At 38.8% G+C, this 1,118,268-nt stretch overlaps 32 protein-coding genes and 8 long non-coding RNA genes across 76 annotated transcripts; 15 read left to right on the forward strand and 25 right to left on the reverse strand.

Annotated features, from left to right (window-relative positions):
• Positions 1–110,505: 110,505 nt before the first annotated feature.
• Positions 110,506–206,271, reverse strand: LOC132909732 (protein pangolin, isoforms A/H/I/S-like). Its single transcript, XM_060964734.1, has 4 exons — positions 204,568–206,271; positions 204,239–204,317; positions 169,974–170,077; positions 110,506–110,691 (listed from the first exon to the last, which is right to left on the reverse strand). Exons 1-4 carry the CDS (start codon positions 204,715–204,717, stop codon positions 110,521–110,523), a joined length of 504 nt encoding a protein of 167 aa, XP_060820717.1. The 5' UTR covers positions 204,718–206,271; the 3' UTR covers positions 110,506–110,520.
• Positions 206,272–209,409: 3,138 nt separating this feature from the next.
• Positions 209,410–214,835, reverse strand: LOC132909729 (transient receptor potential channel pyrexia-like). 2 transcript variants are annotated; one of them, XM_060964718.1, is made up of 9 exons: positions 213,915–214,835; positions 213,340–213,592; positions 213,019–213,221; positions 212,711–212,932; positions 212,296–212,624; positions 211,690–211,963; positions 210,774–211,064; positions 209,756–210,015; positions 209,410–209,623 (listed from the first exon to the last, which is right to left on the reverse strand). In XM_060964718.1, exons 1-9 carry the CDS (start codon positions 214,293–214,295, stop codon positions 209,467–209,469), a joined length of 2,370 nt encoding a protein of 789 aa, XP_060820701.1. In that variant the 5' UTR covers positions 214,296–214,835; the 3' UTR covers positions 209,410–209,466. The 2 variants fall into 2 exon arrangements, with proteins under 2 accessions (XP_060820701.1, XP_060820700.1); XM_060964717.1 differs by having other exon boundaries at positions 209,410–209,626.
• A 523-nt stretch (positions 214,836–215,358) lies between these two features.
• On the reverse strand, positions 215,359–216,813 carry LOC132909737 (uncharacterized). The gene is made up of 3 exons (XR_009658596.1): positions 216,305–216,813; positions 215,895–216,214; positions 215,359–215,502 (listed from the first exon to the last, which is right to left on the reverse strand). It is a non-coding gene; the product is annotated as an uncharacterized LOC132909737 (long non-coding RNA).
• Positions 215,903–224,353, forward strand: LOC132909733 (cysteine-rich protein 1-like). The gene is made up of 3 exons (XM_060964735.1): positions 215,903–216,035; positions 223,372–223,524; positions 224,019–224,353. Exons 1-3 carry the CDS (start codon positions 215,996–215,998, stop codon positions 224,060–224,062), a joined length of 237 nt encoding a protein of 78 aa, XP_060820718.1. The 5' UTR covers positions 215,903–215,995; the 3' UTR covers positions 224,063–224,353.
• Positions 217,050–219,038, forward strand: LOC132909736 (uncharacterized). The gene is made up of 2 exons (XR_009658595.1): positions 217,050–218,132; positions 218,229–219,038. It is a non-coding gene; the product is annotated as an uncharacterized LOC132909736 (long non-coding RNA).
• An 822-nt stretch (positions 224,354–225,175) lies between the features above and the next one.
• Positions 225,176–421,834, reverse strand: LOC132909730 (paired box protein Pax-8-like). 6 transcript variants are annotated; one of them, XM_060964720.1, is made up of 12 exons: positions 420,509–421,834; positions 370,697–371,002; positions 360,628–360,657; positions 262,042–262,207; positions 256,206–256,403; positions 239,177–239,433; positions 233,555–233,640; positions 233,028–233,343; positions 231,335–231,433; positions 230,405–230,632; positions 229,939–230,034; positions 225,176–228,947 (listed from the first exon to the last, which is right to left on the reverse strand). In XM_060964720.1, exons 2-12 carry the CDS (start codon positions 370,896–370,898, stop codon positions 228,718–228,720), a joined length of 1,908 nt encoding a protein of 635 aa, XP_060820703.1. In that variant the 5' UTR covers positions 370,899–371,002; positions 420,509–421,834; the 3' UTR covers positions 225,176–228,717. The 6 variants fall into 6 exon arrangements, with proteins under 6 accessions (XP_060820703.1, XP_060820702.1, XP_060820705.1 ...); XM_060964719.1 differs by having other exon boundaries at positions 230,405–230,635; XM_060964724.1 differs by having other exon boundaries at positions 228,847–228,947; positions 229,928–230,034; positions 230,405–230,635.
• On the forward strand, positions 258,873–457,015 carry LOC132909738 (uncharacterized). The gene is made up of 4 exons (XR_009658597.1): positions 258,873–258,930; positions 319,443–319,498; positions 371,584–371,677; positions 456,883–457,015. It is a non-coding gene; the product is annotated as an uncharacterized LOC132909738 (long non-coding RNA).
• Positions 457,016–478,270: 21,255 nt separating this feature from the next.
• Positions 478,271–481,948, reverse strand: LOC132909456 (maternal embryonic leucine zipper kinase-like). Its single transcript, XM_060964308.1, has 13 exons — positions 481,651–481,948; positions 481,414–481,564; positions 481,207–481,316; positions 480,979–481,132; positions 480,801–480,907; positions 480,572–480,739; positions 480,301–480,495; positions 480,110–480,227; positions 479,959–480,036; positions 479,395–479,467; positions 479,175–479,325; positions 479,001–479,104; positions 478,271–478,940 (listed from the first exon to the last, which is right to left on the reverse strand). The coding sequence occupies exons 1-13, from the start codon at positions 481,792–481,794 to the stop codon at positions 478,673–478,675; spliced, it is 1,821 nt and encodes a 606-aa protein (XP_060820291.1). The 5' UTR covers positions 481,795–481,948; the 3' UTR covers positions 478,271–478,672.
• A 547-nt stretch (positions 481,949–482,495) lies between these two features.
• Positions 482,496–486,166, reverse strand: LOC132909853 (uncharacterized). 3 transcript variants are annotated; one of them, XM_060964978.1, is made up of 9 exons: positions 486,022–486,166; positions 485,432–485,735; positions 485,266–485,353; positions 484,485–484,514; positions 484,259–484,404; positions 484,087–484,180; positions 483,775–484,027; positions 483,542–483,637; positions 482,496–483,478 (listed from the first exon to the last, which is right to left on the reverse strand). In XM_060964978.1, exons 2-9 carry the CDS (start codon positions 485,712–485,714, stop codon positions 482,771–482,773), a joined length of 1,698 nt encoding a protein of 565 aa, XP_060820961.1. In that variant the 5' UTR covers positions 485,715–485,735; positions 486,022–486,166; the 3' UTR covers positions 482,496–482,770. The 3 variants fall into 3 exon arrangements, with proteins under 3 accessions (XP_060820961.1, XP_060820960.1, XP_060820962.1); XM_060964977.1 differs by having other exon boundaries at positions 485,918–486,164; XM_060964979.1 differs by lacking the exons at positions 485,432–485,735; positions 486,022–486,166 and having other exon boundaries at positions 484,485–484,618; positions 485,266–485,359.
• Positions 486,167–486,533: 367 nt separating this feature from the next.
• On the forward strand, positions 486,534–488,893 carry LOC132909854 (motile sperm domain-containing protein 1-like). 4 transcript variants are annotated; one of them, XM_060964981.1, is made up of 8 exons: positions 486,536–486,676; positions 486,757–486,809; positions 487,362–487,538; positions 487,606–487,769; positions 487,869–488,028; positions 488,147–488,257; positions 488,578–488,721; positions 488,786–488,893. In XM_060964981.1, exons 3-8 carry the CDS (start codon positions 487,394–487,396, stop codon positions 488,815–488,817), a joined length of 756 nt encoding a protein of 251 aa, XP_060820964.1. In that variant the 5' UTR covers positions 486,536–486,676; positions 486,757–486,809; positions 487,362–487,393; the 3' UTR covers positions 488,818–488,893. The 4 variants fall into 4 exon arrangements, with proteins under 4 accessions (XP_060820965.1, XP_060820964.1, XP_060820963.1 ...); XM_060964982.1 differs by lacking the exon at positions 486,757–486,809 and having other exon boundaries at positions 486,534–486,676; XM_060964980.1 differs by having other exon boundaries at positions 486,652–486,809.
• A 546-nt stretch (positions 488,894–489,439) lies between these two features.
• Positions 489,440–491,258, reverse strand: LOC132909856 (eukaryotic translation initiation factor 4E type 2). 3 transcript variants are annotated; one of them, XM_060964986.1, is made up of 6 exons: positions 491,102–491,258; positions 490,534–490,609; positions 490,218–490,460; positions 489,983–490,135; positions 489,698–489,901; positions 489,440–489,609 (listed from the first exon to the last, which is right to left on the reverse strand). In XM_060964986.1, exons 1-5 carry the CDS (start codon positions 491,119–491,121, stop codon positions 489,746–489,748), a joined length of 648 nt encoding a protein of 215 aa, XP_060820969.1. In that variant the 5' UTR covers positions 491,122–491,258; the 3' UTR covers positions 489,440–489,609; positions 489,698–489,745. The 3 variants fall into 3 exon arrangements, with proteins under 3 accessions (XP_060820969.1, XP_060820968.1, XP_060820967.1); XM_060964985.1 differs by having other exon boundaries at positions 490,534–490,618; XM_060964984.1 differs by having other exon boundaries at positions 490,534–490,621.
• A 241-nt stretch (positions 491,259–491,499) lies between these two features.
• LOC132909857 (uncharacterized) lies at positions 491,500–492,787 on the reverse strand. The gene is made up of 4 exons (XM_060964987.1): positions 492,471–492,787; positions 492,071–492,269; positions 491,807–492,000; positions 491,500–491,688 (listed from the first exon to the last, which is right to left on the reverse strand). The coding sequence occupies exons 2-4, from the start codon at positions 492,265–492,267 to the stop codon at positions 491,510–491,512; spliced, it is 570 nt and encodes a 189-aa protein (XP_060820970.1). The 5' UTR covers positions 492,268–492,269; positions 492,471–492,787; the 3' UTR covers positions 491,500–491,509.
• Positions 492,788–493,308: 521 nt separating this feature from the next.
• LOC132909852 (uncharacterized) lies at positions 493,309–500,209 on the reverse strand. The gene is made up of 21 exons (XM_060964976.1): positions 499,401–500,209; positions 497,961–499,328; positions 497,684–497,901; positions 497,498–497,611; positions 497,275–497,427; positions 497,037–497,203; positions 496,874–496,964; positions 496,609–496,791; positions 496,389–496,527; positions 496,223–496,319; positions 495,938–496,140; positions 495,652–495,850; positions 495,330–495,584; positions 495,138–495,257; positions 494,916–495,058; positions 494,641–494,827; positions 494,484–494,571; positions 494,285–494,413; positions 494,043–494,198; positions 493,880–493,969; positions 493,309–493,807 (listed from the first exon to the last, which is right to left on the reverse strand). Exons 1-21 carry the CDS (start codon positions 499,552–499,554, stop codon positions 493,628–493,630), a joined length of 4,434 nt encoding a protein of 1,477 aa, XP_060820959.1. The 5' UTR covers positions 499,555–500,209; the 3' UTR covers positions 493,309–493,627.
• A 293-nt stretch (positions 500,210–500,502) lies between these two features.
• Positions 500,503–502,423, reverse strand: LOC132909681 (large ribosomal subunit protein uL30). Its single transcript, XM_060964629.1, has 6 exons — positions 502,398–502,423; positions 501,805–501,943; positions 501,543–501,718; positions 501,218–501,465; positions 500,864–500,961; positions 500,503–500,658 (listed from the first exon to the last, which is right to left on the reverse strand). Exons 1-6 carry the CDS (start codon positions 502,406–502,408, stop codon positions 500,548–500,550), a joined length of 783 nt encoding a protein of 260 aa, XP_060820612.1. The 5' UTR covers positions 502,409–502,423; the 3' UTR covers positions 500,503–500,547.
• Positions 502,424–502,909: 486 nt separating this feature from the next.
• Positions 502,910–547,403, reverse strand: LOC132909676 (uncharacterized). Of its 4 annotated transcripts, XM_060964621.1 has the most exons (28): positions 546,849–547,403; positions 531,983–532,165; positions 528,713–528,853; positions 527,179–527,214; positions 525,913–526,095; positions 525,429–525,572; positions 524,864–525,046; positions 524,629–524,760; positions 523,824–524,138; positions 523,534–523,716; positions 523,003–523,134; positions 522,570–522,884; positions 521,820–522,149; positions 521,144–521,464; positions 520,501–520,683; positions 510,411–510,542; positions 509,280–509,603; positions 508,546–508,734; positions 508,329–508,466; positions 506,946–507,050; positions 506,060–506,157; positions 505,800–505,884; positions 505,591–505,722; positions 505,298–505,480; positions 505,072–505,212; positions 504,680–505,003; positions 504,403–504,585; positions 502,910–504,314 (listed from the first exon to the last, which is right to left on the reverse strand). In XM_060964621.1, exons 1-28 carry the CDS (start codon positions 547,279–547,281, stop codon positions 504,127–504,129), a joined length of 5,436 nt encoding a protein of 1,811 aa, XP_060820604.1. In that variant the 5' UTR covers positions 547,282–547,403; the 3' UTR covers positions 502,910–504,126. The 4 variants fall into 4 exon arrangements, with proteins under 4 accessions (XP_060820604.1, XP_060820605.1, XP_060820606.1 ...); XM_060964622.1 differs by lacking the exon at positions 527,179–527,214; XM_060964623.1 differs by lacking the exon at positions 506,946–507,050 and having other exon boundaries at positions 546,849–547,402.
• LOC132909682 (uncharacterized) lies at positions 511,034–546,066 on the forward strand. The gene is made up of 3 exons (XM_060964630.1): positions 511,034–511,215; positions 544,622–544,726; positions 544,913–546,066. The coding sequence occupies exons 1-3, from the start codon at positions 511,130–511,132 to the stop codon at positions 545,256–545,258; spliced, it is 537 nt and encodes a 178-aa protein (XP_060820613.1). The 5' UTR covers positions 511,034–511,129; the 3' UTR covers positions 545,259–546,066.
• Positions 547,404–549,383: 1,980 nt separating the features above from the next.
• LOC132909678 (kynurenine 3-monooxygenase) lies at positions 549,384–554,533 on the forward strand. Its single transcript, XM_060964625.1, has 11 exons — positions 549,384–549,564; positions 549,689–549,758; positions 550,174–550,364; positions 550,477–550,525; positions 551,844–551,931; positions 552,001–552,172; positions 552,454–552,705; positions 553,355–553,441; positions 553,577–553,717; positions 554,056–554,217; positions 554,302–554,533. The coding sequence occupies exons 1-11, from the start codon at positions 549,514–549,516 to the stop codon at positions 554,398–554,400; spliced, it is 1,362 nt and encodes a 453-aa protein (XP_060820608.1). The 5' UTR covers positions 549,384–549,513; the 3' UTR covers positions 554,401–554,533.
• Positions 554,534–555,074: 541 nt separating this feature from the next.
• On the reverse strand, positions 555,075–559,178 carry LOC132909680 (2-acylglycerol O-acyltransferase 1-like). Its single transcript, XM_060964628.1, has 6 exons — positions 559,019–559,178; positions 557,865–558,156; positions 557,092–557,366; positions 555,853–556,039; positions 555,411–555,610; positions 555,075–555,245 (listed from the first exon to the last, which is right to left on the reverse strand). Exons 2-6 carry the CDS (start codon positions 558,089–558,091, stop codon positions 555,088–555,090), a joined length of 1,047 nt encoding a protein of 348 aa, XP_060820611.1. The 5' UTR covers positions 558,092–558,156; positions 559,019–559,178; the 3' UTR covers positions 555,075–555,087.
• A 1,468-nt stretch (positions 559,179–560,646) lies between these two features.
• On the reverse strand, positions 560,647–570,431 carry LOC132909679 (2-acylglycerol O-acyltransferase 1-like). Its single transcript, XM_060964626.1, has 6 exons — positions 570,040–570,431; positions 564,600–564,891; positions 563,715–563,989; positions 563,140–563,326; positions 562,271–562,470; positions 560,647–562,112 (listed from the first exon to the last, which is right to left on the reverse strand). The coding sequence occupies exons 2-6, from the start codon at positions 564,824–564,826 to the stop codon at positions 561,955–561,957; spliced, it is 1,047 nt and encodes a 348-aa protein (XP_060820609.1). The 5' UTR covers positions 564,827–564,891; positions 570,040–570,431; the 3' UTR covers positions 560,647–561,954.
• Positions 570,432–570,957: 526 nt separating this feature from the next.
• On the reverse strand, positions 570,958–638,838 carry LOC132909683 (protein GDAP2 homolog). 3 transcript variants are annotated; one of them, XM_060964631.1, is made up of 12 exons: positions 638,531–638,838; positions 602,338–602,526; positions 602,123–602,265; positions 601,919–602,051; positions 601,729–601,838; positions 601,414–601,653; positions 601,172–601,340; positions 589,072–589,225; positions 577,763–577,902; positions 576,988–577,042; positions 576,220–576,363; positions 570,958–575,607 (listed from the first exon to the last, which is right to left on the reverse strand). In XM_060964631.1, exons 2-12 carry the CDS (start codon positions 602,520–602,522, stop codon positions 575,545–575,547), a joined length of 1,536 nt encoding a protein of 511 aa, XP_060820614.1. In that variant the 5' UTR covers positions 602,523–602,526; positions 638,531–638,838; the 3' UTR covers positions 570,958–575,544. The 3 variants fall into 3 exon arrangements, with proteins under 3 accessions (XP_060820614.1, XP_060820616.1, XP_060820615.1); XM_060964633.1 differs by lacking the exon at positions 638,531–638,838 and adding an exon at positions 616,992–617,459; XM_060964632.1 differs by lacking the exon at positions 638,531–638,838 and adding an exon at positions 602,586–602,731.
• Positions 638,839–640,534: 1,696 nt separating this feature from the next.
• LOC132909488 (uncharacterized) lies at positions 640,535–644,594 on the forward strand. The gene is made up of 9 exons (XM_060964345.1): positions 640,535–640,657; positions 641,440–641,571; positions 641,661–641,867; positions 642,313–642,528; positions 642,854–643,027; positions 643,141–643,340; positions 643,401–643,666; positions 643,756–643,915; positions 644,457–644,594. The coding sequence occupies exons 1-9, from the start codon at positions 640,535–640,537 to the stop codon at positions 644,461–644,463; spliced, it is 1,485 nt and encodes a 494-aa protein (XP_060820328.1). The 3' UTR covers positions 644,464–644,594.
• Positions 644,595–644,656: 62 nt separating this feature from the next.
• LOC132909687 (uncharacterized) lies at positions 644,657–646,284 on the reverse strand. Its single transcript, XR_009658587.1, has 2 exons — positions 646,059–646,284; positions 644,657–645,994 (listed from the first exon to the last, which is right to left on the reverse strand). It is a non-coding gene; the product is annotated as an uncharacterized LOC132909687 (long non-coding RNA).
• On the forward strand, positions 645,146–659,576 carry LOC132909684 (flagellar attachment zone protein 1). 4 transcript variants are annotated; one of them, XM_060964636.1, is made up of 16 exons: positions 646,286–646,394; positions 648,210–648,488; positions 648,615–648,716; positions 651,075–651,920; positions 652,286–652,679; positions 653,190–653,542; positions 654,374–654,805; positions 655,172–655,345; positions 655,448–655,654; positions 656,001–656,252; positions 656,327–656,613; positions 656,839–656,941; positions 657,089–657,277; positions 657,365–657,689; positions 657,885–658,408; positions 658,955–659,576. In XM_060964636.1, the coding sequence occupies exons 2-16, from the start codon at positions 648,309–648,311 to the stop codon at positions 659,054–659,056; spliced, it is 4,470 nt and encodes a 1,489-aa protein (XP_060820619.1). In that variant the 5' UTR covers positions 646,286–646,394; positions 648,210–648,308; the 3' UTR covers positions 659,057–659,576. The 4 variants fall into 4 exon arrangements, with proteins under 4 accessions (XP_060820618.1, XP_060820617.1, XP_060820619.1 ...); XM_060964635.1 differs by lacking the exon at positions 646,286–646,394 and adding an exon at positions 645,146–645,224 and having other exon boundaries at positions 657,365–658,408; XM_060964634.1 differs by having other exon boundaries at positions 646,285–646,394; positions 657,365–658,408.
• A 123-nt stretch (positions 659,577–659,699) lies between these two features.
• On the reverse strand, positions 659,700–806,681 carry LOC132909686 (transcriptional activator cubitus interruptus-like). The gene is made up of 12 exons (XM_060964638.1): positions 805,221–806,681; positions 684,016–684,284; positions 683,042–683,131; positions 677,907–678,104; positions 669,288–669,556; positions 665,359–665,613; positions 664,855–665,019; positions 664,608–664,772; positions 663,945–664,367; positions 663,182–663,718; positions 662,821–663,078; positions 659,700–662,590 (listed from the first exon to the last, which is right to left on the reverse strand). Exons 1-12 carry the CDS (start codon positions 805,475–805,477, stop codon positions 661,124–661,126), a joined length of 4,353 nt encoding a protein of 1,450 aa, XP_060820621.1. The 5' UTR covers positions 805,478–806,681; the 3' UTR covers positions 659,700–661,123.
• Positions 701,215–703,086, forward strand: LOC132909600 (uncharacterized). Its single transcript, XR_009658567.1, has 3 exons — positions 701,215–701,794; positions 702,391–702,664; positions 702,796–703,086. It is a non-coding gene; the product is annotated as an uncharacterized LOC132909600 (long non-coding RNA).
• Positions 806,682–829,675: 22,994 nt separating the features above from the next.
• Positions 829,676–923,984, reverse strand: LOC132909741 (uncharacterized). The gene is made up of 22 exons (XM_060964738.1): positions 923,264–923,984; positions 860,316–860,369; positions 847,670–850,279; positions 846,312–846,586; positions 845,363–845,710; positions 844,600–844,920; positions 843,854–844,201; positions 843,398–843,704; positions 842,350–842,990; positions 841,638–842,015; positions 840,654–841,490; positions 838,346–840,334; positions 837,828–838,114; positions 836,894–837,440; positions 836,026–836,310; positions 835,661–835,901; positions 835,140–835,483; positions 834,772–835,063; positions 834,095–834,409; positions 833,391–833,668; positions 832,463–832,870; positions 829,676–832,110 (listed from the first exon to the last, which is right to left on the reverse strand). The coding sequence occupies exons 1-22, from the start codon at positions 923,355–923,357 to the stop codon at positions 832,075–832,077; spliced, it is 11,235 nt and encodes a 3,744-aa protein (XP_060820721.1). The 5' UTR covers positions 923,358–923,984; the 3' UTR covers positions 829,676–832,074.
• A 10,234-nt stretch (positions 923,985–934,218) lies between these two features.
• On the reverse strand, positions 934,219–935,375 carry LOC132910164 (translation machinery-associated protein 16). Of its 2 annotated transcripts, XM_060965670.1 has the most exons (5): positions 935,227–935,375; positions 935,055–935,146; positions 934,797–934,937; positions 934,560–934,708; positions 934,219–934,493 (listed from the first exon to the last, which is right to left on the reverse strand). In XM_060965670.1, exons 1-5 carry the CDS (start codon positions 935,227–935,229, stop codon positions 934,231–934,233), a joined length of 648 nt encoding a protein of 215 aa, XP_060821653.1. In that variant the 5' UTR covers positions 935,230–935,375; the 3' UTR covers positions 934,219–934,230. The 2 variants fall into 2 exon arrangements, with proteins under 2 accessions (XP_060821653.1, XP_060821654.1); XM_060965671.1 differs by lacking the exon at positions 935,055–935,146 and having other exon boundaries at positions 935,227–935,344.
• A 9-nt stretch (positions 935,376–935,384) lies between these two features.
• Positions 935,385–937,294, forward strand: LOC132910165 (uncharacterized). The gene is made up of 3 exons (XM_060965672.1): positions 935,385–935,880; positions 936,822–936,928; positions 937,096–937,294. The coding sequence occupies exons 1-3, from the start codon at positions 935,593–935,595 to the stop codon at positions 937,292–937,294; spliced, it is 594 nt and encodes a 197-aa protein (XP_060821655.1). The 5' UTR covers positions 935,385–935,592.
• Positions 937,295–938,033: 739 nt separating this feature from the next.
• On the reverse strand, positions 938,034–949,384 carry LOC132910166 (uncharacterized). The gene is made up of 9 exons (XM_060965673.1): positions 949,234–949,384; positions 948,754–948,938; positions 947,516–947,700; positions 945,525–945,914; positions 941,942–942,109; positions 940,685–940,911; positions 939,899–940,101; positions 939,553–939,818; positions 938,034–939,101 (listed from the first exon to the last, which is right to left on the reverse strand). Exons 1-9 carry the CDS (start codon positions 949,382–949,384, stop codon positions 938,453–938,455), a joined length of 2,424 nt encoding a protein of 807 aa, XP_060821656.1. The 3' UTR covers positions 938,034–938,452.
• A 5,191-nt stretch (positions 949,385–954,575) lies between these two features.
• LOC132909745 (acyl-CoA Delta-9 desaturase-like) lies at positions 954,576–975,455 on the forward strand. Of its 3 annotated transcripts, none has more exons than XM_060964754.1 (6): positions 954,576–954,809; positions 971,947–972,170; positions 973,460–973,590; positions 974,037–974,242; positions 974,540–974,725; positions 974,909–975,455. In XM_060964754.1, exons 2-6 carry the CDS (start codon positions 971,960–971,962, stop codon positions 975,228–975,230), a joined length of 1,056 nt encoding a protein of 351 aa, XP_060820737.1. In that variant the 5' UTR covers positions 954,576–954,809; positions 971,947–971,959; the 3' UTR covers positions 975,231–975,455. The 3 variants fall into 3 exon arrangements, with proteins under 3 accessions (XP_060820737.1, XP_060820736.1, XP_060820735.1); XM_060964753.1 differs by lacking the exon at positions 954,576–954,809 and adding an exon at positions 961,519–961,543; XM_060964752.1 differs by lacking the exon at positions 954,576–954,809 and adding an exon at positions 970,383–970,407.
• Positions 956,900–965,493, reverse strand: LOC132909746 (uncharacterized). Of its 2 annotated transcripts, none has more exons than XR_009658600.1 (2): positions 965,113–965,493; positions 956,900–957,294 (listed from the first exon to the last, which is right to left on the reverse strand). It is a non-coding gene; the product is annotated as an uncharacterized LOC132909746 (long non-coding RNA). The 2 variants fall into 2 exon arrangements; XR_009658599.1 differs by lacking the exon at positions 965,113–965,493 and adding an exon at positions 959,736–960,608.
• Positions 975,456–977,732: 2,277 nt separating the features above from the next.
• On the reverse strand, positions 977,733–981,717 carry LOC132909744 (acyl-CoA Delta-9 desaturase). The gene is made up of 6 exons (XM_060964751.1): positions 981,573–981,717; positions 981,067–981,209; positions 980,670–980,800; positions 980,354–980,559; positions 979,845–980,027; positions 977,733–979,297 (listed from the first exon to the last, which is right to left on the reverse strand). The coding sequence occupies exons 1-6, from the start codon at positions 981,680–981,682 to the stop codon at positions 978,988–978,990; spliced, it is 1,083 nt and encodes a 360-aa protein (XP_060820734.1). The 5' UTR covers positions 981,683–981,717; the 3' UTR covers positions 977,733–978,987.
• A 1,313-nt stretch (positions 981,718–983,030) lies between these two features.
• LOC132909743 (acyl-CoA Delta-9 desaturase-like) lies at positions 983,031–997,754 on the reverse strand. Of its 6 annotated transcripts, none has more exons than XM_060964747.1 (7): positions 996,889–997,754; positions 996,552–996,762; positions 988,741–989,150; positions 985,712–985,842; positions 985,232–985,437; positions 984,938–985,123; positions 983,031–984,421 (listed from the first exon to the last, which is right to left on the reverse strand). In XM_060964747.1, the coding sequence occupies exons 3-7, from the start codon at positions 989,006–989,008 to the stop codon at positions 984,106–984,108; spliced, it is 1,107 nt and encodes a 368-aa protein (XP_060820730.1). In that variant the 5' UTR covers positions 989,009–989,150; positions 996,552–996,762; positions 996,889–997,754; the 3' UTR covers positions 983,031–984,105. The 6 variants fall into 6 exon arrangements, with proteins under 6 accessions (XP_060820730.1, XP_060820729.1, XP_060820732.1 ...); XM_060964746.1 differs by lacking the exons at positions 996,552–996,762; positions 996,889–997,754 and adding exons at positions 995,744–995,971; positions 996,083–996,302; XM_060964749.1 differs by lacking the exon at positions 996,552–996,762 and having other exon boundaries at positions 997,605–997,754.
• Positions 997,755–1,003,595: 5,841 nt separating this feature from the next.
• LOC132909742 (acyl-CoA Delta-9 desaturase-like) lies at positions 1,003,596–1,030,933 on the forward strand. 5 transcript variants are annotated; one of them, XM_060964740.1, is made up of 8 exons: positions 1,003,598–1,003,720; positions 1,017,751–1,017,896; positions 1,022,617–1,022,882; positions 1,024,647–1,024,777; positions 1,025,182–1,025,387; positions 1,025,990–1,026,172; positions 1,026,567–1,026,803; positions 1,027,149–1,030,933. In XM_060964740.1, the coding sequence occupies exons 2-8, from the start codon at positions 1,017,832–1,017,834 to the stop codon at positions 1,027,267–1,027,269; spliced, it is 1,209 nt and encodes a 402-aa protein (XP_060820723.1). In that variant the 5' UTR covers positions 1,003,598–1,003,720; positions 1,017,751–1,017,831; the 3' UTR covers positions 1,027,270–1,030,933. The 5 variants fall into 5 exon arrangements, with proteins under 5 accessions (XP_060820725.1, XP_060820723.1, XP_060820722.1 ...); XM_060964739.1 differs by lacking the exon at positions 1,003,598–1,003,720 and adding an exon at positions 1,003,772–1,004,208; XM_060964742.1 differs by lacking the exon at positions 1,017,751–1,017,896 and having other exon boundaries at positions 1,003,596–1,003,720.
• A 1,844-nt stretch (positions 1,030,934–1,032,777) lies between these two features.
• LOC132910160 (uncharacterized) lies at positions 1,032,778–1,036,522 on the forward strand. Of its 2 annotated transcripts, none has more exons than XR_009658703.1 (7): positions 1,032,778–1,032,871; positions 1,032,963–1,033,089; positions 1,033,178–1,033,384; positions 1,033,517–1,033,615; positions 1,033,715–1,033,881; positions 1,034,005–1,034,130; positions 1,034,371–1,036,522. It is a non-coding gene; the product is annotated as an uncharacterized LOC132910160 (long non-coding RNA). The 2 variants fall into 2 exon arrangements; XR_009658702.1 differs by having other exon boundaries at positions 1,033,517–1,033,611.
• Positions 1,036,523–1,057,878: 21,356 nt separating this feature from the next.
• On the forward strand, positions 1,057,879–1,085,506 carry LOC132909644 (pyrokinin-1 receptor-like). The gene is made up of 5 exons (XM_060964580.1): positions 1,057,879–1,058,492; positions 1,061,383–1,061,789; positions 1,082,360–1,082,574; positions 1,083,200–1,083,605; positions 1,084,118–1,085,506. The coding sequence occupies exons 1-5, from the start codon at positions 1,058,008–1,058,010 to the stop codon at positions 1,084,360–1,084,362; spliced, it is 1,758 nt and encodes a 585-aa protein (XP_060820563.1). The 5' UTR covers positions 1,057,879–1,058,007; the 3' UTR covers positions 1,084,363–1,085,506.
• Positions 1,085,166–1,089,092, reverse strand: LOC132909651 (glutathione S-transferase-like). Of its 2 annotated transcripts, none has more exons than XM_060964588.1 (5): positions 1,088,938–1,089,092; positions 1,086,772–1,086,907; positions 1,086,183–1,086,350; positions 1,085,859–1,085,995; positions 1,085,166–1,085,536 (listed from the first exon to the last, which is right to left on the reverse strand). In XM_060964588.1, exons 2-5 carry the CDS (start codon positions 1,086,902–1,086,904, stop codon positions 1,085,369–1,085,371), a joined length of 606 nt encoding a protein of 201 aa, XP_060820571.1. In that variant the 5' UTR covers positions 1,086,905–1,086,907; positions 1,088,938–1,089,092; the 3' UTR covers positions 1,085,166–1,085,368. The 2 variants fall into 2 exon arrangements, with proteins under 2 accessions (XP_060820571.1, XP_060820570.1); XM_060964587.1 differs by lacking the exon at positions 1,088,938–1,089,092 and adding an exon at positions 1,088,384–1,088,422.
• Positions 1,089,093–1,091,522: 2,430 nt separating this feature from the next.
• Positions 1,091,523–1,094,010, reverse strand: LOC132909653 (glutathione S-transferase-like). The gene is made up of 4 exons (XM_060964591.1): positions 1,093,876–1,094,010; positions 1,092,965–1,093,101; positions 1,092,392–1,092,559; positions 1,091,523–1,092,135 (listed from the first exon to the last, which is right to left on the reverse strand). Exons 2-4 carry the CDS (start codon positions 1,093,095–1,093,097, stop codon positions 1,091,828–1,091,830), a joined length of 609 nt encoding a protein of 202 aa, XP_060820574.1. The 5' UTR covers positions 1,093,098–1,093,101; positions 1,093,876–1,094,010; the 3' UTR covers positions 1,091,523–1,091,827.
• An 814-nt stretch (positions 1,094,011–1,094,824) lies between these two features.
• LOC132909652 (glutathione S-transferase-like) lies at positions 1,094,825–1,115,126 on the reverse strand. The gene is made up of 5 exons (XM_060964589.1): positions 1,114,970–1,115,126; positions 1,100,551–1,100,712; positions 1,099,273–1,099,440; positions 1,097,082–1,097,224; positions 1,094,825–1,095,974 (listed from the first exon to the last, which is right to left on the reverse strand). Exons 2-5 carry the CDS (start codon positions 1,100,693–1,100,695, stop codon positions 1,095,807–1,095,809), a joined length of 624 nt encoding a protein of 207 aa, XP_060820572.1. The 5' UTR covers positions 1,100,696–1,100,712; positions 1,114,970–1,115,126; the 3' UTR covers positions 1,094,825–1,095,806.
• LOC132909657 (uncharacterized) lies at positions 1,097,218–1,099,031 on the forward strand. Its single transcript, XR_009658582.1, has 2 exons — positions 1,097,218–1,097,787; positions 1,097,906–1,099,031. It is a non-coding gene; the product is annotated as an uncharacterized LOC132909657 (long non-coding RNA).
• Positions 1,115,127–1,118,268: the final 3,142 nt, after the last annotated feature.

Below are 1,118,268 nucleotides of genomic sequence, written 5' to 3' on the forward strand. Positions count from 1 at the left end.
GAAAACGAGAGAGAAACGGAAAAGAGAAGGCGGGGAGATTCGCAAATTTCCTCGACGAGGAAAAACTTGATTACGAAATTTAGAAGCGAGCGTTAAAAGGATCGACCCCTTGGAAAGGAGGGGTGGCGGCAGATTGTTATACGGCACGGCTGGAAATGAGGCGCGAACGAAACGTGACATCATCAAGAGAAGTTAATTGCAAACGACGAGATAGTAGATTATAGCGCAAACTAGCTCCGGCACTTTGTGCGGCCCCCGATACGCCGGAGCGCCTCTTTTCTCTTTGCTCTCGTCTCCGCGGTCTTTATCCAGCCGAGGCAACAAGAAGGAGAGAGCCTATTTTCGTGTTCATTTTCTTCTTCAGACGACCGAAAGAAACGGCCGTGAAACACGGAAGAGGGGCTGGAGAACGGAAAGCGTGATCGGTGGAAGATTCTCTTACGGATCGTTGTTTCTAACACGGACTTCATCTTTTCCATATTCTAAATATTTTCTAGATGATGAAGACATAGGAAAATTACAGAGGAAAAAAGATATACGAAGATATAAACAGTTTAAAATAAAAAGTTTGAAGAAATACATAATACCATTCTATTATTCTATGCTATTATATTGAAAATATTTTAATTTAAATAAGAAAAGAAATCTACCATACATCAAAGCTTCCAGAGCCAACCTGAATAGGTCCCATCCTCCTAAATAATCGTTTGCATCTAAAAAAAAAAAGAAAAAAAGGAACGAAATCATATTCTCAGCTGAGCTCGCACGATCAACGATCACTGATCGAACGCTGAATCAGTGACAGCATCCAACAGCGTGGTTCACGATCTACTAAATTGTGCCTGGCAATATAACAACCAGGGGATTTTTATCGCAAGCTCGATCAGAGCGGCGGCGTTTCTGGGCCACCTGGCGCACCGTCCATCGGCCCGTTATTACCCGTTTAATAACATGTCATAATAATATGTAATTTCCTACGGATTACCCGGGCCGACCCACCCCTGCCGGACGCGCCTCCATCACGAGCACACCAGCCTCCGTAAACACGTATAAAACGCAGCATGTATATAGAGCTGGGTCTCTGCAAAGCGACAGGGGAACCAAAACACGGATGAATGGACGAAGAAACGGAACGCAGAAGCAGGGGTTGCGCAGGAGGGGTTGCAACGAGATCGACAGCAGGCCCGATGCTATCGCCACTCTTTGTGATGAGATCCAGCACAATGATACAGAGAGAACCCGTGTCTTTCTTTCTCTCGCGTGTATAGCAAGCGCAATACCCCAGAAGAGAGATCTCTCCCTGTATTTTTTTTTTTTTTATTTCCAAGGACCCTGGTTGGAGAGAGCCACCCCAGCCCATTTCGCTAATAAGGCGTTTCCCGATCTACGCGCGTTATGAATCGACACGGGGTCAAGCGGAAGAATCGTTGGATTATGATCGAAACTGTGGCAGTGATTCGCTTCCGGGTCCCTACTGGCTGATTAATAGAGTGCTCGACTACGCGCTCGCGTTATGAGTTTTCATTTCTTCCCCAGCCTCCCTTTAGCTCTTTCTCCTTTTGCGTGCGTTCATTTCCTTCTCTGCGTTTTTTGTGATTGCGATTGGTTTGACCTTTGACCGGTAATGGGGTGGCAGAGCTTTTTTCCAGGGGCAAGCATTATCAGCGGAGGATGATGTTCGTTCGGTGATTTAGAGGAAAGTTCAGTGACTTTGGTTGTGATCGTATGGGATTGTTTGGATGAGATGGTTTATGGTAATTCGAAGGTAGAAACAAAGTTGCGCGTCGATGTTGGGACAGGATTAACAGCGTCTGAGTTGTTTCTATCGAATGCTGCCGCAAAATCGAAATGATCGGATTTAACTTGAAGTTACCGCTGCAGTTCCATTTATAAACTTTACTCGTTCCTTCGGTCGGAGTTATTGAACTGCTATTTGAATACGCAAAGTCTGATTCTGCTAATTGAAATTCCTGAAACTCCATGTCTTATCAAGCTGGTTATAAGCACGAGCCTCTTTATCCTTCCACCACAATTACCTGCTACTTAGTAGTTACTTAAATGATCATTAATTATTCATTGTTCGATACTCGTGTCTGATGCAAATTTATTTAATCGTTATCTCATAATCCGAAGATTTGCAACTAAAGTTAGAACTGCAACTAAACTCTGTTACGAATGCAATCTATATTTGTCGGAACGTAAAGTGCTATGAGTACAATACGATGTTAAAAGCCAAGATGTTAATTAAACCGCACACGATTTCATGTTGAATTTACATAGCCAAGTACGATGTATCATTTATAACCTACTATCATAGTCAGAAAATCGATGATTCTAATTCCTCATATAACATAGAATCCTCGCTTCCTTCAGCTATACAACCAGAAATCCTTGAAAAATCTCCCGAAATCCAGTAACCCTCGTGAACCTGTACAAACACCAAATTCGTCGACAGTTCTCTATCAACGACGTTATCCCCTCGTTGATCATTCTCGTTGCAAAGATCCCCGTCATCCTATACATATATCTGTCGTATTATCCACGTCCCGTGGGCCGGTTGCGTGTTGCTAGCTCTGGGGCCAGAGAACGTTCCAGGATAGAGAGACGAGACGACGGACGCTCTAGCCCCGGCGTAGCATTCGTTCTTTAGTCAAACCTCCGCCCCTTTTCAATCGAGACTTCAAACGGTGGAGCGTGGAATCATGATTGGAAGCGGCCGGCTGCTAAGCAAGGGGCTGCTGCTGCTGCTGCCGGCTCTGGCCCCGTTAGTTCGTACAGAGAGAGCCGCTGGTGTCCGCTGGCCTCGGGATCGGCCGGGGCTATAGGAACCCCGGGGGCGGTTCTCCGCCGACGGCGGCGTATCTCTCCCCCGCGATTCCTCTCTCTGGTCGTCGGTTCGCTCCGCCGACGTCGTACCCCGCCACCGCCGCCGTCTCCACGACTCAACTCATGATGAAATTCCTAGCATTCAATCGCAGCACCGGCCGCAACTACCCACATAAAGCAGAGAGAGGGTCACGACGGGGAGAGAAGAGGAGAGTTGGAGAGCAATGGTGGTCTGAGGGCTGAGGGGGTGAGAAAGAGGAAGAGAGGAGACGGTATCGCGAGGCTCAAGATACTGGAGAGATGGACCGTATATATGTATATATATCGCATATATTTTGTGTGTGTATATGTGTGTATATATATATATATATATATATATATATATATATATATATATATATATATATATATATATATATATATATATATATATATATATATACAAGAGAGGGAGAGAGAGAGAGAGAGAGAGAGAGAGAGAGAGGATGTTGGTGTTGGTGTTGGTGCACAAGCTATCGGAGGAACCAGGTCTGACACACCATGGCCACCGATATATCCTCTCCTCTTCGGCCACCCCTAGGATGAGAGAACGGTACACAGGGCCGTGAGCTAACCAGCTGCTGCTTCTATGCTCTATGCGCCGCGCGCGTCCGAGCTACGCGCTGGAATTCAAATACAGTCGTTGGGGTAGTGAGGCGCGGGGGAGGCTGTGTGCTTGCTGCTTGTTGCCGGGCTTTCCGGGCTAGATAGGTTTCCGCCGAGATTGGAAAATACGATCGATCCACCACCGTTCCTCCACTCACCCCCTCCCCTCTTCCTGCCCCCGCGACTTCCCTTTTCTTTTCGCTCTTATCCCCGGATACCTTCTATCGCGTTTCGCCGGTTTGATAGAGGAGTTCTTGACGGTTCGACGATGGCGATTCCCGGCGATTTACGTAACTCAGCCCAACCCTGATCTAGATAGAATGGTGCTGGCTCGATGATATGTTGCGTACTAATGATGGGCAGAATTACATGCGGTTGGACGTTTAAGGTGAATCGGTGATCGGTTACTCGGAGATTGATTGCGTTGTTACTTGGAAGTGGAAGGGAAGAAGAGTGTATTCATAGGAGGTTCTTTTACGATGTTCTTGCGAGGATGATGTCATGCTTGATCGATAAGGGAGAGTATTTTAGTTGCGGAGGAACAAGTATATTTAAGTTTACTCCTTTTGTCGAGTAAAAAAGTAGCTGATGCGAAGTCTTTCAAGAAAGTCTTCGAAGAGGGATAACATAATATGGAGAAGTTATAAAGAAGACATCGAAGGTATAAAGTAACTAAGTGCCTTTTTAACACTTCGATTGTTGTACGTGCATATCACGCGTTTACGTATGGTATAATAAGACGCTTGATTAAAATTATACCTTAAAATTGCCACAAATATCACACCTGTAGCCTATTTATCGATTTAGAATTCAAAATTTCGATCTTCTATTAACCGAGAATATCATTATCTCTACAGTTTGTTCTTATCGTAAAATATCCGTCTTACAATAACCGGCGTCAACAAGTTAAACAAAATGACAAATTTATCGACGTATCATGAAATATTAAATTCCCTATCAAAACAGTCTCCATTATTCAACAAATAATCTGTAACTCTTTTGATGCTACGTAAACATAGACGTCGGTTCTTAAAACGTTCTTCAAAACGCAAGACCTCGGAAACGGTTAAATCTAACTGTCCAGAATAAATTTCCACAGCCAGCGTATCCTTAAAATCGTCACTTCGATTTCAACCCTCACACCATCGCGTGATCCGGAGCGCGTTAAGACGCCCGTGTCCCGGAGCTAAGAGCACACAGGTCCGGATCGTTAGGCGACAACCTTAAACATTTACCATGCAGGTTGTCGCGACACGTCGGCTTACCTCGCCGTGATTCGTGTGTGTACAAACCTCGCCAGCCCGGAGAAGGAGGCAGCGTATTCCTGGGACAGGTATACACACGCGATGTGGCCCACGGACGGGCCACGCGAAGTAAAATAACCAGACTTGCGCCGTAGTTCAAACACACGTATACATACAACAACACAGAGAGCATCAGAAGGAGAGAAAAGGGATGGTCCGCGAGATTGTAAAATCGGATCGATCCTCATGTTTCCCTCTCCCAATCTGGTACCGTGTTTTCCATTGTATTTCGTCGAGCTTCGAGCTCCTGATATACCCTTCTACTCTGTGACCGGTATAAATACCTTGCTATCATTCTGGAGTGAGGTCGATATGACAACGCGTCAGTCTGATGTGGCCAGGAACTTGCTATATGTCGCGTGGCCACCGATATATGGTTTTGTCATTGAAAAGGAATTTCCTGCTTCTCTTTTTTCCGCCCTTCCACAAGCAACGATGTGTCGTCGTGCTCTCTGACAGCCGGCGACCGGTTCTCTCCCTTTGCCCGGTGGATCCATTTGCGGTGATTTCAATCCATGGCAAACGGCGTTCCGGTTTAAGGACGGACCGAGCAGCAAGCACCACCACCAACCCTCGAGCTTTCTCTCTCTCTGTCTCTCTCTCTCTCTCTCTTTCTCGATGGTTCGCGGCCGCTCGTTCGAGGAGGATGATGTGATTACATGACGTACGATGCTTCGTTGCTTGCTGGTGCAGAGAAAGACACACGTATTTTATGCGTACACGTGTTAGACGGGAAATAGTAGGACCGTGAAGGAGAAATTGGTGCCGATGTAAGAGCCTTAGGAGAGTTTCGGATTTTAACGGATGAAAGCTTTCGCGAATTACCGTTCGCACGCGAACTACCCCTCCCGCCCCACGTGTCCCAGTAGTAATTCGACAGAGTGGAAGAGAGAAGCGACGTGGCGCGATTTCAATTCGACAGGACTGGCTGCTGCCTCTTCGAGGAACTCGAAATGGGGTAGAAAGATGTACGACGGGAAGAATTGGTTTTCTTTTTAGAAAGAAGTCACGGAAAATAAGAGAAATGCGTAGCGTTTCGATGCGAGGCTGACTTCGGATATCGGCGATGGTAGTAAGTTTTGATTATTGAAATTACGTCACATCAGGATTTAGATCATGCGTGTAACTCTGTTAGAAATCTACAACAAGTTTGTTCTTCGCGGTCGAATCTATTTATCCGAATGAAAGTTTCTATTATATGGACGAAACTATAACCATAGTAAATAAAAACCAGTTGGATTTACGTAAAGTAATACAATATACTATTCATAGATGCAGAAATTCGTAGATCCAACAGTTTATTTAACAAACAGTGTCCCTTCCATTCTAATTCAAACGTACAATATTCGCGAACGTTCACCTCCCTACGCCTAAGAATTGCCATTATCCACACGTGAATTTCCACTTTCTGGTACGGTCATCGAGGGATTTGGCTGGGTTTCGAAGTGGTCAGGGTGGTTTACGGAGAAATGTATTCGCACAACGCAGTGAAGTTGTATTATGGCTGGCACTAGAGAGTCGAGAGAGAGTCGAGCGTCGGTTGGAAGTTGAGAAGTCTTTGGTGTCAGCAACAGAGCAGCACACCACCCGCCTTGTACTCACTCCCCTCGACCCCTTCTCATTCCTCTTTCGTCCCTTTCCTCGCCAATGAACTCGCTCAGTTGTTCACCGTTGTAGGATCAGGTAATTAGTTACGTAGCCGTGAGCCTTGTACCGCGGTACAAGCCCAGGGCAGCCTAAACCTCTCCGTGTAGCAGTAGCAACAACAACAACAACAACAATAACAACAACAACAGCAGCAGCATCAACGGTAACTACAACCAGCGGCGTCATTCTCGGACCAGCCAGAGCGAGCGACGAACGAGCTGCCAACAGCCACCGGTTTCCATTTGTCACGTCCGCGGACTCGGTCGCCACAAAGCGTTGCCCGTCCACGAAATTTCCACTGGCCCACCCATTACACACCCCTCGCCAATCCGGGAAACGTCCTCCACCCCCGCTGTTCTCTATAGTTGGCTCGAAGATCACGACAATTTAATCCAGAATATTCCTGAAATCTGTGAACGCTTCTGAAGCTTTGCCTTATGTGGTTTTAGCGAAGCTTTGGTTCGTTTAAGATGTCACTGGAAGATAGTACAAGTTATTGGATAGGTCAGTTTCATGGATTGAGTGGGAAACATCAATACGAGTATTTCAGACGAACGAAGAATATGACGAAGATGGTTTAGGATACTTGATCGTTGTCGAAGACTCTCAGGCAAGAGTGTCTAAGATGTTTCATACTTTAGATAATAACCTCAAGGTGTTTTGAAGTATTTCAAGAGATTCATAGTTGTAGTAAATTCGGCTTTTAAGCGATAATTTTCTTAATTTTCCTATTTTCTACCAACAAGATCAATTCTCCATTCTATTATCCGTCATTCGTAATGTAACCAAACAGGTGGCGAGTGAGCGTAGGAGAATTTACGTTCTAGCGTAGATCGAATAAAAGAACTGCAGCGTCGAATTAGATAGAATCAGTCGTCTCTTCTTTGGAAATCTACCACTCATGAAAAGATAGCAGTCTGTGTAACGATATCCTCAATTATACGATAGTACGTTAATCTAGGCATTAGAAAACACGCAGAGAGTCCTCGTACCAAATTTTTTCAGCTAATATTGCACTCGTTGGTGGGCTTATGTGATCCTAGCGAGCCCTCGTTAATTATTCAATCCGATTCCCCATAAATTTAACGACTCGATTGTCAAAGTGGCACAACCTGCATCGAGATGCGAGAATCATCGAGCCCCGTTGGTGTCGCGGATCATGCGCCGCGGTGACGCTCGTTAATTAATTCCTCCTCGTATCATCCCCGCGTCTTCGTTTCAATCATCGTTAACCCCCTAGAACTCGAAATACGTTTCTCGCCTAACGACAACAAATCGTTTTGCCACACCGTTTGCACGAAGAAACGAAGATCATCCCATATTTTCGCCCTTCGCCTGTAATCCGGGATTTGCGTATTTTCAGGGATGCTCGAGGGTTCCAACTCGTCCCTCACCCTCTGAAAGAGGACTGCTGCTGTTGCTGCTTCCTTTCCAGGCAAGATGAAAACCTTACAAATATTAAGAATAACCCCTCGACGACGTCCACCCCTAGGCCTCGATTCCCGGAAACCCGGCTAAAGCCGATTTGTTTTGATCTCTTTCCTTCGAGCCTTAAGACGTCTCCTTCTCGCGGAAAACACAGGACTCGCTCTTCAAAGCTAACCACCGATCGTCGAAGTAACGAAAATTTAATTAAACGTGCTGCTGAATCCTCGACCTGGAATGGCGATCGTTTCGATTTGAAACGTGGCAGATTTTTACAAATTTTAAATACAAAAAAATTTTTTTTAAATTCCTCTGTAACGAAGGTGAATGAATTTCGATATTTTTGAACGTTTGAAGACTCTCCGATGTAATGGATAAAAGACACAAGGGTTTTAACTAGAATAATATGCGTTAGTAGGAAAAAGAAAACGATTCTTAAAATAACTAAAACAACAGTTCTAAAACCTAATGAATTGGTCGAGTTATCTAGATACAATGTACGAACTTTCTATCATCTATTTTCTTTTCTATACAAACTTTCTATCATCACCTAAGGAAATAAAAAGCTAGAACCAGCTTCTTTCTTTCGACGAAGAATGAGTACAGTTGCGCGAGAACAAATCGGCCATATAGTCGTCATTCTCGTCAGTAACCGACATGGCACGTAATGGCCGCGTTGTTATTTCGCGCGTTTCGTTCGAATACAAATTAGTGGGCAACAGTCAATGACGTTGACGTGTTGCGAGTCGGTTGTGCAGCTACTTTAATTGCTGGTACAATGGCCGCTTTATACCTTCCCACCCCTCGCTGTATTCCTCTTTTCCGCGTTTGCTATTCACAAATCTTTTAATATAACGAGTCAACGCGGGCCGACGACGTTTCTCGTTGCCTATTGAATCGCTCCTCGAGCAAGTGCTGCTTTTATGCGAAAGCCACGGCGTGCCTGCCGCGTTCGTTTGTGACGTTGGCACGTTTGATATGCCCTGGCAATTAAGTTGCCGCACTTCCTGCCCGCCATCAACCGTCATCGCACCACTTTCAGCTCGCTGGAAGAACGAAGGAAAGAGAAAAATAAAAAAGAAAACGAAGATAAAGATGGAGAAGAGTTGGAAGAAGGAAGAATAAGGAAGGGGGAGAGAAGATTAAGGAACGTTTTCACGGACGAGGGCACTTGCATGGAAAAACAGGGGCGTTCGAGTTTTCCGTTGAAACGATCAATAACACGGCGACCCGCTAAGGGCTCGTTCAATTAGTTCGGTAATTATCGATTCCAGCCGTAATTGACTTACTTAATGCAGAATTCGTCCTCCGTCAAACGAAACGTTCCACTAGCCGCGAACGATGCATATTTCGCGGCGCGTTTCACCTCTTCCCGCCCTCTACCCTCGCGAAGTAGTGCTTCGCGATTCTTCAAAGGAAATCCAGGCATGTTTGCCCGGGTCGACCGATGGGACGCATCATCGATGCCATATTTAATTCCGCCGGTAATGAAACGACTCTCCCTCCTCTGTCCCCACCCTTGCTGTTTGCCTCGAAGAGTGATTGGGTCGTTAACCCTACCTTTCTACGTATTTAAATACACACCCGACAAGATTTCGGTCGATTTCTTCTGGATCGGTCTGATTTCTATTGTAAGATCTGACGTGTATTCTAATTCGTAATTTCTCGATGAATGAATTTTTAGAACGTGTTATGGGAATAGATTCAAGTACTGGCATATCTTTGGCGATTATACCAGTTTAGAGTAATTTGAGTTAAAACATTGATCTTAGTTTCTATTCTAATTTTTATTCGTCCAAACTTCATCGATCGTATTTATCATGCAAAATGTGTAAAAAAGTCGACCGAAGAAACCTCAATAACTAGAATATTATTAGAAATTTGAACAAAATAAATATAAATTTATAATAAATGTGTCTTGCGCAGATTGTGTTCAAACAATTCATTCGATAAATCTCTAAGTCCGACAGATAAAACTAGAGATGTCACGCGTTATCAACGACACTTCATAGCCCAATTTTCCATTTCGTGCATACGAAACTGATTCCATTTCGAAACCGAATCGTCGCGGGAGGAAGGAATTTTGGAATGGGTCCGAGCAGCAAGAGGAAGCTTGGATCGGCCGTGTATACCGGATCAGCTTGGTCACGGGAATCGCTAGTAACGTTGCCAGTTGAAGGGGATGGAAGGGGGCGCGGCACAGCGTCGCTGTGTCGCCGCTAATGAGCGAGACTTCCAGACACCCCCTTGAATTCAACCACCGTGCCTCCCACGACCCAACTCTCTCTCGCTCTCTCCACAGCAAGCACAACCTTTGGAATATGAAACCACCTGGTCGACCATTTGCATTTGCCAGAGGATTCGGGTTTCGCTAATTCGGCAAACGCTCGCTTTCTGCACCGACGTTCAGCTCAGGCCGACGTTGATTGGGGATTAAGGCGGCTAGAGAACCGTAGAGCACACAGAACCGGTCAACGTTCCAGAGGTTGCCTCGTGTTTCACGGAAAAAAGCTTGGAACACGCCTTTTAGACACTGGACGGAACGTTCGAATACTCGTCAGTCCGATTATGCTCAAAGATTTTATTTGTTCGTTTTTCACTTGTTGAATTTTACTTGTTGCGAGTATGATGCGTTTTCGTTAGTTGAACAAAGTACACGCAGCTTGTCCAGGTCTCGTTCCGAGTTCTTTCTTCATGCAAGCTGAGTTGCATGTGTATGTACGGCCGTGGATTAGGATACGTCGCCGTATGCTACTACTCGTTACGCGACCGCGCCTCTCGTTAAGTCCTGCAAATCCGCTCGGCCCGCTCTTTTCCCCGGGATTTTTCTGAATAATTGATACGACTACGCTGTGTGTTTGCATTCTGCGACCGTTTCCCAGCGCACGTTGTAATCGAGGCAGAATAGTAACTTGCAATTCGAAATCTATATTATTAGAGATATGTTATCGCTTAGATATTGATAGCGTCTTATGGAAGAGGAAAATCATCCGTGAAAGTAGATTGTGGGTTTTTATGAATGGAATTAAAACATAGAATATAAGTGAAGATTTGTTTCACGTTCTACAAATTCTTAGTAATACTTTGAAGAAGAAACGAATTAAGAAAGCAACTATTGAGTCATATATTTCAAATCAGTTAATTAATTAAGTAACAAACAAATTTATTCTTAAAAGTTTTCTCGACTTTTGACGTACTAGGCGTATGTTTTTTCCAAAACTATTTAAAATTTGTCTTTTCTTAATGACTAACAAAATACAACTTATCTTATAGACAAGTTTTCTCACAGGTTGAAAGTTATTTGCATATTGGAATAAAGAATTAATACGATTGTGCTTTTTACAAAACTGTTTAAAATGTGTCTTTTCTCAATGACTAACAAAACACAACGTATCTTATAGACAAGTTTTCTCACAGGCTGAAAGTTATTTGCATATTGATATGATTGAATTAATATGATTGCAAAATCCAGTTGTTATGATTCCTTAATGTGTACTTAACAATTTTCATTATTCTCGAGATGAGACTCTAAGAGGAGACTTTGATGTTCGAATTTATCCACGTAGCAAATTCGAAGGAGTCGATAGAGTAATCGCAGGACGAGGGGGCGTATGGGGCTGCGCGAGCAAGCATCAACCCCTAACGCGCTTGTCGAAGGAGGGAGGAAAAAGAAAAGCGGAGACGTACATGCTCGCCGAAAAATAAAATGGCGGTTCCTCTGACATTACCATTAATCGGCAATATTTTCTTCTTTTTTTCCTAAATTAATGTCAATTGATCTTATTTAGATTTCGACGATTTTACTCGTCGTTTTTGTACGGTTACGACGATTTGCTGTAAAGTAGAGGGAACGTACATCGTGAACGAGACTCGTGCGTGCTACCGAATCGTGTGTCACGGTGAATTTAACCTGAGCAAAGTTGGGGAGGTGTTCTCGAAGCACCCCGTAAGTTCGTTCAAACGTCGTATGAATGAGGAAAGATATAGGAAAGGGACGCTTCTTCCTATTACGACCCTTTCATCTACAAGTTTTCATTTAGACGCATAATTAATGTTTGTATTTCACCGCTATTTATCTATCGCTATATTATTTTTATTCTCATCTAGCAGCAACTTATTACAAAAAATTTTGTAATTTGGATATCTATACGTTCCTAATAAAAACGAGGAAACATTCAGATGCATGAACGTTTACGATGAAAATTTGCTGATTTCAAACTTACGGTATCGGTCGTCATAATTATTCACCACTGTAAACCTTTCCTCCTGTGCCAAGTTTACACATTCCACGTCCCACATTGATGTAATTGCGCAATGTGACAATTCCAGCAATCATAGCAAATAGACCAAGCGCGACTCTAACTACATTCTCTTGAATACGAACTATAAACAGCATCATTTGCAATACGATCACGAGATTCGACCACATCGTATCCTGATACATTTGTTGCAGTAATATGTTTACTGAAAATCCGCTGTATCACTATATCCATCAAATGAACAAGCTTCGTCTGCTGAATTGTCACGAATTTTCTTCCATCATTCCAAAATCAATACGTATACGTATCTAAAAGATCAAGTAAGAATACGATCGAAGAGTGTTTGTAGAAGATGCTAAAATTGAAAAACTTTGATTTTTCTTATTGAAAAATATTCTACGTATTTACTATGGTATGAAATTTAGGTGCAATTCCCTAAAATTTCCTAAATAGTTATTAATAATGCTAGGAGACGGTATCACAACATCTTCTCCACAGAGAAAAATATAAATGCCAATGAAATAATTAATTAATTGTTTCTTCACTTTTCTCTATTCCATATACCTAAATGAATGAAACATTCAAGTTTTCTTCAGAATTAAGATGTGACACAAGATTTTCTATAGATACACTTTTCTTTTTTATGAATTTCGACTACGTTACTGCACAAATTTTCTTTTCCTCGTGAAAAGCTTGTTTCTTGCCACTCGCAGTATTTTCTACGAGCGCTCCTCAATTTTCGTAAGATTTTCATTACTGATCAACAACGTACTGGCTTTTAAAATTTCTTCTCTGTAAAAGATAGGAAACGTGACCTATCAGATTCTTTCCCTGCAGTCCTCAATTATTATTGTTCAAACTAAGCCCATGTTCCCCGATTATCTCTGCTCGGATCCGACGAGGATACCGGAACGGTCGTAAGAAAACGTCTGTACGTAGCTGGATTCGCCGATAACCGGATGGAGCGGCATAACCGCAGCCAGAAATTAGTCTATCCCGAGGATGTTCGTTACAGTAAGCGGGGCGGACGAGAGAATCAAAGCGGTTAAGCCGTCTAACGATTTCCCCGGTCTTCCATTGTGCGATCTCATTCTCCCCCGCTCCTTATTTCGCTCTCCTCATTTTCCAGCCGCGCGTTCGCCAGCGCACAACGTGCATTAAAAAGAGGCCTTAATATACCGCGGGGAAACGCGCGCATCATTGTTGAAACGCGGACGACGTTCAACATTGTTCGTGGTGGTCGTTCTACGTCCTTCTTTCTCGATGTGACGTAAAGCGGCACATACACATATAAAAGAGGATGCGGCACTTAAACGTCGCGGATTTTAGATCCATAAGACGCTCTTCCCGCGACCGACTGTCCCCGCGTCCGCTTATGAAAGCCATAAACCGTGGATTTCCGCTACGTCGGCTGGTTTGCCCATTGGGGCTTCGGTTGACAATCCTCCCTTCGATTTTGCCTGCTTCGACGAACCTCGAGCATATAATCGACTGTCGTTCTTTTCTTTCTCCTCTTTCGCCCCTTTTCTTTAAGGGGATGATGGTTTTTAGTTGGTGATTTCGTGGATGAGAGGTAGATCGCGTGTTACGTTTTTTAAGGTATTGGAAGATTATTGGACTGGTGAAGTGTTAATACGTTTCAGGTTACGCGTTTTATCAAAGATATGGTGGGAAAACGTTCTTTCTAATTAATCCGTGCATGAAGTGGTTTACGATAGATCTTTTCATACTTCATCCATCCATTCTATTAGATCTATCGATTCTAAGCAATTTCCTCGTTTTCATTTATTTGATCGATGCGATAGGACTGTTCACAGTAGCAAGCACAGTAGCAATTGTTTCGACCGATATATTCATGAGCGTTGAGCTATCGGCATGGAAACAGATATTGTATGGAAGTATGAAACGAAAGATAAAGCATCGAAGATGACGATGTATATTGCAACAATAAGAATTTGTTGAATTTCAAGGACGACTATTAGAAATTCTCTGCTACACCTTTTCGACAAGGATATCTGTGATCGACCCGAAAATCCATCCACTCGTTCAATGAAACAAACCCGTAAAACGGATCAACCGATTCGATCAACGCCCTGGTAACCAGGAATAACTTCAATCTGTAAACCGTCGTACAAACAACACAGCCCGACGGAATACTTTTTTACAAGCCATTCGGTCAACACTATTACACCCTGGATACACCGATGAAGCGCGCGCGCGTTTCACGGTTATAGAAAATCGTCGTGCAGCGTTACAAGCGCGTTTAAAAAAAAATATCGTCCGCAGTTACAGATATTTCGCGATAACGCTGCCGTGTCCGCGTTACCATCAACATTTCAACGAGGCACAAAACGGGAAAAAAAAGAATGGAAAAAATATAAAAAATATATGGAAGAGAAAGAGGGAGGGAGGGAGATAGAGAGAGAGAGAGAGAGAGACGAGAGAAGCGTAGGAAGCTCCGACAGGAAAATTGCAATGCGTAAAGCAAAAGCCTTTGCCAGGATCACTCGTTTGGGGGGATGGCCGAGGGGGTGGTGGAATACGCGCACTTTCTCCTCTCTTTCTCCTATTTTACGGCTCTGTTTCTCTCCCTCAGGCGTGCACACCACATCCCAGCAAACCGAAGTGTCCTTCCTTCTCTCATCTGGTCTCTTTTCACTTGCCGCTTTACTAAGTGTTCGCATTTCAAACAATACCCAGGCTACTCTTGCGCCCTTGTTCGCCGCCCCTCGCGCGCGCACACGCGCTCAGATATGAACACACCGCCAAAACCCCCTGCTCCTCTTCGTCCTACACCACCTTTCCTCCCCCTACACCCCATAGTAGCCGGAGAGCTCGTTCACTGCCACCGCCTATCTACCTTTTCGTATCAACCAGCCATCCCTTCGCGGGCGTTTTTCATTACTGCATCTCTGCCGCCGTAACCGTTGTTCTGCCGGAGACCGAAGGGGCCAAGAGTTTTCTTTCGACACGCCGCGGATATTGGCTCGAGCAGCGTGAGCAGCCAAGACCTATCCTCTTCGTGTGCTTTGTATTTGTGGCTATTGGCAGGTATTAAGACAGATATATCTTCCCTTCTTTTTTCCTATGATTTTTCGAAAATCCAGCGATACGAATTTTTCCACAGGTGTGTTTGGTCGGTGTTGCGACAGATAGATTTTTTATTTAGGTAGGAATTTTAGGTAAGCGTGATAGATAATTCCTTCATTCATAAAGCTTGAAGAACTTTGCTGTGGAGATTGTTGAGAATCGCGGATCTTAATTGCCGAAATAAAAGTAAAGGGACACTAAGGTTACACTTAGAATTCCTATTAAAATAGTTTTAGATTTATTTAATAAATGATTTCTAGGATCTTCGTAGATACACATTTGCACGCGTCCCAGCACTCTCTTTGTCTCACCATCTTCCATACCACACTGCCAACAGAACAGTTACATTCATGTGTTTTTCGAGACGCCGCGCACACACATGCTTCCATACACTCATATTCACACACATGTGTCACTACTACGCAGCCAATCTAGTCTAGCACACAAAATTATACATATCTCAATAGAGATATTACATTTATTAGCGTGGGAAACATTTACATATTTGCAATGTATGACTTATAACGCATGATGTAGTCAGCAATTTAGCACGAGATTTGAAATTGTATTAGAATATTAGAGTTATGGTTATAACACCGTATTTTAGACTATTCAAGACGATATTTAAAGAGTATCAGGAAGGCTATTTCACCGAATAGAAAGGCGAATTTTTTTAAACGATACATTGTGATCAACGTCAAGTGGCAATGAACGGTTCGAATATGGATCGAAAGTCGCGGTTCGACGGATGAAAACAGTACGGGAACACGACACTCTGCGGAGATTACTTTGGGGATTTACAGCTTGCTGCGGTTTCGTTATCGTACGCAGGATTCTTTTTATAGGGGGTTGTAATGCATATACCCTGCCTCCTCGGCCATTTAAGTGGCTCGCAAACGGAAAGTCTCCCCCCATCTGGATGAAAAAGCCCTCGTGTGCTGGCTTTTGTGATATTTCACTTCACCGGTTCGTTCGTTACGTACACGTGTAATGCCTTCAATGCTTCTCCCCGCGGCCAGCTAAATGATTCTTTTCTCCTTGCTTCTCGCGACGTGTGGATGGCAGTTTAAGGAAATTGAAGACGAAACGCGAGCACGGAATAAAATCTTGATAGTGTTTGAAAATAGCGAAGAAAAGAGGCAGTGAAGCTATGTGAAAAAATTGTAAAATTCTGAAATAATTTCGAATCTATAAATATTTTTACGATTGATTTTTGTTCGACGTCTGCATTTAGCAATACCAGAACAAACAAATATCTTGGTAATGTTTAAAACATGCATAGCGAAAAAACGAAGGAGGATTTGCGAAATTTGTTGATTCTGAATTTATAAATATTCTTATAATTAGCGATCGTTTGATGCGTCCGTTTAGAGGCGCGACAACGAAAATCCTGATAATCGTCGAAAAATTTAAAGTGATAAAGAGGATGAATTTCTGAACGATATGAATTTAAAACGTAAAATGTTAAAAAAATTCGTGCAACTGTGAAGTAATTTTGAAACGATTTGTTGAATATTGCTTTAGGGTGTTCGCAAAGTTTACAAAGTCCCGTTAAGGGGTTTTGTTTAATTGGCTTTTACAATAACACGAAGTTACTCACGTGATTGTTTATTTGAAAAGCCGACTCGATACTACGAAGTGTGCCAGCTTTGTTGCAACACTTGCTTCACTCAGCGATATCACGAAGTCGGCTCACGACCCGAAAATGTTCATTCACACTCGCTGGTGCAACTTTGCTTACAGTTAGTTTCATAAGTCGTTGATAAAACACTTGGAGAAGCTTAATTTCAAAGTCCCCAAACTATTACTAAGTACAGTTACAGTTTTCATCATACTTCATAGATCGCTTTCATATCTCCTGCAATTGCAAGCTCCAAAATTTCTCTTGTATCCCTAAATTTTACGATTGTCCTCGCTCGCCTTGCTCGATTTAACAGAAAGTCTTATCTCAAAAATCTCCCATTTCACATTTCCACTCCTAAAATTCCACTCATTCCCCCTATTCCCCTTCGCAAAACATTTTCACCTGCAAATCAAAAGTCTCTCGAGCAGACAGAATCAGCGATTTAGCGGAGTGGCCAGTAATTTAGTAACTTACCATGCGTGAACGTTAAAATTTCTGTAAAATTTCAAATCTGTAACTCAACTATGCTAACACCAGACACCGTCTATGCACTAAACCAGCGATTCTTAACCTTCCGTTTACCACGGACCTCGTTTAAAAAATTCCTCGTCGCGTGTGTATTCAAAAAACCCATCAACCGTTTGTCTTCAAATTTAGAGAGCACTTTTTATCCGAATAATACGATCACAACTCGCGTGTACGCCTACTTCGTAGCCTGGCGTGGGTTCGCGGACCACAGGTTAAGAACTGCTGCAGCAAATTATATTGTGGCTACTCGACTAAATTACTTAACGTGTCCGTACGAGCTTCGAGAATCGTTAAGAACGAGGTTAAGAACGGTACGCAATCCAGCGTGAAACTGACTCGGCGAGCGGTCTAGTCTCGAAAATCGTCGAAGCGTAGCTGGATGTCAAGGTCGCGCGACTTTTGGTACACAAACGGCCAGGTGGCCGGCAGGCGGACCTCTGCGCGCACGATGACAAATAAACTGCGAGCCGTGCGCCGACGGTTTAATCCATTTATCCTGCCGTTATAAACGATTGAGCAGGAGTAATTTCATTCTGCGGTTTTGGCTTTCGCACCCGGACAGCTTCGAGCCTGACCGATCTCTCTCTTTCTCTTTCACCCAGCTGGCTATCGTTCTATCTATCCTTCTCTATACGGTGAAAACCATGTCCACGGTTCTTTCTCTGTTCGTTGTTCGTCGTCGCGTTCTCGCCTATGTCCCTTGCCCCGTGAAAATTGCAGGGCGAACTTCTGAAAACCGCATATCGAATTTTACGTAGCGTCGTTTTTGTTCCCCTAGCGTTTTTCGAGCAAAGGAACCGAAAGAGGATGAGCAGGGAAATAAAGAGAGCAAGGCTTTCGTTATTCACAGTTGGATGCTGCGAAAACGCTGCGCGTATTGGCCAACGTACTTTTGCCGAAATCGGCGCAGGTTTGCGTGAAAATCGGTTCTGGATTTAGGATCTCGTGCTTTTTAATTGAAAAGTCTGAAATTTGTAAACTCAAAGCATAGGAATTCTCTTCTCCCTTTGACTCGTTAAGGTTAAAACGTAGAATATATAATGTCAGAATCTTTGAGCTTCCCCTCGTCAAGGGATAAATTTTGAAATACGAAGATAGAAATAATGCAGCGGCTACAGAAATTGAGGATAAATGTACGTAAGAGTAAAAGTTTGTATGAACGACGAGTGAGTGAAAATCAAATAAAAATTTGTACAGAATCTCGCTATAAAACCGTATGTAATAGACATAATAATAGAATATATTATAAAACTACTTAAATGACTTGTTGAACATGTTTCCAATTCTATCGGAAGATTCTGATATAATACAAATATTAAATAAACTGTATTCTACGTTTATTTTACGTCTCGCATTTTATTTCATATTTTTTATCACCCTCTGCTCTGTGTACAATCGCAACAAATTCTCTCATTATTTTTTCGCTACGATAGAAACTACAAATCTAACACAGAACGACTTCAAAAAGCATTGGAAGATATAGATTACAGTGAAGAATTTGATAAATCAAGCCGCATATTTCATATTTCGCGAGGGAATTTTTGCCAAAGATCCACGCGAACGAATCGAGGGTGGGTACAACCGGATCACGGGAAAAGAAAGCGTAATTTACTTGGCCAACTTCTCGTAGACGATCTACGGTCGTTGGAACGTTGCGAAGGGAGGCACAGCACACTGCTCCTCTCTCATCCACTTTTGCAAGGCTTCCCATTCTATCCAATCTCGTTGCTCTATCAGTTTCCCATACCCGATTCCATCTCAGGGACTATCCTCTAATCGATTTAAGTCCGCCTTTGCCGCCCGCGCTGTTATTCCGTATCGCTGTTCCGTATCCCCTGTTGCCCGCCCCGTTGGCCTTCGTAAGGATCGAGGAAGACTCCCGAATCGGGACCAAAGAAAATTCTGCGCTTGTCGAATTAAATTTAATAGTTTTTCAGCTTTTTAAACGAAAGTGTTCCGTCGAATCTGATTCGTTCTAGGCTCTATGATTATTCTTTGTATTTTATCGTGCGATGTAATTCACGTGGTTATTTTCATTCACAGTCTACGTACGTGTGAATCTTCCATTTCATTCGTGGATCGTGCGATGGAAATTTAATCGTCAAAGCAATCTTTGCTATTTAATTATGCGTCGAGTTATGTAAACGCAGGTAGTTCCTCCGTAAACTATCGTCAGACCAGAAGATTTTCAATTTGACTTGGAGATGTAAATCCGAATCACTTGACACACCCAATGTCTTGTTCCATCTTTCTTTATTGCGCTACTCAAAAACGTCTGATCTTTCGCGAAACGATTGGTACGTAGGTAACTTTACATCCTGAAAATCGTGAATAATATCTCAGCGAAGAATCTGCCGATATTTGCGTGGGGATAACATAACATAAACAAGATTCGTCTGCTTTAAGAAATTTCAACAAACAAATCAATCCTAACCGCGCAATTACCACAACCATGTACCATAGTTCAATCTGAACGCTGCACGTCACTATCTCATCAGATTTTATAGGACTTCAATTCACACAATCCAAGAAATCGTCCGAGCAGGAGTCCAGGAACGTTAGGATTGGTAGCTGGAGGGTCCAGAGTGTCCCTGACAGAATTAAGGAAGCCAAGAGCAGCCGACTATCTCATCAGATTAAAAAGTTTCAGAAACGTAAATAAATGGGCTCCGCCGTGCACAATGAGCAGACATTCTACGAGCGCAGAGAGAAAGAAAGGGGAAAAAAAGAATGAAAAGAAAGGAAGAAGGAAGAAAGAGAGGAGCAAGAGTAAGGCAGCAGCAACAATGGTGCTGGAGGCAGCACCAGCGACAGGCGGCAAGCAACAACAACCACGTTGAACAGCGGGGTACTGGCCGTCGACTGTGGGTTTGCGGATCCGCTCTTAGTATATTGGAACCAGTCTCTCTTCAGCGTCCGTACCGTGTTCCCTGTCGTCTCCACCCTTCGTTGTGTCCTTCTTCTTCTTCTCGATTCCTTCTTCTTGTTAATCTCGAAGGGACGACTCGGTTCTCCTTCTCTAGAAAGGACACCAAACTGGTACCTCCACTGGACCTCTCCGGGCGTATATCTCTCCCTAGTCATTTTTTTACTTTCTTCGACTTTGTTTGGAATTTGTATCTTGTTTTTTGTTGGTTCTCTTTTGTAGATGATATCACGGTTTCTTGAATAAAGTATCGCTTTTCCGGTTATTTTATTTATTACCCTGCGAAATCCTCTGATAATGCAATTTCACTGATAATGGGCTGGATTAATTAATTGTTCGGTATTACGCTTGCTGGTTTGGGTTTGACGAACATTGTTAGCGGAGAGGATACTTTAATTATGGTCGTAAACACGCGGATGTAAAGCATCGAAAGAAAATATGCCACAATATTTGGAAGATCATATGCTGGTTCATGTCTGCATGTCTGTGCCTACATTCGCAGACTACTTATCGATATAAGTAGACTATGCTCGTATATATCAGCCTTTCAGAAGCCTAATTGATCAACTTCGTTCTTCATTGCTTTCTTAATTTCTTAATATTCTTAATTTTAATTTAAGTACACCGAATGATATTTCCCCCCGTTACAGAAACTTTCCAAATTCCAAGCGAAGAATAACCATGAGTAACCAAAAAATTCCCCTCTCTGCGTTCTAACTTCCACCGAAGACTTCAAATTCCAAAACCAAAAGCGATACGGCGTGTTGTCTTCTACGAAAATATAAAGTTTCCAGAAGCCTAAACCAATCGTCATAAGAATCCAAAAATGCTGCTTTAGCCAACCTAATTTTCATCAAACTCTCGATCCCACCCCATACCCGTCGTATCCTTTCCTTTCAACTCGCAACAAAATTAAAGTAGCTGTTCGTACGAGAACAATTTCAACGGGATGAGGCGGTACACTCTTGGCGAGAAGAGTTATTCGCTCCCTTCTGGAGGCGGCGCCGCGTCCCATAGAATTCCATGGGCATCAGGGGATATATTGGCGAGCATACCTAATCCGGCGTGATCCAAGATTCGCAAAGTTTGCCAATAGAGCTCGCACACGGTGGCACGGACATCGTCGTGAGTTTCTACGGCGCACATAGAGGCGATCAACGGGGGTTGAGGATCACGGGACCAGAAGAGCGAGGAGGGAGAAGGGGATGGTCTGGGGGCTATCTCGTATCTCGTATAATAAAAGCAGGAGACCCGTTGGGCTTTGTGTACGTGGCCGAGGGTCCTGGCGGGGGTGGAACGTAGAAAGGAGAGAAAAGAGAGAAGAAAAAGGGGCGGAGAGGAAAGCGAGGAGAAAGAGGAAGAGAATCGTGGAAGCGGAGGCAGAGTGGAGAACAGAGAAATTAAAGCGGGCGAGGAGGAAAAAAAAAATAATGAAAAATAGCGAAGCAGGAGAGGAGGGGCGAGGGAACGTGGAGAATAGATTGGAATGGAGAGCAAGGAGTGGTAGGTGGATTAAGGAGAGTAGAGACACTGCGTTTGGTGGATAATTTGTTTCTGGTAGTTGTTCTCTGGAGTGTTTCGTTTCACGTTTCAAATTTTTCATTCGCGCGGGCCGGATTATTCGGACTTGGACAACGTTTTTTTTTTAGATCCTGTACTCGTCGCCGAAGTGTGCAACCAGGCTATTTGCTTTTTAGTTCTATCCTTCTGCCGCGAATAACTGAATACGAAGGTAATCAATTCGTTGGAAAAGATACGGTAGAACGTTATATTAAAAACTGTATCAAGTATATCGGACAAAATATCAAACTTTGTCGATAAAAGACTGTTTTGAAATTCTCTTTCTTTTTTCAAATTACTAGCACCGTATTTGTTTCAAATAGAAATTTCGAAAATCAAATTCTTTGTCAACACATTTGATGTCATTAACAAGTACTCGATTCTCACGGGTGATAACGTTTCTAAAAGTACTTATGATAAGAAATTGTTTCCATTGAATGCCCAAACATCTCGATTTTATTTGTTTGTTCTCACACCTCGCTGCACGCAATGCTACTCAACTTCTCGCGCTCTTTCGTTTCTCTTTCACTATAACAGACGGTTTTATTCGTTTGCAGGCAGCAGGGTGACTGGAATCGCGCCAACAATCGCGAATCGATTCGATTGGCACGAGACAGTTCGGTCAGCTGTCCTCTGGACAGTTTGGTCTTTCATCGATGTTTCAGAGGCGCCTCTTTCGACGTTTCCACGTTACAAATGACTATGAGATCGATACTATTCGAATGTAACTCTCGATTCTTTAACGGCAATCTTGATAATAGTTACCTTTTTATATTTATCCCGCTAATCCCGTATATCTTTGAGAGAGGTACAATTACGTTTGAAGCGATTCTCTGCGAAATTTTTGTATATAATTTTCTGCTTAACGTGTTATTAATATTTCGCGACTAGATTTAATTTATTATTTCAGATTCTTCATAATTCTTTGACGATACGCGCGAATGTTTCTATCGAAATTGTCCTATATTTTCCGTATAAGCAGAAAGTGCCGGAAGTGCAGATAATGGTAAAGGGAAACGTAAACAAACAAACTGAAAACGTAAACGAATGTATTGGAATGTAAATGAACAAATTAGAAACGTAAATAGATAAGCAAAGGGAGATGCAAACAAACAATCTGCGAATATAAATAAACAAATCTGAAGTACATTTCTGTTTAAACCGTAGATTATAATTTTCTTCCTCATTCGTCTACCTTAATAAAGAGACACATTTGCGATCTTGATTTACACCAACAGATATCAAATTCTAAATTATAAACCACTTGTTTATCATATTCATTCACAATTCTCAGAGCTATCTATCTAAAATCGTGTCGTAAATCTCGAACATTTATAAATATATTTTTTAAGAACATTCGTAAATTATAAAACACCCTATTTTTTCGTACTTCTGTTTCGTACTCACGTCCTGTTTCCAAACCATCTGTTCAGGATTTTATTCCAAATCTTGAAATTTTATTTCCACGAAGAACGTTGCTTTTCATTCTTCGTCATAAGAATGAAAACCTAAATTAAGTAACGTTCGTGTACTTTTTTACAATCTATCCAAAATCTTGTCTCCAATCTCAAAGATAATGCAATAATCTCGTCAAACGTTTGTCAGTCATTCGTAACTGGTTCTGGGCAATGCGTCTCGATTGATCGTTCGCTGGGAATGGAAGCGTTTCGCGAATTTCGCCCGGTGAATCGTGGAGAACTGCGGCGAAGTTGCTGGGAGGAACGTCGTAACAATGCCGGGCCAGTCGGTCGGTCGGTATGATGTGGGAAATTCCGTGGAAGTTGCAGCCCCGAAACTCAAACTAGCGGGCGAAGTTATGAACTATTTCAATGAGTTTACCGGAGTTACTCGTTGGCGGTTAGTTGATTACCCTGGCCCTCTCCAATTTGCGAATTTACATTAAACACGAGTAGCCCCGGTCGACTATCGCGTGAAAACTCCCACGAACCGTTAAAACGCGCGCGCCAGTTGCCAATGCAAGACTCGAGCTAAGGCGCCCAAAACCAACTATTTCTTTTTGTCCATCTGTTTTCTTTCAGTCGTTTAAACCTCTTTCGATTTCTTGCTTCTTGATGCGATGAGTGTTTACTACAAACTAGGTGCAATCTCTAAGAGAGACAAATTGGAATTTAACGACGCCCGCAATACGAAGTTTATATTGTACTAATAAAGTAAAAATAACATACATACAGTAAAATGTGTAACGCAATGGAGAAGAATAAGCATTCGTTCGTATGCTTTGCTTATATTTTCAAATTCCACGATTATCTCCCTTTCATTGGAACAAAACACAAGCCCTCGTTCGTACTTACGAACACTCGAACAAATTTCCAAAAAAGTACCGTAGTAAACCTGCAAAATCTCCGTTAAAAATTTAGAAAGCTTTCGAATATTCTATTCCGGCGATAATAAGTTTCGAACATTAATAACAGGCAGAATAATGAGAAAGTCGACTGATCGTTTTATAACGATCCAAAACTCTTCTCTAACTAACCTAACTGAAAAATCATTCCACCAGTAGGTAGCGATCAGAGGCATGCCAGAATTCGACAGAGCGAAAGCCCAAAGAAAATTAGTTCGAATACGAGGATCCCGCTCGACAATGGTCATCCAGCGCGACTTTTCGTAGAATCCCGCGAGGTACTCAGTTTCCTCTGCAGTCGATTCGTCGTCCGTGGCCGTGGAAACCGACACAATCGACTTCCTGTTGAAGAGGATGGGCACACAGAAATATAGAAGGAGAGGGAAAGACGCGAACTTGCGCGAGTTGCTCGACGACGTCCTGGTCTCCTCGTCATGGCGTGGTTGTTGAACGGATAGGAGAAAGAGGAAGATGAGAGAGAAAGAGAGAGAGAGAGAGAGTCACAGTCAGTTGGAGAAGACAGATGCTGGCCCCTGCAGGCTTGCTTTAATTCGCTGATTAGGCGGGAACGACAAGGAGCGGAAAATAATCGGGCTTTCAGTCGCGGCACTTTTCAATCCTCTTCCTCCGCGCGGCGAGTTGTTCCTTTCAGCAGCGGGTCCCGGTTTCTGGGAGGGATGGTAGTTCGAAGGAAGGATCCTGAAGAAGTCGCCTCCCTCCCTCTCGTTCCGCCGCTTTTCCTGCTCCCATCGACGTCGTCGACGTCGTAGCTCCCTGTCAATGTCGTTGTCCCTCTTTCTTTTTCTTCCTCGTCTTTTCTCTTTTTTATTTTTCGAGACCCTTGCATACGCGCTCCTCTTTCTGTCGTCAGTTCCTAGCTCCTTGGGCGAGAGAGCGTCGTGGCAACCTCGTTATCGTACGCTCACGCGGAGCCCTGTCCCTTCGCTCTCATAATGCCATTCAACCTGAAATATGAATGTGCTTTTCTAACTAAAGTTTCCGAGCATTCGACGTGCTAATAATGCGAGCACCCGACCGCGCCTCCTCCTCGCGCGCCTCTTTTTTTCTTTCTTTCTTTCTTTCTTCTTTCTGTCCGTTTCCTGCGTTCGTTCGTTTCACTTCCTTCTCGTATTCAGGCGTCTTCCATTTCTCTAACATGCTTATTTCTATCCTTCCTTTCCATCTGCTGCGTCGTTCCATGTTCTTATTTCGTGTATCGTTGTTGGAGACCAGTGCGAATTTGAAAACGAGCACGCGTGGAAGTTGGCAGACGTACGTAGTAATACGGACGTGGATCTTGCGGAGTTTCTTCGTTTTTACGTGTTTTCTATAGAGCTGGAGAGTTGCGGTTGGAGAGTCGAACAAATGGCAAGACATCTACCTCCTTTTGATGTTCCGCGGAGTTTATGAATGGTGAACGAGTCGATGAACCTCCCTCGCGTTGGAAAATATGGATGGTAAGAAAGAACGAAAGTCTGAAGGTGTAACGCGTATTAAGTCGTGATTTGTTTTTCCTGTACTTGTCGCATCCCATGCAGATCAACCTGGGTAATTACGCATGTGCAACGTGTAACGAAATTAACGAGCGTACTATGAGAACCAGGAATTCCGAGGAGGTACTTTCCTGCTGGCTCAACCTCCCCCTTATTCAATCTCAGTGAGAACTCTTTCAAAACCGATGAAATTAAAATTCTTTGCGATTTTCTCTTTCGTCAGATGCCATTGCTAAAAATGGGAAAATTGTTACGTTTGATGAAGTGAAGGACTTGTGAAATATAAAATGCTAGAAGATAAATATACATTGTGGACATTGTGGACCTAAACTCTTCGTAACGTAGTAAAACGACGAAGAAGACGAGAAATCCAATCTTGAAGAAAATAGAAAAGGAATAAAGAACGATCGAAATATAAAACGTTCCATCAGGGAACCGTTTTCGGCCGATTTATTAACATAATTCACGAAGGCCAAGAAGACAACTGGTCGAGGTGTGAGGCGGTAACAAGAAGGGGCCCGCTGGTGTCTGGGTAATTGGCGTCAGCGGGAGGAGCAGCGTCACGCGTGTGCTCGCGCCGCGCTTAATTCGAGCTGGTCTGGTTCCGGAGGGCGCGAGGGGCAAGAAATTATGAACGCGGTTGCACGCACGTAGCCGCTCTTTCGGCGTTCACAGACTTAGCGCGCTGCACAGCCAGCGCGTACGTGTACGCGCGTACACGTAATGGCTGCAAAAGCCGTAATTTTTTCATTATAACCGACGGCGGAACAAATACCCGCGCGCCCCGGTAGCGGTTTCTACTTGAAGCTCGTCCTCTCTCTTGTCAGGCTCCTCTTTCGTCCCAGCAGCGGAATTTACGCGTATAAACTGGCCATGATGCGGGTGTGTGCGTTTTCCTGTCCTTTTCTTTTTTTCTCCCCATCCACTCCCTGCCGCTTTCTTTCTCCCCCGAAGCAGAGAGAACCCCCTTTTCTACCTCGCTTTTACCTTTCAATCGTAAACCCCTTCTCTACCTTTTCTTCTCTGTGTGTATTCTATCCTCTTCTTTATACGTGTGTTTCACCAACCGAGTTTCTTTGCGTGTATATGTATCGAACAACCTTCTCTCTCACTCATGCTGAGCGTTCCTTGAACGCGCGTAGCTCGCGCGCGGTCAGGTACAATGAGGGAAGCCAGAGGCCTCGGCACGGCCCATTAAAAACTTGCAATTAGCATTTAAAATATAAACCTTCGGAAAGCCAGGGAGAAAGAGACAAAGTGAGATGTCTAATGAAAGGGGAGGCCTTTTGGATTGGCTAAATGCCTTTCAGCCGCGGCTGAGCACCCTGAGCGCGGTTTAAATGGAACTCACCCCTGATTGGCCGCCACCACCACCACCGACGCCGACGCCGCCGCTCGAGCACATTGCCAACACAACACAACCATCGCACACGCCCGGCACACCATTAGCTCGAAACCAGCGTGGAAACGGGCGCCTATGCCTAGCTGCCTGCAGCCGCTTCCCCGGCTAGTTTTCCTACTTCGCATTCCTTCGTCTTCCCAACGCCATTCACTCGTTTCCGTGGAAGAGTCGGTGTCCGGGGTAACCAACGAGTAGAGAGGGTGCAAGGGTGGAGGGGGTGAACAAGGGGTCAGAAGGATTCTGCACTTGGATTTGTGCCGCGAGAAAGAGAACCAACCCCGAACGTTTCTATCTTTCCTCTCTTTCATCGTTTATGCTCTCCTCTTTTCCTCTGTTTCTTCTTCGCCTCTATCGTCCCTTTCTATCCGCTAGGACTTTCTCTTTTTCCATCGTATCCATTGGCTTCTCTCTCGACGTTGATCCATGGATAAACAAAGCGGGCACAGACCATTCGACTGGCAAGTATCGAGAACGAACCAAGCTCTCTTCCTCCCTCTTCGGTATTCTCGCCAAAGCTCGCGGTTTACTTCTTTCTCTTTTTCCTCTCCTTTTTGCACGTTCTTTCTCTCGTCTCCTTTTCTTTTTTATTTTACCGGTTCTCTCGATTCGACCAGCCCACGCGATCGTCTTTTCAACGAATTCGCGTGCATTCAAGATCAGTTCCGATTTCCGCCGGATTGCTGCACCAAACCAGCCAAAGTTTCCAGGTCTTCCGAGTCTTTGCATTGATATCGTTGCCCCCAAAAGCGCGATTTTGTACCTCCGTATCGTCGGTCATTCTCTTCTCCCTTTTTTTTATTACTGTTTCGGGTGATGTAAATTTAGGTGGAATTTTTGATATTTTTTTATCGAAGATCTTTCTCTAAAAATTCTTTAGAAGTAGTATGTTAGGAGCGATGAATCGTTAGATCGAAATTTCTGATAGAAAAATTATCGAGAAGAAGTAGCGTAGGTGTCAGAATTTAATTTATACTGGCGTGTCTGACTAGAGTCGACCTCTATTCTACTGAAACGCGAGACAAGCTCGTGTTACTCGTTAAGCGTTTAGAGGCTTTCCCTCAGATAGGTGTAACAGTCTATGATTTGTGATATTTCTTTGTAAATAGAAGAATGCTTTCCGAATGTTTGTTATATTACCTTTTGTATTATTTAATTCTACATACAATTATTAAAATGATTCTCTATATGATTTCAAATATCGACTATTGTAAAGTACCTCGAAGTTCTATGTTCATGTAAGAAAAAAAGAAAAATAACTGTTTAACCAAGCCACATTCTATCAAACCCTATTTTCCGCGATTAATTCCAAAACTTAAATCTCCGCCTAACCTACTTCCAAAAACCTCTCAAATTCTAAAGAAATCAAAGTTACTTCCAAATCTTGGCTACCTCGAATCCTTTACAACTCTCAACCATACATAATTAACACAAAAAAAAAAAATAAAAATACAACCCAAGGAAAAAAGAATTCTATCCATTGCAAGGAAACTGAGCCCAACTGGAGACCCGAGGAATTATACAACGTCCCTCGGGAGAACCCTTCGTCATTCAGAACCTTCGAACTTGTCTCCATTTTCCAGCGGGCGAGCAGGTGGGCCAACGAGATTTTCTCGAGGCAGCGCAGCCTCGTGGTAGAACAGGAAGCCTGCGGAAGAGGGCTGTGCGCGCCAGAAGGAACCGGGAAGCTCGGTGCAAAGGATGAACGGAGAAACGAAGACGCAGAGTGCGAGTGAGACATAGAGAGGGGGGGGGGGGCGCGTTAATAATTTGCACTCGGACGAGTCCATTGTCCTGCGGCAGGCGCACGCGACCGTTCCAATTATGGCACTCCGGCTTGTCGACGCTCCAACAACCGGGTTGCGTCCTCTCTCTCTCCTTTTCTCATCCCCCTTAGGAGAAGAGCCTCGACATCGTCGCTCTTATATATATATATACATCTATATCTATATACATATATCTATATATATATTCTTTCCACCCCACGGTTGCTCTTCTTTCCTCCTCTCTTGCTCATTTCTGCGCGGATACCGACCGGCTGCAGGCTCCTTTTCACCCCGAGAATTTTAATTACAATCGCAATTATCCCCCCAAGAAAGTTTTGCCTGAATGCCCGCGGACTAACAATCCGACGACACGTAGCGTCGCTGATCATCCTTCCAACAACGACAAATGGAGGAACGACGACAACGACGACGACGACGACGACGATGGCTGGTGTTCGTTGGATTCAGCTGGATTCAGAGACGAGGAAGAAACGTCGCGAGTCGTCTAATCTGACGTTCGTCGTTCGTAGAACGTCGCCACTATCCATCTCTTCTTACTGTTTGTTTTCATGGTCTTCCCGGGGAGTTCTTTTTAAAACCTCATTACCGACGCGAAGGAAAAACACGACGAAGGACCAAGAAGAGAAAAGAGGGAGATGCATGGAGGAAGTTGCACGGCCCGGATCACGAGCCAGTGCTATTCCTCCATTTCGCGTCTGTCGACTTCTGGCGAAGCCTGAAAAGACTGCAGTCTTGGCTCCGCCTTTACGCTCGATGGAGATCAAGTGCCGCTGCTTTCTGCGGACAGTTCCCTTTTATTTTTGTTTGGATTCTTGAGTTTGGCAAGAGATGGACGAATTAAGGAGATGTAGAAAGTGGAGTCGAAGCTGGAGATGTCAATTCGATATTGCTGATTGGTATATTTAATAGACGATGATCTTTAGTTATCGTTATGTAATGAAAGAGCTCGTATAGCAGAATAAATGTATTTTAATTATTTTGCCATTTTTGAAGATAATATATTCCTGCTGTTAGTTGCCTTTTATCAAAAGATTGAATTATTTTTACTAATAGACCAGGAAAATTTGCTCGATGTATGGTTTATGATTAATTGACCACACTTGCTCGTATCTCTATAGCATATTTATTATGTAACTTTCAATAAATATCTCTTGCGTGACGAGTTTGAAAATAGAAATTATATAAAAGTACGCATCGTTAACTAAAGGAATATTCATTTTCACAACCCATGATGCAGCTCTTTTTAGAAATCATCGAATACATTTGACAGTGGAGGAATATTAATTTAATGAACGGTATGTAACGAACCAGAATTTTTATAAATAGTTTCATCGTATTGAAAAGTATCTTTTCACTCGAATCTCTTCTGTATCTGTCTGTACTATGATCGATAATATTTCTTAATTCAACGTAACTACTGTGAAAGTCAAAAAGAGAGACGAAGAACAAAATTGAAAGACATATTCCAATTTAGATAACGAAAACATAAAGCTTTCATAGAAAAAGAATTATGTTAAATAAAGAACCGAATTCGTTAACGTATTGGAAGATCCCGGGGCAAGTTACAGTAATCCGGGCTGGATTTTATGAATGAATCGCGTGCGTGCCAACTGGCCTATTAGCGGCGGGCCTCGACGAGAACGGTAGCCAAGACGTGGTCGAACACGAGAACGTTTCTCAATTACTCCGCGAACGCTCGCGATACAGCCACCGTCGTGATTATTACCGAACCGTGACGTGCCTGCTCGCCAGCGAGCCTTCACGAAGGTCTCGGCCAAGCCATCACGACCTGCTTAACGCCTCTAGCGAAGATTCCGTCATTCCTCCTATCCTTTCCATCTCCGCGCTTTTCTTCTGCCAACGTTTCGTCGTTCTTTCTGTTATCTACGCTTGGAATTATTTTCAAACAATTCTTCTATCGTTGCTACGATTTGCATTTTATGCGATAAAATATCAGGATGGTCGACTTCGTTAGATTTATTAGAACGTTTGAAATTATTCTTAGTTTTCGAAAGATTACATCTTTTTCAGCCTCCTAAAGACGTGAGTGAATTTGTTGAATTTTGATTTGTCTTACTTAATTCTTGCTCGCTTCTTGCGAACATAAGCAGAAATTAGAAGATCATAGATGATATATTGTATGAAAAGTGTATGTATTTAATTCTCAATGAATTGCAGACCAGAGGTTCCCGAGAGAATTTAAATTTTCATTCCTTTACTACAATTTATCATAGTAGTATCACGTAGTATTCAAGTAATTTTTAATCGTAAAGAATCTTAACAAATTCGATAACGTTCTTGGTAGGAGCAATCATTGGAATTAACCGAATTAACGGAGCCTCAATGGAAATTCCTCAATAGAAAGAAGGCTCAAGATCATTTAATTTAACTCAGTCGATTTATCCAATCTCGATATCATCTCAATTAACCGAATTAATTAAACCAAGATTTAAAGATACGTTTAGAAAGCAATCAGAAATCTCAGTATAAAAATAAAACACCCTCTGGAATCACAGATCCTAGGATAGCATCCATATTTACGATTGTACACCTTTTAAAGTGACGCATGACCCGTTCCATAGAGCGACAAGGTAATCGAATTCCCTTCCGAGCACCCGAGACATTCCATTCTATTCAAATCAGCTTTCTAAAAACGTCATTCGATCGCATTCCGTGGCGATCGAGCCGTGCCTTCGATAACCAGGAAGCTCGAACGCTCTCCGTGATCGGGTTCGGTCAACCGGGACACTCTCTGCTTGTTCGCGATTAGATTCGTGGAACGATCAGAGGTTAGGTTTGCACGGGTACACCTTTATGGCTGGAGAGCTATGTATTAGAAGGCGTAGAGATTATAGGGAGAAAAATATTCGGCCGATCGGGTGTGTTCCTGGACCAACATTTGAACCCGGATCTTCCGCTTGTCTATGGGTGATTTCACAATTAAGCTACTCAGGTCGTCGAAGATCGTTTCTTCTGAAACTCCTAAAATCTCAAATGACTACAAGATAGAAAACTAATTGAAAAGGAAGATAAAAGTAGATAATTGATAGAATTGGATTAGGCAAATGACCACGCAACTGTGGAACGGATATTAAATTAATACTAACCTTGTTGAAAGTGAACAAAAGAAATAACGACGAATATACAATTTTAAATTCAATTTTGAAACCAGTCTCTGGAGCTTGAAAGCTTCGCTCATCACACGTTTCCAAATTATTTTCAAACCTTTCTGTCTATCATATGTCCCAAACTTCCCAGAAACAAACCTCCTTCAGTAGCTTCATCACCAAATTTACGGATCTTGCCAATCCTCCACTAACACAGTCCCAAACTCCCTTCAACAAATTTGTCATCTTAAAGAATTCGTCGGCAATTAATTTCCATTGAATCTACCAAAAAAGACTAAGAACTATTGCAGCTTTTTTTGGTCTTCCAAAAATAATCTTCAACATCCTTCAAACTTTAAACCATTCCACAATCTGCACGATCTCACAGCTAGGAGAACTGAATGGAAAGCGAGAAAGAGCAACGTCGGCGATCTTACTAAGTGGTGCACGACCACTTTATAAGCGATGTGCTAACGAAGTGTGTAACAGGCGGTAAATAAGGAACCTATAATTACGGGCAGCATGCAGCGGACGTGGACCAGGGGCCACCCACGAGCGGCGGCCCGCTTCTCTCTCGTCACGTGAGACGAGGTGAAAAGCAAGCCTGAACTGGACACGCCGCGTTCTTCCGTCCTGGATGGGAACATCTGGGTCAAAGACTCTGACTATGACTGGTCTCCGAGAGTAAAAACCACGCTGAGTGACGCGTATGGCGAATCTGGCTTCTTGCCGCGGAGAACTTCCTACCCTTTTCGCATCTTCGTTCAATGGTATGCATATTCTTGTTTTAAAGTGTTAGCACACTTGTTATAATGAGAATCTGACTAAATTTTAAGTTGGATTTGTGGGATCGTATATGATATACACGAATACAACTAATAGAATTAATCATAAGAATAGGAATAGTTATTATTTAACGAATGAGAGTACTATAATCGAGAAGAAAATTTCACTTTAGCAAATAAAATAACGCTAAAATAAATAGTCCGTCTTAAGTTCTGGATATTTCTTCGGATTTTGCTAAACGTAAATCTATAAATAATATTTAATCTGTAAATTAATCTGTAAAATGTAAAGATCGACTGAAATTGGATCAGAAATTAAATTACCCTTTACACGATTAATTCATTTCTCAAAATCTCCAAATACAAAATCTTCGAATTAATGGAAGAAAAATAGCAATAAGAAGATCGTAATCGAAGCACGCACTTAAACTCGAACAATTTTCCTCAAACGCGAATCTATTCGAATCGCTGACTGCAGGAAGCGATTAATCCACTTTCAGCTGGTTTCTACGATACGAGTCGAACTGATCGCTCGATACGAAGTGCGAACGCAAAGGTGCCCGTTTCTGGCATTAGCCTAGTCTTACAATTTAAGCGTGGCTGAGTGTGGCGAACTTGGCCAGCGAGAGATTGTGAAAAGGGGTAGGTTTTTTATAGCGATGCCAATCGGTAGACTCGAGGGAGCCATAAAATTTCTTTCCATCGTCCCGTTCAGGCTTGTTCTCACGCAACTCGAGCGCGAGCTTCTTGCCTCCCGGTGATCACGAAGAACGGAAACGTTCGTGGCCGTAGAACAACGCTTTTTACCCGATAAACGAGTATACTTCTACGGTATGTCACGCGTTACACGCCTCGAACGAGCGCCGAGAGACATCGTGCAATAGATTGTTTCTATCTTCGTTTCCAGAAACTTAAAATGCATATTATAATTCTAACTTAATTCAGTGACTTGGAACCTATGTATTCGTATCTTTTAAATTCTCATTTCGTTGTTTTGGAATATTTCGTTAATAGATTGTCGAGTTCTATGCAATTTTACTACAAATAGACATTTGTTTCGCTTTGAATATGTAATTGTTAACCCTTTACACATTTCCATTAAACGTACGAACATGCAAAGTATATTTATTAATAATAATTATACCGAAGACAATAATAATTATTCTGAAGACAAATTGAAAGAGATATTTTCATAGCATAATTATTATTCGTCAAATTTTTAATTAAAATAAAAGCTCTATAATTATAATTCTAATTCTAGACAAATTAATATATCATATTCCTTGCTTCTTGAAAGTCGACAAAACTATAATTCCAAAGAAATATTCTAATATTTCAGGAAACTTTCTAATTCCGCGAATCTATGAAATTTTTCAACCGCCAGAGGAACGTTGATACCGCGAAGTATCGGGGAACTATCATTACTAGTAATCGTGAAACTGCACGATAACACGAATTAGCAATTCTTTAAGCTCGGTTAAATGGCGCAAAGCGGACGGTAACCCGCGACCTTGCAAACCCCGAAGATAATTGCCGGAAGCACGCGTGTAGTCTGAGCCAGCCAGTCTCTGCTCTTTAGCTCGTCATACGGTTTTAGCGCACTGCTATCACCTAACATAACTGTCGTTTTTTTTCTCTAGCCACCATTAAAACGCTCCTCCTTCTTTCATGTAGCCACTTTTATTCTCGAGTATCGAGCATCCGGGACACTTTTCTTGCCGCTGAAACGTCTTAACGGAACATGGTTAGCGACAAAATATCGTGTGATCCTAATCTCTTCACGATCCTTTCTATTCCTTCGCCATAATTTCTCTTCCTGTTTTCTTAGAATCTCATCCTTGTATTTTCCATATTCTTTTCCATTGCTTGACTTTCTCCAAATCAATACATCCTCTGTTAGATTTAATTTTAAGCTACCAGATAAATTAATATATAAACAATTAAACAATAATCGAGCATTTATAGTTTACAATATAGGTAAGAAAACACAATCTAAAATGGACATTATACGAATATACGATAAATTACAGTATAGCCTACCATTCGTAAAAGAAGAATTATTTTCATATCAAATATGCACACTTCTAATAAGCTTTGCTATTTCCCTTTCAAATCGTTTCCTTTCGTTTTGCCAAATATTTACTCAAACGTAATTACAGTTCCAAAGTCGATCTATCTTTTATCTTCTAATTAAACTTCTAATGAAAGTTTACTCGTACGAAACTCTCACTTGCAAAATTATTCACTTTTCTTTATGTATATATATGTGTCACACAGTTATCAGGAAAAAAAAATCGAATTCCGTCGTAAATGAAAAGGCCGAAAGACGAAGTGTTGGAAAACAAACCGGAGCAAGGATAATTAACCAGATAACTATAGACTCGAAGACGACTATGAATAATGAGAAAAAAGGACGTCGTCACGTTAACTTGAAAGCAGTCTCTAGCGGCGTCCTTGCACGCTGAAAATTACGGCGCCGCGGAGCGCCAGACACCGCTCATTAGCTCATTATCGTGCTGCCAGCAGCTACTAGTGCCTCATCCACTCTCACTGTCTCTCTTTTGCACGCGCACGTCCTGCCTTCCTCCTGCTCCGCCCCCGTGGTTTCACGCAGGCGTCGCATAGGTGTATCGGTTACTGCGTGCCGGCGTACGTGAACGAAATAGCGCCACGTGGATTGTCGGCAATATCCACCGGACGTGGACGCGCTACCGACCCTGACAAAACCGTGCCGTCGTTCCGAAATCAGGACGAGTATGATTACGTGATAAAAACGATGACGACAAATTTTGTTTTGAAGTGGACTTACCAAGTACCGAAGATGGAGGATGGAAAAGATGCTTTCTATTACGTTGAGTTACAGTTGATCGCTCCATCTTTTACTACAGTCTATATCTAATAATAATAATAATAAAATAATATATATTATTATTATTATTTTGAAGAATGACTTTGAAAATTGTTTGAAAGCTACAAAAATATGGGCATCTGAATTTTTTGAGGAACAACGCGATATTTACTGAGATACGTGGTAAGTAAATTATTTGTGGAACAACAATATTCAACGTACACTCCTAAGAGCTTAACGATCTTCATAGTGTGAATCATTTTACGTTGCTAAAAATTTGAAGTTACGATTTGTTTAGATTACACATTTAGATATACGAAGACTTTTGTTCTTTTGTTAGAACAGTGATTTATTTGAGAGATCCCAGGAACTGATGTTCTTTTCAAGGAATTGGCCATCCTTACGGGCATAATTCAGACGGTCCACTTCTGAATGAAATCGAGATTATTAGGTTCGAGAAAGCGAGGGGAAGTTGATGATTTTTAGTTTCGATGGATATAATTTTCTGCCAGTCCTTTTTGGGAAACACGACATAATGAAAGTTACCGCCTACGAACGAACCTCTTCTAAGACTCGTTTTCGTGAAACGACTTATGAATGAAACCCGAATTATCAGGTGTTCGTTGGTGTTTCAGAAACTGGTATTTCCCGGTTCGGATCTTTCTCTCCTTTTTGTCTAATAGAGTACAAATTGCCATGGGACCCTTCACGAATTTACCACCATAATTTGTTTCTACTTTCAGAAATCACTCGTGAGTGATACCATCCATCGCGGTTCTTCAACTCATTCCAATTCACCGTTTCCTCTTCAACAAGATTAATCACGTTTATAAGAATTCTATCAAAAATTCGAATTATTCATAAAACGTGGAATATATCGTTACAAATTAACAATTCCATTTGAATCTGGAATACAAATAAATCGAACGTTTCCGAGAAATTGTAAAGTAAAATTGGCTACCTCGCTGCCAGGCTAATTTAATTTAATTTACTGCAATGAGATACATCGCGGGTTCTTACACGCTTTTACAAAATACACAAAACTGTATAAAATATCCATAGAGTATTCGTCATTACTTTTAGTAAGCAATAAAAATAATAAAAATAAAAATTCACAATCCGTTAATAACAAATCGAATACCGAATACCCAAACACATATGTGGTTTTCAGTAGCATCTACTTCAAATTTCAGCCTAACTATTCCAGAAACGTTAGCTTTCTGTCGGAAAGCTCGAAATGCTAGAGGTTTCGCCGCAAAATCCAAACTCGATCGACATCGCTAGGCTCGCGGCTGAATTAGCTTAATAGTAGACACGCCGCATGAAAGTCGACGTGTTAATCCGGTTGCTTTGAGTCTCGCCGCATAGTTCTGCATCTAGATAACTAGCGCGGCCTCGACGACGTTAATCGCGATTCCGCCATTCAACGAACGGTATACCCGCTCGAAAATCGTGCGTACCAGCCGCGACTCCCTGGCCAGAGACGGATTTATGAGCTCATGGCGCGAGTCAATCCGCGGAAGAGCTGCTGATACCGCGTTTCACGGCTTCCTGTCCTCGCTAATAGAACTAGTTCGTCGACCGGACGCCGCTGAATAGCGTGTGCTTTCGAATAATTACTTACGCGAACTGTATGGCTATACACGCTTCGGCTTCGTTAAGATAACACGTTGACTCACCTGAAAGCAGACGCGAAGAGGTATTAAAACATGCGCCGGTATTAATATCATATGGGGTACGAATGGAGTGCATGGGCTTGTCTGATAAGGACTGCAGGCCTTGTATGTTGTATTTTTCTTAGATCGTTGGAATTTAACGTTCACGATGACGAATAATTTAATGGGAGTGTAATGGGAGCGATTAAAAGTTGCGACGCGATAGTGGCTGTCTCAGTGAAAAATTCAGGAGAATTGGTTTTAATCTAGGAAAGTCTTGCAGCTTTTGCCATCCCTTTTTTCTCTTGTTGTTTTGCCAGTGAATTACATTCCTTGGTTTAATTAGTTTTTACAGTAGACCAATACATCAATGCAAATATATTAATTAGGGGATTGTGCTTATCGTAAGCTTTATCGCAAGGAAATATGTTTATCAATAAATGTATAGCTTAATTATAAATCGCCTCTGAAACAGAACCAAAGAAAACTGATATATAACGCTGTAAATAACGAAAGTTCAATTAACGATGAATCCATTAGAGGAAAAAGCAAGCAAGAGTCTCATCTACTCTCACCTCTTCCCCTCATGGCCAACTTATAAAATCAATGAACGATAAGGAGAAAGAAAACAAAAACGTCATTAATATAATAGAATATATAACGATAAACACGTATCCAATCCGATAAAAATAACGTCCTACGATAACTACCCTACAATATCTAGAAACAGAACGCGGCTGGTCCTACGTCATCATCTGACCTGCTACCAGCAGACAAGAGGATGGCTGGAACACGGTAGGAAGGTAACCCTGACTCTCTCACTCTCCTTCTCTGTCCCTCTTCCTCTGGAGATACTCAAAGGGGAGCGATCGTACACGATGTCTCTCGCGTGCTTAGCCTTACATAATGCACGCGTTCGAGTTTCACGCAGCCAAGAGGGGGGGAGGGGATGTTCCGAACGATGAGGAGGGTGATAGTGAGGAGGGAGGGGGAGAGTTGCAATTATTTGCTCGGCTGCAATACTATCTATATCCGTCCCGATCCGTGTTTGCCGTTCCCATGTTGACAAGCGTTCTACGCTCGGACTAAGCACGATGAACCGTTTATATTTGCCCACCGTGGGCCGGTTTACACTCTGCTACGGGGGCGACGCGCAGCCGCGTGTATCCATGAAGCTGTCGCACGCCCCCGTGCTACGCGTGGAAAACAAAATCGCCGAGTAAAACGTTTAATTGGCCGGCTTATTACCGGTGAATCGACCGATCGACCAATATTACTGCAGAAAATAGCCTGCGACTGGGTATTTTTGTGAAAGAGGGAGAGAAGGTGCGAACATAGAGGGGTGAGATTTGTTAGAGCGAAGATAGGCTCCTGAAGAAGCTCGGTTTATGGACTCAGATCACGTTGCAATGTTTGTTGTAGGGAGATGTATGATAAGTTTTTAGATAAGTGTTTAACGTGGAAGTTTGAGGGTGGGGGTTTTGTTTTAGAGTCGGAGAAATTGTTCCTTTTTTGCTGTTCAGTTGCTCGTATTGTGGCTATCACGGTTATAGGGAAACGTGGTTAAATAGAATTTTATTTGTTACACGGTTTTATAAATATTTTATTTGATACAGGTATTTAGCGTAGATTGCTGTTTTACGAGTTGGACAAATTATTCTTTTCCATAGATAAGTAATGTCATTGTCAATATCATGATTATTATAAGTATCCCAAGATTGAAGTGTCACGGTACATCATATTTAGAGGTAGTAGGTCTGTCAATGGCATCATATCTGGTATACTTACCCCACGAAAGAACCACGAGGGTTTAACGAAGTAAACCGTGTAATTAGACTTCACTTTCATCCGTTCAACTCGTCTAATCGTAAACCTATCATAAATAATATGTCACCTGTATTCGTTTAACCAAACATTTTACGTAGAAAATATCTATATCTCTGAATTTACACGAACATAGTAATTACTCATTTGTAAATTTCATCCCTTCCAATACTAAATACGAATTATCATTTTCACTATGATAGAAACACCTGGAAATATCGATCGGATCTCGATTTGAAACGACAAACACCCAACGTGACGCACAATATTTGCATCAACAGAGTCAAACGGAAATACAGGGACGGGGAGACGCACGATTAACTAATCGGAAGCATCTCGATGGTCCGGCAGGCGATCGACCGGTGCGATCGACGTTTCCCCGTGGACGAGCGGCTCGATAACCCGCGGTCTACGACGATATATGGGAGGCACGCGCGCGTCTCGCATGTCGGCCCTATTACACGCCGCATTACCACTGTCAACATACGCGCGCACGCACAATAACGGTTATTAGATATGGCCGGACCCGGTTACGGGGTTTGCCCTACGCATTACCGGTGTCACCCATAGAATCGAGCGTCTGGAACAGATACCTTCATGGTTGACGATTCTTCTACGTGGAAAATACGTGTTTTTCTATGGAATAAAGATATGGAAGATCGATTGGATTTAGATAACGTGATAACGATTTATTGTCTCGCGAACGCTGGGTAGTTTTGATTATAAATATTAGTAGTATAGTACTATACTATATATAGCGTTTTGTACTTTGTGTAGTTTTTGAATTGGGTTTTTTAGACTTTATTTAAATCTCAGATTTTTAATTTTAAAAAATTTTAAAGTTTTAAAATTATTAATTTACGTAAAATCTATTACGATATGTCTAGGTGAAATTTGCATCATCATTGTTTGATGTGTATCAAGTGATTTCGGGTTTATTTATTTATTTTTGTAAACTAATGGAAATGTGAAATGTACATGTTCTATGTGTCATGCAGGATATGATATCGCATATTTTTATTGTTAATATCTGTTTGGCTGCGGCTTCTGAATTTGGACTTTTATCAACTACCCTTGTTGGATACATACGATAAACGATGGTTGTCAATTTGATCGTAAAATTACAGATGTATATTGTTATAAAAGAATTGTTAATAACAGATTTCACACTATAGTTCACATTCTCGGATATGACACACAGGTAAATTATATCCTTATGACCAAAGGTCTTCCTTTGGTAAGCTGTGGCTCTAACATATCTGTAACCTAATATCCTTAGACAAGCGGTCACGAAACACTTGACCAGTCGTGAAGATCAATATGCAACTTAGTAAAATAAGTAATAGAATAAACGACCTATTTTCAAAAGGAATTCTTTAAAGGAATTTTAATACGTTCGATTTTAGTGTCCCCGATGTTTAGTCATGTTTAAATAGATAATTGGATATTACAGTGATTTAGTAGTTGACTGCTACGAAAAACGAACCAGACGACGTTGAAAGAGTTTTTTAGAAGCATTACGTTGACTACGAAGAATATGGGAACTGTTTGAATTTAAAGTGGCTTTGAGAGGAACAAGAGAGGAAGTTTGGGCCACTGTGTATATGGGTCGTGAGCAACTGGTGATTTTCAAAAGAAAGAAGCATCAATTATAAATACATTCGAAAAAATTAACATTGATCTGATAACTCACTTAAAGAATCGAATCATCTTGTAAAATACAAAAAATTTGTTACGTTTTTATTCGACACAGAAGAACATCGAACGCTATAAACGTCACAATTTCGAGTTTTCCAGAACGATACGAAGGAAAACTTGGAAACTCTAAACATTATATTAACTGAACGTTAATTTCAGGCTCGATGATCGTTGTGCTCCTCGGAAGAAAGAGGAGAACTCGGTAGCAAAGAGATACGGAGAAAGTTGACTGACTGACGTTGTTATCAAACTATTCGCACTCAGGGCGAACTGAAATTTTATTTGGAACTTGGAACAAAGTAACTGCTTCAGCTCGAATTCCTTTGCTGCTCAATTATGCACACTTAGAGGCACGCTCCTTTCGCGCGACGCCTGTCGTGCCTCGTTGGTAATCCTTTCGCTTTCATTCTAAATGAAACGAACTTCTCCTTATAAATAACCTTTACAACCACTCGTGTATCAAATCTTACTTAAAGAAGAAGTATAAAGAAACTTTCTTCTATCGTACATTTCCAAAAACGAGGAACAGATAATACAAAATTTCAGAATAGATCTGAATCGATATTTATTGAAAACTACAAAAGTACAAGCCAACACTAAACAACTATATCTATATCTTAATGCTCGCATATTTCCCCCTCTTCTATTTTACAATTTCTTTCATCAGTTAGAATATCCAACGATGTCCATTCAATCGTACATTTCCCCTTCACTTTTCCTCTCTTTCCAATTTCAAACATACGATTCTTCTACTCGAAAGGATTCCTAGCTCTGAAAGTTCCCATTCGATACAAAATAATAAAGGAATTAAGAAATTGCCTCGTAAAATTGTCACCTCTACGCAGAACGATGAAATTGAAAGGTTTCCTAGTAAAATCGTCATCATTTTCCATACACCTTCATCAGTCAACTACATCGCTGCAACCCCTCTGCTGGCCCTGAGCGCCGTTTAAGTACATTTCGTCAACCTAATAGGGCAATCCCGTCTCCAACCCCAATGCACCACCCTATGAACGCGTATGTCGCAGTGACCATGGCAAACAAAGCTGAGAACATCATATGCAGGTAGGATTATAGCCGGCGATCCCTTTTTTTCGGTTTAGCAGGATGATGAGCCACCCCAATTCGGGCCGATGAACTTCTGCCAGTCTCTCCGACCTACCATCTTTCTCTTTCTATCACAGATCACTGCTCCATCCATACGATCGTCGAACACGCGTATCAAGGGGTGGATTGCTCGGTCCTGACCGTGAAGAGACAAGAGGACGCACTATTGGGGGAGGATTGTATGTGGGACAGTACACGGATGTTAAATGCACAAAAGTGTAACTGCATTGTCGGACGGAAAAATCCCCCCCGGGACGTCGATGACACAATAATGGGACCGATTATAATCTTGTCTACCCCCTAGGGCTGGCCTTTCTCTCCCGGTAGCTCCGTGTCATCGTCTGTGTCCTGAACCTCGTGTCTCTGGCTCACCTTGCTCTCTCACCCTATCTCTTCTCCTCTGTGTACACGATTACACGGGGTGTATCTTGTTCGGACTATTGACTGACAGGGTGGCTCTCTCTTTTCCTCGATGTCTCTTTTTTTTCGTAATGTCTCTGGGACAGAGGTGGAGGGTTACTTAATACCTCGTACGCGTCGTGCTCTAATTAAGCGCGCATAATGGACGCGACAGTTGGGCACGCGTATTGAAAATCGATGCAGAATGTCCCCTAGATAGGTTTTGGGATGTTTGAGGAAGACTAAGAGCTTCGAACGGGAGGTGAGTTTGGATAAGTTGACTTTGAGGTTAATTCCTTCAGTTTTGGCTATCGATAACGTCATAATTTTCTTTCAAGTTTGGAATATTTCGAATTAAATTTTTAACACAGCGAAGGAAATTTTGGATCATGGATGGCTCTGTTTGATGAGAAAATACGAATCTTCGGTTTTTCGTTTATAGGAAACTTTGAGTAGCAATCCTCGGTAGCAGGAAACTTCCAATTTTGATTTCCAATATTTTCTTCCCATCTTCATTTTCTATTTCTTGTAGGTTTCTCACGGCAATTTACTACGAAATCTAAACTACCTCCATCTCATGCCTTTCCCAACTTACAATTTTTCTTCGTTCTCTGTAAATTTCAACTTTGAATTCTCATTCTCTGTCTCCTAGCTATTCCCTAGTTTTCTATCATTTTCTAATATCACGTATTATACTTTAATCTTCCATTGATTTTCTAGTTCTATGTTCTGATTTTCTATAATTTGCTTATTATCCTCTTTCTACCCGTAAAATCCTAACCTTGTATCAACTTTAGAGATCCTACGGCCGATAAATATTTCAAAAATTCCTCATCCCACTCACATCCAATTATCGCTTTTCAACACTCATCCTACATCAGTTTAACCTACACCATGCACGCCAGAATCCTGCACATCCACGTGTGTCCATATATGTCCACGTCAGAGGCGGTTATCGGGCGACGAGTTTTCCTCGGCGCGTTACAAGTCGCTATCTTCGCGACGAGCGACCGACAACTTGTCCATGTGTATCCAACAACCAAGAGGACGTCAGCCTGTTGTCAGTGCAACTCGCGACTTTCCTCAGGCGTTATCTGTTCACGGGATCTACGATCGATCTTTATTCGCGTCTGGCCGAGACGAAGAACGCGACACCAACGGGATCGTTTCGAGAACGAAGAGGAAGCAGTTGTAATGTATGCGCGGTTAGCTGTCTGAAACCAGTTTAACACCGAGCTGGCTCATTAAATATACCTTTAGCTCGCGGATGATCGCTTCATTCGCAGCGGTATCCACATGCAACTTGTAATAAGCAGATCGAACCGTTTAATGAGTCGGCCAACGCGTTTCTGACGCCGAAGAATCCTTGACGTTCCTGTCGCAACTGAGCTGGTTAATGGAAAGATCGTGTATTGACAGGTATTGTGTATTGATTATGTAGAAATTTACATTTGTAAAAAATATACAAAATATCTCAAGCGTTCCTTATAATACCTAAATTTAGTAGAAGGCTGATGAAACCTGTGCATAATATCTAGCAATATTAAAAAAAATTTTATATAAATATTATATAAATATTATACATATGTAATATTTAAAGAGTATTCAAATAGAAAATTATTAATTACTCGATCGTTTAGCTATGAAATATGAGGTACTGCACTTAACAATATTTGGAAAAAGAAATAAATTTTCTATAGTTGTGTTCCTACGAATATAAATATTCCTTCTAATTCTCATAATTCTCATTGGTAGGCAAAAAGGAGGCAGACTTTCCATTACGACTATGAAATGTGAGTATTCCGAAATAACGCGTCATGAGTTATGCCTGATGAACTTCCGTGCTTGGCTGAAGCATAGCAATTTGAACGAAGTTTAGTCGCGTTTTAGTTAACCATTTGGAGCATCTGGTTCGTAAATTTTGATATAGCAGAAGAGTACTTTGTTGTAGATGAATAAAGGGTTATTTAACTTAGAATTGCTCTAAAACGGTGTATTTATAATACTGACAATAGTATTGCCACTGGTTCCTACTTCTTTCTACAAAAAAATAACGATACGATATTTTTCTAAATACAACAACGTATACGTGCGCTACGAAAAATGTCTATTTAATGCAACTTTTCCTATCATCCACACGGTGCAAGCACAAATTATAAACTTCCTTTAGTCCATCTCTATATATAGCCACCAACACACACTATATTAAAATAAAAAATTATACGTATTATCATGTATAATTCTCTTTCACCGCAACTTGGTTAAGCCAACGTTGAAGAGAAAATTCCTAACCTCAGCTTACTTCATAGATTGCACGACAATTAAATCCGAAACCCCGTCAAATCGACCCCCTTAAATGCAAAAGAAAGCCATCGACGTTCAGCAAAACTCTGAGGGCATCGAGAAGGGGATGGCGGCTCGAGGGGAAGGAAGAGCGTCGAGTGTAGGAGGACGAAGCGGAAGGGGGCGGAGGGGCGGCAGGGTTTCCAGCTCGACGGAGCCAATTCAGACCCGGAATTTATCCTATCAATTTCTGCTCGGTGGAGTGGCAAAGAGCTCGCCAGTTCGGCTCGGCGTTCGCTATATTAACGCTACAGAATTCTGCCGGCCACGAAGAGGCCGCGCGCGTTTCCACGCTTCTCGCGAATCCCACCGCCATCATCGTCGACCATCCAGCCCGGTCTAACCTCTCCTCCCCTACTAACGCCATTTCTCTCTCTATCTGGCTGTGCTCAGAGAGCAGCCCTTCCATCGGCATCGTCTGCGTTCGTTCCACAGAGATTTCGTCGTCTTCTTGTTCGAGTGTACCCCGATTACGTGGCCGAATACACTTCCGGCAGAGTTTTTGCGCCTGCTAGCCGACCTTCCTTTCATCGTCGAGTATCTTTTCGGCTGGTTAATTACGCCTGTACCTCCCCTCTTTTCGAAACACAACTTGTGCGACGTTATTAGTTGATGGATAAGGTGGGGGAGGGGGAAGGGTGGAAAAGGTGGAACGACAAGACTGATCGATGGATAATTGGTTCGACCGACGTCTTTACGATGACGGTTATATCGGTGGTGATAGAGCTCGGCAGGATATTTCGGGTGATCTGTAGCGAATCTCGCTTCGCCATCTGGTTCCCAAACTCCATCACCTTCGTATAATCATCGTGAGCAAAATAACATTGTCCTTGGCCAAAGGCAAGGTTCATCGTTTACATTTGTTCTTGGATGGATAGTAGCGGCGACGATGAAAGTTTCATCGACTTTGGAAAGAAATTAAAAAGATAGCAGTTTTAAACATAGAATCTCATCTTGCGAGATAACTCGAATCTCACGCGAAGATCACCCTCGTTCGATGCACCATCCTCCAGCTCTATTCTCCGTTTCCCTCTATCTTGCAGGTTATCAAAACAACCTCTGTACAAAACCAGGAAAGAAAAGAGCACGTAAACACGAGAAACGCTAATTACTCCTAAAAATGCTAGAGCAACATGCTGTTGTCGATGTAGCTACGCCTATCTATTATTTCTCTGGCCAGATCGTGCTAATCGGCGAGACGAGAGGAACGCTGGCGTGTAAAGAAAGAAAAAAAAAAAAAAAGGAGGAAAAAAGAGGAGAGCGATGAGGAAAAACAGGAGACTGCGTTCGAACGAGCAAAGAACGCGAGACAGAACGGAAACCGGGAGCCGAGACAGAGAGACAACGAGAGACAAGAAGTAGCGGGAGAGGCAGGAGGAACAAACCCTGGATAGGATGAACCTCTTTAGGTTTAGCGAAGCAAATAATGCAGCAGGGAGAGGCTTTCCATGCGGAAGACCAGCGAACCGATCACACTGATCTTTGCCAAAAACAATAGCCTGCCCGCCTTTGAATTCCGCTGGCAAAATACGGGCGCTAGCTGAGTCACTGTTCGCAACCGCGCGCATACATGCAAGTAAAGAGAGACAGAGAGGGGGAGAAAGGAAAGGGGGGCGTGTACTCTCGACGACGACCACCGAGACGAGCCCTTACACGCACCCTTGCCGTTATCTAAATACGCGACCACGCAGCTGTGGCTGATCCGAGAACGCAACGCTTCGGGATTCTGCAACCGGTTCTTTGCATAGCGAGCTTCCGCCGCGTTCTTTCGTTCGACAAAATATTTGGACTGTGTCGTTTTGAACTAGGCGGGAGAGTTTGGGTGGGAACGAGGATTGCTGGTGTTGATTAGAGTGTTTGGAATTTTGAGCATTGACATGTTTTAATTGACCAACGCAGCAATTTCTTTGGTAAATTAAAGCAAGAAATGGAAGACAGGTTTCAGATTACAAATATTCAGGCTACCTCGTTTCATCTTCAACTTAATTTTATTAATTTAAAAAAAAAGAAAATAGTACAGTTATTGGTTTGATAAGCACACGCGGGGGAAACAAACGAAACGAAAGAGACGATGATTCACAATTACGACACTTTACAGAGCGATGAACGTGATGTGAAATAAATGAAAATGAGGGTCTGAGGAACTAGGAATTACTTTCCTTGGTGAAGGTTTAGGCTCAAATGAAGGCAGATTGGGTTAAGTTTGAGATAAATTCTAAGATCGGGCAATTATAATACAGTAAATGTAATATTTTTCAGTGTAATGCAGAGATGTGGATTTCCAATTTTTATGAATTTTTCTTATGTAATTTAATCAATGTCTCGTTTTAATTCAAAATCTAATTGGAAGCTTTATGTACGAAGTAATATATAAAATAAAATGAATCTAAATCGAAGAAGAATTGTGATTTGGATCTGAACTCGATTGAAAAACTCTTCCAATAGCTTTTCGTTTCTATTACGTGTATATCATATTATGATCAAAAAGAAATGTACACCTATTCCAAATATGAAGAATACAGGGGCATTAAAATCAGTAACGAAGCAAAGCAGCCCTTCGCTTTTATACCAGATGTTATCGATACGACACGCGTGAAGCGTGTCGAGATTAGGATCTGGAAAACCGAGAGAATTGGTGCTATTTGCTTGATGCGTTTATCCAGGCAAATTTATCAGTAAATCGTGAAAAATGAAGGGAAATCGACAGCACTCGTCGAACGATTCGAAATCTGATCTTGTTTGGTGAACAATTGTCACGTTTTGTTCAATGGTCATTGATTGAGTTCAAAAAGGTGATCACACTTATGAGGCTGAGCTTGTATTTAACAGGTAACAAAATAACAAGCTTTTTTTTTAAATCTCTACATAACAATTTGTTAAACCTTTTTGAATCTTTATTTCAAAAGCTGTACTTTGGAAATCTCAATACTCAATATATCACTGCTAGATATGCATTTACAAAAAGATATAAAGATAGAATTCACTCGAAACGTATAACGCTAAAAAATACATGAAATATTCAAAGTGTTACACTTTGTTGCAATATTTAACGAATAAACTAGATTTCACTTTGCATTCATAAAGCTATGAATTTGCATAAAGATACGAGGTCTATACATCACATTCTTCTACGATAACGTCAGATATCTGAGAAGCATTAATCGCGTGCACACAACAACCATATTTCACAAAAAGAAAAGAACAAAGAGCAAAGATCTCTGGGCTGTTATCACGATACATCGATTGAAAATCATCCACAAAACGCGGCAGGGGTGAGAGAGTCATTTTTCAATCTAGGTTCTCGAGCCACCGGCGTCACCGAACCCTTTGACACGCACACGGAACGTGCATAATAAACGGACACGTACGCGCGTATAAATCTCCGCGACGTGGACGCGGCTCGAATAAAAAGCCAGTTAGCGATTTCACGGCCAGCCAAGCTCCAAGCGAAAAAACAAGTTGCGATTCCTCGACAAAATAAATTCGACAACCTCGGGTCGTCCAATTTCCGTGTCCCTTTTCGATACCCTTTTTTTCCCGCCAAAGAATCGCGGAAGCGAGAAGAGTCGCATGCTCGTTCACGTTGCAGAGAAAAAAAAAAAGAAGAAACGCAGGGAAAAAGAGGGGAAAAAGATTGATAATGGATTAATAACTACAGCCTGGTCGATGGCGTTAATTATTTTCAACCGGAAAAATGCCATGGAAGATTGACAGTCGGGATGGATAAGGGACGACGTCAACACATGTACACTTCTGTGAAACACATGGAAGGGTTGGTCTAGTGAAAAAAAAAAGAGCGGTCAATTTTCGAAAAACGAGTTTTCGAGCGCGTGTTTCTGCACCGTACCTATCCACGATCCGCGTGCTTTTTCCCCGCGTAAAAGTCGAATTAATTCAGTTAACTCGCTTCACGACTGTGCGTGCGTTGGTTAGTTCATTTTTATTTTTCATTAATTCTTTTAACTATTTTGGAAACGTAAATATGGTGCTTCTATTGGTAATTGTAGTGATGAAATATTCCTCTTTAAATAAAATGAAAAATTCATTTGTATCAGTTCTATCATTTTAAAGGTTCTACGGCAACTGCAAATAGTATAGCGCGTCAATAAACTCATAGACCACCATAACCATTCACATATTCTATTTACAAGCGCACGACCCTCGACTGATCAATGGAACCAAAATCACTGAACGTTTTGTCCATACCACGTAACTAGATATTTGTTCCTTGTTTCGCTTACTAAATCCTACAACCAATACTTTGCTTTCCATATTTTACTATTACCAAACATTATGTGCATTCCATACGTCTCAACATCCTAAACTTTGTCATAGATTCATGAAGGTCAAAATCTCGGAAACAATCTATTCCTCGATCACGATTCACGCAAAGAATACCAATGGCACCCCCCCCCAAATGGTTCATCGCTAACGACGAAAAAAGCATAAAATAAGTAACACGAGAAAAAGATAGAAATCAGAACAAAAATTCGTATAATAATTCATGGCCGTCATGGGAGGAGGGCGAGGGTGGTGGAAATGGCTGAAAGGGGGTGGTGGAAGCACGCGAACGAGAGGAAAGCGGCGGAGAGAAACGTAGAAAAAGGGGGTGGACGCACGAAAAACCCGGTTGCTCCGACGGCGGAGTCCCTTTTTTTTATGAATATTCGAACACGCGCCAATAAATTCGAATGTGCACGACGGAAGGGTCGCCAGACGTGAAGTGGTAGTCCGTTTGCCGTCGATAGGTTCGCCCGTTGGCCTGGCAGGGTTTTTGCCAAAAGGGTGGATGTGCACGCGTTACCCCCGTGGCCGTGGCTCGGGTGCGCGTGTGCGTCACTCGAGTTCGAAGGTGAAGAGGGGCAGGTACGGTTGTGGCTGCCGTACGTCGAGGAACCATCGAAAACCGGTTGCTCAGCCCCTACCGGATCCACCCCTGTGTGTCGTCGACTCCGGGGCTCCTTCTTGCCCGACGCAGAGCAACGATTCTTCAACCCCCCTCGTAGAATATTGGAATGTTCGCCCTGGTTCGGGTGACTGTTCGGGTTATTCGATCTCCAATCTCTGCCCGAATCCGAGTACTTGTATGAACGACAAGGCGAAAGGGTTTAAAGGCGGTTTATCGAAAGTATTTTTGGATCGTTTCTAACATGAAATCGATGGTGGTAGGAGAGCGTTAATTAAGGGGTGTTTTGCGATGCTGTTGGGTTTATGTCGAATTAGAATCAAATGATGAGAGGTACTGGTTTTAATTAGAGAGTGATACGAGAGTGATGTAAGACGTAATTTTAAATAGAAAATAATAATATTTAATTATATAGATAGAAGGTATATGGTATTCTATAGAATTTTACGTAGAAAGCGGTAGACTTTGGTTATTGCAAAGCACAGTTGTAAGTAGAAAGTGGTAGTCTTCGCAAGGCACGACAATAGACAAGTAGAAAGCGATGGTCCGTATAAAGCACGATAGAAAGTGATAGTGGCGGCTAGGCACGTTTTTAAGTAGAAGGTGGTGACTTTTAATTATAAGCATTATTTTAAGTAGAGGGTAACTTAGATTTTTGTCTGTAAGATGTGATTTTCAATGGAGAGTGATTGTAAGTAAAGGATGGCGTTTCTTGAATGGAAGACAAGATTTTGAGTACAGGGATTACCAAGGAAAACACCATTAGGTGCTTCCTTGGTAGGGTATGATTTTAAATAAAGGTCTGATCGTTTTTGACTATAAGACACGATTTTAAGTACAAACCGATGTCCTCTGACTGCCAGATGATATGAAATAGAAAATGATAGTGTTTAACAGCCCTCTATGAGGATACAGTTAGACGTCTCTTTCTCCATTATAACATAATTCATTCTTTAAAAGAATGAAGAGAAATGAAGAGAAATGAAGAATTATAAGAATGAAGAATGTCAAATAAAGAATTAAATTCGCCACGATTAATCATCGTTCTAAAAGCTTTAGATCAAATCCAAAATTCTCGCACGCAATAGTAGATAGATTCCAATCTTCCATCAAGAAATGCTCAAACATTTATCCTAAAAATCCTCCAAAAAACTGAGTACGGTAAGAAAAAAAAAAGAAGAAGAGTCACAAAAGACTGTTTAACCACCCATACCCCCACCAGCTATTCCAAAGAACCAACACCGTCGAGAATCCATCAGCGGCCAAGTCGGTTACGCCATTCGCGCTTCTTGAGCGGTCCGCTCACGCGTTGCACACGCGGGAATCCTACTCTCTGTAAGAATACAAGGGGTTGGAGAGGGAAGAAGCGAAAAATGGGGCGGGAAGCGGGGGGTGGCTGAAGAGAGGGGACAGGGGGACGCTGTATGGAAAGTGAAAGAGACACACACAAGCGCCTCTCGCTGGCTAATGCAGCGCGGTGAAATATTCATCAGTCTGCCTGCCTGGCTCGGTGGCGCGGGCCAGCCCACCCTTTATATTTCGTAATTACCCTCCCAGCCCCGTTCTTCCACCTCGAGCCAGTCTCCCTTGCCGCCTCCATCTCTTCCAGTCGCCAGCTACCACCTTCAACCTTGCCTGGTCCCCTCTTTTCGTCATCGTCGTCGACGTCGTCGTCATCGTCGTCGTCGTCGAACTGCTCTCGTCTCTGGACTCTCTAACCATCCCCTTACCCTGCATACGTCTCTCCACGAGCCACCCTCGAATCTACAGCAGTGTTGGTTCGTTTTCTGGCACCACGGTGGCAACCGGCATTTCCAATCCCCGCTTACTGCTTTTCTCTCACCTCCCCAGTGAACGACGCGAGAAAGTGGAACGCCGACAGCACGGAGCCAGCTTATTTCTCAACCACGAGCAAAGGTGGATTTTTGGGAGGTTGGATTCTGATGGTTTACAGATGGTGTTTGAAGATCGAAAGGAACTTGCGGAATTGTGGTTTGAGGTTACGGTGGGCAGAGTTTAGTGTGTCAGGAGTATGATATTACCAGCTGTATAAAGACGTTGCCATCATGAATTTTTAAGTAAAGTTCAGAAATTATCGTAAAATAGAAAATGACCAATTCGCGGATCAAAGTTTCCTAATTTTTAACAATGCACCGTTAACCAATGATCGATAAACGATGATTATTCTCAGAGCAATACTTGTAATCTTCTCTTTACGCTATGATTAACAATACAAAACTCGAAACTTACATTTGCACCAATTTAATCAGTGCATATAATGGACGAAAATTTCTCAACCCATAAATTATTCTCTAACCAGTAATATTAATCTACCGCAAGTACCGCAGTTCAACTCTCTTCAGTTCTGAAATCCAAAACTCAGCAATGGAATCCACGTTTGAAAATGATATCAGACCGACGGCGCCAGGGAGTCGCGTCAAACAGGCTGACCCGGCGCAAGCAGGGCTACCAACCGGCAAGAAGAAAGTCAAACGCGGCCCCTCGAAAACGGCGATCAGGCAAAGGCGTTCGACAAAGGCACGATATCGCGCGTTGGGTGAAAGTCGATCGAGAGACGGCCTGGGTGCAGCAACGAGCAGCAGGTCTAAATATTTATACGCTAATGCCTATGCGTCGGTTCGAACATCAAAGACGAGCCAGCGTTGGCGTCACGATCCCTCGCTGCATACTTCGTAAAAATAAATTCCCGTCGATCCGCGCGTTCGCTACCCCAACGACATTATTCGACGACTTCTTTCTCTCTCTCTCTCTCTCTCTCTCTCTCTGATTCTGTTCTGTGGTAGCGTCGAGGGATTCGAAAACCGAGGGGGTGCACAACACGGGGCTAAAAACTGGAGGTTCCGCGCGTCTCAGCGCGCGCGGGAACACAAGTTGTGTGCCCTTAGCAAACACTAGATGAACGGCAGTAGGGGAAAGGCGAAAAGAGAAGTCGAGGAGGAAACGAAGGAACCGCCGCGACGTTAAAGCAAACATGGAGTCACACATGCAACCACAGGTTCGGGGGTGACTTTGGATCTTCGTGGTGTCTTCTTGATCGCCAGAGTTTTCCCTATCTGGCGTTATGTTCTGGCCCGCATGGATAACGAAAATGTTTTCGCAAGGAGAATTCAGGTGAACCGGAGTGTGCGTAATATATGGTAACCGAGAAACATCTATTCGACTGTACATTGGTATTATTAGAACATTTCTATACTTGGAAAATCATGGACAAATTTTTGAGGATGTATAATTTGAGAATGACAAAATGACAGCGTGTCCTATTTTACACTGGAATTTTTGCATCGGCACACAGAATTACATAACATGTCAGGAGTTTCCTTCCCACCATATATAACATGATCTTGCAATGCTTCTCTTAATTCGACTCAAGAAATTAGGAGGCAACTTTTACAAAGTCATGCTAATATTCAATATATTATGCGATCCGAAGAGAGAAGAAGAAAAATCCACTGAAGTCAAACAAATCAAACTTGGCTGAACATTTCGAATTCCGCCTAAACCCTCGACTTCTCGAACAGGTGGCACTTGTTATTTGCCCGCGAGAAACCGGTCAAAGCACAGGCCTCCTCGAGAGTCTACCACACCGAGCAAAACCTAGAAAGAAACACGGTTGATTAGTCCCGGGAGAGGATCGAACGCGCGAGGACCTCAGGACCATGGCGCCATTGAATCGAGAAATCTCTCGATCCGACCACGCATCGTTGCTTCTTCATGGCAGCCATACAATACCGTGACGACGCTTCTCTTCTCCTTTCGTTCTTTCACGGTGGTTGGGAAAATGTCGAACGGGTCAGAATTCGTCTTTTTCACACGACTGTGCGGTTTATAAATTGCAGGAGTCCTGCACACAATGGAAACCGGGGCTAACTCTGTTATCGCGGTCCGCTAAGCGACTGGACACTGTCCTGCAAACCCATTCTCTCTCTTTCTTCGACGTTCCAACCTGCAACCTTCTTTTTTTTGATACTCAAGGCGATGGACATGTCCAAATATTTGCTCGAAATCCATATCCCCGTTGAAACCCTCCGTCTTGTCAAAAGATCCTTACGGGTCGCCTTTATTATTCCGGAATAACCGTGGCTCGCCTCGTCGGTCGTGTATTTAGGGTGAAGGTTTTTCTTGTCACTGAATTGGGTCGCTCGATGTGGTCATACGTATAATGCACAAATTTGGTCTGTATTGTTGGTGATCAATTTTCGTTGGATTTGTTTGGTTGGTATAGAAAGAAGGTCTGAGATTGTATTAGGAAACTTTAAGTCACCAAAAGTCACCCATTTTAAGGTGAATGAACAACGAATAGGAAAGTAAAGGCTTACAGATTGTACGAAGAAATTTGGAATTTGTTAATTTCCCTCGTTTGTGATTACATAGGATTGTAACCCTTCGCAGTTTTACTTGACACACTTTGATTGAATGGACTTTTGCTCGTCAAGCTACTTTCGAACGATATTCACAATTTGTTTATGGCTCTTTATTTTTATCATCAATAATGTAATATACAAGTGCGTCAAATTCAACGAATTTTGAAAATTCATATTTATATATGTGTATCGGTGTCTTTATTTGTTTAATAATTTTTCACTTTCACAATTAACAATACATTTACGTAGATATATGTATATCAGATTGAACAAAGTTTAATATGATTAGCCAAGATAGAATGCAATATGTATGAATGCTGACACAAAGAAAAGAAATACAATGTTATTTAACGTTGACTCCAATTCAATGAAGAATCGTAAACGATTAATGGACATTGATAAGTTGGGAAAGATAGACAGAAATTTGATAGCATAGAATCAACGTAAATACGATGCCAATACAAAAGAAGTAGAACGAAGAAATATGATGCTATTTGATATTGACTCCAATTCGATGTAGAATCGTAAAGAATTAATGGTCATTGACAACTTCGGAAATTAATTTCCCCGGGGTTTAATGTATTGAATAATTGAAAATGATTTTCTGATAGTCGTATAAAGGTATATGTATCGATATCTCAATCGTGATCGCTAGAATTTTAATGACTCTTACTCCCCGTAATTTACGTACGCGAAGCTTGTAGAACTATATTTGTGAAACTTCTTTTCGAGGCAAAGATGTCACGCACTCGCACAGTAGGTTATAAAGCATAGGTTGTAAAGTACCTGTTATAAAACATTATTTTTTAATCTCGCGCAACCACGCAAAAGGAGGTACATGATTTTTACGACACTTTTGAACCCTCTTAAACCGAAATAGCCCATTATTATCACTCCAAGAACCGATCGCTTTCAACCTACTAAATAATGTCGCAAGCTTCGCTCTTTACTTTGCATTCGTTGTATCATCTGCTTTATTTCATCAATGATACTTTATCCTATAATTAAACGTAGTAAATACAGTACAAAATTAAATAACCATAATTTTTCGAGCAATTTACAGATATGTAAATTATAAATTAAACACGATGCAACCAACCTAAATTTTGCCCAAACCTAATTGGAATCTAACCAGAGATTTGGATCTAATTAAACGTAAGAAAATAGTCAATCTTCGCAACGTTCTGCTCGATACATAGAAAGAAGAAGCTAAACATGGTGAAATCGATTGAAACATAGCTCAAACGTCTCCTTTCTCTTTCATTCCTTCATCATTTACTCGTTATTTTCTCAACGGTATGAACACGTTGCACTGACAACATGATCCAAAACGGTAGTTTAATGCAAATCTAATCTAACCCCAATCCAACTTATCAATCGGATACGATAAATGTAATAAGAACGTAGATTTTTTAGAGAACTTTTGTTCTCGCAATTTTTTCAAAAATCCAAACGAAAGTAACGACAAATATAGCCAAAACAAAATCGTCCCAATCACAGCATGCTGGCGTTGTTCAACCGATGCACTGCAATTACGTCGAAAGGAAAATATTTTGTAGCGATTTTTTCGAGAGTCGTACACAAATTCGAGATATTGTACTAGCGTGAACGACACGCAAAGGCCCGCCTATACATCATTTCTCGTTGAAATGTGCAAATGCCGGTCATTCGCCCTTGATACGTGGCATTTCGCAAATTGCAGCCTCGTCACGCATGAAATAGACGTCGGTGCCGCATAATCTTGTAGGTGGGATACGCGTCGTGGCACGCTGACACGGCCCTATCAAGTATTCATCGATAGGGACGGGGAACACGGGTTTCGTTGTCAACGGGGATTCTCGCGGTGACACGCAAGCAGGAAGCACGAGGCCCTGGCGTCGTCGAACATTCGCGAGGAATAAGAAAACGGTCAACGATAAGAAATCGCGGGCGACGATCCTAATGGGACCTGGTATGGGACCAGTAATCGATGGATCTCTCGTACCTGACTGGAGATCGATGCAGCTCCGATTGGAGATACGTGATGGTATTCTAACACTTTTCTTTGGCTTAGGTGCGATCTATAGGCGTGAAGATACTTCTTTGATGAAGTTTCTGTTTTCTGCGTGAGAATAGCGTTCGAAGGTGATAAGAATCGAAGAGTTCGTAACGTTTAGGATGCACGGAATGCACATAACAGAAATATCTAACCAACGAAAGGGATTTCTGTTTGGGATTTATTTCTTTAAATTCTGTTCATACAGTTTGAAACTCGTTGAGTTTCTGATGTTCATGTCGTTTAATGGCTAGAGGAGTCTATCGCAACGTGACGAAGATGGAACAGGGAATTATCTGAAAGATCTAGAAATGCGAGTCATTTGATTGAATCTTGATATTATTAGATTTTATAGAAATATTGAGTCGTAATACTATTACAACTGTTTGAGTTAGATTTATACCGAGGATTTCTATATAAGATTCTGTTATTCTTTTTATAGAACACGCTATCATGATTCGTCATCGTGATATTTATTGTGTACCGAAAATTGGTTCAAACGTAGCGACTATGATAATCGATGCGAAAATGGTGTAGGAATGGCGATAACGCTCAACGTGAAGATAAGTGAAGATAGTTTTGGTCGTAGCACGTGGCAGTGTGTTCAATGATCAAGATTAGTCTTTTGCTATTTGATCAAATTTTTACAATCAAGTAGGAGTTAGATAAGTTGAAGAAGTTTAAGAAGTAGAACATTCCATTGGAGTTAACGATTATCGACAGAAGATTCTGATCTTCTACTTACAAAAAATTGTAGATGTTGTGATTTGCTTTGCTATTGTCAGCCACACTTACCTGAAACACATAAGAGAATAAAATAATTAATACACGTTAACCTGTAACTATTTTATTTAAAATATTATGTAAAATTGTGAATATACGATACTATATATTATGGGTAAAATGAATAAAATGTAGAAATTAATTCAACAAAAATTCAGAAAATAAAGAAGAAAAAATCCAAGTCACTATACTGCACAACTTTCAGAAGATTGCCTGATTAAGTGCACTTTTTATCTGTATACGTGATTAATATTGTAATATTATATTTCTGAAGAAAAAAATCCATTTATTCGTACGGATTTACTTATTGCCAAGGATGATGTAAATAATTATAAATTTTTATACTGTATATCATCCTGCTATTTTCCTACTTTTCTTAAATGATCTTAATCTTTTCAATTTCCAATTCTGTTATTTTCCAAAGACAATACCTATACTAAATTCAGTAGAATAAACTTTTCCTAGAGGCTTTCGATATTTCCATCCTTGGAAATTTATTACCAACGATCGTTTCTGAATCTCGACGAAAGAAACCACCCTTTCCAACGCACCATTGCAATTCGAAATTTCTTCTGAAACCCGCTCCTATTCTTCGTATTATCCACCCCTTCGAGTGACGAAGCGACGCATCTTCAGAAATATTGACGTCCAACAATGGGGCGCGTATGGGGTGGCCCTTTCACCGTGGCCGCGCGACAGAGTCACCGATATTGCGAGTATTTACGAAAAAGCGAAAGCTCTTTGTCAGTCAGATTAATAAAGCCAGCTCATCCTCGGAGCAAAGCTCGGTCCGCCGTGAATTCACCGATTTCCGCTGATCTGGCGGAAAGCAGATCGTATTGCGAATACTATCGTTCTCCCCGCAAAAAAACGCCCTTGTAATTCCCGTGGATCACGCCATTGATCATCGACGATTAAACGGTGCGTGCCGTTTACGCTCTGTGTTTCTTCGAGTGTTGCGGATTAAGACATTTTTTTTTCTCTTTTCATCGAAGAAGCGCTTAGTATAATAAATATTAGGTTGTCCGGAAAGTGTGTTTCTTTCGCAAAGAACTGTTTTTTACAACAGTACATCTTCGTATAAACGTGAAACCAAGTCTGAGAAATGTCACGCTGTTTATCTGAACAGAACAGAATGGATCGTACGTAATTGGACAAAATAATATAAAACAAAAAACGTTGTGCGTTTATTATTCCCTCATAAAACGAAAGAAACTTTTCGGACAACCTAATAAGAATGTGCATGCATTTATTTATTTATTACAACCTGATGATCCAAAAATTCAACATTATGAACGCGAATATCTATGGTAACATGAATTATATGTATTCTTTGATTATGCCTCTTCTCGTTTATCTCTTTAATACTAAATACTTTATATTTATATGAACATTCTCACCAATACACTTCATTCAATTCGCTATTCATTACTTATATACCATTTATACTTGTACTTTAGTTCTCAATAATTCCATTTTTCTTCAACCGTGTGTTCCGCTTCTACTCCTCTCTGTGTTCTTTTCTTGTTCTCCTCTTTCTACCTTCCTATTCTTCGCAACCAGCTTATTGCTTTCACATTTCCATTTCTATCCAGGATTTCCTCGACGCTCAAATTCATTCTGTCTATCGTTTCTTCCTCCCAACGCTTCAACGAGCCTTCCCTTTCTCCGTGCAACGTACATTTCTTCTTCTCCTCTTTTGACCAGAATTTCTTTGCCTCTGCTTATTACAGAAGTAGAATACACCTCAAACATACATGCATTCAAATTTCCTAATAATTCGGAGTAAGAAGATGCGAATTCTTTTCTTGTATCTTAACTGTACGCGCTTATCGAATTTTCTAATAATTTCCGATTAAAAATTCTACTCCGTTTTTGCTTTCTTCTCTTAAACGATAATATTTGACTTTTTATAAATATCAATTTTTTATAAAATCTATTAGTTTATGAATCGTGTGATACATACATTCACCTGTCTGAAAATAAAAATGCAGAAATGGATTTCTATCGCAGAATTTTTGCTATATTCGTAGCAATTTCAAATTTAAAATATGAAAGTTAATTCCTGCGTCGGAATTTGCGAAATTCTAAAGCTAGAAACATAGAAACTAATTTCTAGTTAATTCCGTTGACCAATAATCCAGCGAGCGCAGTTACCCGAAAGTAAAACAAAACTGAATTCGCTTTGATTTCACGTTGTCTCTCGGCTGGTTTTCCCGGCGGAGAACGATCGAGGAAATTAAAAGACGTTTACCGGAAGACGCCCTCCTAATGTCTTCGGCTAAATCGATTGGTTATTCGCTCAGGCGAAATCGCATCACGACTCGTCATTCAATAAAAACAAGACAGCCCGGGGAGCGATAAACCACTTAAGGCCACTCGATATCCCGACCCCCAGGAGCCAAGCTTCGAAAGAAAGGGAAAAGAAGAAGGTTGCAGGAATGAAGCGTGACGATGCACACCTACTTGCTGATACTCTTTACCGAAGCCCCGTGTGTGAGTGGGAATCTTTGCAACAGCCAAAGAGAAGCAAGATACGAGCAACATCTATTGGGTTGACAACTAAGTGATCGGATTTTGTCATTAGGTGGTTTTGACAAAATCAGCAATCACTTAGTTTTCAACCCAATATTTTGAAAAATGAGAAAAGGATAAAAACTATGAAGACTGTGGAAGAATTCTTGAAGAGATCACGAAAAATAACGTTTCAAAAATTATCGTGAAAGAAGAATTTTTGTAAATCAAACGAGCCGATCTAATTTTTAATCTCTGTCGATTGGAGTTTTCGTGTGACATAATCTGTCTGATTTCCATTTTATAGACAAAATAAGAGAAAACGGTAGAAATATATAGCAAAGCTTGCAAACGTGTAAATCGTGTAAATAAAAGTTCACAGATATTTATAATCTTTTTCTTTTTCAGCTTTGCAAAGAAGCTCCACTGCGAAAGAGTATTAAAATTGTTAGAATTATTGACACTGTCGGTACCGTAAAAAATATTTGATATTCGAAAGGCTTAACAATTCTTCTCTGCGATTTTAATATTTTTATATGCTCAAAAATGTGCATAAAACTTTGTAAAAAAAAAGTAATGAAAGTGTTCTCTTTGCAACTTTTTGTACGATCTACTTGATAGGTTTTATAAGAAAATTCTATAAATGGAAGATAAAGGCACTTGAGAACTAGAAAATATTATTTGTCAAAATTTTCGTAACATGTCTAAAAGGAAATATAAAACGCTGTATGAACATAGAGATTAGATTAGATGTATCAGAACGATCGAATCGTACTTTCTAATTCTCAGATTTGTTACGGATCATTCCTTTTATCAATCGAGATAGCCCGACATTACGTGCTTTTTGTCAATGACGTAAACTCGTAATTGCCGGCGATTAACAGCGATACCATTCTTATCGCAAAGGAATCTTTCCTTCTTCGCACCTTTACGTGTAATGGGTACCCTTTACAAATCCCGTCGTTTTCTAGAAATTACGAAACCGCGCTTCGTAACATAGATCCATTACAATTTCGAGGAATTCCAGGTGATAATGTCGACTAATCAAACGAGATTAAACTTTACTTGGAACACCGTACAATTAGCCAACGAATAACAGAATCTTCCTCTTCTACTAAACAGAGTTCAATAAAAATTCTGTCCTACTTCCCGCAAACTTAAGAAATATCCGGTTAAAAATAATCCAAGAGAATCAAAAGAAGAAATTCTACTCAATCACGATGTTCTTGGAATAAAGATAAATTGTATCAACTTGTCCAAAAAGTGTCTTTCTTTCACAGACACGTCTTTTACAACAACGCATCTTTATACAAACATGAAACCTAGTCTGTCGAACGTTTTAATCTTTATTTTGATAGAACAAAATGGATCATACGTAATTCGATAAAATAATATAAAACGAAAAATACTGTGCATCCATTATTTCCTTACAAAACGAAAGAAACTTTTCGGACGACCTAGTAGCTATAGACAGTTACATAATCACTGGACTGTGGATATTTACATAAATTCATATTTTTATAAAAGTAGATAAAGAAATAGAACCTACACAAAAAATGTCCCTTACTTACAAAATAGACGCCTCTTTTATTTATAATAAATGCTAAACTTTGTACATTTTATATATCTGTATGCCTCTGCGTATTACGCGCATTCCATGTATTTTTGCGCTATTAAATCTCCACGTTTCGAGGAATTTAAAAATACGACAAATCCTCACGATTAAAAATCCTAATAATCGTCTCTCTAATTAACCCACTCGGCGAGGGCATTCAACAACCACTATTTTTCCCTGTTTCTAATCGGCTACCGAAGCTGTTTCTACTGTTACGCGTGGAGCAGCATCCACCAGGACAGGCGGCGTCATTGGCCGCTTTATTTCCTCTTCTGGGTCGTGGTGTGCTCTTCAGCCACGATGAAACAGAGAGAGAGAGCAAGGTTTTCTATCCGTCTTCTCTTCGTCTTCTTCCCTCTACTTCCGTCGTTTCGTTAAGTCCGTGCGCGCGCGGTCACACTCACACACGTTCAAGAGCCACGTGCACAAACACGCAGTAATAAGACAGTGGAGTAGGTAGGTGAGCTATTAAATATGCATCTCGCGTCATTTGGGGGACGCGGGTCATTATTCCATCCGTTGTCTGTCGTGCTGCTAACTTAAGTCCATCCGCAACGATGCCGTGTCTTTGTTGCAACCGTACACGCTCTCCCTTTTCTATGAATCGATGGATGATCCGATGGAACACAAACGCGAGACAGGTGGTGAAATCATCGACAAGGTCATCTGGAACCTTTGTGGGGGTGATACGATGGCTTGTTGAGGGAACGAGTTAGTTTTACATTTAATTTGATCAAGTTTGCGAATTTTCTTGGTTAAAGGGAAATTATGATTGTCAAGCACGGTACTTACAGTATTAACTGTTATATTATTTTCTACGTTTCTCCATTGCGTTAAGGATTATCATTAGGATCGAACATTTAACCATTTTGGTCGCCATCACACGATTGTATTTTTAATAGCGTCTAGTTTAAATACTAACTCTGGCTTCAACCTTGTGGTCACGATGTTGCAACGGTGATGGAGTAAGGATTGTTTAAATAATTATTAGAACAATCGCAAAGCAAAGGGTTAAATGTTATATACTGTTGAGATAGTCAATAGATTTTAATCCTAGGAAGCTTGCTCATCTAGAATTTTGTTCCCAATACTGTGTTGGAGAAATGTTGTACAGTCGTAGATTTTGTACGATGTATTATCATAAGATCAATAAATTAATAAGAATACGAAGATGTTAAAACGACTTTGCAAGAAACGTGAAAATATAAAGCTCGTTGATAGCCGTTGTGTGCGATCACGTGCGAAGAATACGAACGTACTCGTGAAAGTTTTTCCTCTGTAACGAAGATTCAGTCACTCCACGAACATCTCCAGTCACATTATCAGACACTTGGGAACTTCGTCCTAAACGTCCACTTGACTAGATCGTTCCCGAAACAGGCCAATCTCCGCCCATTACAAAGCTCATCGATCACTTTTAAAGCCACCCAAACTGCTTCATTCTTCCAGCCAGCAAGGACCCACCTCCCATTAACCAAATCTTCCATCCCGCCCTCACAGACTGCAAACTGAACCACCTGACTAGAAAACAACCTTCTATATCTGCATACACATCCACACATTCCCACAACAATCACAAAAAACAGAGCAAAAAACGTGGGCAACCACTCTGGAACGCAGTCCCCGAAAAATCCCAGTTTCCCCGGTAATCGCGGTGATTTATCCTCGAATCGTGGAGGGAAAAAACGTGGAACCTTTCGTTCCGGTCCGCTCTTCCCGGCCATTCGAACGAAATGATGCGCAGGTAAGAGGGTCTCTCCTTTTTCTACTCTCGATTCACCAGAATACGGTGCATTCGATCGTGTGTACGCGACGAAAGAGGTGAACATCCCCTATTCTACGGTACACTCTCGTCCATAAGTCACGAGAATGAATAGTCGCGTACTTTTGGCGTAACGATTCTTACATCTGCCAAAATCTACGTGTCTAAATTGGATTTTATTATTTATCCACGAATCACTGGACGTTCGATTAAATTGAGATACGGACGACTTTGTAGTATGAAATAGCCTGTATCGTGCTTTGCAAGTTAAGAATTATTTGGAGAATATAATCTTCAACGTTTTCCTTATGAAAGTCTTAAGAGCACTTTGACGCTGAATAGAAATAAGAGTGAAACAGCGACAACTTCTTCGACTTTCCTATATAACTCGTCTAAAGTTCTTTTCGTAGAATTCAGAGTAGGAGACTGTGAAGCATCATTATCATAATACAATTGTGGTCCTTCCAAATAGTCTTAATTAATATATATAATATATAATAAGTAAATAACAGTCTTAATAGTCTTGTACGAACAACAAAGTCCGATCGGTGAATTAAGTACGTTAGATCGATCCTCGAGTTTCCCATGAAACCGGTAACGATCATTTTGAAGCAAATGTCCGGCGACTTATGGACAGGACTGTACGTATCACGAATAAGTCGATGTCCAGAAAGAATGTGGAAGAAGGTCGAAGGTAGGTTGAGAAGCGGCGTCGCGAGGCACGGCGTCGTAATAATCGCTGGATCGAGGCGAAACGGGAGCCGATCATTAAATTGTTCCGGCCCCGGTTAACACTAGGAAGAGGCGATCAGAGAGAAAGAGAGAGGAGACTATGGCTCGGTGTGGGTGGCGAGCTTCCCGCGATTGGTCAATTAACAAGTGCATTAGAAAATAATGAGGCTTCTCGTGTCGCGGAGCGCACGGTCACCTCTAACCTTGCACCCACGTATAACCGCCATGTGCATCGCGCGAGCGTTTGTGTGTGCGTGTGTGTGGATGACACAGCGTAGGCACGCGTGTGCAGCCGTTTCGTAGCGCTAATTGAAGAGGATTCGTCGCGAAAGTAATTCGCAACGCTTCATGGAGAAGCACACTGTGTCGAGCTTCGTAAGAGGAGACACGTTGAAGCCAGGCACCGGGGAGAGAGTTTGTTGTGAAATTTCTTGTTGGGTGGTTGGAGAAAAATTTTTCTTTAGTGAGAGAATAGTAATTGGTATAACTATAAATTGGTAGATAAATTGGTAGAACTCCATGTATTTGTGATATGTGCAAATATGGGCTATACGGAAGAAGAGTGAATCAACTCCGTTGAAACTCATCGTTGCATTCTTCAATTTTCATAAAACAAATTATTCAACTCTATTGGAACATGATCATTAGCAATAGAATATTATTATTGTTAATAAAAAACACTCTTTCGCTTAAAAATACATTCCAAACTGATCAAATAATTAATGTCCTTGTACACGATGTACACAAATAACAATTAATATTTTTATTTTCTAATATAGCGCAGCTTTCCATTTCGTACCATTCAACAAGTTCACACAAGTTAACATAATAGCATAATCTACCGCAAGGTAATTGGTACATTCCAAATTGTCATTACATCAAAAACATAGTATTACCAACATTCTCCACTGTTCGACCGATCGTACAACAAAAAGGTGACCTGAACGAGGATGGAACGATGGACGAAAGAAGAAGGAGATTCGCGCATTTCCACCTGCTTACACCGGTTGCTTATTGCCGACGATGTATACCTGAGCGGCAAAACTAGTTGTCTAATTGCGAGACGCTCCCTACGGCGCGGCGGTGGTCATCCGTTTTTATCCTCCTCCGAGAGCTCACGGTCCGCTGACGACGGTCAACGAGACCGTGCACTCCGTGTCGACTTACACGCGCGACTAACGAGCGAAAACTGCACCCTTTCGTTGAATTTTCTGCTCGAGAAATTGCAATTTTGCGATTTCGCATGATAACGAAGTTGGAGGAAGTGAGCGGTAACTTTTTATACAGAAAACAAAAGCATAATTCCATTGGAAATTATTTTTTCATTGTAACGACCGATGATGGAAAACTGAGAGATTGATTCGAAACGCTCGTGACGTACTAACGAACGACAAAATAAAAGAAGGAAAGGACGATTCGCGAATATCTTCTACGTTGTTCTATTCAAGTTGCGAGTGAATTACGAGTTCACGATTAAGCCTGAACTCTAATTAAACTTCCTCTTTTCCCAATGGCGCGGCGTTTCGCGCAAAATAACTTGTACAATTCTACGAAGCTATTAATTGTGGCTCGAGCGAGATCCACGTCTTTCTATAAAGTAAACAGGAATATTCGACAAACGAGGAAAGGAGAAAAAGTAAACAGGGAAAACCCGAGTTCTCGGAATGAACTTAATCGAACAGCGGATTTTCTATAGAAGACTTTATTTTCAACTCCTTATCGCTATTCGCCGACTCGATTTCTCAGCGTCGAAAGCGGAAATCAAGAAACAGCTTGACTCGATCAGCTTCCCGCTAGATTAACGCGTAAAACCGGTAAGTCGGTGTTCTGGTCCCGTATAATCCGCTCGTTTCTTTCTGTCCGCGCTTCCTGCGCCCGGATCGCGCCGTGAGAATGCGAAGCCGCGCGCACACCTTCGGGAGAAGCTCGACTTTTTCCCGGGACTCGGGTTTCTTGGATCGACGCGCGCGAGCCGCTCGAGAGCCGCATGCTAATGCGATCGATGATCGCGCGTCTCGCTGGGCATTCCGCGCGATGCATTAACGATGCCCGTCGATAAATAACCGGCAGGAACGGCGCGTAATCGGCCTCTGACTATTTTTAACCGCTCGTACGTAACACGCCCCCGCGAGCCTCGATTAACCCTTTCACCAGCTTCGAGTCTTTCCAATCATTCTTTTAGGCTTTGCAAAATTATCTTTCATCGATTTTTAACAGTAGAGACGTAGATCTTTTACCGATATCTCGTCAAGAATGAAATCTTGCACTCAAACGTAAGATTATTTGTTTACGAGTAAAGTTGAACGTGAGAGATTAACACGCTGACTGCGGAGCCGAAGTGCTGTGGTGGTTACGTGAGAATGAGTTTTCTCTTCTCTTAACACGATGAGTTTTGATGACGGCAGCGCGGCGATGCTCGCCTTTGCGAACAACCAAATTATGACGCCACATTAATCCGTAATCATCCGTGATCAACGTGTTATGGGATAATCGTTTGTATTGCTTATTCGATTGCCGAAAAATTGTTTAAATGCTACTTGCTGTTCGTATTTACTATGCCAAAATCGGGCAATTTTATAAACGAAATTCATTCCGCTTCTAAAATCCAACGTCTTCAAACTTTCAAATACGAAAAGCAAATTACGAAGGAAAAAAAGAAATCGAGAATTAACCAGTCATAATATCAGCAGTCGCATACGGTTGCGCACATCGGTCAACAGAATTAAATGAATTTATACGGACAGCGTAATTGCATTATGGAACACCGTGGCGAATTATCGTCGCTGGGTTGGGATTAATCCGGCATAAAATAAACCCGATACCGGGCGAAAAACTCGAAAAGCCGCGAATATAAATATCGCTCCGAGCACTGACCAAGCGCAACTCGTCATCCCTTTCTCTCTCCCTCTACTCTCTACAGAGAGGGGTTGCACAAAAGTTTTCGCAACACGCGCCACCCCTTTCTGCCTCGTTTTATACCCTCTCCTTTCTCTTCCTGCGTCCTATAATGGCGCAAAAATAGCGGCATCCGTGCAAATAATTATGCAGCCACGATTACGATACGCTAAGGTATATACGTAGGGCTATTTGCGTTATCGCCAAGTTCCTTCTTTAAATACAATCTCGAATATTTCACGCAGTAAGCAAACTCGTGCAGTATGAGACATCGTTGGTTTTTGAAATAACAACGAAAGAGTGAGAAAATATCGCATACTTTGGATCGAGCAATAGAGAATATAAAAAACGAAAAATGTGTCGAATATGATAGAACTATCCGAGAGAGCGAGGAGATATATTGCGCTGGCAACTGATTGAGGATTATGTCGATAGATGATATTGACAAAATACGCAATCACTTAGTTGCCAACCCAATACAAGAATGAATGAAATGCAGGACAAAATAACTTGCAGAAATAGAATAATACACGCTACTAAATTATCGTAATTGCAACCGAGAATATTGACGCTATTGGTATAAATTTCCAGTAGACAATTATAGCCGTCAAGTGTTCGATGTAAGCGCATGATATATTTGGCTATTTATCACGCCACTAATAACCAGTTAAACAGTCTGTTTTCAGACGTATATAGATCGTTTAAAAATTGTTCATCAGAGAAATTGACAAATTACGAGACAAATCACCCAGCTCGGCTGAAATATCCTTCTGACTGAAATAACTCTATTCGTTGGATCCGAATGGAGGACGATCCTCGAGCGTACGCGCGAGTACGCGTGGACACGCGCGGCCGATCGTTATTAATATTCCAAGAACGCCGCTCCCAGCCATTCCTCCGCGTGTCAGCGCGCGAGGAGACCGACTGTATTTCCCTGGCTCTGCTTCTTTCACGACCTTATACGAATTCCACGTAGAACGCCTCGACGATTTCCAGAAAAGCTTGCCTCTCGCCTCGACCTCGAGCCCTTCTTCTTCTTCTTCTTCTTCTTCTCCGATGCTTTTTCTTTCTCGTTTCTTTCCAAAGCTTCTCTTCGTCGGTAAACGTTTGCAGTGGATCGAGTGGCGATCGAGGAAGTCGATAGCCGTGTCGTAAATCACCATGATCTTTGTAACTGTTTCTTTTGTCCGTTTTTGTTTTAAGAAGAGCGTAGGTAGCGAAAATTCGTCGTTTGCATGCCGTTGAGGATTTCGACGCTCGCCGAAATGGTTTGATAATGCATGGCGTAAAATATTGATTACGTGAGACTTTGACTTGGTCGGATTTAGCTTGAGGAGGTTTTCATGCCGAAGTGCTAGGGAGGGAGGAACGTTGTTGGAAATGGGGTTGGAAAGTTGAGAGCGTTTGGCTGATTGTAAGGCAGGCTGGTGTTAGTCTTCTCTGCTTTTATGCGACTTTTAACCTAATATTAGAACGAATATCGTGCCTGATTAGCGATGTGAATGCAGAATGATGTAGCTATTGTCATAATCTTAAAGGGAAAGTATTAAATTTCCATATTTCGAAGACTTCGTTTTCATAATGATAAATTCGGTTCAATGGTGATAGGATCTATAGATTTTAATAATCGTTAAAAAACAGACAGTCGTGCTCAAACTACAAATGTTTACGCATTAGTTCAGCTGACCGAGTCCATGAAGATACCATCGTTCAATTTCTAAACAGTTAAACACCAATTCCACTTTGTGGTACATGGACGAAGAAACTTATGAGAAACACTATCATGTACTTAATACTAACGATCTGACAATCCTCGTTATATCGATCAATCGTAAACGAACGATTGATCAGCAACGTGAAAAGATCATTAGAATGTCGGAGAACTTGCACCGCAAACAATCGCAAACAATATCCATGCAACCCACCTGCAGCCCACGAGCCATCCTGCTGACACGTTGATAGCGTCAAAACTCACTTGGACGAGACTGAAGTCTCTGACAAACCCGACGCCTCGTTGTCGCGCCTCTGACAGACTAAACTGTGGAAAGATCGAGTTCCAACGGTGTCAGAAAAGAATGACGTCGACCGGTTACGGTAACGTAACGAGCCAGCGCAAAAGGCGGACACAAAGCGGACGCGAAACACCGAGGGCCGAATTCCTAAACGAACCCACCCCCAGAAAAACAGAGAGAAAGAGTGTGAGAGAGAAAGAGAGAGAGAAAGATCGATGTTCGATATCTCGCGCTATTATCAAACTCTCTCCTACCTCGTCTACTACCGAGCTTGCTGTTCTCCTCGAGCGATTTTTTCCTTCCTCTCTCTTTTTTCTTTCTGTTCACGCTCGACACACCGGAGGCAGCATCGATCAACCCCAGAGGACAGTTTGCTTCGACGGCCAAGAGAGACCCCCGACACCGGGGCGATCGTATACAATGGCCTCGGAGAGATCCGTGAATAACGGATCGTTCCCCATCAAAAATTCCGTTTGTGCACTAGCGCGCTGCTACGCACGCTCCTCCGCTTCATCCCTCTTCTACACCGGAACATCCCTCGGTCCCTGTTTTACCTTCTCCTCGTGTCCTTTCTATTTCTGTCTTTGTCGCGTTCCAACCCCTCCGTATGGTGCACCGCTCGAACACGTTCGAGTCGATTTTCCTTAAAGCGCAGTGCAATTTTCCCTTGCACGTTCGAGTGTTCAGTGACTTCTTCCGGGAGGTACGTGCATGTTGTTGTTGAGATATTGGAGTTCTTTAGAAGGTGTGCGGAGCATGGAGTGCGTTTAGGGTTGATTATTGAAGTTTCAGTATTGGAGATGGTAATACGGACAAGTTTCATGCTCTTGACGTGTAATTTTACATGTAAACTATAGAAGAATTTTTAAGCTCCGACGTGTGGCCAAATGTGTGTAACGGCTAATGGTATTAGGTTGTCCGAAAAGAGTCTTGCTTTTACAGACACGTCTTTTACAACGATGCATCTTTATGCAAACATAAAACCTAATCTGTCAAACGTTGTGATCTTTATTTTGATCATACGTAATTCGATGAAATAGTATGAAACGAAAAATTGTTGTGCATCCATTATTTCTTTATAAAACGAAAGAAACTTTTCGAACGACCTAATAGAAGTAACACCTTTGTTACGAGGAAAGGGAAATATCTTTGTTGCGAAATAGCGGGCATTTATTACGCCTGATATAAGAATACGTAAACTCTTAGAGTATTTTAAAAAATATCTAATATCGTTCCATGTTGTTCAGGGTTATTTGTACAATCAATCTGTTCGCAATTATTTTTCGTAGCCACTGTGGGCCTCTACCTGAGTACTACGTATATTTCTAAATCTCGAATATCTCTAGAACCTGAAAAAAACAGCATTATTCTTCCCAAACGAACAATACCATTCCAGAGAAGCAAAAAGAGAAAAAAAGACACAACTCCGTCACTTTTGACCTTCGCTATCGATCGAACCGCCTCTCCGATCGCTCCACAAGAAATCGCAGCACCTGGTGTCACTGAATCAGAGACCCGAAGACGAAGAACCTTCGTGTTGGGATTAAAAATCGATTTGGAACGTCGCCGATCAAATAATGTTCGCGAGGTGGATCAAGGGGTCGCGCAATAAAAAGGGTGGTTCCTAACGTGGCGAGAGATTATACGGCAGGAATCGTGCACGACATATGGAAACGCGTCGAAGGTAAGAACCGTGAAGAACGGTCTCGTCGTCGAACAGCAGAGAGGGAAAAGAAATGACTTGTCGTGGATGGCAGGTCCGAGCAAAAGACAGAGTCGCGCGCGGAATTAAAGGTGAACGACGAAGGTGTGCCTATGTATGTTTAATCGCGATCGAGTATTCCGTTTGGAGGACACACGCCAGGGCCAACGTGGTGGACAGGGGACGCGTGGCAAAGGGGTGGGAAAGGCAAGTCGAGGGCGGGAACGAAGCCAGGGAGTTCTCGATATGTAATTTTCCCTCTTGCGCCCTTATCTCGCTCTGCGTGAAGAGAGGAGGACGTACTCCTGTAAAACGTTGTCCACACCCACCGTGGAATAGGTACGTACGCGTTTACGAGGCCGTGTGAGATGCAGAAACAACGACGCTTCAAAGTTGTGTAAGCTGGTTCGAAATACATATATGAACTACTATTGGGTTGTCCGAGAAGTTTCTTTCATTTCATAAGGTGATAACAGATTGTTGAGAATTTTGGATCTTAATAGCCGAAATAATGGTGCATGAACACTAAATTTACGCTTGGAATTTACATTAGGATAGTTATATATTTATTTTAGAAATGATATTCATCGATACTCACTTGTACGCGTCTCAACACTTTCTTCCATACCCGGCTGTTAACCGACTGAACAGTTTACATTCGTTTGTTTTCGAGACGCTACGCACACACATTCTTCTACACACTGATATTTACATACAAGTATTACGCATTTAACCTAATCTAGCACATAAAATTATACATACCTGAATATAGATGAACAACAATTTCTGTTTTATATTATTTTATTGAATTAGGTATGATCCATTTCGTTATATTTCTGTTATTATGTTCGTGCATAATTCAATAAGCTAATATAAAACAAAAAACATTGTGCGTCAATTATTTCCTTATAAAACGGACAACCTAATATCAGATCAAAATCGGTGTGTTTTTGTATTTGAAGATCGCACAGGAAGAATATGATAAGTCCATTTTTGTTGATTTTTTTGTTTTGATATTATTTGGTGGTTGAATAGAAGTTCAGTGGTTTAGTGGTTGAAAATTGTTCAAGGAACAATTCGATAGATTCGAAGATACAAGCTTCTTGAAAATAAATGATAAATGCAAAGTGGATTTTACGAAGCTACGTCAACTGGAGCCTTTCAGAAGTCAAGCTGATCAACTCTACCTTTTATTAATTTTTTAATTTCATTACATAGGTACACGATTAATATTCTACGCAATCTTCCTTTTTCCTCTTCTTCCTTATCCTTTCTTTTAATTTTCTTACTCCTCTTATTTAATCCTTTGTTTTCTCTTTCGTCTCCTCCACCTCCACTCTGCCCTTGCCTTTCTTATTCTCTCCTCTTTCCTCTCTTGCCGCGCTTTACTCGTCTCTGACTTGAAACTCGTCCCTATACCTTCGTAATTGCAAATTCCCATATATTCAATAGCTTCTTCTTTTCCCATTATATTTATCGTCTCCAATAATAAAACCCTCGTAAACTCACTTTCTCGATGCCAGGTATTAAAATGTCGCTGACAGCAATAACATTTTCATTTCTTCGATAGGAGCATCGTTTTGTTAGAACCGAAAATTCCATGAAATAACTGGTAACCGTATCGACATACCTCACAGAGGCAACGCGACGATCGCGTCGCTGACAACTGAAAAATCCTCGCTTTCGACGATTAATTTCGCGGTCGAATTTCAAACGGCACCACGCAGCCAACTGGCGTCGCGGAATAATTTTACGGCCGGTTACTTTGTAACTGGCATTAACAAAACGCGCGGCCGGGTTTGCGGTCGGATTCAATTTCCAAGTTACATAATTAATGTCAAAGCATGCGCGTCGTTTAATTACTAACGAAACAAGCCGCGGTTCGCGTTAGGATACGATTAACGTCGTGTCTCGTTCGACGACGAACACGTCGACTAACGATACGAGAATCCACCTAGATATCTTTTTTTTTTTTTAAACCTTCTGACCAGTCATCATTTACCAAAAAATAACTAAAAAGATTTGGGATCTGCGTTAATAGAGAATTAGCTGCTCGTTCTTGCTTAACTTGTCTAGACAGTAACACACGCACGCTGATATTTTTCGATGAAAAAAGAAAACGAAAAAAAGTGAAATAGTGATAATTGAGTGAGAATCAGAAAGGATTTCGATTAATTAGCATCGAGATTCTCGGGAGAGCGGCAATTTACTGATCTTTCATGTTAAACTGTTCGAGGCCCGCCGGCTCCGGCAAAACTGGTAATTGCTCGTCGCGTCAGAAGCGTGTAATTGAAGAAGCTGCTACCTGATCGCTGGTTGCTCGGTTAAGCTTGATAAAAAAAAAAAAAAGAAAAAAAAGGCACGCAGAAGCAGTGGGATTGTATTTATCATGATTGGTGCGTGGAGTATAATTTTCGGTGAAATTTTGAGCGCGGATGTAGAAATTGAAGTAGGATCGAGTAAAGCTCGTTATGAATCACTTTTAATAATAACATGTTATTCAAATTACTTGTTATGCTTATTTTCTGACGGAATTAAGTTTAGTATGAATGAATTATATTATTAAATGTAGTATTAAGTATACCAGCAATATTATATCATTGACCACTTTCCACGGTATAAAACAATTACAAATTTCCTTCAAATTAATTGAAATTTACTGTCGCTATTAAAAATCCTTAATCGCTAGAAACAACAGCCGAAAGACAAAAGAAAAAGAGGATCACAATTATCCTCATGGATACTTATTCAAATTAAATTACTATAGAATCAAATACATGTAAATATGTATAAATATCCATAATATTCCTCATTTACCTAAGTAAGATTTTAACCCTCGTGTAAAGTAGAAAAAAATCATAATTTCCATAAAACAAGAAACGTCGTAAAATAAAGAAAAAGAAAGTTCAACTAAACAGCGAAAAGGAATTCACTGACAAACATTAACTACTGCTGATAGTGTTAAAAACCAATAATATATATAACACATAAACCTAAAATGACACCATGAATCTGCACTCTTACAAAAATAAATCTACCCCACGAAAAAAAGACGTCAAACGTCGTGCAGCAAGAGGGTAGATCAGAAATCAAAGAAATCACGGTGGTTCGTGACGTGCGAAAGGCAACGGAGTTGCAAGGGGTGGCGGTCAGCTTTTAGGGAGGCACGGCCAGATTCGGGCAAGCCAAGTGCACACGGGCCAAGGATAATGCCTGTTTAGTTGTCGCGTTGTCCACCGCACAAAGTCGTCCCCTGCGCGCGATGCAACATTAATGTTCCTGGCCCGGATTACACGCCGCATCGAGGATGTGTCGCACGTACTAACCTCCACGGAACTAACACGACCATCGTAGTATACACGCACGCAAGTCTATGCACACGTACAAATGCGCGTGCAAACATCGAGCAACGTAGACGTACGGGAATAAAAGACGACGAAACCTACTCTCCACCTGCGGCGTGGAATCCCTCGGGGTAATCCACCACCCACAATCAATCACCGTTGCTGCGCCGGGATTTCGGCGCGTCGGAGGAACAACTGTACCCTGAGAAATATGTTCCATACGGCGGAAAAGTGAGTTAACTGGGATACTTCGTTTTCGGGGTGGCTTGCAAGGTTTCTTACGGCTTCGGATTTGCCGAGGATTAGTCCTGTGATTTCTCGTAGCTGGATTGCGGAGTTTTCAGCGAATTTGCAGTTTCGTGAATACAAGTAAAATGGTAGAAGTTAGGGAGATCCCGGAAACTTGTTTCGTCGGTCGATTATCGGAATGGGTCATTGGGTTTGGATATTTTGCATATTTTTGCACATGTAAATATTTCGTGTATGAACATGCGCAATTTACAAGTGGTTACGTGCGTAAATGTAAAAACGTAACGTAGAATATGTAGAAACGTAATTGTTGCGTCTCGGAGAAAGAAGAAATTCGTACGTATTTTGAAGACCCATTTGTAAAATTCAAATTTTCAAAATATTCTAACGTCGATTCTGCCGACGCTTTAGAATTCCCAACATTTTCCACGCTCTCCTTCAGTTCTTCAGAAAAGACCCAAATATCGCACTGACCTTCCAACTACCACACCCTCTTCCACCCTTCTCATATTCAACGTATAAACAAATTTCCTGAAGCCCGTCCACACATCGTGCACGATCTCGAGGCTCGTGAAGACCGCTTCCTTTATGCGTCAATTGTTATCTTTATTTACAGCAGGCTTGCCGGAAGCGGCAGGGGTGCCAACGAAAACACGGAGAGCCCGGGTTGAACCGGGTGACGTTGTACAGGGTGGCGATAGGGGTTCTCCTTCAGCGAGCCAAATTGCCCGCTGAATAATTCACGGGCGAAGGTTGTGCACGGCTGTGGTCCGCGGGAAATCCGTCTAAAGCGACCGCTTCGAGCGATTTGCCAAGCCTAGAAACAGGAAGAGTCGCGCCACGAATCGGATGATTCTCTCGATCTCGAATTTTCAAGATTTAAAAACACGGAGACGGAAAAGAAGAGAAACTGTAGTCGATAATGGATAGAACGTTAGGAAAGAAGGCAATGAATGTTCGAAGCCGTAAGAGGGGTTGAATGTTTAAAGGCACAGCGGCGGAGAATGCAAGTTGCTTCGATTCAGCATCCATTATTCAGGTGAACCGATCAAGGGAAATTTTTTTCACCGCTGAAAAGTCATGTGCTTTTCCGCCCCCTCGTCAAATCGTCGCGTTTCCTTCCAGAGAACGATCGTTCCATAATAAATGGCAGAAGACAGACTTGTCCTTTTATTTTTATTTCAATTCCAGCCTCTTTGCATCCACGCAAATTGTGGAGCCACACAAGATCGTGCGATGGTTGGTTCGACAGAGGATGCGAGTTTCTTCTTCTTTTTCCTCTTCCAGTTCCTTTTCCTGTTACGCGGTAGTAAGCTCTTAGCCGGGGACAATAGGGGCGCGATAAGAAATTCACGAGGCACACAAGCCGCGCACCGGCTCGAGGGCAAGGGCAGGTCAGGGAACAATGCCTTCTTCGAAGTGTGCCGCCCGCTCGGGGACTACCTCAATGGGGGTTGCAACCAGGAGAACCAGGGTTAACGGTGTTACGTACTGTTCTTTATCACGGGGAAGCTTCCTCCTTCCTTTTTGACCTTTTACGCGGTTACTGGACGCGTCGTATGGGTTACTTGTCCAGGAAAATCTTCCAAGGCTAATTGACGATGGCTTAACGTAGCAACATGCGGAGATCGATAATTTTAAACTTTCATAAATAGCTTGAGTTTACGTAATTGAAAGAATTTTAAAATTCAAGCAACATCTAACAAGAATTATTTGTGAATTAATTTGATAGAGAGTTGAACATAATGTACGACCACAGTATAGAATGTCAAGTCCTAGTGATAATTTCTAGAACTTTTACTAATCTCCCTTGTGCGTATAATTTATACTGGAAATGATACGTGGAACTGTCAATAATACCTATTAAACATATAGACATCTCGATTTAATGATTATTGCAAAGATATCGTGATCATCTGCCTACGAGGACTATCGGAGATCCCTCAAAAATTACGAGGAGTTAGATCCAAAAATATTTTCTTAGACGCAGATACGAATATATATGTAAATATATGTTTGAAGCGTGCTCGTCGAATGTAGTTTGTTTTAGCAAGAGATATGAAGATAGCGATGATAAAGAGGCGAGAAGGGCAGGTTAAAACCGGCAGTTCAAGGCTGGCGGAACTTCGCCCGGAAGTTAAGGATCGCTGTTTAAACGCGCAAGTTCAAGGCTAGGGAAACTTGCGTCAAAGAAGCCAAAGTTTGAACCTAGATGCTCCATCAAGCAGGCAGGCTTCTGTAAAAAGCTCCAGTAAACCAGGAACACTCATTTCCCTAGTATACTCTCGAAATGATTAACACTAAAACTAAACGACAGAAGCTTGTGCCGAAGATATGAAAATGTAAGGTGTATAACTTGGAATGGAATTGTTCCAAATATTTCAATCGAAGCATAACCATATTAACGTAAGACCACGTATTAGGTTGTCCGAAAAGTTCCTTTCGTTTTATACGGAAATAATAGACGCACAATGTTTTTTGTTTTATATTAACATATTGAATTATACACGAACATAATACAAGAAATATAACGAAATGGATCATACGTAATTCAATAAAATAATATAAAAGAGAAATTGTTGTTCATCTATTATCACCTTATGAAACGAAAGAAACTTTTCGGACAGCCTAATATTTAAAAGAACAAATTCCTACTTACCATTTTATTTTACATTGTTTTCTTTTTAATTTCCACCATTTTAATTATCGTAAATTGTGAATTTTACATTAATTCCTATCCAAAAATGCAACACTACGGAGCTACAAAGGTTTTATGAGAAGTTACCATTCTATTCGTCGATCTGGTAATTCTACTATTTGAATCTCGCTTCTTTCAAATCCCACTTTTTGCACTCTATACGTACGCATCGAGTGAATCTGACAAAAAAGATGAACCGAGCATCTCCCCTTTTTTTCAATCCGTGAATTCAATCGCGATTCAATTATCGTGGCCCACGAGGGGGTCTCGGGCGATTATCTCGCGGCACGATCGCTCGTAATCCCGCCAATTTTGGATTTCGTAATTTGTTCCTATCATCCGCGACGCCCCCGAGAGCCGCTCTCTTCTCTCTCTCTCTTTTTCTCTTTTTCTGTCTTTCTTTCTGCTTTGCTCGGCTATCAGCGAAACGAGGCAAGAAGACGCATTAATAATACGATCTCGTCGGTCGTTTCACCGAGACGGACGGACGGGACGGGACGGGACGGTGTTAGGAACCACATTTTTCAAGTCATGCCTGTTAATGCGGCGAACAAGCGGCTGGGGAAGAGTGTACCAGGGCCCGTCTCAATGGCGTACGCGTCGAGGGACCTTGACGGACGGCCGACAGCAGGCGAAAGAAAAAAGAAAAAAAGAAAAATTAATTACGCCCACCACTCTCCGTAATTCCTGATAATCGATGATTGACACCTCGATGGTGAGACTTTTTAACCCGCTGATGGACTGCTTGTCTAGATCGAGGGGGAAGGGATAGACTTTATCGTCGAATGTCGATGATTGGAAGTAGGAGAATATGGTGTTTGAGAAGATCGAAAAATGTTCAAATATTGCAGTGCATATTGAAAATGTTTATCGAGCCTGGCTACGTCTATGGTAGTACCATATCGATGTTTCCTTATTCTTGACGAATTTCTTAAATTTTAGAAACATATGGAGGAATCTTTCTCGATGTGCGATACTTCTTGTTTAAAATTTTTATCAAAACGCTCGTCCTTTCGTTCGTTAAAACAGAAGAAATACTGGGATATAACAATTAGAGGATAATATTTGATACTTTCTCGATTTGTACACAAGTTTCAACGATATTGCGACTTGATTTTTCTGCCGTGCTTCGAAGAAAACAAAGGAACATGTTCTCCCTTCGTTAATATCTCAGCAAAATCTATCGATTCACGAGGAACAAAGCAGAATCCATGGAGCAGACAGAAAACGAGCGTTCGCTTTCTAGCTGGTGCATGGATCCCATTACCTACCCTCTCGCAATCTTTTCGAGCAACATCTGTCGCAGTTTGCTGACCATGCTGTCAGTTTTCGACACAAGGTCGCGAACGAGACCGATCCTCAACGCTATCGCAACGAGTAAATCAGTTAAAATGAAATTAGTATCCTACAGTAATTCGTGAAATACCTGAAACTTCATTTCTCCAATGATAGAAGACATTTGCACCAATTGCACCTTTCGAAAAAACCATCAAATCTGAATAGCTTCACGCAGAATGAGCACGTAAGAGCGATCAAATTTGAAACGCTTCGATAAACACACTTCTCATGAAACCACAGAAATACCGCGAACTAGGTTACCGATACTGTATCTCGTTCCGGCCGAGTCCATATCTTTAACGAGCGCGAGACCGATCCTTAATTACGAGGAAAGGTCAAAGAGCGACGGCGACGTTGCGTAAAAGAAACGTGCGGATCGTTGCTGGTCCGGCGCGAAGACAGATGAGAAGTATTAAGTGGCACGGTCGTGATGATCTACGGCCAACGAGATCCCACGCGAAGCATTGTTTCGACGTGGACGATGATCCTGGCGCGTAGAATAGCCGGCCGTGAAATACAAGATGTTTCAGAAAGCTGGTGTCGAACCTCAGGGGCGTGTAATATTCGACGAAACACGCAGAAAGCTCTCGATAAACATGGATCGAGATATCGTTAGTAGACTGCGGATATTCGTGCAAAAACGTACAGAATGCGCATAATACGCAAGAGTACATAAAGTATGTAAAGTAAGGCGAACAGTATAACGCGTGATATTCAGTAAGTGGAAGGAAATTCTATATAAATTCCAGTTGTTTAGCTACTACCACAAAAATGTGAAAATGAATAAAACTCCGTAGTCTAATCATTAGTTTCAAAGTCGTAAGACGTTTTTATCAGTGAGATATTATCAGGAACATTGCATATACGGACTGCGAATATTTATACAAATTCGTGATTTTACGAATGTGCAAGTAAAGATAGCGAGACCTAAGCGAAGAAGATTATATTTTGATTTGTTTAAATATTTCTATGAATATCGTAATCTGCGTAATAATTCTTCGCTTAGACATTTACGTTTGTTTTCGTGAGCACTACGTACTCTTCGAATTTGACATCAACTATCTGAAGCACCCTGTATACAGGAAGAAAGAAAGAGAGAGGGGAAAGAAAATCGTGGCCCACACGTCACGCGTTCGCCGAGAATCTTTGGGTGCCGCGCCTCGAAATGGAGATCAAGAGGAACTCGATGTGTAGATCGTTCCCCTCTATACTCGTTTTTCTCGACTCGACGACGACCTCGGTGTTATTGTCCCTGGACAAGGTCTACCGCGAGAACGTAGAGGCCACCGAAGCTCCTCGTGCATCCAACGTAATCGATCGTGGATCAGCCACGGGAAACAATGCCGCCGCGATCCACGAGAGACCGTTTAAACCGCTTCCTCGTTGCCGCGCGATATGCATCGTAAATCATCGGCCCCGCGGTGCACCGATCCCTAAGATATACCCGCTGATGGTGGCGGGTTCGTTTGCAGAAGAGTTATGGGGTTGTGGCGATTAATCGCGATCACGTGAAGTCATAGGGATGGAGGTTGATGTTTAGGAGTTTGAGGTTCTAACGACGCTAGAAATTTCATCATTTTCCTTCTCTACTATTTATCTTAAGTATATTCCTCTTGCACCTTGACCTCTTTATTTACTGCTCGTACAATACGCTCGAAATTGTCGATATGCTAATTACAGACTAATACGATGCCATCAAAAAGTTCATCAGCTTTATTTTTAATATTCGACGATGAAATCCTCATATTTCTAAATCGTGCCAGAATTTTGAAAAAAATCAGCATCACGACACGAATGTATATATATATATGTATATATGTAGAACACATTTATCCATCTAACTTTACGTTCACAATAAATATACGGTTGCTGCTTTTCAATATAACGTAGCAGCTTCCACGTTGTGCATATAAATTATAGCCTTTTTGAAGACAACATCGCAGCTAGCTCCATCATCCAATACACATACTGTATATCAGCCCGATTTTCATTAGTATGAAACAATTCCTCGAATCCTCAAATTCTCTGGATCGAAGAATTTCGAAAAACCATAAACTTTAAGCATTCGTTCCATTATCAGGTTCGAAGAAAGAGGTTCGAAACACTTGGAGAAGCAACCCTTGTGGATCATCTTGGCAAACGACGATTACGAAGAGCCGTCCCCCGCGGAAGGCGGAGCGAGTCTTCTCTTAACGCGGCCGTTAATCCACGTTAATGACGTCGTCGACAAAATTCATGATTACAAAACGGAGACGAGATGAGATGAGATAGCGAGGAGGAGAGAGAGAGAAGAAACGGGGGAGGAGAGGGAGCTTGTCGCGAATAAAGTGGCAAACCGCTCGTTCGCTCGAATCTCTTTTTCTCAACAGCCCTTTCTCCCTGTCAGCGTGTTTCTTTTGCCCTCCTGCAGCGAGACGCGCTCCTCAGGCGCTGATCCTTTGAAAATGAAATATTCCCTCGTTAATTTCCGGGCCGCGAGAAAAGCGTCGTGGGGGAAAACGCGTGAAATACAAGGACACATGGAAAGAGAGGGGGGGAGAGAGAGAGAGAGAGCGTGGCGAGCAAGTAGAGAACACGCGTGTCCTTCCGAGCCTCGTCAAACGCGGGAATCCGTTTCTGCTTTCAGCCGGCAATTTTTCACGCGCGAGCACGCCCCCGTCAGCGACTTGAGACCGCCTTCGTTAACGACGCATCGTCTTCGCAGAAGCGTTCGCGATCTTTCGAGTTCGATGATCGAAAATCATCGTAGGCGTACGATGAGTACAGCAGAACTTAATTTAGAAATTCCGTCATATTCAAAGGTAAATACGTACATAGCTAGGAATTTCTTAACGAATACGTAATTTGAAGATCGTTAAAAAATATAATCCGTTTAATGAGTAATCGAATAACGCAGGAATCAAACTGATATTCTCGTAGTAAAATTAAAAACTATTTCCAACCACGAAAGCCACAAATTTCTAAATCGTAGCACAATTTTGAAAAACCAATACCACGAACGTTTAATATAATATAACATCGAGAAAATTCGTATCACCTTCCCTGATTCATTTTGTAAATTATTGCCGAGATATTCGTTCGAACCCAGTACCGAGTTAGACAAAACTGAAATTCTGCCTCACTACTTCTCTTCATCAAAATCAGGATTCTACTCGCCGATCCAATCCCTTCCACCAAAACCGACTATCCACCGAAAGACCTTTCACCCACACCGTGGAAAAAACGATGGAAATAAAAGGAATACGAGAAACTGTCGGGGGGCGATAACTCTTGCAGGAGGCGTCGGTCGAAACACGATCCACGTGGCGCCGACGTCGCACAGAGGCCTCGAGTATCCCGCGTCCCGATCGACGTGCGATTTACATTTGAATCACGCGCGCGTCTCCTGCGTCCGTGTATCTCCACGAAAAACCCAGGGCCCCGTCGTAAATCGTCCGGCTACGTAGCGGGCCGCAATTTTCGGGTGACACACACGCCCGTTTCGTTCCGGCTACGCCACTGGCAGCGAGGCCACACCATGGCCCGCTATGGCGTGGTGGTAGTTCGTCTGGGTGATTACGCTGTCGCTCGAGGCCCCATCCCCACCCTAAGGCCCAGCCATCCCCACCATCCAGTCTCCAAACCTGAGAGAGATTCGCGTACAAACGAGCACGAGGTGAATATACACGAACGTAGACGATGAACCGACTGGACCACCTTATGTCCTCAAACCGTGAAGAGGAACCGGTGAAGTGGTTTGGTGGAGGGCAGGTGAAAGGAGGGAAGCGAGCAAAGACGGAACGAGAAGGGGGCAGGCTCATCTCGCAACGATCGCTTTGGTCACGCCAACGCTACCCCTCTCTCCGACTTTAATCAGGTGTTAAATACGAGCATCGTTGCACACCTCGAGTGTTCCCACCACCATTGCGGTTTCAGAGGTCTCCGTACTTCTTTCTCCCTCTCTCTTTTCCTTCGGCTTTTTCTCTGTTCGTTGTATGAAGTTGCGGTTCACTGGTTCGGAGACTGCAGTCTGGGCGATGGGGTTTACACGATGCCAGTCGGCTTGGAGAATTTGGCGTGCTCTCTGCTGGGTAAGGGTAAGAGCGAGAGGAAGAGGATACTTAGGCTGAGCCCACACTGGACGACAGGTGCACCCAGAGCATCGTTAAGGGTTACGGATTCGGGGAACTGATCCGGATTGGCGGATGGGGTGTGGAGGAAAATGAGACACAGTGGCGGATTCGAATGCGTTTCTTTATGGCATTGCTTGTTTCGAGATGGTCTAAGGATTTTTAGGCGGATGGGGTAAGTAGATGGGGTTTCGTTTCGGAGAAGCTTTCGATGATTATAATGATAGGATTGCTTGAGAAGATGAAGGACGAAATTTATTACAGAGGAGACATATTAGGTTGCCCGAAAAGTTTCTTTCGCTTCATAAGGTGATAGTAGATGAACAATAATTTATGTTTTATATTATTTTATTGAATTAGCTATGATAAATTTCGTTCTATTTCTATTATTATGTTCGTACATAATTCAATAAACTAATATAACACAGAAAACATTGTGCGTCTATTATTTCCTTATAAAATGAAAAAAACTTTTCGGGTAACCTAATACATATTTGTTAGTCTTACGAAGATCGTGACGTTAATGATGATTATTCGTACGTATATGGAGCGGTTTTAATTTCTCCACTTGTGGTAGTTTCTTAGTCAAAATAGTTGAGATCACTTTCTAGGAAACATCTCCTGTAATTTGCAATGAACCTACAATATTCTTACAATTAATAAACTGAAGAATTCCCGATCAGACTCCTAAATATAAACTTGCTTAGCCCCAATTGTATTAAAATCTTCCCTTGCCCAACCACCCTAACCTCATCCTTCATTGATCAAACAAGATATCCAACAAGCTGGACAAGTAAAATTTCAGCGGATTCTCCGGCGGTGAAATGCGCCGTGGGCTGTGAAGCGAATCCAAAGTCGAAGTCGAGGAGAAGAACGAAACGAAGGGACGAAAGAAAGAGAAGAGAAAAACAAGCCCCCTTCCCGTGAAGCTGGCTCGTTCTGAAAGGAGTCGCGATGAAAAGGCCGACGACGACGGTGTGTAGCAACACGCCGAACACCCGTAATTATCGTGAGCCGCGAACACAGCGTCGGTGGTGCGGCCGGTTCGATCGGAGCCCGACCAACGACTGATTAGCCTCGAGTGGCGCGGTTACGCGACACGCGAGGTCACGAGCCGCACTTATGGAAAAGGTGGTGAGTAGCGAGAAGTCGAAGGCGCCCCTTGTCGAGGCGAAGAGGGAGGAACACGCCCCGCGGCGTTCTCCTCTCTCGTCCGAGTTCGATCATCGGGAAAGCATGTGTTCCTCTTCTGGTATCCAGAAGTGTGCGAGTACGAAAGAGAAGACGGAGGAAGAATGGAAGGAGAGGAAAAGATGGGGGAACCCGTCGATGAATAAAAAAAAAAAGAAAGAAAGAAAGGAAGAGGTAGTAAGTAAGGTAGAGAAACTGAGGAAAGAAGAAGGAGAAGAAGAAGAAGACGAAGAAGAAGGAATCAGTCAGGCAGCCAGGCCGCCAGTCAACCAGCCAGTCCGTCAGTCAAGCCGTCGCGGCTCGTTCTCCGTCACTCGTTCGCTCACTTACTCGCTCGCTACTCGGTGTGTTAATTAGTTAAGGTTGTTGGTCGGGGACTAAATTACACCTCCGGAGCTACTCAAAGGAAGCAATTACTGGTGGCGCAACCCGGAGGGGGACTCGTGAGTATCGCTAGGGAAAGAGCGAGAGCGAAATGCAGCTACGCATCTACCATTGAGAGGAGGGAGAGGAGGATGTATAGTATACAGAGAAGAGGGAATGTGAGAAAGAGAGAAGTTAACGGCAAGCACAAGCAAGTAAGCAAGTAAGCAAGCAAGCAAGCAAGCAAGTAAACCAGCCAGTCAGTCAACCAACCAGTCAGCCAGCCAACCGGCTGCTGGCTTAGCTTGGCTTCGTGCACCACCTATGCTCTTCGAGGCTGCTGGTGCACCAACAGCAGCCAACAACTCCGCTTCTGTTACACCACTGCCAGCTCTAACACCGGCCACGGTTTTCCTGTCGATCCGTCTCAATGCGCTCGCTGTGCTACACGTGACTCGCTCTGTGCCCACTTTTATGTTCAACGACCTACCACCCTTTCCTTCTTCTCTCTCGTCCCTCCTGACCCAGCCTCCCGCCATTGGTGCACGTTCTCGTTCGAGTACCCCGTCTCCGATATATACAGCGCGTGCCACACACAACCACCCTCTTCTTTCTTCCTCTCTTTCTCTCTCACCCCTTTCTTTCTCGCTGTTCGCGCGCCCACCCCTCGGTGCCACCTTTCTTTTCCTACGTTATTTCACGGGCCTGTGTGCGCTCGTTACACCATATCGCCGGTTCGGAGGCGGAGGGTGGCATTGATTTTCAAACTGGGAGCGCTGTCGGCGGTAGTTTGCCAAAATACCAGGCTCCCGCTGTACAGAGCACCGGCTCTATGCCTGGTCCGTTCTCTCCTACTACTATTTTCCCTCTTTTATTTTTTGCATTTTTCCCCTTTTCTTCGCTACCTTCCGTTTATTCTTTCGACTCGCTCTGTTTAGCGTAGATCTCGCTCGTTCTCGCTCCCGATGCCCGTCGATCAAAGGTAAATGAGATGGAAAAGCGGCGGGGCACGTTGTCGCGCGCCAACCCGGGCATTATTTTTCAAGAACGAGCCTGTGTCTGTGTAGTACTCAGGTTGCGTAGAATACATTGGTGAATGTATTGAGAATTCTTAAGAACCTCCTAGCCCCACGCAGTTGTACAAAAATTGACTAAATTTCATATAATATGCGTAAGACTATGGTTACTGCAACTTATAAACGTTGCGATCTTCAAACATTTCATTAGTCGGAAGACGCATTTATAACACAAACGATTGACTTCAGCATGAAATTATGTAAAACAGCGAAATTATTCAAAAGGACACGAAACCGGATGTCCAACTGACCAAGCTAAGGTCAAAGAATTTTCATGGTAGAGCTAACCCCCATTTTTTTCACCGTTACCCGTTCCTCTGACCTCGTTTAGCGAATAGAAATCGTGTTTCTTTTCCACCCCTGGTGAAGTCCTCGAGGAAGGTTGCTCTGTGATTAATAAGAGGGCCTCGTCTCTTCTACGAGGCTCGAAGGAGGAGACAGCTATAATCTTCAATCAACGACGGTAGACCGTGCAATTATGAATTAAGGATGAATCGCGACAAACAGAGAAAAGTAGGCAGGCGGAGCTCGAGAATTCTCCCTGGCAAGGGTTCCCGTTTCTTCTCTTTCCTTTTCTTTTTTTTTTTTTTTTTTTTTTTTTTTTTTTTAATATCTCTATCCTGTTCTAGCGAGCAATATCACGTTGGTACGACGCGTATCATCCGTGTGTGGAAAGACTTTTATTGTCGAGGTTCGTGTATGAGTGAGCCGTGCACCCTCGATCGTGATGGAGCAGCGAGGAGACTGATTGGGCATCACCTTGCGTGGCTTCAATCCGCTCTCTCTTTCTCTCTCTTTCTCTCGTCTGCTCTGCTCCCTATAATAAATCTCCGGAAATTTCTCATCTCTTTGCTTCGTAGACCGGCTCTTTCTCTCTGCCTCGTGACGCCGGCTGGCTATTATCCGCCACGTGAAAGGGAAACGAAAAAAATCAAGAAAATAAAAAATGTCAGGGGTAGCGCGGGGGGACGGGACGAATTTTAAATAAATCTTTCTAATCTGCATCGCATATTTCCCGGGCTTCTTTTAATGGGATAATAACCGGCGAAGAAGAGAGAGGTATATTCCGTGTAACGTTGAACGCTTTGAGGGGTGGAATGATTCGTGTGTGACGCAAATCGCACAGAGTCATTAATATAATGGACAATTTATCTACTCTTTAAACACTTTTGTAATCTCTGCGAGAAACGCAATTGTACTATATATATAACTTGCAATTTCTCTATATATCTTTTAATTTGTTTTAAACTCCGACGAATTTCATAACAGTGCTAATGTGATTTCAAAGTGTTCCGTAAAATTCGAATAGTTTCGCGAATCTGCGTAAAAATGCTTCAAAGCCTGCAGTTTGTTTTTACTCTCATCGAATAAATGTAAAATTTTGATCGCCTGTGTAGGGACTAACGTCAAGATTTCTCTGGTTCAATTCGATAGTCTCTCCAGATATTTTCTGGCATACGTTGAAAAAACCCCATGTGGTAGCCTGGCACAAAATGGCAAACGACTCCTTAGCGAAGACGTCGTTTCGAGTCTGAATGTAACCTCGCAGTTCCTAGAAGTCCCGAACCTTCTCGGGTTCTTCCCGTTCCTCCGCAGCCAGGACACACAATGCATACCGGTACCCTGCACCCCCCATAGGTCCATCGTCGAGCACGGTGGCCACTCCCCCACCGTTTACTAAAGTCCTTCGTCCTACGCATTTTTTATGGGACAGTTAGGCAAAGTTGGCTTTCTACCAGTCGAAGTATCCGACGTTATCGGACGTACTCGAAGTTTTTTCGAGAGTTTCCTAACGTTTCGATGGATCGCTCAGATTGCTTGAGATTTCTACAGCGATTGTTCAAGAAGACTCTTATTCCAGCTTATGTTACTTCGTAGGGAATACTGCCGATTGTTACGGTATCGCGTATAATTTTTAGAGTTCGATAAAAAATAAATTATTCTTCCTCTGTAATATGTAAAATAATAATTTTCGATTTTATAAGAGGAAGAAATTCGTGGATTCACAAATGCGAGGATGGCTTAAAAAAAGTACCTGTTCCATGTATTTTTGATTAGTTCTCTACATTCTCTACGTTTCATTTCTTCAATTTTTAAAACAATATTTCACACATATATAGAATTATTCAAATATCCAGCAAAGTGTTCCAAATTCTAGCGATTCCTAAATTTCTCTTTTCATATTCCTATTGTTTTATCCATCCACAGCTAACTTCCATATTTCTACTTTTCGTTCTCTGTACCTTTTTATTATTATTAAATATTCCAAATATTCCAAAATATATTCAGAAAGTAATAAGAGAAGAAAACGAAATTAATATTCGCCGCGAATAACTTTCCACTAACTGAACGTGTTGAAAAGCAGTCAATGAACATTCTAACGCGTATACTTCGAAATGCGTTTGCTTCAACCCCGAAATAGGTTTCACGTGTTACGTTGCAGGCGTGGCGTTATCGGTGAAAGACTCGCGTTTCAGCGTCCATTTGCTTGCATTAGCAGCGGAGAATGTTGTTCTCGGGTACAGTGCTGGCCTTATACGGTCGCCTCTTCCGCACAGAGAAATCTTCAGAGAGTTGTCGTGGGATTCTAGACAGAATGGCAATTAGCTGCCGTGGAAAGGACACGCATTACGAGTTCCGCTCGGTTCTGTCGCTTTGCCCTGTCAGCTTGACCAGTGGACAACGCGAGAGCAGACTGACAGGTTCGATTGACGCTGACGAACAGTCCCTGATGAGTTCTGCTCGTGATGCTTCGTTCTACGAACCAGCCACAACGTCTCTAAAAGGATCACTATAGCTGAGAGCTTCGTGGACGAATATGTTTCTAAACGTACGACAATTCGTTTGATCTTAATAAAAATAGATAATAGGATTTCTTATGGACATTATTATACATATTTTTCTTGGTTGATTCTGATAGTTTCTATTGGGAATTTCATTCGTAGAATAGTAACAGAGGTAGTTTTGAATGTACTTCCCCAGTTCAATGCGTAGGTGAATGTGCGACAACTGGTTTGATCCTCGATAATAAAAATTCGTATAACAGTTTTTGAATGATTCTGATGATTTCTTTAAGAACTCGAGTAGGTATTATATCATACAAGTTAACAGATCCAGGTTCAATTTCGTCGACACGCCGGTTAGATTTTCGATAACGGATACAACGATGAGTACTTTTGGTCAATTTTTATACCTCGACCATTGAAGTTCGAAGTTCGTTCGAAGATTCAGAGAACGACGTGCAAAGATCGTCAAGTATAATCAAAAATACAAAAGCTGCATCGCTTTTCGCACAAAGCAAGCTGTCTTCTACTACAAAAAAGCTACACGATCCGCGAAATTTTATAAACCAATCGCTTCAAAACGCCTCCTCGAGCAACCCAAACCCTGCAACGCCGTAACCCATCTCGAAGAAGGGCGAGCTGTGCGAAATTCCTCGTCTCCGCTCGGTTGACAGCGTCCCTCGCGCCGTTCGCGCCAATCGTCGCGGAATAGTTAAAAAAAAAAAAAAAGGAAAAAAAGAAAGGGCGAGAGAGGAAACGAAAAAAAAGAGAAGAGAGAAAGAGAAAAAAGGAAAGCTGGCTCGGGGGCTGAGAACAATGAAGCGGCTTGATTTGTTCTAGCGCCTCGCCGCGCGACGTTCCGGATTATGCCCGGAAGTCTTCTCTTTATCTGGCCGGCCTGTATTCGTGTGTCCTCGGTGTGTCTCTGATTCTCCGCGACGCACACACCCGCAGGAGGATACCCGGGCGCATCGGTAGCCGGGAAACGCCTGTGTAGATAGCAAAAGTGAGATGGAGAACGAGCGAGAAAGAGGAACACGTGTAAGGAGGACGACACGCGCGTACAGCCCTGGTGGTTATCACGGCAGCCTGGAGCGAGCAACCGGGACACACCGAGATCCTCACGCACATCAGCTCACAGCCATCACTGGAGGGCCGGCGTCAGCATCAGCAACAGCCTTCTCCGTCGTCAGCGTCCGCCTCGTCACCGTCATGGACCGATGCATTGTGCGAGGACGACGTGTCTGTTGCCGTGGCTCGCGCCTATCCTTCCCCTCTCCCCTTCCTGCTCTATACTCTATCTGTACGTTCTTTCGTTCCTCGTTCTCTGTTTTCCACACTTTCCGTATATATGGTCTCGCTTCTTTCACTCTGTGTGTGTGTATCCGTTTGTATGTTGGCAGCAATGGTTCTGGTGTGGCTCCGCCGGTGAATCCTTGTGAATGACAGCGGCGCAAACATCGCCCAGGGGAATATTAAAAACGTTCCGTGGGACAGCGTCGGCCTGGAAGAAGTATGGAGCCAGAAGAGATGCTGGCATCCGCCGCCACCGACTCTGCCACGTAACACGTAAGCATGACGAATAACAAGCCCCCAGGTTCTGTGTCATCGTCATCGGCCGATGGTGGTCCCACTCAACCGCGGAGACGCGAGACCAACACCGAGACGGAGGTCTCTTCTTTCTTCTTCGAGTCCCGGATTTTATTTGGAAGGACGCGTGTCGAGAGTCTCGTTTAGGACTAGCGGATGGAGATCAGAAGCGTATCGGGTATTTTAAACAGATCGAAGAGTTTAGATATCATAGTGGGGAGAAGTATAATTAGACCAGTTAATTTGGTATCGTTATAAGATAGAGTATCGAAGATATGAGACAGTGTGAGAGAGTAATTAAAGATACGTTTTGTAAGAAATAAACTCTTCGTTACAAACCACAGACAATATTCCGACGTTACACCCAGCTCTCTATGCTGTTTCGATGGCTAAATATATCTTATTGTACCTTTTCTATAAGATCACGCGAATTCCTAGAACTTGCGTCAATAACTAAACTTCGAATTGTTGGAAAATTCCAAATCTACGAAGCAAATTCCAATTCGACGCACCCTGACACAATCTAACTTGTGCAGATCACGAACCCTTTAACTTCGCACGGTCCTATCCCCGAAATTTCCGTTGGCAGCTACAAAACCGATCGCTTGACAGCGTGCACGCATCGATAAAACCGGTGGCACGCAGAGAACCGAGTTCAGAATCGGGGGAAAGGGATGCCACGGAGGCAGCGCGTTCTAATATTCACCGGGAGAATTCCACCGCGTCTCTGGTTCAAAGGGCTGGTTCGCCCCCGAAAACGCTTCCGATCGTTCGTATGCGGGGAACTGGTGGATCTCGTGGAATCCTGGTATGTCCTTGAAGGCCGATCAGACCGAATCTACCGAAGGTTCGCGGACCACAGGGGTACGTTGTATACGAGTCAGCGAAAGCAGGCAGAAGAGACGGGAAGAATGAGGAACGAAGCGGAAGGGGCAGAAGAAGAAACGAGAATGGAAAGCGAAGAAGAGAGAAACGGCAGGAAGAGAAGGAAGGGACGAAACGTAGGCAAAGCAGCCGTAATAATGGACGAGAAAACGAGACGTGGACGAGTCGAGGCGAGCCAGGGCAAGAGCAACACGATGGAACCGAGTCGAGAGTCGGGACCAGAGAGAAGAGAGAACGAGAAGAAGAGAATCGAGTCGTCGTACTGGTGAGAGAAGGTGAAGGAAGAGGCTTGAAGTAGAAGAAGACGGAGAAGGACGTTGCGATGTATATCAATGAGAAAGAAAGAGAGGGAAACTCTCGCGAAGGAACAGGGAGACGACGAAGAGAAGTTACGCGAACCTGGTCGAGCGAGAGAGCGTAGCCGTTGCGGAGGCGACGTGGCTCGGTCGTGTTTTATTTACTTAAGACCAGTAGCGAGCTCGGCGCAGGTAGAATTCCACAGCTGGAATCTTAATAAGGGTGGCCAGGGGTTCTCCCCCGCTTCTTCTTCTCTCTCGCCTCTCTACCCCCGTCTCTACACACCGACGTGTCCTTAACTCCCTTCTTCTTCTTTCGGGACTCGTATCTCGCCAGGGACTACCGTCGCCCTCACCAAACTCGATCCTCTTCGTAGTCGTCGTCTTCTTCTTTTTCTTTCTTCCATGTATTCTTCCTTTTTCCCTTTCTCCCGCGAACACGTCCAAGCCAGATGAAGATTATCAAGCGGAAGTTTTGCCTCGTATATGACCAAATGTCCGCAGCTGCCGCGCACCTCCTCCGCGCGTTCATTCCGATTTATTTTTGGACGCGCTCCTCTTGCACACCCTCGCGAACGAGCACAGCGAATATTTTTCTCTTCCTACACGAACGAAAATCGAGTATCTGTTGTGGTCGATGAAATTTAGTAAAACGAGCTATCTTCTTCCGTTTTATCGGATACGAATGTTAAACACCAGACCTCTTTCACATGCAGATACATTGTTGGCCACAAGTATCTATAGAGAAGGGGCCAAGAAGTATATATACAGATCGACAAAAGAAAACCTTTGTATCGATTGAAATTCAATTTAAAAAATCGATACGTATCATCTGTTAAACTGTGTACACGTATTAATGAATATTTGCACTCCCTCTGCGTATCAGGCCATTTGCTGATATTTACTACTCCCACAAGTAAAACAGCTACGTGTACCATCGATATCGATCATATAGTAATACGATGATATCGTATCTCCCATACACGTATTATTTGCCTACAGAATTAGCCTAACAAAAATCCAACGACAACCCTGTGGAAACCACGAAGACTCGTTAATTCTTGATAACGACTGAACTTTTCAGCGATTACGGTTATCAACGTTTATATTTATCAAGATTGTAGCACAGATCGCGTTCCAGCTGGCGCGTGGAGAGCGTGTCACACGATAGAAACGAATACTGGGAATAAAGGGATTCGCGGAACACCCTTGGAAACGTAGCTCGGTTCTCCATACTCTCTTCCATGGAACAGAGACGGATCATAAAGCATGGAACGCTAAAAAGAGAGAGGGAGATAGAGATTGGCTAGTGGGTGCTGGCAAAATTATTGTGTCCGCCTAACTAATCCATACCGCAACGTATGCAACCCTCAACCCCTGCGTGCATGGAGTGCGTGCTACAGTCAAGTGCGCCACTGCACGGAGCTCATGTACCGGGTGACTCTAAAGGATCGTTAAAACAACGCGCGTTAGACGGCCGGATGATCATCGAGATTTTTTGTTGCGCGTGCTGCGCCCACTGCGACCGCGACAGTCGATGATGCTTCTCGTCCCGCCGATTCGTCACACGAGGCTTGCGTTACCCTTCCCCCACGCCCCGTTAGTGCATACACAGCAGAGGGGAACGGGGGTGGTCCACCTCCGTTTCTCGTCCCCCGGTTTAATTTGCCATTGGTAAATGGAGGATCCACGCTCTCGCGTTGAAACGCGCGACTATGAAGCCGGGAGCGCGCGATTTTTCCCGCGTGATTCGCACGCACTCGGCACCAGTGACGATTGGTCACGTTCAATTAACGCAGTGTCGGATTGTCGAGTTTCCACCGGATGGAAAGAGTAGATGCTTTTGGAGATTGTTTTTTTTTTTTTTTTTTTTTTTTTTTTTTGGAAGTCGCGGGGATTTGGCAAAGGTTTTTGAGCATTGAGGTTGAATATTTGCGATTTGATAGGGTTTGCATGTGTTTAGGGGCTACTGAACTCGAGATATGTGATCTTTCTATAATTACACAGATCATGGACGCATTATCGTATAAATATTTCACGTTTTTTTATTCACAGTTGAAAGAATCTACATGGAATGAACTTTCCTTCTATACGGCGTGGAATGTGATGCTCTTTCGCCTTTTAATATTCTATGGAACTCGTCCTACGGATTATAGATCAAAGGTGAAAAACACGTGTCATACTCCTAGTGCGTATTACAAGCTACAATGAACAAATACGAATCGAGCTTGCGGCTCATTTATAGATCCAGTGTACAGCTGAATGACTGTTTATCTTAGCGCATAAAAGACTTTGTCGTGTATTATGTCAAACGACCAGAAATTAAATCGCGAAGGGGTTGAATTTCTAAAATTATCGCAACGTTTCTCTATCTCCAGAGTAAATCTTAGAGGATAATTCAAAACGCGCCTCTGATACGTACAGAAATTTTGTACATCTATTTTTCAAAAGTTACATTATTTCTAAAATTATTGGCAGATTTTAAGAATTAAATTTTCCAGATAAAATTCTATACATTACTAGAATTATTTAATTCATCGACGATTCGCAAAAGTCGAGGCCTATGCAGGGATAGAAATCCAAAATGGCCCCAGGATCGCGCCAATTAAAACGATCGGGACTTGGCGCGCGCGTGCGTGCACGTGTGCACTGTTGCACGCACGTGCTAAATCATGGGGTCGGCTTTTCTTCGAGGAAACCGGAAACGCGACAATAATGACCGCGTCGAGAACACGTCGTCATTGAAAACCTTCGGGGGTGGCGTCCGCTTCGCATAATTTACTAGAATTGAACGGAAGCCCTTACACTCGCTGCGCGTGTTTCCGGCGTAATCGTTAAGTCAATCTTGACGATTTTCTTAAGAACTAAATTTTAATTACACGCGCAATTCTATCTATAATTTCTACACTGTTTCTCGAAATCCTCTTTGGAAGATTTTGATAAATTATTTCAATTCGATCCTCACGATTTTGTGGCTTTACGATACTTGAATTTTGGAAAATTGCTTAACCATAAAATCTGTAAAAATTATCTAGCTGCATGTTATTTTCAACGTTAACGGTAACAATTTTACTCTGCTGAGTATTTTACGGTTTAAGATTGAAATATTACAATTTTTCGAATCACCGATCCATTCTATACTCAAGTTTAAAGACATAATAAATTGATTGGCTTGGTGTGTACACGTTTCAAGAAGAAAATATTTGTCTAAAAACCAGATTTTGAAGAATTGAAACGAAAGAAACTAAACGGCGCGAAATTCCTTATTTCACTTCGCTTTAAAGCAGTTCGAGGAGAGATTTTTGTAGCGATTTGTCTCACGCTTGTCTCGAACAGTTTTTTCTTTCCAGTTAATCCTGCTATGTTCATCAGTTTGCAGTCGTGAGAGTTTTACCTGACCAACTGGTAAGTTTCCATAGCTGGTTGCTTTACCGTTAACCGTGGAAAATATGCGCCTGCCGTCCAGCTTTTCTCTCAATCTCCCCACCCCCCAAGCGTAGAATTACTACCTAGATGTCTAAATATTTTATTAAGCTACAGCTTCTTCTGTTCAGATGGTAATTGGACCTGAAGTCTCCATTATTCCGAGAACATAAATCGATTCGGAATATATCTTAAAATAATGCCGATGATCTATCTCTAGATCTGATCTATCTCTATTACCTATTATTTTCTTAGTTTCGTTACGTATGCACATACTTAATATTTGAGAAAGAAAAGATCTACTGTGGTGGGTTTATTTGTCGCAACGAAACGACATAAATAACCGTAGATCCTAAAGATAAATTTAAAGAACAACGTTCGTAAACATCGCTTCTCTATGCTTTTCGATTTATGAAGTCGAACGAACGATACGTCATTCGAATATGTTACACAATACGAACTACAGAAATCCAACTGTCTCGAGAGATTACTGCAAGACCAACCACGAAAACGCGATGATATCAAAGACACAAACCCCACAACTCTTCGACCAATAACCTCAGCTGCCGATCCGTGTAAAAAAGAGCCTGAAATACGCCCAACCGATCATCCAATAAATCCATCACCATACAGTGCGGATGAAGCAAAGAACACAACAAGTGAATTGGGGCCCCGGCTGCGAGCATCCCGGAAGCGGAAAGCCGAGGGCCTGCGCGTTTCTCGAGGGTAGCCGGTTACGCAGAAACGATTACCCGATACAGTTGTAACCCTCGACGGTTCATCGATATATAAAACGCGCGGCGGAGCACTAGGCCAGAGGGGGTTGCGCGTTCGCAGGATCAGGGCACCAGGGGCGGCATGGAAAATAGAGGGAGCGGGAGGGGGTTAACTTAGCCAGGACCTGGTATAATGTGCGTGTAACACACCCTACTCATCACGCGCCACTTGCTCCCCTCTCTCTGTCTCTTTCTCTGGTTTATACTCTCCCCTTCGATGGCTGGGATCGACCCCAGAAAATCAACCCGGCTGCACGCTCGTCTCCCTGCGGTGTAACTGCGTCTCGCTTCATCGTACACCACCCGGTACCCGGCTCGCTCGCACGTTGCCTCGCTGGCTCGCACATGCGAGTTATGTTTATATTATGATATTAATAGAGGATAATACGCGACCTCCATCGTCGGTGTCGGTAGTAGCAGGTTGTTTGTCGGCTTCGAGAGGACGGCCAGGGATGTGCACCGTGTTACACGCACCCTGGTCTACTACAGTCAGGTATCAGGCAAAACTGGAACGACGATTAACGGGACAGGGCCGACAGGCAAATAATCTCTACATGTTGTCTTATTTGCAGTGCTTATCTTTGAGATTGTGTCGAGTCTATCAGAAATAATCAATCGGATCCAACAGATTCCTTGACCTAATCATTCTCTCAGCTCTTCATTGGATTTAGCTGTCTAAGAGTTATCTATAAGAGTTACGAGTACGAGATAGGATCAAAATGAGACACGTTCAATCGTAGATTGGATAATTATAATATGAGATTTCTAAGGTCCTAGCTAATTCCGTTTATGAGGCAAAGTAGCGGGGAATATTTTGGTTGAACGCGTTATGAGCAGATTATAGAAATGGTGTATTTTTGCACGATCAAACGACGAGTTAAACGAAAGAAATAGATAGACGCATTGAAGCAATGGTAGGGAAAGCTATGGCCAGTTAACAAGGTGGAACTTGAGCCAATTAGCAAGATAGTAGTGTACTTCCTTTTATAAGAATAGAATAGCACTGGATCTTCCAACTTGTATTCTATATAAGTCTGTTGTAGCCCATGGAAATGGGAGGTTCTCCACAAGGAAGAACGTAGAATGCAAGTTGGAATATCGAGTACTATCGCTTCGGAAGATACAGTATAGAACTGGAAAGTTGATACGAAATAGTTGGTGGGACTCAGCTATACCTCCGTCCATCTTCGATACTCCCAAAGTCTTGTCTTTTGTATTCTTCATAGTATACTCTGTCATAGTATTAGAATGGATTTTGTTTCGTAATTCTTATGTTATATTAATGGTTGGCGCGTGATTGGCACGTATTCGTCACGTCTCCTCGTTGTCCGACATCGTAATAAAAATTCGTGCGTTCGCAGGGATCATGAGAGAAAAACCAAATTTCCTTCTTTCTACCTGACATTCTACTTCTACGCTCTAAAACCACAAACTACCATTGTAAATTCAGTGAGTATCAAAAGGCACGGTTGTAAGAATTAATCGCGAGAGTAGCTACAGGAAGCTAGCACCCCGACCAGAATACCAAAGAATCTCCGGAGTCACATCACAATATGTACATTCTATTTACAGTCACGCATCAGGGAACGCGTCGTCCATCTCCGGGACTTGACAAAACCCATGCGGGTGTTTCCACATACCCACAAGCATCCATCCAAAGTGCACGTAAACCAACGTAAGAATATCAACCGGAATATCAAAGCACGGTGAACACTTCTGAAAGATCACGCGGTTCTGACGAATCGACGTGGATCTACCGCAGTTCTGGCAGGTCCCGAAAACGGTCGTGACAGGCAGCATTAATTGTGCGTTTTAGAGATGGAGGCACGAGCTCGCTCTCGAAGAAGGAAGAGGAACCTAAGGAGCTTAGGAACGGTTGCTCCGATGGAGGGGTCGTCTTCCGCTATAAATTACACGGCTACGAGGATCTCGTGGGCAGGCTTGACCTGGTCGATGGCGTCTCCTCGCGCAGCCTGTGATTTCAGCCAGGCCGAAATGCGAATTTTTGGCGGCCAACAAAAAAACACGCGCCAACGGAACAAGGATATCGCTTAAGTGGTCGAGGAGAAAAAGACGTAGGAGGTCGTCCTCCCGTTTCTGGTTCAGTTAATGTCGTGGTTAGGAAGGAGAAGTAGAACGAAAGAGAGAGAGATAGAGGATACCAGGAACTGTTAGGGCTGCTGACTGGCCTTCCTCCTTCCGTCTCTCGACTGGCTGGCATCTAATTCGAAAAGGGCAACCCCCTCGGGACCCGCATCTCGTTACGCGGAACATCGTGTAATTAGCACGTCGTTGCGATCCCGTCTCCAGACGAGCGCATGCAGGCGCGCCAGCCACTGTCTATACGTGATGCTGCATCCTATATACGATATAGTACGAGCATAGAGAGGTCTACGTTCTCGCGAACCTATCTTAAACAAGTATTCACGTAGAAACGAGATATCAGCGAATTTTTAGCGTTTTTCTCTTGGAAGAAGGAAAAGACGCAGGATCGACGTAGGAATTGAAGGGTTGACGGTTGGGGTTGCTAGCGACTTCCAATTGGAAGAGATTTCGTGGGTGCGAAGAATGAAGGTGAATTACGAGTCGCGTCGCGACTAATTCGCAACGCCACGCGTGGAATACGCGAAGGTTCCACAGGAAGGGATTCGCGTGTATCAGATGGAAAGAGGGCTACGAGAATCGAGGCATCGCAGTGTACCAGGGATTTTTCTCGGGGATTTTTCCATCCATTCAGCGCGGTTATCGCGCGACCCCGTTTAGCGCGGGGGCGCGGCATTCTCGTACTCATTAGTCAAGAATTATTAACGTACGACGGGATCGAACAATTGGCAGGGCTCGGTCTTTAAATGAATACCGCTCGCTGAAACACGGTATTTTTAACGACGTGCTGCGAGGAGAAATAGAAGGAAAGAGAGGAAGCAGCGAGAGTTGCGCGAGTACACGGTCATAGATGCGTGCGAAAAAGTGTACTCCCGCGGCGGCCCTACCACCCTCCGTTACGTAGTTCGCGCGCGCCTGGCCGCGCGAGCGCACGCTCTCCCTGAAAGCGAGAAAACTTTCAGCCAGTAAAAGAGCCGATTCATGCGGCAGAATGTGTACGCCCATTCATTCCGCCGGCGGAACGCGGTGAATACATCAACTAGAGAATCGACGGGAATAGAATCCGGCCTGGGCCGCGCGCGGGATGAATAAATACAAACGCGTAACTATTTTATTCTCCATTTTGTAGGAAAACGATTCTATGCCTGGTGCTGGTACGCCGCGCGCGAGCTAACCATCTCTCCTCTTCTCTTCGCCTGTTTCCTCCATCGACCTTCTCTCGCTCACGGATCCCTTCGTAATCATTTAGCTTTAAAATTCAGCCTCTTCAACCTACACGCCACTCTACAACCCACTCCCGCCCCTTTTCTCCTCCTCCTCCTCCCTCCATCTCCACCCAGCCACCCTCATCACGCAGCAGCAGCAGCAGCGAGTTCGTTCGCTTCATTTTCACCCCCTTTTCCAGCCGCCGCGAATTCTACCGAGTTCCCCGAGTGCCGGCAGTTTCACCCGAAATTAATCCAGCGATTACGCTCTGCGTCCGACCACCACCACCACCACCATCGTCATCAACGGATTCTGCCGTCGATTTTATGCCTCCAGGAACCTGCTGCAGCTCGATCTCTAATTAACGATGAACCCGTAGAATTCAGCGGCTATGTCGATCGAACGCATCCTTCAGAGATTTCCGCGGCGAAATAGAGAGAATACGGGGTTGTAGAGAGTAGATTTACTTTTCTGGAGAAATTGATAGAAAAATACGAAGGGACATGTATCAGAGGCGTGTTTCAACTGTTCCATGTTCGGTCGTTGTTTAACGATATTGAATTACCAGCTGTGCACCACGCGTGCAACGCGATCAAACTTTTCGCATCTCGTGGCAGATCGCTCACGCTCCACCCACGATGGGTGAAACACCACCCTCCACCCCCCTCTCGCTCTCTCTTTCACCATCCCCGCGCGATCCTTTTCATTCGAGCCTTTTCCCTTTGTGTTGCGTCAAATTCGATATCGAGTTGTTTTTCACCGTGATTACATTAACTAGCCGGCGACGCAGGCGCGATCGCTGTAACGCCGTTCCAATGGTGGCAAGAGGTGTTTGTATTTTCGAGATTCTAACGCGATTACAGGGCTGCACGCGCCGCACGATACTCGTCGCTCCTCTCTGTCGCGATTTTCCTTCGCATCTTTCGCCTTATCGGCGCGTGACTGCGTGGAGAATGAAATTGGCGTGGAATTTTTGGTACTCCGAAGAGATTATTCGATATCAGGAGTTTCATTTTGCCCGGGAATCTATTGGATTGACAATTAAATGATTGCAGATTTTATCAATACCACCTAATGATAAAATCCGCAATCTCTTAGTTGTCAACCCAATAATTATCGCATTGTTAATAGAAGAAATTCGTATTTTCGTTCGCAACTTAGCTGAACTTTCTCGGCAAACGATAAAAGAGCGTCGATTCTTACCAATATCTAACGTGTTGATTAAATATCGAATGAAGATCGAGACGACTATCTCAAAGATATCTTACACACTCGTAGCGATATCATAACTGAAACGACACGATCGATAAAGATATTCGATTCCCTGATATTACCATTATTTTGAACCCTCTAATCTTTCCAAGAAATTTAATGATAATCTCATTGCAATCCTCCAACGATCAGAAAACTAGCCAGCGATCAAAGATCGCGTAAAAGCATAGATCACCTCCTCCTCCCCTCTTCTGCGCTGAAAAAAAAACACTTTACCCTGAATGTCGACAGCATCGAAGGGACAAACACGGTGTCAACGGACGCGCAAAGATTAACAGACAAAAAGCGAGCGCGGCCGGCGGGCGGAGAGTGATTTAAAACGTTGATTTTCAATTTCATGGCCGGTCGGACGTTTTTGTAGTTTTTGTTTTCCCGACCGCGCACGCGGCCGGTTTAATCATTTTTGTGGCGCAGGTGTAAATGAATTTTTCTCCGGGATTGACGAATCGAATTACCGATTTGTCCACGGAACAGGTTGAAAAAGCCGAAGTTCGGCCAATGTTCTATCTAACCCGTGCGCTATTACCCACGCGTTCCCATGTGTTTCGCGTGTGTATACGGTGGCTTGCGAAAATATTGAAACATTTGTAGGAATTTTTATGGGTAACGGGCTTGTATCATTATAACGTTAATGAAATTCCAAAATATTTTACCGTAACGCGCAACATCATAGAAACGTTCTACGTTCCATTACTTTCGTGAGCGTGTGCACGTAGGAAAACCACAGACAAAACACATGATGTGCAGCTTTAAAATTGATTAATCAATTTCATATTACCAAAAGTGTCCCTTTATTTGGTTGTGACATTATTGGACATTCCGATGATGATACTTTACTCGACTGTTTAAAATTGTATCGATCGCTCGCCTGTTTTTAACGAAAGTGAACTAACAAGCTGCTCGAAATCAAGAAATTAAACAAAAAGAGACTTTCAAAGCAGAGAAAAAACGATAGACGTGGTATTTCGAACTCTATTACAATTTGATATTATTTATCCCATCTTCGTGTGATAAATGAACTCGGAGAAGCAATTTGTTCTTTGAGAAGCGAATATTAATCGTATACCTTTGTAATAAAAGATAGAGTTGATCAATTTGATCTCTGAGAGACTCATTTTTCTTACACGTGTGTTCGAAATGATTGGGAAGCTGTCGTCGAAACGCGACGATCGCGACGCGTTCTGCTCGATTATTTCGAATAATTTCGCGTTAATTTCCAACTTACGCAACCACCACCGCCGATTACGTGTATGCACACGTTGGAAGCAATCTGCGTAAACAGTGGCAGTACGTGCATTACAACCCTATTATCCGCTAATCCAACAGCGATGCCGAGCTAATTCCCGTTGAAATTCACGCACCGTTTAATCGTATCGGTGGTATAATAATCGCGATGGATGTGCGCGGTCGTCGTGAAAAATGCGCGGTTTTTGACGCGTCGTTTGCGAATGTTCCATGTTGGTTCGAATGCTCGTTTCACAATAAGCACGCGTACGATGGACCTACAGCGTCTCATCCTTACAATCTTTAGAAATTTCGTAGCATCGAATTTCGGAACTATATAATTCCTCTTAGGATTCTTAGAATCTCATAGTGGTACCTTACTGCAAATCCGTATAACTCTTAAATCTATCGAATATCAGAACCGTAGGATTTAAGAATCGTAGAATCGCGCAATCTTAAGTTCAAGAATCACGGAATTCGAAAACCATAGATTCCATTAAATTTGATCGTTGTAGCTCTGGAACGTTGAACCTTAAAAATCCGAAACATACGAAATTTCATAAACATCTCAGAATCTTAAACTTACAACTTTAACAATTCAAACACCGATACTATAGAATTGCAGAAGATACTCGTGAAATCTACAAAACAACCATGAAGCGTGCAACCGTTTCCCAATAAAATTCCACGAGAGCAAACGAACGAGCCGACCGAACATCCTAAACGACCAATTCTCTAATTTCATCCCTGCATCTCTTATTCGCCATAGATCTCTGGATACTTGGACACGGTCGTTAGGCCAATGGCATCGTCCATTTAGTCGCAATTCTGTCCCTCTTTAACTCTCCAAACGACATATAACATTCATATCGGTAACATAGCGCCCCCCGCAGAAGTCGTCGTCGAGAGAGCAGTGGCATCGTCGCCGCCACCGACGTTGTCGTCAGCGCTGCTACCACCCATCGTCATCATCCGCTGCGCCCAAGCTATCTCGGTGACGATGGGCCGGTTCCCCAAGCGAAGCGGCGTTGATGCTAAGCTAAGCGAAGGTTCGCTCTTTGATCTTCTGCTTCCTATATATAAACACGAGTGCAGCCGCGAGAAAGAAAGAGACAGAGTACCCGAGGAGTGTAGGAGGAGAGAGAAGCGACAAGGAGGAGATGGAGGGTGAAGAGATGGCCTCCATTCCGTCGTATCTCCTGCGTGGGGTCTTTATACGTCCGACTGTATTCCCCCACATCCATTATCTGCATACATATACCGGGGATACATCATGCGAGCGTAACGTGCCCGCGACTTCGTTCTTCCTCGTATCCTAAACCCTCTCCTTCTAGCTCTCTTCTTCTTGTACAGTCGAATCTCGATAACTCGAACCTTTATAACTTGAAACTGCCTGTGAGACTACAATTTTCTTCGCTTTCACGCCACTCTGTATATATCGAAATATACAGAAAAATAAGAATTCCAGAGCTTGCCAAGCACGAAGTTCAAGTCTACAACTCGAGATAATTCGCTCTGATCCTTGTCTCTTAATCGCTATCGTTGAACCACTGTGAACCACGATATAGGATTGGAATCTAATCGATTTTGGAATTTTTGATACACTTGAAATTCGTCGCCGAGTTTCTACCACGGAGACCGTAAATTTTAATAATCTAACAAGTTATCATAGTCCTCGGTAATTCAACGATCTTATTTGAGAATCAAGTCATATTTGTCTGGTAAAGCTCTGTTGCATGAACAATTCGATCGGACGAAACTTTCGTAACTCGAAGATTTGAACTGCTCCCTCGAGTTATCGAGGTTCGACTGTATCTTCTCCCGCTCTACACAGCCGCCGCGTTTTGTCTTTGTCTCCAGCGTAGTCATCCACTTTCTAGGATCGACCGTGTCTCCAGTGGTCATCGTAAACGTCGCCAAAGATATAAACCGAGGCCCTGGTAGCTCGGATACCAGCAACCTCTGGACACATCCGCGGCAAACGATAAATTATAGCGAACGAACGAGCCCGATTGTTGCGCGAACACCGAGCATCGTACTACTTCCATTCGGCGAAGATATTGAAATCAGTGGGTCGATTAAACACGTCACAGGTGGAAATAAGCGTGCAGAGACGGCTGAGGAAGTAAATGTGAACGTAAGACGCATTGATATCGAGAAACTGGGCGTGACGCGAGAGAATGAGGAGCCCGATACGCTCGTTAGAGGAACCGAGGACACAGGTGATTCATAGTGAGAGATCGTCTATGTAGTTTACAGGATATCGGTATTCCGAGGATTTTGAGGCTGGAATTTTGGAATTCTGATATCTTGGAGTCTCGGAATTCGAATATCTAGGAATCTTGGAACAGTAGAAACTTGGAAGGTCGAAGCGTTGAAATCCATCAATGAAATTTTCGAATGTCTGACCCTGCAATTTTAAGGTTCATAAATTTTAGAAAGCTGAAATTTCGAAACTGTAAAGTCATCGAAACTTTAAAATTTTGAACTTTCGAATCTTAGAACATCAAACAACCTCACGAAAAACTAATGAATTCCAGATCCTTCGCCATTCTACCGATAACAACCAATATTTAAGCCAATTAGAACCAATCAAAAGAAAATAACGGAGAAGCAGTCGCGAGACAAAAGCGTGCCAACGTGTTCCTCCCAACAAATTGACTTTCTAATGAGCAGCATCAAGTGCCACGACCACCGACACGGCGCACCTCGAATGCTGTCAAACGGAAAACAATAACTCGATCAGGAGACTAGAAGAACCGAGACACTGAGAGTTACTTGGAAGGTTCACAGAGGCGGATAAGACGTTGCTGCCGCGAGTAAAAATAGCAGAACGAGCTTCCGCGGCAGCGCGACGCGGATATATTTCGTAATTGGACGGGGGCCGCGGTCGAAGATGAAAGAAGGAATAATCGGAAGGATGTAAATTGGTTCCAGTTTAGAGGCGTGCTCGTTTCACGAGGTCGGTGCAGCTTGATTCGAGCAAGCCTCGTTTCCAAGCCGACGTCTACGAGTTGATTTAAAACAGTCGTGCTCCCTCCACTAAGATGATAATTGATGTCGAGCCATCGATACTGTATAAAACTTTCAAAAACGTAATATTTATGGTGGTGGGCTTTCTAAAAGAAAATTTTTTCTGCCAAAGATTTATCTGATTATACAGGATAATATTTGTCGAATCATCGATAGTAAAACACTGAAAAACATAATATTTCTGATTCCTGAAGATTCCTGAGAGAGAGATTCTTTTTGCCAAAGATTTATTAGCTCTTGGTGTGCACGATGTTGCAGGAAAAATATCTGTTTTTAAGATTGTGTTTTTCGAAAGAAGAAAGAGACGTCGAGTTTAAACTTAGAACGGTACTGTAATTTATGGAACATTTAATACCCAAAGCAAAGTATTCTGCAGAATATTAGCAAGGCGAGATAAATTACTGTTCAGCCTTACGCTTCTATAACCGTGTTCATAAAAATGCATAAGACTTGTGCATAAAACTATCAGCAGTCTACTAATGACAGACGCGATTTCCAATTCTCAAGCAGCTTAAAAAAATCACACGTTTCGAAAATCTTGAAAGGAAGAAAGAAATTAAGTAGAAAGTACTGGCTTTAAAGTGGTCGATCAAAAATCACTGTCGCCACTCTTCTTGATTTATAATTTCACGCAAACAAAAAAAAAAAAAAAAAACGGCGAAAGAAAAAAGAAAGGGAACATTACGCTATGGAAGCAACGTCGAAACGTGTCATCAGCGAAAGCACGTTGTGTCCCGGGTCGTTAGGAACGGTTGACGCGAGCTTTACTTTGTAGATTAACGTTAAATTGATTATTTATTGGACACCGTTGACAATAGCCACAATGATTACATGCTCCCATCCCGCTCATTTGTCCGTACGCATATCTCTGTCGTTGCATCCTATTATCTCTTTTTCCCACCAATCCTTCCATCTTCCTCTCTCTCTCTCTCCCCCTTCCTCACCGTTGCAACCTGGTACACGGGGACGCGACTGTTTTTATTTGCTTCGTTCTTTGTGCAAGAGAGGCGGTCAGCGAACACAACGTGGACAAAAAGGAAGAGAAAAAAAAGTACAGAGAGGAGAGGGGAAAAAAATCAGTGGAAAGCGAAACGCACCGGTGATTACCGGACGATAATTAACTTAATGACGTTGCTTTGCTGCAACACGCCCGAAATTTTCTGGGCTGAATTATTCAAGTGTTTACAACATAAACGCGTCGCCGGATATACCGCGTCTGCCACCCGCTTGTCACCCTCGGCCAACACCGACACCCGCGCCCCTGCCGCTTGTATGAATTTTACAGGGATTTATCGAGCGTGAAGTATGCCGTACCAATAAGCTTTGTCTTCGCTAATGAGCTTTCCGATCGAAGGATAGCAAACGCGAGACAATTGCCGGGAAATTTGACGTTGCATGCCGACTGGATTTTTCAAACTCGCGGGAAACAGAACCAAACGCTCGAACGTGGAGGACTGAAATCCTGGCGAAAGAGGTACGCGTTTTCTTTGAAATGATGTCCCTTTGGGAATTTTTAGGTGCGTTCGTTACAATGTTTAGAGAGCGGCTGGAATTTTCGGTAGAAACTGTTGAGACATCTAGGATATTTCGTCAGCGATAAATATTAAATACGAATGGGGAGAAGTTCGCAATAAGGGAGATTAATATTCTGTAGAATTTCTATCCGGTAGAAGCTACAGACTATTTTGTCAAAGATAGACTATGCTTTCTACACAACGAAATATCCCATTTTGACAATTTTCATAATTCCCGTTAGAATTTTTAAACAATTGCGGATATTTCCAAGAAAAGTTAAACGTTAATGTACGAAGAATAAACAAAAATTTCTAACGCATAAATTGCATTCTGTAGAATTCCAAAGGTACTATCAATTAAGGTTATCTTTCTATAATAATAATACTTAGACGCTAAACAAGTATCATTTACAGCTAATGAAACTCACAATTATCAATTCAACGCAAATATTATTGTACTAAAAATACGACAACACAAGTAAATACAATGATTTAAAAAAAAAGTATATAATAGCTCCCTTAAAGACTTCTTTCACAACAACATCAATCAGCCTACCCTGGCATGCATCAAGAGTTAATTCAGAAGATCTGGATAGATAATAGCTGTTCCTACAAAATGATACCTCTCCTCTCGATTACAACAGGACAAGAACCCAAGAACGTTGTACCTGCGCACGACACCATGTAATAGCTCGAAGAATCAGAAACAAGACACGAAACCTTCGCATTTACTCGTGTTCCTCGCGAGATTCCTGTTCTCTGGCAGAATGTCAGATCAGAAAGACTAAGCTTCGCCGCTCTTACAGTAAAAAAGAAAAAAGAAAAAAAATGTGAAAAGACAGAAGGGGTGATATTATTGCGTGGCCGGATATCTATCCAGCGGCGGGCGAAACCGAGAAAAATCTCGAGTTATGATTGTCGAGCGGCAAAAAAAGGATCGCCACGATGGTAAGACTGGAATTGCGGTAAGTGGTCTTCTCGAAAGATAGAGGGAAGGAATAAACGACGAAAAGAAAACGGGCACGAGGAAGGGCGCAAAAGATTCTTTAGCCGGGCTGGCCGCAACGCTGATTCCTCGCGAGTACGCGCGACCGCAAACTCGTGCCGATGCTCTTTCGCTGACTATCGTCGCTGCGTTCCATTCGTTACCGTTTCGCCGACCCACAGCTTTGAGAAACCTCGGCAAAAGCGGAGAGCAGAGATCGCAGATCGATGAATCGTGAAGAAACAGTGGACAACGTGACGCCATCGAACGCAAGAAACTAAGAAGTGATCGTAGAGAAAATGGTACACTGGGTTTTGCTGCTAACTGTGTAATTTTGTAGATGGAAACAGCGCTTCGGATCTATATTTATGGAAATGTATTAGTGCGTGCCGTTATTCTAGCTGTTTTTACTCTTGCGAGTATCGCTTTGCTTTTGTATGAAGATGTTTTTAAATGTTGGCAACTCTCGAGGATCGTAAAAATACATGCAGCAAGTCTTCATTAAATGAATACTCTTAGAAATAGGTGAAATAAAAATGCGCCACTACGCTGCGAATATGTACGTATTTCAGAGCTGAAAATATTCTACGAAAATTCCATCATTTGGGAACTAAAAAATCGGAAAATTAGAAATATATCGATTCTCTTCGAAAAACACAATAGGGAAAATAACTTCTTAAAATGATCTTATAAGAGAAGATAATTGAAGAGAAGAAGGGAAATACTTCGTTCCGTTATAGTAGCCGAGAAAATGATGATTAAAAATGTCACAGCATTTCCCTGAGGAAAGAACAACGCCAAAACCGATTGAAAAATCTTCGATGAAAAGAAAATGAGAGAGGAAGAAGGTAGAAGGGAGAATTAGCGGATCAGAGTTTAGCCCCTGGCGCCGATTAGGCCGCAATTAGGTCGACCATTGTTATGTTAATGGCAGACAGCCAAGGGGGATAATATTAGGGTGTGCCGTGGGGGAATGATGTTATAATATTTCAACACCAGTACCCCGGGGTTGCCGGTGCTCAATTGATAAATCATTTCGTAAGTGGCGGGGTGCGATATCATATTCATATTCGGCAATAGAGAGACGAAAGAGGGGAATATGAGGGGAAAACCCGCGGAGTGGCAAGCCGGTGGATCACCCTGGTACACCGTATTTACCGAGACTCCCATTCACGGATCATGGATCACGAATCACCGAGAATAATCGTCACGCCCGTCGAATGGGCCAGCTACGACACACAACGACGATTTCCGCCCTGATGATTTGGGTGTTCCGCTCGGATAGGGCGGACCATTAGCTTTACAGGCAAGAATCGAGGGGAAAATTACAAGTGTCTTATTTTATGGCTTGTTGTTTGGTTGCCTTGTCTCTTTTGTCGTGCAATTGACAGTGTCAATAGGTTGCAATATGCTTTGTAATTGTCGCAACGATTGCCAGAATAGCACGAGTTTGTGACTTGATGAGTTTTCTTAGAAGATTGGGTTAAAACGATGAACAGAGTGGGTTACGGTAAATAGAAAAAATATTTCTTACACCGTTGTGTTTATTACAGCATTCGCATATTAATTAATTAAAACCACGTTCATCAAATTACGTATCGTTTGTCAGTACTTTTAGGGGACTGCAAAAATGTATACGTACTACGATACTATGGACGATGCAATCTACGAACTCATTTAAAAAACGCTTCGTTATATACAAACGTATATGCAAATATTTTTTCTAGCCGTACTGCATATCTCCATATCTGCTGCATTATGCAACGTTTCATTAAGTCGAACGTTAGAAACTTTCTCCGGTAGAAGAGCAAATTTAGAGGGAAGGAATTTTAGATCGTCGATGGCCGAATTTGTCTGTGAAGGATTAAAGTCAAACGACCCTTCGACTCTTACTACGTTCCTCTAGAATCGACAAATCTCGAAACAATTTCCACAGATTTCTAGAATTCTAGAGACTTCGAAAAGATTTCTAAAGATAGTGGATAGAAAAGAGCCCCAACCCCTATTTCTCCGAACGTAGGGGTCGTTAAATCGAAGAAATCCGACGAGTGTCCTGGAAAAGGTTGATCCGTCAATTGATTCCATCCCACGGTTTCCACGAACGTCGTCCACCAGGCAGTTTGTACTAATCTGTACAAATCATCCTCGTGGCCCCCTCCGGGGTTTATTCGACCGACTATGAGAAGTATGTATCGTGTTCACCCCAACTGGCGTGAAAACGGCCCACTTTGGCCGGCCACAATAGGGCCGTATCGTCCTCCATTGGGGAAGAAGAGGGTACCCGATGAACAGCCCAGCAGAAATAATAACTCGTGTAATAGTCGCGGCCGGTCGGAACCCCCTCGAGCTGGCCGCGTATTAAATAAATATAACACCCGCGTAATATGACTGTTAGAAGAGGCCATCGGGCGCGGTCGACCCCGTTTGCACCCCATCAATTGCACGCGGTTGTCTATCACCCCCCTCCTTTACGCTCTCGCCGCAATATAAACCACTATCCGCACGAGGCACACTCTCTTCTCTCTCTCTCTCTCTTTGCCTATACATAGGGATGGATCGAAGTTTCACTACCCAATGATTCTAGTTTAACGCTGAAATAGTGGCGAACAAGTGCCAGTTGTTTATAACTAGACTGGCAATTTTTCTGTATTTATGAGATGCGAATTTGAAGATGCGATGTTACGGTAGAATGCACGTGGTACGTAAAAAAGTATGTATAATTTAAAGCACAATGTTTGCTATAATATTTGGTAGGAGAAATATTTCTCTAAGAAGGTTCTGTTTTTTTCTTTCATTATATTTTGAAAAATATGAATTTGCATAAGATCTACTTGTGACTGTGGTATCTACTGGATCACGGAAGTGTCTTAAAATGTTTCGTGTAAGGTACGTATAATATACGCATAAAAGATTCGTACTAGTATTTGAATACCGGACTGCGTACGTGCAATGGAGTAGTTTTCAGATTGCGTGGATGTTAGTAGTTTCCAGGATGAAGTTACTGGGGGGTTGTAGCAGCGAAGATAAGTTTTAATTAAGTCGTTAATCTAACTGCGATGTAGGAATGTATGCATATTTTGTTATATCGTACATGATCATATTATTGCAGAGTATAGTAAATTGTCGTGTAAAATTTCTGAGAATTATAACGATATCGTTCTACGATCCTGTCGTCTCTTTTACCATTACCACGAATTGAAATTGGGAACAATCATCGTATGTTCCATGTTCTTGTAATGTAATTGTACTACCGCAGCACGTAGTAACTTGTCTCTTGGGATCCGTGGCGAATTATCATTACATCGACTATGGCTGCCACTGACGTTTTACTATTCCCTCAAACTAATCAATAGAAAATAAACGATATTTATCATCCTCATCGATCGTGAATTATACCATTTAAAAAAATTCCGTATCTAACCCATCTTCCGCAGAAAATAAAATAGCAAACATACTTTAAAACGGAAAAGCCAAAAGATCCAAATGGGTGCGTCTCTTAGACCCTGTTAATGGCCGATTAATGTCCGAGATCCGCGTGCCGGAAGCGAATTCTCGCGAGTCTCGCGCGTACTTGAGCAAGAACATACCGCTGGCCGAGTTTATGCAAATCGTCGAACTGGCAAGAGAAACAGCGAGGAAAGAGAGAAACGAAACGGAGCTCGTAACTGCGGCACGTTACATTTAACGGCCGTTACAGGCGCGCCGCAGAAAACTACCGTTCATGCTGACCACCCACGAAGGTAGACGTTACGGATAGATGCTGATTGATTCGGTAGGGTGAATACGATACTCTTCTCACAGTCGACGAGGATCGTCGGATTAGGCTAATGCACCCTTCCCGACCTACGCTCTGTTTCTCTCTCTCCTGCTCTATTACGCTCTGACGAACCTATATCGGAACTAAGTAAGAGTCCATCGACTCTTCGACAAAGCCCCCACGGCCGTATTACTCGGGATGGCCTGCTGCTCCAGTTATAGTTAATATCCTCCACATGGGCTACTCTTCAGTATAATCTCTATCTTTCTCGTTTCGTAAGATCGGCTGATTCTCGAGGTACCTAGATTTTCAGAATGATTTTTTAAATAAAGGACCACGTGCTACTGAAAACTCGAAACCCGAAGAATCGCAAACTTTGTCGTCTAAGAATAATCTTGAGAATTTGGAAAATTCTCCTTTGAGAAAACTCCTTTGAGAAAAGGATTGTTTTTTGGAGAAGATTGCATCTTACCAGTTAACCCGATCAGTCTCGTCTATTATTAATTTTTCAAGTTGATAAGAACGTATAATACATGATCGACATTCAATTTGTAAGAAACAAATATTTAAAAAATAATATTCGCAATATCATTACTTTTCTGCACTTTATGTATATCATTGCTCTGTTTCTCATTTATGGAGTTAATTTCTGAGGTTAATTTATGAAGTTGATCGATACGACCTCTGAGCTGTTCAAATTCAGCTTGACATTTTTAGAGGGGATTTGCTAACATTTTTTGAAGCTCCGTTTTCAGCGAATAAATTAGTCCATTAAAGGTGTACGAAGTTAAGTATAAAACAGTTCACGTTATGCTGTCGAAAATTGCTGTTAATTATATTAGTTAATTAGGTAATTATTATTATATATACAAGTGATGGAAAGTACTTGTTTGTTCGTGTGTTGCGAGAAAAGAAAGTGCTTTTCATTGCGCTAATTATATATAAAATATTTCCTGATAAGACACTCGTTTCATGATACACTGGAATGCCATACATACGAATAGACAGATATTAACAAGCATATAGCCCTAAAAATCCAAGTATTCAAACTTGTCATGTCGGTATAATAATTTCCCACTCGTAAATAACAGGTTATCAACTGAATATCCACTTTAATTATATCTTACGCATCCGCATTCGCGTGTCTATCCTACAAAAGGTCCCCAATCAACGATTCATCCATCTTTTCAACAAAACCCGCCTCAAACAAAATTACCTTTTACATAACGCTTACAAGTACAAGCTGTCCTGTAACGCGTCTACCATCTTCCAATCTCACCTATCCAGAAGCATAACACGATCCGAGTTGCAACCGGAATCCACGGATCAACGATCGATTATGAGTTTCGCGGATCTTGATCGTGGTGAAACGCGTTCGTAGTTGATCGCGTTACGCTTCCAGACGACGTAAATGCATACAACCTTCTGGCGGATATCGTTGCCGCGCGTGGACCAACAAAGGGGGAAGAAGAAGAACGTTGTCTCTCGAATACTTACCTGGAACAGAAAAGAAAAAAAAAGAAGAATGAGAACGGTTAAACAGCAAGAAACGACGAAAATTCCAACGAAACAATGGGATAGGACCAAACAATGGACTAAACAGAGAGAAGAGAGAAGGCAACACGAGGGGGACACACGGGTTGCACGGACCCTCTTTTCGACGCTTTTGCTACTTTCGTTAGCTCCAGGGAGGCTGTGGCGCGTCAGGTGAGGCTAGGGCCGAGAAACTGTGCAAGGCACGTCATATTTTATCGCCGTCATTACCGGGCCCCCTTTTCAAGTCTGAATGGGGCGTCCCTTTGAGATGCAGGGCACCAACGTGACGAGGCGCTGGGACTCATTACACGATATAATAAAATGCGCCAAAAAGCCAGTTAGTCGACGGCTCTCGATAAAAGCCAGTGGCGTAGGCGCGGAGAGAAAAAGAGAGAGAGAGATGGAGGAAAATCTGCCCGCGCGCGTGCATAGGTGAGGAAGGAGAGAGAGAGAGATAGAAAGGGAGAGAGACAGACAGACAGACTGACAGGCAGCAGGGTGCTTTTTAACCGGGGAACGAGCGTAGCGTGGAATTCGTTTATTCACGTTTGAAAAATTATGCAAACAGAATTTTAAAATAATGCAGTGTCGCGCGAGCGCGAGTCCGTGTGCCTTTGGCCTGCGCCCGGACCCCGATGGAAATGACGACGATACGAGGTTAATTAATTATCCGCGGCGCAGATTTAAATGGCGGCCGCCCCCAAAGGGCGGTCCTTTTGAGCGCGAAAAAACTTTTTTCCTTCCAATTAATCCCAATTATCGCCTATCGAGGAGCTCGCCAAGAGCCCCAAGTATCGACATATATAAAATCGGCAAATGGCGAACAGCCGCATTTTTTCCCACCCGATTTCGAAGAAACCGTCGAAACGAAGAACCAAATTAAGGTACCGTCCCGTTGTTAAACTGGGTTGATGGCATTATATGGTCAGTTATGGAGGAAGGTATAAACTGTTGGCCACAAGTATTAAGACACCTGCTACGGTACAAATTACATGCTTTTCACTGCTTTCGTTACCTGGTTATTTTACCGTAAACCTGATTTGCAATGTAAGAACCCAAGTAAAAGGAAGTTTGTTGGTCTCACGATAGACGCTTCTCTTTTTTTACATAATTTTTGTTCTATACCGTGTCCTAATATTTATGCTAGACTGTGAATGTACATGCAAATTCACATTCTTATGAATATAACGACGAAGGAGATAGGATCTAAATAAATATTCACAGTCTACTTATAGCTTATAACAGCCAGCAGTATAGTTGCAGAAAATCCTCTCTTCTGCATAAAGTGTAAAACCCGCTCTGTCCACGAAGCGTCGCTTCATAGAAGCGTCTATTAAACATTGCGATACGTCTACGCCGGTGGTCAGTCTACGAAGCGTGCAGTAAGATGTATTTTGTCTTACTATTAAAACATCGAGCGACGAGGAAGACCTACACCATCCTACACCACTACACTCGTTTATAGCTGCAACGTACGCCTCGCTACTGGCGGCTATGTTAACGCCAATCGTCATGAGGAAAACACGTAGCGACGAAAACAGTTTGCTGCTGTTTCGTGGGCAGGTGCGCGTGGCTTTACAATGACCGCTGCATGGAATCATTGCAATAAATCACTGTTAGCATTAATAGGTCTATTACGCGTCTATGAAGCCTCATTTTACAATATTACAGATTCTACGAAGTTAATTTTCCAAAAACTAGTAACGATAACGCTGGTCAACTCAACTCGAGTTAACGAATCTCGATCAACGGGATTCTATTCTGTCATTGCAAAAGCTAGACGTTTCCAAAGTAAAGATTTTCCCTATCGGTGAACACTCGTTCGAAACGCGAAATAACGCAATAACGACGTGGTAAGAGCGGCTAGGAGCATCCAGCAAACGCGACGCGACGGGGCAATCGAATCGGCCACGCTCGGCAGAGCAACGCGCGGTGGATAACGCGAGGCCAGATAACTGTGGCACGCCACGGTAACACGTCGAACACGTTGGGCACGATTAATGATAAAAGGGTGTAGAGAATTCCTTATCGGCGGTCGAGACTTTCCACCAGCCTTGTTAGAACCACTGTCTACGTCCCACGAGCCACGAACCGCGTTTAACGTGCCAGTAAATAAGAGAAGGAAAACGAGACATAGTCTAGAGGCGAAAATCAAACCAGAGGTGCCAGAATCTAGGTAGGTCGACATGGGTTGTATATTGTTCATAAATTAAGTACATAAAACCGTCGCGTTGTGTCGGTCTCTTTGATGCTGGATAGGCGGCGAACGCGTTTCTTCTATTTACAAGGCTGCCTCGCCAGGCAATAGACAGACACGACCAGGAGAAGTAGAGAAAGAGAGTTGTAGAGTAGAGAGGGGGAAGCGAGGGCGAGAGTCTCGCGTTCGCGATAAGGTGCACTGATTAAGCATTAAGAATTAAACAGGGCTGCGCCATAGATTTTGCTCTTGTCGGTGCCTGGCTGCAGCCAGAGAACGCTTCGACTCTGCACGCGCATACCGCGTCGCCGGTATTACCTCGCTGCAAGATTTATGCGTCTCGCATATGTAATATTCGCGACCTCGCGCGAGCTCGCTCTCCCTGATACACGCTGGTTGCCTGGAGACATATTATCGGCATCGTTGACGCTCGCTAAATGGAAAACGCCGCGTCGATCGGTTCCCGTTCAGCCGGTTGAGACATCGGAACAAATAAATATGACGCAGGTACCGAAGGAAATTGTACTCCGAGTAGAATTTCGCTATCTCCTTCGAGGGTGTCTTTTCCGTGAATTTTGTTTCGTTTCTGGTGATTTTCGAAACAGTATGTATAGATCAGATTAGAAAACTAAATCCAAGCGTAACTCAAATCCAAGTTATCGTGCGAATGACTTATAACTCAAACAACATCAACCGATAGTTAACAAACTTCTAAAACAAACGATATTTGTATTTACAATTTGGTTTTCGTATACCTAAACTAATCCAACCCGGATCCAATTCCAAAGAATCCTGAATCGCTTAAGAAATCTTCAAAACGATGTTCCACAACTCACATCTTACGACATCTGTCAAAAGATGTCGCAGCCTTTAGAATAAACCACGCTCGTCCAACGTTCTTCTTGCGGCTTCCGTCAAAAAACCTCTTAGGCTCTGCAATTCCTGCAGACTTCGCATAGTCATGCGATTTATTCGTCGCGTGTCACGGAACCTCCCCGAAGATCTGTAGCATAAACTATCGCGCGTGTCGCCAACCTCCCATGAGGCCGGTCACCGCGGCTCGATATCCGCGTGTCGCGAGAGGCGGCTTGCACGCCCGCGCCCATATAATATGTCGAAAAAGCGGCAATTTGCCGGGCCGCCGCCAATTATCGACGAGACCACGCCGGCCACGTGGAATCCTGGTCGTTAGGGTAGTTAACGAGTTCGCCGGCACGTGACACCGAGTGAGGCGGCCTCCACCTCCTCGTCTCCTCGTGCTTCCACGACACGATTCCATATACACAGTGGGGAAAAGGAAACCTTAGCAGGGCGACGAGGAGCCGATTGAGAACCACTGAACGGTACGTCCGGTGGGGACTCAACTCGACGAAGCAGGGACGAAGGAGACGTCCGTGGAGGCGAAGAGAGGGATCGAACGGCGGGAAAAGGGAGGCGAGCGTGAGGGACGAAGGACGGAGGCTAAAGGGGAAGGGCAACGCGAGAGGAAGAGCACAGGGCCGTGCTTCAATTCCTACGTGCCCTCCTCTAGACAGATTAGAACCGTGAAACCGCATAGATATGCAATATTGGAAGATATTTGCCTTCCAATATGTGAGGAAATAGGAAGGAACTTGCTGCTTCTGTTTAATCCTTTTAGAGATTCTTTTTTACGTTGTAGAGAGAATTTTATTTTATCAGTTATTTTCTGACCTTTTTGCGAAGAGGAGATAATTTAATACTGAATTTTAAGATCAGTTTTATAGGCGAGGAATATGTACGAGCCTCTAGGAAACTCTAATTTAGAAACACAGTGCATGAAACTTAAAGGGACAGTACTTTTTTAAAACAGAACTCATTCCGAGTAACCAAACAATGGAAAGACTAGAAGGCATTAGATAATCTGAAGAATATTAGTCTCTTGCCAGTAGTATATATGTAAGTGTACATACTTAAATCAGATAACACCATGTTAGATGCAAAATATTGAAATACTACGCGTAATCCGTAATTAATAATTCCGTGTCTGAAGAATTAAGACTAAAATCAGACTGTCGCAAAAGCAATTTTCCTTTGTCATACTCCATCCACAAGTACGACTGGAATAAGGTATTGTAATGTAAGGAACTAAATAAATTTAATTGCAATACTAAATATTCATCTCCATCAAAGAAAAGCTGTAATACGACTCGGCTGCACTTTTCCATGGTATCCATACTTTTTCAACCCATTCTTAACATACAATCGCTTTGCAATTAGCACTTATCTCCGCGCTACAATTTAAAAGATTAATAATCATCATCCAAGCATAAGATAATAAGGAACACGGTTTTTTCCACTGTCGACGCGAAATTGAAACAGAAGACCGTTCCTGGAAGTAAATTGGATTCTACGTTTATCGTAGGCCAACGAGAGAAGCCAGCGACGATTCTCGTCCAGAAAGTTCGGCCGTTGCTTCGGCGAAAACGCCATGGAGGATGAGACAGTTTTTATTTCGGGACGCGAGCTCGCCTTTTTCGCGCTGTTTGCAATTGACCCAGTGCTCTGAATCCATCGTGGCTCCCAGAGAAGGATAACCGATACCAGGAACACAACATTGGGTCATCAGCCTTTTGACTTCGTAATACTTCACAATAGCCAATAATCCGAGTAGAATACATCTAACGATACGACCAAACGAGAAACTCAAATTCTCCTAACATATCGAAACCTTGCTTGATCCTTACTCAGCTCCCGAAACGAATAATCAAAGCCAAGTCTTGGCAGTCGCGGGTAACCCCGAAGAATGGCACTCGTCGAGTCCAATTACCACTTTTCAGGGCGAGAGCTCCGTGGTTAGCCGGGAACCGAAAAAATCTCGAAGCGGAGGGAGCTTATCAAGCTCTCTCTCTCCCTATTCTCAAGCCAAGAAGAGGCATGTAAGTGTGTGTGCGTGCGTATGTGCGCGATGCGGCTTCAGAGAGTGCAGAAAAGAGGATGGCGAGAAGCAGCACGGTGCGGCGGCCGCCGCCGCCGCCGGGAGCGGCGAACGAGTGCGCAAGAAAGAGGACAAAGAGTGTGCAGCGAAGAGGGAGAGACGAGTAGTTGTAGAAAAGGCTGATAGATCATGTCGTGGGGGCTGGCGGAGGGCGTCCAGCAACTGCGTCGGTAACGAGGAACGGCAGCGACGTCGGCGGCAGCAGAGGCGACACCCACTACGTGTGTGCACACATTCGCGCGCGCGAGTCCATCCGCGTGTCTTCTCTCGGTGTTCTCTTCTATCTCGTTTCTCCATTCGTTCTATTCTGCAAACTTGGCCCATCGAAAGTATATCGCGAGATCTGACCATATTTTTCGTACAAATCTCGCCATCGTCTGGTTTCGTTTCTCGTTTCCTCGCTTCCGTTCCGTTCGCGAAATTTGCTTAACTATCTGTTGTTTGCGTTATATGTATATGCACAAGTTGTAGCAGAGTTTTCGTTTGGTGTAGTCTTCTCCGGAAGCCTGTCTCTTTCTCCTTCTCTCGTTTACTGGTCTCTCTATACTCTCTCCATGCCGTCGTCGCCCTATCTCTCGCGCGCGAGAGACCGGCCGATACTCTCTCTGTGTGCTCGTTTACAATGTTGCCGCGTCTGGTGCGCGGCACCGCCGCGGCCAACTCAGGGGCGTACGCAGCCCGCGCGCAGCCCGTTAGAGCCACTTCACGGATTCGTCGCGTGCTTTGCGATTTGCAACGCCTGCGCTCGCGCGGCTAATTGAATCGCTCCGCTCCGCTCGACGGACGCTGCAGCGTCCCGAGGCCGCTTCGAGCCTTCCACCGGCCCGTCACTTCGTGGAGCCTATCACCGCGCGTATAACCATCTCGCACGTGCAACATTTAGGGGCAGGACTTATGGCTTTATCGATAGACAAGTATTCTTGTAAATGTGATTATCTGGCAATAAACGTTGATTTAAGTATATTTGTCTAGATTTATCGGAGAGCAGATCTTACTAAAACCGAACGATTCTTTCATGATATTCTCATTTGTTTATCTTAATCTTATATTGACATTATTGAGATATAGGCAGTCACGATAGTTGAGATTGGGTTTCCATTAGGTTATTTAATTTGCGCTTGAATTCTGTGTCTTAGGTGATGAATGTTACTAATGATTATTATCGGAGTAGTTGAGATAAGGTTTGAGTCACGATACTCAATTTTAGGCTATTTAGTTCGCATTTGTATTCCGTACCTTACATGACAAATGTCATCGATGATCTATATCGGTTGGAGGCTATAATAATAGGAAGCAGAGTGCTTTGCTCGAGGCTTGCCGATGGAGACACGAACGAACTAGACTCGTGTTGTAGACAGTGAGATAGAGGAGATCGGATGAGAGGATGTAATTGCAAACTGAACCGGTTAACGAACGCTATTAGAAGAATCGTATATGTTGTTCATAAGTAGGAAACTCGACATAATTACACGAAGCGTGGAATATAAATGAGAATGAAATATTTCAAATTAACGTGTACTAAAATATATGTACCAACATACGTTAGAAGATGAAAATAAACACATATTTTGTATCTCAATATGTCGGTATTAATTATACCAATAGCTTTTGTGTACTTTCATCAACTGCACAAACAGGATATCTATGTAAATGTGATATATCTGATTAACGCAAATCTAACCTAACCTAACCCTATTATTAACCCTAACCTTTGTATCATTCATGAACCAACAACACCAATTAACCTTTAATAACTGAAAAAGCCTATTATACTCGTACTTACCAATCACCCAACCCCTAAACACCATCAAACTGACAAAGTACAGCGCAGAGTCAACCGGCAAACCGCGAGCGTTTGATCGGTTTCCGAGGCGGAACTCGGCGGACTCGTGGGCGAACGGATAACGGTTAAAGTTCATTTACATTTTCCAGCGACAATGTGGCCGCTGCTCTTGACACACCGCGCGAGTTGCCGCGAGCGAATAAGATTAAGCAAGAAACGCGTCCGAACGGTAGTTCCCGGTAACCAAACAGGAGAGGAGAGACGCGCACTGAGCTCTGTTTCGTTCGCTTCACGGATCTCTTCATGTTCTTTTTCTCTTTCTCTCTCGGTTCGATTCTTGGCGTAAGCACGAGCTCGACGTGGGCGTCGCCACTTCGTAACAGTTTATCGGAACACGAAACCACGTTACTCGACTCGATAAATAAATCTGAGGTTTATTCGGGCTTGTCGATAAAACGGTCGAAACGCGTCCAAGAGGGCGCACGTGCACCTTGCATCGTTACGAACGCGCCGGTACTTGGGGAAACAATGGACCACGCCTGCACGAATCCGCGAGGAACACGACGGGTAACCGATATATACGATCCGATGCAATGAACGAAACTCCATAATTCATCGGCGATGTCGGTGAACTGATTGGATCAAGCGAACCTTCGTCCACTCGTTAAATTCCTTTTTCGGGGGGCTCCGTGAGGTTGGAACGGGTTCCTGTTTAGTTTCGAGTATTTATTCGAGGATGCTGCTTTTTACCGTGCGAGGGTTCGAGAGATAGACCAGCTTCTGAGCATTGTAAATGACTGAGTTCTGTCTATTTATGGAGTTCCCTCGATTTTCATGGTTTCGAGTTTTAGAGCCTCCGCGCGAAGCTTGTTAGTAGAGGTAACGTCATCCCTCTAGAGAAACGTATTCCTATCTATATTTCAGAAATATTATTCGGGGCTTATATCCGTTGTAATCAAGAGATTTAATCTCCTAAAGAATGGTACGATCGCATAACGATAACAACTTTGAATGAAATTTTAGAAGTTGGTTTTACAAATAACAGGCAACTACCTGTTTGACATCTTAAGTGGGAAGATCGTAATCTACTGTTTCCGACTAGATTCCATACAGAGACGACAGTGCCAATCCCGAATCAAGTCTCTGACGTAAATTTCCGATCAATCAAATTTAATCGACAGTCTAACCCTCTACCCTTATGAACGGAATAGCACCAGAAGCATTTAATCTCAATGGCAGATCACTATCACCTCGGATCGTTGCCACCTCAGCAAACTCGATTACATAATCGACTCGCATCACGAAATCCCGTGCACAAAATCTCGACACCTACGCGAGATGACAACCATCTCCTTCCAATCGGAGAATAAGCCATAGAACTGTAGGTAAGCGACAACGTAACCAAACTTCTGTTTCTAACAAGTGACTGGAGTTGGGAAAAACAAGCCGCTATCCGTTCGCCCGGCCTCGATTCTTCTCGCAATCGGTTGATACGCGAACGTGGGCGCTTCTGAGCGCCAGCGGGGCGGAGAGAGCGCCGGGGCGCGTTCCTCTCGCGTTGAATGCGCTCGCCTCGTGCCGGATATCCCTCGCGGGACTCGCCGGAGCACTGAAAGCGGAGCAGCAGCTAAATGAGTGCTTTCCACGCTACTGGATGATGGATGAATGCCTACACGTTTGCCGCCGTCTCTAGATAAGGAGACGAATGATTGCTATACGCGGCTGGTTTGCTCTAAACGCGCGCCTGGGGAATTGCTGCTCTCTCGAAGAACTCGCGGACGCGTTGTTGTTGCAGCTGCGCCAGCAGCAGCCTTAGCAACCATCCGTACGGCGAGAGAGCGAAAGAGGAAGAAGAAGAAAGGAAGCGTACGTGTGTATTATTCTTCGTGGGCTGCATACGACCGATGTCTCGCAGCGGTGGTAGCCGGTGTCGTTGTTACCACTTATCGCAAAAACTGATCCGACGCGGTGTGCCGAGCCACGCGAGTTGGCCCGTGGAATATGTTAGCGCGGCCGTTTAAGGGAGCCCGCCAACCGGTCACGGGGATGTTCCTCTTCTTGGATCTGAGACGACTGGCGAACGCAGCGCCGTCTGTTGCCGCTTTATCGGACGCACCACCGGAGATAGAGGGAACACGACGTCCGATGGAAGGTTCGAAAAAGTGTGTATCGCTGAGTTATTGAGTGCCGTTGTGGTCAAGATTGGGTCGAACACGGACGACACGTCGTAAATTCCAATTAATCGCGTAGATGGGCCAGAGTTTCGGATCGAGAAGAAGTCGCGAATATAGATACTACTAGCGGCTCGAAGTGGGACGAGAGGATGCTGTTCCAGGAAATCAGGAAACGGGTAGAAAAATCTACCGCGCGATGATCGAGAACGGAAGTAGTTAAGGAGAACCGTGGCCTGGATTTAGAGTAGAAGGATTTAGAGCCGAGGATGGCAAGGCTCGACGACGAGGGAAATACAATATTTATGTTGATGCTGCGCGCCGGCCGGGCCTCGGTGTTTAAGTTGTGTAAATCCAATATAAACGCCAAACCTGTAATAAATAACCTCTCGGCTAGTCGAGAAAGGAAGAGGAGAAGAGGAGCCGGACACCACCGAAGAAAGAGAGGAGCCTCGCGTTACGGGAAAGAAGAGCCGAAACGCGCTGGAAGAACCAACTGCGAGCAACAAGGAGGCACGAGACGAAGGTGGAGGTTATATTATACCTGCGCCTTTGGGCCTTCGGGCTTTGCCTTCGAGAACGAGATGAGAAAGTATCGTCTGCTCTCTCCCCGCGTTCCGTTCAACAGAACGAGAGGCAACGATCCAAGTAGGAGGAACGAAAGGTATCCTCGAAAAAAGAGGGCGGAGGAGTTTTGACCCTTCGCTAACGGGACCCTTCCTCGCTTCTTTCTCGCTTATAACGCGAATCCCTCGACCCTCGGCCCAAATAATAGTGTTCGACCGGTGAGGCCCACATGGAAACGAGACACCTACGCTACTCTCTCCACCTCGACTCTCGCGCGCCGCATAGCCTCTCTATAAGTCTCTCGGTCCTGCTTCCAACCCCCGTTGTACTTCCGCCCCCGACGCGCCGCGTGTCGACGACTACTCCAGTTTCTCTGTTACGCAATGTGAAATCGCGCGGGGCAGGTGCCATTCCTAGACAAGGTCAACGTCAGTCGGAATAACTCGAGGGGAGGCTGCTCGTAGAAAATTCGAACGGTACCTACTACAGCCATGAACTTACGTAATTCCAAAGAAGATTACGATATGAATGGTGGATATTGGATTGGCTTACCTCTTTGAGGCGCAGATTTTTGTAGCAGAAAGTCTCCAAATTTTATTTTGTTATAGTATGTAAAAATAGGATTACTTGTGTAACAAGCAGTAGATATATACATTTAAGGAAACAGCAATTCGATCATTTCTATGAAAATATTGTATATACCGAAGCTAAACTCGCTTCTAAATTTTTAAGCATACAAAGGAAGGAATTATGCGACAATGCAAAGTACATGAGTCTAGGTAAACTACGCATTTGTACCGAGAAGCGTAAAACAATATTTTTCCTCCTCGGCTGATCTAACATTTGCCGGGAATGTTCCTAACTAAACAAACTGAGTGCGACACAACACGAACCTCTGTATTTCCAGTTATTCTAATTTCTCAAGGTGAGTTGCAACATATCCTACTATGCATATCAAGATGTTCAAAAGGGTATTTTTTAACTCTCTACGTCCCAAAGATTAAAACGTTTACTATCGAATTACGTTGGATATAAGGAAATGTATGAATTAATACGAGAAGGTATAATTTTAGCGCCTTATGGTCTAATATCGAGTTACATTTCTTAACATTTGATTAGGGCCTCGTTTCGAGAAAGAAGCTTGGATCTTCAACAAAATTTGGCTTAGTATAATTTCACGTTCGATTATAATATTCCAATATTGGTATCCAATAAGCAAGGAACTATAGCAAGCTCCCGACGATCTTCAGACTCTCCCAGACTTTCCCGTGAACTCGTTTAATTCCAAATAAATAATTCTCCACAAAAAAATCTCCCTTCTAATAAAGAATTTCTCCAAACAGAAAAACTCCTCTCTTCAACGTAGAACATTAATTAAAAAATCTTCCAGACCACAGTACAGTACAGAGGATCCCGTGTCCACACAAGACACTCGACCCAGCCCGTAACTCATTCGCCATACCGTTAGGTGTTTCAATAAAGTCGTACGACACGGACAAAAGCTAACAATTGCCAGTATTTCCTTGTGTTGGTTTCTAACTCTGCTCTATCTGTCTCTGGAAATCTGCTTTCTTTTGGAGCGCACGATTCTTGGCATCGATCGAGAGCGCAACCTTGACTCCGGAGGCGCAGAACACACGCGGTTCTGCTCGTTGCTAGCCTTGGTTTCGGTGTTCGCGAGCCGATTTCGCAATTCCGCGTCACGAACGATCCAGTTTGCTGGTAGCGAGCAACGGCTGCGATCCACGAGGCTGATCGCGCCGGAGACCGAGCCCTACATACATATTACCATTAGGCGAGTCGAGGTCGGGAACCGGAGGGGCGGGGTGTGGCCGGCGAAATGCAATTACGCGAAAGCGTACCCAACGACGACGTCGACGACAGTGGACCGTACCCTGTGTCGAGACACAAGCTCCTTTGGAGCCATCAACGACGACAGAATGACAATGCTTCCATAATTAACGAGCCATTTTTCGAGTGGCATGTTCCACGTAATCGCTCGCTGTTGGCTGAAATTTTTCCTCAGCCAGGTCACGAACAGTGACGTTTTCGAGCGGTAGGTTTGATTCGATCGTTAACGAATATAACGCAAAGAGAATTTTTTTGACTGCGGTATGGAAAGCGACAATAACTTTAAGTATAAGTAGAATTTTTTAAGGAACATGATAAAAACTACTATAATGTTGCTACGTTTGTGTTATTACGATGACAGGATTCGTAAAAAATTTCTCGTAGGTAAACCACGGAAATAAAAATGTCGATGGATAGGAAGTGGACCACTCGAAACTTAACGATCCTCCGATTTTCAGAGACGAAAGCTGGAATGACGCTCGAGTAGACGTGATATAATGAATCCCGGTCGTAAAGAGTGTCTCTTTGTTACCGCGGGATAGATCCGGCCGCTTTTTCTTGTCTCCATTATCGATACGTACCCGCGGCCGGTTGCAGTTCGTTTTTATTCCATGTTTAGAGATAGTCGCGCGCGCGCACGCTGCTTTTCATCCGGCATGATCTGCATCGAAAGGCGGCACTCGATCAAAGATAATGAGGAAAGCCAGAGAGAGAAAGAGAAATATGGAGTCCACTTCGTTAAAGCGGGATTTATCGCAGCGGACACCGCGAATCTGCGTATTTTCTCCGTTTCAATCGTCGATTTAACGGAACTGAATAGAGTAACGAGACCTCTTCTGCATATACCATAATCGATTTACCCGTACAAACCACCGCAGACAGCTCCATTTACAACTAGATTACAAATTCTTTATGATCTAGGGTTATGATTAATCCAGATGGAGCATCAGATTTCCCCGTTTTAAAATTAAATCGACAATATTATGATTGTCTTATTGGACTACGATCAAAGCAGTGTATGCGAATGTATCTATGCTTTGAAGGATTAAAGATTATCATTAATACTGTTGGATATTTAAATGCTCAAATACTTTCACCGATACTTATGCTACCCCATATCTTATTATAAGTTAATTCTTTATGAGCAGATTGAGTTATTAATAATACAAGTGAAACTCCTCCCTCAAATTACTCTCCGCGTAATCTATCTACACATAGCGAAACGAGTGTCCTCTTCGACTTATCAATTGTAATTTGTCCACTTTTAAATAACGAACATCTATAAATACCAAATTCGATAAACAACAATCACGACGAGAAATCTAGTTTTTCATAATAATTGTATGATGTAATAGAGAGATATCGAGAAGTATTTCAGATAATAAATTCCAGGTAGTAAATACTAAACATTCAAACATAAGCGAAAATGAAGTATTTATAACATGTATCTTTTCTTTAAGGACAACTAAAAAGATAAAGTTTAACAAGTGCTCTGATTATTCTATTAGGTTGTTCGAAATGTTTCTTTCGTTTTATAAGGAAATAATAGACGCACGGTGTTTTTTGGTTTATATTAGTTTATTGAATTATGCACGAACATGACAAGAGAAATAGAACGAAATGTATCATACTTAATTCAATAAAATAATAAAAAACAAATTATTGTTCGTCTATTATCACCTTATGAAATGAAAGAAAGTTTTCCGACAACCTAATATATATCTTTTTACACATCTGCATGTTCAAATTCCCCGTAAATGCGTACGAATTCTAATTCTGACAAACTATCGCTTGGTTCCTAATAGGTTAAACCCAGAAGACTTTCCCGTGTGACGACGAAATGAATGGCAGTAGGCAAGGCAAGGTTAACGGGGTAAAAGCAGCATCGTTTCTGGCAAACTAGCAGCGAACAACAACAATGGCCGTAGCACGACTATCGAAGCGTCCCTCCAGCGTCTTTGCACCGCTGATATACAAGCTAGGCACTAGCATAGGGACTACTGGCCTGTTGGTAATTACCCATCGTAAATCGTGCCGTTCACCGAGGTCGCTCCCTCGAGTAACAAGGCGGCCAACTTTGAAGACGAGAACTCGCCGCGGCAGCAGCACCCGTTGAAATAAGAAGCGCGACCACGGGAAACCGCTTCCAGCCGTATACACATACAGGAAGAGAATAAATTTTCGATATATATCCTGCTCGTGAGTTTATCTTAGTTCCGAGTCTTCGATAGGATAGTCGTTCTCAAAGGGTTCGGGTTAAGACATGGTTTGCACTTTGCAGCAGAACGAGAAAGTCTTTAATCGTTGGTGGATCGACGACAAGTTGTTGGGGAACCTAGGAGAGATAAATCACGACGGTAATTCGATTCGCGGGATAACGCGTTCGACGACGATGCAACGGCGTGAAATTGATTTTTAATTGGCAGATAGGAAGAGAGAGACGAACGGTCTTTTTTCAGAGGAGAATTATTTATAGCTCGGATATTAAGTGATTTGTGCGATTTTAATGTGCAACGTGATCCTCTTCCAGGCTTCTTGGATCTTCTAGTATTGCTAGTCTATATCAGTCCGATATCGATATCGAACTATTTATAGGCAATTTCATAAATTACGATCAGTTATTAGCTGAGCTAAGTTTCTTTCGTTTCATAAGGTGATAATAGACGAACAACAATTTCTGTTTTTTATTATTTTATTGAATTAAGTATGATCCATTTCGTTCTATTTCTTTTGTCATGTTCGAGCTTCGAATAATTATATCATCGTGTGATAAAATTTGAAGATCAGTTACGTATTACGCGTTAATTACTCGATGTGAGTTATCCAACAAGAGCGTAAATAAGTTTGAAACTCTTCAAATGGCTCTCGATGCTCTTATATTTTTATACAGATTCCCACCTCTCCTTCGATGTAGCAATAATCCACATTTCTCGCGCCATAACCATCACACGATTCCATCGAACTTACTAAAAATTCCTTTAGAAAAACCGACCGCAACGAATACAGGCTAAATAAAAAATAAAGAAGCCTATACCTGCCATTTTCCACTCGATAACATTCTTCCTCGCCAAACTCTCTCTCTGTCTCCCTCTCCGTGCCCTAAAATACGAACTCGAACCCAATAATTAGCCGAAATTCCGTCGATAAAACAAACATCGTCGACAATCGACTACCGAGATCTTCGGACGGTTATTTTGGCCGCGTGGAAAGCGGCGTAACGGCGATATATCGCGACGACATCTTGCCAGGCCGTGTGGCGCGCAGCAACACACAGCTGCTGGCTGCATTTCGCTGCGATGTTTCGGCGCGATTACGCCTGTTAATGGCGCGGCGTTATGGCGTCACACGGCTTCTCTCCCCCCCGCGAAAGTCCGCCGAAGAGAGGAGAGAGGCTGCTGCTGCTGCCGCCGCCGCATAACGAAAAGTGCGAAGGCACCGAAGTTACAAGAGGATAAAAGGATGCACGCCTCGAGCTTTTATGGACGGCCGATGCTCGAAGCAGAGTCGGAACAGAGACGGGACGAAGGGCCCCGAGAAGAACAACCGGAGAGAAAAAGAGAGAGAGAGAGAGAGGAGACGCACGCATTATCTAAATGCGCGACACTCTGCGAGAGCTGGTACGCTCGCGCTCTCGTGCTACCACCCTCCCTCCTCCCGCTTCGTCCGCTTCGCCAACGTCACACAAGCTACCAGATTTTCTCCTTTTTTTCATCGTACCCTCCGCCTCTTACACCGCCACCGCTCTCTAAGTACCGCATGTCCCGAGTGCTGTCCGACCATCGTCAAGTGGACAATCTCTTCGGGAGTCGTCCTCCTGTTCGGCAGAAACCTACTGCTATGGTGTATTCGTCAGCCTTGTTTGTTGCACGTGTGCTGGCTCGCGTGAAACAATCAGACTCATACGGAGTTTTCTAATAGGACGTGAATATGGAACGTTGGCACTATGAGCGAATGTAGCATGGTGGTATACACGTATGTTTGAAAGTTTTGATCAGGCGTGTGGTAAAATTTAACTTTTCCACTTTGGGTTTACTGTGTGCACGGTGGAGGATTTGATTGTGGACAATGTACTGCTAAAATTTGTTCTTCTTCGTTGTCAGGACTGGTGGTATGTGGTAGTATGTAGCAGACAAGTTGAGAAAGACTCCTTTATGATGAAGTTAAAGAATTTTCCTTTTTTCTTTAAATAGACGCTTTAAGAATTGTCAAGAGAATAGTTGTAATAATAAGCCTTCTTCGTGATAGTAATCCTTTCGACTCGATTATGTATTTGTCAGGACATTTAGCTTGCATCGTAACTTCGATTGAGAATTACAAAATATAAATTATAATTTGTAAGAAAAATATGCTTCTTAAATATATAAATATTTGTTATGAAGACTATCTTCATAGCAACGATAATTGAAGAATCGTTTCACCAGCTCATTCTACGATGTACGAACTGTGTATTGTATTCGTAAGAGAGACGGTGAAAAGCGCCTGCCTCGAACGCCAACCGAATGTTGTACAGTATAACCATGAACGAATCTGTAACAAGAAATCCTAACTAACGAGGTTAATTAAGATTCCTTTGATTAGATTAACCTTGATTATCGGCGCTAAACAAGTGTAACTGACGAAGTGCACAGGAGCTTCAAAGAGAAACCAGAATTAGAAACGAGGACCAATTCGTCTCGAGCTTCCTGCGAATTTAGTAGCCATCGAGACTTTAACTCTCCACGATCTCAACAATTATTCTTCTTCGACCAACCCCGCCTCTTTTCTTCTTTCTTTCTATACAAATCTGACCGCACCAGCCAATTTCGCTTAATTTTTCTATAAATCCTGTTATTAATGCAATACTAATCATCCAGAAACAAACCGAACAACGTTATTTTTTCTAAATTATTTCAATTTTAATACCATAGGATTTCGATATGAGACTAAATGATCATCGATATTGTTACTAACGGCAAGATATGGTTTTCTTCTTTCATTTGACTCTCTGAATTTTTTTATCATATACGTAAGACGAAAAACTCAATAATTTACGTCGCTACTTTTTGCTTAAAGTCCATCAACCAGCTTTTAAATAATTAATTGGACACGCCATATGCGATAGTAGAAGGAGACGTATTAATCAGGCCAGCCTCTACGTATCTCAATTAACTCATCAACTCATATCGATCGGTCTGTATCAATTTCAACAACATTCGCGAAACATATCGTGCAATCGACAGCACTGAAAAATCCGCCCTCGAAGCGGAAGATCGCGTCTACCAGCTGTCTTCGGCGACACCTGTCCCCACTTGGCACAGAAATCGAAGAATCTGCGTGATTCGGATCTGTACACCTCGAGCTGACCAATCGAAACAGGATAAGAGGGGAAAGAAAGCTGTCCCCCGGGAGAACTGGTAATTAGGTACGTCGATGAACGGACAAATTAGTCGACTGACATCTGCTGCCACGAGCGAGTCAGGCGTTAAGGCCTTCATCATCGTCTTCGGTTTGAATTCTCGTCCCTTCTTTAGCTTCTGTCGTAAACTTCAGTTCAGATGCAACGATACGAGTTCGTCCGGCATCGTGGGCCCATTTCTCTGACTCGAAACGATGCACGAGGACTTGGAAGGCGCGTCCACGATCCCCGAAAGGTGTCGAAATCGGCGAACGTGCGATATACGACGCCGTGTTGCAGCTGCAGCTCCGCGAGAGAAGGCCGTGGCCCCGCGAGGCAAAATATCATCGGGGAATTCGACGAACGATCGCTCGTAAATTACTGTGGCCGGCCTCGCGCGCGTGTACGTGCACAAGTACGCCGAAAAACGCGGCTCAAGAATTCCTCCCGAGTCCCTGTGCAACGAACGTTACGGACGATTTCTTTTGGATCGTTAATTCGCGAATTTCATTAGATAGGGACGGTTCTAACGCGATTAAACGTACGCTGCAGCTTGAAACAAGAGGAAAATTATTTTATGGCTTGACATAAATAAGGGCGGAACGAAGAAGAATTACATCGGACGTCCGGCTTCTGAGAAGTTGGAGTTTGGAACAATAAGAGAAAAATGCGACACAAAATTGAGAAAATCGGATTTGAAAATTCACCGAACACGTTATAGGACACGGTAATCGCATAATGGTAATCGTAGGATGATACTATGTTTCCACATCTCATTCTAAAATGATAAACAAAAATTTTTTTTTTATTTTGGTTATTTTACAATTTGTCCTTGTGGACATTTGGTAAAGTGTTATATCTTGTTGGTGAAGAAAAAAAAAATAAATAAAAAATAAATATAGCATGTGGGCGGCTACCCCCAGCGGGGTGCCAGCTTCGTTTTTTCTAAGTTATATCTTTTATGAGATAAACAAAAATGACGAAAATTACTCTATATAGTGAAAGATCGCTTGTAAACTACAACAGCTACATTCAGAAATACATTTCAACTGCAAAAAAACAACTCTCTTATTCGTACCTTCTTCTGAAACTTAAGCACAACGAGCACGTAAGAGTTACAATAAGTTTTTTACTCCGTCGCACGGAGGATACAGCAATTTCTTGAACGCGTTTCGCGAGCACCCAGAGGATGTTCGCAGCATACTTTGTTAGTATTCGAAAAAAAAGCACACAAAAAAGTGTAGAAAGAGAAGGAGGAAGAGGGAGAATGGGAATTCAGCGTCGAAACACCGGGCGAACAGTCGTAAATGACTACTCGACGTTTTCGCGATAATGACGTAACAACGTTCGTCGACGACTAATTGGGATGTTTCAGCGCGCGCGGCGTTCGACGAACACAGGAAGCGCAATTGACGCGAAACGATACCGCCGCCCCATAGAGGGACAAAGACAGAGCAAACAGAGTGTGAGGGGGCGCGGGAGGAGGATCGATTCGCTTATCCGGCCGCGAATATCCACGCGAATATACTTAATTGAGGCAGCACTCGATTCAAGGACCCGATAACACGGGTCGAATCAAACGGCCGAATGCAATCGAACGGAAATCAAAAACCTGCATCGGTCGCGCTCTCTTTGCGAACCGACAGGGAAAACGCGGCTGAAGATTATTGATTCACCACCTACTCCATTATACGTTGTGCTTCCTCTCTCTCTTTCTCTCTCTCTCCCCCTCTCTGTACTTTATATCACTGATTAGACCGCGGCCTGGAATCAGACGCCGGTAGTGCTCGTCTTCGACGTCGATAGCACTTTACAGACTGGGCTCGTCGAGATCTTTAAAACGAACTCTCCACAGATTCCTACCGACTTTTGCTACCGGCTCGTTACCGATATTGCCTGTATTTTATATCTGATTTGCAACGGTAACAGCTTTTCCGCGAATAATCGGTGGAGGATGCAGCGAGGTCGTTATATCGATAAGGAATCCGAGTTTTCGTGTTTCAGTAGATGAAAGGACGAATTGATGGAAATCTGCGGAGAAGACATTAAATGGCAGATAAACAAGGAATAAATAAAGAATTACTGGATGAGGAGTTTGCCTGGTGATTAGATAGACACGCATTGAAAGAGCAGCAAAGACGACTAGTGAAAAGCGCAACGTTCTGCAAGAAAAATTGAAGAATATATGGAGAAAGATAGAGGAAGTGTCTGTCAGCGATTTAACCCGGCTATACTATGTAAGCGGTAACCTTGTTTCAAACTCTACCGAAGTTCTTGATTTGATTGTATCAACGTTGCTATTGCAGTCTTGATTGTCGTCAGACTATAGACAGTGATATACCTAAAAACCTTCTTACTACCTCGGCTCACGTAACAAAAAACTCGATAATCGATGGACTTGCGGCAATAACGAGACAGCAGTAACATTTAAACTGTACCTGTTAGAACAGGTAGCAAAGTAAAAGTCCCATATTAAAAAATGCAAAAGTTTATTGCTACAAATATTAATGAAGAAACAAATTTATATATATCCAACAAAATCTCATACTGCGATATTCATCTTTAACTACGAAGATCGTCATTCCACTCTACAAAGTCCAACATACGATATAAAATCCTTCGAAGAGCCATAAAAATAGCCTAGTCCGACAACCAGCAACTTTTCCAAGCAAACGAAACAGCCGACGTCCCAACGAGAAGTCGATCGTGGAGCTGCTTCCAGGAAGCAGTGGCCATCCGAATCGCGTGGAGGCGATCGGAGCGCGAGTAGTGCTCCAAAGCTCGAGAGAAGAGGCTCGACGACGGGCGCTCGAACGAGCAGAGGAGGCCAGTTAAGGACGGAGGGACGAAGATCCGCAACGAACAGAGAGGGGAACTCGGCAGCGAGACACACGGTGTGCAGAGAGGCCGGGAGAAGATCGAGGGACCGAGAGACAATGACACGCATACCGCGCGCGCGGTGGCCGCCTCTATAGGGGAATGCAAATAACAGGAGGCGGCGATGTTTTCGAGTCGGCTAGTAAGGTTGGTAGGGGGAGCGAGAGCAGCGAGAGAGCGTGTTTCACCGATGGTTAGCGTCAAATATTTGGTGCGTGTGCGAGGTATGGCAACGCTGCGCACTCCGAGGGCCTCCGTCTCCTCCTCCTAGTCCGCAGCCAGCTTCTCCACCGCCGCCTCCGCCTCCTCCGCCTCCCAGCGACGAGCCGCCGCCGCCGCCGCCGCCGCGATACACGCCGCGCGCGATAGCGTCACGCCACGCAAACTAATTAATTAGTTGCTTTTCTAACGCCGAGGCTAACCACCGAGAGAGCGGACCTCCCCGTCATGCGACTTTTCACGCGTGTTACCGCCGATTTATCGATGCTTAAGAGCTCTCCTACACGATGATACGAGACTCACGATACGCGTATGATGGATACCGATCGTATATTATCGCCTATAAAAGCATTTAGATTGAGATATAGTATCGCGATACGGATTTTCGTTATCTTTCACCGCTGGCGATTTTTAACGAACGTGCGAAGGCGACAAAACAAACAACGATCGATCGTTTCACGCGCTCGAAACATACAGCGTCGTTAAGTTTGTTGCATCCTCTTTCTCGGTTTCTTAGCTAAGAAATAAACGCTTCGATACCTAGCTACCCGCCTATTAGCCGGATACTGCTTGCACGAGTATCTTACTGTTGGTGCAGGTCTCGCGGTGTGAAAAATTAGGTTACGGGATGTACATCCTTGTTCGAAAGTTTTCGGACAGTTATATTTGCTTCGAAAATAGAGAAAATTAAGTAACCGATAGAAAAATCCAGAGAATAGCGAGCAAGAAAGTATACGACGATGGAATGTCAAAAGCTTTACTAAAAAAAAAAAAAAAAAACTAGAACTGTAGACTCATAATCTGCATGTACTGCAAAGTATCTTTAGACCAGAAGGGAGTTAAAAGGCAACTTTAATCCAAATTCGAAGAATCAGTAAAGATTACTTAAAAACGAAGCAATTCTTATTCCAAGCACGCGGAGCAAGCATCAAGATCCGACGAGAGAAAAAAAAAATAGAACGAAGTGAAGCGGAAACGCGGAATAAAACGCCGATATTTCTCCCTGGAACTGTATTTGATACAATCTGACGTAATAAAAGTTTAAACGGACGAGAGAGCACGGTGAACGTTGCGCATGCATATCATCGTGAAAAAATGCGGGAACCGAGCAGGACGAAGATTCCGTGGATAGATTTCAAGGATCCCCGCGTGGTCCCGGCGTTTCTCTCGTCCGACTGCATTTGTATGCGTTACGGTTCGCAAAAAGTTCTGCTGGAAGTGGCGAGTTCCTTTGTAGCCGGTGGACTCTTTAGGATTCCTGCCCCTCCTTAGACAATTTGCCGGCCGCCTCCATAAACGGACGCCGTAGTTCGTTCGCATAGTCAACCCGTTTCCTGTCATTAACGCATTGAAGGTTCACCGACGACGCCAGAGCCACCTATATATCGCTTTAGTATCGAGATCTAGCAGCCTGATCTTGTCAGGAAATTGAAAAACGTATGAAAGATTTATTATATGTTTATTATGTATATCAGGAATTTATTACGCACGCACTTTACACTATGCAAGGGTTAACTTCGTTTCAAGTCCTAGTCCAGTTCTCGATTTGATTGTATCAATTGATGCCACTACGTAGTATCTATGATCTTACATATGTACATATAAAAACATAACTCCCATTCACGACATGCATATAATAATAGCAACATTGTATTACAATGCGGTTCAACTCCATTTATGCGGACTCTATTTACTTACAATTACTGGCTGATTAAATGAATTCTTACCAGTTGAATCTTATTTGCACGTGAACTCCTATTACACGAATGGAAAAAGTCTCGCCGAGTGCGTTAGTATGTACAAGCCTGATTTTATCGGGACGAATTGTTCCTAATTTCAGGAATCAGAGGATCTATGTAGATCTCTCTTGAGATTTCATGACCCCCGATACACGAAGAACAGACATGTGTCTTCCGTTGAGAAAATTAAAGGTTAGAACGAGTATCTCAAGATCTGATGATAGACTGTTTTGTATGGGGATAAAAGTGTAATTCGACTGTAATTGGAGTGTAATGTGAGTTGATTCCTGCGATGAGAACGATATTGAAACTTTACTCTAATAAAAATTGATCTTTTCTCTCTTATTCTACATCTATCTCTCACATTTAACGCTATTACAACTACCAATTAGGTACAGCGTATACTTAAACTCACCATATGCAGATATTTGAAACGAGCATAAATAGATAAGTACGATGAAACGTTAGAATTAATTTCGCTGAAAGCGCACGAATAAGAAAATCCAAAAATACAAAGTATCCGTATCAACGTCCTAGTCGATGACCCTGTCGCACGAGGATAATTGCAACGTATCCCCAAAGAGAATCCGCGCTTATTAGCATTTAACGTGGGTCCACCGTGTAAAACGAAGGTTTTTCTGGGTCCGGTGGCCATCCGTCTGGCGATGTGACGCGCCGGTTTCGACCGCGCGTAACCACGTGCCGAGCGGAATCGGCAAAAACCGGAGAAAAGTACGCGCGAAGCGCACCGGGGAATACCAAGGGACCAGCGATACCGAACAAATTGCGAGAAGCACCGATGCCATTAAAGGAGCGAAAGCGGCAAAAATGCAGCGGATCGTCTCCTCTCCCTTTAGCCTCTCTGCACACGGGTGGTTCCCTGTGCTCTTGGCTTGAACCCTCCTCACCTTTCACAATTTGTTTCCCGTCTTGTCCTGCTCGCGATACACCGGCAACAACACGAGTAATGACACGCGGGATCCACCCGGTAACGTAATCTTCCATCGTATCATCTGTTTAGGGAAACGCGTACAGAGGGATGAAGAAGTGGCGATCGTTATCGCGACTTCGCAAGCTGTTCGAGTCAGCGCTCGTTTATCGGCATGCGTACAAGGGGAGGAAAAGTGAAACGTAATTTTCGTTGCTTCGAAGCGGTATGACGGAGATCGTGATTGCTGCAATGCCGGATAAGTCAAGTATAAGTTACGAGGGATAGTATTTAATTTCAACTTTTTATTGTCGAGCAATCGAGTAGATTTTTATTTACGACCGGAGAAATCATGGAAATTAACTGACCATCATAAGTCAATGGATATTTGCGAGTTTTAAGATGATGTTTATTAAGAAAGGTATTTCATGAAAACAGGTATTAACCTTTTCAGAAACGAGTTTATTACGACCAGAAGTAGGTAATTATATTTTATTATTATGAGAAAAATGATATATATATATTCTCGTGATTATTAATTGCAGACTGGTTATATATACCACAGTGGTCAATTCTCAAGTTGGAAAGTAAAGAAAGATGATAATTTATAGCAGCGTTATTTTGAACATTTATCTGGAAATTTGTCATTATTACTTGTCCCATCTGCTTGTGATAGACAAACCTATAACTAAATAAATCATTTATCTTTCTTAAATTTAATCAATTTGACTCATGAAAGGTTGTTTTCCGAAAACGCTAATTGCTTTACGGCTCGTAATCGCTTTGTATCAAGTAGCTATACCGGTAATATTTAAAAAGCTTAAAAACCTAAATCTAAAAGCAAACGGAAACCTTAAACCTAACGAATCCACAAACATCCGGAACAGGTATCTCTACCGAACCTACGACAACAAATGCGTCCAATCTGCATTATCTCACATATACGTACAATCTCGTGCAGCGAATGAGATCGTGCGAAGGGACCAGAGGCATCGGAGGAACGATTCTGACGATAGTTTGCAAAGCGAGGGTCCGGCCACGGATCACGGAAGCTTGGCGCCGACGCACGAAGGGCGGGACAAGGGCGCGGCCAGCGGTCGTTCTCCCAATTTCGCGGGGTGCGCCTCGAAACGAGGTGCCGTTGCAGCGCAAGGACCCCCTCAATTATCGGACGCCGGTGATTTAAGGCGAAACCTTAGCGTAGGAGGGCGAGGAACGCTTTTCGCGAGAGGAACGCACCAGCGTCAGACGCCAGGCAACCAACGCAATGGGCAGCCTAACGGCGGTAATCAACGCGTCCAAGATTAACGAGATGCTAAAACGAACCGTGTCTGTATACACACGCAACACATGCAACGTATGTACGTGTGTACGTATATGTGGTTTGGTTATGAATAAATCAATATCGATAAACCGCGTAAGCCGCGTTACGTATTTGTAATAAGCTTCGGAGGATTTATGTGGCGACGGCGACGGTTCACGGTTACCTTCCTATTTCTTTTTCTTATTTTCTCCTTTCCTTCTCTTTTCTCCGCTCCGCAGTGTTCTCTCTCTCTCCCTCTCTCTCTCTTTCTCTCTTTAGTCTTCTTCGACTTCCTGCTGGCAACGCGTCGACCGATCAATTTATTTCACCACTCGTACCGGTATCGCGCGTTTACGCGTCGCTCAACGATGGAAATTAATGCGTCCAGGTGACCGCGGCATTTCGTAATTACAATTACTCGCGGCTACAGAGTCGGGCCTAATTACGCTCGCCGCTTAACAGGTTCGCGCGGACGCATTAAAGTCTCGTATTTCAATTCGTTACGGGACCATCACGGGGATAGGGTTGTTCCTTCCGGGCGGTGCCTCGAAAGTTTATCGCGCTCTTCCTTTTTCGTAATGGTGGATTTAGAGGGTGCCGGTATTAAAGTGCAAATGAAAGTATCTGTACGAGAGATCTGAGAGTAGTATTCGCGGTGCATAGGAGAATCGCAGCGGAAAATTGCAGGATGTTTCGGATTAGGGAGGCAAGCTTAGAAATAGAAATAAATATTCCGTTTTCCACAGATACAACAACTTGCAGTTATTACACGAATTATGGTAGACGTTTATGGTTTACAGTCACTTATAGTTACTCGTATAAGTAGATTTTGAATATTTATGTGCTTACGAGCTTGAAGCAAAGTAATGTACACATAATGCATAAGATACATTCCATGGAAATATACATAAGAAAATGCGTAATAAAAACACTTGTACATAATAAAACCATAAAAATTCATAATTTAGATTTACAATTTAATCAAATTATTTTCCTAGCCCTGTAAATTAATTGAGAAAAATTTCACAACGCCCTTTATTTGTACCGTCAAACTAACTCTTTTTCCATCCCACGCAATTAATTCCACATTTCCGATTGAAATCTCGTATTTTACACATACCTCGCGCATTAAAATTACAAAGACGTTAATTCCTTCTTAAAGAAAACAAGATATCAACACATCACTCGGTTGCCTTTTCCCAGCTCATAATTCTCTTCTCTTTTTTCACGCCCTTCTGAAACTCCCACGACTGAAGCAGTCGTAACTAAGGGAAGTACGAGCCACGCCAGCCAACGAAAACGGCAATTCAAACTAATTAGCGTGGCATCAGGATAGACGTCTTCACTGTCGGCCACTGTCGGGCCTTATTATCGAACTGACTCTACCTGGACGATTCTCTCGTTTGTCAGACGTCGCTGGATTAACACGCGTGCAACGTGTAAACGATTATCTCTGTCGGGAAGCAAAGGCAAACAACGCTTCGATATCAGCTAGTCGAGCAGCCGAACATGTGCGAGGAAGAAATTGCTCGACGACGACGTTCGAACGTTCGAGACATAGAAAAAGAACTCGTTCGAGTCGACTTTATCCAGTAGGAGGCACGTTGGCCCGTGAATGGGTAATAAATCGACGTGGTACCGTCGCGAATTCAATGACTGCAGAACTAACGGACCAGCTACGCGTCGTTCGACACGCTGAGGTTCCTTGTCGATAGAATGGAATAAAAAAAATCACGGCCCAAGGACTGTAAGAGAAATTATAAGCTTGCGTGATATGTTGGTTCGCTCTGTGACGTTGGATTTTCAAGAATATCGTAAAATTCGCTTGTGTTAGTCGCGTGGAATGGATAAATATACGACGAGCAGTATTCACGAACATATACTGGGTCATTTAATAAGAACAATACGTGAAAAGGAAGAACATTAGGAGTCTTTAGTAAAGCAGTTGTTTGTCTATTAAATAGCAGATCAGATTTAAAAATAGTGCGTGAATTGTCAATTAGTCAGTATCCTAAACCTCCGCGTTCGAAGGTAGATCGTCTAAAAATTAAGGAATAATCAGTAAGGGAAGTATGCTACAAGAAATTATGGTAAATAGCCAGTGAGTTTAATTGAAAAAGATAAAGCTCTCCCCCGTTGGTAATTAGGTATGATTAATATTCATTTATAATGAAAGTACATTGATGTGATCTAAGGAGTAAAGTCAAGAACGAAATGTAGAACTCTCTATCTCGCTCTTTCTTTGTAAGATTTAACTGGGCCGTAAAAAGTGATGGCATCGCGTCTTACCTTGTCTGCCCCTTTCGTTACTTTCCACCTTATCGTATTACATACCGCGATGCCAATCGATAATTAACAAATACTCCCCGGTGATTATCTTGGTCTAATTACTGGTATTATTAATATCGTTTATTCCACGCAAAACCGTAAAAAAATACGCGAACGATAATGAACGATGGCAAAGGGCGAGACACACACTGTGATCCGGCTGTTATTAAGCAAGATTAACCCGTGTTAGCAGTCACGGTAGCGTGAGGATTCTTCACGCTACCTCGACTCGTTCCACCATCTACCGGGTGTCCATGAACAAACAATCGACGAACCGTGTGGCCCTGCTGCTCGTCCTTTCGTGTCTCAAATAGTGATAGGAGAAGAAAGGAAGAGATTGCTTATGAACGTTCCTGTATAGTACGAGATAAGACCGTCACAGTTTCGTACCACCGCACCACCACGATAACACGCAAGATATGCGTAAACAGTAGCGTTAGTATTCGATAACGACCAGACGTATAGTCACGACGAGGTATACAGCTCTACTGACGAATAAGCAAGCAAGAAACATGGGTTCTCGCTAGTAATCGCAAACAGGTCGTTGTCTGTGTGGGTATCGAGCGTGACATGTCCGTGGAAGATAGTTTTGTGAAGCGTCTACACCAAAGCTCTTTTTTTAAATTTACATATTACATAAATACACCAGTGTTACATAGGTGAGCTTCCAACTTTCGAATGCATCTCTTAGTCCATCTTCGTTACTATGGCGTTTCCCTAATTCAAACTTATAAATCTTCTACTTGGTAAATAACAGAAAAAAATATTGATATATATTTCTATGAAAAAGAAAAGAAATTCATTTTTATGACGATGGATTTAGAACATTTTATGACGAGGATATATTCTGCAATAGCCCCTCTACTACTTTTTACATGTATCTAAACGTACGTATTCTTAACCTGACGTATTCTACTATAGGATAGACTACTGTAGTTCTTTAACTATATGTATATGTATATATAGATATACAAAATTTTCTGATAAAAGGAATTGTTTATCAACGAGATATAATATCCATGACAAAATTTGGTCGCTACTAGTACACAGAATATTTTTATTCTATTCCGGGAGTTATTCTTGAACTGACAAGGTTTGCCACAAGTGGTATTCACGAAGAAATTGTACAATAGAATTACCATAAGTCGTTTGTGAACATTTTGCAAGTAAGAGACACTGTTCACGAACGCGTTTCTTAGTGAGTATATAGCTGAACACAAGCAACGAAGCTGCATCGTTGCGTGTGCTTTCTGCTCGCAGCCTAAGAACAGGGGACGAGTGTGAAACCAGACGAATCACCAGGTGTTTCGTCGACATTCAATTACGATATTGAAAGCGGCGGCTTCGGAGAGTGTAGGCCACGTATTATGATATCAACCGGCTGACAGTAATTCGTGTCTTTCGACGCGTTTAGCGTCAGGCAAAATGGGAATAAAATGGCTACTTGTTTCGGTTTTGACGAATATCGGAATCGAACGCGAACCTCTGTGATCTGTCTGTCACAAAAGCCGGTAATCATGTAATAAAACGTTTAAGCTCGATAACATCTACAAGAACGTAGTTAGAACACACGCTAGTGACGCTGGCAATAGATCGCTAATTACAAAACCAATAACGAATTAAATTGCACCTCTGTCACGGAAATCTCGTTAGATTTATCGCCTGGATCATAGCAAACAAATTAGAACCCTCTGACGCCTGGCTTGCTATTATGCTACTGCTGTACACGATATTGATTTGCGTTTCTATATTCCTGTAAAATTCGATCGTTTAATTACGTGTTTCTTATCTTATACGAGGAATTCGCAATGTCATGAATAATCTTAACATTTCTGTATCTTCTCTCTTTTTTTTTTTTCTTCTTTTTTTAACGAGCTACTTTATTTCCGACAGTTGCTTTCTTCCTTATCTTATTAATTCTTATATAACACTTTCTCGCTCCATCATCATTTTTTTCATCCACCATCGAATCATTTTCTCGTTATTGATATTTATATTTACTTCCCCAATTTCTTGGTTATTACGTTAATCCCCGTAGTGGGTATAGCGTATCCTGTGCAAAGTTCAAGATGGAATTTTAAGCATAGGTAACTCGAGCAATCCTATCCTAGCCTATCGTAGTGAACCAACAGAGTCACCGATTCGTGGCTAATAAAACAATGGGTCCATCGTTGGGGCGGTGGATTTCGTCGAAAACCAACAAGGACCCCCAGAGTCCGCGATCCAAACCTAGTCTGGGACACGTTTCTTCTTTTTTTTTTTTTTTTTTTTTTTTTTTAAGCTCCCTTTCCCTCGTGGAACCCGAGAAACAATAACCGAAACCTGCCGACCGGTCCTCGGTTCACTGAATGAATAAACCAACGTGTCCTGAGAAAGAAAGAGAGAGAGAGAGAGATCTGTGTTGGAGAACGAGAGAAAAAGGAAGAAAGAATGGAAGAAAAGAGAGGATAGAACGCGTTGGGGCCTGGAGGCCATGTGGACTCGGTCGAAAGGGCGTTTCGACCCGATGGGACGGAAAAGGGAAGAGGAAGGGCGACGAGCCAGGGCCCCGGTTGCCAAGGGCTATAATAATAACTAACCTGAGAGGTTGCGTTAAATGCCACATTAGTCACATCCGATAATGATAAAGTCTTGGCGGCTAGTTCGCCGGCCGCCGATATAAACAGACCACCGCGTGCACACGCGTGCGTGCCTCCCTTGACAATTTTGTACGGTTGTTACCTGGCCTAGGTGGGCAGAGTTCGCGCGCACCGGCGTCAAACGTTGAAAGTCGTACGCACACGCGGCATCTATTAATGAAACTAGGGATTCTTTCATTGATCTCAAACCTTTCGGTGAAATAATATAGCTGAGTTAATTATCGCGTTCAGCTTGAACGATGTGTCGCCAGGATGAAACACTGTCGGAACGAAAATTTATCCGACAGACTTGTGGAAAATAAGTGTATCGCTTTAATAATGAGACGAGCAACTACGAGAAGGTTATGAGCTTCTAAGTTGTCGCGAATATAGCTGTATTTTCCGTATACAACTTAGATTTTTGTGAAGAAACAATAATTTTGACACGAAGCAGGCGATACGAGGGTAAAGCTTTAATACTACCGACTTTTCTTACAGAAACGCTTTCAAAAATAAATCGAAGTTTCTTAGAGAACAAAACGAAAGATCAGAGACCAGTAAAAGCTTCCTATCGTAAACTTTCGACTTTACGATATTCCCTTCCGGGAAACTTAATTATTACGAAACCCGTGCTCTTTTCTCGAATAAGTAGATATTTTTGCAATTAACAGATTTTTCCAGGAACTGGCAGAGAACTGGAGATCGCTCCAAAAAAGGAAAAAGAACGCAACGAGTATTCGGAACCGGGTAAAAATCCGGCCTCGATTCCGGCCCGAGTTCACTAGCACGGCTAATCGACAAAGAGGCGACTGTGTAGCACCAGCCACGGTTAACCATGAAGGGCTCCGTCGGTCTCTCTGGTCGGGGCGATTCCAGGCTGTGGGCGTTTCAACGCTGCTCCATGTGCGACGGCCAGAGGGCACGCGTCCTACGTGCCCGATAACAACGATATCGTTGTCTTGGCCCTGACTCTACCAGAAAGCCTGCACCGTTCACGTTTATCACCGGATTTAGATGGAAATTGCAACAAAACGACAGAGGAAACGACTCGCAAACTACACTACGAGAATAGGCTCTTGAACGAGCCACGATAGCGGAACGAATAGTTAACAACCGTTGACAAAGAGAAAGAGAGAGAGAGAGAGAGAGAGGGTGAGAGACCTGTCTGCTAACTGTTATTCCGTAACTTGTAAATTATAGGGCAATTAATGTCGTCTAATGTGAAAGTTGTTTAATTAATATCGAAACTAATATTATGTATTTGGAACGTATATAGAACGTATTAAGTTTTATGGAATAATAAATTTAACGAAATGGGTTTAATACATACAGTAGGCCACGTCGTTATACCTTTTTATAAGAGATTATATTATTTGAAAAAAATGGTCGTATATTTTATTTAGTATTTCAGCTATTAAGTATTACAACAGGTACTACTATTCCGAAGAATATTTTATGTATCTTTGTATATTATTGATATTCTGTGTAGTTTTTCTATTAATTATAGTATACTACTTGTAAAATTTCCAATCGATTATTGAATATGAAGATTTATCGTTTACTGACTCTACAAAAAGGTATCAAATACCATTTCGATTTAATTTATTCGATTCATTAATTTACCGTTGACTCGTATTCTTTGGTGAAAGCTATTGTTACTGAAAATCACTCGTGACCATCGACTCAAATCACGAGACAAAAAATATATACAAGAAAGATCCTTCGTAAAGATCGAGTGAAACGCATGCAAGCAACGAAGCGAGCAAAAAGAATCACGCACAGACGGGCTGAAAGGCGTAATAACGAAGGTGGTAGGTAGACGCTCGATCGAATGAAACGATAGACGGAGAGCGCAGAAGCGGCGAGATCTCATTTTGGCGGAACTATAAAGTCGTCCGGTAGGTGATTCTTAATTAGAGCCATCAGTTGACCGTTCTTGGCAATTAGAAATGGGGTCGGCGAAAAGTGGGAAAACATCGAAGTAAGATATAAAAACCGTGGTTGCCACTCCACCGTGTAATTGACCAGCGTACGACGTGGTAATTACGTAATTACATAATTCGCCACGGCAATTACCAAAGTTTTAATTGCCGTAAGCCGTAAGCGGCTCCGCAATAATATCATTATTCTCGGTCACTCGCGACCAAAAGAGAGAAAAAGATTATAAGAGACGAGTGGTCTCGCGAAGAACATGAATACCACTCACGGACGAAAAAAATATTAGCATCCGAATTAACGACGAATTTACAGCCTGCGTATCGTAACGAGAGAACATACCTAACAAATATCTCCGGGCGCAAAAACCGGAACCAAGCACCGGGTAGTTTATCGTGTTCTGGCCGGTTCTCGTTGTCGCTGTACCGCGAATTTCGGCGAAAAGAAAGAAAAAAAGAAACGCGGAGATCGAGAGTAGAGGAGGATGGAAGAAGAAGCAACGAAAGAAAAAAAGAGGAGCAGCGGAGCCTTTTTAAACGGTCTCTCTTCTCTCTCTCTTGAACGCGTCCATTTATGAATATGTATCCGAAGCGTGGAAAGGCAGGTGCGAAGTTTCGCGGAGGCCTTCTTCCTGCTACGCAATTCGCCCCTTAATGGCCACTCTCTCACTATTATCTACGCCCCAAAAAGCCCTACACGCTCTCCTCCAACCCCCGTTCCAGGGCTACGAGCTCGCCTCATCCTCCGTTTCACTTGGACACCGGAGATGGGCCGTAGGTATAGTGCTTCTGAGCACCGGAGACTAATAGCGACCATATCGGTTGCCCATCGGAACACAGAGCTTCGAAAGACCTGTTCGGCAGAGAGATGCGCCTCGTGTACTACCCAGTAAACCCTTTCTGCGCTTCGTGTGCACCATCACAGAAAGGCAGAGGAAGAGAGGGAGAGACAGAGAGAGAAAGGGAGAGAGCCCAGCAGAATATTGCTAAATTTCAGCAATAGCTCTTATCGCCTCCGACCTCCACCATTGCCCCGAAGAGCTCGATCATCTCTCCCTTTCGACCATGTATTGGTTCCGAAAAAACCATCGAATCCCTCGAGGTACGGCTTTAGCATCGATAAACAATCTTAAATGAAGGGTTCCTCGGCAGATTTTTCTCAGGAGGCGTTTAAACTCGCGTTATTATATATATATATATATATATATATATATACGTATATACATATATATATAAAACGTTGAATACGTGGATGATGCTCGAAAACACGGCTGTTCGATTTCAATATTCCAGCAAGCTGGAACGCATAGAGAGAATGGATAGAGGGAGAGAGAGAGAGAGAGAGAGAGAGAGAGAGAGAGAGAGAGAGAGAGAGAGAGAGAGAGAGAGAGAGAGAGTAACGGTGGGGGTATATTAAGACGCCACACGGTCGTATTGTCACTCCCTTTTAATTAAGCCGTGAACGATGGGAATGTAATCACATGGACGGCGGCGCGTAATGACTCCACGACGTGCAAACGAATATTACCGCGGCGATAATTACAACCGTCGGGAATAATAACGATCGACCGGGTATTAATACCGAAAACCCGATTAAACGTGAATTTATAATGGAACCGCGTGCCGTGTTACGAGGGCTCGTCTCGTAACTGTTTTAACCGGCGGATACGATGTACACGCCTGTGAAATCCTGTCGTGTATAACGAGTTGGGTTCTTTTCCCAGATTAAACCGACTGACAAAGAATACTAATAAGTACGAATTGCCGCTCGATTGTATATTCGCGAAACTCGAAAGGGATTTTAGCACTTTGCGGTTCGAGATGCGTTTTATCGATACTGGTTCTGGTATTGAATAGCTTGGATTCAAAAGCTGCTTGCGATTTGACTGTAGTTACCAATTTTCGTAGCTAATAACGCGTTTATGTTGATGTATCTCCCTTAACTCTTGCACGTACGAATGATAGCTTTACACATCGCTGAAACGTTTCATTTCTCTTTCTGTAACATATCTAGGACGATCTTAAACGATTTACTACTTTTACTTTTAAAAAATTACTTGAAATTACGATATAACTTCATATTTAATGTTCAACTGAACACTGTCAGTGTCTACAAAAATATTCATTTTTGAGTAGAGAACGCGAGGAAGCTCTTACAAGTATCTGCAACTGATTACCCGTCCAAGGGTTAACTCGAGTTTTCGATTACTTGAGGGAAAAGTTATTTTTACGAAAGCAAGGGGAAGTACAATGTCAAGTTGATATGGCACCTCGAAATTAATCCCAGTTATTAGATGAAGAGGATAGTCCATAGGAAGAACGGTTTGTAGAATCAGCGAGGAAGTCGAGTAGTTTGTTGAATTTCGTTCGAATTCCACGAAGGGGGTGGCTGTCACGTGACACGAGAGAACAGGTAGAACAAGTCAGCTGGAGAGAGCCGCCGCGAAATAGAGGTTCGAGTCACGCGACCACGAAACCAACCCCTCGAGACGTACCCCCTTCCCCTTATAGAGGCCGGGCTTCACCGAGTTAAGACGGTCATTAATTAAAGACAGCCGAGTTGTCATCTTCGCGTCACGCCGCGGACAACTATATATCACGGTTTCGGGTTTATGCCATCGGGAAGTTGCGAGCTGCCGGGGAATTTCCTCGCAAGTTTAGGGAGGGGCTTTTCGTATAGAGACTTTTGCAAAGAGCTTGCAGAAGTCTGGTAGATTTATTCGCAAACTTGATGTTGAAAGGATCCGAGTTCTACGATATTTGGTCACAGCGAAAGCAGAATTTAAATCGACTTTGACCTTGTAATGGTAGAGTAGAAATTTGATACTGCTGGTGATGGAATATAAGTTTTGATTGATCACTGTAGCGGTAGAATTCGAATTTAGCTTGACTTTTTTAATTTACTTTTATTTTTCTAGTAGAACTAATTCCGCTCTCATCTTGACGATGGTAGAATCTAATTTTAATCTCTTTCTTTCTCTGACCTTCTTTTAGTAGAACCTAAGTCCATCTTAATCATGGTCATAGTAGGATGCGAATTTACTGGATCCTAAATTCGTTTTGACCTTGCCAATGATAAGATATAAATCCAATTTAATCTTGATAATACACCTTTTCTCCTTAGTAGAACCTAAATTTGCTTTGACCAACGCAATGAATCTAAGGCTGATCTAACCTTAGTAGTGTTGGAATCTAAATTCTAATTGAGCATGACAGTACCATAAATCTAATTTGACCTTAACGACGATGGGATTCATTTCGAGCGTCACTTGAGATTCGATACAGGTACAATTTAAATGCTGATTCATTATTAATGAGGTTTTACATACTTTGTGGGAGTAGAATTTACAATCTACATTCAATTCTACCATTTACGGCTATAGACTCCAAGCTTAACTTCTCCTGTCCCTTAATTATGAAAATCTAGGTGTAGTATAAGACAATTGGAATTCATTTCTATTGTCCTAGTCGTCGTAGAATTGAACCGCACCTACCTTCGTAACAGCTCAGAAGGTGATTACAGGTCACCTTTCAGGAATGCGCGCTGCATAATTTTTTTTCTCTGTCAAATTCTTTACAGTGATTTTTCTTATTTCTGTATCTACCATTAGGTCAAGAATGCACCTATATTCGTTATTTAAATAATCATTGTTATTTTTGAACACAAAACGTCGGTGTCATAATATTCATATTATTTTACGAGACAATTTTTATAAAGTTTTTCTTCCCATATATAAATTTATACCACATAAAACATATTCGTAGCCCTTTAACGCGCGGAAAATAAAAACTTTCCCATCTCTATTGTTTTTCTTGCTATTTTCAGTCAATATCGATCGTTTCTCTTCTTTTTTTTTTCTTCTTCCTCTATCTCGGACATCTCTTTTTTCTAGACTTTTTTTTCCATAGCTGTGCTCCATTTTTTCTTTATTCCGCCCTTTTTCAACACCCTTTTTTTCTCTTCTTTTTTTCTTTTTCATGAAACCAAATACTTAATTCTTCTTCATTTTCTTCTCCATTTAACAGCGAGTAAAATCCAACCCTTTCATTTCCTTTCCTATATCTCTTCCTCCATTCTTAAATCATTTACAACCTGTCCATTCTCTCCTTTTTCCTTCTCCCTTCGCGTTTAACACCGCGCCACTTACGTATTTACGCATAGCCGCGTAAGAAAATCTTCCCGCCTTCGCGTTCCCGGTCGTTTCATTTGTCAACGACCTGTATAATGGAATACCGGCGATGCACCGCGCAACCACGCTAAGAGAATCTTCCAACGAATTTAAGCATCCTGTACATCCTTTAGAAAAAGAATTTAAAGGTCAACTCCGTGTATATATACACAAGCTACAGATCAAAAATTTCCAATCGATTTCCGAATTGTATATCGGATACTGGATATACACTGGATCAAGTACGAATTATAGTGCTACGAATAAGTTCTTAAGAAGTAATCCACTTCTGGCAATTTCTCAATTTCATTTTACTTTAGTTGGTATTTCACGTCATAACGAACGAGGTGACAGATCGAAGATAAGATAAATGAAACGTAGCCAATTTGTATGAAATAACAGCAGGTGTCTCGATACTTATGATCAGTATACCTATTTACCCCGTTTCTGGGCATTGAAATCTCCGAAATACCAAACGTCATCGATCCGTCACAAGCCCGACATAAAGTGCAATGATCAATCTATAAATACAGTCTGGTTGGAAACGTGTTTCCAGATCGTAGCCCAGTTCGATGCACGTCGTCGTAACGATGCTATACGTGACACAGAATTTCTTCGACGGAGGAATTTCTTCACGCAACGATAACGTTCGAAATAAAATTACTTCGTCGACTACTACTGGTCGCTTTTCCACGAAGCGTAAAAATATCCGGCTCCGTTGAAGGGTTAAACCCCCTAAAGATTCACGGCGCATCGCACGACGGCGGCGCGCTTATGCTTCTTTACCCTGCTCCGCAATCTACGTGCACGCGGACGCACACCAACTAGAACCTATACACATACAGGACACGTGCGTCGACGTGCACAGAGGCTGATCGATTTTTCGCACATTCAGTTTTAATGGATCCGCCACAGGCCGCGTTTTCTTTTTCCCTTGCCCGCGCGCGCTGTGTAAAGAAGCGTACAGAGGATTTATATTCTCATAGCGTGGCACATATTGTCGCGAGGTTTTTCGAAAGAAAGGGGGACACGACGCGCACAGCGGCTGAAGAGCGAGCGAGCGAGCGAGCGAACGACCCGAGGAACGCGACGCAGAATCGCCGTGACGAGGTGCTCTATAAATATTAATTCCTCGGCTCGGCCTCTCCTCGTGATTTTCTTCAGCGAACACAGAGTCGAGAAACGCGCCACGGTCCTCGAAGAAACCGGCTAATTTCTAGTCCCTCTTCGGTTACAACGTTTTAGAAAGCTCATGTGGGCGAGATCTCGCGTCTGGGGATCCGACGTAAATTAAAAGGATACCCAGGCGTGGTCCTGTCCCCGTGATCTTCCACAAAAAAAAAAAAAGAAAAAAGAAAAAGAAAAGAAAAAGGAAGAAAAAAAAAAAGAAAAAGAAACTTTTACGAGCCGCATAACAAGGTTTTTAGAGGTTTCTTGGAATTCCAGAAAATTTTATACGTGGAGTGGTAATATATTGGAGAATGTTAGAGTCTATATACTATCGTAATGATTATTACGATGGAAGTATAATGATACGAGGTACGCTGACGAGAATGAACGTCGAGCGACGTTGAAGACATTGATCGGATACTACATGGGTTTACACGGTTAAGAGGCATAGCTTAACCTTTTAACGCTCAAACTTTTTCACATATACGAGGAATTGATATGTGCGAATAATGTTGACGAGATAGTTTATACGTGCGCCCTAGAATAAAATATCACAGCGTGTATTCAATAATAATAGTAACAATCAAATTAAATAAATCATCAATATTATGAACTTATATAAATCGGACGTTTCTATCATAATTATGGGACACTTCGTATTAAGAATTTAATTCTGATTCTCACGTGGATTTCTGTGAGACGGAAACATTTAGATGTGCGGATTAAGATGTTTGAATCTTGGATTCAGAAGCTTATTGTCATCTGTTTTCCATAAATGCACTGTCATGCGGTATTCTCGGTGCGTGTCAACACAGCTTCAATGAGGTTAAAAATTCTCTTTGTATATAAATCTGGACAATGTTTGTTAACATAAACAAACACATGTGTAACCATTTAGGCACCTCGTATAATTAATTAAAGCGCTAGACGTGCAAATGGGAATAGGAACGTCCTTTCCAACGGGGAACATGTGTATAACATGTGAGTCACTCAGAAAGCAGACGTATTAATTCCAGCGAGATTAATCGTTCCTTCCGATACAAAAATGGAGGAGCTGTCAGAACATGGAATCGATCGGTGATAAAAAAAATTTTCTTATTAGAATAGAATCGATGTCATAAAAAAATTCGCAATTTAAATTGGAAATGCTTGACTGACGAAGTATTATAGCCCAATATCGTCACGTGCTGCGATATTTTCAACGCAATTGTTTCCTTTCTGCATCCTCGTTACCACATGTTCCAATACCAGAACATTTCCAGAAAAGTTGATCGTTAAATTAAAAATAAGGGACAAGAGAACGTATCGCAGCCGAATATTACTGCCAGCGTATTTTCACGCAATCATTTACCCTAGCTTCTTTCGTTTATATCGTAATCTTTACGATGGTCCTCGTTCCCTTTCTCTTCTAACCCATCAAGCCAAACCTTCGCCCTCTTTCTCTTCGTTAAACCTGGCTGGTCCCTTTCGTGTTCCCCGTTGAAAAATCCATAAACCGCGTGTCCGTGTTTTGTCTGCGTGCACGATGCAGGGAGATACGTATTTATCGGGCCATTAAGCGTACGACGTTGCGGGGAAAGCGTCTGCGACGCTCGTGTAATCCGCGGGAAAAGCTATAATCGTGCGCGAGGTCGTGTCACCGGCGAGGTGTGGGTATAAGGCGCGTGTGTTAGCCGGGGCTAAAGAGGTGAAAGAGAGCAAAAGACCGGAGGGATGGAGAGGGAGAGAAGAGAGAAATGTATTAGCGTGGTGGTGAACGATGAGAGGGGCGTGCCAGCCGCGGTAATAGCTGGTAAGCTGTGCTATTATGAGCAGCCTGCAAAAAAGTGACGTCATGCTAGGCCACTCCTGTGGTTGACCAAAAGAAAAAAAAAATGTGGAAAAAGGAGGAAAGAGAAGAAAAAAGAACGACGATGAAGAGAAACGAGAAAGAAATCGCATTACGATTCGTCGCTACTTATTGTTTCATCGCAATTGATCACTGTCTTTCTACCCCCCTCCTGCCCCCTCAGCCCGTGCCCTGTCATCGTTTTAGCGAGTCCCTAGCATTTTCCGCCGCTTCATTATACCGCTTTGTCTCGCCGAGGCTGTGAGCTTTCGTCATGCTGTTTAATATTTATTCCTTAACGGTGCATGTTCCCGGACAATTTCCTGGTGCACCGACGACCATACAGAATATTATAGAATATATAGACCGATCATCGCGACCGTTCTTTCCCTCTTATCGGCACGGTGCATCTGATTCCTCGAAAATTCCGCTGCCAATTGCCGTCGTAGGGAGAGTTGGATCGCGAATTCACGAGGGAACACGAATTACAACGATTAACTCGTGTCTGGTTGATGCGGAAGATAAGCTATCGGGCCTAATTGGCGTGAAAGGCATTTTTGACGGTCGGTAAATGCTGTTTCACGCTGATTCCTAATTGGTGAAATGGATAATAGGAGGAAGAATCGGTTTCGTTCGCGCCTTAGGCTATGCGGGACGAGTTTTTTCATTTTATCGCCAGCGTTTTGCCAGTCCATTGGATTACGTAGAGAAATTTACTCGCGATGATATCATGCCGATAAAAATTAACTGATAAAATTACATATATTTGTATAGATTGTATTTTGTTATCCATCTGACAGTCACAGTGTGGAACGTCAAAGCCAACGTGTATTGCGGTAGATGTATACGATCAATCAAGCGCAAGAATACCATGTATGAGGTAATTACGTGCCACTTTATAGGTCCTAAGTGCGGAAATCTAACTAAGTATCGTCGATGAATCTTTGACTGTCTAGATCTACCGATGCATACGTTATATCCGATAGATTGGGTCAAATCTATGTTTAGTTCCATTGAATATTCATTACCATCGTATGTTCAGACTTAGGAGAATAATGATACAGCACTGTGATAATTACTCGCTCATTTTTTACAATTGTTTGGTGGATGGGATGATTGATAAGAAAGCTAGATCGAAACATATTTCTAAAGGGAAGAAAATGAAATTCTAATGGCAGAGAAAGACGAAGAAACAAGAATGCGAGATTCTTTAAAATATCGCATGATACACGCCATGTCTGCGCGTTCTTCAACCGTGGAAATTAAACGCGAGTGATCGAAATGTAATTCGAGAAATTCGGCGCAGCCGCGGAATCGCGCGCGTGTCGGAATAGTTTCATTCGGGGCGATTTAGTTTTCCGCGAGCGGCGTGTAAAAACAGCTCCGGTAGAACGCACGTATCGAGGGCCGTTTAACCGGATTGATGCCACTCGGCCGATTGCTCGTCCGTCCCGCGACACTGAATATAATTTTACTAGTATCGCGCGTAGCTTTTGTCGCTTTTTGCCCGGCCCCGCTCTGATACCGTGCAATTTTCAATGGAACCAAAAAAAAAAAAAAAAAAAAAGAAAAAAAAAAAGAAAAAAAACGAGCACCACAACAGAGAAAGAAACGGGGAAAATCTACAAAAAAAAAAGAGAGAGAGGAAAAAGGGGGAAATATGGGAAAGAAAAGAGAGGAAGGGAGAAAATCAACGTGCGCGCAATTTCACAGTTATTAAGCAAGTAGTTACGTGACTAATGACTTAAACTTTAAACGACTGCTCGGATAATCCAGCCGCTAGTTAGGGAAATTTCTTTCCACCCGCTTGTATTTTCACCCCTTCCACTATTTTCTCCCTCTTCTCTTATCTAGTTTCTTCTCTCTCCTCTTCTACACCGTTCCATGTCTTTCTTTTTCCTCTTTTCGTTTCCTCCTCTGATCTTGAAACACGTTGCACAGCAACAACCCCCCTAGGTTAGAGGAAAAAGACGAGAAACGCAGAGAAAGACGGGAGCACGCTGCGAGGGAAAACTTGTTCGGTAGTTAGAGACCGCGAGGCAACGCGCGATTCTTTTTTTCGTTACACCGCTACGAAACTTCTCTCCTTCCCCTGTTACGTTACTCTTTCTATATTCTCCACTTCTCTCTCTAGTGGCAACAAAAAGAATCTGCTGTTGCGTGGAAGCGAAACACGGCTGCGGTAATGCCGTGTACCAGCGTTTTCACCGTCGCGTCGCGACCCTTTCCAGAAAAGGAGTTTAAAGCCACCAGGCAGAATATTTTAATTGGAAGATCGTCCCGATTGCGTTACCGGCCGCTTACATAATTCCACGCAGCGTCTCGGTATCTGCGATCCGTACAAACAAAGTGGACAGCGCCGCGTGCACGGCCCCTTTTTTTTTTTTTTTTTTTTTTGCACCCTCGCACACCCACCGATGACGACGGCCAACCACCAACCACCATGCGGATACGCGAAACGCTGTTATTTTCCGGATAACAATAATCTCACGCTACGAACCTGCGTGCATGCTGGGCTCATAGTGTGAGAAAGCTCGTTTCCTTCTTTTTTTTTTTCTTTTCTTCATCCGGGGCGACGAAATTACTCGAGCGGTATCAAACGTCGCGACCTTTATCTCGACTTACAAAGAGAGCAAACGAGCACGGATTCCTTGAAAAATAAATCGCCGCAAAGCAACGCGACCTTTTGACGCGGGCTACCACGATCGAAATTATTTCTGCCCTGACGGGATCGAAGGGACGCGACTCACCGTGAATCTGGAATCTTTAGGTAAGGACTCTGTTTGTCTTTCTTTTTCTTTTTCATAATGATGTGCAACTTGAGATATTTTAATGTGTATTGCGAACGAATGATAGTAATTGGTTTAGGTATTTTGATAAGATTGTTTGACAATTTGGAGAATAAATATGTCGAGTAAATACGTATGAATTTGCTGAGATATTATGAACAATGGATCGTAACTGATTCAGAGAATCTTCTGGTGAAATTGTTTAATGTTTGTCGGGATGAATAAGAATTATTTTGACGTGAACTTTGAATGTTTACATAGGGGGAGGTGAGTTTATCTCGTATTGACTCACGGCGATTTTGAACGAATTCAACGAACAAGGTGTTGGGATGAATAAAAACGCAATAGCATGGTGTTAAAGGAATAAACGAGTCGGCGAGTAGGGAGTATGCTATTTCTATTCGTGGAACGAATTGCTCGCAGAAAGCCTATGACCCCGAAGACAAAGTGCAGTACGCGGTTTTTCATTGTTCACGTATCCTGAATACGATTTCTGAGTCGGATACCTTTCACAGGTTGAGAAACAGCCAGTATTGCGTGATGTGTTATATTCTACTGCTTCGCTACATTAGACTTTTCGAAACATTATATGTATACTATTATAGGTACACCAATAAATCTCTCTGGCACCATATGTAAATCTACGCTTATGAGGAAATGTCCAGATACAAAGACATTGATTTAAACAGTATATGCAATCTACATTTTGTCCATTATAATAATTAGACAAAATGTACAATTCTCAACGAGAGTCCAACTAAAAGGAACATTCTTACGAATATATATATGTCGGAGATGAAGGAACACCTTTTTTCGGAATATTTAGGAAGATCCCCAATACTTTAGTCCAGACTTTTTATTATAGTCGTGCTTAAACAATAAAACTGAGAAATAGCTGTTTATGAGTTAAGTGAATTATGATTATCCGAGATTTATAACAGTGGGCTTGGGCTCGAAGTGACATAATGGGTCACTGAACGTAGCCACGGTCACGGGAGGGACGTGTACCTAACAGAGGTATAAAATAATTAAATAACTCTCCTTAAAAACAGGGATTGATACGAGGAATACGGAGAGGAATATATAAGGGTAGTTTCACTTGGATTGAGGTGCAATCCGATAAGTTCGATTAGCCCAGTGAACACGTACATCGAGTTCCTAATCACAATCGTCATCCCGTTGACCGTGTATTCGCTATCGAACCTAAATTCATCGTCATAGACATCTCGATCACTCGATCATCGATATCACTTGTTAACTTTTGTAATACATTCCCATAAACAAACATCACCTGGTATAAGACAACTATGGACAACTCGCAGCAAGACTCATCACACGCCCCGTTTTCCAAAGATGATCCGACATATATATATATATTACTAATAGTATTCTTAAGAAAAATCTTGAACATACTTTTAGTCAGATTAATTTATACAATAGATTGATCGATTAATGTATGGACTAGACAGAGTAATAATTTCTCTCGACAAGATATATAAATCAAAGAATCAACAGGCAAAACTGTGTGCCTAACCAATTCCTTCTACGTAGACGAGGATCTTGAAGAAAAGGTCAAAAGACAAAAATGAAAACCACAGGAGAAAATTTCTGTGATCTTCACGGTCATCGACACGAGGATCTAGGGTCCATTGCAACGAGTGCGTTTGTAAAAGCTGTTGATCTTCAATTACCCATTAAATTCGACGTATATTCCATAAGCGTGGAGAGAAAACAAGCCAAAGGACGAGTAACGTGGACGCGGCTGCGTTTCCAACCGCACAATAAATTCCTTCAAACGTAATCCGCGGTACGCGACACACAAGGCTCTCTGCCGTACTATATTCACTTCTCAAGGTGAATGATGCAAATGCCAATGCGGTCGACGGTCTCTTTCAGCGGTGTGCAGCTCGTTGCATCCGTTCACTTCTCTCCCTGGTGAACCCAATAAACAAACGACAAACACTATTTTTACCTAATCGCTTGTCGAAGCGACTGATGCTCTCTTCCTCTTTCTTTCTCTCTCTTAATTTGTTTTGTGTGTCGTGTTCTGCCTATATCGTGTATCATGTATCACATACACCCATAACTCCAGCGATAAAATTCATGAATTTCATCGAGAAACTCATGACGGATCCATCATAGCGCGTGGAAGACTCTCGTCGTCTCATTAGCTCACCTTTCTAATGACTTAATCTTCATCCTAAAGATAAGAGGAACGCGTAGTTTCCATTTACTATTCAACCCCTTCCAGACCTTTCCACCTCGCCTAATCACGATACAATGTCGTTTCTATGCTGAACCCAACTCTCGTTCGAATATACAAGGTGTTTTCTATTTTCAGGATTGAAGTGTAGAGCCCTAACGTATGAATGGAATTCAGAGGAAAAATTTGCAGGAAGTTTTTATTTTGACACAAGCATAAGAAACTGTTAAACCTAGCGTGAAACATGTGCATAGCAGTGAATTTGTCATTACAGATTACGTTCAATATTTCTTGTAAAGTTACAAGCTATTATACAGCTGTAATAAAGCGTTTACAACAAAGCATCGTACAATGTTTCTCTTCTGGCAATTACGCTTCTACATTTTGAAAAATGAAGAACACGGAAAGAAGATGACAAGTGCGTTTCTCTTGATCTTCTCTTATCCTATTCTCTCATAGTTAGTGACTAAGATAGTTGGAAAGAAAACAACACGTCCTACGATCAAAGATATTAACCTTCTAAGAATAGACGGTAATAGATGGGGGAATTTTGTGAACGATAAAGATACATCAAACATCGTGACAATTGGAATGTTTGATAAAATATAATTTTACATAGATCTTCGAATGGAAACACCCTGTATGTATACGTACACGAGCAGCTTTCCCGAAGCCCTTTTCTCGCGGACAGAGAGTGATCGATCATGCTCCCCGACAGCTGCGCTATCGCCTCGAAATTCCTGAGGTCGCGACAGCCCCTTAAACCGCGCGCGAGCACGAACCGCTTCTGTGCGCAAGCGGCGCGTAGTCGAAACGGGCTGTCGGGAGTTCGCGCTGTAATAACCGAGCCCCGTCGAGAACGTTTCCATTGCAAAACGCCGGGAAAAAGAAGGAGAAAACGGCCGGTACAGCCAACCCCTTCTCTCTCTCACTCACTTTTACCCTCTCTTTCTCTTCCTTACACAATCTGTACTGTGTTTAGGTGTATTTGTGTGCACTTGGCGAGTAACATTTCCACCGGCAAGACCGCTCCGGTTTTTTGTCCGCTGGAGGAATGAAAAAGCGACCGGCATGCGCTTGTTTTGTACCCACGAAAGGTATCGACGGTCGGCCGACGATTTAAAGAAGGCAAAATGCCAAACTCTCGCGCAAATCTCCCTTCCAACTGCCACCCTCTCTTCGTGTGGTTCCGATGAAACGGTCCATCAGGTCTCGTCCAGGCCTGATTCCAACGACAACCACCACCCATTGCCACCACCTTGCTGCTTTTCATCTGCCTCCAGTCGTAAAAACTGTGCTTTACGATTTCTCGAAACTGACCGGTCTCTTCTTTTCCCTTCGTGCACCGTGCAAGAAGTCTATGGGTAGCTTGAGATGCAAGTATGCCGAGGTTTACAAGGATCTTGACGAACCGTGACGAGATAGAACGAAACTGGGATGTTGGAACGATATTGTGGCCGACAATGAGACAGGACGATGAAGCGTACTTCGAAAGATCTTTTCGATGGCTACAATTTCAGGCTACACAGGTGATTAAAAGGACAGTTCTTGGGAATTTCGCGCAATCTTCTGTTTCTTGGGCATTTGTAAAAGAGCTTATTGCATAGCGTGAATGTAAGGTGGAGGATAGCGAGAGAAACCGATGAATTCCTATCACACGAATGCCAATTGTGTGAACTGTTTGTTCGGTCGACGAGTTCAGATAAATGGAATTTTACTATATTTAGAAATGTCACGATGACAAAAGTTGCAAAATCATGGAAGCCAACGAACAGTGAATGGTCCAAAATAGAAAAGTTCGAACGGGACCGATTACGATTCTCGCGAACGACGTGTGTCTTCTATTTGAAGAACGCTCACTCCGTTCGTGTCTTTTCAAAGGGAGAAGTGGTACCGCCTCTTCGTGCCCAAAACCGTGCGCCACGCTATAAACTTCCTGCGGTAAGGAGCTTAAAATAACCACGTGGAGAAATAAGAAGCAGAAAGGGCGAGGCAGATCGTTCTTGTACTTCGATTAAAGGATTCCCATTCTCTGCGAAACAGAGTCAAGTTCTGTTGCTCGGTTACGTGCAACCGTGTCCAATCATCGGATCATCGTTTTTCCTTTCATTTCTGCTTTCTTCGATTCTTATTTCGAAACGATTCATTTATCTTGCTTTTTTTCAAGACTCGTTCCCGTTCGACGAGTCAGATTGATCGTTAACAAAGACACGACACGAGGATTCCGTGATTCAGGTTCGTTCAACCTCGACCACGGGCACGACGATCCTCGCCTCTCTCTACGAGGAGCGAGGAGCTACGAAAGCCGAAAAAATTCCACAGAGACGCCTGCAGTTCAATTTGTTCGCGGTTCACGCTTCGTTATTGGCTTTAAATCACGAACGGCAGTTTCGATCTGCGGGTGGTACCAACTTCTGTAAACAGGTTTGCCTCTCTCCCCGTGGGTTTCGAGCGTTTCGAACGTTTCTTCGATGCAACGCCAAGGCAAATTGAATTTTCTGTTAAAACAAAAGTCGACGGCAAGGTGTAAATTTTCTTACCTACCCGTCCACCACCTGCCAGCATCTTCCATGATCACGCACCTCCTAACAGCATCTAGGAGAATCTATGTAGATATTAATTTCAATTTACTCCTACGTGACAATCGACCGACGACTCCGCTGTACCTTAGCTGAGGAAGCTTTCCTCGATAATTCGATATCAATTTACACGAGTAAGGTTTGATAAGAGTAATTGTATATAATAAAGTTTTTCTATTTTTCTGTTCTAATAACATATAACTTATGTAAGATCATTGTGTCATCACACGATTTTTCTTCGTATCCTTTGTTCCTGATTGTTACACCTATATCTTGCCACAAAATGCATTTGTCCTATGTCAATTATAATTAAGTATACCTAATTCCTCTCCATTATCACGACAAAACTCCAAAAACACGTCACATTCAAAACACATAAATCTCAAAATTAAAGCTCAAAAAACAAGAATTTTTAGCAACAGTCGATCGCTGCCAACTCACGTTGCGTCCGCATATAATATAATAAAGATAGCCACATTACTATTACTATTATTACAAACTGGCATCACCGAACGTACACAGCTGTCAAGAGCGGATTATCTGCGATCCGCTAGTCGGTGTCACGTGGTTGAGAAGTCCCATAGCCGGCGTCCCACACGACGGACGTGACCCACTTGATCCTGTCCGTAACCCGTGTCCGGCAAGCGGTAGCCGTCGATCTGTCGATCGATCGATCGATCGATTAATAAATATACGGTTGGGCGAGGATCGCGCGGACAGGCCTCGAAGGCACACGAGAGTGCATTCCCGACGTCGGAGCTGCCGCTAGAATTACGGTCGACATTGTCCCAGATTCTCAGACGGTGGCATACGGCCGAGCTACGGATTCCCTTCTCTTATAGCAGCATGCGCGCGCGCTAGTTCGCAACAATACGATTTATTTACGTTGGTGCTCACCTGGAACGGGTATAGAGAGGTTTTTCGCGTGCCACACGGGCCTACGGTAAGTCACCGTTAACGAGGCGTGAACGTGCCGCTGAATTACGATTGTTTTCCATTTAGAAACGCGAAACACACCACCGCCGCCGGTGACAACGTTACGTATAATACGCGCGTATCAGTCGAGCAATAATGGCGAGGCTACTTTGAAGCACGCCGGTACACACGAATATAGTGGGTTGTACAAGGAGAGAGAGAGAGAGAGAGTAGCGTGTGCGATGCTTTACATGATCGACTAATATGCATGCGTTGCATCGTCGACGATCGACGAACGACGATGACGACGACGAAGAGGACCATCGTACACACATGCGTTATAAGAGAGACAAGGAAAGACGTGTGTGCCACTGCATCGTATACCGTTGCTATCTCTGGTGTACCATGGTAATTTTTCATCGTACGTTGAATTATTAATCAGAAAACGGCAAAAGAGCGCGAACGTGTCCCCGCGAGATTAAAGAAGTCGCGCGGAAAGATCGGCCGAAGAAGAACGAGGCGAGCGCGCGAAATTGAAACCCGTATTACCCGCGCCGCCACCTCCCTTATAAATATTCCGTGTAACGATGCCTCGCGCTAGATTGATTTCCCAATTAAATGTAAATGAACTCGTAGCCTGGCGAAGGGCGGAGAGGGGAGGGCAGCCGCGGAACGAGTTTTATAATGTTCAGTTGCGCGCGCCAAGGAGGTGCGGGCTTGAAAATCGTAGGCTAAGCACAGCGTGGCTCTGGTCAATAAATTAATTATTCGTCGAGGGCATGGAGAAACAGAGGGAGAGGAAAAAAGAGAGGAACATAGAAGAAGCCTGGCACCATCTTCTTCGACGCTGTCCCTTTCACCCCGATCCTGGTCAGCCCTCTCACCCTTCTCGATATTTATGATTCTCCTCGGTATTTATTTTGGCTCATTTGTCCATCGAAAACTGCCGCGTCATCGGGCCAGACTTTCAACTTCTTCTTCTTCTTCTTCTTCTTCTACTACTTCTTCCACTTCTTCTTTTTCTCCTTTTTTCTTTTCTTTTTTTCGAACCTCTGCTACCTCGGAGAACCCTTTCGAAGTCTGGTTGGCTGGTGAAAACCGAGGTAGACCCTTCTTCTCCTAACGATTTCTCTCGTAACTAGCGAGGGACATTGGTGATAGATGTTGTCTAACATTGAGTCATCTTGCGATTCGGAAGATTTTAACAGCGGTCGAAGGAACCGATAGAAGTTGTTACCAGCGCTATTATTTACAAGCTTTTATCTCTAAAGAAAAATGAGTGTGTTTTTGGTCTGGTTTGTTCAAAATAATAGCAGAGTAGCTTGTGGCGTTTATTTTTACGATAGAAAAAGAGGAATACTAAAAGAAGGAGAGATGTAACTATTTGCGATGAAATGACATGTCATGCACGTCGATTGTCTCAAAGGTAACCGTAACGTAAGTCCAAGCACGTCGCTTGATCTCGCTGTTTAGAAGTGGCTCTTAACATATAAGGGTACACAACGAAATGGAAAGCGATAACGAAACTATATATGTACATACTTTACTATGATATTTAACCATATTAGCACTACATGTACATAAATACCAAAGAAACTGAAATGCGATGAAGGAAACAAGCCTTTCTCCAAATACATTGGACGGACACGTAAGCCCATAAAATTTCTATAAAAATTACAAATTGACCACTTCGATCACCCTGATATTTTCGGTGTGTTTAAAACAGCAAGTAACTTTCAATGGCTTTGATTGCATTCGTCACACGCGTCTATCGGTCACCATCGGCGAGTGGTTTAAAGCCATTCCTATAGCTGCTCCTTACAAAACATTCTCGTGGAAGAATTTGCCACGCGTGATCTGGTCTCCCCCGCAATTGTCGCGAATCATTTGAAGAGGCTCGTTCCGAAGGGGACGTAATCTTCAGTCGGATCTGAAGAGAAGCTGTCGAGCTGAAAACGCGAACGATCTGTTTGCGGAGATAGCGAATGGCTATTTACAAAGAAGTCACCGGGATGATCGTGTTTTGTCCCGTTGGAGAAGCGCGATACCGTGTTTCCCATTGGCCATCGCAAACATTTCGGCTTCCGTTTTCAGGGTGGTTAACTCTGGACATTCTCCGATATTCACGGGGCCCACCCCGGGTATTTATTCTGGCTCATTTGTCCCTCAGGAACCGCCGCGTCATTCGAAGCAACCTCGAGCCGCAGGGAGACCTTTTTTCTTTTTCTCTTTCTCGTGCACCAAGGATCGTCCCTTCAAGAAGGTCTCAGGTGTTAACTAAAAACGAGTAGTGAAGCGGCTTAAACACGAGACGCCTGGAATTCGTTCATCCACGAAATTCCAACACGAGTCGAGGAAGAAAAGGAAAGCTTTAAAGGAAATCAAGGAAATTCTTTTCGAGGTAGATTACCATTCGTCCTGTCATCCCTCTAGGAAAAAGCCCCTAACAACGATTTACAAAACCCATTAATACGTCAACGATGAGCTCGACGTTGTTTCCACGAACACGTTCGAGATACCGATTTTGTATGGACGTTATTTCGCATACTGGCGATCGTAAGAGGGAACGTACAACTTCTGCAAGACGAGACGCGTCGTTTTCTTTTTTCGTTTTCTTTCTTCCCTGTGTTCCTCCTTCTCTTTATTTCTTCGTTCAAATCGTGTCATCCCCTTCGCGTTCTAACGCCCGACTGCCGCCCGTCAAAAGGAGAACACGTCAAAGAGCAACGACGGCACACGGCCCGGTAGGAGCGTCGCTCGAGAGATCGAGAAACTCGTTCAAAAGTAATAGCCAGGTCGTTTCAGCTAGATGAACGATCAGCCACCAAGACGGAAGGATCGCGACGAGGCACGTAAGACTTGCGTAATATCGTCGGGTAAACGAGATTCCTGAAATCCAGCTCGACCGATTATGTCAAATGACGAAAAGAGAGAGAGAGAGAGAATTCTCTCTGGTTTTCTCTCTTTTCCCCGAAGGATGGACGATCGTCCAACGCGAACGCGGGAAGGAAATAAATTCTGCCGGTTGAGTATTCTCGGTGACGCATGCTCGTCGAATTGCTGCCCGTAATGAGCGGCAGAGGATTTGTCGAGCTGTGCGCGATTCGTACGAAACGCGGCGAGTCCCGTCTCGGCAAAAATAACTCCTGGCTCGCCAAAAACTTCGTCGTAAGCACGAAATTGTATTTAAAAAACGACAGAAACAGAAACTCTCTATGTATTTGTTCCTTTTTCGATGCATGAGACCTCTTTTTTAAATAGAAACTATAAGCGAGGTTATAAAGAAGGATTAGAGGTAACGAAATAAAATTAAACAACACTTGTTAGGAGATTTGTAAGGAATATTAAACAAGAACAAATTGTCTCGGCATAGTCAACCGGGAAGACGACTTAACTCTAGCTTATCAGTATCTTGGACGTGCTGGCAATTCTTTACTTACGCACGTGCTTTTTCATTTTTATTAAAAATAAATTGTATCATACTCAGATCTGTAATTAGTACAACTGACTAAAGTGGAATGAATTCTCATCCTGCGGTCGATTCTCTTCGAGTCTACATGAACCTAAATTGATGTTACATTTCGATGACTATTAATTAATATATAAATCATTTTTAAACGTTTGATTTTAGTATTAGATAAAATTTTATTGTCCTTCGCGTGTACCACGCTTTTTACTAGTAAAGTATTCCAAAGAAAAAGACGATATCTGAAAAGATAAAACACGAAGAAGAAACGCGGAAATAGAAAGATTTGTTTATTTCGAAGAATTTAGCGATCCGGAGGTGTGGAGTCTGGGGGGCCGATTTTCGGCGGATGATTCGTATCTGTGACCGCGCATCTTGCAAATGTTCCCACGTTAAATGAACGGACAGGACAACAATTAGCAGGGTTCCAGGGACACGGGGCTAGAGAAGGGCAGAAAGCGTACGTAATGGAGTCGCGTATCGCACAGCCATCTTGGCATTAACAACCCATGTGGTATTATCCCTTGAAAAAGGACAATCCCCGGGAGTTTCTCTCTATGCCCCCGTATAACAGAGGAGGAACGGCTGAGAAGGTCGGTCAGGTACTTAAACACAAAAGTACTTAACCACGAACACCGAAACTAATGGCGCCTTCGCACCAGGTAAAATTTGCGGTCGTAGGATATCGGGGGAGGGTCTGTTTTCTATCTCGTGCTCCATCATCGTCGATGGAGCCACAATTCAAAAGATGACGACCTTCGGCCAGACTCTAGAATTCTTCACAATTCTTCTTTTTCTTTTTGTTTTCATCTTGCTTCTTCTTTATTTACGACGAGTTTACGAATAACGAGATCACGAATGGAACTCGAAATTCCTGAGCCCGATGTACTCGGTGGAATTTAATGGCCCCTCGAAAATCCAATCGACCAGCATGACGAGATACTATAAAGAATGTCTGAACGATGAATTTTCTGTTTCTAGAACCACGCGATTCACTGCGTCATCCTCGCTATTCACTGTCTAATCAAGGAAGAGAATTGCCTCGTTTCTGGTTGTGACGAGTGAAAGAGGGACTCGTACGGGTCCCTGGTCGGAAGCTGTTGGTCAAGGTCGCGCATTCTCAGCATAAAGAGAATATATAGCTCGGTGTAAAAATGAATCGACACGTGAATGCTAGGTTCACGAGGTGCCTGTTCGCTAGTCTCTTTGGCTGTCCAGGAATTCTATCTGACAAAGATCCTGTCAGAGATGAAAAAAGAAAATTCCATCGGCGAAGACAGAGGGGGGATAGAGAGAAAGAGTGAGCGATAGAGAGAGGAAGAAACGGCGGAGAAAAACAGATGGAAAAAGAGAAAAACTCTTCCCACGAATTGAATGCAGCTAGGAAGTACTACTCCAGGCAACCCTATTACCTATCGAATAAAAGCTGGAGATCCAAGAACGAAGGGATAGAGGAGAAAAACGCGGAAAAAGCCGGACAAAGGGGAAACGTAATTTCACAGATCAAGATATAGACCGTGCACCGTTCGACTGGATCTAAATCGCAGGACCGTGACCAATGGAGAAGACGGTACACCACTAGGATAGAGAGTTCGCGTATTTCCAGAGGAAATCTCGAGCAGCCACGAAGCTCACGGATATAATGCAATGGGTTCTTCTCTTTGAAGGGAAGTTCCTCTCTCCGTCTTTAGGCTCGAGAATGGCATAGTCGATTCCGGAGCAGAAAACATGCTGCCCAATATGGCGAAGAAAAGCCAGCAGACTCTCTTCCCACGAGCTAGACTCGCCGGACTGATTGGCAAACAATTAGCAAGGAGGACGGTGCTCACGGTGCGAGAAGGGCACGATGAAGTACTAAACGCGGGATAGGCATGTATCACGCGGGCATCTTTGCTCGTGCATAGTGCGTACCAGCGAGCCCTCTCACACCCCTTCGCGTCCTTCTCTCTGCCGCTCGTGTCTCGAAACAATGAGAACAATGCCGCTGGTCTTCCGCCGGAGCGGACAGACAAAGCCCAGTTCCACGACAAAACCATCGTCACCATCGTCACCATCGTCGTCGTAGTCGTCTGCTTCCTCGTCGTCGGACGTCGTAGTGACGCGTCGGTCTCCGGGCTTGGTTAAGGAACCAGAACAACGCTTGACAACGGGACCAGAGAGAAAGCTTACCAGGGAGCTAGACACTGAGGCATGGAAACAGCGCCGCTTCGCTATTTTCAACGTCTGTACACGCTTTATGTGCATGCTGCTAATAGAACATGAGTATTGCCTCCAATTTTAACGACAATTCTGTCAATTGTTTCATTTTGTAAAGCTTGTTGGAATTATCGCAACCTGGAAAATTCTCTGTACAAAATTGGCCAATTTTATCTTCGTCGTCTTGTCATCTCGCTACTTAAAATCTTGATCACGTTGCTTGATATAGCAATGAATTCTTTCTCTGACTCACAAAAAGCTCGTAAATCTGTCGTAACTAATCTGACTTATAAAATCTTCTACAGTTACATTCCCAAACTTCGAATTAAACCTGGTACCTCATCTTTCATTAAATACAGTACACTACACGCGTATGTATACCAAAAACCGGTGAAAAATGGGAGTAAGGAAAAGAAGAAACAGAGAGAGAGAGAGAGAGAGAGAGAAGAGCAAGAGGGAAGCAACAACAGCTATGTTGCTGCGTCCATTATATTGTTTTGAATTAAGCGCGCCGTGGCTGGTTGGCTGGGCTGTGTTTTAATATAAGGGTTTTGGATTTCACGTGCATCCACCGACCCCAAACCTACGCTCCCTTCGCGACCCCCGCGCGCCAGTTTCAACCCCCCCACAGAGCAGGTCGTCATGTTCCGTAGTTCTCCACGCAACGTAGAGCCCTTCTGTGTGTCCTCTCTCGTTCTCTATCTCCGTCACCCGTTACCCTCCACGTTTCCCTTCCTTCCGCCCTTCCTTCTCACGCGCCCTTCCTCCTCGCATCTCTCTCTCACCCTTTCTCTCGCGAAACTGCACTCCGATACGCCCGTTATTTTCAGCAACCCCGTCGAATCGAGTTCTTTTTAATTGGTGGGACGTTTGCGCGTTTCCGTGCGCGTACACGTACATTCTTTCTCTTTCTCTCTTACGTATTTTAGCCTTCTTTCTCTGCCGTTCATTTCTTTTTTTTTTCTCTCGTTCCGTCTTTTTTTTTTTACCTCTCTTTCGCGTTCGTTTCCTCCCTGTGCCGCTGCTACCACACGACGTTTCTTTCTCTACCAACACACGACAGTTTCACGTTTTCTCTCTTTCACGACCGTTGTTTTTCGACGGCTGCACGAATTCTAGGCGTCGCGACAAAGGAACGACGAAACGGTGGCGGACCACATTTCCCTAGCATTAGTCGATGTCGCCTAGTTCGAAGCAACAGACAGCCAAGGTTCCGGAATGTTAGCGCGCTAATGGCGAACGCGGCCCTCGCGACGACGCGCGGTCCATCCGCCGCCGCCTATCGATCGTTTCAGGCCCGTGTTTTTATTCCGGCCGCGATCATCGCGTCAAAGAATCCCCTGCAAAAAGGCCTCGACAACCCGCTGAACAACGTTTCACTCGCTAACGCCTACCTTCCTTCCGGGAACGATAGGAATTTCGTATGTTTCGATGCATTTCCCAGAAACTCGCGTCGTCCTGAAATAACGATCGTATTGCAAGCTGGAACTTATGTGTTGCGACGGTTAAAATATTCTTCTGTAAGAAGTGCACTATCAATTTAGAATCTTATACAAACTACTTAGGCTGTAACTCTTTACAACATGAGAGTACCTGTAGTATATTTTGAATAAATGGCTGTAGTTTAAAAATACAGTTTGTTAATTTCGAAAGAAGGTACGAATTTCACATGGTCGTTGGTTTGCTGTTACTACGTGAGGCGAACACTCGTATACAATACATGGAATAAATGATCAAAGGGTTCGTCAATCTCATGGTGTTTCATTGAAGAATTTTACGATCAACTACTGCGCTATTTTTAAAATATTCCAAATTCGCAACACAAAACACGATAGCGACACGTCCAATAAAAAGAAACAAAACTCCTAACTTCGAATCCCAATAAAGACAAATTTTCACCTATAAATCGCTAAGGAAAAATTTCGATCGGAAGGGGAAGCAAATGACCCTGACAACAACTCGAGGAAGGTCGAACATAACCCAATGCGCGGATTATGAAACTATTCAGGGCGTGAGAAGTAGAAGGAGAACAAGAGCGTAAAAAATGCTCACGGTAAAAGAATGCAGTCCAATTTGCACGCGACTTCCTAAGAATCTGCCAGCGGATTCCTGGTCACCTAATTGCCATTTTACGCGCGGCCTTTTATCGTGAAAGCCCCGGCCACGAAAGCCCCGGTTGGTGCCACCTCTCAAAGGCGTTGCCAAGGCACTTTGTATTCCGCAAAGAGCGCCGCTCACGGAACACGCGTTGTTTAGCAAATTGTCGCCACCGCGGTGCTTAATCAGCAGAAGATCGCACCTGCAAACCCCGAACACAAACCAGCTACTTGATAGTCCCTCGGGAACGGTTTGATCTCGTGACGCTGGCGGCGCACGTGGGCTCCGAGATAGCGCATGTCCCAACATTCCTTAGGAAATGCGTTCTAAATCGTTGGCATCGTGTCGTTAACGCGTTTTCTAATCGGCTCACGAACACCTTGGGAAACCGAACGTTTTTTACGAGACCAGAATTTCTCATTCCGGCCTCCGGTGGTTTAAAACTGTCGCACCAACCGGGACGAAAATAGAATGAGAATCGTGGAATGAAGCGGAGTAACTCGTTCGTTCTCTGGATTCGATCAACCGTATATACAGGGTGTTCCAGGGATAAATCAATCAAGGATCAAATTGTGAAATAGTATGTATGTTATTGGTTATCGCTATAGTTTCCAGTGTTACGATAAAGTAAGTTGGTTTGTCAAGATAATTTGATAGAGGAAAAAAAAGAAAAAGGATAGAACTTGTTACAAGTGAGATTTAAAAGTGTAGCTGAAAAGAGATGAATAAATTTCTTCGAAACCAATTGGTATCGCTTTAATTTTCTATGTGTATAAATTTTGATTGTGATTCGATAAAGCTATCAATTCGTTTGACCAGTGAGTTAAACAAAAAATTAGTCCTTAATAGGTTAATGCGGATGCTCGTTGCATCGATTAAACCGTCCATAGGTAATCGGAAAACAACAAATTCGACGCAACGATAACAAATACTTCTATCCATATATAATATAAAATCAAAATATAATATACTGCATATGCCACTGATCACAAACCACAATTACTCCAGACAAATATTCACGATTTTTCAATAAATCACACTGCTAAGCACTTAGACAAATACCCATCCACTTGCTGAAAGAAATCGCTAGCGCCCGGTTTCCGGTCAATTATTCGAAACAGCATATCGCTGCGCTTCCGACGATTACGGCTAAAGAAACTAATGACCAAGTGGTGGTAGAACAATAGAACCAGTCAGCGAGCCAAGAGGCAGCTACCCGACCGTCTCTTCCATAGCATCGTACGTTCTCTATACGTCTATAGTCTGTACGTATACATTAAAAAAAAAAAAAAACCGAGAGAAGAGGAAAAAAAAAGGAAGAAAAACAGAGCGAAATAATCAGACTGGGAGCGTCCATTGACAGATTGTCCACGGTCCCGTGGCTCCTGTTCCGAAAGATCGACCGCGACAGCGATTCATTCAAGAGCCGCGTGTTTGCAGTCGGATTTCGGGCGAAACTGCTTTCGCGCCCATTTTTGTTGGAGGTAAGCGTACGAGGGTTCGTCGAGACACGCTCGTTGTCGGAAATAACGACATAATGACATGGTAGAAGATGAGTGCCCGAGGTAGGTAAATCCGAGACAAGGTACGGGCCAAGGGTGCGAGCAGGACGGTGAAAGGGAGAGAGAAACCAGACTGGGTGCTTGGCTCTGGTAGGGATATCCAGTAAGGAAGAAGAAGGACGGACGTAATAAGAGAAAAAGATGGACGGTTGAGTTGTGTGCGCACCGACTTCGAGTCGGAAGCGTTGCTGACCATCGCTGGGTAGGCCGGTGGTTCATCAAGTCCCGACCAGTTGAAGAGAGCTCAATAGGCACTCTTCGAAGTTCTTGGCTACGTCACGCAACCCTTTATCGCATCGACTCGGTCTAATTTTATTTACGGTTGATCGCCGGTCCGTAGACGGGCGTGATTCCATTAGAAAATTCACGGGAAGTGCATTGAGCGCCGCGTTTACGGAATACGATGCACGAACGAGTTTCTGTGGTAATTATCCGGGGCAACTAGACTCCGCTAGAAATGTGGAACGATATCAGCACCGTCTTAAGTACTTAAGTACTCTGTACTCTGGCGGGCGATGACTGGTCTAGTTGGCTGATGTCTGACGCCTGTAGGTTTCCAGATTTCATTAGCTTATCTTATCTTTCTCTTCGCGTTACAACCGTGGTGTAAAAATAAAATTAAAAAAGAAAAAACGCACATTGTTAGGATCCATACGTCACGCATTAACAAGCATACTTCGCCGAAAAAGGAGAAGAGAGAAAAAGAGGACGTATTCCGAGTCTGAACGTTGAACAACCATTACCACCATCACTTCGTCACCCGTTCTCGACGACCGTCGACGTTAAGCATGATCGATACGAGGCGAATCGCGGAAAATTAATGTCCGTCTCGCGGCGGCGGTGCTTCATCGACCGTGAAGAATCGACGAGGAGGAAGAACGGGTTCGCGGAGGATCCTGTACTACTACTGGTTTCGCGAGCAAACGCAACAGCTCGAAGCACGTGAGATAGAAAGATTCGGTATAGGATCGTCCTTCGTTCGCAAGTATTAAGATGCCTGCTGACCTTGTAAAGAACGTCATAGTAGATTCAAATTGTTGGGATCAGCGAATAAAGTCAATCGATTAAAATATCGTGTATAAATTAGTAACTCGTAGCGTATGGAAAATTATGAAAATCGTTTGTAGAAATTTTAGAACGAAATAACAATTATACGAGCCTTTCGGTAATCACGTCGATCAACTCCGTAAATTGAAAAGTAGAGAAAATTGATTATCTGAAATACAAAGTCTTCGACGTTTTTATCCATCGTGTCGCGATTGTATCTGGTTTCGGTTGTATCACGAATTTAGAATCACGTTATATAGAACGAGAAAGAGAGAAAGGGATCGAGAGACACAGAGGAATATGGGATCAACGATGCTGAACGCGGCACGCTCTCTTTAACACCGAATCGGCCCAATTTTGCCCACTATTTAGCGACGCCATGCTTCACCGCAGTCAAATTAGCCGTCTGTCCAAGCACGCCGCTGCACTCGTATACACTCACGTATACATACACACGCAGAGATAAACGCAAACGGACCCGCGAATCCACTCGGCGCAACAATGCTATTCGCTCGCGTGTACACGTGAATCTGCAAATTTCATTCATCTCGACGGTTCACGGGAAGAGGACAAGGGGGTGGAGAGGGCAGGCTCTCTCGATTTTAGCCGGCTTTTTTAACCCGTCCCCGACAACGAGCGTCGACATCCGTGTGGCACACCTATAGCGTGTCTCGTTTCCCCCTTTTCCGATTTCACGCCGATCCTCGTTAAATCGCTATTGTCACGTACTTTCGATGTAAATCATTCGCGAAACAAGTTCTCTCGAGCACGACCGATTTCCCGTGTCCGATAAACCGAGCCAAGTACAAAGTGACGAAAGCTCCTACAATGGAGTGCAAAAATCTTCGTTCTCGTACATTTTCTTAATTTTTCTTCTATCGTTACATAGACATTTTCTATTTGGATATTATCATATTATTATTGGAAAGTTTCTGTTATTGAATGGGACGATAATTTGAATAATCCTTCAAGAATACATAAACGCTACTGAATCGTATTAAATTTAAAGACTGTAGAAGAAACGCGTAAGTATATATTCTACCATTTTCTTTAGGACGTTTTACGACGTTGACCTTTTATGAAATGCCATTTGCTTTATAAGTTACATCCTATATAGTTTATCGTATTGTCTGTTATCTAAAAGCGTTATACCCATAAAACCAATAGAGTATCACTTTTCAATCGCAATCGTATTCAAATATTCTCTTTCAATCAGTAAATAACAGGATTCTATAAATAGACGATAAATAGCTTTCATTCTGAAATCTTCATTCGTAAACTTGCATCTCGATACAAACTAGATCGTTCTAATCAAGTAAAATGTATCCTAGTCTTTCTGTATGACATAACAAAAACATTCAGATTCGCGAAATAACGCGCAGTTGGTAAAAATCAAAGTTGGTTCTCGGTAATCCGTCGCGTTGCTTATAATTCAATATTCGTTAAAATTCCTGAAATCCTCGCTCACGGAAGAAAAATCTTTCCGAGCGAATAGCTCTCGACGCCACTGTACGCACAACACAGTTGACGCACACACGATTTTAACGCGGAACGAATTCCATTCGCGTAATCGCTAATGCAGCTAATTGCGCGCGGCTGACACGATGCGATACCCTTTTACTTTCCCTTAGATATTTGCGGCACTAACGCGGCTCTTTCCTCTCGGAGAGCAGAGATAAACTAATGGAGAACGCGCGCATTGAACCGCGCCGCGAGTTTCTCTGGAGCGTAAAAAGAAGTCACCAGAATGTTCTCCCGTTTGGTTACGATTAATCGTTTTAAAGACGTCGCGGAAAGAGAAACAATCCTAAGCGCCGTTTCCAGGCGGCACTTTATCATCGGGACCGAGCAGACGCGCGAACGTTCGCTCGTAAATAAATCGTGAATCCAATTTGTGGCCGCCATAAATCAATACGGGAATCATGATTCTCAAAGGGCACGAAGAACGCTTCGAACTTCGACTGTCTGACGAACCGAGACTGGCGACGCGTTCGAGTTTTTCGCGATTAAAACCTTTAATTGCCTTGAAAACGTCCGTTTTCTGGATCCAAGAAAATAATCCACGAAACCATTAAGTCCGATCCGGAAGGGCAACGCTATACGACATCTTTGTAATTTTTTAACGGTGATGCTGTGCAACTTGTTTATTTATATTTACGTTTTGTTTCATCGAAACGTTCACATTCGTCGATTTTAATCGTCGCGGACGAAATTATTGGACATGTAAACTATCGAATAATTCCTGAAGGTATCGTATAGGGAAAGTCAGAGGTTTCGAAATTGCGGTCGTGTCTTGTACGGACCGACACTTTGTCCTTGAGCTCTTTTCTCCAACAGGTAAAACGATACGAAAAACAATAAAATGATGAACACTCACCATAGACACAGGAATGGGTCCTCCGGCGCCATTGGGGTAGGGGTACGGCGAGACGAGGTAGCCCATGTTGAACGACGAGGTATGTGGCGTCGGATCCACCTTACCTGTTTCACAAATCAAGAGAAAAACAACAGGTGAGCAAGACAGCTTGAATATTATTAAGAATTATCAAGAAACAGATCTCGAACGTGCATTCGTTGACCAGAATTATTCTTAATCCTTCGAAGGCTGACTTTTTCCTTCGAACTACTAGCTTCGGAGAAAAAATATTTTCAACGCTTGATTTTTAAATATCCGTTCATCTATATTCGTTCGTTTTTTCATTTTCTTTTATCTTGCGAATTCATTCGTCCGAACCTTAGATCCGAAGACCTGATTTTTAAACAGCCTACGCAAGCAACAGCTATTTTCGATTTAATTTCGATAAAAATAAAACAAAATGCTACTTGCTCGGATTGTATATTTCGCCTCATTTTTATCTCTAATATGATAACGGTACGTCGCAGCTGCGGTTAAATTAAAAACGCGCTAAAAGGCGAGACACTCGGCTACAGGCGTGAAACACCCAACGAACCAACAGCATTTATCTTTTCACGCTTATCCGGCGTAAATAGTCTCCGAATAATTACATCCTCTGATTTTTCCTTGCCAATTAAACGCAGCTACTCGCACGCAACTTACACGTACGATTCCAGGCATTCCTCTAACCATCTTCCGCTGGTACGTCTACATTAAACCAGTTCCATTTAATGGACTTAATTCGCGCTCATCTAGTAGATGCCACCTCGACAAGTCGTTCGAGGGACACCGAAACGATGCGTATCGCCACATCCGCCCCATGCGCAGTTTACAATTCTCTCCTAGAAACCAACCGGTAGTCTGGACCCTTTAAGCACAGTTCGAGAATGGATCACGATACCGGAGAAACCTTTCGAGTTTATCCGTTCCGCGAAACTGGATCGCGGCGAGCAACAAGAATCCGTCGGCGAGCGACGGAGGACTCTCCTCGCCAAGTGATACCGATCGTCTCTTTGGTCCCGGGGCCTCTCTTCTCCCGATCCGTTGAAGGCGTATCCTGTCCCGCTCGAGAAGCCAACAGACACGGTCCCCGTTCTGCGAAACTCGATCGTTTCGAGAGGTAGAAACCTGCTTTCAGGATTCGAACTGATAACTATCGTCCTTTCTTCTCTTCTTTTCTGCCCTCTCGATCTGTTGCTCGTAGTCGCGCACGAGGGCTGCATGGTGAAATCAGGATCGCATCCCCTCGGGTCTAAGATCGTTATCAGAGGCGAGCGACGAGTATCTTTAGGTGATCGGCAACGCCATTATTTTATGGAGAGAAAGTATCACCCGTCGGTGGTTAGGGCTGCGCGGTAGCGGCCGCTATTAAGTCGGCCACGATGGATCGCGAACGCCGCCATAAACCTCTCGCCGCCGATGGAGTAATATAACAACCGGAGCCATAAAGAACGGTTGGAAGATTCGCGGCCGAAAAATCCTGACAACGAGCTCTGGACATGCAGTACGGTGCGAGTATCGGCAACGATAACAGCCAAATGATCTCGGTGATCGACGTAACTGCCTGAGTATTATCCTTCCGTGACACCCGATCCGCGATCGAGTGAGGAAACATAACGTACAGCCTGCGAAGGTTGAATAGAAGGTGAGAAATAAGATATTGATATGAAATCAATTGTATGTTGGTACGCTTATTGGTATGTGTGTATGTATTTACGTAGTATATTAATGCGATTAGTTGGATAATATGTAAGAATAGTTTCCCAGATCAACGCTACCTTTTTTATGGTAGATCTGTTTACGTATAGTTGGCATTTATTGACTTTCCTCGTTATCAATGATTTCTTATTCAACCAATACATGTTCAAATGACTTTCTTTAATCAAATATCAGATATAATTAGAATATGACTGCGACTAAAATTTCTTTATTTATGGACCACCTATTTCTTTAAATTAAAAATTATGTCGTATTTATAATCGCAAAAATTAAAATCGACCCACTCGAAACTAATGTAATTTTATTCGCCAACCATATTGTTATTAGAAATAAAGCAAAGGAACAAAGTTTGGTTAATAGATAAGCCGCTCAGTTAGTAACTTTGAGACATCCAGTATGTCAATATCAAAACCATCGAAGTACGAATGCTCGTTTTACGACGGAGATTCATAGTCGCGAATTTTGACCCAAGTCACGGAGCTCGAGTCTAGCCCGCCATGGCGACCGAACGATTTAATATGTTCTGGCAGTACGCGGCGCGATGCTTCGTCTCGCGTTCTCTGGAAAAGGTCAATGGTCCCGGCGTGCTCGAGGGACGATCGAGATCATCTCTCCGCGGGCCTCGAACGAAGAATTAACTCTTTCATGGTCGTCGCGAGTCTCGCCGCGCGTGTTTCACGCGGCTGCTGCAACCGCTCCTTGCCGAAGTATTAATTAACCGCGTGGTTCTCGGCCGCGCGACTGATTTATCGCCGTTTACCGCTAGCCATCCGGTCGCATTGCTCTCGTTGCGAATTGTCGCGACGCCGTTACGACCCATTTTCACGGGCGTCGATGAGAAATCGACTACGAGGGAACATCTACTCGCGTTGTAATTTCCGATTCATGGCTAATCTTCCTAGAACTGATGGCCCTTGTGAAGGCTACTATGTATTAGTTAATAGAGGCACAGTCTACGATGATTCACAGAGTCACAGATCGTGGATGCTATAATATATTTCTCTGCGGAGATCAATTCTTTCGTGCTTGTTTTGCAATGATCGAAAATAAACGTGGAAAATTAATATTTAATCACTTTTAAGACGTTATATGAATCGTTCTATATATCTATGTTCCTGCATTTACATCCCCTAGCTCGAGTGAATTGTCGAGCGAATTGACAGTTGAATCATGTGAATACGAGAAGATATGGTATATAACAATTAAGTAAATGACAACTGCAATATGTATGTAAGTACACGATCGTCCACGTATCTAGTAATAATTTGAACAAACCAAGAATACTATTCCATTTATCTGACATGCTTAATATGTGCATATATAATGTATTGCGACTATAAAAATGACATCTCTGAGTATAATAATAAAGTATCGTTTAATTTCATCGAATCGCGGTGTAATATACAGAAGAGCAAAACAACAAACCGCGTACACGAGCGGTTAAGATGAAGGAAAAGGAAAAAGACACAGCCTGAACTTATTAAGACGCGAACAGGCGCGAAGACCGTGCCGCATCGGCGCAATTCACACGGACTGCGGACGATTAAATTGTCAGCTACGCGGCTCTATAAATAACGCGACACGCAGCCACTCGACTGGCTCACGCACGCGACATACCGGCCGCGAGGAATCGCGTCGAAGGATCCTCGTTTTACCGCCGCGCGATGAAAATCGTATTTCGTTCCGTGCTGATCGCCAACGGAGCAAATAGACTTCGCTTTTAACGAAAGTTTTATCCGAACCGTGGCTCCGAGCGTCGCGATAAAATTGTCGCTAAATCTTCCGCGAATTTGTCCCGGTTTACTCGTGCGTCGTAAAGCTTCCGTTTTATTGGAGCACGCTTCCTGCGCAGAGTGAATCGCGGTCGCCATTTTGCAGGCTGATAAATCGGAACAGCTGAGGACAACTGTTGAACGAGAGTGGCGACGATTCTTCGAATTCTTTGGAAAAATTTCAGAATATATCCCGATTATCATATACCATTGGTGATCCTGTTAATACTTTGCGCTTGAAACACGAGATGTTGGCAGCGTTCAAATGGCTATTCTGTTGGAAGTGAATGTATTTAGGGATGAACATGTTCCTTATCGAAGTTATATTTCTTACGGTATTTACACTTTTAGGAATAAATTTATTACAACCGATTATTATTCGTACGTCAGTTTAAGACACGTACAATTTCTAACTACACAATAACGAAATAAAAAATATGAGGTGGTTTATTATACGTGTTGGTTGATTTGTTAAAGAGACGAATGAGGAATTCGTAATTGTTAGTTACTTTAAAATCACTTTAAGTACAAGTACAGAGAGAGTGTATAACGTTCGTAATCGTCGCTCGCTCAATGCTACTGTTCAACTCTACGCTCGCTATTCGACTGTCTGACTCGCTAGAATAATTGTCCCAGAGAGCACGTTAGTCTATTTGTATCGACCGGTGTTATTATAAAAGGTTCAAATGTAACTCCGATTGACAATTACAAATAAGAAGGATAATATTTTGTTCGGAGTTCGTTTACCTTTGAACCTAGCAAACCAAAACAACGTTGGTATTCCAAGATACAATATGAATCTCTCCCGATTCAAATCTTCCGTTGGCTCATGGGCCGCTACAAATGTGTTCGTTGTTTCGGTAAAGAACCGTACGTACACGTATACGGCCATAATAGAAACTATTATCGAACAAAAAATTATATATCGCCAAAATTTGCGAGAAAATAAAAATCGCTAACAACTAAGCATCAACGCGTGATTCCATGAATTTATGAAATATTCTATACCAGATTTATTACGGGAAATATCCGGCTTGGCGAGAAAATCCAGCGTGAAGCGTACGCTCATGTATTAATACCAAATTGATTTTATTTTACGGAGTTTTTACAGCAAAAATTAAACGGATACCTCCCGCTTGCTAACTACGCGAAAATAATTCGAAACTATAAAATATCAACAAGATTCGTACGCTCGAATTTTTCTCTAACCACGAGGCTTGAAAAATTCACCACTGGATAGATAGAAAGGTAGATTTTCAAAGCTGTCAGAGACTCGTTAAACTGGAGAATAATTCGAAATTATAAAATATCAACGAGATCCACGCTCTTCAATTTTTATATTACCGAGAAGGTTGAAAAATTCTTACTCGACAGGAAAAGAGACAGATTCGTTTTCTCTGTTCACAACTGCGAGTTCCGCTCGTCTCTTTCCGAATGCATATCCTGAGTGCACATGTGCGCCACACTCCTCGCGCCAAAGTTTATTGCCAGCCCGTCCCCCGCGGCCCCCCTGGTTCCCGCCACATCCTTTCCATCACGATCAGCGATGCCTCCTCCACCACGCTCGTCCTACTGCGTTCCATCGGCCTTCCATGCTGCACCGACTCTCCAACACTTCGTGATCATGTTCTCTCGCTCTCGCCCCTTTTAAGCCTACTGCCTCCTCGTTCCTCTCCCGCGGCTTTGTTTACCTCGCAGTCTTGTTGGAATAATACTTCGGCTCGGTAATTATAGATGAACCGGCGCTACGCGACCCCGTCGTCCACCAAAGTTCCTCTTCGGACGATTAAAGTATGGAGCATTGAAAATTTTCAGCGAACACGTGTGAATGGATGCGGAAGGAGAATTGTTTGGCCACTAGAAGAGTGGTTTGATTGATTTTTAAGAGAAATAGAATATCGATATTCCATTCCAGAAGAAATTAGATTCTTTATAGCGTGCTATCGTTTCGAAAAATCTGAAGATATTCTGAGATTGACACCAGCGTTGTTGTTACATTACACAAGCAGTTAAAAAGCCAAGCGGTGGAAGGTTCTTCGCACAAAAATAAAAATTTGAAAGGAAAGAAATTCAAGCAGGAAATTTCGCTTGCATCTTTAATCTCTCGAGTTTACGTACGAAAACTTATACGAAGCTACAGCGATCGAACTTAGGATGTTCGTGAAAATACTGACACAGTTTACAAATTGCACGACATTCTTTAGAAGAAGGACGAAGACAAGAAACGGCAAAATATGAGAGGAGAAGAAGAAAAAGGAAGGAGGATAATGTTCTAAATCGAAATAAAAGTTAGAAAAAGAAAGTGCACGGGGATACAATTTTCAAAGTACGCGCTTCCATACGGTTGGACCGGTAGCGGTCTGACGTAGAGATCGCGGTGCATTCCCTACAGAGAGGCGATGCACGGGTTCTTAAACAATATCCGCGGGTTTCCCCGCAGAGTAACCCGTGAGTTCTGCATCAACGATCCCTGGAAAGGCGCCATTGCAACAGAGAGGAGGCAAAGAGCGGAAGCCGCGAAGAGATTATTATGGATTCGCATGTTCTGAGTGCCCTCGATTTCGAGCCGAGTGTTCTCGCGGGCATTGTCTGCGCCGGGGATCATTTTCGTTTGATGAAAACGGGAAAAACGATGAGTCGAGCCGTGTCGCTCCGTTCTCTCTATTACAAACGATAAATCTATCCGTTCCCTCGCTTTTTCCCCTCCATACCATTCTCTTTTTTTTTCTCTCCTTTTTTTTCTACCTCTACAATTTCGTGACGAGAGGGGCTGCAATGATCATCACGGTGTTCGGTAACGAGGCGCGGGTGGCTGATATAGACTTCGTTTGTACCCGACGATGACTCGACGGATAAAAGAACGAATGTCCCGTGTGTCTCGAAAATATTCGAGCGGAACGACACGCACGAGGTATTCCGAGTTACAGCTCCTCGTGGAATGTCTGAATAGCAAAGTTCGAGAAAATGAATCGTTTGTAACCGCGTACAGAAGATGGAAGATAGATCCATGAAATTCGAAGATAGGATTTCTTATACACTGGACATGCAATTTATTAGAACTCACTCGGAAGACAAACAGCTCGTGCAAATAGATTTTCCCCATTATCTTCGTAATATAAATTTACATTGGAGTAACTGAATTCAACAGACAGAAGTTCAATTAACTTTTCTATATATTTTCGACTCTATATGAAATGAGAATGTTATATTTCAACAGACATTATTAAAATATAGATAGTTTCAAAATACTTGATATTAGTATTCAATATAATTTGATGATCTATGAATGAAATATACTAAAAAGAAGATACCTGAAGAGATACAGATACAAAGAAGCGAGAAGAACAGTAGAATTAACGGGCGTCGACCAAAATTTCGTTGGAAATTTAGTTCAGATTAGTAGAATTCTATCGTAAGCATCGGACACGTATCTACGTTTAACGCTAATAAGAAATCCCACGCTAACGGAGAAAAGCGAATGGCGTGAAAGCTCGTAAAGCGTTCGGTGGAATTCGAGGCTCGAATCGGGGCTGGATTCCGGTTAAAAAGGACACGGGAGCGAAAGAGCGTGCCGTTAATGCCATTATAGGGCAAGCTTGTGTGTACAGCTTGTTGTCGGCTGGTAAATTACTATAATTGTGAAGTTCCGGCGATTTTTAGATTAGCTCTGGTCCATCAACGCTATATGCCTACCTACCGACCTGCCGACACTGCACTACCACGGCCCGACGGTTCTCAAATTCATGGCCAGTCGAACTTGCCCATTCTTTTAGACCTCTCTGATACCGAGAATTTGTATCCTAACACGACCAGAAACATTTAAACGCTAGAATTGTTCTATCGTTATATATCTTTTAGAAATGTTCGATTCATCTTCCAAGGACGCGACAATATTTCATCTTGTATCACTGTATCACATCTGAATGTACATATTTTAGTTTCTTTCCAGAAAAAAGCGAGTCGAATGCTTTTTTCTTTGATTAAAAGTATCTGTAAAATATATGGATAATTCGGTTATTTTACCTTCAATCGCAAATTTCTATAATCTATTTGTCGTAACAATACGGAGATAGTGGAAAGGAACTTTCACTCAAAAGGACGGAAAATCAGCAAGAAACCCGAGGAAATATAAGAAAGACGATATTGTAACTAACAATACGAAGCATCTCAGGAACATTTTCTAAAATTGACAGGAAATTTCCAAAAAGAAGAAGAAAATATTACATCCGTTACGCGTGACGCGAACAATATCGATCCACGAATCAGGATTTTCATTTCCCTCAATACCAACAACTCCGAGGTTCGTGGAGAAACTTACCGCGGTAGGGAAATTAATTCCGTGAGTCGATTCGTGCCAGGAATACGATTTCATCTGAGCAGAATTCTCGCAGATTTATCACAGGTTCTTCCGTCTTCCAAGGGAGAAAATACGATGGTAATAGAGAGAGGAGAAAAAAAAAGGAGCCACGGATTACAGAGCCCCTTCACCAGTTTGGAAGCGACGTCCAAAAAGGACTGTACAAATTCCTGTGGAGCCAGCAGGCCAGACCCTATTGACCTGTGTCAATAGAAATCCGTACTTGTGCCTCTCGTTCACGAACGTTTCGTGACCTCTCGACACAGGGGGCCTCCTGTTCGATTTGGTAGACGAGGAAGGAAATCGCAGGGGAAAAAGAAGCAAGATGCTAGAGGCAAAAATTTTCAGCACCCGATACTTTTTATGCAACAAGTGCCTGGTCCTAGCCGCAGATGCCGCATATTTTCGTGAAACAATTTTCTTGGAGAGTTGTCCCGTGAAACTTGTAACACTGCCTCTTACAATTAGTCACGGAGCCTTTGATGAAGGACCATGACGTATTTAGTTACCAGGGGAAAATATTGAGTTTTGGTTATACGGAATGAGACGTTACAGAACTAAATGTTGAGAGAGCTTTGTGTATTCTTTTACAAAAACTAAAATAATTGTTTCAAGTAATCGTCTTTATCGTAGATCTGGCAATCAGAATTTCTAGAAGAGATTTACTGAACGATATGGCCTTTGTTATTCCGTTAAGTAAATCGTTAAAGGCGATTTATTACTGATAAAGATGAGAACCGAAAAGGAAAGAAAGGAACCGCACAACCTCTCAAACAACGCAATGACAAGTTACAACCCTCCATTGGAATTGTTCTCGAACAATACATACTGTGTACTAATTCTAAGTCTCGTCCTAAAAGTGTAACAACGTACGAACGTAATAAAATAATTACTCAAGGATCTTGTAAAAATGGTGTCCAACTTCCAAAGAAACGGAAGAGATGGTTTTAATTTCATTACCAAGTAAAAGTTCTAGTGAAAGTCCAGAAGGTGTTTTACGTATTGGCGAATCAAGCACGTTTACGAAGAATCGTGGCAAGAATTTTTGCCAAGATATCTGGTGGATCAGAAGGGACGCCCTCGCCTGACGGTGAATGGCTCCAAGAAATCCAGCAGGAGTCAGGTTTCTAGCATGGAAAGGACCGAGCTTTCGGTAAAACGTCGAAATGGGAATGCATGACAGCGTGTAACCTGGTGACCCTCGACGCGGGAGGTCCGTGTACAAGGAATTAGACAGCAGAAGGACGAGAGGGGAGAGAGACTAACTGAAAGGGCACCGAGAAATTTCGTCTCCAGACACACGCTTTTGTGCAACAAGTGCCGTGTCGTAGTCACCGCGTGCTTCTTGACTCTGATGAATTTCCTCGGAAATCTGTGTCCCCCTTTGTCAGCCGAATCACCGGAACTGGACATTTCATGGGGTCTTACTATCGCGTGTAAATACGATAGTATTTACCACGAGCCGACAATGAGACACCTAACTGCGACGCGTGATTGAATAGAATTGCGTTTTCTAGCTACTTTCAAGTCCCAACGTCTGTAACTTTCGTGATAATCAAGTAACTTGCGATCCCTGTATGCGATTTTAAATAAAACAAAAACACGAAAAAACAAGCATTGTATGTAAAAACATAATTGCTCAAAATTTTCAATTAGAAATAATCGTGACGATCGATAGAATTTTCTTTGCGACACTATTGGATGTTCACAGGTTGCAACACGAACGATGAGAGATCGTTCGTGACCGCGGTACGATTTTCGCCGGGATAGGCCTGATTTTCATTAGAGAAAGCTACGCGATTATTTATCACCGAGGCGAGGACGGAATCTCATTATCGTGCACCGCGGTATTTGCATAATATAAAGGCGGACAGGAGAGAGGGCGAAACTAGTTCTATGGTGTCTGCTGCAATGAAAGACGACGCTCGGAAAAGCGCACGTGCGAGGAGACGTTGGATCATCCGAAGACAACGAAACGGGTTTTCGCCGTGTAAAAGATCAGCAAGTAGGCGCACCCTCGTAATGGGACCCGGAGATTCCTGACAGGCCTCGAGGCCAGACCCACTGTCACGTACACGGGGCCTGCGACGTGCTAGGCTGGTTAGAATCCAAGAGCGACTGCGAGGCCATCGAGCAAACGGACCGATCGAGCCGATCGGAAAGGCTGCTGTACGTCCATTTTAGACGTCCATCGAATTTTAGAAATTTCTTGCTTCGTATATCTGATCGCGTACATGTCACATTGACTACGAATAGCTCATCGTGGTCACTACAAGTATTGTAAGACTTTAATTAATCCGTTTATCGGATCATCCCTTAACCAGAAGCTTCAATAATCATAAAACTGTAAGATAACAAAGATAAATCAATTTCAACTAGGTGGGTTTTAATTCTTCCAAATATAAACATGATATAACTTGCTTTTAGTAGAAATAACAAGTTGCATTGAAATACACGAGTTCTATAACGAGGTAAAAAAGTATTAATAATAGTACTGTTCTAATAAAACGGGTAAAAAATCAAAGATCTGTGTCCCTCTAATTCAAAGACATTCAGGTGAAACTCCTTAAAGCAAGAAGAAGCTCTATAAGTTGGAATACGTAATTTTTAACATAGAACTTCCAGAGCCTATCTATCAGAGTCTATCAAAAAACACGAATCCATGGTATTCCCAAGAAATTACAACAACGCACATTCTCCATTTCCATGGTTCAACATGGATGAATTCTCGAACCTAAATATCCGTGCATCCAGCGAATCCTCTCTCCAAACATGAATTTTCTGGGACCAAAAAGGATGCAGGTTCTCGAGAATTTTCAACAGTTCTGTCATCGATTCGGGCGAGAGGGAACCGCGTACGAAAACCCGACTTGACCGGAGGTCAATGTGGGCCCAGTCTGAGCCTCGTTGCAATCTACAACGACGAAGAGGGCACCAACGTTGGTGAAAACGAGACGGGATAAGGAGGAAGGAGAAAGAGGAAGAAAGAGAAGGGAGAAAGATCGTCGTTGAAGAGAAGAGAAGAGGGCAGAGGCCTCGAGGCAACAGACCTACTGCCGGGGGCCTCGCCAAGCATATAGGTGGTTTTGACTCGGCACGGTCCCCGGCATGGCAAGACCCGCGCGAAGGAAAGCAACAAAAGAAAGAGAAGACGAGCACACCACGGGACGAACGAAGAGAAACAGAAGGAAAAGAACGAGGAGGAAAGAGCCAGGGTCTGCCTGTTTGACCGCCGCCTGGCTGGCTCTCTCTGCTCTCTCGACTCTGCCATCTTCTGTCTTCTTTACACTCGGAGAGGTCTTTCGCTCTTGGCTCCTCCGGTGGATGTACCTCTCTGTCCCTCTGACTGGCTCGTCTCGTCTCGTAACAAGAGACGGCGCGGACAATGGGTGCCGTGCCAGCGCCTTCGGCCAAGGCTGCTTTGGCCAGTCCGCACAGCTTCGAAACACCATTTACGATTGCCGGAATCACCGAATTCCCGCCGAGTGAGAGCGTCCTCTTCTGCATGCCGGTCCTCTCGCGTCGTCTCGCGCCATCCGATCGACCGGAGTGGATTGTACGGATTTTTCGTTGCGCGGAAAATTGCCAATTACAATCATCCTCGATCGCATTGCCGGGTTTCGTTAATTGTGAGAACAGCTTTATTTTCCAAGTTGGTTACCAACCACTTGTCTTATAACATTAAGGGAGAATATCTTAGAAGCCAAACCGATCAACTCCGCTATCTACTAATTTCTTGATTTCAGTACGCAAGTACACGATTAATGTTCGATTCTTAAAAAACGGATCGATTACTTCGTGCGAGGATAAATATCATAAAATCTACAAAGTCAAGACTGTTACTATTCCAGTTACGGTAAAACCTGATCCAAACCACTTCACCGGAAACTATTCTTGAAAAATATCCAAATTTCGGCCACCGAGACGAACATCCTGCCCGATACACCAAACGTAAACCTAACTGAAAACTATAAACGCAGTCGCGTGTTCTCCAAAGGGTGTTTCTGCTCCTGAAACCCGACGAAGTCCGCGGCGCGAATTCAAATCTCGTTTACCGGCTCTCGTTTCGCATAGTTTACGAGTATTCCGCGCAAGCAGATCAAGATAGAAGCAGAATACGAGAGGAACGCGGTAATAACACGAGAAAACGTAGCGCGCTCGCTTTCGCGTCCATGGCCGAGGGTTTTACGATGGTAATGGGGCGAGATAAAAACGAGATAACCGGGGGACGCCTTGAGAAGAAAGCGAGAGCGTGACGCGTCTACGATAACGGTTAAAAAAGGAAAGTAACCGGCCGGTTATTGCTCGCCAATGAGTTTTTAATCGACCGCGATCTCTTTCGACAGTCGACCGATCAAAGAAGAAGAGAAGGTCAATAACTTTAGCTTCGCTATTTTTCTTATTTTCCAGTCATCCTTCCGTTTAACTCTCAGAATACGCGACAGTTCAATGATTAATTCGATCTTCCATTCTTCTCTCTTCTTCCTTATTTGCCAGTGGACGTAGATGATGATACGATATTTAATAATTCCAGTCTTCAGGCATTAAGCGATAAAAGAATAACGTTAAACATTGTGTCTGTATGTAGATTTTCTCTAAATGTACCGTGAAGACATCTAAGAATCTGTTCTTTGTTGCTTACAGCATCGCTGCTATTATACAAATCGAATGCTAAACTAATCATGTCAGCTTTGCCCACCGGAAGAGCGATCTATTAGATCAATTCCGAGCGATCTATTATCTTTGAAACATTCGTCGCAACGTATGCTATGATAGTATATCCTTCGCTTGTTCATATATATGTGTTTTTCCGCTACGTGACGTAGAAAATAAATAAATAAATAATTTCACCGCGACTAAAAAGTAAGAAGAACAGAGTCGATCGAAACAGAAAAGGTTTTGTTCGAGATTCATCAGGCATTGAAAGCGATGGCGAGCTACACGAATCTGAGATGTTCGTGACGACGTTTAAAACCAGGCCTCGTCGATCACGAGCGTGTGACGAGACTCGCTATCGGCGAGATCCGTGTCATTCGAGTCACAATAAGCTTCATCTGACGGAGCACTTTCTTCGTGGGTTTTTACAGCAGGTAGCAGCATCAAAAACCCAACGTTGTTTTCAAACACGAAATTTTAACAGGGTCGAGCAACGATTTCTACGGTCCCGATCGCCCAGTTTGTCGCCAAACTGAATCGAACTGTGTTCCCTGTGGGCGTACTATGGCGAAGTACAAAAGGAAAGCAACGAGAAGAAACAAAAAGAGGAGCAAGGGTGGCGAGCACGGTCGTCTTCTGTTTAGTCGAACGATTTTAGTCGACACAGAAATGCGACCAGCGGTAATTTCCAGAAAGAAATAAACTAACCGGAGGAATTCCTCGACTCGTGCACAAGCGTGATATTTTCGGTCCGACGACCTTCCGTCCGGAAAGGAGCGATCCTGCCAACATCCGCTGCTCTCAGCGACAGCGGAATCGGATTCTCGACGCGTGGACCACGACACGTTCGGTCGTTCAACGTGTATACGAATTTACGAGCCGGTTCCCGGTAAGCTCGTGACCAGGCGAGAGATTGAAATAAGAAAATGCTGAGAAATCAGCGGTTGTGGTCTACGCGTCGATCGCCGAGTCCGGAGGTCTCGTTCGATCCCAAAATTGACAAAACAGGCTGTAACGCGATAATGTTTTCTCTAGGCGGGTCACGAATAGATTCGGAAGCGGACTCGTTTTGACGCGGAGACTGACGTCCGAGAGGGCATGGCAAACACGTAGAATTCAACGGAAACACGGGTGGTCGGGAGAATCTAAGGTGGCAATCTCCATTACGAGTTAACGAGCACACAAATACACCTGCTGGCGCGCGCAGCTGTGTGCCAGGGAGCGGATCTCGTGACAACGATCCGTCGTCCTCCATAAATTTCGCGATGGTTGCTACAACGCGCGTGCTCCCTCGTCCGAGAAAACTGGTCGAATCGAGGCAAGAAAAGCGAGCACGAAGAGAAGGGTGCTGTGTGATGTTGTGTCGCTTCGACATGGAGCGAGATGGACAGAGAACGTGTACAAGAGAAGCCAGAACAGACCACTGTAATAGCCACTGTAATCGTGTGCAAGGAGAATCCCTTCTCTCCTCTGTCTTCCTCTCTCTCTCTCTTCGTTCTTTAAAATCAATTCTCCCGCGCTCGAAACGGGCCGCGTGCGTGTGTGTATAATACGTGACACGTCGAAACGGCTCTCGTACGGGCACGCAGAGCGGTAATTTATGCGAAACCGGGGCCCCCTCTCGTCGAAACGAGAGTGCGAGGAGAGCACGAGTGATCGAAAGAGGACTCGGCAACACCGCAAAGGCTACGAGTAGCCGACGGTACCGAGGTTGGGGCCTACGGCCCTGCGTTCTTGGCCTCGGGCTGCCTGAGGAAAGAAGAGGAGAAGGGGAAGGGGCCCCACTGGGTCCGAGTGTCCACGGAGAGGGGGCAAGGAGACACACGGGCACCCACTCCTCTACCATCCTATATATACATACATACATACATATATATGTATATATATAAATATGTGTATATATATATATACTTCCCTCGCCTCCCTCTTCACTTCATCGTTTTCTCCCTTGTCGCATCCTCTTTCCTCTTCGATTTCTCTCTTTTTCTCATTCCCTCTTTCCTTTTCTTGTTCTTGTCTCTCCCCTTTCCACCGATTTCTCCCCGTCTCCGTCATACGCGCGCGTCCAACGCGTCGTACGCCATATCGATGCATTCTCCGGGACCAGAGAGCTCGCCTTCTCTTGACCATCGACGAAAAGGTGGCGAGCACAGTGACACCGGGACACCGAGAGCTCGGTCGTCAGCATCGTAAGGTGCAAGGATAACAAGACGATAAAGTCCCAAATTAGGGGCCTGCTCTTCTATACGGCCGCCGCGAAACTCCTCTCGCCCCCTTTGGTGCCATCGCGTCCGCGCCTCGAGAGTCTCGCTCGAGCACCGTTCGAGAATGGGCGTATTAGAATTTAACCAGTTTCAAGGAGCAGTTCCCCGGGGCACTGATTCCGTCTCGTCGAGGCCGAGCGCACGCGTGTTCCGTTACCCGGTGCATGTAAATAAGCGATCTCTAAGATGGAATTTTCGCAAAAACCTCCAACAACTCCAATCGGATCGGATCGGGTCGTTGAGATAGTGATGCAACTCACGAGAATCAGAAAAATTGCGTTTCTATAATATTTAATCAGTCGGTAGTGAAACAATGTAATAGAAGAGTTCTAATCCGTTAAGAAACCTAAATGTTAAGAGTATAATAAGATGGAAACTTTAATAATTTAAGAGTTCCGCGTGAAGTATAGAATATCCAAATGTAGAAAGAGTAGTACATTGGTAGTTTCATTAGAAGAGAAAGAGTCGTTGAAAGAAATAATTATTACCCATATTAGACTTAAAACATTAGAACACCATAAATGCAGCGCTCTAATCGAACCTAAATGATAGATATTAAAAATAACCGTGACACTATATTCATGTTGAAATGGTTAATATCAAAGAGTCCTGCTTTAAAATGACACAGTCGCTATTCTATCGAAGATGTTATAGTCACAGGTTGAAATGTCGCAATTGGGAGGCATAGAAGCTAGAAAAGAGGATGGTCACGCGTGGCACGGGACACGCGGACGCGTGACTTCCGGTGTGCCGCTCTATCTACTCGGAAAAGGGTTTCCATTGAATAAATTAAACGTATGTAGCTATTGAGTTCGCCCTCGGAATCAACGTTTTTACTGCTGAAACGAGGACAGGCTGTTAAAGAGCGGACGATCGCCAGCCGCGATTTTATCGGTTTACGAACGGCACAACGCTATCTTGGTTCCGATAAGATTAGCGAATCCACGAGTGTGAACTCATCGGATAAAGAGGGAGGGAGGGAGAAGGAGCGAGAAAAAGAACGAGACCGTACAAAAGGACCTTCGAGGCGGCGTGAACTCGCCGGACAAGCCGTGACTAATAATCTCCGGGAGGCTCCTTCGTGCACGATAATTAATTTCCCAGATCGTTGATCAACGATCGAGGGGGCAAGGCTTTCCTTTTTCCCGCGTGAGCTATCTTTCTTTTTTACTCGCCTATCGCTGTATCGGCCGCGTGGGAGTAAAGGGTGCAGCGATCCGCATCGCGGAAACTTTTTAATTCCATTAAAATACGCTGGACACACGAGGAATTTCGTGTTGCCGGAAAATACGATTCTGTGAAATTTCTGTCTTTTTCTTCTTTTTTCTCTTTTTTTTTTCCTTTAACGAAAAGTAGTAACGAAGCAACATGGCATTTCAGCATACGACCGAGAACATGACTAATTTGAACTATTTTTTATTTATGCGATTTACCATTTTTTATGAACAAAAGTATTATTTTAAAAAGATTCGACGATACTCTTGACCATTTACTGTCCAATATTCACGAATTAATAAACTACGAATATTGCGTACACAATATTCTACAACTATCCGTGGAACAGGACAGTCAGGTGGCTTGTAATTCATAGAATTCTCAAACAACTTTACTTATTTTATTATGAAACTTAGTACTCTTAACGTAACACGTTACTGTAACACGTAACGTATAAAATTTCCCAACGATATTATTCCAATTAAATTCACTGCAAGCCTCCGTCCGTACATTCGTAAAAAATCATCTGAGAAGCGATTGAAACGCCAAAAGCAACCTCCATCAACCTCAGCCTGCTCGACTGAGTAGGAAAACAAACACGACTGGATAAAAGCACGTTAGAACGAAACGAAGCCGCGACTGCCAGCGTCCCCTCATCGAAGCGATAAAATCTAGCGAATATAATTAGCCGCTCGTCCAGATATCGCTGGTTAATTTGCATGACTGAAGTTAATCCTTTGATACAACGTCAACCAGAGGGACAGACCACCATTAACAACGTACCCTTCGACGGCCACCACCTCGTGCCACGTGTGCACAACCGCGGCTATACTCGCAGGTTATGTTTCTACTGGAAGGAAAGGAAAAGGACGAGAAGGAGGTGGTGTGGTTGTAGCGAATGGTGGTGGTTGGTAAAGGAGAGGAACGAGAGGGAAGAGTGGCGGCCGCTATGCGCCGTCGTGTATCGAAGTAGCAAGTGTCGGCCCCGTCGGCTACGCCCATATAAATCCTCGGTTACCTAGTCGCTTTACGAGATACAATTATTTACCGAGACCGACCAGGCTACCTTATTTAGTCCTAGTTAACTCACCGCCGGATGGCAGAGGATCCGATTGATCAGCCCCTCTCCCTCTTCATCGCTTCGCCCCCGCCTTTGTCTCCACGCCGTATCACCTTTTTCGCGCGCCCATCCCCCACCGATCCCATTTATTATACCATTCCGCTACTTCCTGCCATTCCACTCCTGCTTTCGTGGATACACATAGTTGAGGAGTCTCTTTACAGTATCTATCGACACGAGCCTCTCGGCAGACGAAATGGTCAACTTTGCTTTTTATGTGTTCCACAAATTCATCGTTTGTATGTATGATCATTTATTAATGTTCAAAAAAGATGGTATACAAGTAGTAAATAAATTCGAAGACACATTTTGAAAATTAGGGTAACGTCATCGCTTTCTCTGTATTCCACTTTTGGAGTTGGCCAATGTGACTTCGGAATAGAGCAGTATAGGAAAGTATAAATATAAGAGAGAGAGAGAGAGATTTTATTTTACAAGAGTATACTTCACCGACTTTTACCTCAACGATAGAATAGAATTTCTATAACGAGAATAATAAAAGTACCGTTAAAGAACGTAAAACATATTATTAAAATTGGTAGAGCTACGCTATCCACAAATCTCAAGTTTTACGATAAATTCATCAGGTAAATAAACCACGTATCACGTTAAGACTCCAAAAATAATAAAGTCCAATTGTAGTTCCACAATATTCGTCAGCCTGATCCACGAATCCATAGCTTTATCGCCACCAAATACACACTATTCCTCTTATCGCCAGAACGTACCGAAATGATTCATGCCACGAACTAACAAGCGCAATCGTTCCTATCGTACAGGGCAGAGATATCAACGAAACATCGAGGAATCAATTGGCTACAGCGTCCCAAGAATACCACCCGTGAAACACATCGCGCCACTCGAAAATCGAGCAAATTGAACAGCATCGACAAGTGATCCCGCGAATCAAGCTGACTTCGCGTTTCGACCGTAACGAATACATCCGGAAGCCAGTGTCGGTAAGGCATAAATTATTTTAACGCGTCGAGGTGGAAGAGCGAGCGAGCGAACGAGCGAGCAAGCCCGAGCGATCGAGAGGGAGAGAGAGAACGTCCACGCGACGTGTCTCGCGCGTTTAACCTATCGACGCGGCGTATCTAGCGGACGTTAATTGCGCCCGAGCAATAACGTTGTTATAACGAGTATCGCGCGCGCTGGGTACCGGTGTGCGAGAGAGCGTTCGAAAGCGCGCTCGCGAGCGAGCGAGCGAGTTGCACGCGCGCGCGCGCGCGCCAGAGAGCCACACGGTGTAACGTTGCCGGTTCGCTCCAACTCGCCGCTTGTAAATCATTCTCGCCGCTTAACCTGACATTAGCGTGACAGGGTGTTATCCGGGCTCAGTCATTTTAGCATATGGTTAGCAGATGCCACTGGACGGAGCGGTTTCTTTTCCTCCTTTTTAATGGACCGGCGCGGAGTCGTCGATAATTTTCACGTGTAAACGCGCCCTTCGCGTCTCTCCGCGGACCGATCGCTCACGCGTCCGTCTACCAACTGGATATCGTTCTATCGCGACCGAGAAACGGAGTTTGACTTCGTGTGACGATCTAAGGCAGTTGCATTTTAAAATTGAAATTACATATTGGATGTTAAAACAGAAAGTTACGCATTGCCAAGGCGGAACGTTGACATGGCGATTCTTGATAGATACGACAGAGGTGTACGTCCTGTTAATGGAACGAACGTGAAATTTTCTTGTTCCTGTTTCAACACCTTTTTTATCTAGTTATTGAAAAGACAATGTTTCGATCTTATTCACTTTTACAAAGATGCTTCAGGCCGGAATATGTTCTTAATTGCTATCTTAATTACTTCAGGGATCCTGGAGTACTTGAAACGTCGTAAACACTAGTCCTCAATTAGGTTGAGACTTATAATTATAAGCTTTGCCAAGTCGAGATTCGAATTTTTATTGAGATAGCTCGAAATCTCATCGGAAAATAAGCACAGGTATTTCTATTTAACGATGAAGCAAGGAACGAATGATCGGCATCCAACGAGCAGTATTAGGCGAATATCACGCGAGTAGCTTTCTATGTATATTTTATTTCGGGACACGTATCCAATACAAAAATCGCGATAAACGTATCGCCATATGAAACTCGTCTAAAAGGTTATTCAGAAGTAGAATTCGACGGAAAGAATCGGTTACACTGGCGTTATTGTCGATGGATAAATGGTCGATCTCTACCAGAGCAGAAGGGCAGAGTTTCGAAAGCCGGAGACTAGCTGCTCTAAACAAAGAGCTTTACAGCCATATTTATAGTTGTCGTAAAACACTACGCAGATTGCTAACCTTCGTTCAACGGGCGGTTGTGCTCTCCCTTCTCTCTGTACCTCGTTTCCCGTCCTCCTTCTTTATTCCTTTCTCGTTACTCCCTGCTCTTCCCTTCTCATTCCCCCTGGACCACGATGTATCTCCACAGCTCTTGGTTCCCTCGTTCCTTTCCTTCCTTCGTTCGCGCTTCGTTCTATGCGATCATCCGCCAGCTTTCTCTCGCTCTTTATTACAACTCCACCTCCTTTCCTCTTTCTCCTCCGCTGACTCGCGTTCACCAAAGCTCTGTCCCTCTTGTTTTCGACCACGTTCCCTTCATCACCCCTTTCACGCTCTGCGTTTTTCAATCTCCGTGTCGTTCTTCCCGTTCCTCGACCTCACGCCGACCATTTTGGTACCGAAGCATTTTCGACGTTTCATTCTTTCGTCCGCCGACCGAAATTTTAGATCGGGTTATAAATTATGCTCTTTTAGTCTTCTATAAATTATCTTGGAATTTCTGCAGGGATACTCGGTCGAATTTAATTATCGCTGACATCGTTATTACACTCGTGAATCTCTTTCACATTCGATTCTTCGTCCATCGAATGAAAGTTCAGGTGAAATTTTTGACGTTCTCCACCTATTAACAGTCTGTTAAATCGTCCTCAAATTTCTCCAGAGACTTTCAGTCAAGTTCTGTGGTCTCTGCCATGGTTATTGCACTCGTGAACCGTTGGAAATGCTGCAATTAGCGGTCGAGGATTGATTGGAACACGGGCGTTCCCTTCTCTTCCCGTAACCGGGGCTTTTTGCCCCGCTCGATCGGTCCTTAGAAATTTCTTGTTTCTCGGGAGAAGCTCCGTGGAGTTGTACACTCGGTTCTTTCTCTTTCCACCGAGACAAGAGTTCGACGACGGTCTTCTGGCGTTAATTGACTGGAGAGCCGTACGGTCGAGCGACTTTGTTTGACGAAAATCGTTTCGACAGAGTCTCGGAAACAGGCAGGACAAACCTGAATCGTAACCACGGGCCCGAGAAGGAAACCGGTATTTTTGGTGGGCATGCCTTATTATCATACGCGCCTTTTGCTTTTTCATTCTTTCGCGGTGGCGCGATTTCTTCTTTTTCTTTTTCTTTCTCCCTTCGTGTTCTTTTCTTTTCCTTCGTTTCTTTTCTTTTCTTCTTTTTTGCTTTATTCTTATTCATCCTCGGCACGTCGAATAAAAACACGCGTCGTAATACGTTAATGCGTTTATTAGGGTACTATAGGCGGCAATTAGACGATCCGCGATATTATAAAAGCGTAAAGAGTGTCGTCGCGCGCCTTTACAAATGGAATTTTACGACGAAGTGAAGTTTATAGTCGGAGAATTCTCTTCCTGCTTATAACGATTCCAATTTATTGCGAATGAAGCACTCGTGATATCGCGGCTAAATGGACCTACTAATTTCCTATAAGGTTTTATAGGACGTGGTCAGCACCGTTTTCTTAATTAATTTTCGTCTTAACCAGGTATATTTGCCATGGATTCGAAACTATCATTAAATAACAAACGAGCTCGATGGTATAAAATTCCTCGTTTCTGTCCCTGTTGATGTTCTGTACATTAGTAACATTTTCTTTGATGAAACTATTTTTCACGATCCTACTTATCTCTAACTTAGAAATAATCGAAAGAATGAAAAAAAAAAAGAAAAACAGGCAATCTGAGAATATAAATGTAAACCAGATATTCGTAAAAAATTTAGGCTTTCATTGATTGCGAATTATCGTGCTACCCATTTATAAAAGGGCAGATTAAATAAAAAGAATCGATGAAATTCAAAGAGATAAGATATAGATACAGTGTAAGTAGATTAAGATAATATTGTAGTACCGCAAAATCCCATTTATTCACAAGCTATAATATAATATTATGATGAAGCTAGAATCGCAGTATGATATAAAACTAAAAAGTTTAACGACATTTAAAATAAAAATCTTCGTTGACATTTAATACAAATTTTCACGAAGAAAAATGTACATATACCTGCTATTTTCGCTAGGTACACCTATAACGTATTCTATAAATGAATTTCCAAAATTATCTTACACCGTTCTAAAATTATTTTTAATAGTCAATTTCTCAAATGTCGCTCCATCCACCTAACAAATTTTCCGATCAAATATAACATTCGTCTCGACCTGTGTAACATCATCCCCTAGCGTATACGAGTTCACGCTGGAAGACACGTGCTCGACCGAACCAGGAAACGCGGTCGCGGAGCCACGGTGTGTACACAATGAATGAATCTCTTCCTTTAAATAGCGTTAATGTTTATCTATGATGCAACTAGGCGTGCGTCGCAGTCGCGCACGCTCGTAATAAGTTATTCAATTCCGGCTATTATTAATCTTGTCAAGGAACACCGTTCTCGTGTAAACAGCGCGCGTGCCGTGCGTCGTCGTGCGATAATAGTCGCGATCCTGCTACGCGACACTGTTAAACGACCATCTTCAGTTTCCTTCGCGCGAAACCCATCTACCAACTTCTTGCGTACGCACCCCTCTGCATTTATCATCCCCCCCACCGGTTTTTCACATGTACAATAGTTTCATATTCACTTCATGCATATGCATCGATCAGTGAATTAGTCGTTTACATCGTAATTATTGCGGAATAAATTCTGAGAATGCATCGCGAAGTGTTTTTTGGAGAGGCGCATCACTGCGCCAATGTTTAATGTTTGCTTATTATAATACGACTAAAATGCCACATTGAATAAATTAATAAATTGCCATATTCTATTAAAATTGTTTCTTTTTTTTTTTTTAATATGAGTAAGTGTCATATCTTACGTATTCTGTTATCATGAAAAGGTTGAGAAACATTGATTTAGATTATATCGAAGTCGAGATACTGAGAAGGGAAACTAGGGAATCGGGAAATGAAAAAAATAATGAAACTTCGCGTGCAAGTACAGCGAGTCGTCAACCGTAACACCCATTTTTGTTGCTACCATAACTCGATTTTGAACCACCTGCTCGAAGAAGATGCAGAATGTTGAAATAACGGAAGTGGTGAATCTGGACTCTCCGAATTTATTCCAAGCTGCTATACTGAAACTTAAGCGACACTTGCCATATAAAACACATTTCCATTCGTGGAAAGTGATAAAATCAGGAAGAAATGCCGCGAGATTCCAAAGATCAGCGCGTGAGATCGTTGGATGATCGAGATGATGGCCTGAACGTCCATAAATCCGGAGCAATCGGGAATATCATGTCCGTACGTGACCTCAGTGAGGAAAGACACGATCCCCAGAGAGAAGATCGACCGACGATATACCGAGGAGGTGCGCGTCGTGCGAACGTAGTCGAGCTTATCTTGTTATCAGCGTTGATTGGATCACGCGATTACGCTGCTAGCTCGCGTCTACGCGTGGATTAGCGGCCGTGCAACACGGCTCGCGTTACTCGCGACGTCTCATTCGAATTTTCGCTACGATCCGCGACGATTGCAAGGATTCCACGGCGCGTGGACCGTCTCTGTGTATGTATAGCTCGATCTGCGGCGGCGGAAATGTTTGTTCACGCGATATCGCAACGCGCTTATCGCGGTACGCGAATGTTCAACATGTTTGTCGACGCACTCTGGCCCCGATGATAAGTCTGTTGACCGACTGCCTCTCGATATAGGTGAGAACGATGTGTGAATTCGTTTATCGTTGCGTATGTATAGGGCTAATTGTTGGAGAGTTCGCCAACTCTTTCTCTGCAGTAAAATATGTAGTAAGCACACATCGGAGGAAAGAGTGAAATATTTCTTGATATTGCCACTGAGAGATTAGAATCGAGCAGCTTTCTGGGAAAGCAGTTCATACGACAAAAACGAATGTGTATCGAGCAAATTGTGTCGAAAGTTTAAATTCCAATTTTGTAATATCAACTGCGTTTGCATGGATAACTATGACGACTTTTAAAAGACGTTGCCTTTTTTACTTGCGAAATGAAGACAAATTTCGTAACAATTCAACTCTTTGATTGATATTTTTTTAAGATCTTTTTTCAGAGAGCTTATGAAGTATCTTTCTAGTATCGGGTATCTACAAAAAAATATGACTTTTCAACTTTTCGTAGGAAACAGATGTCAATAATCACGTTATGCGTGTACAAATCTTCCAGACACTACCCTGCAAAAGGGTTAAAACAGGTGATGTACTGGTAGAAAAAGGACTTCATTCCTCTCCGCCAATTTAGATATGGCAAATTACTTATTCCAAATTGATCAAATATCGCGTCTCTGTTGCGTGACACATTGTGTGACAACGCGAATCAAAAGACCCACGTGGTCAGCACGTGTCGCAGGTCAGGGACCGGATCTTTCGGCCTCCATCGAAAGCGGAAACCGTTCGAGGCAACTCGTGCTTATCGATCCTAACGAGAAGTCGACCGCGACGATCGAGATTCTACGGAATCGACAAGAAACTACGAGAGTCCCCTTTCTTTTCTCGAGCAACAGGAACTTTGTTCTCATTCGTTTGAAGTAACAAACTCAGGCAACTTGGAATCCTAAACCATGTTTGATAAAAGATAGTTTATCGTGAAACACGAAAACTTCATTTTATAATTTTTAATACAAAATGTAATAAGTTGCATATGTATTTAACACATATTATTCTTCTACGCTTATAACTTCACGTAATAAAGACGTAAATAAATTAAGTTGGACAACTTGTCTTGTCAGGATATGAAAAGAAATTTTCCTAATGTGAAACGATATATACACAAAAATATTTACTTATGTAATTTAAAGAAAAGATAGTTGACCGTAGTGCTAAGAATTTTCCAATTTTCTGTAATCCAGATAAAAAAAGATATACCGACGAGACAATATTAACCATATTCTTGGAATTTCTTTTCCTAACTACTGTTGAAAAATAAAACTCTGTAACATAAATCGATTGAGAAGAATTCGCAATTATATAAATAAAAAAAAATAAATCCTGAATATACTAAATGTCTCTGACCTATGAACAATAGCGCCCGTTCAAAAACTACAGCGTATCGTAGTCAACGAATAAAAATACAACGAATAACCGAAAAAAAGGAAAAAGAAAAAGGGGACACCACGATAGAACATCGAGAACGCTCGGCGTCGATACATCGAATTTATGTTTCGCTATAAAATTTTTCAAAGTCCCTGGCATCTCGCGCACTATCCCATAGACACGTTAAGCAAGATCAAACGTATTTTCTCTCGGATCCTATCTCCGTTTCTTTCCCCCTGTCTCGCTCCGATTTTCTAGGAAAGCCTGGTTTTTAAGGGAAATTTGTTTAACCGTTTATAAAAGACGTAGGTGCAAGCACCACCGCGGGGTGTAGTTGGCCGAATCCATGGGGATGGGGCCCTCTCTTCTTGGGCAACCTCTTCGAATGCAAGAAGTCCGGCAGGTAGGCTCGTTAGCGAGCAGGTAGGTAGGTAGAGGCGAGTCAGGGTAGGTGTATAATGCTGACTGTAGTCGGTGTGTCTGTATTCATGTACCGGGTGTTCTGTCAGTTTCTGTCACAATGGAATCTCATCTTGATCCGTGAAGGGAGCTTGGAACCGTGAGGCTGATGTTTGACTTGGAAATAGTATATGTTTTGTGTAGACAGATCGGTGCACTGGGTCTCGGTTTCCTTTATTTGTTTGTTTTATCGAAATATTCGGAGAGAGTAGAATATTCTGGTCTTGGGTTGCTTTTATATTTATACCGTCGAATAACGGATACGCGATTGCTTTCTACGCTGTCGTATCGCGTGGCATATTATGCCAATATATCGTACTTTATAGTAATTCGATTGCATTGTACGCCCAGAGTTATTGAAATCGAATTTCCTTCGCCACGAAATTAAAATTCTTGAACGTAATAAGACAGGAATAAGTCGAATAAGACAGGAATTTCGCAATTTTCTCGAACGTGTTAGAAAACCCATGGCGAGTCTATTTCGAGCGGATTCCTGGTAAGAACGTGAAATCACGGATCGTCCAGGTTCCCTCTCCCTTCGTTCGGTAACAGGCCGATAGAGGATGACCGCCAATAATGCCGCTTCTCCTCTTACATTACAGCGGAAGTTAGCGTCGCCCTTTTAGGCTATCTATATCCTCGAATATTACGCCGACACCCGGTATACGTTGCAGAGCGTAAGAAATGGGTGGGTTAACTCCGAGAGGAGGCGAAGTAAGAAGAGAAAAGGAAGCAGGCTGAAAGGGCGAGCGAGATTCGTGCGAGCGAACGAACGAGCGGGATAGTGGAGGAGGCAAGGAGAATCGAACAGAGATAGAGAGGCAGGCGTGAAGAGGATGGTAGGAGAGAAAGAGAGAGAGGAGAGAGAACTCGCTTGGGTGCCATGTGCATTGGTGAGCGGATACACACCGTCGCGTCGTAAGGTTCGGAGGGAAGGTATTCGGGCAAGTTCAGGGTGATGCAGCTCCTTTCCTCTCTCCCTTCTTCACATTCTCCTCCTCTCTTTTTCTCTCGCGTTCGTTCACTCACTAATTCTCTATCGCGCGCATATATTCGCCTCTCGTTCTGGTACACGGTTACTCTAACCCACTCTCAATTTCTGTCCTCCTCCTCTCTTTCTCTTCCTCACTAACCGACTCTTCTGTCAATTTCTGGTCCTCTCTCTCTCTCTCTCTCGTACTCTCAAGCCCTTTCTCTCTCGTCTCGTTTCCTCTCTTCTCGCGTGTACACGCGTGTGTAACCGTATACAAGCGCATATGTACGCACGTGTATAAAGAGCGTGTGTCTGTATGCGACCCGCGCGAAACCACCTCCTCCTCTGCCCTTTCCGCCTCTCAGCTCCGCGGCCGGTATCAGGGCTGCTCGTTTCGTCTCGTTTCGTTTCGTTTTTCGTCTCTGAGGATAAGCCTACGGTACGCTCGAGGCGATCTAGGCGCCCAACCGCCTACACGCGAACTCGTCAATTACTTCGCACAACGAGACACATCGTTTATGGTTCTCCCCTCGGTCCTTCTCGCTCCCGCCGCCTTTCTCCCTCCCTCTGGTTCACACGTTCGCGCTCTGTCTCACCCTCCTTCTCACGTTCGTTCACGCTTTCTCTCGTTCTGTCGCGCGCGCGACCGGCTTGCATACGATATTTGCAGCGAGGTGCAATCCGGAGGCGGAGGCAGTTTCCAAGTAGCGACAAAGTGTATATCGCGGTGGCGCGCGAGCGCTCTTTTCCGACCACGGAGAACGGCTGTGTCTCCGAACCGGCGGAAAATCGAGACCTGCAGGAAATCGAGAACCCGCTTCGTACCACTTGTGACGTGATTATTCCAGTTTTCTCATTTTTATTTCCTCTCTTTCCAATGTGATCGTAGATTACTGCGTGTGTTATTATTACGCGCAAATTGCTCCATTAATAGGGCGAAGTATACAGTGCGTTAGACTAGAGTATAGGAAAGCAGTAACGTGGTTAAAAGTCATTGCCATTTATCTGCATGTAGCGTAGCGTGAACAATCAGGCTACGCCTTCTATCAGAGTTCAGCAATAAGGCGGCGAAGAACGAGAGATAAAGTTCTACGCACGCATCGTATAAAGCTTTACGCTATCTTGCTAAAGTAAATATTATTCTTACATGAAAGTAGTCGACTGTGTGAACTGTGTAACGCAAAATCTAATTGTCGAGAATGTTCATTTGTTACTGCGATATGAATGTATATTATGCTTCATTTATTTAATCATCTTCATAAACATACGAATTTACGTAAACGTCTAATAAAACCTATAGACATAGAGCGTCAGTTCATTAATATTCTTAACTCATGAATTATTATGCAAAGCTGTTTAGCCGATTGAATCAGCATTTTCTAATCTCGTCTTACTAAGATTAGAACTGAACAATTTCCTTTACTACGATTCAAACTTTTATTTCACGATACGCGTACTAGAAATTTTCTGATCATGTAAATTTAAGAAATTCAGAATCGAAATAATGCGAGGCACCGGATATTTGACAACGGTTCGTGCAATGCTCCAATATTTGTTTTTAGTCGCAACGTCGACGCAGATAACGCGACTCGCGGAATTTCCTCTCGCTCGACGCTCTTTCGTAATTCTTGGACAAGCCCGATGACGATTTTCTCCCACGATAACCGTCCGATTTCGACGACAGCCCGCGCGGCGCGGCGCGTCACGTCGCGCGATAATACACCGTATAAATATACTTAGTCATTGTTATGTCCAACGAGCCGTGCTTGATAATTAGCGGTAGTTAGGCTGTTGCACCGAACGAGCAACGAGCAGCGAGCCAAGCAATCCGACGAATCTGCGTAATCGCTAGTCGAGATAACGCCCGGAAGATTTGTCAAGTCAATGTCCCGCGCATGGAACAGTCACGCGAATCTGAGAAAGCTGCAACGAGTTGATGAAAGTCGTATACAGGATGATTCTCAAAGCGGAGATCTCGAACGAGGAAGCCGTTGATTGAACATTGTTTCATTGGGTTGGTAACTAAGTGATTGCGGATTATGTCAATACCACCTAATGACAAAATCCGCAATCGCTTAGTTATCAACCCAATACCTATGTTTTGTACACGTGACTCTATTAAAATCGTTCACATGGAACGCTCGGTCGAAACAATTTTTATAATCTTTAAAATTATATATAATTTGCATAAATTTCTAAAAAACATTTAGATATCTAAATCTCTATTACATATTGCGAATATTATGAATTGATTGTTTTGCTACTGTTTTACTACTCTGATAGTTCTAGTAATTTGCACGGTCAGTCGAAAGTTTATAAAAACAAGTGGGCAAAACTTGGAAAAATGTGTTTAGTATGAATGCATTCTAATAGAAGAATTTTTACTCTGATATTCTTAATGCTAATTTTGGAATGAGTGATGGAATTAAAAGCGATAGTAAACTTTTGGTCGGTAGTGTACAAACAATGCAAGCGAAATGAAATTTTTCATAGGAAATTTCGAGCATTTACATTGAAATAACTGCGAGCAAGAAATAAAATAAAGCATTTAAAAATTCGGCTGGCAGAAATGAATAAAAAATGCAACGTTTCGCGCTGTTTCGATCACGTTGTTATACGACACAAACCCGTCGTGTGAAATGTAATTAAAGAATGGCATAAAATTCGGCAGAAATAATGCTGATAAAATATCCGTGTATATATTAAAGTAGACATTGCCTGTTGCGTAGAAACGTCGATTTGTAATTTTAATTTGAAAGGAGGACGAAAAAGAAGAAGAGGCGGAGAGAGAATAATAAAAAGCCTCGGAGAATCCTACTAGCGAAAAGCAGCCAATCTTCGTATTGATATTGAGATGTTTGCATTAAAATTCCGTGTAACCTGTGTACCGTGCCCGTTTTCTGGTATTTTTATTTGTGTACAATAATTTTCAAGCCATAGTTATCACGTCGATCCGCACACCGCCGAAAGACGCAATTTTAAACGCGTTCGTGCATTTGGAAATTAGCGGAGGATCGGTAGCACGCACCGGCGACGCGTCGAGAATGAGAAAGACGAAGAATAGGGCGAAACGAGAGAGGATGGGAGAAGAAAGAGCACAACATTCTTCTTTACATTTACTGCTATTATACTGATACACATCGTTAGTGTACCTCGAGGTTCGAGCTCACGCGACCTTAGAAAATTATAGCCAAAAATTTGGACCTTCCAATTGTTCTTCGTTAAAAGAGAAAAACGAAAGAAAGGAATGAAATAACGAGGAAAAAATTGTAAACAGGTTGTAGTGCTCGTTACACAAACCTAAGTAAATTCAATGGAAGAAACGAGACACGAGTGGCGCATATTTCGAGAAATATCCTTTGATATAAACCAAGACAAGTTCAACGGCCGATCCTTTGTAGAGCAAAACGCGTCTTAACGAGCGTACAAAAATACTCGCAGACCTTCGGCGGAGGAAAGATCGTACGAGTGTACAACGACGTTTAATGAATGGGGAAAAAATATCTGACGCATCACGCACCATTCAGTAGCGTGAACATCCTGTAGGAAAACTAGTTTCAGTGAGCGTAAGAAAAGAAAGCAAAAATGAAAAGGAGAAAGGGAAAATAAAGGAGTAAAAAGGAACGAGAACACGAAAGAAGGAAGGGGTCCAGAGTGAAGTAATTGATGCCAAGATTAATCCCACCTCGGCCTCCTCTAGCCTTCCTCGAAGCACCATAATTAACCACTTAAGCGATTACGACGGATCCCGACGTAATATTTTGCACGTTCCCCCCTACGTTCCACGTTCGTCCATCGCGGGTGCAACGAATTCTGATCCGGCCGCGTTATTTGCACGTAATTGTACGTCACAGAAAGTGATTTTCGTGTCGTGCCACAAGGCTCGCCGCGCGTCGCTACCGTTCAGACAAGATAAATTACAATAATTTAACACTCCACGGATTCGTTTACACTCGTACGCGACCAACTCTCATTTTCTCTCTTTGTTCGTGCATGGATCTTCGACCACTTTGTTAAGGGGAAAATAAACAGGTATAGTTTTTATGACGACAACAAGTACACGAGGTTTAAAACAATTAGGGTTATCTTTTTAAGAATGTGAAATATATAGGTTCGAACGTTAAGGAAGAAAAAGCCCATGTAACCTCTACTTAACGATCGGAAAAGACGTATTTGCTTAACGTTTGATGTATCACGTATTTCATCGAGCGATAAATTCAATCTGTGCTTTTATTGCAACAATTTATACACCGTTCCAAGTAATTAGACTTTATTACTCGGTAGGGCAACCGCGGCGTGTAAATCAGCACGCGATTAAAATATTATTACGTTCTACGAGTAGAGGCACAATCTCTCTTTTTCTTTCCAAAGCAATATCCGATTTGACAGCGAGTAATTTTCGCGAAAACTATCGCCACGTCGATACATCGGGACGGTTCAAACCGCCGCCACAATAAATTATCTTTCTTCGGTACAACTGCATTCGCCTGGCGTATAACAAACAAACGATTAACAAGATCTACGATAACTCGTCTTAAAGTGACAAGTGACCATCGATAAAGCCGCGATCAATATAATCGCAGTCTCCTTCGATTACCTCTTATCGCGTCAAGATTATCTGAAACCTCGAACGTCTGCCCGTGCAAATTCAATCGAGGGAAAAGGAAAAACTATTTCTTCTAATCATTTCTAATCAACTTGATTTGTCGAGTAATCGAGTTTATAAGAGAATGAAAATTCTACTTGAAAACGTACTTACGAAAATTTAACTTGCACGTACGACTTGGATTTTACCAGCTTATGCATTTAATAACTATGAAATGGCAACGACAAATGAAACAAAACTCGACATAATTTTAAACGGAATAAAAATTGTATCTTTTCCTTGTACGAACGATTTGAATTTTGATAGTCGTGATTTCGTAACTATCGAAAGAACACGACGCCTTCTCCAAAAGCAGAAATATTTGAAAAAGAAGAATTTCAAATATTCAACGACGAGCTTCTTCTAAATCCTTTGATCGCATACTCTAGGTGCCTAGGTTGGATATTAGAGGTAAGTCGTCGGAATCACAGTAACTCGTTAAAGTGTTTTGGCAACAAGGTGACAGCGTGTACGGCGTCACACGACATCGATTTGTCAGTGACAAAGTCCAGCCGGGGGGAGGACAGTACCAAGAGAGAGAGAGGATGTGTGTGTGTCTATGAGAGAAGAAGAGAGAGAGAGATTCCGGCGCGTTTCATTGTATATACCCGTTGCGCTAACGAGTTACAATTTGTTTCAAACCTGTCGCGAGAATAATAGCGTTCCGTAAACTTCGGTCAATTTCCCCCGGCAAATTGGGATTAACTTTGCCCGCGGTTTCTCGCCGAAAACCCTTTTCGCTTTTAACCAACGCCAATTCGATTTCGCTCATCCTCCGGCCCCACCCTTCACCCCTCGTGTTCGCCTGCCGATTACTTTCTGTTCTTGCGATTACTCTTCCCTCTGGCCGTGTGATGTAACGCGAAATTCCAACAACAAAGAATGGAGAATATTGTACGTGATAATAAAAGAAACATCAAAAAGTAAAATACTGAAAAATTATCTACTCTATATGGTTAAAAGATTCTAAATATCGCTTTGAAACTCAAGAAAATCTTTTTCCATCTTTGTATTTTTTTTTCTCGCTCGTTGAATTAAAAATATTTAATCATTATTTAACACGTTATCATTAAACACGTGAAACTTCAAATGTTTCAACATACCATGAAAAATTAAACGATGCTACATAGGACATTTTGACTAAGGGAAGGCGTACATTATGGTTACATAGAATTGTAGACGATGAAATGTTTCACTATGACGGCATGTGAAAAATTTTATGTACATTTCGATTTATTTATCGTAGCTATACTCGTCGTGATAGTATCCACCGATAGGAAATGTCAACAATTACACGAGGTTTCAAGATCTGAAGTATTTATTTGCAGTTCAATTTAATCGTATTAATATTTGCTATTCTAGTAGCTTTTAAGCTTGAAATGCGCATAAATTGCGGCTAACATCCTTTGTTTCTAACTTGTGAAAATTTCCTTCATTTATTCTTCCTTAAAATATTATACACAGCTATGGAATCGTAACGGTCAAGAGATAAAATAAGAGTTTCGATTGGGAATTTCTAGAGAAACAAATTTCTACAAATCATCGACAGTGTATCAAAACTAAAGCCACCGAGAGTTTCGATAATTATTCTGGACGAGCGAAAATTACGAAGTAGAGGATCGAGAGACGACAAAGTTTCAAGCGTGTCGGAACGTTTCTCCCGAGAGTTCCAAACCAAAGGGGAACAAAAGAGAGCGTTGTGTCTGAAATTGGTCGATAAATGGCTTCGAAATTTTCAGTGCGCGATACGAAGCGAGAGCGCACGATGTTTATTGCCGTTTCCGCGAACCCGAACGTCATCTTACTTGAAAGCAGCGGAAAGAAAACAGTATCGTATGCCCTTGTAAAAACAGCAACAGAACCGCGGGCTCGAGTTACTCTTTCTCGGAAACGATCGACCTCCGACAAAAAAAAACCGAACGTTATCACACGAAACTCTTACGTTTGGGTAATTCGCAAGGTACAAGAATGAGTTCGCAAACACAACGCAACTGTCTGCCATAAAAACTATGAATGAAAGGACGACGCGCAAGGTTGGGATACAACAACGGATAAAGAAACTTGAGAAACTGACTCGCGAGATTCATTCATGCGTTTCGACGCACGTGTCGTGTATATAATTCGGAACATCCATCCAAGAAACTACATATTTTATTCTCTTTATGGATAAAGCGACGTCCGTTTAATCTGTCGGCTGAATTCTTTTCTGAACGCTGCGCTCTTCCTTTTGCGCGTACCAAATATTTTCAGATTACCGTCGAAGTGTAACGCGATACATGTACGTATATCATGAGAAATTAATGCTGCTTTGAAAGAGCATAAATTACGAACAAAGTATTATTAATCTCTCCGACACTTCCTTCCAAAATGTTTACTATTTTTTATGTTTGCACAGACTGCGAAAGCCGTATATTCGTCGAGTTTGATTTTTTATGTATCTCTCTGTTATTATTATTACTACTCTACTATTCATGGCAATAAACGATAATCGATCTAAAATTTATGAAACTTCAACGCTTACGTCTTTGTACGGATTTTCGCTGTTTATTGAAAAATCGCGTCAGAGTTTGCGGTGTCACGAAATTTCTCGCGTCGAACGCGTGCAGATGATGCGTGCGTGCGCGTTGTTTCCGCTGGGAGCGCGCCAAAACGGAAATGAGAAATACGCGGGCGTTTTGGTTTTTAGTGAACCGGCTACAATAAACGATAATACGTAGCAGGCTCGTTAATCTCGTTCAACGATCGGAACACGACTAGATTGTTAATCGCCTAGCTAGAGTTTAGAGAAACGGCGCGGCAAGAATGCTTCTCCGACAATTTCAGCCGTCTGTTACGGCGGCGGGACCAGACTAAAGGCGTCTAAATTATCATTAGGACGTAAAAGCGATTTGCCACAAGTAGATTACGTTACCAGATCGTAAGATAACCACCTACAATGACGTTAATTTATATGAATCAGGGCCCTGCCCCTGCGACACGCATAAAATATCATAACGCGTTATCAGATTTCATAGGCGAGTGAAACTGGGCGCGATAAACGTCCGACGGGACGAATAACGTCCGACGACATTCGACCGTGTCGTATTGTCGATCAATCTTCCTTTGTTTCTAATTCGTTCTTCGTGACTTCGTGACAATTCTCCATTTTTGTACATGCAACATGTGTACGCAACGATTTCATAGATTAAATTACATGTTAAATTGTACGGCGTTATGTGTACGTATATAATATAGCGAATGTATTCATCCAGTAAATTTCATTCATTTACAGTTCAACGTATACATATACTAATTTAAAGTAAATTATAGCGTTTACAATGAGATTTAAACGTTTGTTAGTAGAAACAGAATATATAGATTTATTAGAAATAATAGTCACTTTATATTTGCCAACTTCTGTCTCTGTTTCGCATTGACTAAATTTTCTTAACCAAATTGACGACTCGATCATAATCGCGACTAAAAGTCAGCGCGCATATTCTCTAGACTTTTCTCTCACCGCGACATGTGCGCTTTGTAATCTCCTACTTTTCTAACAACAAACGAGTAACTGCGTTTATCCTAAACTTCGCTCGTTAAAAGTTACACGGAAAACGCTTAGTCACGATACAATTTCAAAAGTTATCATAGCGTTCTTGTATCACGATCCGGTATCTCGTATCGCTGAATATTTATCTGATACTAGCGCGAAACAATTGTAACGGAAGGGGAAGATGATCGTCGTAGTTGCTTAGCGTAAACAGACAAGAAAGAAAGATAGAATAAATGAGACTCACCGAAAACGGGGCTGAGGTCGGATCTCGCTGACGTCTTGCCCGTCGTCGCGTAACTTCCACCGGCGAGCGAGCCCTTTTCCTGTAAACACACGCATGCACTTAATGGCGACGTCCTTATGTTGTCACGATCGAGTGGGTGGATCAAAGAAGAAGATACGTTGTACACGACGATCAAACAGAAAGAGAAAGAGAGAGAGAGAGAAGGAGGGAAGAACGACACGTTGTGTTATGCAGAGGTAAAACTTTATCGCAACGACAACACGATATCTGTTGTACGATAAAGTATAAGAAAAAAAGAGGGAGAATTTTTGAATGTCATCGACACGCACCTCAGACTCCGTGAGGTCGATGAGGGAACTTTTCTCCTCCGTGAGGTTCTCGGAGGACCTCTTCTCGTCCTCGCCCTCATCCTTGAAGACCTTGACCTCGTCTTCGCTGCCGAGATCGTCGCCGCCGCCGCTGCTGCTCACGTGCGGCATTATTGCTGGCCGAGCGACGGCCACCGTCTTTCCTGTCTTCGTCGTTCGGCGACTTAACACAAGAGGTGTGTCCGCCTCGAGTAGCGGACCAAGGAGAGGTTAGGCAGCCGATACGGCCGACGCGGGAATTTCGAAAGCCGGTGTTCGACGTGCCGGCTGCGAATCGTTCAACACACGACGTTCAGAATAGCACACTAAGCGACGAGCGAACAACTAGCGGAAACAAAACTCGACGAGAAGACGATGGTCCGAGAGAGGAGAAGACGACGCACAGCGACAGGCAGATTCTTCTCTCTTCTCAACAAGGCTGCTACAATCCGTCGGAACGGCGCTGCGCTGCCTCTCTTTCTATCACGGACTGCGTGCTCCTCTGTCACGCGCGCACGAGACTACGCGACTAAAGAACGCCACCGACGCGACAGACACTTCCTCCCTTCGGTACTTCTCTGTGTCACTAGTGCCGCACAACAACGAACAATACGATACGAATGACGCAAGGACGACAGCACAGAGCACACAGAGAACGGTTCACCGTCACCGTCACCTTAGCCTCCACCACCGTCGCCACCGTCGTCGACGGAGGAGGTTAGGCTTCTATATATTTGAACGCACACTTTTCTTTTCTTTTGCTTGATTTTTCCTTTCCTTGTTTTCCCCTTCGACGTGAGGGGCACAAAACGAGAACGTAGCACCGTAAGTATAAAAAAAAGAAGGCCGCGGTGATACGAGATCGGAACACGACTAAAAACGCACCACCAGTCAAAACACAAAGACGCGAGGATACGATAGTAATCTCGATGAAACGAATATCACCGATGATCATCGACGAGACACGAAAAAGAGAGAGAGAGAGAAAGAGATGTATATCACCGTGAACGACAAACGCGGGCCGGCAACGAGCCGAAGGTTTAACGGCCGACGCGCGTTTACTCGCGTATTAACCGAAACGTAATCTCGGCGAAGATACGAGGACCGCGTGGGAAGGCCGGCGCACACAAGGGAGGAGAGAAGGAGGTGCGATATACACACGGCGGATGGAAACGAGGGGACAAGGAAGAGGTAACGATGGAACGTGTGTGATGTAGGTTGAGTCGTGTGTAGAGTGGTCCCTGGACCCCGTGGTGTGTGTCGTATTTAGCGCGCGCGCTGCCAGCAACTTTCCGTGCGTTGTCGTCGTGTACGTATACGTGTTGTAGGTTTTTCCTCTCTTTTTCTTTCGTTTATTGCGTGCACCAGGCGCATAGTCCGCGCGCCACGTATCCGCACGATGGTGGCCACGATGCTTTAGCGAGCGCGCGATCCTGCTGCTGCTCTTGCTTCGATTCCGTATGCAGGTAAGTACGAAGAACACGCGCGACGACGAGTACGGCACCACGACGACGGTGACGACGTTGCTGCTGTTCTTGCTGTTGTTGTTGACGGTGCACGCGCCGGACGGCCATCGTGCCCGTGGTTAGGTCCCGAGGTGCGTGTTTGCGTATCTCGCCCCGACTCCGATGGCTCGATGTGCTCTGCCTGGATGCTCGGTGCCGACTGCCGGTCACAGTGAGCTCGGGCGGGCGGCTCTCCCACGCGACGACCAATCACGACGCCGGATTCACCGCCGCGGCTTCCCTCACCGACGCGCCACCTCACCCCCACCCTCACCCCCCGCGAGGCCACGACCGGCCAGTCATGGCAGGCAAGGCGGCGAACCGACTCCACCCGAACTCGTCCGAATTTGCCCGAACTTCTAGTACCGTCTTCGTCGTGATCGTCGTCGTCTTCGTGATCGTCGTCTTCGTGATCGTCGCCGTCGTCGCCGTCGCTGTCGTCGCTGCCGCCACCATCGTCGCTGCTACCGCCACCGCCACCGTCACCGCCACCGCCACCGCCACCGCCACCACCGCCGCCACCACCGCCGCCGCCACGGCTGTTGCTGCCACCGCCGCCACCACCACCGCTGCTGCTGCTGCTCCCACCGCCAGTGCCACCACCGCCACCACCGCTACCGTAACTCCTGCGTGCCGTTTTCGTCGTGCGAGAGGACCAGCTACGATCCTCCTATCTCCCCACCCTACTACACGCAAAGACTTATATTCTAACAAACAATAAGCAAAACGTTTATCTTCTATTAAGTTCCACTTATGGCCGTCCGATTTGTCGTCCAGCTTTTTTCTCCTATTCGTACTATGCCATTTCTTTTCACCGACGGCTATTTTGCGGTTGTTTTTTAGTGGACGTACGATCCGTTGGTTTCCTCTTCTATTTAATTATTAAGGTTTTATTATCGACCATGTAGACACGAATTCCGATCGTATCTACGAAGAATTTCTTGTTGCTTAATTAATCTGGAAGAAAAAGAAACGCACGTTGATATGCCGCATGAGCCAGTACTACCAACTTTGGAAACCGTAATTTATTATAATTGAAGACGAACATAAGCGAGTTTCCGATACCGTCGATGGTGAATGACTTTACGCGAGGTGCAAATTCTCCTATGTTATTCGTTCTACCTAGAAATCTTTCCTCCGGTCGGGGAAACTCGTTTGTGAATTTTTCTCCGATCCCGGTTGCGCGTTTCAAAGTCAACCCTATAAATTATGCGTCCTGTTAAAGTAACCTTTTTATTCTGTTCGGTGACGCCTCTTTCTCCTTTCTTTCTCTTTCGAGGCGAGCGTGGAATTTCAAGAAACGATTCCACGCGTAATGTCGTTTTTCGTGAAAATAAAAGTATGGCGTCAAAGCAGTCGCGAAATACGTCCAGTTCTGTTACAACCGTTAAGGCAGGTGCACGTTTGATTTCTTTACAGCCGCGGGTGAACGACAATTTATGGTAATGTATGCGCTGGCCACTGTCCTATCCGATTTCCGTATTTAATTAAAATCTGAACGAATACACGGGTCCCCTTATTAGCCGCTAACAAAGCTGATTTTCGTGTCATCTCTAGGAATGACAAAGGGAACGAGTCACGTGAGTGCGTGTGATCGTTTGCGTACGATCCGCTGTCATTCGCCTTATATCGAAATAAGCGAGATAAATTTCAGACAGATCGGATGACGTGTCCTCGGCTTAATCACCTGGACGAACAATACAACACATTATATTCCGTTGAAATAACGCGTTCGTTCGATCGTACTTCATTATTTGCACGCAAACATTATACCCGTATTAATAACCTCAAATGTCAGAATCACTGCACGTACCTTTGTTAAGAAACCTTCGCGTTAATTATTCCTGGGACAACCAACACGACTCGCGTTCACGTGTGCCTGGATTAACGTTTTTGTAAATTTTCTGCCAACTACATAAATCTTATCGATAAATTGCAATTATCTTGCCTGCACGAAACTCTTCGGTACTTTCAGGTATATCGCATGAATCACGTTCCGTGCCATACATTCTTGGAAAGTTATGAACTAATTTAGAGAAAAAAGGTAGAAAAATGGAAAAAGCGACATTGAAGAAAAGGGGAAGGAAAGAAGACTTACTAAACTTCGAATATCCAGAATATTCCTCGATGCGAAGAAATTACAGCCATTCTTTGAAAGTCATTGTTTCCTGCATTTCCCGCCAATTTTGGTAGCACAGCGATCGTATAAGTATTTGATTGGTTGGTTAACAATGTAAGTACTACATATCTGTTGGCGTGATCTGTAACATTTTGAAAGCTATTTATCAATATTCTTGTCGAAATAATGAATTGTGTTTGAAAAATATATACGACGATAAATTTATCGCATTACCATATATGTTGGATTACTGATGAGGGTGACAGGTATGGTATCAAACATACATTCATTAAAATCCTATTTAATTATCGTTTCAATTGAAATATAATGAGGAATCTGCATGCTATCATAAATGTAATTATTTGTAAAATGTAATTGCATAAATTGCGTTTGTTGTTCGTAAAATTATTCGTGACTGTAGTCACTTGAGAATTATTGAGGATAGCACGAAAATTTAAGCAAATAGGATAAAGATTGAATGGATAACAAAAAATCCTGAATTATACAATAACTAAAAGGCTACTATTTGAAATATGTTACATATTTTAAGGTATAAATTTAATAAATATGTTTACCTACAACTTACAACATTCGATGATCCTGCTAAGAAACGATCAACGTGCCATGACAATTTCGTACGTTACAACTTTAAAAATCTAAAATGGTATCGCAGAGACATCTATGCTCAGATCGATATCTAATGAAATCTTCGCTAGGTTACGTCGATAACACTATTCCTCTACTATACCGACCTTTAGCAATGCGTATCTGTAATTTAGAGCTAAACTGATATAACTCAAGCCACTGACGAGATACACTTTTTTTGTTATTTTTCAACAGAGCACAATTATGGTAATTATCACATACACATTTCTGTAATATCCTTAATCCGGCTACTATCATTTTCAATAATTAAAGGTATGCGAATAGCAGTTAGGTAAAGATAAAAAATAACAAAACTTCTCACTGAGTGCTATATATTTAGACATAAATAGAAACGTAACTAATACCTCTCTTTTTACTAGTGATTCCAAAGTTCCAATAGAGGTTATACGCCATACTTCTACCTATTATTTGATTAAATCTGGGTAAGTCTTCACGTAATATTCATCTTCTAAATATTTTTTTGCAATTAAGCAAAATTATCATAAATTAAAGATATTTCCGTAGGATACGTAATAAATAAATAAATATATATCATAGAGTTTATCGATATTGTAATAAAAACATAAGAAAAAGATACACATATATATTTCTTCACAGGTTAGTAATCTTCCTCAGCCCCGTTCGTGCATTACAAGGTACTGAAAAGTTTCTCATGGCGGACGGATAATAAGGTACCCTTAATTGCAGCAACACTTCCTCCAACAGCGCCTTTAATTCCACGTTATCGTCCCCGTTGTTATTTTCACGCCTGCTGGGAAAATAACGTTTTCTTTAAGACGGCTTCAACTTTGGGTCGTTATGGATGAAATTATTAATTAAAGCGTAAAATGACGGTGATCGACCGAACTTTTACTCGTTCGTCGCACGACAAGTTGCCCACCTTTCGGTGTCGCGCGAGTTTCCCAAGGCGAGCAGAAACAACGCCTCCCTCAGCCTCGCTGGCACGCCGAGGGATGATTCATGGAAATAACGTTCGTGATAACAGAACGTAATTTTTGTGGGAATGCCTCGCCTCGAGTCTAGCAGCCTGGCTAACCGAGGATGTAGCCAATTGCGGCGAAAGATTCGATGTGATGTCAGCACTAGTCTTTCTAAATGAGCCACAAACTCGGCCTGCTTCAACAATTGGCGAATGTGTCCCTGAATTCACGCAATATTCATTCTTATACGGGTAGCTGCACACTTTAATTAATTTAATTAACTTCTAATTAAATTGGATATTCAATTAGAAACGAAGACTACAGGGAAAGATCATGATGACCTATATTTTTCTCCCTTGGTAGCACAGTTTAAAATTTAATGCGCTGTCTGCCACTAATATATTAGTAGAACTGTCTTTTTAATGGACTTTGGAATTAAATGTACGATATCACTTTCCTAAATAGTTCAAAGATATGGGATGTTTATGTAAATTCATATTTCTCTGAGCATTACTAATCGAGGCTGGATAATTTATTTTATTTACTAGATATTATAACATATACTTTAAATTGCATCATCTACATATTTTTGCAACTATATAAACATCCGCAATTGACTCATAACATTGATGGTACTATATATATTCTATTTAAGAAATACTCAGTGATATATGATTTATTTTCAAAAGACACGTATCTTTGAACTTGACAGGTTATTTTCTATTTCAACTATGATATATCGAAGTACTTCCGTTTAGTTTGTCAAGAAGCGTAAAAATTATAAAATCAACGAAAGTAAGCTTATTATATTTGTCCCATTTGATTTTCAGATATAATCATTGAACGTCAATATATTACTGATTCATTGCTATTTTCGATATTACTATGGAATTATTCATCCAGCATTCCGCAATACCAAGGAAACGTTTACGTAATGAATATCGAAGGTAGGTGAGTAAGAGTATCGACGGACCGTACCTCCTTCTCGAGGCCTTGGATGTCATTGACCGCGAGGCCGATCATCAGGTTCATCAGGACGATACTAGCGAGCATGACGAAAGCGAGGAACACGACCCTGCTCGTGGCTGGTAGGAAGGAACTCCCATTCTTCTCGTCCGAGAACAGAGCCCCGTACTCGTACTCACCCATCATCATTACCACGGTCTTCACGACGGCCCTCCAGGAATTGCGAAACTGGTCGTTCCCGTGGAACAAAACGGCGAAGCTGAACGCGAATCCGACAATCAGGCAGACGAACGCTAGGAGAACCTGAAAGGAAATAAAAAGCCCCAGATGCACGTTGTTATAATCGCGAAGTAGAAAGGGTGGTAGGGCTGCGCGAAGTAGGGGTAGGCAAGTGGGTCCTGATGGGAGCCATATCACCGACCAGACATTTAGAACCTTGCTTCTTCCTTCTTCCCCCTTTGGCTTTTCATTTCTAACGATATTCGCCGAAGGGAAGAGCCTCGTCGCTCTCTTGTACCTTTCGTTTCGGCTAAATGCAGGATCTTTCGCCATACAGACGGAATTAAAAAAAAAAAGAAAAAAAAAGAAAAGGAGAAAGAGAAAGCAAAGGAAAAAGATACAAGAAAAAAAGCCTCCCCCGGCACATTAAATCAGGGTTAACGTTGCTCCTGTTGAAACGACTCTCTTCGGTGAAAAACGGTGTTCTTGCGGTGTCGGACGTAGCTGCTTTTTATTCGCGCCCGTTTAACCGCGACTCGACGCGCTTTAACGAGGAAAATTGGGAGTTCTTCCTTCAACGGGGGATTCCTCGTTACTTTTTCCTTTCCCCAAGTTCGATCCTGACGAGCGAATAGGGCGAGGAACAGGCGATTATTACACAGCGCACCGGGAATCAAACGCATGTCGGTTGATTACGTCTACTACTGACCTTCAGAATATTCTTCAGCACCGTGGAGAACATGAGCGCGTAATATCCGCACATTGGAAGACGGCCGATTAACAGCATCATTTGCATCCAGGCAAGCAGGATTGCCAGGCTGATGGAATGCAACATCCATTGAGGGGGTTGTCGAGCACCGTGTAATTCCTTTTCCCCTGATGAAGCCGTAATCTCGCTTCTATAAGCGCTACCCATTGAAATCGTCAGAGATATCGCCGCGCAGGCGAACGATAGCCACGTTTCGTACTGTCTCAGATAATGTCTAAAATATATAGGTTTTCCGAGTAATTGTAAGAATAAATAAAGTGAAGATGCTGATGAAAAGACGCGACAGATATACAAGACAAGGTGAAAATTATTTTTATTATATGAAATTGTATGGGTACCTTGTGAATCTACGTTTCAAATGAAATGATAAGTTTTACAGGTTTGACGATTTTCTGATCATATTAACTGTTGTTGGTTCTCGTGAGTGTCCCGATACTTACGAACAAGAGTGTGGGTATCTGATGTTTATAAGAAATTTATCCACGTTAAAATTCTAAGAGAAATGACGAAGGAACAAACTTAATTTTATTTTTATTTTAGACGAACCTAGGTACCATCAGCACCTGAACGACATTGTGAAGGAAGAGGACGCAAGAACAGGAAGAGAGAATCCTCCGCAACAGGGTGTAATCAGTCTCGTATCGCAATATCGTTATGGAATAACCAGACAGGGAAAAGACCAGCAGGGCGTGGACGAAGACGAGACTAAAGAAGAATACTCTCAACTTGGACCACTTCAACCAGAGGAACGTTTCCACCAGCGGATGTTGTAGTATCGTCAATTGTTCCACGTTCGAGGCTGCTGCAATAAGGGACGTAACTACTCCCATTTGCAGCTCTTCTTTTGGCGCTAGCACGTTGAAGTCAATGGTGATCTTGAACAGAAAACAATAAAATACAGAAAACAGTAAAAGGGTGGAACGACATCTTTAGAACGAGTAAATCACGCTGTTTCTATTACCTGGGAATTTTCCACAGAACTTTCAACGGAACTCATTTTAACGCGGGAAGACAGAATATCGTTTAGAAATAAGATTGGTGTTGGTATGTGAGCAAATATGGCATCGATGACAGTAATTCCGGTGTTCGTTTCTGCGCTTAAATTGCCACCGTGATCGATTAGTATTCGAACGCACTCGTGATGACCTTGGTAAGCTGCTCTATGCAATGGTGTTCGATTGATCTGGATATCAAAGAAAGGAAACGGGACAATTAAGTGATTATTATGTTAAATTTAGCAGATACATAGAAGGTTAAATAAAGACTCACGTTATCTCGAATGTCGATATCACAAAAAGGTATGTTCTCTAGAAGGATCGAAAGCGCCTCTGGGTTACCCGTGCTGGCAGCGAGATGAAGAGGAGTACTTCCTGTGCCTTTGCATTGATAAAGAGGCCACGCACCACCGTTCAGTAACCTTCTCGTCGCCGAACAACTTCCTAGTAAGGTCGCAGTATGCAATACGGTAGTACCTGTAAGTTTATAAAAAGGACTAATTAGGATCAAACACAACACAGAACACGGTACACAGAGAAGCTTAATAATTTTCATTATTGATGACCTCTACATAATATAATAACTATATAATACCTGTATTAGGATCGATGACGTTAGGTGAAGCTTTCGCTGCTACGAGGATCTCGACGATGTCATTAAATTTGGAAATTTCGTTGCAATTCTCTTTTGCGACTGCGGTCCCTGCTAGTAGCAATGGTGTGATTCCACGTTCGTCTTTCACGTTCACATCAGCACCAGCTTCCACCAGGATCTTGACTACAGCAGCGTGATTGTTCTTCACAGCTTGGTGCATGGGTGTCCTTCCCCAACACTCTGGTGTAGGTAACTAAAATTCAAATCGATTAGTACTTTCATTTGGAAGATGATAAGTAAGCTAGAAATATTTATAAAAATTTATATTTTCACGAACACGAGTAAAGAAACAGAACCTACGCGAAGGTTTGCTTCACTCGTTAGATAATATAATACTACAAGTATTATATTTTGAATATTTAAATATTTCTGTTTATTACGTGTACTCCGTACATTTTTTAAACTCCTAAAATATTTCATAAACATTGCAGTCTACCGTTAAATGTATCCAAGAAACTTTAAAATTACTAATGAGTAGCACAGAAATTAAATTTTATTTAATTCACGGTACTTACGTTTCGACCAATAAAACACAGGTTCGAAGGTGAACGAGTATTCTTGTAACAAGAATCAACTCCGACTCTATTTTCCGTGAAAGCTCCATGTTCCAACAACCAATTCACCACTTCGCAGTTTCCATGATGCGCCGCGTGAAAAAGCGCACATCTGCCAATTTTGTCCGTGGCATTGATATCAGCTCCATTTTCATACAACAGTTGCAATAATTCAATATTCCCTCGCCAAGCAGCCAACTGAACGATAGTCACGCGCAGTACTCCAACAGGCTGTAAGAATTTTTTATCGAATCTCGTGGTGCAGATCTCTATTGCCGTTCCCACATCGTCGTTTTCAATAGAGGTGATCAATTTTAATTGATCGTTATCATACGAATTCATTTCGGTTGATAATCTCTCTTATACACCCTGTTCTATGAAGTATGTTTCAATTTCGCGTGCTTGCTTTTCACTGACGTCGAATCAACAACAGTGCAGATAGATATATATTACAATTAATCAGAGGATGTGGTCAGTTATAAGATCTACGTACCCCATGTGTTTTTATCGCCTGCCTAAAAATATATTGCCCCGTTATTTACTGACGATAACAACCACTCAGAGGTAGTCCAGTTTTATTTACGTTTTCGACATACCGCGGCTATTGGCTCGAGCAAGTGAGCAGCCAAGACATATCTCCTCGTGTGTCTACTATTTGGCTATTGGCAGGTATCAAGATGTATATATCGTGTCTTACGTTTTGGTACGATTTTTCGAAAATTGAGTGATACGAATTTCTCTAGAAATGTGTTCGATCGTTATTTTCTCTGTAAAACAATCAGTATTTGTATCTACCTTCATTTTAAACGCTTGAATTCAAAATAATTTCTTAGAATCTGTAAAGCTCTATTGTTTACAAAATCTATAAAGCACGCGTCAAATGACGATAATTAACCCTTTTATGCTCGATATTTGATATACGTATCAACTATGCAAGTTATTAATTAATGAGATGCTGAATGTACAAGTACAATCAAATTTTAGCGTTATATATCTTCCTTACGAAATCGTTCTAAATAATGATTTCTATTATATATTATAACGATCAATGACGGCATATTGGCTTAGTGCGAGTCTCGTGGCCAAATTTTGGAAACGAAATATTTCAAATAATTCTATCTCTCTACGCATACAATGTAACTGAAATTAGAGGATCGCGATAACAAAGAAAATGTCCAAAAGGTTACTACTAAAATGACTCGTTACGAGGATTCGATGCTATAAATGAGTCAAGATTGTTTACTTCTTTCAAACCCGTTTCAATGCACGTTAATATCTTTCACCAAGCTCGAACTCGCTCTTTCGTCAACTTACTCCTCTCTCTTCTTATTTCATCAACCACGCTATCCACGGCCTTAGCCCAATTCCTCTTCTCGAGCCTCTACATACATACATCCGCTCCATCCTCAACAATCTCGTTCGGTTGCATTCCTATTGTTTCTATCCGCCCCGTTATTTACGTATACACGCTAGTATACCGATCGACTCCGACCATCTCTGAATACTCATGAACAGCCCTGTACTTGGCTATGCGTTTTCGATAACGAATCTGTCAACAATGGATAACGGGATCGGTCGGTCCGAAGAGCGATTCATCGGTCGAAGAAGTCGAACCTCTCGAGTAAAGCGACCGTTAGCGGTTACGAGCGCACTTACCTGGTACACGCACACAATCGCGTCGATGACACTCTAGTGCCGCCGCAAGTTCAGGTGCACGCACACTCGATGTACATTTATGTAAAGACATGCATGTGTGTGTATGAATGTGTGTGCGTGTGCGTGCGTGCATGGACACATACACACACACGTACATAGACGGGATACCAGTTTCGAAGTCGAACCGAGGCGACCTTAACACGGGTTTCTCGCACGCGCACACACATGTACGACCGACGTTAACACACGTTCGTACGCTCAATCAACTAGAGAGAATCGCGTTACCTTGCAGAACGCGCGGGCCCAGTACGCGCTTGACCACGCTGCTGAGTGGAGCCTGTTCGACGCTTCCGTAGTTGTTCCAACAAGAACCAAACTGTTCCATCATGCCCAACTGTCCGAAGTGCGACAAGCCAGTCTATTTCGGTGAGTGCTTGCTTCTTCTTCAAGCGTAATTTTCATCGAAAAGCATTTCTCAGCAGATTCTGGCCTTTGTTGAACGTAATCCTATTGTAGATTTTCCGAAAGATTCCAAAATACTGATATTTTATGCGCTAACTTTTGTAGAGGACACTTTTTACGTTGTAAATTCATCAGACCCCAATCTCTCGCGGTATTCTATACAGTGAGGAGCAGAAAGAGGTTTAAAATAGCTATTTACGTGTTTAAGTATCGGTAGCTTCTGCAGTAGACACCTTGTATACTTATTGTATTATATTTACTTGATGATCAAGTTATGTTGTTTCTCGTACTGCTTATCCTTTGCTATCTCTTTTCCGCCATCGTATATATAGAGAAACTGTTCAATCTGTTGCGATTATTGCTTGAATTGAATATTCATATCGCTATCTATGTAGGAAGTCTCGTACCTACTAAAAAAAGATTAGAAGTGTCTGTGTATCGGATTTCGAATAGAACCAAGTTTCAGTGTGTAAAACCGCAATATTCATAACTATACTCGCAATCCGCTTAGTATTCCAAATAATTTACATTTTTTTTCCGTATACGATGTCACAACGACAGCTTCGTAAGAAACGGATTGTCTAATCGATAATTATAAACGTTGCCCAATCTCGTGCAAATCGTTGACGCATAATCCGGCTATAACGACCCATTCTACACTCACAGTGTCCACGAAATTACTCGCCTGTGTACGATTGCGTACATCCTGCTGCAGGAAATTCGCGTCACGAGTGCTACGCTATCCACGCAATAGTGTGCGTGAAATGACGACAGGAATGATATCATTGTACGTCCTCGCGATTCACCTTGACAAATATTATGTCAACCTCGTTCCGTTGTGTACGAGTAAATACGCAATGGGAATTTCGAGTAATACGAGTTATTGGGAAGGAAATTTTATGTAATGAAATGCGAATATCATGCGTCTTCCTACGTGTCATCAGTCGTGTCGTCGATGTGCAAAGCTGGTTTTCAATTGTAATACTTCGTACGATCCTTTGAACCTTTTTTACTCTTAAAAGACTAATTGAGAGGGAGAGAAAGTTGGTGTATTTTGATGTATATGAGATCGTTGGTAAATACTGATTTATATAATTTGGAACATATGTACTTTGATCCACGATAATATGATAATGATTGGTTATCAAGAACATACATATATTTTCATCGTGATGGATACCATTGGAAGAACCTGAAGTTATGAGTTGTCCTCGATATTTATGATAATGCCTCATTCATTAGTATTATCTACAGAATTATTACGATACTAACGCACGCTGCTGTCACTATCGTTGAGGTAATTTTCTGTCGCGAATATCGCGCAAAATGTTTTGCTGGAATTCACTTTGGTAGTATAATGTACGTAGAAATAATGCTCAATTTTATTCCGGAATGTTCGACAATTCTTTCCACCATCGTTCTTCGCAATTTCTTGACAACTATTCCTTGTCATTATTTAAAATTCGCAAAATTCCAATTCTAAGCTCAGCTTATAATTTTCTATTAACCATCGACTTATACCATGCGTTCAATAATTTTTCGATAACCGACAATCGTCGCAATTATCGAACATTTCCAAAATTCTGTCTCTCGAATAAACTCGTACACACGTTCCCGTTGGTCGACAAATTCCAGCTATCGAAAATACCATCGCTACGTTTAACGTTCTAAAGTCCACGCGATTAGCCTGAAAGCCACAGTAGAATGTTCTTCAAATTTTCCACGATAATTCACCCACATTTCCACGATTGTCGGACTGAAAACAAACCAATTCAAACATACGACGCCAAATGAACACCCACGACGACAGTGGCGTTCGACCTTGAGGCGCTCGATTCCGCTTATCGCGGTCGTTTTTCGCGAGGGGTCCTCGCGTTCAGCGAACCTCGTCGCGATAACCTTATCGTCGTCCAATCAGCAGGCTCGCGCTTCCCCTTGGACGCTTAGATAAACGTTGCACCGTGGTGGCTGCAGAACGATAGCTCGCTTTCGTTCCCTTCGGGCGGCCGATGTTGCTCGCGCCAGCTCGCGCGCTCGCCCAGAGCCATCGTATTCAGGGAGGTAGGCTTTTAATTGCACGCTTCCTCTTTCGAGCGGCCTTTTAGACGGCCCCGTTAAAGCACTATTAGCGCTGAAAGCGGATTTTTTTGAATACAGTAGAGCCGCTGCCGACGGCTACGTATATGGGCTTTCAGATCGGGCCAAGTAGGCGTGCGAGGAATGGATGCCGTGGCAACGGGCGAATTAGAGGGACGACACTCTTTTTCCGTGTATCGCGAGAGGAAGAGGATGATAGTTTCAAAGGGGTTCAGAGAAAGAGAAAGAGAGAGAGAGAGAGGGTCATTGGCCTCCAAATCGAAGACTCGCGAGCGCGTTTTTAGTTTGTCACCGCAGACCCACGACTAGCCGCCAGGATTTGCGCGAGAAACACCGTTTAGTGGACGCGTCGAGAGATTACGCTTCTCTTTAATTAGTAGCTGCTTCAGCGAACGAGCCACTCAGCTTGGAATTTTGATAATTTCTTGGTTCTCGGCTCTTGATTAACTGTGCATTTATACGAGTGTATCGCTGTCGAGGGATTTAAAGGGCGAATTCGGCCATTATGGCTGTGTCTTGGACGAGGATGAGGATTTTGCGAGTATCGTATGGATTTCGTGGTGTGTTCAAACGTAGGAAAAGATTTTCAAGAAGTTTCGTAAACGATCGTTTGCGTTACGAGGATCGATGTTGGATCGTGAGAAAGATATTATAAAGGATTGTATATCTACCCAAGCAATTGGTAACGTGCTAATTATTTTAGCAAATGGAACGTCCATCACTAGCTAGCTATTGACCCGAGAAATGCAAGATTTACGTTTGCCGCTCGATATCCACCGCGATATCTTCGCAACGAGTCGACCTCGACCGCTCCATAAATTATTGCTAAATACGAATATGTACATCTACGTTTTTACGAATACCAAGCAACTTCCAATAAATCAATGATTAATTCTTAACCTCAACCTTACATAACGAGCTCTCCAAAGAGTATTGGTACATTAAACGTGTTCCAAGCGCCTTACACTTTTCGATCGCATTTTATTTTAAACTTACAATTAACCATGGGAAAAGGATGTGGACCTTTGAACCGTTGATCTTTGTATTCAATTAATCGCTGACACGCTGCATCGTGTTACATTCTCGAGCAAAGTAACTTTTGAAGTTTCAGCCTTCTTCCTCTTGATCCGCGTAGGCGGCAAGCGCAGAAAGCGAACTCGCGGTGAAGCCACTCGCAGCTTTCTACTCGCATTTTCTTTGTTTCGAGCGAGCATTCTACGGGTAACGTGCACCCGCAAAAGGTAGAAGCTTTTTTCGAGCCCGGTCGCAACAGAGATCCTTTGAAAAACCAAGATCCGCCTTCAAATAAAACTACATTCGAACGATCTCGTGGCATTTGACAAACGACTCGTGTTATCCTCTGTCGTTTTTCTTTTTACGAATATTTAATGAATCTTCTTAACGAATCGTGGTTCACCCTTTTACGTCGACACATGACTGATTTTCAGGGAATTGCTGACTATTCGACGAACAAAGATTTCCTGGTTTTTCGCCGGATTTTATGAGCCGTTGGTTATTAGGAAAAGTAGAAACGCTCGACATCGAGATTCTACGAAATGTTATACAATAAGCATCCTTTTTAGTAACTGATGCTTCATGAATCAGCAATGAATGCCATCACTGTGAAAGTTTTAGGGTTTCAAAGCCTCCTTGTCTCTGAGATATCTCTATTCGATATTTTAACGTGCCTACGGCTCTCGCACGCTGCGTAAAAATACGCAAAATACAATAGTAACAATAGTAAGACGGTAAAAATAGGAATAAGATTCCGCTACGTAAGAATCTTTGAATGTAATTAAAAATATGCCTAGAGAAGTACAATTTCACTGTCTTTAGATTTTGATTCGTTTCAACTTTCATAATAACCCTGTAAAGATTTCTTTAATTACTCGTCTCTTCATACGCTTTGAATTTTTGTGTCAAAAGCGAAAATACACAAAGAACGTTAAGAAACAGTTCTTTTAGATTTAGAAAGCGATGGATACGAACGGCTTCCGCGCAAAAATTCTTCGTTAATTCATTTCGTACACGGAAGGATGTCTTAAAGGGAGATTCGTAGACGGTAACAAGCCACGCAACGGAAGAAAAACTTCAAGACCAGGGTGAACGCGCGTTCGCGGCGAGCGAGCTTGAAAATCGCGGATAGGAGAAGCGGACGAGGAAACCGAGTCATGTTGCATGGAGAGCAACGACAATAAAGTGTCCAGCGGCGAGGAGAGCGACAACGGGACAGGCTTCGGGAAGCAGTATCGAGTAATAATAAGAAGAACAGAGGAGGAAACAGGTTTGGAGAAGAATAGCCGGGTCGTGGTGGTGAAGAACGACGCCAAGAGGAGAGAGGAGGATACGGGCGAAAGGAAGAAGAGAAGAAAGAAAAGAAGGGAATAGCTGCTTCCTTTTCCCTCCTCCTTTCAACCCTCGCGTTTACGATGTCACGGTGGGGGAGGTAGAGTTACTACGACGAGAAGTTTTTCACGGCCTTTCCTGGCGAGTTGGGCGAGGGCGGAGATGATGGAGGCGGCGGATCGGCAGTTTGAAAGACGCAGCAAGAAACGTGGTAGTGGGAAAGAGGATTGGTGTGGGGTGGGTGGGCGGTCTGGGTGGGGTGCAAGAGGTGGAGAATGGTCTACCGAGGAAATAAAGAGAAAGAAGAAAAGAGAGAAGCAGGGAAAGACAGCGGGGGATGATGTTCCAAGCCTATGCAATCAGCAGCCGCCGATTGTTTGGCGCCCGGGCGCAACGATCCGTGCACAGCGCTGTCTGCCTTTTCGCGCTGCCACTGCACACCAGCAATGCTTGACGATTATGCACTCGCTTCTCCGCCGCCAGATAATTAGGAGTTAATTAACTAATGGCCCTTTATGCGTACCCTTCTTGCTCCACAGCCTCTCTTTCCTTCATCCGTGTACCATTCTGCGAACAAGCTGCCCGTTCCTCCGTCTTCCTCGCTCCTCCTCGCTGCTACTCGCTCTTCGTCCTTCTCCTCCAACGCAACCTTCCCCCATTTCTCTCGCTCTTTCGCCTCTTCCGCCCTCTCTCTCTCTCTCTCTCTCTCTCTCTCTCTCTCCTCGTCTACATCGCGGCCTGTCCTACCCCCCTCGCACCCCCTTTACGAACCCTCCCCCCCTTTTACCTACGTTGGTTCCCGACGTCGACCCCTTTAGACCCGTTCCCGTGTCTCTCCGCTCCTCGTCATTTTCCAATTCCCCTCGCTGGCACCACCGTCCTTTGTGCTCCTCCTTAGACGCGGAGGAACGTTTGAATGCCAACCACCGGGCCGCCACCGGTCCGTGGCTTTTTTGTCTTCCCCGCGAGGTTTGATATGTCGTAATGGTATGACGCAGCGCGGTGCACCCAAGGAAAAAAAGGCTACACTCGCTCCTCTGATTTCGCGGCCTTTTGTCAACCGAGATCCGAACCGCGTACGAGCGTCAAACACACGCAAGAACCACGCCAGCCGGATAGAAAATGCACGCTGCTTTCTTTATCCGTGTTTCGAGAGGTTCGGCTGACGCGATACTTCGTCGTTACAAGGTATTGTTGATGCTACCAGTCAGCTTCATCCTTGTTACGTTCGCTCGTATTCGTCTCGATACTTGATCGCCACGCAACCGTACGCATGATCGACGCGATCATGCACATCGTGAAAGCTGCACAGCGACACTTCGGAAAGAAAATCGTGCCACTCGAAGTCTTTCTCAATCCTGTCGGATAATAAACGTATTTCCTCCTCTTCTTTCTCTCGGCTCGTGGGATCGACGCTCTTTTCGATTAATCAGCCGCGTTTCTGCGCGATGACGCGCCACAAAAGCGCTTGGCCGTGTCGCTGACTCCTTGTTTGCGTCGTCGACACCACCTTTAGCCATTAGTCGCGCGACGTCGCCCCTTGCGCTCCAAGAGAAATCCTGCAAAGGCGTATAATTCGCGCGCACTCGCTCGCACGTGGGAATTCGTCGCGCGACAATGCAGCGCGGATATTTTGTAAAGCGGCGTGGCTGTCGCGCTTTATCACAGCGAAGGTGCACAGGACGCCTCGAGTTCGCGCCTTCGCTGAATGGAACGCGTTCACCGAACGTCCCCGCCGGGAATTAGCCATTCAATTTTATAATTACGAAATTGCTAATGGAGCAGTCGGCGGCGAAGCTCGCGACGACTCGGGTCCCGCCTGGGGATAATTCTGTGTTCCGATCGTCGAGGGAAAGCGCGTTAGCGGATTCCAAACGGAGTGTGCAGCTTATTGTACGTTTGGATCGATCGCGTCTCTTCTAAACGACGCGCTCGTGAAGTTACTCGACGCTTTCGCTTCTGAGTGAATGGTTGATGATCAGGATTTTGAAGGTTTCTCCAAGGTTTCCTCCGTATTCATAAATACTTTGAATATTTCTCGGTTTCGTTTGGTTCGTAAGTCTAGAATGTTTTTGTTTCTCGGTCTATGCCACTTTTGCACAATGATATAATAATGGGACGTTTAAAGAACACGTGCTTTGATAACAGAAGCTTTACTGTACGCTAAAAATTATGTGGGACCTTCAGGTTGCTTCGATAATCGTTCGAAACTTTGAAATTTTTCCACAAGCCAGTCGACACACTGCCACTCTTATACAAATTTTTCACAACATTGAAATTACTTCACAACGTACCTGTTTGATTGTTTGAAATGTCACAAGTTATTAGACATGTTTCCAACGTTCAATCTTTTAAATTTAGAAATAAGAATTCCTTTGAAATGCTTTGGAACTAAGAACGTTGAGATACAAAATAATTTCAAACGTTTCGTGTATAATACAAATCGTAAATGTTTGAGGTTTTGCATTACGCAACGATGGATCGGTGGTAAGCGGCAATTTCGCGACACGTGGTGCGACAATCGTTATCCAATTCCGCCGCTTATTATTATGCAATGCCACGCGTTTGCCGGCAATCACCACCGTTTGCACCGGCTTACTTATTGTCAGTCAGGGGGTTGATAAAACTTCGTTCAGGCTTCTTTATCGGGAACGCAGCCGTACATGGCTTTAGCGAAGTGGATTGAGGCCACGCGAATAGACCTGATCGAACGTAATAATTTCCCCGTTTTCATTTCACCCGGTGAATCATTCGTGGATCGGTGACATCGAAAGCGGACAATCGACTTATACGGCACGAAACGTGAATATCAAATTAAACGAAGCTTATACGAACGCGATTTTTCTGTTTGTTACAGCTGAAAGGAAAACGTCGTTGGGAAAGGACTGGCATGGTTCCTGTTTACGATGCGAAAAGTGTAATAAAACTTTGACACCTGGTAGCCATTCGGAACACGAAGGCAAACCTTACTGTAATCATCCGTGTTATTCTGCTCTGTTTGGTCCTGGAGGTGAGTGACGAGTGAACATTCGATGGAAGAATTTGTGTTTACTCAGAACTACTAGAAGTCTTATTCGATTTATTTGTTGGAATAATTCTGCTTTGGATCTTGTGAATTCTATTCTCTTTTGATCGATTCGATTTATACGCGAACGTCGATGGATGTTCTAAAACTCATGGTTTCCATAATGGTCGATAGAAAGTAATTTTTAGATTTCCTTTTATTTTTTTATACTTTGACTGTTCTGTATCGATCTCTTAGAATCACGTTAACACAATTTATTTAACGTCGCGTCTCTTGGTACAATTTGCATTTCGATGATTTAGAGCTCGATGGATGATGGTGATCTTAATTTCAAATGGTATTTCTTAGTACTCATAGAGAATTATACGTGAATCTGTTTAGGACAGTTCAGTAAAATTAAAGGATTTTTCTTGGTCCTTCTTTTTACTTGCTGCAATCTCGATGGACTCTGCTGAAACATTTATTCTTGCGCATTGCAGGTTTCGGTCGAGGCGGCGCCGAGAGTTACATTTACAAAAAATGAAAAACCCGAGGACTTCATGACGATGTAATACATAATGTTAATCTAATCGCGTTACCTGTACCGTAGTAATTATATTTAATGGATAATGAACATATAGATTGCCTAAGCGTGAATTATGTACAATATTTTCGTAACGATTATGAAATGTGTGGTTGCAAAGTATGGTATACTTAAGATAATTAATTTTTTATAAGGTTGTATATTGCATAATGTATATCTGTTTACTACATATGTAGTTATAACATGGAATAAAACTTTAACGATGCCAGTTTGAAATCCAATGTAATGAAACTTGTGTCTACGTTTTTCATGATGGGTAAGGAAGATATCTGTATCACCTTTTGATGATCCGTTACCTATTATATCGACGAGCAGCTATGCAGAGCTCATTTCTACCCCATAATGGTGCTTTCGGAAAGTAGTCAAATAAAGGTAGGTGGCAGCTTGTGCTACGTGCATGCTTTGCATAATTGAACGGGTTATTTTAATTCATTGTAACATCCGAATTATTTTTCAATATTCTAAAACTCTTTCGCTAACTTTCTTAGTCACTATAATATGATATAAAACGAAATTTTGTGGAAGAATTTTGCTTTTAACCATTACCGTAGGTAGGAAAAATGTCCTTTAATTGCAGAGAAACAGTTGCAACAAAATTTTATATACGTATTGTCGTTTAATAAAAGTTTCTTTATTCGCTAGAAGACAACACGAGACGAATTTCATATAAACCTCATATTTATTTAAAAAGGATGTACAGAGTTTTGTTTGCAAGTATCAACAGCGAGACTCGGCAAGAGCGGCGCACAGAACAAGAATATCACACGGGACGAAATGACAGCGAAATGAAGGGGAAAAAAATAAAATAATAAAGAAAAGAGATAAAACTGCTTGTTATTCGGATAAAAAGTCCACGGGACGCAGCATCCAAACCGAAATCTCGATTTCACAAGTATTTTGCTATTGAGGGTACATCCTCTTCGTTTGAACGCTGCGCGAAAATGATTCTTCTCGTGACGCAACGGTTTTCTTTTCTCTTTTTTTTTATTGTTCCTCTTCTATTTACGATTCGACGTTAACATATCGTGTGCTTTCCTCTTTTTACATCTCCCATTTTCTTTTTTTTTTTTTTGTTTTCTAAAACGCTTCCATTCGATGGAAGCTACTCTTTTGAAACGTTACCGCGATATTGCTCTATCCCTCTTTCTCTCTCTCATTCGACGGATTTCTTTGGCAAAACTTATTACACATAGGTCGTCGATACTAATTAATAAATAGTAAAAGGCATTAAATAATCGTATAATAATAGTGATGATAATAGTATAATAATAATAATTAGAATAATAATAATAATAATAATAATAATAATAATAATAATAAATCATGAGAATAATGGGGGGAAAAAGTAGCGATAATAGCAGATAGAATAAAAAATAATAATAATAAAAAAGAAAATTCATAATCATCTCATCGTTATAATAATAATAATAGATTAACAATGTCAAGTCCGCATTAATCAATTATAATCCCGACAAATTATAAAAATCGCAATAAATGTCAGATCAAATTCACCTGGCCGATCTTCGACCCTGCGATTGTGTGCTGTGTACAGGAAGTATCTTTAAAACGCTAAACGTGAAACGACACTTCGGATAAACGAAAGAAAGTTTGTTTCCCTCTGTTGGCAGGCATATCGCGATTTATGAAACAATGTAATACTCGAATTTGTTGCAGCTTCGAAACACTAACGGTATCGCAATTTCTTTCTCCTTCTCTCTTTCCATCTCGTTCTATTTCTCTTTCACCTTCACCTCGACTTGCCGATTTCGATATACCCATGGTTCTTCCTGTACACAATTTTAGGACACGCAATGCTACGATACGACAATTTATAAATAGCAATTATTCAGCAATCAGAGATCGTATTTACAAATCCTTCGTCCTTATGACAAACGCGGCGGAACATAAACTCACAGGCGTGTTGTGCACCTAAAAAACGCAAATAGCAAGAAAAGAAGAAATATCGATTTTTGAAATCACGGTGGATTTGTCATTTTTTACCTTTAGTTTGAATGATCGACAGAATAAAGTGACCAAGTCGAACGAGATAAATCGAATAAGTTGTTCGTCCGACGCTCGGATCGATGAACGATCTGACAATTGGTTGCGAGCACGCTTGGGATCGACATTGCCATTTCGATCATTTCGTTACGATTTTATAAACTGTATACGTATAACGACACCACGCGAACATAAAAGTAACGATGGAAAAGGTGAAAGACCGTACGAATCGTTTTTAAACGTTAATAAATATATCGTAATAAAATGGAATTTAAAAAATGTTGATAAAAAATAATAAATATAACAAGAAATTCCGAAGTTATCGAATTCGTATCGTTCGTGCGAAATACACTCGAGAAATTCTAATTCGTCAATTATGAGATAACTGTGAGGCGAACTGAATTGTGCTATGAAACCAATTTCATGGTGGATTTCTCAAGCGAGACGCTACATTTTAATTAACAATCGCCTCTATATATTCGGATAACATTTTATGCGAATAATTAAAATATTTTGTCATGTTGATTGCACTACTTCCAATTTCCATGAAATGGAAGGGACAACGTATAATTATCTTCGTAGACGGATAAAAATTGTTTGTATAATCCCGGAATTAAAACGAAGAGAATGTAGAGTATTAAATAAGTAACGTTCGAATTATAGCGCGCATCACGTGTGCGCTTCTAAGCTTATTGCGCAGGCTCGGGCCATATCGTATGCGTGGATCGAAATGCGCTGGAAATGCGCGCGTAAATTTTCTTATTAAGGTTGCGAATTAACATTTTTGCCCGTTAATCATAATGAAATTGCAATGCACGTAACTTCTCATTAAAGTCCGATGGCCAGACGTTAATTACGGTTCCGTGATTGTGTTTTTTCTTCTCTTTTCGAAACGTTCCGCTCGAAGCGATGCCGGAAGCAACTTGATTTCCGTAGTGGTGCGCGAGAATGGTGAAGCCGTTGGACGGAACGCGGGAATAATTGTGATCAACCGGCCGTCACGGAAGTGTCCGTCGTTTCGTTTAGAAAGAAAAAGATTCGTGCCGCGAAAAGAAATTCGTTACACGCACGTGAAAGCTTATGGACGATTTATAATCGACGTAGGATGGCAGTTTCAATCAAGAGGTAACCTTTTCTTTTGCATCCTATTCTTATTAAGCGTTACTCTCGTGGTGGCGAGAAAATCAACCGCGATGACGAGGAACGTTGCACGACTTCGTTTCGCCTTTCACGCTTTCCCGATTTCACGATTTGCATTCCCCTCATTGTTTTGTACATTTACGTCGACCCTGTACGTCGCTCGCAAACTCGCGTATTCGTTTACAATTTACAAGTCGCTTTCGAACCGCCATAAAACTCTGCCTCAGCCACTAACTACGCGATTCGCACGCATTTCTTGTTTTTCGGCAATCCGTCTGTGGTCTTTGGTTTCTACAAAAAATATATATAATATCCTTAACAGTAATGATCGTTACGTCGATTCCTGATTTAAAAATCTCAATAAACTTATCCGTTATATCTACTATATTACTTATATCGTTTGTTGATAGGGGGTGGGGGAAGGTCGTCGTGCTTATTAGAAGAAAGAACGTGCCGTGTTAGTCAGTTGACTTTGTCTGTCTTACACGGTTAATATATATATATATAAATTTTTTCCTTCACTTTATATATATGTACACGTTCTAATGCCGTCGGTAACAAATGTGCCCAACTACATTCGTGTGACGCGATGATCGTTAACAACGCGTACGATATCCTTGTCGGCAATGCACGGGCACATTTGGAGGGACGACCGATCGCGGGCATTGTGTAGAAATTATACTAACTGAGGATCGTTAAATTAAACTACCTACGATTATGCGCACTCTACATGAGTACCGATACTGTCGGTAACGCATGCGGGCGAATCTGTAATCCCGACCGCGTAACTAGACAGCATCGTCTTTTAGTGTCGCTGGACCAGACACTCGTTGAGTCGTTGCTGTCCGTTGGGAATCGTAAATAATATCAGTGATATCGGCATCGAAGCTACAGTTTTTAACTCCGTGATGAAGGTTTTGCTAACAATGATTTCTAGCCACAATTATTATCATCGATCGATGAATCGTAACAGCGTTCGATGTTTGATCGTTTTGTTCTATTGAGCGCTGTCATACATTGTAAGCTTATTGTACACGCAAGATGGTTTCTGATGTTTTATCGATTATCGTCTATTGTGTTCGTAGCGAATTTTAAAAAGTCTCTATCTCTCTCGCGACGCTCGTATCGATCGATACGAGATCCTCAAGCGTGACACGCGACTCGATCGTGAATAATGTCATAGTGCATTGACGTGAACGCGTATCTGGTCACAGTTTGCCCATCTTTCCATACTTCCTCCTGTTCTTAACGAGAATTCGCCATGGTTATCGGGTGTTAACGATTTTATTCGACAATAATGGTTCCTAGTTGTTCATTCTTGAACCAGTTAGTTAAAGAGATCATTGCTTAATTTCAGCGTGGTTTCTCGTGATATGGCGTCTGGACTCGTTGGTCGCTCCTCCCACCCCAGGAAAACATTCTGCCCGGAGTCGATCTCCTGTACCATCGTTTAATCAGGCCAAATAAAGATCCGTCGGTGTGGAATTGTGATCCGGCTTGGTGCATGCACTTCCGGTCGGTGAAGCGGCACTCGCACCGCTGCTTGCTCTGGTAGCCGCCAAAGGCGAGCGACTAGCCACGTCCGTGCTGTTCTCTGGCCCTGTGTTGTTACATCCGCCGCCCTGCTGCGAATTGGTGTGGGAAGACGCCAGCGTATCCCCGTTACAGTAGTAATACGTCGAGTCTGCAAAGTAAGATATCATTTATTTTCCAATACCATCGAGCCATCTGCCACCACGGCTCTTACTTTTGCATGCTATGATACTTTGCGTATTATTCTTTGACCAAAATTAATTTCCTCCATGTCACTCTTCGAATTGCAAATATAAATACTATAAGTGAGACTGTGGTTAGAGTCATACATATAGAGAAATACATATACCGTTAAGAATCTACAATGACTATGAAAATTATTTGCACGCTAGTTAGATACAAGTATGTTCAATTTCGTAAGATTATAATTGAGATTACGTTTAACAACTTCGAGTTAATTCATTTTGGACAAAGAACGGGAACCTAAAATACAACTGGACGTTGTTGGCTGGCACGAAGCGCGAGCGAATTTCCATTCTTCACGGGATAACCATTTTAGGTTAGTTACGAGCGCGACGAAATTGCGAAATAACGTTCTAGAAAGGGGAAAAGTCGAGAGGTACGCGAAACTTCGATTCTACGGTGTCGAATGCAGCGCACGTGTTACATCACGTACTAGAAACGAACTAGGAACGTATCGCATGTCCGATAAAAAATTGTTTATTATTCCAACCATTCTTATGCACCGAATATGCATAGTCAGGCATTTCACTCAGAGTTATATATCGCGATCTATGAAGTGCCAGCAATCGTCCGTTATGAAAGGCGAGCATTGAGTCGTGGCTACTTTGAAACCGGCCTGTCCACGATTCCGCGAGCTTTTTGCAGCCTGATCTTATCCGCGATATCTTGGAACGTAATAAAATAACGGTGGGTTTCTTCAGTTTTAGAAAGTTAGATCCGATTGTGCCAGACCGTTTTTCTTCCATAATGCACGCAAAATATGTACGACAGGCATTCGCGTAGTTATTCGAATAGTCCGTTTCATCGACACCGAATCCGATATAGCCTGTCAATGAGTTAGTACTTTGACATTTCGTTGACCCTAATCTAATCGGTACTCATACTCACTGTTTACTTACTGAGCAACCCGCTTGTCGCTGCTCCATAACCGTAGCCGCTATATGGTGCGCTCGAGTATTGGGAGTATGCTGCGCTGTATGCATAGTCACCACCACCTAAACAAATATCGATTGCAATCACGTTAGACGGTAACTTAAACCCCTATCGACCAAACAAAAAGAATTCTTTATTCTTAACTCTAATCGTAGGATAAGCGATTTACATTCTCGATTCCATTTGCGTTTCCTCGCTTAGTTCGTAAAGGGGAAAGTATCCAAAGAGTAAATTAATACACGTTGGCAATGATTGGCCATTTATCCGCCTAGTTGTCTAATCTTAACTGCGAGGTCGATAAGTCAGGGCGCTATAAGGGCGAACCCTAACTTACCTTCCGCATGGATACGAACGTTTTTGTTTCTTTTTTTACCGTCGATAACGAAAACGAGAGCAAAGGATGAGAGAAGGTGGTTTGTGTTCGGTACTCACCGGTGGCGTAGTGTCCGAAACTGGGAAGCATCGTTGAGTAGGGCGGTATCGCAGATGCTACCTGGGGTTGAGAAACTGGCGGCTGCAAGACCGTCAGTCCGGGATCCCCTCCAGGGGTGTTGGGGGCCGCGGGGGTGGCGTTTGTCTCGTTCTGCAACGAAATCGGAGGACTCTGCTCGCCCCCGCCGGCCCCCACCCCTACATACGACACTGCGACGGTACTGCTCTCTGCTATGGCCATGCACAACACAACACGACATTCGAGTCAAGCACTAGCTAACGATCAGCGCCTTACGTCTAAAGCTTAATTAAATTGTCTCTGTAGTAAGTAATAGGTCTAGAGAAGGTGGGGATGATGAGCGGTCATGGGACACGATGGTGAATCGTGGTTACATGGAAATTATTCCGGCAAAACGGACCAACGTACACAGCACGAACACTTTCTTATAGAGAGTGGTGGCTCGGACGAGGCCGTAATTGTCTACATGCGATTTCTTGACAAGGGAAAATGGGTGCAATTATGTTCTGTACATTATGGATCTTCTCGACTTTCTCGGAACGTTTCTACGTAAGGAAACGTCCGGTTACAAAGAGCAAGGGGAACGCGAAGAATGTTCTTTGGATATTTAGCGTAGGAGTTTTGTTTAAAATTCCGAAGGATCCAAAGGATAGGATAATTAAGGACGAATATCTTTTTAGTTGAATCAATGTTCACGATTCCATATACACTCGACAAGAAAAAAAAAAAAAAAAAAAAAAAATAGGAAAGAGAACAAAAAAGAGAATGACATATGTAGTATATTATTAGTCGAGAGACACGAATATTTCCGAAACGATTTAAATTCATTTAAATCGCACGTTTTTCGAGTGACTCACAAGGTGTGACACCGGAGTAGAACCGTAAGAAAACTAAAGAGGTGGCGAACTCACCGGTAGTGTGGTAAGGAGACATGTTAGCCCCGTCCAATGTTTGGCTCAATTTTAGTTCTTGCATCGTCAGTGGCGCGAGCGGCGTCAAAGTACCACCTGCTATTAAGGGATCCCCATTTTTCCGTTATTTGCGATTTTCGTATCGTTGGCTGGCGATCAAGGCGGAACGACGAATATCACGCGTGATTTTCGTGAAAGCATCCTCTAATATAAATTCTCGATCTCGTTCTGTACTTAGTTTCGTCGAAACTTTACAGTCGGTCGGTGTGTATACAACGTGCAACGAATGAACGTTTAGGTTTCCAGTGAAATTATCGTAACGAGACACTAAACGATTTAGATGGTCGTTGTCACGCCCTCCAAACACGCTTTCGAACAGTCGAGTCGAGGGGCGAGAGCCGGTTTCCGCGAACTCCAGATCAAGAGATCTGGTACCATCGATACGTCCGGCTCGTACATATTAACGGCGAGAGCCAGCAAGCCGTGCAATCGACTTGGCCCGGTCGCGTCGTCCTTCAAAAATTCTTCGATCTCCGCGGCAAAGATCCTCGATTGAATTTCATGAGATGAAGCGGCCGTTACACGGCTCGCTTCGTCCATTCCGAAAAGCACCGACCGAAAGAGTTCCGCGGCCGGCGTGACCGAGTTGCTCGCAACACGTGCCACCCAGAGAAAGTTCGTTTCGTCTCTACCGTATGTGTATACACGTACGTGTGCAACTCGTTTAATATTGGCGCGTACAGAGAAGGAGAGAGAGAGAGAGAGAGAGAGAACATCGTCGATGGTTGCTTTTCAATAGCGTTTCGAAGCAGTACGCTCCGCCGTTGATCGACCGCCGTTAAACGGCGCAAGGAAGACAGAAACGAGAGAAAAGGAGCACAGAGCGAGAGAGACTAGACGAAAGGACGGTTAAAGAGTCCGACGATCAGGTGTCTCGAACTCGATAGACCAGCGGCGTCTAGTTTCGACAGATTCAAAAGAAGAAAAAAATACAAGAAACTGAAGAAAAGAGAAGGTACGAACAGGATTCCCTGTCACCAGCCTACGCGGTGTAGTTGCAGGTGTCGCAAGCGAAAGTGGTTCGAAAAGAGTCGAAAGAGACGAGATTAGGTGGATAGTGAGTGTGGTAAGAGAGACCTAGAGATATACCCTTAAGCCGAGATAACATTAAGGAGAGAAAGAGAGAGATCACCGAATGGATCGTTCTGCCACCTCTTCTAGCACCGTAGCCGCTGCTCAGCACAGCTCATGCATTATTAAAGCCATGTATTTAGGCGATATGGGTATGCAAAGCAAGACGTAAGCCGCAATAATAAGCGTAAAGGGAAGAGAGGGATGTAAAGGGACGTAAAGGGAGGTTGGAGGATGAGGAAGGTATGGAAGAGGTGGGCAAATGGAGAGAAGGAATATCGTCGAAGAAGGAGGAGGGAGGAGAGACAGAAAGAGAGAGAGAGAAAGATAAAGAGAGAGAGAGAGAGAGAGGAGAATGAGAGGCTAGCGAACGATGAAGGAAGGGACGATGATGGTGGTTTGCTAGGTCGACTAGGAAAGGGGCTTGGTACACGGGGGTATTATATACAAGAGGTTGTGGTACACACACTGTCCGGGATTTTGTGCGAAAAGGTGGAGAGAGGGGTGAGAGAAGAAAGGAGGGTGTGCAGGATGTTGAACAGAGAAAGAACGAGTCGCTCACCTATGGTGCCCCCTATGGGCGGGGTGTAGAGATGGGGCGTTTGCGCTTGCGTCATCGTGCTGATCGTGCCCAGGGAGTCGTACAGCTCGGCGGAGGTGGCAATCGCGTTCCCGGGGAATCCTCCGTGTTCGTAGTAACCTCCACCACCGCCACCTCCGCCTCCACCGCTACTACCTCCGCTACCACCTCCGCCGCCGCCACCTCCGCCGGTTCCAGTGCCGTTCGTACCGCCGCCGCTCGCACCGCCGCCTCCGCCGCCTCCGAGCTCACTCAAGAGCTTGTGTTCGTCCTTGATGCTCCATTTACTCGACCATAGCTGCAACAGAAGCCGGATGCTCCAGGCAAAGTTCGAGTGTCGAGGAGAACGGGCTACTTGTTCGCAAGAAACGCGAGGGATTGACGTAGGTGTTAAGCTACCTTCCTGATTCTTTCTTGCCCGATGCTTCTAGATAGTTTGCTGGTTTAATGGACACAGAGAAAGAAAGAAAGAAGGAAAGGATAGCAGATATGGAATTAAAGATACGTACGTTCGAGTATAGTTGGTCGCCGTTATAATTGGTTCTCTGTCTCTTCAGGTCATCTTCGGGATGATCACTCAGGTCTCGGTTGTCGTCTGTAATCAAAACCGAAAACCATCTGCATTGCGGTCTCTGTGTTCAACCATCCTCGTCATGGATGCTACGTATCGTAGCACGCGATACTATCGCTATAACGAAATCATAGAAGCTAGCCGTGTGGTTGTCGTATTCGCAATGGGACGCGATAATCGGGCCAGCGAACGAATACTCTACATTAGCCTCTGCATCTACCAACGCCATCCCATTGGGCTATCTACGTCAGGGAGCATATGTGGTCCGCGTATTACCCACGAATCAAGACACAAATTAAACGTGGCCACGCGAAACTAAATTGAATCTGTCGGACGGGTTGAACGGTGGCGCATAGAGACGGTGTATGGCATTGATAGATAGAGAAACAATTTCGATTCCATTATATGTCTTTATTATCTCCCGGCCATCCCGTCGGTTTAATATAGAAACAAGCACGTGGGACGAGTGCCGGTACATCGGTGGGTGGATTGGCGAAGGGGTGGTCGGACATATACCGTTATACCCTTTTAGTGTTGGACCGCGGGGGTGGCGGACATGGAAGGAGGATGAAACTAACCAACGATTTCAGCCTGTGTAGAAGGGGAGGGAAAACAGACGAGGTATACGGTTGGTGGGGGTAGATGGTCCAACGTTCGGGTATCTCGAATAATTAAATGACCATCCGAGGGTAGATGGGTGGAGTACGTAGCATAGGGCTCGTTAAACCTCCCTGTCAAGTTGTGATTGTCCGGCCGGCCGACGGTCCCGACCATTCGACCGGCAGGGTTTGTTCCTGGACCGCTATAAAACCCCCGTTTCAAACACGGCACACCGGTACCGTGGGCTTCCATGAACTTGCTTGAATTTTACGATTCGATCGGCCGAGTTAATCGTCTGCCATTTCTCTCTCTTTCTACCACTACGTTCTATCCTCTCGCCGCGGACCCTGGTTTTCGTGTAACGTTGCCGTTTCTGGATTTCATTAGAGTTTAGGGTAGACGTGTTCGGGAATTCGTTTAAAATAGATCTCGGTTATTCGCTGGAACGTAAGAACGAAATGGGCAAAGGGAATAATAACGAACAAATCCGTCGATAGAGCGTCTTTAACGAGTATTTAACGCTCGATGAATCCAGCGTTCTTAAATTTCTAAATATTTACGAAGAGAATAGCAAATCTTGGAGCGGTTTAGGTTCTATCGGGCTGATGCCATAAATTCATCGATAGCTACGCCCGCCGGCCGGTTATGCTGTCTAATGCAAATTCTTGTAACTTCTGCAAAATTACGGTCACTGGTCCTTGACAGATTTGACAGTGGTTGAGTTATGGCGGAAGGAAGGTCAGCGTTTCTCCCCCCGAAAAGAGCAGTAAATCGAATAATTCGATTGATGCCCGTGGAGGGCAAAAGCGTACGCGCGAGCGAGAGACCAGGGCCGCGTTATTCGAAAGCAATTGAGTCAATGTTAAGCAATACAATACACGGGTAATAATGGACTCTGGGGTGAATCTGGTCCCGGTGTGCTGTCCCCTACACCACGAATATAGGGTGGGACAACGACGGCCTTTTGGATTTCTGTATGGGGCAAAAGCGCGCAGATGTAACGCGACAACAAACAGCCCCGATAGATTGCAATGCTTCCCTCGAGAGGTTGTTTCGTAAATTCGTAATAAGCCCCCGGGATTCTTCGATTCGAGTACACGTCTTAGCTACTCTATCGAACGCATAAATAACTCTGTCGATACATGATCAAGCTGATCGCGGGACCTTCGATTCGAAATTCGGTTTCTAACATTTCTCTAATACGTCTAGAATGGTAATTCGAAATTAACATATCGTTGAGTGGTTGTCTTATAGTATAACGTAGCGTAGCTACGAGATATCTTCAAGAGTGAATAAATATCACCATTTGCATATTACGTGGGTTTAAATATTTCAATAATTAGATAATTGCAGATTAATGTATCTTCAAATATGCGAGTATTCTCGTAACCACTCGATGGTGTATTAAAGGTTAATAATATTCTAGTCACAGATTTGAATAGAGTTTCTCGTAAATCGAATCTCGAGATCATGCAAAAAGAACTTTATTCCTTTCGGAAAAACAATTACAAATTCTACCATAGAATTATCGAAGGTAACGAATTGTTAATACTTGTAAATAGTTTGAAAAACAGCAAGAACGACGCAACGATTTTATCACATTTATTACACTCATTTTCCCTCCTCGATCTTCCACAGCATCTGACAAGTATCCGTCAAAAGACGGAAGTCTCCGCATTCCACGTATAATACACGTGTACCGAAACGGTTAAATTGGAATCAGAGAATTCCAGTTCGCTTGAAACACGAAGATTCCTTTCATACCGTTCGTATCACCGTATCAGGCACGTCTTGTACAAATAAACGTAGAATGTCCACAAATTGAGCCTACCGATACCATCGATTTACTTGACGCAAAAAGGAATACAAATTTGTGGTTTACCGATGCTTTAGCAAGAAAAAAACCTAAACGCCGATTTACTCCACATGTCGCGACTGATATTTCTTAGCTTAGTTCTAACGACATAGCCCTTTTTGTTATACGCTGAGACACAAAACGTATCGCGCACGAGGATTCACCGCAGATCGCGGCAATGCTCGTTGAAATTCCAGCCGGTTAAGAGGCGCAAGCTCGCGAGAATAACGCCGATGATCTCCCCGGAGGACAGGGAGACTAATGTGTCGTTGCCTAGGGATAGAAGCCGCTGTGGTCTGTGAAGTTTATAATCTAATACGCGTACCCTCGGCCGGCCACAAAACACTGAGTGCTCTCACCGCGGATGCGACCACTTTTGCGACCGCATATCGCTGCTCTCATAATCCGATTATATCAAATTACTCGCGTACCATCGGCATCCCTGCGCGAGCCTCGCGATGTACGAATCGATACGTCTATCTCTATATACGCCGTGTGAAACGCGTTCACGCGATTTTTCATCGAGGAAACGTCAATGTTTTCTCGTAGCCCTTTTTTGTTTTTATTTTTGTCACTCTTACTTTTCGGAAAAATTAGATAAATATTTGTGCAGGTTGAAGGTTGGTTCGATCCCAATGCGTGGAATTTTGGCTTTAACCCTTCATAGGTAATTTAAATCTTTTTTGGCCTCGACTATATTTCACGCACGAATTTTTATCATACCGACAAAAGATTGTTGTCATTTGACATAAAAGCTAATTGTACAACGTAGCAAAGTTTTCCATAAGTGTTCTATAATTTCCCTAGATTTCTTGAAAATCTTGAAACGAAATAATTCGCGCACGCAGTTGAAAACCTCGCTGGAGGTTTGCTTCATTCGCTAAATATTATTATAAAAAGTACTATATTTCCAATGTGTATTGTGTATGTTCTGTGCATTGCTGCACCTTCGAAACTTTCACAAATGCATAAAGGTCCACGGTCTAGCCATAACTTCCCCCAAATGTACTCGACATCTTCCAAAAGTTGTAAAACGCCTAAAACCTGACTTCCACTTTCAAAATACGAGTCTACATTTTGTAAAGAACACGATGCAACGATGATTAGTGACGGATCATGAGAAACAACGAAGGGGTGGGACGATTTAAAGGGATTGGGATGATTCGATTCGGACTGGAAAAGAAGTGGACCGCTAGCGGCGACTTCTGTTCGCACCTCTCCGAGCAACGAGCAGCGAATTGCACCGGGATTAGTGTACGCGTACAAAACTCGGGTTCGGAGTTAGTCTTCGGGCTGAAGCCACGTCGGCCACGTGTCGAGTGGCACGTGTCGAGAATATTTCGGGACGCGTTATTCACGCAATGACAGCAGAATGAATCGCAGCACGTGCTGCTCGACGTTTGACTGATACTCCCCATGTGTGAGTATGTGTGTGCGTTTGTGTAGCTAATCTTGGTCGGGTCGCGGCGACACTCGAAATCGTTCGATCGTTGACTGTATCTAGTTTGATTAAGGTCGGAATATGTTTGGATATGTTTGTAACTGGTCGTCGACATTAGATTCGAGATCGAAGATTTAGATTCGAAGATTAAATTGGGAGATAGATTGTTATTAGTTCGATAGGAAAGTATTTAATCGATCATACAGATTCTATTGTCTTTAAGATCGAGATTCTTATTTAAAATCCAAAAGAGTAAATTAATAATTTGATCTACGATTAGTTTGTCGAGTTAAATTAAAACGAAACGCGAAAGTTTTACGAAATATTCAGATCCTCGATTGGGAAACGGATTAATAGCATTTTCACAGAAAAATGATTCTTACTTGGATCAAATAAATGCCGCATATTTGTCTCTCTAAAAAATCTAGATGAAAATAAAAAGATGTTTCAACCTGAATTTATCGTGAACAATAACGCACAAGCCATTTTAAATTATATGTTATTGAATCAGATAATCATGATATCAGATGATGAATATTAGATTACATCCGTTTGATATTTTAAGACTATGATAAAATCTGCGACTATTTAGCAAAATAAAAAATAAATTGTACTCGATTCGAGAAGAGAACTCAAAAGTTTCCATTATATTCGTCCCTGTTGCCGTTGCAAACTTGTAGAAGACGACGGTCTACAAACCCTTTTGCATGATACCAAATAAGGTGACGAAAATTCGAGTTTTGCGGGGAGTGCAGACAATGGGAGCTTACAAATTGAGCGGGACAAGCGATGTAACGTCACTGCGGTATCATCGTCTTCGCGAAGCACACCGACTTCTCCATTGTTCGGTGTTCCGAGGGGCTCCGGCGAAACTCGTGCCGATTTACTCGGCTGTAACGTCGATCTAAGCGATATCTCCTTTCTTGCTCGGCCTTATATAACCTCCTGGGCAACAGTCGCGAGTGAAATGTAGCCGCGACGCCTTCTGCGATTCGATCTGACGTTTACATAAGCTCGTCCACCGTTTCTTTTTCTCCCCGGGTACCGTCACTACGATTATTCTTCTGTTTTTCGAATACTATGCCAGGTTTGATTCATACGATAGGTACATTTCTGTTTATAAATACTACGGCAACTGTTGATCTTACATAGAACGTGATAATTCGAATAATTGTTATATTTGTTATACATCAACCATAACTCAGATTATTAGAGAGACGATTAAGACAGGATCAAAGTTTGTATTCGTACGAGATAGATAAAAATAATAGATAGGTAAATACTATTTGCAAGAGTCATAGGATTAATGACATCGCGTTTTCTATTTGGTGAACATCTGATGAGACTGTGATTTAAGTTTTCTAATCTCTGATGATTTAAGTAAACATTATTTACACCTTGTGTGAAATATTGTGTGGTATGTAATAAATTATAGTAGAAATAGTATATTTAATAGATTATCTGAATCTAAATATTACCTAAACAAACGTAGGTAATCATTTTACAAATTTACCTAACTATTGCCTAAATGCTGAAATACTCATGAATAGAGGCGTAATGGGATTGGCTTTCGAATTACTTGGATCGCGAGAATGATCGCGGTGGTATCGTAAGTGTAATCGCGGGTCGAGGGATCATCGACATCGAAGAATTCAATGACTCACCGTCGTCGGTACGTTTTCTCTTGATGCTGTTGCCATTGGGGTCCTGATGGTGCGTCGGGATTCCCAGGATGCCACTGATGCTGTAAGCGTTGGGAGCGGTTGCCGCTGGATGACCTGCTGCAGTGGCAGGTGCATGGGCTATCACCGACACGGAACCACCTGATCCTGGCTGACCTTGCTGCTGACCTTGCTGCTGCTGCGCCTGCTGTTGTTGATGCGCGTGCTTCGCCTTCTCCGCCGCTTTGTTCCTCACGATTCTGCGGACAATGGAGTCCAGCATAGTGTATAGAGTTACACTTGTTCATTAAAATAACCGCGATCAACTTGGTCTTCGCGGTTTTAACTACGTTGTACCGAGTAATGGAAACGGGTATTAGGCGTGACTTGGTCGGTTTAGATTCGACGAATCGAATTCTCCGAATCTTTTGGAGTAAGAGAGCGGTTACATTGAAAGGGGTGAGATCTTTTTGTATTGAATATTCTCTGGGATTTTTCTATTAAATGTTTGGGAATTAATTCATCGGATACTCTGTATCTGTAGTTACTTATAGAAGAAGAGTATCTCCTTCGTAGATTTCTCGATACGGTTATTTTTATTCGAATAAAATGGTACAAAATTTCATTGCAAAGTTAATGCAGTCTGAAGGTCTTAAGAAAAGATCTTAATATCTTAAAAAGTAAAAATATATGTGCGATTAAGGTATATAAGCTTTATTTAAATAAACATGGTCGCTTTATTTCGGTTGGTTTCTGATGAAAATTATTTGTCAGCATATGAGTACACGTTACGATACAAGTAGTCGCAACATGTTTCAAAAAACTACATATCGAATATTTGAATACAAGAATGTAAGAATTAAGGTACCGATACACGTTACATAGGTACCGTTCTATCAGAATAGGAAAATGATAAATCGAGGTTCCGAGCGATAGCGTGCATCTCACATTTTTTCGTGTGCACATTTTCCCTCGTATAACTAGAAACTAACAGATATTGGTCTTCCTAGCTCACAGTTGCGGATGATTAATTACGATTACGCGGGTCACTTCGCGCACGATCATTCTCTCTACCTACCGCGATCGCTCGAACGCGCATCAGCACTCGCTTCTACGATACACGTCTCTGTCATTCCACCATTCTACGTTGGTATTCGTGAACCAACACACAACAACGGAAGTAACGCGTGTCGTTCGCCATTGTTCCGGACAGGCATGTCAGAGCGCCTCCACCTTCGATATAGAATAGCTACGTGACTCTGCGGAACGGTCGCGTATCATAATCGCATCAAGGAGTCCGTAGACATCAGACAGAGCTATAACGAAGTCCCGTGCCTCCTCCCCAACTCCTCTTCCCGCCCTTGCGACCCATCATCCTGCCGTGCACCGACTGCTTATTATCCATGATATATTATGCGTCCGGTTTCAATGGTCAGCTAGTCCTACGACGTCGGTATCAATTATCCTGGCGAATATTCACGGCGTAACGTTGTTAATCTCGCCGCGTGTCGGTTGTACCTAGGTAGTCCGGTTCACGGAAGAAGCTGCCGCAAAGAAGTTACAGGCGCTGATCGTTCAACGACTACGCCCTCTCAGGCTTCACCATGTTCACGACGAACGGAAGTGATCGGGTACCAAACCGCTTTGGAAGCTGGTAGAAGCTTCTCTATGACGATCAAGTAAGGGTGGTCGAGCTTGGGAAGTTTTGTTCGGCGACGGTTGATCGGCTGATAAGCTTCTTGCTCGTTTTAGTTGATTTTTGATAATGGTTAGAAAGTGTGGTTATTTTATTGATTTAATTGTTTAAGCAATACCGTTTAGATTTTGTGTGGGTTTGTATAGATTTACTTAGGTTTGGAAGCTGCAAGAGGTGTCAATGATGATTTTAAAGTCAGAAGATTAGTTTGGGGAAGCCTAGTTACGGTGATCTTCGTATAAGTAAAGTTGATCGGCATAAACGGGACTGGGGAATCGAAAAATATAGTTATCATCCCTTTGAAGGCGTAACAAGCATATGTCGATTGATTCACGATCGTGCTGGTGTCGAATAGGAGTAATATTAGTCGAAAGGTTTTCGCGTATAATAGGTCAGCGGTTTCGCGCGGTAATGGGCGAGCGCGTAATGGATCGACATTAAGTCGTTCGTTTCTGGCGTGGATGTGTTTGTGGGCTAGGTAATCGTGGGGGTGCGAGCTACGGCGATCAATCAGATGACACCTGTTGCCCGATCTCCCTGGTTCGTTCGCCACCTTCGCCAATTCGCAACAATTAGCAACGATCCTTATCAGGGCTAGACTCTGGGGTGACGCCGGGAGCAACGATCCTAAATCGTTCCAACGGTGATATCTCTATACCAAATTTGTACAAAAGCTTCGGTCCATATTGTGATTCATCTTATCATACCAATATCTGTATAGTAAATTTGTTGATTTGATATCGAACATTAAAAGTACCTATTTAAGGACTACGGTACAAGATTTATGGCAAATTAAGATCGTTTTACGATTATTTTATTCGTCGAATAATTCGAGGAATGTCGCAATTAAAATCACCAGAAATAAATCAATCTTCTCTAAGTTCAATTTTCTTCAGTTTACTAATACGATTAGGGCTTTTGTAATGTTTGTTTGATTAATTGCTGGAAATGGGCATATGTTGTTTTAATTGGATGTGTTCTGATCGATAGACGTATGAATATGTCTGCGAAGATGTACTTATGATGGCGAAGATAAGGAAATAGAAAGTGTATATTTTATAAAATTTCCCAATGATCACAGATTTGGGTTATTCCCGTTCGGTTGATTGCCAGCTGTTCGAATCTTAAAATGTCTAACGTGCGTTCGGTTACAAAAAATCTGGTTGCCAGAATCAAGTTGGTCCCGAGTTATTAGGATATAATTTATACTAGCCAACAATTTAACAATTGCTAAAATATTGCGTAAAAGAGCCTTGATACCTTCATCTACTTTTACCATGCTCTTTCTCTTCTCTTTCCGCTCTTTTCCACCAAACACCGTATTATAAAAGGAACAATAGCCGCATTGCAACAGAACGTTAATAGTCGGTTCGTGTTTTAATTACCAGAGATTCGAGGGGCTTTGATTTAGCCAGAAACGAAACGACCGATGCAAGGAACGATGGAAATCGTGGATCGTGTGTGTTCCGTGAAACGCGGCAAAACACAACGAGAGGGCCGGTGGTATAATGAGCGCGATCGACGATCTAATAAGTGCTACGACGCCGAAGCGTCCGTACAACAGGTGCAGATTTTATCGGCGTACAGATGGTGCGAACCGTTGCCACACGCTGCGTTTCGAGAGCCAAATAAACGGCAGCTCTTTGAGCTGAAACTCACAGGCGTGCACGAGCCGCTTCCTATCTTCTAATTAGCATCGCGTTCGCTACGGTTTTGTTCGCTATCGATGCATTTATAAGTATCAACGACCGTTAACGATTGCCTACAGACGCAGCTTGTATGATTTATATAACTCCACGAAATTTATTCGAAATTTACCCCGAGCACACGGATTGTTTAACCGTTTTTCTTCGTTTAAATTACGATTTTTCGTCGATTTTTCAGCGAAAATTCTATTTCTCGGTTCTTCGTGAGCTACGGGGAAGAGAAAATTGTTTAAAAGGAGCAAGAGCGTATTGATTCGATAGGGAAACAGGGAGAATGGTTGAAGCTGGCCGACAGTCCTTTATGGTTGGATGTCGACGGGCAAATCGAACAGCGGATGGGAATAAAGTTCGTACGAAACCCCAACGTTCTGTCGTTAGGACAATGTCTTTCCCTTTTTAGTCTTTTCTCTCTTCGTCTTTCGGTTTACTCTTCTTCCGGATTTTTCGTAGTTCGTTTAATCATTCAACTTTCTTTCCTATTCTATGAAACAAAAATCATTACCGTCTTACGTGGTCTTTCATTTTGTTTTATGCTCTTGATCGATTGACATTTAACTGGATAGTATTGTTGAAAGATCTGTAAGATCTTGATAAAAGATTTTCCTTTCAGGAAGATTTTCGTAGAATCGTACACGTGCTAATTGATTCATTTTCTGTCTCGATGTAATATATAGGTCGATCCAATCAGATATTCTTTTATCAAATTCCGAATAACGTTTTCTCATTCTTCGTCCCGGAAAATTTCGATCAACCTTTACTCTTCCAATAGTACATTTCTAATTCGATACATTTTGCGTATCTTCGAAATCCTCTTGCGTATCTCAACATAAGTTGTAGGTCGATTAATCCAATCAGATATTTTCTCGGTTTATGAATAACTTCTCTTCGAAGTGACTTTGTAGTCCCACCATGGATGTAAGAAAGAGGGTAAAACTGTCGTTGCTGGAAAATCACATGGCGGTTTCCATTCACGAGGGGGAATGGGTATAGAAGCTTGCCAATCCTTCGCGGTGGCGAACAAGGAGCGAATTCACTCCGTCCCTCTGGCTTCCCCACGATGTTCCTCGTTGCTCTTACGACTACGACGCCTTGGAGAAGCCAGAGGTGGCGCCTGGAGGAAGGCCGAGCAGAATTATGAGGGTAGAGCGTGTCGAGGGTGCCACGTGGGAAGAAGCTATGCCTCCCCTGGCGCCATCAGATCGTTCCCCAACGGCCACTCCTGAACTAAACTGCTCGACTATCTACCCCGAAGTGCCACCAATCGCCTCTGTGAATTCAACTTTTCATAGCTTTCGTTTCAAGTTTCTGGATATCATTCGAATGTCGTCTAAATTGCGTTTAAACAAATAAACGGATAGTTAAGTGATTCATCTGATATTGAAATTGCAATTGATGCTTAAATTAGTTATTTATAATCGTATTGGATATTACGAGTATACAAGGTGTAATTAGTGGTAGAAAATTCCTCTGAAATGTTTACCTGCTAAGTGTTAATTTCTCCAGAAACTAATATTTCTGTATTATGCTTCTACCTAATTGGAAACTCGCTACCTATTTGTACCATCAATTACACTCCATATATATATATGCAATATACTCGATACGATAAGGAATCGTAAATTTTAACAAACAAATATTTCAAGTTGATTTGCTCGTATAAAAAAATTCCATCCTATATTTTCCATTTATCTCTTCATATAAAATTATTTCCTTCCTTCTGCAGATACTTGACCACGTCGATTTCAGGATACTCTGTATACATTCCAAGAAATTAATTCGCCGCTATAATATCCAGGATTGTTTACTTTGACGTTAGAATCACATAAAACAGATCATCCTCCGGATCCTAGAGGGGATGAAGTCTATAACAGACGATCGCGAGCCATGACGTATGATGCATAACGGCTGGTAGCAGCGTAGGTCGATACTTTAAGACGTTCCCCGGTCGCCTACCTTCTCGGGACCAACGTAAAATCGCAGAGACGTTCCGAGAGTAGTAGCAGCATAGTTCGGTGGCAGAGGATGAGGTTCAGCCGTGCCACGGCTCTGGAACCACAAACTTTAATGTTGGCATTACTTTTATGCGCGACTTTATGCCAAGTATCCCATCAAATATATGACCCAAGATCTTGCACGCTTCCCGGGGGGCGAGCACCTCTGCAACCTTCCTACTACCTTCCCTTTCCAACCCTCTCTCTCTCTTCTATATTCCACCAACCCCGGTTTCCACGCGCGGCTAAATTATTGCGAATAAAACTTTATACTCAAATTACCTCTACGCCAACTTTATCGCATTTCACCGGTACCAGCGCCATTCCTCCGCCACCCTCTGACAGTTCTCTCCCTTCGTCGTCGTCGCTGGATGGACTAGAATTTTCTCCGACGAACAGGAGTTAATCTCTATGGATTAAATACCAGTTCTTATCGCTTCGATTTTACTATGGAGCTTTTCTTCATGTCCTCATTATCATCCCTTATGATCCATAATTTGTGACAGATCGAAGAACAAGATGATCGATACTGGTTTGTAAGTCAGTCCAATGGAAATTCTTCGTTTGTGGAAGAATTATTGAGCAGAGGAAAGAGTGTAATTACAGCATTGGATTCCATGTTGGACGTGGGTCAAGATCGAATTCAAGTGGAATGTAGAAGAGAATATATATCAGGAATCCTGCTTTTGAATAAAACGGGTAGTTTGTTAGATACATTTCGTTACAATCCCATGGAGACAATTTCGAAACATAATAGGGATAGCGATGGCCAACTCACGTAACGTTTCTATACAATGCACTACGCAAACTTTCAACCTTTGATACTCATTAGTTGCGAAGGAAAGTCACTAAACGGAATATACATATTATCATTGAAAATATCATGACTATGGTTTTATTCTTAGTAAAGACACAATAGCCTGTTCGCTGAACCACTTGCTCGATTATAGTTCGTCGATAGAAACGAATTCACACCACTAATGCAGGGTTAAGAAGTTATTACGTGCTATTATATACATCTTCACAAGGATTGCGGGGGATTTCGGGTGGCTTTCGAGGATTTACCAGTCTCTTTCGGGGGCAGATGCTTCGAGCGTGCAACATCGGAACGGAACTCCCCTTTCTCTTTAACCCGAGGAGTCAAGGAAAGAGAGAGAGAGGAGAGAGAGAGAGAGAGGATGGCGAAACGGTGTGGCAGGGTAAGGATAGAGATGGAAAAGAGAGAAAGAAGATCGGAGAACGCGGATGTTGGAAAGGGAGGGAGAATCGCAGGGAACTATTTCGTTGAGCTGTAGACACAATACGGGACTCGCTCCACGGCCATTGTACGCCCTTCAGAGGAGCACAATGGCTGGAAAAGGTGTATCCTGATATTCCACCACCTCTCGAGAGGCTGTAATATACCCCGGGACCGTGCTGTACTTGCCGCTTCTCGGTGTAGTACGGTGTGATTCTTGAACAAAAGCTACGGAGGAGGAAGCGGGGTTTACCGTTTCTCTCGCCAGTGTTATCTTTCACGGCGGGCTTAATTATTTTTTTCTGCTTTCTTACCGCGATCATGATCCCCGCTCGTACCAATCGACGCAGTTTACCTCGTCATTTACCTCGTCGAAATTTTCCCTCTCTGGCTCTTTCTTTCTCTCCGCTTCCTCCTCTGTATCTCCTCAACGAAGACGAATCGTTTCTCGAGCGAATAATAACGAGAGGAGCGTTCGACGTCTAGAAGTAATTCGTTGCAAATTCGCGCTTCGCCGTGTCGCAAGAAATACGCTTCCTTCTATGACGAATAATCGCAGGAATATTCGATTTCTACGAGTAATTTCCTGTTTCATCTTTCATCGTGTCGAAAGAAAGGAACGTTTCTTCTCCGAAGAATAATCGGAAGAAGAATCAACATTCGAGGAACAGTACAATGTAATTGAAGAAGGGTTTGAAGAATAATTGGAACTGAATGATTGTCAATGAAAACATTATTACGTATTTCTCTTTTAGAAAAGAGATAACCCGAAGATGAACTTTACGCGGACGAAAAACTGCATCTACGTTCCACCCTTACGAAAGAAACAAACGTTTCTCTTCTGACGAATAATCGATGAAATAACCAATGGATCTCGACTTCCAGCGCTAACTCGATGTAAACGAAGAAATAATACTCTCATCTGTTACGTATATCCCAGAGTCGATTCTTCAGAATCGTATGAATGATAGTAAAGCCTTTCTGAATCTGCAAGGGTGTGTCGAGAGCTGTCTTCACGGTAGGAAGTCAGGTATAGGTTAGATTAAAGCAGAGCACCGTGGTACGGTACCCTAGTACCGCATCGTAGTCAGTTTGATGAAGTGTTCCCTTGGTCGGTACCAGGGACAAGTATATTATTATATCTGGGGACGTAGTTCGCATTGTCAAACAGCAGCTGCCCGTTTCGTACACACAACTATATTAACTGTGACACCCTACAACCACCGTGAAACTACTCACTTGTATTCTACGTGTCTCCGCGTACGTGTTAACGCGTATACACATAGCTAGCCAAAAGCGTGTTTGCGTGTTTGTTTGCGATGGCTGGCGTACTAGCAACAAAAGCCGCTCTTCCAACAATGATACCGGCGAGTCAACAGTCACGAGGATCCTCTAAGCACAATGTAACACACGATTTATAATATATCGTCTCGAAACGACACCTCTCACCCCTCGACACGCAGCGAAGAGGACACAGTTCTATCTACAAGCCATTATGCGTTTCGAGGGCATCTAGATTTATGCGAGAGTCGTCGAATCCTATAGAGTTGTCGATCCTTCAAATTCTTCCGGTATTTGGTCCCGGTCATTTGCATTTCGATGCAAATTTTAAGGTTCGCGTTACGCCACGATGATCTTCACGACACTGAAAAGCCTCGGATGGCTTTTCGCTGTCGGTTAAGTCTTTTCGTCAACAATGATGTCAAGTGGGACACTGTAATCCCCATTTTTCTAGTTATTAGACCCCATTTACATTCATTTTCTGATGGAAATTTGCGTTGGTTGGATCGTGGTTGCTGTTACGAAACGATGCGATTCCTATTATCGTGCGAATAATACGTTCCGTGCTTTCTTTTTTCCATAGACGAGCATTCTTAGTCTATGTTTATAAGTTTCGTTCGGTTTATCAGTCATCTAGATTTTACATTTACGTAAGATGCTACAGTGTTTCGGAATTACTAAATATTTAGTATGAATTCATTTTAATGAATGAACCATGGAATAAAAAGAAACATACGTGAGAGGTATGGATGATGTCAATGTCGTGGAGATGTCAATAAGACGTAGGAGTCAGAAGAAATATAAAGCGTACAATGTATCATTGAAACATCTATTATTTTAACGAGCGAGACATTGAAAAAGTAGATAAAAAAAGCTACTTGAAAAATTACATAAAAGATCGTCTTTTATCTTCAGAGAGATTGATTTATTGAAGTGCATTGATTACGTTACGAAACGACTGATATTACGTTAATAAATAAATAAATAATTTTTAATAAGAAGAAAAATATCTATTGCTAAGCAATATAAATACTTTGGTCTAGACTATCTGGTTTGTAAGAGATCATAGATGGCAAAATCTAAGTTGAAGCATGCGAATCGTAGTAGAGTGAGTTGCCATTTTGTTCCACGCTCGATCACGAGGCATATTACGCCGCGCGCAATAATATTCGATTAAACTTCTCCGTGATTACTTCATTGGAGATAGCCGATTAATCTTCGAATATTCGATGGTTCATTAACTGTCAATCATCGGGCGTCATCGGGTTATTAAACGGCTATGTCGGCGAGTCATCGTCGGTCAACGCGTAAATGCCGTCCTTTCCTCGTTAGCGATATCGCAGCGTTGTAATAGTTTTCGTGTTAGTCATGATGGCATTGTTCCATCGCAATGAAATCCAACCGAATGTTTTCACCGTGGGATATTAAATCGATGTAGTGAGCTCCGTTGACGGTTTCCTTAATTACTCGCGTAATAAAAGTTTCTTTAACTTCGTCCATTCCGCTTTCCATTTCACCTTCGCGTGTCCGCCTTTATCCATTGGAGATACGATCGTTCGTACAGAGAGGCAACTGTCAATTAAGCAACCGAAATAGGATTTCGAAACATTCGGACGCAGACTCGAGGCATAGAGCATTCAGTCCTCAAGTAAAAATGTACGATTTGATCGTTTGTCTATTAGCCTGGTTCATTTTGATCTAATGCTATTGTAATAGTTAATTGGTAGCATCCTGTACTTGGTTTTTATTGTTTTTATCGTTTTAATATAAACAATCGTATTGTATAGTTTATCATATGAAAGTAAAGTTTGAAATAATAATATAATTTTGCTTATATAAACTTGTTAGGGGATGAACGATTTATACGACTAAAGTTCCTAACATCTATAAATGTTGGTTCATACAATGGAAGTTTACGTTCAAACAAACAGATGCAATCGACAGAAGCTAATTTAATAAGACACTAAGTACAATTTCCTTCAAGTATATGAATTCCTGTAAACGAAATTCTATCGCATAACAAAACTGTAACACGACACTGGATCATTTTCGATCTTCGAGGATTAAACAACAGAAGCATGACTCATTTCATTGTAAATTCTACAAATCAAGTTTCTACTGGAATTTCGTCACAAATTCCATATCAATTATGTTTCTGCAAAGAAAAAGTGAAATTATTGGATAAATCCTACATGTTCTTCGTGTAAAATCTTGTAATCCGTGGCGATTCACGTGCAAGCGTGGGCGATTGCGGCATGGCAATGACGATAGTCGTCCGGTAGGAGGATTTTGACGGTACAGTGGCCGAATAACTTTAGTATTCCAGCTCTCGGCCAAGAACAAAAGGGGACGAAGCATTATGGGCTGGCAGAGTAGGCGGCCATCCGGTTTCATTGCGGTTCCGTCTGTCCTCTGACGTTTCCACGGCAACCTGGATTGCGTATCTCGGCCGGCGGCCTGGTCCTCTTCGTCGTTGTCTTCGTTGTTGTGGTCGTGGCCGCCGTCGTCGACGTTCAACCCCTGAATTCGTCTTTCTCTCTCTATTTCTCTTTCTCTATGCTACGCAGCATCGTTTCCCTTGGTTCGACGCCGGGGACACGAAGGATACCGTAATTGTAACTTCATTTGAGGCTAATTTCGACCGAGGGGGGCTATGATGAAACGCGGTAATAATTGCGTTATCCAGACAAAGGACGGTTATGGATACGCGCCGCCGCCACCGCCGCAGCTCTCAACGTGGAGCATCATCCCCGGATCCTCCGACCAACCCCGAGGGTGCTCCCGCTTTACGTAGGAGGGGTCTATCCGCGCTCTGTCGCTCGTTCTGCAAATATGGCTGCTTCAACGAAACTTCACCGCGCCACGGTGCACCATATTGTTTCCTTCCGACCGCGTGTGCCGCGCTTAATCGTCATATCACACGAGATTTCACCTTTGACTCGGTGCCAATTTTAATTCCCAGTAGTTGTAATTTTTCTCTTAATTTTTACTTTGATATCAAAGTCAACCAAATATTATTTTAATTCTAATCTCCTTGGAAAAGTAAAGAATCGACACAGACAGCGATAGTGAGATCTTCTGATTTTATCAATTTTGCCTGTGCATCAAAGTCAATCACAAATCTAACTTTTCCGAAAAGTAAAAAATTCATAGAAAAAGCCATATATCCCGGTGTCGTGAGAAAAGGGTCCAAAGGAAAGATGCTTCGCTTCCTTACCGAAATCCTATAGTGTGCGGCGACTCGTCTGCTACAAAGAGGGAAGACGATTCCTCCCGCGGAGTCGATGGAATGGTAAATAAGGCAGTCGGTGGGCAGGCGTTATTTATGGCGATGTAATTTAATAAGCGAAAGATGAACAAGGGAGATACCGGTGACGCGGAGCGGAAAGTCGAAAGTGGCATGAAAGTAGCAGCCATCCTATTGGCCACCCTTGTCTCTGGAGTCGCGGAGTATAGCCGGCCATATGGCTCCGCGGCGTTGGTTGCTTCTGCGCCAAGCTGCGAGGTTTCCGGGGGTGCGAAATGATATGGAAGTAATGGAGAGCAAGGCGCAGAGCCTGGTGCCTCCTCCACGGGAGATTGACCCGGCACGATAGGAGAAAAAGGAGAGCGCTTGCTACACGTTCGCGATGACAGATTGATACAATTCCATCGAGAGATTCCGAACGACAGATTTCCTACCAACTGTTGTTGCCTATGCTGGTCATTACGTCGAATTAAAGTTACGGAGGTGGGGAATGATGAATCGACCCTGGCGATCAACGATTCCGATTTCGTTTCAAAATTTATACTTCAACCTGTTAACTCGTGTGTTAATAACGAAGCCATTAAATTCGATTTTAGATTTGGAATTTAGTAATAAGTTTAAGTAAAATAAAATAATTTTGATGTGAAATTAGTTGATGAGACGTTCAGTCTCAAAATTGTTCTGCTACAAAAGACAGAAATTATTTTGTTTTCCAACATATAGCCTTCGCGTGTTTCTGTTATTATAGCCACATATTCTATTATTATATCAATAGATATTTGTTCTGCAGCTCGGACAACTTGGCACCAGAAGGTTTAAGATACGTCAATGCATTTGAAAAACGTAGAATCCCAGCTAAATATACAGTCACGTGTAGAAACGTGACGAATGAAGTCGTCATTGGCTAACAGGTTAAGAGATAGGTTCGATGAAAGTAATGTTCACGAATGAAATAACAGGAAGTCGAGGGAATCATCCTCCCTTAGGCCGATACTATCGACTCTGTGGAAGCCGCAAGAAAGGGCGAACGCGCGAGGCACACGCGAGACCGTGACGTCTCGGGGGTTGCGTCGAGGAAACGAGAAGAAGGAGGCTGTGAAGCCGGCGTAAAGCTCTCGGGCGAACCTCGCTCCTTATCGATCTGCCCCTGAGACTTCCTCCGCGGCCGAAAGGAGGAAGGCGTTCGGGGAGAAACGTAAAGAGAAACGCGAGAGATAGAGAAGCAGAGAGTCGAGCCTCTACACGTTCGGTTTCGTGTACGTGTGTGTTAGATAGACCTCAACTGAGAGCCGGCTACTCGAGCGTGACTCCGCAGCCGAAGCCGAGCCTATCAATATTTCCTCCCGAAATCCGCCGTTGTACCATCGCAGCAATTTCTCTTTTCTTACTTCCCATTCAATCCAACCCTTCGTGATATTTTTCTTCTTACAATGTTTATTACAAAACGAATTGCTCTTCGTGTTTCTTTGCTACCAATTTACTAGGAGTTTCATTCGTGTAAGAACTTTCATTAACACTAGAACTACTTAGTCGTGGGTTTTCTATGTTCGTAATTATTAAGATCACGCAGGTGCTTTTCACAAAATTAATATTGTTTCTTGTGAAGGTGGAAATATGATTATTTTTTATTTTTATTGCACAACCTTAATCGTAATAATTTACGTAGGGAATAATTCGGTACACATTAAGCATCGATGGGTGTAGTGTCAAAGAAAATAGAGTCGATATAAATTCGACAAGTAAAGGATGGTACTAGGTCGAGAATACAATGGATAAATAGAAGGGAAGAAGAAAAATTGTCCGATTTATTCAGAGTTGTTGAACGAGTAAACGTTGACAACTCGTAGTTTGAAACGATTAGAGAACCATTGTCATTTTCATTTGTGTCACTCCTTGTAAGCCTGTTTTTGCCTTAGAATGGAAATATTAGATGATACCATAGAACCATTCATAATATTAATTTACTTAATACATTTATACAAACATAATACAAACTGAAGAAATCCAATATATTAATTTCGATAAAACCAGTGATTTAATTCACGTATATCTCTTTGAGGAAGATAGTGTCGTTAGTAGAAATTGGAAAATTAAAGAGTAACAGGGTGGCGAATAAAGGAAAGAATGAAAAGAAAAGAGGGAAGGTTGTTCGGTCTATTCAGCAAAGTAGAAACAAGGCTCGAACTGTTACCGTCCAATCTTGGCCGCGTTTTTCGTCTGTTTTTCCGCGCCCCTCGATCCCGGGTTGATACTCAGGATATATATCTGTTATTTTTCGCGAAAGCCACTCCATTATTTCGCTCTCCTCGGCCGTTGGTTTTTTACCGCGGTGGCCAACGTCCCGGTTCCTTTCTCTTCGTTTCTCCGTGTCTCCCGTTCGCGGCCGGTCTCATTCCGAAGTGCCTCGGCAAAAGCAGGACAATACATTATATTAGCCGTATCATTATTTCTCCGTACGAAAGCTAGCTCGAAGCTAGAAAAACCGAGACACGGTCATAATGGGAGAAATCCCAGCGTTACTCGCTACCCTCATATTCCCCTGTTTTCTGCTTTCGACCAGAGAAATCTTGCTTTGGAACCGTTTGTGTGTTTCACCCGTTTTGACTTTTTCTAAACGAATTCTTCCGGAACATCCTCCATCGATGTGTCTTATCATTTTTCTGGTCATTCCTCTATAATATCGAAACATTCAGAATAGTAAAAGAGAAAAAAAAAAAAAGAAGAATTTGCAGGCTCTTATGGAACTTTTGGAAATTTACCGCGATGCGTTTTTGGGGTTGTACATTTCATTCTGATCGCTTTGGTACAAGTTTCATATTTACAGCGTTAATTGCTCAATTTTTTCGCCTTATAAAGAAACTGCAATTCCTAGCCATCTACTTTTCTATAATACCAAGAGTCTCTGAATTAAATATCCATAAAAAGTCAAAGTTAATTTTAAGAAATTAACATTCCTACGCTACTGAATCAAATAAGCAAGTATTTCTCGACATTGGAATTAGCCGAGTTTTTATAGCTTCCTAGAATTTCTTCACAGAAACCCTTTCACGGGAAAAACATTTCTTCTCGTACAAATCCCCATAATTTTGCAAAATGCTTAAAAGTCATTAACGTTCGTTTCTACGTATGAAAATCGATTTCTCTGTCGATCGTCGCGCGCGATCAATCGGCGTAAACAATCACTTAAGGGCATCCGTGGAGCACGTTTTCCGTTCCGTGCATTTCAGGTAGCGAAGCATCGGGCGCGTTTCTATCCATTGCTCGGCGAGCGGAAATACATTTACCTACACGTAGACACCGGCGGAAGGTTGCGGGCTCGGTGTACGTGAGTTGGTGAAGGTAGGTTAGATAGGTGCATATAGATAGCGAAAGGTGGGTAGGTAAGTATCCGCGGGGTAAGTTTTTCCAGGCGATCTGCTCTCCGGATTCAGATCAATACCCGCCATCTGGGCCTTGGGTCGGGGATACGAACAAGGAGGAAAAGGAGAAGTTTCGATGGAGAGAAGACGGAGTGTTAGACAGAGATAGAACGAGGAGTGGAGAAGGTGGAGGAGTCACTCGAGCAACAAGCCACCGCGCCGCACCCTCCGTTGCAATCCTAGACACATCGAAAACCTCGGCCAGAAAGCAATTCCTGTACCTACATACGCCCACGTTTCACGCTATCGTGGCTATCACGACACCATCCACGTCCTCTTCGTCGGAAGAATGGGAAATATACGCGCGCGACCAAACTTCCCTTTGCAGATGATACTTAGCTTGAAATTCTTGTAAATTGGCTGTCGAAAGAATGTGGCGGAAAATTATCGTATTTTAGAAACTTTAGCGTTTGATTTTGCGATCCTACGTACAACTGCTTGTTCGCTTCTTGTTTTACATTATTCGCAAATATGACGAATCTACTGATTATTCGAGAACATTCGTACGTGGTAATGAATTTTCTAGAGTTTATCTTCGAGAATTGTAAATATACAGTATACAGTTAGTCATAAAAGTCTTCTAAAATCGTCATTCTATAGAGAGGCTATCTTCATTGAAATAGGATGGTACAGAATTTTCGTTGCAAAATTAACCTGTTTTTATCAAAACGATTAATCGTAAGGGTTGCTTTATCATTTCCTTGTCTGTTAAGAAATTAATATGATGTTATGCGATGCTATGTACTTGTTCTTTCCAAATAACGTGTGTATACTACTCGAGATGTACAGTACAGTGCATGAAGACTTTTGCGAATACAATGTCTCTTAACAGAGGTGTAAATGCTGATGAATATTAGATATAGGTACAAGGCAAAGTTTCGAACAAGATGGATCAAATCAAAATTCCTCTTCTGGAGGAATTGAAACTGGAAATCAAGATTCCCCAACCTGACCAAAGTCTCCTAAGTTCAACTCCGTCGTCAGCAGACATCTAAATATCTCTGAGTACCATTTCCGCCTAATACGGGCCAACTAATTTGCGTGCGTTTCCATTAACGCTGGTGGCTGCCGGAAATCGCGTTAGTGGATTTCACTTGCGCCAACCAATTCGATCCGCATTACGCTCGATTACATTATCAGACCGGCGGCGTGCTCGAAAGTGGCGCAGGGTGAAGAAACGATGAAGTAGTAGATGCGTACAGGGGGCGTCGGATGAAGCGGGAGATAAGGTCTTAAGTAGCGACTGATTAAATCTCGGGACATATGTGTGCCGATCAATGGTACCCCAGTGGTCTCTCTTCGTTCGCTTTCTCTCTCTTTCTTTTCCCCGTGCTTCATCGCGTTGGCTTTTCTGTTGCTCGAAAAGGGGATCCACTCGTTCAGTTTGCGCGGTGCTGATACGCTGTAATGCCGTCTCATGGGAGCTCACTCCCCGTTCCATAGGGCATCCCTGTACTCGTGGATACTCGTGTTCCTAGCCATGCCACCTCTCCCCACCCCCTGCTTGCTCGATCTATTGGGCGACGTAAAAACACTTGAATTAATCGGCCCCATTCCCGAAGGAACCTGCGAAAGGTCAATAGGATCGGGGTGGCGGACCGACTCTCTGCACACGCTTATCTCGATGCACGGGACGTGGGGATGATTCTTCCTCGTCTCCAAGGATAACTAATCGCTCCCATTGCCGCTCGCGTCAAGCATATGCTCTGTTCGCACGCCCTTCTCGCTTTCTTCAATCGTTTTCCACGATGAATTTCGTGTCTCGACGAGTATCCGTTCATCGATTTCAAGATGACGAAGAATCGGTTTGATCTTGCTTCGGGAGGGTGCTTCGGACGAACTTTGTTTGTGAACGATGAAAGGAGAATCTTTGTCCCCATTTTTGCGAGTATCATAGAAGAAATCTATTTAATTTTGCAAAGACTCGATTCTCGCGCTAATGTGTAAGTATATTACGTAGATTATAGAATTTTTGTGCGAATTTATAGATTTATGAAACGTCTCTTATTAAATGTTATAACAAGTAGCTACTATATTTTCGATATGCTATATATCTTTGCATCTTTGAATTCTCCATGAACGAATGAACGTTCCAGTCTATTTATAAGGGACGTATGATCCAAAAAGTTATTTGCTCGTTCGTTGTTTTGAAATAATTAGCGACACTTAATACGTTATTACGTTTCCCCATGATTAATAAAGTAAGTTTCTGCAGGTCAATTATTAACAACTTCGAGGAGAGGAAAATTTCTTATATCTATTTCAATTAGAATAATAACTCATAAGACGCAATCATATTTGAAATCGAACTCTTCAACTTTTTATTAAATAGTCTTATAGTCTTATAATTAACCGAAAGCTTGTAGTTTTATAGTTTCTCAGATCTGGGTCAGATTACTGGATTTTGCTTTAATTGGTCAGTTTTGATTAATCTAATGGGAAAATTTGGACTCACCGATTGATCGAGGAGACGGATGGCACGTTGTCTTGCGAGCAAATGCCTTCAGCAAGCAATCGATCCCTGATCTCCCACGCGAACATCGTCGGATTGTCCCTCTTGTAGTTGGCGATCGCTTCGACCACCGGTGGAGTTGCAACCTTCGGTTTCGAGCCGCCTATTACACCAGCCTTGAAGCTGCCGGTTTCATAATACCTGCGAACAAAAAGAAAAAGAAACCAACTCAATGGATCTATGTCGCGATTCTATTACATTCCTACGTCCACGTGACTTTTCAAAATCGTTAACGCTAACCGTCTACTATTTCCATCACCTTTAGAAATCTCCATAACCAAGCAGAAATTCGATCCTACTACACTTCCAGAAACTATTGTAAGAATGTCAGGTTGCGAGCAGGCTTTTTAAGAACAGAAAATAAAAAGAATATTTATAAGCAACATAGTAAGTAAACTGCGGATTCTTATGCAATCTTACATCTTTTTGAACATAACCAAAGTAATGGAATTCAAATAGGAACTTGTTTTATTCACCAAATATTTGTGTTATAAATATTATAACAAATACTTTAACGAATTAAATATTACATACAAGCTGCAGATTTTTGGATTTTAAATTTCCCATAATTGCGTAAGCATTCACGGTCTAATAATGAAGAATGATTTTTACTTGGTTGTCTTTGAACTCTCGCTCTTGACCTCTCTATAAGAAATTCTTTTTTTCTTTAAATTCTCTTGATTCTTCAACGACTAACACAAAACTCTCACTCTTCTCGATCATGCTCGTTTAAAGATTTTATACGCATGACACAGATCCTTACCTTGTACGGTTACATTTTTATAGGACACCGTACGTTCTAATTTACTTGTACGCTAATTTTCCAAAATTAGCACAAATATTCACCAACTTCCCAGTACGTATCCTTCGTCATTCACACAAATTCTCACTGTCACGTAATCTTCCAACCACGATACCAAAAGAGACTGCACCCCTTCCCAATTTTTTCCGATCGAATGGAATCAAAGGGAGCGAGAATGGAGAAAGAGAGAAACGGCTGGTTTTTCCCGCGACGTGCGGTCAATGCCGGAATAACGAATCGCCGTCCAGCGGCGCGTCAACGACCGGCTGTTTTAAAACAAACGGCTTCTGCCTCCACCCTGTGTTTCTCCCTCTTCTTTCCCTCCATTGAGCCCTCCCGGCGCGTGTATGCGCGTGCGATGGCCAATCGCGATTGGCCCGCCGTGAACGCGCCCTTTGTGCCTAATTAGTTAAATAATATCTTCGCTGGTGCTTAAATTCAATTACGGGAGAAAGCCCGCAATAATGGTCCGCTTGTGGGCCGCCTTGATGGATGTGGGTCCGCCGCCGGCGTCGACTCATGCTCGTTCAAACTGTCGGCCAATTTTGTGCCTCTCTCATTCTCCCTTCGTCTCTTTCTACCTTTTTCCTCTTCCATCGCTCGTTTTAAAAATAAAAAAAAAAAAAAAAGAAAAAATCTGGAAATAAAAAAATAAAGAAACATTGACCGGTGAAATTCAACGGTGTCGTTGTCAATTTTCAATGTGTTTCTTTTGAGCGTGATACATTTGAGCTCGAGCATGGTGTCGGTTGACGTACACGCGGTTCGTTAAAGCGTGAGAAGTTGATTCGAACTGACTCGATCGACGCGACAACTGTCGCTGTCAATTCCACGGAGGAATTAGCGATTCACAAGGAAACCGGTGTTGTCTGGTAGCGATGTCAGTTATGGAGTATGTGATAGTCGAAGAGAAAGCGGTCATAATCGGTCGAGGGAAAGCTCGAAATCGATCCGCCACTGTTGGCAGATTATCGGGGATCGTTGCTTCGATCGAGATTCGTTACGGGGAAATAACGAAATGATAGATTCTGTATATTATTTTGTACGTATCGGCTTGTACAATAATATCGTTCACGTTTCTTTAAGAGAAAGGAATCTCTTATGTGTATAAGGTCTGTTTAATCAACGATGTACACATTGTCTTGATGTATCATCCCTTGCAAATGGATTGACTATCTTCCTAGCGTATATTCTGCACATTTGGAATGAATACAGTTCTCTAAATATTCACGTATCAACACTATTTATTTATCTATCTATACATTCCTCTATATACGTAATGTGTACAGATTTAAATGATACAATTATAAGCAATGTTTATTCATGTCACTTGTCATATGTTTATTTACTGTCAACGCAAGTAAGTTTTCTTTAATATTTCTCGAAAGATAATGGTAAGAGACGAACAAACTTACAATCACATTCGATTCTATAATATTCGATAGGGGTAACCACTTGTATCGCACGATAAATCGTGTCACGATAGTTCAACAATGTATCATTCGGCAATATTCACCCCGAACAAAAAATGATCGCGAACCTGTTACAGTCGAAAGCGTCGGAGGGGTCTTTTAAACGACCATGTCGCCCCGTTTCGAAATTATTACGATTATATCTGGCGTAAAACCCCATTCCAGGTCCACATGGCGATGCTCACTCATCCCTACCGTCAAATACCCATTACGTTGCGCAATTACAATTTTTTAAATTGACCTTTCACCCTATTCGCATTAATTTTGGTTTTCAGTTTAATGCTAAAACTTTGATAGTTCAATCGACAATTTCACTTTTTTTTTTTTAGATCTCTTTCGTGTAACACTATCAGGTTGTGGTTGTTGAAGAGAAGATTGTGTCAGAGATGTTTGGGTAAGTTTAACCTCCCAGAAATTTTTAAAATTTCCACGTATTACGAGCTTTATGTAGACTAAAGTCAATTAATTTTTTTATCTTAGTAAACTATATTCGGAAGAACATAGCATTTTGGTTACGTTTAATTTCCTATTAATCGTAGTTTAGAAAATTTAAAGAAATACATTATTACAAATTATACATGCTATAAGAAATTCGTGTTTTTATAACCAGCTAAAATTGACTGAATAAAATTAACTGCGGAGAAGTTGGTCATTATTGAAGAAACGTTTCTCAAAAATGTTTTAAGAATCCACTTTATGCATCCGTTATGATAGACGTTTCTCCGTCAAACGAGGGTTGGCGCGAACTTTTCAACGCCGTCTCCGTGAACCATCACCTAGCCAGGAACCGGCGTTTCCGTTTCGTTTGTACATGTGCGTCGAAATTGTCGCGATTCCGCGAAAATCCGGGACACACGATGTCGCGACGTATCAGTGGCGCGTGACTGCGTAAAGCTTCGGTGTTAACAGCGTCTCGTCGCCGAGGTCTACGACCGTTTTCACCGCAGTTTCGCTAGAAAAAGTGACTATAAACTTTGCACCTTGTAAAGTTACAAGCGTACGAATAGTAGAAATAGGAAGTCCAAGTTAGACGTCGTTTGAAACGTGACGTTCGTGTGTTTGGAAATGTAGAAGAAATATTTGGAAATATTTAGAATTATCGAATCTATTACAATAAGGAATTTAGATATAACGTTTCACAAAGTTATAAATATCTCATCGTTGAAAAATAGAAAAATATTAAAATGATTTTTATTCTTTTACTTTCTCTAGACAATTATTTTCAATGCCTTTCACGTGGATTAGAAACTTTAGCGTTAATCGTAACTTCTTTATTCCTGACGAAACACAGCCAGAAAAATAGGAATTTCAGCTGCGGTTTCTAAATTTTAATTTACCAGGCGTAGATTCAGAAAAAGTGAGAAGTGCCAGCGAAAAAGTAGCAATTGCTCCATCCTGGTTGACTTAATTTATTCTTACTTGGTGTTTTTGAATAAGCGATTAGGAAATCGATTGTGAAACAACGGCCGTTGAACCGCGTTTTCTTTTCAAGTTTGATTCACACGTCGTTCGCCACCGCGACTTATCGATCTGATCGGCTGTAAATCCATTGAAAAATAAGTGCACTACTCGACGTTAATATAGCTGTTAATTTCTGTTCATAACACATTGCCGTTAATACGGTTGCGCAATAAATCGTTTCGACATCGCGCGTTTGATTAAAATCGGCCTGGATTTACGATTAATCGCGGACCCACAGGCAATTTCGTCTGAATGAATTTCGCTAATTTTCTGCGTCGAACTCGGCCACATGGGAAAATTTCTCTAATGATCCTGTCGGTGTTCCAGGAACGAACATTTTCACGTTTACTTATGGTTTATAAAAGCGCGAACCGCGACCAACTTTTAAGTAGAATGGGTTTCTAGTGGTCAGACGACAGACTTCACTGATGATCACGAACTCTGACGTGTAAAATATTTGAAAAATTTACAACGCAAATATCATACGAATATATCTGTTCCAAAAAATAAGATAAACGCAGGTTTGTTATAAATGTTTAACCTTTTACAGATAATTATAGCAAAAACATAGAAATCTTTCTATGAAAATGTAAGTTTGCCTACAGTTTTTTCAGCTCAAGGATTGCATACTGCGAAATTCTTGTTTATTATTTCCTCGATAGAAATTTCCTTACTCAGAACGCTTCTAAAATTCATCGGACGTTATTCTAAAGATCCCTTTCGCCCCAAAAGATACCTATCAACACAAGTGATTTCGCATTTCCGAACTCATCGAGGGTAATAAACTGTTCAAATTCGCTTCGCATGAAATCCAAAGAAAAAAGATAGGAAAATCCAGGGGATGGTAACTTGAGAAGCAATAAAGTAGTAAATAATCCAGCCGGCCTATTACACATATACAGGGTATATACGTGAAAGAGCTGGCTATATGCGACAATGATATTCTACCGGCGGGGACGTATGACATTCGGGCCATCAAAACGGCACGAGGCCACCCGTTATGTAACGCGGGGCGGAGGGTGGAAAAAACATGGAAACCGCATATCGTCGCACCCGCTGGCACCCCCCACCGCGGCCGGAACAGGGGTGGTTCCTTCCTTCCGGCGTCGCAGTTTTCGTCCCTGGGTTCGTTCGCCTCGAGCTTCTAACAGCGTCTTTAATTAAATCACTCCCGAACCAGTATTGGTCTACCTTTTTTTCCTCGCCTCCTCGTGCACCCAATTCTCTCCTTTCTGTCTTTCCCTCGACCATCGCATCTTTTTCTTCGTTTCGGGTATCCTTGGCCACTTCGAACGCATGGGAACTACAGCGTTACGTTTGCCATGGAAAATTTGATCCTCCATTAAATCATTTGCGCCATCGCGTCTCCAGTCTTTCGTCTCGAATTAAAGAATTAGACATCCATCCAGTTGGTACGGTCTCCTCTTTCTTCTTTGCAGAGAATCTTTATGATGATTTTTAATCAAAGTCTAGCTATTGACGCTGCCTGATTATTTGATCTGCTGTTAGTTCCGTTTCTCCGAAGAGAAACTTCTTTCGAAGAATCGATAGTAATCAACGATATATAAATGAAATCTGTCGCTAACAATATCCTAACCCAAAGAATTTCAGAAAATTGTTATCTAGACATTTGTTCGACAAGATTGCGAGAAAACGTAAATGGATTCCTATCCAATTATTGCAATTCTACGAAACATTAGATCTCCCTCCAACAACAAAAAGTTCTAATCAATTTGCAACATACGTATTCAGAATCTAACTCGTCGAACAAGCTGTGAAGAAACCAATCTTCCGTCAACTGCCACTCAAACTTGTCATTCGTACTTTCAACACGTAGTTCTTCATTCATCAACCAGTCGATCGTAGAAGAATCATGCATCGATGCAGTGACAGGAGGATGGACGAATCGATGGAGGAAATCGCCGAAGCGCCAAACGACGGTAGAGCAAAAAGCAAGTCTGTTGCCGTCGGGACACCACGGGGGTTGCGGTTGTAACGGATACGACGGAGGTCTGGATGGCGCCGGAACGGTGTCGGTACTCACCTCGACAGTATCTTGGATACACAGCCGTGAGATACCCTGAGTTGTCTGGAAATGTCGCACGGTCGGACGCCGCTGTGCGCTAGCTCGACGATCCTCTGCCTGACTACATCCGGTAGGGGCCTTCCGTTCACGAAGACGCCGCCGAGCTGGTTAACTCCGCCGTGGCCTGGAAAATGGAAATCGATAATGCATTAGCTCGAGAGGATACCGTTTTACGAAACGTCCAGGTCGAACTTCCGCGATTGGAGAGAGATCGCGACCGATCTTAGCATTAAAGATCGATTTTACTTTTACACTTTGGATTGCTAACTGTTTCCTTCTTACGATTTGGGCTTCTTCTTAGTTGTTCTTAAAATTTCTTCTAGCGTTGGATCGGAGGTGATATAAATTCATCGTGCAACGAAATATTTGTAGCTTTATGATCTAAAAATCACTTGTTACTTCATGGATCAATAGAATAACTCCTAATGTGTGTGAAATTGATAGTGTAGAGATAGCGTTAAAATATGATTTCTGTGTGCGTACGACGATGGAATCTCATAGAATATTGTTAATAGGCTCCATTTAGTTTTATCGATTTTGAATATATTGAAACGAACCGTTTTTGCTCTTGACTTATTTACACCGTGCTTTATTAACAGACTCGCATATATCGATCAAATATTTCTCGCTACTTTTAATAAACGCTATACGTACATTTATATACTCTGTTCGATACTCTGATCGAATCATTCTACATAGGGACAAACACTAGACACAATATATACTAAAACCTCGTAATTCAGTGACCCATTCTTGTATGAAAACATTTTCTCTTCCCCAATTCCCCTTCGAACGAGTGCATTTGCTAATAATGGAAGCAACGTGTGCCAGAACATTCGATTTTCCATCCCACACGCTACTGTTCGTTCTCTTCGCGAGACGACTTTATTTTCGCGCATTACGGTCTCCTAACGCGTTAACTTCGATCTAATATCGTAATGGAGGGTCCTGGACCGCGACATATGTCCCCGTGTACGTGCCAGTGCACCGATGATTCGATGATCAGCACTGTTTCTAACCCCTAACATCGACAAACCAGGCCTGTTCGGTTATAGTGCGCGACGGGACCGCGCGATTCGTCCCCTTGCTTATGCTACTTCTTTTTGCCCGGTCAATCGACTTCCTCTGGCAAACATGTTGATGCAGATCAGACTGAATTGTCAGGGGAAAGAAAGAGTCGTGATAATGGCCGACATTCGATTTAACGTGCTCCAGTAACGCAGTAGAGTATAACAAGTCTGATACGAATCTTCTTGTTGTCGTGTCCGTGCGCGACTGGACTATTCTACTGGAAAATTAATTCTAGATTTGCCCGATCGTCCAACTTTCACGAGACACGGAAGATTGAAGTTTTTCGAATTCTTATGTACGTATTCGTATATTTGAAAGTTAACTTTTTAATCGGTTTAATTACTTAAATTCAGTTTTTCACTATTATGTTTTTTTACGTGAAAGTTAATCTTTAGGTTGTGTCGAAAAGTAATACGGATTACGGAATTAGTTAAAGAAATTGTAAAATATGGAGGGGCGCATATTTTTAGCTACGTTGCGTGTAATAAATTAGCTTGATACACGGAGTGTCAGCTCTACCATTAACACTGTCATTTCAATTTGTACATTTTGTCGAGAATGCCTAAGTGCTATCGCTTATTTTAGCATACCACGTTGTTATTTACAAATGTAATACATAGTTTCTAAAAAACAAAATTCCCTAAATACGTTTAGCACTTCACACTTTTATTACGACAGTAGACAAAAACATCCAAAATTGTGCGAATGTAACTGCTTGACCGCTTGAAATGTTATAATCAATCGACAGTCAATTTGCTAATAGCTTCAGAAACCTCGAGATCTATGAATTCCAGAAACTCTATCGAATCCTAAATCGTCAACTTCCCGATCCTCAGCCGTGCTCGTTAAAGCCAACAAAATTACCATTTTCACTTTCATACGAATTAAAACTCCATCGAAACTCTCCATTATAAATTCCTCGCAAAGTAGACAAGACTAAAACCTCTGCAAAACGAAGTCTCTGTTTCCTCATACCAAGGACCACGCGTTGCACGTAGCCAAACAATCGCGGCTAATTACCGCGATGATCCGGCCATTCCGATGAGAAGCATCATTGTTGGCGAAACGAGGCGATCCGCGACGCGTGAACCACCGATTCTCCTTTTTTCCTCCATTCCCCCATAACTGATACGATCACGACGCAGCAAGACAATGAAGGGATCCGCGATCATTACTAGAAACGATACGCGCTTTCCGGTCGCAAATCAATTCGCTTTCGCGTTTATGGTCGCATCCCCGCGGCGTGGCCGGTAGTCAGGGGGATAGTCGCGCTTGGAATGATGGTGGCGCGGGGCAAAAGCACCATGACCACCCTACGCGGCGCACACACGCCGTCACGCCTGCTGACCACAACTATACGAGGGCCCTGGATTCGAGAGCCGTGGACCACCCCCGGAGGTCAAATCCAGGGCTACCAGTGCTACGAATTGTCGTGCCGTTGCTCTCTCGCAGCAACCGCGTCAGCGACGCTTATTATTGTCCCCAAGCTGCGTTCCTATCCTGAATCTCCGTCTATGCGCTACCGTGCTGTCTCGTTTCGTTAACTCTACTAGCATGCTTGTTAACTTCGGATTTCTTCTTTGTACTTTTCTCTTTTGGACGTTTAAGCGAAAGAAATGTATGAGAATTTGTCTTCTTTCGATCATTCTCGACTCAATGATATTTTTCTAATGTTGCAAAATGTCTTCACAGTTTGAACAGTTCTGTGATAGTGTGATGAGTTATGATTTTTTGTTTCAATTTTATGTTAGACATACTCTTAAGACATTAGAAATGCTTTTTGTTCGTTAATGCGAGAACAGGATCTTTTTGCATAATGATCTAACTTTTCTGTTTCAACAAGCGAGAAGTTTTACGATATTTTGAGAAAGGATTTAACGAAAGATTGGAAGAAAAATTCACGCGTATCAATGATTCGCAAAGAAACGTTAAAAGCAAATTAACCAGGTTTCGAGCGGCACTTTTTACCGTTAATGACGGTATACTATTGCAATATCGTTTCATCCAATCCAAAAGACCCGTCAAACTTTCCCACAGTAACGACACGGTTCTTCAACAAGCTTCTCAGTTGGCGAATTAATCGGATGTTCATCGGTATTTCGACTCGGTACCAGAGAAAGCTGGTCAGCTTCCTAATTCCATAGCGATTCTATCTGACTGCAAGAACGACGATGCAAAATGAGTTGACCTGGCTGCCTGGCCAACTGATACGAACCACTTCCGGGCCGCCACGCTTCTCATTCGCGATCTATTAACACGTCCGCCATTCTGATTTCATGGAACAAGCATGAAGCATATCGTTACATCTTCACGGTTTATCCTAATCGACGGTATAAAAGCTTTGTAGCTACGTTTAGTGCAAAGATTATGAAAATACTTTTAGCAGTCAATTAGTTTAAATTGTCCAATAATCAGCCCATCTTAAAATCGTTCTTTTCGTTGCATACTAACTTCTTTGTAAACATATGGTTGCAGTAAATGCCTTGTAACTTTTATGTACGTTTTTGGATCGCTTTCGAACTTTACCAATTTAATCGTCACAATCTCGTTACAGCGATAATGCGATTTCGAAATAAATTTATAGAAACCTTCTATGCCAAATGTTCAAATACTTTCGTGAATATATCGGACTCTACGTATCAAGATACGATGGCTATCGACAATTAGATACCTTTGACGATTGGTTAATCGCGTCGTTGGAGCGGAACGCGCGAAACTAACGAATTCGACGACGATGTCGGCTCTGGTTTGGAAAAAGGTATTGCGACAACGAAAAGAAGGAAAAGAGCGATGGACACGGCACGATAGGTGCGCGAGCGAGCATCAACGAAGAATTCTATACGATATAGATTCCCGACTCGGTCACACGATATTTCTCCAGCAGCTTTGTTCCTGTATTACATTACGGTCTGGCGTTACGTATTGCCGGCTGCGCGTTGGAAACACGCTACACTTTATTACTCGCTCGCTTGAAAAATACACGGAAAAGCAGGGGCCGCTGGTCTTATTTTTCAGAAATTCCTAGCTCGATCGGTCGTATGTCTAATTTAATAGTGGAAGTATCGGAGCGAACAAAATGATGCATTCGTAATTTTTTTTCGAAGGAATTTTTGAAGATTTACAATGCTGTTTTTTTGGAGAGTTTTTTTTATAGGTACACTGTGGATGTTTCTGGGAATTCAGATTTTTAAACATGTTCTTGAAGGAATGGAATTTAAATGGAGATTTGTTTCATCTTCTAGCATTTCCTTTTAGTATAGAGTACTATGTATTGAATCTCCTGCACGTTCTTGTACATCGTGTGAATTCTTCTCTTTGATTTTCTTCGGTAATTCTCAGTTTGAACACGTAAAACATGTTCTTTTGTTTTATAAATTTATTAGAAATACGTCGAGTTAGAGATATATCATTGCTCATAAATATATGGAAATAGATCATAGTAACGAGCAGATCTTAAGCATACCTTATCGAATACACGAATAATAGTTGAATCGAGACACCAAATGTTTCTCAGACTGCAGAGAATTAAATTTTCCACAACTGCACGAACATCTGCAATCTATTTACATTCTCTTTATATTTTCCATTTGCCATTTTATACTCTAATCTCGATTATTTCAGTGCCTATAACATCGATATCATCGAAAGTCGGTTCGATATATCAGAGAAAGTCAATTTTATATTCTTCTAATCTCACGTAAATCGTAAAAATGTTTCCAATATAGAACGATACAAAATTACAAATAGAATCGTTGATTTGTTTCACCTGCCTCTGTACCAGATATCGACGATAATTTTTCTGGTCTTGAAACGTTCAGCAAATTCCGCTGCAATTACACGGATAATTTTGCCTGTTCAATGAAAGGGATTGGCTGACTGGTCGCGGAACGATTCAGCTGCGATGCACTCGCGTTGACCGCGCCGTTCTTGTTAATGTTTCATAATTATTATCATGCCATTAGTTCGAACGGAACCGGCGGACGGTCGCGGCCACGCCGCTTGGAAACGACGACCGTGGCCACCTAATTAATACGTTTCCACCTGTAATTAGACGAAATCGCGATCGAAAGACCTTTCCTTTTTTCTTTTTTTTTCCTTTTCTTTCACACAATGATCAGTGTATCGTATGATTTTAACACATTTACGACATAATAAAGTGTAATTATTTCTCTGCAAAAACTATATATGTTTTTATCTCACAATTTTCTAATAATATTTGCTGTAACTCTCTCTTTACTATTTAGTATTTTATTTGTATTTTAAAATATTTCTATTAGCACGTTCACTGCGTACGAGTTGGATTCGAGGAGACACATATTTTGAAGAAAATTAAATATATATCGAAAAGTAGAAAATTGTGAAGAAATATTTCATAAAAATTCATGTCAAATACATACGGAGAGCTGAGAATTATAGTGGAGTACGTAACACGGTCCACTGCCGGTTTTCATAAAATAGAGTCCCAAGTTTATTATTAGAAAAAATTGATTACATCTTTTCGACTCATGTAAACGTAGATACAATTACCAATTTAATTATGAAATTAAAGGGACGATACCTTTAAAAGTTTAAATACGTAACTAAATGTAAGTTCTTCAAACTTGAAACTGACTTGAACCATTATGACGCAAAGTTTTACAATATACAAACAGATATAGTACGATATTTATTAGCTTACATCATCGTAGACAGCGAATACTGAATCTGCGATAAACATGTTAACCACGTTGCTTACAATTTTATTCGTCTCTCTAAAAATATTTCTATTAAAACACATAGAAATAAAATCTCAACGTCTCCGATTGTTACTCACAATAGGAGTGCATTAACTAAATTCCAAATAATTAAGAGGACGGATTCTATGCATCGATATCAACGAATGTGTTAAGCGTTCACCGAGTCAACACATTTTTCTCCGTTTTCTTCACACTTTTCTCTGTTCACGCGCGATTACGCCGGACACGCTTCCAAAGTCGCGTTCTCGCTTTCGATCGCTGCTTACCGCGCACAGTGCGGAAGCGTGTGCAACACGGTTCCACGATTCGGTCCGGTTTAACCCCCTTTTTCTCCTCGAATTTGCCGGATCGGTTCAGAGCGATGTGAATTTCTCCGGAATATAGCAAGACCGACTTTTTATTCGGCGGGGGAAAGAAAGTGAGAGAAAACGAAAGTACGAGAAGATTCTGTGGCCAAGTTTTTTCTTTCTTTCGCAAATTAGAAGAGATTTTCGTTTCGAGCGTTCGCTACGCCGATTCGGAAGCTTTCACTGAGGATTTAGGGAAGCGAAGAGGAACAACTTGATAGGAGGTAGCCGAATGGTTCCGCGAAAGGTTCCTACGCGGATCAGAGACTGCAACGACGTGCGGTTTTGCTTTTTCATCGACCATTGTACCGCTACGAATCGAACGGATCGAACGAAGGTCGTTGGATTTCTCGTTTTCGCACTCTCGTTTGCTCGACGACGATGCGAATTTGTCGCCAAGCGGACCGTCCGCTCGACTTTCCTCGTTCTATTCCACGGACCGCTTGATCGGACAGAAAATACCGGGAGAAATCGATTTTTACGCTAACAAGTTCGCTCTCACGATCCAGGGAAGAGAGTTGATTGTTTTCTGCTTTTTCGGTGTTTAAGTTATCTCGTGTAAAAACGAGCGGTGTCTTGCCGCTTCCTAGAATGTCGTTTCCTATTCCACGGTTATTAAAACACAAGAACAGAATCTTCTAACTTAGTTCGGGTCAAGCGATAACCTAAGCAAATCTTAAGTATTCTTCGTATCACGAGTTTGAAATATTTTTTAATTGATTTAATTCGTTTTTCTGATTGTCAGATTCTCTTAGATATAGTAATTCGTCTATTTAGGAATTTCCCACTTCTCACGTGGCAAGTTTTAAGTAAGTGAGATCGATTTTTGCACTAGCTGAAATTGATTTGTTCTTACTAATTGTTAATTGATAACGTAAAGCTCCTAGTTATATAGGGGAAAATTTTTATCAATAGGCTAACTCTGTATAGTTTTTAACGTTTGTTTACTTAACTAGCTACGTTTAATGAAACAAAATTGTTTAACGATGTAAGAAAATTCTGGTTAGAAAGACCCAAAGAACGCAGCAAGGTTAAAAGCAGTAATTTCGTCGATGATGACGAACGTAATAAAAATTAATCAAACAACTGTCGCCTGTCAACTATGCAAAAATAATTCGAGGCCGAGACGCAAATTCGAATCTTGTTTACTCCAACAGTGTTGAGTATAAATCAACCAGAATAAATCTACGAGTAAATCGGAATCATCTGCTCTTGGCCCATGATATCACGAAAGATGCAACCCAATTAAAACAAAGATAAGGAAAAATATGCAATCAAGGATTCCTAACAAACGGAAAAAATCACAAGGAAGTAGAAAAATAGAAAAATAAGTCCGGAGGACCGCGCATATTGTCAGCTTACAGGTGTAGTATTCCATCATATTCTGATTGTAACGATAGGCGGTGCTGAGGTCCATCGTGGCCCCTCAGTAGCCGACGGCCGTCGGCTGTGGGAATCCAGGTGGTTCCTCTCTTGATGTCGCGTATAATATGTGAAACGCGTCCAAAGGACGGTCGGTCCTATTGACCACCGACGATGACGTTTCTCGCAAGTTTCCAGAGGTGATGGTTCTCGTCTCTTTTTTAACCGTAGCCTCCGAGACTAGTCTATGGCGTAGCGGTACAATGACCGTCATCAGGAGCGTCTTTGTGCCGGACGACGGGTGGCTTCGACGAGCACCCGGTCGACCGTCGCTTCATCTTCATGAATCGAGAGCTGAATCCGTCCTCGTCTGCTAGAACTTTATCTATGGGACACTTACGGCCTCTCAAATCTCTTCTCACAGCACTCGCGACATCACTGAACTCCACTCTCGCACGATGTCCACAATGATACTCTGATCGAATTCTCGAAAGGGTTTTTGACTCTCTTCATCGTTGGATTGGTAAAATGAGACAATTTCTCAAACTAGTTTCTGGATATTGGAATTTTAACGACGTGGATTTTAATGGTTCTTGGCCTTACGATTACTTCGAAAGGTTTTAAGGGACGACGGATCTTGAAATTGAGATTCCAATGGCTTCCGAATATTTTGGACGCTGCTTTTAGAAGATTATCGACGAGTTTTGGACGATTATTTGCGCGACGATTAGCTTGCTGTTAGTCACTGTACACTGTTCTTCGCTGACAACACAGTTCACTTCATCGTATCCAAAGGATCACTTGAGATTTCATTTATATTCACTTATCAACTATACTTCGATCGTACCAATCATCCCTTTCTTTCTCCATATAAAGACACACAGAGTCCATCGTTAGAAACAATTCAAAATAATCCAAGAATGTCGTTCACACGAATCGTCTACGGAAGAACCATCTCTGTCCCGTCCATATTTGTCACCAAGGAATCCGAGCGAAGAGCAATCCAACCATGAAGAAGTATTCACGAGCAAAGAACCGATGAAAAACAATCCTGGATACTCGTCGGACACTTTGAAGCGACTGTGCCTGGTAACTCGTCAGTTCGTGTCGTTGGGTCCCGTGGCCGAAATAGGCAAAAAGGTTCTCGGTCACGTCCGACTCTCGTTATCGTTATCAGCCGCGGTGACACGGTGGCTGGACCCCAAAAAGCGGCACGGTCGTGCGGGTAACAACGACGTGAAAGCACGAACGAGGCTTCTGGCGACGAGCACACGTGACTTCGCCAAGCTTTTCGACCCCCGCCTCTATCGTCGAGCTTTCATCCCCACGCGGGCTGCAACCCCGCCTTTTGCATCCCTCGATCAGCATCCAGCCACGAGATTCCGCGCACACCATTGGCTGGATCGTGATCACGTGTAGCCGAGGTGGGGCGGCTCTGTGACGCGGGGTTTCTACGGAAACGGCTTGAGCGTCGCGCGGGATAACGTCGTTATTGGCATCCACCGCGGTGCGACGGAGAGAGCGAGGCCGGCTGCGGGAGCAAGAGGCAGAATCCGGGATGGAAGAGGCAAAGGTTGCGAAATAAACGTTCGCCGGCTGGTCTACCGCCAACAGTCCCACGCGAAATCACGCGGCGCACACCCCCGTGAGCACTGCTTATTCATGAGCTTGTCCCTCTCCGGGAGGTTCTACCTTGCTCTCCTTGGATACGATGTCTCGCCTTATCGATTTTATTTATTTAAGAGTTTCCCTTTGTCGCTCCACTTCTTCCGAAACACTCGCCTCCTCCCCAACCTCACTGCTCGACCACTTCGTCTCGATGCTCTTTTACCCCCGGTCGACGATCGAAGAATGTTTCGATTACCTTAGTTCGCTCGTTATTGGAAACGATTATTACCAAAGAGTGTCGCTACAGTACAGGATATCACTCTTAGCTTTATTTATAGATTAGAATATCTTTCGATACACTTTCCACGAACACCGGCAATCTGCATGATAGTTCCACTTGGTCTCTCCATCATCGTTTCTGGTGGTATATTATTGTATTGTAATAATGTCACTTTTCTTTGTCACTTTTCTTATTGTCTCTTCCTATACCTATACCTTTATATTTTCTCTTCGTTCTAAGTTTCACAATGTACCTTTTCTACCTTCCTTCGTACTTTTTCCTACCTTTTTAGGAAAGCCAAAATCCTTCTAAATTTGTATATCGTTCATTCCGCACTCTTCGTCACATTATCACACAATCAGAGGGTTAAACGATTCACGATCACGAAAGATGAATCAATTTAGATCAGCGCACGATACAGGGAGCACAAGGCGTATCAGACTCTGACGCGGCTAATTACGAGACTGATTACGTCGCGGGACAAAATATGGTGGACACTGTCTATAGTCCGTGGAGGATGGTAAAAGGTGGATGAGGGAGGAAAGGGCTAGGACTTCGCAAGTTACGCGTGTCACGTGGGGTGTGTGGGGAGGGGAACAGGAGGTGGGGGACGATATACTGGTTTACAAACTGCGGCGCGCTCACCGCTAGGATACTTTTCCTTGGGAACTTTGTGTATATGTATACCGTGCGGTGTGGTATAACATTTACGGTAATCTATAGATGCTTATTCGCCGGAAGAGACTTATCACTTTTATGCAGGCTATAACTCGAAAGTTAGGCAATGCACGATGCATTCCAATTACCCTTCAGCGGGTCCGAATTACTCATCCCTGGCCCCCGGCCGATTTTTATCCGCCGCCGCCGAGTTATTGCGAGTCGCGAGTACGTGGCCAAACTTTCAGCAACGATTTATGGAAAGGGTTTGACCGCGATCCAGATCCAGCGAAAAAATCTCTGTCGTTACGAGCAAGTTGCTCACGAGAGAAGCGTTCTATGTTTTAGTGAAAACACTTAGGCGATTTCGACATCTTTTTCCGCTTAACCCTTTTTCCGAAGTATCGAAGTATCAAATTGGCGTCGTATCTGAAGATCACAGGAGATAATACGGAATTTTACTTTTGTCAGCCTTTTATTCTGGTTACCCGCTGAACGAGATACGATATTTGAAGTTCAAGATGACGACACCTTTGTGAGACAGTATTTCAGAAACGTAGCGGTGGATTGAAGAAGTTCTGTCGCAGAACAGGAGTTCAAATAATATTGCGACGATCGATATTTATATTAAATATTCTGGAGGATAATACAAATACATATTTAATTTTTCTCTTGGCAGAACCAAGAGAAAAACCTGCATTTGATATAAAAATTGTTTCCGTAAAAAGGCGCGTGATTTAATTCGCCATACTCTTACGCCATACTCTTCATTAACAACAAAGTTTAATCTCAACCTCAACTACACAGCCTCCCTTTCTAATTCCAAAAGTACTACCAAGCGTATAAATTGCATATATCTAACACATCGCGTCTCTCCCATCTAACACCATGTTAAAACAAAACCAAGAACTCATATTCCAGGAATGTGGCAAGCGAAATAGGGAGCCCTTAGGTGGCATTAAAATCCAAAAAAGCCTATCGTCTTCGTAAATGGTGCATGAAACGGACACAATTTGCAGCCGGATACAAAAAAGCGTATCGAGATCCGTGGAAAGAAGCTCCGGGGTTCGATCGAGCATCGAAGAAAAGGTAGTCTGCGAGGGGGCCCCCCACCTATCTAAAATGTTAGCGCTCTGGGAAGGTCTGGTGTTCGGAGCGACTCGGATCAGCCGGAAGGTGCGGTCAGCCATCGGCGTCGGTGGGACCGCCGCTGGGCCGCGAATCTCACAAGGGTCCGGTTTACATTCGAGTGCGTTCTTTCATGACTCCTTTCTTCGTTTCATTCCTACGTTCCGACTGGGGGCCACCTCGTTCGTTCCTCCTCCGCGTTTCGTCCACCTCGTCGCGTCTGTCTCGCTCGCAGAAACAGAGACGCACAGAGGCCTCCTCCATTGACATTAGATACGTGAGATCGGGAAACGCGCCTCTTGTCGAACGCGATGTTCGTTGCGTAACCGGCTTGCGTATCCGACACTCGACGTAGCCGCCGGGGATCCCGTAATTTCCTAGCCGGCCGATTCTGCGTTTTCGATTGTCCGACGAGACTTGGATCGATTGCACGCCGACACCGCATCCTGTTACCACGGCTGCTTTTTAACCTTCGACGACGCAACATTGTCGCTCCGCGGAGGATTGGATTCATCTTAGTGTCTTTTGGACGTGTGAGCGAGTGTGCGCTCGCTTTCTTGAATCGCAGTTGCGATGTTGGCGTAGATTAGAATCCATCGATGATTCCTCGTGTTCTTTGGATGCTCGGGCGAGCTGCTTCCAGCGTGTGAAAGATGCGTTTCCTGGGTCGTAGTTGGACGTCGGAGTATGAGTTTCGATTAAGGGGTGGTTTCGATGGAGCGGCAGCTTGGAAGTTGTAAATTATTCTGCTCGAGGATTGGGTTGTCCAGATTTGAAGTGGGATTTGTTAATCGAAATGTAGAGAGGAGTTTCTTGTTTCTGGCAAAGAATAGTGAATACGAGCTACTTGGTATTGTTTTAATATTGTAAGAGATTATTAAGGTAGTTTGAGAGTACTTCGATAGGCATTCTGAAGATAATTACATTTCGATCGAAACTTTGTTTCTAAGTATTTGGTTCTCCTAGATTCTCTCTAAATGTTAAAATATATCAAACCTTCTGAGAAAGACTTTTCAAAACAGATCCCCAAAATTGTTTAATAAAATACAGACTTCGCGTTAATCTGTCACCATAACGTTCAAATAAACAGGAAATCATTAGCACTACCGAAAATCTTACTCCCCTTACCGCCAATTACAAAAAAATCCCTGCTAAATCCCACCGAAAATCCCTTGAAACCAGAACTAAACCAGTTCTTGGTGTGCTTCCCCATATCACGCAGTCGATTCTTCCCCTGACAACAAACCCTCGAAAGAATTCTTGGTTCACCTGGCTCGTGATCCCGGGGAACAAAGAGCAGGCCGCGGCAACGGGGATCCATTCGTCATTATCGCGTCGGCCGACCTAATCTCTGGAGGATCTCTCGAGATTACACTTTGGCATATCATTTGCCTGAACGAACGAGCGGCTCGGTTCGCGTTGACGGGCAATATGTCCTCTACATGAGTGCACCGGCACTCGACGTGAGATACATTCGCAGTCGAATTTAGGGGAAACACGCACTTGGAACCCGTAGCTTTGAGCTTGGATAGTAGTATTCGAAGTGTGCAAGCGATACAGTGGTCGTGCAGCGCTGTCGCAGGGCAGATGCAGATGAGCTCGTTGCTCCGGGTGCATCGATCATTGGGGTAACGTGACTGCGTCGTGCTCTTGGATGGCTAATCTGTAGCTTGGAGGTTCACTGTCCTTCCTAATCCGTCGGATAACCGCTGTATTAATCTGATTTATCATTGGCAAGACGTAGGAGTTACGTAGGATCTGCGATATGCATGATCTTTGTCATCTGTAGGTAGAATATTGCAGTAATTTGTTCGTTTATTAGAAGAGTTCTAAAAATTGGCGATAACTGCGAAACTTAATACGAAATCTATGATTTCGATGATCTTCGTTTTGTTAATGGAATATCAGATTGAGTAATAGGCTCGTTCACCTTTTCGAAAAATGTCGTATAAATTGCTTGAAGAATGTAAAGGTACACGTGTATTTTTTTTTGTATTTATGGAGAAATTAGATAAATATGTTACTCCTTAATTACATAGATTTTATATAAATGTAACAACGTTTGGTGTTTTTTCAATTTATCACTCAATTTGATATAACGGTTAAAGTTGTTTTTAATATCTGAGTTATGTATTTTTTTTCTATATGTATATTAATATAATAAACTACGAAAGGTTTAGTATGTGGAAGGTTAACCAATAATATGCAAAACTTATGTTGGAAGAAAATTCTTCGTAAGAATTATCAAACTAGAAACCTGTCCACAATTCAGATAACAGTTCTGGTTATATAACAATTAATAATCATCACGCGCAACAATGAGTAATCTCGGTCTCCTCTATGTACAATCACGAACAACCCTCTAAATCTCGGGAAACACCTTAAATCGTTGTTAGAATTCTGCCCGTAGCTGGAATTTCATTAGCTGCTTCAATTAGAGTTCCCGAAACGTCGTGGTGGTTTCGCGAGAATTATTTTTCTGTTTGCCGTCGCGCGACCGAGGATAATGGGTCTCCGATGAGAATCTCGTTCACGGCAAAAAACGGTCCGTCCGAACGATCAAAAAAAGAAGAAAAAAGAAAAGAAGCAGAAAAACAGAGGAAAAAGCACCGGACGAATTTATCCCCCTGTTGGCTTGCCGCTCTCGAAACCGCAAAAACCCGGAGTGCTCGTTGCGAGAGCATCCCACGGAATTCGGTGACTATTCCGTAAAAGATTAACCCCTAACCGTATTACCGTACCCGTGACATAGTAAGAAGAAAAGGGAAAGAAAGATATAGCGGTGGCGGTGGGCGATAACTTACGAGATTTGATGTAAATAGCACACTTACTTATTCGCCAGTGTCGCGCGGCACAAGTTAAAAATACGAAGGGCAAGGCGAGGGATGCCGAGAGATGGAGAGCGAAAAAGTAGATGGCGAAGAAAAGGAAGGATAGATAGGGCAGGAGGGAGAGAAAGAGGGAGACAGGGAGGAAGTGACTTTTTTGCGTAATGAAAGCAATCAATTCAAGTCCCTGGCTGCAGCGTTCTCTCCTCTGGTAAGAGAGAATCGTGATCCAGCTTCGTTCCTTCTCTATCGTTTCCTCTTTCTCCTTTTATCCCCGATTCTGCGTCTAAGGGCGGAAAAAAAGCTTGGTAGGGGTAGCAACTGAGTCTCGCCTTGCTCGTGCCACCCTCTTTCTCGCCGCCCTAACAGTGGCCGAACCACTTTTGTAGTCATCATAAAATGCCCTGCTTTCAAGTTCCGACGATTGCTACTTTTTTGTTCGCTTCTCTTTCTCTTTTTCCCTTTCTCCGTCTGTTTCACCCTGAACCTCCTATTCGAGGGTAGTGCGGCGGTAGGAAATAACGAAGTGGTGAGTTCAGGAGGAGACGAGGGTTTAGGAGGGTGGTGGAACAGGTTAATCCTAAGTATTTTCTTCGGGGGGTTGCAACTACCAGAGGTAGGAGAAAGTCCCGGAGGTTGCCGGGGGTGGTGGGTGCCTCTTTAAAACAGCACTAAAGTATCGTTAATCTTGAAAAGAGAGGCTCTTACTTTCGCCCGGACAAACTAGTTAGACACATCCGCCTGATACAAAAATAAATTGCGATCCGCGACGATAAGTCTTGTCCGTTTGCTACAGGCCGTACACTGCGATCTCTTCTTGTGGTTATTACGCGATCGTCTTTTTTAAGAAACGAAGTTTTGCGTTAAAAAGCGAGGACATTAAGTTTCACGAGTAATTATAGCATTGTTTTCTTCGTTGACAGGAGTTTTATCTCGAAATTCTTTAATTTTTAATTTTTTAATTTGGAAGCTAAATTAAGATTTTTCTAGACTGGTAGAAACTTCTGAAGTTAGTGTAAACATTTCGAACAGCACATCGTAAAATATATCACTACCATGTTTTTTGATAAAACATTGAAATTTGCAGTTTACATTTTACAGTTTACAGAAGTATATCTTCGTTCTATAAAAATGCGTATGGCAATTTCTAATTACTAATTCGTCGTTAATTTCTACGTTTTCAAATAATGTTACTACAGGGTGTTCGAACATTATCGTAGCGTACGCGTTAAAAGGATAGCGCAATTTCAGATTTTGACGAAAGATGAAATCGCTTAAATTTCTATGAGAAATGGCGAAAAAGTTATCTGGTAAATGTTACGACAATGGAATCTCTCGATGGTAAAAACGTAGTCTCGAGCTTCCCGTGGGAAATGCTAAATATCAAACACACGACTCTCCCCCATCCCCAGGAGAGCTAAAGGCCACAACATCATAATATGATTACGCGTTGTCCGTCATCCCCTTGTTTAGAAGCGATTATTACGCGGTGCGTACGGATTTACGACTGGTCTGACGACAAACAATTATTCGAATCTCCTTTGGCCTTGTCTCTGTGACGAGAAGCGTTGCTTCACGGGCGTAATTTAATTAAACGAGTAATTAACCACGGCAAATGTACATTAAGTTATAACATACGAGTTCATATTTTACTGGATAAACATTTTGTATATCTAGATATTAAGAAATTAATTTTAAAATAATACTTTATTAATAAATGAATAAAGTAACCTTATTAAAATCATCGATGACCGGACTAAACATATCGAGGGAAAAGACTATGGTTACTCGATAATCGAAAGAAGCAGAACAATCCTGTGTCTATCCGATTAAAAAGAATTCGCATAATAAATTTCTCTGATTTTTCCGACGATTTAGGCGATTATTTATATATTATATTATTTATTTAACATTACGTAAATAAATAAGAGACAAATAAACTTACTATAAAATAAGATTGGCCATATAGTTTCCTGTTTGCCCTCTTTTGGTGGAATTTCACAATAACTATTCCATATTTCGGTCACATTTACCACTTTAGGCATCGTCGGTTTTCATTCAATAAATTTGTTCATTTTTGATAGAGAATAATCGTTTGTATACAAGTAGTTCATTATCTTCTCTCTCTTTTTTTATCTTTTAAAACGAAACAATACATGATTGTCCATGTCTGCTTCTAACGTCGCTTAATTTGCGAACCCTACTAACTGATTATTCAATGGATCGTCGTATCTCACGGTTTAATGATAATATTTATCATTTACGTATGTGCCTTTCGATCGACCGAAATTCTTACGACGTACACACGGAAATTACGACGACTTGAGTTTGATGTTGGTAGTAGTTGTGTTGATCAATACGGACGTAGAGGCAGTTACAATACTTCCAGAATTAAAATTGTACGTATATTTGTAATTCGTGTAATTTTTACTTTTATCGGATTGTATTAGGTCGTCCGAAAAGTTTCTTTCGTTTTATAAGGAAATAATGGATGCGCAACATTCTCCGCTCTATATTATTTTATCGAATTACGTATGATTCATTTTGTTCTATCAAAATAAAGATCGCAACGTTCAACAGATCAAGTTTCATGTTTGTATAAAGATGCGTTATTGTAAAAGACGTGTATGTAAAAGAAAGACACTTTTCGGACAATCTAATATTCTTAATAAAAATTCTCAATTTCAGTAAAAGTGAAACAAAGGCTCCTTAAAAGAAAGATATTAATACTTCGTTGGCCATATTTTTATAACCACATTCCGAGACGAATTTCTTTTTAATACATCGATCGATAATTGTGATAAGTTGCAAAAGTATACCTATGCGATACTATAATATATCATACTAATAATATTATAATATTGGATAACCAAAACAATCTTTTCTTCACTGGTACTGCTACAACAATATTCTCGTATTATCAGTGTCAAAGAATTTCTCGATAATGCTCGAATCCAACTTTTGGAAAATATTTTCTGGTGCCCAACGACATCTCGACTTTCTCTGTTTAAGGATAAATCCCGGAGATCCGTTGTATTAAGCATGAATAGCGTCACGGTAATGGTTGGAAGAAGGGTTATGCCACATACGCGTTCAAGGGGGATCCACTCGAGTGGTTTGTCGTTTGTGGTGGGTGGAAAGCTCATGAAGTTCACCCTAAGTGCACAGGCACGTGGTGGGCCAAAGGGGGTGGGGTCAGAGGGGCAGAGACCGAGAGAAAGAGAGAGAGAGAGAGAGGGAGAGAGAGAGAGAAAAGCGGTCGCTGGGAGCACGTGCTGTCGCGTGTCGGCGAGCCCTTGTGATCTATGTGCCGTCACTGCACCACCTACGTGTATATATGCATGGAAATTATTGCTACATCGGCCAAATATATCCCTCCTAATGTTCTATCGCGATACTCCTCTATTCGGGGTTGACCACCTCGATTTGCCAAAACATTTTAAAAGCTATCGATCCCTGTTCGTCCGTTGATAGTCGTTTCTTGAAGAATTAAAGTGTTTTTATGGGCCAGTGGACAAGCTGTTAAATCAGAGCATCTCGTGGACTCTCGCGTTTCTCGAGAGATTTGTAAAGTTCGTTTTGATGCTTATAATGATTAATATTTTTTGTTTATGTTATTATCAATAAACCAAGAGAAAGAATTTGTTTCCAGATTATAAAAATTACCGAATCAGTCTAAATGTCTGGTTACAGATTTCCTATTTCTGAAGTTACTGAAACTGTACACGTGTTTTGACAATATTAACGTTTAACTTTTATTGAGACAGAAACATGATTACGCATGCCTATTTATTTTCATCGTATCACCATAATCCTATTTAACTATTTGTGAAACGTTTATACAATTTAGTGTCAGTGAAATGCACAGACAACGTAAAGAAGATCGAAGAGAATTATTCCATTGCATCTTAATATATTCACGAATTATTCGCAAATAAACCCAATACATTAATTACGATCAAGACACCCTCGCGTAAGATTGATATTCGAATCGAGTCAAGGGGACAGAATTGTGGACCAGCAGCCCTCGACAGGAGAGGAGACCCTGCAAGCATCTCTTTTTGCGTCCGGAGGTGGTGATGCGGCGGTGAATAAGGGTGGGCGGCGTGCCTCCAGGGGGTTTAACCCGGGGGTTGGTGCATATTTCACGGTCGGTGGTCCCATCTCGCGGAGACAATCTGAACCAGCGCGGATACATCATCGCGTGACGCCACGTAATAACCTCTTGGGCCACGGCGACCGCCTTTCAAAACCCTCTTATTTATTCATCTCACCTCGTGCTCGCTCTGTCACGCCAGCCCCCTCTCAGAACACTGCCGTTTCTTCCATCCTCGCGATTACGCGAAGCTTCGAAGGTGCGACGAGATTCTGATAGATCCACCCTTCAGCGACGTGATCGATAGATCGCGGTTGTTTATACAAATTGATGTTCTTATGAGTAGAACCAAAGGAATGAAATGCAAATAGAAATGTGTTATCCTTCAATTGTTTTAGTGGATGGGAATTTTGTACGTCAAATGTTTGCGCACTTACATTTCCTATAAATGAACAAACATTTGTTTCAAAATTTTTATTTTATTTAATTGGAATTCAGTACATTGGATTAATGAAGCTTCGTTTCCATATACATTTCATACAGTGTTTAGCTTGGTACATTCTCAAGCTTAGTTAATTCTCCATACAGTTTCATTGATAAGTATTTTCACATTTTTATTATACACAGATATCAATCGTTTAAAGTTTGGTAAATATTTGGCAACTTGGAAAATACGAATACTTCTTTGATATATATATAGTAGGCGTAATGCTAGTAGCAAATGACTAAGTGCAAGTCCTGTCGAATGAACGAGCGAAGATTGTCCTTTCTTTCAATTCTAATTTTTTCTTTTTCTCGGGATGATCTTAAGTAACTTCTGTACTCGGTGTTGCGTGAAATTCCCGCAATCCCCGCCGCGATATTTCAACGTTTCGCAAATTACGCTTGTTATTTCGCGAGAATGCAAACAACGGCGATTCTCGCGTTGTTGGCACGAATAATTACCAGCCGAGGGAGCTGCTTGAACGAAGAAATCATCGATCAGCCGGAGGCTGACTAGCGAGCCCAGGCATTCCTCGAATAGCGTCTAATCCATCAGCGAATTCACGTATCGCTTACCAGTGTCGTTTCTTCCGTTTTTTATTTTTTGGACGAACGACGTCCTAGTGATACTTCGTCGCCAGATGTTACCGCGTATATAAGTACGTCGACGAAGGATCTCGCGGCGAAAACGAACAGCGAAAAGCCGAACAGCCTACTTTTCACCCTGGACGATGTCGCGCCATCCTAATGTCATGCTTCCCAGAACTCCTCTAATGCGATTTCTCGCGAATATTTTGTCTCCTTTTTTATTGTCAGCGTTAAATGTTCCTCTGAATTAGCCAAGAATTAGAGCAAGATGGTATTCGATAAAGATATGACGAACTGAAAATCACAGTGGTGCTAGTCAAGATTTTAAGAAGTTGTATTTAATCGTTTGTTTTAAACATATCATCGAATTAGTTTTATAATTAATTAAACAACTCGATTCTCCATCATGACACAGTTTTACGATCTGAAAGAAGACAATAAATTTTTATATGATAGTAAACTTAGAATGCTATTTTCCGAAAATTGGGAATCCACTGGCTTATACCACTAAGCTTCTTAACTCTTTGTGTGCAGAGGAGGAAGTAAGGTGTAATACTTGAGCATTTGATCTGCTAGGTCTTCTTAGAATAAATATTAAAGATTAGAAGCGTTTTTCAAGTTTACACGCAGATATTTTATTAGCCGATAATCTGACTGAGTATCAAGAGTGATAGAATTGTAGGAAATTCTCAACAATTTTTTATTAAGCTTAATTGACCTACGATATCCTTTAATTGTATTATAATTCGAAATCTATCGATAGTTTTAACACACCGTAAAATAAAACTTGTACAAGACTACCGCTCGAAAGTAGATTCTTTTTGCTATTCGATATTTCGTTTGAATTCCTCGAAACCTTTCGTTTTTCTCTCACTGACTTCAATAACAAGTAACAACAATTCGACGGACAATTCAAAGCTTCAAGACGCGTCGAAATTAATGGCTAGGAAAGAAGAGGTATTTCTGTGCCGGGCGAGAAATATCGTCGGAGCGGACCGCGAGCGGCCCTGGCCGTTAAGATAATAATAATCTTACGAGCGCGAATCCTTCCGCCACGAGACGACGCCTGGGACACGCGTATATACGCGTGCGGCCCGTTGTCGACACACGTACTTGACTCTTCTCGTGTAACGCGGCCGGCAGAAAGGCTATTTGTCGGATGACAAACGAGCGGCGGGCTACGTGGGTGGCTTCGCCTCGCGCGGCAAATGGTGAGCACCGCTCCGTGTCGCCGCGCGCGCTCTCGTGTCGTTCGGTTTTCAGAATCTAGCCGCGAATCCTCGTTCAACCTTCCATCGAGTCGTTTCGTGCGATCGAAGAGGATGCGAGCCTGGAAATCCCGATTTATTTTGATTTATATCGCGAATGCTTCCTCGGTGTACGTTCCTCTTCATAAGTATCAGCACATTTATCGCTGTATTAGGAGAAACAAGGTGAACCAGACAAATTATTGGAAAACTACGTACCTTCCAACCGCGGACGACGCGACGTCGAAATCGCATTCTATTTACGCTGTTAACGCGTTAAGAATATCTAGAAAAGTATGTAAAATTCGCGTGGCGGTTAACGTGTCAATTTCGCCGGGGTATGCTATTATCGCGTTGCGCTTTTTATGTCACATCAAATGTCTCCTATGCTATTTGTACAAGAAAATTTGATTGTAGTCCATAGATGTGATTTAGAGTTGTGAAGTATTTAATCCTTTTACATCTGAATCGCCAAAATAAAAAAATAGAAGAATTCTACAGGGATAAAAAGAAGTGAAAAACAAAGATTCTTAACAAGTATGATAGAATAGATATCATAACATAGATTCGTTTATGTAACGAAAAGAAGACAATTTATTTCTCAATCGCATTCTGTACGAGACTAACAAATATCCTAATACTCTTGAAAGGCTGTTCAAAACGAACGAATTCGACGATTTGTAGGCACGAGTTCCGATAGGAAACAAGACCATGGATCGATCCATTGGATAAAGAGGAAGTCGAACGATTTCGATTTGCTTGCGAGATAATGATTTTTTGAATCGACGCTTAGCTCGTTTGAGAGAGAATCGAGAGGAAGTCGAAGGAACAACGTTTTGCCTTGTTTAATCTGAGATCTCTTTTTCCCTATGCAAAGGAACATGAGTGATAGATAGCTAGGGTAGATTGGAATCGTCTCGGACAGGTATTTCTGGCCGAGTTAATTCGTGACCACGGAGTCATTAAATGGAAGTTGAAGCAGCGATTCGTAGATTTAAGTGGACGATTACTCTACTGCGTCTTAGCGTCGGTGTATTTTAGAAGCGACTCGATACGAGGTTTATTGGGATTCGCTAGCAATATCTCAAAGATAGTTGCTGTATCTTGATAAAAGAAATAGTTTTCAAAAACAAAACACGACAAGAAAAATAGATAACTGGGAATTGATTTACTGTATGAATCATGGCGACGTCCTTCTCTGCTTCCCGCCTTTCTTCAACTTGTCGAGGAGAAAAGAAGTTAAACAGACAAGGAGAATTCGAAGCTAAAAATTTGTTTTGTACACGAGTCCTGATGGTTTCTCTTTCTACTATTATCTTCCTTATAACGAGAGGTTACTAAAATGTTAACCAAATACAAATTCGACAAGAAATTAGAAAATTAACTCGCAGTTAAAAATTGATTTAATAAATTTAATTTCTAAATCAATGCATTTCACCAACGGTTAACGGTCCTTGAAAAGTTCAGAAACCGATAGACTTGGCATAAGAGTCCAACTTAATCTCCCAATAATCCGATTTATAAATATAAAACACAACGCGGATTTATCAAATACGTTGGGAACCTTTCCATTTCCAATGGAAACCAAAAAATCAACTTCGCAAACAACGCAAGTATCATCTATCTTAGCACCGGCAGCTAATTTGCAATCTGTCAGAAACGACGTCCTACCAATACCATAGTCGTTCCACCATCGAATGGAAGAAGCGAATCACCTCGTGGTCGCCGTTAAAGACGCGAGGCAGCGCAAATTCGGATTCGTTGCAACGGCGTCGTGGTCAGTGCTGTAGATCAGCACCGGTATCATAGCTCAGGATCTACGTACAGAGAGAGTGGATGCATTTCGGTGGCCGGCAATGGTAACGCTTCGCTCGCGCACACACGCTCGCCGCGGCGCCTACGTGAGCGCTACGTAAGTGCGTGTACGTGTGGCTGGGAGGCACATAATGTCTAATGGGGGTGATTGTGCTCGCGCTCCGTGACGGATCAATCTGCCACCCCCTTCATCCCGCCCGTTCTCTGCTCTTCGAAGAGTGAGACCAAGGGATGCGAGCGAAAGGGAGAAGGAACGAACAGAGACGGGGTTAACCCTTGGTCTGGACGTAGCCAAAAGCCAGGCACGAACTCGCGTGGATAACGCGCCTATTCGTCATACCTACCGAAGGGCTGGGATTAGAAACGTTATTAATCGACTCGCGTCCGCAGTCGTATCGCGTCCTTAGAGCCGACCGTGGAATTTGCCTTCATGCAGTTAACCAATACGCGGTGGTTGGAGGATGGAGGGGAGCAAGACCGTGAAAATCTTTTTGGAGGGTGGTGTTGCGGTAATTAATCCTCATGCTGGGAACCGTCTATCCATTTCTAATTTTACCTTGATAATTTGTTATTTTCTGGTGGAGGATATCGTAGGATCAGTCTGGGAGGATCGTAGGATCACTGATTTCTCGTCGCTTCTATGTAGATTCATCTTTGTGATGTTCTTTTGGTTTTGGTCCTCTTGTTCGTTGGTAATAAGCAACTACAGGTAGAATAGGAATCGTTGTAGTTGGTTGTACCATTGTAAAATTTTCTTACTCATTCTCGTTCATTCATATTTACTGTGTTAGTTGGAATAAAAGAATGATACAATAAGTATGAAATGTCTATAGTAAGATACTGTTACTACGAATGGAATAAAGTATCGGGATACCTATGAACGACGGTGTACGATCTAAAAATCTAAACACTGGAAGGGTTAAACCCCGTTACGGTGCGTTTCTCCTTAGCAAAGCGCATAATGTCAACGCGAACAGATAACCCGCGGTATCTTTCGAATTTTTCCACCGGATGATAGAGTATTTCTTCTGCAAGAGATTCGATCTCTTCTCTCGAAGAGATTTGACGCGGAAAGCGATCGGGGACCGTAGATACCAGCGTGTACCGTATGTTCGAGCACGCTATAAATAGTCGGTCGGTTATCGGCTTTGAAATACACACCGCCCGCGGGAAAAGCAATTTTAATTACCGGGCTGGACGCGGCCAATTCGCCGGTCGGCGACTTTCCGGAGCCCCGATATCTCGGACACCCAACTAGTCGACCAGGAAACGTAATATTTCAGAACGCACTCAGAAACATTTATAAGCGTATCTGCGTAACCTGTTTCGCTGTACGGTTTCCAGGCTCAGTTCTGGAAGCGGGTTATACGGTGGAAGGTAACGAGGCGATCTCTCATATCGCGCCGCCCACGTGCGCCACGTTGACACAAACACGACCATACGGTGTACAACCGATTCGCTTGGAAAAAAATGCGACGATCGCGGGACCATCGGAACGCAAAAGATCTCTCGATCGTTTAATCTCTCGCGTTTTGTTCTCGTTGGATCGTGTATGGTGTGGACACTTGCCAGGTCATTTAGCGATATGGAATCCAATAGGAATGACTCTTTCGTGGACTTCGGTTAGACGGAAGAATTGTATAGCTGTGTTTGCTTCGTGAAAATGCATTTTGTTACTTCTTTCTTGTTTAATGGTTTATCTAGTTACCGTGACTTGGTGTATACGTTACTTTGAATTATTATTAGCGAAACACGAATGACTGTATAGGTACTAAGCTTTTAGACGTATGATTTGGTTTGACGATGTTTCATCATATAGTAAAGTTCCTTTTCTGTTTAAGTTAGTACTTGAGGCCTATTACAAACTTTTATGCTAACCTATTACAAACAATTTATAACAAATACGCAACTGCACTTATGAATATTAATAAAACGTTAATAAAATGTAATAATAATATACTGCAATAGATATGAAGGTATGGTACATATACCTAAGGCTGTCATTACGAACTTCAATTCCAGTCTTAAATGAGAGTTGTTATCTTAGAGATTCTTATCATATATTTTCCACTATTACTCTCTTATCCTATCCTTCCAGGGGATCGTAAGAAGCGTGCTTTCCATATGGATAATCGACATCATCTTTTTCCACGAATTTTTTACGTTAACAATAAACGAGCGTTACTTGCACGAATACTTAATAACCACTCAAATACAAAACAAGGCATAAGATCATAACAGAAAATATAATTGCCAAGGTTTGACCATTTAAATTGCTACAGTGAGCTCCTGAAATGAAATAGAGCGCAATTCAAAGTAATAAATGAAAGATCTTTAACCGTTCGATTTCCTGCCCTTTAAAACACATGTAGCTCCAGGTATGACGCAAACCGATTCGTATCCTACAACGTATCTAATTATGCTATTCCCATGTGATTTAACACTACAAACATTTTACAATCCTTACATCATACACAGTGCCAGGTATTCGCAGTTCAGACTCGTATGTCGTATATGTCGATATTAGTACCGTATTATAAATAAACTAAATATCGTAACAGGCCGATTCTAAATCTCCAATTTGACGCCATATCTAAATCTGCTTCACCTTTAACTTTACCATTGCTTATAACCCAGATACCGCTGCTTGCCTACCATTTCTAATTGGCAATATTTATCCAACATCCAAGTGCACCCGCGTTGCATATCTATACATCTAATACCACATTCTTTCCCAGTTTACGCATAACTTTCTAAGCGATCAGTGAAAGGACAGGATCGTTTACCATTGAAAAACCATACTGTGTAGAAGGTTAAATAGCGATTGATCGGCTACGATTATAATTCGAACGATATTGCCCGGAAGAAAGATCTTCCATGTCTCGATAATCGACGAGTTATTATAATGAACATTCCTACATACCAATTTATTCGTCTTTTATTTTCATCGTGCAATTTTTGTTTATTTCTGATACGTCTTGCGTGATTATCGATGAATATTAATTGCTAAGATGATCGAGGATTTGGAATTTCGAATCGAGTGGGAAGATCGGCGCGGAGGATGGACTTCCGGAACACGCTCGGTTTCGTTCTTACCCACCGAGGCTGCAGCGACGAAAGGTACCAAAGTATCGAGGCACAGATGGCAGCAGAAGGTTCACGCGAAGATGGGTGAAATTCTCGATCTGTGATCAAGGGTGCAATTTTTATCTCTTAAGAGAATAGCTCAATTATTCTTCGATATTGTTTTGCAATTTTCCATTAATTTTTGGGCAATGCATATTACGCATATTTAGTATTCGATAGCTGTTAGAATTTTATTTACATAGAACGAACGTAAATTTCGTACTTAGGGGATGCTGGATGATCCCATGGAAATGGATATCGAACGAATGCTACGCTAAACGTTACTTTATTTACGGTATTTTGTTTCGCGATGATAAACGTAGGAACAAGGTTGCTCGAGACTCTTGATAAATTTATGATTTGAAAAATTACTGTAGCTCGAACGTTACTCGATTGTCCTTGTTTTTTAGTTCATCTACATGGATAGTACAACGTAGAACCGGTGAACTAATACCAAAGATTAGTTATCTTGACTCGTGATCTTAATAGACGGTATCAGTTCAGTATATAAGCGTCGATCAGCGAATCTAGGGCGTGTATTATCTGTTCTTCGATTTGAAATAACTTACATGGCTGGTTGTTATAAAGATTTCTCAGACAGTAATGTCCTCATATTTGTCATCGATGACAAAATCCGTTGATTACTGACTGTTTAGTTGAAATTGTAGACATAAGAACGAACCTAGAAATCGTTCGTTTTTTCTCAATTCCTCCAAGGATAGCGTCGGAGACAAGAAAAATCTAGGTCGAGTTTCGTTGATTACGAAGGTCGCGATAGCGTCATAGAAACATCGTATTTTAGCACGTTCAGCCATTAAGTTTGTCAAGACCGATTCTTTGAAGCACGATAATTGCGTGCACAGATTGCTTTGACTTTTTGTCGATCCTACAAACAATAATCGACATAATCTACTTTATGTGAGTGTATATCTCAAGTAAAGAATGTAAGAGCAATCCGATGAATTCGAGGTTTCATTGAACGAATGAGTTATTTACAATATCGATCCGTAGTAACTCGACTTAACATCTTTATACGAATATAAAGCGATTACCTTTCAGCCTACTTATCCAAAACTCATTCACACTGTCAATAAATCTCCAAAACACTTCGCATCCCAAAATTAATCAGCCCAACTGGTCTCACTCTGATTCAAGCTCGCAATCATTCTAATCACACCAAAACCAAATGAAACCAAAGCAAACCGAATCAATCGAAGACACCATCGATTGCTGCACAGGACCAACTCAGAACAAGAAGACGTGTTTTTCAAAGTATCTAAAAATCGATACATCGTTCTGCGGTCCGTTTTTCACCGTGCTCGTTCGTGCACGTGCGTTATAATCACGCGAAGCGCATCAAAGATTTTTTGTCGATTTGGCCCGACGACTCGAATCATTCTCACCAAATCCCCGGTGTGCAACTCTCCCTCAACCTGGTGCGGTGTGTTTTTGCGGAACGTTGAAAAGTCGTTGGATCGCGCGTTCGAAATCAGGCCGATATCGCGTCGCGTCGCGTATCGGGAGTTTCTGCGGTCGTGTCCGACGATAATTGACCCCTGCACGGCGGTTCGTCCACGCCGCGTACATTATAAATGCGTGGCGCGGTGCTACCAAGCAGGTATCCGGCGTATCGTGAGCCGCGGTGGGTAGTTAAGAAGTGGCTGCAGCTTCGACGTGACGTGTTATGGCTTTAACCGCAACAACGCGCCTCCGACCGCAGGAACCCTTTACTTTGCTCTTTACTCCTTGTGGCCCTCGTGCTACGCGAGCCTCCCGCTTATTCTCCGTCTCTGTTCCCCCTTTCCAATGTTTTCTTCGTTCCTCGAACAGCCTCGCCCATAATTACTCGCAGCGATGATACCAATGGTATCGATCATCATCCGGCTACCCTTCTCTCTTTCGCCCGATTCCTCCACGACCGGTCGTAATCCCCATTAGCCGCCGTAATTACCCCGCTGGTATTATGTACCGATGCAACGCCGACGTTTCTACGAACGTCTCCCCTCCATGGACTATATTTTTCTTTTAGTTTATCGTTCTTCTTTCGATTTTTTTTCGGATGGGGGTGCATGAAAATGAAAGGGGACATCGAAGATGGAAGACTTTCTTTTGGAGAGATTTTTTCGATTTCCTTTGGAGCGAAGAGAGAGAGAGTTAATCGGAATGTGCTATTTGTTAGAATTGAATCTAAAACAACGATACTAGTATATACTAAGAGATTTATAGAAGAGGAACAGGAATCTTGATAGAAAGATGATCGTAGAAATTGAAAGAAACCATTACTGTTAATTATCAAGCAGTTGCTACACGTATGGAATAATCCCTATTACGTATGATCTATAAATAGACCCGCGAATATTGAAAATTTAAATAAACAATAAGCCATTCGGCAGAATACAATCTTTTGCTAAAACAATAGTAAGAAAATATACTATTGAGTACAAATCATCTCGATTGTTAAAGCACATTCCTCGAAGAACAATCACATTATCATCCAATAGAGCACTATACTTTATTAAACTTCAGAATCTTACTTAACCTCTGCTCTATCGTTAAAATACATTCCTCGCGGAACAAGCGCATTATCATCCAATGGAACACTATACTTTATCAAACGTCAGCAACTTTACTCTAACCCTACCGTATTTTCATCCACCGATAGAGAACGTTAAAATGTTGATAGAAAAATCTGGTTCCGGAGTAATACGTTCTTATCAAAGCAACAGCCTTTCGATGGAGGAATGTTACGCGAAAGCCGCGGCGCCCTCGTTGTAAATCACGCACGCACCGGAGGCGTGGATTTATTTTAGAGACCATTTCGTGGCATCGGCTCACAGAGGATGAGTCATGGTGGTATTGTTCGGCCGGACGAGGAGATACAACACAAATCATTTCCTGCCGTATCCCTATCTATCTGCCTTCGCGTTTACGCGGCGCCGCTCGTGTGCGTGCGGCACGTTGCACGCGTGTGGTTCCGCGCTCCCGCGTCCGTGCAACCGCGCACAACCACGCATCTCACGCTCGAGTGCGTGCGTCGTCTAGCGTCGAACGCGTGCACGCGACGCCTCGCGAGTAACGCTCTCGCGCCAAAGCCAACTCCTTCTTTCCCGCTCTTTTCTTCGATTCAAAAAAATCGTGGCCACGCGCCACGAACACCTGCGACTCTTTGAAGCGAGGACTTTTTATTAGAAAGAGCTTAACCTGTTGATTCTGTCGTTTATTAATCGGAACCTGGATGATGATGGAATTAAGAGGACGGATATATTCGAAATAAATTCGAATTATTAGGTTTCCCGAAAAGTATCTGTCTTTTACAACAACGCATTTTATACAAACATGAAACCTAATCTGTCGAACGTTATGATCTTCATTTTGATAGAACAAAATGGATCATACGTAACTGAATAAAATAATATAAAACGGAAGGTGTTTTTCGGACGACCTAATATAATTACTTTTATTGAAAACTTCCTTATGAATATAGGAATTAGTTGTCATTTATTTAATCGCCCACTCGTATATATATCAATGATGATTGAATACTTATTGTCAGAGTTGATTGGAGTGTCCTAGTTTTTAGCCTGAAACAATAGTCTGACTAGTTCTATCGTCATTCTACTGTATGGCTTAAATATATGATGCGAATTGTCCGAAGAAGCTTTCCTATATTCTAGCAGTATGTGTGGTAGAAGAAGATTTTTCGTAAAGTATTTATGCGAGTGAATTTTACCATTATATAAAGTATGCCGCGTAAATAAATTCTACTGTAACTTTACACCCAACTGAAACACATGGAATCGTCGACCGAAGCCCAATTCAACACAAAATACATTACACTCAGCGTCTGTGTTCCCCCCACAATCGCAACGTTTCATAGCAAAAAATAAATCATACAGCCAATCCAAAGTACTTTTACAGAAGCAACGGTCGTCAACGATACAAAAAAGCAAAATATAGATACAGCAACGAGAAGATTAGCCGTGGCCACTGGCAGAGGATAAAACGCGGCAGCAGTCGGTTTAATAGATGCCGGCGATCTATGGAACAGGGCCCATAGGCTGACTATAATATTTCCCTCGCGTCGGAACGAATGTTCGCGCTTCTTCATCCAGCGTATCGGAAGCTGGATCTGTCGACGTTAATTTGTCGTGGTCGCGGCGGCGGATTCCGCGCTGCGGACGCGATGGCCGAACGAACGGTCACGCTGGGCCGCCGATATATCTCGCGAGCACGGTCGTGTCTCAATTCTATTGATTCAATTATATCGAGGAAGCGGCGGCGCGCGATAACGGGGACCCAATAACGAATCGTTTCCTCCGCGAGCGATCGTTCTCCCGATCGAAACATTAATTACATGGACGCGATCGTAGACCTGTCGTTGCTATCGGTCTATTTGTTCATGAGGCCTCGAGGAATGCCAGTTTTCCACAGCCGACACGCTACGTTTCGTCTCTCATTTTTCTCATTGATTCGACTTGCGTCTATTTCGCATTCCATCGTTTCTAGACGCGACGGTACGCGTAAAAGAGCGATCGTTTCGACCGGTAGACGACTGCAGCACGCTTCATTGCTCCCCTTTATGAAGTTATAAAATGTTCCGGTCTTTTTAACAGTCCGTTGCACGATCCTCCTTCCGTTTGCTCTCATTCCTTGTACGCTGATCACGAAATCGATGGAATTTATGAAATCCTTGCTGGTCGTATATAAATGCGGGAACGAGCGGTGGACGCCTCTTAATCGGCTCCGCGTAGAAACACTCGCCTTAGCTTCTTCAGATTGCGCCCAACGGAAATGGTTATCCCACTTTTCCAACCAGAGCCACTCTTTACTGTGATAATGACGTTCTTAGGAAAATCTCGCGGTCGTCTGTTTGACTTTACTCGTCAAAATCTAACTCTGTTATTATTCAGTGGACAAACGGATAAAAGGGGAGAACAAATAGATAGTAACCGTTAAGATGCGGACCGTTATACCGATCGAGGGTCAATTCGTCTGCACAGAAACGTCTCTACAATTTAAATTCAGAAGAATTTAAATTCAATATCGATCGAATTCAATACAATTTCTACAATCAACCAATATCCTACTATCAAGTAGAAATCACTGAACGAATAACAGAATGTTACAATGTCTTCAAATTACACTCGTAAATGGGGAATTCGAAGAAAGAGGCGGTACAAGCAACAAAATCTTCAACTCCAGGAAGCTATGCGACGTTGTATCTTAATAGAGATATTTGTATACTTTCCAATATCCAGGCGTTTCTAATTCACAAAAATTTTAAATGTTAACGACAAAATCCTCTAGATAGATATATCTCGTTGCCTATCATTTAAAAAAAAAGATGCATTGCTACGACTGTTGCTGCATCGCAGCGGAAGAAATCAACGTGTCGAGTACAAATAATTCGCTACCAATTCCAGAAGATCTCACGTACGCAGTAAAAATAAAGCCAACCAAGGGATGCGTAAAATGAATCACAATAACCAGATCGATGCTCGTTACGCGTTCTCGCGAGACCTCCTTCCAAGGAAACGTTCGACCACGAGAATCCACGCTGGTCGGAGACATCGGGTGTCGGAGCATCACGGTGTCCCATATAAATAACTAGCGGCGGATCGGTGTCTAGCACAGCGAGAGTTCCCCTCCCCGAGACGATACACTGTAATGACATGATTGCATACCTTCCACACACTCTGCTTCCATGTTTTCCTTAGCTCGACTCTGCATACGCTGCTCCGTACGCGTACATGTAGGGTGAAGGAGAAGGACAACGTGTGTGGAGGGTGGACGGGGTAGCAAGGGAGAGACAGTTCGTAGGGGCCTTTCCCTAATAAGATACTGGCACGTACCGCCGCTTCAGGTACACACATCCTACCCTACACAGATCGTACACACATGATGTTCTACACACGTGGTGTTCCACACATCGTGTAGTCTACACATCGGTTGCACACGCGAACGTGCACGATCACACAGTATCGCAACTGGCTAGGCAGCGCGGCTGGGAGTAGGCATACCAATACAGAACTTTGTGCCCGGTATAACCGCGAATAAATCCTCTAATCTAATTGATACGGCCGGCGGTATGCAGGCTCGCGTAGCTACACGCTAAAACGGTCGTTGTTAAGTAGCCTAGGCCGGGGTAGATAGGGCTGCCCGGTTGCCGTGCCGTGGCTGAAGGAAAAACGATGCCGAGGTGGGATCGTTGGACCGCATTAGAAGCGAGGAAGAACAAGAAGCAGAAGCAGAAGAAGAAGAAGAAGAAGAAGAAATGTCTCCCGTGGTGGCTGTAACTCCTCGGATGAGGAATGTTTCCAATAAGATGTCGAGAAATAATTTGTTTATATTATTATGCGAGTCTTTGAGAAGCGAAACTGATCGAATTTATCTCGTACGAAGTTTTGAATATAGTTGGTCAGGTACGCGATTAATATTCAGTGTATTGTAAAAAGAACAACTTAGTTTCGTGAATTTATCTACGAGATAGCGTAGACGATTGCGAATTTTAAGGTGAATTTTGGAAAAATAATTTTTACAATTGTCATTTTCTTCTGTGCTTGAATCGAGACAGGAATCGATCCGCATGCTTTCTGAGCGCTTCGGATGAGAAAACTAAATATCGTGTACATTTATACCTGATAGACGTTCACTGTATTTTCAAGAAACTTCGATAGCGAAGTTCTTGGATTCTGCAGATACATTTACTCCATAACGCCAATAACATTTTGACAAACTCTTTTATATTCTCATATGCAGAAACTAAATTACTTAAGAAATTCGCATCTGGTAAATATTTTCTGCATTTTCAAGTAGCTCTGATAGTAAAGTTATCTAATTCCATAAATACATATTATTCCATCTCCTAACGTCGAAAACGATGGTGGGTTCGCTGTGCCGCATTAGAACGGAGGAGAAACGAGAACAAGAAGTAGAAGAAGAAGAAAACGAAGGAGAAGAAGAAGAAGAAGAAGAAGGAGACGAAGAAGAAGAAGAAGAAGAAACGTCTCCCGTGGTCGTCGCTGCCGGGATGAGGAATGTTTTCCTCGCGGGTCGAAGACGCTCGCGGGGAGAGATTGTACGTGCGTTCTCTCATGGTGGACATAGACGGGTGGATCGGTTTTTGAAGTGCTTCCGCTGGGAGTGCCTGGTCGGTATCTCGATCGTTGATAGACCCATTAAATGTCTTCATCACGGATCGCGCCTCGTGCATGCTCGCAACATATAGAAGAGAACGGGATCGCGCATTTTAACGCGAAGAAATTTCACCAATTAATTTTGTATTCTCATTTTTTTTTCCTTTTTCTTTACCGATTTTGGTTAGTTTCTTTGGCACGTTTATCTCGTTGGAGAAATTGTGGCAAACTAGGAGAAATGGTCGGAGGATTTGTCTTTAGGTTTTTCAACGCGACTGACGATAAATTAACCTCGAGAGGAGTCGCCAGTCGTGGAATATTGAATAGCATCGGCACGGAGAACCGGTTCGCGTCCTGTAAAACGATTCGCGTTCTGTCCCGCTGCTGATATCGTCTCTTCAGCCAGGTATCACCACCAGACGCAATATCTGTAACTGTTGCGTAACATCGCGCGTTACGTATGCACAAATGGCAGGTTATCTTTACGTCTGTGCAGCGCTCGCGATCTTATATAGTTTCAGCATTTCTTCATCTGTCACGTTTCGATCTCGTTTGTCCACCTCGTGTCTGTCCAATTTTATTTTACATATTATATTTGCCAAAGTAGCTTTTAAATCTTCGGAAGAATATCTCGCAAGCGTCCTGAACGAGTACCGAGACTTCGAACTATGTTTGTTAGGCAACGGGAATGCTTTTCATTCTGGATCGTTCTTGTCGTATTAAACACGCGTACAATTTATTATGTTGCAAATTCTACGTTGAGCGATTTTAAATATCAGCTACATTAACTGTCAAAAGCTTGGATGCACGTGTAATGATATTCTTAATCCTACTCTTTTATTGTAATACGTATTAACGCTCCGTTTACGATAGGCGAGTGTGCGTATGAGAAATATTCGTACGATTAAAGATATAAGAACTAAACTACCGTTACACGATATTAGATTAGAAGCTATAATTTCTGTTCAAGTCTCTCATAGCATAGCACAAGAGAGAACATAGTGCTATAAATTTCACGCCTTGAATGTTATGATACTGTACTGTGCAAACATGTTAGAATATTTACTAAACGGAAGTGTTTCAGTTTTAGGAGCAGGCAAAACGCTACTTTATGTTATTTTAATTCTGTCATCGGTTCTTTTCTATGATACGCGATAAAAATAGGACTAAAACGAAATATTAAGATACAAAGAGTATAGAAATATAAAATAGGAATCGCCTACAAACTTTTAAGCGTCAGTGTATGTCGTTTTCTTTGACGTACCTGCACGTACTCAGCGGATTGAATGGAACGGTCCGATCTAATGGCGAGCGAAGAGAAGCGATCGGGGGAATCGAATGGCTGGTCGCTAATGATCTTCCTGGCCCTGCAGCCACGTTGCACGATGTCGACAGCGATAGAGCTGTTTTACGGTGAGCTTCGTTCGTTTGTCGAAATCGAACGGAACAGAAAAAGGATCGGGGCCTGAATCGAGCTTAAACCAGGAGAATCGTCCTTTCCGGTGAAATTATTCGTCGGGTATACCGGCGGAAGTACAAGACGTGGTTCGAGGAAATATCGTAAACGGTTTCATTAACAGCGAACGAAATAAGAGAAGGGATGAAGCACGATATCTCGCAACAAATTTTCGAGGTAACGTTTATACCCGGCGTAGCCGAGTAATTATCCCTTCCACCATCTCTGGTGAACGACGAGCAATACCTTGGAGAGGAATCCGGCGTGGCCTTCGTGTTACATCAGTGAGAGCATCGTCGTGCGATCGGCCTCACCCTTCTAGATTGAGCTATCGAGAAACTCTTGAAAACCTTCTTGAAATCGAACCATCTTTGTCCGTTGTTTAGACGGAGATCGCTGCGATTTAAGCGTCATGTAGAACTAGAAAGACTTTTTTTGGGAGGAACGTAAACTCGATTGATTATTTCTGATAGGTAGATCTAATACAATGATGATATTACCGATTTTACGTATATGGAAATAGACGGACACCTACAAATAAAATTACGACAGTGAGTGAGAGAGAAAAGTATTATCATTAATGCTATGCTATCTTAAGAGGCTTCTTTCCAGTAGTATACATTATTAATTATAGTAATTAGCAAGCGTTAATACGGTAACTGCAGAAGAGCATCAAGCAGCTCCAACGAAACATTCTTCGGTAGATTCTATACATTTCTTTCTCATAGTATCAAATCTTTGTAGTCATACGAAGGAATTACCAGTAAATCACACAGAATTTAACATACTTGGATCTGATTAATTGGTATGTAAATGCTAGTGTAGCGTGTAGGTACGTAGCAACTGTAAATAGAGCTATTACTCTTTTATCTCCGTGTCATCTCGCTAGTCTCCTTTACAGTTTTGTGTAATACAAATAATTGTCTAGTAGAATAGTCCTGTCCCGCACAGACGCGATAGCAAGAAGACTCGTACCAAAACTCTTATTTTCGTTCGTTCGTTGTTAAAACGAATAGCACTGTGATCCAAGTACCCTGTTCTTATATTCTCGCTAAATTTGTAGATTCTCACTGAAACTTCTAAATTGTGGAAGATCGAGGGGATGAAGGACTATAAAGACAGTTCGATAAACCTTTCTGCCTCTATATTTAACATCTGCGAATCTATGCTATCGCTGTTCTATAGTATCGTTATGGAGAAAACTTCGTTCCAAGTCAAAAAAGGGGTAAGAGAGAGTAAAGTCTCGGCGAGAGAGCCGGAGGAAAGTGGAAGGAAGGGCCCCCCACGAGCCACGAGCAGGCCCGGCTCTCCGTGTGGTCTCCGCTACGCCTCGCGGCGACCTCATCCCTTCTGCTCACCACGACCATCCTCTTTCTCCTCCTTCTCCATAGTATCCTTCTTCTTCTTCTTCTTTCTCTTCTCGCCGCGGCTCACTCTCCTCTCCTCGGCGGACATAAATCTCGGTAGGTTGCATTTATACTTAATGTTGCCAATATCCCGCTTGATCCCCTCCCCTCCCTCCACCGCACCCTTCACCCTTCCATCCTCGCTATCGTTCTCTTTCTCGCTTGCACTTCGCTTTCTTTATTAGCCGAGAAGACCCACCACCCGGCGGAATCGAGAAGAGTACGACACGCTGCTCTTCAGGTTCACCCGGTCAACCCTGGCGAGGGTGAATTTATCGTCCCCCTGGTAATGGATAGCCACGACGCCGTACGTCATCGACGTCTCGTGTAAGATAGTTGAGCTGTGCGCCTAAGATTCCTCGGGGATCAAGATCCTGCTACGCGGACAGGTTCCTATTTCTGGGATCGAGGTCGATCGGAGGTGCAGGTCTTTCGTTGACGATATCTGTGCGCGTAATTTTAATAACAATAATAATATTTGTTTGTAATTAACGGGAAAGGGGATTCTTTGGTACATGTTGTGGCATGTTACAGAGTACTGCAGAAGATGGAGTTAGGATAAGAATTAAGATATAGATAATACTACGTAACGAATGGTATAGGTAAATGAGAAAGAAGAAAAAGAAAATAGTAATAGTTTGAAAGAACCTGAAAATCTACAAAAAAAGTCGATGGTATTACAAAATTGGTTAGCAATTACTTTTATATGTATAAGCGGTTAAGAGAATTGTAATTGTTCGTAATTAGTTTGATGAGATTCAGGTTTGAAAAGAGTAGAATTTCTATGGAGACTAGTAGGAATTGTCGTATATTATCATTTGTTAAAAAGCAAAAATATTGACGCATTTGGTAGATATATTAATAAACGACGTATGATTATGCTTTTATTAATTGTAATTTTTTTAAATCTCTGTATTAATTGTAATGTTCTGTTAGAAGATCGTGAAGTTTTGTAGTCTATTTAACAAGTAGATCAAGACGTAATGTAACTTTCTTGAGACGAACCTTTCTTTTAATAACGAATGCGATAATATAATAAGACGAACTATATTGCATTTACATTTGAAAAAGATTAATTAAATTAACGGGGTTCTACGTTCCAATATTTTTCAGTGATGCCAGAAAATTTATAACCCTGCGATCGTAGAAATTTTATTTAATAAATACTACGATGCTTTTGTGTTAATAACGATTCTGAACACTGACAGCCTCGAAAATTTCTGACAAAAATCAAATTTGAAATTTCCAAAGAATAATTAACCAATTATTTCCATCAATAAATAATACTTATTAAATTTCTTACCGAATATATTGTATTAGAAATTCTACAAATATTTAAGTCACTTTCACACGAACGAAACAGAAACCTATTACACGAAAGAACCATCTACGATCGACTTATACGTAATATTCCATGAACGATCTCCATTAGCGATCATCCGAGTGCTTATTCATCGAAAATCACTGGAACGTTTTCCCACGAATAACTACCGCTTGAATTCCATAGAACTCGGCGGTATTCGCCGGAGGAGTGTCCCTCGGCCCGGAAAAAATTAATTATCGCGATCTCGACGAACGTACTGAGCTTCCTCTCGGATTAACGCGTGACCGTTAAATCGCCGCGATGATTTAGAGAGTGCAACGCGCAACGTCTCATCTCGGAGGTGTGACGTACACGGTGATAATGTTGGATGCAACGTCCGTACGATGGACTCTTAAGAGAGCGAGAGGGTTGAATCGCGTTGCTTGGCAGTCAACCGTTTAGGTTAGGTTAGAGGATCAAGTATGGAGATCACCTAAAGTGGACGAGCACGATCCACGTGAAGGATGAAACTACATCACTGTCCAAGTCTCGGCACGAATAATACACGGCACATCGGCAGTCGGCATGTTCGGTTTGCCTGTGACCTTGAACGACCCTACAACCACCACGAAGGATTTACTTATCGAACTTCCTCTCGCTATGCTTGCACGGTTCCTGGTCTAGAAATAGCCGTGCACCTGTTCGTGGATCGGTCAATGATGCTGATTGATCGTTTGCAGACTGTTCGTGGTTGTAACACTAACGAACGACTTTACTAGACCAACTAAAATTTTCCTTTTTTACAGAGGATATATTTTTTTTCTAAGGGAATTTAAATCTGAGAATGATATAGTTTGTCATTAAATTATGAAGCATAAGTTTCGTTGATGTAAGAGATTCTTGGTGTTTGGTTGTAAGCTGAGTTGACTAGGTACAGTCATACACTGCATCAAACGTGCAATTTCTAGCAACCTGACGAACCAGGCATTCTTATAAATTACTTAACTATTCTTGATTTATCTTTGCTATCGTTTTCCTCTTTCCTGCATTATTTAACATCGTCCGAGTTTGAAGATCTTTTGCAAAGCTCGCTTTGTCTTCTTACAAACACGAGTATCCGATCTGGCTCAAATTTGTTAACCTTTCTTTCTATTTTCTTCGTTTAAGTAATTATCCAATCACGAAGTTATTTGTTGTACATCGTAGCTACAGCACTGGAAAATCATTTTGTAACATGAAAACACTCATCGCACATACATATCTGAACGTTTATCTCCTAACGTAAAAACATCTGAATCACACCGCGTGTGCAAAAATACAATGACTTAAAAGGCAATCTATTCAGTCAATCATCACACACCATCTCAATTGACAAAACGTTCTCACGCCATTAAATTACCGCCAATTCAGTTGGAAATTCGCAAGATCACTGAATACAAAAAATTCAATGCAAATTACCGAGTCCGACGCTTGGTACATATCTCTGCGTACCATCGTCAATTTCACCCACACCAAAAGTACACACCAAGTCCAAGTCCAATCTAAAAAATTCTTACGAAACCCTACAAGAAAACCTGTTAAAACTTCAAGGGAACCGTATCTCTCTGTTCTCCCTAAAAGCAGAAAATGGAGTCTCGAAGGGGTTGGTTCTCACGTGTGCTATGGCGATGGTCTGAAATGGGGTTTATCGTGCGGGGCCGGCCGCGTTCGCTATCTACGAGCACTCCGGGGCCGTTTTTCTGTCAATCTCCGCGTGATCCCTGTAATTTCCTGTCTAGAAAACCACGCCGTGGCTTTAATGCTCCATTGTCTCAGCCGGTCGTTCCCTCCCCGCCCCTTCTGCGCTCTGGACTGTACACTGTACTACTCCCAGTTTACTCCCACTATTTTAGCTATGAGCCTCACAGAGGCTCTCATCCTTCTTACTGGTTCATCGAGAACGCGTCCAAGGTGCAAAGGACGAAGGGAGAAAACGGATGGCGGGAGAAAAACGAGCGAGTAGTAACCCTGGTCGTCCATTTGCACTCTAATTACACGAATATCGGGCAAATTGCACGGCGCGTTAACCGGCTGGACGATCGTTCTCTCGGCTGATACGCGCGTTATATGCTCTCTCTGCTCGAACCTCGAACACAGCTCGCCTTTTTTTGCACGCGTCGACCTCGTTTCTCTGATGATCCTATCTTCATTTACTACGCAGTACGTTCCAGGAAACACTTTACGACGCGGCAGCAAACGGCTCCCCGCTAGATAATGCCCATGCCCGTTTGTTAATTGGAGAGACACGAGTTTCAAGCCCGTGATCCACGACAGGACGGTTCGATTTGCCACTCTCAACGAACTGCTCGCGTTATACACGTTGATGAGTAATCGCTGCAAATTGTTCTTCTTGGTGATACGTTCGACGATACGAAGTGGTAGTTTGGTCGTCAGGCTTGCGGCCGTTTAATAAGGAATTCTGATTTGGGTCCGCGTGAGGATTAAGAGGAGCATGGAGGTTTTATTCTACACCACTGCTATTACTACTGACTTATCACATGCTGGTTTAGCTCACCGATATTTCAAATTTCTTGCAGAAGCTTTATCTAATTTGCAGGCTATTCTTATAATTAATTGATCGAGAGATTAACTGTACTACCTAACCGTTTACTAGCTTAATCCTCGATTGCCATCGTTAGATCACAGATGACGTAGGTAATCATTTTTAGAATATCTCACATTAATTAGTATTCCGTGTTTTATGGCATAAAGATCATCAATGGAATCTATCATTTGGACGGATTAAAATTAAGTAATCTAACTGAAAGCGAATCCAAACTATGACGATCATAGTTACTTATTACTTACTTATTATCATATTTCGCGTTCAAAGAAAAGTAAAGGAAACCGCAGAAATTACACGTACAGGGATGTTTAATTGAAGAAAAATCCTGATACTTTGATTTTTATTTCCATGTACCTTACTTGAGTAATGTTGCAAAGATTAGTCTCGATATTCTAACTGACATTTATTTTTTTTGTCAGTTATTCCGTTAACTATGTACGAGGGAGGTAGGCAACGAAGAAAATATGCCATTCGAAAATAAAATTCAATATTAAAAATGCGATATCAATTCGAAATGGAAACCAAAAGCCACTTGTTTCGAAAATCATTTGGTGTCGAGATGAGGACATTCTATGCAGGGTTGCGTTCAGAAACAGACATAAGGTGGCTTGGTTGGTGCTTGACGGAGGGTCGACGAGGGAAGGAGCACGAGGAAAGGGGCAGGGGCATTGTGATGTGCAGAGATCGGTCACACGATAGACCCGGTCAAGGACGTGCTCCGTGTCGGGTTCCCAAGCGAGCTGCACACCACAATGTGTATACACGCGTGTGTCTGAACGCCTCCTCTTTTCTCTTCGCTTTTCTTTCCGCCTGTCTACCTGCGACTGTGCGTGTAAGAGTCACTCGTGGAATCCGGGCGCCATAACGTGGAAAAAGACGTAAATTAGTTCGTTAGGCTAATGAAAAGCGAAGTGGAAGCATAGTCAGGGGATTGTTTTAATAATCGCCACGGTTAGAATGCCAGATCTCGTAAGTGTGCCTCGTTCGTTACGCACGTGGTGCATTTTCCTTTTTCTAGGACACTGGAACTCGAGCAATGGCGGCTCTAAAAGTATGTCTATGGTTTTGGTTCTGTGATCTTGTACAGTGATCGTGTGTAACTTTTATTCGGACCTGTAGAGCTTGATTTTCGATAGAATTACGCTTTGTCAAGATTTTTCGAAGAATTTTTTTTAGAATAGACGTACAACGTAAACAAAGAAACGAAGGGTAGGAAGCATTGACAAAAGGAGAAAAGGAATGGAATAGGAAGGAAGAAAATACTGGAGAAGCAGGAACAGAAAGAAAATCATTAGGAGTACCACTTGAGTAATAAATGATTTTCGTAGGTGTGTTAAGAAAAAGTGTACAATATTCAGAGGTCCGAAAATCAAACAACTCTATGCAACAATCGTTATCCACTGGTTGCACTCTATACATTGGATTCAGAAATTTGACAGTCAGCGAGTTGTTACTTTTATTGACCTAACATGTTTGTCTCTTATTAGGCTTATTGTGGTATCGAAAATCGTGGTTGGATAGTGTCTGAAAATGGCTTGGATTCGAATCGGAAGCCGTGCGCTGTTTGCGAAATCGACGAGATCCTATCGTCATCGAAGTCTGGTAAATCGGTGTCATTCTAACCGTAGCTGCCATTCGCGCTGGCTAATGCAATTAGATAGCTAGTGGTGGTAGCACGCGCTCCGTAATCCATGGCGCGGTTAGGGCGGCCGTGTTATGTACACTTTCGCTACACCGCGCCAGCAACCTCATCTGACCTCCCCCACTCGTCCTCGTGCCCCTCTTCCCTTCCTTCCTAGCCACGGCCAGTCGATCGTGTTCTCGATTTGCCTTTGTATCGATTCTGATGCATTGCTCCACTGGGAGCACCGTGTTTGTCGAATATGAAACCGACGATCGTTCCCTTACATACGATTTGTCTAGATTCAATTTTAAACGTAGCTGGAAATTTCGAATCCCTTTGGGATCAAGTAGCAACGAGAGATTTCTAAAGCTATAAGACACAATTTTTCGTTTTTTTAAATAGCGTGTTTAGTCCTTTTTTATGTCGGAGTTTGGTCCTTTTTTCATTGGTGTGTGTATATATTTAATTAATATCGTGTAACTTTCATTACACACGTTTGTAAAGACGTGAAATTAACCGCGTGAAACATTTTGTTTAAAGTTATTAAAATGCTGTTTCAAGTGCGCTTCAAATACATTTCCTATGTCTCTGATTCGGAGATTTTTAGTTCATTTCTCAACCTTTCAGAATTTTCAGAATATATGTACAAACATACTGGAATTAGTAAGTACTCATGTAGATACTCTACTGATACCACAAGCATCAAAGGCATTCGTCAATACATGATTAATATACAATTTCCAACAATCAACCAGGAACAAAAATTACTCTCGAGCCATCATCTACAACCAACCAACAATATTCTAAGCCTATCCATTAGTATCCAGCATCTTCATCAAAATTTTCCCATCTACAATAGTATCGCTACAATAGTATTCAACACTGTACACCTTACACTATTTCCAAAGTTTATTCATTCGCGAATCTCGTTTCCAGAGCTGACCGAATGTCGGCAACGGGATAAAGCTGGCCAATTTCAGAACGTACAAGGTCCGCGAAGGCGCGTGCAACGTCGTAGCTCGTTAAGTCGCTGGAACGATGTCGTTTGTCACAATTTTACGTCGGATGGAATAAAGGGCGGTGGGGCCGGTCGGAGACCCGCCAGAAAAATCCCTCGCTCACGAACTGCTCCCGGAAGTCTCGCGTTCCTCCCGGTCAGCTCACGAGGTCGAGCCAGGCCCTGGAGTCGAAGCGGCGCTCGGTTGCAGGTGCACAGGTGCATCCTCCGTCGAGCGTTTGGTGCTCGTTTCATTGTATACATACATACGTAGTACAGTTCAAGCGTACTTGTTCCCCACGGTCCGAGAAGCGGCGCCGTCGAACCGATCTGACCTCTCGCTTCCTGCAATTTGGCGTTCTTGAAAATCAATGTGCGGACGGCTATCTCGCGGTTCCCATCGCCGTACAGTTCGCTCTGGCTGGTCCCCCCATGAGAAACTTCGAGGTCGTCACTTAGGGGAGCGCCCGAGATGGAAAGGGGAAGCCGCGGCATTGAACCTCATTTACGCCGCTGGCTTGTTTGACCGAACGTGTTCCGGTCGAAATTCTGGTTGTTATATGTGTGGTGAGCTAGGCAATTTTCAAGTAGGTTCGTTGGTTAGGAAGTAGGTCGAAGGTTGGGATCGAGGGAGGTTTTTATGGAAATTAAATTTTGAGGAATTTTGGAACTATGAAATTAAAAGGTGAAATGTAGGGCTAGCGTTAATAATTTGAATTAAGATTTAGAATTGACAATGGAATTAGGAGCTGAGTCAGGATCAAAGGAAATTTTGAAGAGGTTGCCTTGTGATTTATGTTGTTTCAGCAAAGATGATGAAATGAAGAGGATAAAAGGAACGATTTAACGAATTTTTACTTGTTATTTCTCGATTTCTTTGAATTATTGGAGGGTAGCAGATAAGTACTAATAATTTCAACACTGATAGTATTACTAATTTGTAATAAATAATAAACAACTGCGGTTACTAATCGCATCATACGTAATTCAATTTGATAGAAGAAATATCTAGCCTCATACTAGATGTTTCATAAATTTTTCCAATAAATACTACTACATAGAAGAATCAATTGCCACATAAGACATTACTCGAATCAATTTATAAATCCCTTGCCTGCATCAACAGAATTTCCATGACACAATTAACGCAAACGATCGCCCACATTAAACATCATTTTTGGCATTCTCGACTGTTCAAATAATTTCAACCTCGGCTACTTTCCCAACTTAGACGAACGACTGAATACATACGCCGTAATCATTGGTCATTAACGATCCCGACTGTGTCAGTCATCGTTAATCGTCCACTTTTAATTTTCGCTAGCCTATGTTTTTTTTCCTAACGTTTCGCCGGGCGTTGTTGAATCATCACTTCCTTTTTCGAGCGATCCACTCGAAACAATTGCGAAAAGTAGGCGCGCGATTGCGCCTCTCCTTGGGAACGCCTTGCGAAATCGATGTCGCGCGATAGCGTCCGCGATACACCTGCATATGATGATTATAATGGCGATTACTCGTGACCGGGTTTTCGTTTCAGATGCGCGCACGCACCAGGGAAAATCGTTATGAGAATCCCTTTTGTGTGCGCCACGTCTCGTGAATTCTTTGCTAATGATCCACGCCACGGTTACTCACTTAAAATAAACCTGCTTACGATTTCACGTTGGCACGAGGTATATGTTGTTGGAAGACGTAAGTTCTCAGTTTGATCATTTAGGCATTTTATGACTTTGGAATCGCGTATGGCAATCTTTATGATTAATTAGAAATTAAAAGATCGAGCGAGTTTGATATACTACAGTATTTTCATAATAATTTAATCATAGTTAAGGTATACTTTGTTTTATAGATACAATGCAATTGTAAAAACAGGCAAAAATAGGAAAAAATAGGCAAATAGAATCATATACCATCGCGTGACGATGTGTGAGCAAAGTAGCTACTCTTTTTGCTCCTGTGTCATTTGAAATGCCATTTTCTGAGGAATAAATGATACCTAATTAAGGACTAATTGAAGTTCAAGGAGAAAAAGAAACAAAACAGAAACGTTAAAAGGGAACGGATGAGAATAATATGTATATAGAGTTTTCACACGCAAAATTTGGTATAGTGAGTTAAATTACTATATCAAAGTTCCTGTACGTGTTTGGAGCAAAATTTATCTACAGCGAGTGGTTTTAACGAACCTATCCGTCGTCAATTGTTAAATAGACATTGATTTCCAAGGGCCATTGTCCCGGCGTTGAGCAAGCCGCAGAAGATAAATCGAACTGGACGTTGCGTCTGCCCTGACCAATAAATCCATCTGGCTTACGCAACAGGTGGATATCCTCTTCGCGTCGGAGTTTCCATTTCTTTCAACAGACCTCCGGTCTCGACGTTGCACAACCCCTGTACAACTAATTAAATTCGCCCAACTATTCTTCTTAGACGTACGACGTGTTGGTATTTTGCTGTTCGAATGAAAAGCCTTTTCTTCCATTACATCGTACCAAAATATCGAATCACAAAATATCTTCAATTTTGATATTAATTGTATGTAAATTTTCAAATATTCAATTTTTCAAATATTTAAAGGCTCGAATGTTTTGATTTTTATTGGTTTAGAGTAGAAAAATAGACCATGGTCTAGCAGTAGACAATTTATGGCAGGGCGGGATAAAATAGTCCACGATAACTTTCGTATTAAATTACTACCCAAAATAAAGATTTTTCTGTGGAAAAAAAATGGAGAAAGATGTAGACGAGGGATATATTTTAATAGAACGCGTTAACCGCGCATTCGTATCGCGATGCTTTTCCCTCTTGCGCGATCGAGCTTCAAAGATAAGCCCTGTTCAGGGGAGAAATGGCATAATGAGATCGGTACGTGGCCGTAACACGCGTTGCTCGTATAGTGACGTCGGGGAAACACGGGATGACGACGACGTGGGATCGTCCTTGCGCTCGCTCCCGCGGCCCCCATTGTTCCCCTCGAATGGCGGCTCGTTTTGCTCGCAGTGGGTCGTGCGATCATCGAAAGTGCCTCATTTTTCCTTCAGGATTGTTTAATCGTTCGACTACGTCTGGTGGTATTATTCACGCCTAAATTATTTAATTCTTGACTTTTGCTTTTAACACTTTCTTTGTGAGCCACTGTATTTTTCATTTTTCTATTCATCGATGAATTACGATTCTATATACAACACACCTGTGGGAAATTTAAAAATACGAAAGTACACGATTCTTCAGTTTTGTTTGCATCCTCGTTCAAAGGCAATGAAACCAAAGAAGATTAATATTTTAAAATATATACGATGAATTGTATTGGAACATCATAATTACACTTTGTATGCTTAATCAACAGTATTATCATTTTCATATAATCGTATGAAAACTCTGAAGAACTTTGTCATTGTAACATCTTGAGAAACACGTTTTCCGAGCTCTATTACTTCTAGGGCAGCAGTGTTACGTATCTAGCATTTGCCTTTTTTAATATAATTTTAGTATGATTCACCACAATATTTTCGTGTCGTAACAAATCAAAGTATTAACTTGAACACCTCAGAAGTGAATTTCCTTCCACTTGGAAACAAGAAGAGGAAAAATCTATTCCTGAAAGTCCTATTCCTAAACAATTCGTATTCCTAGCATTCGTTTTAACAGAGGCTGCGTATCCAGCATTCCTACGCGAGAAATAATTGTTTGAAAACGATCTTAATTGTGTAACAAGGCTACACGTCCACGTTACTATGCGAAAACTGGCAATTGAACGACAAAGACATCCGTTGCGTCCTTCGAGCAGCCAGAATGCGTATATCAAGCGTCGAGTAATCCAATGCAGATTAAATGCAAAGTAGAGGAATCGTAACGCGTACGGAATCGAAGCGTGTATCGAGTTCGATTTGGCGAGCCTTGAATGAACTGGGCCGATTCTGGCTGCCCTTTCTCCGACTGTGCTCACACTTTGATCCCATAAACTATTTATGCTAATGACAATGCTAATCGTGTGAAGTCAACGCCTAAGACACCATCGTTGTCTCGAAGCCGGTGCACGAGATCTCGCTGGGCGTTTCAGAGTAGGAGAAGAAAGAAAAAAAAAAGGATAAAAATAGAAGCAGTCAACGAGCTGCCGCTATGCTAATGTGCTCGTGGCATTAAATGGCGTGAAATTCGATTCGAAAAATGCCTCGTACATTATCGTGTCTGTCTGTCTGGTGCAACTGAGTTTCTCTACTACGGTGCATACGGAAATTGCTTAGAAAACTGTTCGACTTTACATATGTTGTTTGACGTTCAATATCGACGGTTGCATAGCTCCTTTTCGTCTACTTCAATCTGCACCTGTTATGTTCCACACTTGCGAATCAGAATAAATTTCGTTACTTAATTTAACCCTGAAAGAATTTTCCTTTTCAAGACGCGGAATATCTCGAAATTCATTATTCATCGATCGTTCGTTTGTAGCTTAATTAGAATCTATACAACTATATCACAATCTGGATACAAAATTGACAATTAACAGGTTCACGTTACATTGGAAGAGGTCGTTATAATGATCATACCACAAATTATACAATTCGTCCTGTACAAGTAACTGTAGAATAATACAGTGAAAATATAGAGAAATTAGATATCGAAAACGGACAAAAGATACTACTCTTACTGCTAGATAGGATCTCGTTGAAATATCGAATAAATTGAAACAACAAAGATCTTATCGATGTTTGTCGAATGGAATTATCGATCAATGAAAGAATATCCTTTCGCGAAATTCCACATGCGTACATTAAGGAATTTTATCGTCCCTGTAATAAACCGTTTCATCGTATCTTCATAATGTGTAATTTAATAAATAACATTCCTATCGATATTTAATCGAGTATGAATTTAGAAAGGAAACGGACCTCAAGATTAGTCATTAAATATAATATTTCGCTTCAGAATCAAGCATCGAGAATGTACTTCACCGAACCAGCTGCGACGAGAACAAGGGTCTCTCGAGGAGTAATTTCAGATGGTTTTTGCCAGGTTCTTCTATCCGATTGGTCGTTTTTCCACGCAACTGAAAGCGGTATCCTTCATCATTAGTCGTTCCCTGCTCCGCTAGATTGGACAAGCTAGTCGGATTCAGGCTCGCACGGATCGCCGCTCGCGCCTCGCGATCCCGCCCAATCGCGGGCAAAAAGCGGATGAATTCAGCGCGTAACAACGTAACGACAACGATCCTGGCTAATGGTCGTCTCTCCGCGCACCACGCTATTTCATGGATATACTCGAGAGGTGTTGCCATTAAGCGTTCACCGTCGGTAGCCAAGCAACCTTAATGCGACGATTAATTTTTCCTTCAGTGGTTTCGTTGCTCGTATTCATCGAATGATCGATAGCTTTCGATTCCTTCGTCAGCCTTTATTCTTTATTTTCCAGCTGCTTGATCGAATAATTTAATAATTATGCTCTACATTTTCAGACGGGTTTTTGTAGTTACATGTATACATTTGAAGATAATTTTTATTTAAATGAGCATTAGCTGTGCTCCATGCTGCGAGAACCTATCGGTGAAATAATATTGAAACATTGTACGTAATTTATATTTTGTAATTGAAAATTGCATTAAATTACATTCTTAATTTTATCACTAGGATATAGTGCCTAAGTTAGTATAGAAAGTAAATGGCTGTCGTCGATAAAATGAATTAGCTTGACTTCCACGTGGCTCAATATTCAGCTTGAAATTACAGTTCAAATCGAACTTCCTTACAAATATATCCTGTTTTTCTTGAAATTCCAACTGTTAGCCCCATCATTGGTACGATGATTATACAAATACATTTGCAATTTTTCTACTTGCAAATTGTCGAGTACTCGCCCGAGGCGATCAAAAGATTGAAAGCTTAAAGCTCAATATTTCTCAATTAATTCAAATGCTCATTAACGTATCGATTTTACTATATCACGTTAAAAATTCCAATCTCTCTCGACACTTTGCCCCTCAACTTCGCTCAAAATGTCATCCCACGTTCAATCGTCACAGCTGCGATTAGAATTACTGACGACAGCGCATATATTGCGTCGTATCGAACGTTCCACCATCCAGGGAAGCAACGGAACAGGGAGTAGGATCCAATTTGCCGTGATCGTCGCTCGTAAATCTCACGATTCGCATAAGTGCGCGCAGCGACTGGCAATTTCAGATAGAGACGTTCGCGTTTCCACGAAGTAGCGCACAGGATCGAACGTTTCCACGGAATCGAGTAGCTTCTTTCATTGAGAAGTCGCAAGTTGGAAGCGTCCACGCGTCCAGGTGACTCGTCGCCTCGCCTCTTATAGCGGTGCTGATCCGAGAAACGATTTCTCGGTTCGCGGAGCCGCTGCGGCGGCCAGAAAAGTCATACGGTCGGCGATCGGTAGGCTGCACGACTTTGCGCCGCTCGCCTTGCATCCCATTCCGAATAAATTATCGATACGTATACACGTCGACCGTCCTCGGTGCACGCTCGCGACCGGGGAACTTGTCGCCGGCGAAGTGCAACAAGCTGGCCCGCCCAATGAGACGGAAGCTGACTTCCGTGACGAACGTGACCGAGCTCTCTCGAAAAACGTCCCTCGGATATAATATCTGCGTAACGATTTAATAGTCTGTTTCTCGGTCTTTTTAGTTGCAGTTGCTTTTTCATTTAATTCACGTTACCCAATTTTGTTTTTCTGTTTTAAACACCGTAGCTAAGAGAATTCCAAGAATTCGTTCACTATTTTTCTCGTCAGTATTTATTCGTTTAGATTGTACAATTTTCTCAAATTTACAGAAATCGAGATATTTGTAACGTTACGACAAACTATTTTTATTCGTTATTGGAGTGAACTTTTCAGTATTAACAAAGCCAACAAGAAACGAAGACATTACGATATCTAAGAGATCGACAATTCGATCGACGAATCAACCGACCAGGTGCCCGTTTAACAAGTTAAAAACCAAATAAAAAATCGATCAAACTCTCCCTAATCCTTGACACACGATCGATCACGAGTCGTGGCAAAAGGTTAAACTCTGGTTCCGCCAACGACTACGTTCAAGTGACGACATTACAATTATCCCACGGTGTTGCAGACCGGAACGATCGTTTAAACCCTTGGAATCGCGATCAACGTCCGATATCCAAGTGTCGATTTTCGATCGCGAGACTCGGTCAACTTCGTTTGCCCTTGCGAATGAGGAGAGAGGAAAAAAACTATTAGAACCACTTCCTGAAGCCGTTTCTTCTCTTGTCTTCTTGCGCCTGTCCGCGAGAGAGGCCTCTCCCCCTTTCGGACGATGCTGTTTTCACTGTGTATTTACGGAAATTGCCGAGCCCGTGGGCTGCTACTTTTCTGCCGACAGTGATTCGTATACTGCAACGGCCGCCGGGGCAAACGATTACAGTTCTCTTGCACTTCTCGGAACCGTTGTCCTTAAGACCCATGGCAAAACTTGGGCCGGTCTTCGCCTCCTTCCTCTTCTTATCTCGGTGTTCGCGAGCCGCTTGCACGACTTCCTCAAAACACGATAGGAAACGACGCCGAGGATGCAAGAGACACTCGAACATCCTCGAGGCAGCTTGGTACCGTTCCATCCGGAGAGAAATTGCCCGCTCGTAAATTCATCTACTTTGTTAGCTTCATCATCCGACCAGTAATGATGCACTCGATTGCTCCGACGGTTATATCGTGCGATTTCTACGGAGATACGCGGACGAAGAGGGTCTTTTATTAAGAGGGACTTGGTGGCTAGAAAGAATCGATAGATTGCTTTCGTTCGGTTATTACGTCACTGTGGGGGTAATCTTGGGTGAAATTTTTGTTCGAGACATGTTAAAGAACGAAGAGACATTGTGGTGAGGAAGAATCTACTAAATGCTATCATTTAATGAATTTTCCTCGTATAAATGGCGAACTCGATGAACGTAAAGGATAAATCAGTTTGATTCGATTGATGTCAGCTTGTAGAGATCTGGATTGAAAGATTCCTTGTGACTCATTGAAATTTCATCAAACGGTACATTCTCACTTTCTTTCAAGTAAAATATAATCCATAGAAACATAACCAAATAGTTTAATTCTTTTCTTCGTCTCAGCTTCGAGAAATCATTTTGTTTATAGATTATAAAAAATCAGAAATCGTTCGGAACCCTATAGTTATGTGAAATTTGATAAATGCTGGGATATAATACACGACTTTCCCATAGACAGAAAGTATCTCACTAGCAACAGAGTTCGATCGAGTAGCAAACTTAAACTGCGGGCAAGTTTCTCGCAGAAGCAAGCCGAAAACGCGCGAAACAAGTCCCGTAACTATCCAGACCGAGTTGAATTAAAATCATGGAACACCGTAAACGGCCAATGTCCTTAAATAGCTGAACAGGATTATGGGTCGCGCGAGAAATTCTGGATTGTCAGCTCGTTAGGCGAATCTTACCTGGCCGTTTCCTCGATTTTCACTGCCGACGCGGCATTTCATTACTGCCAACCGGAGTTCTCTCCCCGGTCCGCACGGAACGACGCTAATAACCGCTCGAACAGCTTATTTACATGATATATCGGGCCAGTGGTGACTTCGAAAGCTCGCCGTTAACCGCGTTCCAGTCAGTGCTGTATACTTGTCTCTTCGTTTCGAACGTCCTACACCACTTATCAGTTAGCGGGTTTAATTGCTAATTAAACAGAACAAAGAGGATGTTTATAGGAAGTTATAAATTGAGACACTAGAATGTTCTGGAATGTGACAAGAGAGAAAGCGCGGGAAACTTGGAAAGCAAGAAAATAGAAATTTGGAAAATTTCTGGGGAAATGAGGAAAAAGAACTTGGAAAAGAGAGAAAGTCAAGATTTGAGTAATTTCGAGAAAAGTAAAGAAGTAAAGAAACAGAAAGATGAGAAATAGAAATTGTTATTATTCCTAATTACAAGCGTTCAACTTTCTAGAAATTAAAAATTCGACTCTCGGAATGTCGAGTATTTAAAATTCCTTCCGTGCCTTTCTTAAATCCTGCATTTTTTCAAAGTCTCGCGTGCAATAAAATCGAAACATAGACTCGTATCACGTTCAAAGACACCAGATACTATGTATCATCCTGAAACCTCTTCTCGAACGAATGTCATCGTCGAGCAACAAAACCAAACTGGATTGCACTCATAACGGCACCAAAGGCACCGTCTCTGCAAATGTCAGAACCCTTTTCACCATAGCGTCGTCGGACAAATAGTAATTAACAGTCCCGTTAGAAACAACCTCCCCGCTTATCAGGCGTTAGGCGAGTCCGAGGCAATGATCACGAGATAACAAGCTCGGAAGCGGCACGATGGAATACGTTAGTATATACGTTAGCCTGTGCGTGTGCCGAGGGCGGAGTATCGAACATCTTCTAAGCGGATCGCGCGTTTATCGCGCAGACGATTCGATCGTCTGGCCGATCGTCGACAGGTAGGCAGGATCAGAGATCGGTCGGTGGAATTTCAGTTCGGTCGCGCGATAAGGGTCACAGATTGCATATCTCCAGCCGCTCTCAGAGCATATGCTACCGCTCGAAAGTAAGTACGTGTGCATGTTTGCTTAGATTTGATAAAATGTTTAGTCTAAAAAATTGCAGAGGGTAGAGAGACGACCAAAATGAATCTATTTTCTATGAAAACTATCGTAACACGATAGAATTTACTTTTCAAGGTTTACGTGTAACAAAGATACTGATTTTCGTACGTGTCAAGTATTATGAATTAGTCTTGTTGTTCAACGAGTGAAAAGCTATCGGCTTTTATTGTGCAAATTAATAAAGCGTTAAACTTTTTATTGTCATTTGGTATTAAATGAAAAGAAAGGATACATATGTTTTGCAGTGATTGCAAAGTGGTTTATACGATTAATTTTATACGATTAACCAAGGCGACGATATTTAATCTCGTTTAACGCTTCGAAGTATTTAATTGTAATGCATCGTCGATACAATTTTAAATAAACAATTTTCATATCACATATTATACATCTATCGATTTTGCAAGAAGATAATAACCGTTGCTTTTGATCGCTAGTTTCCTATGAATTCATACATTTCAATATCATTCACGTATTGTTAATACAAATAGACCAAACTGTCCGCTTATATGACTTATGTATATTTATGAGTGGTAGTGTAGGTATATACAGGAGGCAACGTTCACTCAGGCAACGGAGCAGCAACTGGACTCTCTCTGAGCAGGGAGAAACGGGAACGAGCCGCATCCGCTACATAAAGGCGCGGCAGCAGGCCTTAAAGCCCGGAAGAAGGTTCGTCGGAGCTTCGAGCATGTATATACGGCCGGTTGAGAGGCGGTATTCAATAGCATCGATAATAAAATCATGGCAGCGGCGTGTTCGCGCGTGTTCGCGGCTCGAGCGTGTGCCCGCGATCTGTACGTGGGGGCCAGTCAGAGTGCAGCTGCGCGCATCATCGTCATTAGGCCGTTCGCCTCGGGCTAATGACTGTATTGGACCCACCGGGCTCTGTCGTTAGATCGATGGGATCTTTGTTTTCCTCTTCGACCGTGTCTTTAACGTTGCGTTCCTTTTAAGCCAGTTTTCAATGCTTTAGTTTTATAAAAACGGAGTTAATACGTTAGTTGTAGTTGTAGCTCAATGCGTAGTCACACGTATACTTGTTACTTTTAGTATAAGTTCAGAATTACGATATTTGTTTCTTATTGTAGCTGTAAAAGATTGAGAAGATTTCCGCTATACTCGAAAGCACCATTCACATCTTCTTAGATGTAAAAAATCTATCTTACTTAGGACTGAATCTACTTAAAGATCAGACGATAGAACAGAGTCGGTTTTTGATTCTTCATTGAATTTCTCATTCGATGTGACGGTCTGTAATATCCAGAATCAACTATAGCAAAGACGATCATTTTCCACTTTGTCTTTAATTCCAAATTATACGGTAGTGAATTACTGTGTATAATTGCTTCAGACATAATATTAAGACGGTAAGAAACATAGAATCGTTAAGGTTGACGTAAATACCCGTAGAAAGAACCACCATAAGGCGAGAGATCGAACATCGCAACGAATCTATCAAATTTTCCTTTGTATACTGAAATTCACACTATACTTTTTCCATGCCGCTGAAACAAAGAAAAGCTAAAAACGATTCAACATACCATTTACAGTAGGAATCACAGTAAAGTATTCTCGAGATGTTCTAGTCAGATTTGAATTTATTCTTCGACATACTCGATCAAATCTCGGCTCAAGGAACGGAAGAGATAAAAAGGATCGGTTTTCTTTCCGTGAAACTTCCTCGATGAAAACCGGGAAGCCATCAGCTCGGAAAGAAGCCGCTTCCGAGACGTATAGCATGGCCTCCATTGGCACAAGATAGAAGAAATAATATCGAGCTTGCAACATCGGCTATTAAGTCGCTCCTCCGTGCATTGTTATGCCCGTTCTGCAGGCCACGGGGCATTATTAGTCGTGCGCACGTGTAATTTCAACAAATCCCCCCTAGCACGGCTCGAAATTGTATCGTCATCACAAGCCAGAGACTCGCCTGCCATGCTAATTAGATCCGATCTTGGCAATTATCTGCTTTCTTCATCGTGCGTCTTTCGCGGCTAGCCGTTGTTGAATCGATAAGAAGGAGGAGAAGAGGAACCTCATAGCCAGGCAAATTATACCCGGTTCGAAGCGGACCAGGCCCACTAAAACGCTCAATTGTAGCTCCCGGGCCCAACCATGACCTGGCCTCACCAGCAGCACTCTCCCTTTCGATCTTCTCAGCGGTTGATGCACCTGCGACCCGTTGGACCCGTTCTTTGGTCGGACATGAGCCTCGTACGTCACTTTCCTTGAAATTCCTCCATGCTTCCGGGTAATTAGAAAGGTTCTAGGCTCAATGATTTTACACGAGAATATTTGTATTTGGCGTTAGATGGTTTTGAGAAAATTATAACGATATTGTTTAAATCGGGTTTTCAAGCTTGGAGATAGTGGATTATTTCTAAGATCGAGGAATTCTCACGAATTATTGAACTTTACGGTGTTGCAGTAAAATTTAAATTGTGACAGCTACTTTCAGTAAAATGCTTCCATTTGTATTAAGTTTTGAGGATTAGAAATTTCGTCGACTCGTCCCTTTTATGCGAAATCGAGTCAATGGGTTAGTTTTGAGATTAGGAAATTTCCACAACTTGATATGCGCTAACTCGACGTAGCTGATATTTTAATAAAAACTTTACGGTACTTTTAATCTTGAAAAGTCATAAATTTTCGATTTTTATAAAACGGACACGACGACCAAAAACGGGGACTAAAAAAGTTTCATCGTCATCCCTAAACGTAATTCACGATAAGCCCGAACCACGCCAATTCATGGCCACTAAAAAACAATCACAAACTACAAAAGATTGATAGAAAGGCTGCCTCAAATCGGAATGAAAGTGGCGAGACCACCCACGAGACGGCGCATCCCTGGCAAGCTTGGTGACCGGAGGCAACGATGGATATAAAATTTCTCCTATCTGCTCGGAAGGATCAGGGCTATAGAGGCGTGCTCGAGGTGGCGTTTAAGAGGTCAGTCGCTAGTTCCGGAGGGTCTGCGCGTTCCTGTCCCCAGAGGCAAGGACGCCTACAGTTCCCTCACCTTCGTCTTCGCCATCTGGTCGATCGTGTTGTTCGCTGTGTAGCACCTGAAGCCAGCGCCACGGCAGCCTGTTGCTTTCCAAAGAATTCGCGCATTCCGCTATCCGAGCGGCATTACCAGCAACAAGAGCAACTCGATCGAACGACTAATGCTACCTACGCGATCCCCTTACCCCACACCCTACCTTCACATCGTAAGAGCTACAGCACGCTTTCCTTTGGTATAGCTTGAGCTACTCGACGACGGACACGCCGGCGGAATTACGAGTAACGCGATATGACCCCTCGTATATACCGCGAGGCCCGTTGCTCGAGAGCGGCTATACGAGGAAATACGTTGCAGTAGAAATGGCCCGTCGGGGTCAGACGGTTCGCGTGATGGAACCTCGTCTTCGGACTTTGTCTTCGCACGTGAGTCTTCCGCCGCTATAGACGATGGGCGTGGATCGGTATTAATCCGTTGAGTATAAGTACACTTTCATAAATTGTTTCATGCAAGCGTAAGAAGATAGCAAAGCTGAGTAGAATATCATATTATAAATACAATACGTGTGGATAAATGAACATAATTTTGAGATATAATCTTCTATGAACTTTTACACACGAATATACATGCTCATACATAGTATAATATTTTATATTTATTAATTTTATTTTATTAATATTTTATATCTCGCAGCATGTAGAAGTGCGTCGATGATTGTATTTCAATTCAGGGCTTCTAGATGATCATTTTCACTGTAAGCGGTATCGTATAATTTCTTTGATCATCGTACTTATGCGTATTATCTATGCGGTAAACATTCTTCATTTTTAATAATACGTAAGAGTGGCAATTTTAAGATTCCAGTCATCCAGAGAGACCGCTACAGTTTCCTTGTTTTCTTCATCTACTTGTAGAGTTATGAAGATGTATTTATTTCACGGAAAGACAAGATATTATTAGAACAAGTATAAATATGGTTTCGACTGTCCTTGCGGAGAAAGGTGTATATGACCGCCCGAGCTCGGTCGCCGAGTTATGGAAATGGCTCGACGTTTCTATTCGCATTGCGCAATCCATTGTCGAGGATAATAGGATTACCGCGGGAGGAGCATGGTATACCGTTCTGGTGACCTTCTCCATAATGTTGCACGGTGCTCCGGGTGAAACACATGCCGGTTTACCCTACAGTGAGTCAACATATTAGCACAAAAGCTCGAGAGTTAACGTAATATAGGTTGCAATGAAACATAGATCAAGCTACAAGTTGCAACTTTCATCGCCATTCTACTTCGTATCTGCCATTGTACCTTGAAATTTTCCTAGAAACGAACGTACTAATTTTCCCAACTGAAATATCACGCGTGTAAATTAATTCGCTGCTTTTACATTTACTTGTTGCTAATATACCGTTTTAAACTCAAATAATTGCCTATATAATAACAATTTCTAATATTCTACAAAATAGAAAATATTATTTCAGTGATTAAATTAATATTCCATGAAACATAAATAAACGTTGGATTTTGCACGAAAAGGCATCGATTTCATTTATAAAGCTAATCAATTCGCAATAGTTTGTCGTAGTTTCCTTATCTCTCGATAGTTAGGAAAGATAAGATACACGATCCAGTGAATAAAATCGAGAACGACATTTTAGAAAGTTTCGACGATATTTTATCATGCTGTGTGTTCCACGAGGAAAAGGTATATTTCCCAACAGCCTTCTCGAAGTGCGGATATATCACGTTACTTGTAATTTCCCGAGTGTCCGGCCGATATGGGCTGCTTGAGATCGATCGGGTGAGGTCAAGGAAATATCGTAACTATGCTAGATCCCGATTGTTTCACTTGTAATTCAACTTTTACGAGTGCAATTAATACGAGCCGATTTTATTACTCGACGTAAATTAGCGCCTCGATCTCTCAAACACGTGGTATAGCTTAGCGGTAATTTACATTTCAGACACGTAGTACGGATGTTTCCACGTTGAAATTGTAAAAACGCTCTCAGTACCAGTTACCATTTACTGCGTCCTTAGATAATAAAAAATAATAAAGGAAGCGACGATTTAAACGATCAAAAATATGAATCGTAACAATTCCAGTAGCAACGAATAAGAGTGTCGTTATTCCTGAACGGCGAAACCGATCTTGCTCTCTAACCAAGGCTCCGTGAACGTCAATTAACGAAACGAGCGAGCGAATATCGGCTCACGGTTTACCCGTGGCACGCATCGTTGCGCTCGATCACTCGATCATGGCACTGGCCAGCCAGTAGCCGCGTCGAAATTATCTGCAATTTCAAGTAGTCGACGAGGCCGCGTTGCAAACGATTTATCCGCCGTCCGTGTATTAGCATAAACGGTTTATTTTAGATGGCCGTTGCCTTCTGGGGAAAGAGGTTGGATGAATTCGCGCTCCACTGATCTTACCGCTCAATCAACACCCCGTTCACGCCTCCACCAAGTCACTCACGGTTGAATCTTATGTCACGACATCGTATAAACGTTGGCTCCGACAGATCTACGCGCGTCTACTTGAATAAACGACCGAGTCAGCTGCATCCTTTTGTCGAACGTGACTGACGCTCGTTGAATTTCGTAACTCTCTCTCTCTTTCTCTTCTTCTTCTTTTCCATCTTCTTTCTTCGATTGCATCAATCGATAAATGTTGCGTTTGAGTCGAAAGGTTTGATATATTTGATACAGGAAAAATTGAATAATTTTGAACGAACGATACAAAATTGTATAGTTTTTACGAAAATGACGAATGTACTGTGTATTAATTATTATAATGGTCATTATCTTTCAATGATCTAAGAGAAATATTATATGTTTTTTTTTTTAGGAGACTGGATAATCCTCGGAAAGGAGATGCGTTAATCACTGGCTAGGCGTTTCAAGGTCAGAGAAATAATTATTCTTTATTGTTCCGAGGAACATGATATACATTATACATCTACGTATATATTATTCATCGTTGGTCATTAACATATTTATGATCGATGACCTTTTATCTGTCTTTTGCAATCATGCTTGCTTCGAAGAAGACTTAAAATTTTTGGATTTTTCATTGGTCTTTCGCTATCATAATTAAAAATCTTTTTCGTTTCTTCTCGAATAAGACTATCGCTTATATAATAGTACACGACAGTATTAATGTCGATGAATTTGGATTTACACGTGGATCGCGATGCCTGCAGGCAGAAACTGTTATCGAGGTTGCATTAATCTAAAACGCGAATCGATTAGTCGCGGAGATAGTTTTACGAGCCGCAGCAGGAAGTGAAAGCGCGCTAATGAAGCCGAAAGGACACGTGCTAATTGAAAAATCGACCGATGCGAGTGGTTCGCTATGACAATTATCAGAGAAACATGTTACAATCCTAACGTAGCGAGAAACCAAAAGAAGTCTACTTATTATTGTTCCAGTCTTTGAATTTTTATATTTCAAACAGACAAAAAGAGGATATTCATACTTGGATCGCTCAGAAACCAAGATCGTTGAATTTATTTGAAAAAATCTCTCAATTCTAGTACCACAGTGTCTAATTAAACTCTTTCGAGAATCACACAGTTCGATACGTGATTTAAATCTGCGGAAAGCAAACGATCAACCTTAATGACGACGATGATACAGCATAATTAACGATCCTTTCATATTCTCGTTAAACGAAAGAAATCGTCTCAACGATAGAAAAATACCATTGATCCGCAAATGAATGGAAGTATGTAGCAAAGTTAAATGAATCGTACAACTTACTTTTACTGACTGACATTTACCAACAGAGCTGGCATTTGCAACCTGCTAATCTCAATATTACAGTAGTAAACTCTTAAAAATTGTAATTCATGCAAGAGAAGCCTACCTAAACGACCTATAAAACCTAACTGCAACCCGCTAACCTACGTAAACCGATGTAAACTTGTAAAAATAATGTAAAACACTGTGTATAACGTGAAACATCGTCGGTGTTATCAGCTCGTTCGCGCCTCGTCTTCTTCGAAATCGGCTTTGCTTCGCTCGATCCCGTGTACCAACCGGCGGTAATTAATGGATCCACGCGGCACGTTTTCCTCCACCTGCTCGGCTTGGTCGTTTAGCATAAAAGTCTTCATTTGCGGTGTCGTGATCGCGGCCGAGACAACACGACACCGAGTCCAGCCTGGCAATAAATTAACCGTGAGAGGGCCGCGGCCGATCGATGAGGACCCCCTCCCGACTCTCCTTTAACTGTACAGGCCAATTAATCGAGGTACCAGGAACCTGGGTAATAGCATATCTCTCGTTACTGTTCGTCCTCGTGCTAGTCCACCGCCAGCGTGCTCCTCCCTTCCCCGCCTGGCTTTCTCGCCTCGTTCCTTCGGACAAATTCCCATCGACGCGGATCGACAGCTTCGAGGAAGTCCTTGGTCTCCGGGGAACTTCTGTCGATCGTTCTTCTACAGCTAAGTTTCGCGTGAACGTTGGTAACTTGGTATCTACTAGCTCGGTGTCTTCGGTTTGTGCTTGAAGTATCGTGGATGCATACAAATAATTGACATTCTTTTCTTTGTTTTTGCGATTTCTCTAATTCTTACGTAGATATTCACCAATTCTCTTCTCTATGATGTTTTCCAAAATGATGTTATTCTTTCTCCGTGTTTGCAATTTGAATCGAATTAAATTTTTGAACGAATATATACGTATTATCCATTTATTATTCCAAGAAATTCTTTGAGATCGAAAGAAAGGATTAATATTAAACGTGAAAAACGTCGTGAAAGATTGCAATCGTTGAAAGAACGATAAGCATATTTAGATTAATATAGAATTGTATGTGTTGAAGTGATCATCACTTCTAACAAAACTCTACATCTGGTCTTTAGTTTTCTCAAGCATTGAAGCAATCGACAGTGCATAGACAAAAGATTGCATCGAAGGCAAACCATAAACGGTACAATGCAACGTTGGCTTCAGGGTTTTTCAGTCATAGGGTAACGCTGCTAGCGTGCAGATCTGGATCAGCTCAATTATATTCCGAACTTTGTACTTATACTTTGCATTTAAAATATATATTTTCTACCTTACAATTTATCCACGCGTTCCTTTGTATCTACATACGTCTAATAACCTCAACAGTATATTACGAGGAAATTGTACTGACAGAAAATAATGACATTTTTGTAACAGTAATTAGTAACTATTTCTCCTTTCGATATAAGTTAAATGTTCACAATCAGCGAGAGTGTCCGAACGACGAAGAGTAACTGCCATTAAATTCGACGGTTGCAGAAGGTAAGGAAGCTGAGGCAATTGCGACCGCGGAACATTTTAAGATTCCGAGAAAGTGGCGACAGCTTGGAATCCACCTACCGGTTCCGTTGTCGCTGCTACTAGTCTGGGTTACGTAAATCCGGTTACGCGATTGGCGTTTAAATTTTTACGCTCAAATAATCCTGATATGGGAACGTTGCTATATTCGTTCCTTACACGAAATATCTAGTACCAGTTCTTGTGTCGTAATTTTAATTTCTACCCAGAAATTTGAACTTTTTATTGAGAAGATTAATACAAATACAAAAACGAGTGGCTGTAAAAGTACTAAATTAATTTAGACGCTAACGTATGGATAAAATAACGTCATCTTAAAGAAACTGTAACAGTACACTAATGAATCATTCGTGAATTATTTTTCGCGTGACTTCTAACAACTGCAACGATACACCTGAACTTCACGGCACACTTTTTCGTCCTTGTAACAAGAAATTCTTTCCCCTACCGTAAAACAGTCACTACCAACGAGTATATCTAACTCTTCCTGTTAGAGACAGCCTGTAACACGGCCCCAATTAGACTTCCATCTAATCATGTAATTACTACATTAGAATCGAGGAAGTAACGCGCAAACGAGGAACGGATAAGTGGTTCGGCGATGATTATTAAATCGTTGAGAGCTGCTAAAAGGCGAGCACGTAGGCGCAGAAAGAACGAGCGGTCGCGCGCCACAGCGTGAAAATGATATGCGGAAGCGAGCGTGCGGACGTTCGAGGATATTGTGCAGAGAACTTTAAGGTTGCGCAGGAGGAGGACCACCACCGCCTCCGGACTCGTTTTAATGCGATGCGCTGTGTAGTCGCGGCTACATGCGAGATCCAATGCGATCTCATGTTTAACAACGCTGTATCCTCGCTCACTACGCTACGATACTGTTACGCTTACAAATTCTATGACCGAGTCGAACAACTCGCTTTTGCATTGTTGTACGCAGCAAGGAGAGCCTTGATCGATCGACCGCGCCCGTGAAATCCATGAAAGAACAAGTGGTCAATTTATTGAATTTAATACCAGTTTTTGTAAAGGAGTCAATTGTACTCGAGTAATGGTACGTAACGTATCGTCAGGTCCGTGTTTTAAAAATCATACAAAATTTCTTGGTAAATGAGTACTTAGTCTTATCGAATCACACTTTTGCGAATACACGCCCTAACTATACTATAGATGTCAGTAATTAATCTCAATTCTTGAAACTATCAACGATATTACACTAATATTTAGGCACCAGATATGATACTTTAAAAGTGAAACCTAAGATCAACAGGCGGAGAAAATTATAAAACACAAAATTAATTCTCCATCTTATAATTTCCAGGTTCTCGATATCATTAATTATATCATAATACACAAACTAATAATTGTAGGAACTATTAAGTAGTCTTCCAAATTAGATACATAGAGTATCACCGAGATTTGCCAATTATGACGTTCAAAAAGTGAATTCTAACCACTCTACATCCAATAATAAAAGTGACCTTGAAACAACAAATTAATATCCATCGTATCGTTTAATTCAATCCCAAGCCCTTTAGAAAAGACAGAAAAAAAGAAAAGAAAAAAGAGGAAACAGAAGCTATAGACCATATCCTTCGGTACAAAAATCGAATCACTACAAGGTTCGGTCATTCATGTTCGAATCTGGTCTCGCTGTGGCCGGGGATCGTTTAAGTGGATCGCGGCGCGTAATCCAGGAGGGTAGCTGGCCCGGAGGCGCATGTCGTATTTTCGAAACGATCTGCTCGTAGGAGCCGCTGTTCGTCCACGTTTCCGGCGCGGTTCGCCGTCGGTGATGGCTGATAAACACGGACAGGTCCCGTCGTGTACCTACGTGTCGGCTGTTCGAACGTAGTCACGCGAGGAGCTGCAAAGTTCTTCTTTATTTTTATCCCATTCTCCATTTCTTTCTTCGTTTTTCTGTTGCATCCCTCCTCTGCGGTTCGACCAGTCGGTCGGTCGTTGGTCTCTTCCGCGTGTCGATTTAGACGTCTCCGCTATTCGATTCCGATCTAAAGGAGATCCGGCGAGAGCGAGTCTCGCGATACTCTTCCATTGATAGGTTGCTTTGTGCATTAGATATGATACACTAACTTTAATAGGTTAATCGAGCGTCTTGATAGCGGATATCGTTCTGAGATGGACTAAATTTGTTAATTTCACATTGTGTCTAGGGGAATTTTGAGATTTGATGGAAAAAAAGGAGAATAGAAGTGAGTTGTAGATGAGATTTGTCAATAAAGAAAATTTACATCAATAAGGCGTTTCTTTTAAACGAGGGTTATTTCTTAGACAATTTTTATAAAAGTAATACACAGAAGATAATGCATAATGTATTCTTGAAGGTAGTGAAAGAAAAAAGAAATCTGGACATAAGACGTTTAGGTCTTTTTTGCAAAATTATTATCATTTCTAGTTTAAATCTCTGCTATTAAACCTCGTAGAGTACCACAATTAGTTTTAACAGGACTTCTCTTACAGGATTCACTTGCCTGTCAAATTTCTTCAATTAAATCACAATTATTTTTAAAAGAAGAGAACACTTCTCCTAGAACTCTAGAAGAACCCACATTTTATACACTTTGCTTACCAGCAAAAAGTTAATCCCCCATTATCTTCTCATAAATCCTCTTTTACTATCCTCTCTAAACATCAACGCACATTTACCCTCCAGTCCTTTGCAGTACCAACTCAATTAAAAAAGTTAGAAAATTACTTTCAGCATCAGGTCGTCAAACGAAATTTTATCGAAGGCGTACCGAAGAAAAACATCGTAACGTTGTGTTAATTTGTCGACGAATGAACTCAGTGATCCGAGAAGTTTCTTTTAGATCTACATCCTTCGTATCAGCCTGCAGGGATCAGAACCCTGAAAAGAGGATTAGGAACGACGAGTGCCTGGCTAATAAACACGGAAATGATTCGAGCGGCTTTGACTGGTTCCCATGAGGAACAGGGGAGAACAGTTCCGCGCAATAACCAATAATCGTCGACTGTGACCGCAGAAAATGTCCATCTTGAGATGAAAGAGGAGGAAAGGGAGTACGAAGGACCTGGAGGGCAAAATTCTCCCTTCTTCTTTCTTCTTCGTTCGCCTCCCTCCTCCTCTTTTCACTGATTCTTCGATTTCCTAGGATCGATTCTCACAGCGTGAGATCTCGAGCGTCGGCGCTGTTTGTACGGCGATAATCACGAAAACGATCATGCTGCTCGATCGCACCGATTATCCCGGCTCGCTCGATCAACGCGCGAAACGCCGGTTTGATAAATCGATGGGATGATAAGTCTGATTTCCGTTTGAATTGAAACGACGTGTTTGCGTTAACTGTTCGATTGGCGTAGTCAACTTGTATTATTTAAACGATGCTATTTAAAATCAGCGGATGGTGAATTATTTGAATAATTTACACGAACTGTATACTTGTGGAAAAATTTCAAAATTTCAAAATACGGATTAATTTCGATCAAAGATACGGTACAATTTTATTTATTTGTACTTGTGAGAAGACAAGTAGTATAACTAAATACAATCGATTCAAGACAACTCATATGCACCGATTTTTCCCATTATGCATGATTTATCGTATAAACATCTAGTAGCGTTTTACAAGCATACAAATGCATTCAGTCGACAAGATTTCATTTAATTAATCGCTGACTAAAATTTAATAAATGAACTTCTATGATGATCGATGATCTAGTCGATGTATAAACTGCAATCAAATACGAAAGTTATAAACAACACCAATTCACCGCGTATCAAGTTCATCGCTGGATTCAATAAAACATCTAGGAATACGATCACCCATAAAACGCAAAATCGTATCATAAAACCGTAAACACCTCGCAGAACCTAAAATACTCGCAGCGTTAGACCTCTAAACCGTTTAGAATTTCTCGAACTAGGAGTTTCCTTCTCCAGCAGAGCATCCGCTAGATACCCTGAAAGAATCCACTCTCCACCTGTTACGACACGGAGGATCGGTGTAAGGTCGGCAAATTGCGTATTTACTCGGCCGTATCCCCATCGAAGGGTAAACCGACGATCTAAGCCGGTCGTGCGCCTGCGTGTTCAATAAAATAACATTGATATTTCCCTACACGCTTACCGTACCTACGACGCCTCGTTAGAACGCTTGTTTATCGTCGTTATTATTACCTAGCTCACGAACTTATGCCCGCGCACGGTCTGATTATATACGTATAATGCACAGGTGGTTGCAAAATCATCGTTTTCCATTGGATGTACCATTGGCACGAAGAAACTAAGGCTTCCATGGAATCAGTCAAGTCACACGAATTCTAGTTAAGCTTTTTGATTTGACTTGATTTCGAATAGATATTCAAAGAATCGCGTGTACGTAAAGTGTTATTATGCGAATATACAGTAGAACTAATTTATTGGGAATTTTAATCAACGCCTGATTAATCGAATCCTTGCCGATTCAATCCAGTAATCCGAACGTGATTATTGGAAATTATGGGATTATTATGCGAACGAATAGAATACCAGGTAGTGGAGAATATTATAAACTTCTTTTATACGAACTTACGTAAGCTATTTGACCACAAGTAGTCGGATAAACGGAATTCTACTGCAAAAGGTATTATCTGTACGAAGACTTATGGCTGACTGTAATGAGAACGCTATCGGTAGAAATTTTAAGACAAATTTAAATAATCGAGAAACAAACCGTAATGAAGAACTCAGAGAAACGCAACAGTGAGGAATAGTTATAAAAAAATAGATTTGTCCATCGACGCGTCGTTAAGTAAATTCGTTGTGACAAAAATCGTTCGATCGAGGGATCCGAATCGATCGAATCGAGCCACCGTTCATTTGCCAACGGGTGTCGACGTTTCACTTCATTGACCAGAGAATCGTCGATCTGATGGAAGAAAACGGCGATTCCCGGCACGTCGCACATCATCCTTGCCTGCTATCATCACCGGCTGTTTCTCGCGACAGCAAAGATCGTAGGAGCGTGCGAGTGCTAGATCGTGGGCGGATAAAGGCTTCGCTCGACAAGCTTGGATTTAACCGTAGATCCGGTCGATGCGGCTGATCTACGGGACGTCGATGCTTCTTAGGCTACCACTACGGCTTCCTACTATCCCATAGGAAAGAAGAAAACATAGAGGACAAGGTACGAAGATAAGGGAAGAGAAGGTAGATCGCTCCTAAACGTCGGTTACGATCGATCGTTCGATCTATGGTTGTATCGTGAAATTCATACGCGTTGAAAATCCAGCTAGCACGTATCATCCACGAGCTCGTCTTCTTTCAGCCTCGTTCAGATTAATTCAAACAACTCGACGCTCTGTTAGTTACTTCGCTATTATTTACTCGGCTTGAAACGTTCCTTCTAATTTCTACTTTCGTCCATACGAAATGGTCAATTTGAGATAAAGATATCTTGGAGTTTCCATATCCATATACCAGAAGAGTACAAATTTACTAACTAATAATTCACTAAACTAAACGATAGCCTCGGGTTCTCTTTTTCCTTCGATCTTTTTCAAAGATCAGACAATTCTATTGTAAATTGTTCACAGACTACGGAGAAGTATTAAGCACCACTTTCCCACTGCGAAAAAGAAAGTTCTACGGGGCTTAGCGGTACTCGACCGTAATCTCTGATCGATTCCATCGGTGAGCGGAACGTGCATAGTAAATTACACGAAAATAGCGCGTAATAAAAGGAATCGATCGCTACGCGATCGCCTTATTTTCGAACGCTGTGTGGAACTTTCATGGTTAACCTGTGTACGAAGTCAATAATAAAGAGCGCAATAAAACGAGCGAATTGCTGGTTAAACATTGGCCGAATCGTAGCCTGCCTTGACAAAAGGTTCCTCTCGCGTAACTCCATTAATTTCAGCCCTGAATCCACGATCTTCGCATGATCTCGTTTCTCAAGGGTACGTGGTGCCTCGTAAATCATCGTCCTCGCGATTTTCACAATATTGTTCCAATTTTTATTAGTCGAGTGTACGCGTTACGTCGTAACGCCGAGCAGAGAGCATTTTGCGAAGCGATTCCTCTTGGAATTACGGAGATAGCGGTGGCAAACGCTATCCTTTGGCTACGTCGCCCTCTTTCTCGCAGTTATTGTCGCAGCCGCGGCTCGTAAACATAATTACGAGCCGGTTTTTATTTGCACCGCTTCTTTTTTCTTTATGTTCGCCCCGTTCCCGCTGCCTTTTACGATCCTGGCCTTTTCTCTCTGTCAAGGTGTGTGACGTTATTAGGCCGGCTTCTCTTCTTCGCTTCTCTTCCCTTCCTTTCGTATACTTTCTACCAGAGATGCGACATTTACGACGACGATGACGCAACATGGCAACCTGGTGGACGAACAGGAAACGAGGGATGCTCGGGAAGAAGAGATCAACGTATAGGTATTTAATTTTGCGTTATCTTTTAGAAATTCTTTCCATTTTATGCGAAATTTTATTCGATCCGGCTGATGTCCAACTTTCGATTTCATATAAAATTATATCTTTAATTTCCCCATTAACCAAACTTTTGCCTCTGAAGAAAGAAATTCCAGGCTATTATCGCTTCTTATTTCTTACTTTCTCAACGACGAACAAATAAAATGAGAATTAAAATAAGCTTCAGATCGCGTGTCGTTATAAAGAGCGAAGGCATTGAATTCTTAAGTTAATTCACTTATTTCAATCGCGCAAGCAGAGAAGTTTGATTTTTCGCTTGTTAAGAATCTTTCGATGCGATCATGGACTGTATGGTGATTTACGAGGCTGCCCACAGATCTAGCCTTAAGGTTCTCGTAACTCTTCCCAAGCACGTCATGACGCGGTTTCGATAACGTTCTACCGTTTGCGTGTCGTAAATTCGACAACTTGTATCACAACTGACGTCTTCATTAAATGTTCTATGTTCTCCTGCTTAGCTATTAACCAACACACGTGCTATCGCGTGATAACTTCAAGTTTCCAAAGTAAAAATCGCTAGCTATAAACATTTTTAAATTTTCATTGTATAATAATTAATAGAACGTTTTGTAATATATCTCAATTATTAGATATTTAAATATAATGCAAGAAAAATTGATAAGGTAGGAAGTTTAGCCGAGTATACCAATTTAATCCTAGTTCTCGATTTCGCGCGAACGTTCAACGCTCATTCAACCGGCAGGCATGAAGTTATTATCGTATTATAGGTAAAGTATATTCCTTGTGAAATATAGTTTACGCTGATCGGCTGGCTAGGTCCACCAAGAGGCGCTTACCACGTAATGAGCTATAAAACCTACGTGGCCGCTGTTTTACGCTACGCGTTCGACAACCACGATTTTTCCCTTGTGCAAGAGCTTAATGAAGGCTTTTTAATCTACGACCGGTGCTACGAGACGATATTACGGTTTAGCGATATCCCAGTCGTTATGATTGTAACTTTGTATATTTTATTGGAAAGAAATAGAAGCCAGGGCAACGTATGCATTCGATTGAGAATATTGGTAGAAATTAATTATCCTTTAATACTCTATCGAAAGTTGAAATTTCCGAGTTATAATTTTCAGATTTTGTAGGGAAGAAATATCAACGTAGATAGCTAGAAATATCAGTGGAAATAGAGCTCTCGATTTCTAGCATTTAATAGGAGAGTAATTTTAAAATTCAATTCAACAGACAAACAATTCTACATAGAAACTATATTTCCATTTGATTTTGGAATTAAACGTTAGATATTTTAGATACATTAATAATATTACTTATGCGAAATAATATTTACGAAGTTGAAACTAACACGACAATTAAATTAATATCATTCGTATTTTAAAAACTTTGTAAGTTTGTCATCTGTTTTATATTCGGAAGTCTTACACAATAGCGTAAATGGCGGGAGGTTTCTATAGATATTTGACCTCGTTTACGAGTTATAGCGAGTTTCATATTGGAATAATTCAATAAATAAATCGTCATAAATGAATAAATTGAGATAATACATATCGGGATAAATAAGCAGTTGAACTAATTTCATCTGCCTATTTGGAAACAGAATTTAATATTTAACGAGCAATACCTTGAGAAGTGGAAAGAGTAAGACTTCAAGTTCAGCTGCAAATTCATTTTGGACATCTTTTGTGGGAATATGCAGACACAATTTTTTTTTATCATTTTCGAAACTACGTTCCTCGATTTTACGAAACGCCCTGTATATATTCTACATCTTATCCTCGAATTTCTCAGGTTATCCTCTTTTCAAATCATGCCATATTCAAAACATTTCGTTGAAGGCATTCCAGCTACCAACTGACATAAAAACCAAAGGATCAACAATCGCTATCGTATCTTTATAGTTTTCGTTCGTCTTTGCATTTCGTTTTTCCTTATGATTCCATCTTCAAGAATTTCTTAAGAATCCTATGTCAGCACAGAGTATCTTACCCTCTAGTTACTCGACTCCAAACTACCACCCACGAGCGCAGGTGTCACTTGGCGCGCCATAAAGCGGCAGATAATAACGCGCGGCATAATGACGATCGGTGGACCATTGTTGGCGGCTGTTAAGGAGCCGTGAATGCGCTGTGTTCGCGTGGACTCAACGAGCCATGGCGAGAAGCGCATGCTCCGCGCTTCTGGCCAACCTTAACAATCGGGATTGTTAGTAGTGGCATCCTCGAAACGCCAACCATTCGTCTACTGTTGCTGGCGCGCGCCCTAACGAACCGCTAAATTCATTACATGCTCGATATTTTTTAGCCAAATGAAATCGGGTAATTTCAATTGCAGCATTGAAAAAAGTTTCACATTGTACATTTAAATTACGAGACTGAGAGAGGTTCGTCATTTTGGATAAAAAAAGAAGCGTTAACAAGAGCTCGTGATATCATTATTTCGAGTAGAATAATAATGGGACGATTGTCTGGAAACACGTGTCCAACACAAATGTAACGAGCCATATGATGATTGTCCATTCTCAGTGTGTTTTTTGTCTGTGATATTAGAGTTTTCTCGTTAAAGATACGTAGCCATTTACAGTAGAACTACCGAGTTGTAATACATGTATTTCAATATATATATATATATATATATATATATATATATATATATATATATATATATATATATATATATATATATATATATATATATATATAATTATAATTAAAGTAGTCTGATAAATGTATAATGGTGGGTAAAAAGTGCCGGACAGATGGATTATTCATTTCATATTTCAAGAGACGTTCTAAATTTCAACTAATATTATATGACTACATAACAGTTTTTGTCCGTTCTACCGATTTCTAATTTTAATTGCCGCAAATTAAAAAAGAAGGAGACCTCGATATATTTCCGTCCAAATCGTCGTCACGACCGCATCGAGTCGTTCCACAAAGAATCAACTCCGTTTTCGACGAGAAACGAACCAGAGCGCGTCGAGATTGTCGCAAATTGTTCGAAAACGCGGTATCCGTAAAGTAGAAAGCATGGCGGTAGACGAGCATCCGATACTCGACTGTATTTCCTCTTTAACGAACGTATCGCCGCCTCATCGACTTATTGTTAGCTCGTGTCCAATCAAACACAGTTTGAAGGTCGATGCTGTCGAAGAAAAAAAAATTCATCGTAGAACGCGAATTGTTATTTGTCCGCGTTTCCCGCTAAGCAAACAAAGTTGAGACCGCAACAAGCAGAAGAAATATCCCGTGAAAGTTTCATACACGCCCGGTGAGCACCACCTCGAACGGCATACATTGTTCTTTCCTCCTTGTTTCGTGGACAGATTGTGCAAAAGAATCGCTCATTAGTATATCTTGCTTGGAAACGAATTTTTATATAATGGATGTAACGAAACATATAGAATATTATCTAACAAGTTAGAATTTTTAGGTTGCTATTTTAGATGTAGGTTTGAGATTGCATTACGAAACCTTTAGCAACATTAAACTTTGGAAGCATTTAGCAACTTTTCATGGAAAAGAATTCTTATACAATGGGAGACCATTTATTAGTTTAGAAAGTTTCATTTCGAGAAGTATCTCACTCTTAACTCTTCTTGCAATATTTTTTAAGAAAATGTCATTTTTTCGTTGTTTGGCGAACATCGAAATTGAGTGTATTCGTTAAGATTCGTATCATCGTTCGCTAATTTAAAATATTGTGCATCCTTTTAAACGGATATAGGAAAGAATATATTGGGTTGGCAAGTAAGTGATTGCGGATTTTGTCATTAGGTGGTATTGACAAAATCCGCAATCACTTAGTTGCCAACCCAATAGATAACGCTATTCAATATTTCTTCCAATTTTAATACGATAAATAACAAATTACCGAAATTTAAGCTTACATAGATCTATCAACATAAAAATAGTCCATTTCTTGAAACACAATTTATTCTTGAATTTTACGCTCGACACATTAAGAGTTCAGATATTATTTATCAAGAAACGAATTGTATATTAAATATGGAATTTTTGTTACGACCTAACGTGGTAAGGAAATTAACAGGAATATGAACGCGAGATTTTCGACTAGTTTCCCTTCGAATTCGGAGGATGGGGAAACGGTACAGCTTCCACCGAAAATCATTTGCAACGCGGCGTGACAGCCTATCATCCTGAAACCGCAATCCCGGTTATTGTACACCCGCGTACCAGTACGGATGGGTTCGGTGGACTCGGCTCTGTGGCCACGCCAGCCATTATCCACGTCCGGTCAAGTGTTTCTAAACTACGATCACCAACCCCGTGTCCAATTGGCGCGGAACACCGTGAACATTTAAATTCGACGCCTTCGTAATTGCTTCTGGATCGCCCTCGAAGATTGAACATGCCGCGGCTATTCTTCCCTATCGTATAAATCAATTCTACACATATAAATGTAAGATTTTACATCTGTTGTTTTATTCCTATACCATAGCGTATACAAAAAAAAAAAAAAAAATTTTAATTGGTAATTTTCCAAAATCAGTGTACAATTTCTAATGAAATTGAAAGCTCAGGTGATTAAAGTTTCGTTTAACAGTTAGTCTTTATCAGATTTACAATCTACGTATAAGAATATAAATTTTCGTTATTAATTTTACATTTCTTGAAATATATTTTCAAAATTAGTCTCGGATTTCTGAAATCTCGAGAAACTACCTCGGAAGATTCACTTCGAAATTAATCCGTTCGATCCTTACAAGATCGACATTTGTCTTACGCAAAATAAAGTTGAAAAAGAATGAAACTACAAATCTTAACGTTTATATTTGCATAATGCTAACAAGATCTCGGATCGCGAAAGAAAGAACCAGTTAAAGAAGCGGTGTCGATGGTACAGTATTTCCATAATGTCGATGTATGATCTATTACGCTTCATTAGTTGTTGCGTAATATCGCGTGTATATGATTGAGGCACGGAGCACCTTCCAGCTGTTCGTTACACTTTACACAGGCTAATTGCGTGAATTATTTAACGTCTTCGAAGCGAACGCACAATCACAGCTGCGCCGAAGGAAAGAAAAATCAGCGGCGATGGACGACGATCGATTTCCGGCATGCAGCGCGGCCGACCGTAATCGTCTAATTATTAATCCCCTTGCGGAGACGCGATGGAATTTATAGGGACAATTAATGCCAGTCGAGGTTTTATGATAAGCAGCACATGCTGTCCCAGAGGGGATTCTCGCGAAATTGCATCATGACAATCTTTTCATCGTTGTGAAATGAGAAGAACAAACGAGCGTAGAGGCGGAAGAACGAATTTGAAAATAACGTGGAGGGTAAATGACATTGGAATATTTAGACAAATTTAGAATGGCAAACAAATGCGAAACGTTTGACTAAAATACGAATACAAAATATCTAATGGCGGCAAATTAACGGAACAATTGTCGAACAACGATTACTGGAACGTGGATAAATGGAAAATTTGAAGGATGCTAGAGAGACTAGAAAATAAAAGTAGAAACTGAAAGGAATCGTTACATTTTTACTGGAGAGTCCTGGTTTCTATTTAATATTCATTTTTATAAAGTATTTCAAAATAAGTATTTGTCGTCGTGGGTGAACGAAGTTATTCGATTATTCGCACAGAGTACGTCACGATTAGTTTGAATAAATTTCTACCGTGATACATCGTTTTGCATTTTCATTAGTCAAAATGCGATTTGGTTGTGTTTTGCATTTTGCCGGTAACGTATTAAAAGATGTGTATCTCTGGCTAAAAGAATTCTTTGGCGTTTGAAGTATATTGCTCAGTGATCCATGATCATTGGTGTGTGACAAGTACGTCAGTTTGTTCTTCGAACCTTCTTTCATTAGCTCCCTCGTGAGTATTGGAAGCGACAAGAACTTGTTTTCGCGTACTCTGTATCTGAAAACAGTAAGGGTACTCTTTTTACTCGGTTTGTGTATCTTGGAACAGTAAGATGGTTTTCTCCTGTCCCATTTGTGTCTTACAGTAGCTGTTTATGACGTTCTTTATCTCCATTCATATCTTACAGACAAATAGAAGAATTTCACGTTACATAATTTGTGTCTAACAGGATCGTTTCTTTCTACTTCAATTCTGCAACAAAATAGTATAATGGTATTCTATCGTTCGATGTATACTTTTTACCATTGTAAGACTGCTTTACCACTTTTTTACAAGAATTCAATGTTAACTGAAATTCACATATATTTTTATCATTAGACATTTTCATCGCTTCAAAATACAAAACACCGGACAAAATAAAATACTGCGAAACTAAGTATTTTCTAATGCAACAATACCAGATGAGGGCTAAGAATATCGAAGAAGAAATTAGCTGAGAAAGATATCAAAGCTAACCGTATCGATGTCGAATTCTATGGTCACATAAGAAGCACAAGTGCTGAAATACCCGTTAGGAGAGGTTTCTCCGACGAAAGAAGCATCGTCGAGTGTACAAGCAGCGGCGGTCCGTAATTACACGCTGTTTACATCGTCAGCAATTGCAATTTATTCGCGTGGCCATTAACACCAATCTATATGGAAATTCATGTGAATGGAGCACGCGGTGAAAAGTCCACTTGTTCCACGTTAATCAGCTAACTTCGACACTTACATAAAAGAGCACGGTCATGAAACCAAGTCATCGCGCGTCTAATGAAAACATTCGAAACACCTTAACTCGAATGAAGAAGACATTAGAGTTAAGACATTAAGAAAAAAAGGAAAAATGAGACAAACGTGAAGAGAAAGAATTTGTTGTGCAACGTGAGCTCCAATTGAAATTTCTACTAAGAAAATTAATAACGTTTAAGTTTAAAGAATATTACTAACTCGTTTATTGGTCAATAAAACGGCGGATGATTTGTTAGATTTACAGTCCAGTTTGCTATTCGTCAGCAAATTGACTAGAAATCGATGTCAACGAACGAGAAGCAAAAGATCTGTTATTTGCACATCCTTCGTACAGTTCGGTCATCTTGTTTATGGTCTTTAAATGCTTAGCCGATCTCGGTCGAGTTGAGACAAATGGCATTTTCCGGGATGTCGTGCGTTATTCGTTACAATCGATTCGAATCTGCTTCACGTTCCAGCGCCAACAGTTCATTAATAAATTTGCGATCGTTCGGGTACTGTTGTCAACTGGAAATAACGGTAGTTACCGAGCGGATCGTTGATAAAAAATCTGATAAGATATTCGCCTCGTTGTTAAAGACGGCGTTATTAATCGAGTGTAGTCACTGTATTCTATCGTATATCGCGACGTTTCTGTTTCTTACTGTTTTCTATAATAATTAATCGCGATGACTGGAATATAAGATACTAGAATTTATAAATTAGAATTCAAAAAGAAGAAAAATATAAGAACTAACGTTACTTACGCAAATCATCAAAGTACACTCTACTAGTAAGTCAATTAAAAGTTAGTCAGCTTTGATAACGAAAAATATCTTTCTCACGTATATTTAATAAATAGAGTGTGAACATATTTATGCAAAATTCATATTTTTATGAATGCATCTTAAAAAATGAAATCTGGGCAAAAACTTACCTACCAAGTGCCATAACAAATACTTCGCTTTGGATATTTCGTATACTTCTGCATATTATACGCATTCTGTTGATTTTTCCATTTAAAAATTCCTTACAAATACATAAAGATCCGTAGCCTATTGATAATCAACCCTTGCACGAGGATTCAGCATCCCTCAACAGAAATTCTCTACAATTTTGCAACATTTTACCTTTTGAACCAGCTTTTTCCTCGATAGGAAGGATGATAAATCGTAAAATGGAAGTAGCCAGTATGGGAAAGATGGCGAACACCCGGGCTGTTTCTGCGAATTCCGTTCGTCTACCCAGTCAAAGGATGAACCGACTCTCCAGGAGCTTCTTCCTCGGCGGAATAGAAGAGATCAGGTTATCGGGAACGAGGAAAAGGGAAAAGAGAAGGGTTAAGAGGCTCGAATGGTATTCCGGATCAATTAACCGAACGGCGCCGAGGTTAACGCGGATATGAAAAGGGACGACGGCGTTAGCCAAACCAGCTGAACCAAGCCTTTGGTATGCGTGCACGCGGATGCTTGGCTAGATCGTAGCCAGCTCGTATGGATCGCTCGTGATAGCGTGTGAACGTGCAATGGAGCCCCATAGGCAGAACCTAGAGTTTGATTGGTTGTAGCTATGTTTTGAGAAATTAATTTTGATTCGACAGTCTGTTGTATTTTGATATTTTGATTTCGTGATTTTTCTTGCAATATTATTCGTTCGTGCGATCAGAATCGTCGAAGTATGGTAGGTTTTAATTTATTGAATTAAAATCGAAGATCTATATTATCGTGATTAACTGAAAATGATGTAAATGTGCTTTAATGTATCCATTTTCCCAATCTTTGCTTTCATAAATATCTTTATCCCTGTAAGGAGTTTTCCTTGTCAGGGGAGAAATATTTATCGACGTTTGACTTTAGGTCCGGTAGTAAAAATATCCGTATTGGAATCCTGGTTCAGCACCTTGGTCGGTCGTTACTTTCCTCCTGACATCATTCGTCAATAGATCGTGTTTATCAGATTATCAGACCACAACTTGATCCATTGTTTTTCAATACCAATAAATATTTAAATAATCCGCATAAAATTCAACGAAATCTTTTTGTCCTTCTAAAGCATCGGCAGAAAAGCGAAATTACTTTCTGTGAATAGCATATTATACAAGAAAACATTGTGGATAGTATAAATTCTTGTAGGAGACTTGTATTGCACGCGAAGAAAAGGCGCGAAATCTCAGTATTGCAAGTAGCAATCTCTGGTGAACGGTCATAAGATACGTACGTCAGAGGTCCGTGGCACAGGCGAAGCGGCGTTTATCATGTGAACACAAACAAGATTGTCACCTGCACACGCGTAAGCACGCGCCTTCGTACTCGCCACGTTTCGTTCCTACATCAGGTGTCGACCTTCGCAGGATCTTACCTCGATTCTTATCTGTTGACCTGTCGAAAGTGGAGTTTGCGATTTCACGATCGAGATATACCACGATGCAATGCGATTCACTTCCTGTGAATTTTTTTCTGTCATATAGAAGAACAGATGCAGTTCGTGCCACTGTAAATACAATTTTCACTTACATGTACTCAATGTCAAGTAATTTGATTTATACGAACGCAAACTCAAAGTCAGACGACTTGACTTACGTGTCACTGTTATATGATTTAACATACAGAACACAAATTTGTACGAACAAATATTCAAATTCTAATTACGCGACTTAAATAAACATGAAGTCAAACTAAAGTCAGACAAACTGAATACGCTAGAATAAAAGCGACACTACATCTTCCTATCCGAACTTTCCTCCATTCAATTCCATTCAATTTTCTCGTTCAACATCTACAAATGCGACACTATGATAAACCCAAAGATCAGCCAGACTGCATCGCCTTCCCACAGCGAATTATTCCGATTCTCATGGATACACGATCGAACCGTGCACACAATTCCGTCACCCGGTACATATGTAACAGGCTGGCTCGCGGATGCATTTGCTAAGCGGATGCATTCTCGCTTGGTGCGTTCTCCATATACGCGGTCGGTTGCCACTTGCCGCCTAGTCCACCTATCACCTACCAGGCGAAACACAGTGGTCATTGTTTACGAGATTGTTTGTTAATACGACGCAACAGAGCCGACATTGGCGACTTAAAACCCACGTTAACACCATCGCGGTTTGCATCAAAGGGAAATCGTAAACCAACGATGCTAAAAGTTTCCCATTTCGACGGAACTGTAACTCGATGATCCTCCCATCGATTCCTCTCCCCATTTGGAACCAGTTTCACAGCGTACACTTCTCGAATCGTACGTTTATGTGCAGTGAAATTACGGCGATATAATCCGCGAATTATCAAAGTGGACTAATAAGCTTGACTTGGCTGTTTGCCCTAATTATGAATGAGTTTAATTATCTAGCAGGGCAATTGCTTGTCTATAATTTGTTATCTACCGCGTGTGATTTGTGTTCTGCGCGGTGAGATAGCGAGAATACATAGACCAGTTAATGGAATTTTCCTTCGAAATTGTTGAAATAGTATAAAAGTAAGATTTGAAGGTTTAGTGGAATTAAGTGGATATTACAGGTCGAAGGAAAGGGATATTTGTGAATTATGAATGGTCGCGATTTCTCTGTTATTTTACGAAACTTATGTACAACACACATAGCTCTGATAAGCTGTAATAAGTTGTAATTTGCGTCCTTAATCTTTAGATTTGTGTGATCTCAGCATTCTCGAAGCACAGTGAATATTCATTTATCTGTATTCTGTTTATTCGAACGAAATTGCGGTTAGTGTACGATTAATCGAACTGCTAGCGAGTGAGTTGACTTATCCCATATTGAACTTCCATCATTTGATTGAAGAACCAGTGAACTTCTATTGTATGAACACCATTTCTTTTTCTCTTTTATCGAACCTTTCGAATCTCGAGGAAGATTCATTCGATGTGCATAAACTATATTTCCTATCGAGTTCAGATGAAAGTAATTTTAACGTAGATGGAATTTTGTAAATGATTCAAGTCGACAGCCTAAAAATCACCGATCTGTTTGAAACATCGTAATGAAAATTTGTATAAATCTTTCACAAGATGAACACATCGATCGATCTTACGATATCACAGCCACTAATTTCTAACTTCTTTCACAAAGTATACATATTGAAATATGTAACAAAAGGTGAATTCAAACTGCTGAACAGAATCGTTACCTCTAATTCGACTTCGCGAGGCACGAGCACCACGGCCATATGTTTAAAGCGGGACTGGTTGGCAGAGGCGTTCGCCAGAAGGGTCTTACGGTAAGGCCCAGCCACGCCATGAATGTTTTCTCTATAAAAAGAATACAGGTGGAAGATGGAGAAAGAGAATGAACCCGGTCAGCGATCGAAGAGGGCAGAAGAGTAACAGAGTAAGATAGAGAAAGAGGGAGAGAGAGGCCTATTTGCATAACCGCCCCGACTCACAAAAGTCTATGATAAGTTGGCCCGATAAAGACGACCACTTGTAATCCTTGGCTTCCGCGCTCGCGGGACCGTGTACGTGGAATATATCACAATCCTACGAGCTCGTGGCCGTTCCTAGCTTTATTTCGATTAAGCATTCGACATCAGTAAATTTCGTCCATTCTTGGATCGAGCCTTTTTGGAAATCATGGCAAATCATCGTGCGTCCAAGAGCTTTCGTCTCGAAAATACGACTTGGGAATTTGCTACTTTATTTTTCTTTCATTACGATGAATGCTAGAAGATGCACCGATTTGCGAAAATATTGCAACAATATTATAGTTATAGACAAATTTTATGTATTACTATGTCACGCGAGATATTTGGAAATTTTATTAACGCTATAACGAAACATGACTGTCATGATCATAGTGGTCAAGTTTAAGACAAATCTGAAAACAGGTATAGAAGCTATGTAAGATATGTAACGAATGTATCATGTAGAGATCATAACAGTTTCCTATGAGTGTTCTATGAGTATTCAAAGAGAATTCAAACGAGTGAGCCATTATATCTAGCGTTAAAGTTTCTGCTTTTCACCTGCCTACAGGAATATCAATATTACGCTCTACTCTGTCTATCGCTCTAACACCAATTGAAAAATATCTGGTCGAAGGCAACTTTCGTTTACCATGGTATTATTGTTACTTGCCATTGACGCTTCCATAGAAAGTTGCTAACGGATCGATCGGATTTTTCCAAGGCACACTGATGCACGCCTACAGAGTACATACACCGGAGCACGGGATCGCTCGATTGCTCCCGGCTTCTAGGGAAATCAGCCGCATTATCCGCGAGCACGACGAGATTATGATAATTCCCGGTGGCCATGCGCAGGGTGGACGAACGATTTTTTCTCCAATCGCCTCGAACCGATATATCAACGCGGCGAACCAAGGCCTAGCTCGATGGACGGCATCGATAAGAGGATCGACGGAAATCTGCGACGATCTCGAGCGAAAATCTCGCGTACCAGTTTCTTAATAGACGTCATCCCACTCGTTCCCCGTGGCGAAATTTTCTAGTCTCTTCTAATCTTCCATAGGTTTGAAAAAAATGTATTCGAATTATTTACACGCGAGACGCTCCTAAATTTTGAAATATACGAACGAATGCAGCCGACGTGGAACGATAAGAAGTAAAACGTTTCGTTAATTGCCCCTCGCCAAGACCAGAAAATAAATTCACGTTAAAGTATAGTCGATTACTGCGAAATTCCACGAAACGGACAGACTTGATACTACTTGGTATCCTGCTCGAATTTTATATTCAGATTATGGTCTCGACGTGTTTTCCTTTGGTCGGTTACGACTGTCGCCTTCGTCCTGTTTTATCGTTTTATCGATTCCAGGAGAAAATATTCGCGTGATAAAATATATCGAGCCATGACGAAAAACGTCCAAGGATATATGAAATGTTGTTAGTCTTTTGATCGATTTTGATACGAACTTACGAATACTTGACAAGACTTTTACGATGTGATCACGCGTTGATTATATCAAGATTATATTAAGACAGATTTATGACGAAATGGTTGTCTAAGTTGTCAAGCTGGTTAATGACATTTATATATGAGTTGCATCCGCGATTGTAGTTATTTGCTTACTGGATTTACTTAATGTACTATAAAATCTTCATGGGATTGCGTCAGTCACACTGTGGCTTGCTTTAGATATATTTACATATAATTTAGATATACTCGGTTCCGTTAGTAAGTCGAAGAAATCGATTGGGTTGCCTTTTCGTGATTTAGATTCATTCGTTGAGAATTTTCATTATGTTTCCTGGCTTATGTTCTTACGTTATTGAATGTCACAACATCACCGCAGTCAAACTATTGGGCAACATCAACAACATTATCTGTAGTCGGTAGAAAAGTTAGCAAAACGTGAAGGAAATCAACACGAATTGTGTATAAATCTTATTATCGCTCTAAATAAGCCCAGTGAAAGCTTAAGCTTTTTTCTTCCCACTAAGCACCATCCACGTAACAATCACGTGCGATCTATTATCCCAAACGATTAAACCCTCGCAGCACAATTTTTTTCATAAATTAAAAGGTTCTCATAATATCAATTACCTTTTATTTATATGCAAGAAAAGAAGTAAACCCGAACCTATAAGAATTAATTGAAAATTAAATCTAAATTCTCACTCACTGCTACTTACTTACTATTTTTCATATTTAGATCGCAAGCTAACGAAACAAACAGCAGATTAAAAATTATAATTCAAAATATCGACGATCGTACATTATCCAACATCAGGTTACTTAAATCCTAAGCAAAGGAACGAAACACACCAGTATGGCGCTCGAACCAGCCGGAGGAAACGAAACAAGTATACCGAAGCAGAAGAAAGAAATCGCGATACGATCTTTAATTGTTCGCGCTGGTCGTGCAAAAATCGTGAACTAAATCAGGGAGACCCACACGGTGGGTCCGGACACGCTTTTACCAGTCGACAGCCGGCCCATGGCGCTCACCATGGAGAAAGGTCACCATAGAAGCTAAGGAGCTACCACCGTGCTCCACGACTGCCGGACCGAGTTTCATTTCGCAATAATCGGCTACGATTACGACGCTCGACGGCTCTGTATGCAAAAGTTAGTAAGTACGTGCACGTTGGTAAGAGTGTAAGAACGTGTGTCGGTTGGTCGATCGTGTGACGGCGCACGGCGAATTGCGGGCACGCACGGTCTGTCGAGCGCCACGATCGATCGATCGATCGCTTTGTCGATCGCTGGACTTCGATTGAAACGTTCTTTCTTGACGCTGGTAAAAGTGGCGCGGCCTGGTAACGCCTGTCCAGTTGATTCGACCACACTTCTTGGCTGGTTAGAGCCATTACCTTTGAGAAAAGATATCTCTGAGACTTTTTTCGGTTAATTTAAGATTCTGTCGTGTTTTTGCTGGAATTGTCGAGTGTGGGAATTTTTTCATCCGTTTGAAGTGTGGGTTTTGTAAGATGGCTAGAGCCATTACCTTTGGAAAAGATATTCGTGGTACTTTTTTTTTAGAATAATTTAAGATTCTTCGATGTTTTGTTAAATTTGTGCTGATTTTTTAATTTATTCGAAATGTGGCTTTCGTAGCATGATTAGAGTCGTTGGCTTTAGGATAGGACTTCTGTGCGGATTTTTACTATAATTTTCGATCCTTTGATGCGTGTTAGAACTAGAGAGGAAAGAGATTTGTGCTTCAACCTATAACAGTAAACTTTATCAGAACCAGGTTTGTCAGGTCTATGGTTTCCAAGTCATCGATCGATCGCCGGTAGAACAAGGAAACGAAAATCTGCATTGTCCCGCGGACATAAAATCTGACTAAAAGCGTAACGGAGTTACCGATCGCGATTAAATTCTATTTATAGGCAGAACGTTGAAGCTTATCCACCAAAAAATCTGGCTATCGTGCCATCTTTTTAGCTATTAGGTCCATTAGAGCAACCGATAAAACGCGTAAGACCGCGAGATAACTATGTATACAGTTAGTCGCTCGATGGAACGTGTATAAAGCACGGACCACACGCCCAATGAGGATTTCCATTCCGAGTCTTGTCACAGATTGACGCTATTATAATCGTATCATCGCTTTAGAATCAGCTTCGAATAAATAAAACTAAATAAATTCTCATTATCTGCTTATCCTCTTCTTCCTCTTTCATCCTCGTCCTACTTATAGAGTCATATCACTATACATTCAGAAGTATTTGCACTTTCATGCAAAAATTTATATTTTTATGATATATCCAAAATCGTAGGACGTGACTGAAAATAATACACTTTTAATAGTTTCAAGATCCCAACATCGAACAAACATAGTCTTGAAATACTTATAATATAATTTATAGCATAGTTTATTAGTAATACGAGCCATTGAACACAAATGTCCATGGAAGACAAATTTTCATTCAATTTCAGTTATCGTTCCTTTATCTGTACTAATTAATATCAACTATTGTCCATTAATATCTACCGAGACAAAGTTAGAAATGAAAATTATATTAGGCAGAGCTTTATTAAAAAATGTTTATTTTATATATCCGACAATAATCTCGAAGAGTTCAAATGTTTCTAATGATAGTATATTCACAGATTCATCGGAAGAAATCGTTGAGAACTTGTCCCCGAGTTTTTCCTCTTGTCTTTCCTCCATAGAATCGACTAGGAGTCGAGCAGCAGAGATCAGGTGCAAAGTATCGTAATTGGATTTCACCGGAAATTACAAGGATCGCCGTGACCAGAGGTGGAAGCAGCGGCCTACTTGGAGCCGCCTCTGGCGTCCAAAAAAAAAAAAAAAAGAAAAAAAAACTGTAAAAGCAACGCCGTGGATATTGCGTGGGCTAGACATGGACTTTATCGTGTCCCTCATCGCCTGTTGGACAAGCTTGGGGAAGCTAGCGATCGCTACTAAAAAAGAAGACCTGGACTTTCTCCTCGAGCGAGCTTACGTTCGATCGTGGAATAAACGATACATACCACGAATCCTTTTCTCGATCGTCCTCGTCGCGACCTCGTCCCGTGGGCGTGCTTCCACCTGCTGCACCGATCGAAGACGATAGATCGTTTGGTCAGAATTCGCGGATCGATTCCGTAACAACGAGCCTTCCGTGATTTCAAGTAGTTTCTCGTGGTGAACCGTTATGTTAGTCAGGCGGATCGGAAATTTCGAGCTTGCTCGCTCGGTTTTCCGGTTTGTAGGTCGGTTGATGATAGGGGAATGTGTAGATGATTGTAGACAGGTGTTTTTGCGATCACAGAAGTCGGCCTTTCGAAAGGATGGCGTGAGTGAAACTGCGCGAGGAATTAAGGTTCTTCGGTTGATTTTTGGTATTTAATGTGGTGTTTTAAATTGCGAAATTTATGGCAGTCGGTGAATGAGACTCACCTGTATGAGAACGGATTAAGGTTTCAGAGTTTTGAGAATGTTTGTGGAATCTTAAGTATAAACGTGAATGGCATGAAACTACTTAGAGGCTAATATATAGACAGGTAATGTAATTTGAAGGTTTTGGAATCATTTATGGAAAATTAAGTTTGAGTGTTAATGGCACGTATTTACTTACAGACTAATATAAATAAGAGGTTTACAATGTCGGGATATCGGATCGAATAGGTAGTATAGCACCATAGTATAGCATTCTAGATCTGACTATGAATGGTATTAATCTTCTTTAGGTCGAATTTCACATTCACAACTCGTTCAAGTTTCTATTGCTCGTTTCATCTTAACCAGTCTACCAGATTGACTGCTAATTAGAAACTTCTGTAATCAGCAAGTTAAAAACTAATAAAAATAATGCAGATCGATTTCATACTGCGTAAATGTGAAAGTAATTTATTTTTAATAGAAACGAGACGATGTTTTAATGGAAACAGGATTATCGTTCACAGACAAACCACTATGTCCAAGATAGACGCCCAACATACTGGTCATCAGAACACTGAGTTAATCGGTTTGCATTAGTAATCCGAAGTTTCTAATCTAGATTAGATTTAGATTAGGACGTTTACAAACATTTCATATTTTCTTCTACATTTAATTCTCCAATTAAATGATTTTCCAATTTTCTCCAATTTTTCAGAACTTGAGTCAGGAAGCTTTAAGTTTAGGGATTCGGAAATCTCCAAAATATTCTACGTTTTTCAGTTTTCGATAGAGTTTCAAGATTTGCAAATGTCCAACTTCCTCCTCAATTTACATATCAGGGTCAAAGTTTCCTGAAATTTTGTTCAAGTTCAAGTGAAAACCTATCGAAACATCCAACGCCTCTTGCTTCAGCTTACATGTTTTTAGACCAAGTTACACTCAACTTTGCGTTAGATTCGAATCAGAACCTTTCGGAACACCCAACATCTTCCTCCTCAGGTTACGTCCAGGTCAAACATCTGAAAACGATCGATGCCAATATTACCGCAATCGGTCCACACCAAGATCGATATTCAGACCAGGAAGAGGCAACAACGAACAGACACAAAAGGACCCTTTTGCAAGATCCATAGAAACCTAAGATCATGCTGGTCTCCGTTTCACCTTGCCGGCTCCTTCGGGATCGGTGGTTTCGCGTCTCTGACAATACTCGTTTCATATTCGCTGAACTATGTAATGCAGGAACAGAGATTAATAATTTGCAGTTCCCACCCCGGCATTATCGGGGCACGAGGCAGGCGGATTGCGAACATGATGCGCCGGGAGAGCGAGGCGGTGTGTTCAGCAGCCGCGGCTGCAGGGTCGACCGGTCACGATGGCTTGGGTAATGATAGCCTGCCCTCGCCTCATAATCAGTCCCCCATCTTAATTTATGTTTGCCCCCGCCCGTATAGACCGGCGCGGTGTACCGACTTCTCTCTTCGATGTAGGTACCTGCTGCTCACCGCTTCGCCTCTTTACTCCCGCTAATTTACCGTAATTCGACCGCGAGACAGCCAACGTACTTTTGATTCTGTCGCTGATTTGTTACGAGCACGTAGAATGACCCGGCTGACCCGTGAACAGCCGCGCGGGATTCCTGCTTCCGGTCGAGTCGATCTCATCGAGACCAGAGATTCGGTCTCACGAACGTTTCACATCGATTCAGACGAGTTTCGTCCATTGTGAGAATATTCGTGGTTAATCGGCGATAATGGGAATGATCATTGCTTGTATTTTTATTTTTTTTTTCGCGGAAAATAATTATCGATGTATTAAATATTTGGTTGATTGTATTGTCCGATGTTTGTTCTGATATGGTAATAGAATACTTTTTTATTGGCACGTGTTTCTTTAAGAAGATTCATATTTTTCATTTACTAAGAATTTCAGATATTCAGTATTGATTAGCAATTTCCGATTGGGTAAAATAGAGAAGACTGTTTTTATGGTGTAATATTTCTTACGCAAATTTCACATTTGATTTACTAGCAGTAGCCGTCTGACATTAACTACCAACTTCTAAGCAAACTGAATAAAGAACTCGGTACATTATTTATACATTTTTAATTTATATTTACTAGCAGTTTCAAATATTCACCGTCAACTTCTATAAGTAAATAGAATAAAACATTGCAGCTTATATCTACGTTCCTACGAAGATACTTTTATTTATCGTACGTCGATCCCTTTTCACAACTTTTTACCATACATTCGATAAAAAACTTCTTGAAGAAACCAAACTGCCAATTTTCTCAATCTTTCTACCGCTATGCTCCAACCAGCCATTTCCTTCTTCTCATCTACTTTTCCCACCTTTAATCCATAAAATTGAAAACAGAATCTTTTCTAATGATAAGGAAGCGAAGCACGCGCAACGTTTAAACGTATTAGAATCGTAGCAAATTTCCACACACAGCCTACGCAGTTTTTCCAAGGAACCGGTACGGATGGAATCCGTGAAATCGATCGCATTAATGAATTCAATTGCGCGGTTAAACGATGCCCGAGCCTGGAATTAAGAGTCCGTCGTATCGCTATGGCGCGTTGCGTGCGGATGATAGCTGACAGGTACACGCAGTTTGTTGACCCTGGCTTCGCTCGCCTCGCCAGAACTATTTGCTAGCTTAACTCGACAATTCCACGCTCCGAACAAGTTGCAAAGGTCTACTCGTAAAACCTTAAAGGCCACTCTCGGCTCTCTTAACCTCGGGATCGCTTCTGAGATCCGAAGACTGACCCCGAGCCTTTCTGTGTTGCTCGCCAACTTACAATTAGTCGCTTTTTCTCTTCGACGTTCGGCGCTTAATACTGTGTGTTTTAGTGCAGTATATGCGATAATTTGTTTATAGCTTATTATTTAGCGATTTACTTTAATCGTAGCTTAACCGTTAGGGATTCTTTATTTAGCGTTGTTAATTTTTCCGAACATGATATTTTATCCGATGTGAATTCGCACGGTCTAAGATAGAGAAAATTTAGCGGAGAGGGTGGCTTGTTAGAATTTTTGTAGACAAAAGAAAATTCGATATTTTATCCTGTATTTTATGTTATTCTTACTCTGTTATTCCAGTTTTATTAGATTCATTTAACGTTCGACAACATATCGTTTAATGTTCATTAGGCAAAATCTAAATTCCTAAAATATCAAGCAATAGAAACTATAAGACCAGAAAAGAATTGCTAACGAGTAGCAGATATCGTACTAAAATTAAGGAACAAATTCATTCGAAACACGCGCGACGTGTACACGTGAAATTGCATACGCGTAAAGCACGAGAAGATGCAGATCAAGGCGATCGTTTCGCCGCGACATCGTAAATCGCACACGCGTCCCGATCCCGTCGTATTTTCGCCATGCACGAGCACGTTTCACGTGCCTCACCATTGATTTGCATACGATCGATCGTCGATTCTGATGGTCGCGTGGCGAATCGCAATGCGATCCGCACACCGGGCCAATTATGATGTTCCTCGGCACTGTTATCAGATTATTCGCCCGTCATTTCTTCGTATCCCCTGTCGTTTCCTTGCGCTAATGATTCCCCCTGAACGCAATTTGCGCGTTGATACGTGTGCAAACACTCTTCCGGCACCGACAATGTCGTTGAAATTGCAGCCGCCTCGTCGGTGTCCTGATCGTTAACGATTTAACTACGTGTTGGAAATTATTCTTATTTCTTTCCTCGTAAATCGTTGCTTTGAAACTGTATAAAATATATTTTATGAATATCTTCGTCTACCTATAGAATATTCCATGCATATTTGAGTATCACTTAATACAATTCGTGGTATTAATATCCTTTGTTAATTTAATGTGATGTCCTTACTAATGTAACATCGACATACAACGTTCAGATTTTCAATATTTTTTAAGAACTTGTAATATTTCAATACGATACAATCTTTTATTTTCGTTTGATGATCTGTACGTATACCGCGTACGAACTTGGCCGTAAGTAGATCGATGTCGTCCATAGTCAGACCTAATCTCCTCCAGACGTATCATTCACTACGCTGCATTTCTCCTTTTGTTCCTCTTAGATACAACGATTTAACAATCGCGTTTTCATACAACTCTAAGTAGATTGATATGGTTCGTAATCAGACATATAATTTCATCGATATCTTCGAAAGAAAATCGAAGACCTACCACTGTCTTCCACTTATCGAGGCCAAACGCACACATAGATTATCCATATATATATATATATACATCATGAATTCCACCAGACTCGAAACTTCATTACACTTGCAATTCCATTTCTTGCACTACACATCATATCCTTCTGTTTGCATAATAATATCTCGAACGATTAATTTTCGTTTTTCTCGTTCATCTCGAATCCTTTTTTTTTTTTTTTTTTTTATTCCTTTCACTCGTATTAAGTCCTATCGCGCGATTGGTGTTCGCCAACGCAAAATCGGAGGAAATTTCGAACGAAAATTGGGAATTGACGTCACCGTGACGCGGACCGACACAACACCGCGTCCGTTCGTGTCGATCGAGTGCGTTAATCTGAGAGCGGACGAAACAACCGAACTGCGGAAGAAACGCGTCGGCCATTAATCGAACGGTTCGATGGTCAAGAACCAGTTCGCAATCAGTTGAAGCGGAAAACTAGGGCGGGGGAGCCGTGCGCTGTTTCACGTGGTGCGTACACGTGCGTGTACACGAACGTAAACATGCCGGCTGGAAAAAACCAACGCGAAACGCGTCGCATCGAAGTACATAGCCCCGGAAACTTTATTGCATCGCGCTGCACAGGATTTAACGTTCTCATCGATCTTTCTCGCTCTTCCAGTAACTCTTCCACAATTTTCATTCGACCGTTGTAAACTGTAAATACTGAATTTTTCGAAGAACTTTGATTTTAAATTCCTTTAGCTTCCGATCTACGGGTTTCAGCGTCACGATTTCTGACCTTAACTTTCTTTCGATTTACGATACATTAAAAAATCTTAACGCACGTTTAGTGTGTCTCGTTATTCGTATATGCACGAAAATATACTTTTCGTTCTGTTCCAAAGTTTTTAGACTTCTTATGACAATCGATTTTTAACGAAAGGGTTTGCTGAAGTAACAAAATTCTAAACTGAATTTCTATCGAATTGTTAGATTCTATGCGGTAATTCCAAACTTTTGACCTGCCATTAACGTGTTAGTATAGTTGTGTACAATTTTTAGTGAATAATATATCTCGATGGGGTTTATATCTAAATTTTGGACAATGTAGAGGAGAGGTAAAGACGTAAGAACATATAACAACATAAAGTGGTTCGAGAAATGTGTCCTTGGGGTGGGGTAGAATTGCGAGATCGGCTGACTGAACGTAGGTCTAGGTCTAGGAGTTCATTGCGAGCCTAAGCACTCGGGGCTGATATAGTCGAGTGCTCGCGAGGGTGCAACGTGTGGCCTCGTTACGTTAATGGCGTCATGCTCTGACGCCCTACAGACTGCTCCATGGACCAATCGGCTCAACAACCGGCGAGTCAATGAAATCCTTTCGATTGTTGCAATTTAACGTTGTTCTTTAACACAAATTTATACCCCAATGCAATATGAAGAAATATCAAACGAGAAGTTACGAATCTGAATTCTCCTCTATGTTATAATTTAATTTAATAACAATGTTTCAACGTGCATTTCAACTTGTAATTACATTCTTACTTTTACATTGATTATCAACGCTCTTAACATTAACGTTGTGTACTTTTAAACAGTTAATTACCCATATTATTCAACGATACCTAAAAGCATCATACTTCGGTGTGATTTGATTCCTCGCCTGTACAAATTTTACCAAAATTCCCAATGGTGTGATTTATCCTCCCTATCATATAAATTTTATTTAATTTTCGCCGTTTTATTTTATTAAATTTTATCAAATCTCCGACTATCTCTAATATTATTCTGTGCTATCTTTTCCAAAGTTGACTGGTCTGAACAAAGGAGTGAATAAATCTCAGTAAATACACTGCATCTCAGAGTCATAAATAACAAACAAAGGACAATCCTTAAACGCGTTAGCGTTTGATCACACTCACCGTAAGAAGAATTTACTTGATCGTCGCCGGAAGATTAAGACGTCGAGTTTTCTCTAATTGTTTCGCAAAAACAATCACCAAGGATGATACAACTCTCCGCCTTTAGCTACATCACGTTTCGCCATGGCTACGTGTTATTTATAGGGGACGGGAATCCGAACGATTCGCCGATTAATCGGCGTTTATCTCTGTGAAACTGGAACGCGACTGGTCGCTAGGCGAGACGACGATGCATCGCGAAGAAGAATTTAAATAAGCACGATACGAAGGGGCGAGAGATCGATAACGGACTACGGGCCGACTAATAATACAGATCTACGAGGCAACTGTAGGTGAAAGTAGCCAAGGAGTCTAGAAGAAGGTGCTCGTCTATGCTAAGACGTTATATTATCCGTTAACGATCGCGATTCCATAGCAGGAACGGAAGAATCGACGCGAAGTTGATCGTATAAGCCAGATATGGAAGCTTCAATTAAGGGTTGAACTTTATATTTGCTCTGCGAAAGTGACTCTGGAGTTTCAGCTTTTCTTTTATGTCGAAGATGACATCTAACATACTGTCGCTTATAAATGTTAAATATTGCAATTGGAAGATAAGGTCGACAGTTATTAATAACGTGTACTATAAGAGGAACTAAGGATTTCGTTGTAAATTTACTTCAACGAATTTTATCGTATTATTATCGAAATTATACGTGTGAAACAAAGTCTGCTTTATTAATCTTCTGCAATTTGAACGCTACTTGACTCTTTCATACTTGATTACTTACTTGTAGAAGTGGTGTTGATAATTTAGATACGCGATACAACATTAAAAATTGATATTTATCCGCAGAATTTTAAATTAAATTATACTATATAATTATATTTAAATTATATTATATAAAATTTAATAGAAATTATAAGCTATAGGAGTTAGGAAATTTGTATAAAAATTCTATATACAGTGGAAAAAGGATACATCTTAGAGCAGCAAGAAGTAACTGATTTCGCTTTTTGCACCGTTTAAAGGAGGACGAGCTTCTTTCAAATAAAATCAACGTAACGTATGTTGGTCAAGATGCAAAGAAGAATATTTCAACTTTACATCGAACATTTAAGCGGCTTAACTATTCACATCGGTCTTCTATAAGTCCCATCTCGGAATTGTATTGCTACATAAAATCGAATGAATCATCCGAGTAAGATCAAGCTAATAGTAAATTAAGCAGTGAGTTCGCATTACTGTCTGACTGGAGAGGTGCGCAAGAAAATAGCACTAACTTAGCACTCGACTTCCGTCGTCTCGATTTATTAATGGTAATAAGCTACTTCGAAAACGGCGGGAAAAAAAGGGCGCACATGTACGAGCATCATATAATTAGCACGGAGACAAGAAGAAAACACGATTATGCGTATGCCAGTCAGTCTGGCCGACGACACGTCGTGTGTCATCGATTTCCATCGAGTTCTCATGTATTACTCATACTACTATGAATTCAGTTATACGTATTTATACTAACGGGATGCGATGCATTCAAGGCGAGCCAGATCTATGGCAACGATGCTCTCTTCATTGAAAATTCACTTGTCCGCCATTTTATTTAATTAGTTAAGGTAACAGGCCCTCGGTTCTTATCTTAACACTAATCTTCCTTCGGTCAACTTTTCCATACGAACCGTGTAAAGAGATTAAAGTGATGGAACAGAGATCAGAAGCTCGGTAAAATCTGTGCTGTTATTCGTGTGGTGATCTTTGTGAGGATTTGATACGAAGATGAGGAGGAGGAAGGTTTCTCTCGTATCTACTACACGCCTTGACTGTCGTAATACTCATGAAGCTAGTTACAGCGTCAAAATAACTTTCTTGCCCACAGAAATGTATCAATGATAATGATGGATAAATAAGTTCACAGCGTACAATTCACCGAAACATAAGAGTCCGTATAATGATCTTAATGTAGAATATAGAAAGATTTCCTTCGAAATATGAATTAATTGTCACGTTTCGTATGAAACTAACGCAGATTTCCAAATACGTATAAGTAGGAATGTATCTATCCGTGTATTTAGAATGGCTTTTACTTCGTTATACCAAACAACGCACATTCCTTCGCATTACAACAGGCAACTGCACTTGCTTCGCAGCTTGCGCAGATACGCAAGGTACATACCTGTACCTGTGGCTACGAAAAGTATTTATACACCATTGCATGAATATTATACCAAGCAATTAGATCCAACTGTGATAAATATCGTTTAGTAGTACCTTCGTATGATTAGAAAAATTTCAATTTATCGAAATGAAATGTACAACCTAATTAAAAAAAACTGTTCATTGGAAGATAATGGTATGCGCAGTATTTCTCGTAGCTACCGTAGCTAGTTGTTCGCATGGCGTCGGCAGAAAATCAGGTACCTTCTCGAGTGTAACAACGCGCTTATTCTCGCGACTAAACAAACGGCCACGAGACGTTCGAACTTTGAATTAAGTAGGACTCGCGTGTGGGTGGCGATCGTGACTTTTCGAGAGTGTGGCCTCTGGCCGCGCGAATTTATGACGAGTAACTTTGTCGAGGAAAGCGCGGCGCAAGCCAGTCGATTGCCCCGCGAAATTAATGGCACGGTAATTAGCGTGGCGGTGGTTGTTGCCTGATTGCTTTCGGGAGAGTCGTACACCGCGGTTGTTCGGTCATTTTGAGAAATGAGTCGAGAGCGGCTGTGGTTCAGGAAGTTTTTGTTGTTAATTAAATGGCGGCTTCGCGTTGAATAGATTGTGCTACGTACGCTTGATGTAAGCGGGGAGTGTTGGATTAGACGATTAGATTGATAAATCGGTGGTCAGTCGGGATTCTGTGAACGAGAATTTCTTCGATGGAATGTCAAGATTCTGTCATAACTGTATGATTTAAATCTTCCTGGCGATATTACCGGGAGCTCGCTGTTTCTGTATATTACAATATCGTTAACTTTATAAATTAGTTTCTGAATAAACGATGAATTTTTCCATGAAATAACAAGATTCCGTCATAATCGAGTATTATAAATCTTAATACGTGATCTCTTAATATTATTCGGAACTTTTAGTTTTTAATTAATATCCACCCAGTTAAATGCACAGATCAAGGGACGTGTAACTTTTTGGACGATCGAACAACATCGATATTCTACATCCTTCGTTACTCAAATCAGACAACGAATGAAATTCTTGTACGAAGTCTGTAAACATCATTCGGACGATATATTCTCACGATGGCTGATTTTGCATAGAGTCACAATGAAAAATCTTCGATATTAGACTTCAGATTTTCCTTCGATTAAATTCCTAGTTACGTTTGTGATTCGATATGTTCGGCGAAAGCCTAAAACTCCACGTTAGTCAAATGTCTAAATCAAAGCACTCATCAAGTATTTAAATCGATACACTCGTGAAATGCGTAAATCTCGAACACAGCAAAATCGTTTATCGTCCGTCCCAAAATCTAACGAGCAACCAAAAGTGTTTGCAAGTTCGTTTTCGATGACCGGTATGCACCAACGATGATACCGTTGCGAAGCAAAGAGCCACACCCTTGCCCGGTGCACACATGTATCCGTGTGCACTGTGCACACGCGATGGAAGTCAGCGGCAGATACACGTGACTATGTGTACACCGCTTCACGAGTTGTACCGATTGTATCTAGGCGTCGGGACGCAGCAAGATCCACGCTGGAAAAGGGAAGAGACTGGATGGAATTCGAGGCGAAACCGCCGATTCCTGCATCGATCTTCAAGTTCTCCGTTCTCCATTCGCCGTTCGTCAGATATACGAATTCCACGACCATTCCTTTCTCCCCCTTAACGTTCCTTCAGAGAAATCCTCTGAATCGCGGATCAAAGGAAAATCGAACTATGGTAGAACCTGGTTTAAACGAACGAGAAGTTGATGCCCGGTCTCTGTTATCCGACCCACGGTTGTAATTTCAATTATACAATACAATTATACGGTACGAACGCGTGCTCTTATAATCAGAGCGCGGATTTTTACGCATTTGTGGCACATACGAAGGTGCAAACATGCGCACGGCGTAACATACAAAAATATATAAAATACCTAAAGTGAGATAATTATCGTAGTATCTAGTAGATTTAACAAAGTTCCGTTTAAATTCCATCTCCTTGATTATATCCGTAAAAGTATATAAAGAATGTATGGAAATCCGTTGTCTACTTGGCACGAATATTCGGATAAACGGCGGCTGTTCGATTACAGGGGCACAGAAGTGGCAAATCGTTGGAAAATTGGAAATTATTCGAAAATTGTTGCAGAAATTGGAAATTATTCGAAACTATTCGAGGCGCAGAGCGCGATGGATGTGTTGAGCGAGGTAAAGATTCCGCGTTCGTTCGATCGTTTCTCTGCTGTCCGGCGTGGAATAATTTACGGGCTCGTGACGCTCGAGAAAATCGAACGGCGGAACAGAAATTACGCGGTTATCCCGTCGAAATTGGCACGACTACGGTCCGTGGCTCTTGAACGCGTGCACACACGAGTATACGCGAGCGTGTCGTCGAACGACTCCCTCCACGACGCGTGTCATTAAACCAGTATCCTAGACAACTGGCGCTGATTATTTAGCAATACAAATCATTCCGCGTGCGAGAGCTCTATCTTTCGCTCTTTCGTTTTATCCTTCTTCTACGCGTTTCCATTTGATAGTAGTTTCTTCTTCGTTCAACTCGCCTTACAAGCGAGTTTTCGCGTGCGCGGGCGTGGTACGTACCACTTACGCGCCGACGGAGAAGGAAACACACGCGGCCGTGCAGGTACACGGCGAACGTAGCCCCGTGTAAGTACGTGTGCATCAGATAGCCGAGCGGAGAAACAGTTTCGTTGATTAGCGAGCTCGTTGAACCGGCCGTATTATGTACTTTGTCGAATCGCAGAAACGCTTCGTCGAGAGACTTATGGCGGTCACAGGGCTTAAATATCCTTGCTCCGTGTCGAGAACGTCCAAACGTTGCTCCTGCACGGAAGACGGGGACCTGATTCAAGTATAAGTGGGAATTTGTTGCCAATTCCAAGCGATCGTGCAATGCGATTGCTAAAATGAATGTTACTTTCTTGCAGTTTTCACGGTAGTTCTTTGTTCTTGGAATTTACATTTCATTCTGAGACGGATTTTGGTGATGACTTTATTACTCGAATGATATCTTTCACGCAAAATTGAATATAAGTTAGTTGTATCTATGTCACTTGGTTAATTCCAACGAAGTTTTAGAATCTAAAAAGACTAAAATATGACCTCGTTATCTACTCAACAAGTACACCGTTCGTTGTGCGTGTTTTTCGATCCATTCAAACCAAATAAACAACAGCCTAAACTTTTGTTAAATTCGAAGAAATTTTTTCAGAGAATCTCGACTAATCCAAAGGAGACTTTATGATGATTCAACGAGATGTATAGAATCTTCTTTCGAACTAATTGCTGAATAATTACGAGTCTTCCTGACACGCTTGAGCCAAGCTACTCGATCAACGCTCCAAAACGAATCATTTTCATCACATTGCATGAACATTTTCTTGAAACCAATAAACCGCGAAAACCTTTGACTCTCATAGGAAAAGCGTAATGAGCTAAGAATATCGAAACATCCAACAGGCGTACTGTCGAACATCTGAATTTCCGCGTGCATGACGATGATAGCTTCCAATAGAAACGCTGTTGGAGCATCAAGCTACTCGCAATACTCGTTCGATGAGTCATCTCGCGGGCAGAGAGATCGCTGGATATCGCGTTATCGCAAGGGTCGTCGGCCAGATCGATGTTATCATCGTACTAATCAGCGCGAGGGCATCCGTAGAATGAGACGAAGAAACTTTGCTTCTTCGGATGAAGCTTCCTGAATCGTTGCAGGACGTCGTCTGACAACGATAGACGAGCATCTACGATATCTTCGTCGTGAAATGGTTAACTCTCGCGATTCAATATGGCTAGATCATCTTAGACTCAGATGGTTTTAAAATAATTGGCAGGAAAATTATTTAGATTGCTTATGACTTTGACCATTAGAGAATAATTTTTTAGAAACATGTTTCACGTACAGTAGAAGGAAAAAATGACATAAGTAGCAATAGAAAAAGCATGGAAAGTATCCTAGATGCTATATATGCGTTGGAAATGATAATAAATATCACGCAACACTTGATAATTGTAATAAAAATAAATACTGCGTAATATCTGTGCTGACCCAAATACGCGTTAAATACAAATTGCTTATTAATATTTTAAAAATATTTATTTATAATTTCCAAATCTATTACTCTATTTTTCATTCTTTATGTAGCAATAAAGTGTTCACGAGCGGAAATTAGATAAATTTCAATCTGCTGATACGGGTCCTCCTGACTTTGACCAGTTTACTTCGGTCTGCACTCCGGTGATTAATTCGAAGGTGAAATCAAGCATGAACCGATGGAGATATCAAGCATGTAGATACCACGGTGGACCGTGGCTTTTCGACGGCTGACCCGGAATACGTGCTCGAAATAATCGTCGGCCATTAGTTTCTTCGCGCGGTCATCATTTACACGGGACCGCTATCACCGTCGACGTCCGGTGGAGTCGATCTTTCATGCTCAACGTCTTTCTCGCACTGAACGATATTTCCTTGGCACCGGCTCATTTGTATTTATTAGCCGAATCGCGTGGATGTTTGCCTTTGCTCGTATGGCACTATGTTTATGTATGTAAAAGATGGAATGTTGAATAAAACGAGGACGCGTTGTCAAGTTATCTCCAAACTGATAAGAGAGACGAAGTTTGTTTCATAAATTGAAAAGATCAGGTTGATAGATCGCACTCTTCTTTTGCCACAGTCATTAATTTCATAAAATTAGAATTTTCCGCAAAGTTAAGCTGTACACGTAACCTCGATTCTTTCACAACCATCCTCGCTATTTGTGACGTAAATTCATCTGGTAAATTCACGCGGTATACGCATAAAAACAGAACAACGCTACATCTCTGTTCTACATCTCTATGTTTCAAAAACCCTGTCACACTTTCTTTTTGCTACAACAATTCCTTCCACAAAGCGTCATTAATCGACGCATACATCCGCCATTCCCCTTATCCTTGTTTCCTCGGGGAACCTGAACAGCGCGATTGCCGGTTCGACTTAATCGAACGCGGGATCTCGCGGTATCGTCTGGAGGATTTTTCGCTGCGTCGTCGACCGACTCGTCGTATCCGATGTCATTATCCTAGGAGTAGAGATAATGGCGGCGTGGCCGCGCGAATACATGGATCGGCAGGCGAGGCATGCAGGAGCCTGGAGCCGCATTATCGCGGGATTACGTAAGCGCGGCATACGGTACGCTTGTGTGTTACGCTATAATTAGGACCGGCCTGGCATAACCGCGAGCCGCCGCCGTCCAGCGCAAATACGCCCGCCGTGTAATCCGCGTCCGTACTAGCGGCCAACGATAAACCTTAACGGGGGATGAATCCTCCGCCGTCGAGGTACGAACAAAAACCAACCAGCCACCTTCGATAGATAACTAGAGAGAAAGAGAGAGAATGAGAGAGAGAGAGTGACGGGGACGGTGAAAGGGTTTTGCTTTGACGAAACGTTGTAGACAGTGTGGTGAGTCTTGGTGAGTACATATAGCGATATAGTGTAACAAATTTTTTCCTACGATTTAAGATACTGTATTTTAGTGGGAGCGGTTAGCGTTTGCTTTATGAACTGACACGTCCCTCAACTACTTGATCGGAGTATATGAAATGTCGTTTTTTAAAAGTAGAACTTCAGGTGCGTGTAGTTTATTCGAAATATCGTATCTTCGATTAGAAGAATTTATAGCAAACGATCGACAAATGCATGAACGAATTTTCATTTGTTTCATCATCGCGAATGCTTCGTAGAATTTGTCCAATCTGTATCTATCGATATTTTGTAAGTTCTCCAACAATTTCTAAACAATGTCCACTTCTCAGAAATTCGTTAATTGTCATTAATTCCACCGACATTGCCGTAACATTCCAGTCTGCCCTCTAAACGCCACAAATCGAGTCGCGAACCAATTGAAAAAGATGTACGTACACACGCAGTCCGGCTACAACACAATCGTAACGCCATAAATCAAAGCGATGCGAGAGGCCCTAACCAGGCGTCTCCAATAAATTAATAACCTGGTGCGGACCTCGGGGTTATGTCGAGGTTCCGCGAGTTGGCCGCGCGCGCCTGCAAGTGGCGAAAATCAAGATCTCGCGGTTCTCGTTCCCGACGTACGCTTGATTAATACCCAGATGTAATTACTGGCCGGGAGGAAGGGTGCACGCGAGCCAAAGAGAAAAGGGCAGGCTCACGCCAACGACGTCCGAACGTCCTAACACACAGAGAGGAACATCTTCGAGTGCAACGAAGACGAAGTGATACGATCTAGCAAAAGTGACCAAAGAGGAAAGACGAGGAAGAAAAGGAGGAGGTAGGAGGGCGGAGAAGGTGGAGGCTGTTAAGCTGCCGAGGCAACGAAATCCTGACAGATTTCATCGTGGGCTGACGTAAACAATTTGCGAATGTAAATACCTGTTGAATATTGAGCGCGCCGGCTCCAAGAGAGAGAGCTCGAGGGGCCTCACACCTTACGGCCCGTTTACCCTTTAAACTTGTGATTACCTCCACCATCTTCCACCTACCGCGGCTTGCACACTACTTGCTGCGACGTACGTGTGTGCAGCGTACGTAGGAACATGGAATCGTTTCCACATCATCGGCATAAATTATACGCGAACATTGTGCTGCCACGCCGGATCCGCGGCGCTCGACGTGGATCGCGAACCTATCCGTCCGCATCGCGCGATTCGCAGGCGCGATCGAGTGCCTCGATAAACAAGCGAGAACCCTTGTTCGAAAAGAAACGACGACGGTGGGACCGGCGGCGTTGGGCTCCGGATCGTTTCGTGAAATTACGTGCTGCATGATCACTCGGTGGGTTCTGACGTTTTTGTGCTGGCAGTTTCCGCGCTTTCCCAGTGATTGGTTTCTGCTCTCTTTTAGCCAGAGGAATTTTGCTGCTCGGGTGTATGTATTCGAGTGGGAATTGTAATTTTGATTGCGAAATTTTCAGACATTTTTGAATGATGACTTAGATTTGGGAAGAAGCACTGTATGTCGATCAAGTATATAAACGAATTTCTATTATTTTGTTTCCTCGAATTGACTGTAGGCTTAGTTACTTTTAACGAAAGCGTAGAGACAGTATTCGAACGAAACTTCATCTTTGTGGATGAAATACCTTCGTTTCTTGATATACGTCAGTTTTAAGTTTCTCTTTTTAGAAGGCAATATCTGTATGTGGAATTTTATATCTTTCGGTTTCTACTAATTTCGCTTCCAGTTTCTATATTCACTTGGGATGTTTCTGAAAGAATGCGACATAATCGACTATCTCTAATTTCAATTCTAATCTGCGTGTGTGTTAAAAATAAACCAAGCTCGCATTAATCTGTTCCAATAATAATCCAGTCCGGTATCCATCCCATTCCATAGTTGTTTCAATTTGAAAACGCAACGTTATACTGATTTCTGTGCGCGATATGCTCGTGACAAATGAGGTTATATCAATTCAGTAGCAAGCACACGAGCACGAATGTGTAAAAATCGGGGGAAAAATAATTAATTCAAGACGCGCGATTAATAACTCAGTCACCGAACTCGGTTCATCCCGTCGAAACGAGTCGCAGCCGTAATTTATCGATACTGAAATTAAGGCTGTTTGCCAATTAGATCGCGGTCACGGAAGTTACGCGTTTCATTTGATAAGGACGCGTGTGAAGATAATTGCTTATTTCTGTAGATCGATCGCCAACCCGATAGAGTAGCAGACGCGTCCGATAAGCGATTCACCGCGCATTTAATTATAACGGGACCGGTGATAACGGTACGGGCGTGTCAACGCCGAACTTAGGCGCTGATTGGATAGACAGGGTGTTGATTTTATATTGTTCATCGTGATTTAGGAGTCTAAGATAGGAGAGATTATTTTTCAGCAGCATTCTTCTCTACATAATTTTCAGCGATTTGCGTATACGAAATGTTGTATAGATACCGACTTTATGATCCAGCGTTGCTGCATGATAGCGTATTTAGAGAGCACTTACGATCGAAGATATTGTGTTTTAATTTATGTGTCAGTATTTAAAATCCAGTTCATCGTCGTTCTCCGCAATTAGATTTATCAACTAGATCCTATTGTCGTTGTTGACAATTTGTATATTTAAAAAGAAGTAGGAAGATATTATGTTTCGACTCACCGTCCTGGTTCATCCCGTGACCGCCGTCATCTGTTCGAAAAAAAGAAAACAAAAGAATTACATCACTAGAATGTAGAACCGGTGCCAGTGGGGGTCTTAATTCGTTCTTTTTCAGTGGGTCTTGTCAAGTTCTGCGTACATGGGTCTTTACTTTAAAACGTGCACCATAGAAAGGCAGACAAAGTCGTAAAATTACCTTCAACCAGCGATCGATTGAATTTCTCTCCATTCTTTCGTCATGCAAATTCATACTTTTCACATTCTGTGTAGCGCTCTACGTTCAAAAATTTCAATTACTGCAAGTGTATTAACTTCTGCAGTTTAATCGTGAAAATATAGCAAATACATTGCACAATTTATATTTCAATTACTCTAAATTTGTAAACATTTTATAACTCGTGTACGTGTACACAGTACACGAACATTTTAATCATGACGGTATACCAAGCGCATAATTAACACTATAAATCTCAACTACCAGTCGAGTGTTCCAAAAAAGACAATTCTTCCTGTCGAGAATCTAAAACATTCGCCTAGTTGATACAGCGATTCAAGGTTGTCTCGAAGTTCGACGCGAGTACCTAGGAAAAAAGAGAGATACTTCTAAGGTTGCACGTTGCAGATCACGAGAACTTGCAACGATAGCAGACTGCAGAGTCGAGCTGCAACCTATTTGTACTGGCGGCTGGTATCGCGGCATCGCGCTGTGTTCCTTTATTTAACCCCATAAATAACCGGCCGCTATCTCAACCCCGAACGTTTCCTCCGCTAAATACGAACACAGACGCGGCTGGCGAAATATTACGTGCTGCCAGTCACTCCGTTACGGGGTTGCCACGATGGGAATCCCCGCGAGGGCATCTCACCAGCCAAAGAATTCCTCGCCATACCTCCCTTTTTCCTTTTTTCTTATTCACGGTGTTAGAAGAGCATCGTCCCTTCCAATAAAATCACTCGAGACGTTCCTTCTTCGTATGAGTTGAAGCGTTTAAAAGAGAGATAGATATTACATCTTCGCTGAGATAAATCTTGATTAGGAGTTATGGTTGGAGTTGTGGAAAGTGTTGAATTGGAACGAGTTTATTAGATTAATACACGTGAGATGTCGTCTCCTCGGAATAGCTCGATAGATTTCTCTTTTATTGGCAATTATCAACCACGTTAACGAAGATGAAATTTGCTCTATCATATCTATACACCGACGTTAAGGAAATTTAAAATAAACATTTTTTTTTATTAAAATTGATATCGAAATCGAAATTTCAATATAATCCATTAAGGTTCTACGTCAATTACCACTTTGAGGAAGCAGAAATTTTTCACAGGTTACGTATATTTAATATGCTCGGAAGATTTGTAATAAAAAAGCCAAAACCTTAATATCGTTCATTGAAGTTCTACGTTAATTATCAGCTACTTTAAGGAAGGAGGAATTTTTCACAGGTTACGTATATTTAATATACTCGGAAGATTTGTAATAAAAATACCAAAACCTCAATATCATTCATTAAAGTTCTACATCAATTATCAGCCACTTTGAGGAAGCAGGAATTTTTCACAGGTTACGTATATTTAATATGCTCGGAAAATTTGTAATAAGAAAACCAAAACCTCAATATCGTTCATTAAAGTTCTACGTTAATTATCGATCACTGAGGAAGCAGGAATTTTTCACAGGTTACGTATATTTAATATACTCGGGAGATTTGTAATAAAAATACCAAAACCTCAATATCGTTCATTAAAGTTCTACGTTAATTATCAGCCACTTTAAGGAAGGAGGAATTTTCCACAGGTTACGTATATTTAATATACTCGGGAGATTTGTAATAAAAATATCAAAATTTCAATATCACCTAGATTAGACAAAGGTCCAGATCAATTATCAACTACTCTAAAGAAGACATTTTCCGATGGTTCACGTATATTCAATATTCAGTAGATCAAACAGTATCAAAACCTCGTTATTTGTCGCTAGGAATAAGTAGAATAAGAAAATTTCATCCCTTACCATTAACACCTACCCCTTATAAGGAAAGTAGTATGAAAGTAATATTCCAAACGAACCAATTTAACTTTCCAAGTGTAACATTCTATAGCAAACAAATGAACAAATAAGGTGGATCGTAAATGGGGAAAAATTTGCAGCTGTACTTCCACATTGCGTTACGTCCCTCATAACTCGCCGATGGTTTCCCGTTTCGAGCAACAAAACACCATGAACTGTGTACGCTTCCTTAAGCGCGAGTTATGAAATGAACTTGTTAATTTCAGGGGGCGTTGAGTACCAGGGGCAGGTTCTACAACGTTGCGTGCATCGTCGTGTTCCTTCAAAGAGGCGGACAGTTTCGATGCATATGAAATTAATGTTCGAACGTAGGATTTAATATCTCATGGCGGGCGTCGGGTGTCTCCACACTTGGCGACATGTTACGCTGCTTTCGAACGCTATTCCAACGAACTAGCGCTGGATAATGCAGTAGCGGAGATATTTTTCTGTGCCAGGCATGAATTTTATTCAAAATGAACTGTTTTCTTTGCAAGCTTATATGTATGAAGAAACGTGTGGTAAGTAAGGGTGAATGTGTATAACGGTGAGCAGCTTTAGGTGAGTGAGAGTTTCGCGTTTTTAAAGAGCAGAGCGGGTAGAGCTTGTTTCTAACGAGTCCCGAGAGAACGAGTTTCGGCGGAGAGAGAAACTAAGCTTGCTTGAAAAAAATCGAATTTTTGTTAATCGCCGTGCATTAATTACGCTTACGTAATAGCTGTTTCAAGTATCTTCTATGATAACATTAATACTATGATTGTTATTCTTTAATTACGCACTTATTGCCTTTTTTTACATAAATATTTTCTATAGAATAGGAATTTCTAAAATCACACGCAAATATTTTTTTCCGATTTTCCCGTCGTTATCTTACAAATACTTCTTAGCAAATGGAAACACCTCTTCACTCAACTAGTTAAGACTATCTTTTCACTATCTTTATTATTTATTTTATGTTCCATAAGAAAACAGTTCATAAAAGAGCAACTATTACACTTTCTCTGTATTTTAACTACATAAATATATACCGTAAAGATCTCTCTCTTGAATCTGTGGTGGATGGTGTAGAGGAAACGAAAGATTGCTGTTGCAACCCGTCAAATATATTTGAAATAAATTAAATAAATTCATAAATTAAATAAATATAAATACTGTTGAGAGACGCTCGTACAACATATTTACAAAGACAGTGTATGATCGCTCGCGGATAACTCGATAACTCGTATAACTCGTGAAACTGTTAATAACTGATTCGCTCGCGATCGCGTCCGCTTATTTATACTGGTTGGGAAAGAGTCGGAAAATTCGAATTCGTCTTTGATCGACGGTTACACGTAGCAGCGATATTGTTTTGCCAGAGTTTATTTATCGTTACGTTTCATGCTTCAAGACGTTATGAATGTCCCGAGACAAAACAACAACATGAGTCGCTCTCGATTCGCATCATCTTCTGACCCATGTGCCGCTACAAATCTATAAAGAAATCATCAAATGATTACAACTTCCATACGACCAAAATTTAAAGGAAACAAATCACAAAAGTGTCACTTTTCAGTTTTACCTCCGTTACATATTAACCACGTGTTAATCGGCATAAAAATTTCTCTCTCGAATTCATAATCGAATCGCCAGGTAATGACAATTTTGCAACCACGAACGCACGATCGATCGATAGATTACAAAGTCGCGGGCAGGACGATAGGATCTCGTCCTTAAAGTATATAATCCCATGCGGTGGTCACCGCGTACCTACGCTCTGGTATTAATTACAAATTAATGCAACTAGATAACCGCAAAGCCATTAGAGATAATCGAAGTCGGATCGGTGCTGCGGCCGGTCGATTCGCAATTAAAACATTGTCGCGGCGGTGGTCGACGCGAGAGAATCGTGAAACGAACGAAAAATTCACGGTGAGGCACGGGAACCCAATTTATGCTCCGCGGCGAGCCACGATTTTTCCGCGCACGGCTAATTAAGCGCGGTGTCCGCTCGTTAAGGATGTACTTCGAGTATGCTGCCCCTATCGATACTAATTGCTTGCAGGGGAAATGTACAGATGGAAAATTCTACCTGCATCTTTCTTTTTACCTTTCGATTCCGGCGTTTTAAGCAAGTCTAAAATATTACACATATATTATCTTTTAATCGAGTAGGTGCCTAAGTGGAGCGATATACTTGTAGTTGATAGTTCAGAGTTTCGTCTTTTTCTTTTGTGGAAGAAATATTAATATCAATTTATCGATAAAAATTTTATTTCATTATACTTAATCATGATTTATTAATTTATTAAGAAATTATATTATTATTAATGAAAATATTACTTCGTAATTCAGTAAGTCAAGTGATATACTTGGTTTAGATAATTTTACGAGCTTTTTTCCTTTTTCTGGAAGAAGAACTTTATTTTCTAATTCACTAAGAGGAACGATACCACTTGGTTTAGATAATTTAAAGGATAATTTGAAGGAATTCTTCAAGACGCTACAATCTCTATGAAAAATAAATAGATTAGTTCTCTTCGGTTTTCAATTGTTAATATGACGTTCGTTTTTGTCTTCCAAACTTTATTTCATTAATCCTGCTGACTCTAACGAGTCAAAACGAACTTTCGTCTGATCGAATTATTCATTTCGTCATAGGAACTGTGGGAAGGAATAGACAAAATAAGGAAATCGGTGGATTCCCGATCGAGACATTGAATTATGGTCTTTGTCCGTCACTATCGAGACGATCTTCCAACATGGCGCTCATCATTGGCCGCAAAGACGAACGATATCGATCTCCGACGATCGAGATATAGGTACAATGGCCCGAGGTGGTCCCGCATGATCAATTTAATTCGAATAGCTGAGACGTCGCTCAGCGTGAGACGACAAATATTTAGAATTACATCAACAATGTTTTCGAGCTTTGATTAACGTTAACGTCAGCGAATGCAATTAGTATAAGCCGCGATACGATTGCCTGATAAATCGATTCGCTGATGAGAACGGATCACGAGCGGCGATTATTGTCGTTTAAACACATAAGCGATCGATCACACCGCTACAACATCCAGAGCAACTGATGTTACAGCTTAGACGTTATTAAAATTCATTTAACCATTTTATTTCCTACCGTCTATGTAAATCTTCCTATTTCAACAAAGTAATTGCGACTCGTAATATTAAATCGATGAAATGAGAAACGGTATATGTAAAAAAATTACGTTAATGAATCATGCTGTTCACGCTTGAATACATAAAATGTGGAATAGCAGCGAAGTTATGTTTCCTTGTAACCAACAAGAATATCAAGGTGACAATTACAATTCTAAAAGAGAAAGATAAAATGAAATAGTCGTTCCAAAGACATCTTCAAATTAACATACTCCAATAGGATCACGAATCTCGACGAATCTCTAGAAACAGAAATCTTTCTCAAATCTTTTTCACAAAGTCCTAAATAAACTCTCTCACGATCAACAAGAAGACTAATAGTCCAAACACTCGAATGCCATATCAACGCGACAATTATATCGGCGCAAGAAAAGAACACGGAAACGATGATTGGGAAATAGGAACAAAGTTGATGGCGAGTAGACTCGCGAGTGCCACACGCGCGTGTGGTCTCCGAACTGATCCCGGCCCTCTCTGTCAAATACTTGATATCATTAGATTTAACGACCCCTCCTGGATGCCTCTTTTCCTCCGTTCCCTCCCTCGTACAGGGCCGTTCACCACGGGCCATGCCGCGTTAGCGGCTGCTGCCACGGCGGCAGCCTTTCATCTTCCTTAACCAGCGCCACTCTCTTCAGCGTCCGGAACGACTATATACGTGTACGCGACTCGACCACGACGAGAGTCCACCAAGCGACGGCTGGTTCCGGAGAACTACTGCTTCACCGTGCTCTTTGTGAGCGCATTTGCGCGTCTATACAGGGTGGTTTCGTCGAATTCGTCATTTTACATCAAAGAGATCCTCTTTCGTCGTTAACGATAGAAGCAACCACGGGTCGTTATTCTTTTTCGATATGTTCGGTGAGATTGGAACTATCAAAGTGGTTGAAAGTATTCGTGATTTTTCGTGGTTATTTTATAGATTTATAATAATACGATCTTCCGGAGGTTCGTATCGCGTATCTTTTCGTGTAATTTTTTATTTGATGTCTGTGTTACAGGATTTATGTTCTACTTGATAGTAGATAATTCTCTTTTTATGTGTTAGAAATAGCCATTTGAATTCTTAAAGAAGCGTGTGTAATTTATTTTAAGCAAAGTAGAAATAACAATATCTCCTTTTAAGTGAATAATTGAGGATAATAATACTTGTCAGTGGAAATAATAACTTTGACTGATTCATTAATGATAGAACGATTCGCCAGGACTTTTTACGCCTGAAAATTTGTCGAGAATTCTTGGAAGAATGACAATTATAGAAGAAGGATAATAGAATGGTAATTAGTGGTATTTCATGGTTACACGTCGATTCGGCTGGGAAGAAAATGTGGAAGAGCCAACAGTACGTAGTACTTTGTCGCGTCATATTTAACATACAGAGTCTATTTCATAAATTAAAAACGTTGAAAACAAAATACAGGGAAAATCGTAATAGGACAAACTAATAAGACTAAAAAGTAGCAATAATAAAATAGCAAATGTAGGTGAAAATAATTCAACGTGCTATCTGTCATTAATGGAATTGCCCAAGTGTTGGCAACGTATCCAAAAAACAAACTAAATGTTAAAGAACAAAGAAAGCCATGTATATGACCATTCACAAGAATCAATGATCCCATTTTACTCGTCCGAATTGCCAACAGCTGCGAGACAGCTTCTCAATGACTATTCCCATGAGTCACGCGTTATCGAACGAATTTTTCATGGCGAAGTAGGTGAACCAGACGCGACAAGCACACCGTGTATACGTATACGTGTGCTCGAAAAGATCGTTGCCGTGGAACTCGGAGCAACTTCAGCTAACTCGATTGTTCCGTTCGGAACAAGGAGGCCTTTCACGCGGCTCTTGTTCTGGCGGTCTTTGATGAAGGATCGGCACGTATCGCCCGGGCTCGATGTCCCGCGAGGATAAGATTCAATTAAGTCGATATCGATGCGAGGATAAGCAACCCCGGATAACAGGCTCCTTTACGTACCAACGTGTCATTACGTTTTAATGAAGAGATTTTAGAGGAATCGCTGTTTCTGCTCGAGAAAACGACAGATCTTTTACTATAATTGTAGATGACGATGGATGAGGAAAAGGAGATCAGATATCTTGAGGAGATTTATTTCAAATTTAGTTTGTGGAAAATTTCCACTTTTCCTTTCTATCAGCCATGGAATTATCGTACAGTAATAAAAAGAAAAAAATGTAGCTATTAGTGATGGCTACATAGGATACGATTAGGTTGAAAAATTGGATTTTGTCGCAGGAGATCTTTCAAGAAGGAAATTTATTTAATATATATTTTTTATACATATTGTTTGTAATTATTGAGAGACTGTTTCTAGGATTTGATGATTTGTAAAGCGAATGAAAGAGAGTTTCGAATTGGTAATTGTACATGGGCCATTTAAAAATTATATCGATCCTTTCCACCTCTGAAATAATTTGCTATTATATATGACGTGTCCTCGCAGTAAATACGCTTACGGAAGTCTTCTGTGTTTTAAGAATTGAATGTTAGTATTGTGCTTGTATAAATAATTGTCACGTTTCTCTACTTATCGATTCAGATAATCCATCGACACAAGTTTCGAGCGACTCGTCGAAAAGAAACTGCCAGGGACGCGCAAAGTCTCCGTGAATTTTACATAGATTTAGCACGAATGAGAACAGAAACATTTGTTAGCCGAAAATTACGAGTCCTACCGGGAAGATTACAGGGCTTCGCCGAACAGAAAACTTAAATCTCAGAAGGAAGAAAAAAAGAAACGCGTATCAAAACCGTCCCTTTGCCAGTCGCGAAATTAATAAATCCATAAACCTGAACGCGGCAATTTTCCTCGACAGACGATCAGCCTCTATCGAACGGGACAATTGCGCCGTAAATCATCTCTGGTATCGGGCTAATTGACAAATAAATCGCGTCCGAAAGTGGATCCATTCGTCTTCCACGAAGACGTATAACGTCGATCGTAAAATCTCCTCCTCTTATACCGCTCGGAGAGCGCCGTGCACAGAGACTCGTCCACGTAAACTGGGAACAAGGTCGATTTTCTGCGGGGAAAGAGTTATTCCCGCGGCACACGATCGAACGTATTCCTGAATTCCAAGTTGACTCAGCGAACACGGTGCACCGTCATCGCGAAAGATCGTGCTGGAAGAGCAACGTGGACGAAGATTTATCGTGGCTTTCCGCGAAGCACGTGCCCCCAGCTTTTTGCCTACTACAACATTCCTATTGACTTGGAATCAAGCGAAAAATATGACCGCGTTATTAGCTGTCGCTACGTCGCGATCGAAAGTAAAAAGCTTGAAAGTGCCTATTCGATCGAATAGCGCTGTTGACCCGTGCCCGCGAATTATTGTATGACGTTTCTTACATACTATGTTCCTGTCTGCTTTTTATCGTACATGATCACACAGCATCGAATAAAGTTTTTATTGTCTCTTTATCGTCTTTTACGTGAATGTCAGAAACATTTGTTAGCCCAAAATTACGAGTTCTCCGAAATGATTACAGAGCTTTGCCGAACAGAGATCTTAAATCTCATCGTGACTTTTTATTTGTTGTATAGTATTCTGAAGAAATTTTAATTAGGCAATAATATCTATCTATAATAATTTCCTTTATATTTCCAATGTCGAATGATGATTTTTGATTATTTTATGATCCTAAAAGTTATACGACTTGACGTTATTTTATTCATAAGTATCCGTAACCAGTCTCGTAGTTTTCCCTGTAACAAGAGTAATCTTACTCCTTCCAAACTATAAGACACGGTTTTTGCACGATTTTGAATTATAGCGTCAATACATTCTCAAATTTGGAAAGTTTCTCAATGGGATAGCATTTTGAGAGAAGTTGGTAAGTTCGAGAAATAAACTTCCCCTTACGCGAAACCGTTGGAACATCGAAGGATAAAATGCAATAGGATTGGGAAAAACGTATTACAAAATGAAATTATACGTCTTCGTTATCAGAACACAAATTTCTACGATAAAGTTATCCTCGTATTTATGAGATTCAAGTTAGAGGAAAGTGCATATACGTACATGTATACCGAACGTTTAAGTCGATCTTAAATATAAATTTACCTGCGTATGGAAAAATGCTTGGATAAAATAGTGGAAGTTGTGGCATAGAGCAGAAGAAATTTAGATTGCAACGTAGTAGAAGAAAGAACAAGTTGTAGGGAAAGGAATGTGAGGAATGTCCAGAAGTGTGTTGATACACAGAGGCAGGCGAAGAACCAGTATACAAGTGTCGGCATCACCCGTGGCTCGTTTTTATAGGGTGGACGTCGACTCGACAACGCGGACAAGAAGAAGACCAATTACCGTGATGAAACATTAACCTGGCGACTTGCACGTCGTACCCAAACTCGTTTGTCCCGCTAATCGACGAATGAAATTGTCATGAACTCATCTATATCGATTTCATTGAAAGACTAATGCTCAATAAGAAGAAATTTATTCGTACAAGTCCTATCAGAGTCCCAAAAAATGTGACAGATTCATGAGCCATACGTATATTAAATTATATTTAAAATTAATGAGAAGTAAAATCGCAAGAAACTATCTTCGTCTTATGAAATTCTGTTTCGTGAATTCTATAAAAAAAATTATAATATATATAAGAAAAATGTTTTATAATAAAAAAAATGTTTGACACAGAGAATAATTGAATATACTTACAATTAATTATAACTAGAATCGCAGGAAAGTGTCTTTATCTAATAGTAACATTCTATGAAGAAAAGATTGAATATTTTTAAGATAACGTTTTTGAGTTTGAAATCAAGTTGAACACTTTCTTACGTTATTTTTATAGTAAATAAAAAATGGGGGACATGGATTCGAAAGAAGAAACATACGTTTTTTCTTGGAGTCCTCGTGCATACCTCCGGGTGTTGCAGCTCCGTGATTATGGTGGTGGAGGGCCAGGGGATCCTGAGGATGCGGATGAATGGCGGTCAGAGCACTTCCGGCTGGGTCACCTGGGTTGACCCCGACCCCGACCCCCAGGTGAAGAGCACCATGCTGCGTCGTATGTGCCGGAAGCTCCATGCTGATCATAGCACGCCACCCTCCTTCCGACCCTCGTCTTCCGCCACCCTCCTCCGCCTCGGACAACACCCCGTCGATTTGGACGAGGCGTCTGTTCAACCCCTCGTCTCCTTCTATAACATATTCAACATCCAATTACGTTAAACTTCCCATTTGTATAAAATAGAATTAATTAATGAAAGGGGAATTACAAAAATATTATATTTAATAAAATTTATAATCTAATCCATTTTTAATTGAAAATTTTAAGCACGTAAAGTAAGGTAAATAGTAAATAGCGTTTATTAACTATATAAAGAATTGTTTTTTTATGTTAGTATACGGCGAAAATAGAGAATTAATAAATTGCATGGTCGAAATGAATTTTTATTAAGAGTGTTATACAGTAAAAGATTTTTTAACTCGATAATTTTGGAAATAATTTGCGCTTAATAGAGTAACGAAGTGGCTTTTTTTCGAATTGCTGCGCAAGGAGAGTTGTGAATCAATAACATACACATTCGAAACATAATATACTTGTATTTTGAATTTCGAAACACGTAAACACAACCTTCGATATCCTTCTACGTAGTGTGCCTGCCCCACCCCAAAAATTTTCGAACGACAAGGGCAGTCACGCTCGAGCTCGCGTACACGAAGCTTCGTGTCTGTAAATGTTAACTGCGCGATTCTGATTAAGTAATTTTTGATTCAGTGATGTGTTCCAAAGAAGATATGGGAGTGGATGCTGACGCTACGACCTTGGAAGAAACATCCAACGTCACGATGACGGGTAGTTTTCTACACTGGTGAGTTCTTCTATTAATATTTATTATTCTTGCGATTTTTGCCATCTCTGTGACTCCATATGGTCACTCGATCCTTTTATAATACTGCGTAGTCACCGTTTCATTGCGTATTTTTAAACTTTACTTTCGATATTCACAAATTATCAGTGCAATAATCATTAAGAAATCCCCTTTAATACTATAAATTAGTTATTAATTTCATTATCACGGGCAGGATTTAGCTCGAAATAATTTACAACGACATCGCTTTATTGTTTGCAATTATGTCCTCTTCGTCATATTTCCTTATAATCCTTGAATACAATTTCCCTTACATAAATACATTACAAAGTTTCGAAGTAACCATACGCATAAGCGAATTAACAAATTACGTAAATCCAAAAATCCTCGTGTAAATACAATATACGTAGAGCAATAGCAGAAGTTAAATAAATACATAAACGATTCTACGAAAAGGATGCAAAATGGACACAACGTGTTATTCTAAAAATTCAAAACCTTAAGTTAGCTCTCGTTGGAAACCTCCGATAGGATCTTCATCGATCCACGTTTTAGCTGCTCAGCCAACATGCTTCGTCCGTTCAGCCATTCAAATGACGAGCAACAAAACAAATTCCCGACGAACAAAGACTTCTCGAACGCGAACGCAAGAAGCTTCTCCCCCATGAAAAATCAACTCCCTACCGCGTTTTCTTTCCGCCGTGTCGGTTAGTCGCGCCACAGGTGCACGGAGCTCCCCCCGCCACCCTCCTTTCAAGAAAATGGTAACACAGTTTCGATCCGAAGGTAGTTCTCGCGTCTTTTCCCGCGCAAGAATACCGTAGACAATGGCGGGCCGTGTCTAGCATCGTCGCGGGCGTTGCAGAGAGGGAGAGGAGAGTGGCAGAAAAATGAAGCGGCGGCGGTCGAGCCGCGCTCGAATCGCCTTTGCCACGCTTTTTACGCCCGCGGTCGACGATTTCCTCGCTCTTCTCCGCGTAATGGCCCGGCAGGCCTCTGCTTTTTTGCTTATTACGGGCCCGAGAAGGCCGCCGCCTGCGAGGGCTTAAGCCACCGCTGATTCCCCGGATGAATGAAAGGATGAATGGAGGTGTCCGTTTCGGCCGATACTCTGGCCGGATCGCCGACCTAGATGCCAAGCAGTGGACGCTTAGCCGCTCCGTATTTCGGTTCCACCGTGGTAGAATTGCTTTTCTTGCGACCTCCGTGCTCGGAGGAAGTTGAGATGATTCGATTGTTTCAGGGTGTAAATTGAATTTTTGGTTCGTTGGTGGCCGTTCGATTGGCCAACGAAATCCGATTTTTCGTTAAAAATTACTACTTGTTCGTGACGAGGTTTTTAATATTCCAGGGAATGGAAATTTTATGGAATTTTAGTTTTTAGGCTATCGATCGAAATGTTTTGTTTCGTTCGTATTTGCGGTCGTTGGTTTCACTATGAACATTTTATATTCCCCTAGACGTTCTTTAATTGTAACTACGTTTCTAGCATTTGAGGAAAGGGAAAGTTTGTGCGAGATGAGTTACAGACGGTACTCGTATTCTATCGTGACGACTAATCATCACAGATATCTTCTATATTGTCCAGGGAAAATTTGAAATCGCCGTATCTTCCATAGAGTCTCAAGACTACGAACGTTTACGCAGATTTATATTTTTGTACATTTGTCAAGTTCTATAAATTGTATCTCCAGTTGAAGACTGTTTCTTCTAGAATTTTATCTTTGAATTTCTCAAATGACAACCAAGAAGGCGATCGAGTCAATCAAAAAGAAATCGTCATTACGTTAAAACAACTAGAATGTACTTTTCATTTCAATGGTATTCTAGATCATTTTCATTGTCCAGCTAAATTATCGTAATCGCGTTGGTGTTTCGACGATACAACAGTGAAAGGCAGCGTTTATTTACTCTACTTTTCTAGGCCATTGCAAACACTATTCTAAAACTTCGTCAGAGTCAAGTTACGTGGTGAACAGAGAAGTATCCGCTTATAACAGAAAATAATTCCCGTATTTGCTTTAGAACCGATTCGTGGAACTCGAGGATTCTCGGGGCAGCGATACTCTGGCGGCGTATTAATAAACGTACGGTAGAATCAGTAGCTATAAAGACGAGAATATCTCTCGTTCCCGCGGTTAGAATTGCTCCGAAGAATCGCGTAAAATCTTCCCGAGCTGGCTACGTTGGACTAGCCAATTGTCATTGGTTGTTCGCCGGTCATCCGTGAAATTCCAAACAGCACCCGTGTTCCGCAATTTTCGCAAGGTATCCGTGAATCTTTTTGTGCGTGGGAGTAAGATCTGAGAATCGTTTGAAGTATCAAATTTTCATCGTTTGTTTTTTATTTGTAATTGAACAATCGAATATTGAACTGTTACGGACGCTTGCCAGGTGGAAATTTTTATTTAATTCTGTTTTCAACGATAGAGAATGGAGAGAGGAAGACCGCTGAACGTGATAAGAATGAGGAGACACGTTCATATATGTTTATAATCCTCTTTTTTGAAGCAGAATTTTTAATTTCAAAAAGCTTTTCGAATTGCAAAGAATTGGTTAAAATTTGGAATACTTTTTCGTATCCCACGACAGATATAGTTTTAATTAATATCTCGAGTAATATTTTGTTTTAAATGATTAACATCAGCATCTTGATATTTGAGATGTTTAAGGAGATATTTAAAGTATCCTATAAATAAACTATCCGCGAAAACTTTGTCCTGTTTGATACAGAATTCCTCGTAAAGAGAAACCTAAAATTCCCTAAAAGAGCCCTTAAATATTCTAAATAGAATCACAAATCTTTAACAACGTACAACATCACAAAGATATAGATATTATGGGCAATATATGAACAATTTCGTATCAAATCCAATCCCATTGAAATCCCACTCAAAATAGCGACAAAAAAGAGCGCACCCAACACCTATTCGAATCTCAGGTAACCAGAGAAACTCGCCTAGTCCTATGGTTGTCTAAACCTGAGAAAACCGACTATCATCTCGTCGTTTCCGCGCCGAAAAAACTATCGGACGGCTAACGCCGGAACGACAGGGCTTCCCGCCGTTGAGCAAAGAAACTGCAACGTTTGCACCGGGGGTAAGCAAAAAAGGCAGGAACTTATCGGAAATGAGGACGGGTGAGAGGGGAAGGATGATTGTTTAGCTGGTAGGCAATCGGGATAACCTTCTGGTCCGCGGCGTGGTTTCGAACAAGGGGGGCTCGTGCTGGTCGCCTAATGGACGCTGGAATGTAGCTAGAACGCCGAGTAAACGTCGGGTAAAAGCCCAGACGATCGTTGAGAGGGAAAGAGAGAGAGGAAGTCTCCACGGTCAGAAACGGCCTTAACTAAAGCCAAAGTGGGTGAACGTCGGACGGGCAAAGTGCGCGTAAAGACCAGGCTCGTTCGTTGGAGGAGACGTTCCCGTTTTCCCTGTTGCGAGAACCGTGGGAGTCCGGCTGTGTGTACGCACTCGCTAAAACCATTGTTTATGGCAGCCCCGAACGGCCGCGCACCTCGCTAACTAGCCCCTCTCTTTAGACAGCGAGCCTCTAACTGTCGGAACTCGCCGGGACTGCTACGAGTCAACAACCAGAGAATCGTGTTTGCGTAGGAAAAGAAGCCTCGCGTGCGGTCACTATCTAGAAGAAGGTTGTAGAAGGTTTCTAGGATGCATTTCGCAAATGGGTTATTCCGTGAAAGAATTTGGTCGCATACTATAATAGGACTGCAATCAGCCAACGACAGGAGAATCTTGCGAGAGCGTTTGCATAGAGAAAGAAGCTTCGCGTGTGGTCACTATCGAAGGCAAGGTTGTGAAAGATTCCTGCACTGGGTTTCGTAGATGGGTTCTTCCGTGAAAAGATTACGTTCTACTAGGACTGCTAAGATTGCCAAGACTGCTATATGCCAATAACCGAGCGTGTTTGCATAGAGCAAGAAGCTTCGCGTGTGGTCACTGTCTAGGAGAAGATTGTACGACATTTCTTGACTGGGTTTCGCAGATGGGTTATTCTGTGAAAGAATTCGGTCGCATACTAACGTACATAGAACCGCAACCGACAAACAACGAAAGAATCGCGTCTGCGCAAGGCAGGAAACTTTGCGTGTGGTTGTTATTTACAAGGAAGTTGTAGGAGGTTTCTAAGATGGTTTGTCCAAGTAAAGGTTTGGATACGTTAATCGATTTTCTAGGAAGAATTGCACGTTTCTAATGAGCTTTGTAACGAAGGATGAGTAGTTAGGATTACTCGCGGAACTGTGTTTGGTTACTGTTAGGTTACAGGATAAGTTTGGGTTAATGGAATAGTTAAATGAGGATTCCAGAGTTTCATAGCTGGAATGGACATCGGAAACGTATTGTTAGTTAAACAAGCATACTCATATTTAACGAAGAATGTAGTATGAATGAAACAGTTAAATGATATTTATGGTAGTAGACACGAGAAAATTTACTTGTATAAATGAAATGGTTAAATGAATACTTTTGAGGATTGTATTGTATAGAGCCACCATAGATGTGTACGTATAAAAAGGAATAGTTTTCATTGAATTCCCGGTATAGTCTAGTTTATTATGAATTAAAAATTTACATAGTTATAGATATCGAAACACTTAATCGTATTACAAATTTCACCTGATCGTACCGATTAGAAACCAGCTTCATCTCACAGCGCCTCGTAAAGCGAAAGAATTTCTCATATAGAGCCTCGGACATTCAGCGTACTTAATAAACCCTCGAATTCCACGGTAAGAAACAAGAAGCAGCACATACCAACCAGGCCTATCCAACCTATACGAACAACTAACTAGAACCTGTAACGCTTAATATTCCACCATAAACAATATTAAAAACAGATCGACCTGGCCGGACCGGTAGAGGAAAAGATGGCCATATTAACCGACGCCCGATTTCCGGCTTTACGATCGAACTGGCTAACGTGAGAAAGAATGCAACACGGAAGTTACAGAATCCTCGTTGAACGCTTCGCCATATAGATCATCGCTGGAATACCAGAGATTCCACCGGCCGATTCGAATAAATTAATAAACATGACCGACGAACCATAGTACAAGGGAAAAGAAAATAATCCAGGCATCGATATAGAGTCTACCGAACCTCGAAATCCCATGGGATACGTTCCAGAAGCGATGAATACTTTCCAGAATCCCATTTTCGATCCCAAACGTCGAACGTTCTTTTATGGGTTCCACTGGTTGCATAATGTATAGGCGTTTTCGCGTGAGACTCGCCACAGTTCTCCCTTTCGACTCTTCAGCTTTTGCTTTGCAATCGGTTCAGAACGTGCTTCTACGTTGGTGTACCGCGAACAGGCAAGGTATGGATCCATTGTGAAACGTTCAGAGTACTCGGGCAATTTCTTGATGCATATTGTCACGCGTTGTTAAGCGCCGAGAGCACCGCCATTACCGCCAGTCAAGGAGGATCGAGCTGCCGGCGAAGAAAGATGAGCAGGAAGAAAGGTAGCGTTCAGACGACTACTACCGGTGGCTAAGGCTATCCAGTGGCTGACTAGTTAAGCTGCCAACATCGCCTTCCACTATTTACTGTTTACGTAAGCGCGCGATCATCGCCGCTGTTCTCCTGGAAATTCGAGAGATACTCCCTTGCTTCCTTTACGTTCTCTGGCTCTCTTCGACGTTAGGAAGGATGAAGGTGGAGCGATTGAGAGATTTTGAAAGCTAGAAGGTTATTTTTGCACGAAGAGTGGACGAATAAAAAATATTAGCTTCCTCTTTATCATGTGAGTGATGCACGTAACCCTTTCGAACGATAACTTCGTTATCAGTACAGTTAGAGGAAATGATCGACGGTAGAAGATGAATAGCTCAAAGAGTATCACATTTGTAGAACCATACTTTTTAATATCTACAACGTTACATGTACTTCCAACAACTACATTTTTTTCTTTTTCTTTATAGAAATGCTTCTTTTGCATAAATCAAATCCTCTCGTTATTCTACGTATCTCACCTCTACATTTTACTCATGCGAAGGAATAATGAAATTAATGCATCAAGAGATATTTTAACTTCAACTCGCGTATTACTCGGATAAAACTCAAGGAACTTCATAATTTCTCAACTGCAGCTTTATGAAGCTTTAACCTGCGGATGAACAGGTCTACCACGATTATTTGCACTAACGATGGGTAGCGAATTACGATCGAAGAATTGAATAATTCATAAAGATCGAAGAATTCACGAACTCGTTCGTCCTTATCATCAATGTTCGCTAGTTGAGACGATGGTCGTGGGCATATCGAGGCGACGATGATCGCGCGACACTCGATGGCCCGCATGAATATTCAGTCGAGGCGTAGTCTGCTCGTCGACGTAATCTACGAGCGTGCGAGGGATTAGCATCGGCGTTCGGTCGAGCTTTCATCAAACAAAAAGATCACTGTGGTTGCTCATTAGCCTCATTACCCGTACTTGGCCACAGCGACGACGCACGTGGTGCAAGTACACTAGCAATTCACAAACGCATATATCTACATTAATAGCGAGGTACAGTGGCCAACGTGAACCGAACACGAATCTATAGCTGCCGATCGTTCTTCGAGATTGAAAGTTTGAGAATTTATGTAGTTATAACATAACCGTTAAATTACACAAGTTTCTGGGAACTTGCTTTACAGTCTTGAATTGCGATTGGATTATTATGAGACTGCATAATGTGTAAAAACAAAATAGATGAAACGAGGTACTTCATTTAGATTCTATTTCCTTAGATGTGCTCATAAAACGTGAACTTACATGAATATTATCAATTCAATATCGTGATTAATTATTGATAGATCTAATGTATTTCATACTAGTTAGAAGTTCAATATTTCTTTTTAAGTCTAGTAACACTTTTAAGATTAAATGTGTAGGTTTTGAAAAACCATTGGCAGGTAGGATTTTTGTCTATACTTTGTTAAAATTGCAGTAGTTGTTAGAAAATGTTTGCTATTATAGTAATTGCATTGGAATAACATATCCATCGCAGCATAGTTTCCATTAATTGTTACCACTGCCTTCGCGCATACTAAATCTAATCTCTTAATCGCGCAATGCCTACAATGCGCAACTGTGGAAAAAGGCAATAAATGCAAAAACGTGTAAAGACTGTGTTCCTTTCTAAGAATCCAAACAAGTGTAAAACGAATAATTTCTTTGAATAGTTGCAACTACTTAACTAACATTACATTTGAATAAGATATAAATTCTGCTAAAGTTGCTAGATATACTTACCACCCTTGAACAAATTATAATAATCATAGCAAGAAAATTAGTAAACTGTCAACGTTAAAAATGCTAATAGCTAAATCTATGAAAATTGATGAACCACGAATTGATTATTTTACAAATACTGCCTCCTTCACAACCGATACACCTAAACACCCCAAATCAGTTAACCTTCGCAAGCTAATCCCTCCAAATCTACACGATGTCCCATCGAAGCTGGAACAACTGCTGCAACTGCACGCTCCACCTTCGAACTCTAACACCAGGAAACGCTATAAACCATCGGTCCATCGTGGAAGTGATACATCGCGGACGAATCGAGCAGTTTCACGGTTTATCAGGAATCGGCTCGTAAATCCCAGGAATTGTTATCGCGCGCTGTACGTCGATACTGGCTCGACCTGGTCGACAATCCGGTGGCGCGTGGTGTCCTGTTAATGAACAAAAATCCACGAGCCTACTGGAGCATGGCGAGAGAGGCGGCAGCCCACGTGACAGATACGTAATGTATGTAAGTGCGTTGCGTCGTCTGTCGCGACGTGGCACCGTTCGAGCTTCGATTCCGGTTTCACAGCTTCCTGTCCAGCCGGTGGACCAGCTAAAAGGGAAAAGACGCGCCTGGTTTCGCGAATCACCGGTTCCGGATGAACCAGCCGTGGCACGTGCCGTTCACGGCCGTTCTTGCACGATCGGGTCCCCCGAGACTTCCATCGAGAATCTCGTGCCTCGTTCTACCGATGCAACGGCCAGATAGCGTGCGGTGTAGAGGCGTTGTTTCACGTTGTAATGTTATATTGAAGGTGTTCTGAATTTTAGGGAGGGGAGTCTGTAGATTGCTTACGGATTAAGTTGTTTTAGGATGCAGAAATTTGTTGATTTCTTGAATTATTCTTTTGACAATTGATGCGGATTGTTTTAAATCTGAGAAATTTGGAAATGGTTTGAATTCTTCGATGATTATTCTGGATATTCTGAGTTTGATAAGGAGAATTCACTGGAATTTCGTTATGGAATAATTTCTTCAACTGATAATTTTACAAATCGTGTTACTTGGAGCAGAATATAAGACAGAATCTTTCGAACTAGAATTTATGATAGAATTCTTTAATTAATCTGTTATTTAGCTTGACTGCAACCCTTTTAAAGTAATATCTACTTTTGGAAAAATTAACCTTACGTGCGTCTTTGTGAAATCCGCGGTATCTTATATCAGGAAAGACCACGTTATCTGCTGCCACACAATTCAATTTTTATCTACTCAATACCAAACGAAAGATACCGTACAACTTCCTGACATTATAGATTTCTAACAACCGAGCAATATGAAATTAGAGCTACTATAAAGTGTTTAAAGACACAGATGTTACTGTTACAAGCTTCTCCGCCAAAATAATAAACTTTCGAGTCTATTATACAACCAACCTAAAAGAACATCGCATCGAACGATATACGGAACTTTCAATCACACCACCGTATGTATCTCTGTTCGATAAAGCAACTGTAACTCCTGTTCAATTCTTCAGAATTTAACAGTCAACTCTTCTCAGCCTTTGCTCTGTGCTCTGATTCCGGTTTTCTGCTACTGAAAGACCATGACAAATATCACTTTCAGATATTCACTATCTCTTTCACTGATATACGCGTGCCATAAACTAACAGCACACCGCTTATTACACGTAACGTATGAGATTTCATTGGCCGGTATACAAAGTCACATTTCAAGGGACGATCGGCGGCATTAAACTCGTAAGGATCGTAAAGCACACTGCACGATTAATCGCGTGAATCTCGACAGCAGCGTCAACCTTATCACCTTAGTATCTGATTAGCAATCTGCAAAGATAGGTACTTTGCACGTGCAACGAGAATTAACGATCATTTCGTGGATCGTTTGGCTCGGAACGCGATCGTGGTTCGTCGACCGACTCGCAAACTCGCGATTGCATACCGCTTAATTAGGTTTCCCGTCGATTTTTCGATTACGTAAAAACGCGAACCTTGCAGGGAACCTGTTTATACCGACGCCCATTTCTTGGTGTTTTTTCTGGAATTCTAATGGTTTGCACGCTTCGAAGTAAGAAGCAATGAATTTTCTGCGAGAAAGGGTAAATTGGATCAAACGATTTTTCCACTGGCCCCTCTTTTTTGGCTCGTTTGAGCGGATCGACTTACGAGATCTCGATCGTGAGCCGATCGATTTACTTTTTTGCATCACAGGGGCCCACATGTCTATGAGTCAGAAAAGAGCCGGCTCAAGTAACGTTCCATCGATTGCCAATTTTATAAATACCGTTACAAAGTAGAGTTTGCTTATTGCAGCGAAATTTTCATTGGAGTTCCATTAAATAGATTTCCCCACTTATCCGGACGTCAACTCTTATTAGTCGAATGAAACATTCTACACAGAGGAGAGATATAATAAACATAGACGATATCCTGTTACGGGAACTGTTCGTCGTCTAACATTTCTTCGTCGCTAACCGAAGAACTCAAGAAACGAGTGATCCCTAATTTTCCTCGATGTTACTGCAAACTTCCAAAAATTATCGAAACATCCATTCTTTAACTCTTTGTAGATATATTTTTCTACTGTCACTACCAACTACTACTGTCGAAGCGATACGTAAATATTCACCACAGTCACACACTGGCTGTGTCATTCGACATCGAAAACAAAGTTCAAGCGTCTTCTCCATGGTGGTCCAACGATAAAGGATTAATCTTCCTGACCGATACCTGTCAATTTTTCTCGTTGAAAACGCACGCCACGAAGGATAGAGACGCGTGCGAGGGAGTGACTCGAAGAAGGAGGCGGATAAGTGAGTTTTAAAGAGCCACCTGTAGAAGTAGTGGCACGTGGCACGCTCTAATCCCATGAGTGGTTTCGTTCTCATCCCCCATCGTGCAACGTTAGGTAGCAGGTAACAGGTACCAAGCTGCATCCCACCAACGTTGGCAAGGATCAACATCTGGCCTCTCGATTGCCAAAGAAAGAGAAAGAGAGAGATACAGAACCTGGGTTGCGTTCGAGAGAGTCTCCTCTGTTTCGAATGCTGCGAGCCCGGTGATTACATCTACATTCTATATAAACGCCGGTTCCGTGATTATCTGCTGGTTCATCTGCCGATTCCTTGACCCCGAACGTTTCTATCTTCATCGAGAACTCGGCTCTGCTTGATCTTTTTCTTAGTGGACAGAGGCAAGTGGAGATCCACGGTAGCTAGAGGATCACGGATAGGGATCTACCGTTGGATCGGTTGAATTTGCCGGACGGCTTGGAATTTCTTGAGTAATGGCTTTCTAAGTACACGGAAGGGTGGAGACTGGTCGAACTCGTTGAGATTGTACGCATCGTTTTTGGATTTTAAACGTTGTGCTAGACAAGATTCTTCCTGGTGAAAATATCAGAAGATTTATGTTCTCATGCAAGTAATGTAGGTATCACACTTCGTCCGTCGTTTGTCATCGGTGACACGCGCAATGATTCCGAATATGTTACTCAATCGATTATTGTGAATTATTGTTAGTAGTTTTATTGTGTAGAAAATCTATTATTTTTTATATTCGAGAGATAATTCGGCTTCTTTTATATTTTCTTCCTGATTATTTGATAAATTACAAGAAACTGTATATTCTGATTTTATATTAAGAAATAATTTGCCTTCTCCTTGTTTCATTAGCGTATAGATAAATAATAGTATAATTTTCACAATAATAATCTTAAATTGCTTTTATAAAAGCTAACTTGTTTGTCTTCGTTCCTTTACTATTTGGTAGAACAATCCATGAAACGATTTTCGTAACTTCGTTTTAAAATAACGATAACGGTAGGGGAAAGATTCGAAAGTTATCTTAAATATCTGTTTCCCTGAATGTTAGAATTCAGTGGTAACGCGAGCGCGCCGGTGCAATCACAGCGGACTAATAACCCGTTAAACAGGCACGTAACACGGGTGCGAGCGAAAGTCAAATTAGCAAAACCAACGTCGTTCCTGACATGTCACTTATCGTTTCGGAGAGCAAACGCTTGCTTGGAGAACGAGTTCCGTCTAATGGAACAATAACTAATGCAACTTGATACGCTCGATTAGTCGTTCGATCTCGATACCTCACCCTCCCACTTTCGATCGAAGTCACAATTATTTTCAAGCTGTACTGTACTTGCCGATCTCCATCTTCCAACAGATATATTATTGGTTACGAAAACGTTTACGAAAACTCTTGCGATAAAATATCAAATGCTGTTTATGCTACAAAAGGATTAATTAATCGATAACGGTATTTCTGCTCAAGAAACTTCCATCTGGAAGTCAATTTCCTTTCAAACCATACTGTACTCTCAAACACTTAACGTCCAGCGATCTCAATCTTTTAAACCAAATCTCCAACAAGAAATCCCACGGATATCCATCTCGAACTAGTTCAAACCTCGTAAAACAAGAAAAACGGTATCAAAGGCTGGATAGTAAATCGATCAGGCGATCTAAATAATTACAAAGTCGATCGTAGATCGAACCAGCGATCTCGTTCAGTAATGGCCGGTCCAGTCACCCATTTATCGAACAGAGGAGGGACGAGGCGAGTCGTTTACGAGGCGTTCGTGACCGGAGGTGGAACTATGACAAATCCATCAGAGCTACCGGAAATTAATATTGACTTTTTGCTCACTGAACCAGAGTAGACGTCTCTCGAAACCGCGAGAGGCGTCACGGAACAAGCTTCGGCCGCGAATTTCTACCTTTTCACGGGCTCAAGGTGAACCGAAACGCGTATAAAAGGAGCGCAGAAAAAATTAGGATCGAGTATAACAAATAAAATAAAAATCACTCGGAACGATTTTCTTAGGTTAATTACAGATGAGTGCATCGTTGGTATAAAAAGATAAAATGGCAACCATAGTATGCTATCGGCTATAAATACATTAGGACACCTACTATTGAATATTTTTCTCAAAGCGACTGTGTTTTATTTCTGTCGAATGATGATGTGTTTTCATTGTGTAGGTCATTTTTCGTTACGTGAATAAAATTTCGAATATAAAATCAAATTGCCATTTAAAAAGCAAGGAGCTACAAACAATGAACTTATACGATACTTTGACGATTTAAAACGATGGATTCCTAAGAAATGCTATTGGAAAAATGAACCATAGCTTCTACTAATTGTAAGATGGAAAAATGATTTGTCTATTCATTTCTCTTGCTTCTATTATTATTATCTACGTATTATATGTGATAGTTCCAGCGCTAAAAACTTTCGTTTTTAATATAAGTCGTACGTATCGACATCTTTTATCTGAAAAACAATATCTGCTATACAGTCGTGTAATAAAATCGTGTCAGCCTTCACAATACCACCGTAAAATTCCTATAGTGTGTTTTATCGTTGAAAAATCGTATTGATATTCATAGAAACAGCCTCCGCTGCGTGATCACTTCTCGACACCTGGTACGTAGATACACTTTCCATTCTTTTTTCTTTCTTTTTTTTTTCATCCAAGGAACGATATCTGTGGCCGTTATGAAAATTACTAAATAGCACACGGCATAGCCCACGCGTTTACAGCCGCGCGATATGAGTAACGCGGAACGTTCGATACAGATTGGAATACATATTCTAATGCGGTCCGCGCCAGACCGTTTCTGCACGCAACGAATCGCGACCCGTTTCCCGAGCCCCTCGACCAGCTATGCAACTTTTCTATCTTCAAGCACGATCGTCGCATCTATGCGCTTGTCTCGTGGAACCGACGCGACGGGGCCACGTATCTGCCACGAAGAGAAATGAAAGAGCCGGGGCGACGCGATTCGTTTCGATACCTGCCGCCAAATCGCGCTTTCCGCTCTGCAGTTCGTACACGTACGAGCGAGTTTCCCTTCCGCGAACCTTCAGCTGAAAATCACAGTGGCGTAGGTCAAGATTTTTAGCATTTCAAGCTTGTCTCTGCGTTTCAACTCTGTAAAAGTATCGTTCTGTTAATTTCATATACGCTAAAACTTTATTTATGGTAGTTTATACCGACATGTTAATGTCGAGTAAATTAGCCGAACTACGATCAAACGTAATTTTTCAATACGTGTACCTTTTCTTTTTATACAAATTAATTTATGTGTCAAAAAAGGAGAATGCAATTGTAACGCTCGTATTTGAACTAATAAAAAGAATTGCGGAGTATAGTTATCCGAGAAATCTGTGTTATCGAAACTGCCTTGTGTCCAAACCTGTTCGGATACACGAGGTTCTACTGTATAACGTACAATTTCATACTATACGTTTTCATGCTTGGAAAAATTTTTCATGATAACGAACGCAGGACACTGTTTTACGATCGCATTGTATATTGTGATATATCGTGTACGTGATAATTGCAGAAACACTCAGGTACACAGGAAACAATACAGATTTCTATGCTAATGGAGGCGTACGCCAGATTTCAAGGCCACCCTCATATCTTTTAATGGAACGGTACAGTTTTTCATCGTCGGCCGCACGGTGATCGTTTAGAGGATTTTAACGATCAGTAATGAAAGGTCGTCCAAGGCAAACTCGTGCAACTCCACGTTGTAACCTACTCGTTGTCATTTCATGCAATTATACGATCTTTCTGTATCTTCTGTAAACTTTAAACAAACTATAGTACACGCGTTCAACGTAATACGACTATCCCTGAAGTGCTGTAAAAAGTATCTCAACGTAAAATTAACTATGAAAAAGTCAGGCTAACGACAACCTGGCATTATCCTCGTTCTACTCGTTAAATTGTTTCGTGCATCCAATCGAATATTCTTTGCACACAGTTCTAGCAAACGAGGAATTCAAAGGCGTAAATTAAAAATCCTCTGCTCGATTCTTTTTATTCTCCTGTTATAGCTATTATTCAATTATTGCGCATCTTTATATCATCCACTGATTAACCAGTTTATGAAACAAAAAAGACTTTCGTTTACCCTCGTCATCGAGAATGAAGAAGAAACCTTAATTGCATACGTATGTGTAATACATGTCGCGTTCCTGTTAACGTTTACGGAAAACATCGTCTCAGACGACTTTGTTTCCATTGAAACGATTTCGTCATTAGTATATCCGGATTACAATTGTTCATCTTACCGAAAATATCTAGAAGCATTGTATGTTTTTTGTTGTTATTTCTGTATTCAAAGGTAGGATCACAATAGCTATTATTTTATTCTTTGGATAAATCTATCGCACCGTTCTGGGCCGAAAAACCTTTATTGCACTTTCTTATATGGACTAGGAATAAAACCAAAGGAACATCTTAAACCTATCGATTAAATCTCTCGATTGTATCTGGAACTATCTTCTAGTTACTATTTACTGTAGTTAGCGCATCTGTATATGGATGGCGAGCGCGAACTCACGTTGTCATTTTCAACATTTTTTTACTTCTATGTACAGTCGAAAACAATTTTACTCCGACAAGGAAACATTCTATATGTTTCGATCTGTTCGAATTTTCAATGATTATTATACCCAGTAGAAATGAATACGACGTATAGTTGACAAAGTAGAATGCCATAGACTTGTGTCAAGAATCTGAAAGATCTTCGAAAATATCGAAACAATCTCGTTTTAACGTAATTAACGCAAATAGATAATTGTTAAGAAAAGGCAATCGTTAAACGTGTTTTAAAATATAAGAAATATACGAATTTTGAAACTTTAGCATCGTTATTGCGTTGCTTCGTGAAGATCGCAGAGGCAAAATTTTCCAAAGTGAAAACACGATATTTTTACAAGAAATGGTGTTTTTTTATTTTGGATTAAAGATTATTGTACGTAGAATATCTGCTACTGTTTCCTGGTCACGGTGAAGCGGACATCGTGACATGGATTTTTGCCATGTTTGTTTTTTATCGATTCGTGTGCATTAACGGTAAGGCTACGAAACAGAAATTCATTGTAGTCGACGAGATTTCGACCGATAGAATACAATGGTCCGATCGCTTGGGATCAGGTGGATAATCGGTAGATTATACACGTGGCTAACTGTAATATCGCGGACTTCCTACTGAGTTTTTCCCGCCTAGAAAAAGGACCGGTTGCGTCTGTTTCTTCGTCCTCTATTTTCCATCCCGTCCACTTTGAATACCAGTTTCTCGCCAGCGAAAAGACATTCGATGCATGCAACATTCTCATTCCGTTCGGTTAGATAGAGGATTCTAAATGAGAATCGACTGCTCTTAATTTTGTCTAATTAAGTCACCGTACATCGATTCATTCGTCTTTAGCTTAGAGCAGGCGGTAGATTTTATCTCTTTAGTTTGAGCAAGAGATTAATATACCATCTTGATAATTAATCACCACGGCACTTAAATATACACTTATTAATATATTCTTCCTATATCCTATTCGTAAAAAAAGGCAGTTACCATAATATATTTCTACTGATCGTCACACCATTTCTCTTACTCTTCATATCCGACGATACACAGAATTATGTCCACCTTTCTCAGAACTCATGAAGCTTCGAGTAAAATCAGTATAAAATTGCAATCTCCAATTTTTTTCTAGAACTAAAATCGCAGTCTAGACGTGTACCAAATTCGCAAATTTCCATCACAATTCATAAGGTCACAATTAAAGCACTAAGCTTCAAGATATTTCCAATCGTGCTGCTTCTAAACCGTTCTAACTTCATCTCTCAAACAAACGCAATTAATCGATCCACATACATTTCATAAGTATAAAGAATACAAATGCGTAACAATACAATTCTGCTTAGAAAGTTCTTCGACAAACATTCAATTCTTTTAGTTCCTCCGCGCAATAATATCGAACTTCGTCAATTTCAAACTCAGCTTTCTCAGTCTACAAAGTAGTGCAGATGCAACAGTTTCAACTTAGACTCCACCAAATCAAATCACCAACCTTTAACGGAATGAATTGCAAAATCCTTTCAACACTCCAAGATCAACCTCGAAACGCGAAACTCGAAAATTTTCAGCAAACCTCAATCGTTAAAATCGGAATATGATCGCCGGGCCACGATCAGGTGACAATTGGCGCAACGATCGATCGCAGGAAACAGTTTCTCCGTTGGTTGCGTGGCGCCTGAAGGAATCGGAACCCGTTGTATCTCGCTAGTCCAGTTCAGTTCAGTCGCCTTGGTCGTTGCTAGTCCGCCCACCGTGCCGCTTGCACAGGCAGTGAAGGTCCAGGCCGCGTGCCACCTTGCATTTTTATCGATGCCTGGCCGATAAACGGCACGCGGTGGATCTGCAACGCAGTTTCTTACACTTTCACGATCTTCCAGGCTAGGAAACGACGGGTTCGGCCGTATACTGACTTGGCATACGAAACACTTTCGATTGGCACGCTTCTCTTGACCTTCCTGGATCGCGATCGTAATCCATGATTAGAAAAATGGACTGTGCTGTCGATGATGCAAGGGAACGCAATATTGCATTGGGAGTCGTTCTTTCTTATTTTTGCAGTAGAACACACAGAGAATTTCTCAGTGAGGATTTCTTCTTTGGTTGGAACGGTGATGAGTGCGGAGTTTTACGGTTGGCATAGGCCGAGACGTCGGTAGAGGTTCTATTCGGTTGATCATGCGAAGATAAGTTTTGGGTTTGGGTTTCCGTTATTTTTGCAATATTTTGTGTTATTTTGTGATTTTTTGATAGAGGATTGCCGTAGATTTCGATTTTGGTCGAAAGATATTAGCGAAAGAAAAGCGTAGGCTATGATTAATGGGTCAAATAAAAATTGAGAGGATTTTGGAGGAGGTTGAAACATTTTTTATTTCTTTTTCAAGAATTGAAATTACAATTTTGAAATATAATGTACAAGTTTGTTACAAGTTCGTGGGAAGTAAAAAAACTGTTCGTTTTTCCATAGTGCACCTTGTAAAGTATCCCCAGTTGGGTAAGAAAATATCGAAGCAAAGGATACATTATAGGAATTTCCCTGAGCCTCGCAAATCTCTACTCCGCAAGGTCACGTTTTGAAAGCATTAAAACACCTGTGCCTACGCATCAAGATCCTTTCGTTTCCACCGGCGACTCTCGTTTCATCCACCCACGCCCAACATTGTTGCACCCAGCTCAGAAACAGAAAGCCACTATATAATTCACAAGCAGTTACTTCCTACCATCGCAGCATCGTGTTTTAAAGTACATAACTCGTACTAAAATCTTCTCGCATCCGCGAAAATTCCTTACGCCAGCTCTGACAATAACCGACGACGATCAAAAACAAAGGATTCGTTCGCTTGACGTTTCGATGGAAGGAGCCGCGAGAAAAAGATGAAAAAAAGTTAGGAAATCGAGGTGGAGGGGGAAAGAAGAAGGAGACCGGCGTGTACAATTGATTGGTCCTGGCACATCCTGCCCCGCGTCCTCCACCCTGAGCTTCATAGGAAAGTCGTCCACCGCAGACCTCTGCTACTTTTTGTGCTCGTCCACCTCTCCTCTCCATTCAAAGGTTTTCTCACCTTCCATTCCTCTCCCCTCGTCCCTTCTTCACGATCGTCCCCGCCTTGTGAATTGGAAGCTAATATCGATCGATCGATTCAAGGTACCGTTCCATTTACGCGAAATCGTTTGGAAGAGATCGATTAGGGAACGAAGTAATGACTCAGAAATTATATTGATCCGGCCCCATGCCTTGAGGAATATAAAAATGCCACGATGTTATAAATATTATCTTTCGAGTTTATTTTCAGATTTATCGTTATTTATTTATTCGATGGTTTTATCATGAAAACGGATCGAAGTTCGGGACGAGAAAAACAGCGAACTGTATTGAATCGTGAGGAGAGAAATTTAAAAATGGAGCAAATTAGGCAAGCGTGTAAGACACGATTAGAAACGAACTGGAATAGGCTGCGAATTTCTTTTCTTGCACAGAGAAATAGTCGATATAGAAGTGGAATAACAGTACCTGTCACAGATAAATCCTAAAAACTTCTTTCCCATGAAATTACCACATCTCTGCGTGACGATTAACAAGCAAATCACGTCAGACCGTGACTAAACCTACGCGATCCAATATAAAATCCTAGCCTGCGATAATTCCAAATAAGCTACATTCAAATCGATTATATTATAACAGATCAGTGGAACGTAGATCTCACTTCCGTGAGAACATTTTCCACTCGACGATTCCTGCACATCGTAAACGAACCTTCGCGGACCGAATTTGCTACAAGCAAATTTCCATTTCCCGAGGAACAAAGAGTATCTTAAACTCGTTCGTGATCCTCGAGTCTCTGATATACGTGTTTAATCTCGATGCGGTTTGAAATTTTGACCGGGAAGAAAGCTTCTAACTCTTTCAAGAAAATCCTTGGCATACGATTAAAACGAGAAATATTGTATAATTTTTCCCTGAATTTCAGACGTCTTCTCAGAAACATACGATTCTGTCGAAGTGATCTAAAAAGTTGAACATCATTCTGCGTTATGTAGTCCATAGAATCGACGCAAAATTACACAGAAAAATCTTGTGAACCAAAAATATCATACATCTTCGCAAACTAAATTTCTCACGATCCGCCCTAATCTAAATAAGATAAAATAAAATACATAAAAATAAGAAAATAAAAGAAAACGAGTACAATTGTAAACAGTTGAAATTTAGGTATCAAAGGATACCGACAGTCATAGAAGGGATACATAAAAAAAGGTATCGGAGGCGACCAGGTGTGCACGCAGGTGAAGCCTTCACGAATGCGTCTAAACGCAGGAAAGACCGATATATCGACGGATCGGTTATGCCCGACGGAGACGAATCGATTGGTGGCCGGCGCGCGAGAAGTAACTGGATTCGCCGGCGATGATGACCGACTTCGAGAGCAGACCGACGGCCCGCGATCGTTTCCTGCGGCACCAGGAAGGATATCGACTCCGCTCTATCGACTGTTTCTATTATTCTGGGATTTATTGGATCGCCGGATGCTGTGTCGCTCATGGGAACGGGAACGCCGCTCTGTGCGTTTCTCTCTGTCCCCGGGCTCCGTTCTTACTTAATCGAATTGCGGCGGAATGGCTGCTACGTGAAGTAATCGGTGAATCAATCGACACGTTGATTGCCATCCGAATTTTACATATTCTACCCTGGTAACCACGATAGATTGAAATATACTTCATCGTGACATTTAATGTTTGCGAAATATTGGACTGAATTTGCGCACTTTCTCCCGACAATGTTACTTAAATCGCTCATTGAAAGAGGTCTCGAATATTTGGCTCAACGAAAAATTGTTTCATGCAACGAAGACATCTTGAGAAGAAGAAGAATATATAAAATATAATATAAGGATTTTTTTTTAACTATAGAAGGCTAAAAAGGTTTCGAGGTTTTCAGAATAATTAATTAGTATAATAAATAGCCTAAAGTCTAAACCAGTAATCTAAATCATTACATGAAATATAGAATTGAATTTCTAGAATCCTCTGCCAGGATTCGAACCGAGTGACGAGAAGGATATAATATCGCAGATTGGAAGAAGAAAGATCATTTGTATGCCGCAATCTACAAAATATTCTTCCACTGGTATTTTAACGTCTGACATGAAACGGTTCCGCGATTACGTTGATTCAGTGCTCGACAAATTAGAAAACAGGCCGCGAATGATGTAACAACGACGCGCTAGCGTTGATGATCGCGACTTGGAAACTCGCGCGAATCGCGCAGGCCTTCGGACTTCTGAAGAGAAGTTTATAAAGACAACGACGAATCTAACAAAGGTGTCGAGTTTCCAAGCAAGCTGCCGTGGAGCTTGGACGCGGCAGAAATACGTGCAGTTAGGCAGCCATTCCGACGCATTATATGTCTCTCGTAAATTTATCACGCGAGAAGAAAGCTGTCACTGTGCCTATTTTTGCCCCACCAGAGCTGCGATTGTTCCGCATAGGTGTTGCATAGATCGTGGCTATCTATCTATCTGATCGAGATTTCTTTCCACAGCTTCTTTTCTTTTTCTTCCTTTTCATTCTTTAGCTACTGTTCGCCTCGAATTCCTTTCTACTTTGAACGCCACCGAACGCAGCGTAATGATAAATTTCTATCGATCATCGAGTCTCTTCTAACGATGACGATAGTCGAAGAGAAGAACTTTTAATGAATGCTACGGTGAAAAGTATTCTTTTTTAGGTCCCCTTCGGTATTTCTTCTTTTCTTTTTTTTTATGGAGAATCTATATAACGTTTCCAATGAGAATTTTGCACATATATCTATACGTGTTTCGGTAATGTTCAGAAATATCTGTTTTTAAAGAGAAGCAATCGAAATCATCGGTGAAAACCACTGAACGTACTAGTTGGTTAAAAATGAAGAAATCTTCGCGCGGCTTCCATCAATTTCATTTCAAAAGGGATGAGATTGGCTAGAAAGCTGGTAGAAAGAGATAAAGAGAAACGTCAATAATTTAAAATATGACTACATCTTGCTATACTATGACTACCCATCTTCTATATTTTCCGTATCCTCAGCTAAATTTTATTACCGGCGATTTTTCAGAACATTCGTTTCATGAGAAGCTTCGCCTCTAAAAACTTTCCTACAGCTTATTCCTTTCGACCTCTTAGGAAACATACTCGTAACACAAATATTTCAAAACGGATAAAATAACTCAATAAATATAGAATCCTATAAAATACAGTGATAAAATACACAAAGAGCGGCAACCTCAAAGCTTCTCTTTCGAACGACAAATATCCAAATTTCCTGATCGCCAGCAAGCCAATAAATTTCCAGAATTTATTATTCCAATTTTCTCCAAATTCATCAAAAGTATCTTCTGCAAAAGTAACACGCGTTGCGTATACGCGCTGAACGGGACCGCCAGGCAGGCGGTGACCGCCCTCGCAACGGATAGAAACACTTATTTTACTTACGAGCCGAGCTCCAGGCTGTCAGGTACAGTACGAAGAAACGAAGCTCGATGGAATGAAGCAGACGATAGAAGAGGAAGAGGACGAAGGCGGAGGTGGTGTGTCCGGCGCACCAGGTTGGAACTAGGCTTCGGGTTGAGTGAACGGACGGGCGGATGGATCACAAAACATCCATTATTTTTACGCTTTAACGCAATCGACCGCGTCTTGTCTTGCGCGAGATTCCGATCCAGGGACGTGTCTGTGCGACCACGTACGAAATCTTTGATTTTACACACCTTTTCCGCTGTAATTAATCGCATCGCAGCTTTCTCATGCATCCGACGGTCCTTTTATTTGCTGTATTTTATTAAAAACGTCCATCTTTCCTACTTTCGGGTTCCTTCTTTTTTTTAAATACACTTTCGGAAATATATGCGCAACGTTCGACTTCCAAAATTATGGAAATTATTTATAGGAAAACCAGTGATTGAGAGAGGATTTTTTTAAAACTATGTTTTTTTTAAATAGTTTCTACAATATTTCACGATCTTTTTTTCTTATTTTTTGAAATTTCCATAAATCCTACGTCTTTTCGTTAACTATACAGAATAGAAAAATATAGACTCGATGAGAGATCGTCATCAATCTTCCGCGTAAAATATCCTTACGTCAGCTTCCTTGCTTCATATCTGAACCGCCTATCACTCATTCCCCCTAATCGTTCGACTAAAACGAAGTAACATACGCATCGTCGTAACTTTTCCTCGCTGATGATCATTCAACCACGTAATGAACACGTGCGACGCGGTAAAAAGACGCAAAAGGATCGATTTTATACGACGATATTATACTCTGCGAACAGGTAGTTTCGTTCGGCGATTCCCCAATCGCGAGGCTCGGTTCAATAGATCGATATCTTAATTCCACGACACGCGGACGACCAGTCGTTTACCAACCGATGAGATTCATCGATTCGCCCATTACGAGATTCAATTCCTTCATCCTGCACGTTAATTCTACATGGAGCAGTATTTTCTTTGTTGATTACGAGCTTCGACTCGTCCGATCGATATCTTTAGCCTGATTTGCGCTTATACAAACGAAAAGCACAGCAGAAGAACGCGATAAATATATATTTTTATTTTAATGTTATTTCATGGTTAAACCGGACGATTCTTCTATGACGTAATTGAAAGGAAGAAGAATCTGTCGAATGACGTAGGTCTTCTAAAAATGATTTATACGTTGACAGAGATTTAAGATAATTAGAAGATCAAAGATGTAATTAGAAAGACAAGAAATATCTTAATATTGCGGGAAATATCTTGAAAATTTTGGAAAGTATGGAAAAGTTGGTATTTCGACCGAAAACCAAATAAAGAGACAATTTTGATAACGTGCGATTAATTTTAAAATTAGTTCTCTGTGAAAAGTAGGACATTTAATTTATCGTGTTCTTCTGCTATAGTTTTCGGATAAAATTATAAATGGTCGAAACTCGTTAGAGAATAAATAAATTTCGAAATTTGTATACTTTCTACATATTTATTTATCGTTACACTTATCTCTTTTATTACCTATTTTATTATTTTTATTATTTATGTATATCGAGTACGGTATTGATTGCTCGAGTTATTATATATTATATAAGAAAACCTAGCGGTTGTTAAGTAGAGCTACTTGAGCAAGTACATATCCGCGTGCAAAGTGCATCGACTTGGATGATTAAGCAGAAACTGGTGTGTTGCGTTGTGAATATTATTGAACAACGTTACACAACGTTTACGCGATATTGTAACCTCGAATACATTGATCGGCTAATTTATTGATTAGAAACAGAATTACATTTTGCAATGGCTATTAACTATCAAAGCAAGTATCTACGATACATCGGTTTTCGATCAGCTTCATCGAAATGGAAAGCAAGGAGGAACCAGAATTACAAGCATAGTTCTTAGTTTCTCAGTCAGTTACCTTTCTTCTTCATGCATTGCTATTCTTGTTTTCTTACCTTTACGTTTACTCAACGTGTCAACTCATGCCGTTCCTTCCATCAAGCATATACAAATCAAACACGTACAATAATCGACACTTAATAATTCTAAATGAATAACATGGTGTCAAAATAAATCATATCCTTCGTTTATATATTATATCAAACGAATCGTTCATTTCAAGCCACTAAAATATTTTCTTTGAATAATCGATAAAATCGTCTTCTTTTTACGAAATATTTGTAACACTTTCTAATGACAAGTAATTTGCGAGTCAATAAATTCTCTACCTCAAAACTCATCTTTTTGATCCAATGCGAATACTCGTACGTGTGAAATTGGTCAAAAATTTGTAGCGCTTTAAAAAAATGTTCAATGTCCGGAGAAATAGATAATTGATAAAAAAAATTGTTAGTAACTGGAATTTAATTTTATCTCGTGTCTGCTTAACCATCTAATGAACACGTGCAGCACATGAAACAACCGATCTATACATATTCGAAGCTAGAAAGAACGACGACGACCCGTCACTCAGGAAACTCCTCTCTTTATCAATTCACCAATTACGATATATACATGTGTAACTGCTATACGTATACTATAACATATACGATAGTATAAATAGACGCAAGCACGCACGCACGAGCAGGTTAATGCACACGTGGAAGGACACGGATGCACGTAAGGTATCGGTAACACACGTGTGCCACGATCGGCCACGCCACCGATCCGCTCCGCGTACGTACGCGTTAACGCGCGTTCTCGTGGCCTGTACGCCTGTGGCGGTCGCCGCTCGATACCAGGAAGAGTTCTGGCCATCGATACCGGAGATCTCGTCTCGTCTTCCTGACAATACGACCGGCTGTTACTTCGTGCGATTACCGTTCGTCCCGCTGGCAATTACTATTCCATTACGCTCGCACGGTCGCGTGCAGTTGTCGCGACCCAACGGGACAACGTGCTCTGCGATCAGATTCTAACGAGGATCTTTTCTTTATTTTTCTATTTTTCGCGAGTTTGTGTTCGTAGAAGATAACTGGAAAATTGTACAATTCAGAGATTTAGAAAATTAACAGACATCGGAGTTCGGTGACTTAGAAAAATTCGCAGCGTTGAGAGTTTAAAGCTGTAGGAACTCGGAATTTCGTGAATTTGGAGATTTAGGAAATTTAAGGTCTTCAGAGTTGAGTTTAGGAACTCGGAGTTATGAAAATTTAGATATTTAGAAAATTAACAGACATCGGAGTTCGGTGACTTAGAAAAATTCGCAACTTTGAGAGTTTAAAGCTGTAGGAACTCGGAATTTCGTGAATTTAGAGATTTAGGAAATTTAAGGTCTTGAGAGTTGAGTTTAGGAACTCGGAGTTTTGAAAATTTAGAAATTTAGAAAATTAACAAACATCGACGTTCGTTGACTTAGAAAAATTCGCAACGTTGAGAGTTTAAAGCTGTAGGAACTCGGAATTTCGTGAATTTAGAGATTTAGGAAATTTAAGGTCTTCAGAGTTGAGTTTAGGAACTCGGAGTTTTGAAAATTTAGAGATTTAGAAAATTAACAAACATCGAAGTTCGTTGACTTAGAAAAATTCGCAACGTTGAGAGTTTAAAGCTGTAGGAACTCGAAATTTCGTGAATTTGGAGATGTAGGAAATTTAAGGCTTTCAAAGTTGAGTGATCTAGGAATTGGGAGGCTTGCGAATTTAATTTAGGAACTCGGAGTTTTGAAAATTTAAAGATTTATGAAATTAAGAATTTCTGAGTGATTTAGGAATTCAGAGGTTTGAGAATTTTAAGTTGTAGGGACTGAAAATTTTGAAAATTTGAGGGTTTAAGAACTGTAGGAAATTAAGGTCTTTGAACTTCAATGATTTTACAATGCAGAGATCTGAAGATTTAAGAATACGAAAATTATAGCGTTGAGGGATTCAGTTTAACTCAAAGTTTAGTTGACTAAACAGTAACAGAAAATTTGGAAAATTAGACTAAGGTGAGATTTGTGAAAGGGTTTCTTCAAAATTTTTATTTTTGATCGAGATAGTTTCTATTCAAAGGAGGAGTTTCATAAAATTATGGCGATTTATGTGAAAATACGAGGAATTGTATTACGGGGATGGAACATGTGGGGAATTAGATTAAAGTGGAAAATTTTGAAACGATAGTTTGAGTCTTCATATTTATAATTGGAAGTAGTTTCGAAGTAGGAAACGTTTTTGTGGAATTATAGCGACTTGAGTGCAGCTACGAGAAATTAGGAATTATCAATTATATTATAAAAAACGTTCATATCCTGAAGAGGTAAAAATTCTAGCTTATAAATTTCCAAAAAAAAAAAAAAAAAAAAAAAAAATGGCAGCAGTCTTAAAAGCCGTCGTAGTAAATTTAATGTAATAGACGACTAGAATTTGCCGAGCTCTCTAATTAAATATCTCCTGTGTTAAACTGGATGCCAGAATCTTGGCCAAAGGAAAGAAGAGCTAAAACTATTAATGTGTGCAACTTTTCATTGCACAATCTCGACTTATAATTCCAGAAGAGTTATCCTCGAGAAAACAAACTCTGCTTTCAGCTGGACGAGCGTATTATCACGCTGCTCTGTAACACCTTTATGATCAATTATTACCGTAAGTTCCTTGCCACAGTACTGCCTTAGGACGTTGTAATTACTAGAAGAACAGCTCGATGCAACGTAAATGGCATGACTCAACAGTCAAGTATTTTCAGGTGAAAAGTTACTCTCAACTCGAGTGTAACTAATAATAATAATAATAATAATAATAATAATAATGATAATAATAATAATAAGATAGGGACGATCGTTTCAATGATAATGACAAGAATGGCTTTTTGAAATAAAAGATTTCGCTCGATCGAATACCATGGAATTTAGACGGGGAGGGAGATGCTTGAAAATCGAGGAATTTGCTTTGCTTAGTGAAATTTGAAGATTTGAAAATGCGAAGTCTTGAAAATTCAGAACTCCGGGAAATTAAGGATTTGAAAATGCAGTGATTTAAGAATTCGGAACTTTGAGAATTTAAAGCTACAGAGATTCAGAACATTGAAAATTTTGAGACTTAGGAGATTAAAATGTTCGGAGTTCAAAATGGTCTAGGAATGTAAAATTTTTAAAAAATTTTCAATTCGGAGATTATAGCGTTTGGGGATTCGAGAATTTACAGTTTAGAGAATTTGGTGGTTAAGAGTTTGGAGATTTGAGATTGTAAAATTATTCTGCACTCGAGTCTAAATGACAATAAGTAAGACGGTGAAGATCGTTGGAAAATGGAGTTAAAAATCATTGCTTGAAACAGGTGATTTTGTTGGGTCGAATTCTATGGGATCTAGACGATGAGAAGTTCTTTCATTTACATCGAAGAGAAACGATTCCCTTTGGGTGGCCTTGGCAGGTTGATTAGCCCGTAAGATAGGAGTATCTGACACGTAATAAGGCGACCTTGCTTGAAGGCGGGTGGCACAGGAAGTCGACAAGGTTTTTATCGTGTCCGGTACTCGTTGATGCTTCGACTAAATGGCTAAGTCGGCGAACGAATTCTCCTAGATTTATTTTGGCCTTCAAAATTATTATATTATTCGGCTGAAAAATATTCCGAATTTTTCAATTTCCTAACGTGTTTCTATTCGTATTAGTTTTATGTAGTAGTAAAATATTATTCTTGATAAACAACATTTAAATATATATAGTATCATTAAATTTTATTTAAAATTTACTTGCTTTCAGCAGAAGGTAAAACATTTGGTAAATTATTTAGCGAAATGTTTTTCAAATTTACGTGTGATGAAATGGATTTGATATAATTACAGCAAGAAATTATAATAGTTCGTGGTAATATCTAATGGATAATTGAGATACGAAGGTTGCAATTAGACAGTCCGATCAAGGGCATGCTTTCCAGTATATGAATGCCTCCCATGCATCACCATACAAGTACAAACTATGTGTAATCCTACACAACTGAATCTTACAAACTTCTGATCCATTGAAATTATTTCATCCTCATTATTTGTGTTCGTATTTGTATCTAACCGCTATCAATTTTAACTCAGATCCCCTAGATAATATAGCGAAACCCATCATCATGGTTTCTTTTAAAAAATTACGGGGAATGACGGATACAGCGAATAACTTCCAAATTACCACAGAGATAAAAATTCCCAGAGCTTAGCTGCTAATAACTATGTCAATTATAACGTAGGAAAATACTAAAGCTTAAATCAAGCTTATTCGGTTCGTAAGGAATACATAAATCGATTTCAAAGTTAAATTCGATCGTGCATCGCTCAAGCCTTTCCCTTTCGCTCTCGAGTACGATTGCGTCACGGGTTCCCCGCGCCGGATGCACCGAGCGGACGTCAAATTCCTTCTTTTTTTCATTCGACATCCGGTCGGCGTCACGGCGTAATTGAGTGAAAATCAGGTCGCTTTGACGGTTTCGTTCGTCGCTGTCTGTTTCGTCCACGACGACGACGGTCAGAATGTCGATACTGGACGAAGGTCGTCGCATAAACGAGACCTCGCTACGTTTTCACCGACTTTTGTGACTTTCAGCGTGTTTTGGAAAATTTTTTAGAAAAATGGTACAAGGAATTTTTAAGAAGTATCCAAAGCTTGAGAAGACTTCTGCAGAGACAGTGGAAGCTTCGGTTTAGGTTGAGGATCTTCCAGATTTGGAAAAGAAATTCAGCAATTAGAAAGTCTCTCGCATTTCGAAGCGAATTTGAAATTTAGTACTTGGAATCTACGTAGGAATGAAATATTTATTTCGAGTATTTAAGAGAAAGATAGAATCTCTCGCAAGTAGAATAATTCAACGTTCGTAAAATCCTCCTATTTATAAATAATTAACCAACTAACTTTTCCTACGTCACATTTTCATCAAAAATCTAAGGACTCGTTGTCATTTGTATCTCGACAACAATCTTACGGAAAATCCCTCATACAGGATTGTAGTTTTCCAAAAGAAATCTCATCCCTTCGATCCTACAATCTCGCAGCTATCATAAAATTTATTTAAATTCATCGAAAATTGCTTCGATATAAAAAATTGTCTCCGCTAAGCCATCGAGCAAACCAGAGTGTACCGTTATAAAGCAGGGAATCGCATCCGAAAAGCGAGGTGTAGGGTGGTTTATGTGGGGGCGATCTCTCAGAACCGTGGCTGTCGTCCATGAGAATCGATCGCGGGGAGGAACACAATACGGTCGAATCGAGCCGCAAAGAGATTCGATCTGATCTGTCCCCGATACCGGTGTGTCGGATCGTAACGGGTATCTCGCAAATAATGATTGTTAAACAAGCGGCTGGTTATATAGGGGGCCGTTTGGCGCAATGGTGCGTGCCACGAGCGCTAAACTCGCGTAGCGCGGCACCTCGTTAAGAGCACTACAGAATTTCCAAGTGGAGATATACAACCCCCGTGGCGGCTGTAAGTTGCCCTCTCCCACTACAGACTTCTTCCCATAGCGAAATCTAACAAGGGAAATATCTTCCTTTCCCCGTACGTTCTTCTTTGTTCCTCTCGCTCTTTCTTCTTTTTTTTTCTTTTTTTATTTAAACAATGGTTTAATTCGAACGATATATTCGAAGTTTGAACTTCAAACTCTGGACATTTTTTTAATTAACCCCGCTGTTCACACTTCTTCTTCGCGTTTGTATCTCTTCAGATATCCGCTTTCTTGTGAACTATTTTACCCGTACAAAGCGAAATACACGATAGAATGACGTCTGTTAGTGAATAAAAATATTTAAAAACTATCTATATTTTAGTAACGTCTGTTGAAATAAAACTTAATTCATTTTGGGTTATGTAGATCCGAGGACACCAGGCTTACGACGCGGTGATGCTGATTTTATGACGCTATATCGTTTCAATCTAATATTATATATATTAACGAGATAGTAATTAGACACTTGTGTAAGTTGATTTAAGATGGAAATGGCGCTAAAAATTTCTATTGCTACAAAAAAGAACTCGCGTTTATGGGACTGATAACGGACGAGAAAGTTTTGGAGAGAAAGTCGAAGGAAAGTAAAATTCGGATATCTTCCGCTTCGCTTACTACGTTACTGATCGACGTCTGAAAGTTACAAATTACAAACACACATTTATCCAAACAAATTGACCCTCAACCTACGTAACATCCCGCAAAATACCAGAAATAATTCTTATAATAAAATCGAGTTTATTTACGGAAGACGAGAGCCACGGTCCCGTTCCATCAAACCGTTAGAAACGAGTAGCTACCGAGGTGAAAAGAAAAAAAAAAGGAAAGAAGTGGACAACGGAAGTCTGATCGTCGGTTTCTCGGCAGAAGCCGCGAGAGGAAGTTCCTCGTTGGAAATTACATTATGTGTGCCAAGGGGACCTGCATTGATAACGAAATACTCGATCGTGCGCCACGGTGTACTTCTTATGATCGAGAGACACCTGGAAATGCTGAAACGACCGAGGCAAGAAAGAAAGAAAAAAAAAAAGAGGAAAATGAGCGCGACGAGTTGCAAAACGAGTTACCTTCTAATGATGGCAACCGTGGCGGAGGTTGTATCTCGCGAGGATTGCCAAGACGGCCATAGTTTGCATGCACGAGCACCGGTATGTGCAGCGAGCACTAAATTTCCTTTCAACCTTGTTAAGACCGCGCCTCGTTAGAGCCCCTTCAGAAAATCCGCTATGGGGTAAAGAAAGATCACCCACGCGTCCAACGAATTATAGAAATCTTAATAACACCGTGATGAATGGTGCAACGCATGGTCGAAACAATCTTTGTCACGTGGTTTGCGATAATAGTTTCGGTCCTTTCAGAGAGCTTTAATTAAGAAACGAGTTGTTTAAAGTGTTTGAAGGTTGAGTTTATGGTATGTTCTCCGCACTTGAAACGTGCTACTATGTGTTCGTTTTAATCGGTTCTTGGTGATTCCAGAAGAACTTGGAATTTCTTTCTTGCCGAGAGATGTTGAATATTCGCGTGATATCGAGAGCGAAGGTATAAATTCGCAAGAATATGTCTCTGGGAAATTAAAAGGTCTTTTATTCTTTATTTTAATACGTATACTGTATACTGATTTTAGTTTACTGATTTTACTGTATATATTAAATATAAAGTTGTAGAAATATATTAATTCGATCGAACAATGAATGTAAAACGTATAGATTTATGGGAATGCCCCAATTTCAAATAATGAGTGTTATTCTAGAAGGTCGTGTGAATAAAATGTTACAAATATTTCAGTTACAAAATTCTACGAATATATGAATTTTAACTGGCGATGGGTATAAAATTCTACGATACAATTCTAAAGTACCAATTATAATTAATAATCAACATGAAATGTATAAAACTGTACAAAATCACATTCATTGGACGAATGTGTCTCAACTCTCATCAAATCGTGACTTTAACCTTCTCTACTTTAAACCACTCTCACACATAGCCTCAATTCAGAACACTCTTCACCGATCAATCTCGATATTTCCAAGCTAAAAAAAAGTCTCGCAGAGCACGAACAAAGGATCCTAATTAATATAGTAACGAAAGATAAGGTCATACTCAATGCCCCTTGTCAAACCACGGCTGTTCTCAATCTGGTAAAGGACGTCGTAACAGATCGAATCGAGCGTCTCTGCAACTCGAGGTTCCGTGAGTCATTGTTGGAACCTTTATTCGAGGCCCGTGCCTCTATCGATCGATCGTATTGTCGCGGCGTGCACTTCCAATTAGCCACTCTTAAACCGCCGTGAGAAATTTTCATCACCTATCACCACTGTTTCGTCACGATACTTCGAACTTTTTTCACTCTCTAGCTAGCTTTGTAAATTCGAAACTTTAAGAATTCAGTACGTGGAGAACTTGTAACCTAGAGAATTCAAAATTTTTCGGAATTCAGTTTGTTGGGAGTTCGGAGCTTTAAAGATTGAATGCGAGCTTTAGGAATTCAAAGCGCTAAAAACTTGAAATTTCGAAAATTCAAAGCTTTCAGTACTCGATAAGCTTATAATTCGAAGCTTTTGGAATTCAATGCGTAGAAAATTCGGAGCTTTAGGAATCCAAGGCGTTAAGAATTCAGAGCTTTGGGAATTCGATGCGTTGAGAACTCGATGCTTCGAAAATTCCATGTACTGAGAATTCGCAGCTGTAGGAATATAATGCGTTAAGAATTCGATGCGTTGAGAACTCGAAGCTTCGAAAATTCCATGCACTGAGAATTCGCAGCTGTAGGAATACAATGCGTTAAGAATTCAGAGCTTTGGGAATTCGATGCGTTGAGAACTCGAAGCTTAGAAAATTCCATGCACTGAGAATTCGCAGCTGTAGGAATACAATGCGTTAAGAATTCAGAGCTTTGGGAACTCGATGCGTTGAGAACTCGAAGCTTCGAAAATTCCATGTATTAGGAATTCAGAGCTTTAGGAATTCGATTTGTCGAGCTTGGAACTTTGAAAACGCAATGCATCGAGAACTCGAAACTGTAGAAATTCAACGCATTGCGGTTTCGAAACTTCAAAAATTCAGTTCATACTCTGAAAATATTTCCTCTCTAGTTTCTATTTTTAAATACATCAATTTACATTCTTCTAAGGTTTCTAATAAATATTAATGCTTTTACCATAGATATACTGTATCTGCTACACTTAATCGTGCTGGATGTGTTTGAATATTTATAAAATTTTACCAAAGGACTTTATTGAACCAACGAAGAGTTAAATGCGTGTAGAAAGATTGTTACCGTTTCAAGGATGGTAATTAAACAGGCTGTCGCGAGCTATTTTAGTTAGAAAATGTTCCCACGTGTACACACGGGGCTTCTGACTTCGCGACGGGATCCTGGGGTCGTTTAATTGCACAGTTCTTACTTGCACTTTCGTTCGAGACGATCCTAGAATGTGTTTGCGCGGACGCGAGTTATTGCTCGAGTTATTGCCCGTTCTAGAAAATCGTTGGAACGCCAGTTGGTTCGAACAATCCTGCTAATAGCAGGCCGGTTTTATTGATTGTTTGCTCTTCTTACACGCTACGGAATAATTATACTCGTAAAAATGGTACATAATTTAACAGAAATATATAGGAAGATTTAAATAAAAGATTGAAACTCAAAGCTGTAGATTAACTCGTAACCACTCGTACGTTGTCTATTTCAAGCATTACTTTCAAAATTACAGAAGTTGTTAATCCGTGGGCTCCAGTATCTAGGAATACCATCTCGAATAACTAACAAATCTGGAATTTAAAATCTATACCTACGAACATTTTATCACATTCCATCTGCAAAATCAACAGTCGTTTAAAAAGCAAGACGAGGTGTAGAATTTTCTGAAACTGCAACGATTTCTAATTCTGTCGATTTGGTATTGGAAAATGCACATTTCTAAAGCAGAATTAAAAATTTCTTCAAAATTGGTACGTTGGAAACTTACAAAAATTTTGTCTACTTCGATCAATTCAGTATTCAAAAATTCGTATCTCGAATAACTAATAGAAATCTAGAATCTCTTCACCAATTGCTCAATGCTCGATCTCCAAAATCAGCAATTTAAGGAAAAGGAACACGCGATATCGAATAGAAGGAGGGTAGCTGTTGCAACGGCTGGAAACTTTTGCCACATATGGTACGTGCGAGCAACAGGAGGTTATTTGCTAGATAAATCTTGACCCGCCTCCTTGCATGCCGCGCGATACCCGATCGACGTTCGACCGATCGTGTATACGTTCGAGAGAATAGACCTCATTCACGTGCCCGGCCGGAGCAACGGCTGCGTTCACCGTGTGCGCCTATCCTACGCCCTGCACCTGATACCGGCCACGAGAGTGTCGATGCATCGAACCATTCTCTCGCTCGTTCTCTCCTTCACCTCGCTTTGCTTTAACGCCCGATCATCGTTTCCGCGCTTCGCCCTTATCGGGACCCCCTTGCGTTTCCAACTGCTAATACTGTTACGCTGATAATTACGAGCAAGATAGTAGCCTGCAGCCGCTTCTACGATCTTACGGTATCGGACGGTATATTTCTAAATACTTGTTGGTTTTCCTTGATTTCACTGTGATTTATACGTGATAAGGTTCGCCAGGTTATATTAGGGAAGTTTTATTTTTCGGAAGATTTTTAGATTTCTTTTCAACGTACTGAAACTGCGGAAAATGAGAAGTCAGGACTAGAAGAAGTTGAAATTTTGGTAACATGGAACTGAAAATTCGAAAGTTGGGGATCTTTGGGATTTGAACGTTCGAGGACTCGAGCATTCAGAGCGCAGAAAATTGAAGGAAGAATTTATAGAACAGAGAGTTCGAAGATTCGAAGCTTTGAAAAATTAAGTTTGAAAATTCGAAACATTAAGAACTAAATAAATCGAGAATTCGAAACTTTGAGACTTGAAGGTCTTGAAAAATTCACCTTCGGTAATTCAACACATTAAACGCTTGCAATTAGAATATAAAAGATACGAAACTTCCAACTATAGGAACATCCAGTACAATAAATACCAAATACCTTTCATCTTTATATAATTTCTTCAAATAATTTCATACGAATCGCCCCTTTCGTTCCCCGTTTCATTTGCGTAACCGCAACGAAACGCAAGAGGTATCCTCCCTGGCTTATTCGAATCGAGTCTCAGTCACGTGCTAAGCCGATCCTCTAACGGCCGCGTTCAACGTACCATACTCGTCCAATGGTGCATGCACCTGATACCTACGAGTCGCACTTGTTGCACGACCTGCCATTATATCGCACTAATTCGTACTGTGACCGTTTCATACGCTACGGTGACGCACGTACCGACACGGAAAATATCCGGTCATTTATGGGGGTGAGCGCTACACCTGCTGCCAGCCAACAAATAGGGGTTTCAGACGGTGACGCGCGACCAGGAATGTAAATTGTCACTTCCTCCCAACGAATAATTACGTCCTTTCCCCCTTTCAGCCGTTCCCTTTTCTCATTCCCTTCGTTTCCCTCTCCTTCCTTTCTTTTCTTCTTTTTTTTTCTTCTTTTTTTTTGGTGTCAATGAGGGACGGTTCGTTGGCTGAAATCTGACGAGGGTAATTGAATCGAGCGACGGTTGTTACCTTTTGAACTCGGCGCTTCCTCTTAACGATACAGTTGCGAGTTATATCTGCTGCATTTAAACTCCTTTGTAGGTTCAGAAAGAATAGGGTTCATTTACGATTTCGTAAAAGTCGAGACTTTATGATAACATGGGATTCAGGAACACGGTGTACGATCTTTAATGCCAACGTAGTACACGTTGCTTCGAATACGTTCATTTTTCAGTTATTTCAAGTCTGAACTTCCTACAAGCGAATTTGAATATCTCAAACATGTTCGATTCGAGGATTTCAAAGGACATTACAAGTTTCAACTTGGATTTTTCTAACGTGTAATTACTTCTCCCGATGAGGCAATTAGAAATCAATATTTTAGCGAGTTTGACAGGAATACAAGAGCTCTGCGAGTACAGAATCTTACTCTGAATATTTGGAAGGTATCTTGAAACATTTATATAATGTTCAGACATCTTGAAAACGCCCGTAAGACGTTCTTATCGTTATTTATGAAGAACAAAAGTCTTGGAATAATTGTAAAAAAGAACTTACTCAGAGACTATGGAGAGAGAGGAGGTATGGAGCGAGAATGTTTTTAGAAAGTACCACGGTACGATTATAAGTATTTGAGACGAAGTATGCTTGTTCTTCGAGACAGAAATCAACGAAGAAACGTTTACTAAGTGCAGGACCATGTCAGGGGATACGCCTAGCCGGCGTGCACACCCGATACTGGTTGCTTGTTACGCGCACGTCGCCACACTCTCAGGCAGAATACGCGCAGTTTCCCACGGAAATTTCCGGCAATTTGCGAAACGTTCCGACGCGCGTCTCCGCGCCGTGCCAAGGTCGCGCCACACAGCACGCCGTAACACTTTCTCGAAACGCGCCGCTTCTCTCAAAGTTCCTTCTAACAAGCCATCAAAGTGTCTGCACGAACTGCATACAAAGTTTAAAGGAAAGAAAAGAAGTAGAAATATTTTTATATCCAGAATATCTTACAACGAGGAACTTTACGTCAAAGTGGAGACTGATTTACGTAGACGCAGTCTCAGATTGATTTTTTATTGCAGTCAGGATAAAATGATTTTATTCGGTGGAACACGTAAGAAACTTTATTGCATTATATACGTAACTAGAGAGATTAGATGAAATGTTTGTATCCACTGAACAAGGTAAAGTTAGAAAAGTACGAAAAGTACAAATAACAAAGGACTATTTTCTAAAGATCGTTAAAACAACCATCGAAAAATGTAATATCTATTATGGTATCTTATCTTAATCTTCAAACGTTCAACAGAAAGTTCAATTGTAGAATTTATATAACTTTTGAGACCACAAATATTCACATACATCGCTTAGAGAGAAAAAGATTTGAAATATAAGTAGCGAAAATGTGGAGAATCAGAGTGGAGACAGTCGGCTTCTCGGTGACTTGAACGCGTGGATAGGAGAGTAACGTGTTCATTATCGGGCGGCGCGGCGCGCGATTCGAACGGCGTATTCGCGCAATAGGAAGTCGATTCTATCTCGCGCAGCGTGATTGACACGCTTTTATGATCCCTAATGGATCGACGGATCGACGCCGGTGCAACGACATAGCGCGCAACGAAGGAGGCCACGCTATCTCGTCGCTGTAAACAGTTTTAGATCGAAACATCGGGAATATATCACGTTTGACACGCACGCATTCCACGCCGCACCGCGTGAAGCATCGCATGCCGCGATCCATCGGTCGGCTTTTTAAAACAGGACATTAATTAAAATCGACCGCACTGAAATTAACGCGATTTTCGCGTCTCGTGCGCGCACGACAGACATTTCTGACGCGCTTCATCGGATTTCAAGGGAAATTTCGATGTGCTTGATGGACGTTCGATATATACGATACGATAATCAAGATTGCAAAGTTAAAGTAGATCGAAGGCAAATTGTGATAGATATTTATTTTGAAAATTGTTAAAAAGGTATGTAGTTTTAGAAATGTGAGATTGTTTATAAATTATATTTGCAATGAAAATTGGAAAGATTCGGAAAATTTTACAGTGACTATCAACGAACAAATTGAAAGAGTACAGGTTCTGGATTCAACAATTTTCTACGTAAAAGAACTGAAGATTTTTTTAATTTATATACGTAGGTACGTATGTAATGGACAAAAGAAACATCAAATATAATACAAAGAATGTCAGAAGGAATAATTTTACAAACAGATTTATATTCGATGAGAACAATGAACAGAAATAATAAATATTCCAGAACAAATAATTATTACCAATATCGTAAAAATGTATATTACTTGTTAAACTTTCTTTCCGTCGCTGTATATTTAATATAAATGAAAATATTATATTTAAAAAATATTCAACTCTATCTACAAAGTCTATTCATAACGCAATTCTACATTCACAATTTTATACCATAAAATATTCAATCTCCTGTTGCAAGCAGAATTTGTTCAAAATTATTGCCCATTACAATCCAAAAAGATATTCAGAATAATCTTGAACAACTACATCCAAGATCATCAAACGGCGATTCCTCTTCCCAAAAGCGTGCACAAAGAGGCACACCATGGGAGCTGCTTAGCGGCACGAGAACACGTCTCTCGCCTCTCATTACCGTAACAGCGCATTAAGTCATCCTCGCTTTCATAACGTCTGCCCGAGTGATTTACGAGATTCAATTGGCCGTGGTACTCGCTTAGCGGCCGCGTGAGCGCGCAAATAAAATCGACGTCTAAAAGCGAATATTTACGCTCGTCTCATACAGTGGCAGCACTGACTTCGCGCAGTGCTTCCATTTAATTTCGCAAATACGTGCGCTTAAAACTTGCAATCGCGAAACCAACGACCAGAATTTTCCCGCTAATTTTTCGTTATAATTTCCTGGTGAGAGGACAGATTAAATGATTTTGAAATGTCAGGAAAACACACGTCGATTGCTCGTTCGTAGATCTATTACAGATACACCTATATGGATAACCAGAACCCCCTTCTTGTTACCACTCAATGAGCCGTGTCTAATTAAATCCGCAAGAAATTGGTGGCAGATTTACAATCGTCGTTTCGTTCTATCGATCTATGGTCTCGTTGATCGTTGCGTGATATCGCCGTACCGTGATTACTCGTAATTTTATTACTCAATTACTAGCGTTAGATTCGACGATACAATCGTTGACATAAAGACGATCTAACGATTGCCGGATAAAGACGTATTATTTTGCTAGAGCGAAGAAGCTTCGTTTTTCACAGTTAACGCAGAGAATATCGCAATTAGAGAAAAGAATGGTGGATTAGTAGTTGAGTAGGATAATAACTGTATAAGAAGAGTAAAAATTCAAGGGCAACCAGTGAATCTTTGTAGATGACCGAGAATCAAAAACCGAAGAGCAATATTAATTCCAATAGATTTTCTTCCGACTACTAAAAATCATCCTCCCTCGAAACTTCATTTTTATTTATTAATCTCTGGCATCTATTAACCTGGATCTCTCAACTAGAGTCACTCGGTCATAACTAACACTATCAATTCGAGTTAGATTCAACTTACCTGTACTTCCCAAAATTTTATTTTCATTCGTTGCTCTCCGACATGCTTCGACTGTCCATCGCTACCATTCGAACGAACTAACGTCACCAATGTGAATAACATGTAACCGAGATTAGAAGCACGAAGAATAAAGCGCTGCATCGGAACGAAGAACCTCTACTATATTTAACTGGGATTAAAAACTGCAAGAATAAAGCGTTGTACCCCAACCAAGAACACCAAGACACCTCTACATAAACCTGAGCCTGCAACGGGGCGAATCGTCGCCTCGTTTCCCGAGTTTATTTATTGCCCGGCCACTTTTTCCCTCGCGAAGGAATTACGAGCGCCATCCTGCGAAAAAATCGGGGGTATCGACGTCGTGGTGGAGGCGCGGCTTATTTACGAAGCGAATCGCGGACCCGCGCTCGTGGCTAATAATTCAATAACGCGACGCCGGGCAATAATTATTCCACTTGTCCGATGCAATCGAGCCTGATTGGAGTTAACTGCGCGCCGTGTGCGTGCCCGTGGAACACGCGGCGCAAGAAAGTGTATAGCGGCTTGGTACCGGCTCCCTGATTGATACAGATGACTACATCCGACTGATGTGTGGGTCCCGCGGAAGGAGGCACCCGAGAACAGGTTCGCGCATCCCCGTGGATGCCTGTTGAACACCGCGGAAAAACGGCTCCTCCGCGCCATTAATGCTACTCATACGGCTGTCACGGAGCCTCGAACGTTTCTACGTTCTCCTAACCGTCGCAAAACGCACCTCCGTTTCGTGTATGGCAGTGTCGTGATACCGTGAAACGTGATAGCGTCGACAGAGACCCTACGTGGAATTGATTTTCTATGGGAATTATATGTATAGGGGAGGATGAATGTGGTTTATGGAGTAGCCTGACAGTGAGTCGAGGAGTTAATTTTGTAGGGAACAGGTCGATCAATGTGACGTTAATAGGGATCGTGAAGCGTTGTAATGGTGTATTCTGATAATTTCCTCGTTCTTCGCGTTCCTTGGATTCCGCTTGTGTTTGGGGGTGATGGATGAGTACCATCGTCGTGGAAAGCTGAAGAGATTGGAGCTTTATATAATGTGTGCGTTATTAGAATATTCAGTGGACGAAGAAAATTGCACGAATAGGTCGAAGACAATTTTGTCCTGTTGTATGAATCTATTGTACGTAAACGTCGTATTAAAGGAATTTTTAATGAATTCTCGGAAAGCTCTTTAAATTTCAAAAGCTACAACTGCGTTCGTCAAACCTACGACGTTAAACCTTCGTAATACTTGGTAATAGCTTCCAAGCAGCAACTGATAAATCGTAATTACTCAGAAATTACTTGGTGTGCAGAGTTTATCGGTTCATCGGCTTCAACAGATTAGTATCATCGGCTTTAGCAGATTAGTATCATCGGCAAAGGCGACGACTGTTTATCAGCTTTCCCGATATATCGCTTCTGAAAACCATTTCTACCGTAGCGGAGGCGGAGAACGCGACAGGTGGCTTTTAAACAGATCGAATTTTTTCACTCGACACTTTTCGTTGCGCAGGCTAATATCGCGACATTATAGATCATGAATCTTTATTGCACCGGTTTCGAGTGCCGGCCGAGAAGCCGTCTTTTTCCGCGGCGGAACTCGTTTTACCCTGAAAACAGTGACCGGTCTGGTTGCAAGCGGCCACCTGCGCAGTATGTAAATGCACGACAGCTAATTTCTAATTCGCGACCGAATGGATTGCGAGTATACCGACGTTCCGGCCCTCTCGCCTCTCTTGCCTTACGCTTCTACGATAAAACTGTCTCTGAAGTATTCGTATGCTACGACTTTCCGCGTTTTCTTACATTGTTGCGACTCTTTACTATTACAATTGTATTTCACGTATTACGTTGTCCATATTATCAATCGTTTTAACTTTGCGGATTTTGAATCGAATCCCAAGTTGTATTAAAAGTAGTCTAAATTGATAGAACATCGGTATCTGGTATATTGGCATTTAGTACATTCAACTACATTTTATGTAGCAAGGAAATTGAAAGTTTCAGTAAAGCCACAAAGTATATCGATATAGAAACTGTTTAACTTATTTATGAAGTTAACTTGGTAGAAAATTGGCATCTGTGGATTTAGCACACTCGTGATACATAACTTGAGGAGGAAATTGAAAATTTCGTTAGAACTTTGAGAAAATGTCGATAAACTATGATCGATAATACTGCATTTGCGCAACTTTCGTTATTTCACTGCTCATTCATTAATGGACTACAAAAATATCTCTGCACGACATTCATCAAGCAAAACCACTCGACCACATTTTCTGGCAAGAAGAAGAAGCTTTCGCTTTTCTGAATGAACAGGTCGCCGTGCATCAATTCGTTTCCCGCGGTGCTAGGACGAAACAAGAGCGATCACTCAAAGGGACGATAGCCACCGGTTCGAAAGGCATCGGAACACGTCTGTTCTACAGAGAGATGAAGTCTTAGAAACGGCGGCGGGCCCGGCCAGTCGGAGGCGAGAGCAATAACCACGCGGTGATCCGAATGACCGGCGGGGCGCCATTAAAACCTCATGATTCGTCCATCAAGCGGCATTTATCTCGCTCTTGGAACGGTAAGAACAGTAATTCCGCTGAAAACGCGTGTTCCCTGCCAGAAAAAGCCGTCTGGGCAAACAGCTAGAGCTAGAGGAATGCATAAGAAACGCGAGTCGGCCGAACGTCTAATTAGACGCGAGCAAAACGACCGGAACGCCCGGTAAGAAGCCGTCTTTCGGTTTAAAACGATCGAAGCGAAAACAAGACCGAACCGCCAGTTTTCGGGCGGAAAGTATACAGATTTGGAATTTCGTGAAAGAAAGTGCAGATAAGGAAAGAATCTTATTGGTCGCGGTGTATTCAGTAATGTGTCTTTATTAGATTTCAGACACTCGTAGATCATAGAACTAAAAACATTCGTTAGGAATGTCCCCAGTCTGCATTAGAATATAAATAAATAAAAGATCAACCCATAGCAATCGCTATAGCAATGAATAACGATAAAGCAATAGATAAAAACATTAAGTAATCAGTGAAATAAATAAGAAGGAAAAATAAAGTTTAAATATCACTTGGAACTTCAACTACCAGGTTAACATTGACGGGGTATTAAAAATACATTGAGGCGAACGAAAAGAGTAAAAACGTTGTGAATCTTCCTAGACGCGATAACGTTACTATTACTATTGATTATAGTACATAGCAAAGACTATATATACAAGAATATACAAGACTACATCAAAATGAACAAATATAATATTTCCAGTTGTATGTAATGTTCGTTCCTAGTTGCACGCGATATTAATTTCTGCACACGTACACGTGGACATATTACAAAAAACATACCAATGTCCGCCAGTTTAAGATACCATTTTCAGATATCATTGAACTGTCGCTGACAAGTAGAGGTTAACGAGAGGAGGGAGTAATTTAAAGGTATCCCGCGTCATGGAGCAACAGTAAAACCGATTGTAGCCCGTAGTAAATCCATCTGGCGAGTCTAGCCGCGTCTTAGATACCGCGAGTAGCTGGCGAGTACGCGGTCAGATATACTAGCCAGCAGCAGGCCGGCCGAACGAGCGCATAGTTGAGGAGGTTTGCAAGTGGAATAGATATATAGGTGGGACGCAATCGGGGCCAGGTGTGGCTCGGCCTGATGCTGGAAGCTGGAGAGCCAAGATAAAGCGGAGCGTTTGTTGGTTCTGTTCGATCGGAAGGTATTTACTTTCTTCTTGCAGCATTTTTGCAGCAGCCGGCGCTCATGTAGCGGAAGATGAGATTAGGGCTAGCTATATTGATGTACGAAGATTGGAATTTTCGTAGTACTTACGTTCTGCAGCTAGTTAGAATTCTTAACAGACGACGGTGATTTTGTATAGCATGCTGTTTCTATAAATAAAGTAGATACCCGTGATATTCAGCTTGAGTATTATGCATCATAAGCATGTTTATCGATATATTTCAGCGTGGCATTTACATTTTCATGTGTGACTGTAATGGAGCATTTACACCTTCCAATTAGAAAATGAAGTAGGTGTTACGAGTTAAACACCTACCAGCGATAACTTGCTGGTAGCAAATCTACCATTTCCATGAACAAAGTGGTTGCCGATTATATCTACTGCTTCTATCATAAAATCGATATGAATCGTAAATATGTTCGCCAGAATACAATGATACACGTAATTAGAGAACGAACGGGAAACTATAGCGATGACAAAGTCGATTCTAAATAATAATACTCCCCTTGCATTCTGACCATCGCCAACGAAGAAAACAAAAACTATCGACCCTCTGAACCACCCCATTTCAACGGAATCAGCCGCAAACTTTCATCCAAAATCGATTCTAAATAACGAAATTTTCCTACCACATAAATAAACACCATCAAAACCCCCTAATCAATTCTGTCCAAAAATATCATTTGAAAATTACGATCTCACGTTCTTCGCGACAAAACCACTCTAAAATGTTCCATGGAACGATCGGAGGACCATAAAAGGATCCCTTAAAAATACACGAACAACTAAAATTCCAAAAATCGCAGAAATCCGCGAACGGTCAAGATTGAAAACGGCAAGATCGACGAGCGTGTATGTACCAGCGGCGACTATAAATAGCCTCGAGCTACCTGTGGACGCTCTCGGCCCGGTAGAGTCGCGGGCAGGGCGACGATGTAGCGTGCCACATGCGGCGAGCACACGCGGTTAACTGTATAACCGCACGACGCCGCGCGAGCCGCCGCAATTAACCAGCGGACAACTGGCCGGTCGAGCGGCTAATAAACGAAATAAGAGAAGCAGGAGCGAAGAAGCACCCGCGCCGTATCCTTGACATGGCCGCGATCGAATCGGCCACCACCTAGACCGCATTCCTGCTCCACGGTGACAACCGATGAACACTCTCCGACGGTTCGCGATTTGACGCTTCTCTGCTGCCGATTTCGTTATTGCAAGGGAATGATTTTGAGATGGAATGGAACGAGTTTGAAAGTGTTTGGGAGCGATTAAGGACATTGGGCGGGGTTTGAAGAACTTTTTCTTGTAGGGTTGCTTCAAGTTCGAGTGAGTTGAATTGGATGGGATTTTGGTAGAAATTTAGAAATATTTGGGATCTTTGTTTGAAAATTTCTCCAAGTTTGAGTGAGACGTTGGGACAAGTTGATGTTGGTTTGCACGAAGTAAGGAACAACTATAGCGAAAGAGTTATAGAATGTTTCTACCAGTTTTTCATTGAGATTTTTATTGTTGGCTAATTATGATTTAATATATGTTAGGATAACGTTTAGATAAGAGCTAAACTATTTACCGTAGAAATAATGCTAATTACCAGAATAACCGCTGTCGTTAAATCTACAGTCGGACAAAAAATATAGAAAGAAACAAGTTTGTAATTTTAAATAGGTATGTATATTTAAGATTGATCAAGATTAATGTCTCATAAGCAAAACTTAAAGAAACGATATAAAGGGAGCGTAACATCTCAAGTATCTATTCTTTGCATCCCTACTATCGTCTCGTTCAACCCTAGTATCGTATCATCGCGAAGATTAGAAATACTTACATCTCTATAGACCAAACAAGATAAACTAAAGCACTTTCAAATTATCTACAAACTCGATAGCTACTGAGAAAAATCACCGATATCTGCCGAGTATCCATAAACTTAAAGAGCAACTTCATCACCTTGAACCCTATTAAAACAGCAATCTTAGTGATCCTAGCTGAATGCTCGGATGATCGCGTTTCAGTCTCACCGATATCAGAGAGATGGCAAAATCTCGAGAAATGGCGGTCGTTGTTCGACGTGATCGCTTCCTTAGCCGCATACCAGGAATACCGCTAATATCACTTTGTAGCCGATGAATGAGTCTATGGAACGGTCTGATGGACGTCAGATTAGATCAGTCGAAGTTTTCGAGACGGTTTTACCGGCGGGACCGCATTCCGGTTCCCGTGCATGACACGTAATAGGTGCGTAATACCACGGTTCGCCATCCCGTGTAATTTCTCGTGCGGCGAGAGAGGATTTTCAGGAAGAAGGCCTTGCATGAAGCCGAGCTCGACGCGCTAGAATCGTTAAGCCGCTAGACGCACGTAAATTTTCCAATAACGATCGCGTCGCTCGAGAAACCGACGCATTAAAGTTGCATGGGCCTTGGCTATCGGAAGCGTCTATCGAAAAATCGTGCGATTAGCCTCGACCATTGATTATCCGTATTGATCGGGCCACGTTACGCCATCGTTCTAACCTTTCAAACAATTTTTCACGATATTCTTTCTTGGGAAAATTTGCGTAGATACGCGAAGCGGAACAAAATATTATAATATCTTTCTCAAATGTTAGTAAATGAGAGGCAGGAAGATTTAGAGAATAGCGAAACACACGTTTTGCTGAACAGTTAAGCGAGGATGGTATTCCATTAGAAAGAAAAGTCCAAGTGGGAAGAAACTCGTCCACGCAACCTATACCTGTCATTAATAACCGAGCAGTTTTTTAGAGAACTTGCAATGTTCTTATCGGTCAGCCGTGTATTTAAAATTAATAGATAGAAAGTTAGGAACTGCGCGTATTTTGTATCTTTTCTTAAGTGGAATCTTTGGAATCTATCATGGTTGTGGCTTAATCTTTCTTACGTTAGGTGTAAATGTATGCGTGTACATGTAACGTGTGTAAGCACAACGATAGCTTGGTAATGGATAGAGAAGCACACGGGAATAAAAATCATTGTGAAATCTAATTACACGATCGGGTCGCGGGAAGATAAACAGGTGCGACCCTCGATCGATCGATTACGAGCGGGTTTGACGGATTGCACGGTGTCGCGGACTCGCAACGAGAGGAATTGTATAGTTCGATGCGAAATGACAGTACAGAATTACTCGGATGTCCAGCTGAGATAATGGTCTTCAAGTCAGGCGAACGTTTGCCGTGTGATTGGTTAAAGTTTCCAGCGACTTGCCGCGCACCACCGTGCTGACGGGCATTATTTATTACGAGCGTTGAACGCTTACGAAGCGAGACAAACGGAATAATCGGTAATCCGAAATTCCACAACTTCGAGTTTCAATTTTTCATTTACGAGATGAAGAAAATTGCTAAAAACTTGCGCTATCGGTTCATTTTCGTTGGAATTTCTTCGTTTCTTTAGAAAATTTTTCTGATTTATCGGATAATCGATTGTTGGAACTTTATCATCAAGGTTTTTTCTTTCAAAGAGAAAGAAAATCCCTAGAACCCTGCTCTGTTTCTTATACATATCTTGATTTTCATTGAAATCTCTTTGTTCTTTTTTTTCAATTTTATAAAAATCTACTCAGAAGATGAATAAAAGTGACACGAGTTTTCGTCTCCTTTTGTCTTTTCTTTGGATTTTTATCGAACGATCGATAGTTTGAAATACATTCTCCGGAAATTAAGAATTTCTTTTAAAACGAAAAGATATAGATAGCTCGAAATTTATATCTCATTTTCTTCGATTTTATTTTGCAATTCTTTGTCTTCTTTGTTCAAATTCCCACATACAAAATATTGCAGTATTGCTTTTCATTGCGAAAGTATTTATATAGAAGAAGAATATCGTTACGTTAGAGTAAAATAAAGTTTCGTTGGAGTAAAAGGAAGAAACGGAAAGTAACGCGGAACGGTGCGTTAGGTAGGCATCGATTGGAAAATCGAGATTATGTGGCGCAGGTTCCGAGGAAAAGGTATACAGCAAAATGAATATCGTTGGCGCGTTAAAAAATCCAAACGGTGGAATTGTAAGTATCGTTAAGCGATGTAACGCACGATGACGCTGTACGATCGATGCAACCTATTAATCCTAAGGTGCAGCAGCGATCGATAAGACCATTAACAGCCCGAAGAGAGGAACTGAATAAGATAGAATTAATAAAGGATCATGAAAGATCAGCAAATTCGATTGGATCTTTGTAACCGAACTTTGTATGCAGAACTAAACGTTATCCAGACGTTTCTTGTTCGATATAATGAAAAATTATAACAACGAATGCACATCGAGTCGAATTGAGTAATACGATGAGAAATTGCAATCCGATATTTCAGTTGCATGTTAAGTCATGTAACAAAGTTACTCGTAAAGAATACAATAAAGCAACAAACCTACGACGACTAGGAACAAAGTGAAATAACTCAAATGAGTCAACAAAGTGGTTCTTCAATAATGTGGTGAAAAATTGCAGTGACCCTATAATAATCCATCAGGTGCGCATAAAGTCAAGCTGAATAATACCGTGAACGATTGCAACGATTCTTTGACAATTCAACATTTTAGTTACGCGTGATATCAAATGGCAAAGTCGCCTTTGAATAATACAGCGAAGAATTGCAGTAACTATGGCAACTAATAATAAAGTCACTTTTCAGCGATACAATATAAATTGTAAGAATCCTCTATGTTTGAAAATTTCCGTAACTCATTCGGTTCACGATATATTCTTCTAAAGCTATAGGAATTTTGCAATACCATTGATTAACAAATTATCCATATTATACGATCCTAATACCAATATGACACCTAATGCCCTAATACCAAACAATATTATTACAACATCCATTAGAAGGAACATATGAAAACCTACAAAAACTCCTACACTCATCTGCAAAATTTAACAAACAAAATCACTGCGTTACGCTTAAATTTTCTAACATAATACGAGTTTCGTAATATCAGAAATATAGCAAATGTAGCAAAACGACCTACCGCTGCTTGCAACATCCCAACTTTACAAGATCTCCAAGTGTCGTTATAACAAAACATCACGACACAATATAGTACATCGGTCATTCCCCTCGTAGACTAATCATTTTAATCGCTCGCCCTAATGTCTGTTATCAATTCTAACGGAAGCCAGGGCACCGAAGACTCCGGGAACCCTTGAGAACCCTATCGTCTGTCAACCCTTGTTCCCTTAAACGCGAACAACGTCCGTCTTTAACGACCACCACCTGACGCAACAACTGCCTTACTCGGAGATGGCAGTTGCCTTGGAAAGCGTGGGCCTGGTAAGGGTGGAAAAAGGACAGATGCCCCGGGTGGCTCGCGATTAGAAACGAATTTCTCGAGAATAATGGGAACCGGTTGAAGGAAACCGGCCACCTCACCTCGCGATCGTTATCCGTTTTGTCTGATCGCGTTCGAATTTTCGATGACGCGCCGAGATACAGTCTAGTCGGCGAGGACGCAGGAAGTGGAGGATGTTGCCGGTGAGCATTGGTAAGAGCAGTTTCTTGCAAGTATACGTATCTCGCGCTCGGTTACATGAATATTCATTTGATAAATCGACGATTGGAGAGGATCGTTAGAGGCCAGTGTACACGGTATCTATAGATTGAATCCGGTATACTTATCGTCGGAAAAGCTCGCAGAACCGATGAGCAGTGCAATTAATTTTGTTTCGTGTAATTTCATCGGTGAATAATTCTGTGGAGGAGAAGGCCGAAAAGTTTAACTATTTCGTGACTATTCGGAGAAGGAAGATTAACGTGAAAATCGTGCTAAGATCTTTTAATTCGATGCAATGATAAAATTTTACTCATTGGTGTGCGTCAATTTCAGGGTAGATTAGAAATAATTTTTATATCTATTGTATAATTTTCTAGTTGGATCGTAGATTAATAATAATCGATGATACAAAAATTCAATCCGTGTTTCAGATAGGAGAAAAGTGACATTGTTTGAAAAGTAAAGAAATCCAAAAATATACGAGTTAGATATCTTTTTAAAAGTGGACATTCGTGGAAAATTCCTTTGCGAAGAAGATTCAACCTGTGTGTTTTCCTCTAGCAATTTCAATAATGGAATCTTCGTTGAGAAATTTCATCTCGAAGGTTTCTCGCCTTAGAAAGATGAAACGTGCAACGCGTTGGAATAAAAGCGTACGTTCGTTATTGATCAATTTATTCTCCTCGACAGTTTCAGTAATCGAATCTCAGTAACGGAATTTCATTTTGAAAATGCGCCGTCTTAAAAGTATGAAACGCCCAACAAATTAAAACGGAAGCCATAGACCGTGTGTTTTGCTAATTCAGCAGGTTGTAAAACCGTTTGAATAGCCTGTGTCTCGCGGGACAGGATCGTTGGGCGTTTATTATAACGCCTGAATCTCGAAGTTTCTGCCGTAATGCGCTCAAAAACGTTGTCAACGAAGCTGTTCTTGATACTTATTATCGCGCTGAATATGCTACTGTCGAGATAAACTAAAACGAGAAGTTCGCACCAAGTGATTCAGTGACGACACCTGAAAATTTATAGACCCATTTCACATATCCAGATTACGAAAAAAAGGTCTTAACAAACATGAATTCGCGGACCTCGCGTTTTTGCACTTTAAAACAGTTATTGCGTTGGAAATGGCTACTGTTGGTAACTGTACATCGGATATAAATGAATTCCACTTCGTATTACGACTCCAAATTTTCTAGTATTCATTTAATACTCAGGCTTGGTGATTCATTTTTGATAATAAAGAAAAATTTCCTTCAAAGAGAGAAAATCATTACACGTATATCTTTGGAGTAACGTTTTCAATACCATCGATGGTAACTTGAATCTCATTTCAGCATCTGTTTCTCGAAAATCGTCCTTACCACTTGTCAAAGCTTGTCAGTCATTAACCGCGTCCACAGATCTATCATTATTACGTAGGCGAGCAGTTGCCTATAATCGGCGAATGTAAACATAGAGTGTGCCAGCCTATGTGTGCCCGTTTATGCGTGTGAATTGCGTGCATGCAACTATCGTTGCCCCATTCAGCGTATTCTTAAACATGCAAATATATTGTGTTTCTATGTTTAATAGAATTCCGAGATTTTAACGTTAAACTAACTTCAAGCATCCTAAATCTCATTTAAAATATACGTACATCGTCTTATTCCAACTAGTCTTTGACTTAAACTTATCAGAAAATTCAGTCAGCTATCGTATCGAGTTGAAGAGCAGAAGAGATGCTCATAAAGAAAATATTATTCGTCGTGTCGAATCGAATCGAGACTCTCTCTAATTTAATTAACTACCTTAAAACTTGGAAATATCAATAAGGAATTAACAAGGTGTCTAGAATGAGGAATTTGAGCGGGAGAAAATGACAAACTCACCCGAATTCGAACCGCTTCGTCGTCGTGGTCGTGTTCGCCGTCTGCCTGTATCCCTCGGTTACCTTCTGACCGCGCGTCGAAGTCTCTGAATATTCACTGAACACCGCGGCAACACTTCACCGTTCGCGCGGCCCGTCGCACCGTTCACAGTCGTCTGTCATACCCGCACAGATTCTCCTGGTCACAAGAACAAAATCTCGCCTTTTTATTTTACCTATTTTTATCTAGCAAGTTCTTGGTTGATCATTCGCATTCAAGTTTCTAACCAACAAAAGCACCGTTCTTCGCAATTAAACAAATCTAACAAACTCAACTCGATCTCTTTCTACCTTATCCACAATGCAAGATACGATCTTATCCAAATTTGTACAACTGCCCTGTTAATTATGCAGATCCTGGAGTCTTCTTTGGTTCACCAATTATTTTAACCGATGAACCACGGCTTAGTGGATTTCCTCGGGAAAAATTGGACAAATTCCATACATCGCATCCGTCGGTGAACGTCGATGAAGGACGACACCGGTGACGCTTCGTAGACACATCCAAACGAGAGAGATGTTCAATCACCGTGGATCAGATGTTCATTAAGAGTGACCGGCTCGTTGGTCACCGTTGCGCGAAACCTTCCGGATCGCTGGTCCCGGTGATCGCGTGGCTGGACGCGTGTGATGTCAGGGGTGGGGGCGGTGGTGGTTAGAAAGAGGAAGCGTTCAGCGATGATCGCCGTCGGGGATGGCGATAAAATCCACTGACAGGATCGATCACGGTTCTTCGGCTAAGAAACGCGCGAACAGCTGACAAGTGTGAGAATTGTATCGCCAAAATTAAACCGTATTGTTCTCCAAACTGATTCGACGAACTCGAACGAACCCCTTTACAACTCGATATCAACGCCAAAACTCGAAACTGGAATTCACAAGAACAGTCCACAGATCAACATACTCGGAATAATCCCGCGACACCCGAACCAAGTTCACGAAGCATGTTGAGCCACGAAGAAATAATCAACTGCACGAGGTGATAATCGACGTGGACCAGAGAGATCCTGCTTCTTTATCCAGACTTCCCTTATCTAGATTTATTCAATGATTTGTCGAGACTTAATAAGAGTCGACGACACCAAGGATCGAATGAGTGACGACGATCGATGAAGAAGGACCCAGTTGACAAATGATCCCAGAGGATGTCTGTTCGTGGTTATCCTGGCGAAGGGAGACCAGCCAGCGTGGTAGCACAGGATCGGGTCGCCTGGTCCCGCGCTTACGTCCTACGTGTTCGTGTCTACGTTCGCCGTTCTACCTCGTGGAGCGTGCAGCAGGAGGCGTGCTGTCCCGGACTGGACTAGCCTGGGCCCCTGGAGTAGAGAGGGCCGGTCGCGCTTCACCTCCGCTTCACCGGCCTCCCTCCACTTGGACGCGAGCTCTCCTGCCTCTCTTCCTCTCTCTCTCTTGCTCTCTTTCTCCTGGCGACCGGCTGGCTTCGTTCGCGTAAGCCTTCGAACGGAGCACCGAGGCTTACCTGTCTCTCTGTCTCCCCTTCTACCGCGACCTCTCTGCGATATCAGTGGGCCGACAGGGAAAGAGAGCCCGCAACGGGGGAGAGAGCAACAAGGAGAGAGAAAGATAGGATAGTCGAGGGGCAGAGGGAGAAGGTAATGATGAAAACGACCCCTCTCTTGCAACTTTCTTGAAGTCCTTTGGTGGACGCTCGTACCACGACGCCCCCACACGCCGTCGCGCGAGGTGTGGAGAGCTTGGTCTATTCTCGACGCGGTTTGGACACTCTGGAGCTGGTCTGCTGACGCCACAACGAAGTATACGGATAATCGAAGAACGAAACGGAGGATTGTCCCGCTTTTTAATTTTGTGCATGATAGTTGGTAGGTTTCGCTTCCTGCTCTTCTCTCGCCGCGGTTTCCACACTTTGGAACTGGTTTGCTGAATTGGAGTGATCGGTTGTGTAGCTTTGTCTTCAGGATCATTCAATAGCACTCGTGATAGGAATTGATTGGAAAATGTTTTTGGAATGTTTGATGCTGTTTAAGACGCTAGACTTTGATATTGAATTGTGATGAGCCTTATTAGTAGGCATATAGATATTAGGTATTATAATAGGCATATAGATATAGGTAGGTAGATATTTCATTGAATTGGAAAAAGTATTAGATATATTTTATTGCAAGAAGTTTGTGATCCGTGAATATGCAGTTAACTGCGTGATAAAATGACTCAGATCCAGAAATCGAATCTTATGTTCTTTATCGAGGCATAACATCAAAGGACCAACTGCCGTCACTCTATTAAAAAAATTCATTAAGACTAATCGTAAACTCTGTCGTGTAAAATATCCTTCTGCATTCCCTCGCCATAGAAATGTATTTGTTCAACCTAAAAATCGTAGAAAATATAATTGTTAGACATAGGAAGGTTACCGAAGATCGAACGAATAAGACTAAAAAAGGGACGTTTGACCGTTCGAAGTTTGCATCAAAGACGTTCGTGTGTCCAAAATTCGACGTCGATCAGGAGGTCCACTCGGAGTTGTTCACACCGTCACCGTTATGGGCGGAACAGAGCGGAACCACGCTCTGTGCACAGTACAAAACTTCCCTCCCTTCACGGTTTAAATTGGACTTTGGCCAAAGTCGCTGCTTCTCGTTTATATTCCTGCGTCGCTGCTTATAAATCAACGCGCTCGTCCATCGAGCCTAACGAAGCGCGTGGGCGTGTGAAACGGATCGAACGGAAGGCCATTGAATTTTTGTATAAATTTCTCCGGCAAACTGTCGAGACGCGCAGGATATGACCGGTGGCAGTTCGATTGCGGAAACGCGATATCCCGACGATATCCTGCCGCCGATGTTTTCTGTTCTCCACTCGTGATGTCCATGGAATGTTTTAATTTAAAAACAGCGTGCAGAATTTATCGCTGAAATTAGGTTCCGATTAATTATTCTATATGCGTGCATTTTACAAATACAAACGATAAAGGAGCTGTGAATAATTAAAAGTTATGTTGCCAATTTTGTTTCATCGAAATTGTTCTTTTATTTAACTTAAATTTTAAACATGTATCTTCTTTCACTCGTTTTATAAACTTTTTAAAATTTCGCAACAAAGTATGTAGTCATTTAAGCAGTAATTAACTGATTTTTAAAATAGCTCCTTGTCAAATGCTATACATATTTCTCAATTTCAGGTTTCAAATTAAAGTATATTACATATACAACCTGTCTTTGTTGAGTAGAAATCATAATTCATATTACAACTAGACTGTGACGCGATATTATAAAGAGATGTTAATTTTCAGAAAGAAAACTCTTCGAACCACATATTTAAATCTATATTCTTCTCTAATAAAATCAAATTAAAGAAAAATTCATTAAAGAAAGAGCACAATGAAATCTTTCAGTTATCTTAAAAGAAGAAAACGCAAGAGAACGATAATATACGAAGAAACTCAAACGTCAAGCAAAAGAAAGCTCTTGATTCATACAATTCTGCACTCTTAAATCGTTGCAGAAAATATAAAAAAAATCTTGCCAGAATACTTTCCATAAAAAATATTCCATAAATATACGGAGAACAGAAAATATTCCATGAATATTCTTAAATATTCCATAAACATCCATAATGTGCTACGATCTATAAAGACGAGACTTACTTGGAACATAACATATCCGTAATTAATTCTTAACGTATTCGAGGAAACATTAGCCTCGTTTTGCCCCCGAAACTCGATGGCAGACAGGCCTCGTAGAATATTAAAACGTCTCGGCCGGCTATTTAACGATGTGCGTACCAGATGAAAAGTCGAGCACACGCATCCTGTCCGGCTGGTTCAACGGTCGCCGGTGTAAAAAGGTATATGCTCGCAACACCTCGGATAGTTATGCACCCCTTTTGGTCGAGACGGCCAGCCTGCAACAGTTCTAATAGCGGCCGCCGCGTTCTATCCTCCGCTGTTCGTTGCACTTGCTGAAACAGCTGTGGCACCTGTTCCTCCTGGCTGGTGGCGGCGGTGTAAGGTGCAACGTTCCCTCGTCGCGTTTCCACTCGTTCGACCCTGTAATATCCGGAATAGACGATTGGTCCCGCGTTAATGCTAACCTCTGCTCGTTTCCTTTCCTCCGACTCTAATAGCTTTTTACTAGCTTCAGACGCATTCGTCGAATGGTGTGAAGAAATTGAAGATATTTGGAGAATTCAACTTAGATTCGAACGATCATTGGACTATTTCAGATGAGATGTGGTTAGGCTTGATTGATCGCTGTGTAAGAATTCAGTGATATACATTCGCAGATGTATTTTCGCTTCTTTACTCGCCAGGTTTCTTTGTCGCGAGTTATCAAACGTCATTAGCCATGGGATTCGAGAATTCCTCGAATATTGCTTTCGTTGTGCCTTCGACAAGAAATAGGTCACGCATCAAAAGATTCTATAGATAATAATCAGTCAGGTTTCCTCAGCCTGGATTCATAGAATCGCTCCAATTTAAGGTTTTTGAGCATATTCCACAATATCAGCACGTTCTTTGACTCCTGAAGAAGCTACCTGTGATATATTAACGAAACATTGGCGATATAATTTCTATTAGATATAACTCATACTTGGCAGCGATCAATTCTAGAAACATGGCTGCTTTACGCCAATTTCCCTGCCACGTTAAGAACATTTATCTTTTTCGTCTCCTACGGAATCTTACCTGCTAGAAATAAATAAGAGCGGTCAAACCTGTACGTACAAAATATCCATAAAGAACGCTTCCACTACGAAGTTACAGTTACAAGTATCCCCAACACCGCAGTCTCTTGTAGAACATGAACGACCTAACTTAACTTCTAACCCTCGCTAATAAACCCTCTGTCCATCGACTTAAAATTATTCAGAAAGAAAACAGGAACAAAAAAGGAAGAATCGTCCATTAGAGGCGATCGTAAAGTTTCCGGGGGTAGAAGCGCGGGAAACACATGGTCGAAAGTACCATAGGGAGGAACACGTGGATCAGCTGGTGTTCGCCGTGAACTATCGAGACATTTTCGACCGTTAAACGCCCTTCACCATTCGCGAAGGTGAGCACATGGCTCGTACGACGACGAAGGGCTCCTTCGAAGACACGCACGTTCCTTCTTCCCCGGTGTGTGCTCTTATTAACGGCATGCGTTATTACGGGGATGGATAGTAACGGCCGCGTCAACGGTCCCGGGCACCTGACGCCTTGTAACGAGTTGGGCCAGGCCAGGGGCGGGGCCCTTTTCGTCCCTTTTCGTCACGATCACGTCGCCGGCTCGTTCCACGCAACACCGGTAGCCACGGCCTTTTCTTGTCCGATGGTTCTTTCTCTTTCTTATCGGACGGTTCTTTCTGTTTCTCGAGTCAGATATGGAGAAGATAAAGGGACAAGGACCGTTCACGAGCGAAAGGACGCGTTTAAGTAGGTCTTTAGGAATACATTTATCTAGATATAATAAATATTTCTGTATGAATGTATCTAGGATCTAAGAAGGGGCAATCTAATAGGAAATGGATCGATGGTTCTAGATGAGTGAATAGCGAGAGGATATTTGAATAGACTGCGAATAGTTGGCGCAAAGTCTGATGCAAAGATGTGTAAGAATACAAATGAAATGTAAAAGTATATAAAATGTGAGGAATTAGTTATGATACTTGGAGAGTAAATACCTCTCTAGTTATGTTGATAAAATTATGAAATTGCATAGATACCCGCAGTCTGGTAACGAGTTCTTTGGAATTCGATAAAAATTGCACTTTTTAGGTGCCTGTAATATGTTTAATGTTTTTCTCTTCGAAAATGTTTTACCAAATATGTGAATTTTTTATTTAATTTGGAAAGATCGTCAGCCGAAGTTCAGGATCAACGATACTATCTTTATACGAGCTTCCTTATCGTCAAGTTTTCTTTGTTAATCGAAAATGTAACTACTTTATGGAAAATACTTAATGGAAAAAGAATTCCTTATGTGTGTCATCGCGATTAATTAATACATAAGAATATACCGCGATATCTTTCCGATCCATCATAGCGTGTTCGATTTCCGACAACCCGTAAATCTTCTCGAACGGTCCGTAATGGATCGAATCCTCACCGTCTAGCAAATTAGGCAGTTGGACGCGGCTATTAAGCATCGGAACACGGGGATAATTCGCAGGGAGGAGATAATTCCGTTGGCTCGAGCAGGAGGATAGAGATCGTTTATAGGCTGAGGATCGAAATAGACGCTCGAGGCGAGATGTGAACGCGTGAATTGCCACCTGAGAGGATGAGGGGTCCTGCAACTGGACGAGATAAACGCATCACGTTCGATGAGACAGGGGAAATGACGCTCGCAGGGGTGTGCAACGTGTTGTTTCGCCCCTGAACGTGCCAATTGCCCTGTTGATAGTGTAAATGAAGTGGTCAGCAAAACAGAGAATGAAAAATGCTGACAACAAGTATCGATTCTGATTGCTAGCGTGTCAGTAGAGATAAGAGAAACGTTTTCTGGGTTTGTGAAGGGGCGTGAACCGGTGGACGATGTGCCCTGTGGACGCCGATTATGTTCGTAGCGGTAGTGGTCGGTGAGGAGTAGAAAATAGAAATTGGAAGTACCTGTTGGAGTGAAAGCAGGCCATTTCGTTTGCGGTGGAATGGAAGTTTTAACGCGTCGATGTGAATCGTTGGATCGTCGAAAGGACAGAATCCCTGGTGTTTGATATAAACAAAAAGTTAATATGAAAATTAATAGATTAGGAAGGAAATTTCAAACGTTAATTAAGCTTTGAAAATTCGAATTTCAAGGCTAGTTCGCACATCTTTAAACCTTCCTTTCAAAAACCCCTGTCCATTCTTCTCAAACTAATTACATTAACTGCCTCGTACCCTCGACTCTAATTCCGAATCCACCAATTACAACCACTCTTCTTAACAGTGGTCAATTTCCGATATAGAAACTATTGTTTCTTTCGAACACAACTCTGAATACTGACAATTTCAACTAACATTCTCGGTATGTAACAGTAAATAACAGTACACCAGAACTTTTATTTCATCGAACAAAATTCCTCTAGGCTCCACCAGCCATTATAACCTTATCCAACACAGTCAAATCAATCCCTCGAAGAAGGATCTCTCGCGAGCGAGCCGCCATTCTGCCCGGCATAACTTAAACAGCATCAAGATGTCTGATATTCGCGTTGCTCACGACGATAGAACAGCACGAAACGGTGTCGAATTACGTGAAAACTCTCGATCGCAGATTAGCAGAAAATGGATCGTCGCGAGCCAGAGTAAGCCGCTTAGATCGATATCTGACCGGGAAAACGATTCCTGGAGCAAATGTCGATGTAATCGTAGGTCAGCAAATGTAGCATCGCCAGCAGGTGCACCTTTCTTTCTTTCTTTCTTTCTTTCGTTTTTTTTTCCTTCTTTCTTTCTTTCAGCCCTGCCGGACGTAGGGTAGGTAATGTCTTTCAAGCCAGCCTCGTGTATCCAACCACGTTCCCTTTTTTTACTCGTTCTTTCTTCCTTTCGCGTTCCCTTCCCTCCTCCTTCTCCATTTTTTTCTCTCTTTTTTTTTTTTTACTCCTCTTACCTCGTACGTGAATTCATTATAGTCTAGCAGCTCGCGAGAATTCTTATCCCCGGATCTGCGAGCCCGGTTTATTAATTATACTTGTTCCGCGGCGTAATGTGGTTAGCTACCGATAATTGGTGACTGATAGGGGAATGTAAATTCATGGGACAGAGCTTAATTGAGTGGCCATTTATATACAGACTACGGATATCGAATTAGGACCTCGAAAAATTTGCAGTGTTTATTTGTTTTAGTAAAATCGAGAAGCGTAAGCTATCATTATATTTTAATAGCGAAGATTATTATACGTAGTTCCTGTTAAAATTAAAGGTGCAGTGTACACATACATCGTCGTTCAAAGGTATTAGGGCACCTGCTACTTTCGTATGAAGTAGCAATAATCGATTTAAATTATCAAGAAAAGTATTCGAGCAAAATAACAGGTCAAGATGTGCGATAAAAGTTGACGGAAACTGTACCCAAGAATTGACAACGAATTGACGATTGCGCTTTGAACCCACGATCTTCGAACCCAAATATTGGACAGTCTTGGAATCAAAAAGTTGAAGAGAAATGTTGGAATTATTTTTAACGAGATCTATAAACCATCAAAGAAATTAATTGATGTTGAAGACGTATATACCATTGAGAATATTTGGATAGAATATTAATAATTTGTGAAACTGGTCTATTGACAAAATTGATTTATCTGTTCACCGATAGGTAAGCGTAATGAGTAGTTGGTTCGATGAGAAAGTACCGGAGAGAAGATCGGTGAATTCAGAGCGTAGAATAACAGTTTCGCTACGAAATCACTGAGCCACGCGATGCAGTATGATCGGGACAACGAGAAAACAATTTCCTACGAACGGGAATTGAATCGATTAGATTCCATTATCTCCTTTTTGTGGCTTACCTGGTTCAACCGAGAAAGTAGTAGAAAAACCGTGTCGTCACTGTCGAGCACATCGTTGAGACAACTAGAATCTGTTATAGATAACATTGTGAACAGTCACCTTTACAGATCTAAAACATGAGATCTTAGTTTTGAAAAACTTTTACAAAAATTAAGTACAAACTGAACGATCCATTGCAAATTCTCCTTTCATTATCAATTATTATTCTTTATTTACAAGATATATATACATGTACTCCGAATTATATGAACATTAAGGATTAATTAATGATCTTTTAAACGGCTGGAGATTTCAGAAACAACTGGTCTCTGTAATCCCATAAATTTTTCCATTTATACGTAATTATTAGTCATAATTTTACAAAAACGCAGTAAAAGTTTTGTTAAAATATTTTGTATCGGCCTCCAGTGTATTAATACGATTTCTTAATTTTTACTGTGAACTGAAAGGAGATCGAGCGAGGGTGAGTTCGCACGATTTGAGGATGTGAATGTAGTGATCCAATAATTATAGAGAAAAATATAAAATTTTCTATAAAAATGCGCCAATCTTCGATGTATTAAACCAATTTCTTAATTCTTAGCGTAAAATAATAAAGTATCTACTGATGAACTCGGACGATGAAAGTGTGAATAATCGTAATTGCATAGTTGTAGAAAAAGTTACAAAGATTCGTATAAAAATACATCGATCTCTAATGTGTTACATCAATTTCTTAATTTCTAACGCGAAGTGATAAAGAATCGACTAAATACGAATTCAGGTGATGAAGGTGCGAAGATCGCGACTCCATAATTATACAGAAATATTGAAAAATTTTTGTAAAAAATACATCGGTCTCGAATATGTTAAAACAATCCCGTCATTTTTATCGTGAAATAATAAAGAATCGACTAAGGACGAGTTCACGTTGTGATGAAAGTGTGAATACGGTGGTCCTGTTTCACGTTTTGGTCCGACGGTACGCTACTTATCGTTTCAACGCCTTCATCGGTATCTTTTGGCACCGGATTACGCAGCCGCTGGCAACATCCCATCTTCGTCGTTGCTTCAGTGTAATGAGAAAATAACACGAAATTACACACCCCGATCGAGCGTGGCACCAACCGGTCCGCCACGTTCGGTCCTCGGATTTTGAAGCGGCATGGCGCGGCGAACAGGAAGTTGAGGAAGGTCTCGGCGTTCGTTAGCAGCTGCGTGAAATTTATTCGAAATTCCAGAATTTTTAATTGATCGCCCGGTAAACGGGCTGCCCAACTTTCAGGAAATATTCTTTTTAAGAGCCCATTGCATTTCATAATTATATGTTAGGCGAAAATTAAGACCGTCTACAAGGATAGAAAGGTAGAAATTGAATAGAAATGGCACAGATGCTTGGGGATACTAATTGGCTAACTTTTTATTAGATAACTCCTGCAAAATATTTAAGCTCTAGATGAGTCTTCGATTCTTTTCAAATATTCCAAATATTTATAAATAAACGGATAAGAAACGAGACAGCCTCGTGAATGTATAAAGTGGAATGATGCAGTGCACGCGAGATCATCTTGATTCTTAAGTGGTTAAGCTTCAAGATTTAAAGAAGTTTCGTAATATTTTACAATAAAAATTGATTGCTACCGAAGCAAAAGAAAATTGTGAATAGGAAATTACAAATTAATTAGCTCAGTTACATGACGATCGTAGATTGAATTTCATAAATCGTCTGGATTTCTTCTCCGTCGTAAATAAGAAGGAACAGGAACAGCGTTTCGCCAATGAATAAATCCTGAATAACGAGCAGCTTGTACATTTCTTCTGGGTAAAGTGTCAAACGTAAAGACGTTGTTAGCCTCCTAACGACCTCTTAACCAACCTGTCTCTCCTATCAATCGACCAAACACTTGAGTGTTTCTCGCTCGCGGCTACATTTATAGTGGACGCTGATCCCAGGTGTTGCACAAGACGACATGACGTAAACGAGCACGCGTATGTCTCTTCAGGTGTAATATCAGTGATCGTTTTTTGATACGCATATATCAAATCCTCGGTAACTAACGACATATATGAATAAGTATTTAACAGGGTTTTATCGAGAGTTGTTTTAAATGTATCGTCCTGATGTATATTATTACGCTTCTTTATAATCTTTATGATATGGTATTAAGTTTTAGATTTACGATTTACTTCAATTAATATCAATAACTACATTATTAAACGTTCCCTCAGTTTTCACCAAGCACCAACCCTCGATCATCATCTAAAAGCCACTCCATACTTCCAAGCAATATCATGGCAATTCCTGTTGTTTCATAATACAACTTTAAAACAATCTTACACGGTTTTATGCAACAGTCTTATACGACTCTCCAAAATAACCACCACGGCATCGTACAAATATCTAAAAATTACTATCATTCTCAACCTTCAAAAATTTACCGATCTATAACCATCGCTCAAAGGACTTCTCAAACTTCTGCTACAATTTTACAACCAATGTTATTCCAATAATTCTAATCGTCTCACAATACCACTGTAAACCAATCCTTACCAAAATACTTATCCTCCGCACACATCTAAAGACCACGTCAAGCAATTAGTTAAATACTTAGTTAAAAACCAATATCCTTTCAATTCTACTTGTTTCACAAATCCACTATAAAACAATTCTATGCAAAGCCCAATATAATCGTTGCAATCGTTCCATGAACATTCCACGACCCCATTTATGAAGGACCCACTACTAGAAGCTGCCGAACTCTAAAACTACCCTATGCAAATCTCCAATATAATCATTGCAAGGGTTCCACGAACAATCTACGATCCCATTAATAATCAACAATGAAAGACCCATTGTCTTGGCAGAAGCTGCCGAACTCTAAAACTACCCTATGCAAATGTCCAAAGGTTCCACAATCATTCCAATATAATCATTCCAAAGATTTCACGAACATTTTACAACCCCTCTCACAACCATAAATGAAGGAACCGCTATAGGAACCTGCCGAACCATCATTTTAATCGAAGGATAAAGTAGAAGCCGCGATCAAAGTTCGCGACCTGGTCGGTGACCGTCGTGGCTACGTAAGCTCTTCGGGGTCCGTGGTGGGGTCACTCTCGTGTCGTGTTCGTGGAGGGAGCTGAAGGGGCCCGAACCACGGGCGGAGGGAGAGGGAAGAGGGCCCGGAGGGGCCAGAGAGCAACGGCGAACACGGCCGCGGGTGATTACGTCGCCTGTCGGCGCGGAACTGTCTCCTCCTACCCGCGGCGCCCACCGTGCTCCGATTGGCCAGGCTCCCTGCCGAGGAAACGTACACCTCGCTTCTCCTCGTCGTTCTCTCTTTCTCTCCTTCCCCCTTTTTCTTCTCCTCTTTCGTCTCATCCGGGGCCCGATTCGCCGTCTCGCTTTTTCGAATCGCGTTCCCCCATTTCTTTTTTTTTTTTTTTTGCCTCGTAGTCCTCGTAGTCGCTGCCCCCGAGAACCCTTCCTCGTAAGTTGGTCCCCCTCGTTGCCTGGCGGCGACGTTCTTCGTTCTCTCTGTTTCTCCGAGACGCAGCTTTTTCTGCTTTCTTTACGTTTCGTTCACCTTGGCTCCCTTTCGTCACCGGGCCCGGCCGCCGCCACCATGGCCGCTTCCGCTTTCAGAAACGACGCAGATCCGGGGATGGAGTTCGGATGGATCTCCTCGAGGTTGAACACGTTACCGAGGGGAGCGGTTAAGGAGATAAAGGATGTGACCACTCGAAATCTGTTCGGTCTGATTTGAACGAGTTTTTTTAGGCGGATCTTTCGTGCACCTGTTCGGCACCGTATCTTTTGCCATTTACTGCGTTGAACGGTCTTTTAGGTGGAAGCAAATGGGGCTTTCAGGCGGACCCCTCGGTTGCTTGTTCTTCGGTCTTCATGTTGTTGAGTTTAGTGAGTTTTTAGACTGATTTGAAAAAACGTTTCTTGGATACGAAAATAATGGCAGTATCTAATTACCTGCTTGATCGAGCACACCTTAGTTGTTATACAGATCGTTGTAGGTACTCAGAGTTTTAGTCTTAATATCAAAATTTAATGATAAGCAGACTTCAATTTGGAATTTCTTCCATCTTCTTCGAATCGTCCTCAAGTTTAATGGATAATGTTTAAGGCAGTTCCAAGTAACTTTCCCAGTTATTTGAATTAATAAAGAAATCTTGCCTGTCATAGATATGTTAAATTAATCTAAAATATTTTAATTACTTCGTTGATGGATTCTTCATTTCTAATCCCAAACTTAATAATTCCAGGAGTCAATTAATTTATATAGAAGACCATCGAGAAAAATATGATTTTTTCTATTAGAATATTCCATCATTTTCCGCAATACAGTTTCGTAAACGTAATGTCTACAAACATGTCGAATGATCAAGCCTCCCATTCGAGAACTATAACATTAAATCATACTTCATGACACCATTCTATCTTCAAGATACCATAAAATTAAATCTCTGATGGACTGAATCTATACGCTTTGCACTCTCTATCATGCAAATCGTATAAAACCAACTTGCCCAAAATATAAAATTTCGAATGCCACAATTTTTCAAACGTCGTCAATCCTTGGCAAACATCGTCAACACGAAGGATTCGATTTATCGGATTTATTTACGGAGAACGTACGACGAGGAAGGGAAAGATTGAAGACGTTCCAACGTGAAATTACGTCCGGTCAGAAGACTCGCGTGCGCCAGTGTTGCGGCGCACATGCGCGAGTCGTCCGAAGCGAATTTATCGGGTCGCATCGCGACCGTTTGCACGCGATTCCGCGCGGAATAGCGCGGCGCATGCAAAAGAAATTTCACTCCCGTAACGAAGTGAAAATTGTGCTCGGCCACCTCCGTTTTCTGTATAAATGATAGCCCAGCGTTAGACGCATCATCCTACTTTCGTTTCAGGCGGATGCTACGAGCCAATGAGAACATTCGACAGCCAACATAGTTAGTAAAGTCCCTTTTCTGCTTTTAATTCTTCTCTTCATACTCTCGCCAATGACATCTAAATTTTATAACACCCTGAACATAACAATTTATTCATCCAAAAATTTATCCTTCCGCTATCGCGTATATTCTTTCATTTTTGTAAAAAAGTAAGTTACCTCAATCTCACGTTAAGACCAGGTAACTATCTTTACGTTACTCTCACGTTGGAACTAGCTGATGTGAAACTAAAATCAATTTCGAACTGTTAATCCTTAATTTCGTGATTAATAAAATGATCGATTACAAAGCGATTGAATTAAGAAATTTAGGAAAGTCATAAGGTTTCGAATAGAATCGTAATTAAATTAAACTTGGTCGATGGAGATGAAAAATTTGTCAAGAGTCTGAAACACGATGGACTTTGTTTTCATCGATTTTGTCAAGCGTTAAACGTTTTCTTGGCCAAGTGACCGTGACACACCTCGCAGACCCGGTGGTACGCGTCGCGGGATCGATTTACCCGAAGCGATTCTTCTCGTGGTGATCCAGATCGAACGACTCTCCCACGGCGAGGATCTTAGCGAATTGTGATTCTTCCTAACGGATGATGACCACGACAAACGGGCAAACAACGATGCAAAACCAACCGAGAAGCATCGGTCGTACTGGGAAGCGCTCAGTTGTCATCGACGTTATTACCGTGTCGAAAGAAAATTACCTAACGCTTAAACTTACTGCCAACGAAGACTCCACGGCGATCATCTTATTACACGAAGGAATTTGTGAGAATCAGAACGATGATAATAGGAAATGTCGATACTTAATGTCCCTTGGTCGTACTCTTCTTAATTAGTAAATCAGGATTCTTAGAAGATTTCTTCTCCTAGGTAATAATCATGAAATGTAATAAAAAGTTAAGTTAAATCAGTTAAATTGTACTCGCTATTTATATAATTACTAATTTCTATATTTTATTGTACAGTAAAATGTAGTGTACTTTACACAGATTATTCTCTGTTTTTTTAAATCAAACATAGTGCGTGGTATTTATTTATCTACTTGCACGTTCTTTAAATTATTTATTATTTTATTTAAAAAATCATATTTTATCAATCCTCGGTACAGAAATTCGATACTAGCCTATTTGCAATGTATCAAAGTATTAAACAAATATCGATCTCCTAAGGAAATCAGTAAACTACGAATGTTTACGCATTTATGTGACATTTAACCATGGAAAAATGGAAAAATATTTAAGTCCAGGATAAGATACTTATCGTGATAACTAAACCATGAAGCATATCTTTATATTCATAAGAATACCAATTCTCAGAAACATCTCATAAATGTAATACGAAACACTATCTAATCTATCAAAAGCACATTTTCTATTAACAAATAAATATCTCGTAAATTTCAAAAAAGAATTTTTAATAATTTAAAACTAATGAAATTAATATCTATAATCAAATATCATTCGAAAAATCACACGCGTGTCGGTTGGCCAATAATTGGCAGCCAATAAACCCAGGCGAACGATCACGTTGGAAGATCGTGTGATCGTTAACAACAGGCTCGACAAATCCAACGCCTCGTCATCGACTTTACGAGTTGTGAATTCCGGCAGGCGACATCTATCTGTAGGGATCGCGACACGACCAGATACACGAACAAGTTATTGCAACAAATTCAGATAGGAATCGGTCTGATCGCATTCGCTCCCGTTTCAACCGGTCCCGGGACAGCCTGATAAAGTTTAGGAGCTCGTAGTCGGCACGCTTCTGAAAACAACTTTGCACCTGGTCGCACCTGTCCATCGATAGGATCGTCGGCGACGCGTGTCCACGATCCACGACCCACGATGTGCGAGGAGAAAGCAAATTTACCGGATGTTGAAGGTATTTGTTTAGCGATATGTAAGATATCGTCGCCGAATTCGATGATTTAGATGAGCGGAAGCGAAGGTTAGCTGCGTCGGTGGCGCCCATTATGTGGAGATTTTGTGGTATCGTATCGTAGATCGCCGAAGATTATTTAATTCTTGCTTTTCTCGAGATTTCTTAATTTTGTTTTATTAATAAATTTTTTCAAACGCGAACTCCAGTATCGTACGATGACTTTAATATTGTTTTCACTGGCGCATCTTTTGGATTAGAAAATTCACACACAAGTGGACTATGTTTTATGAGATGTTCTAAAACGGAGAGTTTAATACTGTGCGATATTGTTATTTGAAAAAATCTTAGACGCTAGCTCGATTATGTAACTGAATTATTATAAAGTGTAGGAAAGATATGCATAAATATACCAAAATTTTATTTTATTTATATATACCATAATTTTAAAAAAATATTTGCCTACGAGGAATTAGATCTAATGGAAACCACCGGCTTAACCAACGATACCACTTAAGAATTGTACAAAAAAAGAATCGACCCATGGCAACAAACACTGAAAAAGGAAGAGCCGATCGTGAAGAAGCATCTCAGTCAACGATCTTCAGCCGCAAACTACAAACACATTTTTGCTCCAACATATCCGACTCGTTCTTCTCGACTCATCCTCTGCAACAAAGTTGCAATTCACCAGACCGTAAGCAAAAAGAAGAAGTACTCTCTCTCCAACGAGTTCACCAGAAAAGACATCTCAACAGGTTGTCTGAGATCACGAGGCGAGCATGATCCACAGGAAATCGATGGAAAAGGGCAGCGATTGTCCGCAGGTGGCAACGATAGAGTATCGTTTCCAGTGGCACGAAGCAGCGATAAAGGCTGAAACGAGGGTGTTCAGTCGCACCTGTCTCACGTCGGCTCGACAAAGTCTGTTCAGTTTGCTGGCGCGAGAGCCGAGGGTTGCGGTCTCTGGACCGTGACGAACAGCTCTCTGCATGCTTCTAGGTAAACGTCGTCGACGTCCCGTGATTCCACCCTGCGATCGATCGCATAGATTCGATCGTTCTTGCTTCTCCACAGTCGGTGAACAATGAACGTTTGTGATATCGTTTAACTCGACAGCCGGACGAAGTGTTTAGCGTTGCAATTTTGAAAACGTTGATGAACGTTGATAAAGATAACAAGGTTTACTTCTGTTAGAGTTTATAGATAATAGATTTTATCTTAGCTGGAATTTGTTTTTAGCGGATTTTATTTTTTGATCTATGTTTTTTTTTTTATAGAAGTTTTAAATTTAATGGTTCGTGTAACAATTAATTATTATTCCCTTTGTAATACATTCACTAACATATATACTAGGTTAAATAATTAGAATAATTTGCATTACATTTACCAAGCATATTACATTAATAGGAAAAATGTTAATTTTGGATCGTTGCCCTTATTTCAGGTGTTTTATGAAATCTTAACTTGAGTTTTTGAAAGATTCAAGAACTTACAGTCGGCCAATTTTACTGCAATTGATCTGTGGACGCAGTCGAAAGGGAACGGCATCGACTTTCGTCGATCTTGGTGCCCTTGCTTTATTCTCGGCGATTACTCATTAAAGTCTCTATGTTACCGTGAAATTATCTGAAAATCCCACGGCCCTTCTGTCTGTTCAGCTAGAAAACGATTTTAAACGTCTTGGGGGTAATTAAAGAATCGAAACGCCTCGATTTCCATTTTTCTAACCGTAATACGCACCTGAAGCGAAGCAAAGTGTTCCTTCCCGAAGAATAACTGGAACTCGTAGTGTATTCCTCGATGAACTCGAGAAGAAACTCCCATTGTCGGCTACCGCTGGCCTCGTCCAAAAACAAGCGTTGAACACGATGGCGATGCGACTTCACGGAGCGTGACACGGCGCGCAATTTTTCGCGCGGACAATTCGGTCCGCCCCGATAAGAAACGTGGTTGAGCATGAACAGCACGAAGAATCATGGCTGTGACACAAGATCGTTTAATCACCAGCTGGCCAATCACCGGTGTGTCAAAGCGATTCCTTTGATCGTCGCTTTAATTATCGACCACCGATTTACTATACCTTTTACGAGGTCGGCTCGCTCGGACACGGCCAGAAGCAGAAAGCTTCGTCGACGCTACGATCGATTACCGGGCTTGAAACACCTGTTGAACCGACCACGATCCTCTCCTCTCTCATTAAAACGATCTATTCAATAAAACTTTCGATCTCGTCTCGCTACAAAGAGGACGGTGTATCGGATAAAACATACAAAACGAAATAATCGTCCGCGAATTCGACTTACTATGGTTTGTCGTACGTTTAAATAGAGTTTGTAGTGTTGGCAGAGTGTATCTTCTTATTTCGATGTTCGTATGCTGGTAGTTAGTCCTGTGAATTTTCATGAACCTTAGAAACGTTACATGGGTTTTACTCATTTTTTTTAGTGGAAGATGCGAGTCGTGTTTTCCCGTGACCACGACTACGTTCGGCGACTAGTTGTCGCCTTGAGCCCAAGCTCATCATCGCAAATCTCGGACAATTATAATCGGGTTGCTTATAAGATTAAAGTGTTACGGATATTCCTAAGAATTCCGAAGGGAAGGCCCTGGAGGGAGATGAAAGGACATCGTGGCCTTCCTTTTGGAATGTTTGGGAAGGTCCCCAATACTTTAATCAACAACAATGAAATTTAATAAACAATAAAACTGAGAAATAGCTGTTTATGAGTTAAGTCAATTATGTTTGCCCGAGATTTATGACAGTGGGCTTGGGCTCGAAATGACATATCGGGTCGCTGAACGTAGCCACGGTCACGTGAGGTACGTGTACCTAACAGAGGTATGAAGTAATTAAATAGCTTTCCTTAAAAACAAAGATTGACCTGAGGGATACAGAGAGGTACGGAGAGGAGTATATAAGGACAATTCCACTTGAACTGTCTCTCAATCCGATAAGTTTGACTAGTCCAGTGAACACGTACGTCAAGTTCCTAATCGCAATCGTCAACCCGTTGACCGTGTATTCGTTATCGAACCTAAACTCATCGTTATCGACATCTCACTCACCGATATCACTTGTTAACCTTTGTAATACATTAGCTTCAATAAATATCATCTGGTATACAACAACGGTGGCCAACTCGCAAAAAAATTCATTACACGCCCCGAATTCCAACGATAACCCGATATATATATAATTGTCTGACACAATTCAATTTTTTTTAATTAACATTTTGTTACCTTATTCTTTAAGATTAATTCTACCTTATTCTTAAAGATTAATCAAAAGTGGTAGAAGTATGTTATACGTATTTGTTTAACACAGTTCAATTCCTTTCTAATTTTTATCTGTTTCTTAGTGACGACGTAACGATTTGATAAGGGTACAAAGTAGCACAAGCACCAAATGGTAAAAAAAGAAAACGATCACATGCCGAGGATCGTAATATATTATACTATTTATTCGTTATTGCTACATGCTCCGCTTGAACGAACAATTAATTTTACAGTTACGACGCAATCAATTACAGCTACCACACCTTCAGCCGAGTAACTCCTCGTGGACGTCAGTTTTTACTACGTGCCATTGCCTCGTTGGTTGCTTTTGACAATAATAATTCAGTTTTGTAAAATCTGTATCCTTAAAATATCTTCTTCGTTTCATCGTTGAAACTTCCATTCTGTCCACCACTGTATGTCACGGTTCTCAAGACACATTGTACTACCGAGGCCAAGCCAGGGTCTTTCGTCCATTCAGCGAGTTTCTTCTCTTATGAATGAACCCAGTGATCCGTCATTAGCATAGTCACGATCCACGGCGACATCGCGCGTCCTCCCTAACCCGTTATTCTCGTTGCCTTGCCACCGGCTAAATAGCTTCCCGATGCAAATTGCCCCGCTTCAGATTGCATAATCATCTTTAACGGGCCGCGTTCGATCGTATAGAAAATCTCCACTCGATTCTTATCTCTGCCTAAAATACCAAATATAAAAAATACGCAAAGCTTCTTCACGAAAGTTACGATATTCGTTTCCTCGTCCACGCGAATTCCTATTTTCTTTGCTATTGCTGCAACAAAAGTTTCGATATTCAACGTTGACATTTGTTTAAAAATAACATAAAAGAATATGTCTGGAATCTTCGATATCGAAGATTCGAGCAGATAAACCAGTTTCTTCGCAAAAAATAACCAGAACGGTGGAAGAAAAAGACGAAAGGGTGCAACGGGTGGTCGAAAAGGGAAGGCTGATCGAATCACGAATCACACGGGAGTAACCGAAAGTGATTTCAGGTGTGAGATCTTGATCGATCTTCGAACGGGGGCATAATTCGGGGCGCTACTATGAACCCGTTGTATTATAATATCGATATTAGCATTCCCTCTGCTGTATTATTTACACGTGTAGACGGAACAGAGCTGCGGTTGTGAGCTGCAGCAGTGGTAATCGCCACTGGTCGGGACCCCGGATAGATTAAATTGGGACAGGTAGCAAGCTGAGGTGAAGCGAAGAGTATCGAAGTCACGTGCGGCCTCCGCGCGACCGGAAACATGGTATAAAGGATCCAGGGATTCTAACAGCCGCAACACCGATAGCAGCTTCTTCTCGTGGCTTCTGATTTAACGATGTTTCGCGAAGATGAAATACCCGATTATAAGTTGTAGATTCTAAGAACGTCATGGAAGTAAACCGTATTTTTTCGAAACGTTTCGAAGGCCATGTTACCCGAAAAAAAGATTTAGTACGTAGATATAGTGTTGCAAACAAAATTATATTTGATAATTGCAAGGAATAAATGTGTAGATGTTGAAAATCCTGAAGAAAAATCAAACGATATAAACGTTATACTTATACGAAGAATTTGTATCAAATTTAATTATTTATTGAAAATCAACCAATACGTATTTTTGACTGATATTGGAAATAGAAATTTTAATTTACATTTATATAGACTTCGCAATATTCTTGCGAAAAAATGGAAAATTAAAGCGTCAGATTTCTACATCGATAATCTACATCATAAGATATTTAAATATTAGGTTTACAAATTAATTCGATGACTTTACATTGAATAGGTCACAAAATCACTTTAAACGTTATTTTTTTATTATTTTGGAATCTTAAGATCTCTGAACCGGGAAAACATTAAGAAATAAGATCTTTCCGTCCTTCGATCAAAAGCAAGAACGCTAAGATTAACACAAAGGCAAAGTAGGTAGGTAAATGATGAAATGGTGAAAATCCAACAATTCTTTCGACATAATAGTGGCATAGACTGACAGGACGGTGGACAGGTTGTTAGACTTGGTTTTACCGATCAGAGCGACGATCACCGCGTGCTCGCGCTGAGCGGAATGCACGCAAGAAAGTGGCGGGATGAAAGACGAGGACGCCTGATTCCGATGGCCACAGGAAGAACCTCGGCCACGGGATTACGTGGATGTTGGTACGACCGTGGTGTTTCTCCGCCGGCGGAAAAATTAACCGGATTCCAAAGAAATTATCGGGACAGCTTCTTGCGGAAGTTTCGAGGGCGTCGCGAGCAAACAACAGGGACGGAATTGAAAAAGCTACGAGCTTTTTTACCAGCGCCACTTCCTGTCCGTTTCTCGACTCGTTTCGCGATAGCTCGACGTTTGGTATTTCAATATTCGTTTCCGGTATTAAATTCAGATGCATAGAGATCTTGGTGAAGCTTGTAAATTTCTTCTGAATGAAGAGAAAAAGAAATATCTTCGTAGTTTTTGTACATAGAGGTAATGTTCTATTCCTTCCCGTGTTTCTCAAATATCGTATAATTCTTAATTCTTTAATTCTCGTAATTAGGATTTCTTATCGCTTTTCCTATCATATTCGTGGGATTTTTATTTAAATATCTTCTTTTTAGATGAAGCTTAGATCAGGTACGTTATCCATTAAAGTTTCTCGTTCGTTTTTTACACCCTTTAATTTTATTGATTCTATTTGAAATCAAGTATGCACTTAGTCTTTGAATATGTTGATAAAATAACCGGATGTATCAACCTACGCATCAAAGTTATAGTTACATCGGACAGAAAACAGGATCCAATCCAGTTCCTCTTTTTTATTCTTCCTTTCCTTCTCAAACATCGCGATGTTCTATTTCCGACAGAAACTAGTATTATACAATTTTTTTTTTCACTGCAACTTTCCACCTATGTTCATAATCGGTTTATACCTTAGCAATATTTATTTCAACTTTATCCGCGTGAAATGTCTCGCGTTACTTCCGGCTGTTAGTTTATCTACATCGACTCGAGCTTATATTATATCTTGATTTCCTGGATGTAATTATTCGTTGCAATGGTGTTTTCCATGCGAAATAGCGTTACGTTAATTGACAAAACGCCGATATTTATCGCGTTAACAAGATCATCGATGTTTAGCAAGAAGTTACTCGTAGTGAACTCGCCGTGATTTACAACCTACCAGGTAAAAAACTTGCCACTGTTTACGATCTTATTAGTGAACTCGAGATGTTACACGCTTATGGAAAGTTTAAGGATGCAAAAATCAACGGCGTTTTTACAAATTACTTTTGTACGTGTAATCACCTCCATTCTGGTCGTAATCACGATTACGAAGACATCTTGCATTTCTCACGTTTCATACTTCATATTCCTTTCTCATTTCCCAATTTTAATATTCTGCAATCTACACATTTCTTCATTGCTCATATTCGCTCATCCTTTCTTCTGTATATCACATTCCCTTTTCAACATTTTAGTTCAATAATTCCACCTTTCCAGAAGAAACTCGGAATACTCGCAAGAAGTATTTCCCCCCATAAAACGCAAAACACAGCCCACGAACAATCTACGAGAAATTGTCACATTCCACAAACTAAATTTACTGTCCCGCAAAAATGAGATTTGTTTTAAATAAATTTCCCAAAAAAAGGTCACCATACGCGTCATACCAAATTCGCTATCCGACAAAGTAAAATTCGTTTGCCACAAATTTCTCACAAGAAATCACCATATCCCGCACGCTAAATTCGCTACTCCACAAAATGAGATTTATTTCGCAGAAATTTCTCACAAGAAATCACCATCGCACAAAATGCAATTTGCTTTCAACAAATTTCTCACAAGAAGGCATCACAGCCACGAACCAAACTTATTATCCTAAATATACAGAATGAAATTCGTTTCTTAATAAATCAACCGCGAGTTTCTCGAAAGGCGAAACACCAAAACGAAAATTGGCTCAGCAGCTACATGTATCAATGGCCGGTCGATCGACTCTTACTTTCGACACGTTTCGCGTGTCGCCGACTGGAAATGCGACATTTCTATGGTCGCGCCCTTATCACCACGCTTTGTATCATAAATTAAGAGAAAGTATCGCAGCCTCCCGCTGGCCCACTGCACCGTAAACCACGGCGAATCAGAGCTGAACTATCGGCCTGTATCAATGCTCGAGAACTTCGAGTTGACACGGATTGTTGGCCCTGGACGAGGTTCGTGTCATTTGTGCTTTCTTTATGGCACACGTTCGAACTTAAAGTGTTGAGGCACAAGACGAAGAAGAGACAAAGGAAACGTGAAGTTTCTTGCGAACAATAAAGTTCAAAATATGAGAGTTGGTTCGATAAAGAAGGGAAGTAGAATGTCTAGAGGAAAGGAAAATTGCGATTGAGTTTATGGGGCAATGAAACTGAGAAGTAGTATAGTGGCGCAGCATGGCAATAGTTGTCTCTGCTTCTTAGGCTTTCTGTGTGGGTATTCTACTATAGTATAACTATGCTTTACTTTATTTTAGCTTCGCACTGCGACGTTCGACCACAGTCTAATTCTACTGTGTACGTGTTCACTGGAAGTTTCAATTTCAGATCAATCGCTGTTAAATTCACCGGCTGATTCTTTGAGCTGAAAATCGTAGGATTTTTTGCTTTTAAAATTGAAGGTGTTGAAAAACAGTTAAAGAAATTAAATAACCAATATAAGGGTAAAAGGAAGTTAGGTAATGTTTCAGAAATATTTTAGACGTTCTTTACGGCCACTCTATTTCATAGGTTTCTTAAATCTTTAGAGTAATTAAAAATACTTCCGGAATGTTTCAACGAGCTTTGAGCTTCTCTATACCACTGATTTTTATGAATTTGTATCACATTAAAAAATACAAAATTACACAGAATGTACGTAGCGTGGAAAAAATGTACAAAATATCCAAAATACAGTGCTTTTTATAACTTTGAATAGGAGCAAATTTCTATCGAGGCTCTATCTTTCCGATTATATCGTCCAAAACGTAACTCTGCATAAAAATCCGCGGTCTGGTTATCTCGTTCTCGGAATACTTTGTTCCTTTCACAATGTAGTTGGCACGAAAATACACGTAAGCGACAGGCAGTCAGAAACAGACTGTCACAAACAATACAAATTAATCTACAACAAATACGAGCGAAGTATCAAAGGAGCGAGTAATAATCCTGATCATTCTTTGCGCATACGATAATGACAGGAACGTGTCTGCATAACAGAAGGGAAACAGCTGCAGTAAAGTATCGGCGACAAGCGTTAAGGTGTCGTAAAGGCGATAATTCAACGGGTTTATCAAGCGCGGCCGAACACGGTCGCGCACTGTCTTTACGACTGATCGATATTAATGCCCATTGTTAAAAACGACCGGTGGATACCGATCGACCAGCTTGAACGCAAATTGCCAGGGCACGAGAGCCATTCCCGCGTTTCAATTCGTATTAATACAGAAGTTATAGTCGAACGTTGGTTCCATGGTTTTCACGAACGAATCTCATTTCGATTCTCCTTCTCCTCTTCTCTGTTTCTACCTTCCTGTCCGTCTTTATTTCGCCATCTGTGAATTCAGGCTACTGGCCAATATCTGTCGCGATGACTTTTCCAATACCTTTACCCTTTTGCTTTCATGGTACGTAGCGATTTCGCGGTTGAATTGCCAGGAAACGACCAATGATTTGATTATTCAGATTTCCGTGCTGAGTTGTTTGTCCATAGTGTTTTATGGCGTTTACAGGTAGGATATTTTTCATCTGGATGATGGAGCGTGGTCGTCATTCGAGATAAGAGATATTTAAAAACGTTGTTGTTTGGTCAAATGCACGAGAATAAAGACAAAATAGAAAGAATGTAACATTGATAGAATTGAATGGTAGCATTTGCAGATAGCATCCTTTGTTTGTGATTTGCAGTGGTCGTCCGTTTATCACTTGGACAGCATCTCTGCCTTTTTTCCGGAAATCTGAATTATCTACGTCCCTAAACTGTAAACTTTTTATGATGCTGACCTCATTAAGAGGCTAAAAATCACCTTAAGTGCCCGATAGGTCAGGGTAAAGGTAAACAATTGGCAATAAACAATTTGGAACAATAAACGATGGAAAACCCGGAGACGGAATGTTAGTATATAAGGACGAGACGAAGCTTCGGAGGAGAGTAGCAACAACATCCTACGACAGTCTTCATCAGAGCGTCATACTACATCGTATTCAGTCTCACAGTCGTGATCAGAACGTGAAACTCTTCGTGTATACTAAAAGTGCAAATAAAGTACCGACGATATATTTAATTTACTTCCACCTTGAGCGTTAACTCATTCAAGGTTCGCGATAGCAACCGATCGGTTGAATCTGACCGATCGCTATTTACTTGAGAATTCGTAACATCCCTCGTTACATTGTCGTATCGAATCTCATTCCAAAACATTGAGACAGGTTAATAAGAAATGCGTGATTTTCTACGATATAAGCGTGGAAACAGCTATCTCTTAGTCATCATCAATATATTCGCACATGTTATCACACAAGACTGTAAAATAAAATTACCAGAAAATCAGGAAACATATATATCGTATAATCAAAGAACAAAGCTATACAGTGAGTAAAGAAGTATAAATAAGAGTAAGTAAAAGTAAAGAAAAGTGTACGATAAGATTCGTACAAAATCAGAAAAATATCCGTAAAATCAAAGAACGAACATCTCTCGGTAAACGAAACTCTAAAACAGAATTCGCACACGCGAAAACAGAGAAACGTTAACAGAATCAAAGAACAAAGGCATCTCTTACTATAGGAAACTCTCGTATAATAAAATTACTAGGAAATCAGAAAAATACGCGTACACAAAATCGAAGAACATACAGGACACAAACCCATCTCTCTATCGTTCGCTCTAACTTTTCTTTCCCCGCTTTTCAGGTCGATCGCGGTTAGAGGCTAATAACTCGATGTCCGCCCCCTCTGATCAGCAAAGCAGTGAAAGCTAGGTGTGGAACAAGAGGCGTGACAAATCGTAGAATCGGGTCGATCAATGTACGAGCTGCGTAAGTGCGTGGTGGCTCGAAATTGCACGGTCGTGTCTACCTCCTTGGGCCGTGTCCACGCGTGTAAATCGCGCGTGTAGGTGCAGGGAAGCGTGTCTGTGTCGCGTGTATCTCGCAGTCCAGTGATTAATCCCCTCACACACGCCCATAATTCGCCCCTGAATCGGCTCGTATACGCTGAGACCCGAACCGACCGGATTAAATAAGAGCTTTTCAATACAGCTTCTGGTCTTATCTATCCCCGATTCCGCGTTATTAGCCCTGACATAAATCGATGTATAAGCGTCCTCGAATCGACTGGTTTACCGGTCGTTGTATTTTTCACGTTGGATTTCCCTGAAATCTTTTTTATTCCTTTTTTTTCGCCTCTTCTTTTTGTCTATGGTTGTTGCGGTTTGTTTTATCGTAAGAAGGAAGTGGATGAAGGTTTAAGACATTCTACATCGGTCGCGTCTTGTTATGCTCCTGTCATTGACATTCAGTGGTTGATCTTTTATACTTTGAAGATTATAAGATTTTAGTCCATACTTTTTAACTTCCTTGTTTTATTTTGGAATTTTTTTTACGCGCAATCCAAAGTGTTTATTCCTAGTGTCTCGTAATTTTAAGGGAACAGTTGGCAAATTGACAAATAAATCGTAATATTTTATAAATCGAAAACAAAGTTTGTCTGTATAATTATCCTGTATATATTTAAAATAAATTGCCAAACAAAAAGTATCTTAATTCTTTAAATTATTTAATTCGTAATCGGAATAGTTTTAAAAGAGACCCAAGATCTCTAAAATCTCAATTCAGTGCTTGTTAAAAAAAGGGCCACGATCAGAATGAAATAGAGCAGCGTCATTAAAGATCATTCGTTTGTACGCGATTCAACGTGCAACGTAATGCGTATATACGTGTGATTTGTCGACTGGTACGTTCGTAAAAACGCGACTTTACCCTGAAAAGGCATTTCAACCGCGACTATACGATAGCTTGCACCAGTGGCGCATTGTGGCGCACATCATAGACAAAGCCGGATTATTTTTCACGGTTGCAAAGGAAGCGTGCAGTGGTATTGTGGACGGGAGACGGTAACAGGAACTAGTAACAATGGTTGTACTTTTTGCCTTCGTTCTTCGTGTTACACTGGTTTGACTGGACTTCTAGAGGAACAGCCCGTACGCGAGATGAAGAATGGCCGTGGACGATGCAGCTGTCGTATTAAGCAAATTTACGTAACTTCATCGTTTGTTCGTCTTGCTCTTCATCAACTTGCATTTATAAATCTCTCTATTAGTGAATCATTTATTTTTTTTTTTTTTTTTTTTTTTTTTTTTTGAGGAATATATTCCAATATATCTTTCCAATCGTTCTGGTTAAAAAAGCAGTTCAGTTTCAGAAATTCTGAAAGACAAATTTTAATCACTATAATGGAATTCAAATTTTCCGTGAACCATATGAAAAAAATATAACGATTTTCTTATTTTTATATCATTGGAGGATTAAAAGAGAGTATGTTAATTCGACTTAATTGAAAACAAATTTTTTTTAATTTTGTATAAAAGCAGCAGAGAGAAATTAATACTGCGACTATCAGTACCAGACATCAGTAATAACTATCTGTCTATGTCAATATTTAAGAATTATTTCGTAATTCATCGTTCAACCATCCCATTCCTCTTCGTTCTCTTCTCATCCTCGAAATTCATTAATTCGATGACTTCCGAATTTCATCAGCATAATTAACGAAAATAGAGAAGGACGATACCCGTAACGAATGCTCATTGATGTGCATCGACGTACGCGAGAAAGACGAGACCACACTCGCAGGTCCATGCGACTTTATTAATTCGTTCGTGACGGGTGAAGATGCAAACGCCATAATCCATCGAGAACGAACCGCCCCAACGCCATTAAGCCACGCTAACGAATGCTCCCTTGGGCGATGGTGAACAGGTATTTAATTTCGTTTCATAAGCAAACGAACCTCTTTAAAGAACATTCAGTTCCTTGGGTAGCCTTTCACCACGAGCATGGCGATATTGAAACCAATTCTTCTTGTTTTTATCTCTCAGAAAATTTATTATTCCAATTTAACTTGTTGTTTAGTGGATGATTTTAAGTAGTCGACGAGCAAACGCTGGAATTGAAAATCCATAAACCTTGCTTCTCTAGTATTATATACGTGTATTGTTATTAATCGAGAAACCAAATTGATCAACTCTACTTGTTGTCAATGTCTCGAGAAATACACGATTAATTAAATAAATAGATATTCGATTCTCAGGAAACAAATGACTTACTCCCATAAGTTTACTTGTTGCGAAATTGAATAGTAAAATTTTACAAATAGTTGAATAACATGTGAATTCTAAGATATATTTAAAAACCTTTTTCTGCTTATCAACCTATTCTTTAAGAACCTGATAATCAGTGTGGCTACTGAACAGCTGGATTTACAATTGGAATTCGAATGAACCTTGGCCTTACTTGCTAAAACGATTAATAATCGTTAAAGACAAGAGAAAGACATAAAATCTTGAAATTTATTCTGTATTAAAATACTTTCGAAAAATATAAATTCTTTGACAAAAATTTGGTAGAGGATCGATATTTCTTACGAACCAGCTGCAATTTGCCCGCTCGAGCTGCACGGCTAATTATAGGATGAGCATTTTGGCGGGCAATTTAATTTCGCAAATGATCCGTCCACCATTAATATTCATAGTTTGCGCACGTTGGATAACTGGTTATACAATATATGTTACATAACAATATACAGTCGTGCACAGAGAGAAAGAGTAAAATAGAGAAGTGAAAGGGAGGCATTAGAACGGCACTGCGTTGCAGGGCTGACAGAAACGGGATTTTGCTGAGTTAATTCGAAATAGTGGGACAGGAAGACGAAATTCGGCATGGGTTTCAACGATACTGGGTTAATCGTAACAAAAAAACCACCAGGACCTCCCACTGGAAAAAGGAGCCATGAAATTTGTAAAATTATTTCACCGCTGCCCACCTATGGTGGTTTGGTGATTGTTCGCTAAATAGCGATATTTTTGAAACTTCTACGAAACTGATATCTCCGTGGTAATCGATCTTTCACTTATTCCATTCAATATTTTGAAATTGACGAAATTGCACAATCGAACGACCATTGTCAGGTTTCTTAAGCTTTTAAATTATAATGCATTACGTATAGTAATCGGGAGCTAGAATCGCAACATGATGGGATCCTTGTCGTAAAAAATCTACATTCAGATTTATTTTGAAATTTGAAAATTAACCGGTTCTATAAAAACTTTGATCACGACATCCACGAGTTGTTAATTTATTGCAATTACATGTAAATCTTGCGCCACACAATTACAGATACGCGTATAAAAATTATGATAAATATCTTGTTTAGAAAAATTTCGAACGTATTCGGTAATTAAAGATGCAAGAGAGATATTTTATTTTTCTGGAAAAAAGTGAGCAATTATTCTCCGTTATTGTTCTTCTCAATTATTCCCTATTTATTTATATACTTGTATGGAAATTATTAACAAAGTTTCTGCTGTTGTGTGCAATTTAAATATTGATTTGTAATTGACGTAATTACTGCAAAACATTGTCAGAAGGATTTCTCGGCCGATGTAAGGATAATATAGAAAATAGATTTGAGAGGCAGGTGGACGAAACCGTAGGATTAAGTCCAGCGATCGATTTGTCGCCTGATTTCTCTTTACAGAGCTGAGTCACTGGCCTTTTTGCTCGCTTCACGGTGAATCGAAAGCAGCTGGGATTACCTAGATATAGAAATCTTTGTTCTCTCACAGAACGAGACCGAACTGCCGGCGTCTGATCATTATCGACCAAAATCAGAGACGCGACTCAATTAATTAACTCGAAAAAAACTTAACCAACATTCTCAGATTCCACAAACCTGATACCCAAAGTCACTAAGGAATAAAAAACGACTCTCACAGAAAAGAAAATAAAGGTAGAGAACGAATCCTCTGTACAAGATGCTACGATCGTCGAGAGCCTGCAATTCCGGCACCCAATCTACTTCGACTTTCCCAAAATTCCAACACCAAAATCATCTTTCACGATCCAACTAATTATCAGCGATATTTTACAAGTCACGAGTCAATCAAGTTACCTGTGTCAATAAATTCCTCTTTATTCCAGTAACAAGTTTGGTAACCAAATAACAATTTATGATCGAATTTTGCAAATTATACAAATTGATCGTTCTATTTTACGTGAAATTGTAAAATTTATAAACAACTGTCTATGCAACAGAAATCTATAACGCACTGTATGTTTGAAAATCACAGGGGAAAAATACGATCGGTACATTTCTGTTAATCTTCCCATTTACACGTCACTTTATGACTAAAGAGGAATATTTTCATATAAAAAGACCATAAGCGAGAAGAAACCGTTGGATTCGAATATATAGACGACAAAGTTTGATAGCAATCAAAGCTGCGACTATTGGAACAAACAATATTTTAATGGAATCACACGTATCTAATAAGTGTCAAAACCAAAATGAGTAAAATAACCGGAAGAACAATTTTGACAACACAGAACTACTTGCTACTGTATATTTTATAATTTCTCCCCCATAAAGAAATGGGAAATGTGTCATATTCCTCCTCTACGTTCTTTGTCACTTGTCGATTCACCGATATTACTAGCTGTTAAATTATTATACGAGAAAAGCCAGACGAGGCCAGAATCAGTAAAATCCTCGATTTCTCCAGCCGAAACCGAACAAACGAAATATCGATCTCTCGTACCATCGATCACGATCTTATCAGCGACACCCCCGTTGCAAGACTCGGGATGACGCTCTTTGGAGAATACTCTGTCGATGTTCCAGGTCCTCACGATACACTCGCAAGAGTACACACGTACGAAGATACAAAAATGGGAAGGAGAAGAAGCACGAGAGTAAAGGAGAAACGAGGCCGAAAAGATCGAGACTCTTTATTCTCGTATCAGCAACGGGGAACGATGGAAACGACGTGGCCTATTATGAGCCGATCGTGTGAGACACAATGATCAATGCCAATCGGGCTGTGTGGAGAGCCGCTGAATGGACGCCGCTTCTCGGTGCGGGATTATGGCACCGGAGAGGGCCACCGAAGATCGACAGGGCCGATTACGTCCGCGATGACTTTAAGCCCCGTTTAAACGCTGCCATTCTTTTCCACCGAAGTCGGCTTGACCCCGTCTATCGAGGAACTCGTGCGCCGATTTTCTCATTCCCCCTTCCTTCGCTACTTCTTTTTCTTTTTCTTCGTTGCTTTCTTTCTTTCTTTGTTAGACCCCTTTCTTCCTCGGTCTGCTCCTCGAGAAACGAGAGTTCGGTGCGTGAGACACGAAGTGGATCGGGTCCCGGAAGTAGAGTTTCTCAAGGATCGTGGTATTTCTTTATGGACCAGACGATTTGTATTTTTATTTTATTCGTCTTTGAGAGATATTCTTCTTCTTCTTAGACGGAGATGTATATCTTCATGTAAGTAAATATATTACTCTTTTGGAAACAAATTCATTGTACGATATAGAATAACGTGTAACTTTTACAAACTGTAAGTGGAAAATGTTTATAAACCGAGATATATTCCATTGTCAGGAATTGAAAAATACTGCGAACATCGGACAGCATAGATTGAGCTTTCTGTTTCTCACGAAACTTCAACCTAAAACCAATAAATTCTACTTTCTTAACTCGTTAGAGTTCTAAATCAATTGCGGTGTACATCGAGCGAAACTTCGACAAATAATCATAAACTAAACCGTGTTTCGTCGAAGAAATATTGTGAAATACGTCAAGCGTGGCAGAAAATAAATAAAGTTTCCAAACTTTCTATCTTCGATAAAGCTTCAAACGTAAAATCGACTAAAATCTAAATCGGAAATCGACCGTAGATGTCCAAACAAAATCCCGACGACTCTTCACAAACCAAATTGTACATCGATCTATAAAAATTCTAAAATACATGGAACATCTCACAATATAAAAAAAGATATCGAACCTCCTGTCTTAAAATCGATAAGAATCTGATCTAACGTAAAATCGGCTAAAAGTCTAAATCAGAAATCGACTGTAGATGTCTAAACAAACTCCTGGCGATTTTTCACCAACCAAATTGTACCTCAACCCATACATCTCTCAATATAAAAAAGGATATCGAACCTCCTGTCTTAAAATCGATAAAACTCTGATCCAACGTAAAATCGGCTAAAAGACTAAATCGAAAATCGACCAAAGAAAATCCCGGCGACTTTTCACAAATCAAGTTGTACCTCGATCTATAAAAATTCTAAAATACATCTGACAATATAAAAAAAGATATCGAACCTCTTGTCTTAAAATCGATAACACTCTGATCTAACGTAAAATCGACTAAAAGTCTAAATCGAAGATCGACCAAAGTAAATCCCGGCGACTTTTCACAAACAAAATTATACCTCAACCCATACATCTGACAATATAAAAAAGGATATCGAACCTCCTGTCTTAAAATCGATAAAACTCTGATCCAACGTAAAATCGGCTAAAAGACTAAATCGAAAATCGACCAAAGAAAATTCCGGCGACTTTTCACAAACCAAATTGTACCTCGATCTATAAAAATTCTAGAATACATGAAACATCTCACAATATAAAAAAGGATATCGAACCTCCTGTCTTAAAATCGATAAAACTCTGATCCAACGTAAAATCGGCTAAAAGACTAAATCGAAAATCGACCAAAGAAAATTCCGGCGACTTTTCACAAACCAAATTGTACCTCGATCTATAAAAATTCTAAAATACATGAAACATCTCACAATATAAAAAAAAGATATCGAACCTCCTGTCTTAAAACCGATAAGAATCTGATGTAACGTAAAATCGGCTAAAAGTGTAAATCGAAGATAGAGCGTAGGTATTCGACAGATTTCAGTGAGCGAGTGCATCCCCCATGGCGATCAAACGTAGGAGTCTTCAACACGCGAATGTGGGATGAATGGAAATACGGGTACTTGAGTAAGCTTAAATTACATTTCATTCATGCAGGAAAAGCAGACACGCGGGAGTCGGCCTTCCGGCTCGGCGTTGCGCACGTAGAAAGAGCCAGGGAGCTCCTGCGTAATAATGGCCGGCCTATAATGTGTATTATCCCGACATCCTGCGGCGTCTCCTTTCGCGTGCAGCTTTTCCTAGCCGAGACATTGCGACAGCAAACGCTAATCGGACACTGTATCGCGTTTTCCCAGCCGCGGACACTCTTGTGTCTCGTACGAGGAGGCGAGTCTCGTTGCGCAAACCGAGTCGAAAAGTTGGAAATTACAAGGCAAACGCGGTGAAATCAACGTTTCGATGCCTTTATCGAGGAAAATGATCGTGCAAATTGCGTTTCTTCGCTCGGCCTTCCACGTGCAATCTCTTTTTTTTTCCTCTATGGCGGTATTTTTTATGCTCGTGTGGTAAATCTTTCGGATGCAATTGATTCTTCGAATGGTAGCCAATAGTATTACGGAACTGGTCGATAATTGCATACAAACGGATTAAATTACATCCTTAGATTAAATTTTTACTGCACTCGCTGTAATTTCTCTGCCGTAAGTTCAATGAGAATTTCTAGGGAAACGTGAAGTGGATTTGTTAAAGCAAATACAGATTCGATTTGTCATTTCGGTAGATGTTACCAATAGTAGTGCACTTCGGATACTTTCGATACTTTTGTATGTCACGTGCATTTTCTATGTCCCTGTACGTTTCAATTTTCTGAATCTGACACAAGTACAGAAATATCCGCAGTCATCTCCAAGTTACTTAACATTTCTATCACACGTCTTGTATTAGGTTGTCCGAAAAGTGTCTTTCTTTCGCAAACATGTTTTTTACAACAGTGCACCTTCGTACAATCGTGAAACCAAGTCTGTGAAATTTCACGGTGTTCATCTCAACAAAACAAAATGGATCGTACGTAATTCGACAAAATAATATAAAACAGAAAAACGTTGTGCGTCTATTATTTCCTCATAAAACGGAAGAAACTTTTCGGACAAACTAATATTATAGAAATAATTAGATCACATAGGTATACATCGTACACGAACAGATACCACGATCTATCTAAATTGCTGTCAAATGAAAAGCACAATATTCATTGAAATCGTTATATAAAAAACAGATACGCCATAGAGTTTGTGAAATTATTGTTCAATAAAAATCTAGCCGAAAATTTCCTAACTTTCTCGGAAGAATCTTCAAACGTTTCAAACGTTGTCAAACGATATTTCAAATTTACAATTGAAATATTCTATAACAAATCTGAAGAAACGCGTAATTTCAACCATGCAGTGGCAATTACAAAACAGATAAATCAAAGTATATAAGATGGTTTTGGGTATAGTCCATAGTTTATCGTCGTTGGTGAAAGTGATCGTCCTTTGCGAAACGAATTCTGGAAACCACTGCAGACTTTAATCGCGAGCCATCGAGCCGCCGTTTCAATGGGGGAGTATGGTATACAGGGGACAGGAAGGGGGTAAAAATCGGTGAAGAGGAATCATGGCTGGATGCACTCCCTCCCTATGTTCACGCACTTTTACCGCCGGCTAGCATCGGCACTGGTTCTGCGTTTTTCGAGGGGAAACCGACGACCTGTTGAGCCCGTTGTCCTAACCGAGGAAAGTCGCCTGAATCGTTCGAAATATCGTAGAATCTTCACACAATAACATTATACAAAAATAACTTGACACAAATTTCATGTCGCAATTTTTGAAGGAAGAAATCTAAAATAAAATATGACAGAAGGAAAGTTGGCTGAATCGTTAAAAACTTCATAAAAATTTTGCCCAATTTTATTTCCCAATTTGAAAGAGGAAAACTAAAACGAGATATTACAGGAGGTTGCAGTAAGAAACGCGATGGAATTTAAAGCCACCATTTCGCTTTTAATTTTCAGCTCGGAGATCAACGAATCTGGAGTCCGTCGTTTTGATGAGTCTGGTAATTCTAGTATTAAATTCTGATTCAGATTATTTCGCTGGGTTTACTTGAATGACACAATAGAGTAAGATTATTCTTTGTTTTGTAAAGTTGTTCGCAATTCTTTTGTTCGAAAATTGTTTCTGCATCTTTAATCTTTATTTAGAATTACATTATTAAAATAATATTCTATCTAAATTGTATCGAAGATCGCTTCATTTTAATTAGTAAAAAAAATTGTAATATTATTAAAAATTATAGTTTAACAAATCTAACAATCCTAAATTACAATCCTTAGCCACAGATGTAAAAAGAATTTCAACTCAAAGGCAAAGCGTTATTCTCATTAAAATTTATAAATATCAGTCTCAATTAAATTCTCATTAAAATTCAATTCGTAGCATCCAAAACGTATAGCAATTTCGACGAAAACGTGCCGTAGACTCTTGCAAACCGCTTTGGCGCTTTCACGTGGCTGCAATTTTCCCCAGTACAGTAGCTTCTTCTCCCTCCATGGATCACCATGAAAATCAAAGTAAACCGCGAAACAATATACTTTCCTACGTCACGTTGCTCCACTTTCCCTTCTGTCTTTTCCTTTTAATGACACTCATCGGGATCGTTCGTAATAATCGGTTCCGACAACGAACGAGAAATTACAATTTACATCACACGACGATGCACACGAACCACAACGTAGCTGGCTGTAAGTATAAAAAGAGAAAATCGAATGTCGTACGACCCGCAGTTTCGACCGATGGAACGTTCAAGGATGGCAAAGCTCGCAACGATCACGATCGTTCTTGCAACTTGCAGCGTACCGCGATCCAGCGGGATTGATCCACGTGGATCGATCGAGGGCAAGGTAGCGGCACCAGGTGAACGAAATATTCTTTCTTAAAGATTCTTTCGTAAAGTTAACGATAAGAGAAATTTCGCTGATTTGTAAAGGTTTTTCGATTCTTTTTCTATTGTATATATTTGGAATATATTGGGAATTTTTGGAAGGTTAACTATTTAGAGGTGTCTTCTTAATGTGTTTTTAAAGAAATAAAAATTGTTTTCTAAAATTAAGAGTAAAATATTGGTAGAGTAGTATTAAGATTGACAGAGAAATTAAAATTGTACGATATTAAAATTCTTGGATGTTAAAATCGTGAAGTATTACATTTCTACTGAAGGAGTTTCAAATGGTTTCGAATGAGGGAAAAGTTGCAATAGTTATTTCTTTGTCAGAGAATTTCTACAATGAACTTTTCGGTATTTTTGAAAAGAAAGTGCCATCAATATTTTATATACATTATCAACTAAAAAATATCTGTTGTAATTTCCTCGATTCTAGTGAAATATGTACTACATGTATAAATAGACGTGTTCTTTACTTTGCTAGATTTTTAATTAAAATCGTAAAGTGACTTTGTCAGATTCTGCGAAGTAATGATTCAAAAATAGACTGTGCAGATTTGTTCAAAATCTTTTGATCAGTAGAGTATACAGTGTATAGCTTTCACTAATTTTGTAGGTTGAATCTCATTAGAATTAATTTATTCAAGGTTGAATACCAAATATTTCAAGAAACGATAAAATATGAAATTGGCAGAAGTTCCTTCTTGCCAGATTTTCTAAACAGTAAATCAAAGTAGTAACTTGAGAAGAATAAAGCGAGAGAATCAAAGGTTACTTGGACGAATTTTAAAGCTGCACGAGGGAGATCAATACAAAGGAAAATCGAATCATTCGTTGTTTCAAGAAGCTTTTTATTTCAGATATAGCGGACGAGGCCATCAGACAGATTTTTCATATTATTTCCACGGAGACGTCGAGCAAGAAGGACGACGAGCAGCTAGTGAAGCTCATCAAAGAGGAAATCGTAAGGACAGCGCACAGCATCAAAACGCCGTCAGGTTCGATCGAAGCCGCCGCCAAAAGAGCACAAAGATTGGTCACCGAATTGACAGTCGCTTATACCACTGCCATTTACAAATCGAAATCCTCGGAGGAAGCCAAAGTAAACTTCGCCAGGTTCCAGAACACCGTGCAGAAGATCGTAGACTTTATAAAAAATGGTCAATTTATTATTTAGATACAATTTTCCATCGTAGGAGTATAAAGGTTGTTAAAAATGTTATGCATGAATTTATTTTTATAAAAAGAATTAATTCCTTGGTATGAGCAAGTTGTAAAATAAACTCGATTAAAACTGACGAGGAAATAACTACGAAGTAATAAAAAGAATTAAACAAAAAGAGATTTAAAAATGTTAAAAAACGAGAGAAAGTAGAAAGGATAATTCATAGATGAATTTCAATTGATCTGATTAAATATACATAATTCCGAGGTTCTAAATAAAATTAACCCTAACACAATTTACCACGGAAGAATATCGATTTGCGAAAATATCTTTAGACCATCCAACAGACGGATACATACGCAGATATTAAATAAATGAAATTTCCAATAATCAAATCGAAGTTTCGAAACATCTACAAATTTCAAAAATCCTTGGCACGTGTAGCTCGTTCCTCGATACATCATTAAAAGAAACGGCTGATGAAAATATCTAAACGATCAAGTGGAAAAAAATTCCAACGAACCTAGTGAAACGCTTAAAACCCATCGAAAAGTCCAAAATATAAACACCGTCTTCCTCGATCGTTAACCACGAAGAAACTCAAAAGTCTAAACGCAAGACAATTAATAATTGAATTTAACGAAAGAACCGTGAATCGTCAATTCGTAAAAATATCGAAAAATGTTTATAAAAAATCCAACGATCTATCCTCGATCGCACAACGAAGCCACAGAAAGCTTCTTTCTTACATCAATCATCGAAGACACTCCGTGAATCTATCGGGAGCATCGAGAACACGTGCCAGGAACTTTTACTCGAGTAGGAGAGATCGTACGATATATATTCTGCTTTTTTCTTTTTAGCTCCGTCGACAACGACATTGCCTGGGTTACACGTGTGTATACGCGTATGGCAACGAAATTATTCTGGCTGACGTATGAGTCAGGGCAGACGATCCATTGTAAAAGCGGCATGGGCTCATAATCTGGCGATGTAGGATCTCCAGGCCGAGCTGACCGGAACTGCGCCTATGCTCTCTCGCCGGAAGTGCCGCTGCCACATGTAGTAATATAAATTATAATGCCCTTACGGTTTTTCCTTTCGCGGATTTGCATTTAAAACACCGGAATGGCATTGTCGTCGGGATCGGCGCGAGCGATTTTCATGGAAATAAGAAAACCGCGGGGGCCGACGCTCCTATCCTGCGTTTCTATTCTCTTGACTCTTCTGCTACCTGGTTGTATTTTTTTTCTTCTTTTTTCTCTTTTTTCTTTTTTTTTTTTTTTTTTTTTTCTCGCGATGTGACGAGATAAAATGGCATAGAGGAGAGGGAACACGCGCGTTGATATCCATCGAATCGTGCCAAGGCTAATCGGAGATCAAATCTGGAAACGGTTCGCTTTCACCAGCTCGGACAATGGCCACTAAAGCTTTTCTAATTCGTTTTGTTTCCTTGCCTGTCTCTATTTTCCTTCGACGTTTCGTTTTTCTTTCCTCGTTTCTTTATCTTCCGGAGGACTCGCGGCCAGTTAGGATGCGTGAGATATAGGAGAGTTTCCTTAATTAATTAGCTGCCATGCTAAACGCGAAAACACGAACGTGCAAACCGGCTAATTAGAAATTATTTATTAACTATTTATCATGGGCGATGGTAATTGTTGATTGTAAGAAGCCCGTGTTGTTGCGAATTTTAAAATAGATACGATGGAAATCTTTGCTTGCAACGTAGTTTTCTTGCTATCTTTGTAACTTCTGCGAGGATTACGTGTCTGAAAAAATCAATCTTCGCGATTGCGACAATGTCAGTTGTGAAAAATCGCATATTTACGGATTGATTGTAAGGAAATGATTGTGAAAAGTTGCACGTAAGGTGTTTTCGATATTTAATTTTTCATTAATTCAACTATGATCGCAAGAGATACAATGAACGTTATTGCGAATGTGCATTGCCGAATGAATTAATTAACGTGCAAAGACCACATAAACGAACATTATCTTCTTCAAATGAAACGAATGGTAATTTTCCTCAATAAATCCTTAACTAAACATTTTTCTAATCTAACGTATAACGATTCCACGCTTTCAACCATACGATATATTTTACTGGCAACTATACATATATTTTATTATAAAACATCGTAGCTTAAATTCTTGAAATCCAGCGGCTAAAATAATTAAATTCATAAATAAAACGTCTCAATAACATCGCCAGGATATCATAAACACTTTCGAAACATAAAACGAAGACTAAACGAAGTCCAAACGCTGTTGAACAATTTTCAAGGCACATCCTCAGGCTAACAAAGACACTCCACGGCGTATCTGGATTTTCCACGTAATCCTACGAAGTCCACTTGGTGCTGAACGAGCACCAAGGACACCCTGAAGGAGCAGAGCAGACTCTCGTCGTGGCCAGTTCGAAGTTACGACGGAGTCCGTGGCATCTCAGGTGGATTTTATATGGGAAACTGATTCGACCACGAACCGGAGGATAATATAACACCGAGGGCATTTTGTTTTGTTGCGCAAGAGGATAATAAACATCGTTCGGGCCCGCTACCGTGCCGACTAGATAGCTACGACGATGAAACAATGCGGCATTGTCCCGGCAGGCTGAACCGCCAAAGCACAGCCGAACCCAAGCACCGTGTTAAGTCATGAACGGCGTTGCACGCGGCCTTAGAAACGTCCAAGCCACGTAGCTTCGATAGAACCAGGGACCTGACCCCGGTCAAGCATGCTCCTTCACGGAAAAATCACGGCAATGGCCTCTGTGTTCGCCGGAAACGGAAGATCGACTTTATGCTCGCGCGAGATTCCCAAACCACTCGACAGAAAAAGGAAAATATTCTGCAAGCACCGCTGTTGATTTCTTCTCAGCGTACTTCTTGACGAAAGAAACATCGGTGTATGACGATAAGCAGAATAGGAGGAGTTTGCAAGTATCGTACTTTTATCGTATTATCTGCTAAAAATTCGAATGGGAAGTTATAGTTTTTGGTGGTATTAGGTCGTCCGGTTAGGTTCGTTCTATAAGGAAATCATGGATGCGCAACATTTTTCGTTTTATATTATTTTATCGAATTACGTATGATCCATTTTGTTCTATCAAAATAAAGATCACAGCGTTCGACAGATTAGGTTTCATGTCCGTATAAAGATGCATCGTTGTAAAAGACGGGTCTGTAAAAGAAAGACACTTTTCGGACAACCTAATAGTTGAATAATCGTCGAATATATAAATTTATATAAGATATATTGAGAATTCATTTTGAGGATATTTTTAGTAACAGAAAAGAGCGATTTACAACGACGGAAAGGATTGCTCTCGAAGTTGTACCTTTGAAGGCATTCGAATAGGAAAGTTACTTTTCACAGGTAATTTGTATTGAGAGTTGATTTGCACTGCAGATTGGACGATGCAAAGTGACGCATTGGAACAGTTTTACGTGGGAGACATTGAGAATTTTTTTTAAAGTACTTGCAACGGAAGAAGAAAGTGGCTTACGAGGGCAAATGGAAAGGGTCAATCCCAATATTGCTATAATTCCAATCCCATTGCATAATATCCAAGACAAACTCTGAAACAAAACTCAAGGCAGAAGCAAAACGCATTTTATCGTGTTATTCCTTCTGTATCCGAAGCACGTTCGCGTGCACCATTCTCCGGGAGAAAGAAGAAGAAGAGCGTTCTGTGCGCCGCTTTACAAATAATTCGAAACGGGCTGGCTCGAAGGACGATTCCTTCGGGAAGGAGATTTTTCCGGTAGGGCAAGCGGCTCTCCTCGATTGTTCGCGTTGTTCACGGCGCAATGAAAGCTCGATGGTACGAACAAAAAGCCGTGAGGTAGACATAAATAAATAGGTGGTGGGTGTGGTTGGTAGGCCGCACACATGGCGTCGTGACCCGTCTCTTCTCTTCGTGAGCTCAGGGCTCGCTTAAGTTATGCCCTGCGGAATGCTGCTGCTCCCGCTTCTTTCGGTGTCGTAGCTAAACGCAGTTTCACCGTGCCCTGGCTCAGTTTCGCCTCCTTTTTGCTCCTCACGTTCGATTCTCCTCTTGCCTCCTAATGTTTATTTAGATACAGATTAATCCTTCAACTGGATACGTGATGTTATATCGATACAATGTTCTAACTGTCACGCGATTTTTATACTTCTTGACCTGGAAGCCGCGATAGATTGAAATATACCACACCATAGCATTTCGTTTTTGCAAGATACCATATCGCATTTGCGCGTCTTTTTCTCGCGATGTCATCTAAATTATTCACACCGTCCAGCTTCATTTGGTCCATGAAATTTATCTTGCTTCGGTCGATGTAAAAAATCTATTAGCGTGGGCTACCGGCGACCACCGTCGTAGTGAACCTGTTACAGCGTTGTTTGATCAAATATTTTCATTTTGCAGTGACTTATACCTTTTTAAATAGTTTTTATCTCGAAGATGATAATGTACGATCGAAAAAACGAAAATTAACAATTCCGTTTCTCTTTCTCGGTTAATCGTAATTTTAATCGTCTTCGTAATGGGAATTTTTCGCTAGTCTTTGGAAAGAAACTGAACCGTAAAAATGCATCGCACGCGTCGCGTCCGTCGGAATCGTGAGGACGATGTCGACCAGATAAGACCTTCCTTTTGCAGATAGTAACGCGGAAGTCGTGAACGCGGAAATATTCCCTTTGATGGTACGACGATCTGGATCCAGAATATTCGTTTACTCTTATCTTCGTGGGAAGCCTTTCTCCTGAACGATCTTAATTGAGACTAATATTACAGATAAATTTTAAGTTATAACTCCGAAGGAAGCCGCCATACAGCGAGGTAGGATTATTTGAGTAAATAATTTGCCTGATAATTCCCAAATTCGGTTCTCAACAATTTTTAAGCGATCTACGCTCGGAGTAACTTGTTCTTATCCAGAAGCAAATTTCTTCGGTCGATGTTAATATCCTCGGTCGTAATTAATTATCACGATTCGATCGTCGTGTATATATTATTTTATTTCGAAAAATTATTTCGTCGTTTATCTTATTAATTTTGATATAATGCTTTCTGGTTGACTCGAATAATATTTTTGATGATTCTTAATGAATAAAACAATTTTCTACTTAAATTCCATTCTTTCAATTACGTCTATAAAAATACAAATTTGCATAAATATCCACGATCTACTTGTCGCACTGCGAACAAGACGAATGATTGATGATCCAATAGAAATTTTCATTATTGCTGACCATTAATCCAGAGCTCGTTTCGAAGTTGAGACGAGGAGAGAGTCGAAAGAAACGTTCGCCAAAGGCGAGGAAAAGCTGGCTAATATTCTGGATGAAGCAACGGTAAAACGGCCGGCCGTTATATTATAAATTAGAGTCGAATGGAAGATTCGCTTCACAAACTGCGTGAATAATTTATGCGAGGCATATGTTAGCGAACAGCGAAGATTCAATGGAGTGTCGAGTAACGTTGAAGATATCGATTACGAAGATTCTTAAGGGACCACTTCCAGTTATTAACAGCCAGTTGATACGCCCTATTCGTATTCGATTTTTACATTCATTGATTGTTTTAACGTCACTGAGCAATTAAATCGTAGAAAAAATCTCTTGCAAGTTTGACGAGGAAATTGACACGGAGGCCCATTTTTACAATCAACAATTTACCATTTTTACGTTCGTTGATTGTTTCGACGTCACTGAGCAATTAAATCGTAGAAAAGGATCTCTTGGAAGTTTGACAAGGAAATTGACACAGAGGCCAATTCGATTAGATGAGATACGAATTTCAAAGATGACCAAAGTCGTTAGGATGTCGTGGTGGACGTTGCTCGCTAATCCAACGCGGGTAGGTGGAGGAAAACGTAGGAAGGAAAACGTGGTTGACCCGAGACGATGTGCAGCGTTTAATTATCACCCACCCTAGAATTTGCTCGGCCGTTTACCGTTAGAGGCGGCGCTCCGTGTATACACAAATATAGCACGGCTCGTGATTCGCGGCAAACCGTTAATAACGCGCGAAGTGTCTAAAAGCTGCAACATTCGTAACGCTGTGGCAACCGTCGCGTTCCAACCGGACCATAAAATCACGAACATCCCGGCCGTCGAGTAAATTCTGCCTCTTTCTGACGCGAACGGATAGATATTAAATATGGACGACTTGGTTTCTACAATGTTGCATAGAAATGCATTAATGTCGTCAAATAGCGTTAAATGATATTCTTCGACTGTAAGAAATGTGAAACGGATATAATAGATGGAAGTCGCAGACGAAGAAGCAATCGAATATGTTACGTTTCCCGTCTTCTGTGAAAGAACAATTTTAGAATTTAATACGTTACCGATCAATCCTACGTCGGAAACTATCTTTTCTTTTTAATTTTATATTAACGGCGTTTTTCGTCACCCTAATAGCGGTCGAGTTAAAATAATGCAACAACTGAAGTAACATTATACATTTTCTAAAAAACGTTGCGAGCTTATTATCTCTTTTCAAAATGGTTATTCCTTCGAATTTATCAGGTTACTCGTTTCTTCCACTATGTCGTATTATAATATTCTTAGTGGCATTAAATTCCATCTTCGCTCCATCTTAGTAACGAGGCGAAGATTCAGAAATATTAGAAACCTAACAAACAATTGTACCAACGAAGACGCTTAAGAAACGTTTCAAGTAGCACGACGATTCGATGAATACTGTTAACGACGAAAAAGAAAGAAATAAATAAATCGAGGGTCGCCGTAGAAGAGACTCGCGCGATTTAACGAGCGGTCTGGCTCGCGCGTGTCCGCGGACGAAAAGGCCGCAACCCCCTCGGTACACAATCTCCGTCAATTTATCTACCGCGGCGCATTTAATTCCCCAATTACGGGAAACTTTCATTGCACATGATAATTGCGATCCCGCTTGCTAATTAAACCCCATTAATCTCTTATTACGGAGCTACCGTTGAATCATCCCCGTGTTATACAACAGGCTAGACGAACAAGCGGACGATAGAAAGAAAACGGAGAAGCGAGAATAAAAAAGGCAACAAATTAATACAAAAAGTCACGTCCTTATCTGGTATTCTTGAACGACCGACAATCGAGAGAGCCGACTGTGTTCGTTTTAAAACCTCCAAACCGGAACAGTGGCCTGACTGGATGGATAGTGGAAAAAAGCAACGACCGAGGAGGATGGAGGATGGACAAAGGAAGATGGCGGAGGAAAACAAAAAGGAAAGAAACTGGCTGAAACTGTCTAGAGTAACGCGACAGACTTACGATCGTACAACGAAGGCGCACGACCATACGCGGTCAATTTTCTTCTTTTATTTTTTACCCTGCCTCGTTCCCTCTTTTCTTTCGATCTTCGCTTCTTCTCTACCCCTTCCTTTTAACTATCGTCTCGATTAACTCGCGTTGGCGCGCGAGCACTCGCGTCCTTATATCGCGGCTCGATCGCCGCGGAGGAGGCGGCAGCGCTTTTTAAATAACTATAATGAGGGCAATTATCGTGTGCGCCGGCAAGCAGAGTGTGACGAGTCGTTGTTACACATTACGGCACGGAGGATGATCGCTCGAGCTAGATGAAGGAATGGCACGGAGAACGGGGAGGAAGAATTGCGGGAATCATAAAGAGTAGGGGACTTCGAGAAGAGAGAAAAAGACAGCGTAGAAGATTCGTGGCGAACGACGAAATGCTGTATTTCTATCAATTGGATAGAAATTTGGAACGATTCTATGTAGAAGATTTTTACAATCGGTAGTTATAGTTGACGTGTATAATTATTAGAACTATTGTATTACTTATGTTATATATATTATATGTTATGTTATAATTAATCTAACGTTTGATAATTTACTTCATTTCTGTTATAGAAGCTGAGGAGAGATTCATCGCTACTGTTGGTCCTCGTACATACGATCCTTTATTTGAAGGAACTTGCTTGATGTAAAATTCAAGTGTAATTAAGATTTACCGCTATTATTAATACATTCTTTATTGGGAAGATGAACACTGTTTTCATTGCATTGTTGATTAGAGATTGTACCGTGTTTTATATTTGAATTATCTAAGCCGTGACTGTCGATTCTTCGAGTCATTCAAATATGGAGAACGCAAGAAAGGAAAACATCGTGAAGACGTTCAAGAAATAGGATAAGACGGTCTAACGCGGGCAAAAAGAAAATGGAAGATCAACGTTTTCTATCAACGATGAATAATCGAGAAGCGTAAAAAAGGAGGAAAAATATATTGAAAAGAGTGGAGCGAAAAGTGGAAGAAAGTTTTCTGTCGACGATAAAGGATTTAAATAAAAGAGCCAAAGACATAAATGTATATTAGAACGAGTGTATAAAATTTGGATCGAGGAGGGAGGAGGAAGTGACGAGGTGGAGGAGAAGCGGAGAAGCGCATCAGAAAAGAGAGGAGAGACAGGTAGCGCGTGGCAGCAGGCCTCTCCCCCTGTCGACCCTCTCCTCCTCCGGTAACTAATGCCTCGATCCGTGCAACCACCTCCGCCAGTCGAGGCCTTAACTACTTTCTTATTCGCTCGTTTCAGGCCAGCCTTACGGGCCCGTGCATAATGCCACACAGCGCTCCTTACGCATGCTGAACGACGAACACGCTCCTTCCTCCGCTTCTCCTCCCGCGCCATCTTTCTCCGTCGTCCTTCTCCTCCACCTCTTCATCGCGATGCTCGTCCACCTCCGCCTCCCCGGAACACTGTACCTCAGAGAGGAACTGCGGGTCAGAGACTGCGAGGCATATTCGACGCAGACTCGTGGCTCGTGCCTAGATCCATTGGCGTCTGACTCTACTGAATTCTGCTCACCGGAATATTCTACTTCGGAAAGACAGCTTACTACATTTATATTAACCAAACATTGGGTCCTGGGCATTTTTAAATATTTAATAATAATGCTTTTATATAACTAACTCGAGCTGTTATATAAAAATAGTTTTATGTAAAGATACTTGAAATGTTATTGGAATTATGTTACTGGAAGCATCGAATATTAGGCGTTTTTACGTAAATATGTTTCTGTACCACAGCTCAACTTAGTTACATGAAAATATTTCAAAGTCAATGTTTCGGTAATGTAAGTAGAATAGACTATCCTACCGGATAAAGTAGAATTAGACGCTATTAGACTGTAACGTATAAAATATCTGATTACAATTTAACGTTAACGAGATTTGATCGAGTTGATTAGTTTGGTTTCTAAACGGCTCTATATACACCTAATTAATTGTTATACTATTTCGCAGAGAATATCACGTATGAACGAATATTATAAATTATCGCACCGGAATCATAAAGACGTCCTAAAGAATATCAGACACGTATACGAGTAAACATATAATAAAATATTACCCAGCTACTATCAACACAAAATCTTAATTAAGGACTTGTAGTTTCGTAAAAAACATTCAACCATTTCCAACTGTCCCCAGAAAATTAAAAATCTTCGATCTTACACAATTAAACTAAAGAAGACAGGAGCAAGAACTATTTCAAAAACTATAGAGAAGAAGAATGAGAAAAAACTTGGTGAACTGGATGGAAGAAGATGATTCGAGGATGATTCGTTGGCTTTAGTCGGGCGACGCCGATGCGCTAATATAACAAGAAACGTGGCGGCTGTTGCGCCGAGCGTACGGGAGCGAAGTAGCCTAGCTTATGGTCCGGTGGTGCCCGAGGAGCATAACAGTTCGCGGAGCATAACGCCACGAGCCATCATATCCTCCTTCCAGAAACCCTCTCCGGAGGTGTTCCACCTCCGCCTCCTCGTCTACCCCTCGTCCACGATGAAATCGGTGCTCCCCCCGGTCGTCGCAAGAGAGCACGAGTCCTCCTGGCGAGTGTACGCGTCACGCGTGTCCGTAGCCGCGTGGGGATGCACGCTCTAGGAAGTGGAAGAGACGCATGCAAACCTGACCACCTGGGACGAGTCTCCGACCAACCAGACAGGTGATTTTTCCAACAGGTTTCATCGAGATTTTTCCAATTTTTTGGTAGCTTTGAAATTTCCTTAATCCTTAACGAGTATCGTTGGATCTGGATCGACGATTGTGAGAATAGTTGATCAGGTTTGGATTGGGTGCTGGATTTTGAATATTGTTGGACTACTAGTAATCGTGAAAGTTATTTAGGGTTAGATACTGAATTTTTTGTTATTAAATCCAATGAAACTAACTAGAATTTTAGGACAAGTTTCTTCACAATTTTTTAAAACTTTGGAATTTGTTTTTACACATAATTGGTATCGCTGGATCATTAATTACGTATCAGCCTGTGCGATATTTTAGGTATTTGAGTTAAGGATGTCCGATTTTATTTCGTACTTCGTATTTTATGAATCATCGATGATCTCTGTTAAGATAGAACGCAAACTAAAAGTGGAATCAGGAAAATTATCCTGATCGACTATGAAACATTCAACTATGGAAAGTTGAAGTTCGTAGATCAGTGAAAGCGTTAAGGGTTGCGTTTTAATAGAACTGGAGTTTCTATACGATATTTGTAACACACCTCATCTATAATAATTAAAAATAAAAGCTGAAACATCGAAATTCCTAGACGACGATAGAAATTCGAACGAGCAAAAATCAGCGTTTCCGTGGAACGCACGCGAATCGAAGGGGACAGGAAGGAGAGGAAAGAAAGAATAGTGGAGCGCATGCACACACGTACACTGTGCTTATGGTCACGTATTGCGTATGTAGTGGAGAAGGTTTGAGCGCGTGCACGTACCAACATACGTACCTACATACGTTTATGCACAGGTATCGCCGGCTTCCGCGAACTAGATCGGCCGAGCAGATATTAGGAGCGCGTCTGCCCCGTTGCCATTGCGGCAAGTGCTGGTCATTGTCCACCCGGCAGGCACAGGAAGTCGACGCCGACCGACGACGCACACAAACGAGAGAAGGAGATTTTTCGGTAGGATAATCATGGAGAAACTACGACGAGGTGCAAGATTATCGTCGCCCCGCTTTTGCGAAAACAACACACGATCCTATAATTAAGGGTGCGTTTTGCGTTGCGAGAGATGGGGTTGAAAAGGGCCGTTAATGTGCAAAGTTTTATAGCTGTTCTAGAGCCTCTCTCTCTGTTCGAGGGAGAGGTTGAAATATTTAGGTGGATGAAGTTTGTTCGAGGGTTGAGCGGGTTAAGTTCAGGCTACGCTAAGTTCAGATTAATTAGAAAAATTAATAGCGTGAGTATTTTAAACGCAGAATGTAAAATTCGGGTGGAATATTTACAAAATAGCTAAATATGAAGGACTTAAAGAATATTGAAAAGTGGTTGGATACAGTAAACTCGCTGGTATATGTAAGATATATGACAGAAAAGTAAAGTCGAAATAGCTATATGGATAAAGTTTGTTGGAAAATTAATTAAAGGTAAATCGTGCACCTGTTGGAGTAAGTTTGAAATAATAAGATATACAGAAAATACGGAAATGGCTAGGCATAGAAATTAAAACGTCAATGGCAAAAGGATTCGTAAGAAGCAGAAATGAAACTTAATAATTGGAGTTAATAGAATTAATCGATCGTATTTGAAATTCAGGATAGCTAAAATAACGAAAATTCAACATTATCTAGTGACGAATGTTAAACTGTATCTGCCTGTTCGTTCTTCTATAAAAAGAAACCGTTTCAATCTAAACATTCAGCACGTCTGGTAAACGGCGATCACCAGGATGGAAAGCTGTCATTCCTTCGACTAATTTTCCGTTTTCCTTCCTCTCTGGCAGAATTTACGGTGCTGTTGCGACAAATAATCGTTGTCCGTCGCAGGCAGGAAGCTGACGAGGAGTTGGTTGGCCAGTGAGAGATTTTCGGTACGATAATCGTAGGGAAACTCCGGACGCCCATTGTGACAATGGCCTCCCGAGGCAGCGCGATAATTACGCCGGTAATAACCTGGTAAATAGAAAGAAACGTTCGGTATCTTCTTTTCTGATGCGAACTGTCGGATATTACTGACCAGCGAAATTCGTTTGTTTCCTGCTATCCATCATTCTCGATTCACAACACACTGAAAATCAGAAATAAAATCTGAATCTAACACAGAGGCTATTTAATTCATTGTTCCAAGATTTTCGAGTGATTAGGAATGTTAAAGTGTGCTCAGATAATATTACTTACCACTAATACGTACATACTCTTGATAAAAGGAATCAAAACGACGAGTACACGAAAAAATATTTAACAAAAAGTCATCAGAATACCCAAAAATGCAGCAATTTGCAAATTTATAGAATTCCGATGAAAAATTTAAATTTCTAAAATCGATTATTTTGACTCTGTAAACATCGTCTTTTCTGTTTTTTCTCTTCTCTTTTTTTTTTTTTTTTTTCTTTTTCGTCTCGCGATCTCGATTTAGAAAGGATTAACTTCCTGTTTTCCTCTGCGTGCACTCTATTTTCCTTCTTACGACGAGGAGGACGATTCAAGAGGAAGAGATCGAGGGGAAGGCAAAGGAAGGAGGGTAAAAGTAAGTGAATGAGTGGATCTAAATGGAAGTTGGAAGGAGAAGGATCGTCAGGGCGGCACCTGACCGGAAAGCGTCACAGTCACCGCATTCAGCCTCGTTCTTTCCTTTCCCTTCCCTGACTGGCTTCGCCTCTTTCGCCAGCCTTCTTCCTCCTCCACCACCTCCTTCGATGAAGGGTTGCTCGCTCGTCCCTTCTTGCTTGACGATCTACAAACCGGAGGAATCCTCGTACCTCCTGACCATATCATGTAGTATGAATGAACTGAGACTCGGATATAATAATCGCTTTTTAGCAATTTCTTTCCGAGTACCCTTCCTACGGTCCTTTCACGAGATTCTTTTCGAAATCTCGTTACAATAAATTTTCTAACGACCTTCTTCCCACAAAAATGTTTCCTTCAAATTCTGTTCTAAAAAGTTCCTTTCCAATCCTTACGAATGTAAATTTCCTATACAGCGATTTTCTTCCTTTAGAAATTCTTCGAAGCTTATTTCTATATTTTCTTCCTCAATTTCTATTAAATTAAATCTTCCGTATATTTCCAATATAAAACCTTCTTCTACGTTTCTTTTCGAATCTCTACCAAATGAAATATTTTAAGAATTCTTCCCCAAATCTTTTCTCCTTTCTAAGATTCTTTCCGTACCTTGATCTCAAGTTAAACTATCTGGCTATCGTCTCCTACAAATCTCTGGAAATATTTTTCGCAAACTTACTTTCGAATCCTTAAATCTTCTGACCATCTCCTCCATAAATTTATATAACAAATGACCACATATCTGATAAGTAAACTGAAAAATAACGATTCGCGATAACAGTGAGAGCTAATTTAGCCGGATTTTTCAGCGAGAATCCAAGTTAATACAGGAAAGAGGCAACGATGCTCATCGATATGCGCATAAACTCGAGCATCGAACGAACGCCAATCTATAAAAGCGTATGACGGTAGCAGAAGGTGGCTCGACGAAGGGAGGAGGCGAAGTAGACGATAGCGAAGCGGAGGAGGAAAGACGTGGAGGAGGGAGGAGCAGTAGGTAAGGACACATAATAGCAGGATGTTACAACGCCCGTGTCCGGTACATAAGTATCTGGTTTCATAAATGAAAGTGTCTTCATTCATAGATACATATTTCCATACAATTGCCGCTATTGGTTCGTATCTTATGATATCGCCATTATGTGTGGGCCGGCGCATTACATATGTACATAGCACCATTATATACAAATTCCTAGTAATGCGCCGCTACTGCTGCATTAATGATAAACTTGTTTAGATATCGCGATATTGCGAGCAAGCTTATGTGGAAAAATAATAATAAGAAAAAGAAAAGCAAGAAAAGATTGCGTGTAAGACGTCATGACCAGTGGACGCGTTATGCGGACGATGATATGAAATACGTGTTATGGAACGTGTCATCGACGAGTGCGTACAGGCATTAGTAGCGCGGTCTGAAACGGATCGTCTGATTCTACTGTTAGATGTGCTGAGAGGATGTTGATCTTCTGGTTAATCTACTTCGTACAATGTATGTTCTATATTTTGGTCAGATTTGATTGGTACAAGCGTTCAAGTTACTTATGATTGGAGAAATTGAGATTGTATTCTGATTGAATATATTGGATAGCATTCCAGAATACTTTATGAGGTATATCTGTACTATCTGTAAAGTTACCATCAGATAAGTGAGACTAATAAAAGAATAGTAGTAAATTTGAAGATCTCCAGTTCCTTGGTTTCCAATTTATACAGACTTACTGTATAATTTATACAGAGCTCGTGTTGTATAACATTTTCTGCTTCATAAAAATGAGTAATACGAAGGTTAAAAATAATGTTTCTTTTTCTATGTCTGTTCAACAATAAGTACAAGATAAAATTCAGAAATTGGAATCACAGAACCATTCATGGAATATCGTACGTAACGGAAGATCTCTGATTATTCGTAAAACATTCCATCAAAAATACCAGGTATCTCAAAGTATTTGTAATAATTTCATCGCTCTCCTTCTCCATAGATATCTACGAAGTTCGAGATCTACGAGCTTCGCAAAACCTACGAACGGACATACGTACGAACAAACGTACGCGCAATGTACTTCGTGCTAAATCAAAAGATAGTCCAATCAAGAATCATGGCAGGAAGTTGAAATCGAAATGGAAAGAAGTAACGCTGGATCGCGTGCGTTGCAAGAATAAGATGAGCCAGCGCGAGAATTCTTGTTACGCGTTCCCTCCTTGTATCGAATAAATCTAGCTCGATGACGCCAGCGTGCAGCGATGGACGCGCCCTGTACGCTAGGTAGGAAGTCATCCTTCCTAGCATCCAGAGTCCGCACAGGAAATCTCGGACGCACCCACCGAAACAGCCCGCCCCCTCCGTCGGAGTCGATTTAATGTTTCGTTTCCTCTGCGACGATAAGGGGCTACAATTTTATAGAAGCGGCCGCCCCTCCGCCGCAAACTCTCCACGAAAACGAAAGGAAGACGCCAGTGTACCAACCGATCCGCAATTAAACCCTCGTCAAAGTTCCCGCCACGACTGGACACGGAGAGGTCGATCGAACGTTAGTTTGAACGATTGCGAAGGTATTAAAAGTACGTCATGGTGTGAAAATGAGCATAAATGGTATATTTAATTGGAGAAGTTTCACGCAGAACAAAGTGAAAGATTCTACAGGGTTGGAGCTGGAAAATTATATTATTATACAAAGTTTTTTTTATTTTTATTTTGGTTTTTTTTACAATTTGTCCTGAAGGACATTTGGTAAAGTGTTATATCTTATTGGTGAGAAAAAAAATAAAATAAAAATAAATATAGCATGTGGGTGGCTACCCCCAGCGGGGTGCCAGCTTCGTTTTTTCTAAGTTATATCTTTTATGATTATTATACAAGTGTTACGAAAAAACGTCGTGTCTGAAACAATTCGGAAAATGAAATTTTTTTAAGAAACAAATATGATACAAAATGTCCGAAGTATCACCTGCCATATGACAAAATCGTGAATGAGCAGATTTTTACTTTCTTGCTGCATTAGAGTGGACTATTGTTTCTTTCTTTTCTTCTTATCTAATATTAATTGAGACAGACGATGAGGATGGCATAACAAGTATTATACTATATTAATCGTATAACATCATAAGAATTTTGATCGATGATTTTTTCGCGTTTACAATAAATATAAAATTGTAAAAATCCAAGGGATGCATATGATATAGAAAAATATATAAAATGTCCGAAGCACACTCCTCGTAATTTCTATTATTTTTATTAAGCAAAGAGAATTACTATATACATCTCACGTCTTTCGTTCTCTTCGCAAAGATAGAAAATCCGTAGTCCAATGACGAGGCAATAAAAAATTCCTGCTAAAAAAGAAAGTGAAACAATACGAGAAGCAACGTGCACCGAAAGCTTTCTTCAGCTTTGGCGTGCATTCGCAAGGAATTACGAGCGCTCGAAACCATCCAAAGTCGAGCGTCGTTATGCAGCTTGCACACGGAAGGAAGGAAGGAAGTCGAGGAGTGCTAATCATCCGGTTTACCCGGCTTTTTTCGGGTCAGCCTCGGTTGTTTGTTCGGTCGCGGGCCGCGTACACGGGGTATAACGCTGGCAGGAAAAATGAAGGGCAGAAAGCTCGATTCGCCGAGGCGTGACCAACGGAGTCGAGCAGAAGCTCATACATATGTAGACGACTCAGGCCGGACACCGGGAACCGTGGGGAAGACCCTCCGGAAAAATGAATATGCAGCCCCATAGAGGGTATTATTTTATAAAATTTACTATCCCGGCCAGGTATTATGTACTTTTCTGTCGTCCATTCTCTACCGCGAACCGAGCGCACGTTAACAAGCCCACCTCGACAGATGTGGTCCCTGCGACCAACCACATTTTCCACGGTAAGAATCGACGTAAAGCGAAACACGAGGAGAACACGATTTCAAGTCGACTTGATAGTAGAAAGATTCGTTGACCTTTTGACGATATAATCAAGTGTCAAAGAATTCACGACATACGATTCAGAGAATAATTATTTCTTTGTCGTCGAGAATTCTTGGATTTCTTCACCAGATATAAAAACACGTACCTTTAGCTATTTATAGGAAATAAACATTAACGATTTTGTTAAAACTTACTCGAGAATCTCCTGCGCTATACATATCGTAGAAGGGGGTGGGACTCTGTTCTGTATCATTGATCGGAAGGAAGTTTGCTATCTTTGATTAATTTTTTCCAATCACTCGATCTTTATTTCTATGAATAGATTTTGTGGTTTTTGACACGATTTTTATGCCTACATACGTCTGCGTTATTGATTTTCATTAAAGAAAATTGAGACCGAACGAAGCACAAGTTGTTTCGAAATACGTGTGAAATATTTTTTTTCCACACTTCGTTATTGTAGTAAAGAATAACAACGAAACCAAAGACCGTGTCAACGCTACTATAAATTAACACACTGAAATTGATATTAAAATAAAGTCATTAGCGTGCATATTAGAACCCATAAGCCAGCGATTTGGTTATGCTGTCAAACGAATAAAAGGGAGCACCTGTTGGTGCTTATGAGAATCGGAGGGTTAGCGCACATGGTCAACGTGTACGTAGATATAAAAGAATTTACAACAGTGCTAAACTAAGTGGGGATAGGAATTGACAAAATTCTGCAAATCATCAACGTAACAAGATTGGAATATTTCTGAAAAACTTCTATACCATTACTCAACATCGTGACGAATACAGGATTAAAATTGAAACGAGAAACTTTCTACGATATTTCTCAATATCTACGCGTATTCCTCGGTTATTAGCGATATTGTAATCTAAGTATTCAGCTGTAGATCGATATCAGAGGCACAGTTATCCGTCGCAATTAAAAAGAAGGAAGAGAGGCACCGAGAGTTTTCTCAAAACTAGAACCATGTTCCAAACAAAGCGTAACGAAAAGTCCGGGGGCCGGCATAAATCTCGCATATTCTGCTTCTTACAGCCGTCTAGGACGGCGGTCAGTTTCCCTCGGCGTCTAAGAAAAGCAACGCGCTCGCTCGCTCGCTCGCTCGCTTGCATTAAAGAGCAATTAGCCGCGGCTCGCGAGCACGCTGATGCCCGGAAGCGATAGAAGCGGGCCGCGCGTGCCACCCTTACCTTTTCTTCGTCTATGAACGTACCTGTTCGTGTCCGCACACATCCACGCCGATCTCGTCCAGTCGTTTTGCCTGCAGGCTCGCTTCGCGGCTATCCACGAGGTTCCCCTCTTTCCTGCTAGAATTACTCACCTAACTCTCCTGCTTCAGGAACACACGTATTCAGATAAAGAAAAGACGATTAGTCTAGGCTGCTACAAAGGTGAATTATAAATAAGAGGATTTAATTTGACGATACACCAACTTGGAATTAGTGCTTGCTACGTAGAAGAGAACAAAAGGCTAAAAGAGAATGTAACTTGGAATTTAAATGCTTTAGGGAAATCTTTAGACGAAGACTTGTTACAGCGAAACAAATATTTATCATAATATTGTTAGCTTTGAATTATCATTGGAAGCATCGAAGAAAGTACTAAAGTACTAAAGTATTAGAGAGTTGAGTAATGTAAAACAGAAGATCAACGTAGAATCTTTTTTATCTTTCTTCGCCTGGATATTCTCCATATGTTTAGGGGTCAAATGAATTTGGACTACAAAACGGACAACGTTAAAGGGAAAATATCAAATGATTATATATCTCAAATATAAAAGTATATTTATTCAAATATATATATATAAATTATTTATAACAACTATAGAATCATTTTTACATTTCTATATTTTTTTTGTTTTCAGTTATTTTGGACCGTCCTTATATTCAAACTAAAAAGAAGAAAACTTCGAAATTTTCTTCTTCAGGATCTTCCAAAAACAAGATATCAGAGGTTTTCTGCTTCTTTATTCTCGACGTTCTATGGTGTCTCGGTTTGCTGGCGTAACAGCTCGCTCAATTACCGTCGCAGATAATCATTATCACGGAAACTGCATCGCTGGGCCTCATTGCCCCAATCCTTAATTAACCGGCGGCCAGACGGTAATTGGTACGAGCCGGTGTACGACACCCGATCCATTGGCGAGAACGAAGGGCACGTGGTGAATAACGCACGTCCATCAACTACAGACTGCCTGACTCGCGTCCTTCTTTTCCCTGCGAACAACCGTAACGATCGAACGTGAAGTAATTCGACGGACAGATAAGAAAACGGTGATATTTATTTGCGTGCGTCCAGTTTATATTATAATTTGTAATAACCTGTAGATGCGGTATCAACGACGTCATCGAAGAAATATTGATATTCTGATTAGGAGATTTAAGTTTCTATTTTTTATTTTCTTGTTGGAAGATGGTAAAACCAGTTCCATACATTGGAGAATTAATTGGACAATAGAATTTATTAGAAATAAGAGTAAATAATTAAAAAATAAAAGCAGTGAAAAATAATTGGCTGTTCGAATGGATGGTATATATTAAACATTATTTTCAAAATCTAAAGTTTAATTCCTTAAGAAATCATTGAATTTTAGAAAAAGATAAAACACACATTGTTGCTTCATTATTTCCATTTATCAGGAACCATCTTCTTCCGAGAAATCATTTACCGTTATATTTATGACGGAAAATGAAATACATCAGACTCGCCTAGTTGCATGACATCACGAAAATAGAATTTTCAACTAATACACTGCGAACATAATTTCACCTTCAAAAAGTTAATATTCTTCGTACGTCTAAGAACGATTTCTTACTGAAACGTTATTTTACAATTATCCAATCAATGTCATTAATTCACCGCCGGATAAAAAAAAGGCCAAACGAATGGAATCCATTTATAACGATCGTATACATGTATATTCTGTGAAATAACGCGAGCAGTTGTCAAAGACTGGTTTCTAATTTTTTGTCTAATTCGCTCGAAATATCGATATCGTAAATCGATCGTTTCGAAATTTTCCTTTCTCAGAAATTATACGTTACTCGAGGGCTACCGTATGATATGCAAATGCCGTCGTAATAATCGTTAGACAGCTTAATTATTAGCCTGGAAACATCTTTGATTGGATCAGACGAAAAAACTTACAGGAGGTATAACCACCGATGGCGTTCCTCCTCTAACGCGATGCTCTTCGCCACGTCCCGATAAAATGCAGGATGAATTTAATACCGTAAGTTGCACGTGCGTGCGCTCACGCGAACGCGCACGCATGCTACGGTTAATTGTAATTTATGCCCAGAGACGACTTAGGTCCGCGTCTCGAACGGTTGCTTCATTTATACCGTCCACGGTTTTTGTCTCCGTACCGTCTGATTAATTTCGCGAAATAAACCGTTTAATTAATCGGCAACAACTCATAAAACACGCACCCCACCGAGATATTATTCAACGCGAAGGGACACGTCTGGCGAAGCCTATAGGATCGAGGCTGCTGCCGTACTCGTAACTTTCTCGTGGTGAAAAATCGATCGATTCCGCTGAAAATCATTTAAATAATCTCGTAGCGATTCGACGATTCCAATGGTAGATTTAAACGTAAAAATTTCCGCAATAAGATGCTTGCGATCTAATGCGGTCAATTTGTTGCATTTGTTGACCGTTTACGATACTGTGAGGTGAATGAAAGTAGAAAAGAAAATGTAGATATTTTAAATATTACTCTTTTCTGAACGAAAAAGTAACTGCAGTATATTGCGACTTACGAACAAGGTTTTCGAAATCTTCTGTTAGAATTTCATGGGATCGCCGACAACTACGTAATATCAATCTAAAATTAATTTTAGACGTATTATATGAATGGAATTCTGTAAAAATGTCTGCGATATAAATATCGAATTTACTATCTTCAAAGCTTGTACTGTCGTTCCAGCAATTTGTAGTGTCAAAAGCGTGATCATAATGCCTTTATTCCCGCGTTTACGTCTTTCTTTCGGTAGAACTCGATTTTCTGCGGATCTCGCTTTGTTTCGATCGATGTTTAAGGGAGAAAAAAAAGAGCGTGCCAATCGAACCTCGGCGGAATAGAGCTTGGCAAGACTGCCTACGAACAAGTACCGACGATTATTGAGCGGGCAAAGATAAAAGGTCGGTTTGACTGCCATAAAGCAAAGTGTACGCGGCTCCACTTTATGCTGATCGATTTGTGGTGATTTTATAACTTTGCCTGTCCATAGCAGTTCCCGTGCGGATGCCGCGGTTCAAACGAGCCGCGATACTTTATATCTGCAGCGTGAACTCAAAATGGAGCTTTACATATTCCGCTGCAAGTGGCCGAGGTTCGTAGTTTTCTTTTAAGACATTTCTTTGTGCTACGATCGGAGATGAAATCGCCGTTCGTGTTGCTAACTTGAGTCTAGTAAGAACTATGCCGCTTTATTCTTAGTATTTTATACAGCCGCTTTGATTAAATTAATATGAATAGTTGTCATTTGTAGAAATATATATATTTTCCCTTTTATTGTCTGATTATTTTTATACAGTTAATAATACATGATATACTCTTAATGTTTAAAAGTTACTTTTAACGTTACTTTATTCCTATTGGACCGTTCTAAATGAAAAATCGTAAGAAATAGAATCTCTTTGTAATTCTCTTATACTGTATAAACAATATTACACAATTGATGATTGTAATAATCACTGAGACTTTAAGTTCATTATATCGCTCGAAGACCGGCGAAATATTTACTACAGATTTTATATTTTTCGTAATATTTCTCCCGTTTCTTCTCAGAAGAAACTATGTTCTAAGACACGCACAATGCAGATATACTTGTAGTTACCAAAGATGCCATAAACAATATCTGCCGAAATTATAGATACAAACGTTCATATTCTTTACATCTGCCTTATTTTTTAAATCTATTTAATATAATTAGTGGAGATCAGAGTATAGACGAATAGTCTCATTGACTTTTCGTGATGTATTATTTTAAATATATATTTATATTATGAAGGTTATGATTATTAGGAAGACTTTATATAGGACATTTTGATTCTGTCGAACCTTCTGGTTCCGCAGAAAGATCTTCAGCTGCCAGAGCGAGAACTTCTTCGCACACCCGTTTATAAACCCATGCATCACCCTTTAAACGTTTTCTTCGAATACCGACTAATTTCTCATTTGAAACACCCTCTAATAAACAAACTTCTAATTCGAAAGAACAAGCATTCCGCGATGAGAATGGTCGCATCGTGTCTTTATAATCTTCTGTACAATCTTCCGTTTCTCCTTGTAGAATAAACCTATATAGGAATATTTTTATAGTAAAAATATTAAACGTTATTAACATTTCTAGACATTACCCTTTTTGATGACACATAATTCCTTTACGACGAAGAGCACGACGTAATTGTGAAAGAACATATTTAGGGTCATCACTGGACGTTGACGATACATTACAAAGACCCTTATGAAAGAACGTTATCATAATAAATTTAATTCAGAATTATTGGTTATATAAGGAATTAGGTATGTACCTTTCCGGAAAGTACATTAGGTTGATCAGGATCAGTACTTTCGTTCTTCACGCGTCTCTTTGGCGTAAGGACGCATCGTACACGATTCAAACCACGTTCCAAGCCCATAATTACTTTTCTTGCACTTCCCGGTGTAGACGACTGTGACCCCCTAAATATTTTTTTCTCAATATTTTCCTTAGCTATTACTTTGCTGTTATAATTACTATGACACAAATACCTTGAGTCCAACACTGGAGTATTAGTAGGAGTAGAAAGAAGCCTATCTTTTTCTGCAATTCTCTTTGCTGGAACTGTAATCAATTTTTTATTAATCGTTATGTAAGTTGCACGAAAAATTTGAATCATATAAAAAGCATGGATAATTAGAAATTGGGAGGAACCGAAGAAAAGAAATAAGGAATAGTAAAGAAGGTATTATATCTTGTAGAAAGGAATGGGATAAAGAGTTCTTACATATAGCTATTTGTAACTCCAAATTGTGTTTGTTCACAAGTCGTTGCTCTCCTCTAATTATCTGCTTTTCACACAACTACAGCAATTTATGGCACTTGGAAACTTTAATTAAAGTTTCTAATTAGGTGGCTAGCATCACCTAATTAGAAGTAAACTTTAGAAAACATATAAAACTAGGCAATATGGCTATAATAAAACACAAAAACTTCTGAAAGTTCTTTAATGAAAAGAGATGGATATTATAAATCAAATTTTTCGTAATAAATAGGAGTTCAGAATAAAAAATGTATCGGTAATGAAAAAATAAATGTAATTCTATGAAACATACCAGGAGAATATACATCATCTCCTTCCTTACTTCGAAGTCGTTTTCTACCAGGCAAATGTGGTTCCATAAAATCGTTAGCTATATAAAAAACAATACAATAACACTTACATAATATATCAATCTGAAACATACGAAAACAAATGTATCTTACTAGTCTCTGGCGTTTTTGGCAAACTTTTGAAAATAGTATCTGTTACTGGTGATCTAACAGATTTGCTTCTTGGAGAGCAATCAAGTTTAGTTATAATACCATTACTTTCTTCCTCGCACTACAAATGATAAAAAAAACATGAAGCAATTCTTGCTAACTTTTAAAGATATATTTAAACCATAATACATTACCTCAGATTTAAGATGAGATTTTGCAGAAGATGATATTCGAAGTGATAGTCCACGAAGTTTCCTATCCAAAAGTAAGAGATATGTTGCAGTTTTATAATCAGTTCTATCACTTTTTGTAAGTTTTCTCCATATATCTGAAGGATGTTCACCACATATTGCAGACATAGTACTTAGTACATCATCATCTTTTTCAAACTACAAATGTATTTGCTTATTGAAATTAAAATTAATATTACATACAGGTACATTATTTTACTGTAAAAATATATACATTAGTTTTATGAACAAATGAAACGGGATTAAGGAATCCTGCTGTAACCCATGGGTGATTGCACAGTTCTTGAATAGTAATTCTTTTTTTTGGATCTGTTTGTAGCATTGCTCGTATCAATCTCCTACTACTGTTTGATAACCAGCATGGTTCGTCATATTTACCACTCTAAAATTATTTATTATCAATCACTTTTTCTGCAATATTAATGAAAACTGAAAAGTCTTACAAGGATCTTCCTGTATAAACTCTCTATACTGTTATCATCAAAAGGCAAAAAGCCACAAAGTAGTGCATAAAGAAGAACTCCCATACTCCATATATCTACTTCTGAACCTATAAAGCAAACATTAACTTCATTTTCAATATAACATTGTCAAATTAAAGCTTGAATAATAAAGTGGTACCTAAATATTTCTTTCCTAATATAAGTTCTGGTGCTGCATACGTTGGAGAGCCACAGGATGTTTGTAAATGTGAATCAATCCCATTTTTTGGTTTTGCACATAATCCAAAATCTATGAGCTTTAAATTCTCTTCTCTATCTAACAAGACATTCTCCTGGATACATAATAATGTTTGCCACTTATACAGATATTGAATTGAATAATAAAAAAGAAAGGAGTATAACTTACTGGTTTCAAGTCACGATGAGCATATCCTAAACTATGCAAATACGCTACTGCAGATACAATTTGACGAAAAAATTTTCTCGATTCTGTTTCAGAAAGCCTATTTTTTTCAACTGTAAATAAAAACAAAATTATAATTTTTATGGTACTATTAATTTTAGGTAACAAAGTGATAAAAAAGTAAAAAGTTAAATTAATATATAATATTACCAATATGATCAAATAATTCTCCTCCTGAACAGTATTCTATTATCATAAAATAATGACTTTCTGTCTCTATAACTTGATACAATCGACAAATGTGTTGATGTAATAAAGTTTTTAATGCCTGGACTTCTAGTTTAACCCTTGGTAAGTCGTCCTAGGAATATAAAAGATTTATTGCAACTTCATTAGACTTTATTATTGCGCTTTTCATAAATGTATACTATTTTAAAAGTCACTTACACCCAATGACGTTTTGTCCATTATTTTGATAGCAACTTTTTCGCCGGTTGCAATATGCGTAGCAAGTTTAACTTTAGCAAAACCTCCGCTACCGATGGTCTTTTCCAAATCGTACAAGCCTTTAAGTGCAGCATATCGTACCATCTTAATAAGTTTATGAAAAGTTCACTGATGAGTACTAATTATTCGCTGTCAATCACATCACTTTTGAACTCACAAATTTTAACGTAAACAAGATTTGAAAGCCAATCAAAACGTATCAACATATAAAGCTACCTTCAGAGTATTAATAGTACCAATATAAAAGTATAGTTAGAAATTTGTAGGGATGTCTTATACACTACGTTGGAGACTTTTATTTCATATACACATAATTTGTATTGACAACTGAATTAGTGATAACAGTGATAAATTAAGAATAATCTTTTAAATATAGGATATAATACCTCTTCTTTATTTTGAATAATGATTGTAAAATATATTAATATATTCGTTTAAATCATATGCAAATGGTAATAATAATTATTCAATAATTATTTATATTTTCATCATTTTATCGAAATTTCGTAACTTGCTAAAAATAGCTTTACCAAGTAAAATATATGAACTTCCATTTGTAAGATTAGATATTTTCTAAGATTACATACAAAAAATATTGAAAATGCATAGGATATTCATTTGTAAAAAACATTCTCAAATTTAACTTATAAGTATATATTAAACACTAACTACAAAAGTATTTTTAATTTACAATATGATGCTATATAAATAGAAGATGTACTTGATATTAAATATTTCATCTTTATATTCGTTTGAAATACATATAGAAGTAAAGAATCAAACAATTATAGCTTTCAACACATTGTATTCATCTTCGCAGAAGTACAAAAATTATACTAATTATTTTAATTATGAGAAAATTAAAATTTACATTTAAACACCATAACCAATATTATGATTTAATTATTACAAATTTAAATCAGTGTCTCCTATACATAAATTCATAGATCCTATAATGAAACAAATTCTAACAAAAAATTTGAAAACATATTTGAAATTCGCTTCATAAATTATATTTTTGTCTGTATTATGCAGTCAAAATAATAAGGAAATATTCAATTTATTCTTTGGAGTGCTGACTACTAGAACTAGTTGAACGTGAGCGGCGTTTAAATTTTGGTTGATTGTTAGAGTCTGATGTATTATCACTTTTTCTTCGATTTTTATCATAACGGGATGAATTCATATCCGTATCGTAGTTAGAATTAGAATTGTTTGTTCTTCTATAATCATTGCGTCTATCGTAATATCTATAATTATCTCTGCCAGGCCTGTTAATCCTATATGAATCTCGTCTTCGAGGATAATAGTTTCTTCTATTTCTTCTGTCACGACTATTTCTACGGTCATAATCTCTATCTCGAGATCTTCGTCGATCTCGCGATCTGGACCGACCACTTCCACGCCTTTTGCTTCTATCGCGCGATTCTCGCCGTGACGATCTATCACCGTACGATCGATGTAAGTCGCGTTTAATTATCTTTTCATTTTTATGTTTCCCATCTACTTTCTCTTTTGTGATAGCGTCGTTAACATCTATACTAGCATTTAAGTTATCTTGATCCTGGTCCGCGTTTTTACTGGCACTCTTTTTTTCATCTGACTGATCATTTTCTTTATTTTCTAATTCTTCAGATATATGTGCTTCGACATCAAATTTGTCCACTACTTGGTTATCTTCATCAGGATTTTCAGTAAATTTTTTAATTCTATCGGCTTCACGTTTCTTTAATTCCTCCTCTTTCTTTAAGCGTTCTTTCTCTAATTTCTGTAATATAAATTAGAATATACAAAAATATAATTATGATTTAATTAAATATACTACACATACCTGAAATTCATGTAACTTAATGGTACGATTTTGAGCTTGTTTCCAATGAGGTGGTGTGACACTTCTCGAACGGCTACGTGAAGGCGTATGATATCGCTAAAAATATATTTATTTATTCATTTACTTTACCTTAACTTTAAAAAGTTTTAAAAGCAAGAAGTGGTTTATCATAATGAAATTCATTCACAAAATTTATACATACCATATGTTGTATTTTGCATACAAATACTTACAAATATTCCTCTTCCTTTAAAAATGCGACCAGTTTTTCTATGTGATCGTACCCGGTCTCTCCCGTAGTGTTGCCTAAATTCTTTTTGATTTGCATTATTGGTAGGTCCTGCTCTATATAAAAATTTGTTTGCTGGTACTTCAGGAATTTCATCAGGATCGATTTTTGTAACCGAAACAAGAGGATGAGGTTGTCCAAGATCATCTTCATTTGAATCATGAATTTCACCATCTTCTGATTTTGCTCTTTTTTTACTGTAACAAAAACAATATTCTTAATATTTATTTAATTATAGGGTTTGAATGCACTTTACTTTTTCTTCGCCTTTTTCTTCTTCTTAGGTTTCTCTGCATATGAATCAGAATCAGAATCGGACGAACTGCTATCCTTTGTTTCACGTTTCTTTGCTGTAAACATAAATATAGTTAATTTTAACTATCTCATTAATTCTGTTAATATAACAATTTATAGCAACTGAAACATACTTTTATTTTTGACTTTCAATACAAGTTCTCCACAATTTACAACCTTCGCATCTTGTAACGGACGAGACATGCGGTCTACTGGAAGTCCCTCAATATGTGTAACAATTTCCTGGCCCGATACTACTTCTCCAAAAACCACATGGACACTAGAAATTTAACGTTTAAATATTGAAAGCAGTGTTTAAGAACCTTTTTAATAATCAAAACATTATTTATTGTTACTTACTTGTCGAGGTGAGGCGCTGGTTGTGTTGTACTACAACAACAAAATATGATTAAGGGGATGAGAGATGAACAGAAAGAGCCAGCTTTCATTGGTCATTGTGTTGTAGTAGTGGTGTGCAGACCCTTCCCTCACGACTACACAGAAATATAGCTAAGTTATTCATTCCTTCAAAGATATTCTTACTTCTATACTTTTCAATATTCACCGGAAAAATTAAGTGTTTCATATAATTTATTAAATACGAAACAACTTTACAATGACATGATTAACATCAAGAGGTGATAGAAAATAATCAAATTCTTTGCTAAAATTAACAAACCCAATTATCCTTTTATTTAATTATATCACCTGTTATTTAGTTGGGATACATTTGAAAATATATTAACATGGAAAAATGTTGAGATATGAAAATAAATGTATATTAAATTCCTATTACCTTTACCTTTGAGGTTGACAAAGTATACATCTGTCAGCAGAGAAACATAATTTTAAGCCAGTAGAAATATTAAAAAATAAAATTCATACACAAACGAAAGTTCTCTTTGCGAGTATAAGTATTAACCTTTAAGCTGATCATTTTTGTTAATAGTACATGCAAAATAAATGTTTAGTAAAACAATATAATGCATTAATATCTTATAACTTTTAAAGACATATATTACACCATCCTGCACTTTTCTTTTATTATAAATCTAATCAATTATTTTATGCTATTTAAGAAATACATTTTTATATTATTTTATTAAAGTTTGTAAATACTTATTTTTTCATAAATACTCACATAAAAAATTGTGAACCATTTGTGTCTCTACCACGATTTGCCATAGATAATAAAAATGATTTATTATGTCTTATAACAAAATTTTCATCTGAAAAATATTATTATAAATAAACCATATTTATTTTTAATTATAATAGCTAAAATATATCTGTTTATGTAAATATACCTGCAAATGTTCCACCATAAATTGACTCTCCTCCAGTTCCATTACCTACTGAAAAATCACCACCTTGAATCATAAAATCTTTAACTACTCTATGAAAAACAATTCCTTTATAATGCAATTGTTTGCCAGTTGTTTTTCCAATTCCTTTCTCTCCAGTACATAGGGCACGAAAATTTTCACATGTCATCGGACAAATGTCTGCAAAGAGTTCAAATACCACTCGACCCATTGGGAGACCGCCCACCTCTATATCAAAGAACACTCTGGGATTAACATTAACCATGGTTTCTTCTTTTGTATACTCCTGAAAATGTAAAAGAAAATAAAATCCATGCTTGTTATAAATATCATACAAAACATAACAAAAGTTATTAATTCATTGGAAGATTACAAATGTTTTTTTAGAAATGTGTTAATCAAATTTGGAAGTGATTATTCACAATAATATAATGTTTAAATATATTTATGGGAAAAATAGATTGTTACCGTGATGTTGAAAAATAAAAACACTGATGAAATTCAGAAACCGAAAGTTCCGGAAAAAGGTTAGAATCGTTTTGCGCAATTACTTCTGATACTTAGTACACTACCTATTTATTAAAATCTACGTAGTATGTCAATCATTTTTTTATACGTTAGCACAACGTTATTATAGGAATACGATAATATCAACATTCGATCAACGTAAGCACGGATGTAATTACTTATAAACCCGATCACCCGATGCCATATTGTTGAAATCAAGGGAGCATTGTCAATATATTACTTACTCACGGTTGCCAACAAAACGTACTAGTATTTTTTCCCCTATGTCAGCACACGATTGATTTATCGCCGAATTTTGTATAGGCAATGTGTTGTTATTAAGAAAATTTTTATTTTAGGAAATTTACTGAAATCTGTCATGAATTCTATCTTCAGATGAAATCCTTTATCTTAAGTAAAACGAAAACTGGGCAATAATAGGTCGTTTTTAATATTATCATTAATTTTCATCAGGTAAATTTCTAAACGATATTCAAAACATTTATAACCAGATAACGTATTAAAATCTTTAAGTATGTATTTGCATTTCCTTATTGCTAAATCGATTAATTTGAATAGAAATGACGTATGAATGATAAAGTGATTTTTGATACCATCTAAATCCTTTAACAAGACTGATAAAATTAATCAACTGATTCGTAATGATAAGCTAGGGAAAGACGAGAAAATCACACAACCAGCTTGTTCACACGCACAATAGTAAGTGTTGGTGATGAAAATGAAAAGTGATGTATAACGAGTGACGAATACCATAATACTATGAATAATTGTTTCACTAGGAAGATCAACAGTGCACTATTCAACCAAATGGACCTATAATGCTAACAAGCTTGTAAATATTGTACTTCACAGAAGTTGTTATACAACTAATTAAGTGTTTAACACAACTCATTAAGTCATTCAAGTCATTTGTCAAAATAACTAAATATCTTTTTTAAACGAAACACGATTGGACATTTACATAGTTATCAGTGTAGTTATTATAATAGAAATTATCAGTTTTTAAAAGTTTTTTTTAAATACGCTCTAATATATATCTCTATTTTTATTCATTTTGAACAATTGTTATTATTAATTCCGAAAATTTGGTGGTACATAAGTTTTAGTTTAATTTCAATAATCCACAAAGTACTTAATTTTTTTAGGTAAGTCATATTAAGCATTTAACTATAACTATCTATCTATTACGAATTTTCTAATATTGAAATATAACAAATCAAGCACACATTAAAAACAGTTTGTGCTATTAAATCAAATTAAAATATATGAAGTAAATGTTTAGAATGTTTTAAAATAATGAAGTTTGTATATATATATATATATTATAACATAAACTTAAGCAATAAATTTAGACATCTGTGTAATGACAAATATAATTCTATAGGTGCATGGACGACACAAAATTAAACAAATATAATGCAGCCCCAATTAGTTACAACTCCACGAAAACTACCAGTGTTTGTATTTCCTCAAAGTATCACTTTTTTTTTAGACGATCAGTCTACTCACAAACAAGTCTTAACTTTGTATAACCCATATGATTTTCCAATAAGATTTAAAGGTATATATTGTTATTATGTGAGATAATAGTTAAATAAAAGTTTCAACATAATTCGTTATAATTACAGTATTATGTACTGCACCAAATAAATATAAAGTTGTTGAGCCTGAAGGAACAATAAAAGCAAGATATTGTATTGATATTGTTGTCAGACATACAGCTCTTGTGTTTAGTAATTGTAATGTTGTTGATAAATTTAGAATACAAATGCAAGAACATCCAACTAAACAGGTAATTAAACATGTAATAAAATGATTATGTTTAAATGTAAGAGTAAATATAATTCCATTAGCAAAATAGTATAATCTTATATTTTTTGGAAATTAATAGGCCATAGGACAAAGAGATGTTGAAGCTAAATTACTTCCTGGTACAACAGAAGCAGCTGGAAGATCTACACCAGATCCTGAAATGTTTCAACAGCTTCCCATAAATGAAACCAGACAGCAACAATCATATGCTCTTATAGCTCAAAATAAAGCCATTGATAGTAAGTCAAAAATATCTATAAATAGTTACTTATTATACATTATTATAATATACATCATTTCTTTATGAGCAGCATGATACATTTTTTTGAATGGCAAAATTATTATTTACAATTACAGAATACACACTGAAACCACCAAGATCAAAACATGATTTATTTCGTGGAAATATTCAAAATAAGAACACAGAAATTTACTTATCTTCAGATATGAATTATGTTATGGATAAAGGTTAATAAGTTAGTATTTAAAATTAGTTTTTGGATTTAAATACTATTTAATACTAGTTTATTTAATATCACCTTAATATTTAGTTACTTAGTTTGAGGTCACATAATACTTTATATTTTTAATGCCATTCAATTTTAATACATGTGATAAGAATAAATTTCTTTAGCATATCTATTTCAATTAAAAAATTCTTTTATATGCAAATTTGCATACTACTCCTAGTAAGCTATAAGTACGAAAATAAATACCCTTAAAATAAAAAATTAAATATTTTAAATAAAAAATAAAGTATTTTAATAAGTACTTCCAATAACTTTTAGGGGGGACAAATTATGTAGCACTGATTGCTGGAATCATTTGCATAGTTGGATTGCTCTTACCTACAGAAGGAGAGCAGAATAATAGAGTGCCTGATTATCTTCATCTCTCCATAAACTTTAAATTAATATTTTCATTTGTATTGGGTAAGTATTCATTATTTATATTTTGGTTAAGAAAACATAAACAGTATTTTTTCATTTATTACAGGTATGGTTACAATTATTATTTTAAGGTTGTAATTTCTGTCTTTATATATACAAAAAAAAAGCTTTATATAATAACTAGAATCATGAAATAGAAGCACAATTAGTGTTAGGTTTTCTTGGCATTGGGCCTCATTTTTTTTTATTGAATATATCTGATTCTAGTCTAAACACAACAAATCATGACGATATACTGTGGCTAACGCAAATATTTATTGACATATATAAAATCTTTTATTCTTTTAATGTTTGTGATGATAAATCTCCTTGTCCAAGTTTGTGCTTCATTGCCTCAAGCGTATAAAAGAAATTTGTATATATATATATTCAAATTTTAACAAAATCACAGTCTTTTTATATATTTCAAGTTGAAATATAAAAATACATTAATTTTTATATCGGAATTAATATTTATATTTCGATTAAAATGCTTTGTGTATGAAAGCATTATGTACAAAATACATTAATAATTATGCATATATTCTAAAGAATCACGAACTCGTGTAAAAATGTATAAATATCCTATGTAAAATGGGCTCCAAATTTTAAGTACTCTTAAATAAAAGTATTTGGCATATAGAAATGATTGTTTATTGTTATAATTATAACATAATCCAACTATATATAGTAAAAACTATAATTATAAAAATTTCACATATACATTTTGTAAATAAGATTATTTTTTTATTATCAACATGTATTTATTATTTACATAAGTTACAATGGGACACTTGTGAATCAAATGTGTTATCAAATAAGATGGCCATTTAAATTTTGTAATTGTAAAATATTTTCCACCTAAATGTCCTTTTCACAAGTATCTATGAGCTAAATATAGAAATACACAAAGAGTGCTGTTTTATAAACACACATTTTTTCATAGTGATTTTCTTTATTATAGTAGAATATAATTTACCTGAAAGTTGACAAAGATCTTGAATCTTTGAGTTAGCGTCACAAGATTTTAGAGCCGATGAACATTCTTCAAACTTTCATTATGAGTTTTATATTCCATTGAGGCACTTGCTGGAAGATGTAAGACCCTCCTTAATGTATCTCTAATACGTGCTGTTGTCGCATAATCAGATGCAGTCTTATTCCATACACATATTATGTCTTCCTGTTAAAGATGAGAATATCTAATGACTTGCAATATACATATATATAGATTAATATTTTCAGATAATAAAAATTACTATACCTGAAACCTTATAGATACAACAGCTCCACATATCTCTTCTCCAACCATAAATTGTTCTCCTAACATAGCTAATACAAGATTTTCCCAACATCTAGAAACTAAACCCTTTCTTAACCGTACTATCCATTTACCACCTTTCTGATTTGCCTCATCCTGGGAAAAGATCATTTGTTAAAATACAATTACTCAATAAGAATAAATTTTTTATACAGTATAAGAGGCACTAAACACATACTTCCCACATTGGTTTTATGCCAACTTTGAAAAGATGAAAATCTGTAGATGTTGTTAACTCTGATGGCCGGATTAAATGACTGTAAAGACTCCAAAACTGCTCCACGCTTGCAAACCTACCAACCAATTTTAAATTTTGGTCGTAACTTTGTATACTTGATTGTTTACCAGGACTGCGCCGACTATACCATAACGCATATGCATATTGTAATTTATGCTCATTTGGACTAATTTCTATAGAAGGCTATAATAAATATGTGCTATTTAATTAGAGCATATCAATAGAATGAAAAGAAAGTACAACACTATTTACTTACTAGTAAATCTTTTTCTGTTTTTTTATTATCTTTTGATTGTATTTCATCATTCCCATTGTCTTCATTAGCTTTTAACCTGCAAGTACTACTATAATTTACAACATGAGTTTCACAAATACTGTTATTAAATCATCTTTATAATATTTTATGTAATTTTTTATTCAGAAAACAATATGCTACAAACTTATACATTTGTTTCTTATAGATTATAACATATGATTATTGATTTTATATAGTCGTATACAGAAAAATGAATTTAATTATTATTTGGTAATTGATCAAAATGTCAAAAATAAATAATAAAAATAACAATCGAAAATTCAACAGACGTAGGTGTATTTAGGTTCTGACAAATGTCAAGGTATATCACGTGTTTTGTTATTTTGAACTAGTTAAACAATACTGTGCGCAAGCTAGCAATTAACCCATTAAATGTATTAAAAAAGCACGCTGTGGGCGTTAAACAAGACAGTATATCAATGAATTTTGATTTCTATTTAAAACAGATCTAACCTCTAACTAGCCTAAACAAAAAGGCACGACGAATAAGAACGCTAGTTTCACTTACGCCTCAAATTTATTAGACATGTTTCACGCTGTAATATAAATCTATTATTTAAAGGCTATGAATGATATATATTTCAATAAATACAAATAAAAATAGAAAGACTTTTCAATGTCTGTTTCCTTTTCACAGGTTCTCTCATGTGTATGTTTTCGATAAATTGTTGATCTCCCCCTCTATTTTCTTTTTTGTCACTTTGTTATCAGAGATTTTACATTTTGATGTTGGTCATACTAAATATATATAAACTAATAGCGCGATATATAAAATATTGTATAAAAATCGTTATAAAAATTATTATTTTTATATAAAATATATTAGAAGTATATTGTGAATTTAAAAACAGCGTAAAATATATATTTTAACTTTCTTAAGGTCAAAAAAGTAGATCTATGACAATATTAACTGTTTTTAATTTTTAGCCTCTGAGAATTTTAATTTCAATCTTTTCATAATTTCTTCTCGTTGATACATAACTTCTCTGTAACATAACGGTGAAAATGCAATTGGACATTCATATTGTACGGTTTCGATACACTTTGTATCTGTTGCACCATCTCGATCAAATCTGAATTGCGAGATCGACTCCACTGAAACGAAAATCAGAATTTAAGATTAAAATCATTTGAAAGTCTCATTTGGTGTCGGTACTGGTCTTTAATTTCATCAGGAACTTCTTTTTTTTCCCCAATAGAAATGATCACTCACAGCATCCAAATTTGGGGAAGAAACACGTTTGATGTTTCGAAGTAATCAAGTAACCATTATTATCTTCACGTATGGCGTAATGTCCATGCGCTATGTTTCGTATAATTGGTATATGACTCAAATGTTCAGTATATTCGACAGAATATTTCCAATGATCGTAATTGCCGCTTTCTGCGATAATATTAAAATCTTCTCTGTAAATATTAACAAAAGTTAAAAAGAAAAGAGAAAGAAAAAGACTGTGGTGTGTAACGTTTTACATACATTGTTGGATTTAATTTTTTCATATTACTAAAATCCGCTACAAATTCCCATACATGTATAGGATTTGAATTTTTTATTATTCCTTCGAACAGTACATGATGTTTTTTCTTATATACAAAGAGTACATAAAAGATAAAAAGTGTTAAAATAGTATACAGTACATTTCTGGTTTTCCACTTCATTGGATTGATACCCATCTCTAAAAGAATAATTTTGTAGCATGATAATAATTTTATGAAATTTTTTTTACGTACGATATAGAAGTAAAACTATACTTGCTGACACATACAATTATCATACTCGTGTTGTTAATATAAACATTCGAAACGAATAAAGAATGTCTCATATTGTACATTACAACTTTTTTAAAAACTAGAAAAAGAAGGTATTCCTCACTTACTTGCACCAAATATTTAAAATGAAATAAAGACGGTTTCCTTTTTATTAAAAATGAAACAAAAGCAGTTTTCAAGTAAATTATATTTTTTATTACTATACGAACTGAATTTGTATCTATGTATTTGATATTGTGAACTTCCGCCAGCGAGATAAACTAAATATGTAATGATACTGCCTTCGTTTCAAATATCAAAGGAAGAATGTTGAAGTAGTTACTGCTTCACAATTCGCTACAAAATGTTCTATTTCCCTCCGCTACTTTAGCTCTGGCCACGATGTTTTCCGTCATTTGATTGTATATACATGCGATCCCTACTACCTTCTCTAGTGGTCTGGTGTAGCCCCACCTCTTTACCAAACTAATGTGCATGCGTATGTACACGATAGTGGTATATACGTATATACGAAACCTAACTGTACCAAATGATGTGATTAATGGCGCGAAATGGAGCATAACATTTTAAAACTCGATAGAACATTTAACAAATATTTTAAGTATGTAATAATATTTTATAATGTTTTATCCACCTTTCTACATCGTTTAAAAGTCTTAAAACTTCTGTGGTTGGATTGAAAAATATCGATAACCGAATTTAAAAAATTTGGAATAATGAATGCAGGTAATGTTTCAATTTTAAAGGACGATTCTTCGAGTTCCGACAGTTATTTGGTATGTAACAAATCATCTAAATTATTTTAATTACTAAAATATTTTTCGTTACTAATATGCCAAAAGAGTAATATATTAATATTATATAAAACTATCACATACTTTAGAGTGAGCGTAAAAAAATAACATAAACTGAGGTTGCTTGTATTAACAACTATTCAAGGTTGTAAAAAAATCCTGTTTATTAACATAATTTAATCAGAAGTTTTACATTTTAAATATTACAAATTACAAAACGTGCAGATATACATATTATACAAAACGCGTTACCTTCTCAAGTGAACTAAGATAAATATATTCAATGAATTTTACATAGTTTGTTTAATATATACATACCAATAAATGTTGTACAAGCATTGACGTGCCAGTCTTTATAAAATTAGCTTATAAAATTGTAAAAAATAATTTGCTACGCATTAACAACGAGTAGGCATTCGCCATTAATTTCATAATACTTGATTTTATTATAAAAGACTGCTTTTTCTGCGTTAACAACGTTCTTCTGTTGTAATTTTTGCTTTATGAAGCATAGACTTTACATATTGAGGTAATAACATTTTTAGTTCGCGCGACACAGACATATATCTGAAGTTTAATAATCTTACTAAACCATTCTGGTAACCAACCACCATCCATAAGTAACTCCATGCATTCGGATTCCAAGACATCTAGAATTTATTATCTAATTTCAGTATCGGATAAAAATATCAATTAAATGAAAACAGTTGTGATACACGTACTCTGTTTACAGACATGAATGGATATTGTTCAAGCGGAACTTCTGGTAGTTCCTCCTCATTTGGTTGTTTCTGCTCATGATGTTCAACGCTCTTTAAATATAATAGAATAAAATAGTAATTTGAAAATAAAAAATAAAATACATTATGCAGTGAGACTACTTACATTTAATTTATCACAAAAGACAATACCGAATCGATCCTGGCACTGATCATAAGTTCCTGGCATGTAACAATAATCTTTCGAATCTTTTTTGTGCGTTTTATCATCTTTGCTATCTTCTTTTTCTGAGAAGTCCACTATTTTAACAAATGAACTCACCTAGAAGAATTATTTATATTTAGCTTTGTAAGAAATGGTTTAAATTATCAACAATATTTAAGCACGTTAAACACAAAAAGAAATACCATTTTTTTCTTCGTTAAAGCTTTCTCAATATCTCTATTATATATAAGTCCATGTGCGAAGATTGTTTGTATTTCTCCTGCTAGTGTGCCATGTGCAATGCTATTTGCATAGTCAGAAGTGGCTACAGCCTATAAAATTTTTAAATAAAAAAGGTTACTTTTTAATAATATCTAAAATATGCTTTCTAAAATTACTTACATATGTGGTAGAATTTGTTTGTAAAATAGGGTAGTATTTGTATTCGTGTTCTCTTAATGAAATCAAATAAGTATAAGTATGGTTGTACCTATAATAGAATAATATAATATTAAAAAATAGATTTCATCAATTGAAAATATTCTTTTATGGTCCTTACCCCAGTGCATCATCAAAAGTAACAACAGCACATGGCCAGTGTGTCATCCATGCACCATTTACTATAATAGATTTTTGCATACTAATTTGAGGACTATTTATGTCTTCTAAATTCCAAAATTTGTATGATCTATCTAAACTGCCAGAAGCTAGAAATCTTTCTTTATTATACGGAATTAACTCTAGCACTACAAAAATGATACTCTTGTTGAATTTGTTATTTTATTTTATATTACTTTGCAAAAAAGAAAGAAATATATATATGTATATACTTACTACTCACAGCATTACCATGAGCATAAAAATGCTGAAATGCATTTATGAAATATGTGTTTTTCCTTTTTTGCATTGATAATGGTGATTTATATGTTAAATCCCATAAAGCTATATAGCCATTTGAAAATCCTGCAGCGATTGTACTGCAAAAACGAAAGAAATTGTATAAATCAGTTATTATAAAATTAGGAAACGGATAAGAATATAGAGAAAGAACTGTACTTATGGCCGTGTTCTTTCGTCCATGATAACTTGGTACATTGCCAATTTTGATCGTTGTTATCATACATTGAAATATTTACAACTAATGTTATTACTGGATCAGTGAAATATATAGGCCATCTACAATAACATATATTCATAATAGCAACACACACACAAGAATTTATCCATTTGAATGAATTTGTTATTTACCCATTGTCTGTAGTCTTCTTAAATTTAAGCTCTTCCGGAAAAGGTAATGAATAAACATTTATATTTCCGTTCGAGCAAGCTGCTGCAAGCATACCCATTCGCTTAAGATTACTGGGTATTTTGTTTTCATTCTTATAATTATTCAAACTTTCATCTTGATAACATCCGGAAGGACACCATTCTAAACACCATATGGTACCACTGTCATGTACAATAGCATATGACAAAGTAGGAGATTCTATTTTACTATCAATCCTAAAAGAAAAGAGAAATTTACTTTGAAGAAATTTAATACTAGCATATTCTACTTTTTGTTACTAACTCGTGATTCAAAGACCCGACATTCCAAATTTGTATTATATTAGGCTCAGAGTGTGATTTTCCTACAGTATATTCACTTGTCATTTTTGGATGAGTACTAATCGCGATATATTGACAAGGTTCCTTAGAATACATTGGTGATGGAATAGGTAACCAAGCTAATGACCACACTGGTCCACCAGTAAAAAATATTGGAGTGCCTGAAAAATTATTTTAAATTTAATATATCGAACTTTATGAAACAATCGTATATAAGTAATTACTTGTTTTTATCACTAGGTAATTACCTTCATCCAAACCACCTTCAAATCGTTTCCATTGTTTCCATGTATCTTCTGTATTACACAGTGTTTTAGACACACTTTCTTTTTTTGTTCGCATGGAAATTTCAAGCTCTGGCAAATATTTAAGAATATCGGAATTGTTTAATAAAGTAAACTGATTTGGAAAATAGTCATTAAATAGACAAAGTTCATAATTTGTTTGTTCGCTGTTAAAGAAAATAATATGGATTATTACTCAAACATATTAAAGAATTATATATTTTAACTATAAAAGATATAGATACTTACAATTCCATAGACCATTGCACACCGAGCATATACGGTTCTTTCCATTTGATTTTACGAAATTTTTCCTTGTACAAAAATTTCATTGTAGAAGATGTTTCTAGAAATAAAAATCGTGTGTGAAACTTAACAATCTAACTTCTTATTTTATAATAAAATTTATCCTTACTTTCATCCGAACTACAATCTTCCTCTTCAAAATCTGAATATTTATCAACTTCGTCTGTCATTGCATGCTCTTTTAGTATGTGCTTCTTTATATCTTCATCAGAGGTAGTTGAAAATTTACATTTTCTACATATATAACTCTGCAATAAAATTAAATATGTGCTAAAGCTAGCATTTTAGATATGCCATAGAAATAAAATTAGTATTATTGTAATATACACCTCTTCAGGAGTGAAGTTACACTTAGAAACATGTTCACACATATCTTCAAGAGAGGAACATGTATAAGTACAGCCTACTTGACGACAATTTATTGTTCCCCCTGAAGATAATACTTTCTTCCATATGCCTTTCCACACAGATGGTACAGGTCTTTTAGATTCAGGCATTTTGATCAAACTTTTCTGTAATGTTAGTTTTATATAGTTATTCATTTTGTAAATTAGGTTTTTTTTACGAAAAGGTATTTTTAAAGAAGTAATGTACCAGCAAAGAAGAGTCAGGCTTCATTTTCTTTTCAGGTGGTAAATTGCTGTCTTTGACAATCTCAGTAAATTCAGAAATTTTTGAAATTGCTCTGTAATTATAATGCTATATGAATATTTTTTTTAATTTAAATTTTAATAAAATTCCAATTTATAAAACTTACTGTTCTGCAGCTTTACGTTTTGTTCTTTCATTAGTAGCAGCATTTAATAGCAATTCATTTATTTTACTTTGTTCTGCTTGCCTATGTACCCTTTCATGCATTTCCATAGAAGATGGCATCATAACAGCACCACAGATAGAGCAACTTACCATCAAAGCTTGCCTTTCCTGGTAAAAAAATTATTGTATGTATAGTTACATTGCATTATGTTTCAAATTCTAATTGAAAAATTGCATACTTCTTCTGATTTTCCACAAAACTGCATATGAGATATAAAACCGTTTGCACTACGCTTTATAGCACCGCATTTTTCGCAGGTCAATTGACCCCTTTTTTTTTGAATAGCCATCATTAATACTTTTCTCCATAGTTTAATATTATTTTCGAAGTCCTGAAAACAAAATTCTTTAATAAATAGGATAATAAGTTTACAAATTTATTTATATTAATCTTATATTTACAATAGGTTCATCGCCCTTTTTCCAACTCATATTATTATGGATGCGCAGATTGTGTGAATCCCAATTGACTTTTAATACATCTACTTCACATTTGGCACAAGTCACAAAATTTACCTGAAATAGGAAAACATATATTTATGTAATTTGAGAATGACATATAGTTCCAATATTTTATACAAAACTTACTTCTGATGCACAAGTTACAGTACTACTTTCACCTGAGTTTTCTTCTATAGTAATTGGTCCGTTTGAATTTTCTATATACTCAGTGTCTAATGCAGAATAAGATGAGCCTCTACCCCTGCCTCTTCCTCTGCCTCTACCTCTGCCTCTACCTCTACCTCTACCTCTACCTCTTCCTCTTCCTCTTCCTCCTTCTTTACTTGTAGATGTATCTGGATTACCTGCAGATGTATCTTATGGTCTATCACTTTTTTAATAGTAATTGAATTAGGAATGTTACCTTCAGTACTGTTATTATCACCTATGTCATCGTTACTACTATAATTATATGATTGTTCACTATGTCTGTTACTCTGAACAAGCGTTCCTTCAATAGAGATATCATTCATTTTTTGTAAAACCCCTAAGTTTTCTTGTGATTCCTTATTTGAAATGTCTGCAGTGTTTTGCACTGTAAGCAGGGTTTTTCTAGGTCTTCCTCTTTTTCTTACTACTGGTTTAACCATCAAAGTTTGATTGCTATTATTTTGACATATTGAATTTGTGTTTAAAGTTTCTTGATTTAATGAAGTATATGATGTTATAAGCAATGAATTGATTCTATCTTCATTAACACTTGTATTTTTAACATTTAGATTTTCACCTCCTAATTTTCTAGATCCTTCATTTTCAAATTCAAGCACAGAGGTACTCATTGATTTCATTTGTACTTCATTATTCTTATGATTCAACCCTACACTTTCTAAATTTTTACATTCCAAATTTTTATTATTTATTTCATTTTTATAATCCTCCTTCATTATTCCTTCACTATTTATAACATTAGAATAATTTTCAAAAGTATTAGTGGAATTCAAAGGCAATGAACTTTTTGTCACAACTGGTGTAACAGAAGTAAAAGATTTATGTGAATCAAGTATAATTATATTTCTTTCACCAGCTTCATTTTCAAGCTCTTGTTTTTTACATTTAATGTGATGAACAACATCAGTTGCTTCAGTTTTATTTGATAAAGTATTAGAAATTACTGCTTGTTTTGATTCACAAGTATTCATTCTTCTTTTGTCTGGAAGTTCTTTTTTATATATTGTAATATAATCATCACATTTAGTTTGTTTATAAACATCTTCAGGTTTATTAAGTAACTTTGCATCAATTTCATATTTAGCTTTTGTCTCCTTATTCTCTTCTAAACTTTTACTTAAATATCCTTTACTAGTACTTTGTTCAGATCTTATGTCATCTCTCTGAAACTTTGGTACATCAGTTGAGGTAGTTTGATTATTTTCTAAGATTTTAGCAGTACACTTTAGTTCTTGCGATCTTCTCTGATTTCTTGAAATATTTATGAAGTTACTTATTTCTGTGCTACCCTTCTCTTTCCTTCTATTATTATTAAGATTCTGCATTTTCTTTGTGTAATTTGATTTTGGTTCTAATTTTTCTTCATTTGTATTAATTTTAGGCACTTCTGTTGTATTTTTTAAACTTTCGTTATCTGCATTATTTATTGGATTATTTTTATTAATTTTTATGACAGTGATTGGTTTTATCACAATGTTTGAGTTTGAATATCCAGTGGGTGTGGAAATCTCAAAATCTTTATGTTCTTCCTTTATAAGTTCTGATTCAGACATTATGTTTCCATCTGCAACAGAACATTAAATCATAAATAAAAAGATACTTATTTTATTCTAAATTATGATAATGATTAACTTACTTTTTCCTATAGAATCACTGAGACAAATATTTTGTAATATATTAGGAAAAACCATTAACTTCCTTGTATTATCAGTTAATGAATGATTAGACTTAGTAATAGCTGAATTCATATCATCAGATGAAGTGTCAGAATCCACAGTCTTTTTGCTCATTATTAATTATATGATCTAACTGAATATTAAAAATATAAAAAATATTGAAAATATTATGTAATTTTAAATATTATACAGTATAGGACTAAGAGGGTATTAGATCAATAAATTTTTCTATATTCTTCTACAACTCTATATTTAAAATTCTACATATTTTTTTGTTATTATTTTAGAACATTTTACAATATGAAAAAAATATCTATGATTTATTAACATAAAATTGATATGGGCAGGATTCGAACATAGAAGGTGCGACGGTGAAATGCGCTTTCTATAATCTAGTCCAAAAACCCGTAAAAACTGTCATTTCCTCGAGACACATACGTGGGACAGACTTGTTAGTTTCATATGAAATGTTGATTGTAATGCTATAAAAATTTATTCTTTTATTATTAATCATACCCTTTTATTAATGATAAGATAAGGTTAGGCGTTTAATGCTATATGCGAGAAAGTTTGTCATTTAACTGTAACATTCAATGATTTTTCAATCTTTCTGTAACGCACTTACCAGTATTTATTAAAGAACTTTTTTCTACATTGAAAGTGATATTCTATTGGAAAATAAAATATTTTATCCAAAATCTCTGGAACAAGATTCGAACCAGTGGACTTCGCCTTGACAAACCATTCTCACATTATACCAAAGTATGAGTACGGAGCCATCTCTGATAGAGCATCACAGATTATTCAATATATTTCAGCGCATGCGTTTATGTTTCAACGTTCTTAAAGAGAAAACTTTCCGATTGTAGCAATAAATAATAACCACATTTATATATTTACATATTATGGAATTTTCTGTACTAACGCGTTATTTCATATAATTTAAAAATCATCAGATAAGAAATAATTAATGGGTAATGAGTACATATACCTATAATTGTATTAGTACATTACACAAATAAGTTTACAAAAAGGGGACAATAGGTAAAATATGACACGATATAACACGTTTTATTTAAACTTTTATTTATCAAGATCTTTATAAATTTAAATCATTCTTCTGAGGAGTTCATTGATTTTGTCTTCACGATTACCAAAATCGCCACCTTCAACATAATGGTTAGTCTTCTTACGCCATCCACCATTAGGTGTGTTGAGCTAAAGGCAAGAAGGTTGAGATTAATAATGTAACATAGAACATCATTAAATGAAATGTTTGAATTTGACTAAGGAACGCAAAATTACATGTGTTCCATAAAGAGAAATTCGTATTATTTTACGACATAGCAGGAGGTTAATAGAATAATGAATATTTCCACAACCATGCCTATGTCGACATTTGAGCAGTCAAAAATGTATATACCTTAAATGGCCATAAGAAATTGCTTGCAAACTTGAATTTTGGTCCAACCATGAATATTTCATGGATTAAATCTTCTATACAAATAATACTAGAGCGACCTGTAATTCAATTTCCTATATTACTATCGCAGTAAATATTGAAAAAAAGAATTGTTTAATGTGATTATAAAATGTGTGAATCGTCGCAAACCTAAACGTAAAATATACGAAAAAGTTTTTCAAAGATTCTATTACTTTTTGACAAGATGGAAGGGAGCAATAGAGTAAGAAATACAACTCCCATGGACTTGTCAAATGTAATGAATTAATTTTAACTAACTTTCTAATGACAACAATAAATTAGACTAATACTAACCAAGTTTTTTTTCAATGATTGAATTGCTTGTAATTGGAATTCGTTGCCTGTTTACTTTGGCAAATCCTCTTTTATAGATCAATTCTCTAACTGATTTTAGATTTGGATATCCCCATGTGATATAAGGTTCAACGATGCGAAGCATGTTAATTGTTGCCTTGTTTAGTTTCACAAATACGCCATTATTGATCTGTTTCAGACGGAACAACTGAAGTACTTTACGTACTTTAGGAGAAACTTGATTCACACTAAAATAATATAAAATGATTACTATACTATACTTAAATTTTAATAATAACTTCAGTGTTCTAGGAACTATATTTACCCCCGAATACGGATGACAAATGCCAAACGTGCTTCGTTAAAGATGTAATAGTTGCCTTTAGACTTAGCTTGTCTTGCCAATCTGATTTGGTCTCTTTCTTTCATTCTGTATTCCTTCACATATTTTTCAGCATTCTTAAAGATTAGTTTCCTTTTCAGATATCGACTCGCGCGTTGCTAAAATTAAACATTTATTTAATCATTTCCACTAATTTGAAGTATTCATTTAATAAAAAAATATAAAGTACAGTTCCAAAAGCTACCTTAATCGATGTTTGAACACGTGCAGCTCGTACTGCTTCACGAACTTTCCTTCTTCTAAGGACTGATTCTGGCACTGCCGGCAGCTTTTTAGCTGCTGCCGGCAGCTTTTTAGCTGCTGCGGGCTCAGTTTCTTTTTTCCTATGTACAAAATTATTAACCAAAGTTAAAAATTACATATTTTGTTCACATAAATTTCAATAAATCGCATGGTATACAGAGCTTAGGATATAAGTTAGGTTAAGGTATAAGGTAATATAGGTTATGCTATTAAGAAATATAACTATCATTATACTATTATTATAATTATAATAGATACTTAATTTGATGCAAGATAACAATTCATGTTTTATTAAAGAATTAATATAACTTTTAATATGTATGATGAAATATGAATTGTTTTGTATTGATCAATGGTATAACTTGTCAGCTTCGAGTAACAATTTTTCATTGTTGTGCAAAAAAAAAACAAAAACTATAATATAAATATAACAAAAAAATTCAAAAGGATGATTAATAACATATTTCGTAAATATTAGGATAGTATTAATTATCGATGCTTTTAGATTTCATTACGACTTTGAACAGCACTTACGCATCCGACATCCTTCCACAGTGTAAAGAAATTCTCAATCGTTGCTCATTTCACAACTGTCGAACAGTTCAGCTTGAAGTTGACCGCAATTCTTGTTACTTAATGCACAGGCGGGAAATTTGAAATTTGAATTTACCTTGAAAGCGCTTTGCTTTTCGTACTATTAACAGTAACTATGTTGTAATAATTGACATGAATGGCGTAACTAATTATAGGGCAATTAATTTACGCAATAACACAATTAATGTGATCCCTGTTGTATTTAAAAAATTCAATTTTTCTCAAAGATATATATGCCTTAATTACAGAAGTTTCTAATTCAAAGATATATTAAAAAAAATTAATTTCCAGAAATTAATTAATCTTAAAACTCTCTTAGATCAAAATCCATAAGTTAGAAACAGAAAAATATGTAACTTTAAGATCAAGGAGTTTCAAGATTAATAAGATGCAGATTTTTATGAACAGAAAAAAGAACAAGAGCACAAAAAAGAAGAAAATGAAACATAAAATAAAAGGAAAAGAGTCGTCGTATTCTTTTTTTATATAATGCGTCGTTCACACTATTATATTATGTACAATTGGCAGACAGAAGTAGCACTTTAAGCAGTTTGGAATTGGTCCAAGGATTTGCTCTTTATTCCTGATGATCGTGTTAACAACGTTTGCCTTCCCTTCACTATATGAGCATCGATAGGCAATATTCACTCGTCTCGTGTACATCTTTATCCTTTCGTTTTATTCAGAAGATATCGACGGCGATCCATCGTCGAAAGGACGTACGGATTATCGATGATCATCTTCGCGAACAATTAATTACACGTGGACCAAAGGTGATTACTCGAGACAAAGAACAAGACCACTGTCAATATTAATCGACGGTGACAGTTAACGTTACAAGAACACGTACGAAAAAAGAAAAAGAAAGAAATAAAAGAAACCACAGATTGCTTGTCGATCGAATTGGCTAGCAACATTCCATGAACATCAGCAAAATAACAGTGTACACATGTGTCGATCAGTTTTATTCACTCTAAAAACGCAGCAAAAAATCATCGAGTCAGCAAAAGTTAATACAAAGTGAAATGGAATACGATACAATATAATATCTCTATCGTTACAAAGCAATACAATAAAAGAATATCAAACAACGTTGTCGCCGTACGGTAATTTGCACGCGAACTAAGAGACATTATGGCAAACGTATACGTATAATGTATAACTGTATATAGCTTATACGCTAACATAATTGGTAATTCTCTTGGAATATTATAGTCGAGTAAACTCCCGCGAAACGTTGCCTCGTGTACGCTCGCAACACGTTCGCGCCTTCTTCAATTTGACAGAGGTCTAAAATCTCCTATAGAAAATCGATGGATTTGGTCCACGTTGAGCAAGCATACCACGCGCTCACGGAATTCACGGACAACTTGAACCCATTACGGTGCAAAGTATACGTTATTTATTTTATTTATTTATTTCTTTGAAATTGTTCGTTCATCGTCTAAGCAAAAAGAGAAGTACATAGACAGGTTTCATCGTCATCCCCCGTAGAATCGTCGAGCTTTGGTACGAGTCGTTCGTTCCGGACGAACGGCCGCTAATCAATCTTACGTAAAGCGAGTCGGATCAACAACAACAACAACGCACATTCGCGCAGCAGCAACAATTCATGAGTCTCAACTCTTTCGTTCCTTTCTTTCTTTTCCAATCACGTTCTTTTTTTTTATCACGCTTGTTTCGGATGCGGTGTGGGCGCCGCTGGTTCTGACCGGAAACAGGACAACAAGAAGCCGGTGTACATGGCAAAAAGGACTGTGATCGCGATCAGCATATACATGTAGATGTTCAGCTCCGGTTGACGGTACCTGTTCTTGCGCAGCCAATCCAACACGTCTTGTTCCTTGTGTAGATCACCTGGTGAGAGGAAAATTGTTTAGGAAAGCTGCGATTGGAAATTGAAAATATTCATAGTTTCTTTTTGATATAGAAAGAAGAGTTTTACCTCGATAGATACTGGGGAATCTTTTGCGGAAATAAACGATGGCAGGAAGCTTGGTAACACCCCATTTCCTGGCGTATCTTGGATCAGCCATTTTGACGAATGTGATGTCCAAATTGTCCGTTTCTCCGTCGATGTTCTCTAACTTCTCGTTCACTTCTTCGCTCTCTTTACTATTGTGTTCATCTAGAATAATTAATATGATTTTTTTTTTATCTAGAAGTCAAATTGGGAACATTAAGAACATCGTCTAATACAAGGATGTTCCTCCTCTACTTACAGAAAAAGACAGTAAGGAACTCGTTCTCGTCTAACAGTTTGTCCAGCATCTTCTTGTTAACTTCTTCGATTTCATTTTTAATTTCGAACACATCTTGAGAAGTTAGCCATTGTAGAATCTTGTCTTCTTGAGTGAGATCGCCATCGTAGATGAGGGGCGTCTTTTTGCGGAAATAAACCAGAGATGGAACGTTCAGAATTCCAAATTTCTCTGCAGCTTCCGTACTAAGAACCTTCACGAAATCAATACCGAATAAGTCCGCTTCACCATCGATTTTCTCCAAAGCTTCCATAATTTCGTCACACTCGGGGCAGTCTTCGTCGTCTGATTAAATTAATCGATTTAAGTGAAATTTAGCTTCGTCAAAACTTACCAAATTCTGTGATACTTACAAAAGAAAACAGCTAAGAATGGTGATTCATCGAGAAGTCTTTCCAGCATCCTCTCGTTCACAGATTCAATTTCGTCCGCTAGTTCTCGGTTATCGTCATCGATCAGCCATTCGAGAACTGATTCCTCGTTTTGTAAATCACCTGGTAAATGCAATAGTAAATTCTTAAAGATGCAAGCGATTTTATTTAATTGAACTGATAATGTTGCAAGGAAAATTTTAGAAACCTTCGAACAAAAGAGGATTGCCATTTCTGAAGTAAACTAAGGCAGGGAAGGTTTTGATGGAATACCGTTTGGCCAGCTGAGGATCCTGAATTTTTACTAACTGAATACCAAATACATCGCATTCATCGTCGATCTTTTCTAATCCTTCCAAAATCTCCTCGCATATATGGCAGTTTACTTTATCTACAACGTAACATTGTAATTTCGTTTTCGCTCTATATGAATATTACATTAATTTTATGTACTGTATCGTACATTATTTAAACGTTTGTACAAAATATTCTAGAACTTACAGAAATAGACCGCGAGATATTGAGTCTCTTCAACAGACGTCTCTAACATTACTCTGGTAATTAATTCTATTCGATCCTCTGTTTTCTGGGTAATCAACCACTGCAGAACCTCTTCTTCCACTTTTAAATCACCTTTACAAACGAATATCTCAAATAATATGATATAATACAAAGAAACGTAGTATTGTATCAACAAGAAAGTAGCGAACCTTCGAACACATTTGGTATTTGATTTTCGAAATATACCAATACTGGGAATTCCGTGACACCATAATCTTCTGCCACCTTGTAATCCTACAAAAAGGCCATAAAAATTTCCCATTTATATCTCGACTGGAAGTTCAAATTTTTCAAGTATTTCATATATTTCATGTATATATATTTCCAATATAAATTCTTCTATATTTTCTATACCAACGAAATATTTTATGTATCCAGAAATAAATTATTCAGTCACTTTTATACTCACTTGCGTCTTCACGAACGTGATACCGTGTCTGTCGCAATCATCGTCGATGTTCTCCAATTCTTCGAGAATCCCCATGCATTGCTCGCAGTCTTCGGCATCTAAAGGGAGACTATATCGTTATAAAATTCACGAACAGATCGAAGAGATATCTACTCGAAGTACAGCGATCTATGATGATAAGATGAATCGATCGATTGGACTGATTGGATCGTCTAAAAAAGCGTTCTCCCGGCCTTATCTATGGGAGGGAAACTAGCTCTAACGAAAAAATAACAACGATGAACAGATACGTATGGTTTCAGTTTGCGATCTGATATAACTTATACTAAATCTAGTAAAACTTGGACAAACAAAATGGTTAGCATGCTGGTCGTCTCTAGATGATAACTATGGATGGTGGTTTCTGCCTCCTGTTTCTATAATGTTCTCATGCTATCTAATCGTGCAGGTACACCTGTGTGACAGTGTGAACGTGTAATAAAATGTAGGGAAAAAATTGGCCTGGAAAAATTGTGACGTTGATGAAAGTTCGTACATACACGTGTACGTTTAAAACGAAAGGCAGTGGTTAGATTATTTGGCGATTAAACGAATTAAAATTTTGTTGCGAATAAAAAATACCGCAGTGGCCATCTGAAAAAATCATGCACTTTAAAAAAGAAATCAGATAAAAATGTACGGTGTTGTATTTCACTGGTAAAATTGTATTTGCAAAAATATGGACAAAAATGTATGTGAATGGTGCTGGAGTTCTGGGTAGTGCACACGGAACATGAATATCTTGGATGAACTATCTGCAACATATTCTAAATCGGTAGAACGGTAAAGAAAAAAGAAATCGGGTCGGCAACTCAATTGTTCTCTTTGTCTGTCTTCACGTGTGTACCATCGAGTTCTTCGGCTGCTTCGTGTTCGACGATCCTGCGCTCCCTGTGGCGGCTCTGCTTCCGCTGATATTTTGCCTGACACAAGTCACAAAGCGTTCTGTTCCCTGCGGCATTAGTAGACAACGTGTACAGCGTATGGACGGACAAGAAGATGAATAAAAAAGAGAAAGACAGGCCAAGTAGCAATGATCGTGACGAAACGTATAATCAAACGAAAGATCAAAAAACAAGGACAACGGACAACTTAGAATAATAAAAACGAAATCTGGTTAATCGTTGCGACACATTAAGCATAAACCGTAGACAAGTACAAAGTAACAAAAGTTCGCGGTAATGTATGTATGTATATATGTACATAGTATAGTTTCGAGTCGCGTTTCATCTGAATTGAACGAGAATTTGTTGCTTTGAAATTCTGGGCTGTTGCTACCAGAGCAGGAATTAATATAACGCAGACAAGTTGCTGGCTGCGGTCAGTTGTTATTCTCTTTAGCGAAGAAATATGATCAATAGCGTGGCGTGAAGGGAAGAGGAGAATAGGATAACAGGAAATCCGCTCGATGTGTAGTAGTATACTTGTTGTGGTATTAACACTAGAACTACCAAAGATATTTTATAATAAATATAACACACATAGATAATCACAGATCACAGGAAAACACGATAAGTGCGTTTATGTTGATTTTTTGATTTTAATATCACATTGTGGCTAAAAAGGAATATTTTAATATAAAGTAGCCGAAAATGGGAAGAACCTGTTGGGTCCAGCCAAAGGTGTATATATACATATATGTTAAGACAAATAATATTTTAATAATACGCCAAACGAATTTTTTGAGTTATGAATAGGATGCAAAAAATACATGTTTAGCTGTAGAATTAAATGAGAACACAATCTCGACAGCATGAGGTTAATTGATAATTAATTAACATTAACCATTAAATTGACATTAATTGTATTGAATTTTAAAACTGCTGTCTATTAAAAAAAAGAAGAAGAAAAACAGAAAAATCAACATCAATCCTGTTAAGAGCACTTGCATATTTTTAATAATTGTGAAAATAGAACATTTAAAACTCATCATCATTGAATCAATCATGTTTGGTAGTTCTAGTGTTAATGGTCAAGTTGAAGTGACTAAAGAATTCTACTGAGATGATCCTCGACTTTATCGATTATTATCGATGAAGAAAAATGTGGATACGTATATCTGAATATCCGAATGATAATATTTACAATATTTACAATCAAATATAGAAGAAGAGCGGTATAGAGTATAAAAGAAGTATAAAGATATTAGAAATATAGTAGAGCCACGCAACAGGCTAGAGATACATTCCTGCTTGGCAGTTGGCCGTAGCTGAAGGACTGTCAGACTTACAGAAGTACACTGCTAACGATTCCGATTCTCTTATCAAATGCAGAAGTTCTTCACCCTCCAAATCCTCGATTACCTCTCCGGATGGATCTTTCTGTGTTAATAACCATTGCAGTATCTGATCTTCGTCGTACAGATCGCCTTTGGTCCAAGATAAAATTTAATTAATTATAGACTTCGGATTCATTTTATTTGCGAGCTAATTTAATTTATAATATACCTGCATAAATGACTGGTTCTTTCGAGGACATTTTAAAGAACAATATAGCGGGTAATGCGAAGACGCCATACTGCTTGGCCAGTTGCTTGTCGTCGATCTTCACGAACTTTATTCCCGCGTTGTCTGCTTCGTCATCGATGTGTTCGATTTCCACCAATACCCTGCCACACTGTTTGCAGTCGTTGCTGTCTAAACATACGCGCGCCATCGCGTTCGATATGCTCGAAAGTCTCGTTTTTTTTTAATAATAATCGTACCTATTTTGCCGGATTTTTAATTTCTCCATTCTCATACTGTATTAACCCGTAATGTGGGCAACCTTCTAACAATTTTCCATTTTCCAGTAAAAATATCACAAAACCGTTCTGCATCCCCTATTCTTTGCATATATTTACGTAGAAATTTATACAAACGTTTTAAATGTTAAAGCTTGGAACGTGCTCCTCAATTTATTGGATAACATTCTGGTTGCTCACACGAGGGTTGAAATAAAAAGAAATAAAATAGAAACTTTCCAAATAGGTTGAAATTTCTTTTACGATGTCAAACTTAAATATCATCGAAGTATTAAAATGTATTAAAATGTTCTCGTCTTCATCTGAACCGAATAAACATCGTAATTCCAATTTTACATACATTCGATCCGACTTATAATTCTTGTTCTAACAGTTTATTATTATCATATATGATTTAAAAGATATTCTTCGAACTTTCTTCTTAAATTCGATACTCACAGAAGAACACAGCCAAATAATCAGTGGTCTGTCGTATCTTGTGAAACATCTTCTTATTGATTCTCTCGATATGATCGGTGAGCTCCATGTTCTCCGGATTGGTTAGCCAATCAAGGATTTCCTCTTCGTCGTCGATGTCCCCGTCGTAATTAATGTTCTTGCCCTTGCGGAAGTACGTGATACCGGGTGGATTCCGGTAGCCATACTTCTTCGCCATCAATCGATCCTTCATCCTTACGATCTTTATACCGTACTCAGCAGCTTCGTCGTCGATCAACTCGACGTGCCTGAGCACCCTAGGACTCTCTGGATCTTCCTCCTTGTCTACGGGAGCGAGATGTTTCTTTTTTCGTTTCGAGGCGACGTAATATCAACCCCTTAACATTCTTATGGGAGAAATTTACGAGCAAACTGGACATGTTTATGGAAATTTATCTTTGCGAATATAATTAAAGAAGTGGAACTTAAATAGAAATTCGTTTTAAACGCTAAATATCGCGGTCAGTAATTTTCTATATTTTTGCATACTACATGCATTTTGTAAATTTTCATATTTACTTTTAAACTGTACACTAAATGCATGTTTATTCAAATTCATATTTTTAGAAATAAGGAAATGAAATTTCAGTAAAGATTTAAATACTATGACGTGTATTTACTTTACTGTGAATATTTTGTATATTTTCATGTCACGCGATTTCTATATATTTTTGCACATTTGAATTATCTATATGTAGATGCATAAACACGCATAATTTACTCGTAAGATTTCTAAATTTGAAATGTTATGTGGTCGATAAGAGAAGAGACGATGCGAAGTTGTTACTCGATCACTTAAAAGATGGATTTAACTTTCGAAACGTGTCAAGTTATGATTTTAATAGAATTTGAGGGATGAATAATTAAGAAACGAATATAAAAAAATTTTTCTTGTGTTTTTTACGGTGTTAGACCGATTTTAGATCGTTCGATTGGCCATTTAATTTTACCGACTATACGATAATTCTTACTTACCCCATATAACGATTAAATTCGAAACGAACAATTCGCCTTACGAATTATGTAACTTACTGCGAACAATCTACGACTTTGCACATATTCGCAATCTTTTTGGTAGAAAAAATATCTTACAGAAAACGACAGCCAAGAATTCTTTCGTTTCGATATATTTGCTCAGGGTGTCACGATCGATCTCTTCGATGCTCTCGTCTGTCTTCTGCTTCACCATCCAATCAAGCACTTCGTTCTCGTCTAGCAGATTACCTAAGTTATCATAAGGTTGCTCGAATGTACTATCATCTTTTATCGAACTTTTATTCATCATTATCAAACGTAATTAATTAAAAAATTAGTCAAAGAAACTACCAACTCTCAGATTTTTATAGATTTCATTTTATTCAAGATCTGGAATGGCTATTCTCTTCGTTTTTAAATAAATTCTGGAGATTTCTAGATGTTCAAGGAAACTTACCCTTCGTGTACAAGTCGTTACATAGTTCATCGATCGATGTCGGAATTAAAAGAGAATGTTTACTGATAAATCTCAGATCGCTCGCTTTACGATTCAGATATGATAAGGACTCTACGATTCTTTCCTCCATTATTGACGATAATTTTTCAACTTTGATAAACACATTTTAAGTGTGTGATGCATTTTTATCTGGCACTTATTTTTGTGAAGGATGACGTTGAAAATCCTCGATGAGTATTTGATGACCGTGTGGCTGGAGTATCGTGAATTGTGTTCTTCGAGTGCAAGCTTTTAGTTCATCATATACATATATACTCTGATAAGCTTCTAAATAGAAACAAACGGGACAACGTGAGAAACTATTATACAAGTATCACATATGAAACAGTGTAGTTTCATTTATTCGTTGGACGTTCACGAGACACGTTTTCTATTTTTAATAATCTATTTCTGGAGAAATTACAGGTAAGGGAGGAATTCTACGTCTATCATTAGCAGTAGTAACGGGCAAAGCAAATACAAAAGGATACTAATTGGTACTAGGAAACATATTTATTATCGAGTTTTATTATTGTACATGTTGCTCTTATGCGATTAACGAGGATGCCGTACGGCAGAAAGTGCGCAAAAACGTTTTACGAGCAGTGAAATAATTTCATGCCTTGATAATCACGATCACAGACGCAGCGCGATGATTAAAATATTCAAATAATTCCTCTCTGTTGACTAAATTTCTCGTGTGAAATTGATTAATATATTTGATCTCTGTTGCTCGAATTTTTATTTATATATCCTACATATATATATATATATTTTTATTCGTTTCTATTCCTCATACTTTTATCTATGTTCTTAATTCTCGGGTTATAAATTCACTTTGTAAATTATCATTTACTGATTAATTATCGCGCTCGAGGATCGGTGACCGCGATAAAAGTACAGTGTCTACGCGATGTTACTTCTGTATCAACGTAGATTTTGTACAGATTATTATCGGCATTTTCGACTTGACGTTCGATGAGAACCACAGTGAATACAGAACTCAACAAATAAGACATTCGTATAAATAAATAAATAAATAAATAAGGTGAGCATGTTTTTTTTCGATTTTTCCTTTTCCTAACTTTCGTTCGGGACCATCGGTGAACCGTTCGAAAGGGGAGAAAAAGAACAAGAATTCTCGATGTGTTCCTTTTTTTTCGATTTTTCTTTTACTATCGTTTATTTTATTTTATATCCTTTTTTTTGTGATTTTGATATTGTTTAGTGCTGGCTCGTGCGGCCCAGTAAGCGATTAAAGCGATTAGTGATAGCTGGCGTAACAAGAAACGCACGTGTTCCTCGACGTTTTACTGTTGAGGAATATTTCAAAGAAGGTATGTTTATGTCGCAGCCACGATCATGGTAGCACTAAGGATAAGAACAGCATCGTGTATCAATGTACTATTAGGTATATGAAAGCCACAGGTGAAAAACATGACAAGTTAAACTCTTAAACAATTATTCTTTTATCGAAGAACGATCATAAAATTCAATATGTTATCAGTCAATGAAAAATCTCCAAAAATAAACTTATCATGTTTTTCCCTCGTGATTTCCATATATTCTATGATATGATAATAAAATTTATGATACGTATGTACAAACTTGAGATATCGTATCGCGCGTGTATGTACGAGTGTAAATTATAAGAAAGAAAAAGAACGAGAATGAAAGGAAAATAGGGGATGCGACCTCAAAAAAGAAAAAGCAAAATCATGAATATTTTGTAAATTCGATTGGCAGACCCTAACTGCGTAGGTTCGCGTAGGCGCAGAATCTGAAACGAAATAAGAAGTAAGCTTAATTTCGAGTCTCTGAAATGAGACTAAGAAAAATCGAATGGTGGATCAAGCAGTCGTTTATTCCAGATCAATATACGATTGTCATGATCATCAAGTTGCTACAAACCTATATCGCTCGCGTTGCACTTGACATAAACATACTCTTGAGAGATCTGCTGAATGATTAAGGAATTATATAATTAAGAATAATTCGTTTTAATCCTGGAATCGAACCACGACGTCTTCAAAGCAGATTGTACGATGGATTTTCATCCATTAACGCGAATCATGAAAGGATTAAATGAAGATTGAACGATAACTGTATTAGCAATAACATTAATTAATAATCGCTATAGCGTCTTCAGGTTCCAGGATTAAAACCAACGAGAGAAGATAATAAACGAAACGAGAAAGTGTTCGTCGCTACAACCTATACCGCGAGATCTAGGTAGAACACTACGAAACGTTCGGCAAGAGCGAACAGCCACATCTTCCATTCGATCGTCGACGATCGTTCGTTCGATCGATCGTTTCGCGACCAAGAAAAAAGAAGTCCTACCCCGTTCTTCCGCGAGCGTTACCGATCAAAAATGCAATGGGACAGCGGTATCGTGTCGTCGCGACGATATAACAATAGAACAATGATACGCAAGACTAATTTATGGCAGGACGATCGAAGTGTATGGCCGATTTCGGCCATTATTTGATTAGAACGCATTCTTTGATTCACGCGCACGCGGGCATCGAGATTTTCTCTGTTCGCGCGAGAAATGCATGTGGATTTCTTATTTATATATGTATATTATATATACACATAAATCCTTCCTTCTTTCTTTTTAAAAATCGACTACTAAAAATCGCCTCGTAGACTGAACAAGTCTTATGTTTCTCGAGAATCGTGTGCGCTTTGTTGTTGAGTTTTTTGATATGATTTAAGAACGCTTATTATCAAGAATTGAGCGTGACGATGATGTTGTTCGAGTTCGCTGATTTATATTCGCAGTTCTTTTCCCTTTCGTTTTTACGAAAAGTTTAGTTATGAAAAATTTACACGTGAGTGCTTGGCTATATCTTTTTGTGAAAAATATAGGAGGGTGTCTCGGGGGTTACAGATATGTTAAATGAAGGTAAGGGCGCATGATTTTTTCGATGATCGATGCCGATTTATAGGTACGCGACGAGATTTTAAAATATTTTGTTCGTGACGATGAGCGTAGGGGAGGCAGATGATTACGTCGATGATGATGATACTTCGATATATCGATGACGAATCAAAATGACGATAGACATGTTTCAGGAACAAGTTTGTTCAACGAACGAAACATTCGTTTCTTTTTTACAATCTATATTTCTTCAACCGTATCTTCGTTTCTTCTTCTCTTCTAGTTTTTCTTCTTCCCTTCTTCTCCCTTTTTATCTTCCTTTTCCCTTCGATTCATCGGTTACTGTCTCTTACTCTCTGATCCAATTTCGTCCTTCATCTCCACCTCGTGCTTCCTTCTGCTCGTTCTTTAGACTTTCATGATGTACGGAAGCCCGGCCACAACTGCAACAGGCCACAACCCCCGACCCAACTCTCAGTGAGACGTAGAAAAACTGTATCCTCACGATCCTTTCTCATCGTGACATATTTTTCCCGTACAATTTCGTTTATAGATTACCTAGTTTAGTTACATTCTTCATTACCGGTACATTTACTTTTTCTTTTTTTTTTTCTTTTCATTTTTGTCTCTTCAAAGCCGACTATGTATATATACAGTTCGGCGAGTCGCGACGTGTGAACAAGCCTTATTTATTCCTATTATTACGGATTCGATCAACGATTACAAGGTTCTTGGACAGACACACACAATGTAGTAGGAAGCAGGAAAGGATCTGGTAGATATTTCGACGGAGCTATAATTGTAATTCTCAAATCATCTCGGTAAAATTCAAACGTATCTGACATCTCAAACAAATTTAATCAAAAAATATTTCTCAATGATCCATTTGTAAATTAAACACGTTACAGAATAAACTTCTAGAAAATCCTTCTAGGATCATCCTCTAAAAATTAATTGTAAATTATAGCTCCGTCGCGGTTGAATCGTTTTAATAGTTACGTATATTATATCCGGTGCGCGGACGCTCTAGAACGTTTACAAGATGTTCGATCGAACTTGTGTTAGAAGGCTAGAGACTCTCGCGAAACTGTTATCCCGACGATTCGAGGAATCCGAGGAGCCAGCCCACCGGCTTTCCTAGGCACGTTTCTTGGATCGTCTTGCTTGTCCAGAACTTGCGGCTCGTGATTCTCTTCATGGACCGCGCGACACACCTGTATTCCAGATACGAAGACGTTTCGTCAGCCGGCCCTTTTCTCACTCAACGTTTCTTTCCAGCCCCCGTCTTCACACAGATCGGCTGTCACTTCGTTTTTCTATCATCTAATACCCTCTACTATGTGTTTCCTACGTTGCCAATTAAATCACTGCCCACTCTTCACGTGGACACTGATTCCCTTTAGCTTCGTAGTTCACTCATAATACGAATTACGTACACAGGGTGTTCCACACAACTGGACCAATCTTGTAGCTTTGAGGAATAGAAGGTAGAAAAATATCCATGAGGTAAAATTAAATAATTTAGGGTGATGCACGACCAGAACTGTCTATTTGTAGGTACAGTAATTTACTAGCTGATAACGTTAGTAAACTGATCAGTTGCGGTTTATAAACTTGTCTTTTACGATTTCGTAATTTTTTGTCCAATAAGATGATCAAATAGTTCACAATTTGTAAAATTTTTCTGCGTAGCTTCATTTGCTTCATTATCAAACTTAGTTGTTTTATTAACAAATTGAAAATATAAAATCCTAAGTAACTTAATATTTTTTTACAGGGAACAAAAATTCACGTGGTATATAAAATAATATGCAGTTCAATTAAAAAAAAAAAAGAAAATAGGAGTAACTTTGAAGTTCTTGAAACGCCTCTACATTCAGATTGGATATACTTCGTCTTGCATTATGAAATGTATCTCTATCTTCTACCTTTCTTAGAAAACTAGCTTTGTCCAATTACGTGGAACACCCTATGTTCCTTTTCTTCCTCAAAATAATTCCTCATGGATTATCATCTTTATTAAATCAAAATCTGATCTTCCGTGAAGAACGTTGATTCGATTTGAGTCACTTTGAATCAGATTCTGGATGTGTATGGGCAATGATTTAACTCCGCGATTACCACAGCCAGTTGAGATATTTACCGCTTCCGAAGAATCCCTTCTTGGCCTTGTGGTCGCTCGATTTGCTAACCCCCGATGACACCGTGGCAGTTTTTCTGCTGTCCTTTGCGGTGAGCTTGTTAATCGGCTTCAGGCCGGGCAGCCCCAGCTTTTCGGACCTCTCATGCACTTTGCCCTTGTCCTTGGTCACCGGGCCGACTTTTGTGGCTTTGGCGACTTTTGTGCCGTGGGCGACCTTGGCAGGACAGCACTGGTAGGGCTGATAGGAGGGAATCTTGGGTTTCGCGCTTTTACCTCCCATGCCGATGTAGAAACAGCCGTCGCCTGCAGTAAGCAAATATACAACGAGTCAGATACAGAGAGATTGATTCCAGACAAAGATGTGTGGCAAAAAAAAAAGAGAGCAAAAGTTGGTAAGAAAATTGGCTAGCCTACGGCTGATTGATTCGTCTCTTCACGAGTTAATACGGATGGGGTGGGTTGAAAAATGAAAGAAAAAAAAAGAAGAAGATGTGAAGAGAAAATAAAGAGAGAGAAACAAAGAGATTAGTGACTAGTGCAAAGAGAACGTGTCACTCCAACCCCAATTGCGCAGCAAAAGCCAAACGTGCATGTTTCTCACAGACGAAAATATCTCGCGGCGAGTCGACGACTCTTTTATGGCAGCCATTTTAGCGTGAACCAGCCTCCACTTAAATCTTTATCGAATTATAAAAAAGAATAAAATCCTAAATGGGAAGAGAAGATGATTTTTACATACTTTGATATGATTCTCGTATAATTTTCAAATTATTTGAATTTTAATCATATTGAGTTTATTGAATCGTATCGCCAAATACTTTTTTTTTTATAAATTTTAAATTACTCGTATAAAGTTTCTATGTTGAGTTTCCAACTAGTCTATGCATGTTTTTAATCCGATTCCTAAGTATCTACACGTGCGAATCGGAGTTTTTCTGCTTTTGAAGTTACTGAAATCCCGCGAGTAATGGAATTATTGGCATGCTTCACCGCCGATATTTATCGGTCGTGAGATATTCCGAATGAACCCCTTCCGCGTTATTTTTTATTTCCCCGCTCTTTCAAGCGGAGGCCAGTCCGAATCTCTTCGACTCGGAGCTCGCTGCAGACGACAGCTGTCAACTACAACAGGAACCATCGGCTCGCTTTGGAGAAATTTGTTGTTATTTCATTTGTTGGGTTGTAAAAGTGCGATCGAGGTCTTCTGGAGCTACGGTACCATCATTCTAACAACCAACGACAACAACTTTACTTACCTCTATAAAAAAAAAAAAGAAGAAAATGAAACATAGATAAATAAAATCTAAGTTTGATACCAACGAAGAAAGCCGTATCGATAAGTGCGTGTAATCTATCTACTAATTACAAACGAATATACGAACGAAACAGTGAGTTACAGTAGTCGTACGATAAGAATTTTCAAAATGGCCATTGTGTTTGGTCACGTAGCTCCATCGACAAAAGGGATGTCACAAGGGTGGCATGCAAATGAGGGAAATTCAAGACTTCTAGACGGTGGAGAGCAGAAAATAAGAGGGAGAAGGGATTCAGGATGATATAGTTAAGGGAACGAAAGAATTAAAAAAAATTTATAAAGAAATAGAAGAATTTTAATTTCCATGCAGGTACGCCCTACGGCCTCTGGCTCGACCGTAAACGGCGAGCAGACGGCCACGTCTTCAATTAATTAAATCTTTCATTTTAGATTATTTGTTACGGCCAACTCGAATCGCTCTAGATGGCAAATGTATACATGTATCTCTACGTTCTGTTTTCTGCAGGGATATCATTGTATATGGTATATTATTTGCTTTTTTATTTTGTGATTCTTTATATCGCGCAGCGCAAAGCCCGTCACACTTTAATCTCTCACGTGAAATCCTCTTCGGTCTCCTCGGTTGACGTCCTACCTTTACCTTTGTCCAAGATTTTCTTCAGAGCTTTGTTTAATTTTTTATTTTTCTCTTCATCTTCGTTATCATCATCTTCATCATCGTCGTTATCGTCATCGTCGTCGTCGTCGTCTTCGTCTTCGTCTTCATCGTCATCGTCGTCATCATCATCATCACCATCATCATCGTCGTCGTCGTCGTCGTCATCTTCATCATCATCGTCATCATCATCATCGTCGTCGTCATCATCATCGTCATCATCATTATCATCATCATCATCATCATCATCATCATCATCACTATCATCATCATCATCATTATCATCATCATCATCATCACCTGCGTATTAACAGGGCCATCGATAATATTCTGCGCGGCCGGAAATGAGAGCGTGTACCTACGTTTTTTGTGATCGATACGGCCTCTCGGTCCAAGGGATTGCATGCGTTTAACGACTTAAAATGAATCACGTTATTTACGTGTGTATTATGACAACGAACACGTACGAATTTGTTATCGATATCGTTTCCGACATGGATGATCGCGACATAACATACATTTAGTAGCAATATACTTCGTACAAACGAAGGCAACGATCTGCATGTCGCGTGTATCATTGTGTGCATTCATGAAAGTTCCTTCGATTTTTCTTTCCTTTTCTTCTTACACTGTTTCGTCGCTAGCGATCTTTTTCTTTAAATTAGAGGTTAATATCGCATCAATTATCGAAAGAAAATAAAATAAAAGATTGATTTTCTCTCGGAAATGTCTTTACATTTACGTAGTTACGAAAGTGCAAAGCGAATGTTACTATTCAGCTTTCGAAATTTTCTCAGATTTTTATTGATCGATTAACGACAAAACAGTTCAATGGAAACGCGGTGAAAGAAAGATCTTGCATCACAAAACGGTTAGATATCGCGTGTTCGTAAGTTTTTAAAGAAAAAAGAGCTTGATCAATTCTCATTTCTTCTGAATATTACATATTATATATTATATATTATATTATATATTATAATACTGAATATTACATATTAATAGTAGCTATACGCTCTGTTCCCATCTTTTCATCGAAAAAGTTGCGCTCTCACCGAGACAGATGTCTAAATTGCTGTGGAGCGTATGTGTATAAATTGCTGTATGCTGGTTACGTGATAGAGGGAGTGGTAATGGAGAATAGTGACGAATAAAATAAATAAATAAACGAGTCATAAAAACAGATACTTAAGATAATCATTAAGATAGAAAAAGAGACAGAGAGTAAAAAGTGGAGGCAAGAGAAAAAGTGGAAGTTCGCATTGTACGGGTGTGGCTTTTAAATGCATTGTGAACGGGTCAGTTGGTCAGAGCGATCTTGCGCGCGCGTTAGAAGCTATATCATGAATCGACATTTTAAAAAAATCTTTTTCACCGAGCTTTGTGAGATCTTTCTTTTTTCGTTCTTGTTCTTCTCAAAACCGAGCAATCAATTTTTGTTTCATTGTCCATACACCGCCGATCCTCTTCCAATCTTTTAAGCCCTTATCGCTTAAAGAACAACTCATCAATTAAATTTAATTAAACCTCAAATATCTCTATATAATAATTATTAGTTCGTATGTAACGACTAATAAGTTTTAATTTTTTATCAATAAATAACTCCTATTTTCCTTGATCGAAATAATATCGATCGATTTAAAAGAAAAAAATCGAAAAAACCATACACTTTAAGCACTTTAAGCGTTATTATTACACGTAGAAAGAAACTGCAAACGTAAATTATCATAGTTGTTCTTTCTGAACACGCGGTTATGGGGATTGTGATTGTGGCAGAGTGATCGGGGTGATCACCACGGCGCGAGTATTGTACTCGTAGCCCGGTGGTATGGTCACGACCGAGATTAACGTCACAAAGAACAGTACACCAGTAATAATAATCATCATCCTAGAAATCTCCTTACTTTTCTGTTCGATTAGCCATTCCAGAACTCTCTCCTCGTTCTTAAGATTACCTACAAAAGGCACACACGCATATCAGGATCAGCTCAGTCACTTGGTGTACCGAGATTTCATTTGTTCGGTTGCAGGGGGTTAAAATAGTTTCGAAGGGGTCGCCAGGTTTTTGGTCGCGGGGTACCTTGTGGGATGGATAGAGTCAGTTGTTCTTCCTTTTACTTTTCGTAATTTAACGTGATCTTTATCGAAAGTGTATGTTTTGTATCATTGCAAATATTACTTTGAAAGATGCTCGAGTACCAAAAAAAATTCATTATTATTTTCTCCGTTTTTAATTTTATGTCCAAGTGATGATAACGAATATTCTAATTTAATTAATAATTAAGGATAACTATTCAAGGCAAAAGATGTACAAATTTTAGAAAATATCATTATACTATTTATCTTTTTCTGATATTCAAGCGTTTGGTAATTTGTTTCAAATGAAAACAATATTTACTGTGCGATGAATCAATTTCCTTAGAATTGATTTACCGGGTTTTCACGATCTAGTTTCTCAACCTTAGCCACGAATAAAATCTGAAACTGACTTTTCATCATGTGATCCAATTACAATTGATTGAAATTTTTTTGAGAGTTCAATGAAAGAACAACAATGCAGATCAAAGAGGAATTGTCTACGAGGAATGTAAAGCATTCGTGTCTTTGTTTCAACGATATTAACAAACAAAAAGAAATATAAAAAATAACCACTAAAGAGAACAAAAAAAAGAAAAAACAAAGACGATCGAACTAAGGGAGTGCGGGTCTTGATCGCGATTGAACAAGCCAAGGATTAAGCAATCGAGACTTACCGTCGTACATGATGGGCACCCCAGTTTCGTAATAAACGAGCGCCGGAAACGAGAAGACGCCAATTTCGGCAGCTAATTTCGCGTCGTTCGACTTAACAAATTGTATACCGTGCTTGTCAGTGTCATCATCGATGGTCTCTAGTTCTGCGAGTATTTCCGGGCACATTTCGCATTTATCATCGTCTGTTTAAAAGAAATATCTTATTTTCTAAGAGATACTTTACTTTAGGAAATATAACTTCTTAGATTACTGTTATCTACAATCTGTTAATTTTATTTAATTAACCATCAACTAGTATTGTTTGGTCATAACAATTTGAATTATAATTTTTAATTTTAGAATGTTATGAATTATAGTTTTATTTGGCCTTCTATATTTTATAATATATAGTTATAAATGCTGTTATTAACAAATATGAAAATTTATTCACGTTATTAATAAATCCGAGTATAAAACATAGAATACTAAAAAAAACTAAATGCGAATTATTTTAGTAAATAAAAAGTATGGAATGAAAATAAATAATCCTAATGAAAGTAAGGTGTTCTAACTTGACGATATCAGTTGAGATTTAAAAAATTTATAGAGAAAGATCTGTTGAAAATGTATAGAATATAAAAGTATTCATTATAACAGACTTACAAAAGAATACAGCGAGATGTTCAACGTCGTTGATCAGCACCTGTAGCGTCTTCCGATCGACGTTCTCGATCACATCCGGTGCCTGACTTCGAAGTTCCAATATCCACTCTAAAATCGCTTCTTCGTGCATCATATCACCTGAATAAACCTGACGGAATTTGTGTCTGTAGAACGCCAATGCTGGTAAACCAGGAAGATCGTATTCCTTTTCAATGCCTTCGTCTGAGATCTTTACAAAGTCGATGTCCTTCTCTTCGCACTCGTCGTCGATATTCTCGAGCTCTTGGAGGATCTTCTGACTCTTCTTGTCTCCTTCCTTATCTGGAATGGAAAACATTAGTGTAGACAAGATATTTTTTATTTGGTCGTTCAGAAGCTATATTAGTTAACTCCATAAATTAAAGAATAGAGATAACTGATCTAAATATTTTTAAACATTTATCTTGAATTATTTATTAAGTATTTCCCTGATTATTTGCGCCATCTGATTACGATCAATGAAGATATAAAAATTAATTTCTAATCACAGTAATAATCACATGCCTAGTGAAATCGAAAAAGTGGAATCGTTCAATTTGAATTCCGAGAAATTATTTAATAATTTTCTGGTTTACCGATTGCTAAATATAATATTAAATATTATATTTATTAATTCTCAAACAGTAATAATACTAACAAAAGAAAACAACGATATAATCGTTCTCCTCAAGAATATTCTCCAACATCTTGGCATTCACTTCTTCAATCTTCCCTGGGATTTCAAGAGTATCTTCATCGGTGATCCACGAAAGAACCTCGTCCTCATCCTCGATATCGCCCTTATAGATCAAAGGCTCCTTGTTCCTGAAAAAAGCCAGTGTAGGGAAATGCTTGATTCCTTGTTTTTTCGCGAATCCTGTGTCTTCTGTAGTGACGAAGATGATTCCAGTTTCATCCAGCTCGTCGTCGATATTTTCGAGCTCTTTGAGAATTTTCTCACACTCGTCACCATCCTCGCAATCCCCACCTAATAAAAGAATTTGAAAGAATTTTTATTATTAGACGTTGCACAGGTACTTTAGATATCAAAATAAGATTTAAAAAATAAAGATACATATATTGAAAATAATTCATAACATGCGAATTTACCATTCTTTTTATTCACTTCACATTTTCTTTTATTCTATTTGTAATATAATGAAAAGGAATTCTATACGATAGTTGATAATTTTCGAAACAAAGATAAGATATTTGTGACAACTCGAGACAAACTCGAGAAAAGATACATTTATACTTTTTCGTAACAAAGTCGAAGAAATATATTTAAGACCTATATTATGAAAATTATATATATTTAACTTAATTATATTCAACTTATACTTCACTTAAAACTTGAACTGTGTTTTCGTGACAAACATAAACTAACGAAGTGAAGAAGTATACTTACTAAAGAATGCGACGACGTATTCGTGTTCTTCGATCAAATCGACCAGTATTTCATCAGTGACTTCCTCGATGGTAGCAGTGTTCTTTTGTTCGATCAGCCATTCAAGAACTTCGTCCTCGTTCAATAAATCTCCTTCGTAGAGAGCCGGGATCTTGTTCTCGAAGTAGACCAGAGTCGGAAGGTGATCGATACCGTACTCCTTCGCCTCAGCATCGTTGTCCATACGAATGATCACGATTCCTTCCTTCTCCAACTCGTCGTCGATGTTCTCCAACTCGTTCAGGATACGTATGTCCTGCTTGTCGTCTTTATCGTCTACGGAAAGGAATCAATTCGTGTCTCGTTTTCGCTCGCGATCGGCCAACAGCACCTACCTAACCGGTAACAGTGGAAGAATGTTAAAAGGAGGTAGAAAGACGAATCGATCGCTTACAAAACAGGACTGCCAAGTACGGCGAGGTCTCAATCAGCTTCTCCATCATCTCGTCGGTCACCTCCGGTATCTCCGAGTGCTTCTTTTGATGTAGTAGCCATCCGAGCAGCTGATCCTCGTTCATCAGATCGCCTGCAAAATTCAAATACCATTTATTGCAATTTTTTCTTTATCTAATCTACAGTATGAGAATGCCTATGTTTATAAATGAGAGTGCTTCAAGGAGCTTCGTATGTGTAATTTTTATTTCATCTGACATGTTATATATTATACAGTGCTTTTTTTTTACGAGGGACATAATTTTTATTTGAAAGACGCGCTAGGTTTTTAAGTTTATTTTTATTCCTTTCTTTGAAACTTCACGAAGCTTCTATCTCTCTTCTTATTCGCTTTTTCGAATCTCCCAAAGATGATAAGGAATTTTTTACTATACAAAGCTGCGAGAATTTTTACAAAGGACGCGATAACTTTTACTTCAACTTGTATAAAATTTAGAAAATTTTAGGAAACGTATAAAAACTTTCAAAGTACCTTCGTACACGTGTGGTATTCTTTTCTCAAAGAATACCAGTGTAGGCAGAGACTCGATGCCGTATTCCTTAGCTTCGTCCAGATCAGAAATTTTCACGAACGCTATGTTGTGCTGATCACAGTCATCATCGATGTTCTCCAATTCACCAAGGATTTTCTGGCTCTTCTTCTGATCCTTGTCATCTGTTAAAGGAATAAATTCAATGCATAAAATGATATTTCATATGAATGTCTATTTTATATAATGCGCGTAAATAAATCTTCAAATAAAAAAGAAATTAATCACTGACAAAAGAGGACGGCTACGTGAGGCATCTTCTCGATGATCATATCGAGCACTTCATCTGTGATGTCTTCGATTTGATCGGTTTTTTGTTGATTCTCCAACCACTTTAGAACCTTCTCTTCATCCTCTAGATTTCCTTCGTACAACGTTGGTATTCCCTTTTCGAAGTACAACAGGCTGGGAATTTTTTCGATACCGTACTCCTTTGCTTCCTCTAGGTTGTCGATCTTCACGAAGATCACCCCAATCTGATCACACTCGTCGTCGATGTTCTCCAGTTCATTGAGAATCTTTTGGGATTTCCGGTCGTTGTTGTCGTCTAAGGATAATTTGCAATTTGTAAAACGTCGTTGTTTGATTTATTATAGAGAAAATTAATTTTATAAATTAGTTAATCTTATTCTAATTCTATTGTAAACAAAATTGATCTTCAAGAAAAAGATACGCAAGAGTATTATTAAGTTCTGCTATGAAATAATTAATTATTAATCAATTAAAAATTTATTCCAGATATTTAAATCATTTTTTACAATTTAATTCTGCTATAGTCCTAGAATTTTTGTTTTCTCAATTTTACTTTTGCTTTAACAAACGAAACTTATGATTTCAACCGAGTCTGTGATAACTTACTATAGTGGTTCATGCAATTGTGAATAATTAATTAAAAAGGAAGACCTGCAATGCTTTGAGAGGCATTTTATAAAACATCTAAACTGTAGAAAAGTTGAAAAATACAATTGAATAAGAAAATTAATTTGAGACATGTAGCAGAATTAATCAATGGATTCTGTGCGAATGAAAAATCTTACAGAACAGCACGGCAAGGGTTTTTCCATCCTTGATCAGACGATCCAACATTTCGTCGGTGACATCCTCGATCTCGTCCTTCTCCAATTGCGACAGCAACCACTCCAGAATTTCATCTTCATTCTCGACATCCCCTACGATCATTTAATTTCATTTCATTTCATTTCTAATCATACATCCACTTCTCTTCTCTTTTGTTCTCGTCGGTTTGCCCAATTGCTCCACCCACCTACCCACCATCGTAAAGATTCGGGATTTGCTTTTCGAAATACACGATCGCTGGAAGAGAATCGATGCCAAAATCCTTCGCAGCCTTGTCGTCGTCAATTTTCACGAACTGGATCCCGTGCTTATCGCAATCGTCGTCGATCTTCTCCAGTTCGTTCAGCACTTGCATCGAATCTTCGTCACCGTGGTCGTCTAAAAAATTTACAGGATAACAGATAGTATCGGTGTAATAAAAAGAAATGATTACTAGATAAGAGATCTTTATGCATTTGTGAGAAATTCGAAGATACAACGCATACGATAATACACAGAATGCACATATGAACATACGTGTAAGATTGTACAAATGTATAAAAGGCAAAAGCATGTAAAAATATATAAAATATCTATATCTAAATTAAAAGTACATATGCGTCTGTAATATTTAATAGGTGAAATAAATCTTTGCTGAAATTTAATTTCTTTAGTTGCATTTACAATAATATGAATTTGCATAAATAGTTGTAGTTTAGAACTGATATTACTGTACATTATTATAGCATGGAGTATAAAAGACGAATAAAAAGTTACATACAGAATACAACGACTAGGTTATCGATATTTCCGATCAAGGTTTGCAGAGTCTTCGCAGTTACATCCTCGATTACGTCCTCTTCGTCTCCTGTGCTTTTGTTCGCCACCAGCCACTCCAACACGTCTTCTTCTTTGCTAAGTTCGTCTGTACAAATTTTTGATTAATATCATGGCAAATAAATTATCGAGATTTATCTTTCTCAGTTACATATATGATAGCATCGATCGTCCTAATATTAGTAAAGTTATATTATAATATATTCTTTGTATTATACAAGAAAATGTAATTAAAAAGAATTTTCCAACTCAATCAAATTTAACTTGATCTAGAAATTCTGATATGCAAATTATTTTTATAATTTCAGTATCGTATTATTCAAGGTAAGAAAATGATTAAAATACGTTTTTTCAATTGTTTAGAAATTCAAACGTTTCATAAATATTTTTAATTTACTTTTGTTTGTTTTAAAATCGTCAATGCTTACGCTCGTAAATTATAGGAATCTGGTGCCTGTAGTAGACCAGAACCGGAAGAGGACCTAAATTATACTCGTCGGCGAGCTGTTCGTCCGCGATCTTCACGAAACCGATCCCCAACTGATCGGCCTCGTCGTCGATATTCTCCAACTCTTGAAGGGCCTTGAGACACTTTTTGCAGTCAGGCTTGTCTGTCCCATTTGAAATAAAGGACAATGTTATTCAGGTTTCGTGGTTCTTCCAGCTATTACATATGGAAGATAGAGTCGGGTAGTTTCTGGGTCAAATCGGGTTAAATCAGGTTTCCTCTTACATTTCCTTGTTTCGAATTTAATAGAAACTTGAAAAAAGTCAAAAGATAATTTATATTTTGTAATTCTTAAGAATAACAATTATTCTATGTCATGTACTTTTCCATAACGCAAGGATTTTGTGGGGGAATTAGTATACAAGATTTCTCTTAGTCATCATACGCATTCCTTCTATTCTAAGGGGGCAGGAGGGATGCAAAATGATACACATTCTAACATCCTAATCATGACCATTTTTAAGTGCACAAATTAGTAAACTGAACATATATTTCATTTGATTTTTAATCTAGGAAGTATAGTTTTTCGAATTTAGGAAATATATCTACATTCTTCATCACGTTATCGTCTTTACTCGTGCTTCTTTGTCACCATTTTTTCTCTAGGCTTTCAATTCTTCTTATTAAAGTGAATAGATAGTCAAATAACCGCTGAAAGTAATACAGTTGTTCTTCGGTGTTACTTGAAAGTTGGTTAAGTATGTATATTGGAGGAATGAAAACGTATATGGGAACATATAGTCAAGCTTTAGTGACGAACCAATACGTTTAAGAAGAATACAAAGTGTTTACTTCATAACACAGAATACGCTTTATTATTATATTTATTATACAAAAACCTTGACCCTTAAGAGCCTTAAGAGGAAAAAGAATTTCACTGTAGGAATATCACACTTACCTACAGTGAAAAGAATAATCTCTTAGATAAATTTAGCACAATATTCTGCATTATATTGTATTAAATCATTCTACCATCATCCATCGATCAAAAGTATTAGTATTTATACAAATGTTTGAAACTTAATTTTAAATGAATTGATGTTAAATCGTCAATCATTAAGAATCAAAGAAGATATTTCTTTCCTTCTCAAACGTTTTAATTGATTCATCACGGTGTGTGTACAAGCATTCGAAAAGAAGGCTGTGCGACATCCATAGCAGTGATTTCATTGAAATGTGTACTTACTAGAACCGGCGCCAGCACATCGTTGCGTATCCGGACCTATCGATATCAACACACACAAGAACGTTTCACATATATGTATTATTTACAAGTATGTTGTAAGTGATCGGATCGCAAAGTGGAACGAATTGTCGGAAAGCCTCATCAAAGTATAGCTTCATAAAAGTACAAAGTTGCGTCCCATCCTCTACGTTTCTTGCATTTGAAATCCAATTAATCCATCCATCTTTGCGATGCGTTTAATTATACCACAATGGACAAAGTTTTACAGACGAATAGGAGAAAGACGAATACTGACAAAGGATCGGTAGTATCGGTAGTAGTCGATAGTATAAAAGGACAATTTTCGCTGCGCTCTTTCCAACGAAGAAAAATTTTCTTTGAACGAATAAAAGATCGTAATTGTGCATTTTTTCAATGTTTCGAGGAAAAAGAGATTGTTATTCGACACGTAAGATATTTTTCTTCGCAATGCAATAAAAGAGGAACGTTCATACAATGCACTCTTCAAGGAAAATTTTAATGGCGATGTTCTGCAGAATTTTAAGAAAACAAAACCATTACTCGGTACATGAAAATTTTTCGATGAAATAAACAGAGAACAGCTACGAAGTTCATCTGAACAAATAACAATTTTACAATGTTTCGGAATGATTATGCGATACGTGAAATATTTTTCTTTGTTGAAAAAAAGGAGAAACAAAGGAAGAACATTCATAGCGCTCTTTTGGGCGAAGAAACATTTTTATCGCGCATTTGTACAACGTTCCAAGAGAACGTAAAAATATTTATATAGAGAGGAATTTGTATAGTTTTTTTACTAAACTTCGAAGAAAGGTTTGTTATACGATATGTAAAAAATTCTTCTTCGTATTAAAAGCTAAAGAGAGCGTTAAGGCGGGAGAGGAAATGTACGGTGGTCCGCAACATCGTGATGAGGTAAAAAACGTATCTACAAAGTAACGCTGTAATGATATTTCAATATCACGAAACGGTGTCATTGCATTGAAAAAAAATCTCGCTCCTCGTTAATATCAGTGAAAATAAAACCAAAGAAATCGGCTTGAGACGTGACATGTTAATGCGACCGAGCTTCTCAGCTGCTTGGACACTGATGAAAGCTCTGTTAATCGTAATCATACACTGACAGAGCGTCTGCGCAGATGTATTAGTCAGACAATAAAATAATAATAAGAAAAAATATTGCATATTATGTACACGAGTTGTTTATATCGATATACACATATTTACATATATATTTGAGCACGTAATTCGATAATGAATTATTTACAGGGCTGAAATCAAAATATTTCCGGTGATATTTTTATTATTTTTGTACAGAAGAGTGTGTTTATGCAGACTGAAAAAATATATTTGATTCGTTTTACCTTCGAGATGATTTTATGATTCCTCTACATTCTTCCTGATGAAAGGGAAATATATGCAAACTTGCTTTCAAGGGAGACAGAAAGAGAGAGAGAGAGATGATTTTTTTGACATAAGATCATGTTGGAGTTACGAGGGAAAGAGAACTCACAGAATAGGACTGCCACAAAGTCCGTTTCCTCGACGATCTTCTCTAAGATCATTGCGTTCACTTCCTCGATACGATCGGGTAGATCCATCGCCTCTAGGCTCGTTAAGAAATCTAACACATTTTCTTCGTCCATCAAGTCACCTGAAAAAGTGGAACGAATGACGAAGGAAATTTGTGTAAACTTATAATGTAGAAAATTTATTTTGTATTCTTTGCAATCGTCAATGATCTACATAGAATGTATACTTTCTTTTAAGAGAGAAAATTTATTTTTGATTCCAATCATTTTTAGTTGTCAGTAATTTTCACTTACTAAGATCTCTAACATAGAAGAATTATTTCTTTTATCGCTTCCAAATTACTTTCAAAGATTTAAATAGCAAAATGAAATCTCTAGTACAGAAAAATTCTCTTTTATCACTTTCAATTATTAAGATTCTAAATGGAGGACTCTCTGGTGCAAAAAGTTCATCTCTGTAGAGGTTTCGCATCCTTAAAGACTCTAAATAAAAAGCTTACAATTAGATCTAGAAAATTACTTTTCCATCTCGGATAGTTTCGAATCGTAAATAGAATTCTATGCGATAATATTTCAAAAGGACAGGTTTAAATAACGTGATTGATTTATTGCAAAATCAGTTCCACAGCTATACATTTCATTAGCAAAACAAAAGAGTTACTTAAGACGTCCGTTGCACAAATCAATTGACATTGTACCAATTCTACGCGGCTTCTACGCGTAGAATAAATCGGTTCATAACATGTATCTTCGATCGTGACTTCCTGTCGCTTCTATTTACCATCTGGTAACGTCGAAAATAGTATCTGTTGCATTAGCCACAATGGAAATAGATGCAACTTGTCGTTACATCATCGAAGGTAAAATCAAGCCGAAACGGTTCCGGGTGAAAGCTAATTCTATCGAGGTTCTCTTTTTTTCCCCAATCTTGTTTTATTTCGAAGAGGATGGCCGAGTTATATTTCGCGCATCTACTTAATAAATCTACAAGGTTGCGTTGCCAAATGCGGGTTTTGTTGATCACAATGTAGCACGATTGATGATCACACCTGTCCTTTGGTCCGCTTTCGCGTTTCTTGTCCAACCGCGTTCAATTTCCGAGCTTCTTCCTCCGATTTCATTAATGTGACCCATTTCATTCTCACCTCTGACGAATTTTTTGTCGAATAATTTAGTTTCGGTCTTTTTCATCGATTGGATGTCTCGTGTAGTCGCAGAATATTGAGTTTCAAGCAGATAGTTGTTCGACTTTTAAGTTCCTTCCTGACCTCGGATGAATATCGTCTCTTTTAGACTTATTCGTATTATTTCTAGTCGATGGAAATTTTGTTACTTTTTTACATTTGTGTTTGTAGTGATTCGTAAGAATGTATGATCATGCATGTGAAAACTGTGTTGGCTAATCAAACGTATTATACAAATGTATCAACGAGTATCAACTCTGTTATAGAATAGAGAATATCGTCCAGTGAAGAACATAATATTATTCTATAGAAGAAAAAATTACATAAAATAAAGAATATTATACTGCACAAGTTACAGTTCCGCCTATCTACTGTAACATAGTAGAACAACAGCTATTTATTTCTATCCTAAATGTACCGAGTGCTTGAAGATTTATAGATTACAGCATACATATGCAATTATAATAACAACTCACTGAATGTATAATATATGCATTGCACAATGTATAACTCATAACACACGACATTACAAGAAATATACAAAAGTGTTAAAAAAAAATTTCGCTGGAAGTCTCTAATAAAAATCATCAACATCATCCCCGGCAACTAAACTCTTCAATTACCATAAAAATTAACATAAGACCCTACAATCCGCGTATCCTTGAAAAATCTATTTTACATCAAAGATATAACGTTCGTATCATCCCCTAATATTTTCAGAATTATCCTGTGCGACAAAATTTCCTGATACAATTATGATCGTGTCGTTGGAACAGATTTCTCGCTTCTATTCGATCCGAATCCTTAGCAATGTCTCCAGAAGAGAATCATATCCTGCGACAAATTTCGACACAATTGACCAATTTGTAATCACGTTTGAACCGATTTCGAGATAGCGAGCGGCTCAATGAAACGGCGAGTCACAGTATGCGCCGACGTTTTAATCGGGTTGGTTACATAACACGCGCATTCCTTGTTGTATCCTATTAATTTCTCTTAGCCGGCTGTTCTCGTGTCACCGGCCAGCCGGAATCGCGTTCCCAGCCGGCGATCTCCGCGAACCAACATCAGCGGTTTTCGCATCGTGTAGGGGGTGGTTATGTCGAACAAACGTCGAGCACACGGCCGTCGCCGTTCTACAAAGTCTAACCTCACCAAATACCAACGCGTGGGATTAGTGCCAGATCACGAAGGTGGTCTGACCAGTGCAACGTTTCACTACTCGACTTCGCGAAAATCTGATTCATTGCGAACTTAATGCAACTGCGATCGTTATTTCTTGGTTCCTATTTCTAGTTTATTGTTACAGAATTCTGATATTATTGCAGAGGTGTGATTGTGGAAATGTGGAAATATAGTTCGCATAGAATTGTATATATATAGCATCATACATGATATTTTAGTATTATAAATGTTACACTTAAGAGGTTACTATAGTATTTAGTATATTTTAATATTATAGCATGAGGAATTGTTGTCTAGAACTGGTAGAAATTTAGATTAAAAGAGCAAGAGGATAAAAATAGCAGAATGAGCGCTTTCTGCTTTTCTTTATATCTTCGTAGTACTTTTCATATGAATTTTTTTGGAAGTAGCATTATATTAGTAATTCTTTGTATTTATTGGAATATTATTATAATAACAATAAAGAATTATGAGCTAGAATTGGTAGAAATCTAAATTTAAAGCGAAGAGGGAGTAGGCAGTAAAATAGGACGTCGACGTCTGACTATAGCGGGTTTGTTCTACTGGAACCACACAGAATGTTAAAATCGCGAAAATTCGAGAACCCCGACGATTGTTCTGCGGATTCTGGGTCAAGTACTATACTGCGGCGAGTCTCGAACCTTGTTTCTCATACCTGGCAAGGTTACCGAGATCGCGGCCGGATTCCAATAAAAGTTTGGCGAACTTTCAGCCATTAGGAATCATTACTATCCGCTTTTGTTCGTCGTACGCGTGAACATCTTGTAAAAGGAGCTTCCGTTTTTTATTTTCTTTTACTTTTTCTTAAATAATTTAATGTTTTATGTGGAAAACGTATAAATTGTTGATGAAAGATCTAACCTTCATAGATGATCGGTTCTCTCTCGCGGAAATATGTGAGGGCTGGGAAGTTTTTGATGCCATACTGCTTGGCCAGTCGTTTATCGTTGATCTTGACGAAGTCTACCCCGAAGTGGTCGGTGTCGTCGTCGATCTTCTCCAGCTCGGCCAGCACCTTGTCGCATGTTAAGCAACTTCTCGCATCTGAAAGACAATTGTATCTACTTATTCTTAATTCGACTGGTATTTAGAAGGCTACACTCGAAGATCCTTCGTTTATCGTAAAACTTAATATTTATTTTCACACGAAGAATCTTTTCTCCGAGAGATAAACAATTAAGATATGGGTCTTTGAATGGAAAGTTGAGACATTAGACTTGCAATTTGAAGATCGCTCGAAGGTTCAATATTTACATTGAATAATGTACTTTTTATCATATTTACTTAAAAACACCTGTATCGTATCTTCCTATAAATGAAGGGTCATCGAAATCTTTATTAGAAAGTTCAGAGGTCACCCGAATGGTTAGATTTCTAGTTTGCAAAGATCGAATATTTATGAACTTCTTTCATAGTAAGATACATTTAAACATCTCAAATAGCATTGAAGTCGTCCGATTCACCACCTGCAAAGAAATCAGCTTGGCGAAACGTGTACCATTTTACTCTCCTCGCAGCAACGTCGACAGTCGAAATAATTTCACCAAAAAATCGTCTCGACAATGTTCGAATGGCGTCAGAAGTGGGTTGGCAGGAGGCAGGTGTTCGGAAGGTTAACGATCATTTCCCTGCGGACGGTACGAGTCCTTGGGTAGTGGCCTTGTGTTACAGAAGAAAGAAAATTAATCCTTCGCGCGCGAGTTTTATGCTTATCGCCGTGCGTTGGCTTGCCAGTTCCAAGCGTTCTTGGCCGGCTCTGATTCGTTCTGCTCGTCGTCGCAGCGACCAACTTACGCGAGTGTTGGGTTACAATCATTGGATATGGACACCAAGGTATCCCATCGCATGGTTTCTCCATCCATTCTCACCGATCTTGACGCTTAAGGAGATCAAGATCTCGATTTAAACTCGTCCAGACAAAAAGGATCACGAGAAACATGAAAGAAGGAAGCGAACGAACAGGTGGACGTCGCCATTTTTGGCGACCACGTCCTCAGAATAGAGCCACAAAGGTGAGGTGTGAGAGGTAGATTCGACTCTCTTCTTCATTCTTTCTCTTTCTTTGCTCTGGCTGCTTCTTCTCACGCGGCTTGAATACGCTCTACTGTGTTCTCGTGTTCGATTCTATTTTTGCGGTGGCTAGCAGGGCTTATCTAAAGCAACGGCAGAAACAAAGTTACCTTTGTCTTTCTCGGTCGATTCACCCTCGTTTGTCTGCTTCTATTTATTCTCGTTTGTTTTATTTACTTTTGTCCTTTTACGTTTCCTTCTCGTTGGGACGTTAGACCCATGTCATTAAGATGAGCAGATTTAAAGGCTGGTTGCAGACACCCCCGCGTGCAAGGCTGGCAGAATGCAGTCTGAGAGAGAGATAGAGAGAAGGAAAGAGCAGCCGAGACGTTGAAGTACATGTGCCAATTAAATTGGACTTATTCCACTCGCTTCGCCTCTGCATTGGTGGAAAGTTGGGAGAAATTGTGCGGTAACAGTTACGACGATGGTTACATGAGAGAATTTCTTGCTGCTTAGTCAGCGTATTAAATTTGTTGAAATAAATGTTGAATAGAAATAAATTGAATTGCTTAGAACTTTTACATGCAATCTGAAACTTTTAAAGATTAACTCGTCGTATTAAATTCTTATTTGATTTTTGTATTAATTAAATAATAGTGAATGCGAAAGAAGAGGTCAATAATGGTTATAGTGAATTATGTTTTGCCTTTGGATAAATCGTTTGGTTGGATTATAATGCAGAGTTACGATAATCTTCGCAGATTCGAACTGATCTTCCCGGTGAAGCAGAGACTTGCAAACAAATATAAATAGAGCGACACAAAACAATTCTATTTTTATTTCCTATCGTGTCCACCCACTCGTCCCACTCTTAAACGGATCGTCGAATCGAGAACGAAAAATAAGCGATATGCTAGAATTCGATTTCACGCTCACCGTATCGATGATCGCGGTTCGCTCATCATGAATCATCGGTACTACTGGCCTGGAAATTCTAGCACATTTTCCTTTATCTAATTTCTTCTACGACAAAGACAAATAATCATACATTAATATTCAATTATTTCATTTATTTATTCAACGCAATTTGTATGTAATTTATATCTATGTAATTAATATTAAATGTAATTGAACGAACGATGTTAATCGTAAATTCCATATACTAGATATTATCTAATCTCTTTTTTATCGCATTATTCAGCACTTTTGGAAATTCTTTGATTAATACTCAGTTGCCTATTCTCTTCTCTATTCTAGTTCTCTGTAATTCTTCAACTTCCAATCTTCCGTGGTTTCTCGAAATTCTAAATTATCAGATTTCTATAACGTAAGTTTTTACTATTCCCGCAAATGCAATTGTTGTTCGCCCCAATTTTCTATTAATTCCTTGCCACTTTCTGACTCTGAATTTTCTACCATATTTGTGCCGCCCCCATACGACACTCATCCTCTTTTCTGCTCCAGATTTCCTTCTCACGTTTCACCCATCAATTTTCTTCCCATTTACACCCCAAGGCGAGAAGTGTTCGCGAAAAGACGTCCACAGACGAAATGTAAAGTAAAACGTTGCGATGGACGGCGAGGCCGTTCGTTCTTGTATTTTTAGTGGCTCGTAAACTAGGCACTGGCCGCCGTTCGATCTAGTCGTCTCTGTTTCTCGCTGTAGCAGAGGTTATCTTTTCTTGCGTGCGAAAAAGCGCGCGAGCGCGTGCGCTTGCTTAAGTGTCTCCACGATTTCGCCACCTTGAAACGTCGAAGAACGATGGCACGTGGACCAGACGCGATTACATCGGAGAAATTTCCATTCGAATAAAGATCGAGTGTTGTAATGCTGATATGTAAAAGTATTTTCAGGGTAGGGATACGTGTTTTTGATGGAGTACAAAAGTATGTGGACACTTGCGATATAAAATAATTTGAAATTTCATTGCACTATAAAGAATAGACTGTGGATTTTTATGCATTTATGGGAAATCTTATGGTGCAACAATGCACAGAATATAAAACAATATGCGAAACATCGAAAGTATAGCACTGGTTGTAATTTTTAGCGAGCAAAACGATTCTCTACTTAGGTTCAATTTTTAAAAATATATTTATAAAAATATGATTTTGCATAAATATCTCTGTGTCTAGTAACGAAATACGATCGTCATGATAATATTGAAAACATTTGAAACCAGTCTGAGAATGTACATAGAAGCTACAAGATATTTATTGACAACATATATTTAACAAAAAATTAATATGCAGTATGAATGGCTCGCTAAATATTGTGGCTTACCAATACAGTGAATAATTGATTGTTTAAATTACTTTTCTGATCTCTGTGATATATACGTACTACTCTGTGATTATATTTATACTAAATATCTCGTAGCCTCTATGTATGTTTTTACATTTGTTTCAACCTTTGTCGCTATGATTGTGATAGCCAGACTTTATCATAATGTGTTTGTTCTTTAGCGAGTAATTGTGTGCAGATCGACGTGCTTCGGCCAAATGCTTGTTCTCAACGATTAGGCGAGATTGATTACGATGGACAACCGCTGCGATTCGTACGAGTGCCTCGTTACGGAAGAGAGAGACTTTAAACTGGAGATTAGGTTAATTTTAAGTTACCATGTGTTTTGTACTGTTTCGAAGCAGGTTTTCATGGCTTTTATTTCTGGAGTTTAGTAGATACTCTATGAAACGCGATGGTGATCCTTTTAGTTTCGTGGTAGATGGTGGGGAAAGTTAAGGACTAACATGATAGATGGATCGTTAAAAATTACGAGATGGTGGGAATTGCAAGCTTGAAACTTGCAGAAAATTCCAAATTGGTGAAAAGTCGTAGAACGTTAAATGAATTAAAATTTAAAAAAAGGGCAAGAAATAAATAGAAAATTTAGAGTGGAGAAAAGTGGAACTTTGGAAAATATTAGAAGATGAAATTATAGAAGTCTGATAACTCGAAATTGTAAAATTATAGAATATTAAAATCGAAGAGATAATAAATAACTAGAAGCTTCTGGGAAATTTTCAAAAGCGAGTAACGTGATTTACAGAAGAATTAAATAATTTTCAATCTAGCATGAATGAATTGGAAATACCTATATGATATTTTATTGTATAAAATTATAAATTACATATATAACCATTTTTTAAGAGAAGAAATACGTAAAAATACTAAAGGGAAGAGTTGATATGGAGAAAAGTATATAGAAAATTTAAAGATCCTTTCGATAATGATTTTAGTCGAGCAAAGGGGAAAGGAGCGTGTAGTCGATGGTTTTATTTATACCGGAAGAAGCATTCGAAGCATATCTTCAGGGTCCCAGTCCGGTTCTAAAGATAGCTACTCAATCGGCCGTATTTCTTGTCTCGCGTAGACGCGTGGGTCGCGATTGTGTTGGTATTGGTGAGCTTTTGATGAACCAACGATTTGGGACATCGCGTGGGTGCTTCGAGTTTGCGCCGCAGAACAGTTAAACCCATGCACGATCCTCGAGTATCCACCATTGGGGCTATTCCAGCACGTGCCGCGATTATTTTCTTTTGATACCGTGGTATACATGTGTAAAATCATTCGCTTAATTTTTTTTTTTTCTCCGAGATAAAATCGAGAATGGATCGAGATTCTAATTGGGGAGCTGTTTACGTTGTATTTGAATTGGAACAAGGTCGAGTTGTGAATGTTTTGAAAGAGTTAGGCTAAATGCCTCTATAGTTGATATTTTATCTATTTTACTTAGTGAACAAGTAATTTACGAAGAAGCACAAGTGCGTTAAAAAATTTTATTTTTAAATTAAGAGACTTTGATTTATATAGAAACGGATCTTTTTGTAAACTCTGAAGTAGGATAAGACGAGGATTTTAAAAAACTCCAACTACCATTTTTACTTTTTTATGAAATTTTACGAAGTTAGAGCTTTAATATATATATATGGAGAAAGAAAACAGAGATTTATTTGTAACTAGTATTTAAAAACTAAATTCTATAAATGAAAGTGTGCTCTTAATATCTTTCTGCATTTTTAAATTGTTGTACGATTTTAGTGGAACTGCAATTAAAAAAAGATTCTAAAAAACTGGAGTACGAATCAATGGAAAATTTCGTGGTCATGTTCTATAATAATCAGGTGCAGTGACCTGTACAAGTAATATGGTCCCTAACCAGCGCAAAGAAATAATGTTACCCAACAATTCTTTTTACGACTGTCTCGCTATATTTTATAGTCGAGTTTGGCACATTTCTGTTTTTTTTACCAATTTCTGTCTGTTTTCCTTCGTAGCATGTGGTTTCGAATGAATCTTTTGCATGCCTGCGATCGTTTTATTACCAACTTGTACTTCTAGACATTAAATAATCTCGGAGAACCATAAACGAGCCGGATAAACATGGAATTACCTGTTACAAAGCAACATTTTCATCAAGACCATAAATTTCATAGTTCTCCTATATAGCGAAATATTTTCTCTTCCTTTTCATTTCGAAGCCTCCAAGCGTGTCTTGAAGTATCCAGATTACGTTTCCCTTTCTATCCTTCCTTTAATTTAAGAATCCCTTGAATTATACATTTCTTTTCATTTTTCCATCCTTTTAAGCATCCCTTAAGGTATTCGATTATGGTGTACATCTTTTTCAATTCTACTTTTACCACGCCGAATCTCCCACACATCGGAACGGTGATTCGAGAGGAATAGTTTTGGACAAAATGATTGAGTGGAATTATTTTTAAATGAGGTTTCAAGGCAACAACGCGGAGGAGAACGCGGTCGTTCTTCGAGAGTAGACTATAAAGGTATTACAGGGAAAACGTAACTGTGCGGTAAGTCTATGATTAAAGTAGCGACGACATGCTCAAGCAAACATACCACCGACTATCTATACTCCTGAATAAACAACCTATAGTATCGCATGTATATGTATATATATATATATCCGAGCAACGCGAATAGTTGGCAAAGGATCAGCGGTGCTTATCATTGAATTAGCAATTTTCTCATTCTCACTTTTTCCTGGCAGCTCGATAATTAAATTAACCCGCAGAACAGGTGGCCAACTATTCGATACCTTCAGATGATCAAAATCTAACTTATAATTCTCTTCACTACTGTTTTATTTATTTCATAGGGGTGAGAAGCAATGGGCTGTCCAATTATCTATACGAATGTCGATTAAATGTGCTTTCCTTTGGGGGATGATTAATTTTTTACCTTTAGATCTCTCACTTTTTCAACTTTAGATGTTTAGCTAGATTTATTTCATGATATTTTGTATCGTTTCCCCAAATAAAAAGTATCGGAATTTTTAACTAACTTAGATTACACAATTTTGTTTTCTTCTCTCTCGCCAGAGAGAAGTAATTTTCCGGTTACTTCTCTCTTTATCCACCGCGGAATTAAAAAAATGTTACACGATAATATCTACATCTTGAATAAATATGTTCCTCGAATACAATATTCTAGTAAATTCCTGCCACTTTATTTCCTATTTTCACGAAAGAGAGGATAGTCGTACAGGTGAAAATATTACTTCAACCGTCTCGCGCTGCCAAATGACGCGGAAGAGGGAAATCATCGAAGCACCGTCATGTGAAACAATTTTAGATCCTAGTCGAATCTTCGAAAGATGCTCCACGTTCCTTCCTAGCGATCTTTGCGCGATATTCGGCCTTGAAAACGATGACCTAGCCTCAGCGGCTGTAAATCGCGCGGAGATACAATTCTCACGTTTCTCTTAATCGTAAATCCATTAAACTAACAGAACGTTACTACGAACGAAAATTTCCAGATTCCTCGTGCAATTTCGAGGTTAATGAGAGTGAAATTCGAGACGACAGTCGAATCGGTTGCACGCGGCTGAGAAAACAGAATAGTTTATTAGTGGAACGAAAGCTATAGCAAAGCCATTTTCTTCAGCAAACAGTGTTTCTAAGCCAATGTTACCTGTTTCTAGTCCGACCTTTCCTTCTCCATTCGATGGATTCCTACTAAATTATCGATGAATCGCCAGATTTCATACCATTTGTACATAAATCACGATTTACGTGGTTGTAACGTTTATTTATAAAATGGTACCTTGTCGAGGGGTTTCGGAGGAGGGTCAAAGGGTAATTGTTCCGTGTTAATGACGCAAAAAGAAACGATCGACATGATTGGACAAGGAATCTTCTCCTTAATTGACGGGGCGGAAAGAGCTCGTCTTTCAGGAAGCTCGAAACGAGGCAGTGCGGCTGGAAATATCTTTTCCAGTGCCCTTGTCTTCTGGCACGCGTCTGATCTTTCATAATCGTTTCTACTCGTCTCGAAATCCTCTTCGCTTGTTGGATACATCCGTTGGTAAAAATCGCGTATTTTTAATACAATCTTTTCATCTTACGCGAAATAACTTCTTTATTAGATTATTATTATTAGATTATATGGCGCTTATTTGTTAGCATCACTCGATCATAGAGTACTTCATCAAAGTACTCGTAACAACCTCTACCAAAGAACCTAAACAATTCTCCTACATTAAACACCAAAAAGTAAACGTAATAAACAAGATCCGGGTGAAATCTGCGCAGAAAGGATAGAAAATAACGATATCTTGTACAAGAATAAATCAGAAGTATCGTTTTGCAACGGAGTGCAAAAGAAAGTTTAGCAGGCAAGAGTGGCACGTAAACCTTATGATTTTATGAAACGTAATTATGTTTGACACGAGCAACGAATAGAATACCGACTTAATAGACTGTGCAAAAAAACAACTATAAATAGACAACTATGATTACATCGTGAATGTTTATGCGAATCGATATTTTTACGTGCTTCTATTTTAGAGAAGTAAATTCTAATCAGCGATTTGTTTTATCTGTTACATGCAACAACGTACATTCTACAATACTTGAGACATTTTGTATATTTTTACACATTTTTACATCATCGCAACGTTTCAATCTCCTATAAATGTATAAAAATGCACAGTGAACCTGTAACCCAAATCAACTCCGTCGAAGCAAAACTCGAAAAACAGAAACAGAATTCGAAAATTCAGTTTTCTATCGAAAAATCTCAAAATACGATCTCTCGCTCTGCCTGTTTTCTTTATCTTGTCAAACTTAACGAAATAACCAGAAGAAAAAGCTGCGTGCACGTGGCAAAGAAGCCGCGAGAATACGGCGGCTGGAAATAGGCCCGCATCTCGAGCTCGTCGTCCGGGTCTTCACGGCGACTCTGTTAAAAAAGTCTCGCCCCTTATCCCCCATCCTAACCGTGTTATCCCTCGAACCAATTAAGATTTTCGTCTACCTGGAGGTGGTTCCAGTTGCACGATCTCAACACTGTTGACTCGAGGACGATCTCGATTGTAGGGTGGTCGAGGACAGTATGTTTTCAGCCGAGACGATAGTGATAGGCTTGGCGGCAAGCGCTAAAATAACTCGAACGTGTGCTAAAAGTGGCGGCTACCGGAGCGCCGGCCTTGCTACGGTAAGCTTCGGGAGAGGTGTCGCTCTTCCTTCCCTACCGATCGACCAGAACCCCGGCCAATGGAGTTTTCTATAAAAGTTCACCGAATAAATAATTACGCGTGCACGTCACGAGAAATATGAAGAAAAAAGAAAGAAAAAAGAAGAGGAAGAGTGCGGGAGAGATTTTGTGATGTTCGAGAGACTATTTTTACAGGAGGCTAACAGAGGCGAGGATGAGCCGCAACGAAACGTTCCTCCTCGACTTCGCGCCGGTGTATTTTCAGAGTAACTCCGTTACGTCACGAAAACGACGTCGAAGATAGTCGAGGAAAAAGCCAAAGAAGCCCCGTTTTTCAGATGGAAAAGAAATAATCGGGTTTAGGCTTGGATTCTTTCGGTTGTATTTCTTTTTCTACTTAATTGGCGGAATTTGGTTTCTGGTTGGGGTATATCTTGCTGCGTTTCTCATAGTTGCGGTTTGGTCGAATTTGATAAAGCAAAGGGGTCAATACAATTGTTATGATATTCTTCAAAATGAAATGCTTTTTCACTTATCAAAATTTTCTGTCATTTCGAATATTTTTCAGATATAGCCTGTCCTAGTTGCATGGGACTCTTTGTATATATCTTTCCTAGTAAACGAGCTGATAAATCCTATTCATTAAGTTGTATATTTTATTATAGTTCTACAATTAAAAACTGCTGTTTTATCCGATTTCGTATGATCATTCGCTGTTGGCAAAGAGCGATAGCAATCGTCCGAGATATTTCGACGTGAATCGTTGCTGTTGGTTATTTTGTTCGTCTTTTAGCGTGTTAGCTATTACGTCAGGAGGTATTATGAAAACGTGATTCAGGGGAGAGTCTCGAGAAGAACGCGACATACGTGAGAGACGTGACACACGAGTATACACTAAGAACAGGTTGTCAAGAGACGAAGAGGAGGATAACCAGTGACCTCCTGCCTTCGAAAGGCTTTAACCCTTGTTAGACCAGGTGACAGTTTATCTTTACATGTGCTACTTCGTCATGCTCCATTTTGCCATTTTACCAGCCAGTGCTTTTCAATCTTTGTCTCTTTTCATCTAATGTTCTTCGTCTGAGCTTCTCGATCTTGAATGTGAAAATAGCGATAAAAAATAAAGCAGGATGACTCGAGGTAAATTACTAAAATTAATTTAATTTAAATTAAATTAATTTAAATTAATTTAACTGGGAGCTTCTTTAGAACGTCGATCTTGTATAGCTGTTATATCAAATCATGGGACCCGTGATGTTACCGGTGTATTAATTACATTTTAGTTCCTAATTTGTTGGATTTATTTTTTAAGAAATGTATAATATTTCAGAAAATTTAGTTTTCTCTTTATAAGAAATTACAATCTGTTCCTCAGGTAAACGAACAAAGTTCCATTTATAGCGGGTAGATTAAGCTTATGGGGCGAAGAATACTTGTCCTGAATTTATAACGAGAGCTTTGATTTATAATTTGACTGATTAATCATTTCTAATTACTCGATTTCTTCAGAGAGATGAATAATTCTCTAAACTTAAACTCAACGTTTACGCATCTTCTTTAAATATCTCGTCTGTCAATGTTAATTAAATTGTCATACTCCATGTTACAACAAATTATCTTGCAATTACATACGTGAAAAAGCTTCTTGACCCGACGATTTTCATCGTCTCGTCGTTGAATTATGAGCACGATGTACGCGAGTTCTATCGATTGAATTAAACGAACGGCTGGCAGCACATCTTGATATGTCACGATCGCCACCCGTTCACATTTGTGTGCGTCACGACACTGTGAGTCAGTGGCCGGCGTATTTCTTGCATTGGAGAAACAAAATCACAGCCAGACCAACTTCATAAACTCCCATCGGTTTTCGCCTCAGCTCTAACACTATCCTTCACTCAATTTCTCGTACAAGGTTAATCCATTTACCATTCACTTCCGCTTTTGCGCCATAACTGTTTAACAAGCGATGGTTAATAGATATTTATTTCCATCTTTCCATTTTGCAGTTAATTAATCACACATTATGTCATCAGGTACCTTATCATATTTGCTATAAAGTTCTTCCTGTTTTCAAAATTATTCTAACATGTGTATACCTATATGGATGTAATATTCTCCTTGAAACATCATAAAGCAACTCTATCAAATACTTTTCTGTTTTCAGAATTATCATAATATACATAGGAGTATAGTATTCTCTTTAGAACGTTATAAAATTTTATGGTCATCCACGTAATGTGCCAGCTATTTTCACATGCTCTGTTTATATCCCACGTTTCAATGCTTCGATATAGGCTTCACGTATTGTACGTATTGTAACCCTGGCTTCTATATTTACGCGTTTAACTACGATTTTAAATGATTCTGTGATTAATGCATTCGTTAAACTTCCATTGCACCGAGCCACCTTGCGAGCGTCTAAATTTACGTTCTCGTACTGCGGACGGAGTATCAATGAAAGATTCTGCGGTTGTCCTCGAACCAAGCGTCAAAATCGATACGTTCATCGTCTAATCGTTACACCAGTTTCATCCACGTGAAAAGATGCACTGGATGCTGTATTGGAAATTTTATGTAAACGTTTCACCTTGCGTTTCGTGTTACATAGAAAGTGCAAACGATTTTGTTTGTTCATGTTCTGATAAACGTTCTATTGTGCCAGCTTCTGTTCCCAGCTTCTATATTTACATGCTGTATCCAAAAATTTTGTAGGATCAACAATTCGTTCGGCGCCTGTTGGGTACATTTTATCCTCAGAGATAAATAAGTCAGCGCGTGAAGTCAAAATTATTTGCATAGCAGACGATATAACGAAGATCTATGAAATCATAGGATGAGAAGAATTTTTCGATACTTTAAATTTAGAAATATATATAGAGAGTCAAGATTCTGAGATAACAGAATAGTAAGTGTTTGTAAATTTATATTTTTTACACATTTTCACAGGATTAGAAAATAATTGGCAAAAAATTCGCAAAAGAGCAAGCATTTACAACATAAAAATTGTGTCCTATCAAATATTCTTTTTACTGTGCTAAGAATTTTTGAAAATACATGAGATAACCTTCTGATGTCAAAACAAGCGAAGAATTATAATTCGTTTTTCTACTATTATAAGTCGTAATTCTTCAAGACTCTACGATTTTATTATTTTTAGGACCTTGGCGATTTATAAATAAAAAATATATATATTACTAGATAGAAAAATATTAGAAAATTCGTTCCTGTCTCATTGTCTCATAAATTCACAGATTCACAGCAAAAATTCTTCCGTTGTTTTGATATTTGGTTTGTTAAAAATAACAAAGAATGACGTAATCACGAAACAGCGAATGATAGAAAAACAATAACGTACAGTTCGATAGAGAATTATTATTAAAGTCGCATTATTTCAATTACAGACGCAGACGCTTGCGAAGATTCGCGTTTACCTCGAGACGGCTTGTCCTACTGAGTCGACTCCACTTGGCAAAGGGAGAGAATTTAATACTTGTTAATTGTCATGCGAATGCAATCCGTGTGAATAACGTGTATATTACCTCCTATATATAATTGTACACTCCATCAACGTCGTTCTCTCAAATTGAAATTCGAGACCAAAAGAAAACATCGAATTTATCTATTACTTCCTTGAAAATCTATCTATCACCGAATTTATGAAAGATCTCCTTGAAAAGAAACCACTGAATTTATGTACAATCGTCTTCTTCGAAAATCTATTTCATCCATTGTTAACCCCTTGCGAAGAATTTTACGTAAAAATAGTATTAAACGAAACGTTAATGTTACTTTGCAAATCACTTATTACGACAAACTGATTTTTTAAATATTGATTTTCATTACGTCGAATACTATGATCTATCAACAACCCCAACGCACTTGCACGGCGAAGTCGAAAGCCTGAAACGAAGACTTTTCATTCGGAAACAAACAAGAGTATAAATATTTCCAAATTTATTTGTACAATAATGTTCCTCAATTTTCTGTTTTTTATCGGTAAAAATAACGCAAGAAACAATTTGCAGATTATTAACGTCACTGCAATGGAGTCAGCAAAATGGACTTAGCAACGAGTTGGATCGTCAGGAATGGCATGATCGTTCGTTCTGGAGATTTGTCGAGGACAAAAGGTAAAGAAGATGGTCGAGACCAACGATTTCAACGAGAAACAGAGGCGTCAATCTCCTGCCGAGAAATTTATTTATAACGCGTGAACGCGCGTCCCCGCCTTGGTACATTAAACCGTGCACGTATTGACGTCTCACTTGTCGTCTTTTGCACGCAAAACGATCTCAATGACGAATCGCGTGCTGCAGTTCTGGCTTTCATCGACACCCACTACGGCACCGCTATGGATTATGTAATTCGAAGAAGAAGAAGAATAAGAAGAATAAGAAGAAGAAGAAGATGAAGAGGACGAAGAACGTGGAAGGGTGGAACAGGCGTCTTGCAGCCAAGAAAATTTTACAAATATTCGTGCGATGGTCTGATAAATTCCATCAATCTTTAAAAATACACTGTTGGTCAAGTATCTGGCATTTAAATGTAATAATTGATAGAGCAAGTCAGTTTAGAATTTTGATATGTTATAGATGTCTTCAAATAATAATCTACGAAAGTAAAGGAAATTTCTATCGATTGACTGTACTGTCTAATTCATAAGTCAGTTGAAAATACATAGAAGATGATTCCAAATTATATTCATTGAATTTCAAAATATTATTATCAATATAGAGCAATTATTTGTATGTCACGTGATTTCACTGTCACGTTAAATGTCTTGGGCATTTCTAACCCAATTTCTGACAATAAAATATCTACGTTAAGCGTGCAGTTTCTTAATTTAGTATAATCTTTCCTCGAAGAATTTGGATTCTAACCCAGATTTCTTTTAGAGGAGCGAAAAAGTTGGAAGGCGATGGAGGAGGATCGAGAGCCAGCTTCGCCTTAGAGTCGCTGAACCGAGAGGAATGCAAGAGTGAAAATGGAGAGTGAAATAGAGAAGGGAAGGGAAAGAGGGATGGAGCACACAGCACGAGGTACCCCGAAGAATCTGCAGGCTGTACCAGAAGCAAAAGGGCTGAGGCTATAAACGGGTTATGTAAGATTGAGTAGCTGCCACGTGTCGGCGGACGTCGCATTGCTTCTGCACTTCCTGAATTCACTTTCGCAATCGACAGACCTAATGCCTTTCCAAAAGTCTGGAACATCGAAATCTTTCAATTTTCGAAGTCTGTGATCCGTCATTCTTCTTTAAATAGTCTTTGAAAATGAATGGAACATTGTTGAAAATATTGTTCACTGACAACAATGATCTTCGAGGATTACATAGCCAGTAGAAATCTTTTCAATGTTAATTAATCTGGTGATATTTCACCTATATTCTATATTAATTAAAAGAGATTAAATGACTATAGTTTAGGAACTAAATGATGAAGTTGATCAGTTTAGCCTGCATGTGACTAAAGTAATAGAGTGGATGATGTTATAGCACGATAAGATACTTCAGGATTAAGTTTGAAGTAGTATATTATTCTTATTAATTCTGTTGTGCCTGTTCATGAATTATTGATAGTGTGTATGAGATGACACGTGTTTATACTGAAATATGTTCTAGTCCACATTATGTTTGAAATACTTTTTTAAACGTCTCTCTAACAATGCAACATTCGATATGATCGTGAAATATAGAATCTAAGATACCGTATTATCAAAGCCAGGATTATACAAATATTTCTTCCCACAAATGTTTACATCCACAAATGTATGAATCACAAATAGAGAACCGAAACTATAGAATTTAAATATCAGCCTAAAATACCGGACCTAAAAGACAGGACCTAAATACAAGATATTAACCATCGATCTAAAATTCTACTTGAAGAGAACTACATGTTCTCAAAACTCCAACGAACACCCTTCAATTATCGAAGTCAGAACTATTAAAACTTCCGCAAAATCTCAACAAGCATCTACAAGACAAATCCTCAGAATCAATTACTTTACGAATTCAGAAACTAAGAAAACAGCGCTAGAACGAAGGAGGGACAGCAACCATCGTCATCGTCTTGCTCCACCCTCTTGCCAAAGCAGAGAATCCAAGTCGCTCCACGAAACTTCTGCCGTTGGAAAAGGGCAATTCAAATTAAATTGGAACCAAATTAGAATGAAATTGGCACGAAATTTCTCATTAGGAAAGAATACCAATCAAAACGAAAACATCCACAGTCCCAGGATGAGAGGAACACTTACACCAATACACGGCAACAAAGTCCTTCTCGTTGAGGAGTCGCTCGAGCTGTTTGGCATTAACTTCCTCGATGACAGGCTCGGCGTCCTTGTGGCCACCCTTGGACCGAGGCTCGTCCGGTTTCGTCCTCGCAACGGCATCCACGGTGCCTAGGAAGGCGCATAACACCGCGAAAACACCGAGAAGGACGATCGTCTTCGCGTATCCCGTCGGCATCGTCGTTGGCCCGTAGGTAGTATTCCTCCTTCGTCTCCGCCAGCACCACCACCACCGGCCGAACCGTACCGTCGAAACGTCGTTCGCCGTCGACATCGCCGCACTGACTGGCACACCGGCTATTTTTGATTTTTCGGACAGCGCCGCAGAGCAAACCGACGACGACGACGACGACGACGACGACGGGCACGCCACGTTCGTCGCCGTTTTCAGCTTCATCGCGCTACCCCCTGGCGCGACCGGCCAGGAGCACCTCGAATCTCTGCTATGAGCCAGCGAGTATCTTTTTCGCGCGTCTATTCCTTTATTATGATTTACGTTTCTCTTTGAGCTTTGGACTTGTTTCGTTTCGCTGGGTGAGGGTTTTCCCTTTTTATTCTTCGCGTTGAGATGGTCTTTTAAGGATTTTTCTTTTCTTCTGCATTCAGGTAGTTTAGTAGTGTGGCAAGAACTTTTATTCGTACAGTTTTATGTACAATTATGTGCAAGTGATACAAGGTTAGATTATGCGAGACTTGGCCGGCGGGTGTGGACCGAGTGAGACTATGCACGGAACTCGGGTTGACCATTGGCCTATCCTCGGAGTCTCTGTTCACTTGGTCCACAAGGGAGCGCATCGAAGCAGAGAACTTTTCCGTCCGGTTAGCTGGCCACGCAAAGGAGCGGCTGGTTAGAGCAGAAAACAAAAGGAATAGGGGTAATCGTGAAGGAAAAGATTGGTCAAAGTGGATTTGCGCTTCCACTTATACCGATTCTTACGTATGCGTTTTAGTTTATGAGTAAGTTTATGTCTATTGTTCTCATGTAATATGTATGCGTTTTTGATTATGTATAAGTTCTGTGATTATTGTTAAGGTTATTCTGTGTATGTGGAATTAAAGAAATGCGTGGGTAAATTGTAAGGTATTGAAAGTATATATATTGTGAATAATAAAGTACAAAATGGGAAATACAATATAAGCTGATCCAGATCCTCTCGCTAGCAATGTTACCCTGAGACTAAAAGAACCGCCGAAACAAACGTCGCACGTGTACCGCTTATGGTCTGTCATCGACGTATTCTTTTGTCTACGCGCTATCGATGACCTTAGCACTTGAGAAACCGAAGACCAGATGTAGAGTTTTCTCTAGAAGTGGTTATCACTTCAACAGTTATTATTCTATCTTATAGTGTAAATGGAAATCAACGTAAAGTCAGAATGCAAGCAGAAATAAAAAGTTCGCATCAATCAGCGAGTGGGTATTTTCAAGGGAATTGTGACCTGCGATGAATCGTCATGGACAGCGCACTCGATCAAAGCTTACGTTATTATCACTACGCTATACCGTATACTATATAAAATGTAGCGCACTATAGCAGGACTTATCTTCCTTCTTGCATTTCGGGTAATTTCTTTGGATTTTTCTTTTACCTTGCGTTGGAATAATTTCTTAAGATTCTTAAGAATTTTCTTTTTTCTGGGATGATTTTTTAGAATTCTTCTATTTAGAATAATTTCTTATTCTTCTTTTTTCGGTTTTATAGGAAATTGTTGGGTGGGTTGTTGGTCTTCTTGAGTTGAGTGATGATTCTTGTTTCCTTTTGCGTTCGGAGCTCCTACGATGATCTCGCTTATCTTCTTCATCGAATAAGTCTCCGTTTCTTTCCATTTTCTCTTGCGTTGTGAGATTCTGTGAAAGATTTTAGAACAACATTTGAGAATTTCTGTGTTTCGTGATTTAATTCCGCTACGTATATAAACCCGTAGTATCGCGGTTGAATAGATACGCGAAGGTCAGATTGAACCAACTAGTTTCCACTGAGAACGGTGTCAGAATTCAAGTCGTATTAAAATATGATCTCCGGATAATCCGTTAATACCTCTCAATGCATTTAACGACGAGAAAGAGGAGACAATCTATAAAATAATTTATACGATAAATGTACACAATTTATAATCTTGGAATAATGATAATTATGAAATACAAGACAATAAGACCTTTAAATTTCAAAGGTATCGCAAGAGAAAGGTATTAGAACGATATAAATATCGACGTAAAGATATCTTCAGATATACACACCTGCTTTTAATCGTACCGTCGCAAAATACGCGCTTGAGGATCAAAAGTTTCTTCTATCTTATCTCTTCCAAAGATACACTTTAAGATATTATTTTTCCACTAGCAAATTATTTTAAATTCAAATATTTTCCAAAATTCAGAATCTTAAAAATTGTTTCTGATAAAAATCTACCTTGATCCATGGTAAGTCTACTCGATCCTTGCATCTTTTACACCTCCGAAAAAAAAGTTGCGTTTCTCCCAAAATTCTTGGAATCGTCGAAAAATCACAATGATATCTGAGATTAGTATTACGTAGCTCGCCATATACGCTAGTAAACATGTACGGTAAGACGAGGATCTTGCTAGGACAGGTAGTTGGTTAGCGGCTTCGGTGCAGAACGGTATACCATGGCGGCCACCAATCGAAAGTCGCAAATCGCCATCGTCGGGGGTGGTTTGGTACGTGTTTTGACGTTTGAAAATAATTTTTTTGCGAAAGAAATAATATTTCGAAAAGCTTTTACTAGAAATTTTAAAGATAGTTCGTGCGGAAAATTGATATAGTGAGTCTTCGATCTTTTAGGTTGGTTCTCTGGCAGCTTGCTATTTCGCAAAAAGAGGCCATTCTGTGAACATTTACGAATATCGCGCAGGTGAACTTCTTAAGAATTTTCACTATTTATATATATATTCTGTTGTTTTGTTTCTATATGTTTGTGTATTTTGTTGTTCTTCTTAATTTTAAATTAGCATATAGCTTGCTTTCTTATATATTTAAGATAATTTCCGATTCTCTTTTACTTCACAAGGATTGTTTAATAACTTTGAATTCTAAACATATATTTCCCACAATTACGATGCTTTTGAGAAGCTTTTTGTATTTTCTTGTTTGTTATTCAATGTTCAGTTGCTGCGATAGAAGTGACTTCGGAGCATTAAAATCCCTTCATATTCTTCCATACGCGTATTCACTTTTACGATAAGTAAATATCGTGTGTTTGCCATTTTTTTGTTTTTTTAGAAAGATAACAGAGATGTAAAGATTAAAATTCGTTTATTACCATTTAGACATCAGAGTGGAATATTCTCGAGGTCAGAGCATTGACTTGGCTGTGTCGGTCAGAGGGCGGGAAGCTTTAAGGGGAGTTGGTCTTGAAGAGGCAGTGATCGATGGTCATGGCATTGCTATGCATGGTAGAATGATCCACAATAAAGATGGTACCCTGAACGACATACCTTACGATATTGTAAACGGAAATGTGAGCAATTTTTTAGAACTTTTACTCTTCTATGAAAGTTTCTATATATTTAAAAGGCAATAGTCACTTTTGAATGTTTCTGGCACCTTCTCTTTTTCTCTCTCCTTTGCAGTGCATTTACTCAATCAGCAGACGACGCTTAAACATAGTTCTATTAAATGGTAAGTAAATACTTAGAAATGCATTGACGTACATCGTTCTCCCTCAAGTAATTGGATAAAAATAATAATTAACATTTATTGAAACAATCTAGATAAGTACCAATTAGTTAGGAATTTTGGTCGTTATATCTCAATTTTATGATAAGAAAAAGTCGCTTAAAACAAAAAACAAGACGTAATAAGATAAGTATAACAGAAAATGTGAAAAAGTTTTCGCTTTCGTTTCGTAATATTATACAATCATAAAGATGGCTTTACAACGGTATTTGAAAATGATCGTCACAGATTACTAGTCAGCCGATGTGTCGAGTTCTTGAGAATCAATTAATCGGACAATCGGCTAATCAATCAAAACTCTAATCTAAATTTAACCAAAAGATTTTGTAGGATCGTTCATTTTGATAAAAATCAGATCTTGATTTAAAAGAATCGCGAACGAACATTAGATGCTCTTATGTTGAAAGAAAAATGACTGGATATCCGATAACGCGGTGGTGCGTGAAGCCACAAGAATTCGAGCGTGTCGAGTTTCTTGCTACTACTAGCTCGTGCTTCTTACGATCTTCTGCGTGAAACGCCCCAGTGCCATTTTAATCTGATATGTACATGAATATGTATGAAACTTTTCATACAAGATAATGTCTACACGTTCTATTCTTTAATCCATACAGCTTTAAATTAATCGATGAGGCATTAGGCTTTTTTTTATTCTTCATTTTTATCTTATTATGGTATGCACAAGTACCTTTAAATCTTCTACCATCTGTTGTCAAAGATCTTGTAGATTTACGTAGCCTCGTGAATGCTTTTTCAAAAGACATGCCTTTTTTAAACAATATTTTCTACTAATATTTAGAGCAGGCAGGATTTTGAAGTATTTAATTTCTTGTGTTTTCTAAAAGTTAAAAGAAATTATAATGAAATGATAGAGCAAATTTCTGAACGAGCCGAATTGAGTCGGACATTCGAGCATTTTTTACTGGATTTTCATTAAAATGTTAAGATCTAATGTTTTCATCGATAAATGATACCTTTTCTATTTACTAATCTTGTATCAATTCACTAATCTAAAACCTGTTAGAAGTAGTATTTATCAAACACTATTTTGCAAATAGAGGGAGATAGTAGAATATATATCGCTACGAATTTTTCGAATTTAATAAACACGATAAGAATTCTTTTTATTCAATTTGATAAAGAATAGAACATAATGTTAAATTTTTTACAAATCAAACATTTCAAAACTCGATACTTAATTATCCTTTATTTATTCTTTCTTCATTTTTTTTATTTTTTTTTTATTTTACTCATCGAACAGCTGCCGATAAATACCCAGAAGTGAATCTTTTCTTCAACAAGAAAGTGTTGGATGCGGATTTAGATAATGGGAAGCTGAAGATACTAGAGTAAGAATATCTTCATAAAATAATTTAGAAAATTATTTTGCGTTACGTATAGCTCGTTGAATTTTGTAGCACGAAGACTCAAAGAACAGAAGAGGTAAAAGCAGATTTGATAATCGGCGCCGATGGTGCTTACTCGACTATCAGAAGAGTAATGGCGAAGAGGCCGCTGTTCAACTTTAGTCAAACATACATTGAACATGGTTACATCGAATTATTCGTCCCCATTGGAAAAAATAACGAGGTAACTGCAATTTTTCTACTCCACAATTTTTTTTACACATCTCAATTAATTTCCTCTATATGCGATTTTACTTAATTGGATTTAAATTGGAAAACGGATTTTCAGTCCTAAAGAGGATTGAAAAATATTGCTTGGAAATTTCCATATTATTAGATTTCTAACTTTCGATCCCATGTACAATAATTTAAAAAAGAAAAGAAACGAATAAATGGGATAGATACGAATCATTTGACATTGTTCACGAAACCTTGAAAATATGAAAACCTCGCTTGGATTGCAAGTTTGCGATGAGTGGTCAGCATTTTCATATTTGGCCACGGGGACAATTCATGATGATAGCTTTGCCTAATGTCGACCACACATTCACCGGTGACATATTCGCCCCTTTCTCGACGTTGGACAAGTTGAAGACGCCGCAGGATCTCTTGAAGTTCTTCGAAGAGCAATTTCCAGACCTACTGGAATTAATTGGAAGGGAGAAGATAGTTAAGGATTATTTCGAAAAGGAACCAAAGACATTGATTACTATTAAGGTGAGTCCGAGTGGATTTATCGTTAATTGGAAAGGAGACGTTAATTGTAGATGATTTTTATCTCATTAAGATACGTTTAAAAGCTTTGGATTGTTTCGTTATGTTTAAGATATTGAAATGACAAATTACGCAAGATTATATATCTTTAATACTCCAGTTCCAATAATTTGTCCAGTCTCTTTTTTGTGATTCGAACTAGTCATTTGGACTATTTCAGACAAATTCGGAATAAATAAAATAAATTAATGGAATTGATTAAATAATAATAATCTAGTGTGTGTATGGAATAGTATTCCATTCGAGTATCGTTGCTGTTAGATTGGAAACGTTTATTCATTTATATCTATGATAAGTATGAAATTAATAAATAAATAATAAATATGACAAGGTATATAAAGATGAGCAAAGATATAAAAATTATGAAGGGTAAAATATGTATCACCACATTTTGAAGATAAGATATATTTTTATCCAAGTTAAATACGCATGAGATAGAAATATTCTGTAGTCGAATTATGACTAATCCAGTACATATGTACTTGGAATGATAACCATCTATTTAATCTTTAATCTTTAATAAAATTTATTTAATTCTTTTAATCTTAATTAAATTTATCTTATCTTTCTATTTTTTGTAAATACGCTGTAGTGCAAACCATATCACGTTGGAAAAACGCTTCTCGTTGGGGATGCTGCTCACGCCATGGTGCCTTTCTACGCCCAAGGAATGAACACGGTTAGTTTCATTCGATTTCACGTCTATTTAGCTTCATAAAAGATATCTTCCATAATCTTGGTCCTGTTACTTAAATAACCATCGTTATTAATGGTCTCACGAGTCTTTTTATAAATTATTTTCTTACTTTGCCAGGGTTTCGAGGATATTTTATTACTGGATGAGTTAATGGAACGCTACGACTCAGATTTTAGTTTGATTCTTCCAAAGTTCACGGAACTTCGATGCGAGGACGCACACGCTAGTTGCGATCTTGCCATATACAATTATATCGAGGTATTTTTCTCGTATTGAAATGCTATCGAAGTGAAAAATAATTTTTATATTCTACAGTGATTCTCTTTTTTCTGAAATTCTTAAATATCATACGAATATTTATTTCATGCAGACTTTCATAGAGACTTAATGAAGGAAATACGATTTTTTAATCGATTAAGGTCGATTTTAATAATGCAAAATGCATTTATTTTTTAGTTTTGAATAATGTCATAATTACGGTAGAAGTAGCGAGATTTGAAGGATTTAACGGAGGAAAGGAAATTTGTTAATTGATTAAAGTTGATTTGAACGATGTCAAATATTATAAAGATTAAGTACAGGTGTAAAATTTTCAGATGAGGGATCTGGTAACGAGGAAATCGTTCCTCCTTCGAAAAAGATTAGACACGTTCCTCTATAGACAAATTCCAAATACATGGATACCACTTTATAATACGGTTCACTTTTCAAGGATGAAGTTTCGCGACTGCGTCGCCAACAAGGAATGGCAAGACAAGGTGAAATATTAATAAAAATATCAGATGTACAGTTGTAAATATTGTTAAAAATATATATGCGAAGAAAGAATTATATTTTTATAGATAGTACGAAGGGCTGGTTGGTGTACATTGTTCTTGATTTTTGGAATACTGGCGGCCCCTTTAGTTGACACATTTGGAAGAAAAATCATTTCCTATTGAATATAAATATATAAAGTATACCATTACCTGGATATACAAGCGTGTGCATTGTTTCTGCAATAAGATACTATCGTTTAATATTATGGCGATACTTTCAAAAGGATCCTTAGAAAATTAATTATACGTTTAAGTTGCATATTTTTAATTCTTCTGCTATCTTTTTTATTACTGAGGATTAATTAATTATTTATATATTTGGTATACTTGTAAATGTTTATTTGTAAATTTGGTTTAACATTTTCACTTATTACTATTCTGTACTAATAAATATTAATTATGAAATACATCAGCTAAAAATGACACATACAATACTCCCGAATCAAATACTTTGTACAATTCTTCACTAAAATTTCTACAAAATATTTCATAGCTAATATTATTAAACCAATAAATATCCCCATAACAGTATCTCCAAGTTCCAACCACATTCAAAGTATCACAAAATACTTAAAATATTATATAATTTTTCCCTTAAATAGTATAAATATCTTCAGCGATAAAATAATTGTACTCCATACCTTGCCCTACTTTCCTTTCTTCATGTCTTCATTGGAAACAGAAAATTCTCCATCTCGTGAGCCGAAAGGTGAAACATCAATATACGTTTAAGCAATTGAGCAACTTTTTGGACCTTCGAGAAATCAATAACGCGGATCCGTTATAAATTGTCACTATTTCGTGATATCACTATACGAACTCAAGATGCACCGAATCCGCGTTCTCGATGTACTTGTGTTTCTCGTTCTCGAAAAGGTTCACCAGGTGCTTGACGAATTTCTTGTGATATTCCTCGACTTGTTCTCTCGTTGGTTCTTCTATCTTCGGTAACTCCATAGGACTACCGACTGAGAAAAAAAATTACGTAGCGCTAAAGAAGCTTGAAATTTCCTCTATGAGAAAATAACAATTTTCAAACGTATTCCAAACACCAAAGTCTCTTCCGTAAAGTTATATTTCTCGAAAGATTATAGTATTATATTGCTAGATATTTCTCAGCTTTGAACACTTACCAACGACAGTAATCGGCTTCCGTCGAGGGATAAGACCGAAACTGTATTGAAAGAATCCTCGACCAACTAGTAGAATCGGCGGTACACCGATTTTCTTACGAATGAATTCCTGTAGTCTCTTCACGTATGAGCCATCTGGCCAGGTTAATTGATCGTAAACGTCCGTTTCTCCGAATGAACAGACAGGAACCAGAGGGTTTCTGAAACAAACGAATTCCGCAAGTGTCACTTTGGTTTTTGAGTGACAGATGCTCTTGATAAAACCGCTGATTTTTGTGCCTCTATATGGAAGTAAGAATCCAATCATGTACAAGTCACTATACTTCATGCACGCTACATTAGATTTGTGTACAGGCACAAGGTTCAAAGAGACAAGGTTTCTACTGTTTTAAGTTCTCATGGGATTAAGATTCGAGTGAACGAAAAGAAAGATTATACTGACCCATTTTGCAGCGCGAGCTTTACGAAGCCTTTTCTTCTTTTTATCAGGACGCGATAAGTGCCCGGCTTACATTCGAATACTTCTGCCGCACCACCGGGGATCAGAATCGTCGCCCTTCCGGTGTACGGTGGCGAAGGTCTCGTCGATAGTTGTTGTTTTATACATTCTGCAGTACTCGGAAAACAGCCTATTTATTTGCCGATTTCAAATGAGTCATAATTAAATGGTTGAATCATAATAGTTATTTGGTAGAAAAATAGCAGAGATGTAAGATTAGAGAAGTCAACAAGTAAAAAGAAATCGTTGAAAAGTTGGTATGACGATCTAAGAAATGTTAGAACCTTGTACTTTGTGTTTTATGACTTTGTCATTTCCTTAATAGAAATCATGTAACAATGATGTATGCGCATTAACAATTGTATAGTAGGTACATTGTACAAATAGTTCAAAGTATTTCACTTATAAAATATGTCTCTTACGCTGGAGCCAATTTATACCGGTAACGATCACTTTTTTGCACGAACAAGTTCGAAAAAATACACATCGCATTAAACAATGATCGTCATTAACAAACATCAAATATTTACATGTCTCAGGAGAGATGTATTTGCAAAATATGGTGCAATGATTTTACTCTTCGTATTAAAGGATATTAAGATTCGATTTAAGATGCAACATCCAATAGTAAAATTAACGTTAGAAATCATTAAAACATGTAAAAACGATATTGTTACTTGGCAAGCTTCTTCTTTCCGGATTCTTTAATTTCTGAATTGTAAATCAGACGAAAAAGTTTCTTCTAAATTGATAGATAGGTTGTGAATGTAAATTCAAGCAAATCCAAGCAAATTTAAACAGTAGAGCTATGCAGTATAGCGTAGATATGTATAACAAATAGAAAATATATGTGTATATTACCACGTAAAATAAATTTTTCATCTGTTTACTCCAAAAAGAGGTATTTATATGTAAATGTAAATGTAGCAAATATGTATCATATATAACAAATAGTAAGAAACAGTATTGCCATGTTTCTCAATTTTTCATGAAAATTTCTAATGAATTCATTCTATAAAAGATAACGAATACTGCTTGCCGAATTATTAATTGATTATCCTCATACGCTGTGGTGAAATTCAAATACTGTACTAGTGAAATAAAGTGTCCCAATGCATATGAATAATAGCGTAAGCGTACATGCACTGTGTGGTCCAATAAAAAGTAATAAATAATACGTACAGTTGGAGCGCATATACTCGCGGTAAAGCGGCGACTTATAGAATTGATCAAGTACGACGACTCTAAATTCGAGACCCGGGAAAAGTTCTCTACAGCCGATGATGTCTGTTCCGAATGCGCCATAAACTCCTGTCGACAGGACCCCATGCGGGATGATACAGAATAAATACAACTTGTTCGGATCCAAATCAGCGGTTTTCACTAATTTTATAGGAAAGTAGTTACAAAAGTATCGATTCCACGCGCAGTTTCTAGTCCACTGCATGAATTTTCTCCTGTAGTACAGAAATCCAACTCGTTAAGTCACATCTCCGCTGATGATTGTATAAATAAATGGCTTCAGTATCCTAATGAAACTTTGTTGTTGACTTGCATAAATTTTTTCTATAATTCTCGACCAACGTACGTATCAAATCGCGTTTCACTCCTTGTTTACTCTTTTATATAACGGGAAGGAATATTATCGATTCGTTATCTGAATCACATTTATCAAATGGTAAGATCTTCATATTAATATTCTTATTTCTACCAGATGACGCAGACATGTAATGATATTCGTAGCCAACACAAATTTTCCTTTGGTTCTTTCTACATGATCATCGACAAGATTTGCAGTACTGTAACTCTTAACAAGTTATTATATTATATTATTTTCCGTATTTATACCTTTACTTCTACGTTTAAAAATGTAGTTCCTTTTGTTCATTTTGCAACATAGGACTGAAGCTTGCAAATAAAATAAATAAATAAATAAATGAATATTTTCAACTCACCTTATTTTGCCTATCTCGCACTTGTTCCAATCGTAATACATCCAGACGAAGTAAAGCAATACGAAGTAGCGCATGGTTTGAGTGAAGAAAAGAAAATAGGCGGTGAGAATATATCCCGCGAAGTTTCCAAATGCGAAAATTAGGATCCAAAGCGCGGCTGACAGCGTTTCTAATCTCCGATTTAATGGAACGTTTAACGGAGCGAATTTCACTCCCAGAATCTCCATCGTATTTCTCTGAGTTCCTCCTCTTATTACAGTAGCATCAATTCAGCGATTCTCCTTTGGACCCGCTAATAATAAACCAATTCGTAATATCGTTATTATAAATCGTCATATCAAGTCATTATCAAATTGTATAACAAATATAAGCTAAGTGATTGAAAACGAAAGAACTGGAGATGAAAACAAGTAAAAACGAACGATGATTAAAAATTTGAAAGAGAATCATGAATACATATATCCAACTGATAAAATATTGAAACAGATCATTATCTCAAATGAATTACCAGAGGTCTGAAATAAGTGGGATAATCCTGTCAAACTCTATATTTCGTCATTGTTATCACAAATACCAAAAACTTTAGTTCCGGAAATTTGTAACGACAGATCAGAGGCATTGCTTTGAGGAGAATGTTTTACTTTATTTGAATCACGTTCCTTCTGCGATGATATAGTGGATTGAATTGCTAGCTAATGCACCCGGTCATCTATGCACCTCTTTTTTTGTAATGTCTTTGAAAATCCATCGTCAATCATCCGAATGTCTTGAATATCGCCATAACGTTTCTCTTGCGTTATTACATAAATTCGTAACGCCATAAAATGATAACACGGTGCTAAGTCTGGCGAACAGCATGGGCGATGCAAGGTTTTATTCTTTCTTTTTTTTTTGGTTTTCAAGAAAAGCAGCTACAGCCGCACCAATGTATTTTAATGTGTACTAGTTACCAAGGTATTTTAATACTTAGAAATATCCGAATTCCTTTAAGTTAATGTTCAAAGTTACTCGCAGTTTCTTTAAATGAAAAAATCTCTTCCACTGTCTTGAGTCACATTTTGTCTGAATCTATTTGAAAAAGTTAATGAACCGGCAAGATGATGTAAGGCTCTCCGTTCCACCGAATCCAAAAACTAGACTATGAAGGAACGTACCTGAGTGTCGTCTTCTAGCACGGTTTATCAGTGACTGCCAAATAGCCTCCGTCTATTTGCGAAGTCGGCGATTTCCGTTTACGACACTGTTACAATGAGTTATGATACTGGAGACGGACTCTCACCGCGAGATCACGGTTGAAATAACGATCACAGGACAGGAAGGAAAGAAGATATATGCTCGCGACAAAATACGCGGCTGGGCGTCACACTGTGTACTCTGAGCGGCGTGTGCAAGTGTTCGAGAATGCAATCACGTGTTTCATGATAGCCAAGCAGCATTTCTGCAAAAGGGGTGAATTAATGACGAGAAAGGAGAATGCTCCGTCTTTCTTTCTCTGTGGGAATGAGATATCGAAAATTGATGCCAGCTAGTCTGATGCAGTTTAGTCCTGGGAGATCCGTTTGATAGATAATCCGTTGATACAGCTGATCGAACGACTGGACGGTGGTAGTTGCGAAGGATGAATAATGGGCGTCTGCAACACGCTATGGACGGAAGAATTAGGAAAAGAATTTTGACAATTACTAGATTTAGCTTTCATATTTATGATAAGTGGACCAACGATTTGTATGCATTTATCGGAAGTTTTGGATGGAATAGTGCACGCAATGTTTATGTACGTGATAGAGAAAAATGTAGGATGTATTAAAAGCGTAATACCTATAATGATAATTAGTAGGCACAGTAATTTTCTGCAAAGTGTGAACATTTATGGGTGGTTGGATTTTTCAAAAAAGAAATACAAAAAGAAGCGGTATCAATTTTTGCATTAGCGACATCATGAATTTTTTAATCAAATTAAGAAGAGGAAAGAAAATAGGAAATGTTAAACAGGTTGAGTTAAGAAGGAATACGTACAAGGATTACGATCTTTAGACATTCCACTTTCTGACGAATGGATACTTCCAAGCTTCATTTGTACTGTAGTGTTGTTACTCATACTTGTTATTGTAGCAGTCTGGTAAAATCTCCTCAATGTTCCATAAAATTCTCCATGCAAATTTCTGCACAATATTTAAGAGGAAATATTTTTCCATTAGTAATTGCCGCATAAGAGTGTCTTGCAACGTCATATTCCTACGGCATAATTATTCAAAGACACTAATTAAATAAAAATAATTGTTTATTAGTAAAGCACCAATTTTAGGCTTCAGTAGAATAAAAGTATCTTTAGCAATAAGATAATAGTACTTTTTTTTTCCTTCCATATATTCATTGAAACGGACGAACTCCTCGTTGCGTGTACCATGAGCGTATCAAACAATTCTTCTATTGAGGCAATTTGTTTATTGCACGGTCGATATATATATATCTGGTGGATAGGCCGTGATAGTTGTGTGTTTCTAGTGTAGATATCACTACTGTGATACTGCTGCTTTTTCTTCTCACTTTAGACGCCGCGGAAGAAAAATCGGTCTCCGGTCGCCGGGATTTATTCCCGGGTTCCGAACGTTCGTAACTTAAGGCGCTAATTACTGCGCTGCGGTCATCCGACGCTGGTTGGTGTCGTCCGGTGGTATTTGCTATCGAGTGCCACCACATATATATATGTATAAGGAGAAACTGATGAAAGGGAAAGGTGTGCATCTATTAGAGTTCACCGATACCAAAAGAAAAATATGCCTCGATTAATTATTCGTATTTACTGTTATTATTATCGGGACAACTTCAATTAATTTAACCACTGAATCAAGGACGTGCACATACTATAACGCATTGTAGTGCGTAACAATTTGTATGGATCTATTTAACAATTTCTAACAATAGATATTTTATAAAAAAAGACTCAGTTATGTTTGCAACGAAGGTTGCTATATATACAAAAAATGTTCTATTTCATTTTATCAACAAATATGTTTGTACATATGTTTGTACATATGTTTGTCAGCTATACCGCGAAAGATCTGTCATTTTTCGCTTACTGACAAATACGAGGATTTTATGCTACGCATGTGATTATTTATCACCTCGCGTAAACGTATATCTTTATTGCATTTAGGTATATCTTCCTAGAAGCCCAAAGAAATAGGGCATTTTAGAGGTCACGTAAGATTCTATGAAAATTACAAAAAGGTAGATACTACAGCCTTATCACCAAACCGCATGCACGGAGTATATAATAACTATTGTACAATTTACATTCTCTGTTATCTGCTTTATGCATATGTACAGTTATTGTAGTATCAACAATTCTTAAAATCCCTGATTTCGTACAAGCAATCGTCGAAGAGAAGCGCTCGCTAAGAACGTATTTAATAACTTCTGATTTGAACTTCAAATCCTAACAGAGTGGAAAAATGCGTGACAAGTAGATCGATTTATGTTGCTTACATCTAACTAGAATATTCTGCTTCGGCAGCGCGAGATCCTAAAAATTCTTAACGACCGCATCTCATGAAATATACATGTTTCTATGTAAAAACATAATTACATATGGAAAAAGTATAATTATATATGGAATATGTTCAGTTTAAATACATACGTTTGAATGCTAATATTTCTTCAACTATTAAAAATGCAAACGTACTCTTTGTATAAAAGTTATTTCATTCGATGATGAATTAAATGATGGATTTAATAAAATTGATGATACAAAATTCCTAACCTTCATACAAAAGTTTATTCATATTTCTAACAATTAGAGATATGATAACGTGCGTACATTTAAACTGGACATACCGTATAGCTCTTCGGTCCTTATTCGTGATATTATAACTCTATTGACTCTTTTCTATGCAAAGTTCTTGAAACACGTAATTATCGAATTGACTACATCGCCTAACGATTGTCCATACACTGTTAAATTCTTTCACATCTTAAAACTTCTTTAATACATAAATACACGTTATTGGTTATAATTGAGCAATTTCTTGGTCCTTCGAGCAATCAATAACGCGGATCCGTTATAAATTGTCACTATTTCGTGATATCACTATACGAACTCAAGATGCACCGAATCCGCGTTCTCGATGTACTTGTGTTTCTCGTTCTCGAAAAAGTTCACCAGGTGCTTGACGAACTTCTCGTGATATTCCTCGACTTGTTCTCTCGTTGGTTCTTCTATCTTTGGTAACTCCATCGGACTACCGACTGAGAAAAAAAATTACGTAGCGCTAAAGAAATTTCCTCTATGAGAAAATAACAATTTTCAAACGTATTCCAAACACCAAAGTCTCTTCCGTAAAGTTATATTCTTAGAAAGATTATAGTAATATATTTCTAGATATTTCGCAGCTTTGAACACTTACCAACGACAGTAATTGGCTTCCGTCGAGGGATAAGACCGAAACTGTACTGGAAGAATCCTCGACCAACTAGTACAATTGGTGCAATACCGATTTTCTTACGAATGTACTCCTGTAGTCTCTTCATGAACGAGCCATCTGGCCAGGTCAATTGATCGTAAATGTTCGTTTCCCCGAATGAACAGACAGGAACCAGAGGGTTTCTGAAACAAACGAATTTCATTAGTTTCGACGATATTGTAATTGCAATACCGTGTTTAATCCTCAAACGCTCAGTTGACTGTTGAGTCATAGTGTTTATCATTGTACTGCAGATTTCTATGCGTTCAGAGAAAATTTAAGGTTGTAAAAATGTGCAGCGTCACACAATGTACAAAAATGTACAAAATACCGAAAACATAACATACAGTGAATGAAATAAATTTCTATGTAGTTGTTTCATTAGATTTATAAAAATAGGAATGTGCATAAAAATCGGCAGTTTAACGGTCAGAAAATTGGAATCGTGATGGACAATTGTGCAGTGGATTTTATTGAGTCTTTATCGTTTATCTTCTACTTTATGCGATAAAGTTCGTTAATGACATTTATCACGTGAACCATAGAATATAAAGTAAAATTATCTATTTTAATCCACAGATGTCAGCTAAGGGTTAATTTCATTGTGCATTAGCGATTCGTTTCGTCGAGACTCAATTAATTTATGCATATTGATAAAAATGTTAATAAGTTAAAGGTTAAAGGTGAGTATACTGTATGCAGGGGAAATCACATTTGCGTAGGGTTTCAAGATTTAAAGAGACAAGGTTTCTATTGTTTCATGTTCTCATGAGCTTATGATTCGAATCAACGAAAACAATGATAATTCTAACCCATTTTTCAGCGCGAGCTTTACGAAGCCTTTCCTCCTTTTTATTAGGATGCGATAAGTGCCCGGCTTACATTCGAATGCTTCTGCCGCTCCACCGACGATCAGAACTGTCGCCTTTCCTGTGTATGGTGGCGAAGGTTTTGTTGATAGTTGATGTGTCAAGGTTTCTGAACTGCTTCCAATAGCGCCTGCATTTTAATTGAACCATAGTAAATCGTTGATGGCGAAGTAACAAAAATATAAAATTACAGAAGCCGGATATATTCAAAAAGAAATCTACCACATTTCGTGGAATGACAATTTAAGAAATGTTTCTGGAGATAAAGAAAGAATATCGGTGTTATATATTATTGCTTGCTACAGTGATTTAATACTATGTTATTTAACAAATAAAAATTTTCCGGCAATAGTATATGCTTATATTAATATTTGTATACTAGGTACATCATAAAAACAGTCTAAAATATTTCATTTATGAAGTATCGTTTATCCTACGTCTTTTTGCCACATGAGATATGTAACTGCACCAGCTATTTATATATGATGACCAAATAAAAAGTAATAAATGATACGTACAGTTGGCGCGACAATACTCGCGGAAAAGCGGCGCTTTAAAGTGTTGGTTCAGTACGACGACTCTAAATTCGAGACCCGGGAAAAGTTCTCTACAGCCGATGATGTCTGTTCCGAATGCGCCATAAATTCCTGACGATAGGATTCCATGCGGAAAACTACAGAATAAATACAACTTGTTCGGATCCAAATCAGTGGTTTTCACTAATTTTATAGGAAAGTAGTTACAGAAGTATCGGCTCCACGCGCAGCTTCTAATCCACCGCAGGAATTTTCGCCTGTAGTACAGAAATCCAACTCGTTAAGTCACACCTCCGCCGATGATTATATAAATTAACGAGTTCAATATTCAAATGAAATTTTCATTGCATACAGTTTGCTCGAAACAGCATATATTATTGATCAAACTTATTAATATGAATCTCCAATATAAATAACGTTTTATCCAATCAAAGAAATAAAATGCTGATCATTCCATATAACTGAATCGAATTAATTTTTTGTATGACTCTTACTCAACGCGCTTATCAAGTCGCGCTTCACTCCTTATTTATTCGTTTATGTAAGCCGAAGGTATATTATCGATTCGTTATCTAAGTCATATTTATCAAAGGATAAGATCAATTTTTCTAAAAGATATCGCATACACGTAATGGTATTTTTAGTCAACTCAAATTCTTCGTTGGTTCTTTGTATGTGATTATCAACAAGGTTTGCAGTAATGTAACTTTTAACAGGTTATTATATTACATTATTTTCTGTATTTATTCCTTTACTTCTAGGTTGAAAAATGTAGTTCCTTTTGTTCATTTTGTAACATACGGCTGAAGCTTGCAAATAAAATAAATAAATAAATAAATAAATAAGCAAATGAATGGTCGAACTTACCGTATTTCGCCTACATCGAACTTGTTCCAATCGTAATACATCCAGATGAAGTAAAGTAATATGAAGTAACGCATGGTTTGGCTGAAGAAAAGAAAATAGGCGGTGAGAATATATCCCGCGAAGTTTCCAAATGCGAAAATTAGGATCCAAAGTGCGGCTGACAGCGTTTCTAATCTCCGATTTAATGGAACGTTTAACGGAGCGAATTTCACTCCCAGAATCTCCATCGTATTTCTCTGAGTTCCTCCTCTTATTACAGTAGCATCAATTCAGCGATTCTCCTTTGGACCCGCTAATAATAAACCAATTCGTAATATCGTTATTATAAATCGTCATATCAAGTCATTATCAAATTGTATAACAAATATAAGCTAAGTGATTGAAAACGAAAGAATTGGAGATGAAAACAAGTAAAAATGAACTATGATTAAAAATTTTAAAGAGAATCATATTCGTAAAATGAATAGAAACGAATACATGCATGTATATCCAAATGATAAAATAATGAATGATCAAAAGTGTAAAATAAGCGGGATAACGCATCAAATTCTACATTTCATCATTGCTATTATTAATAAGAAAATCTTTAATTCGGATAAGCTGTGTTTGAATGTCAAGGTTAACCAAAAATTCTGTTTGTTTTGAAACACTTAATGAAATTCAATGTCAGATGGTTGTTGCAACACTCTAGAAATAGAAATTCAGTACACGATAGACATAATCGTGCATAAGTAATATTAACGTAATTTCCGACATAGAGACATATTTAGGAAGTCATTGACCTTGAGTTCCTGTGGCAAGCCAGCATCATCATCAAATTTTACGCCCGAAACCATTCTCCTCCGCCTGTTTCGTAGCCGACGTGGGCTCTAACGATACTTAAGCGAGTAAACTTTACGCTAGACACCAGAAAAATTACGGGAATATGTATCCTGGTCGAAATGACCGCACATTATTAGCGTGCCCTTCGAGCAATGCAATCGGATTATTTATAAAAGCTACGCACGAGAAAAGAAATAGAATCGACTCGTTGGAGTGGAGTAAGTGTGTCTCGTTTCATTGTTTCGAAGTAGGTCGATTCTATAGTGTGAATGACTTATAACTCAAACAAATTGTATCTTTTCTTTCACTGAAGTTAAATAAGAATGTTTAGGAGGGGGGAATAATTGATATATGGACATATTTCTTTTTTATAATTTCAATTTTTTCGTAAGTGCAACGATGTAAATATAAAATGAATTATCAAGTTATTTGGAATATTCTGCAAAAAGAAAAATATGGAAAATAGAGGCTATCGATTGTCTAAAGCCGATTAGTTTAAAAAATATTTCGACTTTAGTTTCGTTAATGTTAGCTTGTAAAAGTTAAGGAGCATAGAAACAGCAGAAACTTCCTGCGGTTGCACGAATCGTTCGCTACAGTTGGAGCATTATTTTTTACTTTCTAAATGTTCCGATTACTTTATAGAACGTAAAATCAATTGAAGTTCATTTAAAGTTTGGTTTGTAAGGAATCGAGCATAAGATCGATTATAATAATATCGATTACAAAATGTGAGGTAATAGCTTCTGGATAATTTTCAATCGCAAACATAAATGACAGGATAGCCTTCGCATAATTTTAACTAACTAAACACATTCAGAAGTAAGAATATCTTATTCTATCTCGAAGCATTGTATTAAAACACAGCTAATTAAGTTCATTCTCATAACTTATTTCTCCATTCCATTATAAAATCGACACATTATTCATTTATAGTACTGCCATTATGTAATTCGTATTAAATTATATATTTATTACAATGTAATGGCATATGATATAACGTAGTCATTATCATGTTTTCAATATTCTTCTTTTTATCGATTAGAATTACTCATTTTCTTTGACGAAGTCAGTTAAGTGGTTATTACTAGAATATAGATATTACGGAATTATCGTGCTGCTCATGTGTTCTTTCACGATAGATTTCTCTTTAATAGCGAACGCAATATACATACGAATATAAATACGTAATTGAAAAGTTAAACATTGTCCCAGATTTCTACAAGTATCTTGCTTTCTTTGAAGGAATTTAACATTTAAAGTTTTCTATAATACAAATAACATTATAATATGAAATTTTTAGCTTGGTGCTCGCAATGCAGAACAGACGATACAAGCATTTAAAGAACAAAGTTCGTTAGAATTAACTAAATCCAAAGGATATACGATACATATGTCACGTGCAGTCTAATAATGCTAATCGACAAATAATTTTGCTTCCCTATAAAAAAGGTGACAGGTGAGCTGTTCAAAGCGCAGTTCAACTTCATAACTTACAAAGTTAGAAAAATGACGATATTATAAATGTTAGTCTTTCAAATTCACGTTGGAGTTTCGGTGCGCTATTCAGCTTCCGTGGTTTATATATTTCCTGACAAGTTCTAGTTAGTAACTACGTTCCTGGCTAATGGAATTGGGAAATAGACAAAAATAGAATCAATCACTTTGGTTTCGTGACTTCTCAGAGACTCATACGCGTTTTCTTCCGGAAATCATTATACCGATACGAAAGAATCTACATAATATATGAAAATTCTTTCTTTTGAAGCGCATGGAATTACCACGATCAGGTTACGTTTAATCTTTGATCGATCTTAATATATTAATGTTCATCGACTAAGGGTCGTTAATTATCGATTTCCTCTTCAATGTCAATGGCAATTGACGTCGTTTAAAAATTATATTTAATTCAATTATGATCACCTGACGATTCCCCACTGATAATGATACGGCTGAATTAGTTTTCTCAATACCGTGAATAGTAGTATAATAATAAGTAGCATTGAACAGTTTGAACCAGTGTCTAACTCCGTTGTGTCGAGCACAGAATGCGTGACCTGTTTGGTAAGATGAATGGATCAGGGCAGCGATTTGTAATCTTTTCTTTGTCACGGATCCTCTTTAAATAATCCCAGCACTTAACTTAAAATTGAAATCCTTCACGTGCCAAAGTATGTAGCTATATTTAAAAAGATCATCGATTGTCCATTAACAACTCTCAAATTTGGAGGTGAGAATCTCATTATAAATAAATGCAGGAATGAAATATAATCACGACAAAAGTGCAGAGTCTAGGAATTGACGATGTCCATACCGATGACGATGTCGATGTCGAAGCTGCGACGCAATGCTTCAGTTCCTAGCAAAGACGACTCTATGTATGTGTGCGAGTGGATCATGCGATTAACGAAAAAACGAAAGGCCTGTGAGAAGAACATACGTGTTGAACTATTTCTTTCTATTTTATTATATAATTTTCAAATCTTCTCTGAGCATTTCTTACATTTCCTACATAAGTAAATACAAACACTAAATATTATTTATTCAGATGATACAAAACGTTACGTGTCTAAGGATTTCGTGGAATTGAGAATCACTGAATTACAGAATAGCAAGAATTACATAAGAATACCTTGTTATAGACCTTTGTTCATTTCCCTCTCATACACGATTAGATTATAGAACGATGATCATTGAAAATGATTCGATAAGGTTTCCTTTTTTTACTGTCGTGATGTGACAAATATGTAATTTCTAGCCATCACAAACTAATTTTCTTAGACCATTTCGTCATATTTTTTATAAATATCCGTCTCATCTTAGAGTTTCTATATCTTTAGATCGGTGCTACTATAATAATCTTCGGATGATCAATTCAAGAGATAAAAGTTCCTACTTGGAACACCAGTACTTTTTGTTTACGCACTCGGGTATCAGAAATTAAATGGAACCAGGGCGATGGTCTTCTAAATATTTTCATGCCACTCGTATATTCTATCAAACGTCAACATTCGCTCGTTTGAAATTCAAATAGAGTTTAACTTCCGAGGATTGCCGGTTAAGCGATATTTATTGGTTCGAAGAGAAATTGGAAGAACTCATTACTCAGACTCGCTTCCTACTTCTTAAAGAATGATCAACATGTTCGCAACTTGTCTAGAGTCCAGTTGATTGACTGTACGATTCATCGAGCAAAGAACAGAGCTGAGATAATGAGGAATACATCGAATAGAGAATGGAATTGTACAAAAAGAGGCAGAGGTATTTACCAGTATAATCACTCGGTCGTGTATCTAAGAAATTAACAAGATTTCCTCAGCTATTTTGTCTCAAAAGTTTCCTGAATGTTAAAATGCATATAAATGCGGGAAGAAACAACTAATGTTTAACGAGGTGTATTAGACATATACTAGATACTTCACAACAGCAGATAGTTTCTAAATTGTTAAATTTGAAGAAATTGTCAAGTATTTGTGTATGTGTAGATTAAGAGACATACAGAAAGCAAAGAAATTAAGATAACTTGACAAAATATATAATTACACGTTAGAAATCATATTTTTTTAAATGACATAAATTCGCATCAACGATATGAATGTAGTATGAGATGGTGAATTAAATTTTCTGGAAAGAACAACTTTAAGAGCGAGAAATTTTATTTACAGATATTTGTTTTGACAAGTGGGCACAGAGAATTTTATAGAATTCTCGTGCAGTAATTTTCTTGATGCTCAACTATCCTTTATACCTATCCACACGGCAATGAGGATGTAATCAAAATCATTAACAAACGGCGACGTGAAATCTCCAACAAATGACACGACCTAGTCTCATGCTAGCTCGCTTGAAAAGTTGTTGCACTCATCAAAAGCACTTCTGTCGACGTTAAAACTAATCAAAAGTATCCACTGTTCATTTTAAATTACCTCCACTAATCAATTTCAGAACACTATCACCATTCTCTGATACAATCAGAATGTATTACATTACAAAAGTCTCGTAGTTCATCATTCATGCCCACTTATGTACTTCATATACAATTCAAAAAATTAACCAAGTTGAAAGAAGACTCTCAATAGACTTGATTAATCATTGATACATTGATACTCAAAAGTATCAACTTCAGATTCTAACTTTTCTCCAATAACTAATTTTCCAACACTATCGCCATTCACTAAAATAAAAATAATATATATTCGTCAAATATAAAACTTGCCATTGAATTCTTTACTACTCATAAATCAAACGTCCCGTATATGACACGCTCATTGGAAATGTAAACAATTCATCAATCGTCCTATCAAGATCCATATGACGATAGGAAACCATGAATGACACCGGTTATTCAAATATTCTATCATAAATTTCCGGACCCGTATGACAACATACACCGATCTATTTGTATCTTTAGAAGCATCCTGATTCTACTCTATTAAACTTCAAAATCACTCGCAGTTTTTTAAATAAAAAGCTCTGTATCGATCACTCTCGCTCTCTGTCAATCGTATCTTTTCTCAACCTTTTCGCTATTGAAACAGAAAAAAATCAATAAATCTGAAAGAAGACGTAAAATCCTTCGTCTCACTGAATCATAAAAATAGACAACCAAAAGACGTACGTGAGAGTCGTTTCCTACTAAGATCTAACAGTGACCGCCAAACAGCCTCTCTCTATTTGCGGAGCCGGTGATTTCCTGTATTGGCACAGTCTCGTCGCACTCTGATTTCGTTTGACAGTGTTCGTTTTGTGTCGAAACTTTCACAACGAGAGCACAGTTAAGATGAGCTGAGCAGGACGAATGTAAGAAGGTGAATGCACGCGACGAAATGCTCGGCTCGGCGTCACGCTGTTCACTGGCTGAGCACCGCGAGTGTAAACGCACGTCCCTCGGTAGCCACACAGGCATCCTAGCAGTGGAATCAATGACGAGAAAGGAGAAGGGTCTGTCGTTCTTTCTCTCTAGGAACGCGCTATTCAGAGTTGATGCTGTCTCGTCTGATGTGGTTTGGTACTGACCTTCTGTGGATCGATAATCCGTGGATCTAGCTGAGGGGACAGCTGGACGGTGCAGGTAGTGAAAATGAATAATGGGCGTCTACAACAAACTATGGAGGGAAGAATTAGGAGAAGAATTTTAACATTTGCTAGATTTAGCTTTCATATTTATGATAAGTGGGCCAAGGATGTTTATGTATTTGTGAGAAATTTTGAATGGGACAGTGCACATGATGTTTATATACACGATAGATAAAAATGTAAGAAGTATTAAAAGTGTAATACTTATGATGATAATTTGTAGGTGAGGCAATTTCCTGCAAGATGTGATCATCATCAAAGAAATACAAAGTTGTCGTTCAATGTTATACTCCAATGTTCCAAATTATTCTAAATTAAGGCACTAATTTTCAACTTGTGCACTATAAATATCTTCAGCGATAAGATAATAGTACTCCATATCTTCCCCTTCTTTGTCCTTTTGCACGTCCACTAAAAAAGATAAATTCCTCGTCACGTGGTCTGGAAGTGAATTAAACAGTTCTTCTGTTGAAACAATACGTTTATTGCTCGATCTATAAAAAAACAGACGAAAGGGCAAGGTGTGCACCTGTTACAGGCCGTGCATCGGCACCGAGAGAAAAATATACCTCGATTAATTAGAATCTATTACCATCGCGACAACAATTACAATTAGTTTAACCGGTATATCGTAATGCGTACGATGTATACACACAATAATGCACGTGTAGTTTCCGAAGCTTCCGATCTTGTTTCTTACCGGGTTGATCTTCGTTTCTTGTAAAAAACTTCCGCCTAAAAAACATAAAGTTTGTGTTTTCATTCTCCTTCGTCGACGATATTTCGTTCTCCGAAAGGAAGAACAACAGCCAAGTAGAAATTCGCATGAAATTGCGTGTAAATCGATTGACGTTATAATTTATCTTCTTTTCTTCTTTTTTTTTTTTTCAGGAAAGAATACATCTGTTAAACGATCGACAATCTTAATATATATTTTCCCTCATATAAAATTCACCTTTAATAACGCTGACTGCGTTCAACGATTAATTTTATAATTACCGTTTAATTAATCAAATTTGCGATTAGTGAAACGCAGTTAACAATGAATTTCAGCACGATTGATAGAACAATATCTCTTCTAAGTTATCTCGATGATCCACGTGGCGATCTTATCGTAGACTTTTTGATTCTGTGAAAAAACCAGATCGAAAACATGAAGATTATTTTTTTTCTTTATTATTCGCGTTAATCTTTCAAGAAAATATCATTGTGAGCCCATTTCCTTTTTTAACAATTTTATAACAGATTTTTAATCAAGAACCTTAGTTTCCTTTTTAACGAAGGTTCCTATACATATATAGAAAAAATTCTCCATTTCATACTTTCAACGTGTATTTTTAGACAGGTATCAATCAGTTACTATCTTTTTAATTTACTCTGAGCTTCATTTGGTTAATGACTCACAATCGAGTGTGTTCGAGCCATCGATCACAATGCTTTGTGGTTGTGCATAACCAGAAAAGTTCGGAAAGTAAACGTGAATCTCGGAATTCTAAGGTGTACAGCAGCACCGATCGAAAACGCCTATGGCCACACATAGTTTTACAAGCTCTTCTCGTTCGGTCTGATCGTTTCCATTTCGCAGCCCCTAAAAGCGAGGGAACAGCGGCTTCGATTTAGTTTCTTTATTTTTTTCTTTTTTTCTTTTTTCCAAGCCGTAGATTATCTTCTAAGCGTAAAGCCTAATGCTCGGATGTCTCTTTTAAAGTCCTATTACAGTCGATCAGAGAAGCAAAAATCTATGATTCAATGTTCATTTGTATTCTCGTCTTTTCTTTTCAAGAAATTTTTTTAAAGAAATTCTTGACGATCGTGATCGAGATTTCAAGGTCATTTCCGATTATCGTTTTTTTAGCATCCATCCTAGGTAGAAAATTTAAATGTTCACTACGGTAGTTTACGCACATCGTTTGCAAATTATCTTTGGTATTAAAATCCACTTAAATTACTGAATTAAGTGTGCACCAAGGTGTAAAGTTAATATGTTTCAATATTTCCATTGGTTTAGTCTCTAATCGTACTTGACCTCGATATTTGACTAGATTAGGACTTTAAAGAGCTTCGGATAGAATCTCAGCCTCCGCTAAGCACGCAGTAATTGCATATTGTCACGAATCTTCGCCTTATCTACGACATCAACGTACGAATCAATTCTCTGCTTCAACATGTTTACATGGCCGTAACAAGAGCAACGTCTGATCGTCCAAACCGTACTCAACAATCGATAAGTATCTCTCTTTTTCAAAAACAACAAATGGCAACGAGGATGTTTGGACGACACGTTGCGCGACGCTTGGCTACTTACTATAAACGATTGTCAGGGACGGACAGTGAGGTCGTTCAACGTAAATCGTCGAAAAGAATCGTCACGTGACACGGTCGATCGACCAAACGAATGACTTAAGATTTCACGTCACGTTTAAGTCCACTCGTGTCCCGTGTACGTAATTTTTAAACCGAAAAAGCTCGGAACAGAGACACGAACCGAATATCATGAAAATGTACGTAAATCGTAGAAATTATTGTGGAAACTTCAGGAATTATTTTTCGAGAAGATAAGATATGGACTCTTTAATGACCGTAACAAATATCTCATGTTTTATAGATAAAAAAAAAGAAGGTGGATGAAGGCTTATGAAGTATTTAAATTAATCATAAAAGAGCTACAAAGCAGTTAAATCCTTGCAGAATGTTCGTGGAAGATTTTAGAAAGAGCTGATTACATGATACGGTTCCTTGAAGCGAAATTATTTATAGAAGAGTATTAAGACGTTCAGAGAAGTTACGTCAATAGCATGTTGTGCATACTGTACAGGAAATTCATATATGCAAACCTATCAAAATATTTTTATCAACGCAAATGAATCGTGATATGCTTGTAATGTAATAAAATAATGTAAAGAAATAGAAAAAAATTCAAGTACGTGTCTCTTGTTCGATAATATTGAAATAAAAAGCTTGGATAATGTGAAATGAGTTTTTGAAAACACCATTTTCGTCGCAGAATAACGAGCAAGTAAACTGATCTTTTATTGGGATGAATGGATACTCTCATTCCACGTTTGTTTCAATGAAACTCTATTCTAACGCTATTCTAACGTCAACGAACATCACCAACACAATAAAAAGTAATAAAAAGATATCTCAACGATCAAGCATCCTTGAACTATATTTGGAGTTAATAATAATAAAATTAGAACATATACACACATCTCTGACTCGGAGGTACGGTCAATTATAACCCATTATTCTTAGTTCGTTCATTCACTACGAGCCAATAATTGTTCTTTTTTATTTTAGGGGGTTGATGAATGATTCTGATTCGACTAAACTCTTAGGAGAGTGAAACGGCGCGAGAAAAATGGGCTAATCGACGTGATCTACGAACGCGATATCGTCAACATTTTGTTTCGCCACTTCGAGCTTCTAAAAATGCTTAACAACGAGTATAACGATCCTGTCTCACGAAATATATACATATGTGTATAAAGTACATCCGATTTATATATATATATATATATATGCTATTAATTTTTCAACTGTTAAAAAATGTGAACAAATTTTTTAGATGAAAGTTATTCGATTTAACGTAGAACACTGAATAAAATTTGAAAAATTCGGAAGATGATTCAAGTTTCAAATTATATTTCTCCCGTCAAATCAACTTTCATATGAAAAATTTGTTTATAGATTTTAATAATTAGATGTAAAATAGTGTATTTATATTTGAACTGAACACGCTATACATATGTATATAGGTCGCGAGAAAGCTTTTAAAGTTTATTGCTTCATCTAATCTAGAATTGAACCGCGAGTACGACCTCGGTGCTCAGCCATTGAATTTTTTTGGCATTCTCATTCACGTCGAATATGAATCGATTAGGCGTCATTGGGGTTCGTTTCATTTCATTACAAGATTACAATATGGAAATGAACGATCTTAAGACGACACTAAATTGACCCATCGTGGACAAACCCGAAGTTCGTACTGAACGAGCACTTAACGTTAATCAGTCCCACACGTTGGTTTAAACGATCCACGCTAAAGAACCGAAGCCGTAGCGCCACGGGAGGAACCTGTCGTTCTTTACATCCTGTCAGCCGAGAAGTTGCAACATTATATATCATTCTCTTCATAATTTTCTTTTTCTACATATATCGAAAATACCGCGTGCCAGCGGCCCGCGAATCATTCACCAACGACGTGACATAATAAAATACGATGTACAATAATCGAATAGACACTTTTTGCTGTACAACGACGGATAAGAAAATAACAAAAAAGCGATCGACAGTTTTTATATTAAGCCGTCATTTAATTCTACGGTTCGTCGTCGACGCCCTTTTCCTCATATATCCACCAACAACGCTCCTTTTCTGATTCTAAAACCGTACAATAGCTACCTATATATAAGAACAACAAGATCCCACGTTCCATCGTAACAACGACGACGAGAATACTGATTATTGGTGTTTTGGCAGCCGATATCCGCGCAGCACGCGAATTGCAATTTCCTGATTCTCCTACTCCCTCGATCTTCGATTTCATTGATTTCTTGGTGTTTCTCGAGTGTTATTTTTTTCGATATAGTCCAGCATCGGTCAATGTACGGCCAAACGTTCTTCACAGGAAATCTAAAGAGCCGGAAGAAATCTCTTTTCTTCTAGCAAAGAGCATGCGACTCGTAACGAGAAACAGACAGATGGGCAGTGGTTTCTTGATTCTTCAGCGACCAATCGGGAAATAACTGTCGCGCGAAGCACCGACCATTCTTCATCTTCCAAGGTCTTCGACGTTTCCCGTCCATCGCTAGGCACTTTTGCCGCTTTTGAGGAACCGACTGTCTTTGATCGATCAGCAACTCGCCTCCTTTGGCAGATTTCCTTAGAACGTGATCGTGCCGAACTGGCGGAAGCGATATACGGTGGTCGGTACACGAGGGAACACGCGTGTGTCATTACGGACACCATACTATCGAGCGGAACGGTCGATCCGACAGCTTCGTTCTGTCCAGTGCTTCGCTGGCTGGGAGGCCGGGTCGGAGAGTTACGTGGACGTCGAGGGTGACGACGAGATTGGATCTGGCTGGTAGTACCTCATGCCGTTTATCTGCAATATTTCATATTAGGTGTAATTGGGAATTATCTTCTTAATATGTATTTTTTTCATAGAAAAAATTGCAGTCCATGGTGATCTTTAATTGTAAAATTTAATGCAATATTTAATTCAATTTAATTTGGTAATTTCTTTCCACTCAATGTTTTACTTCAATTCAATTCTTTTCACATGATTAATATTTTCTTCTACATTGTTTTCCATCTGGATCTTTCCATTCTATGAGATCTCCGAAACAATTTAATGTAACGTCTGTTCTTTTAACATTGTGAATATCAAAAATAATTCAAAGAATTTTGTTAATATTTTTGTTATTCTAACACATCTTCTTTCACATCTAAATCTTTCAGTCTTGTGAAGTTTGAAGAAATTGATATATGTTTAGCACTATGATAAACTATTCTTTTTTTCTTAATTATGAGATTTTTTTATATCTGTGATATATGTACTGAACTTCTAGAAATATCTACTATTTCAATACATTTTTCTATTATTTTACTACTTTATACAATATGCCGGTTATTTTTACTTTATTCAGAATCTAGTTTTTAGAACCTTGCGTATCTCCTTGTTAATACCATAAAAGGAACTGTAAAGAGACCGTACCGTCATGTCGTATTCCGTGATATACGCAGGAATCTCCAATTGCTCGGGAGACATCACGTCATAAAGATACTCTACTCCAGGTAGATTGTGAACCTTCTGTTTGATGGCTGGAGCCATGAACGTCGTGAACCACCACGTCACCATCTGCAATAGATAACAATGGAATTACTACATTTACATTCGCAAGTTCGATATTATCACATTTTCACACTTATTCAAATCAACGAGATATTTCAGTTTATCGATTAAATCATATTAGAACGATCTATACACTATCATTATTCTTAAACACAAGACAAGGAGAAAGAAAAACGGAGAGGTCCAATTATTTTCCTCCGCTTCATCGACATCGTCGTTTGTCTTATTTCGCGGTTCCTTTGAGAACATTTTGTCTCACTAACAATGCAAGATCCAGTTCACAAGATACGGATTGGTCTCGCGGAGGGTCAAGGATGTGTTTGCATGAATTTGCAAATCGCAAGCGCGAAAATGCGTTTGTTAAATGGCTACCGGAAAAGCAGGAAGTTCGATACGATCGTGTGATTAACATGGAACACAAATGTGGGAAATACAATAATAGAAGACGTTATTACGCCTTAAAACTTGGACTTTATCGACACTCCTTATCGATTCTTATTCAAATTTATTATACTGAATTATGATAGTGTTTCTGAATGTGTAAAAATTTTCCACTAAAATTGATATATCGATAGACATCAATAGGGAAAATTGATACATTTTCGAGTAGTTCATTGGTTTCGTGTTTACCTTAGTCCAGAAAGTCGGGTGGATAATGTAGAAGTGTTTCAGGTTCTTCTTATACCTGCAATAAGAACATTTTAATATTAATGTATATTGATATATATTTAACGTGTATAACTCATTGACATGCATTTGATTAAAAATGTTAACAGATATATAACACGTTGAATAAATTTTTCATTTAGAATAGAAAATTTTTTTTCACAAGAACTAGTTTTGTCGATAGAAATCCTTGTCTACGTTGCATCACTTTTGTTCATCTAATACGTCAATTTACTTTTCATGATCATAACGTTGAATTATGCATAAAATTACGTATCATTTAAATTACTGCTATATACGACTAATTGCTACGATCAGTATATAGCACGATGAAATGATAAATAAGTGTCCCTGAAATAGGTATATTTTAAAATTTAATTTCTAAAGTAAAGTTCTAATTCAGAAAATGAAATGGGCTGTTGTATTCTATAGATATTAGTATTAGATCATACATATTTACGTATTCAAAATAACTTTAGTATTATATACTTGGTCTTATATATAATTGATATAATATTGTAATATATATATAATATGTATAATTATATATAATATTATATAATGGCCTTAAATATACCATATATCAAATTAAAATTATCTTTATATATAATAAACGTTAATTAATCCACGTCTTCTTAAATTTGATTTTAAAGTTTTGATCTTAGCTTAGTAGAAGCAAGCTCATTTGCAACGAAAATATAATTATTAAAAAGATAGAGTTACAGGAAAAGAGACTCACTTGTAAGGAAGCACGTTGTACACTTCGCGCAACCAATGTAAACTGGGATAGTTGTTGCTAGTTGTTAATGTGTGGAAATAAGCGATAACATAATCGCCTTTAACAATTGGATCCAACAGCTGTATCAGGTACAGAAGTGCCTGAAACAAAAATAAGAAATTCTTCGTTAGTAAATTTTTAATAAAAATTTGAACTGCCGAATTATTTACACGTTAGATTAACCATATAAATTATCTTTTAATTTCTACGAACTTTTCTCTGAATAGATTCATGTATATTACACACTAATAAAAGCTTAATGAAATTTATGACACAACGTAGCTTAAGCAAACCGAGTTGCGCAATTGCAACCAGTCATATCTCTTTCTCGCATGTATATAAAAAAATTGTAACTTAAGAACACAAGTGACAAATGTGGTAGTGCAAACCCGTATTATGGTAATACAGGGCATTATAATTTTTTGCAGCAAAAACAGTTGATTATCTTTATTCATAATTCTCTGCTTGAAAAAGATTCTAAATTCAGGTTAAAAAAAATAATAATACAATAAAAATTACTTGTCTTTTCCTCGCATCTTTTTATGTGTCTATTTTTTTTAAACAGATCTTTAAATAAAAACTACCCCTCGAAAGAAATAATTAATTCATGTCGTCTATTCTCTAAAATTCTCATTAATTCTCAACCCTCGACTTTAATTTAATAAACTTAAACACTCCTATGCGTGTGTTACAATTCTCCAAGATGATATAAATCACCTAACCATATAAATCATCTAGCTCATAAAAAATTCTTCAAGATCAAGACATAAGTTACATTCGATGATAACACATTTCATCATTGAATCCACAATCTATTCCCGAAGAAATATTTCCAAAAGATGTTAGTTTGTGTATTGCACAACTCTTTTCTTTTTCATTATTTTATTAAATAATATATGATCCATTTTGTTTTATTAAAAAAAATGTTGTGCATCTATTATTTCCTTATAAAACGAAAGAAACTTTTGCGATAACCTAATATATTCTTTTCGCAGAAAATCTTTATAAATGTCCAAATCAGTCACTGTATAGAGAAGGTTCGACGAGTGCTTTGCTCTTTTCGGTGGCAAGGCCTCTGACCTAATTTCCACGACCCCCGTGACTGGGGCGAGGAACCGGAGTACTAATTCGAGTTGTGGCGGTGCGATCGATTAAAACGTGATAACGAGTGCGCTTCGCCGAGATCAAAGACTCCCGTTTGCGAGCATCTTGTGTACCTCGTAACGTTTGACCGATTTCATGGCGCAGTTCAACGAGAGTAATTTCGATTTTCGGAACCAGACGGAAGGACGTGTGTTCCATTAGTGGAAACACGAATAAATTTACCAAGGGACTGCTACTTCGACGAGTCGGGTTGCTATTGTAAATAGATCAGATGGTGTTCGTCTGGCGAAATGATAAAACGGAGATGCCTTTGATGTCAGAGAATTTTTGGAGAATAAATATCGATGAGGGGCGATAAAATAGAGGTAATTCTGATTTTATTTACAGAACTTTTGAGAAGTTAAACGACAACGTGCGTGTTACACGAAACATTTTGAAATTTCATTAACATTGTATCGAGACACGACTAGCGTGATTATATTAGTAACATTTATAACGAATCCGAGAATGTATGTACGTAGAAATTACAATATAAGATATTTATTGCAAGTGTAGGTTTCGCAAAAATCAATTATCGATTGCCTCAGTAATCTACGATATTTAGTGAGATCAACCTTATCATTAATTTCTATTAAACCGCTATTCACGTTGTATATCAATCTTTTATGAAGAATATATTTGCAATAAATGTCTTGTAACTTCTATTATACATTATCGGATTGCTTTCAAGTTTTATCAATATACTCTGAGAGCTTCAATTTTATGACACATCGGAGTAACTGCTAAGGATTATAGACATTGATTAAAAAAAAAAGCACTAAATTATCATGCTATGAATGTCCCACAATAGATCAATAAAGTATTATGTTATGAAGCATAATTGAAAGTTAGGCTTACCTAAGCAGAAACTTCTACATGTACGTATAAATTCTATGCGACGCGCAGAAATGCAAAACCGCATTAAACGCACTTAACTAAATTTTTTGTTTTTGCAAAAATGATTATTTTAATAGACGTTATCTAAATTGTAAATGCATTTCATAAAACTAGCACAGATACCTACGTGCGTAGGTTCTAGCTGCAGTTAGATCAATTTATGACCCTACTTAACGCTTTACTCTATGACGTCATTCATATCGTTTCCACCAAGTACTACACACATATACGAAAAGTTTGCGGTTGAGAAAGGGAGGAAGAGAAAGTCGGTCGTTTCCTCCCGTCAGATATCGTTCCAACTGGAATGGGTGGTAGCGTCGGTTTCGAAGATTCGCCAACCCTCTGATATGTTTCTTCCCTTTCGTTCCTCGACGTCGTCGTCGGTGACGTCAAGAGGTCTGCGCGGGTCAAACGTGTATTTTAATCCGATATCACGGCCGACGTCGTACACATGTGGGTCGAGCGATATTGTGATATTAAATTCTGCGTTCTAGTAAATTGGGACGTTCGAGGAAGATAGGGAATGTAATGTAGATTCCTTTTATAGATAGGTTGTTTCAGGGATTTACTTTTATTCAGATTGGTCGAAGGTGCGATGAGTGTACGTATTTTTAATATCATTCATATTCTTCATTTCACGATATATTTTCTACTCTTTCTTTTTCAATCGATGAGATTCGAGAAAGGGATGGAAAATAGGTTTAAAATGCGAAATGAAACAAAGATTCGATAAGGAGGTATATACATGATCATCGGTATCGGTGTTTTAATATCTATTTACCTGTTGTTGAAATATAAATTGAAAACATCAGCGACTCATATCGCAGATATTTCTTAAGACTCAATTTGCGTCAAGAGTTTGATCCTAAGCAAATTGAAACGTCACGAGACGTCGTATTTTATACGCAATCTTTTCACAAATAAAAAAAGGTAAATTGTATACTTTTTTACGTTCGTCAGAATGGATTTGTAGATTCGCTTTGATTAAACAATTCTTGCTGATTTCCATAAATATTTTCCCTGCCTCTTTCACTCCGCAGAAATATCCTTTAAGAGAGGAAAAGTTCGTAACGAAAGAATCTTTTCAAGCATCACGTATGAACAGAATTTCACGAATGAAAGAAATTATCGCGCTTCGTGGATTCTAAATTTTGACCGAAATTAATCTATTCAACGTTTAAAATCATCTTCATTACTCTTTCTACGTGCACGAGAGATTACGAGATAAACAAGGAAATCGGAAACGAGATATTAGCGAGTTGAAGGCTCGATCGATATTCTTAGACTTTGGTTTAATCATCTTTGTAAATACCGAGCTTGATATAATTAAATAGCTGAATAATCGCGAACCGTCGACTCCAGTCGCTCGTTAATATTAAAACGTCGTTTATATTTGACTTTATGTGTAATAACATGCATTATAATTTACGTCGCAATATGCGAGAAGTGTTACAATTTGTCACTCGAGAAGAAAATATGATAGAACAAAAGAAGGTAAGAAATTTTGTTCTAGATAATCGAACGTAGAAGTTCGCAAGGAGTTTTGAACGATATAAATGTATTCAATCGAGCTCGAGTTTACTTGCATTGCATTGTCAGCATGAGATCTATTGGATTGGCAACTAAGTGATTGCGGACTTTGTCATTACGTGGTATTGACAAAATCCGCAATCACTTAGTTGCCAACATAATATATAACTGAAGTTCTCTGCTAAATATATAGGAATTACGCATATGTTCGTGGACGAGGCTGATATCGTCGAATGAATGGACGTTCGTTAATAGAAATCGAAGGTACAGGCGGAAAGAGTAAAGCGTGGCCTTTGTATATTCTTGGAATATTCGAAGTACTCTTGCACGATGACTCATCGTGATTTTGCTTTAAAAAAATGCGAATATCGCCAACCTCGTGATTCGACGTATCGCGTATGATGACGCAATGACCGTGTTCGGTCTCAGAAGTGTACCTGTGCCTGTCGCTTCCAATTGGAAAATTGAGAAATCATTGAATCACCTTGCTTTAGTATCAAATTGCTTATCTCATCGACCAAAGGTGTACGAAAGTTTGGAGGTATAAAAGTTAGAAAACTTGGGGATAGAGGAGTTGAAAAATTTGAAATTTGAAATTTGTGGAAAGATTCGATAATTGAAAAATTGGAATATTTGAAAATTCAGAAATGTATAGACAAGGAAATCTGAAAAAACACGTGGAGCCTGAAATTCGGAGATTCAAAAATTTGGAGATCCACGAATCGGAATATGCAAAAATTCAGGATTCAAAGTTCGAAAATTTGAAAATTGAAAAATTTAAAAACTGCAAAGTTCAGATGCGAAATCTAAAAAATTCAGAAACATTCCATTTTAAAGTCAGTTTCCTTTTTATATTGAACGCTAACTAAAGTAAAATCCTTTCTAAGATATAAGATAAAAACAAAGGTACTCAAAAATTCCCTCAACACGAATCTTTGATAAAGCCAACAAAAGAACAAAACAAAATGGAATATCCAACACCTACTCGACTACGAAAGGTTCAATAACTCCTGCATCAAAGATGGAATATTAATAAATATAGGCTACGATATTCTATGTAATCAAAGAAGAAGGTATTCTGAAATATCGATGATTTAACGATGGCGTAAAATTAAGCTCTGCGACAAGCTTCAAGAGAGCTATCTGTATCACGACCCTGAAATCTTATTATCTCGGCAACACGTTTAATTAGCGTATACCGGTTGAACGTTTCGACTCTCTCTTTCTCTGCGCTTCTCGATTATGTACAACGTTCGAAAAAGTCTAAGTAGAACGAGAAACGATTTTTGGAGAACCTCTTCTTCGACGTATTTATCATACATAGTGCGTGTATATATATAACCATAGACTAAGATTATTTTTGGCAGCAGCCTTCTACGACGCTGTTGTAATTTTTATCCTGTTTCGTTCCAAGGCGGCCGAAAATAAAATTAGTCGCACGTCGAGGAAATAAATAATAAGTATAGAGCCATTTAGTATTCCTTGCGTTTCGCATCCCCAAAGAGTCCTTTGTCTACACGGAAGCGCGTATCGTGGAAATTGAAAATTTGCATACAATTCTGGGTATCGCTTACCGTTCCAATAAAATTAATACGATCGTGCTTGAAATTGTGTTATTTGATTAGTGGAAATTTTCCTTAGCGTTGTTTGTTTGACAGTTTAATCTCAGATGTAATCAGATTAATGAAGATTTTTGTTTAAGATAGATGAAATTAAATAGATTAATGAATTTCTGTAAGAACGATCGGGGTACTCCAATTTCAATTTACCAACTACAATAAACAATGAAGGTCGATTGTTGACGTCAACTACAACTCTATGAAGTCTGACACGTATAATGTCATTTAAAAAAACTGAAGGTGATCTTGATTTTTTATTGAAAACACTGTTTTCCTATATCCTACATAGCCTACAACTTGACGGACACGAATCGATCGGGTCTTGTAAACGTAACAACGTTTTTAAGTTTGCAAAGGCATAAACAAACATACATACACATGTTAAGGCTAAACACAATAGTCTCTTCGTAACATGGTGGGTTAATATAATTTAGTAAACTACGTATTCAAATTGCAGCTGTGATTGTATCAAAGGATAAATTAGAAACGGAACAATTGTATATTATTCACTTCGTTAATAATAACAATATTCATGCACCAATAATGTTTGATTATATCATGTATAATGTATATGATGATGTGTACGATTTAAATTTAGCGACTGATTTTTGCGAAATTGTTCATGCAATATGTCTCATTTAAACACCTACATAATTCTTTGTGAATTTTCCTCTTAACGATTTGTAAGACAAACGTGAAAAGCTCAGAAGAATAACAATATATGATTAACACTTCTATTATTATAATTTAATAAAATATATATTGAATAAAATTACGGTCAATAAGAATATCTAACACTAATAGACAATTTTTATATAAATTCATTAAAAACGTTGAAACATTTAACCAGATCTCTAACGTAATTTCATTTGATGAAAATTTAATTGCTTATTAATGATGTAATTTTTTCTTCATTTTTCTCAACCCCTTCTATATATAATGGTTTCTCGTAAATTCAACTAATTATATTATAAAATTATTTCCTATTCTTTTTCCATAATATAAAATTCTATTTCCAAACAGTATAATATAGAGCTAATATATAAATATAGAGCAGCTTCCAAATTTTAAATTCGAGCAATAATCACAAAGCAAATTATGTGAAATTTGATATAAATTCTTTCCGTTATATCTAAAATCCACTGAAACTCAGCTATTTCAATTTCCAAAGTGACAAGATCAAGCAATATATTCTTCTTTCAACGTGTTTTGAAGGAAAGTAAAGAAACAGATCAGTTCTAGAAAAAGAAGGCGAACGACTGGGAAATCAAATTTTCTGCAGAAAATATCGTGGATAGGTTGTCGATACCTTAAACGTCAGGACCGTAAGGATATTGAATAGACCGGGTGATCGTAACGACGTGGATGCCAGGCGAGAGCATATCCTTTCGTCGTAGTTTTTCACGAGCCGATAAATGTGTGACCTGAAATTGCTCTCGCGAGGTCAGGGGGAGAATGATCGAGTGCGTCCTTGAATCTCGGACAGCGACCTACATCGAAGCAGGAGGAACCGGAGCCGCGACTTCTTTTGCCTTGTCCTTTCGACAGCATCCTATATATATTTTTTTTTTTACTGCCTGATCTGTCACTCTGGGGATGGAATGTTACTGTGTCCTCAATCTTCGCGCAATTTCCTTCAAGACCACGTACGTTCATTCCATGTCAGTTGGCGTTCCATTGCATATAATTTCGACGATTCACGGTCGCTTACAGAGTTTCATGAATCTTGGAAAATCGGGAAGAATGAATTATCGTTGATACGATTTTTACATTAATGGACGAGTGAGAAAACAAATTAATGAAAAGAAGGATAAGTAAAGGAATGAAAAGTAGAAGGACGGGGTAAATTGAAAGAACGTTAAACGAGCAATATCGAACACTGAGCCGTGAAACAGGACAAACCTCTATCAGCTATTCAATTGTACGATCATACTTATTCACCAGTATATCGATCAATATAATTCAAGTGTAAATGAATTTGACATTAAGTAACAACTGCAAGCAGATTACTTGATCGACCGTTGCCACCTAATAAAAGGTACCTGATTCCTAGTACACTCGGCAAAATCCACTAGAAACACAACTGCAAACCTCTTCTTACCATTTCAATTCACTAAAACCATCTCTAACTTCGATTACCTCGATATGTATATTACGAATAGAAAGGAACAAACGAACAGAGAAGAGAAACGATATTAGAAGAAGACAGAGATTTTTGTTAACGCAAAAAAAGGTGGACAGAGGCTCGTTAGCATGATAATTCTTTCGGTCCATCGATTACGATCGACGTCAGTCGTGAGCCATGGGAAAAATGAGTTGATCAGTGCGTGATCGGGGCGAGGTCGTGCAGATGTTTCCGTTTCGATCGGCCGCCGGTTATTTCCGGCGTTGTCGACTTTTCCTCAAAGGAAATAACGCTACGCACCACGCAGAAGAGGGTCACGTGTAGGGACCAGAACAAAGTTTTTCCCAGGGCGGATCCACCGGCACGACGTTGCAGAGGAGCTGGTGCGCCCTCGGCTTGGGAGTTGTTCCGTGGTCGGTCTATTTCTGGACGTGTAAATATCGATTCGCCTGGCGGTACTGCGCTCGTCGCCACTCCACTGGGATGAGGACAGAGCCGAGAGGACGAGAGCAACGAGCAAAGATGATATTGATACACGCAGGAGTAATGAGATCCTCGCGAGTGCGACTGACGCGATGCTTCGAGAACGTATTGTGTATCGAATCAATGGAAAGTTGTACTCGACAGTGGCAGGACGCGTCTTTCGTATTTCCTTGGTTGGGATAGATGACAGCTTGGAAGAGATAGCGAGGTGAAATGCGAAAATGATAGCAAATTATGGTAGTTTGTTTGAGGTAATCTGGAGGAAGAGTTGACTAATGTCGAGATTGACTGTCGTGTTTTTCTTGGAAGTTTCTCTGTCGATAAAAACTTTGTTTTTCTCTAGATTTGATATTATAGAAAATTAGAAGTTTGTCTAAGTATGCGGAAGCAGTTGTGTGGAATAAAGTAAGAGAAATGCGGAAGAGATTTGTTTAGATTATTTTATATGAAAGACGAAGCTTCTTTTTGAGCTGAAGCAGAATAGACTTTTAAATTTCACGAAAAGTATAAGTACGAGTCGCTTAGAAGTCACGCTGATTAATTTCACAAATTAAAACGCACAGAGCTATTAAAAACTATTGATTAAAAAACTAATTATTTTTGTTAATTCCCTTTAAAATTTACAATTCTTTATACCATCTTCTTATGATAAATAAATTTATGAAAACGAGCTTTCGTCTCCTGAGACGCATTAATTATATACCTTGACAACGTAAAATCGATATTTTCGTACATAGCGGAATTGATCAGTTTGATCTTTAAAAGGCTCATATGTATATCCGAAAAATCTGTAATTTGATTATTCACATAATTAATTATCCAACAACTGAATGTAACGTTCGTGAATAATTTATGCGACAATGCATGGACATAATTTCTACCACGAAACATCGATGCGCGTATTGGAAGATTTCACGAACGGAAGTTGAACTTTCGCATATCACGTTCAACTTTGAATCTCGCCAGTCTGGCTATTGAGAGGCAGCGTCAGTGATGCAAGATGATTCACTTAAAGGGCTGTCCGTTCAACATGCTAACCTATGGTCAAAGCTATCAAACGACGATCGTATCAGTGACACGTCGCGTCGCGAAGGATTTGGTAGGATCATCGAATAAGCACCGTTCTGAATAAACATTCGATCTGGCCAATGAATAATTCTCAATCGTTTCCGGTCCTTGCTATTGTCGCGTCTCTCTGCTGAATAAACAATTTGCTAATTCCTTTTACCAACGTTTGCTCCACGTTTTATCATATATTGTTCACTATTTTTCGAAGAGAACATTCTAAAATTAAATTCAAAGAATCGAACGTCCTTTGCGAACGATTTCCAACTCCGTTTGAATATTTATAAACGTCCTCTCGTTAATTCTCGATGCCGATATTCGATGAAATACCGCCACCGTATATCCTATACGCCGACACTTTCATTTATTGTGAATTTCAACATATATTCATTGGCAGATTTAATCTGTGGTAGAAGAAATCATTTAAATCCCTAAAAAAGAAGATTCTTATAAAAAATTACCATCACATTGTTTGTGTCAATCTCCTTTTGATTATTGCATATATATATACGTTACAACCCAAAAAATTAAAAAGTCTGTTTATGTGTAATCTGGAAAAAGTGAAAAAGAAAGTTTTTACAAACTTAATTAGGAAAATATAACCAGACTTCTACTTCACCTACTAAATGTTATACTTTAGGTATATTTGTGTAGTATCTCTGTAATATATTTGTGTTACGTATATTTGTATAATGCGAAATTTTAAGCTTCCCATAAATACATAAACATCGCAAATCCATTAATGAAATTCCATTATAGCATATTGTGGATTCTATGTTCTACTACTAGAAAGTATAATAATCTAGAAAATCGAAAAGATCCTGTCGGTAGTGGTTTTTATTACGAATGGCCCTCAATTTCCTTTTAATGTGAAGATATGTTAAACGAATCGATCTGCTTGTAAAGAACCGCAAAACACGCTAGGCCCATAATAAAAGAGGCGAGGTTAGCCCCCTACAGCGCAGTGTATTGATTTCAAGCTCTCACCAAGCTTTCCTCTCGCCACTATGTTTCATTACGCGTTCTTTTCTACGTTTTTGAATCACGAGACGATCACTGCCTGTTCACGTGTTCATGGTACGTTCGTGGATGGTTAAGAATAGGGCCGGATCAAAGGTGAAAATTTTAAACGCCGATTGTACGTAAACCAGGGTTGATTGTTCTTAGGAGAAATCTACTCGATTTATTCAGCAGTGTTTGCGCGTTACGATCAACGATTGTAGTGCTTTTAATAACTATAGCATACCTTTGTTTACGATTCCTTGAGAGATTTAATGCGTTGGAAAATACACAAAGCGTATTTTTATACACAGATCGTCGTAATTCGTGAAATTTCCGAGGAACTACGTTTTTCAGTTCACCGAAGGATAAAAAATATATTTTTGGAGTGTTTGATTGCAGAAATGTGATAATAAATTAAGATTCGAACAATATTCAATGTTCGTACTGAAAAAATGAAAATAACAAGTTGGATATAAGACACTGCAGAGAGTTTGTATTATATCGACGTACTGCAACGAAAAACACATAGTCTTGTACGAGTAGAATGCTGGAACATTCGCACGAGTATGTTTGGAGCACGAACGTAATCTTTTGGGGTGTTTGTGAGTAAACACTATCTGCGATTTCCTGCATTTTGTATCTTTACGACGGAATGGTGCTAATCTCACGAGCAGACATGTTAATTCAAAATATCATACAATTATATGTACGGTAAAGCTAGAATTCGTTATCTCTCGAGTAACTGTTTTACAATGCGTATTCGGTAAGCAAAGAAAAATAACAGAGTCGCAAGAGAATAAAGAAACAAGTAGTCGAATAACTTTTCGAATACTAGCATTGAAAATTATCGACCTAAAGTGGCTCGTGAAAGTATTTCAACGCTTACAGTGAAATTTTATGAGTATGATTCTCTTACGTTATCTAAGTTTGATTTAGAAAAGAATGAATTCATCCACTTTTGTATGGTAAATATAGGATAAATTAATGTTATTAGAATAAATTAAATGATATAGATCTATGTTTAAAAAAAGATATGGCTTATTCTCTTTTGTCCTCAATGCCTTAATTACACGTTCTCTCGAACAGAGTATCCATTATTCATTCAATAATTATACGCATTCGTTTACTAACTATACTCTATACTAATTTTTTGCTAAAGACATGACCGCAATGAACAACTCATAACCTACATTTACAGATTTCCAGATTAATTCCAAAGTTCAGCAACATATTTATGATAGTCATGTTTCGTCATAGTTGGAACGAAATTTCAAAAAGTTTCGTATAACGCACGTAATATTTTGATAAAAATTCCCTCTGCTAAGTTCGAATACTTTCGCGTGACACTATGGATTCGACCTAGCGGTCGAAGTTCGTGTTCGAGGCTCGATAAATTTCGATCTTACCTTGTCTAGATTGACTTTAGTGGCGGGGAACCATTTGCCGACGAACACGACGACCGGTCGACCCTGACGATCGACACCACTTTGATAGAGGCAGCCAATTCCTGAAACTTCCGACAGATCCTCCGTTTTCGCTCTCCTGAGGAGCCTCTCGTATCTGAAACAATGGAACAAGAGCCACTTCGATGATTGTTCTCGGAATATTATGGACTATATATAGGCTGTAGACTGACAGTTGATAAAGTATTACTTGAAATATTGACAGAAGCCTTATGTTGCCTTATGCCGTTTAGTTTCAGTGTGTTTTTTCTTCGACTGAAACATTCAGGAAACTAATTTGTTATTCAACGAGTCTGCAATTAATCACGTATCAGAGTTAATTGTTTTCACACTTTCAGCCTTTTTAACATTTCAGGAAATTTTTAGATGTTTGAACCTTTAATCAATGTTACTCATATATATATATTTATATATGACACCATAATCATAATTATTTTTTCACATAGTATATAGCCAGATTATGAGATTGAAGATAAAAATGATATTTTCTATAAAAACACCGATTTATCGATAGGAAAATGTCAAGACACTGGAAAGTATAACTAAACAGCATATTACAGCAATAGAACTGCATTCTCGGAAATACAATCTTCAATTAAAATTTCCCTCGAATGAATTTTCATTCATTGTATCAATTATGGCTTACGTTTCTCTTCTTTTCTACGATTAATAAGACCTTCTCGTATATTTGTGCATACGTTATAAATGCATTTTTCAATTGTATTTTAAATGAGATGGAGATCGCCTAATCTCATTTGCACAGAGAACAGTCGGAACGATTGATATTTGAGCAAAGAAGTCTTGTTTACAAATCGCGTATAACGTAACTATATGGACCACGTCACTCTCGTAACCGACTGAATCAATAAATCGTCCGACATTTTCTAACAAGCCCGACATCCGATGTTTATTCGATGCATCATAAGTTATAATTATATTGCAAACAATTACGACTACAACATCGAGGCAGGTAACGTTTGTTCGTCTAGTTTGTCTCCAGAGGCAATAATCTTGCTGTCAGCAATGAATTTCAAACAAAGGATCCAGTTGAACATAATTTAGCAAATGACGATACGCGAAGTAGCTCGTTTAAATTCGAAGGTTGGAATTTTGAAACTTACATTTCTCTTTGAGAATCGAATATTCATGTTGCTAGCGATGTAAGTTTCACCCTGCAATCGCCGGTCAGAATCTCAACGGTGCGGAATCGCACCGAAAATTCCAGCCGGTGGCGTAACTTCATCGCTAATTTCATTCGTTACGGATTGTTCGTGAACAAGAAACATAAAACTGGTCGACTCGTGTCTGGAATATCGACGCCGTATCACGTAGCGTTAATCGCGGTGACGAGGTGAGCGTGCGGTTTTGCGAAAACATGCGACCCATTGGATAGCAATCTCGCAGCACGAACTCGTATAATCGTCTAAATATGTATCTCATAATTACAATGTTATAATACTGACCCTGGGAATATAAACTATGCCTATGTTTACGATGGAAATTTTATTGTACCGGTGTCGTAATTTGTTGTTTACCATGTGGAACTCGTCTATAATAGAGAACGTAAAGTGTGAATTTCACAATACGATACTCGGAGTGATGAAGTTGAGAATACGTGGCTCATAATACGAGGCTCTTAATATAAATTTTTCTAAACGAAGATCGCGACACGGATGGACGTATAATTTGTGATACAAAGATTAGAGCAAGAACATTGCGATACAAGCCTAATTACACGAATCTTATTATATAAAATTATAAAATTCGTCTTACAGAAACTCGTTGCATGAAAAGTTCGCTATACATCGTGTCTCATAAAACCATCCTATAAAATGTTCGATATTCATATTAGATACGAGGTAGAATATTAAAAGTACACAAAATAGGAGAGTTAAATTTATAAAAGATGTTACAATTTCGTTTTACCATATCCTGAGTTCAATTTTTATATAATAAAATATTTTGTCACGCCCGTGTTAGCAATATCAAACAAGAATCACATAGTTTTTCATTTTACCAATATAATATGTCCTTTTTAACAAGATAGATTGTTTGCAATACGATTTGAAAATATATCAAGCACCTCTCCTTACCATATCGATATATCAAAATTGGAATATTTGGAGTAATTTTATAGTTACGAAACATAGCGTACAATCTTACCAATACAAACGTCACGATATGTGTATAATTATACAAAACAAAACGATATGGTTTTCCGGTTACAATCCTCCAATTACCTCAAACGCACCCAATAATCAATTACACATTTCGTGTTACAGGTATCAGGGTGGTAGCCTTAATGCGTCCAGAAAATTCAAGAGGAATTTCATTTTCGTGAAATATCGTACGTGCGCATTTTTCCTCCGACAATATTATCTAAGTGATTCACATTGTTGACAACAAATTATTAGCCTATGGAATTTATCTTATTTTAATGATCCTAAGAAATGTAGTAACGTGCGTCAGCGACGACTAACGCGGCAGTCAATGTGTTAATCGACCCCTTGAATCGAGCAGCGCCATTTCGCCGACACGCGACAGTGCCGTTTTGTCGCGTAGCGTCGCGCGTGGACGCGTCCATGAATATTCCATTCGACTAAAATCAATGAGCACGTTTCACGTGCGCTCCGTGAATCATTTCACCTAACGTCGTTAATCGAGTTAAACTACGGTTAAACGGGGTTCATCCAAAGAAGCAGAATTTCCCCTCTCGCTGACACTAAGTTCCACCGCGTCGCTATCGACCTTCCTCGTCGCAATTTTTAACTTTTTTTTTCTCCCCCTACAAAGCTAGTTTCAAGGCCGCAACACAGACCACACACACACACACACACACATATACGACTGATACGAATTCGATGAAACCGCGAGCAAAACCTTATTTACAGTGATTCGCGAAACTATGCGAACACCTATCATAGGAAACTTTTATATACCTACACGTATGTTGCGTGTTACAGAAAATATTTTGAAATTTCGCTAGCTTGTATCGAGATGACGACTGCCATGGTTATATTGGTGAAATTTGAGACCAAGTTGAAAGTTACAAGATATTTATCGAAAACATATGTAAAGAATTAGTATACAACATGATTAGTCATCTTAAACATATAATAAGAGTTAAAGATATAAACTCTTTAAACATTGAGAACTCATTAAATATTGAAGATTATTAAGGACATAATGTACTACATATTTTGTAACTTCTATATACTACGTATATGTTCAGATTTATTTCAAACTTTGTCAATATAATTATGTCATTCGAGTCTCATTACATGATAAAATTTAAATATATTCGTTAGAGGCTCTTAGAAGTGTTCGAATACTTGTGCGAGCAACTGTATGTTTCGATGGAACACAAAGCATACCAGCAACAGCATCAGCTGATTTTCACGATGACAATTCGTGTCTGACAATGGACTGTCGTATACTACTGGCGGAGTGCGACTGTTTCTTTAATTGTTACGTCTCCCATTGTCCTTCCAATGATGTCTGCTCGCAGAACGCGTTCCAACTATTGTTCCCCTTGTTCCCCGAGAAAAGTAGAGAGTGAGATGAGCGTTTTCGCGAGTTGAACGTGTAATCATCTTCGTATGCTTTCTTGAGTTAGCATCGTTAGCGCGATCAATGTTGTATATAATTTAATTAGAAAAATTTTGATAAGAGATTAAAAAATTCGATTAGATAAACCTATCTGCTCGGTTTATTTCAATTTATGATGGAAGATTGCACGTATTTATGCAAATTTATATAAGAAACTGTGGCTGTGAGACGCTCGCGACGTTTCTAATGTGTTTTATTAAATTTTGCCTACCGGATACAAAACGAGTTTGATTGGTTAATCTCAATATACTTTAGATTTATGCAAATTCATATTTTTATGAATATACTTAAAGAAATACAACGCAAACAGATATTTGTTTTTTTAAATGTTACAACAAATGTTCCACACATTATAAAAATTACAGATTCACAAATAAATAAAGAGAAACAAAGTACGATTCGATAAGAGAACGTCTCATTGAATGAATCGAATTACGAAATGGTTCACGGTCCAATTAAACATTTTTCACGGTTATTGGGTCATCGTGAGCGATCATGATTGTACGTTGATCGTTCAAGATTCCGGCTCTATTGTTATTCTCTCAACGGTCGATACGATTTTCCTCCCATGATCGTGGATTACGTCCATGAAAGGCTTACGATGCGTAAATATACTAACAATAAGCTCGCGTCATCCTAAGCTCCTCGTTTCTAAGTTGAAACCGTCGAAGAAACTCATGCGTACACAAAAAATACAATAAAATATAATCAAATCAAAGTATAGTACCAGTATCATTACTAAATAGTTGAAGTATAATATTTTTCTTCAAGTAGCAAAACCTGTAAAAGCTATGCTACTTATGGAGAAATCAGTTTGTTGGATCATTACCAAAAGCAACGAAGGGCGCAAAACAAAACTGGGCGTTGGACCAAAAATAATATTCCCGCGTATTGGAAAACGATTAAAGCTCGGCTCGGAAATCCTCGTTATATACGTGAAAGCTCCAGCGTTTTCCACCCCCTCTGTCACCCTTTTCGCAACCAGTCGCAACATCGGCAAATGTCCAACAGCGAAATTCTCCAAATTAAACGAAGCTGAGCGCACGAACGTCTCTCGCGACGTCAAAGATCAACGCGTCAGATGCGGTACATTTACGTAACACGGAAACACACGATTCAACGGGGAGGGCGGGTTACGACGAATTACCGATGAAAATTAGTACATAACGAAGAAAGCAATTTTCTAATACGCACCGGTCCTCGTCTTCGATCACGTCCACCATGTCAATCATGACCATTCTGACAATGTGCACACTGTGTTATCGAAAATGTATCTGCCTCGTGTATCTCGAGCAGACACTCTTCCTCCAATTGCAAAATGGAATCTTCACAAGTTTTACCAGTAAAACTATAATTCTCTTCGCCACTGATGAAAGTTTATATTTCTACTTCGCTCTATATATCATTAAGAGAGAGAGTCTTGATAGTGTCATCGGTCCAGATGCTAACTTGCAGACGATTTTTACTCTATTTTGTCCCGAATTTAACCTACTCCCGACTCGTAAATTTATACTCGATTATCGGATGCGAAGTCTCGAGAGTTCAATCGACGAAAGAAAGTTTTGTTTTTCACGAGAACGAAAGTTGATAGAATTCACGAATGTGTGGATAAGGTTTGATACGAACGCACGTCTGAATTTGTCGATGGACACGACAAGCCTCCGCGACGAGTCGCAACGCACTGAGCTGCCTGAACGAGGAAGACGGGACTATGAGGCGAGAAACGACGTCGGGACGCCGCGTCTTCGTTGGGTTTGTGGGCGCGCGCCTTCGCTGGCTGCGTCACGGCGCCTGCTCAGCTTAGACTATTGCGTGTTCGATGAGTAAAAAGCCGGCAGAATAGGGGCGCGATCCACGGCTCTGTTATTACGTTCGATTCGTGAGGCGTTGACTAATTACTTAGATGTTATTCTTATAACTACTAATTTCTTTTCAGGCCTTATCGCTTCGATTGTCAACGGTGTTGTCAAACGCAAGCGTCCTACTTCAACTGACAAGGATTAAGAATGATGAGGGTCAACTTCAAATAGAAACTAATAATATAAGTAGACAATTTTTAAACAAATTTCAGAATTCATGTTCTTCTATTAGTGGCATACGTCCGTGATAACTTAATTAGTTATATTATACCTTTAAGCAACTTTCATATTACGACAAAAATTATATTTTTAAGGATATTTGTAAAGATTCTACGTTTATCGAAATCTTTCTGTACAAAATTCTGATTCGAAATTTAATAACGAAGTTGAACGTATCTGTCTAATAATATAATGTAATAACATGATTTAGAGTAAAGAATTATTTGCTATGCGTAACCAGATGAAAAATAATTACGACATTTAAAAACAAAGTTTTCCACGAATACGAGTCGAACTTCTATAAATAGTATTTTATGCTATAATTTTAACTTCGTTTCTCAGAAACTCAGCCAAATTGTCGATAAATAAATTTCATACGATTTTCCACTTGGAGAACGATTTTTTCGTTACTGCGGATTAATTGAAAACACCTGTATTTAACATTATGGATACCATTAATTATATAGACAGTATATACGTTAATTCTAAGTGCAGAATTCCCTGAATCAGTGACACTGTGATGCATGGCACGCACGTATCACTGGAATATGCGAAATTGGGAGCGTTCCCAAACAGAAAGCTGTCGCTTTTCATCTAGCCCTATTGACTGATTACGCGAATAACGTTTGGCTAACGTAGCAGGATCGATGCGTTATATTTTCCATTACCTAACGTGAATTTTTAGACGTGGGTTCACGTAGGAATGCGTGATGCACGCGTTTTGTACAAGAGTATTTATAGCTGCTTCTATTTTCCAATGCGATTCTTTCGGCTGATTCTTATACGTCGACTAATTCCGACTATGTCAGCCAATGACCATAAAAGTACAGATCTAATACGGTTTTTAATTGCAATAAACTGTTTGGAAATTGTTTCAGTATGTTTCGAAATTCTAGGATTATCTTGCGTGACTTCGTTAACTACTAATATCGATAAATTGATAAATTCTATTGCAGAAACAATTTTTATAATTTCACTTTTTAACATCAAGTGACATAAATACTTATCCAAAATAAAATAGCTTAAAATAAAATTGACAAATTCCATTGCAGAAACAATTTTTATAATTTCACTTTTTAACATTAAATGAGATAAATACACGTCCAAAATAAAATAGCTTGTAATTTGTAAGATAAACACACAAGATTTTGCTCATTTTATCATCACTGTCCTTGTTGAAATATTAGCAGCGAAGGTCTACGGCAAATGTTTGATTTGCATAATACACATACGAATGCAATTTGTAAAGAACATTCTAATTTGAAGTACAACTGTGATAATATTAATTCTGATAACGATACGGCACAAATTAAACGTAGAAAAATTACTATTATAAGCGTTAATATCAAGTCATTTAGAAATGTTACTTGAACAATTTCACGGAATTACGATGATACATTCTGCTTTCCCCCCCTATAAATTCGTGCAATTATCAGAAGTTTGGAATTCGAGTTGACTATTTTGTTTCGCAATTGGTTAATTCTATGGCGGGTATTGTTGTATTGATAGCTCGACCCGAAATTGCGTTACGCTTTCACATTTCTGGGTCGATTGGTTCTAATCTAATAAAATGCGGCGTTCGTTTGGTGGAAACCAGCTGCTGCTGCTGCTGCTGCTGCTACTGTTCGATCGTTACCCTCGATTATCGTCTCAGACAGTGGGATTGAAACTGTCAAGATACAAAGCAGAAGATTGAAATCAATGTCTCCTTAACGTTCCGTTATTCCACGTTATTCTAAACCCCTTTGCCATGAGTATACGTCCCAACGATCCCTAATAGTCGATTTCTTCCACATGATTTTCGATTAAAAGTATTATGGCCGTTTCTCAACGAATCAACGAGAAATACCAAGTATTCCAACAATTATGGTACAATCGAAAAGAGAGCGATTCTGTGTGAAGAAATAAGTGAAGAATATAAAATACAATATTTGGATATGAGGTTTTGAATATATTTTGCCTATGCGCGCATTTAATCTCATTGAAGTTCCTGTATTTATATATACTTTGTATGCCCGAATCTTATCCTTGTTTAAACAAACAAAGAAATTGTTAAGGTTTTAAGAAAAATCATAGTAGCATTGGAATAACAATTCTCTTATATTTTTCCTAAAATTAAGAATTTCTTTTGACGATAGAAAAAAAGGATTGTGTTAAAACTGATCCTGTTTCATGGTCGAACGAATCGTCGATAGATTAGAAAAACTCACACCTGAAGGTAAAACACATAATTGGAAAATGAAATCGAATAATTCCCTTAATCAGATAAGGCGATAAATCAAGCTTAGAGTACAATCATCACTGTTATACTATGTTTGTTAAATACATTCATTGCTTTAATCTATGTAGTAAAACGCAAAAGGAAAAGATATCGTGTCCTTTTCCTTACTAAGAAAAACAGATATTTGCACATTCATAGTTTTGTCACAAGGGAATGATACGTCGTTTACAAATAACGTTGATATCTTACTTATCAGTCTTTGTATCGTACTATCTATCTCTGTATACTCACAATGAGTTTGCAAATGAAAATAAGGTATAATTTCTAAGATTCATTTTACTAATGCAGAAATTGTTCAAAACACATGATGTTGCATACGACGACTCTCCTTGAATTAAATCATTATACACGGTTCTCAATTATTTTACATTGTTTATGTTTTACGTATTATTTATCTTCAATTTTTCTAACATCAAAATAATCTTCACTATCAATTGTCAAAGGAAAATATTCAGAATCTTCTTTTCTTTACTTATCTTCCCTTGTAGGATCATCCTCTTTCGACATTCATTTTTATAATGATTGCACACCTTGTATATACGATTTCTCCTCCATTCATTCTCATTGTAATTATTTCAACACCATGCTTTTAACGAAATGAAAATAGAACGTCGTTCGATTTTCCGGTATGCGTCGTTGTTTTAAAGCTCCCTGAAGGCTACAGGAAGATTCATCATCGATATACACGCTACGCGATAAATCGAGCCTTTCCTCGAACTGGAAAACAGAAAGCAAACGATTTTCGAGGTCCTGCGGAAGTCGGAAACATAATTTTGCCAATATCACGCCATTATCTTGGATTATAATAAACATTGCTAGTGTTCCTGAAATACTTCGTAATCCATGCCTGTGCTATTATTGTGAATTTCAGTGAATTTCAGTGAATTTCAGTGAACATAATGAGAATATATAAAAAATCAGGTGCGATTTATGTCCAATGATCGCGATTCATAAAATAGATAATTTTCACAATTTGTAATCTATTATAAGATATGGAATAACTATAGTTACACATTTCAAAAATTCACAATTAGCTACGAATTTTATTGAACATAGCAAAACCGTATAAAAAAAAAAAAAAATAAATATTGGAAAGAAACAACTACTTTTTACGATAGATTTCTCATTTAGGTTGGAACAAATGAGTTTGTAGCTTCATAGAAAAGATAATGATCACGACGACTCAGGACGATTTCTCAATCGATTGTGTTCACGATTTCGCGACCGTGGCCTCGATTAAAATGGATCCAAGGTGCTCCATCAACGAAATGACCGATTCGAGACACTCCCTCGTCGAGAACGTGCTTTTAAGACACACCTTGAATTAGCACAGAAGGTAATAAAAAATCGACGTTTCCCGGAATTTACATTTACTTAATCTGAAAACCAAGAAATTGGTTGTTCACGTGGTGGAACGTAGAAAGTACTGAACGTTTCTGTCTATTCGATATACACGGTAATAAAGGAACGGTTGAATTGTTAATGGTGTGGCAATGTTGCTGTAAGTGGGGCAATTTTCACTCGCAAAATACATATACGGAAGATCATCGTTAATGGAGCCAGATGTTTCAATGTTTACGGCGTCGTTGAAATCACGCAAAATAAACTACGTACATCCTGCATGAGAAGCGTGTGAACATTTTGAAAAACATGAGATACTTCTGAGTGACTAAGGACATGAAGATTTGTACTATTATTCAGCATTTGTTCAGCTTGCAAGAAGTTGACAAAGAAACCGAAGCTACTGATCTTGTAAGAAATTTATACAAAAAATTAGCATTGTCGACCTTACAAACAATTAACACAACAAGTACAAAATTTATTATAGCAAGGTTTATTTTATACGAAAGTTTCTAACGATGTTATAAATTTTCATCTTCTTTTATTAAAATGAAAAATTAAATTTTCAACATCGAAAGATGAACAAAAATGGTGCAGGGAATCTGCAAGGTTCACATCTTCTACTTGTATATCTTCTTATGCTTGCAGCGAATAATTTATTTTCATCAATATTGTAAGGTATTAAATTAAATGGAAAATTTGAAATATTTAAGTGATTTTGATAAAGCGATTTTAATAATGCGCGCCAGTAAAACTGTGTTGTTGTGAAGTGCCCTTAACCCTTTCACTACAAGGGTCATATATACCTGCAAGTATCGAGTAATAATTTCCTAACACACATACAGCACGTGTATTCATTTTTTATAACGTAGACTCATATTTCTTTCCCTGTATGTGCACTATACTATGATTGACATACTTAAATCTTCACGCTTGTAATTTTTCCATGTTATTTAAAGACTCTTTAACTCAGGGTATTTTTAGAATTTTGAAATTATTGAATTCGTTATCCAGGGTTATATCTGAAAATATTTTCTTTCTGCAAACTGAAGTTTAACATTTTGATTTTATACCTGGAAAGTCATGTTGTTAAGAATAACACCAGCTCAAGAGAGGGTACTATGTCTTTGATTACTATTACAAAGACTGCTACAAGATCTCTGTAGCAATATAGCAGATTTTAGGAAATTGTATATTTGAAATTACTTAAAAAGACTGTGTATACATATTTGAATGATTGCTGAAGTCATCGATCCTACAAGAGTAATAGCAAAAGGAGAACATATTCTATACCAATGATGTAATCTTCCATTATTAAGAGAAATTGCAGAAGATTGGAGTTAAATTATAGAAATATATTTTTGTCAAGGTGCAAAACTGCAGATTGTCAACCTGGTTCTATCGTTAGTGCAAGATACGATAAAACAGCGTCAGGATTCTTCAGTGAATTTCATACTTATCTTGTTTAATGAATCATCATGATTGGACACATAATTTATCTTGATGGCGTGAATACAAAGACATTATAGTCGTGTAATAAAGTGGCGACTATGGGCAACGAACTTTCGTAGAAAATGGGATGAACTGTATTTTTCGAGTGGTTTAGTTATCAAATATTCTTATACCTGACTCTGCTATTTCTAGTAAACGAGTTTGTAGACATGGAAAGGTTACGAGGCCGTTTCCATCGATGATATTATTGATAGCAGCTGTCTATATAAAGATAGACAGTTTTTCCTTTGTAATGAGTAGAGAAGGATTCCATTGACCGACAGGAAATCGATGTTTACATTTCGATCAATATGGATATACGTATAATAAATAATATGGTGTGAGATCGCTTAAGAGAAGACAGAAATATCAATCTACAGAATTACGAATATAATTGTAAATATTATATTGTAATAAAACAATATTATGTAATGAATAGAATAATTAATTGGTCGAATAACAAATTGTTCAAATTGTAGGAATATTTTAGTGGAATTATATAATCATGTGAAGTTAAAAAACCCGAAGGAAACTAATATCAAATATGAATATACAAAACGTAGTACGTGTTACTACACAAATAGTACCGGCATTAAAATATTGATTTTTTTTTTATCAATAATGAATTTATTCATTGAGTGAAATATTCGCGTAACAAAGGTTGGTATTAAAAAAACCTGTATTTAGTAAGTGAGAAAGTATGTTTTTTGAAGTATCTTATCAATATATCAGTAGATAAAAAATTTAATCGTACGTAAAATATAGAAACAGAAACAGGGCAATTCCATTTCCTTCCTTATCGACTTACGATGCATATACAAATTATGAAATATTGATAAGTAAGGATTTTTTTCATTGAGATGATGCATACATCACATACGTATTGCCATGCAAGATAGCGGCTTGTTGCTAAATAGTTAAAATAGCATTATGACACGCAAAACCGATGTTGATTTTGTATAGAGTTACATACGTAATATCGCGCGAATAAAATACTATGTTTATTAGCATCCTGACAAAAATAAGTGGACAACACTTCTCTGAATGAACAAACAACGTATTGCAATATTGCAACAATGCATTATTAAAGTTGACTATTTTGCAATACTTTGATATTCTATATTTAAACATTTTACAATACCAAGCGCGCAGATACAGAATTTCGTCAAATTTACCATATTAAAGTAATAGAGTAAACCAAACGAAAAACATTGATCTAAAAATATGTTTCAAACATTCATACCTTTCTTTCTGTTGCATTTGCTTCAGCATGATATCCGCAAGTGGATCAGCCGGTGGCCTTTCCCCGAGGAGTCTTTGTCTATCTAAATCACCCTGCATTTGTGCAAACGCGTGTTCACCAATATTAACGGATGTTTCTAATTGCGCAGATAGTTCTATACTTTCATCGCCTATAATAAACAGAAGATTTCAATAAATAACTGCACCAATATACACATTTTTAATATCGATTTATATTATTACCATGTAAAGCATGTTGAGGATTGTCGATGATTCTAATTTGTCGATCAGGAAGTAATGGTTCACCATCCATCCCACCTATATCGTTTGGTAACTGCCAACACGCATTATCTTGCTCTGCTAAATTTCTTGGGAAATAAAGAGGAAGAAGAACTTCGTATATTCCAAGATCGCATGGTTCCAACACAAATACAATACACGTAATAGAATCACCATATTGCTCCAAAAATCTCCTTATTGTTCCTATTACAAGGGAATGTATGGACTTATACTCATTAAAATTAGAAATTTATAATAATTTACATAATTCATACTTACTAAGTGCAATATGCGCTCCAGCATCAGGAGGATAATTTCTTCGCACAGTATTAATTACCGGTAGCGCAATCGTGCGTAAACCAAGCTCTCGTGCCTTTTGTAAAACATTTCTATAAGAAAAGACAAGTATTATTTTATGCTATTTATCTAAATATCGTAAATATATTTGTTTTAGATGAATAAAATTTACCTATAGCAGCAGTGCAACGTATTTTGAGCTGCTGTTTGGTACTTCACGTTGTACACTGGTCCAACGGTATGAATAATAAAACGTGCAGGTAACCCATGGGCTTGTGTTACTCTTACTTCACCTGTTTTGCACTCTGTAAACATAGTCATTCATATTGTATGCTTACAAGCGATCTAATTATTTCTTATTTTACAAACTATGTACCTTTGATTTCATTAAATATTTCCATCTTAAGCGCCGAACCAGCCCGAGCAAATATTCTTTGGCACATAGGACTATTATCATCCATTGTTTCATTGGTAGAATTCACCACTGCATCTACTTGTAAAACAGAAATATCTCCAGCCCTGAAATACAATATTATGTATAATCCTTCATAGATAAATTAAATTTATTCTTCATATTGATTACAACTTTACCATAGCGCAAGTTTGTTGTTAAGCGCTGGTTGACACGGAAAAGGACTGATAGTATGATGCGTAGGTTCTCCAATGGAACTGGAGTAATCGGTGAACCGGTGCTGGACAGGGAAGTCGGACCATTTTTTCAATGCGCCCGTCTCCACCATATCCGGGGCAACACCCAAGGGTTCCATGAGCCTCATTCAGCTGAAATAAACAAATTATCATTAAAATCAACGAATCGCTTGTATTGACCTTAGTCTAACCTCAATCTTCTGTCAACTAAAGCTAAAAATAATCCGATGTAAATTCCTCATGTGTTGCCCGAGACATTTACAAATCCCTCCATCTCCTATTTTACCATTCTTCCACATCATTCATTCACGAATATCGAATTCTCTTTGTTATACTCCTCCGCAAAATGTCACGCTGACGACAAAAGAGCATGCGCAGCGTGGCGCTCGAGTTGACGCGAAATTCAAATCGCATCGAACGCCACGTGTTCTATCGTTTCAATGAAATAAGACACAATATAAGATACCGACACACGTCGAAGGAAATAACAAAATTAGATCACACGGCGAAATTGTATAGATATACACGCAGGAATACAATATAGGGGAAGACTTTATCGAATTTAATAGGGTCATAAAACGCTATAGGGAGGCAAGGTCGGGAAAGTTACCCCAAGCCGAAGATGAAATAGTTGCTGACGCGCGGACCATCTCCGATATTGTGGAAACCTAAAAATAAACAGTGCTATCGATGAAAATCTGGGGCACACCCCGGGCTAACGGGAGCAGCGGGCGTCCAAGGACGTAACCCCGATCGGGAGTTTCGAAAAACAACTTAATTCGTGGAGGACCCGTGTCGTCCTGTGCGCATGCAATCACGTGCTGCGCGTTAAAGCCTGTCTGTGTGAGATCTCCCTCCACGGAAACGATGAAACGTGCGTCCGTGTTGGACACAGAATGTAGGCTTCCCTAATGGCAAGGAGACAGAGGCTGGCGCCGTCTGTCCTGCTGCGGAACTTATATCCCGACAACCCCATAAAGAACAGGATCATCGACCTTTTTGCGTTACTAGGTCCCTGCTATCCTTTCTAACCGTTTCACAACCATGGACGAGATATCTCACGACACAATATTGTTTGTACGATGCTACGGACATAGTAAAAGTTACTAAACCTCTACTAAACAGAACAAAACAGAAAACATACCAAACAAGATTTTACAATAAATGTCGGTACATCAGAGATAAACACCAACTAAATACAATACGATACAAGAACAATAATCCTAAAAATTTCAATTACAACATCGTGTAATTACATATATGTACCTTCTAGTTATTAATTTATGGTGAAATTCCTGTTCGCCTTCGAGATAATTAAATATAAAAATTACAAAGGTACTATTTTAGACTAAAACAGAAGAACATGGTATACTGTTAAATTGTGACAATTGTTTAGTATAAAAGTAACTAATTTTACCACATTGGTATCAGTGATCTAGTCTGGGATATATACCAGATCTTAATCATAACCCTTGATAAATATAATTTTATTTTGTAAAATTAACTGCCTTTTTCTTATTTTATAAATCAATTATCTCTCCATCCATTGTAAATGTCAGAAACGAATATTTCTAATAGCAAGCAAAAACATATTCCATTTATTTTATCATTTAACGACTAATTTATTCAACCACCTCAGGTGGTTCCAAGCGCTAGAGATGAGCAAAAGTGAGAATTATGTTGATTAACCTAATCTATTATATTCTCAAAAAATATCAGTCCTTCCTTTAGAGCAAAAGTTAGTTGAAGATCTTTATTTGATAAATATTTATTGTTCAATTAGAACAGAACTTTTGAATTCTAATATTTTTGTAGAAAACAAAGAGGGAAAGAGAAGACTTTTTATAAGAGACAAACAGTTTCTAGTGTACATCAATGTAGTTCATTTTCTAGGTATAACATATTGTTAAATGTTGGAAACACAGAGGATCTGAAATGCGTATTCAGAATGCGTCATTCGCGAAGATCCACTTCTCATCGATCGGACCCTACTCTTCTTCCATCAAATTCCTGAAAACTCCTCTCTATCGCGCAAGAAACTCTAGATATTATTTGCATAAAACCATTTGTCAATTTGTTTTAGAGAAACTATCGATGAAAATGGAGAAGGTGTAGGAAGAAGAAAATGGAACTATGAAAACGTGACATTCCATCCATAATTTTTGCTAGTTCGCGTCAATAGAGACGCGAGAAACCGCAAATTGTTTGTCGGTAGAAAATTCTTATCAGTGGAACATTCGAGTAGCTGAAGTAACAATGCACAATGGAATAAATTAGCATTTTTATGGCAGCGCCGTGTACGAACGGTTAAAACCTTGACGAATGTGGAGCAAGATGCTCCATCGATCGTATAAATGAATTCTGATGTTTACCCTGCAAAGTTCTTGGTACGAGTGCGCGCGTTAAGAACACATCCGGTTTAATCGATTTTAAAGGGAAACATTGTCTGCCAAGATCGAACTAAAGCTACGTGGGGGGTCATGGCCACGTATTCTAGATATTCGCCGGCGATAACATGCAATTTCAATGTTTCTTTTCATAAGAAAATTAACCCATGTAATTCTACGTTGAACTTCGTTGGATATTCTTTTTCATCAATGTTGATACGATCACTGAATTTTTTATTTCTAATATTGTTCTTGTTTCGAATAACAATAAGAGCTAGTAATGTTTGAATAAAAACTTTAGCATAAAATTAAAACTTTTTAATCGCCTAGAAGATATGAAAATAAATCCAAATTATAAAGTTTCTACGACTATAGTGTTAAACACGTACGAGTTGAGAAAAATCACAAGAAACATAAGAAATTGTGTTGATAACAAAATCTTCTTTTTAATAAATACCGACGTTCATCCCAGTAGTTTTATCACTTTATTACTCCCATTATTATTTCACGATCGTCGATGCACTTGCCAAGAGCGAGAACTTTGAAACGCATACGCCCCCGGAGTGACACCTGTATAATAGACGAGTGTTGTGACATTCTATTTTGTCTAAAGTTTTTAATTAAATTTAATCTCGCTGGCGCGAGCAAAAGGTTAGTCACGTCAACGTGCAGCATCTTTAATTAAATCAAACTATCAAACATGCTGTGCACGTATCGTACATACATTGGATCTGAAAACCTAAGTCGGTTCGCAGATACAAGAAATTCTATTGCAATTCTAAAATAGTTGGAAACAATTTTCAGAATGATAGAAACACAGAGGTACGATAGTGACGCTTTTGAAAGATCACTTCAACCTCGACTTACCACGAAAGGGTTAATGTTTCAATCTATTCCAAGCACAAAGGCAAACGCCGACAAGCTAATCGGCCGTAAAGGGCCCTCCACTTTTACCACCATCATCCTTGAACATGCATTCGAAATCGAGCCTCATACTCCACCTCCAAAGAACTCTTTCCACCTTATCTCTCGTCCTTATTCCCAACAAACTTCCAGCCCATCAATCATTCAAAGGAAACTTCCAAGATAAGTGAAGAGAAAGGAAGAGACAGCTCGAGATTTCATTTGCTTTCCACTCGTATATACTACATGCAACTGTCGCAAAGTTTTCGTATGCTTCAATTTCTTTTTTCCACAATTTCCAGCTCGATATCGAGCGATCGAACTTTGAAATGTGTCGTGCGCTCGGCTGTCTAGAAGAGTTCCTGTTTCTCCGAGGGAAAACTTCCTTTTGTCCCTTCTTTCCCCTCGGGAACCACTATTTCTACGGTTTCGACTATCCTGGAGGGAAGATAAAGATATCTCCTGCTATGACCTAGATTAAACGATTACCAATAAAGGCTTTTTTCTTTTTCTATCTCTCAAAAGCTCACCTATGACGTCTCGTGTGATCTTTATTACCCCCTTATAATTGCAATTCCACGATGCAAGTGGTTGTTAGTAGCTTGCGTGACTGTGCTTTTTACGGCTAAGCTCGATACGTTTGCTGCTGCTTAACGCCACCGGAAATCTCGATTCTGTGATATTTGGCTTAAGTCGAGATCTTGTCACGTTTCTTCCTTAATCTTCGCGATTACAATAATCTGTCTATTTCGTTAATTATCTTCTTATCGATATTTAATTGGAGACTATTCGTCGTTAAGGAAGATCTAATTTTTATTTCATTATTGTAACCTATGTTGTCTGGTAAAAAATCTTCACAAATAAATATTCAGCGTTTGTAGTATATTTTTAATTGTAAAAGGTCTTTAAGAAACAAAAATTTAATGTTCGAAGATTTTCAATTGTTAAAGATCTTAGCAAACAAGTACGCATCTTTGGATAATATAATTATATTGGATTAACCTTTATAACGTAGTGATCTAGAAATAAAACCGCCAACTAATCTGAGATTTATTAACATGTGTGACAATGGGTCTCCACATAAAGGTTAGTCCGTATATTTATAATAATCTTTTTATTTTATTAACGATCATCTTATAAATCACTGAGTTTAATATACATTTCACTCAATCGTGATAAATCTAGTTTACGAACATTTGTTGGAAATATGATACGGCTAGTCGTGTGTTTAATTAGAGTAAGATATCGTGTCAGATTGGAAATAACATAGATTTCCTGCGTCCACGCAAGACGAGCACTGAACAAGTTGTTCTTCGATTTAATAATTTTATTCTCTCGGGGTGAGTTTCCATTGCACGTGAAACGGGGTAAAACGAATCCACTGTTTCGAATAATTCCGGAAAAATTAATTAACCTCGAAGCTAGATTTTCCTCTCGGTCTTAACTGCATCAGCTCAAACGAGTTACTGGAAATTGCCACTACTCAACGAGGTACCCAGGACAGTATACCTGTCGAAGAATCGATCGGAAACAATAAACGCAAATTGAGTTCGAAGAACACTCAAACCATACTTTCCACCTCAAATACTCTCGATTTTCTCCATTCTATAATTGTGTTCACTTTAAGCGAACCACTCTAGAGAATTTATTAAAAAAATTCTCTTCTGAAGCACGGTTTGATTTAGTTTTTCAAGTATCGATCGAATAATTTGCCTAATTAATGAATTAAATCACCGCGCGAACTGCGATGCAATTCATTTTTTCAAAAATATGGGTCTTTTAATATTAAAATTATTAGAATGACTAAATCACAGTTTCTCATAGAAATTTTATTTCTTTTTTTTTTTGTAAAATGTATGAGAGACACTTTTTCTTCGTTTTCATCTCTTTGATGCAAGTTTTATACTTTAATCATCGGTACAGGACGCGTCTATCGTGCAGGCAAATATTGTTAGATACTTTACTAAATATACAGCATATTCTGAAGAAGTTTGTTTAAATTTCATTACAATATTATATAAAAGTAAACGAAGAAATTAATCTTTAAACAAATACACGAATAAGACAGTATTCTCATTAAAAGTTCCTAGGAATACTGAGAAATGTAATTTGAAACTATAAAATCCCGTACAAAATATTATAAACGAACGTTCCTTTCCGATAAAAATACTTGTACCAAACAATCTGGACTATGCAAGAGTCGGTCTGATTAAATTCGTCGGATTAACGCTATCCAACCCATCGAAAGCAAGCTTTCATTTCTTCAAAATCCAAATACGAGCGCAATCGAATTTAATTAAATTTAACGAACTGATACCATTAACACCGTGGCTTTTATCTATTCCTCGATTAGGTACATCTGCCTCGAACGAATTCTGCGTTGTATCAATCCCTCGCTTTACTTTGCTAAAACGTGGTTTTCTTGATCGAAAATATGGAGAAATAAATTCAACCGGACGAATTAATGTTCGAAGTTATGCTGACTGTTCCCGTACCGCTGGGCGATCACGATTACGCCGGGTCGTAATTGGCCCTGTTTCCCAGCGAGTCAAAAGGGAAACCAACCACGAAAGCCACCCCAAGGCTCGAACGAGAGAGTGTACGACTTTCATTCGCCGCATGTCGCCAGGGTCGTGCTTTCAGACGAGCTTTGTTTCCCATCCGCCGTCGCCCACCCGGAGACCCACAGCCGCCTTTCTATTAAACAACAAACGACCTAACACACACGGCTCACCGGTCAATCGATGTTCCACATTCGAAGCAAGGTGAACATTTGCGAGCTACTTCGTGTCTCGCTTCTCACCCCGCGGGGCTTCTCGTTCAAAATGCCTCGCCAACCAGAGAGGAAACCGAATGCATCCCTTCACCCGCCCCAGGCCAAACAGACTGATCATTCTGCGTCAGAGTATATCGATGCTATTCTTGCAGAGGAATTTTTGGTAGTTAGTGCCGAAATAGAAAGAATTTTTCGAAATTATTGAGATGTTAAAAATTTTAATAGTAGTGATAATAAAGTTCAATGGTAACTTAAATGTCTAAGGTAAGAAATGGTGATGTTTAAGTTTACCTTAAGTTGAATAAATAAAACTGTATCTATTGAAATAATGATTGGGGTTTGATGTTAATTCAAGGTATGTAGAGCACGGTTTTAGATTCAAAGGTTAAGCTTGATACGAGAATTATACTGATCAAAATCGAACGCTACGTTGTAATTCAGCTATTTATCAACGCTGATGTGCCATAGTCACTTAATAAAATTAGTTTTAGTAAAATAAGGCTTTAAAAGTAGGTCTCCCTCCAATAGCAAAGTAATAGAATATTTTGCTAGAAAGTGTTTAACCTAGGAACCTAGAGACTATTAAATAAATTGTAAAACATGAAAGATTCTATGACTTTGTAAAAAGTGTACTACGATATAATTTTATATACTAGAAACGTGAAGTGCCATATTTTCTCTACTAAAAGAATTTATTAATTGCGGTATCGTGCGCCAAAATTTAATCGCACCTCTAAATCAGCAAGCGAATAAACATGAGCATCGAAACACCGGGATAACGAGAAATCGCGAATGCATGTTTATCCCAATTCCATCCGGCACGATATGCATACTCGTTCCCCATTAATATTCCCCGATGAACGCGCGCTCAACAAATCTGTCCGTGCCTCCACCTGTACAGATTTACATACGTAAACACGCGGTTTTCATCGTCGAAACAAATTCCTTGAATAACATAATTGCTCCTGGCTATGTGCCTAATCACGTAAATGTTTCATTCCTAAGAAGAATCATAATCTTTTGGTTTTTCCTTACGCTATTTGCTTTCTTATTACATGACTATGCTTGATGAAATCATTTATTCATGATGCTAAAGAGAATTTTTATTCAAATATTTTATTCGGGGTAATACACGTCAAACATCAAAACTGCGAATCGTTGGAAAAATTATAAGACGAATATTTTTTAACTCTGATTGTTCGAATTTATATATCTCACGTTTTATATTTTTCTTAAATTAAAAAAAAACTATTTGATATTTTGAAAGATACCATTTGGCCAGAAATAGCCCGAAGAAAGCGGCGTTTGAGAGGTAATTTGCTAAATCAGCTGATTGCAGGGTCGACAGAAGGAATTACAAAGAATGCCTTGACTAAATAATTTATGCTGCTGAATATCATTAGAGATGTCGTCAACTATTAATAAACCACGTCGACTAACGATAGTACGAAGAATCCAAAGAATAACGAACGTATCATTAATAACCCACAATGAAATACGTAGATAACGAAAACATTGATGTTCCCTATTAAGTCGTGTGTATCTCCTTTACAATTAATTCAATTTAACTCCAACACTAACACAAAGAATTTCGAATAACAGAGATAGATAGATTAAAAATTCCTGTTACTTATAATCACGAAACAATTTACCATCACTGTGGCGAGTCATTGAAGTCGTTCGAGGTAATTCATTATGACGAGGTATAAAAATAGCCACGAGCTCGATAAACGTTAGATAAAGAAAAAGAATAATAGACTCATGGGTAATTTCCACAATTAGAGTACAATGAATTACGTATAAGGAATATTTTTTCTAGATATTTTCCCAATTTTATAGATTCACATATTTTCGATATTTTACCCTGGGAGCCGCGATAGATCGAAATATATATCACCATAACATTTAATTCTTGCAATATTATACTATGCTTGGCCACTTTTTCTCTGACGATGTTATCAACACCATTCACGCTGTTGTCTATTTGTTAGTGCATAAAATCTATTTTATTTAAAATTCATTCTGAAAAATTTAATAAAACATGGGTCACCGATAGCATTCAACGTGTTAACGAAACGAAGAAAAGATAGCATGATCGAATGCGTAGTCGTAACAGGCTACGATTAAACGTGACAGCACGGTGACCCATTGGTTACTCGCGAAAGGAGTGATGGAATGTGTTAACCGTGGCAGACGAATGCACCGAAGAAGCCTTTTCGATATTACGCCGTTCTGTAACGCGGGGCTTCCAAACAAATCCTTTATGACCGGCTGTTCCCGCCGATGAAGCTGAAAACAGCTGGCTCGGAAAAAAAATATCAAGGGAAAAGAGGATCTCCAGATTCCGCTCCACTCGACCCATTAATTGCGTTATGGAGAATTGGCTGAAGTAATATCGCCAAGTTCTCTAGTTGATCCAATGGATCGAGGAAAGTGTAGATCGAAATATGAAATTTATCAGGCCTGCTGAAAGTTTCTACATGAAGTATGAAATTTGTTGTGTCGTTAAAAGAAACAATGGATTCTTTCAAGTATCGTTGTATAGTGTATTGTTGTATTGGGATGAATAGTTATATTATTAGAATTAAGTTGCTGGGATGGTTGTTGTGGACTGCGAAATTTAGAATGCAGATCGTAATTACATAAGGTAATTAATCTCTTGAGATATACATTGTCGATAAGTATTCGTGAATGTATGAAATTATCTCATGAGTAATGAAACTTGTAAGGCTCAACGGTTGTACATATTATTCTTCTCAGAGAAGTGAGAAATAATTATTCTTTTCTGATCTTCACTAATTTGTTCCTTGAGAAATTAAGTAATTAAATGAATCTAAAATACAATGATTACGAAAAATATTTAAACATACTCTTATTTTTCAGTGAACCGTCTTTTCGTCTTCTACATTTCTTGACCTAATTAATCTTCCACAAACTCTCCAAGTTCTCCACTAATTAATTAATATGTAAATACTATAACGAGTACAATGGTGCACAAGTAATTTTTGCAGCCGTTGTATAACGAATATTTAATAAACAAGATAGAAATATATGTATCAAAAAGCGTATACGTGTACGTTAAACAGGTGGAAGAGGCTGGCCATACATATAATTATTAATTTCAGTCTAAAGCTACTTCGAAAGAGTTTCATATATAAGAATCATAATTTGCAAGAAACTTTCCGCTATATTGAAAGTCAGGATCCCGTTACTAGACAATCTTTGATTGACAAAAAGATTATAAGATCTTAGTATCCCTAGTTGTTTGCTCTAATTTCAAATCGATACGAATTTTAATGCTGATGTATTTTAATCTTGCTTTTCATTTCTAATGAATCAGCATTCGCGTGCTAATGAATATTAACCTTTTCCCAATGTACCTAGACCTGTTAACATTTTTATACTCCTTTTAATCCAATGATACGCCCATTTTAGTTTCTCTCTTGACAGAAGTATCAAATTTCGTATTGAGATTGTTTTTCTCTAAATTGCAAGATACCAAGCGAGCCTACATTGTCGTTCTTTTGTCGTGGCATGTATATCCAGTACTACGTACATCTTGAACGAAAATCGAGACGTGTTGGCATGTTCTTTCGCGAGCCAAAGCAAAGAGCTCTTGACACGGTCCTTTCGCGCGTCTTTTGTCGAGAGTGGAACGCCTTATCTGTTCAGTGCCTTAGATTGTTAGACGCGATTCCAATGAATTTGCGATTGATAATTCGATATAACACAGAAACGAGGATATTGTAGCTTCCACGATATATAAAGCTAAAGATCGGTGAAAAAGTCATGTATATGGTACACACACGTACATTCTGGAAACATACGAAAGGGTGAATAGGCGGATAGCTGAGAAGATGGAGATTCCAAGTTACAGCGTGAAAAAGACTACGGAAAATACGGTATGTACTATTGAATGTGTATAGTTCACGTATATCGTGTTGTATTTTCACATCGGTAACTTTCTAGTTCAATATCGCGGCATACTTGAAGCTACCATTCTCCCATTTTTGATATATACCCTTAAGGGAATACTAGGAATTTTTAGAATATTCCAGGAATCTTTAGATTTCTATTTAGATAGGTCGTTTTTATTTCTGGGAATCTCGTAGTTTTTCTACTGTGTTTCTTTCTAAGGAGATTCTTTCTTATGTATTTATGTTTGTCATTTTTAATTATATTTCGCCTTGCGTTGTTTTCTTTCTGTAGTTGGAATTTTATCTTGGCGTCTTCGCTTCAGTTTTTCTTATTGCCCCAACCCATCTTTGTTTTGTCTCATTGACTTATCTTTCTTATTGTTGGTATTTCTTATTTTAGTGTTCGAGTTGACTATTCTTTAATAAAATAAGTACATTCAACAGGAAAGTTCTTGTTAGCTGTAAGTACTAGACTTTGTGTATACAATATGCACTAGTCTAGTGTAACTGGTGTAATATCCTGTGTTTCTAATATTAACAAAATGATTAATAAACTAACAAATGAATCATGATGAATGATAAATCACTCAGACGTCAAAGTCAACAGAATCTATCTCTGGAACGTAGCAATCTATGAACACGTTGCACTATGAACATGTTGACCCAATTAATTATCGAAACGACGTTCTAGTTCGTGCTAACACGTTTCACGAGCTACCAGCAGCTCGCCAAAGTCGGTACAAGCAAAACAGAAATTCTGCACTTCGAATTTGAACAAGGTAAATTCAACGAGAGACTGAAATATCAGAAATTCAATCCACGCGCCATTTTCCTCTAATGAAACATTTCAAAGTAACTTTTATTTGAAGCTTCTCCTAAAACACTTTTCACAACACAACTTGTTCGCACCTTACAAGTCTCGTAGGTCTTGAAAGCTCCTTTAACTTTAATCTCACTGTTCGACTAATTTCACAAAATAAGATTGACTGAATTTGGAAAGAAAACAAGTTCACTTTCTCTTCAAGAAATATTTCCACCTTTCGATTACACCTTTACGGGCGATGGAAATTTCCCGAAACTAGTCAAAAGGTGACAAGCGGCGATATCGACGTCGGCTTATCTGACGAGAGGAGCGACGGTACGCGACGGTTAACGATCGTTGATCGCTTGATTCCATGTCGTTTGCACCGCGATAAAAGGAGAGATCACCGTTTTCTTCGTCACGTTTCACCGATACGTGGACGAGGGAAAGAAGGTGTAGTACGCGTGGTTTTATTGGCCCCAACGGGGATATTGTTCTCGACGAATGGAGCCCCGCTTTCCAGGTCACCGTTTTCCATACCGTGGAATAAGCAGCCGTGGAATTTGCATAGAGGAAAAATCTCGTGGGACAGCTTCATCCAGCAGTGGCATTAATCGTCGGTGAAATTAACAGTTACGAGAGAAACCGAGGGCGAGAGAAAACACCGTTTTTAATTGATCCTCCGGCGAAGATACGTCGATCGAAAGAGAAATTGCGGGGAAACGAATCGTCGCAGATAAAAATATCCCTCCAACCTTTTTTTCTTTCTTTCTTCTTGTTCTTTTTTCGATGGTAATTAACGCGCTTGCGCGAAAACGTCGACGATTGTAAATGAATTATCACGGTTACGTTCGCGTGGGATCTGCTGCGTTTCGTTTCGCGTAATTCGTGAAATCGAAAAGACTTGCGAATATTCGATGGTATACACATTTTTGGAAAATTATACTAACGCTGCAAGTATCAAAGAGTTTCCTGGTTTTTAATATTTTAATAACATCTCTTATAATAATAATATATAATAATATCTCATTCGTGGAAAAGATCCAGATGTTACACTTCTTTATCGAATGCCATATTTTTCAATGATCATACAGATTTAAAATCGATGGAGTGGATCCTATTCCACGATTTTTGTATCTACAATAAATCAATTGTTTTACCTCCAAAGTTTTCCATTGATGATATAAAATGATTATAATTTGTTTTAAAATCAATGAAAGTAAACTTTATTCCACGTAGTAGTTTGATCATATTTAGTGTATAAACTTAAAAAGGCCTTATGTTCGTGAAGATTTAGCTGACATATGATACTTCTTCAAACTGTGTCGCTTTTGTAACAAAATTACCACATCTTCTGTAAAATACCCACGTTTCCAACGATTCTAAAGTAATCGTGTCGTCTCGAATAATGGTACAATCGATCAGAAAATTCGCCCGGAGCAATTCGAGCAGCGATCCGAGCAACGATCATGCTTCGACAAATCGCTGATGAGTCAGTGAGCAACATAGAACGAGGATCTGGTCTTGAGATTGCGCTAGCAGTTGCCAGATCGATTATCGGTCAAATATTAGCCAATTCCATGGCGTTATCAGTGTGCAAACGATGTGTCGACGAATGGTTTCTAGCATCGATAACATTCTTTCTAAGCAATCATCCAACATCTAGATGATTTCTCCAGCCCTGTTTGTTGGTTGTTCGACAGAGTCACGCGAAGATATAAAAGATTCTGCTAATTTTTCTTAGGTCACATTTGATTATTTCTTGCATAAACTTTCGTTTGACACGCAATCGAAATGCTGTTTCAACTGCAAATGATTCGAGAATGAATATCGTGAGATAACGAGTCTATCAGAAGTCAATTAGATAAACTCGATTAGCGAAAAATTTCTTGATTTTGGTGAAAAGTATAAGTAACACGAGGATTATTTAACCAGTTAAAACGACTAATATCAGATTTTTTATCTTTGTAATAAATTGACGTTACGATCAGGTAAAAGATCGAATCATCAAACGACGCTCATAATTTGTGGTTGAAGTCACACTTGCAATTAATTTGATAGAAGATTAAGATTGTTTATATAGAAGGGTAATTTCGAGAAGTCTAAAACTGGCACACAATGAACACATAGCGTCGATTTCCCAGTACGATCAATTCTATCACGTGTTAGAATATTGTATAACACGATCTTTTAAAGCGATTATCTACTCGTAATAGGACCTAGCGCTAACGAACGCAAACAAATTTTTATTAGTAAAAAAGTTGAGCGAAAGATGAAAGAAATATGAATATTTTAATATAAATATTACGAATTATATTCAAACAATAAATGTAGCAACAAATATTCTCCTTTTTGCATTAATTTGCTTGACCATCACTTACGGATGACGGTATATAACAATATACAGTGTTTCATACATGTAAGCCAATCCAAAGCTTTAAAATAATACAAGATAAAAAAGAAAAGTTTCATGTTGTAAGATGGCAACGAATGGCGTACCACCTGTGATTCGTGCGTCTGTTTTCAAAGTGGAGACGTTTCGAATATCTGAAAGTTGCCCCTCTCTTTTTAAATCGAACTACACTCAAAATAATTAAAGGACCACTATCACGAAGAATTCTATTACAGCAATAGGGCAAATAGAAATACTCTGGGATCCACAGATTGATTAGAATTTATTGATACGCTATTCATGACACTGTGGCAAATAGACTGCTGGTATTTATACATTCATGGGAAATTTGAAGATGTAGAAATGCATAGAGTGCATATAATATGCATATAATATGCAAAACTATATGTAATATTCAAAGTAGAATACTTCTAGCAATTTTTAATAATTCCTTCTTTCAGTTGCATTCAAAAATACAAATTTATATTTTCAAAAATACAAGAATACGCGATCTAGTGAGAAAAATTGACTTTGATATAATAATTCAAAAAACGTACACACGTAGACAATGGACGTAAAAATCAAAGTGATGCGGAGGACAATTTTATAATTATTTTCAGCAGCGTAGATAATTTACTTTTTTCCTATTTTTTATATCCTTTCGTATACATGAAATATTATCTATCTATTATTTTTAAATGTTATAAATGCTTCTAAAATATTTCGATGCTCAAAATACGTAGGAAAAGCGGCAAAAATATTTGCATCGTTTAATTCTAATAAATAATCTCGTTGGAAATCGGTCGGACAACACTTTTGAGCCAGGCAAACGAATCCATGGAATAAATGCGTATAATACTTAGGAATGTATTGGTTTCTCCTCGTCTTGTGAGCAACTGGGATTTTCAAAGTGGAGCCGTATCGCGCGAAGTGTAGGGAATATAATAGGATTACACGCGGGATTCAGATAAAACTTTTGATAAGATTATACCATCGAACGACACTTTGCACGGTGCACATTTTCGAACTCGTTTTGTCGCGACACAGTTATTTATTAATCTTTTTGACATATTTTTCTACGACAGAGCGCTACTTCGAACTGGTAAGAATATAATTAAAATAAATTAGAATTATCGCGAACTGACCACGAGTCACTTGTGTATTCTTGTTAATCTTGGAATTAGTCTAAGAAAATTGCAATTTTTTTCATTCACGATTTGTACATTTATTTATTTTCTTTTAATTATTTTAATACGAAGTCTTGAAGTTATTATAAATTAGTTACTGCAAGAAATGTTTACAGTTATTATAAAAATATCATGATATTCTTATTAACCATCATGTCCTAATTTTATATAAAATTCATATAGCTCGCGGTATACAGTATCATAAATTAGTAGCATTATAAAAATCATTGTACCATTTTTCACTTATGAATGTTCTGTTTTCGTACTCTCTTAATCTTTGAAGCAGCCTAAAACAATCGCTGCAATCTACTCGCAACTGTCCCATTTTGATAATTTATACCTTGCGATCTAAAATTACAAAAAAATGATAGTTCTCTTCGAATAGATATATCTTCCAGTTCATAACTCACGCTTTACGACTCGTTGCTACGAAAAATTACAATTCTAGCTCATAATTTATTCTTCTGCGATTCCAATCGCACAAAAGGATTACAATTATTTCCCATTCATCATTGTCTTTCCACTTCGTAATTTATATTTTACGATTCGATGCTGTAACGCGTGAGAAAGGTACAAATTTTGCGAAACGAAAACCGATCGCGACACAATTGCGGAATATTCGGTAACATTGATAATTAAATGTCGATAGAGCTTACAGCTCGAACGAACGAATATTGTCGAACGTGGAACGAGCCATCGTGTTCGATTCAGTTCCTTCGCGATCCACCGCAGGAACTGCGACTCGGAGCTACTTAACGTCGTCGTAAATTATTTTCGACCTTTCGTCGGGACGTACCAATCGTCGAGATGCTATATAAGAATAATGGTTCCTGCGCGTGACGCAATCGTTTGAATATTCTCGATTATGTCCTTTAATGCAGCCAGACGGTCCAATTTGCATGGTCTCCTTTCCTCGTAAAGGAGCCAGCAAAGTGCTGTGCTAAAAATTCCCAGAATTCGCTACCTTTTACTATCCATTTGTAGCAAGCGACGAAACGAGTACAATTGATGAAAGAGATTCGATGATGTCGTAAAATCGGTCAGTAGTTGAAACTGATACGCTTGAAGGGTTGAAATAAGTAATTTAACCTTCGAATAGCGGTAAAGGGTGAAATGAGTAATCTAACTCCCTTGACAGCGATGAGACGAAGAATGAAGAATCCAGATTTGGCAAATAACTATTTCTGTATTTAAGATTTCTTTCGTTTCTGGCATCAATCGAAAAAGATATGTATTTTTAACAGTTATCGGGAATGAATTAATTAATAATCCCAATAATAATCGATAACGAAGTTAGACGTAATAAAATTTTTAATAGAAAGGTATATTGTCTCTGGGTGGAAATAATGAAATTTCAGTAGCAGCGAGAGCGTCAATTGTTAAAATTTACTGAAAGTTTTTCATGGAAGATTTGTGGTAATGAAGGATTTGTGCAATGTAACATTCAAAGAGCCTTCGTATGACGTGTATGAGCCTAGATACGTACAGATACATCAATGGATGTTGCCATACAAAGTTTCAGTTTACGAACTCGCTATATCGGTTCTATCAATACCAAGGGCACGAATGGTATTCTCCGTCGAATACTATTATACACATAGCACGAATATCTCACAAAATCTTCGTTATCTGTGTCAAAATTGCTCATAGCAGTTTCGAGCATCGAAATTTCGCACCAGCTCAAATTGGAAAATTTCTGGAAGAATCTTACTCACGTGCAAATAGGATAGACAGAAACAACGTTCTGTCGATGTTTCCACATCATATACATATATATAAAAAATGTACTAGAATGTTTCGAGGACAGTTTTTAATCGCGAGGAGAAGCGAGGCGACGATGAAGCGTCTTCGTGGAGTATCGACCTTTCGAACCGATATATCTGCACGTGTGTTACGTATAAAATGCAATGTTTAGACACGTCGCCTTCTTAAAAATATTCCAGTCGGCATCGAATATTGAATATGTTGAAATTTTTTCCTCGTATGTTATCTTTCTTGAAAATATGGTTGTTGCATACAACTTGCAATTTTAATGTATGGTATTGTCAAGTTCAGATCTCAAAATAACCATATTTTATAATATATGTGCACTAAGCTAACATTACTTTATCACTGGACTGCGAATAATTATGCATATACATATTTTTATTACCGCAATTAGAGAATATTTTACTTTGCGTATATTTTATATTTTTGTATATTACACGCATTCATTTACGTTATTCATTCCCAGAATTAAGTGTCAAAACATCGTGCTATAATTGTTATAACATCTAATGGATAATACATATTTCTGTCTCCATACCTTCGGTTGTCTTTATAAAGTAATTAATTTACATAAACATTCACAGTCCATTTATCTCTGTATCTAAACAAAGCCAATGTTTTATCTCATTTCTTGCGCTGTACGTAAGGTGTACACATCTTCTTAAAATTGGCGATCGAAACAAGCGTGCAACGACAATGACTACACGTGACGTAAGTATTCGATATCCGTGCACACGGGTCATTGAAAATGCCGTTACCGCGACGTTACGTCACTGGTGGAACTCCCAGTTGTACAGATTTCATTGTACATTCAATGGCTCATGAAAATATTTCGACACTTACCACAAAATATTTTTGTACATGTACATATAGCCTTTATTGTATGTGTTACGTAGAACATTTTGAAATTTCATTAGTACCGCAACAAGGCACGATTACCATAATTGGTTAAATTTGAAACGAAACTAAAACTGTATATTAAACATTCAAGGTATTTACTGTAAAAATATATTTATTAAAAAATTAGTATAGAGCATGAATAAAAATCTTGGACGTATAATACATGTTAAAGATGGTCTTACTGAATATTGATGCTTATTAATACAATAGATAATCTACTGTCTAAACACTTTAATGATCTCTGTGAATTCTATGCGTGCATTAAATATCTTGTAGTTACTATGTAGATTTTCAGATTTGTTTCATACTTTACCAACGTAACCACGATAGTATAGTCTCATTACAGTGTTAATTATACTTCAAAACGTCTTGTGCAACACATATAATGTATATTCATAAAAAGTGTATTCATTTGTACAAGTGTTGAAATACTTTTGCGAGTTACCGTACGTTTGGAACGCAAAATCGAGCGGAAAGAACCGCGCAACGACGCGTTCTTCTTGTTAATTCGCGCGACTCTCCTTGGGAAAACATTCAGGGATTACCGTCTGGTATTTCTTGCCAATAACAACTTCTGATTCCCGTGCAAACAACCAGCTACACGAACGACTGAATAAGATTTGTTGTTTCGAATTTAGAATACGTTGGTCACAATAAGGAAAGGAATAAAAAAAATAAAAAAAGCAAGAAGCGTTCTCGTGAATCTTAGTCGTGAACGACATCCAGCGAGCTAATTAACAAATGATTCATTCCTCGTTGCGCGACAGTCAAGGGAAAACAGTATAATTGAGACACATATGTGCCTCCAGATTATACTTCGCGTTGACGCGTTCTTTGTAACTTGAATTGTCAATGATTCATGATTAAAGTATGAATGGTTAAGTAAATTTATATTTTATACGAATAGAATTGAGAAAATATAATTTAATTAGAGATTTATTCCTTCCACCAAATATCAGAGCGAGTATTAAAGTTTCAATGTGTCATATATTTCTGCAGCTTTAAATTTTCCATAAATGCGCAAACATCTGCAATCTAACTATCGCTTATTTTGAAATCTAATGGAATCTCAATTATATAGGTTTCAATACTAATAGATTTCTAATATATTTTTAATAGCTTTGTAATTAGGTCACGTTAATCTACATATTTCCTTTCACAAGATTGTAACAAAAATAGAAAATCCACAAAAATCGACTTATACATTTCTCTATGGTCTTTTATTCAATGATAATTTCAACAAAAATTCTACAGAATTTCGTCCGTTGCTAAAGTTTCATCGATTAAACGATTCCTACATATTCCTAGGAAACTATATAATAAATTTCTTAAAAAAGAATAATACATGACACCTGTATCTTTTACATCACGTATATCTTCCTTAAAACTTATTTTATTACTTTTAAATATTAATAAACATCTGCCTCTGGTTTTGAAATGATAATTTTTCTGCTCTTTGCTCTTTGCATATTGCTACGCAACATTGCTCGAGAAACTGTAGAAAAACGTATTGCAATCGTGAGAAGGTAGACGTAGAGAGCTGTGTTTATCTCGCCACGAAACCTGTGAACTATTCAACGCGTGTACGACATGAATCAGCCAGAGGAAATGTAAGAATCGTTTTGTTTTATTAGATTAGCGGTACAGTGAACTGCGTCGCAATAGCACAATGAAACACTGTTCCTTTTCACAGAACACGTGTTTCACGATACCAAACTTTTGGCGCAAGTTTCTGTATTTGAATAATACGCGGGTAATTCGAAGTGTTTTAGAGGAATTTAAGCATATTGACAGAGCTTCAGATCTTAGCACAAAGGCTCACGTTATATAAGTTAATTATCCAATTTTGATACCTCACTATCTGAATTGCGTAACATTCTTTTTTTTAAATAAAAATATGTTGTATTTATCATAGCATTTACGTACTAATTACTTAGATACAAGTATATTAAATTTTGTAAATTTTTATACGACTGTAAAAATTCGACGTCATGAAAATGAAATAAGAAATCTATTAAAAATCTTGCGTTAAAAAATAATGATACGTGTAAACATTTATTAGAAAATTAACGATACTAGACATTTTTTCTGGAACGTAGAAGAATAATTGATATAATTGCTGCAGTTTAATGTAATCATGAGAAACAAACGTCAGCACTATCCTTTTAGTTGTTAAATGGATGATTAACGTAATGGTATGTATATTGTCCAATTATAATCTATTTCGCTATAAGAAATTTCAAAAAAGGAAGTCATCGTTATTGGATTTCTATGAATTTAAATTCTTAATATCCTATTATATTTAAATACTTATTTTCTCTGCAGTATTTTCTTACTATAAAACTTAAAAAGCTAAGGTTAACAACTAGCAAGGTTTCTGCGAAAAATATTATCTCGGGCATGAGGCAAGTTACATGGACCAGTTGGCGTGAAAAATTCACACGTGGAGTCGCTCGAGCTTTGAACAATTTTCCATTCTGAGAACGAACGGGTTACACGGCACCGGTCACCTGAAAAATTCAGGCGTCGAGCTTCCCCTACGTATCGTGTGCGAATCCGTATGAAAAACGCGGGAGTAATACACAGAAAGTGGCATCGTGACGCCAAACGAAAATATCTGAAGAAAGATCTACGAAATTCGATTTACTTGCTAATAAGATAGTTGCAACATGGGAACGGCTGCTGTGTAAAATTTGTATCAAAGAAAGTAAAACGAGATATGTAGAGTCGGGGCGAATAACATATAAAAGTGGACGCGTGATTCCTCGTGAAAAAATACGAAAAAAATATAGAATGACATTTTTTCATTTTCGGCTTAGTTTTCAAGATAATCCAATTTGAATGTTTATCAAGTATACTTGAACATGGCTGAACAGGACTAAATAATCGATAAAAGGTGGCTATACGCGTGCAAATATGTCGAAAATGTATAATAAAATCACTGCGATAATTCTAATACATAATATATAATTCTAATCATATCTTAGTAGGACAATAATCGACGATTAATTTTATAAATCACAATCACATTGTCTTATCTACATTATCTTTATTGTCGTTCGTTCGAGTCGATTTCCGGGATTTTGAATTTAAATTTCTTCCAGAGGCAACAACGAAATTCCAATAAAAAGAATCGGCGTTTTGAGAAAATCGAAAAAATTTGAATAAATTACTGCAGAAAGTTTGGAAGCATATGCATATCAGCATAAAGTGGGAGAAAGAAACTTTTATAAAGCGGAGAATTTCTGACAAAAATCGATTTTGAAAAAGTACCTGGTATTCGTCGAACTCCGCGTTAACTTTTCCATTAATTTTATTCTGTGTTTAAATGGAAAGTCCTTGTAAATTAATTGAAACATAATAACAATAATAAATAGGTACAAGCCTAAGTTTCAAGAGATTGTAGAAAGTGTTCTCGGCTTCCTACATAGATATGGTGTGAAATACATTGCATCATTTATGTAGAATGCAGTGAAGTATAAGTAGATAAATCCGATCATTATCAAACAATTCATACGTTACAGGTTACAGTCTATTAATATTTAGTACATGAAATAAATGTTCACATCGGTTTCATCTCTTTAATTAATCAGCTCTACGTGTATTATGTTTCTAGAATCCAATTAAGTTTTCGTAAGTAGATATGGCTGATCATAATCAGACATTCCATACGCTACAACTTATTAATATTAAGTACATGAAACAGATCTCTATTTCGGGTCCATTTTTGTGGTTAATTAGTTACGTTTATAAAAGTATGAATTTACCAAAACATTGTTGGTATATTTGCATAAATATTTTTCATTTATTAAATATTTGCGATAAATATTGTAACTTATATAAAATCAGATGAATCTCAAATTTAACCAATACAATCATAACCCTCGTGTCTCATTACAGTGCTAATGAAATTCCGAAGTGTTTTATACGACACATACAATATACAACATAGACGTAAGAGTTTTCTATGATAAACACACAGATACTTTCGTGAACCAATGATATATGAAACCTTGATTGATGTCGTACAAACAAATTTTTATTATAAATTTAAACATCCATGTTTAAATTGCAATTTCTCCATTGCGTTTCTCAATAACGTTATTATAAATCCTACACATTCTCGACTTGAACCGAGACAATGGCGGACGATCGCGAGAAAGTACGATCGAACAGAGGAACCGAAACGTGATCGAAGCTGAAGCGTTTGAATAGAATAAAATTTGAAGAAGGCACGTGGCACGTGACGTCGCTGATTTTCCTGCTACTTGTACTCTATTTCATCCTGGCCCGTTCCACCATCGTCTCCTTGTTACTCTTTACTCGTGCAAATTCCGCTCGTTTCACCTTTTATTCCGGAGGCGACGCGTGTCCCGAATGTCGCGCAACGAGGATCACCAGCTGAGACGAATTCATTCTGATCGATACGAGAGCGTCCGTGAAAAACACTGAATATTTTACGTGGAAACGTAGGCAGAAAGCTAACGCCCACGACGCGTTCAAATCGAAAGTGACGCCAAGAGAATCGAATAGAAATTATGAGATCCTCACCGGAGACGGAATTTTCTTTTCAGACATTGTAGTACCAATTGAATTTAATGGTTCGATTAAGATGAGAAATAGCAGACGAGATAGTGTCTTGGTGTTTGGCGAAGGGTATTTGGGAAATCGAGGTTAGAACGAAGAACATTCTTGGAATGGAATAATGTAGATGTCGTATATGAATAGAGATACCAATTGTAACAGAGCTTAGTTTGTATAATTTTTACATGTACAGTTTTCACATGATACTTGTATATGATATGATACATGTATGATACATGTATATGTCACTAAACCTGTTTAGAAATAACGCATGTATGTGCACAGAGAAATCAATCTAAGTGTATAATAAACTTCGGACAGTAAAATTTTTAGATGTAAAGCAAATGGTCGTGGTTGGGTGTAAATCTTATTAAACATATAAATTATAAAAGCTTACTGTTGAATATAAATGAATAGAAAGAGCGAATGTTCTGCAATATCGTAATAAAAATCCAAAACGACTACAAGTACTCTGAAAGTGTACTTCACTCTCGAATTAGTATCACCGATAAAATGTAAGTAAAATCCAAGATCAAGTGAAACAGAAAAAAAGACTATCGCCTTCACGAACCTCTTTGGCGAACTCGAGAAGTCGTAAATCGACGAACAAATAAGTAAACAAGTCAATTAAAAGCTCCGCTTCGAGACTTTCTCTCTTTCCATTCGACATTCTTGTCGTTTAACACGCTACGACATAACTATCGACGACAAGAGTATAAAACTTTGGTTTCAAAGGAATCAAATTGAAAGGGATATGCAAAATTTCATCGACGATTTAACTCTGATTAATAATTGATATTGCTTTTCCGAGGACAATCGTGTAGCTGTTGCCTCTGCACTTTGCGCTTGCAATTTGTTTCAGGTGTATTCTGACCAAGTAGATTGCAACGTCTACGAAATGAAGATGGCCCAAAACACAAGTGCAAAGTGCAAGTGCAACAGCTACACGATTGTCCCCGAAAAACCAATATCATGACCTCTCACAGTCGTGAAAGTTTGAAATCTAGGACAGCGATTCAATCGTACAAAAGAGCTACAGTCATTTCGAGCGTTAAATTAACCCAAAATTCAAATGAACCGCAAGTAAGTCATTGAGCGTGTTCGATAAATACGCTCCATTCGAATCCACCCACATCTTGAAAATATTTCAAACTCGTGCAAACGGAGGCATATTTTTGCCTATCCACAGGGACGAAACTCGATGATAATTAAAATATTCAATTTTCCGTGCTAACGCCGCGCATCCTGAAATTCCACGAGCGAGAAACGAAGGGGAACGAGGAAAAAGGGGTGGACGATTCTTTCTGTGTGCTCGTCCCCGTTCAGTGGCAGGTGCTCGAGAGAGCTCGAGCACCGCTTTCGAGAATCCTCTCGAGCAGCGAGGAAAAACGTCGTGAAAAACGGGAGGTCCGCTAATTGGAGAACAATCCGCGAGATGCCCTCGCCTGGAATGCCCTCGCGTTTGCTAAATTTTCGAAACCTTAGGAGATTTATGAACAGCCGTGAAATCAGGGATTACGCTAAGGCGATTTTATAGAACTTTTCTCTTGTAAGAAGATTTTTATCTTTTTGTTGTTTGCGGATCTAGAGTAGAGTAGTTTTTGAAATTCTTTCTAAAGTGCTAAAATAAGAGAGGATGGTAAAAAAAGCAATTATTTTTTAACGAATTACGACGTGAGTTATGTAAAGTGTTATAAAGTCCTTCGAAACTGTCACAGAGAGAGAGAAAGAGAAAAAAACTGAGAATAGCTCTGTTTTTAACCAAATTATATATGTATGTTACGAAAGCGCGTTGTATTCCTATTCTTTGAATTTTTCCACCAAAATTCATAATAAAGTTAACGAAGTTAATTATTATAAGGAATGTAAATGTTCTTTTACTTTTGAGTATTTTTTTAGCACCGATAAATTGGACGCCGCTAAAGAACACGTAAAATTCAAAAACGATATTTCCCAAGTTTTTCTTTGAGGTTAACAAGAAAATGTGTTCCGGGTCACTAATGAGTTTTGCAAAGCTGAAATAAAACAATTTCGAGGAATCCTCTTCCCCGCACAAATCCTCAGTTTTTGTCTATTTACTCTTTCAGAGAAGCACCCTTAGAACCCGTAATGAGTTCCACAAGAGACCGCAAAGATAAAAACTATTTGATAATCCTCTATTTTGAGGATCTTCCTCAACTTCTATCGGTAAATCCAAAAATACCTTCGACATTGCAAAATATTAGAATTTCCGCTTAGTTTGAAATTCCTTTCTTTTCTTTAGAAAAATCTCGCTTCAGATAGCCGTAGCACGCGAACGTTCTCTATGCGTTCAATATTTAACGAGTACATGGTAGCTCGTGTCTATCAAAAAACGTAAAACAAGCACAATCTATGGCTGCCTTTCGAAAGAACACGTATCCACAAGATATGTATTTAACGAAAAAAAAAAAAAAGAAAGAAAAAGAATGAGAAACAAAAAATAGTCGGACAACAGCGGTCATTTTATGGCTTCGTGATGCTGCAACTGGTTTCAACTGTGACTTTTCGAAACAAGGATGAAGCGGTTGAAAAGTATCATCATCAAAATTGCATTGAGAAAATCAAAAAGGGGAAAATACAGTGGCTGGCGAAGGTATTCGAACACCTGTAGTCATTTTTTATGAAACATTTTGAAATTTAATTAGCATTGTAACGGGGCACAATTGTCATAATTATATTGGTAAAGGTTGAAACAAGCTTGAAAATGATTATACCATATGTTTCAGATTGTTCCATGTTGTATACTAATCTTTTACTAAACATATATATGTATGTACGTTCGCAGTAAATATGCTGTAACTTCTATAGATATTTTCAGACTAGTTTCAAATTTTAGCAATATACCTAATAGCAGACGTGTCTCGTGATAATGCTAATGAAATTTCAAAACGCTTTACATAACACGTACAATATTTACGTGAATGTCTTCTATACTATACGTTCAAATATCTTTTTAAACCATTGCATGTTACAAAGGATTCAATGAAAACCAATATTTTTCTTTCTCTATAGTTTTATTGTTTTCATCAAAATATAACAAAAAAAGGGAATATCACGAATTAGAAAAGAATATTTTCTGTTTTTTCTTTTTTTTTTTTAAGACACGTGGCACTTTCTGTTTCGCGTTCGCATAAGGTACGCTCGTAAAGAAAATCGTATTTCAAGGTGTTGCTCGTAAAACTAAACTATTCTGAGAGTCGTGAAATGCTTATCCCATAAATAATGCTTCACTATCCCCACACATGCGAACATACTTTTTTTTTTATCTATTAAAGTCATGCGAATTTCAACAACTCGATCGAATCCCAATTTGACACGCGTCACATCCTCTGGTGAAATCAAGTTACTGCAAACTCTATCAAAATCATCTATTACATCGATCGTAATCTCGCGAACTTGGAAACTCCTGCAGCGTTTACCAGCAAATCAATTACAAATCATGTAACTCGGTTACAGTCACAAGGATAATCAGAACAGTATCAGATCGCCATTTAAACGTCCCTGATGTGACGAGACGTCTATGTCATTGGTATAGCATGATATAACGAGGTCATAAACTAAACTATCAAATAGTAATGTATGTAGAATGTAGTATAGAATATATATAGAATATATATATATGATACATATGTGTAGCGAGGATTTGTAATCATCGATAATTTTGCGATTAAGAAAATTATTGATAAAAATTCTACAACAGAATAGAATTCTACAAATTCTAAAAATTCTTCTTAACAATGTGTTAATTGAGCTAGCATTTCTAAAGTATCAACTCCTTTCTGTTGATATCAAATTAAATGACTTTTCTAAACCTACAAAAATATTCCAATTCTTTATTCAAACAACAAATTCTGATTCTCTCAAGATCAAATATCATATTCTGTTTTGACACTAAATTTATTCATCAAAACATGAAACTCGTATTAAAGAAGTCACGATGAAAAATATATGAAAAAATACATAAAACGAAGAATAAAAATTACTCAAATTCTGGAAGATGCACCGTTATGAATCTATGAAATTTCTATGAAAAATTACGAATTGATCATATCGATCATTCTGGTAGTACCAGTATTATGATCTTTGTATGTACAATGTTATCATTTGTCTATATACATCTGTACTTTGCTAATGCAATAGACACGTAACATATAAACCGTTATGTTATGTTGAATATACTCATACATAAAAGTACAAAGTATCGGTGTAAGCGAATAAATAAAGCGTCTATTCACAAATAAATTACTTCCTGTTTCATTATAATCGTATGCTATAGCTTGAACGTCGCATTGTCAATGTTAACCGTAGTTCTTCCCTCCCTTTATATTTAGAATGCTGCTACATTTGATACATTTGATACAACCAACAAGGTTAACAGTTTATTGTATTCCCGCGATAATTACTATCACACAAGTAACAAAACTTTTTCAAATGGTAGCACATGAAATGTTTTATCATATCCGAAAAATAATACGCGTAAGTGTTGAGCACAATAAGAAGAATAATTTATAACTAACAGTATTTCTTTCATACGGAAGAGAACTACAAATATTAATAACTATATTAAGAATTGGAAAACCAGGAAGAGAAAGTGATTGAGAGATACGTATTTTTATAGTTATATACACATATATTAGATGCTAACTATAAAAATACGTATCTCTCAATATAAAATATACTAACATATTAAAAGTCTTTACAAATCATATATAACATCTATAGAAATATTTATTTTCCAATATATAACGTAAAGCACATTGACTTCGTATAAAAAATTTCTTCAAACCTTTCCAACCAAAATCTCAACCCCTCGCGTTCCCATATTTCTCCTAATTTCTTTCTGCGCGTAAATCATGGTTTGTCCGACTATCAATTTTATAACTTGACTCTATTGTGACTGTAATAGTACCACAGATAATCGGCAATATTCGTTGCAGTATCAACTCTCATCCATTCAAATTTCAATTAGCCACGTTCACAACCCCCCGGAGTCTCGACTTTATCGAGCTCTTCTCCCGTCGCAGTTCTTCGTCGATTTAAGGATTCTTAATGGACTCGAGAGGATACTCGTTGCATTGCGAGGCCATCAGTTAATACAAGAAATAATGCGCGACCTAAATCGCACGTGAAAGATGTCCTGGTCCCGAAGACGGTTTTAAGGATTCGACGCGATCCAACGCGCCATGCCAAATGATCGCGCGAATGAAGCGCAAGTTGGCATAGAAAGGTCGAGTGGCAGACCGCATGGAAGCGTAACGTCAGAACGTTGACCCGACATTTCCCGAGGAATGTTATCAAACCGGTATCGATTACATGCTGGAAAACCCCTCAATATGCTCGGCTCGGCTCGGCTCGGCTCGCGGTCATTCCACGGCTTCGAAAGCTCCTTAGATCGTCTGGTTGTCTCGTGTGTTAACGGAACGATGGTTTTACAGGTGCACCGCTTTTCTTTCTATAGGTTAGAAGTTAGAGGCTCTACGTTTGTTGTCTGAGCGAAGTATGTATGTACAGTACCGGTTAAAAGTTTGCAATCACTTTTTCAGGTGTATTTATATTGTATATCTTGTTGATTTTGTTATTAATGTATCAAATAAAATTTGTTTTAGGAAAAAATCGTCTAGTGTGCTAATAGAATTTTAGAGTGACCCCCTTTTTTTCATGCTTTTAGACTCAATGAAACGCGCAGTGATCTCAAAGTTTTGATTTTTGTATAATAGACTTTTCTGGGAGTTTGGTGAGACAACGCTAATTTTATAGGGAGCTATGTAAGCCACATTTTATATTTTAATTGAATATGATATAATATTTATAAAGTTTTATCAAAACAACTCTTAGTTTGTTAATGATTAATACTTGGGTTCGAGCATTTATATTTTACGTGAATTTCTTGTTTGAGCAGAATGTGATGGATTTTTAGAGGCTTGATGGAATAATTTGATTTGAGTTAAATTAATTAAATCTAGAATATTTCATTTTAACTTATTTTATATACATATAGATCATCAATAGAATATTCTAAATAACCTAAAATAATATCAAATCTATTCGAATATTGTGGTTATCAACAAACCAACAATGCGAACCCAGGATTTATCATTTTGGTGCACAATTGCGGTCGAAACGAAGGAGCTGTTATCGTGGAGCACAGTTATTAAGTTGTATTCAACACGCCAACTCTGATAACTGTGTAGTATACTTTGATAGCTAATATAATGTACAAAATCATATTACACTGTTTTATCCGCCTTTTTGTAATCAAATGACATATACCGTCAGAGATAACGCCCAAATACTCCTAATCAATAATATAATACATGTACGTATAGTATATATGTACGTAAAGTATGTACTTAGTTATTTCTTTTTCTCTTTTTCTTTTTTAAACATCATCTGCATCACGTGACAGAAGTGGTCTCCACTACGTTACTACGCAATTCGTCGTGACATTCGTTTATACACCACACCCACGCAATAAAGCCTCCGTCATCGAAAGCATAGTAATCTAATCATAATCCTTTCCACTCCAAAATTTCTTACGATATCAACCACAGTGACTTTAATATATTTTTACAGTGGAATGTTTTTAATCTTTTAAGTATTGAAGGAGCTGCTGCGATAAAGACTCAGCTCCGTATTCTAGTAATCTGAGTAAACCTAATCCAAAGCAATATCAAAGCAAGCAATACCAAAGCAATCCAAAAAATCAGTCAAATTAATTTTTTCAAAATTAATTCTATTACATATTTATAGTCAATTAATATTCGTAACGATAAATTTCTTCACTTTTGGATATGAAACTTATACCTCTCTTTCTCTTCCAATAAACACGATTTAAATATCGTAGCTGTGTCTCCTTATTGCTACAAACCTTCCAACTTCGATTTCAATTGAAAAAGATTATAGATAGATACCTGTAAAAATATTTGCCCTCTGTTCTTCGTTTCTTATTATCAGAAATAACGTGAAATATCAATTGTCACAGTATCAACGCCACCGTAGCACAAAAGCTTAACAGAACCTATTATCCCATCGTCGCATTGTAACGAACCAAATTACCCCATTTGGCGGAAAATTTCTCGAATTCTCTCGAAAAGCCCGCTGCCTGGTGAACCTGGTATCAAGAGATATCGATCCACTGTCAGTGACAATGTCGATTCGCCATAACCAGAATAGCCAACGGAAAGCCCTATCTACCATTTCAAAACATCCGTGAAAATATGGAGTTTCGTAATTTTTTCTCCCATTTTTGTTTTTCTTCAATTTGGAAAATCTGATCATCATTTCATAACAAGATACTATGCATACGTATATAGTCAGACGTAATTATTATACATCTCGAATAACGACAGTAATTTGAAACGTATATCGAGTTCCGAGAAACCTACTTTGAAGAAATACACGATGTTTTAAAGAAAAGACATTTCCAGTAAAATTACACGAAAAGTAATTAAATCAGATAAATTAAAAACACGGGTTCTCGAAATATTTCAACATACGTACCTCGAAGGAATGACGATATTTTTAGCTAGATCCTAGCGATTTTAATCAAAAAGAGGGCAGAATAATACTATACATCGAACAATGCTCGATAGTTGCGTATAATAACGGGCTCGAAGTGAACGAAGAGAGGAAGAAAGAGATACGCATGACCTGAATTACGAAATCGTGGCCGAGCAACGGGGAATCGAGCTCGCCTTCGACAGAGCTTCCGTGCGTTCGTTGCATTCGATACACGCGGGTCCGCTTAAATAACTAATGGCTGGAGAAGGGTGGAAACCGGTGCACGCTTCCGTCGTGGAATCCGACACAGCGGATATCCGAGAACGACACGCGAACCGCGTTCGATATGGAAACGTGATCGAAAGAATCGAAACGCCACTGCGACATGCAAATTCGCGAACAAAGACGTCCCATAGCGCAGCTTGGATCGAAGTGGATGCAAGATTGGATGTACTCCAATGGCTGAATCGTTTAACGGGGCATTTGATAGCCTTAAAGGATGTAAAGCTAGAATAGAATTGAATATATCGTGAGTGTTCGGGTAGGATTAAATTTTTTAAAGCTTAACAGCTAGGTAGATTTGAAATATTGCGTCGTATCGGTGTATCGGGTGTCTGTTGAATTTTTCTGAGTCGATAAACTATATTAAGAGGATTAATTCGTTAACTGGTTCGTCGTCTAACGACGAGTTTCTATAATAATGTAACTGAAGGTTAGGTTGCGAGTTAGGTATGCTTTAGTACTGGTAAATGTAAGTTGACTCTCCAACAGAATAAAGTTAACTTCAACGAAACTATGCTCCGTTTGTATAAAATAATTCTAGGAAATTCGTAATATAATAGAAATATGTAAAACCGAACAAAAGTTGAAACAAATAACACGTGATTTTCTGTAGCGCGTTTCACGAGATCAAAGTTTCATCAGAACCAACCTCGACGCTTCCAACAGCCAGATTATACCAAATTACGGATAATGTTACAATTTGCTATCGGAGCCATAGAATCTTTATTTTAATCACGAACAGTCGAGTAATTTTGGGTATTTCGTTGATACAGTTATACGCATATCATATACACGTATAGTGATACGCTATTGAAGATGCAACATGGTGGAACGATGAAATTTGTTAATTAATGCCACGTCAAACTACGATGTATATTGGTACGACTCGAGTGGAGCGACTGATAAAGAGGGTCGATGTAAAGGCGATGTAAAGCGTGCTTGGCCGAAAATGCATGACCCAAATTATCAACGCGCGACCCCTATATCGCGTCGGATCGACTGGCGCAGATGGTTAACCCGCAGCATCTTGAGAATGAACCGCGGACATTTAATTTCTACCGGTTGGCTCGTTTAACGCGAACCCTTAATTATCACAGTGTGGAAACACGTCTATCTACACAGCCGATCGGGTCGACCCTTTGGCAAACGAGCGAACTTCCTTTGATAACGAAGGACACCTTCTTTCACGAGAAGTTGTGTAGCGTACAAGTGAAAGTATCGTTAATTAATGAGATAAGCGAAGGACACGAGAGAATGATGAAAGCCGAAGTTAGAATGCAGAGAAGTTTGCAGATACTAGATATTTAGATAGTGTTTATAATTCTTTTCGAATTGCAATTCCCTTTTGTAATAGTCAAATAACTCGTAGTTCTTCCTTTCATTTTTATTTTAAAAAATGTCTTCACTATGGTAAAGAACACACATTAAAAGTATATTTTTTAAAATATAACTCGATATTTAACCAATATTTTTCTCAGGTTACAATTTTGATATATATATGACATTCAATTAACTCCTTCCATTAACTTATTTTCAAAGTTTCATATTATTATAATTGTATTCTTTATTCCTGATTACCGTGGTTTCATTCCATTGCTATTCCAATGCTATCTTATATAGTATAGTAATATCTAATGATGTGATAAATTGATTTACAAAAAGTAACGTGTAATAATAACTTTAGTCAATGTTTAACTTTGTAGAATAAATCTGTATCTCAATGAGATCGAACATACTAGATGAATTTAGTAATCTTTTTAAATACTATCTCAAATGTTATCATTATGCTCAAAATGATTGTAAAAACGTATTTGCATTTATAACAAAATATTCCACAGAAATAATCACAATTAAATGAACTGCACCACCTTTAGAAAAAAACATTTTGCAATTGCTTTAGTGTTCAACTCGTAGATTAAAAATCTAAGGTTTGGAAATTTCAGTGAAATATTTGCCCAATTAACGTTTCAGCAGGTTTATCAGGAAATTCACGAATTCGCAAAGAAAGTAGTTTCTAATCAGAAATTCTGGAGCAAGGTTACGTAATGAAGGATAGGACAGTTCATATGTTTAGGATTCTTTAATAAAGAATTTCGTAACTTCCGTTTAGACAGACAGCTCACGAGACACAAGATTTAATTTATTCGGGAACCGTCACGAAATTAGAGTTCTCTGTGACGCAGTTGAATATAATCTTACGCGACGTACAGAAAGAAGCTTCGTTCGCTTCGAATTACCGCGAACTCGTCGAGACTTCCGTTATAGAACCAAAAGCAAGTTTCACTGGCACGTACTTTGTATACTTATTAAACTGACTCTTCACAATGTTACTCCATTACCATAAATACTATAGGAAACTTATGACTCGCCTTTATACTCGACTACAACGAAATTCTGAAACTTCCAATAAATTTCAATAATAAAACCTTTTACTAAAATATACGAGGGGCTCAGTAGTAACATGATTCGAGCATATATGCTTTTGCAAAAGCGAAATAAATACGTATTTATCTTGTAAAATATCTTGTTATGAATTTCCAAACTTGTGAATAATAAATCTGACATTTTGATAATATACAAACTTTTTATTAAAGCATCACCTCATAACGCCTCGTACAACGTATATAATTTGTCAGGAAAGTACATACTTAACCAAGATACATATGTAGAACATTCAATCTAAAGCATTTAGGCAGTAAAAGAGAAAGTTTAAAAGGAGGCTATTTTTCTACAGACTATTTATTATTCTATTCCGCAATGATGATCCAATAATTTGAAAATAAATTAGATTCTATTAAACATGATACTTTAAGAGTTGGATACAAATTGCTTGTTATTACTAGATACTTTTATAACCGGTTGTATGTTACGTACATCTAGTTTGTGCTAAAGAGATTTGTAATTCTGCTTTGTCATTGATTACTATATTACATCCATCTGTATATCATCTTCAAGTCATTATGCAAATGTCTATTGCATGATATTACGTAGAATTTTCTTAAATTCTCTTTATTTCTGTGTACTTAATGTCGCGCCAAATTCTTGTGTTTTCGTAATTCAAGTGTTAAAAGATCAACTTCATGCACGATTTTCTTCACTGAAAGTTTTCATTACTTGAATCATTTTTCCTCCGGTCTTTTTTACATACAGTATTTTAAAATTACAGCATGTACCATACCAAGAAATATCCACTTCGTTTTAAATTATGAAGAAAATCATGAAATTTTCAACGACTTACGACAAAAAAGGAAAGAAAAAATGAATTTCCATTGATTGGATTACTCGAGTTCTTTCATGTGACTTACAAAACGTAACGCTTCAGTATTGAATGGCTTCAACGACAGAAATAGCTGGAAATAGCTCGTCAGGATCCGGTTTTACGACTTTTTATCTTGGTTTCGCGGCTAAAAGCCCAAGGTCTGAAACGACGTCGGAATAATTTACGTTAACTTCCTAAATCTGGAACCGGCCTCATGGAACCGTGTAATTGAATGGTTCGATCTGCACCCTGTCATGCTCCGATTATCGTTCATTGTGTCCCGATTGACTCTGGGATATCGAGCTTCGCGATACACGTCCACGCTTTTTAACTCCTTCGCGCTCGATTCCATTATCAGCCGATATGTGACAGAGGTGTTTTAGCGATCGGATTATCAAACAGGCGACATGACGTCGGTTATCACTTTGAAACGTGAAAAGGCTATAAAAAGAAAGAAGAAAAAAAAATGGGAAAGAAAAATGGAGCTCGTAACGTCGTTTGATAGATACTTTTCGAAAGAAAGATTTTAATTTAGTTGATAGTAAAAGGTCTTTGAGTCGCGTGACGTGAAAATGTTCAACGAAAAAGCTGCTAGATTATTGTTTTATCGGAGCAACGGTCTTTTTAGATAACTGCTGTGATTAGAGATAGAATGGAAAAGATTTATACGAGATTCGAAAAAAAAGGTCACAGAATATTATTGCACTATTATAGAATTCTTTGATAAAAAGGAAAAAAGAATTATGAATCTTCCGAATATTTCATAGAATATAAATTTCACGGTACAATAGTTGTCTCTCTAAAATATCAATTTCTAAAAGACTTTCTAGGAATATTTCTTATATGTATTTAATTCTTCTTAAAGAAGAAAATAAATGTTACAAAAGCTTTTCTTCGCTGAGTGCAACGATATAGTCTACATTTTCGATTCTGTTGATTGTGATTCTAAAAATTTCACGATCAAAGCTAATTATCGATAGAATATCATTTTTTCGAATTAATAGTTTGTATTAATCATAGTGTTTCCACAAGCTTTAGGTGTATTACAGGCTATTACAACAGCAACGTCGCTTTTGTTCGATTCATGCAGCGTACAATGGTGAATACTCTTTGCCAGGCTCCATTGTAAGACTTTCTGAAAACCTTAATACATGAATGTAGTCCATCGAACTTTTGAAATGGAACAAGAGGGAGACCTCGAAGTTTACCTAGGTAAATGTGCAACTAATTGACCCGATTACCGTTATTCCTACGTTCTATTCTTTCATTGGTATATCGTGGGATGATCTGGTATCTGATTCTTTTAAAATTACTTCCAGGTTACGATATATCGAAATATAAGACTTGAAAATTTATGAAATATTCAAAGTATTCGATCAGGTATCTGATTGCTATCATCAGAAGGTAATATAATTTCTTCGCCGTTAATTAAAGCGAGTTTTAAAAACCGCTAATGGAAATACCACGTCTTAATTCTGAAAATAACACGTCCCACGTGCAGTAGTTGAAAGAATTTTGTCTTTCACATGAAATATTCATGTAACTTTAAAGCTGATTAGTTATAACAAAAAACTTAAACTTGAAAGTATTTCGACGTGTTTTTAACTAAACGCATGTTCCAACCAAATATTCTCCGTACGATTTAATCTCCTAAATCATAGTACAATTCGTAAATATTTTCTATTTAACAAAAGGAATTACATCAAATTATTCATAATTTCAATAGTAAAACCAGCCATTTGAACCATGCGTTTTTCCATCTTTTTTAAAATAATGTATTTGAGTTAAATGACTTTAACTTTCTTATACATTCTGAATGTAATCTAATCTTTTAAGCCACAACAAACCTCTAATTACTAAACGGAAAAATACGGCTTTTCATTTCATTACATAATCATATTTAACATAACCTGATCAAAAATATATCCGATACAATGTAATCTAATTGTAGGTCATAATATCAAAATCTTAATTATTAAATAGTGAAAATTTCGATCTCTTATTCGATTAGAAATAGATTTACTTTTAAGTTACATTAAATAATTCGAAACTTTAATTTCAAAAGCATTTATTTAAAACATATCTATCACTCCATTCTTTTCACATTTTCTAACAAAGTTTTCTAACAAACTTTATTTTATAAGACACATACGGTCCCAGTGAACTAATGGATTTATGATAAAACAACTAAAAAATAAAAGTAGTGAAAAGCATTTAATCTATACGAAATATGCACGAAATCCTACTATTTATAATGCAATTCTATTTATTACGTAACAAACGTAAAAATATAACCTATAACCAACAGCCAAAAATCGAAGAATTCTTCAGAATGATCTTTCAAACGATGTTTCTCGAAATTCTCTCGTTCGACCTATCTTAACCTAGTTTCTTCTGACTGAATCAGCTGACGCCTATCGGTAAAACTCTTTTCACATTCGACAGTTGATCGTGAAGGAGCACGTTGTAAACAGGGATCGGTGCACAGCTGAGAGGGGAACGAGCGGATTGGCGCGAAGACGACGAATACGAGACGGAGAATGCACGACAGGAATTATCGACGCGCGCGGCTCGAGTATACCGCTATACCAACTGTACGATCAAGGTCGCGAGCGAGGGTCTTCCGCTGTGTACATTTAGGCAGTCGATGGAAATGCTTAAAGATACCGTTATTCCGCACTAATTTCGAAAATCACTCTTCTATTCTAATCAATAAAAGAATACCTTACAACAGGCTCCAGCGAGGAGGAGACACTCAAATTTATTGAACACTCGAAAGCATCGACGTTGCTCTTATCTAGATTTCGATCACCTCTTATACAATCATTTTTAACACTCAAACTATAGAATTTGTTATGTATACTTACATGTTCTATACAGATAATTGTAATTAGAACGGTACAATGAAAATAGATAGTTATTTGAACAAGAGACAAAATTAATTTGGTTAAAAATATCTATGTGTTTTTACTAAATATACATTAAAGAAATCTGATACTTGTAACATTGATAGGTTTGATACTCTAGTGTTAAAGAATAGTAACGGAAGGGACACGCGTATTTGGAAAGTCTGTCAGGAAAGGGCAGCATCGATAACGATCCGCGTCTCGAGCAGCGCGCCTCTGATAATCGAGTTTCTGTCAGTCTGCTGTCAAATATTCGTCGGTCAGTTGGAGTAGCAAATATCACGCAATATCCTAACCGTGAATTTTCGGATAAGTTTATACGACATATACAGTGTAAGGTGCTAGTTAACCTAAAATAAGGAAGGAAGGAATCAAGGATTGTTTGTAAAGAGTAAGTAGTTCATGCTCAATCGACACGTAGAACGTAAGATTTGTGAATGTGTGACGGGGAATTTTTCATGAAATTCTGTGAACGTGATGAGGGCACGAGAGAAAGCGAGATGGAGGAACCGCGTGCTTAGTCGCGCCGACGCATCGTTTACAGCTCACTCACCTACGAATCGTCCGCCTATCAGTGCGGCCAAAGTTGGACTAAAATGCTGTCTCAGGTGCTCGACAGGTTCTCCGTGCCACTTGGTTGGTGTCTCTCGTACTTAAGTCCGTCGATGCCTGCCGATCGTCTCGAGTTAACGTTCACTGTCTCCTCTTCGTAGAAACGTCACCTCCGTTTCTTTGTCGAGCTGGTCTCGTGAGCGCAGCTCCGAGCGAAAACCCGCCAAGAGGTTCGGGTATTTCGTCGCATTCGTGCACGAACAGTAACTGACGGCCTTGTCATCGAAGCGATCAGTACGGCACCTGAGCGCGCGTACGCTCCAGCAAGCCGACTCGTGCGTTGACCAATGAGAGCGCGATGTGAAGAATATCGCGCATGCGCGCGATACTCACAGAATGGCGGCAGCTTTCGAACTTGTGGTTTATTGAATGTTCATGTTTAACCATTCGAACTTATTGCAAAAAGAAATTATATCAATATTATCATGGGTGGAAGTTCATAAATGCTTGTTATTTAAATTTTGTATTATTATTTTTATTGTTAGATGAAAATTGTTTAGTTAAATAATAGGATGGTATGTAGTGCTAATTTGGAAGATGTTGATAATCATTGATAAGGATAATGAGATATAGTTCTAGTAAATTAGTTAGTAGGTTTTCGTGTTTCTCTTTCATGGAAATTGATTATTTAATATTTAGAGGAAGTCATGGGTGGAAATTTACTGCAATATACCTTTTTTAAATTGAAATATTGATAAAATTAAACAAATGAAATTATGCATTTTATTAATATTCAATCATTATTAAAAAATTCGCTTGAGATGAAATTTCATCTATGATAGCCTTCAAGCATTAATTTGTGCAATAACAATTTTCGACAGTTTATCGATAATCCTCGTTTTTTGCGTTTAATTTAATTACAATATGTACGTATCTCTATAAATAATCTCCCTTGGTATAAAGTATAGGTTATTATAAATGTACGTATTTAAATTTGTAACATTTGTTTTTAATGACATATTCTGTATATATGTTTAATTGTTATATTGCATAGCAATGCAAATTATTTGAATAAAGGAATGAATTTCAAGAATAAATGTGTTTTAATACCAATATATATATTGTATATTTATGATATTTATTTATAATTAATAACGCAGCAGATTGCAGTTAGAGAATAATTTGCATGTAATAAGTTTATTAATTCCTCCCTCATGAGCACAGATAAAATATATCATAGATCTAAAACCCAATGTATTTTTGCTGCATGATCTCAGAACTTGAGAACCATATTACCACTCTTCTATCATTTCCAACGTTATCAATTCAGCATAGAAAGAGATGCCAACGCTACCAATGGTTAGAACTGAAATCAAACATGGAAAAGCTACTTGTGCATCAAAATATACTACCCACAACACAACATCCCTTATTCTATAAATCTAGCAACAGATTCTTTTACGTTTATTAAATTTATCATTTCTGGCAGTTATGTTAAATATAATCTGTAAATTTATAATTACAAATTATAGGAAACATAACAAAATTGATGACCTTTTCACGCTTATTTTAAATTTCGCGTAATGAAAAATGGTATATCAGATACGCTCTATTTCGTTCATGATGTAAATTTTGACGACTACTCGTACTTCGCAGCCAGATGGCAGTTGCTGTCTGTCTTATTCTTTCTAATTGACCATGATATAAATTACGATTATACGATATGTATAAAAAAATGTTGTACATTGTATCTATTTTAACAAGATATAGAATATAAAATCTATTTCTAAATATCCATTCACTGAATTGAATTTATATTCATTATTAATTTAAATTACAACGTCAATTAACTGGACCGCAATTCTTTTGTTTGTTATTTTCCCACCTCAATGATGGTTTGATCATCTCATACGAAGTAATGAGTACATTTTCAATTCAACTGTTTCCAAAGCGATCTGTTAATCTCTCCTTTGGACCTGTCTTTCTGTCGTAAATATTCATGAAAATGTATTGCTGTGTACGTGGCACGTTTCACTGTCAGTATATCAATGGAGTTCAGTTTAATAAATTAAAAACGAAATATAGAACTGACGAGGATATAGTCGTATATTACACGATACAAGATAGAGTGAGTGAAGGCTTATCGATCGTTTGCACGGGCAATTAATTTCTCGCTACATAGTGCATTATTACGGTAATCAAATTTTTAAGATTCATACCTCAACACGTGATTGGATCGGAATTTTTCCAAGAGGATGGAGCAATCTACAACAATACCTTACCTTCGAATACATAATTCTATCACCTAAGACGGCGACCTTGACCAACCGCAGTGTCATGTTTTTACATACTTTTCATCGAGAGGTTATTAAATATTGCAAATAAGAATACTGGTAGAAATTCAATAATTCTCATTATTTTAACATAATTTGAAAAATAAGGACATATTTACATCTATATTAATTAGTAGGTTACGTGGATATTTATGCAAATTCAAATTTTTGTTTCGACTTCTAAATTTTATAATGATTGCTTTTTCTTGTATATTTATGCGCATTGTGTGCAACTGTACATTTTTATACATTTAAATTTCCTATAAATATGTAAATATCCATAGTCTGCTAATTGGAAAATGCAAAGGTATGGTAACTCGCTAGAAATCTTAAGAAATTATTCCAAATTATCCTTAACATCCATATTTTGATAAAAATAATTTTAGTAACAAATAAACTTTCGACTTATCCTTATTTACTTTTGATTTAATAAACATTGCTACCTTAATAATCGTTAATTTGCTAAATCTTTAAATTAATTAAATCCTTGTAATTTACATTTTATTAATACCATCCTAATAATTCATACTCTTATCAATTCTCCATTTTTGCTGACTTTATTTAAAATTCTACGCAGGCATTGCCAAACGTCGATTACCAGTTCGTTTACGTGAGCAAAGAAATAGAAATTCTGGGTACCAGCTCATATTTCCGTTTCATCGTCATCCCGAATCTTCGTGCCATCGATCGAAACTTAAATACGCCGAATGTAAGTCGCACGCTGTAATAGCAAATTCGTAATATTCGCTCGGTTGATGAAGACGTATCCCATTGCTAAGAATCGAACGGAATTTTCAGCGTGGCGTCGACAACGTTCACGACGCGCATGATGGTCATCCGGCATTGATCGTGTCACCGACAACAAGCAACGTGGGGAAAATACTTAGATCTAGCAAATCGATCGACAACTTCGTCGAATCTCATCGAACGTGTCGGTCGTTTGCCGAACACAGCCAGAGAACGTGTCGATTCTGTTCGAAATCGGTGTCATTTACAACAAATAGGGTGAGACAATGGTCATTGTTTATACCTTTATTTCTGACATATTTTCATTTAGTATTTTTATTTCGTTAAATTCCCGTTATTCAAGAGAAATAGGGCGAGACAATGATTACACATTAAACCTTCGTTTCTCAAATTCTTTTATTTGGTATTTTTATTCTGTTAAATTCGTATCATTAACAATGATCGTATTTTGAACGTTCGTTTCTTAAATTCTCCTATTTAGCAATTTTATTTTATTACCTATACTTGGTACGTAATTTCATCAAAATATAACGCGTCTCGAGGTTTAGTTTCGTTGGGAATTATACAAATATACACCGAGAGTTATACAACTAGAAATACCGAAACAATTCGGTATAGGAAATTGAAATTTTGACAAGGTTTCGATTCTCGAAACTAAGTTAATGGAGTCGCAATTGTCAGAACAATGTTTCGACATTGCCAGGTTCAGTTTCTGATGTTGCATAATGAGCAGCTAGTAGCAAGGATGGGCCGTCTGACACGCGATTTGGAGTTAACGGAAGCGGCTGTAAAAAGTGAAAAAATGGCACAGACAGTGTTGACAAGGAGGTTGCAGGCTTACGAGACGTTCGTCGCGGATATGTTCAAGTGCTTAAATCTAAGAGGAACCGTGAAGATTCTGGATAAAACGGGGCAAGAGGTGTTAATCTAATTCTTAATCCTTTTTCATTTTGTATTAATTTTTTCATTGCTTCTATTCCGATTCGATTAATCGAAAATGATATGTTAAAGCAATTGAACATGCAAATATAATTTAATATCGAATAACGCGACGGTGACTGGCGCCATTAATCTCATTTCTTCTTCATTAGAATGTAAAACAGATTAAATGATAAACCGTGTAGGGTTCTATCAAGTGGAGAATGTTAAACTATTGGTGCAGTTAATACAGCTAAATCATTTGCGAGCAAACTTTCATTCTTCTTCTTATTAAAATGGACAAATAATGGTTATTATCGATTCAGATCATCGTACAAAAAGTAAAACCAAAGAACTTACCACCGATGCGTGACGAGACAGGTGACAAGCCTGTCCCTATTCTGGAAGTCTCAATGTTGAATCAATCTTCCGAACTTAAAGAGTGCAACGATGGATCAACGACGAATATAAATGAGATGGAGAAAGTTCCTCGAGTATCGGTAAGATTTATTTCACACAAAATATTGTTACAAAATTACGAGAAATTAATATGAAAAATTCTTAACGATAGAATCAGAAAATAATTATACATATAAAATAATAATTTTCGTAGAATTTCTGCGAAACAGAGGATAACGAAGAACGCGTAGCTCTCAAATATTTCAAAGACGATGGATTCTCTGTGAAAAAAGAGCAGAATGAGAACAAGAAAAATTTTGAAATTACTTTATCCGTAGAAGAGGGACAGTCTCGGTTCAATAAGGAAATCTTGATATCGGAGGCATCGATTAAGAAGGATCGTGAGGAACAATGGTAAGGAAAGGGTTGAACCGCAGATTGCAAATCCAGCAGCGTGTTGTTTAATAATTCCAGCGATTCTTACGTAACGAAAGAGGCCACGGGCACAACAAACCAACGAGGAGATGAAATATGCACAGTCAACAGTAAGATCGAACAGCCTAACGGTGTCGAGGACGAATCGGAAGACGGTAAAAACATTGTCTATGACGATAAAAAAATCGTGAAAGAGCTCGATTCCTTGATAACCGGAGATTCTTCAAAATGCTGCTGCGACTGTCATTTAAACATGTCGAAAACGTGTAGCTCCAACAAGAGGTTTGATAACGGTAACGTAAATGGTACGGTATATGAGTAACGTTTATTATACGTATGTATATTGACAATGATATTGTATGAATCTTCATTTTATTGATTTGTCTTTTTAAAGAATGGGCGCTTCAATGTGAATGTGACTTGAAAGTGTCGGATGGGATGTATCAGATGATTGATAATTACGCGGAGAACCAGTGCACTACGAGGGAAGCGACGAAGGGTGGTTTGTCCGCGATTCTGATTAAGGGTAGAAATACGAAATTTGCTGTTATCAAGTAATGACTGTTTTCATATTAATTAACATGCGAATCTTTCAATTGCTGAAATTCAAGTGCCAAGCTTCAAGTTTAAAATTTCTGTCTCAAATTTTCACAGGGTGGTCCACCTAACTTTACTATTTGCAATATCTTGCTTGTTCTTAATAATGTTAAAAGTTGTTTGAGGTATAAGTCGAATGATTTAAAGGTTTAAAAATGGTTCAAAAAATTAATATTGTCAAAAACAAAGGAGATATTCTAGGTGATAAGAGTAGGTGGGCTACCCTGTATAAACGAATTCTTACGAATTATTTCTTAGTGATTTTTAAATACGAAATTAAAAATTTGACGTATTATGCTATAAGATAAATAGGAAAATTTTTAAAATTACTTTTCAATGAATTTCAAATTTTATATAAATATTATACCATAAGGTACATAAACGAATTCCCAAAATATTTTTCAGTGGACTTACACCAACACACGAGAAAAAAGCCCCTATATTATAAGAAAACAAACGCATCATAGCATGAATCACAGCCGTAAATACATGTTGCAGGTATTAACGTACAAAATCAAATGGATTCTCAACAGCGAGATCACTCTTGCGATATCTATCATCGTTGTCGTCTTAATTTGCCTTGCTTCAAGCAATGATTTAGCTGGCGCTATCGATGTAAATAATAAAACGTGTAATCCTGAGGATGATCGTCATTAATTGTTACATTCATATCAAATTAAGTAAAAGACTACATCTACTTTCTGTAATGTTTTGTATTATACTCTATATAATAAATCTGTTCTAACGAAACCGTATTACTTAAACACAAATCTTTATAATTCACCTTGAAAACGTTCTTATGCATTTGCATTACTTTCCAATGTATCGTACTTCAAACCATTTTTAGATAAAACGCTTATTACAAAAAAAAAAAAAAAAAAAAATACGATAAACATTCGTAAAGTTAAACAAGATAACAATTCGAAGCTAGTACTCTATTTCGTAATCTTCTAACGCTAATGTTTTCGTTGAAATTGCCAATGAAACGAGTTTAATATATTTCAGAATTATTTGCAGCGTGATTCTTTCACAGTATCTCAACGCTAATGTGACAGGAAAATGTGCAGGAAGTTGAGGCGCTTCTGTCCGCGAGCACGTGTACCTCTACGTCGAAACGTTTGAAAAACTGACTAAATATAGAATAGCAGCGGCGCTATTGTTAGGTTCAACACGTTTTCGTATCTTCGAGTTTCTCCTTCGACTCCGCTCTCGTACGGTCGTCGTGGGACTTTCAGTGGATTTACGACGCCAGGAAATTCGCCAAACGTAAGTACCACCAAGCTTATTGTAATACGCATTTCCGTATTTTCAGTAAAATTAGAAATAATTTTGTTTGGCATTCATTATTTTGTTTATTTCTTCGACAGCTGTTTACATAAACGATTATCGACGTCACACAGGAACTGAAGTGAGCAAAATATTGAATAATAATTGTTTATATGGCTTTCTGGATGGTTAAGATGATGTAATTTATAATATAACATTGATAACTTTTGTTCATTGGTTTGAACATTAAATTACAGAAATCTTTACATAAATATAGACATTTGTTAACAATATATTAATAAGCGACTACAAATGATTTTGACGTAGACAGAACGACATAATTTCTAGTAGATATTTCTAGTCTCGTAGACAATTTCTTTTCACGGGTTTCAGTACTGAACGATAAAAACCTGATATTTATATTAATATTTGATATATTCCGGTACATAATTGAAACTTCACATAAATATCAAAGTATACTCTCAACGACGAATCTTCGCTATTAATATACCAATGCGCAATTACTAACAATTTTGGAAACGTTAATATATCAATCAGGAAGCTACCACTACTTACAAAATTCTTATCGGTTTCTTATCAAAACATACTCACAAAGAACGAATCTCTACTAAAAAGCAACTATGTACCGATTTTTCCGCTCATCGTAAGCGATACATTAGCAGCTACCAAACTGGAAAAAGTTTAAACAACTAATTAAATATATCAACAAGAAAGCAACAGCCACTTCTGAAATCCACATTTCCGTCTCACTGAAAAAGAAAGAAAAAAAAAAAAAAGAAAAAAGAGAATACAAAAACCTATCCTAACAAATACCTCATTTCTACGAAACACCGTTCTTCGAGACCAGATGGGCCATCTAAGCGAATTTAATGGCGTTCTACGGGCCAAAAAACCGATCACCTCAGAGATCCAGGAAGTTTACTGAAGCTAAAGCTTTCTAGATCAGAAGACTAGCGTCACACGGAAGTGGCAATCGCGCGTGCGCGACAACCGAAGCGAACGCTTGGACGTTCTCGCGCACGCGGTCTTTCGAAACAGTATTTTTAGAGAAGTGAGTCGCTGGCCGCAAGCGGCGACGGTAGTCAAGTGTCGCCGTTGACCCTAAGGAAATCGAACCCTGCGAACCATCCACGATTCGGATGACCACCGGTGAGTCCACTCGTGACAACCTAAATCATCCTAAAAATCGTCCAATCTGCGGAAGCTACAACCGAGTGACATGTTCGTCTCGCGTCCGCCATTTGAATTTCCTCTCGATACTATTTCACGTTTCGCAATTTCCTTTGACTTTCACGCAACACTCCCTCGTGATTGTACCATGTAAACGCGTGGACGTTTTTAAATTATACTCGATAGATTGGAAGAGGTACGTCGGACCGTTCTTATGGATCTAAATTTGGATCGCGTGCCGAACCGCTCCGTACATCTATTTATGATGTATTTATGGCATCGGACTTGCGACTCGTGTTCACGTTTGTTTCGACCCGTGTTCTGTCTCTGTTGATCGTTTCTGCGGCAATTGCACCGGATTGTCTGTGATTTGTTCTCTTTTTCCTACTAATTTCTTGGCAGAATCGAATAATTTGAGAAATATGATAACATTTTGAACAAAGTGGACTTGGCTTCCTTCTGGTTTTAAAAGCAACTTTTCCGATGAGTTGGATATTTGATGTGGCCAGAGTAAATTTGTTTGACAATAGTACTATCGAATCGTTTTATTCGCTCAAGCGTTAATATTGGAAGCTTTGAAGAATTGGATTGGCGCAGTTGGTTCCTCGTTTCTGTTCTTCGTTTGTTATATTCGTATACGTTTTCATTGCGCATCCCTTTAATTACAATAATCTACGTGTAACATATTTATTGTAGTATATTATAAGCTAATAGCTGTGTAATGGAGGAAAGTTGAAAAAATTAGATTGGTTGCCTCTTTGTTTTCGTTAGTTCCGTTGGGAAATGCGCGGCGCTTTTCGATCGTAGATCGAGTTATATTTAAGTCATATTTACATCGCGCCTCGTATCGCGAGGAAAGACTCGGCGGCACGCGAGTCATAAAGCTTGTTCGAGGATTCGCTGCCGTAAAAGATGTAGCTTTGATCTCCAGCAGGAAGGAAAAAATGGAATCTCGAGCATCGAAAGAAACAAGAGAGAAATTCCGTTCTCTGATTCATTTATTTTTATTCGTAATAACTACATTTTTACAAATTTCCTTCTCTTCGTGGTTCGTTGTTGCTCGTTTTGTTAAAGAAGACTAACGGTAGATTTTAAAATAAAAGATCTAGACAGATATGTCTTCTAAAAATACGAGCTGACCCGGTCTGACTTTTTTCTTCTGTGCCAACTCGTTCACTCTACGGAGCTAATCGAGAGTTGGTATATTAGTGGCAACTAAAAGAATAGATTCGTTTATCTTCATATAGTTCTCGTATTTCGTAACTCCACGGGGAGTAAAACTGATAACGTTATCGGAAAATTAGCGTCATTTATAGTAATTGATGATAACGAGGTCTCGCGTGTGTTCAGGTGATATTCATATCTCGATTTCGTGAAAGTTTAGTAATTTTTATTGGAAACAGCTTTCACAGAAACAGAATGTTAAAATTTAGAATTATTAACTGAAAAAGGTTATCTAAAACAGTAAAGAGAAGCATTAAAAAGTTCTCATTTGGAAAATTACGGAATCGTGGACAGAACAAGTAGAATCCCTCTTTCGCGAAAATCCAGAATTCTCAACAATTACAAGCACCCAAAGACGTCGAGAAAATAATGAAAAAATTCTACGGCAAATAATATTTAGGATTCTATCGACTTAAAACTCTATAAACTACATGCCGTCATTCAAAGACCCTAGAATAATAAAGATTGAAAAATCATAGGATCAATCAATGGAATTAATAAACGAAGATAAGACTACAATTAATAAAATGTACAAACCTTTGATTTGTATGATTTGAAATATTCTTGCAGACACCTCGCAGCTTCTATTTCGAAACAGATCAAACGAAGCTCTTGTAAATCGCGACGTCAACGAAGAGATTAGCGTTTGCTAAGTAGAATAAGTACAGTATGGGTGCGGCTGGCAGTAGTAGCAGCGCACCGTTCTCGTCGGCAGCTTTGAGGAGACAAAGCGAGGAGACGTTTGTCTACGGGACTGAGGAATCCTGCTGTCCGGAATACGCGAACGAAAATATACGACAAAGGACGAGGACCAGCGCGTTCGACGTGGGTGAAGAACCTCGATCGCAGGTTAAATATAAAACGAATATTTATCGTGTTAGCTTCCGAGGAACGTCGAGACGAGACAAGCCACGAGAAAATGCTTTAAACACTGTTATATATCGGATTTTATTTTAATTCCGTGGAATTTTGCAGGGTCCAAGTCCTTACGCGACCTTCAGAGGCGAAGAACGTTCCAGTCAAAGACCATCAGCACCGAGTTTGTCGAACTTGCGATCCCCACGACGTGAAACTTTGGTAAGCGAAGCTTTTATCTTAGGTTGCAGTTAAACAGAATAGCTGTAGACAGTTGGCTCGCGAAAATATATCGTCGTCCATGATGAATCTTTGTGGATTCGGTACACCGGAAATCCCAGGACCCAACGGAAGATAGATATCGTAAGTAGAAAGTAGAACGTAAACAAGTTCATAAATAAGATACTTAGGAGAATCCCATTTGCGTCGGAGTAGAATTAAAAGAGAAGTACAAAAGAAGTTTGGAATTTGTCCAGGATGGAGACAATGGTTGTTCGTGCATTTTCAGTTCACTAATTTTCTAATAGATCACCTAATTCATTCCTTGGAAGACTGTATGATCGATATACACGTACGTATATGGATATTTTTGGTTGCAAATGTAATATTAAGGAAGATACTTGGTCGAAAGAATTTGTGATTTTCTATTTGTGAATTCGAAAGTGTAGTTCAATGGAGAAATGTACACACCACCTTTACGTCTCGTATTTCTTTTATTTCCAGTACTTATCTTCTCTTTATGACTCAACTTTCATCTTCGGCAGCATGATTCACAGGTTCCGATTGTCTCGACGTGAAAGAAGATCTTTGAGATACAGTAATACTTCTTACATCACTTCCTATTAAAAACACCAATAAAACCAGTCTATAGGCCCACTCAGACCATTTTGCACATATTCCTAGAAACAAAATTCCTCGATCTTGGTCGCATCTCGAGAATTAAAGCCGAAGCGTTTCAAAAGTATCTTCACTGATTCGTCGGCCAATTTTCTTATTGACATTGGAACTACCGACGAATGAAACGTAAAGCTTGTACCAAAGAAATTGAAATGAAAGATACATGAAAAAATACACATAAACCTATGAAAAATTAGAAATTGATCATTTTCATTGCTTTGGCAGATCTGCCGTCACTTCGAGATAATAAATCTAACGTTTAAAGACTTCTCTAAACTAACAAAGTTCTAAATCAACTTCCTCTTTTAAACTGTAAATTCTACGAATCACGTAACAATTTCAAACATCCGATCAGCAGTGTACTTTCATTCTGACTTCGTCAAATTACTTTGCTTTCGATGATCAATATCTAAAATCATCTTCACGGTAGGAAAATCCGAAGTTAACTTTCTGCCTGAAATTCTGCGAAATTTTCGAAATCTCCTTTAAAATTCTCCTTCTAAATTATACAGTTCTGTAACGTTCAAAGTCTTCTCGAAAATGGTGAAATTCTGAAGTGCACAGTCAATTCGAACATTAGCCAATAGCGTACACGTTCCGAATAATCGGAAAACGCAATAGAAAAATGCGAAAGCTGTTGTTCAGAGCTCATCGGCGACGTAGATGTCGGCAAGAGATTTTCCCAGGCGCGCTCTTTTGTTTCGTGGGAAATCTGGCCAGTCTCCAAAAAGCTCGTGGCTCCTCATGATTTTGGGAGAACACGCTGAGTCACGGCCACCGTGGCACGTCGAGTTCGCAGGCATCGATCGCGATCACGTGCCCCTCGTGTCTCGAGCTTCTTCGGCGAACGTCCTAAGCCTCGTGCCAGTACATTTTCGTAGATCGTTCGACGTGGATCGAGCTTGCAGAAGCTCGTCGACGATCCGTCGTAAGAACCATCTTTTTTGTAACGATTGCATGGATACGCGAACCTCAAGGAGCTGCAGAATTTTAATCAGACTCAAGAAAGGCTAAGAATATATAACCGAATTCTCTTGGCATCCGCTGCTACTGTTTACGCGTAAGTTCTTGTACAGCGTAGAATCTGTTGCTCCTCTTGATCGCCAAGATTTATTGGTATCGAGTATTCGTTTTGCAGAGGATTTAAAGGAAATGATTAATAGCGTTTGAACTAGGGTTACAGTGGCTGCCGGCATTTTGATATTTACGAAATGTCAATGGTATTGTAACCAGGCACATTGATTATCATCATTGCGCTGGAAAAGTTTGAAACAGATTTGAGAATGTACATAGAAGCTATGAGATGTTTAACGCGAGTATGTACATATTTCGCAACAATCACAAAGATGCTTAAGCAATCAATTATACGTCATATTAGTAAACTTGGATATTCAGTGGAATCATCTTTAACATTTATCGTACCTTTAAGATGACTGTTCACGCGTTCAAGATTTGTTTAATTTATTTTTTCAAAATTTACCTAATTCCTAGTTTCTGTCGTTCCTATCTTTCCCTTCGTTTACCATTGAAACGGACGTAATATCATGACGCAAGTCTGTAGAACGCAATGCAAAGAAAGCAACAGGCTGGTCCGCGTAACCATTCCTTGAACCAGAATTCCGATCGTCGATCGGCTCGGTTCAATTAACGTCTCTGAAATTAGTCCACTTATTTATATTGCAGTTGACGTACGCCGCGCAGATGACAGGTTGGCAGACGGCCGAGGAGCATAGCCCTTCGTTCTCTCAGCAGAACCAAAAGGCTATGGAGGTGATCTCGCAGCTTGCTATGGCCAATCAGCAGCTGGCTTCCGCGAACACGGCGACTCTAGCCAATTTGGAGGCACTGTACATAGAGTTATCGAGAGAAAGGGAACTGAGAAGACGAGTGGTTTCTTCAGAAGCGCTGGACGAAGCTTTGAAGAAGAGACTGACGATGGACGAGGAAAGAGATGACGAAGATGAAGATGAAAGGCATAGGATGGAGATTAGGATCGAGAGATTGGAAAACCTCTTAAGGAAGATTCGTTCGAGGATAGAAAGGCTGGAGACGGTGGTGAAGACTCGAGGATTCGATAGAGAAGACGAAAGACAAAGTTCTACGAGTATCTGTGATTCAAAGGAGATTCAAGACTCGAATTGTCGACAGACAATCGATGATCTGTGTGATAGGCTTCCAAATAGCATCGAAGTACCTGAACACGAATTTAAAACGCAAGTGGACGAGGCTCGAGCAAAGACTGTTTCTAGAGTAAGCGTCGCGTACGTTGAGGAAGATGTTAGAAGCTCCAAGTGGAACGATGATGATCGTTCGAATTTGCATTTAAAGAAGTCGAAGGTTGAAGCTAGAGAAGGTAGATTAGAGGATGAAGTGGAACAGGGTGTGGATAAGAAAGAAGTGACGAGGTTGCTGAAGGAAGTCGAAAGACTGATGGCTGAGCGATCAGAGTATCAATGTGAGAACGAGAGGCTGGTGAAAGAGCTGACGGAGGAGAAGGCGATAGTGAGGAAGCTGACGAAGGCTTACAAGGTGAGTTTGCTCGTGTTTCTTCATTTTTAGAGACTCGATCGAATTTTTTAAATTTAATTTGTTTAAAATACTTGCTAAAATATTTCATCTCATTTTTGTAGTTTATGTAGTTTGTGTGTTGCAATATATTTCTAGAAACCGTATTCTAGAAAGATTAAAACGAACCATACATTTTATAATTTTCCGAATGGATCATTCTCCATTTAATGTTCTCGTTCTTTGCTTAATGTTCTCATTCTCCATTTAATGTTCTCGCACTCCATTAAACTCTTCCATTTAGAAGATATAGTCTTCGTAATCTTTTCTATAATTCAGCCTTTTATTCATCGAATTTATCGAAAATAAGAGCGATGATTATTTTATAGGAAGCAAACACGCGACACGAGGAAGTGGAATCTAGGTTGGAAGAGCGCAGACAAGAGTACGAAAATTTAATGACGAAGTTCGACGTCGCTACGAAGGAAACGGAGAGATTGTTGAAGGAAATCGATAACTTTAACGTGTTAAAGGGCACTGCCGAAGCGAAGATCTCCAGTCTCGAGCAAGATCTGCAGAAGTCGCTGCTGGAAAAGGAGGAAATCATAAATATCGAGAGCCAGAGGTCTTCGGAATTAAAAGCACAGCTGTCGGAGGAGATATCCGATAAGAAGAAGCAGATAAAGGCTCTCGAGGACGCTTTGGACGAGATTCAAAGACTGAAGGAGACTATCAAGACTGAGAGAAAGGGCGAGGATGATGACGATCTGAAGGAAGACGTTGGTACGTTCAGCTAGTGAGATTAAAATTACAATTAATATCAACTACGATGTTGGCAGGGATAAAACTTTTTTTTGTACAAAGTAGATATGTCCTAGGAATATGGTAAAATAGATGTAAGAGGAATCATTATATCTTCGCAACTAAACCTTCCAAAGGATAAAATTTTGTTTAGGTCGTATGGAAACATCATTTTTGCCAATTATTGGTAACAGAAATACATTTTTTTTAATATTTTTGTAAAAAGACATGTGATGCACTAGGCTCTAACAATAATTTTTTCAGAAATAAATAAATACGCAATAGAAAAGTTATTATCTTCGTTAATACACATAATATATATATTTAATTTTAAAGAGAAATTCGTGTGCTTTTTTATTCAAAATAATAATAGATTGATAAACTTTGCTCGATCGCTCTGACGACATAAAAATTCTCTTGATAAAGAGACGAAGGAAAACCGAATGCGTTATGATTGTTTAAACTATCATACGATCACTTTACTTCAAACAGGTCCGATCGAATCGATAGACGATCCTCAAGAAAGTCCGCCTGTCGATCGCACGGCGAACATCGAAGATTTCAAAAAGGAATTAATCATGAAGAGAGAGGCAAGGCAAAGAGCAATAGCAGCAGTTTCGTCGGAAATGGAGCGACTTAGACGAGAATTAGACGCCGAGAAGGAGGCTCATTCGGAAACTTCGAGGATGTTGGATCTTTTAAGATCCGCGCAGAAAGATGAACAAGCTCAAACAATCGCGGCAAATGACAGATTGAAGAAGTCTAGAGAGAAAGATCAGAAAGCGAGCGAACACGAATTGGCCGCGCAACGTCTAGAAGCTCAACGACTAACGAGCATTTTAAAAGTAAATTTTTCTTTTGTATTCTATTTATAAGAGAGTAGAAAATGAAGAGTTCTATGCTGATTAAAATTGGAACAAAGTCGGTCGCTTGAAATCGGTCCTTTGTAAGCTGTTTTCAAATCTAGTTAAGACAGAAAGCACGTGCCGGCAAGTTTACACCTTTCGCTTTAAAAACAAACTTCTCGTGGAGGCAAGCAAACAGAACGAAACAGAATGGAACAAAGCGACAGTTTAACCTACAGAGTAGCTAAACGCTTAGATTCCCCCGATCAACTAATTTTAAAACGACCTTTCTTTATAAAAATGATTAGTCGAAGATTTCTATTAATTTTTGGTCTCTGGCGTTATTTTTAACGTTTTAAAAAGAATAAAAAGTTCGTTCCACGAACCAAACTTCGTTAGAAACATCGAAAACTTAACTCCAAAACTGCTACCGAAATTTCCTGTTAACGTCGAGTTTATGTAACGCTCAAGTTTATGATCCACATTTTACCCTCATAAATATTGGCAATATATCTCCCAAATTATTTCTGCAACTTGTCTCAACATCGAACGCCAAAATTTGCGGCCCCATAAATATCGAAATATTATTCGCCAAATTATTTTCGGAACTTCTATCTTCTTCAAACCTCCAGAAACTTATAAATCGAATTTTATTCTTATAATTATTGACAAAGTACGTATTTTCAAAATCATGTCTGAAACTTCCCTTGTTAATAAACTTTCGCAATTAATAGTACAAACTTGGCTTTCGTAATTATCGAAAAGTTCCAAACTTACCTCCACAAAAATCGGGAAATGATCTAAATTGTAAAATTCTCTTTCTCGCATCAGATATCCGACGAGCTGAGGAACGACATCCGCATTCAAATGGACAAGGTGGACGATCTGCGATACCATTTGGAGACTGAACCGGATCAGCATCGGTACCGCATCCGTTGCTTGTCGGATATAACCAACCGGTCGCGAGAGGCCGTTTACTTCAGGGAACGTGCTGCCAACGATCTGAAGGACCATCTAGCAGAGATTCTGCTGCAACTTGGGGACAGAAGCTTCTTAGAACAGAAGGACGACGTTGGCCTGGAGTGCGAACGTCAGCTGGAGAATATCAATAGCTTGAAGAGCCTCTACAACGAGAGGCTGAAAGTGCTGAACGAACTGAAGGAGACGGCAGTGAGAGAGTTAGCTGAAACCAGGGTCAGATTGGATCACTCGTTGAAAAAGTGCGAGTGCTTGGAGGAGGATCTAAAGAAGGCTGACGAGAAGGTATTAAGTCTATAAGTTATCTAATTTATTTCATAAATCATTTAAGTTTATAAATCGGTACGCCTGCAATAGCATGATGCAGAGTCCGCTGCGTTAAGTATCAGGAACATCTTTTGCAAAAAGCCCCCAAAATATCGACTTGAATTTTCTTAAAGTTGAATGAAACTAAATTTAGCGATACAGAAATTTTTTAGCTGAAAAACACTTGGGCAGTGAGTCTCCATGTGGTAGAAAGTCTCCCTCAATTTTCTTTTTTCTTTTTTTTTATAGAACAAATGTGATATTCTAGAATAATATTCGAAATATGTCTTTTCTTGTGATAGAACGCACGTTTCAGATGTAGTTTTCTCTGTATGTTTGGGACAGATCGACACGCAGGATACGGAAATATCAAATTTGGAGTCGCAGTTGGGTCTCACCAAAGCGGACTGCAGAGATCTCCAAAATCAGATGTCTCTGATTAATAGCCTGTTTACGCAGATGCTGTTGGGTGCTACCTCTGCCGACATGGATCTCGATCGATTGACTCAGTTACTTCAGGTATTGGAGAATTATGACATGTTTTCCTAAAACTGACCACGCTTTTGTCCATACCTGTTGTGGATTTTGGTTCGTGAATATCGTACGATGGAATTTTAACAGGAGAATCACGACCTGATCTGCAACATGGCGAGAGAGGAAGGCACCGAGGCCGCCGCGCTTCCCAAGCTTCTTCTCGATTTAATCGAGCAAGTCGAGGGTAGCAAACCGTCCCAGAAACGAGCTGACGGAGAGAACGGAACGGAGGTCGAAGCAGAGAAAAAGGAAGACGACTTACAACAAGAAGACATAGCTCACAATCTACCTAAAGTAAGAATTACAAATTTCATTTCCTCTTTCAAATATTTACGAGCAATTTAATCCTTTCGCGGGATCGTTAGAATCCTCCTCGCACCACTGAGATGTGACCTAACTGTACATCTCGTTTGGTAAATTATATTTAATCTATTTTTTTCAAATTTAAATATATTGTGATTCATATTATTATATTATCGTTTTTTTCTGAGAAAAATCTGTTTCGAAAGGATTAAATGTGATTATGATGTAAAAATAGAAAAAATAGAAAATACGTAAGATATTCAGGGTAGATATATCCATAAAAATGTAAACTCGCATAAAGACTCGCGATCTAATGATGAGATATTGTCTGTCTCAGGTTTGGCGTGTCTTGTTGGAGTTGCTGAGCTGTCACGCAGAATGTGCTCCGTCCGCTTCAGCGGCATCCTCTTCAGATCCCAATATCTGTTACAAGTCAGTCGACACTCCAGCTGGTCCCAGATTGGTGATTTCAGTCAGCAAAACGTATATTCGCCTGAAAGAATTAATATTAGAGAAGAAACACTTGGAGAAGGAAATGAATCGAATGAAACAGTTGAACGTTCATTTAGAATGCAAACTCGGTGAACAGGTAACAAGGAAGAATCTCACCTTTCCTTCTCCCTATTGTCTGGCAAAACAGTTTTTCAAATTAAATCTCTTTAGGAAAAGCGATTATCGACGGTGTCGGCGGAATTAAGCAAAACCTGGACGATAGTCGATCGAATGCAAGCACAACATCATCAGTTGCACACGCACGAGAAGATTCTTCGATACGAGTTGCAGCAGAAGCGAAAAATGTTGCAAGAATTGAAGCAGGAACTGGAATACTGCCGCGAGAAATGGGAATCCGCTAGACAGAAGAACACGAACACGGAATTAGAGTGGAGAAGTTTGAGAAGAGAATTTGCAGCGAGAAAAGCTCTGGCTTCTCATGATTCTTTCAACAATAGGTAATTTACAGAAACAATATGAACGTAATTCATTAAAGTAATTTCTATCGTTCGACGACATTAAGCCAAGTTATAGATGTGGTTTCTTTGGAATTGTTGTAAGATAGCAAAGTATTTCAGTCTGCGAACGCGTCCAACTAATTTACACGTCTAATATAAAATAAGAATATAAGTTTCCAATTATAATCTTCATATCGGTGAACTCTTATCAATTCTTCGATACAGTGCGGAAAGTGGGTTCAGCGATGAACGTGGGGACGATACCGACGAAGAAGACAACGCCGTGGAAGGAAGAATTAGATTAGGTCCACGCAGAAGACCGCGAAAGGTTACTAATAATTCGATTATCTTTAACGTCTACTAGAATCTTGCAATTTTCTATATCATACAAATATATTAGATATTCGTTCAAATACTGAAATTTTACATATAACAAAAATGTACGATATACACATAACGAAAAATACATCTTTAGGAGAGTCCTCGAGCACCAACACCAGACACGGAATCAGAGCAACCGACCGACACCGAGCTATCTGAGCCAAAGACAGGTTCCTCAGCGACACTGGAGCAACGAACGCCTACTCCAGAAACAGAAGCAGAGCTAGACGAGACCGAAGTCGCGGAGGCAACTCTAAATGCTGAATCCACAAACGAGTCACCAGTAAGTTAACAACCATTAAATACATTTTCTGTTAAATCCCAACTCACTAACAATCATAAAGTACTCGAGACTTCTCTCCTTCGATAGTTGATCCCAGGAAGTCCACAAGAATCGCTAAATCCCCTGGACCAGGCTCTGACAAACGTCATCCAGAATCTCATAGGAATCGAGAGCAGTATAAACGTGACGTCAGCAACCTTCGAAGCTCCAAACGATGAAAACGTGACAGAAGACATCAAGGGTGATCATATGTTACCAACCATCGAATCCTGGTCTACAAGTCTTCCAGAGCCTGAAGGAGTCATCGTGAAAGAGACCAACAAAGCTTTCAGTCTCAATGCTCCAGTACAAACTCACAGTGAATCGTCGTCGATCGCAATGGAAGATGCTCGAAGCACGACGAATACGGACGGTGAGAAAGAAAAGAACGAAGACTCCTCAAAATTGTCCATATCCTATGTACCTAGTGCAACCAGTGTAGTCAACACACAGCCTGTGTTCTCTATCGGGCCCTTTCCTCCGTCCAGCGTGGCACCTTCGATCGTGAAAAACGTCCAATTCAGCGAGCCCTTGATCGTCGGTCCATCTAATCGATTTTTTGCTCCAGTTTTCGGCGCGTCGTTGTCAAACGAACAAATTTCCTCGTCTTTCGACACGTCGACAAGCGAGGACGTGGTGGGCTCTAAGGAAAAACGACCCACCAAACCAATGGAGAGCGTTGTCGATTCGGATAACGTTTCTGTGGGCTCTTCGTCGAGCATAGAGACTGTCAAAGAGTTTGCCACGACAGAATCTGCTTCGTCGAGTTCACCAGGTGAAACTGGGAAACGAGACGCGAGTTCGACAGAAGCTGGTGGATCTGGGAAACAGGAAGACAAGAAGGTTCCTGGTGCAAAGAGTAGGACACCGGAAGAAGCTTTAGCTGCCAGGGAAGATAGGTTGAAAAGATTGGAAGAGCAGGCGAAATGGTTGATGAATAAGATGAACGCGACCAATAGAAGAGGTTCTGCGTTGAGTACTAGGTTAGAGGAGCTTCATGAAGTCTATGGGGAACCGCCTGTTCCTCCTCCCATGCCTGATGTCCTGCCTAGTCGAAGGTTAAGGACTACTTTGTCGGATCTACCTCGTCAGGTATGGATGTTTCATATATTGTAGAAGATATTTTAGCTTGTGAGCTTCCTGTGTTTGCTGGTGAATGGAATACGTGGTTCCAAGTTTTTGGCACGTGTCGCGTAGTCTTTGAGTTCACGAGACGATAATTCATTGGTGGGTTTCGCGCGTAACGTTCTATTAAAAGTGACTGTGGTCGTGGGTTTGGTATTTACGTGCGATGTCATCGCAGTTTGACAGTAACAGGTTCTTTATTTCAAATTTATTGTCTTCTTTTAAGAACAATTTTTCCTCATCGTTATTTTTTTGTCCGTTGTTTTGAATTTTATTCACCGAATACTAAATACTTCGTTTATATAATCCATTTTTTAAACTTTTTACTGTCGTTACTTCTTCGTCTTAGTGTATCTTAATAATTTCAAAAATACATATCGGTATATTAAGTAACAATTTAGCAAATTGAAATATTCTACTGCCTTTTGCGTTTGCTATTCTATTTTCTCCATTCACATACTACATACTTGATAATACTATGCTTACGTATTTGATGACTGTGTTATTGTTCAGGTACCTGAATCATCGACCACGACCATCGACGACGCCAAAAATATCGAGAAGCCCGACTCGAGTGGCGTTCCTAACGAACCACCACCCGATAACACGTCTTGAGACGCCTACAATTTTTAATCGTTCGTTTACGTCGCGTTTATTTCTGTCGTGTACAGAAACGTGAAGAACACGCTTGTTTGGGTCTCGTCTCGAAAAACGTGTCGGCTCTCGTTTCCAAGAGGAATTATATAATTTTAGGATGATTTTATCTTTTTGGGCTCATCCTATATATTAAAAAAAAAAGGATACGTATTTTTAACGAACAAAACGTGCCGTCTCGTCTAATAATTAAATCTACGTAAGAAATGTAATTTGTCTTCGTAATTTAAGGAAAGCCTTTGAAACATATCATTGTGATTCAAAGCTATCGAATATTTCTACTAAACTTCCTTTTTCTCTCTTTTCATGCTCCAATATTTTTATTATCAATGTACCATGAATTTATCGATGTAAGTAACGTCTCGTTGTTCCTAACCGAGATTCTGTATGTGATCATTCTGGAATCCGTTCCTGTTTTGTACCTTCTACAAATTGTACCTACTAATTTCGCTGTATAAATAAAGATTCCTTGAAAAATCCAGATATCTGTTATTCATCTATTTCGTATGTCTTCTGTAAGTATTCTTTTCTAAATATTAAACTCATCAAACCAGTAATACATCAGAGACAGGTAAGATTATTAGAAGCACTTCTGACGAGAATATTTCGTTGATGGGATCGATATGATTTATTTTAAAATAATTAACAATTCTCAAGATGTAAAACTCTTGTCATACTCCTTCCATTCACATACTTGAATCACTACGCTATATGTATACGATAAAATATGTATAATATTCACAAGACTCCTCGCCCTTCGTAGATATAATAAAATTCGTACAAAATCGTTTGTATAACAAAAGGAAAGAATAAAAAGAAAACAGCTCTAGGTACGCTAAGTTTTCAACTGTTCAACGTACTCTTTAATTTCTCGATCAACACGACGATGAAAGGCACTCGACGATGATACATTTTATAAAATTAGAGGCATTCTATTATGATCGTTTTGGTCGATCAAAAGACCAAATATATATACTCTAGAAATGTTTCTTCAGTTGCCTTGCGTTTCTTTTTTTTACAATGATTCTTATGAAAGACACACGCATATAACCACTCGTTCGTCCATCAATACACACACTCGACACATTTTTACGAAATGATTGTCTAATTGTATCATGCACGTTGGCCATGAGCGTTGATTAATAGTCTCTTACATTAGTATGATTTATCTACACATCGTTATATCCTAGTATTGGCTGTCTATTTTTTCATCTCGATCGATTAATCTCATTAGCAGGTCGCATCATCGCATAGAAAATGTATTTTTATAAAGTCACCATGTACGTCGTTTATCATTCGCCGTTAACGTTAAAAAGATAAAATTACGATGACACGATAAGAATGGTATGTTGGCACGCTTTGAAAAGACTGGTCGTACAAAAATACGGTTACAAGGATGTTCTTAAAAAGTATCTCGCAATCTCTGACGCGGTGTCGATATTCGCACGCGTAAAATTTTGTGCGACAAACAGAAGCTCGATCCAACGGAGATCTCGCGCGTAAGCGTAGTGCTTTGATAATCCTATAAATTTTGCTTGACAGAATTTTGGACGTTAAACATCTTAAATACAATCCTCCAAAAATAATAAATTACTCCGTGATTCCATTTAGCTTAGCTCTGTAAGGCACCCCGAAGTTCCGTCAATTTTTATACAAAATACATACTATACTCTATTAACAACGCAGCGTAGTAGAAAACATATTTGAACTATCTCGTAATACGTATCACTTCAATTGCGAACGTTTCCTAATCACCGAGAACGTCATCCATCTTTCGAGGTCACAATCTACAATTCTAATTAACAATTAATTTAACTGATCGTCGACTGGGTACTTAACAATTACGAAATGCGCTCGTTTTTACACAAAGAATAAGAAAAAGCCTTCGTTCTTTATCAAAAATACTAACAGTTCCATCTCGATGGATTGTTTTTTCGTTCCAATATTCATATTAAACGATAGTATCAAAAAAGGTTACGATAGAAAATATATATCTATATTTATATATTCATATCGCGATTACGATATTCACTGAATCATCTGTAAGTATCTGTTCTCCTCGAGCAACGAACTCAGAGACGAAGTCATGTCGTTGACCACCATATTGGCACTTGATGGCAATGGCTGTGGCAGCGACATGGGGTGAGTAGAACTAGAGACATTTGTTTCGTGAGTCTGTGCGTTTCCAGACCAGTTTCTGCACTGTTGCACGTACTCCAGTGTCCTTCTGTAAGAATCTTGTCTCATTCCTTGAGGAGGCTTCATAGGAGATCCTTGTTGAGACTGACTGATGTCTCTGCATTGAATCTCTGGCATAGTAGCACCGGTTTGCTCGTGGTAACATTGATCTCCACCGTAACCCCATTGACAGTTACAATTGTACTGTTGATGATTTGGAGGATTGGTTCGAGCACAATTGTGTGTACAAGTATGTTGCTGCTGTTGTATCCTGCAATTAGTCTGCTGAGCAGTGCACAACTGTGGAGACGTCCTCTTCGGTAAAGCAGAATCGTTCATTGATCTATGGCCACCATTGGGATGAGCGCAATTGGTCATTTGCAGGCAAGGTGTATTTTGCTGTGGTGTTTGCTGTTGACAGCCCTGGAGACTGGTTATGTTGGTGATCGGTTTAGCCTGGTTGCTGATGTTCAGCTGAGAACAGTGTGGCGACATCTGAGCACATTGGTTGGGCACTGTGCTCTGCTGAACAGGATGAATATTTGACACCTGGCCATTAGGTGTCACCATTGGCCTGGTACATTGATTGGCTACTTGACCACACTGTGGATTAGTATGGCTCATAGTTGTCTGATTAGATATAGCCGGCTGTTGAGTGCAATGAGGAGATAATTGTGGACAATTGCCAGCTGAGCGCATCTGCACGCACTGTTGTTGGTTCATAGAGCTGTGATTCGGTGGAGCACAAACGGGGTTTGTGTGGTGGTTCACTTGGCTAGTTGGATTTCCGGTACAGTTCGCGTTCATTTGTGCCTGACAATTGTAACTAGGGTAGTAGCCATGGTGCATGTGGTTTTGGGGACAATTCCTAGTTAACTGAGCAGAATTTTGAGGAAGATTTTGAGGAGGATGCTGGGGTGCTAGGGCACCAGCTGCTGGTGAAGTTAGAGGCTGATCGCTGATGTGACTGGGAGCGTAGTGAGATCCTGGTGACATGACTTGACCCGCTGCTGGACTGAGCACTTGCCCGCCGTTAGGTTGAGATGGATAAGTGGGTGGAGGACAGTATTGTGAATTAGGTTGAGGAGGTCTAGAACTAGGACATTGGTTGTAAGGAGATGGAGAAGTATTCTGATAGTTCGTGCATGTTGGTTGAGCTGGTTGTGGTGGTGGGTAGCAGGTTTGTTGGTGAGACTGGTTGTAGTTGCAAGTAGGCTGCATTTGACGTTGGTAGTGCAAGGGATTTGTGCAAATTGGGGACTGGCAAATTGGTAAGGGACTGCTGCGGCAATTCACCTGAGTTCCTCCTGCTTGAACCTGAGGAAAGAAAAAATAGATTAGTAAATTCATTGATTCATTACTTTATAAGAAATTGTTTATCGTTATAAGTTGTTTCTCCTAAAATTCAATTCGAAAGTATTTCTGAAATAAAATCGCTATTTGTTTCAAAACAGTGGTTACAATACGATCTTCCAATTCATTGAAGCTTAAGCGTACGCTGCTTTATAGAACTGACTACGAATAAGATGCTTTAAGAAAACACTTACTTGGTTCAAGTACTGCATCATCTCATCAGGAATGACCAGCTTATTCTCCACCATTTCTCCTTCTCCAACCTCATCCAGAATGACTTCCTGATTAGGATGATGTTCTGGAAGTTGAGCAGATCTTGGTCTGGGTGGTACAGGCGGTGAATTTCTTTGGGCCTGGTGACCCCTGGTGGGTTCTGACATGCGACGATCACCGGATGGTTGCGTACAATGGCCGCTTGGACCATTCCAATCTCCTGGCATACCCTGGATACCCTAAATTTATCGTTACGTTACATTAAGTGTTCCACGCACATTATTAATCCAAAAAAAAAAAATAAATGTAATTAGAAAAGAGAAAAAATATTTATCTACCAACCTGAAGAGACATATTTTGCGTCTGAACGACAAGATTGCTCGTCGAGTAAGGTCCTTGAAGGTGACTCGGTGGGTTCATTCTACCGGAAGTGGTACTCATTTGACTGCTTCTTCGTGATGTTCCTGGACTGATGGGATCATAGAAGCTACCAGGTCCAGTTTGACCCATTCTGACAGCGCTGACCCCGCTAGCCTGGCTGCTTCTTCTACTACCAAAGTCCGTGGACTTCATGCTACCGTAATAGGTGCTCACAGTACTGTTGCTGTCCCTTCGTGGCTCGTTGAGAGGTTGCAACCTGAGTTGCAGGTCAGAAAGACTCGTTTGGCGGGCGGGACCGCCACCCTCCATCTTCAGGTCAGTGATCCTCCTGTTCAGGTCGCCGATGTTACCCTGAGGACCCATACCACGTGTTCCCCTCATACCGGACACGCTTACTGGCAAGCTCGGCATGCCCTTTGCGTTTAGTCTGCCTTTCAGACGATTCCTCGAAGCAGGAGGAGGAGGTTGTTGTTGCTGCTGCGATTCCATTCCGCCGACCTATTAGATTAATCAGAAATTGATCACTTTAGATTGAGTAATTTAGATTTTTTATTGCAAACTTAGAACGAAAATGTAGCTTATCGTTGTTACTAAAATCGTCTTCTACATAGTTTCATTCTCTATCTATTATGACAATCAAATATTTCTCATTTATGATTTACAATTATATAACCGTCTTATATTGTCAGGAATATTGCTAAGCTCAAAGAAGTATACAACTCACCATGGCACGTAGAGCAACTGGCAGATCAGCGATATCCAAGTCATCGGGTTCCTCGTTCCAAGGTTCCTCAGCCAAGGCAACGCCATCGCTAGTCAATGCACTGACACCAGCAACTTCGTCATTGCAACCACCAACTAATGGGCTACCTTGTTGCTGCATCATACTAGGTGGACTATTCGCTTCACTTTCAGATTTCACACTCGGACTTGACAAACTAGGTGTCTTCGGATGGAGATCTTCGCTTCTGCTAGGACTATGGCCACCTGCACCAGCTTCGTCACTGCCTCCGCCATCTCCACCGCCTCCTTTGTGCTTCTTATTGGCGTAGAATTCCGCGCCGTGCACAGTTTTCACGTGTTTTCTCAGGGATGATGGATCGGTGTACCTTTTCGTGCAACCTGGCGCCTTGCAAACGTATGGTTTCTGGAAATCACGGTGTTAAAGATTATGGTATGAGCACAAAGATCACGCTTTTAAATTTTGGAAATGCAATTTAGGAAATTTGATTTTGGTGTACATTTAACTTTAAAAACTTTTAACTTAAGTCTTAATTTGTAAATAATTTAAATTAGAGAGTGCTTAATTTTGGAGTATTTAATCTTAATTTCTACAATTAAGTATCCTGCCAATTACGAGAGGGTTGATTTTATATTTAATAATTACCTCGTTGGAATGAGTCCTGTTTTGATGTTTCGCGCGATCGCTAGCATTACTAAATGCCTTGCTGCAACCAGGATATTCACAAGTATATGGTTTTTCTCCGGTATGGGACCTCAGATGCGTCTTCAAGTTCTCCAGACGCGAATATGCTTTGAAACATCCCTCGAACTGTAATTACACAAATTATAGCATAAATATAAATATTTAACTAGTACGTTGCGAATCTTCGTTCGAAGTTTCATGTACTCACAGTACACTTATGAGGTTTTTCACCGGTGTGCCTTCTCATGTGCACCACCAACATGTATTGAGCCTTAAATGGCTTTTCCTCCCTCGAGCACTCCTCCCAACCACAGACGAAGCTCTTCTTGTTCGCATGTATATGATCATTGTTGATGTGTTTCACAAGATCATCCTGTAAGTGATAAAAATGCAAAGTATTAATTTTAAGAACCAAAATATAGAACTACTAAATTAACTTTTAGATTGATTCTTCCACTAAGTAGATTAACACACTAGGACACGCTAACACACTATTATATAACGTTAAGCTGTACCTATATATATTGCGTCTCCTCTTTTCGTTTATGTAATAAATATAAAAACAAGACGAATTTATGTTACAAGCTTGCAATCACATTGGATTAGAATAACGATAGGAATAAAAGCAAAATTACGCGAAAATTTAGAAACTTGTATATATTAAGAAGCTAATTAAATTTCACACTTCAAAAAGCATTATTAAAATTCTTACCTGGGTAGGAAACTCAAGACCGCAGTCTCTCCAGTGACAGTTCGTTTCGATAAAATCTCCAGGTTCATCTCGAAGATCTTCGCTAGGGCTAAGTCCTTGAGGATGAGTAGGTGGTGCTGTGGTCGTGGTAGCGTTCGTTGTCGTCGTCGCAGGCTCCCTTTTTACCTTCGTAGAAGCTCTCCTCGAAGACGTGTCCGCCTCGGCCGTCACCGACCTGGTCGACGATTCTGACGCTTTTCTGCAAGACTCCGTGCTCTGCAAACCGATCATCTCTCCGATTACCAATCCGTCTAAATTACGTATCTGTAGCGGGCACATGGGTCATAGAACTATTCGAATCGAGAGTGACTCATATTGTTGTTTTGCCTCAGGATATCAACGCCGTTTTGATATCCAAGATTTAAAGGTAAACAAACTCCGGACAAAACAATATCGCCGTTATGCGTAATCGTTAATCGGAATCGAATTCAAACTTCCCGGTACTTCCCCACCAATATAAATAGACGAACATGCTCTCTCTAGGATAATCATTGTAGTGAGTCTAGCAAGTCTAGCAAGCGAATAGCATTGAGGGAGCGACGATTACGACGTAATATGCTAACTCTGTTCTTGTAGCTAGAGTGATTTTAATATAACCGACTATCACAATTATATCACGCGTCTCTTCATTAGCCGAACCAACACGCTTAATACCACCTCATATACACTTAAAAGAATTGCTGTAATTCCTTGTTAACCCAGACTAATTAAATTTCCCTCGATTTTATCCGACGTTAAACACACGTTCCTGGACTTCAACTGGACGTCACATCGACATTAATGGAAATAACAGATCGCACGAAACGTTCACTGTAATTTCTTACGTCACGCAGTTAAAAAAAGATTAATAACGCGCCGCGTATCGAACTCCAATTTACATCGAGTGTGAAGCGATTATCATTCCAGGTGATTTAAAGTTGGTAGCAAGTACGGAGAATATTGGAGAACGGATAGTTGCTAATTCGATCGCCGCAGGAATTCTGAAGGTTCGTATCGGCGATCTTTGACACTAGGCCAGCGATTTTCTGAAACAAACAGCGGCGTTCGGGGTACCACAGAAGGAAGCTCGCCTCGTGACACACGATCTGCACGCGATCTCGCAATTATCGCGTACCGTATAGCCCTGCACTCGGCCGATCGATCGTTCCTTGCCCTCGTAAACCGATGGTTGCCTGCTTCTGTGTTATGATACAGACGTAGTTCGACACAACTCCGCCCACATTCTCGTTTCTACCTTGCGATAAATTGCAACTGAAATGGAGATGCTAGTTCCAAGGGTTTGAGGATTGAACAACGATTGAATACAGTTGTTTGAGCAGTTTGATCAGCTATGGAGGAATTTTGAAAATTTCTTAGACGTTCGATGATAGCTAACTCGGAACATTGGAGAAAAATGGTAAGGTCATTTTTGACGATATCGCAGTGCGATTATGTTTTGAATACAACTGCTGGCGATTAGAATTTAATTTTGGTTAATTGTCGGTTTTAATCTTCTCAGTGTTCAGAAGCAAGAATATACTATAATCAAATTAATAAATAAATATTTTACAACTATAAGATATAAATAAAGGAATTCTGAATTATGAGAAAATTCTCTGAAAATTTTACCTATAAATGGAGTTTCCAACAATTATAGGAAGCAAAACAGTTTTTGTAATCGAATATGAATTTGTAAATGCTGAAAAAAATTAAACGAACGTTTGGCAATATTTCGTAATTTTGCAAATAACGAAAACGTTAGTTTAACATTTCTATCTCTGATAAAATATAAAGCTGAGAGGCAGAAGATTTTTATTTTTTATTCGATTCTAGCAACGGTTATCAAATTCTGGAAGCTTTCACGACTTAGGTTAATGGAAGAATAACGAATAGATGAAAGTAGTTTCAAGGCCTGGGAAGATATTAGGCAAACGTTCCCCAAGAAGAAACTTTTAGCACTTCTGGTTGCCGAGAAAGATACAGAAGGTAGATAAAGATTATTAACACTTTCAAGGCGCTTACGACGGTATAGCGCCATATTGCTTGATCGTGCGTCGAGAAACGCGTGAATGGTTTACTGGAACTTCCTTCAATTAAGTTGTCTGATCGTGAAATTTATCGTACACTACAACATCGTCGAATACCATAAACCGTACGTATTTATAATACTCGTTAAACAGAAGCAGTGGTAGCGAGTATTAAACTAATAATCTTGAATCTATAAAGCTACTATAAAAAGGAAAATAGTTAGACAAGAAAATTGGAGAAGAAATTAGAAAGTAGGAAGAAAATTTTCAATTCTACAATGCTATATAAAGTGATCTACAAAGATACAAAGCAATATTAACATAAAATATAAAATAGAAAATTCTCAGTTTTGGGTGGTATATAGAATTTACAAACTATAGAATGTAAAATTTCAAGTTCAAAAAAATGTTCACAATTCCTGCAATATGCAAAAATACACAAAATGTTTAAAAGTACTTGTTACGAAACTCGATAGGTAAAACAAATTTTTCTCTAAATTCCATTTCTTTATTTATGTAAATATAAAAATGCAGAAAAATACACCGTCTATGTATCAGCTGATATTAGCATAGAGACGTTACGACGACCGGAATTAACGTTGCAGGAATCGAGGCGATCTACCGAGATCCCCGTACAAGTAAGTAACCTCTCGATTACGACGTGCCTATAAATCCATCGATCACTTCCCTGTGGGAAAGATCGTGCACGAGTACAGCGTACTATGGAACGATGCGAGAAACGCGAGTCGATGCAATCAGGCACGGGAACTTTACAGCGTGCGGACACGCGGCGAGTCGTGTCGCTGGCGGAGAAAATGAAAACGCCGCGGCGGATGTAAATAAATCAGAGCAAACAGGAGAAACAGAAAGCCGGCTAGAAACATAGAAACGAAGAGCTTTAAAGAAACCGCTGGTGAATAGAAACGAGAGGTTTAACAAAGAGAGTAAGGGCTAGGGTATACGAAGAGCGCGTTTAACAACGACGCAAACGTAGAACGTAGGAGTGGAGAAGAAGCTAAAGAAGAGAAGGAAGAAGATAAAAGACGATGGTCAGGTGGACGGGGGTGGAATCTGGCGAAATAATGTGCGCGAGATTGCTTGTAACCCGAGGACCATGCGAGGGTAACCCAATCTTTTTCTCTTTCTCCCCCTTTGCTCCTTGCGTGCCACGAGGATGAAGCTGAGAAGTCTTCTGAAAACCTTCCAGAGACTGTGAACGGCGTGCACGGTACTTGGTTAGTAGGAGGAAAAACATGGAAGGCTGAGGGAACGATTACTTATTGCTTATTCCAGATGAATCGATGACGAGCTATCGAGCATACGTCCATGCCTGACTGCCACTAACAATCGAACAGGCATCTGTAATTCTGCGATATGCAGCGCTGTACTAAGTGATATGTTTGCTAGGATTGTGTATTGCGTGAGACGAGAGCATGACGAAAGATCCACCAGATATTGTTTTTACATATTCATTGAATCGATGTTTCATGTATAAGGCATAGACTGGTACAAGTATAGGTAGGTACTTCATTATTTTCAGCTCGATATTTCTTTCAAGGTATTCGAGCGATTGAAAGGTTATATTTTATTCGAGAATCAAGTGTATTAGCTTGTTTGAAATTCCTCTTCAGGAATACTATTTTGCATTACCAGAGATATTTTTTTATTAGATATTTAATACTAACAGTTTGTGTAAATAATATAATTTTTAAGCTTGGACAAAATATCTATATATATATATACTTTCATGGACTAATCGCGTGGTTTAACGTCGGATTCTATTTTAAAATGCAAAATGATATTAACATAGATTAAAATCTATGTCATTGACTAAGGGTCAAGAGTTGGTTAATATTGGAAATTATGAAAAATTTCTATGCTTACCTCAGTTTTTGGCGGCAATCCTCCTCCATGTGGTCCGAGGGTTGCTGAGGCCGTGGAATGAGGTGGCACACCGGGGTATAATTGCGAATGCGGCGATAATCCATGGGCATGGGGGTGTGGGTGAGGTGGTGGTGGAGGTGGTGCAGGGGGTTGTAAGGGGTGAGCATGGGGTAGAAGAGCTGCGGCAGCTGCGCTCCTTAAAAGATGCGCCTGAAGTTGCTGCAGGTGTGGCGCCATTCCTGGGTGCATTCCCAAAGCTGGACTCATTGCTGTAACAGAAAACGATAAGAGAAATTAATAAATAATAGTGAACAATTTTATTTTAAAACGTTTAAAAACAAGTGTCTAATAGGAAAATGGCACGACCATGTGCAATGCATCATTAAGTAGATTGCAAGTTTATATCCTTGTGAATATGACTAAAGGAATGAAATCTAAGTATAAATTTGTTTCGCCCTTTGAATATTTTAACGAACACTCCGCTTTAGAAATTTTGTACATTTTTGCATATTCTTACACACTTACTCCTTAACCGCTATAATGGGGTTGTAAAATACATCAAATCCGTTCTCGTGTAACGTAGCTACTGTCTGAGTAATTTTCGATCGATTTGAGTCTCTTAACCGTATCTTATAAATACAAATTAAAATTTGTTATCCAAAGCTTTCTCTGTACCTCGAAACTTTACTAGAAAATTATTCCATTGCAACGCCTTACGTGACATTCGAATTTCCTATAAATGCATAAACATTTCTACTCTAAAGATGCATTTGCCAAATGGTACAGTGATACTGGAAGAATGTAGCAACGCGTTATCGCTCATCTAATCGTAATTACTTCAAGCACAATCTGCAAACTTCATTCTAAAGCAAAAACGCGGTTAACGAACGCCGATAGTCGATTGGTGCAACCCACCATCTATCCGGTGTTTTATAAATGTCTTTCCTAAGTACACGTTTATCGAGACGTGTATCGTGTCGTTCCTTTTTCCTCGTGTAGAAGAGAAAGAACGAGAAATAACGCAGCCTACACGATCACCGGTACACACAGCCTTATGGTCTCGTAAGAGAGGCTCGTAGCATTGAAATGCAAGCTTGGCCTACGTGCCGGAAGTCCGGCGTGGCGTGCCCCGACTGTCAAGAGAATGGACGCGGTCCGATTTCGATCTCTATCGATTATCCCCGGTGTATCGCCACCCTCGTCCACTGAATTCGCGTTAACTATTTAACCAACGTAGTGACAGCGACGCTGCTCGTTATCGCCTGATGAAATCAGCGACTGATCGTACGAATAATTCGCTGTTACACCGACAGTTTTTTCCTGTTTCGTTTGTAGCGGTATCGGCTTTCGGCTTTCTACAACCGCCAACTGGATTTCCTCGCAATTAATTATCGAGAAAGCGCGCTCGTTGGATCGGGCATGCTGCCAGGATGTGTAAGTTTGATACGGAAATACATTGTAGATGTACGTTGCAGAGTTCCGATTATATTCCACTCGTTAATTGGGAGTAACGAGTTAAATCATTTGGATTATCGATGGTTTTCGTGTTGTGTAATTTATTTAATTGAGGATGCTTTATCAACCGCAGCAGAGTCTTTGTCGATTGAAGTAAATAAAATTGGGTTAATTGAAAATCGGTCTCTAGAAGATTCGATTAAAATATCAGCTGATTAGTAAGATTTAATTGGCTAGATTTTATTGTTCGAATTTTCTTTCGAGATTATTATAAACTAACGCTAGGGAGCTATTTATCGGCTGTTGCTTGTTACAAAACTCTACTCTCCTTGAGATTCTTGAATTCTATGAAAGACGTATCGATTTTTAATTACTCCCATATGTGTATATCGAATAAATAAATTTTCACTGCGGTAAATCACATAGCTACATCATTGCAAAATCAATCAAACAACGACATTGCATTGTTCATCCGCGCACAGATTCAACCGTCCGTCATACTACAATCTTAGTTGTCATCTGGTTTGTCGATACGTACATGGTACGACCGATATCGATATTGTCAAATTTTAAGTTTGCTTATATAGCATAATTGGGTTGAGACACGATTTAATCGGTAGCTGGTTGCACGATGAAATATTAGCGATACTCACGGTTGGCAGCGAGTTCGCTCAATAAATTGCCACGGCTAAATTAACCAACGTTCGATATGGCGATGTCGGTGCGTTACGTGACGAGCCTTACAAGATCACGCTTCCTCCTAATCGAAGTCTCGATTGACAGGCTCCCTGTCACTGCTCTATAAATTAAACCTCACGATCATTTATGTATGATCGACGTATACCAAACAGGAGCTACTTTCGATGTTTGAACGATGGATCGTGACCAATTTTCACAAAACAAATTCGCTCTTTTGAAACTACATTAGATGCAATGTAGCTGCGGCTAAAAATATCTTCCGCTTGTAAATAGTTGCTAATAATCTTTATACTTTATTACGTACATTTCTTACCTACGAATAGTCTTATTTATTACGATAGTCTTTTCAACTCGGTGTTTCAGCAACGAATCGTAATCGTTTCCTGAGAAATGAATCTGTTCTGTCGATTCCACGTAGATATAATGTAACGTTGATAAAAATGCTTTTTACTTGTAAATTTGTGAGTATTTGGTTAATAAATCATATAATTCTGCGATATTCACTTCGATTTATTAGAACAGTTAATTCGACTCGATTTTTTAATAACGAATCGTGACTTTTTTTCCACAGATGATCTTGCGTGGTTTTTTAATTATAAATAATAGATACAATTCGTAAATTCGTGAATATTTGATCAATGATACTCTCGTCTTCGCGCTATTCGCGTGAATAATCTCGTTTATTACGACGTTACTCATTTTGCTATAATATCAGGCTAGGAAGTTTACGTAAGCGTACAGAAACCGCTTGAAATCGTCTCGAATCTATTGCAGCACGGTTAGAATCACCTTTTAAGTCTTTCTGCACAGAATCACGTCACCGATTAGCAGTCAATCGTCGATGTCACGGAGCACCATCGACGGTGCCATCGCGGACGCGCGCCAAAGCGCTTAGGCGACCGGTCACGCCCATGCGTGTCTACGATTCTAGGCGGTGTGCTTCATAAAAGCGAGCACGTTGCCTTAACACGGACGCTTAACGATTTTACGATGACTCGTTTTAAAATAACGACGAATATTCGCCATGTTTTTTAATCGACGACGTTAATCGAATAAGATTTTTCGAGATAGTTTTCAGAAACGCTGATCGGTGGCCATTTCTCGTGAAACGAAGCAGTTTACCGACAAAACTCGAGTTTGGTGTATCATTTAGTAATTACGCGACGTTTCCGAAGCTTGTAATGACTGGCGAAGACGGGCAGAAACGGGATTTAAAATATTTCTCTGCATCCTAAATTAATCACTGGTTCCTGCCATAAAGTACGTGGAATTGGTAACGCAAACAGCTGCGTCAATTGATTATTATCTTTCCAAGAATTTCTTCTCATTTTTCTGACTTTTTTTATCGGAAGATTAACATTACGTCAACAACATGATTATTAGAGTGGAAGAAAAGAAACAAAAAGGAGAAAGGAAAGGGTTGTTATTACGTTACCTACGTCATTGAGTATATTTGTTCTTTTAATCAATTTCAATAACTCACGAATTTGATCGCTTTCCACGTGATCTTTAACCTATGTAGGTTATAGAGATTCAAGGAATAATTGTTTCTTTATTCCCAAGTTTTTTTCTTCGCCCTATCTTATTCTCAACGTTCTACGAGAAATTAATATCAATTAATTCGATTATGAGAAAAAATTCTCCCTTATGAATTATTAACATCGATGACTAGCACAATGATCTGAAATTCAAGATCGACTTGCTGAAAACAGGTACATTTATCATTTAGTTAATTACTAATTTATTGAAATATAATGTTATATTACACGCAACATCAAGCGTGAGAGAGTTAATTATAAAATAGATGAAGATTAGATGATCCGTACAAAGAGATACATTTATTATGTTTCCAGGAATTTTTAATACCAATCTGCAGAAAATATAAAGAAGTAACGGCTGTAGATCTTTTCTAAGTTTCAATCAATAAGCAAAATTGCAAGATTGCAAAAGACAAGAAGAAAATCACTTGCCATATTGCAAGCAGAGTTTATGTCTCATTCTTAGGGTGAAGAAGCACGTAAGAATAGTTACGTTTTACGCGTGAGACTGTAAAATGTTTGTCGGGTTGTATTTCTCTCTGTGCATTGATCGTTCGTCGCGATTCCAATGAACATAAAACCGAAGGAACGCACGGGGTGCACGCCTACGATGCTTTATTTAAGAACACTATAATTTCGTGGAATCGACTGTACATCGTCGTGGTAACCGGTTGTCTAGTCGTATACCGAACGATAATCGCTTAATCACCGGCGATATTCTCTGTGTGCGACGCCGACCATCAGCTATGAAAAATTTCATAAAACACTCTGTCTCTTAGATGAAAACTGGCGTTGGAAAATCTCGAATTTACGGTCGGTTGCATTGTGATTCAGGTATTGCTACTTTAGACACAAGCAGGTAGCGATTTATTAATCGTTTATACTTTTATTCCAGTCCTTTAATTTTCTTATACCTTTTTCGTCTTTTTATCAGAATCAGATTCTCATTTTAGATCAGCATCTCAGAACCTGATGTTCAAATGAAAGTTTAATGTTTTTAGGTGAACGTTGATATGAAATCATACGCTGTATTTTTTAATTTTACATTTTATATTATTCCAAGAATCTATAATTGCATTTATCTTTTCATTCTACTAATTCTTTTCAAACTTGGTAAAATAAAAAAGTATTAAACTAATTGTAAGCTCTCATGTTACAATACTACATATATATATATTATTATACCATGAAGGAAAGAACCATTGACAGCCCAAAATCATTACACGTACAATTCTATGAATGGCAATTAGTTCTTCGTAAATTCAGTCAAAAAATACATACACTTTAAAATATAAAATACAATACACATATTTTTATGTAAAAGAAGCCGCCATCTTTTGAACATCGTAATCAGTGCCACGAAACATATTACAAACTCCCTCTTACAATTCCCAAATGGATATCAAGAGACCTATAATGACTTAAACACGGGTCTCCCGACTCATCGACTCCACGAAAAAATTCCGAGTAAACGATAATGCTTCGAATTCCCTGTTTCATTCCTTCTACTCGTCGACTATTCTGCACATATATGTACGCGCGTTATTTCTGCTCGCAGAAATGTACGTTTACAAAAGAACGTCCCTAAGGAAAAAGGGAAGAATCTCTGATCGGTAGCGTACGATGGCGACATTAACGAGCGGGCAGCATCCCGCGTAGCATCGTACAACGCCAGGCTGACAAACGACCGGCGATCGCGCGTCACTTGAATTTTAATCCGTTAATTACTTCATTTAATCGCAAATTACCGGCTGCTCTTAACTCGCGAGCAAGGAGGTCCGGGGTCCGATTTGTGGGACGCGCCGCGGTTGCAACCGGCCTTATAATGGCTTCATGCGCACCGCCACTTTAATTCGATGCCCCTTTATCCCCCTTGCCGCCTCTCTTCCGCACGCCCTTAAACGTCAGGACCTGATCCTTACGAGGACGAGGCCTTCCACGTTAACGCTACCACCAATGACTTTATTCGTTTCGTATGGGTCCGGTAATTATGGTAATTCGGGACGGCCAGAGACCCGGTTTTCCTGAGAAACCGACGATCCAATGTTTTACGACGAATGTTGAATCGCTTCCACGCGATCAGCAAATGATATACGCTCGGATTATGCTACCTCTGTAATATCCAGCCGATTCCGTGAGAATCGTTACTCGATTAAAGTAAGGGTATAGATGAAGTACATTTATGATCTGTTCCGAGATTGGATCAACTGTTGGGAATTCTGAAATTGAATCTTGAGAAATGTGTTTTGCAGGCTTTTTCGTCATTTATTAATAAGGTGCAATTTCGAAACGTTTCTAGAGAAGTAAATAATCTCAGATTCGATCGATGGATAAATTCAGATTAATTTATATTGTCCAACGCATTTATTTTTTGCTGAAGAAAGTATATGTCGTTAAAAAATATTTCAAGTGTTACTTTCTATTTAGTCGCCGACGAGAAGGTAGCGTCAACGGACGTTCAATGCAACTGGCAATAAGCTAGACTTTCGGCTAACCTGCTATGTGCGAGAATACTGGCATGGGGGAGGATTAAAGTTGTTCGAAAGTAGATTATCAATATAAAATGATTTATTGAAATTTTACTCGATTTCGATATTCACAATTGACTGACGGATATGAAATTCTTCGGTTGACAAGTGACGATTCTTCGATAGACAAAATGATAACTAATTCTTCAATACACAAAATGATAACTGACTCTTCGATAGACGAATAATCAATCAACAATATTCGATAGACGAACGCTAATTAACTTACTCGATAACCGAACGGTAAATATTCTCATACTGACTTCTCTGAGTCGTTGCATTTATATCCGTCGGAGGTGAAAAACGTCGGGGTCTTTCTTTTGAAGATGTTTGGGGAGATCTCCAACGTTTGTTCAACTGCCGACTTTGTTTGCAATTTAAATTATCTTAATATCGTTATAAAGACATAATATAAAAACACAGTTAGATGAGTTTTCGCAAGATATAGCTTTTAGCGGCTATTACTGCCTTTCAAATATTGTAGCACGGTTTCGAATAAACGTTTTAAATTACCTCGGTTCAAAGAGAATTTTTAAATTTTATTTTCACGCCACGGATCGCGCGGGTCGTGGGACGTGACACTCAGATTCAATCGGTGGATAAATTGAGATTAATTTATATAGTCCAACGCATTTATCTTTTGCTGAAGAAGGTATATGTCGTTAAAAAATATTTCAAGCAAACGTTGTTAGATGCTGTACGACTGCAACCATCTCGACGATTCGATTTAGAACTAGGGTTTCGTCTCTAGGATTCGAACGATTTAGTCTACCGTTTAATTCGATTCAATAGTAAAAAATAAATCGATATATGGATCATTTCCAAAGAAACCAGTTAGATAGCTTTTTACTACTGCACCTCGCCCTGTACGAATGCGATATTTGTCCGAAGGAATAATTATAAACCAACGTTTATACGATCATCAGAAAAACTTGTTCACCGAAATATTTTACTCTGACGTTACTTAAACAGGCATAATCGCCGATCGCGGTGAAAAATAGCCAAATTCTGCGATATGACTCCATCACAACCATCGCGCGATAAATCATCTAAATCTTTCTGTAATTATCTCGAAAGAACATTTCTCACCGAAAAGTCTTTTACTCTGACGTAAATTAAACACCCTTGATCACCGGTCAAGCGGTTTAAAATCGGCAAATACTCAAATAAAGGAACCAAGTGGAGCGTGTGTAAAAGTGTGACTCGTTTACGACGGTCGATTGCTTGGTTCCGTCCCGTGGCGTGGGCAATAACTCGGAAAATACGGCTGTCACGCGGTAGTCGCGCATTAACGACCGCGCTGCCCGGCTACACGTGTAATTACATGCGTATAATTCACGTGTCGTGTATAGCCTCGCGAAAACGTTTATGGCCGCGTCGAGGTCCGATCGGTGGACGATGAAGCGGCGCGAGCGCGTCGGCAATTACGAGCGATCAATCAACGTGGACCAACAGTGGAAATACATCGGATAAACACTCGGTGACTTACGTTTTCGAGTTCGTGTCCAGCGCGGGTGATCTCTTAATTGCGACTTTCCCCGCCTCTCGCGAATCAGCCGCTTATTTATCCCGCCATGTAAATCGGCCGTAACAGTTATCCCCTCCTCTTTCGCAACATCCATCCACGAGAAGAGAATAATTAGGCACAGGTGTTTCACGCGAGTCCACGACACGCCAAAATTTACAACCGAGAGATGAATAATCGGCCTGTACCTGCCCGGCCAATTATTCAAAAATTATTCAAAATTGCCGCGCAATTTGAGTCGTTCACATCGAATGTCTTTAGAGTCGGTATAAATATGCATACAGGGTGTTCCCGCAGCATCGGGGAACCACTTAGGCGATGGAATCTGCGTATGGTAACAATAAAAAAGATTCGCGCTAACACATGCCCTGTTAGACCTTGTTTTCGAGTTATGACGAGTTTTACGTCGGAACATTTCTATCGAAAGATAGAAGAAATTAAACTAATTGAGCTAAACAGACCTCGATATTCGACGTTGAACATCGTATTCTAATTCTGCCCAATCCTGTCTAATCCACACGCCCAGTCAATGATAAAACATCGTCAGTATTGTGTTCGTATACACGCAGGTCATTTAGAACAGATCTTGTAAAAGTATGCGGATTTAATTTGTTAAAGAAGAAATTAATACAACTCGAAAATAAGCATATGTTTATACGAGCCATTTTATATTGTTTCCGCGTGCCGATATGGTTCCCCGATGCCGAGGGACACCCTGTATAGCGAATACTTGTTAGAGTGTTTGAAAGGGGAGCGATTCTCTTACTGGAGCGAAGACAACGTGTAATTAATTATGCGGTAAATCTTGCCTGGGGAATAATTCAATAAGTTTGACATGTATGGTAATAATGATATTAGATAAATGATCGCTTACCAGCGGAAAGATGACCGTAGCTGCCGCTCGCGCTGCTGCTCCGAGATCCGTTCACGATGGAGGCCAAGCTGTTCGGACTGAATCGGATCATGCTGTCGATGTCGAAACGATCCGAGTACGGGGAACTGCTCAACGCCCGCTTCCGGCTCGCTCTGATCGCGGACGCCCTTGGGCTTCCTAACCTCGACGAGGCTGACACTGAAAATGCCACGTTTTTCATGTTGGTTGTCTGCTTTTCAGGTCGAGAATTAAGCGTAATCTTTAACTGATCTGATCTGTGTGTCTTTTATACCGAGACTTGCATTTGATCTTTAACCAGCATTTTTTTAATATAGATGATTTAAAATAGTTTAGATTACATTTAAATATCATGATCATTCTGTAAAGGATATACATCATGATCGAAGTTGATCGACTGTGTTTTCTCCCAAGAATATGTAAGTCACGCATTGACGACCCAAGCGAAGTTTCAGCTTTGAATATTTCTGAAAAGAATCTCTTCCGAAAAGAAAAGAGATTTCATACATTCGACTGCAGGAATGGTCGGATAAAAGAATTTCTTCAGATATTCCAAAAGAGTAAAATATATCTGCTTATGTAGTGTGAAACAATACGTTTGTTTACAGAAAGTCGATTCAAATTTGACGGTAAATGCGATTAAACTACACGAAGTACAACATACAAGTTAATACGAGAAATTCTTTATTTTATGGAACACCTATGGTCAAACGTCAAAGCCAGCGCAATTCCATGCGAAAATCGTGGCAAGATATCACAAGTTGGTCGCCTGACCGAGCGTTAAAGTCTCCGAGTCTCGACGTTGTTCCCTAGAACGTCTCGCTTTCCTGACAACGTAAATATCTCGAGTAAAAATGCAATGTTGAAATATCGACGCGGGAAGGTATCGAGGAATCGATTTGTAACGCGAATTCAAGGAGAAGGCTGTGCGAATTTCCATGCAAACTCAGCGAGACGTTGCCGCAGAACCAGTTCAATTAAGCGCTACGAATTCTTGCGGCTCGTACTACCGGAGGAATATTCCGTGGCGTGGATTTTAAAAGTCTTGCCTTTCGGTGCGCGCGCTCGTAACCAGGTAGATATCCACAACTGGCCAGAGAAGGTGAAGGAGAAGTCGAGGAACGATGGAAAAGGAGAACGAGAGGAGCGAGCAGGAAGGCGGATTCTGCGGCCAGAACGTTTTAGCGGCGATTTGCCTGCGACCGCAGGCCAACGACGTAATATACAAACCACTTTCTTAAGCTCGTGGTGGCGGCTCGCTTGTATGGAGCATCGTTGGTTATATGGTGGCGGTTCTTCGCTTCCTCGCCTGGCTTCTTCTCTGCTTCTTCTTCTTCTTTTTTCAATCGCCGCGCCGCCACTCTTCTTCAATCGCTAATTCTGCTTCTTATCATTTTCATTCGAGTTCCAGATTTTTTTTTTTGTATTCTTGTCCTCTTTTATAACTGGAGACTTTCTTCGCTTTCACTCTTTCAAACTTTTTCTACATCTTCCTAACCTCGATTTTTACTCTTGTCCAGAAATTTCTTTTAATTTTTGTAGTCTGGCGTTCCTTTTATTTCAAGCGTTCTTCTTTTATGGTTCCTACTGAATTGTATATCATAAACTTTCCGAAAACTTCTTTAAACTTCCCGACTTTACACTCTTTCGTTCTTTCTATGCTCCTCTATTAATTTCCTCTTTATTCGACGCACATTTTTTCTCTGATTCGAGGCTTGGCAAATCTATGTCGCTTTAACATCTTTTCTGATTCTTCGAGATTAATTCCAACAATTTCTCCAATTTGTATCCTTCTTCTCCATCCATCGTTATATATCCCTTCGCCCGCACCTTCTTCGTTTACCAAATTTTTTCCCCAAATCGCAGCATTCTGTTTCCCTCGTCGATTTCTCTTTGCTTCTACTCTCCTCCGCTCCGACTGCCTCCGCCGGTTCCTCGAGCTTCTCTCTATCTCCTCATGTCGCCTCGCACGAGCAACGCGATACACAGGACCGACCACGAGGAGGCTCGAAGCAGCTCTTTCTCCTCGGTTTCCACTCGGTTGATCGCTCGTTCGCGCACAACGAGTATAGAATTACTCGCGGTTGGAGCTCCTCGCCTCTCGCGAACGCGCTCTTTTATCCCCTCGCCCGGTTATTAATTCGAGCACTGATCAAATTTACGATGGTCAACGAGCGAACCGAACGAATGAAAAGGATGAGGAAGAAAGAGGGAAAATGGAAGAGAAGAAGATGCAATGTCGTGCGGTTTTTCCGCATGAGCTGGAACGTTTAAGGTTCCTCGATGGTCTCGTGGCTTTATCGAGGTCGTTCGGCCTCCTTTCCTTCCTCGGTTACCTGTGCCTTGTCCTTCTTTTCAACTTGTTCTCAGTCCACCAAGACGGTGAATTTCGTTTTTGTACGATTTAGCTACTGGCCACTTGTGCAGTTTTTATAATTTGTGCCTCAGGCGATGTCAACTTCGATTGCTCTGTATAAGACTCGGTGTAGCCTCCGATCTATCAAATCTTGTTATATATTTTTCATTATTCATTCGTAATTGAGTTCTTCTAACGCATAAGTTGATTCCTTGCACCAGACTCGCGCGTATATCAAGGTAAAATAGCAGTTAAGATTCAATTAATTTAAGAACAATTAAACTAGTTCTTTTGGGAGCTACCAGCTGTTTGGAAGCTCCTATGAGGGCAATTAGCTTCGTGGATTATTGACACCAATTTCAGTTATCGCGTTTACAAATAACGTGAACAGAGATTTTGAAATATTTTTTCTGGCAAATGAGCGCAAAAGAAGAAAAACCGAAGATTGTTTCCTTCCTGTCATTATCGTTTCAAGCGTTTAAATTTCTACGATTTTAACATCTAAGAAGCGAGTATTTTTTACTAGACGGTTGTCTCTAATTTCATCGACAATTTCTATTCGTTTCTGTTCATCAGCAGAAAGATACGACTTATAAATATTCGCTTCGTGATTCAACCGTTACAAAGAATTTTTATATTCATTTACAATTTACAAGTCACGTAACGTTATTGAAGATAAGCCAATCGGCCGAAAGCCCACGCAAAAATATCCCCTTAACACCGACGTGATTTTTCGATGCACTTTTTCCACAGAGACAGAGGACGAACCGATCGCCTTATCTGTCTTAAAAGGGGGTTGGAGAAGCTTCGAGCTCTTTAATGAATATGCGAACGATTCTCGCCGATCCCCCTCGTCCCGAGACGAACGTCCTCGTGACCCACGACCCTCTGGACTCTACACGTTCCGTACGTTCCATCCCCTGGCCCCTCTTCACCCCTCGCGAGGCTAACATGGGATTGAGACATGTAAATTGGTGCAATCGGCCACTCCGATCGACGCGGCTCGTCCGACGCTGCCTCGGCGCACGCTACAACGCTACAGGTCGCTTCAAATCACCAAATCATAGTGACTTTTACCATCAAAGAGAAAAATTTGGTGGCATGAAAATGAAATGATCCCTATTCGATTTGACGTAGGTTTACATTAATTTTTATTGAAATCTTCCAAAGAATTATACTAGACTTTAGTAAGTTGAAATACATATCGTGGATGTACAATATGTCGTAGAATGAGTTAGTAACTCTTGCGCGATAGAAATCGTTATAGTGGATTTGTAAAAAAAAAGCGATGGTTTTTAATGAATAATTTAAGTCTGGTTCGATGGCACGCGATTAATGTTACAACTGGCACTTTTTAATCTGCGCTTCGATGCAAATGGTTTTAATCGTGACATACCGTGACGAAACTTAGTAACGAGTACTAAGTATATTTCTATTCCAATAATAATTCATATTAATTTCGTGAAAAAGCACCAGCATGGTTTCGATAATCCCAAAGGTTCGGACTCTGTAATCTCTCATTTTCAAAGGTTTACTACTTTCAATCTTAAAATTTCGTCGTTTCGTTTCGCTATTTAGCAGTATAATATCTATGTGTTTATTAATATTTCCTAGTTTTAAATTAAACCAAAATACCAGGCAAGATAAAATACCAAGCAAGCGAGAAGAATTCCATAAACATCTTTACGCTTCGTGTCCCGGTTTCTCGATATTCAAATAAATCGAATTAAGAATTTCGTCACGAACTTAACTGCGTGGCGAATTCGGTAAAAGAAGAATTCGGCAGAGGACGAAAAGGGAGAAGAGAAACAGGGGAAGAACGAAGCAGAGGAAGAAGAAACGTGAGACAACCTGTAGGGTAGGCGCTAAGGTGTTAATGAGGTCGTGTCGCTCCGAGTCGATTCAATTATGCGGCGGTGGCGACTAACGAGGCCCCGTTTACCCTTTCAGTCGTCTTTTAGCCTCTCGGCCTCTTAACCGGTCGATCTCCTACCTGCTGCTAGTGCTGCTACACCTACGGCTAGCCGCCGCGTACCGTGCATCAGGATCTTTCATTAGATTCACTTGTCGTCCTCGAACCAGTCGACGAAAAAGTTTCTCGTTTCGTTCGTCGAATCGACATGCTTCGAGATTTTTAACCCGTTCAAATCGGCCTTGGTTCTTCACTCTTTCGACTATCTCGCGTTTGTGCTACATTACAAATTCTTCCACGATTTTTTATTCTTGGTAATTATCGTTAGTTCCTTAACTAATTCCAAATTTCGTTCAACTATTATGAGCTTCTTAATTATAGTATCTTTTTTATTCTAGTCACTGTCAAACCTATACCTAATTCAAAGCTAATTTAAAGCTGGTTCAAAGCCAACCCGTATCATTCTTAGTTCCTTTTTAGAATTATTAGAATTTAGAATTCCTTAGATATTAGGAATTCTATTGCAGTATATTCTTTTCTAGCGATTGTCATTAACATCTGGTATCATCGATGGTAAAGGATCATCTTGAAACCAAATTATACCAGATTGGTAAATTTACAAAATCTTATACAGAAGCGATCGAACATTTAAGCTTGACACGTCGAGAGAAATTTTCGATCCTCGGAGACTAAAAAGCGGTGTCAGGTATCAACGATCTTGTCGATTTTGTCGCGTTGGATTAATCTCGTTAATCAGATACCGTGTTCCGATCTTTAATAACTTTTAAAGGCAGCTTTGACTTACTACTATATTCGCGATGTTTTATTAACATAAGATCCACAACTTACCGTCGATGGAGAAAGGGAATTCTGAAGAAGCGAGGGTGCTCGCTGGTCCTGCGGCGTGCAGAAGGTACTCGGGCCCCAAACCACCCAGTCCTTGAAAAATTATAAAGAAGAAAAGAAAAAAAGGCGATTAGACAGTAGAAAAAACAAGATTCCATTCGACTATTTTTAAATAGAAAATAATACTATCCCGTATCGCGTGGCACATCTAACGAAATCAAAGGCCTCGATCCTCAAAGACATTCTTCCGGCGGAAATGCGGGCTCTTTACAACTTCCCTGCGTTTAATACCAGGGATGGTGCACTCTACTTCCTTAATTACGTTTATCGAGAAAAAAGGAGCAACAGCGAAAGTGGAGATAGAAATAAGATAGATAGGATATCCGAACGTTAACTTGAAGGATTTACTATGCAAAATGAACGTCGCCTGTGGTTCAGGATAAAAATACAGACTCGAGTCGTTGGTTTTTGATATCTGTTAAACTCAATAAAAATTGATACAGTCTTCATAGCGATTTTAATCAGACTTTTGTTCTAATTTACATCTCTCTTCTATTCTATTCTAGCTATTTTTATATTCTACAAGCACAGGTTCATTTTACTGTATACACTGGTCAAAAAATTAATTTATACCCACTTTTCTAAATAACCGTTTTTAAAATGAATCTTCGTCACCGTTTTCATTCGTTTGATTTTTCCGAGAAAGCTCTTCGCAATATCAATCTTATAATTCTCTTCATCAGTATGCGTTATCCTACCGTATTTATCTTAATTATTTAACCTCCAATTTCTCTAGAAACTTAAGAAATTTCCCACCTATTATCTCAACAATGGAAATAACGTTCATTGTCAGTAGGTAGGATGTTCGATGGCGAATAAATTTCAAGCACTGGATGGGGACGTGATCGAAATTAGGCGACGTCCCCGGTCGCTATCGTTCTAATTATCTCGGAACAAGTACAAGCCAAGGTAATTACCGTGTAACGAGGCGTTGGGACTGTGCGTGGAGGCCTGGAGCTGGTGGTAAAGGTGGTCCATGTAGTTGAGCCGGTAGGCGGGATGCAGGGCCGTATGCTCCGAGAGGGGGTGACTTCTGCGGAGGAAATCACCGCCGGAAGTCCCGTTGCCGGCTGCCCCGCCACCTCCGCCCCCACTGCCACCGCCACCGCCGCCACTAGCACCGCTGCTTGCTCCGCCACCGCCACCGGTGGCTGCACTGCCGATCGCCGTCGTGCTGCTGGACAATCTGAAACAATTAATCCTTCTGTCAATTTGTGTTTCAACCTTACACGGTGTATACTTTCCTGTAGATTATAAAATGCAGATTGCTGATATAATCGAAACTGTATGGTTCAATGGTTTTTCAAATATTTACTTTCAGGACCTTTTTGCATGATCGAATTGATAAGATATTAGTATGAAATTTTACAAATTACGAGCTACCAGTGTTTATAAATGCCTATACGTACTAGAAACGAGTTTAGCAATAAAACGAATGGAATCTCGCAATGTGTTTAAGTAGCATAATCACGTAATCGGTAGAAATAACGTTAGAGAGGTTTGACCCACGCGGAATCAAACTGACCAACATCATCGAGAATAATTAACATTTGATCTCCAAACGATGAAATATTAATAAAACACTTGAACAAAATAAGAAGATAGTTAAGAAACGGAATTATCAATGTATTTTGTTCAATGACTCGTTAGATATTCCAAAACTTTGATTCTTCCACGGAAACTAAAGTCTAAAGCTTTAGAAGTGAAAAAGAGGACATCGCAAATTCTAATTATTCCAGAGAACAGCCATAAACTTCCTCAGAAACGCCCTTAAATCTACGAAATCACCGCGACGTCTGTCAAACCTCGGAGAGGTCCTCGCTTAAAGAAACAAAGAAGCCTTCTGGAAACAGAGACGCAATTCAGCCAGCAGATTAATCATCCCGAAAGGACAATGCAAAGAGAGGAAACGGTCGTTTAACGAATGAAATTACGCCACGCTCGAAGCCGCCACAAATGGCGCGTGTCTCTTCGTCAAACATTCTATTTTTGCCGACGTCAACGCTGAAGAGAACAGGTGTCTTCTAGCAAGGTCGAGCTTGTTTCCCGTCGTGTTCCCGAAAGCGATTCGACGATTTTTCCTTTTTGCTCGGTGCCTTACCAGAAGACAAAGGTGTGTCTCGAGGTACCCGGCAACAAGAAAAAGCCATCCAAGAATCGCGAGCATGCTGTGCCACGCGCTCTGCTTTCGACCCTGAACTATGGACCGTTCGTCACGCACGGAATATCGGGAAATGACGCGTGTCTCGTGTCATCGGTGCTGTTTGTCTTTGAAAACTGTCGCCGGTCTCGCCAGTCTGTTTGCGAATTTTTCAACATTTTATTTTCATCTATTTTCCGTTGATGAATTCACGATTATAATGTATCCATAATTGTTAACGATTAATTTGTTTATTTAACGGTTTATCTAATTGTACTTAGCAATGTTGTTAAATTTGATTATCTTAAAGGACTTCTTCTATTATAAGTTCTGGAGAAAATCAATCCGTTCTTTTTCGTATTTACGAAAAGGATTTGTAAATGTTTCCGAAGCATTGACAAATATATTTAGAAAATTCTAACAGAAAAGTCGTATGCTCGCCTTGTAAAAGATAGGAGGCAAGTAGAATCTTTAATCTTCGTTTTGAATGAGAAGCCAAAGGACGTTTAAAACCCATCCATCAAAAGAAGAATCGTGCAAAGAAATTCTCCATTTACAACTAAACCTAAATAATTCTTCATCCCCTAAAACTTCCCAAGACGACTATTTCCAAGGAAATGTGACGCGTCGAATAATATTTGTTCGCAAAAGGAGCAAGAACACCTCGGATGGCTTTACACAACTGTGATCCAAAAACGAAAACGCCCCTTTATGTTACTTATTCTAGTCGAGATACGAAAAACAACAAAGGGTGCAGAGAATCGTCTGATCCTCGCGGAATAGAGCGGCTCGCGTTTTGACTGACGGCCATTCGCCACGCTCGAATCATCGGGAAATGGCGCGTGTCTCGTACCTTCAAAGATGTTCTCTCAGCCGTTTAGTCGTTAGTGCCTCTTTACGAGCACCTCTCTCCTCTCGAGGATCCGAGAATTCTTCGTGGAATCGCAAAGAACGTCAGGTGGCCTGAGATCTTTATTGGAAATGCAGCGAGAGGACCTCGCGCGTCCATCGAGGCGAGAGCCTTCGTGTAACTTACTGCCAAGGTCGTGCACCCGAGGAATTTCCTTGGAATTCCATAGAGAATTTTCGATGGGACGAGGAAAGTCATTTGTAAGTTATTAAAATTGTTCTGCCAAATTATTAAACAAATTATAACCTGTAGCATCCGGGAGGCTAATATCTTATTATTTTTTCTTTCTTTCTTTTTCCAGTTTTTATTCGTCGCATCGACAACACGGCCATTAGCGATGGTTTTGCTTGCGTCTAAACCTCGTTCCATATGTCTGTCGAGTTGATAAATTTCACGAGGTTTTCTCTGCTCTGTTCCGAATTGAATACTTTCTTGAGTTCTTGGAATCTGTTGCGTGCTTCGGTTAATTTTGTGCATAATATTTTACTGCTGTTCTTAACGTTAGATTCTGATACAAAAATATGGCAGAAATTTAAATATTATACAAAATTGACATCAAAGTACTGATGAAACTATCATTGAACTTCCCAAAAAAGAAACTTTGTGGTAGCGAAAACTGTACAAATTTCAGATTTATTTTGTCTGCAGACTTTCTAACAAATACTCGGCCAACAGCTGACAGATATGACTACATTTATTTCCATATGGTAAAGGCAGCTATCCTGGAGACAGAAGTGAAGACATTTAAAGGATCGTAGAAGTCAGAGTAGTTCGTTAAAATCACAGATCGGTATTTCACCATCTGCTTTTAAATTAGTTTGTTTGACTGTTTCCTGCATTCCGGTACGTGTTTTATCGTAGAAATTCTTGATGTTTACGTCCACCCTTCTTTCGGCCATAAATTTTTATCCCGGCAACGTATGCTTCGGGAACTAGACGCGTTCCTACTGCCCGTGTCAACAGGAACAACTTTATGGCGTGTTCATTATACCATGAGAGAAAATTAGGGAACGAAATTCTGTAGTTCAGCTAGTTTCTTGTTTCCATTCGTTACAAACTTCGTCTTAGGTATTTTTTAAAACGTCTTTCTATGGTACTACATTTATATTAAAAACGTCACCCATTAATTTCAAAGCTATTCTACGAATTAAATTAATCAAAATTAAAATAGATCTTTATGCGAAAATCAAGGGGATTTCTGGAAAGAGGACTCGAAACAAAATGATAAACTGAACATGTATAACGTTGGAAGTTTCAATCCTACCTTTTAATAGTAATTGCGTTTAAATTGGAAATTATACTGGGTCTTAAAGAACCTTCCCTTTATATTTACAAAATTACGAAAAATTTCATAATGCGACTATTTGACTGAAAAATACACCACAGATCTATAAGCTTCCTTGCCAAAAAACAAAAAAATTCTTCTCGATGATTCATTAATTGAATGTCTATCCTATGAATTAAATTAACCAAAACTAAAGTGGATTTCTATGCCAAAATTGTTTTACCTCTCGTTAATTGGATTTTCATTCTCCGCTGTGTTACGAGGAATGAGAAAATGGCGTCGCGTGAAAAGCAGCAGGCGCGAAGATGGAACCACGGGAAATAGAGACAGCAATTGGCGCGTGTCATAACGTTTTAACGCGTATTACGATGTTTGAGCCGGTCCCTGTCTAAATATTGGCTCCGCACTGGCGCGAGTTTGCTGAGCAAAGACAACCGGCTCGACTGTTTGACTTTACTTAAAGTCCACGGATCCCGATTACTGCCTACTCGTTACCTGCTTTACACGGCCGCCCCGTGTTAACAAGTTTGTCACACAATAAGCAACATATCGTTTCCGAAAAATGAAGAAAACCGCTGCTCCGCCATCTCGTTTCTGCGCTAACGGTGTCCCAGTCTTAAGATCGGTGCCCTCAGGATTCCGATACTTTTTAATCCATATATCTTTTATAAAAGTGTCTGACTATTTTTCCATGTATTTTATCGATTGATTTAACAATTATTCCAACTATTAATATTCATAACGTTTGAATTGTAAAACCTTAATCCCCGCAACATCGAAGAGATATGTTTTCTTCTATACCTCAGAGTTGCATTTATGTAATTATTTTCTCCCCAAAACTGGGAATGGGGGCGTAACAAATTTGGTGACAGCCTTGTCCGAGAAAATGTCGATAATTTTCCACTTATTTCTCGAAATTATATTATACAAGATAAACAACTGATCGTAAATGTTAGCTTTCTTTTACAGACGCGTGTTTTACAACAACGCATCTTTATACAAACATTGAACCTAATCTGTCCAACGTTATGATTTTTATTTTGATAGAACAAAATGGATCATACGTAATTCGATAAAATAATATAAAACGGAAAATATTGCGCATCCATTATTTCCTTATAAAACGAAAGAAACTTTTCGGACGACCTGATACCTGCATATAGCACAGATGTCCTTTGAAACACAGTTCACGACAGAAATTCTAAATTCGTTGAAAACATTAACAAGACTTCTACAAACCTCTGATGTCTTCTTCAAACACTGATAAAGAATAGGATACATTAACGTATCTGCCCTATTCGTTAAATTAAAGCGCGACAGACTGCCACAGATTCATAGAAATGTAAAATAACGGCTTAGAGAAACGTTTCATAAATTTTCTTAGGAGCATGAATGAACGGCCTAAAACAACAAGATGCTTTCATCGTCCCAGGAAACGAAGCAAATTCAGCGAAGATCTGGACGATGAATTAGAACGGGGTCGTAGAGATGACGGAATCAGGGACAAAAATTAGGACGCTTTGACAGGCTGCTTAGTAGCGTGGCTGTAAAAAGCTCGGCCACGAGAACGGCCAGAGGGACAGGGGACATAATTACAATGAAAACATCGTCGACCCCGTCGGCTCGACGTCTTTTTGCCCGTAGCTTTCTAGTCGCTCGTTCCCTCGTCAACAGAGAAGGAGAATAACAGGCTGAGAGAGGAGGGAACGAGACCGATTCTATTTCGAATCCTGCTGAGTGCCAGATGACTCGTGGTATATACGCTTTTGCCTTCCAGTTCTCTTCCTTTTCTCTTCCTTCCTCTTCCTTTTCTCCCTCTTCGTCTTCTCTTTTCACCGTCCAATCTTTGCATTGTTCACTTTCGTTCTAACTTCTCCCTTCTAACCTCTTTCACGTGTCCTTTCTTTCTTAGACATTTGCCTTTTTTATTTCCATTTTCCACATTTTTATTTGGCAATGATCTTTTTTTGTAGCGGTTGGTCGGAGATTCTTTTGTTTGTTCTGAGAGATTAAAAGAGGTCCGGTAATTTATTGTCACGATAAATTAGCCAAAGCTGTTATAAATAATTCAAAATGTCATTTTGCAAATGAAAATGTAAATCACGTAGTTTGCCAATGGAAGTTCCTTCAGATATTAATGGAAACTAGTCTCAGAAGTTGCTATTCGACTTTACAATTGATCAAGAAATTGCAAGGTATAAACTTTCGTAAAATTTAACAAATTAGACAAAATATATACGTGCGTTTTTATGTATCCTTTTATTACACTTAAGTGTTAACAAATATACATTTTCATTTACCATCATGTACGTATACAACACTTACGCATAAGTGAAGTATAAATCTCCATTTCGGATTCTTAAACAAAAAAGAAAAAAGAAGAAAATATGTTTCCCACGCGAGGATTTAATCTTTTAACCCTTCATTGGTGCTCGTAACAAATTCATCTTCTTCATTTACATAACAAATAAGTTCACGTAGAGACTATTTACCACTCGAAGGATTAAACGTTGGTATCAGAGTATTTGTGAAATTCGTGTTTATGGATTCTGAGTTTCATTTTGACTCGGTACGAAGGGGTAAAATTTTTACGTCGTGTTCACCATTTATCCCTTCCGTTATACCGCTCCGTTCTCCAATTAAGCTATTATTAATTTCTCTTTCGGAGTTCTTCTCGCCGTTCCTCTCCCTTTCCACGCTTTCCAGGCCTGAAAGTCGGCGAGGAACAAGGGACACGGAGGGAGGACCGACAGATAAAACTCGAGTCGTTAACTCGTCACGCCGGAAACCGACGCATCTATCTTTATCTACGGCCCGTCTGCCAGCAAGGCTGGCTTCTTCTTGAAATTCCTTCGGCCTTCGACGATTCCTTTCCCTGGTTCTTTCTTCTCCATTGCTATGAGAAATTTTCCGCTGAATCTAATTCGCTGATACTAATTTTATTGAAGATATCGAGATGGAAATTATATTAATTCTTTGAGACGTGTAAAAAGTAATGTTTTGAAGTTACTGGTAAAAGTACAATAAATTTTTCTTTTCAAATTTGTACTTTAATTCAATTTCAATTTTGTACCTTACAATTAAAAATAGAAAGACAGCTCTGCTACTTTTTAGAAAATATTTATATTTAGGATACTTATATTTATGGTATTTAAAATAATATTTCAACTTTCTCCAAATGTAATGGAGAACAAAGGATAGAAGATAAAAGAGAGATGAAAAACTAAATGGAAGTGTTTCATCAATTATGGTTCACAGCAAGTTTCAAGAATAATCCCAATCGAATAACCCAAGTTATTTAATGATTTATCGCATGTACAAAAAGTGGAACAAAAAATTTAAACAGAATATATTTTCTTAGCCTCCTCTACTTGAATCGTAATTACAATAATTTTGCCTAATTACATATTTAAAGTTCGCAATCTTCGCGTCTTTATATGACGGAGGCAGAATAAAAAGCAGTATATTATTATTGATTTTAATTGATAAAAAAGGAATTATTAGCGAGTTCAACGCACGTTCTGACTTATTTTTGCAGATAATCCGGTATTTATCGCGACCTTCGTTACGTCTTAGTCGGTTTATGTTCGACCAGCAGAAAAAGAAGGGAAGCCGGGTGAAGTATTAAGGGTCACAAGCTCATTAACGCGACTCGTGGTAATGAGGCGAGCGAAGCGCTGTTCAGGAACATCTGCCGGGTTTCCCTGCCGTTCCGTAAAACGGAGAGCTGGTCGAAAAGGAAACAGGATTCGAATGAAAGTTCTTGGAATTTTTTGGTTTCCCGCTCTCTTCTGCTGATTCATCAGTTCCAGCGTTTCAATAGTCTTTTATTGCTTTAAAGAGCGCTTTGTATGTCTTGGAAAATTATTATTTATTTTGAAGAAACCTGAATATTCGCTAGAAGAAAGTCCTCGGATTTAGAAATGGTCAATACCATTTATTATTAATTTAATTATAGGGTTTCAAAATCTCCACAGTTTCTATACTTGCAAAACTCTTAGCAGAGTTTCAAGCTCACAAAAATATCAGATTCCACAAACTGCAGAACATCGTTCAAAATAATTTGGAAGTCGAATACAAAACGATTTTATTACGTCAATTTTAAGTTCTGAAGGAGTACGTAATCGTTTACAAATTAATCACGAAGTCATCAAATTTAAAAAGACTGCTATTTTCAATGTAAAGCACTCTTCGTTAAGGTAGTACCTAAGCAACGTTAAATGCGAAGGAATAATAAAATACCTCTGAATAGATATTCGATCCAGTGATTCTAAGATTCTTCTAACATCCAAAGCTAATTTCTCAATTAAAATTAAACTCTCAAAATATCTCTTTCATCTCTCTTTTCGGTATCAATCTTCTCTAAATCTTCCACGATTAACAACACCAAGACTAAACAAATCTCTCACGTAGCTACCGCTCTGTCGCGAAGGAGACAAGTAGACAAGAAGTTTCCACGAAGATACGACGAAGCTTCGCTAATCACTGGAACGACGCGAAATCCCGCGTTGACAAAGTGTCGGCCGTCTCGAGGCGACTAAACACCAACACCGACGAGGGACGAGTTTCGCGGCTTTGCCTCGGATTAAGTTGGGAGCCTAACGCTTCCACAGGGTTTCAGGTTATGATATTTATTCCCTCGGCTCGGTGTGCCACGGGATGATCGAGAGGAAAAGGAAACCATATGGACGATGCGGCACGCGCTTCAAACGCGACTACGAAAAGAAAACGAGCTGACTATCCGGCGGAGAAAATGGCGAGGAAATTTTTTTTCGATCCGTGCTACTGAAATCTATTCTTGATTTAAGCTGGTTGAGAAAGGAGGAAATAGATCGACTAACGTTGGTAGCGATCGAAGAGGCGGTATACGCTCTAAACAGTTGAATATAATGAGAGTCGACAGGTGTCGTGCGTGGGTGAAGTGTGTTGGAGTTCATCTGCGATGTTATTAATTCGTGAGAGAATGATTATATTGGTAAAACGTTCTTCCTCGTCGTATAATTGATTGTAATTAACTTTCCTGCATACAGAGTGTCTATTGCATATAGTAATTTGAGTTATAGGCAGTTCATTGGATGGTTAGTAGTATCGGCTTGATATGATCAGACAATGTTTAAAACAGTTCACAGGTTGAGGAGAATATTTAACTTTGTTAGTTTTAACATTTGAACTATTAGGTTCTTTGGTTTACTTTTTGGTAACTAGGATCTTTGATTTTACAACTGCTAGAAATGTGTTTTTTCGGCAATATTAATGTTGGCTTTTGTCAAAGAAAGAATACGATATACATACATATATTCTACCTTTCATTTTTCATTGTATAAGTAATTCTAATTAATTCCACAAATTGAAAAGCAGAGAAAAGCGAGTAGATTTCAAAAGCGGTATTTTCTTACATTCGTATTGAAATTTTTGCAAATAAATCATTTCTTTTTTAGCAAATGGAGTATAAATCACGTGTTTCTATTACAAAATTGGAACAAAACAGTGAAGCCAATTAATTCGACTTACGAAAGAATTCTTCACTGATTTACGACGCAAATTTTTATGAAGAAATGTTTCTTTCTTATTAGATTGTTAAGATTGATAGCTTTTTCTCTATAATTAGTGAAAGGCGAATGTCGATATCGGAGATATTAGGATCGTGGCGCTAATGGAAACGCACACCGTCAATTTCAGCGATTTTCTGGTAATTTCGTGGACGCTGTCCGCAATTCATCTCACCAAGGTTGGCACGATGCCATGGACGCCTCGCGCAACGAGCGTCGAAAAGCGCCACGAGAATTTCTTACCGCGAAAAGTCGTGAAACATCGTGGCACGGGGTTATTCTCCTCGTTCATACGGATATAGTCTTTTAAACGACGTTTTCACGGGGTCGTAGTTCATTCGCGAGGCTTTATATTTAGCGTTCCTCACGACTGCTCGAGTTCATCTTCTTTTCGAGCTTCCTGACAAAAGCTTTCTTATTTAGTTACAGACAAATTATGAAGTAATCTGTGATGTTACACTTTTAAGAATATTACACTTGTAATATATACGTAATATTTAATTAAGAGTTTGATAATAATAATAGTAAATACATTGATTGTATTCGATTTAATGTCCTATTAAATTTGAAGTCGATTGAAATAAATTTCTTATTTCATTCGTATAGCTTCTAATGACCTATATCTAAAACTTAATCCTTATGTCCATCCCCGAATTCTATCTTACAAAATCTTCAACTACTCTAAATTATAACAACAAAATCCACGTAGGAACCAAATTCATTTCCAAACGTCTAATCCTTACTCTCGCTTCCAAATTCTACCTATGATCTAGAAAATCTTCGACTCACCTATAATAAATTAACACATAATTAATACTACCCTGAATAAATAAATCTCAAACTATCTCAAATTATAGCAAACAAATCCACGTAGGAACCAAATTCATTTCCAAACGTCTAATCCTTACTCTCGCTTCCAAATTCTACCTATGATATAGAAAAACTTTGACTCACCTATAATAAATTAACAAATAATTAATACTACCCTGAATAAATAAATCTCAAACCTACCCATAACAACTAAAAAAGACATCTATGCAAAGATCAAGTTGCTTAAAAAAAATATACCCTGACAAAGTTCAACCCCGTTTCCAAATTCCATTCGTAACCAATAAAATCTTCGACCTCCGCAAACTGCACCGGAAAAGGCAAAACCCATGTAAAATGCAAATAAAACTAAAAAGAACCGAACCCTATGCTGATCGTCCTCCTTATAATCCGCCAAATCGTCAACCTCTGCGGATTACACGTAAGAAAGCAAAACCCGCGTGAAAGCTACATTGATCTGAAAAAGTCGTTCACGCCGTACGATGAATCGCACGAAGGAAACGTGTTCTTCGTCAACAACTCTCGGTAAACGACTCATCGAGCGACAGCTCGGCCCATAAGTATTCCCTTAATCGACCCGACCGTCTCGTGAGAACTGGCCACAATGTTTTCGTGGCCGGCTGAACGGCCTCCCCTTTCCTCCCTCTCCTCGTGGAACACCATGGACAGGGCTAAATGAGGGCCTCGTTAATCAAGATATTTACACGCGTGCACGGTCGCTGTGGCATCGATATGCAAGCCGTAGCCGCGGCTCGATCGAAGCCGCTCCTTCGTTGAAAATCCGGCCTAACGCCGCTCTGCGCTAGCGCGTTATTTATAGGCTATTCGAACGCTCCGTAGCGCCTCGCGAGTACGTGAGTCTAATTCATTTAAAGCGGATACACGCAGTCACGGGGGAGAATTCGTCCATAGGGGGAGACACGGGGAGATGGCGCGTTTCGAGAGCTCGTTACGCTGGAATGTTTCTTCGATTAGCATATCGAATTAATATTACACAGGTCCGCTGCGTGGTCCGTGTTAAAACGCGACGAATCACCAGGAAGGAGAACCTGTTGCGTCCTTTAACGCACGAAATTGCATCGAGTGAAACAGAATGTGGATAAAGGGTTTCATGTGGTTTAAATCGCTCGATAGATACAATTTGGAAGATTTCGTACAGTTGATAGATATCGTGAGTGGAATGAAAGGAATACGCTAGTTTTAATTGGCCAGAGAAATTTGTTTTTAGCGAGTTTAAACGGCGATTGTACGATATATGGAGGATGAAGTTGTCGGCGAGTAATTGGCGATGTTCTGTGTTTTCTCGTCTCGAGAAAATTATTCGCACACATTCGTGCTGGCATCAGGCAGTCGTTTTCAATAGTTGCGGATTTGTGTGGCACTTGTTCGTGGCTAATAATCATTTCCGATTACCAATTATTCTGTAGATTACGTTTCAGACCTATTGCTTACTCGATACGACGTAAAATTATAACTTGACTTTGCATATTTAGCCCATAACGATTACGATATAAAGTTGAAACTTCATTTTACTGACTCTTAAACGAATCTTGTCCAATTTAAGGAATGATCGGTATATAAAGAAATTATAACGAACATAAACGAGTAACACGATCGATTAAGGAAAAAGAGGAGTAACTTGCTCCCAATGATTCCACTTTCAGAGAAGTTTTTTGGGATTAAATGAGCGATCAGCGAAGGCTCCTTTTTTCTTTTTCATTATGGCCATTAGCAGTTCCTCTACGAATGACGCAGCTTACCTGTCTTGTCGCGGAGATGCGACGTTAATGCGCTTTTTGTGTTTTCGCGAAAGAAATTTATCGCGCCACCCGCTGGATTTATCGCGCCTCTCCCTGCCATCGTTTCTTCTAACCCTTGCAGTTACGAACGACGAGCGCTCTCGAAGATCTTCGTCGAAAACTTTCTGCTTTTCCTTTCTTCTGTTATTTTTGTGAACATAACAATCGATCCGAAACTACGCGATATTTCATAGAGATAAAAAAAAGGTGAAAATAAAATAATTCAATCAAACAAATTTAGTAACCTAAAAAAATGTCAATTTCTCTTCCATCCAATTCTTTCCATCCTGAATATAAAACACACCGATTCCTCCTTCTCAAATTCGAAAAATTCGAAAAATCGAAAGATTCCAATTCCTTAGGTCGCAGACCAACAAGTATCAATTCCTACATCGAAAAATACAAAAATTCCAACTCTTTCCACCGCTAACCAAGACACTCCAATTGCTCCTAGCGTAAATCAAAAAGTTTCACTTCCTGCCGTTGTAAATCAGAAAATTCCACTTTCTTCCATAAACCAAGAAACAGCAACCTCCTATGCCGTAAATCATTTTACCGCAAAGAAAAGAAGAATTAAAATTCCTATACGTCCACAAATCTACAAGCAAATTTCCGAAAGCGGCACGTCCCGCGTGATTAATTAACATTCTCAACAGCGTATCACGCGTGGTTAATTAAACTTCGCGCGATCACGGCACGAAAAGCGTCGGAAAACTAATCTTTCTCAATTACCAATGGAACGGAGGTGCCCGTTGGTCCCTTCTGGCTTATGTCCATGGCGCCCCAAGGCTTTCCTCTCGCGTGCTGATCAAACGGCCCCTTAAATCACCGGCCACGCTTTTCCCCTAATTAACGATGATCCGCTCGTCAGAGACGTGACGTGGGGAAGAGGGTGGCGCGTTCCTCGCGGCCGATTTACACGCGAGATTCGACTACCGTTCGGTGGTTTTTCAGGGATCCTACGCTGGATGGATACGTGACGGGTGTACGGTATACACCCCCGGCTCGGTTTCACGGCATAGAAAACCTTACCGGCTCTTTGTCGCCTTATTCCTTTTCAGGTTTCGGTTAAAATCGACATGCAGGACAGGCAACCGTACGCTTCTGTCGCCACGACAGGATGCGACTGCTCGCCTCTAATGAAGTAATTCGTGCGCAAAAACGTCGCGCGGTACACGGTGAATTATTCATCGGCCGCGGGATCGCGCTGGAAAACGTTCCGCCCTGTAGGCGAGGATTCGACTGCGACTCGAGGACGTGGCTTTTCCTTCTACGTGGCGTCGTGTTATCGTTTTCTTCTTGCGCATGCGGGAATTGATTTTAAATTGGTTGTTTGTGCCTGCCAATTAAGAGTGTTTTGTTGTAGTGGTGATTAGAGCAACGACGAAGGGTGGTTATTAACGTTTAGAATTTAAATATGTATTAATTTCTTTAAAAGGATAATTGCAAGGTAACGTCGTATTTAACGTTGTTGCTTTTTCATATTAGATGAACGTATTAATCGAGCATGTTCTACGATCATGCTATATCGATCATGTTAACCGATAGGAATTAATTATATTTCCTATCTCTAAATTAATATAGTCTGTATTAAACTAACGTGTATAATTATACGTATGTATATAATGGGGAAGATTTTATATTTTCGTTCTTTTGTGGCATTATATAAGGTGGAAGAGAATATGTCTTTTATAAGAAGTTCAACACGTGTCAGAGAAGGATTCGATATGGAATTTATGAAGCTACGTCAGACCCTTGGGCTGTCGGTTATTGTCAGCAGCTGCCATATAATAACGCTTGTTTACTGTGCTCGATGATTGATATCTCGTACCAGCTATGCATATCAACACGATAAATCTTGCTTGGCAAAACAATTGGGATTCACATAGTTTATGTGGTAATACTTTTATCGAGATTCGATATTATACGCTGCTTGGAACATTGTGGAACTATGACGAAAATCCTTCATGTCTAATAGGCTTCGCTTACTTTCTAACCCGAGATTAAGTACTTTGTCCTTTGGATCATGCTTTATTATTTCTAACACCGGTCGATTCATTTCAATCCGTTAACCAATTATTACTTTCGCTAGCGAGGATTATTATTCGCAAGATTTTTATCTTATTTGTTTAAAATAATACCGATTTGTTCTTACTACTAGAACTAAGTCTTTCCACTATACGTTATATTATAATTATAATTCAACTTAATATGTTTCCAGTAAACACGAAAGTAGAAGATCTAACACACGAAATGATACAACATTAGGATTAGTGTTGCTGCTGTATCCTTTAATCATGTCAATAGACTACAACATCATAAAGATGATAAAAACTTTCGAAAATGTAAAAAATTGTTAAGATCTAACACCGCTAGTCGATTGAACTACCTTACCTTTTTAAAGAACCTAAACTTTCCATCGTGGAATCACGTCTGTCACTTTCCAGGCCCAAGCAAATACACAAAAAGCCTAGCCGTAAGATCACACAATCCCATTTCGTGATCCCACGATAAATCACAAACTCTCCACCTCCTCTCGCCTCTCATCGGCAACAATCACACCCTATCCGATCTCCGGAATTGACTCAATATTTGCGCAACGCGTTAAGACGTTGCCGAAGAATAGCCAGGACACATCGTCGGGAGACATTCCGTGCCGTGTGGGAAGTAACGATCCGTGGAGATGAAAAAGGGACGAGGCAGAGCGGCGCGGCGTGCAAGTTCTCTGTTCGTGGCAGCGGCGAAAGAAGATGGAGAGGAAAAGAGGGGTCGAAGGAGGGACAGGCCCCAGGTAGAGGAGGAACGAATATCGTGGGTACACCGAGGGCCGTGACTAATGACTCTATTGACGCTCGGACAGAGAAGTTGGAACCAGAGGAGAACCGAAGGTCGTTTACCGGCACAGAGGAACCGACTCTCCGCTTCTCTCCGCTTCGCTCTAACTTTCTCGCTCTTGCTTGAGTTTCTCGGGGCCATCGATGACTCTCGATGGCCTCCTCTTGCCGAGTCGCTCGTTATCTCCGGAGGAGCTTCGAAAAGGAAGGTCAGAAAGTGTCGCGGCTGACCTTTCGGTAATGAAGCTAATGCCGAACTCGACGGGTGGCTGTGGACCAACGTTTCTCACCATGGTCACGCTTCTCGTGGTTGGCTTTTTCATCTTCCTTTTTCTTTTTCAGTTCAACAGAGTTGCATCGATGGTTATTAGATATCGAGATCGCTTTATAGCGAGGGAACTAAAGAAGCCACGTGGTAAGTGATAAAAGTGCTAGGCGAGATTTTTGATAGTAATCAGACATGTGCGTTTGGTAATTTGGTATGTTACTGTCGGTCGTGAAAATGTTTGTAAGGTGTTCTATGAGAAGAGGACCAATTAACAGCATTTTAAAGGCAAGATAAAAGGTGTACATGAAATATTAATACAATCTATACCTAGTTTGAAAAAATGAGATTGTATGAATTTGCAATGATCATATATCGTATGTGCCATTGAACGAATTATTTTTTAATGTTCAAGCAAAACTACTGAAAAATTCAGCGAAACTACAGAGTAATGAGAACAATCAATAAACTCATAGCGAACAAACCATTTGCTCAATAAGTCCAAATAAACGGACTTCCACTAATCTCATCGTCCCACGAAACTTTCACCCACGTCCAAACAAAAGCCGAATGTCCACTCAAGCAGAAACCATGTCGAATTCGAAAAACAAAAAACCCTTTCAATCACCCCTGTGCATACAAGAAATCGATTTCCAAATCGCTCACGTAATTCCCCATCAACGAACGCAACAAAAGATGATACAACGTCTGGAAGAAGCAGAAAGAAAAAAAATAGCGATCCAGGAGAAAAACACTCGTTTCATTAATCCCATTCACCCCTTTGCTCGATACGCGATCGTTCGAATCGAATCGCTTTTTACCCGAGACGTTTCGCCTCGTCGAAAGTTTCGCCCTCGTGGTCGGAAACGATGAAGATTTTAGTTATGCCCTTCCTCCCCTCGCTCTGCTATTTCTCTCCAAATTGAAGAAGCCGCTACGTTTTGTCACGCTTTTTAGGCAGAACGCTGTAACGTGGCCGTGATTGCCTCGTACAATTACCTTCTCGGCTGGTTCTCGCTGGGTTCTCTTTCTCCGCGTCACCTCCGCGGGCCCCATCGGACCCGCTCGTTTTTCTATCCCCACCGGTGTGTACGCACACCTACAGCCTAATGTACAACACGGTGCGAGCAAGGCATAAAACGACCAGGCCCTCTTTTTGCCCGGACGCCACGCTTCATTCCGACCGGGCGAAATTACCGGTCGTCTCTTCCTTTTGGCAGGCCGAGAGAGAGACCCCGGGCAAACCCGTCACCCTGCCCTCGATCCTGACTGCCATAGCACTCTATATACCCGCCAACGTCGGATTAAGTTCTTCTGAGAGTCTCACGAATTTCTTATTCCCAGACAAGCATCGTCAATTTTTCGTCAACGTGAATTCGTCGAATCTTTTTTCGTCAACGTGAATTCACCGAAGTGAATTCGTTGTGAATTCGTGATCGCTCCGTGTTTACGTACACGGAGTTGCCTAACCTCTCGGGTCACTGGCAATATCGCGAATAAAACGCAGCCATTGTGCGTTGCACAATGTCATGCACATTTGGTGTAGACGTCTCAGCAGCGTAACTCAACTTTCTCCTCGGAGACACATCTAGTGTCTACGAAAACGTATCAAACGTAGCCTATCTGCGCTTTTAAACAACCATTGCTAAAACATATATAGAACGCGTGTCGAGGAAAGCTTTCATATTTCGATTTATATTTTCGCTAGTGCGACCAAAGAAACGCAACTTAGGCAGAGATTCGTTTCACTCTTTAGTACCTTGGATATTTTATATATTTTTCTGTATTACGTATACCTTGCGCATTTCCCATAAACGCGTAAAGATCCAAGCTGTAGCGATGACTAAATTTATGTAACAAATAAAATTCCTCGTAAATTTGATAAATAATGACAGAAAAATGTAACTTCCAGTATAACGGATATCTACATAAGTCAGAATACTTCAAGTTCCGCCGTCCGAGAGTTAAACAATTTCTGCCCCTGGTCCCCGCAAGTCGTCCTATTTCAACCACCCCGCTGCCCTCCGAAACCAACGTTTCACCAACATAACACCGCGAAATCAATCAGAAGCACCTCGGGACACACTCTCACCGATACATGAGTACAGCAGAACATACACTAGCGAAGAACCGACTGGAAGAAGGATCTCTCGAAACGAGTTCGAAGGCATGAAGATCGCGTGTGCTGGAGGAACGGAACAGCGAAGAGCGACCAGGGCTACGGGGGTGGGGGATCGACGCGTCGTCGTTAATTTCCTCGAGGATCCCACGAAGCAACGTGGCCGGGCGTCGCGAGCGCGAACAGCGTCGTAATAGCGCGGCGTGTGCTCGCGCGAAGCAAGGTCGACGCGAGTGCGAGCTTACAACATTCCCCCGTTCTCCTCCGCCTCCGACTCATTCGATCTCTTCCTTCGTCTCTTCGCCATCGTCCTCCTTCTTCCTCCCTCGCCTCCTCTCGATCCACCTACCCCCGTCGTGGTCGCGCTAATAAAATGCTGCGCTCGGCTCGTTCGCTTCGCGCTCGCTCCTCTCGCGAGAAGCCCCTCTTTACATTTACATGGCCGGCTCCTCGAGGCCGCTCGCGAGGACATCGCGCTCATGAATTTATCCCGTGAGTCGTACGGAGAGGGAGGAGGCACGAGATGATAGCCGGATAACGTTGGCGTATCATTGGACCAGTTCTTGGAGACGCGAAACGCGACCCGCACGGTGAATCGAAATGGCAGGAATTGTCGGTGTGTTTGCGCTGCTTCTTTTGGGTTGGACTGATGGTTGGATTACTTAGTTTGTATAACGCAGGTGGGTGGTTCGAGAAGGTTAATTGTTTTGGCGAGTTGACTCGTTGAAGTACTGCGTCGAGTGGGTGCAAGTGACATATTCTTATACATTGTCAGAAATTCTGTTTTGCTGAAGATAAGCAAGAGATATTGGATTTGAGAGTGAAACGGCTGAAAGCATCGGCGTGTATCTTTTGTTGCTTCTGAGTTGAGCTGAATTGGTGGTTGTGTAGTGCTGATGGATGGTCGAAGGAGGGGTCGTTTCGTGGAACGAGTTTATGAAGTACCGCACAGAGTAGGTGGAAGGATGTAAGTGATATCGTTACATGTTTTAAGAAATTTTATTTTGTCGAAAATAAGGAAGCGTTCAAATATTTTTTTAAGTGCTACTAGAATTGGTTGAAGAATAGATTGAATAGATCGTAAAGAAGATTAGGTTGGTAGTGTTAGAACGTGGAATGACAGTAACGTTTTCAGAAACGAATTTATTAATGTCAGATGTAGGTGATTATTTTTTATTTGCCTGAGAAAATTGTATATTCAGAACAGATTACAATATATTAATGATAATTAAAGCAATTTAAGTGATACCAATCAAAAGGTGCAGCTGCCGTAAGTCGAAATGCAAAGGAACGACTTCAACTTCCTACTAACAGCCGTTCGTATCGAACTCGATAGTGCGAAAAGTAAATGTCTGTAATGTAATTCAATTTACCATGTTCTTATAAATGTTCTCGATCTCTTTCCTCTACCAGTAACTTATAATATAGCTGTCAAGAAATTCCAGCAATTCTCGAGAAACCGTGTGTATACGTCACAAATAAATGTAATATGTTTCGTAACATTTTTTAAAGACAGCAGTATCGAATCCAATACAGAGTCCTTTTGGATCGTTTAAATTCCAGAAAGCAAGCGAATCGAACGCTGCTGCATCGTGATCGGCCATTTTTCCCTCGTTGAACGGTCAACCGAACCGTCTGGCCGCTCGTAAAGCCGGTTGATTTATTCAACGGATCAGCGTGGAACAGCGACTAATTAGCGCGATTAGCTTGCGCCACACGATCTTCGTATTCGTACGCGGTTGATCGTTTCGCGGTGCATGAATGGACGCCTTCGAATAGTCAGACTAATACCTGAAACCTGGCCGATCGAGCAAGTAACGAGCGATCACGTTGAAAGGTGAGTAATATCTAGTTACCACGAGCCGTTCCACACGCTTCGTCGTATTTTACGAACGAGCACAGCAGAGGGACTCGATAGTAACACACGACCGATCATTATATCGAAGTTGACGCGTCGTTGCTTTTCAGCGAACCTGACGGCGAATTAACGATGAGACCAATTAACGATGGAAGAATGAGGAGAGCAAAGTATGGAAGCGAACGGTTTTTTAACAGAGATCGAAGGAGGTGGTTGAAGGATTCGAAGGTTGGTGGACGACGTTCTGCAGCTTGAAGATGAATAAGGGGACTAATTAACGAAGGAGAACGAACAGAGGTGACTATGAAATATAGGAGGATGTTATATAGGACTGTTTTTCACAACCAATAACGATTGTGATATTTCTATATTGACATATCGTAACACATACAATTACCATTCTATTTCTTTTAATCTTCTTCTTCAACCATTGACGTAGCAGTCTTCTGATATTATAAGTTATAGCGTACAAGAATACGCACGACGTAGGTATAATAAAATTAAAGAGGATATCGAACCAGTTCTACCTAACGTCACAAGGACTTAAAAAGAAAAAAAAGCAATGATCCCTATGTCCAAAGATAACACATAATTCACACGTATCAAAAAACACCCCAAACTCCCAATCTCTTCAATATCGTGCATCAACCTAAAATTTCCTACCCTACAAAAATTGGAATTCCTAAAAACTAAGTGCCTCGACTCAACTCGTTTCCCATCAGAATCGCCAAAGAGACGGTCTCGGAGCTGGCTCGTTTCCCAAACGTCTCAAGCTCGATCCCTTGGGGGCTCCACCCCCGTATGCGCCGCGGAAAGGGGCATCATAAAGACCCGACTAAATTACACGACGCGCCATCGAGCGCATTCAATTAGAGAGGATACTTTACAGCGAGCAAGCGAGGCAAAACGCGCGCGTCCAGGGTTGATCCGCCCCTGGTGTGTACGATCGCGCACAGGTTGCATCCGGACAGCGCATAGGTGCCCACAGGCTCGTTCGTTTGTGTAAAGAGAGGATATCATACACGCAGGGAATGTGTACACGTGTGTGGGTGCATTTCGTGGTAGAAGGTGGTGGAGGTGGAGGTGTGTCGACAATCAAGATTACGTGGGCGGATACACGCGCAGCCCAGCGCCGCCGGCCTGGCTCTGTCCTGTCCCGCTTCTTCTTCTTCTTCTTTGTCGTTCATCTCTTTCTTCATCTTTTCTTTCGCCTTCGTCTTTTGGTCTCCTATATCGTTCCTCCTTCGCCTCCATAGGTTTGTTTCGTTTCGCTGTGGTTCGTTCCATGTTCTGCACGGTCCTCCGATGCCTACACTATTTACAATTCCCGCGGCATGCCATGCAAGTGCGCGCATCAGTCGCACGCTTTAGGGCCACTCTAGATCACTCTCCCTCTCGACCACTTCTCCGATTAACTCGCATCCTAACGCACAGCATCCATGCTGACGCTATGCTTCCTCGTCCTCCTCGTAAAGCGGAATGTGCAGAGCAGTACGTGCATTCTGATGAAGGGAATGTGAGATTAGGAAGGTACAATATTCGCAGGTCAGGGAATAATTGGAGGGAAGATTTCTTCTGCGGATTTGTTGAATTTCGGGGGTGTGAGGTTACGAAGAGATTCGAACAACGAAGTCAATTGAGTTTTTAGAGAAATAATTTTTTAAGGGTTATATATATGTACGTCACGACTGATATCAAAAATACAATAAACAATTAAGTATGAAATCGTTCCAATCGAAAAATGAAATAACCTAATACACGACTGTCTTGTCATCATAGAAACAAGGATAAAAATCTTTGAAAGTTCAAAAGCCTCGATAGTTGCCTTAATAGTTAGAATAGGAACTATACACGCTAATCTCTCATCCTCTTCCAACATCTCGATACACCCAAAAACTGCATAATCCAATGTAGAATTAACTCGTCACTGAGCGATGACACCATTGAAAACATCCAGCCAGCAAAACGTTACACCATATACAATTCCCCTTTCATCCAGCCCACAAACGACCAATCCCAGTCTTTGTTCCCAGCCATTCGTTTGCGGGAAACCGCGTGTTTACGCGATTCCATATTAAATCTGCGTGGGTGACCTGCTTCCCCCCTGTGTCTCCCCTCTCTCCTCTTCTTCTGTGTGGCTCGGAGAAAAAGGGTGCTCCGACAGGGAGAAACCGGGAAACAAATGAAGGGACGAGAAGCATAATGGCGCGGTCGTGAAACGGGGAAGGGTGGGTGGAGGAGCCAAGAGAGGGATAAGAAATTGGATAAGAACGTAAGGAGGAGAGATCGGTGTGCGCGCGCGACTAAATTTCTGCCTGGCTGCGTGCGCGTGTGCGTGCAACAGGGCCAAGGGGGACCCGGCCAAGGGGAGGGAGGAGGGTGGGAAGGGGGATGGAGGCAGGTTGGATCCAAGGTGGAGGATTTATGAACGACCGAAACAGGCTGCGAACCCTGGTCCCCTCGCTGTGCCAGCCTCCACCTCTTTTTGCTTTGTATTTCGACCTTAGCGCGAGTAGAATGTGTATATATATATATATATACACCTGGTTCTATACTCCCCCGTTTCTCTGGAACACTGCAAAAAATACAACTTTCCTTTTCTACGTTTGGACTTTCGGAGAGCAGCATAGAGAAGTGTATCGCGCGACGTACGACTGAGTAGCGAAGTTTTCTGGAGTAAGATCTTTTAAGAATTCCTCCTTCGATGCGCTGGTTTCTCGAAATAAAAGTCCTTCCCTTGATTCTTCGTATTTCGGATAATAACAATTTTTGCGAATTTTCTCTCTGATCGTTCATCTCTGGGAGAGCAAGAATTCTTGGCGAATATTTCGTCTGGTCGGTCAGATTTTCGCGAATAAGAATCTTAGTAAATATTTTCTTCAGCTTCGTGTTTTTCGAGGATAAAATGTATATATAAAATTTACGAGCTTTTTCCCCGATCTCCAATCCCTTAAGTGTAAAAATTGTTATCACGGAGTAGATTTATCGATCTCGATCAGGTTGATGTAATGGCTTGAAAAAAGATCGTTCGATGTCTAGGCTGGTGTTTGGGAAACCGGTAATAAGCCTGGCGGCCAGGGCCGTTCCGTAATACGGAAGCACCGCGAGCAAAGATCCGCGATAGGGGCTACCATCATCGGCTCCCGTCATAATTCCGTAATTCAAGGATCCGTAGGTTTATTGAGACGGCAGCACGGACACTCTTAATTAACGCGGGGCTACTCTCGCCGTGGCCCAATCGGTCCTCGGGATCTAAAATCAATTTAGATCCTTGCTGCACGATACAGCTTCCCCCTTTAGTCTCCGCCGTGCTGATTGTCCGGGTAGCATCGAGAGAAGCGAAGAAGAAACGCAAAGAGAGAGAGCAAGATCAGCGAGGGCACACACGCCGTGGCCTACGGGCCGCAATCTACGAAGCAAGGGACGAAGATCGACTGTAGAACCCAAGGAAGAGTACAACATTCTGAAGCCGGTGTATACTCGTTCACAGAATCTTCCCTCACGTTGTTTATGACGTTAGCAACGTTTACGATCTATGTTCGATGCACAACATTTAAACGATTTATTTCAATTTCAGTTTTTGGCAATCAAAGGAGAATCAAGTGATTTCTTTACCATCAACCTTATCTTCCTTTCCTCTATAAAGTTCATTTACACAGTTTGGAGGATCCGTTACACGTTCCAAAAATTGACAAGTACCACCAATCTGACTCTATCACCAAGAGTTCGATGCTCTTGGCAAACGCTGACAGATATATTCACTTCAAAACGGTGCCAAGCGCGAATCTAATACCTTCACCAAGAATTTACTACCATCTTCCGTTCTCATCAAATCTCTGTCTCTGTCTCTCTAACCCCAAATCTTTAATTTTTCGAAGATTGCAAGTAAAAAGGGCGATTCGCAAATGATTTACCGTAGGAGCATCGTTGAAACGACGATACGATATATAGAAACGCTCTTCGTCCAATTAAACATCCTTTTACTACAACCAACCATTACCTTCGTCTCTACTCCAATCTCTTCATCCAATTATCTCCATCAAACGAACCTCCGCCACAAAGTGCCAACTTGCCTTCTGCAAACATCGCTTGCTCCACACCGTCCACATGCGCCCATGAGCCGATATCTCAAAATTCATACGTCAAAGAGTCGCTACTCCCCCTGTCCTCTTCAAGGGGAGAGAGTTGAACACACGAGCAGTAGGACGAGTTCCCCGCGAGCGTAATAACTTAATTACGCGATGCCTTGGCCGGATAACGTTCGGGTGTTGAGCGTGAGGGCCACGGGAGGTTAAGACAGGCCCACAAAGTTTTCGTACCGCGCGACTGGAGGGTTCAGAGTGGGGAGGACCCGTGTGCTTGTGGACCCAGAAACGACGAGGTGAGGTAGAAGGGCCGCGGACCGGATTGTGGGTACTACGAGAAGCGTAGGCGTCTTGCTCTTTGGCCCGCGGGGGGTTTTTTGTGGGGCGGACAGAGCCGCATTCTCTTATTTATTACCCGGAATATTAAGTTACCCACGTTACCACGGGGCACCGCGAGGCCCCCATGGATTCTAACCACCAGCACCACCGCCAGTGATGGGCACACGATCCTCTCGCTCTCTCTCTCTCTCTCTCACACACACACACTCTTTTTCTTTCTCTCTTCCTTTCTTTCTTTCTGTCGAGGTTTCTCCGGTGATTTAATCGCGCCCAACCTTCTACCGATCGCTTTGGTGAGCTAGTGGAATTTAATCGTTCATTAGCCGGATGAAGTACGTTCGTTAAGCGAGCATGCAAGAGGTTAATTGACGAATTAGCTTGAATTATGGTATTGGTGGCTGGGTGATTGACGCGTGAAAATTGTCCATCTCGTTTGGGTAATGGATGGTTAGCGAAGATGCTGAAAGGGTGGATGATCGTGGTGCTCGTTTGACGAGCATTGTGCTGGATGTTGAATGGGTTGTTGTACGTTTCAGTTAAGCATGTGTAATTAGGAAAATTTTGGGAAATAAAGTTAGGGCAAGATTGATACAATGAATCTTACGATAAGGAGTTTATTAACATGCTACTTCAAGTTTCACCGTCGAACAGTTTTGTCAAACACGGCTCATTTACATGAAACGCCATTCGGACGAGATAAAACTCGACGTAAATTATAAACTCTTCACGTATCAACGTTCAAATGTCAAATGGTTCAAATTAACATATCCATTCTCGTTTCTTTCATATTTAAACTTTCACGATCGTTTAATAATTAACTCATTGTTTTGTCATACTCTTGATACATCATGACCGAATTTCTTTGCAGAAAGGAATTACACTCGAGATGAACTACAATTACAAATGTCGTTCAAATTTTTATTTTTGAAGGCCATTACCATTCAGATTCTCGTATTAATCACAGATACATTATTCGGCTAAATGATAAATATATTTCTATCCATTAATATCCATTTTAAGTTTTAGTATATGGTATCTTCTCTACAAAAATATGAGAAGAAATATCTTTGCATCTTCTCAAAAAATGGTTTCACAAAATATTCGGTCATTCAAATGTTAGTCAAAACGTATTAGCATAAAGGAGCTTCGTCGAATGCGAAAATATAAACTAGTTTAAATAAAATATCGAATGTGACTTGGGCCACACACGAATGCTTCCAGAAAATAAACCGAGGAAATTAAGCTAAATAAATTCTGCTTTTAAAAAAAGAGAAGAATTTCCAACCTAAAAGAAAAAGACATCGTAAAGATGAAATGATGACGAAATATGTTAGAGAATACACAGAACGAAAACATTACTTATATTATACATTTCCCTGGGACACAGAGAGCTTGAAAAATAAAGACATTTAAAATCCCTTGACCTGGCCTCGAAAACGATGGAACGGTGCCGCATTATTCATCGCGGCCGATCGCAATTTCCGTTCGTCAACTTTGCCGTTGGTGTGTTATTACGGGGATAAAATATGTGTTCCCGCGTCTAAGATCAAGCCGTTCCTTTTTCACGCGTCTAAAACCCTCCTCCCTTTAGAGTACACTCGTAATTTACAATTTAGACCCTTCCATTTCCTCTGTAATTACGAAACGCCCGGCAATCCCGGTCGCTTTATGATACGAACCGGCAGATGTTCCCGTCCAACTAAGTCGCACGCAAAAACGCCATCGAATCTCGCGCGCGTTCCGGCCTCTTCTTCCACGCGAAGAAGATTATCACCTCATCGCGCTCGCGCGCTCGCGCAAAAACCGCGACGCGACATGGGACACGACGCTCGATCGTTGCTTTTGTTTCGTCATTAGAATGGCAGAAGCTGAGATTTATGTCGATGATTCTGCGACGATTACGTTTGCTAATAATCGTATTTCATTCTTTCCTTCGATTATAGAGGTACGTTATACATAAGGATGCATAAAAATCGGATAACGAATCGTCGTACGGTAATGATAGCAATTAGAAGCGAAATAGTACCGTGGATGGTGAAGACATAGAATATAAAGATGAAGGTAGATGAAAGTCATTTGAGAGTTAATCGAAGGTAATTCCAAGATCATTTCGAAGGTAGTTGATCGAAGGTCAATTGGAGGTAAATGCAAGGTAATTTTCAAGGTTAAGCGATGCTCGTTTCAAGGTCAATCGGAGGTTGGTCGAAGGTTAAATACAGGCGAACAAAAGGTGACTTCAAGGACGATCAAAGGAGATTCGAAAGCCATTTCAAGATATATTAAAGACATATTTCAAGATGGTTCTAGGTATAATCGAAAGTCATTCATACATAATTCAAATTCTGTTCTGAGAAAAAAAGTGGTTTGAATGTCTTTTCCTTATGTCTTAATTATAAATATGAGTTTTTTTTTCTGAATTATTGAGTCGGCGAATATGATATAAGAATGATAATTATGATTTCCTAATTTTTATGTTAATTTCTAGAAAATAAATACTTTAGTACAAAGATACAACAGGGAGGACCTGTCATATAAATCCACGAAATTTTTTAAGAATCATAATAATAAAAATAATAGAAAATAATAATTCTCCAAGTATTCAGGATGTTAGTGAAATTACATATTTGATCCGAATAATTTTTAATCACGTAGAATTGAACTGTAAAATCGAAAAGTGTGACTTGTTATCACGTTTTGCTCCTTAGTCTTCATATATAAAACCTACTGAAGCAGGTGTTTCGCACTGCATCGTGCGAGGATAACGTAAAAAAAGAAAGAGACCACCGTAGAAAGTCGAATTCGAAGGGTTGACCAATACATATAAAGATAATCCATGGAAGAAGCCACCAACGGTGTCCTCGGACCATAAAAGTCTACTCATGGCCTGGACTAATGTTCCTTTGACAATTAACCAAGTTCCAAACTTTTTTCGCGTTCGCATTTTCGGGAGCAGGTGAGAGAACTCGGGGAGCAACCCTCGCTGGTTTTACAGCTTGGTCGTAAAGAATTCGTATGTGAGTACCCATACGGAAAGCAAGGAACGTGGAAGGTGTTCAGCTGGTCATTAAGCCCGGGAAAACACGAGAGGTGTCTGGCAATTAACGCGGACAAAAACTAAACCAAGTTTCGGTCTGGGGATACTTTGCTACACCGATCGAAATGCAGGTCACTGATAACATTGTAAATTAATGACTTCTATGGGTTACTCGGTAAAAATACATTTTATTTCCATAGAGACTATCCACATTCTTTAGCATTTTATTGTATCGTCGATCTCTTTATTGCGTATAAAACTTGTAGAAGTTGTCGAATACCAACGTGACCCAAAATTCATCGCATTCAGTTATTATATTTAACGCAACCATACTACGTCTTATAACGACCATCTGTAACCATATTTTATCTTATGATAAACTAAGTACAAGTTCATGGTATATTCACTCCCTCGAAACGGAAACTCTAGGAACTTTAAGCTCCGAAGAAGTGTACTTGTCGCGCAATTATTCAAATGGAATCAAACTATACTATTTTAAAAACGTCGATACACTTCGAAATGAAAATTCGATCGGCTATCGATCAGGCGCGTCATAAAACAGGCAACACCTGACTCAATTTAGCCATTCTCAGCCTATAAAGAACACACGCTACAACCAGGAGGCACGTTGTCGGAAATGTTGTCAACCGCGTTTTATCCGGGTTCCATCGATTTCAGAAAATCTTCTGCAGCTCTCCCCATCGGCTCGTTACCCATCACCATGGAGGACCATGTCGGACGAACATGTCCAAGAAGGTGGAGAATGACGAGCAGCGAGTCGAGCAGGATAAAGTCGGCTAGCAAGAAAAGAAGAAGACGAAGACGAAGAAGAAGACAACGAAGACGGGTAGAAGAAAGAGAAAGAAAGCAGAACAAGGGAAGGTGAGGAAGAAGGACAGCCAGGTTGGATGGAGGCAGGAATGCCAGTGCGTGGGTCTGTTGCCTCTTAGACAACGTTGCCTCGAAGCCGCGTCTCTATCAGCCACCATAAATAATTCTCCAAGCTCGTCTTTTCTTCCTTCCACTAAACGAATGGTATCTTCGTCGTGCTTGCACACGGTGTTTTTCGGCCACGCTGTGAACACGGTGGCATCGCTGTGTGTCCGTGGACCGGTTGGACTAGAAGCGTTCGTATAAGCTGGGCCCTTTAAAAGAGATAGCACTCGAGAGATGGGGGGGAAAAAAGGAACAGGTGGACGAGGAGCCGGGGACCCTCTTCTCGAAGCGACGTAGCCTGATCGAAGCTGCATCGAATTTGGCTTCGGGTCTTAATTCTTCACGGGACCCGCGCCTCCGCTATTTTCTCTCGCGTCCAACACCGAAGGCAGGACGTTGTTGCATAAGCAAACCGTTTTCTGGAAGCCGAGGTTGCGTCAAGATCTCTTCTTGCCAACCGTAGTCGAATTTTGGGAATCCTTTTGGCTCCAACGAAATTTTGAGAATTGCAATATGAAAGTTCGAATGCGTTTCACGTGTATATTGAGTACCAATAATATTCTATCGCAATATCCTAACATCTTCGATGATTTACTATTTTCGAACGTACATTACAGTATTGTAAATTACCTTCTCCCATGAATTACGATAATTTGAAAATTAGAACGTTACATTTTCGTATATGCAATGGAAATAGATACAGTATAGATATATTAAAATATTTTCTAGAAGAAAATTCTAATATCGTGTTTTAGTATCTAAAGAGAAAATACTCTACGAGTAAACTAACTCACACCCTTGTATCCAAACTCCCATTACACTCGCAGAATCCTTACAACATCATCATCAGTCACAAGCAACGGTCCAAAAAAATGATCGAAAAAGAAAGCGAAGAGGAGAAAAAGTAGAAATATCGGGGATCGTTGATGCATACACTGGTGTTACGCACGTACACGCACCGCAAGAAGCGCGTCCCTCGTTAGTGCCACTAATTACGAGCAGCCCTCTCCCCTCGCCAACTTCTCCTTAATGAGCACTGAGCACTCTAGCGATGGTACGCGAGAAAAAAATTGTAATGTCGTTGGGATACCTTGTGGTTCGCGTCGAACTCGTAACTAATTCCGACGAGATCTAGCTATGTACAGTAATATACATTACTTCTGTTCACAAGTATCAAGGACCTTGGCCCTTTTGTACTAATATTATTAATGACTGAACTCATATTATTAGAAGACTGCGGATATTTATGCAAATTCATATTTTTATAAATATAATCGAAGGAATAGAACTTGGGCGGAAATTTGCTCTTCTCGTTAATTACTATAACAAGTCCTATAATTTGAATGTTTTATATATTTTTGCATAAAATGTGCATTATATGTATCCTTGCATCCTCAAATTTTCTACAAATGCATCGAAATCTACAATTCAATTATCAGTGAAATTTTACTTGTCACGAGTCACGTATTACAAATGCTAATAAAATCTGTTACCGTGACAAGCTTGATGAAGTAAGAAAAGCCTCTGAGCTATAATTGCCGATCGAACACGTGACAGAGATTACGAAATATTTCCGTACGAGAAGATAATCTTCTGTTTGGATAACTATCGACGTAAATTTCAAGCGTCGTCTGCAATCCGGAAACTTACGACTCAAAGATGCCATCTCCCGTGGCTGCAGACATCCCTGAGGATAACAGATCTAACGATATCGTGTATTTTTTCTTTCTCGGTCTTCTGGTTAGATAGACGTTTTCCAAGGCGAGTAACGGTGACTGGTTTTCCCAGTCAGGTACACAGGAGAGATTAGGTACATGGTTCGACTGATAGAATCGCTTGGATCTGAGCGACTCGGGTAATTACCCTAGGTGAGTTATTTCGAAGGTTAAGATTGTTCTTATCTATGTTTGAAGATATAGAGAGAAGAATTGAAAATGCACAAACTCTCTGTGGACTTTTACTTAAAAATTGGTACAGCTGGTGATATATGATCCTCCATTTTTCATTAATTTCTTAATTGCACTACACAAGTACACGATTAATACTCAACATTCTGAAGAAACAAATTATCCGTACTTGCACGAGGATCTGATATAAATTATAGCAAATTCTAAAGTAAATTTAAAGACACGCTATTTGTAACGTGTCTATTAAGTAAACTCATAACTATGTGTACTTCTAATTTCTCACAATCGCAATTCGTCACCTAAGCGAGCATCAAAGGAAAACGAAACACGTTTCACTTGGAACAAAAGCAAGATTCGAAGTAACAGGCAATATCGATTCCAACCGCACGCAGCCTCTCCCTCGGCGATTCCCCGTATTCTACAACAACGATAGACAACGGATTCAATTGGGCGCCTTGCCTTCTAGGTGTCTACGTAATTGGCCAACGAAAGTCGTGAAGAAACTGTGGTAACAGTGGGAAAGAACGATTTCACGGTACTTGGCAGACGACTTGTTCTGCCTCATCGGGATCGCGGTGCGTGTCGATTACGACGGGTACACCATTAGAAAGACAGAAAAAAAGAAGAGGGGAAAACGAAGAAGGAGAGTCTGGTGGGCCGATAGAGACGGCCTGCCAATCGTCGTCCTTTCTCCCTCGCGCGAGTAAAGCGTGTTCACGATTCCAGACGAGCTCCTCGCTCTGGAAACCAAGTCAACAAGTCGGAGGTCTTTATTCGAATCAGGAACGCGAATCACGTTCAAGCCGGGGAGGGACACTGTCTCGTAACAAATATGCATCTCCCTCGAAACATGATGAATCGTGCTGCGGGGCTCGAACCAGTTGTGCGTCGCGTGCGAAACGCGACTCTTCGCTGCTTGGAATTGGAGAACTCCGCTAATTAAGAGCGTACTTCTCATTTTTTGCTTCATTGTTTCAATGGAAATAGAGTTTTCAACGTACTCTTGTATCGTGGGGAGAAGCAAGAGAATTGACAAGTAAATTAAGTTAATTAAGATCGAATCGAAAATACACTCAACACGAAACCATTTTCGTTGTAAACTATACTGCTATGTTTTTAATAACGTATAGGTAGTAAGAATCTTAGAAACGCACAATTTGATCATAACTAAAATCATAAAAAAGCAAATAAATTTCTACTGTAACAAAAGGATTAATGGTTAATATTTATATTCGTAACACGAAATATGTAAAGCAACTAATCCTATCAAACACGCAATGCTGTTGCTGCCATGAAAATATTTAATAAAGCAGAAAACATTAGGCGGAAATATGGAAAAACAATCGAGTATCGGTTTGTGGATATCGATGTATTCCGGGGAAAAGCGAGGACGAACGGATCGAGGTTGGAAACAGAGTCAATCAGCGAGGAGATCTTCATTGAAATCGCGGAGGCGAATCACGTCCGCGCCGAGAAGGGACATCCCCGTAACAAATATGTATCTCCCGCGGACCTCATACCCGGTGTATGCGACAATGCACACAACGACAGGCTGCACGGTTGAAATATACGGCGAGGCACACGCACCGGGTCCTACCTACGGCTACCAATGCCATCCAGAGAGAGAGCTCGTGCATCGTTTTCTTGGGGCCCACAGAGTCCGTCAGTGGGTCTAACTAACCAGCGTACACATTCTTCTCGGGCCCCGACCTACACGTCGCTTATGCGTATGTGCTTCTAGCGATATGCGCGAGTTACCATCGATTGTTTCATATTTCTTTTACAAAAATTAACGAGCTAGACTTGATTTGTATCTTTGATATTTAGTGATTGAAAATGGTTGAGACTTTGGCGACTGAAATTGGAAAAGCGATTTGTCAGGATCTACTGTTTATGATCGATGTTCTTTTAGAAATGTTTTAAATACCAAATAATTGATTTAGAATTTTTTTAATGATAGCTGATAGATTGTTCAAGATTTTAAATGTCTTAATAAACCGACGTACTCCAAACGTTCTCAAACTATCGATTTACACGAGATCGTCCCTAGTCCAAAGTAACCGACCAACCACGAAATTTGGAATACAAAATTTCTAGTAATATCCCTGATAGTTTGGCCAGGTCTTAAAAAAGTTTTAATAGACCAACCCTCTAATCATACCTGAAACTTTCTCAAACCATGGATTCACGCTGCATGGGCCCTAATCCAAAGTAACCAAGTCGGTTCAAAGCCTTTCCTACGAACGTGGAAAGAACTGGACCCTCTAACAAAGAGATGTCTGCCCCGTCGGAGTCCTCGAGCGCGGGTGTGTGCGTTCGTCCTCGTGATTACGTTCGTGTTACTTCGGGCATTCTCGTGTCCGAGTATTCGTCCCGAGGGGCCTTTAAGAGGGATTAAGGGGACGCACACGTGACGTTCACGGGGACCGAAGACGAGCGCGGTCCGATGGGTTTATAGACACGGTAAAAAAGACAACTATCGATGATTATCCTCCTGGCGGGTTCTCGCTAATTATCCCGGGGAAAACGATCAAGGCGACAAACGTTTTTAAACACACGAAACGAACCTGCCTACGATTAGCCGCCAACAACCGATAACCATCCTCTCGTCTCTTCCTCTTTTTGCCTCAATCGATTCATCGACCGGGTAAAACGGTTCCGCCGAATCGCTGAACCATAGGCACCTTCACTTTGCCACCCGTTTGTAACGCCGCTCCGAGTATCCACGCTTTTTGCTGTTTTACTTCGATTACGAAGTTTTGGGGCCTTTTTTTAATTCGCTCCGGGTTTTGCCTTTTTTATGTAACAGGCGCTTAATGTCGTTACGCTTGTATTTGGACGAAATTTCAGAGGCACGGTAGAATACTGTTGTATAAATTGTATGGGGATACGATGGGCCTTTTGAAAATTTGTTCCGTGGAGGAAACGCTACGTGTTTGATGTAATAGACGTATCGTGCAGGCTTGTTTTCGTGTATTTTTAATTTAAGCCACATACGAGCAACGATTGTATTTGATTCCCGAAAAAACTAAATACCAATTATGTATTTTGATATTAGAAAATTTGTAGAAAATACAAGCGTTGAGCATGATTTTCGTGTTAGTATACCACCTTCGATTATCTTCACCATCTTCATATCCATTTCATTCTACTAAAAATACGCATCAGAATATATTTACGAAATTTCTAAAATTCCAAAGGTATCTCATAAAGCATCAATAACAGTAAATTCACTGGAGGAAACGAGCCGAAAGGCCTCGTGGCGAGACTAAAAATAAGAAGGCAAGAGCCGATACGGAGGCAATTCTTGAGTTAAATAAATCGTTATTAGGGAAAACGCATCTCGAGCGAGGCGGCGACTTATCTCTTAGTTAGACGCAAGCTTTTTCTTTTTCAGGTTGAGGGACCAGATTCAGGTAAAAGGTGGAGCGAGATAAAGAGACGTCGTCGTGACGAGGTGAGAGAAAGAGAAAATTTTCGGCTGTTACGAGGTGTGGCAGGGGTCTACGAAGTACCGGGGATCCTACTTACTCGGAAGTCGTCCTTAATTCATGCCACGATGCCTTTTTCTGACCGAAGCCGTTCGCGGAAGGCTCGTCGATTCGGTTAGGTTCGTCCGACTAGGGCTACCGCGTCATCTCTATTATGCCAGCAGGACCAACGACAAAAACCTAAAACCTTGCCTATTTCGTCCCATGGCAAAGAATATTGTCCATTCTTTGTCGATTGTGTCCGAATTAAATACGTTGAGCGTAATTGCCATAACCGAATTGCTTTTCGATAATTTGTCAGAATCTTTCATGGCATAAAACTCAGAACGCTTTGTCGAGCTTTAATGTGTACATTTAGAACGCCTATTGATATCTACCTTAGATCGAATGCTTTTCTGTTAATTCATTTGCATCGTAAGCGTCTCATCGTAGAATACTAAATAAAGTGGAATGTTAGTCCTTAAACGTTTCGAAGAAAACGAACAATACTAATTTAGACAAGAATATTGGGAAGAATTGATCGTTGTGGAAGATCGAACCTACAATGGCTAGAAAAAACATATTTACACATATTATTTTTCGATAAAACATTGTTTTATCTGATTCTACGCTTCATTTCATAGTATCAATCATATGAAGGTACGTACTAAATGCTACGAAATTTGTTATAGCCAGACCTGATTAGTTAGTACATAGATGCAAGGATAAATGCAGTAGCGTGCAAATAGCCCTCGTAGCCACTGTATAGAAGGTATTGCCCCAGGTTTCACGTTGCGTATGCACACTTTTAATTTGAACACATTACGTAGTCTTTGCACAAACAGCAAAGCTATTTCTTTTTGTTTCCCGGTTATTAATTTTATATACCCATACATATCGCACGGTTTTGCATTGTGCGGGCCATTTTGTACAATTTCCATCGAATTCCCACGAGAATCGAGCGTCGTATCGAAATGTACGAGAACAAGAATCAGGTTACTCTCATCAAGCGAGATCCATGGAAAGGCACACGCGCCGATTCTACGGGCTGCCGGTTCGAATCTTATCTCATCGGCTGGAGCCACGAGTTAGCTCTGGAAAGTTCACGTTGTTCACGGTGCTCGATCTCGAATCCCGTCTCTCGAGGGGACAGGGAACGCGAGACGCTCGTCGAGAGTCCGTGGAACCGGTAAGAACATCTCGGGCGTTTCGATCGTAACGCCTCGCGAACGTAACGACTCCGCATTCCGACAAGAAAAATGTCGACCGGGAATATTCCTGCTGCTCTTTCTCTCTTTTCCCCCCGTTGGTTCTCCGCCTCCTCCTCCGACGCCATCGTCTCCGTCGTTCGCGAAAGGAACACGCAACAAGGGAAGAAAGAAGAACAAGAAGCGGCCAAAGGAAAGAAGAGAAATAAGAAGTGTAAAGTGTAGAGGGTTAAAAGAGGAGGAAGCGACGCGTGAGCGCGAAGAAACGCGAAGAACAGAGGGACGGGAAGACCCTCAAGCTGCTTCACACGTGGCGACAGTCGCGACGTATTCACGCGTGCGTACGTATTTATAGCGGCTGGTACATTGTCGGCGGCCTTTAAAAAAAGAACACCGGGCTTGACAGCGGACCTGGGAGGAGGAAACCGACGGCGGATCTCGCTCGAGCTTGACGATCCGCCAGCTATGCCTCCAAATGTGACGTTTCCCTTTTCTCTGTATATTACGTTATTATACGTTGTCCGGCATAAGTGTTAGAATATATGGACTCTCTTGGAGTAATTAGTACTGTTAATACTGTAATTAGTAGGTCATAGATTCCTCTTTCACAATTTTACAATTTCATAATCTACGTTGCTCTTACATAGTAATTTAGCAAGTAATAACGTTAGTGCATTGATTAGCTACGAACTGTAAGTTATAGAGTCTTTCTTCATAATTTTACAATCTTACATTATACAGGATAATGACTTGTGATTTGTGAAATTTCATTTGTTCTCTCCCGACTGCGTTTGTCTTCTCGTTATCTTATCGTATATCTGTCATCTTACAGCACGTGCCCTTATAATGTAAAATACCGTATAAAGCAAACTGTGTATGTGTGTACATTGAAAATCTCTTTTTCTTGGAAAGAGCACAATATAGGAGGCAATGAAGTCCCTAAAGAGAATTTGCGGAAGTTTGAAGTATGCAAATTTAAGAAACTCGACCTGTGTTGTGCGTGTATACAAGTTTGAATGTCGGATGTTTATAGACTCTTGCGGTTCGCCAGAGTCGTTTATTGTCTTTTGCGGTGCGACTGCGGGCCAATGTGATGCAATGTGGGCTTTGATTGGGTGTTTGGAGCTGATTGTTCGGGGATAAGAGCCTCCAGTTGTAAGGACGAAGACAGGAAGTAATTAACCTCTCTAGATTACAATACCGCGAAGTATTGAACAAATATAGAAATCGTGTGTTTTATTTTGAAAACTGCAGCGTACTTATTTTTAATATATTTAACGAGATTTATCCAAAAACCATGCTGATCATCTTCATAAATTGAGAAGTAACACGCAGTATGTCACAACTTTTTAAGAAACACCATGAAATGTACAATTATCTCTCCCATCTTCTGACAACAAACAACGAAACAATAAGAATAAATAATTTGTTCTTCGGAGCACTTCCATATTTATTCAAGTCCACAAATTTAAAAAAAAAAGAAAAAAAAATAAAAAAGAACGGACTTTACTGATTCATCTTCTAAACGCCTCATTATCAACACAAAGTCGTAAACCCGTGTCCAGAATGAAACGTCAAAGTAGAGGAGGCCAAGTTGCCCAACCAGTTACAATTATCAAAAATGTCCTCAAAATATGCGATTACCTATCTCACCTTCCTACGATGAAGATGTTATAGAAGTTAATGATCTATCCTTCTGAAAAGTTTAGTGTCACTCAAACCGAGAAACATTTTAAAAGCAGATTCATTTTCTAAACGTTTCAGACATAACACTTCGCAACAGCGTGCTCAAAATGAGACATCAAAGTCGAGGAACCGAGTTGCCCAACCAGCTCGAGTAATTCCTCCAATAATTCTCTCGGTTTGACAATCGTTTCGTAACGAACAAGTAGCAAGTCCAATCGCCTCCGCGTATCTCCGCCAGTCACCAGGTTTTATCGTCCGATCGTTCTCCATGCGGATCCCATTTTAAGCACGACCGAGATCGTGACGCGTTTCGTCGTCTCGCCCCGGGGTCAGTCAATTAACGATATATCGAGCGACCATAAACAAGCCTCTCCCACTCTTTCGAGACTCTCCGCCACCCCCGAAATACTCACGTCTCCCATCGGCGCCGACTTTCCTCCCTCTTTTCTTCGCGATAGCCTCTCCCGGCTCGAAACAATAGCCGATTGTTTCGCCTTGTTTTCGCCGCGGCGCCGATTGTTTGGCAAACAAACGGGCCGAGTTCGCGGCTCATTGTTGCCCATCGACCGTGGCACACGCCTGCTTTTTTGCCAACTACCCCTTCTCGTTTAACCTCTTCCCTCTTCCATTACATCCCCCGTCGAACATTGGCCACCAGTAGCACGCAAAATAATTATATTGTCGCGCAATAAAGTCCACGGGGTACGTCGAGTCGATTTACTTATGGTTCGGTGGATTTCATTGTGGTTAGAAACGCGGTGACAACGCCTCTTTTTTTGGACAAGAAGCCGCGGATAAGTTAAAAGGTTAGAGGGTTGGCGAAGGGCGATGAAAGAGAGGGTAGAACCGACTGGTAATTGAACGCGAGAAGTCGATCGAGACCTATAGGATATCGCGGTTCTGTCGACGTATTGACGATGATCGTTAACCCCTTACGAACACTGATTAACGATGGCTTTGTTTCGCAAGGTGGAAGCAACGTTGCAGTTGGCACACGCCCGGTTTCGGGCTTTACGCGGTCGATGGAACCGCATTGAAGGGTGAAACAATGGCGATATTGAGATTAGATCTGACGTTTATACGCGTCGGTGAACCCTTTCTTCCAAGGGGTAGTTCTGCGAAGTCAATGGGCCTGGTGTGCTTGACTTTAGCCTGGATTGCGGTTGCAGAAGTACGAAAGATCTTGCGTTGAATTTCACGAAGTGGTTCCTATGTTACGTTTAAGATTCTCATCGTTTCGTAACTTTTCTCTTAATAATCTTAATCTTTAGCGTGTTTCTATTTTAAATTCGCGAAAATCTGCAATCCCATGCAATCAATTTACATCGTCGGATTCTGTAATTCGAGCTTTTTAACATTTTTTTTTTCTTTTTTTTTATTTGACAATTTTACGAAATCTGAAGAAATTACGATAGGCCTTTGCTCAGTCCTTGATGGTTAATCGTTTTAACTTACCCTCGACGAAACCCTATCACACACCGTTTCATCAGCGAACATAGAGAGCTTCACCTTAAAAAGTCTTTCAGCGGGATGTCAATGAGCGGAGAATGATCGAATCGCGTGCGTTTCCGCTTCGCTTGTCTCGAATCCTCGAAAAAGAGACCGCGGTGTATTCTTCTCTCCTTCGTCCTCCTCTTCCAACGAAAGCCGCGTTAACGGCCCCAAACTGGTTGTTCTAAGCGCCAATTGCTTTCTTTCTCGTATCCCTCGCGACCGCAGAAACCGAACGGGGAACAAAGACGATCTGCGGTGGCGCGGCGCTGCGAGGCGGCCGATTTGCATACAACTCTCGCGGAACCGTCGAAACGAACGGCGCACGCGAAATGTCTTTATACCAGGCGCTGACTTTCCGCATGATTTGCCTCTTTCACGAAGTCCATTCGAGCCAAGACGCAGGAGACTACTCGCTTTAATGGGGCGAAACAATAAACAAACGATCATAAGTGAAACGCGAAGCTGTTTGAATTTTCGTTCGATCATCTTCCGCTTGGTTTCGCGTTTTCTGCTCGATATTTCTAATAAAAAAGTCGCCATTGGTGGCGTGTGGTGTTAATTGTCCCCTAGTGAGACAAACAATTTTTTCAATTGGAACAACAGAAGCGGTGTTTGATGATCTTATAACGTTTCCTTGACTCGTTCGTTGACCAGTTTTTCTGCTATTCAAGGGGTTGAAGTTTGTCGAGTTGGATCGATCCTCGAGGAGGACCACCTTCGTTCGCGAGAATGGCACACGCCGGGATTAATTGTTTGCATTGGTTGGGAATAATCGAAGCGATGGTCGGAAAAATCCAGGGGTTGAAAAGCGGCTCGTGGATGACGTTTACGCCCGGGTGGGTACTTTTTGTGATCAGGAGGCGAAGAAGTCTAAATAATCCGTTGAACTGACGGTTTTAGTGACAGCGGTTTCTATTTTGGTTTGTGGACAGGTAAAGGGGTAACTTTCGTGAAGGGTTGGTTTCAGCTCGACGATGTTGTAAGTTGTCGTATTGAAATGTTAACGACAGCGTTTGGGAAGAATCCTTTTAGTTCCTTCCTTTTTCTTCTTTTTTTTTCTGATGTTGAGAAATAAGAATCGAATTTGTTAATATAGTAACTAAGGAAAAAACGGATCTATAAAGAAACCGACGTTTGTTTGCATAGCGAATACAGAGGATAAGATGTCCATTAAAATACTCCTTTATGCTAATAGAGAAGAAGTAGTTTTTAAATACCTGTTTCTAGAGACTCATTATAAATTCGAAGTATATGCTACTGTTGTTCGTATCACCGAAATTCAGCTACCGAGATCTTAATACGACGACCAATATCGAATTACGAAACTCAAAAAAATCTACATTTACCGAAAGATGTTTTAATTCAACCTAAATAATCGCTATATTATTTATATTATATTTAAAGATAATTAACACATAGAAAAAGAATTTTTTAAGCTCGCATATTAAATATCAAAAATTTCCAGCTCGTAAAAGAATAACTATGTAAATAATAAAATAGACAAATAAATAAATGGATGGCCAAGTGAATTAATAAACAAATATTTTGTATATCGGGAAAAATCGTTATTCACATAATCGGACTAACGTCGTTCGAACGAAATGTCGAAATGTCTTGAATCGTACGACATGCTCGCAATTGCACGCGCTGCTCGAATAATTAAGCCATACGAAATATTCGAGATCTCGACGCAGCTCGAATATTCGAGCTATGCACGACTCGCTTTCTCCTGTATACACATGGACAACTCTAGCAGTCACACATCATTTCGATTCGAAACCATATTTAAAAGTAATGGTACGAAATCCAATGGCACGCCCTGGTCGGAAACGCGATCGATGACGCGATTATGACTATCGTATGTGAAACGCGAAACTACGACTACGTCCACAAGTTGATTTTGCAACTGTTCGCTCGTTAACACGAATTTTTATTGCTTTCTGCGCTTGGTCCATTTTTTCTTCAAGATAAATGAGGTTTTAAGTGTTCGGAAATAAGATGTTTATGCATAGCAAGCGTAATACATAAACACGATAAAACATTCGATTAATATACCTAAGCCTTACGTGCAGCCAACATTTTACGGCTGCACCAGTCTGAAAATAAGTTTGAAACCTCAATATTTAAAATCTTTTCATAGATTTTCCACGAACGTAGAGATATCTAAGTGACAGAGATCCGAAGCTGACACATTTCTACTACATTTTTATTAGAAAGACAAAAATTGGTAAAATAGATACAGAAATAGATATATCTAGAATATTTGGCAAATATTCTAGACAGATTCCGCCAATGAACGACGAGGATATGACAAATCTGGCGCGCAAAACAATAAGAGAAATCCTGTCATTGAACGGCGCGGAGCTTCAACTTACGTCACTCGCATTCTCCTAGCGTCGCTTCGATCCAAAATTTCTCGACACCCGGCTGACCGATAAATCACTTTGAATTTTTTCGTATGTCGCATCTCTCACGCTCGTCGCCAAAAAGGCGCGACACCGAGGACCAAATACCAAGGTTTCCCCAATTAAACGGGATCTTTTGATGCGACACGAGCACGACTCGTTAATAATCCGTGCGCGGAGGAAAAGCACGAGACGGGATCAAAGCGAATCCCGTGGACGTGTCTGGGAAAATACACGAGGAGGGCGAAGCGCGAGCAATCACGATGATCTCTAGTTTGCCAAAGATAATTGCAGGTTGTCCATCGGCCGCGAGCATGATTCGAAACCGAGCGGAGGTCAGCCTCGCAAACTTGTCCCGTCAGAATTAAGAGATCCGCGTTCATCGCGTAATTTCTTCATCCTGTTCAGCTTCCACGACCTACAGGGCCCTGTGTCTTCTTTCTTTATTTCCACCCTCTTCGTTTCTCTTCTTTTATCTATGTGTGTGTGTGTGTGGTACACAAATTCTAAAAAGTATATCTTGATTCTTGAGTATCTTGATTATGGAAGGTCGAAGGTTTTCTGGTATAACGGAGGGCATGTTGCAATTCGTTTTGAGCACTGGATGGCGAGAAGACGTCGGCGACCCGGATAACTTAATTGGTTTGATCTTTCGCTGGATGGGGTTTGTTGAAGGGAGATCCGGGTTCAGCAGGAGAATGCATTGTTTTGTTTAAAATAGTGATTTAAGACGATAAATATGGATTAAATGGTTTTCTTCTCTTTAAAGTAATAATTTGACTTCACATCGACAGTGATTTTGTCATGTTGCAAAATTCATCGTGATATTTTATGGATTTTGTGATCGTCGATTGTTCGAAATATTGCGACAGTGATCTATTTATTCGTTCATTGAAAGAAGAATAAATCTTGTATCGAAGCTTTTTACACAATAATCTACCAATTAATAATAGATATCGGTCAATTAACAAGTTACAAGTTACAAATTAGCTGAATCAAGTTAAGGCGTTATAGATCCGTGAAAATATCTACGTGCTAGCATTTTTGGTCGTTGAATACGGTCTATTTATACAGTTGACTCATAGTCTTTATAACAATCCAGAATGGAAAAATTTGGGAAAACTATTCTCCTTTAAGCGTTTCTTTTGGAACGTTAAGTTTAATCAATTCAAGCGTCGATGAACAGTTTACGAACGAATTAAATATTTCAAATATCAAATTGACGTCCATGATAGTTTTACTCTTTGTTTACGAGCGAACATGTTTGACAAAGAAACGATGTTTTTATTATGGAAAGTTCGGACATTAAAATGTTTAATATATTTCACTGCCTAAGAAATTGAGCCGTGCAGAGAATTATCTGCGAGATAGCCGACAAGCAACCCTAAACAAGAACGACAATCAAACGACGACGGAGCAATAACGAAAAATGACAACCACCTTACGTAAAGACAACAAGGTAAAGCAAAAAGAAAGAATTGGCAGAGCGGTCATTAAAAAATGAAGAACCAGCTCTTCATGTAAATTTATATGTTTTCGGTCGGAAAGATGGTTGAGGTGGGGGGCTTGTCAGTCTTGGCGTAATTACCTCTATTAAAAGAAGTATAGGACAAAAACGGGCCGGGACATCGAGCGGCATAAAAGCGCAAATTACCCTTTCGCTGCATTAACGTCGAATTAATGAGTAATTTAGCGTGATCCCTTTCCCTCGTCCTTCTCATTTTCCTTTCTCCTTTCTCTCTTTCACTCGCGTTCCTTCGCTCCGGGAATAATCGTCGTTCATAAATCGGAACGATGATGCGGCCGACACACAAGGGCGACAGAGGAAGGCAAAACGAGGGAGGGAAAAAGAGACACGATAGGACAAAGAGAGAAACTCGAGGGCAGTGGTAAGAGCGAGTAGGATGGAGCGCGCAAAAATAAATACAGAAACCGGTGTGCGTGGATGGTGATTCTTAAAGTGCGCAGTTGCAGCTGCCGATGGTCGCGGGATGCGATGCCGCGGAGAGACTTTTGCGATCGCTTTTGCCCATGCAGTCGGAGAGTTTAACAACCAGTAATTGTCCGGCCTGGCCTGTCGGAGCCGTAAAATCCGAGCGAGAGCAAACAACCCGTCGTCTCGCGATCTCTTCCAGGGACGGCTCGCGGCGCTTTGACGCCCGGCGGATTAACTTTTGCCAGCGATCGCCATCCTCGTCACATTCGTGTGGCGTTCTCCCTTCTCTTCTTCCTTGGGATCGTTACGCGTTCACCGAGTAACCGAGGGTGCAAGAAAAAAGGGATCTGGGTTAAAGTATTCTTCGTATCGTGGAATGCGGCTCGCGTTTTGCATTGCCATGTTCGAAGGATTCTTCGAAATGAGGAAAGAACATAGAGAGACGATGGTTTTTCTTTGCGGATAATAGCTAGGAGCAAGCGTGTATTTTTTAAAATGACTTTTGTTTCATAGATATAGAAATAGGTTTTTGGTCTAATTAGTCTGAATTCCTTATTATATTCTTCGTGTATTCAAGCGTAAGAGATGGTTGGTTTTTGTGAGCGGAATCGTTTATTGGCTCCATTAAGGAATTATTAATTTCTTCCTCTCTAATCACAAAGCGTTAAGAGACTAATAAATGAGGGATAGTAACGGATAAAGCAATCATTTCTAACTTGATATTTCTTATAGGACGTTCTCATTAGAACACTCTAGGCTGCATACCTAATGAACACTTCGTAAATACAAAAACGTGCAGCTCGTAGCCGATCATAAATCTTCCATCAAACATTGCTTAATTACGCCACAGCTCGCCTCGATATTTACCGCTTTCCACGATCAATTACTCATTTCTGATCATCCTCGTCTCGTAATTTCATCGAAGACAACCCGGCCGATTCATTAATTACTGTCCACCGAAGTTTTAATCGTTCATCGTCAAACGATGGGTTTCGTGATTTCGATCGTCGAACGCTGGAAGAAGCTCGTACAAGTTGAAAGAAATACATAGATTCGTTGTTCGATTGTTCGTCGATTCTCAAACAGTTTGTATTATAGATCATGGCTGCCACGAGGAATCGTTTCGGTAGCGTTGTCCCTATCCCTTCATCCTTCGATTCTGATCGTGGCAAAAGTTTAGACACGATCGTGTCTCATATTCGCGAGACCATGTCCGAACGTATGTTCGTTTCTTCGTTCTCGTTATACCAACGAAGGAATGCACAGGGGCGCGTAGATGAAGTCATCGCGTCGACGGCGCGTAGTTTATGAACTGTTGCTCGGCGTTGAAAGCTCTTGGAACCAAGTCTGGAAGGCTTTGCGCGGCTTATTTTAGAATTCTACGCCGGAATATCACTTCTCTGGTAATTTCGTAGATTTCGAAAGCAAACGAATGCCGAAAGTATGCTTTTTCAGGCGAGAATCGTAAAACGAAGGGCGCGAAAGGTAATCATAGAGACGTTAGCTTCGTTCGAGTTCCTATTTCGATTTGCTTCCGAAGAAATTTACTCACAAAACGCTTGATAGCGTCATTTTTATATTCTCCTCTATTTCCGTCTATTTAGAAATTCGCTTTACTTTCTTGTCTGTTTATCTCGTATTTTCCTAACATCTGCACGAAAAGTTGTCTCCTCAAACGTCAATAGACCATCCAATCGAACTTCGTAAAAGCTGCACAAGACACAAGTAAGATTATCATCTCCAACAACGACCGATGTTAAAAAGCGCATCGTCGATGTCGCTCGTCTATCATATAATTTGACAGAACAAGCACGCTGTTGCTCTGGAATGTGCGCGCAATATGTACTACGAAAGCACTCTCAACCGAAACCTAATCCAACTCGTGTACGCGCTTTCCATTCACACGCGTCTTCGTAAGCGCGCAAAGTGGTCCGCAGAGCAGATAATCGTCGCCGTTTAACATAATCCTTAGACACGTCTATTAACGTCCGTACGAGCAGTCCGCTAATTACTGGAGCGTCCGTATTCGAGCAAGTGCGAGCTTCTGCCCGAGTCGCACGCTCGCGTGTATTCGCGTGGCGTGCAAAAGGGGGCGAGGAAAGTCCGCGACGCGGCGATTAACATGTGGTAACAGGTAAACTCGTTCGTACATGCGCTCGGATACGCTCGAAAGATCGATCACGTCTCGCCAACTTGTTTCTTTTCTCGCCCAGTTTCTTCCCCTTCTTTCTTCCTCTTCTTTTTTTCTTTCTCTCCCTCTTTTAAATTTCTTTTTTTTTCGTCGTGTGTTTTATATTTGGTTTTGCGTTACTTTTTCATCTTGTTCTCCCTTGTCGTTGGTGGCGAACAGCAAACGTGGCGAGGCTACAAACCGGAATGATATCGAGGGACGGGGAAATTAATGAGTTTTTATTGGGAGCCCGACCATTCTTCGTCATGCACCGTATTATGGATGCAAATAGGATGTAATTTCATTAAAGGGACGTTACTTCGAATTACTTACGACCGCGCGTCGATCGCCCTCTCCCTCCTCCCCTCTCTTCATCCTACCCCTTTCTTGTTATGCCCGCCGCGGCATTGCGCCGCTCGTAATACAGTTATTTGCGATTTTAGCGGCCACCACGATGAGAATTATAATGTCCCCGAAAGATTGATACGGTCTACTCCCGGCTTCTGGTTATGCTGGTAGCGTGCTCTTGACAGGATCGTTGAATCATCGATTTTTATATGTATATCACGATGAAAGATCTCGCGTGATTTTTTTTTATTAATCTGTGCGAGTATATAAGCTTTGCATTTTGTAAGAATGATTTTAATCGATCCGGTGATCTAGCACTTTGTAGTGGAGTGATCGTTTTTTTTTTTTTGGACGTTAACGAGATTGTTGTTTCTATAAACATTAGTCGATCGATTTTATTATTTTTTGAAGAAGCCTGTTTCTCCATCAATGGAAAAATGGAATATATTTTATCCTGGATAAAATGGAATCCTCTAACTCGCTAATTATCAAAGATATGAACCCTTCTCGGTCATCGAATTTTCATTTCTATTAGATTCCCAATAATGTCAATTGAATTGATTTAAATCAATTTCAAATTTATCATCCCGAAACACTTTCCTTTTTTTTTTCAAGAATTTTTTAATCCCCTCCAGTTTCAGCATCTAAGAAACAAATTATATGCGAAAGAATATTTCTTTCGCTGAAAAGAAAGAATTTAGGTTGGAAAATGTGAAAAACAGTAAAATTCAATATCATCAAGACGTGATGAAACTCAAACAGTCTGACAATTGCGATCATCATAATTTACACGGTTCTACTCTACTCTACTCTTTCTATTTTTATCGTAAGCATATGCGGAGATCTAGGGAAAGTTTCAGTGGAGAATGAAACGTGGGAGGAAAACTCCTCGCGATGTTTGCTCGGGCGCTACAACGTGCGTGCCGCGCTATGCGTCATTATCGGACAACGAACGCAATGAAATGAGAGAACTGGTTCTCCCGTGTTATGTCCATCCGTCTGTACGATTGCCCGCCGGCACCGGCGCGGCGGTTCCTATTCGTTGCGGAACCGCGCCATTTTCTTCCCTGCTCACTCGTCTTTTGTCACCTTCACGCGTTGCTTTAATCCTTTTGTCACGGATTCAATATTTTTACCTTTCAACTACCTTCTCCAAATAATTAATTTCAACGTCAAACAAAGAATTTCTACTTTAAAATAAATTTCTATGTAACATTGGTGATTTATATTGGACATTTATTTGTTAACAATTCTTTGTAATTTCTTTGCGGCGGAAGCGCTATGTAATTGTTCATTTACTTTTCGGCAATTAATCTTTGACTCGCAATAGAAGTAATGCTTATTAGAGAAGTATTTATAAAATATTTTGAATATAAATAATAATGGGATATCGATTGAATAGAAGAGACAGAATAGATTGAATGATACGTGACAGTTGTTAATGGTACATTTTAATATTGACCTAATACTGTGCTGGAAATATTACTGATCGTTAATGGTAAACTTATGGTTGTTCACCGATAACTTCTATTAATAATTCTTTCTGAAAATTGAAAGAAGAACGACGCTTAAATTACGTTTTATATATCCACATGATATAAGCTGATTCGAAGATCTAATCGCGAGGAAGAGGAGAATTTTGGCTCGAAATTTCCACGATCATCTTCACCACGAAAAACATCTTCATCGAGCAACGACTAAAGGGGTAATTTAATAAAGAGATAAGAAAGTTTACATTCGATAATGCAGGAAGCGTGTCTTTTGATAAAACAAAGATCCAGTGACCAGCGTACACGTTGAGGAATTTTTGCTTGCAGTTTATTGCCAGCGAGGTCGGCACGCTGAATTTCTCGAATATTACATTATATCTCGTAGGATGCGTTCAGAACCTGTTATCTTGTCCGATAATTGCGGCAAATGTTTATGACGTTGCTTGGATAAATCCTTATTCCCCCGAGTTCCTACCGTGAAAACAATGTGAACAAAGTCAACACGTGCAATTAAGAAATGAGGCAAGCTTTATCGAACGAGATTATAATTGTAACGAATAACACTGGCGTACGTTATCAATTATAACGATCGTAGAACGTTGTGAAAATCGACGCGAGTAATTTCCGCCTCCTTAAATGCTCTTATCAACGAGATAACTGGTTCGATCGCAATATTCGAGTGATGTATCGAACAAAACTCTTTCGACGAGCGCCTCTTTTTAATTCGAAATTGCGTTCCTCGAACACAGACCGCCGCAATTATCGCATTATGCGTTATGGATGGTATTCTTAAATTGCTTAGAAATTATTTTAATTCCAAATACGGAGATTGGAGTTAAAAAATTTTACGGTTCAAGTTTCGCAATTCCTATTGTTACTATACATATATAACGCTTTTCTTTTTATCAGTAAAAAAGAAAATTATACGTCCATTGTTAAAAGAAAGTACCAAACGTATCTCAGACTATTAATTTCTTCGTCGTTTAAAAATTCCTAGTATCCTAATTCTCGATTTCGAATGTCATCCATCTACGTTGAGAGGTAAGAATTGTTACCCAAACGTCGTAACGTTATACTTTGATTTGGTTAATTTCTCCTTCGTTTAAAGGTCTCCATTTTCCCAACTCTCGATTCCAAATATACACCTTCTATTCTCTCAGAGAACGTAACCTACGTCCAAACATTCTAATATTATATCTTTTGAAAAAAGCCAACAACAGAAATGCAAATCGCCATAATTAATTTCCTCTTCGTTCAATAATCCCCATTGCCTCGACTCCCGACTCCAAACATCCTGTTCCAGCAGAAAATGAAAACAACTGCCTAACTCGTATCTTTCAAAACCCATATGACTCTTTCCAAGATTCCACGAATCCTCCGAAGCATCCGTCACGGCGTCGTCCTATTAGTACTTGGAAAGGAAAACCGACGACGCTGTTCATTCTCCTTCGTTATTGCCTTTTATGGAAATGCAGATCACCCGGAATAATTTCCTCCACGTCACGTTACGCGTTCTCTCGTCGGTTTTGAAAAGCTGCAAACGACTATGTACATCGTTTTTCCCTTCGTGAACGTCTCTCGCCCTCGTCGCCCATTCTTCCTGCGGCCGGTCATCTCCATGACAATAATAGAGATATTTCTCTCTCTCTGTGGCGCTGGTCGGCTTCGAATTCGAGAAAGCAACGCCTTGTGTCCCTTTTCGGAACGAAACTCCGAGTCCGAATGGCCAGAGAGCAACGGCGAGAATAGGAATTAGGAATTAGGCGTCTCGTGGCTGTCGAAACGGGCCTGGTCCCTCTTCTGGTGAAACTCCGCCGGTGGAAAGAATAAGAAGGAACGCTGAATAGGGTTCTGTGGTCGGTGCGCATACCTGGACTCTCGACGATCACGAACGAAATGCTCTTCCTCGTGCATCCAACAGCACGAATATCCGGGAAATTCCGGCGAGAAAACACGAGCAGGATGTGCTTTGTCGTGTAACATTGCGTCAGAGAATGGTTAGGATATATGATTCGGTTTTCCTTCCAAGCGCGTCTCGTGTAGATTTAGTAAATTTGACGATTGGCTAGACTTTTGTCGATTGAATTACGCTTGAAGATCGTTTGATCTCGACGATGAAGAAAAATGATGTTTTTTGTTTGTTGTTGACAGTCTTTGGTGTTTTAAATTTAGAAATTCTCAGGCGCAACTTTTAGTTCGAGTTAAGGAAATGTGTACAATGAGAGGAACGATTCTTCAAACAAGCAAGAAGCGTCCGTTTACGTGTATAGATGTAAAGTCATACCATAGCCTATTCTGTTACACACGCGTACTAACTTCGGAGTAAATTTATGAATACCAGGCGGGTCATTAGAGTCGATCTTCATCTTTTAAGATTGATATTATCAGAAAAAGTTTGGAAATATTCGACAGTATCATTTGGAGATTTCACGATAATAAAATAGAGTTCTAGAAGTTTGTGACACTGCAAATTAGGATTGGAAATATATATAACTTTCATACGTAAAAATTACATCGGACGCTTCTATCAATTTCAGCCTCCTTCAAAATCAGCATCTATTGTAGTAAGAAATCACATCGCTCTTTTCGACATCTATATCACGTAACCTACGATAACGAATCTAGCAATTCCAAGAAGAGAGGATGATAACTCACCCTGTTTCCACCAATGGGCGATCTTTACATCTTCAACTCCATCAATGGTATAGGAACGAAAACGAACGTTAAAGAACCAGAAGCTGTTTTCCTTCACTCTCGGTAATCGGTCCCAATCAGGCAAGTCTATCGAATCGAGAAATCGAGGGTCGATCTACGAATCACGTGGCGCAGCATCGGACATCTTCATCTGGAACGTGTCCGTGCGCAATTCTCCGAGACTCTCCTCTGGAGATCGCGTCCCTCCTCCCTCGACTCCACTCACGTCTTATATCCTCGCCTTTTCTACGTCTCTCCTCCTCTTTCTCTTTCTGTTCGCACAACTCACGTCCGGGCAATCAGGTATGATTGGCTCGATCCACGCTTTCGCACTAACCACTTTATCAAAGCGTCCGTTCTAAATAAACCTGCATTTGATTACAGCCCGTGCCACCTTGTCGTTATCGTCCCTTATACCATCTCCTTCCTTCGCACCTTCCGATCGAATCGTTTCACTTCACCGCCGAAGAATTATCTCGTCGTTTATCCGGCTGCAACCGATCATCGGCCGATCGTCTCACGGAGAAACAAACCGGTCGCCCCACACCACAACAATTTCTTTGGATCCTGTGATTTACCGAATCGCCAATTACGAATTACCTCGTGAAACCATTTTCATGGGAACAACCCAGTTCAAATGATAATCCAAAGTGAATATACACGAGTATAATTCGAGTAATCCAAAGAATCTGTAAATGGAATTTAAGAGGATCGTTTGAATCGTAGGTTTACACGAGAATCTTCGAGGAACGACGAGGAGTTCCTACGTTCCACGAGCCGTCACCGACTATTAACAATCTGGACGATCACGTCAGCCAATCCTCGACTTGACAGGTCCGCGAGCCTGACAGACGCCCTCGGTTCCCCTACACCACACGATTCCTCCCACGGAACGAGCTTTCTACCTCAGACACTTTCCAACTTCACCAATCAGCTCCTTAGAAATCGATCCCTCCGAATCTCTCTTCTTCTATTACTTATATATTATTATATATATATATATATATATCTTTTTAACCGCACTTATCCTCGAATTATCCTTCTTATCGTAAATCTTCCTCGCACAACCTCCATGTAATCTTCGTACACGCTTGACGTCAATGTCAAACTACGTCAAACTACGTCAAACGACATCAAATATGGTCAAAGAACGTCAAACTGTATCGGCGGTGATTAAACTCGCGGCACACGTTATATTTCCCATAGAAACTCCTATTTTCCTCGTACTTTTTCGATGCTTAGAGGATCGATTAGATGAAGCAGGAGCAAAACCTGGCGATCCAGTGTCTCGTCGACGATCGAATGGTTGCGTGGAACCGGTAGGACTCTGCTTATTCCCTGGCGGTCGTCTGGCTCTGGCGGTGCCGTTGGACGAGAGGAGCACACGACACGACGCTTGGATCGAAATAGTGTTCGTAGTGTTGGCTTGAAGCGCGTCGGAACACAACTGAAGCGGTAGGACCACCCAGTCGGTCGAGGGCCCCTGCCCCGTCCGGATACAGTTCCCTCAGTATACCGTGCAAGCTCTCCCACTACCGCCTTCTGCCTCCTCTCCGCCACGCTATACTCCCTGATTGAGCTGGACTCTAGCAGGTGCCTCAATGTCTTACTCCGGGGATGGAAGATTGCTTTGGCAAGGGAGAAAGAAAAGAAGAAAGGGAAAGGAATCGAGAGGATAGGAAGGAAGCAAGAAAGAAAGAAAGAAAGAAAGGAAGGAAGGAAGGAAGGAAGAAAGGAAGGAAGGAAAGAAGGAAGGAAGGAAGGAAGGAAGGAAGGAAGGAAGGTTGGTAGACTACCTCCGAGGATCGTGTCTGATGCCTGATTGGAGAGGGTGGCAAGCAAGGTAGACGCCAGTGATGGAGAAACTCGGTATTTATTAGGGGGTTCCTGCCTGCGTCCTCATTTATCCTGTGCATACGGAGATGAACCAAGAGGAGCGTGGCTTGTTCTCGAACTTGATGAAAGTCGGATTGCCGATCCTTCAGTGGAGAATTTGGAGATTATGTGATCGTGGGTGATTTTCAGATTTGGGGATTATTTTGGCTCTTCTGCTGATGAATTGAAATGTGTTCGACGATACCAGGTTTTTAAATTAAGGATTTATATGATGGAAATTAGTTGTGATCGTGAGATATAATGTAATAATAAAATAATAATTAATAATCATACTATTTTTATTAGGAATTTGTCCGATTCATCTTCGAATTTATGCGCATTTAATTTCGGTGTCATCTCTAGAGATCTTCGTAAGAAAAAAAGAATATTTTGGAAAGAATTTAGCTTTCTAACTTTACTTTTAATATGATTCTATTGTTTCGTGGTTTTATGGTTCATTTTCTTTACTAATTTATGAAAAAATATTTTTTTCAATCTATTCCTTCAAATCTATTGCTTTGTTTTTTAAATGGCCAAAAAATGGTAACAAGTTCCATAGCATATTGTGTCATGTGCAATCGATATTCGTAAAACACGTGCAACAACTTTCTTCCCTATAACCCTGTTGCCTTCACGTCGTAATTCTATGATGTACCGTGCTCTGTTTCGTGATCCCAGCAATTTGATCTTTAATTCTTCAAATATTAAAAATATACGTACAGCCAGGCTCGACACGAAAACTGCCTCTATCTATTCCACGTACCCCTATGAAACAACGTCACGTAGGATAAACGAATAACTGATTTTCAAAATCTACTCCTTTAAAAATACAAGAAAATTATACAATAAAAATGTATAAAAGTAAAACTAGGATTTGTTGCTTTATCAGAAATGAATACGCTCTTTAATTATACGTAAACACGTATGCACTCTAAATTCTTGAGAATACTCTGCACTTCGATTGACGTTTGTATATTTTACGAGAATCTTATCTCGGGTTTTAAGTTGCAACAAACTAATTAAAATTTCTGCTTGGATATATCTGCGCATTTTTATCTTCTATAGAAACTACATATACATTAGACCGGTATGCAATAACTCATAAAATCTACACCAATCTAAATGACAAAAATTCCACGTTCATTCCTTAACAACCACACGACATCAAACTATTCGCATAAACCATTCGCAAGAAGATACTGACGTCGAAACTCGTAAACCTCAAACTTCGCTCAATTAAAACACCGCTCGCGAATTTACGAGCCTAAAAAAACATCCTGTTTCGCTCTATAGTTTCCTATCGATTCTTCCAATCTTGGATCTTCTCTTGTAGAACGTGACACATCCAACGTGCACCTTTGCCACGGCGAAAAAAGCAGAAGAGACACACCACTGGAGAAAAGAGGAGAAAAAATAAGGAAAAAATGGTGAGCAATTAACGCAACGAATCACAATCCGATCTTATCGGCGGCAGGGACGATCGTTTTAAACGATCTTGTCCCCTCTACCAACGTGAAGATAACGCAGAACGGATCTTGAGGATTTAAGGACTGTCATTAAGGCGCCTCACGGTGATGTCTCCCTTAATGGGCGTCGTTAAATTTGCATGGGGCTTATCGTACGTCGAGATTAAAGCCGAACTCCAAGGAAAAACCGCGTTTCTCGCCTCCGACCTTCGGGCTGCTCGTGTTCGAGTTAATTCGATTACACGGTCGCGCTCTAAATATCGCGAGGGTGCCCTTCGACTCTCGTTCAAGAGTAACGATAGGGGGAGATAAAATGTTTGGCGATAATTTGCAAGTCCGTTGCCCATCGCTCCTCAGTGAGTAATCGATTTCCGATTGCGTTTAATTGCATTTTCACGAGACGCCTTGTAGCCTTCGCCGATGGTGCTTGTGATCATATTTCGTTTGATAAAACGGACGATAAATGTCTTTTTTTTTTTTGTAATATCTGTCATGATACAGTGGAGAATTTAAGATAGAGCTTTTTGTGTAATTTTAAGTTTCAGCTTTCGAGGTTTCCTTTTTCCGAGTTGTTGGTCAATGACTGGACCGTGCATGTATTTACGTTTATTTTATTTCGTATATTTTTATATATCATGTATATATTATACTTTCCTGGAATCTTTGGTGTTTTATAAATGCATAAAAATCTGTAGTATATTAATGAGTTGAACCTTGCAAGATATTTAGTAATAACATCCTCCTGGCACTATTTTACAGAAATTTGTAAATTTACTGATAATTCCTTACGATTTAATGTTTTCCTTCTCTTATTCGTAACGCACTTAAATATTAAAAAGATCCTGCCAAATAAATAAACAGATAAATATGTAAAAAATAACAGTTATCTTTGCGTAAATGATCGAAAAGTGATCGCAGGAAATACAGCGTCAAATTCACAGGAAGGAACACGAACTCTCACTGAACACTGCTACCACGTTGCTAACGACAGGTAATTCATTAACTATGTATCGAACGTCGTTCGGTGAATTTCAATTAAGGATTACGAACGTGATTATTCCCATCAAATGTTGCGATGAATATTTCTTTGGGTAATTGCAGTTCTTTCCAGAAAGAAGTCCTTAATTGAATTATTTATCTCGACACGAGTTCAACGAGAGACGCAAATTCAACGAATTACGTTGTTACCGCAACACGTTTATTCACCAAGGCACTTCTATTCGTTCCGTCGCGCTGACTACGTTGTCTTCGCAGCAGTGAGTGACGGTTATAATTGAATGCATCTTAATCAGTTGTTAATGTAACGTCTATGTAAATTATTTCTGTTAATGAAGTTAGAAGAATGGAACTATTAAGACTTCGTTCTTCCTAGCTTGCTTCTTTTACACATATTGTGAGAAAAATTCCATCTCTCTATTAATTATACAAGGTTGCGGTTTAAGTGTTATTACCAGCGAAGTTATTAATTAGATGAATATGTAAAATCACGAAAGAAGTCTGACTGAACATACTGTAATATGAAGAACTTTTGTAAAATGAAAAAGACTCGATAGAATCGAAAACAGGTAATAAATCTACGAAAGACCACATCGCAAAAGCACGTTCCTTCTTTGCAATCTTCGTGTGTATATTTCAAATTATTAATCTCAAATTACTTATAAATAAAAATTATTTAATCCTCACTTCCATCCCTTACTCTTATTCTTATTATTTCTATCATTCATCTTTATTCCTTTGTCTAAAATCTCAAAAATGTCGTGCCCAAAATACCCAACCAATTTTCTCTTCAATCTGAGACGTCCATTTTCCCATCCATGACAAGCAAACAATCTCCATCTCGCGTCTCCCATAAACAGCAAATTGCCCAGAGCCGGGCAACTCGATATTTCTCCGAGTCAAGTATCTGTCGCATAGGTTCCGCGTAGTGCACGCGAACCCATCAAAAACAGCGGCGCGCATAAAAGCCATGGCCTCAGGCACCGTTCCCAATGGTAAATCACGGCACACCCCCGTGGGGTCTTCTATGGAGGCGGCGCGGCGCGGCGTGGCGTGGCGTGGCGCGCGCGACCGCGCCGTTAGTCGCGCTCATCGAGGAGTTTCAGGCTTTTCCACAATCTCGATCGGCCGTGTGCAATTTCGTGCGCGACTTACGTGCATGAGCGTGAGATTTAAGTATATACCTGCTTACGACGGGGGTAATTCCACGTCGTCGTACCGCCATAAAGCCACGGCGTGCAGAGTTCACGGTTATGGGGTCTGAAACTCGCTCTTCTCCTCCCTATCCTCTCGCTCGGCCACTACCCGCTTCACGACGCAACGCGCGTGTCTTCTTTTCACCTACACTACCAGCCAAAAGTTTCGAATTTTACTACGTGTTTTATAAAATTCAAAAGTTTTATAGACAAAGTTAAACTGGAATTCCTGTTGGCTAGAATCATGCTGAATTCTGAAACATCATAGATTAAAGATTACGTATCTCTGTTACTGAGAATTGCAAGAATTGCGAAATTTCTTGGAAAAATTTCACTACCTGCGTTCAACGATCGACGAATCTTCTGGAAAGAATTAGATTAGAATTTTTATTGATTAGAAGGGTTGATTCAAGTATCTGCGTTATTTAGAAATTTCAACAATTATACTGCGCTGTGAAATTTAGTAGAAAAAGTCAGGCTAGAGTATCATAAAAGAAGTGACGTCTCTCGACGTATTGTTGAATGAAAATTAATCGGTTCTATTTTCATATAACGTATAGAACGTAAGAATATAAAGTTTCAGCTCAATAATAAAATTCGTTTCGTAATTTAATTCAATATACGTAGCTACCTTGCGATATAACCGGACAATAAGATGAACGAAATATAATGAAACATGTATTGAATAGAAATTGAAATTAAATTAAATAAAAACACGTTGAGGGGTGGTTTTCGACGTCGTCCGCAATTGAAAAAATAATTCCAAACTTTTGATCGGTAATGTACAAAAGTCGTCTCTTTTCCACCTTGCCCGGTTTCCGTCCCTTTTTCGTCTCGTTCGACTCGCGTCGCGGGTCTTACGGGGCTTTACGGCCCAGAGTCATGGGATCGTGGACTTGCTGGATCCCATGATCGATGGGGCTTTGGCTTAACCCCCTCGGACTGGACCACGTTGTTGCCTCTGGCACGCGGTCATACATACATACATACACGCGTTTCTTCTCGTCTCTTTTTCTCGATATTTTCCTGCGTATTCTCGATCCCTTTCGGTATGTCCTCTCTCGAAACGCGCTTTATTACGTTCGTATGCGACGCTCGCGAGCCGCGAGCATTCAACGACATCCGCCGAGCAGGGTTGATGGGGATTCCGGTGATTCATGCGGCCATGTTGGAACCCGCTGAGCTTGAGATATTCGCGATTAACGCGAGGTGCCTGTAGAGAACGCCAGCCGAGGGTTGATGGCTACTTAAGAGCAGGATCGTTGAAATGTTGGCAGTGAAGCTGTCGAGGATGACGACGCTCTCGAATATCGCCTGATGCTTTTCGTAGATACTTTGTATGTGTCGCTTTTTACGACGGATTCTATAGTATGCGATTTCACTACAATCGGTGTTGGTCTGGTACAAACCATTACAGCTTTCGTTGCATCGTTTAAAAATCTTAACAGTACACCGTGTTATTTGTTTAAAGGACCGATAAAAAAGATGTTTATGCCTGAGAGAATTGTAAAGTTCACTTTTCGTTGCATCCTTCTCATAGAATCGAGTCGTTCAAATAAAATCGTAGTGACAGATTTTCTACTCGCAGGATAATTCTAAAACTTCTCGTTTCACGCGCGATAAGAGAAAAAACTCTTCGTTGAGAAACAATATGTTTCGTAGTCACTGAACGTAACATCGATCCACTCGTGCCGTGGAACCACGAAACGCGTTTGCCTGAAAGAAACACAACGAACGCATCGCCATTGGTGGTGGAAGCCGCGAGCAACGAAAGAAGTCATCACTGCCGGGGCAATCGTTCGAACTAATTGTACGATTTCGTTACGATTTCTTGCGGGGCGGTTGGTCGATTTCTGCTGCGCGCGGTTATACCCTCGCAGCTCCTAATAATATGTGGACGGAGAGATCGTGATGGGATCGAAGGGATTATTACGCTCCACCGGGAGGTGGCCATCGCGCAGCAACGTTCGGAATGGGGGAAGTGGAGAGAAAGGGGGTAGGTCGAGGGATCGAGATAAAAGCAGGAAGAAACCGCGACCACGAGGGGAACGAGAGGGTTAAACAGCGGTTTCGCTCGAGCAAAGAGGATAGAGGGTTGTGGGGAGAAGGCCGAGTGAGAGATTTGAGAGTAAAAGAGGCAGATAGGCGGGTATACCGGGACCCCAGAGAGGATAATTGAGTTATTACTGCAATTGTAGACCACCTTGGAGGGCCTCGGAACGACCATAACAGGTTCTGAAAATCGCATTCGTATCTGCCTACGATTCTCCGGCTCTTTAGCGATAAAGGATTATCGTGCGCGTGCACGCCGAGGGATGCGAGCGTACGCGACCAGGATTACAACCGGAAACCACCGACGAACGGAAGGAGAATGGCCACCGTATAAACAGATCGCGAATCTTCCATAGGAATTTCGCGGGTGATTATTGTATTAAGGTTTTTTTGGAGGGCGGAGGAGGGGACTCATTCAATGTCTCCAAGAGATAGATAAGCTATTTAAAATAATGGGAGAAATAAACTTCGTGTGGATCAAACAACATGCCTAGAGGTCAGTTATTAGTTTGTATTAAATATTTTTGAGTTACTTGTGATTTCAGATATTTGGTACTGAGTTATGATTTGTAATTAGCCGTAATCGATTAGTCATTAACGAGCTCTGAAGTTCAAAATGTTTTATCATTCGTTTCTGACGTGCTTGTCTTCGTTTATTGTGACGTTTAAAGCCGTCAATTATAGAGCTATTTAGCTTCGGGGTACTCACCGCAGCTACCTCGAAACACCGTAACCTACTGAACCACTAGAAACACAGGATACTCACCTAAAACAGAAAAAGGAGCAAGGTCAATTATTATTAGCTAATCCGATCGAAAATATACGATGGAAAGATGAAAAAGCGCAAAATAATATTGTTTCTCGACATTAGAAAGCGCAACCTAAATTATAGGCCAAAAGTATTTATTGGATTTTGACGATCGCCGAATTTTCGAACGGGAGATCTCCGAAAATTGGCTTCTTCCGTAGACAGTTACGTCCCTACGCTTATCGTCTCGAGACTTGGACTTTTTTACGGAGAACACCTGACGCCACGTATCGTATGGCCGATGCCCTTTAAAAATATTTTTACCAGCCGATGGATAATTTCGTTGCACTGCTAGTCCTTTCGTCGAGGAATTTTAAGACATTAAAATCAGTATTTATTTTAATAATAAAATATGTAAAACTTTCCAGAATCTCTCAAATTTCTGCACTACTCGGCTCCCCTGGCGGTAAAGTCCCACGCAACCTCTTGCGGTTTTAACAACTTTCAAAAAACCTCCTCAGCATCTACCTCGCTATAAAACGTCCCAGATTTCTACACCGTGTAGCTCATTAATTACAAAACTTCCTAAATTCTACCACTACGCAATTTGCCCAAAGCAAAATTCCTCGCATCTCTTCGACCGTGTTACCTAATGAAACTTCCAATAAGTCTCTATCTCTCCGTTACAAAACTTCCCGATTCTTTCATCGTTTAAAAAAATCCTCCCAGAAGAAACTCGCCAAATTCATCAATTACGAAACTGTTCAAATATTATCTAATGCTGTCAAATACCACTGCACAAATTCTGCCACAGCGAAACGTCACACACTATTTCTACCTGTAGCCACGGGATCGCCAACACGATTTTCTCGTTTCCCTTCTGGAACTGTACAACGCGTTAACCCGTTCCGTTATCAAACTGCCCGCGGTCTCGAGATACCGCCAGCACACAGTTTGATAGGAACAACATAATAATCCTCGCGAGGAGATGCCAGCCGGTGGAAATAGCCAGTGTAACGAGACACGTCCCGGTAGCGTGTAACGAAAGCGGGCATAGAAATTAATGGGCGGCTGCGGATGATAGTTCACGAGCGCCTCCTCGATGTCCTTGGCATCGAGGCACGTCAGAACATGGCCTCGCGGGAGATTTTAATCTCGAATTTCTACCGAAAGAAGCCAGTCTCTACCACATCCACACATGCACGGTAGCATGGCGGTGACTCAGGAACGCCTTTTGGAGAACGGCGTGTTTCTAAGAAACGCATCAGAGGACCCAGGCCAAGCCAATCCGCCACCTTGGCTGCGGGCTAACCGAGTCCCCGGCAAATTAAGTCGTTATTTCGGCAGATGCTCGGTTCGCGGAGATCGAGCACGTGATCCTCCTCTCCGCGAGAGAGGAACACGCGTGTAACGAGCGTCAACCTCTCGGCCATCTGTCTCTCTGCTTAATTGTCGGGGATGACCAAGGTCGAATCGGAGTCGCGGTGTTCGCACAAGCAGCGCAGGTGTTTTTTAGGCGAGAGTGTCTTCTGGTACCCGATTCAGGGGTCGAACGTATGCGAAGAAAAGAATTTTGTAAAGCACCTTCGCACTAGTCTTTCTATTAAAAAAGTTTGTACGTCCTGGCGATTGCACGTGCGGAGCGCCTGACTTTTTTCGACGAGAGTATCTTCTGGGATTCGATGTGGAAGTTGGACAGACCCGGAGGAAAGAGTTGTTTTTAATTCTTTTAATTTTTTGATTTAATTTGCACTCTGCTTTCCTTTTTTATTGAGAAACGTTTACGTCACGGTGGTTGCGCATACAACGCAGGTGAGTCTTTTCAATGAGAATGTCTCCCTAAATTTAACGTGTAACGTGTCTTGCTAAGTAATACAATGATAAACTCCTTCTATCTAATGAGAATTTCATTTCCATATGAATTTAGGCAGAATTTACGGAACTTGGTGGAATTCGGTGAATATAGAAAAATGATAATCTTAAAGCAGGTTCAACTGATTTTTCAGAAATTAATTTTTAAAATCGAGCCTCCAATTACGAGGAACTTCGGTGCTTTAAAATCGATAAAATAATGTTATTTTATTTATAGAATAGATCCAACCATACTTTCAACCACTTTTAATACTAAAATCCATCTAAACAAATATTTAAAATAATCAGCACTTCATCCAAACTGTTCACTAACGGCTACCAAGCGATTTTGATAGTCAATCTAGCTTATTGATTCGAAGAAACCACACCTAAGTACCAGAGAAAGCAAACGATACCTCAGAAACGCGTTCCTCTCTTTCAACGTCGTAGCCAGCCGGAATGGCCGTGTTCGTCCTCTTGTTTTCTTGCTCGCGCCGATCGAGGCGTCGAGGATAAATCGTCTTAGCAAGAGTATTAAGAGAGCCGTGAATTCGTTCCCATACACCGCACGCATACGTTTCTGAGCTGTGAGAGCATCGGCCGGTTTCGGCCACGAAAAACGCTCGTTCACGGTTCTGTGTGCGTTTCTAATCCCGAAAACCTACACCCCATGCAAATTGCGGGAACGTTTCGAGATCGTAATCTAGCCGAAGCTCTAGGAAAAAGGGTGGCTCTCCCTTGTCAAAGTAAAGCCGGGCTCACGACTCGATCTGATTTCTCCCCGCCTCCCTCTATTAATTTTTAATCGACAGATTATTAATCGATCGGAATATCGTAATCGTAACATTTTAGTTTCGCGCTAAATAGACCATTGAAAGCTAAAATTTCTCTTGAATGTTATGTAGAAATCTAAGAAAAAAGTTATGACAAGAAGGTGACTAGATGGAATTTTGCGAAAATTTATAATTTTGTTCGATGCAATTCTGTGAATATCTCACAGTTCGGAAAATTAACAATTGAAATCGAAGGGGTGGTCTTAGGTAAAATTTAAATAATACGATTGACGAAAAATTTCGAACTTTCTTTGACACTTCTGGGAAGATCTTAGAGCTTGGAGAATTAAAATATCGATTACCGGACAAGATTATAATTCCAGTTTTTTTGGATTCATGGCAACTGGTCTTCAATCGTGTCTGAAGTTTCCATCTTTCTCGGCAAAATTTTCTGTATAATACGAGACTCGAAGGAAACTCTGATCTAATTGAAAAAATGTTATATAAATTAAAGGGATTTATACAAGGTTTTAAGAGAATGTTAAGAGAAAGATGAAGATAGAGGGCGGAGTAAAGGAACCAGAGTGTATCCTCGATTTGCCATGAAACTCCCTCTCGCAATTCTTCTTCCCCCGAAGACAGCAAGAAAGCGAGGCTCTTGACGCGAACGAAATACCAGACCCGTTTATTATTGTTTCGTTCGAATGTTTTACGGCGGTCCGGCTGTCAGGAGGAACTTACGGCGTACGAGATACACGCAGCCAGAGCCCTTTAAAATGTTGCAAGGTGTTCAATATATTCGGCAGCGTTCGTGTTCCGAGGCGGTTGAAATCGTCTTCATCCCATCACTGGCCGAACTGCCTCCGGCGATGAATTCGTAATTGAGGCGTTAAATCTCGAACGAGCCGTTTTGGCTCCTTCGTGAAGATCTATCCGGCCAGGGGAGAACCGCACACGAAACGCAGTCCACATCTTCCATCGACTTTCCAATATTTCTTTCGTCCCATTTGCCATGTTGATAATCCTAGGTTTCAATATATTCGTTCAGGAGATTTTCCATTTTACGTGGTTTAACCACCTTCTTCATAGACTTCTAAGTCTATAGAAGTTAGGGAGTTTTGAGGCAATTTCTTATAAAAGTTTAAGAATTAGAGTTTATGTGTAAGTAGATAAAAATAAAGAAATATTGTTCCGATAATAATCGATTATTAAAAAGATAAAATATGACAATGAAACTATTCTTTCAAAAGGAAAGACGTCAATCTATTGTAAGTATAATAAAAAAGTACTGTTCATTTAATTGCCTTTTTAAGAAATTAGATACTACAGCTATCTTGTATCATTAAAAAATGGACCCTAAACTAAAAAATTAATTATTTCCATAATTAACTATAATTTCCCGATATTTCTAAATAAAAGCAGTCCTATTGGTTTCTGATTCACAAACCAGTTTCAACTCTTTCGAAAATTGAATTCTCCAGAGGAACAAGCTATTTCAAACCGACTTCTTGGAGGAAGACGCGATGGTAACACGATGGATGGAGAATCGAACGTGGACTTGATTCCCCGTCCACATAAGAAAGCGAGGCGGCTATCGAGGACGAACGTTCGAACCGCGACCTAAGCGGCAAGAGCGGGCTAAAGACTTGTCCATTGTCTTTATTTTGTGTTCGTGGAACCGGCCGGCATGCGGCAGCATATTTCGGAGCTTCTTATACGTTCCACGATCGGCGACCAGCCTCCTCTCGCTTCTCTGCGTTTCCACGTCACGTACACACTTATATCCACATTCGATATACCATTCATTTAGACATATTTTATACAGAAACCTGTCGAAAATCCTTACGTGTTCCATAAAATCCAACGATTAATGTATTAAGTACAATCACTTGGAATCTTCCTCTAACAAGTAATTTACAATTCTGCTACCTTAGAAAAGCCTTTACACGAAAATCTATGGAAGTACAAGAAATGTTTATCATCGTCTGTATCATTAACGTCAAATTAATATCAGGTTTAATAGAATCAATAAAGATGGAATTAAGAAGATAATCCAAACCCTGTGTGTCATTAAAAGGCTCAAAGGGGAAAATGATACAAGGGAGAAAATTGTCGTTACAGGAAATTTTGAATAAAGCGAAACATTAATGCGAGAGTCTATATACCTCCAAGGTAATTAAATTAATACCAGGGTAATTAAAACATTACCATATCTACTTGTAAATACCTAAAAATTTCTCCACTTATTTTCCATAAATAATAATAACAACAGATAATGTACACATTCGAGAGGTTTACGAAGTACATGATGCTCACGAAGCACGGAGGTTCGCGAAGCAAAACAGCTAAGAAAGAAGGAAGAGGGTTGGCGCGAAAGAAAAGGGTCGGGCGAAAGGGAGAGCAGAAAGGAAGAATACAGAGAAGGGCATGTAACGGGAGGACGCGGGGATATATAAAGGCACGATGTATCGAGGTATACAACGGGCCTAGTAAGTTACACCTTCTGCCCTTATCTGTGAAGATCTGTTCGGGTACTCGGATACCCGGCCGCCTTCTGCCTCCATCTTCCTCCTTTCTTCTCCCTTTGCCCGCTTATCTTCCTGCTGGCTGCCCTCTGAATAACTTTACTACCGGTTTCCAGTGCTCTGCCTCGTGCCAGCCACTAAACTTTCGGGATAACGCGCACCTCCTACGCCCTCGCCGCTCCTCCTGCCCCCTTTCTAAGCGATCTACGACCCTGAAGATCGCGTGGGCGCTGGAACGAGTGTTACGAGAAAGTAGATCATCGGTATTGAGGCATCGGTATTGAAGCGTCTGTTGAGCTGAATTTTGGGATGAGTGTACGCTGTGGTTTGTAAAAGGGTGATTTCAATGGAGTGGGTGTGGAGATTGTTGGAAGCGAAGTTGTTGGTTTGAGTTAAGGAGTTGAATTTATCGAAGCGTGAGTAGTAGTGTTTACCATTGAGTTTGGTATTGAACTCTGAATGTTTTCTACGTGGAACATATGACTATTAATAGTTTAACATTGACATTTAGATCGATACAAGTGCTTTAATTGAAACTTAAGATCCAAAGATTAGACAATTTTTTATTAATACTTTTCTTTAATAGTTTTATGTAGGCTGATTTGTGCGATGTTGTTGCTTAATGTATGCTGTTAGAAGCATGAAAGCTCCGCAGTTCTATATATATTACAAAAGTATAAATTATCAGATATAATGTCTTTCTAATATTAGAGCTTCCAACGTGTGATATACTCTATGCCATAAACTACCCACAGACAACTACGATTGAAATGATGTAGTACAAACAGAATGAATCAACAATGATTCGATCTTACTAATTGAAAGCAACGTGTACATGTTCAACAATTGTAAGAAAATCTGAAATTCGAACAAAAAAAAAAAGCTGGAAACTATTTCCTAACACGCAATTTCACTCATTAACAGCTTCATCCAGCATGTAAAGCATCGTATAGAGATCTCGAATCGAATCTCAACGAACTCGATCGGCTCCGATACTTTCACCCGAACGTTTATCCCAATTTACCTCAACAGTCACGAAACAATACCGCGAGAGGAGATCGAGTGTCCCGCGACGTCGGCACGGGGACATCGATCGAAGATACGGTCGCTCGATCGACCAGCGAGATCTCGTCGATCCCCGAGAGACCGACTCTTCCTATCGTAAAAGTTACCTCCTCAACGTGGATCTACCGCGTTACCTGAACCTTTTCGCTGGGAAGCTGCCGTCTGTTCATTCCCTTTGCCTCTTTCTTCCTTCTCTTTCACAACCCATTCTCCTATTCTTCCCTCTTTCATCGAACCTGGCCGCTGTGTGCGTCCTCCAAGAGGTAACATTTGCATCGGGACGCGTTTGCACAGAAGCTGTGACGGCTTATTAGCCTGTAAGCAGCTGCGTGCCGGTAATGAGGCACAATCTCGCGTTTAAGCATAATACATACTCGTCTTACTAAGTCTCTCGGCCTTTCCAGTGCCTCCCTCGCTCGTTTTTGATACTTTTTTCTAAGATAATTACTGTTTTCCTTCCCTTCACTGGTAGTTTCTTTGTGGTTACTCGCGGAGGTTTAATACTTGCGAATTGAATGATGGAGATATTTCGAGGCTAGAGAGTGATTTCGAGAAGGCAAAGATGAATGGGGTTTAGGGGATCAAAATTTCGCCATTCGAACAGATTTACGCACATTCTGTTACAATTTAACGAGCTTTTAAGCAATTAATTTATCCCAGAAAGAAGTATATAGTTGATTTGTTAATAGACTGATGTATATAGCTCGTGTGAAGCTCGTCGATTTTGAGATATCTGCAAAAATTAACTGTAGAAGTCGACTATTCGTTAGGATAAACGTGTCATAATTTTTGACCTCAATCTTCCTGTTGCAATTAACGATATATGTATGGACATGTAAAGAGAAATTTCCTTCTCCTCCTAATATGAATTATAATCCCAATGAAAGATGCTACACGTAAATCTCACAGAAGAAACCGATAACAAAAACCAGCGCCCACCCTTTATACTCGGCGCTACCATTCAACCTTTAACCTTTCACCTCTTTCCATTCCAACCACGCCATTTTCCTCTCCCGTTCCTTCGTTACCCTGCCTCCCTTTCTCAACATCCCAAGGCACGTTTTCACTCGTCAGCAGCTCCCCGCTGGCAAGCATCCTCCTTCGACAAACGTCTCGAATTCCAAGACGGGAGCGGTTCGTGCGCAATTTTCGAATCCACTCCGCCATCGTAGCACGCAAATGTAACTGCTTCATCCTGTTAACCTCCACGTCGAAAACAAGCCGCGTTTACGCGGGAATTTAATAATTGCCAACGTTTGGAAGGAGACAAACGTCGAAACAAGACAAGATGAAAGGGGTGGTGTACACTTACAAGGACAGGACCCGAATGTACCGGCGTCGATTTGGGTGAAACGTTATAGGCTTGAAGAACAGCCAAAAATATCAGATACGTATTTTTTTGTAGCTACGTAACTCGAGTTTAAGGGGTAAAATCACCCTCGGAAATTCGATCCCTTAAAAGCAAACTCAGAGATGGTTACAAATAGAAAAAAATTTAGTAATAGGAAAAAAGTTTTTAAGAACATCGTAATGGATAGTTGGTGCTATTAGACAACAGGTCGTCGACGATACAATTCCAAAAACACATGAATTGCTGCGTTAGCTGGTCGCTACGACGAACGAAGTGCATCTGTTGAAACAAGTAGGCGAGTTCGCATGGGTGACGACGATTCTAATTTATCCTAAATCTTTGATATAGGCTCGGCGCGTGTAAATAGCAAAAAATGAGTTTCAACGTAGAGAAATTAGAAGAACAATCTTTTTTTCTGCATTTTTTGTCAATTGTAGGTAACTGCATTTACTCGCGTTGTTTATGCGACGAGAAATGTGAAAACGCGGATGAAACATACGAAAACGCGGTTCTCTTTGTCCGTTGAAGATGGCAGGGAATAGAAAGGAGAAGAGGCGTACAATGTCTTTCTTATGACGGGCTGGGTTCGGTTCGGTAAAAAGTCGATCGGTTACAGGGAATCGGCTTGCGGAATGTAACGTGGCAATTTAACCAATTTGCAGGGAATGGGAGCGACCACCCGTTCCTCCGTTTTATCTACCTGTCGTCGGACGATTGCCATGGCAAACTCCAAATTTCCACGTGTGTCGAGTTTAACGTCAATTAAACATACTGAGTTGTGTCTCGTATGAAATGTTTGCGCGGAGAATGTCGCAGTAGTATAATTTCTAAATTCAAAGATGACTATGAGATAGGCACGTCATGTGGGCTATTGTCTGGTTTACATGAGCAAGATCGTGCAATATAATCTGTTGTTAAGATAAAAGTAGTCAAGCCACTCGTAAATCTAATTAGCCAATTTCGCTTCTTACAAATTTCTCAATTATACGAATAGTACTTAACTTGTCAGAAAGCAAATGATTTATCTTGATGGAATTAATTAATATGACGTAATAAAATTAATTACGATATCGTATTACATACTGTAAATAAAATAAAATCGATGAGGTATGTATGCTGCTTATCTTTCGTAACAAGAAGCAATCAAAAAAAAGGTGATTTTTATAAAATATACATTTCATAAATTTATTATCGGATCTATCTTCGATCAATCGCTACAACAGGCAATCTATTAATCAACGAAGAAATTGACCACGCTCATTGTAAAAGCTGCAGGTGTACGCTTCAAGCGGCAAACGAATTATTAACAAACCATTGAATGTAAATCTGACAAACTCGATGAAATGTCATAGATTTGGATCTGACAGATCTAAAAGTTTCTTATAAATTCCAACATCATAAATACCAAATCACTCGACAATCTAAAACACGCCAATAACCTTGTATATAGATACAACGCTTCGTTAAGCGATTCTGTCGAACATCGGGATTACCCAACGAGTCGAATAACCAGCAGGTCGAAACACAATCTCTACACCGGCGTAAAACGGATAACAATGATTCCGTTGCACAACACAGTCGCATTATCTCGAACCTTTTGTCCACGCGAGTATCGAGGAAGAACCGGGAACGTCGTCGATGTTGTAACCATCCCGAAAATAATAAAGTTGTTCGTGGACCGGCGCGGCGGTCCCGTACGTTTTCACGTTTTCTCCACCGATTGTGTAAATGTTAACACACTTATACAAGCGAATAACCTCGAAGCGTTTGTATTCACGTTTTATGGTGGACCGTCATAAAGTCGTAGCGCACCACCGTATTCGGTATCCACGGTATGCGTGAATATCGCGCGTTTCAGGTCACTTTTTACCAACTATTTACGACTTTTCGACGTTCCCCACTCTACAGCTGTAACCATGAAATCGGCTGACGGATTATTTCAGCGTGTTACGTGCATTTACCGGCACCGATTTCGATCAGATAACGCGATTGTCTTTCGAAGAAGGCTCGATGCATTTCTAGCAGAATTTTAGAATATACCATTTTCACTTGTCCGGTTGTCCTTTTCGTAAAACGTAATAGATATTCTATCGGAAACTTTCCTCGAGTTTAAGCTTCCACGATTCCTATTAACCAAACTCGGAGAGTTTTTTTTTAACGCTGGAGCTAGCCAAAGTGACTGGCCTCATCGTAGAAACTTTCTGCCTTTGCACTTATTAAAACCGCATAGGAATTTCGACAAAATTGTTATTGAATTTTATTAAACTGGAAACATGCTTATGTGTTCGCCTCTCTCTATCTACTCCACGCGTAATCTACATATAATATATTCAAGTACGAATGAGAGATTGATAGTTCTACTGTTCTTCTGTTCTATTTGGTACTGTTGCACTCAGTACCAAAGCCACAAAATCCAAACAATCCAGCTTCCAAAGGACAAAACCCGGAGCAACTGTCCGACGAACCCCCAGGTCATCACCCTCGAAGCTCCCCTAAACCACTGAAAAAAAGAAAAAAAATGTAGAAGAATCAAGTGAACCATCGTGGCAACATCCTACATCCTGGCAGTGTTCCCTGGCGAGCTCATCCTTGTCCAGCGCTGCTTCCGAGAACAATGATCGAGCGAAGGCGGGGTGGAAGCCAGAGCGAAATGACAAAACGAAGAGCGATTCTCGGGCGAAAAAACTCGTCCCGGTCCCCTCACGACATCGTGGGGGCACTCGTCTGCTGGGCCCGCAGCAGCGTGGACGCACGCGCTGACGCGACAACCTCATTTGTGCACGACGGCTTCCACCACCACACAAAGCTCCACGAAACCCGGGAACAGCACCGTGGAAAAGATACACAACGACGAACATGCAACGAAGATGAAACGAGACGAGTCGCTGACGACTAAACTAGACGGAGAAAAGGAATCGAAGAAAGGGCAAGTCTTGGAGAAATGGGGTGAGTGTCTGTTCCTAGAGGACAGAGACGGAGGAGAGGCCTCCCGTGTCTTTGGACGGAGGAACAGAGGGGAACGGATCTGGAAGACAGAAGAAGAAACACGGTGGACCGATGGACGGTCCAATCAAGGGAGTCTGGGTACCGCGCTGACGTGATTACAGCTGCCGCGCGTGACCAGAGTCGGTTCGCTGACTTGTTCCTTCCTCTCCCTGTGTCTCTCGTACAGTGGAAGCTGCCATCCGCTTTAGGATTCGCCTGTAACGCTAGCGTTTTTAGGAGTGTCGCTTTTTGGAGGACGATGATCGTAATTGACGAGAATGAAGTGGTATAGCAGGTTTATTAACCCTTTTGATGTGGATTAAAACGGTGCTGAGCCGCAATAACAATGTTGCAAAATTTATAAGAAGCTTGTTTCATGTGGAATTCATATACCGTCGTAACAATAAATTATAACAATTTATAATTTTCGATGTACCCTCACGGTACACAAGCTTCATAGTAAACAACGATAGATGCTTATACATTTTTCGCAGATCAATTTCACGTTTGTCTATTTCCCTTGTATAAAAATTTCTTAACAATTTTTCCAAATATTTAGAAATCTATTCTCCTATATCAAACACTCATGATTCTAAATCTACGATCGATCCTGAAAATTGAGTCGTTTAATCGCGGTCAATTCGTCGTAATAGCTTCCCCGAGAGGAATAAAGCGAGAGAGACAGAGTGACGAGGATAATTGAGAAGTAGCGCGAGTTTGCTGGCTCTAACAGAGATCCAGCCATCTAAGCTGCGAGAGAACGGGTCGAGTGGGATCCGGTAGATGCATCCCTGCATCCGAGACGACTTTACAGCGGTTCGCGGGGCCTGTTTTTGCGCCAGGCCAAAGTCTTTGGGGCCTGGTGCCTCCCCGTGCTCCTTTACGAGGACTGTACGCTCGTATAGCCGGTGTAAGCCGACGGTTTCTTAATCACGAAAAGAAAACGACGCTGCTTCGAAGTAGATTCCAGGGATTCGAGCGACTCGACACCGGGAAAAGTCAATCAACGACGATACGACAGAGGTTACTCGCTTTTTACCTTTATTTTTATAGGTTTCATGTTATTTTATTTTGAAACGAAGTTTCGTGCATTGCAAACTCATTGTTTTTACTAAAGGAATTAAAAAATAAAATGTTCAAGGAGACATTCTTCTTACACAATTTTTTGATAGGTTTGAACTATTGAAGATAATTGAATCTATCGAATGATGATATGATATGATAATTGAAACTATTGAATAGATAATTGATCTAGTATTATGATTCGATATGGTGATCATTTAATAGAATCTTCAGTCGCGTCTTTTAAACGAATTTTAAAAAATGCTTCATTGATATACATTTCGAACCTGCGCTCAAAGATATATTCCTGTCTGGAGAATTGAATTACGATTAGATAAAGCATTTCATCAGAAAAATTCCAGCAATTCGTCCACTTAATCCACAGAAAATAAATAACCCACCGCACAATCTACTTATTAATCCACCTCGGCGTAAAAATATACAAAAATCCTTATCCTGCCGAAACAAATTTAAAGTAATCGTGAAACTATCCCCAGAATCGCAACTTACAATCTTCGCCCAGGTAAACTTCGATCAAAGATCGAGAGGCGTGTGAGAGAGTTACCCATGTCTAGAAGCATTAATTGAGACAGCTCATCAAAAGATGGCCACTCAGATCGACGGATCCGGGGGAAGAGAAAAAGGGCGAAAAATATGTCCGTATTAGAAGCTCGAGGGGAACCGCTCTATTTGGCGGACCGTTGCGCTCCATGTACGGCGTGGGCCCTCCTTCGCCCCACTCGCCCGTGGCGTGGTCATGGCCCCCCCTGAGGACCTTGTATGCGCGCCCTTTTACGTCCTACGGCTCGTCCTGGGGAACGGAACCACGCCAAGGAGAGACAGTCCCGGTGGACATGTTTATTATTTCAACGTCGAAGCCTCTCCTGAGATTTAGTGGCCTGGACATGGCCCCCTCTGTGCCCCACCCATCGGTCCGCGCGCCGCTACAAGCCAATAAGATCAGAGGGACGAAAGGGCTCGGCGAACAAGTTGCGTGGAACACGTCCGACGGCCCGAACCTTTTCACTTTCTCGGGGACAAAGACCGTCTCGCCGTGCGATAACTGTGTTACTCGATGGTCTCTCTATGACAGGATTGTCTGAGAATTTGTGGGTTGAGATGCTAATCGTTTGGGAAAATTGAAGGGATAGATGGCACGTATGATCCGAGGTGAGATAGAGACACGTCGAAGTTGGAGATAATTTTTGATCGTTGTTCTATGATATCATTGCAAATGAAATTTTGTAAAATTGAGTTGACAGTGGTTTGCGTAAAACATAGGATGGACGTAACGTTCGAGGTAGAATGAAGATGTCAAAGTTTGCAATGGTTTGTAATCACACGTTATATGGCAGAATCGCGTGCAAATTCGTGGGTTCAGGTGGTAATTGTTTGAAGAAATTGAGCGAGTAGATGGAGACATGATATCGTACGACACAGACGTGTCAAAATTTGAGATGATTTATTGCAATATACCGCATGACAAGACCGCGTGAAATTTTGCGAATAAATAGTTGATAGCGGTTTGAATAAATTGGAAAGACGAATATGCGATTCGAAACGGAATGAGAATCTTAAATTTTGAAATGGTTTATCCTCATATCCTCTATGACAAAATCACGCGAACGAAATTAATAAAATAGTTTGTATCATTCGAATGATAAATAAGCGTAAGATTCATGCGCATAGAAGCTACTTCTGGAATGAATCCGAATGTATCGGACATAGAGTTTTCAATGGTTTCTGCTGGAATTTCGGTGGAACATCGGATACAGGAGAAACGTGGAATACCTCTGACGATCGTAAATTTCCGCAGTTGCGCGCACAGCACCGATGCAGGTCGATAAATCCGAGAGGCGAAGCGACTAGAAAGCTTTAACAACCGGACAATTTAATTTATGAAAGGCGAACAGGAATAAAATGTACGCGGTGGCTTTTTTCCACGGTAAGCCGTGCTCGTACTTCATCCGGTAGTCGTTACACCGTATATAATGAGGCAATTAAGTAACACGAAAGGCAACGGTACTTAAGTTCGAATTAATTTTTTCTTATCAATCGATCTCGACGCCGCTTTTTGCTCGTAAAACAGTCGGCCGACTTCGAGGCCCGATTATTTAAAAGCCGCGCTCACGAGTTTACGCGCGCGCGCAGATTCTGCGCTCCAACAATTATGAAACTTCGTCGTGTCGCGCATAAAATCATTCGTTAAATTCTGATTAAAATCATCAAGGTAGCCAGAACGCTCTTCTACTGCAACGGTAATTATTCCAATTTTGCAAAGAACGTACAGACTCGGGGAAAATTGCGCGCACGACCGATCTTGAGAGCTGATAACGATATCGAAACGCGGCTATGTACAAAGAGAACAAACTGTAGTCGATATACCGCATCGTGTACGAAGAGAATAAACTGTACTTCATATACCACATCATGTACCAAGATGAAATTAATTATTTTCGATATCTTATCAATAGCTACAGGATTATTTAACGACACACGTATTAACATTTGCGCACATGAATTTTTTAAGGTTGGGGGAACTGTCAGATAAGACTCGAAATAATTTACTCTTAACTACTGACAATCGTTGAATTGTAAATGAATACTGATTAGTATATACATAAATGAATACAGGATTTCCATGAATAGATTGATATTTCTTATCAGCGGATGTTGTTAAATTGATGTGTCTTCTGTATGATGCAGAACATTATCCCAAACATGATAACTACGATAAATATATCGTAATTTAAACGAAATTTTTTACGTGATTACTGAATAAATCCTTTCTGCGATATAGGTATAATATTCTCACACCTGAGCCTTTCGATTTTTTAGGATTGAGCGAGCTCCGCAGAACCGCGCAAAACCGATCAATTGAATCTGGTATTAAAATGAACAAGTTTTTAAAAAATGGAACTGGTCGGTCTAACTTTTGAGTGACTTCGATATTTCCATAATCTGTGCTGCAAAATTCATGACCATTTGCACAAATTCTTTCTCTCTCCAAAAAGAAACAGAGAAGAAAATTCTCTTATCACTATTTCAAAATGTCAATTTACTAAATATAGATTCATCTCGTGGATGTTTAATCGATCGAGATGGTTTTCGCGCGCGGTTATTTGCGGTTTACGTCCGCGGCTTCCGGTAGGGATCGTCGTCGCGGCGAAACGACGACCAATCAGGCGCCAATCGTCTCGGATGCTACCGGCTTAACGGCTCTTACCTTCGATCCGCTTCCTTCGACCTTCTTTCCCTCACTGCCCTTCCATCGACGTTCGTGAGGCCCCGCGGGAGACTTGGCAACGTCGCGTGGGCCCGAACCAGAGCGAGGGAAACGGGCCCGGGTCGAGGCGGGAGGCAATCGTACGAACCTCGTAAGGAGAAGATCGGCCACCTTTGTCCAAAGGATCGGCTTTATCGCGAGTTTAGATGGACACTACCACATCTTTTTCCTTTTTTTATTTCGATCATTTAACGTTCAAGTCTATGTTTCATAGTAATTGTCATTGCAATTGTAATTTCAGTGCATGACTTTCTTTCTTCATCAAATCACGAATATCTACAGAAGTTACAAAGTTGAAATTTTATATTCACGAGATTCAATGAAATGGTTCATCTATGCATTAGAACCCACGCACTTCCCACTATGTAAAGAAGTCTAACAGGTAAGCTGTATATCAACATAATATTACAAAACAGAATTGTGTTTGAGACAAAGAGAGAATTCAAGAAATCAACCACATAATGATAATTTCAAAGTTTCCCCACGTCGCTGGGTTTCACTTGAATGACCAGCATAAGATGCAACTATAGAGAAACAGAATATTATTGTGAAATCGGTAAAGTTAGATGAAATTCTTAGTTTAAAATTTATCATACAGAACTATACCTCGAATATTTTTACGAAATAAATTAAAAATTGCGTTTCACGCATTTACAATTTCTAAATTGTCTTCAGATACCCTCGATAATCGATAATCTCGAAGTATCCTTTAAAAACATCCCCCTATGAAGCATTCAGAGTATCGACCTATACCTTGTAAAGTACCCTGCTCAAACCTAACCTCACCATCTCCGCTCGCTACTTCGAACAAAAAGAAGGAGATATCCGAATACGTGTTCCCTCATAGACGAGTCATTAGGAGCGATTAAAATCCGATTTTCCATGAGGCGTCTATCCAAGGCAGAAGCCAGTTAGATCATCGTTCCTCTCATACCGCTGATTGCTTAATAGGCCCCGGTGTAGGGGAACTTGGTTCAAGAGAGAGAGAGAGAAAGAGGGAAACAAGAAAAACGTCCAAAACGAAGATGAAAGGAGAAGAAACTAGAGCACGTGCTTCGTATATCAAAACGGGTTAAATTATCAGCTTGGCAAGACACGGGCGTCGCGGCCGCTAATACAGGCCCCGCTTTCTTTTTTATGCAGCCGGTTCGGTGCGTTATTCCGCTCGGAGGGATTCCGCCGGCCGGGAGATTACCAATTAAAGGAGCTGCCACGGAGAAGAGAAGTTATGCACGGTTAGATGCGGCCCTGCGCGTGCATCGTGATGCATCCTCGAACGAGAAAAGGCCCTAAGGGGGGACGGAGAAGTGGATGGAGCAAAAGCCGGGGCCCGCCTCAGTCCCGCGATGATCTATGGCTCTATCGCGTTCGGACTCTCAGATCACAATCATCCCCCTTTATCGTATTCCCCTCCGCGAGTTTTCTTCTTTCTTAGCAGGTGCCCACCGCGCGCCGATATATTACGTACCGGGTGTCCGGTTTGCGTTTCTCTCACTCGCCGTTCAACATCCTACCACCGATCGAGCTTTAAAAATCGTTTATGTTAATTCTACGTGTACCGCGATCATCTTGCTATCGTTCCAGCTTGAATATCACTAGTTAAATGGATCTCTTATTTTGTTATAGCGATCGGAGTACAGAAAGGATGGTCTTTTTTGGGATGGGAATTTTACGATATTGTTCGTGTGAATAGTTTTTTTTAATAAAAAATAAGCTACTTGTTGATAGCACCAGCTACGTGAATTTCTCTTCTTATTTTGTAATATTAATTAACGCTAGCAATTTTTAAATTTTTTCTTAACGAAGAACCTTCTCTTTCTCACGAATTTTTCACGAAACAATCAGACGAGCTTACTGTTCATCTGCAGCGTTCTAATCTACCCGTAACGAACCGATTCAAACTGAAAATGCTCTCACAATATATACTTAGATTTGAACATCATAAATCACTCTTAGCGACAAAGGAACTTTCTTCGCGATTTTTTTGCTACCGCATCCTGCCCACAGATTACACCAATGAAATTACACCAATCAGCAAGAAGAATCTCCTTAGATTCTCCTGCTCGAAAGGAAGTCGAATTCTGAAGTCTTTCGTGGAGCAAGGATTATGCGGACCCTATTAAAGCCAGGACGTCTCAATGGAGCGAGTCTCAAAGCAGCGAACCAGTTAATATCTCATCGAGCGAATCGTTCGTCCAGAGCAGCGGAAACGGTAGTCGCTGACCTTTCACCGAAACGAGTCGACGATTTATAAAAGGGAGAACTGCCCGCGAGAAGCGAAATTCGACGATGGTCGTTCAGGAGGGTCCACCACCATCTTCTTTGGATGCATCTTCCTTTTTTTTTTCTTTTCTTCTTTCTTTCTGGACGAACCTCGTGAAGGAGTGGCCGATAGTTAGCAAATACAATATAAATTTGAATCCACCAGCCTGTAATTAGGCGAGATACCAGGGGCGTTTCATAGTGTGTATATCGTCGCTTTTCTACGTTATTACAGACTTGTTTAGAATTAGGAAATACCAAATGATTCGGTGGTACATTGTTCTTAGTGTGAAATCGTCTGGAAATTTTCGTACGTAGGAAATCGTAGGTGTTAGATCGTCGAGTACCGTTTATATAAGCGTGTAAAAGGGGAAACATCAAGATTCTCAAATTCATCCCCTACTTGCCTACAAAACCGCTAAAATTTCCCCAAAATATTTCAAGATGCTAACAATTTTTGAGAAAACAGTAAAAAAAGATACTATAGATATTTCTATTACGTAAATGATAATTACTTCGAATCTAACAAAACGAAATTCTCATTTTCCAAATTCATCCCCTAGTTGTTTCTCTCGCAAAAATCATCAGATTTCTGCAAAGTGTTTCGACGTGACAACGTCGTACAAATTAATTCAATATAATTCGTATAAAAAATTCAACAGCGTGTATGAAGAAAGAAAATGGAAGAAAAAAAGGAAAGAATAAAGAGTCCTGTTTCAAGAAGGACATACCGGGACTCGGCGTAATCTCGAGCGTTTGTCGCGACTGCAAGGCTTGTAATTAAGTGAGATCAATTGCTCCTCGGCGCACCGGTAATCTTGTTAGTAGCTGCTAAATGCCGGACTCGGCGGCGTCGGTAAAGCGCACGGTTTTTGCCTCGGTTATCGGTTGTATGCAAATACCCACGCGAGTAAGTATTTGTATCTATCAGACTTCGATCTCGATCTCAACGTATCACGGTGAAAATAACACGTAGGAAACTGTCGGTCTATCGAATGGCCATAATTCTATTTAGATTTTTCTTCGGTGATTCATGTCGAACAATCTGTATTAATTTGGAGCGGATATCTAGCGTTCAACGCAGGGCAAAGCTTTAGAAGAGCGATTAATGGCGGATGTTGAATGATATGTTGCTGAAGTGTGGTGTTTGTAAAATGGTTGGCACGTTGTTTAAGTAGGAGAAAAGTTCTAGAAACTGAACGAAAGTATCGATCATCACTGATTTGATCGAACAAAAATTTTTGAACCTCAATTTGACACTGGTACGCATAACCGTAGGAGGGGATAGCAACTGTGGAAAATGTCAAACGAGTTTCTTTCTGTCTCTACGTAGATGTGAACATTTTGTATTCTAATTTAATGCAGAAACGATAGCGAAGTAGAGCTCTATTCATTGGAACGCTAATTAGTGGACAATTAAATGAATTCGTGTAAGCCCATTTGTACGAACGTGAATTCCGATGTATTACGCATACGAATGAAAAATCATAGCTAGTGGATGCAACGAGTTGTATTATATGAATTGTTCGTCTCTCGATGGGTTCAAGTACATGGAATTCCACTATAACATCAGAACTGACTTCACATAAAACATAGTAAACGCAGAAAGCTGTGAAAATTTATGTCAATTTACTAAAAATTGATCACTTAATAGATACAGCCTTTCTCCAATTACTAGCAATATCGATCCATAAACTTACCAACTTTATAGTAAGTATAGGATTTCATAAAATTCTATTCTCTTTTCCGGTAGGAAACAAAATTCTCCAAACATCGTCACGTCGAAAGACAGAAACCTTGATCCAGCACAGGATCCTCGATATCCGACGAAAGTCCCAAAATCCAATCACCCTGACAAATCGACCGAGCCACCGTCCAGCGGTAGCCAAACCGTCCGCGTGTCTCGAATTTCCTGAAATCGTATACAAGTTGGAGGCACGCTGAGAGAAGCGGTGGCCACGTACGGATGTGTCGCTACTTTGTAGTAGCGGACGCGAGCGGAGGTCTAAACGCGCGCGTACAGCGCGAGCTAGAGGCATCGTGGAACATCGAGTGGAACATCGAGAGCCGCGGGGCAACGAAGACGATAGAGGTAGCCGCTCGGAAGAGACCAACATAAAGAACGAGTAAACGAAAAGAAGAAAGAAGCGAGAAAGCGGCTAGAAGAAGAATAAGAAGCAGAAGAAGAAGAACAAGAAGGAAGAAGAGAAGAGGGAGGAAGCGAGCAAACAGGCCCTTCCCGTATTGAGAGCGAACTCGATCTTCGACTGGCCGGCATCAAGACATTCGAGACTTCGACAGGGCAGCAAGATCGACTACAGCTCAATCACTCTTCGTCTCGTATCCTCTTCCATTCCTTCTCCTTCTTCCTCCCGTCTCGTTGACTTTCTTCCTCTCTCTCTTTCTTCGTCCCCTTGTCACCCCACTCTCCTCCGTTCACAGTCCCACCATCCTCTCTTCCCCCACTATTCACCTGGCCCATCCAACTAGGCCCACAGCCCCTCTCTCTCTTCGCAACCCCTTCTCCCATCTTCGTTGCTCCACTCGAGGCTTATCGCGGCCCGATCTCCGGGCCTCTCGGCTTCACGTGGCGTGCCCTAATGACGTCTTGGAACGAACGGGTACCACCGCCATCTAACAAGAGACTTTTTCACGTTCCAATGCTAATCCCCCGGGAGTCGTTCCCTTCTGCTCCTTTCTTCCCTCCTTTCTTTCTTTCTTTCATTCGCTTTCGTTCTTCTCCGTCCGGTACACGGACTAACGCAACACGAAACGGATTTTGTTTCGTCCTCTCTATGTATCTCGCCGTGTTTCTTCGTTCTTCGAGGGTTCGCGCGAAAGTAGTAGAACTAAGAGAGGTCCTGCAGATTATTGGCGAAGTTCGATCACGATCTTTATCAACGGTGTCCGTGATTTGTTGCCGCTGAGACGTGCTCGATCGTTTTACCGACTCTGGCTACTTCAGGTTTATCTTTGGGGTTTCGGTTTTGGTGAGATGGCTGTTACGTATGGAGTATGCAAATGGCCTGGATAATTATATGACGGGGTTTTGGAGAGAACATTTGTTTGAATATCTGTTTGAGGGATTTCGAATATAGGTCCGAGAAACTGACAATTCGAGCGACCAGTTGCCTCACCATGGTTAACACTTTCGTTGCTACTGCCGCATGAGTTGCCTCGATTATCTAACAATTTACACTACTGACGCGACTATCGTTTTTGTACGTTTCGTCAAAACACTTAAAAAGCCAAACAAAGGCAATAAACGGTACATTTAAAATAATGATAGCTTTTGTAAAAAGAAATGTCTAATCTCAGATACGAGATAGTCATATCCTTCAGCAGCGCATCTGTCAACAATATTTAATACGTTTTTCCATTTTTTCGCTCTTCTCACAAAAATGTACAAACCAAATATGCAACTGACGATCCGAACCCTCCAACAAACCACCCTTAACACACTCGAGTACCAAGTGGAAGCACTCCTTGGACGATCGATTCGTCTTAATTGCTTCTTGCCTGACTCGTTCGCTCCTAATTATTCCCAGGCTCTTCATTTGTGCCGAGATTGCACGTTCCCGGGCCGGAGAGATGTTCTTTCCTCTCCTCTCTGTCGGGGTCAAACCTGGCCCTCCAAGGTCGACTTCTCGCGGGGACTCATCGCGACAACGTCCCCTCCTCGTTCTTCTTCGCGGAGTGAAACACGCACGGAGGAGCGAGAAAGATGGAAAGAACACGAGACATTCGACTGTATACGGGAGTCGATTGAATCGGTCGGAGCGCAAAAAGGGCGACCGGGACAAAACAAAGGGACTCGCTTGGAATCTCTATCGGCGAGAGGGTCGGGGCAGTGGGTCCAAGCAGAGGGATCAGGGGAATACTCGACAGAGGCAGGAGAGTCCAGAACCAGAGTCGAGGCTCGTGGAAAAAAGACCTTGACTTGGCGGCTGTTCGAGTCCTGGATGGCTGCTGCGGGCCGAACCAACCGCCAACCGCTAAAAACCTAATTAGATGTCATAATTATACCCAGTGGTGCTCAACCAACATCGAGAGACCGACCTTCGATCCCCGGAGGAGGGCATCGGTTTTGCGGACACCGTTGTTCTTGTTGATGGGATTTATGTTAACGAATGTTGATTGGGCAGGTGAAGAAGATTTGCTCGCCACTTTTTAAACCCCGACGTGAGATTCTTCGGAGATGTGCGCTCTGCTCTGTTTTGTAGACAGAAGGAAGACGAGATCGGAGTATTCGAAGGTTCTACGGAATTCGAGACGTATGTCGCCGCCTAATATGGATCTAAGCTCCTCGTTTCGGAAAATTTCATGCATTCTTAGCGATGCTTGGTATTCCCTACTACCGTAGTAAACAATTAAACGATAGTAAATTGCGTTACTTCTGATAAATTCGTAAGTGTCGAGGAATTCTATTGATATCAGTCATTTTGATCAAGAGAAGAATTGAGAAATCAAAATGTAGATCCACGCCTATAACATAACGATTATACAATAATACATTCTATCATCAAATTCTAATCTTTAACAATCTCATCACAGAAAATGCTCTGTTTCACCGAACAAATTCTACCGTCAAATTCACATCCTGGTCTGTAGAGTACCTGCGTGTACTACTTCGTATTATTACAATGATACGTTCTACGACTAAATTCTAACCACTAACAGTATCTCATCCTAAAGAAACACTGATCTTCTTTAATCAATCTCATCGTCAACTTCACTCCATTCCCTCCCCCTTCCCACCTCTTATTTAGGAACAGATTCGAAGGATCTGCAGAATCTCATCGCTCCAGCTGTGTCAAGAGCCTCTTAATTCACCTGAATCGATCCAATATCTACTCGAACAAACAATTACCCAGCAACATTCTTGCGCGGAACGATACGCCTCCGCTCGGCGTTGATCGGCGTAGTGTCCGGTTCACGATAAGTTTCGCGCTGCCGCGAATCGATTATCCACCCATTCCCCTTCGTTCGTATCCTCGTCATTGGTTGACCTCCGGTCGGCATCGTGTATCGTCGCTGATCGATTCGATCGCGATAACCCCGTCACGCCTTGCGATATGAAATCGCACGGTCGCGCGAACGGACGCGCTCGAAACTTAACAGGTGGTATGATCGGGGCCCCAACAGAGGAGAGTATCCTGTTTCAAATTGCGCGCTGTTGCCCGACCGGTAGGTTAATTGCACCAGAGGCGGGCAGAAATTCCATTAACTCCGCGAACAAGTTCATTACTCTATTCGATAAAAGTATTTATATTGTCAAAGTTGAAACGGGGGCGTACAAAATGCTCGAGTTCTTTTCTTCTTTCTACATGAGGATTTTAATCTTCAATTGATATTACGAGGCATGACTGACACACAGCAATTTGTGTCTTTGTCTAAGAATTAGTTAATCTTTCAGTGTTCTATTTTAATTTGTATTTTGGGTTTCACGCGACGAACACTATCAATAAATATTACGTAAATTAAGATTAGTTAACCTACTTCGAGTATCTTTCTTTGGAATACTTTATTTAGAGAATCTAACAAACTACTATATCTTAATTATATTTAACGAAATGTAACATCCACTTCGGGTCGTACAAAGTCAAAGAGAATAGCGAGGTTAATTATTTATATTGGAGTGACAAAGTTTATAAAAGTAATGAATTTATGGAGGTGCTTAAATATTAAAGTTTGGTTTATGAATCCGTGCTGTTGATTGTAAATTGCCCTGTTAGAATTAGGCTTCGTGGAATCTTCGTGGAATCGGTGCTAGTTATGCGGGTAACAAATCAGATGAATCGTTCTTTTTTTTTCTTTTCCCAGTCTCTTCTTACGGAGGGCGTTTAACGTATTAAGCAACTTTGTTTAAACGTGGGTGATATTACATACATATATTATTACGACTATTATAAATAAATGAATTCTGCCATTATATTATACAATACTAAAAGATCTAAAAAAAATTATCTAATCGCAATAATCTCCATTAACATGTTCCACTAATTAACATGTTCCAATCTTTCTGTCATACTTGAAACAAATGTTTCGTACGAATTATTATGAACCTTTTTTACAGTTTCGTGTTCTTAGTTCAAGTTTCGCATCCAAATCGATGTCACACGCAACGATCTAAAAATACGTGTCGATGTAAAGCCACGTACGCGATAAACTTATTAATTCAATCCTGCTTAACTTGCAGACGATTCGCAGAAAAACCATAGTGTGCTACTACCACCCTATAAATTTAATACTACCAAAAACATCGTCCAACCTTCAAAACCTTCCACTAAACACCCATACCAGCGACTGAATTGAAACGAACACATTGGAGTTAAGCTGACTCACATAGAAGGAGCGTGTGGTGACCGTTTTAATCGGACACTGTAGCATCGTCTTTCGACGCACGTTCACCGAAAGAATGGTATTCCGCTATGAAGGGACCGGAGTCCGGGCTCGTTTCGAAGATTGTCCACGGATCCACACCGGCTGCTGTCTTTTCACGGTCGTATTCCCCGTTTATCGTCCGTGTCAACGACCGTGAGCCAGCGGAATGTCGGGGATATTTTAACAGTCTCGCGGCGTTAATTACTATTATACGGCACGCGGTCGCCGAGCACCAGCTTGAGTAACAGTGTGCGGCTTGAAACGAGATACTCCGCACCTCGGACACGATGATACCACCTGTTGTGCCTTAACGTCGAAGTATTTCAAATCGCGAGCCAACTTGACAAGGAGGAACGTTGGTTCACGCGGTGACGACCGGCCAATGGTAGACGAATGCGAATTTTCTTCAGGTGGACACTCGAGGACGTTAAGATTTTCTACAGGTGTGGAGTTTTTTGTAAAAATCTACTTTGTACATGATTGTTCCTTTGGATGGAAAGAAAATTGAAACAGAAGGTACGTCCATCAAATTGAAAATAAAGAAGAGAGATAATGTTGGGAATATCTTATAAAATGAACGAGGACGAATTTTTCGTTACGGTCACGCGCATCAGATGTTTCATTTAAGGAAACCACGTGGAAAACGGAGACAAATTATACCGACAACGCAAGGTGAAAACAGAAAACTACACCTGTTCTGACACGGTTGAGGGTGAAATTGGAAGGAAGCCGTGTTTGGATACGAGGGCTGCACAGGGAATCCCTCGAGGCAAATCGTAAACGCAACCACCTGTTACTGCTACAGGACAATCGCGTGCGACTGGTCCCTTTATTAATTCTTTCATTCAACCAAAACTGGGTGTGTTTTGTTGAAGCTAAGAACGTTTTAATAAATTTATACCTTTACGAACATAAATAATAGATCCATGTCATTTAACTAAATACTTGATATTTTATATTTAAAATTTTGTATATTTTATACATTTTTGTGTGATATACGTATTATATATATTTTTTTACATAAAACATAAACAGTTAATATTTATCGAGCGTTTGAAAATTCTAGCACTGTATTTCTGTTTAAGAAGAAAACGTGAACTAATTTCCACCGCTAGACATCGCCATATAAAGATGTGATAAATTCACATATCTGCAACTCATTGCAAGCAACTATAGTTCGTTTCAGATTCTGTTATAATTCTAACCGCTGGAAGGGACAATTCAAGGATCCAAAGAACGAATTACCCTCGCTGTTAGCGCTCCTTCGAATGTGAAAATAATTTTTCCTTGTGTCTTACCTGTAGAAGTTAACCAGTTGTATGTAAGTTGGTGAACGAGATTACGCAATGCAATTACACACGGATTGCTGGATTTATTACACAAACTATCGGGCACGCGGATTACCCAAGCGGAAATTGGAAAATTAATGGATCGAACTGAAGAGATTCGCGAGGAGCGAGAAGGGTTTGAGAAATTTACCAAGGAGATCGCGCGATGAAAAGTTAACGAGCTTCCTAAAACGGATCGAATTAATCATCCGTCATGGTTCTGCTTGTAATTGGTCGAGAGAGGAGATCGGCGAGTTATGACGAAGTTGCTTCTCTGTTTTGCCTATCGCGTGGATGAGGAAACGAAGGTGTATCGGATTGTATCCAAGGAAACCCTCTCTATTTCCAATCTTTTATCCTTTTTCCTTTCGTTTCTCCGATTTACTCTGGAATTCTAGATGTTGATCTTTGTGTTGGTATTTAGGTGACTGAGAAACTCAACCACTTCGTTTTATACTTTTCTGCTCCTTTTTTTCTTTTTTTTTTTAAGATCAGTCAGCAGAGGGTGATTAATTTCCTACATTTGGATCGAGTTTTATTGCGTCTCTTGATACGGTTTCTCTAAAGTGTAGCTATCATACCTCTTCCCCTCGCATGATTTGTGTATATAGTTTACTTTGTATACGTATAATTAGATTTGTGTAATCCACGTGCAATCTATTTAAACTCGTATGTCGAGTTAAGTCCAGTCCGTAATTTCATCCTGACTAATTTTGTCCTTTCTTAATCAGGAGGTTTCAACATATTTTTAACAACTGTAAAAGCAAAACATCTTAAACTCGTCAATTTGTCTCGCCAGGTTTAATCGTTCCAGCGTTAAGGACCAGCCTCTTTGGAAAGCTCTGAAAAACTTCTCCTTCAATCCTTTCCTTCTTAACTTCGATTATTTCTAAATTATTCTATCGCCTTCAATTTACGTAAGTTTTCCGGCAATACGAGAAACAAATTCCGCAATAATTATAGTCCACGAATCACGCGTAATTTAAAAGGTTTGATCGTTCTAACATTCGAATCGAATTAATTAAACTACGTTCTACGTCTCGTGAACTTGCCAGTTGCCTCTCTCCATCGCATCTTTGACTATTTCTAGCAAATCATTAAAATTTATTAATAATGAAATCAGTAAATTCTGTAGCAATTATAGTATACAAATTACATGTCCGAAAGCCTTAAGCGGAAATTGCTTAATCGGACCGCTACGATTCCCATTTCGGTCGCATTCTCACGGCATTCTTCCACCGTCCCCGAGGAATTTCGAACGAGCTAGCGCGAATCCCTCGACGAATTAATTATCGCCGCGAGAATCGCAAATTACGTGACCAGTGTTTTTGCCCGGCGCCTCGTTGCGCGACTCCCGCGCGGACAAATCGAGGCGAGCGTATACACGGCTCGTCGTCGAGCGGAATACGCGGGGCCGTGTGCGAGCGCCTTTAGGCGGCGCGGCGTGTCGCCCGGTCGGCGGCCGCTTTTGATCAACGACCGCCTTCAATAATTCATCCGCGAGTCGAACGTGTAACTGCAACGATCGCTTCGCTCCACTGACTTCGATCTTCGCGCGATCTTTAGCCAGTCGCTCCAACCTATCTCGTTTGCTTTTCGACCGGTTGCTGTTGGATATAAGGAATGTTGTTACGTGCGAGATACATCATTCGGAACGAAAATGCTGTAGCTATTAGAGGAAATTGTAAACACAGCTTGAACTTCGGATAAGTGGATTTCAACTTTGGAACGCGATTTAATTTTGGATAATAAATAATCCTTTGCGACACATTTGACACGGGTCACGTTTAACATTTCATCTCAAGTAGTTCATATTCGCTGAGCTGCTTCCAAGTTTAAAAATTTGCACGAATTTTGTACACTTTTCGTTGGAAAATCTTCGGTGGACTCATTCATAACGTGAAACGGTATGTTTCGCGTGTGGAAACTCAAAACGATCGAAGTGAAACGTCGAGTATAGTCTGATATAGTCGATTAATATCGGGTCGCATTCGTAGCACAACTCAATGCAGCAGCACAACAACGTACATCTCCTGCACTTGCTTCCCTTAATTGATTACTTCCGCGCGAAAACAACCCCTGAACCTTCCCAATCCAATCGGACAATTTCCAATCGAACCTAAAACATTTCCGGCCGACTGTCTTCCAGAGAATTTTCGATGCGTCCGGCATAAAAGTGCGGCCCTGGCGCAGCCTCCCGTCGTGGACCGGTTCAAAAATACCACGGATGCCCGCGCTGCGGGCGACGGGGGCGGGTTGGCTCTCCACGAACCCGACCGACGGTGCGAGCAAGACGGAACAGCGGACGGAGACAGCATCGCCTTGGCGAGAAGCGTGTGACGACGATGGAGGACCAAGAGTGAGACATAGAAAGGGGTCGGGGTGGCACGAGGGGGTATAAGGAGGGGGGTAAGGGGTCAGGGAAGGGGGGAGGTAGCCAGTGAAAAAGGACAAGCAGAGTTTGGGGATGCGAGGCACGAGGGAGAAGGACGAACACGCGAGGACCGTTCGAACGGCGAATCTTCGAAGCGAAATGTACGGCCAGACAGAGGGTGGGGGCAAATAAAAGGGAAAATAAAAAGATTCCAATAGAAAGAGCGAAAAAGACATAGAAGGGAGGACAGAAACGAAACTTTAAACGAGAGAGACGAAACATCAGCAGCGTCAGGAGAATGGTACAAGATAGGTGGAAGAAGAGACAGAGAAGAAGAGGTTGGATGGTTTGTAAGAGGAAGAGGGACAGGGTTAAAGGCTGAGGGGGGGAGAGGGTGAATCCGGAGGTAGCGGCAGAACGCGTCTTTATTATACGAACGGACCAAGGAACCCAGCGACCAGGCCTGCCTCTGATGATGTTGTACTCACGACTCGCACGTTCTCTCGTACCTACTCGTACTCGTTTAGCTTTCTCGCGTATATACGAGCGTGCCTCGTCCACGCTGAAGGACCTCCGCAGCCTTAAGGGGGAGGAAATCGGCGCGATCGTTAAACGGTCAATTATCACTGGCCCCTTCTTCCCTCTCTTCTATTCCTCTTTTATCCTTCCTCGACCGTGTTCCTTCTCTCTTTTTCGCTCGACCACGGGGTCGTTCAATGTTCCTTGGCTTTGAAACTCTCCCCTCGGCCCCTTCATCCTTTTCTTTTGCTCCTGTACTCGACCCTTTATTACGCTCTTTATGATTTTCTTTCGCTTTGTGTCTGTGTATCGGCGGTGTTCAGAACGCTCTCGTTTTTTAGGCTACTTTCGTTTGTCATTACGTTTCTGTACTTTGGAAGATATCGACGATGGTTGGGGTTATGTATCGAAATGTTCCTGACAGAGCCGGGCTTTGCCTTTGTCGAACGTCGCGTGGAGCCTTTAACGAAGACTCGAACCGATTTGTGACGGCTCGTTTGCAAGGTTCGATCGATACTCAGTTTTACGACGATGCGATATTTCAACATCGTTGCACATCAAGCAACCTGTTCCCGTGTAACGACCTGTTAAATTTTGTTCTTTAGGTAATCGAATTCTCCACTTTCTTCTTAAATCTTAAGCAAATCGCGTACCATTTCTATAATCAGTTAAAGTTAAAGTATAGGTTACACCGTTCTTGGTCCTTACAAATGTAAAGATAATCAAAAACCTCAACCTAATTTTCACTTTCACAATCTTCCACTATCGAAACGTCAAACAAGTATTTCCACGTATCTACCAAAAACTAAAAAAAAACTCTGGAGGCACGAAGAATGCCGCCATTATCGAGCAGCAGCGCATTAACAAGCCAAACAAGAACCCAACTTGTCCCGTATCTCGAGCAGAGGACACCCAATAACCGATCCACCTCCGCATCCACTTTCGTCCGCCACACGGTCTCCCATTTTTCCAGCGGTACACCCATTCGAAGTCCGCTCTTAGCATCGAAATCGCGTGGAAGCCCGTGACAGCGGCGGTAGGTGACCACAGCAGCTCGAGTCAAAGAAGGTACGACGTGGTAAAATGAAGAAGTTGTGTGGTGGCCGGCGCGAACTCGCCGGATCTGGATCCAGCGAGCCATTAGTCGGCCGATGGTCGGACCAATAAAAGCTCGCTGCTGCCGTCCACCGACCATAAAGTCGTAGGATTCCTTGTTATGCGGCCGTGTGAGCAAGCCACGTATGAAAAAGGACGATGAAAAAGGACGACCAAAAAAGAAAAAGAGAGAAAGTTGTGGAAATGGGAGGGGACAGGGAGAGGGGAATATAGGTGTATAGGAGCCTCCGAGGAAAGGCGTAGGTATGGCACAGGAAGAAAAGGGTAGAGCGTTAGGCGAATAAAGATAGAAGAGCGACGAGAGAGGAAGAAAACGTGGAAGATAGAGCGCCAAGTAGCTTCCAGGTTTACCACGAGGGAAAGAAAAAAAGAAAAAGATTTTATATACTGATAAAGAGAGAGAGACAGGGGTAAGAGAAATCTCCGCGGGTCTGTTGGTCGTGGCAAAAAGGGAGAAAAAGGCGCTAAGAAGGCGCGGCTCTTATAAAATCGTGGCCAGCTCCTTTATTGGCATCGGGGCGGGAAATTATGTGTACGTTCCGCCGTGGAACCTGTTTCGGCCCGTTTCTCGCGTATAATTGGAACGTTCGGCCCAGCTTCAGGACACCACAACGTTGCATTCGTTTGCCGCAAATCGTTCGTTTCCTCCGCTGAATGCTCGTGCTCTCGACCTTTCCTCCTACTCTCTTTCACCTCGCCTTTCTCTCTCGAGCAAAGTCGCAGAGCAAAAAGCTCTCGTCTTTGCCGGGCCGTTTTCCATAGCGATCCTCTCTTGTCCCGAAATCGCGAACGTAACCGGAGAACGGGACCCGGAGCGTGCTTTTCGACGCAGAAATATCGCCAGCGATTTATATCCTCCGGAAGAAGAGGCGGTGGTGCCGTACTCGAAGCTTTCGCGCGACACCCAAGTACCTCGAGGGTCGGCACTGTAATTTCAAGCGATCCTTAATTTTGGTTCATATCTTGGCCTTACACGTTGCATTTTTCGTTCGTTAGTTTCGTTATTTATATGTTAATACGGAGATGAGGCAGTTAATTATCGCAAATAATGATTTATCTCGAAGCAAAGGATCAGTAATTGGTTGACGCATCTTCCTCATTGTCATTTGGTAGATTAAAAGCTAGTTCTAGTTATGTGACAAAAGGATGAATACTAAGCAGACGTTTTCATATTTTAGTAGAGGGAGAACTTAAAAATCACCTTCTCCATGCTCTCGATAGAAGAATTTCGAAAGGATCCATAGCTCTGCAATTTTCGAAAGTGTCGATGCATCGGGATACCAAGGCAAATTTCGCTTATGTCAGGCGAGTGCGAGCAAGTTCGGGACGAAACGACGTACGACTGGGGCCAGATATTTACGAGGGGAAAAATGTGCCGACGTGGTAGCGAAGACCCGCCGAAAATTAGCCCGGTGACAACGATTAATGATCTCCGCAGGCTCGCTCGCGCGATTTAAATCTCGTCCACGACTATATCCGCGCGGCGTTCTGCCTCGCATCTGCCCGTCACTTTTTGCCGCTCTTTCACGACACCGTCACACAGGGTTATCCGAGTGCCATGAACCCGTGAACCCATTCGTGTCCTTGACGAACCACGCTCTGACTCCGTATCACCAACCTTATCTTTGGAAAACTTAATTTTCACTCTGTTAGGTAAATAGATTAATTAGAAAGAACGGTCTATCTAAATGCTAATCGTATTTTAGACCAACAAGTAAAATTACACACTCTGCAGGACGCTGGTGGTGAAACACATTTGCGAAACCTTCTTACGTAATTGTCCAATAATTAATCCTGTTTGCTGAATTTTTAAAACATGATTTTAAATTTATTTAGCGAAAGCTTTTATCTAACAGCGCAACAATTAACGCTAATTACTTATACCCCAATTTCTTTATTTAAACATGTAACTCAAAGAATATAATTTCCAATCTTGAAATTTATTTCAAGATTATTAATATTCAAGATCGACCGTCAAATATTTTATCTATCCGCGTAATGATTCACGCCGATCATTAAAATTTAGATTACTTCGCGTAGAAAATTGTAATTGCAAGAAATACGCTATCCGATCTTAAATATTCATAGTCTGGCGAAATTCATCTAAAACTTCATCTAAAATTAATCGTTTTGCAGGAAGCGCTCGCTTAAACTTTCAGATCGGAACGCGCCAGTAAATGAATCAACCACCTTGTATATGAATTGGCCGGTCCCCATCACGGGCAAGGCACTATGTCTCTATTAAACGTACGATCCGGCTTGGAATTCCTGTGTTTTGCATACGCCAATGAATTTTTTCCACTCTCCGTAAAGAACGATCACTGGTGGGGAAGCCGGAGCCACGACGTTCCATAAACAATAAATTAAGCATTTATTGCGCGCGCGCTCAATTCCCGGAATACAAATGAATGATAATCGCGAGCGGTGTGAGGAGACTCTCGTCGTTCTACACGAAAGATAATAATAAAAGAGGAGAATAATAAGAAAAAAGCGAAGAACAAAATATAAGAAAGAAACAAAAAGGAGAAATGGAAGAAGAAAAAGAAAAGAGAGAGAGAGAAACAACAGGGGGGCAAGAAGATGCCTCCTATCCACGGACATTTCATTACCAGCTGTCTCGCTCGCTCGTGCAACCTGGCCTAACGAAACCTCGATATAATCGCCAGCCTACCGAATTAATGAAAGCAAAATTAAAGGGCCAGTCGCTTCTCATTAATCTCCGCCGTGCGCGTAAGAAGCAAATGACGGGTGTCCAGGCCACGAAAAGATGATGGACGCGAGTTTTCGGGACACCCCGTAGAGAGCTCTCGGTCGGTGCACGCTCATCGGGTCCTCTCTGCCTTAAGTGATGGCGGCCATAATGTTTTATGCAACGGAGTAGGCGGATGGGAACTCGAACCCACCGCGGCCTGTCAACGCGCGATCATAATTATTTGGCGGTCCGTTCGACGTGGATTCTCTCCGATACAACCATACGTGGAAGACCGTGTATATGTATATAGCAGAGATTGGACGAGAATGAGGCTGTAGGCTGCGAAGCGACGCACGTGGTTTTTGCGGCAACTGATAATGATAGATGAAGATATCGATCTTCTGGTTTCGCTTCGCTGGCGATTGCAGAAGGCGCAGCGCGGCGCGACGCCGGGATTGTTAGCGGCCAGATGGGAATTTAAATGGTTCGCTGCGTCGATAGAAAAATGTTGATCTTCGGCAGTTTTAGATTTGCGAGATTCGAACTTTGAGATTCGGAGGATTTGAGCTTTAGAAATTTTACCATTAGGCAAATTTAACCCTTCGAAGATCGGAGCTTCCGAAATTTTGCCATTTGCGAGATTTTAACCTTCGAAACATTCGCAATCATCGAAAATTTGTAATTTCGACGAATTAAACCTTCGAAACTTTGACATTTTGAATTCCACCTACTGAGTATAGAAAGATAAAACCTTCCAAACATTCGGCGACATAATCGTGCCATCCCTAACCACTTTATCCCTCGTCAAACCTTCGCAAATCCTATTTACCACAAATCTCCCACTAAACCTCTTCCAAAGACGAATTTTCTAGCGCTTACTCTCAACATCCCCCGCCATTCTAATTCCCAGCAAAGGGTGCACAAGGTAGGACCCACTTGCCAAAGCTAATCGAGCGGCTTTATCCGAACTCGAAGATGCAGATAGAGGGACATCGGTCGCATGCAAATGGCACGCACACACGGTCCCACGCGAAGCTACGTCTTCTCCGATGCGTTTCTTTTCCTGGAACAACCTGCTGCACGGAATTCTCTGCCGCGATAAGTCAACCAGCCCCCATGGACGGATGCGGCTTCAATTAACGCGGCCCATTAAGGTCGATTTACATCAGCGGCAGCCGCGCGAAAAGAATGTCTCGCCATTCAGTTTAATGGACCTGTTTGCACCTACCCCTTCGTACGGCCCTGCCACGCTAACGAGCCACCAAGTTGCGTTCTGCTAACGTCGCGCCTATATCCGCATTGTATCGATTATCAACTGGATTACGTAACTTTTTTTCTTCCTCTACTTGCCACGCAGCGCACCTTATGGATCGTTTAATTAACCGTGAAACATCATCGACTTTGTTTTATATGTCGCTTAGAGATCACGAGCAACTAGCGAAGCGGATGCTTTTCTTGCTAGATGTTTCTTATTGCTGGTGTATAAGATGATACGAGCCACGCGTATATTCATTATCACATTGGATTAATGAGATTGGGCGTGGGAATCGTAGTGGCTGGTAATTGTTCATTAGTTGAACGTTCTAACGAAGATATACAATGTTAAGGAGACGTTTCCAAGTTACTGGCAGGTAATTTGTTCGTCATTGAACAATTTTAGGAAGAAAATTAAAAAAGCAAAATTTATGCTGTTCTACAAGAGAGTCGAAATTAAGTTTCAAAGTATCGTCGTAAGGTATCGATCAATCCTAATATTATATTTTCCGCTACAGAACAAATTGTATACCGATATGAGCAATAGACTCAACGCATTAGCATATCAAAGCTCCTCTTTTCACGAGAAATCAAATTCGGTAGAAAATATAAAAAAGCATAGGCCAGACCATATTCCATTGGAAAAGCTTCCGATAAAAGTGAAATTAATATCGATCGCTTTTCAGAAGCGAAGCGATGAAGAAACAACGATGTAAAATACGGATCGATCGTTACGAAAGCTAAATTAGGGTATTACGTATCACAGAAGAAAATTCCTCGGAAGTTGAACGTCACACAACACGCAAGAGAGTAGGTGATATGGAAACTGGCCGTTGATGAAGTTAATACAATAAGTACTCGTAAAAGGGAACAACAAGGCGTTGATTACAGTAGCTATACTCGTCCCGGCTATTGTAAATTAGACGCCTTAATCGTATTCATTTCCTCGTACAATGATGAACAAGCGTAATGTATCACGTTGCGAACGAAATTATTTCTATTAAGCTGATCTCGATAGTCGCGTCGGCCAAGATTTATCGATTCGACGTGCGCGGGTTGTTTCAACTACCAACAAGTCTCGTTCAACCACACGTTGCTTGCTTTTCTAATTGCGAATTGGTTAAAATGGCAAATACGTAAAATGTCGATGGAAAATTTCGGATATTTTTCTTCTAACTTTACTTTTACTAGCGTTCGATCTAATCTTCATAGACCCACGTTATGTAAAATTTAGAAATATTCGCGTTATTAATTATTACTGAATTTATTGAATCAAATTGTAATACGAAATAAACAAATACGTATTGATTAAGACAATCAAAGATATCTGTTCAATTTTCTATCTCGTTGATACTTATCTACATGTTCCTATTCTTAAGTTCAGCAATTATCTTTAATTAAATTCAATAGCAAATACGAACTTTGCTACTGATGAGCAAAATCAAATACAAATTGAACCATCTCGATCGATCGTCGTCATTTCGTATTAATCAAAGATGCTTTCTTTTCGATTCCTAAACACGTCATCATTCGTCTTGCAACATTTCCTCCCACAGTAATATTATAATACGAGATTCAATAATAATAATATATTTATCAAATTTCTGAATACCAATACGTTCGTTTTCAATTTCACCAACCCCAACATTTCTATTAACAAACAAAACGAAATACTAATTAAATCGTCTCCATTGGCCATTTCAAAGGGGAGTGAAAGACGCCTTCTATGCGGCGTTCAAGCCACGCCATCATTTACCCGCGTCTATTTCATCCTACACCGTTTTCTCCCATTAATTCTCCTATAATAACCAAACGAACGAGGCACAGGCAACCGGGAGAAAGGGATCGTTCTGTCAGTGTCAAACCGCTCGGCGCGTTTCGCTAATCGCGGAAACACATCTCTCCACAGAGAGCCGATCGAGCTCGCCAGGATATCGAGCGCGAAAATATCAGGCTCTGCTCCACGCTGGCTTCCAATTAGAATAATGGAGGATTAGGGGAAGAGGGACGACGCGTGTTTCTCTCTCTTGGTCGCTCTCTGCTCGGCGACGAGACGCCGCGGAATTACGTCGGGCTATTTAAATTTATTAATTGAGCGATATCAATGAACTCGTGCGCTAACAGTGCCCTCATTGAATTCGCCCCGGCTAAGCCGTCTTCGTGGTAACTCCAGCCGCCTTCTCCGCGTTTCTTGCAGCAACCATTTTTCGCGACACGCTTCTTCTCGCGTTTGGCTTCGTTTTCCCGTTTCTTCTTCGTTTTGTTGATTGCTCAAGTTATTGACTGACACTGGTATTTTATATTTTTCACTTTGACAAATTGATAGTTGTATGCTCGGGAATTAAGAATACTTTCGACTTAATTACTTCGTGCACATGATGTCAAGTTGCCGTAACTATCATCCAGATATCCGTGACAGGCATTTTTGTATTGTACGCTGGATGAAATATCAAGCGATTATTACGTAGATGTATGTCCAAACATCATTGCGTGTGTTTTGAATTTTCTATTATGCAATCTATGTGTAAAAGTGGTAAAGTGCGAAACGGATAATCAATCTCTTCAAACGCTTTCGCGATAAATATAACATTTATATGTAGCAATGGCAGCTAGGGTTTTGCGAATTCATAAAAGATCCACATTCGATTTTTCAAGACAAGATTCTTTACACATTCGTCGTTCAGGCTTCTAATGTTTCTTATACCTGTCTTTGGAAAATTAGTAATAACATCTTTGCAATAAAGTCTTCTACTATTTGCCATTGATTTATCACTATCTGTAACGATCCTTCGCTTCCAATAGTCGTCGTGAAGTTTCGCCTGTATATTGCGATATTCTCCAATTTCTACAAATACGTCGCGATATTTTCTACGAGTAAAAAAGTTCAAGTAAAATGAAATGTATCTATGCCACTTTTCGTAACTGGTAGTAGCAACCACAGTATTAAGTTTTCCGCGTTTTTAAATATTTATGAAATATTTTTTTTCATATGGGAGCACAAATAGGATTGGCGAGCGTATGAGAACGTTCCAGTCCGGTCGAAACGGCTTTCGCTTTGATTCATGGGGCGGAATGCGTCGTGCACGGGTACCAGTTGTCGAGGCGACTTGATTATTGCTGGACCAATCATTTTAATGGCTAATGTCGAGGGCGACCGATAACCCCGCACGATAAAAGGACCGTTTCTTCCTCTCCGTCGATCGGTTGAACGCAACGTGATGACAGCACCATTGTCGCGGCACAATATCGACTTTTGCCACGATCGACACGCTCCACCCGTCATTTTTTTGGTTCCACTGAAATCCGTCATCTCGAACTTGCTCGAAGAAACTCACGTAGCCATTGATACCAAGTGCTATTTGTATACTCATAGGGGGAAACGACGAATAGAAATACGAAAATTCTGTATGAATTTTTAGGTACAAAGAATTTTAGTCTTTTCGTAAGAAGGGTGGCGAAGAAAGAGAAATTAAGGAATTTAAAGAAAAGTGTATATATAAATGTATATTTTGTATCGAATTTTAATATGATTAGACCTCATTTTTATACATACTTGGCAACATGTGAATGAATTTTCTGCTACATTTGTCAAAGAAGTAGATAAACCTTTACAAACGTGGTAAGAGTGGAAGAAAATTTAACGTTAAAAGATTCCAAACCTTCGATAGAAGGCAAACGCACCGAACTTTCCACGTGTGCAAGAAGTTAGTACAAAAATACGATAAATCGATTTGCATAAAGTACCACGCTAATTACTCCCTGAAGTATAAATCACGAGTAGTTTGACATCGAGAGTTTCTCAAATACGTATAACAGACAAAAGACGTGAAAAAAAAAGGAATCTTGGAAACGTTACAAACACGGGAAGAAAAGAGGTGGCAAATTGAGTCAAACAAATATGAAACGAGTTCGAACGATAACCAAAGGGAAGAAGACTCGACGAAAGCTTGGACGTTTTACCCGTGGCCGGTTTCTTATTGAAATCGAAGACAAGAAGAGGCTTTAACCCTTTCTTCGGTCGGACGTGTTCGCGACAAAAGATCGTAAAAGAGGTCCGGAGGCCGCGAGAGCTTTTGACAAATGGACAGTCGGTAGCGCGAAGAAGCAACGCGTAGAAAAATAAATCAGGGGGCGCACAGTGAAAAAATATCAGAGTGTTTTCGGCCCGTGAAACGCCGACGAGCGTGCCCGCTTAATCCTGATTAATGCCCTTGGAAACTCGCGCTAATGCTAATGCCAACCGGCCCGTGTGTCCGCGTTCCCCTTTCTTCATCCCTTCAACCTTTCTTCCTCTTCTTCCTTTTTTTCTTCTTCTTCTCGTCTCTTCGAGCATTTCTCACGATGGAACGATTTGCAATATAATATTTTATCGAAGGGTTCGTCGACCAACTCTTTTCCAAGTAGTTTCCATGCTTCCGTATTTGTACAGAATGGCTGGTTATTCGTGGCGAAAACGGAGCGCGTAAAGTAGAGGAAGATCACAGTAATCGTCGTGTCGTATGAAACTTTCTTTTCGAGTATGAATAACACTAGCGTGAAAACTTTCTTTCTTAACTTTCGTTTAAATTCCATCGAACACGCGTGTATCTCCGTCTCTGCATTTGTTTAGTACGCTATACGTTTTGTATTTGAAAATTACGTTTCGAAAAGACGAAAATTCGTACGACAAGAATTTCTTCCACTCTCTCGATTTATCTCGAAGCTTGCTTCTTGTTTGCATTGCGAATTACTTTCCACCCTGTATTTGTATCTTTCAATGTAATCCTTAGTAAACTGCGAATTTTGATGGAAACTTAGTTCTTTACGAACGTAATTGCTATCCGCGCATCTATGCGTTTCTAAATTACGTATAAAGGTGCGTAAAAATGCGCAGTCTAGTCATTAGAAAGTCAAAGTCGTCAAATGGAATAGCATTACCGCTCCGAAATTGCAGCAGTCCAGCCATAACCACGACATTAAACTCCGCGATTAACAAGAATTAAACTACGACGGCTAAACAACGAACCAACGTAACTAAATGAGTCAATTTCTATAACGTTGGCCAATGTGAGAGCCGCTTAAGGATCGTGACCGGCGATTGAGTTGTATCCAACGTTTGTTAAGACTGCTAGAGAGAAGAAGATAGAGGAGGATGAGGGAACAGGATGGCTAAGAAGAAGAGAGAGCGAGAAACACGATCGAGACACACGAGACGATGCATCATCTCCGGTCCGCGATGAATCGGACGAGGACGAGCGTGCGGGCCCTTCGTTGGACGAGAACCGACGCATAAATTCACGTGCACGTCCCCAACACATTCGAGAGAGAGATACGGGCGGATAGGAACGAGCGAGAGAGCATCGGGGCCTCACGTGTGCGAACATGCGGGACAAAGAAGCGCTCGTGCAGTAAACTCGCACGATCTTCGTGGCGCAATCCGCCTTTGGCTGTGCGCGCTCTCTCGTGTTTCGTGCGGCTCGCACCCACACCGAAACAATCCACTTGTACGAGTGCACGTGCGTGCGAAAATGGTGTGGTTACGTGGTTTGTAAAGATGAATGGGGGACGTCGTCTTTGTCAAAATTAAATTTCTGCAGAATCTGTTTGGCGAAAGATGGGAAGATATCGCAGAAAGTTTCGCTAAATGACGAAAGCTGCAAGATTTCGGAGTAAAAGTTTGAAGCAGAGATTGAGGAAGAGATGGATAAAAATTGGTATAGAAGGGAACATTGTTGGGGATTTTTAAAGAGATGGCATTTCTTCAGCAATTATTTTCAGCATTATTCTATGATTTATTAGTAAAAAGGTTGACGATAGACGGGGAAGAATTAAATTATTTTCAAGTATTTCATTATCCATTACTTCATTTACGATTAATAATTCAATCGTAATTATTTTGGTCACACAGTGATCGCATAATGGTTCGAATTTAACGATTTTCTCACACGGTAATTAAAGCATTTTTAAGAATATTACTTCGATCTTGAACATTGATAAAGTTACTTTATAGAACGGTAGACTTTTCCCATAAAACGGGGGTTTAACGATCGCCGCCATAAAAGTCCTACCGTAGAAGATGAGAATCGAAAGTATTTAAATTCAGGTGATTTCCTGTTTCCAATGATTACAGTCATATTCCTCGTGAACCAGATTGCCTTTACCTGCGCGTATGTTCATGCTGGGGGCTACTCGCTCTCTACCAACATACGCGTAACTCTATGTGTTCTCTATGTACGTGGGTGAACGCGTGAGTAAAGATTACGACAGACGATTAAGGACATTCGCGAACTTTCTCGATTTCCTTCTCGAGGAGGCGACGGAAAATACGTTTTCTCTGCAACGTTGATTTCAGACAAAAATGTCGACGGTCTCCTTCACGAAAGACACAAAGACTTTAGAAGACTCTTTCACGTATCAAGAGTTCTCCGCTATTAAAATATCCTACATCCATTCAAGATTTTTACTCCATAAGAGTAACACTTTGACCTTTTTTGTTCCAAGATTTTTCAAGATCTTTATTTGACAAGAGTATATACTTTAACCTTTTCAGGCTCGAACTACTTATACCGTGGAAGCATATTGTAGACTGATTATTAATAGCATGAATCGACCCTGACTTCTTTCGTCGTATAATATCTACCACGTATTATTTACATAACGTTACACGCACACGTAGATCGAAATAAACAATCAAAACTACTTTTGCAGAGGAATCGTTGATCGTGAACTATCCACTGAAATATCCTCCGCTCGAAAAATCTCTAAATTTCAGCAAAATCTTCCATCTCATCGATTCTTCGTCAACAGCGACTAACTACCGACAAAACATCTCGAAGGGACTTCAAACGAGCGTATACATAAGCGTGCAATCGCGAAGGAATCGTCAAGTCTCCCTAGGAAAGATCGACGAATAGTTAGAGGCGCTCTGCTCTCGACGATGACGTTGTTGTTGGTCGTACCGGTTTTTCCGAGGACTTTGCGTTCCAAGATCGTACGAAACAGTTCTGGTCAGTCTATCTTCTCTCGTGCACTTTCTAGGTGTTCCTTTCCACCAGGAGGGGAATATAACCGAGGATAAACGACGATCGTTTCAGCGTTCAGGGCTGGCTGAGTAAACCTAGGCACAACCCTCCGGGTCGGATAAGATCGCGGCGCGGCCTCGAGTGGACGGCGGAGTTAAAGGATAATTTAGTAATTACGGCCAGATGCTTGGCCCGCGGCTAACCTCCACCACTCCCACGAACGTAATCGCGCGCCCTCAGCGTCTACTCGCTCGATGTACAAGCGCGAACTTCACGACAGCGTAATCCAACAGGATCCAGATCTTATGGCATTTGTTACACACGTTACTCCGAATCTCACAGGCTGGTTCGTAAATAAGAGTGATATTGTATGTATATGGCTGGTTCGATATTTTACAGTGGAAATAGAAACGTTTGATAGTTCTCGAACCGTGTACATAAATTTCAGCAGAATCCCGGCAGTTGTTGCGGTGTGAAATTGCTGTTCGCTTTTAAATTTCATAAAAATGTTCGTTAAATTGATCGTGTTATCCGAGATAGATAAGATTCATAGGGTAACGCTTCTAATTCATGTGTCAGCTGACAGAAAATATACTGTTAATAAATAAGATAAGAGGGAAAAATCAGGTAGCGGTGGTTGCGAGAAAAGCAAACTAAACGAAGAGAGAAATTATACGAGTAGATTGTAGGAAATACAAGCAGATATAAAACTCTATTTAAAAGCCTCTATATTTCTTGAGATGCGTGGATGAAATTCTCGCGACTACCTTCTTGCCTTAAAAGTGATCACTTGTCGATTTCGAAATACCGTTGATTTATAAACTCTTCAGAGATAATCGTTCGATAGTAACCGAGAAAATTCCTCGTACCAATCTAATAGACCCAAATCGATCTACGAGCCCTATAAACTTTAAAAATTGGCAAAATCAACAAGAAAGATCACCAGACAACTTCAACATACCCCTAAACCGCGCGAGCAATGCGAACCACGAGACTCGGAGCGATAACTCTGAAAAGCCTTTGGTCAGACCAAGAAGAACACGGTGGAAACAGAAAGAGCGCAGTTGAAATCTTTGTTCGATCCGGTTGCAGAGTTCGCGGGCCAGAGCGGATCGGCGCCAGAATAAAGAGACTCCGCGGCAGATGAGGACGAGGAAGGAGGTGGAGGAGGTTGGAGGAGCTACGAAGATGAAGTTTGCAAGGGAGTAGCACGACCGAGTCGCTGGTACCATGCATCATCGATCCGGACAGCTTCGCTGCCCTCTCCTCGGACCTCTTCGCCGCCGTGTTCCGCTCCGTTTCGTTCTTCCTCGAGACTCCTCCGGTTGGCCTCTTGCCTCCACCGGAGATCGTCCTGCCTGCCTGCCTGCCTGCCTACCTACCTACCTACCTACCTACCGACTCTCGGTCTAACCACCTTCCAACCACCTCCTCGCGAGTCTGGCAAAAAAAGCCCTGGATGCTTGGCCCTGCGAGGGGTCGAGATCGATCGATCGATTGCGAGCTAACCCGGGAGATGGTTGGTGGCGATCCAGCCACGATCCCGGATAGCGCTCTCTGGTTGGCTCGCGCTAGCTTCTGCACATCTTTCGGGAAATCTCACTCGAATTAATTTCTCCATCGGCAAAATTGTATCATTTTGAGAATTTATATAAATTGCAGTAGATAATTGGATTTACCACACATGGTCAGACAATCTTTGTGTAGAATAAATCTCTGTTGCATTGACTCCTGTGCCAATGATTCTTCGTTTTATTTTATCACTTGGTCGCGTGATTGTATTCCTCTTTTTTCAGTTCGTAGAATGGAGAATTTTTGCATTTTTACTTTGGTTACAACTGTTTTTGATTGAAACATGAAAATGATCCCAGCTCAATAAACATAGCTCTTGATCCTATTCTGATTGATGTTGTTTTCACAAATAGGAAGAACGATAACGATCAGTTAGACTTAATGGCTCGATACTTAAACGCTTAGACTTCATTTTCTATGCTGTAGACAACCCGAATAACGAAGCATTCATTTCCAGTTGAAATTAATAATTGAAATGGAGATTGAAGTATTTCCCGATACCACCGCTTTTCTTTCGCCTTATATTACAAATAATCCGGGCGACATGATCTTTGATTTCTCTCTATCAATTCCAATGTATAAATATTTTCTTCTAAGCTGAATCAAAGAAGCTGAACCTGCCTACATTCAGTCATTAATTATCCTTCCCCATCCTATTCTTTTATCGCCACTTCTTTAATTCTCGATTTGCTCGTTCTTTTTACTTTACCGCGAGTGTGGCATCCATCTCGGGGAACGATGAAGACATACCGATCACAGCTGCCCGCTGAGAGCACGCATTAGGTGCCAGGATGCATCCTCGTCGCGCAGCCTTCTCATAGATAGCGTTCTCCCGACAAAATGTATGTAAATGCGCTTGCGTCCTGGAGCGATGTTGCGCGATTACCGTCGTTATCGCGTGGAAACGACGCTGAATCGCGATGGAAGATGCTACACTTGCTCTCCACGAACATCTCGGCGCTCATCAGCGAACGAACAACTTGGAAAAACGAGAACGTAGAAGTCGGGTCTAATTTCTATGTAATCTTGATAGTCGTATTGGTTTCGCGGACCTCGGCGGATGAACGATGAAAATGAAGGATCGTCGCGAGTAGATAGGTGTTTCTTACGATCTCGATTTTCTTTTAACAGAGATACTAATTACCAACTGGGATAAACATTCGAAGATTATAACCGCTGTGCGTTTCATGTTGAGGAAATAACGATGTCCTGAGGCTCGGATATAAACGGCTTTTTACTTACTAATGCTTGTATTTTTTGTATTCCTTGCCTCGATATATCAGCAAATTTTATATAACGTTGAAATAATTGACTACTTTCTCTGAAATTCCATTGTTTTTAGTAAAAAGAGAAATGTCTTTAAATTTAACGAATTCCAACGAAACGTTCAATCTTCAAAAAATAAAGGACACGATGCATCGTTTAGTTATTCTTCAAATAATTGTCATCCCTGCAAATCGAGTTTCTTGGAATCTTTGGAGACTTAACAATCGGTAAATGTAACAAAGAAAAATCCAGTGATACGGTATTCAATTAATATAAGAACTTTGAAACTCGAGTGTCTTTAAAACAAATATTTCCAAATCTAAAAATTTTCTAGAGAGCTAAAAATCATCTGTTCCAATCTAACATAATGTTCAAATAATTATCATTTCGAAATATTCCCGATACAGAATATCTCTTACATTTAAATTTAATAAGTACTAAAGAAACTTCCGGACTTTGAGACGAAGAAATCTCCAAGCCATCGCTCAGTCACTATTCGAGTAATTACTATTTCTAAAATTTAAACACCTCCAACATAGAATACCTTTAGAAACGTAACAAATTCCAAAGAAACCTCGAACCTTCGGAAAGAAAAATAGAAAAAAAAGAATAAAATGGAACAAAGCCCACAAATTTCGTATTGAAATATTCCTATCCCAATGCACGACAATTTCCATACATCGTCCATTCCACGATCTTCAGGAAGCAGTCAAATCTCGGAACAAGATGTCCACGAGCTGTTACGGGATCGCACGCGAAAGAAGAGGAACCCTGAGTTCGGATAGACCGGTCTTTTCGTGGAACGTTTACGATCGCGCGGAAATTACCAGCGCGCCGTACGGGACGAGATTTTTTCGCAAGAAAGTTTACATCTCGCCACTTTTACGATCCATAAACGCTTTCGGTACCGGCGGCGTCGTTCGTTAATTTACAACGAGGAAGCGGGCGACGTCGACGCGTTCAACATCACGGCGCGTCGTCGATACAAAATTTACGATCATCGAGCAGCCGATCATCCGGTTGCTCCATAACATTCAACGACTATCGGAAGCCACGATTTTCTTATGTAATCGTTGCCCCATCGATTCGATTCGGGAATCGTTCCAACCGTATTACCAATCCACGAAACGTGATCGAATTATCGACCAATCCGACCGCGGTTCCCTCGCGAGGAGTCTCGACACGCCGCGTCGGCGATAAATATTGCCTTTGAATCGAAAATGGATGCCGCCCCGAATGTTGTAATGTAGTTGCAATCGGCGGAACGTTTTCGAGGGATTTGATTGTGGTATCTTGATTGCCTCGCTACCGGTTGAGTCAGACAATTTATTCATGGAGAATTGAATGTGCAGATTTATCGGGGAAATGTAATTTTGAATCATTAGGTAGAGGTATTAGATCCGTAAAGGGATGCGATAGTATTTTTAGAGAAATGATTTTTATAGCTACCTTTCTAGCTATTGTTCGTAGCAACAAATTTATGAACCAATTCCAAAATTTGCAAATGTTAAGTCCTCGTAATTGTTGAAATTCGTCAAAAAATTTATAGAAATAACAAAGGATTTTCGTACACGACACGATATTTCTTACGAATTATTAGACGTCAAATCAGTAATTTATTTTCAAAAAAAAGGAAGAAAAAAGGAATTTTATAAGAAAGTAATACCTTCCAAACGAAGAACTGATCCCATAGTTCTTCGTCAATGCGAGAAGACGCGACTGAAGACAAAATCGGCCTTCATTAGCAACTTTAATATCGACTAAGACCATTTTTTTTCTCTCGTACCTCGCATGGTTGACCCGCTTCAAAGAAACGATCACGTTAATTTATCACCAATTAATGGACGATCGCATTAAGAAGTCTGAATCTTGATACTTGAAATTATTCTTCTTTCCGCGAACACTGTAATTCTCCCGGCTTATACCGGAATACGGGAATACCGATAAGCAGATCGGCGGTTTCAGAGGCTCGCTCTGTTTCTCATCAGGCCGGGCGCTTCGAAGAGCCGAAATTAACCGGGATTCGCTCGGAAATATTCCAGTTCGGCCCGCTAATTATCAGAACGTCCCGTCCACCGAACGTCCCGACACCAGTCCAAGGAATTCTATCATCATTGGCGCGATATCGACCGGCCAATTTGTATCGTTCCGATGAGAAATGCGAATTACGCGACAGACTCGTAAATCAAGATCGTTGTACGATATTAGCGTACATATGCTGTATCGTGTCTTCGTTTGGGCAACCTTTTGTTAGATTAATTTTTTAGGTGAATATTTTTCAATGAAATTCTAATTATACGTAATTTTTACGAAGCACTAAATATTCAATCAAAATAGACATCTGAATACACTTTTTCCAAGACGAACTGGATTCGAAGTTTGTAGGAATTATCAGTGATAGAGTCCAAAAGAATTGTTGGAATGAAGTATTATTGCTTCTTTCAAATAATTTATAGCTTTAAAGAATTCCAATGAGGTAAATCTACGTTCTCGGTAATTCTCATTGCGTTTTTCCAGATTTGAACTCGCATAAAAGATCGCACGAATATTCTTTTGATATCTTTATACAGTTTGTTAACATTGGATGTACGAAATTTATACAAAATTCTGTCTTCTTGAACGTAGCTGATAATTACTTAGAGAACAAAATTTGGCCAGTCAGACTCTAATGATTAAATTTTATCTCAGTTAAGAGCGATATGTTCACGAGTTCTCCATAGGATATCCTAAAAGTTTGAGCATTTTGCAATGCATTTTAACTCGGGGAAACTTCACTCTCCTTTATATTTTTAAGATTATAGCCAGAGTTCCAACTCGAGGGTATTGGATAGGTAAATGGAAATTCGGACGATTCCGATCGGTATAATTCTCTTGGGATGGACAGAGTGCGTGGGCCGAGATAACAAAGTGATCGTCCGCACCCACACCCACACGCACACCATATACTACAGATATTCGTATGTGCCAGTTAATGTGGGTGCACGGTGCAAGATGAACGCGTGCAAGCAGGTACGCAATAATTCTACAGTGCACGTGCTCGCGTGATTCACCATGACGTCTCTGTTTTCGACACGCCACGGGCCATCGACATGCCGGCTACGTCACTGTGAATATTTCGATTAAAAGATCATCGAGAATCTTTAAATGAGAAGTCGAAGGTTTTGACACTGTGTCTTTTGCAATGTACCAAAGCACCCGAAAGAAACATATTATAGAAAAAGAAGATTTTCATAATCACAGTCGAGCGTAGAAACGATAGCAAGCTTTCTAGGTTTCTCTCTAATTATGTATAGTGTAAATTAGTACCTTTTAATATAGAAATTTTGTGCAAGTTTTACGTCTAATTTTTCACTTTGTTTTACACCTAATTTTGTTTTCTCTACTAAATTGTTCGCAAAAGTCAACATTTTTAAATAAAATAAGAATTGCACATATAGCCAAATACCGTCTTACATAAGATCTAGCGAGTATTTTCTCTTTTCCCAAATTTAGATACATATCTTTTTATGCTACTCGATATAGGTAGATAAATTTAAAATATCTCGATAAGATCACACACTGCTGCTTCCAAAAAAATCCACGTCCAATCAAAAATTGTTTTCCGATGACTCGGACATTATTTCGAGTGAACCGAAGCTAATCCACGCTCGAAACCCTTTCACGGTTCGAGAAGAATTTCGAGCAGCGAACATGGTTCCAGGAAATAAGAGCGACACGACGCTACCGTTCTCAGATCACGATTTCCCTCGATGCAGATCGCATAGATTCCGAAGCCGAGCCTAGAAGCGACTAGAGCCCACTCGAGAGCAGAGATTGAGTTACCAAGATAATCGGATGCACGCCCATCCGCACGCGGCCACGCATCTCGATATCTGTTAGGCCCAGTTCACAACGCAGGCTCTCGACTTCTTGCTCCTCCTAAGATACCCTTCCTCGATGACCCGAGATTCCAACCGCGCTCGAGGAAGTTACCAGACTACGAGTTTCATTCCGCTACCTTTCCAACGTGCATATCGATCAACCATTGTCAGCTGATCTGATTAAAGGTAAATTATGGTCGTAATGATATTTTGAGCGGTCGCTTGGAATTTTAGTAGGTACTTTGCTTCGAGTTGTTTTATCGTGGAAGTCAAAAATGCAGTTTGAGTTAAAAGCGTTTTTGATCTGACGTCTTCGACGCTTATTTTAGGGAGAAGAAAGACCTCGAAATCCTAGATCGAAGGATTAAATTTCTCGACCAAACCAGACGCGTAGAATGTATCTACGATAGTGATGATATATGGAGGAACATTAAAACAATCCTAACAAGTTACAGTTTGATGATAAAGATTTGCCATCTTTCAAATACTATTAAAAAGGCAATAAAATGTAATCATTAAGATACTACTACCAAATTCTATATTAATCTTAGAAGCTGGCCGACATATTGATTCTAACCTATAAATTTAATTGGAGGAAAGAACTACGATCTTCCAAATCGGTAAATACTCAAAACGATCAGATCAACTTATCGAAGAGATAAAATGATCAACCTCGTGACCTAAGAAATTAAGATGTATCGTAAAGTAGTAGCAAGTGAAAATTCGGTTTTTTCTTTTTTTTTTTTTTTGTTAGACTACGAAAGGTAACGCAAAGGGACGAAGAAAGAGAGGCACAATGGCGGCTGGTCAAGGTTTCTCCCGTACAAATACATTTTTTTCCAGAGCGAAGGCGAGCGTTCGCGCAACAAGTGCCCGTGAAAAGAGACCTCGGCCCCTGGCGGAACCGAGGATCTATAGATCCGAGCGGGCCACAGAGGCAGATGGAGCAACCAACACAAAGCGATAAATCAACGTAATAAGGCGGCCCCTGGGAGAAACACCGAGTCCATAAAGATGTTGGTTTAGGACGCGGATTTTCGAGGCGTTCCCCCGCGGCATTGAATCTCTCACTCCCCATAGAAAATCACCGATCGCCTCTGCCTCACGACCCGGGGGCGCGGCTTTCGTGGAATCACCAGTCAATCGACCGATTCCTTGTTTCTTCCACGTTCTGTTACACATTTCTTATACGGTTCTACGAATCGCAACATTTTCGCTACAGAGTACTACGCTTTGTTGCATCTTTACTGTAAAGTATCGTGCTTTATTATATTTTTAATACGAAGTTCTGTACTTTTCGTTAGGATTTCCTAAAAAATCGGCGTTTAAAACCCCATCCTTGTGTTCCTCGTTGAGTCTCTATTTTGAAGTTTTGAAGTTGGATCGAACTAACGCCGTTCGATACAGAGATATTCCTTGCCTAATTAGTTCTTAAATCACCATATACCTATAATATAGTAGTCCTATCGATAATGATTCGATTTAGCGTCCTATTAAACATTCTATTGTGAACGATAAGGCGACTCGATGTAATATACGGTATTACCAAATAAAACAGACCAAAGATATTACAAACTATAGCGTACTATTAGATTACACGTAACTTGCAGTACAAGTTCTGCATGTCGTTACACTTTACAATACAATAAGCGATACAAGTCAACGATATATTAAATAGCTCGATATCGAATGAACTCAACACGACGCTAGGTCTATACTTTAATTTCTAAAATACAATTCATTTATTCAAATAGACCACAAATACGATACTTGTGTTATAAACGTATTCGCTTAAACACCAACGCTACGTTATTGTTATTTTATTGCATAAAAACTATACCAATATCAGGATGCATATTTGGTATCTCAATCGAATAACTGTATTAATTAAATTCCTGTATTCCTAAAGTGAAATGTTTATTCCAATAAAGTGCGTGAGGAATGTTTCTAGCAGGTTCGATTCACTGTCGAACAAGGGATTCGATTCGGCTGCCTGGAACCTTTCATTCTGTTCTCAGAACGAAGGAAATCGAACCGCAGCGAGGGTAGAAGCGTAAGATTAAAGGGCGGAGTTAATGGCTCAATTAGCGCAGCGGCGGTCACCCAAACGTCGACAGGAAATCCCATAGGAAAAACACGCTTCCGGTTTCTTCGACTTTGCAAAAAGGCAACCGCTGTCTTTTTGTCAGAACTTTCATTTATCCATCGGATCGACGATCGGTTCTTGGAGAACATTGCGATGGCGTTTTAGGAGAATTGGAAAAGTAAAGAGAATCGAAGAAGCGCAATAATAAGTTTGAGAATAATAAAATATTCGAATTTCTTGGAACGTAAGTACAGAATTAATTCGAAGCCACGATTAGATTCGTGCAAGACGTAAATTGAAAATTACGAAATTTTGCAAAAATATTTCATAATTCTGAATAATCTTAAATTTACAAAACTCTCATAGATTTAACAATTTTAAAATACGTTTAACAATGAAAACACATTTAAGAATAAGACTACTAAATTTACAAGTTCGTTTTTATAGGCTTCCATTTAAAATTCCATTACCTCAGCAACAACGCGAAACAAATCGAAGAAAATTCGCAAATCTCAAGCTAAAATCTGTACGGACAGTACACAATATTCGTATGTCTCTAAAAATGAAAAATTCATATCGAGAACGACAGGGATAAAGATTACCTTGTTAAATTTACATTCTACCAGGCATCTAACCTAAAAGCGAACAAGTACGAGAATATCCAAAAGGCCGTAAATCTTATTCATAGCGCAGATATGAAATTTTCGAGTCCTTGAAATAATTCGAATATTTTTATTTGCACCGACCAATGCAAGACAGAGTCGTGTATAAGTTTATGAAAATCTTTGCTGGGTTTTATGCATTGTAACACGATCGAGATACATTCCATTCCAGCCTCGTGCATTTCGTATCTTTATTGCAACCCCATTATCACGTCTTATTATACGTTTCCCTTATCACACACGCTCGCTTGGCTGACAAGCGCGCACGCGGAATGCAGCTCGGAGCGGTGAGCCGATTTTTTGCGTCCGGTTTTATTGAAACCGGCACACAACTTAGGGGAAAGTGTATCTTTCCGCCGCGAATTCTTTTGTTTAGAAAAAATGCCCCGAGAAATTTAAAAGTGAAATCGGCTGAATTATCTCGGTCGATAAGGTGTGTTTAAATGATTCGGGATTCTTGGTTTTCTAACGCAGTTCGCTCGATCTGTAGGTGCAGTTTCTGGTTTTTAAATTGCTCCGTGTTAATAGCGAGATTAACAGCTCTGAATTTTATCTTTTCAACTGCCTTTTCTTTTCTTTATTTTTCATCTGAAGTGTGGAATATTATTAAAGGACAAATAATCTATACTTCGATTTTCCTTAGACTCTTAAGTTAGATTTTTAATTAGTTTTCAAAAGATTACGTAGAATTTCAGACTTTCTGCCATCTCGAGAGATATTCTTAATAGTATTGGCAATACTAATGAGAACATAGATCGCTTTGTTTTAATAGAAAAGCAGTTGAGAGTCCTTGATTTTCCCTATTTAATACTCTCTGTTTAAATGGAGTTTGGAATATTGCCGAGAATAATTAACTCAAAGCTGGGTATCGGAAAGGTAGAAGCTTACTCAAAGCTGAATTCGTTCCTCCCCATTCACAGACAAGCATCAACGATCTACAGTTTCACGCGATTCAGGTACACAAAGAACGACTGTCGAGCGTACGATGAACGCGGTTTGACGATTACCACACGCTCTGAAGAGGCTAACGGCGGCTGGAATCAATGATAAAATCGAAAGGATCGAGCACACGGGACGAAGTATTAAAGCCTTCGTGAGTGGGGCGATTTTATGGTTTCCGCGGTATACGAACGATTTCCAAGGGGCCGTGATTGAACGCGGGTGAAAAGAAACCGCGAGGAACACTCGACTCGGGCCGCCGCCTCTGTCAGCTGTCATTAAGCGTCGTTAACTTGACAGTGGACAGAAGTCAATGGCGCTGGATCCCGAGCACACCGGGATTACCAGTTGCTCTACAGCTCCTCGAATAGAGCGGTTATCTTTATGTCGTTTCTAAGAAGATTCACATCCTTCCTCCTCCTATCCCGCTACTCTCATCGTGGTCGTCCTCTTTAAAACCTTCCACTTTCTCCGTATTTCAGCTCCTGGCATCTCTACGATTTTGCGACTCGCTTTCGTAACCTTCTGTTTTGGTAAATCGATAGTACGATGACGTTTCTGGAGAGGCTTGAAGTGGAAGTCAGCGTGGAACGCGAGTGAGAAGTTCGAGTAGTTTATGGTTCCCGCGATTTTATTTTTAGGATAAATTGTGTTAGAAATCGAGAAGATTAAAGGATGATTGATTAGAAGATGATGAAGTAGAAGATGATGCATAGAGAAGTTCGCAGATAACGTAGGGTGTGAAAGAGAATTTATTGCGTACTTTATCGTTTAAGAAGATTATTGATGTGACAAGTGCAGATTGAAGATGGGGTATTGTTTAACATTCTCGTTGCTGACGCTGCAACTTCTACGGTTTGCTGGTGTCACATTTTTATACTAGAATTGACAATATCGAGTCGCAGTGTTAGCTATATGGTGTTTTGACAATTGTTTCAAGTATAATGATCGACGATGAAGCTAAGTGCGAAGATATTTCTGATAAATAGATTGTATGCCTTCTACGGAAAGAGCGTCCACTTTCAATAGCATGATAGCAAGATATAATGGTGAAAATAGGACGATACATAAATTCTACAAATTTTCTACAACACCCTCAAATACCCAAATAACAAGAACATCTCTCAACTCTCCACCACGATATCCATAAAAAAGGTCTTTTAAGAAAGCTTCCAAGATTCTTCCACCTCCGCAAACGTTCACCCCCCCCCCAAGTGATCCGGAAGCGGCATGGTACCGCCGAAGAAGCAAAGAAAACAACCTGACAGATCCCCGAAACGAATCGATCTCGTACCCACGATCCGTCCCCAGAGAAAACACGAAAGCCACGCAACGTGTCGTTTTCTCAAACAACAACGCGTCACATCCTCGCCATCCCGAAGAAGATCGACTACTAACCGATCGAAACACATCGACGATACACAAAAGGGAAGGAATAAACGTGAAATGGAAGTTGCATTGAACAGGGCTGGAAGCGAGAGGTGAATAGAAATGGAGCTTCCTCGAGAAGCTCGCGACGTCTTCAGCAGGATCCAAAACGCGGGTGCATAAACAACCGCGATCCCGTGGAAGCACGCGCAGCGCGCATAAAATCTCATAATGCCCTTGTCCAAACAAACGCACGGTGGCAGTGTTATGGCGTTGGAGAATTTACCACTCTGAAAAGCGGCGAACAGAGCCACGGACGATGAGGAACGATGAGAACGGAGGCGGTGCAGAGACACGCGAGTGGGAGAGAGAGAAAGAGAGAGAGAGAGAGAGGGAGAGAGAGAGAGAGATAGGAGTGGCCCCAGAAGAGATCTTCGCGCGTAGGAGCCGCCACTCGAGAGTCCGCTCGTTTAAATCCAACTACAAGGTAAACCTCGCTTCTCTTCAGAACCCCCTCTGATCCCTTCTCTCTTTTTCCATCTTCTCTTTCTTCTTCCTTGTTCCCTTCTTCCTTTCTGTCCCTCCGCCAGTTCCTCTTCGATCCCCTTCTACTCTTCCATCAGATATCTCGTGTATCGAGACTATACAACCGCTAATCCGATTGTTGCCTGTTTGCCGCGCATCCCTTGTGAACAAGGAATCACCCGGACGCGGCATTAAGAAGCTATCGGCGTATCTTTGTTCTCCACTCGTCGTTATCTGGCTTGTTTTTCTAGGCGACGATTAAGGATTTGACGAGATTAAGTGTTTCTTAGGAAGAGTGTCAAGGGATGGATTAGGTTCGCAGCAAAAGTTAGCTGTGATTGTAATTTTACTTTTGAGACAAAGTGGAAGTCTGTAGTCGTATTTTGGAAGTGTTCAAGTGTGAACCACCGAAAGCATTCGCTGATATAAATTCACAGTTAGACTAAGTATGTAAATTAACCAATCGTTTATGTTTATAAAACTAGAAATATTCTCCCTCTGATTTGTGCTGTACGGATGATTTCTATATAGAGGCTGTAGTGGAAAAAATATGAGCTGAGTTTTTGAGTCGATAAATGTCTGTTATGCTAACATTGTTTCACGAATAAAACGGATATTCTTGTTCGTGCGCAGCATATCGTTTAGAACATGGTGCGTCCGAACTAGTTGCAGAACAAACTAAGATCTTCCATGCTTCTTATCAATTTTCAGATCGAACATATAAACGTACTCGATGAGGCACAAACTAAAATTTGATTGCAATAAATCAAGTTCTTCTGCTATGTTTGAAGCTTGAAAACTGATATTTCGTTCCAATAGGCAATATGTAGGCAAATACAAATATACAATTTGTTTCTATTTAACCTAACTTTCGTATCTCGAAGAGTTTATCCATTGGTCCCTTAGTTTCAATATCTGACAATAAGTCAAGAACCTCGGACTATATCACAAGCTGGTTTCTTTGTCCATCGAGTCGCTTAAACAAACCATGTGAAACGTTCTTCCCCTCGAAATATTTGCTCAGCGTGTGAAACGCCGCGGTTTGAGACGACGACACGCGTTGACGCAGAGATTTAAGGCGGCGGAAGTGGTTGCAGCACGGTATTCGTGTGTTTGCGGACTAAAGACAACACCGGTGTAAATCTGTTTGGCCAAGGAAAGCCTGGCCACGTGGCGTGCACGTTTGCAGCCTGTTCCAACCTCGGGTCTAACTGCTTCGTCTAATATTTCTCTAGAAAACACTGGATTACGCCGTACGTTCGCCAATTAACTCTCATTCAGGACCGAAACTCTCCTAACTCCATCATCGAGTTTTTCAGCTAACATTGTGTACAATTATTTTAAGGACAAATAAAATAAAAATGGTTTGTATGTGTATAGAGAGTGGATTGTGTGTTTGTTCAGTAACACCATTAAGAATTCAATATGAATAAACGCATTTAAATTGGAATAAAGAAATATTCGAAAAAACTGAATAAGATTTAGTACCAAGTATAGTTCCTACTATGTACTATTAGATTTTATTATTGTTCTAAAAATATAAGCGTCAACGCCAAAGAAAGTGACGAATTTTGGCGAAGATAATTTTTAGAAACTCTTCTCCATCTGTTTCCTATTTGATACACTTTCTATTATTAGTAAATATATTGAATAATCTCTCCGTCATCGAATAAGTGTCGGCATCCGCTAACTGAAAGAAACTAACGAAGACATTTAATAAACCTTAACGTAGATAGACAAGCGTCGCTCGTATCTTAATGTACATAAATGAATTGTTTCACAAATAATCGTCAAATCGTTATTGAATGCAGCTATTTACGTACAATTCAGCTGATGCGAACATTCTTTCGACGTTATCTTTCGATTTCCACGAACCGTCATCAATCGTCGAGCGAAGCAGCTGTGAATTTATTTATCGATCAACTTGATAGCGAGTATTTATAAAAAGGAAACCGCGGGAAATATTTGGACGCGTAATCTGGCCTGAGATACAGCGTCCGGCAAAGCAGACAAAACACACCGGGATTTATCGGCGGCTATCATCGGTTAATTGTCTCGTTAAGGCGATTAGGCCTTTTCGAGCCGGACGAGGCCGACTTGTCGCTGTCGACTGGCGTGAAAGTCGCGCCTCCCCCCTACTAAAACGCGATGAATCTTATTGGTTTGACGAGCACGCTCCTGCTTTATGACAAGGGATAAACTTCGGACACGACGGGAGTATACTCTTAACTGTGGGAAGAATTCGACTCCCATTCTCGAGGGAGAAGCTGGTGAGCGAGAGGTCTGTAGTAGTTGAAACGTTCGATCCAGGAATGGCGAATATTTTTTAACCGAGCTCGATTAACGGATAATTCATTATTGGACCTTTGCCAATCTCAACAAAATCTTCCGCCTAAACGTCCCTCTTTTTTCCAATACCCAAAGGTCAGTTTATTTTCCATTAGAGAAATAACACTATCAAACTTGACAAAAGATAAAAATCACCTTTATTGATTGTAACAAGGTTCCCCACTTAGCGTTTGTACCTTGCCCCAGAACCAGATGCCAACTTATCTGCTTCAGAATAGAAAATTAATATTATCAATCCCAATGAAACATACGCTGCTTCGGTTCTCCTTAATGCAACAACGGTAAACAACAGCGAAGTTCTGAAAACCAGTGTAACAGTATAAACCATTTCCAAGAATTAAACCTAACGAACATCCTATCCTGCCACGTAACAGTAAAGCTACCCTTATCGTTACTAAGAAAATCTCCCACCTAAAATCATCCTCCCTAAACTCTGTACAGAACCAAACCATGAAAAAGCATGAAAAGAGGCATCAAACGAGCAATTCACCCCCCTCGACGTATTTCTTCGTTCTCGCGTTACACGTCTCGCCATGAGCTCATACCGATGCGCGGCCTTATCCCGCGAGCAAGCAACGTAACAGACTCGTGTATACGCGATGGTGCCCGGTATCGTCCACGGTATCGTATCGTATCGTGCTCGGGTATCGTGTGTCCCTTGGATGTGCATCGCGCGGCACGGCCGTGTACGACGCGGCACCGTGGCGTTATGAATGCCTGGAATTTATCAATGGACGCCGCGCCAATGATAAATCGCACGTGCGCTTCGTATCGTCCCGCGGCCCTTTCTATCCGCGCGAGAAAGGGGAAGAAAGAGAGCGGTTAGTGCTCAGCCACAAGGGAACGTCTTCCTTCGACGAGCTCCTACCGTGTACATCGCGATCCCGCCTCGCTGACAAATCGGCTCCCGTTTTTACACGCGCAACGCGCCTCCAGCCCGAGACGGCCCGGGAATACGAGATAGGGCCTTCTTGAAAATCGTCTGCCGTCTTTCTTCCCCTTTCCTTTTTCTCCTCAGTTTCGTCCTTTACTTCGTACGCTTGGTTGCTTTTTGATTTTGTTCGTTTCGTGGCGAATTCTCGGGCCCCTTCGAGGCCACGGGGTGGCGTGGCGGATAATTGAGAAGGTTCGTGGTACAGTCCAACCCTTTTCGGCTTAGAGAAGCATTTGGTATTCTGGTTTAGGTGGTTTGTATCTGATATTTTCGAAAGCTCGATAGCTTCGGATGAGATAATACGTCGAAGCCTTCAAATGGCAACAATGTCGGCCTTCGATTACTATCATTGAACGTTTTAAGGTGTTTATACGAAATTCAACCCCTTGTCCCTTGAGAGTAATGTATCATTTTCGTGGAACGAAAAGTAGATCGCTTTGGTAATAAGGCTTCCTTTGAACTCTATCAGGTTGTAGTTTGACAAATACAGATTACATAAGTGTAATATCGGATCGTTCCGCTTCGGACGTAACATTGCAGGTAGGTCACTACAGCTAACTTTCATTTACGTAGCTAACGCAAAACACCGTAAGACGAGAGATTAATATTTTATGTCTTGCGTAACATCGACCATTAATGGATTTTGTCGCTGATATATAAGTATACAACATAAATTAAATTAAATATCCTAATCTAATCTGGCGTGGTGAGCAATGACGTTACGACACAAACTGAAAGTTAAGCTATAATCTAAAACATATAATTGACAAGAGTCGAATGAAGTAGAATGTCCAATCCAATTTGGTCATTTAGTGGTAAAGAAATGAGGAATATTTTAACGATTGTTGAAGATATCGCAAACAAGTTGAACGAATATGGAACTGAACTTTCTATCTTCGAGATGGTTCCACTATACTTCGATTCCTCCAGTCTCAACACACCAACTCTCGAGCTACTTCAATCAGGAGCGTATAGAATCGAACCCAAAGAGGATGACATCACTTGCAGCGTCCGGGAATCGCTATCTGTGGCCGCGAACGGATCGAACTCGGCAAACGACATAATCGTATCTCTCGCTTCTTGGAAGACGGTCGCTTGATCGAAACAATCGAGTTCGAGAACGATCTCGACGACAACGTGGATGAAACGGCCAGCAAACGAAACCACAAATGTATACAATATATACGATAAATTAAATTGTCTCGTGATTTCATAATCGTTTCATGACATCGTTTATGTTTATACACTGTGTGCACGATACGTTTTATCTCCGCTTGCATATTTAAAGAATGTACACTTCAAGGATTGCTGTTAAGATATTTGAGAAATGGATTCGATGCAACGGTCTCTTCGGTACGCTAAACTAAGCGAAGAGATGAAAGAAGATTTAGCACGACGAACTCGAGTTCTTGATTTGGAGGAGCTAGGTGGCTCTTTAGAACACCCAACTTATCTAATGTCCGCCATTAATACATACGTTCATCGTTCATTTACCGTTGCATGGATTTTATACGATCTACGTTGAGCTTTCTATTCGACTTGCAGTTCGTTTAGAGCAAGTGGCAATACACGTTATTAATGATACGTAAACCTAACTCGATCTACTTTCAAGGAGCGTCGAAATATGATTTTGCTTCTATCAGAGAGAGTAACTCCTAGGAAGTTGTTTCTTTTTGCTTGCTAGAATTACCGAAGAATTTTACATTTTAATAAAAAAGCAGAGCGATTTTTCCACCGATAACAAAACATCTTTAATACAAAAACTAGGAAACGGTTCTCAAACAAGTGACTGATTGTGTTTCAGCATTCAAAAATATGTTTCAGATATCGCTGCAATAATACCATCTTACGAAAATAAAATGTGGAATAACATCAATTCTCAAAAGTCGAATAAAATTATCTGTCTCTAAAGCTACCCCTAAAAAAAAAAAAAAAAAAAAAAATAAACTTGAACCAATGAACTTCTCCCTTTCTTCTTTTCTACATATGTACTTGTCTGCAATTTGTAAGAGGAGATAATTGGCAAATTATTATAACAGTTGAGATTCTTCCCTCTGGAAGATCCCTCTCTCAAGAGCCTCTGAGTTGGTAGCTAGCCTCGACTCTGGTTCACGCGACAGCCCGCATGTTTCGCGCGTTCCATGGATTTGCTTTCCCCGTATACCCTGTCAATGGGATATGCCGCGTGCCCACGCGACCGACAGATTCATAAACGGGACGCGAGCGTTCATTGTTCGCTCCGGGGACCAGATTTTCCTCCCACGAGCTGTGCGTGGGGCCCGGACCCCGATCGCGATAAAAAATACGCCTAAGGACGACCAGGTACCTCGATTTACCTGACGTTACGGCCGCTCGCTGCTCGACTTCCTCGGGGAATCTGGAGCTTCCATGCTCGCGCAGATAAGGCAATCGATTCGGGATCCTCTCCGTTTCTTCTACCTCCTCTTCGTGTTTCTTCTTTTTGTTTTATTTCGTCGGACGAAAGCTGGAAACGTAGCTGGACGAAGAAATCGCGACGAACGAGGGAACAAGGGACCCCGGTGTCGATGCTCGAATTATTGTCGCAGACTCTTTGCTTGCGGATACAAAAATACAAACATTATGTATTCTGACGCTTTAAGAAGCCTGCTTGGACAACGTAGATATAAGATGGTACGCGGAATGGAGTTTCGCGGTGTTTATGGCTTTTGGAGGCTGTTTCGTTTTTTCAGTAATAGCTGGAGGTACATTTTCCTGTTACGAATTTGTGAGTGGAACTGGCAAATTTATTAGTATAACGAGTTTTAGATGTTTCTTTCTTTTTGCGGCTATTGAAACTGTACAGGTGCTTGACAGAAAAATTAAAGTCGATATCTTAGCGAGATAACTTATTTCTGTACTTCGTACAAGAAAAACTTCAAGTATCCTGTTAGAGGAGTTTTTCCGTAGCGAGCAATCTTAACACCCTAGCTAAATATGTTTATTCATAGACCAACTGAATCGTTTATGTTAATATGTAATTTCTTTACCGTTCTAAATCACCAAAGAGTGTTCAGAGACAAAATATAAGAAGCATAGGAAATCACCGAACATCTTCAACATAGTTTACAAAGATTGAAACCTCGTCTCGAGTGGATTCTTTTTAACCAACAACGAATTATCCCGACTAGCACCGAACGCTCTTCTATTTTTCTCGCGACGAAAGGTCTTGAATCATAGAGATTACAGTGCGTACAAACGGCGTAATGTATTCGCGGACAGCCTAGACGAGTGTTACACGCGGGACGCGTTCGCCAGAGAAAACGACAACCGTTTGCATTTGCAATCGGCAAGTGCACTTGGATCGCATTCACCGCTGGCCAGGAAGTGTCTGGCCGATCCTCGAACGCTGTCAACGAGCAACGAGCCGTGGGTAATGAGTAACGGCGTGATTGTGCCGGAAAATGCAAATATCATTGGCCTGTCGTGTTCCGAGATGAATCTTCGTTAAATTAAAGGGAAACTGAGCAAAGTACGGATTGTTTCTTGCTTCGTGAGTCACGTACGACTTCCTGTTTAAGTAGAGGAGTTCCTATCCGTAAGAGGAATTCATATTGGATCTTTTTATTTAGAGAAACTTACGTACAAAAATTTTTGCCTGTCAAAACTGAAACTCCTGACAGGATACAGGGATGAATATACAGACATATCGATTTCTTCGCAGTTTGAAAAAATATTCCATGTAATATTTACTTTGTCATACGGTGCAGCACTTTGGACAGTTAAAATTTATTTGCTTTGTCAGTAAAAACATTTTTTCTTCAGACTGCCATCATTTATAGAATTACTCAAATGTTTGATAAATCCCAGGACGACATTTTAGATTACAGATGCCAGTTTATGGATCAAGAAGTATTTCCTACTGTAAATGTTCCAAACATAATGGATAACTTCGTCACTTTCTAACACTTCTGCTGCAAAAAAATTGTAATTACAGCTGCAAGCTACTATCACTAAGCTAATATCACCCAAAAAGATCCGAACTTTTCATTTTGCAATTACATATAAAAAGATCTCTAAACTTTGGACGATTCCGGCTAGTATACGTTCTTAATGTTTATTTGGAGGTTGAGTTTCCAATTTCATAATTACATGTCAGTAAATTTAATCTCGCCAAATCTTATCGTGGAAAAGAAACGCCTTATAACACGACACAAGATGAAGAAGATCGCGTGAGAAGCGACTAGAAACGCGATCGAAAGGATCGAGCAGCGACGGCCGGCGTGAAATTCACAGTGCGCGTCGCTCAGGCGTGTTCCCTTCGGCCTGTTCGTTGGATATTTTCGTCTCTTTACGAGGATACGCGAGACGCGGATGTATTTTTGCCATCGGCGTGTGTTTTGCCCCCCGTCACCATCCGCGATATCGTCCATTTCACTCCCCGTGACGAAGCAGCGTCCTAAATGTCCAGCGGATGCACTCGTTTCCGACGCGTTTCTCCCCACGACTCAAAATCGCCGCCTAGTGGCGACGCGTCTTTCGAACCTCGCGCGTTCGATCGATGAATTTATAGCGGAACAAGAATGGAGCAACGTTATTTACGACTGTGAGACGAAATGGAAACGAGTTGGAGGAGAAAAAAGATGAGATTCAAAGGATGAACTGTGAATCTCTTGCCGCTTTTAGTCGACCAAGCGTGAATGCTTGACATTTTGTACGAGATTTGTAAAATTAGCAATTGCGTTAATGTTAGTAATAATTGAATTAATTGTGAAATAAATTATGTTCTTTGAATATATTTTGAAATAATTAAATTCCGAATATCCACCTCTGTTACGTTCTATTTAGACGCCGACGAGAAGGTAACATCAACTGACGTTTAATGCAACTGGCATAAGCTCCACTTTCGGCTAACCTTCCATGTGCGGGAATACTGGCAAGGGAGAGGATTAAAGTTGTTTGAAAGTAAATTAACAATACAAAATGATTTATTGAAATCTTACTCGATTTCGATATTGACAATTGACTGACGGATATGAAATTCTTCGGTTGACAAAATGATGATTCTTCGGTTGACAAGTGATGATTCTTCAATAGACAAAATGATAACTGACTCTTCGATAGACAAAACGATAACTGACTCTTCGATAGACAACGATAAGTAACTCTTCGATAGATAAATAAATAATTAGATAGACAGATAAATAATTAATCTATAATATTCGATAACCAAACGGTAAATATTCTTATACTGACTTCTCTGAGTCGCTACATTTTTATCCGTCGGAGATGAAAAAACGTCGAGGTCTTTCTTTTGAAGATGTTTGGGGAAATCCCCAACGTTTGTTCAACTGCCGACTTTGTTTGCAATTTAAATTGTTTTAATATCGTTATAAAAACATAATATAAAAACATAGTTAGATGAGTTTTCGCAAGATATAGCTTTTAGAGGATTTAACTGCTTTTCACTTTAAATACTGTAAACACTGTTTCGAATAAACGTTTTAAATTACCTCGGTTTAAGAAAATTTATCAATTTTACTTTCACGCTACGGATCGTGCGGGTCGCGGGACGTGACATCCTCAAACAATAAAAATCTATCGAATGATGAAGTGCATGCTGGAAAATAACGTTTCAAAACGAAAATGAAAGAGGAAATAAAAATTGTCAGGAATAATACTGAACTAGGTATCACGATGATGAAATGATCGAGAAGGGAGGACGTCGTTAAGGATCGTCGGATACATCGAACGGGAGAATTTCACGGATGATCGAAGGGGTGGTAACGATCTGACTGGCTGGTGTAATTAAACGCTTAATTGAACCAACGCTGGCTGGCCAATTGGCTAATATCAAACACCTGCTACTTGCTCGCTCGATCTGATGATCGAAAGTAATTACAAACGGGAGAGGGAAGTTGTTTTTCCTTTTCTGCTTGTATCTTTTTCCTTATATGCCCTGCCTATATTTGCCCTGCCAAGATAATTGGCACGTGAGACTCGTGCTATAAAATTTTCGGATGGATAAACGATGCTTATACACATGTCCAAATTATGCATAAAAGTACCAGAATTCGAAATTCTTCTTTTCAACGATTACGTATGTAAAATTTACACTCTGCTGCATTCTTTGAATTAATTTTTGAATCAACTATGTCTCTTTGCTTTAAAGAAGTTTCTTACTCTTGTAGTCTATTTCGTACGAAAGACTCTATCGTTGATATACACGATACATCGTTTCAATTTATGCTACGACTTTTGTTAAAAGATTCTACCGTTTATTTTCAAAAATGAACTATTTTTTTATTATGGAAGTACGTAATCCGACATGGTCTAGCTGCCATAATTAAAGTGTCGTTATTTTACTGTAACAAGCAATACACACATACAATATTTTATCAAAGATGTCCCAAATTCCAAAGACTAATATTAGGATGACAAAAGAAAAATTTAAGTCGTATCGTTAAGTCATTGAACAATTAATAAATTTCTATTTCAAACAGTTCCACTTTTCCGGATTGTATCCCTTTCCCAAACCAGGTAGTAAATCGGTGATATTAATTGAACGATTTCTCCAAAATCGACGAAGAATTTAAATGAAAAGTCGTGGAAGTGCCGTTGAGGCGAGGACGATTGTCGCTTCCGTTCGAGTATCGTCTGTGAAAAGGGTTAAGCAGGCCGTTTAGAAACGTCCAATTATCCCCTGGCGTGGTTCGTCGGCTGAGCGTTTCCACGAGCCCGTTAGCCTAGCCTTAACAAGTCGCCGAGGTAATCTCGTTGCGTGCAATAGCGTGTCGTGTTTGCGGAACGTGAAAACGTGCGAAACCGCCTTAATTAACTCGATTAAGACGTTAAGGAGCTCCCCCTCTTTTCCCCGTCTGATTCACCAACGCCAAACCGTTCGCAGTTTCATCCCTTCCCTTCGTATCTCTCTTTCTCGCGCGTTAAATACATCATGCGTTATAACGGCGAATTCATACGATCCGTAAAAATATTCAGGAAACGCGATAAACCCTCCCATATAACGGCAGTTATGAATATTAAACTAATTGCAAACTATTGTCAGAGCTATCAATTTACTAAATCTTCCTTTTTTTTACGAATATTTTTATTATTGTGGATGTACATGACTGGGATATCATTTAAAGGATTGGAATTTTCTTATTCGCATACGACTATTTATATTTAGAAATGCATTTTGTCTAGGATTTAGCGAAATAGGAATCTCCAAAAATAGGAGAAAAATTTCTCAGCCTCTGTACTTAAAAATGCAGCACGTGATCCTCGCATTGTACAGGCGACCATTACACTTTAAACCTACAATGCAAGCATTTGTAATTTTTATGGTTTACAAAACCGTTTCATTTATCGCGAATAACAGATACATTTCATTACCTAGTACTAACTAACTAATGTATCAAATTATTACCTACAAGTAAAACGTGTAATTGTTGTGTCGTAAAAGTAAAAATAAAAGTCATAAAAGTTTCACAAAAGCATGTAATAGTGAAATATCCTGTCTTAAAGTTAAGTAGCAATTTCATAATGGATCTCGTCGTGATCTTTGCAAATTATTTTTATCTTTCTTTTCCATATAAAAATGAGCTGTTATCGCGATTTAAAAGAAACGTGTAGAAAAGAAGCAAAGGGGTGACCTGGTGTTCGCCAGGAATCATTAGGGGTAATTAAGAGCCGTGAATGGAGGCGATGCGTTGATAGATAAGCGTGATTGAGGGTGATACACGCGAGGATTACCACGCGGCTCGTTGATTCTTATTCAACGATCGTTCCTCGCCGACGAATCGTCGGGATCTCCGTCGTCAGAGTTTTGCGCCGTTTCGCGGGACTCTAAGTAGCCGCGTATGTAATCTAATTGAATTAAATATCGCGTCAAGTCGGTCTGGATGAGTCATTCGACGTGCAAACGTGATCGTTTATTCTTTCAGGATGATCGAGACGCTACGCTGTTTAAGAATTATCTGTCTGATTGCGCCAATAGCTGTGTTCGGTCAGAGGGACGTATAATGCCTTGTTTAACGAGAAATTCTTAATTATCATCGGCGCGATAATTACGAATTTTTCAGTGGAGAAACTCACTTCCCTTTCGAACGAGGAAACTCGATTGCTCGGATGTGCCAATTCGAAAAATTTGAGATGCGACGTGTAGTTGCGCTTAAATCTTTCCAATTTTCACGTCAAATATTTTTTATGAGATTATACTTACAGCCTAAGCATTTTCAAATTAGGGGTTGAAATAATGCTTTTATATGGAACTAGCTGTGACGATGGAATATTTTTCTAATTTGCAGTATAGAGAGTATACCGATTCGCATAATTTTATTGTGTTTTCGTTTGGTCAAGTTTCTGTCAAAAAGACAGGAGAATGATTCTAAAAACTTGGTATCAATTGGAAATCTGCAAACTAAGTATATTATACCGAGAGGCTTTGCTGATACAATGGAACTTTGAAATTATCATTCACATAGCTATAACTTCGATAATTGACATTCCATGACACAAAGATATGAGTGAATAATTGAAGTTTTATGGACGTACGTTTACACAATGTAGAGTGATTGATGTCTCAATTAGTTTACGCGTCAACAATCGGTATATTACTCCTGAGTAAATACTCGTCATTAACAATTGCTTTCTCTCATTAAACTTCGCTCCCAATCAACTCCCGCGACATTCTTGCTTTTGGCATCTAAAGACGTATTCATTGAACGAAAATTAATTATAATGCAACATTGAAATTTATACATGTATACAAAAGAATTGCAAAACCATCTTTATAATTCTTTCGACATTATCATACAATTGCAACTTAGCCATTTCTAGCTACCCTCGTTACTTATCATTCAATTTCTCGACCATCAATCATCCCCAAAACTTTCTTTCTCACTATCACCCTAGTCATTCACACTACCCTAACGTGCATTTTGCTTTCCGAAAATCGATCATCCTTCAACTTCCTTCCCTATTGAACCACAAATTCAAAGGAGACCTATCTTCACTTCAATTTACCCTCAAAAATCAACCCTATCAATTTTCCTTCTTTGACTTTCTTCTTCTCATAAGTATACATCTTTATCTCACAATAAAACTCTGAAAGAACCTGTTACATTTAGAGCCTATTTTCAACTCTTGATTTTAAGAAACGCAAGAGTTCATAACTTTTTTATAACCGACAAATATATATATATACATGTTTCCTAATAGACTTAAAATTCACAGCCAAGTTTTAATAACACGATATTTCCAGCGTTATTATGGGTCCCTACTGTGTACAGTAACAAACTTAACACGCCCACAGACGGACCTTTTGAACTATATATTTCGTTATTGACGAGCTCGCGATATTTTATACAAGAGTTTTAATTCATATTTCTCAAACATTTTCGCACACCTCTATCCTTCTCCGTTTTCCCGCCGAACACCTGTTTTACTTTGTAGTAAATTTCATATTTTGCGCCCTGTACGTATTACGATCGATGACAGCCAAAGTCATGCATACGTTGAACTGTCGTGTACGTGGAACACTCGTCGTAAAAGTGTTAAATTCAATATGAAGACCTTAGGTCTTACATCTACGGCTTATTCACTGTCCCGTAAAAAGCGACATCAATATTAACGATAATATGGAGACTTACGGATGAGGCGGTGGAGCATGGAAAGCTGCGGCGGCGGCAGCGGCGGCGGCAGCCGCGTGATGTTCCCATGCGGCGGCAGCCGCCGCGGCCGGATGATGCGGAGGCGGCGGTCCATGGTGCGGATGAAACGGCGGTGGCGGCGGATGCGGATGCGGATGGAATGCCGCATGGAACGCCGAATGAGGGTGATGCGGGGGCGGCGGCGGCGGTAACAGGGAGAACGCCTCCTGATGATAGGCGACCTCCTTTTCCGGCATTTTGTTCTCGCTGCTCTCGAGGCTCGAGTGCCGCGCCACAGAGGGTGCCTTCGCTGCCTGCTCGTCCAGGATCAGGGAAGATCGTCCTGTCTGACACCCCGTGCCCGACGATGCGAACCACCCTCGATCCACGATTGCATAGTCCGTCGATCCTCAACAAACCTTTTCGCTCTTCGATCTCGATAATGACTCTCTTCCTTTACTTGTCTTTCCGGTTAATAAATTGATTATTTGATTTTAAAAAGATTCAAATGGTTCCTGATGGTAAACTGATTTCATGTTATTTCATGTCGTTCGATGAGGATGAGGTGGGTTAGGTGGCACAGAGCCTTCCGTCGGCTGTCGTCCGACGTCTTCGTGGGAAATGGTTTTATTAATCCTTGGAAATTATTGCTTTTGTATTTGTTTCATACGGATCTGTTCCTTTAAACGACGGATCAGTGGATAATTGCGTATTTTCAAATCAAGACGATCTATGGCGTTCCCAGAATCGTCAGGACCAAGAAGAGTCTTTTCCAGTTTGTTCGAGGTAACAGAACGCTTATTATCTCGAGGAAGATTCTATCCGTCACGATGATCATCGGGCAGACTATTGCACTCGAAAGATCCAACAGTGTGATTAATCAGTTGCCAAGAGTCAATAATAACCGAAAGCGCGGAGGAAGCTCTGAAACTCCATCACCGGATTATCCAACGTCCGTGCCAAAATCACGGTCACCGTGGAACAGTCCGTTCGCGTCACACCATGACGAACAACACCACGCTGTACAGATTGTTCCACTAATCGTCACACGGTCTTTCACCCCGAAACATGGAAACAACAATAACAACAACCACTACCAAACGATTCTTCTACCTATAGGAAAATATGTCCTTGCAAGTAGAAGGAATCCAAGTTTCTTTGCGAGACGCGCAAGAGAGATGATCACGCGGTACACGAATCCGAAGGTTCGCGGAAAAGCCAGTGGCAAGTCCCGGGGGTTAGACGAGAGTCCCAAAAATCCGCGGGCCGAGGCGTGTGTGCGGGCTGTCACGGTGCTCGTGCTTTGGCGGGTATGGCGGTACTGAGGCTCCACCACCACCACCACCACCACCGTTACCACCACCATCACGCTTCGCCACCACCACCAACAGCAGCGGCAGCACGAGCAGCGACGGACGAACGGTGGTGGACTCTTAGCTGAACGAAGACGTTCTACGAGGGAAAATTCAAAGTTAGAATGAGAGAGAAGATAGGACGTACGCCCCTGGCCGCGTTGGACGAGCGATACGAGCAAGATGGAACGAGACGGCGGAGTCCACAAATACGGGGGAGGGAGACGAAGGGGTCGAGTAGATCCACGGAACGAGAATGGTGGGAAGAATCTCGTGGAGAAAGAGAAACGGGGGAAGGAGTTAGTGGGGACGAAGGTCGAAGGAAGAAGGCCCGCGATGTCGACGGACGGAGGAGGACGGAGAACGCGTGTCAGCTCGACAACTCAACTAGCACCAGCCGTCCCTGACTCCCACCTCGGGGCTCTTTCTCCGCTCCAGCCTCCCGTACCCTTCGACCGCGAAGGCGTACGAGGCGGAGATCCAAGGGGAAGGGAGAGAGTGCGTGGGTGACACGCGGGGGAACACGAAACTATTCCAGAGGGAGAGACTATCCATCAGAGCACGGATAGAAGGGCCCGTGCCCACGGTGATGGCTACGATTAGCGGGGTCCGTGTCCTCTGCGTTCAGTGACGGAAGGGGTTTTCGAAGGATGAGTCCTTCTTTTTCTCTTTTAGCGGGTAAATACAAGTCTCCTGGGTGGATTTACAAGTGGCGTGGGGTTAATTTGAGTTAAGAAGGATTAATTACGGTAAAAGCGGTTGGTTTCCGAGGGTTGATTAGAAGCAATGAAAAGGGGTTGCTGAATGAATTTTGGAACGAGAGAAACAAGAAGATGGTACAAGAAGAACAAAGAAGTAGGTGAGGTTAATTGAAGTTGAAGCGATTGGTTTCTGAGGATTGATTAAGGGGATGAGAAGAAGCGCTGGATAAATTTTGGGGTGGAATGAGATCGTTTAAGAAGCTTCGAAGAGAGATACGAATATACACTATGTAATATACGCTATTATACACTATCTTTTAATATTGATTATTGTAGAATCCGAATGTGTTCTATCAATGCAATGATCTAGATACTAGGTACTACTAATATCGAAGGACTATACATGTCTTATCCATTTTTATGGTCTCCACTTCAAGTTACAGTCACACGATCGAGAGCTACTTTTATTACTCATTAATATGTCAACAAAATTCAATTTACAATTTGATATGCAATCAATTAAATTGCACACGTATCTTCACGAGAGCAATGTTTAGTTGCTCTGCAATGTTTAATTGCTCTCGTGAAGATACGTATGGAATTTAATTGATTGCATAGCAAATTGTAAATTGAATTTTGTTGCTTCATAATACACTTTCTCGTAATTTAACGCAACACAAATTGATGTTTGCTATAGAAAGGAAGTTTCCATGCGTAAGATGCCCGATTGTTACACATGTGCTTTGCAACGAGTCCGAGGAAACACGAAACCGACGCAGCGGAAAATGCGAGGAAAGACAGGACACACACCGTTGACAGTAGGCAGTTTAGGTTCCAAAGAATTCGTGTCGTCGACTAGTCACATTTCTCCACGCTTTTCGGATTCACGCGCTGGAAAAGATAGTTTCCAGGGTAGGAAAAATATTTAGCTGGCTGTTCCTGTGAAACTTCTTGCCTACCGGAAGCTAAACACTCGATGACCATTTGTGTTTGTTGTCCTAGAGAAAGTTCAACATTTTTGCACATGTTTTTAGTTTCATTTGTTTTAATAGTAACATAATACAAATCTTCTCCAACTGTTATACTTGTACGACAATTGCGAATAACAATTTAATTTAGTACCACTGCCTCGCTGTATTTTCAAAGTAACTACAAACCCAAGAAAATAGAATTCAGTGATCTCAAAGCTGAATCATTCAAACCATCCCCGATGTATCGCACCAACACCAAAATACTCAAACATAATTTTATTCGACTAACTACCTCAAGGACCCACAGTACCACTTGAATTACTCTTTCCTAGGTCACCCTCATCCCTTCCATCGTAAATTTCGAGGAGCAGAAAAACGCTTGATCGCAATCCCTTGACATTCAAATTAACCGTTTCCATTATAATCGGCCATTAGTGTAGAACCAGGTTGTTTCATTTCATTCGACGTTGACGCAGCCCCCGGAGGAAGCCATCATCGTCGAGCAGTATCATCATCAGGGAGAGCGGCGCAATTAGGGCGGCGAGGATTTTAGCGAAACGAGCCGCTCTAAACGCGTTGCTCGTCTTCCAACGATCCACCCGGTTGAAGGAACACGAGATACGGTGGCAAGAGAGCGCAAGAGCTGTCGTTTTCGTGCGTTGATTGGCCGGTCGTTTCAGGATAATTAGGTCCCTGGAACGGGATCAACTCTGGGTGGGTGAGGTCCTAGCAAAATCAACAAAATAATAAGAGACCACGGGTGTTTGCCAGAGACGCAAACGTGACGCGTCCTCGCTGATGAAGAGATGTATCTGAACGAGAGAATTACGACGCGACGACGGGTCAAGGGGATGAGGTTCTTCGCAACTCTTCTCTCTGATGACTCTATACAGGGTTCTACCGTTTCGTTGATTGTTGGACTTCTGCCGAAGGTAGATGGTTAGGTTGATCAAAGTTGTTAGTTTTGGATGATCGTGAGTTTGAGGTGATGTTCGGAGCGAATATTAACAGCAATTCTGGTAGAATTTTGATATGTCAGCAACGAATCCATAATTGATAATCTTGATAGAAATTGATGTGTATCGATAATTTTTGAGGAATAAACTGTTCAAAATTTGAATCCAGTCGGAGATAAATATTGAGACGACTTAGTATCTTGAGAAGCTTTTGTACATTTACTCGTTATGTCGATAGAAATATAAATTTGCATAAACATCCGCAGTTTGATCACCGCATTTATAGCAACTCTAACTCTCAAGAAATCAGTAAACCATTTAGTTGCGTTTCATCTTCGTATCATACCAACTTCACCAAGCACAAAAGTATACACATGCGTATATCATTTCCAGAAACGTTACAAATTCTACAGACACTACACAATCGACTCAAACCTTCCCATACGCGTCTACAATCCTCCGATAAAGAACACACAAAGAAACCTATCCAACAACATACTCCGACATATTCCTCCGATTTCCTGGTACGTTAACTCGTCTACAGTCGACTAGAACTCGTACAAATCGGTAGATCGCGTCGGAACACGTATCCTCATCGATAGCTGGAACAACCCTGCGGATGGTAGAGTCGCGGTTGTCCAGCAGATCGAATCGATCCCCCTTGAGTGAATCGCTGTTGCAGCTGTGGCAAAAAGCGGTTGCCTCGCTTCATGCGGTAGCCGTGTAACGCAGTGTAAACAAAAAAGAACGCGTGTTACATGTTCTATCCGAGTGTACGAGTGAGTTGGCAACAACGCCGCTCGTTACGTCGGACGCCAACAGCCATCCTCCTTCCGTTTTCATCCTTGGATCTCCTTTTGCGCGAGCTTCCAGTATTCCACGTCAGCGGCTATCCAACTCGAGACACGCTTTTACCAGGCGAGAGGATATCGCTTGGTGTTGGCATCGATCGTCGAGTCATTGATAGAACATGGTACATCGACGAGGACGGTGAAAGCTTCTGATTGATATCTTTCTTACCGCGGGACAGGGATAAGCAAGCGATCCCTCGCTTGACTAATCGCTGCCTTCTTACCGGATCGCTCGACAGTCAGCCTATCTAGGAAATGTTTCGTTTAACTGGATCCTAATATCGATCTGATGTCACGTAACAGGAAGACTCGAGCGTGACCAGAAATCTGAATAATTTCAAGGGTGTGTTATTGAGAGAACTTGGCGCCAGTGTGGCGTTGGATTTTGGTTTTATCTTTTTTCGGGTTTCTTTGATTCCCGATGGGATACGCTATCGGTAGAGAATTTTGAATCGATGCTAATTTTTGTATTAATTTGAAGCTAATGCCATGGATACGTAAAAAGTTGGTAAAAAGAACTTTTACTTCGATGAAGCTTTGTACAGTATTTTAAAAAGTTCTCTGAACTGCCAAAATTTTAACATCTCCTTTTTTTTTTAATTCTTCAATTCCGTGTAATACTGTCGCAAGACTGATTAAAATTGAAATAGAGAAGCAAATAAAATGTTGTTTCATAGAAGAAAATCTCAAGATATCTGCTTGACTGGTTAAAAATTTAAAGACCTACGAAATCTCAAAAATATTAGGTAAATTGTAAAGGAAAACAATTTTTTATCTCCAAATAGCTGAGTATAAATAATTAATAATTTTATGTTTTAAACCTTCCATTTCAAACCAATTTCCTCAAAAAAGTCTACTTTCCTTGGTCATTACGCCATTCGTCTGGCAAACTGGACACGCTATATCTTTGAATACATCTAAGATAAAAATAGAACAAATACATGATTGATTCTGAGAATCAGTCGCTACAAAACACGATCCCCATTAAACACACGTCGATAAACTCTTCGACAAGAGTGACTTAATTAGACGACGAAATTACGTTAAAAAAAAAGATTCTTATTATCCACGATCTCGGGTGATCAGAGAGCCATCCTAGCTAGGGTGCTGACTGCAGAAAGGGAGGACTGAAACCCTTTAGCCTGACTGTTCGGTGGTGGGAGAGTGGGCCGGGTCAATGATGAGACTCCTTATGGGGGGCCTTACCAGGTACCTGTTGGTCAGGTGGGCCCCACTATTGCCCCATAGCTTTCTCATCTCTTTCCATCTACCAAACAAACCTACGTTTCATCCTTTTCTCTCTTCTTCTCCTCGTCAATCCCTTGGTACACCATCTCCTTTTGTTCCGATCCAGGCACTGGACCATCGCGAGGATTATTCTTCGGATCCGCTTTGATCTTTCGGCACTGTTGCTTCTCATCCAAGAAGGGGCCCCCGATGGAAGTTCCTGGAGTCGCGCGAACAGTGATTTCTCAATGCGTTGATTCCTCTACCGGTGTTCCCTTTGAAGTAACACGGCTCGTACGGTCGCTTTATGGCTCTGAATAATAATGACGAATGTCTAATGAGAGGAAATGAAGTTGTTGCTCTTAACAGGATGATCGGTTTGGTAATCATCAGGCGTTTGGGTTCTGTTTCACCGTACATCCCCGTTCATAAGTATCAGGAAATTTGCAGAAAGTTAGAAAATTTCATTCTATATTTTCGAAACACTTTTCGCGTGCGAGAATACAAGAAAAACTTTGATGTGTTTTATCTTCCATCTTTTATAAAAAAAGAACAATTTTAACTCTCTGTGGGCAAGTTGAGTCGCTTATGTCTACGCTTAATTCTGTTACTGTTCTAGACATTTGCAGAATCGGACAAAATTTTTGGATACTTATCGAAGTGTATACTACGTTAGGTAATTGTCCTTTAAGTCAGTCACTAGAGAAAAGTTCTGTAGGAAACATAAAAGTTCGCTGCGAAGAAATTTACGAGTGCTCTGGGCGCTAAACGACACGTCAGAGCGACTATACTCTTTACGCAGAACGTTTGTTCTCCTGAACTTGAGATATCATAAATTACCTCCTTTATTACTGAACAAAATACTTGGTGTAAAAGTACATGCGAAGATCGAACAGTTTTTCTCCCTTAAAAGAAACATTCTCGTTCCTCGTAAACTCAAATCGTCTGGCTCAAACGAACGTGTAACATCAACATCTAAACCGTAATCTTCCTGCTGTGTTGGTTGGTTGCGTTTCATCCGGGTGATTGCAAAAATAGAAGAGACCGTTTCGTAACTTCTGGCCACGGTGCAACTCGGGTTCCCGCGAGTACAAACGAGCTGGGCTGGAATTCATTATCGTTAATCACTTCGATCCTCGACCCCCTCAACGAGCCATCGTCATCAGCTCGTACATCTCCGGAAAGCCGTGGTTGTCTCGGTCTCGGTAGTCCAGAACGCTCATAAAAGCGGCCAAAGGTTTCACGCGAGAAACGGAACCCGAGGATCTCTTCGCGAGTGATAGAGAAGAAGAAAGAAAAGAAGAAGAGGATGAAGCTTGTAAAAAGAGAAACAGCGAGAAGGAGAGAGCGAAGGAGAGCAGCAGGCCGCAATTCGTGACTTCCCAGAAAGGTGGAGGAGAGCCTCCGGGGCCTGGAGCAGCTCCCCCGTGGTTCTAGCTCATTAACCGTCATCCTTCCCTCTACCCTGCCCTCATCATCCTCTTCTGCACGTCGTTGGCGTGACGGCGGGCCTCTCCAAGACGTGCGTGTGCGTCTGTACGCGCTCATCAGGTAAGAAAGAAGCCGCCTGTGCCGACACGCGGGGCGCTAGGCGCTGGGTCAGTTAGTTAGCGAGGGAAGAGGGGATCGAAAGGGGCCTTACGCGAGTCGTAGTGGGGAGTCGGTTCGCATGGTGGGGCGCGTAGTCACGTGATGGGACTAATGCCACTGGAGGCGAGCGCGTGGTAGGGGAAACGGGCCCCGTTACCCCTTCCACTCAGAAAAGTTGGCCGCAACGAACGATCTCGTCGCTTTAAACCGGTGTGCGTCCGTCTGACGAGATAATTTGTTCCTCGTTTCCTGGGATTTCGTGAGCGGTAGACGGCAACGACTGTGTCCAGAGGCCTGCGAAACGAGCCTGGTCAACCTGCGGTTGGCCATTCGACTGGACTTTCGTCGATGCGCCGAAATTTCCTTTCTCGATACGATGATTATACTTTGATACATGGAAATCTTCGGTTTTCGGCTAATTGTACGGCTAACCGACTCGAATTACGGTTTAACTTCATTCCGTGTTATCCGATGAGGGCTGTTAAAGAGAAGTCAAGGCGCAGGGTGCAACGACGATCCTCTTTCGATCGTTACGAGCCCCTGGACACGTTCAGTCGTGGGAAAATGGGAACTCGGTGACTTTCGGGTTTCTCCTTTTTACGGTCGTTACGATAACTCAGCGTCGTTAAAGAATACGCTATCTGGCAACCTGCCTCGATTTTCTAAGGAAGATATACGACCTAATGAATTAGAGTGCCGCACTTGTGTACAACGTTCCTGCATGCGTTGTAAATCTGATTCGAATCCTCTGATCCGAGAAGGATTAAGACAAACTTATGGCTGTGTTAGGTACCAATCAACCAAGTTTCAAGTATATCCGAAAAATTCTAAATTCTACTCCTCTAGAATGCTTTACTATATCTTCAGCATAAGAAAACTCTTGGTGCAGTGTACAAAGACTCCTTCCAGAAAATACATCAATACCCCACTGTCAATCTGAAACTTACAGTAGTCAAGAAAACCCTGAAGAATAATCTAAAATCCGCCAAAGGGAACAAGGTTGCCTTCTTGACATGTTCTTACAACAAAAATCAATAATGATGAATCACCCTTTGATAGTTTGTCCCTTCGATCATTGAGCTATTTATGAAAATTGACTTTTGTGAAACTTCGGAAGATGAAAGTAGAGTTCAGGAAGTCTAACCGATTCTTAAAAATTCCTAAAATTTCCAACGACTTTCGCGTCTGAGAATGCGAGTCTTCGTCTTCCATGGCGAAAGACGAAGTCAGGTGCCTCGCAGAAAAGAAGAAGAAGAAAAGGCAGAAAGGGAGAGGAAGCACGGCAAGAGGATTGGACCAGAGGTGGCGCGAGGCAGACAGGTTGGTCCGTTCGCCACCCGGGGGCGCCCCAAGGTGGCCGGTGCTCGCACGCCGTGGTGCGGATGAAGATGGAGCGAATAGGGTGTCAAGAGCGCGACGAGGAAGACAAGAGATTCGAAAAGACCCGAAGAAACATGGTGGCCTCGCCCCACGCGAAGACCTCCCGAACACAAGGGCCCGAGAGACTTTGGCTCCTCCGTTCGACAAGTTTATCGATGATGCCTGGCGAAATTCTGCCTCGCAAGTTCGGTGTAACTTCCGTTGTCGAGAATCTCATCTTTTTGTAGCTGATTCTCGCATGAATTACTGTATCTCCTATTGAAGGGAAGGTCATATTATTTATTACGAGCTTCGTCGACACGTTGAGGACCAACGTCGTGTTTCATTTACAATTTTTCTTCGCTTTATTTATATCACGAAATTTTCGTATTTATTTGATCTTTATTTTGTATTTGATTATGGTCGTGAAAGAGGATTCAGAAAAAGGGTTTGATAGGTACCTTTTAGTCAGTATTGCTTCTCCTATTTTAAATCCGGAATTTTATGAGGATCGATGAAATTAGGACATTTAGTTCTGTGATAAATGTGTGAATTCTTCTTATACGTCATAAGAATATTTTCAGGTATTACATTTGTGAAATGAATTTTTAGGAAATATCCGTTATTCCAATACGCTTCAGTTATTGCATTTATATTTATCAATAACATTGTATCTTCGCATTCCTTATGCTCTTGATCCTCCTTGATCCTTGATGGATTAAAGAACTAGACAAGTTTTCGCTATAAAGTTACGTTAACTAAAAAATAGTGAAATAGAAAGAAGTAGGTTAAGTCAAGTTGATATGTTGAATGTGTATTGAGAACGTAAAGATGAAGACGAGAGAAACGTTGGGTAGACAAGGTTGGACAAGTTCGAAGGAGAGCGTCCATCTTGATCGGAGGAATTCCTGTTCGGGTTAAAAAGGCAACGCGTCAAGTGGGAACACGAGAAATCGGTGGATTCGTTCTAGTCGATACGGATTATCTCGGCCGTGGACAGAAAAATCCACCTGTCTTTTATTTATGTATCCTTCTTCTTGTGGCTGACGCAAACATCTTTGTCGGCCGTCCCAAGATATTGCCGTGGTCCTATTTACGTTCTATCCTCGGCAATCCGACCGCAACGCTAATCTCGTCCTTATTTCGCCCACGACCGTCCACGAGCATCTTTTTCTCGCTCGTTTTGGCCTAGAATCCTAAGACTCTATTCACACCACTCGTTTTCCTTAGGTCTTCACCGACAAGATGCCAAACAATTGCTGTTCTATGGAGTCAAAGCTAAACCTTATACTTTTATATTTTAGTCAAACTTTAATCTTTTTATACTTCTACTTAAACATAATAAGATTCAACATCATTCTCGTGTTAGAAATGAATATCAGTCGTCACCACAAAATTACCAATTAAGAGATTGCAATACCTATTTTATTTCTATCTATTTTATTCATTGAGAACAAAGTAATGAATATTTTGTTACCAAACGATTAATAAATTAATGAAGTTGTAATACTATTATAATTTAGACTATAATTCGATTTAATTCTATCCTAGAATAACAGAAATGAATATTCGCTTTGTATACTTGCATTACCAAGTATATTTTTCATCCACTTTAATGGTCAATAATTCTAGCACTAAGTCATAGCTAAATTAAGAGACGTGGCATTATTATGCGGCAGTCGCGTAAAACTCGGTCGAAGTTGGGTCCAAAGAGGTTCGAGGGGGGTGAACAGTGTGGAGTAGGCCTTAATCTTGCGATGGACGTGGCGCGGGGCCCCCACCGCGCGCGTATGTCCTCTAATCATGGCTGGAAAGGCCGCCGCGGTCCAGGATAGAGACGTTCCACGGCCTAATTGCTATATATATGCCAAGAGGGGGCCTCCCGACTCGGTCTCGCTCAGTTATTCTCGGGCCCACGGTGTTATTAAACCCTCGGGGCCCTGGCCCCACCTTCCTCCACGTGGAAACGCATGCTGCGCCTCCGCCGAATATCCGACACGGACGAAAAACCGCGTCGAAATTAGAGATTCGTGCGTCGACCACAAACGAGCGTGGTGGAAGTTTCTGTTTCTCTGATTGTTTCCAAACCAAAGGTTTTTCTTGAAGAGTTTTTCAACCGACAGTAGTGATCGCATATAGATGAAAAATTAGTGAAAAGATTTAGAAACGATATTGTTATTCAGAGTCGATGCAATTAAGTTTTATATTAATAATATTAATATACGAATATGAAAGAAATCTCATAGAGGCTAGTGAAAATTCGTAACGCGTGAGCGATACGAGTCAACAGAAATCAAAATATTGTAGGAGTGAAAATGTACGATTAAAGTGTATATAGTATGCTGTTAGTATTCTGTTTCCATGGTGATGTTACCAAATTTATTAAGAATTTGCATATGTATAAGGTGCAATAACACAAGAGTACCGACTTATTGGACTATAACCAATTGAACGGTTTAGTTCATTAATTTTTGACTTAATTTGTAACATGTTACGAGTTTATAGAAAGTTATATTTTTAACTTTCCAAAAAAATGATAATTGACTACACATTTTCTCATTAATTCCCTAAGAGGTTTAAATTAGTAACAGATACGCTCGATTATATTGTCCCCACGATTCATATAACACCGATCAATCCTGTACCCAAATTTCTCCACCCAGTACCTATACTTTATGAAAAAAGGAAGGCAACGAACGAAACATAGAAACAACGGCACTTGCATAACCGCACAAACTATCCTAAGCATCTCCGACGGAACAAACGAACATGACTAATATTCGATACGAACAGGGTCCCGGGGCACGGTCCGCGGTTACAACTCGGGGCACGCTGTTCGACGTGTAACAGGTTTCGAATCCGACTCGTAGCTGCGAAGAAGTGTCGCGCGTGGAGGAAAGCCGGTAATAAACTTATAATGGGTCTGCCCGCCAGATTTACAGCCCCATTTACCACGTTCCTCAATCCTCTATCTTTCGTCCTTCTTCTTCTCTTTGCCATTGTCTCGCTTTTTTACCGTGGCCTCTTCCAGTTTCTTCCTTTCTCCCCGCGTTACAAAACGAAACTATTCGCACCGTAAGAAAAGGAAACTGAACGTTGACCGCATAAACCGTGAAGAAGAAAAAAAACCGAAGTACAGAAGAACGTTGCAGTGAAAAGTCTGCAGGGGGGCGTCCTTCGTTCGACGTCTACGAGATTTCATTTCCACGCGACGAAAATCGTCGAATCGCAATTTATGACGGTACTTGCCGCTTTTCAAGACGAATCTTCTCACGACGTGCGATTCCCTGAAGAGGATGCTGGGTGTCTTCGCCAGCTACGAGCTATCTGACCGACCGATCTGCACGCTGCGAGCTGAGATACGTCCAATGCGACCGATCTCTGCCTCTGTCCCGCTTACGCTCGAATGGCTGGCACGAGGTCGCCTGGACAGGGGGTAACCGGGGAGCTGGTAAGGGAGAATTTACCACCGAGGTGTCGAGAGTTAGTAGCTTGCTCCCAAACGAGATCTTGAGATAAGCTCGTCCACGAATTAGCGAGAATCGGAGGAGGAGGCTACTAGCAGAACGAGAGAGACGTTTCAAGTCTCAAGAAAGTCACACTTTCAGAGGGACCGGCTAGCTGGACGACGGACTTCCAGACACGGAAAGCTCGCCTCCGGAGTGGAATCCGAGGACGCCTTTAAGCGCTCGTCGATCGACATTTTTATTGGCGTGGATCGTAGCTGGTTCTTCTTTCAGTTGTACACTTTGTTCAGGTTTATGGGAGGTTTAACGCGCGTGATGTGCTTGGGATGTTTAGAGTTTTATATCGGGGAAGGTTGATGTCGATATCTTTCAGAAGGAATGTTCTCGGTACCGTGATGTGGTTGATCCGCTTTGATTTTTCATGAAATCTTCATGAAATCATGAGAGCCTCTTTTTTACAAAGAATCTCGAATGTTCCGTCTTTAAAGGTTCTTTAAAGTTTCATCTTTCTATCGCACTTCGAATGTGGAGGTGTGAATATCATAATAGCTTTAGGTATAGCAAGATTCAACAAGGTACGAGAGCTAGCTTGGTCTTGTCAATGTTAAAATATAATATTGCAAGGGCTGATTAGAAACCTACAAATTTTCATGGATATTTAAATTGAAGACTTCTAAAGACTGACATCTATACTTGATCAGAAATTCTCATACATTCAAGAACGTATAACTACGAACCCTGAAAAATCCAGAAATGTTAATTACGAATTCTGAGAAATCTAATGAGTGCTCGACTGTGTGCGAATTCTCGGAAACTCAGAAACGTGCTTACTTACGAAATACCTGAGGAACCCAGTACTCGATCTAGGAATCTTTGAAAACCATCTCTCAACTACCCTTCTTAAAAATTCTCATAATTTCGATCCTTCGCAACCATCGGTGAAACCGTCGATACCAATCGAAATCCACCATCGTTGCCTCGAAATGCAACGTTTCTTGCTCCGAAAGAGTCCTGCTTTCCTCCATGTTCCGCGTAAACGTCGTCAGTGGTTTCCTTTAGCTGTGAGAGAGGAGCAGAGGGAGGAAGGACGAACGACGGCAGATGCGCGGCCGGTGAAGCAGCCATCGTTCTCGATTTCTTGTTTGCTTCATGGCGAATCAGAAGGGCCGCGCAGCGAGTCCAAGTCCGATCGGGGCCGCCTCATTGTTTTTCCACGGCTGAGGCCCCTCTCGCGGCCTTTATGAACGTCGAAGGGCCCCACGACTCTCAGGAGCGTAAGAAGCCTCAGGGGCGATGCCGAGTTTCGCAAGTCACCAGTTGGTAGTTGGTAACCTCTTTGTCTTCGCGTTTGCTCTGTTTGCCGTTCGTTCGTGCCGGTCACATCACGGGAAAAAGCAAAATTGATTCTTCCGAGGTTCCCTCGTCGTTCGTTCTGCCTGGAACCATCTAATTCGAAACGCCAAGCGATCATTCTTGCGGGAATGTGTTAATCACAGATTCCTCTGATTATTTCACGTAAATTGTGTTCCACCACCCTCTTTAGGAGTGAATGATTCCGTAATGAGAAGATTCAAGGTGGAGATTTTCAACTCTACAAGAAAGGGAGGAAGATTTCAACCCTAAAAGTGGTTAAATCGTAGCTTCGAAAATGCTGAACGTATAAACGTCGAATTTATGCTAATACCACACGTACGAATAAAAATATCATACTCGATTATTTGCATAGTTGCTTATCGATAGATAAAATAGACCACTTCAAAAGTTCTTCCAAAATTGCAACAGAAGTGCAAGATGGCATTACGATTCTCGCTTTAACGTCACGATTAACCGCAAACCCAAGAACAGAGCATCGAATCTCCCATAGTTATTTTTCACCTGAAGCTTCCCCTTCCATCAACGATCTTCAGGAACTCGTAAGCAGAATTCTTCCCAGAATGCTGGCATTTCACTCGGAGCGCATTCGTTCCAGCGGCTTGCTCCTCTTTCCGGGGCGGCAACCCCCGCGCGCCCTGTCCTGCAGAAGGGAACGTAATTAGCGCCAGTTCGATCCTTTGTGTTATTCACCGGGCGTCGAGAACAAGATGATTACTGGCTCTCCACGGGTCCCTGCCAGGCGTTGGCTGCCTGTTCGAAAATGAAAAATCGCGTCCGTGCTCTCCTTCTTCCTTCTATCCTATCTTCGTCATGCTGCTGACCGCTTCTTTTGTACGCTGTCCCGCCCCGGCCCCCTACGAATTCGCTCGTTTTAGATATTTCTGGACACCTTCAGCAATCGATGAGAGAAAAATCCACAGAACCTCCAGGAAACAAAGGGAAACCTTGGAGGAACAGAAGTAATCGTGGACCGTAATTGAGGTGAATAGGGTGAGACGGTGATGTTAGCTAAGGGGTGAGGAATTTCAAGGCTTTCTTTAAAAGATGATAGTGTGTGTATATTTGAGATTGTTTATGGCGAAGTTTTATTGCCTTTTTGGTAAGGGATTGGTGGTTCTTTTTTAGGATTTTGAGATAATGGTTGTTGTAAAGTATAAAAGTGGTAGGAAGAGATATTGGAATTGTTTAAGGATTACTATAAATAATCAATAAGTACCAATATCAAAAGGTAAGTTAAGTCGAGGAAATGTTAACTTTTCGGAACAAATGAAATTTTACGTTCAAATTTTTCTCTTTTCCCTTTCCGTATAAACAATTGTGTAACGTAGCAGTGACATTAATAAAAGTAATTTAAAAAATATTTGCCTACACATATAGAGTGTTAATACGTTTTAAGTACAAACGGCTAACGATGTTGCACATTAAAATTCTAATATACAGAATGATTAACAAACGATTCGATATTTTAAACTGCGCATTTATTTCATCCTTGAAATCAGCAGAAATCATTTCCTACGTCACGAACCTCTTCTAGATCCAAATAACAAAAGACTAGCCCAAGATACAAATAAGAGTTTGACACTTCTTCAATCATCCTCAAACAGTCTTCAATTACCACAAACCTAAAACGAATTTGAAACCCACAGCTTGAAAACGATCGTATACTATTGTAAGAGAGTTAGACATGCAATGGTGGCGTACAAATTGTGAAAGAGGATGTTTCCCTGCGAAGCGTGTCACGGCTGAAAATTCCTCGATTTCCCAGCCACGTTCGATACACCGTCTCCCTTTATTGCGACACGTTCCGGGGATTTAGGAATGCCGCGTGGAAAATAGATGCCGGGTTGATGCGCCGGGAAACGTGTTTCTCGAATAGCAGGCCACCGTAGAAAATCGGATTTCATCGTCTGTTTGTTATTTTCGCGGCAGGCTGAAACGTTAATGACCGTCGAGGCGAAGACGTGTCGATGTACGATCGTCCGAAAAGTTCCGACTCTGTGGCGAATCGATGCACGCCGCCTCAAACTCATAAACTGACGCCTCGAAAGCAACTTTTGTTGCCGTTTGATGATCTGCTATTGACCAGTTGGTATCGGTTTCGTTGTTGTTTCCGATCGTCTCGAACATCCGTGAGTGTCTCAGATGAATGAATCGGTCATTTAGTGTTATTCACGATGATCGATGAGGCTAGTTACATATCTTATATTCCTTTATATTGGTAGAATTTGCAAGATGTTCACGTTCAAGGAAACGAATTAGTTCTATGTCATTTGCGATGGTCGATGAAGTTTTCTTTTTTCTCAATTTGATATCTCTTCGTGGATCGATGGAATCTGTGTTATATAATTTTATTAGTGAAATTTTACAATTGCGTTCAACGGTCGTTGATCTGTCTGACCTGAATTTACGTGGCTCGTATACGTTTCACATAATTATTCAAGAATTATCGTACAAGTTTCTCTCAAACTTTCATAATCCTTAATTTGTACCCTGCAAAAGCATTTAACTTGAGACATATGCAACGAACGTTTTAAATAAACCTTCTTCGCATTCTATAGGGATGATTAATCGTTCGACAGTTTCCGTTACTTATTAAATTCGATCTTACTCCGTTTCGAAATATCCAATCGTATTTTTGTCTCGTCCATACCCATATCTCACGTCGTTTTCTCGTTGTCAGTTGCACAACGTGCTCTTTCCAGGGTTGCACAACCAGTCAACACGTCGATAATGAAGTCGTTGTATCAAAGGATAAAGTATGGCCGTAACGAACTGTAGATGCGAGAGTCTTGAAATTCCAGTAACTCTAAACTCGTAAAAGCCTAAAATTTCTCACCGTCGCGGTATTCAGTGGACCAAAATCGAAATAATCGTTGCTCGATTTTGATCTTATTATTCGAAGATATCATCAATCTCTAAAAATCGATAGTGGATTAGTAAAAATCGTTCGTACATCAAACTATAATCGCTTGAAAATTGACACACGCATTCATTGTACACTCTTGTTTATTAATATTTGATAAAGAGTGTTTGTTACACCTTGATTATGAAGAATTTGAGCACAGATATGTATAATTTTGATTCCCAATTTAAAAATTTCTTTCTTGTTTTAAGAAAACGACTCAAACCATCTTGCATTTTTAACTCTTCTGTGTTAAAAAGGTATTACATTGCACCATAATTGTTTTCTGTTATACGTTGTTATACTAGATGCCTTTTATTTTTTTGGTAAAATCTATCCGTAATTGCGATTTGGTTGAAGAGTGGATTTCTGATCATTTACTTTACACGGTGCTATTGATTGAAACATCCACTAAAACAGCATTTTCAAACTTAAACATCATTAAAAATAAATAAATAAATATTCAAGATATTTAAACTTAGCATCCAAGCAGTAGAGAAAATTCTAACAGAGATTTGTTAAACAGATTACACGCAGATTGTATGTATTTTTTTATTTTTATCCCGAACCCTCTTTCAAATATCTAACGAACGTGGACAATGAATTTTGATTGTCGTGCCGAATCCTCGCTCAAATGCCGCGCTATGGATCGATTCGAGAAAAAGGATGTGAAGAGAATCTGAACGTAACAATTAGTTTTGAATCGTGCAGGAGGACTTAGATGTCAAGTACAAAGATTAAAATACTCGAAACTAAAATTTTCTCGAGATAAAACATTCCTTCTCCCAATTAGACGAGCAAATTTATTAACAAAATTGATCCAACAACGCAAATAAATAAAATTGCAATTTTTTCTCAAACAATCCTCGATTATTCGCAAAATCTCACCACTCATAGGCATTGTTCACGGTTGTTACTTCGTTCCAGGCACACAAGCGGCCATTAGCAACGTTACAAGGTGACAGGCATTCCAATTGAAAGGCGACGAACGAGACAAACCGCTCCAATAGCCATTCCGAATTCCTCCGGCTCTCTAATATCCCTTTTTCGAGAGGCCGTGTAATTTCAGCATCGAATTCGAATGGCGTGTCGCGAACGAACCGTGAGACGACAGCCGCGATTGTCGCGCTCGTCGTTCACGCTGAATCCTGTCCATGAAACGCCGAATACCGTGCATCGGACCGTGACACCCGTTACACGTAATTTCCCTTGCAAAAATGATGAATCGCTCCAACGAACTCGCGCGAGCGCCGGAGTAGTCTCGCGGCGTGTTCAGTTCGCGACGATGAAAGCCAGGTAAACCCCCGTGGCAAATGACAGGATCCGTCCGGCTAATGTTCCGTCATTGTGTCACTCATCACCTTGACGTTCGGTGCCTGTTCACGGTGACGGCTTGCAAATCGCAAGCGCCCCGGCAAGCGTCACGCTTGTTAGCAAACTGGGAAATCGGGGAAAGTCGACAGGTGTTGGGTATATGTGCGTTTAAGTGTAAATGGGAAGAATTCGATGAAAAGGGGAAGGGATAGAGACTCGATGTTTGGAATGGAGGTGAGGGATTTGAGGATAAAAGAACGTTCGATGAATGATGCAGATAAATTTGAAATTTTCTAAATTCCTTTCGATTCAGCTAAGGAAGTAATCATAAATAAGTGGAACAAAGCTATGGATATTACAGAGCAGTATTAAGGTTAACGTATGTTCTTCCATTTATTTGTATTTATGTCCTCGTTTCATAAACATGGAAATACATAAAATGTATTATAATAAAGAACGAGTGAATGTCACGTATTTGGAATAGAAACGTAAATATAGGAGGTGATTTGTCATTCCTTTTAGTAAAATACTTCTAACATAAATTGACCTTTTGTAGTTAGAATTCCTTTACTTTTAGATCACGATGCTTTAATACAATTCAATGAAAGAAAAAGGTCGACACAATGATCCAATTAGTAAAAATACGACAGTGAAATACGAATAAAAAAGAATGTTGAAACTGTAGACACGGGGTACGTGACTGCCAAGTTACAAGGGTTTTTAAGCCTCGTTGATGATTGTGAAACAAGAACGCACATATAAATGACAAATTACTGTTCGGAACTTGTTTCTTTCTTTTTAATAAAGTAATCCTTCTGATATAAACACAGTCCTCCTTAATACTTCATGCGTGTCCCAAAAGATAAAAAATAACACAGAAAACGAGGGATATTATGTTATGATGTAGAAAAGAAATTCATTAGCGAACCGTGCACGATCGATTTGAATTTTGCAATATGGCATTACCCGCAATTTACAGTAACGAGATCAATATATATATATAGGATGCATAAAGAACGGAGGAGACGTTGTCGAATATTATAGAGTGCCGCGAAATAAAACCTGAAAGAAGCTGGCTGCTCAAAATCGAGACGAGTCTATTAGCTGGAAAGTACCACGTCATCTCTTCGTCTTCAAAGAACTTCCCGGATCCCTCATTATCGTTAACGATTTCCGGCAGTCAAAGCCTTCCAACAATGCCACTGCTCGAGAATTTTCTAAGATTTTCCGAACAAAGAGCAAGAAACAATTTCCTTGGAACCGTCGCCCGCGCCGTCGGTCGATCGTCAGTTTTCGACGCCAACAGCTCATCGATTCTTTTCACGGCCAGGGGAAAAAGGTATCAAAAAGTTGTTCGCTCGATCTCCGGATGAAATTGCTCCCCTCCATCGGCATTCCCCTCTTAACAGCACGGTGACTTTACAGTTTTGTAATGAGCTGCAATTGCCTCGCAAGTGGGAACATTGGTTACATTGTTTCTTACTCGGTTCTTACCCCTTTGCACGGTATTCTTGCGATATTTTTCTTTCGTTTTGTTAGAGAAAAACGACCGTAAGTCCGTTTTAATGTAACGTCTTATTAGACAAGTCTAGTTGGATAGCATGCATGTAGGTAGCGTTTCGATTAACTTGTCAAGCCTTTTTTACTCTTTCGGAATAAATGTCTGGACAAAAACGTATTAAATGCTCGTTTAACGATGAGAAATTTAAACTATGAAATTGATTATTGTAATGTATATAATAGCAATGTGCAAGAATAGAATACGAATTAATTCTTTCGAAGCAATTTTAAATTTTAACTCTTGTAAAATCATAGAAAAATTCTAACGAGGATCTCAAACAAACCTCTTTTCGTATTTCTATTTTATGATATTTTAAAAATGACTAAATAATAATCATTCCAAAATAAAAATTAAATAACCCTATCAGTCTGCCACAACATAGCAAAATCGTAAATGTAACACAAGAACGTAACTTTTTCAACACTTTAGAATTGATTAAACAATGATCGTAACTATGATCTATAAACTCCCCAAAATGACCATGTAACTTCATCGATCTATCGCTAAACCCCCAAAACATCAGAAATCTCGTTCAAACACCGTATCCACGAAAAGCAGGAGCTAGGAAGCTGAACTAGCTCTTCTAAAAAAGAAAAAATCCACCAAAACCATAAAAAAAGATCAAAAAGGAAAACTTTTATACAAAGAGCAAATTGTGTCACAGAGGGTTCACCCAACGTCGATGAGCGCCTTATTCAGCAAAGACCAGACAACACATACGAGCAGAACGAGCCAAAAATGGCGACATTCTTCACGTTCGAATATTCTGTGAAATCCTTTTCACGCGTCTCTGTTCCGCGCGAGCTGCACGAGGGGCAGGCAATTCTGCGGGGGTGAAGAGAGCCGTGGGCTATCGTCGGATGGCACTGTGTTCTGCTCCATAGATCACGGCCAGCTTTCTTTTTCGTTCCCCTTTCAGGAAGCGGCACAATGCTAGCTTCGTCGGTATTATACGAGGTCGTCGCCGACAATGGACGCGAACTTGCCCATTGTACCCCGGTCGATTCCGAACCTGGAGCCAGGCCAGAGCGGCCCTCCCTTTTCCTCGGTCGTGTTACCGACGAGATGTCTTCATTAGCGCAACCTGCGTGTCGTTCTGCACAGTTACGTAGACACCGTACGATTTAGGAGAGATGCTAAGTGCTTCTTGGAGAACGTGAGGTAACTTCTACGAAGTTCATAGCGTGGGCATGTGGGGTTTTGAGTTTCAGTGTTATAGGGAAAGGAGGTTTTGTAAATTGAAGATTCTGAGGGAATGTATTATTGGTACGTTTTTGGCGTGATTTTTGTGCAGAGTGAATTAGGCGATGGTTGGAGGTTTTCTTTAATTCGATCAAAGGAATGAGTACTTCTGCAATTAGTAAACTGTACTATGAAATATTTTCTTCTTTCTACTTTCACTTTGTCTTTTTTCGCAGTATTGAATTTAACATTGTAGCATTTTGCATCTTAACGTACTTAACTGTTAGATTCGTGAGTTACCTCCTATGTAGATATGACACCAAGTCAGAAAATGTAGCATAATTAGTTGTAATATTCAATAAATAACGTGTCAGTTGGTGAAGATTCGGCCTACATTATTTTCCTTCGAACTTGATACCGATCATATTACTCCCATAAGTTTCCCTTAACTCCTCACTTTTCCACGCTAACTTTGCTCTAAAATTAACAACTTTTCCCCTATCGGCTAACTTTGTCCTATAGGTTTCTTCCAACCCTCAACGATCATCGTTCCATCAAAAGTCCCCAGAGTCCAGAGTCCCATGAGAAACCCGTTCACGCGTCCTCATCGAGATCTCAACGATCTTTCAAAGCAACGTGGCTCCCTCGACACAGGTAGCCAAGAGGAATTTCCACGCCGGTTGAGCGGTCCGATCGCGGTGGAACGCTTTTATGATGGCAATCGATTCAACGCGAGGATAGAGAAAGAGGCAGAGGCCTGAACGATCGTGAATAAATCGTTGGTTGGAGGCTGTGATCGTGGCTGGTTTACAAACAATACAGCAAACACGCAGCTTGGTCCACAATGGCGACGAGGATTCACGCGTGGATCGCAATAATTCCAGCGTGTAGCCAGGCCACGTGATAGGTGGTAACTGGTAACTGGTACCTGGTGATTTGTAACTGGTAGCCAGCGGTGCCCGGCTAATCCCACAAAGAGCGCCGACCTTTGAAATTTCTGGACAATTTATCTCGTGGCATGCAGCGTGCGCGCGAGCGCCTTCCTTCTGCTGCCATTGTGACAGGGAGTCGGAAACGAACCCGCTGTTTGAGGATCGGTTTTCCTTTTCTTCTTGTTACAAATATTGATGGCACGTATGGATGACTTTTTAACGAAAAACCAGAGAAATTTTATAATTGTTGTTTAGTTCTTGCCTAGGTTGGGTATTCTAAATTGTCCTATGAGTTTTGTTGAAATCTTTTCTGTAAATTTCAATAGAATTCTTGTCTTTTTTCAGTAATGACAAAGAATATGGAAAATGTTTTATTAAACGGTGAGTCCTCTTGTTTTGCTTTTCATCTCTCATTCTTAATTCTCTCCTCTTTCGTTCTTACCCTTCTTTCCTTCTTACCACTCTTCATTCCTCACATTTCTCCACTCTTTCTTGCTTTGTTCGTTTTTAAGTGTGCTCTTGGCATTTCTCACTATTTAATCAAATATAACAACTACCTAAGACTTCTAAGCGGGAACACAGCCCTTGTAGGGATTACATAATCATTATCTACCAATAAACCGAGGAAAAATGAATGTGTTAGAAAACGAGTTCTAAAAATATATGTGAATCCAACTAAATTGGAGAAAAGCCATGAACTTGTAATGATAAGTTAAACCAGACCCTCTATAGATCAAACCTGTTTCTGGATCCACAAATTGGAATTCTCAAAAACTCGGTTACAAATTTCTTTTACGGTTCCCAGGGGAGCATGGCGCACGAGAACTACTCTCGACTGATCTCTCGAGGGACTACTCGTATTTTCCTTCGATGAAATCTTATCTGAAAGATCGGAGAGAAGTGGACCGTCGAGAGAGTGAGAGAGGAGGGGAAACGTGGCACCGAGAAATCGGCGGGGGTCCATGGTCAGAAACACGAGGACTCAAGGGTTCCAATTTCTCCGGGCGCGCGCAACGCGTCGCAAAAACGCGTCGAGGCCGACTATTCCGGGAAAAAAGGCCACTGTGTCTTTTCTCTCTCGCGTCGGACCGGTATCCACGGTTGTTTCCGCTTCGCCTTTGCTACAAAATTTGTCACAAAGAAGATTCAATGAGAACTTGAGAACTTTTAATTGGATTTGAATAGTTCCGTGATAAAGTGCCATTAATTTGGATTTCGGTGTCGAATTAAACAGCAGAACGAATACTTTATTGATCTACCTCTCTAAAATGTATATCACTCATCATCGTCATCGTCATCATATACAGAAGATCCTATCTAAAAGTATCTCGAACCACTCATTACATTCCTTCACATGTCACCATGTATCTTATCACGGATAATAAAACGGCACTTAAAATACTCCAATTCGTTCTTGTGTAAACTTTTCATTATTGACAATAAAATTTTTATCTCAAACAACTGATCATACTCCTTTACACTTTACCATATTCACCTCGCAACAGATATTACAGCAGCCTTAGAAATAAATCTTTTGCATGCTATCTGCAGATTATCTCTATTAACACTACAACCACTGTAAGGTGAAAATGGCCAATCATCAGTAATCTTTCAGAAATTGTCTAGATTTACAGCCACGATCCTTCACAAAACATATTCTTCTCCCATTATATGCATTTTTATACATCTACAAGCTTCATACCTTAATCATCAGTAGCTCTAGCTTCAAATCCTATCCAATGAGCAACTTTATCCACCAACACCAAAATCTACTTACTCTTAACCCTATCTACCTCTAAAATCATCAGAAATTCTCTCAAGATAGCGCGGGAAGGCATCAGGCTACGCCACTGAAACGAGGACAACTTGATTCTCGCGCGGACAAAAAGCGGGGACGTGCGGCGGTCCGCGTTTCTCGATTCGTCGCGGCGCGAGCCGTGGCCTGCAAGCTAAAACGAGCCTAATCCGCAAAACAAACCGATCGTGGTCCACGACGAGCAGTTCGGGGCCCCTGTTCCACGGGCCCGCGAACAACCGTACGCGACGAAAGGGCCGATTCGTCGAAGGGGCCCGCTCCGGACGACGAGCGGCGACTACCGCAAATGACTTTATTTATACCGTCGCCCCTTATTAGGCACTCCCCTGAGCCGTGGCCGTGTAAGGTTGTCGGAAGGTAATTTCGCCGGTATCGGGGGCTTCTTTTGTCGGACTCGGCTTTTTGCACCGTCCCCCACGTCCACCGGTCTGAAATTACTACCGACCAGAGGCGTGCAAGTTTTTCGAGAGCGAGCGTTACGTGAACACGCCGCGCCCTGTGCAACACTCGGCATGTGTCGTTGTTGCTTGTTGTGTTACCTGGATGGTTACGTTTCGTTGGAAAAGTACCTCGTAATGGAGATCGGTTCTTCTGCACGTTCCTATGGGGTTGCAGCTGGATGAACGTTTGGTGGATTCTAAGGATGTCGTAGTGTGCGGAGGTTTGATTCTGTGGTGAAGGTTGAGGAGCTGGTTGTAATGTTATCTACAAAGTTTGTGCACAGTTAGAAATGAGGAACAAACGGATTTAGGGAATCTTATGTGACACGTGTATAGGTCAGAATGCTGTGTCAGAGATGTTATGAATTTTTGATCGTTTGCAAACCTTGTAGTAGCATTTTGTTACTGGGAAAGCTGTTAATTGGTAAGATTCTTCTGAATTGATGGAGAGACCTTTGACGTTAGTGCGAACAGTTATAAGTTTGCTGATTCCTCTTGATTCCATCGTACCGAGTGCTGCTCCTAATTAATAATTCATCGTTAGTTTCTACGCTTTCAATGGATCATTTGTATTATTCACTTTTATTAAAATTACAAAGAAGTATACAGATTCTAAGTATACAAAAATTACAATAACATTAAGTAGAAGAGGTTCTTCTTGAGACGGTATGTACAACAGAATATATTTATATGCATTATTATATTATATTATATTATGTATATTATATATATATATATATATAGATCAAATATCTATGCGTACACATGTGGTATGTATAAAAGAGTACTTTCATTTTGGACGTAGAAAAAGGACGAGTTAGTTAGTTTCGTGCGATAATACAAGGTACGAGCTTCGTTCGTTCGTCTTCGTTTACGAAACGATCATCGACGTATGTATACTTTATTTCATTTGGTTAACACGCGCAGTTTTACGACACTGAAGGGAAATAATAAAAAAAAAGAAGGAGTCAGACACATAGAAAGTATTATCGTTAATGATACACCTGTCCTCCGCTTAATACATCCGCTTACGCTATCTATTGAGCTAAAGAAAGTAAAAATCAAGTTAAATGCACGTGCGGCTGCGTTATGCAACACGTTCTGCTCGCTCTTCCTCGAGTCTGGTTTAGCGACGTTGCCGCGGCTTCGTCACAATCAAACACACAATTAACGAACATTTCATTCGCATTTCACGCGTTCAAAATTCCATTGATTCTTTTTTATTCCATTTTGATTCGTCCGATACATCTCGAGCACATTTGGTAAGGAATGATTGACATTAATAGGTAGTACAATCAAGGAGGTTGCAGATTGACTGAATTTACAATTAAAATTTTCCTTTTTCAATTAAAGGATTAATTAAATTGTTGAAATGTTCATTGGTAAAATTGCGATTGTTATCGTCACAAGTTCCTGCGTACAAGCTACGTTCTATAGAATTTTTTTCAAAGATACGGTTTGTACTCATAGTCAGTGAGGCTTCTACATGATAAAAGTTTCGACGATATTGGAAAAGTATGAATCGCAATGAATTTACCGCACCCCGACGTACGAATTTGTAAACTGACGAAGCCGGGCAACATGACAGGACCCGCCAGAAAATAGACTAAACAAACAAACAATAACAACAATTAATAATAATGTCCGCCTCCGCGGCGATCGGCGCCGTTCGCACGACTTATGACACTGTATTGAGTCACGCGTCGATTCGCGTGCAGCGTTTACAGAGGACCGTAAAACGCTTATGGAAAATTCGATTATGACATCGAGAAGTATCGTTTTTATTCGTATTCACAATTCAAATAATCTCGTTATTCGTCGTAAGAAAAAATAAAATTATATTATACTTCAAAAATCTTGCTATAAATCTATTTTAAAGAGCATCATATTCAAAAGTTTGCAAATGTTCAGCGACTTATGAACGAGATTACATACATTATTCATACAAATAAGTACAAATATATATGAATATACCGCCAATTAGACTGCAGATGTTTATGCAGTTATGGGAAATTTAAAATATCCAAAGTAAAATAACAATAAATTGTATAAAAATCAACAATCTATCGATAGTAAATAAATAGCATTATCGAAGATATTTCTCGACGATAATCAAATTTCCGAAACGACATGATCGAGTACTCGGCGACCAGTTAAAAAAAGAAAAAGTATAAGAAACGAGGATAAAAAAAAATGAAAACGACAGTGGGAAAGGCGAAGGACAATTTCCCTCGCGACCCTTCCCAATCATTGGTTGTATTTTGGCACGGGAATGAGTAACCAGCGCGTCTCTTTGAATCTGACAAAGCTACGTTCGCGTTTGATCGAACTTGATATCTTTTTCTCAAATCCCGCCGACGGCAAAGAGAGCGCCTTCTGAAACGTTTCTACGTATCTAAAATCTTTGAACGAATACATAAATAAATAGAGGAAAGCGTTGCTTATAAATTTACCTTCTTCTTGGTCAAGTTTCTTTTTAATCACTTTGGTTTATCACCAAGATCGTTATTTTATTGTTAACAATATAAATATATTTATATGTGCTTTTTTGAGACGCTTCCCCTTCAATAAATATCGTATTAATTTAATAAAATAGACGATTAAAGCTTCCGAACAAAAGGATTAAAGATATGTTTCTAATTTGTTTGCATCGATTAAATTAAAATAACTTGTTCGATTTTGACCTTTGTTTTAACGTACTTAAGCTTCGACGTTTTGCGACATAGTTGCGTCGTTGAAGAAATTTGTTTCACGTTTTATCTGTTCGATTCGCGAACTTGTGGAGGCTACCGTCCAGCGGTTACATCCACAACCTCCCGTCGACCGGATTTCCTTTATTACTTGTACGATCTTCGGTGTCTAGAGGGAGTCGAAGTTCGATTCTCGATCGCTGGTCTGGAAGAATCGTTCTTTATGATTAGGACCATTTCCTAAATTAAATATAGCAAAGATGGTACTTTTATACGACTACTTTTTGGCTAATTGAATTATACTGCAGCAACTATAGCAGAAACTGCAAAAAGTTTAAAATGAATATCTTCACGTTTTTTAATCAATTATTACAAAAATGAAATAAGACATTTCTAATCAAAATAAAATTGTTGCCTCTGAATAAAACATCTGTAAAAATATATTATTTTTTTTTTTCTGGTAGTTATAATAACTACACAAACATTGAACGTAGGAAACAGTTAACAAAGACAACATAGAAATTCTAAGTGGAGCTCGAATTTCGCTCGTAACTCACCTTGTCCGGGCTATAAAGAGGCGGATGCTGCGCCGGAAGTCTCAGCGTGCTTCCCAGATCCCTCTCGGCCATTGTGTGCCCCTCGCTGGCACTGTCTCTAGTGTCTCTGTTGTCTCTGGCGTCCTTAACGCTGTTTCTTCTGGCATCGGCGACTTTCGTAGGCGGCTGGATCGTCGTTTCACCGCAAGATCTGGCGAGAGTCGAGCCAGCCTCGCCTAAATCAAGCCTCAACAGCTTCGTCGGTGCTTGGATGGTCGTCTCGCCACAGGAACGTGCCAACGTCGAGCACAGATCGCCCTGGAGATCCCCGGTTCGTAGCACTTTCGTCGCTGTTTCAACCGTGGTCTCGCCACAGGAGCGAGCTAACGTCGAATCGGCGTCCATTTGTCGAGTTACTGTTGCGGATACCTAACAAAATAATCAGATTTTTATATAAGGATTATACGAATATATACACTTCAGGAATAGCTATGAACGCTTGGCAGTACTTTACGGTGTCATTTTGTAACTAGTAGATTTTGAAAGTTTGTTTGATTGATAATTATACAAGTAGCTTCGAAATTGATTATATCCTAAGTAAGCTTTCATACTTTCTAAATTACAGCCACTTTATATTTGTAGCGTTCCCCCCTGTTATATTGTACTGTTTTTTATTTTTTAATATCAGCTTCAAGATCGTAAGTTGTAAAGTATGAAATTTTCAACGAGTCATTGCATTCCGAGAAAGATACGTTTATATACGTTAAAAAATGAAAATTATACATGAAAAAGAAAATTGTTCATTTCAAAACCATATATAAAATGTAATATATAAAATAAAAAAACATTTGTTAAAGGAAAGAGACGAATGCCTTTTTTCAGATATTACTTAATGTTAACTTCCTGAAGGAAAATTCGCAGTTAAATGATAATTAATAACAGAACACACCTGAAAACCAGCGCTAACAAGGGCGCCACTTGGTGCAGCCGGCGTTCTGACGATCTGCACATCAGAATCCTTGCAATCCTTCGCGCTGGATACGCTCTGTTTCCTGTTTCCGGTGTTATGCGTGCCGTTTTCGAGGTAATTGAGCAGCTTGTGCTCTTCTGTCGAGAACGTGCTCATACCGGATTTGTAATTCTGCGGAGACTGGGGTGCGGATCGATATTTGGCGCGCGGGATCATCACTGTCAACGAACGATCTCGTTGTTCGTCGTTCAGTGCCACTGCAGCAATTCGAAAATACAAAATTAAAATGCCTTAATATTATATAAAGATGGTCTTCGTTTATTTATTATCATTGACAAAATGTACCGTAATATAACAACAAAAATTTCCATTGTTCTAACGTGTCTTTACCCAACGATTTTTTTAACACAATATTCTACTTCTTTCTCCTTGAATATTCTTAAATAACTTTAATTTTTTTCTTTTTCTTTAATTTTTAGATATCATAACTCACAATTTCTTTTTTCTTGAAACTTCTTAAATAATTTATAAATAAGTTCTCCGACAACTCTAAATTTCCTCTCAGTTAAAAATTCGTGAGTTTTTTGGAATAAATAAATTCCGAATATAATATTCCGAATCTTCGACCAATTGGCGATCAATTTTTTATGAACTCAACATAATTTTTAAAACGAAAAGCCTACCTGATGCAGGTACCATGGTAGCTTTTCTTGGTGGATGCCTGGGTTTGGCACTGATCTTTCGAGCAGGCCTCTTTGTCGGTGGCAAGGGTGCGATCATCTGTGGGGGTGGTGGGAGAACGTGCGGCACGTGGTGTGGAATAGCCAAGTCTGTCACACTACCCTCGCTACTGGTGTCGCCGCCCGTTCCAGGAATCATAGCCCTTCTGTCGCCGGTTCTTCGTTTCCGACTCGGCTGACGGAAACATGCCATGCCGACACAAACCGCCAGAAGGCCCAGTAATATTGCACCCGTTGTAACAAGAGCTATCAGGAGCACTGCAACCAGATTTACGATTAAGTGTTACATTGGAAAACTTCGTGAAATATATACAGATAATTACCACGCTACTTTTTGAGTCGAGAAATAATTCCAATTAGATAATGTATAATTTCATAATGTAAAGATAAGATACAGATTATTATTTCATTATCATATTAACGTTCATCTTTTCCTTATGTCAATTCGATACCTTACTATTGATGTTAACTGTTTTATTATTTCTTTAAAATAATTTTTATTTGTGGAGATCGTTTTTAATCTGCATTATTATTAATTGGGTTATGAAAAATCTTATGGTTTAATGTATGGACACTTTTTCTAGTTTTCTTATATTTTAGATTTGGGTAAGCAAATTTACCTTTCAGATTAACTTGACACCGCTGACCACTGTGCCAGGGGAAGCACTCGCAAACCTCTTGACCATTGGTGTTCGTGACGCAGTGTCCTTTGTTGTTACAACTAGGGCAACCTAAGGGCGCTTGAGAGCAGAATCTTCCAGGATACGCGGGGTTTTCAGACAAATCTGCCCAACCTTCTTTACAAGAACACTGATAAGAACCTCGCAGATTGAAACAGGCTGCGTTTGGCGAGCAATCGTGATGTGGCCCTCCTTCTTCCGTCGCGCATTCGTCGAAATCAATTGCCTCAATCTGAAATAATTCGGTCGAAAATTTCAGGTCACCCTCCTCGATTAATAATTTTTTTGCTTAAAAAAGCGAAACTTACGACGTCAAGATTTTTCAAGGCATAAACTTCAGTGCCTCCTAAGCTATAATTGCTTCCAATAAGATACTTTCGAAGAACTTCTTTTAGTCTCGTTTCATTAGCGTTGTCGCTGAGCTGAACGTGGAACTCCACTTTCGTTGGGTCAGGCGAGAAACCAGCTATCTTCAATCCTCTGTAGACATCTCTGAGATCACTCTGCATCAGAGTTCTATCTAGGGCGTCTTTAGTAGGACCTAACAGTTTTCTGAAAGCTGTCGACGTCGAATCGTTCATGCTGGCTTCGTATATTACTGGTTCGTGTCCAATACGATCCAAGCCAACTCGTAACGTGTAGGTGTAAGTGGCTATAATTACATATTAAAAGAGCATAAAAATAAAGAAACAATTGTCAAATATTTTTTAGAAATCCTAGTAATATTTTCAAATCCTTTACCAGTGATTCTATTACATTTTTCAAATTCTCCAATATCACGAGTTAATTTAATTAATTTAACTTAATAAATTCAAATGTAATAACTTACGCTTGCAAGGTCGATCAGGGAACATTCTAGCGAAGCCCGGACGGCAAACGCATCGCATTTCACCTCCAACTTCCGCGCATATTTCAGACCTAGACGCTCTACATTCTGGTGTACACTGATTGACAATAGGTTGAAGCGATACCACGGGTGCTCCAAGAACTCCACCAGCCAGAACTCTATGAACTTCGTTTCCAGTTGGATCTTGTTCGTCTCTCGAAATATCACCGTATTCAGCCTCAACCTGAGAAAAATTAATACTTTTGTAATATGACTTTATATAATTTTTCCAATGTAATCATTAAATACGAATTAAATGGATTACATAATAAATTATGAAATAATTAAAATGTATTTCTTACATTTACCTCTTCAGCACCAGGTGCCGGTGGCTTCTGATCGCTCATCACCACAAAGATGGAATCATTGTCGACCACGTTTTCGTAGGATGATGGTATTCTAGTCACCACCGATTGCAAGATCGTTGATGTGACCGTGGATATTACACTGGTTGGACGCAATAATGTTTCCGTTACTGTTTCCACAGTGGTCGATGTCAATGTGTGGGTGAGCAGTAATGTTCGAGTTGTAGGTGGTGAACCCAATACAGATGTTTCCGTCCTCGTTACTGTTGACGTCTGGAATCGTGTCACCTGTGTGGTAAACGATTGTAACGCTAACTGAAGCGCAGTAACTTTTCTTATAATTTCTCTTCTCTTTTTCTTTATAGGCAGATTTACTTTTTAATTATTATCAATGAGACAAAAGATATAGCGAAATACCTTAGAAAATAAATGAAATAGACAAGACTAATTTTCGAGAAATCCACTGATCTCTCGTGTGATATTGATTTTTATTAATTCAAAATTGATAACTATAACTGTAACTATTAATAGCTGTCTGTCTACCTTTTATAAATTTTTCCAGAAATTCATATATTTACAAATCGCGAAAAAATTTGTAGTATAACGTTTGTCTTTCTCTAAAGCTTTCTACCTCTTTTCCTGTTTCTAATATTTCAACACAGACACGACACGTATCTCCAAAATTAAATTATTATAGTATCAAGTACGCTATATAGATATAACAAATAAATTAAACAGTAAACTAAAAACAACCATGAACGATCCTTTTCCCTGAGTATCTATAACGACTCGTGTTCTTTAACAAACATACGAAATAAATGTAAATTACCCTCTATCACAGTTCAAAGTATCAAAATTTGATCCAACTCACCTCTTTAGGCTTCATACGCGTGGTCGTCGTTGTCCTATTAGCAGCCTCGCGTGTCACGTTGCTAACATCCTTCGTCATCTTGATCACCGACTCGTTTCTCCTGTCAATATTTCCGGACAACGTGCTCGTTACCTTCGTTATGGAACTGTCGACCCTGGTCACCACGCTAGGCAATTCCTTCGATGTGGTTTCGTTCTTTCGTTTGCGTTCTGTCGCCGACGAAACGACCACCTTTGAAGCTTCGTTTTTCGTCATTGTAGGTCGTGACTCTTTCTTCTGACTCGTGCTGACCACGTGGTGAGTCAAACTTTCCGTAGCTTCCACCTTTGTCGATGGTAGAACGTTATCGTGACTGGATTCCAAAAATACTGGATGCTCCGGACGTTTTACAGGGTTTCGAGGAATATCAAAGTTATGAGATCGAGTTGGTTCCACGTCTCTGGTTGTCGAGGATCTGCTTGGTTGAATGTGGTCTACTTGCAATGGTCTTAGCTTCGTTGGGATTACCAGGTTCGTCGTTAGCATTGGTGTTGGTTGTACTGATATTCTACGAGATTTCATCGTAATCAGTGGTAAATTGGAGGATGCATAAATGTTCAGAAGCTTAGAACTAGTAAGTATCCTATAGAATTTAACAGAACTCAAGATCGACTATCTAAAACCTCATGGAACCCAAAAGTTTGAAAGAAGATTGTCTTAAAATTTTGCCATCTTAGGAAACTTATTGAAACAAAGAAAATTAAAACGTTTACAAACGAATTTAGAATAATAAATCCGATTTTGAATAATGTGGCAATATTTGACACGTTGAAAATTTAATTATGTTAAATTTGATCAATAGTTATATTTGAAAACAATAGCGTACATACTTTTGTTAGATAAACTGTACATATATAAATTTTCAATGGAAATTGACAATAAAATACAAAAATACCTAGATACAGGTCTCGTGTCAAATGGTCGCACGGTATAAATGCTAACGTGCTCCGTCATCCTGGTTTCCACTGGCCTAAGAATCTCAGGCACGTCTACCACCACTGGGAGATCGACAGTGCCATGTATGATCGGTATCTTCGATTCGATATCCTGAACCACTGGTATGTGGGATGTTGCGACGGCTGTCGCGATTTGAATTGATCCAGACACCGCCACTGCTGGCCTCACCGTGGCAATTTCAAGTGGTTTGGTAGTTTGAGTTACTGGTGGTGGAGGTACCATATCCTGCAAAGTATAAAATTTACAATAAATGCTTAGAAATAACAAAAAAAAAAAAAAGAAAAAAAAACTATCAAATTCAAAATATTGTTTTTTAGATCATTTATTTATAACTCTAATCGTCATCATAGCTTTGAGATTTGGATGATTTTTGATCTGCAATTCCCAGTCGAAAAGAACCAAGTTAGAAAGACTAACAAATTTCAAAAACCCAATAATGAACTATTTAAACTTCACCTGAGACAACAATTCCACTATGAAAGGTCTAGCAAGAGAAGGTCTTGGGCTAGGAGGCACCATGCTAACGCTAGGTAAAGGTGCAACAGAAGACTCCTTCAGTGGAATATATTTAGGCGGAGGTTTCAACCCAGATTCGTTGACATTTGCAAACGGGAATCGATCTTCCGTGGGACCACTGGTCGTCGTAATATCAACTGGTGGAGGTGATAATCCAACTACATCCCTCGAAGTTATAGGTGGCGGTTTCAAATCCTCTTCTTCATTCTTATTCGATTGATTCAACCCAATAACAGGTCTCAGTGGCGGAGGCATCATGTCCCTAGAAGGCACGCTCATTCCTTCCATACTACTCAGCATATCCCCAGTAGACGTCTCAATAGGTCTTACTCTAATTTTGTTCTCATGATTCATAGAATCATCCTTATTCGCGTCTGAAGCCGCGAAATTCGTCTGATAAGAACCATCTACCTTTTCCACGTTCTTCTTCTTATCGTTAGAACTGCTCGTGATTAACATACTTGGTGGTCGCTCAGTTTGCGTTTTGCTATCCACTTCTTCGCCTATAGCCTCCACAGGCATGGAGAACCTAATATTGGGCCTAGTTTCACCTTTGTTAGCTGTTGAGATAGTAATTGGTCCAGGTACTTGAGGCTTAGGCTTGGTTATAATATGAGGATACTCTGGATGAATTCTGGTTCCTGAATACTCCTGTTGATTCACCACAGGACGATTCTTCTCCAAACTTACTTTAACGCTCTCAGTGCTCGTCTGAGGATACTGATCTTCCATTTTCTGAGAAACAGAACTGTTTCTGAAATGATTCTTCATAATTTCACCCTGGTTAATTAGAATCTCTTGTCTATCAGGTTTTTGGTCTCTAATCTTCATTCCCCCATCCCAATTAAGATCCATGAAACCTCCTAACTGGAAGTGACTCTGATTCAATTTACTTGCATGACTCAAACTGTTATTCACAAATGGTTCCAGGCTTCCTGGCTTGCCTTCGTTGGGCTGTTTCACTTGATCCGGTCTAGGTTCTGAAGTTTGACTTACAATTTCTGATCCAGGATATAGTACAGGCCTGTTTTCCACTTTGTTCATTATAGATGGTCGAGGATATGGTCTCTTAGGTTTATTTGATTCAGGGACAAATTGAGGAATGATCGCTGGTGGTTTTAAATCTATGGTATCGTCGTGTTCACGACTTGGTAGAGTCGATGTCTGTTCGTTTTGATTTTGATTCTTGTGGCTGATTGGAGATATTTTGCTTCCATAATAGGTTGATGGTACACCTTGTACTATGTCGTATTCAGGCTTGTTCTCTTTCCATTTGTAACCATAATTCGATTCTTCGTGGCCAGTGTACACGCCAAATGGCTTTCCTTGAACTACTGGGGTTTCATGAAGCTTAGTATTGTAATAATTAGGGCCATATGGTACTTGAGATTGTGTATTCATTTCATTTTTATGAGAAAATGGAGAGCCTGGACTTATCCAAAATGGTTTTTCTTTCTGATCTTGTTGAGAATCAATTTCTCCAGCTGGTTTTCCAATCACTGTATTACCAGAGGCTACATTTCCGTAGGAATTTTTTATATTGGATGTTACATTGTTATTTTGATTAACGAAAGACGTGTCTTTTTCGGTTTCATTGTATTTTTGCACCTCCTTGACTCGATTATGATAGTTTATGGGTTCTGAGGCACCGATTTCTGAATCTAACGTCTTCTCTGTTTGCGTACCGCTATGCCAGATTTCTGCTGCTTTATTATCTTGATTAGGTGGAGCCTGATCGAAGTTTTGAGCTTGCGTATTTGTTGTAACTGGTCTGTTATCCTGCTTTATTTTAGGATTCGAAGGATTGTGATATTCTACTGCTCCCGTGGGCACGTGTTCTTCTGTCCTTTCAGTTTGAGGTCTCGAATGTTCTATATTTGATGGTCTCTTCTCAGGATAGAAGTGAGGCGGTCTGTCTTGAAGATCAATCTGTTGGAAGAATGGAAGAATTGTAGATTTGAGTGTCTCTGTACCACCTGTTTAATATTTATCCAAGATCGATGTTGATACAAATAACATATTTAAAAATAGGGGAAATAAAACTAAAAAATACCAAAATGTCGAAGTAGCCATATATGGAAGTATCAAAATATTGAAATGATCAAGACACTGAAATTTCGAAATATTAAAATATTGTTCTTTTCAAATATCTCACCCAAATATTAGATATCTAAATGAATAAATATTCTAATATCCAAATATCCAAATGTCTAAATATCTAAGTAAAAATCACACAAAATTCATTTACGTGAGGACGAGATCCGAACGAAGGCTGTCTCTCAGTTGCCACGTCCTTCATCGCATCTCCAGGCGTCGGAGTGGTCATCCTCGGTGGTTCATGGTGAATTTGAGGATTGCTGATTGGCCGATGAGGAAGCACAAATGTATTCTGTGTCTTTGTCGGAAGCCTCTGAGGTCCGCTGTAAACTGGTTTCCTAATACCCGGCCTTTCCGGGTAAATCGGCCTATCCAAAGGACGACTAGTCGTCGATCTCAACGGTGGACGTGGTCTCAACCTGTTATTCATCAGAATTCGCGGTGGTTTCTTGTCCGCCTTCCAATTGGAATTCAAGACAATCTCATTCCCCGAGTCTGGCTTAGGCAATAAGATATATCGATGGGAATTGTCCGATGGATTTGACATTTCTGTTCTTCTAGGCGGAGTTCCGGATTCTACAGGTTTTGGAATTTTTGGAAATTGTCCACGTGACGGTATATGATTGTTGGAGTGCAGGTGAGGATGAATAGGAGGATAAGGAACGCTGTGTGGGCGAACGTTTATAGTTTCTGGTCTGTGATGGACTAGGATCTCAGTGTGTACGTGACCTTGGCCGCCGAGAACACCAGAATGGTCAGGATGTTTAATTAAATGTACGTCTGATGGCATCTTTTCTGGTCTATTTAAAGGAGCTTCTAGTTTGTCTTGTGGTCTTTCATAATCGAAGCGACCTGGCGATAAGGGAATGGTTGCTGGACGATTGGAAGGGTGTTTTTCTGGTAACCCCTTGAAACTATGAGGTGGCGATGGTGGAACCATATAATCTGCTGGATCCTTTCCGTTGGAATATTGAGGCAGGTCCTCTACCTGAATATAAATAATGCTTCTGAATTAAATTTTGAACTAATTGAATAAAATTTGTATTTTGTTAAAGAATTATTCAATTAAGCACTTCAATATGAAATTTAAAGTGGAAGAGTAGAAAAAGTAAATACTATATTGTAAGTGACTTACTCTTTGGATTCCAACAAATCCCAAACCAACTTCTGATTCAGGATATGGTGATGGATCGTCGAAATATTGTCCACTGATGTGTGGCTCGCTGGTGTCACCGAATATCAGTGCCTGAGTACCACCTTGAGGAATTACCACGTTAGCCACCTGACTGGGTTGAATATTTACTAATAAAGGTTGTCCCGTTGATCTGTCGATGACGTGTGGTACTTGATGAACTATAGGTTCCGCTGGTGTCGGTTTAGATTCCGAAGATTGAATAACAACAGGAGCATCAGGGAGTAAAGGATCTTTCTGAGCCCACGGTAATCGTTTCTGATCTTCAGATGGAACGGTGGGCCAAGGTTTCTCTATTGGAGATATTCCTGAGTCGATTTTCTGGAATGTTTGTAATAATGCAAAATTTTAAACCACTGATAGCGTTCATAGTTATATTAAACCACAATTTATAATTATATCATGGAAGTTAACTGAAAACTTAAGTAACGAAGAATATTTTTTAAACTTCCTTATATCAATATTCACAAAACTCCAATATTTATTTACCTGAAACTTCGAACTTCTCTAACATTTTACATTATCAAAACCACATTTGATCTAAAATAATTCTTTTATTATTCCGAAAAGAGAAACCTTATGTTACCAGCCATAAAATGGCTCATGTATCACACTAAAAATTCCAAAATCGAGAAACTGAGAGATCCATATGTACCTGATCAAATTGTGGATGTAGTGGAGGGAGCTTTAAAGGATCCTTAGCACTCCACGGTCGCCTAGGTTTCTCAGGACTCCATTCCGGCTCCTTAGGATTTGAATTTGGATTTGCATACTGTTCCACGTTAGGTCTATCAGGTGGCTTTAACAAAGGATCATTCTCCAGTACATCTTGCTTCGAACCTATTCTCTTTGGCGGAGACGCTTGAACTGGAAGTAGCTTCTGAGGGTGTTTCGATATCAATGCAGGTTTCGTATCGACAGGCATGGAAACCGGAATTTTTAAATGTTCTTCGTAAATCTGATGCGCAGGATATATCTGTATTTGTGGACCTTTGTGGGCTTGAAGAATCTGCTGAGACTGGGCATCGTCTCGATCGTTCTCCACGACTTCGAGAACAGGATGAACTGGAATGTTGGGGACTGGTAGCGGCGGCGGTTTCATTCCAATGTGTTCTTCGTCCTCTAAGAACGTTTGAGGTGGTCTGGGTGCCATTTTCCCTGGTTTTCCTATGATTACGTCGCTGTTTGCAGTGATTACTTCGCCTGGGGAAATTGGAATTCCATCTGCCAGGCTGGATGCAACTTTGTGACGGATTTCAGCGATGTAATTGTGGTTAAGGTTCGCTAGATGTGTACCTTGAAGAGGATGTTATGATCATTAATGTGTTTATTAGCCTATTAACCCATTATCTTATAATTGTATAATCAAGTGGTTGATATTTTTTAAAAATTAGATAAGAAAGTTGTCAATTCATTCTTTTTATTACTAAACTTTTTTATATTGTTAAACAATCGGAAAATATTTTTTTGTGAAAGCTAACATCATTTTTATTGGTCTATTACCATTTTACAGCATGCTTTATTTATTATCTATCCTTAGAAATATTACCATACACTTTTTCTTTGAATAATCTGAACTGTTATAAAAGCAGAAGTTTTGTAGTATAAAAATTGTAAACATTTTAATAGACTCACATTTGTTTGCAAATTTCACATTATTAACAAAGTTTAACCACAGTAAACATTTTTACAAAAGTAATTACCTATATTTTGACTCTCAGCTGTTTCGATGTCTCCATCAGCGAACTCAGCGACTGGTATATAAATGGGCGATCTTTGCGTGGTCACTTCTTGTGCTTCCGCCTGTGGCATCGAATCATTTCTTCGCGTAGCTGTCGTCTTTCCTTGTAGTAAACCAGCCATCGCCGTAATCACTGGTCCTAGAGCCGACAAACTATTGATTCCCAAAGACCCTAGGCTTAGAAGATTGCTCACTTGAAGATCGCTCGTGTTCTGACTCGTAGGTTTTTTGTTCTGTCCAGGCTCTGCGGAAACTGTTACGTTGTTCTCCTACAAATCGAACAATAGAGTTATTTTATTATCTCTGATAACATAATAAATTCAATAATCTAGAAATAATATAAAATTTAAAAAACTTTTTTAGTATTCGTAAATTCGTATTTCAGATATTCATCACAAATTATTCATCTATTAATTACTTGATTAATCTGTTCAATTGGCTTCAAACTTGGCTCATTAGCAGCTGGAGAAGATTCAGTAGATACAAAGCTGGCGGAAATCGATTCATTGTTCTGGATCTCCACCGAGGAGGTCGCTTCCTGGAAGCCAGTGCTCGAAGTAGGATCGATCTGGTCCTCTTCATCGAAGAATATGATTGTTGATCCAGTGACCACGTTTTTCACCGGATCTGAATGATGAGCAGTTGTTAACAAAGCGTTCATATAGCCAGCGTCTAGCAAACTTGGTGCTATCGATTCTGTCACTACATTCTCCACTATGTGCGATCTCGAAGAAACTGTTGTTGAAGTCTCTCCATCTGGTCCAGCCTGAAATTGAACAAAGATTTTCAAAGTCAATTCCTAGACCATAATAGTACATATGACTATTTGCATTAATTGTTTCGCATCTAAACATCAATTAACATTTATTAACATAACCGATATGATGGCGAATTAAAAATCCTTTAACTCAATAATTTTCTATATTCATATTTCTACTATTTTTTATCATTTCATCTGATCGATAAGTAAATTTTAAGGATTGAAAACCGAATAAATATCAAGCATACTGTATGTGTATTCTATATAGATATAAAAATTCATAAATTATATCTCAGTCGTTGAAACAAAAATTATTATTTTCTATAATTTAATTATGCCTCTTCTTATTATAAATTCTACCAGAAATTTACGATTTTTCCTAATATATTCACTAATGAATTTACCTGAAGCAAAGTTGTGAAATATGTAAACGTGGTCAGATACGTCTTTGTCGCAAAAATTTGAATAGGTTCTGGAGTAGGATTCACCGTGGCTGTCTTGGTGGTCTTCTTGGTAGGTGCTTTCTCCAACACAACGTCAGTTGATGTCGCTACGTTCGTACGGACCACGGTACTACCTTTCTCCAGGAAGGTGTTATAATAAGTGTAGGTAATGTAGTATGTTTTCATGAGGTCTGTCATGTTTTCCTCTGTACTGTCTAGCGCCGTTAACGTGGTCGTGACGCTGGTTGGACGAGGAGGTGGTGCAGACTCTGTTACTATGAGCTGAAAGGAATATTAACATTCATTATTCACTGTTGCTAAAATACAGTTATTCCGCAATTACCTTACAAAAATCATAAAACGAAACGTCACAAGAATTTTTATTAAGGGAAAGACAAAATGTCATATTATTTATTATTAATTCAAATGAATATAAAAATTTCCCCTTCCCCTACAATCATTAATAATACCTACGTAAGAATATCTTAAATCATCAGAAGAACCTAATGCTACAGTGATCACTAATCAGTTAAATAAATTATATTTGCATTTGTTCTAATTGCTCGATATTTCATTCGCATTTCAAAGCATTCTTATTAAAATACACAAAAATTAACGATGAGCCACGTGCGTCAGTAATATTAAATATATCAAAAATCCTACATACTCGTCGAATGAGTTCTCTGCAAAATCTTTGTAAAGACATCTATCATTTTCCACGAACCTGAGTAATTGTATCGCTGGTGGTTTCTATTCTGGTACGTCCATCCTCCATGAAAGTCTTTTCCAGCATTCTGGTGCTGAGATACGTGTTCGTTTCCGGTCGAGGCGCTTCTGATGGTTCGAGGATCATGTCTAAATAATGTTGCGGCGCAGTGACCGTGTTTGTGATTACTTTCGTGCTGCTTTCCAATGCGTCATTTATATTAGAATGATCGGTGTTTAATGTTAAGTAGGTATAGGTGGTTTTAAAGACTTCTGTGCGTAATGTTGGGGATGCTTCTAATGTTACCGCGGCGGTTTCAGATCCCGGCTTCCTGTGACGTTCTTCGGTCGCTGTGTTCGCTATCACCTGCAGGAATTTATTAGCGATACGAATGATTATTCTGTTTTATCAATTGTTTCAATGTGTATAAGCTGGCATCGAAATGAAATGTAAATGTAGAAGAATTTGTAGTCGTATAGTGTCAATGACGTAAAAGATATATTTGTAATAACATAACATTACATTACTGAAGTTTTAAAGAAAATATCGAAATTTAAAAAATTTTCCTATCATTTCCAAATGTTAGTTAAAATATTAATATATGATGTCAAGTATGGTATTCTTTGATTCGTATATAATCAGAGTATTTGACAACTGGAATATTTTTTATAGTAGTGGTAAAGTTATTCCTGGTATTGAAAAGAATCAAGGAAAATTAGCGCTATTAAACCGTGCGCTAGAGAAGAATAAAAAAGACGAATCGAATTAAAAAGAAACTGAAAAAATTCATTCATTCAAGAAAGATCAACGTTTAAAGACAAGAAAAATACACAGATAAAAAGGATTGAAATTAAAAAACGTTTCATATTTGAAAAATAAGTAACCAGGATTCAAAGCCCCCTCAAAAAATCGTGGGAATGGAATGAAATAAGAAAGTGAAGAATGTCCAACAATATTGTATTTCTACCTGCTGCTCCGTTGAAACGATAGTCGTCCCGTCTTTCGTAATGGTAGTAAGGTACGTGAAGGTGGTGGTACATGTCTTAGTGACAAATTCATTCGGTTTATCTTGTGGAAGCATCATGACGACAGCATCGGACAATGTCAGCGTAGGCTGTGGCACCGAGTTCTCCCATCGTAACGCTGGCGTTGGTCCAGCAACGATCACTTCGACTCCGTTTGACATGACACGCGTGGCTAGGTTTAACCTTCGACCTTCTTCATCTTTTCCTTCGTGCTCTCCTGTCGTTACAATTCCACGATCAAAAGATTACGATGTGATAAATGAATATGAAACTTCCACTTTGGCAATGTAAAATTATTATTTAGTTACTTATACAATAGAAATAAATATATCTGAAATAAATGTGAAATAACTTAGAAGATTTACAAGAGTATATGTACGCCTGAATAATCATGCTCTTCACGGCGGATCTGTCGACTGGCAACGGTTATTCAGGCGTTAGAACATAGACGGTCACTGTACACGATTAAAACGTATTTTAGAAGAAACAAAAAATATACAGAATAGACTACAGGAATAAAACAAACGATAAGAAATTGCAGTATGTACAAGATCAGACTTCATTTACAAGTATGTACAGTTCACTCAAGAGTTTTATTGTACAGAAAACAATTTAGATTGCCATAAGCCAATCCAAGTGGGACTCGGAAGAGCGTCTGTACAGTCTCGAACGTGCTAGGCGCGCGAGAAAAGATATCATATTAGTCTAAAGAAGAATAGTACTTTTTACATCGATCGGCTAGTGTCCTGAACAAATTGTTCTTCAAATATTATCAGTTCTATAATTTCGGAATTTACTCAACTCGATTATCTTGTTGTTATATCGTATACTTTTGTTATTTCTGTACATATACATTTTTTGTAATTAACACATTGCCAATATTTTACATAATACTTTTCATTTACGTTATATTATAAAAAAATCTTTTCTACTCCTATATAATTTCAAAAATCAATTTTTTATAGTGACTTTCGAAGAATCACAGTCACGATTTTCACCTAAAATTTTTACATACATCCAAAAGTCTTTCAATTCTCTTTAATTGGCAATGCGTTAAATACAGATTTTAGAAAAATCATATTCATGACCTTCATTTTCAATTTCTACGCATCACTATTCTTCATTACATTGGTAATGCATTAATAATTCCAAAAAAAGTGAGAGAGGAAAATAGGAAAAAATAGAAAAGAAATCTTTGAAAGATCGCAAAAGAAGTTCTAAAAGTAGTACGAATCAGTTCAGGACACTGGAAGATCGTGGATAGAGAAGGCTTATCGCAGAGCTAGTTGTAGCTACTCACCAGCAGCGGGCACCGGGCTATACACAGACGAAACGGCGTGCGCTGACGACTCCACGGTAGGAGTGACAGTCACCGTGACGGGCACCGTCAATGTAAGCGTCGTCACTCTCGGTCGGACCGTCGTCGAAGACGTCACTTTCGTCTCCAGTCCATTAAGTTGCGTCACTACGTACGTATACGTCCTCAGTCTCGTCGATGTCACCACTGTCTCTGTATAATAAACGCTCGTGCTCGGTTCTAAATCTGGTGTTTCGGACCTGGTCTCGTGCTCCACGTGAACCGGTTTCGATGGCAGTATCTCAGGGAAATCTGGCCTCGACAGGGACAAATAAAGATCGTCGGCTAATCCTGCCTCGATTTCCTCGGGGGTCGGTGACGAGATCGACGTCGTTACCGAATCAATGCTGGACGTCGTCTCGAGAACCATCGAGGTCCTCTTCGAGTCTGACAACGACGTATATTCGACTCCTAGGGGAATCACGCTTGGGATCTCGAAGTTATCCAAGTAGCTAAGGGTACTGGAGTCGTACGATGTCGATTGGGACGTTTCTAATGGCAGGACACTGGTGAAATCGGGGTATTCGTCGAAGAAAATTGTCGTAGCAGATGAGATGATTTCGGTAATCGATGGTATGGGCTGCACTGTCAGGTTCTCTTCATTTTCCTCGAGTTTTGGTGTGGTTTCTGGAACCTGTTTCAGGGTAGTGATATCTATCATGTCTGGGAAGGATCTTTCAATTTCTGGTCTTGAACTTGGGTCGAGTGTTATACTAGGGTGGCTATCGGGAATTTGTGGGTCTTTCTTGGGAACATCTTCAATTTTGGGAATATCTTCGACTTTGGGAGAGTCTTCGTATTTGGTTTGAATCACCGTGACTTGGGGTTCGATCTCTTTTTTGACAGGATCTTCAGAGTCTTTTGATATAGATTCCTTGGAATCAGTTTCGATTATGGTGGTATTTGATTTTGTATCTTTCTCAAGGGAATCTTCACTGTCTTTCGGTGAAACGTCTTCAGGTTCAGGTGAAATAGTTGTAACGTGAGCTTCGATATCTTTTTCGAGTGATTCTTCGTTTGAAGAATTGTCAGATTCCGATTTAAATTCACTGGGCAGCGAAGGGTGTTCAGTGCTACTATGTTCTTCTTCCTTATTAATTATTGTAATCTCTTCATCAGAAACTGTAGTTGTCTGTACTTCTTCAGGAACACTAATCACCGTCGTTTCTTCCATAAATGTCGTAGTCTCTATCATTTCTGTCGTTGTACGGTCTCCTTCCCCATCCTCTTCCTCATCTTCATTAATCTCAGGATAAAGAGTCGTTCCGACTTCTTTTTCCTCCAAACTCATCTGCGTCGTAGTAACTTCTTCTCCCTCTTCTATTGACTTTTCAGTTGTTAAAGACTCAGATTTCTCTTCTTCTTTCAAATCAGTTGACTCTGTACGCTCGTGATCAGCGACACTATGTGAAACTTCTTCGGGCTTTTCTGACGTTGGTTCTTCTTTCTCTGACAAATCAGGAGCTGCAGACGTGCTTGAAGTATCCTCTTTATTCAAACCATCCTCAATTTTCGTAGATTTAGTTGTCGTTAGAATATCTTCATTCTCAGAATCATTCTTCTCACTTTCAGTCGTGGTATCGGTATATTCATCTTCGTATTCTTCATACTCATCGTCAGATGCAGGGAGGAAGAAATTATCAGTGATAATAACAGGTGAACTCACACTACTCTCTTCTATAACCTTCGGTTCAGTCTCCTCGATCTTGGTTCCAATCTCATCTGGCTTCTTATCAATTATATTAGGAGATTCCTTTAACTCAGGGATATCTGTCGAACTAACATCTTCCTTACTCTCAATCTCAACCTCATCTGGTTTCTTATCGATTATATTAGGAAGTTCCTTTAACTCAGGGATATCTGTTGAACTAACATCCTCCTTACTTTCAATCTCAACCTCATCCGGTTTGCTATCGATAACATCGGGCGGTTCCTTTAACTCAGGCGTGGCAGTCGAACTAACATCTTCTTCGTTCACCTCTTCTTCACCTTCATCTTCCTCGGAGAACTCTTCATCGTATTCAGAAGAGGGGGCAGTGAAGAATCCAGTCGTGATAATAGCGAAACTAGGCGTAGGTTGCAGCGGTCTAACAGCGACCAATTTCTTTCTAGTGATTCTTACTCTTCTCTCGCTGCTCGCAGGCGAAACGGTAGTTGACGCAATCTTTCTACGTCTAGTGATAGTCACTTTATGTCTTCCAATCTCTGGTTTGGCACTATCAGATTCCAAGTCGTTGTGAATGGTATTAGCTAATCCCAAAGACCTCACTCTAGTCACCACGATCCTCCTCGGTGTATGACTCGCTACAGTCAATTGATTCTGAGTAGGGTTTTCAATCTTGGACGAAATAGGACGCAATCTTCTGACTACCGTTAGCTTATGCTGCCTTCCACTCTTTCTGACCACAGGGACGCGAATTCTGACGCGTTTTCTGGGCGTTTCCTCGAGGTAATCGTCGTTAATCTCTGGAGCGAGATTCCTAGCGTTCTCTCGGGGCGATTTGCTAGCGAAGTCGCTGGTTAGTCGGTAGAAGTCGTCGTGGTAGTAGTCATCTGAAAAGGCGACGTGTCTCTCGCTTGCGTGCACGCACTTGTGATCCTTCGCCATGGACTACATTCAGGGCATGTGTGTGTGAGTTACAGCAAATGTAGGGCAGCCGTGAGCAACAGGCGGGGGTTTCGTCTCGAGTGTTAGGCGAGTCATCCGAGGTGGGGTTAAACAACAAGACAGATCATCGTGTGTCAGACACATCCCACCCTTGTTCGTTTTCGTGCACTTAGTAGAGCCGGGTGTTATCGATCTATCACGCGATCCACGGGCAAAATCGCGTCGATCCGACAAATACCAGAGACAAAGAGAGTACCATGCGTCGCGTGTAGACTTTATCGCGTGTGGGCGCGCGTGCGGCGGCGGATTCGAGGCTGTATTAGTAGACTGGACCAGTGGAGGACTATATCAAAGGATAGAATCGGAGGGAAGATAAAAAGAAGAAAGATTGGGGAAGAGCGAACAGGGCGTGAGATGGGTATGAAGAGAATGATGGATCATTGTCGATCAACCGAAGCTGCGAGCTTTATTTTTCTTTTTTCACGAAGGACTTCCTTTCTTCCGTGAACAATCCTCCGGAAGAATTCGATCTATGGTACATCATATGTATATCGTGATTGTTGTGGAATTCCTGCACGAAAATGCGCACAAAATACGAACCCGGGAAAGGCTCATCAAAGGTCATCAGCTTCGGTCTAGGTGGGCTTCTTATAATGGATCTCGTAGATGGGCTTACATATTAATTAATCGAGTGACAACAGTTAAGAGTAGAAGAGGGGAAGGGGATTATCTAAAGTGTGTGTATTTGAGGGTTAGGTGTGGATGGACGTGGAAATATGCCGTCCTACGTCACCCACTACGCTCTCGAGACTTTGTGTCGGCGCATGTGCTTCTAGCGAGTCCACACTTCCCGCCAGAACCGGGATGTCTTCAGATCCCTCGTGCAACGACGGTGGGATCGAGGGTCGAACCTCGACGACCAAATCCTCCCCGGTGTCTCGCCGTCTTCGAGACGTGTCGCTTACTTTCACGGTGCTCAGAACAGTACTGAACTCCCCTGGCCGTCTCCCAGAAACGTATAACGTCACTACGCTAGATTCTTCCTTAGCCGCACTAGAATGATCCTCTTTCCTATCGTTCGCTTTACCGCGACTATTTCTAGACCTGGAAGGCTTCTGATACTCCTGAACGTCTTCTTCTTCGTCGGAATACTCATAATTATCGTGTTTATAGTCCAAGTCAGCTGGCTGGTGCCTTCTCTCCACCTCTCCAGGCAAAGTATTGCTCTGAGTGAATGGAGGAGCAGCGAACAAAGGATCCACCAAAGGATTAGCGTTCTTTTGTGGTTGAGGCTGCTGAAGTAACAGTAACAATGAGTTCAAATTCGCCGCTGGCAACGCTGCAGTAGGTGTAACCACCACTGTATCCGTGATGAACTCTGTAGCAGTCACCACATCTGTCGAAGTATCCACCAAGGTTGTTAGAATCTCCTTGCCCCGGAAAGTGAGTGGGATCACGGTACTCTGCTGCTTAGTGATCGTAGTAACGTACGAAGTCGTACGCGTATTATACTGAGTAGATGGTGTACCTTGAGGCTGCAGCAGAGGGTTTGCCTGACCTAATTGACCGAGGAGCAACTGCGATAGAAGGATGTTCGCGAGAGGCGCATTTCCAGGGAGAGAAGGTTGCACCGTGGAGACCACGTTCTCTACAGAATAGACTGTGGTGGGTACAATTACGGATTGAGAGGCTCTACGACCACCTAGTGTGGTTAATGTGTGGGAGACACGAGTGGTGGGCGTCTCGTGGAGCAGGAATCGGGTTACTTCGGTCTGACCTTGAGGATTGGTACCGGTTACCTCGCTAACAATCACCACTAACGGCTTGCCGTCTCCACCTGTCACTGTACTATACTGAGATGGACTTAAAATCTCTGTACTGGGTTGTGCCGTTATTATGTTCCTGTGCTCTGTGATACCATTGTTCACCACGGGAATAGTGACTTCCGTGGGCACGTAATGAGTCACTGTGATCGTTCCATCGAAGTCAGGATACACGGTAGGTGCTTCTCGGATATCTTCTAGAGATCCTCTTGATCTACTAGAAGGACCTCTTCTGTTACTATTTCTATTGGAGGATCTATTCGAGGAAGTGCGACTAGAAGGAGGTGTTCGTCTTGTACTGGTATTCTCTGACGATTTATTGGAACCATTTCGTAATCGCGGAGGCCTTACTCGATCTGAATTAGTAGTAGTAGTCGATCTTCCATTTGTCCTGGAAGTTGAAGAACTAGGTCTTTTGTAATTCGTCCTGGTAGAAGAAGATCCATCTTTTTCTCTTAAAGTAAACTGTCTACCATTACTTGAAGTTGAAGAAGGTTTTATTCTGGAGGCAACGTTTCTGTCTCCATTACTAGATTGTTTGGACCTATTCCTATTTTTACTTTGACTCAACTCTGTAGACTCTGCAGATGTTTTCTCAGGATTATTAGATTTGGACGTTGGTCTAGTCGTTGGAAGAGACCTTGCACGATTGTTGTACCGAGCAATAGGTTTGGAACTAGACTTAGAAGTCTCCTCTTTGCTAGACACGCTTTCGCTAGCGTCAGATTTTTCTTCGGACTTTGACGAACTCTGACTAGGTCTTCTGAATCGACTGGTCAAAGATCTCAATTGACTCGCCTGTCGACGTATTCTTCGTGCTCTGTTAAACGGCCTGATCTGTACAGTGGGTCTGACAGATTTTCCAGACCGACGATTGATTCTATCTTCATGCTCAGATCCTTCGTAATCATTGTCAGCTATTTCTTCCAGAGGCTCGTCCTCCAAATTCTCTTCTCCTTCTTCTTCTAGATCTTCGTTTGGTTCTATCTGTTCCTCGATAGGTAGTTCCGGTTTTCTCCCAAGTAGACCTCGAGGCGGAAATAACCCCGTGCCACCTTGTCTTGGTCTAGTTGAAATTGGAGCATTTACCCTTCCATTGGTTCTCGCATTAGTCACTTTAGGAACAGTCGGCGAAGTGGCTCTATTTAAATTTCCATTTCTCCGTGTAGTCGTTGGCGGTCTCGGCGTAGTACCAGTTCTGCCGGAATTATTCAAGTTAATAGGTCTACGGAATCTGAGTAAGGGATTCGTGGACCTTCTCGAGGACTCTGTGGTCGTCTGCAAAGGTGCCGTCACGGTCTCTCCATCCTCTATATCCTCTGTATAAGGCGTCTCCTCGGTCACCAACGTAGTCGTAGTGAATTCATTAGCATCGTTCTCTTGGTCGTCGTGTTTAACCGTAGCCTGACCTCTTAACAAGGTAGACGAAGGTCTGATTGGAGATCTATATCTAGTAGAGACTCCAGGATAAGCTGAGCTTGAGGCACGAGATGCAACTCTCGCTGAAGATCCTCTAATCGACGTAGGCCCTCTTCTGTTTCCTTGGAAAACAGAGGATGGAGATATTCTAGATTGAGCTCTGCCTCTGGTACTTCCAGTTATAGTTGATGCATAACTACTAGCTGTATTTGGCGAACCCCTTCTTCCTGAGAACCTTCTAGAACCTGACTGAGACAACGTAGAAGAGTATGGACCTATTGGTGAACTGACTCGACCTCTGGAAGATGCGAATCTATTTCCTTTTCCAGCCAAGGTCGCAGTTATTGTGGGTGTTATGTCGGTTCTGGTAATCGTCGTTGCACCCTGAGCACCCTTTCTTTTGGGATTAAACGTGGGTCTGTTTCTGGAGGCGAATGGTCTGATCACTGGAGTGAAAGTTCTTTTTCTAGTAGAAAAGGTCAGTCTAGATTTCTTCTTGGAACTTTGTCCATCTTCCCCTTCTTCATCCTCCTCTTCACTCTCTTCATTCTGTTCTGAGTCTTCGTCTTGTTCCGGCGATTCCGTCGTTGGGTCTTCCGATAAGGAAGATTGAATGACTGCAGGCGAAGGTGAGATTTCTGCGATTTGAGTTGGTTTGCTAGGTGGCAGAGTGGAAGTAGGCGCGATGTTTGCCGTTGGAGTCGAAGATAGAAAACTGGATGTGCTTTCTATGATCTGAGCGTATCTACCTTCGATGCTGGTACCAATCACCTTAGATTGATAGAATGTCGTAGTTCCATTATTCGCGATTTGACCTTGAATTAATCTAACCAAACCAGTTCTGTGACCTTGGGTAGGTAAAATAGTCGCTTTCCTCTCTTCGTTAATTTTCGTACTCGAAGTACTTTCGATAACCTTCGCATAAAGACCATCAAACAAAGTTCCAATCTGCTTCGTCGTAAAGTAAATAGTAGTAATCTCATCTGCGTCTACCACGATACCCTTGTTCATCGATAAAATTCCTGTTGGTAGGACTGGAGTAACTACTGACGAAGGCAGAGGCGGTGTCTCTACTCTTGTCGAGCTTTCTACAATCTGAGCGTACAATCCATTGATATATGTACCATGAACATCGGTCATAAAATGAGTAGTGGTTCCATCATTTACTTGACTAGATCTGATTGTCGAGATTAAACCAACTTTTGGAAGTTCAGTAGGTTTTGCGGGGATGACTGGTTTCTCTTCGGTGGCTAAAGTTTGTCTAAACACTGATCCATCAATTGCTCTTCCTGTTGCCACTTGTGAAGTTGCAAGGACATCAGGAACAGAGACACTAGTGACAGTCTCCAATCTGCTATTCAAAATAGTCTCATTACCAATGTAAGAAGTTGTGAAATATGTATAAGTAGTATAATAAGTGGTAGGTTCAGGTGAAATTGTAGTTGATTGTAAAACATTCTCTGAAGATGGAGTGGTAATATCTGTGGAACTTGTAGTTTCTGATTCCTCAGCTTTCGAATTTTCAATAGGAACGATGATTGAGGGCGTCACTTCATTGTCGGCAGTGATTTTGGATTCTTTTTCGCTAGATTGGCTGTCTTCTATGTTTGTCGTCGTTGGTCTGTAAGTCATAATCACGCCTAACTCTACGGTAGGCGTAGGTGCTACACCCGGTGTCATAACATTGCTGACAGTCTCTTCTCGACTGGTAGTGACAGTGTCGCCTCCTCTGTAGAACGTGGTCCAATAAGTGAACGTCGTGAAATACGTAACTGGCAGTGTGCTCGTTTCTTCAGGAATCACAGCTGTTGGCCTAATTGTCTCTGTGACTACATTTGTAACTGTTTCTAGACGACTAACTATGTTAGATTCGTCACCTTTGTACATTGTTGTAAAATAAGTAAAGGTAGTATAACTTGTTTGAAGTAGAAGAGTTGGTGCTGGTTCTACGTCGTGATGATTAGATTCTGAAAGCTCCTGGTCTTCAGGAACCGCGTTTCTTTTATCCATCACGTCTAGAACGGTGCCACTTCCAGCACTGGAAGAAGATACGACATCAGTGATCATAGAGCCCAAGATTTCGCCTTCCATTGGTGGATTTGGCGTCACTTGCGCGTTCACTTCGAAACCGCGAAACAAATTTTCTGTAGTCGATTGTTCTTCCAAAGTGTCCGAATCCTCTATCGTGGTTTCTTTAGTTTCAGGCGCATTCGTGGTTTCCTCAGTTTTACTGTTTCCTTGTTGTTGTACCTTTTTGGCAAGAAGGAGCGCTTCTTCTTGAGACTTCTGTCTCTGAATGGCTTCCAAATAGGCCAAGATCTCCGGTGGAACGGCTGGTTTATTGGCTGGTTCCTCTCTGGGTGTAGTTGGTCGCTCTGTTTCCTGAATAACAGGCACCACAGCTGTTGGTTGAATGGTCTCAGTCACTACATTGGTGAACACCTCTGTCCTTGTTTCAATCTCTGTTTCATCATCAACAAAGATGGTGGTAAAGTAAGTGTAAGTTGTATAATAAGTTTTGATCTGTTCCTTTACTTCTTGAGTGGGTAAGGCTGGAGTTGGACTTGGTTCAATGTCAGGTATCGTGTGTTTGGTGTCTTCAAATTCCTTAACAGTTGTTCCAGGTTCTGTTGGAATATTCTGATCAGTAGTAGTATCTTGTTCTTGCAACGTGGTAAGAGTGTCTTCTGTCGTTTGTTCCATAGTCGTTGGATACTTTTCAGTTCCTTCTTCACGTTCAGGAGTAGTCGAAGGCAAAACTTTATCCGAAATTTTGGTTGGTGATATCAAACTGGACTCATCCTTCTCAAACAATCCAGCAACCACTGCAGACACTCCATTAGGTCCAACAGTCTGAGTAATCACATTTGTTTCAACGACTTCTCTACTAGAAATACTCGAAGTGCTTTCCTGGAAGTATGTCGTCAGATAAGTATACGTAGTGTACAGGGTCTTGAATATCAGCTCTATCTCTTCGTCCTGCTTCGTCGTTTGCTCTTCTTCCAACGCAGTAATCGAAACAGGAGTTGTCCTTGTTGTCACAGGTTCAGGCAACGTCGTTTGAAGAATCGGAGACGCAGTTTCGCTAGGCAGAATCAACTCTGTCAGATAGGTAACGTCGGAAGACACTACTTCGTTAGAAATAACGGAAGTTGTAGTTTCATCGCCTTTTGGTACGAAGAAAGTAGTGAAGTAAGTGAACGTCTTGTACACTGTGGAAGGAAGTAGCCTGGTAGCCAAAGTAATCTTACCTTCCTGTTCAAATTCGTGTTCCTTGTGATTCTGATGACCAAGATCGTTCTTCGAGCTGCCACCTTTGATACTACGGCCTTGAGGATCTCCAGGAACAATATCATTAGGAATTTCATCATCTAACGTTGGAGCAGCCGATTCCGTGGTACCAAGAACTCTTCTAGCACTCTCTAAAATATCTTTCAAGGTCGTTAATACGCTATCAGTGGTGTCTTTAATTGGAGTGGTCAGTTCGTTCATTTCTGGAAGAGATTCCTCGCTCGTAGCAATTACCCTTGGTGTAGTACCAGTCGTTATTTCTAATGTAGTGTCCTGTTCATGTTCAGGCTCTTCAGTGGCAGTCGTTCCATAATCTACGGTAGTATCCTCGGCATCGTAAGTCGCAGTGGCTTCGTCAGGGAAAAAGTACACGTTCGACGACGTATGTATAATCTGAGCGTAATTTGTACCAATGTATGTTCCATAAATTAAACTCTTATAGTGAGTAGTAGTGCCATCCAGGGAAGTAGTAGAGTCTAAAACTTTTAGAAGTCCTGTAGGTTTTAACGAGCCAGTTTCGACATCTGGTATTAAAAGAAGAGGCTCCGTAGATGTTGTTGAAGATTCTACTTCGAAATCTTCGGTCACACTTGGCTGAATATTAGCTCTGTTAATAGCGTCTAACAAAGGATCGCCTGTTTCGCTTTTTGGATCAGATTTACGTCCAGGATGTTGCTTGGTCTTCTCTTGACCAGTGACCACGCTGGTTGGCCTGATCTTTACTACTGCGATTCCGTCGTCAGGTCTCAAGGTCGCGTCTCCTTTGATCGTAGTAGCTGGGCGACCGACTGGAGCAGGTGACGTACTTGGAGAGAAAACTATGACAGTTTCGCCTACAGTCGTAGTGAATTCAGCGAAACCATGATACGTTACAGTAGCCAGAGGCTTTATGTCTAATTTCTTCGATGTAGTAGGAGCTTTGGGCTGAGGTTTAAAGATTTTAGGCGTTCGAGGTCTGAAATTCTTAGGTTGATCATCTTCAAAATTGTTCGCGACATATTCATGAGTAACAGTGTACGTAGGAAGATTATCCGCTGGCCTGACCTTAGCAGGTTTGAATCTCTGCGAATCTGAGCCCAATTCTCTTCTGCTAAATATATCATTCTCTCTGGATAACTCGTCGAATTTCGTTGACGACTTTCCTTCGCTACTTTGATTCCCAGAATCTCTCTCCTGATTTTCCTCTAATTTAGATTCTTCGATATCCCTTAATGCTTTGATGGGTGCGTTGTCGAGAGCCACTTTCAGTTGCCAATCGTCGTCAGAGGTTCTCGAGGGATAAACCACATAAGGTGTAGGTGAATCTGGTGCTGGTTCCTTATCGTAGAATACTCTGCTAGACGTAGATAATATTCTAGCGTACAGACGACCGTTGTCCAATGTGGTACCGAGTACCTGAGTAGCAAACTCCGTGCTGGCTCCATCTTGGACGAAGGTTCGGGCGGTTTTCGTTAATAGACCGACCGGAGGAATGGATTTGCCGGGTCGAGCCGAGACTAGGAGGACCGTGGTAACACCTGAGGACGATCATCGAGTATGGAACGAGTCAGGAGGATTTTAGGATCATTCAGAAACACCGGGGACAATCGCCGCACGAGGAGCACGTGTTTCAGTGACCGTTATAATTGATCGATTATCCATGTATAATTGTATTAATAGAGAACAAGAGAATCGTCCAAGTCATGTGGTAAATTCGTTTGAGTCATTCAACAGTCGCAATTATCGTCAGTATTAATTGGTATCAGTTCAGCCAATCGGTTTTTCATTTGTTTATACGTGTACATATATATAGATATATAGATATATTTGTTGGTTTGTTTGGTTTGATTATTTGTATTTTTAGTTTTAGATAATGTAGGTCGTCGGAGAGACGGAGTGGCGGGCGGACGTTGGAGGCAGACGGCATCCAGTTGTTGAGAAGAGTTGAAGAGGCGAGGAGCAGGCGGGAGCAGTAACAGAAACAGAAAAAAAAGAGACAGACGATCTTAGTGGACGAGTCATCCTGTTGGTATATAGACTATAGAGAGCAACCTGCTACGTCCCCGTTTCTCTACCCTCTGTCCACGAGTATCGATTTCCGATCGTCGCACTGTTCACGGGCCCGAATCATATCGTTTCGTTTCGTTCCGTTTCGTGCTACCGGAAACGGGACTCCGTGAATCAATGCGCGCAAGGAAACGACGATAAGAGGCGCGCCAGACGTTCAAAAGTTGTCCAGTATCGGTATTATGTATATATAATATAATATGTACAGCTCGAGGGACTTGAAAGGGAGTTACAGAGGATCTGTGTTTTGCTCGGTCACAATGAAGCCGTGTCTAATTCGTGCTCGATTTATGGGTCCGTGCGAACCGTGAAATGAATTTCACGTTTCGAATAGTGAAAGTTTCTTCCATGTATCTATAATCGTGTTCATTGTTGATATACTTGTCTCATTTTTGTTTACTGTTTGATTTTATACTTTCCTTTTTCGAATCGTTTTGTTAGATAAATTATCAAATCCCTCGAGACTATATACAGTCTGTAATACGAGATCCTGGACGCGATACTCCTTTGTGGAAAATAATTCTGTTTGTAAGAAGCTCTAAATAAATTTAAGATATGTCTTAGAAGATAATATGTTTTCAATAGTGGTTCGATGGCATTAAATTTTCTATGGAAAATTATAAATTGTTGCAATTCTAGCGTTCCATGATTTGCCATGATTAGACAGTGATAAATTGCTGAAAGCCAGTGTAGTTTCATATTACGCTCACTGTACTTTTCGTATTCGAGAAAGATAACTTCAAGCGATCCGTACTGCAATAACAATAACTCGGGAAATAATTTTACCTGATTCGATAGAAACTTTTAATCTGTCTAAAGCTTTTTACGAAAGCACTTAGTTTGCACAAAGAGATATTGCATCTTCGATCTTGTGTAACAAACTGTATTTTCTGTGAGTCGTTGGTCAGCGATTTTGAGCCCATTTACCCACGGAAACGTAACGCAAGGTGGCATGTACGTGAGAGAAGGGAATAAAGTAGAATTAAAGACAAAGTATTAAAAAAAAAAAAGAAAAAAAAGAAAAAATAAAGAAAAGACACATAGACAGATAGAAACATGTATGTATTTCGAAATAAGTATAACTTTTGATTATGTACACGGCCGCACCTCGCGTCGACACGCACAATGCAAGTTTTTAGAGACAGAACGATCGGTTTTAACTGTGAGAAGAGAAAGGCCAGACAGCGGAGACGAGAGAGGAAAGCGAAAGAGAGAATCGTTGTTGCCGATAGAATTACGCTCGAACGTGGTATTCGTCGCGAATAATGTAACTATCGAATAATAAGGTTGATGAAATGTATTAATTTCAGGCTACCAAGTCTATGTTCGAGCGAAATTCTATTGGAGAAAATAGACATGAGTTGGATGCAAGACAGGCACGCTGAGAGGGTGAAACGCTCACCTTGCAGATCCCTTTCTATCCTAGATGCTCTCACTTCTGATAGCGATCCTACATCTGTAAATAAACAATTTCTTGATTATTTTCATGAGAAATAAGTTTTTGTATTTAATATTAGAATTTATCTTTATTATATTGTATCGTACGTATTATGTTTATTACCATTAAAGAGATTCGGGTCTTCGTGTAAATTCGTACAAATTTCAGTAATGCTATACTTATTTTGACAGCATTACAGAGATTTTAGGTATATTATATTTATTATTACGATAAGAATATGTAAATTTTGTTTTCCATAACACATTACCCGATTCTGAAAAGTTTACGCGTTCGATATATTGGTCAAGAACACTTAATAGCACCCGTAGGAGATGAAGCGGTGGGTGGTGAATGATGATGTTTGCTTGAGAAATTATGTTTGATCAACCTAACGTTCAATCGATGTCACGTTGTTAAACGCGTAGAAACGAGCAATTACGCGTCACAAATATCTGGTAATAAAAAATACATATATGTAAATGTAGAACAATCGGCAAATAAAACATGAATATGCAAAATTACTATATTAAAATCAAAGAAATACCGTAATCTATTATCGTAATCTATTATCTTGCATTCATTTCTCGCTCAATTCCATTTACGCAATTGTAAGAAAAAACGCAAAAGAAAAACTAATAATCTCGTAAACGGAAGACAATGGTCGTACGGTGTCGACTTAATGCCATTGAGGTGTCGTTCTTGGAAAACAACCAACGGCAAAGTGTACCGGTTGTTTTAGACTAAGACCTCGAATTGCACGATGCCGGTAAGTAAGTAAACCAGCTAACAGACAAAGACTAGACGACGTCCAAGCGTGTGTTGAACGAAGACGAAAGATCAAATCGGGAATCGTTGTATAAGGCATATACTGTATCCGTATGGGAATGAGAGGAGAAGAGGTCCCAGGCTTCGACGATGCTGAAGATGTCGTCCAGAGGCCGCGACGTACAGTTATCTGACCGACTCCTTTCTTCTTCTCGCGAGAATATTTCCCCTTCCGTCTCGGCTCGTGCCACGTGCACATCGGCTAAATCTACTGGAAACCTTCGCACGCGCGACGTACCGCACGAGGCTTTTCCACTTGGTCGTTTTGTTTTACATAAACGCATCGATATACTGTCGAGGAAAATAGGTCAGTATAGATGTTTATTATGAAACTGAAAGTAGATTCTTTTAATCCATTTCTTCTCTTCTTCTTTCTGACTGTGTCGATGAAAGTGAAGTATACACTTTGGTATAATGATATACGTAAAAATCGTTTTACGACAAGTAATCGACTTATTGGCAAACTTCTATAGGATTTAAGTATGGACGCAAAATTTTGTGAATTCAGAATTTTTAAACAAAAAGATCATAAAATAGTACATGATCTACTTTACTTTACCACTCATATTGGCTGATTGTCAAACCCTGTGTTGAATAAAAACCTCAAAAATATGAGATCGAAATTAATCGAGATCCCTATTAAAAAATCTTGTAACCTGGCAATTCCAAATGCTAATATCTTAAATTCGAAATCCAAGATTGTCATTACAAAAATCTGCAGTCAAGAAATGATTCGAAATCTTAATATTCACCGAAAATTCGATCGAAAGCGATTCGAGATTTCACCGCCAATGTTTCGAACATTCTTGAACCAAACGAGTCGAGGAAAAATCCAGACAGTCGGCTCGTTTTTCATCGTCGTGTCGTGGTACACCTGCAAGATCCAGCGTCATCTGAGATCAAGCGGATTCTTTTCTACGCTGGTGTTTCATTCATTCGATATACTCGATTTGCCGAGTTCACCGATTTCGCAGAATTTCGTTGGTCTTGAATGGCTGTAGTCGCGACACAGCCTGTCCTACTACCTCTCTCACCTGTTCCATTGGATCGCCGTTAACTTTTAGCGCTATTTGAATCGCTGTTACGTCACTGTTAAGTAGAATCAGTCGGCAAATTTGTTCGTCGAGGCAGGATTTATGGCCGGCAATTTCATACAGAAATAATTTCTTGGATTATCGAGTTTCTGATACTTTCCGGATTCTTGTAACGGATGTAGAAACGAAACTTGACGATTTTCGAAGAATTATTGAATGTTCAGCTTCGTTTGAAACGAAATTAATTCTCTTATTAGAAAGATAATCGATTAATTATTGATTTCGAAAGATCCTGGAGATCTATTATGAAATTTTCTAGTGGTTTCTTGAAAACTCTACTCCAACCGGGTTGAAAAATTCCTCGTTGTTCGTTGTAATGCGGATGAAACTGTTATTTAATTAATAATTAGCGAATTAGTCAGATACACGTTGTTTTAATTTAATTATCGACGCACGTAAAAACTTGATATATAAACATAGCATCCTTTACAGATAAAGAAAGTGTTAGAATTTAATCTTGAAGTTAATTAATAATCTGTGGAAGACAATGTTTATGTTGAAATAATATTCAGTGATGTTTATTAAACAAAACTACAGAACTTGATGTATATAAGCGAGTGATATAATTAACAACGTATACAAGAATTGTTGATTGTTGGCCAGTTACTCTCAGACTAGACTTAGGTAGTGACCCATGATCCCTTAAATAGTTTGAGCTCCACTCTCTATACAGTAATGAGTATGACCTGTGTAAATGTCCTGTTCAAATGCCTGTGTGGGTGTCTGTGTAAGGGTACTTATGCCTATGCGTGAAATATCGTTGTATTCCAACAGAAAGACAAAGATTTAAATATCATGTTACCTACATACATGTCATTGCGAAATTAAATAATACTAAAAATGAATAAAACTCGGTTCTACATATGTTGATATCGTTCGAGCAAGCAATATGGCTAATCGATTCTTTCTGATCGACGATAACAATTGTTTCGCTGAAATTTTTTCTCCAAGCGCTTTGAGCGGTTTGCATTTATATTCGAGCTCCTTTATTACAACGTTACAATGTCCACAATGTTACGGTAAACAGAGCGTGTAAGCTATCCTTCGGTATTACGGCACATGGTTACGAAACCTTGGCTACTGACGATACGTATTTGTCGAACGAGATCGATCAGTGATTTCTTTAATTGCCAACTACTAGATTCTTAACGATCTCCGCGAATTCATTTGGCTAATACTTCACGAAACCATTGGCATAACGATGAAAACGATTTCATAGTTAGTTAGTTCTCTAGAAAACTGCATAAGAATGAATTCTATGGAAATAAAATAATAAAGAGATTGTATTTATACGAAAAATGATAATACATTCTGCTGCGATCTATTATTATTGCCCATTTATGTATGCTTATGCGATTACAAAGGATAATTACTCTAGATTACCACATTAATTCGCCTGGTTGCTTCCTTATAACGTTAATGAGAAGACTACGTTCCAATATTACTTTTCATGCGATTTGAATACTTCTATCATTTGCTGCATTATACTTTCTTATATACTAACCCACTAAAGCATTCTCTATATGAATATTCATAAATAAATTGTTTGTTTCGATTGTGTCGAATATTGCCTACATTTCCTTTACTTGTAATTTTAATGATACGATTAATTTTATGAAAGTACTAATTTGTTCGAAAATCCAGAGAACTTTTAATCTTTCGAAGTAAAAAAGTATGCAATTCCACGATACTTGAGAGAATACTTGTAATTTCATGCCGAGATCGTTCTAAAGGAAACTGTTATAGTTTCGACACAGGTAACAAACTTTCTTCGCTTTGTTCGTGAGACGCGGATTTCCTTCATGAAGGATCGATGAGCATGATCGTTGTCAATCATTGAGCAACAGCATGGCCCCCTTGGCAGCGACTGCGAAACGGCCCCAGTTGGCTTGAGGCCAGATCGTCGGAGAAAGAAGGGCGACACGAAGTCGACCAGCTGACCCAATGCACCTGGACGAGGATGACCTCGAACCATGAGAGTACGTCGATCTCGATCGATGGACTACCGAGAAGTGGCCACCGGTTGGATAACCGGATGTCATCTCGTTCGGTCATCGTCAATTTTTGACCGTTGGCTTGTCATCAATTTGGCGCAATGAACAGTTAAATAAAGAATAAATTAATAAAGAACGAACGGATGAATAAGGTTTCTTTCTTTTAACAGAGTTCTATAGAATTCAAAGAATTAAGAAACGGAACCTAAGAATTAAGAAACTTGATGTAAAAAGATACGAGAAGAGCGTATTTATCGTCTTGCTTTTACAAGCGAATTTCGCTGCTGGAAATCAACGCTAATCAAATGACAAATTTCACCTCTTTTGATTTCGCAGTTACTAAAAACATGGAGCTACTTTGAGATTAATGTTGATTTTTGTGAAGATAGAAACACTTATTTTCATCGCGCTGCTTTAATTATAATCATCCACGTGTGGTATATTACGAGCCAGTATCTACAACGTTAACAACCTTCGTCTGAGTATATGACAAGAGCCATCTAATTACAAATCCTTTAATGATTCGCAATAAAAAGAACTTTAGACTCCAAGCTATATGAAATACGATGTAGGTTAAGAAACAAGTGAAATGTCATAACCAAAGGATAACATTCGTTCGCAATAATGTTCGTTGTACCTTTCTGAAATGGTTCAATGAATCATTTCTATATCCTTCGAGAGATTGAACACTATTGGAACCAACGAAATAGAGAGATCAAAATCCAAAGAACCACATCTGCTATATACAAGCACGCTCTCGATTACGCGATTGCAGTTGCATACGCGGGCGTCGCCTTGAGCTGCTTTTTCACCGAAGCAAGAGAAGAGAAATCCCTCTGGCATTCCACGACTTTCGCAATAAGCAATTCGTCCATTGATATCCTATGTATCGAAGAGAGACGCGGATCTCTTTTCCTCCGATTTCTGAATCGTACTTGCGATCGTTTTTAGACTTATTCGCGCTAAATTCTTCCGATACACGACACGGATAATAAACGACGAAAACGTAACGGCTTGGAGACGTTATAATGGATCCTCCTAGGAATCCAATGTTCCAGGTGAACGCGTGAACGCTTCACTACGTTTCTTCCGCATCGCGGAGATTCACAAAGACGAGATAAAATTGGAGCGTGTAAATCGAAAGAGAGATCGCGAATTTTTCAAATTTATCGTCATTTGTCTCAGTGGGAGAATTACATGGTAGGTGAAAAGGTATTTAAGCAATAGGACTGTAGGAGTGAATTGGTAAACGTTAATGAAAAAGATGTTCAGAAAGTAAATTTCAGAAAAAAAGTAATTACGCGAAGGAAAGCGGAGATTGAACAGCAAAGTTCTATTGTAAGAAATAAATCTGGAGAAAAATATTGAACTGGCGAAAAAGTGGGATATCTCTGTTGTGGAGCAACGATAAAGAACAGTTGCAAGAAAATAATTTTAGAGTCGATGTATGTGTATGATAATTAAGTAAAGAGGTAAATTTTTGACAACGTTAAACACTAGACAATATACGTAATATATTTGAGTTAGCTTGTTTTATTAAGAGAATTAGTCATTTCTGTGGCCAGTGACGCATGTTATCTAACACCTTCCAATTTTTCACTTATGTCATTGATCTACTAAAACTACGATACGTATATGTTACGTATACATCAATATATTATCTTCTCAATACGGATTAATTCTCACACTACACGTTGACATTTACAAAGTATATTACATTATAGAGTATTTCGAGTATTAATCCATGTTCGTGACCCGAATACGTTTCTGATCTCTTTATAAGGACCGCGCAGAAAAGTGTATCACGAACGATGCGGCCATTAATTACGACATAAATCCATCAAATTGCGAAGGAACGTACAATTTTCCAATTTCAAAGGAGACTCGGGGTCGTTTTTTCCCACAGACCAGTTATCACAGACTTCGTTGAACGCGTTTTACCACTTACACCAAAAGAATGGATCTTGGCAAACACGAGCATAGTACATAGAACCCAAAGAATTAAAATGACAAAAAGAGAACGGCTAGATATTTCACGAAAGTAGAAACAGATTAGAATCTGGGAATTACATTTAAAACACGGAAACGGACTACTTAAATTTGTCGCAGACAGTGTCTAGAAATACTTCATGGAAGCGTATTCCTTTTTATTTCTGTTTTATATTAATCCAGCTTCATGTCACGATCTAACAAGTGTCGTAGTCTGTTGTACGTCTCGAATGAATTTTCTGGACAGGAACGCGAGTTGATCGTGAGCATAGGTAGCATCGGACGTGACCGCGCATACGCTGTGCACGTCCGTTTCGAGTGCGAAGTCGCCGACACGCTGACCCTGAGGAAAACGTGTCGCAAGTTTCAACAATCTCACCGACGACGTAACCCACTTGGCGATCGAAAACGCGAGATCTCACTTTCCGCCGTGGGCGAAACTGCTTACCCACTATTCCCATAAAACACCTATTCGATGCTTTAATAGCTGTGTATTTCGATGGATTGTCTATTGCTTTTAATTTCCATTAATTTCCTATTTCGTTTCTATTAGCTTCTAATAACGAAGCGACGTGATTGACGTTGAGACAGGCAATGGAATATTAAAGGTATTTTGAGAGAAACTGAGGAGTGAAGCGTTTATAAGTATACTTTGAAGTTTATGGAAGTTACGGAAGCTTTGTGGTTAAAGCTTGTGGCATGCTGGCTGCTATTGGATTATTAAATATTCTTCATTTTTGCTGTTTTAATACCTATACATTATCATCGAGTTATTGTCTTTTCTGCTGTTCTTACTTGCTATTTTCTAAAAATTCCGGTTTCATATTTACATACCTGGTATTTGACGATTATTCTATATATAGCATCTTTAGTATTAAAATTACCAAATCTAGGGATATAATGAATTTGAGTCTATAATGGCCGTAGAAGAAAAATGTTCAACACTAAAAATGTTATTATTCATGCTTGCTCGTTAGGAATCGCCAAAGATAATTTGCACAATTTAAATTAAAGGAACTAAGTATATCGCAGTATGTAATATAAATATTTCAATCACTACAAACTGCAAAATATTTATAGTTTATTATTTATACAAATACGAAACTATAAAATCCAAGTGAACAAAGATATAGTATTTCGAAAAATTCGTTCATTATATGAACATCAAAATCCAGAATACAATGATATAAATTGATCGAAAAAGAAAAGGAAAAAATTGCAAATGAAATGTAGCTGTAACTCAACATTGGCCTTAATGAGTTCGATTATAAGAATCCTGTAGATAGATTGTTAGGTTTTAGGATGATGCTTCGTTGCGAAAGTTGATTAAACACGCATCAAACAGCAAACCAGGAAAAGGGCAACCTAACAGGATTCGATTTACTCTTTCGAAACTGAACGCTATGGTTGAATGCACGAATTAAATACTGACACAGCATCGACTTAACTACTTGTACTTGCACATACGTATGTATAATATGTTAGTTAACTAACTCCGGATAGTTCTTGGCGAGCGTAAAGCCATCTTTGAAGACTTGTCCACGCGTGTGCGTTTAATCATGCCAGGATGATGATCGCTCTCACTTGCTCAATAAGTTTTCGCAATCGAAACATCATGTACGTTCGTTCGTCACCATGTTTAGTGATTGTAAGGGTGGTTTTCACGCGAAAAGATACGTTTTCACGCTTTTTCTCCTTTTCTTTCGTGATAAAATACCTTGTTTGTCGCGTGACATAATCGTGACGTGAGCAGCAGAGATAATTCAAGCGTTAAGCTTCGAGTTTTTAGCGACTGACGTGGAAAAGGTCAGTCCGGTTTTCTTATATAATGCCCACTTGGACGGTTTGAAACGTGATTTTCTACAACTCCTTTAGGATATTGAAAGAATGACAATTTTACATCATGTGTTAGAGGAAATATTAATAAATTATAAGTATTATAGGAAGTATTAATGAATTATAAGTTTCTCTTCTTGCATCAGTTCTCTTTGGTAGAAATATTTTTTAAGTTTCCTCCTATCCTTCTCTATCCTTAATAAATATAAACGATTCTCTCCAATATCGATATATAAATGCAGTACTCATCATTGACAATTGATTTCCTTGTACACCGACCGCTCACGTATCATAAATCAACATATTATTAATTTACGATTTATTAAGTGGGTTATTAAATAGTTTTATACGTTTTGTTAACCACTGCCATCAATATTCTTGAATACTAATGGAAACAAAGACAAGGAACAAGACTGTCATTTATTTCTACCAAGCAGCGATCATTTATGACAGTTTAATGACAATTTAATTCTCCAACCAAATTGAGTAAATCTATCTATAAGGGCAGCTTGGTACCGAAACCAATTCATCCAAAACTCTTTAGCAATAGCTTACTAGTGTAGGAAAATTGTCTCCATTTATTTAAAAACAATTACGATATAATAAAAACAATAACCGAGTCGTGTTAATACATATCTGCTTAAGAACAATTTACTACCAATTTCCATTTACTAACTAGATACCAACTTTATACTATAGAAAGAAGAGAAAGAATTGACTGACCTTATTATCGAAGCAAAATGTTTAAATATGTTTAAGAATATTTTACTATTATTTAAATCGACTAAATCGAACAAAAATTCGATATTAAAAATGTCTTTTATTTTCCCCACGGGTTAACAAACAAAGGATTGTCTTCGACTTACAACAAGAATTCCTCATGTTTACGGAAATGGAGAAACATGTCGCGAGACGGAAGAGGATCGTCGAACGAGGAATACATTTGTTTTGCATGCTTAAACCGTCAAAGAACGTGAAATCCTGTGCATCCAACGTACGGAGCTGGTTCGACGGAGAAAGTGTTCGATCGTGGGAACTGGTAACAGCGCTATAAACGCGGTACATTAATTTCTTCCAGAATTGTCTCTGAACATTTTTCGCTGAAACTTTGTACGCTGAAACCGTTTCCTTTCTTCGCCATCTTCATTAATTCTGTGTCATGTAAATTAAGTTTAAGGAAAGAAACTAAATTTCCAACTCTTTTTTACAACGTTTATAACACTTTTCATTCGCTTCTTCCACTAAACTTCGGTTTGAAAGTTAATTAATTAATGCAATTAATTAGGGATGCAAACACATAGATCAATTTGGAATAAATTGAGATTAACTGTCATCTATTACGTCAAGATTTCCTCCTAATTAAATGCAAAAATCCAGCGTTCTTTGCAACTGCAAAGAAACATCTAGTTTGCCGTAATGTTATTCGTTTATTTCCTTATATTCCAGCGTATTATCCATACATCAAGAGTTAAAAGAAAATTTCGCCTTGAGACGATTAAAAAAGCCTTATTTACTACAATCTTCCTATTTCTCTACGTCTACCAACGGTCGACAGTTTCTATCGTGAACTCGTAATCCACACTTACACCGTTCAACAAGCTCGTAATACATCGAACAACTCGGTAAATTCTATGAATTGCCAACAAAATCTTCCAAGTTAATTGCATCTGTGATTCACGCTTTATCGAGGATTATTAATCTCGTTGGTTTTATGAGATAAGCACGTGTACGTCGTGGAAACCTACCTCAATATATCGGTCTTGCGAACGCGCGACGCGATTCAATCGCCGCTTACGATATCTCGATCGGTGGCTTTCACAGCCGTTCAACCAGGAGGAACGGAGATCAAAACGATACATTATCAGGCTCCCGAGTCGGAACAAGGATCCGCTGGATTGGCTCGAGCCACACGCGAACTGGAGTAGCGAGCAATACCGTTAAAAGCAGTCCTCGTGTCTGCGATTACCTTTTACTCCTCTTTCTGACTTCCTTTTTCTGGTCAGGGACGCCGACCACGACTGCAGCAATTATCGCGAGACCTGGACCTCATTCAGGGCACTGGATTATATTCGAGACTGCTTGGTACGTAGAGAAGTTGGCATTGGCATGATAAAATTATTTCTACAGATTTTCTTCGTATTAATTGCACGCTGTCAAAAAAACCACGAGTTCACCGCCAATAAAAATCTTCGTAAAAAACTAAATTAGAATCATAGGGAAAATTTTAAAAATATTTCTAGGATTACAAGTTCGAATATTTTCTCTTGGTTAAAATATCGTTAGTGAAATAATATGCATTTCGAAAATTATATAACCTAACTTGACGTAACCTAAACTTTTTTATAGTTACCTGTAAGGAAATGTTTTCAATAGAAGATTAATGTTCTCTAATGATTTTCAAATACTTTCCTGCTCCGCCCCCTTCCAAAAATAAGGAAAAATATCGCACATTGCGAGTAAAAACACGTGTACTCGTTGTATGATTAAAAATGCGGGTTTCTCGTTTTTCAAGTGACATTTCCGACTACAGGAGAAATGAAATAACACCTAGTCCGTATGGTAATTCTGAAAGTCGCTGGAACCGATTGGAAACGGATACGAAATTAGAGGGGAGAACGACCCTGGCGCTGCTCGCTGTCACGTTTCGACCTTAAGAAACCAACGACAGTGTCTCTCGGTTCAACCGCTATATTTTATTACTAAAATGAAGCCAACTACGAAAGCCGAGGTTCATGGACCTTGTTGCGCGCCAATTGCACACACGAGACTCGAGTAATCGCCAGTGGAAACGAACGTTTCCTCGATTATGCATTCCGTGATTCACATAGCCGCGGTAAAGATAGTGCTCGCATCTCTTCCGTGGAAAACGTACAGTGTCTTCCTGATGTTGTTACAAATTAGAGAAAGCACACACACGCGTCAGGAAACTGCAGGATACCGGACGATTTGATTGGAACGTGCGTTTCCTCTTATGCTGAAGATAGAAAAAATTCGCGACGAATTGCAAATAATTAAATAAGAATTATGCTTCTACGATGATACAATTTTTCCCACGTATAATTGTGCAAGTACCGTACGCGCTTTCACTTTCCATTTAGTAACATTTGCGTGATTTATGTAACAAATATATTTTTCTTTAGTCTAGTTTGGGTCTCAATACAGAATCACTGTAGTATTCCAACAAAAACTGGTCTACGTAAAATATTTTCATGCAATTACTTTAGGTTCCTGCCATAAATTTAACGCTGTAAGATATTTGATTAATCTTACTAGTGTTTTAAAAATTTGGCGATGCAAAATATTTGAACATGGAATGTGATACTGTACCAACCATTGACTATAATATTTTAACCATTTATATTTTTATCCTTTAAACTTTTGCGATACAAAGCATCAGATTACAAAACTCTATAGCTTAGTACTCCAGATCAAGAATCTGTCAAAGCAAATGGACAAATTTCAAAAAATTTAGAAAAATTCGTATCGTATTGAACAAGAATCAAGACAACATCTGTACTCTCCTCAACGCTGAAAAGTCATACGGTAACCATGCGAAGGTAGCAATACCTGAGAACCACGGCAAGAAGGAGCTGTGCACGAAGCATGACCACCGCCACGTGACCTGTCGGACGCACGTGACCGACAGCGTGTCAGAGAGTCAGGCAAACGGATAGACAGACAGATACACGCGGTATACTCGATCACGCAACAACCGCTTCTTGCATCTTTCGACTGACCAACGATTTGCGTCACAACGTGCTGCGGATGGAGACAACCTAAATACAGTCTTACTCGTTATTAGGTCAGCGATAGACACAACCGTTTACAATATATTTAATGAATTTCTACGTTCGTCTTGGTTTCGATCGATCACGATACCAGAGGACCCGATGTGACGTTATTGGAGCGAAACAGAACACGTTGTAGTTTGCAGCCAGCAGATAAATGCGTCACAGAAAAGTATGGGATGCAGATAGAAGTTGAAGATTTCAACTTCGAGTTCCACAAGGTGTCGCAATGGCAAGGAAGTGATATTTGAATATTTAGAATGCTCCAAATAGTATTCGCGTTGGAATACGAGATCACTGAAACGTTCATTGAAAATCAAGCAAATAGATTCATCGGTCATATCATCGTTCCACCTGCGTCAGGTTCGAGTCGATCGACGGAGGATACGCTTCTCCTTCAAGTTTTCGCGGCGAAAGGCGACTCGGCCTTGACTGTTTTGAAAAAGCGCCGCGAGTCACCCAGGCGGCACGCGGTTTTCAACGAGTCTCTATCGCGATCCTCCTGCGGCTAAATGGAAAACCGGTGTGAAAAGATCGTTCTGCAAGAGTGAATCGTTTTGCGTGGAAATCCGCGATAACAAGCAGATCATCCAGCGATGGAAAGTTTTGATATCACCTTTGATAAACATCCAACTACGGTCTGGGGTGACAAATGCTTTCATATTTTCAGGCTTAATTGTCGAAATCCGATATTGAATCATGTAAAAGTCGAATCATTTCCGTATTCGCTATTTTTTTTTTTTTTTTTTTTTTTAATGGGACGTATTTCATGTTTTCCTTCATAGACTTGAAGAAGCATAAGGTTCAAATGAAAAGAGGAAAAAAGGCAATAGAGGAAGAAATATCAAACGAAATTTGATCGCAAAATTGTAAGCAGCGTTGTTGATATTGGATTTACAAATTTCTTTGATAATTTTTGACAGTAATCCAAAATCCATCGCTACAGGTAGATTTAATATTACGTTGATAACAAAGTATTTATAAAAAATCTTTTCCTCAATTTCGTTCGCATATTATGCTTTTGCAATTTGTCGAGAAAAATGAGAAGCATCCTATAAACATACCATCACGTATTCTTTTTCAAATTTCCTTATCTATATTATAACTTCTGAGCAGAAGCAATCGAAACAGAACATTTTCAATCTACTTCCATCTGTCCCGATGAAATGAGATTCTAACGAAAAAAGCTACTTAACTCAAGATCAAACTACACTTGCAACGCATTACCTGTTACTTCTGAGTCATTCTATTTTCCGTATGATTTATACTAACCGTAGATCGTGCTAACGAGCCACCTTGCTGCAATTACCACTATCTCTCAGCAAATAATTTCGTTCTCAAACATCGGCAAGAACTGTCAATCGACGCGGTAGCCGCGTCACGCCAAACACACGTCCGCGTGTTTGCCATTTCCGTTCTCCATTCGAATTCCTCGGACAGCGATCTCGTTTGAATCGTTTCGCGAGCATCCGCTCTCCCGATTCCGCAATCCTTCTCGGACCACCTGCGATCTATTTCATACAATTTCCGCTGCGAACACCGTCGTTTTCATTTTCGTTTGTTGTCATTTCAGGCAACGTAATTTTTGTAAAATACGAAGAAAGAAAATTACCACAGAGAATTATGGAAATATTCTGGTTAATAATGGAAATATTCTGGTTAATAATTCGTCTTTGAACCTAGTAATGAATTATAGTAATTAATAACTATAACATATAAATATCACAATAATAGAACAAACATCGTGACGTATTTTAAGTTAATGTATTGATAAATATATCATACTAAAGGTAATTTCAACGTTTAATTGAACCTTACATGAAACGTAAAGATATTTTAATTTCTCCTCCAGAAATTTAAGTTTGATTCATAAATTAATTGTCCTCGTAAGTCGATTCAGCTGTTTCCATTAAAGATTTGAAAAATGGTCTTTTTATTAATACCACTGCATGCATTTTATAAGTTTTCAATTCACGAGTCGTATACAGAATTTTATAAGCTTTCCTGTATCAAATTTCATGAAAATAAACGTTCAGTATCACTAGAAATTAGAGTATGTGAATCAAAAATTAAAACAAAATTTCTAGAATAAAAGTCAATTAATTTCCGCGACAACTGACAATCAATTTTCCCAAATTATCACACGTGTATCCAATTAGCAATATCTTGTTAACATCCATGAATTTAGAACAAGACAAGATACTAGTATCAACAAGATTCTGTTATTCTTTTCACCATCCAGAGCGCAATGCTTGATATACGGTCGTTAGAGACGATCAACAACGATCCCCTAAGGATAAATCGTTATTCTCTTCGAAGCGGAGATCGAGAACATCGATTCATAGGCTCGTAGTTAGGATGTCGGGCAATTATCGGCCGATTCTCGTGTCTAGCTGGTATGTATAATCCGGTTCATCGAAATAATTGGATGGCGATCACGAGAGGTCCGGCATAGATCGGTCGCACAGCTTGATCTCGATACGCGAAACTTTCGAGATAAACTGGTTCCCCGTACGCAGTTCGGAATTTGTTCCCGATACATCTCATTAGCTCCGTGCATCCTATCCTGAGATATCGATAACGAACAGCTTTGCATTCCGCCGTTTAAACGAAACGCGCCGTTTCTCGTGCAATTTCGCATACCATTTCGCTAGACGAGCAATGCGATTTACTATACGAGAATAATTCTAGAAAAAGGAAATCTTGAAAATCTTGATCCGACGGTTAAGAGTGTTGGACTGAACCATTGTTACGGAGGATACTTTTGATTTGTAGAACATAAAGAAAGAAGTATTAACAGTAGAGCAAACTATTTTAGCCTGACCTGGCGTTTAACAGTATTCTACGGATCTATTATTCCGAAGCAAACTAGTTTTTTAAATGTAGAATCCAGAAGACAAAGAACCGTAACAGTTTGATAGAAGAAAATGTAGAAATATGCATGCTGTAAGCTTTTATGCGAATTACAGTTATCTGCAATTTTCTGGTTTTTTTAATTTATTTTTTAGTCTTTAATCTACTAGATTCTCTAACCTGTATGTTACTGCATTGTACTTATTATACTGAGAAAATTATGTCGCAAAAACTGGGTAATAGAATTGTGCAGAATTTATATGAATTTGGTGATTTCATGGTATTCAATGCAATATTATATCGATCAATAGATTAAATTCGATCCATTACCGATCATGCTTTAATTGCGAGCATTGGAGAAAATCAGTGAAAGTTAACAAGCCTTTCTATCTTTCAACATACTAATCCTGAACAAAGGAACCACTTTTAGATTTCTTATAAACCTGTCGGATATGCAACAATGAGACGTGACAATAGTCGCGTAACAATTATCACACTTTCGAAAATCTTAAAAAACAAGCTAAAAAGCAACACAATAGAAAACAAAAACACGAATCGTAGTAAGATCGAGCTAAAGAACATATTTTATATGCTATTAAGAAATCTTCTCAGTTAAGAAACTCTCTAAGTAACCGATTGTTCAAATAACAGCAGGCAGAAGAAACCAAGAAACGGAATGTACACGCATTCCTTATGCACTGTTCGGCTAGTCACTTAAACCGAGTCTGTTAATTACTTTATCAACAAAGAAAGTTCACGAAGCACTCACGAAGAATTCACGAAAGCAGCAGAGATCGAATCCAGCATCCAAAAGAAAGTATCGAACGAATCATGAAACATTCATATCGAACTTTTACTTCGAAATTTTATTAATTTCTGCAATTTTATGTATTATTAATTAATATTTAATATTGCACATACATAGATTATCAGAATGATAATCGGAATGATAATGATGTTTTGCTATGAAAAATAAAACGATATATTTGAAACAATACAAAAGCATAACTCCTCTGTTCATTTATTACGGTCTGACCATAAAAAGCAAATTCCACTTCAATAAATAAATCAGCTCCTCTTTAACGCGGTATGTCTTATATCTTGTTTGCCCTGTTTTGCAGTTTATAACAGCAATTTTATTGCGATTAAACGCGAAATCTTGGCCGTTGGAGGAAAGATGTCCAGCAAGCAAACCGTACAATTTATTAGAAGCTTAAAGACGATTTGATCGGCGTAAAATTTTTCACGTGTCATTAGCCACGACGGAAGGAGGTGCAGATAGCGCGACGACGTGCACGCGATAATTCCGCTATCTTGGGATAAATTATGAAGAAAACCATTCGTTTAAAAGATAGAGAAGAAAGTAGGATCGTGGGTGCGACGATTCCGATCGAAGTTCCGGATTCTGGTGAAATCTTTTGGACTACTTAATTATTATACGATACCGAACTTTTCTGTTTTCTCTTGCGCCATACTATGTTGATGGCATATAATAGTTGTCGATTTTGCATAGATTTAGGTTAATTACATAGACATAGGTTAGGATAATTCACATCCAGATAAATTAATTTGTCTGTTTCACTTAATAGATTAAGACATTTTAAAGAATTAAGATGTAATATTTAAAAACAGCATGGCAGCAGAGATTTAAAACACTGGGACTCCTCGTGAAACGAAATTGCTTTACATTTTTTGAAAATTGTCTTCTTGAAAGCTAAGAACAATGGAACCATAATTGAACTAATAAATCACGAAGAACTGAAACTTTCGATACAAGATCAAAACAGCGAAACAAACAATAATTAAAGAAACTCTGCGATAACTGGTATTTGGTACAAAATGAATGTTTCGCGGTATTTCATCGCAAGTATCAAAAATACAACGCTTCGTCTATGACATCACAAGATCTAACGTTTCCGTGGACTATCTTGCAAACCATTACAAACTGGTCTGACAAAGTAACAGACCGTGAACATCTCTCGCTGAATCTCCTAGCCACTTTTCTTTCTTCTTTTCTTTCCACTCGCTATATTCGATTCATGCACCCGTTGCATCGTGTCCAATTCTTTCTCGTTCTTTTTCTTTTTTCCCATTTTCCTGTTCTTCTTCTTATCCGTTTTTTTCTTCGTCACTGATCGCCACATGAAAAATCGATTCACGGACCGTTACGCATTCGGCTCAGAGAGACCCCAGCTGAGAAATGACTGTTACGGGGCGGCGAGCGCGCATCCGCCTCGAAATAGGAAGCCTCGTAGGACGCACAATGAAACAATGAGACTGTTACGTGCGAGGAAGGAAAGACGAGGAGCCCCGTGCCCTCGAAAGATCCCCTTTCGTTCATTCGCGAGTACATCGGTGAAACTTCTCACTAGACTGCGAATTTTTATACATTTGTGGGAACTTTTAAAGCGCGAAAGCCTACGAAATGCATGTAATATACAAAAATGTATTTCTTGTAAAGTATATGTTCATAACGATAATAAACCTTGCTTTTCTTCTTTTACATTATGTGTTACATCACATATCTTGCATTTCGATTCCTTTGATACGAAAATTTACGTATAAACTTTTACGTATTTAATCCGACATACTTTTACGTATAAAATAATCTGCTAAATGATTTACATATTCATCTACATCCTACGTAGGATTCTCAATTTTTAAATCCTATAAGATACTTAAGACCTACACTTTCTTCCTTAAAATACACGAAACACACAAACGAATCGTAGCATGTCGTTCAGTACTGTACGACATGTAACTGTGCATTGTTCCAAACGACATCATTCTCTTTGTCCTACATCATGTTCGAGATTTAGTTAGAAGGAACGATTTGACATGTCCTTGGCCGGTCCATCGTGATTTCCACGGTCCCTGTGATTTTCAGCGGCTCGATACTCTCGAAACAATAGCCGACGTTCGATTCGATCTTCGTCGAAAGATGCCGGACGAGGCGTTAATAATCGTTGGCCATTCATCCTCGTTTTTCAGCATCCTCACAGGGAATTAGAAAGTGAGTAGCCGATATTTGGGTCATACGGGGCCATTAATTGTTGCCACAGTTCGGATGAGTAACCTCGGTTCGGTTTACGAACCGATGCCTCTAATTATTAATTACACGTTTTGTAAGTATATCCTGCAACGCGTTCAACCGTCTCGAATAATTGACATAAGCTTCTGTACTGCGGATGGCTATTAGTTGTCCAGGCTGTTATTAATTTTGCAAATGAAGCAACGATGGAAAAGTGACTTCGCAACTTTGTCGGGGAATTTGACAGACTTGTATTGAAAAGGATGTTCCCATGCTTGGTCTGGTGAAGAAGCGTTTTACCTTTTGTTAATTCCCTTTATTTTCGAATAATATATCGTTATGGCTGTTCCGATGTTAGGTTTTATATTGATTAGTATAGTGTATACGTAATAGTTAACTTCTTTTCCTATTTATCTTCTATATTTTCCCATTTTTCTTTCAATAAATTTCTCTGTTCCATTAGCTATATTTTAAAACAATTTGATATGTTTAAATATTCTGCGAAATTCCATTGTTTCAAGCCAAGGCAATTAATTTTCACCCTGTTAATTCTCGATTAATTTCTCGGTATTCGAAGTAGGCTACGGAGGCTATCATTACCGATACGGATATAAAAGTATATGCATATAGGTGCTTATTGCACGTTCGATGAAAGTATACGGATCTCACTTGGCGCAGAGAGAGGAAAACACTTTCACATTTGTGTCGTTCCACAATACAAACCATTTATTCGGTGAACCTGTTATTTCCAATAAAACCCATTTCATTTCTGTTACAACTTCTAACAATAGTAATTCTAAACTATATAATGAATATTTTTGTCGATTCGTTGAATTTTTAAAGCATAGAATTGATTAGGTTTCAAGGCTTATTAACCTGTTAATAGCAAACCAGATAATAGAGTATTTGTAATTCCTTATAGAAGTATAGGAATAGCATCGCCAACGAGGCTATGCAAATTGTTTAAAAATTCTTGTTTTCAATAGTGTTGCATGGATGTTTCTTGATGTATTGTTACGCGAGGACTTATTTTACAGGTGCTTGTAACGCGGACGTATTCCTGGGGAAAGTTTTCGTGTCTGCAAGGTGTAATATAGGCCGTGAATATTTATGCACCTGGTTGTCTTTGTTAATAGGAGGGATAGGTGCTGCATTGCCAGGTAGAAAGTATTTTGTCGCTTTTCATTTGAATAGATTACAATTCCATTTATTCACCAAAATTGAATAACGATTTCTCTTAATCCGAGAATTAATTAAGTTTCTTCGTTGAGTAGAAACTGTTTGTCGATAAATATTATTTTAGTAATTTCACAAGTAAATAAGGTAGAAAAAGTGGTTATGCAAAGATATGACTATATGACCATAGTTTGTCAAGTCATTAATATTCCTTTCATACAGCGTCATCCGCAAAATGTTCTATTACAATGTTAATTATGCGAATCTGTAATTTGAACAGCTTGTTAATAAAATTAATTCTCGCAACTGCCATATCACGAATGACACACATCAATAATATCTGTGTTTTTTCGTACAGCCCTGTCATTTATTTATACTACGTATATTTATACTTAGAAACATTCCATTGCTGAAGTTAAAAAGTAATTAGTATTCCATAATATACGTAAAACATTTTCTAAGCGGTGATAAAATTTGTTTTAAACATCAGATCCATTCCCAAAGAAAAGTTTCATTGAATTTCCCCAACAAACAATAATCTATATATATATTATACAATTTAGAATGAACATCAAAGAAATGATTATATACTAGCCTATAAAATACACTACGATGATTCTCTGTAATTAACGAACGAGATGAACTCATGTAAAAGAACTTGGTTAAAGCAACTCATAAAATTCTTGAACACACCTTCTCTATCTACCTACAACTTTCTTCATCCACTTTTTCATCCATTTCTTAGTACCATTTAATCTAATAGACGTATCCTATTATTCAATTATTTACGGATCGTAAAGAACAACCGAGTTCGCAATATAATTAGTATATTCTCGTATTAATTGAAGACCGCAGGAGGAAAATATAAGCTACGTAACTATAGTTTTGTATAATAATTCTTGCATTACCCATCCATTTCTACAAGGCTTATACCTTTGGCTCTAACAAGTTCCCATTTCCAATTATATTATATTAAACTATTTCACCTTGATCGTCGAACAGCACAAAAATTAGAAAATAACCAAAAATGGAGTTATCGTATTTTTCCACCGTATTTTGAATTCCACCGAACGACGACTCGATGAATAGGAAACACAGTACACGCGTTACAGATACTCCAAGCGTGACCAACTTTACGATTCGGATGAACAGCGCCACGTGGTCCCACAGGGCCCTATGTGGGCCGTGTGTTCCACCGAAATTCTCAGATCGCCTCGGGCCCATAACGGGCCGGCACACTAACTCCTTCTCCAGCAACCACGCTTCTTCGTAATTGGCCAATGCAAATCACCATACCGACTACCCACTCGTACACTTAATCGACCCCTTTGTGCCTGTTCGTTGCTGCTACAGTCACAAGCTGCAATTTGCATCGAATTTATTATGTGTCCCCGGTGCGTGTTCTCTTTCGTTCGGTCTTACTTTCGAACGTCGACTACCTCCTCCTCGTCTGGCTATCTCGCATTCCCCACGGTCTTCCAGTGGCACAGATCTCTTTAGATCTATCGAGTTATCTATCAGCCGCTGTTTCCTTTCGAGGATTTGTATTTACTCTGATTTATGGTGACTAGTATCCGCGACGTTTCTATGGGGAGAATGTTAGAAAGCGCAGCTTGCTGGGATTTGACCACCATGAAGAAATGCAACTCGTGTTGCAAGCAATGAAAATTGACAATTTTTAAGCGGAAGAAGATGAGAACGATTGATTATGATTTTTAGTTATGTTATCGTAACGTATCGTACTGTATTCAAAGTTTTACGAATGTTTGTGAGTGATTTTTAGAAAATTCAAGACACAAAAATCTATATAAATTGGTATATCTTGTGAGTTAAAAATATTAGAATGAAAACAGTAGATGCAGTAACTCTTTTCGTATTAATTGTGTTCAGAGAACGTAAACAGTGACTTGCTAAATCTCGATCTAGATTTGCTAAATCTTTTAATAAGGAGCTACAAAAAGATACAAGATGCTACGTCAGTTTTTAGTAATTATACTTTTAAAACATAAATCGAATATTAAAACGTAGGTGTTTCTTGTTTTTTATATAATTACATTCTTGAGATATAATTGATAAAATATTCAAAGTTACTTCTTTTTAGTTTGTTTTCTGGAAGATTCTAAAAAGTAACAAAACATTTGAGAAATCAATGTTTGATATTTCATGGTTTAGATAAGTCAAATAAGGATAAACAGTGAAAAACATTCGAGAGTAATTATTTATCGATTAAAATAGGCTTCAACTAAGGTAAATGAATTGTAATATTTTTTATAGACCATGAATCCCGGTATAAGGATCGTGATCTGATTTTCGTGACAGCTTTCTCCTTGAAGCGCAATGCTCATCGTAGAATCGAAAGCAAAATTACCGTCTCGAAATTGAAGAGACTGGCATTCGACACTTGCGAGTGACGATGCCTGAAACGTGACTAATTTCGCCAGACAGAACTACGATAATAGTATTCACGCACGACTAAATTGTTTTATGTTTCGTGTTAACGATCCTTCATTGAAATTTTTCTTCACGATGCGAAAGATAATAAATCTGATAATGAGGTATTTCATTATTAGAAAAATCATAAAATTTAAATGGTGATGAGATTGGCATTGCAAAAGTCTTGTAATATACGTGAAACGTTATTAAATTTTTCGACACAATGTAAAGTACGATATTTTATACAGATAAATCAAAAACTTTAAATGAAATTTTAGGACCTCGTATAAAACGTATTGTATTATCGTATTAATTGTAAAATTATAGGTATTTTACACAGAGATTTCAAAGATTTTATATAAATTTCAAAACCACTCTTTATGGAGAAGAATTCGGAAATTACCAAAAATCTAAAACTTGGCATTCGAGCTAGAGATTTCTTAACAGCAATCGAATATTCAAGTACGTCGTCACGCATGGAAAGATAGAAAAACGACCGAGAATGTAAAAAGGATGGAATCACACTAGTATGCAGAACGGTGCTGGAATGTGGCATGGTATTTCAATGCGTAACAAAAACCAGTGGATAAGTCGTTTGCACGCTAGCCAGGCAAAGATTTATCGCGGTGACGTTCACGGCTGGCGAGAATCGCCCAAGTACGTAGGTGTCCCTGAAGAGAAGACTTTATGCGTTATGCGGCGATGGTAAAGGAATGGAGAAAGGTAATTCATATCGAAAGAGCAATGATGGCACGTGTATAACAAGAAGACATCATAATAGCTGTTTGGTCATATGGAAAAGTTGCGAAGAATTTTTCATTAATTAGTCGATATCTACAATATAAATATACATATTTCTGCTATACGTACATATATAATTACACGTATAATTAGACAGAATACGTCTACGAGGTTTTTAATTATAGTGTATTAACTCAGGTGTATCTGAATTTTGTTTAAGAAATTGTTCTAAATAAGGAAGGGAAAATAATAGACATATCTAGGTTAATAGAAAACTAAATTGTCTAGAAAGGCATTTTGTTTCTCCTTGAAACAATTATGCTTGTTCTAGAGAGAAATATAATCGATAATTCGAGTGGAAGAGATATCAAATCGCCACGGATACACTCTTTTCCGTAGGTAACCGGACTTTTCCACGATCTTAACGCGGAGTATGGGAAAGGAATAGGCGTCTGTAGCTTTCGTTCCCAAGAAGAAACACTTGCCTTCTCTTTAGTGACCGATACCAAGATATTTTCCACGCGAAAACTCTCAGAACCAGATATGACTCACTATGAATCACTAATTGTAGACGTTTCTGACTATTTGCGACAAATCATATTATTATCATACACCATTAAATAGCAAAATATTCTACATTCAAACATGATCAAAATTACTATTCCAATTAATACGTCCCTCTATAAGTACCTTACAAAATTTTCTTATAATAAAGATAAAAATATCGGATGTCGCAGAATGAGCACCTAAATAACCTCAGGCTAGAGAAAAAGGAAAGGATGAATGTAACCATGCGATGGTTCTTCGCATACCAAACAGCGTTTCGTCAAAAAATATTTCTCTTATTCCTATGACTATGTAACAAATATTTAGAATAACAATTCTCATCGATCTACTCTATATATTACTCATAATTCTTTATACAAGCACGCAAGTAATATCACAAATAAAAAAATATACAAAGAGGCTAACTAAAAATTTTTCTTTAGAAACAATCACGTCTATATCGCTTCAAATATTTCACAAAATCGTCATTGAAATCACCATATGAAGAACTAAAATAAATTCCAACGATTATGATGTTACATATAACTAACCCCAAAACATCGAAAAGAGGGAATGATAACGTTTCGTGATCTGTAAGAATGCGATGCCATTGAAACGGCACCGCGAGTTTGCACATCCCGGTGTGTTCGAGGGTATGAACGTAGAAAGGCGCGGTATTTGTGCTAGTAGGTCGTTTATGGACCAAGCCCATAGAAGTTCCTTGGCTTCAGCGGGATCTCGTAATGACGTAGCACCGATCATGTTGCCGAGGCCAAAGGAACCGAAAGTCTTCGATTTACGTACGATCTAGCTTCGACCTTCTCCCATAATAGATTTCATCTTGATGATCCACGTGTACTTCCTCCTCGCTTCTATCGTTCTGTGTATCCTTTTAATACACGATCAACGAGATTTTGGGTCACGTTCCTTTTGTCTCGATAATATGATGCTTATACTTTCACGTTTCTTTGCTATGTGACTAGATGTGTGAGGTAGAAATTGGCATAGTTTTGCCAATGATGGAGAGGAATCGGTTGATTTGGTTTATCAAGATTGTATGTTTTGTAGCGTCCAGTGATTTTAATGGGTATTGAATGGAATTTTTTATTGCGATAGAAGTGAGAGTCGTAGATACCGTATAATCGATAATTGTTCGGTTTAATTTATGCGATGGAATCTCGTTTCTTCTTTGCAAACTGTTGACTATAATAAAGAAAATATAACATGTTAGATAGATACGTATAATGTGAATGTCTTCTTGCTCAATGTATCAATCTGCGAATGACAAGTTGTAGATGTCTGTTTCAGAAACAGCTTTTAGAATTCTACAATTACAGATCGAATAAGACAGCTACCTTATAATTTCTTAATTATGCTTGTATACTTTCTTTCTGTTATATAAAAGAACTTATATTAATACTGATAATTAGTAACTTGAAACTTGTAGCTTGTGAAACCTCGCTAATAAGATTAGTTCGATTATTCGTATAAGAAGAACGATCACGTTACAGAATTATTTTTCTATGAAGTAAAATTGAACAACAGTTATCAATGAATTAAAAATCTTTGAAAGTTCCATCGACGTACGCTATCTACTATCTACCCACTCTCTTGCGATGTTAGACCTTTAGCTTACTCTCACTCTTCAACACGTCTGTACTCAACCTCATCCACTGAAAGTAAATTTTAAAGTATACCTCTTCGTAAACGTATAATCCATAGATGATTATCAACTTTAGCTTTACAAAACTCCATTATCTATAAAATAACAATAATCACTTGCTTTCCATTCTTGTTAACATTAATTTTTCACCTATCTGATTCACGTCTCTAATCTATCAAATTATACACGTATATAACAATGTTTCGCCGGAAAGTAAATTACAATATTCACGCCAAAGATTTTTACCATCTTAGGTTAATATACTATCGCCTTTTTATTTTCTTTCTGCTGGTATTCGCGTGCACGGGAAACGCAGCTAGCATAAAGAGCGGCGGATCCACGCGAATTCGCGTAACGCGCATCAATTTAGCGGAGTGAACTCGCTTTAATTAGAAATCGACACGGTCGTCGGCCTCGCCGGCACTCGATTTCATTATCATAACATCCCGCGGTCGTTCATACCGATCGCGCACACGCGACCTGGCATCTCCAAGTGAAAACGCTTTCTACCGATCGAACCAATCAAATTCCACCGGATCGAAAGGAGTCTTCGCCGGCCGACCATGTCTAACTATTTATCGTTCCTACTTCTCTCTTTAGTCTCTCTTTATTTTCTCATTAGAAGCTATATGTACCGTCATCTCTTTATAAAGAACCAAAGGAAGACATGTATTTTCCATATGTAGCACGAAATTTCCATTTCTTTGGGAGATGTTGATAGAGAGAGAGATTGGTGAAGATTCTTATGTGTTGAGTGAAAAAAAAATAGAATTTTTCTAAATAAATTTGATTTTTAAATCAACATTAGGATTCCTTCCTTTCTGAGTATTTTGAAAGTCAAGTGGAAAATTAAATTGGGTCCTCTTTATCGATTGACAATATTGAGCTATTTATGGACTCTGTTTCTCCTTTTATTGGCTCGTTAAAAGAGCTACATCTTCTTCCCTTTCTTTATTAATAGAACGTTCGAACATAGAGATCTCTATTTCTTTGAGAGACTCTAATGTAAGAAGATTGGGAAAGACTTTTGGATTGATAGAATATTGAGGTTTCTCAAATGCTTAGATTTCGATCATCGTAAAGATTGCCTCCTTTGTCAGTCTTTTGGTATCAAACAAAATAGCGATCAATCATTTTACATGACATCAATTTATATTACATTAACCTAAAGCTACTTCAAAACGACAGTTAAAAACTAACTGGTTAAAACATGGATGAAACGTAAAAGTAGAAATTGAATTACTTCGAACCTCATAAAATTCAGGTCTAACGGGACTTCACCTACTCGTAAGACACGAAGTCTCTTAAATTAAACGTCTCTTAAATCCTCTGGCAATGTACACATATGGCTAACGTTCCTTGTTAAGAGTACGTTGACAATCGATCACTAAAAGATAGAGAGCGAAGGATGCGCACGATAGTTTCTCTTACCATAAACGTGTCAAAGGTTGTGGCTACTTTCTCATCGGGATGAATTTAATCCTTGCGCGCATGTAATCTAGTGTACACGTTAACTTGGAAATAGGTGAGCGGATGCCTTGTTCGAGATCGTGCCGACTGATCAGACCTCGATTCCTCGGCACGGAATCTCGATGTGACCCACTGTGGGTGCAAAACCACTCGTGTACCCTCTTTTTAGCTTCGTTAGTCGATGAAATTGAAAGATTCATGCCACTATATGCATGCGCGTATGCATAGATTCACGAAGCTCAGTTTCTACGGTAAATCACTGACACTTAAGGTTCAATGCAAAGCGCGAAGGTCTTTGAAGAAATTATCTCATCTCATCTCTTGATTTATCATTCCTTTTTCCTCCTTAGAAGCTATCATCGAAGGAAATTACGTTCATTCGTCACTGTTGGTGAAATTTCACAGTGGTTGTAAATTGGACAAAGATTTGTGTAACAGACGTATTAAATACGTCTATATTCCAAAATTAAAATCTGAAAACTCGATATCAAAACATGGTAAAAAATTTGGCTTCAGTGATTTTTCAAATTTTACCGATTAAATCAGAAACCAAAATTAGAACTGAAACTAAACTTTCTCTCAAATACATTTTCATCGCAAACAATACTTCAAGCGTGAAAACTACCACAGAATCCAATAATGCAATAACAACCTTTTATATTTCGAATGCCCAAGATGTAATCAAGACCTCCAAGTCGAGCAGCATCTCATTAAAAAAGAATCGCATTTCTTTCAGAAATTTCTCGTCACTCTCCACACTTTCTGATTTTCCAACCGTCAAATTCTCCTCGTAAAAGAATCACTGTCACGAGGAGGAGGACAACTTCTCATCTTCTCGATGTAAGTCAAAATACGGTTGCTTTCACGAGACGCTTTCTCGGCTTCGAATCTGTGCACGACCCGTTCTCTAGGAAGCGAAGATCTGCGCGTTGAATCCTCGGAGAAAAGGACACGCGGTCGAAGCGAGTCTAGTTGCGTAAGCGGCTATCGGTTTCACCTGCGATGCAATTTATCGTGTACGCAAGTGCACGATAATTTGTCGAGGGCAATGTCTCTTCTTTCACGCAGAAAATAAAAGATGAAAGCGTTCAGATCGTTCAGAAATCAGCGTTCGAATGACTAAGAATCGTGAAATTTTGGTAATTTTGGTAATTGTGATGTAAATTGACTGAAATATACAATTCATACTGCGATATTGGACATTTGTTTGTTTTGGTTAAAAATAAGACATAGGAAAATTATTTAATCGGAGATTACCTTGCAATTAAGAGACAAGTGAATTCGGCCAGTCATAATCAGACGCTGCTAGTAGCTGCGCTTCAAATGTAAGAATTAGATGCATAGTATCTTTTTTTTTCTCAAGAAAATCAACATTCTCTATTGCTTCGATGCCATAGAAACTAAAGGTAAATAAAGATTCGGAATCTCGGTTATACAATCGTTACACAGAGTCGATGGAGTGGGTGAGGTCGGGGCATGATTCTCCGATCATTTCCTTCGCCTCGTTCGTGCTCTGTGTGAAGGGAAACAAACGAACTTTAACGTGAGAATCTTGGAAACTCTGAATGTAGCACAGGCTCTAGAATTTATGACGAAACTCGAAAGCAAAATTTTCCAGTTTATAATTTTGTTTGCACACAACGTACGCATTTCATAATTCAATTCTATCATGTACATAACCAAGATTTCGAAGTAGGAGAATCGTTCAGCTATTTCAGCTATAGTTTATTCGGCTATTCAATGATAATTAGCATTCTATATCTTACGCTATGATAATATATGTATATTGTACAAGTGCATAAAACAATTCGGAAAAGATCTTTTCCTTTCTTTGGTATTTAGAGCATTCAAGCTGTACGAATCCGAATATACAGATAGAGGAATCTCGAGCTCTCGCGACTGCCTCGCCCACGAAATCGAGTTCGCAACAACGCGAGTTGGCATTCGTGACGAATGCTTAAGCGAGAATTCACCGTTTACCGATGCAGGGGAGATCGGCTGGATGCCAGGGAAATATCAATGCTTGTCAAACGTTGAATTCGGAATGCTCGATGATGGCGGGGTGAAGAAAATTGTAGCGCAACAGACGACGCTCCTTCGTCTTTCGCGAGTTGACACCATGAGTTTCTCAATGGCGAATGCGACGCGCAAAGAGAGACAATTGCCTCGACAATAATAGCTGTCGCGTGCGTTTTCGAAAGAGAAATTTAAACTTGAGAAAGGTATAAATTCTTCTATGAATTTCTGTATGATATACGCACGACTGCGACCATTAAAAACCAGTTGAAATATCAGATATTTCCTGTGCAATTTTGCAATAAAGAGATTCAATGCATCACACGAAAGAATAAGGCTGAATGAATCGTTAGGCGTCTTTCCTTCAGCGAATTTTAATTTGCTAGCAACGATGATGATGAACCGAGGGAAAGCACCAGAGTTACGTCACAACGTGGACGTGCATCCACGCAGTTTCCCAGACACTTTCTACGCAATCTTTCGCCCCGAACCTGCTGGTTTCGCATCATTAAGAGTCTGTGTAAAAGACAAATGAAGCAACGAGAAATTAAATACGAGCGAAATAATCGTCTCTGATGCGAATATTTAATATTCCATTTACGAGATTATCCGTGGCTGAAGGAATAACGAATTATGTTGCTAATCGCACATTAGTCGAGACATATTGTTATGCGGAATATTTAACAATCCTTACCTATTATAGTAACTTTAACATTAAACAAAAGTACTTTCCTAATTTCGTAACCGTCCTTATTATTTGAAGAAGAACCATAAGAGAAATCACACAAGAAAATCGTTTAGAAATATGAATAAACTTTCGTTAGAAACTATCGAAACTCAGTTTAACTTGCAATATGCGTACACAAGGTGCGACGTTCGTCTTCATAGAATTTTGATTAACGATTTGAGTATTGCGAGGCCCTGTCGCGAGATATTCTCAAGTGACGAAACAAGAAATTCGTCACGTTGTCCCTGCGAACCACGTTTTACGAAATTCAACGACGAAGCGCGAGAATACGAATAAGAATGGATATCTAGAGTATACCGAGCGTCATCTGAAGTAATTCTACGACAACTTTAATTAATGACTTTCGTGGCTAATCGCAATCTAGCTTTTTATGCCAACTGCGCAATTATACCAGCGGTGGTTCTTTGCAATTCTGAAACGCAACTTTACCTTGCAGGCTAATTACGGGGAGGTGGAGCCTGTCCATTCCTCCTGTCGTTAATTAAGGGGATTGTACGATGTTTAATTGATTCAGACCTATTTCGAATAACTCAAGATCTGATGGATAAAATCTTCGAGAATTTGTCCAAGTGGAAGTTCTTATAAATCTATGAATTTTGATGGATTGAATTTGTATTTAACGTTTAGTATTTTTATCTTTTAAACTAAGTTAAAGTTGTCCACTTCTTTGTTCATAGAATTTGGTATTTGGGTTTCTTAAACGAGCAAGATGAAACCAATTATCGTTGATTTCAAAATTCGGTATCCAAATTTGGGTTCCATTAACGATATACTTAATTATCTAAATTTCTAGTGTTTAGGATCTCCTATCCAAGAATTTAAATTTTTACATGTATCGTCTAGACCTTCTATAGAGTCAGCTCACTCAACACCATAATTCGAGTTATTCACGAGACAAACGAGAAAAAAATACGCAATATCTGGAAGATTTTGTTATCTTTGGATCTTCAAATTTGTATAACCACAATGACCAAATGATATTATATAATAAAACATTTAAATATCCGCAGGTATATAGAGTTCTATTAAAATTCAACCTTTTTCAACTAAAAATTTTGCCACTCGTACTACTTTTTCGTTGAGATTCTCGATTAAATACCATCAAAGTTCTGAGATTAGTAGAAACGAGAGAATCGTACAGAGAGATCAAGAATTCCTTGGCTCTGTAAATAGCTAAAAATAATCGCGTCAGCTACGAATGCGATCCACGAAGACGATTACGGTAAATTATTCCAACCAGTCGGATTCTACATTCGCGGATTTACGTGTTACCGCTGGCATGCGTTTCGAAAGTGCAAGTGCACGTGCCTGAGGATGCGCCTCACGTTGTTACGTCCCTGCCACTGACATTTTCGCCGCGGACACGCGAAACACCAATGCAACAGACTCTGACTCATGTGCATCGGAGTTTGCATACGCATGAATTACGTGGTACCATGAGAATTCTTGCATGTCCTCGAAATTCTGTTTTTTTTTTTTTTTGTTTAACTATTCGTGGACAAAATAATTGTAAGCTAAAGTTTCGTTTAAATTAATCGAGTTGTCTATATCGGGTGACTTTATCAATGTAATCCCATTGTCTCACTTAAATGTCAAGCGAGGTTCAAGATCTTTTAACTACTACTTAACTTGAAAGGAACGATAGTTGCTAAACGATATAATGTGCGTTTACTTTCGTCTTTCTTGACGTTAGATGCTAAAATCGAGTCGACTTTAAATACACGCCACTTTAAATATTCACTTTGTATTAATATGTATAGTGGTTTCACACTACTTGAATATAAGTGAGCGATTTGAAGTCAAGTAACTCGAATAATAAAAAATATAAAAATATCGAAGATATCAAGTCAGGAAATTAATACTATTCGCATGATCCCTATTGATGGAGTAGTTCTAAGTTTCTTGAATTCAAACGATTCAAGCCACGTAACTTCGCCAAACTAACTAAATCAAACTTACGACTACAGATCAGAATTCAAGCAACTTAACTTTGTATCGTTTGAGTTCCAATCGAAAGAAGCGTAAATCGTGCAAAATCCAACGCGACTTCTGTAGAAATTCCATGTTTCACAATTCTGCATTTCTAACGTCGTTGCTTTTCGATTCGATTCATTGCAGCCGTTTCCTAAGCAGGAACGTCGCTAAATGTACGATCACGATCAGAATGCCGTTCGTTCCACGAATGGAATTATCACGAATTGAATTAGCTCGAATCGATGAGATTTGTCATATCGGATACAAGAGATATAAGACACTTTCGATTCAAAAACTTGCCTCCGGCCGAGAGACACGGTTGGAATGTGTAGAAATTACGCAACTTTTTCATCTTACTGTTTCTACTGACAAACCTGCTTAATTTTATTTAATCGACTGATAGCTGTTTAAATAAAATAAAACTTCAACAGTTTCATATAACGCAGAACATACTTAGAACCTATTCCAAACATACTGAAACCACTGACTTCAATCTGCATTGGTAAACATTACTTAACATTCTGAAAACACATATTGCAATCTCCCGTGCCTGTCCATCTAATTTCACATTTTCCTGAATGATAAATACCGCGGAGTTCGAAACAAGAATATTTTCACGAAACGACTATCGAATTTTTCACGGTCGCGCATAAAATGGTCGCGTAAAACGTGCCTGGGCTTTCAAGCAGTACGTTAAATAGAAAATTGATGAAAATTGGATAAACATGCGGTCGTAATAACAGAGAATCGATGGCTGAACAGTGAGCATTATCGTTGCTTTGGTACTCACCTATTGAACTCGAATCATCGACAATGAAACAAAACGGTACTCACCTGAAACCAGAGAAAAACGAAAATACTGTAATTATTTGCTAACATGCAGTTCGTTCTACGATTGTTGTTTCGTATCTACGTGTGATGTGTGTTTCTGGTAAAGTTGTAATCGTAGAAATGCACAGTAGCGATTCTAAACTTAAGATAACTGACATTACGTAGCTGCGGATGCATTTAGCGGTAATACTTGTGTATGTTTATAGTGAAACGATGATGTTGTACTACATGTTTGGTCATAGTGAAAATTACGATAAGTTTAGATCGAAATTTAAGTTATAGAAATTCATAGATATTAAAGGATGTATGAAACGATTATAGGCGATTAGAACGACGCAAATTTTCATTAATAAAGTAAAACGCGCTGCTCACTGAATGGAGAAATGAACAGCCGACTTTCATAGAATTCTAAATCGTTCATTAATCCTTTAAATAACGTTCCAGACTAATTATTATCGACTACGATTTATCGACTACTCGTGAAGCAGCTCATGTTTCTTTCACTTAGAATGTGACTTTAAATTTATCATTTTTAAGTTTCCTAAATAGAATGTTTTCGAGGGCAATAAACAATTATTTCAATAAGTATTCCATGTAATTTTAATAACTAAAAATACTTCAAAATAGCAACCTAATTTATTAGATTATTATTGATTTATTAAATTAAAATTATTATTAATTTAAAAATTAAATTATTTTTTAATCAAAGTAAGAACCATCTTAATCGAGTCTACTATAACTGTGCACATAATTTAGATATTCACTTGATGTTAGCTTACTTCGATTCAATTTTTATTTAACTTTTACGAACACAAAACCTGTCTAATTCGAACGAGATTGAAACGACATTTATTATGCAACAAGCAAAGTAGAATGTTTCGGAAGACTCGGGAGGAAAACAAAAGGAAGCGGCAGTGAAACTAAAACAGGAGGTTGCATCGAGACACGATGCGTCGAGTACACGCTATGCGTGCAATTTCGTTCGCGTGTAAAGCCGTGTTTACACGGTTCGAGGAGCACACTTGCGGCAGCATCTCGCAGATCTTATCGAATCCGCCGTGTTTCGTGCAACGCGATCGTTTCTATCAATGTCCATGCTACCCAAGGGAAAGTCCATTATCGACTTTTCGTTTCGATAGAATTCTCGATTAAGTAATTTTTCAACTCGATAGAAAGTCCAATTCCTTTCATAATTTGTAATTACTATCAACTATCATTTCCACAACAACGATTCACTATTAGATTTCATTTATAATTTATGTTGAAATTTATAATTTCTAACAGGAACAAATCGTCCACTAGAAAATTAGGATTTAGCTGGTAGCGAGTGAAAGACCAGTGTTGATTGAAATACCTGAAATTAACACATTCGTTAATTACCAGTCAGGAATGAACATATTTGGATTTCAGCTCCAAAGCAGATGTTATGACCATTAGGAATCGCTCTCTGCGATCTATATGGTAAAACAAATCTAAGCATCACGCGTGTAATTTACCTTCCGCGTGGAAGGATGTAGAACCTCGTTTGCAGGAGCGAACGCAACGCGGTAGCCTTTCCGGAAACTCTTCACGCGACTGGGAACGATGATTACACGTCGCTGTAAAACAACTACTTTGCGGAAGTAGCAGCGCTACGATGAACGCAAACAAATTGTACTTAACAACCGACCGCTCTTTGCTCTTGATCCTTGAACCTGATGCCACATGCGCGACGTCCTTTTTACTTTTCCTTCCTCTTTTGTCAGCTTAGTATTAAGCAAGCTTCGTTGAAATTTTTAATTACGACTATTATCATGAAGCTAGAAATGTGAAACAAACGATCACTAAACGATCACTGGTAGATTGTTATCTGTTAAAGTGGATAGCTTTGTAACATTTTCATTAATTTAATCACTATCGTTTGCGTAGGCAAATTGAACAATTATCTTGCTCGAACATCTTGTTTTTTTTAAGGAAGTGTATAACTGTAGCAAAGAAAATAGGGAAAGATCACATCGCTCCTTATGTAAGTGAGGTCCAAAACAACAAAGGAAAATGCCATTATTCGCGCGATTTCTCAAGAGAACAATACGCGTCATTTTGTGCGGATAATACACTCTCACCACCAAAAGTTCGTCAAAAAGGGAAATAATATTTCTATCAAAGTATACTATGAGAAACTTTCTTCAAACTTTCTGCGACTAGTCTACTGATTCAAACAACTTCATAGTCACTTTAAGACACGTGAAATTTTTACAGTGGGAATGATTCTTTCAAATTACATATCTCAAAAAGAATCCAAATTAAATATGAAACATTTCAGGATTCAAGCAGCTTCGATTCCCACGAAATATATATTTTAAAAGAATTTCTCCCAAATCAGACACATTTCGAAAGAAGTTCAACCAATATCCACCAAATCTTGAGAAATTCAAGCATCTTCAAGCATCTTCAAACATCTTCAAACATCTTCAAACATCTTCAAACATACACCAATTCGTATAAAATTCATGCGATGAAAGAATTTCTTCCCGATCACATCCCCATAGAATTGTAAGTTCTATGGAGTCCATAACGATTCAAGCAAACAACTTCATATACACTTCGATCCACGTGGAGTCGGTACAGCGAAGGAAAATCAAAGAAACCACAGTAAGTGGCGATTTCGAGCGCGTGGTCGATTCACGGCCGACGCGCGGGAATGGTCATTGCACAGTGGCAACGATAATTGCCCTCCGCGTAGTCCGTGACGATCAATGGGCCCGGTTTCGTGAAGGATCCCACGGTGCACGCCGCGCCGGGACACCATGCTACGACCACTCATTACGGTGTTTTTCAGCGAAGAGGAGCCCGTCTTCGCTACGTAACCGTTATTATTTACTCAGTCGCTCGCTACTTTCATCCTTATGCAACCAGCCTAGATCCTATCTGCCTTCCTCTTCAACCTCTCCGTCTCTCTTCTACGCCTCCTCCAGCAAGCATTGCGAAATCGACACTCGGCTGAGAACACTCGGAGCTTCGTACGATCCGATTCTCGATCGAAGATCAAACGATCGAGACTTATAAGCCTTTGCTCGTGTAACGTAAATGCTATATACACGACAAATTATATTTCCAATTTTTTCAGTTTTTTCTATCGCTTGATTCTCAGGCGATATCGTCTGATTTGGAAATTTTTAATTTCAATTTTAAACTTCAAATCACGAATATTTATACAATTTTATCGTGGCTAAAAATAAAGAGGGGATCGTGTAACGAGCTACGAGTTAAACATCTCTGTTCTCTACTTAATTATTCTTCACTTCGTTAGTCAAAGCGTCTGAGCGAACACGCCACGAGAGGATTACACAACTTAGTGCAACGTTAAACATCTCGCGCAATGTTTCTTTTTTCCCTGCAACAGTATCAAGATAAATGACGCGACCATCGTGTGGAGTATAATCAAAGGAGAAATAGTCATCAGTCTATCATTGAAAAATCTTGCAGAAGTAAACTGAACGTTAATAACTGTTTCAACGTTGACGGATAAGATTCGAAATAATTGAAGCGATTAATAGAAAAGCAGTATAACTACATATTTTTTTCTAGAGGACTGGATAAATATAGGAAACTCTATCTTTGATACTTTACTCTTAGAATCTATCGTAGTCTGACGCATTTATCGATTAAAATAGATGAGTTCGATGGTTCATAAAAATTAATCTTAATTAACAACATAAATATATACATGGCCTATCAAGAACCTCTTTACATCGATCTGTTTCACGATAGTAATTAAACGATTCGACCGACTGACTTTGACGTAACGCGATTTTCTTTTTCTATTCCATTTTATAGTCACGTTAAGTGCCACACGATCTGTAGCGTTAGATTCGGTGGTTACCGATCGCCTTTCCTGTTTCTTATCCGGTCTATTCTGGGCAAGTTCTAGTTCCTTGACATGCGTTTATGCCAGTAATGTGAACGCCTACACGGTTGTTACTCACTTTCCGATAGCCGTGAGAAGGGCGACGCACTTTTGCAATGCTTTCACTGACGCTGAAGTCAATCTACCTTTCAACTCATTGAAACATATTGAAAATAATTTCTGAAATAAATTATAATAAATAATAAATAAATAATTGGATATGTGGTCTTTATTTCACAACTGTTTTTTTCTTTTTTATCATTCTTGTAAGCACTTTGACTTTCTTTTCGGTAGACTATTTTTATATATTCTCCATTTTACGTAAGAAGCGCCGTATAAGTGGTAAAAATATAAATACAAAAATATGAAGATTTATTAAAGAACTAGTATTTCTTTTTATTGAAATAATCCGATAATAAAAATATTTAGTCACATAATAGCTATTTATTGATGCTATATATATAAAAAATCATAGAATCAGATAGATAAATATCCAAATTCAATAAATTTCATATGAATTGGATGTATTTTTTAAAATTTCCTCCCTTATAAAAATGGAGAATGTAAGATATGAAAAATGAAAAAAAGAAAAGAAACGAATATATCATACTCAGTGAGATTTACATCACATAGGTTGGAGTAAACATGTTGGAGCAAAACATGTAGATTGCACTAATGCGAATGATCAAGATTCTCCATTTGACGATTGTATAGTAGCATTGCAATCGCTCCATCACGATAGTCTGTCTTTTTCTTCAACGTCGTTCCTAGTTTTCTCGTCGAGCCATGTTGCAGAGGTGGCTAGGTGGCCGAGTTTAGATATTTTTTACGAGAACACGGCGACTCATAGACGTCCTATCGCAGACGAGCGTATGTACTGTTACCTGAATCTGGGATACGCGAAGTAGATGTTCATCGTCACTGCTGTCTTCATCATCACACTCGAATACGATGGTGACCGATCTCAAACGATTATAATATAACGATATAATATTAATATCACGTTCTATCAAATCTCCTGTTTCTAATTTTCTCTTTTTTAACAACTCAAGAATGTTGACTGTGTGCTTCTTTATTTAATCCTTTAATTTTGTAAATTATAGAAAGAGAGCGAATTATTCCTGCCCTCTTTAGGAATAGAAACTCTCCCCTGTTCAATCATCTAACTTAAATAGATAGTGAATTATTTCCTTTTCGTTTAAATTAAAAGATTTTCGATATTTAATATCGATACAAATTAATATTTTCGATTCCGTATCAACCAGGTTTGTTTCGTTAAAAAACCAACATATTTAAACAGTTGAGCGGCTTTTGGTTTTACCAAACTGACAACAGGTTTCCATCCCCACCAGCAGTGCTGATGATAATGAATTATTTCTTTCTCTTTTAAATTAAAAGATTTTCGATATTTAATATCGATATAGATTAATATCTTCAATTCCATAGCAATCAGATTTATTTCGTTAAAAAACCAGCATATTTAAACAGTTGAGCGGCTTTTGGTTTTACCAAACTGACAACAGGTTTCCATCCCCACCAGCAGTGCTGACGATAATGAATTATTTCTTTCTCTTTTAAATTAAAAGATTTTCGATATTTAATATCGATATAGATTAATATCTTCAATTCCGTAGCAATCAGATTTGTTTCGTTAAAAAACCAGCATATTTAAACAGTTGAGCGGCTTTTGGTTTTATCAAACTGACAACACGTTTCCATCCCCACCAGCAGTGCTGACGATAGTGAATTATTTCTTTTTCGTTTAAATTAAAAAATTTTCAACATTTAATATCGCTATAGATTAATATTTTCAATTCCGTAGCAATCAGATTTGTTTTGTTAAAAAACCAGCATATTTAAACAGTTGAGCGGCTTTTGGTTTTATCAAACAGACAACAGGTTTTCATCCCCACCAACAGAGCTGACGACAATAAAAAAGGCGCTAAAATGTTAACCACTTTCTAGAGCAGAGACGAGGCACATGTTATACGACAAATTGGTTAACCAAAATGCGTTCAACCACATTGTATTCCTTTCCCACACAACGGCAAGCGCACATAATTATACACGTTGATGCGTTAATTTTATATTTACAATTCGTTCGTCTGAACGCTGAGGATGAGCGACGATTCACACGAGTTGCAACAATAACATCACCTAGTTTCAACGCTTGTCTCCGCCGATTCATACTTCGTGCATACGATGCTGCTAGAACAAGTTGATTACATAATAGTAGTTGAAGTGACTTATTGATAACCATCTTTGAGCTCATCATTGTTAAAAAGATTGAGATAGGAAGTAAAACAGGATGATTTTGAAAAAAAAAAAAAAACATTGAATTGGAAGAATCACTGATTATCCATCTGCGATGGAAGTTTTAACCTTAATTGGATGCACAATATTGTTGAGAATATTGTTTTATAAGCAACAGAAAGACAATTTGTAGAAAACTTAAGAAATACTGAAGAATTACTAAAAAGTTTAAAGAGGCAAGAAGAAGAAAAAATATTGAAACTCATATCTTTCCCATCTTCTCAAAGAAAAATCTTAGATCATTTTAAAGTACTATGAAATGCGCATTAATATTCATAATCTTCCAAAATATCGAAGCTGTTATTCTAAAATTTTCTTTAAAATATTAAGTCTCTTTGCTTGTGAAAAATAAAACTAAATTAGAATATAAACACTCGAAAACCACAGCAAGATGAAATCAATCATTTCCTTCTTTATACTATTCTTATATCAAGTTATGAATATTTTTCTCTTGAAGCTGACGTCACAAGTTAAATTAGAAAGTAATATTTCTCATCAATTCTATCCGCTATCCAAATCTAGTTTTCAACCAACAAGGTAGACACGTAATCCATAAATTTATGAGAGAAATCACTCCATTCTCCGTCAAGTTCTTCGTTCTTCATGGCCAATTAGCGACAAGGTTACAGGAATTGATTCCCCATCGAATGAAAGTCTCCGAAGGGATCATCGAATCGTCACGGGCAACAGCGTTGTTCCGCGTTGAAAACTCTCGTTTTTCTTTCTCTTCCTCGCCTTCGATTGTTTTCCACGGCTTCACGAGCTAACGACAGGTTCCATGGTTCCGCGTAAGCATTACCGTTATAAACGTGACGATTGCCACGGTACAGGTTGACATTCCGCCTCGTGCCGTTATATAAAAGCGCGATAATGGAAATCTTTCCACGCAGACGCGCGTTCGATTCAGTGAAACTATTCCTTACGACTATAACATTTTTTTTAATTCGTTTCTGGAACATAAACTGAGAACATAAACTGTGCGAATGGTCAATGAAAAAAGTATATGAGCGGTCATTACATTTCGATGGTTTAAACTTTCACCGATTCGTAATACTTGTTTGCTGTGACAGGGTATCAGATTTTAAGAGACGATATTACCGTCGACTGAATTGCAAAAATTGACGTGGGAAAGACTATGAGTTAATATTATAGCGGAAGAAGAGTATTTTTACGTTTTTCATTTTATAATCAGAGATTTTGAAGTATAAAATGAATTTTCATCGTCGATATGGCTCTAATCTTTCTTGATTCTATATTCTTTTTCTTTTTTTTTTTTTCTTTTTCAAGATAATGACAGAAAAAGGAATCTAATCTTCGAAACTCTACTGTGAAGTGCATCCTTATCCAAAAACAATATTTAAGTAAAGTTTACTTGTATATTTCCCAAGTCTACTAACAATAAGTACTAACTAATACTTCATGAATTTATATTGACACTAATAAAATGGTTTTTATTTCATCTCGATAAAACCACCTATTGCAAATATGGGAGACTGCTGAAGTTGTTCATGGTTCCCGAGGGATAATGAATGGATCAGTGTAGTACGATGTGGGAAACTGGATCACACGCGATCGTAGATAGAAGAAGTAGGCACTTCTGCGTACACACGCGATACGATATACTCGAGGGATGTGTGAAAAAAAGCGCTGACAGGCGGCTACCAATAGGTTCTAGGTGATAAAAGTTGTCCCCCGTTATACTGTCTGGCTGAACACGACTGAACATACACTACTACCACAATTTTTGTCCGCAGCTTTAACCTTCCTTTTACCTTCCTACCTTTACCATCCTAGTGTCGCTTGCAATTTTAAGAATTCAGCATAAGATAATTAAATTAACAGCGGTTGAAATCAAAAGTGCAGCAACTATAAAATTAATAGTAAACAAGTACAAAATCGTAATGGCATCTCATAATCATAAACGAAGTAAATTCTATAACTACCTTTAATGAAAATCCTATTACCTAAGTGAACCAATTACGTTTGTATGAAATTGTGTATGACGATGCAATGAAATTAAAGACTGCTATCAATTACAAATTGTAAGTCTCTCCTTTCGTAAGAAAGTAAAAGAAAAGATTCTGTAATACTTTTCTATCGTATTGTACATTCGGTAGATCGGGTGTTTCAGACATTTCTCAATAAAAATAAAAATTCAGAGGTAAGAAGTTCAAGAGTGAAATGTCACTCTTTTACGAATTTGTCTCTAAAGACATGGAAATATTTCTAATATGGAAAATTCCTAACTCAAGAGTGTTGCATACGTCAAAAGCATGATTTACAGAAAAAAGCAATAACTGGTTGAAACGGATAGCCGACTTTCAGTTGGAACACGTATGGAATTATCGAGAGGCACGCTCTCGTATACCGAGGGAAACCGGAACATAAAATCCAAGAAATCCTAGCCCGTTTCCCCTAATGATAATTAGCGGCGGGAACGCAATGATACTAGCCTAATACTTAGCTAACGCGAGCATGTTGCACGATGTAACGCCCGCGGTGAAATTATCGCGATAATAAAACCCGCATCCGCGACCTAAGAGAATTCTACGAGCGCGTGGAAACTCTTGCTTTGCCCGACACCGTTTCCGAGACTGGGTCAACAGGAAATTTTAAGCAATGTGTTACAACAAATTGCCGTACAATCGATACAAAATTACACAGTTGGTAAATTCTTCGCTAAATATCGGTATATCCCACCACGTGATTAACCGAATAAGCTCGAGCTACTTTCGTCTTTCTACAAAAATATGTACGTGTCGTTCGTTCGAATGATGGATTATACAAATCACGATATTACGAGTGGAATAATTGAGCAAAAAGCGACTAGTTCAGGAAAGTAAATTACAGATATGGAATAAAAATTTTGTATGGGAATTTATTTGCAATATAAGATATAAATAAATGGTTTTATTAACTGATAAAATAAAATTCCAAAAGGCAGAAATAAATGTGGTTGAGGGAATATCAAGAATTGATTTCATTTTTCAAGAGGCGATCCCGTTCTTCTCGTTAAGATTAGTCTGTGTCTGAATATAAAATTCTACTTGTCTGTGACGCAAACGGTTCATATTATCGAAGCTCACCGATTCTCTCCGCGTTTTTATTCAAATGATAGAAATTCGTATTCAATTACTCGGATTCAATTGGCAGGAATTTATTTAATTGGCTACTAATTAAAATTTCGTTCCAGTAAATGAGGTTCTACTAGATAGTTACGTACAATATTTTCACGGTTTTTACACGCGTCTTAAAAAAAGATTTCTACATGAATTATTTCAAAAAATCATTCACATCCTTAAAGACTTAACGTTGTTAACTTACAATATTTTTCTAACGAATTATCAAAATTTATCATTTTGATCGCTTTCACAATTCTAATGTCGACGAGTTTAAATGATTTACAGTGTGGATAATCTACAATAATGTGGATTAACTAAACCGTGGTGGAACCAATTAAAGGTTAAAAATGACAATCGCAGATTAAAAATTCCTTCTAAAAATTAAAAAATTTATCTCATAAAAGTTAATTCACGTTAATATATTTATAAAATCCATGCTATTTGCATATGTCGTGATTTAAGTTTCTTTCTAATAGAGCCGGGTTAGGCAGGTCGAACATTTTTCACCAGTAGAAATTGCTCGCCGTTTGCCAAAAAAATGTTGTGAGCTGGTTCGATGTGATAAATGAAACACGACGCGGACCGGTTTCCCCGTTGACTCCGTTTCGAAAGCAACGTCGCCGCGTCGGGACGCGTACGCCAAACGGATTCTGGATCGGTTCACTGTGTTACTGTGACGTTCGCCAGCGCGTGTGGAATCGATTGTTCGGAATACCGATTGACGCGCGTGCCTCGTGAGTCGATGAGCGTACGCACGATTTTTGCATCGCGATTGGGTCAGTAGAATTCGAGAATTTAGAACAAAATGCCGACGCTGTGATGATTCACTTGAAAGTATTATACGGTTTGTCACGTTAACTATTCGGTATATTTCATATATATACATATACGAGTAAAGGAGAAAAAATGACTCGAAATTTTTGTTCAATTCATATTCCTCATTTGTTACCGTTATAGTGACCTAATCGCTTGAGATTAAAATGGGATCTACAGTGAACGATTATATTTTTAAAACTGGATATGAATAATATTTTTGAGGTCAACTCTGTATTATCATTGTTTCGAAAGAGTAATGACACAATTACAGCAACAAATGATCTTTCAACAAATAAAAAGAGAAAGTAAATTTTAATGAAAATAACGGTTGCCGATGTTCAGAACAAAGCATTCTTTGGCGTATTTTGACTTTAATGCAATTATGGAACAAATGAATATTCCTTTGATTGTATTAAGCTTCTGTAGCCTCTATCGTACTAATTCTATCAGAATACTTTGCTAAGACATTACCAAGACTTCCAACGTTCCGAAAATGGAAAGAAACCTGACAATCTCGTTATTCGATTCTTTAGAGTACCACATCAAATCGAAGGCAGCGACATTGAAGTTTACGATACTTCTCCGGTTTCTGAAGGTCCCAAACCGAATCTCGGTTTATTATTAACTGGACCGTAATTGCGATACAGCTGAGGTAGTGCATAATGGTATCGTCTATAAACGAATAATGTTGAAAATTTCTGTTCCGGTAAAATATTTAATTATACAGTTGACCGTTAGAATCTGTTTAGAAGCTGATTTTATCTTAAAGTGTATACTTTGAAATGTTTTGATGTTACTAAAATTATAGACTGTATAGATCATTAAAAAATTAAGCAAAATGATCCTACAGAATATGAAAAATTAGGGTATTCACAGTCGCAAGAAATTGATATGTATTTCATGGAATTAACGATGAATATCTTATACATTGCATTCATATGCATTTGTAAATTTTCTAAACACGAACTCGTACCTAGCTAATCTAACTGGTCGTTTTTTATACCTACAATCGTCAATTAATTTAAAAGGCATAAAATAACGGTGAGCATACAGAATTACGTAATACACTTAAAACGTAGAAAAGCAGCCATGCGGTGGCTCTAATTGCGGTCGCAATGGGTCGAGTGTAAAAACGTGCATTGAAATCTACGTTCCGGGAACTAGCTCGGCAGAAGCCGTTCCAACTCCCGTTTTCCCTAGTTTTCCACGTTTTTTGATAAACAAACAACGCTTTTTACAAACTACATTTGTCTAGCAATTTTCTATCCTTTATTACTTCCTCAAAAATATAAAGATAAATGCACCACGACCAAGAGATTCAATTTCTTTTTCATTATTCTCTAGCTCTTCAGGTTAAACTATCCAATTACATAACTCTGTTCTTATTCCTACAGATGGTACAGGGTATTGTTATTATTACATTTGTCTCTACTCATAACTTTTTAACTTTCTAATATAAACGAAACATTATAAATCGTCGATCCAGAATCTTAGAACATTCTGCCCAGAAAATTTTCTCAAATGTGAACAAGAATTTCTCCTAAACAGTATGTGTACATACTGAAGGGTTCGAAATTTAAAATGTTAGAATTTAATCTTGAAATTAAGATTAATAATCTTTGAAAGACACAATGTTTGTGTTGAAATAATATTCAGTGACGTTTATTAAACAGAACTACAGAACTTGATGTATATAAGCGAGTGATATAATTAACAACGTATACAAGAATCGTTGATTGTTGGCCAGTTACTCTCAGACTGGACTTAGGTAATGACCCATGATCCTTTAAATACTTTTGAACCCCACTTTCTATACAGTAACGAGCATGACCTGTGTAAGTGTCCTGTTCAAATGCCTGTATGGGTGTCTATGTAAGGGTACTTATGCCTATGCGTGAAATATCGTTGTATTCCAACATAAAAGAACAAAATTGAAAATACAGGTGGAGAGGTAACTAAGTACTGTAACGATTATCTAGCGACGATCAGAGTTGCTCGAGACACCCACCTTGCTTAGATGACCGCTTGCTGTGTAATGGACAATGGTAACAACTACATCGCGGGGGCAACGATGCGCCGCCAGAAAAACAAACGGTGGGTTTGATGTCGAAGGCGCGAAAGTACGTAGGTTGGTAAATATGCCGGCGTACCAAAGTACGCCCACGCGAATTTTCACGTGGAACGTCACGCTAGGTATTTCCACGTAGGAACGCGTAAGTAAACGGTTTTCTCTATGCGTCTTGTTCTAACGTGCAAGGTTTGTTCAAAGTATCGGCGATTAATAATTTTATCGTAAGTCGACTCTAAGGCGATAAGACACAGAATTTTATAAAATTAATACGAAACCCTAAGAATTGCATTTGACTTGATTTTGTGTAACTGTATGCATTTTCAGTAAACATTACTGTTAAATATCTTCTTGTTACATCCTTCTCAGCAGATTCACGACCACGTAACTATTTGTTTTTTTTTTAGCGAAGAACCGCATAGATCATGGAAATTTAAAGAACGAACAATCAGTCGTTGAGTATGTGATTTTTAAAGATCGAGATAATTAATGTACGTATTTTATCTAAATATAACACTGTCAATTGTTGTTGAATTGCTATGTGGTGTTTCTCTTCCTATACTTGAAAAGAATTAGCAAGGGACAATTTGCTATTATTTTAAACAAAATACGAAAGAAACGTTCATTTTGCTTCAGAATCAAAAACCTGTGAATAATCATATTTGTTAGTAAAGATAGTAACTTTTACCGCTCGTTCAAAATAACTCATAGTCAAGTGTTAGTAAAGAATAATACATAAAGTAGATATAATGCTTCCTCTTTGCATATGTTCCATCACGCTTCATGCAAATAAGAATTTCTTAAGCATAAAGTTTCATGCCATGATGAATCTAAGATAGGACGGGTAAAACTTTTTATCGTTTCACGAACCAAATGTTCATTTTAGCTCGCAGCAACGGTGGACAGTCGATTGTTGGAAATAAAATGAAATCGGAGAGGAGATAATAGTGGCTTGTCTGTGGCGCACGAGAATGCGGGCAAATAGGGGTTTCTTCGCTGTACCGTGAAAATTCCGAGCATACCGTTAGAAATTTTCGAGCGATAGAGAAGTCTCGTGATGGCTGATATACAGCTAATAACGCCGTTCGTTCCATATCTGCAGCCCATCGTAAATAAAAAAGGAGAACGTGGCGTTAGGAAGTTTCTCGAGGAAACTATACATATGCGTCCAAGTTTAATTACAAGAAAAAAAGTTCTTTCGCGTTTTATTTATTACTCTATTCGTTAATGATTACTTATTTCTTAAGATCGTTAAATAAGTATTTCTGAATATCGTTAAATATTAATTCCTAGATAGTCTAGTCTAATAGAAATCCATGCTCTGTGACTGAACAATTACAATGTAGTCGTATCTTTGAAATGATCGAAATCTGAAACTCGCTCGGTAAATAACACTGTAAAAATCTATAACATTGACGCCAAAAGAAGAGAAAAATTGAACGTTAATACTGATAATGACATAGACCCATTCATTTGATTCCAGTTTCTAAATTGAACCGAAATACACGTTTAATTTAATGAGCTACCTATTATCGGGATTTCTTTAACAAGTATTTCTAACAATACACAGACGTTCTATATCAAGATGATTGAATAATAGCAGGTACATTAGAATTAATAATTAGATCAGGGTAATTCAACTTGTCAACGTCAATTTTTTCACCGTTATCAAATTCAACTTCTAAAAGCCAACCACTTTTTACGAACTATTCGAAAGATTACAAAATACCCGTGTTGCATGTTATAGTAACACGAACCACCAGCTTGTTGCAAACCAGACACTTATGTCATCCAGCGGAAATTGAGCGAGTCGAAAAAGAAATAATTGCCTTCGCGTTACACGGTCGTGTACACGATCGGTCTCTTATACGGTTTAATTAATCGTCTTCCGTGATCACCCGCGAATATTACAGTTAGTCGGTCGTTAAAGCACGTGCCAGGACGTACTGTCAAGTCGCCTACATGTTAGTCAAATTGGAACATCATCCAGGGGCCAATGTTAGTATGTCAACACGTGTACAAGTAATTCAACGAAGAAACTACAATACAGTTATAATAACTTTTGATAAAAATTAAAAATTCTTAGCGACACATTTTTCAAGATTTGATTGATTTTTTCTAAAATATGTTGTGGATACGTTTGTCCTACTTTTTTATGTACCCTTCATTCTGATTTCTTTGCTACAAGTCTCATATTATAGAAATAAAAATTTATAGTATCACTTACGACAGTAATTACAATAATAGAAACTGAATTCGTAGTTATAGGTTTCACGATCAGAGGAAAGTTGAAGGTTTCGCAAAACAATTTAATGTTATCAATCTACATAATTAACAAGTAATAAAGCGCGTACATAAATATACAATTATTATCAGTGAATCTAATATTAATTATAAAGCGAAAAACACAAGTTGCAAACTTTCTACGATCGCTCTAAGCGGCCACAGGCTCGCGAATCCTTCAGCCTCACGAATTAAAGTTCAACGATCTCGTTCGCTACAATTTTCGCGTTCCCAAGATTTCCTTCGCTGCGCCGTTTGATCGCACCATTGCCCGCATATGACAAACAACTTTCTACGTTTCTTGCGTAACGCAGAGTATACACTGTATCACCTCCTCCTTTTTATCTCGAAATTTCAATTCACCAACTCTAATGAAAAGGAAGGATCATAAACAAAGAAGAATTGTGCTGTTTCTCACGACCTAGGATCCGAAGAAGAGGGGATATTTCTAAAAATATTATAGATGTCTCCTCCCATTCGTCCTAAAATCTCAATCCGTCAACTATAACGAGAATAGAGGATCATAAAGAAGGATCGTGCTGTTAATTGCGATCTAGGGCTCAAAGAAGAGAGCATTATTTCTAAAAAAAAATATTCTAGATGTCCTCTTTTATTCGTCTCACCAACATTATAAAATTTCAATTAATCAACTCTAATGAGCAAAAAGGATCCGAAAGAAGGATCGTGCTTCTTGTCGTGATTTCGAGATCCAAGAATAAAGAATATTTCTAAAAAATGATCGATAACCGGATATAAGTACACGCGTGTTACTGATCCGTGACACGAGGTTCGCTATACACTTGACGAAGAGCTCAAATACTATTCCGCATTCCGCACGGATTGCATACTTTCGTCGTTTTACATCATGGACAACGATCGTGCGTGACGCCATTTATCGTTTTCTTCATTTCGTTCGTCGTTAATCACAATCGTCAATCTGTTCACTGGAAAGAAGTAGTCAACTTAATAATTTAATTATTTTCACTTCGGGGTCTTTTAATGGTAATCTGTTTTGCTTGAGGATCCTTTGGTTTTTAACGCATCGATGGCTTGAATAATAATCTACTTCCTTTGGATAATTTATTTCTCGGACGTTTCAATGCATCGACATTTTGCACTTCATAATTTATTTTCTCAGGATCCTTTGACCTTTTCGTAATGGAACTCTTAATGCAGTAATTAATTAGTTTTCTCAGAAATTGTTCAGCCTCTAATTTTTATTGTATCAATATCGTGGATATAAAAATTTGCTTCCTTTACACAATTTTAATTATACATTTAAAAAGACACTTCCTAATCAAACACTGACGATGAATTAAGAAAAATCAACTTTAGAATATTGGATGTAACTTAACTGCCACCTCTACAAGAATTAAGAAATTGATACATTAAAACTTGAATATCATTGCCTTCGTTAAAGTTTATGATAAGTGCACACGTTGTTTAACAATGAAACTTGAATTATAAATATGTAACAACAAATTCTTAAGGTAGACAGCATATCGAATGAGAATAAAGTTCGAGAGGGGATAGGAATTTCAGGGTTGCATCACAACTGCGGGGAAAATATGAAAATTCTCGAACGCAAGTTGCTAATCTACGATCGCAGGAATGGAAGGACGTCTATTATAATTACAAAGTGGCTGATCTTTACGAGCCGGCTGCTGCACCGATCGTTTGTCTTACTTTCTTCTTACGTAAAAATATCGTTGACGTTTGCGGCGGTTCGATACCGCGGATCGATAATGTCTTCCGTGTTCGAACGCCGTCAGAAGATATGGTAGTTTAATTAGAGATGAGCTAAGCCACTCTTAAGAGATGCGACAAAAACTTACGATCTGTCCGATGAGTGCTTTCACGCTTCCATAAAGATGCAATGTTTCAGATAAATCTTTAAGATGAATATGTAGATAGAGGTAAGTAAAAGAGATGCGTATTTTGATGTAATCTAATCTTCATACTTTGAACGTTGATCCTAAAAGGTTCACAGTCTGTTATATTAATATTTCGTGTAGAAATAACATGTAGAGGTTTCAGTTAATTAATTTGAAAATGAATATAAAAATACTTAAAGAATGAACCAGTCCTTGCCTTAAAATGAAGAACTATCAAACAAAAATTATTATTCTTTTACAACTAGCTAATAAATCTACGAAATATCGTAAAAAAATCGACGATACAACCAATCTTATGTCAATGAATATTTTTGGAATATGCAAAAGGCTGTTCAAAACATATACTTAATTCCTGGCTTATAGCACATTTCCCTCCACGATCTTCAAACTAAATCAACTTTCATACCTTCCTATCTTCATCCCAAAGAATCATAACGTCAAGCGTTAAAAAAGAAGAGGCTGTCAGTCGTCCGATTAATATATGCATACAATAAAATTCCTTTCGTCTGAATCGCCACTGACGTCACTGCTAAACATCAACGATAATGAACTTACTATTACCATCCATTGACGCAACTCGAAATAAAATGAGAAAAGAAAATTGCATCGTCAATGCCAAAGATTCTCACTTGGAAGAGGTCTTGATACTCGACTGGAAGGTGGAGGCGGAAGAAGAAAGATGACAGCGAATGACGAAGGCCTTATTAGAACGGTAAACGACGTAGACGACGTCCCAGAACGAAGGACATCGGCCTATTGATTCCATTGTCCATCAATAGATCGTTAAAACAACGAGAGACTAGGAGCAACGGTATTACGCACACGCGGATGCGAAATCTCGATGATCATCTTAGTCAGGATGGTTCAAAAACAGTAATCTATCCAAGGATGACGCGCTCTTCTTCCTCTTGGCCACAGCCTTGTCGTTGATCGACTATCGATGCGTGGGTCATGGCCGATTATTTGTTGCGTAGCCAGAGTAACAGGAAGATGACAGGTATCGACAGATGGTTGAGTTCAACGATAGCCGCAGGAAGCGGATTTCTAAACTTACAAGATACGCCAAGAGGATATCGAGACTAGAGGATATCCCTCATCGAGAATATTATTGCATTCTTTGGAAAATTCGTAATTGAGCATCGATTATAGTATTTAGTTTGATTGATTCGAAGAGATTAATCGACAGTAATCGCGATTGGCTTAACCGATTGATAAAATTCACGACGAAGAGAATCCCATTAAATCGTTGAATGAAAATTTAATCGTTGATAGCGATTTCTTAGGAAGTTTGAAGATGCAAGTATATGCAGAATATGTAAGTATAACGTACGTATTTCTCTACGATCTTTCTACGCAACGCAGTATCATAAATTCTAGCAAAATTTTATAGCCTCAGAAGCTCTACATTACGATATAGATTCTGGATAATTGCAACAAGATTTGTCATAATTAGCGTAGAAGAATATTGAAAGAAAAAACGTGGGAAATTATGGGTAATGAAACTCGAAGAAGAATATTGAAATCATCAAATAAATTAGAGCTAATTTCATGTTAGGTTTCACGAGAAATTGTGGCGAAATTCGTGTTACAGAATCTCGAGATGATAGTAGTCGGTACAGAGAAATAATTGACAAATTACGAAGTACACGAGAAGAATGTAAAGATTGGAGCCAGGTGTAGGTAACATCTCGAGAAATCGTGGTAACATAAATTTTACGGTTGGTCGCAATACGATCTCCTCATTTATCGTTAGCAGAATCTTGAAAACTTGAGGAATTCTAGAATTCTGGTATGAAATTCATATGGACAACGCCTGTCCATACAGTAATCGTACAGGAGTAAATGGAATTCTGAAACCTGATGCACAGGATGTTGTCTATGCTAGATATAACAGTCTTTAGCTACAAAGTTATGAGAACGAGACTAGCGTTATATTAGAATATGCGGCACGCCATACGCAGGAATAGATAACTTCGTGAAAGAAATCCCCTACAATTCCAAAAAATTGAAAGATATAAAGAAGGTTCTAAGAGATAAAAAAATTTCCAAAAATTGAAAAAAAGACATTCGAAATATAATTTCACATGACTAATATAATAAAGATAATCAGATATCGTATAACCTGATCAAAAAATATCTCTAAGAAATTTAATTCGAAATGGAGGATAAGCTGAGTGGTATTAAAGATTCACCATGTAACATTAGAAGAAACGGATATTCCCAAAAAATTCGTGACACAGTCTCGTTCAGGGTCCATTTTACGACGATTTTGTCCCATTCAGTTCCCCCATTCAACACGATATTGTCCAGGAAAAGTATAGTGAAATCAGCCAAGACATTATAAAGAAGTACCTCAAGAATTCCAGAAAGCTGGTCTTCGGATTACTGGCTACTTTTGGAAGACTTCGCCAATAACAGAATGACCAAGTATCATTATACTCCTTTTTAGAATTGGAAGAATTTCGATACCTGTTAGAATTTTATGTGATTCAAGCATTCGGATAAATCATATGTTATCGTCGATTATATTTTCCTTTTAAGATTAACATTTTTTTTAATTTATTTGCAATAGCGTTCTTTATCGGGTTCCGCGTGGCCATTAAGCTACATTCGCATGGAGCTCCTTTTCCTTCATCGCCATACGCAGAACACGACTCGATCACGGATAAATTTAGAACACCGTGGCAACATCGAATACTTTTTATTTTCAGGTTATACACGACAGGAAAGATTCGACGAAACAAATGACGAATACGATTTGTGGACGTCGTGGGAAGTTTTAACCATCCATATCAAGTCTGGTAGAAAGGCGATTCGTTACATCCAATTACAATATTTATTGTAATTCTATAAAAAATAAAAAACAACATTTAGAAATTTTCTCTTCGTTCCAACTCCAATAAAAATGAGAAAATTTATAGAAAATAGAACGTAGATTTTTCATTATCTAACAATGACTGATGACGACATGCATCGTTGAATATCAGTCAAACTTCTTTTCATAAAAAGTTTAGAAATATATTTTTGCACATAAAAACACTAATATGAAATGAGAAATTTATAGAAAGTTGATCAATATGGTTTCCGAGAAGCTGAAACATAAGACTGGCCAACTGTGACCGGATTTTTCCTGATTCTGCGTTCACGCACGATTATATCCGAGTTCGTTCGCTATTATCTAACCAATGGTTGTGAAATTGAATTATAGAGAATTCCTGCGTCACGAGATTCTTGCGAACCGCTTGGATTTCTTTTCTTACGCGTACTTTCTCCGTCGACGAGAAAAGAATCTTGCGCTCTCCGTCCACGTCTCTCTCTCTCTCTCTCTCTCTCTCTCTCTCTCTCTCAATTTCAATACTTGTTAATATTCTGACATCTTCAAAGGAGAGAGTGTTCAACAACCGATCGGCCATCGTTTTTTGCCAAACAGTAAAAGATTCGAAGCGATCGGGCCATCGTTCGAGAAGTAACGAGCTCGTGTCCAGTAGTTTCCTATTTTTTCGTTCGTTGTTTCATTCGTAACTTTCTTCGACCGTATTGTGCAAACGTATCGCGTTCGGTTGTTAAACGTTGTTCGATCGGCTTCCGTATAAGAAAGAACTCGACTGACTCGAAACCTGATGTTGTTTCGTTACTTTCTGCAGTGTTTCGTATGGATATTATTACACAGAGTATGGTACAATGGAAAAAGAGATTTTCTAGATACAAATATGTATCGAAAATTTGCAATAAGGTATTTTTGAAGCTTCACTTCCCAACAAATCGGATTACAAAACCATTGGAACCAAAGTTCTTGACTAAACAGGTTCATGGAGAACGATTGTTAGAAATTTAAATAATTTTTTATGTGGAACAATATTCGAAAATATACAGACGATGAAAATTGCTTAAACTTAAAAATCCATCCAATTTTTCAATGGATCCTATCGATAAAAATATTGCAAAAAATTATTGAAAAAATTATAACGATTATATTCAATTACTCATAAGTTCGTTTCGCTTCCATACAATACATATTTCTTTCTAACGGTGAAGTTCGTCCAAAGGTTGATTTCTGAAATGACCTAATAGTCTGAAAATCTTCATTAAAAATCAACGTAACATACCTAAGTTTCGAATTCTATGCAAATAGAATAGGCTTTTCGAGGTCGTGGCCGTTGAGGAGCTGTAAAATCAAAATTCACTTCGAGTCGTCGATCTTCGAGGCCGTGCGGCACACGCGAAACACGTAAATGGGTTTCTAGCTTACGGGAGATTTTTTACGCAAACTGGTTTAGTGACAGGGGTTCGTAAGGCTGGATCAGATCGATCATCGACGTTGCGACACATTGTTAAGGTAAATTACGAAATTCGTACTGTGATAGTCATGCTCTGTGTCATAACACTGTCTGTCGTCGTAAATTAATCATCTGAGAACAAACAGACGTTCAACATTAAACAGAAACCTTTATCTGATTGAACGAGGATCGACAGATCGATCTACATCTCTTGTCAAGTCTCTACTTGACTCTCCTCTCCTCTCCTCTCTAGGAGATAGTAATTCGATTGTTCGAATGAGTGTTCGAAAAGAAAGTTTATCGAACGAGTGAAATATACTTTAAATTGGACATAAATTTAAATTGGAAAAAAAGCAATTAAATTTTATCACAGCAAAGTCTTTTGCTCTAGAGTAAAAACCAAACACTGTTACAGCTCTTTATAGCAATGCGAAAGAAAGAAAATGGTATCAATGAATTTTTATCAAACTAAGATATGAAACATTATTCTCGGAAGGAAAGTTTTCTACCAAAAAGAATATTTAAAAAAAATCACCGCTTCTGAAATGGAAAAATATTTTTATATAATCATTCTCAAGACACAATGTCATTTCTCTTCCATTCTAAATTCAACTTAAACATTACTATTTATCATTAATTTATTGTTCCAACTGTCTAAACAAAAGAATATCGTTCAGTTTATATTCGTTACCCATAAGTAAGATTAAATTGAAATCAGATAAATAACAAAAAGGGGACAAAAACGAAATAGAATGAAATTTTGCTTAAAAAAGACACTGACTTCGTTTACACACCTAATATAAAATACACGCATATAAAAGAAGTAAAAAAAGGAACACGGATCTAATCATCGGAAAAAGATACATTTTTCCAGTCCCCTGTCCTTAATTTCCATCGGACACTGTGAACTTGAATTCCTGTCCCAGACAAGAAACGTTCCACTCTCGTGTCGCCATTCAGAGACGAGGAAGCAGAGCTTTGCCAGTGATGTCACGTAACGACCCGTTAGGAGGAGGGCCTTTTGTTTAACACGGTTGCATAAGATTATGCAAAAATCTGGGTCACTGATCGAGCGAAACCAATCTGGATCGAGCATGCGGCTCGCAGCCCTGTTATTACGACGCATCCGTCATCATGGCGATGCCTTTGTTTAGCCTGCAAATATGCACGACACGTATCGATAGTCCGTTAACGTCGATCGCCTCTCGATCCCTTCTCCAGTAAATTTCATCGTAAATTTGTTTCCGCCTGTCGTACTACTGCTTTGATCGCTAATAGAAAAAAGAACAATGGATCGATGAAAGTACGAAAAATTCGCACGCGAAACGGTGAACGCGGAAGTGGAACGATGCGAATGACCGCGTGGAAAATTAGCTTCGATCGAAGATATCTGGATCGTTTGGATCTGGTAACATTGTGAGCAGCTGATTGAAATGTCCGTGACTTTTTTGGGAGGAAAGCAATGGATTTAAATGGAGAAAATGGAGATACTGTGTAATTTTGATTTCGGAAGACTTTTTAAAAAATTTCCAAAGATTGGGAGTTCTTCGTTGAAATATCGACTCTTTTAATGAGAATTTATTCGTATAACAATTTTAGCGTTCTTTTGCAATAAAACTATATGAAATCAAAAATTATGTGTCCTTTCTTTCCCCAGTTTTAACGTTGGTAGTACTGCAACGGCAGCTTACTTTTATAACTAAAGAAAGCTTGTTAAATTCACAAGAAACAAGTAAAATCTCGATTGAGTTGGCAAAAGAGTTTCTTGAAAGTTTGTAGCTCGTCAAACCGAATCATACAGGGACGAGTAATAGAGAAAAGGAGAAAGAGGAAGCATCCAGAAACGTGTTTTTCTTGGCCGAGCCCACGGATGAGTTCACGTTCGTGAAATTAGGACCTGGTCCGAGCACTCGATACCAGGGAATGCAAACTTTCATCGCCCGCAGCATTCGGACGATGGGAGAGTGATATTCACGTGTCCACTTTCATGAATCGAGTCCTCGCGTGGCACATTTTTTCATGCACGCGAGACTATCTTTCTTCCAAATAAAATACGTTCTTTGACTAAGAGAATCTTATCCTTTATGAAGCATAACGTACTTCATGATACATTAATTTTCACTGCGCGTAGTAAAATCTACATTCAACCAAGTACGAATATCACAAGAATCATCCGTGTTGCAAATTTCTCCTCACTGAAGATATAAAGATACATATTCCGAGTTCATTCGAAAATCAGTCTATTCTAAATCGACGAGATAAATCTAAGATTCTCCGAGTTAACAAAACCGTGTAAATATAAACGAACTTAAAGTTTAATAAAAAGAATAATAATGGTAATTAATAATTATAATTTCTAAGTAATACAGGATGAAAGACGTATTCTTTCTCCGTTAATAAAATAACATTATACGTTATAACAATCTTAGAATAAAAAGGGGAAAGTATCGATTTTAAGGAGGGGAACATCGTTAAATTATAAATAAATATATCTAAGTTTCTTACAACATGGATGAACTTCTCAGTATCTAAATCGGCATAAAATATTCCACAAAAAAAGAACGAAAAAAAAAGATTTGGATGTACTTCCACTTTCCCTGCGACACTCTCAATGTAATCGACCCGTAACGAGAGCAAAAAGCATCATCGAGGTTATCGTGGCTGGGAAACCAGCGGGAAATGTCGATTAACGTCATCGAGGTAAGGACGCCAATTCACGATGACCGTGACATGAAGCGTCCCTTTCGAATTCTCGTCCTTGGTCAAGTCTGAAATCTGTCTTACTGTTACTCCACTAGTTATATTCAACTTGCTCGCATTTTAAATACAATTCTCGCCGTGTTCTGTTCGATGGCCTTCCAGTGCACTCGCTGTCCTTTCATTCCTCATTTCTAATAGGAGGTTGTTGCTCGAACCTACCGATCCTGATCTTTCTTTTTTTTTTATGGCCAAGATATTTAACTCCTTTAAAATTAAAGTACTCACAAAGAATGGAATTTCTGGAGAATGTTAATCTTTGACATTTTAAATCACAAATCAGTTGTATTTAAATTCTTATTTAAGGAAAATTCAATTTCTTCGAGAGAAGGATTTTGTAGAATTCTAGGTGTCGAAATTTTTACACGAAAATTGACAAAATTTAATTTTAATTTAAACAAAATTCTCATCGCTCACCGAAGTATTGGAAAATCAAGTTCAAATCATTCTTCGAAAATTTCTCTGAGATGTATGAGATTGCTGACTTATAGGTAACGTGTTCTCGTAACATTGACAATGCAACAAGATGAAGTACAGCTGACGTTTTCACGGCCAACATTTCGCCAAGAAGAATGCGATTGGTACAAATGGCAGAAACTGCCTTAACGCTTCTAATTGGCTTCGTGTCGAGAGCTCATGCAGCGCGTCGTCGTGATCCTTTGGAGAAAACGGGGCTACGTGATATTTCGTCGTTGTTTCACTTCGATCGGTTCCGGAGTATTTACAACGTGGTTCTTAACTTTCAATTAATCGAAATATCTCATCCTTTGCGTGTCAGAATTTCCAGACATCCAATTTTTATATCGAATAACATCGAGAATAAAATATTCTGCTCTGTTAATAACGAACTTGAGTAATACACTGAGCAGCTAAGTAAGACAAACGTTTAATTGTATCACCATTACCGTAATATATTGTTATTGTGCACTGTCATAATTGTACCTCGCTGCTTCATAATATGTGTATTTCTGTAGATCGTATCCTCTTACATAGGCAATTCAAAGCTGTAACGCAAATGCCACGAAAATGTCGCTCCACTGTCTCTTGGCCAATCGAACTTTGCGTGCAACGCTGTTAAACGAGCTGGGTGGGTTACCAGAGTGACACTTAGATAGTTAGAAAGACAAAGAATTTGACATTTAATTCCCACGAAGTAAAGCAAAAATAGTAAGACGCAAGAAAAACGTGCGTGCTAATAAATATGAATTTGTCAAAAAACCTAAAATTTTATGATTTTTTTTGCTCTAAATTTATATCTAGCTCTCTAAAATTTATACAGGATGACCGGTTTTAATCTATAAATGCAAATCACTCGTACATTATGCGTTGTCTAATAAAATAGTGTTAGGTAAGAAGTGGACGCGTTTTGTAGACGCGTTTGTCTATAAAAAGCTACTTCTCGCCTTATCTGAACTATTTTTTTATGCGACACGTAGTTTAGAAGTAATTTACGTTTACAGGTTAAAACTGGCCAACCTCTAGAATAAACGTATTCCGTTTCATAGCCACAAAAACGCTGGAATACGTCACGAAATCCTGCAAGAAGAAAGCTAAATAGAAGAATTTTTCAAAGAAATAAGTCCAAGTAATTTCCAACAACCTCGACAAACATTACGAATATTCTGAAGAAAGAGAATTCATCCACTGTACAGAAAACCTAAAAAGATGTTATGAATTGTCCAAAGAACAAAGGCACCATACTATTTAAAATCTTCTAGAAGCTTAAGAAGTTGAAGAAAGACTAGTTGAACTAAGTCTATAGAATTATAAATTGCTTTAAAGCAACTACTTTCCAAAAGCTTCGAGAGTTACCACGAATATTCTGAAGAAAGCTCCAGCACCAAATTTCCATCATATTAAAGGAGAATTTTTCTACATTGCCTAAAAAAGAAAGCCGAGCTAGTTTCCAAAGAGGATCGTGTTTGCCGGATTACTGAAAGGGACAAAAATCTAGTCGTAGCGTAACGTTCGAGTTCCTGACGGTGTGCGTAAGCGGCGCATTCTTGCAGAGACTTAAACGCGTCTCCGCTCCGTTTCGCGGCACGACAGCTCGGCAAATTAAACGGCACTGAAAAAAGGAGTGTCTCCCTTAGATGGCTGGCCGGACAATTGCGCAAAACGGACAGAAGCGGCATTTCTCGCGAGTACCGAGCCATCGTTCGGTTTTTTCCCCTTCGGGTGGAGAAAGTTCGCGCGCCAAACCGAGCATACAAAGGGGAGAGAAAAGCGTTTAAATACTGTTGCAACGGTGAGCTTACCATTTCCAATCTTCTCTCGAAACAAAGGAGTCTTTTCTTTCAGATTTGTTCGTCTTTCTTCTCGTCGTCTCCTTCTTTTTACCAGAGAATACTCGATTCGGTGAAATTAATGACACGTTCTGTGTATTTGAAGATCTGTTTTCTATTTCTTTAGTATCGAAGAAGATTTAAGTGGATTGTTGAATAATTTTACCAGTTTTTCAATGTTTTAAAAAATATCTATGTATATCATTGGACGAGGTGAAAGGAATTGATAATGTCTCAAGTTGCGAAATGAATTTTTAACGAAACCTAATCTTTAATTTGTAATCTAGACGAGATATGACTGACTTAATAGTTTCTTCTAGAGGAAATATATAGTTGATGTTGATCTAATACAAATACGAACTTTTCTTTTATGCTGCTCCAACTTACTAATAGAACTGTGTTGCGTAGAATTGAAACCAGTCAAAGCTCAATGTCTCTACACTTAGAAAAAAGATCGTATTTATTGCATCTTAAATTGTAATTATCTGCGTTAATTCTGATATCATGTTGCCTTAATTAGCTTCAATAAACGGAATTCGTAAACCAATCAACGGATTAAATTTATTAATAAATATGCTTTCTGGGTCTCTCCAAGAGATATCTGAGACATTTTCTAGTTAACTGTAACTTTCAAACGAGCATATTTATCATTTTCTGTGTTCATCGCCAATAGAATATTCTTCAATTGCTTTACTTTCCAGAGAATTTCCCATTGATCGAAACTGATCGAACGATCGGGAAAGGTAGACTAAAACTCACTTTTCTTGCAGTCTGCGACCGAGATTTCCACTTACATTAATGTGCAATCGGAGCTTTCCCCGTGGTTTATTCCAATAGAAGAACACTAGGCTTTCCCATGATTGGCAAAAAGGAGGCGTCCAGCGATTTTCATTAACCCTGAATAATATTCGTTTGCGACGAGAATCGAGCTTCTCACAGTTTCTCAAATCGATTCAATCATTTTTTTAAAATAAAAATCGTATGCACGATATAAGTACGATTTTTTGTATATAACTAACATCATGATAGATCTCTTCCAGCAAAACTTGCTTTTATTAGCAACATTTTCGATTGTTCATCATTTCTATCATTACGAAATTACTATAGAAGTAAACGCCCAAAAAGTATCGTCTAAAACGTTCGCGTTCCAGAAATCTAATCCTTCGCAGATTTGTACATTTCTTTAAAACCCCTTATAGAAATTTTACATTCTAATCCCCATTTGAATTTCGCGCCAGAGTAATTTAACAATTTTTAACTCTTCGTAGGCAAACTTGATCGTTTATACCCAAGTCTGCTTTCTCGATTCCCCTACGTTTTCACAAAACCTGAGAAAGTTCTACAATGTCTGTCTCATATAACCTTCCGTCAAGTCAAATGTTTTTACCCTTTCTTCAATAAAAATGAAAATCCAGTGGGATGAAATTCGTAGCTGAAATTACGCTAATTCCCTTACAGAGGATTAGAAGTGTGCAACTTGTCATTCACCATCATTTACTACGTTATCACAGAGAGTAGAAGCGAAACAGGAAACGTCCTCGACTTGCCGACGCGAACCAAAATCCAAGAATCAGTTACTTCATAAAATCCAACTCTTAGGAACGGTTGCAGCATAAGCAACAAAATCAGGATGGAAAACGAGGTTCGCGCGCGGAACAGAGGCGGCTGGTTGCATTATTCGTGGCATTTTTATCGACGCCGGTTGGCCTTGCGGACATTACCTCCGTGTTCCATTCACTACTGCAAAACAGGAGAGATCGTCGCTCGAGTCGAAGATCTCTGCTAACGAGCCACGATTCCTGCTGGCTCGTTCGTCTTCGCGGTGAAAGAGTCGTCCGCGGCTCGCGATTCTCTGATATACGATGATCCTGCTGTCTAGGTTTGCGTGTGTAAAAGGATTCCTCGTCAAGTCTGCTAAAGCCCGTGCTAACGGCGATCTTATCGCCAACACAGTTTGTTTTCCACCACGCATTAGATCTTTCTCAGTCGATTATATTCTGGGAAACTTATGGATGGCGTTAAACCTTTGAACTTGAAGACTGAAGTAGGTTGATCATTGTAAAGCAACAACTTGGCTATTAATATCCCTTTCTGTCGTTGAGAAAAATTCTCCAATTACAGAAACGAAAAGTTGAATTTAATACAATGTTTAATGGATAATAATATGGCTGAAGTGTTAGAAATCGTTGAACTAACGAAAGATTTTTAGTTGAAGAATCGAAGAAGTTAAGTTGATCCGCCGATGAGAGTGAACGATCTCGCAATGTTTGAGTTTGCACTTGTACTGACTTCGCAATCGATGTATCTTGATGTTTGGAACCTGAGCAACGCGAATTTTCCACAGTTTTCAAATAAATTTCATAGTCGGATCTGGAAACCACGAACTTTGTACTTCATAAAATTCCTACTTTCAAAAAGGCCTTTCGAAAAATAATATTCATATTAATCATACGATTGTATCTAGTTTTCTAGGCGATTAGCATACATCAACCATTAACCAACCGCAATTTCCAACTGTAACCACCCTATCAAACATCTCTTCAAATCATCGTACACGTAAAATCCGTGAAAGGAAAAAGCATTACTCTCGATTGAAACTCGTTGCACACAAACACAGAATTTCCTGAATCGTTTCATTCTTTAGTTGCCTGGTTTCACCGCCAACAAGATACAACGGAAGATAGAGCCACGACGGAAGGACTAATTCGCACCACGTCGCTTCCGAGACGTTCAATTAGAGATGGCGGTGAGCAACGTATCTCGTAGTTTGTTTTTCTGATTCTGCAGGTAGTTCGTTTCACCGGTGAACGTCGAGTCATCGTTCGTTATTCCGCTCTTGAATTAATTAAGGAATTACGTGAGCTGACTCGTGCTGGCAAATGATTACATGCATATTTAATAAAGATCCGAGCGAAGTAGTCTGTTCTCATCAGTGAGCAGCAACCGCGAAATCACTCGCGAGTCTTTCAAAGAAAGCATTTTCAAGAAAGGAAATTTTTTACTAGAGCTGTAGTAACGTTCATAAAATTTGTCAATGTCCCGTTAACTTAACCAGTTGAATTTTTGGAAACCTGTTTCATTCAAACTGTTTATGACACTTCATTAAGTTGTTGATATTTTTATAGCGGATAGTTTTCGCAAGAGAATATGTCAGTAACATATGGTCGATAGGTAGTTAATAATGTTACCTCTGACAAGTCAAGGACATATGACTGGTAAGTGAGGAATTTGGAATTTCTAATCACCGCTCTATCTAAAAATTCGATTCGGTTTAATAACTTAGCAGAAGATACGATTCATAACAATACTACAAAACAATATAAAATAATAAATTTAGAGTCTCTGATCACTATCCCTCCCCTGTTAAGAAAATTCCATAGAATTCGATCACTCGCTATATATTATATTCTCTCTTCTTATTCTCTTTCTCTTCGGAAATCTGTTAAAATCTTCAACTAAAGCACTACTCTAACCATTTGTAACACCCTCGTTTAACTTCCAAAAGAAACGAAAAGGCTTCCTTCTAGCGCGAATATTCCGTACTAAACTCACGACCGTAAACGAAGAGTGCGTCATAACATTAAACATCCGGCGCATTTCTGCAGGTTCGTTTCCATTAACGATAAGAATCTTAAAGACGTTATCTAACGATCTACACCGACTCTAGACGTCTGATCGATGATGGACGGTAGCATGCGCGCATGGCATCGTCGATCTTGCATTCGATCGAGGAATCGAACAAGCGGATACCAGAGTAGAACGCGCGCGACTGAGCGCCATAAGCCGCTTGAACCGTTATACCGTTCGTAACACACAAAGTATCGGCATTATTTTCTAATGTAGTAGTTCGCAGGTCCTAATTTCTCTCGAGTTTTAATGCATCGGCCTCGCGAAGATCGGTTTCGTTCGCCGCCGTTTCCGTTCTGTTTTCATGTGGAACGATCATTCATCGGCTACGTCGATAGAGATTGTTCGTCTTTGATACGGGTTAATTGATGTAACTGGGACGCTTGTCTGTCTTTAATCAAGTGGGAATATTTTGGAAGGTTCTTGCGTTGAGACTGTTTTGTTGTTGACGCGTGTGGCGGCCATGGGAAATTGATATAGTGTTTTTTATACGTAACAATAAGTAACAAGATGTTTTACAAGTAGCAATTTATAGTCTTCCAAATGAATATTTTAAGAAATTCTTGCACGCCGTAGTCTACAAATATTCTAGTATAAATTTGATACTTAATGAGAGGATTTCTAGGTCGTTTAAAAAATACTTTATTCATTCTCATTTAATTCATTGCTGAAGTAATCTTTTAACTTATTTTGACGCGTTTCTTACGTTTTATTTCTCGTTGAAACGAAGAAACGTTTGTCTGTACGGAACGTCTTCGACGAGGTATTGCTTCATCGTCTTTCCACTTGTTTTCTGGATCATTTGGGTCACAAGAATTTACGCGACGTATTGTTACGTCGCGCACACCGTTACGCGGTTTGCAACACCTCCGACCACAGTATTATCTCTTTAATGTATTCCTTAGCTCTTAACGTTAATTCCATTGAACTTATGCAATGTGTTCCTTAAAATTACCTTCATTCGCTAATTCCTACAGGTGAGACCGCCCGCTGTCCCCTTATCAATCTCGATCTAACACTTGTTCTTGTCTTCTTTCCCACGAATATATTCAATTATTCCTCGATTCTTGCACAGAATTTTTAATATTTTTGAATATCTTATTCTATCTTCTCGCTACGTTATCTTACTCTAACTCTGTTCGCTTCTTCCTTCGTATAAGCAGTTGATCAACGTTGTAATAAACATAATGTAAACATAACATAATAAACATAATGGAATAAAATATAACGCAATTATATAACACTGATAACAAATACAGTACAGTTAGCAAAATGGCTAACTGTAAATTCATCAAGGAAAACAATGTGGATTTCGTATACATTCGTTATATCGTTGTGAATATCACAGAGAAGATATAGAACCAAAGAAGCACAAATCGACGTCCAATTTTCCATAAACCTCACTGTGAATACACGACGCACTTCCTAGTATCTATACACAAAATCTGTAGTGTTCTAGCTAATATGTCATACGACAACTTAATAATTGAACCGATGCAACCTATGGGTCAATACTAAAGAACGTGTTAAATTATTTCCCTCCACTTTTTGCTCTATTTTTCTCAACAGCGAATATCTTAACAATAAACACACGTCAAGGCGGCTGATAATTCTTGGCCTCGTCTTAAACATAGGAAAAACAGTTGCACGTACACATGGTACGCGAACAATTCCTCGCTGGTGAGAGCTACAGCTACGATAGGGTCGTGTAAAAGTGGATGTCCTATTAATGGGAAGACAACCGCGTTATATCGACTTGCATGCGGAAGAACAACTGTCACAACGAGGGAATTGTTGGTCGACCAGCTAGCTTCCTATCCGTCATGTTTCTTCAACGTCCAACACGACCAAAATCGTGGTACCCGTGCGACGAAATTCTTCCTACATCGCGGAATTGCACAACGCGTTCCGCGACAAGTATTTTCTCCCTTCTCGAGGCGACGAATTAGAAAGTGTTTAACGCGTTTCCAACCACGACTGGCTTGCACGATGCAAATGTCGTCGTTTGCACAAGCGCAACGAGACTCGGGAAACTCTGCCAAACGAGCTTGCGCTACCAAACGTTTTTCGTTTCATGAAACTTCGATTCGACAATTCGATAGTCACGCAACTTCCTGTATTCTCTCTGTTTTCAGTGGTATGGAAATTTTGTAAGATTATTTAAATATGACTGTTCAAATATTACAGAAGTGGTAAATTTCGTAAAATACTGAACATATCTTTACTGTTCAAATGGAATAGCAATCTTGAACTGAAAACGACGTGCGACATTGGTATTTAAAATTAGTAATATAAAAAATAGAAATTTAAATTAAAAGTTTCATGAATCTGAAAGAATCCTATTGCGAATTTCCAAGGCTTCGTGGCTACGCGTACTAAAATATTCTGTTTGGAGAAATAGATTCGTAGATTCAAAGACTCTACCCATAGTTTCTTCGAATTGAAGATTCTGTCACTGGGACCACAATGTATCACTTTATCGTTTGAATCCCTCATTTTTGAAGATGCACGACAACGCATAGAAGATTCTCAAAGTATAGAACAGCGAATACGACAGCAAAACAAGAAAACTCACCCTCAGATCGCGTTTCCACGGCGGCGAAGAGTAACACAGCCGCCAGCAGCAGCAGCAGTTTCGTGAACCAGAGCCTCCACATGTCTTTGCCCATCTGTTTCCCCGCTGGCAGGGAGCTGCGCTGCACGAAATTACCAACAGAAGACGTACACTCTCATGTAAATCGGTCCGATACGAACGAACAACGTTAGCCCGTTACATCAGCACCAAAATCGTCGACGTTCTTATCTTACACACTTCGAATTATTCTCACCTTCGACGTGACCGAATAAAAAAGATCTTTCGAAAAATGTAACCAAAATCTACACGGACGGAAAGACAAAATGTTAAACAAACGAAGGACAAACCGATTGGACGATGAACTAAATTTCTTTCCTGTTATTTGAACAACGAAAAAATATTGTTTAAAATCGTCGACGAGTCTCTTTTTCCTTTAATCACAGTCTATCCACGAAGATACGAAGAGGAAAAATTTGTCCACCTGGTCACCAGACAGAGCAGTTAACGAGAGCTCTGGTACTCGACGAGCGGAGCAGCCGACCGATTGACCTTTCTCCGGGTGCGTAACTTTGTCTGTGTCCCGGTGAGGACTGAAGGGGAAGCAAGGCCCACCGCCGGCTGTTGGGAACCGGAGAAAGGTGTATCGAGAGAGAGGCCAGAGGCGAGCCGGTAAGGCCCCTTCTTCTATCGCTTCTCTTCCCCTTCTCTCAATCACAGATTATACACGTTTCTCTCTTCAACCACCGAATCGTCAAGATTATATATATATATGGATAAATCCTTTTAAATAAAAACCTTACTAAGTTATTAACTTTTGTTGAGTAATGTGACATTTTTGAATGAATTGAATAAGTGAGAATTGAGTAAGAATGAATAAAATTTGTCGCTATAAGAGCTCCATGAAAGAAGGGTAGATTATACACACGATTATGTGCGTTTCTTTCTTTCACTAATAAGATTTTAGGTAGGCATTTTACAGGGAACATTTAGATAAAATATTTAGAAAATAATTATTTGGATAATATTACCCAATTGGCGCGTAATTTGGTTTTTCTTCGAATTGAGTTTACAGGAATGAAATTTGAAGGCGTCGTCAACCAAACCAATAAATTATTTTGGAAAGAACTTCCTAGCTACTTTTATTTAGACTAAAATTCTCTCGGATGTGCCGTGGGTCAAGTTCTTTCTTAGTCTCATTATCGTCAGCTTCTTCGTGGCGAGAAGAACCGTTTGTCGCATTATTCTTTCCTCTTTGCTAGATTGTTATTGTCATTGTAATTGCGCGTGCATATTTACGCCAACTTACAGCCGACTACGACGCGGCCTTGCATACTATCTCTTTGAAGTATCCTCGTCTTGGAAGGATGACAGTAGAAGTAGGTAGGAGTTTGGGGACGGAGAAAGAGTGGGGGAATGGGGATTTGAGGGAGAATCAAGAGGATTCATATCGTGTGGGGGTGTAATTATTGAGCGACGAAAATGAGTATAGTAGGATTGAAGATATATGATTGAAGAAATGTGCGTTCGGTATACAAATTGAAATGTTGAAAAATGTGTAAATGGCGGAAATTATTATGTTGTGATATACATTCGTCCTATTTTTATATTCACCATATAAAGGAAGAAGGCGAGACGAATTCATATTGCAACCTAATGTCTTCGTGAATTGAAGAAATAATAATAGGAATAAGATCAATGGAAAAATTGGGAACTGGGAAAACACAGAGACAGCGTAATTAAAAGGATATACAAATATTGGAATCGAAACTTAATAGCCGTGGAATTGGAAACTATAAAAACGTGGAAATGGTATAACGTTGAAAAGTGAACAATTTTAAGTACACAGAAACCAGAGATATCTCGCACAAAATTTTGCTGCGAGTTTCTTAACGAAAGACCAGAATCAAAAAGAATTCCAAAAAAGATCTGTGTGCGAAGTAATATGGAAAATATTCCGGAAGAAAGTTGCTCGATTAATTTGTGCAGCGCGATTCCTTCTTTTTCGTCTCTTTCGCGACTCACCCGTCGTTCCAGTCAGTCGTTCCGTCATCCAGTCAGCCACTTTCGAGCTGTGTTACAGGACCACCCGTTATGTGGTAATTCAAGCCGGTGCACTAGTGTGACTCAATACATCGGTACAGCTGTTACATTCGCTTTAATTTGCTTGTCAAACCTCTGTTTTGCTAATTGAAAAACCCATTCCTGATCATTTTCCATGACGATAAACCGCAAACTATCCATTGACTGCTGCTGAATTGTTAAGAAGATGATAGGCAACGAGCATGAATGATAGTCGTTTTGGTTCCTTCGACGATAATACTCTCAGGGATCCAATTTGAAGATTGAACCATGTTGTTGATTATATTTGAGTATTTTATCTATTTGATTTATACGATATCTAACTTATTGATCTTTTAATTTTAAAATGTATATATACTCGTAAGTCTGGTGACTGTAGAATACGAGTGTTTGATAGATGAATATTTCTTTACAAAATAGATATAAAAGAATATTATGGTCCTTAACATACTTTACTATTTAGACAGCTATATAAGATTCGACAAAAATTACTTTCAAAAATAACGGATCTTCGATTTACTTCTTCTACAAGAGAAAAGTAATTTATGCAAAAACGAAGACCCACCTGTGAGGTATCCCTTTCGAGTGTCGAAGTTTCATGTAAAATTTCCGCTCGAAGATTTCACTATAAAGTGCTCGAGTGAATAAAGATTCATTGAACAAGCGAATTTGAATTTGAAGTAAGAAATGATAGCGAAGAAAGCATTTGTGATATTTCAACGAAGAAATGGAAAAGATATTTAATATATTATAGCAACATTTTTGTCACCTTAGGAATGCTATTTATTACAAAAGGAATGCTATTGGCTTGGACATTAAAGTAGATGATACACTAATTGATTAATAGTTAATCCACTTTCTAAAGATTCTTCGATAATACCAATAAACCACAATAAAAGCCAGATTATAAAAGGCTATATTTACCGAGGAATCCCATTTAACTCGTCGTTCGAATCTTTTGAATACAATTTCTTTATTCATAGATCTTCTATCTTCTAATACGTCGTGTCATTTAAAAAAGAAATTTGTATTTACAAGAACTATTTTAACCAAGCATTTTACAATTATACAAATTACTGATTCAAAAGTGGCTCGTTTAAAGCGTTTAGATTTCCGAAAATCGAAACATCCTTTTCACCTCAACAGAATCACTCAATTTACCTTCTACGCTTCTTAAATATCAAAATATCCTTCTGAATCACCAAAATCCCAATACGCGACCGACTAAAATCCTTAGTTTTCTTCTGGACCAACAAAATGCTAATAAAAATCCGAACAAAAACGTCGAAATCAATAAAAAAAAACCAAGTTTCGATGCTCCTACTTCTTACGACCTTGCCGCCCACGAAGCAGAGAAATATCCCGTCTCCTATGAATCGCTCGACGCGATTTTAGAAACATCCTGTACGCGTTCAAGATTCTATCTCTTGGAACGCTCCTGTTAAAGTCAACCTTGCTTCGAGTCTCCCGATAAGGTGGTCCACCTGTTGACCAGGCTGAACTGAATGAACTCGACGGTGAAACGGGCACGCTTCTTGAAGGAAGCTGTAAGATAGTGGCACGACTCCCTCGAGGTGGGAGGTTCGTATTATAGGTGGCGACCCGGGGGACCTACATTCACGAGCTAAGTCTTCTTCTCCTTCCAGCTGTCTGGCTCGTCTCCGCCGAGATATTCGTGTCGATGTCGGTTGACTCGCTTACCGACCGATTCTCGAATTCCGTCGCCGAGATTCCACTGGAGAAATTACTCCCTTCCTTCGCCTCTTTCTCTTTTCCGCGTTCCTTTTTTTTTCTCTCCTCTTCCATTTGCTTCTTTCTTTGCATCTTGCGGAGGAGCCGCCGGTCACGCTTACAGACCGCGAAATTGAACGACGATGGCGGAGAAAATGAGCCCCGAGAGAGATCTACAAGAGTCGATTAACGCCTTATCGACGGGGCGCTTTTATCATGAACGATGGTTTTGTTCGAATTATCGTTCTACTTGTACATTATACTCTGATGTTTAAACTGCTTTCAAACTTTTTTCACGACCGTATAAACTGTTAAGGCTTAGAATCGTTGCGACACATGGGCGATTATTATTTCCTGTTCTAACTAATAGCGAAATGAGTATACATCAAATCCATATAAAATAATTTTTTTTAAGTTGTACAAGACAGTTATTGCAGCGCATAGTCATCTTAATCCATAGTGAAAGGATTAATCCTCGGACGACGAAGGTTCTGACAATTGTGATAGCTACATATATACAACAGACGTTTCACGTTCACTTTCTAAGCTACATTTAGGAGTCAGTATTTTATCACGCTGGATTAAATGAAGTGGGATCTTTGATAAGCACCTTAACGACGAATAACGTGGAAGTAAAGCTTGAATCAGGATATCTGGTATCTTCTAAATTTTCAAACTTTTATTATTTGCTTACATAATTTTATTTACTTATATAATTTATTATTTACGTTACATAATTTACTTTTAACATTCTTTGTTTTCCTCCATTCGTGCTCGTATTTGCCATAAACATCCGCATTCTAGCTACCAAATTCGTAGCCTAGTCACGTATTCGCACTTACGGTGACTAGAAAGAGGTTGATAATGATGCAGAGGATGTATTTATTGAATTACCTTCGTTGTTAAAGCATGTTGTCTATGATTCGTTGATTGATTCACTAAATAATTCCTTAATTCGTGGTCCAAATATTTGTCTTATTCTATAGATTGTGTAACCCAATTAAAAATACACATTACCATATAAATCAAGATTAGCAACGTGTTAGTAATAACGTGTATATGTTAATAACTGAAAATTTTCATTGTTAAATTTCCAACGATACATAATTTATCAGAGCTATTTCATTTGTATTATTTCGAACAAATTGCATAATTTATGAGGCATAATTTTACTACTCAATAAAGCCATTCGTTCATGAGATTTGACCCCAATCAACGAACCACTGCATCGCGAATACTCTCAGTAAATCTTAACCGCATACGCATCAACATCTGCATAAACAAACGCATCTTTTCTCTCATCAACAGTTTGAATTTCACGCCCTATGTGCGCGTTTTCCATCGCCTCGTTATTTTTCCGCATAGCTGGACGAAGGAATACAAAAGTCAAAAAGTCACAGCTAGACAACGAACTTTCTAATTCGACAGCACCGGTCCGTCAAACAAGCGGGAGGATTAGCGTCGAGTATAATTGAGAATGCAAGGACGTCGAGAGATCGTAAAGCTCAAGCGAGCGTAAAAATGACCGATGTGGTAAATTCGATGCTATCCGAGTACTACTTGCCGAATAGGAATCGAAACGCGATTACGATGGAATCGTAGATAGTAACAAACGTCTGAATGATAATTTCGAAACAATTGAGAGATCAACGATACTTTAGAAATTCAAGTCGCTTCGAATATGGTTCGATAAAGGATCAAGATTCAATATAGAACCGTGGAGACCTGGATAATTTATGAATTTCGAGCTTCGATAGGTCATCAGTGAAACGTTATTTAACAAGCACTCCACCCATTTACTTCGATACCAAAAGCCTCAGATACTGTAGTTCCATTTGTAACTAATGGCAACGCAAATGAATTTCTAAAAGCGTCCATGTAATCGGTAGACTGAAGATTCTATCTGACATCTCGCGAATTCTTAGCTTTCTGTTAACAAACCGAACGAAAGTTAGGAAAGTTGATGGTAATTGGAAATTCCGACCGATAGGTAGAAGATTTTTATGAATATAATTAAAAAAATTATATCTAAGTAAAGATTTGTTTCAGCCTCTCAATCTTTTTAACGAATACTTCACTTTGAATATTTTGGGCATTTTTTTGTATACTGTTCAATATTGAATATCCAAATACGTGAAAATGATAATAGGTATATTCTCATTCTTATTGTAATCATTTCATGATCTACATACTATATTTTCAAAATTATGAATTTGAAGAACTGTACTATTTGGATATCGTCAATTTGCAGAAATATTTAAGAGCTCGTCACACAACTCATGTAATCAATGACCTATTATATCGCCTTAATCTCTTCCTGAAATTCTACCGGTTTGGTCGATTGAATTAATGTTAAGTTAGCTAAAAGACCTCGTTAGATTTGTCGTATTTTCGCTTAATTTGCAACGAGCCATGGATTGAACGCTACACTCGTGAGACGAATTCGGTTAGACGCGTGGTAATTGAGAACAGTGGGCAGAGTGAAAGTTAATTAACTTACGAACAAATTTGGAATGTAAATCGTGGCAATTACTAACTATCCTTTAAAAGCTAATAATAAATAAATTTTGACTACATAATTATGTAAAACTAATCGCGATCGCAACCAATCAACTCATATTATCATTTACTACACAATTCATAATTGTATCATGGCTACTAATTACGTATTGATGCAATTAGAAATTGTACATTAAATATTAATATGATTATCCGGATCTCACCGTGTGGAGGTTGCTGCGAATGGAGACCCACCTAAAACTAAAAATTGAATTAGATCTTAAGATAATCATGAAAATAAAAATTACATTAAATCATAAACTAATCGTATAATTCTATGTGAGACTCTTTTTCCTATTTTTATCAGTAATTTGACACTTCTATTATCATTTTTAATTTCAAAACTACCTATCTATCACACACATACAGGCACACAGTGCTTTCTAACAGTATTAGGTTTTCTATTAAGTATCCACCTAATTCTGAGTTGGAATTTTAATTTGAGAATGACCAAGCTAACCACAGATCTCATTCATAAAATTAATTCACAAATACCTTAGCTAACAGTAAAAATTAAATTTCAACTTCCTACCTGACTATAAATCTAATTTAACCAGTCTCTCAAACATTCAAAGATTTTCATGAATCCTATCTACATAAACGTCTCAATATAATAAATAAAATTGCAGAGGAAATATTGTATCTAAGTACGGAATGAATATATATTTCAGAACTGAATACGTTTGTTGAATATGTTGAATATATTGATTGTACTATGAGAGAGTATCTTTTTTCCATTAGTCTCGTAGAGGTTACTAAAATAAACTTAAATTGAAATTAGTTTCATCAAAACTTTAGATTTTTTGTCGTCTCTACTTACATAAAAATTACACGATTTCTGTACAAATTCTACCTATTAGAAGTCTAAAGATTTCTTTTCATAGACTTTCACCTACAACCAACTTGAACAATTTCTTTGTGAATTCTGAACATCAGACATCTAAATGTTTATTTATAGGATACTACCTAGATACAAATTTGAAGATTTATTTATGGATTCTATCTGCCTCACAAGCTAAAGGTTTGTTGATGGATCCTACCTATCTAAAAATCTAAAACTTTGTTTGTGGGCCCTACCTATCTAAAAATCTAAAAATTTATTTATGAATTCTACCTGTCTAAAAATCTAAAAAATTTTTAAATATTTCTCAAAGTATTTTTTATTACTGTTAAATATATATATGTATTATGAAATATTCATATATATGAATATTCATATATATGAATATTTCATAATACGATTGATTTGTAAAAATTATCCGCCAAATTGAATGTCCGCCATTACAACTTCAAATATTTTATGCATTACGTGACTTCGTTCTAATGCAACATGGCGCACTCTTTCTGACCGTTAAACAAAGCTGCACACACGAAAAAAACGCGATGCGCAGAACCTGTTCAAACTTGTCTGCGATAACGTACTTTCTCGAATGTAATCAAAGTTATTGAGAAAGACGAAATTAACAGTCAATATTATATTACAGACAATTTACGAATAATGAAACAAAATGAAAAAGTTATTTGAATTTTTTACTCAAATGAAATAGAAACGAGAGAATCTGTGTTAAATTTATGTTAAACAGTCAATTTCTTCGGAAACATAATTTAATATATTCGAAAGAAAAAAATAATTTCTTTAATCTTGCATTTTTCATCTTGGTATTCTTAATAAACCGTGAATTTAGAATTTGTTATGTTAGATATTAATTACATTAATATAACAAAATATTTATAAGAAATGGAGTTAATTTAATAATGAATAAATATTACCATATTTTGACGAAAAGTTATCAAATTTATTGTTAATCATCATGGCGTCCTTTGACTTTCATCCCGTCCTTTCGAATTTCGCAGCATCTCTCTAATACATGAAAGTTTTCCTCGGAATCAAATAATAGTAATCTGCACAAGAAAAGAGCAAAATATTGAAACAAATGTATGAAAAGAATAAATTATTTGAAAATGAAACAATGATCATGGTCAAATTGTGTTTCGAAAACTCATTGTACAAGCTACCGGCAAACGGGACAACCAAAAAGACAGTCAGAGAAACAAAGGTAATTAAATAATAGATTACAACGAAGTATTGAAGAAAAACGTACAGAAAGTAACAATAGCGTGAGTTTGAACGGTAGAAAAATGTCTACCAAACTGCCAAAGCCACCTGTCGCGAAATGATACGGGGATATACGTCTAATCCCTCTGATTGTCCACGCTAAACTGACACCCCCCACCGCGATTTACCCGACGAGTTTGGGTTGGGGAGGAGTAAGGGGCTAGAGTTGTCGGCCATTCGTACATACACGAATAGGACTCGTCAAATTCCTGGAACACCTACTACACTAAAGGATATGTTTTCAGTAATAGACATATTATGTTTCAAAACAAAAAACAATACGTTAGGCTGAACAGTGAGATGAAAGTAAAAGGTATAGAGAGTAAACACAAATGATTTAATATCATTTTGACGAATAAAAATGAATCTGAAACGAAGATATCTAAGCTTGGTCTGTCAAAAGCATTTTCGAATAATTATAAAATAAATGTAGTTTACAAGTAAGAAACGAACATCCGCAGTATAATTCTTTCAAATAAATTATATTACATTTAGAATCTTTATGAATACTTATCAATATTAAGAAATATCTTACAAAGCACAAATAATATTTCAAATATATTCTATTTCCGTAATATAATATTTTTTTATCAGTTCCACCTTAGTATTCTTAAGAGAAATCATAGAATTACGAATAATTTAGTCGTATTACGTTAAATATTGCATACTATGTGTATATTTATACGATTCATATCATAATTCAAACGTTACTAAACGTTACTGCATGAAAAAGCATGGAATAGAATACTAATTATTCCATTATTCATTTCTATAATTAATCAATGGACCGTACAAAACAAACTCAAAGGTTTAAATAAACGTACTTAAACGTTGAAATAAACGTACAAAATTAGAACAAATTATATTAAAATGAAATAATAGTCGAACTTATATCCTGTTTCAAAAGTTTATGATACAAGCTACCGGTAATGAAAACGATCAAATAGACGATCAATGGAGGAAAACAGAAAAAAGTTCGATTGTATAAACTTTTGTTAATAATATCTAATAAAGAACTAAATAGGTAGACATTAATTTAACAAACCTAATAATAATGTATGTAATGTAATAATAGCAATTAAAGTACTAAGAAATTTAGATTATACGCTTCGAACGGCGACACATCTTAACGACTCGCTCTTCGATAGTAGAATGGCGGTTTCCCGCCAAAAGTGAGTCTAGTCGATTCTTGATTGGCTGAGGCGGCGGGGCTTCGTTTCTATACAATGCGCGCGAGAAATTGAAATACCAAACACCGTAAAAATTTTCTTACATTTTACGAACTGATGAACTGAACATTTTCAAACTAAATAACTATAAGAATTTGAACACTAAGGTGCACGCGTATATATACGTACATCAACAACCATGATTTTAAAATGCGAATTTTAAGTATTATGTGAAGACACATAATTACAGAATTACAAATTGCTGTTACAGGCGAAATATAAAAAATTGTATGCTTATTCATACTATGTAACAGTGCATATACGTAATCTTTCTACTTACTATTTTATTAATAGTAATATAAAATAAAATTAAAATATAGTCCATCAAATCTAATATATCCACTATGAAATAAGATTATGGTCATATAGATAATTTCTAAAATTTTCTAACGAAGAAAAGTTATTGTATGATGCATTAAATCCATATACTAAGATTAATCTTTGGAAAGAGAAGATAATCTAACCTAAGAACTACTAAATTTGAAACGTATGCGATGTATTAAAAGTTATAAAAGTTTCAGGCTTCCGATATTAAATCTAAATTAGAGATAGATTAGTAAAACATGAAATGAGATATATGTATTTACGTTATAATTTTTAAACATATTCATATCTTCAAACATCATTAAGTAAATTTCTAAATAACTAAGAATATACTGCTTCTTATTAAATAGTTACGAATTGTTTTTATTAACGAGAAGCTATTAAGTAATAGTTAACAAGTTGTATCGATATACAAGTTGACGAAGTATACCAATAATAATTTAACAAAAAAGATTCTTCACCGCGATCTTCGAGAGAAATTCCTTGGAATTGCAATTGTTGTAACAAACACAGCTGCATTTATAACATGCGACATAAGTTTACTCTTTTATATACTAAGCTATTTGATTAATTCTAAGTATGTAAAGAATTTAAAAAACTTTTAGAATCGTATATTTATCATTGTACTATTGACTTTCTTAAATAATAGAGCAACTAGCGAAAAAAATGAAAAAAAGGCGAAGAAATGATGCAAAATATTCATGACGTGCACGTGATTTATGTTTCAGTTTTGTTGAATATTTCACAATCGAACATTTTTTTTCTCTTCTATCGTATTCTTGTATCTTGTGATATGACTGCTTCTTGTAGGAGATAAAAGCAAGACAAAATGCGGTCTCTAGCATTTTCCAAACAAAAAAGGACGGAACTGTTCGCTTTTCTTCTTTTTAAATAGAGGTCAAGGTAAGAAAGACGTATATCTACAGAATTTATTCTATTTCCATTACACATTTTGTCGATTGATTATTTTCATTTGAATCAATTGATTTATTTAATAAATTCTCCTTGTCTACAGGCTTATTGTAGCTTATTGTTAGTATGCCTGTTGTCATCGGCATTTCTTTTACCTTTAACGCTTTCTTTAAATCCTTCTTACCAAACCTTATAAAATTAAAATTATTCATCAAATGTAATTCATCATTCCAAGCCATTAACATTTTACACTGAATTTCATCTAAAATATCAGGAATTTCTGAAAAATAAAGGACGGTTTATATATCAGCATATTTTAAAAATAAATTGGGCTGTAATTCTTTACCTATTCCACATGTATCATATTCTTCTTGTTCTCTCTCCTTGGTTATTCTAATTATATTTGCCCTGCTGGCATGCTGTCTATTCCTATTGCTACTTATAGATCTTTTAATAGCAATTTGTTCCATTTCTTTATCATTTCTTGCTATGTACCTTTGGATCAAACACAGGACTATAATTAATCAAATCTTTAATGCATGATCTCTGTATCATCGTGTACGTACATCTTTGTTTTACCTACTTTTCTAACAAACTTGCAGTTAACTCTGGAGTATAGGGACACACGTCTGGAATCATATTGTTTTTGATCCACAATATTTTTTCTCCTATTAAATTCTGTTTTATCAAACGGGACATTTTTCCTTTCTGTCTATTTGATATTCTGAAACAAACCACATTGATCATTTCCTTCATTAGTACACAAAAGTATTATATAATCATATAAAATAAATAAAATATACATAATAAAATCATATAATTTAATAGTAATTCTATTTACTTTTTGGCTTTTTTCGCAATAGCGATGGACTTTCTACTATTTGGATGTATCAGTTTCTTTGGCTTCAGGAACTCTTTTCTCATTGCTGTGGCCTATAAAAGACAACAACACATTCAAATAGTCTTTCTAAGATAATCTATTTTGTATACGTATAAATTAGTAAAAATATTACCATGGCTGTGAATTATTTCGATTATCCTAACCTTCAAAACTCCAACTTAGGTTATGCGTTTACTCAATGTATAATCTTGCGCAGGCGAATCGTCGATAGCAACTATGGCGATGCCTATCGAGAGTCGAAGTAATATCGAAGTATACCTTACCATGACATTTCCGGGCCAACAAACTTCAAAATTTGTTTCTTCTGTTTCAAGATATTCTTAACTATTTTTTTTTAAATCTTATAATGATAACCTATTTTAAAATGTATAAACTTTGATAAGCGCATATTAGTAAAATTTCATATGAAGAAAGTTTTTTGGGAATCTGTATTATATCCAGCGAGCAGAAAACGAAGACTTGACGGAAGTCGACGACAATGGAGATAAAAGTTTTTATCGTAATATTACTTTTATTGAGCTTAACCTCAGATGGAACGGGTTTCGGCAGAAAACGATCTGCCAAATGTCAAAGAAGCAACATGCAGATTTTAAGTAAAACCGAACAGAATTCAACATCCGATTATTATTATTACTGTGACCCAACAGAGTTTGGAGTAGTACAAAAGATTCCGTATTTGCGTTCTTGTTCACCATGCGACGCGATAGAAATCGATTTCTCTTCCGCTTGTATCAGATGCGGGATGTGCCTTGCCATTGCTGAAAAGGTTAATCCTTTTTCACCGGTCTCGATTATCTTACTTCTCTCTATTCGCGTATTTTTTAAATACAAATATAGATTTTTTACAATTATTTATTTTGTTAATGACACCATTTAACGAATTTTTTGAGAATTTCACAAGGGAATCTACACATAAATGATATTTAAAATGTTTATAGCAGTTATGAAGTAAAAAAAAGCGATATGAATTTGAAATGATGGAGATAACACATGGGGAACTTTATAATTTTTAAATCTCTTTGATTTTATATATCTTTCTACATTTATTTTTCTTTCTGCATATCTGCATGTTGCCTTAATTGCTATCTACATATTATTTTAGTTGCATTTTTCTTTTAAATCGGAAATGGCTGTCCTGTGTTTCCTGAATAATTCGTCTTGCTTCTCTTGATACATTTCTCAAAGTAATATTTACATAAATAAACTTGACTCCAAGAGTCAACATCGTTTTCTTCGACATTTTTTTTTTTATACAAGAGTTAAAAGTCATATATAGGATTTTTAACATTTTCTTACTTTACTGCTACTTAATATTTTCAAAAACACATAAACATCCGCAAACTATTTATCACTTTATTCGATTGCATATATACTTTTGCTACATGTATAAAGTACATTTTCACAAACATCCTTCCGTAAGTTTGCTATTTAATCAATTTAATTCGAACAGAATCGATATTTGTCCAAACCCAGCGTTTTAATATTTAAGAGACATTCACGATAAATAATTATTTTCCAATTCAGTGAAATGCACAGTAGAAATTAATATTGATTATCAAAAACACTAGAAGCTCTCGTTCACGAATAAAAGCAGAAATGCATAACAAGATCTTGAAACGAATGGGTGTCAATTGCATAATGAATTATATTATATTCGCAACAGATGGATGGTAAAAACTCCTGAAATATCGTATCTATACCTTTTAGATAAATCAAACATTGCTGGATGTTCACGAAGCGTTACCTAACGCGTCTTTAAATAACACTGAGATCGAAGTTCTGTTGAGGACCATATGCGATTACTCTTTTCAATCGTAAATATCTGACGAATAAAGTAATCTTTATGTATAGGTATATATAGAAGAAGGTACAAAATATCAAAACTAAAGTACTTATTGATATTAAAACATATATGAATTCGCATAAAAATCCATAGCCTACAAATAAGGAAAGAAATCATATATTTATCATTTTTTGACAGCTATGGTCTTCGCGAACTAAATGGAAAAAGGTACATTTCCGATAAATTACCTGGTTCTATCATGGTATCCACGTCCGCCGATGGACTTTGGGGCAAGAAGTCTGTATACAAAGATACTTCATTTATGTCACAATTATGCATGTCGCGCGTGTATTCTGTTTTCTTACGACGGTTTCCTTTAATACCGAATTTTATTTAGATTTAGAGATCTTTGCCATTATTATCTCGATGAAATCGGAGAAGTCTCATTGTACGAACAATGGCAGCGATGTAATAACGATGAAAAACTTCGCGACTTGTCGAACATTATGTGTCGGTAATAAGAAAAATGAAATATCTGACTTTAATAACAAAATATTATTGAAAAGCTTTTTCACCTGTTTACGTCATTTCAGAAACGTGCACGGTATATTACGAGATTGTAAGAGCATGCAGAATATGGAAAAATACGAATCCCCGTTTAAGACTTATTACGCAAAAGTAAAAATCACCGCAACTTACGATAAATACGGCAAACGTGACTGAGAGTAATATTTCTAGAACTTTTTATTCCGCATTGCAAATAAATACAGTATATTTGTAATTATGCTACTAAGAGATCGTTATATCGTAACTCATTATAGCTGTATTCGTAATATTTATTTATTCAAATAAATATGAGTTATATTTCTTACAAGGTATACATAAATATCAGAAACATACACAAATATCTAAACGTTTAATCAACGCATAATTCATTTTTTTGATCTTAAACATGAACTTCAAAAACGTAGCAAAGATACATTCTATAAATTGATGCAAATGATGAAACGCTTCAGTTGGAAATTCCACCGTATTATAACATGAACATTTCCTTCTAACGTCATTCAGTGTTTTTTACCAAACTAACAAATTATTAACATTGGAAATAAATGATAATTTATGACTCAATTAGTTCATAATAAAAAATTATATTGCACACACATACACCTCGTATATACAGAATAATCAACATTTCTTTTGCCCAGCTTAAAGGACACAGCAGAAAAAGCACTTATGCGAAACCAACATTAGATATTTAGTTTCCAGATTAACGTATATTTTGAAACGTTGTACAAATACTACCTTAAGAATGTCTACAAAGAAGCAATGGTACAACGACTATCCAGATAATTCTACGTTCTTGCCAAAACGATTTGCCTCTTCGTCGACAATTCTAGCCGCACACAAGCCATTTAAAAACTGATCAAGCGTATTAATGTTACACGGTTGATTTCGAAAAGAAACGAAGCCCTAATATATTGATACTAAAATTATGAAACTTTCAAGAAAGGGGTTAAGTTCTCGTGAATTACTTGATACATAACATCCTTTCTTATCATTGATGAAAAGGAAAGACCGTGTTACCCTTAGATCTACTCTTCTCGCTTCTACCAAGTCTCGTTCTTGGCAATCCCGAAAACGGGCTCCAATTCCTCCGCTTGAAGTTGCTACGTCTCCTCCAGTTGAAAAATTTCGGCTCGAAACGAGGTCGATTGATGTCTTCATCCGAACGCGCATAGCGTTCCTGGTTATAATTCCTTTGCGTAATTTGTTCTCGCGTTTCCTGCATGGAATCGGAAGGATTCGCTGCTACGCATTCGTTGTTTATCGTTAAGTTCGGTCGCGAATCACGATCGAGAGAAAAATCGTTTCGACGATCGTCGCGGAAATTCAAATGCGATAAATGTGGAAAATGAGAGAAACGAGGCAAATGTGGCAGATGTGGCAGGTGAGAGGGCATTAGGCGATGTTGACGCATTCCACGAACGATCGTTTCCTTCATTTGTCGCCTCTTGTGCCAAATTCTCTCGACGATCCCGATAGAAACGGCCGATACGCCTCCAGCGATCAAGATGAAGAAAGCGGAATAAACGTCAGCTAGCCTGGCACTGTGAAATGTGGTCGGCGATTTGCATCGAGGCATCTCTGGCAGCATTCGTTCTGTTATCCTGTTCAGAACGCCTCGTTCTCGTATTTTCAAAATGCTGGAAAACATATTTGATTGATTAATGTTCCCATTGACCGAGAAGCTCTATGTGAAATTCATTTAGCAATTCTTTCGTTCTTTTCTTGTTTCTTTCTGAAAGCCGTTGGACATGAGGATATTGATAATAAGTAAAATACAATTATGGGCTTGATGGAAGAGTGGCGTATAATTTGTAAGATATTTTAAAATCACCATTTCCATTTACTTGATCGTGACATGCTCTTGATCGAAGCAGACGAAATTTCTCAATTTAGGTTTTTTTAACTTCACCGACGGTTTATCCAACTTAAGTATTTCTTGTTCGTACCACTTTTCCTCCGAGCCCTTTGATTTTAAGAAAGAATAGAAAATAAATAAAATATAAGTCTAAGGTCGTATTACTATATAAAATACGATTCTCATTCTCCCTGTAAAATTGAAATACGATATTCTTTTAACATTTCACATACTTTAAATTAATAATTTTTTTATAAGGACAAGAATTAGCCATTGGTAGAGCCACCATTGTGAATGTTTGTGGAAGAGGTAATTCTTTTAGAGTACATCGTTCTTGAATCAGTGTGGACCTGAGGGCGCGTCGTGCGAGAGTTGCACTTACGAAGAAGCCATAATGGCCTTTCACGGCCTTTGTAAGACCAGAAGTAGTATCCAATTTAGATTCCCGATTGTTATACGCTCTTATATACAACTGTCGAAGATTACTATCATTCACGTTCTGTGAAACAAAGAGGAGAATATTTCGATGGTGAAAAATTTGATATATTACCTTTTCATTTGTTTTTTTAATAAACTTACCCTAATGTATTCATCATCGGTGATGCTGTATCCCAATTTGAAATTGTGCGACAAAATATCGGTAATAGATTTGATACCACTAGCCTGTACCGATAAGATCGAAGTGATGAAACCAGCATAAGCATTGTACGTTACTAAGGCGAACATCAAACTGAATAGTAATATTGTCTTTCCTGATGGATTTCGTGGTGTCCATGGAGTACCTGCAATTGGAATTCGTTAAATTCATAAAAAATTAATTAATGAATCGATTCTTAAGAATGAAACAATCATTGAGAAGACAAACGTTACTACATCTTATTTTATCTCTTCTTTTTTCCTACAAACTTGTAGCTTAGGAAATAATATAAACATTCAAAAACATGTTACTATAGAAGTCGAAGAACTGTCTGTACGGTAAGACTAGCTTTTAACCGGTGTGTTCCGAGTCAAATGACTTACAAGCATAACATTATTTACGATACAGTTTTTATTCTTTCCGCCAGGCTATTGTGCTATTCGTTCGCTGTCTTTGATAATCTTATAAGATACCCTTTAATAATTAATTTTCTATTTACTGCTTATTAGCTTATTAGCGACAACAAACGCAATTCTCCATAATATATATATTGCACTTATACAATAGCTTACTGATATGCATAAAGAAATTTGAACACTCGATTAACAAGTATGAATATTTAGTGGGGGCGTGTAAACGTGTTAGTAAAAATTTGTAACTAAAAGTCGATAAAATACTCCTTTAAGAAATTTCTGATTGCCCTTTTGAAAAAATTTAAGGAATATAACCTTGCATGCACATTATGCTGATGCACCAAAGCGCAGCCTCCCCTATTCCAACGCGTTTAGCTTCTTCATTGTGTAAAATAGTTTTCGCTGCGTAAATGATCAATCCCATCGCTACTAGTATGGCGAAATAAGTAGATGCAACACAACTCAATAAATAGTTATTAAACGGTTGGCGAAATATGTCCCTCATGGTACCAGTTTCCAGTGGATGATAGTAAACATTTCTCCTGCGTAAAAATATTCATCGTGCAGAGCGTAATTTATTCGTCTTAGCAACAATATATTTCATTATACAGCTTGTCCCATAGGTTTCCATATAAAATTTTATTTATGAATTTTATGGACTAAATTAAAATACAATTCATAAACATCTTATTTAAATTCATTACAAAAATACAATGCATGAAATGAGAAAGTCTACTTTTTATTTTTTACATTAATCAGTTTTTAGTTAGTATTTTTAAAGTTTCTAGCGAGTATTTGCTAAAGACGAAGAAACCAACATTTTTATTAATTAGATGGGTAGTTCATCATAAGATAAGGGAGAAAATAAAAGTGACAAACAGATAATAACTTTTAACTTGAAGAAAATGAAACAAGCTAATATTACAGATCAAACTACGTGTGATGTTACATATTGCTAAACGCAAATTTATCAGCCAATCACAGTGCAGTTTTTACATTATATAATCGCGTGATCCACTCTCATCTTTCTTGAAATTATGTACATAATATGAATAAATGGTATAGATTCGTTTATTTTTCGTTTGAAGAAATATGTTTGATAAACTACATTTTTGCTAAAATTCGTGGTATCTAACAACTAAGGGTGAAATGTTTTTAATTTAATTGTTATATTTCGAAGTGTTATCTCACCTTTCTTCGTATAATATCGATATACTATATACCGTAGTATCAGTTTATTCGACAAATCAAAGATAAATTCAGCAAACGTAGTTTATAGTGACACATAAATTATATTGACACATACTGTTTATGCATGGATAGTTATGTATGTTATGCATCTATTCCGTATTATAATAAGACCTTGCTTTTAATATTTCCTTCGAATTATATATTTTTCTTACTGCTTTATAACAGAACTTTCAAGAACCTTTGTCCATATCAAGCTTTCGTATTTTTAATAATAAAAGACTACAGCAAAATTTATAAACCTAGGAGACACCCTGTACGTTCTCGACAAATCTGTTAGCCATCGTTATCGAATGATTTGGATATTATGAAATATTTTCTTACATATAACGTATTAAAGGATGACTAAACGACATTTCAGCTTGTCGTTCCTTGTTAACGGTAATATATCCTAGACCAATGTCCACATCACCGGTGACGACATCTCCGAGAAGGTTATTCCAGACTTTATTATTTAAAGTACCTAACTTCTCATGTGGCACCAGCTCTATGCTGAAAACATGACACTTCATTAATTATTTAACTGCTCCTTTTTAATTGCAAAATGATCAAAAGAAAGATACATAAATTCTATAAAAACATTGTAGGCTGTGTTAAAAAATATTTTTTGCCAGATGACGAAAATTCAGAATTTTTTGCACGAATTAAAAGAAAACGACAAAAAACTGCAAAAGAGTTGTTTTTCTGATACAATAACATACATATTTATATAGCTTCTTGTTGATATTCTACGTATTTGCCTCTACGTCAGAATTATACTTATTTTGGCATTAGAATATGAATTGAATGAACAATAAAGACATTGTTAAACGTTTATGTATCTTTCATAAACTTATTTTTCCCCAACTTTCATAATCCAGTGATTCATTCCAAACTGTTTACTATGCCATACACCGGCTCAATCCGAGTGATAACTATAACTTCGTAGTATGTTTCGTATATTTAATATTTATCTGTATATTTAAAAAATTGTGCGTGTAGCATAAAATTAGAGGGACAAATTCTACAATTGTTATCTACATTGTTTCAATCTTTTTACATATGTACAAGGAAAATGTTAACTATCTCGCTATTACACATTACCGCATACACGAGTACACATTATTTATTGATTAATATACATCTATGTATTCTTCGTGTGATAAAATTTGAAACAAGTACTACGTCCTAAGATTGTATACTGGCAATGCGTGGCAGACCCATGAGGCGTCTACTGTAAAATAGATTGTTATATTGTTAATCTTGTCTTCTTCTTTTGTATATGGTTTGTTTTTACTGATAACTTAGACACTTTCTTTCTTCGTTTCTACCTTCTACAATCGCCATAAGCTCTCCCAACGAAAGAATATCTTCCTAACGATACTCTCATAGCTCGGACAGAAGAGCTCGAGAAAACATAACACAAGAAGAAGTATATAATTCCTCATTTGCTCGTTACAAGAATTATATTGCGAGTGGTCCACATTGATGGTGAGCAGTGAACTCGCTCTACCGTATTCTATTCGTATGAAAAACAAAGAAAACAAATACAAAAGCAATGTCTTACGTACATTTTTCCTTGTCTTTGATGTGACAGATTTTACGAAACAAAAGTTCAAATATTTATTAAACTAATGATTTTTCGACATAAATAGGTTGATAACTTTTTACAGGAGATACCAAGACGGATCGATTAACGTATTAAAAATATATATAAACATACTAAGAAAATTAAGGCCGATCTTTATATATCTACGTTTCTATCTACGCGAAAACTGTTAACATCAAGTTATACCACTTTCGAAACCATTTAATTTTTTATCGAAATATTTTCTGATGAGTGAAGATTGCTTATCCATGCTTTTCCAGTCAGCCTGCATATATAAACATAAAATATTTAATGTTAAGGAAGAAACCCGATAAATTCTACCAATACTTATAAATTCAATTACTGTTCATAGTCCAATTAATAGCTGCTTTATACTTTACAGAAAAAGAGTAATCGATATGAAGAACTGCGGGAACGTAACGATAAATTACGAGAATAACTGATGGATCGTTAGAAGCAATTAAAAATTGTCTAAAATAGAAAATTTACAGCAAAAAACGATCAATCAAGCCACGTGTCACGTATAGATCTTTGCTTTAAAATCGTGAATCATGTAACTCGAAATGTGACTAATCTTGTAAAGAAGGAAACTACAGAATTCTGGTAAATTGAAGTATCAGAAATGTTCATGGAAACCGATATTAAAAAAGCGTCATATCAATTTATAAAAACACTGAGATTTACCAAAAAAAAACATTGAACGAGATATTCGAAATCTTTATTTTAAACAACGGAATAACAATTTTCATATGATCAGTGGGAAAATCGAAAACCAAAACAGGACGGAATAAAAAGGGCTGAAACCATGCACGCTCGTTAACAAAATAACAATAACAAAACTTCATTGCCATTTTCATTTGTCATATCGTGATAACGGTTACACGAACGTTGAGAAACTGAACGTTGGATTTTGTACATTGTAACATACGACTTTATCGTCGTCATCGTATGACTATTTTCAATACAGACGTCTTTACACTTTACGTATTGGTGTATTTCTACGGATCCGAGTATGTAAAAAATGATTTCAATAATCAGATGAATTACTTATTATTTAAATTATATACTGCATGCCATTTTTCTGCCATATTATTCTTGTTTCACGTGGTTTAATTATCATTTTCAGAGAAAATTTATGAACAGTTAACTCGCATTTGTCTTTTAAATTAATATTATAATGTGTTATGATGTAACTGTTATATATTACACATATACATTTAAACATAGAATTGCATAATTTGTTAGATTTATGAACGACGCTATTTAACACGCAATTAAAAATTTCAAAATTTGTTTTCAACTTTGTATCACGGTCAACGATCCTACTAGTACATTTCGATAAAGTCATGATCTATTTGAAGAATGTTATTCGTTAGGTTTAATTACGGAAAAATATATTTAGTTCAAATTGATCCAGAGGTTGATTCATGCGAATCCAGAAATTAGAATTCAATTACAATTATTTAAAAATATAAATAAAACTGTAATACCATATAATTATATTAATATAATATCATATAAATTGATATAATATATGTAAGACAGTTTGAAAAGAAAAAGCTCTATTAAAGAGGAAATGCGAAGTGCGTAAGTAAATACAAATGTAACGAAGTGCATGATTCACTTATAAAATTAGTCATTCAAGATATGACTTAATATTCATCAAAGGAAACTATTAACGATTTATCTGCCTCATAAATAATTCACAATTAACGCACAGAACTACGCACATTAAACGAAAAGTCATTTTATCGATATCAATTGAGTTCTATGATTTAACGGTTCCCACCTCTTCCAAACTATTGTACGTTACCACATTCGAAGTACAGTACTATGTTGCATGATTAATACTAAAAAAGTGTTTATACATCTAAATACATTATATTGTATATAAATGATCGTATTCGACCAATCCATTGATTATGGTAAATATTTTTATCAAATTTTATCAAAAAGGTCCATATAATAATATATATATATATCGTATATTATATATCGTATATTATATTATCGTATATTATATTATATATATATAAAATAAGGCACATTTATTTAATTGAAGTCCACGATCTATCGTTTCCACAGTGCTCTAAATTATCTTCAAAAATTTAATTAAAATTAAAAATTTATCTACTGTGTAATCAGGAATACATATCTTCCATTGGATTCTCAAATGTTGTTCCTTATCGGGTCCATTATCATGCTCTGACATATCCCTCCCCCAACAATTCATGTACAAATTCAACGATCCAAAAAAGATTTGCATACTTTTAGCCATTGCGAACCGTTTCGTCAATGCATATTATCATATTCTAATACCTGGCGTTCACGCTGCTAGCAACGAATTTGGCGAAATCGAGGAAAGGTGCAATGTCGTTCGTCTCCTCTTCGTTTACATCCATTTGTCCATCGATGGTTCCATTAAGAACGCCAAAGATTATTGGATGTCCTCTAAATTCGTTCCTCAATTTCACGCTAATGGGACTATTCAATAACCACGAGTCCAAATACCAAGAGCCAAGAAAATGTGTCACTAAACTGGTGTTGTCCGAATATCGGATTTTATACACGTGGACGAAGTGGTAGAGCACTGTTTTATTCTCGAGTACTGCGTAATTTAAATTGAGGGATGCGTTCTCGTCGAACCTTTTGATCGGTGGCTCTCTGAACTTGAAGCTCGTCCCGTAATGTTGCAGAGATACGCACGTTCTAGAAGACACGATAGAAACACGGAGAAAATAATAACAAAGATTGATTAATTGTATTTATAGATAAATGAGTGACGAGCAACGAATAAAGAATATAACTTAAATTCTGAAAGTTTGTATCCTCGTTCTCGTTGGTAATTAATTGTCCATTCCGCCAAATTAAATAGAATTATAAATAAAGATTTTAAGATTTTGGTAAACATATAACGTGAGAGTTTAGAATTAAAACTGACTGAAGAGAATTGCACATGTGAATTTTAATAAGACCATATTTACGATATATTTACGAAACATCAAGGGTCAAACCATAATTGCGATGTGCGTTAGGAAAAGCAGTACGTGTGGTTTATCTAGCGAAGACTAGCGCTCTGCTCTTTTTGGCTACTATGAATAGCACGTTACGCTTTCTTGCGACAAAAGTTCGAATCTTTGCTGCGAAAAATAAGATAGTTTGCCTTTAATGGCGAGAAACAGATAATCTCGGATTTTACTGCAGAAACGAAAGTATAAAAGCTTCTCTATTTTTTATATTATATATATTTCATTATATAAATAAATGTCTTTAATGATACAAAGCGTCATTAGTAAAAAAACATAAATTGGCTAAATTAATTTATTCAACTAAGAATATCATTATGAAGTTGAATATATCTTCCATTTAGACAGCATTGCCAAAAAATCTTCTTTTAGATAATTGAATTATAATAATTTATCAAGTGTTTCTCAGTAATTTATTATATATAATTCAATAATTCAATTTTAATAATTTTTAATAATTTCAATAATTCAATTTTAGTAGCGCGTGTACTTTGCCGTGTATTTTAATTTGTTCTTACAATGTAATCCAATACGATTATACATGGGATCACCAAAATTTTCAAAATTGAATGAACCAGGAATAAATGATAATGAAGACAACTGGTAGCCACAGAAGATGAACGTGAGTTGTTTGGAAACTACAATGTAATATCCTACTGTTCACGAAATAAATGAAACGTACTACTTTTCGCTGAAACGTTTGAGACAAACTACTACTCGTGTCGAAATGCGAATCATGTTTGTTATCGTCATATGCTCGAAACGTGTTTATTATCGGCAGGAACATGAAACGGCGTGTCTTCTCGCAATAAATTGACCTACGTTATTCTTCGTAAGATAAGTAAGGCATAATACTTTTCGTAACGCACGTCGATTTAATGTAATTATAATTTAACGATATCCACGATAATCTTCGCATTTGTGTTCTCTGGAATTCCATACAAGGACAGTGATAAAGAAAGATTTACCAGCGAACTTTGAATTTTGCATAAACGACAGCACAGTAAATCTTAAATAATTCGTTTCGAGCGTTGAACTCTCGATAAGAGTGCCACATTCTTTCGACACTTAACTGTCGATGTATAGATACAATTTATACGGTGGACTAATCGTTTTCGATTATTAATATTTTTAAATTTATCTTAACAAGTCCTCTGCGCTTCTTTTTCTCCGTCGTTTAAACTATCTCGAAACGATGAGAACGTGACATTTACCACGTTTCTTATTCAGACGATCGATAATCAATGAACATACTAGATGCATTGTTCGACGAATATAAGCTACCTGTTCCAGTACGTTCGTGACATTTTCTGAATCACTTCGTACGTCGACGAAGGCGTTGCAACGATCACGTCACTATCGATACCGATATTCAAGTGTCGAAGTACGGTATCGATCGTCGCATCCGTGTTTCTCATGGTTATCATCAGCCAAGACACGTAATAATTAAACTGAAATTTCTGCGACGCCTGCAATTAAATGTTTATTAAGAATAGTTAATTACCGAGCTTGAAGCAAGACGAGTGACTTATGAAAGAGAAACAGCAACTTGAAGTAATAATAATTACGAAATTAGACAAATGATATTTTCTATACTTTATCATGTGAGTTTACTTCGACTGCAACTAATTACAAGTAATATTGCCATGCGATACCTTATCTCTTGTCTGATAATAAATGTAGCAATTATTGTGAAAGATACAGGATAATTTTACACGAAACGGTAATTAGTTATTCAAGAAACCATAACATAACCGATGTATTATGCGTCAGATATGTAGATTAATTAACTAACATAATTAGTTATAGTAAGTCGAACGAGTAATAGGGAACGATACCGAATAAACAAATGGATAAAGTCGAAGACAAATAGATATTACTAAGTTATTGATATGTCTTGCTTTCTTTCAAACACTTTTTGTCTACAGTTCATAAATTTTTAATTATAAAATGGCTAAATACATTTTTCTACTTATTCAACGAACGTATTTCTTAATTGATTGTTCATAGCTTCATAGACCATTACAATGAATTATTCACTATTTATCCGTAAAAAGCGATTAAGTAATATGACTTTACTATAAATATTTATTGTCGTTTAAACATTATATTACCGTATGCATGCAAAATATTTTCATGAATATCTCGGAAACTGGCCATTACACGCATAAACGAAATTTCTCGAAATTCTGACCTTGACAACGTATTCGAAGATCATTGAAATCGGTGAAACGTGCCCCTTTCGATATACAAAACATTTCTAACAATAAAGATGCACTGTTCTAGCAGAGAACTAATCGCATCTCGGTGAATGTTGAATGGTTAAATAGTTATTTAAGAAAAGAAGCGTATTTCAACATCATCGTACGAGTCTTTGTAGTCTGTCACTGTGTATTTTTCTTGACGAAAATTGAAAGACAATTTCCTTCGCAGGAATATGAAGCTGGCCCCTAAAGTACGTGACGTCCCGTAACGAATGTATTAAAAAGTACATTTCAAACATATACGTAGCCTCTCCTCACCACGTGAAGAATATTATCAGGGGAAGTGAGATTAAGCTCATCCAGTAGAACGATCGATCCGATTCGATGCTTCTGGATCACAAGAACATCAGGTATGTTCGGATTGACAGCCGATTGAATCGACACGGCGATTCCCTCGTCGGAGAGACACGCGATCAAAGGTCTTGTGTAAGTAAAGACGCAGTCTAAAGTAAAAAGAAAATGGGAAAAAACATGTAAAGTAGGAAATACTACGTCGAAGCGAAGAAACAAGAAAATTGAATAATATTACGAAGGTCACGCTGTTGCAACCTCAATTTAATCGCCAGGAACGTTACATTGCAAATCCTTGAAAACATTTGAAAATGAGAAGAGTACGTGATTAATACATTGTTCTGTAAGATCTAATTAATCCAAATAATATATTGCGACAGAAATATGCGATAAGTGTCTTTTTATCTGAGGTTGGGAAAAAGTATATAAACATTTGATCGTACTTACCAAAAGAAGTTAAATCCTGGAATAGTACTACTTGATCCCAATCTTTCCATTTGGCAAATTCCAAGATCAATTGCAATATCAACGGCGAGGGTAAGATACAAGTGCTCGTGACCATGTAAAAGGTCGCCGCCATGAAAAATTCTACTTTCATTTTTGTATAAATTTCGAAGGGAAATAGGACTATGGATAAGTTTTGAAAAATCTTCTTTATTTCTATCGAGCTATGGATCTCGTACGAGATTCTTTAATCATGAATAATTATAAGAATCGACGGTGATGTTTCCATTGACGTTGATTATTCTACTGAAGAAACGCGTGGAAATAATTCAACAGCATTTCCATCTTGAAATATGGAGATACGTAATTACAACTATTTGCCTAATAGGAAAATTCAATTTAACGAACGAATCTTTTTATTAGGAGTGTATACTCGTTTGATAGAAAAAACTTTAAAACGTTCCACATAAGGTACCTCAGAAGAGTTAAAATCACCAAAAACGACCTCGGTCGTCGCAATCGAATGTCAGCAAGTAGCACTTTTACACGTGAAACGAGACGTTGAATTATCATCGAATTTTAATACAAATCATATCATAAATAAATTCCTATCCTGATAATATTTTCATTCATTTTTTCACTTCATTCGATGCATTAATTTGCTTAAGAAAGACGTTACGTAAGACAAAAGAGCGGCTAGTTGCATTAAGTTCATCGATACCTGTATGAAACACGAAACGCCCCAGACAGCGATCGAATGTAGACTGAGAATCATCTCAATGCAGTCCTCTCGTCCTTAGCTTCAACGCATGCGGTAAAAATTACCTTCCATATAGAGATCGAGAAAATTTTCTGTCTTTTACAACATTTCGAGCGAATTAATTAAATAGATGGTGTCCCGTATCGTTGATAGACATCGTCCCCCGGGAAACGAAAGACGGTCGAAGATTACAATCGAAGTGAAAATTATGTTGGAAACGTAACGTTCCACTTTCTTCGATATAACACGAATTTTAAAGAATTCTAGACAATTTTGAAGTATTGCTCGAAGAAAGGATGCCCTCGGACAATCACTTTTGATTTTCCATAATTTAACGAACCATGCACTTTTCTCTAAGAGCCACATCGAATATAAAGTTGTAAACGGCTTCCATTCCGATTTTCACCTCTGTAATCGTCTTCAACCCTAGCAGGATCGAATTTTCCCTGAGCTGTGAAAAGATCTTCGTTTTTTCCTTGTATTGTTCTAAAAAGGATACAGTCTGTTAAAATATTATTTTCACCCATCTTATCGAGTTATATAATTTCATTTCGATAAGATTTGTGTTAGGTTTTCTGATTAAATTCGACAGATTTTAAACAAAGTTTGTTGAAAACGAAAGTATGTATAGCTGTTTATAAAGATTACGAAATGATTTCCTGAAGAAGAATAAGGGAATCAGATTACCGTGTTTGAAAAAATTAGCATTGCAGGTGTAGTATTGACGTTTGTACTCAAAACCCGTGAACGAAGACAATGATGCGTCGATAATAGTATTTACCCAGCAACGACAGCAAATCGATAGAATTGATGCTATCGATTTGACCGATGAAAAGAATCAGTGCGTCCCATGAACGTTTATTTATAAAGCTTGTTCGTGAACTGCATCGATAAGAAACATTGAAAGTTCATTTGTGAAATTTTAAAAAACTTTCCCAAACAAGCTAGTTCATAATATTCCTCCGATCGATATTCTGTTAAACGTAGTTATTACATCGCAGATATTTATACCTTTAAGGAGAAATGTAGAAAAATATTTAAAAGAAAGTACTTATTATTATATTTAAAGGGCGAAGCAAATTTTTATATTAAAATTCCATTTTATTTTTCATCGTGTTGACATACGTATGTAGTAATTATCTTCGATAAAATTATATTACATAATTTCATAATCAGTCTGAATAATTTTCCTTATCTCCAAAAAACTTTAGCTTCAGCTTGCAATTTAACAAAACAGCAATTTCTATCATAAATCTTTCCAATTATATTTACTTTCTGTCGTTTAATTAACTTTTTTTTATTCGAAATTACTAATGATTGATTGATAAGTGTTTATTCAAGCTAGGATCTGTTAGACATACATCACACTTTACGATAAGGGTAATTCGCATATCTTCTATCTTATTATTTATGCGTCTTTTATGTAATGCAAAATTGTTTTCAATAAGTATTACGTGAATTGCAGATTTTCCGAACCAATAGTCCAGATGACGCAGTATAAGTGATGACGAAACAAGAATAAAAACCTTGTATGAAAATTTCATAAGTAACATTCAATCTTCATATATATTTTAACTAAAAGGTTAATCATAAAAATTAATCGAACATATTATATATATATTGCAGTATGTTTTACATTAATTTCGTGAAATTATTTTCAAAATTAAAGATTTCCTTTTTACATTTTTGTAAAGAATATGATTTAAATATATGGATACGAAGATTAACGAAATCATATCCGTTTGAAGATGTGAAAATTTTTTAATTTTGTGCATTTGAGGCTTCTATGACATTGTAAATATAATAAATGTTACGCACAAAAGAAAATCATAATTATAATAAACAAATGATAGATTGTCAACAACCAAAGGTAAAATATGAATTAAATAAAAATGAGAAACAAGACTTTCCTCTAACTTTCCTCTAACAAGATATTGCTTTCATTGTAACGCATTATAATTAAAAAGACAAATTTTTCCTACTTGTTCCATTAAATCTTTTCAACACATCTCCTACCACTTACGTATTGCTACTGTACTATACAGATTACGATACAAAATCGAATGACACGTGCAAGTGAGCACGAGGCGATTCCTTACGAAAAAAATGAAAAGATATAAATTAAAATTGTTTGCTCAAGAGTTAATTCTCGAAACAATTGACTTTAGAAATTCGTTCGATAGTTATTTGTTTAGTTACTGAGTAGGCACAAGTCGACAATTGAAAGGAGATTTATTCCACGTGTGGAAATATGTGAAAAATACGTGAAAAACGTACAATAAAATTCTTTCGTGTAAGGCTTCATTTTCAGGCAAATACGGACGTAACAAATTTTCAAATTTAGTCTTCTTGGAAACAAAGCGCCTTATGAAAATCTTTTATGCTACATTTTCCACTTAGTTTCATATGTAGAATAATAAATCTTACCAGTTATTTATTTCTATTTAGTCTGAAATCAGCCATGTTCGAGTATACTTGATAAATTTTCTCGAATTTCTCGAATTTCTCAAAAAATAAACTTCCGACGAAAGGATTTTATTCTATGTTTTCTTCTTGTTCTTTTATAACATGTATATGCACATCTCTCGTATATTTTAGTATATAGTAATACAGTTAAGTGAACCAAATCTAGAATTCAAGACAAAATACGTATCAACAAAAAGTACTAGACAGATTCTCTGTAAAAAAATATACCAATTCGAATCTAAATATCTATATCTGAAGCTAAATATAGTACACAAGGTTAGAATTAAGGATGATATATATAGCTGTACTATAAATTCTGTTTTTATTTCAACAAAATATTTTTATTTCATTCCGCGGTGAAATGAATCAATATACAATTATTATTAATTTTTTTATTGACTCTGTTTTTAGTATCACTGCAAAACCTATACGTATTTATCTACATGATTTTAATAATTACAGAAATGATAGATTTATTCTTTGGCAGTTGTACAACACATTATACTATTACATAAAATTCGTCATCGTTATTATGTAAGATTTATTGTAATTTTTCTAAACTATTCCGAATAGCTTTTTCTATATTTCCCCTCCCCAGCTATTCAACCCTTCGACGATTCAAGTTCAACATAAAAGATAACTCGTGACAAAACTTATCACAATTACTTGCCCAAAATGATTCAACAAATTTCTCTGATCGCGTTATATTAGAAACATTCACAATTCCACGAAGATATCTGAATAAAAATTTATGGCCCGATTCATGAAATGTTATGTGATTCGCGTGATCATGCATTGAACTTTGAATTTCAAATCAGATTCGCTATGTAAATCTAAAGAAAATTAAGTAAGAAACAACGGCTTACTGTGATTTTGTTTTCTGATTTGAGTATAAGAGATGAACGCAGTATAAATATATTATGAATGACACATATTTTAAGATATTTTTCTCTGCTTATATACAATTCCAATTATTCATAGTTTGTATAAGGGAAGAACATAGAAGTTACATCCTAAATTCATTCTGAATCATTACAAAACAATTGAAACTATTACATATTATTAAGTATATTTTTTAAGAACTGTCGATAATTTTGTATTTTTTTTAAATATTAACAAGATATTTATTTATAGGTAAACAAAATATACTCAGTTACTTCATAAGTATATATTCTGTTATACGTCATAAAAAGGGCAAGTTAACCGACTGAAGGTAACAATTCTTTACAAATGAAGTATTGCATATGTTTGTAAATACTAAGCTCTTTTTACGAATAAGTATTCAGGGTGCTAAACAACAGAGACCGAAAGATTTAAATCAATACTATGAATATTAAAGCTATATTGATGATGATTAATATTAAAAATGTAAATAAATTATTGCTACATAATGCTAATGATAGTCGCTATTAAGTAACCTTACTATTACAGCGAGTAACATGCCTTAATAATTGTGTTAAAGAAATGTTTTATATTCTAACTTCTTATAGTATAAAAGAGATTATAAAGGAAATAAAATATCTTGAAGGTTACTATAATTGAATTAACTGATAACTTAACTGATAACTGATAATTTAATGTTATTGAAACGCATCTAACATGTTGTTCCATTTATCTGTTGCCAAATTTTTAAATGAGAAATAGTAGCAATGGTACAAAATAAGAAGATATCTTTTCTAAAGGAATTTTTCTAATAATTCAAAGGGCTTGCGTATATTTTAATTTTCTTTATTTACGCGTTCAGGATCATCAGCGTATCTATAAAAAAAAATCTATAAAAGAATCTAAAAAAAGAAATGAAACGTTTTGGACAAAACCTTTAGATCTCATAATTTAAGCGAAACCAAAAGACAAAAAGTTTTATTTTCATTAACACACAAGGATATGTACATATATTGAATATTGTGTAAAGAATTATGTACATATGTATTTTCTTCGATATAGTTACGTGTATATATATATATATATATAGAACTACGCATACTTACGCATTTGCTGGTAAGGTCACAGGATGAACGCGGAGAGGCGCCACTAGTTCTTCCGACTAACGTTGAGCGCGCTTGTGCTTGTGTTTGTCGGCTATTTAGCTCTTGCCTCGTGTTGCCGGCGTTTCAGTCTTACTTTGCTGTCAGATCGTTCAATTTCGAGACTGGCAATCCATTCGCGAGCGATAACAGTGCATCTCAAAGGGTCAATTTGAACGATTAGAAGAGAAGGAGCTTTGTGTAGCAGTAATTAATTTATATAAAATCGTGTCACATCGACGACGTAAGGCAACAACATTCATCAAGTTGATTGAACGAGAAAGGTTAACCGGCGAATAATTCAACAAGGGTAGCAATAGAGATAACAGGTATGTTTTCCTTACTGTTCTATCTGTTTCCATCGTCCCTTACACACGATCGTATATATTCGTCGTTAAGAATGTTCAAATTATTCCATTTAGTAAAATTAAAAATTTCGAACTTTCTATAAGACGAGAGAAAAAAAAGAGGGAGAGAAGATAGTAGAAATCAAAGTTTATAGGATAATCTCCTTATTTCACGGTTATTTCTTCAAGGTTCTTCGGTTGCGAATTGATAAAAGACTGAGATAATTCCGTTCGTATTTCTCAATTCGGCAGACGGCCGGTCATCACAGCGTCGCGTGATCATATCTTTTGTACGTCTGAGAATTTATCAGTGTTCACGATGATGTAATAGTATTATGTGTGCTGTATATGTTTCGTTTTTAAAACTACGACTACAGTACAACATTTCTAGCAAATAAATCGAGATAGAAGAAACGTATACAGATATATATATACATGTGTATATAAATATAACATTTGTATTTGTATCTATAAAATCATCGAAACATCATTCGCAGTTTTAAAAATGCCCCATTGTAAACCAAGAAAATTTTCTTTCAACTTCAAAATTACAAATAGGTTATTTCGATTCTGATAATTCTAGTGTTAACGGACGTACTAGGATAGCGTTAAATAATGTACCGTTAATTTTAATTTTGCTAGCTCTGTATTATCGGATTTGCGTATTGCCTACTTCACGCATATACATGTATACGGCGTATAATAAGGAAATTTCTCTTTTTGCGTAAATAAACAAACAATAGTAATAAACAAACCTCAATTCAACATTTAAAGAGTGATGAACACTGAATAACAAACATTCAATTTCTTTCTTTCTTATGAAAGTTCGAATCGAAATTGGAAAAGAAAACTCGCGATTACTTGATTTGCTTGATGAAACAAGCAAATCACGTGTTTTTAAAATAATATAACTTGAACAAAATAAACGACCGCAGGTAACGTAAGGTCATCCATCCAAGATGAATTTCATTGACGCGTGTTAGATACGATAGCTTTAATTACGTTTCTGTGTATCTTGTCTATAATGTCTCAATATCACGTTTATCGTAGTCTTTAATCGTTATAGCGTCTAAACAAATCATTATACACGTTGCTTCTAGCGTTGAGTACGTGCGAATGATAAGATCTTTTGTGTAATTAGTTGTGAACTATATTATCCTCTGTTGATTCTTTTGCCACTATAAACATCTTTTAAGTAATTTCTCTTTTATATATAACGAGTCAAATACTATAATGTTATGTTGACTTTAGTATTGAAATTACCAGATTTTTTTATCGCTTGATATTGCCGTAAGTAATATAAGTCTGTTTTAGACTTTGTAGACAAAAATACAAATTTTTAACTTTTCCTTCCTTCGATACGGTATGAGAACACGCACATGAAGCGACATTTCTTGAATTGCTAATTCGTATACGTTTCTAGTATGTTGCAATATATATGCACATATATGTAATCCTAGTAACTTCAGGAGCAGGCTACTACGGTCGCATGAACGTTCGCCTGAGAGTTATGAAGCGATAACAAAATTTACGATACCGTGCGACAAGTAGTAAAAATAGTTACGCTTTCCTTGTTCTCTTTTATGTTTTTATTTAGATGTAAACCTGGCTACGTGCCTTTCTTCCTTCTTTTTTTGTTACTGTCTTTTCGTGGCAGTGCTTACTATTTGAAACCTAAATATTTACCGCGATCGCGGAGATTTGTTTCGTATAACTTAAGCGATTTAAGATAAACTAATACTTTTAATTCCAAGCCTGATGTAATATTGGATCTTTTATTTTACGTTTGCAATATCGATCTGTCGGAAATTTTCGAAGCGAAGATAATACACTTTTTACAGTGTTTAGATAGTATAGATAGTGGTTGGAAGATAGTGTAAGATATTGTGAAAGTAGTGATCGTAATCAGTAATACGAGTAATTATAAATAACTGGACAATATAATTTCTTAAAAATTTCAGCTTTATTGTATATCTCGGTAGAGTGACGTATATAATATTAATTCAAACATTTTAAGTCAGTATAGGAATTATGAGATAGGAGACGAAATTTAATATAATATATCTATATCGTATCTATATCATCACGCTATAATTTCATCACTCGATGCCAAGGTTTTCTCATCAATCTTACAATATTCATAATTCTACACATATTTTTTAATCATTTTGACATGCCCTATTTGTATAAGATATGGTGCGGCTTATGATCTATTCGAAACATGTTCAAGGTCATTGAATTCGAAGTACGAATTAGCAATTCTTTAACGAGGTTGAAGGATACAGTGCGTGCCAATCCTCGGACCAGCGTCTCAGCGGTGTCAAACCTGTTGAACTGTTTGGAAACATTTCTTCGATTCGCTTGTTGTTGGCAAAGGTTGACCGTTGTTCTAAGTAGATCTAGTGTGTTTATTCCACTTCTGCCTCGGGCAGCCAAGTATTTCTCTCAACGCACACCGTTATTGGGTCTACAAGTTTTAGAAAAATTGACCAACGTGTACCACAATATTCATACTATAATTTAATCTCTCAAAAATTCGTTCAATATTAGCGAAATAAAACACTCTTTTTTTATTTCATAACTTATTACAGTAATATTTACAAAATTACATAAGAACCTATTTTTTTTTTTTTTTTTTTTTTTTTAGAAAAAACGTTTCCATTTAATTAAATTCAAAGACGGATCTTAATAGACTAAAACAAATATTACTTTATGTTCTCGGTAAATTCACTCGTCAAAAATTTAACTCAGGTATTTTTATTAGAAGCTATCTCGCGGTTTTGAACTCTTTTTTCTGCGTACAACAGTTTCTCATTTTCCGAGAGTGAAAGGTAAATTTATAATCTAGTTGAAAGTAGTTGCAATTTTTAAGACAAATGATACATTCGCGGCGCGTCGTTTACAATTTCATTCTTGATCAGATACGAGGATGTAATCGGCCACCGGAAACGTCGATTCGATTAAAGTCGATTAGTAGCAGCGGTTCGATCCAACTCCTATATTCTGCACTTCTGACGATAGAAAATATTTTTGTGCGTCAGTTATTTTACATGTCCTATCATGCAAAAATCTAATATGCTTTTCTCAATAATAGATTTTCATGTTTGAAATTCTAATACTATTTCGTAATTGTTGTTTATTTCCTCAGTTAGTTACATAACAAATATTAGCATTATTTGACGTATTATTTCAAAGTACATACATCATCTATATTTTTAAATATTTTATCAAAAAGTTACTTCTATTTAAATTTCTTAATGAGTACTGTATTAACAAATCTGCATACCGTGTTGGACTACAAGTGTAAAATTGATAATAATATGTAATAAATATTATAAAACACATGTAAATAGTATTAGATAATAATGTTTTAATTATTACCTTCGAATTTCTATAATTAGAACGTTTCAGTTTTCAGGTGTTCTGTAATATTAATATATAGGTATAAATTAGTTACGACTATATATATATCTTTGTAAACTTCAACGACCGCAGTAATTTATTCAGTCATGTTCATTTTGAACCTGCTTTGCGTTTAAAATAATTTCAGTTTACTTATTATAAAATCTCGAAATTACTCCATATTATCCTAGGTATTTTACGAATTCTTCAAATAGCGACAATTGTTCGGGAAAAGATGAAATAAAGATAAAGAATAATGTTTTCACAACATAGCAGTACGTTATGTAACTTTGGAAATAATCAAAATTAATTTTTGAATTATAATTTGGTGAGGTAGTACCATCATGCGTGCATGCACCAAATAAAGCATTATCATAATCAGTTATGAGCATGTTTCGCAAAGGTAAACAGAAATGTATTTACACGCGGTACGGTTAAAACGTGTACTACTCTCGCACCTACAATACATCTACAACATATGTGCTAAAACAATGTTACCGCAGGTTCTCATATTATATGAAAAAATGGGATAATCTTTTTCCAAAGAATTTAATACATGCATTTCCATAAAATATAGAAATTCCGAATTAGAATTTCGTACAATGTCAGCTACGATTAATGTATTTAGTCAGACAACTTTCTCCATGTAATTTTCCTGAACATCTGTAACATTTTTAGCATAATCATTACGATCGATATTAGTATTACGTGGTTTCAATACCACTGTTATGGTGGATTTTATCGGATGTACGCAGGAAAGATTATGAGACCGTGGTTATACGTTATCAGAAGTGTGTCGTTCTAAATTGTAAACGATTACTTCCTGAATATAGTTGCGATAATATGCAAATATGTATGTGTGCAAGTGCCCCAACCTTGAACGTTAATTGCCCATTACGTTTTATTTAACATTGCTATAAAAAAGCGGCACCCTATGACATTTATTTGTCATTATCTTGTTTCAATGGACTAATGTTAAAGCTGCACGCTGAATTTACTGACCATGTACATGATACAGTATTACACAAATATATAAAATGGCATGCAGCTGTATGTTATGCACAGGTCTTTTTTTACGCTCCTTGAGGCTATTCATTTATTCGTAAAGTCGAAGTGAATAACAGGATTACTGAAAGCTGTTGTTTTTAAACAGCTACTAGATTAATTATTTTTAATGATCCAGTACTACGTGGATGTAGTCATTTGTCCAATAGTGCAGTTCAAATTGTCAGAAATTCACATCTCACAGGGATTATCTCAAAATTACTAAATTATTAAATTCCTAAATTTTCAAGTCGTCGAATTTTTAAAAATTCGATAATTATGCGTCGTATACTTTGCTTGGTAAATTTATTCGCGCGAATTCTCGCGTCTCGCAACACCTTTCTCCTGTTATTTTACATCGGAAGTATCACAGCTCGGTATTTTCTTTCATTACGGCTCGCAATCAGCTCATTATACGACACAAAGAAACTGAAATCAGTTGAAAGTACGAGTCTACAATACCTCATAATGCTCGAGCAACTTCTATTCACTTGACTGCCTCTTTAAACTCCTCTCGAACGTATTTCAAGTTGATTCAATCAACTATGCCCTCGGTTTGATCTCGGAAGTTCAATGACAAAATCGCAATGATGTAGCGAATAATAAAGGATGTATGTTTGCTCCATACCTTCACTGACTCAATATTCATAACCCTGTAAATGATAATAGTTTGCATCGTGTCATTCGCATTATTACATCGCATTAAGACACGATTTAAATATAGTGCGCAAACTACGCGTGAAATTTTGCGGCTATTCCACATAGGACAATTTAGTCTTAAATACGTGAGATCATCACCGGTGTTATTGCATTTGCGCCTTTCCTTGCCTCACCCGATGACGATTTACGATCTCATACGTGGACTTTAACTCTGAAATTCTGTGAAGGAAGGACTTTGAACATCAACGTGATGGACTTCGAACATTTTGTAAGTGGACTCTCTACAATTCCTCGATAATAATGCAAATTGTACGAAACGAGAATCCGTATATATACAAAGTCTACAAATATCAAGAACAATGAGTGTTCATTTTTGCCATGTATACAATTTAAATCGTAATCTACTGTACATCAATCATATGACGATATATAAACTTGAACTTGACGGGGGACAAGCTGATTCATATAACCAAGTCATTGATATGATAGGAGTGCCACCTATTTCTCCCTACCATCTGTGACTTTTCGTGCTGTTAATAGGAGTTCGCGTTCGTATAAGAGAATTCCACCGAACATTTCCTCTTAAATATATAACAATGTTGTAATCAAAATTGTATCAATTATAGAGCATGAGAGTATTTCACGTAACACGTATCCCTAATGTTTACATTTCAATGTTAGACGCTCATATAAATGGATTGACGCTCGGAAGAAATTTAGATAATAGAAAATCAGTTAAAATGTAGATAATTAGAATCTACAATATCGTTCACGTAAATGGAGTACTACTGTAATTATAAACATCCGATATTTTACATAAAATTATAATAAATCTTATTTAATTGCTTTATGTCTGAATACGAGATTTGTACGATATGCTATATGCGTACGGATATACTACATGCTATGTGTACACCATTATTCGCTTACAATCCCCGGTGTTATCTTACTTTGGCTCACTCTGCTGCGAATACGTGATCGTGAATGAAATATAACAACGTCCTACCTTCATAACATCGAGCTTTACGTTCTGCCCTATGGAATTCATATTCAGAGAATCGACAATGTTTAAGAATTAGAAATTAATTGCCGCGCAATTAACATTGAGCTTTTGGTATTGTTTCGGTAGTACGCATCTCAACAATTTAATTGTAAGATTGCATCATCAACGTACTTATACAGTTCCAAGTTTGCTTAGAACGTGTAGTTCTAATAAGTAGTGGGGACGTCGTTAATCAAAATTCGAGGTCATTTAAGCAGGCAGTATTTATATGCATAGTTGAACTATCTAACAGATTTGATATAACGTTTCTGTTAGAAACGTTTTTCTTTAAAGAATGCTTAATTAGATTGACCACGTAATAACGCTTTTCACTTTTCAAATTAATGTCTAGTCAACAACTGAGTCACGTAATACGCGGACGAGGAAGCGAACGAAGCCTCGTGATTCTCTCGCACGCAGCATCTCGTGCTTCTCGTCATTCGTGTGTGACGTTCGTTGCCTACACATTTATTACACCATACAGTGTACTCCGTTGTACATTTGCTCAACGTTCCGGCATCCACGTTCATTGTTACTGGACATGGTGGGATAAGCTTATTTAATACATGTACGTATATATATTTCAAGCGTTAATTGGAGATATAGTCGAAGTTTCATTGCTTTAATTTATCCATTTTCTGATTTATGCGAATCAGTTGTATCTCCAAACTAACCTTTACCTTTCGACATACGACTTTAGCTCCAAGTTCAGAGTTTAGTTTAGCGATACACTTCTTCCCCTTGTAATTCTAATGTAATTTATGTATCATTAAAATTCATTCCCCTTCTCTATAGGACTGCTGATATTAACATAATATTTTTGTTTGAAATTGAAATTCCTAAGAGTGAATAGAAAAATTAATTATGCAAACATGTCGACTGCCGCGATAGTCATCAATGTTCGACGATACAGAAAATTAATTTACATTAAATGAACAGTTAAATTCATAAAGAATTGTCGAAACGCTCGATATTGGACGCGTAATAAAGCGATTAAACAGTTTATTTTTTGCTGGGACATAGACAAATTTTTGTAAAGGAGAATTTTTCTTCTTTTTTAAATTCTTGGATCTAAAACGTTAGAATATGAAAATTTCTTTGTCAAAAGGATACAAAATTGTTAAAAGGATTAAAAGCTTCTCGCGATGTAACGAAGCTCCCAAAAAGGCGGAAAGAATGAGTTGATAGAATGTTTTGATACGCGCATTTATTTTGTATCAACGATATAAATATGCAACTCTAGCAATAATTGTACATGTTACGAATTTGGATAAACACTTTATGGTACAGTTTAAAATATGAAATACACGAACAAGTAAACATAATGAGTATATGTATACTTACTTGATGTGTAATTGTGCAAATATCAATATTGTTAATTCGTAGGAATTCGGTAAGAGTTTGTCATTTTAGTTATTAATACAATAAGGTCCGTTCAATATTTGAAGCGACATGTAAGTATACATATTTGTCGAACGTTTAAAATATCAAGTATGCATAGGCTAATTTAATTTAAGATGAACTCATATATTTTTCGTATACTTGTTAAACTGTAAAATATTTAATGCATGTATAAATAACTACAGTTTAATTTCAGTAGAAGTATTAAAAGTTTTGCTAATATATGTATAGTTATAACTGCAATCTAAACATTATGTATATGGAATTCGTCATGTATAGCATGACGAATAATAGTTGTGATAGTAATAATAATAATAATAATAATAGCTTGGTTAGCATTTGAAATTAATTAGAAAGAGATTGTGTAGAAATTTCATAAATGTGCTTAATCACGTTTGCATTTTATAGTTGCGTTTCCACGTTTTTTGACGCTTTATTCATGCCTCTATGTCGTATAGGGTAACCCATATACCTGCGTAAATCTTACGTATGCATATTTCAACATTTCTGAGTTTCCTGCTCACTTATTTCGCATCTGCCTTTTGTCTAGATCAACTCAATTTTTTAATTATAGAAAATTGTGTTATTCGACGATCTCGTTAAGAGCAATCAGATTCTCGTAAATTATTTAAATCAAGATAATTATCAATTATTTTTCAAATTGCGCTAAAGTGGCACTTTCTGATGTAACGAAGTTCCGCCATATGTGTTTTTGTTCGATCTAAGTAAGTTTTGTTATAAATTCAAAAAGTAAAATACATTGATTCTTATGCCCACATAAATTGCATACCAGTGCAAATATGCGGACACAATACGAACTATTGCTTTTAAGTCTCGGACATCGGATGAAGCGACGTGAAAGCGGGTCAAAACCACCTGCTATATATATCGTCAGTTCGCTGGAAGAGGAATAATTTCGAGAATTTATTATTTTATGTAATAAAATTATATTATTTAAAAAAATATCATAGGTTCAAGAATTATTTTAATTCTGTAGCTCTTTTCTTAATAGTGAGTTATATGCATGGATAATATTTTATTAAAGACTTAAAAGTTAACTAGATTATAAGAAAAAAACTTTTTCATCGGTAAATAATCGAATAATTAATAATTTCTTATTTCAACTTTTTTATTTCGAACTGATTTGCAGAATAATTTATTTTTCTTATTTATGTCACTTTTCTATCATTTATATATATATATATAAAATTAATGAAAGAAGATTTTAATATAAAATCTTTATATACATTCAAAAGGATATAACAAAACCTATATATATATATATATAGATAATGATATAGGTTTTGTTATATCCTTTTGAATGTATTATAAAAATTTTATATTGAAATCTTCTTTCATTAATTTTTGTTTTCAAAAAATATATGTCTGATAATAGAAGTGAAAATATAGTAGGGCAAAATTAATCTGGGAAAACTCAATCACCAGTGAACGTATTAAGTCAATAGGTGAATAGCAGAACGCGTTTGGAGTCTATTGGCACAAAATTCTTTATAAGCGTAGCTATAAGACCTCATACAGATATCATTGAGTTGAATCTTCGCCAGAGTGTGAATTAAGGAACATAACGAAACCTGTACTGTATATAAAGCTACGACAATTGTATCAACGTCACCAATTACATTTTATAATTGCGCTAGTTGTTATGACAAATTGCACGCAATACGAAAGAGATTTATTTATCGATTATTTAAATATTTCGTATAAACAAAGTTTCCCAATTGTTGTTATTGAAATACATATTCGTGAAAAAAGCACAAGTTTGAGAGAAATATGTCTACAAAGTAATGTTTCATAAAGTTTCAGACTCTTTTATTTTTGTAATGTAAAATTATAGAAATATAAGTAATATTTGATGATGGAAGTATAAAGGAAGATAAAGAAACAAATAATATATTTTATCCTGTTCATATATAACTGAAAAAGCAATAGTCGAAGCAAAATCCTTCTCCGAGCCAAAGGCACGAACTCAGATACCTGTGGGAACGTCGAATAAAACTACGGTTACGTGTTAACGATTTCTACACCTGCCAACCCAAACGCAAAACGTAATATATGTATAGTTGATGAGTGCCACATACTGATATCGTAGATTATTTACTTCTATTTAGAGAAATATTGTTGAATGCGAATGCTAAGTTCACAATATAATTCTTTTCCATTAATTTTTGTTTTTATTTTATTTTGAGTTTTATTCACATATCGTTCAAGTGTTACTAGATAAGACTGATTCATTATATAACAAACAAATTTTCTGAATTAACATTCAATTGCGAAATAACTCTATTAAGACTTAACATCTTCTGTTTTAGTAACAGTGTAACAGTTTCTGTCGACTATACGTGCGGCGTATATTTATATCATCTTATGCGGTAATGGAATTGATCTATTCCAATCTCCCAGTCTTCTAACCATAATTTCCTTAGAACTCTTTCGTGTATACCCGAAATATTAGAAATCCTTCTTCTGAACCTAAATCTTCTTAGTTTCATGTTCAAGGTTGCTCTATGTAGGTTCATCGATTGAGCTTGTCTTCCGTACGATTCAGAGCGTGTTACGTTTACATTCACCGTTTGAAAATCAGTCTTCCGATATAATTCGACTCGCTTCGAACGGAGAATCAGTCTGTTCTCCCTTCTCTAGCTCTCGATTCATTTTTCTCGATTGTTCGGCCCGGTAAATTCACGTTTCCCCGTTCTCAAAGCGCATGGCGCTCACCTCACACGTATTCTGCCAACACACAGACACGTAGCCGTTGCGGATTGCGAGTTCCATGAGGTATATGTATTCTAGTATACGGTGCAGGAACACGTCGATACTATTCTAGTGTGGTGCGCGACCAGCCGCACGTATTTCAACGAACACCATTCGCTGGTTTGAAGTGGCGAGAGCAGCAATGCGCAGCGTGATTGGCTCAGACCATCTCAGCTGAGCCGTAGTTCGAGGGGCGTCGCAACGTGTCTGATTTTAGGTGTCCCTCTATCAAGCAGAAACTCACTATTATCGAAGCGGTCCTGCGTTTGTTGGCGTTTACTCTGCCTATACTACTTTATACTCTACTGATACTACTTGAATTTCCCGCGCAATTCAGAAAATCTTGGTAAACATTTTTTTTTTTTACCTCCTTTCATGATTCTTATTACTCGTTGCAGTTCGAACGATTTAAGATTGTTATTCATTCATTCAGAAATTCATTTCCTAGAACAGATACAAATATCATGGATGATTGAACGAAACATAATACTTACGTATGTATAATGTGTATTTTTTATACTACGTATCTATTGGACGTTATTATGAAATGATTTGTATTTCATTCAATTTTTCTTAGGATTAACATTGTACCACTGCATTTTATTACCAAGTTTTATACGTATTTGTAGCAATAGCTAATTTTAATGTTTTCAATGACAACAGAGAATTGTAACAGAAAGAACCATACATGTGCACATATCTACGAATGTTTTTCTAATATTGCACGCACATTTACGTAATTTATAATTAAAATACAATTACATGTAAATTCTTTTTTTGCTTTCCTGGTTTTTATTTGTAACTTCAAATCAGACGAAATTAATTCTAGCTTTTTATCATTTATATTTAATACAAGTAAATATTATCTGAAGTTTTATCATTGTCAGACTTCGAATATTAATGGGGAGCAGTTTTGCGTCAGATTTTGCAACAAATCTAAGGAACAAAAGTCATTGATAACTTCACAATATATCTAGGTTTTAACTTTGCACACTTAGTGTTAAGATATATTCAGAATCACTTTAGATTAGATTATCAGTTCACGTGCTTGTGGTTTGATTCAAATATTTCTATAATTCGAATTTTTGCGAATTAAATGTGATAGTGTATAATGTTACAAAGAGTATACTCACAGCTCTTACACATCTTAATCTTTTTAATAAGTTTTTGCACAATAATAACGTTTGAAAAACTGAAATTAATTGTAACAATAGATAAGTCATGAATGAATCAAGAGTAGAGTCTGACGAATTGAAGTTAATGGTATTAATCAATAATTTATAAGATTTCTAAATTTTATAAAATAACGAAAGATTTACGATAAGTGATATGAAAGATAACTGTCTTATTCTCGTAAAGCCTTCTTTTGTATTTCTAGTTTGACAACATTTTGTGGAGGGATAAATATTAGTATAAATAACTATGTTACGTAATTGGTGGTATTTAATGCCACCTTGTTACGCATAAATACATTATGATGAAATACAAATTTTACACATTATGAAAAAGTTAATATTAAAATTTTATTTTCTAAAGTGGAAACTGTGAATGTAACCGAAATGACAGTGGCGTGATCTGTAAGATTCCACTGGTTCTGGTATGTTTTTGTACATGTTTTCATACATTTACCATTTATAAATTATCTTTAATATGAGAACTGTCTAAAATAACCATTTGGTGGAATATTTGACAGATTTGTTATCTTTACGATACACGTAGACTATTGTTGTCACTGTAAAAAAAATTAATGTTAATTTTTATCGAGATAAAACCTTGTCTGTTTATTTTTAACATATCACTTCAATTACAATCATCTATGCGACGTTATAATATACCTACAGGTACGTACATTACGTATGTATAGGTTGATCCTAATATCGAATATTTTCTATAGTGATATACAAAGAAACTTAGATGGTTGTAAATATACATTTAATTAATTTTTTACAGGTTTCCATATATAGCATTATATATTGAATCCTTGTCATATTTCCATTTATTCTTCTTCTGTTTTTCTTATATTCATTTATAACTGATATCAATTCATGAAGCTGGGTATTATTAGCTTTAACTTGTCGAGCTGCAGGTACCAGTGGCTAATCAAATAATTAAAGTTACACACGAGAACCTTTTCTTGTTAGGTCGAAGATAGACACTATAAATATAAAAGATAGAGTCGATATTGACCGATCACGTACAACGGAAAATTAATAAAAAGTCGAATGTTTTATCTATCATTTGTTTCATTGATACTATAATGATAATATGTGAAAGATATATGTAACAAAAATTATAAATATGTAGTATTATCGTGATAAGTGGCATTGACTAAACGTGGATTAGAATACAACACGAATTTCTAAACATTTCGCCGCGTGCGTTCGTGCATTGATAATTAATTTAAGAAATTTATTCGTTTGCGTTTCTATTCAATTCGACGTAATTCGTACACTCATCTGTTGACGAATTTCTTTGACTGTTAAATTGGTTCATTTGTTTATCGTATGTCATATTACATCATTCGGTTATTTGATCAGGATCTTATCTATACGGTATCTACCTGTGAATAAATCGAGAGTAGATTATATCCACTCGACGAAATGATCGATTGAAATTTTAGAACTATGTGTGTGTATGTGTTTAGAACTATGTGTACTAAGTGTGCCGCATGTAAGTATAGAAAAGTATTTTATTAGACGAATTACGTAAATGCGATTAGCTTTATGTAATCACGCGATACGTTTGTTTGGTACGTAATCCTTCCTTATCTTCATACCATTAGGCAATCTCTATGATCATTGATCGAATTAACGCACGAATAGTTTAATATCGATTGGTGTCATTGTCCTCCTTCCGATCACTTTATTATTCTAAATAAAATAACGCTTACAAATAATGAAATAAAAAGTTAATTTATTTTATACGATTGTATATAGTAAAAAGTTAAGCAAGTAGTGAAAAGATACAATAACTAAAATATTCTAGTTATAGCACCCATAGCAAGTTGTACATTATCCGAGAAGAGTGCTAGGATTCTAAAGAAGTCAAAGAATTATATTTTCAATTTAATTGCGTTTCGATTGATGATTCCTTTAATTTGTGGCATATATATCATTTCTTATTAACAAATTGTTGACGAATATGGATAAATAATTTGTGTTATAACGCTGTTGCTATAAATGCAAACACGTTAACAGTTAATTATGTAATTGTCACAGAAACAATATCGTAAGATGTAAATTATGTTATATGGATATGATACTGTTTTTTATTGTTGGACAAAATATTATATCTTTAATGTATCAACTTATTTTGTGACGAATATATTTCCACAAATTGTACATTATAAATAAATTTATATAAATAATGATGTCATGATTCCGTCGGTAGTTATATATCACACATTGTGTAATATATAAATTGTTGCGATATTTTTTATCTGCGGATAAAAATGTTGAATTGCAATTTTACACATATTTTTATTTTCCACTGTGTAATTTTACACGAGGTCCTTCGAAACTTCATTGTGATGAATGTACGAGGTTATCAACGGTGGTAAATCAGTCATTTTCTGATTTTTAATTTCAACCAATATAACGAACAGAATATGTATAATTGATAATTGGTTAATGTAACGTAAATGATTGACAATTGTCTATGACTTACGGATATGACCTGCGATTCAAATTGAATAAAGAAATTTGATTGCTGAATATGGAGATTCTTCCTTCTGTATGGATCATACATTTGACGTTTAACAATTGCATATGTATATGTACTTAGGAATAATCAGTACAAGTAGTATAACAGTAATACGAAGTTAATTTCAATTTTATGTACTGAACATGTTAAACTATGAACAAACGCCTCTTAATAAAAATTATAAAAAGCCGGAACAAACTGTAATTGTTATGTTGAAATCCTGATTTTGTTGATAAAAATTGTAATATTCGTTTTATTTTTACATTTGCTGTTATAAAATTTCTAGTGAATTGTCCTTTGCGCCTCGTCCTAGTGATTCGACTTTCTATACATAAGATGCGAAACGACATTCCATTCCGTAACCTCTATCATTTTCAACCCTATGTCATGGCACCCCATTCTCCGCTATATCTCTGCCTCCTATTCAGCAATTTCTTTTCAAAGCAAACAGTTTCCGTTACTTTTTAAAAATCCTGTAGCCACATCTCCGCCATTTCATTCCCGATGCTAACCCTATCCTTACACTCGCTCTCCTTTATATTCCCTCCCATAACGTTATCATTCAACATTTTCTGTCTTCTATAGCAACACTTTTACTCTCTCGTACCTTCATAACCTCCATTCTCTGCCTTTCTTCCTCCGAGTGTTATTTTTCTCAACTCCCTCAAACCTTCGTCTGTACCCCAACTTGTTCAACCGAACTTGTGTCAAGGTTCTAGACAACGTACGTTCTAGTTGGTTTTATGATCTTTGATATGGATCAACGGACCCTAGGAAAGAATTTCGACCAACGAAACTCCATCGCGAGGAAGAAAATATATATATTTCGGTGGTGTCGCGTCGGTACGTGGTACGGACGAGCCTGCGTGCCAAGGAGGGCGCGCGTCTCGCGATCTAGCTTTCAGTCGATAGACGACCACGTTCGGGCATCGACGAAATATTTCATTCTCCTTTTCTACCCCAGTAGCATATTTTCCATTGACTCGGTCTACAGCCACCACCTCTTCCACCCCTTTGCTGTCGCTGGACCCGTAGTGGAGGTTACAGGTGTTGCCAAACGGGCGTCTGGCAGCTGTTGTCCCTGAATATATGTATAGACGTTACGGGTCGACGACTGTGATAAACCCGTGATAACAGTGAAAGTGGCGACTCTTGAGGACGATTTAAATACGATCTAAGATTCATTAAACATATCTAGGTAAAAAACAGAGTGAATTTTCGAACTGTAAAATATTAACGGTGGACACTTTCGTTTGAATTTCGAATGGGAGACGTTATTAGCAAAAGGAAATGGTAAAAGAATTAGTTAATCGTAGGATTAAATCGTTGAATCATGGACGAGTAGAATCGCAGGTGATGAATTGAATCTGTAAGGTTGGTCGGGGAAGCTGTTTTCACTGCTGGTGTTATCGATTTCGTCGGGATGTCCTGTTTTGACGGGACGAAGGGATGGTTGTTCGGTTTCATGTCGGGAAATATTTCGCAACGTTTGCACGAGATTCCATGTATGAGGATCTAGAATGTACTTAGGCGACACATCTGTGAACCGATGAACAGGTATGGTTTTTTGTTATTACGGAGAAAGGAGGTTTGGTGAGTGTTGGAATTTTTTTCCTTCGGTTCTCTTATTCTTTGCTCTCTTGTGTTTTCTTCGACATTCTCTGCGTTTCCTGCGGCATACTTTTGTGTTTCCAAGGATAAGAATTCTAGTAAATTTCTTAGTTAGTTATTTTATTTTTCAGGTAACTGGAGAGTTATTATTATTTGATATTTCTTTCGTTCGTGTCATTTTGTCATTAATTGAGCGACCATATTGTAATGAGTTTGTTGTATTTCATGTCATTTCGTATTATAACTTCTTGATAAATATATGTTAGTTCGTCGAAACAAGTAGAAGCGTGATTTTTCTATTACAGCATTCAATTGTTATTTTGAATAAAGAATGAAATATTTTAATGTTGAATTGAATACAATTGAAGTTAATGCATGTCAGTTTATTAGAAAAAAATTCGATATATAATCGTTTTATGCAACAATTTTCTGCTTTATGAAAAGATATAAGTTTCGTTGAGTAAAGATTTTTCATTATATCATCGTGTCAATTACTGGAATAAAAAGATTTACAGAGTAATTTAATTGATACCCTTATATCAAAGACATACTTAAGAGGTCACATATGTTAATAAATTGATTCGAAGATTACCCCGTTGTGTAATAATTGCACAATAATCGTCAGCTTTACCAACACGTTGAAAGAACTGTGCCGATGAATTAATATTCGATTAATGTTCGAGTATCTCAGTAAAGTACCATTTTATTATCACGCATCATTAATTAATATTGGTCAAACATGCCATATATATTCCATGCTATCGTATTGGAATTTTTCAGTTTTTAGTGATTCTGATTAGCCGAGAGTAACATTGGTACACATATATCGTTGTAAGGTAGCAGAAAAGGAAACAGAAGATCATTGTAGTTGAACTTTTCTGAGAATTTAATATGCGTTATTCATATCTTTTAAGATGTTTCAACATTTTAACGTTCAATGTTCTACGTTCTTGGATTTTACAAGTCGGTTTTTAATACAATATAAAAATATAGTGTCGCAATAGAACATTATATATATTATGTAATAGCTTGTACATACGTAATTGAATTTAAATATGTGTTAAGAAAATTCTTCCAAAGAATGCTTTTATGTCACATTATTAAGCTGAAAAAGGAAAAGAATCTCCATTGTAAATAATTCTGTGTAAATAATAATTCCATTCTGCGTAAGAAATATATTACTTAATGTTGTATTTTTTCCATTCCAATTCCAATGATTCATTTTTCATATACATATATCATGCGTCACATATTTGTGTATACCTACGTTGACGTCAATTCTTTCGATTGCACCGAGTTAAAATGTATAAATACGTAACAGGATTTGATTAGTATTTATGCATTCATTATAACGTAATATTATTACGAAGTTGAAATGTTAAATTATGTAGATAAATTTTCACTCTTTATTAATATCCATGTAAAGTTCTTGTAGCTTTGTACGAATTGTTTCAGTAATTCTAATACACTGTTTTCCTGTTTTAGGAAGAAAGGAGGAATGGCGCCGAATATAACGAGTAGCCCGACAGGTGTACTGTTTGAGGGTGAAACTTTGGAGGAGACCTCGAGGGTGGTCGACGCGCCTAAAATAAAATACAAGAGACAGATCGTTTGGAGGAATGTGATTATTTTCTCGTATCTTCATATAAGCGCCGTTTATGGACTGTACCTCGCTCTTACATCGGCAAAATGGGCGACGTTATTATTTAGTGAGTGAAACATACATACATGTACATACATATTAATACTAATATGTATAATATTTTGTAACTAGGATTGGCTTGTTATAAGTCATCAACCGACCCGTTCAGCTTATCTCTCGTAATATTCCTACTATCCAAATTCATTCCATAGTTCACGTTTTCCTTATGCCTGAAATATAAGGGTAATAATCGCGTAAAATTTCTCGCAGACGTGATAAGCAATTTATCAACGTGATTAATACATTACGAAGTTCGAACGTTTTGCTTAGCTTTCAACATGACTTGTTTAAAGGCCGAAGTGATTTGACTTTACTTGAAATTTCTAAAATTTTGATGTTAAGGTATTCGACTTGATTGACGGTCATCTTGTATAATTCCGTAATTGCTTCTCTCTTCTTCCTTTTTTTTTCCTTTTTTTTTTTTTTTTTTTGAATGATATGTCGCTGAAGCGCTTAAAGAAAAGGACACATGTATATTAATTAGAATTGACTAACATAGTAGGTTGCTAGTTGCGACATTAATTCGAAAATTATGAATTCTGCGATCAATACAATTCAGTTGGATGAACTTAATTCGCCTCTTTACCTTCTTTCAACTTATTGTACCGTTACATTAAACAACTATTTTTAACTATGTTTTGAAAAAAAATCTTTTAATTCCCTGTAAATTCGTGACAACTTCTATGGAATTGTCTAGACCCAGTTATATTGTCTGTGCGATAAAATGACCTCGTCAAATGGCATCGTACCAAATTTGAGTTCAGAAATCGTACGTTCGATGGGTTGTATGCCAACGAAACCAAAGCTTGTACGAATAAGTTAGTCAGCGTTAATTAATTATTTAAAGGGAGAAGGTGGAAAGTAATAATATGCGTCAATGAGACATTAAATTGCACACGCATGTTGACGTACGCAGATTTTCTTGTTTGTTCTACAAAGAATTCTTTCTGGATTGTTGTTCACTCCGATAATAATTATTATTATCGTGATATAGTTGAGATTATAAACATATTATCAATAGATTGTAAAGTAGCAATTCATTTTTTACTTGATCCTCTTTTATCCTTGATTTTCTTTGACAAGATTTTTTCTTCATTTTGAAAAAGTTTTAATTCTTGAACAATCATATATGCAACGTAATAAACATATCGATAAAAGTTTTGTCGTACTTAATGCAACTTACGCAATCCAGTTTATGAACGGTCAATTCTAGTTCCTTCTTTCAGAAGATTCAATGATTTCTATGTATCGATACCATCGAGATCAGTATCCTTAACTTTCGTTTTTGTTTTGCAGCGCTCTTGTTGCATGTATACAGTGCTTTGGGGATTACAGCTGGCGCTCACAGATTATGGGCACACAGATCATACAAAGCGAAATGGCCCTTGCAGTTGTTCCTGATGATTGGCAATACAATAGCCTTCCAAGTAAGCAATCGATCGAGTAATTACTAAACGGTGAATCGTATGATGACCTCGCTACATAAGATTGGGAAAGAAAAGAGAAAACAAATTATTATCCAGACGGCTTTTAAATCATTTTAATACGATCTGTATTGTGTCTAGTGGATGAAGTTAGGGAATCTTAGATTTCGTTTGCTTACATTAAGTAAATATGACAATATTGAGAGATAAAAAAATATTTGAATCATTGAATTATCCGAAAAGTTCTTCTACTAAAAGTACAAGTTCTTAGAGTATTGGATTTCTCTGAATTGAAATCAAACGCAAAGGAGATCCGTAATTCTCTAATTAGATCAAAGATCGAGTAGCGATATTTCCCCTAATGCTCGACTCTTGGTGCAACTAGGAATGGTTCAGATTTTTGTTTTTAAATTATTCTTTTTTTTTTTTAATACGTTTATCCTCGATAGGATGCGGCAATCGATTGGGCCAGAGATCACAGACTTCACCATAAATACAGCGAGACGAACGCAGACCCTCATAACGCAAAGAGGGGATTCTTCTTCGCGCATGTTGGCTGGCTGCTATGTAGGAAACACCCGGACATCCGCGCGAAAGGCAAAGGAATTGATCTCAGTGACCTGAGGAACAATCCTATACTGAGTTTCCAGAAAAAGTGAGTGCCCTTTATCGATTCCCTTTTGCGACCCAGTGAAATGGAAAATTTGATCTTCTTTCTACGTTCAATATTAAATTACAAGATTTTTAAGAACCAATTCGAAACATTCAGAAAAGTTGATCACTACGGCAAAAGATTGTAGTGTTACAGTATTTTTAACTAGAATGAAGCGATTTTGAGTTCTTTTTTTAGATAATTTAATTAAAATATATTTTATACACGGAATAGATATAAATAAAAATAAACAAATAAAGAAAGATGAAGTTTCTAATGCGTTGTACAACGTGTCTGCAGATATTATGTGTTTCTGATGCCTCTACTGTGTTTTATTGTACCGACTATAATTCCTGTCTACTGCTGGAATGAGACTTGGGGGAACAGTTACTTTGTCCCTACTGTTTTGCGCTACGTCTATACGCTGAATATGACTTGGTTGGTCAACTCTGCGGCCCATATGTTTGGAAACAAACCATATGACAAGTTAGTATTATTTGCATAGTTTTGGTTCTATGTATCTATCGAGTTAGTCGGTTTCGAAAGAAACGGAACTTGTCGTATATTTCGCGTTAAAAAAAAAAAGATAAACGACGAAAGTTTCTAATTTTCTAAAAAGCTGTATTAAGAAAAAATGTAATGGAAGAGGAATTAAATGATATTTTTTAGGTATATCAACCCCGTGGAAAATAAAATGGTAGCCATAACGGCTTTAGGCGAGGGTTGGCACAACTATCATCACGTATTTCCATGGGACTACAAAACGGCAGAATTGGGCAATTACAAAGTTAACGTAACAACGTTATTCATTGACGCCTGCTCAAAAATTGGCCTCGCGTACGATATGAAGATAGTACCTCAAGATTTGGTGCAGAAACGAGTAGAGAGAACCGGCGACGGAAGCCATCACGTGTGGGGTTGGGGTGACAAAGATCAGACGCAACAAGATAGAGATGTGACAATGGTGGTGAATCTGAAGAAAGATCATTAACGGACACAAATATTGTGCTAGGCTGATCGTTTTCTCAATGGAAAATAGTAAACGATAGTCTACTTCTTTGTACAGTTCTTTACGGAAGGGGTGGTATATAAGTTATCCGGTAATCAATTGAAATATCTTGGGATAGCTCTTAATATTCTTAGTTAACCGGTTATATTAGCATCAGTTATATCCAATTTTCCGATATTGGTTTACAATAAAGGATAAAACATTGTATATTATTTCGTTGCGTGTTTCCGCTAAGATTGATATTCGCCCCAAGTGTACAAAAGTACGCGTTACTATCGAACAAAGATCTTTATTCTATTTTATTAGTCTTATGTTATTGTAATGTAATCTTAAAATAATAGTTAACGTACTTTGAATATCAATTTCTACAAAATAAAAAATATTTATATCTTGATTGACGGCGTAGGCTGTCTTGCGGATTACTGATCACGGCCGATATTATAATTACGTGAACTCTAAGTGTCTTCAGTGATTATGGGTGAAAATCGATACTTCGGATAGACACTTTAACGACATCCTAGATCGTAACGATAGACTCGCAGGCGACGATAGTTTAAAACTATATATATATACATATGTATATATATATATATATGTATATATATATATGTATATATATATGTATATATATACCAAACTCCGAAGAACATTGATGCTTGTAATAGCTGGTGAAACTGTTCCATAGGATTTATGGATACTGAATTAAATTTCTATTCTTGAGCTCTCTATCCGATGGCAGTGTGGATTCTATCCTTAGAAAGCTTCTTTGCTGTCTTTGTCTTTTATTTATTTCATATTAATAGTCGATATCAGAGCTGCGAAGCATAAAGGGCGATAGATACGAATGCTTTTAGCATGTTTAATCAGAAAAAAAAATATTATGTTAACGCGAGTTATTATAGCGACCGCGTAATTAGGAAGCGTTAAACGTTTTCTCATAAAGAACCGAGTGAATCGAGAGAAACTCGTCGAGGATTTTATGCTTTATGATAATATGCCTCTTTAGTCCTTTTAATGCTATAAATCATTCGTTCTTTCAAAAATTGAACATTTTTCGTAACTCTGATTCGTACGGTTTCACTATTGTTTTTCGCCTTACACATTTCTGTTTTCCCTTTTATGATCGTTCCTTAATCCTTTCAAGATAGTTGCTCTCATCCTATCAAATAGCATGCTATTTTTGTAATAAAAATCCTATCTTTCGTTTCTAATTTCTCTTTCCTCTCTTTCTCTTTATTTTTTTTTTTTTTTGGAAATTTAATCACAATACAACGTAAATTATTTAGTAGTGATGTTTGAGTCAATTATGGGAACACGGGAATTTAATATACTGCGTTTCCTTTTCCTTTCGTTCGATTCGTCATTGGATCGAATTTAACCTTAGAAAGCGGAAACTAGAAGAAGAATGTAAACAAATATAGCTTTAGTTGATCTTTTTCTGGACATTTTCTTTTTTCTTGTTTTATATTTACTTTTTTTTTTTTACTGAATACAACATTAATTATCTTCATCGATTATTACTGATATGATTCTAAATATTTTTCTACGCGTATGGTAGAAAGCAATGTTCTTTTCGTTTTTGGAAATTGACATTATAATTTGTGATATGTAAAATTGCAAAAGATAGTAGAATAAATTTCTTTAATTAAAGATGTTTAAAAAGTAGAAGAAGCGTCTCGCTTTCTCGGGTTAAAGACTAAGAAAGATAAAAGAAATAGAATACGATATCTTTCTAATTTGTTCTCTCTTCCTAATAAGAAGTGAGCGCGTAAAAAACACAATAATATTTGTACTCGACGACACTATTTGAAAAAACACATTAGAAAGCGTAATTGTAAAAAAGAAGAAGAAAAACCGAACGAAACTAAGATGATGTCGATGAAGATGAGGAACCTCTGGTACCTTTAAGAAAAGCACGTCGTGCTCTGCAACGATTTGCACGTGTATATTTGTAAAATTATTTGCAACATAGTCGATTGCAAGAGAGATTGTAAAGAAAGTGAAAAAAACATTGTACGCTTAATGTAAATGTAAACGACTGTCAGTTTTCTACTTGAACCTCTTCGAATATTTTTTGTTATAGTGATATTTGTTGTATTTAATATTTGTTTTTCTGAGAGACATTTCATCCTTGATAAAATATCCTTCTCCGTGTAAAGAATTAAAAAATTAGTTAAACAAACTCTCAGGCAAGGGTCTCCTCCGTTATCTTCAGAACTTTATTAAAAAAAGGAACAGTAGGTAGCAAAATTCTTTCTACGTTCAAGCATATGGTGAATCTTTCTTTGCCAAAAGTGTCTTAGAACATTAATTTCGAAGTACCACTACGAGAAACAAAATCCTTTCTCTTCGTTGATTAGTTAAAAAAAAAAAAAAAAAGGATGCTCAACATGTTTCTCATCGATCTGTACACTTTTACAGAACATTCGCCGTACCCATCATATATATTTTTCTGAAAATTGGTTGTCGCTATGACTACACGTGTCTGACCAATTCTTCGTTTCCATAGCATCTACTTATCTTCCTTCACCCTACTGGCTTTTCGGGTGTTCACTTGTGAGTATAAGAAGTGTGATAATTGTATGAATTCGCGTTACGATGGCGGTACGACGGTGTACACAGACGATTGATATCAAAGATTGCATAGAGATTAGCAATTAGTGTGAAAAAAGACGAGGGGGGCAAATTTCGCTAACGTTGTGCGAAATTTTGAAGAAAGTATATATGACGGTATTTTTCACAAGATCACCCTCGTTTTTTCTATGTGTTTTTTTCCATATGTATAAAGAAATAACTCGCATACGAGTATACTAAGATTTTTTCGCAGACGTACAAATATGTCCGTTCGCAGACGTTAACTGTGCAAGGAACTATCTGAGATTAGTTCTAAGATTTAATCTTAACTTTAAATAAAAGTGTGATGTGTTACCAGATTTTAAGAGACAAATATATATGTTGTTTTGTTACCAGATCAGGACGAAATGATTGATTTTATTCCATTTCGTAGCATGCCGATAATTATATAAGAGCATTCAGGGTAATCATTTCTTTCGTTTGATTAACTTCTTTCTCGTTGCATGAGTAGTAACGTAACTGGACGTTTGCTGAACGATTCATTTTGATAAATATGTAGCATTTAGAACGGACACACTTTCTCATTTTTTCCTTAATTCTCTTTCTTTCTTTTCTTTTTTTTTTTTTTGTTTTTATTTAATTCAAAATTAAATTCGTCGTTTGAATTTAATTGTAATCTCGTTTAAACTACAATTTGATGGAATCGCGATTTAGTAATTTAAGCTTGTTTCACATGGTGATTCCTGTTTCGTTATATTTCATTGGCATATTATTCTTCTAACACCGATCAACCTAGAGCAATCGATAGTTTCCCAATTTTTAATTGAGACGAAATGCTCTAATTAAACAATATATTATTCTCTACACAAAATGATTAACAAACTAAAGGTAGTTGAATGAAATTTCAATCACAGATGTTTAATAATCTTTTCTTCTTTATGTGGTTTTGTCATCAAAAATTATATCATTGTTATTATAAAATTAATATATTATCAAAATGTAACAAAGGTTCATATTCGTCAGTGAGTAATAATTTTTACGATTTGTCGATGCTCAGAATCATATGAAGTAACGTTGGTAAAGAAAAACGTTAAAAGTGACGATAAAAGAACAATAACATTTATCGTTTTAAGCTGCGACAAATCGGCACACTTTTATTTTCAGCTCAGTTCCTAACCATCAGCTTCATTCTTTTTGCGTTGTACATAGATTTTTCTTTCAGCTTTCCAAGGCCCTCCGCAAGCGTCATTTTCTTCTTGCTCACCTCGTGAAGCATTTCTCTAACATCCTCGGAATCAGTTGTTTGCAGTAAAGTAATATAACCGAGCTCGTGCCATATTTTGATGAAAAACGTGGCCCAACCGTCCGCGTAGCTGCCGAATTCACCGCATTTCCAGTCCCATGGTACCGTATAGTGATACATCGGCCAAAATGACTTCGTTAGGAAGAATACACTGATGTTGTCTTGTGGCAATCTGGAACCGTGAGTAGTTTGCTTTGGATTTGGCACTTGATCATGGACAAATTTTCGATACAAAGATTTCTTTAATTTTTTGTTGCGGTATCGATGTAAAATCTCTTCTCTAATTTCCAATTTCTCTATAAAAATTTATTTGTATGCAATTTCGTGATTCTTTCGCGTTGCTTCAATATTAAGAAGAGAATTTCTTTTTCGTTCGAATTGTTTTTTTTTTTTTATTGTTAACTAATGCACAATGTTTTATCGAATAATGGAGATGGATACGAAGCGATATTCACAACTAAAGAATATAATTTTCTAATTAAATTACATTGTATTTTACGAATTCAAGGAATTTGTTAATCTTGTCGAACAATTACAGCGAAATGATTAATCAGGGGATCGTTTGTATCAGTTTCATCAAGCTTCTTATATTTTCAACGAATTTAACATTTTATTGAACGGTGATTCCATCGTTGTCTATCCTGACAGTGCCGTGGCTACCAGGCATTTTAAAGAACAGTTTGTACAGTAAGCTAAAGGTATCTGAAATTTGCATTAACTTTTGCGTTTCCATACTCCAGATCAAGCGTGCACTGTTCACCAGCCAAGATACGTTCACCGTAATGGCGAATCGTAGTACTCCCGTGATCAGTATGCTTTCAGTCATCGATTCGTCCCAGTATTCCAGCGGCGCGTTCAATGGCAGTATTAGTCCGAATATTATGAATAATGGCCAGTAGAATCTGTGAATACAAAGAAGAGAAATTGGGTTACGAAGATGCGTGAAAAATTAGGAAATAAGTTAAATATTGAACGATTAAACGAAGAAAATATGTACGTTCGAAAAAATGGAATTATGCGAAGAAGAGTTAGTGGCAGAAATTATTAGGGGAGTGTTACATTGCCAAAGAACGAGGGTCTCTTGTTTGGAAAGAGTAAAAATAGCAATGCAAATTATTAGAAATGAAATTTAAACGAGTGGAAGCAACGAGTCAAAAATAATTTTTGATAGAATAATAAGAAATGTAAGGAAATTAGAGATTTTTAACGTTCGTTAAGAAGATCTTACTTGTTTTGAAACCAAACATAGCCATCTTGCTCGATGTCGCGTATATCGATCTCATGTTTGATCTCTTCAAGGTCCATACTCGGAGACAATATATTACCTACATAGTGACTATAGAAAAATCCTTTCTTATGATTGTACGGGTCTTTATCTGTCCCATAATACTTATGATGAAGCCTGTGGTATAATACCCAGTCGTGTATCGAACCCTGTAAACAAAATATAATTTATTAGGATAAGAACATGACAGGTGAGCTGTAGCAATAACAATTAACTTAATAACCGGTTAATCCCTTAAGCAGAAATTTCAGGTACCTACCACTCCTGCTAGGGTGTGAAGCAACATGAGGAGAAGCCTGAGAGATCCCGTGGCTTCGTACGTACGGTGAGCCCATAATCTATGGGCACCTGCTGTCACTCCGAGGCAACCAAGGATCGTTATAAACAACGCTGGAAAATTTATTGACTGATCACAAAAGGTATACGTTAGAATTTGATTATTGTTTTAATAGAATGAAAGGATAAAGCAATATGGATCATAAACCGTAATAATTTTTAGCCTTAATACTGTTTGTTCCTCGAACGAATAATAAATTAAACTCTTGAAAAGACTATATTTTAGTGGAGGGCACAGAACGATTGATGCGATAAATGTATCACAAGTTGCAAAATTCGCCGTGTGAAAGAAAAGAATAATAAAGTACGTATTTTCTTACTATAAATCACGGTCATCCATTTAGCGGAAGTGAACAAAAACCAGATAGCGTATACTCCAAGGACATGTATATAAATGTACCACAAAATAGCCGCCCATTTCATTTCTCGTTTCCTTGCTGGTCGTTTCTCGTCCAACATCGCGCTGTTTTTAAACAAATTGAAAATTACGCACGTCGCTCGAAAGTTACGCACGACGAAACATAATCGGCACACAATTTCATCTATTCAGAATACTAACTTAGATCGTTGAAAAATAAAATTCGATAAAAGTCACACAAAGTCGAAAAGAAAAAGACGAAAAATACATTTTACGAATACCAAATTGAAGTCTCCATGAAGGAATCTAAAAGATTTCGAAGACCGTTTACAGCTTAAAAATTTATGTTCTCTTTATATATTCTCTTAGCCGAGAATGTCACGAAGTCGAACAATACACTGGAAACGAGAGACAATACAATTTGAGAAGCGAATTCACTTGTTTAGGCGATTGTGGATCGAAATTTACCTTATTCTGTAGCACGAGACACACTTCTGAATAGTTGGGAAAGAACTACTTAAACGAATTCGAACCATAAGCCTCGTCGATCGACCTTTTGGCTTCTCTTTGAATCTCATTAATGACTAAGATTTCACTTCGTCATTTCCTTTTTTGTTTTGTTTTGTTTTAGCGTTTTTTGATTTGAAAATGAGTTCAAAGAATTGATCACGATTGCCGATAACCATCGCCCCTTTGATACGATGTTTAGCATTAGCTACAGTTGAAACTGCCTTTGAGATTTTGCTATTAGATGGAATTATTGGGAAACATTATAACATTATAAACAAATCAGTAATTTCAAAAACAGGAAAATAGAAATTAAAAGGGCTGCATTGCGTTGTCCAAAATTGTTGTATCAAGAAATTTTTCAATTAGAAGATTAAACAGTTTGTAAAATATGTGCAAATCTAAGAACACATGATTTCATTACTGCCACTTATTGCCCTGTATTGTTTATAAACTGAATCACCGGATTACATTAATTATTCGTCTTTATCAAAATATCTAAGAACGTGTGAAATCATCAATATTAATTTAGAATACAACCGCAAGGGTAACTTTTGAATAATTCTTGAAAAATTTCTAAATAATACACGAAGTATCAGAAATTATTTAAATTTTCTTTGTAATCAAAGAAATAAACGTATGGGAGAAATGTTAATCAGATCGAAATTAAAATGGAAATTTAGTAAGAAATATATAACGAGGAAGAGAGTTTCATAACTTATTGGTTTATGATCAGTAAAAATTGTTTATAGGTATGAATATTTTATTCCTTTACTTACAGGTCGATAATAAATTTTACGATTTTCATTACTTTTTTTTTTCTTAATTCGATTCTAACAGTAGTTTCATTAGATTTTACACAGTACAGATTTTCGTGACATTCGAATTAACATAGAATACATTTCAATCTCATAATATCGTGGGGCATTCGTATCCTGACCTATTGTGCGATTCATGGATTCTTTAGAGTATGTAAAAACGAACAGAAAGCAATTCTCAAGGTAATAAAAAGAAATTGAATATTTATACCTCATTTGCATATGGCCTTTGTTCAATTTCACACAATCGATTCTTTAATACAATAATTAAACAGATTCATGCAATTGCTCCATTTATAGTTTTATGAAAACATTTCCTTTTTAAATTCCCGTGCTGCTATCATTTAACATTATTTTTCTAATTATTTTTAAGAATGTCGCACAGCTGTGTTTTACAATTTTCTATATATATTTTCTAGATTTATTTTCTAGATTCGTTAGAATTTTTTACAAATAATTGTTAAAAGCTTAGGTATTAAAACTTGTTCTAACTAATCCCTAGAATATTTTAATTATGATAACTGGAACTCTGGAACTATGGTAACAAGCATCGCAATATAAACAAAATTAAATATACGTTCTGTAAAGAAGTCCAAGTGCATTCATTGACATTGTACATATATTTTATTTCTTATTTAAAAATAGAAACTATTTTGTACATTATGCTCACAAAGACGGCTTGTCTTAATCGACTAAAAATCGATTGACGATAGGTTCATTAACTTATGAGACCGACTTACAAGTTTCTCAAGTACGAAAAGCTGCAAATTATTTCAAAGAACACATAGTGAATTCTGCTATCAACAATCTCGTGAAGATTGTACATCCAAAAAGAAACTATCATAAGAGACGAAATTCACCTGACGTCTTCCAAATTTCTTAATACGTTCAATGCGGGAGGATTTTTAAAATCCCAATCACAGTGACGAAAATTTCCTCAGTTTTCTTTTTTTCGCTTAATTGTATTTGAAAATGACTGGAAATGTATTATTCAATATTGAAATTATTAATTTGGTTACAAATATTTAAAAATACCGATATATATAAATATATATCAAATTCTTGAATTTCTCGTGTCACTGAGAAAGAATAAATTAAAAGGAGATAGAAATTAGGTCTATATCATAAGAATAACGCGCGATCAAGAATCGTAGAAACAAAGGAGGAACCGTTGGAAGACGGTTAGAGCGATAGATGATCGAGCATGGAGATCTAAGAGGTTTACAGATTTTCGATATACATTGTACTTCAAGGTTCCCAACTAAAAGGATCAATATATAGTGTCAATATTTATCGATAAACCACATTTTCGTTAAGAACCTTGAAATATTGACAATATTATTGTTCGTCTAATGGCATAAAGTGGCTATCGCCACTATAGAAACATTGATACATTGATACGCTTGATACATGTATCGATTTCGTCGCACTGAAGCAGCTTCTGCTCGATACATATAATACTTACAACAATAACATACACATATTTATATGTATGTATATATATACATATAAAACAATAACATATAAAATTCACCGAACGACACAAGAAAAAATCACAACATGGTGATTCATAATTCGTGTCATACACTCCTGTACGTTCAATTGTTCAATTGTTCGCAACACTCGCAGAAATAGAAGGAACACAACGTCAACGTGTAATCACTAAGAATACATTGTCACTCTTTCTTCCTGTCCATCTGTTTTAATTCCTGGAGATCCTCAATTGGAATGTCGGCATCACCGTAGCCCCAAACATGACTGCCATCGCCAGATCTGATCGCTCTGCGCCGAACCATCGCTGGTGACACGTATTTACGATTGTAAGCCCAACCGATGTGTGCAAAAGCGTCGATGAAGCCCGTAGTCAAGTTGAACGTGTAGTTGCCAAGTTCTCCAGTCTTATAATCCCACGGAAATACGTGATGAAAGTTGTGCCAACCTTCGCCTAGGGCCGCGATCGAAACCACCACGTTCTCCACTGGAGAGATGTATCTGAAAAATTTGCAAAATTTTTATTTGATTTTAAAGAAGAAAGCTCTATCGATAGAAGCAATATCATTTGAAGTATTTTACGACGAAGGAGAATATACATAGAATGCAAGTTTCACTAAACGAGAAATCTGATCGCAAACGGGTACTTAGTTCAGAAACTAAAAATCATATGAATATATTTCAGACTTAAAACAATGACGCAGAATTAAATCAATAAATCCCCTCTGAAATTATGGAGAATTTTTGTGATCTCGTGGGAGAAAGTTTCTTTGATGGAGGTAATTTTGTGCAAAGTATTGATTTCACGATAATGGAGAAAATTGGATCTTTGTACAAATTTATATTTTGATGAACACTCAAATAAATGGATTCTAATCAGAGATTTATTTCGCTGATTAAAATGAACGGAGAACTGAAATTTCACACGTGCAAGCGTGCGATGTCGTCTTCGAGTAACTCGAAACATCATAATTTCGATATTTGTGATTTGGAATTTATTAAAAATTGATTGCTTACTTATCGTAAGGTCGTTGGCCCCACATGTGAGCCACGCTATTCACGAAGAAGGCTATGTTGAGCGTAACGCAGAAACGAAAGTTGAAGTTCACCCAGAAAGATGTCCAGACAGATTCTGACCAGAAGTAGCAAGGCACGCCGACCGGAAATCCAATGGTTAGAAGGGCAAACAGAGGTATGTAGTATCTATAAATGAATATATCGCTCAACGAAACTTGTCAAATTATTGGAATTAATTCTTAGTATTCAGAATCATAAATTCTCGAACAATATTTTTTTTCTCGATGGATTTACCTCTTTTGCCACATGACAAGTGGATCAGCTTCCAAGTCGCTCATGTCCACTGCTTTTCGTTTTGCCACGACATCAGGATGAGGTGTCGTAAAAAGCCAGCCCACGTGGGCGAAGAAAAAACCCCTTTTCGCGTTGTGGGGATCCGCATCGGTTTCGCTATATTTATGATGTACCCTATGGTCCAACGCCCACGCGTACACGTGTTTCTGTAGATGAAAAGTGTTCGTAAATCATTTAGATATCGTTAAATATTTAGGGAAATTAAAAAAGAATAATTACATTTCGACGTTCGAATTTTTTTTAGAAATTTTTTTAGAAATAATTTAGCTATCGGAAATTAATTTCTTAGATACCTTGGTCGAAGAAAATTAATCTTTCAGTAGTTGGTTATTGAAAATTCGTTTCTAAAGAACCAGTTAATTATTAGAAGATAATTTTATAAAAATTCATAAAAATTGGGATGAAAAGAAAATTACGAACTTGTCCAGTTATGGTGAACAGTAATATTAGTAAGAATCGAAGAGGCCATTTCGCTTTGTACGCCCTGTGAGACCACAACCTGTGCGCCCCCGCGGTTATACCGAAACCGGAAGTGTATATAACCACGAACGCTGCAACAAAACGCATCATAATATTCATAGCTCTGGCTTTTGAGTCGAACGTAACAAGTGTATTTCTAGTTCTACTCTCGCATCAGATATATTTATAATCTGAATTTGATCACATACAATGTATTCACAGTACAGACATATTTATATTATGCAATATATTTAATTTAATCATCTAAACAGTAGCCTGAAATCCTCAGAATGATAAGACAAAAATTTATTTCTGTTATTTTTATTATCGTACCGATTATCGAACTTGATATCATTAATTACACCTTTAGTTTTCTCAATCTCTTTTATCCTCTCCAATTCTAAGAAAAATTCTAAAACTTAATTTAATGCCGATTAATCCTCGTTCGTACAAATCATTCGATCCATCAAACTTGTTTACGATGTACCTTGCAAATTGGAGAAAATATTCCACGACGATCAACAGTTGTTCGTTACAACAGTCTTGCATAATGTTTCGGAAGCATAAGAAACGGATTAAGTTTGCGTATTACTAACACCACGCAATCAGATTATTTTCAGTTCGTTCATATTCTCGCTTTCATTCATCTTCCTGTCTGTTTTGATTATCGCGTGAGTCATTATCAAATATTTGAGGATTTGTGCGTTCCACACGCGCGGTTAACCAAAATCAAGAGGAGTGTTCTGATTCTGATATTAGCAGGTGATTAAACTCGAGAACGATTCGCTTCTGTACTCTCATTCATGCTTGTTTCTTCGGGTTTCCAACATTTTTAAATATTACGCTCTACATCCAAGATCTTAGTGTTTTAAAGTTATAACAGTTTAAACGGACGAAAGAATTTTTTAATTTCTATTTCTCGAAACGAAACGAAACGAAAATTTTGTAAATTTCTATTTCTTAATGAAAATAATTATTTACAGATTGTGTCGCGGATTTCAAGAAAAATTTTTATAAACACTTTATTTTATTTTATTTTGCGCTATACGTCGGAGTTATTCGCGTTATGGTCGAGAATTAGTTCGGCTTGTCGAGCATCGATGACGAAGTCCACGTAATTTGCGAGGCCAAGAACAGTGTCATAGATTAATAATAATCGGAAAATGGCCTCGGTTTATTTCTGTCGTCGGTTCGAATTTTTGCAGTAGAACCGTTCCGAAGTCAGCACGCAACGTACTTCCGTCGTGGCTCTCGTTTCTGAAATGCATTATGTAATCATCGAGCACAAAAGTTTTATCTAATGATTTACATGTCGCTTTCTATCGTTCCTAATCGTAGAGAAAGTATGTTCAAATGTTAGTAGAATTTATAAACGTGAGTAAAGAACAAGGATATTATTTAGAAGCAAGATATTATTGGAGAAATTTTTACAAAACCGCTGTTTAGAAGACCCACCTCCGGCGATCTTAACTTCGACTTATTAAAAACTTATTAACAAAATAATTTTTATAAGTAGAACGTACGCTTTTGACACTAGCTGCACATTTAAGCAGTTAGCACGTGTTGTATACAATTGTTCTCACATTTACTGTTTTGTTTTGATTCGTATTAGGTTTGAGTCAGTTTGATCTTCGTCGGCCTTACTCAGAAGTGTGATCCTGATAACGTATGTGATGGTCAAGGTCACTGGAGGAGAACTCTTTAAATAGCAGTTTTATCGACGTTTTTCTTATACCTCGAATTTTCCCGTTTTATTCCTACGCTTTTTTATTTTTCTAATTGCTAATACAACTTCGACAAGAATATTGTAGGATCGGAATTAGAATCATCGATGACCAACAATATATATTTATATATCCTCTTGCGTGAACCTGCGCGATCGATACTTAATCTGATTGTTAAGTACTTCGCAGAATTTTCGCAGCCGAGTTAACTATTTTTCAGTACGATACATAACGTATGATAGCACAATACTTATTGATTTCTGATTCTGACATATAAGCACAATGCGTATGCATATGTATATTAATCATTGAGAATGCTGAATAATAATAAGTAATAACCGATGAATCAGACAGAAATTAAAATTTCAATGTTTTATCGATTTGATAAACGAATTATCTGAATATCTGAAGAAATGTGGCCTTCTATCCTGAATGAGAGTCGTGAAAAAGTAATATTGAAGTATCGAAAAGAGTAGGTGTGATTATATCGCTACTATTGTTTTATTCTTTAATTTAATCTTCTGTTATGTCACACAATCTATCGTGCTGATACTATATCATCTTCAATGTGGAGTATTGTGAAACGATTCTTACATTGTGGATTACTCTCTTTGGATTGCTCCTTCTGCATTTGAATTTCAGTTCGATTAAACTTACTTATTTTTTATTTTCCGCTATATTTTTATTTCTATTATCTCCTTTTTATACGATATACTTATTTTTCGCTATTATACAATCTGTCCTACGATCGAACAATTTCATACTCAAGGATACTTTTTTTTACCCTTGATTGACGAAAAATAAATATTATCCTTTCAGCAGCTTTCTAGGTTATAAAAAAATCAATTTCTTTCCTGGATTCATACGGCGTGTCATCGATCGTATACAATATACAGTCACCCACAAAAGTCTTCGTACATTCTATAAAAGGTTTCTTCGAAAATCAATTTCATCTAAACGAAGCATGTTAGAACGTCGTACAACGACCACATATTGTTACACAGATACACCGTTAATTTTTTTACACGCAAAGCAATGATAAAACAGTTCTTAGTCACTCTAATTAATACAGAGTGCAATAACTTGGTAGTCAAATTTTCTAGCATGTCATTTGAACAACAATGCTTTTCGCATATGGTAAACAAAGATGTTCGTGAGTAACTGTATGCACACGGTATATCGTTGAACACGACAGTGTGAAAGATACGGAATATTCCCTCATCGATAATAATAACTACGAACAAACAGAGTTTCGATTACACTTACCCCATAACGTGGTAAGAAGCTTAGCTTCGGCGAAGATAAGGTATAATCCGTAAATGCAGCCTACGTGAACGAAAGTTAACGCGATGAAATCCGGCCACGTGATACGAGGAACATATTCCACTTTACTGCTACGGTAAGTTTCGTCAACCGCCAAATAGTCGTCTGTTTCAGCCAACTTACGATTCTTCGAATCGTTCTCCTTATATTCATCTTTCAATTGCGACACTTCGCACGCGCTGGCTGGAACTCGATCCTTGCTCGGAGACATTTTTATTTCACTTTTCACGAATTCGTCAGAAAATTCTAATTCAATGGAGGAGGAAGATCTTCAGACGTTATTCAAATTTATTTCTTGCATCGTAGTTTCTTTCGAAGGTGGTGATATCAGTTGGGTCGACGAAAAATATTTTCTGCAATAACAACAGGTGAAGCGATTATTTTTAACTTTTTATTCTATAGTTATTATGCAATCGAAGCTTAATGGAAATATAATTTGAATATAAAGTATGTATCCTTCAGGAAGAGCAATTCTCTCGTGATTTTTCATTCGTTAAGAATTAATGTCGCGTTACACCGAAAAGTTAGACGAGATTGATAGCTGTTATGAACGATCGGCTTCCTTCGGCTTTCAACCATCATTCTGGAAGTTTAATTCAATTTTCAAATATACTTCATACGTCTTTTAAGAAATTTTCACAATTTATATTCCATCCTTTCATATATTATATATTAGTTCGGTATTAAATTATTCGGAAGTTTATTAAACCAAACGGACTGTGTATTTGCCTAATGACAGATTTTCCTTTTGGGAACTTAATTCGAATTATAATCACGTGTCTTTGAATAAAATTCCGGAATTTGTATTACTTCCTTTACTATAAGTTATATATTATTTAGGAAACGTGTTGAACAACTGCGATAGTTTATCAGTAATAAATTTATTCCCTTTTTTATGTAATAAATTGTAGAAACAACGTACAATGTTTCTTCCGGCTATGCGATCTGTGTAGCTTGGTTCTATAATAAATGAATACCTATGAATCGTTCAATCACTGTAGGATATCACTATACGCAACCAATGGTTGAGCAAGACTGAGTGATACAACCCGACTGAATGTTAAACGATAAACTCTATCGATCGTAGATATTGCCATGTGTGGTATCACTACATGCGTTGATAAAATAATTTATTTTCAGATACTCATTACCATCGCACGTGATTGTATCCTTGTATTTTGTGAGTATCTTTTTAGTTTACGTATCAGTTCCGACGATCTGCAGAAAGTTCATTGACGATCTTTATAGGTATTTTGTAAAACGAGAAATTACATTGAGAGAGAACAAAAAAGTAAAGTTGGAAAATTACAACACTGAATTTTTCTATTGCAATTTGCAAAATTACCAAAGTTTCTAGATATTCAAGAAGGTGAATTTTCAAATAAGTTCCTGGTTTGAATTAAATATTTTAATAGAATAATTGTTGCTATAGAAACACCGTTGCATGTTATGTTTTAAGTGGTGTACGTTTATCACAATTTGCACTTTCCGATGATATCTACACCTGGTTCGAAGAATTGCCTTATGTTATGTTATGTTATTGGTAATATTCTCCGAAACGCGACAGCAACGTTCAAGCATCCTGTCCTTTACTAATATATTGGCTAAAATCTATTATTTACTAGATAAAATATAGATGGATAATCGAGTCAGGCATTAGTCTCGAAAATAAAGGACAAGCAAACGAAATATTTCGACGCTTCTACAATGACACATTGAACTAGAAATAACTTAGAATCATAGATAATAATGTCGAAAATCAATTTAAACGAAATTAAAAAAAATACTTCTTGTTCGAATCGTCAAACAACGACTAAATATCGTAACGAAAAATTATAAAAGATATTTAACTTTTAATTTGTTTCGTTTCTAAATATTTAAGTCTTAACTATAGAAATTTTGTTGCTATTATCGCAAATAATTTTTCTTCATACGTGCGTAATCATCTCTTTTACAAATCCTAAAATTCCCACCGTGTTATATTATTCCAATAAACTGAAAACTCAAAGTCGTTTCAGAGACGATTGGTTCATGCCTAAAGCATAAATTTTTCACCAAATGGTTTGATTTTGCTTCAACTTTCTTTTATATTGTGCACCACGAAGGGTATTAAAGGGGCAGGAAGGAGGAATGTTATCGAAAAACGTTCTATTAGAAAGACGAAAAATAGCGGAGGGTAATGTGTCTGGCGCCAGTCTTTCCGAGTATACGGATTTCATATTCGTGTTCTTACTTAAACGTATCGTGATTCTCGTAAAAGTTGACGTAGTTACGAACGTTGATGAACACTCAATAAAGGAAACGGATACAGGAGCGATACGACTGGCGCCACGTATCTTGAACACTAGGGGGTGGAGGTAATATTCCTTTGCTATAGGTGACCATGGTCGTTTTTATGTTGATGCGTTAGAAAAAGGTGCACAGTAAAACGGAGAGAAGGCATTCCGTTGGAATAATTAATTAAGAATATTTTAATTAAAAAGATAGTCAAATTTTCTAAAGCAGAATTGATATTCAGGGAAGATATTATTCTCTGTTCGGTTTCAGATCACGTGGATGATGGATATTATTCGCATAGCATTCAACAATATGAATACACTTTCTTTTTCACAATTTTCGACTTTTCCACTCTTCCAATACGAGATAGTTATATTACGAAATGAGTTATAGCCCCTTGTATTTCGCGACGTCGCGAGTGCTTCGTTATTTTTCAATCAACGCGTCCAGTTTGTTCTCGGAACTCGATCAGACGTTCACGGAAAATTACGTTACGAATCGAAACGGTATTTACGAATCTCGTTAAGGACCCCTTGATTGGACAATACGTGCCGCCTATATGTAGGCGACTCGTAAATAAGTGTAAAGCTACTGTGTCAGACTTCGGCCAAACACGTTTGGCCACATTTCCATGACGAAGAAGATACTCCTTAGAGCTTTTGTACGTAGGAAATGCAAAACTTGCTTCGCTAATACGCTCGGTTAATTTCCGACTGCAAATCGATACGGTACGTTTGCCGTTTCGGAAAAGATCAACCCTGTTGCAAAATGCAAGAGCTGCCGTCGACTGGTAGACGGTGCAAACTCTTTCGCCACCCTCTGCTCATTGCTCTACGTCTTCTTGTATATAGAATACTTGCGCGTGATGTATACCTCTGAGATGTTGAAAGAAGCATAAGAGAGCATAAATACTAGGACAAATACGGTCAAATACAGTCGTCGATTCTGAAAAATATTTTCTTACGTGACGTGATGATACAATGACCGTAGTATTTAACGATCTAAATATTATCCGTATTATTATATCGATTTCAACGAAGATATTCAGAGAAATATGTAACAGGCATTCAGAGTATTAAGAGCGACATGAAAAATTTATCTTTAAATTATAGAAGCCTCAATATGAATTTCATGCAATGAATTATACAAAATCGTACGAATGAATTATTTAGAACAGAATACTTGCAGAAACTATTTTCGAACAAAGATTGACACAGCTCTGCATCGTTTGCTTCAAAAACACGAAGCAGAGGTTTACAAAGTTGGGGCCACCAGGATTTTAGCGTAGAAAGTTACTACGGAAATTTGCTGCGGTAATAGACTGTTTATACCGCGTCACTTGGAAATTTTTCGCCAAGTTTTATACGTCGACGTCGACGAAGTATTGTTCTTCACAGGTACGATGCAAATAGTTATAATAATGGCATTGAGCAATCATGGACGATAAATGGTGGAACTTGGAAAATTCACAAAGTCTTGCATCTTGTAAAAAGGTACAGACTTCTGAATCTAACTGTAGCCAAGTCTGTCGGAGTGATAAACATGCCAAAGCGACGAACTTTATGTAGTGTTTCTTATGGAGTTTGATGTTGTATTTCATTGAAATACGTAATAGAATTGAAATATTGAATCTCAGTTTTCTATCGACGAATTTGTCTCATTCATGTAGTTAAAAAATATATTCGAAATTAACGTGTACACTCAGCGCCGAGTTATTCCTGGCCAATGTTATATCAATTTGTAATAAACGCTTTATTTTACATTTATCGAACAAGTTATAATATACTATTAACGTGTAAATATTATTTTTTCCAATAATTAGCATCGAAATTTTGCACCCCGAGAATATTTCATAAAGAGCTATGCATTAATTTCCCGAACAAATATATACACGTTTTACATATCAATCGCGTTTTAGAATTTTCATCATAGTGTCAATCTTCTCTGCAAACATTCCATCCTGTCTTCGTTATTAATTTTTTTTTTCTAGATTTATTTTGGATTTATCAGCTCTCAAAGAGACACGTGTAAATATCCAGTAAGATCTAATACAATCTAAAATTGAATTTAATCATCGTAAAACGATCGTGCTCGAAATAAGAAACTTGATTAAGAATAATTACGTCGAATACACGGTTGGAGCTTCGCCCATTATTTTTCTTTTATTAAACATTCGCTATAGCCATGTCCTTTGGTAAATGATGATTAATTAAAACGCAACATGGTAAATGTTGGTAATTAGCTAATGTAAAGAGCCACGGCATGTAACGAATGGGGAAAAAGAAGAATCTAAGGCAAATGTTGCAATCGATGTAGATAGACAAACACAATAGCGATCGTATTTGATGGAGAAAAACCGGAATACGAACGACAGGAACGATTTTCCTTCTTCCTCGTCGGGGGAGGGTGGGCGTCTTAATGGAAAAAGACACCGTTAAGAAGAGACAATTTAGAAACTCGTAAAAAGGCGCGAAGCACTTGGCATCACGAAACTGCAAAAAGATTATTTTCAGAGTCTCGTTGCGCAATAGTTTATCAACTAACATCACTGATATTAAGGAATCAACAAGTTATACGCAATAAGTGGTAAATATCTTCTTTACAATTTTTGGTATTTTACTTGTAACACCTGTCACTTATGAAATGCCTAATAACTTCTAATTTCTAATTTGTAATATTCTCTCGAATAATTTTCCATATTTTCGATACTGGACATAGTTTTATGGTTGTTAGTAGTAAAGAATTTCGTGTATACGAGAAAGAAAATTCTGCGATTCATAAATTTGCAACGATCTAAAAAATTTCATTTTGCAATTTTTCTACTTTTTATCGCAACGAAGCGAAAAATAATCGATCAGCTTTCGATATTACAAACGCATTATCCGCTTACAAGCCCATTTCAGACGACATTTAAGGATAAATAAGCAAAATAAAGAAGGAAAATAGATTATCGACGATGCGTTTATACAAGGCAGTACGTGAATGAATACATCAAGATCGATTAGTGACGCACGAGACTAATAACTATGTGTTTTTACAAATGTGGGACACAATTTCTGTGTCGTGGCTCGCCTTCCATTTACGACGATATAATCTTTAATCAGAATTTATTGTTGAGAATTCATAGTTCACGGCCGAATCGTTCTTCCCTTTGGTAGGTCGTGATTCTCTATTGAAGTCGATGTGAACCGATCAACCGATGACAATCGAAATAATATCGTTCGTAAACTGTAATAATTTCATTGAACAATTTTTATTTTTTATTGATCTTCGTTCTTTTTAAATTTACGTTCCATCACAGAAAAAACAGAAAATGAAATAAAGAAGACTGAGGTCAAAGTTCGCAGTGATCTTTAAGTAATCGCAGGTCTCATAATTGAAAATGAATAGGTGTCCGCGCCCGATATTACGCCACTTACGAGTAATGACGTATACTCTTTGTATCTATAAAGACTTGTTACGAGTCTCTTAAGGCTATCTGATATAGTGATGAATCATTTGAACACACAAGTGTAAGATGGATACACGCACTGTATTTAAAACGCAACCACATAAGACCCAATCATCGATCTGAATTCCTATGTAACGTTTTGTAAACGAATGGCGAGCTGGTCTTTTTGCCTTTGGTCTCGCTTCTTACGTGTACGTTAGGATTTACGATTACATAATTGAAAAAAATGGCAGCTTTGTACTTTAATAAAATATTGATCGATCGTGTGATCGAACTTGAGCAAATTCAGTTCAGGCAAAGGAGCATACTGTTTCTGCGAATCTTTAAATAGGATAAGATAAAATTTGTAATAGAAAATCTCGTAATTGCGATCATTGAAAGCTTATCGAACTAGTTATTAGAACTAAATATAAGTATCGCGTAATTCGCGATCGAAATACGTGTTTTATGTTACTATGAAATCGTACCTCGATTATGCTTATATTTCATTCATAATCGAGAAACGGTTTAACCATCAATCACTACCGATTTATGTTTCCTGTTTATGGCAATTTCCATTGGAACGCCTGACTCAAAGGAGCACATAACTTTTAACCTTGATTATCTTAAATCATTGAAGTCGTAACAAATTTATTTCCGTTTATAGAACTCGTATTTTCCATTAAGGTAGATTAGCACGAGACGAATATTCCACTTCAAAATTGTTAGAAATTTTCCGTCATATGTACGCAATCGTTATATGAAAAATTTGTTACATTTTGAAACTTCGAAACTTACAATTATCGAAACAATGAAAGTATCTACATATATAGATACTGGCAATTTTGGCAAAATTGTTATTGATTTTTATTAAGGCAAAGAGATATATTCTATATATTCGTTCATTCTCGGCGCATTCTTTTAATTATGATCATTCATATACAGTTTATTTAAGACACACTAAACATTGGTAGTTGTAATGTTGGTAAAATGAAACGAAACACACGATGTTTCTAAACGGACGTTTACGTAGTATTATGTAGCACAGTAAGATATTACATCAATTCCCCGCGAAGTGTACGTAGCTAAAAAATTATTTGATTAAATAAGAATTCCACAACGCATACGGAGCCAGCGCCTATAAATAATTATTCTCATCATCGCGCTCCAAGGCTGAATCTAACATGAACCACGTACGAGTACAAGTATATCGTATATACGTGATACAGGTGCACGTACTATGCAGCTGATGATGATCCAGCGGATCACGTCGATGTTTTCACGTGTCTCTTCAAGCCAAATCTAACCAGATGTCGATCTAAAAATATACTCGAAAAATAGAAACATCGCTGTCCATGGTATTGGCATAGTCGTCTATCATATTAGCGTGCATCGAATGCGTACCTCGCAGAGGTATTGTTCGACTGGCGTAGATGGGCGTTGCGATATCGTTCGTGTAATTAGGATCTAAAGGGGCGTTTAGATTAATATTATTACCAAAATATTTAAGGTTTTCGACATTGTATCGTCAATATATTAATAGATATATATATATCGATGGTCTAGAAAGACTCTTACGTAGGATAATGTTGAGAACCATAAATATCGACAATAATATTGATCGTCTTTAATTCTCCTCTACAATAAGATTGCGTCGGACGCAGTTAGGGTATCCCACATTGCAGGCTGGTTGGAACACGGTTAGTAGTTTAGCCAAGTAGCAAGTAAAGCTGAATTTACATTGCTCGCATTGGAGGATCATTGCGAATGAAACGAGAATGAAAACGAAATGATGTTTTTTTATGAATCGTTCGTAGCGATCATCCGCAATGATACAGTGCGAATTTGGTTTTATTTGCTATGTACTTAAATATACTTAAACTATTCGCCGTGCCTGAATCAGTCTGAAGAGGCCGATCCTTGTCAACAACTTTCGAGGTCACTCAAGCCAGATAAGAAAAAGATTCCGCTTTGGCTCTTAGAAATTGTCAAGGCAAGGCGTGGATCAATTAAACTGACGTGTGTGTATACTCTCATACATACTTACGTAAATTGACGGTAGAATTAGATATTCAAGAAGCACGTAGAAGTCGATAAGAGATATTGGTTCGTTGTCTCGTCTATGTCTCCATACGCTTTCTTTTTTCGTTATCGATTTAACGAAGAAAAAAGTACAAACTTATCATAGTGCACCTGTTTACCTTCCACTCGTATGACGACACCACTTTATGAATCATTTTTTCCTCTAACACTCGATTCTGTTTATTAAAAGCGATCAAACAGTCATAATTTAACACGTGCATATCGTTGACAGCTATCAGTTACATATATTTTATCACCGGTATGACGATTATCTAATCGATCGATCTTCACAGTACACTTACCTTTCCAATATAATTTTCTATCGAATACCCACATGCAAAATCCATCAAAATTCGCATTATATATTCGTAGTAGGCTTCTTTATTTAGCTGATCTTCGGATCAAATGATTCATCCTCATATTTATCATATCGTGTTATATCACTATTTCAATGATCATCCCATCTATCACTCACTATAACATGCTTGACTCTTAAACATGGTTTTCCAAATCTCCATTAAACACGTCTTATTTGAAAATTCGAAGGAACTTCGCGCCAGAGAAGCATTTCCTAGCATTTATCAGTTCACATTAAATCACCATTTAATAAGATTATCTGATCGCTTATGATTCATAATATCCGCTTCTTCGACACGATTGTGTATGTTTTCACCTCGCAAATTCCAAGAAACTTTCGGAAAGCAGATTCCTCTAAACATCTGATTAGAACCGAATTGAAACACCTGCGATGGCGCGACTACTATCACGACGAATACGTAGAATTAGACACAGGTGTTCTCTTCAGGTGTTTCGCGGATCTTTCGAGTCAATCAATTGGATCATGATAAGTCTCAACTGGAAGTTCTGGAAATTGGGGTTTTACGATCGCGACATCGCATCAGTTGGAACGATCTCTGATAGCGACGAAGATTCTTCGAAATAAGGAGGAGAACTTTTTCGAAGAATTTCGGATATCGATTGGTTGAAAGTATTTAGATATGTGGTAGAAATGGATTACAGTGTGACACCTGTTCCTTCGTGTGATTTCTAGCCGCTTGCATGCTTCGTTCCGCGATCCGCGTGGAATAAACACTGTTCTGATCGCAAACTCGCGCTCCTCGAGTAACAAACTCGCTCGTTCCGTGCGCGTGTACTCACGCCGCCACGAAACACGCCGACTAGACACGGATTGGCACGAAGCATGGGGATCTTTGGTTAGATCTGGTTCCTTGTGTTACACAATACGTTATTAGCTAATAAATAATAATTAGCTATGTCTTTAGAAATGAATACGCATCATGCGAAAGACTTTTAGTAAAAAATGTATAAATACGTCTTAGAATTCAATGGAAACGAGAAAACTGATATTTATAATTCTGTATAATATACATATGCTCGTTTTGTGAATAGAAAATTATGTATTTTTTCCAATGTTCGAATGTTATTAACAAATTTCCTTGTATCCTTCGCGGATGACGACAGATGTAAGAGATATACGCAATACCTCTTTGGAAATAATTATAGAGCTTGATGATGAAGAGTTTCCGCGGTATCTGTTTTTATTTTTATATAACATAGTCAACATAGCATAGGGTTCTTCAGTGAAATTGAAATCTCTTCCCTCGATGAAATAGTCGCTGCTCGACGTGATTCTTCGTTGAATCTCGCACGATATTTTGTAGGGAGGGAAGGTATAATTCTGCCACGAATTTTCACAATATGTCCAAAAACGTAACTTATATAAAAGACGCAAATTAATACGTTGCATTCGTGAAAATTTATGATACGATCGATCTGCAATTCGAGAGAAGATTTTATACGGTAGACGAATTGATGAATTTCATCGACGTTAACCGTTTCTGAAAAATGAAATACTAATCGTACGTTCTGATCCTAAAATTAAGGAACTTTCAGAAAGTGCGTCGTAATCGATAAAAATCCAATTAATTTTAATTTACAAAATTCTATTTATTTCTTTACGAATTCAAATCACCAGTTAGTGGTACTTCTGGCAGCAAAGTTCTCGTGTAATTTCTTTTTCGTTGTACAATATTCATACTCCGAGCCATCGTAAAACGAAAAATCTCAGGAAAATCTGGAGATCAGTGATGTGATAAGATTTAAAGATAATTAGAGATAGAGACGCGCAAAATGCTACGCGACTAGTTACGTTTTTCACTATGTTCTCTGATAATTGACTATTATAAATAGACTAAGAATATGTTACTCGAATTGATACGCTACGCGTTACGCGAAATTCTAGTGGCGTTGAAAAATATCGAATAAATTGAAAAATAGCAAAAAGTAACGTCGATTTCATAATTGTTCATGCATTTACATGTGAACATTCTCTTTGTTAGTGCAAGGACGAAGAAACAAAGCATTTATCTTTATTATTATTCGCGCACGGTTTATTGGAAAGATACCGTTGTATTTTACTAGCAAAATATTGCAAAATATTTATTTCTATATAACTGTAATAATATAACTTGATTTGTATCACTTTTAAATATCTTGTTTACACAAAATCGATAAGTCTGGTTCATGTATTAAATAGCGTTTTTAATTCCATGATGTCAGATGTTTATTTTTTAAGATTATACGTCAGTCTGTAGCGGTAGTTACACAAGAATCAACCTTGCAAGTCTATTATACCAGTTTGAATTCAAAAGACGCGTTTAAATAAATGTTTCGAATATCTTACATTAATTTTATCCTTTGTTATTATTAATAGACATTTTAAAGATTATTTAAAATTCATATCTTCATTAATAATCCTACGCCTGATCATCGATATTATACAATTTTGAGAACATGGAGCAAATTTGTCAATCCTATCGTAGATTCTGTTATTTCAAACATTATTTTGATGAATTCGTATCTTCATTAATAATCCTATGCCTGATCATCGATATTATACAATTTTGAGAACATGGAGCAAATTTGTCAATCCTATCGTAGATTCTGTTATTTCAAAGATTATTTCGATGAATTCGTATCTTCATTAATAATCCTACGCCTGATCATCGATATTATACAATTTTGAGAACATGGAGCAAATTTGTCAATCCTATCGTAGATTCTGTTATTTCAAAGATTATTTCGATGAATTCGTATCTTCATTAATAATTCTATGCCTGATCATCGATATTATACAATTTTGAGAAAATGGAGCAAATTTGTCAATCCTATCGTACATTCTGTTATTTCAAAGATTATTTCGATGAATTCGTATCTTCATTAATAATCCTATGCCTGATCATCGATATTATACAATTTTGAGAACCTGGAGCAAATTTGTCAATCCTATCGTAGATTCTGTTATTTCAAAAATTATTTCGATGAATTCGTATCTTCATTAATAATCCTATGCCTGATCATCGATATTATACAATTTTGAGAACATGGAGCAAATTTGTCAATCCTATCGTAGATTCTGTTATTTCAAAAATTATTTCGATGAATTCGTATCTTCATTAATAATCCTATGCCTGATCATCGATATTATACAATTTTAAGAACATGGAGCAAATTTGTCAATCCTATCGTAGATTCTGTTATTTCAAAGATTATTTCGATGAATTCGTATCTTCATTAATAATCCTATGCCTGATCATCGATATTATACAATTTTAAGAACATGGAGCAAATTTGTCAATCCTATCGTAGATTCTGTTATTTCAAACATTATTTCGATGAATTCGTATCTTCATTAATAATCCTATGCCTGATCATCGATATTATACAATTGTGAGAACATCGAGCAAATTTGTCAATCCTATCGTAGATTCTGTTATTTCAAAGATTATTTCGATGAATTCGTATCTTCATTAATAATCCTATGCCTGATCATCGATATTATACAATTTTGAGAACATGGAGCAAATTTGTCAATCCTATCGTAGATTCTGTTATTTCAAAGATTATTTCGATGAATTCGTATCTTCATTAATAATCCTATGCCTGATCATCGATATTATACAATTTTGAGAAAATGGAGCAAATTTGTCAATCCTATCGTAGATTCTGTTATTTCAAACATTATTTCGATGAACTCTTTATCTTTGTTAATAATACCTTAAATCTGATTACTCGGAATATCGTTAAATATTGGTTTAAAGCATCTGGTGATAATGGGAATACATCATGTTTCTGTCGTGTCAAATAATTAAAGTTTAAAGATTAAAGTTTCTAATAACAGGTAGGTAGCTCGTAATCGGTATCGAGTTCAGATCTGTCTTAGCTTCAAGAATCTAAATATAACGCGTTGAAAGCAAATTATAATCTTTAGAGTTGATCTTATCGAGAATTTATGTTTTGCGGTTTATGCAAATTCATATTTTAATGAACGTAAGTAAAGAAATGACACGTAACTAGAAATTGGTTTTATTCTTCAAATGTTCTTCAATTTTTATTCTTCAAACTGACACTCTACTTTGCGTATCTTTAAGTATTATGTCTATTCTGTACGTTTTAGTGTATTTCAGTTCGCTATGTATGCATAAACATCCGGAATTAAGTTATTATAGTTATTTAACAGAAAGAGACGACGAAGGCTGTTATCATTGTTACGTTGCGTGCAATCGTAACGTAAAATTATTACAGAACCACTAAGAGAACTGATTCTTTGATTTGTTATCAAGTAATGAGTTATCAAGATATCAGGTACGAATAATCCCACAACAAAATGAATCACGGATATAATATTGAAAAAGAAAATTGTTTATTGTTTCCGTCTAGAGTACAAATGTCAACAGTCGTTTTATCGTTATGTATTACCTATTTTAAATGCGCGATATCATGCTTTTTTACAGTCATTCAATTTTTGCATGGTTACAATTAGCGACTTAGTATAACAGTTGAATCGTTTAATTATAGTCTTAAGAAATTTTAAAATCGTAAAAAAATTATTCGCGGCCGAATTGGTACAAAAAGTTCTCAAAAGTTTACTACGATGATATTGATTGAATCGATGAAATCTTTACCTAGGTTTCATTTCCTTAATTACGTCCATAAAGGTGAAAAGATACATAAACTAAAATAACTGAATTTGAAAATTCGAATGTAAATGTAACCGTGGCAAGAGAGAAACTTTTTATCATCGATCAGATAAAGGACAGATCAGGTCACCTCGTTCAACTTCGTATCACATTCTCTGAGACATGATTGTTCAGGAGATAATAAATGTTTAGTTATCTCTGTTTTCGCAATGAACCTCTAGGATCTAGAACGGTGAACGTAAAAATTACATATAAACTGTTAAACAGCAGTATCAGCAGTGACTGTGGGTCACACTATGACCCAAGACAAATTTAATCCAAAATAACTTCGACCTTAACACAAATGAACCGTATTATCGATAGACTCATCGAACAGAAGTCTCCCGAGAATACAAATTCGCAAGACAACTCAAACGCTATTCAACCTTCCTACCTTACGGTCTTCCTCCCATACTGTTCTGTTGAGGATGCAGCAGATCTCATCAAAAGAGTCTTCCACAAGTACCATATGAAAACAGTTTTCTTCATTCATATTAAGATATCACAAATCATCAGCCCTTTCAATAACTAGAGACACCAGATCTCTATAAAATATCCTGTTCACGTGGGAACTTGTATATCCGTGAAACTGGAGGAGGTGAGCGCATTGGTCACAGAACATGAGGGAACAAGTATACGACTGTGTATACGACAGCAATAGCAGAATAGCAATTAATTACGGGGCAATTTTCATTTTTTAAGCGATCAGCTGACAAATTAAAAATTCCGTTAACTAATCAGCGAATCCGGAAATCCACGTCATCTTAATCACCGGCTCAGAGGTTCCAATCGGAAATCGTCGTCATCCTGATTACCGTTCCGGAACGACCTACTTAAAAGAGTGTTTTTCCAGGATCATAGCAGTATCAGCGCGACAACCTGACGAAGCCAATCGCAATGCTGGCAAAAGTTTTGAATTATTTTCCTTCTGATATTGGCTCTTTTTCGGAAGCTTCAAACAGTGTTAGACGAAGCAGAATTAAATGTACGAACGTTAAGCGCAACAGAGTGAATATTTATCAGAAGGAATTACGATAGATAACGAGAACCAAAGGTTAATAAGTAATTATGAGAAATCTATGAATGTTTACGTATTGAAATGATATGTAAATTCCTTTTTCTTTTGGTAGAAAATATTATAATTTTAATTTTATACAAATCAGATTTTCCGTATATGTATATCGAGGCTCGCTGGTCACTTCGATTTTTAGCTGCTATGCACGATTATTCTTGTGGTAATCTGCCATTCGATACATTTCATCACAGTGATAAGTCGATAATTAATACCGTGAAGGTTTAAACGAATAATTATTATAATTGCCACGAATTCTAATCAAAGATATTTGAAAAATGTCTGTACCCTCGTGTACAAACAATTTTATTTTTGTCTTAATGAATTTCTTAACGAATTCTTGTTTTAACGATTTATTGTTACAACTTATAATATTCTGCGCCTTTGTAAACTTAATTAATGAAACTACCTGAGGGTCAAATATAACGCGCTTATCTGTCCCTAGCAATTTTCTACAGACTGTACTCTGTTCCCTTCAACAAACTAGATATTAAATTATAATTAATAACGAGATATAACATTGCGTATGAAGGACATTTTACAAACACATAATATGTACTAATTTGCGTTTTATATTTCAAACTTGCAACAATTTTAAATTTTCAAGAAATCTTCCAACAACATTTCAAGTTATCCTCCGTGAACGTTATCGACGTAGTCGAACAAATAAATAGTTCCCAACGCCTCCGTTATCGATGCCGGTGGCGCTATGCTGAATCGTGCGCTTCTGAGGTCCGGGTACGCTGGGTTCTTCGAATCCATTAAACATTTCTCGTAGACTACGATTCTTTCGCTTTTTTACTGCAGTAACGCGCATGTACCGAGGGGTAGCTACCCTCACGCGGAGCACACAGTTTCGACACGATAGAGGGAGAGAAAGGAGCAGGATGGGAGATAGAAAACCGCAGTCGAGCTAGGGGGTGGTTCGATGGTCGCAACCCCAGATATTACAGCGCAGTTAGGCTCGTTTTCCATACTGATTCGAAGTTATCGACTGATTTTTTCACCGGGTGATCCATGAAGGTGGTTTTTCTATCTGATCAAATATCGGTGATTTACTTACTCTGGAATTAGAAAGTGTATATAACTGCACGTTAAGGATTGCTCATAGACAATGTTGTTGCTAGGTTATGATAAACCGTATCGAGGTAATAATTGACGTGACTGTTTGCTGTTTGAATTTTAAGTGGATAATATTGGGCAGAAGTTCGTTTTGATCGACGATGGGAGATATTCATAGAAATAAATAGGATAGAGTATGGAAGTGAATTGTACACGCGATTTAAAGGATTAATAAGCTACCGGGTGGTGAAATTTGTGTTGTGTAAGTTGTTAGACATCGGTCGTGATATTTAAAACTCGGATAATTTTCATCTTTATTCGCGTTGCACTGAAGTTAAAGTCTCGTGAAAGTTCATGTGGGAAGTTTGTTAATCAAAGAGTTCAATTTTTATTCGAAGCAAATTGTTCAAGAATCGCGGAATATCTTTTTCATTTCCTAGGCGACACAGGTAACATTATTTATGAGTATCTTTAACAGCGTGTCGTTAGTCGCTGAAAAATAATGCACGTATTCATGAAAAGCAACTTTTATTCTAATTTCAATTTGTTTTTCATATAATATCTCATCTCGTCGAATTAGTAGAATCGAACTTTTAGCCTTATTCGACATTTCTATCAGTTGATTGCTGTAACATCTTGAGGGATGTAAAATACAGAAATTTATTACTACACAAATACTGATAATATTGTATTGGTATTACGCAGACGTATAACTTAACCTATAATATAATTATAATATACTGTTAATATTTGTATAGTACAAAATATATACATTGTAATATCTTTCACTTAATAATCAACAGTATAATATGTAATATATATTACGTTACAGTTTACGACTATATTATTATAATTATAAAATCTTTTATATTATCTTTGTTAAATTTATAATTCACTAGTATGACCGGATGTTATAATGGTGCTGTTCCAATGGTGCTGCATCTATTGTAACGTTCAATATTATTATTATTTCGAGGGAAAGTTATATAAAAGAAGAAAAGTTATTAATACATAAAGATGCTTCGATATTCGTTCACTTTCTTATACAGAAAATTTGAAAATTTTGTTTTTATCTTGTTTCACGTCCCATGCATGTGTACGCGTGACTCAATTACTAGTTACTAGGCAGAGACACGATTTTGCCTATACGATGTTTGAAATTTGTTGAATTTTTATTTCCAGCTACTAGTTATTTTACTATTTATGTTTGCCAACTTTTATGTAGGAATTCGCTTATAGACAGCTGCAGATAGTAACGATATTCGTAAGTTTATAATTTCCAATTTACTTATATTTATCTCATTTGTAATTATGCTTATCGATCTACATTTTTTATTCTTTCCAAACGTTCACTCACGACATAATATATCCATATTCATCTCGTACAACACTTATAGAACCGTAAATCTAATAACGTCGCCATATTATTCGTCACAATTAAAGTAATTAATAAAATATAATCGTTAATTGCTCGAGCTAAAGTCTGTAATCTCGCATTCCAAGAAAGTAAATTGCTAAATACGTGTATCGCGAAATAATACAATAATCTAGAAACTAAACACTAAATTGAAGAAATTGGCAGAAACTTTGATCGGTTTCGACATCTTAATAGTTCCACCTAAAATTCACAAACACGAAATATATCTTCTTGCTTCCAATCTTAGAAATTTTGTCATTTCCATTATTTACCGTGATAAACGTTTGGCAATCGCCTTTAGCTTCAAAGACAAAGCCTGTGCTTCGGTGATCTTTGCTAGCAAGGATATCCTTATTAAAATCACTGAATACCATACCTGATATTGGCAAAACCACAAACGTGGAAAGTTCTTCAATCCGCAAATCATGCGTTAGATGATCTCGTTAAATCTCGTTATTCACCGCCAACAAGAAATATTTTCCGAACTTTTTAACGAAACAACCTCGTGTAAAACAACGAATGCAGAGGTTGGATTAGCTGCAACGACACTTTGTCAGCAAAAAACTCCTTATCGGAGGTACGAAGTTCGTCGCAGTCATGTGTCAGTGGAGCACAATCTCTGACACGTGAATCGCGTCTGCTGGAACTGTACACTTTCTAAAGTATACGAGACTCGCTCAATTTTATTTTCAACCTAAACCAGCCGTGTGTTCTTCTAGCGCGTAATAGCAGATGTGTACGAGAGCTGAGTACCGTTTAGCAGGTATGAATTGCCCGAGGGCAACTGGAAAGTCCAGCTGATTTCGTTCGAAACGGAACTTCATCTCTGAACTTTGTGTTCCCTTTTCCATACTCCTCTGCAGTCATCCTCTATTCCTTATTCCTGTGTTCTGCTTCTTCATCGACGACGAACTGCACTGGATCATTGAACAGGTTCGATCAGATTCGATCGCTAGAGAAAGTTTCATTACTGATCTTTCCTTTTTCGTTGCTAAGATAATTGGAGCACTCATTGAGAACGTTTCGTTGTGGTTCTCGACGGTTGTAATTTGTTCGCCAGCCTCTTGGTACTTGTTGCGTTTCGACGTGGACGCGCAAGATATTACAAGAACCGCTGAAACTCGTTTTTTGGCTGTAGGTCAAGTTGATTTTAAGCGCGATACAAGAAATCGTATGCCGTAGATTAAGTGACTTCAAATCTTGATTAACGCGATGTTAATTTGTCTTGGTTCGCAGAGTAATTTAATCGTGGAACACTAATACAACTTTATGATAATGATTATCTATGTTAGCGGTGTTTGGAACTTGGGACGGTAGTTAGCTTTGGTACTGAATGTGATTTAATTAATAAAATTAAAAATTGCATTGACTGCTTCAAACGTGGTTTATTTGGGAAAATAATTATTAGAGTTAGGATCGTCCGGAATTTATGGCGATAGTCGTTTTCGTTTCTTGGTAGTTCTTTTAATTTGTATTATTAATTGCGTTTCGTTTTGAATATTATACGTATACCGGACGGATAGTTTTCATCCCAAGTTAGGTATTTGGAGAGATCGATATTTCTATGTACTTTGTGGTCGCACTTATTCGCCACCCCTTTCTGCGTGTCAGATGTAGCTGTAGGTTAGTATCTCTTTGTGATTATAGTATCTTTGAGTACTTCGTAATACTTGCGATCGAAGATACCGTCAGCTTTCAGTTCTAATTAATTTCTATAAAAATATAAATTCGTATCCCTAATCTATCGATAACAATTCGTATGATTAATATCCGAATATTTAACAACATTTCTAATGTAATTTTTGTGTAAATTCGAACAAGATTTAGATTTTGGTAGATTTTGTCATGTTGTCGTGTATCTAAGCCATTTTGATGTTAGGTCAAGCATACATTTTATCCTCTCGATTCGAAATCACACTCTCTTCATTCGTATTTATAATCATTTGTTGATGAGAAGTCGCGTTTGTAGGAAAATAATGATAATTATTTGACTTTAATTAGAGACAAACAAAAGATAAAATACTAACTATAAGATACATTAATAGTTTGTTATATATGTATGAATGATAATTCAGATAATTATTCTATTAGTAATTCCAAAATTACATTTATATATTTATAATTCTGATAATTATTCTATTAGCAATTCCAAAATTACATTTATATATTTATAATTCTGATAGTTATTCTATCAGTAATTCCAAAATTACATTTATATACTTATAATTCTGATAGTTATTCTATTAGCAATTCCAAAATTACATTTATATATTTATAATTCTGATAATTATTCTATTAGCAATTCCAAAATTACATTTATATATTTATAATTTTGATAATTATTCTATTAGCAATTCCAAAATTATATTTATATATTTATAATTCTGATAGTTATTCTATTAGCAATTCCAAAATTACATTTATATATTTATAATTTTGGAATTATTATCATGAAATAGTTTCCTCCTATTTCCAGCGAAAGATTTACTTTTGTCTTTTCGTTGGCGAAAAATCAAGTGCGAGGATGAAGTCATCTCTTGTTCTGGTTCCTAATATTGTCTCTTAAACTAATTCACTTGTGTATCTTTTGGGTATGTACGTTTACGGATCGATATTTTTCTTTCGAGCCTGATACCGATAACTATCATGTAAATTGACTGCTAGCGTGAAATCGATAAGAACTGATACATGCGAAACAACACGATTATCGTTCGAGATAATTTTCAATTAGCGACTAACAGTTTGCCATTAGAAGAATTTTAATAAATTCAATTTTACAAGTAATAGTTTACAAATAATATTACGAAAAGTAATTAAGTAATTAAATAAATTAGAAATTACCGGTGTGTTTAGAGAGATATCTTTATTCGTAAGGTAGCTAGCTGTTTCTTTCTTTAATAATTCAAGAATGAAATTGCATAAATGTAGTAACGAAGAATTAACTGTACTCGACCATTTCACAGAGCGATATTTTAACCGGAAACCGCGCTATTGGCTGATCGATGACTCAGTGTTAGCTATTGCACTGGAAGTTTATGCCCGACAAATGTTTGCAGGCGAACTTTTCATAATGTTTCATTATTTGGAACGCGCGCCAATAGTTTCGATGAGATAGATAACAATTTGTTTCCGTTGACCAAAACGACCGTGAAGAAATCAGAAATACTCGATGGTAATGACTCGATGCCACTTTAAAACGCGGCTGTACGGTCAGCGTCCTTCTTTATTTTGATTTAACGACTCTTTCTTTCGATTCGTTCTGTAACTGTACCCTTTCTCTTTTTCGCTTATGTTCCATTTGGTGTTTTAACGTTCACGCGTTGTGCTAGTTCAGACCGAACTATTTTATCTTTCCTTTTATTATTACTATACGCTTTATTTATTATATGTTATTATACTTTATTTTATCCATTAATAATCAGTCGAAAGACAATTTTTATTGCATTCTCATGGAATAATATTTAACAACGTTAATAAACAAATATCTATTTGCTAGATCAATGCGATAGAACTGTTGAGACATGCATAACGAACTTTGGATTATTTTTTGCAGTATTCTCTTTTTTTTATTTTATCTCCTACCCATACTGGCGTTTATTTTTATCCTTAATTTGTCTCTTTGCCTATTTGTCTATTTCTAAATGTTAATTAATATCGATTGAATTTCATTATATTTAGGATAAGAAAAAGAAGAGAAAAGAACGTTGATCAATACATCAGCCTTCATATCGACGAAGATAAACTGCGACTTTTTCTTAAACGAAATTAATCTAAGATCGAAATATATTCTGCGTTTACAATGCTGTTTCTCTTTTTTCTTATAAATTTGTTAAATAATCGGAAAGAAATCATGCAGTTTTACAACGGATTCAATAATTTATTCTTGAAACGTTTAGTCATACTTTTGCAAGTTCACTTTTCTATTTGAATCTGAATTTTACATTTCGTAAGTAAATACTTCGCATAATGCGAAAATGTCTTAGAAAATGTCACAAAACTTAGCCAATAATCGTAATTAAGAAACAAATGCATGTGAGAAACTTTTAACAATGATCATTGAATATCAGATTTACGTAATCGATCGATTATGTGTCAACGATGGACATAGAAATATTCATATCTATCGACAATTGTGTCAATTGCACATTACGCACATTTGCACTTGTGTTACTATGTCAATTCTGTTTACTAGGCAATTTCATCAGTGGAATATTTTGACATTGATTTACGAAATAATCTCTGTGAAATGATCGAGCAATCCAAACTCCTTTTGAGAAAATTAAATCGCAGAAAATTAAATACAATTAATTTAATTATAAATTAAAATTAAATTTTACTTTTTGGAATAATTGCATTTTGCGAATTTTGTCTGTCCTGAAAGTAATTCACGCGACGCTAAAGCTCGATTCTGAAATTTACTAAATAAGTGAATCGTCCAACTTATTTTAAGAGAGTCGAATAAAAATGTTTACTTTTTTGTGTTATTAAATTTAGGAATGTCGTCTGTTCTAAAAATGATCTTCGAGGTACATTGAAGTTTCTATTTTTAATTTTGATTAAAAACCTTTAAGAGGAAAAGCAATATTTTATTAGGCACATTTAAAATCTACAGACTATTATGTCGACGATGAAGTTGTTAATTTTCCGCTTGGAACTTCTAATTTGGATTCTAATTTGCTGGAAAATTTATCTTTTCTTTCGCATTATCATTCACTGTCATTCGCTGCGAGTTTTTTAGTAAACCGGCGAAATGGAAAATATTACGCGCGTTTCTTCCAGAATTTGCCAGATTCTAAGCTTAATTCTACTTCAATCGATTTAATTTTTAATTCCCTCTAAACGAAACGTTAAAGTATTTGCGTCTCAAACAAATATTTTCGATTTTGCTAAATCTAATACACAAAGTGCAAGCTATTTGGTATACAATGAACACTGCATAAGAATAGCGACTTTTTAATATCGAAGGAAATGCTAATGAAGCAGAAAATTGAATGGCTTCGAAAAAACAACCTGTTACTTGCTGTAAGAAAAGTATGAAACTATTTACGCGGAGAACTTGTCATTTTAATTCGCTATTATTTAAAAACCGGCGATTCCCTATGTAATTGTTTATTTGACATTTATATTATTCTCGTATTTCTACACGTGTTATTTGCATGTTGTAACACGTTCCGCTGATAGCCGGTATAAATAACATTGTGCATCAATTTTTGACACGTAGATCACGATTTATATTCCACCTGAAAATATTCGTCGATCTCCTCCTCGTCCTCGATACTTCCCTTCTTTCGCCAAGCAAGTGGCAAGCGTTTTTTGCCCGTAGATATTTACATCTTCTAAATTTCTAAGAACAGAAATTGGGACACGAGATAAAAAGATAGGGAAACGAACGAAAATCAGTGGGACAGGTCGCTAAGAAACTTACGACGTACTGATTACACGTTTGCTCGAGCTTCGTGCACTTACTGGACTTACATATGTCAGAAAATTGAACTATGTTCCCGTTCTTAGATTACAAAGATGCATTTATAACCCAAGTTCTTTTTGAGGTTTCGATGAATTTACAGTTAGGTGGCAACAGTAAATTAAATGATTCTGCTTTTTTACTCCTTTACTTGGAATGGATAATTTAGCATAATTTTTATGTACTATATTCACCACTCGGAAACTAAATTTCGTCAACTTTTATCAACTCAAGATAAATATATATACGTACATGTTTATTACTTCTTTCAAATTTATCTTTCATAGTCCTTCCTCTCTGAGGTACATGAATATTAATACGATGCGCAGAATGTCCAATTATAACGTATAGAATCTTTTTTATTTCCAATAAGAATTATATTATATTTCAAATATACGGAGTAACAAATAATCGACGTTGATATATGAATTATTCGATATCATTCGAATGATTAATTGGACGTTAATTGATCTTTAAATCAGTGAGCGGCTTTCTGCAGAATATAAATCATATATTATATTTACCGTGTTTTAATTAAATTCTCTACACGGAATAACGTTATTAGTAGTCAAGGAACAAGGAAAGAAATTTTTCATTTTCCGGAAAACATCTTTTCTTTATTTTTCAAATACTCGTCTAAATAATGCTTGGTGTTCCTTAAGGAGCTAATTTAAGTGCTAATTTTAAACCTCGGCCGACAGTGTCAAAGCTTTTTGAACGGTCCCTTTATTTATCGTGGTCAAATTGATTTAATACCGTCGAACAGTGTTACATTCATTTCATACGTGTCTCGAATAGACATGCAAATTGTCACGGTAACGAGACGAAATTTTTTTTTTGTATGAACGCTTCGCCTTGAACGTCAGCCGAGGATTTCCTTTATTCGGTTCACGACACCGGACGAATATTACTCAATGTCCCTTTAAGCCTTCGTCTGCTATTTCGCGTTTGTTCGCTTAAACTGAAAGACAGCGACGTGCAAACGAAACGATAGAAATGTCGATTTTACATCCTTTTATTTGGTTCTTTCTTCTTTGACATTTTCCACGTCGATGAGTAAATGAAAGCGAAATGAAGCTATAAATAAGTTGTTTTGCGCGAGATCAGCTCTCGACTAAACACTGTGCGATTTCCAAAGATTTCTGTCGAACCTACATTCTATCGAATTTTTCAAACAATTCGAAGATATTTATAACGCATTTAGAATCGTAATCCAATGGCAAGAACAACGTTCAAATCGGCTGTTTCGAAAATAGGGAATTGGAAATAGCCACCGAGAAAGGCCATCTTGATACAATCTATTCTTCCAACGTAACACGAAATCTGATTCAAATCAATTCCAGAAAAAGACACTATTCTCGAATCTTTGGAGATTTCTCGTAAACTATACCAAAGAACAATTTCCAATTACATTTATCGTAATCCAAGAGTTTCTTCTAAACTAAAGTACGAATTATCCGACGTAATTCACGATTCATCTGAAACCTACCGCAGAAACGAACACTATAGTCGAAGTTATTCGAAAATTTCTTTCTAAACTACGCTGGGGAAAAACATAAAATATTCGCACCGCAGCTCTTAACTGAAAGGGCCGATTAACGATAAAATATCAAAATAATAATCGAATCTATTCTAAAAATTCTTAAATAAGTAAATAAAAAAAAAATAATAATAAGTTGAAAATATTTGTCTCTTTCACTCGCTGACTGCATCATTGGCTCTACACTCGCCGAAACAGTACAGTTCGATGTACATCGAGTGCCGTTTGTCGCGTCTCTTTCCAACTTTGAAGACCACCGATATCTTTCGCAACAAAAAGCCTGCGCGCACTATTCAAATCGTTTCCTATATTTCGCTACTTCACTACGTCAACTAATACTTCATTAAACGGCACCGTTTCCGATCGGAACATTCTTTCCCATGTCCAGATCACACCAACATACCGATCGTGTGGGGGATTTCGTCGACGTGGTTTTATGGGTCGTCGCGGAGTTGATAAGTGGGACATACGCTCTTGCATCTCCGTATTTCGTAGTGAACTCGCCATCAGGTCGGATCATCAGCAGCCTAGGTGACTACGTCGGAACAGATCCGTGGAACAACATCGTGTCTAAAGGGATTCTATCATTCGGGGAACTAGCGACGAGTGATAACAGTAAGTCGTTGTTATCCTTCGAGATTTTGAGTTTCGTTCCGTTTGAAGAATCGGCAGCAACGTTTGGCAAATTGTTCGATATATATCGAGAAATTTTGGATATATAGGATTTTTAGTTGGCATTTCGGTGATGTCAACCTTTTGGGCAAATTTTTATTTTAACTTACGTTCTAAGTTTGATTCGTTGGAAGGAAAGAGAGTTGAACAGGTTGTTTGGCAAATTTATCGATTGTTTGGATAAACAGGAGCATAGATTTGTATTTTTATTTTTACTCAAATTTCGAGCTTTCTCCCTCGAGCTTGCTTCGTGCACGAGGAATTCCATACATTTTGCTTGGGTTTCGTACGAAGAAATGTTTGACGGTATCGAACAAAGAGAATGGAGAATTTTGACAAACTGCGATGGTGGGGTTTTTCAATTTTGGGTTACCAAAGGGTAAGGATAGAACGGAAAGTTTTATAAACGAGGATCGAGTAGTATTATGGTTTCATTATTATATGGTAGTATTATAGATTCAGATGATACGAAACAGTGATTTTAAGTTAGATGATTTAACGATAGAATTGCGCGATTTTTATGAATCCACGGTGTAACGAGCATCGTGCTGGATATATGGATTTGCATATCGATGCAGAATCGAAGCATGGAATTTAATCGAGTAAAATTCTTATACAGTGACGACTGTACGACACAAATTTTATTCGAGTGAACGCGGAAAAATGAATCTTTTAAAATAAAAGGATTATATGGAGTAAAATTACGCTTTACATAAATAAAAATAAATAGAAAATATGACTGATATAAATAACAATCGACTGACTCAAATATAAAATTCCTTTTGTTGTTTAACCGAGGCGGCAAATTTATCAAAGTGTAAAGACAACTGATCTTCGTGCCACGTAATATCAAAGATGATTATATTCTATATCGTATCAAACGTTTCTTTTTAATAAAAGATACAACAACGACGAAGTTCGTATTTCCTCGCGATCGGTTTATATTTTCACGAACCAGCAGGTTTTGAATTTCATCGAATCAGGCTTCTAACGTGTTCGTTTCTCGATGGGAAAAGGAAGGTAGCAAGAACGAACAATTGCAGTTAATCTTAGGAAACAAAATCGATTTCTATAAAAAAAAGCAGGCTATTTCTAATTACCGAGAGTTCGAGTCGCTCGAAAAATAGATCGGCTCTCCTATCAAAGAAAATTCATTTTGAAATTCCCTCAATTTTGTATATCCTCGTTGTACGTAACTCTATGTTGAATGTTTGATGAAGTTTAAGATTTTCGATTTCTTTTTCAACTCGAGAACATGTGCCATTCTGAAAATTTACAAGTTGCAGAACCGTAATAGTAATCTATTACTACATGAATTATTATAGTATTGAATTATTGTACATGAATTATTATATAGTAATCTATTACTACATGAATTATTTGTAAGGAATTGCGAGATTCGAAAGACGAAATCCTCGATTTCGATTCTCCGAAATTTCTTTTATTTGTGTAACATGTACGTTCGGGATTTATGCTATAGGATGGGAACCCATAATCGATATGTCACAGCTTTACTAAGCTTTTTTTGATTCGCATCTTCTAAGCAGATAGAAGTCATAGATCTTAGGATAGAGTCATGGATAGAATCATAAATTTTTAAATATAATAGATTCTAAAATTCATAAAAGAAATAACATAACGTCAAAGGAAAGCATATTGTTTGTTTCGTCGGAAGAGTCACGTGCATTTGACTAAATGACTTTATGACACGTTTCTAACATGTATACAAGTAGATAGAAGCACGTGAACGCAGAAGGAATATTCTTGAAATGTTGGTTCATAGTCTGTTGCCGAGCGTAGTAACGTGCTACATGCAAAGACAGTTTAGTTATCGTCTCGAAGTTTCGCCAATGTCCACCAGCCGGAATTGATAAGAAACTGGACAAACGGGTGTTTGTGACACAGCTTCCTGACACTTTATTGTTGTATATCTTTCTAGGGGAAAATCGGAACATCAGAAACGTTCCAAAAAGGACTCACCAGGAAGAAAAATGTTAAGGAGAGGTTTAGTGATTAGTAAATAATTAAATCCTTAGGGATGGGTCTTACAATTCTTCACACTTATCCGTCCATACCTGTTTGTATTTGAAACAATTACACACTGATTCAGCGGTAAAGTTTAGTGATATGTATCTAGAAATCTGAAAATTCAGAATCGACAAAAAACTGAGTAAAACCGCTATAGAGAAATCTGCGTTGTAGGAGAATTTTCTTCAAAATTGAAGAATTGAATGTTTCTTAGTTAACTTCGTTCAGCGTGATTTAATTCGATTTAATTAGCTTCGTAATTTATTCGATTTACAACGTAATTAGAGTCTGTATAAATTGTGACATGATATTCGAAGGATTCGTAAGAAACGTATTGGTATAATACTTCTAAATTATATTTTCAGAACTGTAATAGAAAAATTTTTCTAATATTACAGAAGTGAATTTACATTTTTGTAATTAGCGCCTATACTTTGTTACGTTCGCAGTGTGGGATACTAACGCGTATTCGGATTTCATAGAAGAAGCGAAAATATGGCATTATGTCTTTTTGCAGTGTTTTTACTAGAATTTTGATTTGTTTGTTAATACATGTTAATTGAAAAGATTTTTGAGAATAGAATCGTATAGAGAAGCATACTTTAATGTAAAAATTCAAAGTCCATTCATTCAGATCATAACACATTCTCATTCAGGTTGAGGTTTCTATAAACGTGTATTATATGATCCTGATCACTCTACTTCTTTTCTTCTGAATGAAATCCATATATTTTAGTAAACTCGTTTTCAATGTTACCATATTTTTATAACATCTTCTTAGTAGTAAACGAGATTTGTTGCGCGTATCATCACCTACGTTATTATCACGCTACGTCGTGATAAAATTATTTATTAATCGAATTGACACTAGAACGAGATTAATATTAAAAAATATATCTATATTACTTTGTGAAGTTATATCCAAATCTTAGATATTTTGTCTATTCGTTTTTTCCACTATGTTACTACGAAATTTATTAATTTTAACTGCAATATCTTCAACATCTATTTTCGAAGAAATTGATTTAAATTCGAAGAGAAACATTCTTCCTTACTTTTTCCTCTTGTTAGACTCAAAATATCGAGACTTTTCCCTGCAAATTTCCGAACAAATCCGTTTCGTTTCGGGGCATATAACTAGTCTTTCTGTTCGGCATACTTTTCTCAGCGTCTGCTTACTAGACTGGAATTGAATCGTCGTTGAAGATCCGCAACACCGAAGCGAGGTCATTTGCAATTTTGATACCGAGTCTTCGACGCGCAGAATCGTATCATGAATTTTTTTATCCCCTATTTTAAATTCGAACAGTTTTCGTTTCATGTCCCCGGTGTTGTTTGTCCAATCGAGTCGATAAACATCAAAACTCCGAACGTAGCCATTTCATCCATTTCCATATTTGTCTTTCTCGTTGTTTCATTATTTTACCTCTGGACGCTCGATGCTCAATCGTTTTTTATGTTTTATCATCAGCGTGGATCGTACTTTTATAAAATTAATTTATATTCTCCTTTCAACAAGATCATTTTAATATTTCTTTAGGAAGGTATTGAAAATCATGATTTATTTGTGATTTGATGTTTTGTGAACCATATATGGAATTTTATATAAAACACGTTTGTTATTTGACCTTTTGAAGAATAGTTAGAAACAAGTTTAGACAGTGATATCAGATATAAACTTTACAAGTATAACAATTAAGTAAAATAAACTAGTACAAGTATATAGAATGTTGGTTGATGAGATTCTAACGAAGAACAAAATATCGCTAGTAGATGAGTAGTTGGCGGACAAAACTTAGGTGTATAAAGAACGTTCAAATGTTCATAAGTGACTTATGAAAAATACATTATATTATTTCAATAATAACCGTATAACATTTGTAACAACGATAACATTCGTGGAACCGTGCAACATTGTGTGCAAATGTATTAAATATATTCAAATAAAATACGATGCTATGTATAATTCTTAGAAATTGTGCAAGTTATAATGAATTTTGAGCTAAGCATGAGAATAATATTATGGACAAGTATTGTATGGATATTCAAAAATGCAAACTCGATTTAATTAATTAATATTTTTTACTTTGATTCAATGCAAAACAACAATGAAATATGATATTCTATCAAAAAGATCGGTGATATATTAATTGTTTGGTACGTTGGAAAATTGGTCGTTTAATGCTAGAATTGATTTTGACGAAACTGTTAACATTTCTATATAATGTTATTATCAGAAGAAGAAACTGAACTTTTGATTGACGCAAACGACAGCGACAAAATGTTGCGCGTTTGTTGCGAATTCTCGGTAGCGCGTGGCCGGTCTTAACGTCACAAACCTATGAAAATTACAGGCTTCATATTTTCGAATATTAACATTTTTAAAACGCTTCGATATTGTACAGTAGCAAGTAGTACGAATATACAATATCGAATATATAACACAATAAATGTCAGATATCTGTTACATTAGAAAATACCTAAGATTATACTGCCAAGTGAAAAAATGATACATTTTAGGAATTTAATTTCTATTATTATTCGACTACTTTTACCAAAAGAAAATCCAATAGAATACTCTTCGTTCTCATTTAGGAGAATGACCCCATCACTCTTCAACAATTCTTTTCCATTTCAAGCTATTTCTGTTCTTTTCGCATGATAATCTGCTTACAAATCAAATCTATTATTTTCATGGTAAGTTGCGTCAATTGTTGCTAGACAATTGTGCGTAACGAATAGCATCTCCACGTTTCTGTAGCATTCTGTAAAAAATTATTCCATTCTTATTCTTTGCGAAACTTATCCGTCTCTGTTCCGTTTCGAGATCGTCTGTCGCCAATCAGAAACAAATACTTGGTCGCCTGCAGATTCCTTCGGTGCACCATCGTGGATTGCCGTAATTACGCCTCCCATCTGACGTAATTTAAACATCTGACGATTGCGACAGGATGACTGCGAGACAGTACAAAGGAGAATTCGGTGGAGCAATGAGAAGATTCTCGCTCGTTTCGCGGTTTGTATTGTCTACGACCTCTTTGGTGAAAGCTTTGGCCACGAGCTTATTCCCCGATTACACTATCTTTTCATTTTGCTTTTCGTAGAAATCGGTTCGAAAAATTCGCGAACTTTTGTCGACGATGTTTCCGACTAAATTCGTGCCTTTGGATTCCTCAAAGTTTTGGAATATCGAAAGCTTGCAAAATTTTCCAGCATCTCGAACTTGTGCAAGTTTTCAAAGTTATTCAACTTTGGAATCCTAGACAAGATTCGAAAGTGTCGTAGAATGTCTTTTTATGTGGAGAAAGGAGGTGAGAATGAACGATGGTGATGTTGTGCGCGTCATTGGTTATGGTTAAATTGAATGGTCGAGATTCTAACGTCGAAATGCTTTATTTCTTTAAAGAAAGTGTAGTAGATTTTACGAGTTTACCAAATTCGACTTAACGTCCACGAGGTGCCAAGAGTTTCCTTTTGAAACTTATTAGTACGTTCTGCGGTTAAAGTATAAATCGTAAAACTATAATACTACGTGGAACTAGTTACTAATTACGTATACTATCACTGTTAATTTGTTGTACTATAATTACTACTAAACTGTAATATATTAGAAAAGATAAAAGAATGTGAAACACGGACGATACGATAATACCTTCTTTTTTATTTCGATATTTAGCAAGATGAGAAACGAACTAATTACTTAGAGATATTGGCAGAATTTTGTCAGAAACGACCAAAATTATTCATACATTGGACGTTATTTGTTTTCTATTATTATAACAATCGATGCAGATACATTTCTCCTGGATTACTCATAATATCAACAAATTCATTCCGATTTAAAATCAATGTTACAAATTTGTGTAGAGATACTGAAATAAAAATTGTAAGCGGAATTTAGTTTCCATCTCGATTCTCATTTCTTAGCGACAATGAGCTAGAATCTAGCTCTAGATGATAGCGAATCAAACGTTTATCGTCGACTTCGTAGTTTTTCTTCGTCGTTTCACCTTTCAACGTCGGGCAGTCATACAATGCTTTCGGTTTGAAAATACGCTGAAGTCTGTGATTTATTTTTTTTTTTTAGAGGAATTCGCATTCTAGCATTTGATATCGATCTGCCGATTTGTTCAAGGTAGATTCAAATATCTCGAAACTTGAAACCACGAGTCCACATTTATATCGCGAGAGTTATTCGTGACGCACTTTGACAATACGTCGAATAAATTTCCAATCCTCTACAGTCAGGATTTTCGATGATTACATTCATAAATAAATTTAAGAGGAAGTGCAGACACTTGAACGAGTAAGTAACATAGTATCAATCGGGTTTAATAAATCTAATAGGACTTTGAATTCAATTGGAAATTTAAGTCGCACGATTCCATTCGTTATATCTAGTACGTATGTGTACATATATAAATATACCACACAATTAAAAAGGTACAAAAGGGAAGGGATAATTTATGAAATCAAAGTTAGTTGAAACGAAAGTTTATGGGATCGAAGGATACCGGAGCGCATTGACCCAGGTTTCTCAATCGGTTCTTTGACGATTACAAGCAGGTTTCGTTCAACCGTTGACCTGAATATATTTCCATTAAACTGTACTCGCTCGAGATTGATTCTTGTATGTGTGTGTGTGATTTCACATTGAACGTTATGATAGCAACTTCGCATTTATCAAATTTCTAAACGATTCTCAAATTGGAAATATATTATTCGCGATATTAATCAACGATATTAATATTTATCGGACACTTGCTATGTATTTTCTACTGATCCACCTTTTGATTCCAAATGTATATTTGACGTATTTTTGTTCCGACAAATAAGAGAATTTCTAACGTTCGGCATAGGATCGAAGTAAGAAGTCAGGAATGTGAACAATGATTGCAACATATTTTCCCAAAATTGCAGATATTTTGAAATTATTTTCTTTGCATTGGTTCTCAGAAACAAACAAAAAGATCTTGACACGTGTACAATATCTTCTTTTCTTTCCAAACATTGACCTGCTCGCTTTCGCGACGTTCGTGTTTCCGGTAATCTCTCCAAACGTATTAATAGTCTTCTGAAAGCTAACAAGGCGATTTCGAAATCGCCATTCATCTTCTTTTCAAACGGCACCGCGCGTACCGATGTCAAAGATGAACCTGAAAAAGGCAACGAATCACAACTGGCACGTGATCAACGGCGATTTCAATGTCACTCATTAGCGTTCCTTGAAAGAAAGCTTGTTTTCTTACGACGAACTGTCATCTCCGTTGTTATTCTAATTATCATCCCATTATCATCGATAATACGTCGAACGAAACAATGATTTCCTCGCGTCGGCGAGGTCGCGAGAAACACAGGAGACAGGGTAGAATTCTTTCTGGGGATTGATAATGACCTCAAACGCGCCATTGACCTCCTTTATGGAGAACCTGTTCCCAGTTCGAAACTCCATTTCTTTTCTTCCTGCTGTTTCCCTCTCCTGCGTTCTACGAGTCTTGATCTTTGCTCGTCACTCGGCCCCTTTCTCTGCGGATACTCCCTTCCGGATACGCAGCATGTACCGTTCATTTCGAATCCTATCGTCGAACACTTTTACTAGGACGACCATTCGTTACACACGGTCCAGACCCTGAACAACGTCTTTAACTTTCACGTAATTGGTGGATGGTTAAGGAAATCTGACGGAAGATTTTGAAAGATACGTTTAGAGATTGTTTTTTTTTAGTTTCATCTTCTTTTTTTTCTTTCCCCCTTTTTTTTTGTTAGAATCAATTAGTAAGTCGTTTGTTGCTCAGTTTTTCAGGTCTTCGAACGAGCGATTGTTAAGCGTACTGGAAAATTCTATGTGCTTTCTGGTGCGAAGGATTTGCATATCGAAATATTATGAACGAATAATTGAAAAGCCTGATTAAAGTTTTGAATATTCTGTGGCGTATGATGTCTAGACAGCGCATGTTTATGCGTATATAAATTTTTATGTGCGTCATTAAATAGATAGTACTTCGCTTTATTTGAATATTTCATATATTCTTGCATACTCTACGTATTCCAAATATTTTTGCATACGTCAAAATTTTATGAATGCGTAAATATCCACAGTGTAATGATAACAGTTCCGCAAATTTATGTTTTTGTATATTTTGCATTTTATGTGGGAGCGACGGAACGAATGGAAATTTTCTTCACACTTGACATATGATAATGATCGATAAACTTTCCCTGTCTGATATTTTTCTATGAATCGAATTCCATGTAAGGAAGAAGAACGTAGGAAGATGGGGCGTTTAGGTGGAGAATTTATGAAAAAAAAATTTCATTAGAATGCTTAAATCTTGTTTGAATTTTGTTCTTATTTTTACTTGATACTGAGTGATTGAAGATGTAATAACTCGATTCGAGGAGAGATCTGATATTAAATTGAGCGATTGGTAAACTTGTTGAGAAGGATGCTTCAGTTTTCACCAGAATGCCATATAGAGGATTACAATTTCACAAAATCTGTATAATCGACCAATTACGAATGATCGAAGATCTAGTCCAATGGTAGATCGTTTAATCTCATTTCGATGATGTGCAGTAACGCTTTCAACAATATAATCCACCCGTGTCAATCAGAAAATTGTAGTTGGAGAAAATATTTCTCAAAACTCAAAAAGAAAAAAAGACGAAATGCTTGAAATTGCGCCATCTAAAATTGAAAATATTCTGAAAGTTCAATTTCAAGAACAAACTACTCCTCTTTTTCCTTCCAGATAAAAGAAAGAAGCGAAAACGAAAGGTCATCTATATCGTTCTAAAGACACCGAACAAAATGTGGAATGTACCTAAAATACAATTTTGGACACACGTTGGAAATTAATCTGGCTGTCACAATGAAATGCAAACTTTCACGCGTCTAAAAACGCGTCGCAAGTGGAACGAGACTCGCTTCGCGGTTTTGCATTTTTTGAAAGTGTTTATTACTAGGTCACTGGGTCTCGATTATAAAGACGTTTTGTCGCAACCAGTAAAGAACACGCGTTTTCAAATAATTCGTCCTTGATCGATACTTGACCGATAATTGAACCAACAAGACGATCCTGTCATTAGATCGCCTTAAGTGACTTGACTTGTGTAAAACCTACCCAGTCCACCTGTTAGAACATCTTACCTTTCCTTATAAATGATCGATCGTACTCATAATTATTGGTCATTAGAGCGATTTAGCAGAGAGTTTCCAGTTTTTCGAAACTCTGGATTCGCTCGCTTACTATGCTCAATGATATTTACGTTCAGACATTTGTTTAAAAGAGAATTAAAATAGCCTGTGATATAATTTAATAAAGCTGGAAAGTGTTACATGATATAATAATTCGAATCTAAAAAGCAGGCTGTAGAAAACTTTGAACGTATTTGAAGTTGGAAGGTTTGGAGTATTTAGTGGAAGGTTGGAACATTTTCATTAACCAGAATCCTGGAGAATATCGAATTTCTGAATTGCTTTCGGTGAGGTTTTTGGTTTAATAAACATCTTGCTTGAACGTCGTTAGAGAAACTTCCCGAGCTGAATTTCCAGTTTTCCGAAGCTATAAAAATATTATTCAGCTGTTACGAAGGGTTTTCTAGATCGTAAAATATATACAGTGATACAGGACGCTCTGATCGTTCGTCGGTGAAAGATTTCTTTTGTTTTGAACGAACCTGTACGTGTTATCGATAACACGCGAATCGTTACAGAAACCGGACATCTGTTTCAGATTGTTCAAGATGGCACCAAACTTGTTTGGTACATCGGCCACGTTGTATTTGGAGGCATCTCAGCAAAATATTCATCAAGAGAAATCGACGGCAGAGAAGACGAACAATCAGGAATTACTGGTCGAAAAGTCATCGAATACCGAGTCGAGCTATAAATGGAAAATCGTTTGGAGAAACGTAATTGCATTCACCTATCTTCACATTGGAGCTATCTATGGATTATACCTTATATTTACTTCAGTCAACTACATGACAAATATATGGTGTAAGTATAAATTGTTTGATGAAACGTGCATGTAGTTTAGCAAGAAAATTAAGAAGAAAAGATGACTTTCTCAATTTAACGTTTTTTTAAATATAATCTCTTTAAGGGCGATATAGTTAATCGTTGGGTTTGGAAAAGAATTGAAAGTTAATGACTGGAATTCTTACAACTAGAATTTCAATTTCATCGCAAACACACGGAAGGAACACACGAAACGTCATTCTTTCGCTATATTACATATTCGGTATTCGGTCGGTTACAAAAATGATCATCTTTCCTGACTACACGATATTCTTCTTCTTCTCTTCGCTCTAACGTTTATACGATGCGATTACAGTTATTAATAACAGCCGCGCGTAACTGGGTCGAATATAGAAACTTTGAAGATAGAAATCTTAAGAATGCATGACCTCGAATACCGAAGTTGCAATTTTGAAAAAGCTATCTAAGACTAAGTCGCGAACGCGCGCAACTATTTTTCGAAGACGTAAATGCTACGCAACATTTTACAGAAGATTCTAATACAACGAAGATCTTCGACGATAACATTCCACTTTCTTGTGGATAGAAATCGATGGGATGAAAGCGTGATCGTGAATTGCTACATGTTAGATACCTATACATCTGGTTGCATCTTAAACTATGGTTTTCTAACTGTTTTACACGACTTCATTGCGAACGAAGGAATCACGTGTCTGTACAATTGTTATTATTATTGGCATTATTATTAAGTGTTTTTATAACTTCAGGGATTTTTAAATTGCAATAAAGTAATATACGATCAATATTTTGATGCGTATTGGACATGAGAAAATATTGTATCTAGTCTGGCGTGATTTTCGGACTGGAAATTATTTGAATTTGAATTATTATTATTTGACTGGAAAGTAGGAAATTTTTTTTAGTTGTCTGTATTTGAATTTAATGAAATTTTGTGTTAGAAATTTTGTCTCCATTTAGAGTAGAAGGGGAAGAAAGTAGAGAGAAATTAATGTAGAATGGGAAAGAATAGTAGCGGAATGAAATGAGATGAACTGGCGTAAATAGAGTAAAGCGTAGCGAAAGTAAGTGGAACAGGAGAAGGTAGAATATGACAGAAGATAAGTAGAATAGGATGGAGCAGAGTTAAGTATAATAAGATATTCGTGAAATCAAATAGAACATGTTAACGAGAAATAAAGTGTAATTAAAGGAGAAGAGGCTAGAATAGAATCAGATAGGAAAAGAATCACATAAATAGACTAATCAATTAATGTAAATAGGATATATTATGAATAGAGTATAGAATCAGACAGAATGGGACGGTAGTAAAATTAAACAAAATAATATATACAGTGTAAATAGATTACAGTATCATTAAGTGGAACAAGATAGAGTAAGATACTGTGGAATAATTTAAACGAATAGAACAATAAAAAATAGAGTATAAGGTAAAATAGAGGAAAAATAAAGTTGAGTAGAATGAAATAGAATAGCGGACGTATTAATAGGGTTAAGTAGAGGACAACAAGAATGTAATTAAGTACAACAAGATGAAACACAATAAGGTAGGAAATGTTGATATCATGATGTAACATAGAACGAAGGTTAATAAGAAAGAAAGTAGAGTAGAATGAAGGTAATCAAGTATAATTCAAGCAGTAGAATGAAATAGAGAAACAAAATATAGTATAATGGGGACGAAAATAGATCAAGTTTAAACAATGTAAAATATATAAAAATATACATGATATAAATGAAATAAATGAACTGTAATACTTTCAGTACTCTTCCTGGGGCTATTTGCAGGAATTGGTGTCACAGCTGGTGCCCATAGACTTTGGGCCCACAGAACGTACAAAGCGAAGTGGCCCATGCGTTTCCTATTGATGATCTTCCAGACAATTGCGTTTCAAGTGAGTTTTTATTCCCCTGCTTTCTCTTCTTTATGAGAAATTAAAAAATTAAAACGTAAGAACTTAAAATGTACGAGGCATCGTTATGATATTTAGAGAATGTAAAAAATCTTCATATTTAAATTATTTACTTCTTTAATACTGTTCATAAAACATGGATTTATATAAAAATTCGCATTCTAATTACCACGTTCGTGTACAAACTGATTCTATATTTCTTTTCATCCTTGATAGTTGATGTTTCGTAAATCCTGTCAGATCGTTCGTAAAGATCATGAATCAGGCTTCTTGTATCTCTAAGAGGATAATGTTATATCGCGTTTTCATTGCAACATGTTCCAATAATTCCCTCGACAATATTACTAAAAATCAGAACGTTTGAAAACTTCAACATTGCTTCGTAGAATCACCTTTACGAATGGGTGAGAGATCACAGAGTTCATCACAAATTCACGGACACCAATGCAGATCCGCATAACGCAAAACGAGGATTCTTCTTCTCGCACGTAGGCTGGCTTCTAGTCCGAAAGCACCCGGATGTGTTGAAGAAAGGTGCCACAGTTGATATGAGCGATCTCGAAAAAGATCCCATCGTCGTTTGGCAAAAAAGGTAAAGAATGACTACGAATTATAACTTTTCATTTCTAATAACAATCATCCAGCAAGAAATGAAAAGAGATGTTAAAGTTGAGCCTTGAAAAATTATATTTTCTGGAATATTCTCGACAAGGAAAGCTAATTTTTACTTAGAATGGTTGTTATTAAAAATGGGAAGTACAGTCCACTCAAAGAAAATAAAAAAGAAGAAAATCAGACGTTAAAAGTTGAGTCGTTTATTTGGTGATTTTCTTTGCTAAGACATTTTCATATTTAGTCTTTGAGAAATATTTGCCAGCACAAAAATAAATAAAACTGAGTTACATTTTTTTACTTTTAGTGATTTTTAAAATCAGGATTCTATTTCTCATTGCGATGATTTTACGAGGATAATAAAATAAGGATAGTAAAAATAAATTCCATTAAATTGTAGAAAATATTTGTTAAATCTGTAAAGTAATCGTAATAGAGGACTTACTCCTAGTAGTGTTAAGTATCGCGTAACAAACCAACTTGTTTCTAATGAAAGTAGCTCTTGACGCGTGTCAAGAACTCAAATGGAAACTGTTTACGACGCGGGATGTGCCTTGAACCTTTCTCTTTGACGTTTTACAGGCTGTATGTCTTACTGGTGCCAACCTTCTGCTTCGTGCTTCCCGTGTGGGTACCCTGTTATTTCTGGAAAGAGACGTTATTTAATTCCTGGTACAGTACTCTAACTAGATACGCAGTGACCTTGAACGCAACGTGGCTGGTGAACTCTGCGGCTCATATCTGGGGCGCTAAACCTTATGACAAGTAAGCGATTAATTTACTTGTATTTTTAACAATTTTTTATCTTTTTGGGCAACGATCAATAGTAATTATGTTATAATACTTAATTAAATTAAAAATGAAAAGGACTTGATTCACTCATATTAATTTTCTTTAAAAGTTACAATGGTATATTAAATTATATTATGAATTTGTAGTTGTACATTAAATTGATTTCCAATTATTTTATTACAATTATCACAGTTTATACAATTTTGTAACTGTCACATTGCATTTCAAACTTTCCAAAATCATTATAAACAACAGATACAATTCTATGAAATTCTAAATCGAATTAAATGGGATTGTATAAATTTCCAGGGTTATTACAGAAAATACAATTTATAAATCGTTCAAAGCATTACTCTATAAATTTCAGAAATATTGGTCCGACCGAAAATAAAAGCGTGGCCATAATGGCATTCGGTGAGGGATGGCACAATTACCACCATGTGTTCCCGTGGGACTACAAAGCCGCTGAACTCGGCGACTATAAGGCCAACGTCACTACTGCATTTATCGATTTCTTTGCTTGGTTGGGTTTGGCGTATGACATGAAAACCGTCCCCGTGGAGGCGATTAAAAGACGAGCGATCAGAACTGGCGATGGAACTAAGTACCGAAATTACCGTTATTATTATCTTAAAACTGAGAATCTCATCGAACTGCAAAATTTCGATTTTTCCAATTACAATTTTCCAAATTTTCTATATTTTTAAATATTCTTCGTTAAATCGAGGCAAATATAGACCAAGAAGATCAAGAATCTCCAGGATCTTTTGATCTTAGAGAAAAAGGAGCGAACCTCTAAAAAGTTTAAAATCAAAAAATTGGAAACAACTAGTCTATTTTTGCACAGTAATTTTTGATACTCCAAAAATATCACGGTTCAAGGTTTCGCTTCTTACTGTTTGAAAGATAATATTGATAGGATTTTGAAATCTGAAATTTTAATTTTCAGGTACAATAAACAAGAGGGCTCACATCATCATATGCACGTGGATATGAAATGGGGCTGGGGTGACGCGGATATGAAGCCGGAGGAAATCCAGGAGGTCGACATCATTAATAAGAGCAACTAATCGATCATTTCTGCTAGATATCGCTAATCGGCCTGCGATCAATCGTTCACTACGTCAATTAATATTCGTTATATCCTCTGTGAAGAGATCAGTTGCTTAGTCGAAATTGTTTCATTTAAAATAAGCTCCAGAAATCCAGCAAACTGAAACGTAGGCAAACAAACGATTCGATACAAACTACAAACAAATAATCGGCTTGCGCTTGTAGCGCGAAAATATTAGGAAGAAAAATAGATTAACAAGAAAGGAATTAAACTGTGGATTTTTATGCAAGTATTATGCAAGTATCTTATGTAAGTTTTTTATGTAAAACTTGATTCTAATAGGTAGAACAATTCTGTACGTCGATTCTATCTCTATTTAAATCTGTTTATAAAAAAATATAAATTTGCATAAAAATCCGCTGTTTAGATAATACAAATAAAAAGACAGACGAAAGGAATGGGAACGAAAAAGGATAGAAAAATAAATTTTATAAATCTCTTGGCAGCAGTCAACTGTTAGCTCACGGAATCGGACTAAATTCGTGGCCTTTACGTCGCGATAGTCCGAAGCGTCGTGAGCCTTTTATTTTTCGTACTTTCGAGCATTCCCTAGATACTTTGATCCGAAGAATCGGGCGTATAGTAGTTTGAACTATTGATCGGTTGATCACATGGATTCGATGTTATACAATGTTTGTTATACAACGCGTTGGGTCGTGGTGTTTTTCAAGCCGCATAGATTTATCGTAACCAAAGTAACCAAGTAAACTGTATATCGATTGATCGACTAGTTCTTGGACCCACAGATGGAAAAGACACTTTACGCGTTGGAGATCGAATCTTGACGATGGTTAATCGCCTGGGATCACGTAAGACTTTCTTTCCCGTTCCGCCAACGCAAGCAAGTAGAATGAAACGGTCGAAGACAGACAACAGTTACTCGTCGCCTCTCCGAATTTTACGCTTGTAAATTGTTACTATTGCATACGATACATAGTCTTTCCTGCCACGAATAGCGTAAACGATACGAGTAATAGGGAAACGCGGTTGATCGTGTCATACTTAAAAATTTCATGCAATGCCGCTCGATCGATTCAATTTTGATACACTGATTATTATAGAATCGAGACGAAACTATCAAATGTTACTACACTTATCTTGCTGAATATTTATTACAAAAATTATAATAGGCTTACATATCTGAACTTGGAAATACAGTATATAGGGTCCACTTGTATACGAGGATTTTTAGCTACGATATTTTCTAAAGGATCAGCTATACTTTTTTGTAAAGATACAAAGTTACGGTCGAGTTATTTCGAACATGTGAAACGAATACACGAAAGATTAATTATTCTATAAGGATCACTTCCACTAATATCTTCAAAAATAGAATCACGCACAATTTACGTACACCTGACACATATTATACGATATCGACGATCTACCAAATTCAGCAACCAGGAATATTCTTCCATTAGAAATTTCCAATCTCCTTAAGTATTTTACTGTATACTATTAATGTAATACGTTGAAGTTTTAAGATTACGCGAAAGGGAATAATAATCGCAGGGTCCCAGGCATCGTGAGCGACGATTCCACGAGAACGATCGATCGTACATAGGATGGAAGGACTCGGGCTCGATGTTCGTTCGTTGGTCTTCCGTCAAATGTTTCTTGAAGAAATCGGGCTCGAGTTCGAGGCGATCACTTCATCATAGGACAAAGCGTCAATTAAATGTACAATTCGATCGTGAGACGATCGACGGTCGTGGAAACGGATCGATTCACGAATACGTGTCATGCAGTTCGACAATTCCTCGAAAAGACGGGTGACAAACAGCGATCAAGTGCGATAATCTAATATCGACGACTTGTTTTAAGAATCCTGTCTTGTCAGAGACTGTCCTGTCGCGCGAATCCATCACGTAGAATTTGTTAAAAAATATGTTACACACGAATAATTTGTTAAAAATTATTTGTAGAGTGGCCTGAAAACGAGAGTCGAAGATTTCAGAGATTCTTTGAGAGAATTTTAATCCGACATAATTTTTTTTTTATAGGCAAGCTTTATTTGATGGAAATACAGTACCTTTTTTATTTAGAAAATTCGAAATTGAACAGTAGTTAAACGTAAAATCGGTAGTATAAAATGTAATTAAATTCGCAATTTAGTAATAAGAATTTTTCAAATTTGATCCACGAGGTTACTCGAAGATTGGCCTGTAAACTATACGATACAGATAAGAGTTTTTAAATTCTTCGATTTCTTTGCCAACCTTGTTATCAATCGTGTTTTCCTATAGTTAAAATATGTTTTAAGCTGGAGGAAAAATGTGAAAGGATCGTTTTTGATACGAATGACCATCTCGTAGTAAAATTTAAGAAAAGATCTCTTTATTCGAACGAAGGTGAGATTAGGCCATAAAAATTCGTGAGATCAGGATCGTATCAGGATTAGATCTCCTTACGCTTGTTTCAGATGGGCGATTCGATTTCGCAAAATACTATTCCAAAACTTCGATCGTTGAATCGAACGAGAATGAACGCGGTCGTGGGTTTCTTCTCTGTTCAACGCCTGTTATGTATTTATTGTCGAGAATATGAAAATCCGTTGCTGGATATATAGTTTATACCGTTCAGTTTAACAGTGATAAAAGAAATATGGGAAAGGGACGAGCAGGTGCAGGTAAAAATATTGTAAATTGTTTCTTCCAAATCCTGTCTCGATTACGATTTTGAGCTTCTTTTAATTTATTGCGTTTGTTTGTAAATATGGATTCCTACGACAACAGGACTTTATCTATCTAGTGATGGCAGAAATAGTGTCGGCATTTTTAACACGTTTATTATCTAATCGTATGTTTCGTAAGCGTTCCTGGACGTTCGTAAACGTTCTTCTGACAAAAGAGTCGTAAGAAGACTAAAAACAATGGTGTATATATTTATTCGCGTAAAGAAGGAAATAGGTTGCCCGTAGTTCTCAAATATTACGAAGTCCTGACAAAGGCAGTGTACGTGAATAAATTAATAATTATTTTTAACATATAAAACATATTTATATATAGCTATGTTATACAGGATGTTATTTATGCTCGATTTAAATATTATTAAAAAAACAAGCATCGTATTCATTTCTCTTAATACCTAGTATATTGTAGCAAATAGAGGTTTAGCTTAGACATTTTTTCGCCAATAATTTTTTTAGTAAAACAGAATGAACATATAAGGTTCTAAATAATTTTTTTATAAAAATATACAGAAAGATGTGTCACGGTTAGAGTAGAGAAAAGAGCAGATATTGTAGTACTTGAATTATTTATAATTCATTTGAGAAACAGTTTTCAAGAGACAGTCAAAAGGAAGGAAACGCTGTAAGTTAACTAAAGAAAAAGAACTCGAAGATGTCACAGAAGAATACTTATGGGTCCAAGGCGCTGAGCGGCGAACATTGTCCGACTCGTAAAGTCTATATTAATGGAAGCAACGCAAAAGAAAAAAAGAAACTCGAAAAAAAAAATATGTTAAAAAATATGAATAGAATGTAGGGGATATAAACACGAGGTTAATTACGAGCGAAAAGGAAACAACATTGTTTTCGTTGCGTATGTAAGCTTTACTGTGGACAATATTGACAATTTTCAGTGTATTTATAAATAAATTATTGTTATCCGTAGAAATACGCGCGTTTTCTGTCACCTATACAACATTTAATATCGGATACCAAATTATGAAAATCCTCGTTTTTCTACCTACCGATTTAACATATGTTAATTCACGTGCTTTTCTTACTCTTTTTCCATAAAACTCTTACCGTAAGGAATTACATTGTTTCAAATTTAGTTTACACAGAAACCTTTTCACATGCTTAAGTACATATGGGATGATACTATCCTAATGCTTAAGTTAGTTTATTTGCTCTACGGATTTCTTATGCAAACTTTTTCCTCGTGTACCCAGTGTTCCCAGTTTGCAAACACGTTTTGTCATAGCATTTGTCTCGAAGGTGATTATCGTGAAATTTACACGTGTCGAATTTGCACTTGACGAATTCCTTTGTCCTATTTCGATGGACAGTGAGAAACTGCAACTGAAGACAAGGTAATTAGTCTGTAAAGCAGTGTTAGAAACACATCGTCTTAATATTCGTTTCATTCATTCGCACTTAACTAGTATTGGTATTATAGCGTGTTATATCTTGTTATAAAATTTCAAAATGTTTTTTCTATAAATAATAATAATAATAGTAATTTATATTTAAATAATAAATAATAATAATAATTTATGAAAGCTTCCTTATAAATTTCCAAATACTTTCGTGTGTCGTTTTACTCTACTTACTCTGTTTACATTCCTTCACAGATTCCACGTTCGACTAATTCAATAGAACGTCAGCAACGTCGAAGGAAACGAAAGAAAAACGCACAATTCGAAACCTTTCGAATTTCCAGCAGAAACTTCTTTATTAAGAAACATTTCAAATGCTTTTGTCGAATTTACTAAATTTGGTAACACGTTTATTGCTGAATTTGTTTAAGGATCAACTGCATCACGAAAGACAAATAGCTGCGAACAATTTCGATAACTCGGACAACAAATAGTGAACAACGTTGGCAATGTTAACAAAATTTATATAAATGACTGTTTCATAACGATATATTAACTACTGAAAATCTACCAAGAACGTTCTTTCCTACTACGTATTTCCTCGATTTGAAATTCTATTTCAAATCTCCCGCCTAAATTTATTTCTTCAATTCATCTTTGAAAAAATGCAATTTCGGTGATCAGTTGATATATAGAAACTTGTTTCACGATTTTTTCTTGCTATGTTACAAAAAGAGTAATTGCAACGAACACATGATGTTTCAGGTGAAATAAAAATTTATTCAGATCCACTCCTCGGCGACGCATGCGCTCGAATAGCGACAAAAGTGTCGAGAAGCAGTTCTGGGGGCGCTGGAAACCGTGCCGTACTGTTTTCAACATCGAGAATGGAGCTGCACTGTGGAAGTGGTCTTTGTTTTACCTTTAGTGTCTGTTGCATTATGAGTTTAATGTGTACATGCTTGGCACGTTGTTGGTTCTACTCGAATAAAAAGTCGAAACCGCCAGCTATTAATATCGTAAGTTAATTTTTCAACTTGCTGTCAATTTTCGCTGATAACAGTCCTCGTGACAATGTGAAGCGGTAAATTTGAAATCTTTTCTGTAACGCTACAGCATACAGTATCGTAGTTTTATTTCATTTGCTTAAGATGTTACTAACATCCGTCAAATCTCTCGGAATTTTGATTTTGTCCTTTTTTAAGTGATCGTGTGTTATCTATAAATATAAATTTTCATCATCATCAATCATCAATGAATTGCATAATCTTATTTCAGCATAATTTTCATTATTATATTACAAATAATTCAAAACATTTATTCTAAATATTAATTATTTATATATATAATATATTTATATAATAATTTCAGTCAAAATACATTTTAAGAAAAAGTAAAGAAAGATTATTATCTTTTTTGTTTAAGGTACAAATGAACTATTCCTATTATTTACATCACCAACTAGATATCCACACCTACTCTTGTGTGGTTCGAGAAAGATGCCAAAAATCGTAAATATTATTTTACACCTAGCACAATTTGAAAATTTCATGTAGCATTTTTCAACAATGTAAGTATCATCTAATTATATGAATTTTGCAGTGGTGATTGAATTCAACAACCAGGTTGAGTGGATCAAGTTCAACGCACACGAAGTTGATATTATCGTGTTAACTATGAAGAAAAGGAGTGGAATACCCTTTACAATATTCTTCGACGCCAATATGAGGTAAAACATGTAATATGTTCTCGTCATTTATTCATTTCTTGATAATTATTTAAATAATCAATTAATTAAATTCTTATCGTATTCTTAGACATTGTCGGCGTTTGATAGAGCGCATCTTCTGGAAGACGCGTTCAGTTTAGCCTACGCTGGGCAACTCGATTATGTTCTGGTTATGAATATGACGAAGTACCTGAAAGGAGAAAAACACCCTATTTCATGGTGCGTGGCTTCATCGAAGTTAATGTACATCTATACTCTCTTGAAGGATGGGAGCATTTTCCCGAAGGCATTTATGGTAAAAGAACAATTCATTTCATTTCTATATTTTTTCAAGTATTTACGATTTTATCTAGGCCCAAACAGGCCGTGTTGTTTCGTAGAATTGTGAAACGAATTGATTTTATCATTTCGCTAAATTGTTTTGTAGAGATATGCTGGAGACTTGGTAAACAGCACGTACCGTGAAATAGGATGAGAATTGCAGGAAGTAACAGACGCTAAAAGCAAAGGTTATACAGATATGTAGGTAAAAATTCTTTGTCCCGAAACAAGTAGCCGTTATTTTTAAATTTTTATTTTTATAATTATTTTTACTTTCTTTCGAATTTTACTCTGGCTCATGTAGAAGACTTCAAAAGACAATCTTGGAATTCGCCCTCGCTGTGGAACACATAGATTGTAGTTCAGCAGCCAAACGAATATTTATAAAATATTTCTGTGGTACGGAAGAAGAAGATCGAAGAGAACACGCTCCAGCAAACCCTAATATCCGTGATCTTTTCTGTTATTACGGTAAACATCTTAACAAGTTTATATTTTAATATTCAACATTTGCGTTTCAACAATTGATATTAAAATTTTATATTTACGTAATATTTACACTGAATGTACTAACCATACATTGTACTCTTCTAGGGATGCATTACATTGGCGATATATCAGTATGGGAAGTAGTATTCAAACAATTTATAGCCGAGAACGATAGGATGGAGAAACTGATGTTGATGCGTACGCGATCAAGGACACTTCGATTTTGGAACAGTAATTCGCTAGCTTCTTTTAAAAATAGCTTTAAAGATCTCAAAATATTCTTTTATAAATTTCACACGGTATGTTTTGTTTTTATACGGAAATTAGAAATTAAAGAAATATAAAAAAATTAATTTAAATAAACTACAAAGATATATGGAAATAAATTTCAAACTATGGTACTTTAAGAAAATAAATTTATAGAAATATAATAGACTTTTACATTGTATTTTCTTTATATTTTCTTCGCAGATTCATCGTAACGGCCACAGACGAGAAATACGCCCGCACTCAAGACTTCCTCAGTTGTATAATCGCCATATCGGAAAATCCCGTAGGAACACCATTAGTCTGGGAATGGGTGCGGTCCAATTGGGAGTTCCTAGTGGACAGATATACCCTGAACGACCCGCATCTCGGTTCGTTGATCCCATCAATCACGAAGACGTTCACCATAGAGACAAGATTAGACGAAATGGACTGCTTCTTCGCCAAGTATCCCGATGCTGGCGCTAGCGCCATGAATCGCGCCAAAGCATTAGAGACAGTATCCAATAACATAAAATGGCGAGTCAGGACGTGTAAGAAGCTGGGAATGTGGTTACTTAAACACAGAATAGAGAAGAGAAGAAGGTCGATATAAAGGTATTTATTATTGTTGCAAACCATATCAAAAGCATGTAAAATTCTGTCTTAACCGACAGAATTTGCAAAGGAAAGAAGAAGTTTTACAAGCAAGAAGGTACTATTATGAAAGTGAGAAGAAGAATGAGATTTACGTTTGTTTTTTGTTTTTATTTTGTTAATTTAATTCGAGAAAGACTAAAGAAAAGGAGAAATATGTTGTGTGGTCATTTTCTAGAGGAATTATCGAAGACTGTAATTTCTTGCAATATGAAAATTTATTTTTAGTTAGTTAGTTTGGTTGACTTAGTATTGTGTAAAAAAAGAGAAATAAGTGCAAGAATTTCATTAGAAGATAATTGTTTCAAGAAAAGAAGAACATCGGGGAAATACTTTTACACGTATATTATAATACAACAATATTTATACTTATTGTAAGCAACCCGTATCGTTTCTTTGATAAACAAAATGTGCTGAAGCAAACGAAGTTGCTCGTCGTTTCGACGAATGAAATCGATGCTATGTTTTGTTCCACGGATCAAAGGGTAATAAACAGGATAAATCGAGCCATTATAATTGTTCTTCCCTCCCGGATCGTACAATTGGATTCACTTTTATTGGACGATCATGATCAACGTTGTCAACAAAGACCAGCGGAACTTTAATTCATCCTGTCCGTTGCGTTTCCGTGTCTTCGTGACTTTATAGAACGTGTTTTACCTTCGCCTGTCTTCGACAGTTAATGGCTTGACATATAACCATGTTCTATATCCGTCAATGTCGTCAGTTTAGAGTAGTCCGCACTGAAAAGGGCAACTATTAAAGTCACTGCATAGAATGAAATGTTAGCTTCGTCGAGCTGTAGTCGAAGTTCCTACTAGAATTGAAAATATTGCGGACGAATAAATGTATTAGCGGGAAATTATATGGTCGATGATTTTTTATTTCATCATATTTTTTTATATTTCTTATTCAAATCTTTTTGTCGTCGCCTGGAACATATAGAAATACATATATTTTGATGAAAAAGATACAAAACTAATTAATTGATGTTAGATTCACTTAGTTTCTATGAATAATACAAGTTTCTTAACAAATTTGCAAAGAATCCTTTGTCTTAATAAAAATACTTTTATTTTATATATTAAAATAGTATTCTATCTATAACTCTAAATAATAACTATTTCATATAACGCTGGAATGCAATTTTTAATTGAAGTTCTACTTTTGTAGAATATTTTTACAAAATTGAAGAACTTCAAATAAATGGCAACAAGTTGCATAGTAAATCGCAGAAAAATTTCACAATTGTAATCTGACCAATCATTAGAATTTGGTGGAGCAATTATACCACGAAAATTGATCGTTAAGTACATAACTCAAACCTCCTTCAATTTCTCAAATGCTTGCAATCGTTACTGTACACAACTATCTATTTGTTCTTCCGCTATCATCGATTTCCCGCACAACCCAGGGGTCTCATAATCTGTCAATTGATCCGTCATTGACAAAACGAGCTGCACAAATTGATTCGTTGCACAAATGGAGGTCGAAATTAAGCCTCCGCAAATATCGAAGCTCAATTATGAGAGTAAGCTTACAGATCTCTTTTCGAAAAAATAAACCGAGTAAGAAGTTGCTCGTACAACTAAATTTATGTTTCAGTAAATTAACAAACCGAAGAACTTTTACAATTTTAGATATTATCAGATTTTTATTTAATATTAAAACAAGTTTGCAATTTTCTAATCAAAATAATTCTGATAGTAGAGAACACTATTACGATTCTTTTACAGCAAATTCTGTTACTACTAATCTGTCGAACAATATTCATTTATGAGTATTTTTCAAGAAAATGGTGATACGAACATTTTAACCAACATATAAGAAAAGATTGTCTAGAAATTAATAAGTGTTTAGATTGATATAATTGTCTGCATGGTGTAAATATTTTCGTTTTCTTCAAACATGTTCATGAGGCAAAACAGGTAAAATGCGTAGCTGTTCCCCGCGATCCAAGATCTAGTTATCCGAATGAGGTCAATGATAATCCATTACGTAATCAGCTGCCAAAGATTAGTTCACGAATATCGAGGAAGATTCGGCGTTGATAACACAGCGCATACTAGATCACACGATTATTTTCGTTCGTCAAACAAGCAAACAATTTGCATATCATTTTTCCTGTATTGTGACAAATTTAAAAAAGCAAGCACTGAGACAACAAATCTACTTGAATATCGTTTTATCAATACCTTTTAATCGGTGAATTTAACAAACCAATCATCGAACAATAAATTTCAGTAAACAATTTTCCAACATTAGTAATTATAAAGAAAGAAAATGACTAAGAAACTAACTGATATTTTCTTGCATTGCAGTGGATTTAAGAACCCAAAAGCTGATGGTGTAGTGTAATTTGAATAGTTTTTTTTTTTTCTTACAATATTTATTAATCAACGAACTAAGTACGACTAAGTAACGTCGAGTAATAAATTTTGTTAAACGATGTTTTAATTATTTTCTCCTAAAATTATCGCAATTATCTAAAAGGAAACCCAATAAAATAGGATTAGACAATTTCGATGTATTCAATTTGATCTGAAGGTTTTTGTCTGTTAATCGCTAGATATCCCAAAGAAAAAGATGACCGTTCAAGATTATTTTTTACCTTTTTAGGAAAGAATCATAATAGTAACATCCTCATCCCTCTGAAAGCGGTGCTCCCTTATCAGAAAATAATTTATAGGCTATTTTGTCCGGTTTCCACGTAATCTAGCTAATTTTTTCATCTATTATCCTCTATCCTGTAATATTATAGGTATCCAACGGAAGCGTGACGCGGTAGCATTTCGGTTTCCCGTTCGGTGAAAGTGTATTCGCAACAGTGGAATCACTATACGTTATTTCCTATCTATCACTTATCTTCAGCCTGCGTTATCCTCTTTCGTACGCTTTTATTCAGGATGTACGTCAGAGAAATATCGGCGCTCGTTATTCGATTCGAAAAAGAGTCTTTAATTACTATCTTCGATAGTTCTAGCCTTTCCAAGTGATGTTTTTATGAACTTTCAAAGTGCTTTGAAATAATCGATTGATTGCCTCCTGTAGAATATAGTCTTTCGTCAGTGATGTAGTATTTTCCATCTGGTCAAACTTTGTTGAAATATTTTATACGCTATAATAAAAATAGATAAAGAAAGGCTTTATAAGAGATCGAATTCGAGAAGTTTATTTATTGCTTTGTGAAAAAACGTATACAGGTTTTAGTTCTTCTCAAGTGATCCAGCTTCGTTAGGATATTTTATGTATACAAGAATGTATTATGAATATGGAAATTTGATAAGTGACTGTCTTCGAAAAATTAATTTATTAGCAACGATCCAATAAGTTCCAGAAGTTTCTGCCTGTCGAAATATCTCTGTTATCAAACTCGATGAACAAAATTAACGAAGCTTCTGTGGAAAAGATGTTTCATAAATGATTATCGCTTATCTTTACCTTGTATCGAAGTGGCCGTGAATTTTTCTGGTGGATTTTTTCATTTTGAGAGACAAGTAAAATGCACACGAAGCTTCATGGAAATTCTGTTCGTTTATCAGATCTTATCGATAGATAAGATTATGTACATTCGTGTTCTATCGATACACGCTGGACGTTCTTGAACTTTTAATTTTTTGACCTGTGTTTGTATAATACGCAAGACCTATTCTTCGAAATGTGAGTAAAGGATTATTACCGAACGATCACGCATTATCGATTTTTCCTTTACGTATAGTGATACTCTTTCAGTGAATTTTCCATAGATTCTATCAATATTTTACAATTCACTAAATTTGATTATGCTTAAAATTTATATTTAATATTTTATTACTGTTTAAAATTATTATTACTGTTTAAATATATTATTATTACTGTTTATTAATATATTATATATTACTGTTTATCAATATAATATATTATTATTACTGTTTAAAATTGTCTCTTTCGTTACTTCCTTTATTTTCTATTTCATTCCTATACTTAACATCTTTTGGTTAATATAATAAGTATTGTACCTACAATTAATTATGGAAAATTGAACTCTGGAATTCTCTGCAATTCAAAATCCAAATATTTAATTTCTACATGATGAAAATCGCGCGTAGATTTCTGTTGTCATAAAAATTCAAATCTTTAATCACAATAGGCCAAAAATTGCTCCCAACAATTGCCGTCATTTTAAAAATCCCATTCGGCTTTCGAATTTTCGATCGTGTTACAAAATGTAAGATCACTCTTGTCAAAGTTCCCCGATTTTTTCTTTCTTCCTAGTTTACAAAATTTTCCTTTCTAACTCCCGTATTAACGACTTCGACGAATTTCGAAATTTGCATGGAACTCGTCCGATTGGAAACTGTTTCCGCTCCATTGACAAGCTGAGCGGAAGCTTGAAAAATCGGAATCTCCATCGTGTAACTTTCACCTTTTCTTCACATCGCGTGGCAACCTTTTTAAAGTTCAACCGCAAACTATTTACACGCACAATTGGGTTTCTTCTACCTTCTTCTTATCTGAGATTCCTTCTTACTGAGATTTTCCGCCGCCTAGAACGTTACGAATCGAAGAGATCGAAGAAACCGATATAAATCTCTTTCCTTATGGCTATCAAACTTTTTGATTCGAATTGAAGGATTTTTACGAGGCACCGTCACTAAAAAACACATTCGGAATGTCTCAGTATTCGTGATAGAATTAATTTCACGCGAAAAGAATAAATTTAAAATCGGTATTAAAATTTTGTCGTACAACATTTCGTCTTGTGGTAAATCGAGCTTGAGAATTTAATCATTCATAAAACATAATACAAAAATAGATTGAACATGAACGTAAGACAAAAGTATAGCATAAAATCCTTTTACGTTTAAACTGGTAAGAATATCTTTATCGATGTTGTATCAAAGTCAGAATTTTGGAAAAATAACAGCCAATAAATTTCAAAGATTTATTATGTAATACTGAAATTACGCGGTAAAAATTAGCATTCTGCTGCGTTATTCTAATTTCTTAATTAAGTTTTTTAAAAGGTCAACGATAATTAATGTATTTATTTTATTGCAGTAACTATAAAATTTCACATTATTATAATCATTTCGATATCGAATGAATTTTGTTCCTTGAAGGCCTCTACAAAACGAAAGATAGTGACAGATTAATTGGTCAGAGATCATTGAGGACAGCACAGTCTTGACAAATCACCGAAACATATACTTATCCTTCGTATTTCTATCTTTTAATGCTATGTTACACGTTTTGAATTAATTTTTATCTTCGTTCAATTTGTCCGGTTTGACAAAATAAAACTAACATCGAAAAAATAACGATAATTTTTCGCTCGTAATAAATGAATCAGAATTAAGAGATAGCCTGACACGGTGTTATACGACGAAATCATACTACTTGTCTTCGGACATAGTTCCACCTATCATTTGATCAATTCGTTGAAACTAAGATAAACAACTTTCTTCGAAAGAATTCACGAATTCATTTTTCTTATTGCATCGAAATTTTTTAACCGTTCTTCGACAATTCTGATTTATTCCATATTTTTCTGAATGTCTTTTTTTTTATGTTTCTTCTTACTTTTTTTCTTTTTTGAATATTTCAAGCTCCGCCGAATATTTTATTGGAAAGTGCAAGAAAGAGAGAGAATCACATTATTCTGCATTTCGATTCTCTGATTTCATACATTGTCCTTTGCCACTACGTCACGTGTAATTTAATAATAGATCGTTTCGCGGGAACAATCGGGGCTCGTCCCCTTAGCACACGCGTGGAGAATTTTGTCGAACAGAATAGGAAATAAAGGATTGTTTTCAAATTTCAAAAGGAGTTATCAACTCCTTGTTGCTTCGTTATACGCTACGCGGTTTCTGACGCTTCGTCATTTTTATTTCTGCCTGATAAATCATTCCCTGGAAATTTTTACTGACTCGCAAAGTTTCTGTTACTTTTATTAAAAATATTTTGAATTTCTGTTACGAGATTTATTCTATGCATTTCAATATTATTATTTTATCACTTAGGAGAATTATTCTAAAATTCAGGTAATCTTAAAATGCAAAAATTCCTGAAACATCATCCGGCCACCGTGTTATTCGCACTATCTTCATCGACAAAACTTTTTCTAAAAAGTTTACCTTTTTACTATACGATATGATCGCGTCGTGAAGAAATGTTGGACCGTGCGAATAATTTTGCACAGTTCATCGTCGTGGGATATGTAAATCTACCGTTTTCAAGGCGAACTAGCGACAAATTTCAGTCGAATTAAAACATTTCGTGTTAATTGCGCGTGATACCAAGAACGTTTAATTGCGCTTCTGGCGAACACGAACAGATTTATCCATCGCGAGACGTAGCCGGTTCCGCGGGCTTCCGCCCGATTGAAAAGCTCGATGCATTATAATTATTGGCAAGCTGCCCGCGTCTAAAATCAGAATGCAGCTCCTTTCGCACGTTCGCCTGTTGTTACAGCAACAACCATCTATTGACGTGTAAATTATCGTCGCGTGGACGAAAAACGGCAGGAACATCTGTCCAGATTTGCCAAGCTAAAAGTATTTTTCTCTGGTCGAAATCGAAAGTAATTTTACGAAAGCTTTTTTCTACGTAGCAAAGATTCGTTCATGAAAATTCCACTTTATTTGCAATTCCTATAATTCTGTTTGGTAGAAATATTTAGGTTTTATACAATAATTGTATAATTTCAGTAACTTTCGCACGAATAATACTTCAAATTTATTGCTACGAATAATCCATTACCCGATTATTTACATTAATATTAAAATATAACTGCTACCTCCTAAGAAATTCGATTTAAATGGCACTACGAAGCTTTAGAACCTTTCGTCATTCAACACCATAAATCCCATATCTACATATTGTAATATCTTATCGTTTAAACCCATCAACGCGCGTTGATTCCTCCATCTCCGAAAAGGCAGCAAAAGAAAAGAAAGAAGAAGCTGCACCAGCAACGCGAGTGCCTAGCGCCTCTTAACATCTCCTAGAAACCTGTTTGCACGAACAACAGAACTAAATCGGTAAACCATAATAGCACACGTTCTCCATGAATTGATCAAAGCAGATCAAAACAGAACTCAGTTTCCAATAGAAACAAACAAACAAAAACAACTATGCAAGGAGCTGCAGTATATCAAAGCCCGATTATCGCCAATTATGAGCACAGAGAAAAAGCTTAATTAGTAATAAGGAAAAGACATTTTTACTTATTCTATTGATTCAAAGCGACACTTCCTTCGACAAAGCAATAGAACGTATCTGATGAAAGTCAAAAATAAAAATTGGAAATAATAATCAAAGCAATGTATGTGAAAGCTGTACAAAATAATAAACTCGTAATTCGCTAAAAGGAAAGAGAGAGAAAATGAATCGGAGATCTTGATATTATTATATAAACGATACGAAACAGAAGAGAACTAAACAAACACTTGTCAAAACACGAATAGAATCGTTGGAACTTGATCGATATTATCCGGATCACGCAATCGAACAGGCGACTGTTTGTCGAGACGATACAAAGCAATTAGCAGCGTCGTTCCTCGTACTGAAAGTCGCTGATTATTGAAAATTCAGTAGAACGATCCGATATTCGGCGTACCTTTCATCGAAACACAATATTTTCCACGCGTAATTAATTATTCAACGATTTGTGATCGGAACATATGGTTTGTTCTGGCTGACGGCGCAAATACAGCTCGCCGTTAATTGGTTTTCGCAGTAAGCTTTGTTGTGACCGGTTAATTAAAATTCGTTCTTGTTTCCATGCCATTTTTACTCTCTGTTCTGGTCAGCGACGCGTGCACTCGTGATTTATGCTATGCATATTAAGCATTGAACAAAGCTGTTTCAAGCTCCCGTTTCACGATCTTTCAACGATCCATAATTCATCCGAAACATGGATTCCGCAAAATAGAATCTGAAAGTTCATCGGATGATTTTTACCTGATCTACGATAACCTGTAAGTAATATTTTGTATGAAAAATTTGCATAATTTTCAGCACTTCTCGTACTGTGCTAAACTGATCAGAGAACGGCACCACGCAGGTCGTTTCGAGTTCGAGAGACCGAGCGCAAGGTCGGTCGTTTTGTATGCGTATCGGTATCGATGCACCAAATGAGGTGGTTTCATTTTGTCACATTCTGTAGCAGGTGTTGCCAAATATATGGTCAAACTGGAATTTGTATTCAGGAATTTATAACGAGTCGCGTTTAACGGGAGATAGCAAAAATTTCCGTTATGGCCAAAACAGGTGAAGTTCTTACTCCGTTACTGTACATCAGTCCAACGGAACAACCTTAACCCCAATTACATAAACGACGTTAACATTCGGTTTGCATGTGCGTGTAATAATTCATGTATTCCGCGTTTTATAGTTTCTTTTCGCTTCAAGTTTTAACGTTCGTAGTATGCGAGTTTCATAGAGTGAAATATCGTTCGAGACATCGACATCAATATTTAAAATTTTCAGCATGTTATTTTTTTGAATGACCCACGTGTACAAAGGCATCGTATTATACATATTTTACATGGTTATTCCAATCTAAAGTTTCTAAGAAAGGCAACAAAGGACCTACCTTTTTGTTGGAATACAACGATATTTCATGCATAGGCATAAGTACCCTTACACAGGCATCCACACAGACATTTGAACAGGACACTTACACAGGCACCCGCACAGACATTCGAACAGGACACTTACACAGGTTATATTCGTTACTGTATAGAGAGTGGGGTTCAATAGTATTTAAGGGTTCATGGGTCACTACCTACGTCTACTCTGAGAGTAACAATCTGAGAGGCCAACAATCAACAATTCTTGTATACGTTGTTGATTATATCACTCGCTTATATACATTTGGTTCTATAGTTCTGGCTGATAAACATCACTGAATATTATTTCAACATAAACATTGTGTCTTCCACAGATTATTAATCTTAACCTCAAGATTAAATTCTAGCACTTTTAAAGGTCAGCTTCCGCTTAGTCGTATTTAGAAGATACCAAAGGCGTAGTGCGGCTTCGTGAAAAATCTCGAAGAAATGGTTAGCACAAATCGAAGTTTTATAGTAATCAGTAAGGAAAGCTTAATCACAGAGTTTCGGATTTAGGCTTTATATTATGTACGATAAACACAATCTATTCGGTGTTCTCTTTATTGAGTTACAATTTTGTAAATATGTACGTACGATACATATACAAAATGGACCTGTAATTGTAGTCCGAAAAGAGTCTTTCTTTGGCAAACGTGTTTTTTACAACAATGCACCTTCGTACTGTTAAGGTTATTGGATGTATGCGAATACAAAGGAACGCGTGGATAAATTGTAAGGTAGAAAATATATATATTTTGAATATTAAAGTGTAAGTACAGAGTTTGGAATACAATATGAGCTGGTCCAGATCCGCACGCTAACAGTATTATTCTATGACTGAAAAACCCTGAAGCCAACGCTGCATGTGTACCATTCATGGTTTGCCTTCGACGCAGTCTTGTCTATGCGCTGTCGATGGCTTCAGCGCTTGAGAAAACTAAAGATCAGATGTAGAGTTTTCTTAGAGGCGGCGACCACTTCCACACGTACAAACCAAGTCCGTGAAATGTCGCGGTGTTTATCTCGACAGAACAAAATGGATCGTACGTAATTCGATAAAATAACATAAAAGAAAAATCGCTGTGCGTTATTATTTCCTCATAAAACGAAAGAAACTTCTCGGACAACCTAATATATTATGTTCGTGTTCAAGATTCACGAGGAAGATTCTTTGCCCGTTTATATCTTGATTCGATTCTTTTCTTCTAAATCGACGTGTTCATCGCTGATTAAATCCTCGTTAATTATACTATATGTTAACAAACAGATTTGGTGTACTGTTCATTTCTACATTTCAGACTCTATAGACGCGTGCTTTCCATAGATTACTGTGAGATTTGTTTTCGAAATTTCACGGCTTTTGAGCTACATCTCGCGTCAAAACCACACGAATGAGTTAAGCAGCGATAAAATAAAATTGAAATTGACATTAACTTCTAGTCCATCCTGTAATAACGTATTAGGTAACACGTTGGCAGCTTACCGAAAGAATATCGATCAGGATAGAAATTAAGTGAATCTAAGACGACCTTTGACCGCGTACTACATGATTTTTCGAGTCTTCGATCGATCATTGTAGAGCTGGAATTATTACAGTCGAAGGAAAAATAAAAGTATCTTCTTTCCTCTGTGATTTTCTCAGCCTTAGCTTGTAAATAAGCTGCGTATTCTGTCCCACAGTCATTCAGATCTAATGAATAAGCGCGTATAATAATTCTATAATAATAATAAACGGTATAATGATTCTAGAACACAACCAGTTTTCGGTATAAAATTACAACAGTAATCAGTCGAACCACCGAACGACTCAGGTGGGGCAAATTCTAATTCATCACTGAAGTCCTAAAATTCTAGTAGGAAGCTCCGAAAGATTTAGTTTATCGTAAATTATATAATAAAATGTTTTTCTTATCGTTGAGTCCTAAAATTCTAGTAGGCAGCTCCGAAAGATTTAATTTATCGTAAATTATATAATAAAGAGTTCTTTATTGATCTTTGCCTCTCTACGAAATTTTCATCATAATTAATTATTCATAATTGTATCCTTATTGATAATTTGTTGTAACTCGATGCTTTTGTCCATTTCTTTTGCCACGGATTCAATGTTGAAAAATGTGCTCGCGAAAGCAGACAAATAAACGAACGATAAATTAATCAAACGGTTCTGCTTGAGCTTAATCGTTCAACGATATGATATAAAATTTCGAAAACGAAGCGTGAAATGTTAGAATGTTCATTCGAAATGCGACTCGAGAGAAGTCCTGGGTATCATTAGACGAAAGTTACAGTTTTCAGAGACTTGAAGAATTTAATTTTGCGTTTGAATAATTCCAAGTGTAATAACAATCCAATGAACTTGATCAACGTTCATAGGACGCGAACAGTGACTTCACCATTTACCAAGATTTCCTCGAACGCATAATGTCGATAGTTTCAGCATCAATTACTAAGGAGAAATTATCGGAAGATCGATCATACGATATCCCGAAGCAGAAATGTTTTCCATAGAAGACGAGCAATAATTTAAATTAAAAATATGTAAAAGGATTCGGAATAGTGAGCCAAGAATGATATTCTGTAATGTATTCTGATGACATCAGACTCTGGTAATGAACGGGAAATCTCTAGCGTATGGAAAATATTTGTTTAGTCAAAATAGATCCATTACAAGTTACGTACGTGTATAAAAGGTTGTCGCTTTTATGTTTAGCCTTCCTCGTAAGAAAAAGTATCTCAATATAGCCAGAAAGGAGGAAGAAGTCTGGAACAAAGAAATGAAAACGATCGTAGAACTTCCAATGATAGGACCGAGCGAGATTTCTTGATTAAATCAAAAAGTTAACTTTGTCGGTTAGGCTAAATGTGTCGGTAGACTAAAAACGTTTACTCGTTTATGGATTAGGATTAGGATTAGCTTGTGAAACGAAGGCTAAAAAACGAGGAAGTATATAGAATCAGTCCGACATATCCGTTTTCATTCCTTTCTGTGCAACGAGAGTCTACGTTTCTCTTCTCAAGCCATCTTTTATATTCCGGTTTCTTACGATGTTATATATACATATACATATATCGCAATAACGCAACAATTTCACTCGTAAGTCGTCGTATGGACTTTTCAAAAATGTCCACCCATCGATTCGTCCGGATGAATAAATATGTTAAGATAAGCCTCGGATATAAAAATTTAATAGAAGAAAACGATGCTCATCCCAGTCGCAATTCCAGTCGGCTGTCGTCCCATGCTTGTATTTTTCATATCACGTATACGCTCTGTTTTACGATTATTTTCACTCAATTCGGAAAAAGTACGCAGCCATTTCCAGACAAAAACCTTCAATCGTGTCGACGTAAACCTTGGATAGCCATAAACTTCCCTTCAGCATCCTAATCCCAAAAATATGCGTTCTTGACTCTCCCGTATCCGTAACACCGGAAACTTATCGTTGATTGTACGCTATAAATTTTCTACGAGCAACGAATCAACAAAGCATCGAAAATCTTCGCTATTATTATATATCGTACTTGGGATTCACTTTGATTCGATTGAATATTATAATATCCGAGGACGCTAACTACTTCACGAGCCAATTAAAGTAATACAACGAAGAGGTGCACTGAAGTTGCGTGCACTGAAATAATCCTGCTTGTAACCATTAATTACCACAGGAGCGTGGGAGGTTATTTCGCTCAAGGATCCTATTTCTAAATACCATATTCTACAAACTAAGTTCAAACAATGGTAACCATTAATTACCACGGAAACAAGAGGGATGATCTTACTCGATTGTATTTCTTAATCAAATATTTTCAATATCGAACGATAATTTTAATGGTCGTAGAAAAAGAAGGGATGATTCTATCGAGAAATTACATTTCTAGATGAAACATTCTTCTAAATCAATTCGAAATAATGGTAACCATTTAATCAGCATAGAAAAGGGACGAATGATTTTGCTGAAGGATAAAATTTCTAGATAAAATAACCTTCAATGTTAATTCTAGATGATAGTATTCATAAATAACGTTAAAAAAAATGCTATCACGATTATCAGGGCGCTATTTGCTTTCACTTATGCAGTGACCCGTTATGATGCATCGAACGCAACAGGTGACGCAGTTCCTTCGTCGTGGATTAAAATTGGAAAGCAACGTAGGTAGAGCAGCTTGTTCATGTTTCGAGCAACCACCGATAGCCGAGGGAAATCGATAGTGATCGGTCGCCTAGCATCCGTTAAGTTAAGTTAAAGCGTCTCGTATCCGAGAAAAATGCTGCATGGATGATCGTTTGCGTTCGATAAGTTGTGACGTTAAGAAGAATCGGGGCCCATGGTGGCTGAGTATACATAGTCCGTGCAACAAGTGAGATGCAGCTCTCTTTTCTTCAAATTTTCCCTGTTACATAGTTTCGCGTGTTTTAAGACAATTTTCCAAAACGTCCAGTCGTATGTTTTTCTTCGATTCAAACACGGCGATTGAAATTTCGTCTAATATTTGATCGTATGTGTTTATGTTGAAACATCTATGATTGAAATATCTCGTGTTTTTAATTACTAGAGAAATTGTTACTCATCAAGACTATAATTCATATATATAGTTAAGATTCATATGGTAAGAATTTGACGCTATTTAGAAGCAAAAATACTGTCGAGAACTACATATTGCGAAATAATATTCGGACTTTATGTCTATATATTATTAGGATACTTTCGTCATACGATCGGCAAGTCAAAAATTTTTGGAGATTTCACTTTCAAGGATAATTTATGATTAGTTTAAGTTGAGATTCAAAGATTTATCGTAATGTAAACGTTCGAATTCCAAACGTAATCTGTAAGATATAATTATACAAATTTCGAGAATTTCTTGTAAATTTGTTACCAATTGGAATTTGAAATTTGATTGTTGCGTTTCGAAAATCGAAGATAATTTTAAGGTAACGATATCAGCAGAAACATTCTATTGCAAATATATTCCATTAATTATTTCATATCATTTTACACTGATTATTTCACATCGATATTTTCATATTTGCAAATATTTTAATTTCGGCATCCGATCGATTTAAATATAAAGTAGAATTTCCAATGACTGCATAACCACAATCAGGAATTCCAGTTTTCCCAACAAATAAAACGATTAATAATCCTCTGAAAGCGAGTTCCTGAACAACTATTTACTTCGCAAAATGTTCACATACGCATTCGTGAATGCCGTGCATCCAAACGTTCCTCGCACCTTCTCTGTTGAATCATCCAAATTCAATTTCCCGGTTAATCCGTCGTTCCATTAATTAAATAAATACTTACACCTTCGATCGATCTCCATTTCGATATTCCAGCCTCATAGTAAACAATTGCGTTTCGATACTGTCATGGAATAGGCTTCGGTGTTTTTCAGTTCTTTGGCCAGGTATTATTTCGAAATAATTATACATTAATTAGCAAATAATTCAACAAATTGCATTACAAACAAGTTTCTCTTCGAATTGTCTCATTATTTAGCTATCAAATGAAATAATTATCTATTTTAATTGGTATTTTGTGTATTGCATTAACATTAACATCTATTAATATTATCAACTATGCGAAGAAACATCGATGTTATCACACAAATTCAGACGTAAATTGGAATTAAAATTAAAAAAAATCTGAGGGAATGTTACGTTGTGAAATAATTCGACTAAACTGTTTTTAAGTCGAATATTCGCAAAATACAATTACTCGAAGCTTCGCTTAATGTTAAAATCCAAATTACTCTATTTCTGTGAATGTAAATAATTTTCATTTGAAATCTATTTACAAGAGTTAACCGAAATAGAAAATTATTTGATCGTAAGGCAAAATAAATCTGCTTCGTCTGAATATTACTTCTGAACCAAAAATAACAAAATAATGACAGAAATAAGGAAACGATTCATTATTTCGTTGCTTGTTATTTCGTTGCTCGTTATTTCGTTGCTTTAGTTGAAATACAATTTACCGAACCCTGTGGCGACGTATCGAGTCAGCCGGGGGCGGAAGACGCAGGTGCGAAGGCGGCGCGTTTTGTTGTGAAGACCGCCTAACGACGCTTCTTTCAAATTCTCAGCACCGCCACCGCACGCTCACAACGCGTTCAGTTCTCGTGGGCATCGGTCGATTCCAAAGCACGCTGCCTGTGCCAACATCCATGAAAATCGCCAACCTGTCTCTTATCTTTCCAAATATTCCATTACAATCTTCTTTGTCGATTCCAGACGAACGACACTAATGTTTGGAAAGAGACTCAAGTTCATTGGCGAATCGCGGAATTCGTATCGCGAAGGGTACCTTTAGTGAGCTACGAGTGTGACGAATCGTTTCGGTGTCTTTTCAGATTTTTGTGCTTTCTGTGAGTGTTGTGAAAAATCGTAAATATTAAATATTAATAAATGTTATTCAAATTTTCAAGTACCAGCGCTAAACTCGTATTTTGTTTTCATTATATGCTATTGAAAATGTTAAATGCTAATATTACACGGCAGCTTCTCTTGATTTCTCTTAGTTCCTTCTTTTGAAATTTCCTTGCTAAGACGAAGACGATACGTCGCAAGGTAGAATATACAGCTCTTTGGTAAAATTGCAACACTCGTGACAAATTGTTTTCGCGCTCTTCAAAATTTCTGTTCTATGATCGCAATTGTTGCTGAACATATAGCAAATATCGTACAGGGGCTTGTCAGTTTTTCTTCCTTCTGGAATTCCTTCGTGAGTAGAAGTTTATTTTATATTTAAGTCGTACGTGAAACAAAATCAGAGTACACAGAGTATATACCGGGAGCTTTTATTTAGAAATAATTATTTTGATATTTTCTAAGATTTCTATGAACGTCGCGAAAGAGTTTTCTTATTTCTCGGGAATCCTTGAGAATTGTTTCGTAAATGGAAGTTTTTAAGTTTGGAAAATGGTAGTAAGGAGTACGCTACGTGCAATAACTTATAACTTCGTATGTAACGAACCATTTCGGAGCACTGTAGGATTCCTGTGTTTTCTGTGAATGCAACTGTTGTTTAAAATAGTTGCTATTTAATAAGAGAGTTTGTTGATTTTCTTTCCTCCTCTTTGGGAATTTGATCACAGCTGCAAAACTGTTACGAGTTTAACTCGTAAAATGTAACGTAGAGTTGGTACTATGTATGGGAAATTTCTTATTCAACATATATAAGACACGTAACAAATCGTCTCAGCGCTCTAAAGGATTTTCCTGAGAAAAATAAATATTTCACTCGTTTCTCTTCTTGTCTTTATTTTGCAACTTTCTGCATTTTTTATTCAGATTCGAGAATTCATCGGATTTCGGTCATTTTTTCTATCTTTATAACTCTTCATAGAATTCGAGAATTCATCGGAAGTTGGGAATTCTTTTTTTTTTTGCGTTTATTTTATAATTAATTCCCGTTAGAGAATTTTAAGTAAATTTATCTGACGTGGTACTATGTCATGATTAATAAGTGTTTATAGTATGTTTGATTCTACTTGAATCTAGTGCTTAGGTCTAAGGTGTAATGTCTTTTTAGCCTGCAGATCTGTTCCGACGTGTCGATTAGATGAGTAATTAGAGGGTTTTGGTGGTTGTTAACTCTCGTGCTATGTCTATTGCTGAATTTGGATAATTCTTCTTTGACTGTGGGTATCTTGAGGTCGTGATGTATCGTTTCGTTGGTGACGTACCAAGGTGCATCTATTAGGGATCTTAAGGTTTTCGATTGGAATCGTTGGAGAATTTCTATGTTGGAATTACTTGCTGTTCCCTATAGTTGGATTCCGTAAGTCCAAATAGGTTTTAATATGACCTTGTATAATGTAATTTTACTTTGCGGGGGATTTTTAATTCTTAAAATTTTCCGTTTGCCACTTCTTCGTTTCATGAATGGAACTTAATTTTCTATTTACCTCGTAGAATAAAACACGGAACACTTCGTACGAAGAATTCTTTGGTTAACATAAACCACATGTGTCATTCCCGTGACAGTAAACTCAAGTTCTCAAGTGGAACATCAAATACACACTCAGTGGACAGACTGTTTGATTTCGATCTGACAATAAGTGTCGTGAACAGTGTTATTCTAATATGGTGTGATTATGTTCGTTCGTAATTTAAGGGTTTCATAAATGAGCGTGCGATAGAGTAACTCGTCAGCGACTATTGTATTCTTCCTCTATTTCCTTCCGAAGAGTGTGCAAAGGGAGGGTCGTAAAAAACGGAGTTCCCTTAAAGTCACCCAAGTACCCATCATACTGTCATTACTAGGGTCTGTTTCAACGAGAAAGAGTTCCTTCAGTTAGAATAATATTTCTCGTCAGCAAGTAAAAAAAGAGCAATTCGCGATAATTCAGTATTATCTTCGTTAACGTAATTTCCTTTCTAGTTTGTTTTAAATGCGTGTCCCTTTCGTCTCCCTTATCTGCATTGTTATTTCCAATTGTTAGAAACTAAGAGTTATCTTACATAGAATATTTATTATATTTATTATATTATTATATAGAGTACAACAGTGTTGAAGTTACGTGTTGAAGATATTCTCTTCGATTTTGAACATACACGAAAACCATAATTTTTATTATTGATTTTAACTACAAGTTTTATTCTGTGTGCGTTTTGTATTGATAAGGTATATCTGATATTTTCAACAAAGGAATTATTTTTCCTAGTAGAATGTTTGTAAATCGATATATAATTTGTTTAATTTTTGATATATAGAAAGCTCAATTTTTATTTTTGATACTGCCATCGTATGGTTGATACGATGCGAGTAAAATTAGATTCACGAGGATTATTCTTTTTAGATCGTTGTAAATAAATTACGGAAATGAATCGAGGATTTTGGAATCTTTCTCAAATAGCTCTTCTAATTTCGTACGTTACTCTGATGAATGAATTCTATTTTTTCTCTGTCCCCTCGTGGTGGTCGACAAATATCTAAAAAAAAGTTTATGACAGCGTCCTTTGTAAGTTACAAATAGCTCTGTAATATAGTAGCAATTTTGTATAATTCTGTAACAAACGGCGCGATCTCTGGATGAGAAACTTCTTTCTGTGTAGTTATATCGAGCGATACGCGAATATTTTCTGTCTTTCGAAGAAATATAAAAAAGAATGAAGGGAAAATGCACGATAAAAAGTGTGAAATAACGATAGTTTTTCCTTTTTGGACAAGAATAAAAGAGTCGCGAAAAAAAGAAACCGTGGAAAGTTTAGGAGAGTAAAAAAAAAAAAAAAAAAGGAAAAAGATAGCAATATTTCTGATACCGATGCTGCTGAACAAGTGAATCGAAATTGTTCATCGATGCAAAATTTTATAGCTCTCAAGCTGTACTATGTACTATGTACTCAATGATACGCATGACACGAGATATTAAAATTTCATATAAATATCGCTTCTCTGTAAAAATTCGAACGGGTATGCATATAATTTCTGTCGTTTATCGTAAACGTCATGAATACCAATGATATTGATTTTTCTTCAATTTTAATCACGCTAAGTTACTTCGTCTGAGAAAGGACAAGAATTTTTATAGTGAATATTGAAAGAGATTAATTAGCATCGAGGTACTCTACAATTTTTTGTGCTCATCAGCAACGTTTCAAAAGTATAGGGGAAGAATGAAAAGAATTATTCGCTTAATTTAATGACATCATCTATCATTTTTATTATACCGTAAGCTTATTCTATTCCATTGAATTCGTCAGTCTTTTTCTTCTTTTTTCTTTTGATGCAACTTATGGTAATTATTGAATCAATTAGAATATGAATTCGTCTTGGAACTTTACCAATTTGATTATCGGCCAATTTATTTTCTTAACATTTACTTTCAACTTTATTCAGAATTCTGCTAATAAATTAATTGTATTTCTCTGTACTGTTTCTTGTAAATTTATACGTGATAATTAATCTGTAAATTTTATTGGTAATCAGGGTGAATCAACACTTTTTTCTAAAAAGAAGAGAAGTTTCCGTTAGCACGTCGATTCGAACGGAAAAGAAAATCCAAAGAGACATGGAGAAACTCGAACGTCCATCGAATCGAGACTTGAACCAATTTCGTTTGAAACGAACTTAACATCAATAATTACAGAAGAGGCTCGTATTCCATTAACGTTAAGTGACACACGATTAAAGACTGACACAACAATTATCACCGACAGACAGATAAAATAGATACGTTTGCTCTATTTTCTATTGCTGGAATATTGTCACGTAGCGTTTCTCTTGACACCATTCAGACAACACCATTTACGAGACGATCGAAGACAAGACACGGTGAATCGTATAATATACCTCGTGTTAGACTGATTTCGCGCTCGAAATAATCTCCTAGATGGGAGAATCAGTTCGCCATTTCAGCGACGGTCAGGAGAAGCGTGGACGATTTGAACGTTGTCGAAGAATGTTCAGTCGCGAGCAAACCGCGCTCTAATCGCGTTCGTGTCGCTAAAGCGAGCCACGCGAACGAACAGACAAACTGGGAGAGTAATTCTTTTCGTTAGAGTCAACCGGTTGATGAGACAATCGCGAGGCTGAATTGAACGATACCTTTGAGATTGTTCGGAGGAATTGTTTAACTTGATTTTTTGACATAAAGGAATAGTCAAGTCGGAGGGAAAAGAAAGAAGCGAATGAAATTTCTTTTGAAGTTATTCGAGGAAACATTATAGCAATTGTCCATTTTATGGAAAGCATTTTCTTATAAGGCATTTCGTGAAGAGGATTTTTTCTTTTTAGATCAACCAGATAAGGAAGTGAATGGATTGTTGTGGTTGTAAGAAGTTTGATCGTCGGAATTGAGGTGCGAATCCAAAGGATGTTCAATGCGGTGAATAATTTGATGAGGAGAACAATTTATTTCTGTTGGTGAAGCTTGCCGAGAAACGAGAAGAATCTTAAACAGGTTTTCGAGGGAAAAGTGTAACTTTGAAGAAAATCTTATTGATTTTATGACGGAAACAATGAAATATTCGAAGAGATGTTCTGTATCTATCTGTGAAAGGAAGAGATAAATCTTTTTGAGACAGAAACAAGAACAGTTCGAGGATGATCGTGAATAATCTAGTTAAAAATTGTTAAATTTAATATTAAAATATTAAGGTCCATACGAAAATATTAAATTCCAAATAGGTTTTCAGAAAAAAGAAGACATAACTAAATCCGAAGAAGAAACGAACAGTTTAACGATGATTGTGTACAGTTTACTTAAAAATTGATAAAATCCTATCCGAACAGTGAAATTTAAATTAAGTTCTTAAAGGAAGAAAGAAATGAAGAATTGTAAAGGTCGAGGCGAACAATTTAATCATGCTCGGGAATAATCTAAATAATCATTCTTAAAATTCAACCTGAACTGTGTTACGAAGAACTAAGTGTACAGATTAATAAAGAAACAGAAATTTGAAGTGCAAAAATCGATAATTGTATAGCATACAATTATCACAAAGAAGAAGAAAAACCTAAACGAAGATTATACAGCATTTGACAGATTAGTGGAGTTGAAAGAGGAAGTAAGAAGAGAAAGAATTGATGGATAGCCTTGGAGGAGGAGAAACAATTTCCAACGATCTCACAGAAGTAAGTTTCAGGTAAGAGAAATAATTCATAGAAAAAATAAAAAAATATTATAAAAGATCGTAAAAGATATTCCGTATTTTATAAAGAATATTCAATTTTCGATAGAAGCAAAAAACTAATTAAAACAAATGACTAATTACTTAGACGAAGAAATTGTTTCAAACACGAGTTCCAAACAACTTACAACTCGGCACTGTCTTTCAATGATCGAGAACCGTTCATTTACGAGTGAACTTTCCTAATTCATAAAGAAGAAACGACTCAAAAGCGCGACGAACGAGACGAAACGATTAATTAATCATCTTGTAAGAAGCAACTGTTGAAACATGAATGCAAAGTGTCTTACGGTGATTGACTTTGACGAACGATCGAAAATGATTCGGTTTTAAGAATGTTTAAGGTTAATTGAGCTAAGCTCATAGAAGCTAACTGGAACTAATTTATCGTCGAAGGCGTCAATTAAAAGGAAATTCTAGCGAAAATAATCGCCAGTACCTTGATTGACGAAATTATTATAATCAGCATTCGATTGGAAATTGATCGAAGAACGAACAATAGTGGAGAAAGTATTAAATTTGTTGTTCTGTAACAAAAGACACAAAGATGAGTTACATAGCGTATGATATTTATTTTTAAGCACATTGGAAACGTAATAAAAAATTATCGTGATCTGCAAGCATGAACATGTGCGTGTCCGTCTAGACGAACCATCATGAAATTTAAACTAGAACCGTATCGTTACGATAAATCAAATAATTTACCATCGCGTAGTACGAGACAAATTGATACGAAAATCGCACGAGACTCAACCATAACAGCTATAAATTATCCTCTGTCATAAAATTGCATAGATATCGATTAAAAGCATTTTAATGTTAGTCTATCGACGAAGTATCGTAACAATCGTGGAAAAGAAATCGTAGAAATGTAACTTCTATTTTTATACTTTCTTCAACATTTCGTATTTTTCACAATTTCAATCATTTTCCGTAAGATTTTCGATCGAACAAAGCGACAGAAAAATGATTTGAATTGAAATCGCGCGATCAATTGAAACGAGGTCAAAAATAATCACTTCACATAGTAAACGAGATAGCTGGACAAATTTAACAGAATGATCGACTAATTGGTGTTAGTTACATTAATAACGTTGGATTGATTATTCTGACAAAACAAAGAAAGAAAAATAAGAAAAAATGAAAACGTGCAAACATTTTCAGGTATGTTTACAGTTGGTTGGATAATCAAACGATGCTAAAGTCATTTGTACGGTGTCGCGTGTTAATCGCGTCATAGATACTAATGACATACAACCAAGAATCGAATTACTATTACACAGAATAGTAGTGAAACTATTCCGAGGTATATCGAAGGCAACGATTAGACGAACGATCAGTGTACAATTAGATCTGATTCGAACTTGATTACAGTGACACGATTCAGATTTAATTTGATCGATGAATGACATAATCGACAACTAGACGCTTAAACCGGAATACGTAATTAATCAAATCACCTACTATTACGATACGGTAAGTAAAATTGAAATCGTCGAACATTTCCATCCGAATGAAAGAGAAAATGAAGAAGTAAAGTTTGTGCGATTGAAAAATTCCAGAGTCAAATGTAGGAAAATTCCAGGGTTAGATGTATGAAAATTCTCATATACGTGATAAGAAAGAAATTCGTAACAAAATCTAGAAAAAGTTTTGGATGAAAATCCTTGAAACTTTAAATTTCATAGTAAGATCGAAAGGACTTGTTTTTATTAAAATTAAAAAATTTATACCAGAAGCCGAAAGAAATTACGTTGAAAATGAAAAGTCTTTGATAAAGATCGAAAATGATGTCGTGAAAATGTAAAATCTCGTAAGAGAAATTGAAATAAAGTTCATCGAAAAAAAGTTAGATTTTTATAATGAAAATTGACAGAACATTCTCATAAGTTAAAAAAAGTTAGAAGACAATAGACACTTTTTCTAATAAGATCCATCTTACGGAACAATAGCGTGAAACCAACTATCCAATTTCTGAGACCTACTGCAAAAAAGAACGGGACGGTGGACACCTTAGAACACCGGAAGTATCGTGGAAAGACAATCTCCGAGTGACGACACGTGGATTGGACGCTTAGCAGACCAGAGCAACCATAATAAACTCATCCTGTCCCGTTGACGATTTTCTATTAATATGTCTCAGCGAAGACCAACGACATATTCTATTCGTCCCTGAAGATACAGTGGTCAGCCATGTTTCGATCGAACGACCGACCTATTTTTAAAGCCGCAAATTGATTCGAACGCTTTCAACCACAGAAATCGACCAATAACACTCAACAACTTATCTTCCAATATTCTTCGACTTCATAAAAATTTCGAGGCTAACTTATCGAGTTTAAATGAAGACCAAGAGAGAAGAAGTGCTCTTCGCAAACCACTTGACGCGTGGATTGATAATAAAGACACCACGACGAGTCTGATCGAACCATCTATTCGCGTCGACCTCGGTAAATTGATTGGAATTGACTTAATCGTCCTCGAGGGATACCAAGGGTTCGTCTTTGTCCTTGGAAGCACCCGAAAATGTGGAAGAAAGACGCAATCGAATCTATCCCTCGTCGTATCGTTCGTACGGTCGTCAACAGATCTTCAAAACAGATCTTTATGATACACCGAAGCTTGTGAGACTTCAACTTACAAAAAGAACACGCGGTGATTTATCCTTTCGATCGACTACCACATCGATTGCGATTAAACGAAAGAGACGAAAGCGACTCGAATTCGATGGAAACGATGGAATAAAAAATTCGCAGAAACTTTCTTTGGCAAAATGTGCAATGTAAATGTTAAAACAATCGAATAAAACGTTTACAGAAACTTTCGCTGACTAAAATGTGCACGCAGCGCGAACGGCGTTAATTAATGTCAAAGTTAATTTTATACTAGTCAATCGTCCAGAAAGCTAGTCAACGTCATCCGATTGCACAGAATCTCTCAGAATCACCCGGAATCTCGTCAAGAAGAATGATTTTATCGAACAAGTCGATCGGTTCGGAAGGATCGATGATAATCAGAGATAGCATGAGGTTGGCCGGAAATCACGAAGATACGCTGGCCTCCGAAGGTAGATGGGAGAATTACACGGGACCAATCGCCGAATATTTGCAGCAGGAAAATTGTTCGACGGTCAGGCGGGATCCGTTGTACATCGTTTTACCGATCACGGTGATCTATGCGGTGATCTTCCTCACCGGATTAATCGGCAATGTGTCCACTTGTGTTGTGATCGCGCGTAACAAGTCGATGCACACGGCCACCAACTACTATCTGTTCAGCTTGGCCGTTTCTGATTTACTGCTACTGATATCCGGCCTGCCTCCAGAGATGTACTACATCTGGTCGCATTTCCCGTACGTGTTTGGCGAGGCGTTCTGCATTATTCAAAGCTTCGCCGCGGAGACGTCCGCGAATGCCACCGTTCTGACCATCACCGCCTTCACCGTTGAAAGGTTTGTAACCAATTTGAATTGAATCATCGACTTGAGAATACAAACCGACGAACTCGTAGATTGTTCTTAAATTTAGTATTTCGCTTCTTCTTGTTTGTTATTCTTGGACGTGGATGTTTGTGCAATTTCATGCTTTTACTGTCGTTCATTGTTATTTAGACATTTAAATTTGTTAACGTCCAGATATTTGTTATCGAAGCGACTAAAAAGTAGAATCTAAAGAAATATTTCTCCACCTACTAAAAATTATACCTGAGATTGCGAATGTTTGTGCAAATGCATGTTTTTATTATTATTTACCTTTATTTTGGATTTTCCTTTGCACTTGAGGAACAATATTTGTTTAAATACTCGATATGATATACGTATGATAGAAAAAAATAACATAATTGAATAACATTCATTTGTTATTACGTAGAAACTTATGGTCGAATTAAAGTTTTTAAAGTTTTTAATTTAAAGATTTCTTGTGGTCTGTCGTTTGTCCCAACCCTGTCGAAATTATTGACATAGAATGATGGTTTTCGAAGACATCAAGAGGGTTGAAAGGGTTAAAGAGTCACGTGAAACGGTTGTAGTCTTCTTTTACTGTTTACCATTCGTTCCAATTAAACGATCGATCGAACCAGTTGCGTTTAAGGGTCTGTTCGCCTCAAAACGTCAATCTAAATCGCCAGGTGTTTAGTTCAGTAAACGGTGCAGTCTTGTAGTTCATTTTACGTAGCTAACATCATTTTGTTTCTTTTTTTTTTTTATTTGGAAGAATTTTACAATCAATTCTCATTGAGAATTATAAGTAAATTATTCTGGCGTGATACTATAACTTGAATAATAAGTGTTTATCGTATGTTTGATTCTAGTTGAATCTAATGAACTAACATCGTTAACGAAGAAAACGTTAAAACTTCTGATTTTAGCTCTATTTTACGTGGCTTTCGTTACTTTGTTCACGTAGTATATGAAATTTTCCTCCGAGCATGATAATTCATTTTTAATTAAAGAGATTAACATAATGAAAAATGAAAAGGATCTTCGATCTCAAATTTGCATAGACTTGTTAAGCTTTTTCTCTTTAATGCCATCTTTACGATAAAAGAAAGATAGAAAAGGATTAAAAGAATACTTTATCTTCAATTTTCTCGCAACACTTAATTTTAATTTTCCAGTCTTACATGTACTTCTGTTTCTTTTTTTTTTTTTCTTTTTAATATTACCTTCAGAAAATTTTTCATCTTCTTTTTAATAAATCACGGATTTATAAACCCGCAGATACGTAACAGTTTTCTACGAGGTTCTCAATAAATATCGCTGTAAATTAAATCGCTCTCGACCTTTTCAACGTTCTCGCCTGAAAGTGTCAAGCTTTCAGAGTGTATAGTTACATGTCATCCCCTTGTCACGCGAAAATTCACAGAACTGTCTAAAGTAACCCTTGCTGGTTGACACAAATAAAGCGTGTCCAATTCTCTGGGACCTTCTTTTTCTTATCTCTTATTTCTGCCTAAGTAAACCGCTACGTATCTTTGCTTTCTCGATTTTGTTGTAACCCTATTCTGTGACGAATGATTGCGGAAATCGTGATAAAATGGATGATAGATACACTCGAACGCTTGTTAAGAGACAGATCGACACCTTCCTTAAATTATGATTAATATCCTGTTAAACTCAGCTAGAATCGTTTTTCTTTTTTACTTTGAAGCGTTTTACATTATTAAAAATGTTGCATTTTTTAATGTTCACAGTGATGTTTTGCGTTTCTTCTCTCTTTCTTTTTCTTTTTTTCATTTTTTAATGGAAAAGTGATACTCCAGAAGGTTAAAGCACTTTCCCCCTTTTTTCTGTTTGCTATAGCTTTACTTATATAAAACGTTTCATCTTCGTTAATAATTTCTATCATGACAAGTTGACAGAACCTCTTTCTGGATACAGAAAAGGCTTCTTCCCTTGGAAGAGGGAATATTCTTAGAAACGCAAGTAACAGTCGCTGGTCTACGAAGATACACTGTTTCTTCTAGAAATCAGAATATTTACCTTGAATACGTATCACATGTTTTACTGCAATACGGCTTTCCTTCTACTGATATTGGAATTGGAAAATTCTTAGTAAACTTGAAACTTAAAATAACAACTTTTATTGTTCCTGTTAATTATTTCTTATAATATTATAGATTCTACATAAATCTTCTCATTATACAAAGAGAATTTTGCCCTTTTGTTTCCTTTAAAAAAAGGACTACAATACCCCGTCTGTTCCACGCAATTGCACAAATTTGATACTTAAAACGGTTGTAAATTGCAGAAATGTCGTCAGCTGAAACGAACGAATATAGAAGCAAGCGTATCTTGGAGTTAACTTTATGCATTTTTACGCATTCGAAATGTACGATCGCGTTTATCTTAATGAATAAAACGGAAGCAAAGAAGCAAAGGTAGAAGTAGTGAGAACTCGAGGCAATCGTAACGAATTCGTATTAGCTAAGCGAGTGAATGAAATTCCGTACTATCTAGGAAAATTTGGCACCATGAAAATGAAATATACAGCCCACAAGACGCTTCGTTGCAAAATAAGGATACACGACAACACTTTTGTGTAGTCACTTTATTACACAATAAATGTTCCAATACCGACATAGTACAACGATAGGTGCAACAATAAATCCGAGAGTAACTACAATATTTACATCCGGTATTCCTCGGTGAATACACAGCACGTCATCCATCATCGCACATTTATCTCCATTTTCCGGTTCGCTAACGTGTTTCCACAATGTCGGCTTCGTTAGAGTTGCTGCTAACAAGCGGCTCCCAAAAACCGTTCTTTCCCTCTATTTTTCTTTTTTTTTTTGAAACTTGATAGAAAAATGGCAAACAACGCGTGTTCCACTTTCAGGTACGTCGCGATCTGTCATCCTTTTATCTCGCACACGATGTCGAAGCTGTCCCGGGCAGTGAAATTCGTCATAGTAATTTGGCTGCTGGCGCTATGCCTGGCCGTGCCACAGGCTGTTCAATTTGGCATCGTTTACGACTATCGCAACGGCTCGGTAGTCCTGGACTCGGCTCAATGCTCCATCAAGTGGTATCTGATGAAACACGCCTTCGAGATATCCACCATGCTGTTCTTCGTCCTGCCAATGACCATCATCACCGTTCTCTATGTACTGATCGCGATCAAGTTAAGACGATCCAGACTGTTGTCAGCTACTGCGAAGAGGAACCATTTATCAGCTGGATCCATTCACGGCGATAGCGGAAGAGGAAAAAGCGCCGCGCAGAGGAACGTTATCCGAATGCTGGGTAAGTGGAACGTTTGTTCAGTTTTATATCTTTTTCCTTTTTTTTTTTCTTTTGTTATGAAACGTGACAGGACAATCAAAGTGACCGACTGGTTTGTAATGTTTTGAGAGTCAACTGTCAACTAATAGCGTCGGGTCATTGCAGACGATTTAGATTAAATTACGCAACTTTGGAATTTTTTAGTTTGTGATTGATTTTTTTTTGTTTTGTTTATTGATCTCTATCACGGAGGATGTAAAATACGAAGTAGGATGAAATAAATGTTGGTAATCGAATATAAATCGATATAGTCATCTGTAGCATAATGTTATTTATTTGAGACTTAATATAATAGGGATGAGGGTCTGTTGAAATTCTCAAGGGGAAGATAAATGAGGGTATTTTGTTTGGAATGTTTAGGAATTTAAGGATGTCATGGAAGTTTCGCTTGTGAAAGTTTTCAATGAAAAATATTGTAGATTTGCATGGAAATTTTGTATAAGAGGTCCGACAGCTATGATCGTATTTTCCTTCTAAACTTGATATAGATTTTTTATTTATATCTAATACATATTACAGTGGTCTGTATTGTATTCAAAAATTTCCAAATTCAAAGTTACAACTATATAAATATATCAAAGCCAAGAACCGGTTATACGACCATATATTAAATACAAAATTCCCCTAAGAAATGTCATTTGCATCGATTAAGGATTCCATTTGCAATCTTATTAACGATATGCAATAATAAACATCAAAATCTATCTCGTTACACACAGACTTGAAACCGGTTTGAGAGATGCCATAAGTTTGACCAGTTGCTAAATTAACGAAGAAAAGGAAGAAAAATACGTAGCCGAGATTCGCCTGGATAGTTTCAAAGTGGTTGTTCGACTTATTGTTCGTCGATCTGCGATCACCAAGAGGGAGGGAAAGCATAGTACGTTCGATGCCGAGGGGATTCGTAGGTTTACGGTCCTATAAAAATAGTTTCTACTATTGTGATAAATTCTTTTACGAGTGTCGAGACGGTTTCGTTTGACGCGAAAAATTTATCGTGCCAGGATGCACTTACCGTGTCTCGAATTGTCACGATTATCGCTGTTCAATCAGAAATGAAAGTAACATAAAGAAACAGACAAAGTGGAGTTTTTTTTTGAACAGAATAAATAGATTTAACGTCGGTTTATTTAGAGCTGTATTTTTTCCTGTGAATATTCAGGGTCGTATTAAAGTCGTCTACTGAAGATCAATCTGAGAAATGATTCGGAAATTCTTAAAACTTTGCAGCAACTTGTCATCTGATTTGGAACTTTTAAAGGTAAATAGGACCTGTAGAGATTATAGGATCTTGAGATAAGTAAAGAATTCTGGTATATATATTCAGTGCTGCAATAAAAATATCATTTTTATATATAGCGTGATAACATCGATAACACTAAATCTCTTTTCATTCATATTCATTAGGTCTCTTTGAAATGAAGTCGTTGCTTCAACTAACTCTGCAAGACGGATTAATTTTTCTATTGTGTTTGTTCTTACCTAAATCAAAATTTCGATTCAGATTTATCTCGTGTAATAAAATTAGTTCAATGAAATTTAGATTATGAGACAGTAAAGTCTAAATACGTACGATTCCTAGTTCGTCGTGTTTCTCGTTCGTAATTCTTCTAAATAAGTCCATAAATTTTTGTATATTTCGCACGCAGATAAAATCACATTTGATTAGTCGTTTCCTCATTATTTGAATTTTATCGCGTTTTACATAAGACCAGGAGATATTCTATTTTTTATGAACGAGAACGTACACTGTACAATTGTACACGTGGCGTCGTTTCGTAACACGGTTTTTTACGTAGTCGAACTTTCGTCAGGGTAATACGCAAAACGTATCGATGAGAATAGACGAGAAAGCGCTATTTCAAGAGCAACGCCTTCTTTCAACGGGGATATTCATCTGTCATTAAATTTATTTGCTTTCTACGAAAATCGTCCTTCGTGCTATTCCTTGCCACCGGATGTACGTATTTTTGAATGACGAATGCATCGAACAAAATGTCACACAGAAAGAACGGGCCATTTTTCCTCTATCATTTTATATTGGAAGCGTGAGAGTTTAAATTTATGGAAGAATGTATTTCTCTGGTGTGAAATCGTATCTCTGTGAGAGGATCGCGTTTTCATATTTTCACAGAATCGAGTTCCTGTCGATTCTTTATCGAGTTACCGTAATAGTTGTTGTCATTCAACTCGCATACGATCTTCGATAGTACTTTATCGAATTTTTCTGTAGGATATTTATTCTTATTGACATCTTGCGAATTTCTTGCAAAGTTGCCAGTAAGTTTCCCTTTTCAATTTTCATATACATCAAATTTTATTGAAGTAATTACTTCTAGGAAAACTCTACACTTTTCTCTTGTATCGCCACTACCTGGATACCGCCGCTACGAAGAAAATAGAATTTAGTGAAGTAAAAAAATAAAAGAAAAGGGAGGTCCATAATATTGTGCCCTTGTTGTTTGGATTACAAAGTTCAGAAACAAAGAGCTATAAGTAGATTCTTAATGACTGTCTTTTGTAATTTTCAGCTAGAGTTACATACAAAGGTTAATTTTCTCGGTAATGTTCTTTGCTGTAAATATATCGACGTGCTCCCTATCACCTTCGATTGTAATGTAACTCTGCTAGAGCGAAGATCTGGATCAGTATACACTATACTTATACTTATTTCAATATATTTCTATTACACATTCATCCGCGCGTTCCTTTATAGCGCATTCCTCAACAAATTTCAATAGAGTTCTTCGAAAATTCATGTACAGTTCTCTTACAACTCCTACGGTGTTCTTACACAGCTAGAAGCTATTAGATTTTAGAAGAAGATACTTTTTAGAAGCTTCCGTTCTTTAGTAATGTTAATTTAAAGCTCTCGTAGATTTTCTATCAGATTCGTATAGAATTAACGTAACGCGTTCTTCTAAAGAATAATTAATAGAATTCTTCTGAAATGTGCGTAGAGTTGCCGTGGAGTTTTCACCGAGTTCTAGTAGAGTTTCTTCAATTCTTCTAAAACTCTCTGAAAATTCTTATCGAGCTTCAATAGAGTTTCCGTAGAATACGTTTACATTTCTGTTAAAACTCTCGTAGCATTTTCGTTGAATCGCTATAGAATCTCCTCTCAAGATTCTGATTAAGCTCCTAACGAACTTTCGTTCGGATTTTAACAAAAATTTCCAACAAAGTTTCACTTTTTATCGAACTTTCTTGTACTCTCATCGAATTCTCCTTTTATTCCGATTAGATTCTCAACAGGTTTCGCGATCGTCTGCCTTATTATTATGATTCTTATCAGGTTTCCTTGTCGAATTCTCATCGTGAATCGAATTCTTCCATCGTGATCGCCTTCTAGAAATTCTCATTTGCGAAAAAACGAAGCAGAAAAATATCACCCGTCCAACTAGTAACCAGCAACATGTACGACGATCGAATCGACCGTAAATTCGCTCGACGCAGGTTCCAGATAACTATTCCTCGAAACCTTTTCGGTCGCGCGTGTACACTGCCATCAAGATGCCGAAAAGGTAGCCTCGTAAAATCGTACGACCTCGTGATTTCGGTTAGTTTATGGGAATGTGTCAACCACAACCCTCGTAGTCTGGTTTATCCATATCGAGATGAATGAATGGATTCATAATCCCTTAAATGTACAAGACCACATAAAGATCCAGTTCGTTATGTCTCTTTCAATCTTTTGATTAGTCAGTTATTCAATTGGGACGTTCGCGAAATATAAAGAAATTACTTCTCTTCTAGATTAATAATTAACTTTTTCGGAACTTTATTGGTTGTTTATTGATTGTTATTATGATCGTTCGGATCATCGAATGAAAAATAAATACCGTATAAATAATATACCGTGTCATTTTTCAAAATCTGATCCTTCGAATAATTTTAAATAATAGAACTTATATCAAATTTATTATTATTTGTATTTGACGATGTTCAATACCTCGGTGAATTTTTCTAAATCAGGTTCTTCTGTGCAACATAATTCCCGAAATTCGTATTAGCATTTTTATTATCCCGTTTCAAATTAATGTTCTTAATCATTTGTCCTATTATGGCGAACAATACGACACAGTGGATCAGGGTTATCTGTTTTGGTGAATTTTCTAGAAACGCTGCACGATTTCCTCGATATCCTCAAACTTTTCGGTTGGACACACGGATAGAAGATAATTATTTCTCTACCACTTTTCTGCTGGTAGCGTCTGCTTACCAACCTGCTACTATCACATTTCTTTCTTAATGTAACTGCACCTCTTTCCACTTTCCACTTTCTTAACGATCCAATAACAATTCGCTGAAGTGGAAACACTTTAACCGAAACTAGCACGAAATTCCTTACGTCAGTCCAGATCCAAACTTGAACCAGTGCCATCTTTTTAATGAAGTCAATTTCGAGCACCGTTTAAAAATCAAAAGTCAAGTAGCACGGTTAACGTTATTACCAAACCATAGAAAAAGACAAGATTTCCACGCTATGGGAATCGAATATTTTACGAGACACTCGTTACCACAAAGATAATGCGAAATGAAACTGCATCGAGGGAAAAATATATAAAATATGTATTTCGAGCACGTGAAGTCACCGACTGTGTGCGTTGCGTTCATTTTACATGGAGCTTTCGTGTTTCTCTTATAAATATTGCGATTCTACTTGGTCACGCACTGCAATATTCATATCGAAATTACCGAACGAAAGAGTTTGTAAAATAAAGAGTTGATGTATCGTATAAAAATATTTGTTCCTGTTCCATGGAATCGATCGTAATTTTCAAATAGGAATCCCCTCGCTTAAATTAAATATGTTTACTGTCTTTATATTTGACATCGGATTTTAAGATCCGTAAGATCCAATGAACTTTAAATAGTTCGACTCAAAATTCTGTGTTGCATTCAGAAATTCCTTCGTCGATGGTCTGTCGAAGCAAAGAGAGTTGCTATCGTTATCTATAAGATTAATTTAAGTAGAAGACACAGAATTGAATTATGATAGCGATTTTGAATTTGTTGTCAGTGGTGTATATTTGATTTGAACGAAAAAGTGCCTAATTTTGAAAATCACAATCAATGCTGTATACTATGTACGATATTATTGATGATCATACGATATGCAAAATAAAAGTGTGAGTGGAATCAATTTGCTAACTGCATAAATAATAATTTTAACGAAAATTGCTGATTCAAATGAATATTATACGATTCCACATTTTTTACTACATATTATTTGATTTTTTCCTATCACTCGTATTTCTTGGAACTTCAGGATCATCTTCGATATTTAAAATGGTAGTTAAAAAGTTTTGTTCGTCAAGGGAGAAGTAGATAATATTATAGGAAAAGTTCTACGATTTATATTAAAATGATCATTGAACAACTTTTAAAGAGATCAGACTACGTTTCTGTAGGTCGACATACTTCCGCTATATTTGATTTTTCGTCGCTTATTATATTCCATTTGTGGATCGCGGAAGATTCTACTTCAATGGGAACACCGCTGCTTAACGATGTCGTTTGTTATTCCCGTCGGAATAGCCGATGTTGATGATTTCGTAATTGGCAATACTTTTCAAGAGGGATGAAATTTTCGAGCTAGGTAGTAATTTGTTTGATGGGAAACATCTTTTAATAGAATTTTGAAGAACTTCCTGCCGTAAAATTAATTGGGGAATTACGTTTGAGAATTTATATTTGAAAACTTTGTAATAAAATTGATAGGACTCTCCTTTTTCTCCATTCTCTTTAGATTGACTTGAAATTCGTTTCCTTGTAGTAAGACGCTTTTTAATCAGATTTTCTTGGATCGTGCAACTCGCAACTTCGTTTTTAATATGCATTGGAAATACGATTACTTACTTCCAGGACAACGGATGAATAAGTCGAAGTTCCATCTTGCGTTAAAACTAGGCTCAAACTCGTGACATCTTTCCATAAGAGTTGCACGTTTGAAGGATTCGACTCGTTTAGGAGCGAAGAAAATTTATGACAATCGTTATGATATTTTCATTGCAATGATAGAAATGGTTAAGCATCGCATGAAATAATAAAGTTGCTTTCTTCTCTCATAAACGTTGAATTATAGCCGTAGGAAACTTTGGCTGGAATACCTCGTAACTATTCTCGTATCGAACTTGCATTTCTATTTATAATATTTTGTGTTTCATCAAAGTGTTTGAATAAAAAGCCTTGAATTTTAGCTAATCGATCGCGCATCGTTCAGCATGATTTGAATTTGACTTTGCACAGAAATTTATTCGATAGCAAAAACAATCACTTAAAAACATTTTTATCTTCGTTTATCACTGTAAGGTTCAATAGATATCTCTGATATGAATCTCGACACTCGATGAGAAGGCTTGTAAACTTAACTTTCTACTTTCCAAGTTCTTTTGACGACATATCAATGTTTAAATTATAAAATGACTGGACGAAACTTAACGGAAGACTTGTGTCACGTCTAAAAATTCTCGGCTTATCGAAATCCTAAAATATTTCATATTATTTGAATTTAAATCGCGACTCGAAAAGTTCCTTTTACGATTCATTTTAATTCTCCATATATTCCAAATAATCCCTCGCAGCATTTTCGTCAAATGAAATTTAATTTCTCCACCTGAAAGCTTTCTCTTCGAATATAATGCCTTCCCACCAGTAATCTATAAACGCAAACCGGAAGTCTCGTGTATTCCTAGTTTCTAACTTCCTGAATGAACTAGCACCACGGAAATCGCTCAAACATTATTTCAACTCGTGATTTACGAGACATTTGTAGTCAGAGTCCGAAAACACCGCAAACAGACCATTAAACGCCACCTTAGTGCGACCCATTCACCCTTTATCTCCTTTAATCCCTTGCCAACTGTTCTTTTAGCTTCTTACCGTTAAACGACCAAGTCATGTACTCGTTCTTTTCTGAAGATTTTAGTCGCAACCCGCTGCCTTTTTACACTCGTGTTAAGTGAAAATCGCCTTGTCTATGCTTTTATACTCGTCCGTGGATTTACGAGGTGTGGCGCGTGCAATCGATAAACGACCACTTATCGTCGATACACCACGAATAGATTGCATTTAATTTGCGATACTAAGTGATTTATAATTAACCCACCGATAAACAATGTTGCATCAATTCGATATTTATTGGGCTTTTTCCTTTGGTCAATGTAGAGACGTTTGGGAATTCCTTTTATTTAATTTCGTATTAGCACAGCATTCACTTTGGAATTTATAATGCAATTTAGAATTTCTTAATTTAGAATTTCTCATGTGTATTCAGGTATTTCTGAATCATTGATGCAATATTTTTTTGTTTTCTTAGATAACGTAGATATTTGAGGATTCTTAACTATGTCTAATTTGTAATATTTTTTATTTCACCCAGATATTCCCAAATTTATTTGTTTAATCTCGCATTAATGCAATATCGCATTCGCAATTCCACGTGTCAATAAATATCCCCGAATGTTTCCTTTTATGGCGATTAACGAACATTGTTTATCGGTATATGTACTTTTTAAACAATACAGCTAAGAAATAATTATCATCTGTTTTCTCGTAGTAAATTCGTGGAAAGGTTACCACGATGTATTTCATTAAAACAGGAAGAGGGAATCATTTATTATGAACGCCTGCCAAAAAGCGTGTCTAAAAAAAAAAGCTTTCTTTGCGTCTCATTTAGAAAGACGGGACCTTGAAATCTTCGAAATATCGTTGAAAAGGATTCATACCCTGCTGGAATGATATGTCACGCTAAGATCATTTAATTTTATTGTTGGAAAATTTATTTCTACCTCCGATCGTATCTTCGGAGCTAGGAATTCCATTCGGTTTATTCGATTTACAACGGTGAGAACGGAATTAAGAAACAGGAATATGAGTTCGCGAAACACAGAGAGTTCGCACACGGTTAGTGTAAGCAGATCGATCAGGAAATAGATCGTATTCTAGCATGGCCTCGTGGAATCTTATACAAACCGGCTCTGCCAAAATACAGCTGTAAATAGATGCCTCGAGATGGTATGTTGCTGCTTGTTATGGAACGCGTTCGAGAAATTGTCCGTTGACATAACGATGGCGATGCTTCTTTGCTTCGCCAAACCTTATCCTTTCACGCTCCATGTATACGCAGCCTTGTATTTTAATAAATTAACTAAATTAACCAAACCACAAATATATCTGTCTTTGATAAAGCAAACTTCCAACTTTAGTGCGTTATGTCTTCTTTATTAAACCAGATCAAATGATGTGTTTCTATTATCCATAATTAAATGTTTAGCATTATTGCTACCTTGTATTTTAATAAATTAACTAAATTAACCAAACGACAAATATATCTGCTTTTGATAAAGCAAATTTCCAACTTTAGTGCATTATGTCTTCTTTATTAAGCCAGACCAAAAGATGTGTTTCTATTATCCATAATTAAATGTTTAGCATTATTGCTACCTTGTGTTTTAATAAATTAACTAAATTAACTAAACCACAAATATATCTGTTTTTGATAAAGCAAACTTCCAACTTTAGTGCATTATATCTTCTTTATTAAACCAGACCAAATGATGTGTTTCTATTATCCATAATTAAATGTTTAGCATTATTGCTACCTTGTGTTTTAATAAACTAATTAAATTAACCAAACCACAAATATATCTGTTTTTGATAAAGCAAACTTCCAACTTTAGTGCATTATATCTTCTTTATTAAACCAGACCAAAAGATGTGTTTGTATTATCCATAATTAAATGTTTAGCATTATTAAAATAATTTTTAGTTTTTAGTTAAAATAATTTTAGACAAGTTTTTAGATATTGGAACAATTCTTTTCATGGTTGAGCAAAAAGAAATGTTTCGTTGAAACGTTGCAAGCTGCACAATATTTATTATTCTCTCTAGCCATTTTGTAATCTCTTCTTTATTATTCTGCACCTGTTCTTACAAATAAATAGCTCTATCTTTAACATAGATTTGCAATAATTGTAAAATAGCAAATTTAAAGGATATATAAGAAGTTACAAATGCTTATTTTATCTCACTGTTACTTAGGAGGGTGATTTTTCCTTCCCACCAAGAACAGATTTGCTCTTCACATGGAGAAACTAGCTTCGTCCAAGATTTTCCTCTCTCTTTTTCTTTTTCGTTTCTGTTTATGTAACTTGGTCAACAGGAATTCACCAGTTTTTGGTGGGTTTTGATCGTTGCCGATGGTAGAGCTGCACATTATACTTAGAATAGATACACATTGATGTTGGAGAGAGGTTTATGAGAGAGATACTGTGCGCTTTATATTGAGAAATGCGAACACAAGATCTCTGTATATGCAATGTACATGTACATATATCCTTTCAGTGTAAGTTTCGAATATATAAGATTGTTTTTCACTGATTTATTTTATCAACTAAATGAAGCGTCGTACACTGTGACATGCAATGGACAGATTCTTTGTTAGACTCTGATCATTATCAGACTTTGATCTCATTATTCTCCTTGTTCGCTCAAAAATCGATAGATGATTAGTAAAAATCATTTGTACATCAAAATCTAATTAAATCTCGTTCGTTATATTAGGTCGTCCGAAAAGTTTCTTTCGTCTAATAAGGAAATAATGGATGAACAACATCTTCCGTTTTATATTATTTTATCGAATTACGTATGATCCATTTTGTTCTATCAAACTAAAGATCACAACGTTCGACAGATTAGGTTTCATGTTTGTATAAAGATGCGTCGTTGCAAAAGACGTGTTTATAAAAGAAAGACACTTTTTTAGACAACCTAATACATTTCTGTGTCTGCTACATCTTCGACATGGAGAATTTGAGCAGAGATACGTGTAACTTTAAAGAAAGAAAGAAAGATATTTTTTAATTGGAAATTAAAGGACAATTTAAAAACATTGGTTCAATCCATCCTGTAATTTTGATTGTTCTGTATCAAGAAGACATTTTATTAGATTGCTATATAATTCTTTCCTCCTGCTATAATGGATGTTCTTAATCGTTTTAGTGAAATTTAGTGAAATAGGATTGGCGTTTGCCAAAAAATGGGTAGATTGTTTCTGGCATTGGCGGTGTTTAAATTTAAATCTCTGTTTCATAAAATGTTTGTTTTATAAAATGCTTATTCGAACGTCACTGTGTGTGGTCAGACAAAAAAAATAAATATTCAAGATATTTCAACCGAATCAGAGAGGAAAATACTAACAAAAGTTCGTTAAACAGACTTTTACTCGACTCAGATCCTCTCGTACCTAGTTTCGGGAAAACCGCATATTGCATGCATTTTTTATCTTTGCTCCGAATCCTCGTCCAAATGTTGCACTCTGCGTCACGTCGATGATACCATGAGATGTCGTGAGTTCGAGAGAAAAATAGTATAATTACATCAACGATGACTTAATAATGTAAAAAGTTAAAATTCACGAGATTGCTTCAATACAATTTAAGAACGAACATCCAACGTGAACACATTTGACAAAGCTATTTTTCCAATGGCATCAAATCCATGAACTAATTCGTTACACAGTTAGCAGCTTTTCCGATAGAAAAATCTATCGAATCAAATACTTTTCCACGTCAATGTAACTTTCTTTATCCATGTAAAAACTAACACAACAGCAAAATGCCTGAGGCTGCAGGAATTTGGTGACGAGACAAGAACTAGTTCTTTTTACGAACATGCTAAAAATCTAATAGCGTGTGGACCAACCTAAGCCGTGTCCCTTTTTGAAAGGTCCATTATTTCGCTAGCGTTGCAGCTAGTCTTCATCAGAGTCTAATGATAATCTTATACTTATAGAGAATTTAATAAAGTGTAACCATAAGAAATACTTCGCAGGCCTAACAATTTTTTTAAATGATTTTAAAAAATCTGACTGATGAAGACTTTGGGAGTGTCGCGATGTAAAATAATTCGATGAAAACGATTGTGTGTCAGAAGAAGAAACTAAGAACGAAAAATGATAAAAATAATATTCGACCGTTGTCTCTTAAGGATTATTTTTTTGCCAATATTATGCGTCTAGCGAATAAGTTTTGGAATCTTCTAAACGGTTCTTCTGCTTATCCTACGAAGCTTGTTAGAGCTGTGTCACTTTCGAAATACACGTGCGATATCTAAATGGTCTGAGATACAAAAATGATGAGTCTATATTGTTGAGGTTATTAGATGTATGCGAATACAAAGGAACGCGTGGATAAATTGTAAGGTAGAAAATATATTTTTTAAATACTGAAGGAATATAATATGAGCTGATCCAGATCCGCACGCTAACAGTGTTGTCCTATGACTGAAAACCCTGAAGCCAACGTCGCCTATCTACCGTTTATGGTTTGCCTTCGACTCAGTCTTCTGTCTATACGCTGTCGATGGCTTCAGTGCTTGAGAAAACTAAAGGACCAGACGTAGAGTTTTCTTAGAAGCGGTGACCACTTCAACATATGTGATAAGTCGCCGAAAGTTTGATTATTGGAAACACGTGAATTTGCAAAGATTTTAATTCGTTTCGTTTTCTGGAATAGGCGATAGAAAAATAATTGAACTCGCAAGTGATGAACGAGACGAGTCTTAACCTCGTGTATAATAAATTGCAGTGATTCGTGTGAGAAGATTCACGATGAACTTATTACGAATAATTCATTCGACTATAAATCTGTTCTAGCTATTCTATAAATACACCTTTGTCTCAACGTAACTACATTAGTTCTTAACGAAGACTAAAAGACAAGATAAATTCATTTATTATCTGTTCATTTACACATAATAAATTTATTTATACATCATTGGTAAGGTTTAACATTTGTCAAATTTTGTCGTTGCTGCAAAATGGCTGGCGTGATACAAAGTTCATGAAAAATGAGCGAAAAGGCAGAGAGATCTCAGATAAGTCGACTTTCCAAATTTACGAGTGCTCTAGGGAACTACTTATCTTCATCCACTATGTATTCGTCAGTGAAGAGATAACCACGACAAAAATTCCGACCATCAAATGTGAAACCGGACCGTACGATAGATTTTCACGTGTCACGCGGATGAAAAGGTGAAATATTATCACGAAATAAAGGTCCCTTGACGCGGAAGCATCATCTATCAAATATCGATCATTTTTCCATTTAGTAACTATCCAATATGGAAGGCAACAAGGCAATTTAGATTTCGTCTCTTGTTGTAATTTGTTTCTTTTTTTTTTCAAATCGATTGGTGTTCGATTAATTTCTATTTTAATTGAAATTCCTGATGCAAGGATTGTTTGATATGTCCAGGATGAAAGTTTCTCGATTCAAAGTGCCTTACAGAAATAGACCTAAGTGCAATTCCAATTTTTACAAATTGTCACGTAATTCTAATTTTTGAAAATTACTGTCGAATGATAATTTAAGTATGCAATGATTTTATTTTTATTTTTACTTTACTCAACTTCAACTGTTTCTTAGAAAGAATATTTTTCATCGAAGCTTGGATGCTTGTCACTAAATTATTCTTTCAAAAATCGAATGTCCATTTATCGTTACTCTCTACGCCAATAGAAGGATGAAATAATTCGCACGTCATCGGTGTTGCGAAGGTAACACCAGTAGAGACCAGAAGATTAACATTGAAAAGTTTGTGCATATGTATTTGCTCGATATCGATTCTTGCAATTTAGTAGATTGGATTCACGCGACGTAGAATGGAATACGGTCAACGTCCAGCTGCTCGCCATTTCCCATGACTGTATAAATCATTCTCTGTCAAATATTTGCCGTGCAAACAAGCACAGTTGGGCGCGTGTTCGCGAAAAGTTGGCCGGCGAAAGACAAGCTCGTTTGAAACTCGCGATTGAAATAATCGAGTCACTCTAGCGCGTTGTTCCTTTCATTTGATAGTGGAAAAATCAAGTTAAACAAAGAGCAGATGTTTTCAGGCGAACAGTGGGCATTAAGCTTGGAAATTTATACGACTGTGAAAGATTTATGATTCTGGAACAGTTATTGGTTCGAAACCATTTTGCAATGGGCTTCCTGTTCGTTGTAATCGAGGAAATTTAATTAGAGAATTCGTGAGGATATTTCTAATGATAAAAATCTAGACGTTGTTAAAGAAAATTTTCTAAGGAAGAAATTCTTCGTGGAAATAAACGTCTTGCATCCTTGTATTGCCAAAAAATTTACTGAACTTTTATTAAATTCTCATAATTCTAAGTTTTCTTCCACTTTGAGTTTAATCGAATCTCTAACATATTAAACGACGTATCTTCATCGATGACGAAAAATATTCTTCAGTTGCTATTTTTGTTTGAAGAAACTTACGAAACTTGTTGTATCAAATTCCCATTGTTCCATCTTTTCCATTGCAACGTCGGTTATTTACCTTTTGTTATTTATCTTCTGCGTTAACTCGGCGTACAAAATGTTTAACTCGTACAACAAGATATCTTCGACAATGGATAAAAATTATGTTTCCTGCGGATATATGAATTCTCACAATTCTTATACTAGGATCGTTGACAAAAATTATATACTTTTCTTACTAGCTTATCTTTCACGTTCTTTACTTCAACTGGAAAAGAAAAATCTCCAACGTGTAGAACGATGTACCTTTATTAAGAGACATAAAAATTCTACGTCCATTTAAATTCTCCTGATGCTCGACTGCAAACCCACGTTCTCCTTTAATTCATATACAGCGTTATTGCACTTGACGTAGTTTACAATGCCTTAAGTGTTAGCCTGTATTTTTTAAATGACTCGCGCTAAACATCCTGTCACGAAACAATCAACGTTAATTAGGAGACTGAGAAATTGCGTAAAAGTAGTTACGGGAATATTACTCGAAAGTTGAATGAATCCGGATATTCTCTCGACTGTCTATTTATAGGAGAAACTGCAATTCAAATGAAAACGATAAATCGTTCATGAAAATGAACGAGCAACAATGTGTCGTTCGAGTTGGTAATATATCGCATCGCATGATACGTCCACTTAAAGGATAGATGTTCCTACGATGACGATCTTCCGTCTTTGATTCGTTTATTTCTAGTTTGGTCATTTTATAATTCATTATCGTATACTTCTTTATACACCGATATCTCAATTGTATTTCTATTACATTGTCGTTGTTCCTATATTTAAACGTTCGGAATTAAAAATCGAAGGTTTCTTGTTTCATAGTGATAGAAATAAAAGGTAATCCAAACTGAAAGAAAATAAATGGGAGAGAAGAAGGCAGAAAACGCTCTTAAAATTTAAACGAGCCCAATAAACGTTCAAAATAACCCACTGAAATTTATTTCTCCATGTTGCACAACAGCTTCGTCGAGCATCCCACTATCGATCGTAAAATTCGAGTCCCGCCTTTACCGATACCCTTAAATGTAACTCAAAACCTTTTAGTTTTCGCTAAAATTCTTCCAATACCATCGAGTATCGAGAAACGAGCACACGCTAGCGGTGAGAAGTTTACATTGTTAGGTATTTGATAAAATCGAAAATTTAGTGAAAGTAGTCCGCGTACGTGAAATTCTCTTGTTTTAGAAAAATCTTTAGACGACGATCTATCAGAATACGAAGAAAATGTCGCGCTAATATATTTTTAGAAAACATTAAAATCGCTGTGAGCTCTATGGAATCATAAATTTTTGGAAATAGCTCGCACAAGAATCTTCCACGAAAGTTCTTCTTCTCCTACTTAGTTCCTCTTCTTCCTTATATTAAAATAAATACGAAGAACATTTTTCTACTAATACGGTTGTTGCGTCAATACCAAGATAACGATAAAATTGATTAAAAAAAATCAATAAAATAGAATTAAAAAAACCATTCCAATCTTTTGACCAGCACTGCGTATAAATACGTACCAGAGGAAATGCGTGTGCGTACACGATTGTTGGATATTTATTGCGGAAATGCCTGTTTCTCAGCGTTTTCCATGGCCTGTACGATCTTATTCTGTTCACGAAGATCAGGGAATGATGGATAAGCGGTCTTTTTTTATGCAAAGTGACCGACTGGCGAAACCACGACGTCAAAAGACGATAGTGAAGGATGGACTGAAACGCGAAGAAAGCTTTCGAGGTCGATAAAATCGATCGGAATTTCATTTCAGAAGTAAAACGTCTTTGATGTCTTTCCACGCGAGTCTCGAGGGTTCGAGGGATAAATAAGCTAATGTAATCTGTACGTCTGGTGAATCGAAAAGTGGACGATGCAGTTCAGAGTGTTTATGGCTTCTGTGAAGTGATTTATACATTATTGAATTTGTGGAGTGCCATGGATTATTGAATCTACATTGATCCGAGATTTTGATCATTGGTTTGATTATTGATAGTAGGGGAACTTGAAAAACTTCAAATTTGCTTTTATCGAATAGATGATCTACATTATCTTTTTATTTTCATCATGTAGAAAGGTATATTTATAATTCCATCAGTTTCTGCGTCAGAGAGGAAAATTATTATTTATGCAACCTGGGTTTACTTTTACAAAAACATTCGGTTCATCTTCGGTTGTTTGGCGAGTGGAATTGGCTGCAAGTGGAATGTTGTGTTGTTCCGCGAATGGTAGCATATCTTGTGTTAAGTCAGCCTTGTAATGTCGTTGAGACGACTCACGAAGATTTCCTCGCAAATTTTGAAAAACCTCTCTTATAAAATTTACATTTTTCATAGTTAATGTCTGTTGTTGACAAATCTGGAGTTCGAGATCGCTTTTGGGAAATGAATTACAAAATTCCTGTTGGTTATTATATTGTACTGAATTATTACGTTTATTTAGCAAATTAAAGATGATGAACGTTTCCTTTATTTTAGAATTATCACTGATCGCACAAATTCAGCTACATCGATTAAATGATAAATTTATTAATAATTCCATAATGTTAACAATAATGCTCTAAAAGGATAAAGAATAAAATTTACATAATTCAATGAAATATCTATTACAAAAGTATAAATGCAAAAGAATATTTCGTACATTTTATTCTTCATGACCAATTTTTTTATGAAACGCAATGAACCGAACGCGAGAAATGGTCGAAGACTAATAAAATATTCAATATAAAATATAAAATATTCAAAGAGACATTGTTGTCGTTTGTAAACGCAATATCGAAGTGTCAACAACAGCATTATTTTTCACGAAAGATCAAAATTATTTGTACTATATAAATTACATTGAAACGGATGCGAAAATACTAGAAAACAAACAACGTTTGAATCATCGTGTTCACTGGTTTTGTTTAATTCACGAACGAGATCCGATTACTTGTTTGATAAACGAGTTGACTGGCGATTATGTGGGCGCCCACATTTTTTTGTGAAATACGAATATTTGATCGCGAGGTCGTTGCCTCGAAACCGGCAACTTTCACCTACTGCTGAAGCGTAGTTGATCTTTCAAATGATTTAATGGCCCTAATTTCATATCCAAATTCTATTGCTATTTCAATAAGCAGAACTATCTTTAATGATTTTTTTAGAAGAACTTCAACGTAAAATTGAAATAAAAAATACTTGTCGATCGATTAATGTTTTCTTTAAACTCAAAATATTTTTAAACAATGGACGATTAACTCGACAATGAGTCAAAGACCGCACAGAGTGGTAGTATAATCGTCTAAGATTTCGAGTAACTGGATATTAGTTCAGATTTTAAACAATTTGATTCAAAACAGTGGGTCATTTATTCTTTCAAAATCGTAGCTATTTTGAGGTAATTTAAATTATTTTTGAATTTATTTAATATTTCACACTTGGGTAGAGTATACAATAGAATCAATTTATAAACAAAAACTTAAATTCTCTGTCGTAATTGTATGAATTGTGTGTCTCGTAATTATACAACCCGTATGTTATATGTATTGTTTTTTGGTCAAAAGCAATATCGTAATCTAACCTCTGATCTTCCATAAATAATTTACACGTGGAAGCGATTTCCTTTTTATCAAAATCTGTTATTTCACGGATCTCCGATTCGAAACAGCTCATCATAAACTGCATACTGTTTCCTATCCGAAGAGATTTTATCTGGAAGAATATGTTTTCTTATACAATGCAGTTTAGATGTAGATACAGTGCATTATCATTATAAAAATATTAAATTTGTGCATATATGCATGAAAAATGTCGTTCTCGAATTTCAATGTGAATTTCAATTCGAACATTTGAATTTGTGCCAATACCATTAACTAAATTTTATTCCGCTGTCGATTGATTTATTTGAACGTCGTTCGTATTAAGGAACAAGAAACGAGCTATAATACACGGTTTATATTAACGAAATTCATCATAAAAATGTTAGAACCTCGTTATTAACCATTATGGATAATCAGAATATTCGCGTGATTTATAAATATGAATTTAAGCTTGGTCAAACTACTGTAAAACTTGTTGAAAGCATACATACATTCTCAAGTTGGGGACGATTATGTAAATATTGGAATAATTCAGGTTCATGAAATTCAAGGTTGGCGACTTTTCATTAGGGAAGCAACCAAGCTGTATTTTGTGTGTCAAAATGACTACACAATTCCGAAGATTAAAACATCCAAATCTTTATTAAAATATTCTTTGAATCCTTTCCGATTCTCTTGTTCAAAAACCTAAACCATTTTTGAACAAATAAATTCTTTCGAAGTAACGAAATTATCGAAACATTATTTTTTAATAACTTTTTCATTCTAGAACAAATGTTTCTAAGAAATCTGAAGCAATAAATGTTGTTTATTATTAAAGAAACAATCGTCAAATTATATGAAAAATATACGATCAAATATATATATTTAGATTAGATTTATTTATAAAATCATATTATTTATCTTATCATTTATTTAATATCAGATTAAATATGTTACGTTCTCTAATGTACCTGTTAGATGGTATTAACGTTTTAATTTAGGAAAACGGTATTTCGTATTATGCGTTAATTCAGTACAACGCTTATCTAATTACGAACAATTCTGAACATCTTTATGGTTCATTAGTATTCAAGTATTTGAATTAAACAGGACCCTTCGAACGCTTAACAGTCCATTGAATCGGACTGAATCGATCACTTTCGAAAAGGTAGAAGTGCAGAGACGTGAATCTAATATATATTCAGTTATTCAAGGAATCTAGACTATACTTCTGTCTTCTTGCCATAGAACTCACTTTATTTGAAAAGGAACTTCCGGTGAACGAAGAACTAGCGATTTACCGGCGCAAATAATAAAAAGGTGAATCAAACTAAAATACTTGTAGATTTTCTCTCAAATAAAATGGTCGTGGGAGAATCCACTCTTTAACATAGCAAGCCATTAAATTAGCAGTATTTCATTACTTCCTTCGTATTATTTGTTGAATAAAACATTTCACAGATAATTAATATCGCCTCTCTTTGTTATTATCACGAGAATTAATGACTAATTATTTGAGGCTACTTTTTTCATGAGAAATATGTCGACTGTAAGCAGGAAAGATACAAATTTGTTTCCTCCTGGTAGAAATACAGAAGATCGAAATGTTAAAAAGTCGGAAATGAAGGTAAATGGCCCCGACGCGGTTTGAAAAAATTTACGAGCTCTCCTACCGTGCTGTTTATTAACGTCACCTTATAAGCCCATCGATTTATCTACCAAACAGGCAAAAAGCGAACTTTTGCCTGTTTTGCCTCTTTATTACTATTCTTTTATTATAATTTTGCATTCTGTATTTTATTTTTAATTTTACATTTATATACATAGTGATCCCACTGTTCCAAGCTAAAATACGTTCTGTACTGACACGTTCTGTCAAGATAAGAAAAAACATGTCAATAATTATATGTCATTAGAAGTTGTAGATAATTAGTTATAGATAACTAAAATTATGACTAGAAAGAATGATATACAAATTTTTTTTTATTATTTGCGTTTATTTTACAATCAATTCTCGTTAGAGAATTTTAAGTAAATTTATCTGGCGTGGTACTATGACATTGTTAATAAGTGTTTATAGTATGTTTGATTCTACTTGAATCTAGTGCTTAGGTCTAAGGTGTAATGTTTTTTTAGCCTGCAGACCTGTTCCAACGTGTCGATTAGATGAGTAATTAGAGGGTTTTGCTGGTTGTTAACTCTCGTGCTATGTCTATTGCTGAATTTGGATAATTCTTCTTTGACTGTGGGTATCTCGAGGTCGTGATGTATCGTTTCGTTGGTGACGTACCAAGGTGCACCTATTAGGAATCTTAAGGTTTTCGATTGGAATCGTTGAAAAATTTCTATGTTGGAATTACTTGCTGTTCCCCATAGTTGGATTCTATAGGTCCAAACAGGTTTTAATATGGCTTTGTATAGTGTAATTTTACTTTGCGTGTTTAAGTTGAAACGTCGGCCGATGAGCCAGTAGAATTTTTTAAATTTTGCTTTGAGTTATTTGGTTTTATCTAAGATATGTTGTTTCCGATATAGAAAATAAGCGGTAACGAACAATGAAATTGGATTTATTGTTCTTTGAAGATCTCGTTTATTATTACGATGCTTCTAATAACATATATTTATGTGACGTTTTCTCCTTATCTTGACTTATAAGGCTGTGCTAACAACGTTTGGCCCCAAATAACTGGGGCACCCTGTATACTATTATCACTATCCGATCGTTTGTCACAAATTCTTCCGAAATTTGCATAAAATATTACGGTTCCAAAAATTCAAGGATTTATTGAAGCAAATCTGCCTTAAAGCTTATGGGATAGATACTTTAATTAAAGAGAAGTTTAATACCGACACAAATTGCTTGTGTCGAGTTACTAATCACGAATTATAGGCAAATATAGAAATTTAGTTATTTCCAAAATCTTGAGTTTATAAATGATCCCAATTATGCTATACAAATACTTACTTTTATATTTGATTTTAACTCCAAAAAAGATCCATAATATTAGAAATTTCTCACTGTAAATGTTATTATACTTAACAGAATTACTAATATTTATTTACAAAACGTTAAAAGTATATATACTTATTATATCCGATACCAACAACGTAGGAGATCTCAAGGATAAAGGTATAATTATTTTATAGATCGTTTTTGAATGTTTATTTTGAATTTTTCATAATTTTATTACACCCTCAAATAATTAAATAATAATAATCCATGCAGATCTAAAATTCCCAATACAGACAATATAAACTTCAATAAAATCGTAAATTGTAATTTCTACTTCGAGAGACTCAACCTGTTAACCAGGCGAAACGAGTTAACTCGTCATTGTGGTTGATAATTTCTTTGGACGTAACAAATAATTTTCGTGGACATTGTAGTTTCTTCATTTTTAAAGTTCCTTTATTCTTTCACACGTGGCTTCGTTTTCGTTAAAAATAAACTCTGCCATATGTACATCTGCAAGAACTAAAATTAACATCAATGAAAATAAAATTTATCTTTATTAATTTTTATCTTTAAAATCGTAATGTTTCGTTTAAGGACGATCCGGTTAATAGGTTAATACGTCCGATTGTAGAATTATCTGCTGTAAATACCAATAATAAATGCATTTATAGGAAAAAATGGAACGGAAACTATTTGATCGTTGCAGTTGCAGTAGTAGTGGCGTTCTTCATCTGTTGGGCACCGTTCCACGCTCAAAGGCTGTTGGCTGTGCATGCAAAGAATACGACTGAACCGAAAGACGCGTTAGTAGTAGTCTACACCATCCTCACGTACATGTCCGGAGTGTTTTATTACCTTTCCACGACAGTGAATCCACTGCTCTACAACATCATGTCCAACAAATTTAGGGAGGCTTTCAAGGTAAGTTATCACTTGAGAATTTTGAATCGAAATCTACCTGTCAACGATCCTGTTTCAATTATCAATCATCCCCCAGAGTAACGAATAATGAATGTATCTTTGTATATTCTTGTTACATTTTGACTGTGATTTTAACTTTATAAATGAATATTTCCGTAGTCTTTCTTTGCATTCTCTATGTTTTCTTTTCTGCACCTCTAAAGTAGAAAACTACAGAGCTTTACAACGATCCTGAAAAATCTAAGATACTACAAACGAGTAGAAAATCTGTGCGAAGTTAATTTTCGTTCCGACAAGCTACTTGTACCGATCGACGGTACAAGTAATCTACCGACGAAGATAGTAATTAACGAATGATAATAACGTTGTAGCGTCAAAAATATAAGAAGAAGAGATATAAAGAACTGGAACTCGCTATTAACGACTTTTCACCCAAATTGTGAAAATAATAAGTGAAAAAATAAAAAAAGAGAAAATGACAGTATTACAGTAAATACTATTACAAACGTAAAAATTACAAAAGAGATCTGAAAATTAAGAAAAAATCGAGCCCCCACCCTCCCCCCCTAAAAGATTGCGACGGAGTCTGACAAAGTGCGTTAAACAAACTGAAGTTAACTTTCAGTCGATGCTGTCGAATCACTGCGGGCGGAAGTGGTCCTCCCGCAAGTCAGTACCACGACAGCCGACGTACAGTAGCCTTTCGAGGTACGCGAGGTCCACGTTCAGGCAGACGGATGATCGTCAGAATTCGCCGTCGATCTCCGTTAGCGACGACAACCAAAAGCTGAGAACGACCAATACCACCGAACTTACCGGATTAAACGGTCGAAAGGACAATGGACGAAACCAGTTCGACTCTGTGGCGAATAAGATCGATCATCGAGAATACAGCAGAAGCGTATCCAGAGGATCGAATTCCAGTCAGTTTACCCTGATGTCGTCCGTTAGTAAAAGTTTCAACGAAGGCAACAATAACGTGACTGCGACTTATGTGAACATTCAAAGAGCACCGAGAGTTGTCACGCTCGGTAAGTGAGATTTTATCTGTTACTTTTAATTTTTCTTGATTGTACGAATACATAAGCCTAGGTTAGATCAACTAAATCACCTATGGGTATTTGGTGACGATATTGTAAAAAGGGCCAGGTTGTCCAGGTGAAGTCCTGAATCGTTTATCAAATATTGATTACGTCTAAATGAGCGGTAACTTTGAATAGATTCGTCAATCTTCGATATTTGTAAAGTTCATGGCCTTCGGCTAACGACCATAGCAATCAGCGTGTAATAGTCACGTTAACGCGCGATAAAGGTTAATAATATAAGAATTGGCGTAGAAAGTAATGATTTTAAGCATTGATCACCGTAATTATTTCCACATTAAGAGACAGTATAATATTTAATTGTGGATCGAAAAAATCAAATATTTCCGCTCTTTGACGAATTATTTCGCTGGATACAGGCTATAGCTTTTTAAATTATAATTAATCTGTTTCGAGTTACGAGTTTCTAAGCTATAATTTTCTTAACTTTCTTTAAACAGGGATACTCGCCGGCAGATTGAGATTAGGAACCAAAGAGCTATTTTCACCTCAACAGAAGATCGTAACTAGTTCGGCGCCGAAACCGGAAACAAGGACAGTGGCACCGCAATTCCAAAGTCATCCGAGTATAGAGAGCGCAAACAATATCAGTAACTCTAGTTTAAAGGACTATGATGAGACAGAGTTTACTGGTATGGAATTGGCACGATACATGGGTGAACTGAACTGTGACTTAATCACTTAACGTCGTTTAAGGAGAAGCGCCCCTTCGTCGAACGAGCGAAGCATAAATACTTAATGAACTAGAGAAAAAAGTTGAGAAATTGAGGCTTTGAAGTAAGAATATGTGTATGCGAATTTCTATAGGCAACAGTCAGGAGAATCTGAGAAAGAAGAACTTAAGACTTGAAATTTAAACAAAGATACTGAATATGTATGTCTTTTAAGAAAAGGGTATTTGTAAATCTTATATTGTAACCGAACAGCAGGGGATCTACGAACAAGCTGATGTAAATCATATTATTAGTCTGGCATAAATGCTTCCCCAGTGTATTGCAAAAACGCCCACAATGAAAAGATCCAAGATCATCGAAATTTAATATTATCAATTAACACTACTGTGTTGTATACGCCCTTTCCGCGTGTTCATTGATCCTTTTCGCGCACGCAAACATCATTATAAATCACTGAAACGGTGAAAACTGTAAGAAAACGATTTCATGGTTCATTTTTCGTAAACATCAGCGCTTAAACAAATTTTCTAAGAATAGATACAGGAAGAAATTGAATAATACCGTGAAAACATGATCTCAGACGATTTCAAATTTAATTAAGAGTAAATGTTATTATAGCGATACTAAACATAGAGCAAGGTCATTTGGAAATTACAGAAAATCGTGTAATATTTTAAGGAAACATCGTTCATAGGTAATACAGTGCGAATTGATTATGTAATTAATTATGAAATATGCTTTGTACATTCTTGTACTTCATTTCGCTGAAAATACAAGTTCACTGCTTCGCAATTACAAAAGAAAAACTCTTGAATAAATATAAGCGATATTTATTTTTCTACTCATATCATACATAACAATTTGTAAAAACCATTCATCTATCTCATCTATGCTTTCATAAACGTGACGTGAAATTTGTATAAAACATTAAATGTAAAAGAATCTGCAAGTACACTTGCAAGGAAATAAACCAATCAAGTCCTGTTGAACTCTAAAGCACGTAGAAAGTCTCTAAGCTTAAAACATGCTTTTGGGTCGGCTGTCGAGATAAGCTTTGATGTTGGGTAGTGACCTGACTTTCTCTACCAATTTCTTCAGTTCAGGGTGGTCTTTGTTGATGTCGGTTTGCAGCATGTTGGACAAGGTTTCCGATTGTGCGGCATAGAAAAGGTCAGCCCATGTCAACTACAACGACAATTGAAAATATGGCTTAGAAATAAGCTTAACATTACTTCAACTGATATTAAGAAAGTCAAAAATTAATCGACCCTACTTTTTGTAAATTCTTTTACTTTTACTTTGCTTTTCATTATTGATATCTGGAAAGTAGACTCAGATAAAGATGAAGATTACAAATTTGGAGCAATAATTTTAAAAAAATTACAAAATTACAAAGAAAATTTTTGAAAATATCGCTCTTTTCAATTATCCAATTTGTGGTCGATTATTGAAGAAACAGCTTCTGAGCAGCTAATTTCTAGATTTTACAAAACAAATAAACAATTACCTTTCCATTGACAAAGTGTCCTCCGTTGTTCTTCACCTGCTCATCCAACTTATGGAGCATGGGAAGCTTGTTTTCAGCGTTGGTCTTCAGCTTGGCTTTGTATCCAGGGTCTTGTTCCCAGTGGTACTGAGAGTATGCTATAAATTATAAATACAAAATAGATTATATATTATAATTATAAATATAAATTCGAAATATTCTCTTCAAGTATACGTATGTTTTTATGTGGACTGTTCTTCATTTGAAAGAAAAAATAATTATAAATCAAATAATGATAGAGCAAGTACTGTTAAATTGAATTAACGCAACGTAATAGACGCCTACCTGATCTCACGTCATCGATGGTGTCAACGGTGGCATCGACTAGGAAAGCTTCTTCATCGTTGGAACCATAGAGATTGTTCTTCCTGGCGAGCAGGCGAAGGATTGCTTTCGATTGATAGTAAGCCTTGCCGTCGATTTCCAAGACGGGTACTTGACCAAGTGGCATACCTGAAATATTCGCGATCATCAATAATCAACAAGTCATTAATTAATATTACGCGTGAACAGAGGAATTCAAACATTTATCAAAATCAAAGTTCTTGACTTTCTCTTTGGGAAACATAGCGTAGAGATCACGTATCTTCGACAGGAGTCAAATATGATATCGTTATTTATACAGTTTATACGGAAATCTTAAGAAAGTTTATACACTTCCATCGAGACCTCATTGGACATTTATTAATTTTGAGTCAAATTACATTTTTTATATAATCTGAACTTGTATCTTAAAAGTTCTTTTGTATCATAAACTGTTGAAAAGCGTAAACTTCATACGATAAGTATGAAATTAATATATTAGGGTTTTGCACTTATTAAATGTCCAGTGATTTATAGATGTGCTCCTTCCGAAATGAGATTGAATTTTTACCTTTTTTAACTTCCGGCCATTCGTCCTGAGTGAGCCTCTTGTCCTCGAATTTAATTCCACTTTGGTGCAAAACCAGCCTAATTGGTTCAGCAAGGCCAGTGATGTTGAAGTAAGTCAATTTGTAGCTGGGCATTTTCTGTATTAAACAAACATAATTTGTTGTACTCAAATTTTCTAATATTATTTTGTATTGGTTTGCTTCTAGAGTAATGTTATCCTTCGTTTATATTCTCACGATGGAAATTAATCTAAGATCGTTCACATTATAATAGAAATCAGTTTGAAAATTTTGTAATAATATTTCCAAATATATATATATATTATTTTATCTTTTTATTTTTATGTTATATTTTTATTATATTTTTACATTTTATGATATATATATATGTATATATATATATATATATATATATTTGGAAATATTATTACAAAAAATATATATATTATATATATATTACAAATATATATATAATATTCTAAAATTTATTTATATAACTTTATACGTAGGTAATTGAACAGTTTTATTTTGATAATATCATGAGTTGCAGTATTACTCGTACGTCCGATATATCTTTGCCATGATTCACGTTATATGAAACACGCAATCGCTGATGGCACAATAATGTTGCTGTCTAAGTCTCATCACTGATTATCTATTGTTACCTTCGCAAGGTGAACACCTAACGTATGTTATGAATTGTATGTAGTATTATGTAAGGTATCTATGAATAATACCCTGCACTTCACTGAAACGCTACTTCGAGTATTTTTGAAATAAAAATTAAAAAGTTAGGAAGTTAAAAAAGATGACGATTGAGGAGATCGAAAAATTGTAATATTTGAAATTCATGGTCCTTGACAAATTAAATATTTAGAAATTGTAATATTTGTAAAATTGGAAATTGAAGCACTGAACATTCTCAGCTTTAGAAGTTGAAGATTCAAAGTTGATCTCTTCGAACAAGAAAAATTTGATCGTAAATATATATAATTGCAACGCTCTCGCATAAAAAAAGAATCGAAATTCAGCCACTGATTGAAATTTTTAATTACGACCGTACAAACAAAGTAATGTTAGTTAAAATGAACTCTTGCCCGTCAAACTGACAAAGTGTAGCTGTCTAACAGTAGAAGATTCTAATTGTTCAAGTACTTTAAATCAGCAACATTCATTAATATTTTCTAAAAGAAACCTTGTACTTCGTAGTTTTCAACTCACTATTACGTTGTAATTCATGTTTATTATCCGTGACATTGAACATGATTAGTGAAGTGAAGGTTCGCGGTTTCTACCATTAGTTCCGTTAATCATACGTGTATAACGACTAACCGGCTAACAAAATTCATTTTTTTACGTTGACGCATACATTACTATAGTTATAACGTCAATAAACAGAAAAGACACAAAAGCTAAGCGATAAAGAACACACGTTATCGATTGATATTTTAACTCATTTACTAATTTGTTAATTTTATTAAAATGTCTGTTTAAAATTTACAAAATATATGTAACAGTCTAATTTTTTATCTCTGATATTTAGAAATCATAGAAAAACAATTGACAAAATTTGCAAAGACTGGAGAACACTTCTCAAATTTTCAAGTTTCCTACTTTTTTAAGAGTATGACTGCGCATTGCGCAATATTGCGCAAGAAAGTTGTGTGAAACTTCAGAGTGACTCTGAATGAAACCTGTCACTTCTCTTCAGTTAAACGAACATGGATCAATATATCCAACTGTATACTCTTGACTTCCAACTGTATGATATAAAATCAAACATCATTAGCGAAGTTAATTAATTACCTTCGGCTTCTGTCAATATCAAGAGAGTACAAATTATAAAGCTTCCTTCGAAAATACCATTATTATTTGAAGTTTGGAAAGAAAATTATTTATCACGCAATAGCAGCATTTAAATGAAACTTCAAATTAATTTAATTTTTAATTTATAATATAACTTATTAATAAATTTCGAAAATAAAGCGAGATATTACATTGCCACGATGCAAATATATCAAAGTACAAACTTTTACAGAATATAACTTATTAATAAATTTCGAAAATAAAGCGAGATATTACATTGCCACGATGCAAATATATCAAAGTACAAACTTTTACAGAACCTTTATCACGTAAAAAATGGTATAGAGACATAAAAGACTTACGATATTTTACGCTGGAACGTGAACTAGACGCGTTGATCTCTTGTAGAATACTGCTTGGAGTTACCGACCATGAGCTTCATATAAATAGTTCTTGCAATCCTCCGAGAATATCATTCCCCCCACCATGTTGAATGATATTCGTGTGATAAATCGCGATAGCGTACATGGTAGAATCAACTAGAATTCCTTGATAGAGTAACATCCTTCGTGGCACAGCTTTGTTAATAAGTAAATCACTTCGTAATGGGTATCATAAAAAAAGTCTATGAACTAAACGATCTATTGGGGCGTTGAATAACGTCCGTTACGGTTACGAGCAATATTTATTGTAATTACATTGTTTAGCCCGCTAAAAAGACTGTCATTGTTTGAAAAGGGAGGTAAGATTCCACTTCTCTATACTCGGTTTCATCGGCAAGGCTAAATTTTCTAGTAGATTGCAAATTATTTATTTATTGCGCACACAACGATAAGTTATGTAAAAGATGGTTAATTTCAAAGTTAACAAATTGTTGATGATAGGAAATATGTTTTGATTATAATTTGATGAAAAGTCAATGCCCTCTTTTTAATTGAAAATAGTAAATAATAAAATTGTACGAATTGCAATAATCTAACTAGCCACTGTCTAGATTGAGGTTAGGTTAGACCTATTTCATAATGTCAGATTGTTGGGTTTCTGGAGCGGTAAAATTTTACAAGTCATGGGAATAGCAAAAGATCAATAACGTAATGTTACATCACATAGGGTAACTTTTAGAGTCCTTCAGGAAAAATGATTTCGCATTTACGATCTCTCGATATTTTATGATATTTTTCATGTTATAAAAAAATTAAGTTTATTGAACGGGTTGAAATTCTTCAGCTTTATTTTTACAAGAAATTTCGGAGTTAAAGCTGATTGTTATAATAATTTAATAATTAATAACTAAAATGATTATAAGTCGTTAAAAATCAGGTCACGAAAGATTATAAATCTTTAAAAAACAAGAGATAGAAAACAAGATAATTGTCCTCGTAATCGTTTGTTTTGATCAAGAAATTTTATTAGAATGATAAATAACATTGATCTGTGGAGCCACGTGTTGAAATGAAATGACTTTCTAAATAAAATTGTCGGTACGGGCCAAATTTTTAGAATTAATAATGTCAATAAGAATCTTGTACAGTCATTCTCTCGTAAGATGATTTTAATTTTATCACTGGTGTAATAATATTTGAAGATAATGTTATCTATTTATTTATATGTATCCAGAAAAGGCAATATCGACTGTTCTTTAAGTAAGCAGTAAAATATAAGTCATTACCAGATATCGATTGCGCAATCTTATATAAATCAATAAAGCATAACATTCGTAAATTAACACGAGCTTAAGATTTTTTGAAGAACGTACAAGACGGAACACGAACAATAAAAAAAGGATGTTAAATATGGAAAATAGATTAAAATTTAGATTATGAAATATAAAAAAAATGATATTGCATAATTTACAATTATTTACGATAGCTTGCGTCAGTATGTTGGAGTGTAAACTATAAAATATTCAAAAACTGATACCATTTAGACATAATTTAGAAAAACAACAAATTGTGGAAATCGATAGTTAAAACTCCATACGATCGATACTCTAAAACTCTAATCCTAATAATTACTCAGCAATAATTATTGATACTTCATGCTGATTAATGTTTGAACCCCGTTTTTTTTCTGTATGCGTATACAAATTTCGCACAGTTTGATAAAGAGATAATTGATAAATTAAATTATCATTTTTTTGTACTGCTTCAAACATTGAGATTTGTCATCTTCAAGGCCGATCACACATAGTTTCAGATTGCGGAGTTGCATGGGTAATTAATTTTGCAATCGGTTTTCCTTTGCTATAGATGTGAATACAAATAGCCATTGATTAACAATATACCGAAGCAATTCTAGTTTAATTTGAAGTTATCGATTCTTTGATATCTTTGGAAGAATAGTAAAAGTACAGAAAACAAAAAAAAGTGGCGTTAACTAAAAAATAGCTCCAATTTATCTCATAAATATTATCTATATATCATTTGTAAGATATAAGTGAACAAGATATCGAATTATACAAAAATTGTATGTAATGATTAATACTTGAACGTTACTTACATTTATGTACATGAAAATTCAATCTTTTATTAACTAAATTATTGATCGACAAAATTACCTCCTACGTAATTCTCCGCCTTGCAAATTGCAAATAATCCCACATGAACTAAAATGCATATTTTTTTTACGCAAGCCTTATCTGTAGCTAGCAACGAGCAAGCAGATTAATTCCTTTACATACGGTATCTTGTTTGTTGTAGGCGAGTTCTCTCGTGGAATCAACGAAGTACTCAACTTTAAAGCGATAACTGAAGAACATTATTGTATCGATAAAAATCATGCTTTTTTCGCAGAAATATGTGACTCGTACTTTTTTTAAAGTAATGCTCATAATGTATTGAATAAAATTATCATACATTTTTTTTGTCCAACATTTGTAAAATACGATATTTTCAAGATCACCAAGGAGGTAATCTTCAATTCTTAATGAATATAATAAAAACCATAATTAATGTTTGTTTGATAGTTTTATTATTATCTTTGTAATACAAAAGCGCAACATGATGTCAACAGTTTATATAGTTCGTATGTTTCTGTAGGAATACACAAATAATAGTTCTCTATCGCAACGTCATCTAAAGAAAAAACCCTAATTAAATGACAAAAGTATCAGTAATAACTGGAACTAATGAATATTAAAAGCGATAAGTATATTTCATACAAACTTCCATCAACGTGATCCGTCTTTTATTCTCTGAATACATCAAGACAGCAATCTTTAAACGCTTATAAAACCATAAGTAATTGTGAAGTTTAGCATTCGCTAACTGGGCGCGTCTCAATCCACTTTTTGATGTTAGGCAGAAGTAGGACCTTTTCCTCCAGCAGTTTTAAATTTTCGTAATTCGCGATCAAATCAGACTTGTACATAAAGTTAAGATAATCGAGCAAAGCAACGAATGTTAAATCAGCCCAGGAGAGGGTACCATTGTGGAAGTAACCATCATTTTCCTTCACTTGCTGGTCCAAACGTTCTAAAACGAACGGCAGTATCTCTTCAGCAGCCTTGCGTTTTCTAGCTTTGACCTTCTCGTCCTCCTCATAGTGGAAGGAGGCAAGTTCTGAAAATTTGTTTTCAATTAAACACAATTCGCTAATGTTATACTAATTTGAATACAGTGTTGCGCGAAATTTAAATGATATTGAAGATAGAATTACAATCCTTTTTAATCCTTTGTCTTCTATTGTTGACATACGTGTATCGTTTAATTAAATGAAATATTAAATCAGATTTCAACTAATAAATACCTGAACACATATGTACTATTTGTTACCAAGACTCTTATAAGTTTTATACAAAACAGCACTGATACTCACTATGACGAATATCATGAATAGTATCAACAGTGGCATCAATATAAAGAGCATCCAAGTCATTCTTTCCAGCTAAACCATATTGTTTGGCTAAGTAACGGCAAATAGCTGTAGACTGAGCAACCTTCTTTCCATCAATTACAAGCATAGGAATCTGGCCATAAGGAGTCACTAAAAACATATAACTAATAGAATCAAAGATTCTATCAAACAAACTGTTTAGTTTTCCAAATGTATTTCTAAAATTGAAAATCATTAATTTTAATTTAAAACTTCATATAAACAAATATAATTAATTTCCTCAGTTCATCATAACAGATTATGTTGTTTCTTAAATATCTAGCTTCCTGTTATCTGTTTTGGTAAATTTAATTTATTGATAATTTACCAGCGAACAAAGGGTATTGTCTCCTTAACAATACCTATTGTTTTCCCATATATCTTATAGAGCAATGAAGAGTAAACAATAATCTTTGTTATACTCTGCATAATTGTGTTCTACTTTATTTAGCTACTTTAGTTAAATTAGGAAAGATAGGGTTTAAGAAACAGAATTTCTTTAAATTTTAAGCTTACAGGGCTTTATTTCTGGCCAGACGTCTTTGCTGATACGTTCATCTTCAAATGGAGTACCAGCATAGTTAAAGAGAAAACGGATTGGTTCTCCCAATGCCTTAGCTGGGAAGTAAGTCAATTTATAGACCGGCATCTTGCTGGAAGTATAAGATACACAAAGTAAAAACAAAGATTCATTGATAACAAAAATTATATTATATAAATTATGAAGTATAAGACAATTAAATAAAAAGTATCAACTACTAACTACTCGTATAGCTATTTGTATCTTTATATTTTAATATAGCTTAGATATAAAAAGAATATTATTTCTGGATTCAATAATATATAAACTTGCGCCAAATATTATAACAAAATGTTGCACTTTCTATTTAAGTAAGATAGACATATTACCGGCATTTATCTTTTTTTTATAGCAATGAAATTGTTTATAAAAAATTTATAAGAAAGCTATCAATTAATGCAAATAACACATTTGAAAATATTAATTACATTGGCGCGATTCGTTGTCTCTCGTATTAATTTAACCATATGGTTCTATACACCCAAAACTTCTCCCAATGGTAATTTAATACCATTCCTAGTCGTATGTACAATGTATGTATGTATACAACTTTCTAACTATAAAACATTCAGCATAACTATATATTCTTCTAGACTTAAGAAACATTTTCTAATTGCATATTTAAATTTATCGATCGATTATGAACATATAATAACATTTATTTCTTTCAACTACTAATTTTCAAATTATCTGCTGTTCGGTTAATTGAATGACGCGCCGACTTTCCGTACAAGTATCTTATGTTTATTATTTAATTATCAATAAGGAAAAAACATACAAAATATACTTTTTAAAGGGTTTATTATACGAGAAACTTCGACTCAGGATATAATTATTATTTACTTACAATTTTGTTTTTAACACTTCACGGTCGAAACAAGCATAGAAAATTTCCAAGCCGGTTAACGGAAACTTGAATGTGACAAAAGTAACCTTCAGATCTCTATATGTTCTTCTTCCCCTCTATTGCTATCACGTAACTCCTATCTTATTGGTGGAGCTGTGCTGATATGTGAAATTATGGCTACATAAAAGCATCCGGAAAGATTCATTGAACGATTTTTAGTTTAACGTTAATAAATTTCGATAAATTAAAGTTGAAAATTATCTTGATTTATGAGAACATGTTTTCTGTAACAAAACTTAGTAAAAACGAACTATTAAGGCTTATAGATTCCTGAATGATTATGTATGTATTCATAAACTAGTATAGCATCATTCGATAAAGCATCGAACTATACAGGACATTGAAGCGCGAAATTTCAAATTCAAGGAAAGATAAATAAAAAATATTGCGAATAAGTGATATTAAATGTACAACAATCTCATGTAAGGAAAAATAAAAGGGATAAAAGTAGTACAGAAGATAGAAAAATTTATAAAACTGGATGCTGGGAAATAGAAAATATATAAATTTATGCTATTAGATTTTTTATTGATTTGCATAAAAAAATTATTTATTTTCAATGTTGATTTAGATGACTAAATTAGCAATGATATTACATGAAATTTTTTATTTTTATCAATCATAATCGTATGTGGCGATTGGCAAAATATCTGTTAATCACGATCTCTTTGTTATCAACAGTAGTTAAATACTTCTGTCGATAAATGAAATAGAAAGATTATACCGTAGATGAAATTTTTTTATATCTACATAAAATATATTGCAATTAAAATAGTATTCTTCTATGTAGTAAAAAAATATAAAAAAGTATTCGATAAGGAAAGGAATATTGAAACTATTAACGTAATATTACAAGCGATTGATGGGAAAAATAACGTAAAACTACTCGTTTCTTTATACGACATTATTATTACATTGCATCAGTCGACAACTTTGCAATTACAACGATTCGATACATATTTTATCGTCTTTTAACGCTTAATCGATAACATTCAGTTAGAACTTTGTATTGACTAGAGATATCGCAACGATCAGAAATATCGATACATATATCAATACTTTTACCTCGTAATTCGTAGACCCGTACACTTCATTGTCCATACAAATTGTGTTACATATGTCCAAACCAAATTTAATTTACATACATTTACGTTTTCAAATCCATCTTTTATCTTCGAAGAACATCATATTTGCACTCGGTACTGCTGGTAAGTACATATTCCGTGCATGTATCATGAAGAGAAAAGGGTATCTCGAGTTAAGCATTATTTAAAATAGTACATAGACATCTAGAAATAACATTCGATGGTTTTTCCCTCACTTTATACCTTTTCATATTATTTTGAGGTTATTTCATACTTTCATCGATAAGATATCGTACTTTATTCTGGTATTGTAAAATTATAGGGAAATAGTAAATTCACACGATATTCAAATAATTCGATATAACGATAGACCGAAAGCTGTTTAAACGAAATACAAGATTTAATCGTGCATTTTATTAAAAAGTTAAGTACGAATAAAAGAAACAAAATTTTCGAACTTTAAAGAACAAGTTAAAGAGGAAATGACGCGTTTTTAATCTCATGATACTCCATGTTACAAACATACATTTACTATATATTGTGTTCTTTCAAAACACATAATACTTTTCACAAAAGAACAAAACTTAGATTAGACTTTTTATAGTTAAACTTTTAACGTGCTCGCAGACATGCAATTTTTTTTTTTTTTTTAAATAAAACTGTTACATTTTTCGACACGCGTAACTCTGAACATTTACCAACACATCGATACCTGCGAAGCGTACACATAGAGTGTAGATATGTACTCGTTCATCTTTTTTTCACGCGTATATAATTTCGACATTTTTAGAATTCTGTGTGTGGCCGCTTAGCCAGCCAACCAACAATTGCCGGTATCTCATGAACCCTTTTCTTCAACGCTCGAAGACCTGGATAATTTTCTAAAGCTGTCGCTCCAAAAATATTCTCGAAATTTTCAAGGGCCACTGCAAACACGAAGTCTGCCCACGTCGTCTGAAAAATGGTTTGTATACATTTATTTTGTACCTCCTCCATTAAACAATTTTTTTAATTTACCTTGAAAAATGTGAAAAATCGAAGAGCAATTTTTCACAGCTTTATTTTAGCGGTCTTTTGAATTTTGATATATTGGATCTCTTAACTAGAAATCACTTGCTTTTTAGGAAGAATTTGGATTTTTATTTTATTGCCAGAATTTAGTGGATAATTTTAGAAGTTTCAACATTTGAGGTATTTGTTAATTAAAAATGACGAAATTGGTATTATGTAAAAAAAAAAAAAGTAACGTGTATCCTGAAGCAATGTCGAATGGAAATTAGGCAGTTCTATAAAAATAATCCTCATGATTCCTCAACTTCATAGTTTAATTAAATACAATTCTTCGGCGACATAATTACAAATACATTTACAGGAATTGTGTAATATGATGAATATCTCGTTAAAGAAATTGAAATCGTAAACTCTAGACTATTCTCTCACTTTCATTTTTGCTATGAACTCTTCGATCGCCAAATATTTTGCAATGAAACGCCTATTATTAAACAACATAGTCATACTAAATTAATTTAATATGACTATTTATTATTATTATATAATAACACAGTGATGAAAGAAATAAACTGGTCAAGTAATCTAAGGAACGATAATACGTATCTATGTTTATGGCAGTGAGAAAAATTCAGATATTTGTAATTAAGTGATTATGCTTATAAACATCATTATATTGTATGTATATGTGTATATTAGACTCGCCGATTGATATTTCGAATGGCATCATTTATCACTCACTAAATAAGAGTCTCGTATCCAGAAAAATCATTATCAACGTATCTTAATCTTTGCTTTGCCTACGATAATAATAATTTCTATTAAACTTCCTTGGTGAGGAAGATACATGAATAATAAGCTGAAAATCTTGGCAAATTCATTTGTACATAGTAAAGTAACAGGATATTAGTGAATTTTAAAGATACACGCTTCTCTCAACAGTTAAAGCTGTCTCGTCGCAACAAAATTTCAATAATTTTTTATGAACAACATGGCCCAGTTTGCGCAAAGGGTAAAAAAATGTTAACATTAAATTTGGATAAAAAATCTTACGGTGGAGGCAACGGTGTATCCTCCATTTTCGCCAACAGTCTGCTCGAATTTATTCAAGTAAAATGGTATTGTTTCCTTCAAAAGTTTCGCCTTCTTCTCTTCCTTCTTGTAGTGGTCCTCCTCCGTGCGATATTGGGATATAGCTGAAACGTATATGAAGCCAAGCGTTACGTTCATTTGTGTTTTTTCCCTCAAACGAAGAGGAAATAAGTTGTGAAAGAAGGAGTAGCCTCTCATAGTTTCTACAATTTCTTCATTCTCTTTGCTCTCTTCAATATTGCCTCTGCAAGTTTCTGTGGTTCACGATATTTGAAATATATACAATGTTACCACCGTGGAAATTGTCTTGGAAACTTGGAAAATCTTTCAAGAGGAACAACATTGCTAACTGAGATTCGAGAAAGGAAAGGAAAGTAAATCCTTGCTTCTACTTCCAGCTTTTTTATTTATTTCTGACGAGTAAAGTACTCTTATTGAAGTTTGTTTAAAAGTATGAAGAATGTCGAGATATAAATAACCATTTTTGGAAAGGTCAGCAGAAGCAGAATTATCGAGTAAACGTTATGTAACTCTTATTGATTAAGTAAGAGGAGAAAAGAAAGAAGGAGAAAAGTCTTTTATCTAGGTCTTAATAAAGTATACTATACTTATCCCCATAAAAGTATCAAGAATAACAACAAGATATAAACAGTCTTCTAGAAATTGAGTAAATATTACATAATTACATCTTGAGCAATATTTTGCGCCTCGGCTTTTGCTTGATGATTATGATAAGCTTATGTATCTGAAAAATTCTTCACAGTCTCTTTGAATTTTCTATATAGATATCTCATGATCATGTGATAACACACAGGAGGAAAAAATAGAGGAAAAAAACAGTGTAAAAAGAAAAGTTGCGTAGGAGTATCGTCGCACCACATCGTTCGCCAATTGATGCACGTCATGGCGATCGTCACGGTTTAAAGCAGGCCATCAAAAACACGTTTGTTATCGTATGGAAAAATCTGCGACGTTCCAGCTGTTCAGGTGCATCGAATTGTGAATCATCGGCGGTACGAAGTGAGGCGAGGAACAGAAATAGAGAAAGAAGAAAAGAAAAGGATTCGCGTAAATAATAAAATATAATCGTTCATTCCTCGTCGATGGCGGGTGGATGGTTTTAATCGTGGACGATATCGATACGATTATATTTTATACATTTGAAACAAATATAAAAGACGAGGAAAAAACCAGAGATACGATCGTTATGATATTATTCAATCGGTAGCCTATTTACCTCGTTTTTTGTTCACCTTCTCTGTCTAGTAATAATTTTTCGATTCGACTGGCGTGACGTTACGTTGGCAGTGTAAAAACACGATTTTAAACACCTGCGGATAGTTGCATGAGTTTCGAGCGATTCCATTCCCTTCGATTTATATTTATGCGATCTACGCGCGTATCGTTAACGCATTATGCAGACAGCAGATGTTACGTAATCACGCATATCGTAATTGGAAATTAGTAACGTTATCGCGTACCAGGATCTTCCTGTCTTCGATCATTGAGTAACACTTCGTTGTCCTCGCTCCTTCCGCGGATAACCAGCGTTTATCACATAGAGACAGGGATTTGCAAAGAATAAAAGTTGTGGAACGTTGAAAGGCGTTGAGAGAAACGCGATGTTATCCCGTTACTCGTTAACGCAGTTAAAAAATTCCTATAGGAAGATTACGATAATAGATAAACTGGGTCGAGTGTTTGTCGAGAGATCTGAAAGATTCTTCCGAGTTGAGCGTCTGAGATCGCAGAGAAGAAAATTTGGAAGCCATCGAATTCATGATGTCGATAAAAATCTTCAGTTGGAATCGTTGTATCATAACGTAGTCTCCTTATTGTCGATAAGACGCCGATATTTTATATTTTAAACGAAAAAAAGGAAGAAAATAGAGACGTATTATTTTAAAGAGAAACGAATTGTACGATCAGATTCTTGAAAGGAGAACGATAAAAACTAAAAGTTACTATCTTCTAAATTCTATCTACGATTCTATAATCTAAAAATTGACTTTTGTAAACAGTTTGACAAACTGTAACATCCGCTTAACGGAAAGACATACGTATCTTGTTTGTACTCGTCTTTTCACAATGAATTCTTGAACGTCTATCTCCGTGGTGAGACAAATGCAAAGTCATCTCGTCAGTCACTCACATTGCTTCAAATCTCCAAGAGTATCGACGAGCACGTCGCACATCATCGCTTCCCATTCGTCCCTTCCCGTTAGATTGTGCTTCCTCGCCAAGTATCGCGCCACAGCGTTGCTCTGCGCTATCGGTTTCCCGTCTATCTCCAGCACAGGCAGCATTCCATAAGGCATTGCTAAGAACAAACATGGCTCGTATGAACACTGTGTAGAGGGAAACGATCGATAGGAAATCACAACACAGCTTCCGAGGCTGTTGCGTTCTTGTGAATAGATGAATCGAAATCATTTCGGTTTTAATCAACATGGCCTAGTAAGGAAATACAGAAACGTCTTCTTCTTTCTTTTTCTTTTCTTTTCTTACGACTACGATGAACAGGATATCGCGTGTTTTTGACCGTCGGGAAGGACCCAAAGGTTTTAAAATCAAGGATAAAAGATCGAGTATAAAATTTTTAATTCTCACGGAAAGAAACGAATCTGTTTGATGCGGTGTACTGAATGTACGAGGAACGATCAGTATCGTTTTGCGGGAAGACCTTATGCAATGATAGTGGACTTGCGACTGCGAATAAAAAATTCACGTCGCATAATACTAGACACGGAAAATATATTAGAAAATGTACACGGTTCTTGTATTGAAAATTGAAATGCAAGGAATATAAATCGAATGTTTCTTGCTAACGTAATTTTGTGTTTTACACCGACAGGATTGATTTACAGACTTGCGTTGATTTTTTATTTCTCTATCTGCAAGAGATATATAAGATTATATGGAAGACTATGCTGCGTAAAAACTTTTATTATACTATTTACGATACAAATATCGCAATGGAAGATCGAATTTTATGTCTGCTTTGTTCTTGCGAATTTTTAGTTATGTTCTTGTTCGTTTCCGAACTGATTTCAATGTTTTATCCTTTTTTCCAACAAATCCTACAAATTTTTTAAATTAACAAGGAACATAGAAGTATTTTCGTATTCCTATTTTAAATCACCTATTTACGGTTTTCTCAAAATATTCGAAATGTTTCGATTCATTGAAAGCAATAAAGATTGCAACATAAAAATTCGACAACCGTAAGTGAATTAAGTTGGTATTCGCTAAACACGATATTACGGAAGGAAAACTTAATGAAAAGTTCGACTCTATTCCGTATGAAATTCTACTTTAAGTAAGTTTAGCCTGCGCGTGAAACGAAAGTTTTATATACAGGAAAGTTGGAGTAAATGGTAGATATCTGAGAGTTGAACGATGAAAGTAAAAATCGATTTCTCGCACTTACATTTCTTCAATTCAGGCCAGCGTTCTTTGGGGATCCTCTCGTCGATGTAGTCGATGCCAGCGTATGCAAATATGTAGCGAATATGCTCGGCACGACCACGGGCGTTAAAGTAGATCAATTTGTAAGTTGGTAGTCCCTCGCTCATTTTTCTTTACTTGCCAACTTATAGAGAAGAATATTACAATTATCTCGTGTACTTAACAAACTCTGCGCGTGTTTGTGTATACAGAGAACAATTTATTTATAGATGGAATAATTCGTATAATACGCAAGATAAATTTTAGAATGCTGGAATATGTATTTTTGAAACAATTAATTATATCGACAAATATTTCAAACGAGACCTATTCTGTTCTGAGAAAAAAATAATTAAATGTAATTAGTTTCTTTTTACGTAAACACGTTCGCGGTATATAAAGATCAACTTTATCTTTTTAAATAGAATCATATATCTTGTTAATACGTTAAAGGAGCAGATATTTACCTTCGACTTTTTCAAGCCTATCGTATAAAAAGCAACAAGATACACGAAATAATATAATTCTGACAAGGACAACATAAACGCAAGAAGTGTTGATATTGAAAAAAATATTTAATTTTGTATACAAATATTTTGATATTTAAAAAAGTTTCTGGAATCAGGAAGATCTACAAACAAATAATACCATAAACTGAGTGTTTCATGATCTGTTTCTAATTAGAGTGTGTGACAGCATGTGAGAATGTTTCTTAAAAATATGACTTATTGCAATTACTTAATCGCAATTATAAACGATTAAGACTTCCTCACAACGAGGCGATCCAAAGTATAAAACTCGTTATATTTGATGAGAAAATAAATCTCTACTTAGGTTTCATTTCGTTTTATCGCGTTCATAAAAAGTAAATTTGTATGAACACATCGTGCAATTTAGTAATTAGGACTGTTGATCTCGCTGCAACAGACGAATAGAAAAAAGCCATTTAAAATGATACAACGTCGGGAAGACAATTATAAAAATTATAAATGGAACACAAGATAAAATTGTATTTAATTCTTCTTCTTCTTTTTCTTTTTTTAATCGTGAGTGTTTGCAAACGAAGTTTCAATCTGTTTACAATGATAGCAACGGGAGGAGGATGTCTATGAAAGTTATAAATGCGATATTGGATAACATTTCTGCGAGTGGGTTTGTTTTTTGTTACAAATGTTTTTTTAACGAATCCGCAATCTGTTGGAAACAACGGAACAGTGACAGGACGACTGATAGGGAAATAAAAAGATCACGTTTTATTTGAACAGACAAGTCTTTGAACTCTATTCGAAAGTCTATTTGAAATGGCACGAGCTCAAAAAGAATGGTGGAAGTTATAAAGGAAAGATTAATTAAAATTCTTATTAATCTGTACGCTCTGTATATTAAATACCTTGATCGGTGCCAAGATAACAAATTATTATACAAAACAGTGAAGTATCCACGTCTGACATTAATATTGAGAATTACTATTACTGAGAACGTAAAAAGTATAAAATATTACTGTGTATTTCAAGATTAAATGCACAGTAATTTAGAAACAGTTATGGAGCGAAAACAAATAATAAATTAAGAATAAGAATTCTACGTAATCTTGTTAAAAAGCAAAACGTACTTACAACGCGTTTAAACTTTAGATATATAAAGACAATAAGGGGGGAAAATTAAACGAAGAATCGTATTTTTTGTAAATTTACACAAGATTTTATCTAAAAAAAATTGGCCTGTACCAATACCTTTATTTGTCGCTACAAGTTATGAGGGTATTAAAAAATTGGCGACGAATGGACCAGAGATAAGAATTTATCAGACTTGCTCTCGTAAATTTCGAGACGTTGCATCGGATATTCTTGAAAATCTTTGGACAATGGCCTCGACATTTCGCAGCTTCTATCCACGAAGCGGAAGAACTCGGCGTTAAAAGCGACAGAACTGGAGAAACCTGGTGACCGCGAGCCTTTCACGCTCTCGACAGATTTCTCATCCCTAGTAATCCTCCCGGTGTCACCCATTTTCCACCCTCGTATTGCTATTTGTTGCTTCCAACCAGGCGACACTTCGTTTTGTGATTTTCTTTTCAGTCACGTGAAATACGATCGAACACTTGTTCAAACACACAATTCATATTTATCTAACTCGACAAAACGCTGTGTCACTGAAACGACAGCATTCTTTGGCTTTTATGTAAATTCCAATAAATTATGATAATGTTCATGGAGACATTATTGCTACCTCTTTTTTCTGTCATGATACAAATTGATTTGCGGCTACGTATATATATATATATTTTTTTTTTTTGTACTTTCTTTTGTTCTTTCTTTTTAATTTATGTGATCTGAGAATTACATTTCTCAGAGTTCAGTGGAATTCGATGCTTTATCTTTATCGGTAGAATCTTGCTTGTCATTATCAGTGCGCGGACTTATTATTTAGAGTTATTATTAGACGCATTATCAGTGTCATTATCAGACGCATAATCGTTTACGCGTTTACGGAAAGTTTAAGGATAGAAAAATGTAGAAAATATGTAAAATATCGAAAGTAGAGTACTTTTAATAATATCTAGTAGCACGTTTAGAAACAAATTTCTGCTTGGCTTTCGTTTCTTTACCTGTGCTCGTGAAGATATGAAATTGCGTAAAGATTCACGGTAATTATTGGATTTTTGTTCTCTTTTATCTCATTTTTTCATTCGCAACTTATATGAAATATGAATTAATATTCAACGACGTGCGCTTTGTGCCACGAAATGAATTATCTCGCGTTAAGACTGCTGCAATTCTTACGTTTGATATTTCATTTAACAAGCAGCCGCGCGTTTCTGAGTTGAAAAACCAGCAACCGCCACTCTGAACTTACGCTGAGAATAATATCAGGAAAAGCGAACGAGAGGTGATTAGAAAGAAAATGCAAGGAACAGTGAGAGGGATATCACTAGACTGCGCATTTTTGTGCAAGTATAGCAGGATATTTGGGAGCGTAAAATTTTAACGAATGCGTATAATATGAAAAAATATATGAAATATTCAAGACATAGTTTTATTAAACTTACTTTTCATAATGCTCGATAGGTAAAACAATCTTCTATCCAGACTCCATTTTTTCAATTATATTATCAAAAATGCTCGATAAGGAGTACAATTTTCTACCCAGGTTTTACCTTTCTAATTATATCTTCCAAAGTTCTTGATAGGTGAAATAATTTTCCACCGACGGTTTACTTTTTTAATTGCATTCTCAAAAATATGAATCTGCATAACGTTTAGATATTATTATTTTTTTCGTTGTTACTTGATACGGCTAGCAATTAAATAATGAGAATAAAAAGAATTGGAAGTACGACTTTTGAAAAAAAATTTTGTTTTTTCTTAAAAAGGTTGTTTGTATGAAGGTTAATATCAGTAAATATGGAGGGAAGCGTAATCATAATAATTCGTACAGTTTTTAACATTTCATACGCGATATAGGTTGTGTGTGATGTATGTTATACGATTAGTTTCCTAAATTAGACTGTGTGCACCGTATGCCAGCAAACTCCCTCCATCGAGCTTGAACATGTGCGTAGATAAATCTGCCTCAATTATCCCATCAGATAAGAAAATCTGTACTGACCTTCTTAAGCAAACTACATAATGGACTTACATATCTTCTCTTAAGATATAACATTTTTTTATCGTTAATTAACAGATCTTTGAAACGATAGAACAGAGATATCATAAAATTATATAAACTAGTATAATATACGTAATAAATAAGTTTCGTTATATTTTTCTAATTAATAATAATCTCATAAACAAACAATTTCTCATAGACAATCGTTTTCCACAAAACTTTAGTTTCGGTACTGGCAGCTTTATCTACTTCCGCTCTTCAATTAGGAAGGATTAATCTTTACGGAACTTGTGGAGCGGCTGAAGATTTCTCACGATGAAACGCGACGAATTCGATACAAACTACGCGGAAATAAAGACAGCTGCGATGGAGGATCGCGGGATTGATATTAATTAATTTATCTGTGGCAGTCGTTATATCGATTCGTTACGTTATTGCGACAGGCCACGCAACATTTTATTGCTTTTGTTTCTACAATTTAATTACAAAATATTCAATTTCCCGTTGTAAACAAGGAAAATAGGAGTGCAAGTTTGTACAGCTTTTATCAAGATTACGTGCCATTGAAAATATCGATTGATTGACTTCTCATGTCTCGTATTAATCGACATCCGATGTATGGAACCTGGAATATTGAAATATTGGCAAGTCAGTTATATTCAGGTGTTCTATAGATTTGATGTATCAGCCTTGTAACATGTACTTCTTCATCAGACGTTTACGAGATACTGAACGATGCTACGCTGTAGTATTCAAAAATTTGACGTCGATTTATAATCGAAGATTCGAACAAACTGTAGGTAGATTTGAAGATTTTAGGAATTGAATTTTAGTTGTATAGATCATCGACGGAAGTCTATTAAACTGACCCTTTCAACAATTCTATACATACTTTTATTATATATTTTATTTTTTAAAAATAACGCGTTTGATCGCGAATGATCAAGGATCGAAAGTATAAAAAATAACTGTGACAATTCGAGCAGTGAAAGCCTCTAGAGTAGTATTATATTAATCTCTATAGCGACATTGTAGTATCGTGTCATTTTCAAAGTTCTCAGAATTTGTATCGTACCCGATTTCAATGTCTAATATTCTTCCCGGTTCCTGGTAGAATTTCTTCAAAACTATGTTGACGCTGTTTTGCAGATTCTGTTGTTAATGCTGCTTTATCCGGATTCTTTAAAACTCATGAAATTGCAGAATGCAGATGGACGAGGTAAACGCGAAGTTTATCCTTGGAATTGCTTGTCGTGATCGTATTGTTAACAAATAGAATTCGATAATGCAAATTCATTGGAAAAGATGGCAGATGAAATTCGCTAAGAATTACGCTCCATGGGATCGCCCACTGCATTCTTCGAAACGATCCTCGTAATTCACAGGCTCGTAAACGGCTTCCGTAACCGTAACGAATTTCAATCTTGTTCACGGATCTCTGACCGCTCGTTTCGAGGGTAACGAGGGGGTTGCGTGTTCACGTGCGTGCAACAGAAGGTGTTATCGTGATTGTAAGGCGCGCTCGAGCAGATAAGTCGAATATGCTCGCGGAAATCGTCGAGATTCATTGCCCAACGCTGGCTGATAGTCGAAATTAACTTCGCTTTGTCCGATTTCCGTGTTCGCATCGCTTTCACGATGGTTAGGCGTTTCTTCGTTCGTTTCTAGTGTCACGGTTAACCCATATTTGGATGTGCGTACACGTTGAACAGAAAATGTGGTTGGGGGTTGAAACGCGGACAGAATGGAAAGCGGACTATGGGAAACGCCGAGAAAGAGGCGTCGATGAGATGGAGACTCGTCGATGCTGAAGTAAACGTGTATTTCTTATAGCGAAGGAAGCGAGGATGCGTGTGAAATTTTACAAAATATTGGCTGGAAAATGTTCTAACGAAAATTCAAGAAATAAACTTAAATTGTAAAAAGAAAAAAATGGTAGCCTAAAGACTTTCCGCTTTCTGTCCCATTGCGGAAAACTGCAAAAACTATGTATCTTGAGAACAGATGAAGATAAGAAACGAAAAGGAGAAGCACGATTTACTATGCAGTTTTCGCTACATTTTATATTTACTATACACTGCCGGAGATGAAATACCCATCCCTGATTCTGAAAATCAATTATTCCGTATATCCCTTGGCGAGAGGGAGCGAAAATTAATCCGATTAATTGTAATAGTGGATCAGCTGGATCCTCATATTCCGAACGCCCAGAGACTCGCTAACTACGAAGCAACTGGTCTGTTTGTGACGCCTCCTATTGTTTGCTAGAGATTAATCTGCTGGTAAGCAGCGTCAGAATGCGACGATAACTAAACCGTCCGAAGATCGGATTATAGCAAATGAAACGCGTCTCTGCGCCAGTCTGACCGATTAACAGGGCCTATGGGGGTGGCTTTCAAATTTGCAAGCAAGGAATTACCGTGTAACGAGCAACTCGTATCGATTACCCGATGGGTTCATATGGAGTCGAATAGAAACTCAAACTCGAAACGTTTTCGACTCGACGCTGAGTATCGCGTTCATCCTTTAAATGCTACTTCAACGCAAGCAAACGTTCATTTTGGTAATGTCGAGTTTTCTCATTGAATAATCTTCCGTTCGTCGATTTTACACGCTTAATCGACTAGATAAATTCGATGATTTTAAGCAATGTAATTAATGTAATTGATTAATTTTGCTTAAAGTGTGAATTATGGTGGAAGATTAGAAACCCTAACATTAGAAAGTACAAAGTTAGAAATACAGGGGAACTTTATATTTTCCTTTACTGCTGATTTATTTCTTGCTGAACGTGCAACAACTCGGGAAAACTTTCTTTGTCTGTTGTAAACTGATCGTAACGTACATAGATCAAGGAACATCACAAATTTCACTTGATTACTTACGTTCGTACAATGAAGAATCCGCATAATAACGTACGGCTAATATATCACTATAGAAATCGGATGGTTATACATACGCAACAATTTGGAAGAGGATATTTGCTTTCGGATTGGGAATATCAGGGAATAGAATTGTTATTATGCGAATGACTGACGTTGATTTAATGTAATTAGTTAGGAATAGAATTACAGTAGAAAACGCATCAATACGATGGAATTGCAGTTATTATAAAGAAACAAACGGTATTACATAATATATTTAGGTATACACAAAAAGTGACACTTCCGTATTGTCAATTATGATACAATTATATAACGTACTACGGTTAAATAATACGAATATTTGTAAATGCTATTAAATTGTTAGATTTTAATAATTTTCAATCCATCTTCGTATCAAAGCAAATACGAACAATTTACAACGTTGCTAGTTATGACAATAAATTTCTATTTCTCGTGTCAGTAATTTCAAATCTCGTTGGTTGCAATCAAAAATCTGTCGACGGAAAATTTTCACCCAAGTTTCGACAAATAAATGAAACATCGTATTATTCTCGGTCAATATCGAGTCACTTTCGAGATTACACGAATAAAATCTAAAAAACTTGTTTGATGAATTGCTCGTCGAGGCATCGTTCTGATGTCGATATCGCATTAAGCAACTCGAAGATCGAAGTCTCGGTAACGAGATTGTCGCGTCAAAGACGAAGCGAGGCCTGTTACCTAGGCGATGATGGAAGCTATGCAACTATAAAGAGTACTAGCACCTTTTTCTACGATTTTATACGACGCGATACCAATCGAAGCTCTTGGAAAATATTACAACAAAAAGTCAGTATATAAAACAGGAAATGGGAGGTTTTTCCTTAAAGCAATTTAATCACTGTTCACGCAACTTTTATTCTTTTCATCTAGAACCAAGCGAGAAAAATAACTATTTTATTTTTATACCTTCTCTATATTGGAATTCTAAAAATTTGTCTGTTTAAAATGCATTGAAAAGTTTCGTCGAATTATAAAGTTACACCGTTGGTTGTCATCACAGAATCGATTTTAGAATGGATTTCAAAATGACGTAAGAACGATTTTAATGAAATTTTGAGAGTACATATGTACGTACATAGAGAAGCGAATATAGTTCACACGCTTTGCTACTAGGAATATTTGTGACCTACATGGATTTCGAGGAAAATAAATTTCTGTTGCAAATAACGCTAATTACAAATTCTATTTTTTCAAGCTTCGTGGAAATTCACATGAGAAATTAACCTGTCGAGATTCAACAATTTTATATAAGTACTATCTTGACAAGTACATTTTAGAAACAAACGAATATTACTCTAATCAATAAAAGATTTCTAAATGCTATGCGATCTAACTTCTTGATTTTTTCTAAACATATGATTCTAAACGTTAAAAGAAACTATTTCTCAATAGTTTTTCAAGCTCTCTAAGATAAATAATAGAATCACACATTGTTCCAATTTCCATGAAGGTCCATTGAAACGTAATATCAGAAAATGATCTATTAACAATTTCAATTTTATTCGACGCTATTTTAACCCTTCGCAATCGAGGGCTCCGCTAATAATATAAAATAAATTAAAAATTTAATAAATTAATAAATTAAAAATTTGTCTTATGATTGTGAAATCATAATTATCTCACGTATTCTTGCAACGAACAGGTAAGATACAACCAGAAAAATAAACCGACGTATCGGCCGAAGATATATTACACTACCAAACAAAATCGTATCGCACTGCGCGATGATAGTGAGTGAGTGAATGATTGAGTGATTAGTGATGAGTGATGCGGCTATGATTCTCCATTCTACGCATATATTTAATCAATTATATGAAAACACGTTCTTTCTATTGAAATTACTTGGAATATCTAGTAATATGAATAAACGAAACCTTCGAGTGCAAAGGGTTAAAACAAAAAACAATATAAAATACGATTACTGTAATATTAATATTACTAACGAAAATTTACAAATATAATTTATCAATCGGAATACGTGTATATAGTAAACCAAGGATACAATATATTATCCATTAACGACACAAAAATTAACGGATATGACCAGATCTAATTACTCAACCACTATATATCCCTACATATTCGAATGCTTGGACAAACAAACACCAACAAACAGTTCGATCGATATTATCCAACCTTCGAATTAGCTGTTATAACTAAAATATTTTCCATCGTTACAATGCATCCCGTCCCCAATTACATCGTTAATTTCGTTTCCGAGGTTCCACTACGATACTTCGCAACGAGCAATTCAATAATTGAGACAACGACTCGCGTGATGCGCAGCAGTACGCTGGCCGTGAATCAATTGCATCGGATTACCTCAATTAATACGATTTTCCAGGACTACGCTGTAATTTCGAGTTAATTAATACGATAAAGTGCAATCGCGATCCGATGGAAACGCCTTCATTCTTACTTTTTCACGCGATCTCTAAGGAAAACGAGCTACATCTTGTGGCGTCTTGCGACAAAACCGAAATTCATAGGACACAGGAAACCTGGTAAACGATAAATACGACGTGGTTCCACGCTATGGACGCAAAATCAATGTTGGATGCCACGCTAATTCGGTTGGCGGCTGGACAGGTCGAAGCATAGAGCTCAAAGTGTTTCCGTTCTCTCATCATCCCTTCAATAAATCTTGTTTCTCTCTCCCTCTCTCTCTTTCTCTCCTGAAAACTCGATCATCCGATCTGTGTAACGAAATTTGTTTTGTCTTCCTGTTAATAATCTGTTAATACCAATAAGTCGCCGATAAGTTACCTAATCGCGATACTTTTTGAGAAAGTTTCTTCTACTCGCAAGGGCGCGTGATTTTGGAGAAACTCACGCGTGATGTCGACTTCGAAGTGATATTTCTCGCGTATTACGTTTCGTTTTACGTTTGGAAATCCATGTGAAAAGAGTGCCCGGAATTAGGATGAAAAATATGTTTATATTGTCTATGAAATATTCTGGAAGCTATTTGGTTTCAAAAGGTAGACAATTTAGAAATACCTTGTTTGTAAAGAAGGTTGACTCTATTGGGATTAATCGTTTGGTTTCTGAAGATTTCACTGTGAATAAGATTTTACGGGAAATTGAAAGATGTAAAAATACGCGCGTAAGTATACAAATATGCAAAGTCTAGCAGCTATTAATAGTGAGTAAGTAAAATAAATTTCTGTCTAGGTTCTTCTCCTTCATCACGCTCTATAAAAACATAAATTTAAATAAATATCAGCAGCGAGTATAGCGATGTAGTCGATCTGATATTAGAACGAAAAAACTTGTTTAAAAATGGAATCGATCAATTTAACTTCTCACTGGCTCACTTATCAGCGTTTATGTAACTCTTTCTTCCATTTCCTCTGCGTGAAACATGCAGCTTGGGAGTTTCGATTCGATAAAAAGTTGCGACTCTGAATATCCTTTGATCGTAAATTGAAGCATGAAAATATCATATATGTCGTTTTTCGCTCTGAAACTGGATGAAAGAGGGAAATTGACTTGGTTCTTTCGCTGTTCCATCTTTCCATTTTTTCTATCTTTCCACTATGCAAGTACTCTGCCCACGGTGAAATTTGTAAAATTTAGTTCGATGCTATTACGGGATACGCGATTTATCGATTGAACGAATGAAGAGAAATATTCGCTCGTTGAAAGCTTAGTAGAACAACGTTTACTTCGCAGATGTGGAACATTTATTTCGGTTACCTATCGGTTGTATCGTTATCGACTTGCCAATCATGAAACGCAGACGCCATCGGCTAGTTTATTCAATAATAAATTATCTGACGCGTCGATTGATCACGAACACATGCCGTCCACGAAATTGAATTGTGTTCCCATCTCTGTATTATATTGTAACGCTCTTCCGTTTTGTAACGATTCGTTTAGTCGTAAATATGGGGAATAAAAACAGAATTTTTACACTCAACTCGATTCTCGTAATAGAAATCACAAAATTAACAAAGGGCAATTGCAGTTACATTTAAGATTAGGTAAGTGACGAATAATGGCTCGTATTATTGATTCCTCTCTCCTTCTTTGAGGATATCTTCGTTGCTCTATAGCTTCTTTATTGTTGTAACTTTATTTTGTATAAATTAGATTATTTAAAACGAGGATTAATTTAACAATAGCATACGAATTCTTTTCAGTGAGATTTTCACACGAGAAACTGATCAGCCTCGTGAAAAAGCTGATCTCGAATATACCACAAAATTTGAACACGTTCTATAAAATTCCCTGATTTAATCATTCAAGTATATAATTAATATTCAGTATGCTAAAAAACGAACGACCTATTTTTCCAAATTTACAATTACCTATCGCAAGGAATTGTAAAAAGTCACAGGCTCCAAGGTAAATTTTCAAAAGCGTTTGTAGTTGTTTTCTGTTAGTTCTCTCTGTGCTTGAATTTATGAAGGTGATCAGCGTGGCTCCTAAGCAAATTAAGCTAACAGAATGAAATAATTTCAGTATACAATTTCAGTATTTCAATATATAATTACAGAATTTCAATATTGAAATTTAAATTATTATTTAGTGTTACGCCGTGCCAATGGTGCTTATTACGCAGAGTACGAAATACAAATCAACGTATATTATTAAAACTCTAAAATTAAGTAACTATTGCTGTAGCAAGAATATCAATTAAGAGTTAATCGCACGGATCTGCCAGAGTGACTAAGGAATTTTAACAATAGAAGATTTTTAATCGAACTTCTCTTTCAAGCTGAGTTGACCGTGATTCAATTCACGAATATCGAAGGGGAAAAGTCGTAGCAGTCTTCCAGTTTCGATTCACTCTCATCTCTTTTCGAGAGGGTACTCGCGATTCGCGACTGCTTCGAGAACTTCCTGCTGGTTCATCCATTGAACCTCATTCTTCGACGTTCTTTTAATCCCCCGTCTTCCATAGACAAGTCGTAAATCTTTCGAGAACTATTAGGTTGTCTAAAAAGTTTCTTTCGTTTTATGACGCACAACGTTTTTTGTTTTATATTAATTTATTTTATTTTAATTTTATTTCGAATTACGTACGATCCATTTTGTTCCGTTGAGACAAACACCTCGAAATTTCACAGACTTCGTTTCACGTTTGTACGAAGGTGCATTGTTGTAGAAAACACGTTTGCGAAAGAAAGACACTTTCCGGACAACCTAATATTTTCTCTACGTTTATTTCGTCCTTTCGTATTAAAGAAAAGCGATACTGATCGATAAGTTATTTGATACAGTTTACTATGTGTAACTGGTTAAAATATAGTACAACTGGTTGTTACGATTTTCGTAGCCTTCAAATATTTAGTGTGTCTCATTAATCGTACTGTAGTTAGGATAAGGTAAAATCTTCTATGTGAAGAAATAGATCGAAAATGTATAGTACAATTTTTTCCTATGACGTTTTTCTTTTTGGGGAAGGTAGATTTGAAATATTTTACGTCAGAAATTTATAAAGGTTATACGTTTTACAAAAGCTGTTGCTTCGCTAAAAATAATATTTAGTAGGATATTCTCTCCGTCGAATTTTTTCAAGTATTTTTAAGATTTTGTTCTCTCAGAGTCATAACTTTACAATGCTACATCTATACACAATTGCTTCATTACGATATATGGGATACTTGTGTAATCAATTAGAATCGTGAAGATAAAAAGTAGTAAATAGTATAATTGAAAAACATGATTTTGTTAATGTAGTTTTATCGAATAATGTTAAAAAACGACTAGAAGTAATATTAATAACTACCTTTTAAAAATATCTGATACGATGATTAATGGAAATGCAGTATATAAATCGAAATAAAAAATATTTTGGGAAGTCCTCTGAGCTGTCTTGTTATTTTATAAATTTTTATTATAGATACTATACGAATTTCCAACTATGCGAATAATTTTCCCATTTAATTTAGGAAAAGTTTCATAAACTAAATATATTTCATTACGGTATATTTAACTCTGTTTAATTGCATTTACCTATATTTAGCTATGTTTAATATAGAACACCTGCGCCACATATATAATATAGTTTATATGTAAATATAATACAGCTTCATTGACGGTTTCCAAAAAATTTTTTTTTAGGCACGGATTGGCTGGGTCTTTGATGAGAACGTCGGCTATTATAGCCGATAAATTTTCATTATCCCTCGTGTCATCAATTTCGCGGCACGGAAATTCATCGTTGCTCGAGCCACGCGAAAAATATCCAGGCCAAAGGAAAGGAACGAACGAGAGAGAGAGAAAGAGAGAGAGAGAGAGGGAGAGGGAAATGGAGGAAGAAAAATGCGAGAGAAATAAAAGGGAGGAGGCCAAAAAGAGAGCTGTTCGTATTAGGTCGGTGAGGTACGTATAGACGACTTTGAAGTGGGTACATGAATAAAAAATATGCCGCTAACACGCGTCGACCTATTTCGGCTTCTTTCTTCTTACTTTCTTGTAACCATGAATATTAAAACGCGTATAGTTCGTGAAATGTTAAGGGCCAGTTATCGAGTAGAAATTTTTAAGGAATTAATCGATACATTGGTTCTGTTTTATCTTTTACTTTTCTTATGAATTTCAATAAGTTTGAAGGAAAGCAATCCTTCGTTTATATTTAGATTTAATTAGAAGCATCGTAGTTTAGAGAAAAATTATGTTCCATTATGTAATATGGAAAAATGTGTAAAATATTCGAGGAATATTATTCGATTTAGTATTATCCAGTGCGTAAAACAATTTCTTATTTAGAGTCAATTTTTTAAATTATATCTATAAAAATATTAATTTGCATATTCAGCTTACAGTATAATCGATATACAAAAGTATTAAGATATAAAAGCATTAAGGGATTAATAAAGATAAAGGTTTATATTATAAAATAATTCATCTCTTCTAGGTGATGTTTTTAATGTTATTATTCATGACAAGTACTGTTTTATTATTATGTTATGAGATGCAAACGGTGGGTGGAAATGACAGGGGATAAATGGGATTATATCATTGAGCAGAACATTTTGATAAGTTACGACAAGAAGTATTTATAATTCCCAGCACTAAATGATAATACAATAATGCATGGAAAAGATAAAACGATGAACATTGTATTTTTCTGATTGTACCTTAGAAGTTTGAACAGTGTTTGCGATTTTTTAAGATGACCAATATCCATACCATTCAGAATACGTAATCGACATATACAATGCAAAATTCTTTCTAAAAACTAAGTGCAAGCACAAACACTTACGTCCATTTCACTATCAAAAATGTCAAACTTCGGATGAAAATTCTTTCCACAAATGAAACACAAGCGAGGAATTGAAACTTTCATTTCACTTTCCAATCCTAAACTTCACTCTTCATTCACTGCCAGAGCAACAAGTTTAGAGGATCCATTCGTACCACGAAACAGTAGAAAGCAGGCAAAAAAAACCGGACACAAAGTGAAACAAAGGACACGTATAAATTAGAATATATTCATTTTGCTACGATTGCTGTCACGATTACTGCACGGAAAATAATCGATTCAAACTGACCAGCAGTCTCCTCGTATAAAAATTGCTGCAGTCAATCAGATCAAATTAAAAAGAATCGAACAAGGCAAAGGAAAGAACCGAAGACGCACAAAAATCAGAATAAATTCTATAATTATTCGATAGAGACAATGATCGAGCGAAACTCAATGTCTATGGTTTTGCGTATAAATCCAATAAAAGATGGACGATGCAAATTTATCGGCAGTATCCTCGCATAAAAATTCCTCGCCCCTTCGACCAAGTAAGAAACCACACGAAATGAGGAAAAGAAATTACACACAGAAATAAATTAGAATGATTTCTTGTAGCTACATCTAGCGTCACGATGATTCCATGGAAGATGTGGTCGATTTAAACTCACCGCCAGTGTCCTCGCGCGGATATTCCACCACCCTTTCGAGCAGGTTGGACGAACACTCGTACGGAGCGCGGCTCGCACTGAGCTTGCACGCGAAACGAATCCGGGGTCCTCGTGTTCCTTCGCCACCACTTGCTCGCCTCCCTCGGCTTTCCAGCTACGTCGAGCACGATGCGCAACCTCGGAATATTTATGCCACCATTCCGCTTCCGTTCCAACCCTCCCCGCCGGCCGAACGAGCTGTTCGAAACGAAAATTGTTTCACGACTCGGAAGGTTTCCCTCCTTCCCTTCCGACCTACACGTATCCGCGCCTCGGCTCGTTTCCTCCCCGGCCACCGACAAATCTTCTTTTCTTATGCAAATAAACGAACGATCGGTATTTTGAACGCGGAACTCTCGTGGCTGGATTAGTAGCGTTAAATATGCGAGGGACTTCAGGTTCGTTGACGTCAGGTACGTTCCTTGAAGCGTGATGATAATTTTAGACTGACGCGAATTGTTCTTCTTAGGCTTGTTTATTCGCAAATAGGCTTTTACGATGGCTGTTGATTTGATTAGCGAGAGCGCAAAGTGAGATTTTGGGGAGTGAGGTCTGTTAAATTTGAACATAATTACGAAGTATAGGTATTTTATAATTTTATGGAATAGTCAGTTTCAATGAGACGAGTATTCTCTATTAAGCTTCTAAATTATTTTGTATATTCGTACGTGGAGCTAGTCTGAAGTCTATTATTATAAATACTAAATGTACAGAAACTTGGCTAGGTGTTCGAACTGTATGACGTATCCAAGTAAAATCATATATCTAGAAAGACCAGATTGTAAGTTTTTTGTTCTGAGAAAATGGGAATAATTTTTTAATTGCTCCGCTGGTAATTAGTGATGCACAAAGTTGGTAAAAGCTAATCAAACAGATGTTATATTCAAATACGATTGCTCACGTGCAGTGGATGCCTGGCAGCCGCAGTAGAGCGTGCCTGTCTATGGTCAGACGCGTGCAAACAGGTGGAAAACACGAATTAACAGTAACATCTTAATCTTAAATCTTCCTACACCTTAACACATCGTTACGATTCCACGTATTTGCCCTTTCGAGTTCTCACTTATTCCATTAAAAAGTTTTTTTAAAGTTCTGATCATTGAATTAATTGATTATACATAATCTACAAAATTAAATTTTTTTAATGTTCAAAAAACACAATGTCTACGTTAAAATACCGTTAGGCAAAAAGCAGTTTCTGCGATCATTATCATCGTTATCATGCGAACACAGCCTCATGGTAATATACCTCTCGCATTTGCATAAAAATGCATTTTTAATATTTATTTAATATTATGAATATTATGAATATTTATGATGGATTTTTTGCAATAATCTGCTTCAGTAAACCTTAGGTTACTTATTGTGAATATTCTGCGTTCACTCGACGAAATCCTCTCACTTCCAAAACTATAAATCAGAGATGCGAATTAAATAAAAATATTTCATCGATATCCAATCTGTCTTGAATAGATCGATAAAATCGCGAAGGTGAATATTTTTTGTGGCCCACAAATATAATTCCAATCGAGTTGCCATGAATATTTGATCCGTCAATCGCGTGAAGATACTTGTAACTCACGCTGGGATGATCCGCGTGAGCGAATTCATCATCACGCGAGATTCCCTCGCAACGCGTTTTCATGTAACGCTATATCCATCGCGTAAACGTGGCCACGTGAACAGGGGAAGGCGGCGAGTGTACGTTAAATATTATGCCGTAGCTGGGTTGGTTAATTGGTCAGAGCAAGCCAGTTAGTTTCATTACGTTACCTCCATCTTCGTAGGTTTCGCACAATGGAGGCCTCTTCCAGTATCGGGGCCACTAGGCCTGCGTGCGTTCTAGAGCCTCTTTATCCGAACGAGACCGGTTCCTCGATCGAATTTTATTGTTCTCCATAGTTAAGCTTTCTTTTTCGTATTTTTCATATTTCGATGAGACATGGATTTTAGTAAATGATTTGTTTGACGTATTAGTATTACGCAAATAAATTGGAATTTCTTATGTAAACTATAACTGGTGCTTAATTCCTAGTTTGTGATAATTCATATATTCTAATTTTACCGATGAAAATTATATCACCCAGAAAATATTATGACATTCAAACGCTGATTTCAGTAACTGCATCTTCCGAGATGACAGACAACCGTCTGTATAACTTATGAACATTTTTTTGGATATAGCGTAAGTTTGAGCTAATTCTGACTGCGAACTAAAGCAATTAGTTGTACATACAGTAGCAAGTATTTATTGTTTAATATCCACTATTACACTACATACTATATGATGCGAACAATCGGATGAATTTCCAACTCAATAGCAGTATTGTTTAATCCCAAAGCTGATACAAACGTATTATACACATCGCTGACGTAGTCGACTATACATGTACATAGATGAAGTATTATGACAGAATTACCGATACGTATTATGCGAAGACAGGGAACACCATTGGAAATGTCATTGCATGTTAAGAATAATATTATATCGCGACAAAGAAAAGACATCTATAAGAAATGAATGGAATTACAAAAGCAAAAGCTACATGAATCTCAGATGTATCAAATAAATTCCTTAAAACATGTACGATGAATATATTACGAACACTCTTAAAAGAAGTTCTTTTCGATAAGCTCGAACGCATAATTTTTCGATTCTATTTCCCAGCCCCTCTCATATAACCTCTTTTCCAATATACAACTAAACTACTCAATCTTCCATTTCCTAGCCCGACTTGACTTGTAAACTGTTTCCCAGCTTCTCTGCAAGCCTCTCTTCCATCGTATAACCCTCTTCAATCCTCTTTTTCGATCAGACTTTACTCGAACACAAAAATTCTTATCGTGACAACACATCGTTATACTATTCGCGTGAGAATCAAATTTGATCGAGGATATTTATGTAAATTTACGCCTTCGTGTATCAAAGACATTATTTAGATAAAAGAAAAAAAGAAAAAAAATGTCCAAAGGCAAGTTTATACTTTAATGAATGATCAATGAAATAGATTGTAAGCAAAAATTTGTTTATTTACCAAATATTCTGGAATATTATAAAGAACACATTTTTGTATATTAGGAGCGTTTTCTCGTTTCTAGATTTCCTATAGATCGATAAAATTGCACACTAATATTTCAATATCTATGTACATTAATATTTTAATGGAAATTAATATTTTTACATTGGGTAGGTATTAGGAGAGTATTAATTAAAGAAATGTTGGGATTAACAAGAATAAATTATGCAAAATATTGCTACG

The sequence above is a fragment of the Bombus pascuorum genome, chromosome 8, assembly GCF_905332965.1.
Source record: "Bombus pascuorum chromosome 8, iyBomPasc1.1, whole genome shotgun sequence".
Taxonomy (NCBI): Eukaryota; Metazoa; Arthropoda; class Insecta; order Hymenoptera; family Apidae; genus Bombus; species Bombus pascuorum.

What these genes read in the sequence shown, in the direction of transcription:
- LOC132909732 (XM_060964734.1), bottom strand. Translation starts at nt 204,717, where the DNA reads ATGCCGCACGTGAGCAGCAGCGGCGGCGGCGACGATCTCGGCAGCGAA. An exon ending in TCGACCTCACGGAGTCTGAG is followed by an intron (nt 204,318 to 204,567) that starts GTGCGTGTCGAT and finishes GTGTGTTTACAG; the next exon opens with GAAAAGGGCTCGCTCGCCGG. An exon ending in CGACCTCAGCCCCGTTTTCG is followed by an intron (nt 170,078 to 204,238) that starts GTGAGTCTCATT and finishes TTTGTGAAACAG; the next exon opens with GTAAGGTGGATCCGACGCCA.
- LOC132909729 (XM_060964717.1), bottom strand. Translation starts at nt 214,295, where the DNA reads ATGAATTCGTATGATAACGATCAATTAAAATTGATCACCTCTATTGAA. An exon ending in GTTCTGTGGAAAATTCCCAG is followed by an intron (nt 212,625 to 212,710) that starts GTAATAGAAACA and finishes TTTCTGTTCAAG; the next exon opens with ATCACCATTGACTTCAACGT. An exon ending in TCCAAGGCCTCGAGAAGGAG is followed by an intron (nt 210,016 to 210,773) that starts GTACGGTCCGTC and finishes GCGTGAATTCAG; the next exon opens with GGACACATTCGCCAATTGTT.
- LOC132909733 (XM_060964735.1), top strand. Translation starts at nt 215,996, where the DNA reads ATGCCCAACTGTCCGAAGTGCGACAAGCCAGTCTATTTCG. An exon ending in CGACAAGCCAGTCTATTTCG is followed by an intron (nt 216,036 to 223,371) that starts GTGAGTGCTTGC and finishes TGTTTGTTACAG; the next exon opens with CTGAAAGGAAAACGTCGTTG. An exon ending in TGCTCTGTTTGGTCCTGGAG is followed by an intron (nt 223,525 to 224,018) that starts GTGAGTGACGAG and finishes TGCGCATTGCAG; the next exon opens with GTTTCGGTCGAGGCGGCGCC.
- LOC132909730 (XM_060964719.1), bottom strand. Translation starts at nt 370,898, where the DNA reads ATGATCAGCATGGAGCTTCCGGCACATACGACGCAGCATGGTGCTCTT. An exon ending in GCGACCAACTATACTCGAAC is followed by an intron (nt 233,344 to 233,554) that starts GTACGTATCTTT and finishes CTTCTGTTGCAG; the next exon opens with CTATGGTCGAGTAAATGGAG. An exon ending in GTCTCCTTACCACACTACCG is followed by an intron (nt 230,636 to 231,334) that starts GTGAGTTCGCCA and finishes GCATGGCCATAG; the next exon opens with CAGAGAGCAGTACCGTCGCA.
- LOC132909456 (XM_060964308.1), bottom strand. Translation starts at nt 481,794, where the DNA reads ATGGTACGATATGCTGCACTTAAAGGCTTGTACGATTTGGAAAAGACC. An exon ending in ATTAGGAAAGAAATATTTAG is followed by an intron (nt 480,908 to 480,978) that starts GTACCACTTTAT and finishes TTTGCTTTATAG; the next exon opens with GTTCAGAAGTAGATATATGG. An exon ending in AGATGATGTATATTCTCCTG is followed by an intron (nt 479,468 to 479,958) that starts GTATGTTTCATA and finishes AATTGATTACAG; the next exon opens with TTCCAGCAAAGAGAATTGCA.
- LOC132909853 (XM_060964978.1), bottom strand. Translation starts at nt 485,714, where the DNA reads ATGGTTAATGTTAATCCCAGAGTGTTCTTTGATATAGAGGTGGGCGGT. An exon ending in TTAAAGGAAGAGGAATATTT is followed by an intron (nt 483,638 to 483,774) that starts GTAAGTATTTGT and finishes ATATATTTTTAG; the next exon opens with CGATATCATACGCCTTCACG. An exon ending in TTAAGTTACATGAATTTCAG is followed by an intron (nt 483,479 to 483,541) that starts GTATGTGTAGTA and finishes TTTATATTACAG; the next exon opens with AAATTAGAGAAAGAACGCTT.
- LOC132909854 (XM_060964982.1), top strand. Translation starts at nt 487,394, where the DNA reads ATGCAGCCCCAATTAGTTACAACTCCACGAAAACTACCAGTGTTTGTA. An exon ending in TTTTCCAATAAGATTTAAAG is followed by an intron (nt 487,539 to 487,605) that starts GTATATATTGTT and finishes TTATAATTACAG; the next exon opens with TATTATGTACTGCACCAAAT. An exon ending in AAGAACATCCAACTAAACAG is followed by an intron (nt 487,770 to 487,868) that starts GTAATTAAACAT and finishes GGAAATTAATAG; the next exon opens with GCCATAGGACAAAGAGATGT.
- LOC132909856 (XM_060964984.1), bottom strand. Translation starts at nt 491,121, where the DNA reads ATGTCTAATAAATTTGAGGC. An exon ending in ATGTCTAATAAATTTGAGGC is followed by an intron (nt 490,622 to 491,101) that starts GTAAGTGAAACT and finishes TGTAAATTATAG; the next exon opens with TAGTACTTGCAGGTTAAAAG. An exon ending in TTGTATCTATAAGGTTTCAG is followed by an intron (nt 489,902 to 489,982) that starts GTATAGTAATTT and finishes CATCTTTAACAG; the next exon opens with GAAGACATAATATGTGTATG.
- LOC132909857 (XM_060964987.1), bottom strand. Translation starts at nt 492,267, where the DNA reads ATGGGTATCAATCCAATGAAGTGGAAAACCAGAAATGTACTGTATACT. An exon ending in AAAAAATTAAATCCAACAAT is followed by an intron (nt 492,001 to 492,070) that starts GTATGTAAAACG and finishes TAATATTTACAG; the next exon opens with AGAAGATTTTAATATTATCG. An exon ending in CTTCCCCAAATTTGGATGCT is followed by an intron (nt 491,689 to 491,806) that starts GTGAGTGATCAT and finishes TTTTCGTTTCAG; the next exon opens with TGGAGTCGATCTCGCAATTC.
- LOC132909852 (XM_060964976.1), bottom strand. Translation starts at nt 499,554, where the DNA reads ATGAGCAAAAAGACTGTGGATTCTGACACTTCATCTGATGATATGAAT. An exon ending in CAGTGATTCTATAGGAAAAA is followed by an intron (nt 499,329 to 499,400) that starts GTAAGTTAATCA and finishes GTTCTGTTGCAG; the next exon opens with ATGGAAACATAATGTCTGAA. An exon ending in GTAACTTCACTCCTGAAGAG is followed by an intron (nt 496,528 to 496,608) that starts GTGTATATTACA and finishes ATTTTATTGCAG; the next exon opens with AGTTATATATGTAGAAAATG.
- LOC132909681 (XM_060964629.1), bottom strand. An exon ending in GTGTTCAAACATCGATTAAG is followed by an intron (nt 501,719 to 501,804) that starts GTAGCTTTTGGA and finishes GTTTAATTTTAG; the next exon opens with CAACGCGCGAGTCGATATCT. An exon ending in TTTGTCATCCGTATTCGGGG is followed by an intron (nt 501,466 to 501,542) that starts GTAAATATAGTT and finishes ATATTATTTTAG; the next exon opens with TGTGAATCAAGTTTCTCCTA.
- LOC132909682 (XM_060964630.1), top strand. Translation starts at nt 511,130, where the DNA reads ATGAAACAGTGTAGTTTCATTTATTCGTTGGACGTTCACGAGACACGT. An exon ending in TATTTCTGGAGAAATTACAG is followed by an intron (nt 511,216 to 544,621) that starts GTAAGGGAGGAA and finishes AACAATTTGCAG; the next exon opens with ATTATTAACGTCACTGCAAT. An exon ending in AGATTTGTCGAGGACAAAAG is followed by an intron (nt 544,727 to 544,912) that starts GTAAAGAAGATG and finishes CGCGTGCTGCAG; the next exon opens with TTCTGGCTTTCATCGACACC.
- LOC132909676 (XM_060964621.1), bottom strand. Translation starts at nt 547,281, where the DNA reads ATGAAGCTGAAAACGGCGACGAACGTGGCGTGCCCGTCGTCGTCGTCG. An exon ending in TAACCTAGTCGTTGTATTCT is followed by an intron (nt 525,047 to 525,428) that starts GTATGTAACTTT and finishes TAAATTTTTTAG; the next exon opens with ACGACCACGGTGACGAAGAT. An exon ending in ATTCTTGGCTGTCGTTTTCT is followed by an intron (nt 509,604 to 510,410) that starts GTAAGATATTTT and finishes TCGCTCCCGTAG; the next exon opens with ACAAGGAGGAAGATCCAGAG.
- LOC132909678 (XM_060964625.1), top strand. Translation starts at nt 549,514, where the DNA reads ATGGCGGCCACCAATCGAAAGTCGCAAATCGCCATCGTCGGGGGTGGT. An exon ending in CATTTACGAATATCGCGCAG is followed by an intron (nt 549,759 to 550,173) that starts GTGAACTTCTTA and finishes ATTACCATTTAG; the next exon opens with ACATCAGAGTGGAATATTCT. An exon ending in CCATTGGAAAAAATAACGAG is followed by an intron (nt 552,173 to 552,453) that starts GTAACTGCAATT and finishes TTGGATTGCAAG; the next exon opens with TTTGCGATGAGTGGTCAGCA.
- LOC132909680 (XM_060964628.1), bottom strand. Translation starts at nt 558,091, where the DNA reads ATGGAGATTCTGGGAGTGAAATTCGCTCCGTTAAACGTTCCATTAAAT. An exon ending in AAGCTCGCGCTGCAAAATGG is followed by an intron (nt 555,611 to 555,852) that starts GTCAGTATAATC and finishes CGTTTGTTTCAG; the next exon opens with AAACCCTCTGGTTCCTGTCT. An exon ending in GAAGCCGATTACTGTCGTTG is followed by an intron (nt 555,246 to 555,410) that starts GTAAGTGTTCAA and finishes TTTTTTTCTCAG; the next exon opens with TCGGTAGTCCTATGGAGTTA.
- LOC132909679 (XM_060964626.1), bottom strand. Translation starts at nt 564,826, where the DNA reads ATGGAGATTCTGGGAGTGAAATTCGCTCCGTTAAACGTTCCATTAAAT. An exon ending in CGAGTATTGTCGCGCCAACT is followed by an intron (nt 563,327 to 563,714) that starts GTACGTATCATT and finishes ATTAAAATGCAG; the next exon opens with GCGCTATTGGAAGCAGTTCA. An exon ending in AAGCTCGCGCTGAAAAATGG is followed by an intron (nt 562,471 to 563,139) that starts GTTAGAATTATC and finishes CGTTTGTTTCAG; the next exon opens with AAACCCTCTGGTTCCTGTCT.
- LOC132909683 (XM_060964631.1), bottom strand. Translation starts at nt 602,522, where the DNA reads ATGAGGCTCATGGAACCCTTGGGTGTTGCCCCGGATATGGTGGAGACG. An exon ending in TACAACGTGCTTCCTTACAA is followed by an intron (nt 577,043 to 577,762) that starts GTGAGTCTCTTT and finishes TTCTTATTGCAG; the next exon opens with GTATAAGAAGAACCTGAAAC. An exon ending in TCACGGAATACGACATGACG is followed by an intron (nt 575,608 to 576,219) that starts GTACGGTCTCTT and finishes GAAATATTGCAG; the next exon opens with ATAAACGGCATGAGGTACTA.
- LOC132909488 (XM_060964345.1), top strand. Translation starts at nt 640,535, where the DNA reads ATGTATTGCTGTGTACGTGGCACGTTTCACTGTCAGTATATCAATGGA. An exon ending in GAAACTTAAATACGCCGAAT is followed by an intron (nt 641,572 to 641,660) that starts GTAAGTCGCACG and finishes CGGAATTTTCAG; the next exon opens with CGTGGCGTCGACAACGTTCA. An exon ending in TGTCATTTACAACAAATAGG is followed by an intron (nt 641,868 to 642,312) that starts GTGAGACAATGG and finishes CGACATTGCCAG; the next exon opens with GTTCAGTTTCTGATGTTGCA.
- LOC132909684 (XM_060964635.1), top strand. Translation starts at nt 648,309, where the DNA reads ATGGGTGCGGCTGGCAGTAGTAGCAGCGCACCGTTCTCGTCGGCAGCT. An exon ending in CCCCACGACGTGAAACTTTG is followed by an intron (nt 648,717 to 651,074) that starts GTAAGCGAAGCT and finishes TTTATATTGCAG; the next exon opens with TTGACGTACGCCGCGCAGAT. An exon ending in GACTAACGAGCATTTTAAAA is followed by an intron (nt 653,543 to 654,373) that starts GTAAATTTTTCT and finishes TTCTCGCATCAG; the next exon opens with ATATCCGACGAGCTGAGGAA.
- LOC132909686 (XM_060964638.1), bottom strand. Translation starts at nt 805,477, where the DNA reads ATGCCGGAAAAGGAGGTCGCCTATCATCAGGAGGCGTTCTCCCTGTTA. An exon ending in TCCCAACGCCTCGTTACACG is followed by an intron (nt 683,132 to 684,015) that starts GTAATTACCTTG and finishes TAATTTTTCAAG; the next exon opens with GACTGGGTGGTTTGGGGCCC. An exon ending in CGCAAAATATGTCTCTTCAG is followed by an intron (nt 663,079 to 663,181) that starts GTTGGTAGATAA and finishes CGATAAATTTAG; the next exon opens with GGTATCCAGGGTATGCCAGG.
- LOC132909741 (XM_060964738.1), bottom strand. Translation starts at nt 923,357, where the DNA reads ATGGGCAAAGACATGTGGAGGCTCTGGTTCACGAAACTGCTGCTGCTG. An exon ending in TAGCCCGGTGCCCGCTGCTG is followed by an intron (nt 846,587 to 847,669) that starts GTGAGTAGCTAC and finishes TTGTAACGACAG; the next exon opens with GAGAGCACGAAGGAAAAGAT. An exon ending in AGCTGAGAGTCAAAATATAG is followed by an intron (nt 842,991 to 843,397) that starts GTAATTACTTTT and finishes ATCCTCTTCAAG; the next exon opens with GTACACATCTAGCGAACCTT.
- LOC132910164 (XM_060965670.1), bottom strand. An exon ending in ACTGCAAGTTTGTTAGAAAA is followed by an intron (nt 934,709 to 934,796) that starts GTAGGTAAAACA and finishes TTTGATCCAAAG; the next exon opens with GTACATAGCAAGAAATGATA. An exon ending in ATATGATACATGTGGAATAG is followed by an intron (nt 934,494 to 934,559) that starts GTAAAGAATTAC and finishes TTTATTTTTCAG; the next exon opens with AAATTCCTGATATTTTAGAT.
- LOC132910165 (XM_060965672.1), top strand. Translation starts at nt 935,593, where the DNA reads ATGGAGATAAAAGTTTTTATCGTAATATTACTTTTATTGAGCTTAACC. An exon ending in GCCTTGCCATTGCTGAAAAG is followed by an intron (nt 935,881 to 936,821) that starts GTTAATCCTTTT and finishes TATACCTTTTAG; the next exon opens with ATAAATCAAACATTGCTGGA. An exon ending in TGCGATTACTCTTTTCAATC is followed by an intron (nt 936,929 to 937,095) that starts GTAAATATCTGA and finishes ATTTTTTGACAG; the next exon opens with CTATGGTCTTCGCGAACTAA.
- LOC132910166 (XM_060965673.1), bottom strand. Translation starts at nt 949,384, where the DNA reads ATGAAAGTAGAATTTTTCATGGCGGCGACCTTTTACATGGTCACGAGC. An exon ending in CTGATAATATTCTTCACGTG is followed by an intron (nt 947,701 to 948,753) that starts GTGAGGAGAGGC and finishes ATTTAATTGCAG; the next exon opens with GCGTCGCAGAAATTTCAGTT. An exon ending in CCGATGATGAATACATTAGG is followed by an intron (nt 939,819 to 939,898) that starts GTAAGTTTATTA and finishes TTTGTTTCACAG; the next exon opens with AACGTGAATGATAGTAATCT.
- LOC132909745 (XM_060964752.1), top strand. An exon ending in ATGGGCGACGTTATTATTTA is followed by an intron (nt 972,171 to 973,459) that starts GTGAGTGAAACA and finishes TTTGTTTTGCAG; the next exon opens with CGCTCTTGTTGCATGTATAC. An exon ending in ATACTGAGTTTCCAGAAAAA is followed by an intron (nt 974,243 to 974,539) that starts GTGAGTGCCCTT and finishes ACGTGTCTGCAG; the next exon opens with ATATTATGTGTTTCTGATGC.
- LOC132909744 (XM_060964751.1), bottom strand. Translation starts at nt 981,682, where the DNA reads ATGAGATTCAAAGAGAAGCCAAAAGGTCGATCGACGAGGCTTATGGTT. An exon ending in TTCACACCCTAGCAGGAGTG is followed by an intron (nt 980,560 to 980,669) that starts GTAGGTACCTGA and finishes TTTTGTTTACAG; the next exon opens with GGTTCGATACACGACTGGGT. An exon ending in TGGAGTATGGAAACGCAAAA is followed by an intron (nt 979,298 to 979,844) that starts GTTAATGCAAAT and finishes TCACGGTTCCAG; the next exon opens with ATTGCCACAAGACAACATCA.
- LOC132909743 (XM_060964749.1), bottom strand. Translation starts at nt 989,008, where the DNA reads ATGTCTCCGAGCAAGGATCGAGTTCCAGCCAGCGCGTGCGAAGTGTCG. An exon ending in GCTTCTTACCACGTTATGGG is followed by an intron (nt 985,843 to 988,740) that starts GTAAGTGTAATC and finishes GTTTTGTTGCAG; the next exon opens with CGTTCGTGGTTATATACACT. An exon ending in CTTGTCATGTGGCAAAAGAG is followed by an intron (nt 985,124 to 985,231) that starts GTAAATCCATCG and finishes ATTCATTTATAG; the next exon opens with ATACTACATACCTCTGTTTG.
- LOC132909742 (XM_060964740.1), top strand. Translation starts at nt 1,017,832, where the DNA reads ATGACTGCGAGACAGTACAAAGGAGAATTCGGTGGAGCAATGAGAAGA. An exon ending in AGATTCTCGCTCGTTTCGCG is followed by an intron (nt 1,017,897 to 1,022,616) that starts GTTTGTATTGTC and finishes CATCTGTTTCAG; the next exon opens with ATTGTTCAAGATGGCACCAA. An exon ending in GGCGCTAAACCTTATGACAA is followed by an intron (nt 1,026,173 to 1,026,566) that starts GTAAGCGATTAA and finishes TATAAATTTCAG; the next exon opens with AAATATTGGTCCGACCGAAA.
- LOC132909644 (XM_060964580.1), top strand. Translation starts at nt 1,058,008, where the DNA reads ATGATTTTATCGAACAAGTCGATCGGTTCGGAAGGATCGATGATAATC. An exon ending in GAACGTTATCCGAATGCTGG is followed by an intron (nt 1,061,790 to 1,082,359) that starts GTAAGTGGAACG and finishes TGATCGTTGCAG; the next exon opens with TTGCAGTAGTAGTGGCGTTC. An exon ending in AATTTAGGGAGGCTTTCAAG is followed by an intron (nt 1,082,575 to 1,083,199) that starts GTAAGTTATCAC and finishes GTTAACTTTCAG; the next exon opens with TCGATGCTGTCGAATCACTG.
- LOC132909651 (XM_060964587.1), bottom strand. Translation starts at nt 1,088,407, where the DNA reads ATGCGCAGTCATACTCTTAAAAAA. An exon ending in GCAGTCATACTCTTAAAAAA is followed by an intron (nt 1,086,908 to 1,088,383) that starts GTAGGAAACTTG and finishes TGTTTAATACAG; the next exon opens with AAAATGCCCAGCTACAAATT. An exon ending in CATCGATGACGTGAGATCAG is followed by an intron (nt 1,085,996 to 1,086,182) that starts GTAGGCGTCTAT and finishes TATAATTTATAG; the next exon opens with CATACTCTCAGTACCACTGG.
- LOC132909653 (XM_060964591.1), bottom strand. Translation starts at nt 1,093,097, where the DNA reads ATGCCGGTCTATAAATTGACTTACTTCCCAGCTAAGGCATTGGGAGAA. An exon ending in CTGGCCAGAAATAAAGCCCT is followed by an intron (nt 1,092,560 to 1,092,964) that starts GTAAGCTTAAAA and finishes ATATGTTTTTAG; the next exon opens with TGACTCCTTATGGCCAGATT. An exon ending in TATTCATGATATTCGTCATA is followed by an intron (nt 1,092,136 to 1,092,391) that starts GTGAGTATCAGT and finishes ACAAATTTTCAG; the next exon opens with AACTTGCCTCCTTCCACTAT.
- LOC132909652 (XM_060964589.1), bottom strand. Translation starts at nt 1,100,695, where the DNA reads ATGAGCGAGGGACTACCAACTTACAAATTGATCTACTTTAACGCCCGT. An exon ending in CTGGCCTGAATTGAAGAAAT is followed by an intron (nt 1,099,441 to 1,100,550) that starts GTAAGTGCGAGA and finishes GTTTGTTCTTAG; the next exon opens with CAATGCCTTATGGAATGCTG. An exon ending in TCTTGGAGATTTGAAGCAAT is followed by an intron (nt 1,097,225 to 1,099,272) that starts GTGAGTGACTGA and finishes TATACGTTTCAG; the next exon opens with CTATATCCCAATATCGCACG.